Genomic DNA, 1,153,433 nt, shown 5'->3' on the forward strand with positions numbered 1-1,153,433 from the left:
GGGAGAAACTTTGACAGGAAATGTAAAGGCTCCAAGGATAAGAAATAATTGAAAGCATTTGGCTAAACCAGTGAAATTACAAATATTTAATACATGACTCACAGGAATTACATCCATGAATGATGGATACTGCAGAGGCTCATCTCCATTTGTAGAATGGGTTCAGCAGTGCAGGGCCTTCTTGCAGTCTTATAGTTTTCTGTAGTCTTCTAGCTTCTGGAAAGAATAACTCACAAACTTTTCAACAGCTTTATCTGATTCATCTATCATAAGTACCAGGAAACAACAGACTAGATATTAGATCACTGCTGGCTTTTAAAACACAGCCTCATGGAAAACAGCCCTTTTAGAAATCAAAAGCTGATTTCACTTCTGGACTGAGGAATCATCTCTGCATTAACAATCCTGGCCAGAGTGCTTTAATTCAGATGGGACACTTGACTCCGAAAGCCAGCAAAAAGCATGAAAGGGACTCAAATATGGTAATTCTGATAACTGTACTGGTTATCTAGGAGAAGCTGATGTTGAGTTCCATATTTGAAGTGTGTTGAGAAGTTTTGGTTGCAAGTTTGGAAGAGATTAGCTCACAGAAGAAATTTGGTTTAAGACAGAAATGTACTTAGTTATAGGCTATGTATGAGCCACGCAAATGAAAGGGCTTTACATTTGAGATCCATATCCTTTCAAATATGCCATGAAACTGATGTACTAGATCAAATTCCCTGATTTCTCACATTTTGTCTTACTTGGAGGGTATTCTGAGTGGCAAATGCCACAACATGCAATTTTTTTGTTTCTCTCCTTTTCCCATCCTGCCTTTGCAATGATCTGTTCCCCAGTGGAACAATTATTGAGTATCATCCTTAGAGGATGATTTCATGGCACCAGCAGAAAAAATAATAACTTTTTCTGTAACACATATTTCTAGGATTATTAAGGAGGTTCCTTATGTACTCTGCCCATGACAGTGATGCTCAAAGATGCCCCATTTCAAACTTCCCTAACATCTCTCCCTGTCCATAGTCCTGAGTGAGTCACCTCACTCCCCATGCAGGAAAACTGCCTATTTTCTTTTGCAATGGAAAGGACCCACAACCATCACCTCACCAAGTGACTAGCAAAGCAAACTGGTTGGCATGAAAAGGAGGGAAAAGAAGCCTCTTAAATGGCGCCTTGCTTTAGAGGCACCTCTCTGTCAATGACTTACTCCAAATTCTCAGATTGTGATTTACGGGCCTAAAGGACTTACATCCTTTATTTTCTGGGAAAAAAAAAATCACAAACTGGGTGATGAAAGCATGTGCATCACAACTTTCTCTTAAACTTTGACTATAGAAAATGACACTTTTCTTTCTCTCCCACATTTTTTCTTGTATACTCTGGCCTTGCCACTGGCACACCTGCCAAGAAGTCAGAAATGTAGGCACATTTTGAGTTCATCTTTTGATGACTCAAACACATATTCCCCCTAATGGCTTATTTCAAAACACACTGGGAGGTTCTTTTCTAGTCTTGATGAAGTTCCAGCTTTTACTTACACACTGGTGGCCAGAGGAAGGAGACAAGGCTGCCTCTGCAAACACAGTCTCAAAATGCCCAGTGGAAAGGAGCACTCTGCCTTCTCCTCCCCTCTCTGGGGGCTATGCCTATGATTTCCCCTAGCAGTTGCCTCATGACAGATGTATAATGGAGAAACAGGGATGTACCCATATTTCACTTCCATGGGAATGACCTACCTGTTGTGTTACAGAGTTCTGCTCTTCTTCCCCTCCCACACTCACTGAATTAAAAAATGCATGAACAAGTAGCTCGAAGTCACGTGCAGATGCTGCCTCACTGCGCTCATGTCTGTCTCTTGTTGGCCCTGTGAGTCACAGATCATTTCCACATAAACTCCAGGAGAAGGGAGGGACAAGCCTTCCCTGAGATTCCTACACACACCAACTCCTATTTGGTCTTCCCTACTGACTGACAGGTTAGACAGTGAGCAAAAACAGTGTTGGATCCCTCCAGGAAAAGGAGAGAGAAACAAAGCATCTCTTCTCCCACCCTTGGTGAAAGCTCCAACCACTGGATAATAGAGGTGGATTCAACAGGACTGACTGTACACATGTTAAAGGAAACCAGTGATTATGAGTTCATTTTGTGCAGGGCCTGAGTGTGCAGCTGACTGGGACATGGCTACACACACAGACGGAGGGAACACCTCACCTGTGAATCCTAGCAGCAATGAGACATCCTTTCAGTCCTGAGCCACGTCATCCATTTGCCCAGCCGTGCCTCCAGGCAGAACTGAGCACCTCATGAGCTTGAAGGTTGGGAATGCAACCATCATCAGCAGACACATCAAACACAATATATATTTTATTGGTTGAATTTCCAAGGAAGTTAAAAACCAGATGAAAGAGATTTGCATAGCATAATCGCTACAATTTATGGAGAATAATCATATTTTTATGCAGTCTTTTATTTTGATTTGGATGTAATTTTGACAGAAAGATGACCTAAGATTTGTAGTATACTTTGAAGGACACCATTGAAAGTATACAAATCATAAACTAATCTGAAATATCTTAGTGTATCAGAAAACTTCTCCTAAAAATACCGATTTCTGTTTTGTGATTTCAGCCTCCTGGCTATTATTAGAACTTGTAACAATCACCATTTTTACCTTGAGATTTGAGAAGGGGCTAAGTCTCACAGAGAATGCAATATGTCTGAATAATTAACTTCAAGTAAATAAGCATTTGGTTTTCAAAGATATAGAGGACTTTTTATATATAGCAGTCTGGAAATACTATATTAAGTGCATTTATTATCCATATAAGGCAAACATATATCTGCAATTATTATTTAATTATTAAAAGATTTAATTTGGCAGTAATTGGGGTATTTAGATCAAAGAGCCTACATTCATACGAAGTTGTCTCATTTTCCCTATACTTGGAAAGTTAAGAAATAAACCCTTATAGAACATAAAAATTTTTAATACAGTGTTTCAAAGTGTTTATGCCCCTTTTGTATGTGCAGTCTTAGGCATTGCAGTATGCTAAATTTCTTCTTCCACTGAATTATTTTTTCACATTATGGGAGGGTTGTTCTTTCTGCAAACTTACAGTGCATGCCATTTAAAAGTGACTTTTTGCATTTCGAGATTTTCCACAGAGTTTTATCACTGAGAAGAATTTGTCTTCATCGATGGAAAGACATATCAGTACTGGCAGGAACACTCCACTTACTAGAAGGGAAATATTATCTTTTATTTAGCTGATAGATTCCTTATACATCTTCCATCAGTCTGAAGCGTTGTGACATTTCCTACCACTGTACCACAAGGATGTTCCTTCTGGGAAATGCACAGACAATACTAATGACTATGTTCATACATCAGAGAAAATCTTTCCCCCCTGTAAAATGGCAAAATTATTCTTGATCTAATATTACCAAGCCACAGCAGAGAGAATGTGTAATTGACTGTAAATAATAGGTCAAAATGACCAAGCATGACATTTTTAAAGTTCAAATCCTCTCATCCATAGTTATCATACATTGCATTATGGATATTCACAAATTGTCATTTGTGAATTCATTGTCAAGCTACTGTGTACCAAAGTGACTTATTTTGTACTAAATGCAATAACGAGTGAAACAGAGCTTTTTGAGGTTGCTTTCAATTTCCTTTTCTAACTTCTGCCATTTTAAACAAATGACACAGTGGTGAGGTGAAGAGGACAGATCAGAACACCAGAGATCACTGAAGGTCAGCATACAACAGATCTCTTAATATTAAATCTGCCAGAGCTATGCTGGCTTTCTACCCAACAAAGCAATGCTCTGCATAACAGAAAGTGAAGCAGTTAAGAGATTTAGATACCAGGAAACTGCTTTTCAAGGTTTTAAAAAAACCTCATTACAACCTCAGATAACTGACTATTAGAGAGAAAACTCCCTGCTTTTCAAAGCAGGCATCAAGGAGCAGACCTTGGGCTCTGAAGTGGAAGGTACAACTCTCAAAACTGATTTTCAGTTTACATACATATGAAAAACCTCTCTCTTCCCATGTATTTTATGGCAGATTGTAAGAAACAGACAATGTTTCTTCTCATTTCCATTACAAAGCTCTGCTGAGAAACTGTTCCAGCTGAAGTGAGTAAAACCAGTTCTTCAAAAGAACAAAGGGAAAAAGAAACCATACATTAGAAAAAAATAAAAGGAAAAAAAAGGAAAGATAGAAAGAAGAAAGAGCATTTTTGAATTCTGATTTGTGCACTGGGTGATGAGCTTCCTTTTTCCCATTCTCTGCTGCTCTGTGGTAGACGTTCTCCTTTCAGAATGACTGTCTGACCAACTTTTTCGCAAAGCCGCCTGCCTCCCTCCGGGGATATGCTCAAACAACTCAAGGATTGCTTCAGCCAGAAGCACTTTCACACAGCTGGAGCCAAAATTGCGCCTAAATCATATTGGATGAGAGTTTTGACGGTGCTTTTAGTGGGGTCAAAATTTCACTTCCCAGATGGCAATAGAGCAGCCAGTCTAGGAGAATTTTCTCTTCCAGAAGGACTTTCTGGAAGCATGAAATCATCCCATAGCTAGCTGGACACATGTTGAGGGGCATAAAATACCTGGCCTCAATGTATTCAGTCTTGATTTACATCAGCTTTCCATGTGGGTTTTCTTTTCTGCTCTGTGTCTTCCTTTATTTATTTCTTTGTAATTTTCACAATAATTGATACTTCAGACTAAGGTTTCAGACATTTGCTCTCATAAATCAGAAAGCATGAGTCTTTTTTAGGAGGTGCAAACAGCCATTTAAGACGGGCATTATGAAATGAACAAAGGGTAAGAAAAAAGAATGCTTTGACCTGTTTGTGATAGAGAAGCATTTAAACTCAAGAGTTCCCTCAAGTCGCCATTAAAGATTGCTGAGGATAAACAAAGTTTGTATAGAAAATGACTGCAGTTTTCAATTACTTGAAACATCTCTAATTAGAAATAACGTGTCAGCATCCACAAATGTATAAGGAAACAAGAGTGTGGAACTCATAGAGTCATGAAATGGCTTGGGGTGGAAGGGTCCTTAAAGACCATTTAGTTCCAACTCCCCTTCTATAGGCAGGAACACCATTACATTAAAAATCCCAGGGAAGACATCACATAAAATAAATCAGAGGGAAAAGTAACAAATGGAAGAGAAAGACATTGAGAACAAATGGATGAAATTCCTTCACAGGCAATGTGTCTTGCAAATGAATCCTCATTATCTTTGTGCCGTGGTGGTGTTCTCACACACTACTTCCAAAGGGGGAGACAGACTTCTCAAAAATTCCCTCTTTTCCATTGCTTTCACACTGTCTACACATCACCTTCAGTTTTCTTTTGGAGAAGCTGAATGCACTGCTACTCTCATGCCACTCTTCCACTGCTTTCTTCCCACCCACATTGTTTCTAAAATATGTCTTGCATCCTATCCTAATTGGGGTTTTGACAAAGCAGAAGGAAGTAGTGTATTATTGTGTTTACTTTCCTTCACTGAGATGTGGCTTTCTGACAACAAAGTTGGGCTTGTTTTGGGAGTCATCCACCAGTAAGACTTGATCAAACCTGTTGCATCCTGAAGCAATTGTGCAAAATAGAATTATGGCTGCTGCAACCTAATCACAAGCAAAAACATGTAGGTGAGCTGTAATTATCAACAGTTTTGCCATCTGATAACATTTACAGCAAACAGAAAATTACCCGTAGCAAATGAGTGGAAGCTTTTTCTTTTTTGTGTGTGTAACTGACTACTGACTTTTCCCTGTAGTTGCTTAAAAATTTCATCTCCACCAGAGAATCTATCCTGAACATTTTTCTTCACTGGATATCGGAGGCTGAATTTCTGTATTCTCCTTCAGCACTGGAAGTACTTGAGACCCAACTGATAAAGTATCTGAAAAGGATGAGCACAAGGGCTGGTTCATCAGGTATATGCCAAAGTTTGTCTGAAAAAAAGCAAAATATTTAAGATGCAATGCATGTTAGAGTAATCAATTCTATAGAGGATCTCACAACCCAGATATGTTTAGAAGAAATATATTGCTTTAAGAATAAGGAGGTGTGCACTATGTACATGTAATTAAGAACATTCTTAACTCATTAATTACAATAGACTGGTAAACAGAAGCTAATGCCATGCTATTCAAGAAGAATAGCTTAAGTGGATAAATAACACAGTATTTCATCATGAGCTCCATAGTATCATATATGTAATTCACACTCCCTTACAATCATGTTATTTAATGTCTGCTCTGCCTCCTTGACAAATGCAGTTAATGTATTGTCACAAACAAAGGCTCTACAGCATGGGAACACTGGTATGTTCCAACAGTAAAGAAGTCTTGCATCTCCTACCATGAATTATGCGCTCTGTTAACAGAACTTTATTCTGCCTAGCCTCTGTGAGTTTCCCTTCATTTGTTTTTTTATGCATATTCTAGTATGTTTTACAGAAAATATTCAGCAAGTTTGTTTTATTGTTGTTCTCACTTGTTAAGTCATTATCTGTGAATCCATCCTGCATAAATCTTAGAAATACTTAGAATATCTCTTTGGGATACTGAGTAATATAGAAAAGAAAAATGGAATATCCACTTTGCCCACTGACCATGCAACCTTCACAGACACCAAAGACCTGAACTGAGTGCCTGCATTCTTATGTGAGGTCTTGATCTCAAGCAGTTGAGTGTTACAGTTGTGGGTCTGATCTGGAAATGTCACAGGAAGAGACTGGTGTGGTTCTGTGGTTTTGTTTTCCAGCACTGGAGAATTTAGAAACACGCAAGAAAAAGATTTGTCATCACATGACAATATTTTCCAAAGAATTAGATAATAGTTAATCAAAAAATATGTAAAGTAGGAAATAAAAAAGGAACAGTAAAGACCATGTTAAATTGACAACAGATTTTTAGACTTCAGGAAGTCTTTGCTCTTTAAACTGAGGACCTTGGAAACCCAATATTAATTTTTTGTCTCTTCTTACAGGTTTAAAAAGCATTTTGATTTGGTAGACTACAGCCAAAATGTACAAGTCATTACAAAGTAAATAAATAAGCAACCCAAATACAAAATTCTATTATCTTTTTCTATTTCCTGATTACATTTACTGCCATTGTTCAGATCAATGATCCTGAAATTGAGTGAATTACATTTAGAGCAGGTTAAAAAAAATAGTAGGTAAAAGGGATTGCAATAAAGAAAAAATAGATGAAGTAATGGGGTAACAGAGAACAGCTCTTAGTCTTTGAAGAATTTATGAGAGGTAAGTTTGAGATCTACTCCCAAGTAAGAGAGATGCTGTAAAGCAGAGATCTATCCAAACATGGCCTCAGACCATCAATTTGGGTCTTTCTGCTTCATTTGTAATCCTAAATATCAATGAGAAAAATGGCCCTAAGCATAGGTATTTTTGGCTACCTCTGCTATTCCTTCATCTCACTGGCATGTGACATATAGAGGGCAAGAGCTGGACCTCTCAGGCCTATCCTGCTGTTGGAACCCAGGACATCCCTCTGGGTGCCCTGGATGGCTCAAGCCCCTGGTAGGGGGCTCAGAGATCTTGGCAGGAAGCCAAAGACACTTGGGTTTTTTATATAACCCATGGAGCAAATTACCAACCTTGTATGAAGAGTTACAAGTCACAGAAGATTAAGTAGAATGATAATGAATTTATCACAGGATGAAAAGTGGAATTTTGGGGATTTTTAGAATAGGGGTCTAGGAGGCAAGATGGAGGGATTTGGGTGTTTTCTTGCCCTTCTTCCTTCTTCTTCCTAGCTTCCATTTTCTGTGTGATGTTGGCACTTTTGGATTGGTTTAGGGTAGAAGTAGACAGTCTAACAGAGATGAGAGGTATTGGAAAATAATGGTAAATAAAGTACACGTAGTTTTTAGTATAAAATGTTGGCACCAGCCTGAGGGTGGGCAGTATGCCTTGGACAGACCTGCAAGACAGACCTCTGTGGGTCAGGAAAAGAATGTATTAGATAAGAGAAAATAAACAACATTGGGAACCACCAAGGAATTCCTACTCCTTCTTCAACTATCGGCCTGGGAAAAAGGACTCTTGGGGTCATCCTGACCACAGGAAACCCGAGATCCTACTGCTGGCACTTTTTGGGTACAAGTGGCTGTATTGATGGACACAGGGCACAACCCTGTGGACAACGTTCTAAGCTGACGAATGGCTGCAGCACTGTAACATCCCAGCTCTCTAGCACAGGGACTCTGTTGGACCAACCATCACGCTCTAGTGGTGTCAGTAACTGTTTCATTAAAAATATTAAAGTACATAGTCTTGTTTTTCCATTTTTGCTTTTCTCTCATTTGTTGACAAGTTTCGCTATTGGCATAAGTGATGTGTTTTTCAGCTTTGTGGTTGATAAGCTGGATTCACCTCCTATACCCTAGTGCAAAAATGACAGTTGCCATGATTTTGTTATTTTAAAAAATCAGGACATTATAAAACAAATATTGTAAAATGAATACCAGTTCATGCTACACCACATTTCACACAGGAAGGAATTTTTTAACTCATCCATATAAATGAGCTTATTTGATGCATGAGAAGTTTTTATTTATATTTACTGTATTGTCATCTTGATATATCTTCAAATGAGACTAAAATAAATCTGGGTAGATTGTTCACTGTGAAGAACTTAATTTACCAAGTTTTGTTATTGAAAATAATTTAGCAGGATTTTTTTTTTAATGCACCTTAAAACATTCAGAATTATTTAAGAAAATGCATGTCTTAATGCATCTTTTTTTCAGGAGTTCTCAAATACTGTTTTAATACTGGTCCTTAGTATTTTATTTCTCTGACTGGGCATCTCAAGTCTCAGTGGTTTTTTCAGTGAGTAATGCCTAAGGAGTTTCCAAGGTGATGATACACTGATGGTGTACATATTTTAGCAGTAATGCCTGCTCAGATCTGTCGACCTCTTTTTTTCTTTTCTTTTCCTTTTTTTTTTTTTTTTTTTTTTTTGTGAATATTCTTAAAACCAAAATTTAGCCTGTAATTGCCAGAAATAGATTTAACATCTTTTAAGGAAATTTCCCTATTTTTTTCAATAATTGCAAATAATGACTCAGCAAGAACTGATAACAGCAATCACACACACACACCCCCCTGTTAAGCAGCCACAAAAGCTGCATCTGCCACTTCAGCTCTCTTTCAAGAGAAAGATAAAACGTAGAAATCCTCACATTGCTGATGAAAAATGAGGCTTTCAGATGCAGAGATTACAGCTCACAGAGTTATTACAGTGAACCTCATAATCTCTGCCTGCTACCTTTTCCTGACTTCAAGGACATTTTATTCTGCACATAATCTTCCCAGAACACACCAAGAACTGGGCAGGGAGTGCAGGACCGTGAGCACCATGGCTTTATCTGTCAGTTGAGACTTTTCCCATTACTGTAAAATGTTACAGGAACAAAAAACTTAAAGCTTCTTGATTAGGAAAAAGTAGACCACTTCACTGCTGGGAGAAATAGAAAAACATACATATTCTTGCCAACAGTGAATCATATGATAGTCATCACACTCACTTAAAGGAGGAGCTATGAAATGCTGTCATTCTTGCATGTTGTTTCAAGTTCATTTACTGCATCAACAGTAACATGCTCTGCTCAGAAATTCACTGACAAATACCCTGTGTACACTATCCCCTTCTGCAAGACAGAAACGAGAGGGGCTTCATCTGACAAAAGTCTGAGGTGAGATGTCTTTGAGTTAAAACTCCTAAAGAACCAGGTAACACAGACTGGAGCCTGGTAGAGAAATACCCTACTAGAATGTGTAACAAGCACATAAATCATACTGCATGCTCATACTTAGCTTTGGATGGATGAGTTCTGGACTTTGCGTCTCAGCTGCCATATTCCAGCAGATAAATTTACCTGTCCAGGTCTGATCATTTGTTCATACAATAACAAACTCCCTCTCATCCAAAGATCTGGGACATGAAATTATTAAAATGGAGTTTTTATGTAACAATGTTTTATTAGCTTTAGATTTAGTAGAATGCAAAGCCTTACAAAATAGGAGAGAGGAAGTACTCACTTCTGACATACTGATTTTTTATATTGGAAAATGGTAAAATTTTAAGATGGTGATAATGAAACCCCACATTGTTCTGTTGAAAATATCTGGACTGTAGAATGTTTCCTTAAGAACTGATATTCTTTTGCTCTACCTTAACTAAATACATTTTCCAGTTCAGTCACCGATGAGAAAAGAGAATCATATTATTTCAGAGGCCTATTAATTACAACAATCACTGTTCTCAAATGTTCCAGATATTTGAATGAAAATCATTGCATGGTGTAAAGCCCTGTGTTACTATGAAAATAATGATAATGATGCATCAGATATAAGAGGTAATTTGCTATCCTTGCTAACATTTCACTAAACAATCCAAAGGCATGGCATCTAATTCTGCATGAAAAGAAGCTCTCCCAAGGCACAATGAGATACATAAAGGAGTATCAACAGGCCCCAGAAAAAAACACAAGCTTTTTAGTGTATGAAGGCATGTGCAAACATAATGGATTTCCCTTGATGTACTGCTATCCATACATTTAGACCAGGGCAGACTGCTAATGCAAAAATTCCCTTTGCTACCTTGCCAGCAAGCCCCAGTTTATAGCACTGCTGCAAATCTACCCACAGGGCTTCCGCTGTCATTAGTGCTAAACGGCATCTGCAAAACACCAAAGAGAGGCAGGAATGCTGTGTTCTCCCTTTTCCACCCATGTGTGTTTTGTGTCAGGTGGTGAGGCATGTGAAACAGCATGTGGCCATTTCCTTAATGGAGTTATCTAGTCTTTCCTAATCTCCTGCAGTAACAGAGAGCACTCTGTCATACGAGGAGAGCTCATCTTTCCTTTCCAGTCAAAAATTACAGAAGGAATCCTTTATGAGTGTTTCTGCAGAGCTCAAGTTCACTTTATAGAGGTGTTCACATTTTGTGTCAAACAATGACATAAAAGGTTTAATAAAAAGCAGCTGGCAAGGCTTCAGCACCATGCTTTGCATTTATCTGGAAGGATGTAAATTGCTTGGGTGACTAGTTACAGTAGCTGCTTCTGATTTTCAGCTGCAATCCATCTATGCAAAGGCTCCATCTTTCAATTTGAAGCATCAGGTTCTCTGAGTCTCAGAGGAATGGAGAAAAACAGGATTTTGGAAATAAATATTGAACTACCTCCTACCAGCCTTACGTTATTTAGCTCATTATTGAAGTTCATTGGCAGTGCTGCTATTTGGCTACTTGTTTGATAAATTTCAATGTAATTTTTTCAGGTTGGCATTCTTGGAAAAACCAAAATAAAATGGTAAATATTGACACCTGAGTCTCTTTTCTATCTGCAGTATATTTAATGTTTTGGCAATCAACTTGCTACAGCAGTTTTCCAAAAACCTGGGAAACTATCTTAAATCTTATTTTTCTGCAGTAGTTATTTTTTTTTGTAGTTTGTATCAGATTATTGACAGATGGGAGCAAACACTGCTGAATTCCTTCACTGAATCTGCATCTGATTTAAAAAAATAAAAGAAAATTAAGTCTATTAGTTGACTCCTTAGCAGAAAAGCACATGGTAGAGATATGAGTCACCAAAGGATTAGCTCCGCGATTTAACACAGTCACATGAACTTGATGTTCTTTCTCTCTCCCCACTGTGAGCTGTGTAAGATTTGGATCAGCATCCTCTGTTAGGTCTGCTGAGCACACTAGAAATGCCATAGTCCTTTCTGGGTGCTGCTCACTGATAATCAGCTGGTGCCCATCACCACAGAGGCGACCTGCAGGAGGAATGGGCTTGGAGATGTTCTCAGACCAGACTAGCCAAAGCTACCAGCTCAAACTCTCCCTTTTCAATTGTGAGCTAAGCCAGAGGACTCGCCCTCATGCAGAGCAGGACATGCTCACAAGACCCCATCCACCAGCAGTGCTGGCAAAAGGCTGGGAGAAACCAAAAAAGGCTGAATGCCAGTGTCTTTGCAGCGTGAACATCGGCGCAGCTGAGGCAGAGAGAGCGCTGCCCCGCCGTGATCAGCAGCACCTGACTTGTCTTGCAGTGCAGCTTTTATCAGGCGCCAGATCCTTCTCGACAGGCTGGATTGCTCTCTTTGCCTTAGTCCTGTTTGAATGAGCCACTTGGTTCTAGCAGTGCATCAAGAAAATCTCTTCATTGTTGAGTTAATCAGAATGAGACAGGAGCTCATCTTTGCTGTGGGAAACATGCAGAAGATGATGTGTCTCTCTTGAGAATCTGCATCCTGAGTAAGGTTTTGTTGCCATTTTCTCACTGAGTACAGAGTGCTTTTTGCAGAGGTTTCAAGTCATAATCCACTAAAACCCATATGGGCAGAAAAAGTCCTCTGTGCACTACACCTCATGTGGCAGCAGGGAGCATCCCCGTCCCAAGTGTCCAAATGTGCTCTGAAGTGTCCCAGATGCCACAGCTGTGGCTCACCATTATTGGGAAAGGGTCCCTGTCCTCAGGCTACCCACCATGGCCAGGAGCTCATCTCACAAAGGCTCATGTGCTGTGGTGACCTGGAGCAGAGTCTGCTGTGCAAGCCTAAGTCACCTCAGGTCAGTGGGAAGCTGTGCCTCGACAGCCAGCCCTGCTCACTGCACAGGGCTGGCTCCGACACGGAGCCAGAGGAGCTATTCACCAAGGATAACAGCCAACAAAAAGAAAGCCCTTTGTCTGCTTAATGAGTCACTGAGACGAATCAATTTTTTTTTTTTTTTTTTTTGTCCAAACATAGAATGCAGTATTTGTAAGTTGTTTGTGCATGGTCTGGTTGAATGATTTGCAGCCTATTTGTTATTGTTCTGCGCCGGTGCTGTGCCCCGTCTCTGCTGTTTGGCGGGTACTGGCAAGGCTCCGAGCTCCGACTGCCTGAGACACTTCAACAACAGCAGCTTAACCAACAGGAAGCAATGAATTTTGAATAAGGATTTCAGCTAAATAAATACGTGTGAGGAGATTTGTGGAGCCTTTGGGATGCCGAACTGTCTAGCCATCATCTGAGCACTCTGAATTCCAAGAAGCAACATAATCTAAGGAAGCAGGACCTCAAATAAAACACCTGCATTTCACACTTACTTTCAGGTCACTTTCCTAAGCAATTACTTTCCACTTTGACTATAATCACATCTGCTCTATTTTTCCTGCTAATTTCTCAGAGTAAGAATAAAGTTTACTCTTACATGCCAACTATACAATTTCAAACACTTTTGGATTTTTCAGCATATTTCTTTTCTTAAAAGACATCAGTGCATCAACTTGTGCTTTTAAGACCAAAATAAACACACTGTAATAAAAGCAAGCACAGTTAAAAATAATGCATATTAATAGTCCATTTCTGAATAAAAAAATGTACTGAGCATTTTATAGAAATAAACAGTGCCATATCTGGGTTGTAAGAGCATCCTCTTTCTGCAGAAAAAAATCCAAATGGTAACAACTTAACTGAATATTCGCTCAGCAGATATTTCACTACCCATGCAATAAAGTCACTACATCTTTCATTACAGCTATTTTGAAGTACTGTACTGACCTTTCTACCTCTGGCAGCAGACAGGGACTGTAGAATTTCTTTGTTTCGTTCCCCAGACTGTTGATCAATGCAGATTATTTGACATCTGCTACATGGACCCACAACCTGAAATTTTAGTTAAAGAAAATTCATGGCTGTTTATCAAAGCAGTACAGCGTGGAACAGTACAAGCTTCCGACCATCATAATATATTAAACACATACCTTTTGCATACCTTTTCTGTGGCTTTTCAAGCTTTCATTATGTAAAAGGTCAAGTCTGTTCACCTAATGTAGTTAGTCTACTCGCAAAAGTCTCACTGAATTTTTAATTCACTTTTTAATTTTTTTAAGAAAAACTTTCTCAGAGACAGAATCTGAGAATACCAGACAAAATACTTGTATTTCCTGATGGCTTCACTTTTTCTGTCGGTTAGCAGGGCTCCTTGCCCAAAGAACTGAATACAAAATTAAGCCAATGCCTCAGAATATAACTCAAGGAGGATTTTCTCGGGACTGGGAAATACAAAATATATTTCTTATATGCATGGTACTTTTAAATACTCAGAATGTAAAATATTTAAATATACAAGTTTACCTAATCAGAAGAAAGAATTCATTCTCTATCATCTATTACACATGATGTTAACATCATATGTAGTTGTTCTTAAAGCTAATTGTTGTTTGAACTAAAGTATGTTTTTAGAGGAAAAAAAAACCATAACAAACAACCATGCAACAAATTTCTTCTTAGAGCTTTAAAATGGAGAAGGATGACATATTGCACTTTCATTTAACACTGCATCCCTAACTTTACCAAAGCTGTACATTACAGAAATTACGTCTTACAGTACACATTCCACTTTTGTAAAAAGTGCCATAAATTTCAAATAGGGCAAATAATTAAACTGTACACTTCAAATATTTTATGTGCTGATCTGAAGTGATATTTCAGGTTTTTGAGATGTATCTAGACTGCTTGTATAACTCTTCAGCATAATCATCAACACCAAACATCAGCTCTTTCAGAAAATTATTTTCTACAGCTCTATTTTTTTAATTAAAAGAACAACAAGACAGAGAAGGAAATATTTTTTCCATGCTTTACTTGGTCCAACAGCTTCTACCATTTTTGTGGCATAAAGAAGCATTAGCATAATTTCTAGTGTTATTACATCAGTATCTGAAAAAGGACCTAGCAGAGATGAGAAAAGACAAAGCAAGTTACATAAGCCTTTCTATTTTTGCCTTATATTCCTAAAGTATATCAATGCCAGAAATAGGAATGCCTTTTATTTTGTAGTTTTACAGTAACTTATCAGCAGGATCCTCAGCTGAACTCCCAGTGTAACTCCAGCCTCCAACAAGCCAGACACTATGGATTTTGTCCTTTTTGTTCCCCATTTCTTACTTATAGGAATTTTTCCTCAATTTTCTCTAACTTACATTGCAACTTACTGATCAAAGTGCACATAAGAAGAGACCAGACAAGCAATATTTTCCACCCTTGCTGAAAAAGTTTCTCGCAGCATGCTGACTAATCAATCACATCTTCTAGATTTGACCTTGGTACTCCTGTCATTCACACTTAAATTATAATCTCTAAGAAAACAGTGACTAAGCCACTTTCACATCCTAGGCAAATCATCTTCAAATTCATAGTTCATATCCCTTACGTATAATGTAGCTTTTACAGATTCTTTGTTAAGAGTTTTTCTTGAAAGAATGTATTTACAAACAAGGTCTGAATCCTCAGCATTTTCCTTACAGTATATAAGACTTTATGTTGTTAGCTGTGACATGAAGCACAACATACCAAAAAACCCTACCAGGCAAGAATTAGAAACATGTCTTGAGTGAAGACTAGGATAAGATGTATACAACAGAGGGCAATAGACCATGAGTGTTCACTTGCATTCATGTCCAGTCTTTTGGCCATCAGTTTCTTGATTTGCAGTAACATGAGGTTATATTTGGACTACTGTGCTAAACAGCAACAAGTATTCTCTGCTGATGTGCTGGCTAAATATGTGCTGTAAATTTTGCCTCAAAAAACCTGATTATTATTCAGTTCAGATAGATAAAGATTAGAAACACTATGAATTATGCAATTCAATAGAAGTGTGGAGAAATATGGCAAAACCTCTTAAATTTATTGAAGTACGTTTGTCATGGGACACATCACTTATTTTTTTTATTTCCACACTTCATAAATTTCACTTGCACAAAGTGTGCTGCCCATATTCTAGTCAAAGCCTTGTAAAAATTGTTTTGCCTCCAGGAATCAAAATGCTTTGTGATACACTGGGGCACGGACAAGAGAGAAAAGGTCACACCTGGAATTGCAGAGCACCTATTGAAATCTCAGCCCACTCCTCTTCTTCAAAGGACTCTGGTGCACTGATGACAATGTTGGCACGGAAACGTCGGATCAATTCCTCTATTTCCAATGGCTCCTTCAATCTGTCTCACAGAGTTGACAGAGCAAAAGAAAAAATAAATTATTAATTAATTTTGCACTAGATGTTTGTGCTGTAAGACTCTGGTGGCTCATGTGATTAGCAAACGCTTCTCCAAAATAACCTGGACCAAGTTTTATTACAAAGGCTATGGAAATGGCTCAAGGTACTCAACTAGAGTTTGTAACCTCTCAGCCATAACATGTAACCCTCTAGGTGGCTTCTTCAGAGGTGTAACATGGAACTGCAGGTATGGAAACATGTAGACAGGTGATTGTGAACCATGCATATGAGAAAATTCCCAATTTGTTATCATATGTAAGACTAATGGTAACAAGTAAAAAGATCTTTTCAGTTAGCAATCATTAGACTTGTTAAATATTGTAAAAATAGAAGCTTCTAGAACCAAAGGCAAATAAAATTTTATTCTGCACATGCTGCAATGTCAGAAGGGACAAAACCAGCAGTTGCTGAAGGTGAAAAAGGCCAGTAAAATAATTTTATGAGAGAATATATCCCTCATATTATTATTATTTGCCTTTGGGAGGCAGCAGATTGCACTAAACGATAGGTGTTTTAAAAAAAAATTAATCTCTGTGTGGTGATATCTCCTCCTCTTTACAAGCATTTGAGCTGCCAAAGTGTAGATTTGTGTCAGTGTGGAGAATGTATATGAGACAGAAAGAGCATCAGACTGCATACAAATATCAGAAATCTTGCTGCATCTTTGAATTGCCATTCTTCACTTTTCTTTTAAAGGAGAACTTGAACAAGACCAGAAAAAAGAAAAAAAAAGACACTGTAAAAGTTGCCAGAGCATTCCCTCAGTGCCACAGTTAGTAGAGAAGAACATTTCTTTTTGCATTAGCTGTTAAGGACATGAACCATTTTTGATACTCCATAAACCGTACTCTGACAACTTAGGGATATGACATTGTACAGCAGAGGCAGAAATGTGGGTAAGCAGTGAAGAGTGGCATTTCTGTCCCAAAAGAAAAAAAAAAAAAAGAAAATAAGGACATACAGTTTAAAATGTATTTTAGTTAGAGAAAAAACATGCAAAATCAAAATACAGGGAAAGTTTCACATCAAGCAGTCTTGGCAGAGGTGGCCTGCTAGGTGAAAAAAAAGAGCTTGGTTCTATTTTAAACAGTCTGGATGATCTGCTCTAGCAGACAAAACTGCATGAGGATAAACTGCCTGTGCAGACTTTCAGTCAGACCACAGAAGCCCAGCTCCATCAAAACCCAGTGTTCACAAGGTCTCCAGCAGCCTGAGGGTAGAAGGTGGGATGGGAAGCTGCAAGGCTACAGATTTTCCCTTAAAATCCCACAGTTAATCCCATGGCTGAGACACAACTTGTAATGAGTGCAGGAGGTGGGAGCCAAAAGGAAGTGCAGATTATTCCAGTGCTCATACAAACAAGAAGGAAAATAGCAGTTACTTGTGAACACATCCAATTATGCTGCTGTGCTTCCCAACTTTGCTGTGGGCTCTGGGAGTTTGGCTGCTGTGGAGCCTCTAGTTTTGACAGTGTTTTGCAAAATCTAAGTGCCTGCCACCCCGGCCTGCATTGGGATCATCAAAAGCCCAGTAACCTCAGAGCTGGCCTGCAGTGTCCTGAGACAGCTGCTGAAAAAAACTTCAAGTTTCTCCTAACCTACCCCTTGCTGCTGAACTCGAGAACTGCAATGCCCCTGATCTCTCTACCTTCAACTTTCTCAGGCTCACATCCAGAATACCTCACCACTCTTGCACCTCCCCAGTCCTCAGAAGTGCTTATAATTACTTGGCAACATGTATCTGAGTAAATTTCCATTATTCCTCCTCCCACAAAACATGCATTGGTTCGATGGAGTTGCAGGTACCTTCATCCTGCAAATCCCAACATGGACCTGTTTTGAAAATCAGTGTAACGTGCCAAAGTCAGCCCAGGTGCTTTGGATTTTCACAGCCGTGGTCTCTGCAATGAAGAATGCATTCCCAATATTTAATAGGCAAACTGGAAAATTAATATTTATATCCTCAGGGTTATTGTTCTAACAAGAATATTTGAGCATTAGGCCAGGCCATAGGGATTTGGATGGAATTGACCTGTAATGGAAACACCAAAAGACAAATGTCTGCAGGTACATTGTAGCCCTCCAACAGTATACTAGATTCTAATTTTTAATTGAATTGCTGTTTCTGCTTTAGATCACCTCTCAAGAGCCAAGTGCAAACTGGAAGACTAGTTTTTACTTATGGAACATACAAAGTGAAATTATAAAAACTCAACTGAGAATTGAAATTGCTTTGTAAAATTTAGCAGGTTTCATTTAAGCAAAACCAAACTCAAATGCCAAGAAGCTTAATAACACTTTCTAAAAACCCTCAAATATTTAATAAAGACCCACAAGTGCAGTTCTTAAAAGTACATTGGATAGTTCAATATTTGGAAAGTTCATACTCCATGATTTAGTAACAGTGCAGAATGAGGATGCTGTATATCTGAATTTATTTCTCCAGCACCCAGAGAAGGCACTGCATGGCAAAACACATGGAAGGGAGGACACTTCCAACTCACACCGCAGAGTGGGAAGCCAGATGCTTCTCAGTGACCATTACAGTTCTGGCCACATCTGGAGCTTCCTCTGAGGAAAAGGAGATTACAAGCCTGGTTGTGCTGGAAGATATTAGGCATAAAATCAGTGTATCATCTGATGTTGAATGTTTTACTGAAGTTCATTGTTCTCCTTTGTCCTCACTGTCCTCACTTGCTGCTTCTTACTCTCCATCTTTGCACTCAAATCCCATATCCGGAAAGTTCCACCCTGTGTCTTATGATGGAAAAAGCCGATCCTGAGTAAGGGATGTCTGCAAGAAGTGCCCTCCCAAGGAGATGTAACCCAGCCAGTCAAGCCTCAAAAGAAGACATTAATTATCACTGAGAAAGGGTAGTCAAAACACAGAGATGGACTGCTTCAAACCTTTTCTACACATATTTGCCACGATAGTCTAAAATTGCCCAACTGTCTTCTCCTGAAGAAGAAAAATCCTCAGACAATGCAAGCTCCAGTGGTCTTGGTGATGCTTCATTCAGTTAGTGGATTTAAATCCTGAAGCTATATACATATCCTCCTGCAGATATATCGATACATATATTCTCTTCTACTCAAAGAATGACTTTTCAATGCAGGGGATGTGTTTGGTGGGTGACTAAGAGAAGAGAAGATGACTTCAGGAAGAAGAAAGAGAGAACTTTTAAGAGACAGGAAAAGAGGGCTCAGATACAAATGCTGGGGGTGTGGGATGCACAGATATAATGGAGGACTTGAGGGAAGATTTTTTGTGGAATTTGAACCTTTCCTATTTATATTCAAGAAACAAAAATTTCCTGTAGTCAGTATACAAAAATTTGTTTGGTAATGGGTTTGTTATCTTTGAACTATGGACTGACTCAGTGTTTCATTTGCTGCTTCTATCTCCCACTTTTGTATAGTAAAGCCAAATTAAATTAAGAAATAAAATTATTCCAGTCCAGAAAATACTTTCAAAGTATTTCTGTTGTACATATACACTCTAAATTTTAATAAATCCCATGGGAGAGGAATAGTTCAGCCAGACTTTATATTTTTACCTGCCAGACAATTTATGTTGAGAAAACCTCTTTATCCTTGTTCTTCTGACAAATAGAAGTTGGCTGGTTCTCAATATCTTTCCACCAAATCATTTGACAAAAATTTCATTTAAATTTTCCTAAAGATGACTGGTATACAGATGATGCTTATGCATTTAATCCAAATTTTCAGAAATCATAAAATAATTAGTATTTATAGCAGTTTAGTTGCTATATATTTTTTGAATGTTGAAAAGTAACTATCTCTAAATTTCCACATAAAAGACCTATATTGGCATCATATGGCAAGATTCTGGAATCCAAGATCACTAAGAGACATTTGGAGACAGAAGCATCTTACCTTGCAGAAATGTGTTCTTTTAGCTGCAGAATGCTTGCTACATTTATCAGGAGGTATTGTGCTTCATTCACAAGAGAGAGTGAGATGTTTGTAGCAGATGACAGACCTAAAAAAAAACCCCAAAACAATGCAACATTCTAAAATTATCATAAAAATTAGTAATTTCACCTCATCTTTGCTTTGACCTCTTACTCATTCTCATGCTTTGACTCTCTCTCATTACTAGTCTATTCATTTGGTTCCAGGCACTAAGGAAATATTCCAAGGATGCCCTCAAACCTACAAATGATCATGGTGCAATGCAGTTAGAAACTGAGACAGTGGTGAGATTTTACCAAATTTATAAAATATTTTACAAGAGCAATATCTATTCATTTTTAATATTCTTTCAATTATTTTGTAATGAAATTTCATTTTTTGTAATGAAATTATGATTCTTAACAATAATTTTTCTAAATGGTTTCCAGACAAAATCATGGTCATGATGATAACTTCCCTCCCATACTGGTGCATCTGTACATTTTAACCAAATTTAACAAGTAGAAGGGCATCAACAAGTCAATTTTGGTATAAACGTAATGACTAGATCTATACTGGATAACTCTTTCAGCCTTTATCAGGGTACCTATATACTCATGAAGTCCATGAGACTGATTTTTGCATGAGGAATCACAAATAGTTTTAAGAATGACAACATACCTTTTGTATTTTTCTGATGTGACTTGCTTTTCACACCTGAACTTTGTCTTATCAAGCGACATGGACAACCAAGAAACGTAGAGAGCCAGCCAGCAATTTTTTCTCCACAGTCATACGTTTTTACCCTATTACAAGAAGAGAGGAAGTTTAAATTTGATTGCCCAAACATTAATTTGAAAAACAGAACGCAAATTGTGAAAATGTTTATTCTGTTTCCTTCAATAGGAAGTACAGAATCCATACTGTATGATGAATGTCTGATATGAAGCTCTGCATGACTCTAACTCCTCATTTCCTCAAGTTTACTCCTTTCCTCTTGAAGCTGACTTTCACAAGATCTAATTTAGTTTACTACAGAAAATTACTATATGAATAAAGGATTAATCATAACACTGAAGATGCTGACTCTGAAGTACAATAAGTGGTTGCCCATATAGGAGCATTGCAATACAGTATTGTGAAATAGTCACACTCTGGTCTGTACTTTTTACTAAAAACAGAGAGGAATGATCTGAGTTCAATTTAAGATTGCTCTGCCATGTGTAACTTTTAATGATCCCATCCAGTACAGTGATGTTAGTTCTCTAATTTAAATCATGTTAGTACAGGCATTTCACATTAAAACATGGCTCCACTAACAGAGGCCAAGTATCTCTCTAAAGATGATTTCCATTACTTGTAAAATGTCTAGTGAGTTATGCAAGCTGGCAATAGAATTGCCTTCTTTATATGGATGTAATCTTTCCTAGAAGGACTTTGAATTCATCTCTCTCAATCCAAGAAGTCCACTGAAAACTGATGCTGTCTGACATCAGATTCCTCAGCCCTGAGTAAACTCAATGTCCATTTTCCAAATTCCAGACATCTATTTTAAATCAGTTGTATGGGTTTCACACACAGATAATGGAAAGACATAAGTAGTTCCCATCTATATTAGACCTCAGGATAGGATGACTCTCACTGTGGGAATGTTCAACTCTCTACTGACCACATAAAGAGATTTGACTGATACCTAACTTCAAATGTAAGAGGAATGTGACTTCTTATGCTGACCTAGGAAGGATTCCTGTAGCAAGGAAAGTGAAGTAGTTGTGTTCCTATGCTCACCTTGATGTCCTACCCAGCCAAAGAAGTTCATCTGCATGGAAACCATCTGCTTTGTGAAAGAAGAAAACAGATACTCACAGCAAAAGGGGTTAAACCCCAGGATTGAGAGGAAATTGGCTTGGCTTTACAAACTGCTCTGTCGGGTTAAACTGAATTTCACAGGTACAAAGCCAGCAGAAGTGAAACCAAAGAGATTTTATAATCCTGCATAGATCTGGTATCTCTTCAGTGCTTGTTCTGAATTTTGAATTATGGTGCAGCTCTACATCCCTCTCCCCACTCAGACTGGATAGATGTTAACCACTGCTGCATCTAGCCAGTGATGCCCTAGAACTGGAATGGTGTGCTGGTATGAGTATGAGATGGAGGCACCGTGTCAAGAAAGAGGCCAAAAGGTGAGTGTCCATGAGATTTCACAGTCTGAACTGTGTTAGGGAGAAGGCTGTTAATGAGAACACATGAATCTTCCATGATAAATAGTGCAGGTGAAACAAATTCCTCCAGTATTTTTTTCCACCTTCACAGAGGTTCTAGGGGTGTTTAAAATCTCTCCTGAGCCAATTGTCTCCAGCAGCCTGTTGGAAATTAATACTGTATGAATCAGGAAAAAAAATTGCCCTCTTTTTATACACTTATTGTTTTGAGTCACAGTGGCTGAGTTAGAGACTCACACCATTCTCGGTATTTCATCAAATGCCACCGTGTAGTTTTTGTATTCCAAAATGCCTGTTTTCAAATTGCTTTCCCTTATTGTCAGACCATTTTCTGAGCAAGTACCATCATCTCTTCAAGGTCTTAGTCAAAGTCATTCTGTTGTAGCTCAATTCTACTTGTTTTCTGCTTGTGTTTATTTTTGTGGAGTATGACTTTACATCTGTCAGCATTACATTTCATTTGGCACATGTCAGGCAATTTATAAAGGAGAGCCTATTTCTCTCTGATTTCACTTGCTGTTTGCCTTGAGTTTCCCACTCATCTTTCTATTATGTCATTTAGCTTCAGTGCGTTACAATTGGTCCCTCCAGCAGGGTAATTTACAGAACAAGATACAAGGACAGATGAAGTCTGAATATTGATCCCACGGGATATAATACAACAGGCTCAGTTCACCTTGTTCTTAACTACACCTTTGTCTTCTACCACTGCTACACTTGCCTTGATCTCTTTGATATTGCAGCCTGTCAAAGAGGAGGTTGTGTCGCTGCTTATTTCAGTAGAGCACCAACCTTGAGCATTAAGGATCTTCTAGAATATCAATCCTATCAACATTAGCTTCTACTTTCATCATTTATGTCACTGGTGGACATTGTACCAGAAAGCCAGATCCCTCTGATGTGAGCAGCACATGCTGATGGACAGCCCCTGCTGGGATGAAGGCTAACACTGATGAATTGCTTCAGAAGGGAAATTTGGGCTCATTAAACTTCTGTGGCTGCTGCAAAATTAAACTTCCTCACATGACTGCTTGCAGATCCTACATCATGTACTTTTCTCAGTTATCTCAGTCTAAATTCAGAGTAAGCCAACAGAACTGGATGAAATAACAGCATCAGAGCACAGAATTAATACATAGAAAATACATTCACTAGGCATTTCTTTCAAACAGAAGCCTTTTAACAAAGACATTGGCTCCACTGCTCACCTGAGACATGTTGCAGAAAAGACCCCTGACCACAAATCACCTCCTGTCCTCTTGCAAAGCACTGGTTTTCTCATTATTTTCAGCCCTGGAGGCTTCTCTGCTGAAACACTAGAAACTGGCATCAGTGGTATTGGGTCTCCAAGCAGTTTGAGAGCCTCATCAATGTTCACTCATCCTGCCTTACTTCCTGTCTTGTTTATTTGCTAGTCACAGTCCACTCCTTGCAATTTGCTTTCACAACCCCTTTCTTGTTCATTCTGTTCTTTCCTTCCTCCACAGAATACTAAGAAGTTTCCCATGAAAATTTCAAATTTGATACAATAAAAATGACACAGTCAGTTACATGAAAGAGAAGCTACAATAAACAGTATGGCAACAAATTTTATGCACACTGAGAGAAAGATAACTCAGGCTGTTTTATAGCCTGTACTAGATGGGCTTACCATGGGGAGGCTAGGGATGAGTCAACAGTAAGGGAAGTGGGACAGATGGTTAAAACAAATGACTCTTGGGTGGATTCCACTACCTGAGGAAAATACACTTCTGAGGAAAAGATCCTCTTTATCATCTGAATAGGTAGTAGAAAAGAAGGAGAAGATAGTTTTCTGCATGGCTCCGTGGGGAAATTGCCACGTCTTCTGGTGGTTTGTTTATATGTTACTCAGAGACGCAAATCTAGAGGGTTACAAAGAATTAGTATACCTAGTGAAAGGGAGACATAAATCTTTAAGTGGCTCTTTTAGTTGGACTTACCAAGAGACTCATTGAAAAGAAACATAGTAGATAATGCAAATGTACTTTAGCAAGGTACTTGATACACTGCCACTCAGAAACTTAATGAGACTGCAGGAAGTTCTTAGAAAATATGATGAATAAACACTTAAGTTTATGGATTGGATATAATTTTATTCCTAATGTTATATTCACTGAAGTGACATGTCTCTTGATCAGAATTAATGTTATTTAACTTACATACCTGTAGTCAAGATGGTTCAAGGGACACCGATCAACATGGGTGGTCAAAACAAAATTAAAAAGGGTTGTAAATATGGAAAGCTGTTTAAAAGCTTCTAGCAATTTTAAATCTATGCAGTATGAAATGGGCAAAGCTGCTAACATCATCACTATTAAATGCGGGAACAGAATTCAAGCCCTGCTGAGACCCCAGCTGACATTTGGAGGTAACTGGGGACACCTTCTCCTTTTCTCATGCTTGGAGCAAGTAAATAAAAAGATCTCACTCATTCAAGAGAGGGCAAATTCAGTTTACTGTAGTTTCCTTCCACTCCTTGTTTTATGTTTTAAAATTTTTTACTGTTTTCTATCAGACATGCTGGGCATGCCAACTTACTTATTTAAATAGGACCACTCTCCTGGTCCACTTATCATTCATTGCTCTCCACCATTTTTTCAAGAACTTCTGTCTGTGTATACATCTGTTCACATCCTGAGTGCCACTACAGTGATTTTCAGCTTCAGTACCTCTCTGCTCTCACCTACCTGTGTGAACAGACTTTACTCTCACAGATCACAGCCTCTTTTCCAGTATTGTCTTCTAATGGCACAGATATTGGGTCCATGCCTAGGTGGGAAGACAGAAAGTCATATTTAAATAAAAAAAATTATGAAGAATGATAGGATAATGAAAAAAGTTCCCATTTTTGCTCCTTTTCACAGTCACAGCAGCCTCACAAACAGCAAATAAAAAAATCTTTTTTCTTTTTGCTAGAATTATATCCTCTGCCGGCAGGTGGCTCCAAATGATAAAACAAAGCACAAAGGCTGCAGATGACCTTGGTACTCAAAGCATATTTTAAAAATACACAATTTCAAAGCTTTGAGTAATTTCCTTCTCTGTTTGTCTCAGGCAACGAAACTGGCACAGAATTATGGCCTCAGTCACGATTTCTGTTGAAAGGATGGTTCTTCTGACAAGTCAGGAGATGATGTTAAACACTGTAATGTTGGAGTAGAGGGGTTGAGCGATCTGAAAGATGAGATATGGAGAAGGGGGGAAGTATAAAAGAGGCACAGTCTGTTCAAAAAAAGAAATATACTGTGAGACAAAATTACAATAATTTAATGACAAGACAAAATGTATGGAAAACTGCAAATGAGACAGTTATTCCCATCTATTCATCTCCAAGTTTAAACCACCTGAGGATTCCCTGGTAATGGTCTATCTTAACTTCTCCCACGTTTTTCTCATCTTGAACAGAATGAGCCAAAGAGACAGAAAGAGTACTGTAGGTTGCTAGAAACGAAAAGCTGTACTACTTTTCTTTCTGTTAATTGAAAACAATAATCTTAAATGAAGAACAAATTGTTTTACTGTGTGACTGCAATGAATCTAGATTTTCCATTACACTGCAACATATATTAACCAAAACCTTGACACCCCCCATTTCCCAGAATTATAACTACATATTTTGATATTATACAATATTGTAAAACAAATAAGAATCATGCTCTACCAGCTCTGTGATATGGTGAAATCAAGTTGGCTTATTTTCTTCTGAAGTGTAATAAAATGTAGTTCAGATTCATTGTAACACCACTATCAACTCTGTTTCGTGCATGTCTTACAAAATAGAAAGTGATCTACTTCTTCTTTGGTTAATTATGTTAGTATATGTCATAAGTCAAGACAGAGGGGGAAAAGTTGGGTTCACTTAAGAAAATAATACATGTAAAAATTCTTTGAACTACCCTGTAACAACCTGGAAAAAAAAAGCCAATGTTATTATCTTATCAACTAGAACTTGGGCTTTGAAACAATTAAACATTAGAATCACTCCCTCTGGAAAAGATGAGTTTGAAATATTTCACCCTGCATGCACTCTTAACTGTTACATCTTTCAAATACTTTCTAAGAAAAGCATACTCACAAAATTTCTTAAAATAGAATTTCAGGGCTTTAAAAAGGCTTTTATACACCAGCAAGTGTACCACATTTTTATTGAACAGTACACATTTTACAGTGATGTTTAGGTCAGTTAAACATTGTTAATTACAATTTTATTCTGTCTTTAAGGCAAAAAAAAAATAAAGTAGAATGTTGCCAGTTACTAAAGTGCAAAAGCTGTCGTTCTCCATGGTAATTTGCTTGATAATAAAATTCACAGATGTGCTCACAGTATTAATATAAAAAATTCTTATCGTTATAGCTCCTATTTTCAGTCAATGAGGAAAATTAGAGATCTGTTATTTCAATAGACTGAAATATAAACCATTCATGTATATTCTTTCATCAGTGTATGCACTTAATTCCCATTATTTTTATTGGCAGTAACACGACTATTTGAAGGCACAATAAACTCCATAAAGTGCAATTAGCTGCTGAGTTTTGCTAGCATCTTTCTACTCCAATATTTTAAGGTGCCTCCTCGACACTCAGAATTTCTCCCACTGTGCAGTGACAAACTAATGCCCAACTTGCCAGTGTAATGCTGATTGTGTAGCTAAAATGGAAAGAGAAAAATTAGTCTTTTCCAGAAATGTATTCTCAGCTGAATTCTGTTTGGCTACATATTTGTGTAGGTCAGGAATAAGTGCAATGTAATCTGTGCTCCCACATATTTGATGGAGGAGGACAAGGAAATTTCCCTTGATTCTCACTCCAGTAATAGGGCTTCTGGAAATGAAGGCACTTGATCCTGCCCACCTTTCAGTTACTGGGAGCCAAACTTCTGATAACTTCATTCAAGATACATGAAATTCTTTCTCTCCATGAGGGCTGATTTAGAGTTGTACACTGATTTTCTCTAAGTGGGTTCTGTGTGGCTTTGCTATACTCTGAACAGCAAACAAAATAGGGAATGCCTGTTGACAACCTAAGAAAAATAAGAAAGCCTAAGAAAATAATTCTGACAAAATTGAGAAATGCACTTTCTAAAATTAAAATCTCACTCCCTCTACTGAAGAAGTACAGCCAGTGAGAGAGTATGAATAAGCCCTTCCTCTCCCTCTGCTCTTGACTCCTTCCTCAGAGATCCAGGAAATACCTGCAGCTCCTCAGCTGCCATGCAAGCCAACAAATTTTGCAGGCATGCCAGGCAAAAATCCTAAGTCTTCAGGCAGCTTTGGGCTTGTGTCTTTGGGCAGAGCCCCACTCTGCCATCCTTGCTACCCACAGTGGATGGTGGCAGGATAACACAGCTGGGTCGGTCAGACAGCAAGGTCTGCCCGTCCACATCTGGGGCTACAGAGACACTCAACATACAGGGGTTAAAGAACAACCCTGAAAGGGTGTCTCAGCACATAGAGAATTCAGCAAAAGGTGTTAAAGTAGTTACAGTCACACTAAATCATGCTGACAAATTTTTCTTGGACAGAGAAGACAGAGACTATTAAGCCACATTGAAATAAAATAGCCATAAACAAATTTTCTGCTAATGAAAACTTCTAGAGGGAGAGGAACACATGTGCCTGGAGGGGAAGAGAGAACAGACTCGTTATGTTTCAAAAGTGGCACAGATAAAGTATTCACCATAATCTAACAGTGCAGCAGCAAAACGCTCTTAAAAACCGCTGTGTACTCAGGCTACGTGGGATTCGGCTCGCCCGGCTTCAGGCACCTACCAGAGGGCTCTCTCTTTTGGAGAGAGGAGCCTCCAGCCAGCAAAGCGCGCCCCGGGCGGAGGTGCGCGCCACAGGCGGCGCTGGCAGCGGGAAAAGCGCAGATAGCCGCGGAAGCGGCCGGGAAGCACCGCGGGTACAGCTCCCGGCAGAGGCGAGGCAGCCGGGCTGCGCTGCCACCGCTCGGCTGGAGCCGCTGGGCTTGCACAGCCACGGAAGCAAGGGCACGGCAGAAATGGAAAGAACAGAGAAACTCGGCGCAGGGACTGTGAGGGCAGGGGGAAGAGAGATGGAGGACACAAAGCTCAGCTTGGAAAGGTGCATGAGGCTGTGGCTGAGCAATGGTGGATTGGGTGGGTGGCATTCCGTGTGTGGATGGAGGAACCGAGCACGAGACCTGGGGGTGGCTGTCGCTCACCAGGCCAAGAGCTACGGATCTGAAATAACATCGGGACATCAGCCACCGACACGGGAGAGAAGGTTCTGAGCTTCAGAACAACCAGCCAGGCTCAAGCGAGTTCCACTGCTCCCCACCACATGGATCACTGCTCACATCCAGCATTCAGCTTCAGCTCCTACACTTGCAACCAGCTACAGACAGGCTGGAGGTATGGTGATAGAAGAAGCAGGGATTAATGTGGGATTTGCAAGGAAAGAGTCAAGTTATTAAATGAAATTTCTCTGCCATTAAATGATTTAACTGGAAGATATAACACTGACCTATGTTTGTGAAGGGATAAAAGAAAAAGATTAAAAATTTAACACCAACAAACAAATAATGGATTTAGACTGTAGGTAAGAAGAAAGAAAACATAATAAATATTGGAACAACTTCCTACAGATTTATCTGCTCAGCCTTACCCTGCTGGTTCATATGTGTTCCCATCATTGTGCCATCTTAGGAGCAGTAAGCTCTGGAATACACTCCCCAAGGAAAAGACTCCCATTATCTCACTGTCAAGAATTTTAAAAAATGCCACAGGTTGCAAGAACATCATGGGACTAAAAAACAGCAGGACTATTAGAAAAGAGGTCCCAGATCACCTAATGGGCTAGGATTTTGGTAGCTAGAGTCATTATACAAAGAATAAAATTACTCCACTCTTACACACTGGCTGTACCAAAGTGGGCTTGTAAATAAATGGCAATGCCATTCCCATTACAGCACACTGATCAATTACTTTTGGGTAGAAAAATGATCAATGAACTTGGACAACCACTTCTGTGTGGAAATGGTTCTCACTTTCATTGGAAGGAAGGCAAATGACAGTGAAAACTCCAAAAAAGACACACAGTAAAATGCAGAATTTAAAGCCAAATTTCACTCTGGCACTAACTGTGGCAAGAGATTGTAAATCTCAGTGTGAAATGGATGCCTTGACTGTCATTTTCATCTGGGAAAACTTCCTCCTGACTCCCTGAAGTATGACAGGTGTTACTGACAGGTGTTATTGACAGGTGAACATACTAATGGGTAGGCACTTATCTGAACAAGTGCTAGCAAGGAAAAAAAATGAAGAACAGACTCAGAATGGTCAGAAAGGAAGAGTGATGGTAAGGAAATAAATCTCTAGAAATAATCAGTTCTGAAGCACTTGATAATTTAAAAGTTGCGGGAGAAAGCTGTCTGTGCAGCACTACTACAGAAATTTGAGGTGCAAGGTGCTCCATGTAGAATTGAAATGAATTAATGATAGATTTTCAAGGAAATAGTATGGAGGAAAGAGGGGAAAGCATCAGTGTGTGTGCCAGTGAGCAAGTCTGGAATCCCTAAGAAGAGACTAGTTTGTGTTTGGGATTGGAAACACAGAAAATAGCACATGATTAGTGGAAATATCAAACTGTACACTTGAGAAACCCATTTCAGACAAAAAGAATCAACAAGTCAGACTTAAATCTATGGCAAATTCTCAGACAGTTGGAGATGACAACAACCCTAATGTTCACACAGAAAGGAGACTGTGGTTACAGATCTACTCAGATGGATTTCTAATAAAGGGTGAAAAATCTCAAGACAGGTTCCCTTGTTTTGCTCTAGCTGCTGAAAATGTGGGCATGTATATTATTAGTGGTTAAGACATCAGAACATGTTGGACCCAGGGAAATGATGAACACCATTCAGACACATGCAAACTCAGCACTAGTAATGACTTCTGTGGAATTCAAACCCATTCTAGTGATCAGTGGCAATGACACTGTTATGAAAACAAATAATTTTCACCCCTGAGTAGTAAAGAGCTTTCTGTAACACTTTACATATTTTTTCCCCCCTCAGCAGCAAATAAAAAGGATTTTGATAATTCCCAGGAAACTTAAACATCATGAAATATTTGCCTGCTAGTGCAAGTCTTTAATTGAGTTAAATAATGTCTGGTCCTTATTTTAATTCATACTATTTTCCACTGAACACTTTACCCCTCTAATCCCACAGATGGGAGGAGAAAGAGAGATACAAAATGGGAAGGTGTTTAATGTTAAGGCTTCTATTCCTTTTGCATCATTGACAATCCCTTCAGGCTATGGGACTTCATGCTATGGAGAGACATTAGTCAGTAAATTTCCTTTCTCCATCCTGGAGCATTCACTTTGTGAATGTACATAAGGAGTCACTGTCTGCTCTCTGCCTACCCAACAATAAGTTAGGAAGCTCCCCAGGGCTGCATATAACAGGCTGGGCTTCATTGCCCACAGCTGGCACAGAACTTGTCCCTAAAGTGACAAGAAAGCATGCACAGCATTCAGTAGTTTTGTGGGAGCATGCAGGTGTCCCTGCCTAGAAATCTGACACCAATAAAGAAGGGAAGGAAAGGATATTGTTTACTAACCTTCTGCCTGAATGACCATCATTTTTTGCTTCAGATCAATTGAGGGATTCACAAGACACAACCTTGGTTCCTGCTTCTGAGTCATGCAGACTCCATTCTGGTTTACAACCATCCAGTTGCGGTCATACAGCAAACCCTGGTTTCCTACTGGCCATTCTGTAACCTGGGAAAGCATCAGGAGGGGGTTTAAAAAAGAAAAGAGAGGGAAAAGAATCCATTCATCAAAGATAAAGATATCACTGCACAAAGCTGACAAAAAAAATCAAATTACTCAAAGTTGTTACATATTATAATGCAGTTTAACAGAGGTATAAGAATAAACAATCTCTGAAACACTGAAAACTGTCTTCAGTTTTATACTCATTCATTTTTAGGACCTATTCCTCCAGAAATTTTCATTTAACTTACAAAGCACAGAAATTTTATGGGAATTTTATGAATGAAGGCAAAACCAAACAAACAGAAAGCAGGAAAACTGTGAAATTCAAAATTCTGAAAAAACTTTTTTTTTATAAAATGGGATCACTTTATCAATTAATCCATTTGAGAAAATCTCTGCCACTGAAGCTTCTGGTTTTGCTGGGAGAATAACAGTTTCCTTAAATTCCCTTAGAACAAAACACATTGTCTTTGCTATCTGTTCTTCCATTATGTCTACAACAGTCTTTACATTGAATAGCCCATACAAGAATATTGTCCTTGCTTTCACATACATTTTTCTGGTGAAAAGAACATCTGTTTCTGATGCTACACAGATGGTAATCTTGAAATCCAAAAAGAGAGCAATTTCAGTAACGCCTTTGGGTGACATTAATATCTGCTTTCTTCTCCAGAATGTTAAAATATTAATAGCATTCTTGTAATATAAAGCTGGCCACTAACATATTCTTCAGCTCACGTATGCTTTCTAGTCACAGTTGAATAGGGAGAAAAGTTTACAGCTGAACTTCATTGAAGTCTTATAGAAAAGCTGAGCACATCTCACATGAAATAGCCCACAAAAGACTTCAGCAAAAACCTATTGAGTAAAAGATATGTCAAGCACAGCCGGACACTATGAAGAATAGCAATAGTCTGGAAGCACTAGCTAGATTAATTAAAAATCACATTTTTGTTTATCATGTGATCAACCCAAAACCAGACAGAACCTAAAATATCTCGTTGTTAGAAACTTTTCCTGTTTTTATAAAAGCCTGCAGCAGCAGTTTGACACTGCCTGACTATAGAAAGCTAAAGGTAGAACTGAAAATTCAAAGCATCAAAGCTGAAATAAAAATAATTTCACCACAGTGCTACCAACTATACTGAATACAGAAAACAGAAAAATAAAAAGTAGGAGAAGAAACATGTTCTATCAACCCACTTGATTTATAATATTAGTTGGCAATTTTTAATGTAACTGTGGATGAAAATTCTGTGATAAATAGAAATTTTAGGTCTGACAGTGTCATCTGAAATCACATTATCCATGTACCTCAACTGTCAGCACCTCAGCTATGTTAACCTTTGCCCTGTCTTTTTTAGGAAAGGAATCATAGCCCAAAGACTGCAATATCAGCTGAAGAACACACTTTTGTTCTTAGTGGATATTATTCTTTGGAGAGACAGCATTTTTGGTTATCCTGTATAATTAGACTCCAAAATGCATTTGAACAGCTGGTGATCATCTGAGAGCTGCAAGAATTTCCTGCTAACAAATCTCCCTTCCAAAAAAGAAGACCATTAATGGGTAATACATCCTCCTATGAACCCAACAGATCTCTACAGGATTTGATAGATATAGAGAGCATAATAAACTAAAAAAACAGAAAAAATAGAAGACCACAAAGTTTCTCAGTTCCCTATTGCAACATTCAGTTGTTTTGGTTCCACTTCAGGACAGCAATCTTTTTCAGGAAATAGCTTAAGTGTTTGCTTACCGTTCACTGAAGGCAAGAGGCTTTATGAGCAAAATAAAACTTCTCTTTAATTAGAGCTTCAGGTAGTTCTTGCATGCTGACAGGCATTAAAGTGTAAGCCCAGCTAACTAGCTAGCAGATATTTGGAAATAATCAACACCTTCCACTCAAGATACCTCTGACAAGTACAAAATAATGGAAACTTACTCCATGCTTCACTCACACCACAAATGTGATGCAGTCCACGACTACAGGTCCTCAACCCATTTTTCCCCCTTCCTCTGGGTATTTGCCATTGTGGTGAGAGTCACACACTGTGCCCTGCAGTGAGTCCCTGTCCTGTCATGGATGTTCTCTGTGCACTGTCAGGTGCCCAACTCCCTCTCCACTTTTCAGCTCACTATATTGCACATGCTGCTAGGACCCTGGTAAAGGAAGTTGCAACAACAAAATAACTGTGGTCTCCCTTGGATGGAGAGTCACAGACAGCTCTGAACAGCCAGAGCTGGCTTGCTGCCAATACTGACAGTGGAGATGAGCAAGGAAGAGCACATTCATTTCTTCTCTCAGCACTTAGGCCTGTGCAGAGCATATCCTGCCCTTATTTCAAAGGGGCTGAAGGGATTGTTAAATAAAGTAAAACAGAGCAGGTTAGCAACCATGGCAGTGAACAGTAGCGCATTGTATAGCCTGTAATGTGATTCCCTGAAGTTGTCTGGCCATCTCTGGCTACTGGGACAAATTAAAAGTGGGAGGACAGAAGGAAAGCAGGGAGAGCATGGTTTTACTGATAGATACCAGCATAAACCTTCATTCCAAGCATGGCAGGTGATGATGCACCCCAGGACCAATGTATGGTCTCCTCTACCTGTGATGAGGATCATTGCATAGTACAGCCAGTACTTGGTATTGTCCCATCAGCTTTAGTCCATCTTTTCCTATCGCAAAATGAAAATATCCACTGCAAAAACACATGGGGTTGTTTTGTCAGAATTTTCTATAAAATATTTTGGGCTGCATTTCTCCCATGGTTCACAGTAATGTCATCATGAAGGCTAACACAGTTTTTTAACACATTAAAGGAATCACTAAAAAGGCTTTAAATTATCTAAGTTTAATAATATAAGTGGTCTTACATATAATTTATCCACTGATCTCTAGGAATTTGCATTGTATTTTAAATTAAAAGCTAGTTTGTCTTCTCTGTTGAGATGCAATTTTTTATACTCTGAAATCTACTGCAAGAATAATAAAGTTATTAATTAGTTATTAGTTTAAATTCCTAACCTCTTTCAGTGGGCACATTGCATTATATAATTATGCAAAAGTCATCAACATGAGAGATGTTCCTGTTTAACAATGCATGTTTAAAACACATTTTATGCTGGAAAAAATAAAGTGGTCTGGGATAGAGGTTACTCCTCTGCTTTTCTCCATTTAATAAAATAATTGTAGGGAAGAAAACTACATTTGAGAAGTTGAGCTAGAAAATTCTGCCCTCTGCTTCCTGCACCATGTGTACAAAATCCATGGGACAACAGTGGCCAGGAACACTCCATGTAATTCTACAGAAACCACCTGACCTGCAGCAAAGTGACAATCTTCATGCCAAGTTTCGTCCTCCCAGCTGCCAAAGCACTCTGCACTCTAATTTTCTCTGGAGGTCAAGAACCTCTCATACTAAACCACTTAGAATAGAACAGAGAAATCAGAGTTTAGGAGAGCAGGAGATTATGTGACTCTAAAGAGGAGATCAAACAGCTGTGAGTTTGCACTCACATCCTCCTCAAGTTTGTCCTCCTGCCACTAATCATCTATCCTGCAGCCAGCAACTCCGTGGGCATATTTCAGTGGCAGATGGGCTGAGTTCTGCTCACAGCTATCTGGAATTTTCCACTGCACACATTATTTCAGGAAAACTCAAGTGGTCATGTATTTACAATAAACCCTAGTTACAGCACATGCTAAAGGTCTGACCTCCCATACCAGCAGGAGGCCTCCGCTTGAACCTACAAATCTACGAGCTTTTGATCTCAAATATCAAAGTATTAGAAGGTGAATGAATTTACTACCACTCAGCATTTGAACCACTTCTACCTTTTCACATCAGCTATCTGAGTTACCCTATAACTGATAAACATGGAGAAAAAAATTTTAATTGGGAAAAATACTGTTCTAAATTGCCAGCAACTACAAAGCATCTAAAGCTATTTTAGATTAAAAACAAGACACTGATTTTCAATTCTTGGATTCCAGTCAAAGACTAAAGCTACGTGATTACTTTAGAACTACTTCAGAAGTTTATGCGTTTCCTGAAGTAAGGAGATAATACAATGTTAAGTGTGAAGTCTACTAAAAAAATCCACTAAACAAATGGCAAAAGAATAGTTTTGCATATGATTCAGTCTTTTCAAGATAAAGCCTAGAGATTCTGGTATAATCAATATTTTAGAAGAAAAATCATTTTCAGGATTTTATTCCATTTAATTGTGGTAAGGTTTCTTCTTTAGCATGTCTTGCTTTACACTCCAGTGCACATGACATACATTGTTTTCCTGTTTCAAGGGGATGCAGGCTGAAGCTGCAGTAATGACATATAAAAACATATATATATATATATATATATATATATATATATATATATAGGTACATATTGGAGGTTAGTGCACTCTGCAGGGTCTGGGTCCTGGCAGCCATGGCTTTCTATTCTACTCTTACTCATTGGGAAGAGGCTAAGCCACTTGGTGATTTAGAATGGGATAATTGAGATTTAAAGTTCATTTTACAAATGGTGGTCTGTAAGATGGTATTTTTATTTCTTCTATAGGCAGGCAGTGAGACTGGCAGATCTTTCACAGGCTGGTTATAAATGTATGACAGGTCTAGAAGTGCCAGTCAGACTTTCAGGAAGAAAAAAACATGAAGAACGTCTAGTGGACAGGAAGAAGGTCACAAAAGCAAACATATTTTTTGCAGGGATTTACTTCAATATAAAAACACCATCACAATCAAAATACTCTTTTGACTTCAACTCCTGGCCTGCTTTCCCAATGCAGAGAAAGCCAGAGGATAACAACAATTTCCCAGTTGTTAGGTCAACTTTTACTGTTCTTTTGTATGCGCTTATATATCTTCTATAAACCACATGAAAACCACATAGAAATACACAAAAATTACTTTTAACTAGAGGAGAAGAGCTAAATTATCTTCATAGTCAAATTCCAGTCCCTTCCAATACCATATAGTAAATGCAGTATTTGTTTAATTTTCTGTTACTCTTTGGGAATACAGGCTCTGACAGTGCTTAGATTAAAGGGCTCTAATGTGGCTGAGGCTTTGTCATTAAAAAATCAAAACAGATTTCAGAAAATACTCTAGACATGCAAAATTAAACCTCATAATATAGTTGCGGTTTTTATATCTGTTTTTAAATTATTCAGATCAGCTACTGTTAGCTGCATAATCTAAGTTGCCTTGGATTCCTCTTGCAGTCAATGAAAAGAAACAGAAATATCCAGGAAAATTTATTTCTCCTATTGCAGATGCCTATTTTATGTTAAAAGGAATAAGCAGGTGCTTATCCATCTCTCAGTGCTTACAGAACAGTGTTGAGCTGTAGTGGTGGAAGCTGAGGTAAGATGAGTCCTGTTTTCACTCTGGGTCCATTAACACATGCCTGGCACAAGCACTGTGCATGAGGCATGGGGATTTCCACGCTCCATACAGAATTGCAGTCCTGTCTGCCGGGGAGTACCAGGTTTGTGGGAATTTATCATCTAAAGCTGTTTCCCCTCACAGAGCTTGAAGAGGAGAAATCCCGCTCAGCTTGTAGGGAAACATAAGCTTTCTTTCATGCTGAGGTATGTCTTACCTGCTCCTGGGCACAATCACTTTAAAGCCTTCCTTGTGCTGAATGTTGTGGCGCGTATCTCACAACACCAGCCTGCATGTCAAAACCAGAACTTAACCCCAAAGGTGCATGAGTACTGCCAATGTATTTCAGCAGCTTCCACACTGGGCTTCTCTAATACAGCTATTAAAACTGCAATGCTTCAACAAAGGTTAAAAAATTTTCACATGAAATGGGCAATTAATTTGATTTTCTAAACAGTTTGATCTAGTGGGAGGTTAATAAGGGGTGGAAATTGTTTGTTCAGGTCTCATTTGATGCTCAGGATTGTGTCTCTGGATTAAAGACATCATAAGCCAAACCAAATTTAAAAATACAGATGTTTGGTTGATCATTTAATAGTGTTTAATTGCCCAACCTCTCTGCACTGAGAAAGAAAAAAAACAACAAAACATGATCAAAATCTGCTGAGAAGCCCTATTTGAAATTCAGGAGATTTGTCACTGGATTTGACCCCAATTTTCTCTCAGATGTGAGACACTGACCTACACCAGTAAGTTTGCATAGGGAAAGTTATACCATTATTGACATTCATTAAATCACTTCCCAGTATGGTACTAAGCAGAGTGACATTCTAGGTCATGTGTGGGCTATACACCTATTTCATCGTGCATTATTTAAAAAAAAAGTCACAGCTAAGGTGATGATATTATTAACTTGGTAAAAAAGCAATTAAAATCTTCAAAGAGTGAACTTTCAAATAGCACAGCAACACTTAAATGTCATATTTCTGTTGCAAATGTATTTTTAATGATAACATTTCTTTGTAATGTAAATCAGCCGCCTCTCAATTATAACATGTTAATCAAGTTATTTCTCAATTGCTGCCTACCCATCAATGCCTACAAGTCCATCACATGTCATTCTGTAAAAGCATACTAATTACTTGATTATATTTTAGTCAAGTTTTGCAAATCCAACTATTTTCTTCAAGACAGCATATTACGTGCAGATTTGCCTGTTGTGGGGGAGGGGAGAGCAGAAGACTCATTTACCCTCCTCCCCTGTAACTTCAACCTAATTCAAAATCCTTCAAGGTAGCCTAACATGTGGGACTTGATCCCAGAAACTGGAAAATATGAAACATGGGTACCCACACCCTGCTTCCTAGTATCTCATACACACAAGTCTGATGAAAAACACAGGGCTGAGCTGCACAAATACTTCTAAATGGTTCAAAGCACATACCTCAAATGCAGAGCAGGATTTGATTGGGTAGAGGTAAATTTTGGCAACAGTGATGGGCTTGCCACCTTTTCTACACATTGGCACTGCAGTCTCAGAAACAGCTGCCCTCATGCTTTCTGCCTCAGGCTCTGGGGGCTGCCAGCTGCCAGTTGTCTCTGCCTCAGATGGAATATTCCCGAGTTCTCTGTCAGAGATTTGCAGTATTGGAGACAATTTATCTGCCTTGTTAAAGGAAAGGTGGTCGTCTGGAACAGACTCTGTCGTCAGCTTTGTAACAGACTGGAGAGGAATCTCAGCAACCGAGTTGGAGAGTCTGGTGGCTATGATGAAATTCAAAAAAGTCTGTGCATCTTCAAAAGAAGACATATAGCCAAAGGATATTCTCACAGAACCAGTGGGACGTCCATCAACTAGGTCTATGTTATCTCCACAGACATGGCCAGCCTAGTTTGAAATAGGAAGAAAATCAGAGAGCTGTCATGACACTTTGATTTATTTCTATCTAATTTTACCTAGTTATTAATGAGTCTCTTCATCCTAACCTGAAAAACTGTTGTAAAAAGTAGAAGGTTAACTCATCAATGCAAACAGAAAATGAAGGAAAAACCCCTCAATCATCTTATGATTTACTAAAACTAGGAAGATAATTTTGAGCTGCTTGTCCTATTCTATTCTAGGGGAAGAGATACTTCCCAAAAACATATCACTTAAAGGTTATATGTCCCACGATGGTCAGCTCAGACAATCTCCAGAGATATTCCATAGTTCATTTGGATTCAAACTGTGATGTTATGTTCAGATAAGTGAACAAACCATGAGACGGTTGATTTTTTTGGGGCAGTTTTCTTGATATTCACTGTCAGAAAAGTGCCATTTTATACCACCAGTGGCTTTATCATGGCTTGTGTTTAATAGTCCAAACAGCAGAGAACTAACTCATTTGGGATAGCAGCAAAGCAGAGACTTCAATCTAGAGCTCAGACATCCTAAATGACATAGGTATATCCAACAAATCTGTCTTGCTGATCCAGTCAACACATTGCTTTCAGGATAAAGGGAACTAGTCTTTCCTCTAACACTTCCTCCTTTGAAGAGCACAAGTTTTTACTTGAAAAAATTTTGTTGAAAAATTTTTTGAATGCCCTATAATGGTCTCCATATAGATACCCCTCTGATAGGTCTCTCATACAAGACCCTGTAGAAAACTCTCCCTTAAGAGCAAAAGTTTCTCATTCTTTAAGTGAGTCAGTGAGTGCTGCCACTCACCAACAGTGAAGCAAGCTAGAGTCCCCCTTTGTTTATCCACTTAATAGCAGCTCATCAATGGACTTAAGATTTATCATATTCCCTAAGTGCAGCAGCTGTTTTTTTTTCCTCAGAATTTAATTTATTTACACATTTTTTGTTACATTAAAAATGGACATGTGAATAGTTTATTTACATGAGGGCTTTTTTTAAAGCAAGAAATGTCACAGGACAGTGAACACAGATGCCATTTATGCAAAGAGAAATAAAAACCTATGACAAAGTATGCAACACAGTAGTAAATATTTTAATGCAGTGTGAAGTAGTTTTTATCCTTGACAACAGAGCAGAAGCAACATTTTCAAAATTAGGTTGCATCTGTTAATATACCCTTCTGTAACCCTTCTGCCAAGTATTGCTTGATTGATTGAGGGGAGAGATTCCTACTGTGCAAATAAGTAAACTAGTTCCTACATAACATTCTAGGAAAACTAACCACACTTCTCCAGGGACACTTGAAGACAGAAAGTCCTCCCTCACAGGCATTTTATCATGTACAGCTTCATCAGGGAAGGAAGAATACAGCCAGCACCCTGGGAAAAGACGAAACTGAAGTATATGTGCAAATAACATGATAAAAGATGTCTTCCTTTACACAGTAATGTTGTCAATAACTCATCCTGATCCTTCTCAAAGCACTGATGGGAATGGAATGTCCCCAAATAATGACTGTGTAACTGTGCCACCTCATTATACAACCTGTGGCAATTAAGTGTCTCTCCATAAATTTAACTTTGGCCTATCCCCATTTAAGTGACACAGACCTAAAAGAAGTCACTCACTCCTTAGCAAAATCCTCCTTGTATAAGGAGATCCAGGAGCATTGCAGCAGGTTATTTGGCATTTTTCACCTCAGAAAAAAGGTAGACTCTTTTTTGTTTTCTCAGAGGAGACCGCTTCCATGGCAAGTCAAAGCACCAAATTCCCAAGGAAGATATTAAAGAACTGTAGCAGCCTTTAAGAAGTTGTGCTATCAGTTCTGCATGTAAATGTGTTTGCAAAATTATCTATACATCCCTGTGAAATTATAAGGGAGCTATAATATCATTACAGCAATTAGATTTTTTTACCTTTTGAAGAACGTCATTAATAAAGTTTTTGATTGTTCTGAATTAATTTACTGTAATTTCAAACTCTGACAAATATGCAGACAGGAAGCCTCCTCCACTTCACTGTAATACATCCTGCTATACATCTTTTAATGACAGTTTATGGAAAATATTAGTAATCTTGAAAACAGTCTTTACATTCATATTCTAAAAATCTAACACACCAGTAATCTAAGTAGATTTAATCTAAATTTGCTTCATTCTCTGAGATTCACAGTGTATTTGCCTTTATTGTTTCCTGTCCAATTTGCGTATGTATTTTAAATTGTAATACCCAACAGCAACAGGTCTATAAGACTTGAACATGAGTATGTACAATAATTAATTAGGATACTTAAAGAAAAACATGAGAGGAATTGTCCAGGAAATTCTCTTCTGCTGGAAGTATTGATACCATGCAATTCCAAAACCAAACAAGAAGGCCCAATTTCCTATTCTCCAATGAAATAATAACAAGCAACACATACTTCTCTGCATCCATCAAATGATTTTTTTTTTAATACCTCATTTCAATGAGCTGAGTTTCAATCAATTTAGTTCTTTAACAAGGCAAAGGAATTGAAAGCTTAAAGAAAACAAGTCAAATTTAACTTCATTTGTAAAGTCACAGAGACTTCAAACCATGGGATGTGATTCACTTTATCTTTTAACTTCCAGCCACATTCAGAGACTAACCTGCAGGTTCCTTTGGATGTCCTCATTGCTTATGTCCAGATGCATCTGGCAGGCTCCCGTGTTGCAGAAGCAGCCTGTGCGAACATGTATGTTGTGGAGACTCGCCATGCTGTCCACCTTCCCAATCCAGCAGAAGACACCGGAGAAGAATGAAAAATAGACATTTTAAAGTTGTGGTCAACAAGATACAGTGTTTAAAGGTAGAAATCCATGGAGGTAAATTATGTCTCTAAACAACTAACAATTTACTGCAGTTTTTACCATTCCCGTACAGATTTTGCATTTTTAAATTTTATTACTTCAGCTAGAAGAAAGCAGTGGTAGAAGCAGAGATGTTTACCTTAGCATGGAGCAACTACTCCACAAAAAACACACACAACAAGGTCCTGAGCCTATGAATGCCAGTACAACTGCTGAATTTTAAAGCTGTGAACAGGTTTATTCACATCAGTGCTGCTAATTACAGACCTGCAGCCAGGTGTTACTTGGTGTCTTGACAGAGCCACCACCTACAACAGCCTCTGAAGAGACTGAAGACTGAGGCACCTTTTCAGGTAGCTGAAGAAGACCTTATGCTCCAAGGATCTAAAACTGCAAGTCCTCGTTAGAGAAAATGATGTCATCTATGGGATTTTGGAACACAAGTGCTGGAAGGATCAACCCCCTAAGTAAGCAGTAACACTTGCCAGGACAGGGAGTGAACTGGAATGTCTCCTTGAGTCTTGCACAGACAACCCCCCAATCTACCAAGTCCCTGGTGCATTTCTTCCTCGTGCTGTTTGGTATTTCACCATTTCTTTATCATCCACTGAATAATGAATGGGCAGAAATACAATACTTGATGACAAACTAGCATGTATAAATTATGAAAAGGAATGAAAATGATGTGCAAACAACAGAAGAACATGCCCATATGTGCCTCAGAAGGAGACACATATATGCAGGCACTGGGAGGACAGCACTGCAAGGAATATGGATTGTCAGGGTTTCAGAGCACACCTAAGAAACACTACAGGGATCCTCTTAGCACAGCTAAGAAACCATGGAACCTCACTGCAGTGACCTGGAAATGCTTTATATTGATCTCAAAAAGCAACAGCAGCAGCTGATAAGATTAGCTGAGCTACCACCAGCTATTTCTTTGATGAAAAATGATGAGCATTCCTGGTCAGGACTACAAGAAAGGACAAACAAATAAATGGATGAAATCTGACCCCCACCTCTACCACAAAACAACCCCAAACAACCTTGCACAACTTGCATAAACCCCTCTGTGCTTTTTCTTCTTTTCTACAGAAGGAGAGTTGAGAGCCCTGCCAATGACCATGCTGCAGACTCAGGGGACTCCGCTGTACCAGAGACAGAATCCTCCATGCAGGAAGCTCGGGCTCAGCTGGATGCACAGCAATAGCTCAGCCTAAAGGGGCAGGAAAGGGAGTGCCAACCAACTCATACTAAACACTTCCCTAACTGTGAGCCCATGCTTCATCTGAGGTATCAGTATAAATGTTTAACCCAGCTTTTGTAGCTGGCTAAATCTCTACTGGCTTTTATTATTTTTAACATAAATTCCCTCTGTGGAACAATGACCCACTACACATACCAAACAGTTTCTGGTATAATTCAGTCTACCTTATGTCTTGACATGCCAATCTTCTGATATCTCTGTGTCATGGTTTGACCCTAGCACAATGCTAGGGCCTCCATGAAGGGTATATTTTCAATATGGTTGCTGTGAGATGTGACCTGAGAACAGAACAAAGCAGGCTCCCATTCGGGGATGGAGGGAAAACCACAACACTTTATTCATACAAATCTAGAAAGGAACACATACAAAGCTAAGAATGAAAACCTTCTAAATACATTCCTCCTCCCCCTCCCTTTTCTCCACAGATTCACCACCCCTCAAATACTTAACTCTCAAATCCATCAGGGAAAGAGAGGAGTCTTCCCTTGCCTCATAGGCTTCTCCCAGAAGTACAATTAAAACCGCCTTTGCTTCCATGTTACCATGGCCCTACTCAGAGAACATCAGCCCTCGTGACTTCTCCCCACCCATGTCCAGTGCTCTCACCACTGGACACGGGCCAGGACTGCTTTTAGGGCTCCCCGTTTAAGGATGCTTCACCCACTTCCAGAAACAGCAGTCTCTCAACTTTGGGACACCAGTCCCCCCCAGATTTCACCCCCTGGGGCCGAGGGGCTTTATGAACAGAGATCTTCCTCCCCACGGAGACAGAGGGCCTCCCACACCCTCCTCCGCTATCTCTGTTCATGCCGCTGCTTCACTCTTGACTCCCTGGTGTTGCCTCCCCTTAAATACAGTCTCTGGGTCACAGGGAAAAAACATGGGTCTGTCCATGGCTATACAAGAAAGAGTCCAGCCCAAGGCCACTCCATCATCTCTTCCACCCAGGATTCTTCTCTCTTCTTCCAGCTTTCTTCACGCTTGCCCATTTCATCTCTCATCTCTCTCTCACTTCATTCTGATTCAGGAGGATTCAGTATTCTGAACGTTTCTATTAGTCTACAAAGGGGTTAAAATCTTCACTTCTGCCTGCCCAAGGACTCCCACATCTGCCCGGCACCTTCTCTCAACGCATCCCCCGCTTCTGGCCGGCTGAGTTGCCAGCACAATCTCTGTCCCTCTCTCCGGCGGGGGCTGCCCAGACATCTCAAGTCTCATCAACCTCTGCATGTTCTCCTCCACCCCTGCACCTTTTGGGGCCTTGGCCTCCTCCCCACAGGCTGCATGGCCTCCCCCTCCCCCACCTAGACGCAGCTGGGCAGGGGAGAGGTCAGACTCCACTCACTAATGCCCGATTCCCAAAGAGGAAGTTCTCTGGGAATCTCCTGCTTTTAACCCCTGTGTGTTCTCAGAGGTGATTGGTCTGACTTAGACTCTTCCAAAAACACACATCTGGGCCAAACCACAACACTCTGAGTTTAACTGTGTGCACCAAGCACCTTTAACGTCACTATCTCAGCAGCTAGAAAACCGAAGCCTTCTGTTAGAACTTACTCCATCCTGAAATATTTCAACCTAAATAGTATTTAGCTCTGCTAAAAGCAGTTCAAACAGTTATTGCTTTCTTTTCATGTGTGGAGTCTCTGCTGTTTTTTTCATGTGTGGGTCTTCACATAAGGGTCTCTGCACAAAAACATGCTGTATACAAAAAAATTCTACATTGCTATAGCACACAAGTTCTCAAGATCACATTTAAATGTGTTCTGTGGTACTAGTTCAGTTCAAAATTGTTTGATCCTCCAACAGAGACATAATCAAAATAACTCCATATATACAGACTTGGAAAGCAGAGAATATAATCAGGCCCAAGATCCCTATTGATGATTAATGCCTTGGAGAATATCTTGTGTTTAAAACAAGTTTCTCAAATTGAAGTTTTAGTAAAAGGCATCTGTTGAGAGAGACTGTTGTGGTGTCACTAGCTTTGTTTTGTCAGAAGACTTCAATATGGGAACAGTGACATTTTCTTGATGTCTTTTTTAATTTAGATGAGAAAAGTTGTCATTCTGCCATAGCATGGTTTGTCATGGTGCTAGTGACTTGTGGGCGGATCTGTCATTCTGTTAATCATGACAAGCAAGGCAAAAATCATGACATGCTTCACTGCTGAAATCGTACAGTGTTTGGGCTTATTTACTCAGCATACAAAAACCTTTAAAATATAGAATCTTTTTACTATTCATACTTTTTAAAAGGAACATTCCTGGGGCAGCCTTGTCTATCAAAATGTATCTAGTGTAATATAGTTTCCATGACACAACTTCAAAGAATTACGAACAGGATTTTTAATTTTTTAAAAATTTTGTCAAATAAATTATTACTGTTCTTTAATGAACTGTAATTTCACTCTAGCCATGTAATCCAATCCTTACCCACAATAATACTTTAGTTGTACTATATATCAATCTATACACTAGACAAGGACTACTGAGACATAAAAACGTGATCATTAGAGGAATATGGGAATTGTGATTCAGGAGAAAACAGGGAAATTATGAATAGCTTTAGTATTAACTGAAGTTCATTATCGCCAATGTGATAATGTGCACAGATCTTGGGAAGGTGATTCACACTTTTCACTGGAAACAATGGCACCATTGAAGAACCAGTAAAGTCAGCACTGCAAAAATATCTGTCCCTTGAATAGATGCTTGGTTTTCCCTTGGACATATGTTTTGATTTCTTCTCGTTTATTTTCACCCTAGAAATACTCTACTTGGGGAGTTAATTTAATCTCTCTCTGCAGTGCTATCACATAGCAAAACAAATAGAACATAAAACATCTGTTACAGTTATTTTGATGAAGAAAAGCTTCCTTAAATAAAACAAATCTCTAAAATTGCCACAAGGAGCAATAATGGATATTGAACTCAGGGTTATGAAATACAGAATGTCACTTGCAGCTCTGTCTGTAACAGCAGAGGGTGACTTTTGGGAGGCAGGAATGAGTTCATCAATGAAGGCACAGAAGCATGAATGGTACTAATGGTAAGTACACAGCTTAATGTACTCGGATTGTCAGTTTTGTTGATTCCCTGGATCTGATACTTGGAATTATTGTGCCTTGCTTTTTAAGAGATTAAAGACTACAATTAAACTGCAAAACAAATGCAGAAATCTTGCAGCATTTTACTGATTTCAGTCAGTGAGGACATGGTAATCAAGCCATCATGCTATCTTGGAGTTCCTTCTGTCTCTCAGAGCCCCTTGGCATTCATTACTTTTTCTGAAGCTCTTTACTGTGGGCCTGGCCCTGTAGACTGCTTCACACCCCAACACTTCCGATGTCACATTGTCTTGATTTTTGACAAGCAAAATGTGATTTTCACACTTCCAAGTCACGGTCTTCAAATTTAATAAAGATACGTGAAGGAAGTTTGCCTAAACCAATTTTTTAAAACAGTTAATTTTTTTCCATCAATGTGCTTTCCTTTAGTGTTCCCACATTGATCAAATGCTCACATTTGGGGTTTTTTCATAGTGCTCTATCTGATAAATACATTTTTTTAATATAAAAAATATTGAAGTGGAGAGCTTTCACTTTAAAGCATTACCCTACAGTAGTCCCTTCTTGGAAATCTGGTATTTCAGTTGATACTTATCAGCTGGAAAGCTCTGAGAAGAAAGGAGATTCTGGTCTGTTCTGCTTTCCATTCCCTGTCACACAGTGCACTGGTGACTTCTCTGTGTTTGCTAAATGACTGACTTCTGCTAACAATTCACTTCAGTGCTTCTGAGGCACTCAGTGAAAGCTGTAAGTTTTTCTCTGGCATCAGGTTCCATTGAAATAAGTCTGAGAATGACACTGTTGTAGGTATGTATATGCTAAATGAGAGTAAAGATTTACAAATAGCACATAATTTTACATTATTCATAATCAACTAAGTCTAAGACATTCACTAAGAATGACAAATGCTTTAGAAACCCCTGCTGAAGTCATTCCCACAGGATGCAATTCTGTAGCTCTTATTCAAGCAAGTACTTATTTGTGTAACTTATCATAAGAATTATTCACACGAATAAGGAAACTTTTTATAATACATCGTGAAGTGTTCTGAAAAAAAAAATCATATAATTTAATACTGGCAAGTACTGTCCTTCAGGAATTGGGATTAAGTCTTCTCATTCTGCTTTCTACAATGCCAATGCCCAAGTAGCAGAGCAGTTTGTCTGTCTGATGGATTTGCTCATTACAAGAATTTCATTGCACACCACTGATGGCTGGTTATAAAACAGGCTTCAAGATGCTGTTCTCCACATCCACTGGTAAATTAATTCACTGATTCATGGCATGGAATTGGAGAGAAAGTAAGCTAGCTCTTTCTGTCATCCAGCATTTGACTGTGAAATGCTGTTGCTGATGCAAATGCATACTTAATCTTGTTAAATACAATTTAATAAAAAGTAGGTCAGAAGGAAAAAAAAAATCAGCACTTGTTTCCAAACCATTTAGTGGGGGTTAGAAGGGAGAAGGAGGAAGTTTAGTTGAGTTACAGTATCATTAACTGTTTTAACTGCATAGTTTTCTGCAATAAAGGCATTTTTTTCCATCTCAAAGAAATAATTTCTATGTGGGCAGATTCTTTCAGTATTGAGTAATCTGATCCTTTCCTTTTTGCCTCTGTAGTTGTTGACAATAGTTTAAATTAACCAAAGAGAGGACATATATCTCTTCTTAGTCTTCATCCATTCATCACTTTGACCAAAATCCCTTTGGTAGAAGGCAGTGAAGTATTAGACAGAGATATTGAAATGTATTAATATTGTCAAGTTCAGTGTCCTGAATATATTTGTTCAGTATAAATGCTATCTTATCAGGAACTTTACAGCTGATGTGATAATTTTCTTGGCTAGTTTTAAAGACAGTCAAATAGCAGGTAAGATTGCATGGGAAAGAAGCAAGCTAGAAATATTAGCATAATTCAAAATATGTGGGTTGCCACTCTGCAGGAATTCTCACTTAGGAGATGCTATACACATAGTGAACTTTAGGTTCTTCATGCATAAAGGAGTAACAAAATTTTACATTTCTGAAAACCAGAAGCTAGAAGGGGTGGCTATAAAAACAAAATTAAAAAATGAAACACAGTCTTGTTAATGGATGACCTCACATTTTTTTTCAACTGTTTTTTTCTTTCCTGCTGAATATGCAAGTGAATTTGAATCCAGCTATTTGAAACGGAACAGACTGATGAGTAAGCTAAATACCTGGGTTTTCTTTCTTTGATTTGGTGCCTTAATGACCATAGATCTCTTCAACCAATGACATCTTCTCTTCTGGGTTTTTTTTTTGTTTGTGGTTTTGTTTTTTTTTTGTTTTTTTTTTTTTTTTTTTTTTGTGTTTTTTTTTTCCCCTCCAGTTTAAGCTGCATTCATTGACAATGAAAATCTGGTTCACTAAAATGATATCAGGGAAAGGATAGATTTCAGGAAGAAAGAAAAGCAAAGGAACTCAAGCCCTCAGTCGTTTCCTAACTGACTTCAACAAAGCATCCTCTTGTGAGTCATACAAAAACCTCTGTATGTCTCCATCCCATTGAGCATCCCCAGCTATTTTGTAGGCTAAAGGCTTTCGGTCAATTGCTACTAGTCAGAAATGTTGAAGCCAGAGGAAAAATACACAGAAGACCAAGCTATAACTCATATCAAGAGGGATAAAGGGGAATGTAGCAGACTTATACAAGTGGAAACAATGCCTAGGAATAAAAAAGTGCACAGCATGCTACTGAAAGTCCAATGACATAGGTTTAATTCATGTCACAGTCAAAATCTTTTCCACCTTTTCATATTTCTTTTAAGACACCTAAATCCTCTTCTGTCTGTATTTAACCCCTGAAAACAGGGATAATATAACATAGGGAGGTTGTGGGGTCAAATTCCCATATTACTTCAGTTACAGTCACAGGATCCTATACAGTGGTGTAGTGGGGAAGAGGGGTGTGGGGGCAGGAAGATGCAAACAAGAAAGCAGAGTAACAGAGAAGGTGGGGCCAGTCCCTTTTTGTCATGAAAGGCTTCAGACAGTGGACTGAAACTAGATATTGCACGCATTCAAAGGCAGCTGATCTGCTTTTACCAAGATCAAGGACAAGGGAATGCAGTGGAAGCTCTCAAAAGTGCAGTTTTTGCCTGGTACCATGTGTTTTTTTCCCACATTTCTCCCATGTGGCAAGGTCTGTAGTTTAGAGCCACAGTTTGGCCCTGTTACCAAACAGAAAATATTTAGCCTCCCTCATTCATCTTGGATTCTTTCATCTGAACAGCTATGAGCATCTTTCTTTTATCTCTTTTCGTTTCCTTAGCAACGTGCAAGGACACTTCAGAGAAACAGTGTCAGACAACACCTTCAGTCTAGTCTTTCATGAGGCTTTCTAACCTTGATCAGCTCCAATGTACAGTTTAATAGTAGGCAATTTCAGGCACACTAACTCACATGTATCTTTGTACCCCTGCAACGAGATAAAACGGAAAGAACTCAGCCTGTACTCTGTCACTACTACCTCAGCAAGAACAGAGCTTTATTACCTACTAACCAGGTTTGTATTTCTCACATTGAGCCTCTGAAGTACAGCACCTCCTTATGTTCAGTCAGTGATCAACAATTATGATTATGTTCAGACCTAGATCAATGAAGCTGCCTCCTATATTGTGAGCTCCTTTTAGCAAGGGCTGTCTTTGAGCAACCAGTGCCATGTCACAAAAGCAAAGATCCAGATAGTAATGATTTCTTGCCAGTTTGAAGAAACAAGGTGCCATTTATTGACATAAATAAGCCAGTGTGGTTTACTGCATTGCTGCTATCTCCCTGGTCCAAGACATCCACAGCACAATTGGAAACTAATTGGAACCAAAGAAATCAGTATATGTTCAACAGGAATCTTCACAACAATCTTTTTGTCCTTATAATCTTGTTTGTATTCTATTGTGCTGGTCCATCTGCCATTCCAGGCTTCCTGAAATCAATGGCTAAATCCATAGCTAAAATCAATAGTGAGTAATCAACTCAGCAATTTTTAGGTAGCTCTTGGGAAGATGGCCAAAAATCCCATTAAGCAAGTTAGAGAACATTTTTCTTTCCTGAGTCATCAAAATTAATATAATGAGTGGTTATGCTTCTAAAAGCATTAGCGTAACTAGCTCAGAGTCATATGACCATTGCTGCAAAGCCATTCTTAGCTGGAATTAAAAAATGCTGGATTTCCATTTTCTGTGGCCCAGAAGAAAAAATGCTGCACTTACAAAACTGAATGATTGTTTCACATGGAAGTAAAAAGAAACAGATGGGGGAAAAACCCTATAAAAACAAAATATGAAGAGCAACAAAAATGTCTTGCTTAATAACTTTCCATGAAGATTTATTTCAAACAGGTTAAATGTAGTTGGAGGATTCCCCCCTCATTGCCCACTTTCTCCTGCAGGGATGTGGTATGAATTTCCAGACAAGTTCTGACAAGTAGCATCAGATTCTGGTCAGTTTGATCCAATTGACCTGGTATCAAATTCCTCTGCATGGGAAATGCTGTAGCTCATTTCTTTTTTTTACTCCTGTAATTCACATGTTGCCATTGCTCTAATTCTGTATCTATACACTGTGTGAACACCGGGCTGCAGATGATCTTCTAGTGAAACTAAAAATATTGTCTAAGACACAAACAGCAATTATTTTGAGAAATCAACCCACTTCAGGTATTGCCTGGTTCCTTTTATCAGGTAATGATAAGCAGTGATATGAATATGTATTGAACCAGCTGTGTGTATATACAAATGTATCCGCCACTTGATATCTGAAGATTTGACAGTATTTAACATATTTTCTCTCCACTCCTGTGAGGTGAGAGTAAATTGGGAAGATAAGGCATTGAATCCCTCAAGGTGACACTGAAAGCCTACAGCAGAGGGAGGGCATTTCACCTGGCTGTTGCCAGGTTCTGGCTACTAACATAAGTCCAGCTGAACAATTCCTTAAGATATTACTAAAGGAAAAGGAAGCTTTTAAAAGAGAAAGTTATGAAACCAAAGCAGTGTACTTACAGTATGAAAATACTTCCAGAACTGGCTATCACCATGATATTTACCTAGAGCAGCTACTTTTTTGTGCATTTCCCATCCTGCCTCACACCACTTTGTCCTGTGTTACTTTTGTTTGTAGATCCATCCAAGTGCAAGCAGATGGAATAAGTTCTACCTGCATATACTGCTCTGTCTCTTCCCTTGTCACACCTCACCCTTACAACACTGCTTCATGCTTCTTGTCCAATTCTTCCCCCATCCTGTATGTCCTCTTTATTTTTGCTTTTCTGCCCAAACTGATGTCTCTTTCTTCCAATACATGTAATAATGGAGTCATGCTGTAGTGCGAGAAATTTAGTTTAAATACTAGGAAATATTTTGCAGTACTGAATATAGTACTGCAGGTAAAATGGAAAAATTGCTGCCATCTCTGAGAGTGCAATTATGGTGTGGTTATTTGTTTCTCACTTTAATGAAGTTCCAGAACAAATTGCCTCTGCTAAGAAAGGTTTAAGTAAAGATGACCATACAATTCTAAGATGTATTTTCTCCCTCTACATCTCAAACCACAGGGTTGAATCTAGCTCGGCTGCAAAGCTGCTTATGAAAAAATTCACTAAAACAGAATGCTCTGGATACAGAAGGATAAATGGGATTAAAAGGAAAATGAAATTTTGTTTTTTGGGGGAGTCTCATTCTGATTTTACCTTCTTCAAGCAAGGTGGTAATATCACCAAGGTTGTGGGTTTTATCCCACAACTATTTTCTTAGGGTTGGACTTGATGATCCTAGTGGGTCCCTTCCAACTCAGAATATTCTGTGATCTGGAACTAAAGATATATATATATATATATATATATATATATATATATATCCTAATATATACTACTAGCAGAAAGAGGCTACCAGAGTACAGAAGGTGTCACAGTAAGTGGGTGGATGTAAGTGATTTGAGGCCACACATTCCGATGGAAGACCCTGGTCTTCACTTCAGATTGACAGAAAGCAAGGGAGAAAAGAAAAAATCCAGTGGATCATCAAGTCAATCCTTACTTTACATTAATGTAAGGGTGGCTTAGATGGAGGAATGTGGCACATGCCATAATAAGAGCAGTCATCAAACTGTTTTATAGATTTAGACTGAAGGGATGCACTGAAGGGATGCATTTCTCAAGTTGTCTCTTGAGAAATGCTGATTTTCTTCCTTTTAATTGAAAAGTGGGTGAAGAAAGTCAACTCAAAGTCTAGACCTCCCTTCACTCTGTCTGGATTGATGAGGGTGAGCCAGGACATGCTAATGTATGCTCCTAGGCAAAACTGATTATATATAATCTATGTGAGCAGGGTTCCCAGTCTCGAGAGGCAAAACTCATTCATATGCAACACTGCAGAAGAGCCTTCCTTAGGCAAACCAAAATGTTTACATTCTCTCTCTTTGGCAGCTATTCCTGTTATAGCAGTTTGTCTATCACACACAAGTGTGAAGTGGTAGGCAAGAAGGCTGAGACTGCTAATGGACTGATGCTCATTCCCTTCCTGACAGGATCTTTAGAGGACACGGCAAGCATATACGTTCCCACTAAGGGAACTTTTGTAGGTGAGCCTATCACAGCAAGTTACTTGTGCTTTAGGTTCAGGCTCCAAGCTAAGGAGGCAGTGTGAAAAAGTAGAGTAAGGATGGATGCCGGTAATCCACAGCTGAAATGTGAAATGATGGTCATTTTTCAAAAGACAGCCATGGTGGTTTGCTCACTTTTTAAAGCCCATTACTGGCTCTATTACAGACAGGAGGAGAAAAAAAATATTGTCTCAGAAGATCAGAGTGGAAAAAGAAAAAGTTTGGTAAGGGAAGGGCTATTTTTCACTACTGGCATAACACTGAACTGAAAGTTGGGGCTGGGTAAGAGCTCTCCAGTGCATACAATTCAACAAATATTTCAGGCAAAATTCCATCTGGCCATCTGTGTCACCTCTTTACCTTCTTCTGGCTTCCAAACTGACTTTATAGAATAAAATGTGAAGGGATTATAAAATCGCTCTGAAATTATCTACTGAATATACAAAGAGAATTTCACAGATCTCAACTCTCTATCAAAACAAATAGAAGATTTCATAAATTATATTGGCATAAAAGGTCTCCCAGAGCAGAGATGGTGATATTTTTTCACATCTGCAAGTGTGAAGAGAACATACAACATTTTCACTTTGACCCAGTTTATAAAAAAATCCACATTTTTTGTGTGTATGATTGTTGTTTCAAATCTATGTTGTTCTCTTATGACTGTTCCATCTCTTTGGCATTCAAATCAGGTTGGACTTCATAGAGTCCTATGGAAGTTTTTGCTGAAAAAAATGAAAGATGGCAAGGATGCAAATTGAAGCTGAATCATTGCTGTCAGTGTTCAAGAGCCTGGAAAAGGCTTGGGGATGACAGAACACATGATATTCATATATGCTGAAAGCTGCAGATATTCATTGTTAATGAATGAGCTGATGATTCTCTGTGTGAAGAGTTTGCTGCATTAGCTCAGCACCAGATATATATCTGTAACACCATCTTTTGTTACATCACAAGCCCTCTTTAAAGTTTAGGGCTGATTGCTTCTCTTTTTCTGGTAGCCTCACAAGGACACAGAAGATTGCTGCTTTAGTGTCAACTCTTCTGCTTCTGTCCTGCAGAGATCCTTCATCTCTACGCCCCTGCACTTTTGCACCTTTCCAAATTACCAGTCTGTCATCTGTCCACACTTCATTAGCAGAAAAAGCTCTAATACTGGGGAATTATCCATTCTTGACTAGACAAGTATATATGAAGAAGCCATTTGGCAAAAAGGCCATCTTTATGTCCTGGACCTGTCAAGTACTCGTCATAATTCAACCCTTGTTCGTAACAGGGGCTTTTTGATGCTGCAGTGCAAATAAACACTTAACAAAATGACAGAGGTGCTACTGCAGAGGACAGGCATCTTGTGTGAAAAGAATACAGGTGTACTCCCAAGTGATTTCAAGAACAAATTACTACCAATAGTAGTTTATGAGACAGCTTTACTGAAGGAAATAATTTTCAAGGAAAGTATTTGGTACAGCTCAAAGGAGGAAATTTAATGCAGTTTTAGTGCTCAAAGATGAGAGGTTTATGGAAATTTCAAAATGGTAGTAGTTTAATTCCTAGATAAAGAAATGTTCCATGAAAAAGCTAAATTAAAACCAAAGCTTTTGAATGAATATTGTTGTTTTGGGTCCACAAGTCCCTCTTATTTAATTGTTTTAATTACCATTTAGAACAAAAACCTCTAAACTAGTAATTAAACTGTCAATTAAACCAATGATACATATAGTATACAACACAAGTTTATTCCAAGTATAATATTCTATGACAGTATTACCCTTCAACAGTCACAAAGAAACATTTAAACAAAAACGCAATAGCAATTCAACTAACTTCCATAGTTATTTCACTCCCACCCTATCACTTCTTAACATCCAAATATTCTATATCATCTATATTGGGACAGGAAGGTGTAAAAATTGCTGCCATCTCTGAGAATGCAATCACAGTGAGGTTATTTGTTTTTCACTTCAATGAAATGCCTTCATTTGCTCTTCAGAGCTACAACAAAGGTTTTACTCAAAGATGAACCTGAGATTGTGGCTGTTTCCTCTTGGTGCAATTGACCCTATGCATGTAATTGAAGAGTGTTTGTGTTTACTGGCACAATCTTGTTAGCTCTGGTAATTATGCTGATAACACTGACAAATGGATTTCAACCAAATGAGCAGGTAAGAATAACTTTCTTCCCCATTGCTACACAGACAAAAGACATGATTTTTTTTTTCTGTTTTCATTTTTCAGCAGTGGCATTACGTGTCATGTATTTCACTACACACTTTTCACATCCTAAATATCTTAGGCTTAGTTCAGAGTTTTGAATATCATGCCAATTATGCAAATCTTGAGGCTTAAATGTAAGCTTGGTATCCTCTGAAGACAGTGTCTACTTATGAAGTCTTTCTTGCCAATCTCAAGTGTTCCAAATAAACTGCTCCAAGCCTCCTCATAATATTTTCTCTGGAATCAGTTGGCTGTATCGTCCTTTTCAAGCTACCAAATGTTAATGTCCAGTCACACTGTGCCCTGCAATAGGCAACAGGAACATAACAATTGCCTGTCAGAGAGGCAAATAGAATTGGTTCCATGCCTGGTTATAAGTAATTAATTATAGATGGGATATCATCCATAAAGGAATAGGACATTAGGTCCTTCCTCTTTTAATATGCAAAGATAACCTGAGTCATTAACTGGTGTCCACTCGGAGCACGTAAATGCCATCCGATTTTCCCTTCATAGAAAATTCTCCAAAATGTTTTCTGGGAGCCTTCTGAAACTGTGTTCTGCTGACTCCACTGGACTGCACGTGGAGACTGCTCTGTGAATCCACATGAATGTGCAGACCACAGACACCACCAAAGAAGAGGATACTATTTTACTTCCAAACAACTAACAAAACTATTGGATTTAACTTTGATTCAAACCTATATCTATTTAGACATGCATGCAGGTATGAAGAGATTACATGGTCAGTTTGATAAAGCTTACTTTCTGTTGTATGTATTTTCTTTGTAGTTATAAACAAGAAGCAGCAAAGGTTTTTTCTCCCCCATAACTTCTATACAGTTTCTATGAAAGAATTTCATTCCATAAAGAAGCCAATTTTATATATACATATATATCACATATATTGCAGCTTTGGAAAGAATAGTGCTTGTTAATTTCTAAAATTCATTAAAAATTGCATATTATTTTAATTAAACAAAGTAGTCTAACAGGCACTTCAGATGAAACTGGGATGCATTTGAAAATTTTATAGCTCTTCATTCCATATATGCTAGAAGTCTTCAGAATCTGGTGAACAGCACAATCCAGATGATACAGATCAATAAAGAAGCTTTTTATGAGCAGCCTCTGTAGCAAACAGGCATAATGGATTCATAAGAGTATGAAAGAATTTTTAATTTGAGGGTATGGTTGAGTTTTAAAAAGTGAAACACGGATCAGCCAATTTTACTAAGAAGGTGTACAAATCAGAAATCAGAGTAAAGGTTTTGATTTTAATCAAAGAACAGAAACAACATTGAAGTGTTTGGGGAGTTTTACAAACTCAGTTGCGTCAATATCTCAAATCTTTTCTGAACATTGTCACACATATTGAAGGTTACATAAATGATTAATTAATTCCTAAAATGTGGACTGCTTTGAAATGAAATGTGGTGAACATTTGCTACTATTTGGTCGCATTGTCTAAAAAAGATGTATGTGAAGAAGAACTTATTGAGTACTCTACATTTGGCCATCCCATGTTCATCAGGTAAACGTCATATAAAATGTAAAACTCCATACTTGCAGCTATAAAACAATGCTTCATTTCTTTTCTCCCTAGTGAGAAATGGATCTCGTCTTGTATTGTAGACATATCTCCATGTTCCCCTTGTTATCCTATTCTCTCAGGAAGCCAAGGGAAAAAAATAAGAAGCAAGCAAAACAAGAGCACCGTGGTTTCTCTGCCTTCTTCTGATGAGCAAGTGAGCAACTGTCCCCTGTGTGACCCACTGCCTACACGGCGCACAGCCATACACACAATTATTGTCACTCTCTACTGAAAGGAGAAAAGCCTAATGAAGCTTCATCTTAAAGATACTTGGTATACCTGATGGATAAAGGATACAAAAAGCTGCTGAGAAAGACAGCATTTAAGAATTTCTTGAGCTTGAATCTCACCCTTTACACTGATCATCCAACTTTTCTCCATGGTCGCACAGGAATATTACAAGAGTGTAATTGTTACAACTGAAGGGAAAAGAGAACTCCTCTTTCATTGATGACTGTTATATTCTGAGATCTAATTTCACTTGTATGTCAAAGCTCCAAGGCAGTCTCTTTATCAGCTTTTCCAGACTTCTCTTCAATTCCCAATTGTGAGTACTCTAGAGAAGGGAGCCAGCGGAAAATCAAACTGCCTAGTCAATGTATCCTGTTAAAACAGCACACTTCCAAACTTCCTTTTTGTGGAGTAATAAATCTGTAAGATATTGCCTCTGGCTATTACGTATTTTGTATTGTGCTAGCACTATTTATTGGATTCTTTTTCTACTGCTTTAAAAATGGCATGTATATGCTGTGAAGAGCTGTGAAGAGACAAACCCAAAACCTCAGAAAGGACTGCTGTGAATAAAAGATTTATTTTAGGATGAAGAATTCATTGTGAACATGCTTAAGTTAAAGCACAACAGTAAACTCAAGTTAAGACAAGAGAAAAACATACCTGTGAAAAGCCGAGCACTTGTCCATTTTCATCGAGCACATTAAAATTAATGATTGGACCTTGGACATCAGGACTGCTGAAATCTGTGTCACTGTAAATACGTACGACAGGAGCCCCATTGGCATATTTTAAGTTAGACAGCACAGTGTAGGTGTAGTGAGCTAATGCAAAGGTATGCTGCTTAATTTTCTCCATTCCACCTACAAAAGAAAAGTGCACATACATGTCAGGTGCATTATTTTTATGGCAATGTAAAAAAAGGGATGATTTTTAAGAATGACGTGGTGTGAAGGCAATAGCACAAAATTGATAGTTTTGTGGTTTTTTTAAATGCATGTACAATTTTCAAGTTTCTTTCCTCATGTAGAAGTTTCAGAAGTAGTGTTGCACCAAGGATTTATCTATAGTTAATAAGGTAGAAAGATAAAGTTTAACTGAAATGGTTTCCAGGAATTACAAGAATTATACTTGCAGTCTATACATAAAACTAAGATGTTCTGCTTTTCCAGATCTAACTTTGAAGATCATGGGAACACAGCACGGAAAGCAAACTGTTATGTCTGAGATAAAAACAATAAAATTCTAAATGTAATAACAAGATAAAAATGTCATTTTACAAGAAATTTACTTGAAGAATTATTCTTTCAAGACTTCTTTCTATAGAAGAAACAGGGCATTGTGAATTCTTCATTGACTACACCCATGCAATCTGGGGGCTCAAGAGAAACTTTACAGAAGAGCTTTCACAGAACTTGGCCTGGGAAAAGCATAAAGAGTAATTTTTTTTCTCTGTTTGCTACACAGTTTGGAAAAGAGAACTGCATAGAATTCCTGACAGATGAAGATGTCATCAACATCTCTGCTTTTTGAGGATAGGTTGTGTCTTTGCTAGATGTGCCTATTGAAGGAGCTTCCATTATGCATACTGTACACTGCACTATGGTGGGTTTACATTATGTGGAAAGAATAAAAACAGGTGAAGAATCAGCAAAGACCTCTTGAAGTGGCAGAATATTTTTCTTTCTGGGTTTTAGACCCAGAGTGTTTTCTGTAATGTTGAGTCCTATTTGAGACTCATGAGCATGTTTCACATTTTATTTTACCTTTTTATATTAATCTTTATAACAATGAATCTCCCACTTCTGTGCATATTACTTTTATATCTGAGTATCTGGAAAGTTCCACACTTGAAAATTGGTAATCTTGTTGACTTTTGTGCCTTTATTCATATAAAGACCATGCAATTTATGAATGTATATAAAGGAAAAAAGTAAGATACATTCTCCTGGCATGCAGAAGAACTGCAGCAGCATCTGTTATTTTGCTTTTTTTTGAGTTTCTCTATTATGTGTTATCTCTTTTAGATAAACTGGGAGAGAATATGTTAAAAGCACAGTAACAGATTAGATATAAGGTAGAAGCACATTTTTTTTGGTGCTGAAGAATAATAAAGAGGAATAAGATATTTAATGAGATACTAACATGCATTTGCAAGGAAGTATACCAGAAGCTAATCAGTGCAATTTCTGGATGCTAGCCACATTTTGATCTGAAAGATGATTTGTATTTTTAGAGTCTCTGAGAATAAAAGATTGACTAGTCAGAAATGTCCTAGTCATTGTTGGGTAGAAGTTAAAAGTCTTGAAATAGTAAAAAAAGAAAACCAAAATCTCACACACAAAAAAAAGTTATTTTTGAGCATTTGCCAGAAAGTCACTGTCTTAAGAGAAGTGACTGCCTTGTCAGCTTTTGAAATGTGTCTAATCTCCTGATTCAGAGCTTTTCCAAACTGACAGGAATCTTTTAATAGGAGATTAAACTACTGTCCTTGTGCCTGGTTGAAAAAATCTCTTATTCAGAAATTCCAGTCACTCATTCACAGCAATCATCCCTGCTATCATTTCTATATTGTTTTCAGCTATTTTCCTTTAAAGTTTCTTAATCACATTTCCTTGTTCATTAGTGAGAAGCTGATGAGTCTTTTAATTATTTATTCTGACAAATCCAAATGCAATAGCCTGCAATTGCTTTCCTGCCCTGTGATTGGAGAATGGAAGCTGTGTTGCCAGGGTCCCATATTTTTAAGTAGCAGAATAGGTGGTAATTAGGTCTGATGTCACAGAAAACCTTGTGGAAAAACTGCCAACAATCTGAAATTTATTCTGACAGAAAAAGGGATATATTCAGAAAATAGCTGTGATTTATTTTTATTTTGTTCAACAAAATTATCTGTACTGTGTATTATATAAATCCAGTGCTTACCTCATCTCCCTTCTAGGAGTAAGAAGAGAAAATAAAAGAGAAAATAAAAGCCAGAACAAATCTCTGAGAATAAAAGTAGTAACACATCATAAGCATTTTGTAAGACTTACAATTCAGAGAAATCATAGATACTTCATATCAAGAAGATCTCAATTGCCCTGAATTTTTCTCAGTTTAGTGTTTTTATTCCCTACAGCTGCATTATTCCATTAAGGTGAATTGCATATAGTTGCTCCTAAAAGTTATTTTAAAATTAGGAACAATTTATGCATTCTGTAATTTGGATCAGAATTAATCCCATGTCTAAATTACATCAGATGAAGTCTATCTAATACCATCCACAGTATTTATGTGTGTAATGTGTAATGCAGGAACATATTTAGCACAGAGAATGCTCACAACCTGCACTCATTAGTAACTTCATGGTAAAATTTTTGAGCAGAAAAGATTGACAAAGCAAGCTTCTACTTTTGTGTACAAACCTCCTTGCCAAAGTATTCTAGCAAACCTGTGGAGATGTTGTTACACCACATATTGCTGATGTATGTTTGCACATTACAGCATTCTGATAGGTCAGCACTATCTCAGACCTGCCATCCCAGCTTATACCTCAGAGTGGATATTGTTATGGAAACGAATACTGTTCAAGTGTTGAAAATTCAGAGTGCCACTGCACTGGATAACCCACAAATAAATATATAGTTTATAATATTTATTTATAAATAATAATATATATCATTATATAATAATTATGATTATATAATAATTACATAATATTTATATAATGATTTATAGTTTAAATTTACAGCTCTTCCATAGGAATTGCATGTATGCATATTCTTCTCCACAGAAACTGTGGGACAGGTAAGTCATATGTAAGAGGAGAAGTTATGCCACACTTACAAGAGGATTGTACATTCAAACTATTCACAATTGTCATCATGGTGTAGGAAATCTACTGCTTGTCTTGCCTGCTGATAACATCTTGTATTTACATTACCTTTGTCTTGTTAGCTGCTTATTCTGTGCTACATAGAATAAGATATTTTTTGCAGTGGAATTTTATCTAATCAGATAAGTCCGAGATATACAAATGTCCAATAAATATTCAGTAAAGAATGATTCTGAGTTAGCATGGACCTGGTTTTGCATTACATAATGGCACACATGTAATGGCATATTGTCTCCTTTCCGAAAGAACCAGGATTTCAGAAGCCCAAATGTTCAAATGTTAGCTCTTCCTGAAAGAACTGTAGACAAATAGGCATATGTCAATACCTATAAAAGATTTTGAATGAAGAGATTAAGATAAAGCAGAGACTGGAAAGGAGCCTCTAGAATGAAAGATCTGGTGCTTAAGGTTTTCAGGCTGTACTCAGAAACCTCTGTGATCTGCATTCAAATACACTTTTTGTCTCTCTTATTATGAGACACTAAATACCAGAGGTAAGGAAGAAGAGAGATGTAAAAGAAATACACAGTTATTGTTCTAACTCGGTGTGAAAAAGCTATTGAGAAGAAATTGAGGTTTAAGGACGACAAATTCTCTATCACTCCAGTAAATCCAAGCTCACATATATGTTTGAGAGAAATAATGAGCTGAAATCTCAGCAAACCAATCAGCAGGGAGTGAGACCATGATGTACCCACCTTCTACTGAATCCCAAATGAGACAATGTGAGTCAATGTGCTAATGAAGCCATGGAACCTGGAAATCCTGTCAAACATTTGGAGTACTTCCTTTGCTTCCTCCAAGAAGCCTACATTAAGATTAATTTCTCAGCTTTTTTTCGTGTTCTTTTCTGCATAGAACTGGATGTCTCTGACTGAGGTCTGTCACCTATTTATTCTTCCCACTAAAAAACATCTTGAGGATGAACTTGGTAATGGTATTTTTTGGCAAATTTGAGTATTTCATCTTTAAACAACATTAAACAATGTGTTCTAACCACTGCTATTTTTTAGCACTCCTGTTTTAAACAAAATGCTGCAAACATGGAAATGAAATATTCTTAAAATGATCCAACTCCCTGCCCCCAAAGTGCAACCCTGAAATGTTATAAATAGAATACAAGAAAAGAAAGAGAAGAAAATATAATCAACTTGATCAGTCACCACTTGGTAGAGCTTCTACATTTATCAAAAAAATATTAAATATAACTATTCCTGGTGAGTTTTTCCCCTGAATTATGAGAATAGCTTCCCTAAGTAAGACCAAATCTAACCTGTTTCCCAGAGTGAGGAGTAACAGATATCTAGAGAAAAAATATATGAAAAATGTATATAATTTCTAATCAGCTACAATTAAGTAAACATAATATATATATATATTAAAAAATCCCAATATATGAAAATGTCCTTATGGGTTGGCTAACAACAACTAAACAGAACAAAAAACTAAATAGTTTTCAAAACAGGACTAAGGGTAGAAAAGCCACTCAGAGAGAGAACTAATACATTAACATTTCCTTGGTGTCAACAGAAAAGAGCTCCGCTGATGTAAGAGAACTGCAATATTGGTTACTAAAATCTCACTCATTTAATTAAAAATAATCCACTGTAAATGGCTTACCAGCCAATTCATAAAAATATCTATCACCCACAGAAAATGCATAAGGCACGGACAGATTGCAACACTCTGACTCACATGACCAGTTCAACCAACTTGATCTATAAAACATGTGTAATAAAAATCAGTTTGGGGAACACAGTGTGGCTGGACCATGACTTTCTGCAGCTAAGGTGACTGCGTTTGAGAGTAAGAAGAGTAAAATATATGTCCCCAGTTGTCATTGGTACCTCTAAAAAAATAATGCAGGCTTCTTAACTTTCTCAAGTTAAGATGTAACAAAGCAAATTACAAAAAAAGAAAATTTTGGTTATGAAACTATGGGGTTTTTTCCCTGAAAAGTACATATTATAGTTTGAAAGTATATAATCAACTGGCAAGAATCCATATCACAAGATCAGTGTCCAGATTGAAACTTTGGATGGATTCCTGCAACCTAATTATGTATTTTCTGTGTGTCCAACATAGAGAGCTGTGTTACACTCTCAACACAACTAAATCCATGCAGAATTCAATGGGTAATAGGGGGACCTTTTACTCTCTCAGCACTAATTCTTTGTATAATAGCTTAAATCCTTTTATTCTCCTCCTTCTCCCACACCATCTCAATAGTTTAAGACTGTGGGAAGCAACTGCTTAATCCTCTATTCAGAATGTTATACTGAAACCAAACATGAAACACATATTCAGTGTTTATCTCAATGAACAGAAGGCTCTTTGATGCCCCATCTCCCACTTCTTTGGAGCAGCTAATTCAAGCTCTGTTTTCACACAGTGAGGGGAGTTCGAAGTCTCTGTTCTAAATAAAATGAGCAGCGCATTCTGAAAGAAGCAGCTCCTAATTTTCAAACATCATAATGAGGAACACTTTGGCTTTTTAAAAAAATTTTTGGGAGTTGCACGAAAGCAGGGAAATTGTACATACCAGCTATCTAACTCAATATTAGTATAAATATTTTAATTACAGGTACAATTCAATTTCAGTTAACTGCTTCTTAGACTAAGAGCTATATAAGAATTCAAATAAGCTTAAAAATGTAAGATACATTTAATTTACTGTTTGAGGCCATTTTTGTCCATCCTTTCTTTCCTTCCATGTGCCCATGCCATACTCTCAGCAGAGGTAATAATTTCAGGATGACTTTTCAAACCATAAAACCAGCAACATAAAAGATGACTGGGGAGTCTCTCAAAAAGGCAGAGTGCCTTGCACACCTCATGGAAGCAGCATTCCAACTGTAGCTCCAGAGAGCTGGATGACAAGAGCCCACAGAGATTTCTGTAAGAACAGCAGAATCATCCCTAAGAGTATGTATTTATGTAATACTCACATTTTACCTCTAAAGGCTTTACCTCCCAAGGTTTTTCTCAGTCCAGCAGAACAACTTCTGCTTATGATTCTGTCAACTTAAGGACAAAATGCAAGAGAAGCTTGTACTATAAAAGCACATGAATTCTCCTGGCAGCTGTTAGAAACCTGAATGTTACATCCAGGCCTGTTTTCTGCTTTATTATGAAATGTCCCTGTCCTTTGTTTAATGGAGCCTGCTGTATACAATTCCTTGAAGTCAGCATGTGGAAGCTCAACTGCTGCTTGTTCCCTGGAATTTTTAATTCTCCACAATTAGTCTGCTAATACAATACAGAGCATAAAGCTCTTTCTTTGTCTCACAGCTTTATAATGGGAATTTAGAAAATGTAAGATGAGGCAGTAAGTATTAGGTTTTCAAGCCAATAAGACTAATTTGACCTCGATTTTGCATGAACACTTATTTATTAGGTTTTAACTTACTTATTCAAGTCAGGAGCAACTTTCTAATCACTGTAACATACTGGGAGGAGAATCTTCTGCTCAGCTAAACTGATACTATCATCAGATCTGCAGTTAAGATGAATTCTTCAAAAAAAAACAACAACCTTCCTATAAGACCCAGCCACCAGTGGTACTTGATAGTATCATGATTTTCTAACATCTTCACAGTTTTGTGGGTTGTTTGTTTTCATTTTCCCTTGAGGGGAGCTGCAGACCAATGGATACAAACAATTTGCACCAAAAATAGACTGAATATAAAGGGAAATCCAGATACGGGGCGGGGGGGGGGGGGGTGGGGGGGGGGGGGTGGGTGGGTGTTGTGAGAGGAAATTTTTCCCTCAGCATCAAGAGAACCCTTTGAATATTCCGAAAACCCTGACAGCTTCCTTCTTTTCCTTCCTAAAATGACAGATCCCAATCTAAAGCCTTGCCAGGATATAAATCAGTTCTGTTTCATAGCTCACCCTGCCTACATTAGGTGAAGAAGAATGGCTAATGCTGTGCCCAGAACTCACACCTCAGTACCCCTTGGTTTGACTCTACCTTCCTATAGGTTTATTAGCAAAACATTTAACATAACATTTTTGGAATCTCTCTGTCAGTGAAATGCTTTGCTGTTCATTGCAGCATATTGATTTGCAGTACAGCTTTTTCCTTACGTGTAATTTTGGTTGGACACCTTTCCTCTTTTTCTCTGCCAATCTCTGACAATATGTGAAGTAGTGGGATGCTCCATCTCTGCTCTTGTGAAACCTTTTTATCCTGCTCTTTCTAAGGCGCCACAGAATTCTCCCATCACAGCAATACAGAAAATACCATAAGTTCATTTAATTAAACCAAGAACAACAAAACACTGAAAGAAAAGCTTCCAGAGAACAAATCTTAAAGCATGATGCTGAATAGTGATGGAACAAGAAAAAAAAATCACTAAATTTCCCCATTTTCTATTTGTAACATTCAGGAATACAGGATGTTAGTAAAATAATTTCTATCCTTTTTTATGAAAAGAACAATATTTTTCTTAGTGAAATTTTGGATTTATTGATATTAATAATTTTTAATAGCCTTAAAGGATGCTTTGCTATTTGTTTTGCATTCTCAGACTAGGTTTCTGCTGGTACTGTAACAATACTAATACTAATGCTAATAATAGCTACCATGGAAGGAAGGGTTTCATTAATGAAAATGAGTTACAAAAAACAGCCTTGAAATTTCTCTGATTTGATGTCTTAATCATTAGGAAGCATGCAGTCAATATTAAGAAGTGCTCTGAATTCTGGAACCTCATGCTAAACTGAATCACACCAGGGCTTCTCCCAGGCTTTTTAACCAGGCTAATGTTGTTTTAACAATTATCTACACTAACACCACAAGAGAGACCTGCGGTTAACATATAATCTGCCCTGAGGTCACAGCATGAAGTCTGCTTTACATCAGTCACTGTTCTTTTGAGGACCAAAAGGTGATCCACTGACACACTTTCCCTCCTGTGGCTGTCTTTTCTGACTGGATGTGGCAGGCTCAGGCCTCTTGAAGCTCATTGTTGAGTTTGTGAGACATATGAACACACAAAACATTCCACAGACAGTGGAAGGAAAAACTGAGAGCAAAGAGTGGCTACTTTGGCATAGTGTTACACACTGTCAACACACAGGTTTCAGCAACGATGTTATAGTTCCAGCCTCACTTCTCAAGAGTTCATGCTATAGAAGTGAGATGCCAGTACTTCTTACAGTATAGCCATTGCTGGGGGATGCTCAGCAATCACTCCTGCAAAACAACACCAGGGTTTTTTTATAAGCAGAATGTCCTGCAGTGTTGGCTGACATAAATTAACTTTCGGGAGGTTTTTATTACACTGTTCATTCCTCTGAGCTTCTGAGACCCACTGCACCTAGAGGATTGTATGGTCTCTGTCAAGGGGTTGATGAGCAATAAGGAAGTGTGCTGGATTAAGACTGAACATTTCTAATTTTGCAAGCACAGAATACGTATTTTACTCAATTGTAAGTTCATTGAGCAGATCTACTAAACAGAAGACTAGGAGAGGAAACTAAGGTAGAAAATGTTGATATTATAAAATAATTCATTGCTGTTTTTGCTTCCTTACAAATACTGTAGGTAGTGTGCTTCTGAAAAAAATAACCACTCTTGGCCTTATATCAGCTTCAATAAGCTATAATGCCATAAATCAGTCAAAATCTATACTTCACATTCGGTTTAGAAGAGTTGAAGTATTGAAGACATGAGCAATTCCTACGTGCACCACTTGATGTCTCGTGCTGTAAATCAAGCTCGATGGTGACCTCAGGAACTGCCTCTGAAGACAGACATGGGCAAGGTTAAAAGAAAACACTAATGTGAGCCAGGCACTGGTGAAGGATGAGTGCTGCCAACACAGAGGGAGCCACTGACAGGGAAAGAAGCAAGGCAGCATGCACTGAGGAAGCCCTGGCCTCTTCCCATGGCAGCCCATTACATTATGAGCTCTTCAAAAGGAAAGGAAAAGGAGTAGAGGCTGCTGCAGCTCTATCAAATGAAGAACTTTGCAGTTACGGTGTAAACAAATATCTTGGAAAAAAAAAACAAAACAACAACATTTTCCTCATCATTTCAGTTTCAGGGTTTTTTTATAACAGTAAGTCTTTAGAAATGAAGGTCCAGCTCAAGGCACTGTTCACAAAATTCCATTTTTAGGTAACAAGGAAAAGGCAAAACAGCAAAGGTTCCCTTTCTATGAGGTTGGGATGAAGCTACAACAGTCAGGAGATGTGGAGGGGCCCAGATTCACCTATGTCTTCCCTTGAGGGGCTTCACAGTCTAGTTTGCACCACACATAACAATAAAAAGAAAACCTTTTACTTCCCTGGTTTCTTTGGAGCTCTCCATTTTGGGAAGGCTTTTCCTTAGATCCACCAAAGTGGTAATAGTAGCTACGGTTCCTTAGACTGTTCTATGAGATTCATATTTTAAGATGTTAAAGAAGACTATCGGGGGAACGAAGGAAAACAACAGAAACAACAGCTCTGCTTGTGGTTTTTCTGTTATTTAGTATTACCTACCATGCATTTCTTTCTTTCTTTATGCAGCATATTTTACAAAGATATCTACAATGCCTTTATTTGTAAATGGAAATATTCAGGAGAGAATCAATTTAAGGAAATAAAGCACAGATAATCCTTATTACTTTCCTTTTTATTCTTGCCCCACCAAGTGCAGTCTTGCTATTGTAAATGAAAAGTATGACCACAAAAAGAACTTCTTATTTAAAGCATCATGAAAAGAAAGCCCTCAGAAATGACTCACATTGTATATGGCCATTATGCCTAACAGGCACTGAGTGTTACTACTGTTGGCAAAGAAAGTTGGCACACACTTATCTCCATGACCTTTGGCCACAGAGAGGTTCTGCACAACACGAGATATGCAAATACTACACTCACAGCAAAGAATCTCTTTTCATACCTCAGTATTCAATACCTTGAATTAAAAAACTTGATGAAATATGTTCATCTCTTTTTTTTTTTCTTTCCTTCTTGAAAGTTGCTTAACTCAATACATGAGATAACTTGAATGGCTGCAATATCACACAAGACACCCTTGTAGATAACACTGTCTTGTTTGGAGTCTCTAGCTGACCAGTCAGGAGCCCTGGCTTGCAGTTGAAATGACACCTATTAAAGATTATTATTTAGTCTATTTCATTTATTAAGTGCAACAGATATTCTTGTCTGAATTGAATTAACCAGAATGGCTGTCTCAGGCTGCCCAAACTTCTAATATTTCTCTTGACTCAACATCTCTAATATTTTATTGACTCAACCTTTCTGGCCTCACCTCACCTCTTGGTGGTCTTACATACCTAGGTGATGGTCCTACAGGAATTACATCACCCTGCTGAGGTACTTTGCAGGACACCTAATTCAAACAGCAAACTTTGGGCCAATTAGAAGTGGAGTGATTAATCAAACTGTTTAAACATTTGACTGCAAACCCAACAGGGAAACTTGTATAACTAAGACGTGAGAATTTAAATGCATGGCAATGCATTTAAAGGCTGCACGTATCAAACATTAGTGTGGCTGGCATTTCATGCCGAACTGGTATATTCATTTACCTCTCCAAAACCCTTCTTCCTTTTTGGATATGGAAGGATAAAGGAGAAACAATATGCAAACAATCAGCCCAGCTTCCTTTTACAAGAACAATACCAGTCCCACAATTTTATGGGTTCCCATCTGCAACATCTTTTACTAGTACTCAGTGGCATTCTTCCATGAAACTCCTCAATAATTTTTAAGAGTTCAAGAACATCTTCAATGTTTATTATAAATGGTTTCAATTTACTGAGCAGTTTTCAACAGCGAAATTTTACTAAATTGGTAAGACCAAAAAGCAACTGCAAGGACATCAACCACAGTGTGTTGTTCTATTCTAGGTGACCAAAAGTGACACCAGGATCAGATGAAGCATTTATCAGATGATATTAGCTTGGACTGTGACATGGCTTCTTAACCCTTTCCCCTTTCATTACAATACCTGTTGTAACTCTCACCAGGGAGCTTCTCAAAGGAGAAGGCATCAATACAAACTATGAAGGGAGGTCACAAGATGCAGGATGAGCTGGCCTTTCATGGCAATGGCAGGCCATGAACTTGAACTCCCCAGGAGAGACAAAGCAGTAGTGACAGCTACACACTGCTGATACTTCAGGAGTTTGGAACTGGCCTGGGAGGTTTTTTACACCAGTTAGCAATTTTCCTTTTTCTTGTCTTCTCACATACTTTGACAACCATGCTCTCCAGATTATGAGAAAGCTTATGTGACATATCTCTTGCTCTCAAGTCTTTGTAACAATATTGCGTTCTGTCCATTTTTCTTAATTTCTTCCTAGTTATTCTGATACCAAAAATTCCACATAGTGTTGAGAAGTGACAGAAAAGCCTACATTTTGATCTAAAGAGAGATTCTTGAATGTCCCAGAGAGTTCTACTCTCTCACATGTCATCTGACGATAGAAGTTTCACAGGATTAAAACACCCTTTGCAGAGCTGGAGAACAAATAAATAAATTGATAAGTAAAGAAATGATGGCTCAAGCACTTCTTTCCTTCTCTATATCCAATCATGTAAGAAATAAATTGATTAACATCCTGAAGTTATCATAAGTCACGGAATTTTAGGAATAGTAGAAGCTGTGTTGAATCATTTCACCTATCTTAGACACAGAATAGAAAAGGAAAAAGGAAAGAACTATAAATTGAAGGGTCAGAAAAATTAGTTTTATGGTCCTGCAGAGACTTGACTCACCTGTAAGGTCAGACCAATCAATCAATAAAAAAATAAAAACCTTTCTTTTTGAGGACTTGGCAGTGTGAGTCCTGCCAAATATACTCATTACAGCTCTTCCCTTTTTTCTTCCTTCATCAGAATCATGCTGTCAAGTTCAGTATGACATCTAATATAAAAGCTTAGATCCTTCTTTATCAGAGCAGATAACAAGAAGTGTTGGTAACAAGACAGCGTGTTGATTATTTCTGACTAAAAGCTGAACCTTGAAGGCTCACTTTGTTCAACAGCCAGAGACAGCAACTGTAGTCTTTATTTTGTTCTGCAACTCCCAAGCTTTGACTTAAGTCATACCACACTTTCTTGTAACATATGATGAGCTCTGTTACAAAGGATTAATTTCTTTCCCACATCTCAAACAGTTATTTTTTCCCTTCATTTCCAGCTCTATATGGATAATATTCTGGGTATGTGTGATGTGTTTGTAATTTTATCTGAAAATATTATGTAAGATAGAATTTAAACACATCACTATACTGCTCAGCTGTTTTTGGCTTTTTGGCTATGCTGGTATTACATTCTTGCAGATTTTGCCTCTTCATCTACAGGCAAGGAAGAGATGAAGGAGTGTGTCAGGAGCATCAGGCACTTTAATGTCAGCTGCTTGTAAGCCAGGTTAGTCAGTAATGTATTCAGAGCCTATTAAAGCTGACAGGATTCTCCACAGCTGTAAAGCTCTCCTGCAGTAACCAGCAAGAACATTTTTCCATATCCTCTGTGATGCTGAGATGCAGATCCATCCTTCAAAGTGTTTTGAAATTCTTCCATGCTAACTGAATGCACTCCATTGGACTTCATCTCTTTAGTTTTCGTATTTCATTTGCAGCAGAGACAGTGAGCATTTGACCCAAAGACAGAGGCTGGATCAGCCTGTTTCACACAGCTGCTTGTCGAGCTGACATTTATTCAAAACTCTTCCCATCAGAAGAGAATGATCTATTACTGCCACAAAATGGAAAAATGCCAAGAGACAGATTTTGAGAATTTCTGCTTCCATGAACAGGAAGATATTATCAAGACTAATTTATGAAAAGGAGAGCAAAATATATCTTTAAAACCACTTAACACAGCCATAAAAATATATTGCTTTTAAATGCCTACAATGTTATTCAATTAATGAATTGGTATCACTACCCTCAATTTAAAAACTCCAATTTATAAGATTCTCAGACTCTATTTTACACCCTTTTTATTCCCATGCTCCCCCTTTTACCCACCTCCAGCTCTTCTAAATTATTAAAGGAAATAATGAATTTCACCAGAACCTCTTCCCACAGGATACTTGTGCTAGGAGCAGGGCCTGGGATCTGCTGCCAGGGCTTGGAGATGCCCAGGAACCATCATGACACTGCAGGACTGGCACCCTGGTCCTGGGGATACTGAAGGAGCACAGACCCCTGGGGTGCCCAGCTCCCAGGAGAGCAGCTCCCTCTCACAGGAGGCAGCATTTGGCAGGACAGCCATGGAGATCCTTTTGGAGAACACCAACTCCCAGCCTGCTGAGGGGCTGCCAAGCCTTCAGAGGAGGCGCCAGGAGAAGGATGGAGCAGGAGGGAGAGCCCAGTGGTGGGATGGAGCCACACTGAGCTCCCTGGATGCTCAGGCCAGGCATGCCAGCACTGGGGGGTACGCTGTGCCAAGGCAGCCACTTTCATCCCACGCCTCTTCCTCCTCCTCTTCCCACACATGGGCCATGGGCAGCGACATGCAGTGCCTCAGGACAGGCATGGCTGGGCCTTGTCCCCCCAAGGGAACAGGCTGCCACTGCTCCCAAATAGAAAAAGCTTGCAAGTACCTGAGCTGAGACAAAGCACAGTTTTAAATTCCAGAAAGTATTTTTATTATCTCTAAGCAGGTGACAGCCACTACAGGTATAAGAACTATCTTCCTTTTTTGACTCCAGCCTTCAGTCGTCTTTAAATTTCCTAAGCTTTGAAATGAAGATCTTCTTAATACCAGAGAAAGAGGCTTTGCATATGAAACGAATTATTAAACTCACATGAGATGCATCCATTTTGGAGATGAGGGATTGCATGAAAGAAAGACACACTATGATCTTTTCCTTCTTGTCACTTTCATATTAAAACAAACGCTGTATCATTATTGGGACCGGTTTGTCCAAGGTCACTCAATTGTTCAGCATTTACAAGCTGGCAGCTCATCACAGGCAGAAGCAGCACTTATAATCATTATTGATGCTGGCAGTCTCCACCCTCGCTAATACTCCTTGTTCTGTCAGCCAGTCCCTGGCTTGTCGCAGGCAAATGGAATTATTCTTTGAGCTGTGCCTCAGATCTGCAGTTCAAGGGAGCTGTTTGAGGCTAGACCACAATTAAGTACCAAATGGTGTCATGCCTATTTACAGAACATGCCAGGTCAACAGCTACTGTTTCATTAGGCTCAACTCCTCCCATCCACAGCTCAACATGAATGCCATATCATGTGGTGGGCATCTCTGAGGGAAAGTACCTCACCTCCTCGCACGTGTGAAATGGCTGAAGAGCTGCCTTCTCGATGCCATTGTAGCCCCCAGAGGGGGCTCTCCCTTGGATGGCATTGATCCCATCTTCCAGCTTTGCGTGAATGACTCCATTACTCAGCTCCCACTGTGAGGCAGAAATACACAAGATACAGGAATTCCTGGCTCCAGAGCCTTGCAGAAAATTCCCTCTGCTCTGCAAACTTCAACAACTCTGCCCCCATTTTATTAATCCTCTTCAAAATTTGTATTTGTAACTGCAACAGCTGAAATTTGATACCACGTAAATGACTATTGTATTTATTAACGGGTATTTCAGTTTTCAGCCCAAAACTTCAACTGACTTTAAAACACGATCTTTTTTGGAGGTGACAATTAATTCTGTTTAAAACTCCAGAGATAAATGATTTAATAATACTTTTTAAAATTACTGAATGTTCTTTTAGTTTAGGTGTTTAATTTATGTGTTATTTAACTCACTAAATATGGCAAAGTGGCAAGCACATCTGGAATGCCACACAGATGATACAGAGACAGAACAAAATATATACTGATGAACTTGTTTGTTTGCTACTAACTGCTGCTCCATAACAAAAAAATATCTTGAAGTTAACTTCCTAATGTTAGTAGAACACAGAAAAGCCATCGAGTACGAAAGTGCTATAGCTATGCTTCCCTTCAGTATCTTGACAATTCAAAATCAGCATTGATCTAAACCACTTCTTGCTAAGAACCAATACATAAAACATATCTCTGTAAGTGTTTTTTTCCGCTGAGGAAACACTAAAATCCAATAACAGAGATGAAAGCATTTGTTTTGTGAAGATCTGCTGGACTTCTTAAGTGACTTAGCAAGACACTTTTTTAAAACAAGAATTTGGGAAAGGTACATAAGCATATTTATATAGATGTACATGAGAAATTTTAAGCTTAATGGAAAAACAGGTGTGTATTGCAGATAAAGTTTCAATACGTTTGCTCTAAATTGAAGATATTCTGCTTAAAAAAATTACTGCATCAGCACTAGCCTCTTAAATTGTTTGAAAATAAAAGTTTTATTAAGACCTCAATCCTGGCAGTAATTAATTAAACATCATTAATAGCTATATGCCTGTAAGAGGCTACTCACAGAAAAACCTAATAAAGTCAAATCTGTTTGGCTACCCTGCAGTTACTGTGAAAGTCCAGATAGTTTAAGAGAAAATTTTTCCTTTTTAGAGGTTGGAGGCATTTCATGCTTTCATATGGGATTCCATATCCAGTTCATATTTCTCTTCTAATTGCTAGAGTATGGTTACAAATGTAATAGAAAAGCTTTTATTTTCTATTAAATCCTTGATAGCTTTTTCAGGAAGGGCTAATCTCTAAATATTTAAGATTAGTTTCAATGATCATTTTTTACTATGCCCATAAAGAGCTTACAGGTTCCATCTTCTTCCCTTGCTACCATTCCCATAGGTATAGCATAGATTGATTCTTCTCTGAATATCATAATGATCTCATGAACCACAGGAATAATCCACTTCCTGATTCTGTGCTCATAGAAATAAGTGAGAAATCTTGGTAGTGATTTAAATTATTCCTGAAGCAGATACATAGTCTACATACTCAAAAGCCTTTTATTACCCGGTTGCTGATGTCCTTGTCCAGCTTTTCAGAAATGCTCCCCAGCACAGTTAGGATTAGTAACTGCAAAAATTTGGTTTTAACCTGACAAGAAAAATTCTATTTCAGGTAAAAAAAGCAGGTTTCAAGGACCACCTTCTTCAAGATCAGAAGTGGTCCATTCCAGCAAGCAGGAAACATACTTAAGGCAGCAGCCTTTCATGGATGAACAAGGAGTTCCCCACTAAACTAAAACACAGGAAGTAGAAAGGTGGAAACGGGACCAGGTGACCCAGGAGGAACACAGAGCCATGGTTGGAACATACATGGATGCAACCAGGAATTTGGTAAGGAATGTAACTGGTAACAAGAAGGATTTCTACAGGCAGAAGCCCTGTTGAGAAAGGAAAAAGAAAAGGGTAAAGGTCTTAATGTCTTCTGTGACTCATTTTTTACTGCTGAGCCTTTCCTTTGGGAATCCCAGGCCCTCAGCTCAGAGGAGAAGCCTAGTCCAAGGACAACTTACCATCAGGGGAACAGGATCATGTTATGGAACCCTTAAAATAAACTGGGCATAAGCAACTTCATGGGCCCTGTTGGGATGCTCCCACAAATGCCAATGGAGCTGGTGGCTGTTGCTTGCAAAGCTAGTCCTGATAATCTTTGAAAGAACATGATGACTGGGAGAATTTCCTAAAGACTGGAACTGGAGGAAAGCAAATGTCATTCTTATTCTCAAGAAGGGCAAGAAGGAAGATTCAGGGAATTTACAGGTGGTCAGCCTCACCTCAGTCTCAGGGAAGGTGATAAAGCAAATGAGTCCAGAAATTGTTTTCATACATGAAAGACAAGAAGATGATCAGGAATAGTCATCAAGGATTTACAAAGAGTAAAAAATGCTTAACAACCTCATAGCCTTCTTCAATGAGATGACCAGTTTGCAAATGAAGGAAGAACAGTGGATGCTGTTTATCTTGATTTTAATTTTTTGACACTCTCTCCCATAAAATCCTCACAAACAGTCAGATGAAGTACAGGTTAGATAAGTGGACAATGAAGTGGAACTGAAAAACAGCTTAACTTCCAGGCTTGGAGAGTAGTGATCAATGGCACAAAGTCCACCCCAGGTGTTGATACTGAGTCCTTTGCCATCAAAAAACTTTATTAATGGCTTAGACAATGGGGCAGCATGCACACTCAACAAGTTTCCAGATGATACAACTAATGATTGCAGTGCCAACCAGAGCGATCTCAACAAGCTGGAGAATTATAATGAGAGATTAATGAAGCTCAACAAAGAGAAATGCAGAGTCCTCCATTTGGGTAGGAACAAACCGAAGCAACAGTATTGGTCAGGGCCTGACTGGCTGGAAAGCAGCTGAGCTAGAAAAAGGTCTGTGTGTCCCAGCAGACAAGCTGATCACCTCATGGCAAAGGAGGTTAATGGTATCCTGGGCTGCATTAATTGAGGTTATCCCTCCTCTCTAGTCAGTGCTGGTGAGGTCACCTCTGCAGTGCTGTGTCCAGTCCTGAACTCCTGTCTTAGGTTGGAAATGGGGATGTGTATTCTATTCCTATCTGTTAGAGGTGGGACAGCTCCCCGTCCAAGATGTAGTGGAGTGTGTCTAGTGAAGGATTACAAATATGAATAAGGGACTACACCATCTCTAATATGAGGAGAAGCTGAGAGAGATGGAACTGTTCAGTCTGGAGAATAGATATTTCAGGTGAGGATCTACTTGATATGCACAAATATCCAAAGGGAAGGTTGTAAAGAAGATGAAGCCAGGCTCTTCTTAGTGGTGCCCAGTGACAGGAAAAAAGGCAATGGGCACAAACCGAAAAAAGAGGAAATTCCACATAAACATCAGAAAAAACTTGCCAGAAAGCATTCAGCCTTGAACTGGGAGAGCTCTTTTTCTTCATTCCATTGGGCAAAACATTTGGCCCCCTCTGTGGGCCTAGAGGAGACATATGGACTCATTCAAGCAAAAAGGCCTGCCTATTTATGCTGCCAGTTTAGTTTTTCAGTGATATATTCATTCTTCTCTTATATGGACACAGTGACTAACAGTTTTAATAACCTGTGAGCAGCCAGACTTGATTATGACTTTCTTCATTGTATTATAAAATTCAGTCTCTTTGAAGGGAAAGCAGGGTTTCTACACAACTGCTCAAGAAATGAAATTCCTGTTATATATGAAATTCTAACATATTAAGAAGTAGTTCTGATTTGAATTGCAAATATGAAGTGATGAAATTCCTGTGAAGTGAAAATTTTCAAAAATCACCACAAAGTTAATGCCCATGAACAAATATCTTCTCAGTATCTTATAAGCAGGTTTTAAGGAAGTAGTAGCTGTAGTTCCTGAAGATGTAGAACTCACTGTCCTAGAGAAGTGTCTTTCCACCAAGTACCTTCTGAGTGATGTAACTGAAAAACTCACCATGTTGGTTAGTTCTGACTTCTGAAAACTTCTAAAGTAAAAAACTCCACATCTCATTATTTTTTGACAGCATTTAACAAGATGTATAAAAAATAGCATCTTTAAAAATACAAGAAAACCTATAACAAATTAAAATATTTTTATTTTCCAGGTACACAATCCACATTTTCTAGGTACAAAATCAATGACATTTCTTTGAAAAGAAAAACAAATCCAAAAGCTCAGAAATGGCACATTTCCAAAAGGGGTTTAAATTTCATAAAAATGAAATGTCAGAGAATAATTTGGTTAGTAAATATATTGCTGTCCAATACATCTGCAAGCAAAGGCTGTATCAATGTCATCAAGGAGCTTTGCAGAAAACTCAGCTCTTTCTAGAGTTACTTTTCTGAGATTTGGTAGACCCTTAGTTGGCCGCTTGGCCGCAACACACAAACAGAAAGAAAATCAGCTTCAGGATTTAACAGTTGAAGTGATGGTGTACAATTCCTTGGGAACGTGCCTTGTCACAAACCATCATGGGCACTGCTTGAGGGACGAGGAAGACTACTATCACTTTTCCTTCCTGACTATTGTCAACTTTTCTGTAGTCTATGAGTTTCATAAAATAGAAACAAAGCTCATATGTGAGCACATATGGACTTCACATGAACCTCCTGGGGGGAGGGAATCACCAGTGTAAGACACCAGTTCATAACACTTCATGTGGCCCTTGAGAATATTCCACATTTACTGGAAGAATAGCTTCAGTGCACAGAGGTTGTTTGGACACCTAAATTCATTATTGCTGACTTAAAGGGGAAGGTTTATAAAGGGATTTCTGGAGGAAAACATTTGTAGGTCCCATTAAAGCCAGGAAAAGAAAAATCTGAGACTAATAAAACTTCCTCCTTTTCAGAGGAGTCCTCCCATATGATGAACTATAGAGTAACATCTCTATTTTCTGGTTAAATTTTCTGGTAAAATATTCTCATAAAGATCTGTAGGCTACAGATAAGTGGATATAAACTATGCCAGCTTCATGGGTATATAAGTTGTATAAGTTGTAATAAATCCTGCACAGCCTCAAAATAAAGGTGCTCTAATCCCATTTGCTCTTTTTTTTTTTTTTTTTTTTTTTGTACTTTCATATCCTTTAAATTCAATACTAAGCACAGGTCACCCAGACTTGCATTCTACCTGCACCAGCTCATCAGCTCATGAAACCCATCCTGAAGTTTGTTATTTATACATTCATTTACTCAAATAAGAAGTAACGTATTCAAAGTATCATGAAACCTTGGTGTTGAGCAGGCTTAATTAAGATTTGAATACACAATTAATTTAATATTATTTGGAGGACACTGTTACAATTTACCTGCAATAGTATAGTACGGTAAATTCAAAAATTTCTGCTACTGCTAATCAAGTTACATTGATGTACTAATAATTAGTAAGACCAGAGGAAAAGAAACCCAACAGTAAGAACAGAAACAATAAATTCTCCGTAAAGGTAGTGTCAGAGGTTCCAGCAATAGGAAGGTAAATCTCAGTACTTCTCACTACTTTAAAGTAATGTCAGCCTCTGCCATCAGACAGTGGTAACAGAGCCTAGTCCTGCCCTCAGCAACCTCTGCTTGAACATGTTCTCCAAGGTCCTTACAAAATTTAAATGCTTATTCCATCACCACTAGCTGCTAGACACAGAAAACTAACAAAATCTGCTGAAAAATCAATCCACTGATCACAGACTGTGGATGCACATTTCCAGAATATCTGCCCAGTAAAAAAACCACATCCACACAGACTAATACAGAGCAGGCAATGCTTATTCCTGTTGCTTTTCCCAAACATGCACCCTTCATTCCCAGAAACACAGGCCCCACACAGTTATTAAAACCTGCCTTTTTATATGCTTTATGCCACTCCTACCTACCCTCTCACAAACATCAGTAGATCCAATGCAGGTATCTCAGACTATATCCATTCTGTTTCAAGGATGCAGAGAAAGCAAGTAAGGAGACAGAAACTCAACAACTCATCTGGGGGAAAGAAATCCTGCAGCAACTTAAGAGAACACTTCTAGGTAAGTGGTTTTGGGAAAGTTGGGATAAGGAGTTCAAAGCAGCCCTTTTGTCAGCTATATGAACTCACCATTCTTCCCTACTCCTGGTTTGTCTATTGTTTTTTTCTGTTTATGTTTTGTTTGGAATTTTTTAATTTATTTTGTTTTTTGTTTTTGGGGGTTTTTAAAGTATGTAGTGTTACACTGGCTTTTCAGTAGAAGGAAAGAATTGATGATGTTGCCAATCTTTTAATTTTCTTCCCCTTGGCCCCTCAGGCCTCAGTTCCCTTTAAAATTTGAGCCCAGGAAAGTCTTGCAAAAAATTACTCCTAACTTCCTTCTGATGTGATTATAAGTCACAGACACAAAAAGGTAGTCAAAGACTGTTAGCAGGGAGAATGGCAAGCAACCTCTAAGTGTCTCTTCCACCCCATGCCGTAAAGCAGATCTGGATGCTTTCTTTAAATCTCAAGGCATTAACACTGCTTCATAGCCATTCTGCCAGTTTCATTAATTGCACTTCTATTCCAATCATTTCATAAGCGGACTGTACTTATAATCTGGCTATTTATCCTAATGTTTGATGTTTCTGAGTCACATAAATACATTATGTTTGAATGCAGAGAAGTACTTTGCATGACAAATTTGAGATTTCTGCCGGAAATGTTTGACTGAAATTTATTTTTGCTATCCATAGGGAATAAGCCTCTGCATTATTTGATTGTTATTCACATTTTGGTAATCGCATTACGAACCTCTACAAAGAAATGAAATGGCAATGTGCCTTTTTTTTTTTCCCTCTAAGAGCAAACGTCTCCCTCCCCCTTCCAGATGCACAGACCTTGAAAAGGCATTAGAAAATTAAAAAGCCAACAGAAATAAAATAATGTATCTATGCTTGAATATTCATTAAAATACGACATTGCTTAGTCACTGCTTGCCATTTGGATGATGCAGGGTGCTTAGGCAAGCTTAATGCAACAACGGGAATTCAGTCTTGTTTTTACAGGGTGGGAGGAGACTTCAGTGGACAGATTCCTAATGGTGCTCAGCTGTACTAATTCCATTAATATTTTTAGGCCATAAATCACCTTACATCAGTTGGTGATCTGACTTTATGTTGTAAATAAGACTTCAGAGAAATAGTAATAGATCTCATTTCTGGGCACTATTCAGATCCACCCTGATATTTCTCATTCACTCCAGCAGCTGCTCTACCTACAATGCTTTATACTAAAGACCACATGTTTTGTCTAATGAATTTTTTTGCCCTTGATGTTGTTTGCCCTTTGTTACTGTTATATTACATATGCTCTTCTCTCCCATAAACTTCTAGCAGCTCCCACACTGGCAAAAAATTTAGCACACTTTATCTCATTCTGTCTATCCATTATCAAACATCACAAGCACAAGAAAGGATGACAAAAAACATCATTGGGTACTAAAACCCATGAGCCAAATTTATTTCTTGTTTCACCTCACAAATTGCAGCAATCTGTTAATTGTGTCCCCCACCGCTTTTAGATTTTTTGAGCATCAAATCACAGCAAGTTTTTTTCTCTGGAATTTGATTTAAAAAACCCAACTAAAATAGAACAAAATAATGCTGCCTCTACTCTTTTTAAAGCTTTTTAACATCAATTTTCTGATTGGAATATCTGATGTACTTCCTGTCCCTTAGTCCTTTGTTCTGTTATACTGCCCTGAAATTCCTACTGCCTGTGCTTGCACCAACTAACCAGCAGGAAACCTCATCTTCTGTACTTGGAAAAAACAGGAAGACAAGTTGTGGGGGAATGGAGACCCAGAAGAACACACAGCCTCTCACTCGAAGCACAGCTGCTCTGTTGAATCAGATGTGCCTGTGCTCAGGGTGAAGAGGAAGGAACTGCAGAACACCACAGGCACATTTTCAAGCAGTGACCTGGCACCTCAGGCTCAGCCCTACCATAGGACAGCACGTGGGAGACATTGTAAGACATCACCTCGCAGACATGTCTCACAGAGTCGTACAGAAATAAGAGGGGAGACATAGGGTTTATTTTATTTGTACACATGAGGGAGAAACATAAGAGAAATAATAATTATATCCTTTTTTCAGTTTGATAACTTTCTGTGCTGGATGCAGCCATTGGCCTGATGCTTTTATCCGCCGATTAGCTGACAAGAGATGCTCTTCCTCAGCTCTCTCCAACCGCAACTGAGGAAGCCAGCCACATACCCTTCTCACAATACCTTATTCTAAACATACAGCATGACTTCAGATCTTTCATGTTGGACAGTGAAATAATTTGGAGGCCAGACAAAGCCAGTCCTTTGAAAATCGCCACTTATATTTTAGCTTGTTGCAATGTGAAAGATAAAACAGTTCCAAACCACACACAATATAGACACACAAAATTACCTATATAGGACTGCTATTTTATAGGAGCACAAATCTCAGAACATAATGAAAAAGTTATGGTTTCTTCTCAAAATCTCATGATGTGGGGTCAAATCGTGCACCCCTTAATGGGGTTGCTCAAGTTACAGTGAGGCTGATTCAACCTTTTGCATTGTCAGTATGGGATGGATGTACAGACATATCTAGTTTGCTTAGCTGATACTTCTTGAGAAGGGTAAGAATTCCTTCCAGACTTGCTACCAATGTAATGTCCACTAGTCATGTAGTGTGTATTAATGCCAAAGACAGTTAAGTGGCTTAGTAATTTAATGAAAGCGATTAATAGAAACATGTCAACCCATTTAACTGAGTAATCATTATCTTTGCATTATGTTTCTCACAATTAAACTTGCACAATCCAAACATCTAATGCATATGGATGTATTACCCACATCAAGAAAAAGATATTCCGGATTTTGAACTTCATTGTTTTTCTTAAAAATTGGATGTACCCAGCAGTTTGACTGCCCAGATCAACACTGGCTTTTGGCTAGCTCAAGGCCCTCTCATCGATCTTTTGCACACTTGGTAAATTATTCAGACAACAGCAGCTTGCAGACCCCAAATCCTTTTAATGTTATTGTTCTTATTGAATCAAGTGGCATTGGAACAATTGGATTGTCCTCGTAGTTTCTTTTCCTATTTCCATCCTCTGCTTCTTGAACACTGGTCTAATTCTGCTGGTGACTTTCTTCTAAGAATAGCAAATGTCCTGTGGAACAGCAGGAACAGGAAGCTTTATGGGAATGCTTCAAACATGGCAAACACTATGAAACCAAAGATATGTGGGAAAACACAGAGATTTGTGTTCTGCTAAGCAGGGTTTTAAGTCCATACAGGCTTCCACTCTATGCCACTGATTATTTTAGTCTCTATTCATGTGAGCACTCATTTGTGCTGCTGCTTATTGCTGAGCACCCTCCAATTCTGTGGATGTACTTGTGTGGTGAGGCAATCAGGACTGCATTACACATTTTAGATTATAAGAAATATCTGATTTATAGGGTGGCACTAAAGTATTTTCCACATTATTCTCTAAGATAGTCCATGGAACTTCTGTTCTCCACCCATACTATGTTAATATAAAATTACCAGAGATCTCTGCTGCCTTTGGATCTTACTCATGTTTTCTAGGTTCTATTGACATAAAATTCAAGCCTCTGCTTCGCAGCCTCTTTCAGTACTCTGGTTACAGAAAACAAGACAGAAGTGGCAAACTCTGGCACCCAGAGCCCTAACAAGGACTGTGAATTCAAGCACTCAGCTGAAGGGTTTTGTGATTTTTATTTGTGGAGACAGAGGTGGATGAAACTTCAGTTGGTAGGTTGGGCTGCCACCTGCCTGAGCTCAGACTAGGTACACTGACTATTCAGCCTCTAGACATCAACTCTGGCCAAGGTTTGGAGGGGAGGTTGGTGGGGGGTGTGTCTGGAAACCGAAATCTCTTAATCATTTAATCAGCAGTGATGATGGTGAATTAGCAGATTGTGCAAACCAGAGCCTAAGTAAAATCTGAGTTTCATGTCTCTCTAGAAGACCTTATTTATCTGAAAATAAAAACAAAAAGTAGATATTATCACACAAGACAATAAAAACAATGGAGAAGAAAGAAATTACACCAAAAAAACCTTAATTATACTTGTTCCAATTGAAACTGGGTTGAAAAAATAGTTGAAGACATCTCCATTAAGAGACCTGATACTATTTCCAAAACCCTTCAAAAACAGCAACAATGAAACTTCCATTAATGTAAAGAGCTAAAAAGGGGAAAATAAATGTAAAAAAAAATTAAAAAAGGTGCCTGGAAGCACCCTGAAAAGGCACTGGCCTGTTGTTTTCAGTTGCCTATATAACAATTTTTGGTATATTTCAGAAAGTAAATTACCTACCCTTGCGCCCTGACCCTCTACTAATTAGAAGCTAAGTTTCACAACTTAACATATAGCCACAAGAAGGAAAAGAAATAATTTTTGTGATTATGTGAACTGAACTATATTGAAAAAAAAACCAACCTTTCAAGGCAGACTTCCACCTCCCTCCCAAAACAGGCTCAAACACAAGTGTGTGAGCACCCAACCTACCCCGCTGTCTACTCATTCACCTAGAATTAATTTTCTCAAATTTTTCTTTATACAGTATAGAAGGAAGATCATACCACTGTAGAGTATTGCCAACATTTATGAAAACTTATTTTTATAAATAAAACCAGCTCAATAATTCTGATCCCCTCACTCTCTAATTTCTGGCACAAAGTTCTTTTAAGGTGTGAACTAGCCATGTCTAAGGAGTGAAACTACCTCAATTGTTATGGGTCTGTACTCTGAAGATATCTGTCAAACCCTCCTGTAAATGACAGCCTTTCAAGCAACATCTCCAAAGATTTAGGGGTAGCTGGCATCAACTACCATGTCTCTACTAACATCCATAAACTATGGCTGTTTATATCATAGAATCATAGAACCATTAATGTTGAAAAAAGTCTTCAAGATTGAGTCCAACCATTAACCCATCACTGTCAAATTACCACCAAACCATGTCCCCAAGCACCACATCTAAGCCTTTGTTGAATACGTCCAGGGACAGTGATTCCATAACTTCCCTAAGCAGCCTGTTGAAATGCTTGAACATCATGACTGAAATAGTGAGTTGTGCTGCTGGACACTCAGAAGCAAATAGCCTTTTTTTCCTTAAAGGTTTTGTCAGTGTAGTTATGGTAGCAACGTCCTCCTAACATAAAGATGGTTCACACCCCCTCCTGTGACAATACTCAACCTGGTTTACTCGGGGAAACAACTAAGAAAAGGAGAAAGGAGGGAAAAACATCAGAAAATATTTTCCCAGCTATTACAGAATTGCCACAATGGCAATTAAAGCAGCTTACAAATGGAGATTCTTAGCCCAGTAAGTGTTCCTTTCATGGAAATTAGGATGTGGATGAAAATGGGGAATAGGGGGCATGATATGGATGACCAGATGTGTGGATCTCAAATCTGGAATTAGGCAGGGACACACAGAGTCCTGAAAGCATAACAGAGCTGAAATGGCATTACAAATGCATATAAACTTAGAGTAATATAAAATGAGTGTGTGTAGGAATGTAGCACACAAACGTCCAAAGCAGGTTCAGTAGGATGAGTAGGTTCAGAGAATAAGGACATTTTATTTGAATTAAGCCAATCTGAAAAAATTCACTTATCTGAGCACCTCAGATAAGACTTTTAAATACATTTTACCAGTAGTGATTGTGAGAGAATGTACCTACTCCAGCTGGAAGCATGAGATGCTACTTAGTGTCTTGAATCCACAAGGTTACCCAAAAAGGCAAAGGCTAATTTTGAAATATTAAAGACCTTTTTTGGGGGCCATGTTATCAATCATCTGTGTCTTTTCAGTTCTGCTTTTGCACCTCTGCAAGGCTACGCCTGCCCCAAGGTATGTGAGTGTCTCCTGGGGGCGTAGCAAGGCTGGACTGTAGAAGCTGCCAGATGCATTCCCAGGGGTTTCTTGAGGGTCTAAGCCCAAGGGGGACTTGCTGGTAGCTCTGTTTGTGTGAGTCTTGTTCCACCCTGACAATCTCTAAATGTTTAAACCAAAACTAGAGCAGGTGGCACACAAGAGCTGAACCCTTATCTAGAATGGCTCTTTTGAGAGCCATTAACAACTGGGCAAAGGTGACAGCTGAGGCAGATCTTTATTGAAAAAATAAACTGTGAGTGTGGAGCAAGCATTAGACATGAAACCAGTCCCTGTAGGCAAAATAGCTCTCCCAATTATACCCTGTGGTTTCCTTCTTTCCATTTTATATTGACTGAATCAAAATCAATGGAGATTGACGACAATTATTACATGATTTGCAATTAGTCCTGTTCATCTATAATGGATCATAACTCCTTTTCTCTGATATGCACATTTCTGCTAAAAGAAGCTTGCTTGTTCAACAGGAAGTAACATTAGAGAGAAAATAGGAAAATTTTATTTTGCCATTACTGATTTTGTATCTGTTGATACACTACTTAACGCTTCTTCCCAAATAATAAATTTAATACTGCAGCACATCTAAAAGCTTCAAAGTAGTCATTTCCATATTAGCAGGTCTCTCCTTCAGAGATGTAAGAAATGGCATTATAGGACCTGAGGAGGAGAATGCCAGTTAACAATTTGCCAGTAGATGTCTCTGCTAAACACACTGAAGGGAAAATACTCAGTTTGCAACTCCAGTGAAATGCAAGTGGAAGTTTGTATACTTCAGCTCAGCTGAAGAGCATGGTAGAACCAACTAGGTCACTAGTCCTTTTTGAAGACTACTTTTACATAGACACAATAAAAATGGCATTTACTTAAAGCTCAGTGACTTCCAACTTAGTTAAATATTGAATTTGTCTCCTGATATTATCTCACTGAGTAAGGGGACTCAAGAAAGGCTAAGTTTATACATTAAGATTCTTGAAAGAGATGATGAGTGTAGAGTCTTCTGGGAAAATATTTTTTTATCATTTAAAATCCTAACTTTGTGGAAAAAAGCAGTCCTTCCTACTTCCAACATAGAATTTCTTTATTAAATATTTTTGCCTCAAACTAAAAAAAAACATTACATGGAAAAAATAAATTTTAGTTTTAGGCTGAAATATTGCAATGCATGGTAGAATAATTATGTCCCTGATGGAAAACATTCAGAGGTTCTCATATTTTCTTTACATCTATATGTTATTTGGCAATGGTCTTATTTGCAAAAGCACAGCTTCTAAGCAAAGAAACTAAGATTAGTTTCTCATAATTGGCACTTGCTGTTAACATACAGCATGATTTTCTGATTAATAATGAAAAAAAAAAAACCTCAAAAGGCACAGATCAGCTGGAAAAGCATCTGCTTAAAATACACACACATAATTAGGAGAGGACGTCAAACAGACTTGATTACATATTTCATCGGTATGTGTCAAAGACTGTAAAGCATTTGACTTAACCCCAGGGTGACTTCAAGAGGATTTACTCTGTCTAGTGTTTGTGATTAGCACCATATAATCTGGATCTGCTGAACAAGTGGAGTTTTACACGATATGCAAATTTCATTTCGCTTTAATTTAGACCCTTTGGATTTAGCATAAAATCTCTGTGTTGCATGAAGGGCTGAAACAGCTGGATCCAGCTAGCTGGGAAATTAAAAATGTACTAAAAGAAATAAGGTAATCCTTGCCATGGTAGCCAGCACACACTAGAGTGGGACCCTGAGATCTCTGAGGGATGGCTGAAGAGAGCACCAGTAACACTGGCCAGACGTTTCCACAAACACCAAAACACTGATCCTTCTCTAGTCCCTGTGTGCTCTAGTTTTTAATAAAACTGAATTATTTCACCACCATGTTAAGGTTCATTTTCCAGATGCATGTTAGTAAGAAAATAATTCACCTTATCAGTAAAGGAAATTATCACCCGCTAGTAACATTTTATTTCCTTGTTAGCATATCAAGATGTGGAAAAAATAATTAGCAATACATTACCCTGTTTAAAATGATGTGGAATTAATTTATTTGCAATTTAATTTGTCATTCCCTTCCAGGTTTTAGTTGGAACTATACAGAGACAATTCTTGAATATCTCATATGCATGTTTTAAGAATACAGCTGAACAAGACTTTTTTTCCCCATTTCAAAAGGGTATTCTAAGAATAACAAGGTCCCTCGCCTAATCTATCACTTGAGGCATCAAAAATTCTTTGGAAGATCTGCACCCAAGTCTAAAAACTGTCACTTCTCCTTTGAAAAAGATGGTTTCATAGGACTTTTTCTCTTAGCAGTAATAATGACAATTTTATAATGAAAATCACAAGTCCTTCAGGTCCTAACTGTATCTGACACAGAAAATGATCTTGGGAAGAAGTTACTACAGACAGAAAGTACTTATCCAAGATATCCTTTGGCCATATGTAGGCAATGCTGCATCATTGCACTGCAATGAGTAGATCTGTTTCATTACACTTGACTGCTGCTAATATTCTTGTGGCTTTTCTTGAAGACTTGGTCTTATTGTCTCTCAGTAGGGGGTACAGCAATTTCTCCTGCTTTATTTCCTGGAAGTGATAGATTTCACCATGCTACCTTAGGCAGAACTGGGAACAGATTTTTTATCTACGGTATAAAAAGTAGCCCCCATCTATTAATCCAAACTTGCCTTCCAAACACATTGTGCGTGCTTGGCTGTACTTCCAGGTAGTTGCACAAGACTGCCTCACCTCCTTGCTCATTTTGTAATGCTGCCTCTGTAATTGTTTTAATTTCATCCATAGCCATTAATGCACGCTTACTTAAGCCTGTTCTTCCTAATTAATTAACCACAGTCCCAAGAATGGCTTCTTTTGATGCAAAAGAACCAACTGAGCTTTCTTTCCTCCTAATCTGCTATAACCAGACATTTGAAAATGAAAACCACCACAAACTTCTGAAATCAGATGTATGCACACATTCTTCATATAAGACATCTTTTTTTACCATAACAGGCACATTTGCACCATGGAGACAGAATTTTTTTTTTGCCTCTGCAGGATAGTTTGCTCAGACTGTGAGCCTTTCCCCCTCAGAGAAAGCAACATCTACCTGAATAAACCTGGATTTGAAGCATGAAATATACGTTGGAAATCAGAAATCACTCTTAGAGTAATGGACAGATAAAGGTTTCACAGATACAAAACCTCCCCTCAGGGTTCTTCAAGAACATTTCCTGCTATGCTTTACTGGTTTATTTCAGCCACAGGAAGTGTAGAACCTGCCCTGCTCAAAAGAAGCTGCGGATCTAAGGGAAGCAAAAAAATCCCAAAACACAATTTCCACCTTAACTAATCTGGTAGTTCAGCTTTCTAGTCCCAAAAGGATCATTAGCAGAAAAGTTATATAAAATTAAAGAAATGCCCTATACCACACTAAGCTAATCATTTAAGCTCCTTTAATAGACAAAGAAAAGAGCTGATATTGCTGGCTTTAACTCCTCTCATTTGAAATTTTAAAAAATTCAGAGGGATCAGGCTGGTGAAGTCACTGTCTGTTCCACTGATTTCAGTGAGACTCAAAATATTAGCTAAGACATCAGTTTTGACGGCAAGATAAGGTAAATGCCATCCAGAGGTTAAATGCAGATCTGAAAACATATTTGGTTACCTAACTCCCTGTTCCCCTTAACATTAGTATTTATGTGATTTAATAAATGTAAAGTAAATTTTGTGGCCAAGGAAAGGAACTCAAATATCCCAATTCCTTGCCTATCTCCCAGGCCATTATATTAGACTTTTCATGGCCCCATTGACTTCAGTGGAAGCATTCAGCAGTGTCCACACAGATGAAACACAAGTAAAAGTCCTCACTGTGAAACACAATCTCATATCACAAATCTAAAAGGGAACAGGTGCAGGTAATTTCTCTGTAGAGGTTCTAACTCATCAGTGGGCCATGACTTAGTTTTTAAAGCAACCAACTGATGCAAGGGAGGAAACCCGACTTTGTTATTATAATGCCACATGTATAAAGAAAGTTACACACACTTGCAAAATATTCGGACTGTACAGTTGGTATTCACATTATTGAACCCCCAAATCCATTAAAACTATGAATGAAAGCAGCACTAAGCATGAAAGCAGTAAAATACACAAGAAACCTGGTCCAAGTTTAGGTGATGTGACCAGACAAAAGTAGGATGAAACCACAAACTCTTCACAAAAGAAATCCCAGAAATACATGACAATCTTACTTAGAAGAACATTTTTTTTTTCCTGGCCCCTAAACTGGATGATTTATATAACCTTAAGTGCTTAAAAAAAACACACCTGAGAATTTGTGCAGTACCATTACATGCAGGCTGCCAAACATCCCATCACTGACTGCAATCAGACCTTGATAAAGCAGAGCAAAACACAACAAAAGTTCTAAAGAGAATATTAAAAAACTAAGTTACCATCGCAATTTAACATCCTGCACTACACTTTGCTTTGGCTGTTTTGTTGTACAATTTTCTTTATGAAAGCCAAAATAACCTTTATTCTGTAACAACCAATCAAGCATCTGGTGAATCTGAAGGAACTTTCAATTCATCATCCTTAGAAGACATAGTCTGCATTTTAAAATTTCTTCCCATACACATTATATTTTCTTCTGAAGTGAATTAGTGTTTTCTGAACAGACATTATAATCAAAGTAAACCCTATAACAATAAGGCACAAATGATGTGACTAATTTTCATTTTTAAAGCAGATGAAAATTTACTAATAAAAATACATACCATAAACCATAAGTTTAAAAATCTTATAGATGTAAGACTTCTGGGAATGGTTGAAATACAGATGCACATTATTATGCAATTCTGGCAGGAAATATACCTTGTTCTAAATGGAAGTTGAGACAGGTCAAGGATGTATTCAGATGATATCAGTCGGAAACTGATCTGTATGCTTCACAACACTGACTAACAAAACTCTGAGTTACTTTCCATTAGTGATTTTCTTCCCTATCTTCAATAATTACACCAGAATAATCCAGCTAGAGCACATCCCTAAAGAACTTCAGCACTGCTTTTATTACACATTAGGACACGATTAATAACAACAACACTTTGTTTATTTTGTTTGTTTCTACTCTAGGCTATTTCCAACCCAGAATGAGAATCATTGTTTGTGTTTGGGGAGTGCAAAGCAAGTGCTCCAGTAGAGAGAAGTGAGATTCAAAAGTGATTCACATTTGACAGTGCGTTTTGCAACTGAAAACTCTGACAGCTGAAGTGGAAGAAATATGTATAAAGAGGCTTAAAACAAATCTGCAGTCCTTCTGGATTATGAAGTCCTTCTACAGTATGCAACAGCTTTGTTGTATACACCCAAGTGCTAATAATCTCTGTTCAAAAGGAACACTGTGCTTTAACAGAAATTAAATAATCTGCAAAACTCCATGTCGTCAATGACATTCAGGAGAGAAAAGGATGGTGGGAGGAAATGGCAACTGCAAATCCCTGAATCTCTTGTTGCATCAGTTGTGCCAGGAACATTCAATGCCTACACAAATTGAAGAGCAGGGCCCCCAAAACCTTTATTTCACAGCCAGCACAGAACAGCCAAGAGACCTGATATGGCTGAGCCACCCTTCACATCAGCTTTGAAAAGTTGACACATAAAAATGCATTTTATGATGGGAAAAATCCAACCATGACTGTAGTTGGGCTATGTTCTACTATTGCATTTGAGTGGCTTGTTTAATTTCCCTTCTGTATGATTAAATTGTAATTAACAAAAATACATTACATGGAAATTTTTCTACTTACATCCATATACATGTAAGCATAATCACAAAGGTTTTAGCATGAACATGTTGCAAGTTCCTACTTATCTGGAACAAAAGCTCAATTCATCTCTGTTCATGAAAAATGGTCTAGGACCAGCCCAACTTTGCAGAAAATTTTTGGATCATGTGGTGATTAAAATCTTTTACAGAATTCCATTTTTTCTTCCACTATGGATTTCTCCAATCTCTTATATCTGTAAAGAGGCAGTGCTGGCATTTCTGCCTTTCAATGTGGCACTCCAGAATTTGACTAGAGTCTACTAAAGTACCTGCACTATACCAGCAGCACTGAAGTTTTAAAATTACAGTATTTGTCAAAACCATTTTTAATTTAATTTTTCAATTTTCTTCTCTTCAATAAAGGTTTCTTCTTGTTTGCTCTTTCAGTCAATGTTTTCCCATCCTTCTACATTTTAGCACTGTGGGAAAAATGGTTTTAAATTTTTAAAATATAAATATTCCTAAACTTTTTATTTTCATTCTTTATAAAAGAATTGTAAGTATGAAAATTTGAGCCAGTTCATATTTTGGATAACTGAAAGATCTCAACACTATTTTTTCATGCCTCTCTTCTACCATGTCATCCACTGATATCCACTTTATTCAGATTCAAGGCTGAGTGTTCCCCTCAGTCTAGTATTAAGAGATTTTTCAATTGTTTAGCTAAAATAGGTACAAATAACAGATTAAGATGGATGAAAAATACAACAGAAGAGGTGCTATCATAAAATCTCACATTCATGGCAGACAATGCTCTACATTTAACCAAAGCCCTCTTTACAAGTGAACATGTTTTTTTAAGATTGCACATATTTGAGAAGCATTCTATACTACAAGAACATATACTAAATGCTGGTTACTGATCCCTGGTCTCCATGTTGAGCAACATAAAATAAAACATCCTTACTTGTTGGACTTAGTCAGACTATTGATGTGGATGAAAACTGCTATTGATTTCCACATGAACTAGAACTGAAGCTTCTAACAGAATACTCCTCACAGAAGCCTTGCACTGGGAGAAGAAGAAACCAGAACCCTTCAGATAAATCATGACAATAAACCTCCACAGACCACTAGCTGAAATTATACTAACCTGAAAAGTACATAGCCAATGTCTCTCTGGACTCAGGCATCTTTTACATCATGATGCACTTTATGACTTTATATAGGAAATCGAAGAGTGCACTGGAGAAGGGAGGTTCAGACACTACGCATTGAGGAATACACATACCTGATCAAGAAACCCATTTCAGGAACATCCTTTGTTAACCTGGCACATTCTACATGTGGGAACATGCCATGGTGCATCTGCACAGCCTGCACAGCAAGCTTCCCTGGCCAGGTGTCATCTCCTGCCCTGTTCAGGAGAATCCCTGACCCATGGCAGCAAACACAGAGAGATGTGCTTTTGGGGCGCTGAGCCAAACAAGCAGCAGTCTATCCCAGAGGGAATGTGCCTTCTCATGGCACATGAGTATCATTCTTCACACACAGCTTCTGGCTTGAAGATCAGCTTGAAGTTTTACTTGGGACTTCAGCTTTAGCTCCACATCAAGGGCTTCAAAGGCTGACTGAAACAGTCTGAGTTACTCAGCTACTTTCTAGTGTTACTTTCCTATTGCATTTTTGTGAGTGTGAGGCAGATGAGATGTACTCAAATCTTTTATATCCAGAACAGTCTGGACCCTTTTTTTCCTTTCAAACCAGGCCACAATAATCCAATAGGGAGCATGTGAATAAGCCAGTTACACTGAAGTCTCATCTTCACAATGATGAACATACATAGTAAAACTAGAAAGGAAAATTAAACTAGAGGCGTAAGAATTATGATCAGACCTGTGCCCTGAGCATAAATCCAGAACTGCAGTCTTCAGTATTAGAGTTATATTAACTGACCTGTGAGTTTTTCCAGAACATCAAATCCATGTTTCAGAGCAATGATATCAAGAAAAGAGACTGTACCATCTTCAAACCTAAAGAATGGAATAAATGAACACAGTAAATACAACATGCAGCTATGGTACAGATTTTAAATCTATTTTAGTAGTTACTATTTTTATATTCAGTGAATCTAACTTGCAGAGTGGGAACTCTTCCCTGAGGGATTCATATCCCAGTCTTGTAGTGTCCTGTGGCAGAAAAATATGTTCTTCAAAGCAACAGAAGTTCACATAAACAGTTGCTTGCACATAGAAAGATAGAATTTTCTCCTACATAGAGTAACTATGTACTAACCTACATTAAAGCAATGGTTAACAGTTATATGTCATGAGCTAATGTCACAAACCTAAGTTACCTTCTGAGAATTTAGGGAATAGGTGAGAAAACAGGTGGAGACTTGTGTCCATTCCCCCCCCCCCCCACAATGTAATTACACAGTTGAGTTAGAAGGCTCCAGTAATCTGGTGCAAAGAGGAATCAGACAAAGAAACCACTAACAAATCTCCCTCTGTGCGCCTCTCCTGGAAATTAATTTTTAACTGACTTGCAACAAGAGCATTATACAAGGATGGGGGAAGGGGTGCATCCCCTACCATCATCTTTTAAAGAAAATGCCCAATAGAAGCAAAACCACTGGACTTTATGAACTACTGCAGCCATTCCCACAGTCCAAGAGGAGAAACTGAAGCTGCAAGGTGAGAATATACTCAGGAACTGATGTACAAAAGTATTCAAGGGACGAGAAGGGACACCAGGGAGGCATCAAAATGTTTCATTTAGGCTTTGTGGGCACCACAGTCCAAAAGCAGTTTTAAGGAGAAATCATTAATTTTGTTTCACCACAAAGAAGAATGCAGAATAATGCAACTGATGCAGTCAGAACTGTACAGAACTCAATACTTTGCAAGGCTGAACCTGGGTCACAGCAAGTCTCTCAGGAATGAGCTATGCCCCAAACTATAACAGTTACAGCTGGAAATGAACCCGCCCCAAATCTCATGGTTCTAGTTCAAAATTAAACTCCAACCATGAGGATGAGACTGCCAGAGGGAACTGGTGTTACTTGGATCTTTCTCAGAAAGATCAGATGATATCTACATTGAAGAATTAGTGGACAGGGTGGAACATAAGACAAACACTCTTGGGCAAAAATACTTTGAATACATGTTTTTCACCAGAAAATAGACGATTACATTTTTTTTCCTGGGTGCATAATTTTTCAAAATGCATGTTAAAACCTTTTGGTGCCACAAGTATGTCTTGTGAAAAGGCTCAAATTTTAAAAATGTCATATATCAAATGCTTTTAATAAAATAAACATCAATAGGATAATATAATAGCTCTCACTTCTGTCATAACTTTTCTTCCTATTTTATTTATCTATAATTATCAAATATTTTCAACACTGCAGGTGACATCAGCAGGTAAAGAACATATTAACCTTCCAAAAATCTTCGGTAAAGGGCCACACACAAAAAAAAAAAAAAAAAGCAAGAATATTGTGTATATATCATACTCTGTTCAGCTGCAACAAAAGAATATAGAGGCAGCAAATAATTATAAACCATGTGATAAGAGAAAAGTGGTGCACTGCTACAAGGATGAATGATCCAAAAGAGATCACTTATGTTCACATATTTTAACATAGCATAGGCCAAAGAATCCATCCTAGAAATGTCTGAATCTTCCCAACGAATTAATAATAATTGATCTTGAACTTTGGAGAAGAATTCTTGTTGGTTGTCAGTGATGAAATGTAAAATGGCCATTTGTGATTTGAAAGAGACCAGGAATATTATCAAAGAGACGTGTGGACCAGTATCTGAGGGAAGCATTACTCTATCAAAAAAAACATTAAAAAATGTGGGAGGATGAGGAAGAAAAGATAAGGCAGAGGCTAACAGTTGTTTTGGAATTGAGTACAGAAACCTTTAGCACTGGTTGCAGAAGAGGTCACAGTGATCCCACACGTCTGCCAAGGAGAGATTATACAGAAGATCCATGAGGGGGAACTGCCCTGCTCTGCTCAGTTACCCACAGTGGCCAGCAAAGCAAACAAAACACTGGGAACTGGAACAGAGCAGAGAGACACTGGCACTGAGCCCATCAAGGAGACTGCACAATCCCCAACAATTTTATCACTATCATAGTGATAAAACTGTAGAACAGCACTTGAAAGGGCAACAAAGGTGCCAGCCTAGAACATCAAAGACATCTGAGTTGTACCCATAGCAAAAGGGGAGGGAACAATTGTATTTTTGTTTACCAGACTGGATTATTAACTAAGCAGAAAATTGCAGTACATCCAGTGCTACACAATAGGAGATATGCATGGACCATGTCACTCTTCTAAGATCTTAAATATTTTTATGAAAATAGTTCAGAGCTTAGGAATCTTCACTCAAATTAAAAAAAAAAAAAAAAAGCAAGTAAATAGAGTTGTATGCTTTTGGTAAAACCTTATGGTCCAGAACAGCCCAATTGTGGTATGATATTTATCCTGCATTTAGTCTTTCAGTATCACAAAAAAAAAAAAGATTGCCTCCATCGCAAAAAACAGAAGCCACAGAAGAAAATAAAATAATGCTAAACATATCTGCTCAAAGATATGGCAAGGCTCCCTTTCTACAATTTAGACATGGACTATTTTGTAAAATTCCTGTCTTCTCTTTTGTTTGTTCATATGGTCCCCCCTATTCCTACATTACCAGCTTCCCTGTTCTGATTAACAGAGCACAAATATGTGTTATTCCTGTAATATGTATATTTACACTACTTCCAGTGCAATTGACTCTCACGTATCCTTTAGATTTAGTGTATACCTGGTGTTGAACTTCATGTCAGAATTTTCAGGAATAATGTATCAATTCTGATATTTAGCACATTAAGCTTTAAGTGCTGTAGCAGTAGTGCCATGGCAAAACATGATGCTGTGAAGGGCAGCTGTTCCCTTCTTGAGACACAAAGAGCTGTCCCTCAGAATATTTAACCGTATTTGAGATTGAGAGGAAACATTCTCCTTGAATTGCAAAACACTGGTTTCAATGGCTATTCTTCTGTTTGGTGCAATTGATGCTTCAAATAAGCTGTTTCCCCACTCAGTGGCAGTTGCAGTGTTAGAATAATCAGTTCAGGATGAAGTTAATTTGAATGCTGGTCTAGAAGCCACTTCCTGAAGTAATCAAGATTTTGCAGCTGATGATGTATAAAGGATACTTACAAAGGCTAATACTGTGGAATACCAACCCAAGGAACAAGAAGCTTACCTCTCTTATCTAGTTCTTATTATAATTGATCTCACTTAATCACGTCTGGGATGAGCTCAGTTGCTTAGCTGATTGTGTTTGTGAAGCGCTAATAGCATTTCACATCTATTTCACATCCAATTGCTATCTGACAAACTTACTAAGCAACTCGTGGCATAACAAAGAACAGAGCAGCATGCTTAACATCTGTCCAGGAGTTATGAAGCTGATGAACCGCTCTCCCTTTCCATGTCACACAAAAACTCTGCTTTTAGAAGCAAAAATTTTTGAGTCACAAGAGAAAAGTATTGCTTTACAGTGAGCAGTCCTGCCTTTAGGATCTTCCTAGGGATGGAGATGGGCTAGTCTTTCTTTGAATCTATATTCAACTGATTATTATGACACTTCTCTGTTACACTTCTGCATATAAATGGTATTTTCTAAAGTCACCATCCCACACTTCAGGGCAACTGAAATACAGAAGGAAACTGTGACACCTTGGACAGTTTCAATTCATTCTGCCCTTGGCCAGGGCACCTCTACACGAAATATCATGACAAGAATTCTGGCCTGAACAGATGTGATAGGAAATAAAGTGCTGAAGGGCTAAAAAAAAAAAAAAAAATCCTTCGTATTTGAAAAGAGGACCTAGAGAAAATTTCTTGGAAGGCAAAAATATTACCCTGGAGTTGTACAGCACTGACTTAAGACTTCAGAAATTCCCTCAAGACCAACCAACCAATGCTGAGGTGGTGAAATATCTTTATAATATAAGCAATTCTGCCCATACAAGGGCTGTCTTTTAGGTGATTTGGGTGGAGGCATCTGTTTTCAGCTTGGAGATGCTGACTTGTTTAGCAGTCAGATAAGTGATTGAGTTGTGTGAGGTTTTTGTTTTTTGGTTTTGTTTTTTTTGTTGTTGTTTTTTTTTTTTTGGGGGGGGGGCTTTTTTCAATTCATTTGTGCAGATAAAGTAAATCCTGTACAGACATTCTGTCTGTGCATAGAATGGCCTATGGCTTCATAGGCTACCATGTTAGAGGGAATCATCTGGTCCAACCTTTCTTTGCAAAAGCATGGTCTAGAGAAGATGGCACATTTTGTGCAGCTAAATCTTAAAAGTGTGCAATGTTGGGGAATCCAACACTTTCCCGAGGAGATTATTCCAATGGCTGATTGTTTTCATTGGGAATGTCCAGTCAGAATCTCCTCAGGAGTAACTTGTACTCCATTAGCCCCCATATTTCCCATGTGATTCCTTGAATAAAATGGAGTTTCCATCTTCTTTGCAGCCACCCTTTAAATATTGGAATATGGTAATAAGTTTTCCCTTCTAAAATATAAACCACTTGTCTTACTAGTCACCTTCAGCATGCTCAGCAAGATCCCAAAATCCACAATATTGTGATCACAAAACCATTGCTAACCGAGATATAGATAGCAGATTTTCTTGGTTTGTGTGTGGCAAATCCAGCAGAGCCTCTTTCCTGGCAGGCACAGCTAACATATGTATAAGGAAGTGGTTCTCCACACATTTCCAAAACTTGATAAATGATATGTTAGCTATTGTTTGTTCTTCCAGTAAATGTTTAGGGTGTTGAAGTCACCAACCACCAACAGAGTTCTAGGTGATTTGATGCTTACTTAGGTGACCCAAATATTGCTTTGTTGACCTTACTGCCTTGGTTTGGAGGTCAATAGCAGACGCCTCCTGTAAGATCCTCCTCGGAGATGACCCCAGTGATCTTGAACCAGAGGCATTAGATAAGCCTTCCATAATCACTGTACTTCACTTCTGTCCATTCAAGGCTCTCTTTGACTTAGAATGTGATGACTCCTCCTGCTCTTCTTCCCTGCCTGTCTTTACAAAAGAGCCTTTAACTATCTATTACAATCCTCTGCTCACGCCAGTTGTCCCACCATGTTTAAGTTATTCCTATGATATCATAACTTTCTGACTGGGCATGGAGCTCCAGTTTCTTGTCTGTTTCCCAGGCTGCACACACTGATGTGTATACACTTGGTAGTCAGTGTTCTAGTTCTCACCTTGGGAGGCAGCCTAGGAGCATTTCTATATGTGCAGTTCCTATCCAGAATGCAGGCCAGAGCACTGAAACTTTGATAAAAATCCCATCACAAGGTCAAAAATAATCCTGCTCATTTGAGAGCATTGCTGAGTCAATGCAAAGTACAACGAAGGAGCATGGGGGGAACGTCACTGTCAGCCAGCTGCCACTCTCCCTTACACTGGGGTAATGACTCCATTCAGGTCAAATGAACAGAAGTCATTTCCGAGTTTCTAAAGCAGGTAAAAGAGAAACCAAATCCACAGAGAATGTATATTTCTTGAATAAGCTGCTTTTCTTTTCTTTTTTTTTCTTTTTCTTTTTTTTAAACCCTCCTCAAGAGTGGAGCTGCCCTTTGAAGTGGGATGTTACATGAGTTCCTTTCATCTTTTCAATTCATTTATTTTCATGTAATTAAAAAATACAACAATACAGAGAGGTTCTTGGTATGAATTTAAAGGTAGTTCATTCAGATGCTATTTTTCAGCTCTGAGAGATACTCCATACCATCACCACATGAAACATCTGTCCTGGCAAATTCAATTTTTATGTTTTATATATTTTCATGTTTATTCTAAAGTGACATTTTCTGGAATTACAACAGCACCAAGTGTATACAGTATGAAGCTCATGGCTGTAGGAACAGACTGATTTCAGCTATATTCATGTTCTTAGGTTAGTAATTGCCATCTCTGATATTAGCAGGGGAACAGATTTTAATTGGTCTCACTGCTTTCCAACATCAAAACCCAACATTTGCAGAAGGACTGAAATTTGTTTTGCTTTTCTTTGATTCATAATATATCATTACTAGGCTACAAAACCTTTAGGGCTCTGCTCTGCTCTTTAGAACTTTTATCAATTCCTCCCAAGTTCTCATGTACTTTTCCAGGGTATTTTTGTGTCTTCAGAGGACAGGATTCCCTTTGCCTGGCTTTGTCTCCCACAGGTGATACTCTCATTTTTAGCAATTTACTAGTTGACAGTATTAGTCACTTTCTTAACCAGGGGAAATCCTGGTCACATTAACACCAAGAGCTGAACTTTAAGGCAGCATCTCCCAAGACTAATAATTTGTTTGCGGTATTTTTTATCCTCTACTAGTAAAATCTTTGGAACATGATATGATCCAGAGATGACTAATCTCAGGTACACACTCCATTTTGAATAAATATCTTTGTTTCACACAGTGAATGCCATTGAAGCAAGTAAATAAACTTAGGAGATAGACTGTTGTTACAGACACATATGCTACCATTAAACCATTTTTTCATAATTGTCTAACATTTGTGTAATTGCCTGCACAGGAGCATACTAGAGAAAGCCAAGAATTTAAATGGTAGGAGGGCAGTAATAAATGTTAGACCTCTGAATAATACACCTATCTCACCACTTCAGCAGCTCCTTTTTACCTCTGTTAGTGGCACATTACACAATCATGAACAGTGATTTTTCTCATACAATGAAAGGAGATCCAGTGCCCTAAAACCAGCCACTTGTGGAGGAGAAAATTGAATTAATAAATCAATCCATTTTTATTTTTCAAATGTTTCTGTGCATTTCTCCCTTACGTGCAATTTGATAAACTCCTAGCTGGTAACTTTGCTCACTATATATATCTAGAAAAATCTTCCCCATTTGCACTGAAAAGATTAGCAACCCTTAAGCCTGTTACTCAAATTGGTCTGAGCGACACACTGTGATTTTGCGGATTATCAGCTCCTCAGAGCTCTGAAACAATGAATAAATTATATCTCAGGGATAACATACTCCCCCTGTCAAGCCCTACCAAGAACCCTCCAAAGAAAAATAATGACAAAACTAGTTTCTTTTTCCTCCACTAGAAGTCATTGGTCACAAAACAACCAATGCACTGCATGTCACAGGCCAGAAGTTCCTTTCCAAGTTCACAAAATGGGCCAATATATTTTCATTGCATTGTTTTGGCAGATGGGGAGAAACAAAAATAATCTTTCTCTTTTAAATTCTATTATACAAAGGGATATTTCCTTGAGGTATATTAAATTTAAATCTTTAGGAACATGAGGCTTGCTGGTTAACTACCCTCAAAGAATAATATGTTCAACTATCAGCTTGTTAGCTAGCAATTTATACTCATTCATCTTGACTTGTAACTTATTAATGTCAACAAGAACCCCATTAAGGTGCAATTCAGTGTGAGCAGGCGTATTGCAAATGATTTCTGTATCTGTCTGAGTATTTAACATTTGATATGCATTATACTCCCATGATTATATATCAATAATCCAAATGTTCACACCTCTGCTTCCCATGGGAAAGTAATATCCACATATAACCCCAAGTAATAGTTAAAGTGAGCAATTTGCAAAGTGTATTTGCATAAACTGTTCACTGATCAGCTATGAGTAATGAATCATTAATAAAAATTCAAAGCCCTTTCTTTGATTTTCTCCTTAGGAGGTAGGAAAGGATGAAAGACATTCTGGAAGTAAATTTTTCATAGGCAAGAATCTGACCAGATGTAAAAATTTTTCTGTGTTCAGTATAAACAGATTTATTTCCTCATGAAGATTGAGATGTAATCTTTCATCCTTAAATAGGTACATTTGAGATAAAGAATAACTTTGTAATTAACTGCAAAAGATTTAAATAGAAGTATCAGTTTAAAAACTGGCTGACAAAAAGGGATCCACTTGAAAATTAATTCAGTCTTAAAAACCTACAACTAAAAATACGACTGTGTAATTGTGAGTACCAGTGAGGCAGGCCCAGAGCAGTGACCTTGGATAAGGTTAGCAGTAACTTATCCTCAGATAATGGAGAAAAATCCCTATGAGTGCTTTCCAACGGGTGGTCTCCGTTCTGTACAAAGGTCTGTGCCATGAAGAAGGGGTTGCTGCGATGCATGAACTTTCTTTCTGCTACAGATAAAAGTGAATTCAGCAAGACTTCTGAGCATTTTATTTCCTCAGTTGGGGAGTGTGTTACCAATAAGTAACAGGTATGGGTGGTGTGTGTGTGAAAAGACTTCTCTGATATCATCCAAAAAGCTTCTTTCTTTAGAAAAAAATTATTTCCAGAGGTAATTTTCACAGGCAGTGTATACCCAAGATTAGCAGAATGCACTGGGAGCTGTGAATTAGGACCATCATGTTAAACCACTCTGTGTGGAGCCACCATTTGGGAAAGATGTGTTCGTCTTTCATGGTAACCCAAAAACTAACCTAAAGAACTTAAAATATTGTTACTGTCTGTAAGACAAGGGCCCAATGTGTGCTCATGAACGTGAGGGATCTGGACAGGCCAATTGTACAAGATTTAACAGGGTGAAACACTGAGTCCCGTGTTTAGGTCACAACAAACCCAGGCAGTGCTACAGGCTGGGGGCAGAGTGGCTGGAAAGCTGACAAGTGGAAAAGAGGGGGGAGCAGGGATTGTTAAGCTTGGAGAAAAGGAGGTTTTGGGGGAACCCTACTGCTCTTTACAGCTTATCTGAAAGGAGGCTGTGGCCAGGTGGGGATCCGTCTCTCCTCCCAAGTAATAAACAATAGGACAAGAGGAAACAGCCTCAAGTGGCACAATGGGCGGTTTAGATTGGATATTAGGAAAACTCTCTTCACGGAATGGGTTGTCAAGCTTTGGCACAGGCTGCTCAGGGAAGTGGTGGAGTCACCATCCTGGTATTTAAAAGCTGTCTAGGTGTGGCATGGAGTGACACGGTTCAGTGGTGGACTTGGAGGTGCTGGACTAACTCAGAAAGTACAAGCAGGAAATAGTTTTAATAAAATGGAAAGAGTTAAGTGGATTTCAGAAGCTTTCATGAATGTGCTGAATATTTCATAGTTGTCAGCAAGAATATAATATTATCAGTGTTTTTGACTTTTACTTCTGATGTGAACATGCATGTGTGTGAAATTATTGTAGTTGGTGGCATACACCAACTACAAGTACTAACAAGTGAGCACTAATCAGCTAAATTCAGTTTAATGTATGATATATGTACAAACAACACTGTGTATCCAGAAAGGCTGGCAGCTTGACAGAACTGGCATTATTAAATTACTGCTATGAAACAGCTTAAGTTCAGAATAAGGTCTTACTAGCTAGTTTGCATTTTGAGACCTTTGTGGTAACAGTAAAATCATCAAAGAATGGGACAAGACAAATACAAGGAAGGCTTTCACTAATAAACCGTCAAAGGTATATGAGTAGCCTTATTATGCCTAGGGGATACAATCAACCAGGATTTCCACAAGAAAATACCCTTACTGCTTCTGGACCTCTTTCATGCTTGAAAAAACAAACAAAAAAATTGTATAGTAAGGTCTGCTACACCAAATCAGATACATCCTGGTAACTTCCTGGTTTACTGCAAGCTATATTTCCATTTTGGAATTAGAATATGCAGATTTTTCCTAATGCTTTTTTATTTTTCAGCATTGTTCTGAGGCTTGCTAATACTTCATGCTACCTTGTGAGGTCATGCTACCTTGTGAGGTCAACGGATAGTACCTCAGTGATAAAGACTGGGAAGGTGAAGAAGTAAGCAACTTTTCTTTCCAAGGACCGACTCTAACTGATTTTCCAAGCATGGATTGGGTATTGGGAGCTACCAAATTTCCAGAAAATTGAATTCACAGCAGTGATACTGAATTAGCAAGTACTCCTAATTTCTCACTGTTTTAAGCAGTTTGCAGCTTATACTGCAGAAAGCCAAGAACCCTTTCCTGCCTCTCCTCCAACATGAGCACAGTGATGGAGACTCCAGGAATTTCATGTCCTCATACAATCAAAGTAGTCCTGGACCTTCATTGATAAGGTCAGTAACTGGAGGAAGTTCTGGAAATCCTCCAGTCATCCTAATCCAGAAGAAGGGATCATCTGAACTAACATTTCCTTCAAGAAGTCAGGAAAATTCTGGCATGTTATCAGGCATTGCTGATGCTTGAAGAGGGGAGCCCAGGGAGATGACTCCTGTCCCTGACTTTGACAGAAAAGAACATGAGTCATGCAGCTGAGGAAACAAGAGGGTAAAGGAACAGCAGAGGGTTAGGAGTGTGTGCATCAATAGAGAAATAAAAAACTTAATATTCATAGAAGCATTTGTTATGTTAGCAATATCATCCCAGCTATCACACAAATAGAAAACAGGATAATGAGTGTGTAAAAAAAGCAGAGATGTTTATGTGCTAAGACAAAGTACACGGGCTACAAAATGGAAGGATTAGAGCCACTCTAGGACACAACCTTATTAGTATGTGGTAGAAAAACAATCACAAACAGAAATCATGCTAAAGAAAACACAGATAAATATAGGAGAGACAGTTATGAAAAAAACTGAAATGTTTTGATTTGAAATGCCTTTGGTGAGATGTTCAAAACAAGAAGGACTAGTTGTTAAGATTCTCCTATAGGCTATGTAGATATGTAGGGAAAAAAAAGTTTTTGGGTCCAACAGATGCTTTTCTATCACTCTCACAGAAACAAAATAATTTTTCTTCAAGCAAAACCAAGATAACAGAAATGGTCAGATTCAATTATTGCTTAATATCAGAGCCAAACCCAAACAAAACCTTCTACAAATAAAATTATTACCTGAAAAATGGCTTTTACAGTTATACCATACACAATAGGAGACTTTGACTTATTGAAACCCTGGTCAGAGGAATTACAAGTTTACGTGTCACAGACAGATAAATAACCTCAAAAGAGATTTCAAATGTGACTGGGGCAAAATGAGACATTAATGAAGCTACTTGGCCAGGAAAACCAAACTGAAATAATCAAATACTTAGATAAAGAGGAGACTTAAAGTTACTTGAAGTTGAGGTTAAAAATTAGATGGAATTTGCATCCCAAAAGTATAAAAGAAATAAAGAAAATGAACTTTTAGAGAAAGCCTCCAGTAATAACCTGAACTAAAAAAAAACTTATGAGAAATGTAAGTACTTCTTATTAATGACGACATGAAATCAGAAAAAGTGCTCCTCAGGGAAGAAAGCTACTGTTGGAAAGACAGAAAGAATAGGGATAAAGTGAGAATTCCCAGGAGCCAAGTTCTGACAAAACAAATCTAACTGTACAGTGAACTATTCTTTATATACAAACAATGGAAAATATTAAGGATATATAATAACATATAAATATATTAAAAAAGGAATATAAATATAAAGAGAAAAAAAGGATTATGATTGTTATTCAAGAAGCAAAGAGCTGGTGGAAAAGTCTGAAAACTACCTGAGTAGTTGGACCCAGATTTTAAGGACTGCTACAAAAACAAGTCAGGAGAAGGTGACTCATGGCTGAAAGTGTATGGAAAGTATCAAAACTGAAATTATTGCAACTGGTATGGAGACTCATTTAAAAGGTTTTAATGTAGTTGAACACAGGCAGACAGATGAACTATATCCCAGAATTGTAAAAAATTGTCATGAAAGTCTCCCTAAGACAAATAACACAAGCCAGTAAGCAAATTTTTCAAACCAAGAATGGAAACCAGAAAACACAGTATTTCTACTGAAGAAAGAGAAACAGTTATTTGGGGAACAACACATCTGTTAGCTTGAACTCAGTGTTATGTACGTTCTGAAAACAAGTTCTGAATGAAAGCACAATTAAATGGGTAAATAAAAGCATGTTCAAATGTATCATGGATTGTGCCAATGGAAAATCAGTCCCAGAGAGGCTGCCATTTTAAAAGTACATTATTTTTCTAGGTAAAGGAAATGCAGAATTAATTTATATGGATTTCAGTAAAACATTACCTCTAGTGTCATATTACAAACTATTATAGAACAAAGAATATTAGAAGAGTGTAACAGCAGGCCAAGCAGTTGTGCTGAAAGGGGTACTATTATGCTTGGAAAAGGTTTCTCATTTAATTCCTTGTACACTGGCTTTGGGACAAGTACCTCTTTTAGTAGTCTCAGTCATGATCCTGGCATACAAGGTAGAAATGTGAAGATAAAATGGGCTGCTGAAGTGAAATCCCGAGACTGTCAGTGCTGGAGATGGGGCTGTATAATGTATGCAGTAAGAAACAGATAATGTTGAAAACCCTAAAAACAGAAATGAGATTAAATGTATAATATGCTATAATGTATGATAAGTACATCGTCATGCATAAGCCCTATGATGCACTTAGGGATTACTGACATTAACTTCTGCCATGAACTGGAGGACTGTCATCCAAAATATTAGATTTGTCAGTCTATCAGATCAGCTATCAGCCATCAGGATGACAAACAGGAAAACATGCTAGGACTTACAGATAGAAAAATAAGAACACCATTAATAAAGGTTTGATAAGATTTTCCGTGGCAGGCTGTATATGATGAAAAGAGAAAAGGAAAGTGTATCTTAGAGAAGTGTTTGGTTCACTTCATATATAAATTCCAATCTAATTAGAATTGCTTGGTAGATCTAAAAATGGAAAATGTGGGTAATAACCAGGAAGGAAAAACAGCTACAGGCAAAATGCAGATAAATTACCAAACTGATCACAGTTAGTATAGACTACAAATTGAAAGTTTGTGACCATCCAAGACATGAGATTATAGAACCATTTCCCAATATAAGAGGTAGGAACAAACCAAAACCAACATATCCTTCTTCCCCTGTCCCAAAGGTACCCCCCTCATCCTGCACAAAAGCTCAGTGTAAAGAGAGCATTATATAGTGTGGGTGTCTTTGACCACAAATAGGTTGATTACATGGCCCATAAAATTTTTGCCCCTCTCCGATAATCTAAAAAAAGAAAATGCCAAAATAGTCACTCCTATTACTTTCTGAAACTTCATATGAAAATAACACAAATGCACAAAGTTTGTTACTTTGGGAACCCCTGAAAATCCTGGAGTCATCCCTCTTGATGATTTTCCTGTGACCAAGTCAGTTCCATTTGACATGTAATTAGGGTGACATCATCAGTTGTGTAAGAAACTACTGAGACAAGAGCAAAAGAAATGGACGTACTGACAGGGTTTCTTTTCTTATTAATTTGTGTGCAGATTCTACCAGCCTGAGAGTATGGTGTATTGACTAGTTCCTTATGCTTCCATAAGGAGGGTCTCTGGTGATGGTGGTGAGGAATAAATACGTAATTTTATTTAGATTGATCATCATAGAAGTAAAAGGTGATCTTGACAGCTATATGATTTTTAAGATGATGTTAACACAGTAAACGTGCAAATACCCACCTCCATTAATGTTTTTTTTTTTCGCTTAAGAGTACAGGAAATCTCTCTGCTTCAATCATACCAGACACAAAAGACTCATCAAGAAAGAAAAATTGTAAAGTGACATTGTAATATAAAACACTCGTTTCAAAAACTCAGCATGCACCAATACAGCAAGTCATCTATTCCCTTTTATGAATAGAAGCACTCTGAAAATTCAGCTCTCAATGAGTCTATAATTCTCCTGGACAAAAATATATTGAGTTTTTGTAAGTGCTACAGGCAGCATTGCAGCAAGTATAAGAGAAAATGTTTGCATGCAAGTTTCACTCACTTGCACCCACCACCAGAGAAAAATAGCTATGTTTTCTGTAAAACAAACCTTCTCATAGTTCATTTACAACCAAAGACTAAGCAGGGCTGAAATGAACCTACTTCCTCTTCCACTAGTTTGATTTTTCAGATAGAGCATATTTCAGGGACATGCAGCCAAATAACTGATGCTTGTAAAATAATAGGAAGATTTTGGTGCGAGTAGAAATATCCAATAGGAGAACCAGGTGACATTGCTCCAGACAGAGTACGTATCATTGACAAAATGTACATATGTTCTCTTCAGACTTGCTAACCACTGGAAATCGCAGAAAGCAGGTAGCTTTGTATGCATGGAATTCATAATATACAGAGGAAAGTATAATCACACTTGAAAGTATGATTAGTACTACACAAGAAATAAAGTACTTTGCTAAAACAGAATCTCAAGAAGATAGCAAAGAGAGCAAAAATTCATTCTTGATTTGCCATGAGTTCTGACTGGGCCAATAGGGTGCTGTGGTGGTGCACCACAGCACAATGGGAAGCAGCACAAAGCATTGCTGCCCTCAGCTTGGCTGCCAGACTCCCACATTGCCCAGCACAAAGGAAAAGAGTTTGCGCCAGCAGAATGGGAGCTCCCCAAAGGGAGAAAGTTCTGCAGTGGAAAATAAATGTGAATTTGGAGAGACAAGGTATGTAGAGTTGCTATTTAAAAATACAATATACAATTTTTTGGGAAATACAGGAAACTTAGTAGTATGAAGGCTGAAATACTACCCAGACGGTATGTTTGGTGGTCAGAGGGATCCCTGATTTAAAATTTAGTTCAACACTAGTCTTCTGTGTCAGACAGCATAAAACTGGAATGTCATATGTCACCTTAAAATGACACAACCAGTAGGCCTCTGAAAAGTTTTGCCTTCAAAATGATTATTCACATAATGAATTCCAAATGTATTTCAGATTTTTAATCTCTTAATATATGTAGAAAACACCATATAAAAACCCAATAGGACTGTCAGCCCATTCAGTATTTTGATATATCAGCTATGCCTTCAAATAACTTATTTCCTTCACCCTCCCTTCCCCGTGTATGTTAATGTTTGCTTTACTGGTTATAATTACTGAAAAAAATCCAGTTGAGATTAGATTTCAGTTATAATTAATGATGAATGTGTCAAAGTATTATGATGTTGTTTATCACACTGCTTGCAATGTAATTTTGTGCAATAATACTAAAGCTTGCTATGTGACAGTTATTTAGCATTTAAGTCTTCTTAAGATGCTCTGCAGAGTATCCTGAATGTTAACTATGGAAAGATTATTTTATACAAAAGCAGCTTCAGGCAAAATGTAGCAACAACTTGCTAGAGCCCAGCAAAAGCTCTTAAATCTTATGTCATCTACGAGCTGAAACATAATAATTAAATAATCTAGACATGTTGTAAAGCTAATGAGAAATCCAAAGGATAAAATTAAAAATTGACATTAATAGGGCAGCTTAACCATATGAGGGAATAAACAATCTTTGTTCTTTCCAGTACAATATCTGAAGAAATATATTTCTTTTCAATGTGTACATACACACAGAAGATTGAAACCTCAGATCCTGGGGGAAAGAAAAAATTAATAACTTTGGATGCCATAGACAGACAGCGCAGGGTATTTTAAGGTAAGTCTTAGCTGTCCTAGTTTGTTGTGTTGGGGGTTTTTTTGTTGATTTGTTTTTGTTCTTTTTTTTTTTTTCTCTTTGTAGCCACTAAATTAATTTTCTTTTCACCTCAGACAAGGTCCCAAGAATTTTCTACTCTCAGGGGTTCCCCATTGTGTATTTACTTCAATACTTGTGAATCCTGTCACTGGCATGGGGCCTTTTTCTACAATGAATGTGCAAGTTTGCCCTGAGGAGCTGTGTCCCAGCAAAGCACAGAGCTGCTGTGACCTCCGATTGAAAAGGAAAGCAATAGTTTTAAATATATTGACTGCCATGACCTTAGACAGAGGTAATTAACTGCTACATGTTTTTACAAAGAAAATATCAGTCATGGTGGGAAACAAGAATATGTTAATTATTTTTGTAGTTAGCATAGCTAAAATGAAAAAGTTTCAACATTCAGTCCAAATCTAGATGCAAGGTCTGGTTTAAGAAAACCTGTACACACACATAGAAAATCAGTTCACTTGGGGATATTGCTTTCAAGTTGCAGCATGCTGAAAGCGTATATAATGTTCGAACTTTTCAGCAGAATTTTTTTTTTTTTGTGGTTTCTTACTGTGTCATATAGTATTCTGTGCATATATGACAATATATATAAAATTTACTAACATGTTGTAATCTCTTCCTCCTAAACCTAAACACACTTGAGGGACACAATTATAGGCTATGATTAAAAAAAACCTGTAGTCCACAAATTCTTCTGAAAACAAACCTAATGCTAAAACTTCTGCCATTCTTGTAGAAAGAAATCTAAATCATCCTTGCCTTGGTATAAACCTAGAAATAAATATTACTAATATCCTGGTGACATATGTAAACAGCAAAAAATCTAAAATTTCTTTTCACTGGCAGCCTATGAAAATAACTTTTCATAGCAAGCATATTCTCTAGTTTTTATGGTATCTAGCAAACTAGTGCTCTTTAGGCTATTTTCTGGCTAATACTTTATATTTTTGGGGGAAAGAATATATCTGATAATACACTGTTAAGAACATTATGCATAATGCAATTTTGCATTTGCTAATGTTTCTAAAGCTACGTTTGTTATTGGAATTCAGCTCTGCAGATATGATGTTTAATACAACTTGACTAATGTATTTGTTCATTTAACCAACATAGCACCTATTAAAATTCTGGTGTTCAAACTCACCGGTGCCATTTCAAAGACTCCTTTGAGAAAACCAGAATAAATTAGTGAGATAAGTGGAAGATTTTTGAGAGGTACAACATTTGATATAGGCACATTCATCATCGAAAAAAACTTAGGAAATTTTAAGCTATGCAAAAAGAATCAGCATTTTTTACCACCTTCTGTTACCATAATAACAAATACCAATGATGGAACTGAAGATAACATTGACTACCCACAGAGATGGATATTGATTAGCAAGAGACATCCTCCTAAAATTCCACTCTTAAGAAGCACTTGGCCTGAAGAATCTGGCTACTAATTTAAGTTGAGCCTTTGAGCTTTTGAATTTTTGTAATGACACTCGTGCTAGCAGCAACAAGTTCTGCGGACAATTTTTTCATGGACTGTAATCAGAGTTTGTTGCTCCTTTTTCCCTTACCTCCTCCCTCTGCATGCAGGTAGTTGTCACCAAGAACAGTTTTTGTGCAGGTAGGCTGAGAAAAAGCACCACGCTGCCTTTTTTTGCTCATAGCACCCATATCCACAGAGGGAGAAGGTGCCTGGGGGATTTTCTGGAGAGACTGGCAGAGACACACATTGTTGGTTGCCACCACAAGATGTTCTCATGGAATACTGGTGCCTATATCTAAGTTCACTGTCCTTCAGAACTTGCACTTGGTCTAACAGGTGCCCTCTGCTATGCTGCCTTTACTTGCACTTTTTCCTCCAAAAGACTGAAGCTATTTTTTAATTTAAAAAAGTAACATAAAAATGAAATTTTTCGTTAAAGTTATGGGAGTTATCTTGACTTCCCTGCTTTTGGGCAGACATGGCACTTAGCTCAGTTTCCAACCAAGTCAAATCATGAAGGTCAAGAACTGATGTGAAGAAATGTGAGTTGAGTAATTTTCAGATTTCTTTCCTACATACCTGTGAGATGTAAGTCATCAATGTTTATCCTGATCAGAATAAATTGGACACTTCCCAAAAAACTGCTCACCAGCACCAGCTCAGGAACACATTCAACCATTCAGCTCCTCCAGCAACCTCACACCACTCTACATGGTGGGACAGCTCTGTGCTAACCACTGTGAGCAGGTTATAAATTAATACCTTGTATTAATCCACAGACATGTTTCCCATGAAGAGATGCTAATGAAATACAAGCAGTGTACATTAACCGAAATGTTACTGTAAGTTTATCTTCATTTACATTTTCCTCAGCCACTATTTAAAATCAAATCTTAGTGAAGCTCTGACTGACCTTTTTGCATACACACACCAAAATTAAATACCACTCTCCTGCTTTACAAAAGTGAACTGGAGCTTAAGCAGATAAGAGTTGAAGTTTCAATTTTGAGATACTAAAGTGGCAGCTGCATTTGGGTTCTGTTTTCAAATGCTGGGAGTAGCTATGTTCTGCCAACTGATCAATGCCGGATTTCAGAGTTTAACAAAGACATTAGTGTTAAACACATTAAACACATAACAGTTTGGGGAAAAGAAAATCTGTGTCCACTTTCAAAATCTATGTTTACCAGCAAGGATACATATCCTAAATTATAACAAAAATGTATGGAAATTGAAAAATAGAGATGAACATACACATAAATAAATTATAAAATATTCCTTTAGTCACAAAATGATGGAACCATAAAACTTGGAAAAAACCTCTAAGATCATCACATCCAACTGCTAACCCAGCACTGCCATGTTCACCACTAAAATGTAACCCCAAGTGTCACATCCACATGCCTTTTGAACAGTACCAGGGTTGGTGATCCACCACTTCCCCTGGGCAGCTTATCTCAACGCCTGGCCAACATTTCAGCGAAAAAATTTTTCCCAATTATTAAACTAAACCTCTCCTGGAGCAACTTGAGGCCATTTCCTCTCATACTGTTACTTGTTACCTGGGAGAAAGAGACTGAATCATAAGCTATTACTGCTTTACAGAGTCACAGTACACTGGCAGATTGCAGACTGAATAATGAAGAGCGAGCAATCAGTATTGTGTACATCTAAGACACAAAGCAGCACAGAGCGACTGTCTAAAAACAGAATGTCATCTGGAAAAGGACAAGAATTCCCTAAAGTGAATAGAGAAATGAAAATATTTAGTCTCAGAGCCTCTGAAAAGCACAAATTAACATGACTGCTTAACATACGTGAGTAATGCTTAAAGTATCAAGGGACTATTTGAAGGCAACATGAAGAAGATACCAAATAAATGCATCATAATCAACAGTAGCACCATACAGACTCTGCTGTATGTAGCCTCTTTTGTCTGCAAAACTGTACCATTTGAGAGGCGTGTGACCAGGTAACATGGTCTTGAAAATATAATTTGAGTACTTTGAATCAGAAGCAGCAGCAGCAGAGGACCACAGAGCATTTATTGACATGAAATGAAAAAATAAACAAAATAAACAATCCTCTTTTTTTCTAGTTGCTTCTCCTTTTTTTCTTTTCAGAAATGAATCCTTCCAAGCAAGATGGTGCAGGTGCAGCTCTTGTGAACAGCAGGTATGTACATACTTGCTCTTAGCAAACAAAGCAAGTTGGCACATCTTAGCTGTTCTACCTCCTCAGGTGTCTTCGTACATACTGATCAGCCTAAGGCTAATATTTATGCTAAATAAGGGCATAATGCTAAGTAAGTCTCTGCACTGTTCCCTCTCAGAGACAATGGGTCCTCACTCAGTGTTCTGGAAGACTGTGCTTCTCTGGAAAAGCATCCGCTGTATTTAGTCAATCCAGCAGCCATAAGTCTCTTTTACTGCACAAGTACAAATTAACTATGCTTGCCCAGGTAAAAATAATTTATATTTAAGGAAGTAGCATTTTTAGGAGGGAACAGTCTTTTAACTCAATGAAGGGTAAACCTAAACTGTATTATTTTCTGGTGATAAAACTCTTCTTCCAAAGAACATACATTGTAAATGACAGAAAAATCCATGTTTACTTCCAAAACAGTCAGCTAAAATCTCATTCTTCAACACTGAACACATTACAGCAAGAGGAGGTTAGAGATAAACTAAATTGAATATACTGTAATTATATATAATTGCAATTGTAATGGTAATTATTTTTCTTAATTTGTGTCTTTATCAAATGGCTAAGGAAATATTTATAATGTAATTGTTATGCACACTGGCAGAATCATAATTCACACTGTAAATACAGAGTGTTCTCTGAAGCTTTTCGTAAGAGTGAAGTATAATCAGGGGATTGCAAAACAAAACCAGAAAAAACAATGGAGCGAAAACAGAATAATGAGCCAACAGTTCCTCAGAATAATCTTACAAGGAAGATCATAAAAATGTAATTTATAAAAAAACCCTGAAAAACAGTCACACTTAGTCTAAATGTTGACATTTTCTACCCATGCAGGGTTTCTGCAAACAGGATTATTACTGATGCATCTCATATATGCCAAGGAGGTCTTATTCTTTTAGGATGCTGCTATAAGGCAATGCTGAAAGCAAGAAGACAAACTTTGAACTTTTCAGTCATAAAGAAATCCTCATTTTAAATGATAATCAAATTGCCAGGATCAAAAGGGTTTTATCACTCCATTGACTATATTTTTTCTGCAATCAGGGAAGTAATTGAAATGAAAATATTAAGACAGAATGTTGGAAATAGTACAAGGTAACACTGTCTTCTCAGCTCTGCTGAGAGACTGCAAGAAGACCCAGGAGGGACCTCCGCTTCCAAATCTAATTGGGGCTGTAGACATATACATCATTAAACAAATAAAGAAAACATTATAGACACCATGCCGCACTGATTTTTAGTTGCCTGAGGTTGCAGAGCCAAGTTCATCTTTGATGCAAGATAGTGTCTAAAAATTGACATACATGGAAATTAAAAAACCAAAAATCATAGATCTAAATACTACTGCTAACTATTTTTTCTTCCTTTTAGGATTAAGCCTTATTCAGCAGTATCTTATAAAGGAGATTATCTTTCTTTTACTGTGCAATTTAGCTTAAGTCATGCAAAGAGTGCTTAAAAGGACTTTTTCCCTGCAAACTGAAACAGATGCCAAAGATATTTTCTCCTATGGAAATCTGAAAAATGGTACTGTCATTGCTTTACTTTTTCCTGCAGATCAGTAGTGCACATAGTGATTTTATCATCATGGGTTGTCAAATCACTGTGGTATATAAAGCCATAAGGTCTCTGTTGCAATTGATAACTATATGTTCCAGTAAAAATGAAGTTATACTGTTCTTTCTTTCAAATTTAAGAACCAGATTTCATCCCCTCCAATAAGGCTGTTCTCTAGAAATTAAACATTGTTGGAATTCTGGTTTTGAATTCAGGAGAAATGGACAAGAAGCAGAGGATAAGCATCTGGATGTCTGTGTATTTTCAGTAGAGCACCAGGAAACACTGCCTGATTTAATGGTGTCTAAAGCTTGTAATGCACGTTTTATAAAAAGAGGTAAACATATTTCCCAGCTGTAGTGGCTGGTCCCATAAATAAGGTTACTTCAACTCACGAGCCTTGCCTCACATGTATTTTAGGCACTGTGACTACAACAACTCCCATTTCCTTGGAGTCTCAGGGACAAGAATTTAGCTGACTTCTAATTACAGCTGACTTCTAATTAGGTACTATCTGGACCACAGAAGCAGGCTTATAACCTGCTTCTCCGCTTGTGAAAAGGAAAGAGATGTGCTCAATGTTTGGATTTTTCCTCTTCCCTAAATGAAAACTTTGTATTAGAGAACTTTTCATGTGTTTAGCTTTAGAATAGAAAGTGAACAGACACAAGAACAATCCTGTATTAATGTTTAAATAGTCTTGTACTAATGCTTAAAAAATAGCAGTGTATGCCTGGAAAGTTAGCAGTTTGAAATGAAGTAATTAATCAGCTATTATTACAGATGTAGTTAAGATTCACATTATTGATTATCAGGGCAACATCACTCAGACTTTCTGGATCAAAAAGAGCCCTACCATTTACAGAGTTGGTATGCTGGTTTTTTCTTTAACACCAAGTTCTTCTGACGTTTTCAAATCTTTGTTCTTTAGCTATAATCAGCAGGCACCTCAGCACAGACCAGAGAAAAGGTGAGAAGGAGACTTGGCTTCTGTTTTTACCTTCTATACAGTTAAGCCTACAGATATGCTAACAGCAGAGCAGGGCAAATCATCCATCAGGATTAAAAATAGGAAGAGACTACTGTAGCTATTGCTCATTCTCTGATGGTGCACACTGATCAGTCTTGTTTGCCAGGTCACTGCCTCAGACACAGTTTGGCCAGATAGAATTCAAAGGCAAAGGATGTAAGACAAGGCTTATGCACAGAACAATGTGGAATTGAGAAATTAACCTTTCATGAGACAGAGGGTCCCACTTCTCTGTTACTCTGAGTGTTAGCTACAGTCTTGGCTCTCTGGTAGTCTTGGAAGAAGAATGAGTTCTGAATGTAAGATGCAGGAAGAAATACTTGTCGTGCAATATGCTGCATCCATCCCTATGGCTTAGATTTTCTTTAGCAAGTAGTTCCATGAAAAAGCTAGTTTGTGTGTATATATCTTTCCTTTCCATACATGTCATTTGGACCTAGAAAATGAGTTGTTAGTGCAATTTGCAGACATAAATATAGTGAATATTCTTCCTCCACCCCCTTCAGGACATCCACAGAAAAGCAAGGTTCACAGGCTTGTCAAGTACTTTCACATCTTTTGTTAGGCCATTATAGAATAAAAAACACCTCTGAATGAACCTCATATGATATTTAATGATGATTGGGCTTGCCTTTACAAATTCTTTGTGTACCTGAGGAAAAAATAATTCATAAATGCTAAATTATGGATTATTAATTGTTAGTTTAAGAAAGCAGCAGGAATAACAAAAGTTTTCTTAAATAAGATGCTCTGCTGAGATTTCTTATGATCATATAAATTTCTAACATTCCTGAAGCCACTTAAACAGCTGAAGGTAGATCTCCTTGGTTATTATTCCTGCTTCATTAACTACAAAAAGGCTTCAAGATTCACATTCCCATCTTTAGACCATAATTTAAATAAACCAGGCTAGGATAAGAACTCTTTATCTTTGACTCACAGTTCTGATTGCCAAGTATTTGTGTTCATCAGACTAGAAGGGAGATTAAATGAGAACTTATTCCATCCACCCTGCATGAAAGAAGTATGTGTAAATTTACATTTTCTTGCACAGAAAACTGAAATAGACCCTATATTTGCTATACTTCAACCTTAGTTATACTCTAAGTTTGATTTGTCAAATAATCTCAATTTCTGAAAATTTAATATAGTTTATCTTAAAAGGTGCACATTCACTAAGGTGTGCATAGTATCACTTTTAGGATTTGGTGACAATGTTGATAACGTGAAGGTATTAGAAAAATTTTTAGGGAATGCAAAATTAATATATCTATAGTCCTATGCATACTTCAAATGAATGAAGCCTGCAGGTGGGTTTATGCTGTGGACATTATTCTTCATATATTTTATTCCATAATAGAAGGATTTATAGAAAATATTTAGGATGTCTGCTACAAACTGGCACACTAACAATTTCAAAGACTATTCTCCTTTACCAAGAGAAGAATAGTATAATTTGATTAACATTTTTTATAAAAAATTTTTTGTAAAACTGAACACATTCATATGTCTTCACACATATGACTAAAGGTAAAATTTTGGCTGAAGGTAAACTTTTACAGCAGTTTCATTCCTAATGTTTACCTATGCTCTGCTTACATAAGCAGCATGAGATAAAGAATACAAACAAGAAAATTACAAAGGAACTCAAACTTCTTGAAAATGAAATCATGTTAATAAGCTAAATCAGGTTTCATTATATTTTATTGTTTAAAATATTTTGCATGCCATGTCCCTTACCAAGTTTTAGTTAGCAACACCATAGCATCTAGTCCCCACTAAAATTTAAAACTGCACTTTGCATTTCTGTGTGCAAAACTCCTTGTAATCCCACCAGTTGGTATCAGAGAACAGGAATGAGTTTTTTACATGTAGACATGTAGAATGAGCATGAATTTGTTACATGTAGAATGTACACTTACATGCAGTCAAAGTTTGGAGTTTCCATGGTTATTTGTCTACTGGTGAGTCTACTATAGTTTTGGGTTATGTATGCCCTTAGATATACATATACTCATATAAATAAAATGACAAGCTCTTCAGAAAAATCAGGTGCATGGTCCTACTTATTTTTGTTCTAATTTAAACACCATATTAAATGCCAAGAGTTAATTCCTATGAACAGTTAGTGATGTATCTTTCTGTTCATCACCAATTCTGCAGCAATCTGCCTAGGAAAATAATATAGAAATGTCTAGATAGTATATGGATCTAGGTGAGATCCATATACTTTTAAAAATCTATTTACTTGATTTGAATTAACTAAATTAGGCATAAGGAATGTAATCAAAGGTCTCCTGTTGAATTGGGTCAGCAGGCTCCACACAGCAGTTCTGTCACTCCTCCCGGACAGCTTATGCTATTCACATTTACTGTGTCATGTTTTTGAATGCCTGCAAAGGCTCTTCCTGAGCTTTTAGCACAACAGAGCATAACCTTTCTGGGGCTACATGTATTGTCCTAGCAAAGAGACATACTAAAGTATCTGATGTGTAAAACCTTATTTTGAAAGATTTTTGCCACACAGAGAGGTGATTGGAATTACACTAGAAAAATGTTACAAATGTTTATCATTAAAATTATTAGAGATAACTTGGTGTCTATATATTGGTATTTGGCAGTGAAGGATGGGTTGTGCAGGGCTCTGTTTTATGCCCTATGTTCTTCAATATCTTTATAAATGACTTGGATGAAAGACTGGAAGGGATACTAAGCAAGTTGACAGATGACACAAAATTGGAATGAGCTGTTGACTCCCATGAGGCAGGGAGGCCCTGCAGAGAAATCTCAGCAAATCAGAGGGCTGGGCAATCACCAACTGAATGAAGTTAAAAAATCCAGGAAAGTGGTAGATTCTACACTGGACATGGGACAACCCTGGATGTACAGACAGACTGGGAAGGAGATCCTGGGAAGCAGTGCCATGGAAAGGGACCTGGGGGTCCTGGTCAATGGCAAATTGACCATGAGTCAGCAGTGCCCTGGCAGCCAGGAGAGCCAAGCCTGTCCTGGGGGGCATCAGGCACAGCATCACCAGGGGGCAAGGGAGGGGATTGTCCTGCTCTGCTCTGCAGCCTCACACTGAATTCTGTGTGCAATTTTGGGCAAAAAATAATAAAAGATATTAAGCTTTTTGAGACCGTCTAAAGGATGGCAACAAAGATGGTGAAGGACCTTGAGAGGAAGCCGAATGAGAAGTAGCTGAGGTCACTTGGTCTGTTCAGCCTGGAGGAGACTGAGGAGAGACCTCATCAAGGTTACAAATTCCTCTTGAGGGGAAGAGGAGGGGCAGACACTGATCTCTCCTCTGTAGTAACCAGAGATAGAACCTGAGGGAATAGCCTGAAGTTGTGTCTTGGGAGGTTTAGGTTGGATATTAGTAAAAAGTACTTCACCCAGAGGGTGGCTGGGCACTGGACAGGTTCCCCAGGGAAGTGGTCACAGCACCAAGGCTGCCTGAGTTCAAGAAGCATTTGAACAATGCTCTCAAGAACACATGTCACAGGGCCAGGAAATGGACTTAATGATTCTTGTGGGTCACTTCCAACTCATTACATTCTGTGATTTCTTATATGTATACACACACATGCTTTACTTAATTGGATAAAAGCTCATGCATGGTTTATCATTTACCTTTCTTAAGACAAAATCAAAAAATCTAGGGCTAACAATGACTCTGGCTATTTATTTTGAAACTGCCCTTCTAAGCTAACCCATCATGATAAAACACAGAAAAATGTATATACAACCTAAATATGGTATGACATGAACAACACCCTTTTTTAATACTAATGAAAACTTAAAAGCAATTGCCTTCACTCATATACTGACAGCAGAAAATTCAAAAAATATACTTTCTTTTCTAGGAAGGGTTAACTAGGTTCCTGTTACTTGGCATCAATTTATTGATTTGTTTAAGAGGACAGGCTTCCCCAGATCTGTAATTGACAAAATCATCACACCAATTTCCCACTTAAACTGGTCATATATTAGTGTAGCTAACTTAAGATCAATAAAGACACTTTAATATAAAGCCAAAATGATTGATAAGAAGAGTTAGATTCATACTAACCACTTTTTAGAAGTGAATGTTACGGAGAAAATCTATCCAATCTATATCGCTGAAGACTGTTGGCATCAGCAACAATTAAAAAAAAAAAAGAAAGGGCCACTTCAGAGTACAACTGAAAACATAATGGTAAAATGTCTGCCATACAGTATGAAATAGAAGATACAATCCTTTCAGCATAAATATTTTCCCTTCTGTAACTCTAAAACTTTTTATCATTAAACTCACTAAAAATAAAACTGTTACAATCACTTGACACAGTTATTAATCCATAGCAGATAATACTTGATAATATAAATGCATAGATATTAAAAAAGTAGATTATTATAATGCTAGAGAATCCCTCTGAATTTTTTAATTGAACATGAACAGACACAAGTGTGACAGCCAAGTGTTTAATCAAATCTGCGTATTTCCATTTTTGGAAACCGTTGCTTATATATGAAAGTTAAGGAAGACTGTAAAACCCCTTTTTCTCAAGAGCATCAATATTTTCCTTTTTCTTCTCAATTAAATCTGTTTGAGAAGCCTGTAGATGTTTCTTTCGCGGGTTCCCAAGAGCACAACTGCCAGATGCACTCTTGCATATATTTGACTAGTAAGAAGATGAAAATAAAGAGCCTAGACCAAACGCGTGCATGTACTTTTAATCTTCAAATACTAGGTTGAGTGGTGTCATCTAAACAAGTAAATCACTGTGTTTCTACATATCTCTTTTTTACTACTAGAAAGGTAGTGAATGGTAGTGAACACTAAGATTTTTAAAAAGTAGCTTCCTGCAGCTTAGCCATAAATAAAATATAAAATAATATGGGTATCAAATAAGAAGCCACATTCTCTGAGTCACTAAATTTAAGATAGTTCTGTAGGTTTTCTGCTATAAATGGACAAACCTTTATGGCATTTCAGCTTGCTCTCTTACATTCTGATCTCATTTAGACTAGAAAAACCTGTCCTTTTCTTAAATGAGAAGACATCTCTGCTGATACTGACAAGAATAAGTCTGATTATGAATACCATTCCAAAAATATTTCAGAAGCATGATTCTGAGTGGCATGAAATCACCAAACTAGAAAAAAAAAATCAGTGAAGGTGAAGATCTCTTTCAAAAGGTCAAATCTGCAATTGCCACGTGTATGCCACATGGAGGTGTCTCAGTCTTCTTTGCTGGAACCTTTACAGTGAGTTCATGGATCTCAAGGGATCTATGCATATCATGCTGAAACCCACTGATTTTTAGTCCTTTCCTGCTGGGCAAGCAAGAAATGGGCAAATAAAAATAAGCAAGAATGATCAATTCATAACATTACAATGTATTAGTATATTAAAGTAGAGGAGATGTTTCATCATTCGTGGTCAGGCATTTCCTGACATAGCCTTAGCAGCATTTTCTATTAGAGAAGTATACTTCTTCACTGTGCAATGATTATTTCCATTAAGGACAAAATGTTAAAGGAAACTACCTTATACCATCCCATTTTGGAAAAACCAAGTTTGGATGGCATTTAGTCAGTGATTTTAATTGCCAGGAATTTTACCGTGCCTTCCTCTGCCCACTGTCCAGAAAGAAGAATAAACTAAATCCATACAAGTAGTATGGGGACAGGAACTGCTGTGAGAAGGGAGAATATAAGTATTTCTTAAAAGTTTCGCTTCCAAAAGGATTGATACAGAAATACACCAATGCAATTGGCATAAACTTATTTGACTTAAAGTATAAGCTGATGCCTCTGCTAAAGCTCAAGAAGTTTTTGAACCAGAGACTGACTGAAATAAATATGCTTCAGTCCTTTTTTGAATTGGAGAATAGATTCCCCTCCCCACAATTTTCACTGCTGTGCATTACCCATTTTAAAACCCAACACAGTACTATCTCCTAGGTCTAGAGAATTGTTTCAAGAGGAAAGGTTTCAGCAGAAAAATGACAAAACTGTTGAAACCAAAAGGGTTCAAGATGCAGGGTTTGTGCAGCCAGACAACCTTGCTCCTGGGTGTGCGTCTCTGGAGAGGCACCCCTGGTCTGTCACGGAGCTGCACCTGCAAAGGCACCAGCTCACCATCAGACCTAGCAAATGGATCGGTGTGGGGCTCACAGTCTTGGTTACTTTGCTCTACCTGGACACTGAGAGGGCCACATGGCATTCAGCTCTCATCCACACATGGGAAATTAAACTACGCCTTCACAGCAGCGAGCATGCATGTGTCTGAGTCTTGAATCCAGATGTGGACCTGTGTGACCTGTACTGCAGTGCAAAGTACACCCACCTGGCAGAAGGACTGGGTGGCACGGCAGCCATGCACAGCAGGATCCTGCAGTTTGGACTCATTTAATCACCAAAACAGAAAATCTGGGAAACCACAGATTACAATGGCTTCTTGGAAGCCCAAGTTGGCAGCATCCATGCAGAAGACATGCCAGAAGCTTTGGCATATGCTGAAGGGAAAGGTCCTCATCCAAAGCTCATGACAGCTTTCAACAGGCCAACACCACTCATTCGGGGGTCAGAGATGCATGAGGAGACAGAGACATTGAACTGCATTTCTTGTATTTCCCCATCTGCTCCTAACATCCCAAGCCCTCCCCATCCTGCCTGAAGGAGCCCCGTCATGTGCATGGGTCAGCTCCCAGGGCAGATTTGCCCCTCCCCATGCAGAGCTGCCACCCTTGCAGCAGCAACACCACATCACCAAATCTGGGGCTTGGGGCTGGCACCCTTACAGACACATTGCTTCAATTTTTCCTCCATTTTTGCCATCTCCATTCTGCTTGTTCTCATTTCTACTAGCTCACACCTTTCTCTTGCCCACACGAACTCATGTTTTATAAAGTTGCAAAATAGAAAATATAAACACCTTGTCATAGTCATTTCCTGCCCTGATGGCCATCCTCCTTAGGAAGGAACATGGAAACGCACACACACACACACACGCACATACACACATCAAAACCATCCTTCCTTCTCTGTTCTCCTCAAAAAGTTAGAGAAAGAAGCAATGAGTTTCCTGGGGTAGGAGGGAAGATGTGAGAAGGATTCCTTCCTGTTTGGGAGGTTCTGAAGATGTATAGGGGCATGCTCTGTGCAGGACCATACCTGTGGGCAGGCACATGCTGCTGCCCAGACCTGGTGCTTTCTGCCTGTCTCAGGCTGCACCATGTAAAATCAGACTGAACTCACTCCAAAGAAGGCAAAAAAGTTTCAGCAGCCAACTCAGAACAATTTCAGTGTTGCCTTGGAAAGTATTTAAGTGCACACACAGACGCCAGAGGATTCAGGGCACATAAAAACTAGGTTAAAATAATGTTAAATATCTAAATTGACCCCCTGATAGCAGTTACAGCTCTTCCATATGTCTGTCTTAGCTCATGCTTTTGTCTCTGAGACTTCAGGAGTCAAATAAAGAGCATTATACTAATTATATACTATACCGTGGAGTATTTACAGCAATTTCTGTTACTAAGAACTGCCTGAGGTAAAAAGAGAGAGAAAAAGCTTTAATTCCTACACTTTGAAGTAAATCAATCCCTTAACATTAATTAAATACAGCTTGTATATTTTAAATACTGTCTGGGTCAAAATCCAGTCTCACCCTTTTACATCCAGTATCATAACATTTTAAGTACACAGTACAAACAGCAAAGAAAAAAAAGTGATTTTTTATGCCAAACATGTTATCATTACATATAGTCATATATCAAACAGACTAATCAATCACAAATGTAAAATATACAAAGCATAACTAAAAATGTGCCATAAATTTATGAGCAGAAAACCAATTCTGTAAAGTCATAATATCTGGTGCTAAAAATTCACAAAGCCTTTTAGAAAAGTATTAGAGAAAAGGCTTGATTCTAAATCGGAGCACAAGAACTCCATAGGGTAAAACTATGTTATGTCACCTTGTTAGCCACAATGACTTCAAAGATATATCCTGCTTTAAGCAAAATTTTTACTGTATTTGATCAAAGGAAAAATCAAATTCTGATATAGACCACAATTCCCTTCTTCCTTACTATCATCTCAAAACACTTTATATTTTAAGAAAAATGCATTTCACAATGAGCACCACATTTTTCTTTTTAAAAAATGAATGTGCTGTAGCTCTCTAGCAGTTTATAAGGCTTATTTCATAAATCGGTAATTTGGTTCCATTCATACAATGGGATGGAGTTTCCCAACAATACAGATTGGTGCTTGCAGTGATTTACATGTGCCTCTCTGTGGTGGGCATGTGGCTACACTGGGCCCATGATTTCTACTGGCTTTCAATGGCACTTGCAAAACAAAAGATGAAACATGGTTAGTTGGATCAGCCTACTTACAAGTAAGGTAATCTATGGTATAGTTAAAAAATTCCTTGTATTTCTGGGTTTTATTGATTTCATTATGCTGAACATTTGTAAAAGGCATACAAGATCCACTACTTTCCCTGCCTGAGGAAAACACCTCTTAATGTATCTATTTCCATACTGTAGATTGCACCCTGGTATTTGGACACTCCAGGAGTGTGCAAATGAATTGAGGTGGGGCTGGCTGACTAACAAAAGCCACCTCTTCCAACTGGATAGGCTCTTCAAAGTTTTACTGATATTACTGCTTCTGTTTGGGTGACTACCCGCTAATCCAAGTTAACAAACATGTTTTCAAGTGACTGGTTGTGCTCTACAAGCATTTATCAGGTGCACTGCTTTCAGTGTATCCCAGATTCAGCAATTTAAGGTGAATCCCATGGTGAATCAAGATCAAAGGTGATCCCCTCAGGACAGCATCTGGATTGCTGATGTGCAATTTTCAGTTTATTCTGATATGGAAAAAGAAGCAACTTCAGTATTGAAAAAAAAAAGTCATCCAAAGGATTAGACTGTAAAATGATACATGAATGCCTTCTTAATGGTGGGACTTGGAGTCAAAAAATACTGAAGAATTTGGCTGGCTGCAGTGATGGCTGGCAGAAAAACACAGCAAATGTCAACTGCCACCTTGGATGTCCTGAGAGGTAACAAACAGACTGTATGAAGCTTGCCAGCAGATACTTAACACTTCAGCACAGAAGGGAAAGAGTAACTGGTTAGTTGAACTTTTTAACAGTTACTCTTTTATTTTTCCACAGCTCTTGTCTTGAAAAACAGTGATAAAAGTTGTGAAAATTAAGTTCTATCAGTTAAATGAAAGGACTTTGCTTTTGAGACACAGGGAACAGCTTGAGTGAGAGTGCTATGCAACTCTTCTCAATGACCTCTGACGTCTCATCTCTGCAGGACAGGGTGGCACTGGGAGCTGAGAGGAAGGAAGAGATTTGTTCACTGTCTTGATTCCTTCCCTGTTCAGGCTTGCAAGTCCCTGTCAGGAGCTGCAACAGGTCTGCCAGGTGCAGAAGCCATTCTCATGGTGCAAACACCCATTAGAAATTAGATGAAGATTCTGTTAATTCCAAAGTACCTAATCTGAAATCCATCACTGCTATTTGAAAGGGTGCTTGTTCAGGAAATTCTACCATAAGTGGCCCTGGAAATTCTCCCATAAGTGGCCCTGGTTGGAGATCTCTAAACATCACAAAAATGCAGAAGCAGCACAGCAAAATGTTTAGACAAAATGTGTTTTTGACAGGGTGATACTTCAGTCCACTTACCACATTATAGTAATTATGGGCAGATGGCCAGAGTCCTCACATGTGGAGCCAATGAGAATGTGCCAGACTACAAGGTGAGCTTGCACATAAAGACTGTGCTCTTCTCAGCACAGAACAGGCCCTAGGTGATTTCTCAGCACTATGAAGAGCTTCAGTGGAATAAGCCAGCACCTGTCAGTATATTCTTTCTTTCTAGGCTGATAGAAACAATCACGCTAAAGAGATTGCTTCAGGCAGATCAGCTTTATTTGCCAAAGGATTCTCAAGCTGCTGTATACCCACCACCCAGCCTCAGGATTTTGTCTCAGCTCCAGCTCTTGGGACTCTAGTTTTCATCCCTGGCTTTCTGCCTCTATTTTCCATTCTTTGCTTCTTTCCCCTCCCCTCAGCACACACAAACCCAGAATGCAATTGAAGACCCAAACCATGTCAATATATACTGCATAAGCATGCACAGAGTTGACCCAGAGATCTCTAGCCACAGCATCAAGAATAAAGAAACCTGCTGTGGCTAAGCGCAATGCATAATAGACTACAAAAGTGTGGGTGCTGCTTTGCGATTTTTAAATTATTCAAGCAGCAGAGGCAAGAGTCACTAGAACTTGTCAGGGACAAAGTCATGTCATCTGGATTTCCAAAGCTATTGAAAATGCATTTGGAAATGAACAACATACAATGCCTAATGCTCTAGATATTTCACACTGCTAGACTAAGATGCAGATACCCAATTTACAGATAACACAATAGCTCCTTTTCCCTTAGTCATAAATTCCAGGATGATCAGATTCTGAATAGCACTCCCAGATACAAAAAGAAAATAGGGCAGATGATGAATATTTTATCGCTGAATTCTTGCTATCCATAATCATATTATTTTATTATCTCATGTTGTGCAGAAAAAAAGCTATGGGAAATGAGGCTAGATTTGTGAATGATAATAGTAATTTGTCAAGCTGTTTGATACAAGGATGAAAATACAATAAACATGATTTTAAAAGTTGAGATGGGAAGATTGGCTACTGACATGAAATGGGAAAACATGGAAGTGATTTAAGGGTATTAAAGAAATGTAAAGGGACTGCGGTACATTAATTTATATAGCAGGAACAACAAAATAAGTACAAGGAACACTAGCAAAAGCTGTATGCATTAAGAAAAAAAGGCAACCATTTTGACAGTCCTGGGAAGGAAAGATGGATAAACTGTATCCTGTTACATGTTTCCACTTAAGTTTCACCTTGACTTCAAAAAAGCTATTTTCTTAGTACACCGCTGTTGGATTATATGTGAATGGGGAATACCTTCTGCTAGTGGCACTCAGACACGTATATTCAAATCCCCTTTTCCAATGACATTTGCTAGAGTTCAAGTTGCCTTATGAATCACCACATGAAATGACATGTTTTAGTGTATTCAAGTCGAATACTAATCACACAATGTAAAGAAGAATTTTTAAAAAAGAATAAAATTAAAACAAAACCTTTTGGAATTCAAAGACACGTCTGAAGAGATAATGCAGATGGAGCTTGGGAGAGGTGCACAAAATCAATCAGAGAAGCACACAGTCTGGAAAGGAAGTCAGGGAATCTCAAATCCAACCTCTGACATAAAGCATGTCCAACTGGAGCAGGTTGCTCAGGGTTTTCGCCAGTTGGGTTTGGATGCCTACAAGGACAGAGGTTCCTTACTGCAATAAGGCAGGGATAAAACCTGACTAGAGCTGCTGTTCATGTGACAAATAATGACCCAAGTGTTTCAGCAAAGCAATGGAAATGTGGCCCACAGATAAGGTAATCGTATTAACTCTGGCCATGGTGACCTGGCATTTCATTTGAAGTGCAGTAGGTCTGTTCCTTACTGCTCTGCCTGTATTCTATTATTGAGGAAACACAACAAAGCAAAACCCATAGCAGCTGAGAGAAAAAAAAAAAAGGTGATATAGCTTGAATCACATTGATTGAGAATGTCAATGCAACATGTTGTTTTTACTCTTCAAAAAGGTTCTCCTCATTCCTGACCTACGTTTGAAAACATCAACCTTCCCCAGCCAGAACTTTACGTCTCCATGGTTCACAAGAAATTATGGATTGCATCAGTAATGCCCTAAACATGAACTTTTAAATATTGGCTTTTCAAATAACAACCAAAGGACCAGATGATGCCAAGTATAAATATTGACCTATGAACAATGACTTAGACTGTCTGCATGACACTTTGGTGTTTAATAGGAGCCAGTATCCAGCTGTCAGTTTTGATTATCTTACTTTTAATCCCTCATACCAAGATTACACATTGTGTACCCAGCCTTAGAAGTCAATTTCCTTTGTTTCTAACTCTGTAGTAGAAGACAGTTAAAGCAGGCCCTTCTTCTGAACTCAGTAAAAAAGCCCTTGAAACAGTGGGAGCCTCAGATACATGAAAGGTTTATAATTAGTCAACTTCTGAAAACTCTTGAAAAAGATGCCAGAAATAGAGTACCCCTCCAGATTCCAACATACCTTTCCCTTCCTAATTAAAGAAGGTATAAAGGCAGAACTGAGATCTAAAACACATTTCAGATATTTTAATCTGCTATGCAATCTCAGGAGTCATGTATCAATTACCTCTAGAAAAGTTGCTTGGAAACTAGAGCCTGTCTGGGTGAAATTAAAGGGAGTTTTATCCTTGGCTCGCAGATGATGCAGGAACACCCTGGGATCCCATGATTTCTATGCCCTATTATCCTGAGTTTCAGTAAGAGTTGTACTTCAAAGCCTTTTTGTTTGAAAAATCAGACACAGAGGTCTGAATGACAATGTTTCCCTCTTCATTTTATTTCTATATTAAAAAATTAACTGGACATTCACTGTACCAAGATCCATTTCAGAAGTAATGCATGGTCTCATCTGGCAAGAGCCAGGTGAATGCAGCCAGCCTCAGCATTTACCAGTCCAGAACCCAAACCAGAACCCCCCAGCAGCATTCACCAGAAGAGGTGCAAACACATGAAGCATCATTTTGCATACAGTGAAAGGTCAGATTGTCACATCATGGGAGATGCAGGGCATTGTGCTTCTGAATACACATCCATAAACAACTGAAACGAATGAAGGGCTTTTTTTACTATTTCCTCTTTTCACCTCTAGCCTTTCCCAAGGGCTATAATTTTATATATATCTATTTATCAATATGTATTTCATATTTGTTAGAATACTGTGGGATAAAGCCCTGGAAGGAAGAGTGAGGCAAGAGAACTGGTTAAGATTCAAGGGTCATCTATTCCAAGCTTAGGAATGATGCATCCTAATAAAGAGGAAGTCAGCAAAAGTGCCAGGAGGCCTGCATGGATAACAAGGAGCCTCTGAATAAACCAAAACACAGAAAGGAATCCTGCAGGGGGTGGAAGCAAAAACAGGTAACCTGGAAGGAATACAGAAGGGTTGTCTGAGCCACTAGGCATCAGGCTACGAAAGGATCAGCCCTGAAAGAATTAAATTTAGAGAGGGACATCAAAGGAAACAAGGAAAGCTGTACATTAGTAGTAAAAGGAAGACTAGGGAAAACATGGGCTCTCTCCAGAAGGGATCAGGACACCTGGTTACGCAAGATATGGAGAAGGCTTTTATTCAATGACTTGTTTGATTCTGTCTTGACTTGCAAGTGCTCCAGCCACACTGCCCAAGTCACAAAATGAAAAGGCAAGAACTGAAGGAATGAGGAAAACTGTAGGAAAAGAACAGGTTTGAGACCATCCAAGGAACCTGAAGGTGACCAAGTCCATGGCATCCGATGAGATGCAGCTGTGGGTCCTGAAGGAACTGGTGGATGAAGTGGCTAAGCCACTTTCCATTGTATTTGAGAAGCCATGGTCGTCAGGTGAAGTTCCCAGTGACTGGAACCCCCACTTTTAAAAAGGGAGGAAAGGAATACTTGGTGAGCTACATGTTGGTTAGTCTCACCTTGGTGCCCAGCCACAACATGGAGCAATCATACTGGAAATTATGTTAAATAAGAAAGTGATTTCTGCCAGCCAACATGGTTTCACCAAAGGCAAACCATGTCCGACATATTTGGTGGCCTATTGTGCTACAGCATTGGTGGATAAAGGAGCAGCAAGTGACATCATCTACCTGGACTTTTGGAAAGCACTTGACACTGTCTTGCATGACACCCTTGCTCCTAAAGTGAGCAGGCATGGGTTTGGCAGATGGACCACTCAGTGCATGAGTGGATGGGTTGGCTGATGGTGACATGCAAAGAGCTGCTACCAATAGTTCGATGTCCAAGTGGAAATCAGTGAGAGGAGGTGTTCCTCAGGGGTTGATATAGGGACTGGCACTCTTCCCCGGCTTTGTCAGCAACGTAGGCAGTGGAATTGAGTACAGCCTCAGCAAGTTTGCCAATGTCACCAAGCTGTGTGGTGCAGGTGACACAATGGAGGGAAGGGATGCCAGAGGGCCCTTGGCAGGCTTGAGAGATGGACATGTGTGAATATCATAAATCTCAACAATGCCATATAAAAGGTCCTGCATATGGGTCTGGACAATCCCAAACACAAATACAGGCCGGGTGGAGAATGAACTGGGATCAGCCCTGGGGAGAAGGACTTGGATGTATTGATTGATGAGAAGCTCAACATGACCCAGCAATGAGTGTGCTGGCAGCCCAGAACCAGCTGTGTCCTGGGATTCATCCAAAGCAGCATGGCCAGCAGGCTGAGGAGGGGACACTGCCCCTCTGCTCTGCTCTAATGAGACCCCACCTGGAGTGCTGCATCCAGCTCTGAGGCACTCAACATAGGAAGTTAATGGATTTGTTTGAGTGAATCCAGAAGAGGGTCATGAAAATGCTCAGAGGACTGGAGTACCTCTCTTACAGACAGGCTGAGAGAACTGGATTTGTCCAGCATGGAAAAGAGAAGGTTCAGGGAAGACCTTACAGCAGTCTTTCTGTACCTGAAAAAGGGCTACAAGAGAACTGGAGAGAGACTTTTTACAAGGGTGTATACTGATAGTACAAAAGGAAATTAAAATGGAAAGGGGGAAGGTTTATATTAGATATGAGGAAGAATTTTTTTTACTGTGAGAGTAGTGAGGTAGTGGAAAAGGTTGCCCAGAGAAGTTCCTCGATGCCTCATCCCTGCAAGTATTCAAGGCCAGGCTGGAGGAGCCTCTCAGTGATCTGGTCTAGTGGAAGGTGTCTGGCCCAAAGCAGGGGGCTTGGAACTAGATGATCTTTAAGGACCCTTCCAACACAAACTGTTCTATGATCCTGTGATGAAATGCTGATCTCTAGCATTTCCTTTGTGCAGATGTGAGACAGGAAGAAAGACCCTTAACTGCGAGTTGTTGCTGATGTGAAGGAGTGGAGCAGAGACACCAAGCATCACTAAGAGCGGCACTTCAGTGTGTTCAGGAACTGGTGAAGCTTACCTGATTGCCCTGCATTTTCCTATGTGTGACCTCCTTTAGGTGTCCTTTATTGTCTGTAGGAGAGCTTCAGAGCTACTTCAGAACCTCAGCCAAGGAATAAAAGCACTGCAAGTATTTGTTATAGGTAATGTATTTTACTGAACTTGTTATTCTGATAAAGCTTGTCTTAAGGGTAAAGCATTGCACATTTCCAGTGAAATACATAGAACTAACTTTGCAATTTCACTGAGGGTAGTTACACTGTGTGATCAATCTCGCTCTGGCTGCTTTGGGTGAGGAGTTTCAAAAACAAATCAAGTTTCCACTGAGGTACCTTAAATACAAATTAAAAAATGCATGGATTGACCTTTATGTCATTGAATGAAGCTTTATATTTTTAGCAGTTTTGGCAAACTAGATCAGGAAAGGAAGGTAGATATTTCAGATGAAGTTCTTTAGCTAGGAAAAAATAATAAGACAAACTGAGTCAGATGTGAGATACCTATCCAACTCCATAAAAACAACATGCATCACAGCCCAGTGCATACGCCAAGCCTGAGTCATTTATCTAATGCAAATAGAATCAGCAAAAAATCCGTTTTGTTAAACAAAATCTTACCTTTCTGCTATGGATTTCCTGGGGAAATAAAAATCCTCTCCTGCGAGGTAGGCAGCTGCAGTTCCACCTCCGAAATAGGTTTTTCTCAAGAGGGGAGCAATCCTGTTGTTTACCAATAATGCTCCTAAACCAGTTGGGAATCCAAAGATTTTATAGAATGAGATGGGGATAAAGTCAGCTTGGTGAACTCCCAGGTCTAATGGAGAACTGCTCACGTACGAGGCTGCATCTAGCAGAACAAACCATTTCCCTGGTAGTTTGATGGGGCAGAGTCTTCCAGATTTTATGTCCTGTATCCATGAAAGGGGATATTTGGTACCAGAAAAATTGCTCTGAGCTGGGTAAGAGAATAGATGAGGTGTTGTGCAGTTTTGTTTTTCAGCTGGTAACCTGCTTTTTGCCAACAAAATTTCCTTTGGTTTTATTGGAACAGACAAGACATTCATTGAAGCAGTTATGCCTCTCATACCAACCACAGATGTGTGGCTGTCAGTTAGGTAACAAAATCGACTGCTGGGCTGCTTTGTGCCTTCAGGTATCCAAGGGAATGATTCTGCTATCAGTTTAAGTGCAGCTGTGCATCCAGATGTGAAAATGATGGTGTAATCCTCAGCAGTAGTGTGAAAGTGTTGCAATATTCTGAAAAATGAAAAGAAAAATATCCACTTATTTTCTTATTTTTGTCTTTTATTGCTGTGTGATATATTTTGGCTTTCCTCACCATAAGTTCTACTCTGACATCAGATATGAACAGAAGTAGACAAGTTTTGCCAAACAGTACAATAAACTTCAACAAAGGTAACTGAATCATTCTGCCCACAAGAGACTCTTTTCAGTGGTGAAGTGAAGGTGCCTGTGTTTTTAAGAAGCCAATTTGCCTGGCTCCAAATAGAGTGGCCAGTCTGGTCCCTCAGTGGGATCAGAATCAAGCCTGCATATAATTAAAATTACACTGTTCTTCAGAGACACCAGTTTTATTTGCAAACTATGAGGGTTTTCAGTTTACAAAATATTTAGAGCAAACAGAATATATAATCTACTTAAATAGTGGCCATCCAAATTAAGGGTCACAGTATTCAACAGGGAAACCTTAGCAAACAGCTTTGCTCTTTGCTTATGTTATTAACAATAGAAACAGAAGGCAGCAAGAAGTAACCACACATTTCCATGGGCCTTATGCACATAAGGTTGTAATCTCTGTACTCCACAAAGGTAGCCCAAACCAGAAGAAATCTAGTTTTGTATGCTTTACAGTCATATAGGATAGATTTTGGGATCATCACACTGATATAAACAAAATTGCAAAAAGGTTGTGCAATTCCAAGAAAAATCAACAATAACAACAAAGTATCCAACTTGGTCTATTTTTACCTCTGTGAGCTATAGGACAAGTTACGTATTCACATGTATGTGTACACACAGAATACATTTTGAGCAAAAGACTTGATGATAGGAGCAAATTCTTAATATGTAACATCTTTTCATAAGAGTCAGCTAACAAAAGCAATGACAAAAAGCAAGCTTAAGGCTATTATCAAGTCTGCTCCTCCTTTACTCTCGATAATGTCTCTGATCTCCTCCCCACTTAGCCTCTTTGTGCCACACAGGTTCAAAGCAAGGTGAGACACACTGGGTAAAAAGTGAAATTTTGCATAAGAATAGCACCTGGAGTTCTCCATTGGAACTGCACTTGCTTACCACAGTACTTAATTTGACCAAAAGACTATAAATGACTATAGCTGGAATGCAACAATGGTAGAACGGGATTTAATAATGGGATGCTGTCATCCAACCATGAATATCAGAGCCAGTGAGTACTTTTAAAAAACATTTTCAGCATTCTACAAAACAATAAATACTATTTTGGATTGTTTAGGCTCACAAATAGTGACAGCTCTATGTTTAATTCATAAATGAGTGATACAAAGCTCATTGGTTATTTTAACTATATTTAGTTTTAATTAATTCAAATTCAGAAATAGCAGAACAGTTTTGAAATAAAATCCCTGACACAACACTAATGTATTATCTATTCAGTTCAGTACAAAAAATTGACTTTCACATGAAAAAAATCAAGCTTTAGGGTTAATTTTTAGAAATCTCCAAATAAATTAGATGCTTTTTTTAAAAGTTATATCAGTTCCTGGAGCTAGAGAAACAACCAACTTATATTTCTAATTTACTTAGATAGAAAATATATTCTTTTGTGAGTCAAATTAGCTACCTATTGAATTTTGAGTCTTCAAATGCCTTATAAAATTGCTATTACTCCAGTACTTGCAAAAGAGAAGGAAATTTTCAGGTCAGACTTACATTTTGATTGAACCTTGAAAAGCAAAATAAATAAAGCAATAGCAATGAGATCAGGGAATTTTCTTCTCCAGAATGACTTCTGACATGCAGACCAGAAAAGCTGCAAGAACCTCAGAATAAGGTTTGTAAAATGAATACCACAAACTCTTGAACTAGAACAGCAGTGCCATGATGAAATCCAAGTACTCAGGGATAGAAAACTGCAATACGTCTCAATGACTTCTGCAGCCCACAGTCCTACATCCTCTGTTTTGACATGGATATTGGGAAGCACTGGCTATTACACACAAAATTCCTAATGCTGTCTGTCTTTGTGCAAGACATTCCCCATTACAGTGAAATGCAGTACACCTTTATTACACTCCAGAAAGATTTATAGCCATATATAAGGTCGCAGTTGGCAGCAGGACTAAAGACTTGGAGTGGAAAACTGATAACTTGATCTACTACAGCTGACAGCTGCAAAGAGCAGTAGCATTTTATAGTATTACAAATTCCCACTTTTCAAAGGACTCTTTGGAGGAAACAACTAAGAGGGTAATTGTTTCATGAAACCTGTGGACACCACTGTGCCATCACTTGTGAGATGGCAAAAAGGCTGAGCGACCAGTCCCTTGCTGCCAGGCTGGCAAGGTGAAAGAGGAAGCTACAAGCTCCATCTTTGCAGGATATTTAAGGCCCACCATGAGCAGCCACCTCTTCTCCTTGTCCTCTCAACATCCCCAGGAACACTGATTGTGACATAGATCATGCAACCTGTCTAGAGAGAAGGCACTGAAAATGCCTTTAGCTTGACCACACTTCCCTGTGTGTGTCTGTATTCTGTTAGCTGATGCTTAATAATTTTTAAAAGTTGCCAGGAGACTTCTGCATTTTTACGACAACAGCTGAGCCAAAATACCTTTCCACTTCAAAGTAAACACTGGCAAAGAAAATAAATTTTCAACCCAACCAAGCCTGATGTCTCGTTTTATATGCTTAATACACACAAAATTAGTAATGAGCTTTATACTTAAAGATTTCTATAATCAAGGCATATATTTAGATGGAATAGTCATATTATTATCTAATCCAAAAGCCAAAACTAATAGTTTAATTAGAACTATCACTCCACAGTGCCACTGGCAGCTCTGCAGAAGGTAAAGGATCCTATTTGTTCAGCTACCTTAGGGACACAGTGACACCCAAAGTTAGAAAAGAGAGATGCTCTCCAAAGCTGCTGCCTGGCTGCCCTTCCCTCATACAAGAAGCCCCACATTCCTCCTTGCCCTCAGCTCTTTGTAGCTCTCAGCAGATCAGTAGCAAACTAACTTATTCCCATATTACACCATTTCCATTACAGCCTCCCAAAATTCAGCTGACATGGCTTTTCTTCCATGTTGCTAGGCTTAAAATATTTTCAAAATATGTTTTACACCAGCGTTTCTCTATTCAAATCTACCTTTTGAAAACAACTGTAAAAAGCTGAAAAGCAACTTATATTGCTAGGTTTTCTTCCCTCCATACTTTAGCTCCAATTGATGCACGCATTTCTACCTCTAGTTGGCAATATCAAATATGGTCACAGAGTTTGTGGTTTATATGCTTTATATTTATATTCACAATTTTATTTAGATTGCATGACTTTCCATAAATATGAGTACAATGATTCTCTAGTCTATAGGTGATCCATATTAAAAAACCCACATAAAAATTTACATATCGCAATTTTAACAGGAGATTCAGACTTGAAGACAGAAGCATGGTTAACTATTCAAGTTTAGGTATCACTTCATAAAAAATTTTTCAGCTGCACATTTACATCTAATTTTTTTTTTTTTTTACATTTAGCAATTTTTTCAGTGTCATGCTACTCAGATTCACAAATCCAGTTTGGACTTGTATTGAGAGATGCTTACCTTGGGCCTTAGAAATAGCATCACATTGTTTTCTGTTTCATGGAAACTCTGAAAAGAAGTAACATGCTATTTTTTAATCAATAGGTTTTGTAAGAATGAAATTTAAAAATTACATCAGGGTCAGAAAATATTTTAATTTTGTTTAATTTTGCTTAAATGTAACTTTTCTTTTTTAATTTAAATTCTGTAACTGGCATTTTAATCCTTTCTGCACAGAGCAAGTCAATGTAGACAGTGTCTGATTCTACATTTCTGGGGAAGAGTGTTTTAATATTCCCCATTTATTAATCAAGAATCAGCTGTAGCTAGCAAAGCAATCAATGGAAAAACTGCCACCAACTTTAGTGAGAGCTCCTAAGGTCTTGCAAACTGCTGCGCCTGTTTCAGGGCAGGGCCCATCCCTGCCTTCAGGCTTAACTTCACATGCAGCAGCAGTTTGGTATGTATTTTTCTCTCTACATATACAGAAAAAGAAGGAAAAGAAAATGTGGCTGTCCTCATTCAAGCCAGCACAGAAGGGTACCACAGAAAATATTCCAGTTTACATAGGAATGTTCCAGTTTACAAATTAAAAAGACAGGCTTTCCAGGTAGGAAATATTTTGTATCTTATTTCATAAAGACACGATCTAAATCCAGTATGCCACAGCACCAAGTTATATTCTTATTGTCAATTCTAAATTCAAATAAAAGCAAGCTAAAATTTTTAAATGCTTTAAAGAATCAAATATATTCAAGCAAGAAAAAATTTACCTAGCCTGTCTCCCTTCAGCAAAACATAACTTAATGGAAAAAAGCCCTTGTAAAGGTTTAGGTTTGGGGTTTTTTGTTTGGCTTGTTTCTTTGTTTATCTGTTCTTACAAGAGTGTTTACATCAGAAATCTATACCCTTATGATCTGCAACCTGGGAAGCTAATCCAGTGGAGAACCACCAAATTGAAGGATTTCCCAGCATGAGAAAGAGCAGTGGGATAAATAATCTTTTACAGTTCTATCTCAGAGTTTCCTCAGTCAGTTCCCTTTTCTGTTTCAGTTTCCTTTCTCATACTAACAGTGTACAAATTTAGATTTTTCAGAGTACATGCTAACTGTGAAATAGTTTCACACTGCCTTGTTTATCCTCAGTAGTTACATACACATAAACTTCTTTTCTGACCGTTTTACTTGAAAGGCACTCATTCTGAACCCAGCTTCATCTCATTAATGCTTGCAGAAGAATGATTAGGATCTAACCCATTGATATGACTGTTGTTTATTTGCTCCCTGGAGACAAAAAAAAATAATAAATGGAATGCACCTCATAAGTTCCACTTAGCATGGGCAGGTGATAGAAAAATCCCCCCCCTTCTATTGGAAAGCATTACTTTCTGTAGGCATTCACACTCAGCCATCTGAACTGAAGCATTATAATCCCTTACACTTATTCCCCTGTCCAGTTCACTGAAGACACACTTCAGAAATACCTGTTTGCTTACAAAGGGTCATAGTCAGTGCTCACCAAACAAATCCCCTCTCCAGCTGTGTCAAGCTGGCAGCTCAGCAGAATGCCTGGGGTTTCCCTCACACAACAGTTTTAGAAGAGCAGGGGCTCTTTAGTGGCCACAAAACATCTTCCTGCAGGACAAGATGCTTTGATGAACAAAGCCTACGAGAAGTACAAACCCTGACTGAGAGGTGTTGACCCTCATTACTCATTTCAAAGTGCACATCAAGAAGGTGTTCAGTGTCACACCTGGCACCCTGGCAGAGCAAACTACAAATAAGGGTGGTATTACAGCTCTGCATGTAATCAAAAGAGCAAAACAGTCAGAATGACTCATAAAATCCACAAAATCCAATGCTGCAAACGCTCTGTTGGTACAGTTTGTTCTAACACACAACTGTATCTCCTCTCACAGGCAGAAATCTCTGATGCCTGTATCTTTCTACGTGGTAGAAACCCCTGGGTAACTGTTTTCTTTGAAATTAACTGTTATTTTTCTGTGTAGAGAGGGAAGATCAATAGCTACGTGATTTTAAAACCACTTTGTGGATATTTTTTCTGAGTAAGACCAGCCAGATCTGTTTACTTCGTACTTGAACAAGTGCCAAAGATTTGTAAAAACACCCATGAAAACCTAGTATTTTCATTAATTACAACACAAATGACTCTGAAAATTTAACCATAGGTTCTTTAAAGGAAAATTCAGCACCTGGTATTCCAGTAACCAGGAAATAAATGTAAAAAATAACCCGTATTTTAGGCCACCATTTAAGGAGGACTAGCCATAAACATCAAACAGGTCATGAAAAAACATTTCAAACTGTATTTGCACAAACTAATTGCCCAATTGAAAAAATACAAATTAAAATTAATCAGTTTTTAATAATTCATGTATTAGAATTCAAGCTATTTCTGCAGCAAATCTTAGGAGTCACTAGGAGGAAGCAAAGTTAAAAACAAACATAGGAAGGTTTTGTGCATGGACTAGCATATCACTTCAGCTGGTGGCCTAGGCAACTCCACCACAAGATGTTTTCAATACAGTATTTTCTTCATAAATTCACCAAACACCTAAAATCACTATATTTTCCTCTTACCTAGCACAGACCATAGGTTTTATATTTAGACATCCCCTGAACAGAAACAAACACAACAAGATTTCCCTCAATGTGGAACATTCAAGACAGCACAATACCAGCCATTTCTACCATGAATATGTGCAATATCCTATTCACAGACTAGAGGAACAAATTAAATGGTGTGCATATGGAAATTTGTATCACCATAAGAGACCTACACTGTGGACACCAGAGCAAATCCCTCTTTAGAGCCACCCAAAGACCACAGGCTCTGTATCAATAAGCTCATCTGACCTAAGCCAGAGATCTACCTTAGGCTAAGGTGTCGTACCCTGGACATTTCCAAATCCTTCCACTGCATGCCAAAGGCATCCAAATGCCTTGTGCACCATACACAGCTATGCTCACCCAGCTTAACCTCAGCATCTTTGGAGTGCAAACATCCCTCTTCCCAATCTCACTTAATAAGTTCTGATCTCTGACCTTTCCACATGTTCTGAGCTCCTGCTGGGAGACTCAGTCTTGCAGTGTTGAATTAATGCTGCTAATGTCAGCAAGCATCACTGCCATGAAGCCTGCCTACCTGCCACAGAGATTTTTGCTGGTAACTGGTCAGAAGTTATTGCACATTTTCTTTTCTGATTCTTGGAAACTGGAGCATAACACTTGGCTATTTTCAGCAGCATAACAAATATACGTTTGTAAAGGTTGTTTCAGAAAAAAAAAAATCCCACTTAGGTGTTCTGATGGTTCCACACTCTCAAGACTTTACAGTGGCTAACCTTTTAAGTAATGTCAGATAAGAAATTAAATATTCTTTATGGTGCTAAGAAAACATTATAATCTAGCCTTTTCTTTTTTTTTTTTTCCTTAAATAACATACCATTGCTTGCAGCATTTTTAAACATTATTCTTTGTTTAAATTTCATTTAGTGGAATTTGTTTCCAGATCAGATTTGGCCTTTAAACTGTGTACATCTGTGATATCTTCAGCCATGGTGGTTTGTTTTTTCTTTTGTAGTAGTTTTGCAGCATCAAAAAAACTACAGCAATTTTTTCCTGAAACAGTGTGTCACATACCCCAGACACTCTGACACTGGCCAATCTCTGTCCTTGTAGGTGCTAGAGAATGGACATGTGACAATGAGTCCGTGACTGGTTTACAAAATGGATTTGCTATCAAGTAAGCTTGACTTACTTGCACATTGCCTGATATTTTAGACTATAAGGCATGAGTAACGAAGCATAGTTACAAAAGCATAACCCAGCAGCTCTCACACTCTCCAGCAACAGTTTGGCTTACTCTGTGGTGCATGAGTCAAGCACAGGCATATGCTCACTGAGTCTGCCATTACTTACTTAGCGTTTTTGAGCTAAGTATTGCCTGGGACTAAGGTAGGTTTGAAAGGCAGGAGGAGAGCAGGTGTGTAGACAAGCCTGTGCATCTCCCATGTACCAGAGTTTCTCTACATCTGCTCCAAGCAAGTCCATCCCTGAGCCATCCTGAGTGCCAGGGATCTAAGCACAACACTTCTGACAAGGTGTGTGGGTCTCAAACACTCCCACATGGCTAGCAATCTTCTTCCACAGTCTTTTGTCAGAAGGTTGAGGAGTCAGTCACTCTGACTTGTGCTTATCAGAAAATTGATACACTTGAGTCTGTAGCCTGTAAAGAATATGGTAGCCTACCTCCCTAGTAGGATGAGCCACTTGAAAGACATCTTGATCCTAATCTTGAAACATATAAACTACAAATAAAGTATGGGCACATCAGTGATCACACATGTATTGCAAATTCTTTAATATTAATATGTTTCTCTGGAGTAATTGTAAAATATAAGGTGAAAGGAAACAAAGACAAAATGCTTTCATGTCAAAACGAGTCAACTACATAAGAGTACTACATGAAGTACTCTGATTCCAAATATCCAGAAGCTCAGAAGCTGACTGTTTCCAGTATAAATTCTTGGAACCATCTCTACAATGTATTGTCACAGTATGATTGATGGCCTGACTACAAAAAATCCTCAGATGCCCTGCCAGAGCTATCTTGCTAAAAAGGAAAAAAAGATGAAGAAAGGATAATTTTTTGCAATTCATAAAAGGCCTGTACAGTGAGTTCACATTTACTTGAAAAATATGGCCCAGAGAACTTTGGAGGTACTCAGTTGCTTTAGAGGGAAATACATGATTTTGTGAATCTGGGTCTCAGTTACTATGGTGACAGGGACTATGGCAAATGCTCACAAATATATAGGCCTTATTTCATCGAGGGTAGCTTTTCAAGTACTGTGTCTGGAAATTACTTTAGATGAAGATGTTAATCTGAAGTCACCTCAGTCTGCTTTCAAAATACAGAGGACTTACATAAACCTATTCATGTATTTTAACAGTATTTTACTTTACATGATGATGGTATCCCAGCAAATTGGACTTATCCTCAACAGCAGTCTGTACTTCACCTTGCTGTGGAGGAAAAGCCACAAGAGTGAAGCCTGGAAGACAGCTGGCCACCATTTCTTTGCCATTTGTTTTTCATGTGATGTGATGTCCTATTTCAGGAGCATAACTCTGATTCTTCTTCCTAGGAACAGCATTGAAGCATTTTACACAAAGCTGCAGAAACTTCCTCAAGGGCAGTGACAATAATATGAAGAGAACAGCCAGTCAGTCTCGGCACATGAACTCCTGAAACCTGCAAGGTTCATACTTTGGTAAAACACTGGACTGATTGTTTGTGAGTTAGAAATAACATTGTATCACAAATTCTCAGTGAAACCATCTTGGTGCCTATAATTACAGAAATACTCAAGAGTTATAGGCTTTTCTGCTTGTTTGCTGAATGCTGTTCCTACATTCTTGTGTTGGCTCAGACAGCCCCAAGATTTCCCAGAAGCTATGAATGGATGTTTTTTTCATACAGGAAATATAATTTCTGCCTGTCAAGGCTCTCTTCATTCACCTTAAATCCTGACAATTGAGCTTCCAGTGCTCCTGGCAGTTGACAGAGAAACTGTTTGACACATGATGGATGCAACAAGGCATAAATGGCTTGTTGAGGGATAGCTTTAAAACAAAGTTGGTGGCAAGCTACAACACCTGGGAAAAAGGAACAATAAAAGCATTTTAAGGAGTTCACAAGAGACATTTTTAGAATCATAAAATAAAATCAGCTGACAGGAAACTTAAAACCCATAGGATCACAAAATATCCATATAAAAACCATTGCCTTATTAATTGAAGACAAAATATGAATAAAACTCAGGAACCAGACTCTGCATATGTGAAAGAGAGCTACGAGGAGTATTTTGTGACTTGCTGCAATCCTTTCCATCTTTTCTGAGGATCATTCTGTTCAAACAAAAAAATGGACGTGATAATTATAAACTGAAACTAATGTTGATTGAAGTGTTGCATTAGCTAATCCTGATATAAATTTAAGACACTATAGATTGGAAAATTCATGCCAGAAGACACATGTGAAATAACCCTTCAGTTTTCAAAACCTCAAGAAATAAGAAGCGACTAAAAATATGTACTAACAGCCACAATTTCATATAATCGTTCTACATGCCAACCTCATCTTGTAGAGATTTAGGCAGAAATTTGGGTCAGAAAATGTAGTGGCTGCCCTGAATTTCTCTTTTTGTCACTATCTAGCCTCTAGGAGGTAGAAACTTGACTCAGGAGGCCAGGAAATCCAGATGTGAGATAGCTGATTCATATATGGAAATACACACCTATGTTGCCTGTATTCTCAGAAACATTCTGAAAGCAAATTCATCACTGAATTACAATCTAAATTGTAATTTAAAGCAAATTACAAGAACCTATTTATGCAAATTAGGAACCTATTTATTCCAGGTGTACCACACTGCATAGCAATGCCACAAAAAAAAAAAAATAAAAAAAAAAAAACCAAACCAAACCAAACCAAACCAAACCAAACCAAAAAAACCCCAAAAAAACCAAAAAAAACCCCACAAATAAAAACCAAACAAAAAACCCCAAAAAACCCCAACCAAACAAATAAAACAGGTCAGGGAAAGATTCTCAAAATGAGCAGAGGACTACTCACGTGGATAAGATATTGCCATGCATAAGATGAGCTGAGTTGAAACAAAATACTCAGCATCTTGTGGTAAAAGAGCCACAGATCACACCTTCAAAACAGTGATTAAATTGACTTTTTAAGTTCAAGTTTCTTTACAGAACAAAAGCAGAAAGAACCCAACAACTCAGGATGGAAAAATCTCAGCATGTTTGACTTCTTTTAAGTGCTATTTTAAATGGGATGATTAACAATTTAGAACATTTGCAAAATTTTCTCTTTCCTATTCCAGGTATCAGTGACCTTAAAAAAACCCCAAAGTAAAGTAACATGTTGCAGCTGACAAGAGAAATCTGCATGGTAGCCTTTCATCACTTGAGTTGACACCATGTGTTGAGCTAGAAAAGCACAAATACCCATTCTTCTTGAATACATGCAGATACACTGAAATTGCCTCATTCAAACTTGGATAATTTCACAGTCCATGTTCATTCACTGACAGAAGATTTGTTCCTCACTACATGATTTCCTAGTCTTGTTGTTGTTCAGGGACAGGGTTAATTATTCTTGTTTTCATCGGTAAATGCGTGGTCATTTTAGCAGAACTAATGGTTGTGACAACACTGATGCAATTCCTGTCAATGTATGCATGTGTAGGGCCACATGTGCTGTTACATGCTTACAGTTGCATAAAAGGAACCCCTCTACCCTTGATTACATTTCAAGGTAAAGTATGGTCTAGAATTATTGCTACTGGGATCCAAAAGTTCTGAAAGTGTATTCAAGCTAAAACAAAAGCCTGGGTATGTTTGTGTATTATCTTATATAGTGATGAAACCCTTTTGGGAAAAATGTAATTAAGTGAATAAATCTTTCATTAGACATAGATTTAACCTATAACCCTCTTGCATTAGGGAATATAGGCATTCTATAAATTCACCAAAATTGGAAAGCTTTATTAATGGCTGGAAAAATTACATTCCAAAACAAATAGAAGTTGCAACAGCCTCTGTGTTACCCAGCACCACCACATTACAATAAGTGAGTTCTTGTGAAAGTCATCTCTTCTCAAATACAAACCAGAGGGGATGTGAGCAGTAAGATCTGATCAGAGTTTTAGAGATATGCTAAAGCTGTTCTCCACAGCCCTCAGCTCAAATTCCAACAGGATCAAGTAACATTTAATATGCTTGAAGCAGGAGAACAGAATTACAAGTTGTTTACTAAGTTTATTCAGTTAAAACCTACTCTCCTTCTGGTTTATTCTTCTAAACTCTACCTGTCATAATTTCAATACCATTTTGGAAGATTTGTCATACCTTTGACGCTTTGATATTAGCTTTGGTAACATCTAATATCATGAGGAGCAGAATAAAAAGTAAATATATTTGATGAATATTTATTCAAAGTTCTAAGGACACTCATGGTGTGTATGTCTGTGCCCTTTGTACACTGCTTTCTGCAAACATTCCAGCAAATGCACAGCAAGTATAAATGATTACAGAATGTTCTAGGAAGGTAAATACTGAACTTGTAATTGTACACTAGAAATCTGATTCTGAGAGCTATGTTCTAAAGGCCAAAGGCAGAAGCTTAACACACATGCTGTATCTCATTAAAAGGTTCAAATTTTTGAATTAAAAGACCTCAAAATTAATTTCTGGCAAGCATTGTCTTTAACAAGGTTGTCAGCAAATTATGTGGTGAATAATAAACCATGCTGAAGAACATTCTTATTTTTATGGACAATTTCCAGAATAAGTGATACGAAATTCCCAACACAGAATAATTAATTATGTTCTTTGCCCACCTCATGGTCATCAACTCACCAGGAATTTGTCCAGAAATAGAATCAAAAGGCAACCTTTTTTCAGAAGCCATATTTAAAGACAATTAAATCCCAGAAGGATGTGTTAAAGTCCATTGTACTGCAGTATGTATTTTTAGCTATTACACTTCAGATTTCATTAAGTGTTTGTTCGATGTGACAGAGCACCAGGAGGTAAGTGCTCTGGTGTATCATTTCACACTTTTTAATCATCTGTCTAGACCATCTGGCTGCAACTCAAAACTGCATGTCCCTAAAACAAAGGTAGATGCATGAATTGTCAAGAGACGCCATCAAAGTAAGTTACCTATGAGTATAAGCAGAAGAAGTCAGAAACAGTAAGTGGTCTGCTATAAAAAGCATAAGGGCTCATTCCAAATGTACTTTGCTTGTGATTCAAAGACAATTAAATGTGAAGGGTACAAGATACTTTATGTGTTGCTGCTCATTCACATTATAGTTCTATTGGGCTCTTTTTCATTATGCATAATTTTTCAACAAAGAAAAGGGCAAGAATTGCATAGATATTTTCAAACTTACAGTTTGATTGTTTTGAAACTCTGACATTTCTCTATGTACCAACATTTTCTTTGCTATATAAAAATAAAGATATCATTACAGCCTCTTGCACAAAAACTTCAAGAAAGCAAATTTGATCAAATTATTAGGCAAAACCTTGCTCTGTTGAGATTGGGCAGCTACAAATCAGGCTTTTATTCAAGATGTGCAAATGTTGTTTGCTAAGCCAGTGGTCATTACAGTATGTTTGGCACCGCATGTATTGCTACATATTTGGACAGGCTGGGTCAATGGGCTGGGGACAATGGTATGAGGTTCAGCAAAGTGAAGTGCCAGGTCCTGCACTTCAGTCACAAAAACCCTGTGCAGTGCTAAGGGCTGGGGACAGAGTGGCTGGAAAACTGCCCAGGTGAAAAGAACTTGGGGGTGCTGGTCAACAGTGGCTGAACATGAGTCAGCATGTGCCCAGGTGTCCAAGAAGGCCAATGGCATCTGGCCAGTATCAAAATCAGTGTGGCCAGCAAGACAAGGGCAGTGACTGCCCCCTGTACGCAGCACTGCTGAGGCCACACCTCAAGTCTTGTGTCCAGTTCTGGGCCAAAGACATTTAGGTGCTGGAACATGTCCAGAGAAGGGCAAGGGAGCTGGTGAAGGGTCTAGAGAGTAAATCACATGAAGAGTGGCTGAGGGAGCTGGGGTTGTTTAGCCTGGAGAGAAAGAAGCTCAGGCGTGACCTTACAGCTCTCTACAACCACCAGAAAGGACATTGTAGCAGGTCAGTCTCTTCTCCCAGGTAATCAGTGACATGACAAAAGGAAATGGCCTCAGGATGTGCCAGGGGAGGTTATGGTTAGACATCAGGAAAAATTTATTCACTGAAAGATGTTTAAGCATTGGAACAGGTTGCTCAGGGAAGTGGTGGAGTCACCATCCCTGGAGTTGTTCAAGAAATGACTGGACATACAACTTAGTGCTATGGTTTAGTTGACAAGGTGGTTTTCAGTCAAAGGTTGGAGCTGATGATCTTAGAGGTCTCTTCCACCCTTAATGCTTTTGTGATTCTAGAAGTCTGTATGGCTCAGAGTAGATTTGGCCACTTTACTTCTGGTCCTCAGCTTTTGCTACTCAGTAGAGATCTGCTATCGAGCTCACCAGCAAAATGTTAGAGCTGAGCATCAGCACTCCGTGATTCATTCCCTTGTCTTACTGCCTTGTTTATACCACTGTCCCTGTAGAAATATACATTCTGTTTGGGTTCCTACAGTTAGAGGCAGGAAGCTAACAGTCCTTGCTCTGTACCCCCAAAACTTCCTATTCTAAAAGATCCTAGCTGTACTTTTGTTCACCTTGTCTTTCCCACTAGACAAAATCAATAGTTACCTTTACAACAAAACAGCAGGAACTATAAAGAGTGGGATAGACTTGGTGGACAGTCCTGTTCCAGGGTGTTGCGCTTCCCAGGTAGAGGTCCTGAAGTTAAAAATGTGTTTCTGCACACTATCATGACCTGAGCAATTTCTGTACTCTACTGAGGCCTCCCTCCCAACCATTTACTTCTGCTGAAACAACCACTGCCATTTCTAGTGTACTCGCTGCACATTTTGGTTAGAAGCGTGGCTGTATCAATGTCACACTGCTTGAAGTAATCCAGAAACAAGATTATTACAGAAGAATATGAAAGATATAAAGCTCTGTTGATATTTATTGACTCTTTATTGACTCTTGAGTTACTGCTTCATATATGTAGGGGTGCAGTGCCACGGATAACACTACCTTTATACCATATAAAGAACTTGAAAAAGCTCTCAGAATACACTTCTGAAGGCAAAACACCCACAATGGTTGGCAATAAAGCAGATTCTGCTGCAGCATTTCAGTTTTCGTCTGACAGATGTTGGGCAGGTTCTCCAATTCCCTGCATAGAGCTACTGATTGATTTGTTTCTTTTCTTGAAGCAGGAAGGTTACTGCTTCCTCTGCTGCTTTCTTCCCCTCCTCCCTCTCATTTGGCAGCTATTACAGAAAACTCCTGCAGCAACATCTATCACTTCAAATCCTGTCTATTTTTCACTGGAAGCAGCAGATGTACCCATAACACTTCACTAAAGTTAGAAAGGGAGGGTTGACATGACATATCTGTACTACAAGTGCACTGCAGGTTTATTGGGTGCTTAAGCTTTGGTAAGGAAAGTATTTAAGCATGTCTTTAACTCTCAATGTTTACCAATTGTTTTCAATTTGTCTGCAATTACACACATACCTAAGAACCTTCTTGAACAGAGACATTACACAGTACATTTTTCACATTCATCCTTCTTCCTCAACCCCCACAAATTATTCAATGCCATAAATGTCATAACAATTTTACAGGCTATTCAACAGTTCTTTACTCAATGTTGAGCCACACTGACTATTTTTGTTTAACCACAGGGTCAAGCAGCAAAACGAAAGCACTGTGCCCTCTTACTGCTTGTAGGCTGGCAGAAGAAGGGGAGATGTTGAGCAAACTCATAATGAATTTTAGCATAGCCTTTTTTGATTATTTTTTCACATGAATGTTGTGTTCTGGAGGTCTGTAAGAAAGAGATTCTAGATAAAGAAAGCTACTTTGTTTACAATATTCCATCAAGCTGCAGTGCAGATGTCTTCAAAGATCTGTGCCTACACATTTCTTTAAATGTAAGTGCCAAGGTTAATTTTTTATCACAATAGCTCCACATACGAAGTAATAATGATAATTATAATAATAGTTATTATTGTTTTATAAGTAATGACATATTGCAATTAATATTTTTCATATAATTGCACTCAGTGCAAATTTTAGCAAATCTGTAACTGTTTCCATTGCCTTCATGCTTCACTTAACATGTAATGGTGAGATTAAAAGATATGGGCTAAGCTTAAAAAAAAAAAAAATCCCCAAAACCATCTCCCAGAATTTCAGTTCCTCTTACCATGAACTTGGAGTATGTACACACATTTGGTCATTGTTGTTGTTTAATTATTTACATTCTGTTAGTACACAAGAAGCTCTGCTCACCCACAGGATGCCGCTATGAGAGATGCGGTATTCACACAGAACAAACTAAATTCCCCAAGGAAATTCAGGATGGCTCTGATTGCCTTCTGAAAGCTTGTGTGTGCTGCAGAATTGGCAAGGTTTACAGCACAGCCTTGAAAAACACTTTACAAAAAGGCAGACTGCAAAAAGCAAAATCAAACACAAATTTTGTTTTGCTTAGATACATATTTGTGTGTATGCACAGACAAAAAAAATACCCCTTTAAGCTAGGGAAAAAGACATGTAAATAAAAAGAAAATTACTCCAGAGTAGTTGTAAAGCTTTACAAGACCTTAAAAGCTATGCAAAGGAACAGAGCTTCTATGTGCTCCCCAGACAAAGCTAATTGACTGTCGATTTAAGAGAAAGAAAAAGCCTTACAGTCTTGTGAGATCTACTTTATTCATTGCATAAGACTTCTTATGGACATATGGAGACCATTTGTGACTTTATTGTCCTTATTGTTCTCATGAGGATTAAGCTTTTTGTGATTCTCAGTTACAGCTCAGCTATATTACAAAGGAAGAAAAAAATATACATCTGCCACAAGGTTGCATTCCTTTACGATCAACAGAGGTACTGTTACTTTACTCTAAATGAGAAACCAAAGAGAAATTAGCTTTTAAGTCATGATACATAGGTGCTAAAAAGGTTTATATTTTGTACAATAACTCAAGAAGCATTTTTACTTATTCTATCGAGTAACAACTGAGCGATCAGGGAATTCAAAAACTTAGGAGATTTTTTCCTCCCCTTGATCTCTCTTTTCCCTTTGTGCTTTTGCAGAATACTTGGTATCTGATGCTCAGAAACCCAGGTCACAAAAGGACAAGCAATGTTCTTGTACATATCCTGTTGATCTTTTGCAACCACTGCTTTGTGCAGCAATTGAGGTACACTGCACTTTGATCCTCTGCTATTCTTGGAAAGCTACAGGCTGAGGCCCTGACGCAAGCCAAAGTCTTTGCCATTTCTCTGTAACATTTAGACATTTACATGATTAAGTGTCATATATCAGACGTTATGAACTGACATTCTTGCTAGCAATTCCATGAAATTTTTGCCAAGGAAAGGCTGTTCAGATAAGAAAACGTTGACAAGTGTGAACATTTATTTCTCTAAGGCTTCTCATACCTTTCTCTAAGGTAATGTGTTCCAAACACATGACCAGTATTATTTAATTTCCAACATTTCTCTCAATAAAGTGCTTCAAAGAGAAATAAATACATAATTAACCACTTTGAATCCTTCAGAGCATTAGCTAAACTACACTTACACAACCTGCCATAATGTCCCAAGGCATGCCTGTTTCCATGTGTCCATGAGGACAAAATATCTAATGTAACTCATTTCCATTACCATGCTCTTCTCTGCCTTTGACACCACTCCCTTCTCCCATTCCCTGCTAGTTCAAATTCTATTGCAATAAACAGTTTCTCCCTTTGGCACTTTCTCCTACTCACTGTCCCCAAGTAGCTCTCTCCATCTCATCTGAAATAAAAAGGGAATTTTGTTCTCCACTGCCAAGGTTTTGACTCTTTACTCTGTGCCTCAAACTTCACCACTTTTGCATTTTCAAACAGCCCCATTCCTGCTGTAGCAAAAGCTTGTAGCAAGCATCCACTAGCAGAATATCTATTTATGGATATTCGATTAAAATTCTCCCTTGTTGCCTTCCACCCCACCACCCTCCAGAATAAATCTTCTTTCAACAAGTGGGGCATTTCCACTGTTAGTTATGTTGATCTCTCTTGTCTGCTGGGTCTACTATGTTCCCTTAAACATCTGTGCCCACCCGCAGTTCCTGCTCTTAAAACTTAATAAATAATAATAAATTTTTCAGGAAAGAGACTATATTCCCCAGACACTACCTAACACATCAAGCACCACAGTATGCATCAGGTATTTTATGCACTATCAGAGCAAAAAGAAAAGGAGATGCATGGTAAACATTTGTATCCTAAATGTTGAATGCAATACAAAATTCACAAAAACATTAAGAATTTGGATGCCTGATTTGGTAGCACTTCTGAAATTTAGGCTTAAGTAACACACCTATAACACCTACTAATGATGATAACAGTTTGTCACATTCAACTTTCTTTTAATTAATAACTGAGTATATTTTAAACTGATTGTACTTTAGCTGATAATTTTATTGAAATTATTCACCCAAGAAATCACACAGAGGATATGTGAAAATCTCCTCTTTTCAAATTACTACATAAAGCCGACTTCCATCAGCAGTACAATCTGAAGTGTTTTGCAGTCAGCATGATGCTAAAGGGGTACTTATTAGTACCCATAAAGAAAAGAAAACATTTTTATTTGAAAGTTACCTAGAGACCTATTTTTTAAACCATGAAACTTAGCTAAATCTCTGCTCTCAATGTCAGAAAGCAATTGAGTATACAAATGGTCACAGCCAGAAACTATGAAGATAAAATATTTTGTAAGAATTCAGCATTAATAAAACATGAGTAACTGACCAAAAAGTCACACACAGACACACAGAAAGGAAAAGGTTCACTAAAGAAGGGTTTTTTTGAGATTACTGTATAGTGGTTTCAAGTGATGTATTATTTGCTTTGGAAGCAACAAATTGTATTACTAAAATAAAACATCCACAAGGAAAATGAAGCTCACTAGTCAGAAATTATTGTTATATAAAAGCAACCAGATTAAAAGAATACTCTGTTAAAAGATACACATTATTTTTCTTGCTAAGACAAAAATACCATCAGAAGAAACATTCTGCAGTACAGAAAACCCCATCTCTTCCAAGAAGCCTCTGAAATGCTCAACTATTATTTCTAGACACCAGATGTAATTAGAGTACAACCACTTTAAGTGCAGTCTAAACTGGATTAATCAATAATGCATCAACTCCATGCTCAAAATAGCAGGTCACTGTCACTGGGGATTAGCAGGTATCACATCTGGGAAAATGTGCACACAGAGCACTTACAATTCACCAAATATACGACAGACCAAGGTACACAGCCTTTACAGATCCCAGGATCAGCTACATCTAGTGGAAGAATAACGAAGCACTTTGAGTGAGGCCAAGCAATTCTGCCAAGTGTAAGCAGTTAACCAGCTCCTGCCGTGGGGGCTTGGTTAGCTCTATAACGTTTTAGTAATTGAGTAACATTCCCTTTTAGATGAAGATATATGTACACAAAAGGGAATATGGGCCTGACAGCCAAGAAGGTAAGCAGCATCCTGAGCTGCATTGCCTAAAGCCCAGCCCACCATCCTCTTCTATGAAGCAATCATCAGGAGCATTGAAGTTTCAGCCTCCAGCACAGTAAAGACATTGATCAAGTGCAGCTAAATCAGTGGAGGAACATCAAGGCTGAGCAGGGGTTTTGGCCTCTGAACGTGAGGACTTCGGGGGGATCTAAGAGCAGCCTTCCTGTTGTAGTTTAGCCCGGAAGTGAGTTTCTGGAAAAGTCGTGGTCAAACCAATCAGTGGCCAGATTTGAAATTGACACTTGATGTGGCTACTGAGGATCTGCATATGCCTCTGAGAACACACAGGGGTTAAAAGCAGAAGATTCCCGAAGAACTTCTTCTTTTGGATCTGGCGGTGAGTGGAGTCTGAACCTCTCCCCTGCCCAGCTGTGTCTGGGTGGGGAAGGGGGAGGCCATGTGGCCTGTGGGGAGGGAGGCTGGAGCCCTGCAAGGTGCAGGGGTGGAGGAGACCTGGGATGCTGGGCAGTCCCCCCTGGGAGAGAGTGATAGAGACTGTGCTGGCAGTACGGCCGGCCAGAAGCGGGGGATGCGGCGAGAGAAGGTGCCCAGCAGCTGTGGGAGTCCTGGGCAGACAGAGGCGAAGATTTTAACCCCTTGGTAGAATAATAGAAACCTTACAAATACTGATCCTCCTGAATCAGAATGAGGAGAGAGAGATGAAGCAGGGAGCAAGTGTAAAGAAAAAGAGTATGAGTAAAAGGTATCAGAGGCGGTGAGAAGAATCCTAAGTAGAAAGAAATAATAGAATGGCCTTGAGCTAAATTCTTTCTTGTATGGCCATGGACAGACCCGTGTTTTTCCTGAGACCCGGAGACTGTATTTAAGGAGAGGCAATATTTGGAGTCAAGAATAAAGCAGTGGCATGAACAGAGATGGCTTAGGAGGGTGTGGGATGTCCTCTGTCTCCGTGGAGGGGAAGATCTCTGTTCACGAGGCCCCTCAGCCCCAAGGGGTAAATTTGCGGGGGACTGGTGTCCCGAAGTTGAGAGACTGCTGCTTTTAGAACTAAGTGGAGCATCCTTAAACAAAGAACCCTAAAAGCAGTCCTGGCCCATGTGCAGTGGTGAGAGCACTGGACATGGCGGGCAAGAAGTCACGAGGGCCGATGTTCTCTGGGCAGTGCCATGGGTGACATGGAAACACAAGAGGTTTCAATTGTGTCTCCGGGGGAAGCCTATGGTGCAAGGGGAGACTCCCCTCTCCCTGATAGATTTGAAAGTAGATTATTTGAGGAGTGATGATAGACTGAAAGTTGATTATCTAAAAGGTGGTAACATGGTAAGAAATCTATGGTGTTATTTCATTCTGTAAAAAAAATAAAGGGGGGAGGAGGAATGTATTTAGAAAGTTTTCATTCTTAGTTTATGTCTGTTTCTATTTAAATATTGTAATTAATAAAGTGTTGTGTTTTTCCCTCCATCCCCAAGTGGGAGCCTGCTTTGTTCTGTTTCCAGATCACATCTCACAGTAACCATTTTAGACCTTTCATGGGGGCCCTGGCATTGTGCCAGGGTCAAACCATGACACTTCCTTACCTGTGAGGAGGTCATTAAGAAGACAGAGACAAGCTCTTCACAGTGGTACAGTGTGAGGATGTGGGGCAACAGATATTAAACAAAATGAGAGAGGATCAGTTTGGATAGAAGAAAAAGCTTTTACCCTATGGGGACAGCAAAGCAAAGAAACTTTGCCAAGAAGTATTATACAGACTGGAGTTCTCGGAGGCTTACAGATGGATGTGGCTTTCAAGAACTGTATGGTTTTCACCATGTACCAAGCACTTTCTCCTTCCATTCCTAAGGTCCTCTACATTTAAAGCACAAGGGATGACTGATATCTTTGTCTGTTTCCTTTTGCACTTTACAGAAACAAGAAAGCCAGAAGTAGAGCAAAAACGCCTCCCAAAGTAGATACTTTCGTCTTTGCAAGTGTGAAAATGGGTTTGATATATGTCACACAACAAGAAAAATAAAAATAGTTAAGTCTTAAATAATTAAGAACTTGAAGTCTGGCTGCTAACTCTAACTGGATGTGCTGCTGATTTTTTTTTGAAGCTGACAGTGCAAACCACTTGTCTAAAAATACTTCGTTTACAAGAACATAAAACGAGCCAGAAATTAAAAACAACACCAAAAACCAAACACCCCCATGCTGTTCTTCTTTGTGTCCTGTAATTAAAAATAAAGCCTGCTAATAAAAAAAAAAAAAAAACCTGTTCTGAACAGCAGTTAAACACATACCTAGTTTTAAATGTGGGCTTGTGTCCCACTGCAGTGGAGGTCTGACATTGTTTACCAGAAGGGAAGTTTAAGATGTCTAAGAGCAGATTATTAAAACCTGTTCATGTCTGTGTGGGTCATTCTGGCATCTACCATCAAAGCAGTCTGCAAGTCCTACAGAGGAAAAGACAAGGCAGCAAAAGGGCCAGTGGCTCTAGCTTTCCAAACCAAAGCATTTAAAATCATAATTTACTTTTTGTTCACCTCTTTCCCTTCTGATTGCTTCAGATCTATCTGCCAAACACAAAATCCAAGGTAAAGGGTTTTCTATGGCCTGAGGTTCATGTGTGAGTATATATTTCTTCCTCAGTCAGTTCTTCAGAGGAAATATTGTTTTGAACAAATAAAATTATGAAGAAAATATGCTACCAATCCATATTTTGTACAATAGCTGTTTAGTGTACTTTTTCTTAGTTTCCCAGGTTTCTTTTTATCACCTTGGTGTATGAGTATTGTAAAAATTTGAATCCAAGTAAAAAATGTGTGGTAGTTTTTGCATGTGCAAGGTGAGGAGTTCTAATAGCAAATGAATTTTTAAATACCAACCATTGCAGATTTGCAAAAGCCAGAAGAACTTGTCACTTTGTGTAGTTTGCAGGGAGATTAAAATTTCACATCAGTCTCTGAAATACAATTTTATAGTTTTTAACCATCTTTTCAAGGAAAAAAAAAATGGATGTTTTTACTGCACTTTGCATCTTTGCATAGCTTTCTGTGAAACAGCTTACCAGTAGGCATGATTGACTGAATTGGCTTGCTGCTGCTTAAACAAACTGAGAATGAACTTGGCTGATTTTAACTCCTAATACCGCTCAAAAAACTCCTGTCTAATTATAGTTTTGCAAATATAGAAAACCCTCATGCAGACTTCTAAAGACATTAAGCTGAAATCTGATGGCACTGATGGTTTATTGATTAGGCAAATGTCTTACACAAAAAATATATCTGTATGTATACGAGAGTGCCCTACAAGAAATATTGCATGTTCTTTTAATAGAAATAGGAGGGAAGCAGCCAAAAAATCAGCAAGGTATATGAAGAAAAACTATACAAGAGATAGCACAAAAAAGATTTTTTTCAAAAAATGTCTAGAACAAATACCACATATTCTTAATCCCCAAGCCACCTCCAGTTTACAGACTGTTATACAATCACTAGAAAAAACCATTTTGATTAAGAAATCTACTTTCTGTTTTTGGGGATTCAATCAATTAAGTATTTACATGTGATTAAACATGTCATTTTTCAGAATCAGAAATTTTACCTAAGGTCAGGTTGATGGTAATCATGCAGGTCCATTCCTCAGATCCAGCAAGTTAAGCACAAGCTGTTGGAAAAAAACCCCACCAAAACCAGACACTGACATCATTTGAGGATGTAGCTTTGGTTTGCACAGATAAGCAAGAGGCAGAGGGATTCTGTAAGCATCCTCATTATGAGGAAGATGTATGAAACAGCCCCATTAGCACAGGGTAAGCTGTGTGTCCTGAGTTTGAAGGAGGTTTGACAGCTAGGAAGTCAAGGAAGAAGACAGTTTAGCTGTACACATTTTCACATTTGGATCATATAATTTGCTTTTCGTTAGGTAAAAAGTTTTTCAATACTTACAGAGACACTTTGACATTGCATTAAATTCGAAACCACTAAAAGTCTCCCTTGATTTCACCTTGAGATGGAGAGGAGTAAACCACTAAGTATTTCACAAAGGGCTTTGGCTGCTGGACTTGGTGGGAGATACAGTAATAGAGGATCTCACAAAAAAAGTTCAGCACAGAGAGACAACATTTCTTTCTTTGGCAGCACTGGCTGTATAGTGGATATCAAAGGTCTGTGTTTATTTTAAAAGGTGTTGTTAATGCATCAAAAGTTTTTATTAACAATAACATGGTTTGGAATGTAACATGTTAAAAAAATAAAATTATTCCACTGTTTTCTTCTGTGGCTTACCTATAATCAGCACTGCTATTTACCCATGTTTAACCAATTGGTAGTCCTATTCAGAAATGTCAGAAAGAAATATGATTACTTGAAAGGAATCACATTTGTATAACATTACATCAACAGCTAATTAATGTAGCAAATAACCACTGAATTTTTATTATAATCATTCTAAGTGTAATGGTTACAGCAACAGTAAATTTTATTACACAGATATATCTCTGTTTTGATAATGTTGTTAAAACACAATTGTCTGGCTGGCTGTTTCATGTACTAGAATATGCAAAAGCCTAATATTGTGTTCTTCCACCTGTTTGGGTTATGATATTCATTTGTTTGAGCGTTAAGATGCACCCCTGAAATTATCATGAGCATTAGCTGATAAAGAAAGAGAACAAGACATATTAATGGAAGACACAGTAATGCAGTGCCACAGCATGCTCATGCATAATGCAAACAGCTATTTATTTCCCTCAAGTAATAATAAAAAGGTTCATAAAGATGCTAAGCTCTGCTATTGTGCCTGTAGAGCCCATTTTAGCACGTGTACACGTAGCCAAGAGGCATGGAAAACCTCCAGAGCACCAAACAGGCCAAAAAACTGAGTCCTAGAAATAAATACCTTATCATGCACAGGCCACCTTCTCCAAAAGAACAAGCTCTATCTTGTCTCCTTATAGTACTGACCAGCATTGAGACCCACTGCACTCTCTGGTAAACCTCTTTATTTGTCCAGAACATCAGGAATATCTAAACTCATGTCAAAATATCTCCATATCTCCAAGGTGCTCAGAACTGTGGCCATCTATCTATTACCCTGTCCACATCCAGAGGGATTTACCATCCTCCCACTGCTCACAGTGGTATTATGCACAAAGGACTCCCAAGAAAGCAAGAACATCCAAATTACAATTTCAGCCTGCCCATACGTAGAAGCCTAGAAGATAGGAGGGCTAATGCACATGTCTCAAACACCAATGGCCAGATACTTGTGGAGCCCACCAAGGACTACTGGTAATAACAGTGTGAGAAAGAACAGGATGTGACGGGAGAGGGGAACCATATGGAAGTAGGGCTGCACTTCTCTGGTACAAACATCCTTGTCCTGGCTTCTGAAGACAAGCACAGCACATAACAGTGCAAGAGAAGCAGGTATGGACTGTCAACCAAAAGCTGATCTGGTAGGGGGGAATCAAGATCACTGAATACCCCTGAGGCCTTCCAACCCCTTTCCACAATCGTCTAGAGGAATGGACAGTGCATGATAGCTAATTTGAATAGAAAGCAAGACACTAATCTCCAGCTGAGTGTGTGCAACCAGTGCACTTGTGTGGTTATTCCTGTTGCCCAGCACTCAAAGGATGTTTGGATTTCTGTGTTCAGTTTTGTGTCTTCAGCATTCATAAACTGCATTGAGTTCAAGAGTGGCCCACTAAAATGGCCAGGAAGTTGAAGCACTTGTCCTGTAGAGAAAGACTGAAAGACGATGTTCCCTCAGCCTGGAGAAGAGGAGGGACACTTCAGGAAATCTCATTACTGCCTTCATTAATTAAAGAGAGAGGAGCTAAAGACAAAACAAAGCCAGACTCTTCTCAGACATACACAGTACAAGAGGCATCAATCACAGATGCAGCAAGGAAAATTCTGACCAAAGATAAAGATGAAAGTATTCCCCATGAGGGCAGCCAATCACTACAGCAGATTTCTCAGTGAGGCTGTGTCATCTCCATCCTTGGGAACAACTCAAAACTAGTCTGGTCACAGTCCTGAACAACCTAACCTAGTTTGAAAGGTAGCCCTGTTTGGTGACACATGCCATTCCAGAGATCCTTTCTAACCTGAATTATTGTATGAATCTGCATGTCATAAGGTAAACTAAGAAAAATCATTATGAAATGCTGTAAGGTGGAACATTGCTGCTCTTTTGTAGAACAACTAAAACTGAACTGATACTGAGGAAAAGGAAAAAAGGGTGTGTCAAAAATCTAGATTCGTACAACATTGTTTAAAACATGGCAGGATAAAAACTGCAGAGATGTTTGAGATTAAACAAGTTACAAAAACACTGTGGCCACAACAACAGAATTCCTGCCAACAAACACCCTCTGACTAGGAAAAAAAAAACTGAGAAGACTCAAGAGCCAAAGGAATTGGGGAGGCTTACAGAAAATCAGCTCTTTCTGTGGTAAAGGCTTTAAAAGTCATTGGGGTCAGTTTAAAATTGATCCATTGTCACTTTATAGGCAGCAAGTGAAAAGACTGCTGGGTGGATGTAATGTGATCACAGCTACTCAGTCCCATGAGCAGCGTGAGGCTGCACTCTGCCATGGCTAGGAGCAGCAGGCAGCCTCTTGCTGGAAACCCTACTAAGAGAAAATTGCCACTGTTGATCCTCATGCTGCTGTTCAATTTGATGGGAATTTTTACTGCATAAATGACTGTAGGACCATAGCTTACATTAAAACAGCATAAACATAAAAAACCATGCTTTAACTTCACAAGCATATGCCTCCCACTTGTTTATAACCAACAGGAAATCTGTGTCAAAGGGCAAATTTAGCTCCCAGCTTACTGTTGCAATACCTAGTTGCTCATATAAAAACGAAGAAACAAAGGAAAAAAGGAAAAAAGTCATATATAATCATGGATACATTTCAATTTCTGACTTGGAGATGACCTTTTGTCCTGATAACTTTCTGGGCTGTCAAATATTGGAAACAATGTATTTATCACATAGAAACTGATGTGTTGGCAACATCTCTTTAAAAAAACCTCTGTCCCAGCCAAATGTCAAAGTCTGTTATTTCATGTTAAATGGATTTATTCAATTCTCTTGCAAGTCAGTGCACAGTCTGACCTTAGGCAGCAACTGCAATAAGGAAGCCTGTACAAGGAAGTAATCTGCATTACACAGCTAGCCTAGTACCAAGGGTACAATAAGTCCATAACTAACCTTCATCACCATTTATCAACAAACACATTGATAAATCTCTAATGAATATTCCACTAATATTCAACTTCAGTGAGAATTCTAGGGGGTAAAGCACTTTCCTGCTGCTTTTTTTGTGTGCTGCAATGGAAAGGAGAAAACAATAAATGTTGGCACACACAACTCTCCCTTGAAGGCAGCTGAACTGCACGCACAGTACTCAGCTGCGCTGAGCCTCCCTCGATAGATCTAGTCATCTAATTATTGGGAGCATTTCCTCTCATCCTACATGGAAATATAAAAATTAGCTATCTGTTTTCTGGGGTGGTGTTGCAATATCAAAGACGGTGACAGATCTTGTCACACTTCTTTAGACATTTTTCTGACATTGGGAGTAGAAGGAAAAAGAAGAACTGAGAGGATTTTGCTGCTCATAAGATTTTTTTTGCCCCCTCTGGTGCCTCTGTTCCATCACTATCCTTGAGGGAAAACATCTGTTACCTTACCAAGAATTTGCCTTCCTTCTTAGATCTGCTTCCCTCTGAAATATCCTTAATTTTGCTGCACTGGCATTTTAGATGCCCTTTATTCTTTCTCTCCTTTCAATATGCTTAGGTTTTAATCTGCACAACTTTATTTTTCACCTTCATTCTAAAAAACTACTAAAGAAAAAGCTGTGAAATGTCTTCTTAGGGGCAGGAACTACATTTTTTTCCTAGTCAGCTGAAGGATTTCTATCAGCATCTAGAGAGATTTCATGCAAGATATGCATGTACGTATGCTACATGCAAATTGTATATTTCTTGTTGCAAAAGAGCTCACTCAACTTTTTACCTGGGCATATATTCACACATACTTTGTTCTGTTTTTATTCCAAGATTAAAATCTCCTTCACCAATAACCAGAAAAGTTGAAATAGGGGACAAAACTTTACAACTGTTTTTTATATCCAAAACAGAGGGAATATATGTGAACAAGCACCTCTGATAACCAAGAACCTGGGACAGAAGATTGAAAAAGCCAAGCCCCAACAATGATTTTGACTCTTACAATGAATTTTAGTTCCAAGCTACAGTTGTATCAAGTCCTTCAAAGTTATTAAAAGTTGTTCCTCTCAATCAAAAGCATTAATTTATTAATTATATTTTGCCACCAGCATTGATAGCTATCCTAGCCAAATCTAAAGGCTCAGTCATTTTGCTTCAAAGCTGTAAGGTTCTTATATTGTGTAATCAATTTGACTTGCAGATAATTATATAGTAGCAAGTGACATAAACTAGACAAGATGTATTGATTCCAATAGGATAAAAACTCAGCCATGTTCTCTGTGATTGTTCAATATACAAAAACTTCTCACAAGGCCACCATCATCTTGCAGCTTGAAAATTATGGTTAATGTTAAAATGAGGTCAAGGATGATATACACATCAATCCTTCACCCTTTAGAAAAATACTGTAGTCCTATAAATAGTTCCAAGGACAACCGTAACTGTTAAATGAGTAAGGATGATGCACGGACTTCAGCCGAAGTGCCAGATTCAAAAATCACTAAAGTTCATGGCACCTATAAAAGGCAGTTTTTATTAACCCCCAAATTAATAAAATATCTCAATTCCTATTTGGATTATTGTGAAAAGCAAGCAAAGTGTCTTGACAGACATTGCAAAGCTATGTGTCAAAACAAAGTCTCTGGAAATGCCACCTGCAACTCTGAGCTTTTATTGACAGCTCAGTAAAAATAATACAGAACTTTTCAACATCCTGTACTCCTATGACCAGCAACTAGACTCCAACTACATGAAGATGGAGATGTATCTGTTCCTTGCAGAAAGAGATCACTGCATTGCTGTAAATAAATAAAAAACTGTTGATACACATAAAATGCAATCTCATTACATGGGTAAGTCTTAAAGTTAGCTCTTCAAATTTCAAAGATATTTTATCTGTTCTTTGTCACTTAGACAATGAATCACATGTATATTGGTTATGACTGAACATGGAATTCAAAAATCACTGTTTCCAAATATAGCAGAACTAAAAATTCTTTCACAGAAATGGAAGTTCTGTGTCATTCGGAGCAGACATGTCCACATAGTGATTGAAAGATGTTTTTAATTACAGTTGAGCTAACAGGAATCCTTCACAGGTATCAAAAGACACTAACTACTTACAGCTCCTGATGCAATAGGAAAAAGAATGATTTTCATGGCATGTAATTTGGACATGACATAAGGTGTAAATTATAAAACTCATCTCATGCAAAGAGACCTTATTAGAAAACAGAAATATTTTAATTGGTATGGGACATCTTCATTTGCAAAGATGACAATTTCTTACCTTTTTGCTCAAAGCCACTAAAAGTAAAAATGTACTGAAATTTAAACAATTTCAAATTCAAACAATTCCCCTTTCCCAGCCCTTTCTTTCTGCCCTGAATGATTCCATTACGTTACGCAGAGAGGCACTTCCAGCAGTTTGTTAAAAATAAGAGAAAATCTTATTGATCATAGCTGGTTAAGAGGGAAGATATTTCCTAAGAATGCACTGTGACCTGTCACCTTCCAAACAAAGGGAAGAGCTATGGTATTCTCGGGATCTTAAACTATGGTTTCAGGGTGTCATTTGAAACTGAAATTTTCCCACTTATTTACTTTTCTATATAAAAAGCATGTCAGGTCAAGCCAGAAGTCTCACAGAGGTACATTATTTTAGAGTAGAAAAGTAGCCACAACCTCCAAGGCATTAAGAAAAACAACTTGTCAGTTGCTACAGAATGCTACAGGGCTTTCAGTGGTCACCAATTTGTTCTTTTCTTCTATCAACAGCCATCTGCAGATGATCTTACTAAATCCAGAAGCTTTCCCTAACTTTCAGAATATATCAATCATACCACAACAGATAGAGATTGTCTTTCCTGGTCAAGAAGATTTTTTGTTGATGGCCATATGAAAACTATTAATTTCCAGCTGAATCCCTACAAATCTATAGGACCTGATAGGATTCATCCAGGAATCCTCAAGGAACTGGTTGATGCCACCACAAAGCCTCTCTCAATGATTTTTGAGTGGTCTTGGGAATCCAGAGTCTTCCCAGCTTACTGAAAAGCTCATAAATGTTGTCCCAGTTCTCAAGAAGGACAAAAAGCAGGACCCTGGAAACTACAGGCCTGTCAGTTGTACTTCAGTACTTGTTAAAGTTATGGAGGAGATTATTCTGGAACATATTGAAAAACACCAGTCATTGGTCATAGCCAGCATGAGCTCCTGAGAGAAAGTTCTGCTTATCAAACCTGATTTCCTTTTATGACAGGATAACCCACCTAGTTGATCAAGGGAAGCCAGTTGTTGTATACTTTCTGGATTTCTGCAAAGCTTTTGATACCATCTCTCATGATAGGACATGAGAGGACAGGACAAAATACACAGCACACATCTGGATAAACACATCATGCAATGGATGAGCAACTGGTTCATGGGTTGGACTCAAAGGGTCATAGTGAATGGGGAGATGTCAAACCGGGGACCTCTCCCTAGCGGGGTTCCACAGAGATCCTGCTTAGGTCCTGCACTCTTCAACATCTTCATAAATTACTTGGGCACAGAATTAAGGGATACTGAGCAAGTCTGCAGACACTGCAAAACTTGGTTTTGCAAATCAAAGCTGTTGATTCCCTCAGAGGCAGGGAGGCCCTGCAGAGAGATCCCAACAAATTAAGAGGGCTGGGCAATCACCACTGTATGAAGTACAAGGGAACTGCTGGGTTCTGCAGCTGGGATGGAGCAACCCTGGATGCACGGGCAGACTGGGGAAGGAGGTGCTGGGAAGAAGTGCCATGGAAAAGGACCTGGGGGTCTGGATCAAAGACAAGTTGAACATGAGTCAGCAGTGCCCTGGCAGTCAGATGGGCCAAGCATGTCCTGGAGGCATCAGGCAGAGCATCACCGGGGAAGTGAGGGGTGGCCTCACACTGGGGTGGCCTCACACTGAATTCTGCATGCAGTTTTGTGTGCCACAGTATATAAAAAGATATTAAGCAGTCAGAGAGCATGCAAAGGAGGGAAATGAAGGGGATGAAGTGCCTTGAAGGGAAGCCAAATTAGGAGCAGCTGAGGTCACTTGGTCTGTTCAGCCTGGAGGAGATTGAGGAGAGACCTCATCAAGGTTACAAATTCCTCTTGAGGGGAAGTGGAGGGGCAGGCACTGATCTCTTCTCTGTGGTGACCAGAGACAGGATCCAAGGGAATGGCCTGAAGTTGTGTCTTGGGAGGTTTAGGTTGGATATTAGTAAAAAGTTCTTCACCCAGAGGGTGGCTGGGCACTGGAGACGCTCCCTAGGGAAGTGGTCACAGCACCAAGGCTGCCTGAGTTCAAGAAGTGTTTGGATAACACTTTCAGGCACACAGTGTGATTCTTGGGGATGGTCCTGTGCAGGACTGAGTTGGACTTGATGATCCTTGTGGGTCCCTTCCAACTCAGAAAATGTGGTGATTCTGTGATTCTGAATTAATTTCAGAGGACTGTTTTTCAGCACTATGGTATATTTCTATATACACTACTTATAGTAACTCAAAGAAAAATATTAGAAGAAATGAATTATTATAACGCTTCTTTTGATAAGAGGCTTAAGTAGGTGATTTGAGATTTTGACTTTTTTAGTAAACTTACAAACAAGCTTTGCACATTTCACTGTTTGATGTGACACATTTTTATATGGTGTGGATTAAGCTTCAGCTGAACATTATCTTTCTTCATATGCATTTTTCTTGATTTCCGTGGGAACCAAAATCCACTGAATTCTACTATTAGTGTAAAAAAACAGTAAAAAACAGGTGTCAGGGTCTCTAAGCTGCCTCCCCATCTCAGAAAACATGTTTTCATAAATGTGTGTGTTCCATGGGAGTATCTTCACTACTTATTGTAAAAGATTTAACATATTTTAGTCCATAGTTCCTTTGCCTCTCAGATATTGTTTCAGCCTGTAAACTCAAGTTCTTTCCTGCTATTCAATTGTCGACATTGCAAACAAACAAAAATGTAGACTATAATTTTTTTACATGCATCTTTTCTTTCTGGTACATGCACATGTCAGTTTTCCTCAATTGGCTGAACAATCTCTTTTGACTAAAATCCCTCATTTATTTATACTGGCAGCAGAAGTGCAGCATATGTCAGTTATATGCATGCATCTCAAGCCTTTTTGAGTCACTCATTTCAAATTACAGGTCTTAATTCTGCAGAAAGAAAAATCTGCTTTTCATGTCTGGGTGCAGAACTTTTAAAACACAAATAAAACCAAGAAAATCTGTGCAGTACTAAGTCAAATGCCTATCAAAAATCTCATATGTCAAGAGCTCTTTCTCCCAATCAAATTTAGAAAATGGTCTCAAGCAAACAAGATTTGTTTACCATGAGTTTGATTTGCACATAGATTTACATTAAGAAAGTTGCTATCCTTTAATACTGTACGGATTCAATCTTTCAGATAGATATCAGAAGAGATGTCAAGCTCATGGGTATAAAGTTGTTTAAGCTTCACAGGAGAAAAGAATACTCTTGAACAAAGCCTGGGCATTGCAAATGACACACTTGGAGTCCCCCAACAAGCTACATAAATGGTGGGATGGTACTGTACATATTTTCCTCTTCAATAAGGTAGTTATTAGGTTCACTTTTTATCTATCCAAGCCATCTGTGAGTTAAAGAACTTAGTTCCTAATGTCTGTAATTTGAAATCCATCATTTTTCATAATGTGAGCAATCAGACTTGAATTATTTAGAAATTATCAGTGCAAGCTGCCTCAATGCTTTGAAGGGTAAGAACATGAAAGGAGAAGAAAGCATATCCAATCAGTGGACTAAGTAAGTGAAATCAAGGCACTTGAGGTCATGGTGACAAAATGCTGATCTCATCTCATTGCGAAAACCAAAATGCCCAGGTCACAGAGACTGAGCAAATTAGCTCACAAAAAAGCCATTGTTACCTGCAATGTGGTTGTCAATCATTAACTAGTATCACTCATCATAACTCTAAGTTTTAATAGGTATTTCCCAACTAACTGTGTGCTGTTCCTCCCACCATGGAAGAGGGGAGAAGAGAAAAAAAAGTTAAAAAGAAGGCCTGTTGCAGACTGGGTTTTTTTACCTCTTAACAGCTATAAAAAATATGTAATGTAGTTCAGCAGCACAAGTAACAAGAATGATCCTCCCAGTTGACATCACTGTAAACTAGCAAACTCCATAAAGCCAAATAATTTATACATATACAGAACAGTAGGCACAAATTTCACAGTTAAGAAAAAAGAAAAACCAAGACCATCAATGCTTTGCATATCTTGTCCTACTCAAAAGTATACAGGTATAAATACAGTTATTTTAAAGGTTTAATTAAAATTAAGTAAAACCTGTACACACTTTGCTGGCTTAAAGGACAAAATGAGGGGAACAAGGTCTGAGAGGTAAACCACTGGTTAGGAACTCAGAAAATAGTGGTTCATTTTCATAAACCTCATTCATCACAGTCTTAGTCACTTCAGGCAGTTATTTCAGAAGGGCTATTATGATGGCAAAAGCATTACTGCTTGTGAAACCTCCTTCCCCCCAGATTCACGAGAACAAACAATATAAACATCAATACAAACTGAGCTTAAACATCAACTGTATGTGTCATGCTTTGCAAGGACATAGCACACTCTCAAATGACTTAGAGAGCAATTTTGAGTACTGACAAGGCCCTAGGTCTTGTTAACTGCACTTGTGTATAGACTTTACAGAGTTTTAGGAGCATTTATTTCACAGCAAACAATCAAAAACAGTATGAGCTACTTGTATAAACATAAGATATTTATTATAAGAAAACATCAATCTGTAACCTTGGTCTTGAACTGCTGAAAGATGAAAGAGACACTCCTTTTATAACACTGATACCATGATAAAGTTTAGCTGTACATATTTTTAAAATGAAATCCAATATATTATTTTCCACTCAAGTATCTTACAATGATAAGAAGTATCTCCTTATTAAGCTTCAAAATACCTCTCTAACTCAGCAAGATATTATCTTCACATTTTACACATAGAGAAAAAGGTTCCAGCAATCTGAAACAGAGACCTAGCACTACATAATTTGGTCTATCAAGAAGAATTCTAATTCCTGCAAACTCCAAATCTGTGATTAGCTCTCTAACTTCTAATGTGAGTGATTTTTTAATGTTGCTAATCAACAATCTCACAGAAGATTTGTAATACCTGGAATATAACAAAATCTAGAAATGGCAAACTTTTAAGATATATTATCAATAACAAGAATGATCAACTGAGTATCTTGTGCTACATTCAAGGGACAATGTAACATAAAAATCTCAAAAAGTTCTGAAGAAACAGATTACTTCAAAGTTTGACCTAGCAAGCTATAGAATGCAAAGCAGCTTCAATACAGAAACTACACTTAAGACTACAACATAGTGTTTTAATTATGTAGCACAATGGCTATACAGGTTTGGAGAATGTAATGTAACAGAATTAAATTTCAGTAACTCATTGAAGTGTGCACTTGCTGAATTAAAAGAGGTTATCCAGAGAAGCTGTGGATACCCCAGAGCTCTAGAAGTGTTCAAAGCCAAGCTGTATGGGGTTTGAATCACCTGCTCTACTAGAAGGTGTCCCTGCCCATGGCTGGGGCATTGGAACTGGGTGACCTTTAACTGCCCTTCCAACCCAAGCCATTCTAAGATTCTATGATTCTATACTGAGTTTCTTTTGCACTGCTGTGTTGAGTATATTATCTACAGCACCACATTTCTGGTTTGTGTCTTCACTTCACACATACCCTAAACCTGCATTTTGAATAGTCTGGCTGGTGGATCACCACCAATGCACCTGGGCAACACTCTGCCACTACCACATTTTACCACTAGAAAAACACCTCACCTCACCTATGTTAATGAGACTACAACCAACATATTCCCCTTCCTCTCCAGTACTTATTATTCACTGAAGTGCATTCCTGCTTCTCAATGTTTTTAAGTATATTAAATGTACTAACAATGCAGCTGGCACATTAGTAGCTGTCCCAAGGATAAATTTAACTCTGAGTGTGAACAGCAAAGTATACACAAGGGAAGATTGTATTTACATGCACAAACACACCTAATGCTAATTAGGTAGAATACTGGAGAGACTATAATTCCTTGCAACATTTTCTATTCTATATTTTGCCAGTGTAGCTGAAGCTCCTTCACACTCACTTGTCTAAATACTTTCCTTTAATAAGTGGGGGGTTTTAGGTAAGAAATATATTACCTCTTTAAATTTCCTTCACAGACTTCTCAAAAAAAATTTTTTTTTAAATAGACCCAAACATAAGTAGAAAAATTATTCATTATATATATCAATTTCTTTGCTTCTTATAAGAGAACCATCCTGTGCAAATGAAAGATTCAGCTGAAGCTTTCCTTATTTTATTAGCACTGACTGAGGTGTAGCCATAAGAACAATGCCAGGAACCCCAGTACAGATGAGGTTATCTTTCCTCTTTCCCATACCCACTGGCTCCATTTGTAGTGAGGAAGTTGTTTGTGAAAATAAGAAGTGAGCAGATAGACTTCTTGGTTTAATTTTTAACACTGAAGTCCATCTTGCACTGTTGAGAACTGGGGTAAAATTTTACCCTTTCATGGCTTGTACAGCAAAGGGTAACTGCAAAATTATAGCCCTTTGCCTCATCTTACACCACCACTAAAAAAGCTGTCTAGCACATTCTCTTAAGGGAAGAACATTTTAAAATATCCTGAACTCTTGCTACAACTCCATTATGTGGGAATGCTTTACAGCTATATGTTACTTCATATGAAAATAACAGTGTCTGATCGTCTAACAAGTTTCTTTTTATAATACACATTCAATAAATAGTTTTATTTCTCCAATAATTTTAATTGTTCCAAAAATCTGTAGATTCAAAATAAGCTAAGGAACAGGCCTTTTAACACATAGATATGCTGCTACCACCACTTGTTCTCCTCTAAAGTGGCACAGAAAAAAAACAATGAACAGGCTTCTGCAACTAAGAGCTCTTCTTATTTTCACTTATTCAGCAGAGGGATGCATGGTACCACCATATATTCCCACCTCACTACTTATACCATCAGCTCCGCACTGAGAATTATATTGTCTCTTACTAAACTGTTATTTCACAGCCTCTGCAAAAGAAACCCCTAAGTAGCTGTGTGAAGGGGAACAAAACTCTAGTTTTACGCCTTCCTTGTTGCACCTGTTTTTTTGAGAGGAAAAGGCTGGACTCCCAATTTTCTGAGCAAAATGTTTTTTAAGGTTGGACTCCAAATTGAGTAATGTGGCAATTGTGTAACATTTGAAGGACAGAGAGTGCACTATATTTTGTCTTCACTCACATGTACTACAGTTATTAAAATTAACCATAACATAGTTTTTTGTACTTGTAGGAAACATACTGCCCCAGAGTTGGAAGGGAAAGAAATACAGCAACAAAGAACAGCCCTGTTGTTCCCCTCTCCTCCCCCATGAATTATAGGGGGCATGAATAGTCCTAAATCTCCCAACTTCTTACAGTTTTCATTCATTGTAATGAATTGTCTTTCATCCTTAACTAGCAGTCATCGTGCATGAGATGACGTTGTCCCACAAACACAGACAAGCTTTGCATTGAATATTTTACATTTTCCTGTTTTTCTCAGAGGCAGATTGTTTTACACAAGTCACTGCTCCCTCAGGTTACTGCAATATAGTACAGTGACTATTTTTGTCATTTTTAGAAGTTCAACAGTAATAACAGCTGTCAATATCAATCTCGGTTCAATGATTTCTATCTGTCATTAAAAAAAATCCTTTCTTCTTTTTCTTTTGCTCTAAAGTTCTGCATAACTTAAAGTCTGGACCAGGCATTTAATAAAATGTCTGTTTTTTTTCTATAAATAGCATTATAGCATTAAAAATGCATACAGAAAATAATGCTTTTTGGATTCTGAGACTGGAGTCACTCCACCTAAGTTTAACATCAAAACATAAATTAGTCATCCCTAAAAAAGTAGATTTGTGCTACCTATCTTAGATACCAAACTACATGCTTTGTAGAAATACTTTCTGACAACTGAAGTTATCAAAATAAATCAGAGTCCACTTACAGCAGAACAGAATCTCTGGCTTTTTGCATGTGGAAGAGACTATAAAACTAAAGCGAAAATTTCTCATGAAGGATGTGGATCCCCCATAATTTATACACACAGACTTACAGCCATTATCAAATGATGTAAACAGTGCAATTGCTACCATCCAATCCTTTGTGCTCAAAGCTGATTGGCATTTATTTTGTGTGATCAATCGGAGATGCTTATATGTAGATAATTAAATTCAAAATCAGTGATAAAAAGAAGAAAAGTCTGGATCGATTCTCACTGGATAAAAACCCAGACACCACATAAATTTATTTATCCACTATGAAAAACAGTTTAGATATTACAGACATTTGTGGGATAAAATATTCTACCAGAACAGTGCACTGTGCTTGGCAGCAAACCAATTCCAGTGACTTAGGGAGAAGAAAATTGAAATTGATATTGCAATTGCTGCAAATGGGTACAACTCCCTCATAGTAATATGAGTCTGTGCAATTACTACAGTAAGAAAACTTCACAGGTAACTGTTCCAAATGCTAAAGAGGAAAGGTTTGGGGAGAACGGGTTTTCTTGAACACACAAGTGTTTGTGGTTTTTTTTTTCCATGTTTCACAAAGGAGAGACAAAAGAAAGCCTCATAATAGCTAAAACCCCAATTAAAAAATGAACTACAGTTGCTTATTATGCAAGACAGAGACCAGGAAGCTCATGCTAACTCCAGTATCACATAACCTAGCTGGAAGAGAAAATGTGCCTCTTCTTTCTCTACTTAGTATTTCCTTCCCATATAACTAATAATAATTGGTTTAAAGAGGTGTTTAGGGGCCAAGTCTCTTGACCAATGGTTAGTAGCATCCTCAGAGAGAAAAAAAAAAAAGTGAAGTTTCAAACTCATGGGCCAAATCAGGTAGAAAAGACTGCCTAGGAAAATATACTCAGGTTCTACATGCTAGACACACTTGCATAGGATGTACTTCATATTTTTGTACTTCATACATTCCCTTGCCTCTGACTATGCAACCTCAATTCTCTGTTGTTGGTGCAACTTCTCTGTCCTGTTGTTAGAAGCAAATCAGCACAATAAAAACTCACAGAGGATCATAAAGACAAACCCCAGTGGTAATTGCAGCCTTGTGGGGGGACAGGGAGAACTTTATGCCATGTCACAATCTCTAGTAGGATCTCTATCTCAAGCTCTTCTTGAGGATGCTGTCAAATTTCAGACCAGTATAACTGAGAGGAGAAGGTCTCAGAGACTTCTGGAACAGGAAAAAATAAATACTGAGTTTCCCAGCTGCAGTTGAAATAGACTCACATAACTACATCCAGTGAAAAAAAAAGTGAGCAGGATGCTGCTATATGCCACCTCTCAGGAGTCAACCCAGGCAGTCAAGCAAAATGCTCATTTGAGCCTAATAACAAGCTACAGTGCTCTTCTCTAGTAGTGTCAATTGAGAAGCATTCAAAAAAGAAAAGGGAGATACCACAAGTCTCCTAATATTTACAGAGACCATGTCAGGTTTTCTCTTGGGAGCAGAAGTCACAGCTGTGGGCTTTAACACCCACAATCTCATAATTTCACAGTCAATACAAGCACTATTTCTCTTGTAGACAAGAGACACAAGTTTTTTTGCAGACATAAGACACAGGGCCAGGTGCAAGACCCCAGAGTCCCATGGAGGCAAAAAAAGCTGGAATCTTAAACTCTGTTCTGGTGTTTGAGTTTGTCTTGTTATTACTTGGTTAGCAGTTTATTAAATGCAGAGTATTTTTTTTACCATCTGCTGCCATGACACAATTCTCATGTCCAAAGCATCCTTTCCAAATTTTTTCAAGGCAGGCACCAGGCAAGAACCTGAAGACAACTGCTTTTCTAGCAGCTCTTCAGAAGCAGCAAGGCTGACTTGACAATCTATTTTATATAGACAATATCAGGATATAAGTGAGCTCACAGAGGTTTTTTTAACTGGAAAATATGTTGTGAAGTGCCTGACACACTACCAGCAATATCAGTGAAGAGCAGCCGAAGAATTAAAACAGTCAGGTAAAACCAACACATTCTATGAAATGAGAAAATAATATTTTGGATACCAAACTAGCAGGAAAAAAAAATTGAAGATCATAGAAAACAGTGATGGATGGCAGTACATCTTTTCTCCTTAAAGCGTACCTCTTTTCTGGTCAATAATAGTATGCATCAGTCTTACCCCATGTCATGAAGTAAGAGGACAGAAAAGAATGTCCAAAGTCCTAAATGGTGGAGCTCAGCATTAAGATGATGTGAAATGGTTGAAAAACTTCTCAACCAGAATTTCTTATAAAACTTGGGTTTAAAAGGTGTGCTAGTGAAATGGAGAAAAATATAACCAATAAAAATAAAATCATGGCAGCCACATAGCACTGTAGAAGCCCTCTGGGTTTTCAAAATTATTTTAGGGCCTCTCATCTCAGTCTGCTCCTATTTCTGCTCTTAGAAATAGAATTGCATATGTAAAGACCAAAGAGTTTTCTTTCTCAGTAGCCTACCACCCACAGATTTGAATTTGCTGGGGTTTTTTCCCCTCTACATTACCAGCCTTCCAGGCACGTCACACACATTACACAGGTAATAAAAGAGCACAAAACCAGGGATCTGCATATAATGCTGCTTTGCCTTACAAAGCTCTTTTCTGTAGCCAAATCATCTGCCCACAGCAGCAGAAAGAAAACATCATAATCCCTTCACGTTGTTATGAAATCAGCAGACAAACCCATAAGAACATATCTAGAGCAGAGAGCCTGAGGAAAAGGAAGGAAACACTTATTCAAGAAATGTATGATAAAATTTGTTAGAACCCTACTTCTAGTCCATTAGTCATTTTGGCCCAATACAAACTGCTGCTGGGATCCAGAAGAAAGTACAGGGAATCATTGTTTAATTTTTGCATCTGACTAGCAGTTCTCCTGACTTGCATCCATTTTTCTGTCTTTAGTTTTGATTCAGAGAATTCAGTGATATGCTTTGGTGGTCATTTTTATCAGCAGCCCTAGCTTACTGTACCCACTGCAGGTAGCTTATGCGATTTATGTTTTTAATTTTTCTGCAAAGCACCTAGCACAATGGTGAGAGGCTCAATTTAAAATTACTGACATAAATAAGCAAATATAACGCCATTAGCATAACAGATTGTGCTCAACAAACTATAAACACTGTAAGTTCAGAAATTTTAATGGCAGTGGAACTACCAATGCATGGAGGAACATGTATTCATTTTCTAATAGGTCTAACAGACCTTAAGTTGTTGCATAACTCAATAATAATCTCACCATTTTCTAGGAAGGATCTAGGATTCTCATTTTCTTCTTTACATTGTATTAGTAGCTTTTCCTGGGCAACACACCTGCCTATGCTAGACCCAAAAGCTTTGAAGTTATAAACAGCCAAAATCCATCTACCACTCTGACACCATTAGCAGTGGGAATAATGAATGGGACTGGTTGAGAACAAAATCTCCTTACGCAAAGTCTTCAGAAAGCTGATCTCTACCAAGAGATACCCAGAATGCTGGATTTTCCACAGATCCTCGAGTCAGTGCAAGCCTCAAGCAATTTGAACGTCCACTCAGAGCACTGACAGAAGGCCGCATTCCAGAGCAGTACTCACCATCTTACAGCTCTACTCTCAGAGATAGGAGCCCAGCCTAGCAGGGACCTGAGACATGCCACGTGCCACAGGGTTCATAATAGCTGCTCTGAGTCTGGTTTTGACCACATCTATTCGCCTGCCTTGCTGCCTGCCCAAAATGACCTGTCTTCACCGCAGCTGGTACTGTGCACCTGTGTGTGTCCCCACTGCTTCAGCTCCACATTTGGCCTTTGGACTTCAAGGGACTGTCAGCAGCTCCAGTCAGGTGTACCTCTGGAAAAGGCATGGAAGCAGCCCATGGGAGATAGTAACAACACGTGACCAAAGCTGGTAGAGCATTATTTATGTGTCAACTCATCCCAGAGCTCCCTTAAAAGCTGTCTTCAAACACAGAATGCCCCAACAGGTAAGTCTGCTGACCTCTGTTCACCATATAATGCTTTACTGTCTTTTTCCTTTCCTTCTAAAAAGTGACACTGATCTGTATGCTACACAGAATAAATCATGAGGGCAATTCTTTCACTGTAGTTGCAAAAACAAGTTTAACAACACTTACGTTTTGCTGTGATTAAACCTTCACAGAGAGTTGCCATTCACAAATTCTAAATTACTTACAATATGCTGTGAACCTCAGTAATTATATTCTAAGCCATCAAGTTCACACACGCTCTCCTTCTGTAGCAACCTACATGTGCTTGAGAGAAATTACTTCTGAACATGCCTAATTTCAAAGTCTTCATTTTATACACTGTATGTAATCAAACTTTTTATTAAACATTGCCAAGCAATCTGTCTCATTTAAAATGAACATCTCAGAAAATGTAAAGGTCCATTAAGCTGTTAATTGTGCACTATAACTCTGAATTCTTGAAAAGTTACATTGAATATTGTTTTCCAAATGCTTAATTCCATATTTAGCTACTTCTACTGCCATAGTTACTATATTGGTCAGGTATTTGATAAGAAGTCAGTATAACCACATGAGCAAAATTCTTCCATCTAGAAAGAGGGAACGGAGAAAGAGTGTTTAATTTCCATTTCTCTTGTTTGAGTTTTATACAGGGAATTTCACTATATAGGTACAAAACACAAATCTGCTAATGTAGAAATATAAGTACACCCTACAGGCAGAGAGATTCTGCTACAGTAATGGTTTTAGTGATTTGATAGCTCAAATTCATTGCAAGTAAACGTCAATTAGACTTGAAAATGAAAGTCAAGCAAGTGACATATCAAATATATATATGCCGCTGGTTTTAAATTACTTATAATGGAGGTGAAAAAATACTTTAGGCTGTGAGAATAAAACGGAGAGGACTCCAAAACACATAAACCACATATAAACATATTCAAAAAGATTGCTACCTCATATAAATGGTTCTGAAGCAGTTTGAATGCAGGTCTTTGTGTGCAAAAGAACTCTCCAGTGAAACATTTGAATTTGACTATTCCAAATTCAAGAAAAAGCAACTCTTTTTTACATACTAGCTAATTAATTAGACCTTACTTCCTATCATGTACTCTTGCCACATAAAATTGTATTTCTGATCGTTAAATATCCTGTCCTTCTATATCCATCTTTTTTTTTTTGTTTGTAGCAATGTGAATCATATGATACTGAAAGTCAAGAAAGAGGAAAAGGATGAAGCACATACTAAGTTCTCTAAAAGACTTGTAACTCAAAGCACAGTATTTATTACATGAATGTTGACAGTTATTTTTCCTCTTTTCCCCTTCCTATTCAATTTGGTGTACACACCTTCTCACAACATTGAAAATGAAGTAATTAGCACTGCTAAGTGTGAATTTATTACATCTTGTAGAAGACTTTGTCAGGGGAATCTCTCTTCTCCAAGCCTTATGACCCGTCTATAGGAACATCTTCAGCCAACTGGCTTTCCAGCACCTTCTCACGGCCATACAGTTTAAAAATGGCAGGGCACCCAGCAAAAATTTGTGATCAATCCCTTTCCACTTGGCAAGTCCTGTGACAGCTCTGAATTGCCAGGCATGAATTCCTCATATACAGCAACACACTTCATTGCATCATCCACAGGGTGCAGCCACAAGCAACACCTCCTCAGTATTCCAGATTCCAGGTTCTCCTCAGTATTCCAGATTCCAGCACCAGATACCAAGTGCTTTATCCCTGTTGTTGATACTCAAGTGCTTACAGCTCTGATTTTCATGGGCTACAGCCAGGGGGAAATTTACCTCAGCTCTTTTTCACACAATTGAAAAAGAAATACCTGAGGAAATCAAAAGGGCCCCAAATTCACCAAAGAAAACAACATGAGTATTTTGTTGAACACAAACAGCTTTGAAATATATCAGCACTATCTTTCAAATTACAATAGTTGTTCAGGGCCTGAGTCTTCAGATTAAGAGAATTAAATTTCCAAAATTCAGTGGAGTGTGTGCTTATTTAATTAAAAGCAGATAGAATTTCATTTGCACTTCATTGTTAAGAATGCCACCTATAATATCACATTTTGACAATGCAGCTTAACTCCAATTTATAATAAAAGCATACTTCATCAACCTCATTCTGAAGTTCATTAGAAAAGCTAAATGCCAGTACTATTTGCTATGGCAATCCCATCTCATTTAGATGTTTAAATAGGCAAACACAGTCAGATAAACTCACAGTGGATTGTGAATGTTCTATGGTTTTTCAGATGAAATCTTCTGTATCTGAACCTCTACTGGGAGTTACATGATATATCCTTGGTTTTAAATTTCTACAGGTATGGCTCAAAGCATTGAAAAACTATCTTGCTTGTATATGTGCCTGTAAAGTGAACCAGCTTATTTTATTTTCCTCTCAGAAGTGAAGCAGCATTAACTCATCACTGGGCTACGTCCCACACAGCAAGGACAGCAAGTTACCCTTGTGCACTGCCTTCAGACAATGCATATGTAAGCTTAGCACAGAACTTTCCCCGCCCCCCCCAAAAGGAGAGACAAGGAGACTTAAAACAAGCAAGAACATACCATTTACTATGACAGCCACTCCAGACAGCTGATAAGTGTTCCTGGAATGCTGGAGGCCTCCCTCCTTCATCTAAGCAACTTTGTCAGCCAAGTAGGAGGGAGAAGAGGCACTGCCCCTACCTATTTTGGTTCAGGCATGTCTGGTTAGCTGAATTATACCATGGGTGTTTAGGTTTATTCCATGGCTGAGGTAACCTGCCGCTGACAGATTTACAAACTCCTTTCAGTTGACTTCCAACACACTGAGCTCATCACAAACACAGGCAGTTTGTGCTGGAGTCATGGACAATAATGCAGAAATCACCTTCTTGTAGCACACTCTTTACATAGGTGGAGCATGACCAAGAAGAGTTAGAAAGTCTGTTTTACTCTAGGCTCTGCCTAGTCACTGCCTTCATACACTGTCTCAGCCACAACATCCATCAACTAGTCTCATTCCAGCTTCAAAGCATGGTGACACCTAACTTGCTAACAAGGCAGGCTGTAATAACAGTTATTGTAAATGTCTTGTTACATGATTGCAGATAAAAATCAAATTATCAAAACTGTCCATAAATATTTTTTGCAGGAACTATTCCTCAAGTATGTTACTGAAACATTACACGGTGTACAGAACATTGATAGAGTTCACATTAAGTATTTTGGCATAAAGTTCTACAGATGTGGTGGGCTGTTTGATCCTTGGAAGGCCAGACAGGCACTTCCCAGTAAGTTTGTTCATGGGGACTTTGGGGTTTGCAGTGTATTGGTGTGGTACCAAGGGCTTTACAGCACTGCAAGATGAACAAGGCAGCTATTGTCTAACAGAACATTTTGGATTCTTGTTTTCACCTTTCACAAGAAGACAGATATGTGTGAAATAAAGTAACTTTCAGCTTTTATGAATTTACAGCAAGATTGTATGTATCTTGGGACAAGCTCTTACTGGCAGGCACATCTCTTTCTCCTGTTGCAAGTTAGCTGACCAGTCATTGAACCGGAAGTTTCACACCCAGCTTACCAGAGAGCCAGGCTCTTAAAAGAAGATGGAATTCAAGGTTTTGGCACCAGGATTTAGTTTCTTTTTCTTTTTGGAACCAACAGGTCAGTGAAATTTTTTTTGGCAGGGGAAAGTAACTAGGATTGTTCCTCACACCTCTGCTGCAGTGCTTCCCTTGTTAGCACAGAAGTCTCAGCGTTGTTTACTAGAGATCAGCTTTAATATTGTTCATATCTTTCATATTTTGGTAGTTTTTGTTCATTTTTTTCCCCTTCCTGTAAAGCAATACTGTTCTCATACATAGTTTACTCACAAGTCAAAAAATATCTGGTTTGTGACTACTGACAGATTTTGCAAAAAAGTGCTTCATGTGTCTAAAATCTCCTTTTTATCATATGTCAGGTATTTGGAAAAAAAAAAGGATTGAAATTTTAAACCCTTTTATAAAGTTAAAACCAGACAAACTAAAAGCAGTGGTGAGTGGATGGCTGAGAAAACCTGAGTGTTGAAAAGCTCATTTGAGAACCATTGCCTGTGATCACTTCACTAAGAAGTCTCCATAAAATCCAAAGTACATACATCAAACTCCTCTAAACAGTCTCACCATCTAAAAGCTTGAAATTAATTTTAAATTATTCACAACATGTTGTTGAGCTGGCACTCAATAATATCAATGATGCAATTTCCTTCTGCGTTGACACAAACCAAATACACTAATAAAATCCAGCAAATTAAACCTGGATTCACTAAGTGTTATTAACCTTAATATAAAGGAGACAGTTCTGTTAAAAGTCTCGCTTTGTTTATCTTTCATATTCCTGTATTTTACAATGACTCAAACTGCTTGTTAAAGGCAGTCTTTAATTTCAAGGACACCATCTTTGCTTACAACCTTCAAACTAGAAATAAAGTTTAAAACAGGTAAGAAACTTGAAACAATTGAATCAGCAGAGAAACAATAGAAATAATAATGAAAGTTAGAAGGAACTGACTAATACTGCCAGCATATACTACAAAGTTCTATCTGAGTTTTAGGTACTTATTTGCTATTATTTCAAATTACCAATTAAAGTTAGTGCATTTAGCTTCAAAGAAAAAAATTCTTAAAGTGATCAAGTTTAATCAAATTATTTTCTCTTCTTTAAATCATTGTGGTACCCATAAACAAAAACTCTCTGTACAAAATCTCACAATCTTTGATTTTTGCTCTATTCTTTAAAGTATCAACCAGTTTATGGACCACATTATCACTTCCAGCCTACCATGAATTTCATAACAAAGATAAACAAGAAGGCACATGTTCCAACAAATTTATAACACTCTAGAAAAATTCCCAGAAAGATGTGCTTTCTTTCTGTCTGGAAATTCATTGTGCCACCAGATTTCCTCTATTTGCTTGAAATGCTCATGCCATTTCCTTAGTTTTACAATACTTTTCGTCTTCCCACAGCACCCAGAACACTTGATGAGGTCACACCACCATTTCAAGAATCTTTTATTCCGTCTCAATTACCAAACCCTCAATTGCCAGGCTGCAGGATTTACTTCAGCAACCCCATTCTATTTTGGTCACACACTTCAGAAAGATTAAGGTAATTTAGATCAAGCCCAAAGACAGTTATTGAGATTGGCATGCAAGAATGCATTTTGGAAGTAGTATCTAGAGGAGTATATCTAGAGGAGTATATCTTGTTCAGCCTATGAAAACAGGTCTCCTCTGCTTAAATACATCAGAAGAAGTTAATAGCAGAATAGACCACAAAAGCTTATAAGCAACACAAAATTTTGCTGTAGGAACAAAGGATACTGGTTTCTCAAGACCCCATTGTAAGAGGGAGTATTCTATTCCTTACAATGAGGAAAGATCAACAGTAGATGAAAAGTACTCTATAATAGCTGTAGATGAAACACAAAATCCTGAAGGTTACATGCATTCCCATACTCTTTACCCATATCACCTAGGATATGTTTCTGACTTGGCTGTCCTGAAACCTGGCACCCTAAAACCCCTACTGGGCACACACAGTCTCATTTCATCCCTGTCCAGGTTAAGGTGGCTGGGTTATACCACACCCTCACCCCTTGAAAGTCACTGTCCATTTTTCCACACACCTCAGTTTTTTCTGCTGCTGCAGTGCTCTGCTGGCTCTGCTCCTTGCGGTGTTTAACACATCCCCTGGGCAGCCTGGAAGCCATGCAGCTGTCTTTTGCCACAGAAAAGTTTTAATCAGGGCAGCCATGACCTCAGCAACAGGCTGTTTCACATTTAATGAACACAGCTAGCTGGCACCTGCCTGCGGCCAGGTGTAGTCTCAGTGCTGGGGGGAGGAAAAAACTGCTAAGAGACATGGGATATTAACTTCAGCAAGACAGCAGGTTGGAGAGAGCAGCAAAATAAAACAAAACAAAACAAAACCAAAAAAACCCACCCAAAACCAAACAAAAAAACTGCCAACAGTTCAGGACTACAGCATCTAGCATGGCCTAGTAAACAGCCTGCTCATTAGAGAAAGGGAGCTGAAGGCTTGTGCCATCACTTGACAAAGTAAATGTCTATTTTGCTCTGTATATAAGAAGACCAGATGAGCTAGAGATAGTCTGGAAGAATGCAGAGAGGAAATTGGCATTATCACAGATGAGAAGGTAGCCACAGTTACACTTGATGTATCAGGGGCAGAAGATAATTCTAAGGTTACATCAGAAACAAGAGTAAAAAGAAATGTGATGAAATCATTCAAACACTGCAAAGGCACCTACCCCGAAGTTACTACTACTTGCACATCACATCTGCTTCTGGAGAAAAAATAGCAGAAGATCCTGAATACATTGCCATATTCAGGAGATGAAAAGTTCACCAGTAGTTAAAAATATATATATTCAAAATTTAAATAGTAAGTTATGAATTGTTATGAATAGCAGAAGATCCTGAATACATTGCCATATTCAGGAGATGAAAAGTTCACCAGTAGTTAAAAATATATATATTCAAAATTTAAATAGTAAGTTATGAATTAGTTAACCTCCATTCATAATAATAAAAACATAGGCAACACTAATATCTATTCACTTATGTGAACTTTATAATAAAACTACTTCAATGAATACCAGTGTTTAAAGTATTAAAAATCCCGATCACTAAGGATTATGCAGTGGGGGCAACAAAAACAGTACCAAAGTGCCAAGGGAACAGAACAGTAAGTAGAGTCAGAACTGGCAGTCAGAATTTGGAATGGGAGCAAAAAGACTCATAGTGCAAATGATGACTTTTTATGGACTCAAAACAGCTAGTTTAAAGTGCACCAAGGTGGGGCTCAGATAGAAAATAAAGGTTGAGTGCAAAACGCCCTGTCTTGCAGCAGCAATGATACCAGGAATTTCAGATTGATTGAGACATAGATGGCAGGCACCATGGAAGCCCTTGGGAATGTTTTAGTGTGTCCTCAACAGCTTAATTATAACAATAAATTAAATATTGTTTTGCCAGTGGAATGAATAAGATTCAAAATGGATCTCAATACTGAGTTTGTTAACTTCACAGAAATATTATTAGAGACTATTTTAAAACAGCCAGAAATAAATTATCTCTGTGTTTCTAAAAAAGTATATGAATTAGTATTTCCCAAAATTATTATTTTAAATATGACAATAAGGTATGAACAGTCCAAGTTAAAATTTGTCAGTCATGCACTTCTTGCTGTAGGATCATTGAGTCAGTTTCAGATAGAGCAAAACAAAAAGTGTCCATAGACTGCAAAAAAATTAGACATGAAAAAAAATCAGCTGAATTTTGAACAACATACATAACTGAAGATGGCTTTAAAAAATTTCTCAAATTCAGTCAGATGGAGCACCTCGCCAATGCTACGTAACTTGTGCTGAGAAACAACAGTGCACTGAAGCCAAAACAAAGTTGTCAAGCACAACAGGTGCACACAGGGGATGGCAGAAATTATATTTGTGCTAAATATCTGGTCTTCCAAAAGACTTACTTGAAATACAAATAATCATGTAAGCCACTAATGAAGTTGTCAGGCTCCCCTGGAGTTGGCAAAGGAACTGCTAGTGTTCCCAGCAGCCAGGAAGGACAATGCTACTGCTCCTTCAACATCCAAGGCAACACAAACATCATCAGAAACGTCACCCACTGGTGTCTGACAAGGCACTTCTTAGGAAAAGCAGCTGCAAACCCAGAAGAGGGAGGAACACTACATTTTTTCTATAAGTATTGTATAGCCTTGGGAGGGGAAATAAAGCTTCCGTATAAATCCTGAAAAAGACAAAGAGACTGAGAAAATGGAAGAAAGGAATTTCCATTGGAGAAATTTCACTATTTTTATCAGTGCTTTGTTCCAGTTGGACTATCTCATCCATCAGCTCATGTACCCTTTCAAAGACCTCCCCATGGGCACAGGGGCCATTGGGTCCCTGCCAAAAAAGCAGCTGAGGAGGCATCAAGGCTGTGTGCATTTAAAAAAAAGTGAACTAAACCAGTGGCCTGAATCCAAGTAAGACTGTACCACTCTCCCTACTCTGAATGTTATCTAGAGAGCAATAGCACAGAAAGATCTCATTTAAACTTAGTCTCCATAGCTGCTTTGTCACAAACATATTATAAAAGCAGAGTCCTGAGGGGTTTTTTTCTGAATCAGAAAGGAAAAAAATATAAAGGTTGTATATCCACTCTTTTTCAGACCTCTATGCAAAACATTCTAGCCACCCATACTAATAAAACTCAGAATTTCCCAGAAGCATTTCATCCTTTTTCTTCATAAACTAGCAATCTTGACCTCCAGCTTTTAATTTATTTTACTGAAGAATTTATTTCTTTCAATAAATGAAGCATTCCAGATTTGACTCTCTATGCAACAAAGATTAGTCAGAGAGCATGACAGTGCATGTACCAATTTTATTTGCTACTCTCCATATATATGAATGTATAAAGCTGACTACCAGAAAAGTAACAGAAGGCATTAGCAAATTCCTTCCTAAAGCTTCAGCTCATCAAGTTAATTATTAATAAATTTATTAAAATAGAGATGAAAGTCCAGGAGCAAAGTTTCAAAGTAAAACAAAGTGATTTTACTTGTTCTTAAACCAGTCTCCTAACTCATTCAAAAATGACCTGTTACCCTGACCAGAAGATTTTTACTACCTTGCATAGGATTGCAAAGAGTAAACCCTCCAAAAGTAATCGACTGACTCATAGAAACAACTGTTTATAAAATGGAGACCTTTGCACAAAAGGCTAGGTGTGGCTGAGGGAAAAGCAAGAAGCATCTGCACCAAAGCCCCTGCTGTGCTGTCACTCAGAACATGACAGAGCCCACCGTGGGGTCATCAGTCACTCACTGGGGGCACCCTGGGATTGTTTAATTGCATGCCTAAATAATGTCACGAACCACGAGGAACCCCCCTTGCCTAAACTCTTCCAAAAAACCTATTACATTATTCCTAATTATCTTCTAATGCCTTTCTCATTTACATGTACAGAGTCACTGCAGTGAGCACGGTGACCTTTTGCTGGACTTCACCAACTGTGGTACTTCAGTTGTCCCACTGAGCAGTGGCATCAGGAAAAGCAGAGTTGCAAATGGTGCTCTAAAACAAGCATACAGAAGGACTGAACCACTCTAGACTGGAAACAAGATTTTTAAGCTGATGGGTGCCATTAAGGAGGACAGGATGCAGCGCTCAGATGTCACTCATCCATACGGTCTCCCGTCAATGACCTTTGCAAAGAATAAATCGATACTAAGAAGATACTGTATCTACCATTTCTTACTGAGCAGGAAAGGTCAAGCCATTTTCATGTATGTTTCAGTTCCAACATTACTGTTTTCAGACACGGAACTGCTTAAACCTGGGAATTAAAAAAAATCCCTATCTTGAACAAAACACTATTTCAAAATGTGTTAACTTAAAGAAAAGACTTGGAATGGAAACTTATTTCATGATGCTGGCAGAAGGAAAGTAAAGTTCTATCTTGCTATCATGAAATGTTCTCTAAAAATACAATGCAAATGAAATTATAAACAGCATTTATGAGACTGATTCCTTAGCATAATCTGGTACCACCTGTGTGTTTTACCACAGAAACAAATATATTTTTAAAACACTGAGCCATTTACAGTTGTTTTGTGCATGCCCACTCTACCTGTTTTTGATTGTATGTACTGATTAATCTCCTCTTACAGTTCATTTAGATAGCATATTTTGAGAGAAGCCCTTATAGGAACACATGTTTTTGTTCTATATTTTAACTTCATCCCATTTAGCTCAATTCTTTTAGCTTCAGCGAAAAAATTCTGCAATATACATATTGCCACATCTAGGAGATGCTTGGTACCAGAATCATAACTGAAATTTCTGGCCTTTTAAAAAATATATATTTGAATTCCGGAAGTATGATTCAGTTTAACATTTCATAGGACTTGAAAGTTCAGGGATGAACATCAAAACTCTATTACAACACTGTGTATACATGAAAAGGTATCCTGTTGTATATCTTAAACACACCACAGATTTCAAACTTCAGTCTGGTTCTGTTTAGAAGACACTGCTGCACTATTTGATACTGCAAGTACAAGATCCAAAAGGACAGTGTGTTAAAATATTGAGAAATCTAGTATTTTTTAAATGCTTGCATATGGGAAAAGAGTTATTTAATACTCAGTGTAATGAATTCCTGAGTTACATTAACTGCAGCATCATAAGGAAATATTGTACTCCTCCTCTCTAGCTGTGTGGAAGTGGAGCAATGGCAGTACCATACATCCATAAGCAAAGTAATAAAAAAGGATCTATAATCTTTTGACGCATACATTTAATACATTTCTGTAAGGTTTATTACATTTCTTGCTTCCTCTTTTCAGCTTTACTCATGGTTAATGTTGAGCTATGCATAATGCTTAAAATCACTCAGCAGTCCACATTAAGAAAAGAGAAGCAATGTTTTCAAGAATAAAATAGTTATTTCTAATCTTACTGCACCTGAGTTGGTCAAGAGGTAAAGCATCTTATTATAATTTTGTAAATCTGAGAAAACGTCCACTGACTCAATTATTTAATTATTTATGTTATTCTATTGCAAAGCCACATTCTAAGAATGGTTTCTCTCTGTCAAGCAGATGTGAAGGTAAAACCAAATCACTCAGGTTTGTACCATTGAACAGTGTACACTGACAGATTAGCAAAGTCTATTCTGATGCTGCTGTCACCCATATCAGCAAATATAAATCTGAAATTAAGTCTAGTATTAATTTTTAATTAGCTGATTGTGCAATCACATTGGAAAATCAAATTTAAAAAATTAATTTAAAAAAATAAAATAACATTGTCTTGGAGTCAAGCACTGAAAAAAAAATCTATACTTCTGAATTGCAGCCACATGCCAAAAGCCAAACTACAAGCCAGCAACTCATTTTGAGATTTCTAAAACTACCTGCTGAATCATTTTTTCACTGAGGAAATCCAATCTATGCATTGTGATGCAGGACAGAGCTGCTTGTCTCCCTGTCTTGTCATACTGCTTATTTTGATTAGCTGCAATGGCATAGAGGCATAGATTTTTAATATACTTTTATTGCATTCTGGATAGCTGACTTATTGACAGTAGGTTTGGGGCATTTTCTTCCTGAATTTTTATGACTATGCCTTTTTGACGACTGTGGTTTTTAAATTTTTATTGGGAGTTTAAAAATGGCGGCATTTCTTTAGGGACAGATGAAAAATTCTATCAGGTGTAATACCAAAATATGTTTGTTTAGGTGCAGAGGGCATTTAAAAAAAAAAACAAAAACAAAACACATAAAAACTCCCTCAATACTAACATTGGTATGTTCTTGTAATCTCCCACTCTGCGCTTAAAAATGTCTCAAGCTTTTTTAAAGGAGGATCCAAAATAAAACATGCTGAAGATGTAAGTTCTTTTCAAGTGATCTAGGTTTTTAACTCAGTAAAAGCCTATTTCCTTACTCCCTAACAACGAAGAACACACAGTACAATAGTAATTATTCTAAAAACAGTTACACTTCCTACTGTGCCTTCATAAGCAGAACTGTGAAACAGCAACATTGCAATAGCACTCAGTAAATGGAAATCAGAATGCACACAGGTTTGATCAAAAGACTCTGCAGACTGTGGGTGTTGCTGTAATTGGCTGTAGAGTGTCTGCTTCTGAAGACAGTTATTCCTCATGGGTAGTCTCTTTCATTCCATTTGGCCATACTTTAATAGGTTGTCATCCTGCACAGCATTAAGAGAGGGTTGTGGCATAAGCAAAAAGAAATAGTTTCTCCAGAAAGCTGGTGATGCAAAGGGGGAAACAGATTGTAGCCACCAGCAGCATCCAACCAGAAATCCTTGAGTTTTTTACAATCCCATAAAAACAGTCAGAGAAAATGCAGCAGAAAGGTATAAAACAGATTTTCTTCATTACAACTATGAACACTATAATGCTATTGATCTGAATTCTGTGATGTGTTTTGGAGAAATATTTACTTTCAAGGAAAAAGATAAAATAGGAATCCATTACATTCTTACTTGCCTTAAGTGTATCATTAAAAGCAGCCCAATAAACTCAAAGAATTCATATTCTGTGATAAAAATATATTTTATAAAATAGCAAGTGTTTTCTGAAACGAATTCCTAAAGCAAATAACCAAGTGCCTAAGTGGTATATTTCATCATAATGTAAATCACAACAAATCAATTGCAAGATGTGTACCTTCAGCATGATCCATCCTGAGCTTTCAAAGGAATACTTTGTTTAGAGAATCAGTTCATTTTCTTGTCCATACCCAGATGCCCCAACACTCACTTTTACCTTTTTTTATTTCTACTCTTAAAAGTTATACTAAAACTGCTTTAAAAGGTATTTTATTACTCCGATGGAAGTAAGTACCTGCTGTAAAACAATGTACACATTCCCATAAGCTTTTTGTAAATTCTCACAAGCCATTACATCCTATTTAATATTATCTGAATTTTAACCATGTCTTTGTACTTAGTCCAAACTTATTATTTTACCATACCATCTTACTAATAATCACTTCTGAAATTCCAAGTCCCACATCTTAATTAAAACTGTGGACTTGTACTACAGCACTAAATTAACTACAGGACTTGGTGGATTTGGCCATCTGGGAGAAAAATAATTTATATGATCCAAGACTTGATTGTCCAAATATCTTGTGTTTTAAAAGTGAGGTGTTTTCTTTATGTATTACAGATGACCCTTAGAAAATGGTATCACATCAAAGCCATCAAAACAGTCCAGGCCTAACCAAAATGAAAACTATCAAGTGCATCATACAACATCTGAAAAAAAGATTATTCTACCTGTATCGAACATGCTCAATTGTGTCATATGTCAGCTTGCTGCTGATATTCTGACTGTGAGGGTTGCCTAGGAGACAAGAGATACAGAAATTAATCATTAATCACAATTTTGCTATTAAATTTCTCTTTTATCAAAGTATTACACCAAGTGAGCCTAAAAGATGATAAAGATTCAATGCGTACTTCACAGCAATTCCCTGGAGCCCCTTAGTCAAGAGAAGGGACATACAACAAAGTAAAGCAATTATAACAGACCTAGAAACTTCAACTGGATCTCTTACTAATATTTAGGCAGTTCCCCTAAAAAGAAAATGAAACTGCACATGCACAAACATACTAGAAAAACTACAGACAGAATGCACATTCATAAACATATTTGTACAGTAGCTAAGAAGCAAAAGACAGAATCTGGAGATAACAGACAATCCTGATTGGATAGAAGAATTAATCCTTGGTTTTTTAGTGCCTGAAATTCAAGTAATTCATTGAAATATAAATTTTATTGCAAAATTAGTAGCCACCTTAGCTCCGTTCAGCACAAACATATATAACAATTAAGACAGCATGATTTTATCTTCTTGAGCAAAAAAGATTACAGCAATATTCACCCAGACACAGCACACTTTCCTATCAGCAAATACTTAGAGAACATGCAAAAACAGTTTGGAAAGGGAATAAGAAAAAAATTGCTACACTAACAGTTTTTGCAGTAAGCTGCAATATTAGCTACTCTTTTCAAAATTTAAAAGTTACAGTGCTGAAAGTTGTTGAGTGAAGGTGTTGAAAGTAATAGCTTTAGAGCTCAAACCCAAAACTTAGACTTTTTATGTCTGATGTTGTATTTCTGTAATTTCCAATTCAAATAGTGTCACTTCTAATTTGAAAATATCACTTATATTACTTTCCCTCATTTACACATGCAACAGCTAAACTGCAGTTCTTTGTGCCTGTGGATTGTCACCAAGAAAATAAAAAAACTGCAAGTCAAACTCCCCCTTCACTCACATTTGTGTTTGTTAAATTAGCTCTTCCTATACTGTCCTTAGACAGATTTACTGTTCTAAGAGTATGAGATGTAACTGGAAAAGAAAAAATTGACTATGCTGGAGCTCTTATCATTTTAGATGAAAATACCAATAAAAATATACAATTTGTTCTCCTATAGCATTATAGGTACTATGCAAAATCTGCTGCAAACTGACAGTACTACTAGCTCTATTCACAAGCACCCAATTGATTCACAAATTATTTTTTTTCTGCCATAGATGGTACTTATTTAAAGGATTTAGCCCAATGTTTGAAATTGGGCACAGACATTTTACTTTACAATGTCTATGGTGACAGAACATTAATTTTTGTATCACTGGAATGCACTTGAATAGGAGATCCTGAATGTAATCAAATTGATGTATTTTGTTGTAACAGAAAAAAAAGCCCCTATCTCTATAAAGAATAACACTTACTTTGTAGTGGAACTCAAATTTATGCTCTGGATCCCAGCCTCGCCAGCATTCAGGAAAAAGAATAAGGGGAAATTATATAATGGCACATGGAAAATGAAAACTACCCAAAACTCTCAAGTGGCTTGCCCAGGTGATAAGCATATGTGTGCCAGCGCTGGAGTGAACAAGCATTTTCTTGTAAAGCAGTGGTACCCAGCTCCCAAGTGAGGAATCCCTTTGTTCCATGTACCAGGGAGCACAAGAAAGACACAAAACTAGCAAAAAGGACACATGACCCACAGACAGTAACACACCATAGAAAATTTGATTACTTCAGTGGGACTTCTCACAACATAATACTGTGCAGTTTATTTTTTCTGGTTGAGCGTGACTCACTAATGTAAATTGTCTCACACAGTATCAATATTTCTTATACAATGGATGCTGCTGACTTTGTATAAAATCACACTCAGTGTGTGATTCTTGGCTAGATAATAACATCAGAAAGAAATTAAAGATCTAGGTAGGGGATCTGGGGATGAAGTACTTACAGGTGGTGCTGTAATAGTTAAATCTCCACCCAGATATTACACAATTCTGTAGATACTTTTACTCACATTCCTCTGCAAAGGATTACTTTGGCAATACCTATCCTTTTTCTGAGTAGGCACCAAAGTCTAATAGTCAGAGCAGAGCAAAGTCTAATAGCACCTATTCTGTGCCTAAATTCACTTGGGATCTTTGAGGTATGCTTTCTTCTGAATAAAATTCTTATACTGAGTCACAGTATAAACTCTTTGTGATGACTCTGTCTGAGAAGGAAGGTGGTTCTGGATCCTGGTTCTTGCATAAGAAACTAGGTTTGCATTTTTTTGTGGAAAAAGCCACAAAGAATGAACAGTGCTTATAGCTAAAATGTATTTCTTTATCCCAAGCCAGGTGCCCTAAAAGAGTCCTGCAACAGAGCCATGTTTGCTTTAATCTTTCTTCTTTACCTACGTAGACAGGTCTTTGGCTACCACAGAATGAAGCCAGGGGTGACACAAAGAGCCTACACCTCCTTTGTAAAAGCACTGGCCTTCCAACTACTCTACAGAAGCATTAAAAGCCTGCAGAAGGTCTCTTCCAAGAAGCTCAGTTTTGAATGATTTAGATGGAAACTGGACAAGACTCATGGGAACATTGCTTTGCACTTACCATAAATGTTGTTTCTGAGGTCATCAGTAAAAGCTTTAAGTAGACTCTCTGGGAAAAGCGCTGAACCAGCATGGTCAAGGTAAGTAATCCCTAAAATACAAATACAATTACTAGTTTCAATTTTTAAAAGATTCAATGCCACTCACACAGATAACACTGTGAAGTGCATCGTTCAAATACCTCTTTTCACTCACTAGCAGAAAATTAAAAAAGGATGAAACAATAGAAGGTAAACATTTTGATTACCTGTGCATAATTTTTAATTAAAACCAAAGAGGTCCTTCCTTTCATGCTTAGATTACACAATCCTTGGAAGAGAAAATTCTTTTTTTGGGCTGTACAAAACTGAGCAAGCAGGTGTCTTCAGCCATAGTACCTTACTACTTCTAGGCACAACTTATTATGAAAACTACTATTACCAAAATGCTAATTATTATTAACAGGAACATCGATAAGTGATGTCTCCTTGCTGACAGGTGACACAACACTCTCAAGAACTGACAAGACCTAAATAATTTCTGAAGACCAAAGACAGGACTAGTAGAAGTTTTAATACATTTAATCATGTCTCTCCACTCTGCTGCACTTAACATTCAATTAATTTTTAAAATCTGCTTTTATATTATTAAGCTATTGCAAAACTTTTAAATAAATGCTTATTGGAAATGAAGGCTTTTTCATGTTTGGCCATTTTAGACTTCTTAATGTTTAGCAATTATTCTTCCATTTCTCCAGTGTGTTTCACGCTCTTTATTAGTTTTCTCATTTCACTTACCTTAAGTATTTCAACCTATTTCAAATTCTAATAATGGTGAATATGATTAAGATTAGAATTTATTAAGTATTTTAAAGGTCTTCCCTTTCCACATGGATTTAAAATTGAGTTAAGCTTTAAATGAGACATCTTGACACTCGGAAATATATATTATTATATATTATGTTAGCAGTGATCCAGTGGGTAAAGCTGTGAGGCAGGCCTAATAATAAAACCAATCCAGACACCCATCCCTTACTTTCAAAAGACAACAGTCCTCTCCTGCCTTAAGATTTCCTCACTTAAGGTGCCTAGCAGAAGCAGAATTCTTAATTATGGCTTGAAGTCAGTCAAGTGTTTTAAGGTGCTTCAAGGGGTGGAGCTTGGACAAAACCAAGGGTCAAAAAAAATGAGGGTCAACTTATTAGCTGTACAGCTTTTTAAGGTTTTTACTTATTTAAAAAAAGATCAATCCTAGGAAGTTCCTCCCAGGGAGTATGAAGCAGCACACACAAGCACTTGGGGGTCAAAATGTATATGGAGGTCTGTCCTGCTCAGCTCCCAACAGCTGCTCAGCCCTTTGCAGGAATGCAGGGCTTTGGAGGGACAGAGCACACTGCCCATGGCAGGACACAGCCAGGCCCTGCCCAGCACTGCGGCACAGCTTCTGCCAGCAAGGGGACAACAGCTTTCCCCCAGCAGGACATATGCTCACCATGGCCACCCCAGTACCTGCAGCTTGGCACCAAAAGCTCTGGCATGCCCTGAGATGGAGCTAAAGCATGGAGCAACAGCCCCGATCTCCACCAGCTCCAAGAGCAGCAGTCAGGGCAATAGGCAGCCCATGGTCACTGGCTACAGCCGGGAGAGGTGGGAAAAGCAGGACTGGGGCTGAGAACGGGAAGAGGCAGCCCTGAGCCAGACACAGGTGGAAGAACGGCTGGCCTGGAGGGAACAACCCTGGCTAACATTCTTCCAACAAAGCCTCCACAGAAGTACCATTTGGCTCCCATGGGCACCAGGAGCACAGCCAGGTGATGCTCCTCTGGGAGCAGTTTCTGCATTTAGACCTTTCCAGTCCCAAGGATGGAGACAGCACTGAAGTCATTACACAGCCCTAGAGAATGAGCAAAACACAGGCAACCAGCTGAGGCTCCTCAAACACAAACTACTCACTGACACAGGACAGGCACTGCCCATCCTGACCAACACTCCTGTGATACAATGTGGACTAAGAGACCTCTAGGTAAAGGCCACTTTAGTGGTTTTTCAAATTTGATTCCTTATGCAGCTCATGATGAAGGAAAATATTTCAGTTCTGTGAAATGGAAGTATAAAGAATAGCTAGTCATTTTTTAAACTCCTCCTCTGGGTATAATACTTTTAAAATCTGTGAGGAAATTTGGATGAGGAAGGAAATTTTATTAATTCTTAAACTTTTATTTTATATTTAATGCTGCTGTTTAATTGAAAGCAGAGAACAGCATTTAATACTCTCTCCCACTAGCCAAAAAAAGAAATGGGCTCTCTAGTCTTTTGAGGCTGCACTGAAACAAATATCTTCATTGCTATTGCACTTTTATGATGTAGTTTTTCCTTGCTGTCTTATTTCAACAAAATCATATTTTTAAAGAAAATAAAAACAAAGTGGCACATGTATAACACAACAGAAAAAAAACATATTAATAACTTTCATTGTGTTTTTTCCCCTGGTTTAATAACATTTGCTATTTTATCTTTATTGAATGCACATTAAGCAAAGAGACTTGTCAGTATATAGAGAACAATACAGTTCCTGTTGTTTCACTGTGGTATTTAGTATATGGGCTGTCAACACTATGGAATGATACTGTTTATGGGAAATAACAGGAGAAAGAAAATATAATATGATCAACCAAAAGAACATTAAAATGCAATATTCTTCAGGACATCATTTCATTGCTCAGGGAAAATGCAAAATTAACTTTTAGTTTAATTTACATACTATTATGTTTGGAGTGTGTAACAGACTTCACTGGTCTAATAATATGCCAACTATTTGATAAAATCATATTTCAGAAGTAGGGTTTTTTTAATACAAGTATCAAAAACCATGAAATGTGTTGGCATTAGTTATGGAGAGTTATTCAGCTAGAGTATTGGTTCATAAGCTGGAATATTCATATGCTAATATTCTTGCAGATTAATTTTACATGGGGAACTCTCTGGGAACCAATACAGAGGCCAGTCTGTCCTGTTGAAAATGTCCCAGCCCAGCTCTCTTATCTCCTTACATGCTACAATTCTCCTCTTAACATAACATTTACCATCTCTGTGCTCTTGGCCCCTCATAAAAAAACTTCATGAGTGCACACCTACATACAGTCTCATAAAAGCCAGTTTAACTGAACATTTCTATCTCTTAAAAGAAAAAAAATTAATTTGGAGCATTTCAATATTAGAGTTTAAGGCCAAGTGAGAACACTCAACTGCACAAAAGTCTGAGAACCTGCAAAACATACAAGGCAAAGAGAAACTACCAGATTAATCCTTGTGAGCCAAATATCTGCTTCTGACAAAAGCACAAAAATGTGACTAAAATGTGACTCCATCTGACTTAGAGAAACTGAAAGACATAATCTGATGAACTGAAAGTTGAACAAGGCAGTTATATCTTTACTAATTATTTTAGTAACTGCTAAGGTGTGTAAATGTCTACCACCCAGAGGATAGTTTAGAGGGGAAGCACAGAGAGCCACCCTGGAGGCACTTCCTACAATGGCCTGGTGCCACATGGCACTAAGTGACTAAGCTGTCTCCTACTTCACAACCCACCCATAAACCCATGTCTAGTCACCTAGCTCCTCTCTGGCTAAATGATTACTGCTTTGGTATTATTAAATATGTTCTTGTAATGCTTGAAACTGTTCTTGGTGCTACACATTTCTGGACTTTGTCTATGTATCACTTCCAAAAATAACCAATTTACCTACGCACCATCTGGACACTCCGTGTTCACCTCCTTAACCTTTTGTTATTCTGTGATTCTACTACAGTCACCAAAACAAGCCAGCCTGAGCTTCACAAGTTATTTCTCACAGTCCTGACACTTCAAAATTCCTGCACTCCAGCTGATTATAGGCTGCCAGTTATATTGCCCAAAGTCTCATAATAAAGAATGAAATGTGTAGTTACAAGGCAGCAACTCTACAGAGTCATAAATTTTGATTGGTGGATATAATTGCTATTCAGTAAGATTACATACACGATATTACTTGGAAAGCAGATACAGAAAATGCCCCGGGGAGAGAATATATATCTTAAGTATGGCAATATTAACAAAACCAGTATGAAATAAACACAAGCTGAAGGCAAAATTAAACATTATCTGTCAAAAGATAAATATCACATTTCCATATACAAAGAGACGAGCAGGAGAAAAAAAGAAGTGACAAAATGGGGAGAAGTGGGCTCTACAGAGGTTGCAGACAATGTGATATCATTTGGACAGAGAGAGGTTTTAACAGGTAGGCTCACATCAGGTACCTCAGATTCCTAGAATCATACAATAGTTTGGGTTGGAAGGGACCTCAATGATCATCTCGTTCCAACCACCCTGCCATGAGCAGAGACACCTTCCATTAGCCCAGGTTGCCTGAAGTCCCATCCAATCTGATTTTGAACACTTCAAGGGATGCAGCCTGGGATACAGCTGGCCTTCCGGGCTGTCACACACATGGCTGGGTCACAACCAGCTGCCAGGTTATTTTAGTAATCTAAGTCAGATACCTTTAGAGTCAGCTCCTTCTTTCCAGTCACTGTGTAAGACTTAGCTCCCCCAAGGGATGCTTCTAAATTAAATAGCAAAAAAGTAGCTTTAACTATGTAATGTAGTACATATAACCTTTCTAAAAGTGCCTAAAATTTCTGTCACAGGGCATGATATGCCTACACTCTGTATGGACAAACACGTAAAGATCATCATTATGCAAAACCATTAATAAAGTGCATTAATAGAAAAAGAAATCCTACTAATATGGTTTGAGATTTGCCTTTGCTGGATATTTTCCGGATTAAACATTTAATGAATATTTTTACCTGCACCTTCAGTTCCTTTTTGGCATTGATTTAGACAAAAACTATCACTTCAGAGTATGTTTTCTCAATAAAAACATGCCTCTCATCTAAACAGTCCTGTTCTGTTAGACAAGGTAATGTTTTATTTCCCTTGCTTAAGGCCGAGGAGCTCTTCAAAAGACCACAAAAAAATAGTGCTTGATGGACAAGGCCATAGATGCTCAAAGCCTGAATAGTTAGCATGCAGTTAAAGGAGCTCCTCAGCATGACTTGACTTAATTGCTGCAGGCCTGGTGAAGTAACACAGCAGTCAGCCCACAGTCATGGGGCACATTCTGCCAATCCACCAAATTCATCAATTCAAGTAATCAGAGCTTGACCTGACTGCCAAATGCTGCTCCACACTAGGCTCCGACCAACCCGGGTAATGGTACCAATATTCTGAGGGCTGCTATCCAGTCACTGAATTCCATGGGAAAATCATGTTTAATTTATGTGTTTGAGTGTTCGACTTGATGGACTCATTACAAAAAGCAAAGCATGAAATGTGCAATTACATTTATCCATAATATGTTCCCATTATTTTTTCCATGTGCTATCGGCTTGCGTTATTTGCTCTTACTGCATTATTACCTACAGCAAAGTAGGCAGAACATCAAAACCCTTTACAGAGAATACCACACACTCTCTTTGCTTGCTGAACTCCCCAGCAGGGGCTATACCAACTCCACAAAAGCTCTTCAGGTGGAAGAGGTTATTCAGTGTCATTGTGCACTGACACTGTTCTATGTACATGAGTCCCTACTTGCAGGTTTCAGTTTACAGCTTACTGGTTCTGAGGAAGAGGGGAGCACAAAAGAAAGCAATGATTTCACGTTTACTAAGAAATCACATCCAAGCCCATCTATTCTTCACAGCTACAAAAAACAAAAACAAAACAAAAAAACCCAAACAAACAAAGAACAAACAAACAAAAAAACCCAAAAAAACAACAAGCCATCAAATTCCATCATTTGCCAACTCCTGTGTTAAATGAGACTGCAGGAAAGGGATCAATCAGCACTCCCCTTCATCCTTACAGGCCTCCCTATAAGGCATAGTTTTACTCAGTGCATCACTGGGGCAGGATTAAATATCAACTGCACTCAGTGATGTTATTTCCACAGACAACTTTAATGGGTTCTGTGAGACCGGTTGAAGTCTCATTTGTGGGCATGAACCAGAGGTACCCCAGCTTCACACAAATAACCTGCTGCAGCCTGTCTCTCTGTCTTTGGATGAAATATACATCACAAGTGATTCATATTCATGCATTTCTTCAAACAAGTACAACTTCCTCAGACAAAAAACAGCATTCACACCTCCCTAGAGAAGATAGGATCACCTTTCAGACTCTTTCTTTTTTCCTTTCTCTCTGATGAAATTGATCACATGAAAGAAGAGTTGAAAGAGAGCATATTCCCCATTCTTCTATTACCAGAAAATGCTTTTGTTGGTTTTCCAGAAAATTTCACAGAAACATTCATGTTTGTGTAGGAAAGAGGCAGTTTTGTGTAGGAAAGAGAATTCCCTCTTGAGATGAAAACACAGTGGTAAAAAACAATGTTTAAGGAATCATAATAATTGTTTATAATAGCAGTCATTACCTAAACATTCTAGCAGCATACTCCCGCTCCTTTTTCCTTCCTTTTCTTCCCATAAAACTGCCACAGACTTTCTAAAATGTTTAAAACTGACTTTTCTAGTCAGTTCTACTTCTTGCTCTGTGACCTGAAATAATGGGCTTCATATCATAGAGTCACAGAATAATGAGGTTGGAAGAGACCTCTAAAATCACCGAGTCCAACCCAGCCCTAACACCTCAACTAGACTATAGCACCAAGTGCCATATCCAGTCTTTTTTTAAACACATCCAGAGATGGTGATTCTACCACCTCCTTGGGAAAAGCATTCCAGTACTTTATTATTCTTTTGGTGAAAAATTTTTTCCTAATATCCAACCTATACCTTCCCTGACATAGCTTGAGACTGTATCCTCTGGTTCTGTCAGTTGCTGCCCGATGGAAGAGACCGACCCCACCTGTCCACAACCTCCCTTCAGGAAGTTGTAGAGAGCAATAGCATCACCTCTAAGCCTCCTCTTCTCCAGGCTAAACAACCACAGTTACTTAAAATATATGAAATTAATTGTGCAGAGATATATAACGCCTATTAAATTATTTTATGTGTTTCCAAAATCACTAGAAGATAAACTAAGTTCAAAACAAAAACCAATGAGTAACCCTTTTCCCTGAAAACTCATTTCATTACACAGAAATAATTCTTTATGAGCTTCTGGCAGCTGGAGCCTTGGGTTGAACTTCCAACCATAGCAATAATTAAAAACCCACATGAGAACTGGTACACACAATGAACACTCAATGACAGAGAGCAAAAATCAATTATCCCCACTGCTGAGGCCCTGCAGAAGTACTTCTGGCCATCATTCCTTCCCAATGACAAGACCACATTAACACCTTTTTTGGCAAATGTACCTGCACTTCTCTTTGTTGCTTTTTCTAACAAAGAAGCAAGGCTGCTACTGGAAGCCAGTGGTAAAGTTATTCTCCAATAGAAGTTCTTCATACAAGGTTCCCCACAGACATTTAAAACCCTTGATACCCTTCTACCATCCAGCAAAAAGTCCAGGAAGAAATAGTGAACATCAATTTCAGGGATGTAAGAACAAGTGAAGCATAAATTTCCATTCAGCATAAATTTGATCTTTCAGGGAAAAATATGTGAAACCAAATGACCACATTACCGAGAGGAACTGCGCATAAATTTAAAGACTGTGGAATGAAGAGTGTGAGTGAGGACTTCAGTAGAAACCACACTGATAAGATGAGATGTCTAAAAAGTTTCTCCTGGCCCACAGTGGGCAGTTGTTTGCTACAACACTCATCAGCTAAGCTACCTCCATATTAAAAACAAGCAGGTTGTTCGTTAGTCTGTTTGCTCACACCAGAACAGCGTTTCAGAATTTTCTTCCTAGTAAGAAACCACATCTCAACCTCTAGACTGTTTTTCCATGACCAGTGTATTCTCATATCTCCATGTCAGCATTGTTGTGCTTTATCTGTCTTCAGCCACTCAGCTTTAACAGGTATTTCTCCCAGTAGCATCTCTCTACCTCCTCTGGCTAAAACTGCTGCGTTCCTTTATTCCTAATAAATGGTAATTCCAAAAACTCATTTCAATCCCAGCCATAACCTCTTCCAGCTGGAAGCCCTTTCTCTGGGAGCAACAGAGGATTGGCGAGGAGGAGTGGGGGAGCAGAACTCAGAATTTTGGAAACCTAAACTGTCCCTAACTTTACTGGAAAAACACCTCATTAGACCAACACATCCAGATTTCTTGGGTTACACTCCTAATTGTTATTCCTGATTTACACTCCTAAATGATTATAGTGTTGTCAGAACAAAAAACCAGCATTATTAAACCAAGGAAAGGTCTCAATGCTTTAAATGCCCATATAATGCTTGACCGAGATTTCCTGTATCTCATTTTCACCAGTGAGCAGCCGTCAACAAAAAGTGAAACCACAAACACGAGACAGTAAGAATGGTTAAAATGTTAAGCGTAGGAGCTTCAGTATCACTACTGAGTAAATACTTAACACTTAATACAAACAATTTACTTTTAATGAGGCAGAGAAAATACTGAGATTCCATTAGGGAGATAATAAGTATGCATAAAAAACTATGTATAAGATTTTCTTCTGCATAAGTATTGGGTTAATCTAAGTATTTTTCCATCATAAACCTTCTGGATCCAAGTTCCCACAGATTAACTTATACTTTATAGTAATTTGATCCCAAACTGCTCTCTCAGGTGAAACTATTCAACTATAAACAGACCAACCTAAAAGGTAAGATTATACTCAATTGCTTTACCTCTACTAAAGTTCATTGACCACATTAGCTATGCAGATATTAATAATAGAACTCATTAAATAACCTTATTTTTTAAAATAATAATTATTTTGTAAATTTTTTGAGGACTGATTGTTATTTATTGATACTTCCACAAAATTGTAATACTTCAGTACAAAAGGCATCTCCTTTTGTAAATTTTGGAAAAGAAAATTGTTTCCACTCAAAAAAAATCACATAGACATAAGTTTCTCTAAATAAAATTTAACAGGTATGCAATTAAACATTGGCATAAATGTTCTGTTACTACCTCATTTTAATCAACCTAAATTAGTTTCCACAGGTTATGTTCCATTTCTTAGGGGCATTCCCAAGCATAGATTCAAATACCCAGCAAAGATTTTCAGAAATGTTCTAGGAACAAAAAAATACATTTATCAAAAAATACTGTTATAGGAAACCAAAGGTTTTAATTTTGAAACAGTTTAGCAACTGTAAAGATTTGCTAACTAGTTCTGACAAAAATACCAGCTTGCTAATGAGTAGGTTCTGAAAAGAGCAGTATATGTGAAAAATTCTAGTTAACATACCTGCTTTAAATACAAATAACAGCATGCAGTTTCTAGATACTCAATTTATTTTAAAGTTTCCTGATATCCATATTAAAGGTTTCTAAAACAAAACTAAAATTCCCTTCTTGAGCTATTGGCACAAACATGTAATTTATAACCATCTTCCTTAAAGAATGGCCAGCATGTGACTCAACTTTTGGATGTTTGGTGATTACTTTGAATCTGACTTTGGGCAGCAACAATCCACAGTTGGTCACTGCCATAAAACTGTTTAGAAGGAGGAGTTTGTGGCCCTTCAAGAGACATCACTTTGCATGGGGTACACATACAGCACCTTCAGAGGATAGGCTCTCTGAACTCAAAGGGCTGCAACCCCAAAAAAAAAAGTATTTTCCAAAGTCCAGTGACTCAAAAGGACCCCATGCAGACTCTGATTGCATTTCTGCTGTACTAAAGTGAATAACCAAAGCAGAACTTTGCCTTCAGGTCACAGAGACCTCAACTCTGCAAAGAGAAACAAACTCCACTCGAACATGAGAACACACATCAAGGTTTCCAAAGCCTTTGAAGTAATTATGAGTAAATCTGAGTTAAACCATTAACAAATAAACTATAACCAGTACTTCCTAAACCTTTCTGATTCCAGGCCAAGTTAAAGAGCTGGGTTAGACTTCGCAGAAGCCCAAATGACCTTTGAAACAAGTGAAATTTTCTTTTCTTTAATCAAAAGCTTTGGACTGCTAATACAGCTGTATCTTCATCTGGCACCTACAGAACATATTCTGTCTCTAGGGTATGCATGCACACTCAAAAATCCAGGTATCAATTTTAAAAGTGCAACATTTGTAATAACCCATAGACAGAGCAGTAGGAGTGCTGTAATAACAGGCTAAAGTAACAGAATCTCAAAATCCCACAAACCAATTTACTAGAGTCAGTTATATCAAATGAAGAACTGCTCCAGAGGTGTGTTTAAGGCATCCAGATGATTCTTTATTTCCTCCTAGCATATATTGTACACCTTTATTTACAAATATGCACAATGTGCCTGTGTACGCAGTGCTGAGATGGGTATATGAATATATGCAAATAAGTATCCCCTTTGGAGGATAATTAGTGTTTTCCTGTTGCTTCTCGTAGCAGAACATAAGGAAAAGCAGATGTGAGCCTGAAGACTCTCTTCCCTTACAGCTCTTTTCCATTTTCTCTTCTCTAGCGCTTCTCCAACTGTACATTTTGATATTTTTGGCAAAGTCATAACCTAGAAGCCATCACATCTGCTTTCAATTAAAATCAACATCTAGAGAACATCATCAACACTCAACAAAAACAAAACCAACTTTCAGTAACAATACACTAGCTGCAGTTACCAGTGAGTATCTTTGCAGAGACTCAGGCACATTTCTAATTTGAATAAATTTGCATCCGCTATAGAGTTCCATTACTGGGGACTGAGTTAAAATCCTGCTCAGCTCAATGCAAGTCTACTCAGTCAACTACTCCTTTGCATCTTCGTTTATCAGAATGCTCTATGTTTAAATGAAAGTAGAGTATTTGGGGCACCAGTGAAGTTAGTCCAATTTAAGTTCATACCAAGAGATACAAATATCTGAGCATCACAAAAACCCAATGACAGCCTGACACTACTAATAGAAATATACAGAATTTCATTATTGGTAGCAACCTTACCTTGGATAACTTTGGCTACAAAAATGAGTTTCACCATACCTTGTTTTTTGGTTTTTTTAACGGACCCAGCAATAAAGCAATTACTACATCATCCCAGTTTTATAAGCTTCACTAGGTCAACATACAATTTGTCTCAATCACAGGGCTTCTTTCAATACTAATGACTTTCAAAATTAAAGAGAATTATAATTTCATCATAAATTATTCAAAATACTAAATAAAAATGGCCTCAATAACACAGATTAGCTTTGGAAATGAGTAAAAATATTATGCAAGGAAAAACAAATATGCCAGTTTACCTAATCTCTGATGTCTGAGCTTAAATTCACAACTCTGCCCCAACACCAGCTATTGCACTTTGCCTCATAGCATCTAAGAAAACATGATGTATTTAAAAATCAAGGTCTTCCCCCACAATATATATTTAATACTTGTATAATGCTTGAATAAATGACAAGACCAGACACAATGTTCATACAACATATCTTACTCAATTTCTGACACAAGATACTTGAAAATGCAACCTAGATAAAATTACATATGGCATACACTGCTTCCAGAAGTGATACAGGACTGAATTCCAAGTATGGGTAGCAATGTGGAGACTCCTCCATAACTAGCACAGCCACATGGAAGTGCTAGAGCTTCTGGAATTCCTTAGGCAAGCCAAAGGCTGCTCTTTTAAGTGAGGTGAGCATTATTTATGATAATGAATTGTCTAATTAATAATGAACAGTATTAACATAATTGGAAAAGTAATATAATTTGCTATTATTTCCAAGCTAATTTATGCACTGTTAATTTTCAAATACATCTTCAGACTTGCTACAAGTAGAGGTAACATCTCAGAATACTTAGCTCAGAATACTGAGCTTCTGTAATGAGTTCTTTTTATACCCTCAACATTTCTACTTTTTGTTGAATTTGCGCCTGCAGACATTTTATTACCATATTTCCCCAAAGCAAGACAACAATAGCACATTTGGTTCCCATAACTTGCATTCTAAAGCTACTTATTAAGATGAAATAAACTTGTAATTCTGTTTATTTTTAGCAAAACTTCATGAACATTTTTCACCAGGAAAAACCTAAATATATCAACACCACTTTCTAAAATAGTAAATAAAGGTTCCTAGAGGAGCACACAAAGGCCAGGGTAGGGCTCAGGGCTTTGAAAACTGTAAGGGAAAGCAACATACCTCTAAGCAAAGGAACAACAAAACAAAACTGGTTAAATAAAAATTTTAAAATTAGTATGTTCGCATGCCCTCCTTTGTGTCCTTAGTTACAGCTGCCTCAAGAAGAATGCAATTTCTAAAGAACTGTAAGATCACAACTATTGTAAATCTGGTTCAGTAAGATATCTCAATCTGCCCATCACATTTCAAATTAGACTATTAAAAATTCAAACAACTAATGGGAAAAAATTATGGGTCACAATACCCTGAAACAGTGGGAACTCAAAAAAACGCATCTAACTCAGTGCATACAACAAATGTTTCTACACGCTTCATTCCAGATCTACTTACTTCCAAAAACTCCTCTCCAAACTTGTGCCACAAATACTGGAATGCAAATGATCCCTATCATGTCATATAATCACCACCCTAACAAAACGAATGACTCCCCAACAGTAAACCAAGAATGAGCCCAGGCAACCAGCTACACAAAACGCTGGTTTCATGTGAGATTACTGCATTGAGGAAGTTTGTTTCCACATGGAAAGCAAGTATTCCTCAATATTTTGTACAGACACCAGATATCTGGTACTTTGCCTCCACAGAAAATTAGGATAAGGTGAACCTTGTGGGATCAGTCATTGTACAGCGTATACAGAGGTTTGGGGTTTTTTACTACAGAGCAAACTACTGGGCTTCTCTTTTCCCATTTCTTCTGACTGAGAGACAAGAAGAAAGGTATTAAGGGCAATTTTTTTCCCAAGCCTCCTCTGTGCTCTTTTTCCCCTACTCCCCTTCCAATTTGAAACAGTTTTCTTCCTTCTGCTGTGAAAGATGATGCTTTGTGTTCTCACCACAGTGAGAGTAAAATTCACAGATTTAGAGAGAGACACCCATGCATTTATATTTTTTGTCTACATTTGTATATATACTCATTGTAACGACTGCTCAGTGGAAAGACAATAAGAAACAACCAGTTTTGACAGGAATAGATTCTTCCCTATATATTTTTTTTTTTCCTCTAGTGTTTCTTTTTTTCTAAAATACTACTGTCTACAAGCCAGGAACCCCAGCCAGCATATATCCAGAGACTATATATGTTAGACTAGACTGCTGTTTTCTTCTGAATCATTCCACATGGAATACACAGTGCAGTGGAGCAGACTCCACATATGCAATACTGCTATATCTCACTTGAATTAAGAACCTAAACAGTAAAGTTTCTCCTCTGGATTCAGCTATTTCTGTTCTACAACTAAGCAGAAATTCTATCTACAGTAAAAAAAAAACCAAAAAAAAAAAAAAAAACCACCAGCAAAAAAAAAAAAAAAAAACAACAAAAAAAAACCCCAAAACAACAAGGACAAAAAAGAATGCCCAAACAAACAAACCAAACAAAAAAGGAGATATGTAGTGACTAGAATGACCTCAATTTCTGTAGCTAGATTATAAAACAAACCAACCAATCAAGCAAACACCACTTACACACAGAATCTCTTATAATAAAGTAAAAGACCCAAGAGACTCCCTTCTATGCTTCACCCCTCATACCCGGAAGATCTTAAAATTATATTATAAATATCAATTTTACTCATTTTAGAAATTATCATGCTTTTTCAATACATGTAACAATCCAAATAATTTTAAAATACACAATACATTCTTTAAACATAAAATTTAGGAAGCATTTGAAGAAGTGGGAACTAGGCAGAGACAGTTTGCCTGAATACCTCACTCTTTATAAATCATTCCACATGTAAGACTGAGGAGAGATAATTGTAAATTAACAGCTATTTGATTAGTTTAGTGCCTAATCACATTCCTACAACTAGAATGGATGGAAACAGAAATTATGGACACTAGAGGCTGAATGTATCCACAAGGTATCCAGCACTCAGATTTGAAGATCTGATCAGACACTTTTGGAGACATGACAGCTGTCATGAGATTATTTGGTACTGTTTCCCCCACTTCAGTGGCACTGAAGTTCATCCAGAAAGCATTGCAGCGTAATCCTTGTGACACTTTACAAGTACACCTATCCCTCTCTGTACTTGCAGAAATGAAAGAAAAACTGAATAAAGTTCTGATGGTAACAGCTCTTTAATCTCACAAGAGCTGTCACGCTCAGTGATGCAAAGCCTGGATAATCGACTGAGTGCCTTCAAACAAGCATTACACACTGTGAACTCGACATCCAAAGGAAAAGAGGTTTTCATAATTTTTTTTTTAATGGGTAACTTTAGCACCCATGATCTAAAAAGCCTGATTTGCCTTTCATTATTGTTAATCAGGATATAAATATGCCAACAAAAGATGTTGGTTTTAAATTTGACACTGGGGGCGCTGAGAAGGGAAGATTTCTTCAACCCTTGAAAAGCACCTGAATGAAACTCACAAAAATAAAGTATTGAACTAACTCATTAGAATTTATACTTTTTCATCATTCACAAAGTACTCAACCTCATACTATTACAGACTTCTAAGCACAACCAAGAGGATGAGTTGAGAGAAGTAGATGGCTTCAATCCCCTGAGAGCATTTTACTGGAGTACCCCCATCCCCCAGGCAAGATGATATTGAAAAACAAGGGATGGAGGGATGATTTGTTACAGCCTACATCTCAAGGAAGCTGCCCACAGGGCCACATGAAGGGTTTGTCTCCTGTCTTCCAGTCTCTCCCAGTGGATCAGTAGAAACTGGGATGATGTCAGTGCTCCCTAGAAGGCAGCCCTGGTTCCACAGCCCTGTGGTGCAGTGATGCTTCCTGTCCTCTGCAGATGAGCTTCACCAAGCCTGATCATGAGGCAGCTCCTAACAATCCCATCATGACTTTCTCACTCATTCACAGAAGTTTGGTTTCTTTCCAATCTGTAGTTCACGACAAAAGATCAGTTTAAATTCTACTTTCCAAACAAATACACTTAGGCCTCTACAGAAATAGAGGATGGAAAGTCTTTTTACAGAGGCTTTGAGGAATGTAACTGAAGTGACTTGAACTCTTGATCAACCCTTCTCAAGGAAAATATTTAACAGGAACAAATCCTAAATTGTTAGTATCTGAGAGGAAAAAAGGTGCTTCCCAAGGAAGACTTCCTTTACGTTGGAGTTACAGTTGCAGTGTTCCGTCCATAGGAGAACCACTTCAATGCATGGTAATCTCCTCCATGCTGTAGAGCCATCAGCTATGTTTGAGTACATCGATAGCTGCTATTCTAATTGATTAACAGCTAAATTTCCATGTAACCCAAAATCAGAACCTTTACTCTTTCTGCAGAAGAAAAACAAATCATTAATGTTCTGATCATTAGACAAGTTAACCTATTACTCTGAAAGTGACCCTGAAGGACAAAGGACAGATAAAGCTGCTGGTGCTATGGCTTTTTATTAAAATTCCAGTTTAGAGAGTTTCACCTGAGCATGAATTTTGAATAATTTCACTGAAATCCACGAGTCATTTATCAAAAAAACCCTCAGATTTATAGCTGTGGTTTCAAGAAGACCTGTATCAAAGACAATGAGGGAGGGAGGAAGGGAGACTGCTTCTCACTAGGACTCAAGCTTTGCAATTTAAGATTGCTTCTGGGGATATTTATCCACAGAAAGTGATTTTCCTTTTAAAATTGCCATAGTTTTGTCCCTTCTGTATTTTTGGTCTTGGTGAGTTTGGAGTGATACTAAGACAATTCATAGATGAAACATTGACTAAAAAGCTAACAATTTGTAAAAAGAGGGCTTCATTTCATTACCAGAAAAAAAATCTGTCAGGGACATGTACCTCAGTCATATCAGAAATGGAAAAAAAAACTAAATGGAAAGGAATTTATGGGTCCCAGACACATGGGCTGCTCTGTCCCCAGAAAAAGTGAGCTGCAGTGCCATTCAGAGGTGTCACACATTTATTTCCTTAGTCTACCTTAAAAGTATACCTTTTGAGTCACTCCTTAAAGGTTATTTTTGCATTTTAATGTTTCTCGCATGTAATTTTATGTTACCCAAATCATAGCTTACAAGGATTTTTGTTTATTTCTTATGTAGTACAAGTCTTCCAAGTCACTTCTGATGAATTTAAATGGCAGATATTTTCATGCACTTATAGTGGTATTAAATTATCTCCTTTTTAGAAGGGCAAAGAGTCCTCCCTCATTTGTAATATCAGGCTGTCTTAGCAGCATTGTACCTTCCACTAAATATCCGTGCTAAGGTAGTAAGAAGAGGAACATTATCATATGCTACACTTCATGACAACCTTCCATGATACCTCCAAGGTCATCGACTCCAAACTGTGACCAATCCCCATTTTGTAAACTAAAGCACAGCACTGTGCCACACTCCAGTCATTTCTTCAACACCTCCAGGGATGGTGACACCATCACTTCCCTGAGCAGCCAATTCCAATTCTTCGGGAATTGGCTCATTAATCAAATGCTTCATCTGTTGTGAACACAAACTATACCAACAACAGAGTGCAATTACCTGCATACAGTTTTGTCGAACATTAGTTTGCTCAGCTTCCCAGCTAAGCAATACCAGTGAGCTGGTGTGTGGGGAGGAGAAGGCAACATGTCTGTGGATGGTAAAAGCTTCTTTTTCATGCAGTCTTTTATTTTGGGATATTCAGTCTGCTAGGTAGGGAATTCTTGCTTGGTATCAACTTTCATTTATCTTTTTTTTATCCAGTCTCACGAGAAGGCAAGGTGCATTATCAAAGCAAATTGTCCATCACAGCTGAGATTGGGGAAGGTATTACAAAAAGAAATGCCACTCTGCTCATTGGGCTTACACACACCTAAATTGATTAAATATATATATAAATATATATATATAAATATATCTTATATAAGAAATATTTTCCTAGTGTGCGATGAATCAAATACGATGACAGATTTAAAGAAAGTTGCATTCTGCCAGAGCAGCCAAGTAACATTTTGTTTTTAGACAATTCTAACTATTTAACATTAAAATAAATTATAGGCAGGCATGCAAATAACAAAAATGCAACTCTGAGACACATTTAATAAGCTACACTCCTCAATAAATTGGGAAATGTACAGCACAGCAGATGAACAGGGTATTTACTCAACAGCAGTACAAAGTTTTTTTCTTCCTTTTTTATAAAGAAAGGTAACATATGCTGAAACCCGGTGCTGATATCATCAGTTCCAAATTACTGAATTATGACATCTTTAATGTGCTGTGTGGCATGAACATAAACATGAAAAATCCTGGGCTCCAATTTCTTCCTCTGGAAGAAATTACAGGAGAAACTTCCTGATGACTGCATAACTTCACCTGACCCTTTCATAAGTTTGCAAAGGGGTACACACAGTGATATTTGGTATTTAATTGTGCAGTAATGAAATTAATTCACACACCATTAATTTAATTAATGAATATTTCTTCAAATAAGCTTCCTGTCATCTTTCCAAATTTTAATTTGGAACATTATTCTGCACATTGGCAGAAGAAATAAGCTTAGTTGTATAATTATCCCTCACAGCTAACGATGTCACCAAAATATCACATCCTTGTGATCACATCTCTCTCTTTTAGGAAGACCATGACAAAACCCCTGTCCAGTTGTGTTCTTAGCTTTCTTTTAAAAGCATTTTAGATCCTGGTGCTCCAGGGACTAATCTCAATGACCACAGAAACATCTGTTTCTTACTTCTCATGTGAAAGCCACACTCCCTTGGCTGCTAAAAGGAACCATGAGTGAGTCAGGACAATGCTGAAAGCAAGAAGGAGAAATAGAAGACTGTGGAGGAATAAGCCTAGCCTTCCAATTTAATACATGTATTTCACATACTAGGGGAAAAAAAAAAGAGGAATTTTGCACTTTCCTACATGACACTCTTGCAGAGCTGCCTAACTGGGGCACATCCCCATTTCAGGCATCTCACAGACCATCACTTCTCCACAGGAGAGCAGAATGTGAAGGGACAAAGGGCACGAAGGCAGAGGATCTATCCAGGCTGATACAAATACTGGCAGGAGCCAAAAAACTTGACTCACTAGCAATTAAACTAATTAAATCTGACTTTTGAATGCTTTGTGGCCTGTATTTACACCTCCTTGTCCTACTATACCTGTTTCTCTGTAACTCTGACCTCCCTGTCTTACACCTTCAGTCTTGACACCACCCTTTTCCTAATTGCCTCCTCAAAACATATTCCCTTCTACCAAATGTGACAGAAGCCAGTCAGTGGTTCTCAGTATGCAGACATGGTAACACTAATAGCATGATTAACTTTAGAAGAGAAAATAATTTTACCAACCCCAAGCTGGGGTTGGTAAAACATACTCCTAAAACAATTTTATTTTGTTTTAGTTCGCTTGTAAAGTTCAGGGAATAAAAAAAAACCCAAAAAACAAAAAACAAACAAACAAAAAAAACCCACAATACAAGCCCACTTTACAAGTACTTCAGTGTCACACAAAGCAAAACATCTACATTGTTGGCTTCGGCCAAGAATGAGTAATAAAGAACCTGAGGCATTTGGACGCTCATCCTATTTCCTAAATATCCTCTCCGACTTAAGCATCCTACTGGCTTCCTGTTCTCCAAACACATTGTGCTGTCCACACATTTATCAATCTCATATCACTGTTTTTTACTATGCAGTGCTCTGCACTATGGCTTTCCTAAATTCAGTGACAGTCTTCACATCCAAGCAATGCCTCTACAGCATCTCTCTGATACCAGGCATGCAATGAATTAAGCTGATCAACAAAAACTGACTTCTCACCTCTCCATTTGTCTCTTTGTCCTTACACAGGGAGCACCCCTGAATTCTAACAAGCAGTGCAGAAATGGGAATTCCTACCCTAACATCCAATGGAAATTTCAAGGGCACCAGATTCCAGGTTCTGATTTGGAAGAAGAAATTCCAGTATAAATGCAGGAACATCAGAAGCAGATCACTTCTGCTGGAAGCATACATACACACAATCTTTAATTTATAATCTTATATTTAACACTGAGAAAAAAAATCCATGATCACACAGAAACATATAGAAATAGGCTGGGAAGCAATCAATATACATCTCATATATATCAACATCACAACAACCCAAGAGGACAAACAGAGGACTCTAAAAGGACGCAAAGGAAACAGAAGGAAGAAAGCTGCCAGTACAAACTGTAGGGGCACAACCAACACCAAGGAAGGTTTCAAGCATCTGCAGCCCTTTATTACTCTTCAGTCCAACCTTTTATATCCTTCATCTCACATGCCTTACACCTGTGTGCCCTCTGTGCCCTTTGGAATTGGTCAGCACACCTCGGCACTCCATTACCTTCAATGCTGCTCACCTGTCCTGCACAGCTGTACCCACTGGGGATGAGGCTCCCACAGCCCCACTCCCAATTACCACAAACTGTGTGCCTACAATAGAAAGCACCACTGATGTGGTGTTTTGTAGGAAAATGACACTGGTGCTTTTCCAGTTTTTGAGTAAGAGATAAAAAGTATCTTGTGCTCTTCTAAGTAGAACATCTGCCTGTTTCAATACTTTCAAATACTAATATACATCTTGTACAGGCATTAATTTAGAAGATAATGTATCTTTTAATTAAAAGCGCAACTTTTTAGAAAATGGGTGGCTGATACCCTGAAGCATCTGTGGAGTTCCATAAATTATCTTCCCAAATCTAATATTTTTTCACATCTACATATTGACTTAAAAAAATCTAATGTCTATTGTAGCAGGCACAAGGCCTGCAAGGCCCTGGAGATCAGAAGCCTGAGCTAGGAAATACCAAAGTCAGCATGACTAAGGTTTTAGAAGCCCCTCTCTTCCGCCTTTCGGACCCTGTTATCTCTCTGTACATCCATAGGTCACTTTCCCCTGACCCTTACTATTGGACAGTTTTCAATCCCCCTATAAGGTATAAAAACCCCTAGCTCTGCCCGGTTCGGCAGAGGAGAGCTGTCAATGGACCCTTCGCGGAGACCCCAATAAAGAACCCTGCGGAACCCACACAGCGCTGCTCTCTCTCTCTCTGCGTCTGCTGCGGCGATACCCAGGGTGACGGCCCCAGGCATGCTGAAAGAGCTGAAATCACTAATGAGCTGAGCTGCAAATCACTATAGCTTGCCTGGGCTGCCTGAACCCCCCGCTGGGCGATCCTGGACCCTCCGTGAGCTATCCTGGACAACCGGCCTCCCCGCTGGGCTTCTGCCCCTGGGGGCCATAGTCTATATATGATTATTTCTTCTTGTAAAGAATCTAGTCCCAACTGATTAACTATTTATTTCTAAAATACCACTGAATATTTGGAGTTCATGTCAGCTGTATCAAGTTTATAGGGGTTTGGGACTTTGCTTTCCTGCTCCACGTTTCTTTTTTTTTTCCACTGACTAAACTTCAAGTAACTAAAACTGTTTTCCATACTGAAATATTACAATGACAACATCATTGACTACTCTTCATTTAGAGCTATGTCCATCATTAACAGCAACTGAAAAATCAGTCCTGCACAGAGTAGACCATCTTATGAAATACAATGTAAGGAATTCCTTAACACTACTTGTTACTTCCATGTAGGCAGAGGAAAACATCTGAAACTAACACAGAGCTATTGTTACTGCATTTGGGACTAAACACTCTTTATGCTCAACACATGCTTCCTCTTTGATATCAATTCCTTAGATAAGAGCTTATGTAGATAACTGCTGCTGACTTGAAATCACCAGGAAGCATTAAAGCTTTACATGAGCATACATATGTTTTATTTTTACAAAACAACTCTCATTAGTTGTGCAGTTACACTTCCCATACTACAGCTTCTTTTCACAATACCTTCTTTTCACAATACCTTCTCCACCCACTGAAAGTATCTTCCCAGATGCCTTCTAGCATTTCAGACTGTCCAACAGCAGCTTCCTTTTCCCCTCCAAATAAAAATAAATAGGCGCTTCACAAAATCAAATCATATTCTGGTGGAGAGGCTACAGAGAACAGGAGCAGGTTACCAGAGATGCCACAGCCACTGAGGAGGAGAGTGAAAGGGCCTCAGTCCTGGTAGAAAGAGGAGCTCTCAGCTTTAAACGCCAAATGGAAATGTTTAGAAGATGTTTCCTCTGTTCAGGATGAGCTAGAGATAAGGAAACTCAAGACTTTTTCTCTAGCACAATTAGCATCTCTTCTAGTCTACACAGGATCTTCCAGTGAGACAATAAAAAGAAGCCTTCCCCCACACATTGCTTTTGCTGTCTTTGTGTGGGAGAAGCAAGCACTGGATTAACATTAACATATGCCAATATCTGCATGTGGGAGAAATAATTTGTCCTTTCCAGGAGATGCTGTCTCAACTCTGGCCAGCAATGGGTGGGTGTGCTTCAGGGAATTCACAGTAAGCACTGCACCTGACCATAAAATGGCACATGCCTTGTTTCTAGTTTATGATAGTCTTGAAACAAAAATTAATTAAAATAAACTTATCCCTCACTATCAAACTGGTTTTTACAGAATAAGATCAAATTTGCCTCCTTGGTCAAAGCCCAATACTGCTCAAAGAACTAAAAGATTTGCTGAAAACTCACTCAGTCTTCAGCAAGAAAAAAATCAGATTAAAAGGAAAAGATTCATCCACAGATAAAAATTATGAATAGTTTCAGTTAAGAAATCAGCAGAGTAACACATACACATATATCTGTTCACACAGATTGAACAGAATGGTCTTACAAAAAGCAAAACAAAACAAACAAGCAAACCAACCCCCACAAAAGCAGTCATTTTAGGATGCAAATTTTTTTTTAATTTTTTTTCCCCAAAATAAAGAAAAAGCCTCAGGCACAACACTGGTAGAATCTCTGGTTGACAAGGCAAACCTAAATTTGCAATCAAGAGGTGAGCACGACTCTTGAGGCTCACAGTCCACTTATCTTCACAAGTTTCATAAAGTGTGAGCATCAGCTACCTATCAACAAAATTACTCTGAGTTGACACATCAGAATGCATTTCTTACTTCTGAAGTTCACCCAAAAAAACCTAGATTACCCTAAAGGTGACAAAACAGACTTCTCTGTTCTCAAAGGACAGAGATGAACTTTGCTAACAGAGCTGCTGAGGACTTAACTGCAGAGATCTACTTTCACATTCTTGTACTCACAGGAAAAGTCACTACACAAATAATTACCAGCAATATGAGTAAAAAAAGACTTATTTTTGTGTAAGGTCAGATCCAAAACCCAGGTATTCCTTAAATGAACAGTACAATAAGCCCTCGTACAGGTGACCAGTTCATGGGACATCATTGTAGTCTCAAAGAAACAAAGGCCAATTCTGTTACTCAAAGCTCAGTCTGCCTTCCCTTTTTGTTTGACAGACAATTTCATTATTATTGTTAGTTGTATGTAATCACACATATCACAAATGTTCATACTACTATGGTAAGACATGATGCTGAAGTAGAGGACAGTGACATTAAATGGGACAGTCCATCTCAAGCTCACCTAAAGACTATCTTCCAACAGCCTGTAGCCCTCAAAGAATCCCTGATTCCTATTATATCCTGGGGTTTTTTTGGAGGATGAATATCCACTGCTTACTGCTCTTAGAAAGCTCCCACTGAACTACCACAGCTATATTAGACAAGAATACTGGCACACAACTTAAAATGGAAAGGTATCTTGTGATTAAATGCTGCATCCAAATCACATGTCAGCTTTTTCTTTTTTAAAACCCTGATACAAACTGAAGCTGGTATTTTCCTTGCTATGATAAACATCACAGAAGCATATTCATCCCCATTACTTAACAACAGAACCTACAAACTCCTGCTGGTTTCTTTATCCATTTCTAAAGCACAATTTAAAATCCTACACTGCAGATAAGGGTACGCTGCTCACAAGATTAAAGTCAAGGTCACATATTGCACATACGCTGCTGCCTGTGAAACAGCGATCTGTTTCACAGACTCCACATATATTTTTAGAAAGGGCTGCTCTAGTCATCAGCTAGCAGCCTTTGAATTACAGAAGCGAAGATAAACTTTGGCTTAAAAGGGAAAATTTAAGTCTTCTGTGCCAAAACAGACAGACCCCTGCTGATTTAAGGAAGTAAAGTAGTTCTTTTTATCTCTTCACAAAACCTGAAGGGGAAATCCCCAACACACTGAGTATGAACCTTACTTTCCTTTTGATGGAGCTAAGAGTGAAATTCCCCAAGACTTGATACAACCACAAGTGGACCACCTTTGAGAAATGCTGGCTTCACAGTATGCCTGGTGGCTAAGCTGGTGCTCCCTCCAGACATCTGTTGCACCTTCTGCACAACAGGCATCTGTGTAACTATTCATACTAAAGCTACAACAGAAGCACCAGCACTATGTAAGCAATGGTCTGTAGCAGAAAAGATTTCTGCCTTTCCCAGGGAACACCATTTGCACAATATGTCCATAGTGGATGCTACAAACTATTAGTAATCAGGAAAAAGTGAATACATTGATACACAATAATTACTACCACATGATGCTCATAAAAAAATGACACTTCCTAAATCAAACATTAGGCTTAATTCATGGGTATCTAGAAGGAGACTCCAAAAATTCTGTTCACACAAAAAAGTGAGCAGCAAAATCTGGATTTTTAACCAGCTTTAATGACTGAAAGATCTTTAAGGCATGCCCCAAATAAACAGGGCACAGGCTGAGAGAGTGAGGATGTTCAGCCTGGAGAAGAGAAGGCTCCAAGGAGACCTTGTAGCACCTTCCAGTACCTAAAGAAGGCTTACAGGAGAGGCGGAGAGGGCATGTGCTGTTAGGACAAAGGCATGTACTCACAGAACAAAGGGGAATGGATTCAAACTGGAAGAGAGTAAGTTTAGATTAGCTGTTTAGAAGAAATTCTTTACAATAATGGGAGTGAGGGACTGAAACAGGTTGCCTGGAGATGTTGTGGACTCCTCATCCCTGGAGATGTGCAGGGCCAGCCTGGGTGGGGCTTTGAGTGATTTGGTCTAGTAGAAGGTATCCCTGTCCATGGCAGGGGGGTTGGAACTAGATGATCATTAAGGTCCCTTCCAACCCAAACCACTCTATGATTCCTGTTAGCTCCCTAAAATAGCACATGTTCTCTTTTGCCCAGTGAAACTAGTTAAGATTGTTCTTTGCTAGAAGGGACAAAACTGCAGCAGCTTTGTGCAGTAAGGAGACTCCATGAACAGCTAGAAGGTGCAGAGATCAACACCATGAAAAGGTAGAAGTTCCTATAGTGAATCACTGTTTGTACAATCAGGACTTAACCAAAGAGCAGATCCAAAGCCACCACAGATGAAAAACTTCTACCTCATCCTGCAACCTGCATGTTCTGACAGGCCACTGAAAATGCTTGAGCAGCTAAAAGCTAGTTTTTGTAAGTCACTTGGAGAAGGTTCCTTTATTTACTATTGCTGCCACTGACCCATACATTAGCCGCCCGTTCTTTGCCTTGTTTCTGCAAGACATCAAAATTGAGAGCTTTAGAAGGCTTTTCATTACATCAACATCAGTGTGTTGAGACCTTTGGCAAGTGGGGGTACATGGCTAAATGAAAGGAGGCCAATAAATAAATAAAAGTAGTGTGCTTGTCATGCACGGTGCTCCGCTGTCAGCCAGTTCCTGGAGTCTGTCCTGAACTAGTTCAATTAGTCAACTTTGAGACAAAGAGACGTGTTAGGCAGGGGACATTAGGCTAGGAACCTGTCCCTGGCCACCTTTCATTTGGCACTGCTGGCATCGCTTGAAGGCAGCAGTTCCTGACCAAAAATGTGTCACTGTTTTTCAGACAAAAAGTCCCAGAGAGGACACCACATGCATGCACAGCAATCAGTTAAGTTTCTTCACAGACACTGAGTTTCCTCACAGAGGTGAAAAGCTTGCATGATGAAAAAGATGAATGGATGACAATTTGTGAATTAGATAACACGTTAAAATTCCAAGGGGGCAATCAAAAATAAGGAATTTGCAGCCTTACCACAGGTGATCACATAATTATGTAATTTTGATTAGCTAAGATTATTGAAGATTCTACTTTATACCCTGTATTTGTTCATCTGTTTCTAGAAATATTCTAGGTTATCTACAGCTTATTTCAGCAGGCTGCAGAACTCAGAAGACTACATTAGCAAAACCATTTTTAAATGGAAGAAAACTCCTACTGCTCTGCCTTGGCAGTAATCTCCCTCTGGGAACCACACTAATCCACCAGACATCATTCATTAACAGATACACTTTATTTAAAAACTGGGGAGCCTCTGAGAAATGAGCCTGATTCTCAGGAGTTTTTAAAACTCATCTGTTTAAAGGCCTAAACAATGCTTCGGTTACAAAATAGCCACTTTTCAGAATTTATGTCTAAATTTTGGACAAGCAACATCTGCTGTTCAGACTTTCACTGATTAACTACTATGTCTAATAACACACTGTGATACTGACTTACTAAATCACTAAAGTGCTGCTTAAGTTTTTTTTTTCACATTCCTCTAGAGGCCAAGTATGCCTCCATTCAATCTAAACACCTGTGTATGAGAAGGTCCACTCTTGTATTCAATCACCAAAATTTGGTGAAATTACAAAAATAAAAAGAGCAGTAACACAAACCTCTCAAGAGAAAGAGTGGCCTAAATAACAGCTATGGGGCATCCAAACTGATGCTAGTTACTCCACTCTCTATCTGGGGCTTTCCTAATCCTAAGATTTTTCAAGTGCCAATACCATAAGCATTGATACTTCTTTAAACAGAACAAATTACTGTCATATAATCATGTGAAAAATGTGTATTTTATGATTGGCTTTTCACAAGTATTAAAATTAATATTGTATGTGTTATGTTAGAAAGTTATGCTGTATTAATTTTCTTAAGTAGTGTATTAAATATAGTTTTAGGTTATAACATAATGCTAAAATAGAAACTATGCTATGCAAGATATTTGTTTAAGAAAGGACTCACAGCAGATAGAAGCCACAGGACAACTAAATCTTTCAGAGAAAGGGAATTTATTGCTCCCTTATCAGCAGAAAACTAACTTCTTCCCACCTCGCTCAGACAGGAAGATGGCATCAGGATTAAGAGGAAGAAGTTGACAGTGACCAGACAGAATCCTGGTTTGATGGAATTTATGCATCATGTATGAGATGTATGAATATGCAACAGGCAATTGTTTTTAAGGGTTAATCCTCTGTTAACGGGTGTCCTTTTTCGGGCTTGTGTTGCCCAGAAAAAGGTACCTGGATGTCTGTATCTCTTTGTTTTTATTGTCTCATATTGTCCTAATCTGAAGTGTTCACATTTTATTACTCTAATTATATTACTATTTTTATAACCATTTTATTACTATTAAACTTTTAAATTTTTAAAAACAAGCGATTGGCGTTTTTCACAATCATATAACTATCGTGATTATATTTGAAGTAGTATGCACAGGGACGTTTAATGCTGGAGGGATAGTAAAAGTAGGTCACAAACACCTTGATAACTATAAGCTTTCACTAGAAATGGGTTGATTTACTATTACAATGTCTCTCCTTCACCTCCCAAGGCCCCTCTTCATAACCATATCGACATCCTGTTACTGAATCCATGGCACCTTTGAGGCGTTTGTGCTGGAGGGAGGAGGACAGGGACGAGAGGGAGGAGAGGGAGGAGAGGGACAGCCGCCTCTCGCCTGCTCACCGTGCCGCAGAAATCACTGCAGCGAGCTGAGCCCAGCGCTCGCTGACAGCGTCCCCGCCCCTGCCGCCGCTTCCCCGCACCAGAGCAGCCCCGCCCGGCGCCGATTCGAGCCGGGAATGGCCCGGGCCTGCCCGCCCCCGGCCCGCCCCCGGTACCTCGCAGCCGGGGGAACTCGCGGTCTCGGAGCGCGCTGAGCCTGTCCCTGTCCCCGTCCCCGTGCCCGTGCCCGTAGCCGTACTCGCAGCCGGCGGGGCGGGCGGCGAGGAAGGCGCGGAAGGAGAGCGGCTGCCCGGCCATGGCTCCCCGGCCGTGCGGGGCCCGGCTCGGCTCGGCTCGGCTCGCAGCGCGGCTCCCGCCTCAGCGCAGCCTCCCCGGGCGCTGCGCTCTGGGCCCGCTCGGCTCGGCACGGCCCGGCCCGGCCCGGCCGCTCCGCCCGCCTCCCGCCCCGCCTGCCCCATGCGCTGGGCCGGTCCGGCCGGGGTGAGCCGGGCACAGAGCAGGCACAGGGAGGAGTTTCCCGTAAGGAAGAAGTTTCACGAGCGCTGGGAGATCGCTTTTGGGGGTGGTAGCAACAAGTGTACCCTCCTGTTGAGGCATGCGGTTTAAAATATTTCATGGAAAGCTCTCTTCCCTAAAATTTTCCAATTCAAGCTCAGATTTCCCTCAATGCCTCTTCCATTGCTGCTAATAGCAGAGGTCACTTTCTCGTATCTTGCACTTGGTGTACAATACTTGTGCATCACATCGAGCTGGCTCGCTTGGCCATAGATGCTGTGTGGCCGTTGCAAAGTACCACAGCCCAAAGCCAAAGGTGTGGAATGGCTTGGTCATCAGGACTATTCTCCCGTGTAAAAACCATCCCTCAAAAATCCTCTGCTTTGTCAGATACACTATAACCATATACATAATCCAAAAAAATCATAGCCAAAGGAATGTGTTTGTTGAAGGTTTTTTTTGTTTGCTTGCTTTGATTGTTGTTTCATTGTTGGGTTTTGTTTGCAGGTTTTGTTGTTTTGTTACGTTGTTTTCGTATTAATTTTTTCCTGACATACTACTCACAATGCAATGTGCAGAGTCTTAAATGACCTCCAGTGTTAGTCCAATACCAAAATAAAACTGCATGTGTCAAGATGGACCATCCGAAAACTGGTAAGGCAGACTCTCGTTAGATTGTTTGAAATGCTACTAGTGGGATGCCAGTGAAATGGGAAACTACACAGAACAAACTTCAGCCCAAACTGAACTGTAAAGATTTTCACTTATAAAGTGGGACTGAAATAAAACTATTTAGAAAATTATAAAATAAGCCTGACACAAAATATAGCATGCTAATGTGCTCCTTGCTTTATATACTAGGAATTTTTGTCTTAAACACACAGCCCTGGCTTCAGGGCATATATTTCTATAACACTATAGAAGTGTGTTTGCCCCTGATTCTCTGTTCATCATTGGGGCAGGTATATAGTGTATGACATCCCCAGGTGAAATTGTACACCTTTCAGCCAGCTGATGATTTTACCAAAACTGCCAAATAAGTTACACCTTAAACATTTCCTTCCAGATGAACAAAGCACCACTGACAAAAAAAGAGCAGTTGCTATCAAGCGGGGCAATGTTCTTGGCTGATCTCCTGAAGTCACTTTAAAAAAAAAAAACAAAACAAACAACAAAAACAAAACAACAACCAAACGAAAACCTTGCACTAAATAGCTTTAAAAATTATTTTAAAAGTTTTTGCATTGCAATTTAGGAGAATCTATGCCATCACTATGATTTATTTTTTATTGCAGGTATATGTATAAAATATCTGCTACAGATTTTCCTTAGTATTTCTAACTTCCTGTTATCAATTTACAGAGCAATTTATTTATATTGATGCATCATTCCCTCACCATTTTCGTATATTGTTTATGTCAAGTAGTTGTTTTCAATCCTTTATTGAAACTAGTTTTCCCCATCAAAACAGATGACAGAATGCAGCTTTCTGATCTTACAATAAATGCATCTTGAAGACCGAATTTCCATTCACATTTTTATATAAAATATGGTCCCTCACAATTGATTTGTGTCTCTTTTCTTCATCCTGATTTTTGAAGATTAGCCCTTTGGAAGTGACACATACATGGAGACAGTACTAACTGGGAATGTGCTCTGTTTGCACACTGTATGTAGCCTCGTGTTGATCACTGGTTATTTGGTTTCCAATAAAGTGCTTAGTTAATCCATCATAAAGAGTGAGCAGAGTCTTTAAACAATAAGAGGCATTCAGGTCACTCAGTGTCAGTATAGAAGTTTTTGTGTTTGAAAATTTCTAATTTCTAAACAAGTATAATTTCTAAACAAGTATAATTTCTAAACAACTAAATAGGCTTTACTGTTAACTCTATTTCTGAGGTAAAAACTGGTGATTTCATAGAATTTCAACATTAAGCCACAACTTTCAGTTCTGAACTTGGTCACACCCAGCTTGCCTAACCACAGCAGGACTATCCTAAGGCACATCTTACAGTGTTCTGCTTTGACAAAGCTTTTCTGACAAGGCTGCTATAAAATTCACAGAGTAATGCTGTAGATAGCCCACAGAGGCTTTGTCTCTGCCTTGGTCTACTGTATCAGCAGGAGGGGATATCCCTTCCTTGTTGTAGCCTTAGATATTAGTTCTTGAAAACTGTGAGAGTTTATGGGCTTGATTGGATATTAAAGGGTTGAGCAGTTTGGAATCATGTAACAGGAAGCATGCAGAATGGTAAGAACCAACATAACACAGTATATGTGAAAACTGCAAAATACATCTTGGAAGGGAGGGATATTGCTCTCAGGCAGAACTTTTGCCAGCAGAAAGCCGGATTCTCTTTGATCCCCCACTGACACTGAAAGCATTAGTGGAAATGAATGTTAAGGCCAGTAAATGATTGCACTGAGGTCAGCACAGGCACAGCCTCACCTTTGTGCTTCTATGTTATGAAGGTCATTATTAACTCATTGCAGCCCAGGTTACATTTGTTACCTGTTTAGGACTGACATAATCCTTCTCACTTATTCATTATATGCAAAATTTAGTTTACTCTTTTCTTTTGCACGTTGAGTCATGGAACAATAAAATACTGTTTTGCTCATTGTAGAGACAATGAGCAAAATGCATGCACTCAGTGCTCCAGCCTCTGATTAACTGATTGATCTGAAAAAATGTGCATGATCACAACTCTGATGCTGTTACTTACTAACTGAAAACAGTTTGATTTTTGGCTTTGTTGACTATAAGGAAAACTTTCTCTAAATCAGAACATGCTTACAATTAGTTACAGAAATTTCACTTATTGTATAGCTCTTTGAGATCACCAGTTATAAAAAAGCTACTACGGCACACAGAGCAAAAGTCAAGATTACAACTGCTAGTTTATTCCTATGGAAAAAACAAAACAAAAACAAAAATCCACAACAAAACAAACAAACAAAAAAACCCAAAAAACACCAAAACCAACAAAACCACAAAAAGCAAACTACACTCAGGAAAAAGACAAGACTTTTTCACTTACACCTGGTATTCTGTTTTGCACATAGATGGTTGTCTTTAGTAATGAAAACGGCCAAATTTCTCATCAAGATTAGAGGTGTCATTATGAACTGTTTAGACATTTGGTCTGAGTCAATCTTTCACTCAGGGAAAAAATAAATGAAAATCATACCTTACGTACAAACCCCCCAGCAACAGTACTCCATTTGTAGCAAAAGCAAGCATGAAAATACAGTTTTGTTGGTTTAAGTGGAAGAAGTCTTTTGATTTGAAGAACAGAAAATGCTTCAGTACTCAAAAGAGTAACTCCATCTCTGAAGTAGGCTCATAAAGACATTACTGTGAGACTTGGGGTTATTCCTAAATAACTTAATAGCTGAAGAATCACTGAGAAAACTGTCCCTGCTTGACGGCTTGCTGCATGTCCCCCAGCATTACCAGGGCTATGACTAAGAGCAACCATAGGTGCTTAGTACCACCTCAATAGCTGAGGAGAAACACTGCAGGAAGGGAATGTGAGAGGAGACAGGGAAGAGAACCCTTACACCCACTGCAGGATGCAGTGGGAAGGACACAGAACTGGCACAGTCATAATAACCCTGTAAGCCTCTGCATTCTCCAGTCCATTGTGGTCAACCACTTCCAGGACTGTACAGCCACATGCCTTAATCATTCCCCTATGAGGGCCAGCATTTCTAAACAAATCCAGATTGAGGAGACTTCTGAGCCAGCAGGACAGGTCATGCAAGAAGCTTGAGCAGAAACACAGGTGTCACAATGATTTGGTGGGACAGGTAGGATGGGTTGCCTCTCAATTCCCTGCCCTTTTTGCCCTCCCGTTCCACTAATGCTCACCATTTCCTCATAGCTTCAGCCTACATGTGCTTCCCACTTCCTCCAGCCTATTTGCAGCACACCTTCTCTTTTAGTTGTCTTTAAATTTGGCTAATCCTTGCCTACCAGTGGTGAATCCTGAGACAGATTCCCATTCCTGAAAAAAGCAGCAACTATTAAGAGATGGGAAAAAAAAATCTCTTGATAGCACAGGTGGCACATTCTGCCCCATTTTCCCACTCCTCTTCGGACCAAAAAGTGTTTTGAAACTTTAAGCTCTGGAACAGAGCTCATTTTTCTACTATTACTGACTACATCTCTTCAGTGCTTGTTGCAATCAGCCCCTGTTCTGAAGCAAACTCCAGTCCCAGCTTAGGTAGCAGGTGGTGAACATCTAACAGGCTTAGGCCATAAGCATCAATGCTCAATGGAAGTTATTTAATTCTTGCAAATTCTTCTTATTAAATGTATATTTATGTTCAAAGGTTTTAACAGTTATTAAAATATTAATTTTTGCAACAGCATGACAAAGCTTTGTGCTTCTAACAAGAATCCAAAAGTTCAAAGGAAGACTTGATGACATAAGCCACTGCTTTTAAAAGGCTGATTGTGTTGCAAGTATGATTGCATGAGTTTGACAAACAGTAGCTAGGCCATCTTTCATTAGTCATTCTGACTAAAGCAGACTTCAGTAGAAACACATCTGCATGCACCCCTTGTCACCCTAAGAGTCAGGCAGGGCACACTAGATAGAGATGGGAGAAAAACAGGATCGAATGAAACGCAAACTCAAACATGTTTTAACAAGAGGGACCAAACCCAGTGTTTTTGGCAAACCTCATACCCCCTATGGAGATCGGAAGTGAATATAGTTTGGGATTCAGGTTTTACCACTTGTCCTCACCCATAACACCTGTCCAGACAGGGCAATTTTATCATGAGTTGTCTGTTACAGTGCTGTCCACAGAAATCAACATGAATGATAATGCAGGGTTGGGTTCAAAATTATAGTCTTCATTTCATAACACACCACCATGACTAGATTTGCAAATGCTTGCAGCATACAAATACTTTTTGCTTTTAATGTAATGTATCCAGAAAATATAAACACTGTCTCTGACAGGGCTACAAGCATCGTGAAAATATTTTACACTGAATTATTAATATGGATTGGAGAGTCATAATCTTGCTGGTTGAGGCTTAGTGGTACTGACTTTAAATGGCAAAATGGCTTTTTTACAGTTACAAAATTCAAAACATTTCATATATACACATGCAGAAGTGCAAAGAAGATTTCTCTACTGCATAGTAGATGCAACACATCGCATACAGGTTGTTTATAACCATGAAGCTTATAATTTATACCTGTTATCACAAGCTACCAAAAGTCATTCCCAGCAGGTTAGCTTTAACACACTGGCAACTTTGTAAAAAAAATTAATTCTCTGTTTCTTTGAAATAATATTAGAGGCTTTAAAATGTACCTAAATATGCAATGTTTCTCATGCAACCTCCAATTTTTAAACTTTCCATTATCATTTGATTGTTCAGCTTTAAAGATTCAGAATTTTTTGTGCAGACTAAAAACCAATATGAAACAAATATGTGATGAGCTACTGTTACTAGTTGAGCTTCATTACTTTCAGTATATTGCTTTATTTATAGGGTATCCTCTGTGTCTATTAGGTAATATGTTTGACATGTCTCTTCAAATAAAAATTAAAGTGTATTTTATGCTGTTGAACAACTGTCAGAGTTTAACCCAGGCCAGAAACTAAACATCAAACAGCCACTTGCTCCCTCCCTGCAGCAGGATGGGGACCAGCTTCAAAAGAGGAACATCAAGAAAACTTGTGGGTTGAGATAAAGCCAGTTTAACAGGTGAAGCAAAAGCCATGCACACAAGGAGTGTGCACACAAAACAAGGAGTGCATTCACTACTTCCCATGAGCAGGCAAGTGTTCAGCCATGTCCAGGAAAGCAGGGCTCCATCATGTTTTTCCCACCTGGGAAAACAAACTCCGTCACTCTGAACATCCCCCACTTCTGTCTTCCCCCTGCCTTATTTGCAGAACATGACATCAGCACAAGTCTGTGGGGCTGGATGGGATGCACCCAAGGGATCCCAGGAGAGCTCACCAAACCACTTTCCATCATTTACAAAATCATACAATAACCTGAGTTGGAAGACATGCAGATGGATCATCAATTCTTTAAGTGAATGGCCTATAAGGGGATTGAATGCATGAACCTGGCATTATTTACTAGCAGCTTTGGCTAACTAGGAAGGTCTCAGGTTAGCAAATGCAACACTCATCTACTAGAAGTGTTGGAAAGAGGATATAGGGAATACAGGCCTGTCAGCCTGACCTCAGTGCCAGGGAAGGCCGTGGAGCAGTTCTTCCTGAATGCCATCACATGGCACACACAGGACAATCGGGGATCAGGCCCAGCCAGTGTGGGTTTGTACAAGGCAGGTTGACTGGACAAACTGGATCTCCATCTATGACAGTGTAACCTGACTAGAAGATGAGGGAAAGGCTGTGGGTGTTTTCTATCTAGACTTTACTAACGACTGCAACATAATTTCCGACAGCATTCTCATGGAGAAACTGGCTACTTGTGGCTTAGACAGGTGCACTGCTTACTTGGTAAAAAAACTGTCTGGATATTAAAAAAAAAAACTGGATGGCCAGGTCTGGAGAGGGGTAGTGACTGGAGTTATATCCACCTGGTGCCTATCACCAGTGTTGCCCCCCAGTACTTGGGCCAGCTCTGTTTAAATCTTTATCTGTTATGTCTGTGAGGGTATCATCAGTTGGCAGATGACAGCAGGCTGGGAAAGAGGATTGATCTGCTGGAGGGTGGGAAAACTCTACAGAGGAATCTGAATAGGCTGGATAATGTGCCAAGTTCAACAATATGAGGTTCAACAAGATGACATGCCAGGTCCTACACTTGGGTCATGATAACCCCATGCAGGGCTACAGGCTACAGAATGGCTGGAAAACAGCCCAGTGGAGAAGTACTTGGGGGTGCTTCTGGATAGGAGCTGAAAATGATCCAACAGTGTGACCAGGTGGCCAAGAACACCAAAGGCATCCTGACCTGTATCAGATATAGCGTGCCCAGCAGGACCAGGTGAGTGCTATCCCATATCTCAAATCCTGTGCTCAGTTTTGGGTTCCTCACTACAAGAATGACATTGAGGCACTGGAGCATGTCTGTAGAAGGCTAATGAAGCTGCTTAAGGGGTTTAAGCACAAGTTTTATGTGGAGAAGCTGAGAGGCCTAGGATTATTTAGCCTGGAAAAAAGGAGGCTCAAGAAGGATGTTACTGCTCTACACAACTGCCTTAAAGGAGGGTGTGGACAGGTGGGGATTAGTCTCTTGACCCTGGTAACAAGTTACAGGACAAGAGGAAATGGCCCCGAGTTGCACCAGGGAAGGTTTAGACTGGATATTAAGAAAAATTTCTTCAATAAAAGGTTATCTGATACTGGAACAGGCTGCCTAGGGAAGTGATTGAATCACTATCCCTGAAGGTATTACAAAGATAAAGTGTAGATGTGGCACTGAGGGACACGGGTCACAGGTGGATTTGGCAGTGCTGGGTTTACAGTTTGGTTAATGGTCTTGAAGGTCTTTTCCAAACTAAATAATACTATGATAAGGTGTAAGCGCTGCTCAGCAGTAACAAAACTATCTCTGTTATCAATACTATTTCCAGGACAAATCCAAAAGAACTACATACTAGCTACAAGGAAGAGAATCATTTTAACCCCAGCCAAAAACAGTTTTGACACTTCTGGCAGCACATTGAGGCATTGTGAATAGTGGTTTTGACGACAAATTTTTGCTATAGAGAATATTCCTCATAAAAATACTGATTTTCAAACAGAAGAGTCTTCATTTCAAAGACACCATTGCTTTTCCTTTCTGAATTGCAAATGGGTGGTGGGAAAATGAAGATTACTTTTGTTAATTTAAAATAATCTTATTTTTAATGAATTTTTACAGTCTTTTTTGTGCTTGTAGATGGTTTTTAAGCTATAGCAGACAGTTCACTAAATTAAAATACCCTTTGTACACACAGAATCCAACATTAGATCTAGTGGTTTGGTTTTTTTTCTTGAAAATGTTGGAAACACATTGTAAGAAGATATTGCCTCCAGTTTGGGACTAGGAGCTTTAAATAAGTAATTATTGTTGATCTTTTGTAATTTTGGCTTTTTTCAAAGTGATTTTTACTAGCCAGCAATTAAAAAAAAATGATAAAAAAATTCAATCCTGCATTTGATGGAGTCTCAACTACCTAAAATTCTTCTGTACTAAATTCTGAGAAGCACTGCAGTCATCATTCATAGCTTTAGAAATATTGCTCAGGAGTCTTTTTTATGTAAGAGAGTAATTATGCCATCAGAAATGATCAGGAAGTTAGATGCAATACAATGACCAGTAGCCAGGTTTTCACACACCTATAAGCAATCTATTAGCTAAAACTGCACTGGGAGAAGGAAACCATCATATTAGTATGCATCTGTGATTCTGCAGCAGGGTGAAATAAATCTCATTAGAGAAGGGAGAGGCCCCTGGGCTTGAGAAAGTAATTATGGGACCTGAGAAAGAAAGGTCTTAGGTTGCTGTTGTGGTTTAACCCAGTAGGCAGCTGAGCACCATGCAGATGTTTGCTCAGTCCGCACCGTGTGGGATGGGGGAAAGAATCAGGAAAAAAATTATGGTTGGTGGGTTGAAATACAGATATTTTCAGGGGACAGAAAAGGAAAATAATACTTATTATAAAAGAATATACAGAACAAGTAACACAGAATCCAGTTGCTTACCACTCCCTGACCAATGCACAGCCAGGCTGTGAGCAGGGGGTTGCCACCTCCAGGCCAATCTCCCCCAGTTTTTTTGCTGACCGTGATGCTGTATGGAACGGAAGGACAACTTATTTACTGCTGGCACAAATGTTTGATTCCTAGGGGCATTTTAACACAACGCAGTGCAGCATCTCAGTCTTCTGCCACTTAGAAGCAGTCATCTCCAAATATCTCCACAGGCCCTTTCCTCTAACCTGCGAGCAGATTAAGGAATGAGCCACAGAAATCGGCTCATCAGGAAGCAATATAAACTAATAGAAACAAACCACAGACAAATAAGCTTATAAGGAAGTACATTCTGTTCAGATAATCTGTTTGTCTCAAGTCTGGCTGAAAATAAACTGCTTCCTGCAGCTGGTGTTATGAACAAGTGCACCGACAAGTGATAAATCCTGAAAGTTGGTGCTTATAGGGTTGCATAACAGTGTCCAAATCCCTAATTCAAAAGAGGAACTTGAAATCCTGCTGCACAAGGATGCTATTAACACTGAGTTCATGGTGTCTTCTGTAGTATAGGTTCCCTTAGTGCTTGTAGTTTGTTGGCAGAGTAGATGTAAAAAACAAAATGTTTAGTCTCACTGGACTGTATCCAACCTGATCAATCTGATTCCTGTGCATTTTGAGCTTTCTTCCCACTCTGTATTCACTATCAAACACATTTTAACTTAGCCCATTATCTATTTCTGGATAAAAAAGGACTGTACCATTTCACTGAGTCACAAAATTGTTTGGGTTGGAAGGGACCTTTAAAGCTCATCTTGTCTTCATCTTAAACCAGTCATCTGTCAACTAGATCGAACTGCTCAGAGTTCCATCCAACCCGGCCTTGGATGGTTCCAGGGATGGGGCATCTACCACCTCTCTGAGCAATCTGTTCCAGTGTTCCACCATTCTCATTTATGACAAAACCGCTGCCTCCCAACGCCACTGGTATCAGTGAGGGGCACTAGAAGCATTTTCTTGGACTCCAAAGACTTCAGGGTTCAGTTCAAGTCTGTGGTTTGTAATATTCAAGAACGACATTGCCTAGCCAAAGAAAAGAATAATCACATTGATTCTAAGAAGCTGATAATGGAATTGAAATTAAATTACTGCACAATGAAACTTGTGCCAATTTACAGGTCAGAGTTTGAAGTCAGTTGTGCTGCAGCAACACTACAATTCTTAAATTTCAAGCCATACTCTTTAAAAGTTTTTACTTAAATTTTTAATGCTTAGCTTTATAAAAAATTAAAAGAGAGGGAGTTTTTCTGCAATTAAGAAATACTCCATGAACTTTTAGGAGGGACTACATATTTCAAAAATTTGGGAGGAGCATTCTGTAATTGGAGTTGACACTTGTCATAGTGAACATGCACAGTTGACCCTGCCACAGTATCCCTCATCTTGCACATGGAGACACATCCTTCTACAGCATCTGACCAGCAGGCAGCAGCCCTAAGTCAGCTCTCCAGCTTGCTCAAATAGGTGGGTAGAGGAGCAGAAATAACCAGAATTTATAGTGCACAACAAAGAATCAAGGCATTTGTGAAAAGGAAGTGAAAAAGAAATGATTTCTGGCTTTCGTCATATTCATAGAAAACATTAACGCCATAAGGAAATAGGAGTATTTTGCATAAAATCAAAAAGACAGGTGAAGGACAAAGCAAGAACATTTTCAAACAAAGTCACACTGACCTGCCAACTGTCATATAATGAAAAGAAGTTAATGTCAGACCTTGACAGGCAGGTCTGAGAAACTTGTTATGCAGAAAGTGCTCAGATTTGGGGCTGGTATTTTTTGGTCCTTACAAGGCCTCTTAGAAAAGGGAAGCTCTGTAAATAAGACAAAAAGGGGAAATCCATCTTATACATGTTGTGGCATGGATATAATGAATATAAATGTAAATATATCACCCACAGCAGCAAGAAGTTACTTCTGGGATTTTCCTTTGAATGGCTGAGAGTATCCCAGCTTTTTCATATCTAGCCAAAACTGGTTTGGTGAATTTCTGTGTGCTGGCAATCTTAGAAGATTTGCTGCAGTGCTCTTGCAGCCTTGTGCTGACATCTAAAGTTCACCATTTCTAAGAATCAGAAATTCTTGAATTTATAATGAGAAGTTACTTTCACTTTGAAAAAAATGTTGCCATACAGCTTCAAATTTTTCAGCTGCCACATCATCCAAAGTAGCCCTGTTGTACATCATGTGAGTTCTTCAGTCAGTAGTCTGTGGCCAGGTGGTGACTGGAAAGATAATATACTTTGCTCAATGAAATGCAACCAAGGCTTTTTGGGCTAATTTGTACTCTAAGAATTTCTTCATAGCAGCAACTGTACAGTAATTAATATTAACAAAACCATTGATATGCAACTGCCTGCACCTAGTCAGAACTAACACTAATCCTATAAATTACAACAAGTTACATTTTTTTGTTCATTAAAACTTCATGTAAATAAAGAAAGTCACTTGTCCACATCCCAGTTTTAGTGTGGTTAATAAAAAGAAATACTTAGCTTGCAGTAAAAGAGAACTCACCACGTCAATGTTTGTAAAACTGATATTGGCAAAGGAAATAATTTATTTGCAATAATGCTCAACATTTTTGTCTCAGAATACATATCCAAAAATTGAAGAAAATAATGTGCAGAGTGTCACATTTTTCTTATGAACAGTTTGAAATATTACACAATGAGACAAGTAAAACTCCATTAAATGGAGACCAAGACCTGTCTGAGATTTTGAAATTCCCAGATCAGTTTACTCTTTGGTAATTTCATTGGTAATAACAAAATACAAGCTTGGGATCCCTACAGCAAGACATTTTTACCATGTTTCAAGATTCAGAGAAATCTTCATGGTAGTTACAGATGAAGTCAGCCCCTTTTTTCATTTCACATACTTTCTCCCTTTCTACTCAGGAGAGAGAGTTGCTCTTGTCTCAGGGATAGAGAATAAAATCTGTCTTGCTGTTAGAATTCGAAAAGTGAAATTCTTGGAATTTATACTTCTTCAAACACTTTGAAAAAATTATTAAAAACTCCAAACCTGTAATTCCAGGCTGCATAAACCCTTCTGGGCCTATGGCTGACAAATATCATACCTGCAATATTTATATTTCTTGACATATAAAGAGCACCGTATAATAAAGCCATTAATAATAGTTTTTTGGCTTACATAGTGCTTCTCAATTGAAGTTTTTAATAAAAACAGTCCACAAAGCTTAACATTCACAAGGGATTTAAAGTCTCAGTACTCCACAGTATAAACCAGCTCTTCTATAAGGCAAAAAGAACAGCAGGGGTAAAATTCTAAATTATTTCAAAATATCATTGATTTAGTTTCCTTTTGTCTATATATATATATAACTTGTCTTTCTCAGGGGCCAAACAGTGTTGTGGTCAATAAGCTAGTGATTTTTGTTCCTACTCTGTTTTTCAGACAGAAAAGCCATGAGGTATGGCTGAGATACCATTGTATATTACTAAGCTGCCTTTGAGTTGATCAGATGGAATGATTTAGATACCATCACAAACACAGACCTGCAGTATAAATTTTCCCTTCTCAATCCTATACTTTGGCCAGTAGATCACACTTGTGCTCCCTGGAGCCTAATGCCTTCAGCATTTTCACAGCTGTTGTGTAAAATATGGTAACCAGGACCACTTGTAGCACAGAAAGAAATGAAGTATTGCTACATGTATACCTCAAAGAAGTGTATATTATTCTCTTTTATTATAATCTTTCACAACATAGCTAGTGGTGCTTCTTTGTATTGTGCATTGAAAAATGTTACATTTTAAAAGTAGAAAACTAATGCAAAGAAAAAAATTTGGAGTATATTTCATATGAAAATTTCTGAAATCAGAAAACCACTAATTTTTAAAATTGCTGGTGTTCATTGCTTCATTGCAAGAAAGTGAACGATTAAAGGCATTTGTCAACTTCTATTGAGAATTAAATCTCTTCAAATAACAAGAGACTTGGTTGTCACAGTATTTGTCATAACTATCACACTACATCCTAACAGAATAATGAGCAACAATCATCTTCAGCTTGCACACATGCAATAGTCATCCCTGAAAGCTTTCCAAATCCCAGTGCAGGTGGTGCCAACAGAAAGGATCAGAAAGTGATGAACGATGCGAGAGGATACAGAGGAGTTATACTGGCAGACACAGGCAGAGGATTTTGAACAGAGCTTTATCCCCATAATGTACAGCTTTGTCCTAAGTTTCTAAGCTCTGTACTGCAGCCAGGATAAAGCCACTCATTTAGGAAACATTGCAGAAAATTTGAACATTGTGAACAAACTCCTTTCATAAATCCACTGTCACTAGAACCACAACCAGGACTTCAAATCTTTTGTAAGTCTTGGCATTTGTGAGGCAACAACATTAATACATTTGTGCTATCACATATGACTTACTGAATTAACATTATGATATTTATTACAGTAGAGTGACTCCATTTCTCATTCTTCATTTAACAGCAAAGCTGTGTCTGAAAAGCATATGTGGCAAAACTGTACCCATTAACATTATATTACCTATTGCTGAGCAAGCTATTTAATTTAGGTTTTGAGGGAACAACTCTGGTATAATCTGTTTTTCTATTTTTAACGTTATTCCTTGATTTTACTTTAAAGCACAACTCCTACTACTCTTAAGTGTTCACATTCCCTGACATACAGCTCCCCTTACCTGCAATCCATTACCCTTATTTCCACGTGTGCTCACTGCACACACAGAATCTTGCAACTAATTTGAAGTTCCTTTCTTTTAAAGAGATGAAGAACAGACTGGGGACAAGGACACTATCACACCCAGTGAGATGTAGTGTATAGCAGAAGGCTTAGTCCTTGCTCGGGAAGGCCCACACGGCATGAAGCAGAAAGCAAAATTCAGGCCTGGAAGAGCAAGATCCAAATCTGAAAAGCCTCAATAACATATATTTCTTTACAGATTAAATATTTGTGAGATTGACAAAATCAGCATTCTACAGCATGCTGCTGTGTACTGGGAAAATCAGTTAATAATGCTGGAGGAGAGAAAGAAATCAGCCAAGGGACAAAGGCCCTACAGGCCATACATCCTCCATGTGAAGCTGCTGGCATAGCTGCAATGCTGCCGTGCTGGAGAACATGTCCCAGTGCATGCTCTAACCCATATCGCTTCCCAGTGGAACAGCTGGGTGACCTGGTGACAGAAAGCACCAAGCAGTTGCTTGGCCTCCTCAAGTGATGTGCATATATAACCTAGAAGAAAGCATTTATTTTTTTTGGTAGTCTGAGTTCCTCATGCACAGCTTGAAGATGTCATTAGCAGTTCCTCTGAACTCATCTGTACTGAATTGTAAAAAATGCCTCAATATTTTTGCATTTCTGTCTGACGATAATTGGGGTTAATTGATGATAATGGTAAAGGTAATTAGTTTTAACAGGCACTAAGGCCCATAACCCAAGCCTCTTATGACAGAAATAGAACAGCAGTCAAAATGTGGCATGAGAAATAACATGGTATCATCCAGTCATCTGCAAGTGTTGGGGGGGTGGAGATTACATAAGCATTTGTATGCATTTCCATATGATTGCATGCAAACTACTTTAAATAAGGTAAAGTCTTGTGCACTGTACAGTTATTACATTTTTATTATTGATATTGCCCAAAATACAGCAATTTAGGAATTGCCAACAAACACTCCAGCATCAGGTTAGGAAGCTGGACCACGTTGTCCAGGAAGAAACAGCTCCTTGAACTATTGTTTTACACTAGACGAAGGGGTCAGTGCCAAGGTAAATCTTTCACTTTTCCGTATGTTCCCCCACCCCCTCCAAATTTTATGAAGCATCCAAGCATCCCATTTGAGAATAGAAGAGAAAGCAAAGTCAAAAGCAGAAGTTACCATTCTTCAGACTAGTACAGCAGCTTGAAATCCTGCAAAATTAAAATACTCTGTCTCACTTGGTCTTTCCACACAGCCCTCCCAATGCCTCCCCCGGCAAGGGTTTGCTCATTGTTGGCCTGGCTCCTCTTGGGCTCACATCAGGGTTTTTAGGGTTTGCCACCTTAACAGTGAATTGAGGTGACCCATGACAGCTGTACCCACCAGCCACCACCCATGTTCCTGCTGATCAGCTGAGACTGGCCTACACACGGTGTGCTGGGACCCATTTCCACACATTTTTAAAAGTACTATTTTACTGCAGTATTGGGGTGGGTGGGGGAGGAAGTGGAAGAACCAAAAATCACTATTAGTCCAGTTTTTAATGCAACTACAGAAAAGCCTAGAAATGGGTGAATCTATTAGTCTGTGAAATTCATCAGGGTGTAGGGAAAATCACATATCCCATTTGGATCTTAAGAGCAGCTTTAATTGTAGAGTCAGCACAGAGCAATCATTTCATACTAAGGTTAATGAAATCCACGTTTTTAAAATCAACTTGTTCCAGAAAGCCTGACAAATATTTAAGAATGAAACACAAATATTTGAGAAGAAACAGGATTCTAAGGTATGTGTTCTAAGGTTGAAGGGAAGATGACAGTTCCCAGAACTATGGCATTGAGATTTCTTGGCTAGGCTGATGCGAGGTGACTGGGGTGTAATCACAGTGTGACAAGGAAAGTTTACAGTTCAACGGCATAAAAGCCTGATCTTAAATTTTCCTAAAGTCTTTAAAACAGATATTAAAATAATAATGCAGGCAGCAAGCACTTGTAATCCCACTGAGCTCAATTACTTTTGAATGTGCTCAGCACTTTTGAACACTAAGCTATTTATTTACTTGTCTATGTGTATGTACAGACACATTTCTGTATCTTGTTTTAGACAAGCAAAAACAGGGTTTAATCTTTCCACTGTCTTTCCCTAAAATGCTATTATATCTCCTTTTAAAGTAATAGGCCCCCTTCATTCTTTTTTCATGGGAATAATCTGTGTTTCAAACACCAACAGCAAGACAAACCAGAGACATCATTTTACAACTTCAGTGTCACCTACTTGAGCCTCGAGCATGAAAGCTGGATAGCCACTTCACATAGTTGCAGGGCAAACATGAGTGAAAGGTGATTGTAAGGCCAGTTTAGCCTTGAGACTGAGAAATTATGTGACTGTTAGCAAGGTGTCCTATCTCTCACCTATTTTCCCCAAACAGCTTTCAATCTACTGATAGCTGCACATAACTAAGTTGAATTGTTATGCAGCTATGTTATACCCCTGCCCTGCTTACAGGAGCACTGAATTCAATCCAAGGATTTTTAAATGTTTTGTGAATGCTGGCACTATAAACATCATCACAGTTGCCCTGTAAAAGGAATTGGGCATTGCTACCATACAACACATTTCAAGGTCACCAGGGAACTTTTTGGGAGGCATGGGTATACTGCCAATTGTGTAGGCTCATCTAAGATACTGTAAATTAATAGGCCATAAGACCAAAAGTAACTGGCTATAATCCTGTACCTACACTCTGCAATACATATTAGAGGATTCCCCTGAATTAATTTATGTCTAAATAAGGTTTTGGTGGAAAAAGAGGCCCCACAATCTTGATACGGCAGTTTCCAGTTTTGTGCAATCTAAAAAAATCTCAGGCAAGGTGCTCCAACTTCCAATGACCTCATGGCTAAAAATTAAAGGACAGATCAGCTTTGCCATAACAGATTATAATCAAGTATTATCATTGTTCTCCAAAATACACACATGAATGTTAATATTCTAATATATTTGATACAATTTACATATGTATGTATATATATATATATATCTAAAACAACATTTTCCAATGAAAACATCATAAATACAAAGTTCCATTAAAAACTGTGATATTTCAGATATTCAGGTAAATTCTCTACATAGTTTAGTGTCATTTATGCTGTATGCAAGACCGATAGCATTATTGCTTGTGAAAAACCAGACATGAGCAATCAGAATCCTTATAAAATGTCATCTTGATGCTGCCTCTTAACATTCCATCTAGCACAGCGTTCATGTTTCAATTCACTTTAGAGGCTACTTCGCAAGAAATATTTTCCAGAAATTTTGTGAGTAGAAGATAATATACAATAGTGAATCTATTAATATTTATGGTTCCAGGAAACTCGTGGCAGAAGAGGTTTCCAAATTAAGCCAAATGTCTCCTTGAACCAGGCATCAAGAACATCAGCAGAAATGCTAATATGAACCCTTGCCAGTGGCACAGTCATGAATCTCCAGGCTTAGATTGAAGACAACGAGCCCTTTTAGTATATTTAGAAACATAGAGTGTTGTGGCAAGTTTAAAACCAAAACCCTTTCTCCTTGCTATATGAATAACGTCTTTCCTTTTGCTATTTATTTCTGGTTTTGAATCAGAGCAAGAACATCCCTCCAGCCTCTGATTTCACTGTTTTTCTGAGCCTTCAGGAGCTGGAGGATTTACTTTTTATCACCGGCCCCAAACAGTGCCTGGCAGGATGCAGCTGCAGTGACAAGCTCTCTATCAGGAAAACCTGGAGCACCCAAGTTGTTCTTTGTATCTTCACTTTTGAGGGCCAGCTTTAATGTTAAAATAGAGTACCACTTAAAAACTAAGATGACAACGCTAACTTCCTCTGGGAATAGTTTAGATCTTCAGGTGTCTTTAAAAGGAATTCTTGATGCATTTTTACTAAAATGGCTCCCCTTAGAATGTTTTACTCCAGGAAGCCAGTATTTTTTCATCTCCTTTGACTCTGAGGATAAGACAGGCTACTAAGGTGGGCTGGGTGGGAAAAGGCAAAGAGATGGGTTCAAGTTCCCTGATTTTGATGAGATGAGCACTCACTATCCAGAGAAGATGTAAAGAAACCAAAAACATTTATTGTGCACTATTTCATCTCCAAGTTGATTAAACAATTTCCAGGGAAGTAGTTTTCTACTGAAAGATGCCAAGTCAATGAAATTTAAATGTCTTGTAATATTATTATAAAATGCTGACAAAAAGTTATCACAGCATTTTGATACACTTCCAGCAGTTTGTTTGTAAACACACAAAACCCAAACGTGCACTTACAATGTGACATTTTCACTGTGATTTGTATTGTTGAAATTTCTCATCCTAATCTAGGAAAAAATTAAATTTTGATAAATCCTGCCATTAAAAAAAAAAAAAAAAAAAAAAAGAGGCCATTCTATTCTTTGACAAACTCAATTTAGTGTATCTCCATAAATGCACCAGAGATTTGTCTGGTTTGCAAATAATCTTTCCTTGTGCCTTTCCTTATCCAATTCTTCATAATCCCAATGGGTTATTTTTCAAGAATACTCATTAGTCAAATGTTTTTTGCTAAATTTCATCCTGAGCTATCCTGCCTAGCCTAAAGGTTTCTGATTGTGCTTTATGTGACAGTTATCCTCTCCTTTGCCTTTGAAATGTTCTATGAATGGTTCTTAACAAACAATTCTGTTGATAAAGTACAAGAAAAAGAAATCAAAGCATTTCTCAGCAGTGGTACCTCTGCAGGGCAAATAGGAATAAAGCACAGTGAAAATATATTCATGTCACTCAAATTAGAAGATGGGAATCTGAAAGTGCTGTGTACAAGACATTGTGAAAAAAGCCACCAGTTGAACATAGGTTCATTTCAGGAAAGCGCTATATTCCACGAGAAATAACTATCCCACTAGAAGCAGGTTTTGAGATCTAAATTACTATCTTCTGGCTTGTGAAAGTTAGTCTTATATTAATTAATAGGTTGCAGGTAGAAGTACGGGAAAAAAAAAAAATCAGAAATATGGATAAAAAATTTCTCTGAACGGAGTTTGCATTGATACTAAATACTGAAAAGCCAGGAATTTCTGGAGTTAATAGCTGCCTTTCTGAAAAGCTTAATCAATATGAGTAAAAATTTAGGGCCATTATCTTTGAGATCTGAGTGTTACTGGCAAAAAACTATATTGAATATGGCACAAACATAATATTTGGTATAAAAATTGGAATTCTGTCCTAAAAACAATAAATTAAAGAGGAAGAAACAGTCCCGTTGATCATCCTAGAAGGGTCATCTGAGTTTTTTAGCAAGCAGCTCACCTCTTCAACCTCTTCATGTTGTTTAAAATCAGTAAAGAATGCTTTATTTCATTATCAGACTCACCACCTCAGTCCTGGGGGATCTGGACAGGTGTCTGGTAACAAGCATGCTGTAAAGCAGAACTAGAGTAATTCTAATGAATATTATTTCAGATATAATCTGTCTTTATATAGCATTAGGCTAGGAAAATAGCAAAACTGAATTATATCCACCCACACTCGGGTTAGCCTTCAGGTTTTAATATTGTGTGATTTAACACATCTGATACCATCGACACAAGGCTGTTGTGCTACAGAAAAACAATACACAGGCAATATTTTAACTGACTGATATCAAGCCCCTAAGTTGTAAATTGGCTGCACAACAAGTTCCACAGGTAAAAAAAAAAAGTCACTAGTTTGATGCTGAGGTAATGGTTAAGAAGCAGAGTATACCACAGGTACACAGTAAGGCCTGTTTTGTTCAGTATCTTCATCAGCAGATTCGATAGCAACAGCACACCTCAGCAGATCTCTAAGGAGATTCAGCCTAGAAAGTGCTGATAAACTTGGGGACTGAGCTGTGAGAGACCAAAATGTTAAAGGTGAATGGCTCAGGCAAAAGCAGTGGGTGCTTTGCTGACAATGTGCAAGGAAACAGCCCAGGTTCCAGGGCAGGCACAGCAGAAGATGACCATGACAAATAAAACTTTGCTTAGCAGCAAGCTGGTTTTGAGACAGATGAGCAAATAAGAGGCCATTTGACACTGAGGCCAATAAGCTTCTGTGAAGTGGGATAGTGCTTTTTTTGTCTTGCCAATGTCCTCCCCATCACAACTGGCTCAGATGTGAAAAGTCGCCCTCCTGTTTACACACAAGCCTGAGAGTGTTCGTGCCCTCTGATGGGGCATAATTGGCTTCACTACAGTGACCTGAGAGGCAGCAGTCATGTCTTAGAGAGTATCATAAACCATCAAAGAGTCCCAGAGTGCCCCTAGACTAATTTCCAGGGCTTTCTACTGGAGGACTGTGCATGATCCATGGTGCTGCATCACACAGTGTTAAATTCACCCCTAGGGGAGATACCTGAGTGTTCCCACATAGCCCGAGTACATATTAACACATTGAACTTCTCTTATCCTTTTTTTCCTTTCTCGTTTATCTCCTAGATTCTTCTTCTTGAAATATAATGCGAGCCAGACTAAAAAATTCCAGTCATTGCCTTAATAAGTGCCTTAAATTGTCTGGATTAATTGAAGTTCACTAAGTTAAAGCTTATAAAGTACCTCATTTTGGATGTTATTTTAAAATTTGCCAAGTACCTTATTCTATCTTAGTTTTCTAAAGTTTGCAAGTAAAAGTTTGTTATTGAAGCTCCTGAGAAATTTTGATTTTCTCCTGTGCATCACCTAGGGTGAATCAAATAACCTTCTCCTATACCCACTGAGCATATCAAGGTATAACATGAACCAACACATGCCTCAAGGAGATCAGCAAGAAGCCCAGAGAATTACACTGGGGATCAGGGGATCCCATTTGTCAGCACAGCTAGAAGAGAGCTGGATGAGGAGCAGTCCTGCTAAAATGGGTTGGGACATTTCAGTCAACACTAGGTAAAACATGAGCTAACTCTGTGCTATCAATGCAGGAAACTGGTGCTGGACTGCCTCAGGTGGGGCTTTCCTCTTTGCCATGGAGACTGCAGTTGGAATTTTGTGTCCTGGTTTCAGCATCCCTGTTAAAAAATTATGCTGGGGAACTAAAGGAGAACACAATATGTTGCTGTCAGGATGTCTGGGGACTAGAGCTGCTCCTCAGAAGCTGTGTGCCTAAATACACGGCTCAGTCTGGTGAAGAGAAGACGAAGGTTAATTTGCTAGTAGCACACAGCTGCATGAAAGAGTTAAAAGCCAATGGAACCAACCTCTTCCCAGCAATGGCAGAAATGTGTAAAATAAGGGGAAATGGCCAAGACCTTCAGCTTGAGGAGTCCAAATGGCACAACAAGAAAAATTTCTTTATGAGGAGAATAGCATAGCACAGGAATGAGTTAATTGGAGACAATGACAACTTTTGAACTATTTTCTTCCTTGGCTAGAGAAAATAATTGATAAAATATGTTGAGAACACATGCTCTGAAGTGGCTGAAGTGGATGGTGCTTTGGGCAGCAGTTGGAGCAGGCTGCCTGCAGAGACCCATAACAGCAACACTTCTATGGCTGTGCCATAGTGCTGATGGTGTGTCTGCAGCGCTTGCCAAGGGCACAGGGCTGGCTTAACCCAGTTCTCCTCCCTCTTTTCCAGCTGAAAGATCTGTCATAACAGACAACTCTTCTTTCATCTCTCGACTGATCTAATTTTTCCAACACTAACACCAACCTACTTTGGGAGCATGTGAGGCAACACTTATGGAGTGCCTCAAAGCAATCCTTGAAAAGCTCCCAGTCAGCAAAACAACTGTGCATCTATTCCTGCCACCTTCATTAATATGCTCTAGATTTAGTGAATTCTTGCTGATTTTCACAGGAGTGTTCATCGTAGATCTAGGGTAGTAAGAAGGCCTTAATATAGATGGCCTGTATTTCCACCTCCAGCAAGAGTGAATGAAGGTTTTCACATCTATAGCATTTAAATGTCATAGTAAACACTGCTCCAGAAACACTTTTATTAGAATAAAAATTTGAAAGCATCTTTAGTTCTGTTCAGCTTTAATTTTCCCATTTCCCTGGGGTATTCTTAATGGTAATGAAAATGTTTAAGAAAAAAATTTTTTTTTAAAGTTTCAGACTTCTTGAGTCTGCTTTTTGGACACTTTTCTAGGGAACAAGTTTCCTTAACAGGAAAACAAAGGGGGATTAATATACACTAAAGAGAAACTCTCTCTCCAAAATATAAAATAATTTCTGGTTTTGAAGATTTCATTTATTTCTCTTAGGGATGACATAAAAATACAGGATTGAACTTAACACAGATGTTTCAGTTGTTACATTCTGAAATATTCTTTGTGGATGGAAATTTTACACAGTGTCTCTTGTTACCGACATGAGACAAAGATATCATTCAATCTTGTCATTACTGTCATTAATCAGAAAGTTATCCTCACACAAGATAATCCTGCTTCATTCCACTTCAAAATTTCAAGCTCATGCTTGAAATCATTAAAAAGGCAACATTTATGCACAGCAATATATAATTGCTAATTTTTAGAAAATATAAGGGATTTACCATAAGCTTTTTTTTTCCTGTATTAATTTCTATTTTTCATTACATGGGTTCTTTTCCTATATATCTGATCAGATGTGGAAATACACAGTGTAAGCAATACCAATACTCCTTTTTCTTCCTATTTTCAGAACTGACCCTCCTCCTTTGAGACTTGAGAAAGTGATGGCCTTACATCCTATCAGCTATAAGTCTGCAAGGTTTTACCATACAGTGCTCCAAACCAAAATGAGGGGTAAAATGTCCAATTAGTCACTGTGCTTAAGCTTAGAAACACATCTCTGCTGTGGTTTAACCCCAGCCAGACAATATGCCCTGCACAGCTGCTTGCTCATTCTTCTACCAACAGGTCCAGGGAGAGAATAGGAAAAGGTAGAAAACATATGGATTGAGATAAAGACAGTTAATAGGGAAACAAAAAGCTGTGTACAGAAGCAAAGCAAAATAAGGAATAAATTTACTGCTTTCTATGGGCAGGCAGGTGTTCAGAAATTGTGAGGAGAGCAGGGTCCCATCACATATAACAGTGACTTGGGAAGGCAAACACCATCACTCCAAATGTTCCCTCTTTCCTCCTTCTTCTCCCCAGCTGTACATACTGAGCATGATGTTTTATAACCTGGAATATCACTTTGGTCAGTTTGGGTCACCTGTCCTGGCTGTGTCTCTGCCCAGTTTCCCACTCACCCCAACTTCCTGCAAGTGTGGCAGCATGGAAAGCAGCAAAGGCCTTGGCTGTATGGAAGTCCTGTTTAGAAATAACAGAAACATCTCCATATTATTAGCTCTGTGTCCAGCATAAATCCAAAACATGACACAACTTAAATTTACATTTAAAATTAGTTAACCTTAGTTTCATGAGAAATTTAGGTGATTTTCCACAAAAATAAAGAATTGTAATGAACTGGTACAGTTCCTCAAATATTGAAAGTTTGAACCATTACTATATTCTATTCTTTTCCTATTCTTCCTGAAAGAATTAAATTATTGGAAAATGCTATGCTTTTTCATTAGATATATCCTGAAAAGGGAAAGCAGGACCTTATATTGTGCCCATAATTTGTCCCCTTTTAAAGTTCCACTTTCTTTCATGAAAGTGGAACCTATTAAAAACGTCTAAATAATCACTTGCCCTGTTTTCAAAAGATATAACAAAGTCAAAGAATTACAGCTACAAAGCATTCCTTTGCCCTCTGTAACATCTCTCAGTCCACTACAGTAAGGGTCTGATGTTCAGTTTCTTTTCTGGGCAGAGGAATTCAGAGTGTGGCAGGGAGTTTATGCTTTACCATGCAGAAGCAGGGAGGAGCATTTGATCCAGCATTATTTCAGTTCTACAACTGCCTTCTGCTAAGCTTGGTGTGTGGATAATAAAGGTATTTTAATCTGTTTTTAATACCTTTGTTTCTTGTTTTATTTTAAGCTATTTAAGCTAAAACTATTTGAAGTAGTAAAGGCCACCTGCTATTAGTATTACGTGCTTGTAAGGCCAGTATTTCAAATGTCTGTTGTTTTCCTTTATCTATGAGCACGATACTTCGTGGAGTTTCAGTTGCTGAAGCACCACTCCATAATTATGATGATCAATCAATATTATGGATTTTAAAAAGAAGTAGCTTTTCTTCTGTTCCTTATCTTGTAATCAGAGTAATGTTCAGTTTGTATATATAGATGTGCTCTTGGCATTTGTGAGAATTTTCTTCTTCCTTTCAGTATGCATGCTGGAGTGTCACAGGATCATTCCAGTTTCACTCAAGGTAAAAAAATGCTGACCTCATAAGGAAAAAAAATTGCAAACAAAAAACCAACACCACTGACAAAAAATTCTCTAAACAAATAAACAAAACATCCAATGAACTGAGTCAACAGAAAAAGCAGTATATATATCAAAGCTCAGCTGGGAGCAGCACAAAATAGCTTTCAGCCCCCATGATACTGTGGAGGCAGATGTCTTGAGGAGTGCAGACTTCAGGAGCAAGGGGTAAAATATGTACCTGCTCTTTGCTGTATTCCTCTCACTACTCTGAGAACATATATTTTGGTCCAGAGCAGATTTCTATCTCTTCATGGACAAAACACAGTCCCATTACATCTCAGAAAGCCATGCTCCTTTCCTGTCACCCACAGGTCCCTCAGCTCACCCTGTTGCTAAGTTTTATGCTAGTGAAGGCATTCTCTAGAGATTGCTTCCCCCAGTTTCTTTAACTAGAAGTTCTCTTTGCTGCATATATCCAGCTGAATGTGAGAGCAGAGGGGCCACCACTGTAACCAGGAAGAGAAGGTGAAAGCTTCCACATTTACTCGAGTAGGAAAGAAGTAACTCAGTGGGCAATGGACTGAGCCTCTCTCCCTTCTGCCCAGCAAGGTAACAGATTCCTTTTGTCTCCACAGTAAATCCACACATTAAACTATCCATTGTAAAATGGTACTTGAGATTCTAGTATAATACCTATTATTCTGTTATTGATTCATAGGTAGGACATCATAGTTAGGAAAATCAGTAAAGGGAGATGATTCAAGAAGGAAGCAGCACAGGACAAGGATCAGGAGTTGTGCCCCAAAGACTGGATTCAGCCAAGAGTTTAGTCCAGTCTGACTGAAGGTCAAGTGAAATACGGCTTTATGAAAAGCATTGAAGAAACTTTTTGTCATCAGTTATATAAATACTCCTCTGTCCTACAGATTCTTGTTGGGTAAACATTACTAGAATGGCACTTATTTCTTTATCCTCATTATCATGTGTGTGCTCATAAATCCAGAATGGTGCCATAAAATAAGGATTTTATTAGTGATGCAAACACAATTGGGTGTGAAAATTATGAAGAAAAGTTCCTACATAGATGGATTATACTTTCTTATGGAACAGAAGGTAGCTACTTTTGAAAACCTAAAATAACTAGGCAGATTCTATGGTAGCTTGGAGTTTTGAAATAATGAGGAAAATCTGTAATACTGCCCCTAAATAAAAGGTAATACAGGACTCCTCACATAAATGGGACTTTTGTGTAGGCAGCTGAATGGATAAAATATTTAGGGGTTGGAATAAAAAGAAACCTAAATAAGAGAGTCAGATTTATTTTAGAAAGAGGGTTAAGTATAAAAATGGATATGGGCAGATGGAAGTGACTGAAAATCTAGGGAAAGGGTAATACTGTTAAAATAAATATTCTAAACTACTTTATATTTTTAGCACCTTTGCAGTATATGCATCATATGGCTTCCAATAATGTGGTTCTGTTGGTTGACTCTCAAAATTAAGTTCTTTATAAAGAGATTTCAAGATACAGCATTACCAAAAGTATGTTCTAGCTCAGAAAATGAATAAGGACTTAATTTGTGTCAAAATGATTCCTTGCAGTGTGTGCCATCAAGGAAGGACAGCACTATGACAGAATAATAATGATAGGTAAAATAACTAAAGAACTAAGTAAAAGAAAAAGAAAAAGTTTGGGTTTTTTTTTCTATTCTCTTCACTGTTTGAGGCATCTAACCTTTAAGAATAGTTAGCAAGTAGGAAAGGTAATTAATAGCAATGGTACAAGACATTATTAAAATTTGTTGATATTGTTATTTTAAGAAAGTTCTAGTAATGCTGTTATGAATGTCTCCATTTTATATTCACCTTCTCTAGGCATTGTCTGTAAGAATGCAAAAAAACCTTTCAAAAAGAGAGAGGAAGGTTCCTAACTGTTTGGGAGGTGATGAGAGAAATGTCTAAAAGATAACTACTGACAAAAGCCTAGTCCTTATTTCTCAGAGGCACCAGATTCTTGCCTCACCCCATCCCACCTGGTGTTTCTCCATTGAAGCTTTTAGCAAGTTCTCTGAATGTTGTATCTGGCCCTGCTGGGAACAGCTAATGCAGGCAGAGCCTGTGGCATGCCCTTCTGAGCATCATTTGTCTGTAATCTGTGTAAGCAGGTTTTCCTCCTTTTCCAGATTATTTATGGGCAAATAGGAAAAATATTTATTTCTTCAACAAAAGTAGTGTAAAAAGTATTTGGTGGAACCCCTGACAACTGATATCCCTGACATTCCCAATATGGCCTTACTCAAACCAGAGGTTTTGGATTCTGCTCTGGAATTCCACAGGTCTTTGTCTTTTCCTAATATGCTTCCAGTGAACAGAGCTTCTGTCAAAGTCAAATCCAAATGCAGAGATGTGCCTAAAGGTAAATTTGGCCTTAAATGCTTTCCTGTCTGGAGATGGCAAATAAAAGTGGCATGGCAGTGCAAAGGCTTCTCTGATGAAGTCAAAGCACACAGGAGACTGTGATTTTGATCTCTAATACTAGAATCCATGTATTCATACAGTTGTGTTTGTGAGGAATTACTCCTGGAATTACTCCTGTGACTAGTCTTAAAGCACATTCCAAACCAGGTATACAAACTGTGGACCCACTTCACCACTGTATTACTCTATTTTGACATCTCTGTCTACCTACACCAAGAGACTAAGGTGAGAACTAGGAGCAAATACAGTAAGTTCTGGGACGCTGACTTTGCTCCCCCCCCGTCCCCCATTTGTGGTTTCCTTAGAGAAAAAAAGACTGATGAAGCTTGAAATCATCTAGCTCTTTAAAGTCTGAAGGGATTTAGAAGAGAAGATGCTGGTTTGGTCTGCCTATATTTTAAGTTTTGGTTTTGTTTTGCTCATAATATGTGAAAATAAGTTTCTGAACAGGCAAATACAGATTTTTTTCCACTATTTCCAATGTTGTGCATATCCATTCTACTCCATTAATCTTTCCCAGTCAAAGTTGTTATCACTGTTCTGCTTATATTTTAAAATTGGGTTATAGTTTACTGTCTGGTTTTATGTAACACTACTTTTTTACATCTTTGGTAATGCAAGTCTTTCTACCTGCTCAGTAACTCCAGAGTTAAGTGAACCATACAGCAAATTGTGATCACCCAAATATGTTACTGCCTGTTTAGAAAAATAGTTACCATAACCACATAAGCAGTGTGAAAAATCACACTTCATTAGGTACACGTATAATGCACTAAAGTAGATTATATAAACATGCACTTTTAGTAAGGTTCTTAAAAATCATCAGATCAAATGCCTACAGAGAAAGCATCCAAAATCATCTTCATCACAATGAAATTGTGCTTAAACCTGGCAGCAACGTGTTAATCAAAAATCACCTGCTGCACAGAGCAAAAAACTCATGAAGTCTGTATTACCCAAATCATCACAGGATAAAATGCAGTTAATCGCCTGTTCTGTCCTTTGCTGGACATATTTCTATTGCCCTCCAGGGTGGAACTTGCCCTTGTCCTGTCAGTCAGAGCTTTACATAAGCATCGTGCTTGCACCTTACATTTCAGCGAGACAAGCTCAGAATGAACCTGCTGACCAAACATTTATGCCCAAGGTAAAGAAAAACAGACAGACTTCATATTCACAAAGTCACTGTCCAAAGGTGTTCAGATCTCTGTTGCTCTTAATTTCCTGCTGAAGGAAACAGTAATTTCATTGAAACCTAAGGAAAACAAAAGATGTATTTTGTCTTGAGATATCACTAGGATAAACATGATTAAATTATTTACCTGGCCACCAGAATTTAAGACACAAATAATCAAATAGCTTGGTTGACTTCTGATTAGCAAAGTATTATATATATTTATACATATTTGTATCACTAAGAAATGTGCATGCCTTTGGGAGAGAAATAATTCTTGAGTTTAGTTACTCTTATTTAAACTAATATAGGCAGATTTTAAGACTTTATGAGGAATTTAAAGATAAATTGCATCAGGTACTCCAGATGCTGGAAACAACTTACTTTGCCTGTCCTACAGCATTACTATTTGTTTCTCATTTCAAAGTTCACAAGGTAATGGGTTCATTATCCCTTTATCTAATTTCACAGAGAAATGACAATTCCTAGCTGCTGAGGTCATGGCCCATCAAAAATTATACTGTCTCTAATTTTATATCCGATCTCTGGTAGATCTTAATTTGCTTATCTCATTTCTCATATATCGACTAAATTGCTGAATTCTATTAAAATTTCTACCAGCTGTCCAAGATTTAAGACTGAACTACTGAATAGAGACTTATTGAATTAAGACATTATTGCCAATGTGAGCCAGTAAAACAATGATTAAAATATACAAGAAGAACGTGCTTTTTAGTTTCCTGTACACCATTTGAATTCATCCTGAACATGGCTTTGTACACTGTATATATAATATCTGATCACCCCAGTTAGTATGGCAAAATAATGTCTTTTTATTTTTTAAATATTTTTTCCTTTATACATTTACTGACCTCAGCTCCAAGAGCTGTAAGAAACAGAGGTAATATTAAAATTATTTTCATGCAAATTTTCATGGGTGGATAGTGCAGTATTTTTCATGTTGTATTTTTCTGTATAATGCTTCAAACTGACCCCTCTGAAGTGTTATTCTGCAGGGCATGCTGAAGACCATTCCTTCTGAAGAGTTATACTTAGTACAGTATTTAGCTTCCTGCTCTAATCTCCAAGTGTGCTCATGTTCCTTACACACACAGAATGGCAGATACTCTGGTGACTGGTCCATCTCAGATCCACGTTTTCCATTTTGGCCACTACTGCCATATTTCTGTTACTAGAGGAGAGAAGGAGCTTGCACAAGCAGCAAATGCAGTGTTTCATAAAACCCAGTTCATTATTTATTGCTTGGAGAAATGGGAGAATGGCGAAATGTGACATCTTCACATCTCTTTCCATCCTGCATCCTTGCTGAGTGAGACTGTGAAACCTTAGGAAAGGTCCCCCTTGAATATGTAACTTGCCAGAAGTTTTATCTTACTTTGCTATCTTAGCACATTGCCAAGAGCTACACTTACCTGCTTCTCTTCCCCCAGAGCTCTGGTTTCTGACAGCAGTTGCATTTCCAGCACCACTGGATTGCCATCAAGTAAGAGGACTATCAGCATAAGTTAAGAGGCAGTGACAGTTGCTGCATCTTCTTTACTACCTTTAAATCTCTAAATTTGCAAACAAATATGTTGCACTAGATTTGTGGTCTCGGTGCCTGTTGACCAGCACCTGGACTTCACCACTTCATCACAGCAAACCTAAGCTAAAGCACATGTCTAAAAGATCATTTCCATTCTAAAGAGCAGGTTCCAAAGGTGGCATGCACCCTAATTTTCTACTAGGACATGAAGGTAGCTTCTAAAGGAAAGATGTAATAGAGAAAACAGATTTTCAAAGTATGCCCAGAAAGACTGATTCTTCACTGGAAGAAAGATTTAACTTCTCATTACCATTTTTCTTACATGGCAGAAATACACTCAAAGTCAAAGAATTTTGTAGCATTCATCACCAAAGGGGGGGGGGGGGGGGGGGGGGAAAAAGAAGACAAAATATGCTTACCAGCACCTCTCACAGTGCTGCTACCTGTGTATGCCTGAGACTCCAGAGATGATTAATCACAGGGCTTTAAGATCAGGTTATCATAAGCGGTTTTAGATATCCTTGGTACTTCATCATCAGTGTGGTATGGTTCAGCAGAGAGAGAATTCAACATCAGAAAACAAACCCTGAGGTCACTTGCTTCTCATTGCCAAAGGCAGAACTTTGCTTGCTTTTGTTCTTGTAAGTCATTTGGTAGTTTGTTCAAAGTCTAATAGTGCATCACTTTCTGTCTGTGATTTCACTTGTGTGTGTGTCTTGTGATAGCCTCAGAAGTATCCTGTTATGATGCTTCCCACTGGACTATTTTTTAAAAGTGAAAATATCTTGCTACATGCTGACTTGGGTGACCAGGAGGAAGGGAGGGAAAAATCCTAGATCAGTAAAATATATTGCATATATATTCCAGCATACTGTATTGCTTATGCCCTTCTGTGTTGCTCCTCCAACTCATCAGGATGTTTGAAGTCCCCCATAAAGACCTGGGCTTGTGATAGGAAGTTGTTCCTACATGTCTGTGAAGGGATTAATCTGCTCTGTCTTCCTCATCAAGTGGCCTGTAGCAGACCCCACTGTGTCACCTGTCCCTGCCCTCCCTTCAGTCCTGACCCATAATCTCTCAGGCAGCTCCCTCATCCATCTCCAGGTGGAGCTCCATACACTCCAACTGGTCATTGATATGGAGAATGAAACCCCTTCCTCATCTCCCTTGACTGTCCTTCCTAAGGAGCTGCATCCATCCATTCCCACACTCCAGTCCTAAGGGCCACCCCACCACGTTCTCTGTGATGCCAGTAACATCACAGCCCTGCAGGTGTGTGTCTGTCTCTAACAACTCCTCCTTATTTCCCATGCTGGGTGTGTTTGCTCTCATGAGCACCAGCTTCCAAGGCAGCTGACAAGAGACTCATTCCATACAAATATTTAATTAAAACAGAGTGCATGTTGACCGGAATTTTTTTTTTTTTTTTTTTTTTTTTTTTTTTTTTTTTTTTTTTTTTTTTGCTTCAAACTGAACATGAGCAAATAATCTTTTATATTAGCAAATTTCTTAATGGAGAGCACCTTCCAACTGGTTTGGACATCCCATTTCTGATGTCAAACTGTTCCATTTTTGTCTGCTTGCTGTTAATGGTTCACAACTAGTCCTAAGTTACCAGAGAGTATTTATACTTCCTGATTGGATATATTTATATTTTAAATATATTTAAACAAAAGATGACAAAACAATAAATGGCAAATACCGAATTAATGAGTAATGAACACCACACTTCTGGTAAAAAATTGTTTGATGAAAAATCACCTACACTAAAGAATCATGAATCATCATCCAGAACTCATTAACTCTTAAAAGTATCTGGCAATTCATATAAACAACTAATAATACAACTAAAACAAGCTTCAGAATGAAGGAAGGCAATTTATTCAGATTGTCTTGATGAACCTACATTAATCCACTATTTGTTGTCCCATAAGGATCTTCCTCCCCATTGCTAGAAAAAGTTTAGGAATATCTTCTTTACTCTTGCTCAAGCCCCAAACAATTACAACCAAACATGATGTTATGCCTAGCACAACATAATTATTCAGAATCTTTTAGACATGAATAATCTGTTACAGGGTTCCCCAGAAACATGCAATACCTTTATTGAGGTCTTCAGCAGCTACCTCAGCTAGCTGCTAGTTAGGATATAAGTTATGTGCTGTTTATACCAAGGGCCATGGTTTGCAGGCTGATGAAAACACTTTTGATTGTGTTGGGAACTTAAAAGCACAGGCATGCAACTTCAGCACGTGTTGTCTCCTCTCTACTTCCTTTACCTTCCATTTCACATCATCTGGTTGTTCTTTTGCTGTCATTTTGATAAGAGAATTCATGTTCTTATACAGACTTTTTTTTTGCTTTCCCCAAAATATCCCTTCTTTTGATAACATAGATTTTTCTGCCCTGAAACTTTGCATTGGAAATCAGTGGTCATAAGAATACACAAAACCTTAAGAAAACCCATACTGAGTTAGATAAAAGTTGTGGGTAGCCTAGCACCAGCCTCCAGTCATATGCTAATAATTCATGCCCAAGGAAGAATTGAGGGAGGCACATAGCAACAATTACCCAGCATCCTCCCTTAACTTCAGGTGCTAACTGCTTCAAGGGCTTCCTGAAGCGGAGATGGCGCCTTAAATATTTAATAACCTTAATTACTGTTTCATCCAGCAACATGCCCAATTCCTTTTCAAACTTTGAGGATTTTACTGTCTATTGCACTCTGTGGCAAGCTCAGCCACAGGCTTTGCCATGGGCAAATCTTTGGTATTAATATGGTCCGTGCTGGTTTTATTGGGTGCCCTGTAGTCCTTGTGTACACAAAGCTTTTATTCCTGTAAATATATATATTTATTTTAATATATACATGTATATATGTAAACAAAAAAAAACCCAAAACCAACTAGTATCAGATCAAAATTTACTTTGTCAATGAGATCATTTTCATCTCTGTATCCAAAGGCAAATGAGCTGGGCAGAGATGATAGCAGGGCTCCAGCAGAGATCCTGCCTGCTGCTCTGCCATGAGGACTGTAATCATCATTTTCTAGCATCACTCAAGCCTATGGCCAATGACATTCTCCATTACATTGCCTGTTCTCTCAAGCCACAGAATTCCAAGCCTTGTTTAAAACCCCATTCATTTATCCGCTTAGGAGAGTGCCAGGCTATCTCAGGTCCTTTCAGGGTGACTCTGGGTGCCTGGCAGACTGAAAAGCTCTGCAGAAGTGCAGTGTGCTCCTTGCAGAGGAGGGAGGGCAGAGCCACCCAAGCCTACTTACGTACAGGCACAGATGCATCTGTAAAACCCTCTGGGCAGCAAATCTGAAGATCAGATCCTGCACTGCCATTACAAGTTAAGACATCAGCTATGAAGTAGTCCAGATACTGAAAAGACTTTTCTAAGACTGTGCAACTGAGGAAGAGAAAGCTATGCACAGGGCTCTCATCTGTCAGGGCCTGAATATATTCAAAATATATTCAAAATATATTCAGGTCTGCATCAGCATACCCCTCCCATGTTTGAAGATTCCCAGACACATCCTCTGACTATATAAAGTATCAGTAAGATTACTCACCTTCAGATCTGAAATTGAAAATATCCAAGGTTAAGTTTTTCAAAATCTGAAAATCTGCAAAGTAACATTTTTGAAATTAAAAATCTCACAAAAGACCTAGAGCTGTCTGCAGCACATTCAGGACAATGTCAATGGCCAAAGCCAAATACTCTACCACAGGAGAGCCCCTAACTGTGATTAGGCTACAGCAAAGGCCTTGGCATTTGCCCCAGTTCTGAGCTGGGGAGGAGATTTTAACCAGCATTTACATAGCTGCCAGCATATTGCCTGCTCTGTGAACAGAGGCTCTGTTCCTGACAATTGCTTTTCATGAGATGCTGAGAAGATTTTGCTCAAAAGACAGCAAGTGGGCTAAGACTGAATAAGAAAACAAGGTAATAACTTGCACTTGCATAAAGTCACTGAGGCTTAATACTTTCCTTATTCTTGGGAAAAAAAAAAAAACTCAACCACTTTTCTGTGTGTGTTTTAACTAGTAAGACATCAAAGGATGACACTCCTAAAGAAACACATGCCAGACTTTTATGTTGTATATCAAATAAAGCAGTTGCCACTATGTGTACATAATGTAATATTGCAGAAAAAGTGTCAAGGGATAGAGAGCCCCATTATGTCCCTGTGATGAGGACTCCCCTGTTTAATTCCTCTGAGATTCTCTTGCTGGAAATACTGCTCTGATTAGGCCTGTTTACATCTTAGCCATTTCCTGCAGACTCAAAGAGAAATACATTTTGAAAGTCTATGATTAAAGCTATTTGCTTTAACTTAGATGTTGATTCTACTTGTGATGTATGGCCTGCCATCCTTCGAAGGTACTTCCTGCAGAGATAAATTTGGAGGAAAAAAGTATTTTATCCAGTTTGCAATGGAGAGTTATAAATGCATAACAAGCAATCTTTGCAGTTTAAGCTATATGAACAGTGTGGCATTCTAATTCTATACAGTCATGTAGAATTTGTTTTTATGTAGATTACAGTTTATCTTGTTAACTATCATCATGTAAACAGCATCATTAGTATGCTGAGATATTTTCCTAATAAAATTATGTCATATTCTGTTGCTTTTTCATGAGAAACCACTATAATTTAATTTCATATGGGAGTGCAACAGTTGCTGCCATGTTACTATACTTGAAACGAATTCTGCTGCTACCTTGCCCTTGGAAACAGCCCCACTAGCCTGGCTGGAAATGGCAAAGAAAGGATTTTGCACTTGGACAAATACCACTTTGGTCAGAAGGACTGCCATCTCTGAAGGTAAAAGGCACTTTAGTGCCCAGGTAAACAAATCTGCCCTTTGGGGAAGGTAGAATGAGATAAATCAAATGTATAAATTCAGGAGCTCATCTCAGGCAATTCACATTAACAAGACCTATCCCACTACAGGAAGCCAGAAACAGTGCTCTAGGTCTGCACAGAACTAATGGTTTGCAGCAAGTTTAAGGCATTTCTCATTTGGAACACATCTCTGATGTCTCATAAATCTAGGTTTACCATGTTTGTAAAGCTGCAGACCTCCCAATTTGTACTCTAATTATGTTTTGTTATTGTTATTATCAGCTTATTCTTGCTACAAATGTTTTTGTATCACTTGAAATTGATGCTAATGCTCCCTGACATACAGCCTGACATGTATTAAGAATGCAGAAAATGAAATGACAGAACTAATTAAAAAACCATCTGTTCAGTTAATTTAGAGGTGTGCCAAACAGTTCAAATGAGACTTGGTCAGCAGTAAATCACATCCACCTATACCATTTGCTTAGCAGTTACTGTCCCTAGTCATGTTATTTCCTTAGAAACACTTCTACTAAGCAGTCCAGAGACTGCACACTGAGCAGCGGGAGCATGAAATCACAGCTATTACTCTTGAACAGAAATAGTACACATAAAAATGTAGTATAAGCCTGCTAAATGAAAAAAAAAAAAAAAAGACATACAAGAAAATGCTGTATATCATGTAGACTCACTCCATTAATTGTAATGACTGTGCCTCTAAGACACGGAACAATCACATCAGTATTACCTACAGAGATATTGCAGCTCTCTATCCAGGAAAAATTTCCCCCTTAATGTCAATGGGCTGTACTTTTCTCTCCTGTAATCCCATCAAAGTTAATAGAGTTGTACCAAGGATACATTTGGTCCCATCTGATTATGGCACACTGAACATGTTATCTCATTGCCTGGCTGCTGTGTTACTGCTTTACATACAGAAAACATAATAATTCAAAAAACATTCAACTGGCAAGTTAGATCCTTTTTCTTTTAAGAAGAAAGGAAAATAAGCATGTCTCAGTCTGATGAGCAGCAGTCTGTCATGTGGCAGAACTATATTATCACAAATTAGGTATATTTCCTCTGCACCAAAGAAATTTTGCTAGAATAAGAAAAGCACCTATATGTAAAATAAGCTACGCGGAATTTTCTTCCTGTTTATTCTGCAGTCAGCTTCCCTTCAGCGTGTACCACTTGGATTTGCATTTCAGACTCCTGTGCATAGAGGGACTCCCTTAGCCAGGCACATTGCCTCTTGAAAGCTTCAACCAGTGGGCAACTTGAAAAAGTTTAAAGCAGACATCTCCAATGGGACACAAAGCAGACAGCAGCCACCTGCTTTTAGCATGAATCTAATAAAACAGCCTATAAAAACCAACAAAACATCTGATAAAAATATATGAACTCATTATTTCTCACCAGAAAAATTTCCACCATTTCCTGTGCTCAGCATGGTTTCAGGCCAATATTCTTATTTTTCACCAACTTCTAATTTTGTTTTACACAGTGTCATTTTGGAATGCTTGGGAATTTAACCACCTATAAGCAAATGAACAGTCAAGCGCATAAACACTACAAGGTGCATAGGGCCAGAAAGGGGAGGACCACCAGAACTAGGATATCAGTGTGCCAAGTTCCATGGACAGGGAACTTGCATATCGCTTCCCTAGACATGGGCATTAGGAGGGATTTTCATGGATGCACACCTACGCTTTTCCACATTGCTACAATCAGGAGAATGAGCAGCGGGGAAGGGCAGAGCTGGCTGAGTGCCACAGTATCAGCATGGACAGACAGAATCCAGAAGGTGTGAAGGGAGGGATGGGAGAACTCTTCTACTGGGAGATCTGGGGGGTCTTTAATGACTTGGGGAATACATTGAGAGAAAAGTAAGCAAGAGAGATAAGCAAAAAAATATTGGACAAACTAAAGTAGACAGAAGCATGGGAAGCAGGACACTAGCAAGGACCCTGACTCACCTGCTGGCAGTCTACACATGTAGCAACAGTATTTCTCTCCTGGCTATTCCAACATCAGTAAGGGGATTGTATCTTTCTAGCTACATTAAGCCTTCAAAAATGTGATGCCCCATTCCATGAAGGTTTGTATTAGGGGGAAGAATGTTGATTTCAGAAGGAACAACATGCCAGAAACCATATTACATGAATTTACTGGGATACTGGTTGTTGTATGTTCAAGTGATGTCTGGGATAAAAGAGAGCTGGCAATGCACAGGGGTGTAGAAGAGTCTAGTAAGAAATTCAGTATTGAGCCCAGAATGTGGGATCTGATTAGCACTTTCATAATTTTCTATTGTCAACAAATAATAATTTATCATCCTTTTCAGTGACAGAAATTCACTGAGAGACAAAAAAAAATATTACAACTGATTTATGTCTCACTAAAACAAATCTGAACTCTAGGAAGCAACTTGGGAATGAGGGGGCACCACTGTTATTGACTAAAAAAGGATAGGTTACTAAAACTCTAGGTTTCAAAAACTATAATGATCTGTCAGTCATCTGAAAAGTAGCATCTCATCTTGCTCTCTGTATAATGAGACTTTTTGGATTGAAAGGGACAGATTTACTAGATACTCCTGCCTTTGGGACCATTATGTTAGACAGACCTATGGGAATGATCTAAAGTTACAATTTTACCTTCGGTGTTTCTGGTCCAAGCCACCGCTTCTACTATAAAGTCAAGTATCCTTAGGATTTCCACAGTAAAGGACATGAGATTGGACCCTGAATAATAATTTCTGGGCTTTCTCTGCACACTTTTGGGGCACAGCTGACCCCAGCCTATTTTTAAACACCCGGCCTGTGTTTATGGCTGGCCTGAGGGAGCCTTTGGAGCAGTCTTCACCCTAGGCACTGAAATTCAGAGGAGTTCTTTAACCACGAAGAAACAGGGAGAGCACAGAGTTTGCACTCTCAGTCCTCAGTGTAGAAGTCTTCCAAATTCATACACCATGCTGATGAGCTGGAGTAGGAAAAAGGAAACTAATTCTGCTTTGGGTGGTGGAGTAGATCGAGTCTCCTGGCATCTGACCAGGGAATTTGAGCTTTGCTTAAAATGAGAATGACCAAGTCAGTAGGAGAGACCAAGTCACCAGGGTCTTGTTCGAGCACTGTAGCCATATGATTGGGGTGTAAATAGATGTTTGTCTTGGATTCACACCCCAAAGGGAGGTTAAAAAGCAGGGCAGCACAGGAGATTTTTTGATTGTCTTGTGGGTGAACATTTCACATGGGAGCCCTTGCTGGGCTTTGTGCAAGGCTCCTGTCGGCAGCCGGGCTCCCACTCGGACATCACAGGTGCTTAGCAGCCTGGTGTGGGCATCTTGATGCAAATTTAACTGCTGAGGTGTTTGGTTTCCATGTCCAGTAGCAAATATGGAGAAATATGCGTGCTTCAGGAATTAGGCTGATTCCAGGCCTTGGAGCTCTAACTAGTGGTAACTACCAGCCTATGTGAACTACCAGCCTAACTTTAAAGCCTTGTTCAGACACAAGTAGGATGGGGAAAATAATTTTTAGAAGGTAAACTCATTAGTAGATGTACAGGGAGAGAAGATGGGACATCTCAGTCAAGATTTAAGTGAAGATCACTGAGCTTTATTATGAGTTCAGTTACATGTCTGTGTTATCACCTTACAAAAATGTTATCCATCCCTAAAAAAATAGAATAATTCAACAATATATCTGCTACTTCCCACAATGAAAATTAGCATGCCATTGCAATTTATGTTAATATTTGTTTCAATTTCCAAATATTTGCTGTTTTTTTTTTTTTTTTTTAAACATGGGATAAATTAACTCTAATCAAATCAATAGCACGGGTGCTGAATTGTTTTGTGGCTTTCAGATCACTTTCATGATAACTCTTGTAATCTAAAAATTGTCTGAAATACCACAGACAAAGTTGTGAAGCTGGGGGCTGCACTCATAACAGCTCCAGTTTCTGTACTCCTTGAGCTCACAGCACTGGGTAGGGACTTAATATCTGATGAAACTTGAACGTTTCCCTCATACAAAAACAACATCCATACTCACTGCTAGGAAATTACTCCGTTCAGTAAACCTGTACTCCAGTAAAAAAGTTACCAAGAATTTAGGTTTTTCTTCTGCAGCCATGGTCAGGTCAAGGCTATCCACACCCACTACCCCATCTGATCCTAGATGCCATTTTCAAGGCTTTCCAGGTTTGCATGCCAAGACTGTTGAATTCTACCACTGTTTGAAACCCACATGGAGAAGCCCCAAGACTGAAGAAGCTGGAACCACCACAGTTTTAGCCTAAACAATAATGGTAGATTTACAGTGGTTGTAAACCCCTAAAACATTCTGAAAAGACAGATTCAAGCCAGCTGAGTGAAGGATTCAGCTTGGGGTTCATTCAGCATTTTACTTTCTGAAAATGTTTTAAAAATATTTTAATTATCTAGGAAAAGTTATGTACTATAAATTGCTGGAAAGTACCTTGTGTTTTTGAAGCAGAGGTATCATCTGCATATTTCTAGCCTCTGTACATTGTTAACATAGCTTTATATTTCTACACCCCATGATGGACTAAAATCCAAGTTGCTCATTTTGTATATCATATGTTTATACTGTAAGGTTTAAAAAAAAATATGTTACTGTTATTAAATGTTAGCTCCAATTTAACATTTACTCCCCGTAACATATTTATAGCAGCAAATGGGGTATTTTTATTCATTTATGCATCATTTTGCCTAATGAGCTAAAACTTACTGACTCATTTTATTTTACTGAATGAGTATATTCATATGCAACAAGACTCATTTTGTTAAAAGGGTAAACCTGGTAACCAAGATTCATCGAGCCAAGAACTAAAAGCTGTGTGTGCAGCAGTATAATTTAGCATTTGGACAACGGATATATGATCAAAGCAAGTTACCTATCATGAAGATAGCAAAGAGTGGTAAGGCAGGAAAAACAGTGATCCATATTGTCACGTGTACCTTCTTATGTTTCTTTTCTGGCAGCTACATTCCTGACTGTAGCACATAGTGTATATTGAATTACAACCAGAAAATTTGAATTTCCTGAACTAAAATTTTCTTCAATTCTAAAAAAGCATAATGAAAAATGTAGAAGGACAAATAAGGAAAAAATACTGAAAGTCCAGAAAACATGTAATTCAGTGAAAGACCTCTATCAGCTTATACTATCAGAAAGTAGCATGAGACATGGCTTCATAAAAATCTTATCTCCTTTGCAGGGAAAAAACAAAGGTTTAGGTGGTAGTTCTGCTAATACCTGAAAGATGATACTCAACAAATTTGTATTTGAACCAAGATGTTTGAAAATTGGTCAACTATTGGAACAAGTTTCAAGGAGATGTGACTTCCCCCCCTCTCTTTTCATCACTGTCAGGCAGAACTGAGCTGCTCAGAGGAAATGCCTGGAGACCCTGCAGTGCCCACCACCCTCTGGAGAGCACACAGGCCACCCCCACCCTATCTGCTGCTGCCCTAAAGAACACCTCAGCTCCCTGCTCCTACGAGGCAGAGTCACCTACAACAATTTCAAAGCATGGGGTGAGCGAGCTCCAGCCTGCTGCTCAACAAAGCACCTACGTATCTTTCATCAAACACGAGTTATTCAGCTCAGTGCAGATAAAGGAAACCAGACAAAAGAGAGCTCTGATATTCAGAGGTCAGGCAGAGGGGTTTTCTGCCAGCCTCAGTGCACAGCCAATAGCTGCCATATCCTAGGTCCTTCAGAGCTGAGTGCCCTCTGGTACAGAAAAATGTGTCGCCCACCACTTCCACACAGGCTGCAAAACACTTGGGTAGCTTACCCAAAGTCATGATGCCTAAACAAAGTATTTACAAAAACATGTTCTAACTCCAGGGTGGAGAATCAATCCTAAAAGCACAATGTTGTGATTACGATACACTAAACATGCAGAGAGGATGAGCAAACAAGTCCCAAGTTCCTTGGGACCCATCTGCTGAAGCTTTTCCTCTGGGTAAGTTTCTGCCCAATTCTTTCTGCTCCATAGACGATTTAAGTGGAAACTGGCTTATTTCCAGAACCTGACTGCAAATGTTTTATTTTTTATTTAAAGATGATGGAAGATTAAAAGTTTGAGAACACTCTGCCAGACCCATAAGGGATGGAAGTTTGCTATAATTGCCGACTTGGAGAGCTAAAATATAAGAAATTGAAGGGGGCTTTTTCAATTCACTGCAACATTAAAAAGGCAGTTCATTTACTGTACTAAAGATACATTTAGCTGTCTCTTGCAGTCAGAGTTTTTCAAAAGCCCAGAATAAACCTCAGTAACCACAGACAGGTACTATTTTACATTACACCATAACCTTTGGGTTCCAGGATTTGATATGATGGGAGGGGAAGACAAAAAAATCTGAAATCTTGCTTTCATCTGGGACTACTTTATGTTTAAGTCTGTGTAGCTATGATATTTTATTAAAAAAAATCCTTTCCTGGGATTTTTCTCTTATTCTAGCTGAAGAGCCTCAGGAAAGAAATGTAAACAATAATTATCTGCTGCTGTAGAATGCAACAAGTGCATCTGTGATTGGTACATGTTAGTTGTTTCTAATTAATAACCAAAGATGCAGCTGCATCGGAGTCTGAGTCATGAGCTTTTGTTATCATTCCTATCCTGTTCTTTCTAGCCTTCTGAAGGATCCTTTTCTCCCTATTCTTTTAGTATATAATTTTAATATAATATATATCATAATATAATAAATCAGCCTTCTGAAACATAGAGTCAAAACTCTCATCTCTTCCCTTGTCCCAGGAGCCCCCATTGGTTAAACCATAAGTCTGGGCAAGACGCTTGAAACAAAAACATTGGTCCTAAACTGGGCTCCCAGGCCTATTTTTTCTAAATAGCACGTTATAATGTTTAAAGAATATGTGAACTTCAGACAAAGTTTGCTTAAAGTATTCTGGGATCCTCAGTAAACTGACTCCAGGGAAGCATACCCTATCAATTCTTTACTCCCATTTTAGTAATTTTTAACCTTTCATTCATTTCACACTATTTAAAAATATATATCCCCATTGCTCCTATTGTTAAATATTTAGCCCAGCTGAATATTTAGAACACTGATCATTTGACAGTACTGAAAGAGAAATTAACAACATCAAATGTTAGCCCCAAATTATTTATCTATTGGAATAACTGACCATATCCAAGCTTATTACAGAGGCAGATTTGTTCATCCCACAGTTTCATTGCTGCAAAAATATGTATTTAATTTTTGTCTTACTGGCTGTTTTCACAAAGAAGCAAGGAATTTTAACCAGGAATTCCCAAATATTAGACCACTGGACTTCTGCATACTCTCAGAATAGCCCATGGACCGCTATGAATCCTCACTATCTGAATTAAAATTTAGAAATTTTTTTTGCCTGTTCTGCAGGGTTCCATAAGCTGCTACCTCAGCCTGTTGGCTCTGTTAAGTCCAATGAGTAAGATAAGTGGCATTACTATTTTTGAACAACTCTCAGGGTTTTGTTCCAAAAGGGGAAGGAGAGAAGGTTTCCGAAATACAGGGTGTTTCTTCTTGGTTTGATGCTTCCTCATAACTGTCCACATGCTTCTTTCTTTGTGACTCTCTTCCCTTATTTTTTCTAGCCAGTAATAATAAAGAAATAAAAGCTATACAGAAATAATTCTCTAATAAAAAGATAGGCCATGCAAAATCCTTGAGGTACTCTTCAGATACCTCCCCCGCTCTTTTTTTCTCTTGCCAATTATGATGTACTTAAGATTAAAGTGTGATTTTTTTCTTTGAAGAAGAGATGAATGTGTTTTCCCACTTTACTAATTACAACATGATATATGAGGCAGAAAGCTTTGCAAGAGGTAGCAGAGCATGCAAGCACAGATGAATAATAATTAGGCTCACATGTTTTAGAAATTTAGATTTTATTAGAAGGCTGTTATTTGAAAGTTTTAGTGCTGTGTGTAAGTGCAGTTATTATAAGTGGCTTTTAAAAAAAATCCAATCAACCAAGTGCTGCTTATAATGTGGGGGCCTCTACTAACTCTCAGTAAATTCAAAGACTTCCACTGACTTCAAAGGGAGTTGACTGAAGCCCTAGAAAAAGAATTTGTTAAAGTGATTAGTGTCAGGGCTTTGTTTTAGAGCTAAATTGTAACTAACCAGAAAAAATGTTTTTATAATAAAGATTTAATATACATCTGGGAATAGAAATTTCTCTCTCAGTTACTGTAAGGCCCAGCACTGAGGGAGAAAGAATGGTCCTATTGCTTTGTTACAACCCATGGTATCTTCATTGTTGAAAAGTTTGTGCTGCATTCAGGAATACAACATAAAAGAACAGTATTTGTGTTACAAATGATGTGTGTACATTTCTAGGGACATGCTGGGAAAGAAGCTCTAGAAAGATGACTAACAAATTATACAAATCCATCTTTTCCAACCAGATATAAGACAACACGTATCCTTAACTTCACTCACCTAACATTAAAAGAAAAAATAACCCATAAAATGTTGCTGGCCCCAAGTGAAACCACCTTTATTCTTACACATAGTATTTGCTTGAATTACAAAGCTATTCAGCATGGCAAATGACACCAAGCAGGAGCACTGCACCCTTGGTTTGGCTGTGCCAATCTGAATTGCCCTTCTAGCTGTAAATGTCCAATTCTCTGAATGCATTATTTCATCCATCTGGAGTTAGATGTTCCTCAGTGATGAACAGAATCATCACTGTACCTATTTCAGGCACTGCATCTCTTGCTTCTCATTCTCCTTCTGTGTTGTATAGATCCAGCCAAAGCCTCAGTATTATATTAATCCCTTTACCCTGCACACAGATCAGTATTCACAGGAAAACATGCAAGTCTCCATGAAGATCAGAGGGTCCACCAACACTGAGTAAATTTTAGAACCAGGGACTCCAATATTTATTGCTTTAGGCCAAGCCTACCTTTCACAATTACAGAACCAGTTGGTTGGCAGTTTCTTAACCAACAGACATCTAGAAACATGGAAAATGCTAATGCTGAAAAAAAAGGCAACAAATACAACATTTGTGATTATGGAACCATAATAATAATCACAAATTATGATTTATGGGTGTAATCAGTGTAAGCTTAAATTGCTACTATGGACATATTCAGTTTGCAACCTATGGAAGAAATTCCTGCAAGCCTTTTATACCAACCCAACCAAAACCTAAGGAGCTCAGGCAGCAACATTGGTGTAACAGTGGCAGCACAGAGTTCAGAATGTTCTTTGCATATCACAGTGAATCCTGGGATGAGACATGCAGCATTACAGGCATCCACCGTAGTCTAAAACTAGGTATAGGCACACAGCACCTTTCACCACTGCCTTGGTACAGCAGCTGGCAATATACAAAAAAGTGCAACTTTAACAGTGCTTTATTCATTCTGTGAGCATTTCCAAGTGTTTAGGGCTTTAAGCATTAAAAAAAAGTCTGGAAGTAAATAATTAAAGCTTAAAAAAACAAACAAAAAAGTAAAACAAGAAACCAACAAAAAATAACAAGAACAAAAAACCAGCACAATTCATAGATAAGTGCTTTAGTTAATATGTTTAAATCCAAGTTGAAGCCTTCTCAAATTCTGGTGGCATTTCACTTTGGGATATGGTTAGGCTTAAAGACCCAGAAGTGAGGCCTGGTGGAGCTGAGCAGAGACCTGCAGCCACAGTGTGAGAGGACCTGTAGCTTTGTGAACACCAAGTAGTGGGCAGGATGAAACATTCGGGGTTGAATCCAAAAATAGAGGTGATGCCCACAGTTCTGTATATGGTTTTGTTGTAAAACCAGGTCAGCGTAGCAGTTCCCAAAAGCATTTCCTTCTAAGAGGAGCAATGACACTGACAATTCTGCTGACGTACAAGAGATTTCTATTCCACCACCACCCCCCACCTCTTTACAAGGAGATGTTTAACTCTGTTGGCAATCAAGGGCCACTCTGTATCTGTTTGCTGTAGGCTATCTATTGATTTTAACTGCTTAAAGTTTAACAGAGCTTTAGTAAATTTCATATTGATCTTTTCAACTTAATCATGATTGGTTTTATGGGTTCTGTTAAAACATATAGTGGCCAGGTGTCCCAGTCAATACCTATATACTGTTTTCAATTAACTCACTTCAAGGGGAAAAAAAAGTCTATGGAACATATATCCCCGGTTATTTATTTTGTTAGTCCATGTCTTGACTGCTTATGCAACCGACCAAATCAATTTTTAAAGCAATGTAACACAGATGCAAACTATCACTGAAATTCAGTATTGTAGTATTCAGTAGCATAAACTGCTTAAGGTTGCACTAAACATACAAAGCAGTACAAACACCAATAATCTGTTTTGGTTCATTCTCAGTTTCATTTTCTCATAAGATTATAGTGCATCCTTTTGTTTGCACTGCATTCTGGACCCCTCAAAAAAAGAGTTCTAAGCTTACCAAGAGGACCAAAAGGCATTAAAAGATGGTGTTACACAGTACAGCAGCTCTGCCAATAACAGGAAAGAAAAGATTTTTCTCAGTGTATAAAATGTCTGCATGGCATGAGAGAAAGGAATCTTAATTTTTAAAGACTCAATGCCAAAGTTTTGGGGTTTTTTGCCTTTTTTTTAGATACATTTCTTTGCTAGTTTTCATAGAAAATATTCTTTTTTTACAGAGATATGAAAAAACATCCTTTTCTTTCATTCAGGACCACACTAGTATTGTCAAAGATATTTTTTTGGTTTATTTCAACCAGTGAAAGTGTGGCCTGCCAGTTTCACATCAAGCTTATCACAGCTGGCACAAATCATTCCTGTCCATCACAGCTGTGGTATACTTCCGTCATCCTCAGAAATTTAGAGAGAATGCTTTAATCATTTTACTGGCTTGTGCTGGTATTCTGACAGTGCAGAACTATTAAAAAAAAAAAAAAAAGGAAAATTTCTAAAACTAGGTCAGATGTATTGTTGGCATAATAAATCAGTTTGTTTAAAACCTGTTTTTATTCTACTCTGCAGTTTTGGAAATTGCTAATGGTATATACTTCAAAATTCAGTATTTAAGAAGAAACTCCTGATATTTTTCTCATTTCCTTCTTCCAGATTATAAATGTTTTGAGTTCCATGATGCAAATTGCCATAGGCTGCTTCATAATTGGATACCACTTCTATTCAGAAGCATTACTTGGACAATTATAGTGAAGAAAATCTAACATAATCCTAACCTAGATTTTAAAATAGTTTCCAGAAGACTATTGTATTCACAGGTAAAGTGGGCAGTACATTTAATTTAGCTTATGTTTTCTGTATTTGCAATTTATTTTAAACACAGTTTATCTGTTCAAGTTTTGAGAATGACATTTTTAACCACATCAGTAAAAGAAATCCAATTTTAAAACTACAACTCATTTTGTAAGGGAGAGAGATGTCAATTTGGTTTATAAGCCTTGAGGCAAACCTTACCCCTGCTAAAACACAGAAAGAGTACTTGTTTAAGTTCCATGATAAAGTTTGTATTGCCAGCACAAGGAATGAGCCATCATGGAGCATCCGTTTCTTCAGTAAGTCAAGGAAAGAAAGAAGCAGAGAAGAGCCACAGAGCTGACAGGTAAGCCACTAAAACAGTGATTTAGCAGAGATTTCTCCCCACCTTCCCTTTTTTTAAGAGATGAGTTCCTAGGTTTTGATTGTAAATACATCAGACACACATTCCAGTAAATGCACTTTGTTTAGTTCCTGTAGTAAGAAAATGGAGGAAAAAAAGAACCTAGAGGTCTTCTTATTTCAATTAGGCATAAAATTCCTGGGTCATCTTATATTTTGTGCACATTTTATAGTATCTGTTCCACACCTGGCATTCTCAGGTGTTGTGTGATATTTTTATAGTCATTTAATTGGGAGTTAAAGCAAAAATTGTAGAAGTTTCATCCCTCCATGTTTCCTGTAGAGAGAAGTTGACCATACTGCACAGATCAGAAAGCTATGAAGTCAACCTGATAGGACAGCCATCATCACTCAAAGCTCTTGTCTATCAGGTTTTTTGACTTTCTTCTGGAAGTGAAAACTTAGTTCTCTTATTACCTTCTAAAGAGTTCAGAAAAGTGCAGGTTTTTCTGTAACTTGAACACCACCCTCAAAATGACCTAAAACTGGGAAAATTGCTTGCCAGAAATGAACAAAAGTTTTCCATGGAAGATCTAGAAAGCAATAAAATATCACTGCATAAATTCCTGTTAATGTAGCACACCCATTATTAACATTGCCCAACCTGCTAATTTCACAGTAATGGTTCTTTCAGTTTGATTTTCACAATATTATAAGTAAAATATTTTTTTCAAAATGCATGTTAATAAGTTTCAAATTAGGATTCCTAAATATACAAACAAGCAGCAGGGAAACAAAAGGGACAAATAAATTCTTCAATAGGAAGACAAAGCACAACAGAGTTGACTAATATGGGAAAAAGGACACTTTATTTTGTAGGTTTCAATTCCAAAAGAAAAATATATCAAAATTTAGAAAACCCCTATGGGAGTCAGATATGAAGGATGTGAAGTGGAAAGAGCCTTGAATATTGTGACCACAGCAGACTATTTATGTCCTTTTCAAACACAAAATTTCCAAAGCTCATGAAACTTGTGGGTTGTTGTGGTTTTTTTTTAAAAAAACCAGCCAAACCAGTAGCTCCTCATAATAAACCTATCAAGATCACAGAAGTTCCTGCAAAAAATTCAGGACAGGCTAAAAGTTTCTGAGGAAAGGGTCTGGAGAAATTTTAATTAATGATTCCTTTGACAAAAAACTAATTCTAAAACCGTTTTAGACAGAGGTAGTCACAGGGCCACAATAAATATATGAGCTAGAGGATGTGTAACTGATGACTCCGAAAAATTTTAAGCCAGGCTGAAACTCTAACTCACAAGGGAAACCATACTACAGGCACAAGAAAAAATACTGTCAGTAGCAGAAAAAGGGATTTGAAGACTCATTGATAAGCTGGTGAAAATAAACTATTCAATTACCAGGCTTTCTCTTTTCTTGGCTAGATAACTTGTGAATACAAATCAACAGATACACATTTCTTGATTTCAAAAAAGTGAAATAAGCTCTTGTCCTATTTTCCACCCCCTTTCACTTCTTCTGATCCAGCCATTAAAAAAACAAACAAACAAAAAAACCACAAACACCCATTGCTCTTTTTAACAGCACAACCAATCCCAGGAATCAAAACTCTGCTCAGAACTGACCCAAGATCAGGCATATTTTCTCCTACAGTTTAAATTTTAAAGGGTTTTAGAGACATCCAGATGGAAGATCAAGCATATAAATTAGATGACCTTTGTCCTATTTCAGAAAACAGTGACTCAGTCTATCATAGAGCAACTCTTCACATTATTTATTGGGATGCTTGTCTCCTAACAAAAACGTCAGCAAGCTTCCACAAGTACATTAGGTTCAGCAGAAAAAAAAAGTTGTAGGCTGTCCTAAGCAAGAAGGCAGCTGAATTCTGCTCTACATTTAACAACAACAGGCCACAAAAAACCTAAAAAACTCATGTCTGTCTCCTAAAAGTGAATATCTTAGCCACTCAATGCAGATTACAAACTTTTTAAAGGAGACATTACTTACAGCAAATGTAGTTGATGTGCTTATTTTTCACAGCATGTTCTGCAGCACATGTCACAGTCAAGATGACCACCATACACTAAGTATCATCATACAAATTCAGAATGCTTTGAACATCTCCTCTTTATTGCTCTTCAGGGCAATCTTCTATACCCTTCTTCTCACATGCCTTACACCTGTGTGCCCTCTGTGCCCTTTGGAATTGGTCAGCACACCTTGGCGCTCCATGTCCCATTGCCTTCATTGCTGCTCACCTGTCCTGCACAGCTGTACCCACTGGGGATGAGGCTCCCACTGCCCCAATCCCAATTGTCCCAAACTGTGTGCCTACACTTATTATCTAAGGTGGCTCCTGCTGAGCCCCTTCTGAAGGGAAGTGCCACCTCTCCCAAAGAAGGCAGGCCAGCCTTCTTGTGCACTAACCTTTCAAGCTCTCTGGCAGCTAGGCAGCCTAGCAGGTCCCACCAGCCAGGCAAATCTGGAGCATGAGCTGGAGGTGTGGGACAGGCTGTCTGTGGCTGTGCACCCACCAGGGCTGCATCCCCTCCCTGGAAAGGCTGAACCCAAGGGAGCCTTGATACAAGGTACAATCCAGCCCTGCAACCTGGCACCACCTCTGAATTCATTCCAAGGTCTCCATCACACAGTCTCACTACTCAAAAGATGCTATGAGGCTGTTGAAATATTGGGTTATGTGTCAAATATATACATAAAACATTCAACAATAAATAAAAGAAATCCTAAATCTCCAGAATACAGACACCTCTCCCCTTCATTATAAGCAATTCCTTAAAACTCACAAATGATTCTCTAATAAACCAGGTGAATATGATCTTTTTTTTAACAGTACAAAAATCTACAAGAGGAGACAGACAAGCAGAAATATCACCTGCAAATCCCTGACATGCTGAGAGAAACTCTTGGGACTGTGAGTAGCTCATATTGTGCCACCCAAATAAACTGAGTCATCCTCTCTCTAGACACTGTTATCTAATTCAGCCTGCATGATTTGACCTTGGAGTTCATAAAAGTGCATTGGAAAAGGAAAGATCTCAGCCTATAAACCCAACAGAAAATTTCTGAGAGCTTTGAAGAGAAAATGCCTTTTTCTCTCTGGAGAAAGAATAGTTGGTCTGAGTCTTGTGTTTGCATGCAATTGCTACCACACTAAGTTTTTACCTTACTTATAGATGTATATCTACAGGTCTGCAGCATGTTTTACCAGCAAAGAACTAGATGTCCTCCACTACAGCACTGAACTCTGACACAGCATTACGTACAAGATGGTTGAACACCAAAAGGGAAGGAAGAGTGCTGGAGGAGCAACAAGGCTGAGCACGTGATGCACAACCCCACAACTAAGAGTCAAACCATTCATTTGCAATCTAAAAATGCTTCCTTCAGCACAAAATATTTACCCCTACTTAAACTTGCAAAATGGTAAAGTTTTTGCGTAACCTTTAACAGCTTGTTCGTACAATCTCTGCAGCTGAAATACACAGCCACCTGATTAGGAAAATCCACATTCATTCCTCTTCACCACAAATCTCAGCATCACCTATCTTGCTCCTGCCCCTCCTATCTTCATTCAAAAGGTCAGGAGGATTCAGTGGAAGGGGGCCTATGCATCTGTCGTGGTTTGGCCCGGAAATGTGTTTTTGGAAAGGTCTAAGTCGGGCCAATCAGGGGCCAAATTCAAAATTGGCAACGCCTCTGAGAACACACGGGGGTTAAAAGCAGGAGATTCCCAGAGAACTTCCTCTTTGGGAATCCGGCGTTGGTGAGTAGAGTCTGGCCTCTCCCCTGCCCAGCTGCGTCTGGGTGGGGGAGGGGGAGGCCATGACAGGGAGGAGGCCGGGAGCCCCAAAAGGTGCAGAGGTGGAGGAGAACATGCAGGGGTGGAAGAGACTTGGGATGTCTGGGCAGCCCCCCCGGAGAGAGGGACAGAGACTGTGCTGGCAACTCAGCCGGCCAGAAGCGGGGGATGCGGCGAGAGAGGTGCCCAGCTGCTGTGGGAGTCCTTGGGCAGGCAGAAGAAAATTTTAACCCCTTTGTAGACTAATAGAAACCTTACAAATACTGAATCCTCCTGAATCAGGATGAGGTGAGAGAGAGATGAGAGATGGGCAAGCGTGAGGAAAGCTGGAAGAGAGAAGAATCCTGAGTGGAAGAGATGGAGTGGCCTTGGGCTGGACTCTTTCTTGTATAGCCATGGACAGACCCGTGTTTTTTCCCTGTGACCCAGAGACTGTATTTAGGGGGAGGCAACACCCGGGAGTCAAGAGTGAAGCAGCGGCGTGAACAGAGACGGCTGAAGGGAGTGTGGGATGCCCTCTGTCTCCACGGAGAGGAAGATCTCTGTTCATGAGGCCCCTCGGCCCCAGGGGGTGAAATTTGGGGGGGACTGGTGTCCCAAAGTTGAGAGACTGCTGCTTCTGGAAGTGGGTGGAGCATCTTTAAATGGGGAGCCCTAAAAGCAGTCCTGGCCCGTGTCCAGTGGCGAGAGCACTGGACATGGGGGGGAGAAGTCACGAGGGCCGATGTTCTTTGGGTGGGGCCATGGATGACGCGGAAGCACAGGAGGTTTCAATTGTGCTTCCGGGGGAGGCCCATGAGGCAAGGGGGGACTCCTCTCTCCCTGATGGATTTGAGGGTTGATAATTTGAGGGGTAGTGAATCTGTGGAGAAAAGGGAGGGGGAGGAGGAAGGTATTTGGAAGGTTTTCATTCTTAGTTTAGTATGTGTTCCTTTCTAGATTTGTAATAAATAAAGTGTTATGTTTTTTTTCCCCTCCATCCCCGAATGAGAGCCTGCTTTGTTCTGTTCCCGGGTCACATCTCACAGCCACCATTTTGAAAATATACCCTTCATGGGGGCCCTGGCATTGTGCCAGGGTCAAACCATGACAGCATCTTTGGGGCATTCACATTTTGTGATTCTCTACTGTCCTTACAGGATTTATTTTCCACTCTGCTGTAGCTGGCTGTTACCACACAGACCTGAAGCACCATTTGTTGTATGACTCAGGGTTTCAAGCCTATATAAAGCAAAAAGCTAGACAGAAACTTGTTTTCCATAATGGCAAGAAAGGACACTAGGACAGCATTATACAGCATTCAGGATGCATATGGCCTTTTGCTTTAACTTGACATGGGCCAGACTTCTGCTTTTTCAGAAAGACAGATAGAAATAAACCTCAGGGCTAGGAAGACTTTGTGCTAATGAGCTAAAAGGTCACAGCAGTTTAAATGAAAGCATAGCCCAGCTGGTTTACATTAGTTGAGGTTTTTTTGGGGGTTTTTGTTTTGTTTTGTTTTTTTTTTTTTATATTTTTAAACAAGCTTTCAATGTACAGAGGTAACATTGTCTGAGATATATGAAGTCCTGTCAATAATTTATGCAAAAGCTATTAAACAATTCCTCTGTTGTGTGCTTCTAAGTTGTTACATGTATTTAAATGGTGGCATCACATTTTTATCTATGTATTTTACTTCAATGAGAGCACATTTTTGTCTATTCCTCTTTTAAAAGTTTATCTGAAACTCAGAATTGTGGCAGCAACATACAGCATAGATCACACAGCTCAAGCAGAATCAGAAAACTTGAAGTCATGTACAAAGACACTATCATCTTTTCTTGTAAGTCTGTTGAAATCAGGCAATAATTAACAAGGAAAAAATATTTGGGAGGAGAATTATTACCTTCTGAAGGAGGATAGAATCCCAGCAGTAAACCAAATATCCAGATAGGCAGCTGGTGTGCTAAGGAAAGACAGAGCAGCGATTTCATCCAAATAACACAAAACTTAATGCCAGATGCACAGAGCTGGAAAGGTAAAGGATAACAGCACCAGCATGTATAATGCTCTTTCAGGCATCTGCATTTTATAAAAGCTCAGAGGATGGTCAGGTGTGATCTATCAACAAGGCTGTCTGTAGTTAAACACCATTAAGCCACTTCAGAAATTGCTGTTTGTCCTGTCCATTAACTGCTGCATGTTCTTTTAAAGTGTTTAGGAGCTTTCTATTTATCAGAATGTCACAGGTTCTTGCACAGGTTATAGGGAGAATATTCTAATTTCTTAAGCCTTACAGATCCTAATACCTAATCCTATGCTAAACAGAGCTTGTGTCTTATATTAAGACAAAAGCTTAAGATAGGTTACTTATGAGGATTATTGATGAGAACCTTTTGGTACAAGACTGGAGTTTGGGTCATCCTCCTAAACTGCAGATATAATTTAGTTCTTCTTAACTGATATTAAGTAGATGAGGGTCTCTCATCTGACCTTGAGCTTCTGCAATGATAGCTATTATGCAGTCTTTCCTGAAAGTTTATCCTAATATTGAAGTTACATTTTCCCTCTCTGCTTGAAGCTTTGGTTTCTTATCTTCCTCTCTAAATTAATCAACCATGACTGTAACATGCTTAATGTAGAAATTATATTTTGATCAACAAATTTCCTGACCAGACATGCCCAACTCTGATTTTTACCTTGTAAAATCTTATTTTATTCTTTATTGATATTTTGCTATCTCTAAATTGTTTTCAATTTGTCTGTCTTTCAAAAATGTGGCACCCATAATCAAGCAAGGAAATCTGTGGGAGTAATGAGTTCTTACTCATAAAAGTGACAGTGTAGGGTAATATCACTGTTGCTTTCATATTATGCTGACAAAGAATTCATATTTTGTTTTGATCCATTATCATCCTCACTGCTCAAACATCTTGTCACTATATCTTATGGCTGATTGAAAGCCAAAAGGTATCAAATGTGTGCTGCAGGTAGAGCTGTCAGGGCAGCTGGTAGTCAGGATTTGATTCTAGAGGGAGCACACAGTTTCTGTGAACTGAAAGAGTGGTAGAAAAAGTGAACTTAAGTGAACTGAAAGAGTGGTAGAGAAACTAAGGCAGTTCTTCAAGACCCATGAAGGTGTGGGAGGGCTGCTAGCTATGAGATTGGTAATTGGTCAGGAAGGAAGTTCGAAAGACAGCTGAAGAAGGAAGGGTAAAACCCAATGGAAAGAACAAACTTTAAATAAATCTAAGACAGATTAAAAAAAAAAAAAAAGAAGCAAATTTAATTTGGGACGTAAGATGTAAATTATACAGGCTCTTCCTTAGAACTTCTATCCAAATTTACCAATATCCCTTCTCACTCACATATTTACATATTTAAATAAGATTGTTCCTCTGGAGTTCAGAGTTGATGTACTTGTAAAATAAACCCCAAACATGGCATGGCAGACATCTGTGTTTATTTTCTCTCAATTCCTATATTGTGGGCTCTCATATTATTGGTATTAAATCCCAGTCGTGTAAACTCAATCAGCTTCTGTGGTTTCCAACCAAGGAAATTAAACTTGTGTGGAATAAATTGGGATATTTGTTATATCCACAGAGTTTCCATTATCTTCAATTTATGTTCTCAGTGACACTGAGCAAAATTTATAGCTGCAACTAAGTCAATGAGTCTTGTTGACATGCAGTGTAGCCCAGCCCAAGCAGACTATTATGGGAATAGAGCAATTTTTATTTTTGCTAGTGAAGCTAACTGATAGTGACTGCAATGCAAAGATCTGCACTCAAATCAAGGGAAGAACGAGGACTTTAGGCTCCTATTTTTCCAAATAAAAATACACTTAAAGATTTTATTTCACTTTCATTTTACTTTATCTTACAGGTTGTATTTAAGTCATTCCCAAAACATGTTACATTCCTTCTTGTTGTGTCTTCTTTCCGTATTCAGCCCTCATTCTGTTCTCCAACTTGGTGTTTCAGTAAGATGCTGCTGAAATTAAGGGGCTGTGTGCTTTTCTCTCAGTGTTTTCTCTTTGACTTTGGTGTTGTTTAAACAGAGAGGTATGTATGCCTACTGCTGGTTCAAGACATCCAGTATCTTCTTTTTGATGATGCTAAATAAAAAACAGAGTTCATTTTCTGTCATCTTTGCACTTTCTATGCTGCACAGTGGATGTCAGAGCATCTGGGCACTCTGCATCCTGCTCAGGTGTGCCAACATGAAGAGTCACACCCCAGATCCTTTGGATATCTACCACGTATGTTTAGATAATGGAGTTTCCTGATAGTGTTTCCTGCAGGTAAAGTCACAGTAACAGCCTGTCAGTGCCTGAAGATCCATCCCCAGTACAGCATGAGTTTTCTGGGTCAGCAAGAAGAGGATTAGTAAGAGCATCTCTTTTTGAAGTTCAAATTGAAGTTTATTGGAAATAATCTTTCCATAAAATTCCTGAAAGCCTTAACACATGAGGGAGAGACTGAGACCTATGCTTTTATATCTGCTTCTTGTTAAGGATCATTTGTCATGACCTATTACGGTGTCATAGATAATGCACTACGGGGAAGTATTGTCTACTATGGTGCTTTACTGTGGTTAAGGACTTCACTCCAACCAACATATCCCTGCTGAGCTTCTCTGACAGCTTTTGTATATAATGCCAATGTTTTACAGATATTTACTAGACCTGCTCAGATTAGAGACAGATTTTTAGGGACCATACTTAGCATCCCATACCACCTGATCAGTATTCACCAAACATCACAGCTTGTGCCATTATCATTGAGACAACTGGTTTTATTTGCTTTCATTTTTCTTTTTTAAGGACTCCCTTTCCCCAGGTAGCTCTGTCTGAGCTGTACTTGCCACTTTGGGCTGCACTGTTGCTCTAAGGTCAGCACAGAGGTGGGGTACTGAAGGCAGTTTTCAGAAATGACTGAGATTGTGATAGAGCTGGCAGTCACACGGTTTTGTGAGAAAGTTTCCACCTGAGAACATTCAAGCTGTAATTGCTGACAGTGCAGGTTGGATCAGTTGAAAAATTTTCAGTGGCTTTTGGAAGAGACGTGAATTTCCATGACTTTTTTAGAAATTTGGGAAGCAAGACTACAACATGTTATTGCATGATCCTATGGTTTTCATGGTTCTTGAGGAGAGAATTTAGAGTTATAAAAGAGTAAAGTTATTTCAAGAACCCCACCTAGAAAGTCTGTTAGGAAACACCTCAGCCTCTGATTTGGAAGGTTAGGAGTTGAGCATGCCTATGCTGTTCTCAGGGAAAATCTTTTCACTGCTCCAATGGGCTAAAGATTGTGCCATAAATAAAAAATTGTTTTGAAACATGGGTGATATGGGTACTGTTGATAAAGGGGTCATTGGACCACTGATGAAAACTTACTGCAGATCTTTAATTCTATAATTGTCCTTTACATTCTCCTATTGAAGTAGTATTCTCATGTAAAAATAATATAGATTATTTGACAATCACAGTAATTTACAAGAAAACACAGTGTGCGGACTGTAAGGTAGTGAGGGTAGTGAGTCATTTGCTACACATTCCCCTCTCCACATGGATATAGAAATAAATGTTCTGCACTGGAGTACTTGGCATGTACAATTATGCTGTTTGCTCAAGTACACTCTGTCTTGCAGTTGCAACTGTTAAGCCATTTTTCTCTTGATGGTTCCTTCAGTACATTTACCTTTCCCTAAAAACTGTGTGTGTTGTCAGGCTTGCAGCTGTAGACACTCTTTTCCTTCTTGAAGTATTCTGGTCAGCATTTTTAAGATATCTTTAAGAACTGGGCCCCCAATATGAGAAACAAAGAGAACTGCATACCTCACTTTCTTAAGCACAATTGAAAATCCCATTCTTCCCTCATGCAAGGTCAGAACTAAAAGGGTAAAAAACATACTTTCAGGCCATCATCTTGCAAGAATTTCTTTACACAAGGTGAATTAAATGTATACAGAAGCAATTGTAGTATGTGGATTTAAATGCAGATTTAATTGGAAAAATACCTTTATATATGCAAGGAAATGCAATTTTTAAGGAACATTTTAATACACTGGTGTGCCTGGCTTTCTCAGATATTTAGCAATGGAAAAAGCCAAACTTTTTAGCTCCGGTATAGCTTTGGATTAGTAAGCAGGTCCTGGACACAGATTGTATTTTATATACCATGAAGAGTTTCTTCTTTATTAATCCAGCATGCAAGGCTTTCATTTCTTACTGAGGCCCATTTTTTTATTTCTTGCAGATTTTAAAATCTGTTGTGTTGGCACTTCACTTCTTGGAGACCACTGGTGTCATTTTCTCCAAATTGTTAGCGTAAACAGTCTGTAACTTGAGTAAGCCAAATGTGGGTGTACTAATCTTCCTAGTGCCAGCCAAGCAAGCCTGGCAAGGCACAGTTTAATTCTGATATCAGAAGAGCAGTAAATAATAATCACTTTTTCCCCCTTTTCAGTGCTGAAAGACTCAGATACTTGTAAGTATATTTGGCTCTTGTAAGTGAAAAGATGAATAGAAGATGAAGGAAATTCTTTTAATAATTGTATACAGGAGCAAGGATGAGCAAGTTAGAAAAGGAAAAGATCAGTGTGGAATATTTTAAATAGTGGTCAAAAAGTAGACTAGCATATACAGACAGTTGGCATCAGCAGTGTTAGCTAAAAGCTAACTCCACCACATCAGATAAAGCAAAACAAGACTTAATGAGTGTTCTGCAAGGTTAATAAGTTAAAATCTGGCTACTGTTAGACATCACTCAAGATATCTGCCGCTCTCCTTGGTGAGTAGCCTGTCTCACTACATCAGCTTCAGCATATGGTTGCCTTGCGAGACATCCTCTTGTACAGTGCCCATGGGGCAGTCCAGGTCAGCTTCCTGCGGGACGCTTAAGCCTGGCTTTCAGGACGGAGGGTGTAATTCAAGCCTCAGAGCTCTCTCTGGGTTAGCAGAAGGTGTGGTGACAGATTTCCCACTCCTTGAGTTGAATGTCAAGAGTTGTTACTTCCACAGCAATGTTCCCCTTCCCCCACAGCCCACACATAGAGCTCACTGGGTTTCTGGATCAGGATGGATGGCACAGAGATACAGGAGAGCAGGAGGCAGGGTGATGCCAAGGGAAGGATCCAAACTGTCCTGGCAGCAGTGTGCTTCAAACAAGGAAAATATGGAGAGCCTCAGACAGTCAGTAATGCCGTATTTGCAAAGACATTGCTGGTGTTTCAGGAGTGCACATGGGCAACATGCTACCCCTGAAACATTTGAAACCTCCAGGGAGATTATCAGCACTCTGCAGCCAATTTCATGCCTTCTCCTAGGAGGACAAGTATCTCTCCTTGCATTTGTTACCAAGAAGCAGAGAGATCCCATCACATGCCCATTCCAGCAAAGCTCACATGTAACCTGAATCCCCATGGAATTATTAAGTCAAGCACTGTCTTTATGGATTTTATGCTCATATTCCACACTGTGTTTAAATGCTTTGCTGGGAGGGGGCCAGTGCTCCCTGCCATCTAAGCATGGGTTACCAGGAAAAGCACAGCCTAACCTAACACCAGCTTTAGCCCCATAAAAACATAATGGATCAATTCACCTACAGGCTTCAGTATGACCTCAAATAAATCAACTAAAGCTTTTGAGATCTGAGCACTCTTAATTACTGTTGCTATGAACAGTGAAATGGGTTGCTTAGTATCCTATACAATCCCCAAAGTTTCAGTATTTACATCTATGGAAGAGGTTTGCAGACACAGAGAGCCCTTGATTTCTGTAATATGTTTTCCTTGACAGGAGATAATAAAATTCTTGTGAAAACAGGGTTGAGTAATGTGTCCCAGAAGCTTTATACATAATAATTTACTACTGTGCTTTCAGGTTTTTCCGGCACACGCAGTATTTCACACCATGGAAGGGTACTGATGCACTCTATCAGAGTGCTGGTGTTGGCATATGAGGTCCACAACACGTCTTAGAGAGGCTCTGAAATAACTGTTCTGCTTTGTTTGCTTTTTTTGTGAGTGGGTGCATCCTCCTGGTCTGCAGCATCCATTCTCTTCCTAGCAAAACAAAATCCAGCTCCTTCCTTTCAGGCATGGTTATCCAGCTCAAACCTACTAATCTCTGAATGCCATAGCTGCTGCTTTTCTATGGCCAACAGAAAAGAGTGGGAAGGCTGCTGCTGAACCCTAGGAAAAGCATTTCTGGCTTTGTGCAGGTAGGTAAACACACACACTTTCAAATTTCACTTTAACTGTAGCTAAAGAGATGTTTGTGGTTAAAAGAAAGCATTGGCTTTTCCTGCTTGAAATCAATATTTAGCATTGCATTTTCTCTGACATTCCTGAAATGAATGCAAATAATAATATATACACAAGCAAGAATGATGTGTCAATCACAGCTCATCACTACTTTTTCTGGAAGTGAACAAGGACAGAACACAGGACAAGAGCCAATAAGAAAAATAATACTCCAGGAAGCTTTAATGCTTACTGTAACCACAGCCTGAAGCATCAGCATTTCAGATATCAATAATTTACAGGAATAGATAATGGCAATAGCTTGATTCAACTTCTCATATGCCCCACAGGAAACAAATCAACACAGGCAACTGGAGCTGCACTGTAGTGATTCTGAAATGCAAGATTTTGTAAATTTGGATCTGGTATTGTTTCTGAAGCTACTAAGAGATGTGAGGGATAGGCTCAAATCTGTTGATGTGAGGTAGATGTGAGTCTTGCCATTTATTTCATCAGTTTTTTCAATGAGGCCCATTGTGACATTTCTCAAGAGGCTTAAACTACCCAAACTAAATAATCAGTTTAGTCGCCACTTTCTCATTTTGCAAAACTCAGACACCTGTGACATGTCAGGCAGCAAACATTAAACCCAGACAAGGCATGTTCCACTGAAATAAATGGGCATTTCATCATTGGTTCTGAGACTAATTTCCTATGGTGGTGACATACAAACACGGGAACAAGAGGAGGATCCATAGGTGATTTAAAGAAAGTCTATACTCACTCTCCTTAAACAGAGAATAAAACCTACTTTAAAACTGACAAATTCTGTCATTGATACAGAAGTACATCAGCAGAAGGCAAATGTAATTGCATTTTTCTACAATGGCAATGTATTTTAAAATATCTTCAATTCATTCTCTTTTAAATAAAATACAGCGAAATAATAGAACAAGAACAAAATTCTCGCAAATTATGATGAAACCAGCTACTTTAAGCTTCAGGTGACAGAACCAATACCACCTTCATGCTTTATTGAAATGTATTATATAGATGGCCTCAATTTCTTTATTCCCTCTGCTTCAGGACAGTTCACTGTTTAAGACTAAGAAGTAACAGCATGGTTCATATGGGATTGATACTGGGCAAAGTCATTAGAAGAAGACAGAAGATGAATAATAAACAGTCTATTTTCTGTCGTTGTTTTCCAGGTCTGACATAGGCATCGCTTTGTACTAATTTAATAGCTATGTTCTCATCATTCTGAAATAGAATTATGTCTAACTCCCAGGTATCTTCTCTTGATTTGTGTGACACCTTGCTTAAGACCCAAGTAAATTCCAACCCTGTGCATTCAAATGCCAAGTGATTCAAATTAGCCATGAGATGGTTTTTGAAATCATGAGAATATAAATCAACTAAGATGGGGGGGTTAAAATACATTTAAGTGGGCATTTGTATGGACTTGTGTGACTGCTGGTGCTTTATGAAACACCAGCAATATCATGGACCCAGGCAATATCATGAACCACATAACACACCTTAAGTTATTAAGACATTGCCTGTTGTAAGAGAATCCTCATCTAAATAAATGCACTCTGCCTGTTTGGGGGCTTTGAGTGAGATCTTAAGATTTTTCTGTCCAAAACGAACGGGTCTTCTGGTTCATATTTAATATATATTCACATGTTTATTAAAAACAAAAAAAAAAGTATTTACCAGGAAAAAAATCAGAGAAAACCTCAAGAAGGCAGGACAGATTATTTGACATTTTAGAACTTCACTAACTTTTATTTCTGGACTGAAACCATTACTACTGTGAAACTTCCACGGGGATGTAGCCAAGGGAAGTGGAGGAGGGGATAAGGCATCCCTGGCAACCCAAGTCAGGTTGTTTCCAACCAGTGCCCCAGTGGTATGAAAGGGACTGATATCATTCTGTGTCCATAAGTTGCTGTAGACCGTAGGCTGGGGTGGACAAGGAAACAGAAGCAGAAACAGACTGACTACACATGATTCTTTCTACTTATACTTCCCAAAAGTAGCTGTTATCCCACTGGGTTCCTGGCACATGATGGTCACACTGGGAGGGAATAAGACTCCCAGACCCAGATGTCCAAGGTGTCTGGGTGCCCATCTGCTAAAGCAGATGCCCAAAAGTGTCTGGGTGCTCTTTGTTAGATTTGTCTGTCCATCAAACAGAAAGTAGCTCATGAACAGCCACATGGATCAGAAACACACCTGGCCCATTTGGTCTGATTTGAAACACAGTCTGTGCATGCTTCCATTATACACAAGGGGACAGAGTATTTGAAAATCTAGAAAAAAGCAGTGGACTACTGAGCTCAGCACAGCAAAGATGTGCATCCTTGGGACTGGGCAACACCCTCTGAACTCCATGTTTGTTCCCATCTCCACATTATCTGTCACCACAATTGAAAGCAATGAGATCGAAACACCTGTGTGGTGTTCTGAAATACTTTTAAAATGTTCCTCTAACAAAAAGTACAAGTCCTTTGAAAAATATAGTGCAAAGGAAATAAGGATCACTGCCCCACGGTGTCTCTGAGGGAAATGTCAAGAAAAACTGTGATGGGGAACAGAGGTTTCACCCAGCCATTTTTTATCAATCACAAAGGTGTCTCCTAATAAATCAAGTTAATTCAAACACATCGAATTTACATTTCACTTAATTTCCTTTCAAAGTTGTTACAAGTAATATAAAAACTTGGTCATTGTTTTAACTCCACAGGGATGTTGTCAAGGCAGTGTATCACAATATGTAAAGTTAAAAACCCCATGTTGCCAAATTTATATCATCATGCAATTTAGTTCCCAGTGCCATAAATTTCAGGTAGCAAGTTTAGCATTTTGAACAATTCATCTGGAAAAGTGACATTATATTTACTTCTACCTTATTTCTCCTCTGAGTTCACATAATAGAAGTAACTGGAAAGCTATATCAGACTTGTAATGTAATAAACACGCCACTGCATAAGGTATTTGGAAGCCTTTGACAAGGCAAACCCATAAATGTAGTCCTCAATAAATCTCAGGTCTGGTATAGCACCTGTTGACCAATGTCATTTCCTCTGCTTAAGTATTGTGCAAATGAGTTCTGGGGCAGATTTACTGGCAAAGGGAGAGAATTGAGAAAGGGGTTTTAGTCCCAGCCATTAATCTCAGTGCTGCAATGCCCTCTTTCTTTTCCAGATGACTCAGGGTAAGTCCAAAGCTATTTAACCAATTATACTGAGGCTCTACCTTCCTCTGGCATGTGATGTGCATGTAGACATATATATTGTAGGCACCTTGCTCAGTGACAGCTCTTATTTGCGAAAAATGCAAGTGGCACACATATATATTCAGCTCTTTTTGCTGGATGGTATAAACTGACTCCTGACTCTCAGTAATTTGATATTAAGAAGTTCCAGCTTCACAGAACTGACATTATGACACACATAATATTTTCATAAACTGTGAAGGCTAATAAGTGTTATTATGGAGTAAGCCCTTCTGTTCTTTCATGAAGTGCCTGATAGGATTGGACCTTCTCTAGAGGTAGGATATGATTAATATAACCTCGGCCTCAGATCTAAGAATACTTTGATTATTTGCCCAGATAATTAAAGCTGTTTACTTGTGCAATGAAAGGCCAATTTAAACAGATTGTGAACCTTAGCCTAGGGAGCATTCAGGAGTTCTGCAACTTGTTACTGGCAAAGGATGAATTTTAATACTGACATAGTTATTTCATCATAATGAACATAGTGAGATTGGTTAAAATGCTTCCTAAATTTGGGATTATAATCTAAGTGTGCTGCAGATATGCAGAAAGCTGCCAGCTATGTTTTGAGCCTGCCTTGTGGCTAGGAATAAATCATTCTGTAGAGAGATGTGGAACACTAACTATAACCTTTAAACAGCTAAGGGAATTATGTTAACAAATGTAAACATGAACGTGTGTGCAGCATAACAGAGTGACCAAGTTACGATCATTTGGGGCATCCAAACACATAGTAAACTGTATGATTTCTTTCCCTGCTTTTTTTCACAGGTTTCCTTCTTAGTACTGAGTTCATCCATATTCCCTTGGACCTCGTGGGAGAATGAATTATTAGAGGCAGGCATGATAGCCAAAAGGCATGGGGTGTAAAATCTTTGCACAGGCCTGGCAGGAAAAGAGGAGGATGTGTTACAGGGCCATGTCTGTGTCAGGAGGTCATGCCTTTACCAGGTACAATGGAAATTTCACTTGCATTATTTCTGTTCCTTTAACTCTCTCTGCAGGCATTCATATTCAGAAGTAAGAGAGAATTTTTTTTGCATGGGATTAACCAAAGAGCTGCTGGTGGTAGAGGAGGAGTGATATCAGCAGCCACTGCTCCTGAGAAGGATGCTGTGAGCTGCAAGGAGGGCTTGCATTGACAGACTGAGTGGATGCTCTTAATCCCCTTCAGTGCAATTGCCAAGGTTAGGGGAAGTGACCAGTAAGCAATATCTCCTGCCTTCACGAGGGTCACAAATTCAAGGTTTTCTCTGTGTGTGCAGAATTAGTCATTGCCTTAAAATAAGTAAATAAGTAAGTAAATAAATAAATATTTCAGTGAGACTGTGGAGAGGTCCAAGATGTCTGTCTGCACATTCAAACCACTGCTTTTTTCTCGTGCCCTGTGAGGACTTCTATATTTCACTGGCAGTGAAGGTCAACAAATATTGCATGGAAGGATTTTTTTCCAGTTTCTATTTTGTTATTAATACACACAAACATCTAACTGATTTTGTTTTAAAGACAAGAAAACAGTGGAGGGAATCCTGACTGCAGTCTGTGTGCAGTTCCAATAGGACCTCTCATTTTCCCCCTCTAATTGTAGGCATAACCTGCAAAATGGGATCTCTGCCCAGTGGCAGGGAAAGGTGTTCTGTGAAACAATATACTGCCATAGAGGAAAATTACACAGAAAAAAGGAAGATGGAAACAATAATCAATAACATAAAATTGTGGAAAAGTAGCAAAAATACATTTGGAAGGGAAAATGTGAATTCTTGTGAGGACTGTTTGATGTAGTTTACACATCCATTGATATTTTAACAGGATGTACTTCTGATTGATTACTATAATACAAAATTCCACCCAAGCACCATGTAGATTTATTATTTTTTCACATAAAAACACATTGCAGGAAATAGTTTTAAAATGTTTCTAAATTCATGACAGTGAATTTGCTCTGAAAATGTTACAAATGAACTTGCTAATGCAATATTTTGACCTTCTTACCACTCCTTTCTCCATATTCTTCATCTGGCCATAGGATAGATAAAGAACAGTTGACTAGATTTTTTCCATTCTTGACAGCAGGAAATGAAACAGCAGAGAGAGAAAAAAGCAAACAAACAAAACCAAAGCAAACTCAAAACTGGGGCTGTTAAGAGAATCAAGAAATATTTGCTAAATGAGTCAGCAAGGTCTAGATCCTTGCTCTTCACACAATCATGTGCAGAAATTATTCTGTGACAAGAAATCCTGTTAAAGAATTACATTTTTAGGTAGAAGTGTGAAAATCAAATATGGGGTTTTAAAGTCATTTGATCTCCCCTCTAAAATACTCTAATACTTTGCTAGAGAGCACTGACATGCTGGGATGCCATCCCCTTTGATTTTAAAATAAATGGGTAATGAGAAAAACAGAAAGCATCCCTAACCTCTAATTGCAAAATTCACTTTTCCTATTGTTCAGTTATTTAACACAAAATTAAAAATCAGAGTGAATTTCTTATACATGAAATGTTTTAATTAGAGTAGGCTGAGGAGGTGTCTGTCCTCAGAAGACCATATGGCTTAGAAGTAAGTAATTCCACATCACTGGTTTGCTGGCAATAATGGAGTGAGGCGGAAGAATGAATTCATTTTAAATCACATCCATAAGGGAATGAATTGTTCAGAATGTTCTTTGTGCCACACAATGACTGTAATTTTAAACTGCTAATACCTTACAATAAGACCCATAAATGGGTTATTTCTTGCTTTTCATGGGGCCAAATTCTGCTCTTTTTATATTCTTGTGTAGCTGTTATTAAGATCAGTGAAAGTCAAGCCAACTTTTACAAGTGGGGGATTTGTTTCAAATCTATTTGGACGTAGTTGGATAAAGTTGGGCTGCCCAGCTCAGCAGTTCCTCCCTGTGTACCACAGAGCACTTGCAGCACTGGGATGCGCAAAAAGGGAGTTCCTGCCTAACTACTCTCTCGTAATGAGCCTTTTGGGTCAGGGATTTGTCTTCAATTTCTTTTTTGCATGTCTGGTTAGCTCAATGGGTATCTCCCTGTGCTGGGCCCAGCTTGCCTGATGAGCAACTTGCCTGGAAAACATAAAATGTGAGGATGTGTCTTTTAAGGATAGGATGCATCTGACCAAGCTGAAAATATAATTATTGATTTAAATAGTTCAAAGTGTTACATATTCATTACCTGGAGAGGAAAACCATTGTTGTTGTTCCTTGTTACTCACAGTACAGCCAAGCTGGAGGTCTTGATCTGCAGGATCAATAGGAGATTAAAATTGCCACTGTGTCTGGAATTATGCTATCCACTAGCAGCATCTACCATGTTGGCTGATGGCTGGTTTATACATGGGAGCATGGATACAGGTACTCAAACATACTGAACTACAATGACCAAAGCTTTGAAGGACTGAAACTTAAGTGACAGCACTGCAGTTTCAGAATTTGCTCCCTAGTTTCAAGCCTGCCTGGATGGAGAGGCACGGTGTTGCAGCCCTAAGGGCAGCTGAGCAGAGGGTATGAGCTGCAACTCACCCAGGGGCAAACTACCCTGATGTGATGGCTACCCACAACCTCAGCAGGACACAGCCCACCCCAGGGCACAGCCTGAATGTGAGAACATGTCCTAAATCCTACTGGTGTCACCAACGGACGAGCCCCTCAAGGTCTAGGCTCTGTTTAATCTACAAAAGGCTCTGCCAAGCACCTGTAGCTGTTAACTGAAGCTCCACACACTCTGCTGGAGTTGACAACTCAGCAGCCCAGAGGTGCTCAGCTTCTCACTGGCAAAGGTCCCACAAAGCCCCAGCCATGACCTGAGCAGCTCCAGTCTGCAAAGCTGGAGCTGCCCTGCTGGTGCTGCCTCACTGGCTGGGCTCCATACAGAATGAGGGGGGATGTGAGGCAGCTCTACAGCTAAAAAAATTGAATGCAGGAGACCTCAGTTGTATTCAGTCCTCTTTCTGAAGGGACCTGAGTCCACCTCTAAGAACCTGTGAGCCATTATAGCATAAAGTAGACAACCACAGAGACATTAGTCATCTTCCCTGGCAGGACTGCTCCCTGGCATGTGACATAATGAAAATGTCTAGGCTGCAATGAATGCTGTTTTAACTCTAAAAGCAACACTGTTCCACTGTAAACTAAATAAAGTCTTTACTGGGGTGGGTAATGGCAGTCAGGTTTCCATGGTTTACATTGCTAAAAAACAGGACCAGGTCTGAACACCTTAGTAAGCTGAATATTTAACTTTTCTGTGCCAGGTGTAGAAGCTCAAATGAGAACAACTCTGAGGAAATCAACTACTGTCTGGTAACAGAGCCATTCCTTTTGTAGCACTGCAGGAAACTTTTTCAGGGGGAAGTACTTTGGCTAAACCCCGCTAATGAATCAGCTGTGCCTCTGTGCAGGCATGGCCTTGAGATCTCCCTTCTACAAAAGATAAATGAGAGATCAGGATTATTAACTGTATTAATGTAGAGAAGCAGACAGAGAAAGATGGCATGACCTAAAGGGGGGAGGTCCATAAGAATCTGAAAGGAATTTTACTGATGCTTTCCTCTATCATTAACATTTGTGTTCAGGTGTTTTCTCCTCTGAAAGGATTCATCAGCAGTCATATAACATGCAAATGTAATTTTTTTCTCATATGGAAGCAGAAAACATACACCTGTATATTTATTTTTCCTGTATTGTTTTCCATAAAGTACACTTGTAAAAAAGTAGAATTGACTAGAAGAGCTCTGCAATGCTGTTAGTTCAGAGATAAGCATCCTACTCAATTCCTTTCTGTAGCTAGACATGTCAAAATGATGGAAAGAGGCAGAAGAACAGTGGCAGAAATAGAAGTTTGAAGGGCTAAAGTAACAGAACAGAAAAATTGGAAGAGGCTACAAAACATTCAGTGATCTTTGCATACATATAGGCAGTTTAGAAACACTGTCCTAGTTTTAGTACATCCACTGATGCCTAATCAGCTCCTGAAATTCTGTTAAGAACAACCCAGAACAACAGCTATGTTGTAAGAAAGGAGAAAAACTTTTTTTTTTTTATTTTTATTTTTTTAGTTCTTGCAGCGACTGAAACTTTAGCTCATGTTTCACAGACCAAAGAACCTAAACTGCAGTGTGAGGCTGCTCAAAAATGAGTAATACTTTTTTTCTTGCAAATAGTAAGCTCCATCATGAATTGTAAACAAGCAGCTCTTCAGAAAGGAATCCCAAACGTAGCTCAGCCCAGTGACAGCAAGAATGGGAGCCTGGGTGGGTAAATGAGAGCCTGGCATGCTGGGACCCCATATCTGAGGCAGGGCAAGCTCAGCTCACAGGACAGTACTTGCCTCGTGCTTAGAATGATTGACCTTGATTCCAGTGCTTTTGTGGGGCACCCTCCTTTTTCTGCTCTCTGCCTCCACAGCTCCCATGTGAGAGACAAAGCACTGGGGGCTGAATCAGCTACTGTGTGCCAGTTTGTGGAAATTGCCAAAGGAGGGGGCAAGTTTTGGATCTTCTGTTTCTCTCTCACTTGTTAATTTTCTCTATAACTGTAATAAAGATTCACCTTAGTGATCGCTCCAGCCCAGTTCCAGCAATGGAGAACCCTTCAGTTGCCAGTCACCTTTGCAAAAATATTACTTCAGCAATACCTAAATATGTGGGAGAAAAAAAAAATCACTTGGTCTTAACCAGTTCTTCTTGTTCAGGGTGAGATGGTTACAAAGCCTTCTCTTCTTGGCAGGGCATACACCTGTTTTTTTCCCCAGAATCATTGAGTACATGAAGACTTCCCACAAATAAGTGAGATTCACAAAGGGACTGTGAGAGACAAGGCGAATGGCCCTCATGAACTGAGGTTGATTTATATTCTGCTTCATGTGTGATGGACATCAGAGTGAAACAAAATATGTGTTCACACCTCCCTAGCACTGCTGGGATGCTACCCTGGGTCCTTGTGTGAATTGAAACAGCCCATCTGCCTCTCAGCTGGAACTTGCACTGTGTTTTGCTTTTATTTGGCACAGGTGGTGGCCTAATGGAAGAAAATTTCAATACAACTGCATTGAGCAGATGATGGAGGAACACAGACCCTTGCTGAAACTGGAATAAAATGTCTTAAGTGTGGGTCTCAGAGGTGCTCCCTGTATCCTCTGCCAGGGCTTACTTGACAGAAAAACTGCCAACCATAGCAATCAAATGTGCAGTACTTTGTCTTGCAGAAGCTTTTGCTGCCACACTCTGCAAACACACTCTCCCCAGGCAGCAATTGCAGTAGGTATTGTACCAGTGTAGCAGCCAGCCCCAGCATTCTGTGCCCAGATACTCTTATTCAGCTTTGTTCTGCTTTGTCATCGTTTTATGCAAGAAACCACCGAGAAGTTCAAATCTTCTGAAACTAGCCAGTGGTAGAGTGGAATGAGCATAAATAAAAGTGGTGGCTCTTGTACAGCCTTGATTCTGTCCCTGACCCTGACTTATTTTGGGATTGTACACAAGTCATTTTATTACTTTGTGCATTTTCTGCCTGCAAACACTGCCTTTTCCTTGATGTTCTTTGCATGTTCTTCTTCCTAAATGAGTCTGCATCTCTGGATTCTTGCTAAAACTACATGATAAATAAACAAACAACAGTATTAAATGGTGCATCTTGGAAAGTGTCTTAGCAACTCAGGAGTGGATTGGATAAATCTAGGCACTCTTGTGTACTTTTTCCAGGGAACAGTACATCCAAAGTAAGACAGATCTTGACCTCCTCATCAGTGAGTCAGGATGCCTCCATCACCTGAGACATGATGAGCAACCTCCTTAACTCTGTGACTGCACTGCAACATTAGTCAGCCCTGGAGATGATGGGGAGATTATTTAATAGCACTGAACATCAATTTCCCAGGAGAGATAAACACTTCTAAGGTAGAGTGCAGCCACCACATGGTTCCCTCCTGGCTGATGGGAGCTGGAGAGCTGGCCCTTGCTGTTGCTGCAGTAACGCAGCTGCTCTGAGTTGTTACTAACTTTTACATGGTACCAGGAGTACAGACACAAATCCAAAAGAGATTTTTAAAAGGCAACCAGAAAGATACAGCAGACGAAAAATATAAGGGCTGGAAGCTAAGTCAGAAGCAATCAGGCCTCCAGCTTCATTGCTTTTTGTAGAAAATATGGGCTGTCATTGGAAAAGCTTATAGCTGTATCTCAGCAATTTGTGCAACTGAGAAGCCTGATAAACACAAATTAGCCTTGCTTCTTACAATTTTAGAGTCAAAATTGATAGTTTTAATGCATTACACAGGTGGAATAAGAAGAAAAATTATGGCAATGGCACTTGGTATCATTTATTTTTATCAACCTGCAGAAGCTTTTATTTGGGTGGAAATGCAGTTGCTGAAATGTTTTTTCATGTATATTCTCAAAGAGTAGATTCTTACTTTCCATTGTTAGGCATCTGGAAGGTTTTTATTTCATATTTAAGTCACATATTTTATTTGCAATGTCTCCTGCAATTTTGTATTTCTGCATCTATAAACCTAATTGAAGAATAAACGTCATAAGTGTTAGCCACTCATGGAGAATGATTAACTATTATGCAATAGATTCACATATCCATTCTTAATATTCCTGTAAATTTATTCATTTTATGGTAAATTTAAGAAGCACCTACCTCATGTTACTTTTTTTTTTTAAATATAAATGCTCTATAAACAGCCAAGGCTATAAAGCTAGTTGAAGCCTACACTGTTTGGTCTCAAAAATTCAATACGCTGCAGTAAGCAGGAAAGATTAAATTACTTGAGTTCAGTAGTTTAAAAATATTTTCCAATTCTCCTCTCTGAGAGGTTCAAGATTGTTCACATGACTTTCTCCTGCTGAATTATGATCGCAGAAAGAAAGCAATTACTCTTTCATACTCAGTCCAGAAAAGAAAACTTGCATTGAAAGAAAACTGCTGAAGCTGTACAGTTCAGCACTCCAGCAGCAAGAGGTAGACACCGCATTTGCCACACGTGAGCATCGCTGCATCAGTATCACCGTTTTACAGATGGGAAATCCTAACACAGAGAGATTAAGGTAAAAAATACCCACTAATTCTGGCTGCTCTGTTTGAAATACCTTGAACCTGCTTTATCAAAGGATCTACTGTATACAGCAACTGTATCAAAAGACAGTTTCCATGGATTTCAGCAGCATTTGAAAGTTATCACTCTTTCTGCAAATGAGACCCTGAGGTATCAAATCAGATATCCCAAAAATGAAGAAAACACAGTAAAAAAGACTACAAGTGAAATATCTGCTTTACATTATTTTCAGTGCCTTTTTTGCATTTTCCGTTTGTGATGCCTTTTTTCATTAGCTGGACTTCTTCCAAATCCTGCATGTCTCCCAAATTCTGTGAGTGTTATCCCACAGAAAAGGAAACTTCATTCCTAAAAAATTGCATACCACCAGCAAACTGAAAATTTAATATAAAATTACTTTGGTGTTTTCCCATATGACTGTTTTTTTCTTGTAAATCAGTGATGTAATAAAAGGAAATAATTTTGAGAAATGTGCTGGCATGAATGTTTTGAATTTATTTTTTCTTAACTACAAAATGTTAGCTTATAATAGCTTTGGAATAATAAAGTTATACCTGTAATTCAAAGTCACTTTTTTAGATTATGGGGTAAAAATGCTTAAAGGGATAAATGTCAAAACTTATATTCAAGTTTTTGAATACTATGAATAAGAAACATGTCACCTGACATTTTTTTCTTTTTTCACAATTTAGTCTGAAAAATGTTTGGGTTTGGTTGGTTTTTAAAATCTTTGGTTTCCTTTGTCCTTTCAGAACATACCTTCCAGTCCCAATCATGAAACTGTAGAATTTTATACAACCTGGAAAAACTAGATCTTGCAAATGCCACAAAGCACTTTAAGACACATATATGGTCTGGTTTTCAAGTTGGGCAGTGTGGGCTTTTCCTGCTTCTTTGCTCATAAATTTCCATTTTACTCTCTGAATTTATTTTCCAGTCCACTTCACCTTCTTTATCCACTTCTGTTGGTCCTTATTCCTGGGTTATTTTACCTTCACATTCTTTGCATCTTTTTCTCCTGTTACTTATCAACCTCCACTCCTATTTCTCTTTCCTAAGGAGCTCCTTGACAAACTCTCCTTTTTACCACACACTTGTTTTCTTCTTCTCTTTCTCTCAGAGGAAGTAGATTTTTTCTTTTCCTGAGCTCCATCATAACACCATGGAGAGCTTTGAAACAACCTTGTTGCTCATAGTCCAGTTGGCTAAATGAAGAAGAGAATGCTGCTGCTTACAGCTGCATTTGCTAGATGTTGTATGGCTTCACACTAGATTGTGCTCAACAGATATAGGAAGTTTGGGGAATTTTATCCATGAGCAATGACCATATTTTAAGAGTATTTTTAAACAGCTTAGTCCTTGTACACATACCAGCTTTACCTCCCTGTCCTAACAGTCTCTTCTCGCCAAACTTCTTGGCCTTACTTCAGGTAATGAGAAATAGCAAATAAAAAATTACTGGTGCTTAAAGAAAAGGACTATCAGGCACCATTTGTTTTTCAACACGTGTGGGAGAAAAAGCTTGTCAGGAATTATTCTAAAACAGCTGGAATGTATTGAAAATATATACCTAAATAAACCCAACAAAAGCAGACAGAGGCAGACACCTTATCAGCATGAAATTTTAAACATCAGTAGTTTAAAACTTAGACAAAGTTATAGGAAACTAAGAGGAGTTTTGAAGGGCAACCTTCACCAGTTTTAATAACAGGCAGTCCTATCTGTTCCACTGCTAATAAAATACACAGTGAAATAACCCATGAGTAAAGCAGTATGTTAGCAACAGTGTTAGCAGATATTAGTCTCCCTCTAGTCAAATCCGTCTGGTGCAACATTAAACGTACAAGGTAGTAGGAAAAAAGTTGACAACATGCTTTGGGATTGAATTAGAAGATTCTAGCTTCTAAAGTTACCTTGCCCTTTTTCCACTCAAATCACACAAGTGTATGATCGAGTTTCCAGTGGTAATGTGAGCCCTGTTTGAACCTGAGCTGACCTGTACAGAGCCAGCTAAAATGCTTCGGTATTGATGTTACAATTTGTAAAGAAAATCCCGATAAAACATCACCCATGGAGATGAAGAAGCTGGCTATACTGACACTGCCAGTGAACAGAACACACTATAAAATAGTTTGTGTCACGTGGCATCTGAAAAGAGTTCATGAAAGATTCTTTAAAAGGTGCCAACACTGTATGTCTCCTCAGAAATTATTAAAAAAAAAATAGAGGAAAAGGTTGTGGCTTAGGTACAGTTTGCATGAGGTTTGCTGAGAATATTCCCTTTCAGCATAATAAAAGTGACTGATAATGACAAAAATCTTGTGTCTTTTGTGGCAGCATTTGGCTTTATTTGCATCAATCATGAGAGTTCATTCAGTCTATTTCATTAGGTTGGGCTGTAGCGAATACAAAACTGCTGGCAGGAAACTTGGTGTACTCTGGAGGAACAAACTGTGTGGGCTTAGTCTCATCAAAGCCATTGTGCTGATCATGGTTATGAGACAATAGTTAACAGCTGTTCAGAAAAAAAAAAAAAAAAAAAAAAAAAAAAAAAAAAAAACCAAAACATTTTTATTCCTTTTTGGTCTTTTTATTTTTAAAGGAGAAAGGATAAAAGAAGTTCTTTTTAAAATTTGGCTGGAACAGGGATATATTGGGGTTTCTTGCATAAGATGAGGTTCTCTATGTTCACTCTTCACACTGAGCTAATTACAGATCTAGGATAGATCTTAATGCAGTATTTGACTATGGACTAATGCAGTCATCAGTGCCTGTGCCCTTGAGATCTTTGTGCTGTGTTTTGGGATGTCAGTACATTTTGACAAAGTGGTCCATCCTCTCTGATTTGCGAGCTCCACACAAATCCACACAGAAAGCAGCTGCATCCCAGCCTCCAGCTCAAGCTCCTGTTAATGTTAGTTGTACAGTGATATTGGCTGTTTATAAATTCCCACCAATGTTTATCAGCTAGTATGCTCAATGGAGGAGGAAAAACATCATGAAACAAGAAGAAAGCTGCCAAATGACAAAATGCAACAGCAAATTATTGTACTAATGCATCTAGAATTTTCTGCAGATACAAGACTGATTTAGGCAAAAATTGTTTTTTTCTGAAAAGAGACGATACTATGGAAAGGCATAGGGAGATAATGATATATCTATGCTAATATATGGGGGTCAGACAAATTGTATTTGCAGGATCCAGGACATGTGTTTCAATTGCCAGATAAAAGTTAGTGAAAGAGAACAAACCAAGGTACAGATATAGAAAGTACTCTATTCCCAGCAAGAACAACTTGTTTGCAAGATAATTGGCTTCATATGTGAAATAAAAAAAAAAAAAAAAAAATTGAAGCATTTATAGCAGACTTCAGTTTGGCAAGTTTGACATGCTGGGTTTTGGATTTGTACAATCTCTAATATAAGATCAGATTGTAGTGGGCCTTGGAGATGTGGGACAGAGATAAAAAATACTTTTGAAAATTGGCTTAAACATGACAGAATAAGAAACTGAAATTTGCCAGCCTGCAGAACATACTCAGATGAGATTACAAGTTTTGATTTCTCTTTTTTAGGCTCCTCAGTGCCATATCAGACTAGATTTAAAAGCAAAATAAAACAAAACCCAGGAATATTCGGAAGGAAAATAAAAGTGAACCTCCAAGAGGTTGGAAGAAAGAATGTCAAGAGGGCAGTGATAACCACAGAACTGAGCACTCACCAGCATTTGGCAGAGTTGTTGTCTCTGTAAAGAAATAAAGCCATTACCACACAGCCTCACTGACAGCACCAAAGGGAAAAAAGGCATGTGTCTAAGGAAATACACTAGTTTGTTATCGAAATTGCTCGAAACAGAGTCACATCCATTGTCTGGATACTGTCTAGAAGCTTTGACACTCCAGAGACCTCACAAGTGAATGTGGTATCTGAAGTCAGAGTGAAAGATTTAGAGAGAAAATGTAGGCATAAGGACAGATATAACAATGATGCATTGCAGAAATTATTCTGAGAGTGGGTGGATGTGGATGGGGCATATAGGAAAGACATATTCTTCAAAACAAAAGGGTTGGAATTGTTTCAAAAATTCTCGGGCTGAACACATGTATTACCCTGACTAACTACACTTTATTTCATAGAAGGGAAGGCAGCCAATAAGGTGGCAAACATTGATATTCAAACTAAAAAAAGGGAAAGAATAGCCATGATTTCAGCAACTAGCCTTATAAAGGAAAACAGCTTTCTCAACTTCCAGAATGTGTGGTAACAAATAAAATATTATGGAAATATATGAAAAAACATATACAAAAACAGTATCACTTTGATACAAGTAATCTAAATAAAACAAAAAACTATTGGTTGGTATCAGGCTGGCCCTTTATAAATGCTTACAGCCTGTTTATTATGAGGAGATTTTTAGAGACGGCATAAATATAAGCAACAGATGTTAGGGATCTCTTTGTAGGGAACTCAAGGCAATTTTTGATAAAGCAAGGTACAACTAATAAGCATAATTGAGTAAATAAATATTGACCACAGCTTTGAGTTTGATCTGTCCAGGCTTTCATCTCCAATGAACTGTTCCTCCAAGACAAAAGCCTTTAAAGTCAGACAAGTCAGGTTTTACTGTAGTATTAACTAAAGTCTCTAACTTGTCTGAAGAGAGAAAATCTGAAGTGACTATGCCAGATGGAGTCTAAATATCAACAATTAAATCAAAAGGTTCATAAATAACTTGTCCTCCCTACTGTGTCCTTGCAGGTGAGTCATTTCCTCAAACCTACTTTCAATGGCAACTCAGAGACTCTCTGAATTGCAGCAAAATCCACCCAGCAACTCCTGGTCTCTGGGATATTTTTCAGGAGAACTTGGCTCCCAGCTCTGTACTTGCATCCTTTTTTTCTGCCACACAGGGTGGGCTCAAATATTTCAGCCCCAGAGAGAGGCTCAATTCTCCACAACACCACATCAAACTCCTCTTCCTCCTGGGAATTTCACTCCATTCAGGCTGTTAATGGAAACATAAAGCTATTGCAAATTAATTTTTAAATTTATATTTTTATATGTCTATATCGATTTATATAGATATATGTAATATATCTACATATATACAAACACATGAATAATATTATTGTGTATAACTGGTGTATCTGACGTCATGAAACAAGGCTGATACAAGCTTGATGTAAACAAACCAAAGGAGATAGGTCTTCCCACAAAATGCATCAGAGCACTCTAACTCTTTCTAAAAGACCAATCCATTTTGGATGCCAAAAAATTTACATGGATACAAACAGAAGCTATTTGAGTATTTGGAATAAAACTCCACTGAAGGCTACTAAGCTTATGAAATCTTCAGAGCTGCAAGTAGTTGACTGCTGGGACTGTATGAGGGTAAATGCCATGTGCTTGCCCTGCTCTTTGCCCAAAGAATCAACCTATGTCCACTGCTGGGATAGTGCTCTGGTCTGAATCAGCACAGCTGTTCTTCACAAACTTTTGAGTAATGAAGAAAAGCCTACAAAGCATTGTTTTTTTTTTGTTTAGAAACATATGTATCTCAGAATGACCTTATTGACACAGTACAGATCACTGACACATCACTGCAGCAGAGTCTCATGAAGAAACCTAGCTGGGTGTATCTGTGTGTGCACACGTGTCTGCATTTATTCATGTATGCAGCTATATCTGCATATAAGTAAATATCTATGCATGTATGTATGTGCCTGTCTCTCCTTCTCTCTGTCTACCCATTTTTAGCCCATCCTTTTGTTTTCTGAAATATGTATTCCTTCCTCTGTTTATCACAAGCAGCATCAATCTCAGAGTGCAGAATGCAGTAAACACCAATTGCGGCTCTCTAGTCTGCAGGTGAGCTTACTTGTTTAGTTTTGTTTTCTTTCCAGTCATGGCCCATTTGCTGCTTTTATTACTCAGAATACCTAGCTTGGATTATTTTTCCTTCAGTTAAGGTTTGCTACACATAACAACTGACTGCAAATATATAATTTTTAGATGAGCCACCTGGATATTTTCATTGCTGTTATCATTTCCCATTTTTGTGTCATTGCATTTCTTTCTTTACAAAATGTTCACAATGTCTCTGTGGATCACCTTTCTTATTATTTGCTGACATATTGAGCACCAAACTGATTTAATTATTTCAGGGCTAGTCACTTTTTTTTTCTCTAGCACTTTAGACAATAGTCAACCCATAAGGGATGGCTTGTCAGTTTGAACATTTCTCAATGTGTGGTCTTTCTCCCAGTGAATCAGCAACTCCACATTAGATTTAGGCCCCAAAGAGAGGAGGAAACCTTGTACATAATTAAATTAGTGTTATTTTTGCAAATATTCTTTATATGTTCCATAAATATCATGATGGACCAGATGAGGAAGTTTCATTATCATGTGCAAAAAAGCATAGACTAAATATATTATATTTATTTTCTTTTTTTTTTTTTTTTAAATCACCCAATACCTTTGGATAGAGTAAATCTCAGAGTTGCATGCCAAGATCCCTGCAGAGACACCAGTCTCTATGACAATAAGAAGGATGGCCGGACTGTCAGCATGGAGTATTATTATTAGGAGCTATATGAAACAAATTAAAAGGCAAAGGAGTGGCCAACACTCAAATATCAGGAGATTAAATCAGCACTGCAAGATTCAGGATTCAGGACAAGGAGCAAACAGCAAGTCAGGCACAAATTTTCAGCCTGAAGGCACAACAAGCAACATCTAGGCAATGCCTACCTGGATCAGGTTTACCTACACGTAGTTATTAGGGAGAAGACAGCCAAGGCTTGCTGCCACCTGGCCCAAAGAGCCAGTGATCTAGATAGGAACATATATTAACTAAGATTCCTCTTGAGGTTATCAACTGCAGAAGCTTCCAAACCCCAAACAGACCAAATAGTCCAAAAGTAGTGCTGCTGTACTCACTGCTTGTTCACAGAATGACAGAACAGGGAGGACTGGAAAGGATGACTGGAGGTCATCTAGTCCAACCTCCCTGCTCAGGCATGCTCCCCTAGAGCATAGTGCTCACAGGTTTTCAAATGCAGCTCAGTTCACATGGGCCCTGTAAGGTGTCATTAAGTTGTGCAAATGGTACAAATACTGAATTTCATGGAAATCTGTCTTTTGTTGCACTGAATTTACTCATTATGATCAGCAGCTTGAAGCTTATGAGCAAGGGAAGCATTTTGTGTCTCTTAACTACCTAACTGTGACAGAAGCCAGAGTCAGCCAAGGTTTTGCAAGGGAACTGCCTAGACCTTTTCTTTATAATGAGATCCCCAAAGAAGATTGAAAGACTTTGAAACTCAGAAAGCAATTTTTATTAGAGCTTGAACCAAAACCTAAAGATTGAAAAGAAAAAGTATAAAAATACCAATTCAAGCAGATTAAAAATAAAGCAGGTTTCCTGAACATGTCCTCCTTGGTTACAGGTTTGCTTTTGGTCAACTCAGTGACTTACTTAGTTTGTCACAAACTTGACTAATCCCCTCTCATCCTAGGTCATCTTTTCCATCAGCCTCTGAAGTCTGTCTGTCTGCTCCTCCTGAGCTGCAGGATCCCAGTTCTCTGCTGTAACTCTTCTACACTCAGCTGTCTTGCAAAGTTTTTCCACCCATGTGTGCCCAGCTGCTGGATAGACAGGAACCATCTGCTTTACCCTCCAAGGGACTGCACCTGACCTAGCCTTCATAAAGGGACATACTGTAACTGTGAACAAAGGAGAAAAAAAACCCCAAAATTAGTGTCCAGTATGCAAATCTTTAACAATTTGATGATAACCTGTTCATGGTTTTTAGTAGAAAGGGAAATGCTAATACTAATAGATGCAGCACCAGCCTAAAATTATTTTTTCTGAAGTATAACACAGACAAAACAGCACTGTTACTAACCATATCCAGATACATTTGACAGCAAGGGGGAATATGTTAGTCATAGCCTTTTTAAAGATCTGATAAAGGAAGAGGGGCCATAGAGCAGAAGTGATTAGATTTTACATTTTCTGAAGCTGACACAACACAAAATAAGATCTCTCCTTTAAATGCTAAAACAGTAAATACATAAATGTCTCAGATATTACCACTGTGGTACTGGAACAGAAAGAGATACCTGAATGCAATGTCTTAGAATAGCAGAAGACACCAAAACACTGGGAGACGAAACCATTGCAAAGTTTTGAATATGGGTATAAGATGGTGAAAGTGGGGTTGATGGCTGTACACAAGGTCACCATGGTGGTTCCTCTGGCTCAGCATTAAGTATGAAGGATGAGAGCTCTACAAAAGGCATAGAAAATCATGGTGTCATAGTTTAACCCCAGCCTGCCACCAAGCACTGAGCAACCACTCATTCACTCCCCCATCAGCAGGACTGGGGACACACTAGGAAGGGGAAAAGATTAAGAACTTGCAGGTTATGATAAATACAGAAAGCAAAAGCTATGCACACAAACAAAGCAAAACAAGGAATTCACTGCTTCCCATGGGCAGGCAGGTGTCCAGCCATCCCCAGGAAAGCAGGGCTCCATTACATCATACAGTTACTTGGGAAGACAAACATCATCACTCCAAACATATCCCTGTGCTTCCTCTTTCTTCTCCCCCTGTTTATATGCTAGGTGTGATGTCACATGGTCTGGAATACTCCTTTGGTCAGTTTGAGTCACCTGTCCTGGATGTGTCTCCTCTCAACATCCCATACAGCCACAACTTCCTCATCAGCAGTACAAAACCCAAAAGGGCCTTAGCTCTGTGTAAGTCCTGCCCATCGATAACAAAAACATCTCTATTTTATCAATCCTGTGTCTAGCACCAATCCAAAGTAAAGTCCCATGCCATCCAATGTGAAGAAAATTAACCAAAACCCCAGCCAAAACCAGCACACATGGCCAAGAGAAATAAAGAAGGACAAAAGGACCTGGGTCTCATATGGAATCAGCCCCAAGCATCTTGCACATGCCTTATGCAAAGGAGTTATCAAGTTTAAGTTTAAGGCCAGGGCTGAAAGTCCATAGCTCAAACCAGTCTGTCAGATTCTGTACAGGATTTTACAGATATGATGCTAATAGGAAAGCTGTGTGCCTTCCCACTGCATGAGACTTTTGTGATCAGGGTGGCTCTGGCATGACAAAAGCAGGGAGATGAGCTATGACTTGGCAAGGTTCTGCCTCTTGCATATCCTTTAGGTTTATCTTGGGGAAGACTGAAAGGAAAATGCAACAAACCAGTGGGCTCAAATGGCAAAGATCCAAAGGAACAGCTAAAGGCCATTAATTTGCCAGTCTTCTATGAATTACACAATTAAAATTATGTTCCAACTAAAATAGTATCAACCTAATTTACTCAATTTCACTAAGAAAATTAAAAAATCAAACATTTAAAATCATGCCACAGTGTAGAAGAAATAGGCATATCTATAGGCTCGAATTTTAAATCACCAAATCAGTATAACATGTATTCAGATTAATGACAAATCCTTCTTTGAAACCTGACAATGGCAGCACCCTTTAAAAGTAGGTAAATTTGCAAGATTATGCAAGTGACAGAATCCCTACATGAGGCTGGAGTAGGCTAGATTTTAAGATCTGAAGCCAGGGCTCTCCACAGCCAGTCAAGATTTGGCAATAATATTGAATTAAACATGCCTTGTGCTTGGCTCACTGAGAAATTTCATTTCAGCAGAATTGGTAAGTTCACTGATGACTGAAACCTTATTATTTTTGCTAAAATTATCTAGTATTTGACTTCATTTGCTTCAGTTGTGGGAGCTCATTCAGTCTTCCTTTTTGATTAGTTTGGGATATAAGGGCTAGCAAGAGCTCTGTCAGCTCTGGAGGAACAAACTGTGTGGGCTGAATCTTGTCAGATTCACTGATGTTATGCTGATCATGTTTAATATCTGTTCAGGGATGAAAAAACTTTTTTCCAGGAGTGAAATTGTACTGGCTCTGCCCAGTACCTGTGAAAGAAAGCTAATCTAAGGGCAACTGAGGGAATACTATTCACTTGTTAAAAAGTCCTATTTTAAACAGATTCTAAAGTTAGCTCTGAGCAGAGACACTTTTTCCAGATTAATAAACCTCTCCTTTCTCAGAATACTGAGCAGATTTACATAGAGCCCTAAAGTTAGTTCATAAAACGTGTTCAAAGTGGCATGAGAGAATTTTATGATTGAAGAAATTTCACTGTTCCTTAACCTATACAAAAATGTATTCAATATTTCTATTATGTAAGGGAGAACAAGCCTATGGATATGGTTATTTGCTGTCTCCTTCCTGTTAAAATATGTATTTTAAATGCAGCCCTTCTTTATTCTCAAACTGCCAAAAGAGATGCCTCTTTTTAAACCTGTCCTTTAAACAAAATAAACCAAGAGGCTAGAAGAGTGTCATATAACAATTCAGTCAAAGCTCTGGATTTCCAAAAGATGTAAAATCAAAATGAGCCTGTGACTCACAAATACAGGTCCTTGAACAAGTGTATCTCTAAACCTGTGTTCTCCTTTTTAGGTGCTTACAGAGATCCTCTGCTGTTCCTCTGCCTGATCTTCTGGCTCTTAGATCTCCAGCTGCCAACCTCTCTCCTTTAATTTCTTTGCCACTGTGGCACATGTGTATCTCCCCCACTCCTCTGCCACCACAGTTTCCTTACATCTGTCAAGGATCTTTGTTGATTTTAGCCATCCCCTCAGGCCCCCTAGTTAGTCGCCCACCCAGCAGGTGCCTGGGAGTGAGGGACTCAGGGCTGCTGAGGGGCACTCAGCCACACTATCCTCCTATGAGACCTCTTGCCCAAGTCTTAATGAGAAAAGGCTTCCTGGATGGGGCAGAAGGAAAACTGAACCATGGGTAAGGCATGAGAGCACAAAAGATGTGATTTCCAACATTCCAAATGCTCCTTATGGGGCACAGGTTGCCCTTTTTGAGCTTCCCTCTATGGAATGTGGACTGTGTTCAGTAACTTTTTGGGTCAGAGATACACTGCAGCTAAAACTTCTGAGCCTGTTAGGATAACTCATTTAACAGAACTAGAATCCCAAGTGATTAGTTTTCTGAGGAAAATCTTCTACTGAAATATTCTGTGTCACATTCCTCCTATCCTTTAATCTATAGGCAGTGCCTTGAAAACTTATTTGGAGGTAATTTGAATTTAAAAGAGGAAATAAATCCACCCAAATCATCCCAACAGCAGCTGACTTCACTAATCAAGAAAGATTTTTACATAGCCAGGGATCTTTCATCAAAGACATGAGGAAACCTTCAGTGGAGTCACTCAGGACTTCGCAGGATATTATAAAGCATCTTTCATTCAAGCCCTGTCTAGAATGCATTATTAAATTAAGACTGTCAGAAAATGAGGACGACATTGGGCAAGACTTGTGTGAACATTGGAGGCTGTGGTCTTTCACATAGCCTCAAACAATCCCAGCACTCGTGCACCACTCAGACATTCCCTGTAGGGAACCCTAGGGGACGGAGCCTGCTGCCCTCAGCTGTGCTCAGTCGTCCTTACTCATTTATGACACAAACTCTGTGTACTGTGAGGTGGCAATGTGTCCTCTCACCCCTAATCTTCATACCCATTATACTGAGTTAATGAAATAAAGAGTTGCCTTAGTTGATGTTTTCTCTTTGCTTTTGACTGTGGACATTTTCTCTGTGGCAGACAGAACTGCCTTGGTTTCTAGAGTAAAATTTCAGAAATATCTTATTGAGCAGGAGGATGTTAACTTGATCTCCCACTGAAATGAAGCTTGTTTCATCACTCATTCTGCACATGTAGGTACAAGCTGAATTCTAATCCATTGCTGAATTTCAATGAGATTTGACAAAGATTCTCTGAGTTTGGTGAAAACAAAATGAGAAGATAAAGGGCTGTTAGTTCCCACTGGGAAAGAAGACAAATAAAACAACAATCTTATTTTTCTTGGGCAATCAGAGACTCAAAGAGTTAAGAGAGTGAAAGACTGGAAGAAAGATATGTTGAAAGCCAGGCTTTTTGTTTCCTCTGCCCAAGGAACAGCTTGTTCCATCGTTAACTTCTGTTCCTGAAGGCAGGAACTCCATCATTCTTGCCACATCAACTATTACAATTCCAAGGTTTATAGGGAACACAGTACTTCCTGGTTTCCAAAAATTTCTTCTTATTTATTTTTATTTTTTTTTATTTATTATTTTTTTACGTGTAGTTGGAGAAAAATCTGCAGAGGAATCAAGAGCTGAAAGAAAGAGAATCTGTTACTGCTTATGAACTGAAATTATGGGACTTGCTGAAGTTTTCCTGCCAATGCCTTATATGTCAGCAGTCACTAAGTGTGAATTATTGACAGTTTCTGCTCTACACTATTTTGTTGCCATCCATTGGCTCTGTAAATAGTGCGGCAGGTGACAAACTGCATGGTTCAATGCTCAGCTCTTACTAACCAAAGGGCTTCCAGGAAACACCGAGTTGCTCAGAGACCTTGCTGTGAGGCAAGTATGAATCATATTTGACAAAAAAACCTACCAAAACCTTGATTAATAGAATAAATGTGATTTTTTTTCCTGCTTATCATTTAGGGTAATCCTTTGTGTCCTTGAATTAGGAAGGCCAATGTCATGCCAGCTGTATTGTCATGCTTTAAAATTCAGTCTTTAGCACAGAATAATGATGAAACTTGGCTTTATAGGAGAAAATCTGATTGGATTCCAAAGATGAAAATATACCCCCCCAAAATAGAAATAATGTTAGTAATTAGCTAAAAAATAGTGAGATTCAATGACTTAATAGTACCATTCACAGTTTTAAGCTCTTTATAATTAAGAAAAAGTTTAGAAGAACAGATTATGAACTCTCCTGTTATGAATGGAGGTAGTTTGCTAGGGGTGTTCTGGCAGCAGAGTAATTCCCAAAATAGAGCACTGGATTCACTCCCAGCTAAAAGGAGCAAAATTTGCAGATGTTGCTAATGCAGACAAAAACCAGAACATATACATGTGACCAGATGCTGCAATTCTAAGAATTGCATCTGGCATAGAACATGTGGCTGTTTTAGCATCACACCAAGAAGTGTTACTCAGTCTTTATGTACTATATCTTTCAGAAGGCAAGCATTTTAAATACATGTTTAAATTAAATATGTAAGTAGTCCCAGTGGAATTATTCAGATGCACAGGGACATGTTTAAGCAACCTTCTGAATCAAAATCCTCAACAACCTGATCTGACTATGAGTCAACTGACTAACAATATTCGCCACTTTTTCCTGGAGACAAAAGCTCTTTTATTTTTTCTGTGCTTTATTTGCCTCACTCTATTTCCTTCAGATTTATTTCTTCTCTTGGCTTTTGGATTTCCTGCTTCCTATTGTTATTCTTCATCAAATATTTCATGTACAAGTGCTTTCCAAAACAAGGCAATCAATCCAGAGCAACATATTTCCAGTAATATATAATTGAGTACTTTTTCTGTCATGCAATTGCTCTAGGATTTGCAAAATTATTTTCTGCATGCATTTATGCTGATAAGCTAGAAAAGTAAATAAAATTTCATGTAAAACCCTAAAGAGAGCAATAGATGATAGCTATGTGGCCTCACATTATGCATAACCAAATTTTGGATTTTCAATTATATCCACAACATGATGAGGAGTTGTTGGAAAATTATCCACTTCACTACTTTTTTCTTCAGCGTCTTTCTTCAGCTCTGGACTGTCCCATCTGTCTTGCATTCATGAATTTTCTGTCTCAGGACTACCAGAGTTGGTGCAATGCAAAGCCTTGAGGGCATTGACTGGTCATGGAAAATAGCAGATGACAAAGATTCCTTAAATAAATTAAAAAGTACAATACACAGTTTCCTGCTTCTAACAAAGAAGGTAAGAGATCTGTTGATCAAATATTATAAAAATGCTTTTTTTAAAAATATACTCTTATTATATTTTCCTATTTATCCATGATTCTTTTTAACACTAAGACCGCTCACCCCCATCAGTGAAAAGGAAGCAACTGAAAAGTGTCATTTTTTTCCCCATCACCATAAATAACTGACTGGGAGACACATTCAAAAGGGGCATTGTTTTCTTGCCCACTACTGGCCCTGCTTTCCTTACTCCCTGACTGCCCAGATCAACCATTCCCCCTTGTGCCAGCTCTGGCACTCGTCACTCTTTTCCATGGGTCAGTTTAACCTGCTCACGCAGCAGTAGGCTCTAGCCAGAGTTGTTCACTGCTTCTGCTTTCTGCTCTCAGGGAGGTCCATGGCAGCTCACAGACAGGCCTGGCAATCACCAGAGCCAGCCTTCCCAAAAGAGGTGGGAATGTGTGGCCATGAGCAGGGTGGTTTCTGGGAGGGGGAAGCGGGAAGACCCTCACTGAACATCGTGCAATTCATGAACTTATCCACAAAAGTGTACGCTTAAGATGATGCAGTTATCTCAAAGAACTTGAACAAGAACCACTGGCAGTATCAATTTTTGATGTATGAAATTTCTGTATGTGGTCAAGGGACCGTGTAGTGCCACATATCCTAAGGAAGAGCACCAGAAATCCCACTTCCACATGTCATGTAAACAGTGCAGTGGAGAGATGGGGACTGGAAGGACAAAAACAAACCTCAAAGTGACTTGGCAATAGTTTACAGTCAAATGGGGTCTAATTCTTTAACTGTTGGCAGTGAGTTTTTTACCTAGCTCTAATGCTTTACCTCCAAGAACATTTTGAGGAATAGCTGTTATGTGTGAGGTGTTTTATGCATGAAAGTGCTAAATGTCCAGAACAGAGGCTACTCCCACCAATTGCTTTCTGGCATTCTGCAGTATATATGCAAGGGAAAGCAATTACTTTAAACAGTTATTATAGAAGCCATTTGATTGGAAAAGAAAACACTCCTGAAAATGCTCAAAGGCAAAGCTTCTTGCACAAAGGAGAAAAAAAAAAAAAAAGTTCATTTCATCATTCTGGTGCAGTAGCCCTTGCCATCTAAATAACATGCTTAAAATCTTCTAGGGGTGTGAGAGAACTCACTCACCAGACAGAACAATGCAGCGAAATCCTTCTCCTGAGAGCTAAAAAGCAGCAAATTGCAGTTAGGGATTTCCTGAGGCCTCCTGGAAGACAGCTCTTTCCAAACTGAGCAGAGGGGTCACTAGGCTGCTTGCCCTGGGGGCAGGTCACCTAATTAATCTCTATTGAGGAGAATGAAGTAATTGGCCTCTGAAATAAAAGGTGCTCATTTAGATAAAATCTAGAAGTCAAAAACTTTGAGATTTACCTATTCGTAGTTATTAACCTTCATCAGACCTAATTAAGCCCTGTGGGTAAAGCACAAGCAGTGAGAGATTTTATACCCATGTCATATTTTCTCAAGGGAGTCTAAGTACAATGTCCTCCAACCCTTTTGCTTTGTGAAGTGGTAATTCTGTCATCCCCTGGTTTCCTGCAAATAGTGGATAACAACAGAGAGTACTCTATCTCGAGTAACCTACATTTCTGCAGTTCACGTGGAACATGAAGCACCAACACTACTTTGGGAACCCTAATTATTGCTGCCATATAAGTCTGTTTACTCTGAGTGTTCCATGTAAATCCTCCATTCACACTAAATATAGGACCAAGTGTGAGAAACTCCCTGCTTTAGAGAGAGGAGACAGAGGCTCAAATACTTTGTTCAGTGTCTCAGCAAGCAGAGCACACCTCTACATCAATTTATTTGGATAACCATTGTCAATGCATTGATGGGTACTGAACTACTGAGTTGGTAGGGCCCTGTATGACCTAAACCTCAATTCTGCAGCATTTTTCATACACTTCAATTGCTTGATTGGAAAGATGTTTAAAAAGAGACTTGATTCTTTAAGATTCACAACTGAGTCACACATAGCTGAGGTGAAGCTGATGTGAGAGATTCATATTCCAAAATTCTCATTGGGGAGCTCTGTTACACGAAAAACCTGTGAGAGCTGTGGCTGGTCTGTCTTTACAAAAATAGGGAAACACTTTTAAAATATTATGCTATGTCACAAAAACTGTACAGACTGTAAAATGACAGAGTATGGGACTTTTTTTTTTTATTCTTGCAGTTCCAGCCTAGATTTCTGCAGTCCCTGGAGGTTTTACCATGTTCCAGCGACTCTCTTAGAAATCCCATGTTTGCAAGTGGCATGAATTCAGTGTTAAAACCTACAATGGTGATTTTTAAACTGTAGCACTTTTTGTTTGTAGGGAGTAAATAGATCCATGATATTGCTGGCAAGAATGCCTTGAAGCATAGAATTGGAACTGCTGCTGATGGGACTGCTGCATCAGAGAGCCATCCTTGAGCCCAGCAGGCAGAAGCATCATCAGAAATTCAAGACGGGAGGACAGGAACTACTGCCGCTGTAGAAAAAACCACTGTGCAGGACTTGCTACACTCACCAACAGGAGCACAAATTAGTGCAAACAGCAGCAGCTCTTTCAGCAGTAGCACTGACTTCTTATTGAACAAGGAAGAGAGTCATTCTGTCACATAAGGCCAGAAGGCAGAGTTGCTTTGAAACCCCTCTGAGATGGCAAGAAAAGCTCACATCTTTGCTGAAGATGTCAGTCTTTCAGAGCCTTCTTCCCCTGAGGTTCAGAGTAACCTCACCCAGCGCATGCCAAACAAAACAGGGAGCTTTGTTCACTGAGTGGGAAGTCAGAAATGTTTCCAGGAGCACTGTCATCACTGTCATCTTCACCCACAGGTTCAGAGATGACTCAGTGTGTCTGAGGATGCCACTTTAGGAAACCAAGCTGAGTGTGCTGCTCGTGCCAGAGACAAGGCTGATGTCAGGCGTACTAAACAGGCGTAGAATTAGCCCTAGCAGTCATGCATTAGTTTTAGGTGCTGGGGTTATTTAACTTCTTTAATTGAAGGGTAAGTGGGGCTGTGTATTATAGTTCTGTGGGTAAAGTCACTATGAATTAGCTTAACCAGATCTGGTTGTGAATCAGTAGTCAGAAATTGTGTAAGTATTTAAGTCAAATTATATGAATGCATCATGGGACTGTATTTGAATGATCATGCACTTTATTTTCAAAGACTGAAACATAAAATCTCTGCAGCACCTTCAGGCTTCAGTGAGGGACAAAAAAAAGCTGCAGGTTTTTCTTTGAATGCAATTCTGTTTCCATTGATAACATGGTACTATCTTAAATAGAGGAAAATTGGTTTCATTTCACCTTAATTGACCTTATTTCTTTCATATATGTAAAGATACCTGCTATTTCTAATAATCATTCATGATCACTTTAAAAAATATTTAGAAACCAATCACATTTTTAAATAAACCCCTATTTTTCCTGATTGTACCTCAAATGCTAGTACTGACCTACAGACAGGAAAAAGCAGCATGAACACCTCCACTGGAGCAGCAGAAGAAAAGAAATTTCCTAGGCAAGATTTGCTAATACCAGATTGGGTGGCATGGTACATTCCAAGTGTTTAAAAATAACAGTATGACATTACTGTATCAATGGTGGAAAATCAAAGGACCGCTGTCCTGGTTTGTAGGTCAGAAGTCTGGCATTCACTGCTATTTTAAGTGGTAGTAAATTCTGCGTGGTGACAGGATAATCAGGAAAATGTTTCTAAAGAATGTTGGTCTATTACACCAGTGACCGAAGAAAAATTTCAGTTGCAAGGCTGCCTGTGCACTGCAGGTTGAATCTGTCCTGCTTGCCATGTATTTATTCTAGCAAAAGGAAAAATGCCCATGTAAATGTTCACAAGCAAGGTGGACATGGCAAGAGGTGCACAGGTACTTGAGGAAAATCCAGGTGAGTTGAAGCAAGATAGCACTACACAAGATAGCTACTTGTGTGTAGCAATTACCACTTGACTCTGGGGCCAAAGTGAGATGATCAGGTATTGGCTGCCAGAGTAATTATTCAATATTTATTACTGCATTTTAATACCAGTGAAATTAAAAAGCTTATAAAAGTAGGAGCTTGCTCTGTCAAGCATATCTGAATGAGCAGTCCATGAAGGTTTATGTTTATTTGTCCTACATACATATCAAATCCCTTGGAATTTTCAAAGGTAGGGAAATTATAACCTATCTTCAAAGATCTTAACCTAAACTTTAGAAGTCTTCTTTCCTTGTTTGACAGTATGGACAAATTTCTCTCGTCAAGAGATTTCATGATCAGAATTTTGTGAACAAAATTAATTTCCTGTCAAAGTTTTGCTGTTAGTTAAATATAGAAATGGCAGAATAACTCTCTGAGTGGATCATTTTAAGTCTTCTAAGAGGATTAAAATATCTGATTCAGAGACACAGCCATTAGAGGGATGATTTTTCAGAGTGAAGCAAAGCTCAGCCCTGCTCTGATGTTTATCCTTAAACTTCTACACTTATTAGAGTTTACTTTGAAGGTATGTTACCAGTGCGTTGATTCTGTATTTTGGTAATACTGAATGTGATTGCTTATACTTAAAGTGACTTTTACTTTATACATAAGATATAAGAAACTATAAATATATACATAAGGAATGAGATTTTTTTTAGCTATGCTCCATTATTGGCTCAAGTTTACTGGGACTTTTGAAAGCCTTGCTTGATGCTCTGCTTTAGGATCAGACTTGGAAAATAACTGGACTTTTTCACATTCTAGACCTGAAATTATAGTGCCAAAAGGAAGTGTATTACTGCTGCTGTTCATATTGCATTGCTATGTGGAGCTCAGAGTTGCCCCTCATGCCCAGCACAGTGCAAAGCCTCAGCATGGCACATCTTTCATCTAACAGCTCATCTTGTCCAGATGAAAGATGATGTATCTAAGTAACATTTGTCATTTATGTGTTTTCTCCTGTAGGGATGGCCATCATTTTGCCCAAACACCTTGTTGATGCTACATCAATTACTAAAAAATGGGGTCAAGAACTTTATATTATTCCTAACTCGTAGCAAGCTAAATTAGCCTTTGAACTTCCAGTGTTATTTCCACTTCAGCAATGAACTGCAGCACATTGTCCTCCTGAACTGTGTGCTATGTCCTTCTGTAGAAAGATAGATAGTCAGAAAAATAGCTTCATGTGGTTAAAAGCATCATTCCAGATTTTGTGGTGAGACACAACCCAAGTACACCAGCATGACTGGGCTGTCTGTCTGCTACTTTTTTCAATTCTTATAAAAATTAAAGCAAGTGGGTAAAATCTAAATATGTGAGACAGAATTGGACGTCCTCAGTCACCTGTGACTCAGTAACAAATTAGACTCTGATCCAAAACCAAGCACTGCTCCAGCAGTCTTAAAAAGCTCTTTGCTAAACTCCCATCAAACTAAGATAGAACTTTGTAAGCTCTGGCCTGGAACACAACTTAAATTAAAATTGTGGGAAAATTTATGATTAAAAAATAAATAATCCTTTTGAATTAATTTGGTATGAATCATTATTACCTTCTTGGAAGTGACAAGTGGAAGAGTCTTCAGACTCTGCTCAGACCATAACATGCTCCCTATGGCTTTGCACAGAGATGTGACAATAGAGTTTATCAGAGAATGAGTTGAACATGGCAACTGCACTGTACAAACACAGGACACTGCTACTTAGTGTGGGCAGCTGAAACTGGGAAGTACTTCATGGTGCTCAACTACACTGGTAGTGTCTGACTCACTTGGGATCAATATTCCTTTTTCCTTATAGAAAATTATTTTCTTTCTTCTTTTACCTTAGAGAATCATGGTCTTGTCAAGGTGCAGGGTTCTTCAGCTGAAGATGACTAATCCAGCACTGGCTTGTCATGTGGTTTTCTCAAAAGCATTAAGCCTAAAAAGAAATAGAGTTGAAGTGCTGAGGTAAATTTACCAGGCTATGCTATCACTGCATTTATATTCATTCATTCACAAATGCATTCAATCAGAGCTCTTTAAGTTACTAAGTTACTTGCATGAACCACAGTAATTTAGTTTATAAACATAGCATCCAACAAAGTTTACCAGCTACACTGAAAAAAAGGTCCAATCTCATAGGGAGCCTCATGTTTTAAAATATCTTGCTGTTTGTTTTGTGGACTGTTTTAGGACCAAAAAGCTATTTTAAAGTCTGAAACAGCAGAAATAATTTTGTGAATTCCTTTCTTAGAGGATATAGATGGAATTGAGATTAAGTTTTTTTTTCTCAAGTATGTCTTTTAGCCAGCCAAGGGTCAAGCTCAATGCTGTTAAGGCTTTCAAACTCTTGAGGCATATCTTGAGGCAGATGCTTAGGATTCAGCCCTTGCAGATGAAGTTGGGTTCTGTAAAATGTCTGTGAGCACGCCTGTCACTCCCTGCTCTGTTTCTGTTCAGGACTTTTCAAGAGGAGATTCTCTAAACACTGAAGGAGGATGGAGAGAGTCCTTCCATCTCTGTCACTAACTTCCTGAATTTCTACTGCTTCCTCCAGCCAGACCTGGCCATGTGTGTTGCACGAACAGTGAAATAGATCCTTGACTGCTAAAAAACAGCCCCTGATGGCATTTTACTGATAGCCATGCTGAGAGTCTGTCCTACTCCAGTGGGTGTCTGGCGATGTGTATTGCAGAATGAATGCATGTGAATCTGCAATTTATATATAAAACATTTTGTTAACGCTTACTTTCCCTAGGTATATTAATCTTACTGTCTCCAGGTTTTATGGTTCATGGCATGCACTAAAGAGTTTGCTTATATGCATAAGAAGCATTGAAAGCAGCTGAGTTATTGAAGGTTTTTTTCTTTTTACAACACCACTGTGCTAAATGGCCAGATGCATGTGATGCTCTGTTTATTTAACACATCCCTGTTTATTCCATATAAAAGCCAAGTCATCTCTTCTAAATTTGTAGTCTAATCTCCAACATAATACAGGGCCCAACATTTCTAAAGTTAATAAAGTTACATTTTTTTTCTGATACAATATTAGGAAATTAGCTTAAAGTAAAATAACATAAAAATGTAGATCAATATTAAAGAACAAAAATTAGACAATTAAAAATAAATGGAAATAAAAATACTCATTCAATACTACTGTCCTCCACTGCACTGAAATTTATATTCTGAATCCAAGAATGGGGTTCATGTGTCCTATTTTCTTGGAAAATAAGAATCATTTTGACCAAAAAAACCCAGAAGAACTTCACAATGGCTAATTGCCATTTCCATACCACATGTGGTTACAAAGAAACTAGTAGTGATGAGGGTATTCCCCTGACATGACTACATATTCCATCCCATTCTTTTCAATAATCATTCTTTAAACAGTTGGACACTCACAGGGTTTAATTTTCCCAAATTCATTCTATCTATGTGCCGAATAGAAGTAGTGATTAATTTTTTGAAAGGCTTTGTTAAAGCCTTCACTGTTGAAAAATTAGGCAGCAGGAATGATAACACAAAACATGATTGCTGCTGTAGTCTCTATAATGCTTTCTCTTCTGAAGTACTGGATTTCACCAATTGATGTGTCTAAATACTACACAGAAATTGGCACCTGTTGAGCTGAACATCAAATTTTTTTTAAACTAAGGAATAAATATTGCTAGAATTGAAGTTTTTGCCAATAATTACCTTATTAGGATATATATTTTCCTAGGATATACATTTTTCTTCTGGTCAATCATCAGATACACAGAATTTTTTATATGCATTTTCTGCTATTGTTTTTGTAACATTGCATAAGCAGAATTTTGTGCAACAAGCAATGGAATGCACCAGGGAAGAGGGCACACCATCTCTTTCAGAGGTGATCCCATGTCCTAGGCCTTCCTTGGGAACAGTACTGGCATGGTAGTTTTTTGCCCTGTATTATAGTGCACAACTAGAAATGGAAAATGGGAATCGTGGCTGTAGCAAATCACTAAGCACCACAGACAGTGAGCAGAAGACAATTCCCCAGTTGCCCTTCCCATCCAATTTTCTGTGCCTTTGGCACTGTATGTAAATACTTATGCTGAATCTCATGACCTAAATACAGAAGGGGTATCTTTTCTTTTTAATAATCTAACTGTAGAAGGAAGCTGTGGTTTAAAACAGCACAATACGGTGCCAGGAATAAAATTTTAGGAACTGGTCTTGGCTCTTGGTGATGTAAATGACACAATTAATGTCTTGATCTTAAATCACTGAATATTGTAGCCATAAGGAAACAAAATAAAGAGAGAGAGGAACCAAAGCAACTCTGTATTATACAGAGTTTCCAAGCTATATGGATTTAGTACACAGGCATAAATACTCAGAGCAAGACAGGGCAGAGCAGGGAAAGCTACTTCAAAAAAAGCTTCAATTTCTCATTCAGCTTTCAGACTGAAGGCAACTAAACAGATCCTATCTGTTTGGCACAGTCCACCCGAAAGCAGATACATGCTAGCAAGGAAAGTGCAAGCCTAAGTTTTGCAGAAAGTTTATATTTAGCTTGCCAAGCCACAGAGCAACCCCTTACAGTATATTGTATATGCCATACATACAGTATATTGTTACTATTACCTGCATCCCCTGAGCCAGAGCTCCCATGTGCATGTCTGCTTGCCATGCCATTACACCTCTATTTTCAACATGAAGCATGAAAATATAATTCCAAAAGAAAAACAGATTGGAGGTCTATTTGGTTTCCTAACTCTGTCTCTTCCCTCCTCTCTATATTTAAGACCTTATGTAATAAAGTCATTGACATATCTTTAGGAATTTGCCTCAAGCTATGTTTGTGCCACTCACAGGATATCACTGACATCCCACCTTTGCTAACAATCTTCAAGAATAACACCACCCTGGGCACCCTGTGGTATTCTGGCACCCTTTAGTACCACACTTAGGAGCACACTTTATTCCTTCCTGTGCCCAGGGTAGTGTGCTAACCCCAATGACAGGTGTCTCTTGTCTCTCTGTTTAGCGTGCATAAAAGCAGCAACAGTGAATCAAAGGCTGAAAAAAATCATTCTAGCAAGACTGCATAGGAGTATGTGTCCAGGAGAAACACAAGTGTACAGTGTGGTCTATGTGTTCAGCAGTATCAAAATAGTGTCTCTCTCCATAAAGACAAGTTTAAAGAAAAAAAGGATAAGAGATAGGCCCTTTTTAATGTAAAATGGGGACACCCATAAAGTTTCTCTAATCACAGAAAGGTAATGTGGATACCTACGGCAACTAGATATTCTCATTCTGCTCCAGGTAATCATTTAGAAAAGTTAAAACCATCTCACATAAGTATGTGAAGATTAAAAAGGAAGGCAACAGTGCAAAGATGGAAATAGAAGTAAAATGAAATTATTTTAAAATACACCCTCTATGCAAGATGTCAAGTCCTAGTCAGATTATAAAAGGGATTAAATAACTTCAAAGGAAAATTAATACATAAAGTTGATTCTTAATATCAGAACCTGGTCTGCCTGAGCAGAAATGCTAGGATTCCTTTAGATCTCAAAAATGGTAATTTCTTTCTGCCCTCTTACAGCACAAATTGCCTTGCTGGGTGAAGTGCCCATGGACAAAGGATCATCTTGCCAGTTTTACCTGGCTAAAATCTCTGTGTTTCTGTACAAGACAGAAATATAAGGAAGGTAGATGATGACATATGATAAACTGTCATCATTTTACTGGAGATATTCAGTAATTCTCCTGTGGCTATTTCTAGTCATGCTGATGTTTAGGAAGATTTACCAACCTACTGGTATTGCCTTCCCTGTGGCGACAAAACCCAACTCCTTACACATCTCAAAATTTTTCTAAAGCAGTGAATAAAAATGCAGTAAAAACTGAATGTTCAGAATTTTTACAGCATATTTTTGTCTCACCAATTATCTCATTTTTATACTGAATCTTGGACATTTTGTGTTGCAGCAGGTTTTACACAATCCTGAACAAAGTTGCAGGCGACCTGATTCTTTGCCAGACTTCATTCGTGTCACCTATAGAACTTAACTGCCCCAAGAAAACTGTGCAGGTTTTAATTAAAATTTGTTTTGGAGCCCCAAACTAAGGATACAATGTAGGGCTAAACATTAAATAGTCCAACTAAAACCCAGATAATTTTAGTGGATTTTCTCTTTGAAAACAAAATAGGAACAGAATGTCCAGCTCTCTTAGTCTTATAGGAAATATCCTAAACTAATATAATTACAATTAAGAATAAAGTGCTATTTTCCACAGTTCATTATTTAAACCAAAATTAACTGAGAATTATTTTTCTTATATCTGATTTTCCCCAACCTCCAGTATTTTTTCAGAGGTTCCTGAATTTAGAGCAAGTGAAATAACCATTCACTGAATCACTACAGGTTTTCTAGTGTCAGTTTCTAATGTGAGTCTCCTGTTAGCTTTTGTTGGGATTTTGTATCAGCCAGGTAAATCTTTTTAAACATAAGCATTGTAGTAACAGCTGTGGTCACCACTTGGGACAGGATAATGAGGACTGCTGCCCAGATCTCTGGGTTTAAGGGAGTATTAGATACAGACCCGCAGTCCAGCATAAAGCAACACGAGGTTTCACGGATATTTTGTGTCAACAGAAGAATGGCAGGATTCAGGAATCACTGGTTCTTTTCTGGGCTCTGAGCAGAGCTGATCAACACTGGCCACAGTCTATTCTCTCTTGGTCCCTGTTTCTTTCCCCCCTCTTGCTCTTTGTTTCTTTTCTTCAGGTTGCTTGCTGACATCCTCATTCCACACAACCAGTGTTGTCGCCTCAACTTTTCTCCATACTTCCAGGATCCAACCTTCCATGTGTTGTTACATCTATACAGGTGGTGTATTTCACTATTTAACTTTGCTAGCACCTCACAGAAATATCCCTCCTAAAGCCTTGTGAGAAATCCTTGCCTTCCCAGACTAAATGTTGATGTTCTGCAGTTACAAATTAGGTGTCCTGCAGGATTTTATATCTAGTGTCTTCCCACAGGAACAAAGAAAAAGGATCTTTCAGCCCAGATGACATTCTTTGTTAGTGTAAGAAACTGCTTCCTAAACCAGAAGAAACTTCAGACCAAAAAAAAAAAAAAATCAAATATTGTCTTCTCTAGATCTCCTTTAACTTCCAGACCAAATTTAAGCAGATACAATTTATAAGTTTATACCCTTTTCTTTGTGCCAGTATTCCACATCCCATGTTAGCTGATTTACCTACAAACTTCTAGAATTTCCTCTAAATAAGATATGTTCTAAATGAAATAAATTCTGCTTCTCTAATTCCCCTTCCTCCAGGTAAAGTTTTCCACTACCCACTCATTTTAATTCTCCTGCTCTGCACCTGTTTGAGTCTGGATTCATCTTCATTAAACAGAATCACCCAGAATAGAGCAAAATATTGCAGACTGGAGATGCTACATCTTGAGTTTTCACATACATTTTTAAGGCTATGCACGTCAGACTGCTGTCTCATATATTCCAATAATAGACTTAGACTTCCTGTTGCTTTAGACTCATCAATTTTTGAGAGTTGACAAGTTCCAAATTCATCAATGAAATTTGTATAATTCATTGCAAAACCCACTTCCAACTACTGTACTGAACTCTACTTGTGCCACTCCAGTTGTCAGCAATATTCTGAAGTATCCCCTGAATTATATTCTAACTCTACTTGAATACTGTCAGTGCCTTACAACTGCTTGTTACCACATTTAGCACAGTGCCATTTTTGGTGTCAAGGTCATTAATAAAAATATTTAACGAGTTCTGTCTCAAGACTGATCTTTGAGGAGTAATCACTCTATAGCCAGATAAATGCTCCTTCAGCACATTCTTGAGCTTCCCCTCTTACTAATCTTATCATTCTTCTATAAAAATTGCATCTTCTACAGTTAAACTAAAGCTTCCTACATGACATCAGAGTGAAGAAAAGACAAAGAAAATGCAGTATCCCTTATCTGTAAAATCAATTCACTAACAAAGAAGGGTGTGAAGCCAGTATAGTGTGAGACATTTTCAGCAGAATCAAGTCATATTTTATCACATTTTCACTTAATTTATGCTTTTAGTTATTTTCCCCACAAACATTTCTGCAAAGTCATGCCATTCCCAGGAGGCCAAACACCTGTTAATAATGCTCATCCCCCCACCACAACTCTCAAATATTTTTATTGTCCTTGTTGCCATTTTGTCATATGGTTCAAACCCACAATAATTCTGTTCAAACTCTGTTCAAACTCCACAAACACATGCGTCAGTCAATTCTGTATTCTGCAACCCACGGTGTATCCAACCACTGTGGCTTAAGCACCCTATGCTCTTTGTATGCTGTTTCCAGGTCAGATAAGCTTATTTGGAGTCCTAAACTCTCACTTCTTTTACACTTCCTGACTTCAACCCTGTACTAAACACCCCATCCTTCTTACAGAGACTGATATCTATGAGCTGCAGACGTTCAAAACCAACAGCCACCAAGTCACCTGCTGTACCAAATATTCAGCACATCTGCAAAAAAGGGTACAATAGGATCTGCAGAAGGGAATGACCCCCAGCTGGCAATCATTTCCGCACAGAAGGAGAGAGAATCCTGCTCCCAAGGGCAGATCGTTTAATTATTTATCTTCTCCCCAACCCAAGATTCTCAGTCCAAGGTTCTGATGGCCCAGCTCTCCTGCTAGTCTTGCCCATTGTTATTCCCTCATGCACACTGGCTCCAGGGCTCTAAACAAGTTAGGTACACCCCACCCAGTCCAGCCCTAATTTGCTGTGCAAAGGCATGGCTTGCAGGGATGTTTCATGCAGGTGGCAGACGGGCTAGCAGCACTGCAGCTGGGAAGGATGTGGCTTTCAGCTCTGGCCCTCTAGGGTGGCTTCTCCCTCTGGCACTTAAGAGAAACCAGATGAAGCTGAGGACAATAACGTGATTTTGAAAAGTGAGTTCAAGGCAGCAGGATGCATCTTCCACATGTGATTTAAGGACACACCAATGCTACCATCTTAATTTGGGGCCAGGACACGCACCAGAGCCACAGCCTGCTGAGCACCCACACTAAATGATTTGTAATCTAGCCCGTGTCAGCTGGCTCTCCAAGAAGGGTGCAGGGCTGGGATATGCTGCATGTCTGACAGCTGAACTGTCAAGAAGTTGGCACTGGCCATGCTCAAAAAGAGATTTCCTCTGAGAGAAGCTCAAGCCTACCTTCCTGCACAGCCAACAGAGGAACATCTCACACCTCTGGACTCTTTTAAAACCACAAATAGTGTCAAAATAGTGCTGATATCTTGGTCATTGTGAAGCAGTACAGCAGGCTCTGACTACAGATGATTTGTTCAAAGTCAAGTAGGAAACCTGTTTTCCACTTGAAAAGGGAAAAAAGCACAAAAAAGGAAAAAAAGCTCAGTTTTTCCAAATTTCAGAGATAATTTCAGCCATATTTTTTCATGCTTTAAAAGAAAAATTAAAGCTTTACAGTTGAAAATGGATGAACTATTCATAGCAAATAATGTAGCCATCAAACAGAGACTTTTAGTCACTTGATGTATTATCGATGAATAGACTGATTTTTATGAATATGCTCATTAGCTGTAATTGTTTAACAAATGATTTATCTGAAAAAGTTTCATCCCCTGAGTTGTCTCTGATCTACTTGCTTTTTGATTATTCAGTAGATGTGGTACATTATTACTTTGTTCCCTCATAGAATAAGTGAAATATTAGCAGTATCTGTGAACACTTGCAGCATGAATATTCATTTATGAATGCACATGTTATATGACTTGTCATTAAAGGCATCCATTATCACCCTATGAAGAGTAGTTTGACTCTTTTAAAAAATAAATGTAATTTATTGTGGCATCTATTCATTATCAAGGTTACTCTAAAATACAACTAAGTAATTACCTTTAAATGTTAATTCATCCCTTGCTGCAAATATTTTTTCTTTTGAATACAATTTTTAAATGCTGTTCTAAACAGAGAAATGGACTTAACTATTGCACTGCCGAGCATGGGTTATTGTCAAAGATTGAGCATGTCTACACTAAAACCCATCTTATGATAACAATTTGCATTCACATATATGATGTTCTCCTGAAAGAATTTACACTGTAAGAGGCTGAGAAAAGTTAAGAGAAAAAAAAGAGAGAAGGGAAGAAATATGAGACATTCACAGGAAAAACTAAATTCCCCAGAAAACAACAAAAAATGCCATAAAGTAAACAAGCTGAAGTGCTGTGGTACAGTTAAAAAACTTGACAGAAGGTAATCATAAATGGCTCAAGAGAGGAGGACATTGAAGATGGAAATTATACTTGTAATTTGAGCATATTAAAGGAAACTTGATCTGTGTAAAGGGCTGGCATTAATTTATTTGCTTACACTGGAAAATATTACACATTGTTTTTTAATTAATTCTTTTTATCCAGAAATAGCACTCTGAGTACTACTGCTGTGCTGCTGCAATAGCTTCTCACATTAAAATCAATATCTGCTAAATATGGCATACCAAGTGAGGTACTGACAAATAATGGACCACAATATGATTTGTTAGGAGTTCTTGTGATGTTCTGCAAAAGAATATGGTTTTAAACACACCAGTGTCTGGTGTACCCACAGTGAATTGCCCTTATAAAAGCTCTGCTGAATATTTTTAAAAACAGAACTTCAAAAGCTTTAGAAAGAAGTTCAGAACCCTGCTTGGTGACATAGACTTTCAGGGAATGGTTGTAATAATTGCATAGCAATGTTTTCATACAGTTCAGTAGGAAGTTGACAACTTCTTAGGTTGTCACTACTGCTAATGAGAGTATAGATATTTCTTATTAGCTATGAGAAAATGAAGCAGATTATGTTATAAAAGGCAAAAGAAGTTAAAGCTCTTTCATCCATAAAACACAAAATATAAAAAGAACAGAAAACATGGGTGCATAAGGCATGTTGTCTCTCTGGAAGATGTTCCCTGTTCACTGCAGGAATTGCTAAGTAGAGGTAGATCAGCAGGAGAAACAGGAGACCTTCTCAGACATCTCCAAAGGAAGGAAAAACAGAAGCTGCACTCCAAGCCTACAAACAGTAAGTCAGAATGGGCCACAAAGGACACAGTGGATAAGATGCCGTAATGGAGTGAACTGTGTAAATATGTCCAGAAATTAAAACCTGGGACCTCCTGTGAAGGAAAATGAGACTGAAGAGACTGACTCCAACCCTTGTGTTGTAAGTACGGTGTATCTTCAGTCAGGAAGATGGACATACTTGACAAAGCCCCATTTTGAACTGGGGCTTGGCATCTGTGGAGAATCCTACTAGAAGTACAGCTCTTGCTCTTTCCATGTGCTTCCAAAGAAAATATTCAGTATCTACCACTGGAGAACTACACTTGGTACCTGGAAACAGAAAAACAGAAACAAAGACAGTAAAACAGTGGAGCAACTAAGGAATACAGTCTGTTTAGAGCACTTACAACTTCAGAAGTAAAAAAGGAAAGGTCCAAACAACAATTTGTGATCTTTGTGGAGGTGGGTAGAGACAGAGCAAAGAATGATAATTTGTTTTAATATGCAAAATGAAAACATAGTAGACTCAAAGTGTGGAAGAAAACACAGACGAAAACAGAAATTTGTTTTCGAACAGAGTTGCTATATTAGTGAGAAACAAAATCATTTTCCAAAAGAGACTAAACAAGAATAAAATGGACTGATAAGAACAGCTGTGTATGTATTTCCAAGAAAGTATTCAGGAACAATCAAGATCCTTATAATAACATCACTAAGGATTTCCAGTGGAAGAATTAGTCCAATAACTTGAATAGTACCTCAAATATAAACAGAGCATGTGTTAATTCTAAATTGGATAGCAGACATCAAGTCCAGTTGCACATCAAATTTACAATTAAAAACTGAAAAGAAAACCTAGTCATGTGGAACACAGGTGGTAAATCTAACATTTTACATTGGAAAGCCTACTTCTAGTGGGAATACTTGAGAACCGGTAATTAAGTGAAATAAAATCCTGACAGATTATCTAAATTGGCTCTGGTCTTCCTTTCCATCCCCTAACCTATGTAACTAAATTTGATTTTAGTACTAATATCTTCAAAATTGTGCTGCTTATGATGGTTAGGGTACCAAAGGTAAGCCAGGCTATTGAAATGCTTCACAGTAAATGATTCTTTTCTGGTTCTTCTGTCCTAATATAGATGTTACAAATTTCTAAAATATAGCTAAAGCTATGCTGCCTATGCTTATCTTTTTACGGATATATTATTCATACAACACAGATTGAAGACAAATTGCCTCAATAAATTGTGTTATTTGATGCAACAGCAGTTATAATGTTGTTCTTGTTGTGTTGGCATCATTGGAAAGATATTTCATTGTTGTAATGCCATAGAGATTTTTATTTTTCATTCAGTTTAGCACCATGCAGTTTATTGCTTTTAGCTGATCTTTTGATTTTTATTCCCATGCCACCAGATATTCCATTTAAAAATCATAATCATATTACTTCCTTTATGGTGAATGAATTCTACCTTGTAAAAAAATACCTAGTAGAATTTAATTGAATTAATTGGAGTTTTCAGCAGTTCATTCCATCCTGAATAAGAATAGATACAAATTTTTCCCTCTCTAAACTAGTGGTGAAAACAATCTTTTACCACGTGAGACTTAAGAATAGAGTATTTTCTTAGATTCCCACTTGAAATATTGTACCACTGGTTCCCAGAATCTTTGTGGCATAAACATTTTTAATGCCTCTCAGATTTAAGAAAATTTTCGTCTGAAATCTGGCTGCTTTGTTAATTGATTGATTTTGTCCAAAACGGTGATGCAGTAGAAGAACTGCATGAGTAAAATTGGGAATTTTCTATATTTTGGCTAAATATCTTTATAAATATTTATCTCTAGCCAGTGTGTTGGGTGTCTTCACTGATACTGTGTTTCTGTGTGGATATAGTTGAATGAACAAGATTCAAAAATGAATGATATTTCAAGATCTGAAAGCACTGAGGCAACTTGTGCAACTTTCTCCAAGTGTCAGCATACAACCCAAAATGCATGGTGACACCCTCTCTAAAATAATTTCTTGTCTTTCTTGTGAGTTTCCAAATATATGACAAAAGAGAGCGAGAAAAAAAGAGCCAAATATAGATGCTGATAATTATAGGAAAAGCCTTCTGGCACGTCCAGAAATAGAAAGCAAACTTCTGACTCATAGGTTTGCATCCTAGCCACTGCACCACACTGCTTCTCCTGGAGACTTATTTTTATGGAGTAAATGCATATTTCATAAATATTAAGATTGATATATACTGTAAAATTGTCACCAAAACCTCATTTTGAGTACTGTTAAAGAGTTTACTGTGCTTATACACATTTTAAAATAATCCCCCCCAAGAAAGCCCCCAGACTGCAAGATGTTACATAATTTCACTACAAATGCTTAATATTTCATAAATCAAAAATGTTAATCTATCTGAGCTGAGCTATGAAAATCTTTCAAGCATAAGTAATTGGAATTTTGCAAGGATCTTTATTGTATGAAGAAATACAAAAATGCCAAATGATTAAGGTGTTTTCATGAACAGAGACAGTATGCTATTGTGAATTAAATTAGTTTTAGCTTAACATTTTGTCAACATAGAGGAACACTGTGTGTGTCTCTAATCTTCATTATCCATTCTCACTGACTTCATTGCTTTTAGGAAGACATCTTGTATACCGTTTGAAGGATATTTTAATTAAAAAATCCCAAGTATAAAACATTCTGGTTTCTAAGAAATACATGAGCTTAGTATCTTAAATGTGTTCTCCATCTAGTGTTTACTGTCTTAAATGTGTGCCCCTTTTTCTCAGTTCACTGAGTTCCAGAAGTTCAATTTGCATTTTTTGCATACAAGTATCCCCCTGTTTCTTGGACACAAAAATTATAAAGTCCACTACCTGAAGGGAGACTACAAGGAAGATGGAGAGAGATTTTTAACAAGGGCATGTAGTAACAGGACATGGGGGAATGGCTTCAAACTGAAAGAGAGTAGCTTTAGATTAGATCTTATGAAAAAAATGCTTTACTGTGAAAGTGCTGAGGCACTGGAACAGTTTGCCCAGAGAAGCTGTGGATGTCTCATCCCTGGAGGTGTTCAAGGCCAGGCTGGATGGGGCTTGGAGCAACCTGGTCTGGGGAAAAGTGTCCCTTGCCATGGCAGGGGGTTGGAACTGGATGACCTTTATGGTTCTTTCCAACCCAGGCCATTCAATAACTCTATGATTCTATAATAAATATTTGGGAAGCACAATAAGTACAGGTCTAAAGTCAAACATTTATGCAGATGAGTAAAAATAACATACATACATGGCAACATTCTTTACATTTATGACTTTTGGGCAAACCAGCACTAAAAGCTTTAACATATTTTAATATATGGGAAAGGAGAAGGTTTGGGGTTTGTGGAATATTGTTTTCCCTATTATGTGCACAGGCATCCAAGCAGTCAGAATGGTCTACTTGGCACAGGAAATTATCTTCAAGAGAATAGTTTAGCTACAGCCACTGATGGTATGTGGGCAGCAAAAGGGACAGAAATAAAATCAGCTCCTATTTTGTTCAAAATCTAAATGATGAGGAAAAAATAAATCAAAAGACCAGAAGACATGCAGACTCTTTATATGCTGATGTCTGGGCAACAGGTGAGAGATATTCAGACTGCTTCCTTCCATATTTAATTTGTTTACTGAAGCAGGAAGGGGGCATATTGATATATATTTTTTAAACTTTATATGTTCTAATATATTTGTTCAAAGAAATGAAACAGCAAAAGCAAGACAGGAAGGGTGTTCTTGTTCATCCAGCACTCCCAAGCCATTGAATGCCTGAAACCAAAAGGTTTTCACTCATTATGTACCACCATTCCAACAGAAAAATCACAATATGGATAAAGTGTTTATGTTCTTCCTTCCACCAAATCCGAGTGCAGAGTGAGCTCCAAAAGTATTATTTAATAACATGCAGGGAGGAAAGTTAATTACTGTGTGTTCTTTCTCTCCATCTGACAGATGTTTCAGCAAAAACTACACTTCTGCCTCTGGAACTTGTGAAACTATAGGTGAATATTTCCTGACCTGTAACTGTGTTTGACCCGGAGGACATGGTATGCTATAGAAATTCCTTGATTATCAGGCTAGTGATGCCTAATTCAGTGGGAGTGACGAAGCCTGATTTAAATTTCTTATGTGGAAACAGAATATATAACTGTGTAACCATTGTGTTCTAGACTTGGTGCTTTAATAGGGCCAACTTAGAAAAGCTGAAAATAACTATGAGTCAAATCAGTTGAAAAAAAATATATAAACAGAGGCATCTGAGAGATGACTGGATTTCACATTATATTCAAAATCCAAAGTCTGAAAAAGTGGAAAATATCCACACCACTGAAAAAGCAGCTTAATAAGGGAAAAAAGCAGGAGCAAAATTATATTTAATTTATATATGTATGTCTATGTATTTTAAAAATGAAATGGGGAGCTTATCCATAAATGTTCAAAGTGTTCTGACTGTGGTTCATTATTTTAAAATGTGTATAAACATGGGGTAAACTATCAACATAGTGCTCATAATAAGCTTTTGATAAGAATACTCTTCATTCCTTGTTTAATATTTATGAAATAAGCATTTACTTAGTGAAAGTAAGCCTTTAAGTGAGCACATTTCTCTGTGACCAGAATGAAATTAATATAAATAAGTTAGAAAGTAAGAGTTATAGGAAATATATAGGAGGAAGAAACAGAAACATGATGAAAAACCTCTAGTCAGCAGAGTTAAAAACAATGCAAATTAGATTTTCAAGTAAACTAGGAACAAAAGAAACCCTGAAAATAGTGCCAGTCCATTGTTTATAGATAGTTCTGGTCTCTGGCTCAACTCAGAATTCTGCGGCAACAATGATGCAGTCTCCAAGCAGGAGGAGGTGGTACACTTACTCCACTTAATTGAGGAAAGGCAAAGTGGTCTGTCAGAAATGTGCTTTTCCAGCAGTGGGAGGATACAGCTAAGCCCAGTGGTGGTGAGGACACTGGGATGGTTCCCATACTACCAACACTCTGGTCACTTTTGCTTTAGACAAAAGCTGATTTTTGTTGTTGCATTGGGTTTGCAGAGCCAAGCTTTGGTGGAGGGGGGCACTTATAGGGGTGGCTTCTCTGAGGAGCTGCCAGAAGCTTTCTCCATGTCCAGAAGAGCCAATCCCTGGCAGTCCCAAAGCTGGACATGCTGCTGTCAAGGCAGGGCCAAACAGAACTTGTGGCAACCCCTCTACGATGACATATTTAAGAAGAAGGAGAAATAAAAATATTGCACAATAGTAATTTTTGCAAGAGAACAGTGGGGTGAGAACATATGAGAACAGCCCTGCAGACACCAAGGTCAGTGGAGAGGGAAGAGGAGGAGGTGCTCCAAGCTGGGATTCCTCTACAGCCCATAGTGAAGAACCAAGGTGAAGCGGTGCCCCTGCAGCCCCTGAAGATCCATAGGGATGAAGAGAACCACCCACACTCCGTGAAAGAGTGATCCAGGTTGTAGCAGTTTGTAGAGAGCTGTTGCCTGTGGGATGGACTTATGCTGGAGAAGTTCATGGTGAACTGTCTCCCGTGGGAGGGACCCCGTGCTGGAGCAGGAGAAAGACTCCTCTCCCTGAGCAGAGGGTGAAACAATGTGCAATGAGCTGACCATAATTCCCACTCCCTGTTCCCCTGCATCCCTAGGGGAGGAGGCATAGCTGGGAAGGAGGGAGAGAGAGGCGGGGAGAAGGTGTTTTTAAGGTTTTATTTTACTTCTCATTATCCTGCTCTGATTTTGTTAGTAATAAATTCAATTAATATCTCTAATTTGAGCCTGTTTTGCCTGTAATTATGGCATTTGGTGAGTGCTTTCTCACACTCCCTATCTCAACTCATGAAACCTTTGTTATATTTTCTCTCCCCTGTTCAGCTGTGGAGGGGAGTGAGAGAGGCTTTAGTGCCTGGAATCCAGCCAGGGTCAACCCTGTACAATTGTCTTAATCTTCCTACTGGGAGCTAAGTATTAACCTTTTGTTAATTTATTTGTTAACTCTGAAGATTCCCTGGAAGGCTGTGTGAAGAGGACCTCTGTAAGACGTTGCATTCCCAGCTCACCTATAGCATGCTGGTCAGGCAGCTGTCAAAGAGCCTTGATCACCTTCCAACAAAATGACAGAGGGGCAGAATCTTGGAAGCTCAGAGATTACTGAGCAAACTTCTCATCATCTGCTTCTTTTGCAGTGCAAACTCTCATGGGAATCTGAAAGTCTGCTAATGAGCTAAGAGAAGCAAGGGCCACAGTGTCTTCAGGTAAGGGTCAGTGAGTCACCATGAACTGCCCCAGAGTCATGATTCTTGGCTTTTCCCTTTCCAAAAGGACTTCTTCATCTGTCAGGGCTTTGACTGCATATTCTGAAAGTGAATATATTGCAAATAATCTACACAGCTCCTGATATCAGCTACACGAAGAGGAAGCCTTGGAGACTTTATATTAATGGAGATGACTTGAGCTCTAGCTTCTCTGTTGGGGAAGAGGAGGGGAAAAAACATCCCATCACAGGTCAAAAAGGAGTTTTAGGTAGTGTGAGGTGGAAGAAAAGAACATATCAGAAGTGTGCTATTGCCGATAGGAAAATACAGTGGGAGTGGTATTCCTAGTCCCACAGACAGGAGCTCCCATGCACTCATCCAAGGTCACTATGCCCCAGACAATTATTTAGTCAGGCTGGAGCTCCGGGGTCACCCATTGGATCATCAATCAGTATGGCAGCACCATTTGTGTGGAATAACAAGGTGCTTACAGAATAACTGGAGAAAGGGGAGGTCAGAGGGGTTTCTGCAGGATCTGTAGCCAGAGGAAGGCACTACCTAGAAATTCTGACAGGGACTTGGGAGTAGATCTCAAAAGCCATCACAGTCATTGTACCTACCACCATGCTCTTCAGACATATGCTGTATCCCACAAAAAGAAGGTATCAAGATCTTTCCCTTTTGATGAATGCTACACATAAGTAAATGGTAGAAGGATTTCTCCGTCCAAAGCAGTTTGGTAGACACAAAAAAAAATCACCAAATAGAACCCAGATATTTTTTATGTTCTTTCTGGTCCACAGCTCTTTAAAATTACTTTTATGGAAAATGTTTGTTCCTTCTCCTGAACAATGTTGTTGTTATGGATTTTCTTGGTCCCATCTCAAAGTTTCAGTCCCTCAGTCAGTGCACCCACACCCATCGGCAGGCAATGCTTCTTGTGATTTGGGAATGCTCAGCACCTTTTCAAGTTAAGTCCTTCCTTTTCTCAGGACTTCTTCCAATCACACAAAGTTAATTGTCACAGCACCGTGAGCCCCATGCCAGAAGTAAGTTATCAGCACAGCTCCTCACAACATACCTGACTAAAACTCACAGTACAGTCTTCCAAAAGAGGCACCATCCCAGATGTGCTGGGCATACTTAATTCTCGTAAAGCCCAGGGCATTTCAGCAATGCTGGATTGGAAAATTAGTGTAGTTCTATATTGCATTGAAGGTCACATCTGAAGGTTTTTGTGTTAAGCAATCATAGACCTCTGCTTCCAAAAACAATGTTATTTTGGAAATTTCAGTTTTACAGGTGCTTAAACAAAAAGTCTGTAAAGAATTAATTTTCTCTGAAAATTAACTACTGAGGATTTGCCTTAGAAATCAAGTCTTACAAAAGGAAGAAACTATTAAAAAAAAAAAACAAAACAAAAAAAAAAAAAAAAAACAAAAAAAACCAAGGCAATATCAGATTGTTTTCCCTACAGTAATATTTTCCCATATTTTAAAAACAAATTGATTTTTGGAGAATGCATCAAATCTCCCTTTTCCTTTCTATCTCTCTCTTGAAATATGGCTTGAACCAATTCTTCAGACACGTGCATTTTAACTATTTACTTTAAATTGTGATTTGCATACTGCTAAGTATTTAAATGTAGCTGTAATTACAGTGGTTGGGAGTGACAAATACCAGGAGACCAGCTATCAAGCTAATTTATCTCCCTATCTGTATCAGTATCAATCCATTCACTGTTCTTCTTTTACAGTATCTGAGATAATATGGTATTTACAATGTTATGTGTTTGCCAGATGCATGTTAATTAAGCAAGAGGAGATTTAAATGTGTCTTTGGCTGGTTTCTTCATTCAATTGTCTTGAGAAATACTCAAAAGTAATTTCCATTAACTGCTGTGCTATTTACTGGTGAGGACAGAAATGGTCATTAGTGACTCCCTGCTGCTGAGTGCAGTCCTCCACTCCATCATAATTCTTGGGTAAGGTTTGCTTCAATGCTAAGAGAAACTCTGTGTATCATTGTTCAAAAAACCACTGCCTTGTCGCAAATGCCAGCATAGACTGGTATTTAAAGATTAGAATGTGAGTTTTAACAGCTGAAACAAAATCCATGCATTTGCAAGGGGAACACATTTTTTAACAAACTTCAGGAAAAGACGAGAAGACCAGTGGTGAGTCCAATTAATCTGATATTCTCATAAAAACCTAAGCCTGGGCTTTCAACATAAATCAGGAAAAGTTTTTGGAAGATTTCTTTTACACCTTTTCTGTTTCCTTCTTTGTGCCAGTATGATGTGCAAAACTATCTGGAACAAGATAGGGGTGGTGTCACAGCCAGTTAAAGACAAAGAAACTACTTGCTGCTAACTCATACTCTGTGCCGTTCTCTGCTCTACCCTCCATAGGCCTCAATTTTTTTAACAAATCATTTCAGCATGTCTAAAAAGACCTTGCTTTTTAGGCCCTCCTGTGTCATATTTTCCCACACAGATGAACTATTCTTGAAGAGTTTCTCCATTCTATGAGACAAAAATAGACTTTTCTTTAACAGCAGATGACTACTCTACATATCCTTGTCCTACCCAGCTGTTCCACAGCAGGTATATTTACTGCACAACCAGTATATTTATTGTGGAATTTGGGAGAAAATGCCACTTGGGATTATTTTTATCTTCAGGTTGTAGCAGAATAGAATCTTGTTCCTCACCAACACTGTGACACAAAAAAAGCAGTAAGTTGTTGGTTTGGTTTTGTTGGTTTGGGACTTTTTTGGTTTTGGGGTTTTTTTGTTTGGTTGGTTGGTTATTTGTGGTTTTTTGTCATTGTTTGGTTTGGGGGTTTTTTTATAGTATTTTTCACTTTTCCCACAGCATTCTGGCTGTTTAAGGACGCATAAATTTTCAAACATCTTAATTAATGGGCTTAAAACCATCACTAAATCAATCCAGAGAAATTCATGGTAGGGTAAAAAAATAATACAAGCTATTTCCATGAATCACTGCACTTTTGGCAATTTCATGTGTTTAATCACTATGGAGAGCTGTCTCTTTTAGGTACACTGTCTTGCAAAGGTACCAAATGATCTTTCACTCCATTCACAATTCCCTGTTAGTCTTTTAAACAGACTCTCCCCACCAAAAGAGCATATGAAATATCCCTTTAATTAAACAGGCACCTAAGCCTATGCATAAATTGATGCTAATATGCATATCAAAGATTTTCTGCAGAACCATACAATGCCAGAAGCACTTTTCTGTTTCATAAAAATCTTAATGAAGCTTAAAACAGCAACTTCTAACATCTTTACTTAGAGATATAGAACCTTGTAGGTTTTTGGGTTTTTTTAATAAATACACTCACTGATTTCTTTAATTACATGCAATAAAGTGTACAGGTTTATATACACATCAAATGAATAAAACTATGTTATCTAGACAAATTATGTTCTCATGCATGGAGAATATCTATTAAAATGAGAATGAGGACCCGTGCTGAGTGCATGAACTCTGACTGCTTTGAGAGGAACACTATGATTTATGACTTACAAGTGAGCTGTCCTCTCCACCAAGAAACTGCTTCTATTCCCTTCCAATTTGTGGAAATTTTCATCATTTTTCAGCACTTTAGGTTAGGGAGTACTGGCCAGGTATGGGTTACAAACAACTGAAAAATAGAGGAAAATTCCATTTCACACCCACACAGTTGTGACCAGTGGGGAGCTTTGTGGTTTGCAATTATTATAGGAAATGTATAGTCTTTGCAAGTATAGGGTCTTACTTATTTCCTTTCTTTGAGGAATGATAATGCAGTAAATCATACACCTATGAAGTTTTATTAAATATTTATCATAAAGATTTTCCAGTCTTATTAGTTTCACCTCTGCCGGCAGAAGAGCTTTCACAAAACAGAATGGGATTTCTATTTTCCACTTCTCAGCCTTTGACTACAATGCATTAAGAAAATACAGTGACTTATTTTTCCAGATGTGTTTTTCTTTCTTTGAGCATAATTTTTTCACTGGTTTTGTTTAATTTTACACTTGACTGAGATGTATAAACTGAAGGAGCTGAGGTAATTTCAGGAAAATACATATGTGGATTAAAAAATGTTTGAATCATCATTTTAACAAAAAAAAACCCCCAAAACTAATTGTAGTAATAACATAATTTTCTGGAGTCTGAATGGAATTTGCTTAAGAAAACCCATGATCCACAGCAATGGCACAGCAGTGGTTTAAGAAATACTACTCCCAGCTTAGATCAAGTGATGGACTGAACATAGGTGCTTCATTTCTAACCCAACCTGAAGCTGTTTGATTCATGTCATGACTCAAGCAAGGTCATCTAGCACTGGTTGTCCACGACAGTGTCCAGATGTCTTTGCAACATCTCAAAGGATGGAGACTCCACAACTTCTTTGTTGAACACTGTTCCAGTGTACAACCATCTCCACCAAAATAAAAAAATGTATTTTCTGATGTCCAGGAGGATTTTCATGTTTCAGTTTGTGCCCCTTGCCTCACATCCTCAAGGCAAGAGGACCTTAAGGATAGTGGTACCTCACATTATATTCGAAGGTGAAAAACCAAATGAGAAAAAAAGACCATGAAAATGCCTCACATTATGCATATTTAGCAATTATGCTAAATATGAAGTAAGATCAATGAGTAATAATGGAAGTTTGAATTACTCTTATAATGCAGATAGTCAGTTTGTTATTTCAGGTCAAAATCATAGTTATGTACTGCTCTGTGCAATGGGAGACCTGCTTCCTGCCTGGATCTGTTCATCCTCCTCCAGCAACCTAAAAAGATTTCAGGCTTTTTTTTCTCAAGTTTGCTGGGCACTTCTGGCACTTTCTAAATTAAATCAGCAGTGAATTATTAACTAAATCCATTCTTGACGTTAATAACCTGATCTATGGCCCTAGCTTTGCAAGCTGTGCTCCCCACAACATTGTGTCTGAGCCCTTCTGTTTGCTGCCAATAACTGCTCCCAAGTGCTCTGTCCCAGATGTGCCACCTCTGGGCTCCTCAGCTCCATGACTGTGCCTTCCACAGACTGGCTCACATCTGAGCACAGACAGGGTGCAGTAGAAGCCTGCTGAGTTTCCACCAACCCATTTGTAACTGGAAGCCATGTGGCCTGCATCCCTCCTGCGCACAGGCCACTGCCTGAGGAATGTCTGCTCTCTCCTGACCTGAGACTATGCAAGTTCTCCAAACCAGTGTGGTACTCCCACGTTTGCTAAGGTATAAACTCCACCCTGTATCAGCAATGCAGGCTGGAAGACTTAGACTTAGCACCAGGTAGCTGATACCCACATGCACCTTCACTCCCATCTTGGGATTGTCCTGGCATTGACTCCTTCTGCAGTGGCCATAGGTTTGAAGCTTGATTTCAGCTTACATAAGAAATATTTTGTCCTGTTTTGAATTTATTAATAGATTTTGCTGTAACACTATAAAGGGTTTACAAAACCCTATTCCTGATTAAAACATTTGTTTGCAAAGCACCTGGAAAGCAGCATTAAAGGCATATACCACTAATTTTGGAAAAGAAAATGATGCTGACTAAACAACGGTTTCTCTTGACAAAGATCCTATGCCATTTCCTATACACTGAAATAGCTATAAATGTTCCTTTTTCTAGATCCCCCATCTTTAGAAAGAAATATGGCATGATGTGCAGGAGGTTAGAAGCAGCCCTGGTTGTGTCCATGGACCCAAGAAAGGCATCCAGGTAAAGCTACTGATCTAAAGGTGACAGAAGCTGTGAGAGTTTCCCTTGCAATGACCTTGCTCATCTACTGGCCTTGATTTTTATTTTCTACTGCCCAGCCCCATGCCCCCTCCTTGGGCTTTGTACTTGTCAAACAGGAACACACTTATCCCAACTTTAGCAATTAGCCACTGACTCCCAAGCCTGTGGCAAACACCAGTCTGTATCAAACCAGCTTAGGGTCAAAGGCCTTGAGCTTCTTTATTGCCAAAAAAGTCCCAAACAAAACAAACCAAAACCAACCCAAACCAAAAGCAAAGCAAAAAGACAACAAAACAAAACAAAACAAAACCCAACCAAACAAACAAAAGAAGAAAAAATGCTGCTGTACAAAACCATTAGAGTTCTTGTGTGATATCTTGCTCATAACAAACTCAGGCATAAGCTAAGGGATCATCTCTTTTTTATTAAAGAAGGCATATTAAGTTTTCCTTGTAATATTAAAATCTGTGTCTTTGAGAATTCTTTACCCATATATCCAGGAAAAAATTCACTTAGTGGCATAATCCTCCTTCCCTAAGTCTTTAATTTCGCTTCCTTACCTTCTGCTACCTATGGCTTTTCCTTCAGTTGGGAAGTAACTGTTTCTGACAGCTCATTAATTGGTCTCCTGTATTGCAGTTAGGAATAAGAAATGTCCCATTTGCTTTCAGCTCATGCTGCTCTTGTGGTATTTATTTGTGAAGTTTCTCTTTTGAGGTTTTCATGCTTTTCTAGCTAAACCCTCCATTCCTTTAATGTTTTGAATTTTCTGTCATGTCCAGATTGCAAACCATCCACAAATTAAAGGCTTGTATTACATTGCTTGTTTTGATTGGTAAATTCTATTTGCTTTAATCATAGCTTAATTCTGTGTCTCCTCTTTTCAAGATCTGTTCTCTTATTCAAGATACAGGTACAGAAAATTGTGAGCCTAGCTCTACAGTCTTATATCAGTCAGAAGCTCCTCTATGTTTTTCTCCCATTCACACAATCTCTGCCAAAATGCATCTTTTTCTGTATGCATTCATATATTTTCAGATGGAGCACAATACTCCTCAGATTTCTGTAATATAGTTTCATAGTCAGCCTCCTCTTTCTGGGATACCTAAAAATTGAAAATATTTGCTGCTTCAGAATCTGCTGTTATGAGAAATAGAGAACCTCCAGCTGTCTACCTGCCTTCTGCTGCTGGTGGGCACTTTTTAAAACCCTCTTTTATCTCTAACAGCATGTGCTGTCCATCCTGAGCCAAGGTTTTTAAGAAAGAAGTTTTTTCTACCACATCCAAATTCCAACAAATCAGCACATTATACTATGGATTTTGATATAAAACAACAACACTTTGACCAGTTAACAGCAGAAACTTCTAAGGGTCCCTACAAGCTCTGTAGTAGTAGAGCTCCTGCATTTTTACTCCTTTTTTTTTTTTCCCTGAAACTATTCTGAATTGATCTCTATGCTGCTTGGTGGTGCTTTTTAAAGTAGTAAAATAGCTTCACCTCAAATACTACTCTCTCCATTGATACCACTAATATATTTCCTATGGGAAAGCAAAGGCATGGAAACTTCACAGAAAAATGTGTCTTAAGAAAACCTTCAAATCAGTTTGTCTTTATTACTTCCTCATGGCTTCCTTCCCCCCACTTCCTGTAACAGCTTTCATGTATATATTCAGAAAATTCAAAAAGGGTTTTTCCACATAAGAAATTGTCACACTGCAATTCAAGTCTGAGGTGTTGCATGTTCTCAAAGCTTTTGATGTTTTGCCACCACTGATTTTCCCAAAGAAAGGAGAGAGCTAACATCTCTTTTTTATTACCCCACACAGAGCTATGGAAAAGAATACCCCTACTACTTGCTGAGAAAGGACTAAAGGCAAGCTAGAATGGCAATTCCATTTTCAAATTTTTGCCAAATTTGGTAGATTACATGCTGATTATGTTTTATCTTTATCTGCAGTAATTTTGAGACTGTTGAGCTTCCTGCTTCTTACCATCTCTGAATTTGGATGTCAAAATCCCACAGGGCAGATTCAGTAACCTAGCACAATTTAAGGTAAGGGGAGAGGAGCCATTCCATGCTATCCAGAAGTTTGCACAACTGCACTGCACCAACCTGAATTCACTTGCTCACTACCAAAATTAAACTTTAGACCCTTCTTTGGTCTAAAAGAAGGGATCTGCCCCTCACTAACCCTCACTGTGAGGCAATGCCTCCCTGTCAGAGGTTGCTACAGACAGTAATCTGGAGGAGGAGAAGCTCACAGGCTCTACTTCACCAAAGAGAAAATGTATTTAAACTGTTTACACTAACCCAGCTGATCTTGCCTGAAGCAAAATGGGAGCATTCACCCCTGCTGCTGGTGGCTGGGGCTCCTGGCCCATCCCCTGTCACCCTGAACTAGCGATGCCCCAGACTCAGGGCCAGGGTGAAATAACTCTGGGACAGGTTTGGAAGACTATTAGTGCAAATAAGGTTCTTGAAAGCACGCCTAAATGATCCAGGACAATCCCTGTCTCCAGGGACACTGGACTTTTGATTCATCTGCCCGAGGCATGTTTGTGCCCAGGAGTCACCAAAGAGTTGGCATTGTGCCATTTAGTGCCACTAAAAAACCTCCTGAAGAAAGTCAGATTGATGAATAAAGGTTCTTGTAAAATGGGGATCAGGATGAAAACATTCTTGAAATATTGATGGGATTTGATATGTCAAATGGGAAAGATAAACTATTTCTGTTGTTGGTTGAAGCAAAAATGCAGAAGAATCAAATTATTCACAGAAGGAGCCTGCTTCTTCCCAGTTGACATAATCAAATAATACAAATGAATACATGCACTAATTCAATTAATTTGGCAAATTCCCTGTTCAACACTCAATATATAACAATTTCAAATAATAAATATAATTTCCTCTTATTAAAATTAAAGTAACTTGAGTATGGGCCTACCGTTTCCATACTAAAGGACTATATCTTGTCTGATCCTGTTATCACATACCAAAAACAGTAACACACATTCTACATGCCAGTTTAAAAAATAAAAGGTATGGGTTTTTTTTTCCTGACAATATTTATATTAGACTTGATTTAAACTATTTAGATCAGTTCAATAAATCTGGTGCTTCATGCATTATTTTCTGAAAGGAGAAATTAATTGCGGCAACTGAGATTATAAAATCTGTCAGATCATGCATGAATTTAAATATAAAAGTGAGAGTAAATTGGATTATGGGCCAGATTTATAAGCATACGGGTAAACCACACTTAATACAGTTAAATTTACTCTGATTAATTCACAGATAGCTATCTCATTCCAAATACAGTCAGAAGTTACTGTCCACAATATAACCATACAACAATTGAGTAATATATATGTTCCATTGAAATATTTCTTATTCTGTTTTGTATTTTCACTTCAATTGCCTTGGTAAGTAACATTTTCATTCATGCTGTGGTTCAGTTATTTTGAAAGCAGGATGTGAAATCCATTGCAAAAAGAATCAGGGCTACAGCTGTTGTAAAATACTTGATAAGTTTTCTATTTTTTTCCCTATATTCTGGTCATTTATTGAATTAAGACCATGAAACATGAAAAAGGTAAAACTGAAATATTAAAAGGCTGTGGAATACTATAACACAACAAAGTAATAGGAATTTACATTTATCTTAAAATATACTTCTGAATGTGAAAGTATAAAATGATATTGCATTTGATTCTCATTTTGTGAAATTGCTCATCAGTCCAAGGCTGACAAGGACAACGAGAACTGTGCCTAAATCTATGATTAGGAAGCAAGAGGAAAGTGACTGCAACAAAATCTGAGTTGACAGAGAAATATCAGAAGAACTGATAATGGAAGGGCTGAAGATACATGAAATTGGAAGTAGTATCATTAAGGTGAAAGAAGCATTTCTACATGGGTTGAAAAAATGCTAGACTCAACTAATGATGATTTGATCTAAGTTCTCCTGGTATAAATCTACACTCACATTGCTGCAAGTTCAAATTCTGATTTGCTGGAAGTCAGTAGTCCCTTTCTAATAACGTAAATGGTGAACTAAATACATACCTAAGGAATGAGAGCAAAACGTGGTCAGCTATGGACCTGATGCTACTTTGGTAACAGGAAATTCATGGCACAGGTCAGGTTACAGACAGAAGTTGGGAAACAAAAAGTAGGAACAAAGGGGAAAACAGATGTCTTCATAGGAAATCCTACAGACACCCATGGCAAGCAGAGATGCTTTCATCAGAGCAGAATAAGATGTAACAGTAAAAATGAAGGCAACTTGAAGGAGAGAACAAAGAGATGAAATATAATGATTTAGTAAGATGTTCTTCCTTTTTGGCACAGTCGTAAGAGCAAAGCTCCAGCTGCCACCAAAATAGGTAGAATAAACACAAACACTCAAGCTTTTCCCCTTACTTCCATAGAAGTGTTATTATTCTATAACTGCATTATGCTTATGGGAACCTCAATTTTCCTCCTTACTCTTTTGTTCCATCCCTTCTTTCCTCTTTCCAGTTTTCACACAGGTTGGTTTTGTTTGCTTTTTCTCTAGTTTGTAATCACCCATCCCCTCTATCCTCCTCTTTTGCTTATTTCTAAACTGGCTTATTGCTACACAACTAGTTTGCATCTCCTCTCTTTTTCTGCAGCCCCTCCTGTCAGCATAAAAACATGCAGAGGGAGCAGAGATAATTCCCTTGTTCCTTTCACCATCACTTCACCACCATCTCTTGGCTCTGAATGCATTAAGAAGCCTTACTGGCACTAACCAGCATTATCAGGGGCCTTGACTCACACCAATACCCATGGACACATTGGCTTTTTTAAGCTCTTAATCTATCTCTTGGCTATGCTGTGGGAGATTTGCAGTCTGAATTTCCAGCTTAATCTCAGATCTCCTCTGTCACAATAGATGTGCCCAGAAATCACTGGACTTGATCTTGTCCCTGACTTGTGGATTGATTTCACACAAACTTGTCTGATGATCTGGATTTTCATTTGAACTGACAATGCTTTGTTCAACTTGTATGGTGGTAGATGAGATCCAGAGTAGGGCTATGGAGAAGATTACAGGACTGGAGAATCTCTTTGATGAGGAGGAAAGGCTGAGGAGCTCGGCCTTTTTAATCTGGAGAAGAGCTGACTGAGAAGCGGTCTTGTCAATACACACAAATATCTTAAAGACAGGTGTCAAGAGGATGGGGCCAGACTTTCTCTCAGTGATGCCCAGTGACAGGACAACGGGCATGTGGGCCAATAGCCACAAACTTAAATACAGGAAGTTCCATCTGAGTATCAAGAAAAACTAATGTGATGGTGACAGAACACTGGAACAGGCTGCCCAGAGAAGTTGTGAAGTCTAATTTTCTGGAGATACTCAAAACCTCAATGTGATCCTATGTAACAGTTCTAGGTGAACCTACAGGGGCTGGATGGACTAGGTGATCTCCAGAGGCCTCTTTGAACACCAACCATGCTGTGATTGATTCTGTGATTCTGAGTGATTAATATCCCTGGGATGCAAAAAATTTTAGAAGCTCACTGGAACTTAAAAGAATTCAGCCACTTTCTTAAGAGAATCCTGCAGACACTTTTTTACATGCACAACTGCAGAAGAGGGAAACTTCATGTCTTTCTGTCACAAGCATCAGAGACAAATGAGACCAAACAGACAAAGCTTGTGTAGCTGTGAGTGGAGCAGGACTCTTGTATATGTTGCTGTTCTATTTTACTGGCTTGATCTTCCCGATGGTGTCCTGTAGCATAGCTACATGCTATGAGCCATGTACATGCACTGTAAAGTCAAGCAATCTCATTCTTACTGTTCACAATGTATTTTCTATAAATACTTGAGATGACTTGTAATCTCTGACTCACTGTATATATGATGAGAAAGACAGATTTGACAAATGAAGAGAAAGGTTTGACTTTTTTTCTGACAAATGAAGAACATGGACTGACAGCCAAATGAGAAATCCATTCTAGTCTCCTTTTAAAATGAATGAACCTGTCAGTAATCTTCTTGGTCAGATAAGAATTACCGATAAGTCTGAACAGATAACCTACAAAAGTTTAATAAATAAGCTAATAGTATGGGGGAAGAGCCAGTGTCATTCTGATCCATTGGAAAGAGCTTGTAGAGGTCAGCCTCATGTGTGCGGTGCCAGGTGCCAAAACAAGCAGCATGCTTTGATGCTTATGGGTAAAGAGGGTATGGTGCATTATCCAGGGCATGGCGCAGCACTTCACATAGGCAGAGCAAGCAGGAGGGGCACTGGGGCAATGCAGCTCAAGCTGCCAGTTTAGCTGGTGGCCATTGCCTTTGTCAAGAAAGCTAGGGTACGGTGCCCACTTGAAGGGGAGACAAGTCATTCACATCACCAAAAAGGATGTATGTAACGACCCAGGCACAGTTCCCAGGAAAACATAGAGCTGTTCAGATTTTAGCCTGTGGGGAGTACCTGAGCCTTTCACTGGACTAGCTGTTGTGTCAAATGAGACCAGGTGGACAACTTGCTCAGCCTGGTACCAGTTACACTATGAGGTAGAAAGGTTAAGGAATATTAGAGAATCAAAAAGGGAGATAGACTGGTGTCATCAAGCTCTGGCCTCCCTGAGACAGAAGCAGACATCAGAAATAATTCAAGATCAAGGTGACCCTTTTTTCATCCCCCAACAAGGAGAAGGTAGAAGTTGTAAAGGAAGGAGTGCCTGGAGGGTGGTCTATGTTCACTCTGGCATGGATGGCAAGTGAAATCCTTTCTCACCCACCTCACTCCCCAGATGCCTGGGCACAAAATGCATGAGGCTTTGTACATGAAAGGCCAGCCAAAGGAGGAAGATGAAGGTCCAGTTACACCAGAGGGGTCATCACAATCAGAAAGGTTAATCCATCTCATTACAGCAACTTCCAAGAGTACAAAAAGGTGGATTGAAATAGCTGTAGGTGATTCCATCCTAAGGGGAATGGAGGGAATATGCTGACCAGGCCAAACCCACAGGGAGCTCTGCTGCCTCCCTGGGACTGGGGTTAAGGACATCACCAGGAAGCTTCCTAGCCTGGTGCAGTCCTCAGACTACTACCTATTACTGGTCTGCCATGTAGAGGACAATGAAGTAGCAACACATAGTCCAAGGATGATCAAAAAGGACTTCAGGGCCTTGGGACTGTTGCTAAGGGAATCCAGGACACAAGTTATTTTTTCCTCTATATTTCCAGTTGAAGGCAGTGACATTGGAAGCAATGGATGGACTGAGTCTATTTACACATGGCTCCACAGCTGTTGTCACCACCAAAATGTTGTAGGTTTTGACAATGGGATGGCCTACTCAGCACTGGGCGTGCTGGCATCAGACAGAACTCACCCTTCTCAGTGAGGGACCAGAGTCTTTGCTCCACATCTAGTGGGGCTCAGTGGCAGAGCTTTAAACTAGATGTGATGGGAGAGGGGAACTGTACCAGGCTTGTCCCTGGAAAGCTCTGGGATGGCATGCAAATGTTAGAAGGACAGGGTGCTAGCAAGGCCAGGTTGGATGAGGCTCTGAGCTATCTGCTCTAGTGAAAGTTGTCCCTGCTCATGGCAGGAGGGTTGGAACGATGACCTTTAAGGTCCCTCCCAAACCAAACCAAGCCATTCTTGATTCTTGATTCTATTACTCACTTTCTAAAATGCAATCATAATTTAATAAATCATTGAAATGGAATGCAATTTTGAGAACTTGTTGATTGTTTTCTGGAAGAAGTATGTTAAGCAGTAGGAGACAAATCCCTTTGCATCGCTTCTGCTGAGTGTGTGACATACCTGCTGAAACACAAAAAGTGAATGGGAGTAATACAACATTCACAAAAGTCCAATAGTCCTGGTCTGGGTGGCATCCTTGGAAGGATGCAGGAAATAGACTATTACTCAATAAAAAAAGCAATTAATTGGTGGTAGTATAGGGGCTGGAAGTGCTCATCACCATCATCTGGAGACACATATTTACCAATTTGTCCTAGAAAGGACAAATGGGTAATGATGGGACAGCAGTATAAAAGAATATTGAAAGTATAGGTATGACAACCCTCCACAAACCCCCATACAAGCCAAAGTATCACAAGCAATTCTTAATAGTTTAAGCAGTTTTGACAGGATGCAGACACTCAAATACAGCTGTGACTCTGGACTAGTGATCCCAACAGGCATTTTCTCTGATAGAGGGTAGAAGCTTACATTTTAATAAGAAACTTAAGTTAACAGCTCCTTCTCTGCTGAAGAAGAAGGGATTTCCCTCCATAACTCCATCATTTGTCTGCTCAAGTTCCAGCTCAACTGCTCTGCCTCAGTCTGGAACAAAAGATTTGCTCGCAAGTGCACATTATCAGCCTGGTTTATGTTAATTCAAATTATGTAAAATCGTATCCAGATCTATCACAATTCTTATAATTTTAGAGCAAAAATACGACAGTGCATGTCATATTTCTATTAATACGTAATTAGATATTTAAAATTGCTGTCACTTGAATCAAACTGCAATCAAATAGCAAACAACTCACTCAACACTACACAGTATTAGGAATGTTTATGATTTTAAGGACATGTAGGCTAAAATAATAGCATTTTAAAATAAACCTTTGATAATAATTGGCAAAGTGCATAAAAATTTTAACAAAACAATCAATAAGCTGTTTTAAGACTATTCAGGTTGGTGATCTAGTCTGAAGACTAGACTAGTTTCATTTCAGTGCTGTTTCCTTTTTTTTTTTTTTAATTCAAGAGCCTGTTTTATTTTTTATTTCCTGGTCTCATTTTTAGAATTCTAACATCGCTTGCTTGTGAAATAGCTTCTTTCACAAATGTAGTAAATCCTACTAGTAAAACCCAAGGAACTCATGCTTCTATTGTGTTGTACATGAGAAAGTAAAGTCACAAGGCTACACCCCTGACACAATAATAGGTAACAGGGAGGTGATTTCTTAAAGGACATAGTCTTAAGTAATTGGCATATCTGTGATCTCTGGGGACTTCCCAATCATTTCAAGTACTACTGCTTGCACATTCACACTACATTTCAGATTGTACATTAAACAAAGGTTTTGACATGCTCTGTGAGAAGTTCCCAAGAATGTCCATAATCTGTGAAGTGGTTATCACACCTGGGCATGACTGACAGACCTTACCATACTCAGGTGAAGCAGACAAAAGCCTAGACATCAGGGACAGTCAGAGAATCCCAAACTGACTGAAACAAGAAACACATATATATTTCCATTTATGTGCAATAATATTATTTTTAAAATCTACTTATTGGCCTGAAATTCACTTTCTAACTTACACTGATAAAACAAGCATCTGCACATACCAACAGCAAAGACAGAAAGACTGGCATCAGGCCTCTTTCAGACATATCACTAACATGCACCATTCAATTGATGCTTGGTGATTTAGAAAGAATTTTTTTTATTAGAGAAGAAGAGAAGAGAAGAGAAGAGAAGAGAAGAGAAGAGAAGAGAAGAGAAGAGAAGAGAAGAGAAGAGAAGAGAAGAGAAGAGATTTCATTTTGAAGGGACCTAAAATGACCATGTAGTCCAACTGACCAGTTGAGGGATGACCAAAAGTTAAAGCATGTTATTAAGGACATTGTCAAAATACCTCTTACACACCAACAGGCTTGGAGTATTGCCCACCCCTACTGGAAGCCTGTGTTTGACCACCCTCTCAGTAAAGAAATTATTCCTATTTTCCAGTCTAAACCTCCCTTGGCACAGTTTTGAACCATTCCCTTGTCTCCTGTCACTGGGTTCCCAGGAGAAGCGCTGAGCACCTCCCTCCCTATGTCCCTTCCTGAGGAAGCTGTGGAGACCAATGAGTTTCCCCTCAGCCAATGAGTTTCTTTTCTCCCAACTAAACCTGAAATTCTCAGTTGCTCCTCACAGGCCATGTGTTCCTTCACCAGCTTTGTTGCCCTATGAATGCATTCCAGGACCTCTGCATCCTTCTTAAAAGGTGGAGCCCAGAATCACACGCAGTAGTCAAGGTGTGCACCAAAGGTTCACCTCATGCTGGTTGCAGCATGGCTTTGAGGGAACAGTGCTGACAGCAGTGGAGATCTGCAGACATCTACAACAGGCTGAATGGAGGCAAGGTGCTTTGTGGCTGGGTCTACCCTGCCGAAGATCAAATTTCTGCTGATGGGTACTACTGACTGACAAGGGATCATGGTGGCCTGGTTCATTCCTCTCAGCAGTGTAAGGACATCAAATACAGTACCCAAACTGAAGTTTTTGTCTCTCTGCTTTGTTGCTCTGTCAGCATACAAGATTTGTGTGTTTCATAATGAACAAAACAGAAAGTCTGTCTTCCTCTGGACAGCATGAATGAAAACCAGAGGAAAGCTCCCTGGTAGTAACTGTTTGCAGCAACAGTGACACCCTGAAACAATATAAGGACCTGTGAGGAAGGATTTTGTTTGTGTCAGTTTAGATGCTCTGTCTTGTTCTCTCAATAACCTTTCTGACTACCTTTGGGTTATTTGATCAATTTAGACAATTATCTCTAATGCATATATATTGTCTTCTGGGAAAAAGAATTTCTACAGGAGCTCTCTAGATAATAAAAAATAACTGATCTTAACCTTTGTCATCATTTCCATTCACTTAAATGTATGTTTAAGCTGTAAAACTGTTTCCCAGCATGCAAAAGACTTGAGTGCCAAGTTATGCTTGCAAATCAGCCATTAAATATGCAGATCCTGTGACATGGAAACTGAAACGTACATTTTACAAAGATATGCTGGCATTTGAACATTTTGTATTTGGGTGTTCTTGAACACCACCAGTGTGTATGCTTTTCATCATTCAACTATAAAGCCGTTCATCAAAAGGGGATTTTGGTTTTGTTATGTTTTTGGGGTTGTTTTTAACTGGAATAAAAAATAATAGCTCTGTGCAAATTTGAGAAAGTCAATAGGGACACAGAGCTATAATTGACAGTAAGTACTACCCTGATATTGCTGGGCATAGAGCAGCTAAGGGAACTGGTAATGGTCAGGGCCTCACACTGCATACTGAATGGACCTGTGGTTTACAGTGAACTGACGCTTTTGTAACAGTGCAAGATGATTCATAAATATTAAAAACCAATGAGAATTCATGTTAATACATGCTAACTGAGATGCGGTTTCTTGAAAATGAACTGAAATTAAAGAAAATATTTACTAGCATAATGTATAAAACATTGCCCTCACTTTAATGTATAAAATTATTTCCCAACTTAGTTATTGCAGAAATCAAGACCCAAAGTATCACAGTTTATTTCCAATGTCTTTACTCCCTTTAGTATGGCTAGGAATAATTCTGTACGTATTTGGTTTCTTAAAAAAGGGAGACATGATCCAAATCCTGTAAACACTTGGGTTCATCCTTGATACTGCTGAATAATTTGGCTCAATAAGAAATGTCAAGAAATTGAGCCTGCAAAAAGACAGAAGAGGATCTTATTCCTCTGATTCCTGTGAGAAGCTCACTTAAGGAACTACAGGCTCTTACTTTATTTCTACTTCATATGAGAGATTTGGAAAGTTCATTATTCTTCCAGTTCCTCCTTCCTGTAAACTCAGAGCAAGTACCTTTAATCTGGAAGGAAACAAAGAGTTAAAATATAGAATAATGAATTTTTTTGTTCATTCTGGGGATGTATTTTTTCTATTTAATTTAGCAAGGGTGTTCTGGTTCTAACCAAGACTTGGGTTCAAAATATTTTACCTCCTCCTCTATTTCAGCTGATAGTGAGTGGTAAGCCAGAGTACAGAAGTAACTACTGTAACTCCTGAGAGGCCCTGTGGGAGTGCTCCAAAGCCACCTGTGAGGCCAGAGCCATGCTGAATGGCAAAGGCACTCCACACCCCTTGCTGATGGTTTGGTTCCCAACCATTTGGCCACCATGACCTGCTCATCAAGGCTGCCTGTGGACCCCCACTGGAAGCTGGTTCACACATCCTCTCTCCAGGTAGCCAGGACAGTGTTTAGGAACAACCACTTCATATCCCGGTACCTCCACAACACTCATTCCAGATACCTTTATCTACTGCCAGCTATCCACAGCCAACCCCAGTGCGAGTAAGCATCTTTCTTAGCATCAGTTTGCATCCTGGAACATACCCTTCTACTATTTACTACATCTATTTACTATATGTACTTACGGAGTACGTATGTACACTTACAGAGTTTGCATACTGGAGCATATCCTTCTACTATTTACTACACATGCTTATCTCAGTGCAACAGCGGTGCTGAAGCACAGCTTGTATATCAGTTGCAGGTTGTGGATCCAACAGCTCGGTCTGCATTTGCTCTCATCATTTATGGGACAATGCCAATTCAAAATCACAAGTCATAAACAGACATATTTACTTGCAGTTGCTAATAGCACTGTAGATAGAAATAAAGAACTTTTTAAAGCTCATTCATTTCTCTGCACTTAAATTCTCCACTTTTGTTTTTTTGTTATTTATGACTTCTTCAGTCTAAGCAATGAAAATGTAAAAAGATGTCCAAAGTCTTTTTATATTTATCTGTTTAAAAACAACTTTAACAGGATTTACTTTTAGTTGCAAAGTACTCCTGAGGGTGTCAAGTCCGGTAAAAATCTTCTTTCAGTAACATGTAAATGTTCTCTGGATTTTGTCAGCTGTTTGAGATAAATGTGACCCGCCGATGGTCCTCACCAGCAGAATGCTGCGAGTGGCTTCCATTTGGACCAGGAAGGAAAACCATCTGCTGGCGCCGCTCTCTGTGAGCCACGCTTCTGTGTCAAAGGCACGGCTGAACGCGGTTTTACTACTTTTGACAGGAATAAGTGCAGTTCTCAGCCTCCCGGCTTGTCACTGATGCTTCCCCCAACGAGCCACGTTGATGTGCCGCTGATAAGAGGCGTCCAGCTGCCCAAACGCCGGCTGCCTCTCAGCACGCCCAACTTTCGCTTCCCACCCCCGAGCTCCCCCTCCCCGCCGGCTGCCGCGGGACGCGCAGCAGCGGGCAAGCACCGCGGGCGGGCAAGCACCCGGCGGGCAGGCGCCGCGCTTCTCCCCGCGCAGCCGCTGGGCCCCGTGGCTGCGCGCACGGCGGCGGAGAGCCCCCGCCCCGCCCGCCGCCGTCCCGGCCGGCGCGGAGCCCGCCCGGGCCCGGCCGCAGCGCTGGCGGCGGGGGGCGCCCGCGGGCGGCGGCGGCGGGAGCGGAAGCGCGGGGGTGGCCGAGCGGCGGCGGCGTGAACGCGGCTGCAGAGCCCCAGCGAGCCGCGGGAGCGCCGCGCCCGCCGCAGCCGCCGGAGCCACCCGGGCGAGGAGCGAGCGCGGCCGCCCGGAGCCGGCTCGGGCCGCGGCAGCCCCGCGGGGAGGCAGCGAGCGGCCCCTCGCCGAAAGCGCGAACACACCCCCGCCCCGCCGCCTCCGCCCGCCCCCAGCGAAGAGAAACAAAACACAGCCCCGGCACCGCCACGCTCTCCCTCCTTCTCCTCTCGGCTTTTGGTGGTTGTTTTTTGGGGTTTTTTAAATTTATTTTTCTTTTAATTTTTTTTTTTTTTCCTTGGGGATTCTCCTCTCTCCTGCCAGACTGACTTACACGTTCTTGATAATTTCTCTTCCCCTCATTTTTTATACTCTTCTCCCTGCTTCCAAACCCTGTGTCTGTGTGTTTCAGTACTATCACAACCTCTGCTAAAAATAGATCTTTTTATACCCTTCCTCCTCTCTGACCCCATCCAACACCCCTTGTTAAGGTGAGTTGTGTCTTTTCATCACTTTTTTCCTTGTGTGTTGTTTTTTCTTTTTTTGGTTTTGGTTGGTTTTATTGTTATTTTGGTTTCGGGTGTTTTTGTTTTGTTTTTGTTTTTTTTCTTTTTCTTGTTTTTTTTTTTTTTCTTTTTTTTTTTTTCCCATTTAGGGCAGGTTTTAGGGAGGAGGGGATGTGGAGGAGATAATTTCATGGGGAGTCAGGCAAAGCCTTATTTTGCCTTCTGCAGCCTCAGCATCATTCCGGACTGCTCCCTTTTATCCCAAGGATGTAGCTAGCTGATGAAAGTGGGGAACTACTCTTCCTTAGCGCTGCGTGCTTGGGAGCCACAGCAACAGCAGGAAAAAAAACCAAGCTTCTCCTTTTTCCTTCGTCCTACCCCCCACTCCCTTCCTCATTCCCTCCTCCTTGCTGTGTCTTTTATTTGTTGTTTATTTATTTTTTTAATATTTTGGTGGGATGTTTGGTTGGGATTTGGTGGTGGGTGGTTTCTCTTTTTTTTAATTTGTTGTTTTGGTGTTTTGTTTTTTGGGTTTTTTTTTTTTGTTTTGTTTTTGGTTTTTTTTTTGTTGTTTTTTTTTCTTCTGTGTGTGTGCTTGGTTTCTGTTTTGAAGCAATACCCAGGGGACTTGGAATGAATTGCATGCAGTGCCAAGGGAGCTCTGTGTGTGTGCACGTGTGTCTTGAGAGTGAGTGTGTGCAAAGTGCATTTGTATTTTGTGTTCCTGGGATGATGAGTGTTAAAGCTACCAAACAATCCCTGTACACAGAACAAGGAGCACAGCAGGGACTGCTGAGGGAGGAACTGGTCAGGGATGCAGGAAAGCTACAGAGCTCTCCACAGAGTTCAGTCCCTTGTGCTCCAGAACATCCTTCCATAGATCATTACTGGCACCTTCAAGGTGATGGCTCCCATTCCTCTCCTGGCTTCTCAGCAGAAGAGTGCAGAAAAGGAAAACTTTACAGCTAATGAGAAAGGATGGCATTTCTGTTCCTCCAGCAGCCCGAGACAGTGTTTTTCCAGGGATGAGTGGGGAAGATACAGTTGTGATCCAGAGTAAATGGATCGTTTGCTGTAACATATTAGTGTTCAGTGAGAAAAAGACACATGAAACATTATCAGTTTGGTCAGCCAGCAGAAGCATTGGAGTCCAGCTTACTTCCCAATTCCAAAGTTGTTTTAGACTGTTTTTCATTCTTCAGAAAACTGTGCCTATTCATGGCAGAAATGTGTTTTTACGGTAAAACAGTCTATTATAAATCTGCTGGGGAACGATTTATTATTCAGAGGCAATCAGGTAATTTATATGTTTCATGGATTTCGCCCAAGTCTTTTAGTGTGCCTTCAATTATGTATTTTACCTATGTGTGTGAAGCGGGGTAATATAGATTTTAGTTGCATTTTAACAAGGTGTTAAGGCATAACTTGCAGGGTGCCATTTGCAAAGTGTCACTTAATATGAAGCAAAATAACAGCCTCTAGCTCTTTTCATGGATTTTTCACATCTCTCTTGTTTGTTTCAAAACAAGTGGCTATTTTGCTTAAGAACTTGTAAGGAAAACTGGCTTCACAATGGTACACAGTTTCAGATATTAGCTCAAAAGTATTAACACTTGTCTGGCTGCGAGACTTGAATTTACTTATAAAATACAAACAAAAAGTACATGAAAGAGCACTTGGTATATATGGTTTTCTAACAGGTTGCATCATATTTGTATCTAAAAGTTTACAAATTAGCTAAAATGGTTGTTGTAATCTGTGTTTGGAGGCCTTCATGGATACAGGAACATTAATGTTTCCTGTCTAGTTAATGCAATTCCAAAATATCCTGTCTTTCCACATGCTGCATAGATAACACTCAGTAAAAATGAGCAGTCATGAAAATAGTCTTGTGCTATCAAGGGACATTTCATCATTTCTTGTTAGCCTAAATTAAAATATTTTACACAAGTTTGCCTTGGAATTTTTTTTTCTGCTGTGGCTGGCTGATTGTGAAAGTGGGAAGCATGGTTTGAGTGAGATGCGACATTCCTAATGCTTGATATCTGAGAGGGGAGAGACACCTGATGTGCTGTGTACATTATTCTTGAAGGGATGCAGGGTAAGAAAAAGGGATGGAAAACAAGCACAGTGCGCTGGCAGTTTAGATAAATAAATGTGGGTGATGCATGTTAGCTTGTCATCTGCGGTTCTGCTGAACCCTGACTGCTGGCTAAACATATTTTCTTGGTAAGCACTGCAATGTGATACAATTTTTCTGGTTTGATAGAGTTTGCTGTTAAAATCACATGTAGCCCAGAACAGTTCTTGTTCAGTAGATAAAAATCATGCCACCTCGTTTTAATCCACAGAAGGCTGAAATATCCACTACTCCTACTGAAGTCACCAGGAGTTACCTGTGATCAGCACTCTTCATGATATTTTATCTCACCATGTCAGGATTTAGGATATTTCCAAAGGATGCTATTGACAGCAGATCTCATTTTGTTTAGATTTTACTTCGGGAGCATATTGTATGTTTACAGGTAGATATTGTCTTTTACCACAGCAACACTAAAATGTATCAGGAAATGGAAAACTCTAAACATTGTTTTTCTCAGGAGCCTTTAAAGAGAATTCTCCTGGTGTCCTTTAACTGTTTCTGGAAAAGCAGTGCTCACTTGAAAATCTACACACTAGGAACCTTTAGTTGGTTGCTTAGCTGTTGGTGAAAAAAAAAAAAAAAGATGGAATGTTTGTACACAAAAAGAGCAAGTCATGTGTTTGGAGTTTTTTAATGACAACTGAAAGACAGGAGTGCTTTCAGCTGGGTATGACAGTGTTGAAGCAAGGTTAATGTTGAGTTTGATCTGGGGGTTGTTCCCATTGGCATGAGTGACAGCACACCAACACTTAGCTTATTCTGTAATGTAGTAACCTAGATTAAACATCTCTTTAATTTATATTTTGAGATTTGGATATGGCATCAAACCTTGGATTTATTCACTTCTAAAGCCTTTTCAGTTTGTTTGTTTTGTGTTTGTTTTGTTTTTGAAACAAGTATTTTAAAGCTGTGAACTTCTATAAACAAAGTAATGGAGTGTTCAATAGTCACTCCAACTTTGTGGACCTTATTGCTGTGAAAGTAAAGTGGGATTTCTCTCTACTGCTAACCAGCTGAAATTATTTTCTTGTATTATTGCACCTTGTTATTCTGCCATGTGAGTCTAATATTCTTAGTCAAAGGAGTTTTTTATTCTGTGGATGTGGTGGTTCCACAAAAGAAGAACGTGTATTTTGTCTTGTCGTATATTAGAAATACCCATCAGGTTCAGTGACATTTTGTTGCAGGGCAAAGTTGCTGTTTCATTTGGGTATACTTATCAAGGAAACTGTATTGATGACGGACTTTCTTAGAGTTTTAACAAAGTAAATGAGAACTGTCACAGGGCTGCCTGGTAATTTTGGGGCTGGGGTGCAGTGGTTTTGTCTGTATCCACGCAGAATGCCATTATGATCTACATTAAAAATCAGTAGCATGTGAAAATATTAATCCATTTTTCTCTTTAGATACCTCTTTCTTTACTAGTTTTAAAATGGTGTGTTTCCATCCGAGTATATTTGTTTTTAAGGTGTTTAGATAAATGATGTTACCTTAAGCAAAGATGACTATTTATTTTGTCTGCTGGAAATACAGTCTTTATAATAAAATAGGTATTTTTCATCTGTTGTACTTGTTTGTGCATAGAAGAAAATTAGTATTTTCCTCCTGGGAAATTTGTTACTCTGAAGATCCAGATGCTGAACACATCTACTAGCAGTTCCCTTCCCAGTCTTGGTGCACATGGATGAGTGTCAGAGGTAACAAGTGCTCAGGCATGGCAGGGAAAGGAAGAGGGTGGCTCTCTGCAAAGCAGGGTGGGGGTCTAATGATCTGCTGCTGCAGTGGCCGAGTTGCTCAGGGCTAAGAGAGCAAAGTGCTCCCTCCCCCTTAACAGTATAAACTCCTCTGTCTTAGGGTTTGCATTCATCAGGCTGCTTGGTTTTCCCTTTATTAGATAGGGATGACTAAATTACAGTCTGGTAGCACTAACACAGCTCTCTGATGACTACTGTTTGTAGGAGAGCAAGTGAAAAGTATTTCTGGACAGGGTTCTCCAGCTAAAGTGGTTTTTTTTGGTATGTTTTTATTTACTCCAGTTTTCCTCGGATTTGCATCCAACTATTATTCCCTACTTGCCCGCGTAGGCTGGAGATTGTCTTGTGTACGGAAAGTGTTTGTAGGAAAGAATGTTATTGTTAACTTTAGACAACGCAGTGTAACTGCTCCATCAATTCCAACCAAATGCAAGAAGAGCTGTGGCATTGGAGCTAAAATGTTCCAAATTTGCTTGATATAAATATGGTATTTCATGTCTCGTGAGGAGAGACACCTTTTTAAACATAATTCAAAGGGATTGCATTTTTCGGAGTGAGTTTTACTCTAAGTCCCAGCGATCACTCATGTCCCAAAGAATCTGCTAGGAGCAGCCCAAATAATTGCAGGTTAATGTGGGGTGTGAGACCATTCCTCCTACTCAATCCACTGCTGCAACTCCATGCTGGTAGATGGGTACCTGTTCCAGCACAGCCATTGTATCAATGACAAAACTTAAATTTTATATAATGCACTATTGATTCCTGCTAGCAGCAAGGCTTTTAACAAGGAGTATGAATCCAAAAATTTTGATTATGGATCTTGCAACATCTGACTTTGTCATCTATGCATTAGATATATTTAGATGCTGTGAACACTTAATCCAAGGAAGCAAAATGCTTCTCTTCTGTAAATGACAGAAAAAATACTTAATTAGTTCATTCATTTGGCCTTTTGAGGTGTAGATGGCTCAGGACTATACATTTCTTGATTAAAATTTGACCCTTGGTTTACTTAAAAATAGTTGCAGAAGGATTTATTATAAATAATTTTTGACAGGCTTTTTTGTGTGCATTTTAAAAAGTAGTTCGTTTTACAGCAAGGTTTTAGGGCCAATCCTGGAAGTCTGATGGGAACTTAGTCCTTTTATTTAATAGTAGTTAATATAAAATTTCATTAATATAAGTGACATGTTGTTGTGGTTTAACCCCAGATGGCAACTAAGCCCCCCATGGCCACTTGCTCACTGCCCTACCAGCAGGATGGGACAGAGAATCCAAAGAGTAAAAGGAAAACCTCATGGGTTGAGCCAAAGACAGTTTATCAGGTAAAGCAAAAGCCACACACACAAGAAAAGCAAAATGAGGAATTCTTCCATCACTTCCTCTGATGTCATCCCCAGGAAAGCCTGGCTCTGTCTGCTCTAACAGTGACTCAGGAAGACAAACACATGGTTCTGAACATCCCTGCCCTTCCTTCTCCCCCAGCTCTATATGCTGCACATGATGCCATATGCTAAGGAATATCTCTTGGATCAGTTGAGGTCAGCTGTGTCCCCTCCCAGATTCTTGTGACCTCCCAGGCTCTTCACTGGTGGGGTGGGGTGAGAAGCTGGAATGGCCTTGATGCTGTGCAAGCACTGGTCAGCAGAAACCAAAATATCCCTTTGTTATCGACATTTTCCAAGAAAAATCCAAACCCCAGCCCCATACTGGCTCCTGTGAAGAAAATGAGTTCTATCCCAGTTAAAACCAGCACATGTATATAGTGACATAATCTGTTTCAAACATACTGGCCCTTTATGTACAACAGTATCTTTTGTAATAAGGCATCTGGAGCTCCCATAAAGATTTTTTAATCTGCAATCAAAATTTGAAAATTTTATGCAAGTGAAAGTGGTAGTGTTCTTTGAGCTCTAGTAGAATAAAGCACCGTGACTGTATGATTCTCTTACCAGTCATACCATTGCCATTCTTTCACCTGGTGAATTCATAAAACATTTACAAGCCAACCTTAGCAGTTTCAGGCAATATCTTTAGGTCATGATGGCTGCCTCAGTAACCTTGAGTACACCAGTACACCAGTTCAAAGACAGTGTGGTGAAAGACAGGGAATGTGAACTAGGAAGGAAATAGGATCTTGAGGTGGGATTAGAAAACCCTTCAGGATAAACAAAAAAGCCTGTCTTTCTGAAGGAGAGGAGAAGTACCTTGCCATGGTGTTCTTCCAAGCTTCTTTGGACTTCCTTGCCAGACAAAATCCGTTTATGAGTAGTGCAGAAACTTAGTGAAATTTTGTAGAATCACAGAACCATAGAATGACTTGGGATTGAAAAGGATGTTAAAGATCATCTGGTTCCAAACCCTGTGGTGGCCATCATCCAGGCACACCTCAGAGGAGATCAGGTTTCAAATTTGTATAACCCAGCTGAGGCTGTAAGAGGAACAGAAAGGTAGAACTTAACAAATGTAAATACTTGTATTTAAATAAGGATGTGAATGGTTCCTTCTCCTGTTGTGATATAAATGGAGAAGTGTGTTCTGTTTCACTGTGTTCCATTTTGATAAGGTTTATACATTTTGCCTTGTAGTATTGAATGGGAAACAATTTGGGCTATAAAAGTATGGAAGTTCAAAGTTAAGTCTTAGCTTTCACTTAACCATTACAGAGGTATGGTCAGTGTCTCAGGAGTTCTCATTGCAGGTCTTGGAAACATCCCCTAAAGTGGCTCTGAATGTGGGGTTTGTGCGATGCTATTCCTACCTGTAAAACGGGATAGCAGAGCTATGGCTAAATTCAGCAATTCCTATTCCTGTTAAATCATTTCTTGACTTCAGTAGGATTTCTTGCCTAAGCGAGAGACTCCAAACAGGCTGGTAGAACGCTGACAACAGGGAAGGTGTGAAGTATCTATTATTATTACTTCAGAGAATCTTATCTTGTATGAGATGGCTCATGTTTCAGGCAGTCTGCATAACTAAACCAAAATTCCTTGGCACTTTCATTTTATTTCTGCAACACGACACTGCTTGATTCCATCACAGGATGAAATAAATGGAAAGTTCTTTATAAAATCTGAGGTCTAAATAAAGCATATCATAAGTATAGCAAGGTTTTAAATATATTAATTCTACATGATAAAAAATATAGTCTTTTAGCTGTATGTTTCTGGTTGTCCATCTACGTGCAAGGAATTATTTTGTCAGTATTTGGATTTTCACCTAACATAAAAATACTTTATGAGTTCTAGAAGCAGGTGGATACTCCATTGGTTGCTTTTTGCATGTCAGAGATGAGACACTGGTGAGGCACTGGAACAGGCTATGCATAGAAGTTGTGGGTGCCCCACCCTTGGAAGTGTTTGAAGCCAGGTTGGATGGGTCTTTGAGCATCCCTGCCCATGGCACCGGGATTAGAACTAGCTGCTCTTAAAGATCCCTTCTAACCCAAACCATTCTATGTTTCTATGTCACAGACATCAATTAGTCATCTCAGCAAACCCCACCCTTGGGTTTTGTAGTGCACAGACAAATATTAAGCAGCAGTAATGGATGAGGAGAAGATAATTTATTTTCCTTCTCTTTTTTTACAGTTAGTTTTCAGTGGTAATGTGGGATAGAGACTAGAAAAGAATTGTAAATGTGACTGTTCCTAGCCATCAGCTTAGTTTTAAAGCTGCATTTTGAGTGGGGATAGGTGCCTGTGTTAGCATTTGGGATTGGCAGAATTCTCCTGCCTGGCAATACGGAAGAATCTGGGGAGAGGAGGATTTTGATTATTTCGAGTTTGAAGGTGAAATCTGCAGTGCCATATGGATAATATCAGATCCTTCACTCCTGTGAGATCTTTCCAGTATGTGTTGCAAAGACAAACTCACGCTTGATCTTCAAGGCTGAAATCTTAAAAGCAACTTCTAAATTTGCGCTCTCATGCAGATTTTGCTTGTGTGTGACACAGACAAGTGCAGCCTAGAGGTGTATGAAATGTGAGGCAGAATCAGGGATAGTAGAATGTATAGAACCAAAGAAATTTTTAAACAAAAGGGTAACAAAGTACCTGCATAAGCAAAAATTAAAAAAAAGAATTAAGTGTGAGGGAGTCTTTAAGAGGCTGGAAGAGGGAAAAGCATTGCTCTGGGATGAGTTTAATAAGATTTAACAGAATGTGAGATAAAAGGCACATAACAAATATCAGAGATTGGAGGCTGGATTGGAAGAAAGCACAACTAATGTTAGAAGGTGAAATTGCAGGCTGAAAGGGAGCTGTACACTGTCAGTTTAAAGTACAGTTTCAAGATCAGCTTAAGTTGGTCTAAATTCCAGCTGCTTCTGCAGAGGGAGTCCTGCACAATCCTCCTTCTCTCCTCTGAATAGTGTGCTGCAACTGGTAATATAAAAAACCAAAAATTTAGCCCAGTCAGGTCCTTGATCCATCTGACTAACTGCTCATATTAACACTACAGCTGCCTCAAGGCACAGGGGAGGGGAGGTACAGGAAAAGCCAGCATTAAATTGACTTAGGCTGCCGATGGATCTGTGCTCTTGGTCTGAAAGTCCTGGTGAGATTCTGAGTTATAAATTATTTAGAAGAGAGTCTGGCTAGGAAGACACAGAGTGGTAACACAATGGAAGGAAGAAGCCACCTGGGACAGTACTTAGAGTGAGCAGTTAAAATGGCTGCATGCAAAGGAAAAAAAGATGTTAAAAACATCTAAGAGGCAAAATAAAGCTTTTAAAAGTCACAAAAAGATAGTATTTATGTTGTCTTTGTATTTAATTCATGGGAACCCCAGCTGATGCAGTCTTTAATTACATGATCAAGCAGGGCATTTTTCCTACTCCTCCCAAGCAGCTCCCCTGTCCCTCATGACCCCGGCTGAGCAGAGCAGTGCCTGTGACCTGGGGCTTGTTTCCACCTCCTTGTGTTATGAATGACAGAGTCCAGTGCTCAGCAGTCCTGCTGGAAGCTTCAGGCTTCCCTCTCACATCCTTCATGTGCATCTCCATCAGAGGCCCCCAGCATATTCCATTCTGACTTTTTATTAACCCAGTGTTTATGGCTCCCAAACAAAACATTTTTCTGCCCCTTTTATCTCAGAGCTGCACCTGCAGTGTGCCATACATGTACAGAATATGTTACGCTTACTTTTAAATGGTAATGCATGATTCAAGTTTCTCCTGAAATAAGAAGAAACTATATAGAAGGATAAAAGTAAATTCAGAATGAAATGCCTTCAGAGAAAAGGAGGAAAAGATTAGAATATGTTTTGTAATGAATGAAATATAAAGCTCCCAGGTCTTACTGGTTATCTTTTTAATGATTTGTTTTAAAATATTAAATGGGGACATTAGATTCTGCAGAAATACACAGACACATGCTAAACCACATTATAGATTCCATTCTTTAGAAGAGAGGGTTGAAAAAAAGCACTTTACCCAGCCCTGTGAGAAATAAAATGCAGGCAGATGATGTCATGCTGTCTAGACTAGAATAAAAGATGTATTTTAAAAAATTTTAGCTAACTTACTTAAATAAAATATTTTGAAAGTCTAAGAAATCATAAGTGTTAGATGATTATCTTAGATTTTGCTTTGATCATGTTCTATGGGTTCTGGTGCCTTTTCATAACATTTTTTTAAAACTTTATTTTCTTCCTTTAAACATACCTATAGAGAATTCCATGCTCATAAGAAGATATGACTGATTCTTCTGGGTTATGCAGTTCAGTCCCTTGCTTCTGCAGCCAAGATGTCATACAATTCCTTTCATGTACTGATCAAACTCCTTCTTACAACTATTTAGGGAGTTTTTTACTTCCCATACTCCATTTGAAGGCTGTTCCAGTTTTCTGGTTTCTTTTCCTCTTAAATATGTTCATGGCCTGCTTTTATTGCTTTGGTTTTGGACTACTTGAGCTGTTGTACTTGACGTTCAATGTAAGATGTTTACTGACTCAGAGTGCTGGACTTAAAAAGCAAAGTTCTTGCTGGACAGAGGCCAGCTATAGTGATGACTGCTAAGTTCTTGTGGAGGATAGATGATGGTGTAGAGTTAGGCACAATAGGTTTCTGATCGTGCTCCCCATTTATGGATGACTAACCTTAAACCAGATTTCACTGCTGACCTTCAGAGTGTAAATGATATGTCAAGAGCCTTACCCACATTTCTCTTTTGGGAGGTTTGATCTTCCAGTGTGCAGTGCTCCACAGGGTTTTTGCAGACTCATTTTCATTTGGCTTAGTTCTGGTTTCTCACTATAAATAGTTCAAGTAAAATAGAAAGAATTTTTGTTTGTAGTTTGAAAAAAGTCCTGTTTCCCCTTTGGATTAAATTTCAGTCGGTGAGAGTTGTGTTCTTAACATTTACACAGATGCAATATTCTAAGCCTTAGCCTTTCAAACAGGAGGTAGCCATTATGCTCTAAGCAAAGTTTTTTTAATATTGGACTATCTAATACTCTTAATGAAGAATGCATTGGATTTCATGTAGCTTTGACACTCTGTTACTGATAAGTACTTCATTTGGGAAGCCAGAAATTACTGACTTTTGATTCTGAGCACATCTTCTGGTTTTAAAATTACTGGTAAAGGGAAGATATATTTTTATTTGTGATCCTTGAAGTATAATGTAAACAGAGCACAGGAAGTTCAAGTGGCTGGCATTTTTATGCTTCAAGAATTTATTTCAAATAACTGTCAAAAAGCTGCAGGTACCCATGTTGGCATACCCTTACCCTGAGCACTGTGTGCAGTTCTGGGCCCTGCAGTTTAAGAAAAATGTGAAGGTTCTTGAATGTGTCCAGAGGAGGGCATCAAAGCTGGAACGTATGTCCTGTGAGGAGCAGCTGAGGACTTTGGGCTTGTCTAGTTTGGAGAAGAGGAGGTTGAAGGGTGACCTTTCCACAGCTTCCTAAGGAGAGAACATGAGGAGAGAGGTGCTCAGCTCTTCTTCTGGGTACTCAGTGACAGGACACACGGGAATGGTTTAGAACTGGACCAGCAAAGGTTCAGACTAGATAGGAAGAAACATTTCTTTACTGAGAGGATGGTCATACATTGGAAAAGGCTCCTTGTAGAGGTGATTGATGCCTCAAGCCTGTCAGTGTTTAAGAGGTATTTTGACAATGATGTGCTTGAACTTTTGGTCAGCCCTGAATTGGTCAGGCAGTTGGACTAGATAATCATTTTAGGTTCCTTCCAAGTAAAATATTCTGTCCATACACAGTATTTTCAGTCTTCTGTTCTTTTTCAGAAATTGTATATGTTATTATACAAGGAGTTAGTGTTTGCCTAAAATGTAATTATTGGCTTTTTAATTTATAAAGAAAACTATTTCTTTGCATATTATTTGTCATTATTTTTCTGTTGGAAATTTAACATGAATGGATAAGATATAGTTCTATTTATCAGATATTTTTTTAAATACCACAGTAAGTTGTATTTACTGTGTCAATGCTATAATACTACTACAAGAAGCAGTATCTGAAACAGTAAAATTCCACAGTGAATGAAGCAGCTGGAACTGTAACTCATATCAGCTGCCCAACACCAAAAACTCCTTTGAGCTTTCTCCTGGGGCCGTTGACATTTGCCTTGCCTGCAGAATGACTATGCATGTTATCTGCAAGGCATTAATCCATTAGTAATGAGCCACCTTTAATCCTGGTGTAGATGTCCTCTTCCTGGAGGAGGGTGTGTGTCACGGCATTAAGATTTCTGTATACCTATGTGGGCAAATAACTTCCCTTGTTGGATTTGTCCCATTTAACCTAGCAGGACTACGGTTTTGAGTGTTTGTAGGAGTCAGCTCTGAGTCATATTTGTCCTGCAGACCTGGGCATGGAAGGGATTCAAAATCCACGCAGGGGAATGGATTTCCAGTGTGTGCGTGCAGAAAGGTTGGGGCTGGGAAGGAGCCTAGAGTCCTTAGCACTAACTCTGTTCATCAACCCAGGATGTTTATGCTTTAAAGAATGCAGCAGTGCACATAGAAGTGTTGTTTGTGTTGCTGTTACTGAAAAAAAAAAAAAAAAAACCAAACCAGAAAAAAAGCCCACACAATTTTTTAAATTAAAAATTAATTGTAGATCTGGAAAAAATATAATAATTATATGTTATGGCAGCGTCTGATCTGTTTTCCTGGGATGCTTCAGATGCTTTTTGATTTCAAATTTCTTTTTCCACATGCTGTTGCTATGGTAAGAATCAGCACATCAGGGAGAGGTGTCATAGCAAATAATGTAATAAAAAATAACCTATAAGAGGTTTGTATTTCATGGGGCAGCATAGGGTCCATGGTTTGGAGTTATTACTGAAGCCTTGTCAAAAGAATTTTCAAACTGTGATGGCATCTCATTATTCAGGGATTGTTTTTACATGACCAAAGCAAATCCAGAAATTCAACCTTTTTATCAATAAAATTATATTAACTATAAATTAATTCTTACCTTCTTTAGAAAATATTAGGTCTTCCATAAATCAAGAGGGGAAAATAAAATGAAAAAAAAAAAGAAAAAAAACCAAAAGGAAATATGATAGAGTAATAGAGATGAAGCTAAGCAAAGGAAAATCAGATATTTTCAGCTTTTCTGCGGAATATGGAGGGGGGAGGAGGAGCAAAGAGGGATGATGTATACCAAGGCTTTCTCAACTTGACTTTAGTAATCAAGTCATGATAAAATTGGATGAGTACAAGAATGTGGAAATACCAGCTGTGTTCTGTAATGGCATGCCAAGCTCCTATGTAGTAAAGATTGATCAAAGTAGTTGAGTATTGAAAAACAGGTGGCATCTTCAGATGGTTCCAGACCTAATTGCTGCAACTCCATTACCAAGAGTACTTGTGTACCACGGCCTGCTAAACAGAGAGACTGCTGAAAAGAGTTTTGAGTTGACTGAACAGAAGTTACCTATGTTTCAAAATGTGGTGAAATAAGCTTATCACAAGATGAGGCTGTACTTTTAAAATAGCAGTTGTAGTTACAGATTAAATGCATGAGAAGAGGTGGAGAGGGGATTAGAGACTCCGAGTTCTCTGAATAGTCAAAGACATGGGATGACAGACTCTATTGGAAGGTCAGGAGATCAAAGGGAATCCTTATATTCAGTGTTAGAAGAGAAAGAGTTTGCCACACAACAACTCTAACTCAATTCCTGCATCAAGACACTGGAGAAAAATCTATGAGAGGGCTTCTGGTTCCCTCCAGACTTATGGCCTTTGGATATAGAAGACTCCAACCTAACTTGCCCATTTGATAGCCAGAAATATCTGGCTAGTCAGGGAGACTGACCAAGAGAATTTAATGCAAATTAAATGTTTGTCACCACAAAACTGAGGGGTTTTTTTTATATGAATGGTTCCAGCAATCCAGATGTTGCTCTAAACTGCCACCTAAGTGATATGTAGAAAAGTAGTTCTGTAATATTAAACTATTTAAAATGTTTAGTTAGAGGTTTAGTTAATTCTTCAGACCACAATGACTTCAGTTATTTTTTTAAGCAGATACCTCCTCAGTTGCAGTCAGTGGCCTCATGCCAAGCCCAGCATCCATTTGGAATTATGCAGAGTTTGCACTTCAATAGTGTTTTAGCAATGTGGACAGGCTTGCTTTCAAGTGTCCTGGCTGCAATTTGCTCACAGCAACCTCATTCAGACCCACCCATGTGTTGCAAGGGCTGGCTTTGTGCTGTTTAGCTGTTGTTTTGATCCAACATACCAGATCTCACTTGCAGGATGGTTTGCAAACTCACAGAGCAGCAAAGTTGTGGTGAAGGTGCCTTCTTGGCAGCATAGGAACTGTTTTCTCCTGAGGAATGCTGCTGCTTGTTTGGTCCTCCTGCCTGTGAGCATAAGTGCTCTCACAGTGTGATGACAGTGGAGTTCAATAACAACTAAAGTTGAGGAAGCAGGAGGATAAGCTGTCCAAAAACTTAGACTTTTTGGAAAATCCCATTCCAGCATCTCTCACTAACTTCCATCAGTATTAAAGAGGATTTTGCACCAAAGACCTCTTTGAAAATCCTGCTAAGCTTCTGTCTTTGTCAGTCTTAGATGTGGATATTTCAAATCAGAGAGCAGAATTACTATTGCTTTTAGACAGTTTTTCTGAAACACCATTGGCAATGTGCTTCTTGCCTCCCTCCTCCCATCGCCTGTAGCTCTCGTGTACATTTGCTGATATCAGACACATCTGCCGGGAGAATGAAGCTCAAAATACAATCCACTCCCTAGAAATTCTTTCAGATGTGTTCCTGTACAGATGAGGAGATGCAGACTGTCTGCGATGGGCTCCAAGCCTTGACAGCTCCAGACCCTCGGCATGCTCCAACTAGAGGGGTCAGACAAGGGCTGGACCTTCTTAGACAACTGAGACTTGCAGTCAATAGAAGCTTGTAGACCCTCTCTGTAGTGATTTTGTTCATAATCCTGACATGATAACTACCCACACCCTTCATGGCTATCCATGACTTTTCTTAGAATTGTGCTAATTTGCATTGTTATTACAGCTTCTGGTGAGTTTTGAATAATCATATATTTCACTAAATAGTTTATTTTAAATGCTTCTTTGAGAAGGGTTTTATTTTGAGGTTTAAAACATGGATGGTCTGAATGAAAAGGAATGTACTTTTTTCTAGTCGTGTTTTGAGGATGTCTTCTGACACATGAAACTTTCATTATCCTTTAATTATTGATAGGAAGCATTTTCTTACCAGCATAGCACTTACACACAGTAAAGTCACTTTTCAGGAGAAATTACTGAAAGCAATTTTTGGATGAGTTTCAGTTTTGCAAATTGCTTAGGTTTTTTTCCTTTGTTTTTACTTAGTATCCCATAAATTAAGGCACAAATTATAAGCAAGATCGTTATGCTGTCATGAATCACTCAAGTACTAATGGCCTAATGCACTAAGCCTTAATTAGTAATATTGTATTTTTAAAAAGACAATATTGTGAATGAAACCTGAGCATGCACTGCTTTATAACTGGGCTTCCCAGAAGATTTTAAATGGATTCCTCCTCTTAGTATGTTTTTAAATAATTGATACGGCCACTTCAAGCCCTTACTAGACAAACGAATTATTGGCTGCTGGTGACAAAATTTGGTTTGGGCATAATAACTTCACAGAGACATGGCACTGCATACATCTGCTGCTCTAATTAGAAAGTTTGCCTAGGGTGCTTATATCACAAAGAGTGGGAAAAAATAGTGCTCCACAATCTGTTGTAACAGAGTGATTCCTGCAAAGTTTGATTTATACAAGATTTCTGTTTAACTCTTTCACTTCTGCTGGAACAATCTGATACTATTTTAGCAAATTTTATACAGGCAGGACAGGACTCACCTGAATGGGCTGCCTGCTTGCAAATGCCACTTTCATGTGCACTTTCATGTGCACTTTGCACTTTCATGTGATTTAGGGCCTGCAAGTGCATTGTTCCACGGTGCAAAAGACCATCTTGCTGTCTTCTGTAGAACAGACCACTGAGATCATTGCTCCTGTCTCCTGCAGGAGTCTCCTAAGAGGTCTTCAGTTGCTCCAACCACAGAGAATAGCCAGCAGCCCTAGTGCTAAGTCCCTTTATTCCAGGTGGGCTCTCAATTTATGAGTTTTAACAGAGAAAGTAAAAATCAGGACTAACAGCTTTATATTAGTTTTGGTGGCCCAGTGATAGCCATATATTTTTAGAGGGAAATTTGTTAATCTGGGACTAAAAGCAGTTGCTGTGATACAATGATCAAGTGCATTTTGTTTAACCAGGGAACATACAGCGCTGGAAACCAAGCCCCTTCTTACTGGAGTGGTTGGAATTCATCCAGTTGAACAGCATTCTGCTCAAAAAAGTAGCTGTTGTTATGGGAAGAATTAATTGGAAGTGTACAAGTAAGATTGGCATTTCTTGTTGCTGATTTTAATTTATCTATTCACCAAATATTTCCTGGACAATGATTAGTTTCAACAAATATCATGTGTGTTCCACAACAACACACAGCAGGAGTTTGGTGTCATGGAACTATAATTTATTGCAGCTTTCTGAAGAAAGTTACTAGGCTTGGTGGAGAGTGTAGAGAGCGAGATCTTGTTCTCCTTAGACCTCATTTAAGTTAATAAATAATTCCACTACAAGGAACTTTAAGGGCACTGAAAATAAAGCAAAGTGGAATTTAATTTAAAGAAAAGAAATCATGTCAAAAATGTTTATGTTTTGAAGGAAGTGAAAGGTAGTCAGGCACATGAAATTCCCTATTATCAATCAATCAGAATGTTTCAGAGAATAGATACATGTCTTAAAGCCAGGTTAAAGTGTTGTGGGAGATGAAACTCTATTTTACATGTCAAATTATCTGTTCATACTATGCTATTGTTGAACAGCAAAGAGGCAGAGCAGCTCTTCAGATATGCTAATTAAATGTTTATGAAAACAAAATCCAATATCAGAAATTGGAGAAATGTAGCAACCTGAGATGAAGGTGTACTTCGGAATACCTGTTGTTATTTTGAATTTTCCTTATCCAAATCTTTCCAAAGAAATGATGAAGCAGTATGATGCTGACATACATTTATAGACACACAGCCTGACATACCGCTGGATTTAAATTTATTTCTTCTACAATGTTACACTCTACCTAATCCAAGTATTTATGTCGGCTGTTAACTCAATGGTCAGTGTAACTACAAAGGTAATTTTTATTGTTTTCACGACCACAAATGATGATGGTATGATGGTATAATAGTATATAGAACATTTATACGTATCCACAAATTTGTGGATAAAAAGCATAAAGTCTTTATATTATTTCCAGGAAATATTAGAAATTTTCTAAATAATCAAAGGAAAGTGGTTTTGCTCCAGGATGTAGGAAGGAATTAGAAAGAAAAGAAGGAGAGGGAGCTACAAGTTATTGTCATTTATTTGTTTCCCCAACAGCAAACACATAAAAATCAAAGAAATCTGATTGGAATGATGAGAGACTTTAGATCACCTTGAGCTGAAGTTACGTTTATTTTCCCTAGCAGGTTTGCTTATAGTGTTCTATTTATGGGTATTTGAGGGGTTTTTAAAGTTTAATTTCTGCTGAACTGAAATATATGGTTCTAGGGAGGATCTCATAAGAGAGAACAATATAAAATTCCTTTCTTATCCTTCTAGATGATTTTTCCTTCTCAGTGGGTCATTGGCTTTTATGCAGTGTGCTGTGTTCATTTGTGGACTAACTTTTGACATATGCATTATTCATGTTGGGACTGGTACAAGTTTTATCAATGATTGCAGTGTCTAAAAGAACATTAGGAAGAATGAGGAACATTTTGAATGTACTGGTACTCTACAGACTTGTTCATGTTGGGCATACACCAAGACTTTTTGTATATCCTTTCACAATCACTCTTGATATACAAGCAAAATTGAATTAAGTACGGAATAGTATTTCAGCAGCAAAGATGCATTCCATTCTCATTTGTCCTGCTTGCTTCATCAGCTCAAAAGACCATATATACAGGCAATTTCTTTACTGCCCTTCTCAAGTCCCCAGGCAATGGTACAAGACCAAAAGCATAACAAGAGGCAGTTTTTATGCTCAAATCACTTCCTTGTTTCAAAAATAATCACTCTTCAGAAATAAAATCTAAAAAAAGAAACACAAGGAAAAAAAAAGAAATAAGAATCAGAAGCTGATGGTCAAAAAGTGCAAAGGTGGCTAAAACCTAAAATGTGACAGCTTAGAGATATTTCCATGGCATCTCATTTCAGTGGCTGGAAGTTGAGGGGGCTTACATCTTTCCATGAACTTGACTTCCTGACCAACCTTGTAGAAGGAGAGACCTTTTTCCTTATCTAGGGGATCATGGGAATCTGATGGCAAACAGCATCATGCAAGATCTAGTCAAGCTAGAGAAATGAATGGGAGTAAATAAATTTCAAGTCACATGTAGGAAAAACTGTCACTTCCAAGTGCAAGTTTGCAGACTTTGATTAATACTGGAAAAAGTTTTTGGTCAGATATTTTCATGTGAAGCAATTTTTTCTGCCAGCACAGGCTGAAAAAAACCAGGTGGAGGTGGGCATGGAGTGTTGATCTCTGAGGTATTTTTCTGTTTAAATGAGTTTCTGAAACAAAGTATTCAATCTTGTGCCACAGCACCACAGGAGCAGGATGTGGCAGAATGTTGTCATAGCACGGCATGATCAGCATAAGAAGGATGAGCAGCCAAAAGCCCAGATACACATATTTTTGGGCACCTGTTAGTAGACACCAAAAGTTCCTTGGATCTTATCTGTAGCTGTGACAGAGAGCTGAATGAAATACAAGGCTTGCAAACAATAAGGAAAAAAAAGCACTAAATATTTTGTGTGTAATAGAACTATATGCCAGCAGACAGCAGGGACTCACAGAATGAGAGTCTCATTAAATTGTTATATATGTATTCATACAGAGAGATATATGGAAAAAAAACACAAGAACTTAGATTTTATGTGGTGTGCTAAGCAGAAAAGAAGACAGTGCTTGTGGACAGATGGAATGTAGGAGAATAGAGATAGTGATGAAGGTAATCTCACCCCTAAGGAGTTACAGCTGTGCTAATTACCAAGAACTAGGAACAGGCCTGCCCTTAATAGGCCACAGCTGGATCCAAATAGGATGGGTGTCATAAAAGAGTAGTTGGGTGGTTGAGAAGTTTAATGGAGTTTGTTGGCCGTGCTGTGGGGAAGAAGGAGTTAGTGCTGTGAGGAGCTGCCTGTGAGAAATCACCAAGAAGGTATGGAGCTTTTGCAGTAAGATGACAACAAGTGCTGCTTAAGAAATAAGGTAATTTTATTTTTTATGCCAGATGTCCTAAAGGTTGGATGAAGAAAACTAGAAGTGCTGTTAGGTGACTCTGAAGGGATCCTACAATACTTATTTTTTTAGACACACTGTCTTAACCAGTACCAATTTTGAAGTTACTGATTTTTGATAATCCTTTGAAAGTGCCCGATGAACAGTCCTTTGTTAAATCTCTGCCACTTTTTTGTAGTGCTCTGTCACTTATTGCAGGCTACAGAACTGGACTATAGACTGGAATGTTTCTCTAAGAGAAAGGCTAAGATCTCAGTAAATTAGCTCTCAAACAGGAATAGTAGAAGGACATGCGGGGGAGCACTCAAAAACCTAGTTGCCTTGTTTTAGTTTGTTATTATTTTTATTTATGTGTGCTGCTGCATATTATACCTAGACTGAGTTGGTACCATTTGAGACATATCCTGGTCTCAACTATTTGTTGTGTAAATATTATCTTCAGTTACCTTATTTTCTTTGGTATAAGAATACAGTTGTGTATGGAAGAGTGTAAGAGACATTTTAATATATTTTCATTATAATTTCTTTCAAGGAGAGCTGCTATCCTGCTTGGGCTCCTAGAGAGTTCCTCCAATACGTGAAGCATATTTTCTGCTGGTTGGGGAGTAGGTTGCGTAGTCACAGTCACATGAATTGGGAACTTAATGAATAAGAGTGCCCCATACAGATGCTTAAAGGAATTTTTCCTCCTGAGCTTGCTCTTGTGAGATTTGTTTATTTATTTATACTAGGAGAGGAAGACTAAAGACTATTCAGGCCAGTATTTGCTAAGTGCTTAGTCACAACTGAGATGTTTTCAATCTGCTGTCTGCCTAGATATTCAGCTTCCCCAAAATTCAACAGCACAAAATGCATGCATGTCTGTAGTCATGATGTGTTTTATTTCTCTGCGATGATATTGCATGGAATGCACTTGTGTGTTCTGCACTGTGTAGAGAATCAGCTTTGAATTTCCTTATTCAAGGCCCAGTGTAGTTACAGTCCTCTGTGGTTTTGACTTTCACTGTAGAGCATCTCAGACAGCTTTACTGGTGTTTTATTATGAGTCATGGTAGTCTGCTAGTCTCATCTGTTTCTGCCTAATCTCATCTGAAAATTTAAAGTAATATTGAGTTTCCCTTTTACTGAAAGTTTAACCTGCAGGATAAAATATAAAACATTACTAAGATATTGCCATTCAATGTGATTCAGTCTAACATTTGTATCTCCTTCAAAATCCACCCCAAGAGCTAACATTCAGAAGCACTGAGGTTTCTGACTCTGTGGGGAAGCTCAGTGTTGAAATCCCTCTTATTTAGTTCACCATTTTGAACACTAACATATTCCACCACAAGGTCTCTCGCTGCACAGAAACATTTTAAATAGCTCTGTTAGAGCAAGCTCAAAGGATGATCTCTCTGACATGCATTCTTCAAAGCAAGACTACATTTCTCTGCAACAAAAAACAACGTCTTACCTCTTCCCCTTCCTACTGTGAGTTGTGCCAGAGCTGTCATTTTTTCTGTAGGGATTGTTTATAAGAAGGACCTATATTCTGCTGTTCAGCACAGTAGAAACCCTTGAGTTTTCAGTTTCAGTGTATAAATATTGATTTTTGTACCTCACTGGTTTTGTTAGTTAACTCAGAGGTTATAGCATTTTTTGATGAATGAATGTCTTTAAGGAAGTAAGATACGACACCTTCCTGAAGGCGAAGTTCTTGTTTCAGAAAGTGACCATTTAATCCCAGCAGCTAACTATGGTCTGTTTGGGGTGTTCTGTCTTGGATCTGATGGGTTTTCTTGCTTAAAAAAGCCCTTGTCAAAAATAATGACCGCAGATAACTGTTTATGTGCAAACTATGCAAAATTTACATGTAGAGTCCAGTTCAAGTCATCAAAACTCTTGATTCTTGCTAGATGTGTATAGCTATTCTTGACACATTTCCTACAGCAGTTTGCTTAATTCTTTCAGCGTATCTTTAGATTAAACAGAAGTATTATTCTTCATTAAAAGCACTTGATTTTGCAGGACTGTCTTGATTTCACATTTGTTTTCAGTACTTCAAGACATTAAGAACAGAGGATAAGTTAGAACTGGGAATGGTCCCATACTTTGATCCAGTGAAAGTGCTCTTCATAAAAAAGCCTTTATAGCTAGTTATCCATGGAAAAACTGCACTTTGAACCTCAGGCTCCTGCTGTGGGATTTGATTCCTAGAAGTCATATTCGTGGCTCAGTGACCACCCTTTGCTCCCTCTCCTGTGAACCTGACTTCAGAACTCCAGCCAGTTGGAAAGCACTTCTGTAACCAGAATGAGAACAGCCTCAGGGTTGCAAAGATTACAGATAGAGGATACTTGGCAATGTGAAAAATCATCCTCACTGGTGTATATTTCAACACTTCTCTGAAAGCTCAGTTTTGCAGGTTGTTGTGCATTGCTCAGCCACCATCAATTTCTTTTGAAACCAGTGGACCAAACCCTCAGCTTCATAAATCAGGGAAACTGCTGCTGTCCCAAAGATATGCTTGATTACTACACAAAAAAGTCACAGCAAGCCTGAAGATGGTCTGAATTTTCAGGCCTTTATTTTCAGTCTTCAGTTCTACCCGATGTTTTTTGATAATAGAAAAACTTTCTGATCCAATAGATTTGGGGGGGGGGGGGGGGGGGGGGGGGGTTTGATGCATAGACTGGGAAGTTCCTTTAATTTTTTCTTTTCAGAAAGTAGGGGGTTTTTTTGTTTCCCCATTAGCACTGTATGTCCTCCTCCACTGATTAGTAAGATATGAAAAGCCACCTCTGACTTACCAGCAATTCCTTTTTCAAGTACCTTCAGATGACATTTGATGAGTAGCACCAGTTGTGCAATATAAACAGGTGGCAACATTTCAGTTACTCTGTGCAGGTAGTCTCTGCCTCAGACTTGAGGAGTTGAAGGCCTGGTGGTGTTCCCCAGCAAATACAAGAAACAGGTCTTCATTGCATTGAGGAGATTGTGGAAAAAACTGAGGGAGAGTGAACACAGCAATTCCCATAACTCATTAACACCTGCTTTTTTCAAAAAATCCACAAGTTTGATTAACACAAACAAGAGCAAGGAGGGAATGGGACATGAAAGGGTAACAAGTACTCTTGTGTTTGCACTTGTCCTCATGCTACAATCTTACAGAGAGCCTCACAAAGTGCTCCACACCAAGTGAGATTTTTCACCCTCTGAGCCCTGATTCCAGTAACTCCCAGTCTTGCCTATATGGAGAATGACAGCTGAAGGCTTCTTGCCATGAGGCTTTTTGTGCATTAGTGAAGCAGAATTCCAGTCTTGCAAGGAGGCGCTCCCTGCTCAGAATCACTACTTTCTAAATGCTCTTCCTTTCATATTTAATTTTGAAGCTATTCAGCAGGGCAGCCACTCATAGCTTTCCCCTTCCTCTGCCAGGCTTTCATTCCTTCCTTTTTCATCATCAGCATGAGGAAAGTATTTCACACTTAGCTGCAGTGCCTGAGTGGCACAACTGCAGATTCTGTTTGGGGCAGCAATCTGACTCTAGTTGTGCAAACCTGTCTTTATAGGTGCAGTGGTGGCAATTTTATCTGCCTCTTAGTGCATAGGCAGAAGCAAATGTTCCTGTTATGCTATTTATTTGGTTAGAATCTGAGTATTACATCTTTCCCTTTCAATTGTACCTGAACATAAAAAAGGCTCAACTTTTCACAGCTCTTTTACAGTTTAATGTACTGCAGTTTCTTTGGTCACTGAAAGTGTCAACTTTACTATAAGGAAAAAACACCTTGTAAGCTGTCTCAGTGAAGATATTGCCTCTCCATAACTGTCTTCCTAATCCTTTAAGCCTTTCCCAGCCCAAATTCCTGTCAAATTCATAGGAATGCAAGAAATCTAGGACAACAACTTAAAACAATTACCAAGATCAGTCTCTGTTTGAATAATGCAATAGTTGTATAAATATTGAAGTTAGGACTCTGCATTTTTGTTTGCATTATTTCTGGCATCTAATCCTTCACAAAGCCAGGGGGTTCATAAGTGAGAACTGCTGATAGCTTACATAACCTTGTTTTGATGCTTGTTTTCATTGTGAATCCTTGTCTGGATGTATGCAGAAAAAAAAATGCAGCTGAAATTCCATTTGCTGTGTATTTTTAAAAAATTTTAATTGTCTTTTATAGGTGGCATGATAGCTAGCAAACAAGCTGCATCTGCATATATTATTTGCTATAACTTTGTATTTTTAAGGTAGGGACTGTGAAAAAATTATTTGCATAATGACTGTTGGGATATGGCAATACTACACAAATCTTGTCAATAGAACTGTCAATAGAACCAGGAGGAAGAAAAACAATTGAGAGAGCTCATTAGCACTCCAAAGTATATACTGTTAGTTCCACAAGAAAATACTTACTGAGCTGACAAACACTGGGAACGGTTTTCTTTGCTGCAGATAGAGTGCAGCTTCTCATTCCCATTTTAAAACAATATTTGCAGTTAAATGTCTAATCAATAAATATATATACATAAAGCAGATTTACTGATAACTATTTAGTTAAGCATGACTGGAGTGCACCCCAGTCTCCTTCTTTCTTGAGTCTTTGCTTGTAGTGCTCAGCATCCATTTCCTGCTATGTGTTGGTGCTCAGCATCTCTGGGAATCTGGGGGAAAGACTTTGAGAAAGAGAGCACTTTTCTCCTTTTACAAAAAGAAGCAAATGTTTAAAAACTCAACCCAAACTTAAAGCTTAAAAATGAGTAGTGTGGGATGTGGGGCGCTGACAAATGCTATTGCCTTCCATAGCCTTGCTCTTGCCCTGTGCTCCTCCCAGGTAAAGGCGGAGTTCCTAGTAGCATTTTCACAAAGGATGTGCCATGAGCAGTCAAGCTGCCATTCTGAAGCTGGTGTCCAAGCAGCAGTATTCCTGACTAGTTTTTAATCTTCTAATACAAAATACACTGCTTGCTTTGATTATCTAATGTCGACAGGAATCTATGTGAATCTGTGTTAAAAATAACCTGTGTGAGAAATTCTTATATGTGCCCTTTTAGAGTGACCTAAAAAAAGATGTGCAGGGGACCCAGTCTTTGAAAGGCACCAAACTTCCACAGTGTTCACTGTGAGTCTTCACATGAGTACCTTTGAGGATCTCTGTATTGCCCTTTTGATAATCCAACCTGATGTCTCTAAGCCTTGAAGCAACTACTGCACTGGTATATTATTTTGTGAATCAACATCTTTCACAATAAGGCTTCTTTTAGTCTCAATCAGGTGTGTATCTTAGGATGAGAAGCCTCTTCAGAGAAATGTTGACTATAAATACCATGCATTTCGCTTTAAGGTCTTGAGCAGCTCCCTTGAGCACACCTGTTAGTCACTGTAGAGAGCTGGGAATTTTCAGAGGGCCATTCAGTTACTAAATGGATCAAGCTACCCTCAGTTTAAGAGAACAATAGCCCCCTGGTAAATGAAGTGTTTTAATTTGTCCTGAAAAGACTTTAGAAATATTTCTGTAAGAACATAAATAATTGTTGCAAGCACCATAATCATAGTTTTCAGCTATGGTTTTGCAGACCCCCAGGCATCTCTCCTTAGGGATCAGTGAAAGGTAATTAACAATAGCAACTCACTGTTAAAAATTTTAATTTTGTTATCTAGGCATCCATGCATTCATCATAAAATTATTGGGGAATATAAATGGGAAAAAAACCTGAAAATCACAGAGAGCTGCTTTGTTACAGCCAAATGGTTTTGGCATGCCAGATTATGATACAATCAAAGATACTCCTTAAATATCCCAAAATCATGAGGGTTTTTGTTGATACATCTAGAGACAATAGTTATCTTACACCACTTCCTCCTGGGAGTTCCATTTTCCATGTTACTGTATTTTCACAGGATTGACTGAAGCTTCATTTCTCCTAAAACCAATCATCCTGAAATAAGTCTGTGTTTCTGAGTCAGTTCTTCCAGTCTTATATTTATGAGTGATAAAGGGTTGTTTGTATGTGCTGTGGTTGTCTGTGTGCCTGTCTGTAATGTCTGCTTGCCCAGAGGTAAAGAGATCTTGCAAGAGTCCAATTCTTTGGGCTCTTTCTGTTCACACTGATGGCAAAGAACACAAGCAGAAAGCCATGTAAAAAGACAGGGGCAGTTCACCTCCAAAGACCACAGCCAGTGAAAGCAACAGGAACATTTACACAGATGCTGGAGGAGCTTTTATGCTGAGGGTGTACTGTTGGAGAGGGGATCACTGATTCACCTTTATTTACTACCCAGCAGCACTTGGAGAGTATTTCCCTTTCTCCTACTTGTATTCATTCAGATCAGTACAAATGACCTGTCTGAGGTTCTCATGACTGACCAAGAGGAACAATTTACATTATAGAGAACTGTGTAGTGATGTAGTGTGTAGTGATGCAGGCAGTTGAATAAGAAGAGATCACACAAAGGGATTTTGTTCAGAAAATGAAAATCTAGAAAGGAAAATAAATGACCATGCTAATAGGTACTTTAACCTGAAGTGAAAATTGTGATTGTGCAACATTTGGGTGTTTAAACATTTATTTAGAAACACAGCTAGTTTTACTCAGAAGCAAGCATTCTAATGCTCAATTTACAGCTTCCTAATTTTTGGGTTTTTTTTAAACACAGACCAAAATACCCCAAGCTTTTTAACTGAATTTATTCATTCATGGTGAATTTTGCCAGGGCAGGCCCACAGGCTCTTTTTCTAGGTGCTCTGGAGGGTGGCATGCCCAGACCTATTATCTCCAGTGTTTGAGTATGGCAAATTCTAGTTTTGAAAAGGTCTGTGATTTTTTCTTTTCCTCTTTCTTCAGGAACATGAAAACATTTCTGATCTGATTTTCATTGTCTTAAGAGTTCAAACACCTAGTAACTGGAAAATGGGAAATGTTTCATATGGTAGTTTGAGTCAGGCTGTGTAAATGGCTGTGTAGTTCTACAGAAATAGAGATTTCAAATTAGTATCTTGTCTTATTAGGACATGAAAATTCTATTCAAATTATGCAAAAAGACCATACTGCCTTGTCCATAAAATGCTCTTAGGGCATGATAATCTGATAATAACCAAACACCATGGAGTAGTCTTGTTATTTTTTATGAAATCTAATTAGTTATGTGAATAAAAGTATGTGGGAAAAGATTAAAGATGAGATTTCTCATTTGGAACAGCTTCTCTTCTGGTTATTAATCTCTTCCCTTAAATGTTGATAAGCTACTCTGAGTTCCTCAGTGAAATCTCTTCTGGGAGGAAACCTGCATTATCTGTGAGCAGTATGACTTGATGGAGGTAAGGAGAATGATGCAAATCTTTGAATTTTCTTAATATATAGAGTGACTGGGAGATTTGTCATTTTTGTGGTGACTTTTTTCATCTCTCCTTGTGCCATGCAAATTTTGCCATCAGGCTAGCCTGAATTTTCAGCAAGTTGTTAATCAGTCAAGGAGGGTGTGTGTGTGTGTCAGAGATTTTAAGTGCATGTGGTCAGTTTTTCAAAGGAGCTTAAGACCTAAAACCCCTTCATGTGTCACAAGCTAAGATCAGGGCTCACTCTGGTGAGCTTTTATAAAAAGCTGGACATAAAAGTAAGGAGTCAAACTCAGGTCTCACATGGTATGAAATCATGTTCTGTAGATTGATTCTGCAGAACCAGATGCAGGAAAACCTTCAGGAGGCAGATACTTCTCTCTAGGGTAGCCCTTTAACAACCCATTACATTTTCATGAAAGTGATTTCTCTTAGCTATTAAATCAGTGGACTCTTCTTGGCCAATATCCCTTCTCAGTTCCCAGAAGCCTCTCTGGAGCATCAATGTATAATGCTAGAATAAAAAGGGAACAGCAAATTCAGAGTTCATGTGGCTCACTTCTTGTTGGTCCCTATGTTTACAGATTAGAAGATGGGATCTTTTTGAACTAATTTATTTCCCCTGAAATTTTCTGAAATCTCCATATTCATGAGATGATTCTCTAGGTCTCTATCCTACAAAAATGTTTGAATGTCTGTGCTGCTACACTGAAGTACTGACAGGTAAAAAAATTATAGTGATCTTTGCCACATGTTGTTCTTTACATATGCAAGGAGTTCCACATTCAGGTCCAAGACTGAAAGTGGGCTGCTGGTATTCAGCATTTATGGCAGCAATTGCAAGCTTTCAGGTGACATCAGGAGTATGCTGACATTTTGAATAATGAACCCACCTGTTCATCCATCATTCAAAACTCCCTGTTCTTGAGCAAATCCTACCCTGGTTTGGGATCTAGAGTCTCCTCTGAAACCTATGTGTGTTTTGTGTGTAAGTGTGAACAAAGTCAATGAGCATCTTAAGGGATGAGATTTCTTTCCTTTTTGGAATTAGTTTCATCTAAAGAGAAGGCTCACTATATAGACCAGACAACTAATACGAGTATTTCAATCAAGTGAGGCACTTCCGTCAGCAGTTCCAAGATTCACTGAATTAAGGTCATTGACAATGCTGATTAACATTAACCATTAGAGCATTAAATCTTTCCACCCGCAGAGAAGTTCTTCATGAATTATGTTTCTACATTAGAAATCTTTGGAAGTGAATTATGATAGTGGCAGTGCTTCTGCTTCTTTAGTGGAGGGAAGGTGCATCAGGGATATGTCATAAATAACCAGAGATGGTTTCATGGTTCAGACCCTGAAATTTGGCATGTGTGATTACTGGTCTGAGCTCTACCCTTGTCGCAGGTTGCTTTTTCTGTGAGCGTCATATCTTAGTTTTCTAGCAGTAAAACAGTAATCAGTGTTTTCTTGACTGAAAGGGTTATCAAGCACTTGGGAACAGGCTTCCCAGGGAAGTTCTTGAGTCACCATCCCTGGAGGTGTTTGAAAGTTATGTTAATGTGACACTGAGGGGCATTGCTTAGGGGTAGACTTGGCAGTATTAGGTTAATGATTAGATTCTGTTGTCTCAAGGAACTCTCCAACCTAAATATTTCTGTGATTCTATGATGTATTTTTAGGGGGAGTGGCTTAAATTGTGATTTAAAGTAGTTACCAAAATTTATGTAATTACTTATAGAAAGTTTAAGAAACTGTTTGGGGAAATTAATGAAGAAAGGCAGTATTTCTGTCCTAATTCTACATTAACATTGGAGAGTTTCTCTTCCAATACATTCAGCACAATCTTTTAAAATAGTAAATTGTATTCAGATAATTATTGCTCAATCATTATTCAACATTATTCAAATATATTCATGTTCTCATTTGGTGCTTTTACACTTTATTCTCATTTTAGGTCATAAGAACCATGAATGTATTCTACCTGGTAAAACAAATATGTAAGAAGAAAATAACACCTACATCACATATTTACTTAATATTACTTATAAAGGCTTCTGTTTGTTCTTTCATAGTATTTTGTAAAAAGAAAATTTATCATAAATTCAGGACTGATTAATACTTTTGCACCTTGAGGTAGTGTACATATATAAAGTTAGAAGTTTTGAAATTTTTTTTCTAGAGAAGGGTTAAAGCGTTTGTCTTGAAGTCTTTGAAGGGTAATATGGATCATAAAGGAGAAGACAGCTGAGCAGACATCTGGTTGAATATATTTTGAAGTGACCTGTAGAAGATATATATGGGTTTTGATGGTTTTTTTTGTTTGGGTAGTGTTTTTTGGTTTTTTTTTTTTTGTTTGGGGTTTTTTGTTTTTTTTTTTTTTTTTTATTGGTTTTTTTTTGGGGGGGGTTGGGTTTTTTGTTTGTTTTTGCTTTACATCAGAACATTATACTTTAACATTTTCAATTCTGTATAATTAAGATAGCTTAGGTTTGTGGGGCACCAAAGCTGCATATCTAGTCCTGAACTGTCAGTCAAGTTGATAAGTATGTGTCCTGTTGACTGCTTCTGTCAAAAAAAAGGTGATGATGGAAATCATTGCATTTTTTTTCATTAAGTAACATTAAAAGTATTTCATTGGCTTAAATAACATTTTCCCTGCTCAGAAACTTCTAATTTTTAGCATCTAGGAAGAGTCTAATTTGACTGAATGTAAATATAAGTTGGATTTTCACTTCCCAAAGTAACCCTTCTGCAATTCTGCATCAAGGGCTTTCTCCTCCACCTACTGTACCACTATTTCTTAAAAAATAGTGGCTTTCTCTTTATAGTCCAGCTAGGTATTATTCTGTCCTGAACTTATGTCCATTCTCTGTTCAAAGGAGAAGTAGCTGTTCTTCATGACTACATTTCCCAAATTTTTACTTGCAGGGTGTATTAGTACACCACTTTGACCATGAATAATTCATACCAGCATGCTTTCTTCTGGTTTACATTTGACTCAGGAGAATGATTCAGTAATAAGGAAGCTAAGATTGGGTTTTACTGACAGTTCAATAAGAGCTGTTGGATATGGATTTTAGGGTACTGAAGAGCAGTCAGTTTTATTTAACTTCTGGTCAGATGCCACACCTGAGTTTTCACAACATGTCTCCCTACTGCATTAGTGTCATGCTGCCAAATAACCTTCCAGTGACTCCAAAGAAATTCTGCAACATACAGCAGGTTAATATAATAGGATGTCAGGTCCTGCTCAGTATGATACTTGAGATGAAGTATGGATACATAAAGTGTCTTCAACTTAAAAGATTTTTTTATTAATTATTTTTGTGTATTGTTGCTTTTATTGTTTTATTGGATATAGTGACAGTATCAGTTACCTAAGGTGTGTTTGTAGGTTGAATGATCTATCTTGGAAACAGTATTTTAGATGAACCAGAGGGTGGACAGAGTGATGACAAATGAGCTGATGTGGCTCTCTCATGTGGCTAGCTGATAATCCCCCTATGTTAGTTTGCACTGGCTCCCCTAACAAATGCATCCAGGTAGGGTTACTGTTTTCATGTGGTTTTGCTTTGATTTTCTTCTTTTTTTTCACCTTCTTGTGAGAAATAATTAAAATTTTATACTGGAGCTAAGACTTGCATGAGGAAGTTGGTATCCTCATCAAGTTTGTCAAGAGTACAAAAGTTAACTATTAAACAGATGTTTGAAGTTTTGACACAAGCTTTATCAAACTTTTTTTTCCTGACTGCTGTGCTCAAGTTATTACAGATGTCCTCTGCTTTAAATGGTATAGGAAGCCTGTCCTCTTTAAATTATATAGAAAGTGTGGTATTTTCTTGAAGAAAGCCTCTGTGAGATTTATTGTTGGATAGAGTTGTTGACTGATTTAGGAGTTTCAATACCTTTTTTTTCAATACCTTAACATTCTGCTGAAATGAATGACCAAATGTTAACCATAGCCCCTCTTTAATCCTTCACCTCATATCTCTTTGCTTGCTGATGGTTTTTTTACGCTAATTTGGAGCACTTCTGCCATGCTGGGAAACTCTTAGCTCATCAGTGACACTTGTGCAGTGTAGTTAATAACACCTTTCCATCTTGTGGATTTAGTATTTTTACTGTAACCACTAGCAACTTAGTTTGCTAGGTGTACAGCATAACACAAAATCTATCCCTCTTTTGGTTTGTCCAGAAATTAATATTGTCAGGTGGATTGATTTAGGAGCATGCAGCAGTCCTTGATGTTACACATGACAGAGTGTCTTTGGAGATCTGAAGAGTACCTAGGGAGAGAGAGGAGATGAACATTGAATTCTCCTTTTTTTTTTTTAACTTTTTTTTCCCGTATAACTCTAATTATTCAGTGTATTTGAATAAAGTATGTTTCAATTTCCTGTGTGTTTTCTATTTGTACCCAACTTATAATTCCATGTTTTACAATCTATGCCATGGCTGGAACATTGCAGGAGACAAGTTTTCGTTGACTGGTTGGACTAAGTCTGGCCCATCAATCCATACATTTGGGTAATGAGGTCAAGAAGTGAGTTCTGATTTTGCAGTACTCATTTCCCAAGGAGCTGAGAGAAAGCTCCTCCTCTGTAGCACAAACATCCTTGCCTTGGCAAAGGCAGTGCATCCCAGCACATTTCACCAACAGCTCTTCTCTTCCATGGTTCTCCCCTGAGCTGAAGCCTTGCCCTTGGCTCCTCTTCTTTTGGTGTGCTTTCCCCTTGTCTCTCCTGCCTGTGGCCACAGCAGGGCACTAACTCCATACTGGCTTCTGAGATAAGCCATGCAGCTTATGACCTCCTGTTCTGCTCCATGTGCCACTTGCTGGCAAGCCTGGCTGCCCAGACATGTGTCTGGAGGATGGATGATTCACAGGTATCACACTGAGAAACAAGATCTTTTCCATTTCCCTAATGGCTTTTTGCTTTTCTTTTTGGAAACAATGCTGCTGGTATTTTCCATCAAACACTTCTAAATAAACGCTTTTCCTCGATGGACGTTCTTTTGCTCTTCTTTTGTTTTTCCACCTGTTTTTCTTATGTATGGTATCACTCCCTTCTCCCACAAACAAATCCCAGATCCAAAAGCCAGGCAAATATTTTCAGTTTACTTTTTGTCATCATCATTTATGTGGTTATCTGTAACAGAAGTTTATACTGTAGAATGTGGAAACTTGTCATTGGTTAACTAATTTTGAACAGGAGAATGTTCTGTGGGAGAACTGGTATAAAAGTTGGCATGTGCAGTGACTGTTGTTAAAATATTTTGGAATTTAGTAGTAGTAGTAATGGAACAGGAAACGGATAAATATTTTCAATTTATAGACCATGATGTTTGAATTCAGCTTCATTGCGACTAGCAGAAAATAGGTTGTATTCACAGCTCCACTGATAATTTCCCTTCTCGTTGTGACAAAGAGAAAATGAAAAAATGTCAGGAGGAAAAATAAACAGGAAATTTCACTGCAGTATTAGGCACCAAGAATAGTGAGGTACTATTTTGAAGAAAAACACTGCAAATGCTGTGGCAACTGGCATAATCTTTGAATCGGTATTCATGAAGTTCATAATTAATTAGAATGTGTTGTTACTCTTGCAGCTGAATTTTTAACTCTACAGCATTTTAGCATGCTCTTTTTTCTTTGACCTAAATCCGTCTAATTTTTTGTCTTCGTTAAAAGAACAGAACAAAAGCACTATTGTATCTTGTGCTGTGCTCAAGCAGATCAAGTAAGTTTGCATTGCTAAGCAAAGCCATATACATTTTAGTCATCCCAGAAATGTATGACCCCAACACAATTGAGTGTCCACGTGATGCAAGTGTTAACTGTTTTTGCTTAAACATGTTTGCAAAACAGACAGTCCGATAGGGGAAAAAAAAAAGAGGGACAAATCTAAAAATGTTATCAGGCATAATAACACTTAAGTCTAGAGAGGAAAAAAGTATTTCATTTGTGGATGCAAATGAAATATCATTACAATTTAGCATCTTCAGGAGAGTTCTTCATTTACATTGGTTATTGGTAGCATTTCTTAAAGATTATTTTATATATTCAAAAGCTTTTTGTTTAAACTGGGAGATGATTCAGAAGAGCATGGCTGCATTCTTGCAGATGTAATACAAGCCACACTTCCCAGTCCTGTGATTTAGCTTTCTATTCTAACCAGAAGAAAATGGAATACATTTAAAAATGCTGTGAAAAAGAACAGAACACCCTATGTGCTAACACATTCAAGACAATTGCTTGTGATATTATTAGATTCTGTTTTGTTATTTGGAAGTTAGTTCTATTTACTCTCTTAAAAAGACTTAATTTTTATCAAAAACTTTCTGGGTTTGTTGGGGATTTTTTGCCATGAAAGCAATGATCTTTGATTTATTGCTAGGGTAAGATCACCAGTTGCCTTACAATCTTTCATGTGGGCATGTCTTGCTGGTGCCTCATGGCCCCACGTGAAAGAAATTGTCCTTTCAGCCCTGTAGGCATGTGTCACCATGTGCTCACAAGGCTGGTCCTCTAAATAAGCCACAATTCTGAAGTTCATGCAGCACCAAATGAGGACATGATGCTGCTGCCTGCTACGAAGTGGCATGGACACCAATTCTTTTTAGTATGGCTGAAGAGCTGGGACTCTAGGACAAAGGCTGATGTAAAGGTTTGAGTATTTCTCACCAGGAACATAAACCAAACAGGAGGAACAAAACTAAATAAAATGAGTTTTGATGGCTTTGAAATAGAGCAGATCCTGCAAACTACAGTGCCTACTGCAATGTTTATTGAAGAACCTTCAGTCTACTGCATAGACCTCTAGTTCACATCTTTTGCAAGATGCAATACTTAGATCCATCTCTAAATAATAATAAAAAAATACCAGTATGTTTTAATGTTTTTTAAAAGGTAATTTTTTTTTCCTATTTCAAAACTTCTAAATGTACCTGCAGTTTTTCAGGAAAGGTTTTGCAACACTGGATCTACAATTCACTGTCAATGTACTTACAACAATTGCCTATAGAAAATTTCCAAGAGTAGCCTGGATAGCTATGTTCTGGGTTTTGTTCACTTACTACCAACCTGTGGACAAATAAAACATCCTTGAAAGGTGATAAGCATCAAAAGGCAGAATTGTGCATAAGAACACTTGCACATTCAGGATCTCATGACAAAGAGAAGACAATGCGGCAAGCTATAAATCCTGTTCTTGGTGTCTTTCCTTCTGCTATCTGGATCACTTTCTGTGGACTAAGATACAGAGGTAGAGAGTTCCTTTTATTTCCAGGAGAAGTGTTTTCCATGCAGATTTAAGAAAGATGTAACTCCAGACTGAACTTTTTTGCTTTCTTGGCTCTTTGCACCAAGCACTGGTGTAGCTATACTGAAGAAAATTCCATGAGGTGGATTATTTCTGAAGGTAGGCAAAGAGAGAGGAAGGTCTGTTCACCCTATTTCAGGATTATCACATCTTTATTCCACAGTGAGGAATGTGTTTATACTCATATGACTTTAAACTGTGACCCAGATAAAAAAGAGGCATGTGTCATCTTACCATACCTAAGCCGCTCAGTCTCCTTTTCATAGCTTTTGTTATTTTCTTGGGCACATTCCACCTTCCTCCATGACATTTCCTAGGTTTAGACATTTTAGAAGCTTGTTTTTTGGACAGCTGAGTTTCAGGTGTGCTGATGATCAAGTACCCTAATTTTAAATGTTGGTAGTGTTATTTGAAATGTGATTGTATATTTGTTATGAATGTATGTTATTATGCTCTATATTTTATCCTTTTTTAAACTTAGAATTGTCTAATTGTTTTGTTATCTGGCAATTCCTTTTTTTTTTAAATTTGTTTTCAGACAGTCCCTGGAGTTTTGAGTCAGCCAAACACAGTCACAGTTGATGTTATCTTGTGTTAGTGATAGTCCTTGTTATGAGTGGGAGGTTAACCTAGATGACCTCCATGGTTTTTTTCCCAACCATTATTTCTATGGTTCATCCTGTATTAGTCATTCTCTGTACCGTGTGTCACAGGTGTCCTTAACTTTATATGCTTCCTATGACTTCTTAACAAGTTTGAGATAGAGCAGTTCCGCAGCAGACTGAGATCTCAAGAGAGACGCCAAGTCCTGTGAGTGGCAGGCAATGCCACATCCAGATGGCATGTGCTATTAGTAAAATCTGAGTTCTTCTGGTGCTCTGATCTTTCCCTTGTGGAAGAATCATTGCACACTTGCAGTGATGGGGGAGACCTCAGAAACTGAGTGTTCCAATTTATTTCAGTAGCTGCCTGAAAAGCTTCACACTTTGTGTCCAGATCTATGAGGGTGGAGTTTCATCAGCTTGATTTGACCTAGCTGGAGAGCGGGGTGTAGCAGTAGACACCACACACTGAACTTAATTCATTGGGGTTTCTCCTGTACTGTGCCAGCTGCAGTGTTGACAAAGCTGTGTAGTTATTTGACCTAGACATTTGATATTTGCTTGAAAAGCTATGTGCAGAACTGTAAATGTGCTATATGTGTTGCTGTATTTGTTAGGCCAAGGTGTGGTATCTCATGGAAAACTCCAGCAGACCCTGTACCCATGCACTGTCACACAGCAAGAAATAAATAGATTGGTGGTGAGGAATGGAAAAGTAAGAATCAGTTGAGGAGTGACAGAGGTTGTATAATGAGCTGAAGATAAAAAATGAATAAAATTTAAATGTGTATCTTGACTAAGTGAGAGACAGATGGAGAAAATCTACAAATTTTGGGGGTGTGAAAGCTCTCCTGGAAAATGCAGCTCTGTTGAAATCAAAATACTTTACAAAGCAGGTCAACTGCAGTAGACTTTTGCTTGAAAAAAAATAGACTGTCAGACAGAACACATTTTAATATTTTGGAATATATTATTTTGAATTCTTAGTTTTGAAGTGATCCTTTGGATTCATTTTTTAATCTATTTTGATTTATTTAGAAATAAGTGTGAACAATAAACAAATCAAAGGAGATATGGAATTTTCCTTCCAAGATTATTTGAAGTGTTCCAGTTTTGATGTAATTTGGAGCAAAGCCAGAGTATAAAATCCTTGGAATTGCTGTCATCCATTCAGCTCCCAGGGGGCCTGAGAAGGACTGTTCTGTAGTGCACTTCAGCTGGTATCTCTTGAGAGGCAGAAGCACCAGAATTTCCAGTAGCTTTACTAGAGCTCCTTTGCTTTGCACTCTGCAGTGCAAGGGATTGAATGTGCAAGTGGTTCCAATACCCTGCTATGCCTGATGTGCAGCTGTAGTGGTGCCGCTTCTCCTGTCACACGGCTCTGAAAAGTAGAAGCCTTGCTTTCCCCCCCCCCCCCCCTTTTTTTTTATCTCTTTCAAGATCAAAACAATTTTGTAAGGGGAGATTTTCCTATTAACACTTTCTGGGACTGTATAAGAGATTTATTAAACCTTTATTTTCTCTGCCTTCCTTTTTCCATAAAATCTAGTACGAGGTGACTGAGAAGTGCTGACTGGTATGTCTTGCAAGAAATAGCTACTGGCTGTTAACTAATTGTTGTGTGCCATTGAGAGATACTTCTTGTATTTGTACATGGAAGGTTCTATGATACAATCTGGTGTTTAAGGCATCGTTTAGTGCTGAAGAAGTTATTGTTCTTGTGGGAATTCACAGAAAAAGTATCTTGGAAACGTGTTTGCTATCACTGCCTACTTAACAGTCTATTATAAATCTATTACATTACAGTAAACTGGTTTGGTTGGTGGGTTTTTTTGGTTTTTTTTTTTTTTTTTTTTGAGAGACAAATTTCCTTGTCTTTCATTATGTCTTGTCGGTAGGATATTTAAAGAAACACATAGGTAGGACCTCATTTAGTAGTCAAACAATTGAATGAGCTTCTCACTCGAGCATGAAAACTGGAAAAAAACAAGACCTGTAATTTTCATTCTGTTTCTGGTCCTGCAAAGCAACCTTTGGATTCAGCTGGTGTGAGAAATTTGCCACAATCCATTCAGCACTTTTCTGCCCACTTTGATGCAGTGCTGTCATTACTGTGAAATCCATGTTCAGGGGCTTTTTTCCTTTCAGGCATGCACATCGCTCCTGCTGTGGATAATTGGTTATGTATGGTAACATGGGAAGAAGACTTTTCTAAAGTGCTTACAAAGGCACTGCTCTGCAGAACTGCAGTAAATAGCCACTTTAGTAGTGGTTTTTAAAACTAATTTATTAGTTTGTCCTTTTTAGACATGCCAACCTTTATACTAGCAAGTACAAATTGCTTTATGGTTTAAAGACATCATCTGGCATTTTCAACTGCTACTCAAGAGCTTTGTGTGCGTTCAAGATCAGTGACCAGTTTGCTTTGGGGAATGGAGGAGCTAGGTGTTCCACCCAGCTATCTTTTCAGCAGATTCTTTACTGGAAAGGAAAGTAAATTTGTTCCTGTTAAAACTTTGGCTTTTGTGTTTCATTCTCTGTGGGACCAGCTTTGGTCTGCTCAATAGGTAATGCCACTCCCATCTGCATCACAGCTGGGGGAGGACAGTCAGAAAGTCTGTGGATCCCATGTGTGAAATGGAGACTGATGGTTTTTCAACAGAGAAATGCCTTTCTATGACAGAAAAAAACTTGCATGTTTGTGCTTTGTACCACTTTAACTGGCATTTACTATGTTTCAAGTAAAAGATTTTTGTTATAAACCATAAAGAGAATATTCTATGGTATTAGTAGAGTTAAATATTTTGGAATTATAAAGTGCTTTTAAAATTTGGATAAATTACTTTAGGGTGGAAAAGGAAAAGAAGATTTATCATTTTTATATCTATTCAGGGAAGGTACGTAAGGACTATTGTGTCTTTAACAGATAATTAGCCTAAATAATATGGATATTTGCAAAAGTTACAGGCCGCATTGCAAAGTCTCAATTAGAGCTACCACTGTAAATAGCACAAAAACTGGAACTTCAAAATAAGGCATGAAGAAGTTCAGATTTTTTGGGTTTGTCCTTTTGATTTGGTTTTATTTCATTTGTAAATGGAAAAGACCAAGCTGGATATGAAATAAAAAGCATTATACACAAAAAGCATCTAATAGCTTTACATAATATCTCTTGAGTGAATGGTTTAAGTGTGTCAAACTTCATCTCTTTGTGCATGACAAAGAGATTTTCTAATAGCAGATAGAAAGGAGTAGCCAGGAATCTATGCCAATCAAATGACAAAGCAGGTTATGAGTTCTCTTCATTTAGAACTGAGATCAGTAAAATACCTAATGGAGGGCCATCAAGGTTTATTAAATTTATCTAACATTATCAGCCATACATAGTTTAAAAACTACACATATTATCTATGAAAGATGTAAAATCTGGAGCTAGTTTGCTTTCAAAGGCTCCTGCAAAAATTAGTCCTTTATGATGATTTCATAAAGCCATTAAATGGCTAGACCAAATGTATTATTAAAATGCATAAGGATATATTTCATACAGCAGCAGGAAGCAATGTGTGTTCCTGTTGAGATGCTTTTCCTTTCATGAGAGAAAATGGGGTCTTTTAGTGTGTAAATACTGAATTTGTAAAGTATATGTAGGAAGGAGGAGCTCTAGTTTAATGGTTAGCTTGTAGTAATAGCTGAAGGACATGCAGATGAGCCCTCTGGAAACAGATGAGCAGAACAATTGTGGTTCATCAAACATAGTCATAGAGGAAGCTCTTCAAAGTGATGGAGACACATGGCTCAGCTTCCTTCTGGCCATAGGGTGTTTATCAGAATTTTGCTGTCCTGACGTGGTCATCTGGGGTGGGAAGGACAGTTTCTTGTCAATGCTGGGGAGGCCCACTGCCATCTGACTGCAGGCCTGGGAGCTGGCTGTGCTGACCTCTCAAGGTGGCAAGGCTCAGGGCTGCTGGGATGCACACCAAAGTTCTCACCCTTGGTCTTCTAGTACTGCTTGGTTCTGATCTAAAATCCCTTCACGGAGCAGACCGTGGTGACTCAGAGTAACATGGTGCTTAAATGATCCTAGCCTTTTCTCAAAATATATTTTGGTAACTCCATCAAACTTGAGCTTCAGGTAGAAAGAGGTTTTTTTCAGGGTTTTTTTGCAAATGTTCTGCAGATGTGTCACTCCTGACTGCCCATGGATGGTCTTCAGTGCTGTGCTTGTTCAGGTGTAGTCTTGTAAATAATTGCAGTCACAAACACACCTACATTTCAAAGTACAGTGTTAAGATAAAGGTAAATACTTAATTTATGTATTCTCAAAAATTTAGAAAAGCAATTAATTATGGCATTTTGACGTTCTAGGTGACATAAAAAACCCCTTTGTTCTCTCAGTGATTGAAGATTCTCCTTTTTAAACCTGCATCTTCTGTATCTTGTGGTGAACTTTCCCATGAGTCGCTTAATTGCTGCCTCACAGGAGCCTTTGTGGAGTGCGTCGAAGCTGTGCAGCAGTCCTGAAGTCCATGGATAAGCAGAGGAAGCATGCTGAGATCTTATAACAATAGATACCAAGTGCTCTGCTAAAAACCTTGGTTTGCCCCTAAGTCAAAGATTTTTGCAATATCTTGCCTCTTTTCAGTACCCCTAGACAAGCCAAAGCAATTGCACTGAGTAAGCAGAATTCCTTTCCAATGCCTTGATAGACTTTCTCTGCTACTTTTGTACTAGAGAAATCCTAAAAAGAGTGCTCAGAATTCATTGATTCTATTTTTTCCTGCAAAACATGTGGAGAGATTTTGCTACATTTCATTATGCTTATTTAGTTAATCATACAGATAGAAACCCATATTTCTGTCAGGGACATTTCCAGCTCAGTGGTCAGTCTTGGAGAGTAGGAAAGTATAAAAATAGATTTACTGGAATCTGTGTGAGTGACACAGCTATCTACTCCCAGGGAATATATCTCATAATGTCATCTTTATTGCATTTTGTGAGCATCAGACATACTTCAGGCCTCATACATTGTGAAGACAGAGCTGTGGCAGGGGGATGGGGAGAGGGTTTAAATACCTTCTGCTACTTTCAGAAATTTGTAATATAGCTTGCTGGTTTTCTAATATGTTCAAAATATAGTAATTTTTGCTTATGTTTAGTGGTGTCCATGAATCAATGCTAATTTTTTTAATGGGTTGAAAGGGCTAGAGTTTTCAGACATTTAAATAGATTTTTAGTAGGCTGAAGAGTCAGCATTCTTTACGGAAACAGTAACCAGGGTTTTTTTTCAAATTCAATTAATAATGACAATACTAATTTAATTGCAGGAGGAACTTACCATCCCTTGGATATGATGGAATTAAATTCTTATTTCACTTGCTTCTTGGTGATTATGGAGGAGAGAAAAACCTAGACATTTTGAGTTCTAGGTTTTCCAGAAGAGTTTAAAGCAGTAGTGGTTCAGATCAAGTTTGTTGACAAGACCCATATGTGTTTACAGACCCTTTAGCCATTAAACTACTAGTTCAGAACAATTTTCTTCTTAGAGGATTAATTATTCTGTAAATGGGTGCGCTACTAATATAACTTATTGAATCTAAAATAAGTGGACACATGAAATAAGTAAGGAGTTCAAACAACTCCTTCTAGCAAAAAAAAAATCTTTCAAAAGAAGTAAAACATAAACAAGTTAAAATTGTATTAACAAAAAGCCATAAAATTAAAATTAAATTAATTCATTTTGTGATGAAAAACACTCCCTGTTGTAACGAAACCACTCGCAAAAATTAACAAAAAATACGTGAGAGCCGTAATTTTGCTTTAGTTTTATGAAGAGGCAGTTCTTCACAGGATGCGGAGAATTCTTGTCCTTTTACATATGGAAGAGTCTGTTTTGGAAGCCATACAAAAGAAGAGGAAGTGGATGAGTGGGTCACCAAGTACATAACATATTTCATTGCACACAGATTTTGTTAAAATATGGTGGTTTCCACTTGACTACAGCTATTCCTCATTTTATTGTTTACCTATTTCAGCTTGCATCATCCACACAATCTACAAAACAGCTGTCTATAAGGAGACTTTTTGCATAGGCTTGATGAAGAGAACGACATGATTATATGAGAACACAATAATTCCTTTTATGTGGGCATGGCCAAGTGGTGTTATTTTTAGTTAGGGTCAGCTGGGGTTTCTTTTGTCCTATGCCCTTCTACAGATCCTGTAAAATTTGTGGGGGTTTTGGCAAGAACTAGTCAGTTCTGTATAAATGTAGATGATCCTTTCTAGATTTGCAGAACTGAAATCCCCTTGTCAGAAGTGCTGTAGGAGCCATGATAAGATGTTTTTCCTGACACAACTTCCATTTCTCATACCTTGCTGTCTTAAAAACAGCAGGAGGAAAAAAATCGCTCTCAAGCAAAACAAATTGTCATGCAGCAAGATATATCCTAACCTTCCACTTTAAAAAAAAATTGAAGCATATGGCTTTTCTTACAAACCAAGGGGCAGCATCACTCCTACATTAATTTTTATCACTCTTTCTGCACGTGTTTCTATTGTTGTGGCAGTAAATCTTTGCCCGTGTGATCTGTCATGCTAAGGGTTATCTTCTATGGCTTCTGGGATTTTGAAACTTATTGTTGTCTTCAACCATGAATCAGAGGGCAGTGGGGCCTGTGCAGTGAACAGAGCTCTTTCACAACCATCACCCACCAGCTGTGGTGAGTCACTGAGGAGGGCAGTACACACAATCCACTGTCCTCATGGGCAGGTGAATAGCAGTAACGGTGAATAGGGATTAAACAATTTTTTTTTTCCAGTCCTGTGTGGATGGTTTTTTGTTCCTGAAGATTCCTCATGGAAAGGCATTTCTCTGGCTGACATAGCCTGTCCTTCATTTCCAGGCAGCTTCACAGCTGTTTCCAAGCTGGAGAGTTCCCATGGAGTGCAGTCCCTTTGCTCAGTTGTTTCTTTGAAAGCAGTGACCCTAGATCTGCAGTGCCTAAACATGCATATGCCTGATTACAATAGACATTTCTAAGATATGGTTCCCCCAGTGCTGGCTATTACAGCAATAGTATTTATGCTGTCAATTTCCTGACTCCAACAGCTAGGTAACGTAAATAGTATTTGCCTTTTTTTACTTCAAGAGCTTTTTGGAAATCTGAAATTTTGTTCTTCCATTTTAGACTGACTCTAGGATCCTACCCTTTTAAAAAATAGGTGTAAATCTTATTGAATTTTTTGAGGGACAAAACCTCTCAGTATTTTCTCCTGTCAATTAACATTTTTTCTTGTCTAGTCTTTATGTGGGCCAGTTGTACATTTTTTTATAAGTTCTGATGGAAAAAACCCCCAACAAAATGATGTAATATTTTAAAAGTTTTTCTTTCTTTTAGCTACGTGGATGTCATTTGTCAACATTTTCTAATCAATGTGGTTAGTGCATACCAGTTATAGGACTGGAGTGGCTAGACCCATGCAAGATCCATGCAAAGCTACCCAGGATCACACTAATTTGCAAGAGGCACCCTGTGATTGCTCTGATGTTTTGAGAACCACTTACTCAAAACATAGTCATGATGTGGTGCTCATTCACCTGAATAAAATGTTTTGATGACTCTGGTTCTAGTCAGAAGCAGAGTACATGGTAAATGTACCTCCAGAGGCAAATCTGCAGGTCTCGGGTTCCCTGCGGGATTTCATCTTCAGGCTGGATAATTATGGCAGTTCAGTTCCTACTGTGAAAATCTTGATCTTGTCTAAAAGTTTTGGAACTGCTAATCAGACTGGGATGAGGCAGTAAGAGCTGCTCTTGGTTAAACACTGCTGTCCTGCCACTGAACTGACAATACACGTTTTTCTCCCCAGGAGTATGATTGCATTGTAGGCTTTTGTAGCAAACCACAAAGTGGTCCAAATTTCCTCTCAATGATTTCTACTAAGATTTTCATTTCAAACAGCCAAAAGAATATAGAACATCAACTAATAAGGCAACGTGGTATGACCTTGCCCATGGAGAGCAGCTGACTGCCGCTGTCCAGGAAGTTTTACTTTAAGAGCAAGCCTTTGAACATCAGAGATGCTGAGCTGTAGCAAAGCAGAGCCTCTCCAAAATCTGTGAGATCTTTGGTGTACTGAATACTGAAGTAGACTGCAGCAGTAGTAGTGCTGTTTTATATAAATGTTAAATATGTTGCTAAATAAAAACTACTCATAGGTTTATAAACATGGCTCTGTAGGAATGTGACAATACTTCTCTGAAAGCAGCATTTTTTATTTGATGTTTCTCTTCTGTTGACAGATATATCAACTTAAAAGTAGCCATACGGTTCCCAGTTGAATATGAATTTGATGTACATTGCTTAGTCTAAAAGTCTAAAATAAGTTACTCTAAAGCTATTTGCTCAAGTTGCCAGACTTTACAGGATATCCATAAATAACTTTGTGTGAAACATGAATCCACTGTCAAAGTTAAGCCATATGCCAATTTCAAGATCTCCAGCATAGGAGCATCAGACATATGCACCACTCCCTAATATTTTGGTGGAGCACATGGTTGATAGGAGGCTGCAGCTCATGCCTCCTGGGGACTGAGTCAATGGAGTGACTTCTGTTTACCACCACAGGCTTTTGCTCAGGCACCATCTGTTGGATTTTTTCCCATGTTGGTAGTAGATATCTGATTATTTGAAAATAGGATCATGTCTTACATAATATTATTGTGTATTTAAGGGGCCATTGAAATGGGCAGAATAGAAGTGATTGTTTGGCTAACAGTCTGAATAAAACAAAGAATGCAACATGTTGCATTAATAATGCAACATTAATAATTAATCATGAAGGCATAAACTGATTTCTCAGAGAAAAGCATTTCTTAAACAGATAAATCCTTCAGAAGAATGTAGGACTTGTAACAAAATGTACTGGAAAGCTCAAGGAATCTAAGAAAGGGGGATGAAAGGACAGAAAGCCCTCTTTCCTTCTTTCCCCCATTTATTTTGTTCAGAGGGCCACGATGAATCATAGGTCTCTTGCGACTTGCAGGAATGATCTTACTGTCCAAATGGCTTAAAGAGAGCTTCTCTAGGAAAGAAAATAATCAATAGGATGAGATATTAAAAGGGAAGTTTTCCCCTTCTTACTGCAAGCAGCACTGTCAACTCTCTATTGAATTTATGATATACAGGAAATTAAACATTGACAGCATCACCCACAAAGATAAGCATATATTGCTTAGGGTTAATGACTTGCTGAATTTTCTAAATCAAGCTATGTATACATTAGTGCCTCAGATTTTTATCAAGTGACTGTTGGCAAGTAACCATGGATAATGATAGCAAACGAAAATTCCTTTTATAAATGACAGAGTCGTGCTGTTGCATTTTAAGCTCTGGCTTTCCAAATATCTGCCTACTGTCTTGGCATAACTAATTTACATGTGTGCAGTATTTTGTTTGAATAACAGAATTGTTATGTCATCCACTTTTGCACACACTTATGGAGCCCTAAAAAAGGAATTAGAGATGCTGAAGCAGTTTGCAGTCCAGCAGATTTAGAAACATGTGCCCATGGTAGATTCCAAATTCATAATTAAGGATCTAAACTAATGGCTCTATTTAAAAAAATGCTGGGCTCTCAGGAGTCCCTTTATTTGCTTGAGATATACTGATCTTAAAATTAGGCCCCAGCTCATGATATCTGCAGCTGTAATCAGGCTTTTTCTTAACTTTCCAGCTTCCCCAGAGCTGCAGACTCCTTTGAGCTAGAGGAGTAAACAGATTGATTGAGCCCAGGAATTTTTAGTTTTCTTCTGTTTTAAATCACATAGTAGGGGCAGGACTGTATTCTTTTCCTTTCAGTGATATCAAACACCAGTTGCCTTTCCAGACTTGCCTTGCTGACCTACTGGAGGAAGGCTTCTTGATCACCAGGGCATGATGTCCTTTATGAAAGCTACGCCAAGAGACTGGTGATGATCAGTGGGAACTGGTTGATAAGGAAAGGGCTGTGTGATACATACACAAGCAGAGAGCATTGCTACTGTTGACATTTAGGTTATCTCTTTGGGAAAAAGGGGGAGAGAAGCTCCACACAAAATGTTCTGAATCATTTGGAGGAGCTTGTGTATTTCCACGGGCCCCAGAGAGAACCTCATTTGTCAATCTAAACTAGATATCTGAAATTCATGCAGCAATTCTCTAGTGTGGCAGAGTCAGAGTTACTGTAGATACTGTTTTCTGTGCACTACCTATGTGATCTATTCATTTTTTACTGAAATTGAAGGAGGCAGTTGCAAACCAAGTTTATTTTTTCTTTTAATGAGGAAATAGAGAGGCAGAGAAAAAGCAGTTTTGCCAAAACTGCAGGAAAAATTTCAGAGCAAAGAATATTTCCTTTGGGATGCATAATGATGGTGCATGCATCTCCTTTAATGTTTCTTCCTTTAAAGGCTTCTGTGTAGGCACTGGTCAGACACAACTGACCAGTGCTTTGTGAGCTGAAAAGATTAAAGCTTAGATTGGTGTTCTTGGTTGGTACTGGTTTTTTTTTTTGGTTTGTTTTCTTTAAGCTCTATCATTTGAAGCCTCAGGGGTTGGCACAATAGTAAGAGGAATAAAATCCTGGTCAAGTATATAGCATTTCTGATAATCCAGAGCACTGGCAGTGGATTACCAGAAACAAAACCAAAACAAAAAAACAACAACAAAAAAAAATCCAACCAAAAAAAACCCACCAAAACAAAACAAACAAAAAAACACCACCAAGCTAAACTATAAACACGGTGCTTGAGTAATATTTCCGTGGAAATTGCATGAAAAAGAAAAGTTTTGCACTAAGTCTATCCCCCTCTTACTGCTTTGTATCCAAAACACTTCTCATTCTCCATCATTCTCATCCTCTCAAAGTCCTATCAGTCAAAACCGCAGCCAACAAAATAACTCAGATATAGGATTAAATAGAAGAAACCTTGTCCATTCCCACTTTGAAGGGTGCTGAAGGCTTGTTACGTAAGACAAATGCCACACCTCTAACACAGGCACAAGCACCATGGTAGTAACATTTCTTCCCAGCCAAGAGTTAACTGTGTTGAAACCATTTTAGTTTATCAACCAGATGAAAAGCTAAAGAAATTCACTTTTTCAAAAGGAAGAGTATCAGTCTGACCTCCTCAAGTGTACCTATCTGTTAGTGAGCCTTTAAAGAAATCTCTCTGGTAAACACAAATTTGGCATTATTTCAAGACTGCAATTTGTCAGCATCACTGATAGGGCACTTTGGCTTTAAGTGAGGAACAGATGATGAACAAAAATATATGAATCATTTTTCACGTAGCAGATTCAAAGTAGGTGAAAAGCCAACATTTTATTACAGTTGCATTTTTTGTAGCAGTTTAGATTTAAGCAGTCTTCAAGAAGAATTGAGCATTTATGGAAACATGACCATCACAGTAAGAACAGTACTAACAAGAAAAGCAGTGGTACTAATGCAAGTTCTCCTGTTGCAGTCTTTTATTGTTTTCCCTCTGGGTGTTGAACAGGCTAAGTATACTTCTATTTAGAGGCCATTAAGGCAGCTTCTTTGTTAAGAAAACAGAAGTACCAGTTTGCGGGATAAAAAAGTATTAGTCATATTTCGTATTCAATCTAGAATCCATTTAGCAAGACTGAAATTGATGCCTAAAAGCAAGGGGGCTCAATTTCTAGTCTCGCAGAAAAATCCTGAGAATATGGAGGGGAGAAGAGGGTCTTTCGTTGAGTTGTGGAAAAGCTGCTGTCTTTACTCTTCTGTCTCTGAGGTATTAGGGCTCCTCTTGCTTCTGAGCAGTGTCTGTGGTAGGCCTCCCTTTTGCATGCTGCAATCTTCAGGCTTTCCTTCAGAACACATACATTGTTGGAGAGAGAAGTAATTTCTGTATTTTTGGAAGCTGCATGCGACAGACTAATCACTTGGAAACAGTACATGTTGAATCTTGGATGACCAAGTTATGAAACACACTAGTTTCATAACTAGTGTGTTTCATAACTTGGTCACAGTAGGCAGGAAAAATTGCTATATTGTTCTTGAATGTATAATTAAAAAAAAAAGGAAGAAAAAAAATGCTGTTTCAATAAGTATTCAAAGAAGATTTTCTAGATGTTCAGGATCAACTTTTCGGATAGGTGGGTGACCACTGAGCTTTCCCAGCCTAGGTCTATGGAAGATCAACATCTAAAAATTTGTTTGTGGAGAAATTTCAAGTTACAACCAGTCAGACTGTAAGGATGTGTTAAATACCTAGAGAAGCTGGAATGCCCGTAATGAGAATCCAAAAGTAAAACAATAACAGAATTTAGTCCAAGTTAGGTATCTAAGTACTGCTAAAAATTCTAGCAAGTACCTACATGTTTCTTTTGGCAGCAATAAATGCCTCTTAAAATAATTTCAGAAACTACAAAGGAATGTCCTAAACATCTGTGAGAGAGAGAAAGAGAAAAAGGTTTGATAGTCTAAATTTGTAGAGATTAAGAAGAAAGGGAAAGATCACAATACAGGAGGAAAATGGGATCACCTTAAGGGGTGAAGTAATATCAGTAGAATGGAATTTTACAGTGAGAATTGAAAGGTTATGCATTTAGGGCCTCATAAAAAGTTCTGATTTTTTCCTAAAGAGATATTTGTCTGTGGCAGGAAAGAGCTATTTTCTATGGAGCGACTTAACGATTGTGGCTTCTTATTCTAGTGAAACAAATGCTAAGAGCATTTTTATTTTAACAGAGTATTATTCTCTGTTATAACACTAAGTAGCTAAACTTTTGAGATGAATGACGTAAGGGAATGCACTGGCACAGAGAAAAAGTGAGCACAAACATGAAACAAATAAGAAGGTTTTTACCTATTAGAGGAATGGGTTTCTGCAAAAGATTTTCAATCTGGGCAGAAAAAAACCCAGCAAGTTCTAATGTGAAGATTATGGAGTTTATAAAAGGCTTGACCTGGTGTTACTGGACAGAACTGATGTCCTAGTAGGGGAGAAGTAAAAGGTCTTTAGAGTCTGTAATGTTTGAGGACTTTTTAATACTTTACATGCTATATTATGGGCTTTAAAGTGTGTTAATAAAGCCACTTCTTAGCAAAATTCTCCTTAAACACTACCAATCTTATTAAAAAAAAAAAAAAAGGAAAGATTTTTCCTGTTCCTGGTGGGGATTGTTGTTGTTATTATTGTTACCATTATCAGCATCATCATTATCTCAAAGGTAACATGGATAATCAAAATGTGTGAAAAATTTCAGCCAGTGCATTTTTTAAGGAAAATTCCAATGACCTAAAACTAATTTTTCATGTGTTAGTTTTATCACATCTGTAGTTATTAAAGAGGAGTGAGTACTTATGAATTTGATGAATGTCTGCATGTGTACTCATCAGTAGAATCTCTATAGATGGATAGAACTGATCTAGGACTGCTGACCTCAAGACCTATCCTTGCCTGTTGCGTGATGATTATCTACCATGTTGTCAGGAAAATTATAAACATAATTCATGCCTCCACAGAGTGTTCTTCTGGTGTGTGGCATCTATGGCTTGTGAGTATTTCAGTCAATGATCTACCCAGACATTGCTTGGCTGTCTCTACTGAATAAGCAATTTTGTGTTGGACATGCTCAGCGTACCAGTGTTAGGAGCCCACTGGTGGTGTTAGGTGCAACACAACAAAGTTGGTCTGTTCATCAGCTAAAAGATGCTGTGAGATCTAGCAGATAATTTTATCTGGTTATTGCACTGTTATGGCTTCGATCTGCTTTGATTGTTTGGCTTGTAGTTGTTTGTTGATTGCAGTTTCTAAATTATTCTGTCCCCCAATAAAATTTTGTGGGGTTTTCTGGGTTTTTCCCCGTGTTTTTTGGGTTTTTTTTTTATATATATATTTTTTTTTTTTCCCTTCATCTTCTTGGATTCGCTGCTATTTATTCTCTTTCATTCATATATTGGAAGTAAATAAACCCTTGCTCAGGAACTACCTTAACACAATGGCATTCCATGTTGTACACCCAGTTTTTGACTACTTTCTCAAAAGTAAAAAGGATTTGTTGATATAACCAAGCTTTCAAGTATCGCTGGTAGATAAAAAAATTCTTTCTGTAGTCCAAGAAGATGACTGCAGTTTTACTTAAACCTATAACTCAGAAGGGGAATGAAATATCTTTTAGTTCTGTTACTGGTCCTCAGTCAAACAAGGATTTCAGAAAGAGGACTAAAATTCTGAATTGACTTATATTAAAAGCCTACTTCTTTTAGTAGTTCCAACCCCTGCAGGTGTGAACAAATTGTGACAGATAGAAGATAATTGTTTTATTAAAAAGTAAAAGAAAATATGTTAATACAAAATGGAATTCACATATTGGATACCTAGTGAGAAATGCTGTCATGATGGTAGAGCCACAATCCAAAATCATCTACATTAATAATAAGGAAAATGTGAAGAAATAATAATAATTTGCAGTACTAAAAATCACAATATTGCTAGTTTGTAAAAAGGTGCATACAAAGAAAGCACAAGTCAGTGCTCTACGTATGCGTATGAGTACTTGCCATTGTTATTTTTCTTCATCCCTCATTGTGCAAGTCCTGAATGAAAAATAGGAGTGGGGTTACTTTGCATCAGAGTTGGTATCTATGAAGTGAATTTTGGACATTCAGGCATCAAAGTAATTGTTCTAAATCTTCTGAAAACTTGGAAGTCATCACTACAATAACCTCAGGGAATAGGATTAAAATTTTCATTAATATTATGAGGGGAGGGAAGTTCTTTGGGGGTTTGGGGCATTTTTTTTCAAAACCATTGAGTAAAGAGATCTACATGTCCGCACTCCAACTAGCCCTCCACTCGTGCCTCCATAGTAGTCTGCAGCATATTTGCTTTCTGGAATAATCTTAAAAAACCCTTGATTAATGCAGATTTAGGAAACATGCTTACTTACTGTATTATGTTTAGAACAGATCTGCAGAATTCCAGAGGGGCAGCAGCCTGTTGTTGAATTAGGTACAGCCAGCAAGATATTGCCCTAGCATATACAAACAATGGTTAAAATTACTCTTTGTGGCATATAGTGAGACAGATTCTTTCACTTTCTGAATCATTAGATTATCTTGTAAAAAGCCCACTGAGAAAAATTACATAAATTCTGTGTGCTGAAGTAAAAAAGCATCTTTCATAACAGAGTAAGGGCTGAATACTAAACACTCTCTTTGTTGTATGCAATGAAGAGTGTAAGATAAGAAGTAAGGAAATACAACAGGGTCAGGAGAAGCTACTTTTGGAGGTCTCATCCATGGCCGTCAGCTAGGAAGCCATGATAAGAAAGGTTTTCTTTTGAGTTCTGTTTCCAATGGAAAATTTCAAAGGCAAAACATCACCAGCAGAGATTGTTTTCTCTCCTTTTTTCAACCTACCACTGGCATAATGTAAAATAAAAAATATTTTCATTTTAATAGCTCTAACTGTATTTTAAAATATTTTTGGTCTATGCCAAACATCTTATTTTGTCTGTTCTAACTTTTTTCTTCCTCATTCTCACTGTGTTACCATTTTCCTGTCTGCAGCTTGTGTAAAGGCACTGCATCCTGTTTGTTCTCCCACCTTCCTGTTGACAACAGTGGTGTTTAAGTACTCTAAACTGGCATTGTATTGCCTTGTTTCATTGTTTTTCCTTTGACACCCATTTTAACTTTGACACATATTTAAACTTTAACTTTAGGCTCTTTATAAAAAGCACCACATTTTTGGCCATCTCTGTTACAGAAAAAAATTTTTGCCAAGCTGATTCCACATATATATTTTTTTAATTGCCATTTTTAAATAAAGTAATTTTTAATTCCTTTCTAATTAACATACCTATATATCTATGATATTATATTGGATATCTATTAGATTTTTTTAATGTTTTAAGCAAATAAAAATGTCTTTACAGCTCAAAATATTATATTACTTTCTTGGCTTTTTGCTACTTTGGAAGCATTATGGAGTGTCAAGGTGAATAATGTGTGAATAACAGTAATAACATCTGTGTCTGGACAGACGAAGGTCCATAGCATTCCTGTCTTATTTTTTGGTTTACTTGTGCTGTGTAGTTATAGCAGTAGTCTGGGGTGACATATAGTCCAAGAAAATAACCAGAGGTCTTTTCAGAAGTAGAAGATTCATAGTAGTAAATTGCCTTTTTTTTAGTTACTGTTTTCCATAGCAACTCTTTTGAAATAGAACAGACCTTCTGATGAAAGTGTGGAAGGCTGTGTCTTATTCCCTTTCCCTCTCCAGCAGCAAGAGAAAATTAGGACAGGGTATTTTGCACTGCTTATATTACACAGCTCTGTGCTTCTGGATTATCGTGTAGAGCGGAAATCTAACCAGGTGGCCAGCACAGTCCTTCAAAGAAGAGTGTCCATCGCCATTAACTGTGGATGACTGTGGACAGCTGAGAGACAATAGCCACCTTAAGCTTGAGTGTGTTGTGTATCATGATATTCCTTCCTTCCTTTTTTCCTTCTGCCACTTCCTTCCTTCCGCCACTTCCTTCCTTCCCGTATTCCTAGCTACATGCATTGGAAGTTCGTGCTGATCTAGTTGATGAATTACTGAACTGTGTAAGTGTTTGGTTTTTGTTTTTTGGGTTTTTTTTGTTTTTTTTTTTTTTAAACTAAATTTCCTCTTCTCTTCATATATTACTAGTTTATCTTCCCCAGCACTGATTTGAGTGTTCAGGACTTTGGAATTGCTTCAGATGACTAGTTTTGTTTTCAAAATAGCAAGCAGCCTAGCATGGTGTTGTTTCTCTCTATTTAACCCACAGCCACTGTGTCTATATTCAACAGCTACCAGAAAGCACCACTTGCAAATGATCTTCTGTCTGGAAGCGAGGCAGGTGGGGCTAGCAGCACACCCTGCACAGCTGGAAGGCCACAGCACAGCTGCTCACAAATAGCTCACTCCCTGAGCCAGTCAGCATCTTCCCATTCTTCAGCGCTCCACCTCATTGATTCGAAACTGCCAGTATCTTTCCAGAAACGCCCCACTAGGGGATTTCCTATACTTAGAGGGGAAAGTCATTGTAATAAATATCTTTGCTATGTTTTCTCACTGGTTTTTAAGCAGCCTTCTCCATTGATCTCACCACAGGGTCTGCTGTAAGCCAAGGGCATGTCTGGCTCTTTAGCAATAAGGTTTGTTCAAGTAAGAGCAATCTCTGCTGCAGTCACAAGAATGCTACCACACTGAAGGAATAAACATGCCTTCTATTTTGAGCTTGACTTTGAATTGCCATCTTGCCCATCTTGAAATAAAAGTTTCAACAACTCCATATTCTTATTGCCTAACACATTTGAGTGTAACTGGGACAAGTTAGCATTGAAATGCAAAAGCCTGGAAAAAAGAGATGGTATTTTCTTTCTCAGAGCAACTGCAGTGTTCGTGCTGAGAAATAGCTGTGTGCCCCACCCTTAATCTCAGGAGATAGTACTGCAGCTCTGTGTCATGAAGTCCTGGATGCATCAGATAATTTGTGACTTAGCTGAGTCTTTACAGCCCACTATAAATACACATGTGAACAAAATAGTGCATTCAGGAGATGGTTTCCTTTGTTCTCTTTGACCACCCTGGCCCTCTGCACATACACCAGGTACCCTGGAGGCACAGAAAACAAAAATTTGCTGTGGACATTTGTTCCCTATGCAAATGAGAGGAATTAAGTGCTTTACTAGAGATATGTGCTTTCAAAAGCAATAATCATAAAGGGATCATGTAGTTTTATATAGATGGTCGCATGAAGTACTTCTAGCAGGATGTGTAAGATCCTGAGTGAAGTGTACAACATACGGCAGCAGAGTGATGGAGAGGCAAGCAATCTGTTTGCAGCCTTATCTCAGCCTCAGCTCCTTATCAGGCAACCTTTTATAGACATGCCGATCCTGCAGAGAAAGGCATCATTAGTAGCTGTGATTGCTTCCTCTGCTGGAGTGGACCATTTAAAGAAATACTCTATAGCAAATATAAATACCAGAGCTGCATCTGAAGAAGAATGGTGACAGCCAGAGGCATCCTTTTCCATGGGCAGGCTTTGATTTTATGTTTAGATAATGGAAAAATCGGTAATGTTCTGAAACATATCATTGCATGTATGGAGCAGTACATACTAAGGTAACTATTAGACAAAACAGAAAGGGTCAAAACGGACTATTCATGGCTTGGATTTGTAATTTTATTGGGAAGTCCTGTTTCACCTATATTTTACTCTGGGCTTTTTACTTTTTTATTTTTATTTTATTTTGTTGGTTTTGTTTGTTTTCCCTTTGCAGTGGCTTTGACTGGGGTAGCAAAACTTGCTTAGTTGAGATGTGGTTTAAAAATAAGCTATATCTAAATTATATGTTGGATAAATTCTGTCATTCTGTTTACCCAGTTTTTCAGCTTGTAGTATTTACTCACAGGTGTAATTTTAGGTAACCACCCAAACACAGTGATAATTATAATAAGAAACTACTTCCTTAGGAGTTTCAGAGATATTTTTTCTCCTTTCTGTCAATTAGCAAAATGCTATTCATGTATTACCTAATAAACCAGTGTGACATCTAACAAGCCTTTAATGAAGATCTTCAAAAAGCATTTAAATTAGTCCTGGTCAGCCTGCTCTAGGTGGCCCTGTTTGAGCAGGGAGTTAAGTGAGATGACCTCTAGGGTTCCCTTTCCACCTCAACCATTCTGGTAGTGTGATTCTGAAATGGTCTAATATAATTCCCTTTATTCGTTGCTGAGCATGTTACCACCTTATATCTAAAATGCTCTGACCTGACAAAGTATTTATTGCATACTGTTGAAATGTAAAGATGGTTTGATTGGAGTTTCTTAAACATTAAAATGACTGCATTATCTTTTTTTTTAAATAGAGAACATAGATGGCTTCACTTCCTAAGCATCTGATGCTGATCTCAATCTCACCAGCATAGCTCAGGAGTAACAGACTGATTTCTAGGATTGCAGTACCTTGCCTGCAAGTAAATCATTCAAGTCCCCATCCTGGGGGAGTTTTTTCAGATTTTCTGGGCTGCCTTCAAAGCGTGGGAGACTGGTGTCCTTTTTTTACCTCATTTGGGAATTTCTTCTATATAAAACAACCAGATTATGCCTATAATCTTGGGGGGTTTTTAGAGTTTTTAACTAGTTACTCATAGGTGGAAAAAGTTAGTTTTTGTTGAGCCTGTAAGGGAGAGCTTGATTGGTGTGAAGACTTGAGTGAATCTGTACTTTAGATTTTAGTGATATGCAGAAATACTGAAGTGAAATATTTAAATATCTAGCTTGAATAATCAATGCAGTCTTGTCACAAAAGCACAGAGCTCAGGGTCATAACTCAAATTTCAGAATATGTGGTGCTTCTGCTGCTTAGTAGAAGATCTTCTGATGCCCAAAAAGCACATTTAAAGCAAAAGTGTAGCTGCACCAGATCTTGTTGTAGAAGTCAGTGTCACAGCTGCTGACACCATTCCCCAAAGGGAGAGCAGCTGACAGCCATTCAAGGAACCTCTCTCTCAAGTACGTTGATCAGAGATGAGAGACTCCTTTCCTGCAGCTCTCTGTGTCCATAGAATGGGGGTGTGATCTACTTATAAATCTAGTCCTAGTGGTGATGTTTTTAGTGTTATAAATCAAACTTTTGTGTCTTCAACAGGACGTGGAACTGTATCTAGGGGAAAAAAAAAGGCATTTTAGTGTGTGTTATGAAAATCAAGGAACAGAAATATTTATGTTCTGGTCTTGTGAGTCAGAGCTGGATTTTGGCAGGAGGTGTCAGAATATGGTGGGTATGGTAGCAGTATACTAAGTGTGACTTACAGCTGAGGAAAATTTAACACTGGGTTGGTGGTTGAGAATCAGATGGGAGTGTTGGTTTTCACTGAACCTTTTATCACAAAAGCAATGTAAGGACACGTTTCCCAGAGCGTTCCATTCTGGGCCCTCATTAGAGGGCAAAAAGAGAAAGATTCAGCAGTAAAATATATTGGACAGGAGTACAGTGAGGTGAGAATATTTATAGAAGCCATAGATTATCATCCCTGGTTCATCTCAGAGTCTAGCCGTGTCAGTGGAGGTAGCCATGCGCTTCTGAACCCAGGCTGACAGTACAGCTTCAAGTCAGAAAGACAACACTGTGCATAACGTGCTGCTCTTTCTGCACAAACCTTCCTAAAATAAGAGCTTCCCTAAATTGCCAAGGTATTTGGAGATAGCAGCTTTGTATCTGTAAGCCATCAATCAATACCAACATTCAATGGGGTGACAATTCCCTGATGTTTCTGGCATTTAACTGTCCTATCACACTTATTCTGTCATCTTTTCCAGTCTTTGCTTCAAGTTTTGTATTCTTTATGCTTACTTTATAAATAATGTTTACATTTTACTATGTCAGACATTGCCAACGTCTAAGCTGAAGGCAAATTTCTGTCCAGCCAACTTGACATACCTAGATCCAAAATTTTCACATTTCTTCTTCAATATGAGCAGATGTGATTGAAGTCTGGCTTCAAATTTATAAGCTTCAAAATATCTGATATCCAGAAATTTCATCTGGGACTTGTTTTTCCACTTTCACTTTGTGGCTCTTTGCATGAGCAATGAGGGACTTTTTCAGGCATCTGTGAGGCTTAGTGGTACAAGCTGGATCCTAGTCCTAGGGAAACAGAAGAACCATGGGGTTATGTGCCAGTATTTTGTTTCCTAAGCTGCTCCCTTGACCAGGACTGACTCCTCTTTGTACATTCTCATCTCAATCCCTTAAGGGAAATGAACTATCATATCTTTGGCAGCTGTGTTAAAATAAGACCTTACTGTCTGTCTGTTAGGTGAAGGGATTAGTTAAATGGGAGCAATAGAGAGCTCAGCCAACTCCTTGGATAAAAAGAGCTCTTCATAACTTGAGTCAGCGGTGTTCCTCTTTGCCTCAGCATCTCCTGTTTCTTCCCCTCTGTTTCAGTATAACATTTAATGCAGTGCTGCAGGGAAAGGCATGTCCCTGTTCCTTTCATTAAGTCAATACCTTTAGAAATAGTAATAGATTATCTGTGAGATTTCAGGGTGACATGAGACTGTAGTCATAAATGCTGTGCCTCCAGATTTCCTGTGGTAAAACAGTAGGATCCCAGTTGATTCAAGGTTCTAGTTGCTTGTGGGTGACACTCAAATATTTTACTGGGATGTGGAGGTGAAATATGAGGCACTTCCAGTTTTGAGTGCTGTTGTAAACAGTAGCTCTTGTGCTCACTAGCAATACACTGCAAGTGCACTTTTCCTGCCTTACATTTTGAAATCACTTTAAAAATTATTCTGAAAATTCCATGCACTGCAACTCCATTCTGGCAGGTCAGAATTTGTGAGGACACGGGAAAATAATTTCCTGACCAAGGAGGAGAAGAGAAGGAGCCCAGACTACCTCAGTCCTACCAATAAATCCATATTTGCTAAAATTGTAAACTTAGGAATAGATGGATTTAGATATATTAGGATATTAGGACTTAGATATATTGGAAACTTTTGGAGCATCAAGCCTGAACAAGCACTTAAGAGACCATGGAATTGCCATGAGGAGGGTTGTATTAATTCTTGTTTTCACTTGGCAGCAACCCTTCTAGATGTGAGGGTATCCCAAGCATTTGAGGTTGAAAGGAGGAGTGGAAGGAGAGATCAGCTGGTGGACCAGGGCCCCTGACCACTGGCATTAGAACTGAGCTGGATTTAGTATGCTAAGCACTAATAGAAGCCATTCCCTTAGTGGATGATTTTAGCAGATTTTTGGGGTACTCACTTTTCCTGGGAGTGCATTATTCACAGTTGTGTAACGTATTCAACATGCAATGGCAAATTGGACTACTTCTGCAGAAGATGGACTGAGGCATAAAATTGTTTAAGAGGAGATTACTCTTCCTTTTTATTAGTTTTTTTCTTATTACTCCTTCTTTTACCTTTTCAGTGCCATTTCCATATGGATTTAATCCTGTTCACTTCCATTAGCCACTAGTGCTGCATTAATGTGGATTGGCCACATAAGATCCTCCCTGGAGTATGGTCCTAGCTCCCATGGCATGTATAACTGAAGCAACTCGGTTTCCCATGGCTTCTCTCCTTCACTCCTAATGTATTTACCCAGCCTGCGTACTTTTCTGAATGTGTTTTATCACTGGTTTATTAATGCTATCACTGAATAGTGACTGGATTTAGAGATATGAAGTATTTAATATCGATCCTGAAAAGACCAGAAGCTGGAAACCATTGGAAAAACCTTGCTGAGAGGGGTGTGTTCTCCTTAAGAACTGTAATGCAGCAATACTTAATGACTTTAAATTATGTCAATATCAAAAAGAAAAAATGTACTAATAACTGTGTATTGAAATGAACTTCAAAATCCTTTTTTCCTCACTCAAGTAACTCATTCATACTACAAATTGTTTTGGTAACTTTGAAACGCACATTTTATTTGACAGTCCTGCTTTGTGAATGTGACAATAATACTTCAGCTTGAATACTTTTTTATATTGTATGAAAACAAAGTGTGTGTTTTTTTACTTTTATATAGGTTTACAGCATGCAATATAATATTTCCTCAGTAGTCATATTGAAATTGTCAGATGTGCATGTGTACTGTCAAAACCATTGTAGAATCTTAAATAAATAGTGACATCTGTGAGCAACCTACAGTGACAAAAAAGGATGACTCTGTGGAGAATAAAAGTAATGGCATGATAGATAGCCAAAGAAACATGTGAAATAATTTTCAAACATGCCTGATTTTCCTCCTGTTCCATGTCATACACCCCTAGCTGTCAAAATGAGCTTGTGTATTTTAGGTAATGCATATTCATCAATGTGTAAAATACAGAGAAAATAGGTTCCACACAGGAAGGCATTATTCCTGTCAAAACTTTTATACTTTTAGGGAAGCAAAAATATTTGAGAAGGCATTGAAATATGCACACTTATCTCAGGATTGCCATAGCCTGGGGTGGCTGTGTGTAGCCAGTTTCCTTGTTCTCTGTAGAGGAACCTGTACCAGGTCCCTCTGCCAAAGACGACACGATCAGGGAGTGACTGGGGGAGACAGGGACTGAAAGTGACCTGTTTCTGGCTGCTCCTTTGCAGGGTCTCAGCCTTGCAGCTGCCTGGTGGGTGGACATTGCTGCCCAGGGCTGACTACCACAACTGGATCCTGCTGGAGAGGAGGCTCTCAGCAAGAGGTCCCCTGGAGACCCTGAGAGAAAAAAAGCAGCTTGTCCCATCCTCCAGCAGTTCTCTAACTGTGGAGTTTAACAGGAGTTAATTCACATGGATAAGTCTCACATGTATATATCGGGTAATATCCATCAAGAAAACAAACAGGGAATTCTGCAAGTTGCATTCAACAGGAAGCTTTAATTCAGGACATGTTGTCCAGAATGAGAAAACTGTATTTTGTACAGTTTATGCTTCTAGTAAGAGTTTTTCTTATAGAGGAACCCAGGGGAAAGCTAAAATGAAAGCAATTCTAGCAGGTGTTTTTATAAGGGTGTTTACTACTAAACTAACCAAATCTAATGTGCATTTTAGCAGCTACTGTATTAAAGTTGCTTAATCTATGAACCACATTCTGGTTTATGTTATTACTGGACAGGATTCTTCTGTTACCAAAATATTTATTGGAATCGGTAACCTCTTACATTTCCATATTGTAAAATTCATCCCATACCTACAGTAGGAGACAATACAGGTAATTCATATCTACATTTGTTTAACCTTCCCTAAGTTGTGTGTAGTGCATCTGTTATTACATCAGGGACACAGTTCTCTGTTGTTCATTGTCCTAAAATAAATGTTGAAATATTGTCACAAGGAATGAGATAAGTAAATTCCTTTCTATTCATGCAATGAGTGATTATTTTATCTTGTAAAACTTCCAGCTCATATTCTTCCATGGAAACAAAATCTTACCAAGGGCCAGAGGGTTCTACGAGGAATTTTATTACCAAAGAAAGTTGATTTCTCCCTTTTTTTTTTTTTTTCGTGGGGGCAGGGTGGTTGTGGAGTGGAGGGGTGGGAGAGGAGGAGAAGTAGGAGGGAGGCTTGCCTGCATCTAACTGTAGTATGTTCTCATTGCAAACTAAAGACAGGGAAAAGACTGACATTGAAGAGATAAAAGTAAAATAAATTACTTTTAGTCTGAAGCCATGATCTTATAATGCAGAGGTGGGAACACTTTCTCTTTTTAAATATGCAGATTGAATAACTGGAGGCTAATAGTAATAATTATTAAAATAAAATTCCATTGTGTTCTAACCACTGCAATCGTTACACTCTTACAGATGAAATCCCAGACACTGAAGTCAATCATTAAATGCTTTGAATAGGACACAATTGTTCCTAGGGAGTAGTTTGATCTCTAGCACCACTTTCTTCTCTTTTATGGTATCTGAATCAAATTATTACTTATAATGTCTAGATAATATTATGAAAACCTATGGTAATGCCATGAAAGGTTTCAAACAGCACTATATGTACTTAGTAACCAGGAACGTGGCCTTGAGCATTTTTGCATGAATGGTAGAAGGTTGATCTTTTCAGACAGGCATTGATCAGACAAAATATGGGTCGTACTTGTAGGAGGCTATGGAAGAATTGTCTCCACCAGTCAAAACCTCATAGAGCAGACTGTTTGTTAAGGTTACACTGAGCTGGTTTTTTATCCTCTTTTATGAAAAATGACTCCTGCTGTCACAAGGTCAGGTTCTTTGCAGTGCCATCTGCAATATATTCAGCATTCCTTGTAGTCACTGAATGGGCTTTCTCTGCCCATTGCACCGAAGTAAAAAAAAAATAAAAAAGCCTTTTGAGTTTAAGTTTAAGCATGGCTTGGGAACCTCTGTTTGGAATATTTACATTTGATTCACTCAGCTCATGAATTACTGTTCTTGTTTTTATCTTTTGCCTATAAGACCTTTCAGATGCATGACAGATCTCCAACGTTGTGGAACTGAAGATAGATGACATATAGGAAAAAAAATTATAATTTTATATATACCGGAATGCAAAAGAAGATTTGACTTGGAGATGTTCTCAATCAGATCTGAAGAGCAAAGTAAATGCAGAGGATCAGCAGTATAAAGAAGTAATGAATAGCAAATTAAACATAGTTGTCATAAAGCAAGGTTTAAGCTCTTTGGGCTGAAATAGGATCATGTGGCTTAGTAAATGAAAATGCAGAATAATATCATTAATTTGTATGCAATTTTTCAAATTTCTATCACACTCCTTGCTTTACATTGCTCAGTCTGTGCTTACAAGTTTGCTCAAATTCAGGCACATTACAGACAGGCAGTAGGCAACAGTTTCATAGCATACTGCAAAACAGTGTGAAGGAGGAGGAATCGTGCCAAAGATATTGACATAAACCTCTCAAGAAAAATGATGCAGAGCAAGCAAGGAATGCAGTTTTTAATACATATGGATGCATTCACACATGGGCAGGCTCCGTGTAATCTATTTCATCTGTAGTAAGCTGGTAGGATGAAAAGCTATGATTTTACTGATTCTAGGCATCTCAGTCCTGACGCATACAACCCTTACATCCTCCTTCTGGTGAAGCAGAGGATTTAGAGAAAACTGCTTTTAGGACAAAGATATTTTTAAAGGTTGGGAGTATGTAACCCGGAAGGCTTAAATTCACAGATGAAACTGTTATAGCTGGATATGGAAGAATAACCTGCAGACAAAAACAATGTTTGCAGCCTGGCATTTCAAACGTACCACAATGCATGTCATTTTTTCAAGATGTGGGGCTATAGCCAAGTGTCAAGTTTAACTGCAGGCACAATATATTACCAGTATGGAAGTAGATGATGAATTTTTCATTCAAGCAGTTAATAGACTGGTAAGTTGGGTTTGCAGTGCATTCTCATGTATTTGTTTTAAACTTGCAGATCCTTAAATTTCTTCACTTCTTTCAGTTGGAAATGATGATGAATTTTGGTCACTTCTTTTTCACTTTTACTGTGTCTCTTACCAGAGAAGAGCAAGGCAATAAAAGAAAGCATAAATGAAGAAGCATCCACTGACATTTCATGTTTTCAGTGATTCAACTGAAATCTATGAATATTGTCTAGCCCCTTCAAAACAAGTTCCATTTGTCAAATAAGGAATTTTAAATTATTTTTTCTCAAGTCTTGTCCAGTGTTCTTCCATGGTTTGCTGTGAGGTTTGCCTCAGTGCCAAAAAAACCTCCAGAAATGCCTTCATTCCTTTCCTATAGTAGATCATTAAAGACTGAAACATTGACATGAGAATTGCTAGCTGTGTTTTTTCTCCACCTGAATTGGGTGTGATGATAGTTCATGCATTACAGAAGTAACAGTCTGCCTTTAATACATAGCTTGGCATTTTGCCATGGGAATGGCCATAGACCAAATTCACTGAATATTAGTATTGGCTTGTGGTGGTGGCAGTGGGTGTTGGTATCATTTTGAGCAATCAAAGGCAGAATATCAAATTAATTTTGCCTGGTTTACTTTAATCTCGGTTGAATCAACAATGACTCAGTAGGTTCAGCATAACAGTGATTGTTGGAAGTTACTTCAGTGTGCACTTTGCCATATGAATCTGTATTCAGAGTTCAATAATCACATTTCATATGGATACTCCACAAAACTGAGATTTTATGTTGTCCTGACCTTCAGGTCTATGCAAAAGCCTTCACCTTGAGAACTGTCATTGTGTTGTAAATTACAGTAGTTTTAAGAAATTGCTACTAAGTAGGCAATTCCAGAAGGTATTTTTTAAGATAATTTAAAAGATAATTTAAAATATCATCATTGTCCCCTTTAAATGTGATATAGATATTTTAAAGACTTCACTGGGGAACCTAATGTGTGTGAAAAAATAACAATTTTCCTACATTACCAGAAAAAAACCAAACCACAGACACTGGTTTTCCTTGGCATGACTAAAAGTCTCACGAGGGAAATATTGCATTCGTATTTGAGAGTGGTAGATGCAAGATCTTATTTGGGTCACCATTCTTTGATCACCATTCTTCTTCGGGAAGAACATCTATACATTTTGGATGTGTCAAAGGAATACTTCTTATTACTTACTGATGATCAGCTTAATCACTTCATATTTTCCCCTGTTTTCAAGTGTTCATTCATGTATCATTAGAGATGAGTTATGAACAGGATAAATTGGGCCATTTAGTTATATTTCTACTTAACATATTGCCTGTTTTAAAAGAGCCTGCTGTAATAATTATATTTCACGAAGTATTCATATATTGACAATGACAATTTAGAGTCTAATTCTCCTATAGCTGTGTTACTCTAAGGATCAGAAGTCAGATGAAATTCAAGGTATTCTGTGCATTTTTCTGGAAATCCATTTCCAGGTTGACATAAAAAATGCATTATCTCTTGCTATAAATGCTCACGCAGTACAAGGTGACCATCAGGTGATTTTTAACCATTTCAACTTTGCCCTGTTTTTGTTGTGTTGCAGTGAATAAGATACATTGGAAAAGTTCTTAGAAATGTTGAATTTTTTCACCCTATTTAAAAATAAGAATGTTGGAAACACCTGTTCTGATCCTTATTTTTAGAACACTCCCTAGAAATCTTAAAGATGTATATCATGAGTTCTCACACTTAAGCCAAGACAAAAGTGTTACCAAAAAAATCTCTTGTCCAGAGAACTGTCAGTCACTGTAGTGACAGAAGGTTTTAAAGAAACAAAGTTTTTTTGTGTCTAACAGGAACAATAAATTCTTTTATTTACCCAGATTTTCTTTTCTGTTTTCCATGCTTTCCTTTTTTTGATGAGTTACCTTATCATTGTAGTTTACTGAGGTAAGCAGTCTTTGAAATTTAAGTGTAAAAAAGTAGGAAAGTAAAGCTCCTACTTCCTCGGAAAAAAAAAAAAAAAATTCACCTCCCTTATTTGTTGCACAAGGCAAAGAAACAGGAAAAAAAGGAAAAAATGCCAGTTCTGGTTCCATGTTCTTTGTTCACTCTCTTTACAGTCATCCAGAATGACTCTGAATCCCATTTTAAAAGTTTTGCAGAAAGCTTCCCTGCCCTCCTTGCACATCCAGCCTTACCATTGTTTAGTATCTGAAAATGTGATGGATTTGGATTTATCACTTGCTTTTTTTGCAGGTAGTGGACACTGCATATTGGCTATGAACTGTTCTTTACTGCACTGGTATCAAATAGAACACCATAAAAAATCATGATTTGTTCAAAATCATTTACCACTATTAATAATTCCTTTGGGATGACATTTATACTGGATAAATGAGTAGATGCTAATGCTGTAGATATTAACACAGACTACTATTACCCTAACTATTTTAAGGCTTTAAAGTTAATAAGGGAACAGTTACCAAACAATTTTGTGTTAAAAGCAAGAGAGAGTATTTTTAATAAATGATAATTTGGGTCTTTTACTTACAGCTATGAAGCAGGTAGTGCATAGTCTATTTGACCTGTTTTTCCTAAAATGTGGAAAAGATAAAGCTGAAAAGAATAGCTTCATAGTGTTCATTGCCTGAGGAATGATTTGGATTTATGCAACATGGCATGTATCTCAGAAGATTAACTTATTTTAATTAGTATCAGAATTAACTTTTTACCTAGCCACAGTTACAGTTTCATCTCTATAAATAAAACCAGCTCTATAACATGTTCTTCTACCTGTTCCCTTATTATCCCACAACTTAGTTGGATAGCAACCAGTTTTTCTCACATACTTTGATCTTGCAGCAGTTTATTCAGATTTTGTGTACTTTGCTCATCATTTTCCTGTGTTGTTCATCTTTCAATGGCTCCTTCTTTATGTTTTGCTTTTTAAATAGCGTGACTCATCTGTACTTGTCACACCAGTTTACTGAGAATGACATTTTATCTTTAGAGAAAATAAGGCTTAGAGAAGTTGTGTGATGCAGAGGTCAAAGGCAGCAAGAGATTTCAGGTCTTAATTTGCACACACTGCCTGCCCACTCATTCTACTTAAGTACTATATGGTAACCTTACAATAACAGTGGAACTCTAGGGGTGAGAGGAAGATTCAGGAAGTAAAATCCTCTAACCCAGAACTGCATGCCTCTGTGTGTGATAAAATGGTATGCCATGGAGTCAGTAGGAAGGGGTGCACCCTACCTTAACCTTTTATAGTTTGCAAAAGATTCAGTGGAGATACAGAATCAGGGTGAAGGATGGAGTCAGATTAGTTTGGGATGGATGTAGTGTCATCATGCAGAGAATTTTTTATTAAAAATTATGAACAAATGACATTAGTTGAGGCTAGTTGTAGCACAGCCAGTGTGTAGTGGCCTTTTTCTCACAAGAGTGGTAAAACACCTCAGGTAGAAGTGACCCCAACCTCTGTGGTATCATAGTGTGTGATGATTTAAGGTACAAACGAGTGTCCTGCAGGAAATGCCATCAGATCACCAGTCGCTATCCTCATCTGGCTGATACTGGAACCAGAGGCATTTTTCCACCTAAAAAGCAATCAACTGCTGAGTCCAAATAGTCTTAATTATTTAAGTTGTAGCAGAAAAAAAGACTGTGTGTGTCAGAATATGCTTATGGATGCTTTTTATGTGTTTCAAGGAAATTTGTTCTTCACTAAATTAGCTATGTGTTGTCATTTTACTTTAGTTCAGCATCTACCAGCAACTCCAAAATAAGTCCTTGCATAAGAAGTAATCTATGGCTGGACTGTGTAGAACTTTGGAACTACATTGGATTTTATGTTTTCATGCTTGTAATACTGGACTGATTCCTTTTGTGTGCTAAATTTATTTATAACCTGAATCTCAAGCACAGCATTGCCCATTTGGGTATTTTGAGACAACCGCTCACTAAAAATTATGAGGTGGCTAGAGATGGGATTTATAGTCCCCATTCACTCTGTTGGCCAATACATTTTTTCAGAGCTGTTCAAAATTCATGTAATGTGCCATTTTATTCCATGGCAGACAGAGAAAGAGAAATACTATAATTTTAAGAGAGTATATGAGGTATCCTACATTTTTATGAAAAAGGTTTTCTGTGGTTTTTTAATACTACATTTATTTTATGTCCCATGGTGGACCTTTTAGACTCACTAAGAGTTCCAAGTGTGAGTCACATGGATCTTAGCAAATAATATACTGCAACCAGAACTTCACAAAATCATTATTCAACACTTTGCAGAATGCAGAAAAATGTCTCTGTTTCACTCAAAGTCTAATTATTGTATTGCAGAATTTTGAGATTCTAATAAGGATGTATTGATCTTTTGCAAGCCTATTGCTGGTAAGCAATTTATTACTCAATAAATCCCCCACTGATGATAAGATAGCTAAATGGAAAGTTCTCCAGACTTGAAGTAACAACATTTGCTTCCACTATTAGCCCAATGTTTGCATTTAAAAGATCAATCAAAATATTTATTAGCGCAATATCTACAAAAGAATATTCAAATTTATCCTGGATCATTGCAAAATAATGTATTTTACATCAGGCTTCAAAACAGTCCCTGGGACTTTGGTTGTGAGCTAGTTTTCCTCCTAGTTTTATTTTCAGGCCAAAAATATCCTTGTTTGGAGTTTTTTCTATATCTAGGGGTTTTTTCTACATCTATTGCTAATGAACATTGAACTTCTTTGTCAGCAATAAAAATCTGAAATTTGTCCTTTATGTATTCCTTCTAGACATGTGCTGCTTTGCACAGTAGCTCTCTGCAGCTTATCTTCTGTGCCAGCTGCCCTAGCTGTGGGGTCAACTCTCACATGGCATTTCAGCAACTGCACTGCCAAGACAGAGCTGGAGCCTGGGGCTGCTCTGTAAAGATGTGTGTGCCTCCTCTGTGGAGACAAATGCACAAGGGTGTCATGATATTGAAATCATGGCATTGTACTCATAGAGTTAGCATTCAGTTTCTGTATATTGATAAGAAGTTAGATTGCTTTGATTTCCCCCCCCCCCACCCACTAACGTTGAGCTCACCATTTCATTGAAAGAAATAGCACATGGCTATGATTAATTAAATGTTAAATCTTGAATTTCATTAGCTCTTGTTTGCATTGGCAACCTTAACCCACATAAAATTGAGAGCACAAATGAGAAAAGATCTACTTGTTGTCCAGTTCTTTCATTAGGACATGGTTACATTTGGCATTAATCTGTTTTCTGCATTGTGTCTCATCTTGCAGCAGGTAGCAGGAACAGAAAACCTGGAGTCTAAAATTGCATTCAGCTGTTAATAGGTACTTTACATCTTAGCCTGCAGCTAAGATTGTTTCTGAGTAAGTGTTGGAACTGCACTTGCCACTAAATTACTACGGATGTTTCTCATGCATTGTAAAGGAGAATATGTAAGTCTGTGCTATCTTTTGAAAGTTGTCCTGAGTCAGCATATAGTATTGCCAAACTATTTAACTATTTGTTGCTCCAGGCAAGGTCCTAGATATTTCCTGAGGAATATTTCCCTCCAGAGAGGGTGGGATCCAGAATATGGACAGACTTGAAGAGTAAAACATCTACGACATTTCTTTCACTATGCTACAGTCTGCCTGTGGATGGGCTTTGAACAACTACTGACCTCCTTGCTACTTCTGAGACATAAATTCCGACTGTAACTGAAATATGTTGACTTCTTCCCATTACTTCCCAATGACTGGGGATGGAGGCTGACACAGAAGTCATCTCATACCAGTATGTGAAAGTTTTGCAGACACAAGAAAGGTGTTGTCAAATTGTCAAACTCAAAGAGCAGGGCATGCTATTTACTTACACACTACTGATAATTTTAGATGCTTAATATAACAGGTTTCTAACATTTTGAGCTCTCCTCTACTTGTAAATATTCATTCCTTAGACAACTGAGATGGTGGGTGTCAAGAAGATGGATCCAGGCTCTGCTCAGTGGTGCTGAGTAATAGGACAAGAGGTAACAGTGAGAAACTGAGGGACAGGAAATTCCACCTGAATATGAGGAAGAACTTCTTTACTGTGCTGGTGACTGAGCACTGGAAAAGGGTGCCCCAAGAGGGTGTGGGGTCTCCCTCATCGGAGACGCTCAAGAACCATCTGGACAAAATCCTGTGCCATGTGCTCTAGGATTACCCTGCTTGAGCAAAGAGATTGATGACTCGCTATGGACCCTTCCCATCTTACCCATTCTGTGATTCCATGTTTTTTAAGACATCTCTTCATTCTAAATGAATTCTCAGGAATAAGAGATTAGAAAATAAGTGAAGCATTAAAAATTTAGACCACGACTTCATCGTGAACAAACAAAAAAGGCTTAAGTATTTGGGGCATGCTGTATTGCCAGACCAATAAGAGTGGTGGGAGTGGGTTTTACAAGGTTTCCCAAGATACCTGAGCACACGTCTTGAAAATTTAGGGAGATAATAGACCTTATATAGAATGCACCTTGTATAGGATATAATTTTGTTTCCTCATATCCTACAGGTACTTGCTTAGGATGCCATTTATTTGCTGGACAATACTGAGAGACATAAGGGTTCAAATTCTTTTCTTGGAAAGAAGAGCTTCTCCTGTCTGGATAATAACAGCCTTTTGTTTCATTAGGGCACACCAAGTATCCTGCTATCTGTCATTTCATTTTGCTGGAGTTTTCGGCGTGCTATTAAAGGTAGTGCCAGTAAGAATGGGAACAAAAATAAAAACAGGGATGAGAACAAAAGAACCCCATTGATAAAAAATGCAAGAGGAAATAAATCTTTATTCTCATTGTGTTACAAGTCACTGAGTCACTGGGCTTGAAATGAGATCCCTGGATTTGCACTTCACTCTCGTGTCTTGTTCAGTTGAAATGTAAAATCTTCCCCATGCTGATTTAATTAAAGAAATGCCATTAATGCAAATTTGTTTGAAATTAGCTTTCATGCTACATGCACAGGGAAGAAAAAGTTGGCAGATTTGAGTGGCAGAAATGTGTGTATGCATCTGTGTGCCTCTTCAGAGTCCTAAGTGATCTTTGGAATCCAACTCTTTTGTTGGATTGTGGAACTCAACATCATTGCTGAGATAGAGGTCTCCCATGGAGCCTTGTTTCAGTGAAGTCCTGGACTGCAAATCCATAAAAGCTGTTTCTTTTCAGAGAGGGTGTCTAATGCCAGCTGCAGAAGTTGTAACAGTTTGCATTAGTTTACTACTAGTTTCATTTGTCCTCTGTGCAAGGACTTCCAAAATTACCCTGGTACATTCCTAGACTGTATGGGTCATTTTCCTACCAGCCATTTCTCACTCCTAATTTAATTCCTTCATGCTCTGTGTAAGACCACCAAGACAGGGTTTTCCTGCTGCCCCACAATGTGAATTCCTACATGGATATTTATTGAGTTCATCTCCATGAGAAAGTGTGGTGACCTTACCAGCTCCAGTGTCTTCGGTCAGTAAGGTTTTCGTTTTACAAATATGTCCAGCCGTTTACCAAGATGAATTTGCCTTACATTATCAATGTGAAATAATTGAATAATACAATGAGAAAATAATGTGAGATGCAAATTATGGGCAAAAATCCTGTCAGACCTCTGTTTGAAAACCAGACCGTTTTTCATTATCAGGCTTAAATGGAGGGAAAGAGATTAGGTGTTGCCACCCAGATGAGGATACAATTGCTGCACATCTTTAAAAACTGGACTGCTTTTTCTTCCATCTTCCATTGTGTTGCTTCCTAGGGTTCCTCTCCTGGAATATATTGTGGGCATTATTTATGTTCACTGCAGGATATAAATTGCAAGCATACAGCAAACTGTGATGACCCAGATTGTTTTTCTATGCAAGAAATCTTCCCATTTGGGATTATCTAAATGTAAATATGATGCATCATCTGATCAGAATAATGAAGACTTTTAAAATTCATTTATCTATTAAGTGTTGCTAGAAAACCTACACCAGGTAGAGATTTTTCATAATTTACATTTTAAAGTACTCTCTCTCGGGAATATTATTCTGCATCAAAAGATTTGCACTTAAGACGTCATTTGAGTAAAGTAATGTTGCAGAAAATCTTTGATTTAAAATCAAATTAGAAGAGGAAGCCATATTTTTCTCTAAAAAATGTGACAATTAGCCATTTGTACATAGCCTTCCAGATATCAAAATTTTGGTCATGTTGGCAAAATACTGGGGAGAGCATGCTTGTCATATTGAACCTAGATTACAGGCTTGTAAAAATGTTGTAGTGAAGGTTAATGGTTTGATAACTGAAAATGTTAACCTTTGCACTGCTGTTTCTGGGCTGAGCATGCACCATCCATGCTTTCTGTTAGCACTGACAGCTCTGGTACACACCCCCTCATCACTAGAAGAGCATTACATTTTCATTTCTTCAGTATAGCCTCTTATCAGTGTCATAGCTGCCCTCAGCCCTTGAAAACACATTCTGTAACTAAGAAAAATAATAATTCTGAGATTAAATATGAACAAGCAAGCACTTTTCTCCTCTCAGAATAGGGAAGTAGGTTTCAGTGGGTGTACAGTGGCTGTAATGAAGGCAAAGTGAAGCCCTTTGTTTGACAACCTGAAAGAAAGTGTCCTTCACACAGTCACACCCTCAGAAGAATAAACTTGCTTTGGACACCAGGAGCATGAAATGCAAGGATCTGAATGAACTCTTCTGTAAAGTGGACCTGTGAGATATGACACAGTTCTTTCTGTCTCTAGCAGACTACGGAAAGGGGATTATGACTAACTCTAACTAGTTCTCTTGTTAGCCTTCTTGCTAGGACCTGTGAGTATCCAGTGTTCTACAGAGTCTGAATTCTCTGTTGTGCTCAGAGATGGGGGCTTGATTCCCCTGGCTTTGTTGTTATCTGATTCTCTGGTATCTAGCCCAAACACCTGTGCTAGCAAAAGGTACAATTAGAAAGAATTTACCATTATTTTGCATAGATAAATAGTGCATTGTTTACTAACTGACAGCAAAAGGCATAAATGAAACAGATCCAGTTCTTGCTGGATTTGCACTAGTCATAGAGATGGAGCAACCTGTTGCTGTCATTGCTCTTGATGTGCCCAGTATGGGTTAAAAGGGGATGTTGCACCAAACACCGATTCAAAATGAAAGCCAAGTTTTCTTCACTGGGACTTTCATACCAGCTTAGTTCTCGATCATCACACTGATAAGCAATAAAAATAAGGAAAGTAAATTAATGGATTGGAGCAAGTGAGTGGAATATAATGCTTTAAGTATTTAATTGCTTCAAAGAAAGTAGAAGATAAACTATGATGCTTTTATTTGCTTTCTTGAATCAAAAATCAAAATATTCTCTGAGCCACTAAATTAGACAAGCAGATTTATGTTTTGTTTCTTGGGTTTTGTGAGTGGCATTAATTACATAGGCATTGAACCGCTTTGGAAATTGACAGGAAAAAAAATGAATGAAAAATGTCTTTATTCCTGCTGAAATGAGCAAAAAAGAAAATAGTTCTTATATTTTAATGTAGAATCTTGCAATGCTATCTAACCAATAGGATGCAGCATCCCAAAGAGGGTAAATATTTAACAAAACAGAAAAGTTTTTGTTATTATCCTTTGACTAATTTTTTTTCTTTTCAATAATCTCAGTTGTTCCAGGAATTCTCAGTAGTGCAATATCCAGCAGTACCTTTCTGTTAAAACAGATGGCTATACTACTGTAGGTTTCTCTGCAATGTGGCTTAAAGATGCTGACTAATATTGCAATATAGTATTTGTTTCATGCTGCAAGAAAAAAAAGGCAAATATCTTTGTAATGTGATCTCGTCACGTGGGCCATTGAGACTAATCAAATCACATTATAAAACCACTTGTTTTCCCTTTTGCTTTTCTCTGTACAGCAGTTGGCTATCTATGATGCTCATAGATTGCATTGAAAATTTTGTATTGGAGAAATCAGTGTTGTTTCGTAGGAATATCTTTATTTTCCTCAGGAGGCTCATCTCTCAATCTAACAAAAAAAAAAGCACATGTATATGCACACGGCCTGGCTTGTGTTTATAGTGTTTTCTCTTGATTTCTTTCTTCACTGAATATGAGTAAATAGTATTTAGTGTCACATATATATGAAAAAAAAATAGGTCCACATACCCTGTTAAAAATTAAGGAAAAGGTTGGATGACTGAAGAAAAGAAGATGATAAGAGCTTAAGACTAATTAATGTTGTCAGTGGCTCAGTATGTTTGGCAGAGTTGGGAGAAATTTTATCAGTACGAATTTTATATGTCCTGTCAGCTTGGTTAGCTCATCTTGTACTTCTTTTTTTGCTTTCTGAGGAGTCATAATTTTATGGTGATCTGTGCCAGCAGCAAACTATACTGTGTTCAAGGAAATACATTTCCTCAAAAAGTTAGCAGAAAGCAAAGTGCAACCTATTTGTCAATACTTACTCAAGTCCTTGCCAACAGGTCATATATTCCTCAAGCCAGGGTCTTTTCCTCTTTTTGGAGGTTACCATTGCAGGCTGTGAGATACAGTTGATGCAGCTGTAGGTTTTAGTTTAAAATAACAAATCAAATAAGGTCACAAGCAGATCAAGCTCTTCTGGATCTTGATCCATCAGTGTAAAAGGTTACAGCATCCTGTGGGCTGTGCCATCCATCCTCCAGCCGTCCAGGGCCCTGGAGCAGAAATAACAGAAGAGAGCGTGTATCAGCTTCCTGACTGCAAATCACAGCCCAGCACATCTGCTTCAACTGCCTCTGCATTCATATCCCAGGCTGTCAGCTGGAGCCTCTAAGGAACAGTCACTTGCTACAGGAAGATTAACGTCCAGGGAAAATAGGAAAAGAGAGAGGGTTCAACCAGTTGGTGGTTGCATCTTAAATCTCTGTTGTTCCTCTTTTCTTGAGACTTTGGTAGAAGACCAAAGACTAAAATAAGGATGGTGCTGAAATTTAGTTGTATGATTGATGACCTGTTTCCTTTTTTTTCCTTCCCTATTTGTAGCTTTTTTTTTTTTGCTTCTGCACAAGAAAAGCTGACTAACAGGTTTTGGGTTATCACTGCTTCTGCTTGCCTAGAAAGAAAATTCAATGCTACAACAATCTTTTGTGTTTTCTTCATATATAGCTAGAGGAGAACTATCTTCTTTAAGGCTACAAAATGCACTCATCAGGGATAACTAAGTTGTAATATCTATCCAGAGCAATAATTCCCACAAGCTTGAAAAGTGCATAATAAAGCAACAGATCTTTTACAATAGAAAATTTGTGTGTCCATCATGCTTTAAGAGAGGAGAATTTATATAATAATGCTGAATGCAGTGACAATTTATTTTTACAGTGAGCATTTATTTTTTCTCACTGTCTGCTAGTCCAAGCATTGTACCCATCACAAACATAGAATTGAGCAGCAGGTTTTTTACAAAACGTCAGATGTTAATGATACAATATAGCTTTTCTTAAATATTTCCTTAAATCTTTATCTTACCTATATGGTATTACTCAATAAATGTATGAGGATTTGAAGATCCACTCTGGAACTCTTATGTTAGCCTTCAGATTCACTCCATTAACCTGTTTGAGCAAAATGATAATGCAATGATGTTTTCTCCATCAAATTCACCAAGGACAGGATTTTTTTTCATTTTGCCAATACCAGCATGCTGATCTTCATTCCTGGTTATTGACATCATGACAAGATGTGTGAAAATATTGCTTCCAAAATGCTGCTGCCAAGCTTTGTGACTGAAAAGCTTACGGGCCATATAGTGTCCCTTGAGTCAACTCAGAATCTTCAATGGAAAAATCCCTCACATGTAATTATGGAGAGGTTCCTCTAAAGAATGTGTTCAGATGGGATTTTTCAAGGATTCTAAAGGAATGAAGTGCCTTGTTGATTAATCTGTATAAAATTATATTGTCAATCAGTATATTCATCCCCACTGCTATTAGAAAAGAGAGAAAAGCTCCCCTTTAAAACATAAATGCTCTGTAACTTAAATCAGTTTGTTGGAACACATATGTCAGGCAGGCATGGCTGATCAAATTACTGAGCACTTTGGCTCTGCATGCATTTTCCCTTTTAAAACTTACTTTTAAGCAAGCAAGAACTACGGCCTCTCCTTTTTTATTGTATTTGCAGGGTGAGAGTGAAAGATGAAGGATGTAAGAGAGAACTTCACTTGGAGTTCAGTGGCCCTTGGATTTGTCATTGGATGCACTCTGCTATTTTCTTTCATAGAATATAAGTCACTAATACCTTGTGTGTGCTGGATTAGTAAGGCATCCCTGCATAGTCCTGTCAAAACAATCTCTTCTATGTGATTCTCTTGTTTCAGTCTCTGTACTCTGTTTGCTTTGATATTGCCAAGACAGAAATGATGACAATTATGGGGGAGTAGGAAAGGGTAGGTGGAAAAGTAGATAGAAGATTGCAAAAAAACCTCAACAGTAATTCTGAGATGGTTATATAGTAGGAAAATATATTTAGTCCTGAAATTATTTAAGCCACCTAGTAAAACTCAATTTGAAATGTCCCGTTCCCATTTATGTCAATAGGGAATGATGTTTGGCTGATGTTCCATCTCTTGGCTGTCCTGTTCGTCTCTTCTTCTCCCCCTCCTACTCATTTCATTACTGACTGATTGTCTGAAGGTCTTGCAAGTTAGTAGGTGTGGATGAGACTAGCACTGACAAATGCATGTCACTGGCCCTTTCGTTTTTGTTTCTGAGCGCATGTGGATTAGCTGTCACTCTTTCTGGTATTTATACCACTGGCACTGATGAAGATACTGGGCTTACTGCTTGAAAGCTTTTCCTTTTAGGGAAGATTTTCTTTTAAATGCTCTAACAACAATGCTGTTTTCTGCTAATAAAATAAGCAAACGAGAGCCTTAGTAATTACAGTAAAAACAATAATCCAAGTACAAACAATAATTTAAAGATAATTTATGTTACTGTGTCCCTCCACTTCTATGCTGCTAGGTGGGCAAATTATTTGATTCCTGTGCTACTCCACATGAGCCAGAGGGCATTTTCCATTGAGCTCTACAGTGCACATTTTTTCTCCTTTGGACACCTCTGTGAAGAATGCAGAGTGCTGGGGTCCAAGCAAAGCCGCCCAATTTATACATGCAGCCTCTTGAGTGTAACTGGTCTTGTTGCACAACTACAGCTCAATTATATGAGCTACAGAATACAGACTGTTCTGTAAATATTTAGAAGGACTACTTGACTGCAGTATGTTAATTTTGTTTTATTTCAGTGTTCAGTCGAAGCTGCTTAAGTTCTCTCCAAGTGAATATTTTTTGTTTTCTACTGGTTGCAGCCACACATTGCATTATGACAGTATGTTTATAAGTAGCTGTTTATTCAAGCCTATATTTATGTGTAGTCATTCAGAAATTATTGGTAAATCTAAGAATAAATTTTTCTGTATTTAATTATTGGCCATGTTTAATGGCAGCTAATGAGGTTTGGTTTTGAGGGAGATATTATGGCTTGGGATTTTTCCATGCATCAGCAAAGTGAAGGAGATTCAATCACCCTACTGAAAAAAAAGTGGATATATCAAATTATTTAATCACTTGTCTAAAGGGCAAAAAGCAGTCTTGTGTTTTGCTTACAACATTAGAAAATGTTTAGAAATAAGGAATACTGAAAGACTTACCTGGCTTATAGCAGTACATATACAGGCTTTTAATTCCCAGAATCACAGTGTCATTGAATTGAGGTTGAAGGGAGCATCTTGGGATTGTACTGTACCCCCTCCTGCTCAAGCAGGCTCAACTAGAGCAAGCTGACAAGGACCCTGTCTAGTTAGGTTTTGAAAATCTCCCCAGAATGAGACCCTGTGACCTCTCTAGACAACCAATTCCAGTGCTTTTAGCAATTCCCATTGCTAGGAATTGTTAAATAATGTAGTGCAACTTATGGCTTAAGAGCGAAGATAAGTTTTAAGGGCTTTTTTTCAAACTTAAGAAATAATGACTTTGAATGCAAACAAGACGATTTGATGGAAATGAGACATAAAAACCTGCAGATCTGAACATTACCTTGATCTCAAAAAATATATTATAGAGTCTAATAAAAGTACAGAGCATTGTTTTCTTTCACATTTTCTACATTTCCTGTTGTTTTGAAGCTGGGGTTTTGTCAGAACCCAGGATGTCCCCCTGACGGTCCTGGATGGTCCGAGCCCCAGCCAGGGGGCTTTGAAGCCCTGGTGGGGGGTGGTCAGAGACCCTGGCATGCAGCCAAAGACCCCTGTGGCTTTGAGTTCGACCCATGGAACAAATTACCACCTTTGTGTGAAGAATTAAAGATCACAAAAGTTTAGATAGCATAACACTAGCTGTCACAAGGTGAAAGGTGAAATTTTGTAGAATTTTGCTATGGGGGTCTAGGGACAAGATGGAGGAATCTGGGCATTGTCCTGTCCTTCTTCTTTCTTCTTCCTAGCCTCCATCTTCTTGGTGATGGTGGCACTTTGGGATTGGTTTAGAATAGAAAGTCACTGTCTAACATAGGTGATAGGTATTGGGACATAACTGTAAATATCAAATACGTAGTTTGTAGTGTAAAAGACAACACCGGCCCCATGGGTGGGGAGTGTGCCTCAGACCGACCTGCAGAACAGACCTTGGCAGGCCAGACAGAACATGTTTTAGATAAAAAATAATAAACAACCTTGAGGATGCGAGCCAAAGACTCCTGATCTATTCTTTGACAGCTGGGTTGGGGAAAAGAGACTTTTTAAGGCACCTTGGAGTCATCTCAACAAGAGGGAACCAGAGAGGGTTTTTCTCCTGGCTGATACACATAATAGCTTTAAATATTTTTTTATAATAAAATGTGAGATTTAGAATAAGACAGGAGTTTTTGTATCTGTGTGAAGGTTTCGGTTTTTCCCCCTAGTATTCACATTGGGTTTTCACATATATTTCTTTCACTATGTGAATAAAGAATTCACATGGTATGTACACTATAAGGAATTCTTTAATGGTTGATGGCAAGCAGTTTTCCATATCCTACAATTCCTATAGACACTTGGATATTTGAGAATTTTACATGAGTTTGTAATATTTTCTGGAGTTTGTAAGTTCAAAACAGCATCCACAAATATTTTTCTATTATAGATATATAATAGAAATATATATAGGCTATGTTATTCTTGCAGCAAATAAGAACATGTAATTTAATTTAAAATAGTTTGTTCAATAATTTTATATTATTCCTTGTGTCCATATATAAACATGTCAAAGTGGAAATTGATTAAAAAATACATGGAATTTTACAGGGTATCAGGTGTCGTGTGTGACATGAAAAATTGAGCTTTTAGATGATCCAAGAAGATGTAGACAGATAGAGATTAAACTCAGAGGAAATTCATTGCCAACCATTAGGCAGACATTCTGGGATTCCAGTGCAATAGTACACCTATGCACTAGTCTGTGGGTGTACAAAGCAGTATTTCTCAGTGGAAGCAAGAATAAACAGACCCTGCATGCAGCTAAACAATGCTAGTGGAAGGCTTGATCTGATATTTTGGGCAGAATGAATGTTAGAGAGAAACATTCATTCTGGATTGTGGCCCATCCTTGGTAGCAGAAATGCCAGTTGAAGGTTATGGAAAAAATTTGTCTGGGAATCTGTGACTGACTCTCAGAAACAGGAAGAGGGAAGACTTCTTGGACACAGAGCTTGCTGAAACAGAACACCTGATCAAACTAAAGATAACTGTTTGTTTTTCTTCATATCTTTCAGCTGCATTCAGAGAAACAGGACTTCTTGATCTTTTAATTTTTTCCCATTTTTTCTATGTAAGCAGCATTACACTCACACCAAAATGCTTACTTGGGAGATAAAGCACTATAAAGGCTCCAGTTTTGGGTAATGTACTATTTTTGTGTCCACTGCACAACTGTGAACACCTGTTTTGTGGTCAGATCTGAATGGCCTGTATTGAATGATATTAGAGTTTTACTGAAGAAAATGAAACCAGCTCATCCTTCTAGGAGTAAGCCTCTGAGGTGAGGAATGTTCATACAATAGCTAAACCCCAAGGGCTGCATTTGAAAAACTTTGGCTGAGAAGCATTCCCTTATAAATTATTCCACTGACTTTAGATGCTGCTCAGTGGTTGTAAGTTCGCTCGCCTTTGGGCCAAGATGAAAACTGTGAGGGCCCAATATTTATTTCTTTATGATTCTACGTGCCTTAAATATATTATTTAATCTTTCTGAATAATTAGAGTATAGATCTGTGCTAAGCATTGTGCTCCACTTTGAAAGGAATACTCAGATATTAACAGAATGCATCAAAAAAAAAAAAAAAAAGGATCCGGAGCTTTGTGGTTATTCACTAGCAGCTCACAGCCCTCCAGACTGGTCAGGGAGGCTTTTTGCATCCTTTGGACCTTGTTATGAAATGTTATGATAAGGTAAGGTGACAAAAGACCTCTCTCAAATCCTGCCAGGGTAACCATTGGTAACTATTCTATTTGGGCATTTAGTCTACTTGGGAGAGCACAAGCAGATTGCTTTTTTTATTCAGAAACAGAAGCCAAACCAGAGAGATGTTCATCCACAGATGCACTGATCCAGTGGGACTGGGTTGAGGACAGTCTGAAAAGACAGTGTGCGTTTCTATTCAGCAGAACTGGATGCCTGGAAAGGCAAATACAGAAAATGAATAGTTCAAGAACAGTGCTTATGAGCCAGGATGACTTTTGTTGTGTTCCTCTGGGATAGATGACAATGCAAATTCAGTAGCTTCTTTCCTGTCAGACCATTGTAAAAGGGAGCCAAATCAATTTTGCTTTGTTTAAGAGCAGTGCTAGGAATGCTTGATCAATATTCACTTCCTCTTTTTGTCTCTCTGTATGGCTAAGTGATTTGTACCTTTGTTCTGTTACATAGCATCTGTTACAGACTTCATTGTGCAGTGTTTATCACCTGAGAAGTTCATTATTTAGAAAAACAATTTATTTGATCCACATGGGACTGTCAACAAAAGGATGTTTTTTTCTTCAGAGTGAGATCTAAAGTTTCATTTTATGAAATAACCATGTCAAATTGCACAGAGGTGGCCAATTTACCATTAGCAAGTTAATAGAACTTTTTGCCCTGGAATGCAAATGAGAGACAAAGGACCATCCTTTCTCTTATAGTACAGTACACAAAATCTGTCTCCTATATTCTTGTCTATTCTTGGACGGTCTTTAGCCCTCAGCAATGATAGACCACTGTCTAGTCACTTTGGGTAGAAAGCAAGAACATCTAAATAATTGTTTAAAAATCTCAGAGAGTTGTGAAAGCTTATCTCTAGCTACTGAAGTGTCAAGTGGCACAAAGTGGATTCACTTGCTCCATTCAAAAGTATGGAGCAGTTTAAGCTTTACAAAGCCCCCAGGGCTTAGCGAGGAAAAGCTCTTGTGACTCAAGTGTGTGCCAGCTAACAAATTCCTTCACAATTCACACAGAGCTAGGAACTTGTGGAATTGTCTTATCTTTAAAGAATAGCACACAGTGCAAACCCCTCTCTCCCTTTCTCCCAGATTCATGTGATATGTTAGTGAGACTTTTTGCATTTGGCCTCTTTGAACTTCATGAGATTTGCAAGGCATCCCCTCTAAAGGCCCCTCTGGCTGCCACCGCTTCCCATCAGTGTATCAGCTGCTTGGTGACAGTGGCAAACTTGCTGAGGATGCACTTAGTACCGCTTTCCCTGTGGCCAGCAGTCAAGTTCTTCAACATCTGATGATGATGATGGTCCCAATGCCTATCTCTGAGGATACCACTCATCCCTGGATTGCACTTGGACATCAAGATATTAACAGCAAGTCTGAACGTGATCATACAGCCTATTCCTTATCCACTGAATGGCCTGACTGTCAAATCCCTGTATTTCCAGTTTAGAAATAGGATGTCATGTGAATAGTGATATGCTTTGCAAAGTTCCAGGCAGATGATGTCAGTAGCTCTTCCATCATCCAGCAATACTTTATTCCCATCAGGGAAGGTCACCAACTTTGTTAGATTTGACTTGCCCTTAGAAAACCATGCAGGCTGTCACAAGTCACCTTATTTTCCATGTGCCTTAGCATAGTTTTCAAGAGAATCTTTTCAAATTCTGGAGTATCAAATTCTGGAGTATCAAAATTTTCAGTTCCCTTTAGTAAATGGCCATGTTTTGTTTTTTTTTGGTTTTTTTTTTTTTTTTCCGTCATATGTCAAAGAAAAGATAACATTGAGTTCCTGCACCTTGTTGAATCCCCCTGAAAATAAAAAGATTCTCAAAGGACTTCCCTATATATTTCCATCTGTAACATATGTTTATTGTGTTTGTATTAGTATTTACTTGACTGAAAGATACTGTAGATAAATATATTGTCAGAATCTCTTCCACTTATTATACATTCTTCTAGCATCTAATGCAACATCTGTATTTTTAAATTAACAAATTAACTCCAGAGACCAGAGGAGTACCTCATAAGCATAATTTTCCCATCTTCTTTTTTTATTTTTTCTTCCCTTCTTTGGCGTCTGTAAAATTCATTAATAAACTTTGGAGCTGATCTCCTGCTAACAATTACAAACACTTAAAGCCTAAGCAAAATTCTTGATCCAGTTTGTCTTTTTTCAAAGTCAAATTTTCTGAAATTTGATTCTTTTGTTCAGAGAATCTTACCTGTATACTACTGTGCCTCTCAAATAAATGACTCTCTTGAGATGGAAGGGGCAGATAATATAACAAAAACTGCCTTTGAAATTTCACAATTCCCAGGATTTTGAGGGGTAGAGTTACTCATGCAGAACATTCATTTTATCATTGCTCTTCATGGTGTCTTTCAACCCAAAGTCTTCACTGGTATAGCTGCTGCATAAAACTAAGAAATTTATGTGGCAGTAGCAATTCTATGTCGAACTCCTCTACAGCAGACTTCTTTACCAATGTGACTTGGCTATTGATGCTGTCAATATGGTAGCTTGATACATGGCATTTCTTATAAATCGCTATTTTCTAAGATTGTATTTCTGTCTAAAGTCAGTATATCACTTCTTGAAGGGAGCAGTTTAGTTATGCACCAGAAGAAAGCACTAAAAATCTTTGAAAGGCAGGTTCTTTGCTAAACCAGAATAATGCAGTGCTTTTCCATAAATCTTTAGATGCCACTTAAAACCTGCCTTTTGAAGTAGTCCAGCTGCAGTCTGTTCTCTAGCTAGTGTGACTACAGGCATTTATCCTCACAGTTTTCAGGTCTAGGTCACAGGCAACTTTATTTTTCACAAGATCAGAAGGCTAGATATTATTCTCGTTGTTGTGAATCCAAGATATTTCCCATAGAAAAAACTATGTACTACAAAGTCCAGAGAATTATTTTCCTTCTCCCAAAGAGAATTTTCTTCATTCAAGTATGTAGTATGTCTTATGGACTTTCAGGTTGGGTTTTTTTTGCCTTACTGTGGGTGGTTTTCAAAGACAGAAGGATGAATTAGACCTCTCTGATCTTCACTGAGATGATGTATCCAATGAATAGGCTCCTGAGTTTCCTCTAGGTCTTTGAAAACCTTCCATGTGATTCTTTTCATTTTTTTGTGCATCCATTTTCCAGTTTCTGCTGCTTTTTGAGCCTCTGTAGAAACACTCATGGGAACCTGGAGGAGGTATGTGCTCCACAGTCAACTCCTAATTGCCCTACTGGGTCCATCTCATTAAATGTTATGTCTTATTATCCATCTGTATCTTGGCCTTCAAACATTAAACATGACCTTGGGCTGTGATCTATATACTAACTAGACAAGATCAGATTTCACTACAGCTTACACAAGAGATCTTCAAGGGGAATCTAAGGTATCTAAAAAAGGTTTATAATGATTGGGTAGGTGACCTCAGGGAGCTACAAGATCAAAGAACCTGATATGTGCTATCTCACCATTTTGTGAAAAAAATAGCTGCATTTTACACCATTAAACCAGTTCTGACCATTAAATACTTGATGCTATTTTCCCCAAGAATTGGTTAGCAGAGAACATAAGCTGTACCTCTGCACATCAAAGGACTCAAACCCATGTGCAATTAACCCAATTGTCATTCTGTCCCTTCAGGAGAAGTAAAGCCAGTGACTAGGTCCCATAATTGCTATGGTTTTGGTAATCATAAATTAGTAAAAATTATCTAGCAGTTTCTGATGAAAGGAAGTTCCTCCACTGGATAAACAGTAGCCCCAAAAACCTTTGTTGACAGCAGCATCAACCATTTCTCCTTGGGTTTGGCCATATGAAATGCTCACTACATGTAATTGTTCACATGGAATACCTTCATGGTGTTCTAATGAGTATAGTTTTGGCTTCAGGAGACTTACAATATGTAAAATTATGATTTAAGAAAAATTCTGACTTTTTAAATCAAATACCTACTAATTAACAGTAACTCGTTCCTCCAAGTGACATACTAAACATGATGATGCCCCTTTGCACAAATGACAAGGCTGACAGAGCTAGAAAAGTATCTCCATTGTGACTCCTATTTTAAGAATTTTCATTATTTTAAACTTATGAAATATTGCCTTATTAAAAAACCATGTTGATAATCTAGGTTAGCAAAGTAAGTGTTAAGAATAGTATTTATTGTTATATATAAATGCATACACATAAGCACAGAGACATACAAACATATACTTGTATAAATACAATACCTGCCTAAATGAAAGCAAAATTGAACAATCAGTTATAATAATGATAATCAATTATCAATTGAGGAGTAGACCTTGGGAGTTAGGGGAAAAAAAATCACAGATGTGATGTGCCATGATTAAAGAGTAATGAAGCACAATAAAATTATTTTCTTTTCCTCTTGAATCAACTAGCCAAAACACTCTGTTAAACGACAAACATGCCACTCATTAAAAATAATGCTCCAGAAAAAAAAATATTTCCCATGCCTCTCAGCAGAGGAGGTAATAACACCAGAGGAAAAAGGAATGGTGCACTAAGTCTTACAGTAGATGATTCATTAATTACTCCTGTAGTTCTGCAACACTATAGACTCAGAGTCATACAGAAGAGAGCCATATGAAGCTCCACTAGATTAGCTGGATTTCTCCATACCTTTGCCATGGTGGTTAGGTCAGACACTTGCAGAAATCTTCAACATTTTATTACACACTGTAATCCTCGTGGATGACATAGTAAAACTGGGGTTTCTTCTGTGCCTCTTAGACTTTTCTTTACTTAGTTACCTTTAAAGGTAGGAACTGATTCTGTCAGAATTCATGTATTGTAAGGAACTGCAAAATGTGTTAGTGAAGGGGCGGTGGGAAAAGTCTACTTGAAAGGTGAATGAAACATTCTCTGCAGTGGATATTTTACAGTTGGCTTCTTGAACTCAGCAAAGTAGGGGATGTTCCCAAAATAGCATTTAGAGCTTAACAGATACAACTGGTCCAATTCAGAGGTGACATAAATAGGAGCAGACAGAGGGAGTAAGCAACACTCCTGGTGTTCGTGCTAGCGTTTGCAGTGGCATCACTTGAGTAGCAAAGCGATTGGAGAACAGAGCTGAAACAGGCAGGCTGACTTGTGAGAAGAGAAATACAAAGTGCAGGACTGTTTCTGGAGGATGGGAAAGAATATATGCTCTATGTTGGCCAGAGGCTGATCCTTGAAATGTTTGTGTGTTCCAGGTCAGATGGGACTTTAAGTAACCTGGTCTAGTGGAAGGTGTCCCTTCCCATGATAGCAGTGTTGGAACAAGATAATCTTTAAGGTTCCTTCCAACCCAAACTATTCTGTGATTCTCTGATGAGTATCTCCATAGGTTCTTCCAAGTTCATCTTTGTATAAGCAATGATCTTAATCAGTGGCATTTTCCCATGGATCAAATTTGACTCATGGGCCAAAGAAGAAGCCTGGCACAAGGATATGAAAACCTGTCTGTGTGTTACCCATATGGAGGTGCTTATCGTGCCAGTCACTGCTCCTTTCTGGAAATACTGAAAGAGTCTTCCTCTTTTATTAAGGAAGAAGGCCTTTTTTTTTTTTCTTCTGTTTTCTGGAGCTAAGATCTACAGCTGTTTCCAAATTAATGTATGCATATCACTGGTCACAATCTTCACTCCTGTTAAGTTTGGAACTTAAAAATTATCTATATGCAAAAAGAAAAAACCCAGTGCATAGCATTTTTTACCATGCTTAAAAATTGCATGGAGAGTCTTTCATTTGGTGCAGTATTGCTTCTGACAGCCAAAATTAAATCTGCCTATAGTGGATGTTGCTTGTTACCGTATAGAAACATTTGTTAGGTTGAGTATGTGGTGCTTCAACAGACAATGAAAAAGATAAACAATTGATTGCAATCAGAAGCCAAAACAAAAACATTGCAATAATGTTGCATATTTGCATAGTTATCATTAATCTGGGGACAATATAAAAAAATCCCATTTAATGCTTGTACAGATGAGAATTTATTTACGAAAAGGGCCTGGGGAGACAGATACCAAACACTATCAGATTGCACAGTGACTTCTGACTGCTTTTGTATGGAATATTAAAGTCATTCAAAACCTGGAAAAGCCAAAATAGGAATCTTTATTTTAAACTTGATATTGAGTGGGCAGCTACTTTTGGGTAAAATGTCAGTTTTTTCTCAGGTTATGGTCTTGGTGGAGTTTTAATATTAAATTCTGCCTCTCTAATAAAGATTAGAGTTTCTTTCTCCAACATCACTAGTTGGCAGTTAACAGTCCAAGGCAAAGCCTTCATGACACTTACTTCTTTCCAGAAAACTTTGGAAATCGTAATTTCCATTTCACAGCAATTCCAGTATATTCGAGTATATCAATTTCCAAAACAGAGTACGACACCAAGCAACGTTTTGTCATTCTGTCCCTAAAACAAATCTGGTGGAAGAAAGAGTGCACAGAAATATTTATATAAATAAATACCTAATCTTTTTCTGTTCATGACCAACTCTGGCTTTAGTATGTACATATCCCTGTATGTTGCTGTGCAATGGAAATGCTCCGACGAACTGTCCACTTTCTACCTGTATTTATCAGGAGTAAAGGATATAATTCTGGAAATCTAAACCTGTTCCATCTCAATCCTGTATAGTTTTTTTGTCCTACTAGTATCTGTATTGAAACTCCCAATGATTTCAGTGGAAGCAGCACTGAGACCTAAATTCCCTAAAATGTTGAATTTAAATGAAACTCCAAAAACAATGCTTCACCTCCTTGTGTTCTCAGAATGTAATGATACATTGATTTTGAAGCATAGTCTGGAGAATAAATCACAGATTAAGTGTGAGGGGTTTTGGAGACAGGAATTAGAATTGTGTTGGTGGGAAAACAGTTTAGACAAATTGTTTATATTGTCTGCCAACAACTGCTTGGTTTTTGTAATTCAGCCTTACTAATGTTGCTAACTTAGAATTAGATATTGTAAAATGACATGACGTCTGTTCTGTGGGGGGAGAGGAACGCTGATGTGAGAGCACCTCTTAATGAGGAGCAGTTGATATATATATGTAGGCAGTTTTATAGTTTTGTCAAACAACATAAAAGTGTTATTCTGGATTTACTAGCAGGAAATAAAATCCAAATTGAAATTAAATTTTTAAATGGCACAAAATTCCAATGCTTTTTATGTCACCAGTAAAAAACCCACACATCCTGTTAAGTAGGAAGCTTTAAAGCTGCAGTAGTATATTGAAGGCAAAATCAGGGATATTATTTACTCAAGCAAAACTTTTTTCTCTGTTACTGCCATTGGAAAAAGAATAAGTAAATGAGAATAAGTAAATAAATAAGAAAATAATTATTCTCTATATTGTCTTTGTTATAAGTTGGTTGCAGTTGTTGATAGAAACACTGACTTCACCATGTCCTATTAAATATGACTCTGAGGGGTTCAATTCTGACACCTTTTCTTGCTACAATTCCATCTCTCTGTAACAATTCACTTGCAATTTGAGGCTGCTTCAGGACATTTATATCAAATCTTAGAAGCATAATCCTGAACATTCTCATAGGTCAAATTATGGCTATTGACTTTTGAAATAGAGGTAATAATTGTTCCTTTTTTTCTGTTTTGGAATAGAATATTTATAACCTAACTCAACTTCTCCCTCTTATTTGATCCATATCATCAATTTTAATGGGAAACAATGGAAAGGATTTAACCAGTGGCCACATAATGTTGGAAAGTGGGCCATTCCACTTTATTATATTTCACATTTTTTGTTCCATGTCTACTGGGCAGTTGTTTGCACCCAACTTTCATGGTTCACCATTGCTTGTAGCATCATATGGTCCATTTTTTTCCTTTTTTTGAAAGACAAATTTATCTCTTAGGGCTTGCTCTTTATCTCTTACACTTGCTCTTGCTTTCACTAATTTTATGACAAAGGAAGGTGATGCCAGCAGTTTTTAGAACCTTTAGAACCTTTTAACCTTTTAAGAAGCAGGTCTGCTTGTTTGATATGTTGCTTCTTTCTCTGTGGAAAAGTAAATCTACTTATATGTACCTTCAAAGGAAGAAAAACTCTTCTTTTCCTCCTCTTCATTAATATAGAAAAGAACCTCATAGAAGAGTGCGAGGTGCTTGGGACAAGATAAATGATGTTTTTATTAAAATTAACCATTTTCTATAGGTTGGGTTACATTAAATATCTTTGTCTTCCTAAAACGCAAGTGCAGTAACTCTCTACTCTAGAATTAAAATAATTTTAGATATTGCTGGCGTATTATCAATAGACATAGAAGAGAGTTTGTTTGCCAGCTTGTGAAAAGAATCTGAAAATGAAAAAGTGGGACCTGGCAGTTTCTTTTCTGACAAAAAGGAGTTCACTGACTTTGGCATGTAAATCACAAACACTGCTAAGGATCACCTTTTGTCTGGGAAGAAGTGCTCAGAATGACTTCAAAATTGAGTTACAGTGCCGTATTTAGAATAATCCATCTAAATCACATTATAGGTATTCTTCTCTTGTACAGCAAAATATATTTAAAGAGAATGAAGAGAAGCTGCATTTAACCTAATGCTGCCCTGCTGTGATATCCCACATCCTGGGACCAAAAGCTAGCCTGTATCATCCTCTCCTTTCTGTCCCTCAATACAAGAAGGAAGGAAATTAACAATTCCCTGGTGTTTCCCTCTGTTGTAGGAGGAGGAAGTAGGCTCAGCCCATGGAAGAGGGGCAGAACTGAATTTGAAGCAAAATTGTTGGCTAAGAGAGCATGGCATGATGTGATTTGAGGTGAGAGAAAGCAAGGGTTTACATTCCAGAGCATTGAGTGATCTGCTGTAAGTATTGGTAACAAAAATGGTATTTGTAACTGGAATATAGCAAAACTTTGTGCTCTGAAAAAAAGTAAGGTCAGGCAGGCAGGCAAACCTGACCAGAACAATTTGCTTGTATCTCAGACAGTGGTCTGAGTCCAGTCATGATTTCTGATAGCCATGGCCAGGTTAGCCTGTTGTCTTGCTCCAGCCTCAAGTTGCCAGAGAAAGGAAGTGCTGAAGGAAAAGCACAGCGAAACCACAAATAGCTGGGATATCTGGGGAACTGCACTGTTTTCTTTTCCAAGTCTGGACAAATGTTGCACTCCCAGCCAGTGTGCCACCACATTATTTCATATGGTCATTTCTTGCTGTGCAGCTAGACTGGACTAAATTGTGCTAGAGACTGCAAAGAACCAGCTCAGGAGTCAGGGAAGTAAGAGTGATCCCACTCAGACCCTTTACTTCATATGTTCCTCTGATTTATGGATGTAGTGAGGGGATTGATCTTATCATGTTTGAAAACACAAAATCCCATAAGAAATGTCAGGATGCTGGAGTTGCAAACAGGCCAGGATGAAGTAGAATTTTAGATGCTGTAGATTTCTGTATGCATGCAGGTAGGATCTGTCCTGAAATGAGATTAGCTCCTGCAGTTACTCTGGATAAAGGAACCAACCTAATTTATGTACTAAGGCATTTAACTTACACTGATCAGAATTTTATCAGTTTGATAATGCAATTTGGAATATAGAAATCTTTCAACATTCACAATATAGTGTTCTAGTTGAAATATGAAAGTAAAATAGCAAGAAATACTGCACAATAACCATACATATATTTTCATATGCTAGCATTTCAGGTCTGATAAACTGTTTGTGTATGATCTGAATGCACCCATTGTTTTAGAGTAATCAAGACTGATTATAATTTTCCCTTTTTAATTTCCTTAAAAACAACCCTAAACCCAAACAGAAATAAGAAATTTTTTGTCTTCTGGGGCAACATGCAAATGTTGCTGACTCATAAGTCCTTGTGTTAGGCACAGATTGCCAGCTTGAGAGAAAATGATGAGAGAATGTAACATTTTATAGTTTTTGAATTTTGTGGATGCCAGTTGCTAATATGCACACAGGGTTGATGTTAGTGAAAAAGTCAGTATTTTATCCTCTAGGCCTTCCATTTAAAAAAATTAGCTTGTGATTAATTGCTGCATTCTTCCATTACTGCAATGTAGATAGATTTTAAAAGCCATTTGACAAAAAAAATGCACCTTGGAGTATTTTAAATACAGCAGCTGTAGAGCACTCAGTAATTTTATTTTGTGTTTTTTATATTCATAGCGACTGAAAAAGCAACTTGAGTTAGGATTGCAGGATAATAACATCAGTTCTGTTCTTCTACAAAGTTTGATTTTCTGTTTCTGTTTAAGAAGCTGATAGCCATATCTGAATCTCATTGATTATCTGTTTATAATAGCTCACCATCTCGATGAAATAGATCAACAAACCTTTCCCACTTTGTCAAATGTACAAATAACAAAATGGGGCAAAGGTATTTGAAACTGAATTAGAATAATACTAATCTGGTTTATTTTTTCTGAAAAAAACCCCATTATTTAAAGAATAATTTGTGTTAAATTTAAATGGATCCTAATTTCAAATTAATGAATTGTTCATTTCATTTATCTAAAGAGTATATATATCTATTCTATATTTATGTAGCATTTAGGATATAGTATATTTATTTATTCTATCACTGACTCATAATTTTATATTTTAATAAGTGAGAAGAACATCTTAAACAGCATGCATTCAATTAGCATTATTTAATCCATTGATTCTAAGGTTTTCTGTCCTAGATTTTTTAAAAAATCTTGTAAAATCCATTGCCCCACACACCAATATTTCATGGTCATCCATATAACTTGACATTTGCTACTTCTTTGTTAAATATCACCAGATTAACATTGTTTTTCAAGTGTGTGGAGTTGGATGGCTTTTTTTTTTCTTTATATTTAAAATCCAGGTAATCTGGTGGCTATTCTTTTTCCGGTTCCTTGGCCTTTTCAAACATACCAGAAAACAGAAATGTATCCCTTCTATGATGAAACCAAGGCAAACCAACAAAAATCTCTGCTGAAGTTCACAACTGACTGTCACAAATGAAAACAAATTGATAAATTACAGTTTGCAAATGTCTACAATAGGAAATTAATTTAGTGTTTTGAAATAAAGCAAATTTCAGCACTTTTAGACAATTGCTTACAGCCATCTGCAAAAAAAAAATCTGTTTCTTTTTCATGGAATATACAGAGATTTTTATATTAACAGAATTGAATCCCTTCAAGAACCAGCACTTGATCACAAGAGAATGAAATGATACTTCACATTGGGTCTGATAAATGAGACATTTATATATGAACAGGCACATTGATTGACCTCTGATTTTTTAAGAACTTTCAAAAAGCAAACCAGAAATAAGTTTAATCTCTGCTATTTATTTTGGGAAGCAAGTGGTTGAGCCATGTGCTATAAGTGACTCAAATCTGAATGTTTGAATTTCTTATCAATATTTTGACAGAATGATTGTAATGCACAGCCTTAAAATCAGTTAAAATGTTGGGCCAGGATGTCTGTGAACATAGAAAGTCGTGTATCATCCTAAAATACTGCCATTTGATTTTGGTACTTCACTGCAGGGGAGAAAAAAAAAAAAGCAGCAGTGAAATCTGGACCTCTCAGAAACAGATTTTACTTTAAGTAACAATTTTAGTGGCAACTCTTTAATACTAGCAATATGTAAAAACCTAAAGAAATGTTGATATCAGTACTTCTGCCCTGCATTAGTTCATAGAAACACTTAGAATAGGAAATTATGGCTGAAATTAAACCAGTTGACATTCTTTCTTTGATCCCAATGGAGATATGTGTCATGGCTGTGCACCCTGTCCTGCACCCTTCTTGCTGTGTCTGAGCAACTCAGCTACCCTTAGCTACCTGTAAGTTTGTGTGACAGGGAAAATGAACCAACCAGAGCTCTGCTGTGATGGGGCAGCATTGCAGCATCAAGTTCTGATCTGTTTGCTACCAACAAAATGCATGTGAGCTCATCTTTCACTTTTAAATGAGTCAGGTTTCCCTTGGAGTCTTTCAGTTAGAAGAAAGAAACTCTTAGCAAAGGCTACTGATAAAATCTACACTTTTACTACTTTTTTGTTATTATTATTATTTTAAATAGGAAAATGTGCAACATCCCTTCTAGCAAAAAGATGTAAATTGTGGATTTTAAGAAACAAATCCTGCTGCACAGCAGGTTTAGACAGGCTGCTACAGTTGGGGCCATAAGGCATTCTGTGGCTTCCCTGTGGTAAGCCATGGTTCTCATTTGTAAAGCCAGGAGAATTCCCACTGCTGCTGTAATCATATGCATGATCCTTCTTCCATCTCAGTGCTTCGAGCATCAGTTAAAAAAAGAAAAATAGGGCAAATGGTGGTTGTCATGTAGTCAGCTATCCAAGAGCTTAGAAACTTCATATATTTTGTGGGATTTAATTTTGTCCTCAGGAAAAGAATTAAGCTTTTTAGTGGAAATCTTAAAAAAATACAACTAAAAGAAAGGAAAGAGAAAAACACAAAAAAAAAAGAAGAAAAAAAAACCAAAAAAAAAACCAAACAAACAAAACAAAACAAACAGAGAAAAAACCAAACACCAAAATATGGCCTGATTCAGACATGGCAGTGAAGACATGAGAATTTTTTTTTAATGTAAAATGAGAATAATTTTTCCCATTTACTTCTGTTTTCCAAATATGTGTAATCCTTTCAGAAAAGGCCTGTGTCCATCCCATGAGCCTTGTTGTATAATCTCCGTGTTCTGTCACTTCTGCGCTTGGTGACATTCTGTCCAGTGTTTGATTCTGCAGCTTTCCTATTAACAGCCCTTGATGGACTAGTTTTAGCATGTCTTTTTGAATCCCTTTATTCTTTTGATACTCAGAAAATATAAATCAGTGTGTTTCACAGGTCACTTATGTTTTGTGGGTAAAAGTACTTTGGTGTCTTTCAAGCCTTCCCTTTGAAAATTTCATTTTATATCCCCTCCTTCCTGTACTGTGAAAAAGGCTATCTGTTCCCTACTTATCTTCTCTGGGTCTTTCATGATCCTGTAAACCTCTGTCTCCCTTCTTTCTGTCCTCTGTCTTTTCATTGTTAAAAAGTGCTGGTCTGCTCCTTCTTGCCCACTGTGGAAGCTGCTTCAGAAATTTCATTGCGCCTGCTACCCTCCCATCTAGAAGCAGGGAAAATTCTGGATTGGAAGGAGCCTCTGGAGGTCATCTGAGCCCACCTGTAGCTGACAGCAGGGGTTTGGATTAAGTTATCCATTGGCCCAACAAGACAAGTCTTGAATTACTTCCAGTAAGGGAGATTCCACAACTTCTCCAGAAAACCTGTTCCAGTGTATGGTTGTTCTCACAGCGAAGAATGTTTTCCTGTAGTCTGATGAAATTGCCTTTTAAAGCAACTGATGCTCATTGCTTCTTTTCCTCTGCTGTGTCTTTGTGAAAAGAGTATCTCCAGCTTCTCTATCACCCCTTTCTAGATACTGAGAGAATGTGATTGGACTCCCTTGTCCCTTCCAGTTGAGTAAGCTGAATTCCTTTCAACGGGCATCAGCTCGGTGGCCCTTCACTGAACCATCTCTAGTTCTTCAATATCTCTTTCGAAGTGTCTCTTTTGAACTGGACACAATATTCCAAGTGTGGCCTAACAAATACCAAACAAAGCAGTGACTAACTCACCTGCTGGGTTTACTTTGGCTGCTGCAGTCAAAGCCCCAGGTTGGTTTCATTGCTGCAAGGAGAAACAGCTCAGCCAGTCAGTCCTTGGACTGCAAGTCAGGATTATTCCATCAAAATGCAAAATCCTATAAATATCTTTGGTGAATGTTATGCAATCCCTGTTGGCCCAGTCTTCCAACCTGTTGTGTAGAATATATACCTTGTTATGTCTTACCCTATTTTTTTTTTCACAGAATGTGGAGCAGAGCTTTGTGAATCAGTGGAGGCATGGAGCTATTTGTTTACATAGTAAACAAATTACTATTAGCATAGTAACAACAACAAATAATAACATCAATAATATTAATATCAATATGAATAATGTTATACCATTATTTTGCTATTATTTTAAAATTTATCATAATATCATATTTTTATTAGTTTATTTTCTATTATTTGTGGATAAAATCTGTTTTATGTTTTGTTTTCTGTTCCTTTACAGGTTATCAATACTGATATATTTGCTTTTTTGGCCAACACTATAACTGACTAGATGTTGTCACTAAAATGTCCATGCTGATTTTGAGATCTGTTTCATCAACAGCGATAGCTAGTTCACCTAGCAGGGTATTTGAAGAGTAAAAAGACCATTTTCTTCTCTGTACATATTAATTTGAATTTATTGACACTGAGGATCATCTATTATTTTATTGCCTAGTTTTTCACCTTCAAAAAAAGAAAACTGAGATATGATGTGTTTGAATAAGAAATGGTACTGTTAAAGAAAACCAAGTGTTCAGTGTTTCTGATAACACAAGAAACAGAAGTCATCAAAAGAAGTTGCATAATTTTTAGAACATACAGAAATACTCTGATTTCTACACTATTTTAGCTGCTAAAAGTATGTATGGTTTCAATGCTTATTTTAAAAATATGTTTTAAAGTGATATCTCAAGACTGAATAAGGATACAACAGTCCAGGTTCAGAAAGTCCCAACCATAATGGTTACAAAATTTCTTTATTTGACTGATTCTTAATTGTTTTATCACCACGAATATCTCATTACCTATTATCAAAGAGAGAGTACTGAACTATACGTTGTGACCAAGTACAGCCATTTCACATTATATTTCTGAAGAAAGCCTTCATCAGCTGCCCAGTCCATCTTAGATTGATGTGTCCTGAATAAATCTTTCCTGTATACTTCCTTCTGTTTCTAAAGGTGGCCAGAGGAAAAAAATGTTTTTCTTAACTGTAAAACATAGCCCTAGAACCCTGATGAATAGAATATCATCTCTTTTAGAGGAATCCATTGTGAGAAAGTTCATTGCAAATAGCTAAAGGAATGTGCAAAGAAATGTGTTGGAAAGATTCATGAACAGCTGCTCCCGTAAAAGTGCTTGTAAGTGTAGTAGTGATTAGGCTGGATATAAGGAGCAAGCTTTTCCAAACTTACTGAAGGTTGAGATGAATACTTGATATTGACATAATTTGGAAAATAAACCCTTGCTAGAGTACACAGACTGTATTTCTGAGAAGTATATGGTTAAAATAACTAGTAATGACTAGTAATGACTAGTAATGACATGACTTTATGTTTCATTTTAGGGATGTTACACCTAGGAGATTTGCACCTTGTGTCTCCATTTTTTGTTTCTGCACAGCACAACTCCATTTTTAAAATTCCCCTGTCTTGTCACAGACAGAGTTCTTCTTATTTGCTAGATATTTGTTACTTATCCTTTGGTATGCTTTCCTCTAAGAAGGGCTTCAATTCTAAAATGTTTGTTGCTGTAATTTCTGACAAGGTGTCATATTTTCTTCTTTCACTAGCAAATAATTGGAACTACAGTCTTGGTTGGTTATGGCAATTAATTCTGGAATGTAGAATGAAGAGTTCCTCTGGGTTTGGGTTTGCTTGCTTTTCTGCTTCTAGGGGAGAGGGTGGATGTGAGATCAAGAACTTTAAACTTCTACTGCCACTGAAGGAAGAGATCCTATCCTCCTTCCACCCAATTGCTATATTTCTGTATTTTCTCTGGTGTTACCACAAGTGTTTCTGGAAGGAACCAGTGTGGGTTACACCCACAAAGGCAACAATGTTAGCTGAGAGATCCAGGGCTACATTTGGTAGCAGCATCTGTTCATGCCAGCTTAAAGTGTTGACACTTTAGCTTAAACAGGCTTTATTTGCTAATATTTGCAACATCAATGAACAGCTTTTACACTTCCAAATGGCTGTATAAATGGGTAATCACACATATCTACATCACAGCAAATTCCTTGAAGGGACTGACTACACAAGTTTTGTTTTTTTGTTGTTTTTTTTTTCTTTCGCCTTTGATAGAGAAATTAAAAATTAAAAAAAAAAAAAAAGTGGTTTTACCAGTAGACCCTACAAGATTCCAAAAAGTAACATGTAATAGCTGAATTTGTTATTTTCCCCCATTAAATTACTTGACTGTTTCCCATTGAGCTACGTGGTAGTGTAGAAGTCAACTTCTCACTAAATAAAATGGTATCAGTAAGTCCTTGTTAACTGAAGAGATGGCCTGTAACTGCACATTTTAGTTAATTTTAGCAACTATTCAGACAAATTCTCACCTTCTCCCCTTCACAGATATGTTCTAATTCCCTAGGAAGAAGGCATAAAAAAGCCTGAAAATGATGTTTCCAATTAGTGTAGCTTTCTCGTATTTAAATTCTGTGTGGCTCTGCCAGATAATTGAATAAAATGTGATACATTCTTTTGATCTTTGTTGAGATGATGTAGGCTGTTAAATATTGTTTCGTTATACTGTTCATGTTGACATAGATTGTATTGTGCCACTTATAGCTTCTTTGGCTATATCTGGAATCAAGTGTTCAGCAGTGATTAATGGCAAGGATACACTGACCTACTGTTGAGCCTAAGAGCTCTCTAATCTTTGCTCCTGTTCCTTCCCTCAATTCCAGCATTAGCTAATGTGGCTTCTGTGAGCACAGCAGTTCTGGTGACTTATCATACAGCTTGTACTGCCAGCATTGTGTAGTGGTAGCATAGAGCTAATGATCATTAAATTCTCAGTTTTCTTAATTCTTGCTTATTATTGCATCTTTGACACCCTTTCTCACTCTTGCAATTTTTTATTTACTGTTTAATAGAGAAAAAGCTTTAAAACCTGTGACAGAGCCTTTTTTTAGTCCTTGCACACTGTAGAATCATTTAATATCCTTTGATATGTTCTGCCAATTAAGTGATATGTGTGTTAACATAAATATTTAATTGTTAAAAGAGAGATCACTTTGGCCTAAAGCTTTAATTGAATTAGATGCTTTTCAGATGATTGTCAAGATTAAACAGTCCATTATGAACATTTGCCACTGCAGGAGATTTCTGCTTATTGAAAGACAAAAGGGTAATTTCATCTAGTATTGCTGTAAACTGTACGGGTCCTTCATACTGATAAGGGAATTCTCCCTCTTTTAACCTTGATATGTACTGTAGTAATGAATTTATGAATCTTTAAATTCAGTCACATCATTAAAGTGAGGATATGATATTAGCACTGCCAAGTAAATTAAAAGGATGAAAATTTATCTACATAACAGCTAAAGAGATGAGAGTCAATACCAATTTGTCAATAATTACCATTGCTTTAAAAAGTAAAACTAACACAATAAAAGGAGGCAGCTATGGATCTTTATTGCATACTAAATGGAGTTTGATTCATTCCAATGACAGACTTCACATGGCAAACTGGAGTTTTAGGGAAACTAATTTTCCTTGGTACAGGGCTGCTGAAGCACCTAAATTATCACTCCCACAAAATATGCTTGTGTTAATATGGAATCCAGCTGTTTCATTATCAACCCAAAATATTTCAGGTTTGGGGCAAAATGTTCCTGTATTGCAGTTTTGCCTAATTATGTGAACATCTTCCGCAGATCAGAATCCTGTGTTTTTGATATGCTGTGGACTGTAGTCATGCATATATCTCACACTGAAAACACGTCACAGCAGTTTCCTTCAAAACATAGTACAGCTATGCATAATGCATGATAAGACTAGAGAGATGTGCAATGTGAATCAAAGTTTTAATGTCCTAGTTTTCCAGATATTATTATCTATTCACTGTGTTTTTAAAGGAGCTCTGATTAAGAATCATGTCAGCTGTGACAAGCCATAAAGCCAAGCATGACATTCAGTGAAAACTCAAAAAAAACCTCTCTGAACAAGTTTTAATATTAAACTCATTATTGGGGAACCTTGTTCTTGTTATGTCTGGAGTGGAGGACTGCATCAATAGAACCCCAGTTGCTGGCAACATTTTGTCATCAAAGCTGACATAGAGCAAAGACATTGAAAGCACAATACTTTTCCTCTCTGTGTCTGACACACCTCTCCTTACGCAAATGGTTGGTCTGTCTTTGCCCTTTTGTATTTGTTGACCAGGTCTTCAAAAAAGCAGATGCAAAATTTCTACCTCCTTTCTGTCTTGGGACATGCTCTAAAGTAGCTGAGTACCTGGCTTTACTTGAATTCATATCCACTCCCTTGGTCTGCCAAGCATCCAAATGTGAATAAAGCTGTTTGAATGTAAAATGTACAGCTCAGCTGTACATATCTGAGTGCAATCCTGGGATTGTTGGGGACTGCACATTCTCAGGCCAGCTGTTTTTTCACTTGCACAATATCAGACTACTGGAGTCTACCTGAAATTTTATACTAAATGCAGTTCTTACGTAGGCTTCACGCTTCTGGGCAGCCCAGCCACACCCTGAGTTTCTTATTGTCTGTGGTAAACAGCATGAAATAGTCAACAGTGTGACTGATGCTCAGGTTATGTCTATACAAGTGAGGGAAGTCATATCTAGAACAAAATGGAAGTGAAAATCAAACACCTTGCTACTTCTGCAGAACTACTGGAAAGCGTTTCCTCATTAATATGAGAAGTTCTCAATTTGCTGTAGGGCAAGTGCTTGCTTAAGCAGGCAGGAGGGTTTTCTCTTGTTCCTTGTTATGTGTCAAGATAGTGAAGGAGGTGCTTTTAGGGTCCCAGTCATGTAACAAGTCTCAAATGAATTATTTTAAGTACTTGGATAATTCTATTGTCATTATGTTTTCTTTAATAAAAACTATTTACTGAGAAGTATATTTTGCATGTATTTACTAAATCATAAGCAAAACTAATTTGATAATTCCTATGTATTTATAGTTGATGGTAGCTGGAGAAAAAATAGTAGTGTAAAACTGCTTTCTATACTTGGAATGGTTGAGAACTGATTCTGTTTTATTTAAGAATTTTAAGCATCATGAAAGCAGTAAGCTAGAGTGCTTTACTAGCCACTGGAAGGGAGGTGATAAATTTGTGTTGCAATATAATTTGAAAACCTAATACACAGAATGAGTTTTTACTGGGTTATGGATATCCATTGATCTCTTTTCTAGCTGTATTTCTTTAATCTAGTGGAAACAGTAAAAGGATAAAAGGACTGGTGGGAGTGTAGGAACATGAGGGTCAGTATGAGGAGCAGGTTGAAAAAGTGGGAAGAAATCAGGTCAGTGAGGGGAAATGCAAATATTTACTCACAAATATGTTGGTACAGATAGGAGAGCAAGTGCTGGAGGATACTGCAGTAAGAGGTGTTTGAAAAGACAGGTGTCTGCTAAGGAAGGCAGGAGCCTCCCCTGAACTGGAAACTGTAAATCCCCTCCCTCTGTATTGTTATAAAATTGAAATTAAGAGGGGCTCTCAGGCAAAGATATGGGAGCAGGAATAACAGCACTTTATTAGGGAAGAAACAACACTGACAAAATCAGAATATGACCTGACACCCTGTAGGTCAGGGTGTTGGTATGTTGGTAGGTAGGTAGCTACAATCGGGATTGTGGCTGCAGTCCACCTGGAGTGTCAGGTGTGGTTCTGCTGGAGCAGGGATCCTGTAGAAGGGTGTAGCCTTCCTCTGAATATCCAGTGGAAAAAGCAGCTGTTCCTCTGTGAGTTCAATGGAAAGGTTGTTCTGGTGTCCCAAAATCTCAGATTATATCCAGTTAGGAATGCTTGGCTCCTTCCTCTGGGCGAAGGATCTCACAATGGTATACTGTAATTTTTGTCAATCATCCAGTGACATTCAATAACCCATTAACAGCAGATGTCTCTCCAGAGGGAGGAGTGGTTTGTGGAAGAGATAAAGACAAACTGCCCAATTTACAGAAGGTAACTGCCACACCTCTAACAGATGGCAAATAGAATACACATTGCCTTGCAATCTGGGACAAAAATAAAGGAGCAGACTCATGTAGTGAGGAGGCATTAAGAAAACAGGCAATTCTTTATTCCTTGTTTCTCATTGGTAAAGGTGGGCTTTGAAATCATGTCTCTGTCCTTGTCAAGTGGTGTGACTGGACCTGAGGAAGAACTGACAAGAACAAGAGGGCCAAGGAAAACCTTTCCAGCTTCCCTTCCTCCTGCTGCCCTTGTCCATGCCTGCACTTACCAATGGGAGTAAAGCTGAAGGGCAAGGCATGTCCATTCAGTGGAGGAGGTCAACCTTACATATCAACAGCAGCATTGTAAGGCTGGTTTCATCAGAGAAACTGTACAGTGGCAACGGAGCTGGGCAAGACCAGCCTACAGTAGTCATTGAATCTAAGTACAGACAAGACCACATGTGACAGCCTGTAGAGAAGATTCCCCCAGGCCACTAAAAATGCCATTAACTTGGACATCTCCTTTACAGATGATCTCTGCTGTTAATGGAGAAACCAATCTTCAAAGACCATGCCTGCCCATAGCATGTGAAAGGCTGCATGGACCTGCAGTAGGATTGCTTTTGATGTCTTCTACCAATGAAGGGGGAGGCACAGTGCACAGTCTGAGTGTGCCACTTTTGCTGTCCCTCTGCACTCCTCTCCAGCATGCTGACACTCAACAAAGCACCCTAAGGGTTAGAGGGGAGGATTCAGTGAGCTGTCATTACTGGCTCCAAACTGAGTGAAAATGCTCCTACCCGGGGAATACTCTGAAAAGGAATGGCTCATGCCCTTCTTTGCCCTTCTTTCTTACACCATATTGTCCTGGGGCTGTACAGAACATCGCGAGCACACATACACTGCTTTTAGCTCAATGCAGAATCTAATGCTAACTGTCCTGCACGGTACAATTGTGAAATGTAGGGAAAACATAGGGTTTATTGTGTTCAAAATTCCAGTTAGAACTTCAGCCAGCTGAAGCAAGTGACTTCTTTGAAAATGAATTTGTGATCCTAAAGCAATCTTACATAACCACATAGAGAATTGGAGTAACCCAAGTAAAGCAAAAAACACAACTCTGAAGAGAGATGATATTTGGTGTTTACAACCATTATTCCTGCAAAGTAGATTGGTTCCACAAAGAAGGGGCTTTGTGAATACAGTTTTTGCAAATAACTGTAAAATCCTTCTTTGTTGGCATATTTGGAAGTCAGGTGAAAATTCAGCCTTAAGCAAATTTCTTCATAGCTGTGTAATAAAAAATGTCTGATAGCCTATAGATGCAATAAAGAAGCTCAGGCAGAACACTGACCTGCACTGACAGCATTTGTGTTTTTTCTAGTTACTTCTCTGCTTGTCCTGTGATTTAGTATTATGTGGGTGAGATATTTGTACTAGTACACAGGAAACACTTGAACATGGAAAATAGTACTTACTAAAATAGATAGCATTCCCAAGGGGGAAACAGCAAAATTACATGAGATTCATAGAAAAAGGAATAACTGAAATTGCCCAATTATTTAAACTGAGGTATTTTTCTATCAATATAATATCTTGCTGAGCTTGTGGAGCATAATTTAGAGTAGGCATTTTGCCTGCAGATCACGATATAAATATTTTATATGATCTCCCACACTATTAGAATAATAGAAGTAGTGTTATTTAATCCACTCCTGGCAAAGCAGATGCTTGCCAGAATGCATAAAGCACTCAAGGACCTGGTTTTGTTATCATTGAAACTGATTGGTAGAATGATTTATCTAAAGTTTGATTCCTCATTGTGGAAGTGGATTTGATTGTGCTTGTGAGACACAATTTAAGGTTGTGTTGAAGCCTCATTAAAAAAAAGTGCTTTTGATGGAAATATTAACAGTATGAGGATGAAAATAGCTCCTTAAATGTAAGCAGGTAAAGCAAGACCCATGTCTGGGATGGGAGGAGGGCTGAGAGAGACTGCATTTCTGCAAATTGTTTGATTTAGACTTAATAGAAATTGTGACCACAAAAAGTGAATTTGAATACACCTCTTAAAAAGAAGTTGCAAGCAAAGAAACTACAAGCCACAGCAGAGAGTATGCAAGTGCTGCTGTATCTTCATAGAGGTCTCAAAAAGTATGTTGCAAGTCAGCAGGGGTGGAGAAGTTCAAAGTGCAGTAAAGCTTTTCCTAAAAACACAACCTTTGCAGTGTAATTTAATGCCTCTCTTGACAGTCATTGTTTCTATTATTTTTTACTTGCAAGACGTGTTTCAGTTTTGGTATCTGATATGCCCTGACTGCAGTCCTTGGGCCTGAGGTGGTTATTTGGGTTTTGCAGGATTTAGGACAGGTTGTCCAAATACTTCTCTATCTTCCTTTTTTACAGAGTGGATGGGAGATGAGTATTGGTTGCTAATCACCACAATTTTGCACACTTGAGCAGGCTTTAGTAACCAGAATGCTAAAATCCTATGGAAAACATTTAAAGCTATGTCCTTTCCCCAAGGTGATTGTGCCTAAAGCTGATATGCATAGGGAATGATGAAAAGATGACCATTGTTTTGTGCATTTGTATGTGATATACTATGTTATTTAGCAGTTCTCCTGTCTGCTTATGCTTTGTGTTTCGTGCTTACTATAGCTTTTATTGATGTGTTTGATAACATGGCATAAGCTGCAAGGCAGAAATGTTTACTCTGTTGGGGTTTTTTTTTAACTTTTCAATGTAGATTAAAAAACTTCAGCAGCCCCTGGATGGATAAGCTTAAGCTGAAAATTTACATGTGAGTAACAAATATTATAGTGCAAATGAGCCAGACAGAGAAAAGGAAATTCAGAATAAGGGACTGCTCTGGCAGTATTAATCTGCCTCATGTGGATTGTGTGATGAATCATCCCATGTCGCCACAAGGACTGCTGCTGCTGCTGCTGCTGAGCTCTGCCAGCAAGTGGGACAATAAAAAGTGCATGGGAGAGGGGAGGGCACACACAAGGGAAGAGGAAAGGGACAAAAAAAGAACAGCTATTTAAAACTGGACATGTCAAGCCTGGTCAATAGTTCATGTTATATATAATTCAGCCAATTCATTGGGTAAATCATTTCATATGCTCCATGAAATGCAATTTGCTTCCATGGCCAAGCATGATAAAGGTTTCACAGAATTGCAGTTGGCAAAGAACTCTTCTAGGATGGTTAACTCAGTGCCTGTGAGATTGCTGAGGCATCTTGTCAGAGCATTAAATAATCACACAATGTCATGAGGGAATTTCTAATTAAGGGTCCAATTTCTCAAGGGTCTGAGTACCTGTTACAATGTGCTGAGAACCCTTAATTCCCACTGACAAGAGCTGCAGTTTAGGGTGTTCCCAGCAGGCATTTAATAGGATTTTGCCCTTACTTCATTTGGCTGGGATAAGTCCAGGCCAGTCAGGTGAAGCAACAGTAATGAAACAAGACAAGATAATGACACATAGGGTTACATTCCAGCAGGAATATTATTACTTGCAGATGACGAAACATACCCAGGTGTGAAGTCCCTGTGCAATACAGGAAAAGATATAAGGATCTTAGGGGTTAATTTTGTGCCTTTGAGAAAGACCTGCCTGTATTCATCTCATGCAAAAAGAGCTGTAAAAGGCAACATGAACCCTTTATCACCCCAGACAATTACCTTGTATGAACAAGTGACAGAATTCCCGTCCATGATTTGGTTTCCAAGAACTTTAATGATTTAAACCCCATGAGGATTGTCTGCCTTACAAAGGCAGCTTTTCATCCAATGCTGGGTAGGGGAAATGTGAGTGCTGAATTTCCCTGAACAGCATTCTTGGTGTGACGCAAGAGATAGAACAAAATTTGAGGTGGACAGATGAAGCCTTACCACTAAGGCTTTTCCCTCCTTCTTGTATACCCGCAGTTATATAAAGGAGAAAAATGTTAGATGCAGCAGAAGAGAATAAACATTGAATTTTGGCTTATTCTCAGAGATGAAGGTAGAAATAGTATTCTTTTCTTCGTCGTGTTTCTTTTCGTCGTCCTGAAGAAGTGTTACAAAAAGGACTAAATGAGTAGGGAGCAGGCATTATGTTAAGCACTTTTGGGAGAGTGAAAAGTTAAAATTAATCTTTGTGTTGTCAGGCTCTTAAGTGAGGAATCACGCATTAGACAACCTGATTTTATTTGATTTGTTGGGAAACCAGAGCTGCAGTGCTGTTTCTTGAACAGAATTACAGGCTTCATTTAAAGAGAGAGGCAAAGAGCTCACATCACTCTGGAGTAGATCAGCATAAGCATTTTCTATATCATGAGTAATGTTTACTGGAAGAAATCAAATTACTGTTACACAGACCATCTGTTTTCTTTGCATGCAATCATGTAAGTGTTTTAGGACAAGCCATCCTTTTTAATCAGTTGTAAATCTCTTATGGCAAGGCACTGTTTTCTGTAATAAAATCTATTTTTATGATAAATGTAAGAGTTTTAAATACTGGTTTCTCCTGCATAAATATAGTGTACACATTGTTCATAACATAAAAAGTAGGGGTGTACAGCATTAGTTATTATCTGTCAAGAACTTAATTTTAGGGCTTTTTGCATAGCAATTTTTGGATATTTGTTGGATCTGCAACTCATTGGTGTTCAACTATTATAGCAAATAACATAATGAGTAATACTGTCCATTTATAGCCCAAGAAGTTGATTCTTATCTACATTTAGTAAATGGAGTATAATAGGGTTTCTATTTTGTAGCATGACTCTATGATAAAAGTGATTACTGTGGAAGATGACTGTCTATTGTCTAAATTCTTACTCTTGGAAACACTGAAGAAAGCAAGGCATGGCTTATTAAAAAATAAGCCTGTGGAATGACATAATGACATTAAGGAGACCTGAATTTATGGTCCAAGAAGGAGTCAACAATAGAGTGTGATATTTACTTCATGTTTAAGGGTAGCTCATTCACAGACGTAATTGTCCCATTCATTTTAGTGGGTGTTGAATTGAGCCTACTATTTTTTTTTTAATCACTGTCAGCTGACAGCTTCCCTGATTCATGTATTGTCTTTGGGTGCTCTCGAATTCAGAGGGAGCTGAAGGTCTGCCTCTTTAGCAAAGTCTCTGATTTCAAAAGCAGCTGTGTGATTGCTTTGCCAGAATTTGCACTGTATTGCGTAAAATGACCCTGAAATAAAAGAAAGAAACAAGAACTGTAAGTAACAAAATTGGAAATTCCCTGAGCAGGTTGGCTGTCCTTCTCAATGAGGTTGGCAAGCCTGAATTTCATTTGTTCAGACACTTTCAAATCAATGCTATTTTGTCTGAATAATTAAGCTGCTTACTCAGGCTTGAAAAGTGTATGGTGCTAAATTCTTGCGCTTTTTTGGGTAAACATGAAGAGGCAAAGAGGGAGAAACAGATGGACCATGCACCTGGAAAAATTGTAGTGCCTACAGTCTGGTGCCATCCCATGGTAGTGGAAGTTTTCTGCTCAGGGAAATATCAGATGAAATGAAGTCCTATTGCAAAAGCTTCACTCAAAATCTCCACATCCTGTGTATTGCCACTTACTTTCAGTGAAAAGAAAAAAGCAGAACAAGGTAAATGGCTTACAAAATCATACAGGTGATAGAGAGTAAAAGATAAAACTAATTAGTAACAGTCTAATAATTTCAGTTGTTTGCAATTTTTCTTGTTCAAATTCAGTATTCTTTCTTTAAGAAAATTATTAAAGATGAGATAAATTTTTACTTTTTACTCCCTCTGGCTTTTCTTCTTATGTTCACCCTTCTTTTATTCTCAGGGAAGAAAACTGCAGGCAAATTAAATTATGTCATTGAATCACAGCAATTTGTTTGTTAGAATAGACTTCTGGAGGGCTCTGGAGGGTATCAACAATGTCATAGTCTAAGCAAGAAAAAATTAGATAACATCACTCACAGCCTTGTTCTGCTGAATTTGGAATATCTACAAGGCTGGAGATTTGCCAGCTTCTCCCAACAACCTATTTCTCAGACTTCCTTTTGTTCCCCTACAAGCTCATCTGGTTGTTTCTTATGTTGCTCACCAGTTTCAAATCCAGCTGAGGTCTGGCTTCCCCAGTTTCATCCATGCAGTCCAGAAGAAGGAAGTTCTGCATTGCTCCCAAGTAGCCCTCCCAACCTCGTCATCCTGTGCTGTCCATCTGCTGTGCCTGCATGACTTCCCACATGACAACCTGGGAGGTTCCAGTGCACTGGGAGAACTGTTTTCAGCAAGCAGCTTCCTCTTCTGGGCCCCTTTTGCTGTCTTGGGTTTCAGGAGACACATTTCAGTTGGAGCTGTCAAAAAAGTTGATGCAAATATTTGTTTTATATTTTTCATGTCATTCTTCCTACTCCCATCTTCATACTCCCAAATCTTTTTCAGCAAGAAATATAGAGTAAGGTGAAAGATATCAAATCTATTTCCACAAGGGATTTTTTTAGCATGATTTTTTCCTTTGCATGTAAGTAAATTTACTAAAGTATTTTGATTTTTTTTTTAAAATCTTCTGATTTTTGTTGGGTTTTTTTGTCCAGAATTTTGGAGCAGTTACCACATGGGTTCTTTAGTAGCTTCAGTGGAATAGACACTATATTTTCCAGCTGTATGGTCTGGTTTTACCAAAGAAAGATATTTTGATGTATTTACAATTGTCAAAGAAGACGGTGTCAAAGAAGACACTGGCTCTAAGAACAGTAAATGTTAACATTACTGCTTGCAAATTATCACATTTTTATTATCAAGAAACAATTCAGCAAAATTACTTAATTTGCTTAGTGGTAAAATCTGTGGTAAACTATGAATTACTGTTGTCATAGCTACACTGTATTTTGATACAGTACATTTGTTCATTGAAATGATAATAAAATAATTTGCTCTGTAGCAACTGTGATGCATATCTTAAATTACAATGAATTACTTATTGTAATGAATATTTAAAAACATAAATACAGAGCTCCTGACTCCTTTTTAAGTGCAGTAAGTAGAGAATACCGCTGTTTATTTTAGGAATTTCCTGTGTCTGCAGTGCTGATTACACTGAAGTGGGAATCAATGACAATGTGCCATATAGGAGACTTTATTTATAGTAGCTTTATAACTGATCTAAAGTGAGATGATAGATTTTGATACCTATGACCTTTAATAGAATACTCTCTGAAGAGAAGTTTCCAATTTTACCTCCAAAGTAACCCCTAGTGAAAGTCCTTTGTATTTTAGACTTTGTGAGGCAATTAAATAATGACCTATTCTCGGTTCCTTTCTCCCTCAGTTACTTCTGTATCTTGGCTATTCAGTCAAAAAAAAACCCAGAAAAATTATTCAGGGGAGCTCTACAAAGCTAGACATTTACCCATTTCTGCTTTTTATATTGTTCTTAAGTGCAGCATGTTTGGGGTTTGCATGTTTGCTTTTCTCTCCTTGGCCTATTGAGGTCCAGCAGTTGTAGAGAATATGATCTGTGCTTGTGTTCCAAAGTCTCCTCTTCCACCTATTTACCACATGTATTTTTGAAGGACACAGAGCAGGGAAGTGACATAGATGGTGACCATGTTTGGCTTTGAGCTGGTATCTCTCAGCTCACTTGGTGGTATAGGGAGGAAAAGAGGGAAACAGAAATGCTTGGTCACAGTTTTGAAATATATTTAGGTCTGAGCAGTTCATCCTTGAAGAGGAAAAGTCTATAGGTATTTTAAAAAAGCCATAACACCAGTGAATAATCTTCATTCTGGATATTCTGAAGTGAAAAAACAGTAGAAAAAACAGCTTAGAGAAGGTACAGGGAAGAGAATATGTGTAGAATGGTGAGATTGAATTAATATTTCAGAACAGGTCATTATAGTATCTGAACAGTGAGAGAGAAACTAAAAGTAAATGCATCTAACTAAATGCATCTATTTGAAATGTGATCTCTTAACCAGTAGAATTAAATCACTGAAAACTCTCCTCACACACATAATTTTTCTACAACTAAATAAGACAGTGTAAAAAATTCAGGCTCTTACTAAACCTGGAGTAATTCCTCCAGGCTGCTTATTTTTCAATCAACTCTTGGGGTTTTTATTCCTCAATATTGGCTACTATTGAAGGCAGGAAGTAAGAATTACCTGAATTATGGAAGTTATTGTTCCAGTGCCTTCATACGCCACATTTAGTCTCTTTATCCTCTCTGTCACAGGTAAAAATCTTACACCCTGAGCAAGAAAACTAAATTCACTTGGCTGTCCCATATCTCTAAGGAACCTGATGCATGAGTGGACTAGAGAAGAGACAGAGAGAAATTCTCCAAAGACCTACAGATCATCTGGCTGGCAGGGTGAGTAAATGTCCCGTCATCTCAGCCATGTGTTGTCAGGTACACAATGAGTGAGCCTGCTTTCAGCATTGTCTCAGGAATTATTTATCCACTAATTGTTGGGGAAAAGAGGATCAAAATGTGTCATGTTTCCAGGACTCTGACATTGGTGCCTCACATGCATTCAGAAGTACCAAGTGAAACACCTCCTACATTTTCAGTTTAAGCACTGAATGTGGATTTAATAAGCAGGCAGTTCTATATAGGGAGGAGGGAGTTAATGCGTGCTGTGCTGTTAAAGCCATTTTCAAATGTGGTAGGTGAAAGAGAAATATCTATTACTGAATCAGTCCAAACTCCTCATGATTCAAAAAGAGGTTCAAAAAAGGAAAGAAAGGAGGAAAACTAATTTTCCCAGTGCTGACTGTACTTAGATTGCTATGGATGCTATGGATGTGTGTCTGTGTTCTTTGCTTTTCATAAGCTAATTTTTCTTGTTTACAAAACAAAATAATAATTAAAAAATTACTTAGCTGAGAAGCAAACATGCAGTAGTCTTGTGTAATAATCAGAACCTGATTAAATTATCCCTTTTTCTTTCTGGCTTTGCCTGTTCCAAAAGGTGGTAGAAGCAGAGACTTCTAGCAGGTAGCGGGTTCTGGAGCATTTCCTCCAGTTCACAGCAGTGAGTCAGGGGCCCTGTCAAGCATCAACAACCAATTTAAGGGAATCAAGAGCCACATGTACAGAGGATGACTTATTTTTCAAAAGGATGACACAAATAGAAACAGATGAACACGGAAGAAAATATGACCTGAAGATTACCTCACAGTTCTCTGTCTGGTGGTTTTTGTCTCGACAAAAGAAATAATAAAAATGCTGTCCTCCTTCACTGGAGCAGATGATGCTTCCCCACTGTATGTGCTCCTGCACATTTCTGCACCCTGGACACTGTCCAGGCCCCATGTGCTCTGGTCCCCTCTGCTGGGGTGAAAAGCATGAGTACAGCAAACCCATCCTCCCTGCAACCCAGGCCCAGTTTAAATTTGTTCTTAGAAAGGAGAAAAACCAGCTGAATTACAGTTTTGTCTGTGTGAAGATCCACCCTGGCTAGGAACCGTAAGGCAATTTACCAAAGCCTACAACATGATAAAACAAAATAAAAGGCACTCCAGGGTTTTTCCTTCAACTCCAACTGCTCTCTTATAGGGGAAGCAAAACCTAGCAGTACAACAGTGCCTTTACAATTCATGTTAGGAGATGTGTTCAGTATATTAGGCTGTTTTTCTTAGCATATAAGCAATATTCTGACTTTGGTGAAAGTCTGCACTTTCTGACTCCACATTCTTTGAGGGCATCTGTTTAAATGCAAAGGTTGTCTGGACTTTGCCTTTTGTTCCAGTTAGAAGAAGGAGAATTTTGCTATTTTTGCTTTTTGTTGTGCTTTGGGTTACCTTGTTTTTAGTAAGTACTCCTCTGAGTGTGCTGGAAGATGACTTTGGTGCACAGAATTTTTACAGAAATCAGGTAATTCCCTTGGCCATTCTGAACCCAACAGCAACAACCAGCCCTGCTCTCTGTTTTTGGGCTCTGAAATCCAGAGGAAAAGGCGTTCAGATGCTGATGATATACTTTTGTGCTCTAGCAGCTGCTTTTTGCTTCCTTGTGGAAAAGGCAGGGGAGGAGATACAGCCTGGGGGCACAGGTTTGTCCACACTTCACAAATAACAGTGTCTTCTTCCATAATGTTATTACACTCTTGTTTTAATACAGTATCTTACTTTTTAAGTAACCACTTATCTGTCCCTTAATTTTCTATTTCATTTTATATAGTATCTGTGCAGTAGAAATGGGTTTGATGTGTTTTGACACAGTGATGTCACTCAATGAGGGCTAGTGTGACTGAGAGTAATAAAGATGTTCAGTAAGATGTCAGCAGAGCTGAAGATTAAAGTTATATATTATTTTTTAGTCTTTAAACCATTTCTATTTGCATTGCTTTAGTAGTTCACACATAAAATCAGCCTCAAATTCAAATCTTGTTGAAGCTTCATGAACATTACTTCAAGAAAATAAGACATTGGCAAATGATTAAATGTGTAATTAGAGGTTTCACATTTAATCTTGTCACTGTAGTCATTCATGGTTTATTATTTTGTCTAAGTAATGCACTTCTTTTCTAGTGGTTTTTCTTCCCTTCATTGTTGTTAGTGTCTGTATTATTACAGTAAGGAAATTTGTTACAAGGACAATACTTTTGTTCTCAGCTGCAAGATACAGAGGAGAGTTAAATCAAAGCGTAGAGATGCAATACACTTCCCACTGCAGTTGGTGGGAGAATTGTGACATGTTTACATTGTTGGGCCAGCAATGCTTTAGTGGTGAGAACAAAGGGCAGGATGTAGCCTCTGTGCTTCCCCGCTGTCATATTTAGGGCTGAAACAGGTGTCTTCAATAGCCAGTCCCAGGAAGGCTCAATAAAGACATGGAGCTGGGACACACAATCTCCCTCTGTAGTGCATGCCACAATTGGGTGGAAACCTGCAAACGCAGCAGAAACAGCCTTGAAATAGCCCTTAGCAAAGGCTGACCAGAGTCCAGTGCCTACAGGCTGTGGAGTCCGAGCCCTTCTCCAGAGGTAGGTCCCCATAGCAGGATTTTTTTGAAAGGACTCATCAGGACTTGTTCTCACTACAGCTGCCCACCAGAGATGTGGGACCTTGTGGCTTGTGTGAAACTGATGGCTCTTCCCTCCCTTTCCAAGTTGCCCAGCCATTGGGCTGTGTTATCCTCTCTCTCCTTTTTTCCAGCTGCATGAAATTTGCAACTTCACTCTGGCAGGGCTGTAGTATGTCTAGTAAAACAGTCCCAGATCCTCTTTTCTAAAATAGCTTGTAGTTCTGCTGGAAAGGCAGTGTCCACACTGCCTGAAGGTGGGAAGAGACTGGAAATGGGATTCTTCACACTCAAGTGAGTGTTCCAAGTTATGCTTGTGTAGTACAGGATATTACTTCTTCCAGCTGCACCATAGAAAATGAGCCAGATCTGAGATTTTGGGACTTGGGTGTTGTTTCAGGCTCACAAGGGCTCTCGAACTTGGAACATCTTGTTGCTGATGTGGAGTTGTTTGTGGGACTTCAAAGATAGAGTGAGAATTGAATTTTTTGGTGTCAGTTGTCATATGTAGATGTGTAAATTTTTATGTGCTCCTAACTTCCTCTCAATCAAGAACTCACTTAAAAAAATAAGATTTATTCTCTTACCAACACATGGTACTAAGAGTCTCGTTTTATAGTAAGTGTCACCTAAGTATGGTTCCCAGACTATTGCAGGATGAAATAGCTTAGATTTCATTTCAGGTTGGGAGTCTGAGTTCAAATTCATGTTAATTTGACCTAGTACTCTTAATATGAGCAGGAAAAATATGTTGTCAAATTCACTGTTTTAATCTAACTACGACTTATAGATGCACTTCACACCAACATTTAACACAGTTTAATTATGCTCTGTATTTTACATTCTCCTTACCATTGTGTAATATTATTGTGTTTCTTCATATTCTTTGTCTCATTGAAAACACTGGGGCCATTTATTTTAATCCTCTACAATAATTACAGTAGAAACTTCCAAGAAATCTTTACAAAATTGTAGCAGAATAAAAAGTGTAAAAATTATTTTTCTTGAGAAATGGTTATGTAAAAAAGGACTTCTGTTTTGTCTTTTGTCTTTAGTATGTGTCTTTGTCTTTTGAGCAAACTTTTCATTACCGTAATAGTTTTCAACTATTAGTGCTTCTTTTTCTTTGCTGTTTGTTTATTCAGGTTTTTGGTTTTCTTTTGTTTTGGGTTAGGTTTTGGGTTTTGGTTGGTTGGTTGGTGGGTTTGGTTTTGTATTTTGTTTTTCAGGTAGGCAACCAGTGAGAAAATGCTATTTCAGGAAGTTATAAGAAGCCATAACTCCAATACTACCTTTCTTAATATTTTTTGAGGCTGATATTCATGTCTTTTGAGCAGATGTGTGTTTGCTTTAGGAAAGGAGATGTTCACATTAAATTTGTGATTTTTTTTCCCCCTGAGTTATAATAGCTAGTTTAAGGTCTGGCAATCCACATGAGAAGTTCCTGTTGCTCTACTCAACCACCAGACCTTTAATTGGTTGTCTGGCATTTTTCCCTGCTATTGCAGTCCCTGTTTGAATCAGAGGTCACTCAAAATTTCATAACAGCTTTCTTCATATCTGACTAACTTAATTAGTGATTGGTTATTATCTCCTCAGAATAATCATTAAATACATGCAATAAATCCAGGCGTACAGAAGTATTGTGTTGTACCATCTTATGCTGATGATACAAAACTGGAGGGCATGACAGATACACCTGAGGGATGTGCTGCCATTCAGCAGGACCATCAAAGGCTGGAAACTTGGGCAGAGGGAACCTGATGAGGTTCAACAAGGGCCAGTGCAGGGTCCTGCACCTGGGGAGGAAAAATCCCAAATCCCAGCACAGGCTGGGGTGTGACCCACTGGAGAGCAGCTCTGCAGAGAAGGCCCTGGGAGTCTTGCTGGATGACAAGCTGGCCATGAGCCAGCAGAGCCCTTGTGGCCAGGAGGGCCAGTGGGATCCTGGGGTGCTTTGGGAAGAGTGTGGCCAGCAGGTCAAGGGAGGTGATCCTGCCCCTCTACTTGGCTCTAGTGAGGCACATCTGGAGTGCTGTGTCTGGTTCTGGGCTCCTCAGCACAAGACAAGGAGGTGATGGAGAGGCTCCAGCAGAGACCACAAAAATTATTTGAGGTCTGGAGCATCTCTCTTACGAGATACTGAGGGAGCTGGGGATCTTTAGTCTAGAAAAGAAAGGACTGGGAGAGGATCTCATGAGTGCATATAAATATCTTAAAGGAAGGAGTCAAGAGGATGATGCCAGCCTCTTTTCAGTGATTCCCAGTGACAGGATAAGGAGCAATGGCCATAAATAAAATCACAAGAAGATCCACCTCAACGTGAGGAAGAACTTTACATTAAGGGTGTCAGAGCATCCTCTGCCCAGGGAACAGACTGCTCATGGAGGTTGTGAAGTCTCCCTCTCTGGTGACATTCCAAACCCACCTGAATGCATTCCTGTGAAACCTGGTTTAAGTGACCCTGCCTTGGCAGGGGGATTGGACTGGATAATCTCCAAAGGTCCCTTCCAATTTTAACAGTTCTGTGATTCTGTGATTCACATCTTGCTGGTATTTAAAGTCTCTTGATGTAACTAATTTTATGGGTACAAATAAATAAGTGTGGTATCAGCTACCCCTTATGATGCTTGAGACTTCTAGTTTTGTGCTGTGAAGCAGAGGTAGAAGTTACCCCACAGCAAGGTGGATGGTCCTGGTGGCTTCAGTGGGTTTTTACCTTTGCATGAGTCACAGTTTAAAAATTTCAGGACTTGTCTTCCTTATGAGAAGCTTCCAGAAAAACACTGCTATGAGCTGCCATCCATAATATTTAGCTCTGTGCTTAGAAGTGAATAATTTATATTTTTGAGCCCTCATATACATGCATATTTTGACAACACTGTTTGGTTTTTTAATTTTTTAGACAAATTCCTGCTTTTCACAGTAGATTGAACAGCTTTTGCTTCTTCTGAGCCACAGAAATCTGGTGTGTAAATTCATTTGAGCTTGAGGATTACTACCCTTTTAGTGTTTATGATCAAAAGTGTTAGCAAGACCCTTGGGGCAAACTCCTTACTGGAATGAAATAGTATGGGCTATTTGAAGTCAACTGGTTGAGCCATTCCAATATACAGTAGAAAGGAAATTGGCCTCTGGTCCTTCTGCCACTGGAATGTACTGGAGTTTTTATATACAGTACTGGCATATAAAAGACTACAGAATTTGAAGGCAGAGTATATTTTCTGCTGTCTGCCCGACTCAGTATTAGAATCACAGAATCATTAATGTTGGAAAAGACATTTGAGGTCATTAAATCCAACCATTAACCCAGAACTGCCAAGTCGACCACTAAACCATGTCCCTCAGTGTCATATCTGCATGTCTTAAATACCTCCAGGGATGGTGACTTCCCTGGGCAACTTACAACAGTGTTTTCAGTGAAAAAGTGTTCCTAGTATACAGTGTAAACCTCGCCTGCTATACTTTATAGTTCTTGGGTGGTCTATAACAGAAGCCCACCAGGATATCTGCCCTGTTGGCCTTCCCTCTCAACATTTATAAACATTCAACCCATCATCAAGCTCTAGACAGTCGAAACACTTCCTATCATACACGACTACTACTACTCCTTCCTTGCCTATCCCTTCTTAGGATTTTATGGCCATTTTGTTTGGACTCCCTAAATGCTACAGTGTTACATATGCCCTATTTAAACCTCAGAGCTAGAACAGATATTTTCATTGACTAGGAAATACTGTGTGAAGTTTGAGGCCTGTAATGAAGACACAAAAAATTACAGCTGAGATCCCTGAAAATGCAAGTTCAAAACAAACTTTGCAGCTCAGATTGAAGTCCTGTTTAGGTGAAATGGTCCTTTTTTATTCTCATTGTACATAGTTTTCCATTTTTAGCATGGAAGTATTATGTTATATTACAACCATTCCTTCCGAAAACTGGGCAAAAACTGCTTTCTCTAGGTCACAAGGAAAAACAGCCACAAGGGAAATGGTGCTTATTTTCTAAAATGCATATATTCTGTTGTGTGTTGCTGAGTAGCAGGGGGCAAGCAGTTAGGAAGAGCTGATTCAGTGAGATGTTTATGTAGAGGAGAGTTAGCACTGTGAAGTGAATTAATGTGAAAATTTTTATTGCTTACTTGTTTCCAGGCTGGATTTCTCCATCGTAAGAGCCTCAAGGCACAAAAGCCTCAGGGCCCAAAGCAGACAGTTTTTCTGAGAGGGGATCATCACTTTTTTGATCACTGAGTTCTTTAGGAACTTTGATAGGTTTCACATAAAGTTCAGGATGAAGCAGAGCATGTGCAATTTGACTGGATAGGCAGAGACACGCAGGGAGCTGGGCTGCTGCCCTACACCTCTGAAAGGGCATCATGCATGATGAAGTATTCCCAGGGTGAAATATTCACAGCTGGCTTCTGCCATTTCAAGCACAAGACAACAATGCAAAAAACCTGAAGCTGTTCCTCTAGTTCGCTCCTGTTCTACTCTTCTGTACCCAGATGATATTATTATACATATAGAATAAATATATAGCATGTACTTGCTACAAAAGAATAAAATGCCATTCCCAAGAGTTGCTACAGACAGACTGTCTGGGAATTCATAGCAAGGACCAAATTTTTTGTAGTATTTTAACACACTAAGTCTGAGGACTTTTAGCAGAATGGGATGCACTCAGAGAACAAAATAAGTGATGTTAACGTTAACGATTGTGTGAAGTACCTTGAATCTCATGTCCAGATTTTCAATAAAAACCCTATTAAAAGTGTTTCACAAACATTAGTGAGTTAATCTGGACTTAGGGAGGAAGGCCAAGTTACTGGAACTTACCAAAAGGTGACAGACCATTGGATGTAACAGAAAGGCAACATTTCTCTTTCTAACCACCTAGTCCATACAAGAGAAAACTAAATTTATTTCCCACAAACCAGTAACAGCTATTTCTTCTTGCTTACCTCCCACTGCATCTACTTTGATGAAATAATTACCCTCACTCTTACTAAAATATTAGCATGAAATAATTAATATTTGCATTTAAAGCAGTGTATGTGTGAGCTTTGTAGTTAATACTGTGTTAAGGTGGAAAATGTGATTTCATTCACTGTTTTTGGCAGCCCACAGTTGTGCATAGAACTGAAGTTTATTAAGTTGCTCTTCCAATTGTGAGCAACAAAAATGTTCCTGCTTTGCAAGACATATAATAAACTTGGGTAGCATTATTTAGTATCTTTTGAGAATTGACAGCAAGATAACAATTTCTCTATGATATTTTTAAGTTTTAATATATATAATAATGTGGTTTTTTAATGCGTGTGAACTGAGACTCAAAAGGATGGCAGCTTTTTTTCTGGGGCTCATTCCTTTCTTCCTGTTAGACACTTTTTTGGAGTGGAAGGTGGAAAGTAGGTAGGGTAAATGGAAGTCCCCATAGAATTTTTGAGGCTGAATGAAAGAAAAACAATTCTGGTGAACTTCATAGGAGAAGGACTGGTTTTCTCACCGTGTGATTGCCTCTGGCAATTGTATTTAAGAGGCAGTAAAATTACCAACAAGCAAAAATAATCATTTGGAGCAATAAAGATTGGAGGTTAATGAAAATGAGAAGCAACTTAAAAAAAAATAAGGAAAGCCAGTGGGAAAGGCCAGAGTGACTGAAGCAATATTCAAGTGAAAAAATTAATTTGGGAGATGGGAAGAAAGAAAACTGGTATGATGGGACTGATAATACTTTTTTTCCCAGAATCTGGCTTTTGTTCACACAATTGGTATTTATTCACTCTTTTGTCTTTATACACATAAAAAAGCCTTCCACCAGCCTGTGTCTCAGTGTATCTGACTCCACTTAATACATTAAATTTTTCTCTATGCTTACCAAAACTTTTTGAGAAAAATACTCAAATTAAATAGTTTTTTGTTAAAGCATACAGCTCCTTAAAAAAGCAAATGAAATATTAAATATATATCTTCAGTGTTCCCTAGCCTCTTGGCTTTCTTTTTCCTCAAGCAACCCAGGACTAACCTGGGAGATCTTACTGACTTTAAATGCATTAAATATATTGATCTTGAGAAAGCTTTGGCGCCAGGCTGTCTGTAGCCTGTGTCATACTGTCAGAAAGGAAATGCTCCTGATTTTGTCTACAGAAAAAAACAAAATGAAAAACATTATCCTAGGTTCAGATTACTGTGAGAGCTGGCGAGACCAGGGGAATTGGCTAATAGCAGCAGTATTGCAATTAGCAGGGGAGAATTGGCTAAAAGCATCAATGATTCTTTTTAGCATCTCAGAAAACATTGAATGTGTAATTTTTGAAAAACCATTCATTCAGAAATAAACTATGTATTCACTATATACCTACTCACCAGGCTCAGCAACATTTTGGAGGGGATATTTTCCATATCCTTTCCTATTTATGACATCATATTCTTTCTTCATAATGAGATTCACTTGATATCAGTACAGTCTTCTTGAGTTCTGGACTAGTTTCAAGCTGTGAGTGGGTCATGTAAAGCCACTGCTGTTTATCTTTTCTATTTTGGTAAGTTGCTTGGGTTCAGTGATTTGCCCCCATGAGCCTCTTAGTGAGAGGTTAGTTATCCAAACACACTCCCCCTGCAATTACACCTCACACAAACTGTCCACCACCATCTTCTCACAGGAACTCTGAGTCAAGGCTTCAGCTACAACACAGCTTGAATCATTGTTGCTTTCTGTCATAGAGTTTAGCTAAAAGTAATGTGACTTTCTTTGGTCAGTGAAATCAATCTGGGTTCACCCAAAATAGTTAAAGTATATGACTGCTGTCCTAAGTCACTTCCTACTCCATTGAATTATGACTTTTTCCATCAGCAATTGCCTGAAGAAAGTTGTCCTTTCTCTAAGGGAACTCTAAACACCTTTAGATGCACTGCACAAACACATCCCCTTGCTGTTGTTATCCACCACCTTAACACCACACAAAACTCCCATTCCCACCAGCAGCCACCCACAATTCCCTGATCGCATCACACTCCTGTCTTCCCTGCCAAACCATAGCTGAGCTATTTTCTGCATTTTGCCATACAGAAGAACATCTTCTACCCCTGTTACCAGCAACCTTTGCACTTGCCTCTCCCTGTGCAGGTTTCATGCAGTCACAGGCACCTGCAGTCCCTGCCTCTTCCCACCTGAACATAGTGTAGAGCTGTGCAGGCAGTACCAAGAGGAGAGGCAGTGGCATGGCACCCCTCTCCTGAGTTAACCACATTGGATCTGAAGGTTAGGCATGCTTCTGGGTAGGTTTGAGGTTTGTGGGGTTAAAAAAAAAAAAAAAAAAAAAGTTGCTGTATGGATATTTATCCCTTTTTTCTTCTGAAACATTTTTGTATTACTACTCTTATAGTAGTCCAGTCCTCAGTGCAGAGATTGCAGCTGCTTTATATTTTTATTTTACTTAGGTAACATATACTTTTATATAGTATACAGTGTTGCCTGGACAATTTCCTTAGGGATCCATTTTTCTGAATGTCAGTGCCACCTTCACAGGTGCTGCTGCTTTGCTTTCATTAATTCTGATACTTGATTATCCTCCCAAAGAGGAGAAGAACCTTCCTGTATGGCCCAGGTGAAATGTCTCTTTTCGTTACAGCCAGTTCTTAGCTGGTGCCTAACAGGCAGCACTGGGATTTTTTTATGCTGTGCAGCTCTGCTCAAGTGAGACAAGCAAATGATTCTGGTAAGGTAAATCTGCATTGTAATTGAAAGTAGTGTGTGTTTCCTAGATTATATCTGATTGTTAGTTGTGGTAAATATATATGTATGTAAAACTATTCAGGTATAGTTTCCTAAAGGAAAAGTTTTACTGGAGTTGTCTGTGTTGTCCTTCAGCTTTGAAATGAGGTGTCATTAGTGCATTAGTAAGGGTAGTGCTGGGATGTATTTAAATTATTTTCTGTGGTGTGGCTGTATAGCATTCCTTCTGTGTTAAATGAAGGAAGAGGGATTGGAAGCTGTCTTTTTCTTTATTTTTCTATTAGGACAGAGGTGATTTAATTGCAGAAAACAATAGGCCTGCTTAGTCTCCCTGGCACAAGTGTCTTAGGGTAAGGTGAAGGTAGAGGGGGTTGAGATGGGGAAAGAAGAGGAGAGATTTGAAGTTGTTCAAGAATTACTTGAATGTTGGAGTCCTGGATGCTGTCTCCTCTTTGTTCAACTTGGCCTCTGCTCTTTAGTAGAAACTCAAATTAGGACCATAGGATTGGAAGGGACCTCCTAAGTAATCCTGCCTTTCCTCTTGCCAATACAGCTGCTGTAATATACAAATGTCCCAGAAGGTTGTTATAGTAGATCTTCAATTTAACAGGGCTCTTTGCCCTTTCACAGGCTGGCCATTCTGTAGTTGAGTTTCTGTGAAAATTGGATGCCTTCTAATTTTTTTTAATAAGGCAAGTCCAAAGACAGTTTATTCATATTTATTTTACTGCTGATACTGCCTTTTATCTTAAATGGTTTTGCTCTTAGTTGCATGTGGAACTTCCTTAAGTTTTATTTTTGTGAGAGTTGACAAACTTTGGTCTTTGAAATGTGTCTTTTCAGGTAAGTGAGGTGGAGAGGTAGGTTTTGTTGCTTGACAATTTCAGTTAGGTGTTCTGTGTACTTTCTTCGTTAGTTAAATTGTTCCTGTTTCAGGCTGTGTAAAACTATTACCACTCAGCATTTCAAAATTATTTTTCCAAGAGTTTCTACAGTATTGATGCTTCTTAATATAAAAACATTTATTGGTACATCTTGAGTTCTTCTATGGAGACAGAGCTTATTAAGCTTGTAGACTTGAGCTTGTTAGCTTGTAGACTTCTTTAGTAACAAGAGAGTCATCTTTCTTCCTGTGTCCATTTTGGAAGTGACCACCTTGGGCTGTCTGTATTGTCACTAGAGAGAAACAGTCCTATTTTAGTCATCCAGTTTCAATTAAAAGGAATCGCACCCTTAATCTCAGAACCATTGATGCCTAAGGTGGCTTGCATTGATGAGAATTTCTGTATTTTATCAGAATAATCTTAGTTCTTCTGAATGGCAGATTAGCTGCTGGTTTACAGTAGTAATTCCTGTTGATGTCTATGGCTGCATGGGAACCCACTAAAATACAATCTTACTACATCTCAGTTCTTAATGTATGATGTCAAATGACAAAGACAAAAGCTAAGACCTGCTCATACTAAATAGACTTATTTTTCATTTCTGAATCAGTAGCTTTGGAAGGCTCATTCTGCTCTTAATCTTGCAAAAGGTAAAGAACTTTGAACTTCCTCTAAGAGTTGAAGGTTCCCACTTCAATGTTGGCAAAACAGGAGTCTCTCAAAAATTCATTTGGTTTTTTTATGACCTCTATGAGATGTCAGACAGGGCAGTGGGACTTGGCTGCTGTCAAGGAATAGGGAGGCAGACAGAGGACACCAGACAGCATAAAACCTTCTTTTTAATTATTTTTGTAGAAAATGGTTTATTTTATCTCACCTACTAGATAATACTCAAGTCATATTATTGAGGACCTAGAGCAGCTCAAGAATTTTCATGCTTGATCAGTGCTGTGCCGACCTTGAAGAAAGTACAAAGGTGTTCAAAATGCTTGAAGCCTGGTTTTCAATCTTGCACTGAAGCCAAGGATGAGCTTGGACTTGTATCGATTTAATGTTCTCCATCAATCTTTTTTCTAAGGAGGCAACAATGTCTGTAAAGTCTCACTGAATGACAGTTACTCAGAATTATTTGTAACAGCCTGTTTGAAATGCTTCACAGCTGTCTGCAAGCCTTGTAAGTACTATATCAGGGAAGATGCCCAAAGCTAGTACAAAGCTATGAAAAGTACCTTCTCCAACATATGTCCTGGTAGTCAGTGGTGATCATAAGACATAATGAGTCGACTTGTACTTTAAAATTTGTCTAGCCTGCCACTCTTCCCCTGCCCAAAGTGGAATTCTTCACCCAGATGAATGACTGGTCCTTCATTCAAGAAATAGAAGTCCTTCAGGACTGGAGGGCAGTTCAGGCTAGGATACACTTTTCTCTTTGCTGGGGAAAGGGAAAGCATGTTCCTTCATTTGCAGACAATGTCTGTTCAGAGCTGTTTGGATACAGAGAGGGGACATGGATAAGAGGAGCAAATGCAGCTAAGACAGCCCAGAGCCTATGGGCCAAGGTGGGACAGACAATTCTGTTCTGTGGTAGGTGCATTCAAAATGCATGGAAATGCTGTTATTGCAATGAAATGTAAAGGGAATGAAATTCCATGGATGGTGTTGAAAGATCTTAAGATTAGGTATTTTGTTTTGCTTGCATCATCCTGTGTAAGTGGAGGTCACACTGATAGGTTTGTCTGCCAAGGTACAAATGAAGTGTTGTCTTGCCCCATTGTAGATATTGAAATATTGATTTGTTTACTTTTGAGGCAGAGTTGCACTTTCTGAAATAGTGATAACTTTCATCTAATTTACATGTACTGATATGATGGCTGAACATCATCTTGATGGCTTATGAATGAGCAAACCAATTGTAATGAGTCATCCTCACTCAGAAGCCACTCTGCTGTTTGACTCGGCATGCATGGGCTTTGCTGTGCAATTGGTTTTTTGGGGTCAGAGCTGATGGATGCCATCCAGAGTGTGTGTTCCCACTTAGAGGCAGCTGCCAGAGCTTTCTCATGTAACTGCAGAATTTCTTTACTTCTTTATCCTTGTTGTTCCCATAGTTGTAGAATTGAGGAATTATTTTTAGGGTAGTGTGGTTCATATAATACTATGTTTCTGCTCAATTTGTAGACCCTGTGTAGGGTCTTGTTAATTACCATCACTACCCATGTAGTCTAGAGATGTTGTACCAAATTCCTGTGAGTCTTTTCATTGTCATTCAAATCACATTTCACTATCACTTCATACCATACTTTTCACAGTCATTTTGTTGGCAGCTTACTTGAAGACTTTTAAGCCAGCTAAAAATGATGAGAGCTCATTTTGTCTTATTTGGCTGTATGAAAGCTTTATGGGTTGCTGAAGAGTAACTGTTCAGCAACTGCCAGAGAGGACTGGCAGTTCTCTTAATTCATTTATAACTTAGACTTGTGGGATTTCAGTGCTATTGTATCTTTTACCTTAGGAGTAATATCTGTTGTAATCATGAGTGTTGTAAGCATTGGAGTCTCCCAGGATCATAATGCTGGTGTTATCCATCTCTTTTCCAGTGTTACCTATATTGCAGTCCAAGCATCACTATCTACCCTTCAGAAGATCACCTTTGAGGTTTGTCTTTGATAAGACAGGCCTTGACCTTGAAGTCCATTTCCAGACCTAGAACACTGTGTTAGGAACATACTGACTTTGTTTTGCTGGATTTTAAACAACTCAGGGAAGGGAAGTTGCATTTATTAGTGAACTTGTTTGGTGTGTTTTAAAATTAGCTCTAGTCTGAGCTCTAGAATCTGAGCTAGAGTCATTCTACTGATTGTGAGTCCAACTTATAACTGCTGGTTTGTGTGATGCTGTCTTGAGCAGCAATGGTGAAATGCTTTCCTTGCTTTATGTAGATCAAGCCCTATCACGTTATTTTGTCATACCCTTTCTCCTGTGGTATGACAAAAGGGACTTCCTTCTCACCCCATGGACAAATATAACAATTTGCGCTTCTTGCTGTATTGGAATCGCCATAAATCCTACACATCCATATAAAAGCACCTGAAGGGGAAAAATTTCACACAGCAGATATCTGAAAAAGGGAATTGGTACTATCAAAACTGAAATGCACACTTCAGGGTGTACTTATGTAGGTTCTATAGTACTGCTTAATTTCAAACTTTTAGGATTTAAGCAATTTCAAATATTCTCTGCAGGTTATGTGTGTGTAAGTTCAGAATCATGTGGCTGTATACACATATGTAAAAATACAGACTAGGTATGTAAAGTGATACATCTGTTACTTGAAGATCTCCTAAGACATCCCAAGTCTGACCATGTGAGCTTCTTTCTTTAGTCCTTCAGCAGCTTCCCCACAAACAATGTGCTCTGCTTCTCTCTTGTGGACTAATTTTCTTACCTTTAAATAGTGGGAAAGGTGCTCATACTCCTCAGGCAATACTCAGACATGAACGTTGTGAAAACTAATGCAGCTATGAAAGAGGAAGGAAGCCAATCCACAGAGACATTCTTTTACAAAATAAAAGTAATAATTTCTTATTGAAAGAGATGAGGACAAGGAACTAAGATAGCTACATCAGGTGTAAAATATTTTGACTTATGATGTTTTAAGTGATGAGTTTAAGGAGATGCAATAGAAAACCTATTTGCAAAAAGATCTCCAGACATTTTCTGGAGGAGCAGTGTGGATGATTCTAGTTGAGTTCTAGGAAACCATTAGACATTTTGAAATACATAATTTTGTGCTCAAAGAAAAACAGTTCAAACAGTTTGGACAGGTCAAAATAAGTTCACGTCAAAAGGGCTGGTTTCTGTCCTGAGTCCCATTGATTACATATAAAAGATGTTGGTCAAAGTATTATAACATTACTGAAGTATTTCAGCTTTTATAAAACAGTGTGTTTGGCAGAATATTTATCGCAAAATTTCTATCCAGATCCTTGTGGTTATAAGATGAACTGTTACATGTCTAATATGAGATAACTGTTGCTAGCATATAGGCTGGTGAGACTACATGCTACTTAGATTATTTTGATTGATTTACAAATGTAAATAAGTGTTAATCCCTGTTTTTAATATATACAAACATAAAGACTTATTCTTTGAAGTGTTAGTTTGGCTATCAAAGGTAATTTAACTTTTAAACGGATTTAGTATTCATAAACTCTATCAGCTGAGAACAGTATGAATCCCTTGCTGAAAAGGTTCATTAAGAATTAATAAGAAAAATGCATTCTAAAAGTAAGTCTAATATCAAAGTAAAAGATAAGGTCTGGGTTATTTGTAGTACATGAAACTGCCATGTGTACTCTAAAGTTTGAAGGATCACCACATGAGAGACTACTTACTAAATTGCAGTATAACTATTGTTTTACACTTCCTTCCTATTTATTGTCAAAGGTTTTTTTATCTCAAGATGAATTGGAGTGTGGGACCTACCTATGAAAACTTCCAAACAAGAATAGTGCTTCCTCACTAAAATATATAAAATATATATCTGCTACTTGCTTTAATCAAGGCATCACAAGTTAGAAAATGTTAAATGCAGATTTTATCAGAGTAACATTGCAAGACTTTTGCCAGAATCTTGTTGTGATTTAATCCCAGATGTCAATTAAGCCCCACCCAGCCACTCACTAGCCCTCAGTGGCATGGGGGACAGAATTTATGAGACAAAAAAAGGCCTCACTTCAAACTTCTAAAGGCTGATGCAGCATAGTATATATATATGTATGTGGATTTTTGAGCCATAGAAGTCCTCAAAATGTGTATTTTTTGCTTTTAGTACAGGTAAAAGGTGTTTTCTGGGTTTTCACAATCTGCATATGTCCTTGCCTAGATCAGTCAAAGCCATATCTGCACAAACAAAAGCTGTAATATTTTTCTGTTCCTTTGGAAGACCAGTGACCAGCACTAAGGAGTATTCATTTTTTTTTTGTCAGTTCACAAGAAAAGGTGATATCTTGAGAATATGTGTACCATGCAGTGGGTAGTTAGCACCTGGCTCTTACTACATTAAATACAGCCAATACAAATGTAAAAAGACTTTTTCAACAATTCCAGGTCTTGGTGACCCTAGAGACTGTGAGAGTTTTGGTTCATAAATGTTGTTTTATGAAAAGTCCCTCTATGTTGTGTGGTCTGATCCCATACTAGTTTTTAATTTCAAACCTTTACTTTTAGAAATGCTTCTAAACAACAATCTCTGCTGAACAGAAATAGATTCACATTGCTTTGCTAGGAGGAAGAGAAACGTTGATACCTCTGCTTCATTGCAGCACCTAGAGCCACCTTTTGCTCTTAGAACTGGAAGTTCAAATCTCTTTCAGTTACTAAGGATGCCTTTGTTTCATGTTTGCACAGGATCAAATGTTGTACGATTTGTATGTCTGTGATTAGGACGCCTAAATGCTGTGGTATATTAAAAAAAATATGGTTATGAGTGGAATTTTCCAAACTGGCTGTAGCCTCATTCCTGGTGGCTTGGTGTATTGAAAGTGTTCATCCTTGTGATTCTGAAGTTCAAATATGTGATTCATATACTGCTTAGGTCATAACAGTGAGTGATTGGCTCAGTGCCAATCAACAGACCTAAAGCAAAGGAGACCTTGTTTGAGAGCAGGCTTCCAGCTCCTTTAGACCAAACAGGCAGTCTAGGGCCTTTCTCAAACTAGCCACTGCCTCTTTCCTTCCACTGAGGTAATGAGAAGCCTCAACAATTAAGATTTTTTTTTTTTAATATATAAGTTCCATTCATTCTGTCACATCTTTGCCTTTTCAATGAGCAGCTTGGGACAGGATGTTAATGTTAAAATGCATTACATTTTTCCTATAAGACCCTGAAAGAAGACATAAGGAGAAACAAGCAGATCCATTTCAACCTTAGTTAAGACAGCACTTCTTACCAAGTATGTGGACAGGTGCCATTTGGAAATAAAAGGATGGATATTGTTGATATTTTTTTTTTTTTTTTTTTTTTTTTTTTTTAACAGGTGCTATATAGGATACTTCAGGGCCTCAACAAAGTGTTCACGTTTCTATTTTTTGTTCCTATTTTGAAATACCAAGAAAAAAATTGCTCTCTTTTTCTAACTTCCCTTCTGGCATTATAATAATAAATTTCCTGGGCAACCTCTGAGATAAATGTAACAAGTGTTAGCACATAGCTATTAAATCTTCTAAGGCTGTGAAATAGCTGTTCCTGTCTGGCCATTTGCAGCCTTGTAATAGAGCATGTTTTAACTACAAAATCTATCAAAGGTATAGAAAAGTTCTCACATCCTATTTTCCCATAGTACTCCCTGTTAAGCCTCAATGTACAAGACTACATCAATGCCAGCTCTAACTCTAGATTCACATATGCACAACTGAGAGTGTAGTAGATTTTTTTTCTTCTGGTTTTGGAATAGGACTAAATTGATATGATCTTTGCTGTTCCATGCTAATTTTGATACTTGCCTAGGATGAGACCTAGAGCACAGGTGTTTTCAACCATGTTTTGTACCTGGTATTGTAAATACTTATTGGCTTTGGTTTAAGCTTAGACTTTGTTCCACATTGTGCTGTTTAAAGCCTCTTCTTTCTGTAAGATCTGTTCTGCACTTGCACACAGCACATCTTTACCACAAGCACCCAGCAACTTGTTATTTCTAGCCCATTACTCTGCATAATGCAATGCATGTGATTATGACATTTTGGAGACAGGAAACAATCTAATGCTAGTTCAAGGCTCTTCTGTTGGTGAGGTTTTTCCCTTCCATTAATTCTACTACAAAGATGATGTGATTTTCAAATACAATTTTCAATACAATGAGGATGTAGATGAGAAACTTAGTCCTGCTTTTTCTGCAAACACTGCATGCCCATTAATTACTTAAAGATCTTCCTAAAAAACATGGTCCACTAAAAATAAGTCTGTAGCAAACATGAAAATCTCTGCTAATTTTTTGTAATTGAAGTCCCTCAGACTTTGGGTTTTTTCATCCTGCACCTTCAGATTCACAGATGTTTTATTACAATACTTTAGTTCCTTAGGGCAAGCTGAACCGTTGTATTCAATGTTATCTCCCAGATTTTCTTGCTTTCCTGTTCCCTTCTCCCTTTATAATTGAGAAAAAAGATACTTGCTGCATTTCTCCAAGGGAAACTTTTATTTTAGTAATAATTCCCCTTTCAGGAAGCTTTAAAGCTACCCTTACTGTTTTGTAAAGAAGTAATGCAAGTATTACTGAAACCAAATAAAGTATTTTCCTAAATTGAATTCCTCAAGTTAGTGTTCCATTAGTAAATTGAGTAATTCCACACTACCTTTTGCCTTTTCCTAATGTGTTTTTTTAGGCTAGATTTTGTGTGGAATGGGATACTGTCGTTCCCTAAGAAAGTAATTTTATTCTTGATTTACTTTGTTGGATGAATTTCTGGAGTCCTACCATTGCACACTCTTCCCTCTTCTCCCCAGCAGTAGCTGTGTCTGCTTTAGCCAGATGTGCAGCACTGCTGCCCCTGCAGAGATCTGAGCCATCTGTCCTGTGTCAGTTGGACACACCATCATTTCTTAAATAATTAGGTGGTCTTAACAACAATTTTAAGATACCATGTTTGACGTAAGCTGCAGGGAAAATATGTTTCTGACTGTGATTTTTTTGCATTGAGTTTTGACACCCTTATAACCATAGCAGTCAATTACTTTGCCAGTGAACTTGATATTTAACAGTCCAGTGAAAGAATGAGTGTGTGCTTCTCACACGAACACAAAAGCAAGAAAAAGCCTGGCTTTTATCCACTCACTTTCCTTCCTCATTCTTCTTGAAAGGCTTAGCCCTAGAGTTACAGCCTGATTCTGCTTCAGCTGTGAGCACAAGGCCTGGGTTGGGGTTCTGTGGGATCATAAATCACAATAGCTATTTATCTTGCTCTTCTTACCTCCCTTCTAGCTGGCATGTGATGTCAGGTGTTTTACAGACCTACAACAACAGTCTCACTGATGAGCAGAGTATTTGTTTCCATCTCAAACAGGGAGAAAAATATTGGTTTCTTAGCACTGCGATGCTGCAATTTCCAGAAAAGTAATTTTGAACCATTTCAGGGAGTATAACAATGTATTAGTGCAAACTTCTTGACAAATGGTAGCTTGGGTGCTTGCAGAATAGAAGACAAAACAACACTAGATTATAAAGAACAAAATAGTGCTGATGCTGAAGTATTTTTCTGTTCTTACAAATAAATTATTTGGAAACATTTCTGGAATGGAATATATCAGTCTTGATTTTACTCCTGTGGTGTTGTGGCTCCACAGATTAAACATTGAGTATCCCTCTTGTTTATTGCAGGACTGAGCAATGAAAGAGCCTCAGTGTGGTCTGAATTGTGGTACTCATAGGAGGTAATCCCTATGACTTTCTTCTAACTTTGATGCATTTAATGTAGCTAATAAGGTGTTCTCAGTCATCTTATTTGCCCAGTATGGCCCTAAGACCTGAATAAAACCTCTAGGTGTGACTCATTATAAAGTAATACAGCAAATTAAAGCCAATGCTAGTTAGATCTCTGCTCACGTACTGTGGACAGATGGAATGTAGGAGAATAGAGATAGTGATGAAGGTAATCTCACCCTTAAAGAGTTACAGCTGCACTAATTACCAAGCATTAGGAACAGGCCTGCCCTTAATAGGCCACAGCTAGGTCCAGTTAGGATGGGTGTTATAAAGAGAAATTGGCTGGCCAAGAAGTTGGTTAGAGTTTGTTAGCTGTGCTGTGAGGAGCTGCCCGTGAGAAATCACCAAGAAGGTATGGAATTTTTGAGATAAGAAAACAACAACATAAAGCCTCACTCTTAAGATCTCTTGTTCCAATCTCCCTGCTCAAGCAGAGAGTGTAAGAGCAGGTTACCAGACCTGCTCACACCTTAAAGCAGGACAGGATGCTGTTGGAGTTTTTTGCCATGAGGGTACACTGCTGGCTTGTGGTTCACCATTCCCCCAGGGCTGTCCTCTGCAAATCCACTTTCCAGATGCTTTGTCTCCAGCAGGTACTGGTGGGCTTATGCCTCTGCAGATGCAGGACTTTATGCCCTGCCTTGTTGAGGTTAATTAGATTACTCTCTATCCACGTCCTGCTGAATGGCAGCACATTCCTGCTGAATGGCATAGACTAATACCATCTGGTGTATCAGATACTCCTTCCAGTTTTGTACTGTCCACAGACTTCCTGAGAGTACACTGAGTTTTGTTATCTGGGTTATTACAGAAGATGTTGACTCTATTGGCTCCAGGGGTACATGGCTAGTGGCATTCCTCCTGCTGGGCTTTGTGCCGCTCTCTGGGTCTGGCAGCTCCGCCAGTTTTCCGCCTACCCCACTGCCTCTTTACCTAACCCACTCCTTGTCAATGTGTCTAAGGATGTTATGGGGGACTGTGTCAAAAACCGTACTATGGTCAAGGTAAACAACATCCACTGCTCAAATAAAATCCACTGAACTGGTCACCTCACAGAAGGTGATGAGATGCTCAGCACAATTTCCTCTGTGTAAATATAGGCTTGCTACCTTCCTGCCCTTTGTCTCTTTGGAAATGGTTTCCAAGATGTTGCTGTGTCACCTTCCCAGGGACTCAGGTGAAGCTGACTAGCCTGAGCCCAACTCCACTCCCAAGTGTGTTAAATATTTCCTCTTCTATGCAGATAACACCAACTGTTTTGACATAAGAGTAGTAATAACCATCAAGTATTTAGGTGTAGAGACTCATGTTTTTCTAGCTAGATGATTCTGCTCTGAGACACAGCACTGTGGACCAGTCTGGTTTGGCAGCAAGTAGGCACTCCACCAAGGGGAATTATGCCTGTTCCTAGCATTTGCCAGCATATATGAGAAGCAGGCAGATTTCATCAGTGATAAAAGGTACCATTCATGTCTTCATTATGGCATGTTCCTCTTCCAAGAGAATAAAACAGTAACAGGTTGTTCTGACACTCTGGCCCTATGTGTTGTTACCTCTAAGCATGCAGGTTATCTCTGCTACAGAGATGAAAATGGGTCAGTGAGGTTTCTTTTTCCTCTTTGTTTCTGGCTCTCACATCTCAGTCTTGAATGTTTTTTGCAACTGTAATTGGTAAGTTGATGTATTTGAAGGAAACTTCCCTTCAGGATGAGCATTGCGCCTCATTATAATTCATTTCTAGCCCATTGCAGCTGTTCCTTGTCTCAAAAATATGGAATTTAGTAGTCTTCTGGTGAATTGTGCCTCTTGTACAATGAGGGGCATGTGGGGGTGGGGAGAAGCTTTTAAAAGCAGCTATTTCATCCGTGCTCACAGTTTTACCACAGCAGCATGCTGCAGCATAAAATTTAAGAGGTCAGTAAACAACTAGGCAGTAACTAAGCAATTTAAACAAAAGCTTCTCCTCAGTATTTGATGATTGGAGGGAGAGGAGGAGAATCAGGATTCTATTGTTTAATGTGCTACCACAGTTGCTCCATTTCTAAAGAGTTGTGTTTAATAAGTGTAGTAACTCTTGCATTAAAATAGCTAGCTTTTTTTCCCAGATCGTTGTTGAATTTCTTTTTTGAAATTGATTGTTGACTCATTGCCGCTAATGAGTTCTGTATCCTCCAACAAATGTAAAAAATTGTGTCTGCACTGGGGAATTTACAACTGATTTGGTTATGCCCCACTTTTTAACAATTAGCATCAGGAAGATCTATGATCTCCATGCAACTAATGAAGATACTGATTAATATTATTTTTCTCTTTAAGGCCTTTATGTGCTCTTTTCCTGACCTATAAATATTTTACAGTATCCAGTCTGATAAAACTTGCTTTCATTAGGGGAACACTGCTAATAAAATGATGTGGCTTATCTTATATATAAAAAAAAATCCTGCATGTTAATTATTAGACACATAATTGTCTTGTTTGTCTGTACTACATGGTCAAGACTTTATTGGATAATGCTATAATTGTCTAACAGATGGATGGTAGATTAACAAAGTACAAGGATCTGAATTCATCTATTTGTCTCTCTCTACAGTGATGAATTTCTAGTTGATCTTTAACCATATTTGAGTAAAATTTAAAAAATCAGTTTCATATTCTGATTATAATTTAATCAGTTGGGTAATTTTTCTATAATAAATGAATTCATACCAATAATAGATTTGAATTTTGGCATAACAGACCATATTTGCTTTTTGTGATTTGGATAGAAAGACTAGCAAACATCATGGACTAAAGTAAATATCACTGGCTTTGGAAACAATCATGGAAACTGTTCCCAGTGAAACTGAAAATTCAGTGATGTTTGACTCTGAGGATTCTGGTCTGACCCTTACCTGCTGTTTCACAGTCCTGCAAACACACATTGGTGTGCATGTTTAGGGATTTGTGGCAGCATCTGCTACAGCAGGGCTGAACTTGGAGACGGCACCAGGACAGAAGAGATGAGGGGCTCGGTCAGGGCAGGCACTGCAGCGGCAGCACCACACCCAGCCAGTGACAATTCACAGCCCTCACAATATCCTACAGCACACCAGTCTTCATCTTCTCCCCCAGGGAGCACCGTGGGACCCTGTGCAGAGGGGCTAGTCAGTAATTTGGGACAGGTTCAGAGGCACTGATTTCAATTACCTTTTTCAGCTCTTGATTTTAAGAGAACAATTTTGCTGCCAAGTTGCTCAGGAGAGTAGTTAAAGCTTTTGTTTTATTTCACATATTTGTATGTGAATGCACACATACATGTAGCCATGATATTTTCTGAAAAATCTTTTTGCCGGGATTTTTCTCCTGAGAAGCTGAGGAGCTTCAGGAAAGAAATGTAAACAATAACTCTCTGCTGCTGTGGAGTGCAACAAGTGCACCTGTGATTGGGGCATGTTTGTTGTTTCTAATTAATGGCCAATCACAGCTGGCTCAGACTCTCTGAGAGTCACAAGCCTTTGTTATCATTCCTCTCCTGCTCTTTCTAGCCTTCTGATGGTTCTTTTCTCTCTATTCTTTTTAGTATAGTTTTTAGTATATAATTTTAATATAATATATAGCATAATATAATAAATCAACCTTCTGAAACATGGAGTCAAGATTCTCCTCTTCTCACTTGTCCCGGCACCCTGGAACACAACCATACACTCATCTGTATTTGTGTGTGTATATACACACTTTAAGTTTCATACTTGCTGTTGTCTCTAATGATTTTTGTTATATGATTGAAAAAAGCAAAATTATGTACTTTTCAGGGCAGGAGGAGGTTATTTTCAAAATACCTTTAACGTTGGAACTTGTTGGCTCTTAACATGTGCTATTTACAGTCTTTGTACTTCTAGTTTGCACAGAATTATACAGGTGTGGGGGGTTGACATGGGTCAACAGCCACCCAGCTGCTTGCCCATTCTCCACTCCTGCAGAATGGGGAGAAAATAGAAGGGAGGCAAGAAGACTCCTGGATATGGAAAATGGCAGTTTAATAGGGAAAGTGAAAGCTGTGTTTACACCCATAGCAAGAGGAGGAGTTAATCCACTACTTGCCATTGCTGGGCACGTCTGTCCACTTCATGAGAAGCAGAGCCTCAGCATGTATAACATCTGCTCAGGAGGAAAATTCCCACAACTATGAATGCATGCATGTGCCTTTTGTCCTGCGTTCTATGTGCTTCTGTTCCTGAGTTCATTAAGGCACACACTGAATTATTTCATTCTTCTATACTTTCTACCTGAGTTCTTGACAGAAGGCATTCCTAGGAATGGGCTTGGCTTTCCCCAGGAGAGGAGGAACCCATGCTGCTTTTCCAAGCTATTTCCTTATATGCGCTATGAGACCTTTGTGTTCTCACCGTATCTAAGCACTTCTTCGGGGTAGCTGTTTGGATGTCTCCTCCAGCAGCCTGAAGTTTTATACTTAAACAGCACTGAAACCTATGATTTGTGAGTTGAAGCTGAAGAGAGGAAGTATAATATGCCTTTTTCAGGCATCTGTTTCTAAAAGAAATATAGCAGTGGTCTAGGAAGGTAGATGTCATTTGTCAAGGCTTGGGAGTTCCCAACCCAGAGCAGAAGTTAGGGGGAATTGGGGTCCCACCAAAAGTAGTTTGAATATCCCTATCTTGTCCTCACTTATAATTGCTTACAAAGCAGTTTTCCTGTATGCAAACAAGATTCTTTGAAAGAAGGCCGTACAAAAACCATTTCTTTCCAAGTGTGGTTCAGCCTCTAATGGGGATAGAAGAGGGTGGTGGTCTCTTTCAGCAGCTTGGTGCTGCTGCTGCATTGGTAACACCTATCCATTGGGAACCAGGCAAATGTAGTTTCAAGTAAAATATACCAGCTGCAGATAGATGTTTTGTCTTTGACAATTGCTTCAATCTGTTCCTCTTGCGCTAATTTTCTTTGAACAGACTAGGGAGCACTACAGAGATTGCCAGGAGGTTTAGCTTTTGGCATGGTCTGGAAGCTGGGGAATTTCCCTGAGGCCTCTGGAAGCAGCTTACTTCAAGGAGATGAGCCCTTGGAGCAGGATTCAACTTTTCCTTGTGAAGCACTCCAACTCCTCAAAGGAGTGAAGATTGCTGCACTGACAATTCTTAATTTCTGTGTGATGATAATGCACTTGCTGCTGTGTGCCTTGGATGCTAATTGCATGACTGTTGGACTCACTTGAACTAGCTAATCACAGCAAATCCAGAACTAATGGTGATTATGCTTTGGATGGGTCTGATACCTATTTAAATATTGTTTCTTCACTTAAGGAGGGTACCTCATGTTAAAATAGACCTACAGAATTGCTCTAACCAAGTCCTGAAGTAGGAGGCCTAGGAGAAGAGAGGATGTGTAAGCGTTGCAAAGGTTTTTTCAGGCATGAGACTGAAGGGAAAGGGTACAGCTCTAAAGGCTAAAGTTAAATCCTTTGAAAGACTGAAATGTTTGTTGACTGAAGGGCGGGCTGAGCATGAAGGAGTTGTGGATAGGGCAGCTGTGACCTGCCAAGGCACATGAAGTTGCTAGCAGGGAAGGTGCTTGCTTATATGGAGGAGAGGCTACTTAGTGTTTCTTTGTGTTAATTCAAATGCAAGAATGAGGGGGTTTTAAGCAAATATGGTTATGCAACTACTGGTGAACAAATCTGTACAATGCCTTTCTTCAAAAAGCCTTTTTTGGCCTGGGTGTGGAGTACCATGCTGGGTGGCTGTAATGTGATCACTGCAGCTCTGTCCCCATGGCCAGCACACTGATGGCATGCCGCATCTACTGTGTGTGGCAGGAAAACCCTGTAAGGAAACTCAATACAAAGAGAACAACAATAGCTGGTCTTTGTGGCTGCAGGGGCATGTGTTTTGCTGTTGCGAGGCTGTACAGGGATAAATAAGGTGACAACCTGTTCAAACTATGCAGCTGCATGAACTCTTTTCATGCTGCATCTGATGCCAAGCCTTTTTGGTGGAATGGCCAAGGTCAGAAGCATTGTGAGGGTTCCTGAAATGCCATGTGGCTTTCACATATCCTGAGTGGCAGGCATGGTGTTTCATGTCACATTTCCAGGGGCAGGGTGTCCCTCCACTGAGGAGAGCTTCTTCTTGTTATGCAGATGACTTTTGGCAAAACAACTCAGTGGAAGTGGATCCATGTTAAGCAAGTAGTTCAGAAAAAGGAATATCTAATTTTTATACTGATTATACAGAAGATAATCTGAAAATGAGCTTATGTACAGGCTTTCCATGATTATAAAAATACTGGCTCTAATGGGAGGTGAGGGTGTTACTTTAGTGCCATAAGTTCTTGTTTTGTGGAAGGAAGCTTCACAGGCATCAAACAAAACAATCTGGTGCTTCAAAATAACATCCACAGTAACTGTGGTAGCCAGATTTATTTATTTTTTGCATTTATTTTTAACCTGAAATTCAGGAAAAAATAGGTTGTCTGTGAAAAGAATCACTGGCGTTCTCTTCTTCTCCATCCAGCTCGGTGGCTTTTCCCTGCCCAAGCAGAGTGTACACAGCACATCATAAGCAGGTAATTATTGCCAAGAGTTTCAGATTGTTCAGTTTAGCCCAAAGGGATGAATGTTGCTGTAAAATTGGTCCCCTTCACTGTAAGGCAGTGTTATCATTAGCGTTCATTAACTTTGCTTTTTCTCAGATGCTCTGACATTTCTTTTCCACCTGCTGTTGAGAAGAGAGCTGAACATATTTTTCCTGCTCACTGCCATGCTGAGTCTGACTACTGACAATATAAGGTCTTTTGCAAGTTATTAAGATCTTTAATTTCCTTTCCCACCCTCAATTTTTCAAATTTGTACATCTGTGTTGGCCCTGGTTAGTACAATCTCTGTTCCAGAATTTCTCATGTATGACAAGAAGGAGGAGGAGAAATTAAGCAAAGCCTAGAACAGTATAATGAGTGATTTTCTTCATTGGTACAAATATTATTTTTTTAGTTTCATGACAGTCTGTGAGGGGTGGGAGGTCCTTGGGGCCCTTAGAGCCTCACCTCAAACACATTTAAACTTTTCACTGTTCAGAGTTTGCTATTAAAGCACGTCTGTTTCACTCCCACTGTGGGTGGGATTTGAGGAGGAAGGACTTAACCACCCGAGTGCTTCAGGGAACAAGCAGACTGTATGATGTTGAATATTGCTATCTGATGAAGAGATAAATCATTCAATGCAGACACAATTTCCTGTTTTTCTCCCATGTACAACACAATGCACGCTCTAGCATGGCCAAATGGTTCTGACCTGTTAATGTAAACTGCTTTTTACAGTTATGTACCTTGTACTGTCATTGCTATTTGAAGCTTCTATGTGCCTGTGATGTACAGAAGAGTTAAAGCCTTTGTATAAAGATGAAGTTTATAGCTTGCTTTCCTCTTGATATTGGTCATACTAATTATCCTTCAGTTCCCCAGGGCCGTTTGAAATAACTAAAGGGCATAAGAGGGTTCAGTTTTAATTATGCAAAAATTGTTTCTCTTTTAATGATGATCTGATGCTTGAATAATTGTAGATTAGGGATTGAATAGGAGAATATGCCTTACTTTGTTGTATTGCAGCTATAACTGGTAGTCTGAGGAGACCGAGGTTCTGTCCAAGTTAAGGAGGATAAGTAGATATGTGGAAGTTTCAGCGCTCCAACAGTCATTGAGGACAGAATAGGAAGTGAACATAGAAAAGTACTATATGTATCTCTGTAAAGCCATAAACATTAACCTTTACTCTCTTCTGAGCCTTAAGACTTGGTTTAACGACTGGCAGTTGGAAATTGGTTTGCTCAGTTTTGCCTCTATCTTGCCTTGTAGTTTAGGAGGGATGCTGCTGATACAGTTCTCCCAATGGCTCTCCAAACCACTCACCCCTTTCCCTCCCCTGTGGTGGAACAGAAAGGAGAACTGGAGGCACAAAAAGTTAAAACCACTATTGTTGAGATGAGAACAATTTGCTGGAAACAGCAGTGAGAAAAAAACAATAAACTGAAACAGCAGCAATACTAATGGCAGAGGGTGCGAGGAAGATCTGAAGAACTCGCACAGAAACACCCCCAACAACAGACAATACCTGACCACTCCCTCTGCCACACAACACCCAGGCAGAAGGAAACCAACTCCCTGGAAGATATTCCCTTCCTACTGCCCCAGAAAATGATGTGAGGTGATGCAGAATAACCTCTGTCCTAGCTATGCTCCCTCCTGGCTACTGTAAAAATTAACCCTGTCCTGGCTGCAACCGGGATAGTTGCTTCTTAAGTTCCTCTGCAGAAACCCCATTATCAAACTTATTGTTCTCAGTATGAAAATCCATTTTAATGGCTGCTTGCTAATGCTTCTGCTCTTGCAAATCTTCAGGTTTCATTTGCTTCTATGAATAAACATTAAATATGCAATTATGGCATTGTGGACTTTGTAGATCTCAGATTTCCATCTTCATCTCTGAACTTCAAGACTTCAACTTTCTGTAGTATTATAATTTTAAAGAAGTGGAATACCCTGCTGCCTGCTCTCTCAGTGCTTGGAGGAAAGAGGAAGAGAAGATATATTGCTTATCTTTGACTTAATGGATGCAAAGCCAGTTCAGGAGTCTGAATATTTGCTGAATCACTTGTGTGTTACCTCTTAAGTCAAACTGAGTGGATCTCAGTTTTGGCTCAGAAAAATTCCAGGACGCTCCTATTTGTGGAAGTGTGGAGGGAGGGTTTCTTGATTTATTTTTGTTTGTTTGTTTTCACAAACAATATCAGGATTATGACAATGTTCCCTTCTTCTGAGCTGCATAAGGCATTAGCTGAAATAATGTTTACCCCTGAAAGATTTGAATCTCTCTGTCTTTTGTCTATGGACTTCAAGGATGGGACAGCTTTCCAGTTCTGCAGCTCTGTCACACAAAGCTGAGATAGTTATCAAGTAAGCAAGTGTTTATGTTGTCTGAAAGACTGAAGGTTTTGATTGACATATCTGTTCCAGTGAATGTATAATAGCAAAACTAACAATTCTGTCTTAAGTTTTATGCCACTCAAGAAAAACTGATGTGCTAGCAGTGAGATTTCTCCTGGGATGTAATGGGTTTAATTTATCTATGACTAAGGAAATGCTCTATGCAATAGGATATTGGTTAAAATGGAGTGTTTGGTGCTTTATACTTCTGTATTTATATGGATCTTTTATATCTTTCTAAGAGCTTAAACCTGTATATTTAATATTAGATTTGTTATAAACTTGCATTTGAGATGAATGCAAAGACCTTGTGAGGTTTGTGCTTTCATGCTTGCTTTTGTTCGATGGTCAAGCCAAGAAATGTTATGCAGCCTTACAATTGACTCTCTTTGCAGGGACAGTCATGAAATCTAGGGAAAATGTGAGAGCTCTCTCACTTGCAGTCTTTCACCACCAGCCAGAGTTACAGGACATCTTAAGCTGCTGTAACACATTCCTTGTTTTTGTGTGGATCCAGATAAGGGCAGGATAGCTTATGGGACAAAAGGTGGCTTAGATCCATGTTGCATTAAGCACAAAGGCATGAACTTTACAGTAACAATAATTTTATTACATCTTAAAGATGTAATTGGACAGCTTGTCTAAGGCATGCTTTACCTAGAAGGACAGAAAATATGACTTCATGATAAACCTGCAAACATTAATCTTCAATTTGTATTTCAGAATATACTGTTATAAGGAAAATGCCCAGAGTAACTCTTTGTAAATGAGAAGTTGCCTTAATCCTCAATTCCAAAGTGTAACTGTTGAATTACTGGTGAAATGTTTTGCTGTCAAGGCTTGTTGTATAGAAGTTGTCCATTTTCTGAAGAGCCTTTAATAGCTTTCCTGATTTTTAGATCATTCTGATTCTAAATTGTGCATGCTCAGACAGAATATTGGGATGGGTAAATCCAAGTCATTTCTCAGTCAGAGTCATCCAGAACAAAAGGACCCTTTTATTTTGTTTTTTGGGGAAGATGTTGAATGGTAACTCTGAATCAGTTTGGACTACTCTATAAGCCTGAATTATCTTTGAACTGGCTTCCATGCACTGGGAAGCTGAAAATAGATTTACACAAGAGGATACAGCAAAGCTGATGTGAGTATTGGAACAAAGAACCACTTAAGGTTCATATTTGTGCTCACGGAATGGCGTTCTCAATTTCAGTTAAGTATTTTTGTTTCATGGAGATGTTACAGAGGTTTCTTCAACCACATCCCCACTGTTCTGCAATTTGGCACTCAATTGATGCAAGAGTCTCCTAATTATCTGTGGTGGAAGGACAGCGACATCGATGGCAGTGGAAAGCAAATACAGATAATACAAATCGCATGAAAATCATGCTATAGATGTGTAACTTTTATTTACACTGAGATGAGATGTCAGAGAGCTAATCCTCGCTTGAGCCACTTGGACACTGGCTGTGTGAGCCCGGTTCTGTGTGTTCTGAGTCCAGGCTGGCTATGCCTGGAGCCAGCACAGATGCCTCTGTACCCGTAGCCTGAGTAGTCCAGTACCTGAATACTCTGCCTGTGGCTTGTGGTAAACTCAGCTTGCTGAGTTTGATGCAAACATATTTTCTCAAACTGTACCAGGTCCTTTTGCAATATGTTTTTGCTCTCGGCTGAGTGTTTTTAACCCACTTGTTAGCCTATAAAACCTTTCCTCTTCGGTAGAAGATTTCCTGTCTTTGAATAGAAATTTGTGGCTTTTCAAGAATGCCATGGCATTGCTTTCTACAGGATGGTGATATCCTAATATTTCAGTTTTGGATAGATATGACTGTATATAAGTACTGTTTGGAGGAAACTGAGGAAACAAACCCATGAACAATGTTTTCAGATTGTGTAGGAAAGTTAATAAAATAAAATACATTGGAGAGATGTCAGAAAAGTAAATTAGATCAATAAGAACTGATTGCTTTTTAAAAATTTTCTGAATTTCCCATTTTAGTTGGATGTGAACATACTTGTTCATCAAATTGTAATTAATAATATGTAGATCCCCATAGATGATATTAGTAGAATAAGATAAGTCTTCTAAACTCAGGAAAACAAAAGCAGTCTTTTACTGATAAACTACGGCCAAACAAGAATTGGCTGTGATCATGAGTATGTGTCTTTCTGTAGTGTTAAATATTCCATATAGATTCCAGACTGGAGTGAACTGCAATGTGGGATGGAGAGGATGCATCCCTGCTTCCCAGCATCTGCTGCAAACTGCTGGATTACTGCCCCACATAGGCATCCTCTGACCACTACAGCCACTTTTTACTGTTTCATTTTTTTCTCAGAGTAAGCTGACTTCCACCACAGTTTTGGAGCAGATGAATGGTAGTTTGCATGATGCTCGGAGTGGTCTCTCCCTCGCTTGTAGAAGTAATGGCCTTTCCACAGTTAGATAAGCTGGGGTAAGATTTTAGCATAAGTAAGGCACAGGCTATGTCTGTGCCTTTGAACTGCAGCAAATGTCCATCTGTTGTTTGAAGGCCATTTGGAATGCTTACCCCTTGCCAAATCCTGTTGTCTTTGAAGTTCATGGGAGTCTTGCCACTGACTCCAGTTGGGATAGAATCTAGATGACCACATTGCTGTTTGCCTTTTTTTTCTCGTCATTTTTATGTGAACACTAACAGACTGATCTACATATGATCAGGGCTAGATGAGGGAAGATGGAATTTGCAAGCAAAATATCTCTCTGGCCTAGTGGTGGAGAATATTCTAGTTCACTGATTTTAAGAGGTTAAGTTTTGATGATGTTGTCTTTTCTAATTCCCTTTTAGGAATCATTTACTGGTGGTATGTCTTGACAAAAGGAGATTTAATTACATGAACTTGGACATCATACCAATTATTTAAAAATCAATTATTCATAGAGTGCTGCTTTCCTGAACAGTGAAGAAATACTTACCCTTGTTAGGAAAGGCAGATGAATGACTCCAGACACTCATTATAGTCAGTGGTTGCATGAAATATTTAATCTTTTGATAAAATACAGTTCCACACTTGTGGAATTTATTATGTTTTATTTCTGGGTCACTTACATACTTGTCATGTGTAGTATGCTCTTAAGCATCTGCTTAAGTATTGCTTGCTCTTAATATTTTCAGGAGCTGTAGATTTCAGTATTATACCATATGCTGCCATGGAGAGGATTATACTGTCAGCCTTGTGTCAGAGTAGCATGGAATTGCAGTCTGATGTATAATTAGAAGGATATATTCAGGAATGTTTCTTAGGTGACTGAATTTATATTGATTATTCAGAAGAAGTGCACATCAAATTACAGACTTTGCATCTATGTCAGAAGCATAGATACACTTCAAATGCCACAGGCTGGTAGGACACCAAAAAAAATAAGAGAGGATGAGCAGAAATGGATGCAGACCAGATCAAGTGCTCAGAACAGATTAGGGAGAGGTGTTTTGTGCAAAGTGATTTTGTGCTTAGTGGCTCCTCGTCTTTCTTAGTGCCAGACTGTTCCTGTCACACAGATTAGAGATGGCTGGAGGGAGGATTCAGAGAGCTCTGAAAGGCCTTTGCAGCAGCAAGCACCTATGAGACACAGCAGCGTCTCCTCGGTGCTGGGATAAGCAAGGAGAGGCGGGTTTCATAGAGTATATTTTGCAGACGGGAAGACACTACACTGTTCTGGTACATGCCAGATTTATCCATGGTGGGATACATCAAAGCAGCCCTAGAGCTTCAGGAAAACTGGCCCTGTTAGCTGCTGCAGCTATGGTGCCGGACAAGGAGGATGAAAGGGTCTAAATTGCCCAAAATAAAGGCTGCTTCTCTTTCTGCTGAGTGAAGAAAAAACCATGGCTGAAAAGTCTCCCTTTTGCCTTTACTTTTTTCAACCCATAAATGTAATTGATAATAAATAATGTGGGTTTTCTCCAGAATCTCCAGCTGTTGTTTTAAGGATACCTTGTGTTTATAGGCTCATATTGGAAACCTAATAGATAATGTGAAATAGATGTCTCCATGTTGTGTGAAACTCTAGCTTATTGTTTAGCGTCCTGCAGAATTTAACATGAGACCGAAATGTACTTCCAAGTGCTGTAGTCCAATGCCTTGGGGTCTGTATCTTGCCAGAGAGATGCAAATCCCTGTAACTGAAGAGCTTGTTCTTACATTTCTTCTACCAGATGCAAAATATGAGTTTCAGGTGTTTATCAATGTACAGTTTAACCAAGAAGGAAACATATGTCTTGCAGAGGAATTGTAAATGTAGAAACAATAACTATTACTAATTTACAATGGATTGTTTATATCAGATGTGTTGTCAGAATCTTGCTTGACTTTTGTATCACTGTGAAGCTGTAGAACTCACTGGAGTTTCTGATTTGCTTCTATCTGTAAAGTTGTATGTAAGAATGAGCACAGGGCCTGTTATGGTTGCCCTTTGCAGCTACTAAATATTGTATATGAAGTGCTATTTTGAGTAGTCCCTTAATTATTTAAAGCTAAACATGGTTTCTCCTTATTACATACGAGATTTGTGAATAGCAAAGGCTAAAGTATAGACAATACTTTTGCCAAATCTATTTATTTTTTGCAGTAATCTGCTAAAATCAGATGTATTTGAGAAGTCATTTAGGTAAGATTTCTCTTAGATAAAAGCTAGTTATTTTAACAGGGATTTATGAGTGACCATTTTAGACCAGCTTTGTGGCCTGTAACATTCAGTGTCCTGTCACTGCTCTTAGCTGCTCAGATTTTTTTCCAAGGTAGGTTTAATAAATTTATCTATAGAATTGAGATTTTTTTAATAGTGTAGTTAAAGTTAATTAATCAAAGTAATCTCATCAGTTCTCTTTTATCTCCATATAGTGCTGATGAATTTGAACTGTGGTTTAAGCTGATGAAGTTACATGTAAATAACCCTGTTTCTGTTTATTGGAAATGTACACTTGAAAAACTGAAAAAAACCCCTATTATAAATATACAAACTATTGAAGCACCAACTGAGGTTTTTTGCATGTGAGACACCTACATGCAAAAAATCCTGGTATTTTAATGCTGAGAAATCTGGGTTTGTTCAGTCTGGACAAGAGACAGCTTCAGGGGGACCTGAAGGGGGCTACAAAAGAGGGAGGGAGATTTTTTACAGGGGCATGTAGTGTGAGGATGAGGAGGAATGGCATCATACTGGCAGAGGGTTGGTTTAGATTAGATACACTACAGAAATTTTTTTTGCAGTGAGGATAGTGAGACACTGGAACAGGTGACGCAGAGAAGTGGTAGATGCCACAAACCAGAAATCATTCAAGGTCAGGTTGGATGAGGCTCTGAGCAACCTGATCTACATAAAGATGTCCCTATTCTTTTGCAAAATGGTTGGACTGCATGACCTTCAGACTCGCTCCAACCCAAACTATTCTATGATTCAGTTCAATCCAAAAAGTCCAGTCTTAGTCTTTTTTTAGCTGTCTTTTACTGGCAACCTCCTATATTAACCAGGTCACAGGTTGCATTATGTTGTTGCTTTTTAATTCTGGTGACAATATTTTCAGATTATTACCCCAGTTAATTTAAAACTGGATTACTTGCAACACCTGCTTTTTATGCCTTTTATTATGTACAATAAAATAGCTAAAGTTTTCATTCACTTGATCATTTTGCTTTGTACTGCATACTTTTACCAGTTTAAGAAATGTGAGGGGTTTTCCTTGACCAAAAAAAAAAAAGAAAAAAAGCAAGGCAGTAGTAGTATACCTAATGATGTTTAGAATTCTGCTCAAAGATAGTTTGAATCTGATCTAGAGTTTATGTGAATAATTCAGGCTTGGGATGCTGCAGTTAAATTCATACTTGAGACTTATGGGTGAGCATGGCTCTGATTTTAATATGTTATACCAGAGCTTGTAAAACTCATTCTTTACTGTCACAGTCAGTGATACTTGGATGTAAAATTAAACTGAGAAGCATTATTGCATCCACACATTTCTATTTCTTCAGTGGGGCTTACATTTATGTCCCTATTGCATCATAGATAATGATTATGAGTAGGTCTGATCCCACTATGCTGTGTATAGGATCTGTGACCTTGCTGCAATAGAGCAAAAAGAAACAGTGATGCTGCCCCAAACCAAACAAATTCTGTGGGTCTGTCACTCTGCTCCTGAATGGGACTTAACAACTTGTGGAACTGGGTGACCAGACTGAGATCTTGCCTTTCCCTTTGTGTCTTGGTGGCAGGCTTTCTCCTGCAAGGGGACACATTGGTCCTTTTGTTATCCCAAAAAAAGAGCACCCTATGTTTCTTTTGGATTGGCCTATGCCTGCTTAGATTAATTTTCAAAGTGATTGTCTCTATTGGTTAGAATCCTTAAATTTAATATTATAATCTCTCAACTTTTGTAGTTGTAATGTTGCTTTTGTTGGTTAGGATCAGTAGCTGAAAGACTGCAAAGTTTAAGTAAAGGATGAGATGTTTTTAACCTTTTCTTCATGCATGTGTCCTGAGCTTGAAAGAGCATGTGTGGACTCCACAAGGCTCCTGTATACATCATTTGTACCATTACAGAAAAGTAACTAGTCATGTATATTTATTCATTAGTGTAAAAAATATATAGTGGTTGTCTGTTGATCTCTTTTTTTCTCTGAAAATATTTGGGAATAGTTGTGATTTAAAGGATATATTTATTATAGTATTTTTTAAGAGGAGCTCAGAAGAAAAAAGATTACTTGAATTGTAATTTTTTTTTCTTGTAGCTGGAGGAGCTATATGCCCTTTTTTTCTAGGCACTGGTGGTGCCTGTTGCTTCTCAGGGCTGCTGGGTGATGGGGTATTTCCTCTCTAATGGCTTGACTTTGAGCTTTTTAGTAATTTTTAGAAAAAAGCTGCTGAAACATGTGAACATGAATTCTTTCAAGTCTCAACATCTTTCCTATCCTACTTTTGAAGACTTTGGCGCAGACTTATGCCTGCACATTGTTCTTGGGATTCAATGGTACTGTCTTGCATTTGGCTTGTTTCATTCGAAGTGTAGAAGTCCTTCTACGAGCAAAGAATTCTTCATTTTGCTGTGATTCATCCAAACATGCTCAGTGATAGTGAAGTGGTTTTGATAGTAAGATGTGGTGGCTGGGGACGTTGTTTGAGAACACAGGGTTGCTGCCAGATCTGTCAGTGTTTTATTGGAAGATTTTCTGTGCAGGAAGGATGCAAGTCATCTAAAGCTTTCATACACCATAGTAACAGTGGCTGGTTTTCAATACTAAAGTGAGATTTTTGGAAAAAGTTTGGGTTTATGTGTCAAAGTGTGTATATCTGACAGACTTTAAGATTTAATCCTTACTTTAGGTAGAAACTACCCCCATGGTGCTTGCAGCACCTGTGTAGTCCGGGGGAGGGGGGGAGAGGATGTTTTCCACATCTTTGTCCTCTGCCTTTTCTACTTTATTTTTTTCACTTTCTAGTCTCGCCTTTTTCTGCGATATTTCTTTCCCTTTCTTTAATCTGTATCACTTTTTCCACTGGTTGCCTGCTAACTGCTATTTGCTTTTGAGAATGGGGCATCTGTATGTGAGACAGGTGAATCTGCTATGTGTTCCAATTCAAATATGAATAGAAATAAGAAGCAAAACTGTTCTTGTTTGTATTGGCCTTATAAGTGGTCCCTTCAGGGTCAGGAACATGAAAATACTTTGGCTGCTTTTGTGTTAGGCTGCAGAATATGGCATACTGTAAAAAAAAAAATGCTTCTGATTAGGTTTGAATATTATTTCTTGCCTACAAAACTCCTTGCAGCAATCCCTTTGCTGAGGACTTACAAATCTTCTCACCTTGCCTTCTTCTCTTCCCTTCTCCTTTCCTGGGAGGACTTGGATACAGCAAAAGGTGCCCACACTGGACATGATGTTGGCAGGAACCCAGGAGGGGCTTCCTTCCTTAAAAGAAGACATGGTGTGGGTTAAGAGAGCTGTACAGTGGGGATAAAGTCTATCACAACTAGCCAGCTTTCTGTTACCTCTCAGGTTAGGAATTCATTAAACCTTGCCCCAGAAGCACCAGCTGCAGTGCTGTGCTGCTCACTTTTTGGAACACAGCATGCATCAATCTTCCTTTGCCTGGTTGCACTTGATGTTTCCTTTGTTATTTACAGATGGCTGGAAATGGATAATTCCATCCAAAGATGTGGTTTTTTGCTGTGAGTGTGGGTGGTGGGCTGCTTTTTGGGTTTTGGAGGCATCTTATTCTGCAGCCCCAGATAATTGTGTTGGCTAAGTGCCGTCTTTTGTGGAGAATTGTGCCAGGATTTAATAATAGCAGTAGGGTTGGGTGCACCTCTTGGGTGCCGGGGATAAATCAGCTTAGGCCTTGCACAAACCCATCTAAAACATCAGTGATACTAGCAGGAGTTTCATCACTGACTTGCCAAGTCCAGGAATTTGTATGTGGCACTAAAGAGAGATCTGACTTTGCCATTGTTCTCTTTGTACTTAGCGTGTGCACAATGCCTGAGTGCTCTTGATATCAACATTTCTATAAAAGCTCGTTGGTTTCCTATGTCTCATGTTGTCTGCCTAATCAGGAGGAGGATTTTTAAACAATTCTTTAGTAGGCATAAGAAAAAAGTGTGCTTAACATAACAGCAAGTGTGAAATAAGCAACCTTCTGCTGAAAGTTCACATGCCAAACACAGCTAATCCACCATATGTGTGACCTAAAAAGTACAGGCATATGGATATTCTTCCCTCCCCCTGTTTCTCAGCCTTTTCATGGCTGCTGCAATTGTAAGTAGCCCAGTAACACTATATGCTTGATCAATGTATGGGATCTGTGATGGTATTTTGCAGTTGGGATTACTGCATTGCATAGCATGCCTCAAAGTGAAATGAAAGGAATACCATAAGCTTTTCAGCTGTGACATGTCACCTCGGCAGTTGCGTGCCTTTTGAAAATACAAAGGAGTATTTCAGTAGCCCAAGGAGAATGATATGTAACAGCAAATACTCTGGTTTTGATTCTTCTTTAAGTTGTTTGTACATTCCTGATGACTTTCCTGCAAAAAGGGCATTTATCTTTCCTTGCCCTCTGACAGCATCTGCTGCAGCCTCTGGAGTTACCCGTCTCTGGCATGGAGAGAATAAGACTCATGGTAGAGGGAAAATAATAAGATTACATACTTTGAGAAAAGGATCTATTTCTTGGCAGTAGGGATATGTAGCATAGGGAATATGTAGCTGTCATACCCTTGGGATTTGTTTTCTTGCCTTCAAAGACCAGTCACAAAAGATTAAGCGGTGGTCAGGGCTGCAACCTCCAAAGCCATTTGAGGCTTGAATCTGAGCAGACATCACATAAGTGGCAGACCTTTTACTTTTCAGGTAGGCTGATACTCATCATGGGTCCAGTTTTGTGATACATAACTCATGTCACTTATTGTGTTGCTGTATGCTGTGGTGTGTCACCCATTTAGGTTAAGATAAGAAAAACAAGTGCAGTACGTCCCACTTCATAGCCCAAGTGTAAGCACGTGCTTCACAACTCTGTTGTAGACAGAACACAGTTTGGCCAAAGTGAATATAATCAGTTCATTTGTATGCAGAGCTAAAATTACTGAAGAGTAGCTTCCAGATAAGGATTCATTTAGGGAACTCTGGCGACTGCATAATTACCTATAGGTATGGCTTTAATTGCAGTCTGTAGCCAATAAAGAATATATTTGTTCTATAGAAAGAAGCAAGGAATAGAACATGTACATGAGGCAGTTTAATGTTTAAAGTACTGTTTGCAAATACAAGCTATTAAAAAAGTGAATCATGCTGGAAAATGGTCCCAAGCCATAAAATATTAATTGATCATTAAGTCTTTGTAAGAGGCACTGATATATACTTTGTATCTAAATGTGTCCCCTTTTAACTTCCATCTGCTTTGTATACACCAGTGAGGGGGGAAAAGGCACATTTTGTAGGGATCAGAAGGTAACAATGTTTGTATTTTATGTAGGATGGGCTGTCTATAGACTAATAGTTCACCAATGAGAGATTTTGTTCTAATTGAATAATTATGTTAATATTTTTGTTTTTCAAATCAAGATAGGAGAGAGAACCATATCTCTTTTGGGAAAGTGGCAGGTATGGAATATGGAATTACTAATTTTATATCAAATCTATAGCTAATATTCTAGTAAAAGTATACATACAATATAGATATATAATTTTAGAGAGGACTTGAATCTTTGTCCACCTTGGGGCTGAGTCTGGAGAAATTTTTGTCAGGCAGAGAGCTGGAGTGAAGATGATTGCAAGGTCTGGGTTGGGAACAGAATACAGGATAGCACATGTGCCTGTACAGGGCAAGAGTGTCTACTGATGGGGAGTATCTGAAGTATGTACCAGCAGATAGAGGACATGATAATTATTTGGCAACATAATGATGATTCTTCACATAATCCTAGAATGATTCAGGTTAAAAGGAACCTTAAAATCACCTAGCTCCTTCCTGCCATGGGCAGGGACAATTTTCACTCAAGCAGATTGCTCAGAACTCCATCCATCCTAGCCTCAAATTCTTCCAGAGATGGGACATCCACAGCTTCTCTGAGCAACCTGTTCCTGTGCTTCATCACCGTCACAGTGTAGGATTTCATCCTAATATCTAATCTAAAACTGTGCTTTCAGGTTGAAGCCATTACCCCTTATCCTATCGTTATATGCCCTTGTCAAAGCTTGCTCCCCAGCTTTGCTTCACTTTAGGTGCTGGAAGGCTGCTATAAGGTCTTCCTGCAGCCTCCTTTTCTTTTCCAGGTGGAACAGTCCCAGTTCTCTCAGCACCACCTGAAAGAAGAGGTCTTCCAGCCCTCTGATAATCTTCTTGGTCCTCCTCTGGATTTGCTCCAACAGGGCCAAGTCCTTATGTTGTGAGCCTCAGAGCTGGATGCAGCCCTCCAGGTGGGACTCACTGGAGCACAGCAGAGGGGCAGAATCCCTTCCCTTTACTTGCTGGCCATGCTGCTTTTGCTGCAGCCCAGGATACACTTGGCTTTCTGGACTGTGACAACCACATTGCCAGGTCATGCTGAACTTCTGGTCAACACCCAAGTCCTCCTCTCCAAGGCTGCTCTTAATCCATTCTCTTCCCAGGCTGCATTTGTGTTTGGAATTGCCCAGACACCTGGGCAATTCCACCTTACCCTTAGCCTTGTTGAACTTGATGTTCATGGAGATCCACCTCCATCCAGAGTTGCTCTGGATGGTATCCCTTCCCTCCAGTGTGTCAACTACACCACACAGCTTGGTGTCTTAAGCAAACTTGCTGAGGGTGCCTTCAGTCTCACTGTCCGTGTTTCCAACAGAGAGGTTGAACAGTGCTGGTCCCAATATCAACCCCTGAGAAACACTTCCTCTTTCTGGTTTGCAGTTGGACTTCACATGAAGAAAAAAATCTTCCAACTGAAATTTTCACTACATCCTTTGTTTAAGCATCTAGGGAGGGCAAGCCAAGTAGATACAAAAAGGAGTCAATTAACCAATGCACATGGCTGTGGGTCTGCAATATGCAAGACATGTATATGTGAGGAAAAACAGCAGAGTACATACTGAAGTCTGCTAGATTTTTCTTTTGCTTATTGTTTTGTGTCTATACTTGGTAACTGTCTTCTGGGGAAGTTTTAGTTTGATAACAAACAGTCTGCTGTGAAAACTTGCACAAAAGAGGATGACATCTGCATTACTTAAATATTTAACGTGCTAAAGCAGCACTAAAATACTACCCGACAGTATGATATATACTGTATTCCTGTACGTTTTCCAAAACTGAAGTCTGATGGCCATATGTTAAAGGAACATGGCTTTCCCTGGAAGGTAATATTTTTTACTTCTAGCAACAGATGCATGTAGTGCTCTCTGCCAGAGAAAGAAAAATGTCACAGTTAGGAAAGGGGCTGGAACTGGGTCTTATTTGCCTGCTCAGAGAATTAGATTTCTCTTTAAACTTATTCATTTGTGTTTTTCTGAATACAGACTAATAATTTCTGATGTGTTTTACCTCTAGTGAGACTTTCTGGTAGCGTTGATCCTTCCATTGAAGAGAAAACCTTGACAAACTGTTCTAATGTAAATAATTGACCAAGACAATTTGAAAATCCATATTCTGAAACTAATACCATAATGTTCTAAAATACAGTTTACCCACCCTTTCAAAATAGTCTTTTGGGCTTGGAGGAGGGAGAGGGGTTGTTCAGATTCACTCTCCCTGAATGTCTTGGTGACTGCTTGTACCATGGTGTACAAAAGAGAATGTCTGTAAGGACTGTTTTGTTTTTTTTTTTTTTTTTTTTTGCAGGGTATGCAAATGTACCATATTTAACTTGCTGTATGGTATGCACCTGTTAGTGTCAAAAATGGTACAGCAAATAGTGACACCAGAGCTTTTCCTTTTCTCCTTTGAATGAAGTGGTACTTCTCTGTAAGTCTCACTAATCTTCCACAGATAAATCAGCTCCTGTCTGTGTTTTCAACTACACTAGGGCCACCCATGCATTACAAATTAAAACTTGTAAAACACATGGATTCCTTTATTTCTTTGGCTTGTTTATACCAATAGGCAGTCCCTTTCATCACTACATTCATATTAGTCCCCATCCAGTCCTCTGCAATCACAGGGCATTCTGCACTGCTGTGAAGCCCACATTATGTATTCCATGTGGGTAATACACAAGCAGCCATAAAGCATCTAAGCATCTATTTTGTCACAATTTAATCTACAGTAAAGGTGAGACCAAACAGTTTCTACTCTTTCTCTTCCCACAACAGAGTCATTTCCCAGAGATGCTGTGAGGAATCGAGTGTGTTATTCACACTCAGTCCTCATGCTATAGCACAAGACTTGATTACAGTAAAACTGCTTGCTTTGGACCCCATACACACTTTGTGTTCATACACTGTATTATGTGGAGCCTGCTTAGAGCTCCCGTCATGTCCTGAAAGAAACGGGGAAGGGTCCTGAGGAAGTTTAACCCATGCAAAAATTGAAGGTGAGATGTTTGGGGACTTTGTTATTGTCCAGTACTTTGTGTCGGAAGGACTGGTAGGACTTTGTTTCTCTGGAATTTGAAAACAGCCTGTAACTCCCTTCCAGGGATGGTTGTTGAATGTTTCTAACTGATCCAGTAGTTGGAAGGACTGATGTTATGGGATCAGAAATCTGGTGGAAAACAGCAGGGAAAATGGAAGGCTGAACACAGAGAATTGGATCCTTTCTCCATGGACTTTCTGCTTTGTGAGAATTACTGGTGTTTTGGTATTCTTACTGAGAGCAGATTTTTAGAACACAGTGACTGAAGCTGTCATCCATTTAGTGGCACACAGAGAAAGGATGATTTATGCCTTGAAATGCTGACAATTACAGACAGAAAAAAAATCACCACAGATCAGCTTTGCAAATTTTAATGCATCGACCCATAATTTAACTATTACTTAACTAAATTCTTCACCTGGTAAAAGTGCTATATACTCAGGGATAAAAAGCTGAAATAACATTTTGAAGTTTCTTCCTAGTTTGGACCCAGTTAAATAAAGCATTATGGCTTAATTTTTGGCCTTTATGTCTCTTTTAAGCTGAATGCTTACTTGGTCGTCAGAAGTTTGGGGGTTAGGGTTTTTTCTCTTTGGTTGGTTGGTTGATTTTGAGTTTTGTCTGGGGACAGGTACCCTAAACTTGTAAAATTTTCATACTTTATTGTTGCTGAAAAAAACATTTATGCAAATAAATTAATATGAGGAACTGGTTTCCAAGCTAGCTAATTGCATTCTAGCTCTGTAACTTTGCTTCTGAGACCCCAGCTAGAAACAACACACATTTTTTCCAATCAGAGCGAGAGATCCTGATGAAGGACTAAGGAAATTACCTAGGTAGTTTGTATACTGGCATCACAGCTGCTATCTAAAATAGTGCCTCAACATGTTTAATTGATGCATCTGTTACCTCTCAGACAAGTAACATTAGTTGTAGGTCAAGTTAGTTTATCTACCTTGATGAAATTCCTATTTTCTGTTGAAGGGGAATACTTTTCTGCCTTCTACTCTGTGTTTAGGCTCTTGTTCTGAAACGTGAAGGTGCACAGGAGTCCCTGCTGCAAATTAATCTTCTGTGGTCTTCTTTCAAGTGAAACTAACTCCCATGCTTGTATCTTCTGTGCAGCTGTCAAACCATTTGGAGACTTATTGATCCTTGCCACAATAGAACAGTGACACTTGAGCAACAACAAACTGCTTTTGAATGTTTTCTGATGTATTGCAGACATTAATGCTATTCAGGTTAGCACTTGGGCCAGGTATGTTGTTTTGTTTGACTTGCTGTCGCTCTGTTCTTTGTTTGTTGTCTTCAAATATGGATATGCTTACAATCTAATTTACACAGCAACCTAGAAACCAGGCTCTTGTTTTTAAAGTAAGCTGTTGTTTACTACCATTGTTTTTACAAACACAGAAGCAAATAAGCTCCAGCACTGCAGTTTGTTCCAGTGCTGAAAAAGGAGAGGAAGAATTGTTGGAATCTGTGTTATACATGAAGCCAAGACTGCTAAACTGTATGGGTTGCTGAAATCTTCTTACATGACTGGGGATGTGGAGGCAGGGCAAGTATGGGTGTAAATGCTTGGGGTTTTTTTGACAATATAGGTAATAGAAGCCAGATTGCTGCACTGATCTTCAGACAGAAATAAATTGAAAGAAAGATTTGGAACTGAGACCGATGAGCAACTTGTGGCAATGTAGAAAAGCAGAACATTGCAGAGCTTGTTTCACACTCCCTGATCGGAGATGATTTTCTTGAACTGCTCTGAAAGATGCATGAAAGATTCAGGAAGGTTTTGTGGTCAAGGGTGGGGTATGTACAGTAATAGCAGAATGCATATGACAGCAGGAACAGTGGGACAGTTGTCATGCATGATTGTTGGTATCAATCCTTTCCAGAAAAAGAAGCTGCATAATATGTCAAACTACGGGGGGGGGGGGGGGGGGGGAAGAGAATAAAAATGCAATGCATAGAAATAGGACACATAGTGAAAACACTTCAGTTGGAGTGACATATTCTGATATGTCCAATATGCTTGTTTTATGGAAGCTGTTATGGATAACCCTGTAGCCTTTCTGGAATTTCAGTCTAAAATTTCATGGGGTTTAGGTGTGATTGTTTGCAATTTGCAAACCTTTGCAAAGGGCATTTGGTGGGCATCTTGAGGTCGCAGACAAATAGCTAGGTGTAGATAGCGCCTACTCTCTGAAACTTATGTGAAAGACTTGAAACCTTTTTTAGAAAAGAAAGCATTGATCAAATCCTATTTGAAAAGCCATTTGCAAGAAGTATATCCGGTGTTTGATGCAGCTATTTTTGCACGGCCTGTGGTAAATGTACTGAGTAATACTTTTAATAACTAATCTACTGTCCCTCCAGGCATATAAGAAAGGTGTCTTTTGTTTTATGCCCAGGACTGGGAACAGTCTCATAGATGCAATTTGGCAAAGAGGAGATAGGTGAGAGTCTCAGCATCTCCTCCAAAGGCAACTAAGAAATGCTGTCTGCTGTCTCTCTCTCCACAGCTGGTAGCCCTATAAATAGCATTGGTTTGACAACAGCTTTTTTTTCATGGGAAATGGTCATGGAGGGAAGAGGTTAGGAAGGGAAAGAGGGTGCAAGCTCTGCTGTGTGACAGCTGAGCACAGTTCAGAGGGTTTATTGAAGACTTTTCCTGAGGCCAAGGTGAGGCATGTGTAACAGGAGGGAAGAGGATCAGGCATTTTAGATGGGAACAGAAGGTGATGAGACAAAGAAGGAGTCTTTGAAGGGTTCTGAAGATGGATGTTCTGAAAAAATAAAAGTATGTTCTATCCATCCTATTTTTGTTTTTTTTTTTGTTTTACATTTGTGTGTCTTTATCAACATATGACAAAAGAGGAATGGCATGGATATATTGTTCCTGGGTTGTGACAAAGCAGATTGCTTAATCTCCTAATGAAGTTGTAATACAGACTTGTTATTTCCCTTTCAGTTATGCTGAGAAACTTGGAAAAGTGAAAATCCTAGGGAATTTCTTGTGTCGAAGGAAAATTTCAGGTTTGCATTATTCAGTCTATGGCAGTCAAGTGTGTATCCTGTACTGGTGTGTGACAGACTGTCAGAGAATGAGTACTTTGTTAAGTACCAGTTAATTTATTGTGACATTCATCTCTTTGCAGTGATTAGGTTTTTGACAGATGTTTTTCTCTTTTTCAATTAACACCTGTGCAAGGAAAAATCTCATCTAGGCAGGTTATTTATTTGAGCCACCTTAGACCCAGTTTTCACCCCTGGATGCAGGAATACATACAGTACACTGAAACTGAGCTCTGCCTCTGAGTCAAGGAAGTAAATAATCTTCTTTCTAAAGCTAAGGCAACCCTCCTCTGCTGTCTGCCTGAATCTTTTCTACCTCTTCCTTTCCCAGAGGCTCCGACCCTGTCACTATCCTGAGGAGCATTGCCTACAAAATGGTGCACTGTTCCTACAATGTTGTCTGATGGATTATTCTATTCCTGCTTTAAAACTAAAGCTTCTTTGATATTGCCTTAACTTTAAAAATAAATGTATTTTCTGCAAATATATTTCCATATTATTCTTTGATTTAAAGATAGAAATTAAAAGTTTTGAAATAGCCCTTTTGTGGAATATTCAAATCCAAAATCTCTATCAATGTCTGATTGATTATTTGAGCAAATTAAGTAATCTATTTCAGTCTTGGAGCAAAGACCCAGGAGTACTAGGGTTTATGGAAGCCCATAAACCTTTTTTCTCTTGGAAAATGAAGTTGTTCAAGCTAACAAACTTTTGTGTTGAAATATATATGTCCAGAAAAAATGGCTGAGAGATCTGAAAGATCTGAATGTGCTGGAAGACAATTTGTTAGAGAAGAAGACTGGACTGGGTGAGGGGGGAGCTTTTTCAGGAATAAAAGAAAAAAGCAGGGTGTATCATCTTTGGAAAAAAAGGCAGGCAGCTCAGGAAATGTACAAAGATGTTTTTAGATCATGTAGAAAGATAAATGCTCAGGTAGAACTTAATCTGGCCACAATTATTAAAGACAATTTTAAAAGGGTTTACAAATACATTAATAACAAAAGGAGGGCCAAGGAAAAACCCAATTTTTATTAGACATGAAGCAGAGGAATACAGTCACCAAAGGTGAGGAGAAGGCTGAGGTACTTAACACCCTCTTTGCCTCAGTCCTCAGCAGTAAGACCTGTTGTTCTCAGGACCAGTGGCCTCCTGAGCTGCTGGACAGGGACAGGAAGAGGAAAGGACCCCTGTAATCCAGGAGGGAGCAGTTAGTGACCTGCTGAGCCACTTGGATGCTCAGGATCCATGGAGCAGATGGGATCCACCCCAGGGTGATGAGGGTGCAGGTGGAAGGACTCTCCAAGCTTCTCCCTATCACTTGCCATCAGTGCTGGCTCACTGCAGAGTCCCAGATGACTGGAGGCTGGCCAATGTGCCACCCATCCATGAGAAGGGCTCAGGGAGGATCCAGGGAGCTCCAGGCCTGTCAGCCTGACCTTGGTGCCCAGCAAAGTCATGGAACAGATGCCCTTGAGTGTGATCACACAGCATGTACAGCACAACCAAGGGATGAGGTGCAGCCAGCACAGGCTCAGGAAAGGCAGGTCCTGCCTGACCAACCTGATCTCCTTTAATGACTAGATGACCCACCTGGTGGATGAGGGACAGGCTGGCATGGGTTTACCTGGACTTCAGCAAAGCCTTCAACACCATCTCCCACAGCACCCTCCTGGAAAAGCTGGCAGCTCACAGCTTGGACAGGAGGGACCTTTGCTGGGTTAGGATCTGGCTGGATGTCCGGTGGTGGGGAATAATTCTGCCTCCAGTTGGAGTCAGTCACTGGTGGTGTCCCCCCAGGGATCAGTGTTGGATGCAGTCCTGCTTAATATATTTATTGATGGTACAGGTGAGGGTATCCAGTGCACCCTCAGTAAATTAACTGGAGGTGTTTAAGACTGGATGTGCCATGCTTTAGTTGACATGGTGGTTGGACTTGATTATCTCGGAGGTCTTTTCCAACCTAATTGATTTGGTGAATGTGTGAACAAAAATAAGAGGTTTTTTGTTTAATTTAGTTTGCCAGTTAAAAGCCTTATGTCACCCATGTTGGTAATGAAGTGGAAAAAAGAAAATCTGAATATGTAGGGCTGTAACATGTGTGAGGTGAACATCACTTGGGGGATAGCTATCTGCTAAACTCCAAATTCATCTGTCCTGGTGAGGCAGCACCCACCAGAACATACTCACAAGGACAGGGCAGCTGTGGCCTGGCTGGGCCAGAGGGGAGCTTGTTTCTGCATTTGATGTCCTGTTGCTGATGGGCAGGCAGCACAGTATGGTCCTCCACCCCTTTCAGGAGTGTAGGGCTCAGACCATGGATGGTAGAGGCCCTGCTTGGTGATGTGAAGGAGCAGGGATGTGAGAGGGTCTCTGTCTCCCACAGCCTGAATAAAGAATCCACTTTATACTCCTTAAAACTCAAATACTGTTTTTGCTCTGCTAGAAAGGATCCTGCAGGCACCAAGCACAGGGAAGGTGCTTAACAAGTAATAAAGAACAGCAATAACAACTGATTAGGTCTGGGCAGGTAAGAAGAAGGGGAATACTTTGTGAATATTTAAAATCTTAAAATGTATTGCAAGCAGGTCCCTCCATGCACTGTTGTTAATTACCTAGACAACAGAAGCTGTGCAATCACCTTCAACCACAGGCTTCTATTTGATAGGCTTATTATAATGTATTGCAATTAACACACTCCTAACAATTTGTGCAAATATTCAGCTTTTTCTCCCAGAACAGCATTGTAAATCAAGCTATAAAATCCATTGGTAAATCTACTTTCCCCCGTTAAGATAAGTGGATGAAAATGTGTGTGGTAGTAGAGCTGAAAGTGGCACCCTCTGGGTAATGGGGTGGGATTGCCAGGCAGGGCTGGACAGCTGCAGCTGTGCCCCTGGTGTGGGTGGGTCCCACAATTAATTGTGAAATCTCTGGGCAAGATCTCCCAAATCCACTGGAAAAATTTGCACATTTACACTATTTAAAATACTTTGTGTCAGAAGACTCCTATTTGTCTCTCATCCATAGCTAAATCAGGCAAAATTCCTTCTCTGTTGTACCAGCTCTATTCAGAGCAACAGTCAATTGGAAGTTCTTCCAATTGACATCAGAAAAATAAGAGCAAACCTCATCCTAAAAAAAGTTCCCTCTAAATTTAGTTTGTTTATGTATGGATTTGGCTGAACTTGTTTCTTAGACGTATCTGCAACATCTGGATGTATGTCTGTGCACTTGTGAGTCTTGGCTGGCAGACAGCTGTGGTGTGAGTGCTGCTCACAGTCACAAAAATAAAGCAATGAGAGGGAACACTTGAGAACAATTCTTCAAGGATGATACTGCCCAGGAAGCAATCCTTTACAGGCAGGATAGTACTGTTTAGGATATTATTTCTCAGCTATTTATGATCATACTGATACTTTTCTATTCAAGGTTACATTTGAGCAGTGCACTAAAATGCTGAAATAAAACAAACGGAGTAGTATTATTACAGACACACCCCCAACAATAAGAATTAAATTCTGAGAGATGTTTCTCTATTCCTCATAAGTTTAGACTATTTACAAGTTTGAAAAATATTTATGGAGGTGAAATATTTGCAACAGAGGTATCAATGACCTGGATGAGATATTTAACCATTTAAAAGATGTTTATCTGTGGTATCTGAAGATACCATGCTGTGTAGAATTGAGCAGTATAAATTCCCTGTGTGATGTTTGTACCTGTAAGATTCTTCGAGGTTGACCAGAGGAAGAGAGAAAATTCTAAAAAGATAAAGCACAGGTAAATAGAGGCAGTTATCTCAATTGCCTACTCTCTCTTTTTGTAGTGCTTTTTCTAAGCACAGAGTTGAGTGTAGCCCGCTCTCACAGCACGTGGATGCTTGTCAGTCCCTTCTGGACACCCACTGCGGAAAAAGAAAATCCTCTTTCTGGAAAAATTTTAAAGCTTCAAAATTAAAAGATTTGGTTTATTTGTTTTAATACCTGTCTTCATCTCCAAGTAACCATGCTTTCAAAATGAACTCTGTCAGTGGGGTTTTTTGGTTTGCTTGTAAGTTGTTAGCCTCTCTGCTGTGTAAGTCCTCAACCAGGTTTGTTTAAACAGTTCCTGTTCTTCTACAGAGACTGATAGGAGGCAGGTGCTTTAAGTTTTAGAGGGAGCAGACTCTTCTCCATTCAGGTGTAGTTTTAATCCCATTCCCTTTTTTTTTTTAATAATACTATTCTTTTCTTTTGCATTTGTGCATTGGTGAGAAACAGGCAGGGAATAGCTTTTCAGCCCTCTGGGGAGTGGTACAACCACAGCCTGAATGTGGGATGCTCAGAGAGACTTAGTCTGAGCCAGGTCCTGCTCCCTGCTTGGAAAAATTACAGCAAGCAGGATTGTGGGGCGAGCAGCCGTGGCATGTGCAAGGCTGCTGTTGTTCAAGCTGAGTTTTTACACATCTATGGAACATTTTAATTTTCTGGGTTACGGGACTTGCAGTGCCTCGTTATTGTGTTCTCAGCCAGTGGCAGCGATGCCGTGTTGCTGTTGTGGGTGTGCTGTCACTTTGATTAGTGGATTAAGGGGCTCAGCTGCATTCCACTTCCCCTAATGTATATTCCTATCACAGATTATAGGATAGATATTCCTATCCACATTTATCTCAAGTTGCAGCATAAGTCAGGACCATTTTTAACTGCACAGACCAATGGATATGAGAGCAAGGCGAAGTGCTGGTAGAGCTACAAGACTAACCGAACAGTTATCTTAATGTTCCAAAGATGTTACTAGCTGTCTCTTGAAACCAAGGCCCTGAGTGAGAGAGAAAAGTAGGTATTGTACAGATAAATTTTCAGCTTATTTTCAGTTTTCATCCAAACTAGATCTGTTTAGCCATAATGCCTTCTATTTGTGGAAATTAGAAGCAGAAAATAAGTTAATTGTGGTAACTACAACAACTGTGTTCTATATGTAACTATGAATGCACCCTATATTCAGACTTCCCTGAAGTGAGGAAAAAATATTTCAAAATATTAAAGGTTTGCTTTTTTGGTTTTGTTTTTTAATTAAACTTTTGGGGAAAAAAAACCAACAACAAAACCGAAAACATAAGAAATAACACTTAGGGGAATAATATTCTGAGAAAAGATTGCCAGAAATAGTAACATTCAAACCAACAAACTCCAGCCAGAGAAATATCTTCTGTAAGTCACACCTGTGTGGCTCATGTATTTTTGACATTTTTCTGGACTCGTATCATGTTATTTGTTCACTGAGCTTTTTCCCTGTGTTCTTCATCATGCATGTGGTTTGAAGAATATCTAGGTGATCATTTCCTTTTCCTGTTGTGCTTAAAAGAAAAAGCAGCAAACAAGTTTTTCATAACATGAACAGGAAATATAATGTAAATTATGTATAAATTAGCAAGCCTTCTTTCTGCTTCATGAGGCATTTTGGTTGTAATATGTCTGCTCCCCAACAGAATCCCCAAAGGAGTTTACACAACTTCATTCAGTGATATTTGTTTAGAGGTTTCAAGGGAAACTTTATTTAAAGGAGATTATCAAAGGTTAGAAGGTATCACTTCCAAAGCATCTATGCAGATGTGATCACTACAGTCAGCCTTCACATCTGCACAATAAAAATCTTAAATCTTTCTCAATCCCTTGTTTTGTTTTTTTTGGGGGGGGAGGGTAGGGGTGTTGTATTTTTGGTTTTTTGAGAGCAGAGAAGACAAATATCTTTTTAGTTTTGTAGATGTATAAAACTAGGCATGATTCAAACATCCTATAGATTTGGGAAGGAGAGGGATGACTAAAACTTAGAACTTATTACTGCTTTATCCTAGGCCATTGATTAAACCTGTTTCTTTGCAAATTTTGGGAGTATTTTGCAGTAGAGTTACAGTACATTTTGCCTTTTCTCTTATATGTATTTTCTCTCTAATACAGAGAAGTCATACATAAGATGATACAACTTCTCTAAGAGTCAAGAAATACTTGGCAAAAAGAAAACCTCAGGGAGTCAAAAATTCTCAGATTTCAATTACAGGTCTTTCAAGTTCTTTCATCATCCAGTTTCTGACTTAGTTGAGAAACAGTGGTCTTAATGTACAGACTGTACGTCTGTATCCCAGAACAGTAACAACTGATATGGGTTAAAATTGATGTCCTAAGCTAGAGAGGAAAACTTTCACAACTCTTGTTTGCTAGGGTTGGAAGTACAGGATTTGATTACTGTCAATATTTAACAGATGACTGTTCAATTTATGTATATGCAAAGTCCCTGGGATCTTGATGTTGATGCATATAATTATAGAATGCTTTGCTGCTGAAGAGAAAAATAAAATTGAGCATTATGTAGGTTTTTAGGACATCTCTCTTGATACTTAACAGATATTCGGCTTTCTGAAAAATGCTGAAATAATTTTGATTGTGCATTCTGCGTTCTTGCTGAAACCAAATAAATGGACAAAGATGTTTTGCAGAGTCCTGTCTGGGAAGTGTATGAAAATGTATGTACGGCCACCATGGGTTTTTTTGTGGTGCAGAACTGTCCTTGAAAACAAGTGAAGGAAATATGCCTACACTGACTCCTTCTGTACTGTTCTTCACAAGCTTATTTGCAGCTGAAAAGATAAAGCAATATTGAGAATGCCTGAAGCAGAGATGCTTGCCTGGTCTATGGGACGCCATGGTTCTTTATAAGTAGCATTGCTTAAAACGTCTTGCACAGGCAACTCTAAGTGAAATGGTGCTTTGATACTGGACTCACTTTGGAAATTGCTTTTAAGTTAAACCTCTGAGTAGCTGTACAAAGAGGTGCTACTAGAGAGCAAGCTCTGTATCATCATGAGAACACAAGGTCTGGCATCTGGAAGCTGGGGAAACTTCAGGCTGGGAATGCAGTATAATTTCTCAGTAGTGAGGGTGGACTGCAAGTAGAATGCAGGAGTGTGTGAGTAATTTGGCACTTCTAGATTCTTGGCACTTCTTTAGGTCAGTGTCAGATAGTCTTGGAGAAGATACTTTTGGTTCAGTCATATCTTCTTATTCAAAGGAAACTCTTGTTAAGAGTATTAAGGTTGAATGGAAGAATTAGGAAATAACATTCTCCGATACTACATTAAGAAAGGGTGACTAGATCATTTCAATGATACAATGAATTTTTAGTTTCATCAAAAGGTATTGTAGGGAAGTTTTTGTTTTGCTTTATAGTTTAATGGCTGTTTTCCATACTATATTGTAGTGCATACATTAAGTTATTTCATGCTTGAGAGTTGGAGACACATCTTTTTTTGCACAATGCCACTGGTCCTGTTAATATCTTCACCTGTTGGATCCCAGGCTGCTGTCTTACAAAGGCTTTGACAAAGATTTTAGGTTTTCACTCAGCCCTAAAGATGTCATTTCTTCTACCACAAACACCACAAACCAAATGTTCTTGACATAGAACAGAAGCAAATGTAAATAAGTTTTTGTACTTCTGTCACTGCTCAAAGTAGAACACCATTCACGAAAAAGCATTTCTTTATTCTTTCTAAGGCAAAAGTATTCATTAAGATACTGAAACTTCCTATGTATTTTGAGTACTATTAGCGGTAGCAGATACTTTATTTTCAATGAGTTTATTCGAGGTCCAGCTCTTGAGCAAACAGCACAAACTGTAGTTAGTGCAGTAGGCAGAAAGGCTAAAAGTCCTTATGTCTCCATTATAGCAAATATCCTCTTACTTTTCTGTCCTTTTGGGAAAGGAGATGGGCTAAATCAGCTCTCTTGTCTAAAGGCAGAGTCTTATGTTTCAGAGAGTCATGGGTTTTCTTCCCTTATTCAATTTCTGTGAACTCCCCACTTCAGAACTCAGATGACAAGAACTGGTTCAAGGTAAGATAATTTGTGTAAACTTGTTTAATGCCTCTAAAGTCTTGTATGGTTCTTAAAGTATGGTTCTACAGTCTGAAAGGGACAAAATTATTGTGGTGCATTGTGGGCGCTCATGCAGTCTAACATATTCTTTGTGTGTAGTACCAAATATTTGACTATATTAAAAAATTAAATAAATCATCAAAAGAAAACTAAGCATGCTTTTATGCACATGAAATAATGCTATAATTGATGTCAAAACTTTTACTGAAAATATGCATTATAGCGCTAAGTAATTTCATTTCAGATTTACTATTCCCCAAAATTTGTTCTACAATCTGTTTTCAGTCAAACATGATGAGGGAACACTGGAAACATAGGAGGTGCAAAGCTTAACTTAGATTTTCAGGAATTAGCCAAGTATGCTGGGGGACCACAAAAAAAAAAAAATAAAATTCATATATAAAACAAGCATTGAGTCTGTGTTTCCTGAAGGTATGCATCTTGAATGCTACTGAAAATCCTTACTGTCATTATACAATGAGGTATCAACAGGTTTGGGGGTTTTGTTACACTTGAGCTATCATCCTGCATGGAATTAATTTTAGGTAATGATGCAAGACAAGGGTTTGATTTTCTAGTTGTGCCAGAGTGAACTGGCTCATATCTGGGCTTGGTACAATAAATTCAGCTTAAATTTTGGGGAAGAAAGATGCAGGTGCTCATAGGGAAGCTGGGAGAAACAGTTACAGATATAAACAGCTTGCAGCAGTATTGGAGAGCCCAGTGACTAAAAAATTCTCACTGTGGTGAAGAGGGATTTCTGTTAAAGCTTTTAATGAACACCCACCTTGACCTGGTTGCATACAGAGGCAGCAGAAGATCATTTAGCTGAAAGGGCACTTATCCTTGGCTTTGAACTGGGAAAAACAGGAAGCTTCAGATACTGAAGTTTTAGAAAACAGAGAAGGAAATGTAAAATTGATGTGTCTTTTTGTGGGTGAATTTAAATATCTGTGATCAATAAGAGTAACCCATGTCTTTATTATTTATTAAAAGAAAATGGGGAGGTTTTTGGTTTAATTGCCTGATAATAGGGCCATGCATTATGGAAGATGTGAACCTCTTTAAAAGTCACATTTTCATTCAAGCTAGTGGAATTTGGAGTGGGGGAAAGTCATCTCAGGAGTAGAAGTCCTCTTTGTGTTCATGGAGGTTTTATTTTGTTTTTGGGGGTCTTTTATCTCTTCAAAATAACATATATCCAATATTGTAAAACTTTATGCCTTACAGCCAATTTCAGGAACTTGTTTAGTTTTATATCTAGCAGGCTATCTGTAGGCATCACAAAGACAAGGTTCCTGTGAAAAACTGAAAATGAAGACATTTATCTTCACCTGTCAAGTTTGCTTTTTATTTTTTCAGAGAAGTGTTTCCATAAACTGCATCTATGTCTAGAAGACAGCCTAAAGTCCACTTAAGCAGCATAGAATTAATCTCAATTCCTTTGTTTTCATAAAGATATTCATTACTCTATGAACACAGCTATAAATATCAAACAAGGTGAATAAAATATCTTTGCAGTAGGAAACTCATTTGCATGTTATTGTAATAATTTCAGATACAATTAATGTACTTTAAGTGGAAGTATGCTTTTACACCATCCATACACTAATGAATTATTTATTAATCCATTTATTTTAAATGTATCATAGTAATTTTATTTTTTAACTGCCATCTTTAAAAATAAATGCAAATCCCCCCAACAATTAATAGCAGAAACAATGACTATGGTATCTCAAATTCCTCTCCCAGTCCCAAAGCATCCTTATCCTGGGACTACAACATGTGTTTCTAGAGAACATGCAGGCTGGAATTAAGACAGGCTCACTGGCCATGCAGTACTGGGATGGGCCAGAGACTGCCAGCTGTCAGAGGATTTTTTTGTGTAGTTTTCCTTTATGTAAGTTTGGGGTCAGAAGAGCTCTGGAAGCACAAGGAGGAAAATAAATCAAATAATATTTAGCAGAAGTTCCATTAAGGATTTTGCTTTCCTAGGGATATTGAATGTCACCTGTGGCCTGCTATGGTCAATTTAAAGTATTTGAGCCATGATCCCTTAAGCTTTTGTGCAACTTAAGTAAGAACTGGCTTACAGTAGTGAAAAGATGAGACTAAGCCTCTTCAGGTGGTATAGCAAGACATTTGTGTAATGAAGTTTTACCAAGCCAGCAAAATTAGAAGCTTATCTTTCCCAGAATGGGACTTCTACACTTCTTATGGGCTTTGGATGTGACAGAAAAACACATTTTTTTTTGTCTGGTCAATTTTAAATTTATGCTAGAAAGGGCATGACTGAAAAATGGGACAAAAAACTTAAAAAATCTGCAGGCTCTGATGCCCTCAATTTTTGCAAGAGGTTTACGAAGTGAGAGGTTTAAAAAGGAAGCTTACCTTAACTCACTTATTTATCATGAATTCAAATTTATTTTTGTTTGCCACTTTTCCCCTGCTCCCCTTCTTTCCACAATTGTCATGCAAGAATAATTACCAAGATACTTGACCTAAAAATGTATTCACAAAATATTTCAACTAAAATCAACTGTTCTGGTTTACACTAATATTTTGTCTATACTATGAGTTTTGGGTGTTGTGTAGTGGGTTTTGGTTTCTTTGTGTTTTGGTTTTTTGGCATTTTGTTGTTGCTGGGGGACTGGAAGTCGTTGGGAAGGGTGGGGCTCCTTTCAGTATAAAGTCAGGTTGAGATGCTTATCCTTTAAAAGCAATAGTTGCCAACATCTCAAACAGGATCAATTGAAAATATGTAAATATGAGGAGGCAGCTCTGTTGAAATGAATGAACAACTTGTTCCAACTGAAGATTTGCTCTAGTATTTTGTTTTTAAAATTCTATAAGCCTGCATGAAAATATGCTTATTTTTACAACCCAAAATAAACCTTTTTGCTGATGCTCTGCAGGCTCATAAACAGCTTAAAAGCAATTCTGAGAGCTGATGTTATTAGCAACTGGAACTCTGTTTTGATTGACTGGGAGTATTAAACCCAAGAGCTCTCCACTGAACCTTGTAGCATTACATCAGTAACTCTGAGTGAAAATGAGATCACGCCATCATCCTTCTGCAATCTGAGCTTTGTATTGTACCCACTGCACAAACAGCTTCTAGTTTGGTTAAAATTGTCATCCTGTTGCTTTCATGGGAAGTGATTTCACTAATAGGTTTAATATACAGTAATGATGCAGACTGATTTCTATTGCCTTGTGGGTTTTGGTTTTTTATTTGCTACGTGAACTGTGCAATGTGAAGTTAAGACTATATTATAGTGAACAGGGAGTGAAGAATGAGCTTCTGATTTTATTTACTTTATTTTAGAAAGATCTAACAGTCCTCTGATCCCTTCTTAGCATTCAAATTTGTTGGGGGAGAGGAGGATGATTCAGTAATCATGACACAACAGGCTGACTCAAAGTCAAGGTTCATTTCTTACTTCTGCCATCAGTGTTATTTTGAGATTCTTAATCCTTATGCTCTCAGTTCCCTTGTGTATATAATGCGGATAGCAAGACTTTCTTGGTGAGGTGATTTTAGGGCAAATTGATTTATTTCTGTAATGTTTTGTTTGCAGCATTTTGGTTCACAGATGAAACTGTAACAAGGAATTTAAAGGAGAAAAGTAAGCAACAGAATATGAAGGGTAAAAAGGTGTCAAACCATCATGCAGTTGTCCCCTGTAAAAAGAACATCCTTTACATTGTTTTTCTTTTTTACATATGCTCAACACCCACCTTTCCCATGCCCGGTGCCTTCACTGCTTGGAGTTTTTCTCATGCAATGCCTGTCAAGAAAGAGTAAAGTATTTGCCACGGCACGTTTAGCTGACACCATGCCTTCATTCCTTTGGCATGGTGATGTGCCTAAGGATCCCACAGAAGAAGCTCCTCTCAGATTTGGAGTATTTCACACCACAGCAGCTCTGAGAAAATGTTAAAGTGTAAATAGTGCATTAAAAAATCCTGGCAGGATTACTTTTTGCCTTTATTTCTACCTGTTCAGAGGAGAGAGAGATGTCATGTAAATATGGCAGTATTTTAAGATGGAATTCGTTGTTATTTCTATTGAGAAGACATGTAAAGGAGAGACAAAGCTAACATACTTAAGCTTTTTATCTGGTGGTAATTTTTACTGTCTCAGTGATCAGGAGTGTTTGTGATCCTCTAAGGAAATAATTTTTAACAAAATCAGCAAACTTGATGAGTGATTATAATGTTGAAAAGCCATTTGCTCACAAATGAGCAAGGATCAGTGAAAACTGTGTTTGCAATTTAGACAAAGTTTGACAAACAGACGTCCTATCTTTAAAATTATTGGTAATTTTTCCTGGGACTTTCAAGGAGGGTTTAGATTTTGAGACTTTGTGTTATGGCTTTGGGATAATTTTGACAGAATGCGTACTTTCTGATTTGCAAAAGGAAACTTTATTTTTCTACTCCTTGCAATTTTAAAACTGAAGAGTTGCTGAGCATAAGACATGTGCTGTCAGACCTTGGGGAGGATTAGGTAGAAATTCAAAGGCTCTGTATGAGTGAAAGGATGTGCCTAGAAAAGGTGATTTGGGAAGTAGCCTTCTCTAACACCTCAGGAATGGTGGAAGCAGAGGAACCTCAGACCCAACAGATGCTTGTATCTAAAGGCTGGTTTGATTTTTAGTCACTGGATTAAGGGATCATGAGAATTGGGGCAGACAGTAGGAAATCAGCCTGCTTTGAACCCTATTCCATTTTCACTTTCCATGGGACTTCAGCAGCAACATCTGAGAAAGACCTGTAAGAATGTGTCATTTGTTGCGTGACTCCATTGCTTCTTTCTTTTTAAACTACAAAGCAGTATTAAAAGATTTTTCCTACAAAGTGTTGATGTTTTTACATTAGTTCTCAGTATCTCCAGCCCCCAAGTTAAATGTAGGAGACACCACAATTTCAGATTACAAAAAACCCCACCTTGTTTGATGCTGGAATAATGCTCAAGGCTTTTAAGTGTTCTAGTAGTTCTTCATTCCAAGCATGTATTTTTGAATGTGGGTAAGTGTTAGTTTGGCATTGCAGAATATGGGGTATCACTCAGCCTCTTCAAAGTAATAGTATTTAAATTTGTCTGTTGCCTGACTGATCTTTTTTTTCTAAAAGTTCCTATCAAGGGAAGATACAAAACCCTGTATATTTTAGTTTATAATTCTCTTCCATACAAATGTTCTATGTTGTCCTGGGTTTCTTAATTTTAGTTCCCCTCTTCTGTAATCTTACTGCCTTTTTTTATCCCCCACCAGATTAGAGGACAGTATCTTCCTGTTCTTGTTTAAGTTCTCAAGGATAAGACTCAGACTAACAAAATGAGTGGGTTTTTATTTTATGTCAAAAGCTACCCAAAATAACTTTTCCTGGATGCCTTTGTTGGTAATGGTCTTGATACCAAGTTTGATGCTAAGGGAATAGAAACAGAAACCAGGCAAGTTATTTTGCTTTCTAAAGTAAGTTTGTCACACTGCATCAAAAAAGATTTTTCACCAAATTTAAGTCCTAGTCCTTGATTCTGACTATATCTTCCTGAACCTCAACAATTTCAATAAATTCAATATTGGATTACATCTCCTGTACAACAATAAAACATAATGTACAGATTGATTTTTTTGTCCCGAAGGAGCTGTACGTCTCTCAAACAATATATTTGTGAGTCCTCCATAATAGTCTTTTTTAGTTCAGTTTCTTCTGTTGCTGGTACACTATTTTTTTTTCTGCTTTTACACAGTGTCTCTGGCCATTTTTAATACAGTGGAAGGAACCACACTATTTCTGCATTAATGTTCATCGGGGATCATTTCTTAAGCTGAGATTCTTGGAGGGACTTTGATAGTGAGTAGCACTTGAGGCTCAGATAATTCTGCTGGTGATGAACAAATGGCTCATACTTAAGAAATGAAACAGCTGGAGAAGCTGAAATCCTTATAGCCTTAACTGCCCACAGTCCCTTTTTTCTGGATGGCAGCTTTCTGTCAGAGGGAGTTCAGAGTTCCTTACACCCAGTTCCTAGGCCCTGCAATATGTCACCCCGTGGTCAAGAGAAAACTTCTGCTGCTGTCAGTGCACAGGAGCACAACGTGATGGCTGGTGGCTGTCCTCTGAGATAGCTCTGCTCTGAGGAAGGCAGCATCTCACAGGTTTATGACCTCTTTCACTGGGCTGATTAGGAGTGCTACAAGACATTGATCAGCACTATTCAGAGCTTAATATGTTTCTGGCACAGTCCAGCTATGTTGTTCCTATAGTTCCTAAGTGGAAGCAGTTGCCACCATTTGGCAGTGCGCAGGGTTGCTGTCCCACCGTGGCTGGTCTGCACTGCTGCCTGTGGTCCCTTCCCTGCATTCTAGGGTGGAGGTTTTTGGATTGCATAGGAGCTCAAAGTAACTTTTAGCAAAACTTTAGGGGTCTTCTGTGGCCATGTTTCTCTCTTGCAAGGTTTGGAGAAAAAAATCACTTCAGACTATTCCTGAAGTGAATGGGAGTAGAAAGCAGTTCTGAGGAGATTCAGGGCTTCACCAGCTCTAGGAGGAACTGAAATTTGTGCAAAAAACCAGAGAGAACTTTTAGGTGTCTTTAACACTAAGGAGAATTCAAGAACATTATGCATTTGGTGACCCTCTTTGGGATAATCAGAGAAAATAGAAAACAAGGACATAGAAGGAGAGGTGAAGTTGTTTGGCTTCTTTTTATTTCCATGGGAGCAGCAGCATTAGGGCACCACTTTTTTTTTCTTTTTTAAAACACTTCCAAAATATTCCCCAATCACACTTTTGTTCAGTTGTTTTCTGTTTGAACAAAAAGGAAATCTATCCTGTAACATTACCATTTTTATTCTTAGGAGCGCTGATTAATTTGTTTTCATTTTTCAGATAGTAATATAGAGGTCTTTGGGTAAGAGAGGGATTTTTTTTTTTCTTACTTGCATGCAGTACAGCCGCTCATTCAATAAAGTACATATTTCCAACTGGCACTTGTATCTGCTATCCCAATGGAAATAGGAATATTATCTAAAGCTTTTATTTTGAGGTTTCTTACTCAAATGTTTTTCTGCTAAAGAGGAATCTCTAATTAATGGTCATTCACTGTCATGCAGGTTTTGAATAGCATATTGTATCCACCATCCTGGATAGGTCACCTGCTTGGTTAATGTCAATTAAGGAATCCAGTATTTTTATTTTTTTATTAATAAATACATACCGCAGCAACACGGCTCATCACAGTTATTTATGTTCCTGAGTGTACAGCTTCAGCTCTTTGTCAAGTTGATCCTTTTGTCATCAAGTGGGGGTAGGAATTTTGGATGTGGAGTCTGTCTGCATGCACTCCCTTACCCAAAAATAAGCAGCAGAAGCTCTTGTTTATGCAGGGTTCCTGGCAAATGCCTGCTATCTACTCATGCAAAATAAACGTATCATTTCCATAAACACTCTAGGTATGCAGCTCCTACCCTGTTTGAGATGCATGGCATTTTAATATGAAGAGAAGAGGCATAAATCAATCTTCACTTTTAGGAGTGTGCCTCTCTTGCTGATAGATACTTTTTGGGTGTGCTCAGTTGACGTGCAACAGGTTATATATACCACACTAAATAGGAATGTTTCGCACCAGAACATGGCACTAGACCAAAACCAGTCTATTTGAAAGGCAACCACGAGACTTGCTAGCATTAGACTGGGATGGTCTGCTCTAAGAGGAAATGAAGGAGAATGCTTGGATTGCATTTACAAACAGCAGAAGTCAACTATTTGTGTCAACATTTCAAACCTTGTTCTTTTTTAAAGGAGTAAAATAGAGGAAAATGATGGCTCTTGGAAACTGATATGAGAATCACCAGCAGAACACTAGCTATTGTAATGTGCAGAACTATAATTAGCTTCAAAGGCAATGAATTCTATGCATCTGTTGGCAGCAAGACAGGAGCTTTGCTCTTTAGAATAAAATAGCACAGAGGTGGGCTTTCTATTCACATTTCTAATGTGGTTAGAGCCCCTCCCATTTCTCTGTGTTCCATAATCCTTTCTTATCTTTATATTCTACTTTAACTGTCATTGAGCACATATTAGGAAGTATTATTTTTTATAAAACACCTACATATAGTTTGCTTTCCCCTTGCCCTTTGTATTTTCTAGCTTCACCACCACAAATTTTTTGCCACTTGCCTTTCACCAGTCAATTGTCATTTATTATGTAAGTGTAATCAGGCATGATAAAACTGGTAATTACCAGTAACCCCCTTCTTCCATTCTGAGAGGTTTCTGTCTCAAGTACTCACCACTGTCCTGTAGGTTTTCCAGAACTGTGTATGTATACACATACGTACATTTTTTGTTATAGTTTTAAAATGAAATATGGTTACCCATATTTTAAATTGATATATAGCAAGTTGTATTTGAAAAGTATCTATGAAAAATCCTATGAAAAATAGACTTGTTTTGCTTGTTGCTTTAGTCAGTCTGGGTATTTCTTCTGTCTAGTGAGATCTATATATAACTTTTTTTTTAATACTCAAAAACTTGGGATTAGTTGGAGGTTGCAGTTAAAACTTCTGAATTTCATACTTTTTCTTGTGATACAAATTTCCTCTTGAATGTGTCTTTTACATTAGAAGTACTGTGATGGGATTTTTTCTTCATGCTGTGTTTAATGTCTTTGGTAACTAAAATTTTAACACATCACTCTTGTATTCAACTTTTTGAATATCAAAATTACTTCTTCATTAATTTCCCTGTGATTCTAGTATATCTGTATTTGAGACAATAATGAAAATTCTACATAAGAATTTCATTGAAATGTATATAGAGTCATAAAATATCTCATGTTGAAAGATATCTGTAAGGATGATAAAATCCAGCTCCCTGCTCCTCACGGGGCTGCGTAAAAGTAAGCCATCTAAGATCATCATTCAGACATCTCTTGAACTCTGGCAGGACTGGGGCTGTGACCACTTTCCTGGGGAGCCTGTTCCAGTGATCAACCCTCCTTTCAGTAAAAAACCTTTCCAAACATCCCATCTGAACTTTCCCAGACACAGCTTCATTCTGTTAGAATGTGTTTAGACAACTGAAGAACTATACTGACAACTTTAAACGATTCTTCACTTTCCAATTGCCTTTGTACATTTTTCTTATGCATGGCCAAACTTTGCAGGTCTTTTTCCTGCAAATAAAAATCTCTATTTTGAACTTACCATTTAAATGGTAAGTCTTTCACCTGTTTCAATGATTTAAAATTCTGAAATATCTGATATTGTTTATGTGTTTCATACTTTTGAAAAATCAGTGCATAGAGAAGCTTTTGGCTTCAGTGATGTTTGGATTTTGGTGGGGGTTTTATGTATACATATATATATTTAGATGTATTGTGAGAGTGTTTGAGCAGGCTTGACATCTTTTCCATTTATGTACATGTGTACTCCATACAGATATAAGAATAAGCCTGTTTTTTACAGGCTAGTCAAAAGATGTCCTTTATTATTTTTCTCATTTCTGTATGTGTTGAATTGACATGTGCCTAATCTGAAATTAATTTTATTTCTCAAATTTCTTCTGTGTCCAGATTTAAAAGAAATTTTTTTCAAATTAAAAGGATATTATTTAAAAGACTTTTTTTCCGTGCAACTTTCAAATGAAAGACAAATCAGCAGAAGGCACATTCTTTAAAAGTGCAGAGAGGGGTCAAGAGATCACTGTGTCTTTGCCTGTCCTGCAGAGGTTAAGCCAGCTTCCTAACCTTTTCTGGGTGACATTTCAACAGTGACACTCAAGAAGCAGACCCCACTGTTTGAAGTAGCTTCTCAGGTTGCAAAAACTTACTGATCTAATCTAACAGCTGGCTGTCATCTAAGCTGGTAATCCTGTTTACTCTTCTATCCCAAACTGGCTATCTGGTCTTATCTTCTCTCTCGCTTTGACTCTGCTACTTGCTGTTCAGCCAGCATGCTTTGCCAGCAAAACAGACAACGATGGCTTTTATTCTTTCCTCAAAAACCAAACCAAAAATTGTTTCTTGCCAATTTATTGAGGTAAAATGTCCAGTCACTGGCTCAGTAAATGCCTGTGTCAGAGGTAAGGATGCAGGGTAGCAGCTGGCAGGTGGGTTGGTCTACCCCCCTTGGAACTGCAGCATTTCCCAGGAGCTGAACTCAGAAAATTCTGTCCTACTTGGAAAGTTCTGATCTCCCCCAAAAGAGACCTTTAATATTTGTTAAGTCCTCTTTTGCCTGCTCCTTGTCCTGTTAGCTTGATCTACCAAACCTTACCTTTCATTCTGATTTGCAACACGTCCTTGAGATGGATCCTGGTAATATTTCTGAACCAGCTACCATAATTCAGGAGAGCCCATCTTAGTCAGATTTCTTTAGATGCAGCTTGAGAGCCACCCTCTTTGCACCTTAATTATGCAGAATTCCTTGGGACTTCAGCAGGAGTTTTGACTGTGCAAGTGATGCTGAATAAGGTCTCTAGTTTACACGACTAATTACCCCATACTTTGATTTGGCTCAAAGAGTGCAATTACTGCAGGAGAAAGTAGTACTGGAAGAAACCATCTCAAGGCAAAATTTGTTTAATTAATATCTTTATAATTAAAGCTAGATTCTTTGCTCTTTCTTACTCTGATTTTTACACTATCCCAAGACAAAATTTGAATCCAAACTGGTGTGAAATAGATGAAAAGAATCTGTGCTTTATGCTGCAACATTTGGCTCTGTGTTTTTGTTCACAAATGTTATCTGTAGCTGCCAACGAGTGTTGTCATGAGACACTTTTTTTTCTGTTATATGTTGGCTTTCCCAGTAGACTTTTACTTTTTGTTTTCCCAGAAGGTTTCAGTGTCTTTTTTAGCATCACTAGCAATAAAAAGATCTCCCAGAAGGACAGATTTTACTTCCAGCTGAGTTCTACAAGTGACTTGAAAAGTCTTAACTCATGCAGAAAGTGGCTTATATTCCCAGGGAATTACTTAAATTACTCCTTTTCTTACTTCAACTCTGAGTTCAAAGGGGATTCATATGACACCCACACCACAAATTCTGTCTTTAATTCAGAGGCCAAAATGACATCAAACAGGAATGAAAAGCCCCTCTGCTGTCCTCGCCAGCTGTGCAGTGAGCTTTTAGCTCGGGGGAACTGTGATACCCAAAAACCTTCTAAGAGGCCACTTGTTCAGCAGCTCCTTCAGCTGCCTGCAGGAGCAGCCTGCAGAGCACTGCTGCTGGATGCTGGAGAAGTCCAATTATGATAAATTATGCATGATAGTGGTACCTGCTGCTCCCATATCTGATGCACTTTGAATTCAGCTCGAGTTTATTTGAGGAACTCAGTACCTCTTGCAAACTGCACTTTCATAAATTATTACTAATTAAAAATAGCTTAATGTTCAGTGGTGCTTAGAACCACAATTCCCATCGAAGTTGGTGAGTGTGCTTACAGCATTAAGCAGGTCTTGCAGCAAACTTTGTGGACCAGGTAGCAGATTCAGATTTAATTCTTCTATGTTTTTTGCCTTCGTGAGTTGGCGTGCTGGTGTAAAAAACATATTTTTTTTTCAATTATTTTGTAACCTTGTTTTTAAAAAGTATTAAGTGTACTGTCTTTTTATGTAGTTAGTAAATGCTCTTTGGCTCCTCATTTCAAGTGACAGTTGATGCAAGTAGCTGCTATAAAGGACTCCTGTTGGAGTAACTAAGTATTCATCAGATAAATGTTGTAAACTGAAGAAGATAACGAAGCTTGTGATCTTTATAGTTAGAATTTTCAAGAATAGGCTCTTCAGAAAATATTTACTTTTCCTCTTTTTCCTGCTTAAAAAATGCAAGCTGTGAATTCCAATCCATTTCCTTATCCCTTCAATTCTGGCCCTAGGTATCAATGTTAGGTCTTAATAGCCTTAAAAAATGCAGAAGTGACTTTGTCTTTTTCTTCTTTTTTCCTTTCAAAACTCAGGGCAGGAGGATATCCTTTGTGGATTATGTCTCTGTCTTTTTAGTCTTAGCAAACTGGCCTTTTGCACCATGCTTTGATATAGAATCTTACAAAAGAAAAATTATGACTTTGACATGTGGAGTATCTAGATACCTAAAAAGTTGTATTAATTTTACTGGTGAGATTCAATTTAGATAAAAAATTATGCTCCCTGAAGAATATAGCATGTGATGTGTTGCCTAGTGCAACTGACTTCTGCAAAATATGGAACAGAAACACATACAATTAGAATTTTCCCTTGCTTATTTTTCTTTTACTCTCTCCAACCTGTTGCTGTTGAACAGTGGATGAAATAGAAGTGTTGACTGTGATGTGCCAGTAGTTGATAAGTTAAGTGCTATTTTAAGGACTATTCAAATCCACATTGTTTTTCTGGTCAGTTGTTCCTGTCATTTAAATTATGATTACAGTAGATGTTAAAACAATCCCCCCAATACTGCAGCTCCCTTGATATATTTAACTTGATTTATTATGGTTAATTGTCAGGATGCTTTGAGGGATAGTTACAGATCCCCTTAGCCTTTTAAACAATGTGAAAATATATTCATTGTCGTCAATGAATTCTGCTAGAATTTCCAGTTCTATTGCAGATAGTTATTGAGGAATATTCTGAAAATTCATTTTAAATGCTCTTTTCTCTTGAGCCTGATGAAAAGCTAATGGATCTTCACCAGCAGGACCAAACCCAAGGATTAATCTTTTCAGTTTTGGTTTTGTTTGTTTTTTCCCATCTCACGTCTGTGTGTTTTGGCATAACATGGGACAGGCAGAGCAGCATGAAAGAGTCAGTCTCTGTGCATCTGCTCTGCTGGCAGTGCAAGGACAGGCGCTGGCTGCCTGGCTGGGGGATGCTGCTGCTATTTTACCTCATTCCCTAAGGCTTCTAATTTCCATTTCTCTCATAAAGAAAATTAAACACTTTCGAGATTTTTTTTTTTTTGTCCGAATATCAACGCATTTCCCTTTTCAAAAAGAAAGCATGCACCTCTCAGATTAGGGACAAGAAGCTTAGTCTGTGCCGTAGGGGTTATTTGGTAGGATTTGGGGTACCTCCCCTCAGGTTTTCTTTCTGCTCTGTTCAAAATGGTTTTGCATCCTCTATCATTCACTGAGACAGAGCTCAGGTACATGAACCTGGGCTTCCTACTTCCTAGCCTGTGATATTTGTCTTAGTTTGCTCTTCTTGTTCTTAAAAAATAATTTCACTGAAAGCATTCTCAAAATGGAAGTGTTTTCATGAAACATGTTGAGTTTGATGAGTTAGCACATATTTGACATACTGTACAGATCAATCTTGGTGCCTGAAGTTGGCAGGAGAGAGAAAATGCATAAAAATAGTTGCAAAGAGACTACAATGGAGTGAATGCTGAACAGGGATTTTGCAGAGAGCGAGGGAGGTGCTGTTTATTTTGAGCCAACTCATGCTTTGTTAATTCCGTTACTGGCAACTTGTCTGGGAATTGTCTCTCCATTTTGACTCATGAAAACTTAATCTTCCCTGACAAAAATGCAGAGTGATGAGTATGTGTTTCCAATTTTGAGAAGGCTGTTAAGGAGGATCCAGTCCTGTGCTAATGGAAGTCCTGCTGCTACTGTTGTGTAGTGGGAAAAGCATGACTTGAAGGGCTGCACAGAGAAGTGCTTCACTTAGCATTACATAGGGGATAGCATTTCAGCTAATGTGCTAGGCTCATTTCCTGCCAATTCCCACTCCTGTTCTTGGTTTGTTCTCCCATTTCCCCTCTTGGTATAGGGAGAAGGTTTCAGAGACTTTTATTGCTAGTGACGATGGTCTAAGCCCACTCCTTGGCCTTCCTTGCTGTTGGTTACCTTATGCTGGCATGCAGAAACTAGAAAATAGGCTTATTCTATTAGCTCATAAAGATTACTGGAGTCCTTGGAATCCTTGCCACGAAGGAATGGGGAAAACAGTGATATTGCAGTGTGCCCAAAATTTAATATTTTTATATATGAGTCCTGCATGCATTGCTGAACTGGAGGGGTTTATCTTCTTTAATATATTCAAACCATGTAATGAGTTGGTGTACTTTTCAGGACTTTTTCTACACTTTGTTCTGCATTTCTAGTTATTGGGCCAACTTCTATAAAATTGAGAGTTTCAAAATCAGATAATTACTCTGTGAAACAGAGCTCTGTCATAAAAAGCGTCAGTGTTGTAAATGGTGTATGGGCAGACAAAAGGGGAAACTTTTTTAACCTGGCCTTTACATGTTTTAGAAGAGCACTCTATGTGTTTATTTGAGCCAGTAATGTTGAAATGAACTTTAACTGCACACAGAAAAATCCTGTAAAAAATAACAGCAACAAAAAGACTGGATGCTAAATTGTGGGAGTACAGCTTGAGGGATGCTGCTCTCTGAGAGGTGTTTTGCAATTCAAGTTTTGAATGTCACAGTTTTGTTTTTAAGTTTGGGACTCTATGTGGAACTTCCAGGACTTTCATCTTTTCTCTTCCCAGCTGCCATGATTGTTTTCCCGTGTTTTCTTTACCTTTTTGGTGGCATTGACTTGCCCACTCACTGCTATAGAGCTAATCAAGCAATCTGCTCAGGAAACACCCTGCAGCGTACATTCCTTCAGCATGGCTTTCCCCCTTTGCACTGGCCAGTGTGCAGTGGATTGCTAGCAATCCCTTCTCTTCTGCTGCTGCTTCTGTGGTTATGCCCATCCTGGGATTCGTTCATTGCTTTTGTCACAAAGGATGCTGAAAATTCTGTGAAATGCTTAGAAACTTTTCAGAAGTACGCAAGAAATGAGAAGTCATTACCTTGAATCTGTGCTCTGCTGGCTTCTGTTGCACTTGCTGTTCTGATTTGCCTGGCCTGTTCCTATTTTACTTACAGAAGTTGCAAGTTTTTACTTTTTGTGTAGTTCGTAATTTTCCCAAGCACTTCTTAGAATAATGCTTCTGGACATCTGCACCATCAAAATGGGATCATGCATGTGTCCACTAATCCCTAGTGGATATAAGCTTTGTGAACCATTTCAGGCACTCAGGAAAAAAAAAAAAAAAAAAGAGTACTGGAGTCATATGCATTTCAAAATCCTCACCAAGAGACATATCCTGGTCCTATTTGTGTTGGTGTGAATCCAGAATCTCTTTATATCCATTAGTGGCTTTAATATAGATTAACTCTGTTTTTAAATGGAATCAGGATCAGGCCAGTTGCACATTGACTTTACATCTTAAATGGTGCTACTCGATTAATAGGAATTTCGCAAGTGCTCAGTTTTGTCAGGTGGGAACACTCTGGCCATATTTGTGTTATGAACTTCAAAACTAACAATGTACAACATTCCTTTAAGTTGCAGCAGCCTGATGCTGACTTTGGAACTATGATCCCAGCTTACCTACCTTGTGAAGTTGCATTTTTAGCCCATGCACTAAATTTTGCTCCCAACTGTGCTCAAATAGCAATGTGGAGGAGTAACTTGTAATAATATTTAGATCCATTATTGAGAGACAACAATGGGTATAATTTGGAGCAGAACCTTAGATGTACTGTCCTATGACTAAGACCAAGAAATTTATTTTAATAAATGCCATTTTAAATATGTAACAAATTATCTGTAAGCTTCATAATGTATCATGGGTTTTATTTTGCATGTATAAACAATAAAATAATTATTTTAAAATCAGTTTGTATTTGAAAAGTTAAATATTAGCAATTAAGAATAAAGGGGATTACTAAAAATTTCACTTCTCAATGAGAGGGCATATTATTTGATGAAGCTTATGTTTCTAATGGCTTTACTCCAATCTGGTATCACTGGATGAAACAAATGCAAGAACTGCTTATCTAGTTCTGCTCATGGTATATGGCCCCCTAAAGAGCACAGTATTGCTGCTGTAAAGTTAGAATAAATGGAAATGGAGACTTGGTTAGTAGTGCCTGTGTTGTCTGGTCTTGAGGGAGGGTGATCCTGGTAATCTCTTTCTCCATGGTTTGCAGGAAACAGCCTAAATATAGGTAGGGACAAAGAAAGAAAGGAGTTCCTGGGATATTTGTTTGCTTCTGTGAGCAGATTATCAGCCTGGTTAGTTACAAGTCCTCTGATGTAACTTGGAGTGAGCATAGTCCATCTTTTCAGTCAGCTATGTGTTATTCTGAAAATACACCTCAGTGGCTTTGACCCTCTGTAACCATTTCAATTAAAAACTGCTGTGATAGCTTTTGATGTAAGGCTAGTGAGGTTCTAGAGAGGGAATGAGAGTCAGTGCAGCCGGCATTCATCCCACAAAATGCAGGGCTGGATAGGGATTCTTGAGCTCCACCTACAGTCAAATCAATGCCGTGCCTAAGCGCGTGGAGGTTTGCGCGAGCACCATTCCCACAGCTGAAGTTGCTCGCATTTTTTCCCAGCATGGTCATGTCAAAGTGGTGCTCCAGGGGCTGCTATTCCCTGTTTCTTAGCATAGTCTTGAGCATTGTGCTGATAACTTTATAATGCTGGCGTGTTCAAGTCTACCTTGGCTATCTGCATCGGACTCTCCTACACATGGATGTGCCCAGCTTTGACTGGCTTGTACTGAGAGCAAATGCAGTTTGAGAAGCTGTGCTGGACAGATCACTTAATGTTTTTTTTCCCCTGCCTTTCTTGTGTGTGGGTTGAAAATAATGCTTTTGAAATTGCTTTGAAAATTTAAGCACAAAGGGTGCTACATAATGTGGTATCAGCATATTTAAATGGAATAGTTTATATGGTGAGGAGGGTGGAGGTAGAAGTCTAATGTCCAGCTGAACTGCATCCAACTAGAATGATGAGCCTCTGAATTTAGAGGAACTATCTTTTGGAAGGGGCATGGCTTTTCTTTTTAAGCTGCATGCTGTTCTTAGACATAGTCTTAAAGGTTCATAATGCAGTCAGGATTTAAATTTCTGCTACATGCTTTTGAATGCTTCCTTTCTCTTCTCCATTCCCATCACAAGCATATATACCTAGCAATAGTCAGACAAGACCAAAAAGAAAGAAAAAAAAAATTAAGTTTTTGCCCCGTCGTCTTCTTAGGCTGGTATAAAGTGCACCCAGGACATATTTTATACCCTCTGCTACTTATTACCTTACTGAGATTAGTAAGAGTTATCTTCCTGCTATGGGTCCCCCCCAGACCACTGGAAAAAGAATGGATTAGTGATTCATTTTTCTCAATGTCACTAGAAGATGTTGCTCTTCAAAGTGAGAGAGGAAGGGTGGAAGACAAGAAGGGTTATCCAAGGGGTTGTTTGCTCACTAAGTGCATCAGCTGCTATCCTATCATCTGCTTCATCTGAGCAGATGTTGGCTTACTATTCTAAGACTTCAGAGGATTGTCACCTTCTTTTTCCCACCTTCTCTTTCACCCTCCCGCAATATGGTGCTTTACACCTTGCCCTTGTCTTTTGCCTGCCCTGGTGTTTAAGGAAAAGCTGAGCAACATGACTCCAGAACAGAGAATTTGAAGATTCAGCTTGCATTGTTGGGATCTTCTGCTATAGATGCTGGAAATACCACAGTTTTGACTTTTGCTTTTTTTTCAGATTTGTTTAGTTGCTCTAAAACATATGCTTAAAATAGATTGCTATCTCAAAGACTTGTTCACTGTTAATCAGCAGCAAACAAAGTCTGCCAATGTGGACCATGTGTGTAGAGAAAAATCAAATGGATGAACGCATAATCAGAGCTATTCTTCTACTCAGAGTAAATATTAACAACAGTGTTTTATGATAAACTATAATTGAGGACATTAACTTACTGGGGAAAACAATCTTCCTTGATAAACAGGCACATGTTGCTGTTGAATCAGGTGCTGACAGAAGCAATATTATCCAGATTTCAGTAAGTCTGCCTACATGAGTGTCTGTCTATAAAAGGGTGTTTTTTGATGAAAAAAAATATTTTTGTGGAAGTGTTCCTGATTCCAATTTGATTTTCCCACTTGCTTTCTCATCTTAGAGTTAAATAGGTTTCATTTCTATTCACATTTTTCAGCTACAAGAATAGCCTATATACATATTTATCTGTACCCATGCATATTTAGCTAGATGTGCTTTGCCAATTTCAATACTATGAGAAGCTTTTATGCAAAGGTAAGCCTCATTTTTGGTCCAAATTTATATTTAGATTATTCTGTCTTTTATTCTTGTATGTCTGAAGCTCTGTAATTCTGTTTGCGTCAGTGGCACTGCATATCAGATTCACAGTTGAAATAGAGACAAAGGCTATGCACCTTAATCTGTTTTACTGTTATGTTATATTTGTAATAGAGGAAAGAACTTCAGTCCAGATTATAGCAGTATAAATAGAAATATTAATTTCATTTTTAAAAAACCAACAAACCCCCCACCCTCAAAAAACCACACAGAATTCATTAATAGCAATGGAAGAAGATTAGAAAACATTGGTTTCATTTAGGATTATACAGAAGAAAAATTGTCTGTGTGATTTTAGAGACTTTTTGTTTGTCTGCTTGTTTGTTTTCCAGTAGAACTTGCTGTATGCATGGAAATTAAATTGTTGGATACAGCAGCAACAAAAGCAGGAACTGATCACTGTGAATTCATGTACTATCAGAAAGAAAACAAGCAGAAAAACATATGCAGTAGGTTAATGCAAAGATGGAAATGGGCAAGAGCCTTGATCCATAAAAGAAATCCCAGATATCTTCAATTTTATTTTGGCTATGGTGATTCATGTCTCTTCAGAAGTTTCTCAACAGCAACAACTGTTGTATGCTGCCTTTGAAACCCACATGCTCCCACTGAAGCAGGGTTTGAATCAGCATGGAATTTGGCTTATCAGACTGTGTCTGGGAAGCCAGCAGTTTTTTTCATGCCAGATTGCATCTGGATTAAAAACTGAAGAAAAATTTAGTGACACATCGTGAAAAGAAAAATACAAGCTTTATTGGCTTCAGTGAAATCTCATAATCAGATAAATGCTTTGTACTTTGGATATAATAGTTATTTAAGCAGTAATTATATTCATTAAATATGTGCTTTAAAGTTAATGTTGCTGGAGATATTTCAAGTATTAGAGATGTTCACGTAAATCACTTTTCATATTTAGAAATCTTCTAATCCTCATAAGAATGTCATGCTTTTTGATGTGTTTATATTAAAATCAGGATGGAAGAACAGGCTATTTTGTCCAGAATCGGAAACAGAAAATAGTTTTGTCTGTGATCATGTCTTAGGAAGACACTGATGCAACACCCTAGAGCAATATGATTTTAATTGAGCAGAGGCTTTTTTGTCTCGCTCTGAAAAAAAACCTACATGTTCTTTGAGTGTACGTTAGTAGTCTGGGCAGAAAATCAGAAAATAAAAGTTCATATCTTTATTTAGGAGGTTAAGTTGGCTGAAATTGATTCTCTTTCCTAAATGGAGTCTGATCAGCAGTCCTGTTTCTCACCAAGGATAGAGAGCACTTTGGTGACTGCAAATGGAATGATAACTTAGAAGAAACTGTATGATTGCCAACACCCTCTCCTGAACATTTGTCAAAAGCATAGCTGTGAAAATTAGCTATTTCTAGCTAATCATAGCTAGATTATAAAGAATGTCAGTTTGATGGAGGTGAGGAAAGAAAGGGGCAGGAATGGGACTGTCAGAGTTAATTCTGCAAAATGACACCTGGCAAAAAAGCAATTAGGGTTATTTGGACAGCTTGCCCAGAACAGCATATTTCTCACCTTTGTCATTCATAGAAGTAGTAGCTGCCTGTACTAGATGCATTTTTGTGTAAAACTGCAAAAAATATAGGTCATATTTAAGCAAGCTGTCGTAAAGTTTTAAACTAAAAGGGTAATTTTAATACAAGTAGTAGGGTTGCTCACTACAGTACTAAGGTTCTTTTTTTTTTTTTAAGTGACATATCAGTCTATGTTTTGTGTTAAAACATAACACAAGGCAAATAAAATCAAATTTTATCACTGTCTGTGCTAAATGCACTGGAAGAATGAAGGCTGAGGTGTTTTGACTCTGAGAAAAGCATATCGGCTTTGCAAGAGTCTTGCAAATATAAGAAAAGATGGAGAAAGAAAAATATAAACTCACAGTAATCTGAAATCTCAGCAGTTTGCCCCAGTTTTATAATAGAACAAAACAGAATGAGATGACCAACTCTCACAGCATGCCACCACTGGAGTTAATACATTACTGGCTGATGACAGTGATTATGTTAAAAACGCCTATATAAAGCACCCTTAGGATTAATTATCAGGTAAAATTATGAAAATTAATTTCTGTAAATATTGCTGGAAAATGCAGATGAAAATATTTGCTTCTGCATGGGCTTTTGGAAAGGACTGGCTGATAGAGGTGGAATAACAGCTCACATGGCACAGAATGGTCTGCAAGAATGGAGGAAGATCTCCCTTGGTTTCCTCGCCACCAACCAATTCCTGAACATAGGTGGTCTAGCCATGAGCATTTAGGTTCTTTCACAAGTTAAAGGATTTATTCTGCTATTTTCCTGTGGCTCTGAAGCTCTTCTGAGGCTTTCTATAAATAACAGTAAGGTCCATCATACTCTTACTCAATTTTTCAGGAATATTGGGACACACAGACTTCTGGATTCTGGATTTATCTCCCACTAACATTACCTGTAATGAGAAACAAGGCAAACAGAGGTTATCACCTAACATTAGCACAGTTACAGGGTTTAGGATATATTTCCTTGGCTTTTTTTTCAGATGCATTTAGCAAGCCCTATCCTTTTTTCCCTTGCAATAAGAGTAGATTTTCCTTCTACTTTCCCAGTAACCAGATGGTACTGCAGTCACAGAGCATGCAGTCTCACCTGGGGTTAAATGGTTTTCTCCATTTCAGATTTTGTGCCAACCAGATTTAAATTCAACATTGTTTGTTTAGGATTCTGTACTCAGCACTTTGTATTAGATGAGAAGAAGCCCTGCATTTAAATTATTCAGTCTTTAGGACTGATGAAAATTGTCAATCACCTTCTAGCATATTTAACTTATCCTAAAGGATGCTTACAGGTGCAAAAATTCACATCCAGTTGCATTTATCTATTCTTGGTTTATTTTGTCACTGAGTGACTCTGTCCTCCTCACCTTCTGATGTATTCTTGTGTTGACCTACAGACAGTGGGCAGAAATCAGTTTTTGGGTACAAAAATAATAAATTCCTTTTTCCTCAAATTGATAAGATGAATAGAGAAACAAATAACATGGAAACATTACACATTCCATGGCATTAAATAACAATGGCTGGCATGTCCTGCCTAAAGTAGGAGAAATGCTACTACAGCAGGTTATTTTCTTGGCACTAACTGCAAAGACAGTAAATATTATAATTATTTCTGATATTTGCATTCTGTCCAGGCATAGGGAGAAGAGATGGTGTTAACTATGAAATGAAAACAGACTTGAAATGAAGGGGGGATGTGCCATGGAGTCTGGGAAGGGGTGTACAACAGACCTGAACTGAACAACTGCTTTCCCATCCCACAGTGTAAAAATGCTTCCACCCCACACCAAGATCATAATGTTTCATTTTAAAAAATTAACAAGCAAATAGTCGGCAAGATCCTTCCAGGACCAACCTTTTCAGAAGCCACTCTGGGGTGCAAGGCCCAGGCCTGCTTGGAGTGGGAGAGGTGTGAGTTTGGCTGCCTGTGACAGCATGTCCCAAGTGTCCACTCATCATGGGGGCAGGGGATGACATGGGCATGGGGATGGCAGGGACAAGGTCGCATGAGACCCCAGGTTGGCACCTCCTGGGTGCCCAGAGTGCAAGGAGAAGTATGGACAGTGTAGGCTGCCAGGTGAAATGTCTCCTCATGGTGGAGCTGGAGGCAGTGCTGCCCCTGAAAAGGGGTGGCTGTGGGGGGCTGACAGGCACTGCATTTGCTGGCTTGGGGCTTGGTGTAATTTGGGAGTTCTTCATGACACGGATATGGTTTCATTAGGAAAATCCCAGCCTGCTCTGCCATTTGAGGAAAAGTGTTGTGTTGTCCCTCCTGAAAGAAGCCCCATGGGCATCGCGAGCCAACCCCACAGTGGGAGAGGTTTGTGCTCTTGAGCTTGTTCTGGGTTTGTGGCTACTTCAAACCAAAAGAGACAGTCCCAGAGAATTGGCTGGTAGGCTGAAATTCACGTTCATTCATTTCACATTTGCCCTTCTGCACGTGAAGGTCATCAATCAAAAGAAAACATTTGTCTTTATGCCACATCCCACAGTCTTGAAACAAGATGAAAGCCAGCTGGTGATCTCCATATGGTGACAGCCTTTAGTCGAAAGATGCTTCAAAGAATAGTGATGGTTAAAATGTCACCACTGAGAAGTGGTTACTGAGCCAGCACTTTGCAACTCTTCAAAACCATCTGAGGGAAATTGCCACATCCCCTCAGAGTGGACAATGACTTCATACAGCTTCATGCAGGAGTGGTTTTACTGTGCTTGTGGTTACTCTGTCCTTTTATGGTGATATGAATTTTTGTGAGAACATCCTTATGGACTTTAAAAATACCCAAAAATAACAATGAGGAGGTAGAAATACTAACCTCTGACCAGACCTGCGTGCATATGCTCCCAGAAGGACAATATAAATAACATGGTTTATTTTTTCATATTTAGAAACTTTCCCTAATGCTACTGAGCAAGGTACTCAAATTCAAAACTATACATTTTTTTACTACATCCTGCACATCTCTGTACTCCTTTTCTTTTTTCCTTCTTGTGAATCTGGATAATTTTTTTTTTTTTAATACCATTTTCTGCTTGACTCAGCAGTTGTCTCTATGATAAATCTGAGGGACAGGAGAGAGGACAGGCTCTTTATCTGGCAAAAATTTAATGAGGTATGTGTTTCTTTCAGCTCTTAGTGGGAATAAAACTCTCTTTGTAAAAAGCCCTGAGAAACTTATCCAACTGAGGGTTGTCAGATTTACGTGGGCTTTTTTATTCATTTGCTAGCTTAAAAAAGAGAAATCAGGCCTAGCAGTCAGGTGTACCATGTAGGTGTGCAATACACCCTAGAGGACTATGAAGCTGATGAATAGTTAGCTTCCTATAATGCCAAGTATCTCATCCATTATATATATAATAATACTAATTTTTTAATGCTTTCAGAAATTCCCAAGTAAAGGTGCTCTGCAAAAGCAAATAATCCACATTAACAAGCATCAAACACTTTGCTTATTCCTCTGTTTTCCTTGCTTTATTATAAATAGTTGGGAGTAATTACTTTTATTTTATATAATTATTTATGATGTTTCCAAATGAAGAAGATTTGTAAGTACATAATTCAAATGTAAAATTGTAGCTTCCTCATCAATGTTCAGTCCTAAAGTAGATTTTGGCTGATTTTTAAGAGTACCAGGGAAAAAAAAAAGAAATATGGGATTGAATCTTTAAATTAGCATGATGTCTTGAGGAGAATAGTTGGCTAATGAAAGTCAGCAACAGCATGTCAAACAATCATTTATTGGAGCTACAGGTGGCCAGCTGTCAGATGGGTTTCCACTGAAATACTTGCCCATTTCTGAAGATCTTTTCATTCATTGTTGTTTTACTCATTTAAGGCGAGGGGATCATGCTGTCATTTTCATCACTGAAACTTGTACTTACTTGTTAAGTTTGGAGTGTGCCTAGGAATCATAAAAGGAATAAATCCTTGCAATTTGCCAAGAACCTGAAACCCTCACTTCTGGTAATCTGCCTGTCATTTGCAACCAGAGAGATGTTAATATGAAAGGCAGGGTTTCTTTAAAGGTCTTGGCAAAGGGAATAAATTCCCAAAACTTGTCCAACTGCTGTGTGCAGTCACCAAAGAAGTCTGAAGATACCTACACTGTTTAAAATCCATTTATGACATTTCTGTGTTTTTGGAGGAATGCCCAAACCAAATAAATGGGTAAGCTTCTACACAAGCCATCTTATCAACTGTTAACTCTCCTACCATCCTCATCCTACTGTGATGTGTCCTATCTAGGCCTTGGTACTTACATACACTTCCTTAATTTCATCCTCTCTCTTTCTAACACAAATATATGCACTCCCACTTTCTACCTTTTTTTGAGGTGTAGCAATGGTAAACCTGACTCTTAATATTCAAAGGGTGGTACCTATCTAGTATATTTGCAATTCAAATTACCAGATTTGAGGAATTGGATTTATCATTTCATTATATTGTCTATACCTGCTTACTCCTCTGAGGAGTCGTTACCATTGTGTTATCCACACTGGCCTCAGCATAAACATGTATTCTGGGGCAAGGTCACAAGAACCAGATCTGTGAGAAACTAGTGCACTGTTGTGAGTTAAAGCCTAAGAAGGAAGGTGAAAAATGCTGCAAGGATTCCCATGAGGCCTGAAGAAACAATGGTGTCTTGGGGAAGGTATTTGTATGTTTGCAGGCTGCTTCAGTATTGGAGCTGGTATGTCAGGATGCTGGACTGTGTAACTAAAGGGGCTGAATGCTGAATTGGGGTCCTTGCAGTGGTTTACTATGCCACTCCTGTAAGTGGTGGAGCTTTACCACCTTGTTATTCCTGATTATCTGCTAAATATAGAGATACAAGTTTTTCCCCACCCCTGTATTTATCAGCTTCATCACCACCACAAGGCAGAAAAGGGCCTTTTCATTTTTAAGAAGGTCCTAAACAAAACCTGTCACTGACACATGGTCATCTTTCAGAACTGGATCAGAGTGAACAAAAAACTCTTCCATGTCCCTGATTGTCTTGCAGCCAGTTTTGATGGAAAATAGGAACAGGGTACTTGGTCTGCATGAAAACTGAGAAACCACACATACAAGCTGTAGGCATTTCTCTGCTCAGCACATACTTGCCTTACTGCTCAGCTGCAGGCAAAAAACATCACTGAAAAGAAGCACATCAAAGATATTGCAGCTGTCTCCACACAATCCAGCTCCATGGAGGAGTATCAGCTAGGGCACCTGGGGCTGTCATCTAGCTATAGCAAAGTTGTCCCCTGGAAAGTAGCTGGGTTTTTTTGGCAGAGCTCTGCTCGCTCTACGCTTTGTTGCAGTGCTACCTGACTTCAGCTAAGTGTGTCCACAGATGACACTGGTTGCTCTTTTGGGATATAGTCAAACCACACTTACACATTTGTTTGTGTCTTTGCTTATGTGTGAGAGCAATTTGCTGCAGCAAATTACAGGTGGACTAATAATAAGGGCTGCTGGCATCTCAGGATGCAGTCAAACTTTTCTGAATTTGTCTCAGAGGTACTCTCAACATCTCTGTTCAGCAATATATTAAGGATGATAAGAGATATTTATGGAGCTTTTATTCTGTGTTGTCACACAGGAGTGAATATTTTCAGGACTGAAGAGTTAAGCTTAACTGAACATTGCCACTTGTAAAAGTGTTAATCTCCTGCAGCTTACTCGTGCTGTGATGATTCAACTCTAGTTGTTGCTGCTTAGCTGACTACAAGATGATGCTGTAATATCATGCCATTAATTACTACCACAATAACTCAGGAAGGGCATGGCTAAGATATTTAAATCTTACTGCTTTCTGTTTTCTTACCTCAGAAGAATAGTGTTTCAGAAGGCATTTAGGAACAATTTAAGCCTACTGTCCTTCAGATTAGTTTTGTTCTGTTTGCTCAAACACACCAGTTTGTACTTGCAATTTTTGAACTAGCGTAAATTACAAATGTATCTCCTATTTTCATTTACTCTTTTTAGGTAATGGAAAACCTGTGACAAAAGGTGTGACTTGCATGGGAAATGTATTTAGGGCCTTTTATGCATCCGAAGAGACTTGAAACACTTGGTTTCTACAGTAGAGATGCAGTCATGAAACTTAACAAAATAATCATCTCCTTAATTTTGTTTGCCTGGAGTATTTTTATTTCTACACTGAGCGCAAATGTATATGAGAGCAGCATAGTATAAAAGCATATAAGTGTTTCTATTTCTTTCAGAATAATACAGAGATAGTTATGATCATGATGTGCAGTGCTTGCAGCATTAAGGCCCTTTTTGCTTCTCACCCCACCCCAGCAGAGGGGAGGCTGGGGGTACACAAGGAGCTGGGAGGGGACACAGCTGAGACAGCTGACCCCAGCTGACCAAAGGGACATTCAATACACACAGCATCATGCTCCAGCCTATAGAGCTGGGGAGAGAATATGGAAGGAGGGGATGTTCAGAGTGATTGCATTTTTCTTCCCAAGTCACCACTGGGTGTGATGGTGTCCAGCTCTCCTCTGGATGGAACACCTGCCTTCCCATGGGAAATGGTGAATGAATTCCTTGTTTTGCTTTCCTTATTAAACTGTCTTTATTTCAACCCACCAGCTGTCTCACTTCTACTCTTCCAATTCTCTCCCCCATCCCACCCAGGGGAAGAGAATGAGTGACTGCAAGGGGCTTGGTTGCTGTCTGCAGTTAAGCCATAGTAGCTCCCTTCCTGCCTTTATGCAGCTGGGGCTACAGAGCAAGGCTGACAGACAAGTACAAGTGCAAAATGGATTGTGGCAGGGTGATTTCTTTGGAAATACTCTCCTTTGCTTAGACTAGGGGAAAAGAACGTTGCCCAGTCAAAGCTGGTGTTGGTGATGACTGCGACTGCTGTGCAGTGGCAAGCTCTTCCACCAGAATGCATAAATTTTCACTTTGGGTCTGTCTTTTAATTTTGTCTCAATTCTGTCACACAGAATAATCAGTGGGACAATCTGACTCTATATTGAAGTGTTCGAATGGTTACAAGGTTTGGGGCTGAAGTAATTTGGAATAATATCCTATTAATATAATATCCTATGTTTTGTTTGCCATGTCTTGAAGAATTTTTTTAAGTAGATATGGTGGGTTTTTTTCTCATTTAATATGAATCACAAGAGAAGACAAATTAGTAATAATTTAAACTTTTCTGAATAGCAATTTGAATTTACATGGGATCAGGGAAGCTTTTTTTGTGTCTATTTTATTTTTTCTGAAGTACAAAATGTTTAAATCAAGAACTTGGGAAAGTTGAGTAGATTTCAGGTAAACTGGAAAACATGGAAAAACAACAACATTTTTTCAACAAGAACAGTAAAGCTACGTAATCAAAGGACAACAAATGTTTATTAGCTTGAGGTAGAAATAGATAGATTCCCAGTGGTGATTTTTAAGTGGATTTATGTCCACAGCAGATTTACCTGTTTCACACAGTGTTCATTCTGTTTGTTTGTTTTGTTGGGGTTTTTTTGTTTGTTTATTTGTTGGGGTTTTTTTGGTGGTTTTGGTTTGGGGTTTTTTTGTTGTTGTTTTGGTGGTTTTTTGGTTTTTGTGGGTTTTTTTTGTTTTGTTTTGTTTTTTGTTTTTGTTTGTGGGGTTTTTTTTGTGTGTGTGTGTGTGTTTAATGAATAATCTATTACTCTGGAGTTCTCCTTAGCAACACAGAGCATAAGCTGTGGTTTGTTGAATGATCCTTTCAAACTCAGACCTTTCCTAGTAGCATCACACATATTATTTGATTTCCCTTCAGCTATGCATGTCTTTGAAGTTTTAATGGAAACCTGCCAGGAATTGTGACAGGGTAAAGAACTGCATCTTTTCAACCTCTCTCATCTCACTGCTTAATTTATAGATAGATCTGTATGTTTGGGCTGAGAGAGCCTGTCTTAAAGTTTATGGAACGTGATTTGACAACAAAAACCTACAACTGTATCCCAAAGCAAATGAGCACTATGAAGTTAAACAAAATGTTGAAATACCCCCAGGACACTGCCAGAAAGCAGTGAAATGGTTTGGTGTTCCAAACTCAGGTTTTATCATCGTGGTCTCGTTGCTCTGCAGCAATGGTGGTTTATGCCCTCACCAGTAACTGACATAGAATTTATTCACAAGCAAAAACTTGCAAATGTGTTTGGGGGGGGGGGGAATGGGTTGGAAAACACTAATTAAAATCAAACACTTTTAACTATAGCAAGTTTTTCTAATGTCCATCTTGTAGCTGTCTAAAATTGCTTCAAAAAGAAAAGCATTTTTGTCACCAAGGCTATTATATCAGGATTTCACCTACAATTTTCAAAGTGAATGAGATCAAAATCCACCTAATTTTCACAAATATGTCTGTGATGCCTCAAAATTATTGTGAAGGTTTTTGCTGTAAGAGATATTTTATTAGCTTTATAACTTGCCTGTGCATCTATGTAGTTCTTCTGAGAGAGAATTTATAGAGTTGTAGATCTTAGGCTTGGAAAGATTCCTGATTTTTCTCTCCTTTTTATATAGTAACCAATGCAAATATAAACTAGAGGATAGCAAGGGCAGAGGAAAAGACTGAACTAACTTTAAGTAAAATTAATGATGTTTTTATGGAACCATAAATACTATTAGTATTCATCATTGCTAATCAACTCATAAGTCAAATTAGGAAAATAGTGGATTTGAAGAATTTGATTTTGTAAACTGAGAACAGAAACATCCTTGGATTCTATCTAAAGTCCTCTTTCTGTTAAAAAGGATATCACATCTCTAAGATAATATAATTTTTTAAAAAATCTTTGCATTACATATGCTTCCTATGGTTTCTCAGCTTTTGTTCCCTTTTTGGCCAATCTCAGAAAAAACAGAGATCAAAACTATCATTTTTGACAATGGGATGTAGAGCAACTAAATTGTTATGTGGATAGGGAAAACAGATACCTCTTATTCTAACAGTTTCAATATTGATCTCGTGAATTGGTTTATAATACACTGTCATCTCTGTTCAAAAAACAAACAAAAAACTCTGTTCTGATTTCAAGAGTCAACCTTTCTTTTTGAATAACATTCATATGGCAGGTTAGCATACAGGTTAAAACACCTTCATCTTTAATCCAAGTTACAAAGTTTTATGTTAATGATGCCAGATTTTCTTCATCATTCATTCCTAGAATGAATTTCTTTTAAAGGACAGTAAGAAATTCCTGACATTACATAGGTCTTGTTTCCAAATTTTGTTTTGCTAAAGATTATCTTAATCATCATCTTCTTGAAGAAGGAGGTGTGGGACTACTAAAAATATTACATCAAGAAGCATCCTGATATATAAGCATTTGAGACACATGAAACCATGCTTGTCTTAGAACTTGTGTGTTAAAATAAATGTGATCCATTTATGTGTTTCAAAATAGAGTTGTTTTGGTTGGTACATGACGTATAGGGGATAAAAAGAAATTTTTAGAGGATTCAGAATTTCCTTAACCTAAGACATTTTAAAAAAACCCCTTAAACATACTTGTATTTAGAATTTCTAAATGTCCTATAACTGTGCTACATTTTCCTGTATCATCATTTTCCATTTGGTTTGCCTCAATACACAGAATATCTGGCCGTATTCTGTAATAAATTAATGGGTACTATGGCCTCATCAGACCATTTAATTTCATATTTTCTTTCTCTGAATGTTCACAGAGAAAATATGAGATACAAAGGACCAAACTCCCCCTCATCCTGCCTTCCTCTTGAAAATATGGGCCTTGGAGCTGAAGCATCAACGTGGGTGTAGTTTCAGTTCCAATTATTTTGATGATGTTCTCCCTCCACTAAGGCTGAGAATAAGTGCACATCCCCATTCTTGCTAATCTGTTAATGGCATGGGATTGTGGTTCCCCAGGGTGGCAATGCTTTGGTGCAGGGCAGGACGCGTGCTCCCATTGGCACCATTACCCACATCAGGCAGAAGGGAGCCAGCTGCCATCGGACAGATCACGTTCAAATATGTGTAGAAGTGAACAGATTGCTTCCAGGGCCAGCTCTGGGGTGGAAGAACTCTAGGGTGGGTCTTGCAATCCGAAGTCTGGGGACATAAATCTCCCTGGGTGCCAGACTGGTTCCGTGCACATCCATGGCAGGTGTGTCTGTGCTGCACTTGCTTTCGAGAGTCACTACTGAGGTGGCTTTCTATGGAGAAAGCCATGGGCCTGCAGAGCCCTTGCTCATCCCAGCTGCCTGGCTGGACCCAGCCTTATTCTTAAAGAGCTGCATCAGTACACAGGCATTGTCTTTCCTAGCTTCGCTGGTCCTGGATCATTTTTTGACTAGTTTTTTTGATTCAATAAAAAAAAAATATTCTGTAGGTATACGGGACATCTCAATTTCTATGCAAAACCAGGCTGCATTCCCTGGTTGTTAGCTCAGGATATGCAGTGCAGTTAGAAAAAAAAGTGAAGTGTCCTATTTCATACTAGGGAGTCCTGCTAAGAAGTCCAAGTAGAATTCATAAGACTTCAGGCAGGGAAACATTTGTATGAGGGGGCAGAACTAAAAACTGAATCTGTGCTATTAAAATGAGAAAAAGGAAAAAAAAAAGCATCAGATGAATGGTTTTAGTAGGCTGGTGAAAAATAAGTATGAGAATTTAACAACTTCTGGAAAGTAAGAGACAGTTAAGGCAAACGCCTCTTTTTTTATATTATCTTGTGCTTTTAGAGCTGGTTGACAGCCCAGAGAATTACTGGTAGGCCCAGAAGGGAAACTCTGCCTGTCTTAACTGTGACAAAATTTTTGAAAGAAGACATAGCCATAATGTCAGCATTTCCATAAAGGAGAGCAACACTCCAGAGTCCTGAAAATGCTTCAGAGCAGCTTCCCAGTGGGGCTTTGTGATGAGTTCAAAGAGGCCATGTGAATTCACAGAAGGGAACTAGGCTGTCCTTTCTCCTTTATGCCAGGTAGGGAGTTACCTGTTCTCCCACTGAGCCAACAAATTGCTTTTAGACTTGCATAAATAACATGAGGGGAGAGAGAAGCATTCAGAGGTGGATTTCAGTTCCTGCAAAAACAAGCACTTCCTCCAAAAAGCAGAAGATCCTTTTGGGCACAGGATCCAGGCATATGGCCATTGGCATTTTGGGCTCTTGAATATGCAAGATCTGATGTCATTGGTGAAGCTTGATATTAGTCTTAAAACCTCCTAAGAGCAATCATTGCCCTTTGAAGTAATCCTCCTTTCTCGTGGTACATGCTCAGAAAGCCCAGCCAAAGAACAGCCCGTTCTAGTGCTTCAGAGGTAGGAGAGAGTGTTTTTTCTGTTAGGTAACAGAAGTAAAATATTCCACTGTGAAAAATGGAGATCCTAGAATGCCAATGCTGACAAGCTTTGAGACTTCTTGCAGATGAATCCCATGTGGAAAGCAAATTGATCCTGATACCAGTGTAACACCCAGGAATTCAGGCTTTGGAATCAGCCACGTATTTCACAAGTGAGATGGAAAAGCTGTTCACTTATAAATTGTACAATATTTGAACCTATTCCTGCCTGACATGCACAGTTAAAATGTGTGTGACCAATGGATGAACTATGTATTATTATATCTGTGATATCATGAATGACTGGGTGGTGCTCCATAGCCTTAAAAATTATGCTAATAAAATTTTCACTGGGTAATGAAACTGTTCTGTCAAGGAAAGAAAGGATTGTGCAGAGAAAGCATGAAGAGAAGGGTATTTTCTGTAGGTGTAAAATTATTTTATAAAGAAGACATGAACATTTAAATTCTTGATGTGGACTTGTAGTGTTTGATCAAGGGATGTGTATTGGTTACTTGCAGTAATGTATTTATCTGTCAGCAAGGACATGAACCTCAGTACAGAACAAAATCTAATATTGATGTAAAAACTCCTAAAATTGACTTTCTTTATTAATTTCAATTTATTTCAGAAAAAGTTTTAGTTTGCTCTGTTAAAATGTACCTCATTGATTTTACTTTCTTTTTTTTTTTCTTTTTTTTTTTCTTTCTCTTTTGCCTATGCCATTATGCATTCAAATGCATTGTAGCTCATACAGGCTCTTTTCTGAATCAGATTAAAGCATACCATGTTTGATGAACCCATAAATAAAGACTGCTACTTTCACTTTTTTTTAATCAATGTGCATCAAACAAATCGGGGAAGAAAACAGAATACATTTTCCCTTCAGCTGTTCTGCATTACCTGAAAGTTAGAGATGGAAAAATGTATTTGAAATCTTTTTCTGTAAAACTGAATAAATTAAAACAATCCATTGTGCAAATTTTTGGTACAAGACATTTCAAGGAAAGGGGAAGTAAGAAACTTAAATTCATGTGCACTAACGTTTTTTTTTTTCTTAAATAGAATTTTGACGAATCTGTTGAAGCAAGATTCAGCATTGTGCAGGAAGTTAATGTATATAGAGTTTGGTAACAGTCAAGTGAAAACACCTTTTCAAAGCTTGTTTGAGATGGAAGTTGAAGTAAACAACAGCTCTTTGTCAGCAATACAGTTGCTGGGTACATAACTTTGTGAAGTCTTTCAATTGTGCATTTTATCCCCCATATTTTAGGAAAAATAATTAATTATAGAAGGCTTTTATTGCTCAGACTTCTTTTAATCTTTTGCAAATTCAGGGCTTAGAGTACATGCTAACATACATTTTCCTGGGCTGTTGCATATTGAAAAGGAAGATTTTTTTTCTGAGGTGACTGGAAAAGCCAACCTGAAAATTGCTGTATCTGGAAGCAGTGCCTGTGGAAGCAACAGGTCACGAATGTTTCTGTAGTAAGATGAGATCCATTTGAAGTGTTTGCTATGTCTACCATCTACATGGTAGCAGGATTTCTATTTCTCAGCAAAAATTTTAATATCTAAGGTATATTCTTTTCAGCTGTTTTTAACTACTGTCAGTTTATATGTCTGAGTGGTAGAAAATGGCCTTTATCAGTGGTTAGGACAAGAAGGCACATTTTTTCTCTTAAATTTGATGTACTTGTCTGCTTTTGTTTTTACCTTCTCTATTTTATTTTTTTACATTTGAAGTGTACACTTCTGTTTAAACATTCTTGCTTATAAACACTTTTTATTTCTTTTTAAGCCATGATTACTTCAGTAAATGACATCACTTCTCCAGAGAGGGGTGTAAAAAAAATTAACATTAAAAAAAAAAGGAAATAAAAGGAAAATTTATCTTCTTAAACAGTTAATCTACAGTATACAATTTCCTCTGTTACATGGATGTTCTGAAAATGCAAAACAACATCAATTCAGAAATTTCTGGAGTCCAAGGAACCCATGTCTAGCAGCCAGGAAAACAACCTTTAAAGAACATGGACAAAACCCAAATCACTCTGACAGTTCTGAATTTCCAGAAGTGCAGATATATCTACTGAAAAAGCCTTTTAAAGGTAATGTTTAGATGTGTGAAAGAAAATGGATCAAAAATTTAAGATGCAACCTGCTTTGGTTTGGGGATTTTTTTTCTCATATCTGTTTTTTCCTTAGCTGGTAACAAATTTTACCTGTTTTGTTCTGCCTCCCCTGCCAGTTTTAGATTTGCCCCTGCCCTACATTCCCATCTCCTACCAAGTGCTTTCTCACCCTTTTGCTGGACCCTAATTTTCTGCTTGAAAACAAGCCAGGTGAAAAAGAGTTCAGATGCCTGTTTATTTAAAATACTGAAGCACATGGGGGATCTTCATTTCATGCAGCAGGCACTGGTCAAGAACAGTGGGGTCTTATGGAGCTGTTCCCTGGTAATATCCTCAAGGTTCCACACCCAGAATGGTCATTTGTCCTTACTGCAGATCATATAAGACTCACCTTTCCTCCCCCTGCAACAAAATCAAAAAATGATGAGGAGAACATTTGAAACCTTGCTACTTGCTCAAAGAAACCAAAACATGCAGTTATTATTTTTGCAGAGGAAAGCTTGTAAATGTAGAAGAGTAAATCCCGGAAACTTGGAAACAAGATGGCAAATGAAAGTTTTCTGAATTTTAGAAATACCCTATTTTATTTAACAGCTTTAGTAATTTAAGGTGCATTTATGTTCTCAGGTTTTAGCAGAAAGTGTCTCTTCCATCAGCATTACCCTTCCTGTTGCTGTAATGAGCACCAGCGTTCAAGGCAAGGTGCAGATGCTCACGTAGGAAGAGGCTGAGCACTTGGGGAGGACACAGTGAGAAACTCTGCCAGTTGCTTCATTTAGGGCAGCACAACAGCTGGAAATCGGGTCAATACATTTGAATAGTTTAGGGGATCTGGAAGCTGTGGAGGTGTCTGTGCTGGGAGCAAAAGTGGTGCTGTGTTCTCTCCTGACAGCACATTGCTTTTCCCTGTGGCCTCAGTGTCAGCGCCAGGTGGTGGAGTGGCCAAGAGGACCAGTGACTGGGGGACACTGCATGGGCTGGCTCTTCTCTGCACCTTTTCCTTCTGCCCTTGGATGTTTCCTTTACTTGGCTTCTGCTTGGATTCTGTTTAACAAGTTTGCTTGACTATTAGGAATTATTTGCTAAATCTAAATGCTTGTTAATTAATATTGGTGTGTCTGTCATATATGTGGGATGTCTTGCTGTGACAACCAGTTTTACAAAACTAGAAGAGAGTGATCATGTTTTCCTCTACCTGATATTTTTCTTTTCAATGCAATACAACCCTTTGTATTAAGATCAGTTTGAGGAATCTTTATACAAAATTACATATCAAAGTGGGTTGTTTGATAAAAATGGTGAAAGATTTCCTCAAGATTGAAGATGATGATGCAATATTATTTTAATATAACTACATAACTGTAATTCCATGTTGATTTTTAATTTAGTCTACAGTTCCCAAACACCATCTAAACTGAAGAGAAGTTCAGATCCCTTGCTTTTCTGTAGTCATTGACTCTAGTTAAGGGACTGTTTAGGAGCTGATGAGCTATATTGAAGTTAATGGACCTGAAAAGGGGTTTGCAGTAATTTTATTGATAATGTGGAAAAAATTAATCCTAGTTTTAAAACAGCTTCCCCCAATTTAGTAAATTGTTGGAGTTGTTAGAATAACAATAACAATGGATTTCAGAAGACAGTGATTTGAATCACCAAGCACAGGGAGAGGCATCTTGCTGTACAGGTGCCTGCAAGTGCAGAAAATCTGAAGATGAGGGAGGAGGACAAACAGCAGTAGTTTAGAAGATCTGAATTACCCTTTTAAGAGCTCAACTACTAGCCACAGAATGACTCAAATGTCGAAAAGAACAAAGTTTCAGATTGCAAAAATTCAGCATATCGGTTTGGAGTAAAACTAAGCTGCAAGCTTTAAAAGTCAGCACAGGCCAATTCAAGCTTGGTGCATCACAGGCAGCCAAGAGCAAAGAGAGGAGAGGGTGAGTGTAGCAGGTAGTTTTGTGCTGATGGGAGCCCTCCTGACAGGGGGTTGTAGGATTGGAGCTTCTGATTTAAAGGCCAGGTAGTGTGGATGTAAGAACTTCAGGACTGAAGAGAAAAGAAGAAATTCCTGTATGGAGAGTGTGTTTGGAGAGAGAAAGGAGACAGAGGGCTTTAAGCCATATTTAAAAACAAGAATTTAATTACCTTGGAAGGTGTATGTAACAAAGCTTCTTAAAACAAAGAAATTACATCCCTATTAGGTCAAAATGGAGTTTTATGAATGACTGGGGCTTAAATTTCTGTGGCAGGAGTTAAGATTACATGCTGAATACTAGTGTATTAATTGCTGATTGGAAGTTGGGTTAGTTCTCAAATGATAGAAGAAAGAGCAAAATTTTGTTCTTTGTATTTAGAGAAAGATAAGAGGTTTGTGTAGGTGTTTAACAACATAATGGTGTGTTAATAAGATTTTTGCTAATTTTAGTGACATTATAGCAAATGCTGCAGTATCCATACAGGAGTAAAAATAATACAAAGAACATTACCTGCTAATGTTAACTGCTTTGCACTTGTTCTTATGAGTATTTTGGAGAGGTACAATATCTGGAAGCATCTGCCAACAAGAAGCACCCTAAGCAAAATTCACAAATGGGATATAGAGTTTCAAACAAATTTTTTTTCTTTTTGTTTCTTCTTTGTATAGACAGTACCTTTCTTTCCCCCTTCATCTTTGTGAGCTGACCACTTCTATTACTTTCTTATTTCTGCTGAGGCTGGTAAGCTGGTTTGATGCATTCAGCAGTCAAAAGTGCAGTTCTCTGTACATTTGTGTTGGCTGACTAAGCAAAGTGAAAGAGGCTGACTGTGAAAGTGAAAAGGTGATTTACTCTGGTGTCATAGTGTTGTGCAGTAATAAAACTCAGGGACTGTTGGACACACATTATATTGTACAATTATATAATTATAAACAATATAATTGGAGGCAGTTGAGCTTGAATGCAGCAGGCTGTTATTTAGCAATCATCTCTTTCAAGGCTCATTAAACACAGATTTATATAGAAAACCAAAGCTTTGCTCTATAAAAGCTAACTATGTGATGGCATTTATTCCCCAAAATGTAATGCATAGGTCTAAAGCTGTCAACGTCCATAATGGATTTACTCAGTGATTGTGAATTAGGTTTTTCAGCAGATATGACAATCCCGGGCCTTTTACCTTTATTTGAGGCATTGTTTCTGAGACTTTATTTGTATGTCTGGTTTGGAAGGCTAAAGAGCCTACACACATACGTCTGTCATCTTAGATTTTTAAATCTGACAAGCAGGGACAATACAGATGGTAAAGTGCTTAGAAAGGTGACAAAGATCTCTTGAAGTCATCCATATTTTGGTCTTACTTTAGACCTTTAATATTTTGCAGTTCTGAAATGATGAATGAGTTTATGGGTAAGAAAATTAAGAGGCAAAAAAAAATTTGTTGCTCCTATCCCAAGGAATTTAGTTTTATTACCTGATATAAAATAAGTTTTATTTTAAATAGTAAAGGTATAAGAATTTTATGAATAAAGAAGAAAAGCCACAGAACTAAGGACATCCTACCACGAGGAGATCTACAAAATATATGTTGGTCCAGTCAGACACAACCTTTTAATAGTTGGCAGATGTTTGTAACATAGAGCTGTATTTAAATAATTATATATATAAACTGAAAATTGAATGTTTCAATATATTTATCATGTCTTTTTAGTGTCTAGAAGTCTATCTGATTTTTAAACTGAGGTGTTAAAGAACTGTATAAAAAACTAAGACATGCACTTGAAAGGAGAGCCTGCAGACCCCCTCTCTGGGTACAGCCCTGTGAGAGCACAGCTTGGCATGACCAAGTATCTGGCCCAATGTGCTCAACACAGTTTTGCATTTGTTATCATTTCATACATGAATTTTTAAATTCTTCATTTTAATTCTGTCCCTGACATGCAGTGTGTTTCATTTCCTCCTCTCAGTGATCCATAGGGGCCTGAGACATGCAAGGCTCCTGTGAGTTTTGTCATGCCTCTGACTGCACAAGTGCTCTGCCACCATACAGGTGCTGCATCACTGTTTCCAGAATGCAGCGCCTGACCTCAGCAGCTTGTGGCTGTTAGCCTTTTAGTAAGTTATTCCATTTTGCATCACTGGCTTTCACTTTGCTGGGTCAGAAATATGCCTGCACAATAATTGGAGTTTACTTCAATTCACCTAGGACACTGGAAAATGTTAATTATTCAAGTATCAGTTATTGTAGATAGGTATTTTGAATGCATGTAAAATATTGTGCTGTTGATACTTTTAGCAACTGTATCTTAATTTTAGCCTTTAGTAACTGTGATTTAGAGCTGCGTTTCACAGCTGTTTTCCTTCCCCCACTCCTGACTTGTTTGCTCATTTATCTAAATGTGTTAACTTGCAATGTTTCTCAGGATCACATTAGAGAATTAACAAGGTCCAACTTATTGTAGAAACATTTTTTTTAAATTTAGATATAAAGCATTTCAAAATGCCAGCCATAAAGTTTATTGTTTCTTGGTATGACTAGCTTTTTTTGCTTTTCATAAAAAAAAAAGAAAAAAAAGGTGTGTACTTAGGAGAATAAGGAGCATAGAGCAGTCTACACTGGCTCCATTGGAAAATGGTCTCACATTATGACAATGATTTGATAGAAAGGTTTTTGCTTTTTCCCCCTTCTCCTTTATGCAAATCTACTCCAATGTAACTAAGTAATCTAGGTAGTTGACTTGGTTTGTGGGTTGCATTATGGCTTCAGTATTCTATATTTTTTTCAGAAGTCCATAGACAATGAACCTTAGCTGGGAACAGTCTTGGAAAAGCTTGACCTGCTCATTTTAATTCTGTATCTTCTGAGTGCACAAACAGTGCACAACTCAGGTCCCCAGACTTTCAATTTCTCAGTTACATTAAACTCTTTTTAAAAGAAAATACTGAGTTGTGTTAATTAACATTGCCTTTTTTGTTTCTATCTTAAGTCCTCTCAGATAAATTGCCAGTGGTCTCCTGGTGCTCTGGATGAAAGAAGCAATCCTTATCTAGTGCTTTACAGAATTTCATGGCTAGAAAACAGTGCAATGTGAAAATTTATCTTGGTAAATCACTATAGTATAGTGTGCAGGCTTCTATGATTTGTAAAATACTGAATTTAGACCCCAAATCAAGAGCGCATCTTTCCACATGTGTTTTGACTTCAACGTACTCTTTCCTGATGTACTACAGCTATGAAAGGAATTGCTATATCACAGGGTTTTATCACCCTATGGATGGCAGAAAAGAGAAGCAGCATCATAGGATTTCTCTTAAAATTTGTGTTAGCAACACCTTCCCAAGGTGTCTGGTTCCTTGGGAGCCACGGACACAGCAATCTCCACCACCAGGATCCCACATTGTCTTTGTCTTGCATGACTTTTGCTGTCTATGTGTCCTTCCCATGAAGGTGAGCAGATTATTCTTCAGGACATGGAGTTTTGCTGTGTTTATCCCATCATGGCTGGCTCATTGGGAAGCTCTGCACAGGGAAAGAGCAGTAGCTAAACAAGCCTATGTCTTTAGAGGCACTGTGATACCTGAGCTGGTGTTCTTTCCCATACTTGAAACAATAAATTAATATCTTGCCTCAGACATTAGGGGGTAATAACTTAGAGCTGAGGGTCTTTAAATTATTAAGGGATAATTAAACAATACATAACAACATATATATGGTAACTGTAAAACAACTCTAAGAGGAAAACAGAATTATATTCCATGCCAAATAGTTTGCTCACTGAGAAAATTACACTTTTTGAAGCTTTAACTCTTTTAAGAAATTGGATATTGGTTTGTGTGACTTGCACATTTTTCCAATTGTATTTGTATCAGCTTTCATATAGTGCATTACCTACTCTACATGGGTTAGTCCAAAGATAAAATATTCCCCATTGTAAACAGCCATATTGCAGACAAATAGCACAGAGCACAACTAACAGGCTTCACTCACAGATCTTTTCCATCATTAGTATTGCACAACTGTGTTTTGTGCACTGAAAGGTGATGGTCTTTTGAAAGAAGGAAGCAAAGAGAAAATTGAGACATGAACTCCATCTTGATGCAAAAAAGAAATCCTTTCAGTTCTGTATATAAGGAAATACGTTTGAAATAGAAAGAAGAAAAACACTGTGTATTAAACCTGGTGAATCTTCAAATTAATTTCTTTAAATCTAGATCAACATATGTATCAATGACTGAATATGTTGCTAATATATTTCCATTACACCGATTTTGATTCATAAATTTTCCTCTAAACAAAAATGCAAATAAAGAGAAATACACTATATATTTAAAATATAAAGACTAATAGTCTCAAAGAAATTATGGATCTTACAGCATAATTTTTTTTTTCCTTCAGACTTTAGCAAATATATTATAAAGATGAGATAGATATGCCAGTGTTTATCCTGCCACTCACTTTTAAAAAGCTTTCAGATCCTCATAGAAAGAGGCTGTGAAAGCCCTTCTCAGTCATGGCTCTTCCTATGGCAGAGCCTGCTCAAGTGCCTGGACCACCCACAGAACTTGGGCACCTTCAGGGAAATGTAAAGAGAGACCCTTCTGAGATCAGCAGAGGACTAAAGGAGCTGGTTTCATTTCCTAATAGTTTCAAAGATAGAGGTTTGGCTGCTTCTGAGGAACTAATGAAAATATTACTTCAAAGATATTCATGGCACAGGAAATGTAAAGCAAAGCGAAGTGTGATTCACAGGGGTGGGGGTGGAGAATGAGCTTTGAGTTGTTCGTTTGAAAGCAGTGGATACATTTAATCTGAACTGCAGAGTGTTGTCCAACTGGTTTAATCTCATCTCTTTTAATTATTTAAATGTTCCATAGAAAACTGTTCTAATAGCAAACAAGTGCTGCAAATCAGCGCAAAGGAATGTGTAACTCTTCTCCCACATGAAGGTGTAACAAGGTGTGACAAATCGGTTTGCTTGCAGGCAATAGCAGAAAGTTGATGGTCTGCGTCTCTTTCCTCTGCATACCATCCAAGTATGCCGTGACAGAATTCTTCCTGAGGAAATTTCCTGATACATTATAAAGCCAGACTGCTGGTTTGAACCTTGCAGCACCTAAGTGTTAGATTTTAATTTTTTGTTTGCACTTAGCTATGTGCAAACATGACTCACAAAAAAAAAAAAAAAAAAAAAAAAAAAACCACCACAACAAAAAAAAAAAAAAACATGGAAATAATGCCCTGTCTCAACTCTCCCAAACAACTACATTTTTAAATTTGTTTCCTCCCTCTTGTATCCTAAAATATTGATGGATATGATTCCAGCCCAAGGCAAGAAAAGGGGGCCTGGAGGATACCTTCTACCCTTCAGTCACTGCTATAACTCTCTATCAAGTTAATGGAAGTTCTGCCACTCAGTTGAGAAGAAATGGGATTAAGCCTTTGCTTACTGATCCCATTCTGATGCAGTCGGGTTTCCTGCATCTGTATCACCGACAGAAAAACAGGAAGGCCAACATTAGTAGATATTGCTTAAAAAAACAATATCAGATGTCATAGGTTAAGAGATCCTGGCTTGTGTATCTTTTCATAGCCTACTCTGAAACAAGATTTCTTGTGCTGCTTAAGTGGAGTCAGTGAAACAGTATAAATCAGCAATGGTGGATTCATGTTTTTTTCTTTACTTGAGGACTTAGATTTCTGTGCACCAAAAGATGCAGATTGTGCATTGTGGCATCTCAAGCTCATGTTATATTACTGTCAAGCTAGTAGAGAGTTGAAGCTGTTTTCTTTACAAGAATATTAGCACTATAAATATGTTCTGCATATATTTATGAGTGTTGGACACCTCTAATTTCTGCTTCCTTTCTAGCCAATGCAGGCTGATAGGAAGTCTTGTTTGTCTTGCTTTATAGCTCAAGAAATTTTAGCAAAATTGTTCAAAATCTTAGGCTTGAACATAGAATATATGAGAAGACTAAATATGAGGACTAAATACTTGACAGCAATGACTTTTAGAGAGCTGATTTTATAAAAATGCAATAGATATAATGGTACTGTTGGCAGAAAAAAGCCCCCTCGTCTCCCTGACAGTCCTTATTGTCTCTTTCTATTTCCCTTTTCCACTCCCTTCTTTTGGTTTTTCTCTGAGAGAGAAAGTATGTAGAATGGAGCAAAGATAAAAAGTGGAAGTAAAGGGAGAAAAATGTGTCTTGTTTTCCGGTCTTTGGAGATTTATTCAAAGGGCATCATAAGAATTTGTGCATACCAATTTTAATTTTGTACATCTTTCTGAGATACTTCTTAGAGCCAAATGCTGGACCCCAGTGAGCACAGTGTAAATATTAAAATGAGAGAAATCACAGATTGGGAAATTCAAGTTATCTGTTCATATCCAAATTGTAACAGAAAGTGAAAAGAAAGTTTTGGGATCCTAAATCATCTGTGGTGTTAAACTGCTTTTCGTCATTCCCCACAGAAATCCATGGTTTGTTAGCCTGTTCTAAAGAGGGCAAAACTTTATCATGAGTGAAAATGTGTTGCTTCATATTCAACAGGTCAAGTTTTCTTTGGATTGAGGTGGAACTGTAGCTCGTGGACATCTGATCTGATAGGTAAGTTGAATTTGATATATCTTATTACATTACTACCACATGACAAATATTGATCTTGATTATGCTAGTGTAAGTGCAATTTATTATCTTTCTTATTTTGCATTTTCACCAGTATTAGTGAAATGAAAATTTGCCTTTCTTTCCATTTCTCTCAAATGACACTTCAAAAACAAGGTTTCAATTATTAGAAATTGCCATTTTATTTAGAAACAATATACATCAGGAGTTATTTAACATTAAAAAAAACAAACTTCAAATAACCTTATTTCTTGAAATAAGACGTTAAGATATTCTATTGTAAAAAAGGATATTTGGGCGTATGAGAAGACAGTTCAGAAAATCTGGTGTAATTGATGTATAGCCCATGTGCTCATACATTAATAGATAATTGTTTCGGTGAAGTAATGGTCAACAGCGCTAAATTACTTAATGGCACTGTTTTCTCTTTGGCTATTTAATCATTGTGCAGTGTTTAAAAAAGGGGTCCAAGCATGTCACTAAAGTGAGACTTAAGTAGGGGTTAGAGGCTTATGTTGTGCTGTAGAGTGAATTTTATTATTCATGGTAATTGTTTAATACTTGAGGCATGCATCTACAGATCTGCTTGGTCTTATGAAATAGCATGGGGACCAAGCAGAAGTTTTGCTTACCCTGAAGTATGTGAGGCTGCTCCAGTGCTAGAGAAATAGTGAAGAAAATGTAAAAGGATTTGAGTTAAGGTTGCATAAGGCTCTAGAAACACTTTGTCACAGGGACATCCACCATGGAAGCAATTCCTGGAAGGGTTTTGGTAATCAGAAGCAGTTAGGCAAATGGTGTCCTGCTCTGTTTGTGTCAATCAAATAGATGCATTGTAGAAAAGTGTATTTAATTGTGGAGAGTTGAGCTGAAAAAGTTGGAACTGCGGCTTAAAGTTGCAATAAAAATTTCTAGGTATAAAAGAAAAAAAGGAAATTATAAATAGCTGTTAGTTTGCCATCTCTGAAAACCAGTTTAGGAGACTGCCTAATTGTCATTTTTCAAGTTGCAAGGTAACTTTTCTGAAGTAATCTAAACAAGATATATATATAAATATATTCCTGGTAGGACTTTGAGTCCTATTTACAGTATGTACTGTTGCTTACATTAAGTTTTTTATGATTAGGATTTAAAAATGAAGGTAGGAAAAAAAAATGTCCATGCATTCTCTGCTAGTCTGAACATGATGATACATTTCTGAAACTCCAATGTTCATACTTCATAGTTCTCTTTTTTATGAAGTTGTGTGGGGGAAGAGTTTCACTCCTTTCAGACTGTTTTACTTTGATCACTTCATTCATGACATCAAATATGTTTGGGGATTTTAACTTGCATTTTTGACTCATATTGATACAGACCATCAAAGGCAAATTGGTAGCACCAGACTAACACTGGGATGATGAAGTGACAGTAAATTAAATGACAGGGAAGGTAAAATACATGATAATATTTTTAGCACCAGAACAGTTTGCCACCTATACCTATAAATCACGTATAGATGGAGCAGCTTCTCAAATGTCAGTACCTTGTGATTTACAGCTCAGAAATTTGTCTTTTTCTAGATAAAATGAAGTTTAGTTTTTGTGCATGTAATACCTTGCAATTTATTATACAGGCAGGCACTTAATTGGGTCTGAGCATGAATGCCTCAAATGAGAGGTGCTCTCATACTGCAGGAGTGCTTGAGAGAAATCAGTGTTACAGACATGTGTATGTAAATGTGATTGAGAACACAGGATCAAATGGATATATTTTTGCATTGCTATGTTGCCTTTTATCATGGATTGGAAAAATCCATTCTTGCTTGTGGGAAGCAGAAAAAGGAAAAATTACACTGCAGAAATATGTGGATCTCTCCCTCCTTGCAGAAAGAGAAGGATTCAGATCAGAGAACTGTATGAGCTCACCTTTTCAATAGAGGTTTTCTTCCTGGTGTTTGTATGAGTATCTGTTATGTAGCATAAAAGATCAATGCATTTCATAGACAAGATCTTTCCCTAAAGAGGAAAAATCTAAGAGGATAATTTTTTCCCCCTCACTGTGACAGGAACAAATGTCCAATGTTGTGGAAGGTCTGATCATGAGGAAATGGAATATAGACTGTACCATAGGTTTAAACCAGAAACAGAGTGACAGAATAACAGTCTGTAAAACACGCACAATGTTGTCAAGCCATGAACATGTTGAAAGTTTTTTCATAGTAAGATAATTAATGTCTTAAAATCCACTAGGAAAACAGACAGCAGCCAGAGGATTTGATGATACACATTTGATGATACAGTTCATTTTGTGGTCAAGAGGATAGTAAGACTTTTATTCTTGCAGGAGGAACAGCACTTTTCTGAAAAAGAGAGGCAGGCACACAGGCAGCTGTTTCAGGAAATGACATGTTGAGCAAGTTGGAAATATGGAACTGAGAAGGAAATTAAGAGCTCAAAAGTGAGAGTTCAGTGGCAGAGGTTATAGAGGACCTACAGTGAGAAGATGAACAAATACAGTTAAAAACACCCTTCATTATCCCTGGTTCATTAACTTGGGTTTCTCTCTTTGCTAGTGCTTAGTTATTTGTTATGATGGTGACTCCCCATCTTGATTCATTCTGCTTTAATTATCAGTTGCATGGCTTGAATACAGAAAAAGTACAAAGGAGATGAAATTGCAGTCATAATGGCCAAGTTTAGACAGGTCCTCTAAGGATGGAAGAAGAGAATAAAATTTGCTGAAGGTATTTAGGAAAAGTTGCTTCTCTGCTACGGAATAATGCCAGTAACTGGTGTCCAGAGAAAATGAAGGAGCACCACCCACATGTAGTTCAAAAGTATAGGAGGGGTAAACTGTGCAGTGAACATGCACTATATGTATAAGAACTCAAGCAAACTCTCCTTTCAAAATTAGTCATCATATTGCTTTCCTTTTAAATTAATTATTATAATTATTTATTACAGTAATACCACTATGTATGGTTCAGCAGTCATACATTGGATATGGTTCCCCCAAAGATGAATTTGGAGTTGAAAAAAAATTGAAAAAAACTTTCAGTGGAGACAGAGCTAAAAATGAAGCTATTTCTGTTCCAACAGTGCTGTTTCTAATAGAGGGTACGGCAACGTGCAGAGGCTCAGAAAGATGTCAGTGAAAATAACAACCTGACATTACATGTGCAGTAAATACTGAAGACTGGAGACTGGTTTATTACTTTTTTTTTTTTTTTTAATGTGTGGGTTGTTTGTTTCAGTTTTAGTTCATGCTAATCTGCTTGATAGCTCATTATCTTTCTCCTTTGGTTTCATGGCAGTCTACCAGTTTATGTTAATGGCTGTTTCTTTATCCAGTCTCATAAGGTCATCATTTGAAAATGGTAACTTAGGGCAGATGTTTACATAAGTTAATATCTCTTTTCATTTGATATGAGCCCATTGAAAACTGAAGATCACTTACTTTCAAGAAATTGTACTAATAATATTATGCAGTCTTTTGAGACTAAAATGCAGAATTCAGTCTATTAGATTGGCTGTCTAATCAGAGTTCATGACAACAATATAACTGTTTTTGTTTAAAAAAAAAAATTAAGAGCAGACAAAACAAAAAAATCATGACCAGTGAGGATTTAGCCAGTTAAAGAAAAGCAAAAGGACTTCTTCATCTCAAGAAACCTCAAGAGCTAGAATTGGCACCTGTATACTCCCTGCTGCAAATATCAAGGTACATAGGTCTTAAAAAGCCGTATTGTAGTAAACACTGGACTACATGCTTTAAAAAAATGTGTGGGTGGATAGGAAGTGGAAATAGTTGCTGAATTACTCAGGTGGCTTTAAGCAACTATGTGAGCAAGTGTAGGATTTATGGCAGATGTTGGTTGGCTCTTGGATGTAAAGTGGGGAATCCTTACCCCGTGAATTATCCACACAGTGCTGGCTGAGTTGCAATGGCAGGAAAGTCACTGTTGGACCTTGACTAAGGTCAGGAACCATAGTGTCAGCTCTCAGTCCATTTATTGAGCAGAACTGAAAAACAGTAAGACCTCACCAGTAGCTGGATTGCTCTTGTGCTGTAGCATTGGAAAAGAGGAAGAGTGGAGAGCAGAAAGAAAGAGGAAAAGATACAAAGTGATTCTTGCATAATTGGGTTTGTTCATGAAACTTTTGTGTGTCTTCTCAGCAGTATCTCATCCTGTGGAATAACATACTAAGCTAGATGATCGTCAGCCAAGAGGGATTCCTTGCTAGTCTTCCTGCTTTGTGGCATCAAACATGGATTTTGGAGCAAGGCCAGGGTTAGATTTTAATAAATGAGTGGAGTTGTCTGTATTTTCTACAATGAGGGCATCTACAGTACTTTTGTCTCTCATTGTGTTGGCTAGGAGGCTTTTCTTTGATAAACTCTTACATGTGTCCCTGCACTTAGATCTACACTTGTTGCAGTATTCATACTGTACTGAATTAGTGAGAGATCCTCTGAAACTTTGGTGTCTCTTCTAACAGCAATTTTAAAGGGAATAAATAACATCAAATCTTGTACATTTTTTCATTTCCTACTAAATTCACCACAGTGCGAGAGAAATCTTCCTGAATAGTGGAGATAGCGTATTTCACCTTCTCTCAGTCCCCACTCTGCTGCCTTGGCACTGCAGTTATTCTGAAGATCCTTTGAGTTCAGCTGTTTGTTCATACCACGGCTCAGCAAACCAGAAGGCTCTCATTCTTGAGACCTTAATGAGATTTAAACATGTGCTGAAATGTCTTTTGCTGAAAAATCATATAAGCACAAGCAAAGATTGTAATGTTGCCTTAACTGGTACCATAAAACTTAACTTTGTGTTAAATATTCTGGTTTTGAAAATTGAGTACATTTTAAAAGCTCTAGCATTCATTTGCACATATATGACCCACACATACATCATGAGGAAATGTCATTTTGCAAGTTGCTACCACCACTTGATCATTAGTTATCCTTCTTGTGCTCTTTGATTAGTTTATGGTATGAAAAAAATGTCATATTTTAGGACATTTTGGTGTAATTTGAGAAATCAGAATATACAAGTAGATAGATTACTTGTTTTCTGTAACTGCATTGAAATTTGCTTTCTGCAGCTGGGGAAGAGAGCAACTGTGGGAGCATATGTGTTTGAAAATGTGTAATTTCACAGCGTGGCAGATTTGGCATGTAACAGGAGGGTCTTTCCCAGAGTGGTTGTTCTTGTGAATAAGGCTTTCCTTGACCCACTGCTTCTCTTGAATGCCAACTTGCTTTTGCAAACCTCACAGTAGGGGATGGGGGAACTGGAAGCCCAGGTCCTTCTGAGCTTGTGGCATTTATATTGTGAGACCCTTGAGATCGAGTTCATTTTGCTAAGCTGCTCACCCATAATGGATCTGTCACAGAGACTTGACAACATATTTGTATCCATTTTGGACAGCATTTGCTGCTCAGCACTCTCCCTGTGAAAGTTTGCAGCAGACCAATCAGATTTACTGTTACACAAACCCTTCCTCTCCCCCTCAGAATACATCTATCCTTTCCATAGGTTGGGATCACCTGATCATCTTTTCCATAGGCTTAATAGACAGTCATCTGTTCCAGCCATGCTTTATCTTTGCATTGGTAGGGAATTTTGAATTTGAGAGCACCTCTTAATTTGATCCCAATTTTCTCTTGTTCAGCTGGCATAAAGATGGCCCAGTGAAATAATGGAAAAAATTGTATTTTATGTCAGAAACTCTATTGTTTTTTTCCTCTGGAATTCAAAATTTGTTTGAGTTTCTGGTTTGCTTCTGATGTAAATATGTGGCAGGGCTGGTGGAAAGGAAAATAATGGTATCTCATAAACTGAAAATCTGACTTTCCTGCCAACTGTGTCGGGGAAACCAAGTTATCTTTCAGAGACTGGAGCTGCTAACAAATGGAGAAACAAATTACTGCTTTTTTGTATCCAACCACTAATGCTGAAATTATGCAAGTGTATTTAACTCAAAGTTCTGATTCAAAATTGGATGTTTTATTCTACTGAAGACTTAGTTGAATCTGAAATACAATTTCAGTCTTTGTGGCACAAGAGCATATTTTACCCTCTCCCCTTCTCTTCCCCCAACAAGGGAATTTTTTCAAGTTCAAATCACTGAATAAACCTGCAGGAAGGAAGACAACCATTTCTAAATATAGTAAGCTGAGCTATAGGCATTACCAAGGCCTGGAGATACAAGTGAAAATGAAACCACTGACTCTTCTCTACTAATTCATCCCCTGGGTCTCTACTTTCCCAATTTCTTTTTCTTCCTTCCTCTCCTTCTTCTCTGCTTTTCCCCTTCAGTGCTGCTTTTTCCTTAACAATAGTTATATAATGCCGTCTTTCCTTTGGGATGCATCTTATATAGTATAGCTTATATATGTATTAGTAGCTCTGTTCAAATCCATATCCTTTCAGTTCACTTTAGAGACTTTTTCCAAGCTTGAGTTCACACAAGCAGTGGTTTTCCCAGGGAGGGCCAGCTCTCACAGCATTGCCCTGGTTCCAGGTCAGTGCATGGTGTTTAGGTTTAATAGCATGTCCTAGTATTTTCCTTCTTCAACCTACACAGCCCTATCTCTAATAAGACAGCGTCTAAACTGCTCTTTCTGTGTTTCCTGAGGCAGATAGAAATAATAATACTGGTCAAAGGGTAATGCTTGAAGGCACATTACTTTTAAAAACAGACACAGGTTCAATGAATTCTGCCACCAAAGTGTGGCGGTTGCAAGTTAACAATCAAGAGAGAGTGAAACTCGCTTCATTCCCAACAAGGTCCATTTAGCAAAGCTGATCTTTTTCACTGGTGTAACTTACTGCAATAAATAAATTAATTAATTAATTCTGTATATGGTGTTTCTTTTGGCATGTCTTTTTTTTTTCAGCACTCTCTCCTAAAGCTGTCTATGGCTTGCTGATACTTGCTGTTGGTCGTCCATTACCTCCCCTTGAAAATGCACGTGGGAGACAGCCAGAGCACCTGACAAATCCACTGCTCTTCAGAGACCTTTCTAGCACTTCCACTGTGCATGTTAACTGTAAAAGCTGAAATGAAATACCTTGGGCTGCACTGACCTCATAATCTGTTTTTTAAAATAGCATCTCCATTCCATAAATCCTCTTAGAGATAAATTAAAAATGCCTGTAGAAGAGATATAGCCTGAATGTAATAATTAAGCAGGTGCTAAGAAGCAGCCTATTATTCATATATCTGGGTTTTGTATGATAAAAAAAATTCTAAAAAGTTATTACTGCTTGAAGAGAGACTTGATCGATCACCATCTCCAGCTGCCCAAGCACAGAATTGAGTAATTGGAGAAAAATCTTCTGAAAGGGACCAACCATCATCAGAGCAGAAGTTTCCTTCTAATCAAATCAGTTTTAGGAGTAGCTTCTTCCTTGCTAGGCAGTACTACTTACATTTTGAATGAACCCTGAAGGGGTGCAAAAACCTTCTTTGAGTAAAAGTTGTAGGTGAAAACAGCATTGCTGCTATACAAGTGTCATTTAAAATTAATTGTTAGTAATGCCTAGAGGATAAAAGGTATTTAACCAATTTAACCACAAGCCTGTGGTTAAGGAGTATCAGAGGCTGTTGTTCACAGATCATTCAAACTGAAGATTATCAGTCGAGTCCAACAAGCATGCAAAAATTCTGATACCATTTTTAAAATGGAAAGTAGAGGCACAACTGGGACGTTTGTGTAGTGTGGCAGTAAATTCAGATATTTAGCAAGCAACTTCTGTAGTAAGTTTACTATTTTCTACATAGGGAAAGTAGCCAGCTGGGATTTTAATTTTGTTTGGGTTTTTATTTTTTTCACTTTCTAAACTGCTTCTCATGAAATTATGATCACTTGCAATTTGGGAGCAGAGATACCACACAGGGAATAAAATGCCTCCGCTGCTTTTTCAAAATGAAATAGCTTTGGCTAAAAGGACTCTGCCTAGACAGCTTCCAGAGGGCTGTAGAGCATGCTGGCTCTGTGTGGGCTGTGCTGGAGAGAGAAGAGCCTGGAGCCTGGGTAAGGTGGGGTTTCCTGAAAAGTCGGTGGCTGGAGATTTCAAATGTTTAATTGTCTTCAGAAAAAAAACTTTATGTGTGGAACTGATAAATATTACTTTTAACCTGTGTGTGAAATCGTGACAGCATCACTGGAGAAGGGCCTGTCTGACGGCTGCGATTGCGCTATCACCCGTCAGCCACGTGTCCCAGCTGCCGGATTAGAAGCAATTTGGGGCAGATAAAACGTGTGCCATTGTGTTTTGTACTGTGGCTGGCACAATGAGGCCCCCACTGCTACCTGGCTCTGCTGGGCACTGTCAGTCTGGGAGCATTATAACAGCTTGGAAATTTGTAAAATGCACAGACAAGATGTTCAGATAAAAAGTCTACTGGAGCAGCGTGAAATTGAAAAAGCTTTTGAGAGATTTCTCTGCTAAACATTAGCTACTCTTCTGTGATGTTTCATCCTCTCAAAAAGTACTTTCTCACAAAAATAAAAAAGTATGTATTTCTTTCTTTCTTTCTGTAGAGAATAAATATGAATACAAAGTCACAGGCCTCATTCAAAGTGGATTTTTTTCCCTCTTCCAATTTTCACATTGTTGAAGACATCATTTTAGTTCAGTATTATGCAATGTGTTAAAATCAACAAAAAAGAAACACCCTTGAGCATTTTTTGATTTATAAAATGCATCCTTTCCGATTTATTTTGTTCAGAATCTAGTTATGGCATTCTCCATTCTATGAGTGGAGTTTCAAACACTCTAGAAGCTTTTTTTTTTGGTTTTCTTTTGTGTGAAAATAAGAGGAGGAAATTATAAGGTGGAAAATTGCCTGAATTACTCCAATGTTTCTTTTAAATCTTGAAATATTTAACATTGTCATCAGTATGTTAATGAGCTTCTTCATTTTGAAAATGTTACCTTTACTTCTAAAATAAGAACTCACTATTTTTTTATTGTTCAGATTTGCTTTTGCAAAAAATATATATATAAAATTAATGCATGAGGACAGTATAATTGTTTCCTTGTTATCTATCAGGAGTTTGCATTTTATTAGTCTCTTGAGCTTGCAACATAGTAGTTTTCTCCACTGATATCATAGTGCAAATCTGTGAGTCAGCAATTAAAATAGTTTCATTATTTTCCATGTAAAATGTCTACATGTCAGTGACTGTCTTTCCCATATGTACCTCTCCGGTTGTCTGAGCATTTGAATAAGAGCTAAAAGTCTTTAACTCCCCCATAGTATCACCCATTGACTTGGGTGGGACCACAGCAGCAGTCTTGAAAAACCTTTTTTCGGTGACTGGCAATGCAGCAGTGTAGGGATTTGAGGAAGGCTGAGGGCACCAATAAATTTGATTTGCAGGAGAAAAAAGTTTTGAGTAAAGTTTGATAAAATTGAGAGGTTGACAGCAGTTGTTTGATTTCCTTAGTTAAGTCCCTGACATCTTTGAGTGAGGATGATGCTGGAAACATAAATCAAGCCTAATTGCTTGTAGCACTCACCTGAGACTAATAAAATGGGGGAAGAAGAACATAACCCTTCCTTCCTTCCTTCCTTCCTTCCTTCCTTCCTTCCTTCCTTCCTTCCTTCCTTCCTTCCTTCCTTCCTTCCTTCCTTCCTTCCTTCCTTCCTTCCTTCCTTCCTTCCTTCCTTCCTTCCTTCCTTCCTTCCTTCCTTCCTTCCTCCCTCCCTCCCTCCCTCCCTCCCTCCCTCCCTCCCTCCCTCCCTCCCTCCCTCCCTCCTTCCCTCCCCTCCTTCCTTCCCTCCCCTCCTTCCTTGCCTCCCCATCAGTATGCCCATCTGTGTCTTTTGTTCTCTCTTAGGGAGCACCTGCAAAAACCCCATATCTGGGAATGATCAATGTAGGAGAAGCAACAGTTGCCTGCCTGTCTGAAGAAGGGTTGTCTTGTATCTTAACTGTAGTTAAATGTATGCTTGCCTTTACCCAGGAGCATTTCTCTTAGCTGGAGTTGTCTCCCACAGGTACTGCAAAGGCTGGAGATACTTCAGTGTGTGGCATGGGTTTGTTTGGGTTTTTTTTAAATATCCGTAGAGCTGTTCCAAGAAAAAGAAAGTCAATATTTAAGTATATCAATTATTTCGATACATGCAAAACATTTTAAAAGCCTTTCTTTCACAGTCAGTGTTGTTTTGTATACTCCAAAATTGTTAGCAGAACTAAATGTGAGCATTTTTGTTTGAAGTGATGGAGAGGTTAAATGCCCTCCTTTCTTTGCCTTCCAAAAGACTGCATTGCTTTTAATTAGCTGTAGTCTTTCTGCTAAGTAGAATGAAATTTCCCAGCTGTGTGGGAGATGTGGACCAGCAGAAGGTGTTGGAAGCTGGGAGCACTGAGAGTGTTTCCAACAAAAGCAGTCATGAGCCAATTTCATGTTGTGAGTAAAACAGCAGTGAAGTGCTTAGCTCTGTTTGCAGATCTGGACTGCAACCACGTCTTTCTCTGCCCAAAACGTGCTGTTTCTGGCTTTTAAATTTAACTGTAATAAAACATTATTATTGAGAATTTTCATATTTCCCAGTGCAATTACACACTGTGATCTAAGCAGCAGTGCCATTCCTGTATTTACCAGGAATACCAGCTAGTGTTTTAGCTTGATCCTTCCCTGGTGCTTTCTTGGCAGGTTAATTTGGATCTTTCTCTAGAATTATTTGTGGAAGATCAAATGGCAAAATCAGTGAGGCCCCTTCTGCAACTGATGGTCTTTTACTGTGTGCATCAATTAAGTTTTCTGCTCTGTTGTGTAGCCGTGCTGGAGCTGCACGCAGACTGAGACCACACGGTCTCCTCATGCTCACGGCTGATTTTACTGTGTGCTGTAACTCACACATAAGTGCACTGCATGTTTACCTTCTCAGTTGCTTTTTGCCATCCAGGACTTCATTTGGAATCATAAGTTGGAAAAATGTGTGGAGAGTTATATAGCTTCTAAATTTAATTTCTGAATTATGATTAGATTTTTTTTTCTCTTTTTTTTTGTTGAGCATAGTTGGTTCACCTCCTCAAAATAGACACATGCAGTTATTTAGCACTTCTGCACAGAAGGAGATGTCTCTTTAGTACTAAAATCAACAACCACATTCTCTCAGGTGTGCAATCCCATCATGGCAGAAGCAAGATAAATGCTACATTTCCGAGTATCTTGTAGGAAAAAAGCAGCATAGAGCCAATTCTTTAATATTCTTCTTAGCACATAAAGCACATGGATTGAATGCTCAGGGGTTTATTTAATATGTATGTATATTGTATATATGATCCTACAGTAAAAGGAAGGTACACTATTCTGCTGATTTAACAGCTCCATGAGCATTAGAAATGTTATTTTAATTTACCTTCTGCATATCTACTTATGCAGGATTAAATACTCTTTGACTTTAAGCAAATTGCTAGAAAATGTTTTTCTCAGTTTTTCCTGTTTTTCTTAGTTATAAAAGCACTGTAATCCTAAAAAAATGAGTGTTTTTCTTACTTTGCAGTTTGAGTGGCAGAAATCAGGTGCTGGCATGTAAAAGACAAAAGAAAATAATTCTCATATATATGTGTTATCAGAATGTTTTGTACTCTAGTTCTTTTTTTTTTTTTTTTTAGTTCTCTAGTTCAAGCCTTAATTCTTTTTTTGCTACATTCTTTAAAGTATTCAAATGAGTACTTTAAATGTGGATTGCACAGAACTGGCCAAATGATTGAACCAAATGATTAATAGCAGTGAGAGCTAACTCTTGTGGCAAAAAGGTCTAGGAAAACTTGATGTTATAGAATGATCTTTCAGAAAAATAGCAGATGAAATTTCAGATTCAAATAATTAAAAAACTCATATTTGGAACCAACCTGGAGTACACATTTTGCATTAATGGTACTGAAATTAGCTATTAGCATTTAGACAGTAGGTCTTGGAGCAATGCTGTATATCGTTCCTTGAAAATTTCTCTTCAAACTTTGTAGCGGCCAAAAGTGAGCACCAGTAAGAAAGAATAATGAACAGAAAATGTCTTATGGTGCTGCATATCCACTTGCAAAATCCACAGTATGTTCATGTACTGAACTTTGCATGATGATCTGGATTTCTTTCTCAAAAGAGAAAGATGGAAATTACAAAAGGAAAAAAGGCCAGCAATTAAGAGCAGAACATAACTTCCATTTATAAGGAGATGACGTTCACTGACAGATTTCACAGTAGGAGAAACATATCTGAACAATATCCCAGAGTTTTATATATCCTTGAAAGTGCAGAAAAGAACGCAGACTGTTTATTCTGTCTCTTGTAGTGCAAGGAATCGGGGTATCAAACATAATTTTTCAACCTGAAAGATTTCGAAAAAATTTAGAACTGTTGGTTACACAAGCAGCCTGTGAAATCATTAATGAATTCTTGGCAAAATCCACCTGAAGCACTATCAGAGCAAAGGTATAGACACAGACTTTGACTTGGGAAGTCCCTTGGCTGTTGAGGAAATATTGCTGTCATTCCCTCGCTTATTTACTCTTTCCTTAGGCATCAGTTGCTTACAGTGGCAGTCAGAGGCAGAGCAGTGAAAAATAGACATTGCATCTGACTGACGTTTTTCCTACCAATATACACTTGCACATATAAGTATTTTAAAATAAAAATGTATTTTAACGGCTTTTTTGCAGTGCTTTTGTGCTTGATTTAGTAGATGAAGGGAATTGGTTTTGTTTAAAATATAAATATCTGTTTATGTCTCTTGAAAAATTATTAAAATCAGAAGTACACTGAAAATGTATGTCCAGAGAGAAGTTATATATTATTGTCTAGGGAATATCTGTTATTAGTCTGCCAGTCTAGGTGCTGATTTTCTTTGTTATCAGCTTCACTATCCTAGTTTTACCTTTCGAGCATACAGGGACCAGCAGTTCTGATGGAAAGGGTCAAATTGCTTGGGATACAGTAGGAGCTCATTCACATTCAGGTTGCACAAGACTGTGATTGCTATCCTTTCTGAGAGAAACAATAACGTTTTACAAGACTGATTTTTAATTGCATCCCTTACTTGGGTGCAGAGCAATCTCTGGAGGATGCCTTTTCCCTCCTTAAAATGAAAGAGCAGTACAAAATTATCATGTTCAAGGCAGAAGCAGTGTATGTTTGGAACTTGCTTCCTGACTTATCTTCCTTGTTTATTTTTAACTGAAGAAATACTGTGTCTGAGACAACCTTGTAAGAAAACAGTGGGTTTTAAAGAGATCTTTCAGTATTAGAGAATACTATTTTTTTTATTATTATTCTAGTTCAACAAAGAAAATAATGATGATCATGGTTTCATAGCTTCAAAGTGAGGTAACTGAAGTTTTATTTTGATTTGTGAGCTCTTGGATAAAGAAATTGCATGTATCATATAATTATCTTTTATTCCATTAGTAGTATAACTACAGTACACTTGGTATTAATAAAAAACAGAACACATGTGACAAGACTTGAAAGCAAAAGAACTTCTAATTCACTGGAATTGTGTTTCATTATATACCTTGCATGGAGATCCATGAGCTAGTACTAAAGCATAAATGAAAACAGCATATTTATTGTCAACGAGTTTGAACTTACAATGTTTCCACTGGGGAATTTTTAAAGGCTTTTAATCTCAAAATGGTTGGAAAAATTTAGTTTGGGCACCTTCTGTCTTCAGCTGTTTTTTCCCAAGAGACAATGTTCTGTTAGGCAAGAGGTAGCAAAGGGGCTCTCTGTTTTTGTGTGCATCCATACCCATCTTGGACTCAGTGGGGTGCAGTGCCAGCAAGTCACACACATGGCATCATTGATTCTTTGTTTTGAGATATTTCACTACTAATCATGAATGTTTCCAGTGCATGACCTGACCTGAAATGGGAGCAGTAAATGCATTAAAATTTTGTGTGGTGTGGGTCCCCTACACCAGAGTGTAGGTGTGGATTGACAGCTCTTAGTGAAAGATGATGCTGCAGCTGAGAGGCAGTAGGTCATGGAGCTCTGCTGTGGGTGCTGATGTCTAGTGAATTTGCTGAAGACCCGCCCCACCTACTCTTGGTGACTGGGATTTGCTTCCTTTCATTCCTGTCAGGCACGTATGCTATTCAAAAGTTAGCTTTGTTCCTTTTACTGATCATTTTCAGGGTGCAAGATGGTGGGCTGGTTATATCTTTTATTTCATCCATTCAGATTTGGTCTACTTGGAGTTATGTTCTGCATAGTGCAGCAGAAGGAAAAATTTTTCTTCAGGTGTCCACATATGACTTGTTGTCCTGTGGGTGTTTACTTACTTGGGAAGTTGTTTTTATTTGAGCTGAAAGTTGGAGATGGCTCCAGCAGTTTTGTTCCATTGCACTGGTAAAAACCCTAAATATTTTTTGGGGTTGAGAGGAAAAGGAAAGAAACACAGAATTTATGGTAGTGATTATTCTTCTCTGAGAATTCAGCTTATGGCTGGAAGATTATTTAGTGGCTTATGCCAAGTGGAATAGCTGCAGTGGAAGACAGAAAAACAAGTAGAATATTGATCAAACCAAAGCAGCCTGGAAGGTACTGTTTCATAAAAATTTCTTGTCTGAGAAAATATGTTTGGATATTTCCCCCTGGAAGGTGTGAAGGGACAGAGAGAAAGGTTATTTGTTAATGTTTTTTTCACTCCTTTGGAAAAAAATTTTGATAGGAAGCTGAAATGTATTTTGAAGGAAATCTCCCAGCACAGTTTGATAACTGATGTGTGAGGACAGTAGTTCAAAATTGTGCCTCTCTCTGTCCAGACATTTGAGGCTTTCAATTTGGATCATATAATAGTTTGGGTTAAAAGGACATTTAAAGGTCATCTAGTCCCACCCCTGTGCAATGACCAAGTTCAACTAAATCAGAAGGTGCTCAGAGCACCTTCCAGTCTGATCTTGACAGTTTCCAGGGAAACCATCCCTCTCTGGGCTACCTGTTCCAGTGTCTCACTGCCCTCCTCATAAAAAATTTCTTCTTTATAACTAATTATATGGATCCAATTTTGGAAATTTATGTCTGAAAGCTAATTTCTGAAGCATACCGTAAGAATTGTCTTTATAAAACTTTAATACCAAAAATGTAAATGCTTGCAATATTGTGAAAAATACCTATTTGTAACTCTTACAGGAAACGAATGCCTCCTATGCGGTTTTGCCAATGCTCATGTACTTTTTAGGCTGTCATTTTTCAGGTGCAGCCATATTTGTGTTCCTGATAATGCTACAGCTTATGTGGTGATATGAATTACTCATTCTATAAATTTATGCAACATAGGAAAAACATGAATACCCTATCCTTAGTATATTATTCAGTCCAAGATGATTCCCCTTAGTTGTATTTATAAGGACTCATAAGGTTGTAAGAGTCTTTGCAGGTTACAAACTCCCTGTTTCTGTCTGTGGTGTGGTATGAAGAGATGAAAGCACAGCACTGTCTGGCTGCTGGGTTATACTACAATGCACATTACTGATATTAAACAAGAGATGAATGTGCAGCTAATATTTTCCCAGTTCTGCCCTTTCTTGCGTTAAATGCATGAGGTCAGCTCTCCCTGCTGAGGCAGGCTCTTTGAAAAGTCAGAATGGTGTTGCCCAAGTAAGGAAGAAAGAAGAACATCAGAACTCTGTTCCTGTTCTGTAGAATACTAACAGAGAATTCAGAATTTGCCATTAGAGGAAGACCTTGTGGCTGATGCTCAGAAAATCAAAGTAGGTTGAAAATTACACAAACTACAGTCTTAGTTTTTAAAAGCAGGGCTATCCAAGTGTCTGTTGAGTGTACTAGACTTAGATAGGAAGCAACAACAAAAATAAAAAAATAGGCAGTTGTTATGACTCTAATAAAGGTTACATTTGTTTTAAGGAAAGAATAAATAAGTATACGGAAATTTATTTTATTTCATAGTATTGGTTCTCCACCTCTCAGGTTTTGTATCTGAAATTTATAATCCATTAGAAACCTAAGTGCTGTAAGAGGCCATTTAAAATATTAAAAGTGTTTAATAGTTGCTAGATAGTATGATTTGCATTTGCTGCAAATATTCATTTGCAATTAAAATCAAAGGTATTTTTCAGAAACAGGAGGCATTAGCAAAAATACAAGTTTTGAAAGCTACTGCTATTTTTTTCTCTCTGTTAAAGTCTAATCTATAAGGATATACAATATGACTTAATGAAATTCCTCTGATATATGAAACTGGAGATGGAATGCTTTTTAGATCTAATTCCAGTTTTTCACTGTGGTGTGTAGCATCCAGAGAAGAATTTCTGCAAGCTTAGAAATTTTAGTAGTAATCTTTTATAATTTGAGTTCCTTCTGATTGCTCTTATTGGAATATTTGTACATTTTCAGGAAGGATTTAGTATGATGGAAGCAACCCTCCCACCAATCTTAATTAATCAGTCCTTTAGGTAACTAATTATACATGCTGAATTTTCAGCGAGGTGTATTGTTTCACTCTAGGTCTTCACGCCTATCTTACCCAGCTGATATCTGTAAACTGAAAGAGGATGTTGCTACAGTGCATGGTTCCTAATAAAATTCTAATTAAATAATCACCTCAATTATAGATTAAAAACTCAGGTTCAACAATTATCCAAAGAGCTTCATTGAAAACCCACAGTCATGTAACTACTCCTTTCTCTTTCTGCCTGAATTTATAGCTCTCTCACACAGACATAATTTAGATTTAGTTTAAATGGTGCCCTAAGTTGTTTCCATTATCTCAGCCTGGAGCAACCTGTGTCTATTCCTGGAATATGATTTCATTATTCTTGAGCTGTATTACCTGCAGTGTATGCTGTCTTTTCTACACTGAACATTTTCCAGGAAAAGCTTTTTCAGTTCCTGTTAGTGCTTAGACATTTGAGTCAGCTAAATGTGGAAGGAGGAGGACTGTGTCTGATATATTCATTCCATTTATGGTAATTGTCTTTGAAGAACATTCTTATTTAATCACAGATTATACCAAGTTTTTGGGATGTCCAATCTAATATTTATAATACAGAATTATACTATATTGTGTAGATAAGATGGCTGGCTACTGGTACTGGGTGGAAGCAGGAGCAGCTGAAAGCTTTTCATACTCCTGAGTCACTGTCACTACAAGAATATTTATTTATTGGGATGACATTTCTGGTGAAAACGTTCAGGTTTTCAGAGACTTGATCAAAAACACATGGAAATTCATTTCTCACAAAGGCATTTAATTTTTCTTGTCAAATACCCTTGTGTCTTATATTATTTTTGTGATTCAAGCTCATTTTGACTTGCGGCTGTTATCTGGAAAGTCAGATTTCTATAAAATAATGGGAATTCTTTCTCCATGCTTATCCAAAAATGTATCTGTTTGAAGGCTGCAACTATGCAGGAACTCTGGACAGAAGCCTTTGGAATAAGAGGCTAATTTGTGTGGCAGAAGAGTAAACAACCTATTAGGATCACAGATCATTCACATAATAACCACCTGAAATCAGGGAGTTCTTTACTTCTAGTAAAACCTCTGAATTGTATTTTTCCTTTGTATTGAATTGTGTTTCCTTTTGTGTCATAGTGTTTTGAGAATTTGTAGGTACAGCTGAAGTGCTAGACATGTTCTATTGACAATGTGCCTAATGGAAAAGATATGTACTGGCTTCTGGGTGCTTTCAGAAGAAAAGTTCTCCTTTTATTTCAGTGGAGGTACAATGTTAGCAGTGCCTTTAGACTGAAAAAACAACTTATTGATCCATGGTGGAAGCATAAATTCCTGTCGTTTGGGTTGGAAGGGACCTTTAAAGGTCATGTAGTCCAACCCTGCTGCTATGGACATGAACATATTTAACTAGATCAGAGCCCCAACCAACCTCCAACCTGTCCTTGAAGATTTCCAGGGATGGGGCATCCACAGCCTTTCTGGGCAACCTATTCTCACTACACTTCTAATGAAGAATTTCTTCATAATATTTAATCTAAACCTACCCTCCTTCAGGATCATTTCCCCTTTGTCCTGTCACTTCATGCCTTTGTGAAAAATCCATCCCCAGCTCACTTGTAGGCTCCCATCATGTACTGGAAGGTGCTATAGGGTCTCTCCAGAGCTGGCTCTTCTCCAGGGTGAACAACCTCTCAGCCTTTAGTCATAGAAGAGGTACTCCATCCCCTCAGCCTTCTTTGTAGCCCTGCTCTGGATTCGCACCAGCAATGTCAGATTATACAGATTAGCTCAGCTGGGTACAGCATGGTGCTAACAACACCAAGATCATGGGCTTGGTCCCCATATGGGCCATGCACATAAGAGCCTGACTCGACGATCTTTGTGGGTGCCTTACAGCTCAGAATATTCTGTGATTCTGTGTCCCTCCTATGCTGAGGACCCCAGAGCTGGAGGAAATTCTCCAGATGAGATCTCATGAGTATGGAGTGGAGGAGTCTCCAAGGGATTGCTAAACCTATGGCCCTACTTATCGGAGGTGAAGTTCTGAGGCTGAAGCAGCTTCTGAGGCTGAGACCAAGCTCAGGAGAATGCAATTAAGAAAAGGCTGAAGGGCTAATTTGATGTTCTGTCTGCAGCTGGTGCCTGGAGTCTCTGTTGGCACAGGAAGTAGGAACAGGAGTGAGAAAGGAGGGGGTTAGCGCCGTCTATCAAGGGGATAGTACAGTTAATTGGAAATTAATTTACAGGCAGTGCTAGCAGTCCATCAGTGCTGCCATCTGCATAAGTGACAGGCCAGATCATTCAAGGCAGAGAGAATTACTTATCCTGGGGCCAGGAGGCAGAGTGCAAATGTGAGACTGGTCCTCTCCTAACAGGACAATCCTACAGAAGCTAGAGAGTTTTCCAAGTGTCCCTGGAATTTCAGATCTGATCTTATCCATACCTGGTTGTTCCTGCTTTTTCTTCCACTTCAGAGAAGGCTGAGCAAAGAAGCATGTGGCATCAGGAGGAGTCAAGAGGCAGGGGCTTAGCCTGGCACTGAAGGGTTGCTGCTGCTGGACTTTTTCAAACACAAATTGCCCAGGGGCAGGGGGCTTTGCCTATGGAGCCAGAAAGATTTAAGAGCTGGTGGAGTTCACAGTCCTAACACAGAAACTGGTGTTTTATTGTGTGACCGTGTGATTTCCAAAACCCTTTAAGCTTATGCTGTGAAACCTCTTAAGCTACCCAGCATGATGTGCTGTTTGTAAAGATTTATTAGCTTTTCAAAGTTTCCAGGCTTTCCCCTCCATGACTCCTTAAGGATTTTGAAAGAGCAAAATGAATGCAACTCAAGAGTGGACAGGCAAACCTATTTGCCTTGCCACCAAAGAAACAGAAGTGAGGATTGTGCCTGAAATAACTGAATCTAGACTTCTGTCATATTTAAAACTTATGTTTGTAGATGCCCTTTATGTGCATCTTTCATGAGAATGTGGATAGTCTTATAGCTGGCATCTACTCTCAAGTTGCTTGCCATATATATGGCTCTGTGGGGTTAACCAGTTAGAAATTTCCCATTTATAGGAAGGCAGGTAGAGCCCCAGTACCTTCTCACATGTATTTATTTCACTGGTTGGTTTGAAGCACGATGCAACACCAGAGACCCAGCTTCAGTAGGCTGCTCAGGTCCTCAAGACCTGCTGATCATGAAGGCAGTGTCAAATTAATACTAAGCATGCATACATGTGCTTTGCTAAATTAGACTAATTGATTAAAAGCTGTGCGGAGTGATCAGATGTATTTAATTCCTTCTACTTCACTGTCAAATTACAGGGGGTTTTGTTGTTCACTGAAAATTATTACTCTTTTTTTTTTTTACCAAGGCTTCTGCTTATTACACACATTTTTGTATTTTATTATTACTATTATTATTTATTCAGCTTACTAGGAAGTAGAAAGGGTTATTTGGGATTTTGGCAGAGAAGAAAAGCAATTACTCTAAATGCAGGAAAATATTCTCCTTGCCTGATACATTTGAAATGTAATTTTGTCTGGCAATTAGAGCCTATGAGAGACTTATTGGCTGGGTATATCAGGTAATAGCCATGATCAAACAGAGTCCACTTTAATTAATCTGATTATTGTACATTTTGTGGTCCTCTAAAATTGCTTAGATTCCCTGACATTTATTAAGAATAAACTTCTCTTTTACCTAGGGATGATTGCATGATGCAGAATTATTAATGGTTAGTCATAAGAAACTAATCAAGTTAGAGGCAACATGAAGTGAGGGAATGAGCACTGAAGCAGCAGCTAAGTTCTTATGTTAATTTGATACATGGTCTTGGAAAAAATCACTTACTGCTCATCACAGTCTCATGATTTTCCTGCAGCTAAAGAAGAAATATTAATATTAATCTCCCTACTCTACCAGTTTGAGGAGAATTAGCTAATGCACATGTTTATAGATAAAATGTTAGTGCTGCAAAAATATAAATTTTGTTTTATCAAATGTTTGTATATGTATAGATATGTGTGTGCATCCAAATAATTAATAATGAAACTAGAGTCCTGATTATGCTATTTCTGTAGTTGCCAATCCATCAAATAGGAAGGAACATTATTTATTATGTACTTAAATGGCTTCTGTCACCAACAGGAGAACTAAGGAGAACTTCAAGGATAATCAATTGTTTTTCAGGCCTTAGGTATACATGTAATTCATAATTTTATTTGCTCTTAACTGCACACTGATTTATGTGGAGTGACAAAAAAATCATACCTATTGAAATATTGATGTTCTGATTTTATTTTTTAAGTAGATTGCTTAAGATGACACAGTCCAGAAGGAGTCTAGGAGCAGAATATTTTTTTATTCCTTGTAATTGCAAGGCTCTGTGACTGTTAAATAACTTCACCTGTAGTGTAGGCTTATTTAAATTAAAGGCTCAAGCTCTGAAAGAAACCTTTTTTATTTGTGTAAAAACTCATGTGCTTTCATTGCAGTGAAGCACTGTAATCTTTTGACCACAGGAATTCTTTTCTTCAGGATGTGAAATGCTCTTTGAACAAAACACTGAGCCTTGAAACAAGACAAGGCCTCAGTTGTGTGGTGTGTTCCCCATTAATTAATTGTACATTTGTGGTAGTAAATATTAGAAATCACAGAGTCATAGAATTATTTAAGATAGAAGGGACCTCTGAATGCCATCTTGTCCAAGCCACTGTACCCCTCAGCACCTGCACTAAACAAGGCTAACTTCAAAGCTGGAACTAATGTCAGACTTACCTTGTTTTATTCAGGCCATCAACAAAATGTCTATTATTTCTAGCTTCCTCAAAATTTATTGTGGTGGATTTCTTATCTAACATCATCTGGATGATGACCCAATCATCATCTACTAATCCCAGTAATGGTGTAATCCAGCTGAGTCAGTCCTTGATAATCTTGTCAAGATTTTCCTGAACACCAAGCTTTCTCAGTATGTTTTGGAGGTAAATTTTGGGCAAGAGACAAAATAATAAGGATATACTTGCCATGAACAGTGCTTAGACCATTTGACTAAGTTCCAGATAGCAACATCTGCAATATTGTTTTACTATAATGCAATCAAAAACAGAGTTTAGTATCCTATTTTGAAATCATGTTAATGCTCAGAAAAATAATCTTTATGTTCTATCTCTCAAAAAAAGAGTTGTACATGGGGAAAAAAAATATAAAACTAAAAAAAAAATCCCAAAAATGAATGAAGCAAGCAAAAGGCCCTCAAACCAAATATACTCCAAGACTATTTTAGGCCCTTTTTTCTTATATCTTTTAACTTTGAGCTATGTCAACTTACTGTTCATGCATTGGAAATACAGTTTATCACTTACATAAAATTTTGTAGATTACACACTTTTCCTTATTCTGGTTGACCTTGCTTCTTCTTCTGCATTATGTAATTTAAATTTGTATCGTATGCACTCAAAATATAGATTTGGTGAAACTTGCTGCATTTGGCTTCCATTTCTTACCTCACAGTTTACCACTCTACTAAATTTGAGCTTGAACCTTCTTCCACAGTCTCTCATGCATTGTGGCTTTATCTAGACTATAATTTGGTTGTTAGATGTAGAAAAAGCGTAAAGCAATCCCATTTCTGAAGACTCCGCAGGAGGGTGACTGGTCAGGACAATCAGGACATACTGAATATCAGTCACAGCAGCTGTCTGTAGATTTACTTAGGTCTTCATTCCTTGGGCTGAGCCTTCCTTAGCAAGGTGATGCACTAGAAACTTGTGGAGCACATAGTTTGGTTTATAGAGTAATTTAGGTTGGAAAAGACCTTCAACCATTAAACTAACACTGCCAAGTCCACCACTATGGACCATGTCTAAAAGTGCCACATCTGCATGCCCTTTAAACACCTCCAAGTATGGGTGCTCAAGCGCTCAAGAGCTTCCCTGGGCAGCCTGTGCCCATGCTTTACAATCTCTTTGGTGAAGAAATCTTTCTTAATATACAATCTAAACCTTCCGTCATGCTACTTAGTCCACGTCCTCTCATCCTATACCTTCCTCCTTGGGAAAAGAGCCTGACATCCACCTCTCTACACCCTCATTTCAGATAGTTATGTAGAGCCATACGGTCCCCTGTCAGCCTCCATTTCTCCAGGCTGGACCCTTCACCAGCTTCATTGCTCTTCTTTGGATACAAAGACCAGGAATCCAGCTCATGAGTTCTGAGGTCTTTTTCTGATATGAACCCAAGTACAAAGTGGAAGATTTGCTTCAGATGTGCTCTACTGTTTCACATCAAGACACTATTGTAGGTCCATCTTATACATTTAACAGATTCGATTGGAAGGTCCCTAAGTACTTGCTCATCAGGTAGTCTTAAGATTGGTCATGAGGTGAACTAAGGTGATGTATGGAAAGAGTCATCCCCTAGATTTTTGTTAGCACAAGTAACATCCGAAGTAGGCCCTTTAGGTTTGCTATTATTACAGTTCAGAACTACGGGAAACCTGAACTTCTGTGCAAAGGAAAGAGAAAAAGTAAATAATACTTTCTAGAATTTGGGACAACTTTTAGAACTGAAAGTTGTGCCAGAAACGCTCAATAAAACTGGTACAGAATATCTCTTTCAGTCTTCTGCCAGATCGAGCCCACTGCAACCACATGACATGTTTTCTAAACTCAGTTAGATCAGCTCACAAAACATTGACAGGAGCTTTGTTCCAGCAGGCTTCATGCCTCATTGTGTATCATCTGTTCTTCTGCAGCCAGCATAAACACATCTACAGTGCACAGTGTGCCTTGGTGAATTTCAGGGCAGTCGGTGCTGCAGCCTCAGTGCTGCCTGATTTGGAACATGCTCCTACTGCTGAGTAAACCAACAGTGTACAGATCCAGCTCTTAGGACCGTGGCATTATGACTGTGGGATGCCCACATAAATCTTCTTCCATTCTTTGCTCATGCTGCTTATTAAACATAGAATCCTAATTTCTCATAATAAGTTTGTTAAAGTAAATTTTAATGACACCAGGGTGAGCTTTTCTTTCCAATTTTTCCTTCTGTGGCATTTGCAAAATGGCTTTTTAATGACTTCTAAGACAGGAAACTATTATCAGTATTAGTAGTTCATACTCTCAAAAAACGAATTTTTTTTTTCCTGAACACACGATTTGCTGCTTTCCTTAGGTGTGAAAAGGCAAGAAAAATACTCTGCTTTCAAAGCATAAAATTATTTCTGCTCTAAGACAAAAAAAAAGCAGGAGGCAGACATAATTACCAATTTGAATGTTGAATAGTTTATAGAGTGAATAAAATTAACATTTAAATGCATACACTTTTTCAGAGCTGAGTTTTTTCTGAAGGTATGGTTTTAGTCTGAGCTGTTAAAATATCAAGTGTATATATTAATCAGTTTGGACAGATTGCCTTCCTTTCCAGACACATACATTACTGGTTTTACTTAGTTGCATAGATATACAAAAAAATATTTTAGAATCACCTGTTATTTATGGTGGAAATAAAAGGTTTGATATTTTCTGAGAGCTTTTGTAACACAATAATTATGGTAGAACTAATGCAATGACATCTTTCAGTGGTGATATTTTGATAAGTATCTTCCCTGAAATCAATGTGATAAGTTACTTCTTAAAAAATATATTAATATATTTGTTGACTCTTTGGACATTGACCTGTAAGACCTCAATAATCCTGTGCAATGGTATTAGGCTTTTTCAAAGAATTCTATTCTTGAATTTTCAAAGAATTCCATTCTTTGAGCTATTGAGTCCTAAACTGTATCACAGTTGCATATGGTCTAATAAAAAATGATACTACTGAAAACATTTTATGAATATTAAAAGAGTTACCTAGAATATATATATATATATTACTGACTGCTTAAAAAATGAAGGATTTCTTTTTTCACTTCATAAGCAGCAGGAAACAAAAAAAATCTGACATTAAAATATGCTTTGTCTCTCTTAAATGATACATATTGAAAGAAATGGAACATAAGCAAAAATAACTTTTTTTTCCCCCTTGTTACATAGGTCTTATTTAGTTTAGTATTTCCTTAGGAGCAATTGTGATACTTCCAATTAGACAGTGAAACAACAGCTGAAAATAGAGGCAGTGAGCAACACTATGCAGAATTAGTAAGTCCAAGGGAAAGCTCAGACTTTGGGCAAATTTGAATCCCTTCCAAAATGAAAGACTGATGCATCTGAAGCACAGTAGTGTGGATATGTAATTCATTTGCTTCTGCTTACAGAAGTGTAGCCACTTTCTGAAAGTCTGGTCACTGGGTATGGTTCTGTACCTGTAGTGTCTGAACAGTCCACGAATATACAGTCAGGATTCAGAGTCAGAAAATCAGAAATTCTCTGTAGTTCTTCATTCTGACTATATCTCTCATCTTTTTTTTTAACTTCCCTTTTCTTTTTCCTCTTTTTTTAAATATTTTCTCCTCCTTAAACCTAATTTCCTAAGGAAACAGGACTCTCATGACCATTCTCTGGATGTGTCTGAGAGCTGTCTCCTTTTTAAAACAGCTTAAGGCAAATTTAATAGAGGTTGATTTCTAAAGCTCTTGAGTAACAGTGACTGTCACAAGAAGAGGAAGCCAGACTACGTTTGTGCCCTCACTGAGCAAGAACAACTAAAAAAGATCAATCTATATTGAACACTAGGTAATGCACATCCACCTTGAGAAATCCATGTTTATTGATAGTGATTCCTCTGATTATTTTGGTTTTTTATTAACTGCATTGGACGTTTTCTTCTTGTTGCAGACAAACTGCCAGTTTTACATCAGTGTTGGGCATGTGTTATATATAGTATATATACATAGATGTATATGCATACATAGATGTATATATATGTCTCCTAACCAAATCAGGAGAACTCATCCTATTTCCCCTGTGACTTCAGACATTCTTAATTAATTTTCTAGTTTCCAAGCCAAAAGGAAGTTAATGAGATTTCTGTGAACTCACTGGGTACCCAATACTAGGTTCAACTGCTTTGTGTAGAAAATGCTTATTTTCACCACCCATATTTAAGTCTAGTTCCATGTGAAGAGCTTTGACAATATTGTAACAATGACTGAACTAATGTGTTCTTGGCAAGAAAATAATGGGGCTAATAACATAGAAATATTTACAGGAAAAATGCTGGTGGTGGGACAAGAAGGAAAAAACACCACCAACACTTAAATTTGGACAGACTGCTCTAACCTCTTCATTGAGATGCTGAAGCAAAGTACTGCCTAAACAGTTACATGGATGGCGGTATTTATTACACTTTCTTTCATTTAAACCATTGAAAAATTGTTCTCACTGAGTAAAGACTTCACTGAACAGCAGAGAACTCTTGTAAGCCTTGCAGGATTTTTTAGCCAAAATAATTGTTGTGTTTCAACCTATACTGCAGTTCTGGTAGAACTAACTCTGTACTGTGTTGGTGCTGAGGTTGAAAGGTAATTAATAATCTGTAAGAATATGTGTGAGCTCCATTAAAACAGTCAGCTGAAAATTCCTCTGTTGCAGCCTGTCAGGAACAGCACATGTTTTTTAATAGACTGTTGTTATTTATCATTTGTATTTGTAGCAATGCACTGGGCTCACTGTTTAGAAAAAGGACTCTCTGGAACTGAAGAAATGTCCCCAAGATCTTTTGCGGAGGAGCCTCCCTTGATATCTAACAGGAGGTTTGCTTGCGGTAGCACACCAAGCTGTATTCCTGCCTGTTAGATTTCCAGCTCTGGATTGCATCTCACCAAGAGTCTGTTTCTATTTTCTCCTGGCTTATTGCTAAGCGCACTTAATGCTCTCCTTGCCATGTCCAAGCTGCTCATGCAGCACTCTTGAGAACTGCAGCTGCATGTCCAGCCATGGACTGAAGGAGGTGAGACCTGTGCAAGCAGTTCAATGACCAGCTGTATGCTAACTGCTGTGGTGTAGATCAGGATGAAAAGAATAAGACGTGGTTGGGTTCTTCTCTTAAACACTCCTGGCTAGTGCAAGAGAGTGTGTGCCAGGCTGCATTTGCAGTATAAAAGAGGGGTGCTTGAAATGGGACAGGGGCTGGCAGTCAGGCCAGCTGGAAAACCCTCTGCAAGAAGCACAGACACATAGCCATAAGTTTAGAAACAATGGACAGGGGAAGAATCGCATGCACATCCTCTGGATCTCAGATTGAAGATGGATGCATCAGTTGTGTGGTACCTACTGTGACTGTCTGGTCTGCAAGCACAGCTCAGGGCTCTGAGTGGAGACAGACCTGAGTGGCTTATTTTTTGGCAGCAGTCCTGCAGCAGTCATGCTAATACTAGGTAAGGGTCTCCCTTGTTTTTTTCTAAAATAACAACTCTGGTTTTAAATTCCAGCTGATTATGAACTGACATAATTTCTTTACCTCTGAACTAGTTTATTAAAAGTGGTAAAAAAGCCCAGGGGTAGTATTTTCAGGACCAAGATTTCTAAAAAGAGTAAGAACTTGTTTGTGTGAATTGCCAAGCTAGTATGCCAAGTATAGGAAGAAAGGTGTTCTGGAAGAAGGACAAGAGTTCAAATATACTACTTTTTCTTTTTTTTTTTTCCAGTTTGTTGATCAGTGATGTGTATTGAGTCAGGAAATCATGTTTCTGTGGAAAGAAATACAAGACTTGACAGACATTCAAATTATTTGGGTGATTGGTGGGTGGAACAGTTTGAGTTACTTTTGTATAATTTTAACAAGTCTTTTTGTCTGTGCATGCACAAAGACTTTGATTTTGTCTTTATGGTAAAGTAAGCAAAGCAAAATATTAATGTTCTTATTTGTAGAAAAAAAAATAGAAGGTTGTAACACTGAAAACTTCAAAAACTTTTCTATTTTCAGCCTTGCTGCATCCCTGGTTTACAACTTTTTCATGGCAGATGTTTTCTAAGGAAAGCAAGCAGGTTCATGCATGCATGGATATTGGTTGGGTTTTACAAGCAAATGTAAAACCCCAGTGATTTGTGTCTTCCTGAAATGTTTCATGACTTTGTCACCTTCTAGCAACTTGAACTAAAGTGTAATTCAGAAGATTGCATGAAAGGTATAATCTTGGGCAGAATTTGATGTGTTTTAGACATGGAATTCACTTCTCCCACTTTGCCTCATAATTCTCCCATCTAAGTAATCACTGCAATTGGTCATTGCTTTGTGTGGGGCATAAATCACTATCTAAAAGTATCCAAAATGAAAAGGTTATAAGTGAGGTGAAATTTTACAAGAGAGAAGAAAAGCACCAAGTTTACTGAGGAAGGTCTGGTATGTGTCAAAATATGGAGCAGTTGGAATTATTTTACATGTTTTTTTTCATTGAAAAGCATATGTGAATGATATCAAAGGGCATGGGAACATCTGCTGCAGTAAACAAAGTAGTTCTAGCATGTATCTCTCTTATTTGTAATTATTTAACAATGGAAGGCTATGTTGAGGGGTTTTTTTAACAGCTTCTGAAGTTTCTGGCTGAACAAGATGACACTTAATAATGAAGTCAGTGTTCTTGCATTAATGAGTGGTAGACTTGCTTTGCAAGATTTCTGGCAGTGACTTTCATTAACACTGCTCCAGATAGAAATGAAAGGGTTTGGCTGTAAGTGTTTTATCTCTTAAGTTAGAGGCATTGCTTTTCTGTGATTGTGTCCTCACTCAGGGCAACCAGTATGTGTGGAAGGGGAGGGTGTTATTTTACACAGCTTTGGTTGAAACCCTCTTGCAGAACCAGAAATTTCAAGGTCTGCAAAAAATGATTGGTGGTTTTTAATGAAGCTCATGCCCTAGTCTGGTGAAGCAAACAGTCTACATCTCCAAACACAATACAGGTTCACAAACTATAACGTGATGTCAGTGACACTGAATTCAAACTTGCAGTTTAAAGTAACATTAGACTATAACTAGCCTTTTTCAGGTACAGAATAGTTTCCTCAATTTGTTGTGCCTAAGATAATCTCATCTTCTCTCTCAGGACCATTTTCTCCTTTTCTGCATGCAGGAACAAGCACTGTCACATTCAGCACGTGCACTTAGAACTCCAAGAGCAGGTGAACAGAGCCCTGCAAAGCTGATGCAAATACCAGTGGAAAGATCAGGCTGTTGAGGGAGTGTTGAGCAGCACAAAGGCAATGGATTTATCTTCTCCACAGATCTGCTGCCTTCATTGGCACAGGATAACAGCTCAATATTTGCTCTCCAGTTCAAGTCTCCATCTTGTCAGGTAGCGTGCATCCTCTGAGCCTTTGGGGCAGCTGTCTGACAGGCTGCACGCATCAGGCTGGCACAGCTGCTTCTTACAGGTGTTTCTTTACAAGTAAATTTTTTCCTGAGTATGCCACCTCTTAGGTTTTATAATTGTGGCACTCCCTGTTGACTGTTTTTTAAATAATTGCTCAACAGGAATTATTTTAAAAGCAGAAAAGTTTTGAGCTATGAATGGAGATACTCCTTTTTAACATAATAATAGCACCAATATATGTTTAAATAAGTTGAAACCTGATTATCTTAAATGTTGTTATACTCTGTTTTAAACTATTCCTTTCTGGGATATGGAGTAGTAACACAGCCACCTGAAAACTGTTTTTTGTTTCAAGATTCAAAGTAGAATTTACCAAAAATGTTTGGTAATCTAATTTTTTGTTTAAATTTTATAAGGTTGTCTCCTCATTCTGTCATTATCTTGTCATCCTTTCCTGTCACTTCTAGTATCTTCCCATGTAGAGAGCAGTTGAGGTGTCACACCTCAGGATAGCCAGGGAGCTGCCAGCTTGATATGAAGGCAGCTGGAGAAATCTCTTGCCTCTGAAAGGAACTGACGATGGGTGAGGATGCTTAACCAGATAAGCTGAGTATGTGGAAAGATTTCTGGGGAGCAGGAATTCCTCAGACTCCGGGGAGTGGGTCTGGGAATCTGGAATAACAGATGAGCCTGGCTTCACCAACAGGATGCAGGTTCAGATCTTTGGGCTATAAAGAGGGAAGGGCTGATGAAGCAGGACTGCAAGTTCTGCCTGCTGTATTCTCAATTTATGGAGTCGTGACTATGATACTAGGATGCTGCAGTGGGCTTTTTAATATAGAGCTCCCTTTTCCCACAAGCTACCCTAGGATGAATTTTCAAAAGACATTTTGGAAGTATGAGTTTTCAGACATAAAATGTCTTTCCATTCCTCGACCTGATCTCTCATCTAATTGCGTTGCTCTTGTTACTCACACTTCTAGAGAATTTCTTAGCCAAACCATTTCCTGGGTTAGCTGCACATAATTTCTCTTTGCTCTTGTGAGGCTTCTCACAAAGAATCTCTCATTGCAGGGATGTATTTGTTCATCTTTTTATTCTGCTGAGGGTGCTCTCTCTTTTTCCTAGCTCACTGTTACATGACACCACACTTCCGCTGAAGCCTATAATACCAACCAGGGACGCTGTTCTGAAGTGGATGCCTTGCTCTGTCTTACCCAGTGTTTCACTTCATGTGACACAGTAAATGTTCAGGTGATTATTTGGGAAATGCAAATGCAGTATATTCCCCACTGCCTTTCTTTAACAGATGAGTTTGTCTTTTCTCTAGTTTTTAGCATGCTATATGCAAAATGACCGACAGGCAGATAGTTTTCATTTCAATAGTAGTTAATTCTTACAGCCATTTTAGAGATTCCCATTCAAGATTTGAAACATCAGTAGTGGGTTCTTTTCAAGGTCACAATAGATTTATTGTACACCTTGTTTGTGGTCACAGTTTAAACATGCAACGAATGACTCTGCTGAGATGCATGATAAATTTTTGTGCCTTTGAGCATGGTGACATCACTGTCACTTGTCCTAGACACCTCCCAGTTTGACCAGAGAAACACAAACTGTTTCATCAGCAGGATTAAAAGAAATTAAATGTGTGCTTACCAAGTGCTAAAGATCCTATGGTCCCTGTTTGGTTTTTATGGTAGTACACTGGCATCACTTTCAGACTGCTAAAGCAGTGCTTCTGAGTAAGCCCTGTACCCAAATTATTGTAGGTTCCTAATTTCAATTAATCACGCCACTAAGATAGAGCTTCCTTTGCAACTCTCTCTGAAAAATTACATGAGTAAGTACAGTCGAAGAGTTGGACGATTTTGGTTTTATTTTGGAAAACATTGTCACTGTTTTGATACATATTTTTTTCCTTTCCTACCTACTTCACTTGCTCTCCTGCTATGATTTTCTCTGAAAAGCAATATTTTGTTTACCTAGTAACAGTGAGGGATAAGTTGTTCTCAGCTGTCAAATAGGAAATTACAATTTGTGTGTGACCTTGAAAGATTTAATGGTAACGTCTTTTTCGGTGTCGGATTGGAAGTTTTGGGAAGCTGGGAGCAATCTATGAGATTTTAAAAGGGAGCTGCTTCCCAATGCATGGAAAAATAAAATTGTGTGGGAGGAAAAATACATCTTTCATTACTTGATAGGAAGCAATAGGGGAAAATAGAACTTTCTTCAACTAGTATAAAGATTTATAAAAGCAAAGTAACATAAGATAGATTCTTATCTTAGAGTACCAGATATTGCTTTTTTTCCTAAGTGGACTACCTAGGAACTACTGTACAAAAATTTTTCTCTCTGCAGAACAATTTATGGGGCATAGTAAATTCTATGCTTGCAATTCGAACTGGGTGGCTGAGGTCACTACACTATCTCCCTTAGATCTGTGGGTGCAGAGATGCCCAAGTCACTCATTAATCACTTTACCATATTGAACAAGTCTGTCAGGCCTTTGGTCAGGCAGACATTGCTGGACATTAACATCCCAGATAATTCTGTTTTGCTGTCCATTCTTGATTTGTAAGTACAGAGAGAAGGTTACAGTTGGGAAGGTACAGTTGTACCTTATTATATGGTGACAAATTTGGTTTCAGAATAGTAATACATCTTTAACATTTCATTAATTTTTCTCTTTGCACCATGAAGTGCCATGGCATATATTTATTAAAGTTGTACCTGAACATGAAGAACAATAAATAGTCTGATTTTCTTGCTTTGATCATGAGTGCTGTTGTGTTGTGCTGCAGAGCAGACTTGCTAGGACTCTTGACTGTGATAAAGTGTGAATCTTGTGGAGCTGATGTTGCTTAGACATACTAGTTGGCTGCACTAACTTCTGCATATAAGCTTTTATAGTCTGCTGAGTGCTTATTCCTCTTCAATATTAACCTTAAGTATCTGATAGATTCACTTTATTGTAGTTAATAGCCTGGTTTTATACTGATATATAATTAAATAGCATAAGATATTTGGGTTGTTTTCTTATATTTTTTGAATTCCTGGTCATATAAATATCAATGCCTCTGGTTGTGTGGGTCCTTTGCATTTGATTGTGAGAGTTTTAGGACTTATTACACTCTGATACTTCAGGGCATCCATATAATTCTCTTCTTTCTCAAGACTATGAACTTTATACTCTTTTCATTATACCAAATTGATGGTTTGTGCCTGTAGACATAGACTTATATTACATAGATACAGATATCATTACTGGAGTTTTGTATTTTTTGTTCATTGAAAGGCTTTTGTCTTAAAATGCAGTAGCTGTTCAACTGATATTCTCAAAAGAATAGTCAGTCTCTCAGACAAGGTATCTGATTTTTTACAATGCCATTGACTGCACATGAATAATGCATGATTATGTCAGTCCACCTCTTGTGTTACTTGAAGGCTGAAGTACTTAGAAAATCTATTTAACGACATTTTTAGCCAAACTGCACTGAATCCTGTTGTGGATGATGTAATGGTTCTTGATAGCATTTGAAAAGTTGATGGTGTTTATTTATGTTTGTACAGCTTCCAGACAGCCAGAATGTTTAAGCCAGCGTGGTTATCTTACAGTTGGGACTTTTGGCAAACCATAACAATCAGGATTTCCAGATATAGTACCAGCAGACTCTGATTCCACTGACACATATTTGAGTAGAACAACTCTAGATTTCCTTAGAGATGCTCTCGACATATCATATGACTGAAATCTGACTCCACTAACTCTGGCACTTTAGTCAAATAAACAGCAATAATTGTAATGCAATTCAAGCTGGAATTCCCTATCTGTATGGCACAAAGTCTGAAGAAAAGTAGTGATTAGATGTAGTGTTTGCTTTAGGGATTATTTCTAGATTTTACTAGAACTCTGTGAGCAATAAATGATACACCTATATCTTCAAAGCAGAGCAATATGATGAAGGCAAAACATTTTTTTATTAGTTTTGAATTGAGGACATATAAATAGGACAGCTTTAAAATGCTAACAATTTGAAAAGAATAGTGACATTCAAAATGATAGGTATTTGGAAAGCTGATATTGACAGTAAAATGAATGCTAGAAGAGCTTTGCATCTTCTAAAGTGATGAAAACTATTACATGAGCTTTTGAAAATAATTGAGGGATAAGTGATTATTAATGATGACAGACTGAGTTTTCACTGTTGCTGAAGATTTAAAGGTATTTATCCCGAACAGGGAAATTAATTTAAAAAATGCTATACTTACTGTTGACAAAGTTCTGTTCAGAAGTTTTGCACAACTTGCATGGGCATAAAAGAATTCTTAGGATGGTAACAGCATTTTGTTTAATAAGACTGAAGAAGAAGCAGGGGATTTGACAGTCTTCAATGTCCTGAATAAAGAATCTTCATTATGTTTGTCATAACTGAGTCGTATTCCTTCTGCTGCAACTTGCATGCATCTAATCACACAAGGAGACAGGAGATTTACCCTGCTCATTTCCTTCTTCACTCAAGAGCAATTTGGTCTGAGATGATGATGATTCACAATGCACTTTAATAGAAACATTAAATAGAAAAAAGACAAATTTGTGTCCCTGTATACAGAAGCCATTAGCAACTGATTCTTCAGGAGCCCATGAAAAGATAAACAGGAACCAAATAGAAAATTCAGGAATATCTCTGAAGTGAGAGTAATCTGACACAGTACAGTAAAGTGTAGATGCACTCACTTAATATATGCCATGTGCACTGAAGGTGAAAATATTTGGAATTAATTTCTTTTCACTAAAAGGATGAGATCTGAATAATCGTGACCTTCTGGCAGAAGTTAATGTAATTCCGGGCCTGGAGGTAACCAATGAATGGACGTGCTTTTAAGGGGGCGTGCAGAGACCTGGGGAGAATGTAGAAGTCTCTGAAGAAAGGCATGCAATCAAATAGGTATTTTGAGTTCAGTAAGTAAGAAAAAACATATAAGAAATTGCCTGGTTGCTATGACCTTAAGCAAGGACTTTCAGATGAAAGCCCACTTTGATACCCTCAACCCACTTTGGGTTTAACCTAGCAGAAATGGAATATTCAGTACTGTCTTTGTGCAGATCACAAGGTTTTAAAAGTCCTAAAAGATCTGAGAGTCTGAGCCTTACAATATGATAAAATCAATGCTGAACCCTCTAGTCCTACAAAGTGTTCTTTACTACTAGCAGACAGATGCATAGTGATTGTCTAAGCAACAACACTTTCTTATGTAAGGAAAAACTCTTGCTTGTGATCAACCTGAGGATTCTTAAACTTGCATTCATTAAAGATGACCAGGACCAGGGAGTTTGAGATGCTTGGACCTCTGAATCAATGATGTTAAGTTAAACAGTCTTATTACCTTCCCTCCTCAATGCCTTTTTGTCTATTTAGCACTCTCAAAAGAAAGAAAAGGTCAACAGATCCCAGTTTTAGCATAATAACTCTGGTTGTGTTCAGTGAATGAGGGTTTTTTTTCTCCTTGTCCTGTTGAAACAGTTGAAATATTAAACTATTGTTTGCTATAAGGTCTTAAGAGTAATTGTCAGTAGAAAAAGAACAACAATACTAAGGATTAAAAATAAGGAGCTATTTATCTTGTGTCCCTCCTTAGTAGTTACTGTCATTTATTTTTCTTACAGTTGGATGTAGATGTTATTTTGCTTCTTCCACTTCTTACACATCTCTTCTGTTTGAAATATGGATCAAATTAACCTATCATTTATGTCTTTTTTTAACCTGCCTGGGACTGAGATATGCTTTAATTGTTAAATATAGGACTTGAATGGCTGTAGTAGAGATATGTGGCATAGTCTGTTTAAGCTATTTGTGATCCCCTTTAGGAAATCACTTGGTTTGCTAACATGATGCCATTTTTTGGCACAGCTTTCAGGAGCACCAAACTTTCAGCCTGTGTTCTTGGAAGAAACTATTAGCATTGAAAGGAATAAAGGAGGACTAAGCAATATGTGACTGATCAAAATTTTGGTGGAGAGGAAGCTGCTTGTGAGTCAGCAGTGTGCCCTAGCAGCAATGAAGGCAGGTAATATTAAAACATTAACAGGACTGCAGTTAGATCAAAGGAGGAGATTATTCCTGTGTTTCTTGGGCTGCTAATAAAAAGGAAATTACAAACTGGAGCACATTCAGTGAAGAATCACCAAGATGGCCAGGAAACTGGTGCATTTGGTGAGGGAATGGCGTTTGTTCACCCTGAGGAAGAGTGGAAAGCTAACACTGACCAGTCAACACCTATTGAGGAGGTTTGCAAGGAAACACAGCCAAGCTCTTCACTGAGGTATATGGTAGGAAAATGAAGGGAAAGGGAAGATTTAGACTGCTAGATATAGCAAAAAGCTATTTCTCTTTGAAAACAGCATGGGAACACCATTGCTGCAAAGTCTTCATTGCAGGAGGATTTCAAGGCCTGCCTAGAAGAAGCCCTGAGAAATTCAGTCTGACCTTATGGCTGACCCTGTTCTGAGCAGGGGATTGGTCCAAAGACCTCCTGAGGTCCCTCCCAACTGGACTGATCCTATGAGCCTGTAAAATAGAAGATTTCTGCAGACAGTCTTAAAACTTCCTGTGAGGCATCTTGTGGGAAACTGGGTCTCTTTTCCATATTCTACTCTTGCCACATTTCAGATAATCAAAAATGTAGACAGATAAACTTTAAAATGTACATCTGAACAAAAGATATATGTGCTGGATGATCTAGGCACTATATTTTCTGGCTACTTCTTAAAGGCAGTTTGGGAACAAGTAGACAGTTTGGATCAGATTCATCTTCCTTTCTTGCTGTCCAGTCCTTTTGAGACAGAAAGGGACCAAACACGGTAACATCACCACTCCACACAGGGATCTGGTTACTTGGGATGTCACTGGACTGAGGATTTTTAGATGTGACCAGGTTTGAAATTGAAATCGTGTGATTAAACAGACCAGGTGTCAATTTTGGGACCACACTTTTCTAGCTGGCTATTCATGTGTTGTAAGCCAAAATGTGAAACTATGAGTTACACAAAATTATAAGTTTGCAAAAAAGCAATTAACTGACTCCTATTTTACCTCTACAGAAAATACAATGATAATTTGGAAGCCTGTTTCAGAGAAGCTTGATACTGGTTTAAAAAGACTCCATACTCTTGCACTTTTTGGTATTTCTCTGTAGTCTTAGCATACTACTGTGTTCACACTTACATCTTCGTCCTTCTCTAACATTTGCTGTCTTGCTGACTGCATCTTCGTATTACCTTTTTTAATTCTTTACTTTTTAGCAGTGAATTCTTTTATCAGAAAAAAACTCACATAATTTGCATCCTATTAAGAAACACTGAACTCATTCTTTATGGTTGGTACAATGGTGACAATCATTTTCATTTGCACAGAAATTAATTTCAAAGCATTTGACAAATTGGTATATGGTGACAGGTGAAGAACTGTAATTTCATTACTAAATTGCGGTCATTTCAAAGGGTCAAAATAAGTATCTGTTTAATAACCTTGCTCTTGCAGAAAGCAATGTGAAAAGTTTGAAAGAGAGCAATTTTAAGTGTTTCCTTTTTAATGCTTCTTAATATAAGAAAATAATCTTCAGCTAAATAATAGCTTTCAGAATCCTTATGCAGTTATGATTAAGTCCTAGCAGGATATAATAATGCCATGCTGCATAGGCATTTGCTGGAGATATTAATGTATCTGTCTTGCACTTGGAAAAGAAGTCACCCAGCAACCCCAGATACCATGGCTTGTGTGTGTAGTCCCTTCAGTAATGTGTGGGAAGACTCAGGGCACCTAAATAGGCTAACTGAGGAGACATGAAGATGGCCTGTTTGCTCATAATCTTCACTCAGAAAGGAATGAAAAGCAGATGGTAAATCAGAGCTTTTCTTTGTCTAGTCACTGGGAAATTACGCTCAGGAGTGATGTTTTGAAGATGCACTTGTAATCAGAATGATGTTTCATTTCGTCTGCTGAAAGTTTGATTATATAGTAAGTACAGGGAAAGAAAGAACAGTTATCTTAAAACAGTGTGTTTTAAAACAGTACATCAACTCTTCTCTCTGAGCCAGCTCAAGTCTTTGGGAAAAAGTAGACGGAGCTCCTGATGCTGTCAAGGGCAAGATGTCAGCTGCAGTTGCCTAGGGGGACCTTTCCTCTCTCACAGTAACCATGTTCTCCAACTCAGCCTCCCCTGTTTGGCAGCAGCAGAACTGAAGGCTGTTCAGGGGAGAGAAGCTGCCTGTGATGCTGACATTGCTGGATCCCTCCTCCAGCCACAAATGTCTCAGCATTCTGCTGTCAGAGACTTTTACCTATACCTACTGTCTCCAGACTGGCTGTTGTAAAACCAGTGTGGACTCTGCATCGTGGAAAAATTAGAATAGATTGTCCTTCCCTTGAGGATATCTGGTTTCAAAGGCACTTCCTGTGAAGTTTTTCTCCCTATTAGATTTCCCTGGTTTTGTGTGAACTGAAATGCCTCCATGGAATTCCAAGGCATGAAGGGGAACAAGTGATTCAATTTATAAAGTAAATCTTTTTGTGGCAGGTCAGCTTTTAGACACAGAGAAGCTGACATTGTTAGTGAAATTGGTGCTACAGGAACCTAAATATCTCAGTGTGATTTTCTTTTTAAGTCTCCAATATAAATGCTCCAGAAACCTAAATATAATAGTAAAAGTCTAAGAAAGAGCTTAAGCAGAAGACATCCAATAAATTCTTATGACTTGCCTCCTAGTGAGTGTCATTTCTCAGAGCTTTACTAAAGCAGTTTGTATGTTAAAATGATAGATATGTAAGCCATTTTTCTTCCTTCCATGTTGTATTGAACCCTGAACATTTTTCTGTTTCTCACATCAATAGATATTGCTCCAGCAGAATCATAAACTGTTTTGTTTGATGGAAGTTCAATTTCCTATAAAACTAGAGAAGTCCCTAGTTCTGGAGATTAACTGCCTTTAGATATTGTTTTGGCACAATGCTAATTGTATGCTAGCCAGCTGATTTAGAAAGCAACTTTTGTCTCAGACAATAAAAGAAACTACTTCATATAATTTCAAGATAAATAACAGATTCTGTTCATAGTTCTCTGCATGTCTGCTTATTTATACTTATTTGAAATCCATATACAAATTTGATTTATGTGGTTAAAGAAATCCTCAGGATGATAGAGCTACCTCTCCATTCCCTCTCTTTCTCTACTTCCTCCAAGGAAAGACTACTGGTCTTTCTTTATCCCAGCTGATAAAAAGGCTTTAGGCTTTAATTTAGGCTCTCATGAGACTCTGAGGCATTAGCTTGGGTTTAAATGCATATAATGTCTACATTTTTAGATGCAGTGTTTTAGAGCTTTGAACTAGAGCAAATGATAAGCTATACATTAGAAGGAAGCAGTTGGGCAAATGTTTCTGGTGCTTCTTACACTTTTTGAAAGCTGAACACTCTACAGCTGCTCATGAATGCACCATGTTTCTATTTCAGGGTACACCTCCTGGCTATTAAAATAGCTGCAGAGCATGCCCAACACAGAGTTCAAAGGCTTTGAGCTTTGCTAGGTCAGGAGTCTTTCAAAAGACCGGGGGAGCTGAGCAAGGACCATGTACTTGGGCAAGGAGCATTTCTCACATCCCACATTGTTTTGAAGTAGCCTTGTTGAAAAAGTGTAGAATGTACAGTCTGGTGTTCTCTTTCATACAGAAACAGATGGTGAATTCTTATTTTTTTAAGTGTCCCCTAAATGTATGGATTCTATATCTTAAGCTCCATTATGCAGTCTCTCAGCTTAACAAAGTTTGTTTTGTCTTTAATTTTGAGGTGTGTGTTGTACATGACAGTGCATTTAGGGTGGAGGCAGAAACTGGGGAGAGACACTGTAAACTGTGTCACTCCACTGAACTTCTGTGGTGTTGTTTCCTATTGAGGAGGATGTGACATAGCATTTTAGAAATATTTTTGTTTTGCTTTTCCCAAATTTCAACTCCATAGAGTAGTCATAAACATTAAAGCCATGTTTCATTTCAGCAGGGGTGCTGCTCAGTCTCATTCTATATTTAGTCAATTCAGAAGGATAAAACACAATTCTACTTGTCTTTTATATATAACTGAGATCCACAAATGCTCCAGCACAAGATGTAGTTACTGCTCATGATGAAAATCTGACAGAGCACTCAGAGCAGGCCAAGGATGAAAACTTTTACATTTACAATTTTGCTAGTTGTTCCTTTACATGGATTCAGATTGGAGAAATCAATGGAAGAAGAACATCAAGGTTTTCCAAATGGAAGATAACATCTTTAGCTTGAGGCATCCTTGAGTCACTGGAGTCTGGGAGCAGTATGTTTGTCCTTTACTCACAATATTCTAGACAGCTACTGCTGACAGTGGTAGCAAGCTTTGACTTTTGTAAAATTACTTGCAAAATTGCTAATAATACCAAGCATAGAAGAACTGAACCTTTTTCAGGTCATACATATATGCTATTCAGATATACACAGCAGAGCATATGTCCAGTTGCAGCATTTGTAGAAAACAGTATACCAGGCTGAAGAAATTAGGGCTTCATTGAAATACATCGCTCAATTTTTAGCAAAGCAAAACAGAAGAAGCCAAAGACTTCCCCCAGGTAGTCCTTGGGATGTCCAGAGAATAAGCACAAACTGAGATGCTGACTTTTCTACTAGGTACAAGAACAGAAGTTCGGGGTACTGCTTCTAAAGCAGGATACAAAACATTCATATCTTTGAGCGAATGTTTGGTTGTCTACTTTACCAAATGTATAGGAAATTAAAAAGTGGAGCATCTTTTAAAGAGATTGCCAAGAAAGAAACAGGGCAGTGGTATATGTACTTGTAAAGAAATTGTGTCAGTTTAAAAATTGAGGTGGCTTAGGAATTCATAACTAAATGAAAAATGAATGTAATAGTGAATGTCCACACCTTACTGGAAATTACGCAATAAATTGACACTAATGCCAAATATTTGTGTAAGATTTAATACTGATACTAATATAAGTGAAAGGAGATCGGATTCCAATTATGGTAGTCAACTTACTACTGCAATTTATAACATAATAATTCATGTGGACTGAAATTCCAGGTGTGGACAGGAAGAATGTATTACTTGAGCTGTATTAATGACTTCTTGACCAGAATGACAGAACATACAACTTCTTGATGGAGGATGTTGCAAATGCAAAATGTAGACTCAACAGAACATTGGAAAATCACTTAGACAAGAAACCTGTCAGAGACTGCTTTTGTTGACATTTTGGTCATTACATTGGCTCCGCTGTGTCTCAGCGTGGATTATCAGCATTTTGCAGAGTACATCCTTTGTTGTTTATACATTTCATCACAAGTTTTTAAATTTCCCTCCTGCTTTATAAAACTGGAAGATGAACTCCATATAACACGATGTTGAACTAGTGACAATCAGACTGATGACTGATTTTAAAAGAAACTGCTAGAAGCAAGAGGTTTTCCTGTGGGAGACAGAATGAAAACTCTCCAATTTACATCTCTTAATGAACTTCTGTGTAATGAAGTAAAATGCTGTTTCATTTATAAGGTGGTAGGTATGGTTCTGTTTCTTAGTTCTCTTTGAAAAAAATATTATGTAGATTTGATGTCAGTAGAAATAGATCAAAACCTAATATTCAAATTTTCACCTTCTATATAATTGTAATGTGCTGAAAAGTATTTATATAATTTTGGATCTGCGAAACAACTGACATTTTGGAGTTTTAAGGGGCATTTTTAAGCAGAATAAAGTTCTATTTTGTACAACTAGGAAAACAAATTCATTATCTTTCAAATGAATTTTAGCTATTATTATGATTGAGAATACCTTGCTCTTGCCAAAAGAGGAAGACCAAATGGATTCATTTAAAATTGAGTAAATCAGGAAATGCAGAAACAGCTTCTGAGGAAAATTGTGCAGAAATATAAAAAGCAAATATAAAATATTATGATTTGGATCTGGGGGTAAGGGACTTGTCAAATGTCTTAGAAAAAAGATATGTTGACACTGAGTTGAGAAATTACAGCACTTTTTTTATGGGTAGCTGATAAAATTCTAATACCAGTAACTTCCTGAAAAAATCCTTACATTAAACCAGCCACAATAACAACTGTGACTGCTGTGTTATAAAGAAATGGAGACCCTTATGAATCACCATGCAGGGGATTTGAGGGGGGGTGGGGTTTTGAAGGTTTTTTTTATGAAATCAAATCACCTAGAACTTGTAGCATACAACCAAGTTCACTTAGGAAGAATATAACTTTTATTACTTCAAGTTCATCACATAAAATTTTTTCTTGGGGTTACAGCACTTCTTGTTTTCTTGTAGATTTGTCTTGATTCTCCTGAGTTATTAATGTGCTTTTTAACAAGGTCCTTTTCTTTTTCACAGATTCAAATTTCCATTTACTCATATCCATATCTTAGGAGGTCTGTAGTTCCCAGAAGGAGTTCTTTATATAATGTTTGGCTCTGTGCTCTTTCATTGGCATTTTTCTGTCTAAGCAAAGTTTAATAATGGAAATTAGGGGAATAGAACGCTGCAGTGTGGGAGGAAGAGGGAGAAAGACAGTGTTCTATTCTGAAAGGAAAAAATTTCTTTGTTGTCATTAAAAGAATGTGGAGGAAGGAATTTTTTAATTCATATGCCTCTTTCTATCCCTGTTGCTGTAAAGAAGGTGCCTGCCTACAACCCTACCACTTCTTGTACCAGTGACAGTCACTCGCTTCTTAACAGTGGCTTGGCCTATCATATGCATAGATAAACTTCTTCTATTCTTTAGCCAAAATTTCTGAAGATAAAATAAAAAAGAGAAAAAAATGAAAGAGAAGAAAAAGAAAAGAAAGGGAAGGAAAAGGAAAGGACAACAGGGAGGAAGAAGTAAGGAGCATAAAATTTTATCATGATCCTTCTATCAGGGAAGAGATGATGCCTTATAAGAAAAAATCAGTTTTTGGGTAAGATTTTTTTTGCTGTTTTGGTTTGGGTTTTGTTTTGTTTTTTTAACCAGCCTACAGCTCTGTTTCCCACATTCTCATCGGCATGTACTAACTTACATGATCTTGGTCTGTAGCCCCAGTGGTTGCAAAAAGCAATTTTTAAAGCAATTACAGAAACTCAAAACCCAGATGCAGCTACAAAGAATTCTCAATGCATTATTTAAAAGGCAGGAGAAGCTTTAATTTTTAATTAGTTATTAGACTTGAAAATACCTATTTAGAGGAAGCCTCAGGTTTTGACTTCCCAATGGTGTCAATGTTGGAATCTAGTGAAACTAGTCTAGAATCCCTCCCTCATACTAAATAGCAGCTCAAAACAAGAACCAATGAAACAATCCTCCCATGTGAAAAAAGTCACTTCACCTGTTAAGTCTGTGTATGCAAACATTGATCTAGTGAAAGGAGTTTGAATAATTGATTTGAAGCCTTATCTTTGCAAGGGAGTTCAGAAAGGTTTTACTTAGAATTCTTTTCATCATGTCGGAGTGTTTTCTACTTCAAAAATTTCAGCCATTGTCTGATTTCCAAAAAGCTCACTCTGATTAAATTTTATACAAAACTTCTTCTCAGATCTAGGAAAATGAATGGAAAAAATACCTCAGCCAACAAAAGTTATAAAAAACTGCCACTCGTATTCTTCCTTTTATACTGGTAAGGTACTAAAGTTCTTAGTACATGTTGCCCAAATGACTTGGAAACATTGGCTAATAAAAGATGCCAAAAAATCCATTGGATAGATGGGGAAAATATGTAGTTTCCCTAACTTCCCCAGCAAGGTATTGATAGAGATAAGAGAAGAAGGGCATCCAATTTCTGCAGACTTGCTGAAATGGGGACTGCTGCTCCAAGTCAAATGTTTGTTGTAGGCCCCTTTGTTTTTATCTGCACATATTCTAATTTTTTTATTTTTTTTTTAGTGATTACTGCTTAGGTAGGAGATATTCTGAAATAAATTGATTACATATCAGAAGCAATTTTAATGGAGAAAAAAAATGTTGCATAATTTTCAAATTTTCCTGAGTAAATATGTTCTCTAATAATTATTCATCCACTTTTTGCTTGAACATGCAGGAGCAGTAACACTTTCTGCTTGTCAACATTTCCACAAAGACCATTTTATCAAGCTGAAATACTGATTTGTACTATTCAGGCTGATTCTGTTTTGCATAAATCTCATGACAAAACTTCTCTCATCTGTAGTGGAAAGATTAGGATTCATAATCTAGTTCTCTGATAATGTAATGATGCAGGAGTTGTGATTACAGTTCTTTCATAATAGCAGAGAGTGAATTAATTCAGCCTTTTCTGAGATACTGAAATGACAAATATATCACTTAATTCAAAGTATGACTACAAAGAATCACTACTGGCATGGCTCATAAATACACAGCATCTCTTTGACTTTCACAGAGTTATCAATGTTTGTTATACAGCACTTCCTTTCTTGCCACATTGTGTGTTGTTATGAATGTTTTTTAGTTTAGTTTAGTTTTTTGTTAGCAGGTAATCAGTGGATATTAGTTGAACTAAGTATCTTATTTACTGGATATGGATATTTTCTTCCAGTCTTTTCAGACCTCTGACCTCTGCACATTCATGTGTTTCTACAGCAATAAAAAAATAAATCAGAAATTAGATATTCTAATACTATAATATGCTTCTACAGCAATAAAAAAATAAATCAGAAATTAGATATTCTAATACTATAATATGCTGTACTATCATCTCATCAGTTTTTAACTCTGTCACTTACTGTAAGCCCGAATTGAATTTCCAGCACCAGAATGGATGACCTCAAAAATGACCCCAGGGCTCTAAATCTGAAAATATCATATTCACAGATTGAGGTCAAGGGTTAGCAATACGAAGCACATTAACAAAATGCTAGTAGAAGCAAACCTTTCCTCCCTTCCTGTGACTTCAGCATCTTAGTCACTCCACAGTCATTTAGTCAGCCCGAGTCATTCCCATGTTAAACAACAGGGATCCAAAAAGTGTTGCTTCACAATCAATGCTGAAAACAAGTTATATTAAAAAATTGGGCTTAAAAAGCTTGCAGGGGAGATGTGGCCATCATGGCTCATTCAGTCCTGAAAATTTTAGTAGTAATAGTTACAGGAACAACAGTTACAGTAATCAAAGGGTGCCATGGAAGCAGGCATCATACACAAGGGAATGCACAAAACCTGCCATTTTCCCAGAGCCTGAGGACTGCTTGCTGGTCTGGCTGCTCAGGTGGCTGCTGTTTAGGCTGTGCTGATGACTGATCTTCCACTTAGTGCAAGGCTGCAGGAGAGCACATGTGTACACAGTGTACTGTGAGCCATGCCATTTCCACTCTCAACAATGCATGGAAACGTGGATCAACACCCACACAATTCTCAGGGAGAGCACGATGGATAGGCTTTGGGGTGTTCAGCACTCCCTACTGCCAGTGTGGTTGGACTGGAGAGCAGCTTAGAGCCTGGAAGAAGGCAAGGGTTTTGATGCACTACTCTTCCCTGGGTCTGTGCCTCAACATGTAGAGAGACATTGTCTGGGATACAGCAAAGGCTTGAGGATGTAATACAAACCCATAGTATGAAGGAATAGTATAAACTCTTTAATAGGCTATTTTCAGTCAACAGCAGAAGGAAAACATTATGTTAAGCTTAGTCTGATGATACAAAATTCTTTTGGAAGAATTATACGGTTTGTTATTTAAAAATAATAATAATAACAACAACAATATTCCTGTTGTCTGTTTTTTCATAGAGGTGAATCTCATGTACTTCATCATCTTGTCCCAGAAACATCTCTTGTTTTCTGTTGCTTTGTGTTGTTAGGGCAAACTTTTAGATTCTATTCACTGCATCTTTGCTTTTATTTCACTTTGCAGCTATTCCCTCTTTTCATGAGCCTTGAGTATAAAAAGAACTTTAATACTGTAGAGTTGCATTTAAATCAAAGAAAGAAAAAGATTTTAAAAAAAAGAAAAGAAGACACTTGGAATGCCAGCACAAATGAGCATTTATTTCACCATTCCTGCAACCATATTTCTTGAATGCTGTGCTCTGCCTTCTCTGCATACGAAAAAAAAAATTCAATTTTCTGTTTTTTCAATTTTTCTGTTTGCTTTGGGTGACAGCAAAATGGTTTAAGCACAGAGAGTAAGGTGACTTCACTTCTGACACGAAGGCATGCCTTGCTGATCACCTGTGTCGCCAGCCTGGGAGGCACCTCAAGGAATTTGGGAAGGAAATGTCCCATAAGCCTATTCTCTAAAGTAGAGATATAGCGCATTGGCTGCAAGGGTGCAGCAAGAGCAGCTTGGGGAGCTGCTGGGGAATTGTTCTGATGCACTTCTCCCTGCTTCAGCTCTTGCCTGGCTCCCCTTCAGTCCTGCCCCTAGGTCTTTTGAAAGAAGTCTCTGATAGACAATATTCTGCAGGCAGTTTTGGTTTCAGAGTAGCTGTTAATAGGTCTGCAGTGTACACAGAGCCTTTCAGAAACAGCAAAGGAATAAGCAGACAATGGTTAAGGAGTCCAGATAAACATGGTTTCATCCTCTTTTGGCTATTGTTCATCCACACATTTTATTGTAAGCCAAGGCTTCAGTATCAACCTGTAGGCTGTTGTCCCTTCCTGCCTATGTATGTAAAAATAATTTGATTAGCTGAATTAATCTGGTCTACAAAAATCAGTATGCATCTCTTGCATATGGTAGGACATCAACTGAATCCCTGTCTCTCACATAGGGTAGTGGGTACCAGTCTGTCAGAAAATGGAAATGTGTTGACTGTGTTATGTCTGTGTAAGCACAGGGAAGATGAGCAGAAGAATGGGAAGCACCTTGAGTTTTAAAAGCTGCCTTGTTCTTTCAAGTTTTGTTGCTCTGTTTAAGAATTTCATTTCAGACAGCCAGCCTGAACAGCTCTCTTTTGTTTCTGAATGATTTGCTGAATGGGAAAAAGCTATTGTGAGTTTTATATAAATAAGAAAAAAATGGATTTGTACATAAGTATTACTGAGCTTATATTATAAGAAAGTTGCTTTTTTCCCTTTTCCAGAAGATGAAGCATTTTTACAGGAGGTTTTCATCCCCGTTTCTAGATGAAGCCAATTCACAAACAAAGCACCTAATTTTTTGCATTCTCCTACTGCTGAGATGATGTACTCTTTTAGCCTTTCCATAAGTCAGACTTAATGAACAAACCTGGTAGGTTTGTTGGTATAGGCTCACCAGCCAAAATCCTTAGCTGTAATGGCTGGTTATTCCATTTGTCAAACAATTCAGTAAATACTCTGTGGGAGAAAAAGGTTCTTCTCTCCAGGGCTGCTAAGGAAGCTAAAGTGTTTCTCTCTTCATCTTTGTTTAATTTTTAATTTAGTTAATGAAATAATTGAGAATCACACCTTAAGAACATGATTGCTTTATTAATAATGGATGGACTCCATTAGAAAGGGCTAATCAACCTGTTAGGCTATTTTTTTAATAACATGTACAACATAATGGTAGCATTGTAGCTCTCATTTGAAGGGATATTTTCCCCAGCTGGTTGCATTTTCATTACTACTGATTCATCAAGTGCAAGAGTGGTGATTTTAAATCCGTTTCTCAACTTATCACTGCTATCAACTGAAATATATTGGACTGGATTTTCAACAGGCATAAGGTCAGATAAATACACTGGTTTATATTACCCAGAACCTTAAGCTGCCGTTTAGGCCAGGTCTCAGAAGGACTCGGGCTCACACAACCACCCCTGGCTGTCTCCAGGGAACTCCTCACATCCCACAGTGTGCCCACATCCTCTGCCCCACTGCCTGACCTGCAGGGGCACTGCCTTTGTGTTGTACAGCCACTGGTACAGCTCTTCTGGTTTTCTCCCTAGCCTTCGTTTCAGGTTGTGTCATTAAACTAAGCATGGCATCAGCTCAAATTTAGTTATAATCTCAGCCCAAGACTGACTTTTCAGATTTATTTTCCTGTGTGTTCTTGTGTGTCAGCCTCTAGCACACAGCAAAAATGCTGTATATAATCAACAGTTTGGGGAAGGAGCATTGTAAAATAGTAAAATTTAACAGGACTTTATGATGTGTTTATTAGCATTCCAGACATCTCCACACACTTCCCCTTAATGTAATTATTTTTTTCATAAAAAATGCCAGTTAGTTATATCCCATGTTGGAACAGCATAAACTGGAGAATGCCTTTAAGTAGAAATATGTAAAATGGAAAAACAGGATGAAAGACAGAATGGGCTGAAAGGTGTTTGGTAATGGATTTGTGTTTTGTCAGTCTCATCTTTTATTTGCAACAGTAGTTGGAAGAGACCTGGTCAAGTTATATGCTGCAAATGTGCTAGTTACCTCATGATTTCCTGTCATTTCTGCTCTAAATTGCAACCTGAAGTTCTGGCAACATAGCTCAGCAATAATAAAGCCTCATTTTATTTTATATAAATATGTATATAGCAGGTGTAATTAGATACACACACGCAGTAATATGTGCAATACATATGCACACGTATACAATCACTGTATGTGTGTTTATAAATATCTTTCCAATAAATACAGTAATTGCAAAAAACTCTGCAAATCCAGTATGTCAAGTTTTGGCAAGATTTTCAGAACAATTTTCTTAGTATTTGTATTTTTCTTTGTGGTGTTCTTTGGCCACTGGGAAGAAGCTGTTCCTAGAGGTGTCTCTGCCAATGGACCAGGTTTTTTTCAGCTCCTCTGAGTGCTCTGATAAAGAGCTGCAAGACCTCATAGAGCACTGTCCAGGAAAGGGAAAGCAAAACGCCTTCAGTCAATCAAAGTTTCAGCTGCCAAAGTGAGTCAGCAGTGATATTAATGTGCACGCCCATGTGTGATGCTGGACCTTACAAGAGCCTGGGAGAATCCCAAGTACAGGGCCCTGTCCATGTGTGCAGAGTGAACAGCAGAGCAAAAAAGGCAAGTGCCTCCTGTCAGTATGTCAGTATCTGCAAGAAGGGATTCCTTGTGAGTTTTCAGATTACACTCTGAAATCTTGCTTCCTTTACTCTTGGCCCTACCACCTCTCTGTTCTGCCCATGATGTCAGCCTGAAGGTTTCCTTACCTTTCAGATCAGAGATGAAGACTCAAAACTGGAAACCTCAGGTTTCCAATACAAGGTGTATTATTAAAAAAAAAAAAAAATTAAAAAGTCATTTAGCTATCAAGAGTTATAAATCCTGACTGAGGCTGGGTAACCTTCTAATCTATCTGCACTCTCACTTTGATGTTAATTGTTGGGAAAAACACTTGACAAGTTGCAGAAGAAATCCTGGATTCACATGAAAATGTGTTTCTCTCAAAGTTCAGTTAGAACAAAACAATGAAGGAGAGCTTCTCACACCTTTCACAAAATAATATATTTTGCTTGTATCAACATTCCACTTTTGCCCTTGCCTTCTGACTTAACCTTTTCTTAGGCTGTATAAGACAGTCTTTTGTTGAAGCAGATAGTGGAAACCTTTACATCAAAAGATAGTACCATGATAAGACATAGTGCTCTGTCTAGCCCTAATTTCTTTCTACTTACCTTTCCTTTCCTTCATGTATTTTCAGTTATTTCTTACCTCTATTGCTGTTGCTTCTCCCATTTTTATCATGACACTGGCTGAATATATGAATTGTACAGGCTAGTAAAATAACATTTTCACAATCTTTTGCATATCTCATTTTTATTCTTTAAATCTGAAAGCCTCCCCCCCCAAAAAAAAAAAAATAAAAAAAAGACCCGCAACCAAACAAAACCCAACAAGAATATAAAATTACTTATTACACAAAATAAGTAAATAAATTAGCTGTGAATCATTTATGTTGTTTGCAACCCATTCTCCCCTCTCCTTCTTTCCTTTTCTACACAGATTCTGCACTTGCACCTGTAACAGTAGCAGGAAAAAAAAAGTTTTCTCCTGTTAATTGTTTTTAAGATACTGCTGGGAGAGGTTTCCCTTGTGACACAGTGCAGAACACAATTAACACAGCTAATAATTAAGGTTATTCTAGAAAATCTGCATTTCTCACCTCTTATGAAATCCTATCAGAGAACAGTGCAAATCCTGCCTGGCCTTCCTGTAAAACACTGTAGGTGTGTGTGCAGTAGGCTTTTGTTTCTCTGGAGGTCTCTGCATATTGCTCAGCCAAGAGCAGCTGACTGTAGCATGAAATGCCCTATGGACTGCTCCACGTCTTTGTTCCTGCATTTTCTGGGCACAACATATCTCTGAGGCTTCAGTTTGAGACAGGGAGATAAGGATGGCTAATACAAGGAAGGGTTTCCAGAGCCTGGAATGTGTGCCTGTGGCTGGAGCCAGAGACACTTCTGAAACACCACCCAGATGAAGCAGCCTGACTCCTCCTGACTATCCAAGCAGGGCCCTTGACAAGCAAAACTGATTGAAGAATCCCTGTAATGATGGTAGAAGAGCTGAAATAACACCTGTATTTTTAGTGAAGGTTAAAGGGTATAACATACATGAAGATATATTTGGATATTATTATGATTTTCTGTCTTCATAGAGTTTGAAAAGTAATCCTCCAGAAAGGCTAATTTAATCTTTTGCTTCTTAGGTTCTTTTGACTGCTACCCTCTCCAAGAATATGGATTTAAAATCTGAAAAATCAGAATATGATTCTGTGTGATTCTGTGTCCATTCCTTTACTCTGACATGGTGTCTCTGGCTTCAGTGCCTCTACATGAGTCAAATGCAGCAGAGAAGGAAAATCATCCCCTTCCTGGCTGTAGCTGAGTGCTAAATGATTCTCACCTTATTTCCTCCTTTTCCTCCCATACCCACCCTGCACACCTGATGCACACAGCAGCTCCCAGGATCTGTCCCTGCAGTTCTCTCTGCACTGGTTTCCCCCCATTTGAAAAACAGCTGCTCTTTCTATTCCAGATCCTGCTTGTTATTGATGACCTGCTCCTTCTCAACTTACCTGGCCACCACAAGCTGTTATACTGCACGTGATTCTTCTCTCAATTTACAGTAAGAAGTCTATTAGCTATAATTGGAAAATTGAACCTCTTCCAACTGTGGGTAGCTTATTTAGCCCAGATAGGTTTTGCATGTAAATGGAGCATATTACATGTCAATTGAATTGAAAAGTGACTCTTAAAACTCTGTTTACCTTTTATTAAGTTTCAAAATTATTATGCCCTCTGCCTAAATTAAGTTTAGAAGCATTTCATTCTCATTTTTGTTTATCTTGCTATGTAGTTTTATTTAGCTAATTAATGTCTTTTTTGCTTATTTGGCATTCTCAGCAATACTTTCTCATTCAAAATATAATTGAAAAATGAAAAAATAAAATTTCAATTAAAGATCATTATTAACGTTCTTCACCTATTATTCTCTAAATTTATATATTTGGGGGATTTTTTTACCAATTTAAGCAAAATAACTTGCACCTGTAGTAATAAACTTATGAGGGTTTTTTTGTACTTATATAAGTCAAAAGTGATGCTGTGTAAATTCTTGGTGTTATCTTTCTGGCTTTTATGCTGGAGTAGCTACATACAGAAATTTTAGAGCTTTGCAGATTATCACTTAAGGGTGTGGAAATCCCAGATTGTTAGTGCTTTATCACATCTTCCATGGGGCTTCAAACAGTAATTAAAGCAGTTTCAGTACTGGCCCTGTGTCTATGTTGTAGTTGGTGACATCATTAGTTGATTACAGTAATAAGATTTTCTAGAAGAGTCTTGAGCTTGGTTTCAGTTGTGACACTAAGATGAACCTGAGAAATTTTTAAAATTTTCTCATCTTGGTATCCAAATTTCCTGTAACAAAGGGAAATTTTAAAAAAAATAAAAGCATTGTCTCAATACAGTCTGGGCTATAGTTAAACAGGATCAAATATGGTCATTCTGATAGTCTGATTTTAAAATCAGGAGTTAATTTTTATATGTTTCTGAACTATTATTTTTGTGACTTGCTTCTTCTCCCTTGAAAATTTCAGTATGCCTATTTGCTAAAAAAAATGGGACTGGTTCCATATAGATATCATGTGATTTCATTTAGGATTGTAGATGAGCTTGCGGTGCTGAATAGCTGATGACTTCACTAGGGAATGATGATCTCACTAGGGACATGCTCTGAAACAATATTGATTGAAATATTTAAATCATTATTGAAAAAATTTGTAGTAAATATCCATTGCAGAAGTTTTCTATATTAGTTTCTCCTTCAAAGGAAGTTGGTGCTAAAATCTATTGAAGATAATTTATATGGCTTTTTTTCTAAATTAAAACTGAATGCTTAAGTAGAATTGAAGTTGGAATACATTTGTCAAAATATAAAGCAGAAGATGTGCATCCATAGTCATATCACACTGGTATTTTATATATTTCATAGAAACTGCAGATGTTGGCTGAACATACCTGACATCAAAGAGGTTATCTAATATCTTTGACTGCAAAAAGAAACCTATGCTGCTTCTGTAAACAAAACTACTGTGGTTATCCAAGGGGTGTGCACTGCATATATATATACATATCTATATCTATAGGTATAATTCCTTACAAATTAGAGGACTGGGCAATCACCAGCTTCATGAAGTTTAACAAAGGAACATGCCAGATTCTGCAGCTGGGGTGAGGCAACCCTGAATGTATGGACAGAGTGGGGAAGCAGTTGCTGGGAAATAGTGCCATGGAAAGGGACCTGGGAGTCCTGGTTGAGGGGAAGTTGACCATGAGTCAGGAGGGCCAACCCTGTCCTGGGGGCATCAGGCACAGCATCACAGCCAGGCAAGGGAGGGGACTGTCCTGCTCTGTTCTGCTCTGCTCTGGGGCAGCCTCACCCCAAGTGGTGGGGGCAGTTTTGGGTGCCACAATATAAGAAAAACATTAAACTATTGGGGTTGTCCGAAGAAGAGCAACAAAGATGGTGAAGGGTCTGGAGAGGAAGCTGAATGAAAAGCAGCTGAGGTCACTTGGTCCGTCCAGCTTGGAGGAGATTGAGGGGAGACCTCAATGCAGTCTGCAACTTCCTCACTAAGAGAAGAGGAGGGGCAGACACTGAACCCTTCTCTCTGGTGACAGTAACAGGATCTGAGGGAATGGTCTGAAGTTGGATCAGAGGAGGTTTAGGTTAGATCTTAGAAAAAGGCTTTTCACCCAGAGGGTGGCTGGGCACTGGAACAGGCTCCCCAGGGAATGGTTACAGCACCAAGGCTGACAGAGTCCAAGAAGTGTTTGGACAATGCTCTCAGGCCCATGGTGTGACTCCTGGGGTGTACTTGCAAGGGTAGGACTTGAACTTTGATGATCCTTGTGGATCCCTTCCAGTTCAGCATATTCTCTGATTCTGTGATTTGGAGAGATTTTAGTTGCAAATATTTCCTTAAGTCTTCTTTCTGGGCACTGGCAGTAACACACATGTACTAATCAGAGTTCTGCACAGTTTAGTTTTGTCCCAACTTGGGCTAAGAGCTAAACACAGAAATGCTTCATCTGACAATGTAGAAATGGTGTAGCTGATGCAGTTGTTATACTTGACCCTGACCATCTGTTTACTTAAGGTGCTGCTGTATTATAGTGATATTTTCACTTGACATCTTCAGAAAAGTCCTTTTCATCTTCCCAATGACTTTTAACATTGTCCATACTATTTGGGAGTCATGTTTTGTAGCCCTCATCATCTCCTTAAGTGTTAATATTTTGATTTTTCTCTTGATAGCTGATCTTCAAACCTACTAAAAATTCACTTTATGTGCTTTCTTCTTTTTCTCTTAAAACTGTTTTTAAATCATACTTTTGCACTACTTTTTTATTCCCTATTTCCATTTTAAGGTTCTGTTTAATTCCCTAAAATGTCAGCTCTGTTCACCTGCTTCCTACAACATCTCTTGTTTTAATTTAAATCTTGACTTTCAAGTAGGTACAGTCTCTGAAGCTTTTCCTCTTTTTTTGTGTCCTGAATAGCTTCTCTTGTAGAGCTCTGCAGTCACTCATGTTTTCAGTTTTCTATCACTTGACCTCTGCATGACCATTATTTTCACTTGTTTCCCCATGTTTTTCAGCTTCCTAATGTTTATGTTTATAAAACTGAAGTTACTTCAAAGGAAACATCTTCCACCCTGTAACACAGAGGTTATACAAAGATTATACAGAGGCTGAACTTCTTGTTGTTCTATTATATATATCTTAGGCTTTATGTCAACAAAAGTACAGTAGAGCCAGAGCAGCATGCACATACAAGAGCAGATAAAAAGCTAGGGGGAAAAACATTCTCAGAAATTAAAGCTCTCTAGAACCTGATAGTTAGAAGAAACCCACGTATGTCTATGCCAGCTCTTGCATTTGACAAGTTTATGAACTCTGGGAATCTTTTATTTTGTGTTTGACAGAGGATACAAACTGCACTAGTAAATTGAACACTTCATAATATCTAGAAATACTTAATTTCAGGGATCACAGATTTTAAAGGATCCATGAGGAAAGCAGCTGAGTTAGTATTTTATGTAACTCTGTCTTGCATCCATTACCACTGGGTCTTGTAATTTCTTTCAAAATACAATTCTTAAGGTCACTGATCTTGAGAGAAATTGGTGAATTATGGTTCTATTATAAAAACAGCTTTCCTGGTACATCTAGTGTTTTCCACTCTGAATATTACTCGAGAGTTCTGGATAATCAGATGTCAAATGCAACAGTCATAGACTGAAACTATAACAGGCTAAGTCCTGAAGTCCAAACTGGAGTCTTTCAAAGCTCTTTCAAGTTTGTTTTGTTTGGTTTGTTCTGGGGTTTTTTGAACTTTTTTTTTCCCCCTAAATCAGTGATACTGGTAACTGATGTTCACTTTTTACAAGTTCTGGTCATAGAGTTGAGGCATACTGTAATACCTGTGAGAGAAAGAATCAAACTTCATGTAAGATAACCAAACACTTTGATGTGACTATCTATTGCTCACTGTGAATATTTAGGGATGATTCTTTTTGATGCTTATTAGTGCAACATTTCAGTATACATATGTACATAATATTTTCATTTTCTTACTCTACAGAAGAATAAGTAAGTGCTATTTATTTATTTTTGAATTATGTGAACAGTGCAGATGAAATGAGATGCTCCAGGGCTCACAAGAAACCCTTTGGTAGTGCTGGGAATGAAATCTTGCTCTTTCCAAGTTCCCCTTCTCATGGGACACTGTTAAAAACTATGTGAGCAGCGCATAGGCATGTGCCCAAAGGCAGTCAGATGTAGAAAACAAGCCTGAGGAGTTAAGAGGAGGTTGTGACCCACAGGCATGTTTTCTCTTTTAATACAAGAGAGAATTTCCTCTCTGAATTCTGCTGGACATGTGTCAGCAACAGGAATCAACTGCCTTGTTTCAGATATTGTTTCTAAGAGAATATAAATGCTTTGGCCAAACTCACTCACAAGTTTCTACTTATTCCCACATTTGAGAAGCTTAAAAAATCTTTCAATCACCTTGAAAGAATTTTTTCTTTATGCTTGATAAGACTTGTTTCCTCTTCTTTCACTTAAATTGAAATATAGCACAAGCCAAGTGGTGCATTGTGGGTGGCACAGCCATTCCTTCAGCCCTGGCTTTAGCTGTGCAGATCTCCACATGACAGTTCTCCCTCCAGAGTTTCCACAAATCTGGTCCAGAAATGCTCAGAAATGGGCAAATCCCTCCTCCTTTTCTGGAGACTGACCTCAGTTTAGCAGTGCTCATATGGAAGTTCTCATCCTCAACCACATGCTTCAGTTTCATGAGATGACCTTTATCAATGAAGCTGATGCCTTACGTGGTCTACTCAGAACCTGTTGCTTCCCTGCTGATCATGTTTGGAAAAACCAACCTTCTCAAAGAAATCAATCTCTCCAGAAAAAAACTAGCGACCAAAAGCAAAACACAATGGTTAACCAACTTTCTGGTTTTTCCAAGAGAAACCCTGGGTTTTGTCCTGCCCTATGTAGTTGACAGCCAAGTGGGGGATATTTGTCCATATTTTACAGGTGAACCAATAATATGTCTATATTAGGAAATTATTTTTCTTTAGAATAAATAGAATTATGTCATATGATCCAAATAATGCATGACAGCACATACTTCAGAAACAAAAAATATAATTAAAGTGTCTAAAGAGACACTTCTTTGTTCTGTAGAGGAAAACAGGCAGCCGCTTGGGGGCTTATGTTTCTCCTCTTGCATTCACAGAGGAAATCTGTTTATGTTTATCATATCTGTCTTCTTCCTGTGCATCCTTCAGGAAACATTTTTTTGAAGACTATGAAAAAATAAAACTAAATATGGCACAATAATATCCTCTTTTAAGCTCAACACAGTAATTTATGTCTACTATCAAGCATATATTATTTTAAATACCAGAAAAATTATACCCTAGAATGAGCTGTACTGCACACTGAGTTTTAATCTCCTCTCCCTAGCAACAAGCAAAAGAAACAATAAGGGCAATAAATAGACAAATAGGGCATAAGAAATGAATAAAAATAGTGTTTCTGTTTGGGGAAATGGATCTTTAATCACTTCTCCTCTGATGTCCCTAAAATTGAAGGTTTGAACAATTAACAGTTTCAAATAGCAGTTTCAAAATAGCCTCAGAAATGGTCTTAGTCTCCAGAACAATAGGCCTTTTCTAAAATAAACATGATAATACCCAGGGGATCTTGCTGACTTCAGGAAGTTCAAAAGACATCCATGCTCCCTCACACAGAGAAGGCAGAAGTAGCAGCCTCAGGCCATGTCTTCACTGAAAAAAGGGATGTCTTTACACTGCATTAAATTTAGATGGTGGAGATGTTGCTTTACTATGACAGCGGGGGCAATAGTAAGGTAGTTTTAGCTATTTCATAGGCTATTTGAGGTCATCCTTGAGCTGAGGTACAAAGACAACCTTTATGAGACTCAGTAATTGTTTAAAGCTAGGGGTTATCTAGTTTCAATGGCTATCCTGGGTTATTTATTTAAATGGAAAATGGAAATGGTTCCCCATATCCATGTGAAATCAAGCCTGAATTTTTTGTACACCAGCAAGCTGGCAGCAACCCTGTAGCAGGAACTAAAACTGCAGCTACTCTGACTTTCTGTGCTTTACAGAGGTTATATGAAAATAAATGTCTCTTTTGGTGGAGGCTCACAGGGTGGGTTTTATATGCCCAAGGGCCAGTCTCCAACTGAAAGTGCTGAGTGGTTTAAGATATCTGTATTTGGGTACGTAAGTGGTAATCTAGGTAGTTCTCTGTGGCATTGGTCTTTGCTTTCTACATTCTGCAAGAGAGCTGAAGTATGTTTCAGAGGCTTGTTTCAACACTGAAGCTCTGTTGGGAGTGCAAAATGCCATCCCCAGCAGCTCTGTTATGTAAAAGCAGAGAACCAGGACTGTGGCTGAAATTTTTAAATTTTAATCTCAGTTTTGCTAAATATGAGAGCAATAGTAGCCAACTGATATGTATCACTGTTGCTTGACTATAGAATGAGTCTAGGAAAACCAAATGTCTTTACCAGTTGGCTGGCATCACATATCCCAAACATGAGCTCCTCTGTAAGTGAACTGCAGAGTTATAGATGTCATTTTACCATTCTGAGTAAGCGGGACAATATTGTGCCTCCCAAAAGTTTAATCTTCCGTCTCTCAGATTAGAAGCTTTCTTTACTTTTCTTTTCTTTTTTTTTTCTTTTTTTTTTCTTTTTTTTTTTCACAAAGGCTCATAGCAGCTCACAAGAGCCAGTGGAAATTTTGCCACTGACTTACATCAGGAGCTCTTCAAAGCCCTGCTGCGGCTTGCACACCTGAAAGAGATGACTTGCAAAGTTAAATTCAAAGATATGAGGATGCAGTTCATTCTTCATGAACAACAGCTCCAGGGCTGTTTTCTGCCTAAATGGAATATTCATTGTGTGGATTTTGTCCTAGCCTATGAGTTGATGCTGCAATTAACTGCACAGGTTATCTGGACCATCATTCCAACCTGAATGTGCTGTGCCATTGGGCTTCCAGTGGGCACCAAGGAGGATGAATTTTCAAAATTGTACAGTGGGAGCTGAGTACTAGTTGCACCTTGAATAATTTTTTTGCTGGCTTCAATAATTTTTGTCTCTAATTTTTGCTTTTCCATTATTATTGTCTCAAATTTAAAAATAAATGGGTCGTAGATGCATGATGATACAGAAAAAAAAAATTCATGTTTATAAAGAAATACAGTTAACAGAAAATCACTATGGCTGCTTTCAAAACAAAAAATTCTGGTTCCAAAGATTCTGCAATTTTTAGGAGATTTCTTACCCTTAAAGTAATGTAGAACTACAAAGATTTTTCAAGCAGAAATTTTCACCAGAGTCAATTTTTGTATTATTGTTGTAATATGTTGTGGGTTTTTTAAGAAACTTAGAGCTTTCCAGCAGGAGAAAAAGTGTAAATAAAATCAAGAATTGTAATTTTTAGCTCATCTTTTTAGAGAATCTGCCCTCATTTGTTGTTCTGAACTCAGTTTGTACAATTTGGGTTTTTTCTTAGTTTTTCATTTAGTCTTGGAAGTTTGCAGACAGAGAGCGCTCTCCTAGATTGCTGTTTTGCCCGTGTGGGTAACTTGATGAGCTAGCATGTGCATTTATATTAAGAGATGTGAGCCTCAACATTTTCTGAAAAAGAGCAGTGTGGTGCAGTCAAGTGCCCTGTTGAGAGATCTTTCCTTATCTGTTATTACCCCAGATTTGCTTATTGTTATAATCATTCAATAATCGCTAATTTTTGTGCATTAAGGGAAAATATTTTCTCTCCCATTTCATTACTCATGATATTCCAATACTTGAAACTGATTTTCATACCCCCTAGCTCCATAGCTTTAATTTAACTATGCATTAATCTTTTAATCTTTACCCATAAATCACAATGTCCTGTTCTTTAAAAATTTGTTCCTCTTTTCTAAAAATTCCCTGTATTTTTTATGATACAGACTTTTCAGAAACAGAAACACAATATTTTAGATGTTGTCTCAGTGGTATACTCATTGAGGTTTGGTTGTGCTGGAGGTAAATAATACCATGTTCTTTGTTCTGCTATAAAATGTTATTTGTAACATGCAGCTGAAATGAGTATTTTGTTGCTTCTTTTCTTGTTAGCATTGGATGCTCATGATATAAAATAGATCCTGCTGACAGAATCCAGCACGGTCTTCAACTGTGAACCATTGTGATAGGGAAATTTCACTTTCCTCCACCAGCCACTGGTGAAGCAGACACACTGCACTTGTTCTTGGAGAACTTGGAGAACCCTGAGCATCATTTTGCCTCACTTCTCACTGCCCAAATGACTGCAAAAGGAGATGATATGAGACTGTATGTTAGCTGTGCATAGATAGCTGTAAAGATACAGCTCTCTGTCTTTAGGTATCTGTCCATGGAAATCTCCAATATCACCTGCATGTCAGTTGAACATCACTGATGATCCAGAGGTAAAGTTTTGTTAAGTTTTCCTTCAAAGAAATTAATTAGATACCTGTGACATGTAAATGCACAATTGGTTTTACTGGTTGAATATTGTCTCCTTAGGTAGAGATTTGAAACAGTGAATACACTGTGCACAACGTTTGCAATCAAATATTTATAGCTACCCTTACAAAGAGTAACTTTGCTGCCAGAGGTGGAAAAGGGCACCAATTTTTATTTAAATTCGGGCTTTCTTCTCTATTGTGAATAATTTTCAGGCATAACCGCATTTCTCTAAACTTGTTTGTTATTAAAGATTGTGTTGGAAGACCCTTCTGGGTATGTACTGTAGCTCTGTGGCAGCAATTTGTGTTCCAAAAAATCAAAATTTTAAACATGTTAGTGTGACTACATTGCTATGGGAATATAAAAATGCTTCTACAGGCTAGGGCAAGAGTGGCTTGAGAGCTGTTTGGCAGAAAGGGACCTGGGCATGCTGGTTGACATTCAGTTCAGTATAAGCCAGCAGTGTGCCTAGGTGGCCAAAAGGCCAATGGCATCCCAGCCTGTATCAAAAACAATGTGGCCAGCGGGACCAGGGAAGTGTCCATCCCCCTGGACATGGTACTGGTGATGCCACACGTCGAGTGCTGCATTCAGCTCTGGGCCCCTCACTTTAAAAAGGTCATACTTCCATCTGGATCTGGCACTGGGTGATATGGTTTAGTAATTTAGGGGTTACAGTGATAGTGCTGGGTGAAAGTTGGACTTGATGATCTTAAAGGTCTCTTCCTACCTTGACAAATCTATGATTCCATGGTGCTAAGTACATCAGTGACCAAGGTCTTTGATGCACACAGAGAACTTGTCATAAATGCATTCACTCTTGTTAGCCCTTCAGAAAACTCAGACTTCTATCCTTCTCAGGAGGCACACACTACTTACAGAAGCTATGCTCTCTCTTGAAAATTATGCTTCAGCAATCACATCTTCTAGTCTTCACCTCTTCTTTTTCTCATCTTTTTCAAAATTCATCTTTACCACTGGCTAGCTAGCCCCACCCAAATTGTTCACTTTATTCTCCTTTTGTCCCTCGTAAGCATCACTAATCTGTAGCACACAAATTCTTTGCATATGGTTTTGGAATTGCTTAAAAAGCTAAGAGGGAAGAGGGTAATTACAGACAGGTACTGTTGAGGAAAAATTCTTTGTCTGTGTTTCCAGAGAGCAACCCCAATACCACGCAGCAGAGTCGGAGCTTTTGAGGAACTGGAGGTCTTTCCATTCAACTAATGGATTCCTACAGTCCTGTTGAGATGGTCAGTGTGATGGTGCAATCAGGGTTGACAGATGCCCAGTGCCTCCCAAAGCAGTGATTTTGTTTCATCTAAAGAGATAAAAAGCAATACTGCCTGACACAGCAAGGTCTTTGGAGCCTTTCTTAGCAGGATACATCTTTCTACACTTTGCTCTTAAGCGCTCAGTATCCCATGGCAACCTCTTTTCTTCAGGGAGCTTTAGATTTTGACATATCATTAATACATGAGTTGAGGAAGCAACGCTGCAAAGCTGGAGATTGGTTCATGGATTTAGCTGAGGTAAATAGCAAGGAAATTTAAAGGCAGGCTGAAACCAATTTTATGGTACTTCCTGTGGGATTAATGCCTAAATTTGTTTGTCTGGTAATGAAGCAAAGTTATCACCTGCAGGTGCAGGTAGAAATTGCAGAGGAAAGGTGTTTGTAAAAAGGAGAGCTGCAAGATAAAACCAAACACTTTTTAAAACACTAATATATTTTAAAGCACTAGCTGCTAATTGAAGAAGAGGGCTAGTGAAATTGATTCAGTATGAAATTACTGTGACCTGCTTGACTACAGAATAGATATTATTGAGAGGACAGAGAGACCACTGGGGAAAAAAAAGTATGGTGAAGTATAAGCTACATATATTGACGTATACTTTGGTACAAAACAGACTGAAACACTTGAAATTACATCTGATTCAAATAATCCTTTTAGTATGTTGGGTCTTCATCTCCTGGAGGGTAATTGTTTGCTTTCTGGCTACCGGTTGCTCCAGCAGCCAGCAAAATATGAGATAAAAATTTAAAAAGAAAATATGGGGATTATAAAGAGTAACCACTACGTACACTGACTGTACTGTTCAGGAACACTCATTGACTAACCTCAAGCTTTAATTTCTCTCATGCTCAGAATCTGATGATTGACCACCAGCATCCAAAACCCCTTTCCTCTAGAACACACAGGTCTTTGCTTAGCAAGAAAAATGCAAGGGTGTTAGCACCTCCATATGCTTATTGACTGCCTATGATGGGTTATATTAATATTTGGATTATATGAGGAGGAAAGTTGCATCGATACAGGCATGGAACCAGATTCTTCTTTTATTTATGAGATGCAGATCTTTTCCCACAAGATGCTTGCTGATTCACCTGAAGACAATTTCTGAAGTAAAAAACAGATCAACAAAAGAATACGGGGACATAAAATACATTCATGAATTTTATCTGCTGTTTTCTCTTGGTGCAAATTTGGAACAATACGGCTTCAGATTTAAAATATAGTTGTTTGGGGTTGTGGGTAGACGTAACTCAGGATGAAACTCAAGAACTTCAAAAAGCAATACCTTGTGGAATAATGTTACATGGACTTGGTAGAAGTTCATTTATTCCAGAGTAGATATGAAAAGGAACCTGTATGCTTCATCTGGAGAGAATAGAGGATAGGTTGCATAAATACTTTACTCATATGTCTTATTTTACCAACTCTGACACAAAACAAGATGTCTCAATGCAGTTTGCAAGGACAAGCTTCTTCTGCTCATACTTTATTGCAAGGACATGTCTGGAGTTGCTGATCTAGTAAATCAAGCAGAAGGTCCTGCTTTGTTATTTGTGATTAATAGTTTAAATGTAAAATGATGATCATTTGGATTGACATTAGTAACTTCAGTTAGGAGATAGCATTAGCAAAAACCATTCTCTCTGAATGCACTTGAGATACAGAACATCTGAGAAACAGTAAAAATAGCATTTTAGACATTGAACTTTCTAAATTAGATCTGATATTTTGCATTAGTTCTTCAGCCTTAAATTTTATAAATACATCTAGAAGATTCCAGGAGATAAATGTCATCATATGTTGTGATCTCTCGCCCAGTGTAATTTTCCTTAGGACAAAATCATGTTTTAGACAGTAGCACAGTGAATTTGTCCACGTCCAGCCTGAAATCTCAACTTTCAGATGGCAGGGAAAGATGACAGGGTGCCACTTGCTGGAGTATTCAAGAAGCCTGTTGGAAAAAAAAGAAAACCAGGAGTATTAAAAGAGAATTTCTGTATGAAAAGTCTTACCTAAGCTAGCATTTGTCTTTATTGATCCTGAAAAAATGATGTGTCTAGTCAGAGAAATGCCTCCAGCAGACACGAGATCCCCTCTAGAAGCTGTAGAAATGTTGTGGCTCTTCAGAAAGAAGAGCCTTGGGAGTGCTGGGCACTTATGCAGATGAAGGGTTACTGCTGGTTTTTCTTCAATTCACCATATCTGTGTATCTAGTGCACCATTTAGAACACTCAACATGTTTTTTTGCACAATGTTGTCTATTTGTGTAGCCACAGTGACACAGCATGACTTGTTCATTACTCATACCCAAACTTTTAGTGATTAAATCTGCTGATTCTGGGAGGGTTTACTGCAAGACATGTAGGTGTAGTTTTTCCTTAAATCTATAGTTCTTGTGAGAAGCCAATAGAAGAAACTTGATAGTCTTCATGATGGCAGGGGAAAGTGGGGAAATATGGCCTTGCTTCATTTTGGAGGTTCCAAGCCACATTTAAAACTTACTATTTTATGATTACACAGCTTGTGGTTGGCTATTAATTATTGTCCTGTTTGGAGCTGATGATGGAAATTAGATCCTCAGCTGCAGATGGGGGCTGTAGATGCAACTTTGAAATAAGCAACAACAGCTACAGTTACCTGAGATGTGTTGTCCTCAGAACATTAGAGGTGCCCTACCTGTGGTGGCTGTCATGGTTCAGCAATTACCCTTCTTTCCATGTTCTCCAAGGAGTGACCTCTCACAAAACAGATGGAAAAAGATACAAATCCTTCCAGCTTTGGGGAGTGGCAGCTTTTGTATGCACAGATGGAATGTTCAGGCCTGACCTAATGAGGTGTGGGGAAAGAGAGATTCACAGAGACTGTGGATTGCTTGGGTGTTTGTGAAAGATGTGAGACTAAAATGAAGATTGACTTAGATCTTGATTTATAAAAATGTGCTCTGATATACTTTAATATGTCTCTAAAATACATTCCTCGGGTATTTTATTCAGCCAGACGTCCTGCTGTTGAAATATATGTAAATGACAAAAGGCCCAGAAAAATTGCAACAACTGACAAAAATCAGTGTAAGTATGCTAGTTTTGTCAACCCATCAATATGAATTGTCTGTACAGGAGAAGCTTCTTTGCTTTTTATAAGGGTGGTAACAAGCAACCTCCTACGGGCCTTGATCACATTAGCATCAAACAATCACACAGTTACTGGGGATAAAGAAGGTGCAGCTGTGGGCAAGTAGAGCATTTCATATCTTGGTTTTTTTTAAGAGTCAGGTTCCATGTCAGACACAGCACAAACAACAATAAAAAAGGGGCTCTCAGCTGTGACCAGGGTTAGGTGAACTGAATGGCTGCAGATGGCCTCATAAATAAGAAAAGAAGTGATAAAGGCATCTTCAACTATCCTTTCTGTATTAAGAGACATATACTTGAATGGATCTTGCTGTCTTCATTAATTTTAGTTTCCCAAACACAGTATATGGCTGAAACTCCCTTGTGATACGACTGGTAATTTTTAATTTTAAAATTAATTTTAAAAGTACTGAAATGCAAGCACATAGAAGGGGTGAGAATGATGATGTGTCACATACTTTACTTCATCCCTCACCACTTCCTACCATTGGAGATTCTCAAATAAATGTTGTTACATTAATACCTGTAATTGGTGCTATTTTTCATTTGACTGAAAGCTGCTTACAGATTAAGCAGAATAAAGATGCTGATGCTTGTTGCTCACACAGAAGTGGCAGCTGGAAGATGCCATACATGCCCAGGAATAGGGAAAGGCTGATGATTCAAGCAGCTGTCCTGCCATGGTCCTACTTCACTTCCCTGGTCCTCAGAACCTGATCAATTAGGAGCAGTTAAGCAAGCACTTAACTGTTAATATCTTCTGTATGCTTTCTCCACCCTCATTAATTCATATTTCCTTTCTGATACTTCTTTGAGGCAAAAGGGAGCATGTGCTGTGTGTGGTGTAGCACTTCATCAGCTGGGACTGTCCCTCCAGTGGATTCCCATTTGGGTAACTGCCTGAGGCTCACTGTCTCTCAGATATTTTTGCAGCAAAGCACAACTAGATCAAAGAAAGATAGCAAAACACAATGGTTGGTGTAAAAGTTATTTTCATTGGTTCTACACATCCTTCTGATCTCTCTGAACTGCTCAGCTTCATAGTACTCCTTGTTCCCAGGTGCTCTTCTCCTTGTGCTGCCTGGGCAGTGACAGGACGAGAGATATTTTCTGCTCTGAACACAGGATGTGTGTGGCCTTTCTCTATGGATGAATATGCTCATTATCTCTATTTATTATTATATTAGTCCCCAAGTCTGAAGCAAGCTCAGAAATTAAGAAACAAAATATTTAAAACTATTCAAAATACCAAAATATTTAAATTTGGGGTGGCTGCTGCATTTGGTCTTAAGAATTTTGTGTTTTTTTCAAGCAAGTAAGCAGTATGCTTGTGGCACAAATGAGCAATGCAAGATGTCCAGGTAGGGTTAGTATCTTCCATTAAATCACTAATGAAGTCAGAAGAATGGACAGGATTTTGGCAGCATGGTCCTTTATCTATGTAAAATATACAAATGAGTATGCAATAAGGAGTGTATTTAGCAAGATGTTTTATGCTTTAGTTTTATCTTTTTCTATATTTTAGTAGGCTAAGATTTAAGCAAAGGTAGAATACAATCCTATTTCTGCCTGACAGAACCTCATCCTCTAATAGCTTCATTTTTTCAATACCTCCTTCAACATATATGGCCCCTACGTGTTTATGATTTTACCTATAACATGACTGTGTTACCTGTGCATGTAACAACACCCCAGTGCAATTTTACAGAATTCTGATAGTTATGAAAATCTGCCTACAATTTATAGCCTGTTTGCAGGAAAGGTATAATTTTGTCTGTATCTTAAATGCACAGAACCAGAAACTTAAACAGAATTTTTAAAAGGAAGCCTGTAACTATTTTCTTAAACACATATAATTGAAAAAATAGACTTGGGCTCAAGTGTTGATTTAAATGGGATATCATCATCAGAAAGGCCCTGGCAGTTAAGCCATTTTATGCTCTAATATTCCTCAGTGGTCACATTCAGTCTATGATCCAGACAAAGGCAAAGAGGAAGAGGTATACAGAAGGGAAATAACAGTTATCTTCATGTGTCTAGTCATTCCTTTCTCTCAAAGGTGTCATTGAGCAGGATCATCTTCATTATTCTTCATATACTTTTAATATTAGAACAGTTGTCACAGAAAGACTTTTAAATTATACTCTATCTGTTACTGCATCTTTTTTTCTTATATGATGTTCACTGTCTCAAGCTGTCAGTTAGTTTGGCAGAAGACATTTTTCATGTCTGATCTTTTCAATGACTTTATCATTTACCTTCACCCTCTCACAAAGGTCTTTGGAGTAGTCACAGTTAAACATGCTTAGGATTTCTTAGAGTTCAGGAGAGAGAAGACAGGTAGCAGAATTAAAACAGCAATGAGAAATCAATATTACAGTGCTGGACTCCTGAAGATCTATGGACCAGGGAATCAGGAATTCTCTGAGGTGCTGTGCAAACACTGCACTCCCTCTACACAAGTGCTCTGCCCTGTAGGTTTTCTCAAAGAGCTGGGTAGGAAACAAAGCCAGAAGGTCATGTTCTGCTCTCCTGCAGGCATGAAGGCATTCATCTCAAGGCCAGGGCTTTGTCTGTGTTGTGTCAGCACTTCATCACATTTCATTTCTTTCCCTGTCTCTCTTACCTGTGTGTGTGGTCAGAAATGTTTGGAAAAAAAATATAGCTTCTGCTTCCTGACTCTTGTCCTTAAGCATGGCAGATGGCAGCTCAATTTCAGAGCATGCTGCAGCAGACTTTGATTAACAGTTAGCAAGCATGGGTGTTCAGGCTTTGCTTCCAGTCGTTTGGCAGTTCCCCATTATTAATTGTTGCTGTTTTCACTAAAGTCCTTTTGCTGAATTGGCCAAAGCAAATTCCACGGTGACAGACTTACAAGGGGGGAGTATAGCTTTAAATAGAAAAGAGTAAGATCCTGGTATGTATCACAGATAATTTAACATCTGTTCATGTATTTTATCTGTGTTAATTACCTTTTGTTAACCAAAGTCTTAGTTTTTGAGACAAATAATTGCATCATCATTGGAAAATAATGTCTTCAGTATACTTTACTCCTAGTCCAGTTCCAGTTTCTTTTGAAGCACCCTGTGACACCCCATATAACTGATTTTCTGGATGGTTATAAGATGATGCTGACAGCCTTGTGAGAGTCGTCCTTCAAGCTCTGCATAGTGGTAGCTGATAATTTTATGAAAATAAAAGGGACAGTGTAAGACTGGGGGAAAATCGGGGAGCTATAGTTATTCTTGAGACTGGACCTCTAGAATGAGCACAAATAATGCCAGAAATATTACCCAGGAGGTTATTTAACATCTGTCCTGCCCTAAAGACTCAACTTTTGCTCATTCTTCATAAAGCTATTTATCTCTCTGTGGAGTTTAATAGCTCCAGGGTTTATGGTTATTTTTAGAGAAAACATAACGCAAATGTCACCTGCTTTCTCTCCCTCACCAGTATTTCTCTCCAATGTACTGTGCCACTGATTGCAAAGCTTAATGCTGATGGATGCTTGTACAGTCCAATGTGATTTCTTACCCATTTTTTACTAAAGCTATTCCCATTCAGAGGAATGGGCTGACAGAAGTGTCCTCCTAGAGTTCCTCAAAGTTATATGGCAGCAGTTGTGGAGCAACCACAGAAGTGGTATTTGTAGACTGTTTTGGGGTTTCTCATGCCAGGAGCACAGCAAGCTCCAGCAGTGGCATCTGTGCTGCTAAGGATCTTGCAAACGGCTCCCAGCTTTCCCCTCTGGATTAATTTCATAGATATTGTGAGGTGCAGCATGAACCACGAAAGTTTGTGGTTTTCTTACATGCAGGACCAAACGTTTGTGGTTCCTAGATGAATGGAACATATAAATGAGTGGTTTGGTGAAGACTGTCCTCCAAGGATTTGTGGTAAAATCTGTTTGTGCCTAGTGAAGAGTGGGCAAAATGGAAGGAGAAAAACACAGGGGGTATGTTTGAAGAGGTGGTTTAAACCAGAGCCCTGGGGACTTCCAGTGGTCTATGATAAATGACACAAATGTCCCAGGGGGGTTTGCCATAAATTAATTGGAGGCAAAGCTTGAGGATTGAGCTCTGGGATGAGCCTCCCTCTGGCTGAAGCATTTGGCAGAGCTCAATGGCTCAGGTCGTACCATGGCTCTCATCTGGAATCCAGACTGCCTCTCCAAGGGCTGGGGGCTTTGCACAGCTGCAGTGTGAGAATCCCAAACATGGATCCTTATAAAAGATCATAAAACTCTGAAGGCACTGAAGCATAGCTGCTTGCACAGGTTTTTCTCGTCAATACTGTAATCTTTTTGGGACTCATGATTCTAAGGCAGTGACTTGTCCAATCAGCACAGCACTGCTCACCTGGCTCAAATGGTTTGGCCTGTATGACTGCAGCACTTCGAAGGTATTTACTGATGTTTACATTTTTGAAGCAATCTAATAAATCTTAATGTATCTAATTTAAAGTGCATATTACTTGATATTTCACTATTTTTCTCCTACTCATAAAAAAAATGTATAATGGATTCTGTTTTAATGAACATTCTCATACATCACTTCTAGGAATAGTCTTTAAAGTAATGGAGTATCAAATTCTGCTTGTAAGATGATCCATGTAAATACTTCAGTCAAAGTCCAGGAGTTAAGTCTTGTTTGGTCTTACGTAACTAAAATAAATGAACAGAGAATAATTTGCCTTTGCTCTAAAATTGCTTTTTTTTTTTCCTTCTCCTAAGCTGTGCATTCAGGTTTGCAAGATAAAACAGCCAGTAAATATATTATTGGGAAAGATATAAACTCAAACATGTCTTACTCAGTTTTGAAACTCACATTCTATTTAAATTTATAGAGCATTTTAACTTCATGTTCACAAAGTAGTAATCCTCAGGTCTCAGTTTTCTATTAGGTATAAATCAGCTAAAAATTTTTAGACTACCTTATCATGCCTATATTCATGAAACTTCATATTCATTTCAGATTAGACAGTTTGAAACCTGGAAGTATTTTCATTATGTTATTTTTCTTGATCATTGCCATTTGCACCTTTGCCTTCAAGTTTGGACAATACCTTGCTGTGGGAAATAGTAAAGGAAAAAGGATTTCCAGAAAGCCAGGAAAAGCAGGCCTTAGAAAGAGCAGAGAAATGTAGAACTAGCTGCAACTGCAAAGTCTGAAAGTAGAAAAAGTTACAATGGTACAGCAAGCAAGGACATTAAACAATAGCTTATGTTTTAGGCTTGGCTAAGATAGACCTTAAGACTGCAGGAAAATATGCTTAGCAAGATAGTAGAAGGTTTTAAGCTTAATAACGGAGTATTGTGTACTGGTAATAGAAAAAGACAAGCAAGCATCGTGTGAAGCAGGTGTATGTGTGCTTAGTGATTGGCTAAAACAATTGTCTGTAAGCTTTAGCAATATCCTGTTGGCTAGAAATTTTTTTAAGTGCTCTGTAACAAATCTTTGGCTATATGTGAGCTTTGCCATCTTCCTATTGTCTCAACCATGTAATGAGGCTGATGCTGCAAATACAGCTCAAGGAACATACCCCAGCATTCCCATCCCATTTGTGAAAGAAAGAGTTAAAATAACCACACCTTGATGTTTCTGAAGTGAGTTATTGCAGCTCAATTCTTTCAATTAAAATGATGTGGGATTGGCTTCTATCTCAAAACCTTGTGTTGTTACTGAACAGAAATTCTGCTTATTGGTTAGTTCAACTCAAAATACAGCAATTTAGATATAGCTTCAGATTGTCTCTTCTTATTTTTAAATATATGAAGAGTCACTTGAATTAACAGACCATGAGATATAATGAACCCATACCACAAGTAACATCCTATAACAGCAATGCTTCTCATGCTATCATTTTTTTTTTATATTTCTCATATAGTAATAAAACAGGCTCACTCTGAGAAAATGTCAGTAGTTTGGATGAGATGGGATATTTCTGGACCATCCCATAAAGATACAAGTAATTAAGTGTAGCTAGAGTCAGGATGACAGATGCGTTCACCGTGTAATGACTGTGATTCCTTCTTGCTGAGAGCATTGTCACTCCTGACTTCCTTGCTGAATCTAAGTCTTCAAAATGCATTATTTTCTCATATTTGAGTCTACACTTGTTGCAAAAAAATAAGATATTGAGGACTACAGGTTGTTATAGGCTGAAAACTGAATTAAGATTATAGAGTAGGGCTCTTATATTTCATCAGCATGTGTGTGTTTATATATCTTTGAAAGACACAGAAGGTCATGCATTTAGCTTGTTGCTTATTAACAAATTTCTGTGCTGGTCATTAAGTCCAGTCACTATTTCACAGGATTTCCCCCCTTTTGTCTGAGCTAAATTCTTACTATTTTCATTTTTTGTCTATGATGGAAAAGTTAGGGTTTCAATGCAATAACAAGGTCAATGAGAGTGCTTCAGAGAACAAGAACTGTGGAATTGGGTCAGTTTTACTCAAGACAGTGATTTATATGCTCTGATTGGCACGGTGTTCATGGGCCTGGGCTTGGAAAGGACAGTGAAAGCTCTTTCCTGGTGCAACACCAGCAGCCTGGTGGGCATGACTGGATGAACATGTAACATCTCATTCAGCTGACAGGCAATTCTACCTCTAGAGGAACCCAGCGAGGACTTGCAGCTCCTCTGCTGTGCTGCCCTGATAATAACTTTTCATTTCTGAGTAATCCTACTACCACACCATTAATGACAGGAAGCAATATTCCTTAAAATTTGCTTTTTTTTATGGTGGCTTTTCATTCTGCTGGGTTCAGGGAAGTATGTCTACTAAGAATCACAGTAGGAGACCATAGAAGAATGACTGAGCAATGAGAAGGTTTCTGGGCCCTTTTAATCAGTCAAAGGCTGAGGATACTGAATCAGGAAGGTTATTAATTGAGGGGGCTTAAATAGGTACTGGGTAACCATAAGCTTAAATTTCAATTTTAATTTTTCCTACCCATTTTTGTGTCACTTCACCTAAAAAAAATTAATCTGCAGAATAAATCTAGTTAAGAAAATTCTCTTTAGGAGTTAGTTTCTCTTTTGTGTAGTGTCATCAAAAAAAGACCCCCAACCAACAGGTTTTTTCCCTTGTTCTTTTCATTAAACATATATAGCTAGCAAGTGAACTGATTAGGTGATTCCTCTTTTGATTAGCTTTTGGCAATTCAATATCTAATTCAGCATTTCAATTCAGACTAGAACAAAAATCTGAACTCTTGAAAATCAATAAATAGAACACAGGGCTTCAATGTGATTCTTCAATGGTACAAGCTATGCGAAGTGCAAATTAAAAGTGTGCTTTCTACTAGCTTTGCTGAGAATTTGAAATAAAATTCAAAATTACAATCATTTTCTCTTGCAGTGATCACCTGGAGGCATCTGGGATGCTCCATGCTAGGGCAAGAACCTATCTCAAACTGTCTCTCATATTGTTTCTTTGTCATGCAATTTCTCACTCCTTTGAAATCAAAGTAGATAACTTGCCCTATCATGAACAAGGGCAAGAGCCACACAAATATTTCTGCAAACAGATTAACAGTGTATTGGTTGCCACATTTGTTTAAATTTTAAACCAACCAAAAAAAAAAAAAAGTTGCTTTATATTATTTTTGTTTTCCTGTTTCTATTTTTTTGCTTGTAATGAATGAGAATGTGCATTCTGTGTTTTTAAATCTTTGATTACAACCAAAAGTTTTTTAATTATTCATTGGACCTGTTTCCAATATCTCCTTGGCTGAGTAACGTTTGGCAGTATGGGTGAAGTGTAGCTGGATGAAACAGAATTTGGAAGAAAACAGTTCTTGGCTGATCTTTCTTAAGAAATGAGAATGATCACAGTCTTGTCATTCTCAACTCCAGATACAGACACGTGTCTTTGGCACCACTTTTTCAAATGAACAAATATTGAATTCTATGCCTATTATATTATTATTACCTAAATCAAGAAAAACTGTTTCTGAACTGGGGACTCCTTTGTGCTGGGGAGATAATAAGTTAATGAAAAGCATGTGCCAGATGTTATTTAATGCACTGCTGGGAAGTGTTGTCAGCATGTTTTGTAATGCTTTTTAATGCATTTCAGAGTCAAGTTACTTGAAACTAAATCTTTAATTGATATGAAAATAAAAATAAAAAACAAAGCAGCTTATCACTGACAATAAGTAGTGACGCATACCTATGTCAGATCTTATTGTACACAGCAAGAATTCTAACTCTAAATAAAGACTGTAAGTTTGCTCCCTTTTCACCCTGCACCTCAGTTGCCTCTTGGCCTGCAGTGCCAAACTTGGAAACTGAGCTTCCAATTCTTTCTTTCTGTCCTGCATACAAGAATAAAGTAGCAATTTAAATAAATATTTTTTCTGTATGAAAATCTGGTTGCTACAATGCACCGATGAAATCAGAAATGAATTATCTGACTGAACTCCATCTAATTTTTATGGTGGCAAGCAAGGAAGTCTTTAACGGAGCTGTGGATGAGAACAACAAAACAGTTAATTTTAAATCATGTTTTAAAATTTAGATTTCAGAATGATGGCAGAAGTCTCCATATTTACTGTGCTGCCATGATTAACCCTTTTGCCAAATTCAGCCGTGGAATGGGCATGGTTTCTGTTTGCTATGGGAAACAATGAGTATGTGACCCTGAGAATTACAGTTGTTTGCTTTGTGATATTAAAGTCTGGGTTGTGTGCACTTGCATGGCACACACTGTATATAAGACAAAAAATACTAGGTCATACTTGCCACTGAACCAAAAGGAAGTGACAACGGGTGTTAAATATGTCCCTGAGAACTGCCAAAAAAATCAAAATTCACCTGGAGGAAGGGAGTGAATTTTTAGAAGAGAGCATGGAGTCAGGGTGTTCATCCTTCTCTAGGAAAATGGAAGTGGTAGTGCTGTACTATGACATAAAGGCACTGAGTAGACAGACCTGCAGACCAGATGCTGACTGCTATGGCTGTTACCAAATCTGTGTGATAGCATGGAAATTGTGGCACTGGAATGGCACTGGCAGTTAGCCGGAATTTGCAATAACATGGCACTGCCTCTGGCAGGTGTTGTCAGAGCACCACTTTTAGTGGTGCAAGGTGCCTGTATGCAAGGGTAGGGTGCTAATACAGGGATCGTATCTCACTTTCAGCTGGAGAAAGAATGACAAGAACTACATCTCTGTGACACCCCTTGGGGTACAGAGCACTGAAGACTGCTGCTTTACACAGCAGGGACCTGTGATGGTGTGCAGAAAGGCTAAGGACAGGCAGAGGCAAACAGGTCTTTTGTCTAAAACCATGTGCAAGGTAGTAAAACTTTTATGAGTCCTTGTTCATTAATCCACAAAACTGAATTCAAGATGTTTGTTTGTGATGTGGCACTGGTGATGGAAATCAAATGCTTTTTCTAAATAATCTGGGTTTCATTCCCACTCTGCACTGAGCTAGGCACCAGGAGGCTGCTCTGTGATAGCTAGAGCCGCATGGAACAAGCTGCCAGTTGTCTCTCAGATGTCAGAGATCATCAAGTGCAAGAAACTCCTGAGAGTTTTTTTTAATTAATTATTACTAAAATGGTCAAGGAAAGAGTATGGCTGGGAAGCTCGAGGTGAGTGCATGTGAAAGTAAATGTTTGGACTGAAAGCCTCACGATGGTGAAGAGGTGAGTGCAGCAGCGTAAGTGAAATACCCAAATGGCTGTAAAACACCTGTAAAAAGGAATGCCTTTGAACCACAGGGTCAGCTGGTTCCAGTGCTTTCATGAACTTGCAGCTGCCACTGAAGCAAAACAGGGTTGATGAATGTGTAAAATATGGATGGGGATAGCAAACAAAAGGTGACACCGGTGTAAATTATTAATGCCTTCAGCATTTCTTGATTTTAGGGCTTAAGCAAGTCCTGCTGTGGTTTGTCTTGTGATGGTAACTGTTGAAATTGTTCAAGTCAGGGGGCTTTTTATTTCTTTTTTTTTTTTAATGTTAGGTAACTGTGAAATGTGAACAAGTTTTTTTAGCGAATTGACCGCTGTGTAAGGAGGTGACAAAAACCCAGTTTTCTTCTGGTTTCTTCATGAAGGCTTTGCAGTTCTGCTCAATGTAAATGTTGTGATGAAAGTAGGAGATGGTGGACTATGAGGTCCAAAAAGCATATTTTTATTCCCACTGAAATATGAGACACTTTTTCTAAGAACTTTCTTGCTTGAGAAAGACCCCTGCATATGTGGTAGAATCTAAATGAGTGCTGGTTTAGTCTCCCAGTGCTCTGTTTTGATGTCATTGTAGGTGATGCCTTGTGCTTGCTTGAGGTCTTGTGCATGGAAAATTATCTATCCAAAACTGGGTAGGGATTAACAATTTAACATGGTCTGAAAAAGAGAGTGGCTGTGAGGTATGAACATTTGGCAAAGACTGATGTAAAAACAGTTTACTATATATAAGCTCTGCCATTAGTACTAACATAACAGTTTTTAAAGCACTCAGAGAAAATAAAGACCTGCTTATGAGGCATATATCAGTGTATTTTACAGTTATCCATTATTTATTGTACACAGCAAACTTAAGACATAAGCTTGCTTACTTACTTGTTCTGGGTCAATACAGGAATGCCTCAACAGAAAATGGCTATTGTGTATTGTTTATGATAATGAAACTTCATTTTACTGCTTTTTATACAAGCAGCAGAAGAAAAAACAAACCTGTTTTGCCACTGTCTTTCAAATTCTTCTTATAAGGGCAAGTATAACTCTGTGGGGAGTGGAAGGAATTGATTCATGGGAGACTGAGGGAAACTACTGGCTTGACATCAAAGTTTTGATTTTTTATTATAATTAAATTTATTATACATGTTATCCCCCTCTGTCTTTAAGTATACATGTGCACATACACTTGCTTTTATAGAGTCAGTAAAAAAGCAAAATGAAAGCAAAATATTTCGTTTTAGCATATAAATAAACACTTCACTGAAGTCATATTCATCATAGAACTCACATGTCTGCTAGAACATGTTTTACTTATTTATATAGTTTTCATCTGATGACCTCAAATTCTTCAGTGGATTTTTCTTCACAATAGATCCTAAAGATAGTGAAGAAAAAATATTTTCACTTTACAAGTGGGAATTAACTAGACAAAGGCTATCAGAGATATTAGTCCTAGTCTTTTCCTAAACCCCAGTCACTGTTTTCCTCCTACACCAGTCTCTCATCAGGCTAGCAGAAAAGTAGAAAAAATCAGTAACTTGGATTCACTTTCTACTGTGCAACACAACTGGCATTTGGGGAAGGCTGCTTTGATTCTCTAATATTCACTTGTTTATTTCCAACATAAGATCAGTAACACCCTCCAGGCACCATAAAAACGGGTACCTGAAAGTTTGTCATGAAGAGCCCAAGTTTTATAATGAGATTCAAATAAACCTCCAACAACATTAAATTTTCTTCATTACCCATATTTAAGTCCACCAGCTTCTGTGTGCTGAGTGTTGGAGAAGGAGAGGTAGAGTTGGAGTCCTCAATTACACTGTCCTGCATTGCTGCAGCCCAAGGGGATGAAGGAAGTTTATCCCTCTCTCTCTCCCTGGTGAAGCAGTCTGAGTTCTGCAGGGCAGGGAAAGAATGGAACTTTCCTAGCAAGAACAAGAGCTCCAGGCATTTTATCCAGCTCTGAGAAACCTCCTGTAAGTGCATAAGCATTTTCGTAACAGTAGTTCCCATTTTCATAGTTTGGCCAACTTTGGGAAAATTTGCATAAGAATAAGGAGCATATTTCTGACACAAAACCTTACCCACCAATCTTCCAAATTGCAACTTACTCTTTCAGTGCATGAAATGCTGCAATTTCTCAGGGAACAATCACCTGAATCGTTCTGAAATTGCAGAACATTGGGCTCTTTAACTTGTTTCATGGAAATGTCTGAACAGTTGTGTCTGAAATTGGGTGATGTGATCATGTACGGGAAATCCAGACTGTCAGGAAATAACAACCCAGTTATTTATTTTCCCTGTTTTTCAGGGCTTTGTAAGAAGAATCATCTTGTAGCCCTAGTGACTGGCAAAGCCATGAGTTCTGCCAGTGATAATGTTATTGATACAGCTACCAATGTTGTTGGCTTTCTAACAAGGCACATTGGCTACAAATTACTAGTGCACTTCTTTCTGTGTTGTCAGGATTTGGTGTAGGGTATTTTAACTCCTAACCAAAGACCAGTCTTCATGATGCCCAACATATAATATCTGGCACACAAATTTGTTATTCACATTAGTAATAATGCTGGAAGCTGAAAGTTTTGATGTGTCTCTCAACTGTTTATTTTGTATGTATGTGCACATTTAACATATCCCTCACGATATATTTTGCTTCTTTGTACTGGGATGCACATGAGAGTTATTCTAGAAAAATGCAGGAAAGCAGAGTTTGTCAACTACTGCAAGTGGAAAATTTAAACGTGATTCAGCTTTTAATGAAGAGAGTAATTCTCTTTCATCTCTCTGCTAGACATGTAATTCTAGCTGGTCCTTCATTAGTACAGCTTTCATCAGCATGAAGATAAAGCTGTATTTAAAAAATTACTTAAGATTAGAGTTCAGTATGAATTTTGTTTGCTATCTAAATGTGTTACATTTTTCCAACTGGAGTTTGAATATGTCACAGAAAATGTGCTTCTGATTTTTTAGGGTTTTTTTTTTCTTTCTTTGTGGGTAGTATTCTGGGTGCCAGAGCCACTGTGAAACTCTTTAAATTGGCATGATGTCTGTCACAGTTATGAATTAGTGAAGGAAAGGTTCAGAGTAAATTGCATTAGCAGAGGTGCATATACTATTACATAATTCATTGCAAGCAGTGTTTTGTAAAATTAATATAAAATCTAACATAGTCTTTAAAGGTTTAAAGGGAAAAGACTAATGGCGTCAGATCCATTTTGTCCTGTTTCCTGCTTACTGAATTCCAGCTGACAGCCTAGGAAACCCACACCTCATTACCATATTTTGAAACATCTGTTAAGGAAAACAGATCTGCTTGCCAAAATTCATCTTCCTTTCAGAAGTGCCAAGTATGTGAGCAGAACCATTATTCCTTAGGCAAAAAAAGACCATATTCAGCTCTGCTGTCATCAGCCACATTAAGGCTTTATTTGGTTCAGAATGTATGTAATTAATTGAGGAAAGCTATTCATACAATGTCACTGTAATTACTGAAACATGAATATTTCTGCCTTGTATTTCATCTGAGAAATAATCCTTAGGTATCAGCCACATTTATTCTAATTCTACATTTTAACAGCTTGCTACCTGTTAATGTTGTAAATATGACATCAGAGCTACTGCTCTGTAAATGAGCTGCCATCAGGAACCAGATGCTGAAGCTGTGTTTTACATGAAGGGAGATGGTGTGCTTCAGTCCATAGTTCTGGACCAGTGGCTCAGATATCTCCTGTATACTGTAACTACCTGTCTCTCAAAATACCCCTTGCAAGAACAGTATCTCCCTTAACTGTAGTCATTAAAGATTGCAGTAAGTCTTGTAAAAGGTACTTATTTAAGACCTGTTTCACAAAACCAGTAAAATGTTAGCCTTTTATATTTGCATACCTTTTTCTTTTTTCTTTTTTTTTTTTTTCCCTAGCCTTGCTTATTCCAAGTCTCTGTGGCCTTAAAGGGATTCAGTTATTGACATGTAGGTAAGTAGAAGATGATAAGATTCTGGAGGACATCAGTTTTCTTCTTATTTCCTAGAGTAGACAGCTGTGTAAGCACACCATGCCTATGTACTGCTTTCCATTTTATCCTTTGACTTCAGTTTCCTAATTAAAACAGTTTGTTCTGAATGAAAATGAAAAGCAAAATAATTAAATGCAACTTTCTCCTTATCTCTTAATGAGGCAGTGGCAAGTGGTAACAAGACAGGGAGCCACTACTCCATAAGTGGCAGCTCTCCTGGACTCAAACCCCTGCCCTATGGAGTCCCAGGACAGAGGGCACAGTTTGGTGCTGTGAATGTGTTGCAGTGTTGTGCTGGGTAGCAGAGTGATTGGTGCTCTGAACTCATCTAAGTACAAGCTGCCACTGCACTAATTCCATTGCTGGTCACACTACCATGTGGTCAATTAGATTCAGGGAGGGATCCAGCTGAAACTAAGGGAGATGGTTGCCTCACTATTCAGCTGGATCTGTCACTGTTCAGGCTCATCACACTGTGGGTGCTGGTATGGGGAAAAGGAGGGCAGGGCATTAGCACGTGAAAGTTTACTTTGCTGGGAAAAACTTCATGATACACAAAGGTTTGTTTTCAGATGTTCTTTCCACTTTCCCCTTTGTGTGTATTTATGTATGCTGTTGTAATGCTTTTCTCTTTGCTATTTCCCTTTACTCTTTCACCTCTTTCCTCCACTTCTTGATCAGTCAGATGTACACATGTACATCTGTAGTCTGAATTTATCCCATTAGCTCTGCATGTATCTCTAGTCCCTGCTAGAATTAAGGTACCTTTCTTTATAGTGCATGTTAAATTCATGCCCAGACAGATGGATTACTAGCCCTCTCCTGACCTTTTTCCACCTGCTTAAAACTAGGCATCACCTGCTCTGGAGCCCTCAAATGGGGTCAACTCAGTGAGACAAGTCAAAGTCAAACCCTTACATTGTAATGGGAGTGTATTTGAAGGTATGAACAGAAATAAGCTTGAACTGATCTAACAACTTCCCACAGCCACTGAGAAAGGATGTCATTGTACCTCTTCCCATTGTACCTCTTCCCTGGCTGTCCTGGTAACACAGTTCTGTTCAGTACCTTGGGCCAGCTCTAGTGCCTGCTCAGCCTTTCCCGGAAATGCTTTGTTTCTCTGATCTGTTACGAAATTCACCCAGCAAAGGGAAGGTAGACAGACAGAGTCCAAGGAAAGGAGAAGACTCTTGGAACTGGCTGTGGAACAGCAGATGAAAGTAGCAGGGGAGGAGAGATAGGAAGCAAAACCTTAAAATTTTTACAGCAGTGAAGTTTGAGCATCCTCCTTTCCAGACTGACCTCACTTCTGAGGTCCCATTTGACAAATTATCAGCTGAGTGCTGAAGCAATCTAGTGCACAACAACTGTGCTACATACATTGGTGCTGACTGTTAGACCACAGCCAAGCCTAACCTATTTTGTAACTGTGCAAATATTGGTGAGATGTTTTCCTATTGCTCTTGGGAAAAGTAATGACACTCAGGGTTGTCACTTATCCAGAAAAGGCCAGCATAGCATAATCTGAAAGTCCCCTGCCCAAGCTCTTCATGTTCTCAATGAAGTAGTTATACTGCTCTTTCCTTTCCTTCCCACTTTTCCTGCTGCTAGCTGAGTAATCGCTGCTTCTCTTAACTCAGCTAGTGGTCTCTCACGTGAGGCACCTAAAGCAGGTAGTAGTCACAAGATAGTTTTCTAACTACATGAGTGCTGCTCATCAGTCACCTGTAAATTATTGTCCAAACACCCACTGCATGTGCATCGGTGTCTGTGTGTACTCTGCCTCTGCTGTTTGGATCCAAAGGACCTGATACCATCACCAGAGTTTAAGAGAAGGTATCCATACCTGCAGATCAGGTGGGCCAAGGTCAAGGTTCCTGGCCTGAATTTGAAGTATCAAGTCATCACATCCACCAACCTGTGTTTTAAAGCTCTGTGTTTCGACTTACAAGTCTTTGATCTCCATAAGAAATCCAGGGAGAGGCTGCTAATCTCAGATATGCTCTGTGTGTGCAAACCAAGATTTCTGAGTGGTTTAGCAACATATTTTTATGCCATGTCTTTATGCTTTGGTATACAGTTGTAAAAAAAATTGTCCTTCCTTTGTGATCATCTTCTGTAGGCTTTCCTGCTATGGTGTAAAAAGGTACCGGTAATGAACTGCTGCTCCTGCGGCATCCAGAGCCACAGGAGAGAGAGAAACTCCAGTGCATTGTATCAGATTGGTTTCCCTCACTTTTCTGGGTTTGGAACTTGCTTTGAAATATCATTACTATCTCTGTTTCACTAACATATGTGAACTGGATCATCTCTGGTAGCATCTTCAACATTCAAATATCAAAAGTAGCCAAGATGGGGCAACATTCATGCATCTTTCTTCTGTATTAGTGGTGGCCAGTGTCGCTTGTAACTCTGAGGTTATAGCAAAGACAGGTCACTTTATTGCTTTTGTTCAAAAGGTACAAAACACATTGTTTGGCATTCCTCAGAGAAATGTACCTCAATAAGATAAATGAAAAAAAGGGAGATAAGGAGAGAACGTGCTACAGGCAAGGGGTTTGGAATTAGATCCTTTCCAATCCAGAAAATTCTGTGATTCTGTGACTTTTCGTACTTACCACTGCTCAGATATGGGATGTAGGGAGATGGAACGAGATGGCAACTTCTAGATGAGCATTTACCTTGTAAGCAAAGGTGGTTAAAAGAAGCTGGTTTGCTTACTTATCTGATTATAAGAAAAATAAGATATGCTATTTTGGCCATGGAATGAGAAAAGCATGACTCACCAAGACCCATGTTTTTCCAGAACTTTATCCAATGGTAGTCCATTCTTCATCTCTCTGTGCCTCTGGGAGCAATTATTCTTCATTTGTCTGCCTTTTTGTGTTGAAAATTCTTCATTTAGTGACAGCTATCTGTTACTTTTGCAATTTACTCCAAAATGGACTCCTACTTCAAGAGGGACTCATTAGTAAGACTGCTTTTTAAATACAAGATAGGATTTATGAAATCAGTTTTATGGAGGATATATGTGAAGGCTGGTGGTATTTCAATAGCTTGATCTCAGCTGTATCAAAACCAGAGAATATAAATATTAAAAAATGAAGCGATCACTTCCCTATATCAATCTAATCCTGACATCTGGGAGTGTCAGAATTTGTTATTCATGCCTTTTGAGCATTTTTATGTTTTCTGGGGAAAAAATCCTGTTCATTATCTCTTCCTCTGCATCGCAGTCTCATCTTTGAGAACTTCCTCAAGAAGATGCCTTCCTGTGCATCTCTCAGGAACATATTGCATAGAGGGCATACGTACTGACAAGTTTAGCATGTACCATTCACCAGGAGTAAGATAAACACAGGCTTAGATGCAGCAGTCCAACCTATCTTGGACCTATTCCTTGCACCTATAGGTAAGGTGGCAAATTTTGCCCAAGATGATTTCCATAGCTATCATGGCTTCCATTTGATTTCTCAGAGGCTGAACTTCCTGAGAAAGTCTCTTTTATTCTTTCCTTCTTACTTGGATGCCTGAAAAACATTTGGGAGTAAAGTGTTGCTAGTCCTTTTACTTTGTCCCCCATTTCACATTCATGTTACCTCTTTCTCCCCTCTTCTTCCTTCTCTCTCTAAAGGTTGAGAGTATCTAAAGTAATTTATGCTCCTGCATTTTGAATTTTTCTGAGCTGTTTATAATGAGATTGCCAAATGCTTTTGTGACTGAAAGAAACTGCAGAGAACCCAAGGGTGTAATATAAAATATTCCAAGTGATTTGAAACCAGAAAAGAGATGGGTTCAATTTACCATCAAGACTTGACCTTTCTGTAATTTTACAAAACTGTGAAGGTCTACTGGGAGTGAAACATTTTCAAAAAAATAAATTCTGTTAGTAATCCAGTCAGCACACTAGGGTGCAAGTCCGTTCCTGAGTATACTGCAGCTCAAACAATAATAACCTGTATTTGTATGTGTCTAACCTGCAGGTTATCTGCTTGAAAAGCAGAATGTCATCCAACAGCAGAGTGAGTTGTATATGTGTGTGAGGAAAAAAAGGAAGAAAAATTTTCCTCGGAGTCCCTCCATTGTCTGTTCCCTCTCCCCCACCTTCACCTTCCTTACCTTGTATTTTGTTTGAGTTATCCCAGGGTGCAACAATGTATTTTAAGGAGTAGCGCTTTTAGAGGTGTGTGGGTTATCTGAGCACAAAGTTTTACATATGAAAACACAGTACTACTGATGATATTGTCTGAGTTTTTTTTAATCTAGTGCAATGAACTATTAAATTCACTTTAAGAAAAAAATCTATCATCCCTCTCTCGACCGGACTGAAAGCAGGAGGGGTTCAATTCTTAGCTGTGGCAAAATAGAATTGCTCTGAGCAAATTCTCATTACCTGCTTAATTAGTAATACTTTTGAAATCATATTTTAACAGCTAGAATTTGTCTGCCCTGTGCAATAAAAGTCACATAGTCGTGCAATACTATAGGACACTCCATGATAAACTACATCAGTGAACATAACCATAGCTGTGTCCCTACTTTTCTTCCTGTAAAAGTGAAAGGGACTCTCTTACTGTCTCTCACTTTATGGAGCCACAAAGGGTGGGCTTCTCTGTAGTGCAACAAAGCAGTAAGCCAGATTACTTTATTTGGGTGTAGGATTTGGCTTCAAATCAAAATATTGACTTCTGCTAACATGTTGAATGTTGGATTGGTGCAAGATCCCAGTGGCCTGTGGTAAAGAAAAATCTTGCCACTACTTTCTTGAGATTTATTCCTTGGTAAGGAGAGCAGAGAAGTATTAAGATTCCTTATCTAATCTCTGCAAAATGTTATTGCCCGAGGGATGCTTCAGAGTGTCTCACCTTGTCTAAGCTCTATGAACCCTCTAAATTTGGATGCTTAAACTTTTTTTTGTGTTGGAGACCGTTAAAATTCATCTGTATGTACTGTGAGAGCAAACAATATAAATGTGTTGTAAACCCCTTTATTCTTCTTCTGGGTAAAGTATCACAGACCTTAGGCTTCAGAGGGATGGCCTGAGCTGGATTAAGCTACAGCAGTAAGGACATTACTGCTTCCAGGTGTCCACAGCCCGAGCTGAGAGAGATCGGCAGGTTCGTGTTGGAGTGGCAGAAGGGAATTCTGTTCTCCTCAGCATCCTGCTGAGAGCTGGTTAAATGCTGCAGCTAAATCCAAAAGACTGAGTGCAGTTTAAACTAATTCACTGAACTTGTGAACTCCAGTATCCAGAGAGCCATTGCCTTTTTTTGCATGCTGTTTCTGCTGTCCTTGCTGTGAAGACAGTAATTGCTAGGAGGGTGGATGTCCAAGAATGTAATATCTTAAACCTCAGCACTTTAATCCCACAGAATAAATCTGTGGGAATACTGCAGGAGATCATATTGTCTGTTTAGAAACATTGGTCAATTTGTTTCTTTTGCTTATAAGATCATGACTAAACGTTTTTATCCTTTGGGATATGTTTGTTTTTGTTTTAATTTTCACACTGGATATATAACTTAGTGTGCAACTCTATGATTGCTTTCTCTTAAAACACATTCAGTGTGTTTGCTATGAATACAAATATACAATGCAGAAAATAAGTGCCATAGCAGAAAACAAAACCTATCTATCATAATTTATTCACTCAGCAAGGCTATAAAAAATTTTAGTACATAATATATTAAAGCTATTCCTTTTGTTCCACCATTTGTTTTAACTGAGTTATATCAGGGTAAATGTGAACCAATAAATCTGTGTAATAGATCCTCACCTGCTACAATGCAACACAATCCAAAAATTATTCAGATGTGTTTCAGTTGATGACTCTGGGCTTTGCTGTCTCTGACTGTGATTCTTTCATAACTGTTTGATCACGCTTTATTTAGTTTCATGAAGCCAAATGACAACTAGTTTTATGTTACTGGTTCCATTGTTATATATCTTTTTATGGCTACTGGCTTACGTGTTAATGCAAGACAAAATAAACCATGAAACTACAGGGACATCTATACCAAAGATTACACCAGAGGAGCTAAACCTTGAACTAAGGCATCCTTCTCCACTTGAATGCATTTACAGCTGTGATCAGACTCAGAGGGAGCTGTGTAGCACAGCTGTTATCCAAAGAACCCTTATTTCAGCACTGTGTGCACTCCTGGAATATCCCACGTATATGCCACCAAGACGGGGTTAGTGCAGATGGCAAGTGTTTAGAGAGAAGGATTGAGGGGTATTCAAGCATTAACATAACAGGCACTGTACAAGAGCTTGTGATGCCACTTTGTATTGTTTCTGTTTTGTGGAAAAATCAGAAGGGGGGTATATGCCAATGTGTTTGTAAATCCTGGCTGCAGTACATCCTATTCTTTTAGAGCCAGCCAGACACCAGCCATGTGCATGCAAGATGTTGTGATTGTTTTTCCTTCACTGCTTGCTTGGAAACAGAGATCCCTAATTTTATCTTCACCACATGCAGGAATTCAAGATTATCTTCCATTTTCCCCATGATGAAAATGGGGACATTCTGAAATGAACATTTTGCCAGTATTCATGATCCTTTCAGACATCAATCTTGTCATGTGCCTTTTGTCTGAATTCTTGCCTAGGATAACAGACACTCTATGAAGCTGGAGAGGCTTGTGGCAATGAAATAAAAGAAGTTAAGTATCAAAACCAAAGCACTACTTTTTTCAAAAGACAAAATTTTCATGTGGGAAATTCTTCCTTTCAGAAATCTTTTAGTGTTTACTGGGAAGACATGAATGGCTGATAGTCTATCAGGTACCAGCTGAAATATCTAGTTTCATTTTTGTAGGCACCCACCAGTTGGCATACTAAAGCTTATCTTATTATAGTTTTGTTATTCTGTGTATGGCACTTAGCTTAATAAGGTAGGAGGGTGCATTTTTCTTCACAGAGTATTTTATTCAGAGACAAAGCCTCTGTGTGTTGTGAGTCTCCCCACTCAACTTTTGTGAAGGTTGAATGTGAATAAACTTAATCTGAACTGCCTGATCTAATAAAGAGCACAGTGCTAACAGCATTATGTGAACTCAAAGCCAATACAAAGATCCCCCTGACTCGATAGTTCCTGATGTTACTTTACCACTTGGACCTCAGGACCTGTAAGGCTATCCTTTTGAGTACACGAAATTATAATGGGTTATCAAATCAAAGCCCAGATAGTCGGAAAAGGAGAAGTCAAACTAAAGCTGACATACCGAAACCTCCAAACTATATTGTAAGCTGTAACCTTACTGTAGATAATAAAACTATACTAGGAATAAATGAGGCCCATTACTTCTTTTTTTCTCCATTGTCAATATGAAATTCTGATGATAGTCACTTTATTGCTCTGCATGAAGCTGCATATATTATTTAACCAGTATGAAAGATTTCCATCTATTCAGCTACGTGGGCAGCTTTCATGCGATCAAGTTTTATTCTGGCAGGGGAGTACTGCCAAGCTTTACTTTGGTTAAGTACATTAAAAGAAATTCTATCAGCCATGTGAGTCTGCATTGTAAAATTCTGGTTTGTTCCCTCGATATTATTTTCACTAAGGTTACCAATGCGAGAAACCTTTTCAGTAATCTTCAGCACACATTTGCTATGTAAATCAAATTATAAGTAGCAGATAAAACCTTGCTAGGGCTTCTAAACTGTGGGTGTAAAATGGATTTGAATTCAACACTCAGTCTAACTTAGAGAATGAAGAGCTTTGCTGTCTTACAAACTTCTGACTGTACAGCTGTTAAATCTGCAGTTCCTGCCACATTCTGTTTTGGTGACCTTGTCACACGTACTTCATGTGTGTTCTTCTCTCCCGTATGAATCAGTAGCGTATGATTTGTAATCTTTCTTACAGTAAGGTAACACTTTGAGGCACTACCACAGTAGAAATTATAAGCAGGAAAGAGCATTTCAGGAAACAAAGTTTGGATTACTTTCTTATGAGTCACTAGGAGGCAGAGCTGTTCATCCTTTTTTAATCCTACTCTACACCCTGGAAAGAAGAGGCTGACAATGGGGCAGAATGGCTCATTTTGAGCTTGGGCTTGAGATTTGCCTTGACTGCAGTGGCATAGTTCTTGGTACTTTTGATCAGATAGTTTTCTGAAAATTTGAGGAGTTCAAAAGCACCCATTCCATTCTTTCTTGTCATGATAGCTGCTTTGGAGATCGTGGTGGCATGGCTCAATACTTCTCAGATCTGCTAGATCTAAAGATATAATAGATTTGATACATCACAAGTCCTTTTGCACTCTTTCCATCACTCTCTTCCAGAACTACTTTAGATGTACTGATACATCTTTTCAGTATGGTCCAGTTATCACCAAGATCCTTTGCATCCTTTGAGAGGGGCTGTGCTTACCTCCATCAGAATTTGGTTCCTCTCAGCTTCAACCATGTTGCATCTGCTTTTCCATCACTTTTGCTCAGATCACTCACACGGCTTCACGGCTGCTTCTGCTCTGCACTGTCTTCAGCCCTTTTTTTAACCACCTCTTTTTTAATTTGTCTTCCCATCTTTGGTTTCTTCTCTTGCCATCACTGTTGTCTTCCATTCCTGCAGGTGCCCATCAGCCCTAGAATGTGCCTCTGGGCTTATCTTTGCTTTATATCTTTATCTTATTTCTTTAGAGCAGCTGCTCTAACAGTGCCTGCTGCTTCTCAGTGCTGAGCCCTAATGGTTTGTCCCTGGACTTCTGGTAACACATTATTTTCAGACACTCACTCTGCAGGTCCTTGTTTTCCCACATGTGACTGAGGGTCAAACTTTACTCTTTAAATGGTTGCCAAGAAGTAAGAAGAGCAGTGATGAGTCAGAAGCTCTATAAAGCCAGCTGCATAATAAAGTTTAAGTGTTCAATGAATTAGAACAATGGGAACAGTCATAAAGCCTTCAGTGCCAAAATGGTCTTTTTGTTTATAAACACCTGCACAGTGGGATTTCCCGTTGCATGACTGTAGTGCTTTGGCTCTTTTTCATTAAAAGATAATAATTTTTCAAAATAGCACAAGCACTCAGGTTGAAGACTGAGAGAGTCCATGGGGAAATTGCGTTTAGATAAGCAATCCTAGCCAGGTAACACACGCTCATATTGTTTTTCTTTTTCCTGTTTGGCATTCTCTTTTGGACTTTATAGGGATGAAATAAGAGAAGAGGGTAAATTTTAGGGAATTATTGTTTTATTTCTGAAATAGATGCTTATGTCTTGCTCTAGACTCTGTTTAAACAGAGTCCTGGATTTTGTCAATCCGTGACACTGGACAATAAATCAAGGCATGGCAGATTCTCTAATTTTTCTACAAATGTTGGCTGCACATTAATTTCTGTACATATCCCTCTGCTTTTCTAAACAGAATGAGCAATGGCAAAAAATGCTTCAAGAATGAGCTACACTTCAGATCGTGTTGGTGGCTTAAGCACTTTGAACAGTGGTGAGGTTACACTCATGGCAGCCCATTTTTGGTTACTTCCCTGTACTTTTCTAAAATAAGAATTAAAGCTGTTTTAAAGAGCATAATAAGCATGCCTAAAGGAGGGTTTGGCATTTCCAAGGAGCTCCTAGTTTTACTGAGAGAGTAGAAAGAGGAAAAGTAGAAAGAAAACACTTCAAAATAAAAAAGCACATTTTAGAAGTTTCAAATTATATGCAAATCTATTTATTATTCATATACTCAGCATTCAGGAAGGGCTGAAGCATTCAAAGGCAACATACAGTTGTGACTCTGCCTTCCCAAACTTCAAGCATGCACTTACTAAATCTCCTTGAGAACCATGCATAGGATTTTTCTAGGGTCTGAATGAAGAATTTTGTAAGTGGCTATTACAGACCGTGAAGAAGCAAGAAGTAAAAACATAAGTATGTTGAAATTCCTTAGATCGCCCTCTGAATTTTTCCTAATTAACTTCTGCTGCAGGTTTTCTATTCAGTGTCTTATGGTTCTCTTTTACTGGTAAGTTTTTATGTGTAATACTGGCATGCAGCTAGAGACAGAAATCAATAACTATGGGAATGCTGAGGAAGGAGCTGAAGGCTGGAGCTGTTACAGAGATGGGGAAATGTCCTTTACAAGTATAAGGGAGGCAAGATGAGACAGAGGAAAGTAAGCATCTTTCATCTGATCAACAAAATACAGACAAACGAAAAAAAATCTCTTCTTTCTGAGCTGAAAACAGACACAACAGCACCAAGTGCAATTATGAACAGTTTATGTTGATGTAAATAAATTCAACTGTTTCTTAAGATAATTTAAAAGACAAAAATCACTGATGATACCTGTGAAGAAAAATGATGATATTACAGTGATTATTCTCTCTGGAAGGGACAGGAAGACAAGTGTTTGTCACTTACAGAAAAAGATCTGGATATAGATAAATTTTTACTGCCCTTGAAAGCAAAACATGCTCCTTGTGGAGGCACACTCGTTCCCGGTTATTATGCTCTTAGACCATTTTCCTGTACCTTCCTAGAGGATCAGAACTAAGCCAGAACTGGAGCTCTGTGGCAGTGGTGTGTTATGATATTCCTGTCCTCTGTCAATTGTGAATTCATTCTGATGTGTAGAGATAGTTTATTTTTGCACACATGTTTTCTTTCAAGGCAACTTAGTAAATAATAAGCACATTATATTTGGGAACACTGATATAAGGTGAATGAGAGCACTGAGTCCTTCCCATCTCCATATTCTATGAAGTATTTACAATGATCAGTTTATGTAACTTAAAGCACCTCAAATTCGCATAGAATCTCATTCCAAAGCTCTACTCAGTACAGTTTAAGCCACTTTAAATCAGTCACAAGTTGCTTTACCTCTTTCAGTGCTAATCCCATGAAGGGACATCAAATTTTTCATTGATTTTTTTTCATAATTTTCCTTGTTCTCCCATGGAGAAGGTCTTACTAATTTATTTGTGAACAGTTATGTGAATATATAATTTTAAAAATAATTCCTAGATTTAAAAGGCTGTTAAATCAAATTAAAATATGCACAGTCACAGAGAGCACTGAATCTTTTTCACACTGGCTGCAAGCTATCTGCACCTGTGAGGCATGTCTGCTTCACAGACCCAAGTACCTGCTGGAGCTTCCAGCAGGCCCTCCAGTCTTTGCCATGGTGTAAGCTGACTTGCAATCAGAGTAAGGAGGCAAAAGCATATGCAGAGATCTGTTCAAAATTTGTTTGGCCTTGACCCACACACTAGTCATGACTAATAGAAAAAAAAAAATCATCTTTACCACTGAGTGTATATTGCAAGTAAACAGTTTTGCAGAATCCATGTTTAGAATCCTTGTCTCACATCATCTTGGATTAGCATAGGGTTTTTCCTCTATGGAAAGCCACTCAGCAGAAGTCCATAACTTTCTGACCACAGTTTCATGGGAGAGGCAGCTACATATGGAAGTGGTATATTTTCATTTGCTGAAGTTTGGTGATTGCATTTAAATTTCTCTGGTACTGTTACTCCTCAGCTTTCCTGAAAAGTGAGGTGGGGGAAAGAGAATCTCACCCTGTAGTACAAGCATGGTTTGATGAGATGGGGTATGTCTACATCAACTTTTTAGTTCAAATTAGGAGGGCACTTTTCAATGCAACTCTCCCAACTACCCCTACACACTGTGCTTTGGTTTGTGGTGTAGAGCTGTCTCAGAACATGTGAGATGCTTTTATTTTGAAGGAAACAAAGTTGTAAGATTTTCTCCAGAGGTGTCTGTAGTATGTTCCAGCTGAAAACAAGAATTCAACTAGTGGAATCAGGGCCACTCTGAAATGAAAATCTGCAAATTGGGAAAATTGCAGATGTGGGATCTCCAGCAGCAAGTGTTTTGCTCCAGAGAGCTGCTTTTGCTGGTGTGCATCACAGGTTAATGTGGGTCAGCCCTTGTGATCTCAGGTGTGCAGCATGTACATGTGGGCAGAGGTTCCCCCAATTTCCACTAGTATTAGAAAATTATTTACTCCCACATATGCTGTGATAAGAGACATATAGACATATATTGACATTAAAAACTGCCAGTAGGCTAAGGAAGAGCAAGGAAGACTTTCAATATGGATTTTTTGAAGTACACTTCTAAAAAACAAATATGTGCTGTAGGGAGCTACCTGTCCTGGTTTGACATAAATGAATCATTCCAAGCACCAGAGGCATCAGAAGACACCTAATCCTAAAGTCAGTTCAGCAAAATTAAGACCTAGTTATTAAGTATAATCACCAACGTTTATAGAGCAGATTACTGCTTTTGGTTGCTGCTGATGTAGATAGCTGATATATCACCATTGACATACCAAGTGAGCACTTGATTTTTCAAGGTTCATTATGTAATTAGTTCATATTTTTTTGCTAGGTGTTTCTTACTGTAATGTCTTCATATCATCTGCAAAATCTTTAACATAAATTTCACAGATGAATTATTGGTGAAGTTCTGCCAAGCTAATTAAATGTGAGAAATGTACTCATTGCATTTGTGAATATGCATATTATTTCATACAAGTTTGCTAGCAAATGTATTAAAGGAATTTCTGTAAGTAAGTATGTAATTTCTATAAATAATTATGTTTTGGAAAATTTACAGTTGTTTTTACTATGTTCTTGTGCTTCTTTTTCTGTAAATGTGTGGATGCATTACACGTTCATATGGGGGTGAATTCCTCTACACCCTCAAGCCTCTAGATAGAAGGTAGTTCACCAGAATCAAGATTAAGTACTTGTGGACTTCATGTTCTGGTTCTTCTTTGGTCTGTGCCTGTTTCTTTCTGTGGTTTATTTGGAGAGGGGAAAGGTGTGGCAGAAGGGTAGCTGGTTATGAAGTGGACTCTGACAAATCCCCTTGGTCTTGACCTCCAAGTTGAATGTAATCATGTAGCTTGTTTACTCTGAGTTAATAGAGTCTGTGTTTAACATTTATTGTATTTGATTAATGAAGGTTTGGCTGTTCCTTTGCTGAAGGAAAGGACACGTGTTTGAGGTCCACTGCTTCCACTTATGCAAACACAAAATCAGGTTTCAAATCTTACTCAAGGGTGTACTTCATCAAGGGGACAATACACAACCTTCAGTCTGAAATCAGCTGTCAGAAGCAAAAAGTACTGTGTGGTTTTTTAATCATAGGTGAGAGTAGCTGTCTTTGAGCATCTAGCTTTCCATACCACTGAACACTGCCCAGTATTCAGAAACAGTGGAAGAAACAACAGGCCTGGAAATCCAAGGCTGGTTTGGCCTTTGTATTCTTCATATTCCTCAGCACAATATCCTACATTCCCTGCTTCAGGCTCCCTTTCAGATGCCCAGTGCCCACAGCAGATGCTGTCTAATCTGAATTATAACAATCATGTCATGTTCAGTTTGATGTACAGTACTAACTCTCAGAAACCACATGCCATTTAGAGCAAATCAAGTCCTGTACACCAAATATACAAAAGTTTTAATCCACTCCTCCCTTAATCAACTTTATTTACTCTGTTGAATTAGGGACAGTAGAGATCTCAGTAATTGTCTGTACCTCTATCTATTTGCCATAAGGACAGCAGTGGTTCTTTGACTCAGACTTTTTTGCCCAGATTCAGAGCAAAATCAGAGGGAGAATAGCATGGTTGCTTACTGTAAGATTGACTTAAAAGTAAGAAATTTGGTTTGAAGCAATAAGATGTGGATTTGTTTATGGAAGAATAACAGGATGATGAAGTATTTTCGTAAACATGAAGCACATCTCAAAAGCAAATATCTTTGTTATCAGGTATGTCCCATGTGTCAAAGCTGAGTATTGTAATGTAGAAGCATTGTGCAGTAATGAAATAAAATTTGATGTGATTTGTGTTGCTTGTAGGCAGATGTCCCCATTGGCCACACTTGAAAATCTTACACCAGTGCTCTCTCATATTTGTATCTCTCCTACTAAGTGCAGACATTGTCACTAAAGTAACATCTTCAACATATTTGTTTAATTTGCTACCTCTAATGCAAGCTGCTTAAGCTGAAGAAGTTCTGACTTGCTGTACAAGAACACAGGCAGTACCCATGATAGTGATGCTGCTGTGACTCTTCAGCTGATGTGATGGTCTGCTGATAGCAGAATGTTTTTGATGTAAATGTTTTTCAGGACTGTAAGATGTGCTGTGCTATAAAATGTTTGCATTACTGCTGCTGAAAATATTTAACTGGAAATCATAATTGCCTGGCATTTTTCAGATATTATTGCTAATGAAAAATGGCAGAAGAGTGATTTTGTGCTGGGTGGTGTGACTTAGTCTCTCTGCAGAGATGGCCTACCAGTTTGTTCAGCCAAGGCCCTGAAAAGGTGTTCATTCCTTATGTATACCTGGAGAAGGGTCAGCTTATCCAAGTCCAGTATTTCCAGGTTAACAGATTGACCTGGAAGTTCCAGAGAAATGAAGTTACTTAAACAGTTCTTATCAGTAGCAGCTTTTCTCACTGATTTTGACTGACAACAGTTCTTCCTTGGTCTTAGCAGAGTATTATGCATGCAGTTGTGTGAGGCTTATGGGGCCTGCAGCTTCCTCCACTGAGCCAAATCTATCACTAGGCTTCCTGTTGTTGGAAGGAAAAACAAGCTTACAATGCTTTATCCATTATACAAAGGCACTTTCCTCCTGAAAAGAATATGTAAAAGATTTTCCTAGGAAAAAAAAAAAATGTATGACCTACATGCTAGATGTGGGCAAGGGCTTTCACTTCACTTTAAGGTAAATGCGCTTAAATAATTCTAAATCTATTTCAGTACAGTAGGGAACATATTATAGACACACAACCTTAGTGTCTCTACAGATTGTTCTGGGTATATATAAGTGCCAGTTCAGGTTTGCACTAAACTTTTCAAATCATTTAAACAGCTGCTAAAGCATAGTAATGGATTTATTTAGGAAAAGGATCATATTTTCACTTTATGTGTGCTTACAAGAATCCTTATCATAGGGGAATCAGGTAGGGAACTTTCTGATGACATCTTTATTCTAGAAAAGCAGCTGATGGTGACTAACATGTCTAAGAAATAGCCTTGGTGTATTACTGCATCACATATCCAAAGTTATTCACCAGCAGAAGAATCAGCAAAAAAATACAAAACATTAGATGCAGTTTTATTTTCATCATGAATTTGCCAAGTCAAAATCTTTACAGGAAATCCTTATAAAGCATAAACCACCATGTGTAATAAGCCTAATACATGGCATTAGGCTGCTTTAGGCTACTTCTCTAGAGATAGTTTCACGGGATTTGTTGAATTGTAATGGCTTCTTTATTCTGCTCTGCTTTTTCTAATTTCTAATGATGAATCCCAGCAGAAACTAAGGTGCAGAGAGACAGATAGTGTATGATGTAATATGCTAATGAAGCTGGTAAACTGCTTTCTGTGCTAAATATGGTTAGACCTGGACAGAAACGATTAGCAAACATTCTGTTTTAGGGATTCCTGCCAATTTTCAATAAGCATGACAGCTGAGAACTGCCTGTTCTTGAACATGAATGCTACTGCAGTCGTTGTTTCCTGTTTCTGGCAGGAATATCATGTCTGTTCTGAATCTGCAGGCCATAATCTTATTTTACCACAATGCCAAATTCCAAAGGTTCATAACAGGACTCCCAACTGCTTTTAGTGCTTAGAACACATCCAAAGCAGGCCTCCACCAGCAGCTCTTATCGCAGCCTGTGGAATAGCAGGACATCCTGCCCTGAAAGATGGGTTTGTGTGAATCTCTAAGCACCTGCTGCATTACCACAGCAGTACCTGCAGCAGACATCATGTGCTTCTTGCTGGAACTATCTATATATATCTGTATACCTCTAGTATGTAGAGGTATAACTCAAGTGTACCTGTGAAGGTGTCCTTGTCTTTAAACAGCAAGCCCAGACACGATGCTGAAACAAAGCCACTTACATTTCTCCAGTTCTATATAGCCTGTCCTAGGAAAACAGGACCAGAATCAAGTTCATGTCCCTGTTGTGATTGACAAGACAGTTTTTTTCTCTTCCTTAAGCATTGCTCTTGTCCCTAGTGTCCCTAATACACTGTGCTTCTGCTTGCATTCCGAGGGATGCCCTACTGTAGTAGAATTCTTTAAAGATGTCTTGAGAATCTTTATGATACACCCATGCTCCATATATGTTTGGCATCTATCTCAACCTCACGAGAAAGGGAGAGGAACATTTTCAGATGCATAAAGCATTTTGAATCTGGAACTGTGATATAGCACAGGTATTTCTACAGATAACCTGAATGCAGGGAAATCCAGTGCAGGACAACCCTCACATTTACATTTTCAGTAAGTGTATTGGAATTGTCTGGTGTTCCAAAGGCTGGTATGCAAATCAGTTCCTGTGATGCAAAAATCCTAAAAGAAGCTGCTAAAGTAAATTTTTATTATGGTTAGCATTTCTCCTGAGAGGAGCTTGTCTTTGGACCTAAAAGCATCTCACATTGAAGCAGAAGTTAATATCAGCCTTGCACTTCAGCATGTACCACAGAGCCCATTGTACCAACCAATGAAATGGTCACTGCATGGCTCCAGACTCAGAGTGTGTTTGCAAAGCACCTGACAGATGTGTGGGCAGGGTGAAAAGAGGTTAGGTGTCATAAAAGTGCTTTGATAACACTAGAGAAGCTCATTCATCTGTTTCTTACTCCTAGTCATATTTCTTCAACTAAATTATGAGAATATTCTGGGGTTTGATCTGCTTTTCAGCCTGCTTTTCATAGGGGACAAAATATCCTAACAGGTGTGACCAGCGTGACCTTGGTGCTTGGGCAATTAAAATAAGTAAACTGTAAAATATTCATAGCACATGATACTGTTGTGATTTTCTGGCAGATTGATTGCTTCAGTCAGGCTGAGGGGACTGGCTGCCAAGGATTTACACCGGCCAGCAAAAAGCACTCATGATAATAGGTCCTACTGGTAAAAATGACAAAACCTGGGGGTCAAAGCACATAGAACAACAAGTGAAATAAAAATGACTCTGTTGTGACTCTATTCTGATGTAGGTGGCAGCAGCAAGTTCTGCATGCTAAAATACCTGGCAAATGTTTGGTTGTTTTTCCGAGTGCAGCTGTCCATTAGGAACAGGGACAAAGCTCTTGTTTTAAAATGAAATCTTGATAAGGAACTACTGGAAGAAAGGTTATAAGGTTATGCTAAAAGCTACTTGATAGAACTTGTTTTTACTAAAAAATTAGTTTAAATTGCATACACTCAAGCTAATGCCCCTTAAGTTAATGTGGCTTGAATGAGGAAAGCCACCCTGTAAATGAACACCATAGCAATGCAGAATAGCTGAGCTGATCAGCTCAGGTCAGTTTCCTGAGCTGATTTCCACTGTTGGGTAAGATGACTCCTGTTGAAAGCGTAACTATTCTTGAATGAGAGTTACTGGTTTGTTGGTGGGTATTTTTTTAATAATTTTAATACTGGTAGGTATTTTTTTCATTAATGGGACTTGAGTTATCAGCCACACAAATATTAACTGAAGCTAACTCTGCAGTGAAAAAAGTCATGCGTCCATGCACCCCCAGCTCTCTTCACAGGGAGAGGAATTGTCTCTGTCTGTGGCCAAAGGCAGATTTTGGTAAGGATGTTCCAACTGAAATAAGCTGTGTGTCTCCTTTTTGCTGAGGACATCTACACTTAGAAATTTAGCAAATGGGATTCCATCTTCTCACTGAAATTCACAAGAGTTTTGCTCAAGTAAAAGTGAAAAGACACAGCTTCTGCTTTGCAGATAAGCTTGTGATTATATTAGATGCAAGATGTGTTTAAATAACAGAATGGCTGTCAGAGAAATGACAAAAGACAGACAGGTGTATGACACAAAGGAGGAATCTGCAAGTGAGATATTAGCTACTGCCATAAAAATACAAAACAAGGGCACTGCTGAGGCACTGAAGGACAGAGTGTTACTTTCCATTTCTTTCTCTCAGTGGCTACTGAGGAGTAGTAGATGAAGATTTAAATTCTCTTTAAAAATCATTTATGAAATTATAAAATTTGAAAATATTTGCCTGTGAAGATGAAATACCTTTTTTGGATGCAGCTATATCTCTCAAGTACACTGTTAGGCAGTTGTTTAAAATGTGCACAATCTTCCCTCATAGCTGCACAAATCTGACAGTTAGAAACAGGTTTACAAGCAGATGAAGGGCACTGCTTTATAAATTAGATTTAAAACAAACTGTGAAAAGAACAGAAGGGAATCTCCCTTGTTGAATTTCCATGTTCAACTTGATTCAAGGCAGGCCAAGTTTCCACATCAATTCAGATCAGAGAGGATCTTGAGGTACATTTTTGTAATGACCAGATAGCCAGACTATCTCATGTGCAAGGTCAGAAGTAATTTCCTTCTCTCTGAAATACTGACAATCTCTGTCTGTGCCTGGGACAACATGGGGTCCACAGCTTGCTTTAATCCAGCTAGTGGCTTAGCCTTTAATTTCCTTTCTCTCTCTTTTCTTTTGTATTGCTTTCAGAAATTAAGTAACTTCTGTTGTATTTTATATCCTTTAAAAGACCTGGGACAGATCTAAGTGTAGAAAATCTAGGAGAAAGAAAATACAGACAAAGCTAATCTCTAAGATCTGGTGGTTTTTGCTATTGCTGGTACTTAAGTTGAGCACAAGGACTTTTGTGGGGGGTGGGGGGAATTTATTTTCATTTTGGATCAAAATATTTTTACTTGGGAAACTCTTACCTTACATTAATATAAAACTCCCTAAAGCCAACATAATGTGTTCCCCACCTCATTAAGGTCCAGTGTTGGTCATTTCAGCAATTTCATACTGATGTATTCTGCTCCACTGATCAAATTGCTTTAATAGGTACAACCATCAATTATGTGTATAAATAGCTTTATTATGCTGATCATATATCATAAATATTCAGAGCTGAGCCTTGGTCAGCTACACATGTGCCATCAGATGTAGCAGCAGTAAGCACAAGAGAAATATTTCCCCTTGCACCTTACTTTGCTGGAAGTAGTATTTGAGCCTATGAAGTGTTGCTGGATCTTTGGATGATGGCATATTTATATATAATTTCCAGTGTGTGAGGTTACCTTTCTACTCTGAATTACTTTTGACATCCTAACTCACAAGAATGAAAATAGGAAAATTACAATTTCCCTCCAGCTCTGTCTTACTATTTATAGCTATGGAGCTAGCATGCTGGCAAAAACTTTATTGTTGACCATTTTGTGATTTAATTCCTCTAGTTAGTGCTTAGTTCGATATTGGAGTGGTTCTATCAGAACCTTGATTTAGAGGATAAAATAACTATTTTGGTTGGTGAGTTCAACAAAAATGTCTGGTGTCTTTTGGCAGTGATATGGTGTATTGGGTTTGTGAAGCCAGGTTTTGGTAGTGGGGGGCTACAGAGGTGGCTTCTGTGAGAAGCTGCCAGAAGCTTCCCCACGTCCAGCCGAACCAATACCTAGTAGTCACAAAGCTGGACATGCTGCTGGTCAAGGATAGGCCAATTAAAAATGTTAGCAATGCCTCTGTGATGACAATTTTAAGAAGGGAAAAAAAGTTACTGTGCAGAAGTAATTGCAGCCAGAGAATGGTGGGGTGAGAACGTGCGGGAGGAACAGCCCTGCAGACAACAAGATCAGAGAAGAAGGAAGGGGAGAAGCTACTCCAGGCAGCAGAGCTGAGATTCCTCTGCAGCCCATGGTGCAGACCATGGTGAGCCTGCAGTGCCCCTGCAGCCCATGGAGATCCACAGGAAGGCAGAGATCCACCTGCAGCCCGTGGAGGATCCCACACTAGAGCAGGTGGATGCTGGAGAGGAGGCTGTGACCCTGTGGGAGGCTTGTGCTGAGGCACGCTCCTGGCAGGGACCTGCAGATCCATGGAGAGAGGAGTCCACACTGGAGCAGATTTCCTGGTGGGATTTGTCACTCTGTGATGGTCCCACTCTGGAGTACACTGTACCTGCAGGATTACACCTCATAAAAGTGACCAGCGTTGGAGCCATTTGTGAACTTTTGCCTATGGGATGGACTCGTATTGGAGAAGTTCATGGAGAACAGTCTCCCTTGGGAGGGACCCCACACTGGAGCAGGAGAAGGACTGCTCTCCCCGAGCAGCAGGAGAAACAATATGTGATGAACTGACCATAACCCCCATTCCCCATCTTCCTGCACCACTACAGGGGAGAAGGTGCAGAAAGGAGGGAGGAATGGTGAAAGGTGTCTCTAAGATTTTACTTCTTGCTATCCTGCTCTGATTTTGTTAATAGTAAATTAAGTTACTATCCCAAATTTAAGCCCATTTTGCCCATGACAGTATTTGGTGAATGATCTTTCCCTGTCCCTATTCAACTCAATGAACCCTTGGTTCTATTTTCTCTCCACTGTCCACTTGTAAAGTGGAGTGATAGAGTAGCTTTTTATGGGTTCCTGGCATCCAGTCAGGGTTACCCCATGACATAAAGTAACCAATTTCACAGATTTCCAGTACAGAGAAAATACTGTTCAAATCACAGCTGAACACCCAGTTTGGATCATATTGCAACCTCAACACATTTTGAAGTTTTCCATGCACAGCTGACAAACCATCATTGGTAATTGTGCACTAAAACACACAGAATGGATACACTATGTATCAATAAACTGCTACTACAGCCATTGCCCACAAGAGCATTTTTCCATTTCTCACTTTGAATATCTTGATGTTGAGGGACCATAAATATTGCTGGAACATTCCTGGAAACTTAAGAAAGATCTCATCTCTCTCGTTCTCAGTATCCTTTGGTAGCAGTTCTTGCTTCTATGGAAGGCTCAAATTTCTCCCCATTTTTTAAGGAATCAAGCTTGGTGGTTTGGAGGGCTTTTCTTATTTCTGTACTTCAGGATACATAAAACTAGATGACCTTAATCTGGCAATCATAGCAAAAGACCTCCTTCAGCTGTTGTCTGTTGTCCCCTTAAGATGACTTGTTGTCTAGGAAGGACAACAAATAATTTCAAAGATGGAAATTGAAAGCATGAAACTCTAGGATAAATAATTTCCCAGTATCATTTTCTAGTCTGGAAAAAGGAAGAGCTCCAGTGCTCCACTGTAAGCTCTGAACTTTCAAATGTATTTGCAGGTGAAACACAAAATGCACTTCTGCACTAAGTCTTTCAGATGGGTGTTTTTCTTCTTTTTGTGAGACAAATACTTCTGTATCACATTTCACCTGTCCTCTAAGAGTCGGTTGGTGGGAGAATCTAATTATAATTTCAGAGTGCTTTGACTTATTAAAATTCTGCAGGTGACTGTTTTAAGTTGGTGGCATGGCAAAGTTGCAAAAGATTCAGTTGCTTTATATCTATTCTTGCAGAGCTACAAGTTGTTTTTCTTTTTGGGGGCAGAAGCTCTCAATGTTCTTTTCAGCATTTTATGAAGTTTAACAAGCTAGTACAATAAAAATCAATTAACCTGTAAACTTTTTTTTTACAAAACTGATTACGAGAGACTAGTACAATTAACAAATCAAATATGTAGTTGGAGTTGCATTGATTGTGCTTAGTTGATTAAATTGATTGTTAATGAATTAGTATCTGTGTGAAATTAAATCAACAGCATTTAGTTGTAGATGGAACGAAGATTCAAATTATGAAGTTGTGCAGCACATCTAGAGAACTGCAAGGAATTTAACAACTTTCCAGCTCTTCAAGACAAATCTGACAATCAGATTTGCTTCATGAGTTGCTTTTTGCTTTTGGTTTTTTTTTCACTTTTTTTTTGTTCTACTTTAGAGAAAGTGGGATTCACAATGCCAAAATAAATGTTTACAGTGTAGCCAAGCTTCTCAGTTAGCACCTTTTAAGCTCATAGAAAGTAATAAGCACTTGTCAGATGTACAAGTCCATTCTAAATTATGTGTTTAAAAATGGTCACATAAATCATATCATCCAAATTTTTATTTCTCTTCATTGACTCTAAAGAAAGTGAAGGGTATTACTTTGACTGTAGACATCTTCATGGCACATCTAAAACATTAGGTGGAAATTATCTTATCAAGATGGCTCAATTTCGTTTTTCCAGAAGATTAGCTCCACACAAACACACTCTTGCTGTCTCCAATGAAGCATGCTTACTGAAAGTAACATTTGCTAAAATGTAGATACTGCAGTGTTAGCATTCCTTATGCCCACAGATGTGTACTCACACTTTGAGAAGTGTTACATCAAAATCAGTAATCAGGAGGCAGAAAATCCTAACACTATAAAATGCAGAAGAAAAGGTATTTAGAGAAGAAAGGAGAAGCTGCTCTTCTTGCAAGGAATTGAGCTCTTCAGAAGTGGTAACACAGATGAGGGAGGCTCCAAGTAAGCCTCTAGTTTGCAAAGCAAACTTGCAGTTTTCTCATTGCATAGACTCTCCTACATAAAACTACCAAGCTACTGATCATTTTTCACCTTAGAGGTCTAGAAGAAATGTACTGTGTCTGGAGCAGTTGGATACATATTTCCTTCTTAAAGTGGAGCTAAGAATTAATCATGTTAGCTGGTGAAGTGGCCCAGTTTGGAATAAGAGCTAAGAATATAACTTTTGTTATATTCTGGTTGTGGAATTTCTTCTACTTTCTTCTCTCTGTAAATTAGATATCACATACTGGGTATGGGGGTTTTTTATGATATACATACATTATAACAATCATCATAACCAAGAAGTAAGAAAGGATAGTCCTAGCAGTAGGAATTTGCAAGTAATAGAAATCCTTCCTTAGGGAGCGCAGTGGGAGTGTCACAACACAAAGTGTCACAAGTTCACTTTCTTTGCTCTCTGGTTTTGGTACAGCCAGTTACTTTTCCATCCTCTTGGTCATTTACAGTTACCTTTTTCATTTATCTTTGTATTGTAAATGGGAGACTTGATAGGTTCCTGATAACTTACCAAGCAGCAGATATACCCCTCAATGAGTGCAGCCTCTCTGGTGCTTGCACCCTGGGAGGAGATTCCATGGGAACTCATACTTCCTTAGTGAGTCAGTCCAGTGTCTCAGGTCCAGAGACCACATTTTCCTGGTCTCTTTGCTCATGGAGCTGTTAAAGATGTTTCCTCTTGTGCTGAGACCTCGTGTTGAGGTTTTACCAGGGCCACCCAGCAAGAGCACAAGGAGCAGAGGAGGAGGCCTCTCCGGTAATTTCCCCAGGAGCAGGAGTTCTGGTATGCAGCAGAAAAAGAGATGATTCCACCTTTTCTTTTATGTGACTTGATGTACTGACTGTCAGCTCTACTGGTAGAAGGCTGCTTTGCCAGTTCAGCTGGGCCTCCACAAGGGAAGGCTTACAAGCTGTATCAGTGTTTAGTCAAATCTTAAATTATGGGAATAAATGTGTGTAAATCTTCAGATACATTCAAGAGCTCCAAAGTAAATATTCATTACTCCTAAGATTAAGGAATCTAATCATGTTTTATAAGAGATACACTCTTGAACTCTAGCTGTTTCTTATCTGGTACAATAACTTTGTAAATTATTCTGAATAGGGGGTTCTCATTCATTTTGTTAAAGCACTCTCTCTGATACAACCATCCTTTGTGAAGGACGCTTACATTTTCTTGTCTGTCATTCAGCTGGTCAGCAGATAACCTTCTTATCCTAGCATTCTCTAAAATTTTCCAAATAGAACTTACCCATATCTAAACTGGATGCTCCAAGTCCTGCTCTGACATCTTTTCTTCATGCAGCTGAGAGCTAGTGGCAACACCTTCGTGCTGAAGCCTTTTTTTCTCAGGAAAAATAATCCAGAGGAAAAAAAAACCAGGATAAAATAATAAAATATCTGAATCCTTCAGATCTCGAGTACAATTTAATTCACACAGACAAGCTTCATTAAAAGAATATTAATATTGTAAGCTAAGAACATGAAAGGTTTAGGGTTAGGGCTAGGAAGGGAAACATAGGAAAAGTTTAAATAGCAAACGATTATGAGTGACAGATAATGCAGGTTTTCCATCATTCCTAGCCATTGGAGATGTATCCATTGGTAGTTTTAGGTCTAGTGATAAATCATAGGATTTATAATTTAGATGGGAATGCTTCAGTTTTAATTTGTTTTACAAGTTTCACCTTAAACATAAAACAATTGGGACCACAACTGACTTCCAAAAAAGAAACTTGATCTGCCTGCTCCACTAGGATTATAATGCTGTTCTGAGCTTGTAGAGTGTTCCTGTGTCATGTTCCCTCTCCTCTTATGAAGCAGAGATCCCATTATACCTCTGTTGAATCATGTAATGAGGAGCTAAAAAAAAACTCCTACTGTGAGTTAAAATAGAGTAAGATTTCTGAGAAGGACAGGACCTTCTTTTAAATTAAAGAAAAACATCCTGTCATGTTTCTTATTTTTAAAATTAACTTCTCTGCCAAAAAGTAGGGAAAACAAACAGTAATATATTGAAAGCTAATATATGTGCATTTACATACTCTGTTCTGTTAAATTAAAAAAAAAAAGGACTGCAACTCTCTGCCCTTTATATATATTAGTGCATACTTTTCCTTTACAATCTTTTCTACTTTTTATTCCTGCAAGGGATGAATGGAAACCTTACAGAGAAAATCTCTCAATGAAATAATTTTTACTCCCTACCAGTGTATTTTCCCTCTACCGCTATGTCATTATATTCCCTTCACTTACAGCTCTATGGTGCAGTATCTCCAAGTATTCAATTTTTAGATTATTGACGTTTTAGAAAAATTGAAATAGGTCTTTGTAGTATCCAAGATTTCCTTCAAAGAAAAGAAAAAAAAATTGGTGTGCTGTTTTTCTGCCTTACTAATAGTAAAACAAGGTATTTGAGGTTGTTTCAAGTTGGTTAGGAGGATTGCAAATTGTATCTCCAGAAAAACAGCTTTAACAGAGGATGGCAATAATGTACTCCTCTGGGTTTGTAAGCCAGCCTGCACAGCAGGCTGTCACTTGGGAAATTTCTACCTCTTGTGCCATTAACAAGCAAGGAAATAACAGATCATTACAAGAAGAAGAAATATTCAGAAAAGGTTATAGGTAAGGCTTCAAATTAACTCAGCTAACACAGGTATTACTGAAATTTGGAATCATTGACAGGTTTCCCCATCAGACTTAAATGCAGTGTATCAATATTCAGCTTCTTCACAGTGTATTTTCAGATACATTTTTTGCTAGGTAGTAGCTAATTTATTCTCTGTAATGAGGCTTCCTGTGAGCACACTATTCATGAGACCTTGGCTTTAACAAGTAATATGGTATGCTGGACTGCACGTACCCAGCTTGCCCCTCTTGGCACAAAAAATTTGTATGTGGGCTTTTTATTGACTACTATCTAGTAGTCATAGTTTTCAAAGCATTAGTTTGAGGTAGTAGTTGTAATATCTCCGCTACAAATTACTAAAAATCAACAACCTGATGTTAAATTTGCGTATTTGTGTAACTTGGTGGGGAAAGAATTTAAGACCTATGTTGTTGTTGCTCCTTATGCAACTTGGATGAGCATGTCTCTTTGCTGTGTAGCAATGTATGCAGTGTCATCCAGTCAAACATTTTTATCCCTAGGCCCCAATTCATACTGGCTTCACATTTTTCCTTCTGCAGAAGGATGTCTCTCTGTACATTACTGATGCTGTGGCTTAACAGGATTTTCTGGTTGCTATTGCTAGGTAGGGCTAAACAGAAACCTCTAAAAAAATCTTGCAATGAAATGCTTATTTCTCTTTAATTGTTTATCTGCCAGAACACATTCTTATGCTATGGTTCTGCCACATAGCACCTCTGAGCTGACTGTCTTCCCTTGCTTTGGTTCTGGTGCTCCTTGAACTGTTCAGAAGGACTCCACCATTAAACAGCAGTTTAATGTTTAACAGCTCCTTTAAACAGCAGGGAAAAAAAAAAAAAACACTGCTCTAAACTGAGTTTCAGGGTATGACTTCATCTGGTTTGTTGGTACCCAGATGCAGAGCTTCAAAGCCCAATGTCTTGCTCACACCACCCACCTTCTGCCAACTTGAGTGCCATCTACAGCAAACCAGTTCAGATCACTGAAATGGCACAAGAAAAACTTTGTAAAATCTGCTTAGACACACCTTGCAACCCCACCCTTTATACAGTATGTATCCCACTCTGAACAAAACATCAGAAAAAGGTTCCTGACTCTTGGTAAGTTGCCTTCTTCACCTTGCCATGATGCTGCGGAGCTGTGTTGTGCCCCAAATAATTGGTGAGAAAAAAATAGCACAATATGGCAAGACAGGAAAATATAAGCATTTGTCCCAAGCCTACCTGAAGACAAAAGTCTGCAAGAATCTATCTAATCTAAAAATATTCTGAATTCCCCTTACGTTTTCAAAAATATAGCTCCGAATAATATAGAGAATCTGTGTCATCATTTGTTATTGTCCCTGAACTTTCAAAAATAAGCTTGATCCTCAAGGCTTATAGTATTGCATCCCACTGATTTAAGCAGTTTAGAAATATACAAACATACACCTCCACAGCTGTAAAACATTAAACCTGTAAAGCTCTTAGTGCTACTGCCTAGGATCAATGTTTCATTTCCTAAGCCCTGTAGTAACCTGTATTTTTTTCACTAACCTGGATTGATGCAGATTGCTCTGAGAATACTGGCTGCTTTAATGTCTCTCTTGATAAGACTGTCCTCTTATTAGTATGTGGAAAAACAAAGGGATGTAGTACTAAATTTTTCTAAAAACATAAAATTAATAGACAGGAATAGCATAAAAAGAAACACAATATGTTGAAAAGAAAAAAAAGGACTCTCCTTCATAACATGGACATGTTTTAGGTGTGCAGCTGGTTTATGTCTGTCTGAATGCTTTGGACAACAAGCATTGCATGGGCTGAGTTTGTTTGAACTGCATGCAGTCATGCCCATCTTTGCGAGCTTGTCTGGGGCACAGACCTGCACCATGAACCTCTTCTGAGCCCTAGAGCATCATGTCCACTCCCTTTCCTTTGGAAAGGCTTTGGACACTCAAATGGAACATCAGCCCTAGGCAGTGCTGTGTTGCAACGTTATTGTCAAGCTACTCAGGGCACCTTTCTGCTCACTAATCCTGTGATCCCGCCTGACAGGACAAAAGAATCTTGCTCTCACCTTTAACTGTAAGACAATGCTGAAAATACTGTAAGCATTCAACAACACATGCCTGGTAAAATGAGAAATAATATATTTGTAATGTATTTTTTGATTATTTTCCCAGGGCAACAAAGTGTGAAGCCAAATCACTCAGCGAATAAAGAAAGCGCTAGGCTGTCTCTAGTAAAATCTACTTTTCATATGTCAAGGCAACAGTATGAATCTGACTCCTGACTGACAACCAGTTTTCCAAGCTTGACACACAAAAGGAATAGACAGTTCTGCAGTCAATAGTTTCAGGTTCTGATAAGCAGATAATAAAAGTCAATCAGAATAAGAAACAGGCAGATTTTTGCATACATCCAGGTTAATACTAAGGCCTGTCAGGTTAATGTAATGTTTCCTTTGGTCTACCAAAATGTTGTTTACTAGCTAATATGTTGTAAAGAATGCACTTTTTTATTTATGAAATTTAGGCCTGCAGGTAATTGGTGAAGGTGAAGGCATATACAAAGGTTTATTTTAGGATTAGAGCAATAGCTGTTCAATTTTTATGTTGTATTTTCCCAGTACTGTCAGACATGTTCAGAAGCTTATCTGTCAGACAGTTATGGACAATCATTCAACTTTGAAGCATTCATTCTTATCATCATCCTTATCAGAGTCACATTCATCCACTTGGACATTGCAAATCAATAACTGGGAATTATTTGGGGAGCATTGTGGCAAAACAGTCTCTCAGAATAAAGCCCTTAATGAAGTGGGTATTGTGTATGTTTTTTGCAGTTGGCTAAATTCACATTCTACCTACCTGTTGCTGGTAGTTATGTCCTTTTAGTAATTCAGTTTTCTGTAGGCATCCTTTTAAATTTAAGTTTAGGCAGAACTAGTTTTGAATTAAAGGACCTACATTCAGAAATTGTGGCAATTCTCTTTAGTACAATATGTTGATTACATTGTTTCTGTAAGTAGATTCTGTGTTATTTAAATCATTCAAGAAAAAACAAAACCTATATCCAATAGCTGTACTTGAACTACAATGCAGTTTTTTAGAAAAGCATCAATCATGATTTGACATTACTGGCAAAATGTAGCATGCTTTTTTTTTCCCAGAAGTTTACCATTTCTGCTTAAAATTAAATACACCAGTAAACAAACCTGCCTCTGTCTTTTCTGAATCTGAATGTATTTATACTCAGCTTTCAACCACTAGACCTCTGAAAATTAGGTCAAAGATAAACTCTTTCACTGTCAAACTTCTGCTTCTCGTATTAGATGTGTGACTATGATTAAGACCCAACCCTTCACCTTCTCTTTGATGAGCTAAGTAGATTAACCTTCTGGAGTCTTTCACTAGAAGGCACATCTTCTAATTCTGTAATCATTCCCTAGGCTCTGCTATGAACCTTGCCCAATTTCTCAGCATCCTTCTTGAAATTTGGATGCTTGAAATAGGCACAGTGTTCCAGCCACAGTTACACTGATGCCAAATACAGAAGTAATATATTGTCTTTCTGTCCCCCTCAATCAAGCCTTACGAGTAAATTGGGAGTTGGGCTGCCTCATTTTATACAGATGAAACACAGTGACACTGTCTTACCCTTGAGACTTACTATCATCCTTTTTGTTATGCTATGTCTGTGCTAGCATCCAGATTCTTCTTCACAGTACTGCTCTTCTGCAGGCTTCCTGGGAAGGGGCTTGGTGTTTTTGGCAGGCTTAAAGCTAGCTTTCACATAGAACTCTCCACTCTGAAAAACTAACAGATTTTTTTTCCTTTGATGACGTTCCATCCTAGAGAAGATGTGTGATCAGTTGTGGCAGTGGGGTGATATTTTAAATAGCCACACTGGGTGGCTATTTAAATAGGGCTACTCCCTCGAGTAGCAGGAAGTGTGAGCTAAGGGAAGAGAGCACCCCAGGCTGTTTGAAGCTTTGTTCCTGCACCCGACGTGTTCATGGATGGGAACAGTAGAAAAACACAACTGCTGCATGTTGGACCTCTGTCAGCCTCGTACTTCAAAAGAGAGGAGTGACTAAATCAACACCAGGAGTGGCACATAGAAAGAGACCAGAGTTAATATTTTATACTTTATTTTCTTTCTAAGTTCTTAAAGAGATGGCAGTGCTTGGTGATGCTCTTTTCCAATAATGCCTCATATTTTTTAGTGTTTTCTCTTCCCACAGTATTCTTACCACCCACACATCTGTCAGCATGGAGAATTATTTAAGAGGCACATTTTAATTCCTGTTGTTGCCACTTGGCCTACCTTTATATTATGGGCCAAATTCCTAAGTTGCCTTAGAAGTCTGAGGGTGAAATCAAAGTTTGAGAAAGTCAGAAGGAAGTCTGCTGTCAGTATGGCCAGGGCAAGGCTCTTGCCTCAGGCTTTCTCTGCTAGTTCTTAAAGGCATTTAAGTACCTAACTGCTTTTGACTCTTTTTTTTTCCTGTGCATTTTAAAGTTGAAGGCAATATTTTCAGTGTAATCAAGTTGTTTTGACCCTTACACTGCCTTACCATCTTTCAGGGCAGTGATATCGCTCAGACCAGTACAATAGAGCATTTTATTAATTGTTGATAAATAGGAATGTGTAGTTTCAGAGAGAGAGCTCAAGGGAAGTCAGTACTTGGCTTCATTCACCAATAAAGGATTGTTCCCATTGAAAGACAAGGATAGAGTAACTTGCATCAAGCTTACATAAATCTGGCATCATAGAAGAGCCTTTCTTCAAAGCTCAAATATATGCAGATAGGATCCAATTAAAAATACCAGCACAATTGAATAAATTATGAGTAGATGAGGAATTTTACAAATAGTTTTGTTAGAAGTTGCATTGTGATAGGATTTTCTTTAATTTACTTTACACAAGAAAGTATTCACTGAGCTTCTAACATGTAATCTAGATTTTCTATATACATTTGTACCATTGTACAAATGACCTTTCAAAGTTTTGTGGAAACTTGGTGAAAACTGTTCTCATTTGGAAGTTGAATATTATCCATGATGGAAAACATAAAAGAAATCAAATAATGATCAGAACCATAAAGCTGGAAAATGCTGTTGCAGACACAGGTAATCAGTGTATTTTGTCAAGCTTGGAATTGTGAGAATGAATGAATGTATCTATGACCAGTAACACACACAAAGGGAGCAGACACCAGATTTTCAGATATATTTTGGAAGGATAACAGGAAATGCTAAGGGAGTTTCACAGGTAAAAAATATAGGTTTGTTGTTTTTTATTTTCTTATACTCATTTCTATACATGGATCATGTTCATATTTACTGTACATCTTAGACATGTTGTGTTTTATAGGAAAGCATCTGCCTGACTTGGATTCCTCACCACTTTTCATTAGCAGTAAAGCATCAATATTTCTGTGTGGTTGATTTTACTATTTTCTTCTTTCAATAGTAATTGTTTATGACAGAAAAAAAAAGAAAAAAAATACCACAAGAAGTTATCAATGTTCATCAGCTCTGTATGGATCAAAACTAATATTTGCAAGTGGAAATGGTCAATAGTTTTACAGAAAATAAGTCCACATATATGACAATTAACTTTTGATTAAACAACGTTATAAACTGTACAATCATTGTATCTTAAAATTATTTCATAGTTCAGTTACTAAAAAAAAAAATTAATTAGTATTGCTATTAGAGTTAACACTGTCACATTTGTAAGGTACTCCAGCAAGGGGCAGTGCAGGACACAGAAAGCAGTTCTTGACAGTAAATCAACTCCTCCTTACTGAGGTTTGAAACATGTTTGCTTCAGTTATTTCCTTGTGTTTATTTATTGTAGAAGTTCAAGCAAATCAGAATAATTTTAAGTTGACCAAACACTCTTGTTATTGGTCTACATTTAATTTCTGAAATTGTATTAAAAATGCAAAAAAAAAATCTTCCTAGAAGTCAATTAATGACTGTATATCATTCCTTGGAATTGTTATCTATATTAAGTGTAAGACAATGGAACTCAAGGTCAGGGCTGCAGAATCACACCTGTGTCTTCCTTCTTAACTTTTAAAGAACAGCTATTCTTCCAGATAGATGAAATTAATAAAATACCCAGTTAAATATACCCTGCATATATATCCTGTTACAAGCAGAAGACAGGCAATGATTTGCAGCTTTATGCAAGTCAACAGAAAGCAACAATCAGACCAAAATGTCATTTAAAAGAATTTATGGAGTTAAAGAAGACCTGCAAAGAGGTTTTTATTGAACAAAGTTATTTTCTATAATGGAAAGTATCTCAGCCTTTTTTCTTGTTCTTCTGTGATTGCATCAGTGAGGCAAAAAAGGACATTAAAGAACGCAAAAGATGGTTCAGGTTATTTTGCACCTTGCTTTACATTTACCTCCAGAGCCATAATTAACCTGATGATTGATAGTGAATTGAAACACAGGTGTCAGAATCAGAACTGTATTTCTCTGTTAGATTCTGAGCTTGACAAAGCAATTTTTTAAAAGTAGCAACCTATTTGCTAATGGTACAGCAGTCTGTGAGATGTCATCAGATTGAAAAGATGGAACTGAAAAATATAAGCATGTTCAGAGGTAAATTTGACATCCTGGAAAGTTTGGATAAATTCACCTTGTCAGAACCAGTTATGTTGCTGCCCTGGGAATCTAATTGTACTTGTCTCCTGTATATTTAGCTATTCTTCTTTTACTTTATTTTACTTTATTAATTAAATTTTGCAAAGATTCTGCATTCCTCAATTCCCATTTAAGTGATCTCAAAAGGAGCTTGCATTTTCCTTTTGAGAAAACCAAGTGGTGTGAGTTTAGCGTAGTTTTAGGAGTGACAAATCCAGGTGCCTTATTTATTGAGTATGTGGAAGCTATTTTAAAGCATTTGGGTCTTTTGTATCAATTGTTAGGAAATTTGAGAAAAAAATAGTCCATTGATTTGCTTGTTCCTCATTAAACTTCACCTGTTTGAATGAAATAATTTGCAATGTTTAGGTTTTAATATGAAGTGTGAATGTCCTCAGCAGGCTGGGGTTTAGTCCTTTGTGTTGGTATGATAGGTTTGTACTCTCTTGTGGAGTCACTAATAGGTAGAGGAGCCTTTCTAGTAGCAGCAAAGCATTAACACCACTCAGTTCTTCTGACCCCAAAAAGGAAAAAATAACAAAAGTCAATTAAATTTATTCCGAGCATTGTGTCAGATCACTAACACTTCATATTTAAATAGATATTGAAGACCATCTAATATATAAATCCTTAATGGATTGAGTTAGGCAAGCTCCAGGCCTCTGCCGTGCTTGTACAAAGAAGTTGTCTCACTCCCACAGTTTTATTAAAATAAAATGCAACCTGCAGTGGAGCTGACAGCTGAGCAGTCAGGTTACAAATCTGGCTGTGATGGTAGGGCAGACCAAATGAATATTGCCATGCAGCTTGTCAAAGGCAGGGTGAAAAACAATGATGAATGGTGCAGCTTGATCTGTAGTGTGCTGGCCCACAGCACTTTCAAAAAGATGTGAGCTGAGGGAAGAGAGCACCCCAAGCTGTTTCCAGCTTTATTCCTGCACCTCATGTGTTCCTGGATGGGGCAGTGGGAGAACACAGCTGCTGTGTGTTGAACCTCTGTCAGCCTCATACTTCCAAAGAGAGGAGTGGCTAAATCAACACCTGGAATGGCACACAGAAGCAGACCAAAGTTAATATTTTATGCTTTATTTTCTTTCTAAGTTCTCAAAGGGACATGAGCACGTTTATTTTCACATCTCATATGGACCTGAGGCTTTCATTAACAAAATATTCTGGAAGTCAGATTCTGGATGTTCAAAAAGAGAGGTATTTAAATAATACATGTAACAGTGCCAAGCAGTGATTGAAAAGTGCATTGAAGCAAGACCATGAGGTTTTTCTTCCAGTATGTGAGTTAAAGGGCAAATGAGAGTCTGAGTTACACTGGTGCATGGCGGTGTAACCAGAAGGATCATTTTAACCAACAATCTTTTGCTGTGATCAGTTAATGCTGATAAAATGAGCTCTCAGCACCTATTTGGGTCAAGTGATAGGTGATCCTTTTGAGTGATTTTAGGACGTAATTCTATCTCTCCAGGGAATGCACTTCTCTGCAGCCTTGCCTAGCAAATATAATTGTCAGGGTAGTAACAGTGTCTTCTGATTTTGCTTTCTCATCTTGATACATGCCCACAGAAGGTGCTCTGGAATAATATTTTGGCCTCTCAGAGTCTGAAATGTAATAAATCATTTTGAGAAGTTAGAAACTTTAAAATTTATTATCAGGGATATACAGAACTATTTTTCAGATCAAGATGCTTCACATACAGAGCTGCAGCTCTTCCCAACAGTAGTAAATGTTGTCAGTGAAATAAGAGCAGATACAGGTTAGAATAAAGGTATCAGCACCGTGGAGTATGATTTGGGGCTCTTCTTTTTTAATTAAGGTTATTGGAAAGCTACATAATTATTACTTGCACACAGAAGAAAGAAGATCAATGAATGCTATAGAGGAGTTCAAGAAAATAATCTGTCTTTAGAAGCTATAAACGTACAGCAATTTAAAGAAAAAATGAACAGCAGTGGAGAACAGTGGTGAAGCAATTATGAGAGTCACTGCAGAAGAGCGTAAGAGATGTGCACTATCGGCCTCGGTTTCTCTAAGTTTTAGCATTTGCAGTGTCTCTGAGATAATTAAAATGCAAATGTATATTTCTGCCTGGCAAGAGAATTGCGAGCACAACTCTCTGCTGTGGGTTGTGGCTGCAGGCTGGTAATCCAGGTCGGGCACCCAGCAGCCCTACAGGGCCACCTTCAGCACTCTGTGCCCACTCCGTGCTCCTGCCAACAGGATACCATCAGACCTCTTGGCTTCAAGTGAGATGAGCCAGCTTTGTCTTGGTTTGCAGCCCAGGCACGTCGTGCTCTCTGCCACCACTGTTCTTAGGTTTTCCAGTGCACTTGGAAACTGGCAGACATAATGGAAACATCTAAAACCTTCTATTCCTCAGAATAATTATTGTAGTATCAATACCAGTCTCCAAAGTGGTTTTGTCTGCCTCCACTTGACTGCCATCTTCATAGAGGAAGGAGATGCTTTAACAATATCTTAACAGCGGAATATTTTAAAGAAAGATCAATAAGTAGAAATATTGATTGACCAGTGTCCCTTTAGCTAGTACACTGTAGCCATTATATCATATTCTTAATAAAAATAATTGTACTTGAATAGGTTAGAGCTATTACTATGTTGTTTTGCACATATACATGCATGCACATATGCATGCATGCACATATCTATTTTTCCTATCTATCCTCTAAAGTAAGTGTTCTATAATTATTTATTTGGCCCAAGATGCCATAATATAAGATGAATGGAATTTCATTCTGGTTGAGATTTCACTAATATTTCTGAATACACTTCAACAGTTCAAAGATGGTACAATAATGTTTTATTAAAACACTGCATCAGAAAAAAATGTATTTCAATTCCATATTATCCATTTAATTTCTCAGAGCTGTAAAATACTGAACCTTAGTACCTTCAACTCTTTCAACATTATCCACTCAGAAGAAAATTGCATGTTTGTGTTAGTCCTTTTAGGATGAGGTGTAAGAGTAAAAAATGGGATTTGGTGCAGTTCTTAGATAACATGTGAGTCAAACATACAGCATAGTTTATTTATAAACACAGAAAGTCATGCCTCCATCTGATTGCACAGACTGTTAAATGAAATCTTCCTCATTTGTAAGGAGACTTTTGGAAAATTTTAGTTTAAATACTGGAATGAATTGAAAGTAGGAAATAATGTGTTTAAAGCCTGTGGAGGTTGATCCTTAGTGAAATGTAGGTCAGTCAGATTACACCATACAGTCTCAGCTGCTGTGTTTTGTCATCTGCCTGTAATAAGAAGAACCAACGTAGGTAGCAGTTATACTCAATAAATGTATTTTTCTCCTATGGAAAAAAGAGTGATTGATAGGAATGTAGCCTACGCTGAATTGGAGTCTAATGTTGATGCTGAGCTCTGAAAAACAAGGACTAGTGAGTAGCGCAGGTCATTGAAGGAACAGACAAAATAACACCGGTTTCTTTTTCTCCTCCAAATATCCTGCATCACAAAACTTATTTTCTTTGACTTAGAGAAAAATACAAAAGGATCAGGAGGTAAAAAACTAGACTCACAAAACCAAAGAAACAACCCTTCCTTCCCCAACACAATTTCTGCTTCTGAATGTTCAGTCTCTCACGTGCCATGAGAGCACGGGGCTCTGATGCTGTCAGGCTCTGTAGCAATACCCACATGCAACATCTTCCTTCTCTCTGAGGTTCATTGGTAATTTTCCTCAGTAAAGTGGGTGGACACCACCACAAAAGACACAGCAGCTGATAGATGCTACTTTATATTGTGCTATCTTAGGTGTAATGTTTCCCATCAACAAAAGCATTTAACTCATAAACTAGAATGGCTGTTATTAAAATTTTTTTGAAGTTATATCAGAGATAATTAATTTGTGGTTATAGTTGCTGAAGATGGAGTTGTCTTTTTCTGTATTGCATGCTGTCATTTTTCCTTAAACCTGACAGTTACATGCGTTGAACCTTAATACATAGTTAATTTATTACTATTTAAGGATTTACATTTTTTTATTTTAATGAGTGGGAGGTTGTATGTGCACTTGCTAATAAAAGTAACTTCTTGAAAGCCACTCAGAATTTTTGGACTCTCACAAGATTCACTTGATTTTTCTCACATGGCTTTCTGCAAGTCAAATACATAATTTTCGTTATAATTATTCAAGAAGAATTCAGCAGCTGAATTTGCGTTTAAAAAGGTAAGCTGCTTGCTATGTTCCTCCAAACAGTGTAGGAAAGGCTGATGTTTATCTCTAGGAAGGAATTTAAATGGTGTTCACGTGGGTTCACATGAGCCTAGAGAAGTCTGAAGGAGGGAGATACTGGACATAGTGAAATCTGTGGTGCAGGTGGAAGGGAATGTGTTGCCACAGATGGTGCTGAATCTTTTTACACCAAACTGACGGGTCAGGAAGAGCTCAGGAGGGACTGAATTTCCATAGGAGAGAACTTGCTGTGGTGAGAGGTGTTTTCTAAGGTTCAGTTACGCAGTAAGTGTATGGCTCTACAAGCACCAGTGTGTACTCCACAGACCTTCTGTGGATTTTCACCTTCACAGGGTATCCCATACTCTGTCTTCATTAATTTATCTTCGCATCTCATGTCAACCTGAGGCTGTCATTAACAAAAATATTCTATATAAAATACAGCAAACCCTATGTCACAGGCAAGCAGACTGGTTTGACTAAAGGCTATGTTTAAAGGTATGATTTCACCTCCACTTTTGCTGTAGCCTTCCTGGGAACAGGGAACAGCACACCTGTCCATCATCTCTGCTGACAAATTATTCTCCCCTCAGCAGCTTTGCTTTCCCCGCTCCTGCCTTTGGAAAAGGAGCTGAAGGAGTTGGCCTTAGCCCACAGGTCTCTGCTGGTACTCTTGTTGGCTGCTCACGAGCTGGGAGCAAGAGGAGTGACAGGTTCCTGATGTCAGACTCAATGTAAGGCATTTTTACATCCCCCTCTGAGCAGTCAGGCTGCAGGGGCCACCACTGCTGCTGACAAGTGTTTGGGTGTTGCACAAGGGGCATGACATTTGGCAGCTGTCTCAATTTAAACAAAAAGGGGCTTCCTGCTGCAAACAGATGCGTGCAAAGATAAACACTTCATGATGGTACCAATTCATATCACAGGAAATTCCCAGGCTTGTTCTTGAAATGGGCACTTCTAAAGGAGAAAATTATGGCATCAAGTCTGTATGTTAACTCCAGGGACTGGGACAAGTTATTCCTTCATTACACATTTATCAGATTGATTATTCATCTGCTAATGTGTCTAGGAGGGCAAATGCCCATTTGCTTAGTTGGTGTCTCAAGGCATTAAAACTCTTTAACAACATAGTTACAGGGAACTTAATTGTTTTATAAGCTCTACTAGTAACAGAATTATGTTTCAATGCTTTCTTTGCTTTTGTGTATCATGGAATTCAATGGGAATACAACTGAACAGAGGTTTTCACAGTTTGTAAAGGAACTCAAATAATCAGGAAGCCCATATTAGTTGCAGATTATTTGGTAACATTTCTGAAGGACTAATCCCCTGTCCAGGATCTTTTCTTGAAAGAAAGATTTTTTTTTGTTTCTAACCTGAATCTTCCTTGTTGTGGCCTATGTTCACTGTTTACTGTCCTGCCTGTTGTGGGCATGAAGAACCAATTTTTTTAATATGCCCTCATCTGAGTCTTCCTGTACTGAGAGAAGCAGAAGGGTCCTTTCATTTCTCTTGCAATCTGTTCTTATGCTATGTGTCTCCAGACAGAATTTGCCTTTCTTACAGCAGGGTGAAAATCAATGGCAATCTTCTATGAGTCTTATACCCTTCTTCCATTGTTTTCTTGCATAGGCACTAGTTTTCCATACTGCTGTTGCATAGACACTCGGGGAGAGCGATTCATAAATTAAAAATAAATTTTAAAAAAAAGTGAGGCTCTTATCATAGAGAGGTCAAATCTCCTCAGCAGAATAGTTGGTGTTTGTCTGGTGGTGATTGGAGTCTCCACTGTAAGGGCACTTGAAGCAGCATTTTCAGCTGTGTGGGGTGTGCCCTTGAGCCCTGCTTTGCTCACTTCTTGTAATCCAGGCACCATCCAGCACTCATTTAATTCATTGCTACTTATATATCTTAACTACATAAAAATTCCTCTTAAATATCTTACCTGCACATAAAATACTGTCCCACCTGACCATTTATGCAGGAACAATTTGTATTGATTACTTGAAAATGTCTTATTTACACAAAATTCTGCAACCAGCAAGAGCAGTCTTTGGGACACAGGGTGTTAACAAAACCAGCTATACAAACTGGACTAGGCACAGCGTGACCTGGGAGGAGGGAGTCATTTCTAGAAGTGTAAATTCTTACCAGGAAGCCTCCTGTAACTATTGTGACTAATAGAATGGGAAGTCTTTAAAATATTTTCCTTTGGAATATTAATATTTAATAATTTGTGTATTTTGTGGTTAAGGTAATGCCATCTGGAAAAAAAAGTTTCTTTTTATAGTGACCCATATTACTTAATTTCTAACTTTTCAGGTGTATTACATAAATTCATTTCTTTCTGTTTGAACAGAAGTATGATGGCAGTTCATTTTCCCTTGATATTCCTTTGCAGAAGCTATAATTTCCTCCCTTGCTCCCCCCGGAATCCCTTATTCTTTTTCTGGGCAGAAGAGGAGAATAGGAGGTTTAATGGTGCAGTGGATCTTCTCTTAACATCTGAACCAAAAAGGGTCATCTGCGTGCGAGCCTTGGTGCTCCTCGATTGGAATCTTTTCTCCAAGCAAACATTCCAACCAAAGTGAGAGTTTTGCATCCAGAAGGGTTCATAGTTACAAAAAGATTTCTTTTTATATTTATCTTGGAGTCCTGACACTCCAAGAACTGAGGCAGACTTTAAAATTTCAGAGAATCAACAGAGAATGACCCGATGTGGGATTCCTTTTCAGACTCTGGGTATTCTCCTGGCGCTGGCATCAAACTGACCTTAGTCAGCAAGGCATGTACCTTGGAGTACCTGGCAGAATCTCTGCTGTGCAGAAAGAGTTCTCTGATTCACTGAAGCTTGATTATTTGTTATTTGCAAATTTAATTTTTTTTTTCTTAAGGAATGTGAGCATGGAAACTTTCATGTGATTATATGATGAAAATAAAACATGGCTTAAATAGGGATTCAATACCTTAGAAATAAGGTACAGGAGAAAAAAGGTTAAATGTTTCAAATGTTCTGTGGAAAGAAGAGTGAATTCTGATTTTCTGGTCTGTCGTAAAGGATTTGCTCTGATAGCTGGGGATTTATTGATTGAATCCGCGTCATTCAAAGAAGCAAATCAGTGCTTTGCTGTCAGATTCTGAGAGTTCCATACTGTGATTTGATCTATTTAAGCAAGAGAACTTTTTTTTTTTTTACATCTTTTCTTATTTGTTTTACTCCTGATGCACAGGAGTACGCTTCCCACCTTGTTTACAGCAGTGCTTCAACACATTCATTGCTCAAATTATAGAAAGAGATCAATTATAAGGGATGTGCTTGCTTCATATGTGCTGCGGACAAATTACAATTTTATAGGAAAGACTGTATCTTGGTTTCTGTTAGCCAGATTTGAGCACTAGTTCAAATCCCTGGAAATGTCAGTGACTAGGAATTGTGTGGGCAAGGGGTGGACCATGGCTCTGGTGGTCAAAACACATGTGGGTCCTGATTCTGCCCTCAGCTGGGCTGGTGTGGCATCAGGTTATGGCTTCAGCAGGGAATGCTCAGTAGAAAATGTTGGTATCAAACCAACTATACTGGGCAACCAAAACAATCTTTGTGAATACTACTGAAAGGCATTGTGGTTTTATTTGCCAGCAGTGGTGTTTATTTCTAAATGTACCTTGATATAGATGCATTTCTTATCATTCTGTCTTGACCTTGTAAATCTAGCAAAACTAGACAGATTAAGCTCTTTAATCAATATATATCTTGATACATTTATCAATGCCAATAATTTCTTAATATTAAGCATCCCTAAAATGTGACCTCTGTCAAAATCTTACACCTAAAACTGAGGAAAGAAAGGAACATTGTGGCTTCTTGAAATATTATGAGAGAGAAAGTATATTGGAGTGAATGGAGGAAGCCTATTACAGAAGAATAGAGCCTGTTCTTACAGCTGATGTCAAATTCACTTGGCTTTCTCATTAGTGCAACCAAGACTATGGCCTATGCTGGATATAAGTAAATTTATAGGCAGTGAAAAATATCCCTATCACAGAATTTAAAATGAGCATTTTAAATTAATAAGGATTAAAGGAAAGACCATTAGAACTGAATATGCATTTGAGAACGAAGTCTATACCTCAATGCACCTCCCAGGAAAATCAGTGCTCAAAATTGTTGAAAAAATATTCTTATTTTTACCCCCATTTGTTTTTAATGCTTAGAAGATTTAATACTATCCTCAGGGACGATGTTCCTTGGTGCTGAAAAAGCTACCCTGGTAAATACTGGGAAGGCTGAAGGCATCACTTGATCCCTTGATCAGTGTGTATAACTGGGGGGAGGCTGTGGAGGCTGTCCCAGATTGTCCTGCCAGTGTGCATAGTCCATGCTGTGGAGAGACAGAGCAACTCCAGGGCTACACACCAGCTGAATTGCTCAGGTTCTCTAAAAGTGCAGCTTGTAAAATGCTAGCAACCCCTCATGATTGTTTTCACAATTTGTTTTATAAAATATGCAAACCACCAAAGCTTAGCAATGTGGGAGCCCAGCACTGGAGGTTTTTTCCCTTGTGCTACATCACTAGCAGGGCAACAACCAGTGTAGCTCTGAGATTAATGGTTTTACGGTTATTTCTACCAATTGAAGATGTGACCCAGTATGTTCTGATACACCTTGACCATGCAGTTCAAAATCTCTTTTATTTATCTGCTCACTTCTTCTGGTTTTGAGTCCCTCATTTTAGTGCATCACTTCATAGTCTCTGCTCCACTGTAAACTTAGAATTCAGTATTGGGAGGCAGCTGGTCAGTACCCAAAAATTCATAGCAATATCCTACTGCAGGTGGCCTGGGCTCAATTTGGAAGGTTGCATCTAGGAAATTCAAACAGTCGAGAAAAAAATATGAAACCTGCTTTCTGATGAATATCCTACCAGGAGAGCAGCTGGAGGAAACACCAGGAGGTTTTCTCTGGCCCTTTGTTTTTATAGCTCTTATATTCTTGGCTCTAAATGTGCAAATGGAAACACCAGTATAGGAAAGAGACTTTTTCTGTGCATGCTAGGAGGCCACACTTGTGTGTAGGGAGACTACATGGTTTCAGTCTGGTATATGCTTCTTGTATCACAAGCTGGTTTCAGTTCAGGTTCTGAAGTTTCTTTTTGAAGTTTGGGTTTGTTTTTTTTCCAGTTCAGTTCATCCAATCATAAAAGTGCATTTCACAATTACCTTTATGCAACTGCTATTGCAGGAATCAACTTTCACTTGGTGCATGGTGAATGTACTGCACTGCTTCTTCAGCTTAGTACCCAAAATTCAAAACTGAGCATTGTGAATCTGGATGGACAGCAATATCCTCAGTTATGTGTAAAGCTCAGCATGTGCAGTTGCACAAATAAACAAAATAAGCTCACTCAACAGGGGAAGTGTGAGTCAACAAAGCAAACCAAGGCACTACGCTGAAACAGAACCAAAGTGTGCCCTGCCCGTTGCATTCCAAAGCCAGTTTTTCCAGGTTCTCTGAGTCCAGATAATAATGGAACTCACGGTGCCTTTCTGGATTCTATTTATTTTAATAGACCAGAGAGTAATTAATTAACTTTATTTTCAATTAGGCTGACAATACCTTAAAAAAAGCCATGACATCGCACATGGAACGTCTGCATCTATTTTCAGATGGCTAACCATGCTGTTTAATACCTAAAAACTGAAGCTCTTTGTTTATGTTCATCCTCCATAGATGTGGCTCTTTCCATGCAGTTAAAAGTAGATGTTTTCACCACTTTTAATTGGCATCTTTCTGTTTTTTCGGACTTTCCTAATCAGTGGTATGTCAGCTACATGGAAATTTTTAGTAAGTATTTGCAGTTTGTATTCTTTCAAGGGATGTTCTTCCATATTCTCATAAAGTCATACAAGTAAAAAAGATAGTGAATACTTTTTAAAAATCTATTCTTTTACTCAAATTAATACATTTTTACTCAATATATTTTTGTAATATTTGGTCAAGTATAGTACAGTGTTCTGCATGCAGATGCATACACAGGCACATGATCTTTATCCTTGACCTTCAGGTTTCTCTTTTTATATCACCGTTAAACACCAATTTGCTACTAATGTCTACTTTGCAATTAAAAATTTATTGCTTTAAAAGCAAAAGCAGTTTCCTGCCTAGTCCTTAATTAATCTTTATTTAAGACATTTAAATATTTATAGTGGCTTACTTCTTTTTTCTCTTTATAAACACCGTGGTACTTGAAAGAACTTTTACGTTTCTGAAGAATTTTCACTATAACCACAGTGTCTACTCATAAAAAAATGCAGCACCTGTCTCAGTCCATAGACTGTGATGTTATTGCAGATGTAAGCACAAAGATGTGAGGTTTAATGGTAGCAGATTGGTACAGAAAGGGTCAGGCTTCCCTTAGGCCTCATTCTCCCCCAGTGAAAAGTTGAACAAAGTGCAGGTAAACTATTACTCTACAGGTAAACTATTGCTATTACTGCAGGTAAACTATTACTGTGCTAGATATAAGCAAGGTCCAACTAACTTCAGTGCATGCCAGCTGCAAAGCTAGGGGAACAAAGAAATACTGGATCTATTGCTTAACCTTCTGCTGCATCAGCATTCGTCGTGCCAGAGCAGCACACTGCTCTCCCAAAGGACAGCAGCAAGAAGTAGCAGGGGGCGTTTTGCCACGCTGAGGCACAGTGTTTCCTGGCTCCTGTGCTTAATGAAAGCCAGTACATTCCATAATATTCCAGTATCTGCACACAGTGCTGGGTTATGCTTCCACCCTCGGCCCCCCAATTGACTGTACTGCAAACCACTTGGCCCAGTCCCCAAGACAATATTTTACATTATGTCAAATTTGCTGAACCCCTGCTTATCTTGCAGATTTTCCCAGGGGTGTCTGCACCTGAAATCATCAACTGAGCCCTATTCAGTATGCAACTTTTCAATTCCCCCAACTACTCAGTGCTTTTGGTAATGACGTAGCTGTAGATAGAATAATGTCTGCTTCCTTGTTTTACAGACAAACCTACCCTGGAGTTGGATGGGAAAAACTGGCCAGCAGTAATTCCACAGCACACTTTCTCTGACCTTCTTTCAGTCTGTAGAGCCATTTTTTCTCTATCACCTTTTCTTTTTCTTTCCTGTTTTCTCTTTAGAGAAGAAAGGAAAGCATAATTTATAAGAGGAATCCTATTTTCATACACTAAAACAAAACAGCTTTTCTGTTGAAAACCAGGATGGAGGTGGGGAGGGAGTAGTTTAGGCCTCTAGTCAGGGATTTGCAAACTCAGTGGGATTCTGCGTCGCATATTCTGCAGGAGGTCACACTTTGTGATCAAAGAGGACCCATAAGAACATCTTAATCTGTAAGCAATGGAAACAAACATTTGGCACAAGAAAGGGTAAGGTGGACTTCTGTGTGCAAGTGAAATTAGAGAAACATCACTGTGCTTCTGCATGGTCAAATTGCCTTAAATAATGGGATCACCACAGTGTTCTGGGAAACACAGCAGGAAAAATTGCAAAGCAGATATGAGAAAACTGAAATCTGAATTGTAGTACAAGCAAATGACCTGCTGCTATAAACTGTACCCTTACAGATTTGCTTACTGATTGCAACATGCTATTTATTATGTGTATAAGCTGTAGATTGACCAAGATTATTTGTTTCCATTTATATCTTGTTGGAAAGCAATGGGAGATCACTGTTTGAATGAGGTAGATTACTGCCAGTCATTGTGATATGTGAAATGAGGAATTTGAATAAGCATTATTCTTGCCACTTTCAGCTGAGTTATTTAGCTGAAACCATAGCTTAAAAGGTGGGATTTTTCACACTGTTTAACTGGAAATATTTAATGTAGCTGTTTAACTGTAATATTTAATGTGAAATCGATACTGATACTTGAATGGATGAAATATCATTTTAAGTATTGCAGTGCTGAGTAAGGATAACATGACAATATAATTGGTGATGTGTGGTATGCATCAGGAATTTTAGCTGACCATATTAAGTGATATCTTGCTCATCTTAATCATGTGAATTATTTCAAGGATGTCACTGAATGAGATTCTTTTATAAAGCAAGACCATTTTAATAGATAAATGAAATGGGACTGTGCCCACAGATTCTTTTAACAAGGTGTGCATTTATTCTAGTCCTGCAATAAAAATAGCTGATTAAATTGATACTATGTTAACAGTTTTTTCTTCCTAGTATACCTATATCTCCTGTACAGTGCGTTCTCTGCAAATTGTAAGTCTGTGTTACGATTGTCCTGTTTTGCTTTGCTGGAGAGTGGTACTTTAATGAGTGTCACTTTTGTGATGCTAGCAGTAACTTTCAGCAATTCACAGCGGGACTTTTATTTTCAGTTGCCTTCTGATAGCATCACCATTTCATTAGCCTTAGCTGATTCCAGAGGCAGAGCAATTTATCAGATAATGAAGGTTGAGTAAGCCTCACCTATGTGACATGTGGCAAGTTATGTCATTTCTCTGCCCTCGCCTGTTAGATGTGCCATCTGTCTAAGTCAGGCTGCAGTGACGGTGCTTACACAGCACCTAGGACAGCTGACATAAATTTTGCTGCTGGTTCTACCCCTTTCATTGCAAGACCTGAGGCGGTGGCACAGCCTCTTTGTACTTGCACAATACTGCATCTCAAATTGTAAAGGATTTTGATACCTACTGTGGAGAAGAATGATAACCCTGGAAGTCTTTAATATTCCTGCTGAGCAGTAAGGCACAATAAGCATGCCAAATTCAGATGGTGCATGAACTAGATAGTGTCTCAGAGATTCCCTGTTCTTAACGATTATTGATCAGTGCATAAAGAAGAGGCTATCTCCTTGAGAGTGTGTCAGGGAAACAACCCTTGTTCTATGCTACCTGCACAGTTTTCCGTAAGTGTCAGTCCAGGCTTGTCAAACAAGGATATTGTAGTGACCACCACACTCTTTTTTGTCCATCCTTCCCAAGGCAATGCTTACTCAGGTGTGGAATGTTCCTCACACACATCTTTGTGTTGCATGTGTCCTTATGAAACTAAGCTGAGGCGATTAGAAAAATTTAACCATTTAAATGTTGCTTCTTGACACACCATGGAAATAAGAAACCAGCTTGCTCCTGGATAAGGTAGCACAGTGCCTGCTGCCTCTAGAAGAAGAGAACATCACAAGCAGGTGGGAGATTTCTCTAGCGCAGCAGCCCCAAGAAATCTCAGTGCATTATGGACAGTTGGGACCAACTGAACCATCAGTATCGAATTAAGGAGGGGACAGCTGGGAGGACTTGAAATCTTTTGCACTCTTGTCACAGATACTGTGATATTGCCTGTCTCTCTAAATGAAATAACAATAGGGAAGCCTCAGGGCAGATTGTGTACTTCCCCTCACTTGGGGAGTATGCCTTATTTTGCTCGCCATATTAGAGGTGGCAGATCCATTGTAATGCAATGTCAAAGGCCTTTGGGACTTAAAAAATGTTGTGTGTGTGGTATTGGAAGGGCAAAGAAAAAGCATTGACCCTACCAGATGTGATCTTTTCAGGTGGTGTGTATGCACTTAGGTTGACCAAGCTTAAAGAAAATTAAATCATTCCAGATGATTGTCCAAATCTAGAGCAAATACAATTATTTTAATTGGTTGCATAGCTCCATAGCTTTTAATCAAAACTCCTTGAGGAATATGGCAACCTTTGCATTACAGATTACATGATGGTCCCAATAAACTTGTTTTCTTAAAATCTCATTCACTTCTGCTTTAATATTTGACAAAAATGTTTGTTAGATCCAAACAGCTATTTGAGAAATACTCACCTGTGTGAGGAAGCACTTTGCTGTGCTGGTTGTTTTGTACTTGCAACAAATCAAACAAACAACAAATCCAGGTGCAAACTAGCATGGTAATTTTTTTTCTGTTTGTTATTCAGTTATTTTTTACTCACCTGTATCTTGCTGAAAGTTGTTTGCATCTGTTCAGCAAGTAGAAACATTTTGCTTACTATGGGGTAGCCATTCATGAGCATTACCATTCTTCCTTCACCATAAGGCACATAAGGCAAAAGTAGAAACAATTGTTAACAATGCATAGCCAATAGAAAACAGCTGGCAAACCACCCACATGCTAAAAGCGCCTTGTCCAAACAATTCAATGCATTATTAACAAATGTGTCTGCAGAAATCTGCCCATTAATGATTTCCAAGTGGAAAATAGGGCTGGATCCTGCATTTTCAGACTATCTGTACTGGATGTAGCAGGAGAGTAGGATTGCATCCTTGTGCTCCCAGAGAACAGAATCATTCTTTGTCTATGTAAGGGTTGCTCAGAGCAGTTCAGTTTAAGTTAACTGAAGGTATGGAATTGATGAGTAACCAGAAAAACCCAGTCTGGACATTTTCACTGAAAACAAAGTTGCATAAATATGGTGCCTGTTCCAAGGATCTATTGGGTTGATCTTGGCCAGTGGCTAGGCACCCATCTGGCTGCTCTCTCAATCCCTCTCCTCAGAAGAGGAACTCAAAAATCTTATGACTCAGAATGAATTAGATCATTTACCAATTACTGTCACAGAGAAAACAAACTTAGCTTGGGGACTTGAATCCCTTGCATTAGACCAACACAACCCTACTAGCTGAAATGCCAATCAGCGTGAGCTGTGACCTTTTAGAGTGGACAGGTGTTGGAGTAAGGACATGCCTACACAGAAAAGTCTTTTCGTTTGGACAGAATAAAAATTTCATGTTAATTGAGGTAAACTTTGAAGGAACTTAGGCAGACACACTGGTTTGTATGTAAACCTTTTTTGTTTCCCATCAGTTTTGAACAAGCTACTATTTCTCTATAGAGTATGAATTTTAAGAGCAGTCACTGTTCCAATGCAGGTAGTTAGAAGTAGCTTTTTCTGCAATATCTCTTGGGTCTGGTTTCCCTTGTTTGGGCAAGGCTCTTAGGAACTGTTCCAGCTAGTGTACAAGAAAATTTTGAGGGCAGAAAATTCTGAGTTTCACTGGTACCTTTGTAGAGCTTCACATTCTAGGGTAACTAAAATAAACAAAGGGTTTTATTTTCAGAGTTCTTTACAAGACCGCCCATAGTTTAGGAAATAAAAAATACAGTGATGATTGTAATAATCCCATGTACAGACCTGTGATCATCTTTTAGTGTTTTGGAATTTTGCATAAATGAATAGCTAAAAATGTCTACATGAGGTCAGAGGGGTCTGTCTACCTAAGCCAGTGTCCCACCTAAAACAGTAGCCAAAACACCAAGTTAGCTTAGCCTAGTATGACATATTCAGCTTTCAGGATATTTAACACTCCAAGAAGCCATGCAAACATTTTCTGTCCAGAACAGACATTGAGTAACCACTGTGAAAATACTGGAAAAGCATCCTCCTCAGGTTTCTGGTGCGCTTCCCAGTGACCAGGGTCACACCAGGCTATGCCCCATCCCTCTTCCCGCCTCCTGGTTTTCAATGAAATAACATGGGTCAGTAGCAGAAGGGAATAGTGATAGCAATCAAGGTTAATGATCTGGGTAGCCAAGAGCTGTGGGGCCAGACATGCCCAATAACTTAGTTGCCACCTACACAACTAGAGATCTAGTCAGCAAAAGTCAGTCAGAACATTTCCATCATAGCCCTCTAAAAGCATTTCCTAACCATGACCTTTTATCTGATCAGAAGTAGCAGCCATCCCATGATGGAAGTCACAAACCCTTCATTTGTAGCTTAAGAGTCTCAGAGGGAAGTCGTTAATAGATCTGCATCAGATTAATAGTAGATTGACACAGAGTTCAAGCAACCTTGCTTAGTCACTAAAATAATGGTATTTTATCACCACAATAAACAGAAAGTGACAACTCCATACATCCTATGTCTATCTGTTTGTCCAGGAAAATCTCTATGCCTCCCATCATGAGACACATGAAACAGTTAAGATGAAGACCACTAATTACACAGGAATGGTACTACCATTTTCTTCTTTTTTGAGGGGAGAAAATTCAGCATCATCTCTTATTTCCAAAAAATGAAAGTTTTGTTTACCCATCCCTTTAGTCTTTAGTAGCAGTTGGATGCTTGGAGACCAGACCCGAGGATCCTCAGAAAATCCTAGCCTGAAGTCTGCCTGCCTGAGTAGGCTGCACTATTTGAACTTAAAAAGGTCCATAAGCCCCTCTGTAGATATGTTTATAGAAACCTAAAATCACATATTTGCACTAATGCTCTCTAATATCTGCATGTTGGAAGAGATGACTAAGAATTCAGAAAAAAAAGCAAAATTAATGAGAAGAATTGCAACATCTGTATTTAAACCAGACCAATAGACAACCTCCCTTGGTATCACCCTACAGCACTCTGTGAAGCTTCTTAACCTGCAGGTTTACAGCAACTTCGGGTAAAGCATAGGCTGGTACTGGTCAATGTTTCTTTTACCACTACAGTGGCTTGCTTTTTGAAGCCCACACACATTTGCAGCTTCCCACCACAGCCTGTGGCAATGAGTTCCACCCTTTAATTATGATCATTGTGGAAAGCATCCTCTCTTGGATTTCATGTTTTAAACTTGTTAACTACTCATTTTATTGTGACTGCTTCCTTTGCTATGAAATAAAATGAAAACCATTCTTTATTCACTTTCTCAGTTCTGTTCATTGTTGTCCTGGGGCTCTGTCACAGTCCTTTTCCTCATTTGTCCCTCTTCCATATGAAAATCCTAAAGCCTTTCTTTTTTCTTTCCCAGTACAGAAACCATTAAATACCTTTGATCATCCTGTCACCCTTTTCTTTATCCTCCTATTGCTATCCTGTCATTTTTGAGATGAGATGACTGGAACTGTATTCAATATTCAAAATGCTAGGTGGGCAATGGATTTCTTTGGCAGCATTATCGTGTTTCTTCTCTCCTGTTTTCTGTTCTATTCCTAGTATTTCTTAATATACTGCTTTATTTTTTTGACAGTTGATGAGGATTTAGGTGACATTTTCATAAGGCTGTCTCCAAGCTCTCTTTCCCAACTAGTAGTTAATTTCACTGTGTGTTTAGAGATTTCCCAGGGTACAGGTAGGACAGCTTAGTCATTTAGCCTTGAAAACACAACTAAATTACAAGAGAGTCTGGGCTGCAAATGGGAGATTGTTGATAGGATTTTGTACTTGTTCAGTTTTGCTGGCAACTTTTATTCTTCTAGGTTTTGTTATACCAGAGGTTTCTGTCATGTCTGTGAGGCAGTGTGAATGTTTGCCACGGATCTCACCATTTTAGTGGGTTCTTGATTATTTTAATAGAACATTAATTCTAACAGAAAATTTGTTCTGGAAAGAGTTTATTCAATGACTTTTAGAGAGTGTTTTTCTAATTTTGCCGCTGTAAGGCATGTCCTGACCAAAACCAAGGGAAACCAAACAAATGCATAATCCTCTGCAATACTGACTCAATGGAGATTTTATCCCATAGCGTTCAATATCAGGTAGAGATGCATAGCACTTCAATCCTTTTCAGAGCTGAAATTTGCTATTAGGATCATAATGATTGCTAAAATTGAGTTCTGGAGCTTAATGAAATCTGGAATTAAATAAATCACTTCAGGATTGTAAAAACCTAGCTGTGAAAGAGTTGTTTCTAAAGAGTGCCGACAGAATAAATATATTGCTGCAAGTCAGTCAGTCTCATCTCTGACTTTAAAATAATTGCTATGTTATATTTCAGTGATTGCTGTCAAAAATTCCTTAATGGGCCAAAGACACCTCGGTATCATAATACAAGTAGAGATATTTTTTTAATTAGGTTTTCATCTGTCTCCTTTCATGAAGTGGTAGTCATTTGACTTCGTCTTTGTAACCAGAAGCTTTTATTTTCAAATTTGTGGCTGCACTACAATACAGAAGGTAGAGATCTATGAAGTTTTCCTGTTAATGCAGTTTTCTCTGAACAACATTTCTGCTCCTTACTAATTCTGTTTATTCCTATGTGTATTAGGCAGAGTTTTATTAGTATGGATTTTATATCTCTATTCCAGTCTAAGTCCTGGGGATCTTAGAAAGATTGACAGTGGAAACATTATTTCATAGCTGTGGTGGGCTGATTTTGGCCAGCAGCCAGGCACCCATCCATCTAGTCTCTCACTTCCTCTTCTCGGCAGAATGCAGGGACAATACATAATAGAAAATCTTACAGATTGGAATAAAAACAAGAAGATAATTCTTGATTACCATAATAGGCAAAAAGAAACCCTGACTGCCATAATAGGCAAAAAAAAAACCCAGACAAAACTTGGGGAAAACTAATTTAAATTTTTGCCAATTAAAAATAATATAGGAAAGTGAGAAACAAAGACAACATTAAACTCACTTTCCCTCTAACATTCTTTTTTATAGTCTCAACTCCACTCCTTAATTCCCAACTCCCATAACTCCTTCCACTACAGCCTGCATAGATGGAAACTCTTGTCCCAGTCTTTCAGTTTCATTTTGGTTTGGAGAGCTAAGAGGGCTTCTTGATACAGTCAACTCCCCTGTTTGCTAAGGACAGTTGGAAATTACAAAGCTAGACTTTAATGTAGAATAATGTTTGAGTGCAAAGGGATAGTCTCAGCTACTAGATCACAAATTAGGTGGCCAAATATATTAAATACTCCAAAAGATAGCAAATGAACTTGTAGTCATTTTTTGGAAAGACATTTAGGGACATAATTTTCTGTGCTTGTTTTGGAAAGTTACTTATTCCAGTATATTTTTTTAAAACAAGAAAAGAGTCGGACTTCTTTCATTTTCACTGTTCTGTGTCAACTGGAAGAGCTTGGAAATGTAGGTATGCAAGATAATAAGTTATGTAATAGCTCGTCTCATTGTTCTGACTCCCTGTGCACTCCAGGAAGTTTGATCTGAGCAGTTCAACTTCTGGGAGCCCATAAAATCCCTACAAATCCAATGGGGAAATAAAAACATATTTTATTAATTAATAACCTCATAAAATGGAAAAGTAATCTATGTTGGACAAGTTTTGGTTTAGTATTTGATGGGTGACAAAATTACTAAATCCTTTATTCTTTTCCTTTTCAGAACATACTCAACATTTTTAGATATCTTGAGACTGCAAAAGCTGACCACCGACAGCAGGTTTTTAAATATCACTGCTCTTCTGACAAGTAAGTGGTACATCCCATTTTTTTTTCTCTCTAATATTCTTGACTTGTATTTTATTCTTGTATTTATTATATGGACTATCACATTCATTTTCTGGGCCAAGTAAACATGAGTGCAAATTGAATAGTATGGAACTGGTCTTAAATTTCCCAGCTAGAATGAAACAGATCAATATTACAGATAGAGCTGAGATAAAGCACTGACTCACCTATTTATCCCAACTTGTAGAGCCAATGGAACTGTGGTCACATCTCTGGATGTTTTGGGAAACCCTTTTCCCATTAAAATATTTTTAAGATGGAAAAATTTAATCATTTAAATATTTGTATGTTCTTGCTGGACTTAGGGAAAAGAAGCTAGAAGAATTTGGAAACTTCTGAAATAATAGTCTGAGGATAGTCTCTACATTTAGAGGAAAGTGTTAGAAGAACTGGTAAGGACTGGGAAAAGTGGAGAGGAAAAAATATGCATTGGAGTAAGGAGGAAGAGGGTCCTTACTAAGAGGAATAGAAAAGAAAGTTCCTTTCTGTTCAGCTCTTGTTGAGGGAGAGCTTCAGAACTTATTAAAATTTTAGTTTTCCTGTGCATAAAGTTTAACTTTCATAAGAGACTGCATTTTAAAACAAAAGTTATTCTAAACAATGAAGTTCATTTATCCTAACTTCTTAAGTGAAAGATCATATATAGCCAGAGACTGCTGCTCCAAAAATAGCAATGGAGATTCTCACAGCACTACTAAATTTCATCTTTCTTTCTATTTTCATAAAATTGCTGTAAATACTATGTTATTTGTTACTTCTTGGAATATATTTCACTTATTTCACTTCAAGGTATCCAGTAAATTTTATGAAATGCAGTTCTTGGTTACAGGTTGGTTCAGTTTTTACAAACATGTTTAATACTCTGTGGATGATTGGTATTGAAATTTTAGGACTTTCTTTTGCCACTACATATTTCTGGGATAAAGAGTATACATTGAATTTAGTTCATACAGCATCAAATATTCCATGACCTTGTATATCATAATTAAGTATGTTTAGCTACCAGCAGTCTCCAAAACAAAAGTCTTCTGATGAATTACTTCTTATAAATCAAGACAAAGTGATATAAAGAATCTGCACTATTTAATAACTACCCATAGGAATAAAAATCTTTGGATTTATATTTATGAAACAGCTTCCTTCTTTCCTATTACTTGTTTGATTGCTTTTCAGGCGTTTTAGGTATAAGCACACACACCAGTCTTTGAGTCTTATTTAGGGTCTTAAAGGATCCCAGGGTCATGGCTTCTATTTCTCTCTTCCCAGGAAGCAGAAGTACTGAATATATCACGTGTTACTAAGTGATCCACCTGTCTGCACCTCTGTGTGGCTCACTTTCCCATTTGGGCCAGAACACATCAGAGATGTGGATAACAATACAAGCTTCCATATCTGCTAGAGTGACCATTCAGTTGTATTTTGCTAAGAGGACAGACAGGCTAGAGCCGGCAGCTTCCATTCCTCTTGGATTTGTCTGTGAGATGCAGTTTTGCAGCTCTGTTCTGTTTACCATGAAAAGCAGACCGTAAGGAAAATGAGGCTGTTTGGCACAATGAATCCAAGCTTAATAATTGAATTACTGAATCTCTGTGGCATTAAGCATGTCAGGACTGTGCATGAACTGATTTATTGGTTCATCAACCCAGGAAATAAATAATAAATTGTGAGTCAGTCTGAGTGGAGAAAACAGAGGGTTTAATTTTGAGATTAAGCGGCGGGGGGGGGGCAAGTTCCAAGGAAAAGGCTCCATTTCTGCTTAGACAAATTAATTTATTTTCATTAACAACATTGTGTTTTGAGGCAAATGCTATAAAAGCAAAGGACAAGGATAGGCATACACACACAGGTGAAGTAGTGGTGATGGTATCTCCTTTTATTTAGTAGTACAACATTGTTATAGTCACAGGGTAAATCCCCTCTTCTACTAAAAAATATTGGAAAACAAATCCCTCACCTCTGATCACAGTACCTATCAGCTTCCTTGGTTCTATGGTATCCCCAGAAAAATATTTATTAGAGTTTACTTCAAACTATTCAGTGTTCTCATAAAACATTATCCCTACACAATGTCAATGGAGCATGTGCTAAATGAAAATAACATAGAAAATACTTGGCAAGATGAGTTGTAATTGAGGGAGAGTTTTTGCCAAAGATGTCAGCATTTTGAAATTTCAGATTTCGAAGGTTCACAATTAGATGTTTTCAGTATTTTGCAGGCAACCTGGAAGCTGACAGAATTTCCTTGTCAATGAAATTTGCAAATGATACCAACAGTCCGGACCACTTGCTCTATCAAGCACCTGGGTTGCTTGGTAACCCCAGCCCATCTATGTATAGCAACATATTGAATTTGGGGCAGAAGAGTATCTCTTCATCGAGAGAAAGAGGAATTGTGTTCTAAGGGGTCCTAATCTTTGAGGGAAATGTATCAGGAATCACAGCAAATAAGCAACTTCACTGTAAAAATTGATAACATAGAACAGGGGTTGTTGTTTTGGTTGTGAGTATGACTTTGGTGAGACTGATACCAGAAGGCTGTGTTTTGGTGCCTCTCCTTTAAGAAAGGGTGCTGTAAAAAACATAGAGGGACAGAAGAAATTATCACTCCATCTTTCTTCTGTCCATTTACTTTGTAATTAGTTTTCTGGAATAGGGTTTGTTCCCCTCAGCTGGTATTATTAAAGTATTCTGGCTTTCTGCCAAAGTGTAGCAGTAAATAATATGGTGGTTGACCCTGCTGGTTTGATAATCTAGACTGGGAAGTACAGTATTACCCCCCAAAAAAGTATGTAACCTCCTTTAACATCACCTTCTCCCTGCATACTGTATCGTTGACAGGCAGCATAATTCCTGTAGCCAAATACTGATGGCAGAAAAACTTTTGATGATCACTATAATCTGTCCTGTTCCACTGCTGTGAGAGTATCATAGGACAGATCACTTTGACTGATACTTTGTTTACATTAGGTATTTATATTAGTTAAAGGGACCTATATTAAGTTGCATTTAAAGAATTACATAAAAGTTCCTGATATATTTATTCAGACTCTTGATATTTGCTTTTTGTTTTCTTAGAAACTGATGAATGACATTTCACATGTTTATGTTTATTTATTTATTACATATATTAAGGTGATTTATTAGTCGAATTAGCCATTTTTTGTACTGGGTGAACAGATCAGTGTGTTTTTTTCTGTGCCCAGAAAGATTTTAGAATTAGCAGATTTCAGTCTCTGCCACAGAGCTTTTCCCTACAGTAGAAAGTAAGATTTTCTGCCTTTATCAGCTCTCAAGAGATAACTGTGCATGAGCTAGATATTGCATAAAGGTAACCTGAATAAAGTGAAGAAAATACCTCCTTAGAACATGCAGACAAAGCTACAGATATCAAACTTGGACTAAGCACTTCTGTCAGAGGCTGTTTTCTCCAGTCTCTTAAACTCTCCCAGCTCAGTGGTTTGATGGTCAGCAAATATTTACCAACAGACACATAATACTTGAATATTGCACGTTATTTAATGTAAATCCAGATATTAAATTTAAGAAGTTTGGAAGCACATTGTTATAAATTCATTTTTAATTTTAAATTATCTTGTTTGAAATGAAAATATAATTTAAAATAAAAATATATATTTAAATTGAAAAAATGCACCTATTAAAAATATACAAACAGCAGTTTCAGCAAATTCAATTCTTGTATTAAAAAATTATGCATGACTTCCTATGCAGGCTGCCTGCAGGACAATGGAAAATGCTCTACTTTGTATGGCTATTTGGAAACCCTTGAGGTGTTAAAGAAGTGAAATAGTGGCTTGCCTAAGGCGACAACTGTGTTAAACTTAGATGTTGATTTGTTTATTTAATAAGCATAACAAAAAGGCAAAATACTAAATGAATTATCTTAGTGAAAGTAAACAGAATGATTACTATAAAGAAAACCAATATTATTTCTTATTTAGGGAATTTTGGAACTATATTAAATGGACACTGAGATATAAAGGGAAGATATATTTTTTGCTTCAGCGTTTAAAGATAGCATCCAGGCAAATATATTTGAGTTCTGTTTGGTAGTTATACAATATGAAGAAAAAGGAAGATAAATGTGCATTTGATCTTTGTTTTTTCCTAGAAATGCACCTTGAGTCTTAGACACTACTCCAGCACCCTAATGTAAAATTCTGTCCAAATGAGTGTAATGGATTTTCTTTCAGATATTTTTTCTCAGATTTCTAGCAGAATTTGTGTAGTAGAAGCCAAATGGTGCCAAATTCTTTGCTGTAGAAAAAGGTGTAGGAAAATTCAGATGAGTGTAGAAAGACTATAAATAAAAAAATTAGCCTCTGACCCAACAATTGTCCAGAAACAAGCGCAATTATGTAGACAAATGGTGCTGATCACAATCTTCTCTCCCCACAGCGTGGCAATTGCCCGGCATAGAGCAATGCTGAATAAATAGATGTGCTTTTGACATCAGCAGGATGGAATATGCCTGCCCACAGTGAGATAGAGCAGTCATTGACTGGGCTGACAGCTCTAACAAATAAAGATCTGGGCTCAACGGGAGATGTTGAGCACCTGTGACACTTGTCTTTGCTAATTCAGATTTTTGCAGTTGAATGCAGGAGTGAATATGAAGGGTCACAGTCTCCCGGTTGGGGTGGGGGGGTGGGCAGCAGAGGGGATGTCTGAACGAGGAAATCAGTTTTAGGGAGCTTCTAATCAGTCAAGAAATGCCTGTGGCACCCGACACAAAAAAAAAAAAGAGCAAAAATTCAGATTTCAATTTGTATTCTGTGCCCTCAAGATTTTTTTCTGGAGCAAACATTACCTGCCTTTGCCCCCTGATTCTGAACCCACAGGCAGCACCTTCCCTCCCTGTAGCAGTGGAAGCTCTTCAGAGCCCTCCCTTCCTCCCCAGAAACATGTCTGTGTCTCCAGGCCTGACCCTGATGCCTCAAGGGGACCCTTTGAGGGGACCCTTGTGTAATCCCCACTTTGAGGGGGCACTCTGCAGGAGTGCTCGTGGCAACAGGAGGAGTTAAGTGGGCAGGTCCTGCTGGGGTATTGGCTGGCATAGTCTCTGCTCTCATCCTCATGGATTCTCATTCCTTGAAAATCCCTTGAACACAGGCCTATCTAACTTCTGTCGTTGTGATGGATGGTCCTAAGTCATGCCATCATCTCACACTCTTCCAGCTAACACAGAGGAGGAGGGCAAGACCTTGAGGGATTCTGGTCCTTGCAAGGGCTGAGTGAGCCTTCCAACATGTCTAGTTTCTTCTTTGCTGGCCAAAAGCAACTGTTCTCCAGAACTGGGAGCTTTGGATAAGTGCCTAAACGTAGGCAGGATCACTGTGCACTTCAGTCCTCCTTCCTGTAAGTGAAGAGTTGCCTCAGCTCCTTACAGTGACTGGCAGGCTGCTGCTCTGCCCCTGCTGCTCTGCCTCTGCTCTCCAGCAGGCAGAGGCATCTGAGCCTCCCAGGTTTGGGCTCTCCCAGCCTTGCTCCCGTGGGCACAAAGCATGGATGCCCCAGCAGTAGCCCTTCCAGTGAGCACAGGATTCTGGGCTGAAAGGGTCTGCAGGGTCAGCGTGCCTGTGCCAGCCCTTTGGCTGAGGAACAGCGCTGCAGCACTCGCAACATTAAAAATAGCGGAAATCGATGTGGCTGCAGCTGGGATCCCTGGGGCCGTGGAGTGCGTGTGTGACACCCTGCCCACAGCAGCTCCTCCTGGGGCTCTGCCAAAGGGCTACAAATTCCCGACAGACCAAAGAATCTGGGGCAGAGAGGAAGTGTTTTCTGTCTTTTTAAGCAGGAGTGCCACTTTCGAAGTATGATTCCCCCATTCTGATAGGACAGGGCAGGTTCAGTCCAGCTTGGCAAAATGCAGTCAGTCCTGTGTAGCTGAACATGCACAGTATTTTTATTTCGTAATAGCAATAACCAGTTAAAAGACAACACTTATTAGGCAGATACAGACACATTATTTGCCAGTCTTGTCAGGGCAGAAATGAGAAAAAAGCCAGAAGTACAGTTCATTAGGAAGGAACTAAGCCATATAATTATCCTAAGAAAATTGTCTTTGTAATTTTTTTCTTTCTCTCTCTTTTTTTTCCTAATGTTCGTACTATTCACCGAGATTTAGATATTGAATAGAAAAGGAAAAGAAAATATGTGAGTGTACTAGTATTAATTATTTTATGCTGTCATATGGAGTTCAACTAATTAAAAAAAATGAGAAGATTTCCATTTCAATGCTATTTGTTTTATAATAGAAACTTTCCTTTTCTTCATCCTTCTGCTTCCAGAAAGGTCTTATTCAGTGTATTCAATCTTGTCTGAAAGGTCACTGTTGTCCTACAAGAGAGACTCCCTCTTTTTCCTGTCACTCCTGGATGCTGAGAATAGGGCTCTGTTTCTCTGAGGCCGAGATCCATCATGGGAAGGTGCACTGGGAACAGCTGAGTATTGCCCTCCACTCTTGGAGGTCAAGTGTGCCACCCCTGGATGCTGCAGAAATTGTGGGAAGAGAGGTATGGGTAACCCCACCAGTTCTACTGGCTCTGACCCTGCAGCACTCAGCATCCTGAGCACCCTTCCACTGCACTGCGCCATTAATTTATATTAATTCAGCCTCTTTGATAAATAGTTCCCTAGATACATAATCTTTATATTAAATTTCTTAGTCTAGGCATTTAGCATTTCTATTTGTATACACATTTTTCTTTGTGTAACCCTGATTTTGACAAGGCATTGATGAAGTAGAACATCTGGCAACATGAAGCAGTCAAAGGGCTACTCATTCCAACTGAATTCTGACATTTCTAATCACAGTAATTACATTTCATTTTAGTTTTGTCTTATAGTATTCAGTAGGAGTTCTTATTGAGTGAAACTCAAGTCTATGTGAATAATGGGGTTTTTTTCTGTGATACTGGGAGAGGACATGCAAGAAGGCTGTTGCCATTCCAGCTTGTGCTGTGAAGAAATAAGAAATAATAATTAATCAGTATGAAATGGAGACAGGACTCTCCTTGGTGATTTCATTGGTTTGTGATCAGAGACCTTTGGCTGCACTGGACAGATTGAGCCAGAGTAGAACAAAGAGCATCAAGCCCAACACTAGAGGAGGATTTGAGCTCCAGGAGGAAAGCAGAGTCTCAGACCCTCTGGAAGACACATTTATGAAGAGATGGCCTGTACTGCAGGAAATGGCTGTGGGGCATAAAGGGACTTTTTTCTGGTTGTATTTTCATACTTCCTAAATTAAACTGTGCCTGTGTGCCTTTACAAGCATCTCTCTCTCCCTTCACTTGCTTATAAAAACTCAGACCAGCTCCAATATCTTGCTATTAATAGGAAACAGTAAGCATTTTTGAAGAAAAGAAACAAGAAAGACTTATTACCTGCAGGTAAAAGCTCAGAGGGAATAGGATATAAACAGCACAGAAGAAATCTTTAGAGAGTCTACCTGCTAGTGCTTGGCATGCTTTTACTCAGTGTCTGCAAAAGGAGATTTGGGGCAAAGCTGAAAACACTCAAGAGACAGAGCAGAGATTGCACATGTAACATCAGGGAACTCCTGTCAAAATTAGAAGAGTTTCTGAGGAAAAAGGAATGAGAATAGATAAATACTGTTTTGCAAAACAGCTACATCAGTTTAATTGTAGCCTTTCAAAACATCTAACCTCAAACAGACAAGGAGCCTCAGAGGTTTCATACTGATGATTTGAAAGTATGATAAGGTTGCAAACAATCTGTTCATTTTGGCTTAACTGTAGTCTTTTTTATCCTTAATTATTCACAATATTTTCTATGTGTTGCCACAGAAAAGAAGAGACTAGAGACTCCTAAAACGTGACTCTTGTATGACAGTGTACATATCAAAATGACCAGAAAGGGACAAGATGAGTCCCCAGCAAATTAGGAATGTGTATACACTATGCTTGTAAAATGATAGTATGCTTAATAACATTACATTTAAGCAATTGTTATTTCAGTCTTATGGAGCAAAGAGTGCAATCAAAGAGATTTAAATAGTGGACTTAATTGACACTGGTTGAAGAATATTCAGAACCCTTCAATAGTTGGTATTATCTCTCCCCTTATCCTACGTGATTGTTTTAATTCAAACTAGCTCCCTGCTTTGTGCATAGAATTACTGATGAAAATGTTTCTTTCTTCTGCAAATGATTAGCTAAATCATCCTCTTATTTACAAGCAACACTGTGTCCCTGTGCCCTAAATCTTGCTAGTTGGAAGAGTGGGAGGGGAAGCAATTTAATTAAGTTAACTTTATTGACACACTGGAGCTGTTGTTTAATAGCATGGCTCCTTGGAGTGCAGTGCAGGTAAATTGAATGAATGCCACAGAATATCACTTCCCTGCATTGAATATTTCAAACCTCTGCCAGGCAGTTTGGGATGAGCAGCCAATCAGGAAAAAGGTTTTCCCAGCCTTGCTGGTGTGGCTGGCATTTCCCGCTATGCTCCGAACGAGGTGCCGAGTGTTACCCATGCACTCTCCCGAGCATAGTGAGAGGGATAACTCTGGGACTGTGTGTTCTGCTCAGCTGCTGCATTTGGAAGGCAACTTCATGGCTTGGCTCTTCAGCCATGTATCCAAAAATGCCTTTTTATGAAGGAGGAAAACTAGCGTGTGAGTCTGAATGAAAGTGCTGTGAGTAAACGATTTAATATTAAAACCTCCATATACTCATTCTGCATGAGAAATCAGACTCTAGAAGGATAAGACATATTTTCTGGAGCTGTGCTTTTCATCAAATACTTGGGAATAAAAAGAAAAATTACAAAACTTCTCTGTTTAGCAGTTTTTTGATAAAACAAAAGCTGCAAAGGCTTCCACTGTTTATACAATTGCGCCTGGTACTATTTCAATTACTGTTTCTGTTGTTAAAATCTTTGTCCTAATGTCTTATTAGTATATAAAATGAGTGTAACTGCTCTACTGTAGCTGACTGGAACACACACCCTTTTCTGCACTGTTCTTCAACACTGCTCACTGAATGATAGAAGACAGTATCTCAGTCTGTTGTACCTGTCAATCACTCCTTTTAAAAGTCAAGCCAGATACATAGTTCTGCAAGGTAACAGCAACTTCCTACAGCTTTTAACCCTTAAAGAATTTGATTTTCCTTTATTAAGGCTGCGACCCAAAGACCCAGTTTTACAGTTTTTCCTGATGAAATAAACACTCAGCTAGTTTATGTTTCACTACGGAAAATAATAAGAGGTAGAAATTTAATTACAATTCATGCTTTTCTCATACTCATTTAATTCAATGTTCAAAAAGGTTTTTGTGTAATTTTTTTATTGTAATTATATTTTAATTTTTAATCTATAAACAGTTTTTTCTTTACATCAAATGCTGGTTTTAATTTTATATGATGGTGAGATGACAGAGCTGGGTTGTAGGGGAGGGGCACTGTTCTTTCTGGTGTGGACCAGAGCAATTTAGCGACACAGGCGAGTTTCAAGCATGTAAATCCTTCTTTAGGTCAGACTTGTGCACCTTCTAACAATCACATTTAAAGAGCTGCACTGATTTTTGCCCCTATGGCAGGTTGATGATGAGACTGACTATCCTTTAGAATGTCATTTCTCATGGCACACAGGCACTTTTGGGGGTGGATGGCCCTTGGGGCAATCATTTTCAGTTCCTCTCCTGACCTTTATGCCCTAATATGCCACAGACATCCTCAGAAGTGCTGCCAGGTTCTTTTAATATAGAAACCCAAGCTGTGGTGCAGCCTAGTGAAACTCTAGGCACTCAGAATCTGGCCCTTTGCTCTGAGCTCTGGCCCATGATGTAAGTCCAGAAGGTTAAACTGCTTTTAATTCAGTGTTAGATTAACATGGCTTTTGACTGGCACTGTATGTTTGTGTGTTTGCAGAAAATGACAATGTCTTGCATGAGTAACCCTGAGCAATTTACTGGCTGATATTCCTCAGTACTCTAATACTTTATTTTCATTAAACGTGTGCTTTGGCAGTCATTGCTTGAAGTCCATATTCCCTATTTGTGCAAAAAACTGGAGTTTCTATGCTAATGATTGTGTCTGAAATAAAAATATTCTGAAAACCTTATTGTGTGTCTAATAGAATGAGAAGAAAACTTATTTCCATGATTCCACCATACAGTTCCTTCCAAGTGCAACAGACAAATCACAGTGACTCACATGTGACTGTTTTCCTGTGTAAGAATGCATATTATATTTTTAGATTAAGTTCTTTAAAGGTGTTAAAATACAAATACATTATAAATGCCTTCATTTTAGTTTTACTTGATTACACACTATTAAATCAAGGTTTCTAATACTATTTATTTATTATGTTTAATTTTTACCTTATAATTATTTAATGTATGTGTATATTAGTACAAATATAAATAAATATCTGCTAATTTATGGTTCTGGGTGGGGAACAGAACTCATGCTGGATACTATTTTAGACTTCTATGTGTGTATTTTTCGTGGCAAAATTCAACTTAAGCATCTCCCACCCCTCTCCGCAACCTTCCACCTATCTCTGCCCCTTTCCTTCCCTTTGTGCTGGCATGGTTTTTTGTAGGACTGAACTCTGAACTGGGCTAGTAACCTTGGAAGGTTACCCATCTTCTTTCTTTTTCTGAAATTCTTTATAAGGCAGAGCATCTGGTTTGCAGTGTAGCCTCCAAATCATTGCTCCAGTGGAACTGAACAAGCATCCTGGGAAAGTGAGCTGACTCAGTTCAGGCAGGCCAGGGAAAAGTGCCCATCAAACCATCACTGGATTTTAAAACATGCAATTTGCTTGATGCTTTAGTCTGTAAAATCTACACACACTTAAGTAATAGTAATGGTGTTTTTTCTGAACTACAATTTTACTGAAAACTTTCACCAGTACAGAAACAACATTTAGGGTTACATTTAGTTTCTGAAATTTGAAGGTTTTTACAAGTTTGGAGATTTTTAATGCCAAAAACTAGGGAAAAGCTTATGTCAGCAAACTTATACCACAGATAAGGATCATTTGTTTATCTTAGAATTGGGTATAAGAAATTTATACCTTCTATACTTAAAAGAGTTTGCTAATTTACTGGCTGGTTTTGGGTTTGGTTGTTTTTTGTTTTTCCCGAGTACAGCATATATCAAGTGGATAGAAGTAACATACTGTAACTTTTTCTCCCCAGATACTAAAAGACGTATGTGGCTGGTCTTTCCCACACCTAAGGGACACTGAGGCAGAAGTTTTACAGCTGCAGAGGGATGGCACCTTCTATGCCCCAGCTGTTCTGCCTAAAGACGTTCCTGCTTTCCTCTGTCACAGCCACCCAGCAGCTGGCAGTGCTGCCCCTCTGGTTTTGCTAGTGGGGTGGCTTGTATGACTGCTCCTCAGCCTGAAACCTGCTAACTCAGCCAAGCCAGTTCAGATCCACAGTTCACACTGCTTAAAGTAATCTGGCTTGTTTTGCCTTGAGCATTTTAGAGAGCATTCATGTGAACCCCTCTGTTGGCACATCTGTGGGGCAGGGTGTGAAAAACAGCAAGAAGTAATGTTGTCACACCAGTGATAAGTTTGCTATTCTCTCAGTCTGAACCACTTTAAACACAAAAGAAGGTGATAGAAGAGGCTGCAGCTTGGCTGTGTCCAGCAGACTTGCATTCAGGCATGATGCTGAACATGCAGCAATAAGTAAACACATATGCAAATATTTTTGTTCACACTGATATTTAAACATTCATTCACGGTTTCCTCTCTTCTTAAGACTAGAGCTGGCTTATGCCTTCATTTTGAGGTTGGTTTTCCTTACTTCACATTAAATGATTGTTCATTTATTTAAGAAAGAACGGATCAATGATGATGAGTCAAACCGTTGCTACACAGGAGGCAAAACTTTGATTTAGACTACAACTTCATCTCTAAGTCAATCAGTTAGGAACATAAAAGTTGATTAGGAGGTGCTCTCAGCAGCTCATGAAGCTTAACCTGGCAGCAGACAGCTAATGCTCCATAATCCCAGCTATGGAAAGGCCTAAGGAGTTTGAAGAGTTCAGTTTGGTAATTTACTAGGAAATCCCTGATCATTCCTTCAGAAGAAAAATTAAGTATATGGAGAAGATAACATGGCCTGGACACCTCAAGAGGAGCCCAGATGCTGAACAGGATTAATTAGTTTCTTTGACCTCAGTCACAAGACTGTTGTTGCAGTATCTAAGTGGATTGTCTGCCTTATTGTGTATTGCCATGGAAGGATGGCAGTACCAGAGTCACAAGAAGATCCATCCTCTGCTGCAAGGTATAGCATCAACAAAATTGCTGTTTAAATTCTCTACAAGTAGATTACAGTAATGTAGAATTAACAGGAGAAGCAGGAGAAGAAATGTAGTGTCTCAGCTTGGAAGTAACATATGATAATTAATTAAACCCACTGGGGTTTTAATCTTGATCTTTGATCTTAAATAAGATAGGTTAAATAAAATCATTGAGAGAAACCTTATTCCCTTGCATTGTAGCATTTCAAAAACCCTCCGCAGGAGAGAGGAAAACATCACAGGAAACCTTGTTATTAAAAAATCCAGGAAGTCTGAAGGGAACCCTGTAGTACACTAGCAGTGGAGGTATTCTGATTCAAGAAACTACTTCAAAAGCACATCTGTCAAGTCAGACATGGTATTTTAAAGACTTTTATTGAAGCACAAAAGGCCGGCAATAACCAATATCATAATTTCTGCCAGAGAATAGGAATTAAATAGTCATTTCAGTATTTTATTTTATGATTATCATTAACTGTCTTCTGCACCCAGGTTATTAGATATCCCTTAGCAGTCATCTGCATCCACAGAATCACAGAATCAATTAGGTTGGAAAAGACCTCTGAGATCATTGAGTTCAATCTTTGGCTGAACACCACCATGTCAACTAGGCCAAGGCACTGAGTTCTGCATCCAGTCTTTCCTTAAGCACTTTCAGGGACACTGACTTCACCACCTCCCTAGGCAGCACATTCCAATCTTTAACCACCCTCTCTGTGAAGAAAGGTTAATTGGACACAAAGAGAGCTGCTGGGTTGTTCTTAAAACCTGTCCTATTCCTTGGCCTTGAGGAGAGGCTGAGAGAATGAGTTTGGGGAAGAAAGGCATATTCAGAGGGCCTAATTTACATGTAAATTCCTGTGTCAGATGTTACCTAAAGTTTTAAAGTCAATTAAGAATAAAGAATTAGATGCAGAAGCTAGTGTTCTTACATAGGCCCTGTGACAATGGCTGGTAGCTGGTACACAAAGAACAATATCTAAACGCAAACATCACTCAGCTACCTTCCTCTTGGACTGGTTTATTAATGGAAGACATGGGAAATGTAGGTATATCAGTGGTGCCACTTTAGCACAGCAAATTCACAGCTTTATTTGTGTTCTACATTACCAGTCACAGACTGTCATGGTGCTCTGACTGAAAACACAAAGTAACTTATTAATCTGTGTGTGCTAATAAATTTTCTGTGCTGCAGAATAGTAATATAATCTGGAATAACTCTGCTTTCATAATGTGTATAATTTCTACTTTAAGTAACTACTCGTCTTTTAGGAATAACTCTTGATATTTTTAAAGATACAGATTATAACTGATATTTGGGAGTTGTAATTACTTATTGAAAAAAAAAGAATCCACTGAAATACCTAGCCATAAGTACTTTATACATTACCACGTGCAGTGGATACAATCACCATAATTCTAGTTAAGTTAGATGTTGCCTACATACTGGTCTATTTAATGAGTTTTACATTTAAGAATAATCAAAAAGAAAAATCTAATGTTCTATCTCTAGATTTTTTGCTTTTTATTTCAGATTCCACTCTATGGCTCCATTGTGGCAGAAAAGAGATGCTTTTATGCCTGTGATATAATTGTATCTAAAGCCCCAGGCCTTGCCCAGTAGAACTAGTTCTGATGAGTAGCTTCAATAATTTAAAAGCAAATCTAGCCTTGGCAGAGGAGGGGGAAAACACTTTTTGTGATGTTTGACCCCACATAAGCATCCATCAGTCTGGAAGAGTTTTAGGGATGTACAAAACCCACTGTTTACCATGGAGCTGCAGTTGGCTGGAATAGTTCTGTAGTTTACAGGACAATCAAAAGAATGGTGGCCCTTTCCTTCTGGGGCACCTGCTGAACAGACATTATTGTAGACTGTGTTTAGATCATATTTAATTATAATATAATAGAATATGCTGAGGTGAATGGTACCAAGATCATCAAGTCCCACTCCTGGCCCTACACAGGACTCCCTAGGAATCCCACCATATATGGCTCTTGCATGACAAAGATTTTTCCCTGCATGAAGTACTGGAAAATATAAAAGCTTATGCTTTTCATCCTTGTGTATATGCTCCATCAAAAGGAACAGCATAAACAGGAGTCTGGATGGGATTAAAAGGAGAAGCAGGGAGTTACTGGCAGTGCTATGTAGAAGTAGCATAGCAGAAACTATGGGAAGAGAGAAGATGAACAGGAGGGAGGGCAACTATATGAGTAGCAAAGAGGAGAAAAGAGATCAACAGACTCGGGCAAGGGAATCATGCAATGATAGAAGGGCCAGAAAACTGCTAATGGAAAAATGAGAACAGAGAAGAAAGAGAGATGGCACATTTTGTGATTTAATGTAAGGCCTAATGTGCCAGGTACTCAGAAGAATTTTTAATCTAAATAAGGCAACTGAGTCATCTTCTTAACCTGAATTCTCTAAGCATTCCCTTATGACCAGATGAATGTATGTGTCATCTCATAATGTGATTATGACAGAAGATGCAAGCAAAGCAGGTTTGAATCCCATATCTGTAGCAGATAGGGACAGCTCTTAGGAAAGTTGGGAACAGATGGAAAGTCAGTGAACGCACCCAACTTTTAAAGCAGAATGCTTGAGAAAGCTGTTTTTTGTTTGAAATACTGCTTAAAGATCAGCACCTGCACACACACACAATCACACACACACACACAGAGCCCCTTTCACTTTCCCACTCAAAGAGGGAGAATTGATAGCTTAGTCCTTTGGGTTTAGTCACATTTCAGCTCAAGCAGCTATGCACATCTCGATCCTGTAATAATTTTTTTTAGCCATAAAGGATACTTTGCCTACTCACCTTATAAGCAGCTGGGTACAGCACAGATATTATTCAGTCAATTTTTCTGCAGAGAAAAGAATAATAAATTCCTGACAATGAGCAAAAAGTACTTAAGGCAACATCCATTTACTTGCGTTCATTTAGCGTGGCTTTATAAGACACTGTACAATATTGTGGCTTGTTGCTCCTCAGTAATGTTTCATATATTTTTTATGTTGTAGTGGTGAATTTGATTTCTCTGTCTGCTACCCTCCCCCTGCACCCATGTGTGACATTTAGCTGCATTGCTTTGGCCAAAATTACCAAAGTAATTTCTGTAATACAGTCCTTAATGGCACTCTCAGATTTAAGGTGAGATTGTTTCTAAAAATACTTTTATATAACTTGAAGAAGAAAATGTTATAGAAATTGATATTTTGACTATGTTTCCTACAGGTTTCCTTACTTTAATGTCTACATATTGCACTGTTTGCTTTTCATGCAAGAAATACTGTGAGAAGTATAGGCACACATTAGTTCAAGGCATTTTATTCATCAGCTATGTGTGGAAACACAGGATACTGAGAGAGCCATGAGCAGGCAAAGAGATTATTTAAAGTGATACTGCCAAATTCTCAAGTGCCACTTCAGTATGTTAGTGGATTAGTGTTTAATCATTACTTTAAAATGTGTTGCAGATTCCAAAGTGGTCTGCTTTACAAGGGGAGCATTTTGAAAAACTGGAAATGTGAGGGCTAGATAAGAGCACTGCCTAGATGCTGTACAGGTTGTAGCACAATTCAGAACCTGAAATGAGAGCTGGTTCCCTCCCTCCCAATAAGGTTTGTGTGCCTGTGTTGATATAACAATATGTAGTCAACTATAATGTCTGGGAAACTAAAGTAACAAATTAATGACTTTTGTGATTCGAAAGTCCATTGATCTTTCTTCCTGCCCAAGATGGGATGGAAATGTAAGCTATTATCAATGTAACATTTACTGGAAAAAAAAGCAACGCTAGGGGAAGTTAAAATTAGAGCTGTCTTCAGTTCCTTTAATATTAAAATATAGATGATGAATCACAGTCAATGTAGATAAACCACTTACCTTCATAATGCTGATGTAGGATGGGAGCAAAAGCTCTCCATTCAAATATCCTGCTGGATGCCTGTATCCTATCCGACAGGCAGTAATCAGGGCAAAGCACTACTGAAATTAATTCCTATAATACTGAGGGGTTTAATGAAAAATCCTGATGACAAATTGTCTTTGTTGTTCTGTTCACCGTTTTCTCTCTTGTATCCTAGGTTAATTACAGGGCATTTTAAGAGAAGCTTTTTGAGTATACTATACATGTAGAAGGAAAAGTAAAATGCTGTCAGTTTCTGGAACTTTCCCAGACTCTCACAAACACATATGAATTGAATTCTAATAGTATTTTAATCTGAGGGTTCATAGTTTATATTTTTACTGTCAAACACTAATTTAGCTTCTCTTAGCATAACAGGTGGGAGCAAAAAACCAGTATTCTCCCTCTTGCTTGTCTTTTGTAAATAAAATGAAAGAAGCAGTAATTGCACATCTCACAACCCCATTTAGGACTAAAAACCACAATTACAGAATGTTTAAATTAGGCACTGCTGTGAGTTGCAAAGCAGGCAAGACAAGGTTGCTGAAAAGTGAAACAGATGTTGATAGGCAGCAAGCAAATTCATGGGATGCTAAGTTGGGAGGGTTCTTTGAAATCTCTCTTGATTTTATTTTACAGCCATATTGTCAGACTTATTCATGGATCATTATGTACCAATTAGTATTTAAAATTATAAATAATCTAAATTATTTATAGGCAATCATCATTAAGCATCTCTACTCCATTACTTTTCATTTCACCTTAGTGAATGAAGACAATTAAGTGACTATGACTCCTTGTAAAAGTTCAGTTGCATGTAAATCAACTCTGATAGATAAAAAATTTTCATTCAAATTTTTTTACACTGTTTTTTTGAGAATCTTTTGTCTGAAATGAACAAATACTTTGAGCAAAAACTCAAAGTTTTCAGAATGATAGCAGCAAATGAAAATAGAGGGTTCAACAGCTCAATCTGGGAACTATTCAGCAGGTTCCCATGGGAGACTGTATGGAAGGGGAAGGGGAAGGAAAAAGAGGAAGGGGAAAGAAATCATGAGAGGATGCTATTCTCTGAGGACAACATTCCCAGACCTGGGCTCAGCCCAGCCCACAGCCCGTGAGCCACACAGGCACAACAGACAGGTAGGAAGCTCCATCTTCTCTCCAGCACAAAAGGCAGAGGAGGCCAAAGAGGGCTACTCAGGAGCAGAGCATTGTCGGTCATGCAGGCAGGGAATTAGGGAAGTCAGAACTCATCTGGATTTGAAATTGGTGAGGAATGGAAATGGCAACAAGAAGAATTTCTAGAAGTAGAATCAAAAGAAGGTCTGTGGAAGATGAGGGACTATGAAGCAAGATAGCAGACTTGAAGCACACAGAAAAGGCTGAGCAACTCAGCATCTTCTCCTTGGTCTTTCATGGCCAGTTCTGTCCCCATACATGCCAGGCAGAATCTGGGAATATCTCATTAGTGACCAAGTAAGCAATCTGGACACACACACAAGTCCATGGGACAAGACAGAATGTATCCAAGTATGTGGATAGAAGGAGCTGAGGTCATTGCTTTGTATCTTCTTCAAAAGGTCCCTAGGAATCAGGAGAGTATCCTGAAGGCTGGCAAGTGTTACATGTACATGGGCATGAAGGCAGATCTGGGGAACTATTTGCTGATAGAGCTCCCTTCAGTTTCCACAAGGATTTAGGAGGAAACCATCAGATTGTGAAAACCATGTGCAGTTACAAGGAGGACAAGAAGGTGATTTGGAACAGCATGGATTCACAAACCACAAATTGTGGCTGAATAGTCTGAGTGGTTGCTCTGAGGAGATGTCTGGCTTGATGGATGAAAGAAGAGATTGTTTATCTTGGTTTCTACAAGGTCTGTTACATGGTATCCCTACAGCCAAATTGGTGAGGCATAGACTTGAGCAGTGGACTAAAAGGTGAATGCACTATTGGCCATACCATGAGGCTTCAAGAGTTGTGATCAGCTGTAAAAAGTCCAACTGATGAGTGATTTCTAGTATCTTCTTTCAGGAACCAGCACTAGTGTGGACATTCATTCATGCCTTCACTGCATATGTATCCAGTGGGATAAAATAAAGCCCTCAGCAAGTCCACAGATGACACCTGATTATGGGAGCAATTAATGTGCAGGGCTATCATTCAGAGCATTCTCAACAAGCTGGAGTATAAATCTGGCAGAAACTTTTTCAAGTTCAGCACAGGCCAATGCAAATTCCTGATCTATGCAGCAGGACAGGCTGGGCACCAATTGGCTCCAGAGCAGCACTGCATAAAAAGTCCTGGGTGTCCCAGTAGACAAAAAAACTCCAATGTGTGTCAGCAGTGCATCCTGAAGGTCAACACCATCGTGGGCTGTACTAGCAAGAGCGTAGCCAGCAAGCTGAGAAAAGTGATTCTTTGCCCTCTCCTTGACCTAGTAAGACTACCTGGAGGACTGTTCTGTTTTGGATTCCCTTGTACAAGATGGACATTGACATAGTGTAACAAGTCCCTTGGAGCACCAGGTGGCCAGAGCACACGACATACATGGAGAAGCTGTCAGAAAAAGGGTTCTTTCTGGCTGAAGGTGAGAATAAAGAAGGAATCTGATTGTTTTCACCAATTTATTAGCAATGTACAGATGAGATGAAGTCAAACACTTCTAGGTAGTGCAATACAATAGGACTAGAGACAGCAGCCCCAAGTCACAACATATGAAATTTTGTCTAAATATCAGAAAAAATCTTGCCTTTCTTGTGTGTGTATGTGTGTGTATATATGTGTATGAAATACTGGCACAGGTATCAAGAGACTCTGTGGCGTTTCCATTCTTGGAGATTGGACAAAGCTCTCTGTGCAAGCTCCTGAGCAACCTCTGAACTCGGATGTAACTTCAAAGCTAATTGTGTTTGGGTAGGCTCAGATGAGCCCCAAAGACATCTTCCAATCTGCTACTTCCAATAGAATTTGGTTTTGCTTACTTAAATGCTGCTTAAATGGCTGCTTTAATGATTTAAACAATATTCCTGGAATACTTTCTATTTTGAAGAAAAAGAACAGTGAAAATACAGATCATTATTATTACAGAAATGTATGTAATTACTGCTAAGAAATATTGTAGGAGTGATCATGTAAACCAGGATGCCAGGATAGATTGTGGGTTTTTTAATAACAGAACAAAAAGTGTCGGTTATCCCAACCTAATTATTGTTCCTCACACAGATACCATCCCTTACCATTAATTATCTTACTTATCTATAGATCCTTGTTTATATGTTTTTACTTCAGGCGAGTCCCTTGGGGCTTAGAAGATAAGGTATATTTTCTTTGAGACCTTATAATCTCTCTTCCATTTAATTTTCCTAATAATTCATAATATTCTTTTTACATTAGGCTGGTGTTTTGATAGAATGGTACATGGTTTCACCAGTTGCAGTAGCCAGATTTCAGATTTGTAGCAGCTCACTTACAGCTCATCACTGGGTATGTATAGTTAGGACTCTTTTTTTTCTTTTTGTTCCACATTGATCATTTATCAGCATTATTCTTGGTCCATACTTTTATCACCAAACAAAAAGAATTGAGATTATTCTGCAATTTTTCAGACATCTTTGGCTTTTGCCACATTAAATAATCTAGTATGATTTAATCTCACCTCACTGTTCAGCCTTAAACAAATTGTCAAGGACTATGCTGAACAGTGCATTTCCCTACACTAGAAATCTCTCTGAATTGTGAAGAGTGACCATTTAATTTTCTACTCTATGTTTCCTACTGTCTAACCAGTAAAGGGGTTGTGCCCTGAAAAGAAAGTTTCAGCCTGGGGATCTCCAAAGTCTATTCCATAGTGTTCTTTACACCTATATAAGGAATTCTTTTCACTTTTCTGAGTTAGAGTCTGATCTTATTTGGGTTCCCCTTTCATATCCAAGTTATTATCAGCCCTACAGACATTCGGCAGACTTCCTGTTTTGGAAGTGCTTAAAAAATATTTTATTATTAGTTTTATGCCTTTGGAAACTAGCTCTTCAAAGTAATTTTTTGGCTGGACTTTCTAAATTTAACTTTCCAGAGTTTATATTCTTTTGTATTTTTTCTGGTTGGGAAACTTCCACTTTCAGAAGAGCTTCTAATAATCACCATTACTGTGCTGTGTATTGAAATGGTGTAGAAAAAATGAGAACACTTGGGAGTTTCTCTTTCCACATTTCCTGCCTTTCCCTCCAAAATGACCTGACATTAACTGAAAGAGGGTAGATTTAGCTCAGCTATAAGAAAAAATTCTCTACTGTCAGCGTGGTGAGGCACTGGAACAGGTTGCCCAGAGACGTTGTGGATGCCCCATCTATGGATGTGTTTAACAAATTGGATCAAGCTCTGAGCAACCTGGTGTAGTGAAAGGTGGTCCAGCCCATGGCAGGAGGTTTGAACCAGATCGTCTTTAAGGCCCTTCCAACCCATTCTATGATTCTATGATTTTATGTAGTTAAAGTTATTAATTTTTTTACTGCTCTTTTTTTTAATTGCTTCCTCTCTCTTTAGTGCCTCCTCAGAAAAGGCCCTAAAACATGCAGGGAATGCTCATAAAATTCAAGCCGTGGGAAAAAAAGAAAAAGAGAAAACATTTGCAAAAATAAGTAGAAAAAAGAGCAGAATGAAGAAAGAACAAGTTGGGAAAACTTACACAGATAAATAAAAAAGTGATCATAACAAAATAATCCCTTCTGAAATGCTAACAATTTCAGTGCTGGTTGCTCTGTAGTTTAGTGAGATGAGTCCTAGAAATATTCTGAAACTATGAAATTGTGTTTTCTGAAAATTATACCCACATATAGATAGAAGTGTATATATGGATATATGCATGTATGTATGCATGTTCTGCCCCAGAAGTGAGGAAGACTGAGACAGCAAGGTTTCCATCTGCATTGGTGGGATTTGACTAGCAAGCAGAACCCCCAAACTAGAGGCAAATCTCATCCTTGAGTGCCTGTGAGGCTTCATCAGCAGATTCCAAGCAGTGGGATCTGTCTCCTGCAAACAGGTGTGCACAGATGTGATTCCTGGCTATATTCTGCCCAGCACTGCACGCTTGCAGAAGAAGGCAAGGATGGTACCAGATTATGTCAGTGCCTTTGTAGGACTGAGTCCTGCAAGCTTTTCTTCATGAGCCACTCCAGGAGAGTTGTTGATTTCTCCCTTAGGCAGCTGCTCTGCACGAAAATGATGGGTCTGTTTAGAGTCAACTCTAAAGTAAGCCTTCCAGTAATGTATTGACAACTTTAACATTTCTCCAGATTTGCAGAGAGAAGATATCTTACCTTTTGGAACTGAGCAATTATCAAACTTTAGAAAAGCACCTACCACCCCTTAAAGGGGACTAACACAAAAATGAATATAATTATATGTATAAATAACATATCCATTCCTACTCTAGAGTTCTGCTGGATCCTGAGTTCTTATTTGAAAGGCCAAGTTGTAGATGCAGTTGTAAGCTTTTTTTTTTTTTTAACTAGGCTTAACAATGAGACTTTTAATTTATATCTCTGAGAATAGATCTAAGTCCTCCAAATGACTGAAATCAAGGTGAATGACAGCACTGGTTGGTTCTGTCTTGCACTTCTTGAGAACCCACAGCACAGGACAATAAGCAGCTGGGAGCCATCAGCACCTGGGCTGCGATCACCCCATAAACCACATGTTTTGTTGCATGTAGCAGCATTGACTTTGTTTCCCAGTTGAGTTAAAGATGTAAAATTTAACCTGTAAAGCCTCCTGGGGTTTAAGCTGTAGCAATGTGAAGGCCTCTGCAAGGTTAGCAACTTTTTTGCACTGAGCACTGGAGAAACCCTTATTTCAGGCAGATACGATCCCTACCCTGAAGCACTCATTATCTCTGAGGTGTTTTGCACATCACTAAAGGCCTTCATGTATCCTGAATAAAAGCTCTCTGATCATTCACTCTTTCTGATTTCCCTGTCTCCTCATCAATGAATGCTTGCAGGTGTAGTGCTCTCCTTTACCCCTATGAAGGGAGACAATTCCTTCAGGAGCCAAAGCAAGGTGGTTCACAGGCAGGAAAGAAAAGGCTCAGAGTAAGAAGAAGTGACATACAAAGACCCGACTAAGTTTGAGAATAGTTACCTATTCTCAGTCTAGATAGAGTGGCAATATATGAGAAATAAGAAGACTGCAACAGTGGAGAAAAGAAACATTGAAAAAAACCTCATCAGAGTTAGATGACACAGAAAAGTGACTGAAACAGGAAGGAGACTATACCAGGAGACACAACACAGTATACAGGAAAACATGGTGATGGAAATTAGAAAATAAAATGAAAAAAAAAAAATGTTCAGGAGACAAATTTAGGTTTTGTATTTTTTTAAAAAACATTTCAGTGGAAAATGTACACATAGAATGGTACATATAGAAACCATTTTTATGCCATAATGCTGTAATGCTATAGACTATAAATAAGCTGTGCTAATAGTAACTCTGTGAGGTAGGACTAGGCTATTATTTTATGTTATTGGAGCTAAGCACTGAAAAACAAAGTGAATCTCAAGAGGGCACAGTGGAAATCTGCAGGTGTAGAATGGGTCTGAATTTGCTGGGCATCACTGAATTATTTCTTCCTTAGAAAAGTTTCATATATTAAAAATATATAATGGAATTAAAATATTTGATTTGATATAAAAAGTCATTATGGTGTAGCAACATATGATTTTTATTTTGAACAAAATTATTGCTCTTTTTTCCTGTTGTTGCTACTCTACTGGGCAACAACAGTATTTTCAAATGCCCTGATACAGTATAATCTGTCAGAAAAGCTGCAGCAAATATACCTCCATAAGGATTTAATAACTTCAGCTTGAAACACCAATATTTACTGAAATGTGTTATCACCAATATTGATGCAACACATGGTCCAATGGTCCTGTAAAAGGAACAACTGCCAATACACATTTCAAAGCTGTTGCTGATTTTACATCTATAATTTACTCTACAGCTCTCTACAGTAGTTTCCTGATTAAACTAGTCATGCTCTACCCTGACACACTGATAACTCTTAGGTTGCACTAGCATATTGAAATATCTCACAGTAGCTTTTTACATCAAAAATTTCACTGCAATTTCACTTTCATAAGGAATTTGAAGAGCACAATATGGACAGCATGTTAAAAAATCTTCTTAATCATTAGAGATGAACTATTTGCTTTTTTGAGCATAATTTTATCCTGATGACTCTGGAGATGGAATGAAGATTGACAGAAGGTAGATTTCATATGAGGTCAAGGCCCCTGACTCTCAAGAAGCATTATAAAACCAGTGAACATAAGTTTTGCTGAATCTTCTGAGAATGCAGAAGAAGCATTGAGTTTTTAGCTTTCAGCAGCAACCTGGACTGTCTGAGAGCACAAGCAAAGCAGAAATTGTCTAAGGTGACAGGCTCCTGGAAAGACAAAGTGCACATCCCTTAACATCTGTCCACCCTAATTTTGTCCATATTAGGACAGGGAAAAACAGGTTGTCTGAAAGAGCTGCTGCCCCTAAAGTAGGAGTGGAAACTACTGGTAGAATGCCCAGTGCCAGCAGCTGTGATAGCTGACTGTTATCAGTCCCTGGAGGCAGCCAGATTAACAGCATGAATCCTCTAGATCTCTCCATTGCAATTCCCCCTTCTCTGTGGCAGGCAGAGGTGGCCCTGTCCCATCTGTTATTTTAGGAGGATTGACTGTCAGTTTTGTCTGAGCTGTTGAAAAGTCTTGTGCTGGCTCTAGAATAAAAGGCATTTCAAATGGTTATAGTGAAGAATATTTTAAATGAGGAATAATCATGGCATTACTTACATTTAGAAATTCAGGGAGTGCCCTTGGTCTTAATGTAGCATGCTACTCATTCCAAAATGCAGATGACTTTATCAATGTTGGATTCTCCATCTCTGACTATCTCAGTTTCTTCTTTTTCTACCCAAAATTCTTTGTAAATTCAGCTGTGTAATAATACAAACAATTTTCATTCATTCGTTCATTCTTTCATTCAGGAAGGATGGAAGGATGGAAGAATGGATGGATGGATGGATGGATGGATGGATGGATGGATGGATGGATGGATGGATGGATGGATGGATGGATGGTCTGCCATCACTGTCTGCTTTTGAGATTTGAATCCCAAAGGTTCAGTTTTGACTTTAAAACTTCCCTTGTGTTTGGAAGATTTTGGTAATTTCCATACCTTCTACCAAAGGAATTTCCAGACATTACCAATTTGGTAGCTAAAGTAGAAATTGTACGTGGAACTTCCCAAGTTTCTTCCACAACTGTCTGATTAATTTTTGTGCCCTGGAGCTTTGTTCCTTCAAACGGACCCTCAGACCTCAGGAGATGGAAGTGAACCATGTGTTAGATTTCCAAATTGTTCTCTTGGTCCATTCTGGGCTTGTGCTATTCTCCCATGTTGCAGCCAGTGTTTCTCATAATGGCAGAATTTTTGAACACAACTGCTTCTCCAGTTTCACAAATCAAGATAGATTTTTATTTAATTAATTAATACTTTTTACAACTGTTCATAAATGTCATAGAGAACATATTACTGTATATTATAAAACCCCCTTCTGCCATCTCTGTGAAGTCAAGGATTGTATTATAAGGCTCATGAGGATCACTTTTCTCACTCCTTATTTCATTCTCCTTATGGCTGCTTCCTCTTTGGTATACTACTGCTCTAGGAGAGAGGAGGAACTTCCTGTGAGTTTTGCTCAGGCTCAGTCTAGGGCTGCACTCTAGCCAGCTCACAGGCTTCCTTGTTCTTCCTATTTCTGACATAATTCTGGTTGTTTGTTGGTTGCTTTTTTTTTTTTTTTCCCAGATGCAACTTATTCCAAGAATAAGCAAGCTCTGATGTTTGTATGCACAGATCCTTGCCCTTCTTTGTGAAAACCCTTTGAGCACTCTGGCTAGAGGCTTACTTCAGCTTTTTAGTTGGACCATGGCTCCCGTTATTTCAGTTATCAAGGAGCTTGATTGGTTTTTATATTATTCCCCAGTAAAGGTTGGATACTTGCTTCCAGTTTTCAATGAACTATGAGAAAGCCACTCCAAAAAAAAGTACTTCTTTGGGATTTTAAAGAAGAAAATGGTAGGTGATTTTAAATTATTTTTAGATCTGAGATTAGTAGATCTGAGTTGTTTGGACTTTATGCAAAAAACAGTAATTTCTTCTTTGTACCAGACAACTAGCAACTCCTCTTACACCCACTGGTATATTTAATCACTTTTTTGCAAATCAGCACAAAGCAAACTTCCCAAGGGCAGATTTATGAAATGGCACACTCCCCATGCATATGAAAAATGACTTGCTACCTTCCCTGTAATAACCAAACAGAGAGTGAAAGGCTGTTTGAAAACCCAGGGCTCACCCAGAGCTGTGGAGTGTTGCTTTGCCAGCATGCAGAAGAATTAGCTCAAGGCTGTTAGAGATAATCCTTTCCCTGCTAGTAAAGTCATCCCAAGCCAGTGACCCTTTAAAAATAGGAAGGAATATTTGCCAGCTCTGGTCTTCTCTGACCCTGCTGGAAGAGACATTCATGTCTCAAGACACCCTATGCACCCTTCTTTGTTTTCTACAGATAATCTACTGGTTTCACTCTGGTTCCTCTTGTCTCTCCACTTCACCAGGCTGGCTGGGTGGTGAGACACTGCAAAATTATGTTAACCAAGACCTAAGGGCAGACATCCTGAGACTGAGAGCAAAAGGGTATAAATAAAGCAATGGCAAATTTGCTTCCAGAGTATGCTTAACCATTACTCCACTTCCAAGTATCCCATGAGGGATTTCTTTTGCACTGCTCTGCAGTGAGAGCAGAAGATGGTTGATTCATAGTCAGTTTTCTGACTATAGTGGTGAGCTCACTTCTGCATGGCTTCCATCCCTATATGCCTTGTATTCCTTTGGGACTCTGCTTCTGGATGCACAGGTAAATGCTGATCATGTCCTGTCTTGAGAGGGACACCTCAGACACTTAAAAGATTACTTCCATGTAAGCCTGGCAGGGAACTGTTAGCAAAATACTGCTGATTTTGCCTCCTGAGATTAGAAGTGTTGTGCACCAAGAGTGCACATTCTCATTTTGTCCTTTGGCAGTCTGCTGACAAGCTGCCCCTGCCTGTGAGATCCTTTAATTCTCATCATGCTCCACTGAGGTTATTTATACAATCATTACACCTCTATTATGAGATATCAGTTGTGTGTTTGTGTGTGTGTTCTGCAAGGTTCATGATCACTGTTACCTTAATGACATTCTACACACTTCACACTTTAATAACATGGATATCTGATGCTGTAAAATTCATATGGTATGAGTGTTAATGCAACTTGTACCCAGTGCTTCAGATAGTGTCCTTTTGGAAGATCAGCTCCCCTCTGCTTTGCTGTATGTCTAGGTAGAAAGTGCATTTTCTTCTGATCTAACTGCATGAGAATTCCAGGCAAAGAATATCACTTAGAACTATACCATAATTCCATTAAAAAAAAAAAAAATCCTGGTTTTATCTTATCTTGGATGTACAGTGCTCCTGGTTCCCTGCAGATACAGGTTCCCTTGATAAAGAAACCCAGACACTGATTTTGAAGATAGAGTTAATTTTGGACTTTATTGAGGCAATAGACCTTGGTTTTGGCTGCCTTCAGAGGACAGAATTTCAGTGAAGCAGAGCTGATGTTGTAATCTTGGATGATGATGGCATTTGTGATTGCTCAGTGAGCCTTCCAAGGGATCAGCCTACTGCTCTGGGTTTGGACACAATTATTTTCATTCTGACAAAATTCCTTGTGGTGTGGAAGGAGATCACAATTATAGCTGGGGTAGATTTAAATCTTTCCTAGCCATAAGATGTTTTATTGTTTGCATCATGTCCTGCATTTTCAAACTTTTCAAAGTCAGTGGAGTAAAAGGTCTGATTTTCTTTTCAGAATGGTGTATGAGGTCAGCTGTCCAGAAATATTTTTCTCTTTGTAGTACTTGTAGGAAAATAGGTAAATGTGTAATTTTTTTTAATTGTACTAAAACAGACATCATAATGAGATTATAATTTTAGAAAACAACTGGCTATGAATTAAAGACTTCTCTCTTCCCTTCCCTAATTCATTTTTAAAAACCCAACTTGGCTCTTTTTTCCCCTGAAATGTTACCTGTCTCTCTTTATCTGTACAAGATAGCTGTATACCAAAATTATTCAATTAAGTGAATTATGTGATTCAAATGGTGTATATCCCCTTCCTCCCTCCCACTAATAAGGAAAAGAATTCTATGTTTAGGGGATTATACCACTAGAATAATGAGTTTAATGTGAAGCTCAAAGGATTGGCATTGACAGTTTTATCAAACAAGAATAAAATTTGAATGGTAAAGTACATGCAACCTAGAGAAATGAGACAGAAGGCAGAAACCAAGGAGCAGGTTTTTTCCACTGCTAGTGTTTTTGTAGTTAGTAGCCACAAAAGCATCTTTCTGAGATGTTTTGCTTGGTGTGGTGGGCTGACCAAAGCAGGAGAGAGGTAGTAGGATCAAAAGTTTTCTCAGGCTTCCCAGCGACATATACTTTCTGATGAACAGGGCTCCTAACCACTCAACAGAGCTACATGCTTTATGCCTCACTCACCACAGCTTTCTGTTGCAATCTTTGGTTTATTCACCTCTAGTGAACTTGATTGTGCTTTCATTTTTTGGAGAATGAAATTTTTAGTGCTTATCTATTTGAAAGCAAGCTCTTGTAACTCATGGTATGGAGTCAATTGAACAGGGGCTTTTAGAACAGAGTATTGACTACTCTTTTTTCAAAGATTAGATTTCCAAATTTTGGACAGCTTTTTATGCCTTTCTTTCTCAAATTTTTTTTAAACTAGTGCATGGTGCTACCTCATTTGCAGAGTTTGATCCAGAAGAATCGAAGCACATGCTTAAGGAAAAGAATGGCATGAGGTTCATGAACCCCATAATTAGTTACCCTTCCTAGCTCTAAGCAGTAATTAAATCTGTCACTTCTGCTCTGCTGATTCATTTATTTAGCTATTTAATTGCTCAGCTCAATACGTCTTTATCTCCGGAACTGCAACATTTTATTCAGGCTAAGGAATAGCATAACCCATTATTATTTTTTTGTCCAAGGGCAGGGACACATAAAAGAAAAGAACACTAATACTAGATGATGTGGTGGTGCTGTCAGTTTTCACTTATCAAATAAAACAGTATTTAAGGGAAAACTTCAACCAGTGCTTGAGGATAGCTTTCGGTACACAGGTTTCCTTCTCCAGGAAATTATGTCAAATGAAAGGACCCAATGTATCTGATTCAGGTTTCTGTTTCCATAATGAGTTAACTTAAAGCACTTCCAGGTAATATATAATTCTCCATAATTCTCCATAAAGTGAGTGCTGTGTTGGTAGAATATTTTATGACATTTTAAAATTGCAAATATACATTAAATTGTTTATAAACCAAATAGTATCTTTGCTGTGTACATTTCAGTTTTAGGACATTGCTCAGTCAGGGAGATTTCTGTCATCTGTCTCTTAGATTTATCATCAATGGAGCATTTTGATCTGAAAAGCAAATGGCATTTGGAATACTTTCACACTTGCAAAGACAACCCTTCTGAATACCCCTTTGTGAGGCATATCCATACATGCAGTTTTTCTTATGTTACATTTTCATCAGTCCTTAAGGGAGATTGCAAGATTCCTCTACCATTTCTATCCATAGGTTGGAAAAGCTGGTGTAGGAAAGCAGCATGTAAAATTAAGAGGAGCAGATCAAGACAGATCAATACAGAGTCTTTTGGTGAAAGGAGATTTTTTTTTAATTTTTATTTTTATAACTTTTTTTTCTCCTTTTTGAACTAAGGAATGACACACACAAAAATTAAAGATAAAACACTCGCCCAGAGTTCAGAGACAAGGATATTTTCTGTCACTTCTAGCATCAGTAACTCAGTTCCACCAATTTGTTTGTCTGCCTGGCTGGCTAAATTTTTTTACCATGCACACAGCCTTGCATTTCACTCCATTAGTGATTTATTTTTGCTGTCTTGTTATTCAGTCACAACTATGCAGTTATTTAAGTCATTGCTCATGTTTTTGCCAAGTAAGCTTATTATTCTAAAAATCTTTTTCCTGCTTACCTGGAGGGGTTTTTGTTGTTGAGGATTATGTTAGGGGTTTTTTATTCCTTCAGTGAGACTTCTGTCCACTCTTTTGCAATGCAATACGTTTGTACTGCTGCTGTGGCCAACTCACTCAGTTGGCCCTGACTGAAACAGAGGCAGGAGCCTGTGTAAAGACCAGCCAGTGGAACTGGCAGGGTTAATTAGCCATATTGCCTGGAACACCTTGGAAATCCAGCTGGATCTATTTCCATTACCCTGGCCGCTGTGCTGGGCTGCACAGACCTGCACCATGCCTGTGCCAGAGTGAGGACCTCTGCTTCCCTGTCCCCCATCATCAGGGAGGGCTTTGTCAGCCCACGGGCTGGCAGCTTTGGCCCAACAATGCTCAGTCTGTGTTGTTCATGTTGGTGTTGTTGTTTTGCATCTGTGCACTCAGGGTTACTCACAGCTCTTTGTTGAAACAAAGAATATTTATCTCTCTGCTGAATCTAGGAAGTCTGGAAATCTTGTGGGCAGTTTAGTTCTTGCAAGCCTGCATATAAGATTTTTGGACTAGGGTTTTGTATGAGCTTCACTTAAATATTCTTTCTTTTAAATCAAGTGATCTTCTAAAAGTACATTCTTCGTTGCATTGGACATATGCTCAAATTCAGGGAAATGTGCCCATCCTTTGTGGATAAAGGTGTTTTGAGAATAAGTCTGTATGTGAATTGGTTCAGTTTGAGAAAGCAGTGTTCACTGCAGCATGACAAACAAGTGTGATCAGAAGAGGGCATGGGAATGAAATAGAAAAAATAACATGTATTTGTAGTAGAAGTTGATTTTTGAGTTGATGGAAACCCGACAGAGGAAATACAGGGTTAATTTCAGATGGCCTTTATCTGGGTTCTAAAAGAGCATGCGGTTGGTCAATAGGATTAACTACTTTTACACAGATTTGTACATAAACATTGAGGCACGGGACTTGGACGTGAGCTGAGCGCCCTCCCATTGCAATCATTACATTCTTGAACAACGTCTGGAGAGGGAATTAGGTGACAGTGGCTATTGGCTTCCCCTCAGATGAACCTAGCTGTTGTCATCTGGCCATCAACAGGCTGGAAATTACTATCTCGAAGGCACTGCAGAGTTTACAGGCAGCCTTATGGGACCGAAACCACTCCCTTCTCCCACTCTGCCCTCCCCATGCTAGAGCCAGTGGCATCCAGCTACTTACACAGCGTGAACTGGGCATTTGTGAAGTGATGTACAAGCCCAAGGTCCAGGCACTGCTGGAGGAGGCACTGTGCTTGATCAAGGGTGTGTTGGCTTTTTGTGAGTTTCGTTGTTTGTTTGTTTTTTGGGGGTTCTTTGTGTTAGTTGTCAACCCTAGTTCACTGTATAGTTAGAAACCTCAGGCTGTAGTTTCTCCTCACTCAAAGCACTGGAATAATGCTAGTGTAAAATGTGTCTAAATCAAATTACATTAAATCCTTCAGTCTTCATATAAATGCACCCCCCGTCTATACTGTATTAATATATTGGTTTACTTATTGGTGTGTTGGGAACTTGTTGTTAATGTTTTAATTAACAAGGTAAGCCACCTCCTGTACTATTTGTGTGAGACACCATATCTGTGGGGTTGGAGTCTACCTCTGCCCAGCGCTGGTCAGTCGACTTGGTTATATAAGGTGCACAGACTTGGGTACCTATAAATATTAGCGAGCAGCTGTCACAAAGGGATTGTGAACGAGCTGCTCTGGACCTCGAAAACATAATAGCTTGGCACCCAGAAATACACAACTTTGATAACATACTACAAGGTCACGTACTGGGGGGAGAGGGTAAGGAGGTGGCAACTGCTTTTAATCTTTGTCTCTTTTATGAAAAAAAACTAATTTTCTTGCTTGGTGTTTCTGGTATACATCGGATATTTATATTTTTTATCACATTAGGATATGACATTCCTGGCCTTGCCAGTGCTTTTGTTTGGATATTTATAGCAGCTTCTGGTCATTGTTGAGCAAAGGCGATTGCCCTGCCCTCTGGCCCTTTCTTAAGCAGATTTTGGGCAGAAGCTCCTCTCGTGTGGCACTAATTGAAGTGACTAGTGGAGGGGGGTGTTGTGAGCACACTTGTGCTGATTTGCCAGGGTCTAAGCCAAGGGAGGAAGAGAGGATAAAACGGGAGAAGGGAGGAAAGAGGAAGGAAAAAAAAAAAAAAAAAAAAAAAAAAAAAAAAAAAAAAAAAAAAAAAAGGAGGGGAAGGGAAAAAAAAAAAAAAAAAAAGCCGGGCTTTGCCTCTCTCCGGCAGAGCGGAGGGCTGCGAGGGCTGCCGGCCATCTGTCCGCGCAGGGCGGCACGGCGGAGCTGCGGCGGGCGGCGGGAGCGGAGCCGCTCCGCAGGTGGGTGCGGGCCCGCGGGGGCGCGGGGGGCGCCGGCCGGGCCGGGCCGGGCCGGGCGCTGCCGGGGCCGCGGGGCTCTCTGTGCGCGGCGGGCCGGAGCCCAGCGGGCCCGAGCGGCCGGCCCGGGACGGGCAGCGCCGGGCCGAGGCGGGGAAACTCCAGTTGTACAAGCCCGAAACCCAACAAGTTGCGGTAGAAGTGCTCCGTGCGGAGATGGGGCTGGGTTGTCCGCCGCACGAGTGAGCGGCGCTGAGGGAGATCCGTCAGGGGCTGTCAGTCGGGACGGGGGGCTGCCCTCGGGTGAGGAACCCCGCCTGAGCCGGGGCTCGGAGGCGGTAAGATCATGCGGAGCCTGCTCGGTGTGTGTCCGTGTGCCCCGGTTAATGGTTTCCTGCGAGTTTAACGTGAAGCGGGGAGAGGCCGAGGAAGACCACAGGGGTTGCGGAGGGATTAGGAAGGCAGAGGTTAGTAAGTTTCTGATGTGCATCACTGACAGAAGCGACCAGTTTGGAATATTGTCCCGTATTTTTGGATTTGTATTGGTATTGGAAGTTTTCGAGTTTCGTTCAAGTGTTGATGTTTCTGGAGGCTTTTCTTGCTGTTGTTTTTAAGTTGCTGTGTAAACAGCCTGAGTAAACAGCCGGGTTGTCGCTCAGCGAGTTGTGCAGTGGGGGAAAAGTGAACTTCGAAGTGTTTTCAAAAGAAACATCCTAATCCTAAAGAAAAGTTCGAAAATATACAGTAGTTTTAAATTAACAGTAGTAATAGAAGAATCCGGGCTTCATACCTGATTACTATGGTCATTAATATTATTATTTTTGAAGATGGAAGAAAAATTGTTCCTGTGCGCCTAAAATGACGTTTTAATGTCCTTTATGCGTCTGTTAGAATGTCCTGTTAGTGGATATGGTTATGTTTAGTGTACAGCTTGTATTTGTGTTTCTGATAACCTTCCTAGTGCCGCTGGAAAAATAAACACTCAGTAAACGCACATTACCTAAACATATTTTAGCAGCTCAGGCATAAGTTATAGGCAGCAAAATGCAGGCATAACTGGCAACTCCTTTGCATATCTATCTTCAAGAGTTAAAAAGAAATAAATAAATATTAGTTAGACCTGTGTGTACCATCCAGTCTAGCTGTAGGTCTTGTTTGTTTCTTTTGTATATGGCTCTAGAAGTAGAACAATAGTGAAAAATGGAGTTGAGCAGCTGGTAATCCATTTGTCCATACCTTCTCTCTAAAAAGATTCATGGTGCAAAGTTCATGAACTATCACTGAGAATGGTTTAAAGCTGAGTCCAGGAACTGGCCTTGCTGAAATCGATCAAGAGTTTATAAAAATGAACAGAAAAGCTGAGGTTTTCTTCCTCATAAACCTCTTAAGAAATATGTCCTCTATCCAGTATGCTACTCATATGTATCCAAGGCAAGGGGAAACCTTGATGGATCCTGTGGATATTGCTCCATACCGTCCTTATCTATAATCAGGCGAACAAAAATATTTTTACTTTCTTTAGTCTGGAATAGCTGGTTTCTTACAGAAGACCTTGCCTTCTGTCTTTCTCTCATCTGTGTCCTTGTCGCAAAAAACAAGTCCTCAAGAATATAAGCATTTGTTTTACTGATTATATTTCTTATCTCTCCTGCCTTCCAATTTGTGCTGGTTTGAATATTTCTGTAATATTGAAGTCAGTTGCTATTACTTCCTTCAAGGACCCTATTTAAACACATTTGTAGAGTGTGTTCAGTATGATAACGTGTAGTGCCATGGATATATTTAATTTTATTCTTACATGGCTCCATTTATTTCTCTTGTTACTTCAGAGAAGCAAGAAACATGATGAATGCTCCATTAGTGGTATTGGTAAGAAATACATTAACGCGAGTGCACGGTCAGTAAGAAAGTGTTTTTATTTGAAAGCCTTCTCGTACCACAGAGCGTACTAATAATCATAACCTGTGCCACATATCTTCAGTGCTAGATTGCATTTGCTTTTAGCTTCTTTATAAACACAGCTTTTATTCAGGATAGCTGCATTTTCACCAAATGCCCAGGCTCCTTGCTCCTTTTCAGCGTTTGCAGCCTCTGAGTGCTGCGGGAATTTGCTGGGCAAAGGACTGGGTGTCCGTGGGGCAGGCAGTTCAGGATGCAGCACTTCTCAGAACCCAGCCTCGGTATTGTAGGACACTGAGGTCTGATAATAAAGTCAAGTGAAATGTGGTATTAAAAATATAAGTCAAATCCGAAGACTGCTGTGTTAGTTGGATACCCAAGAGCAAGCTGGAATAGCCACTCTGACAGATAACTGGAAATGCGGTGAGCGACTTTTGCAAGCCATGAGGAAAAGTACTCAGTTTTCTGCACGTGAAGCCGCTTTCCACGGATCCATCCCAAGGCAAGCGGCTGTCCTGGTGAAAGGACAGGAGTTTGCATCCCTCATGCTCAGTATCCAGGCAGAAGGACAAGACATGGGGAAGCAGAGGGTGAAGTGGCTGTCCTGCTTAGGAGTGTTGGGAGCCTGGGTCCAAGCCTGCTGGGCAGGGACAATTCCAGAGGGACCCTGCAGCAGGACAAGGGTGTATCACTGCAGCTGAAAGTTGTGGAGCAGCTTGCAAAGCTAATGGGGGACGTGACTTCAGCCACAGGTGTGTGTGGCAGAAGTGGAAAAGAGGTATGTGTGGGAGGCAAGGGTTTTAGAGTGTCAGATGTTGTGGCAAAACACATGGTGGTCATGGTGTCACTTTTTTAAGGTAGAAGAGGGATCAGAGGTCTGGTAGAACAAGCAGTAAAGGCAGGCAGATGACACCAGCAGCCAAAGGTCTTAATGCTGCTGCAGGGAGGCTTTGCAGCTGGATGGATGACCCAGTTTGGGTGCTTTGGAAAGAGTGAGTCAGGAGCTGGGAAGAACCATTGAGGATCCTGTTTGTCATCATGGACCAAGGAGGAAGCATTGGGCAGCTGAGCTGAGGGCAGATGACGTGCAGTAATTATAACTGGGGTGTAGCACGAGGGCTGACAGCCAGGAGACCGGGCACAGTGAATAATCTTCAGCCTTTTCTGTGGCATATGTGACATTGGGAAGACAAACTTAGAGTTCAAAGCAAAGTTTAAGGGTAGCAACCAAAATGATTCTGTAGCACTAAAGCTTTTTACCCTCTTTGTTTTTCTCACCCCAAGATTTTCAGTTACTGGGATCTCCACCTTCAGATGTTTATAACAACATCATGACTGGGGATTGTAGAATGCACAGAAATTAATTTTCATAGACTTTGCCAGATCATTTTCCTTTAAGAGGGACCTAGTTGCACTTTTAATAACAGATGCACTCTGTTGTAATCATTTGCTAAGCAACAGGCTCACTGTGCTGCCTATGAAGCACAAAAGCAGGGGACGCTTTGACACGTCACGTAAAGCTTACATAAAGTTTGTGAGCAGCAGCAGAAAGAGTGAGTGATGAATGCTCTTGGTTTTGTTCCTTACGTGAAAATAGTTTATAGTTGGGTATTTTTCTCTGCTGGCTGCCATCAGCAATAGAAGTATCAACAGGAGAAAAATGGGTCGCTTGGGTTTTAGCATTAAGCAGCAAATCCAGGGCCAATAGGATTTAGCTGGGATGTTAAGGTTTATTCAGTGCATTTAGTTAATGAAGTTGGGGAGGGGAGGAAGAAGGAAAAAGTCAGTGTCTGGGCTTGGGGGAAGGGATGAAATAGCCTGCTGCCACTGAGTGAATCCTACGGTGACTCCTCCTGATTGATAGATGCTCCACAAGACAAAAACAACTCAGCAAAGGAGGTTTTAATTAAAAAACAGCAGCTCAATGCCAGCTCTTTTGGATTAAAAACAAGCAGAAAATCTTTGTAACAGACATCTACTTGGTCTTAAGGGTGTGTGTTTTTACCCCTAAAGGTGCAGTGCCCATCGGCTGGTGAGAGGGAAGAGGGAGATAATAGTATGTGCAAGCATCCTTGAAGTGGCCATAGAGCCATGGGGATATTCAGCAAGAGCAATTGTATGTTAATATTCATCAGTGAGGCACAGAAGTCAAGTTCAGGCTAACAAACTCCCTTTTGAGCATTTTGCCAGATTCCTAGCAGACAGCCCATCATCCCCTACGCACACGGGTGGCCCTTCGCTGTGCTTACCCGTATTTTGAAGCCTTTGTGTCCCCTGCCAGAGGCTGTCATCTTGTGTACACACATGCTGTTCAGCATCTTGACTTGCTTTCTGAGCCCTGAAAGCCCTCAGCACAGAGACACAAAAAACAATTAGCATAGAAAGTCATTGTTATTTAAAATATAAAGGGCTATTATCTATATGTACAAAAAAATTTGCAAACCAACGTGAATTGATCTCTTCCCCCAAGGGAGTTAGTTTGTTGGGTTTTTTAATTCTGCTTCTCTGATTCTGGCTTCCACTTGGATCAGACCTTGTTTTCCCCAAAGCTGCAATGGTCATTTAGAGTCGGATGAAGTTTTTTTCTCCTGTGCACCTCCTTGGAGGTCTGTGCTTGACCATAGTACCTCAACGCTGCTGGGAGTCGTTGAGCAGCAATTCACACTGTCAAGACTCAGCCAATGACCTCAGCAGACTTACATCCTCCTATGGGGGATGTGGACATCGGTAGCAGGATCTGACTAACAGTATAAAATAAATAAGCAGCAGATTTGCAAAATTTATAAATGTACCTGTTGTTCTTGGCATAATCCATTTCCTCAGATAGGCTATAGCTTGATACAATTCTGTGAGGAGGATGCTGCAATATTTTTTTAGTAGGATTTATTGCAGAGACACCTGAAAACTTTCACAAAATGGTCCCGAGAAAAACTTGAATGTGTGATTTTTTGTGGGTTTTTTGTTGGGTTTTTTTTTTTTGGTTTTTTTTGATCTTACAAACATTTCAAATTAAATATTTTCAAATCATAGTTTAAAAATAAAGTCGTGAAAATGCTTAGGAAAACGCTGTGCAGAATAGTTTAGGCACATATCTGTAATAAGAAAGAAAGAATTTGATCTCATTATAATTAAACAAACCAACACAAGGACTTGACTGTGATGCTTACAGTAGGGCTTTATGAATGTTCAGCCAACTTTTAGAAAATGGGGGATGGCTGTGTCAGAACAGCAGTCCTAGGCACGGCAGCAGGAGTCTGGGCAGCTGCACACAGAGAATGTGGAGGTCTAGGAAAATACTTCTGTCATCTTTTATATACAAATAGGTATATGTTTGTTGGTAAACAAATACAGATGTTATTGCTGATCTTAGGATTTTATGAAATGAAAAACAGTCTGATTGTGTCAGTGGCAACAAGGGAAGCATATTATCCCACAGGCAGAGCATGCTACAGAAAAGTATTCATTTTCTCTCAGAAAATGAATACTTTTTGGTGTATCTACATGGTAATGAAGTGTTTGGTGCAATGCCCACACCATCTAGTCCTGTATTTATGGTGGCCTATTACCTTTACCACTGTTGGCATATATTTTCTTGTCGGTGGGCAATAAAGCACCTATTCAGCATTTGAGCCTAAACAACTAGAAGGACAGAATCTGAGACTTGGAGACCATAAAATGACTTTTCTGTGATTTCATTCAGTTAACAAAACTGTGTGCATACCTTGAGGATCTCATTAGCATAGTTCTAGCTACATGCCAGCATCTACCCAGAGGAGGAAACAGAAAATCTCTGTCTGTGTTGTAATATTAAACATTCTATGTAGTAACAGCATTTTTTTACATGAAAAGGCTGTAAAACATTGGGGGCTAATGCAACCTTTGTAAATGTTGCAAATCCACTCAATAATTACTATATAGGCTCAATAATTACCTTATAGTACTAGATTAAATACTGAAGGTCCTTGATCTGCATAGATCTGGTGGAGGTTTCCTTACATATGATCAAAGTGATTAAAAAAACTATTTTCTTTCTTTTGAAGTGTATGCTATACCTGTGAGAGTAAATTAAAATAAAATGTATTGCTCCTGCAGATAGGAAGACGTGACACTTCTACCTTTGTTCCACTAGCCGAGTTTATAGTATTCATTCACAGCCATGAGAATCAGCTTTGGAGTTCCAAGTCCTTTTAATTCAGAGAAGTTTAGATAGGTGGATTTTGATTGAGTAGTAGGGAACTACTACTCAAAAGTTACACCATTAGATTTCTCCATGAAAAACAAGGGCTCTGTGCAGACACCAAGAGAGAGATGCACTGTGTTTCCCCCTTCCTTCTTTCCCCATCAGCATTCACAGTGCACAAGCAGAGATGCCTGCTAGGTATTGAAGAGGCTGTCACTGTTAATTTACTGAGAGCATCCCACAGTGACTGGGGTGGGGTGGAGGAAGCTGAATAAAAATTATAAGCGCTATTGAAACTGGCTTGTGACAAAGTCCAGTGTCCCTTCAGTGTTTCCAATGTCAGATAAGTATCTGACATGGGAATCTGATCCTGTGTTTTAAAATGCTGCTTAAATTTTGGAAGCTTCTCTTTTTTGTGTAGGAATGATACTTTGCTGACAAAAGACTGCAGCATGAGCCATGATCGTGAAACCTCCTAAAGCTGTTCTTTTTCCATTGACTAGAGCAGATCCCCAAGCAGCCCCCAGTCCTGACAGAAACGGGTCTGCACTTGGAAGTGTCTGCTTGGATGTGACCATCACGTGCTGGGTGTGGCTTTCCCACACTTCCAACAAGTGTTGCTGTCGGCCTCCTGTTTGCTTACAGGAACCTGAATTGCCAATATATCTCTAGGAGCTTCAGTACCAATTAATCTGTTGGCAAGACCTGTTATAACGTAATATGTGATGTCATGGTATTCCTCCTCTTATTGGTAGCTAATGTGTGTTTCTAAGTAATTTCCCCCATGTCTTGAAAAGCATGCTTGTAGAAGGCACTGATCAGAGCTGTGACACAGTAACTTCAGGGATACCCGTTCCTGTTCCTGGCTGTGGAGCAGAATGCATCAGCTTAAACACTGGAAGTAGAGATTGCTTCCCTCTGCAGCTATTAAGACTGTCATGACTGAGTGTAAGAGTAGCTCACCTATTTTGTTCCATGTTGCTGCAGGGTAGGATCATATCCATGGCCAGTTGCTGAGTTCCAGCTGATGAGTGGTACCCCTCAGTGGTACTTCCTAGCCAGTGGGTGAAACAAGCTCCTTGCAGTTGTGTGAATGTACTTTCTTGTGCTTGGATGACACTTTCTGATGTCTCAGAACCATCCTTCCTCTCTTCCTCGTTTCTAGTTTCAATGAAAAGATTATAAAAGGCAGAAGTATAACCACTTAAGTGACCTGTCTTGATATTTCCATATTTTCTGTTATTACCCTTTTTCTGTCAATGGTAGCCTTAGCTACAGGGATCTCTTTGTTTACTTTGGTTTTTGACTGGGCAATTGTATGGACACCACTTGTGGAGGATTGCATATATATGTGTGTATATATATACATGTTTATATCCAGTTTTGTTGGTAGTTACTTCTTGACCCCAGATTTGCTAGCAGGAGATTGCTGACACACAGTTTGGACTTTGGGCTGTGCCTTGTCATTCCTGGGTTTCCTTTTAGGGTGATCTGCTAACCAGGACCTATTCACTTTTAATCTTTTTTATCATCTGAAAAGAAATCTCCCAGCACTGTGACCTTTCCTTGCCTGTTTCACTGCTGGTTAAGAAACAACCCCAATCATGCTTTGAGTGGATGTGTGGCGTTACTGGGCTGCTGGCAATAAAATGCAAGAGAGGCCTTACAAAAAAAGTGTACAGGAATCTATTTTACTGTGCTTTTATTAAACACAGATTGTTCTGCATAGATGGATGGGCTTTTACTTGGCTCAGATGTAAAGGGCCCGCCAATATATGTCTAAACCTTTCTAAAGCAACTTGAATTTCCCTAGGAGAAATCCATTAAAGTTCCTATGAAAATGGAGTTTCCTTTTACCTTGTGACCTTTCTGATTTCCCATCCCTAGACACGAATGACCCAGTCTCCAGTGAATACTATTGTTATTATTGTTGTTATTATTATTATTATTAGTCAATAAAGATAAAAGCAGATAATGTATATACTGAGGGATAAATAAAAATGTAAGTAGCCATAACTAGGGTTGCCTATGGCTACTAATAAAATGTCACCTACATTTTAGCTCTGAATGCCTCTGAGATCATACTTAAAAATATATCAAAATGCAATTCTCTCAATGAGAATATAGCTGAGCTGCCAAGAAAAGAATTATTTCTAAATCATATATTTAAAATATACAGGACAAGCTTGAAAAATTGCAGATACACCTTAAATCAGTTTAATTTTTAGTTCCTGTGCTCCTAATGCAATTGATGTTTTTCAGATACATATATTTTATTACATGAGGGGATTATCTTATGAAGAGTTTGAGATTTTTGCACAATCCTTTCTTGGTTGTGTTGATTTCAAGGATATTAATTCTTACTCAATTGAAAAAAAAATTAACTGGGATCTTTAACTACAACTTTCTCAGGTTTATACTCCATTAAATTTTTTACATGCTTTTGTTTCTAGAATGTGGGCAAATTGGGCAAAACGTGGACCTGTGTTTGCCCTACTTTAAAAGGAAACTAATTTTCACTGTTACTAGTGCTTTCTGAAAAAAAGTTTGAGAAACATTGTTGCTTGGAATAACCACTGAAATGTTTCAGTTTAAGTTGTTTTGGATTGGTACTTTTATTTTCTTAATAGTAATTGCAGATTTTTGGGGGTTGGGAATAGCCACAGAATAAAACCACTTTGCCCCTGCAAATATGTCTAAAGCTAAGGGCAAAGGAGTTTTAAAAATCACATCAGCATAGATTCAGTCTAGTGATGAGTTTGGCTCAGCGTGTCTTCTGCTGCAAACCTTATTTCAAGAGATTATTAGTCAAAATTTGAAAACTGTGCAGACATCTCTTGCAGAAAACTGATAATCTGCCTAATGAGCCTCAGCACTCTGGGTAAAGCCAATGAACAGGGTGTGTTCTTGAATGCTTTTCATTAAGAACATTTATTAGGGCAGATGTCAAATGAATAGGCTACAGTAATAAACAAAAATGGGGTTGTAGTTCGTGTTTGAGGCAAGCTTTCATGTCTGCAGCCCTGAATAGCTGCTGCCTGTAAAAGTCTCTCTACACTTCTCATATAAAAGAAGAACTTACAGAAATGTGTTTGTTCAAATAAATACCTTTTTTAATTTATGATATGTAATCAACAAGGTATGACATCAACTTTATTAATTTTAACCTTATATTGTTCAGTTAATACTTGGTCAAATTCGATAGTTTTGTGCAAGCACTGAGCACCTAATTTACATACCTACTAATGGTTTGTATATATGCATAGTGACTTTGTGACAAAAATGGTATTAAAGGAGATTCTGAGATATAAATACCTTCCTTTTATTGTAAATCTGAAGTGTCATTGATCTGTATTCCTAGCCGGAAATGATCTTGTATTTGTAACTAGTTCTATTTTAATATGGTTTACCTGGTTAGTTTTTGCAAATTGAAACAGCTATTTTCAATGTATTCCATTCATTTGCTGCCTTACATCTTTGGAACAGACTGTGAAGGTTTTCCTGAATTTCAACATGTGTACAGAAGACCAAATGTGATATAGTCCAAGCTGTAGATAGCCTTGCCCAGTTGTAACAAAACAAGGAAGATGTTGAGGATGAGATGTCCACAAAATCCCTGACAGAATTTCTCCTTGATTAATCTGTTCAAACAGTAGGATGAGAACAGGTTGCTGTCTAATCCCTGAGGATTTCTGGGATCTTCTGTCCTCCTACATCCAGTTTTTGTGATGACACAATGATGTTCCCAGACTCTTCTACTGACTTTGGCTACAAAATGACATCTCATTGTGAAAGTGATGTGTAATTCTGCTCCAGCTTGTATCTGGATAATAACTTTTTCTCAACGTAAAACATGATTGGACAAGAGGAATCAGCTTCGGTTGTGCCAGGAGAGGTTAAGATTGGATATTAGGGAAAAAATTACTTACTGAAAGGGTTATCTGGCACTGGAACACGCTGCCCAGGGAAGGGGTTTTGTTGCCACCCTTGGAGGTATTTAAAAGACAGGTAGATGTGGCACTGAGGGACATTGTCTTAGTGTTGGTCTTGGCAGTCCTGGGTTAATGGTTGGACACAATAATCTTACAGGTCTTTTTCAGCCTTACTGATTCTGTTTTTCTGTTGTCCATGGAAATTGTGTTTTCACAATTTTTTTGTCTTCTTTCTCCATCCATTTCTCCTTACTTTCACTGCCCTCTTTGGATCTTCTGAGTTTTAAACCTGGATGGCTCTTTCTGTTGGGGTAAAATGAGAAAGGATTGAGTTTGCAAAGATACAGTGTCTCAGTGAGAACAGTGGAAAGTGAGTGTGGTATGTCCATGAGATTGGTAATAGAATGTTAAAATCTTTGCAGTATGTGTGGATAGAAAAAGCTTACCTTGGTATGTGGATTTTTTTCCAGATCCCTGAGAGGAGATAATATTTTTTATTGACGTAGGGAAATCTAGTGGTTAGTACAGGAACGCTACTGTGTCCATCACCACTTCGCCTCGATAGGAATAAACTTTTCAAAACTTGTGTATTTTCATTTGAACCACTTGATACATTCAGCAATGAAATAATTAAAAGATCGATACTAGGCAGACTTTCCCCCTCACCCTCCATTCAAACCAGCCTTCTGGATCTCATATTAATCATGATGCCAGCTTCTTGTCTTTTTGTATATCTCTGGTGCTCTCTTGAATGTGTTAGAAAAGTCACATTGGAGATCAAAGATTATTTTGGAAGCCTGATGTGTTTGCAGGAGAAGCTGATCTTTCGTGTGCATGTATCCACTTTTTTTCAGTTTTGAGGTAAATCTCTATTTACTCATTCCAATTTATATGAGAATGCATCTGTTACATTGATGTTATTTGAAAATTTGAAAGATGGAATAATTGGGAGCAAGTCTTGTCTTGCTGTTTGAGGCACATTCTGGGCACCCAATGTACCCAATCTTTATATGTTATGATGGGTCATTTGCCACGTTAATGGCATTTTTCCTGTCTGTGGTTAGTTTTAATAACCTGCCTCTGTAAGGTGGAGGAGGAAATAAAATTACTTCTTTTAGAAAACCTGTTTTCTACGTTTATACTCAGCTTTGATGTCTCCTTTGAATTCATCTCTGCTATTGGGCACCCAGAAGCCAAAACAAACCCCAGTTCATTTGGCAGATGACCACAGGACTGGGTTGTGTCCTGAGAGGCACAAGACTCACATGTTTTACTTGGAACTGCCACATCTGTGAGGTGACTCAACCTTGGTTAAAATGCAATAATTTTGCATGCTGCTGGGGGGTATTCAGTTTTGCAAATGTCTGGCCTACATTCTTCTATGCAGTTTTTTCTTCTTTAGTTCAAGGAAGTTGCTTGTCATCTTACCCTGTACCAGGACTCTCAATAATTCTCTTCTTTCATCTATATTGTTACCTGTAAGTTATTTATAGACTATGATCATATTCTGCTCAATCCTCTTTTCTGGATTATAGAACTTTAGCTTCCTTAGTCTGTCTTCATATTCGGTGTCTTATCTTCCAATTCCTATATCATTTAAGTTAGCCTTCTTTGTGTATGCCTAGTTATTGTATATCTTTTTTTGCTATGTGTGAAGGTAAGAGCTGCATGCCATATTCCATTTGTGGTCACATCATGATTTTGTACTCTGGAATTATTACCTCCTTGGATTTATATCATATTCATGCACATCAAAGACCAGCAGTTGCTTCTCCTGCAAACAGTTCAAATTTGCAAAATAATCTTTAATCTCCAATCAAATACTGACCCTTTTTTCAGATGGCATCATATGCTTCTAAACATTTAGTTCCCCTTATGTTCCAGCCTAAAGCAAGAACAGCTTTACTTATTGTGAGTAAATATTCCCTTGTTTTCTGCATCAGCATATTTCAAATGTCTGTAGATTGCTATTCTCTTGTAGACAAAGACAAATCAAATGGGAAGGTGGGAAATATTTCCCCCAAAGTAAATAAGCTTAATGTTTGTGTAAAAAAATTAAATTAATAAATAATTCATCTTTACTGGAAATATTTTTGGGTTTTGGTTAATTATCATGTGGATTTGTCTTTTTTTTTTTATTTCAGGAGAGCAACAAAATAATAGTTCTAAAATAGAAAGAAGTGAACTGCACATAAGACCAGCTGCTGGCAGAACTCCCACAAAATCAACTTCAGTTTCTGTGCTTAGGACGCCTCTAAATTTTAGATGCTTGGTTAGTTTGGTTCTTCACTCCACACCTATGCCCTCAGTGCATCAAACCTCTGAACTGTCTAATTTATCTATCTTGAATTCAAAATATTTTCAGTTTGTATGACCCAACAATGAATTACATTTATAAATCAAATTACATAGAAATGTCATGCGGTTTTATTAATTACATTTGTAGTAACTTTCATAATTAAGAAATCTTTATTTTAGCTTGCTGTAATTTACTCATAGTGTGCATTTTCCAACTCAGTAGTCTTTTTCAACTAAATTTATCCTACTTGTCTAATTCTTTCTCTACTGCTGCTCCTCCCTTGAGTAACATTTAGAACCTTGTACTTCCTTTCAGAGCTGCTTATCTGTGGAAAAGCTCACACTACTAGCATCTTGTATACTTGCTTGAGTGAATCCTAGAATTTCAGAACTAGTAGGAAATCAGTTTGTTGCTTGATTATCAAATTCATCTACCCATTCAGTGTGTAAACTCTCAAACGATTATGTGCCGATTATATCGCCCATGGTTTCTTATTCTTCCCATCCAGATTTAGCACTGTCCTAAGTGGTCTCATTTCTTATTTTCTTCCATACTAGTCTGTGCCAAAGATTAATATGTTTCATCATCTTCAGTTGAAAAAAAAAATAATCACTGCTGTAATATTTAATAAATATTTTGCTGCAAGAATGACTCTTGTAATTTAGGGGAAAGTTCAGTAAGGCAAGCTGTCTTTAAAATGTGCCTGCTTCCTCCTGTGGTGGAGGTCCTTGCCAATTCTGGCAAATCCATTTTGACTGCTAGGTTATACTGGTTATTTAAAATAATAATTTAAAAAGTTTTAAATGCTTAAAGTGCTTTAAGATTAGTGCCAGAATGAATGTCATTAAGTAGTCTAATGAATCCAGTGTGTTCCCTTTTGAAGTTAGCAGTCTCTGAGATCTGGGAGAGCAGTGTTAGTACTGAAAAGTTGAAATGTAGTCCAAAGGAAGCACAAGGAAAAGGGAACTACTGCAAAAATTGAACTGGAATTAGAAAGTAACAGGATTTAGGGAGAAAATGTAAGCCCTTTGGAGAAAGTTTTCAAACCCCAGCGCTGGATTCTTATACCTTATTGCCATTGAATCTGCAGAGACACGGCTTCAATTACCATCTGCTCGGTAAATGAGTAGCTCCTTCCTAAAGTCTGGCTTGGGATATTAGATGGGGAATTTGTCTTGCCAGACTGTGCTAGGAGCCCAGGCGTTCAGGATGGTTATTCCTGGTTTGCTTCCCTGATCTGTAGAGCAGGTCTCTTGAATGCCCATGACATTGATGTTAACAGAAGGATGGGGAGGGGCATTCCAGAGGATGAGCGTGTTCCATGAGTGCCTGAGTTTGGGATGTTGAAGAGGCTAGTTATTTACTTGGTGTACTTACTTGACGTCCTTTCAGATTAGTAGCCTGCCTAGGAGGTTTGTGCTGTAGTACGTAAATAGCAAAAGAAAAATGTGTGGTGAAAGGCAGACATGTAGAGATAACAGCTTCTCCAGATCAAAAGAAGCCATTTGGTTTCTACTTGTACAGCTGAAATTCTCTGTATTGTTTAGTTCAGAAACAAATGTTGCTGCCATGTTACCGTGGTTGGCTGCAAAAGCCTGGGAGTGCCCTTCCAGCCCTGCAGATCTGTCCGGCATCTGGAGATGAGGCCAGGGAACAGAAAGTGTGAGTGGGCTCCACACCACAAGTGTGCATCCCTGTGGTATTTATAGGCACTTACAGCACTATTAGACGGCAAGGCATGGGCAGGGAGCATGTGACCATGCTGCTTGTGGCTGAATTGCAAGATTGAGAGAAGAGGGGTGTGTTTTGGGGCTTTTTGTTTTGTGGGTTTTGGTTTGGTTTTGGCTTTTTTTTTTTTTTTTTGTGGGTTTTCATTTTTCTGCATTTTGGGTATTTTTTCCTTTTTTCTCTCCTTTTTTTTTTAACAAAACCACCTGGCTTGGTTAGTCTGCTGAGTGCAGGCAGTGGTGCTGCGTGGACTGGCTGTTGGCTTATGTCTGTACCTTCTGGGATGAGCAGAAGTGGCCGTTCCACAGCTTCACCTCACAGGCACTGGAAGTGCAACCACGTCTGCTCCTGAGTCAGCAGTTGTTTTTTGGGGAGGATTACTTTGGAAACAAACCAGATTTTCAAGATCTGAGCAGTAATTTGTAGTAGGTTCACTTGCATTGTACTCAACTGCCCTTACAAGGTTAAATAGGAAAACAGTCACAGAGTTTCCTTGGGAGCAGGGGGAAGCCTGTGCCCATTCAAGGATCCAGAGGTGAATTGGGCATAGGACATGAGTGACCACTGCGTGTAACACTCCCCTTTCTGTTCCCTCAGCTGAGGCCGTGCCTCCTCATTCACAGGCTGAGGAATGAATCCCAGGCTGAGCTGGGACCCAGCTGCATTTGGGACGCAAAGTCCCTAAACGTTGCTGGCACTGGGCTGGGAGTAAGGCAGCTGGGACCCACTGACTGTGCATTAATTCATTTTGACAGGGAATCAGAACTGGAAAAGGATGATTTTCTGAAGAGTTAGGACATCAGAAGGTGATACCACTGCACCACTGTGGGCTTAAAGTTGTTGTATCCTGACTGCTTTTTGTGCCTGGGTTATCCTTGCACCTTAATTGCTTTGTCCTTTGGCTTGCAATGAACATGACCACCATGGGGCTTGTCAGAAAGTCTGTCTTTAAATTGGAATGGCACAGGGAATGCTTACAGCGGCAGGAGCTGTTCTATCCCTTCCTTGTGCTCTATTTCCCCTCCCTTGCCCCTGCCTTTTACCCCCACACTTTTTTTTTTTTTTTGCCTTGTCTGCCAAAGAAAATGTAACACACAAATTAGTAACAATCATTTTGTGCACTTAAGGTAGCAAAAAAGTGATCAGCTCAAGAGAGTTAAGTTGTAGAGTGCTGTGGAACAGTCGCAGTTTAAGACTGGTGGAAAGTGAACTGGTTTATAATGCTGGGAGGGCTAAGTGTCCAGGGTTAACTCTCCATTTCTCCTCTCTACGCACTGATCAGGCAGTTACCAATGGGAAGGTGGCCCTTTCTGGTGTGATCTGAATTATTTTACTCCGTGTGTGGCAGTGTTCTTTGCAAAGACAAGCCTTTATATTTCAAATTGACTTCATTATTATGAACCAAGGGTAATAAATTTTAGTGCAAGTTTCAACAGCATGTGTCTTTTTTTTTTTAGTAGTTTTATTCACATGACTTTTGATCTTCTCTAGCTAAGCAGCCCAATTGCCAAGTAACAAAGATACTCAATAAGTTTTCATAGCCACATAAAGGAAAGTCATACATTTTATTTAATCCAAAAATAAGAAAGATTGTTTTCTGAAGTAGTAAATTATTCTTTGAAGCCACTCTGGATCAGATTCTTAAAGTCAAGTATTTATTTGAGCTCTTTGCAGATTTATAGTAATACAAATATGAATATTAGATGTTTTCGGATGTTATAGCTTGTTGGAGAAAAAAAGTGTACCAGTCTCTGTTCTGCATCTTTTGTTCTTAATGAAGATTCCTGGTGTTATTTCATGTACTTGAATTGGATGTCTCTGATGTCATGGTTGCTCCCAGTTGCAAATGAGAGGTGTTGACTCAGCCGCAATGTTAGTCAGTCAGACAGAGACTAAAAGAAAACAATTTTATTTTTCTTGATCAAGTGCAAGAGTAGATGCATAGAGCTTTTCTGGTTGATGTGCTCATGAATTCCTCTCCCCCCATTTTTGATCCATTTTTGATCCTCACAAAGAATCTTGAATGTGAGCCAGATTTCTCTGGGAAATTGTCCCCTTGATGATGATATTTGCCAAGAAAGGGATTTCCACAGTGTGTTAGCAAGGGAAAGAACTGTTAACACTCTGTAGATGGGGGAATGGCTAACATGAAACCACCACGGAAAAAACAAGATTAGTGTTACCTGTATCATATAATACATAAGAATTCTTTCTGGGGATTCTATCAACCTACCAAGGTTTTTTCATATTTTCTATCAAATTGCACTATCTCTACGTTAGAATTGTTCTGAGTATTTTATTAATTATTATTTCCTGTATAAAATACTGAATGGAGGGGTTTCTGTTATTTTAAAGAGCCTGCATAATCATCTAGGTTGGGCCTTCACCAGTGTATGGTGGCTGTGTTGTCCTTTCCTCTCTGTAGTCCAGTGTGTCACCAGCAGCCGTGACATGTCTATGACAAACACCAGAGTTAGAGCTGAAGCTCAGACCTTCAGTCAGAATTTGGAAAGGGATTAGAAAAGAGGAAGTACATAGCCAGGAAGGACCCTGTTCAAATGATTGTTTCTTTTAAATGCCTCCACCAAGAACACTCTATAAAGAGCAGTAGGGATGCATGTCTTCAGAAACAAAATGTGTACAAAACATGAATTGAACTAAATGTTCCAGGAACTTCAATGCTTAGTGGACAGAAAGATGTTTTTGTTTTCAAGTGCCTGAGGGGGTGTCTGTCATGTAGAAGAGTCTCCTTATAGACCACATAATCCTGGCAGGGCGTTTTTTATGAGTCGTATCTGTTGCTAAATAGGTGCATGAGATTCTCCCAAAGGAAATACAGAGGGGATATACATCTGTCAGAGCAGCAGGCCCTCCCCCGGCTCTAGTGAAACTAAAAAGAATTCTGCAGGCAATTAAAATAAATAAAAAATAAGTGTTCTATTGGTTGGTTCCATGTCTGGTAATTCTTGGGCAAATGCAGGTGATGCTCAGGACACTCAGATATGCAGGACTTCTCTGGGGTAGCAGGTATGTACCTCCATGGGCCCCAGATTGTGTATTGGCATTTCACTTAGTGCTGGAAATTAAGTCCAGACATTCTGGCTCTGAACCAAGACCAGGTGCACATCTCATGTGCTGCAGGTCAGTCTCGGGTAGACAGACATGGGTGCTGTCCTGTGTAATGGAAGGCTGATAAACTGCACAACAAAGGTTTGCAATGCAGTTTGTACCTAAACCCATCCACGGCAAAGAGACCTGAAAATGTAAGCATTTGTGGCTTCAGTTCAAAGAAATCTTTTCTGCAGAACATGAGTAGGTTGTCTCTTCCTTCCCCCTCCTTTTGAGGAAGGCTGTGATAGAAGTTTTCTAAGCAAAGCAGCTAAATTCTGATAAAAATATGTCTTTTAAAAAATGTTTTTCAGCCGATTCATATGTGAACCATATCTCAGAAACCCATGGCAGGTAAAGATGAAAAGCAAGCTTTTTGCCTTGGGCTTAATGTTGCTATTCAAAGATCGACATAACCACTGGAAAATATTTAGGGATCTGTGAATTTAAAACAGTTGAAAATCACTGACCTGAAAATAAATTTCCTTGTTTTCAGAAAACCAGCAAGACTGAGTTAGCAGAACATTTCTCTATGGTGGTATTGATGTCTTTCACTCCTACCCCCATCCTACAAATGGATCACATGATTTGTAACTGGACCATAGCCTTTCATTTCTTATGGTTCTTCTCTAATGAGATCTTTCTGTGTTGAAACATCAACATGGAGCTTTCCTAGACTGCTTGTACAATTATCCAATGTACTGCAAATTTAAATGCAAATTAAAAGTTTGATTAGTTTAAAAAAATTGTTTTCCACTTAATTTTAAATGATCAGTTTTGCCAAAGAGATCTCCCATTATAATTAAGATGTGTTACAGTTCTGGTATCAAGTTTTATTTCTATTTATGTTCAAAAAAGCCCCAAAATTGACCACTATAAAAGGAACAGATGTGTCTATACTAGATGTCATAATTATCCATGACAGTGTAGGCTGCTTTTGGAACACATGTGCTACAGGCACAGCATTCGAATATTCCAGACCTCTGACCTTAAGCAGATGTCATTATTTTAGTCATATGGACAAGCCAGAAGGAAGGTCAGAGCTCATTCATATATGTTTATAGTCTTTTATTTTATGTATACATGTGATATTTTTGCTTGAAGGTTTATAGGAAGAGGTCAGCACTAAAAAGTGGTTAGGGTGGAATTTGGCTTTTTTTCTGACAGAACACAGTGGTTTTCGTGGTGTCCATTGTTTTTCTTGATTTGGGATTCCCTGCTGCCTTTTTTTTCAGCGTGGAGCCCATAGGAGGTTGCTGTTACCTGAATTATGCACTGAAATCACTGGGATTGCCTGGAGTGGACATCAGCCCAGACTTTGTTTCCCTTAAAGTAGCTGTCATCTCACGTAACTGTCATCTTCATGGAATGTGCTCATGTCTGATCATAGCCTTTGGCAGCAGTCTTGAGCAGGAAAACATTATTTCAGTTCAGGTGACTGGGGCTTGTAGGTGTTGCAGACCACTCTGAATACAGGTAGGGAAGCTGCAGCTCATGGAGTTTAATTGTACTGCATTTTACTGGAGCACTGCTGTGATATTGGTGACCTTCCTCCTTTCATTTTACTGAAACCATATAATTTCATTTTGTGATGTTGCCTGAAGCCAGCAGGTTATCTAAATAGCCTAAATATGCCAGCCTCAAAGCAAAACTCTCCCCTTTCCTAAAGATCCTTTCACTGCTGGCAATCTATCCTTTTTTTTTCTGGGAGTGGGGGGAAAAAAGTCATGCTAACCTCAAATCATTTTGCAATTTTGAGTCTAATAAAAATAAAAGGACAGCTGAGCAACAAATTAAAGGAAAGGCCCTGAAAAGAAATTAAGATATGAGTTCCTTTATAGAAATCACCTTTTTCTTACATTATATATATAGGGTGAGAGTGGCATTTTAGCTGAGTAATTAAACTCTGGAGTACATGCTTATGATGCCAGGAGAGCAGAATGAATGAGGCTGAGAATTTCTCACAGCTAAATCACAGACCTATTAGAGCTGAAGCAGCAGCCAGGTAACACTGTGGTGCCATATTACTGGTAAGAATAGTCAGAGGGATTCCTGACAACTTACTGCCATGAATTTATTGAAACAAATGCTGCTTTCAGCTCTTTAATGAAAGCATCTGCCTTTAAACAATGGTCAGAAGATGCTTATAGGTTATGAGAGGTACTTCGTTAACTGTGTACTTTCCTATCCCTACAGAAGGTGTAAAATAGTTTTCTGTATGTATGATCTTAGTTTTGAAGATCACTCATGGAACAGCACAGTTACAGGAGTCGATGTGTTGGAGCTGATTCCACCCATTATCCTGTTAAAACTCTGGGACTGCTTGGTCCTCTCTCTCCCATCTGGTCCTCCTGGGACTGCTTGGTCCTTTGCCATGTGCTGCTCCCAGGCTCAGTGCTCAGGCAGAAACCCAGGCAGGAATGACTGAGCTGACACCAAGCTGCAGCTGCCCTCTGGCTTTCTTACAGTCTCTGCTTTTTCATGCTCTTCATAAAGGCAGGGTAGTCAAGCCTATCTTATTTGTAAAAGGTTTGTTACTTTATTTATATTTTAGGGGGAAAAAAATTCTTAAAACCTTGGAAACTGTAGAAATTGACAGCTCAATTCCTCCTTCTGCCAAAACTCTCCTATTTCTTGGATTATCCACTCTCCTGTTGTGCTTTGGGGCTGAAAGTACCAGAGAAAGTTAAAGGCAAACATTTCTACTGTATGGATCTGTCTCTGTCCTTAAAGGAGCCAAATGAACTGTGCTGGGTTAAGGTCTGTTTGATTGTATTTTTTGGCATGGTCCTGTAGAGCTGCATTCTGTAAGGCTTAAAGCTGTTGAAGTTTAAAGAAAAAGAGATGAATCATGGAGAAGAGACATGAGAGCTCACTTGAAATTACTTGGCACCTGTTTCCAACTACAGGTGGAAGCAGCGTAGTTTGGCAAAAAGATACACAGAAATAACCCCAGGCATTGTTTCTGTGTGGTGCTAGACCACATCAGAATTACGCAGGGCATGACAATATTTAGATCAAAGCATTAAAGCTGAAAGGTCATCCAAACCTTATTGCATCTAAAAAAGATCAAGTAATCCTTGTAAAAGCTTTGGCACAGCATTGTTTTGGTGGGAGGTGGAGATAACTCTTGAAAAAAACCCAAGGTTTGCATTGATTGAAAGTAAAATTGAGATTTTCAGGTTGGCAAAAGCCACTTTTAAGGGATGAAATTGCATTATGTGTTCTTTTTTTATAGAGAGAAGATTAGTAACCTGATAGGAAAATGTCATTTAGCTTCTTTGTACAATATGTGAGTAAATAAGTGTGCTCTATGAGTTAGCCTTGCAATATTCAGCATTGCTCGTACTGCTGGGTATAAGTCATTTAGGTTCCAGAACTTTGCAGGGGCCAGAGTAAAACGTGTTTGAAAGTCACTGGTATTCTAAAAGCCCATTTTCTTCCCAGTTCATGCTGTTCAAGTTCTTAATACCAAAGCAATGGAAGTTTAGGGCATGGTTTGTGTTCTCTCATAAGTGTGTTACACATCACAGTTGCATCTAAAACATAAGAGATCCATGGGTGGAGGGAAGCTTTCGACTTCCTAAGGCCCCTGCTGGTAAGAAACTGTCCCTCGGTATTAAAGATCCTCATTAAAGAGAAGAAGCTTTTAACTGGGGATTTGCCTAGAAATGGGGGTTTAAGAATTCTGCTAGCTTTTCCTGTAACTTTGCTTTTTAAGAGTATCTTAGTAGTTTAACCTAATACAGTAGCAAGTGATGTTTGATCTAGAGGAAAAATAAAGAAATTACAGGAGACAAGTCAGTAAGTTGAAATGGGATAAATCCTTTGAACAGTTTGCAGCTTTAATTTCTGTGTTAGCCTATAGAGAGACATGCCCCTGTGTCTCTACTGTAAATCTTGCAACACTGAAGCAAAAAATCTGCCTTTGGACCACATTGGAAGAGCCCTAAATTTTGCTTTAAATTTAAAGCCAGCCACAGTCTGCAGAGATGATGATACGCTTCTATGAAACAAATGCTAAAGTGGGAAGGATCAAAACAATGTGACTTCAGTTCCAATGTCTTGTTGATGTCCAGACTATGACAGATTTTGAACTGACTCCACAAGATAGGTATAAAATACTGCTGATACAAATTGATGATGTTTTACTCTCTTTTTGCAATGTTATATTGCAAAAGAATAAAGCCAAGCAAGTTCTGTTATCTGTGCTGCCAGTAGGGAGATTTTCACTGACTGAAGACAACTGCTGTAAAAGCTTTAGCTGGTGGTAAACCCATCCTAGGAACTGAAGGAAAACCATTTTTATCCTCACTTTGGCACAGATGCCATTCTTTTCATGGAGAGGAGCATGGGGAATCTCTTGGCAAGTAGATTTTGTGAATGTTGCACCTTTTAAGATTTCTCTCATTTCTATAAATCTCACAGAACAAGGGTTTTTTTTTTCTGAAAGGGGATTTATCGCTGCTATGTCCTAACTGCCTGTAAACAGTATATACTTTAAATATTTTATAGCTACATGAAGAGATTAGGGCTCAGAGCACTATGGTTTTATGCATATTATGGTCAAATGGCTGTTATGCCTGTAGTTTCGTAATATGTTTTACTTAGAACTTTGATTATCAGGACATATTTTAATAGATAACTCCATTACAGCAGGAGCAAAAAGTGAATTACATTAAAAAATATATAAATTTTTGAAAATCCTCATGAATCTTTACATGTTGGTCCCTTGTTTGCTTTTGGGTCATGGAAACCTTTAGCAATGCATGAGAATAATCTGATTTAATGGCATGAACAAAGAACTAGCTCTCTGTTTTCCAAAGTTGCAGCAGATGTAGAGAGAAATTATAAATAATTTTCCAAACCTAGTGTATAAATTCTTAGCAGTGACATCTTGATCTTGGATGAAAAACACAGCATATAGATACTAAACAGAACAGTTCACTCTAACCAGATGCAGGGTCATCCATTAGGAATACTTTATCTGATTAGTATTGTTAATGGAAGGGCTTATCCGGCCATTCCGTGAAAGCAGATCTGCTGTAGATCATGATTTCTTGTCAATACAATCATCAAGGCTATCATGGTTGTGACAGCACAGTATTAACCTAGTAGAGAGAACTGGGCAGGATAATGTACCAAGCAGTCAGGGAAACAGAGACCCTTCCATTGATTTCTCCTCCATGCATAGCATTGCCCCCTGCACTCTCCTTTTCTGTCATTCCACTTGGCAAGACAGATTACTTCAACATCTTTCTTTACACCACTTCTGATATATTCAACGGCTTTATTGTGATAATTTATAGTAGTTTTGATTTTTGTATTTATCATGGCCTTGATAAATGGAAAGGTAATACAGAAAGGGCATATTTCTGGAACTGATGGAAATACCATAGTTATATTGTGGATTATTCTAAAACATGTAAATTAGGAAGCAAACCAAAAACTCAATCTTCTACCTGAAAAAAAAATTATCTTGAAATTTGGGTATACTACATTAACTTTGAAGATGACTATCTAATATTTCAATTTTGTATAATACACTTCTGTTGTTTTTTGAAGTATTTCTGACAATAATCACAGTATTTAATGATCTGTCTTCATTATAAATAATATGTTTAGATATTGACATCTATCTTCATTATAAATTTTATGTTTATATATTAACAACTAAGCATAATTTTAATCAAATAGAATTTATGTAGACATCAGTTCAATAGGTTATATTTTGTTTGAAGTTATCTGTACTATTTTTGAGTTGGTCTTTGAAGCCACTCTTCAGTTAAAATATGGTGGATTTCTTCTTTCTTTTTAATAACCTGGGAAAAAGAAATATTCTGTTTGGAGGAAAGATACATGTTTTTAAACAAAGCATGTTTTCCTTTTCTATTTGTCTAACTCTGAGGAGAAAAAATTTATTTTTAATGTATGATACTGATAGACTTAAAAAGCTGTTACAATTGTAGATTCCTTGGAAAATAATCCTAAACCAAGTGAGGCCTACTGTGACTGGCATGCATGATAACAAACACAAGAAGTAGCTGTGCTGTAACAGAGCTCTAAAACCTCTCGGTGCCGATCATGATCCCAGTGCTGTCGTGCCTTTGCAGCTCCCATGTGAGATCCTGGCAGCAGGAAGTCAGCTCTTTGTTGCCATGGTTGTAGAGCTGCACCACTGACTTGGAATAGCTGATCAAACCAAAGCCATTCCTTCCCTGTTTTCAAGAACAAGATAAAGATTCAGAAATATTTTGAATTTTATATACCTCCTGCTAAGATAAGGTGATTTTCATTGACATTTCATTGTATTAGGGGGTTGTATTGCTTTTCCTAAAATTGTAACTAGCTTACCTACCTAATTTTAGGGGGTTTTAAATATATTTTTAAGTTTCAAATATTTCCCCTGCTATTTTTTTTTTGTTTTTTTTCAGCTTTTACTGCATACATTTTCCATTCCTTTATTCTTGTCTTCTAACTGTGTTTGAATTTCTTATATTCTTTGTCCTTTTCTTTCTTTCCATATCTTTCTTATCTTTGCTTTTTTGTTTTTTCCCTTCCATGTTTTCCTCCCCTAGATGGGATAAAGGACTTTATGTCCCGTGCACTTGGTGTGGCTGAATCTGTCCCTTACTGTTCACCTGCCTGGCTCTTTCACTGCTTAGGTAGGAGTAGGGAGTGAAATGTGAAAGTTCTGAGGAAGGGTCTGTCAGAACCACAAGGAGATAACAATTAATGAAATCCTGAATGTACTGAGAGCTGTAAAAACTAGCAAAAATACCACACCAAAAAAAAAAACCTCACCAAAAAGATGATAGTAAAGCCTTCAGTGAAAAGCCAGACTGCAAGAGGTTAAAAAAATAGAAATGGGGGGTTTGAAACAGTTTGTAAAAATGCTTGTGGGAAGTGGGATATCTGGACAGTTCCCATACTTTGTAATGAGGGAAAAGAACAAGTGAATTCAGAGTGAAAAAGGTGGAAAAGAGGGATGATCTTCAACTGCATGCACAGGGGCAAAGGAATGCAAGAATAAATTTCTAATAGGCAAAAAGACATCAGGGTTCATGACCTGAAAATCAGTGAGACATAATGTCAGGGAGGAGGGGCTGATGCTCTGTTTTGGCTGAGATGAGAACATGGAGACAGCTGGGGAAGAGAAGGCTCTGGGGAGACTTACACTTTCCAGTAACTAAAGGACTACCTGTGAGCTGGAGAGGGACTTCTCACAAGGGTCTGTAGTGGTACTACACTGAAGGAGGGTAGGTTTAGATTAAAACAGGAAACAATTATTTACAGTGGGGGTGGTGACATACTGGAGCAGGTTACCCAGAGAAGTTGTGGTTGCCTCATCCCAGGATGGATAAAGCTTTGAGAAGCTTGTTTTAGTTTTAGTTTTAGTTTTGTTCTAGCTTATGGAAGGTGTCCCTGCCCATGGAAGAGGGATTGAAACTACATGGTCTTTAAGGTGTCTTTCAACCAAACTGTGTGTTAATTCCGTGAATGAACGAAGATGATCGGACATAACAGATAGAAACCAACAAAAAGTTAACAGAAGAAAGCAAAGGGAAAAGAGCAATTGGATCTATTGTAAGGAAAGAATAAAGGAAGCAGATGCTCTGAGGCAGTTTGGGTTGTGATGAGAGCCCTAGGAGACTAGCAGATGGACCAGGGTTTTTAAAAAAAGCAACAAACAAAAAACCCCCAAAAGCTAAATTCCAACAAAATAAAACAACAACAAAACCCATTAATGCTATTCAGGGAATTTGTGGGCTTAATCTACCTTCCGGAAGAAAAACTCATAAAGAGCAAGGATATCATAGTCAAATAGATAAAATGTGAATAGTTGTAAAGTGCATGGGTAGACCCTTAGATGCAGTAAACTAAAAGGTAACTGGCACTGAAATTTTAGCTTGGCACAGCTTTTCCTGTTACCAGAGTGTGAATGCCTTGCTAGAGCCTTAAAACTGAAGAGCAGCAAATCTGAGTTTCTGTGCTGCAGAAGATATGCAGGATGAGCCTAAACTCATGCAAAATGCCTTTTGTATCTAGTACCTCTCATGTCTTGTATCCTTTGTGCCTTTTCTACATTTAGCTTCATATCTGAACACTTCAAACCAGAGTTCCCCACTGGAATCTCTGAAAATCTATCCATGAGGTGAGAATTTTACACACTTATCACAGTATCTCCTTGCATTTGGAGTTCCTCATGATCTAATCAATGGAATACGCTGAACTTCTAAGTCATTGTTTATAATCAAATCAGGAGATACCAACGCAGTCAGAACTGGTGTGCTTTTGATGACTGTGCTCTGAATTTGCGCTAATGTCTTTCAGAACAGAATCCAGCCACTTGGTCTGCATGAATCTACGAAGCTTAGGAGTTTTTCTCAGTGAATAAATTACATATTCCTTGCTAGACACACTGAGATACCAATTTCTTTGAGGTCTTTTTATTGTAAGCTTAAGGGACTAAAAGTGACACAGCAGTCATCCGTGCCGAATTATATACAGAGTACAGCACAATAGGAGTGACACCAATGCATCTTCTAATGTGTGCTTAACCATCCTGATGCCATATTTGGCTCAAAAGCAATTGTTGTCCTGTTACTGGGAATGATAACTGCACTTCCCTACCCAGCATCTTGACTGCACAAGCTACTGAATGGAATATTCTCTAAGTGGCCGTATTTTATATTAAAATTTGATTAAATCCATTCTGTAGGCCACTCCAATGTGAATCATAATTATATTATTCTGTCAGTAACTGAGGTAATATGATAAGAAGAATGTCACATTCTCTGGACTGCTTTTAGTGGAGTATATATTATAGCTCTGTGCTTCATGTATTCAGCAATCCTCACTTAAGAAAGAAATTTGATACTAAATGGCAGCTTAAAGCTGTAATACTTGGTGGGTCACACTCTTCCAGCTCATGCATTAGCGTCATTGGGAGTAATGGAAATTATGCAAGATGAAAGTCCAGTGAAGGATTTGAAAAGTGAGGGTGGTGATAAAGCTTCCTCATATTATTAAACATTTTTCATATACACTCCTCATTATTTCAAGGCAAGTGGGGGCACTTTACTATCTTGGTTGACTTCCTCTGTGACTTATTTTCAGCTGACCTCCCTCAATAGATGAGAATGGACGTAGCTTTCTGTGGCAGTTTGTCTTACTGCAGCAGAGTTGGCAATAACATTTCATTATTGGCTATTTCATAGCCTTCCCTTGGAGAGTTCAGCTCCTCACATACCGACATTCTTGTGTGGCTCTGTGTTTTCAGCCATCTAACACAGGTTTGGTTTTTATGAGTGTCCTTAATAGAACAAAAGGGGAAGATCTTGGTGAGAAACTAGAGATCTGAGGACAAGGTAAGCAGTTGGCATCTGTCAGGTTAAAGAATGTAATTTCCAAGTAGGAATTCTGTGTTGTGGCTTCATCGAGCTTTTGGTTACAGCAATCTATTTCAAAAATAATGATTTATAGTTGGTTATCTGATGCCAAATCACCTGAAAATCAAATCTACAGTTGTGAATTCCTACACATACGACATACAGTTGTAGGAAAACAGAGCTTAAAAAAGATAACTCCTTGAAAAAATATATTGAATTTAGTTAGTCAACTGCTTAGATGAGCAGTAGGGTTATTGCACATGCCAGTTTTAGAGTTTCCTTTACTATGCTGCCGTTTCTGGGAGGTCATTTTGTCTTAGTCCTCTCTGCACCGTTGTTCTCTTTTCCTTGAGCACTTACAACAATAATACGCATTGTACAAGCATTCTCAGACAAACTTTCAAGAATAAAGGGTTTGTGCTTTAGATCCAAAGAAGACTTGCTCAAGTCCATTGCAATTAGGCTGTGAAGGGCGAGGCACTGGAGGTAACAAAGGGGGTTAGCGGGGCTCTTCCTAACTGAAGAAATCAATTTTCTGTGTATTACCAGTAAATGTATCTGGCTTCTCCTAGGTTTGGGAGTTCTGTGTACGAGCATTAACAGCTATGCTCTGAGCTCTGATGGAAAATGTGGTATGTTACTGTTGGTTTGTGTTTTCATATCTGTGCCAAACAAGCTAAAGCTGTCAGAAAAAAAATAAAATAAAAATTAGTGACCTTGTCCTGCTAAGCCTTGAAATGGCATTGGAGCAGCAGCTGACTTTGTCCAAGTTCTCTTGTACAAACACCCTCAGCAACATTGCAACATGTGAATAAACAGTAAGTGTTGTTCTAATAACAACACAAAGGTTGAATATAAAAATAAATAAAATCAAGGATAAAAACTGCTGACCTGAAGCCCAGTTCTCAGTCACAGAAGTCAAGGGACCTTCAGCATGTTCCAAAGCAAGCAGCATGTCAGGCTGACCGTGATTTGTATTTTTCTTGGTCACACTTGTATTTGCTCTCAATGCAATCTTACAGTGATCGGTGTTTACAATGTGATCAGACATTATTAGCTCTACTAGATGTGGTTCTTTCACTGATATTGGAAGTGTAAATTTTTAGTTGTAGGGAGTTTTATTTTCACCTCAGCAGTAGGATCACCTTTTGCAATAATGAAATTGTCTCTTCGTTCTAGCTGGTGCTTCTTGTGGCTGTGTCTCTTCTTGTTGGGCTGGGTTCTAAATGTGGGATGTCACTGAATTCATTAATACATGGAAATGATTCATTTAAGGGAGGTTTCTTTCCCCTCTGTACATGCTTGCTAATTAGCAGATGAATTTTGATGTTCTAATTGATCTGCTGCAGAGAGACAGCTGTGTGCCCCAGCTGTCCCCGGCTCCGGTGGGCCTCCTCTGCAGTAGGGAGGCAGCAGCCCCGCTCCTGACAAATTGATTTAACTGGAGTGCCGTGCCTTGGGGGAGCCGTGCTCCACGCTGTCGCTGCAGATGACTGCAGCCTTTGCGGATGGCAGACACTGGAGCGCTCTAATTGCCCAACAATGTCCTTTCCATTGCCTTGCTGAAATTCAATTTTTCACGCCTCACCAAGTTTTCCAGTCCCCCTTCCTGCCCCTAGTGTGGAAATACTGTATTCTGCCTGACTGCCATTTTAAGTAAAAATTCAGATGCTTGACAACAGGGCTAAAATTGTACTTAATATGCTAATACTATGTAATGTAATGTGCTCAGTCACATATCAGACTATTTGCATTTAATTAATAGGAAATTGTTCTCTAATGGCATTGTATTTAGCAGGTACTCATTGCTAGGGACCTTTCACACTAATCTTAGTGCATCAGTGTTCTTCCCAGTGCTGTACAGCTTGTATAGGAATGATGGCTGTGGTGCTTTAAACATTTGCTCTTTCAATTTTAAGTATAGATTTTTTAAGGCTTAATGTCCTCTTACACCCCATTTTGTCAAATCTGGTGAATACTTTTGATGTAACAGGTGCCTCTCCACAAAAATGACAATTGTGGTCCCAGAAAGTACAGCTATCTAATACATCTTTCATGTCACTCTCCCTCATGAATGGATTTCCAAGCTGTGCACAGCATCATCTACCCTTTCTGGAGGCCATTGATTTGGCCTCAATATACCTCTGGGGGAAAAAAAAAAAACCAGCACCACAGAAAGTGCAGTAATGAATTCTAATGTGTGCCACACCACTACCTTTATGCATATCTAATAGACAACCAAGCACATCCAGCACATTTATGGGTGTGCAGCTTTATAGACTACTAATAGGTAGCAGCTGTTCTAGACATTCACAGGTTTTGTGTGGAGGAGGACACAGAGGTTTCCTCAGAAATGGCTGTGCATTGTGTTTGCAGAAATGTAATGTCATTACTTATTAGTATTACTATTATTTTTTTCTCAGTATGTAACTCTTTGTGTAAATGTGTGCAAGTGACAGGAAATCAGCAGAAAGGAAAAAAGATGGGGGTTTATACTATTGTCTGTTAAGGTAAGACCAGCATATATATATATGCAGGTATTAAGCCATAAGGCTGCTAAAGATTTTGTCAAACTGACCATATGTTCAGACATAAGTGAATGCCACTAAAAGTTTTGAGAAAAATACTTTTCTGAATTGCACAGTCCCAAAGAGCAGCAGAAAGTACATTGCGGGGAGAAGTCGGGACTTCATCTATCTTGTATGCCACAGTTCTCCATCCCTGCACACACAAACAGAACAGTATGGGTTAAGCTTAAGCAAATATTACTTAGGTAAATGTGTATTCCTTGATGGGAGACAGTTTTCTTAATTGGCAGCGCTTTTCTCAAAACTCCCTATCTTCAGGATAAATACCTCTCTCTCCTAAGGTCAGGCCCTGTACCACATGCTACTATTATTTTCATCCTTCAATAGCCTTTCTTGTTTTATTTGTTTTATTTATTTCTAGTGAGATATAATGTAAGTAATTAGGCATTTTTCCCTCAGAGAATGACAGAAGCATATCTTGCATAATGAGTAAGATGGTTTGTGGTTAGAAATAGTGCTTATTGGTCATTTTATTTCATTTTATAGCTGCAGCTGAAGATTTACTGAGTACTGCTTGGTAATGCTACATGAAATTCATGGGCTGAGGAAGCAACCTGAACTCTTAATCTTTGGCAGTATTTAAAAAAAATGATGCCCAGTGGACCATCACCAGTAGAACTGGATTATGCTGAGCTCATTTTTAAGCCTTAATGGGTAGAAGGATATTATTAGGAATGAGGTTTGCATCCCACTACTTTGTGTTGTAGCTCCAAGGGGTGTAGTAGAAGGTGTGTGTTCTCCTGACATGCCTGGGATCTCTGAATTGCTCCTTGGGGACTTCTGTGTTGATGGTTGTGCCTGCAGATGGCTGCAAGTCACAGTTGCTGCTTCACTGGAGTGGGAATGGTATGGAGGCTGTATTGGCTCACCTTTGTCCTGCCATCTTGTGCAGGACACTACTCTGTCAGCCTGCTCATACCAGCACTGCAACTACGGCTGGTAAAGCAGGAGGCCACAGTAGGGGGACAAATGAGAAGGTCCTGTATTCTCTCTGAATACCGTGAGGCAGTTTTATCCCAGAAAGGCTTGAATGTAAGGCAGAGATGCACCCTTTGGCACATTGCTCAGGATAAAAGTTCTGAAGCTGTGACCACATCTGGCTGTATGAGTACCACATGCACATACACTGACTCGAGGTTGTTGGAGTACAGGGTATTATTTGTTGCAGGAAATACTGCAGGTCTTGAGGTCTCCATGGATGGTCAGATGTTTGTCCTGTTGTTTGTTCAACTCTTTTTCACTGCCTGACATCAGAGGGCAAAACACTCTAGTAATCGTGTTTTGTTGTTAATACTGTGCCCATGTGCCCCTCCACAGCCCATATTCTAGATTCTGTCCTTCCCTCCCTCCCTTCCTCCCCTCCAGTTGGGATGAAAAGCCAGCAGCTACCTCTGGCTGATGTTGAACCTCCATTTGCTTTAGTACACACTAACAAGGCAGGCTGTTTCATAGGAACACTGGAAGTTGGAAAATGTGGGGGTTTTACCACTTTAAGGATTAATTTTCTGGGATGGGATTTTTTTTTTCCCAACAGCCAAGATGGTTTACATTGAACATTTTAGGCTGTCACATCACTACAAAGTGGTACTTAGCTACTTAGCTACCAGCAGGGTGCTGAAGATTGCCCATCCTCTTATACATCTCCATCATAATGTTTGGCTGTTGTGTATCAGAGAGGTGTTTATTCCAGCATATGTTGCAAAGTACCATTTTGTGCTGCCATTATTTAGTTTTGTTTCACAAGAAGTGAAGAAAATGGTAAAGGTACACCTGCAATAAAGCTTCCACGGTGTATTATCACAGCTAAGGCATTAAGGAACTGCCACTTCAAGAAGGTAAATGAGTACAGACATGAAAGAAAATGCAGTGCTTAGCTCTTTTATTTTGACCAGTGTAATGTAATTACTTATACTAATCTTCCATTATATTTCCTTGACTAGCGGAGACAGGGACCTAATTGTGTCTCTAGCTGTTGCTACTGCAAAGTACCTTTTAAATCATATTAACATCCATACTTGATCTTCCTACTGGTTTTGACGTGTAGATCACAATATCCTGTTAAATTACTCAGCAAGAGTGGCTGGCTTGTGGTGTATCCAAGCCACAGCATAGCAATGTATCTAGTGTGAGTGATTTGGTGGAAGTAGAAGAGGCACTGACCCCTTTTCTCTGGGAAAGCACTTGACCTTCCTTTTTCAAAGCATTATGAGTTCTGTACAGCATTCTCATCTAGCTGGTTCTTCAATACCAAGGTGCCAGAAATAGTCAGAAATTAATTATTCTGCTTCTGGCTGTTCAAGAAACTATGCTCCCTTTTCTTTGGCGTCGATCTAGTGGTAGTGATGAACACGTTCTGCACAAGCAGGCTGGATTATTGTAACTCACTGAAGCTGAAGATAAAAGCTCCATAGAAAGTTCAGCTACCGCAGAGCGCAGCAGCCGAGCTCGTTAATAGGTGCAGCACTGCGAGCACACAGCGCCGGTGCTGTGCATCATCACCTGGCATCCCATTTACTTCAGCAGCCAGCTGTGGGCTCATTCAGCACATAAGGTCACCAGAAGACTGGTATGAATGCTGTTTGTCTACACATTGCTACATTGCCTCTGTTACAGGGCTGCCCATCATGTGCAGAATTAAAACTCCCTGGAACTAGACATGACCAGTTTTGGCCAAAGGCCTTTTCCAGAATCTGAAAGGCAGCTACCAAAAAAAAAAAAGTCTCTTCTCTATTTATAGCCTTTATTTCTTTTGAAGGAATCCTTCCTCATACAGTAGGAGAAGAGATATTTAAAGATGTGTACATTTGAAAGGAAGGATAGTAAAACTTGGGAACAGAATAGAATTCACCCTGGAGAAGTCAGTGAACTTCCAGTTATGACATTGCCATGTAGCAAAAAATGTCACAAGAAGCTTGTGTTTTACTGATAAATACACCACAGTGACCATGGGTGGATCTCAGTCTTGCTGTCAGGATAGGCATCAAGAGGTCATCTAGCTCCTATACATAGCCTGATTCCTACAAGAGCTGGAGACTGCTCCCCACAGTCCAAGGGGAGCTGTTGTCCATGCAAAAATTTGAGAAGGCTTGGGAGGCCATGGCAGAGGGTCACAGCAAAGGCTGCAGGGAGGATCAGGAGGCCTACAAGAAGGTAGCCCTAGGAAATGGCAGATGGCTTTTGGATGATGTGCTGACAGAGGGCCTTCTGAAGAAATTACATTGTTTGACTCTGCTGTGTGCAAGGAAAGAGAAATTCTGACATTCATCTCTGTTATGCTGCCCTATCTTGTCAGTCTCAGAAATACAAGACTGGAGGGTAGAGAAGTTGTGAAAGTGACTCCTCTAGGCCCTTGGATAGGAGCACCAACCCCTACCAGTCTTTCTTCTTCATCTGGGATGGAAAGGCATGCTACAGGAGGAGAGGGGCTCACCTCTTCCCATTTGCCTTGAGGACCACCATGCTTCTTACACTGCTTCTGCTAGAAGGGACCTCTAAAGGTCATCTACTTCTGCTAAGATGAATTATTTATGGCTACCTTATCTCCTGCAGAATTTCTTCCTTAAAAATCTACTGTGAAGTGGATTGCATGCAGTAGTATATTTCTCTGTTTTGTGATCCTTTTTTGTTGGAAGGTCTCTTACTAATCAGAATTACAACATTATTACTTTTTTCTCCTTTTTTCCCTTTTTCTTGTTGTTTTTTTTTTAGTTTTATTTTGTTTTGTTTCGTTTTGTTTCATTTTGTTTTGTTTTGTTTTTAATTGCCAGTTAAATCAGTGGGGTTTTTGTCCAGATATGGAGAAAACCACCACTGTCCTCATTTATAAAACCTTTTTCTCTTGGAATGCTTTAATCTTTTAATAAGACAAGGAAACCCCACATTTCAGTCTCTCCTTCCTGATCAGACCTTCAGAAACACTCTTAAATATGTTGCTTTCTTATACATTTTCTTCAGTTTCTCCACACTTCCTGCAAGTGCAATGCACCAACACATCAAATGTGGCCTCCTCAGTGCTGAGCAGAGCACAATAATTGGTTCCTGTTTTCTTCTGCTAAAATGTCACAGAATGAGAATTGTCCCTCCATCACCCCAAACAAAAAGCCTTACAGTATTGGTTCTTATGCAAGTCATAATTCATTGTCACTTGCACATCCAAGGTTCTTTGTGGGTTTGGGGTTTTGGGGGTTTTCTTTTCTTTTCTAGTTTACACCCCATTGTGCATTTCTTGTATTTTGTACCAAACATGAAGGTGTCTGCATCTAAGGATGTCAGATTTCTTTGTGAACTTTTTGTTCTAATGAAAGTAGTCCTCTAAATTTTGATGTATTGTTAAGGTCAGAAAGGGATATCAATAATTTTCATGAGGTATAGTGATCTTAAAGTGATGAATAACACAGTCATTACAGCATCTGCTTGAAAATTGGTGAGAAGAAGGATTGATTCTAGTGTTTTGGGCCATGGTACATGTTAGGGTAGAAACAAATGAGGATCAGCTGTTGTTTTCCATATGAAGCCAAACTGTGGCAATGAGTCAGAAAGCCTGACAGAGTTCAAGCAAATTGTGTGGGTTTCCTGCTGAAATAAGTGGCATGCCCTGCAACATATGACATGTCTTCTTCTGACCTAGGACACCTTGCTTTTAGCAGCATTCATCTCTGCAATTTATACAGGCATTCATATTTCACTTTCTCCATTTAATCCTAATAACCAGCTTTTAGAAGAACATGACAGCATAACATATGGGTGGTAAAACTGCTCATAAACCATAATAACATGGCAAAAAAAGCTTAGATAGATAGATGCACTATGATTATTGTGACATTCTCTGATTAAGAGGTATAGCTACTTATTACAGCCATTAGCTTGGTGACTTGGAAGCAGACTGAAGCCATTATTTGAAAAACAGGTTGTAAGTCCAAATTTTAAACAACTGTGTACTTAGTAGATGTAAGAGATATAATTATGTTTGCAATTCTGTTCTTCAGTGTGCAGATGGTAATTTTGTTCATTTGTGGTTTGCACACTGATAATGTTTGCTGTAGAACTGGCCTTGGCAGGATTAAGTGTGTGTTAACAGTAAGTAGGCAGTCTGTAATACATGGTTATAATTTTGTTGATAGGGTTCTGGTGGGATGAAAACCAACCAGAAATGTTAGTCTAAATAATTTCTTACTATAAACAGGCTTCCTCTGTCTCTGTGTGTGTGCATATGTTTTTGTAACTTATTGTTATTTTTATTGTGTGAAGAATTCTTTCTTTTTTCCTTCTCATTTGGAAAATTTTATGTTAGCTTCATTTTCAGTGTAGGCAGTATCTGCAAGCTTGTGCCTTTAGGAATAAAATTCAATTTCTACTCAAAGTTATTTGAAGTTTCCCATTAGTTTTAGGGGTTCACGTATGTAATATACATTTATGAATGTGTATATGAGGGAGATATAAAAAAAGCCCATCTATTAATGGTACCCTTTTGATTTCATATTTTCTCAAGAGTTATTCAACAGATGCTTGAGAACAATTAACGGTGTATTTTCAACAGTGTATTTTCCATTTTTCCAGATTGAAAGGGGAACAGATAAATATGCAGATCAAGTCTATAAAATGCTTTTATGATGTTGAGGTTAGGTGTTAGATTGTCATGGTGCAGTACACCTATTTGTACAGTTCATTGTTCAGGTTTCCACTTTTAGAATTGTGTGGCACTCTCACTTTAATTAAATAGATGTAAAAGAGGAAAAAAAAGTAGTTACATAGCAAGCCCAAGAGGCATAATAAATAAATAACATTTTCTATTGTTTCTTGTTGTTTAGCCAGTACAAAGAGTTTTGCTATGTACTAAGGAAAAAGGACATAGTACAGCATACTGTATATAAAGGTACATTAAATATATTGCATACTATATAAATTATATACAAGTGTACTTATAAAAAAATAGACTGCATATTATAATTATCTATGCATGTTTATATGTTAAAAATTCTGTATAATAACCACAGATTTCATGGGTAAAAAATAAAAAGTGTCATAGGATGTATTGTCTTAGAATGGCCCAAATGGTATAAATTCTCAGAATAAATGAAAAAATCTCAGTCTGGGCTTTGATATTATGCTCTAGCAACTCAAACAAGATTTTGCCAAAAGCATCATAACTACCAGAGCCACATAAAGCAAATATGATTAAAAGATCTCATTTAGTATCACCAAAAGGCCTGGCTACTTAATGTTCTTTTATTATCCTCTACATCCCTAAGTTTGTGGAAGCAGCATTATGGGTAATGAGAGTGTTTCATCTCAGTTTGCCATGCTCATAGGAGAAAATAATCACCCACGGTGCCCTTTGAATCCTGTTAGGACCAACTGTAAAGGATGTCCCCTTTTACCTGTAACTCGTGGGCTGCAGCCTGGTGTGAGCAGACCTTCGTCCACATGAGGCTGCGAGTGGCACTTCAGGAAAACGCACTCTGTAACAGCACTGCACACAGATGTGTTCAGAAATGTGTGTGCCGTGTTCCTGCTGTCTTTCTGCTCTCACTCTTCTCTCTGAAGACCGTCGCCTGCCAAGGCAAGGATTTCATCTGTTCTCTAAAGAACTTAGTACAGTTATTGGCAGGGTAAATGTAAAAGGAATATTAAAGATCACTTATATTAATGTGAGCAAATGTATTCTGAACTTAATCAAAACTAATTCTTTCTGAGACTGAAATGCTTACTGTGATTTTAAAGGAATATATTACTGTTGAGAGAATGTTAGGCCCTTTGGCTTTGGATTCCAGATATGTTAATAAATCATTTATTAGGTATTATTAACACCAATTTATTATATGCTTTATAGATGTAGCCATTTCACTTAGAATAGGCTAAGATAGTTTTTAACTTTTGTTTTATAAGCCAGTATAGAGTCAACTATCTGTGAATTAAAAAACCAAAACCCTGTGAATTAACCTAAAATATTCTGAAAAACCCACAGTTTTAAGAAAAGGAGTGTTAATTTTGTATCTGATAAAAAATTACACTTTAATACAGTGTAGTTAAACATTTGAATATGATCAATAACACACAACATGCATTTATTTTCTGGACTGTAAATAAACTTGCCTTTCATTGCTCCTTGTTGATCTAATTGTTGATGTAAGGCTGTTGGTACTTCCTTAAATTGTTACAGCTTTGGGCAAATACTCCTAATAGAGTCTTTTTCCTTCCACTGAACAGAAAGATGTCTGTCCTGTATTTGTCCCCAAAGAGTTACAGCATTAAAAAATATATCCCTAAACATATATTGCAAGTAATATTTTCTTCTCCTTCCATCCTGGAGTCTTCTGAAATTCAACAAACCTACCTGCCTGTCATGCAGGCCACCCTGAAAAGTAGCAGCTTTAGAAGGCATAAGCCACAACCCTCCTTATTTATTCCTATGCATTTTTGCTCCTCTGACTTGCCTGCCTTCCCAATTCTGAATCCTAGGCAATGCTTTCTTTCTGCCCTTTTACTCTTCCCTCACTGTTGCCTCTTTTTGCAAGAGCAAAGTCTTTTTTTCAGACTAGGTATTCAAACATCTGACTCACTGGGACTTTGATTGCAGAGAAGGATGTGGCCTCAAAAAAACCCAAACAGGATGTTATAATCTGTTTTCAGACTGTCAGAAGAGATATGGTTGATTTTGAATCAGTCAGCAAAAACTGGCTTTGACCATCTCTGAAGCCTAAAAATGTTTCCTGAGAAATACTGATTATTAAAAGAAAATATAAACTTGATGAGGCAGCAGATGTTTATGCAAGAAAAAAAATCATGTAAGTCTGGAGATTTCCATAGTATGTTTTTATATAATCATTAGCAACTATCTCCTGTACAGTAGGTTGCTTTGTAAGTGAAATGTTGGAAGGCATGTCTCAGACACTTCTCATTTATTAGTCACCAGCTAATAAGTGATGCTTTTTGGCCCTGTTTTCCTGTGAATAAAATTTTAAATATCCATGGAAAATAATCTGAATTGTGTGTTAGTGACCAGATGAGATAGATAACCTTATGTAAATAGCAAATCAACAGGCCGGTAATACTGAGTGTAATACCTAGGAATGCCAGCTCTGCCACAAATGCTACCCAATAAATGGGGCTTTGCAAGCAGAGTCATAGGGAAGAGTGCTGCAAGGCACCTCAAAAGGGCATATAGTGCAGCCCCTCTGTCAGAAGGATCATCTTTTTCTTAATCATACCCTGAAGGTCGTCATGTTGCAGTTTGTTTGAAAAATGTGCTCCCTTGGTGGTCTACAGTTTGTTGCCCTGATGAAAAGTGTGGGAGTTGCAGTCCTGTGGTTTTTTTGTACAACAGTGAGAATCTACTCTGTAGCTATGGCAAAAAGGTACAGGAAGAGGGACAGTCAATTGAATGCCTCAGACCTGGCTCGAAGTTACCGGAGAAGGAAGGGGAATGAGATTTGGCTTTACTGCATCTTGTGACAGGAGAATACCTTTTCCCCCATTTCCCGAAGCTGGGCTGAGCAGTTGTCTGATGCAGACATATGCAATATTTATACGCAATAACCAACATCTCAAGCTCTGCCTGCAGTCTGATGCAGACTTCTAATCTTTGGTGTGCTCAGTTGGCATGTTGCTTTTCTCCACATTGACAGAAAGGTAGATGATATCTGCCAGAGCCCCACTGTTGCTGGAGGTGGTGAAGCCATGGAGCATGAGTAGCTAGGCTGATGTATCTGGAAGAAAAATCTTCATGTGCTCAGGAGCACGGGGTGGGTATGAGGTTGTCTGGAGTAATGATATAATATGGTCATGTACCAGCAGCTGAATGGGGAAGAAGGAAGTAAATAATTCTAAAAGTACATAAATGCCCAGCACACATTGGCAGATGGGACATGACCTGTTTTCCCTCAGTTGGTAAGGTGGGTGGAGAGCTTTTGTATGGTGGAGTGGAGGGCAGGGCACTGACCACTGTGCTGCACATGTGCTGTTCTTCAGGCTTTCTGACACTGCCTTGGGGAGGCAGCAACCCTCCTGCCTCCTAATGCACGTTATCCATAAGTGCTCGTAGCTAAACGCAAGGAGTTGTCCTCTCTGCACTGTGGTGGTGCCCACAGGTGCTCTGTGGATCAGGACTCTGTAGTGCTTTGATGCTTAGGGGAGCCCCTTTGGCAGCTGCAATTGCACGCAGAAGGTGCAAAAGACTGGGGTGCCTTCAGGGAACGCTGATATTCAGCTTGCAGTACCTTGGGGGAGCACCTGGTCTTCCCTGTGACCTTCTTGGTGCTGACTATTCCTTGTTACAAGGCTCAACTGGATTTGTGTCACGTGAAGAGAAAGCAAGTTCATTCATGATCTCAGCAAATGCACTCCTGGGTGAAGATGGACACAGCGTGCGTGACGAGCGGAGCTAGCAAGGATTGCGAGGCTGGAAAGGACTGGTACTGAGAGCCAGTCCTCCTATTGCTCTCTGAGTCAGACTCCTCAAGGCAAATGCACTGAATTGCTTCAGTCAGCTGTGCCCTGTACCACAGGCTGATTTCTGTTTGAGTGCGTGATGTGTGAGTAACTAACCACCACCTTCTGTGAGGATCTTGTGCATTCCCGTGGAAAAGGCTGGAATCTGCAGTGCCCAGCTGAAGGGACAGTAAACTGCCTTCCTTTGATGTGGGTTACATCCCCTCAGCATTGAGGGGGAGCATTGCTGTTGCCCCCCAGCTCCAAGGCTTTGTACACTACCAGGTACTCAAAGTAGCCTTGTAGTAGTTTCCGGGTTTCTGTCTCTCAGGTGAGCACTGCACACATAATGAAAAAAAATATACCGGAAAGATACAGTATGAAAATAAATGTATCATAATTTAATCAGAGTAGAACTGCTTAGTTGTTCACTTTCCCCTTTTATTGGGATTTTGAACGCTTTCTTTTTCCTGAAAATAGAATTTTGCACAAGTAATTTCTAGCTTTTCTTTTCCTACTAAGTTTTTTTTTTTTTTGCTCTTAGTTCTGCCTTCTCAGATGTTTTCTGATGTCCTTTCATCTTGATAGTTGACATAAACTTGCTTGTGAATTAGAATGTATTAAAAAAATTATATAGACATGCTGTCTTTATTGTGTAAGAGGTCTTTATCCCCTGCAGAAGGTAAGTGACCTGTGATAGTTAGTACATTTCTTTCGAAGACTCCAGGGAAGAGCAATCTATCAGCTTGTAAAATAGATAAATGAATTCACTTGACAAAGATCAAGCAAAAGTCTTTGCGAGAGAGAGCACGAAGCAAGGTTTCTTATAAGCCTGTTTTGGTAATGTGTGTCCTAAACTAGCCACTGGCTCTGATGAAGGCAGTCAGAAGCATTCAAACGGATGCTTAATTTTGGCAACTGCAAAGGTCATTTCTTGGAAGCGAGTATTGTCTGTGTCAATTATTTTTTCTTATATTTCTATTCATCGTTTGCTTTTGATCACAATTCATTCTTTTGGAGGTTATATTGCTTTGAGGGGGAGTTAATTTCATGATATGAAATGCTAGTGCTTCATCCAAAGAAGGGCTGAATTCTGGTACTAACGTCTGTAGTGTCTTTCGTAACAAAAGTAGCATCAGGTCTCCAGTTGATGTAGATCACAGGGAAGTTGAGCATTGCATTTGAATTAGGTTGCATCCTAGGTTGCATCGCAGACCTTTGTTGCATTTTATCTTTGCAATGGGCTTGTAGCTGTTCAGACCTGTTCAATGCTGATGGTTGTCTCAGAGGCATCAGCCAAGGACCTGCCAGGCCAGCAAGTACACGCTTGGTAGGTTTTGCACTCCTTGTGCTTCATTCAGTGAATCCAAGGTGAATCAGGGGAGTCCTGAGGTTTCAGTGCATTGTTACACACCGGCTGCAGCACCTCATGGGGGAGGAACAGTAAAAATAAAAAGGCCCCAGCAAGGGTTAATGTACTGGAATGACTGAAATGATCACTGTTGATAAATACTTCATGTAATTAGTATAATACTTTCTTCTGTTAATGAGCTGAAGCTGCGGTGGGGTGCAGATGCTTGGGGGCAGGGAGCACTGAGGGGGGATTTGAGACTGTTTGACAGTGCACTCAGCCTCTAATAATCTACTAGGTCATTTTTAATTCATAATAGTTTTTCGGAATATTTGATGTAGTCCTTTTTTTGTGCTTATTGAAAGTGCCCCTAATGTTTTAATTCCCACCCCAATGGAACAGAAAGTGAATAAACAAGGAAATGAATGGAGATGTATGAAATTATGATCTTAAACTTAACAAGCATGTTTGTTTTTTCAAGCTGCTGAATAAATCCTCTGTGATTTGTGCTGCAGAGGTCAATGTTCTGCTGTAGGAAATGACTGGTTACATGTCAGTATTCTCCAAGAGTTCATCTCAATTACTGGATTTGTCAAACATGACAAGCCTGAATGACTCTGTGGTGAAAATAGCACACAGTTTGACTATTAAAGTAATTGGTGCATTGACATTTAACCAAACTGCAAGAGAATTGCAGTAATAAGTCTGAAGAGCACTACCACAAGCAAAGCAGAGACCAGTATTTTTATAAAATAAAATATTTTATATTTTACCAGTTAAACTGGTGCTTTTTTTGTGTTTTGATTAAGGTATATTTCAGTATATTTTTAATTTAAATCATACAATTAAAAAATGGCAATTCCTTTTTGCTACTTTTTTTTAAGAAGTATTAAGATTTGTATAATTGGAAACTGTTAATTTGATGCACACCCTGGGTCAATTTTAATACTGTTATGAATAATTCATGTGTGTATTTTTAATGTCCTCATAAAGTATGTATGCTATAAAGTTAAAAATCTATGTACATATATACATGTATGTGGAGATCATCATGTGATGATCATCACAGTATTAGGTTATAAATGTGTCTATTACTTGATCTCCACTTGCTACTCTACCTTGCTAAAGAGCTATTTCTGGGCTTTCAAGCCTGACATGTGGATATTAAAACTCATTGCTTTAGTAAATGCAATAGAGCTTTTATAAAATCATTTGGAAGTCATTTACTCTCCATCTGCAATGAGATTTTAATTTTTTTAAAGATATTATTTCTGATGGTAAATTCTACATATATCAACTTTTTCAATATAAAGGATTTTGAGAACAATACAACTGTCAGTCACTTGGCTAATTTGGATTTATACTTGTGGATCAGACGAGATTTTACAGTCACCAAAATTGTGTTTCAGACAATGGCTTAAACGACAGCCTCTTCCAGTGTCTGGAGTAGGGACTGAAGTAATGATGATTTATGACAGTAGTCTGAGGGGGCTCATTCTCAGGTGAGTTACCTGCATTTTGGCACATTAATTTTACCTTATCTGAACTTGAAAATCTGTTCTCTCCCAATTACGGGAGCAATTCTTCATGTGGAAATTGGGACTCATCTGTTCCTGGTGAAGTAAATCAGACAAAACAATCCCAAAAGACAGGGTCGGGAGCATGGTACAACCAACAATATGTCTGAAGTACCTCAATTACATTAACTTATATTTTTTGTGGGGAACAGAGTATGATTTGCCACTTCTGCAGCCACATCATAATTATTGTTCTATCACAGAAGCAGAGAGCAGTACTTATTGATTTAATATGTTACTTGCCTTGACTTGCTTAAGTCCCATCTCCAAAGAGCTCTTGAACACAATGCTTAAGTCTGTCTCTCTTGTGTAAAAGTAAGTATGTGTTTAAATCCATCTGATTTCAGTGAGATTCATACGTATAGGTGAGTTTTTAGCTCAGCAGTAAAACCCAAAATATAAATTTAACTGCTTTACTGAACTTGGAGCTTGCATGATGCAAAGAAATACTTAGTCCCCAGATTTTGGGAAGTCTTTGTAAGGACAGACTTTCCTGTATTTCCCTATGGAAAAAACAAAGAAGAATTCAAGGAAATACAGATGATATTTGTCTATCTGTTTGCTGATCTTAGTGTGAAAATAAACTATGTGTTAGGACCAGAACAAAATCTTTGGAAAAGCAAAAGATGCAAAGAGTTGTAGTTTTGGTTTTCCCCTTGAATTACATCCTGGGGATCTGTATGGGCTCAGGGCTGGGGAGAGGAGACCTAGAGGCTGCTTCAATTCTTTAAGTACATTCTATAAAACCAGTCATCTTCTCCTCTCTCACTGATGTAAATCCATTCCATCTTCATGTTCCACTTCTTCACTTCCACGTCTTCATGTTGCTCCTGATTTTTCCCTAGTGTATTAGAGATCAGATGCACTTTCCCAAAGAACAAGCTCCTCTTCCATAGCTGAAGTGGCACTATCCTTACCTACTATAATTCCATTTACTTGGAGTGTCATGGCATATTGCAGTTGTCCAGTGTTTTGTCAGTTTCACCTGTAAATTTGCTTTGAAGATCCTAAGTCATACTGAAGTGCTCCTGACAAAAGTGCCTCAAGTGAAATGAAGTAAATAATTATAAAGGAACAGCAAGATGTGCTCTTTTCTGGAGCTCGAGAGTCTAAAAGCGGAAACCTCATATTCATGCATGAAAGAAGAAACTTCCTTGTTAAGCACTAAATTGTTTAGACAGTTTTAGCTGCAAAGGTTAATGTAGAGCCCAAATCAGTTATATGGAACATCAGGAAGGAAGAAATCATTTTTTTTCTGTACCACACAGTGGAAAAGGGAGAAACATCCATCAGTTACATCCAGAAGAAACATCCATCTAGGAAAAAAGCATCATGATTCTGAATGAACAGTAAAACAGGAAAATGGTTTGGAACAGTTATTTTTTTTTTTCCAAAGCTTCTGGAGTAGAAAGAAATCAGATAAAAACTGGGAGCAACGTTACCTTTCCTCTCTTGGGCAGGGGGATGGAGGCAGCGTGCACTCTGACATTAGGAAAGCAGCATAGTCTATGTTAGCCATCCAGCCTGTTAACCATGTTTTGAACTTCCAGATGATGGAACCTATGCAGAAATGCCAGATACCAAACACAGTAAATCAGCATCTAGCAAAAGGCTGCTGCCAGAGATTTTTGAAGCAACAGGAGGACTTTGTGGCAATTTTACCTAACATGTAGGCTTAAAGTCTGAACACAGTGAAATAATGTGTGGTTCTGGATGTGTTGTAAGAATGGAAATGCTTGGGAGATTTGCCAGGGAATAGCTGTCACTACAGTCACTTGAACAGGTGCCAGTTGTGTTAGGACTTTTGAGACAATCTGCATAAATCCCAGGTGGAGGAGCACTCATTCCAAAATACCAAGTTTTTCTCTAGATTGCTGGCCCTGCAAGATGACAATTTGTGAGGCCTCAAAATAGTAGCTCTAAAATGCAAGAGTACAATTACAAAATACACACAAAGTTCTTTCAGTCAGATTTCACTCTGATAGTTCTGCAAATTTGCCCAAGATCCAAAGCCATCCACGTTGCTGCTTTACTGAGCAGAACTGTCTGTCCAAGGAGTTTCATCTGCTTGGTGAAATTGAGTTATAAAAAGTTTAATTCAAGAGATTTGTCAGTGATTTGGCCAACAAAAGAAAGCAAATCCCAATATACTTCAGCAAATCCTATTGTAGGTGACTTACATGGAGCAGATGGGGAACTAGGCTGGGTTTTGCTCTGTGGACTGTGATTGAAGAGCTCCATTGATTCAGGCTGAAGCAGCTTAAGAAGTTACTGCCATCTACTTTGCCCTGCCTCTGTTGGAATTTCTTATCCTTGAGGTAAAAATAGCAAAAAGTATTGTGCCTGCTCCCCAGCCACTGCAGCTGCTGGCTTGAGGGCAGTGTGATTCACCTTCACGTTTTATTTGGTATTGAGGCAGCCATCAGCTGAGGCAGCGGGGAGCTTGGAGTCACTAACTCATCAGATTTAACTGTGGCAGTGGAGTGGTATGGGAATAGGATGGGAGGACCAGCAACCTCTTCAGTCCCTGCTGTTAAATCCAGTAGGAATTGCTCTGCAGAGTGCTTACAGTCCCGACTGGAGAAGTTGCAGTGAACCGTTCCTTTTCCTGCAGCATGGTTGACCAGTGCTTTGTTATCTTCTGGGATTGAAGGAGCCCTCTCTTAGCTGGTAACTGTAGTCATCTTCTTACTGAGCTCCTTTAATGAGTTTGTTTAGAAAACCTTGATGGTTAATTAGAAAGCTAATACTAAATACAAGCAAAAAATAAATAACAAATATGGAGCACACTCATTTACCTACATTGTTTTAGTGTTTTCTAAGAGATAATATCTTAGTTTCCCTCCTGTAACTGATTCAGGGCAAAAGTAAATACTCTCATAGGACAAATGACTAACCATGCAGTCAATAGCTGTAAAGGAGTTGTACAGCTTAAAGGTGCTTCTGGAGTAATTTTTAAGAAACTGTCAAACTTGTCAAATGTGGTAAGCATGAAGGCATGTTTTTGTTCTGTAATTCTTCCCCCTTTTTAGCAAATTTTGAACTAGAGATTTAATTAATGTTTTTATTAGTTTGGGAGAGCATCTTTCAGATTTCCAGAGGACCTTCTGCAGGGATTTAAGTTTTGAATTTACAGTAGAAGGTATTTTGTGATGCATCATATAATTTTTACAGAAAAGAAAATCTGTAAATCCATGAATCTCATCCCTTTATTCATGCTTATACAAAACTAAACCTTTTAAAGTAAACCATCTCTACTTGTGAGGTTAACATAGGCTTGATGTGGAAAGGCACTGTGGCATTAGTATAGTGCTTAAGCACATGCTTAACTTTGAGTCCAGAAACATTGAAGTACCTTTCTGAAATGGAGCAGTAACCTGGGGCTTTGTTCAGCACAACTTAGAAGCTTTGTCAAGGCGTAAAAGATTTGATTTACCTTTCTTCCCTGTGAGGGGACACAGCCAAGATTCCTTTTTTAAGGATTGTTACTGTAGCACTCAGGGAGAAGCAGGAATGTAGGAAAGGATGTTTCCTAACACATTCTGATACACTGCTACCATGAGACAGCATAACTTAATCATTGTATTTTTTCACTAAAATTATGTGGAAATGCTTTAGTTTTATTGTATGGAAACGCTTTAGTTTTATTGTATGGAAACTTCAAGACTTATACTGAGTTCTGCTTTTGTATTTGGTATCCCACAGCACTTGGGTCTGTGAACTTGTCACCTTCACTCATAGCCAAAGACAGTGTTCACTTATATAAAACCCTACAAAGTCAGAGCTCTTTTTCTTATTCTGACTTATTAACTTCTTAATAGCAGAACTTGCAGCTTTCTTTGTTGTTATTTTTCTGTTAAGGGAAAAAACAAAAGTTGCTTTCATTTTTACATAAATTCAGTTATTTAATCTGAGTGTGACACTCAGGCTTCAAAGAATTCTGTGCAGTTCATTTTTAATCTGTTGTTTTTAATGAATTCTAGTCACTAAGAAATACTGTTATCTAGGTCAGATTTTTTGAATATTATTTTACTGTGGTTACACATCCTGCTGTGCATTCTCTAAATGAGCTCCCCAATGAGGTCTTGTTGTTTTACTTTCTCACAGCTTTGTGGAGTAACTTTTCTCACTGTAAATGTAGGTTGTGCTTTGTTTTTCAATAAAAAATGTATTCTTAACTGAACCAACATCCACCCATCTAAGACTTCAGTCTTAAACTTTCTTGGGGGACGAGGGAACAAGACATAAAATATGTCCAAATTTTATCATTGATATTCTTGATCCTTCCTATCTGGAAGGAATGGAAAAGAGATGATCAACCCAAAATTTATTACTTAATTTCAAAGGTGTAACTTTTTTTATATAACTGCTTCTCAGCTAGTCACAGCAAAATGGCCTTGTCCAGGAGGCAGGGCAAGACATAGTTTGATGTCATGGAGAGGTTCTGAGGTTTCTGAGCATTTCTCTTTCTGGACCTTTGTTGTGACATCTCTGTCTTTACCCTAACTTACCTCTTAGTATGTTTCCCCAAGAGATTTCTCCATCCCTTTAACAGAAAAGCATTGGCTCTGTTAGCCATGCCTACAGGAGGGGACACTGAGCAGTGGTCAGTTTAGCTCACCTAGATCAGTGACAGAGTAAAATTGCACACCAGACTTCCTTCAGCTGGCTATCCTACCCTTTTCTGACATCATGTTTTCTTCAACATGTATGGATCGGGCACATACCTCCATGTTCATTGATAGAGTATCACCACTCAGCTGCATAGTTTATTTAATTGAAATCCTTCTTCACTCCTGATGGAATGATTACTTACATAAAGATATTTCTAGGTACATGTCCTAACAAAGCAGTTCATCTCTCAGGATTGTTTTCTTCATCAAAGAAATATTAAAGCTTATAATTGTGATGATTTTCCATGTGGAGTGTGAATTTCTGACAGTGATGTCAGATCAGCTTATAGGTAGCTGAAAGCAAAAGCCAGTTTTGTAATCTAAATGGGTAAGAAGAGAAAAGCAGAGGAATAATGTGGAGTTTATATCAAAAGGAGGATGCTGAAACTGAAAAGATTAGAAGAAAGCTGGATGACAGCCGGGTGAAAGCACTTCTGAAGCAGCTCACTCGGTGCACCCTGTTCTGGAGCTCAGATGTTAGGGTTCTGAACTTCCCGTCTCACTGAGGTTTATGGCAGACCTCAGCAGTCTGAAAACAGGGGCTGTAACAGGGCACTCAAGGAGCAGTTGCCCTTAAAATTTGGGCTTAGAGAAATTCTGGGTAGAGTCACTGGTGCCAAAGCTAAATAAAATTGACTGATTCCAAGGAGTTCTGAGCTCTGTGAATGCTAACTTGGATTAAAAAGCTTATTTTTAATCAATAATTAATTAATTAAATACAATACTGCAGCTTTACTAGAAGTTTGCAGCTTGCATTAACATACAGCCAAAAAAGAAAAAAGAGATGTGGACTTCAGCCAACAAGAAATCCAGCCATTTCAACTGACCTGACCTGGTGTAATTTCATTTTCAAGTAACACAAGAAGGACTTCAAAAGGCCCTTGAATAGATGGTGGATAATTGACTCCTAGCAATGAGTGCTGAATATGGAGGTGCCTGTGCTGGTTATTATTAGATGTATTGTCAGCCTTTGACAGCACTGATCACAAGGCATGTTGACACGTGTGCTGTATGATCTACTTCTTACCTAAGTTAAGCATTCAGGCAGGTGGTCAACATAACAATGATGCCTCTCCCAAGTCTCATTTAAACCCTAGTTTAAAAGTTCAAGAGGGACTTAAAGTTGGCTTACTCTCTGCAAAAAGGGAAATTACTGAGGTGAGTTTTGCTGTCTGGAGGAGCCACTGGATGTGGATTTGTGTTTCAGTAAGCACCTGCCTCTGATTAGATCTTCTAGCACTCATTACAGAAAAGGTAGTGCATTGGGACACATCTATGGAAACGGAGGCTTTTTTTAGCAGCAGTTTGAAGGTAAAGCAGTCTTTTTCAATCCTTTGCCAGGTCCATAAACATCCAATTCTGCTTTTGTAATGTAAATTAAGTGTCATTAAAGACCATCTGTGGTGCTGGATTTGTTTTTTGTTTATATATATTATATTAGTGCTGAAGACATATATCCTTAGAAAGTACTTGTACCTTTTTATTAAAGGTTACAATTCTTCTGAAGCATATTTATTTGGACATCTCTGACCAGTGACATTTTGAGATCAAGACCTTTGAGGTTCAGTGTGTAGAACAAAATGTTACCATTCTTTTGTTTCTGCCATCGCATTCATTCATTTATTGAGATGGCCGAAACTGTGCCCAGTGAATTCACAAAGATCTGTGTCTTGCCCTCTTCAAAGCTGGTGGGCAGGAATGGGAGAGGACAGGAGGGTGGCATTTAGAGAAATACATCTTTTTCTCCACAGTGTTGGTTGTTTTCCCTATGTAAGCTTGGTGATGCCTCTAATAGCAGGGCTAGTATTTATAATGGGCCTGGTTTCTCCAGGAAAACGTCGGTTCTTGTTCTTTACTTTCTGTTCCTGTATCTATGTAATCAAGCAGTGGGAACAGTCTCTCTGTCACTGTTAGTTAAGCAATAGGACTGGGTTTCTTGAGGACTATAGCTGTACGAAGTCATCCAGAGAAGTTTTAGGGCATTTCAGAAGTGTGTCAAGCCCAGCGCAGGTCAGGGTCCCTCTTCACGCTGGGCTGTCAGCACACTCCATCCCAGTTGGCAGGGAGGGCACCTCCCTCAAATGCGGCAGCCTGGGCTGACACAGCCCCTCTTCGAGGTGTGGGAGTGGGAGCTGACAGGCATCCAGGCTTTCTGCGAGTTCCCAAAACCTATTGCTCTTTGTTTTGGAGGTAGGTGGTGAAAACACCTAGCTCTAGAACAAGATGAAGAAGCATATGCCTCTCAAAAGGAGCAAACAATAAAACCTTTAGGAACTGAGATGATTCATTGCTCAGAGCTGTTCACTGGGGAAGGGACCAGAGAAGCAAGCAGGGCAAAAGACATTAGCACACAATGTTTAGGCAAAAATGCTGGGTCCTGCTGCTGAGTTGTTTAATATATCCTAAAGCAGCAGTAGGGACATAGCTTTTTGCTTAGCAGTTCATCTTTAAATGAGGAAAACAGCTGATTAAAATGTATATCTTATTTAAACATTGTGATGGCAGGCTGATGCTCACACATAGAGGTTGACTAACAGTAGCCTAAAGGTAAATGTCTTTACATGTGTAAGAACACCAGAAGCAATCTTATATTTAATGCATCTTAATTGACAGTGATGGATTTACTCTAACTTTGTATTTCACTAATGGACTCTGTAACACCTAACATCTACATTGTAACAAATCAATCTTATCCTGACTTCTTTTTTTACAATAAAGGCATGTTTGTAGGCAATTAATTTACTTATTATTTCCATTACCATTGATGTGGCTACCATTTATTCTTATTGCAGAGTTCCTGGTGCTTTTCACTAGAGGAGTCTTGGTGATTTAATCCGTGTTTTTGAAATCTAACTTTTGCAAGAAAGTGTGGATTTAAAGGAACTTTTAAAAATGTTCCTTTTCTTTTAAAATGAGACTCTATTTCTAAAATGCCTACAGCAAGTCTATTTGACTATTTTTAGTACTGTAAATTGGAGCCTAATCTGCCTTTCCCATCCCTATGCAGTAATACCAATAAGATAAATTAATTTACTCTAGACTTTTATTAGTCCCAGTGAAAACAATATCTAGTGAGATCAAGTAGTAAAGGCTTTGCATATGTAATTTGGATATGTATTTTCAGGAAAGAAATGTAGAAAACAATTCTGCTGGCTTTTTTTTGGCCAAATTTGTGTACAAATATAACTATCAGATTAACAATGCATAATGTGCTCTGTGTGTGTGAACTTCTGAAGAGCCCTCAACTCTCTATGTGTGACATTTTCAAAGAAGGCAACACCTTCAGCAGGGAACATCATATCATCATGTGTGTTCATCTATTGAAATTGTTTTTAAAGGTATTAATCACATATTTCATTGAAAAAAGGCTCATCCAAATGTTCAGTTTCAGGAGAGAATTTATTATTTTCAAGATCTGGTTCAGAAAGTGCCATATTGTTTGGATGACAACTGGATATATTTTTAGGTTGTTGTGTTATTTTGAAGAACTGTGACTCATTGTAAATTGATTTGGGGCTCTCTTCTTCCTTTGTGTTCTTTTCTCCACGCCTTGTTAACTTACTCCTCATGCACTCCAGATATTGTCTTCATGCAGTGGACTGGTTTATGCCTTTTTCTTAATATTGTACAATCTCCCACCACTTACATATGGTCAAAAATGGCATCATCAGTTTTATTCTTGTTATAACATTACCCTAGAATCTTCCAAGCACATTATCATATGTTATCAGTGTAGCAGCAATGTCCCTGGGGCTTCTCTTCCCAGGCAGTATCCTAATAATGTGTTCTCCACAGCATCTTTTCTCTCTCTTTCTCTGTCTAACAGTGGACAACTGTTCTGAAGAGTGCTTCTTCCCAGACTTACAGGTCCAGTCGCCTCCTAATTTGTTTAGCAACACAGTCAGTTCTGCTGTTCCTAGGAAGATGAATTTCACTGCTCTGTGGATACAAAAATACAAGCCACAGATGCCTCTCTCTATTGGAAAGTGAAGCCTTAATTCAATAGGAAACACAAACTTTCCTTACTTTGGCTGAACATTTAAAATGTCTTTATTAAAAAAAAATCATCTCATTGAAGCAGTTTCACACTGGTTTTATGCTAAAGCTTGCCAATTTCCCAGCTGCCTGCTATTCAGTAAAAGACAGGTAGCATCCTCTGTTGTTCTTTTTTGACCCAGATTCCTTATTCACTTATATCAGTGTTTGCAGTAAACAGGAATTTGCAATAACCAAGTGCTGAATCCTGTTGTCTTGTGACTGAACTTTTCAATCTTTGAATAACTACCCAGCAGCAGAATAAAAATGAAGCAGTGGAATAAAGCTTGATGTACTCAATAAAAATACAAGTGAGGATCATTTCAAAAAATTGTTTATAGGCAGCTATTCTGGAGAATTTGCATATGTTGCAATTTACAATCACATCTGCTTTGCGCAGTCCACTGTCACTTTTCTATCCCATTCCCATCATAGCCAATGCACACAAGACTAAGTGTGGGAAAAACCCGACATCTGAAGAAATTTTCTTCCCTGTCCCCTCCTCTCTGCATTTTTGAGACACTGTTGTCAACCTAACTGGGTTATGTGTAACTTGGTAAAGCATATCGGAGTGTCATCGCCATTCTTGAGCTGGATTTGTGCAAGTTGGCAAAAGTAAAACAAATTCTACTTTTCCAAAGTTTTAAAAAGAGTAATAAAAGGAAATCAACTCAGAAGCCTTTAACTAATTCAGAGTAAGCTCATATATCTCCCTGGGAGGCAAAGCTGCGATTAGCATGTTTGAATGCCTTACTACAAGTGATACTTTGTGGAAATGCAGCACTTTTTGTGGGAATGAAAAGTGCAGTTGCGAAGCAGGCTGTTGATTAACAGAAGAGTTAGTGTAGTGTTTGCTGTGATTTCATCCTAGCTTAACAGAGCAGAACCAAACTGAACAGCCAAAATCAGGCAAGCAAGAGCCTTGTTGTTGTTTTTTACATCCTGAGAATTTGACTTTATACATTATTCTGGTTCCCTGTTGTCCTGGGAACAGGGGGGCTGGGGGGCAGAAAATACTGGTGCTGATTTTAATTCAAGCTTCTAAATGTTATGGAATAGCAAAATAATGTCTGGTTTTGTGACATTATTTCTAGTTGTTGCAAAGCTTGGAAGTGAACAAAGCAGTTTTATGTAGTGGAGATTATATCCATGTTTTAGTCTGAGCAGAAGAAAGAAGAAGAGAGTCTCCATAGGGTAAAGGGATCATGTTAAGGCCTCTCTTGTGCTGAACTTATCTCACTGCCTAAGCAAACTCATGTGTCAATACTCACCTGACATCATCTTTGTGACACACTTGGAATTGTGCTTCAGGTTTAAGTGTGTGGACACTATTTTGACACTGACCCAATGAAGGTTGCTGTGGTCTGCATGTTTTCATGGTTTTACAGAACTGCTGTGAACAAATTAGGTGAATTCTGACATCTGATAGACAACATCACTAAATACATACACTCAGTGAAAATTAGTATTAATAATACCAGAAAAACACATCTAATTTTATTAGAAAAGTCCTCCTAGGACTGGATCCTTCTACCTATCCTTCTAGATAGGCAGTCCATTACAATTTTTTAATTTATACCCTATTTTCTTACATGTAAAAAGCAATATTACCAGAACCTGTTGTCAGATGAGGATAACTGATGGATGAAGTTTGCTTTCAGTGTTAAACTGTATGGTAATGCAGGGTGACAAAAAGTGAATTATAGATCAGTGACAGATGAAAAGTGCTCCATCCATAGAGTCATTGATATTGTGCTATAGCAAAAAGACTCTCTGTGTGCTGCTTTATGAAATTATTTGCATTGCTTGCTGTTCCTGAGCTACTGAGCCACTTTGGTGCCTCACATCATGTATGCTCATGTTCCAGTAGAGAACAAGACAATACCTTCACATCCTGGGAATCTTAAAGCAGACTCTTAGCACAGATTCTTTGGGAAGAGGATTGAGGAATTCCTGCCTCTCCAGCCTGAGATTCACATGTTTGCCCAGCAATAACTGGATGAAGGCAGTGATAGCTGTTTTTCTTTGATTCTAGCATTAATGAAGATGGTGGTTCATTGTGGTCAAAGAACAGATAATACTGTTCCCAGGTTTTGAGTGTCTTACTAAAAACCCCCTCAACAGCAAGAAATGTTTGGGGTTTTTTTTGCCTCAGCTTCTGGAGTGACTTCACATATTCATGTCTCTATTTCATTTATTCTTAAGCAAAGTACACTTTGTAAACTAATTTTCCATAGCTTAAGGCCTATTTATAAGTAAGTACTTAAACCTACATGACTGCAGATGAAGACACCCTGTGCTGTTGAAATGCCCAGGGTTGTCCCAGGTCTGGTTTGAGGCCAGAGAGCTCTTTTGACTGCTGGTGCACTCTCACAGCTGCACAGCACGGCAGCAGCACACTGTGATGTCTTCCAGGGTTTGAGTAGGTCTTCTCTGCCCCCAGCTGTATCACTCATGACACAAATCTGCCCTGAGAGCATGGTTTCTCTGAGGCAGCCTTGCCTTGTGCTATGGAGGACGTCATGCTATGTCCAAAATGCAAAGTAAAAGGCTGCTGGCGACAGCATGGGCAGGTCTGGGATGTGGCTTGCACTCTGTGAACTGGCTGTGAAGGGGCACAGCTGCATGATGTGTAAACCATCACCCACTGCCTATGGCTGGTACCACTTGGCATCTGAAACACCAAGAAACACTATACAAAAAACAGGCTTCCAGATGCATAAAGACATGTCACTTGTACTGCGTTGTATATTAATTGTGCAACACTAAACATTAGCAAGAAAAGATTGTTTCATTACTAATATTGGTGAAAAATCAAGTGACATCTTTGTGACAACTCTGAACAGGACTGTGGTTGTAAGCCCAAAAAATGCCAACTACAAAGCTTTCTTGTTTCCTGTGATCAAGTTATATTCTCACATGAATGTGCATAGCAACAACTTCAGAAAACAAAAAGTCTCTGTTCAAAATAAGTGATTATACAGTTCTTTTTAATTTAGCATAGAGTGACCCTTTATATTGAGAAGCTCAAACATATCTGTGAATTTTTTGAGTGCCTAAAATTCTCAGCATATTTAAATTGCACTTATTAGAAAGGGAAACAGTGAGCATAGCAGTTGCAAGGCTTGCAAGGAAGAAGAGGGCAGAACCAAAGGTAGTGCTGCTTTTTTTGTATTGGTCTTTTGCATGCAGCTCTGACTCTCATTTTAAAAAGTCTTGGTGTGTGATGTTATGTGATGGTAATTGTAAAGCAGAACAAAAGTGGATGTGCTACTGATTAGAATTATGAAGCTTAATGGGGTAAATGCTAGGGCGTAGCCTTCGTACTGAGGAGGCTTACAGTGCAAGCTTTTGCTCAGAAAGAAAAGCAAACCAATCCAGACTGTGTTTATGAATGAAGACCAGTTGAACACTAGGATTTAATATCTATGTTGTAAGAGCTGCCACACTTGATTGGTAACAATATACACTTAAGTTGTGTTTAGCTTTATTTCCAAATGAAGAAATCCTTGTGTGTCCCCTAGTAGTGGTTCAGGGTTGTGGTGCCTGTAGATCCTGTAGATTCTACTTGGCTGGTTGTGGGAGGTGATCATGAAGTTCTGTGAGGCCACAGGGTTTCAGTCTCTTTTCTTTCTGCATCTTGTTTTGCTTGAAAGGATATTTCTCAAGACAGAGGCTCTCTTTATATCTGTTTTCACGGTGGCATTAACCCCACTGTCAGTGCTTAAAAACAAGTATGTAGCATTGCACTGAAAACCAACATGAAAAGAACTTTTAAGTGGCAGAAACAAGCTCTTAGAAGTTAGGAAAAGCCAGATGTGTGGTTTCTTCTGTGCCCCTGATTTAGCCTTATTATTCATACATATTGTGTTACAGTCCTGAATTACATCATTGCAGCCGTTTTTCCAGAGGACCAGCATTCTCTTTGAGCATGAGATGAGCAGTGTTCAGAACATGAATCAGTTTGGTCTAATGAATGAGGATGTTGTCGAAGAAGTTAATCTAGGGGTTGAAAATGGTGTTATGAAGAGCAAGGATGGCTTCAGGAAAGGAAATTGTGTGTAAATCAGATGAACTGGAGACAGGAGACTGTGCTACTGGCACTGCCCCAGGCTGGCAGGGAGAAAGATAGCATTGGGATTAGGAACTGACTCTGAGCAGTGTGAGAAGGGAGAAGTGCAGCCAGGCTTATCTGTCCCTCTTGGCTACTGACCATAGGCAAGCCAGACTGCTCTGGTCCCCAAGGTTCCAACACAGTGTGCACAGCTGTGACAGCAGCAAGCAGGGTTGGGGGAAGCTGTGGGACAGGCTGAGCTTTGGATGTTTTGTTGTCCCAAGTCTGGAGGGTGCAAGGCAGTGGTGGGTAATGATCATTCTCTGGTTTGTTATGCAGGGAGAGGAAGTGTCTGTCCAGGTGTGAAGATGTGGAAAAATTCATGTGGTCCAGAGGTAGTGTTGGCAGAAGGCCACCAGGCTACCATGCCTGCAGAAGGCAGCACGGGAAAGTTTGGACCTGAGAGCCAGGAACAAGTGTCAATGCAGGTTTTGTTTGAGTGGGCAGGATGTGGGTCATGAGGTTGGATCAGAGGGCTGCTAAGGACAGCAGGACCACTGGGAGATGTTAGGAGCATGCAGTCCTTAGATTCTCAGATCTTTGTGGTTTGTGGTCACTAGCATATGCTCTCCAACTGGCCAGAGCAACACTCTGTTCCTGATCTAGAGATGCTTAGTGAGGAACTGCAGATTTTTTGCAGATCCTTATTTGCATTGGGAAAGGCACTGCAAATTATTAAAATATAATCCTGGTAATTATAGTGTTTGATGGAGAATAAAAATAGAAATAAAGATAAGGCCCAGTTTTGAAGCTTAAATCTTTCTGTTGGGCTTTAGTGGAAATACTTCTAATTGTCAGCAGAGTTAGGAAGAAGCAACACTTCGGAGTTTGGCATTCCCAGCTCAGGTCTTGATTTCAACCCATCTCCAAAAGCTACATTAGCAAAATTGTAGGAATAAGATGGTTGTGCAAAGACATGCTGGGATTCTGGCATAGAAACAGGACAGTAAAGTTTGCTTGTGGGTCTTTGGGAAAAGCAGGAAACCTGCTACTGGTACCTGTTCCTTGCCTCACACTTCAATATAAGTATCATCTTTATTCATTCCAGGAGCGTCTAAACTAATCAGATTACTCTTGTGTGGTTCTTCCTGCAGGACAAAAATGGGTTTAAATCCATTCCAGGTGAGCCAGGAGAATTCAGTTAATAACACTGAGGCATTTACACTGGAGTGCCAGCAGATCACTAAAATAAATTCAAGTTGCTTGGCATGCCTTTGATAGGACATCTGCTGCTGAATTTCACCTGGTAACATCTGGGCCCAAGTGATTTCTAAAATAGAGGAAAAAAGTTGTCTTGGAGAAATAGTGTTGGCATTTCTACTGCATTAAAATTCACTATAAGCATTGTGTGTACCATTTCTCTAAGTATGAGCAGGTGGTAATTTTAACAGTAAGGCTTACACTTTGTCTTCTTTCTGGGGATCTTGAAACAATTTTGAGATGTGAAAGATCATTTTCATTCAGTAATCAAAATGTGTTTGCAATAAAGCTTTCATTTTCTTAGAAAGTTATAATTAATATATAAGAAGGCACTGTAAATATGTTTTTCTTTTCTTGGCTTTTCAGCCCATATTGAGCATTTAGCTATCACAGCTTACTGGAAAACAATGTATGCTGCTCTTTTCAAAAGAAAAGAGATCACACCTATGTTTTGATGTGTGAATTGCTGAAGAAAATCTGCAGGTTAATTTAGCCTCGCGATTTGACAGATCTTTCCAATTGGGTTAACAGTGAACATTGCAGCTCTAAAAGTGATGAAGGCGGCGGGAGTAAGAAATGACCACTCCTCTTGTTTTGCCAGCACAAAGGCAGGTCATGGCACATTGCTAGGACATTCAGCTCCTCCATTCATGGTCAGTGTGATTGAGAAACAGCAAGGAATTACAAACAGATAGCAAGCTGTTGTGTGGTCACATGAATACAGCAGAAAATTTTAACCCTGTCCAACTAGAAATGGGCAAAATGACTAGGGAAAAATGTAGCATCTGATTCTTCAGTACCATCCATTCTGTATAGACAAGTGCATTTACACAGGTGTTTTCTCAGCCAGCAAAGCTATTTTAATAAGGCAGCATTCCTGCACTGTTTTTCACCCACTTCCATGTTGTGCTGGATGATTATTTGTAGGGTTGTGCTACAAACCAGACCCAGACTTTGGGTTTATTTTTTGGTTTGGTTTGGTTTGGTTTTCTAATCTTTTCTCACTTCAATACAGTTTTGTTCAGTACAGTTGGTTTGTACAGTGTATGGTTTCATCAGCATGACTGAGGGGATGAAGGACTGCAGGAAAGAAGCAGAAAAAGAAAGAAAAAAGTATGAGGACTTCTTAAAACTGCATTTGTCATCACATGACATGTTTCTGTATCTCTGCTTTCATTTTTGCAGGGTGAAGGTGTGCAGTGCCACTGTTCTGATGTGACAGCACCTTTTTAGTGTTTTCTAATGAAAGAGAAAGGGGAATTGTCAGGAAAAAAAAAAAAAAAAAAAAACATTATCTGTCACTTCCCAAATAGTATATGGAAACAAAGCAGTTTCAGCATCTTGTAATGAAATATTCCTTGTTGTCTGTCAGGTTGTGGAAGGGGGCTGCTAAGGATGTGAAAGCAATAGCATGTGTACAGGAGATAAGGATGTACAACGTGTACATGGGCTTGCCTGCTCTAGCACCAGAAGATTGGGATTCTGAGCTGTAAGTGGCTCAGGGTCACTTACAGTTTTTTAATATATATATTTTTTATATATAGAGAGAATATATATATACACACATATAGAGGGGGAATGTTTGATTAATTTGAAACTATTTTTTATTCTGTGGCCATGGAAATTTTGATTCAGTTTCATGACCACATTTAAAGACTTTATCAGTGTTTAGAAGGGATAATTACGTTATGCATAAAGCCATAGTTTGAAACCAGCAACTTCTAAACAAACTGTTAAATTAGAAACTTTTTATTTTGATCTCTCAGTGCCTCAGGTACTTATAAACCAGGTTGTATTAAACTGATTAATACTATTTTGTAATGTTAATTCAAGCTAGATTGATGGGATAAACCAAGTTGGGTGCACACACAGCCATCTTTGAATGCCAGATATTGTATGTTGTCCAGTCAGTTTGTTATTCACTGTGAACAGTTCAGGATAAACCTGGAAGTAGATAAATCAAACCCAGTATGCCAGAGAATGGCAAACACACTTAGTAAAACTTTATTTTCTTTACGGACAATTTACCAACAGGATAAAAACATGGTGTTTGTCTAACTGCTGACAAGCAGTGGTTGATCTAGATCCATTGTTCACAGTGATCCCTTGACTTCTCCAGAATTGCAAGATTTTTGTTTAATCTTCTTTGTTGCCAGTATATGACAAATTGTAGCTCTGTCACCAAAAGTGTGTGGTCATAAAGCACCTTAAAGCAGGGATGTGTACCGAAATAAGTGGATTAGCTTTTTACATACCAAGAACAAAAAGGACACAGAATCCTCAAAATTAAATTTATTTGAAAAACAAACTCAAATGAAGCCAGCACTTTTAATCTACTGAAGGTGCAAATGGCTGCTCACCTTGCAGAGTTCAAGGTAATATTACAAGGATAAGACCCTGTTCTTTATACTTTCAGTCACAGTGAAACTAAGGGCACCTGCTGTGTTTACAGCTTTGAATATCAAGTGAACACATTATAGCTTGTACACAGTAAGCACAGTAAACTGCTTCTGGTAGGTATGTGGCTCTGGCCATGTGTTGGCCTGGAAGATTGCACTGGCAGAGCTTCAGCACCCAAGAGCTGCATATTCCTGTCCCTTGATAGCCCATGCTGGCAGAAACCTGCAGTATTGATCTAGTTAACCCTTGCTAGAAAGCAGACTAATGCTCTCACTGCTAAGCCTACATACAGAACTTGCTGTAGTTTCCATTTGCTATGGGCCTGTGTAGCTATGGGGGCCTTGGTGCCCTTGGTCTGAACTCAGTAAGTCCCCAGATAGTCTGTGGGATGTTACTGTCTTCACTGGCTGCAGAATTCGCAGCACGGGGCTGTAACTTTTTGAGTCTTGAGATGGCAATGATAGGATGTGTAGGTCTAAATAGCAGGCCTGGGCTTGGCCACAGTTCCTGCAGGATCTGGGGGACAGCAGCAGTGTAGGAAATGGCATAGCTGGTTGATGACTTCAGCTGCACCTGAGAGCTTAGACTGGATTCTCTATATTCTGACTGCATGCAGCAGAGGAAACACTGGGCATGGGCTTTTGCACATCTGAACCTGGGTTTCAGAGTAATTCTGCCATTTTCTGTAGTGTGTGTGCTCAGTGCAGGGCTTTGTGCCTGTCTCTAGTCAGTGCTAGCTGTGGGGTGAAGGGACGGGGGACAATGTCCCTCTTCCACATGGAGACACAACTCCTTCCTCTCACAGTCCAGAGAAGTGCATTTATGTTCAAGCAAGGAGAGAACAGGCCAAGGAAAGGGACATTTCCCTCAAAGCTCAGACTGAAACTGCCCTGGACAAGATCTGAAGAGGAAAGGGAGAGAGCATGGCCATGGGTTCCTGCTTTGGTATTCTACCAGCTACATTATATTTGCTAGCTGCCACTTCATCCAGCAAAGACCTCTCTCTGGGAAGAGCCATTGTTATTCTAATACATGCTGCAAAACTGTTTTGTGATTAAAATTGGAAAGTGGGATTTGGAATGTCCTTCATGCAAAAAATAAGACTCTTTGTTTAAAATCATAAAGGAAACAGCAATAGAATAACTCAGTTTTCCATGAAAGAGCTTTTTTCATGGAAATCTTGCAAGCAGCCTGTCTCAGTTACTTAAGGGAGAGACCAACAAGATGCCTTTTGTAATAGACTGTGCACAAATTTGCTTTTAGCCAAACCTACATGTCTCAGTTACAAGCCTATATTTTCCTAGAATATGTGAGTCATTTTATCCTCCACTACATGGATTCTTAGTTTTTTTTGTAAGTGTGTCATCTGAAAGGAATTTCATAGCCACAAGTAAGAAACTGGTCTGATGACTCTGGTGACAAAACTAATAACCGTGGATCTCAATTTCTGAAAGAATGCAGCTGTTAGTGTATTCAGTCTGCACTTAAAAGTCTAACCAGCTAGGTTGTGTTAGTAGTCCATTGGGAAGGAGGAGGTAAGATACACTGAGTTTTGCATTTACTTCCAAAAGTTGGATGACAAAACAGTAATTTTCAGAAGTGCCAGGATGTCAGCAACAGGGGAGTGATGTGAGGGCGTGTGTGGGGGAAGGAGAGCATGGAAGCTGTAAATATTCCTCTACATCAGCTTCAGGGAATAAAAAGACTTGGATTATGTGTTTGCATGACCTGAAAAGTACTGCTTCTTAAGTATTTAGTCAGCTTTGCATTTCTCTGTTGTTTTTGCTATTATTTTTGCTATTAGTAATAAGAGTGCAGTAATGCAGTAACATTTGAGTATTGCAGTTATCTTGGTTGTCTGTACTCCTTGGAGAACTGGCTTCCACTGTTTTGCAGCTGCAACTGATATTTGACATATTTAGGTAACAGAAATAGGACTTTTAGATTAGTTTTTCCTTTAAAAATTCTTAATAAAGCACCTTACAGAAATTCAGACTATTTGGCTTTGAGTCCCTGGAACTAGCTGGCAGAGACCTATAGCAGGGAAGAAGACAGGCAGCATGGCTCAGAGTGAGGAGAGTTTGCCTAGGGCTTGGGCATCACAGATATCCCTCTATTAAACACATACCCACCTCATATAAAACACGGTGCCTTCAGCTTTAAAACTACATCTTTGAAGAAATACTCTGGGAGGCAGTGATGTGATTTTGGAAGTTTTGGGGGTTTTTGTTTAGCTAGCCATAATAACAAACTACCTGTGTAATTATTTTCTAACGTCCTAATGCTTCAACAGAATTTATGCCTGTCAGACTTCAGGAAAAAAAAAAAAAAGAAAGAAAAAAAAAGCCAAGAAACACACTAAATTATTAAAATGGTTAGGTTCAACATATCCAGACTGTCTACATAGTTTTTCTTCAATTTTGCCATTAACCAAATCTGTCACAATGAGAAATTGTGAAGTAGAGCCTTGTGGAGGCTATCAGTAAAGCCCAGTAAATCCTTCAGACTGGTTCACCACCTTTCCTATTTAGAAGACAGGGAAATCAAGGGAAACAGAAGGAAACAACACATCAGGTATGTCTGATATATCCTTTCCTATATTGCCTTGGTTTTCATCCAGTTATTTCACAGACATCTACCATCAGCCTTTCATAATCAACAGGTTGCTGTAGAAACTGTAAAGGAGTGTTTCACTGTAGAAGTCACCCACCAAGTATTGTGCTGTTCTCCTTTACATGGTTTTTAGATGCATGATATCCTCCTGAAAGGCTCAGTTTGTGCCCAGAAAAGCTGTCCCTGTGACCTCTCAGTCTGCACTCACTTGTGCCCACAGATCAGGGAAGCTGGATCATTAATTTTATATAGCCACAGAAACTGTGCTTCTGCAACAGTGCTGCCCTGCTTTTGTTTGGTGCTGCAGTTTACGGGTCAAAAGTGCATGGACTTAATATTTTATTTGTGCCTCTTCCATGCCAGAAAGGCAAGACACGTGTACCCTTGCCTGTCACTGTGGCAAAGGCTTTTCATCCTGCGAGGTGCTGAGAATTTGTGCCTCAGCTCCATAGGGGACCCAGAATAATCTGGGACACGTCTGCAGCCTATGGCCAATCCAAACTGACATCTGCATTGGGAAGAACAATACATAATCTGACATTTGTGTATAGAATGACTGTGTGAAGAAATAATGGCTGCTGCTACATTTTATGTGATCAGAATAATATCTCTGAGTGCTGGAGGAGTGCTGGGGCTGATACAAGCAGTTTTATGCATGTAGGACTCCATCAGAATGAGCAGATATATATGTATATGTGTATTGCATGGCTGATCTCTCAATTATCTTGATTTTACATTACAGTACAGTCTGGGAAGATTCTAGATAGCGTGACTGAATGCTGTTGCAAAGACAGAGCTTCCACTTTATGGAAGCAATTGAAAACTTAGATGATCTGCTTGGGGCTGTTGCAGTCTGGGAAAATCGTGATTTGTTTTATAAAGTAATGCAGACTAGTTCCTCTTGGCAATGTTTTGGTGCCATATTCCAATTTATAGAAGATACATCAGCCCTGTTACCAGTGCACATCAGTTCTACAAGCATGTGTGTGGGCATGAAGGTGCACACTGCTGTGTTTCCCTTATTGAACAGCAGCTAATTAAACAGAGAACAGTGAAGCCTCCCACACAGATAATTTTCCTTTTGTATCTTATAACTTCTCCTCTCCTGAGCTGAAGGATAGCCACAGACAGAAACTAGGTCTGCCTCTGACAAACAGGTCCAATTTTATTTCAACCACTTTTAATTGATTTCACTTCAAGGAGGTATAAGTAAGATCAGAAAGCAGTTTTAAGTAGATTTTCATAATATTTGCAAGAAAAATGGTTAATTTTGATAGAGCATGTCAGGGGGAAAGGGATGAGGAATATTTGGTGTGCTGTAGTGAGGCTCTCCTTTGGTGCTGACCTAAGTGTAATAACATGGAGCATCTCTTCTGATGCATTGTTGGCTGTACCTAGATGATTCCAGAAAGCCTTGGACAGTGTCTGTGGGCAGCTGCTGGGAGATAACTGTCTTATACATAAGATCTCTCAGATTGAATGACTGCAGACAACATTTTCTTTCATGACAGCAAGATTTGGTGTCTGTGTCCACACTGGGCAGGCTCCAGGATCCTTTATGTGCTTGAAACTAGGAGCCTAAATCACTCAATTTCATGATCAGCTAAGTAGCTAAAGACCTGCCAGTATCAAGATTCTCAGGAGGAGTCTGTGCTATTTCTGCTGACACACAAAGATTTCACTTTTGGAGAAGCTATTCCATGTTACAGTGTAACCTTTATAGTGTCTTCAAAAAATTGCTTCTGTGCCCTGCCTAAGACAGGATTGGTGGGTTAAAGGCAGGCTGTGCTTCTACATAAACTGAATTTCTCTTGTTGCTGGAGTTCAGTGGAAATGTCTTAGAGCATGAGCTGTTCTTCCTGAAGCTCCCTGAGATAGGTCTCAAGTGCTCTGGATAGGAACCTGTGGTTACAGGAGGAGAGCTCTTCCCCGGTGAGGACTGTTGATCATGTGATAAGACCCAAACCAATTTCCACTTAATTTCCACTCTTTCCAAGCTGGTTGTTCAAATTTGCTCAAAACTGAAGTTTTACCTCTTAAAAAATTGGTTTTAAGAGGGCAGACTGGCATCAGCACAGGCAACAAGCTGACACCTCTATTGTTCTCTTAAGTAACCCGAGTAAAGAGCCACTTGCCCCCATGCTGCCCTGTCCTGACTTGACCCTGACCTTATAAACTGCTTTTATTATCAGTGCTTAAGGGAGTGCGTTGGCTTCTCTCTCTTCAGTTGCTACCAGTGGTTTGAAAGCTTCATTCCGAGTTCATGTGGCTAAGCTAAGGTAAGTGTTCAAACACTTACCTTGTCCTTAAGAACATTTTTTTATGGAAGAGTTGCTGCCGAGCCACATCTGACCAGCAGCACAGCACAGCACAGGCATCCACTCATTGTCCAAGAGTGGTCACTAGCTGGTGCTTCAGAGGAAAACCAGTTTTCACCTTTGCTGTTAACAGCACATCCTTACAAATTCTTTAGGGATAATTGCTAATTAAGCATGATGGCTTTTGTTCTTTGGTAATACTGGCAAGACAGCAAAGCCTTGTCAGGCTGTCTGTGTCTTATGCTGTGTACATTTTACATTGAAGCTCCAGAAAAAGCAATGAGTAATTTCTTTGCACGGCCACTGGCCCTGTGCAACTGCTGTGTTACAGCCAAAGGTTGTGAGATGGAAAATGAGGGGAGGGCCTAAATTTGTCTAAATTAAAAGGAATAAATAAGAAATTAAATAATTGTTAATAGTCTCTTAATAGGATTTTCACAGTATGCTCTGTCACTGGAACGTATCTCTCTTCAGGGCAGCTTCCCTACCTGAATTAGCTGATTGCAAACCTTCTGTGAATAGTTGATATCCTCTATCAAATCTTCACCTCATCTTCAGACATCAGAGGTATCAGAGACCTTGGTTAGGAAGGAGGGGGGAGAACCTTGTTCTATTGAGTTTCAAGTAATTCATCAGCAAAATACACTATGATTCTTTTCCTTTTTGCTAAATGTGAATTTCTGGTTTGGTCTGTTTCCTTCCAAAAGTTTGAGTTGTTTTCTTTGGGGATTATGTCTTTTATGAAAATAACCAGGCTTCCAAATGCAGACTGTCAAGCTTGCCAAGTTACTAGCACACTGGCTGGCAGAGGAGTTTTGCTTCCTGTATTGCCTGTAAGCATATCAATAATGTGAAAGCTTTGATTTTTTTCATGTCCTCAGCTCACCTGCTGTATTTTGCTGAGGAAAGGTGAGGCAGTGCAATAAAGAAGAGGAGGAATTTTTTGTCTTTCCCTTTTGTGACCCTCTCATAGGGAAAACAGCAAAGAGCATGGGCACCACTTAAGAGCATGTCCAGCTATTATGTGTTTACATGATACCTGTTACTTCTGGGGACGATGATTTTTCTTCATTGTTTTCCTGAGAACTGCAGGGCCTCCCTTGGAGTTGTGTTTAAGTAATTCCTAGGAAATATATGTGTCCAAACCACTTAATTTCTGATGTGCTTGCTGCAGCAATATAGCCCAGTAGACCAGCAAATAACAGAAAAAATCTCCAAAAAGAAAGGAGCACAAGACAGGCAAGATTTGAAACTCTCAAAAGTAAGACAATGTTAGGAATTGTTCTGCTTGTTATCCTTATGGTCTAGCACTCTAGCACTTAGAATTTTAGTGGGCTTTGTCCCTAAAGCCTTGCTGTCTGCTTCTTTTGCCAGAGCTGCCATCCTGCAGCATTCTTAGGGAGGCAGTGGATGTGTCTTGACAAGTATATGTTCACCTTCCACAGAAAAACAGGCAAAGTGAACAAAAGAATGAAATAAAACCTGGTCAACACCTGTAATCTTTTAGAGGGCACGTCTTTAACTGCTTTAAATGGTTTGCGGGTTAACAAATCCATCTATAATACAAATGTAAACAGGAGTCAACAGTGCTGGTTTCCATTGTGTTGAATCAAAGCTCAGGCAGGCATGGGCATGTTACAGATGCCTTGAACTTGGTCATCTGATACACAGGTGACCCAGCTCACGAGTGCTGATATTTGGGAAGTTATGCTGAACTGTATGCTCGGCCCATAGCTGTGCAGTGGCACTCGGCAACAGGTGCTGGCTGTAGCCGCCTTTGGAAGGATGTCAGGTCAGGCTGGAGCCTGGATTTAGCTCATTTATTACAAGGACTTCTGTCAACTGCTGTGGATCATTTCAGACTGCATTGTGATTCTCAGTGGATGAGGTTGCAAATGTAATTCATGAAAATTTTATTAAACTGATCAAGCACAGCACGAAGCTTTAGCTAGAATGTGTTGCATCTATGAGCTACCCCTAAACATTAAAAGGAACTGACTCAGTGACTCATCTTTTCATGTATCATATCGTCCATCAGATAACAACATTTGCAGAAGCACAGGAAGAGGAGAGATTATTTTGATGTCTTCTGCAGCATGCAGCCTAGATCTGCTTTCTCTTTTTCCCTGGTCTCTTCCCTGTCTCCAACTCCGTCTCTGTGTCTCTCTCTTTTCCAATTTATCTGGATTAAACAAGTCTCTGATTATTCTTTATGCCACTGCAAATAAAGTCATTTTCAGAAACAGATGTCGAAAGAGCCCAGTGAAATAATCCTGGAGGCAGATGCAGTCTTCCATAAGCTGCCAAGTGCATGGTGCAATCAAAGTGATGAAACAAAATGGAACAGGCTGCAGAAAAAGTAATTAAATTATAGTTCCATTGTAGAAGCACATTTTAAAATTACTGAGATTCAGAGCCCATAATGCTGGTATTATAGTTGAAAGAATACTTGCCATGGGTCATGAGCATTTTTTTTAACAGTTATTAATCATGCTTGACTGGAAAGACATGTGTAACCTACAACAAGCAGTGGCTGTAGTTGTGCCAAAGGAAGCTTTTGTTCCCTGAAGAGAATTGTATCAAAGGCCAGTGTGTCCTATTATTACGTGTGCAATAGCAACGTGCAGAATCTGAAACGGGCTTTTCAGATTTCAATGCAGAGCACTGGAGGGGAAAAAAGAAAACAAGTATTGTATCTCTTTGAATACTATATGACCTCCTTTTCCTCTTACCAAGTTAACTTGCTTATACACTAAATAATAGTAAAAAAATGTCAAAAATATCCCTCCCCTCCCCAGCTTCAATAAAAATAATTCCAGTGCTCTAGCATAAATGAAAAAGAAACAAAAAATGTACAAAGTCTTGGAGACTGGAGATTTGTTCATAGGTTCATTTGCTTCTGTTTCCTTTACATTTGACTGAACAGTAGCTAAGATCCACCTCCATCTTTCTGTCAGCTTTAGTAAGCAGGTTTTTTCTTTTCTCCTGTAAATGAACTCCTTTTTCTTTTTCTATTTTCTTTTTTTGTTTGTGATCATTTGCGTTTTTGGATTGCATTGGATTGGAGTTTTTTGAGTTGCTTTAGTTATGGATTGTCCTGATGCAAATATAAAATTGGAGTTGGTTGTGAGAACATAGATGCTTCCTATTCCCCTGCTTCAAAGTACAAGTTTTAAACCTTTAATTTGTAGCCTGTGTCATCCCCAGGTCTTTTGTATCGTCAGGGCCTTCCAGATGTGGCTCATTTTTAAGAACTGAGTTTCTCAGTTGTTGTATTTGTATTATTGCTTGTATTGTAGATTTATTGTGACTTTTTTTCTACTTCTCTTTTTAGTGTCTGCAGTTAATCCAAGTGACAGTCATTAATGTGATGGTAATACCTTCTTCTAGTTATTGATGTAGACAGTACCAAAATTTTAGTAACGTTTTTAAAAAAAAATTTTAGAGAGGGTTATTTATTTAGTTATTTATTTATTTATTTATTTAGTAGTAACCCACTCCTGGGTGTATATCCACAGTATATCTCTGGCATTTCTGCAATAAGTCAGCAATTATCTTCTCTTGACCTTTACTTTTTTCTTTTGAATGAACTAATGGATCGCTTTGTGGTCCCAAGCCAAAGGTGGGAAGGTTAGGGCATCATCAAATCATTCACATTAGCAAAGGTCCTGTCTTGTTTTCCTAAAGAAAGTAGAGCACCAAATGACACAACTGGCTATGTCCATGAAAATCTGTTAAAGGTAGTGGGACTGTGTACGAGCCACAAAGCTACTGGAGCAGCTGTGGGGGAAAAAAGAGGAATATGTGTCCTGTGTATGCTTAAAGCACCTCTTGTTGGGAATTTCTCTGAATCTGTGGGCTTTCAAAGGCATTCTGTTAGTCACTCAAGGCTATCACTGGGAGAAGAAGCTCCCAGTGGCCTGCAGTGGAGCCATGACCTTGCACCTGCTTAGTCTGTGTCCCGGTGAAACTTGTATGAACTTGACACTTTGACATCCCTGTTAACTCTTAAAAATGTTGAAAGGGTTGGGGAAGCTTGTATACATTCATGGACATATGTACAGGTACATGTGTATGTGTGTGTTTGTACAGAGAGAGTTTGAAGGTTAGACAAAATGACAGACATTTCATGAAGCACTGTTTCAGCTGAGCACCTTGGTAAAAAAAATGAGTTGTTTCTTCAAAAAGAGGCTTTTTCCTTTGTAAAGGTTCCACAGAAGTAACAAATGGATGGCTAGGGCCAAATGCAGTGCTAGAGCAAGATACAGTGGTTCACTTTACATCTGGCACTTTTAAGTCACTAATAAACTATTTTATGTTTTTCTTTGGTTTTGAGTGCTTCATTAATTAGACTGGCTTTTGAGTTTTACAGATTCTCCTGGTTTAAATCAGTGACAAAAATATTGATTTAAGTGGCTTAAATCTTGGAATGTGTTTGGCTCTTTACTCTGAGTATTGACTGCCCATAAAAAAGTCATTTACTGTGGGCTGAGTTTTGGTTTTTTTGATTGGGTGGGACTTTTTTGTTAAATCTTTTTTCAAGTGAGGCTCTGGAACTTACTGGATTTTCTTGCCTACTCCATAGTCATTAATTTTATAGTGAAATCTGCGTAATGCTGTATGTTTTCCCTAACAATCAGTGGCTGAGAACTTAAATATTCAGGTAGTGGCTTTTGAAGGCAACAATTCCAACGCCCTGGCAGGACATGGCAACATTGCTTTTTGTTTTCCCCTTTTATCTCCATGAACTATGGAAGTCTGCAGCACTCAGCCCTATTTGCAGCTGTTACAGCTGTGCTGCTGTTGGACTGGTTTCTGAGACAATTCCTTCTTTGCCTCAAGCAAGCACAAGTGTGGCATCCCAGGAGGGAGCCTGTGACTCACACTCCAGAGGCTGGTACTCATCCCCTTGCGACTGAAGGATTGGAGCTCATCCTCTTCCCTTTCTGAGAGGCTGTGTGAGTTTCCCTTTCTTTAAATAAAAATTTATTTTATTCATTGGGAAGCTTGAATGGATTTTCAAATCACAGCCTTGTAAGATGACAAAAGTGATATTTTGGCTTGTTTTTGTCAGATGTTCAGTTATATCAATATGTAATATTTTTATGTTTAATGAAGTTAAATGTATCATTATTATTAGCCTCATTTCACTGACCAGCAACGATGTTTGTCGTTTTAGAGAAACAACTGACTCATGTTTATCAAATCAGATGTCTTGAAAGCATTTAATTTACAAATAGGTTGGACAAAGATATATTCTACGACAGATATAATTTCAACACCAATGGAAATATAAAACCCCAAATATATTTAAATATCTGTTTGTTCTGTAACGATAGGAACATACTTGATGCGTTAATGTTTCCTATTAAAGAAGCTTCTGTATTTTCTTGACTATTTTTCTGGTTTGGGAAATTTTTTCCTTTGATCAATAAGAAGCTGTCCTTACTCCTATATGTACTGGCAAAGAAAATTATAGATCTCTGTGTCTGTGAGACTGTTTTTATTGAAGATAAAAATCTCATTTAAAAATCATTCTGTTCTTAATATTTGTTTATTAGATTACACCCCAGCGATGTGGTGCATAATGTTTTAAAATTTGTCCACATCTGTCATGTAAAAAATTATATCTTATTTACTTGTCATTATTTAACCATATTCTGTGCATATATGCAGAGTATGTTGAAATGTATCTTCTTTTTTTTTATGTATGTACATAAATCTTTCTTAAAATATATTGGAAATAGACTGTGTGGGCAATTTCTCTATTCTCTTTTATTTATTTAAAAATGGGAAAGAGACTTAGGCTTTACTGTCTTCTTGCAAGTACATTTATTTCTAAATCAACAAGCAAAGCTGTTGTTTTATTTGTTTTAAATTGTATTAAGGTAAATTTTAAAATTTAAACACTATTCCAGAATGAAATTATTTATTGAGGAAGTGTCAGAGTCATGCATTTGACTTTAGGGGGCAGAGATTATTTAACAAACATACCACACATTCACACACATACCACACATTCACAATGTTTAGGTCATCAGAACATAGGATTTTTCCAGGAATAGGTGTGGACCAAACTTCTCTTCTTATATGGCAGGCCATTCTTGTAAGCAACTCTGCTGGACAGACCTCTAATGCTACTTGTGCCACTTGTACCTTCCCTGTGACTTACATGTACATTTCCTTATTAGATTTATTATCTCACACAATATGGAATGATTAATCCAAGTTAGTTGGAATGTTGTTTCTTAGTCAAACATAAGCAAGTAAGGCAAAATTTCCATTTGAAACAAGCAACATAAAAAATCCCAGAAGTCTGAGAAATGTGGTGCATTACTTGAGGGTTTGGAGCCGCAGGATAAAGTGGCAGTTAAAGCTGATTTTATGCTCAAAGCTATGATTAGAGCTTTAGAGTCTTTGGTAAATAACTGGCCCACCATATGCATAAATTGTCTTCCCTGATGTTGCAAACTGGCAGGTTCGTGATGAAGCTTACTGTTCATTTCATTGCTGCCATTAGGAAAGGAGAGAAAGCACCTTCTGCTCTGTCCTCCTGCTCATCCTCAAACCCTTTTGGAGAATATTTGTACAGAGTAATTTATAGTGGGCTGCCACAACTTTCCTGTAGAAGCATTTATGTTGCATTAGTGCAGCATGTCAGCTTCTATCTAGAGGAGCTTTTATCTGCCTGGCTCTTGCACAGATGCAGAAGCACTAGTTGGCTGCTGGGTTTGTACAAAGTATTGGCGTGCTCGCTCTGCTGCTTGTCTTGTAGTTCATGGGGAATTTTAAAGATGCTCTCTGCATTTCTGCCAGGGTAATTCTTTCCGGAATAATTGCAGAAAGAAGGGGAAAAAATTAGAAAGATGGAAGATACCTTTGGCAAAAGAATAACTGTGTTTTCCATAGCCTGGGAATTATTTACTTCCATCATATCCCAGATCTGTTTGGCGTTTTCTGCATATCATTATGTAGTTTTTCTAGATTTCCTGATCCTTCATTTCCAGACATTTGGTAGCATTTTTTACCTGTTTGGCATGTGATGCTTTCTAATGGGATAACTTCCAATATTTTGGCAGTGTGTAGCTGTCTATGCACAGACAGAATAATATTTTGACATTAATTTATGTTGAATAAGTAATTTGTCATTAAGTGTTGATAGTAGAAAATTTGTGGACAAGACAATAGTCTTTATTGTGCTTCTGTGATTTTTCCTCCTGTAATAAATTCACAACATCTTATAGTTTATTCAAAAGGCTTTACAAAAAAAGCATTATTAGTAGAAGAGTCAATAAATATGTTGCTGTTTACTTCCTTTAATAAATCAAAAAGGGAACAACCAGTGTAATTGCCTAAAGCTCATGCTTATTGACTAGCGTGAGGAAAAGTGGTCCATTTTAAGAGCAGCACTCATATACATCAAGTTCAGTAGCTAAGCACTCATCAGTTGAGAATATAAAAAACAAGTCTCTAATCTTTTGCTGTTCTCTTCAAAGACTATTTGACATTCAGTGATCTTCAGAAAATGAGATGTCAGTTGTATAGGGTGAGGGCATTTCTCGTTTTAGGGAGAACACAAAGGCAGCTGCAGGGAGAACGCAGCTTCTTCTATAGATATAATAGGTTCTTCCTCAGGCAAAACACCATCAAACATATCAAGGAAAAGCTAGTGTCACTTCACATACTTCATAAAATTACATTCAAAAGGCAGCATTCCTGGAGTCTTGCCAGTTTTTATACTTTCAATTGCCTGTAAAAGTTGTCCTGTTATTTTTTCATCCTGTTCTTTCCTTATCAGTTTCACATCTTTGGCAAAACTACAACTTCCAAACATCTGTAGTAACTACAGAGCTTAGCATATGACAGATAAAGAGATTTTTATAATAATTAGTAAAAGGAGCACAGGGATTGGTAAGATGTGTAACTGCTTTAGGTTAGTGGCCGTTAGCTGGTGGAAGAATGTGTTGGTCTTTAATCCCCTTTGACTTTTGCACTAATGTTTTACCACTTAAACCCCCTCCCACAAACATGTATTTTCTGTATCTGTTTGTGTACTCAATTATTGTTCTCTTAGTAGCCCATATTCAGCTTACTTTTATTAGGTGTTATTTGTATCTCCTTGAGCATGTAATTTATGGATTTCCTGAATCCTTCTTCTCTCTAGTGTTTAAATCTCATTCTTGAGCTGTTGTTTTATCTTATTTTACCTTTTTAGCAAAAACCCATTGTGCCAACTGACACATGTAAGCTTTGTTCTGGTAACACAAAGAATTAATTTTCTCATTTCTGGATTTTTGGATTCACACCAACTATCCCCCTACTTAAAATGGGCCATGATACAACAATTTAAGGGAGCCAGGATCTGCAGATCTTGTTCTCTTTATGAAAGAGTTAGAGATTAGCATTAAATCTATTTTGGGGGCATAAATTATAAGGATGTGAATAAAATGTATAATCTTATTCCTTTGTGTAGAATCCTCTCTAGTAATTTGGGAGATGGAAGAGATAAAATAGAAAGGTTGATACTGCACCTGCTTCTTTAGTTATTGTTCATTAATCAGGTTCTCCTGGTGAGGCTTCTATGTAAAACTGGAGTGCTCCAAAGCCTGATTTCTCCTTTGCAAGTAATTATTATTGGGAGAAAAATCCTTTGAAGAATTGTCATTATTATTACTGTTATGTTATTGTGGACTTCCTTTGAGCTTTTTTAGTAACCTCACAACAATATAGTTTAGTAACAGTGGATGTCTTTATCCTTCAGTTGACACAGAAACTGAAGAAATGTATGTTTAGCAAATACCCAGTTGTCTTCTTTTGCTTCAGCTGAGACTGTAAATATTGTCAGATCATTATCTCTTTCAATAATTTTTGAAAAAATGTTCCTTGAAACAAATTAACGCAACTGCAACTGAGCTGGTTTTGCTCTGGATTTCACCTGTAGTTGTGGTTGTTGCTTTTTGGCCAGTGGGGGGACAGGGTGGTTTTCATTTGCCAGTGGTTTTTTTGGGTAATTACACTGTTTAGTCCTTTGACATCCAGAGATGTTACTTTCAAGTGAAAAGCCATAGATAAGAGCTGCCTAGCTTATCAAAGAGCTTGAAAGAAAATTGATCAGCTCCTCGTTTGATAGCACGAACCTGTCTGTGGCAGACAACTTATTTCTAATTTTAAGCCTTACTGTATGGCCAAATACGTCGACTCTACTGATATTGTCATCAGTTCTTGTCCTGTGGCAATTTTATTATGTTCCTTATCCCTTCCTGTATTCCCTCCAGTTTAAATGAAAGACTAAAATCATGTCAGTAGTATAAATCTGCCTCCAAAGAACTGTGCTCTGCTGAAAGTACAGGTTATTTCTTCTCATCGTGATCCCTGGCAGTGTGTTTCTTCCAATTCCTGGGAGGTCTCCCTTCACCTAGAGTCTTCTGATCAAGAGGACTTAGCTACAGCCTTTTCATGACTTCCTGTGTTTCAGTTTTCTCTGTTCTTTTTTATTCACTCTTGCTATCTTCTTTTTTTTTCTTCTTTTTTTTTGACATCAACACAGTAATGTGAAGATGAACAAAGAGATTTATCATGACTTGTGAAGAACTGAAAACTGGACAGAAATGCTTCACTTATGAAGAAGTAGCATGTTTCTGTCCAGTTTTCAGTTCTTCGTAAGTCATGATAAATCTCTTTGTTCATCTTCACATTATTCTGCTGATGTCTTAGTCTTGCTTTTCATACCCCCATGTCTATGGCTTGATATCTGCCTAGTTACCCCTTCTTTGGGATATTTCCATATATTATGAAAATGACATGTTTACTGTGAGAGACTATGAGAGAGCATTTTCTCATGTTTCACTTAAGAAAAAGAAGTTATCTTTTTCTAAACCTACAGATACATGGAAACTATATGACTGAGATTAACCATCCTCATGTGAATTAGAAGTGGTTTCTCCTGAATGTCAGTCACTATCATTTTCCCATTCTTTTTTTTTTTTTTTCTTCCAGTGGAACAGCTGGAATTTGCTCTTTTCAATTTTATCAGTAGATTCTTCCTTTCTTTCTTCATAATTACATTTTTCAGTTTGTAGTGATGAAGCATCATAATTAGGTTCAAGAGGTTTTCAGGCCCAAACACAGAGAATGCGATGCTGGATGCTCTGGCCAGTTTCCTCATTCCCAACAGCTCAGATTTAACAACCATAAAATCAAGATTTCACATAGCAGAGCAGGCTTCCTCCTTTAATATTTCCAGGTGGTTCTTGCTTCCATATTGATTTTTCTCACACTGTTCCCCATTTCCCCATATCAGCTATCTGAAGCTAAATTTCTCTCTTTCTCCCTGCCTTTCTCCTCTTCTCTCTGCATCTCTCTGCTTTCAAGCACGCCTCAGTGACTGTGCAGCTCCACCCCACCTCACCCTGTGCAAACACTCTTCCTCTCGCTTCTCCCTTGCATCCCTCTGGATCTTTGAGATGAGTAGTTATCTTGGCAGATTCACACATAATATATTTCAAATAATATATTTGGGCTTTAAACTCAGAGATCAGTTGCCTGGTGTCTACCTTGGTACTATGTTGATTTTATTCATCTTTGGCATCCCTGCCTGCTGCTTTCTTACCCTGCGTGCCTGAAGCAGTCGCCTTAACATGCGTATCTTTTATAAAGCACTGTGCAGCCACATTCTCTGCAATGGCCTGCTTATTTTCTTGGAGGGAATTAGCAGGCTTGAGGGGTAGGAAGAAAGGGGGTTATGGGGTTGGCTTTCCATGTCTCAGGCTTCAGGCAGCCATCTCACACATCCCCTCAGCCACGAGGATTCCTAACTTCCATGTGTGTGCATGTGTGGGGGTTGTGACACTGCCCTTCAGCTGTATTGTTCATCTTGTAGCCTTTATTAATTCACTGAAATCCCCAAGAACTGTGTTGGGATTTTGTAGTAGTCTGATGAACATGAGGCTTAGCTGCTTGTTGTTTTATTCACCTAATCTACCCACAATTACCAAAAAGCCATGTTAAAAAATTATGTGCAATAAATATTGAGCATGTAGGACCTGTGGGTATATGCCAGCTTGAGATAGTTCATATTTAAAATGTATAGAAACATATACTTACAGATAAAAGGCCTTTGCATATGACTCCACATCCATTTTGTTGAAGTTTTAAAAAGATTGTGGTTTTTAAAGTGCATTTGGATGTCTTATTCTACCTGAAGAAAAAACATTTGCTTTTTACATGATAAACAGCAGTGGAAATGTCCACAGGACAATGGAAAAGCCCAAAGGAAGTAAAGATCTGCAGTTTGCTGGAAACTACCTGATGTGAGCTACTTTTCTTTGTTCTGTGGGCATGATATTTTTTGCTTGTTACCTGGAGCTGCAGAGCCCCAGATCTTGGACTTTGTGCATTCTGGTCCAGACTCCCAAGGTCAGGAAGAGGATCTTGTCCGGCTGTCCTCCTGTCACTGCCAGCTCTCTGCTGAAGGCAGGCTAAAATGCAAATACTCTCACTCTTAACATTTAGCTGTGCCACTGACTCTGCCTCCCTGTACAGTACTCTCTGCTCACCTGTGGAGTCCCCTGACTTTCCTCTGGCACCAAGAAAAACGTGAAACACTGATTTTGTTTCAGTCTGAGACTCAGCTCTCCCAGCCACCAGGGTAGCCATGGGACCTCACTGCACAGAGCTTGAGAAAGGAAAGCTGCCTGTGTTCAGCCTCCTGTTTGCTCACAGAGAGGCACACACAAGGCAGGAACACAGTAAATTGTTCAAAGTGCTGACTTTGCAAAGGAGAGGGAAATTATTTTACCAATTAAATATTCACAATGCACTTGTATATGACAGTAGTAGTTTATAAATACATGGATGTCTTGCTGTCTGGTAGGAGGCTCTGTGGAGGGAACCATTCTCTTCCTTGTGAATGTGATGATCCACATGCACACAGAGATCAGCATGTTTGCAGCATGGTCTGCAGAAAAATTTCCTTTAAAAGATAAAAAAAATTACTTTAAAGTTAAAAGTTAAAAGTTAAAAGTTAAAGTTAAAAGTTAAAAGTAAGTTAAAGTACAACAACACATTTTGTTTTAATCTTTAAAACCAAAACAACCAGGTCATTAACAGTGCTGTAGGTTTATTTTGTAAAACTGTAAAGCTGTTTATTTTGTAAAGCTGTTTTACCCAGAATACTTGCACTCTCAGGACAACTGAGGCAGATGTGATTGACCTGGCATAGTAAAAAGTCTTCTCTCTTTGTAGTGTATGTGTAGCTTTTAAATATTTTTCCTTAGCATGTGAGACTGCCTTTTTGAATTAATTCCTTTTGTATCTCACACAGCTGCCTAACTCCTTGCAGGCACACACACTCCCAGCACTCCCCCAGACATCTGTTCTGATTCTCAGTGCCAGGTGCCAGAGTTTAAACTTGTTGGGAGGAGGGACAGTGACAAAATCCTTCATAAAATCAAATAGCTGTGGTTTTTTAACAATATTTGTGGTGGAATTTATTTTCTGATCTTTGGTTTTTGAAAAGCAGCCAGAAATTGTTAGCCTTTACTACTGATTTTTTTCAGGTTTTATCTGGAAAAGGTCAGGCTTGGGTGGAGATTGGTTTGTTGTTGGGGTAAAGATTTTCCTCCTTTTTTTTTTTTTTTTTTTTTCCAAAGGGATGCTCTAGCATCCCAGTAGTAAGAGGCAATGGCAACTGTGAACCTGTTTCTAGTCTGGAATTATTTTTCCCACATGGGAATACATCTCATTAGAAACACAACTGTACCTTCATCACTGAATTTTGATCCACAGAGGTCTTACATACCTTCCTTCTACTTGAAACACAGCTGTTGTTGAAATCTTCCAAGCTTGCCCTAAAGCTGCCATCAGTTTCTAGAGGTCTCAGAGGGCCAGTGTTGCTTTCATACAGTCCAGAATGACAAGGTCTAGGCCGCTCTTTATGTACCAAAGTGCTCCTGTTTGGCATTTTGGGTTTGGTTGGGTTATCTTTGACAGACCAAAAAATGCTGGGCTGTCAGAGCCAGGACATTTCCCTCATCAAGGAGCAGGTGAGCAGCATGAGACCATTCCCTTTCTCAGCCTGGGAACAACTGCAGTCATCTCCTCTGCTCCATGCTCTGAACTTCTCAAAAAGGCCTGTCATGGTCATGCAGTTGCAGGTTTTCCCCTGACTCCTGGTCTAATCTTAAACAAGTAGAGTACAGCTGATACCCTTCTCTGCCATTCCCTGAGATCTGCCTTGGAACATTTTCCTGTCATGTTCCTACACTCATGGTGCATCAGAGACATGGCCAGGCTGCTTCTGTTTTCTGCCTTCTCACCCAGGCACCTGGCTTCTTGTCTCCCTTTCTCCAGTGAGATAGGGAATATGTAGTGTAATAATAAGCCTAGAAATGTGAAATAAATGGATTTATATCAGCAGCTATGGTCCGGGTGGTGGAGGACATGGTACTAAATACCCGGAGTCCATGCTGGGTTAGCGCAAATCAGGAAGGTGGAATGAGGAGTTTAAGCTGCTCTTTCTCACTCTTTCTTTTCATCTCTCCTTAGGCATGTCTGCCACTTATTTTTGCAGTCACTGAAGGCACAGGAACTCTCTGTGGCCCTACTATTCCTGTGGAGGCTTGAGAGAAAACTCTTCCAGTGTATTTCCCAGGGGCAAAAACATCAGGAGTGGCTTGGCCACTCACAGGCCCCGGCTGAAATGAGAAGTTTCAGCTTCAGAGAAATGACTTGGTGTGATAGTCTTCAGATAACACACAAAGGGCAAAATGTGTAACAAGGGGAAATATCAGTGAGCAAATTTAAGCCACATAGAGTGAAGAATGTTTTTCCATACTAATATTAAATGTGTGACACCCCCACTTTTGGGGACCGGATATATGGATTCAAGAAGGTGCTAAACAAATTCATGGATCTGTCCACCAATAGCTATGGGAAATGCAGGTCTGGAGGCAGTCTCCCAGGGTGCCATGAATCACTGATTGCTGGCAGCTCAGCAAGTCCATCAGCAATCACTCCACACTTTTCTTGGGTTCTTTCTTTAAGAATTGCTGTTGATGTCTCTCACACATAACATGTTCAGCCAATGTGGGCTTCACCTTGATCTAGTAAAGCACTTAGTGGCTCTTAGGGTAGAGCTTAGTCAAATGGTGAAACAGCCTCACAATACTTCCTCCAGAGTTTTTAGGAGAATGATCCCATAGGCCCTTCCAACTGTTTAGTCCCGTGCCTGAGCAATCTCAACGAGGGGAGAGCAGCCTGCCACTCCAAAACACAAAATGGGTGTCCCTAGAAGAGCTCATTAGCCAGTGCCCTATTTATATATAGTGCAAGGTAAATATTTGGGAAGCCTGAAGATGCAAAGCTAATAAATAGGGTTGTTACAGAGGATGGGTAACAGAAAAGGGATGGTTACTGAGAGGCGTAATATCTAAGGATTTCATGCTCCATAAAATAAGCCTGAAAAAGACAAAACTAAATAAGAAGTCACTAAGCCTTTTCTTCTACAGAATTTGTCTGCCCTTGGTAATATTCCTTCTTGCCCGCATTTTTGTTTGTGCTGATAAATGTCCTTGCATTAATAAACTCATAATGCAGCTTGTTTATCCCTTCAAAGCCAGCCCTTGCAGCTTTCATTAGCATTTTAGGATATTTATGGCTTTGTAAATGACTGGAAATCTGCAATTTGTCATTAGGAATTAAGAAAAATCTTCCTTCCACTTAGGGCTGAAGCTCAGCTTTGGCCTTTGAGGGACTGAGCCACCTCTGGGCCTCATAGACAAAAACAAAGTCAGACAGTGCCCAGATTTACAACAGCAAGTGGCTCTCAGTTATTCAGATGTCTTTGATAATGTGTCATCCGCTGTTGCTGGCAGGGATCAGTGTTTAGGCTCAGAATTAATTTCTCTCTAGCTGGAGAGAAAACAAAAATATCTCTTCTGCAAGAGCAAAAAGAGAAAGATGCAGTAACAAAGAGAGAAATAAAAACAGCACCAGGCACATAGAAAAAAATGCATGTGCAGATATATGTATGTAGCATATACACACTGCAGAGGTTAACAAAGGGCTCTTCAGAAGATGTTGTACTTCACTCTGCTGTGCTCTGTACTTTCAACTTTGAAATACAGGAAGTTAAGAAAATTTTAAAGGTTTCAAAAGGGAGTTTATCTTATAATTGGTGAAGGGCTAAAGAGTTGGATGGGGAGGGATAATAATCAAAGGAGCCTTTTCAGCACTAAACTGTAGTCCAGAAAATCAAAGGAAGGAATGTTAATTGGTTTGTACAACATGATATTCTCAGCTCAGAGTAGCTTCAGCCACTCAATAGTACTTTTTCTTTTTTTTCTTTCTCTCTCTCTGTAGGTTGATTGAGTGAATAGAAGAAAAAAAAAAAAAAGAAAAAAACGAAGCTACCTTCAAGTATTGAAGATACAAGGCCAGGATGAACACGAAGGACGGAAAAGTGTCTGAAGGAGGTCTCAATGTCACTCTTACCATACGCCTTCTCATGCATGGCAAGGTGAAGCATTTCCTGTTGCCTGTGTGTTGAGTGTGTGTGCAGCTACCAGCAGAGCCTGGCACTAACATTGACAGAGGGTCTGCTCCTCCTCCACCTTGAGTCAAAAGCACCATTGCCACAGCCAAAAAATCACCCCCTGCCTTTCAGGGAATCCTGCTGAAGTTCACGCTGCAGCCCAAGCTCATTGAAACAAACCCTGCCTGTAACGAACCCATTTTAAGCGGATCCGGCGGCAAAAAAAGAGGAGTTCTTCCATTGATACTGAGCCAAATTGGGCAGACCCTTGCAGGAGGCTGACCTGCATACAGCTTGCCTTTCTCAGCATTTGCTGGGTTTTGCAGGGGTTTTTTAGGATACCAGAACATTGACTCATGTGAAATAATTGCCACAGAGTTGGTGTCTATTTCTATTGAATGCACATGGGGTCCAGTTCTTCATTATTCTGGTGTAACATCTCATCAGAGTGAGCCCCCTGATATTCCAGGGGTTTGTCCAGGTCCTGGCGGGTTTGGGTTGGAAGACTGGCTCTCATTTCCTTTCTGTCCAGTGCAGCACTCAAAGCATGCAGATAAGTGGGAAATCGGTGCCTTAGACAAAGTGCCAATTCAGTATTGTCAGATTTAACAGTCTGGTCATTGCTTATTTCACATCAACAGATCATAAATTGGGCTTTTAATTAAAAAACACATTTCATAGGTTTGTTTGTATTATTTGCATCAGGCAATTTCAGGCATTTTTAGGCTTAATGAATGAATGTTATAGAAAAGAGGTGGTTTAGTTTCATCCTTAACTGGGAACAGTGAATATATAATGCATGTTATTCTGGAGATTGAATTTATATATATAAATCTAAAAAAAAATTTTACTCCTAGAGTTTAATTTTGTAACTAAAATACTTATACATTTTAAAATAGTGGGTGTTTTCAACCTATGGTATGAACACACGTATGATAAACCCATAGCACAAATAGGCCCTAAGGTATCTCCCATTCTATTTTACTTATGGAGAAGTGTGAGGGGGTACAGCCTAAGTTTGCAAATTAAAATCCTCAGAAATTAGGTTATGTCAGATCAAATTATGTTTTTTCTCAGAAATGATCTAACCATTTTGATTTTTTCCCCCTGAAATATTCAGCTTCAGGCAGGCATCTGGTGTGTAAATCTGCATCTTAAATAGGGATCTGTCAAACAAATTTAATAACACTCTCTCTTACAAAACCCACCTAAAATCTGTACACGTGTCTGTGCTCAAAATTAGGTCTTCAGGGTTGATTCTACTGGTTTCTGGTCCCAATCCATGAAAGCATTTGAACACATACTTATCCCAGTGGGTATAAGCAGCCCTACTGGTTGCAGTCACATTCCCATGTGCTTAAGTGATGGTGTTTTGGGCTTTTTTAATCATTGTCAGACAGCTCTGCTTGTTTCAGAATCCTGCCTTTAAAGCAAAAATGAAGTATCTGTCATTTTCAAGACATTTTATTTAAACTGTGGGCTAGGATTATTGGGATTTTTTAAAATCAGAAATTAAATCAGATAAAGTTCATTTTCTCTGTTAAACATAATTGATTTTGTGTGCAACCACTTTTAACAATAATGGATGTTATGTGTCCAGACTTCAATGCATATGTAGCCCCAAGGGTCTAAATTAAACCCACAAAAGCTGCAAAGTTCAAATTTTACCTGGATCTATACCATGCATCCTCAGTTAACAAGGCACGATGGGTATTCTGTTAGCTCCACTATGCTCTAATCATGTATCCTATTGTGCCTAAGTATTGGAAAGAGTACATTAAATCAGAATTTATTTTGGTGATAAAAGTCAGATGCTTTCCGTTTCTTTGATGTAATTTCTGTGATTTAGAAATAATACAGAGGAATGAAGGATGTCTGAATCAATATGAACACAATGTGAGAAAGCATTCTGAAAGCTGTATGTTCCTCTGGAAAAGAAGAAACACATTTCTAGACTCTTCCTTGAGATTTGTTGTGGTGATGACATCAGTGGAAATTGTTGATCTCTAATTAATATTTCTAGACAAAAGAATTTGTCTAGAAGTAGGTCTGTAAATAACTGGTCATAACTTGAGAGAGAAGAGAAGAAATAAAAAGGTTTCTAAAACTGGATCAAACTGGATTCAGTTATTTTTTAAAGTTAAATAATTTTAATGTTATTTTTTAATGCATTGCATGGAAAAAGGAGGACCTCTCCCTACTAACTTTAACTCAGTATTTCTAAACCATTATTATCAGTGTACCTTTGCACAGGGAAGGCCTGTGTGCTTTGTGTTGTTTGCATACATTTTGATTGGAAATCCATAATTTTGTGCTACTGTGCTTGCTTATCTTGACTGTAGGTCCTGCAGACTTAGGAAATTTTCAGCGTGTACTTTTCATGTGATTTGTATAGAGGCTTTAAGTCAAGAATAGACATCTTAATGAAGCAATTAAGGTAAATTCTATACCTGCAGAAAAATGAGGATCTGTATGAGTGGCCAGAGCTCTGCAAGATGGTAATAATAAAAAAGCCACCACAACAAACAAATTATTTGGCAAAAACAAAAGACATTATCATGAGTTGAGAGGAAAAGAAATAGGAAGAGTCCTGAGCTCTGGGAGAACCAGGGCCAGTGTCTCCCCAGTGCAGGTAGGACACCACTGATCAGCACCTTTGCTTTATCTTGCTTTGAGGAAGGGAGTGTCTGTGCATCCAGCTGAGCTCCCGCCAGGCTTTGTGCAGCCTCTGGCTGAGGAGCTGGGATAGCTCCTGGGAGCACAGCCACTCAGCCACAGCACAGCAAGGGCTGGGAGCAGCCAGCTGGCAACAAGGCAAGGCACAGCCTTGATATTCTCATGGCAGAAAACGTGGTGTTAAGGGAGGGCAGCGATTTTTTTATCAGTGATAGTAGAAAAAGAATTTTTGCAGGCCCTACAAAAAGCCAACCACTGCGAGGTATGAAAGGTTAACCTTGGGGTAACCTCAGTGTTTCCAGGGCCTGATATGAAAGGTGTCATCCTGGGCTGGGACTTTCAGAGATTTTGTGATGACGTAAGATGAAAGGCTTAATTTTCATCTTGTGCCATGTTACATCAGTGAAAAAGTTTCAATGGTGTTACAGCCCTGAAATCATGAGCAACACAAAACATTTGTCACATTTTCTTGTGATGAATTAGAGGGCAGGTGTTGGTGAGGATGCTGCAAGGGCAGTGCTTAGGCATTCCTTGCATCCACAGAGAAGCAACTGTCAGTGTTTGTAGGTAATCTAAAAAGCAAGATTAGGAAAAACTTGTTATGAGGATGTGTGAGGAGGGGAGGAGGCTGCCTGGGCATGCTGCACCATCCATCACTGAAGGTTTCTAAGGACAAGCCAGACAAAACTGAATTCATCCTGTAAAGTTGCACTTCACAGGCACTGCAGCCTCTTCTGCTCAGCACCTTTCTGACCGCGTTACCCCACTGCTCCAGAGGGGTCAGAAACAGAAGAGTCTTTTCTAAGACATACAGTTAGAAATATAGAATATGTTAAATAATGCAGATACACATTTTCATCCTTTATTAATGAGAAAGATGCACCACATTAAGAAATAAAGCTGTTTCATACATTTCAGTAGAGAAAAACAGAGAATATGAGTTGAGGCTGTTTACAGTGCCCTACTTTTGTATTTTCCATCTGATTCTTGCTGTTTCTTGAAGTAAAATAAGTAAAATCACTGTGTAGGAAAGAGACGTGAATGAATATGGATATTTTATTATCTTTGTCTACTTCAAAACTATAATTTCTGGGCAAGATTGGAGTATTGTAGGGATTGCAAGATTTCTGCTTCCAGCAAAGGCAGGAATAGCAATATTTTCCCAGACCACATCACTGGTTTTGAAGGGATGAGGAAGACGAATGAAGTGTGTGTGCATTCATGGGCAAACAGCCCCCAGCCATCAGAGCCCTCTGTATGGAGAAGCAGAGCTCATGCCCGAAAAGAACTCTTATGTTTTACTTTTTCTTCCTTTCTAAATTTTTGTCAAGATAAAAATTATTTCGGCTCTTTGCATGTCATAGGGTATAGGTGTAGACCTCCATGTTTCCTACCATTCCTTGCTCACCTTTTGCTGAATATTCTATTCCCATGACTTGTGGCTGATTTTTCCTTGCTTACTGCCTCAGGTAATGAGGTTGAAAGACTGGAAATTGTAGCCTTGCCCACAGGTATCTGCCAACATATTAGCGCTTGACATCTGCAATGGTCTTGAACTAGGTTTGGTCAGTTCATGCCCAGAAAGAAATAACTGTTGATAAAGCACCTATTTTGACTATACTGGATAATGATTACATGATTTTGGACTAGTTTGGTTTTGTACACAGCCAGTGTTAACAGGCTGATTAACACTCTGGAGACTCAGCATTAAAGTTTAATTTTAGATGTGGATGGTAAAGAGACTGTGGCAGTAGAAAGGTCTTAAATCTCAGGAAAGCAGCTTAATGGAGATTTAAAAGCCAGGTTCATGAGGTGTAACAGGAGAAAATATTCATGTGGGTCAGCATAGAAAGGGCAGCAGGTCACAAATCCACTATGAGATCCACCTCCATCTCATAGTGGTGGTGCAAGAATCTCTGCTTCCTCCCTCCAGTACAAACCTGCAGGAGAAATAATGCATTGTTTCCAAAGGCACTGTGTGAACGTGTGCATTGATGAAATCATATTGGGTGCAGTGAAGTCTGCAAGAAACCAAAGTAGAATATAGTAATGTATTGAGCCTGAGGAATATTTTGGAGAAAGAGAATGGAGTTCAGCAATAAAAACCAAAATGGATTAATGAAGTTGAATGGTTAGGAAGAACAAGGAAATAATTTACAGGTAGGATGAAGGAGTGAGGGGAAAACTAGCAGGAAAGTAGGACTCTTGCCAAATACTGAGAGCTGTAAATTGGAGAGTTGAGGCAATTAACTGGAGAAGGTAATTTAGAAGATACATGTTCAGTGACAGAGGGAAATCTGGAAAGCATAAAAGGCTAAAAAGCATCAGATGTGTCAGTGTCTAGAGAGTGGCACATTTGGGATATGCTAAGTTGGAGAGGAAAGCTATTTCAGCAAAAGTGTGTGCAATTTTGGATGTGTGGCGTTGGTGCATCATGGGGCAAGGAGAGGTAATTACCTTATTGTTCTTCTGGCAGAATCACACCTGCAGTTCTGTGCTCAGCAGCAGGTGCCACATGTGTGAGTGACGGTGAAGACTGACAGAGGGGGAATTCACAGAAAAATAATGAAAGTTTTAGGAGACTGAGGAGACTATGCCTAGCTTTCTTTAAACATTCTCATAAATACATATTATCAATACAAATGTTATGGTATTTTGAATGCCATAAGTGCTTGTGGTTGGAAATAATTATATAAAATACTATTTTGAAAATAAATCCAATAAGGGAATCCCAAGAAAAAAATCTGGTATAGAGACTTTTGTTATGTTCTGTAAGTCTCCTATGCAAATTTTAAACATGTCCAGTAAAGAGTAGCACGTGTACTATAATCTGCATTGATGGAGGAAAGGAGTGGAGCTTCTCTTTCCCTCATACCATTTGCTCAATGATGCATTTCTCATTCAGCAGCAGTGAATTAGAAAGATGTATCTGCAGTCAAATGTTTGGGTTTGGACAAAACCCTATGAGTGCCTTAGTACTTACAGCATAATTTTACATTCCCTGAGGAACTCTAGGTATCTGAGTTCAAAATAGTTTCAGCAGGATCAATGGGTGACTTTGTGGCACTGGTTACAGTGACTTACATCCAGCTTCAGTGGTAGCTTTCAGACATGTTGGTGATTACTTTGTGATGCTACATACAGAATTTTTACAAGAAAAAGAAAGAAAATTTCAACTCATAAAGTGATGGCTTATACTTAACAGCTCAAATACAGAATAAAATCACTAAGAAAAATTGCCTTATTTCTGTTAGTGGCCACTTTTTGGTGCCTGCTTAATTGCCTCCCTGAAAGACCGTAAAACAAGTACAGAAATTAATTTTCCCCATCTTAAAGGGAATGACCTTCTACTTTTCCATTTTTTAAATTTTTTTACTTATTGAAATGCAGAATGCAACAAAGTAACTTTAAGAATCACCTTGTCAGTAATACAATCCAAGCCATAAAATGCCAATCAAGCCAATGTTTGTTCTGTTCTTTCCAGTTTCCACAAACACTGTCAGGGTATTATGAGGATTGACTGTCCTGCCTATTGCTATTATAGTTCTTGTTTTGTTTGCTTGCATTACTGTGATACCTGAGAGCCCTGGTCATGGAACAAAACTCTGCATGCAGATGCACAACACAAGATGGACCTCTTCTCAGTGTTTTTGTAGGAGCAGCCAAGATACTCCCACTAGCCTCAAAAATCAGCAGAAAGGGAGAGAGAGAGAGTTCCCCCAGCCCCAAAAACAATCTCCATAGCTCTCTACTCCCAAAAACAATCTCCATAGATGAGTCTTCCCACTTTTACCAAACAAAATCTCCTCATCAGTGCGTGACTGTAATGAACTGAGATTGCAGAAGGTACACACCCTGCTCAGTGCTGCTGCTTCAGCATCACAGGTGCAGGGACAAGCACAGGGACAGAACTGAGTTTTGGGTTGGTTTTAGCAGGGAAGGCTGGGAACTTAGGTGTGAAACTGAATGTTAGCTGTCTGCTATCAAAAAGCAAAGGAAAAATGCCCATTGACATAGCACCCAAAAAAATATTAGATGCACTTGCAGAAGATACATAATATTGGAATGTCCATTAGAAAAAACATAATTTTTGGATTTCCTTATACACTACCATATTTGTTAGCAAAAGATCTGCCTCAGTAAGGAAGGCCTTGGACTGCAGTGCCTTTCTAAATTAGGGCTGTGGGCATCAGACAGTGACTACTGAAGCATCACCTAGGAACATGAGATATCCCATGGCAGTGAGGCTAATCCCACGTAATCCCAGAACACAAATCAGATTCTCATTTTACCCATTTTACTCATGGTGGCTGTTTTTTCTCTGAGGCTGACAGATTTCTCTGAGGCTGTCATGTTTCCAAAAACTGACTTCTATACCAGTCTTTGAAAAATGTTGATGCCCCACACGCTCCATGCAAACGGGATGTTCAGAATGGCTTTGTGGAACATGTTCTTGGGATCTTCCACGCAAGCATATTCATAAGCTTAGGTGACTATTGGCAGCTCTGTCCTCAGGTTAAGGTGAGGAGAGAGAAAGCTGAGTTATGTTACACCTCCTTTTGGATGGGAGAAAGACAACTGGTCTGGGTCTGGAAAACTTTATCAGCACAGCTGATGTGTGCTGTTGCCTGGACCCCTCCTTGTCCCATGACAAGTGTTTCCCCATAATGGAAGGCTGTATTCCTTTCCCTTCAAAGCTGTTTTGTTTGTAGACTCAGCCGTACTGGTTCTACCTTATCCTTGCTTTATAGGAAGCAGATTAGCATGTGCAATCAGAGCATTGCCTAAAGGAATTTCAGGCTTTAGGATGGAGCCTGTGCTTAGTTGGATGTTTTGAGGTGAAAGCATATATTCCTACATTATTTCTTAAATGTGTTTTCCTTCTAGACATGGCTTTATCTCAGGGATTCTATGAAGTTTTTGTTCCATTTGCCCCATAGCACTGCTAATAAAAGCTGCATGATAATAGAGCAAGACCTGTGCGTTTCTATGGTCCCACAATAGCTACCTGTTTTTGTTTTGATTTTCCAGGACTCAGTAATTATTTAACCAACCTCACACTTTAAAAAATTCATGGAATTTCACACTTTATGTTTACAGATCAAAGGTTAATCTTTAAACCAATGTTTGTTGTCATTTGTTAAGCTTCTTGTTTTCTTAATATGACTGATTTCTTTCTCTTGCTATTCAAAGGACTCACAACATAATTTATTGGGAAAAAGGTTTCTTCTACAGCCAGTTTTATATCTTTGTTTAGTCATTCTTACCATCAAGAGCCCTGCAAAAGCCTTGACTAACAGGAATTTTTGCTGCCCCGTTTGGTTCTGCTGATGTTGCCTCGTCTTCACCACAGATGATGCACAATCTGCAGAAATAGTTTCCAAGTGTTCATTAAGAACAAAATTCATCACATTTTTGTGAATAAGGTGTGCAAATAGTATATGGTACATTGTAACATGCAAGAAACCATCCCCTGTTTTTACCATTGCTTTTCCTTAAGTTATCTTCAGTGAATTGGCTGGTTGATTAGAAAATACTTTACTGATGCTGGGCAGTCTCCCAGGGTTTGTTGGTGAGGTTCAGCTCTTGTTTTATCTACTTGGTTAGAAATTTCCTACCAAAGAAAATCATAATGACAACTCTGTTCCCCAGAGAGAATTATCTTCAGGCCATCTGAAATCAGCACGTAGATTTCAAATTTTCCGAGGCTTTCCAAAACAACTCTTTGAGCACAGGTGTGCGTCTCTCCTGCTTGAGATGTAGTCACCAGGTGGGATTGTCCTTTGGAAAGCATTACCTGGGCTGGGTATGCAGCACCATCTAAAACTCAGGCCCCTTTGATGAACCTCAGGATAGGCACCCCAAATTGCTGGCATTCCTTCAAGAAATGTTCATACCCATCTGTTTAGTGCCTGTGTGTGTATATTGACTTTAAACACAAACAAACAAATATACCTGTGTGTGTATGACGATGGATCAGTGGGTGTAGGCAGACATATGCAGCATTTTGGAGTCATCCAGTATGGGTGCAGTGGCACAGCTGCTTCTGGAGAGTGGATGTTTTACATGTTGAGGCCAAGGAGCCTGGGTAGTACTTCTAGCTCTGGCATCAGTCTGCCAGATGGGTTGGCTTGGACCCGTCTTTCTCCCACCGAGTTTTAATTCCCCCCCTTTATAACTTCTTTTTGTGCACTTCTTTTTGATCTGCTGTTCAAGTGTGACTATGCGAAACTCAGTAATTGTTATCATGTGACTTTTTCTACTATATTTACATGTGGATGGTTAGTCAATAAATCAGTCTGAAATTGATGATCAGTAGTTACTGCTAGTTTATATTCCTGAGCACTGGAAAACAACAAATAGTTCAGGAATTGTTAGTCTATTGTAATAGGCAATTATTTGCTAATGCAGCTAGATCAAACACTTGTCTGACCTGCACTGAGGCTGAACTTGACATCAGCTGTAGGCTCCTCTCACCAAACTTTGCATATGTTACTGTCAGTTTAGGCTGCTTCTGCTGCAGATGAGAAAAGGCAAAAACCCTTGGGAGTACACTTATTTCCTCCTTCTTTAGGAACAAAATATCCTCCACTGTCTCTCCCTGGACTGCAGTGAGGGTTGCTTGCCTGACTTAAACTGAACTACAAACTTATAATGAACCAGTGTAGGTGACAGACATCTTATGCGCTTAACTATAGCACATTTGATGTCTGGCAGATCTAGAAACATTTTCTAAAGAAGATAAAGCCAAGTAACCTTGGTTAGAAATAATGCTAAAACTTGAGTGTCATAAAAATTATGTTAGGTATCTCATTTAGCAGCAAACTTATTTCATGGTGATATGAGAAACTGTATGAAACAAGTACTGCACTATATAAAGAAACATTAAAGGTTTGGTGAAGTAGCTTTGGTAGTTTGAAGAATGAGGTGAAAAGAGTCTTTTGATTTAATCTGTGGCTGAAATAGGTTTCTCATCATAATTAAAGACATGATCTGTTGTCACCAGTATTTCTTGCGGCTTTCCTAGAAAAAGCTAAGGCCCCAGTAAAGTCTGAAGTGACCTATTTAAAATCATTGGGGTTTTTTTTCTCTCCAGTAATTTGTATAAAGCAAAACAAAATTCTGAAACGTCCATGTGAAGTTAGTGCTTCTCTCTGCCCCTGTGACCTTACCTCACATGGCCAAGCAGAATCCCATCTTCTAGAGTAGAGGGAGAGGTAGCATTGGCTTGGATGTTTTGAAACTGGCTTATAGAATAAGCTCTAAAGTTACCCTTTGATGAGGGGGAGATTTGAGGTACGCCATGTGATTACGGTGACATTTGTTGGCATGTTCCAAGGAACTGGTCAGCAGTCTTACTGAAATATTTTTTTCTCAGTTGTATTCACAGTTCTTCCACTCATTACTTTGATAGCTTGTGCTCTTCATTAATAACTAACAAGGTGATGATCGTTCATGTAGAATTCCTGTCCCCACTGAAATCCAAAGCAAAACTCACAGAGAATTCAGTGAAACAATCAGCTTGAGAATCTTTTTATTCTGTGCTCTCCTTTGCTTGTTTAAATACTCCTAATTTCCGCATTGGAAATGGACCAGCTTTTTTTAACAATGCTACAAACAGTACTTCTGTTCATAAAGCAAAGTATGTTCTCCTATGTCTAAGGAAAATATTTTTGCATTTATCACTCATGACCCATCCATTCATTTCTGAAAGAACAACATCTCTCATTGAGACCCAAGATGATCAAATGGATTGGGACAGATTTTGTATTAAGTTTATACTGACAGAGCCTTGGACGTTCAAGACTAGGCCTACGTATTCTAATGAAACTGCAGGTATACAAAACCTGAAGTTATACCATGGACTGAAATATAGTTGCTTGCCCATAGCAACTGAAACAGAACGCTCTCACGCCTAGCAAAAGGTCCTTCTACCTCCTAAGAATTTGTTTTATGGAAATAATTATTTCTGAAAGCTGGAACTGAGAAGAATGGAAGAAGTTTTTAAGATAAAATTGCCAGATGTGCTAAGTGGTCAGATAGGAACTACTGGACATGGGGGATTCCCAAGCCTTGTCATCGCTGAGAGCCTTGCTCCCTGTATTTCACGTTCAGCAATCACTGTGAGATTGACAGTTACAATGATAATGTAAAAAGCAGTAAGATCTTAGAAATCTGGGGGAATGGGTGTCCCAGATTTGTGTCACTGCTAACAAAAAAGCTACATTTCACTTGAGAACCTACACAGCATGCTGGTTTGGCTGTCTCAGCCACAGAAGAGGCGTGTCCTAAACCCGCATATTAAGAGAATATTACAATAATTTAGTTACAAGACAGAAAACTGCAGTGAGCGCTTTCATGCCCATTCTCTGCATTGTATGTACAGAGGTGCAGATCTCATAGTCCCAAATGGACACAAGCAACTTCGCCAAAAAAACTCACACAACTGTGTGAAGTGTAAAGGTCTACTCTACACTGGCCAGCAGAACGTAGATTTGTAAAGCAGATAGCCCTGGAAGATTTGTAGCTCCTGTCTGGACAATATCTGTTCTCAGCTCAGTGTGTACAAGAGTGCAGAATCTTGTACATCTTAAAAGAGCAATTGTAAGAGAAAGGAAAATGGCAAACAGGAAAAGCACAGTTTGAAAATAAGCCTGAGAAGGGGCTTCAAAGATTTAGGAACTTTGTGGCTATTGAGGCATTGACTTCAGTGGGAATAAGGCTGTGCCTGAAGAATCACAGACCAGTGAGGGTTGGAAGGGACCCACAAAGCCTCCAGTCTGACCTCCTGAGGCAGATTGCATTGGAGCAGATTACACAGGGCCTTGCCCAGGCTGGGTTCTGACACCTTCAAGGATGATGATTCTCTGGGTGCCTCTTTCAATGTCCAGCCATCCCCATGGTAATTTTTTTTCCACACTTTGAGTAGGAATTTGATATTGTAGCTTGTTTTCCTTATTGTACATTGCAGTAAGACTTCCCTGTCAAGTCTTTTCTTCTTAAGAACAAATAATAGTTCTCTCAGCCTCTGCTCATGTGTCCTGTGCTCTGGTCCCCTGACCAGTTTGGTGGCCCTGCATTGAATTCACCTGAATGTATCTTTGTCTTGTACTAGGAGCCCAAAAGAGGCCACAATCCTCCAGGCATGCTCTCATAAACAGAATGACAAAGAGCCATTTGCCCTGGCCTGCTGCCTACGCTCCTGCTAATACAGTCCAGCCTTTGCTTGATCAGGGGTGCACTGCTGATGTACTCATTTATTTATGTTGAAGTTCTGATATAGGACCCTTGGGACTTTTTCTGCAAAGTCAGTTTTAAGGTAGCAAGTTTTTGTCCAACTTGTCCTGCTGCATGGGCTTTTTCCATCACAGACATGGAGCTTTTCATCTGACTTCGTTCTACTCCCTGAGCTTTCTCCCAGCCCAGTTTTCCAGCCTGTCCAGCAGGGTATTGACTGTTCCCTTCAGTCAGGTGTTGTGTGCAGACTTGCAGAGAGCATAAAGGAACAATATGCCAGAGTTCATTGAAATAGGTAACTTCATCTCACTGAAAAGTCTTCATGTCTTGTGAGCAGGATGTGAGGAATTGCAAGCACAAACAGCTTCATGTTATGAGCTTATAAACAACTGGCAAAAATAACTCAAGGTCACTGCAGGTAGTTCTTTCCTGCAGAGTGAAGTCAGCACCACTTTATCACGAGTCTATCACTGGATAGAGTGTTAGAGGACAAAAATTTCAAAAATTCTACACTTTGGACTTAGTTCCAGGATGGATCACACTGAAGTGTATGGACTGGCTGGAGGGAAGTGGTGTATCATACATCTGAGACAGCTCAACCAGCTGATGCAGTCTTTAACTGTAGAAGTGGATTTCACAATCTTAGTATAGAAGAGGAGTTTATTTTCCTTTAGCTGGTCTCTCCATCACATGATTTCCAGTCTGATGTCACAGCTGCATGATTTGTGTAACATGTCCAGCCTATTCATTTTAGTGTTAATAGTTTCATTTTTGCTACCTGTTGGTTTTATCCACCAAGACTTTCACCTTTGGGATGTTGCCAGAACTGCCACATTGTTCCCCTACTGTATGTCCACATCCACACTTCTCAGTATTTTCTTTCCTTTGGTGGAAGATTGTGGGAGTCCAGTAGCAATTCCCAAATCCCTAAAAAGTGATTAGCAATTAGTGTTCTCTAAGTGCTTAATAGGGAGATTAAGACAGGCCACCAGGTGTTTACACAATAACACTTGGTAGCGTGGAAATTCAGCTCACTGTTACAAGGCGTAAGGAGGGTAAATGCCTGCCCCTGCTGGAGAAACCAGCAGTTATTTGGATGCTTGTATTACACCTCATTTTCTCCAGTAGATTGTGCAGTTCTGTTATTTCTTAACTTTTCATTCCCTGACAGGGGTTTGTGTGTGTTTAAAGTAGCGGGATTGATCTGTAACCACGAGATCGGTTTCTGTTAAAAGTGTTTTTCTTGCACGATCAGTTGGCTGCAAAGCTACGTTTTTAGTCCATCCCTTTGTATCTAACATGGCATATTTGTATACAGCAACAATGGAAGGGAGCTATGCTTCACACTGAAGGTTTGAAATAAATGATAGTGAAATAGCTTAGGAACAGCACAAATGCTCTTCTGTAACAAATCGTATCATTCATGGTGTCTCTTTTTTTTCTGTTGCAGGAGGTTGGAAGCATTATCGGAAAGGTCAGAAAATAACTTTATATTCATGTCAAACTGTTGTATATCATTTCTCTTTTCTTAGCCCGGGCTAACGGGGTTTTTTATGCTTCTTTAACAGAAAGGTGAGACAGTGAAGAAGATGAGGGAGGAGGTAAGACAAGCTTTGATGTCTTCACTGCCTTCCTTTTCAGCTCGGAGAACTGAGTTCAGCATGTGCAGACCGATGCTGCCATCAAGTGGGCCGATCGTTTAACATCCCCGTTCTTTGCGAGCAGTGGGGTATAAACATGCTGGCCTAAATTAAACATTGTTGTTAATGTAACCTCCTTATCGCTGCAGCAGTCTGGAGCCCTTCGTTCCCCTAGCGATGTGCCTGCTGCCGCCTTATCTCAGGAACAGCTCACAGCATGGCTCTGTGCATCAGACCCACTGTATCTTTCATTAGCATATCAACATCAGTCCTGCACATGGCTTGGACTCCTGGTAGAGTTTCCAAAAATCTGAAACCAAGCGTAAGACTGATGCACGTCAAGTTTGAGGGTAGACACAAGCTTCAGCAGAGCTGGAGCCAGATGTGTGTAGGCCAGAGCATCTCTCTGCCAGGTCTTGGCAAAGCCTTAGCTTTTCCTCATTTTGCAGCTGTGAGTAGGATGTGGGCAGGGTAGACCTGTACACCTGCCATTCACATCCTTTGAAAAGGCTGAAGACAAATAGGATTAAAACAGGGCACTGCATAAATCTCAGCCTCCCCAGTGTCTGCAGGCTTCTTTCTGTGCCACAGAACAAGCTGTGCTGTCTTCAGAGGAGTGTGCTCAGGTGGAGGCTACAGACCCACACTGGTCCTGCAAGGCAGCACATCCTACCTGGAGATCCATGTAATTTTTCTGCTTTGAAGCAACTGCTAAAAGTATAAGTCAAAAGATAAATCCTACTGTTTTAAACTTTAGGAGTGCAGTGCATAGAGGATGCCTCAAGGAAAGTCAGTTTGGCTCTAGTAAAGCTGCAGTACATTACTGTGTCAGCTGCTTCGTTGTTTTCTACTCTGATAGAAGGTCTGTGGCAGGGAAATGTCAAAGTATTTTAGTAAAGAAAATTGCAGACATCCATCTTTAAATATACACAATAGGGATTTCATTGTCAGGCTGACTGAGTCCTGAGCTCCTTTTTTGATGACATGTTTTCACCCATATTTTCACACGTTTTCTAAGACTTAAAAAAAAAATAAATAAGAAGAAAAAATTTTCCAGTGTACTAGGTAAACATAATTCAACACGTTTTAATGTAATTGTTAATTATGATCATGAGCAGATATCTTTGTACATAAATTGTATGCACAGAAGGGAAGCCATCATTGGAGAGTGCTCCTGACTTCTGAGTAAAACATCTTAGAGAATACCTATGATACTTGGTCTGTCTTGCAAGATAAATATCAAAAGTTCTTCCAATCCTGAACCCCTGCTGTCATGTATATGTAGTCAGAAGACACTTCATTTTCTTGATTTTTTTTTTATAATAGAATTGTATGTATCTTTGCATCAGCACAAGACTAAGAGGCTGTATCTAAACATGATGATAACTTAGTCACTCTTTAAATTACTACCTTTTTCAGTACTTCTTTAAAAGGAAAATGCAATTTTATTTTGACTTCCCTGGCAGATGTGGCAGGGTGCATGCCATCTTTATGGTGTGAAATGTAGCTCTGTCTTTGAAGAAATGTCAGAGACAATGCTGTCATTGAGAAAATGTCAGAGACAACTTCAGGCCTAAAGAAAAATACAGAAACCTCAGTTCTGTGCCCAGGTCTCTGGCAGGAAAATTTTTCTATCGGTAGTGTTGAGCCTTGGTTTTTCCATGTTGTGTGGGGGTGCTGTGATATGAGGAAGCACAGCCTCTTGCAGTAGAGCAGCAGCATGGGGTGCTTAAGGGCTGGGACACAGCACATCAGCAGCTGTGTGGTGACCCTGCAAAGGGCCAGACTGACCCAGCTTGTCTCACATGTGCTTCAGGCCCTGATCCCCAAGAAGGTCAGTGCCTGTGGGTGAGTTGAGGTTCCAGAGCCTTGTTAGGCTGCATTAACACATATCCAGGACTGAAATCTCAGAGCACACATAGGGTGGCTCTTACCTGAACTGGATTTGATCATTACCTACATTAAAGAGCATCTTAAATATGTATTTAAAAATATATAAATTCCTTAATATATAAAACCTCCTGGTTGAGACATTTTCTCTGCACTGCCATGGTGACATAAAGAGGACTAAGTATACTTGAGAGCAGCATGGCTTCTCTAAGACACTTCTGGTTTTCTACCTCCATCCAGCAGGCTCCTTGCCCTATGGACAGAGTACTGTTGGTGTGTCCTGTCCTACCACTAGTCCTTTAAAGGGATGTCAGTGTATGTTGGCTGGCTGCCTTCACATGAGAAACATGTACAAGGAGCCTACTCCACAGTGCAAAGCAAGGCCCCAGTAGAGAGGCAGAGAAGCCAAGCCCCCCCTTTGCGCCTCCAAACCAGAGAGGTGCATCGCTCCTGGGAAATGCTGGTGCTCCCTAGAGACAACCACCGTCTCTTAAATCCTGCAGCTCCAGTCCTACTTAAGGTTAATCCTGCAAGCAGGAAGGAAAAAGACTTGATTATGCAATTATTTGCAACTTTGAGTTACAGAGGTGCTATTTGCATGCTGCAAAGAAGGCTGCAGAAGTATTTACCCAGACAGAATCCGGCTTCCTGCAGTTACATGAATTTTTGGAATGTGATCAGTTTATGCTGAAATTATATGATGTTGGGGCTGCAGTTGTAGGGGAGGGAATTAGATGCCACAAGGTATTCCTTCCCAAACTATATTCCTAATCCTACTTTGTTTGCTCCCTGGGAAGTATAACTTTGAAAAATATTTGTTCCTTTTGACAGAGTGGTGCTCGAATCAATATTTCAGAAGGCACTTGTCCAGAGAGAATTGTGACAATAACAGGCCCAACAGATGCAATTTTTAAAGCTTTTTCTATGATTGCACTAAAATTTGAAGAGGTAAGCAAATAATTTTTTCTCTCTTCAAGTTGAAATACAAACACTGTTTGAATTTTCTCATGTTTGCTTTAATGTTAAATAGGATTTGTTTAATGTTCTATTTAATAGCAATGAAAATGGTTATATTTTTATAAATGCTTTTGGCAGCAATGCTGAAGAAAAATAATGGGTCAATTTAGAAGATGTTTGATCATTTCTTTTGCTTTTTGGAGGCTTCAGGGAAAAGCAATTGCTTCTAGTAATGTGTGTTAATGGTAGGAAAAATGTCTTGGAAAAATTCTATTCCCATTGTGGGTTTGATTTGAAAAGAATAATTGCCTAACTTTTAACTCCATTTCTGTATGAATCCAGTTGGTATTGATGTAAATGTTATATATGTCAAAATGAATATATAATTCATTTAACTAGAATTTTTTTTTATTTTAGAAACAAGCTATATGATTACCAGTTACCACATTTAAGACTTGTCTTTTAAAACAAATTAAAGGCAGTCAGAGTAAGTAAGGCAGGAGTTCAGTGTAGACGAAGTGTTCTGTGCAGATATACATCTAAATTGATGAGATTTCCTTCAGTTTCGTGACCACCTACAATTAGATAGAGTCACCATTTTAATGATAAGGCAGCAGAGTACAGAACATGAACCCTGGTCACTCTGGAGAGGATTTAACTCCCTCTACTTTTGAAAATCCTAATGGAGGAGCTTGCAGACAGGCAGACTGAATCACCTGCAGCTGAAGCGAAGGGCAGGGTCTTTCCAGAATGGATTAAATTAGAGGGATGTTAATCCCTTTCTTAAGAGCTCTTATTTCTCCAACCCAGCAAGGTTAGTCTCCACATCTCCCCACAGCACAGGGAGATGGAGGAATTGATGAGAATTGTCAACATGTGCCTTTATTTACACATGGCAAATGTTCAAATTTAGAGCAACATGATTAGAGGAGAGCTCATAAGTCACCAGATGAAGTTGTCTTCTAGAATCATCTGTATGGCTTGGACTTGAAACTTCACAGCATGATCAAGAGCTAGTTAGATTTTTTCCTATTTGCTGATACTGGGTCCACAACTTCAGGTCTCTGATGATTAGACACCTTCTTTTCTCTCCTCACCTGAGTTTATTCATGAACAGTTCATGCAGCTTTGTTTCTATGCCAGCACTGGCCATTCATTTAGATAATTCTTGCCTTTCCATCCCTGAGGATTTCCTTTCTAGATATATATTTAGAAACTGATTTTATCCCCACATACCTTTGCTTTTGCCAGAGAGAGTGATCCAAGCACAGTCTTTCAGAGGATGCATTCCCCGCCCCTCTCATGAGTCTAGTAGTCCCTTTCCACCTTTTTCCAGTTAAATTTTATCTTGAATGTCTGTGTTAATTGTGGACAGGTTGCAAATTAAGTTCCACAAAGGCTTATTTAACAGCATTAACAGTCCCCTGTCCTGCTTATCACGCTGTCATATCCCTGCCACTGCTGAAAATGCCTCACCTCCTACTAGTTTAATGCTTTGTTCACACCTATGCTTTGCCTGATGAGTGTCCCCAGCTCCTGCTCAGGTGTTTCCACCTCTTCAGTCTTGGCAAACATTCCTGTAAGGCTCCAGACAAATGACCTTTTTTTTTTTTATACTGCAGGTGTTATTTATATTTCTTCAGTCCTTCATGGGTTTTCATATCTTCCTGCATGATATTCCAGACTTTTAGTATGTTGATAAAATGTCTCTGTTTTGTGGCATGGCACATTTTATAAGAATGCTTGGGGAGGTTTATGCCAATTGTTAATGAAATAATAATGATTTTGAGGTTTAAGCCTGCAGAACCAGAGGTAATTCTATCTAACCCGATTTCAAAACCTCCTATTGTCATCTCTTTCTCCTCTTCATCTCCTGCCCATCATGGACCAATCCCTGTTTCTTCTAGTTTGAGGTAGCTTGGTGCACAGTGCCATAGCCCCCAGTCCAGAGAATCCTGGAGAGAGCAGTGTCTCTGCCCTCTACAGGAAAAACGTTCCTCCGCCTGTAAAATTCTGAGAGAATCATTAGCACAGATAATCCCTGCCAGTTCCCACCAAAATGAGTACCCAGTGGAAATAATGCAGAATTTTTCATACAAACATCAAACACTGCACAGCATCAGATCCCCAGCCAACCACCCAGTGCAACGTAGTCTTTGAAAGTGCTGTAGGTAGCAATAGGCAAAGAAAGCTGAAATTCAGGCATCTGGCTGGATTTTGCACTTATTTGCACTTGCAGGTTTTAGAAGGTAGCCTGGGCTCTTCATATGAGCATTAGCAAAGGAGTATTGGCAATCTCTGCAGATCAAGTGCTGCTCTGAAATAAATCTTAAATCTGTATTTAGTTTTAACATAATTGGTTTGTGGTATATTTAAAAGAACAGCAGTAAAGAAACATGTATATATCATACATATTGTATATATAATACATTATATATATATATATAAAAAATCAGTTAGGTTTCCTATAAATCTTTCTGCCAATAAAATGAGGCAACTGTAACACTCTGGAGGAAAAATAAAGTGCTGCTTCAAAAATTACAAATTAGCTAGCTACCAAGTGCTATTTTTCTTTCTTTCTTTTTTTTTTTTTTTTTTTTTTTTTTTTTTTGGAGATTTCTTCAGCCATTTAAAAGATTCAGTCCAGCTCTGGTTAATGCAGCTATGTTGAAACAGAAGAAAAAAGATGTATGTGTGAGACTGCTGCTTTGAGGGATTGTTTTGTTATTTGTCATGCATGCCCACATGAAGACCTTGGACCCTTAATTTCCACCGTACAGCTGTATACCTAGAGATAAGCAGGTGTAGGAAGTCCTGGAATGCTTTGCTAATGTTAGTAAAAGTTTCAAAATTTGTCAGAGAGATAGAAAAATGAGAAAGGTTGGGTTTGTCTTGTGGCTGTTCTGTAGCCTTATATTACTCTGCTTTGACAACCTTCCTAATGGAAGTTGCTTTTCTAGCAGTCTTATGATGAATTTATGAGCTAAGTAGGTGTTGACATGAATACCTAAAGTGTTCACTGCAGGGAACGAAGAGAGTTGTTAGAAAATGACACTAACCCAAGCAGACCCCTGGAACTACAAGAGGGACATTTTAGCAGAGTCATTTTTGGACTGGAGGCTGAGACCCAAGATATGCAGCTGTAACTTCACTGGCGACCCTGTAACTTCACTGGGGCAGCTCTAGCTTTGCTTGTAAGTCTGCATAATCCTCTGAAAGCACGTGGTACTTAAGCACAAAAATAACCAGCAGGCACAGCTCAGTAGTAAGACCATCTCCAGATGAATAAGAAAAGGAATTTTGGAATCCTTGTTCTTCTGTAAACATCTATGAAGCACATCTTTGGCTCTAGGAAGAAGAAGAGAAGAGGAAGATGATAAAAGCAGTTACGGTGATCCCTTTCTGACAAACATAAATTCTTGCCAGTACAACTGTGATCAGTCCTTTAGTGGTCATTTCCAAGAGAGGAGCCACCTCACAGAATCCTTCTTGCTGTGGAAACTGGACAGTTTAACATTTCCTTTGAAACCAGAAAAGAAGAATTTTGGTATATTTTTTTTTTCCTTGGAGGCTTGGTAGAATTCTGAGCTGCCAGGTTAGTTTGTCTTGGGAAACCTTATGTGCTATGACCTCAGGATGCCAAGAACTTCTGCTGGCTCTTCAGCACTTCTAGGCTCCCAGTTAGCCTGTCTTGGCTGAGGTGCAGCCCACCAAGCAGGGAGAAAGCCACGCAAGGTCCAGCTGTAGTGTCTGCCAGAGCCCTGAAGAAATGGCTGCAATGTCACAAAAAGTTAGAGGTTAAATAAATAGGAATCTCCCAGTTTGAAAGATGACTCTTCTGTGATAAAGTCTTGAGCCATCCCTCCTTGGAAACCTGCAATTCTGAGGGGGATTTTTTTCTACTTATTTCTCCTTTGTCATGTTTTTAAGCTGGAATAATTCCTGTATGCACTCCAAGCTGCTGAGCCCCCATGTTTAGATTTTGCTCTTCTTAAATACTGAGGACAAAATAAAGAGAACACTGGCTTCCAGTTCCTGCAAAGTGCTTTTGAAGGCAGAAATTTCAGTGAAGGCTTTGAGGCCAGGCTACATATGGTATGGAAGTAGGAGACATGATTAAGTTTTGTGCTGTGTGGCTGAAGAGGATTATTCATCTACATGTGCCTCCATCTGACACAAACATGATACAATGAAATGTCATCTTCCAGCTGAAAAATCAGCATAACTTTATCTCAGATACATGGGTACTGCAAAATTATGTTATCTCTCTGGCTTTATTTTGGATTGCAGTCTCTCACTGACACAGCCACTGAACAGAATATGAGTTACTACTGGCTGGCAGAGGAATGATTTGGTAGCTGTCTTGTCACATGCAGCAATGCCTTATTCCATTCAAGATTTTATTTTCTTAGCTTTTGAGCTAATTAAGGTCATACCAAGCCTTTTCTTGGATGGAAGAATGCTGCCATCAAAACAGGGGACATACCATAGGAATCAGTGCTGGTGTCACCAGGCTCCCACACTGGTCCAGTGAGATGTGCAGAGTTGGTTGAAGTGCTGAGTAGTTTTGTTGTTGATTGTTTTTTTTATAATTTGGGGTCTTGATTGCACAATATAGGCACTTTTGGTTGGTTGGTTGGTTGGTTGGTTGGTTGGTTGGTTGGTTGGTGGGTTGGTTGGTTTTTTTGGTATTGTTCTTGGTTTTTTGTTAAAGTGATAGTATTTATAAGCATAGGAAATCACATCAGTTCTGTCTAATGGACTTAATAGGAAATGCATGTTTTCTCCTTCCTGTCATAATCTTTGGTAACATTCCTATGGAGAGTATAATAGCTGTGTCATGCCACCTCACGGATGAGTCTTCTCAGTTCACAGCTAGTGTTACCAAAACTCTCTGAGATTCTCCTGAGTTGTTGGACAGCTGCAGTGCAGCTTGTGGCTTTTTATTTTTCATCCTAAGTTACCTTAAAGCATCCCACTGATCAGTGGAAAGCTAAGCTTTATCTTTTCCTCTGTGATGAAGTCTTTAGAGAGATTGTTTTGTCTGCCTAGAAGATTTTGAACAAACAAAATATATTTAAAACAATTTAAACCTTGCAACAAGTTGAAGTGCTTATGGGAGTGTCTAATGTAGTCTCATTGGACAGTGGGATACATGGATGTGTTTCATTATCTGGACACAGGCAATTACTGTTCTGCTGAGCTTTTTGTACTTTGGTTACATAACCATTATGGAAAATATTTTAGAAGTTGTGAAGTGCTACAAATATTTATGGACCTGCTAAAAAAGAGAAATTAAATCTAGAGGACGGCTGAAGACTTACCAAAACCATCTGATTTTCTCTGCTTCAGATTACTCACATGCTCTTTGTCATTCCTTTTTTTAACCATTTTCCTTTGAATCCAGTCTGGAAAGAGACGTGAAATGTAGAGACATATTACACATTATAAATTTTCTAACTGAGGTGGTGGAAAAGAGACCAAAACAGATCGAAACAGGTTTTGGAAGCCTGTGAATCCAAAAGCCTCTTTGCCTTTTTCACCTGTTTTGGGTGGTTTAATGGCAGACACTACCTCCTCCACCTCCTAGTCCTGCCCTCTGGTCCCACAGCACGGATCTTGCAGTGCCAGACATCCGAAGGGTTCCTCTGGCACAAGTGGCTTCATGCTCACAGTGGATCACTGGCAGAGCTGTGGTGGGCTTTCCTTACCACCAAAGCCAGCCACAGCTGGTTGCACAGTCCCCTGCTCTCCTCAGACAGTCTGGGCATTTGCTCTGAGCCCTTCAGTGCTCCCCAGGAGTGACAAATCCCCGCTAATGCTCGCTGACGCTGTGATTACAGGACATCAACGCTTCGATGACAAACAGCTCGGTGACAAGCAAACCGCCTGTAACGCTGCGGCTCGTTGTCCCAGCAAGTCAGTGTGGGTCCCTCATAGGAAAAGGAGGTTCCAAAATCAAAGAAATCAGGGAGGTAAGTCTTGGGATGTGCTGGGGACACTGGCTAGCTCAGCATCCTACTGCAGTGTGCCCTGCCAGCATCACCCACTGCACTTTGCTGATCACACCAACATGAGTGTGGGTCGACTGAAAAACCTGGAAAAGCCTTGGTCTGAGAGAAGCAGGGTGTCCAGCACTGCTGCACTTGTAGTTTTCTTGACAATAGAGACCACATGTGAAACAGAGAAACAGCTTTGCAATGTATACAGTCTTTCGTGCACAGTTAAGCAAAGCAACAGTGACAAATGGCTCTTCAAGTTTCTTTTCCAGCACAGACCCCTGCCCAGCCATACTCAGGGGGCAGACTTGCAGACATTTCCAAATTAACTACCACCCTTACAGTCAGAGAAAAGCCCAAGCAGCCCTGGGGATTCCAAGCTAGTAGATCTACTTTCTAGTAAATTTTGATTTTCATGTTCCTTCCCTGTTTCTCCTTAATGTCACTGGGCCACAAGTGACCTGATCTGATGCATTCCAAACACAGAATTTATTTTTAGTTTAAACTTTAGCTAGAGGTACTCATTCGGTGTGCTAGGAGACACTTTTTTGTCTAAACAAAAAATGCAAGGAGTACTGTTAACAATATAGCACATGCCAAGCCAAGGATCTGTTGTTTGTAATCACTCATACAAGAAAATCAGGTACATGCTCAGTTATATAGAGAAAATATTAATAAATATTTCAGAAAAATTGATTGTTATTCTGGAGGAAGTGACAATATTCCTTCTAAATCTGAATTCGTTCCAACATGGGATAAAGTGTTGAATACTAAGATAACATGTTGATCCATTTTTTTAATTTACCTGTGTCAATACAAGAGGCTTTTGACAGGCTCTACAAAGCTGAAACTCTGGTTTTTTTAATCTGAAATGTGGATCCAAGACAGTAGGTTTTATGGAGCTTTTAAGTTGATTTCTTAGTTATGTTAAAATAGAAGCAGGCATGCGTGTGAACTGTGTGCTAGTGATTGCTTAGTTCTAGGTTTTACAGCTATCCATACTTCGGATTTTATATTAAATATTGGTAACTTCACTCAGAGCACTGTAGAAATGTGCCCAGGACATAGGTTTCTAAAGGTGAGATTGGTCTGTTGGTTAAATGAAGTGACTGAAGTGATTATCCTGGTGAGCACAGTTTCAGAAGCAATTGCCCATAGTCTGGTACAAGGAGGTAAAAGGATAGTGTTTGGCCAAATAGGTGTTTTGATAAGGCTAATGTAGCAAGAAGTCACACTGCACATCTTCCTAAGCATAAGGGTAATGGACAAAATATTACTTGTTTCTTGCCACTGATGAATGACCAAAGTCAAAGAATAAACAAGATTAGCACTGGGACTAAATGCATAAATGACTCTGGTACTTGGCAGTCTTTTGTGCTGGCTGTACAGATACCCAGGAATGTACATTAAAAAGCAAATATCAGGAAAGAGGGGGAAATCAAGGAGCATCCAGCCCAAAATGTGGCCTAATTTCATCATCACACAACACACTGAGCAGTTGCCAAAGGAGGGGTCTTTTGTGTTCAGTCATGCACCCAGAAACAGCATGTAGGGTTGCAGTACTATTTTTGAGATAAGATTATGAAAAAAAAAAGAAAGTAAAAGCATGAGGGATTGATCAAATTACGGTGAAATTCCAAAGTCTGTTATAGGGCATGGAATTGATACTTTGGCTTTAAACAGCACTAGTGTACAGAAGATGAAATCAGTACATTAATCAGTCTTGGGAAAGAAGAATAAAACTTGTTGTTTATAACTAACAGGAAAACAAATTAACTCCTTGCTGACTGACGCAAAGTCAATGGTTACTGAAAATACTTGTTTTTAAAGCTCAAATATTGCATTGCAGTAACAGTCAGGAATAGATCTTTTGTGCAATATGTTAAAGAGCTTAGTCAACATCAAATGCCTGGGTTTTTCTCTGTTGGCTGAAAAGGTCTTCTGTGTTTGTGTAATAATGTCAAGGGTTGTTTGGGCCTCCTGTATTTTCTTCTTTCTTTTCTTTTTCTTTTGTTTTTGGTTTTGTTTTTTTTTTTTTTTAACTAAGACACACTAGTGCCAAGATCAAATTTAAAAAACAGTGGAAAAAAAAAAAAAACAAAAGTGGCTCATTACTTTCTTGGGTTCATTAATGAGCTAAAAGTTGATGATATGCATATATTTAATCAACACTAATTAAGATTTAGAAGTGCTTCTGTACCATGTAGCATAAGGAAGCCTCAAATTTCAACAAGAGACACAAGTCAGCCATCAGTAGATTAAAGAGCCATTTATCAGTAGATTAAAGAGTGACTCATTTGATTAGCCAAGCTTCTTCAATTATTGGGATTTTTTTCTTATTATTTCTTTATTATTGAAGAGTACTTTTCACCATTTTCACTTTTTAGTCAGCATTTCACTTTTTTGTCAGCCTTTGAGAGGGTTAAAATGCTTCTCCTAACATTCGGGTCACAGTTTGATTCCCTAACAGCTAGTGGGGACTAAGCTCCCTGGGATGGTAGTGCTGGCAAACTGGCTTGAACAGCCAAATCCATGTCCAGGGTAGGAGTTTCCAAACATGCTTTACCACATCCAGCAAAGACAAAAAAAAAAAAAAAAAAAGTTTAGGGGTGTACCCCCTCCATTGTCTCAGTGAAAGACTGCAGAGGTGCCATTGCCTGCATGGCAGTGACAGTGTCTTTGCTCTGTCTCTGCTGAAGTCCACAGGAGCCCAGGTGCAGGTGGCAGGGGACATGCTGCCCAACTCGACGGAGCGCGCAGTGACCATATCCGGCACTCCCGACGCCATCATCCAGTGTGTGAAGCAGATCTGCGTGGTGATGCTGGAGGTAAGCGGGCACCCAGCATGTCCCTTCTCACTCAGGAGAGGCTCAAACACATTATTAATAATTGTCAATTGCCATGGGTTCCCCTGGGGAGCTGCCTGCCCTTCCGTGCCAAGGATTTACAGCGGCTCTGTTAAACTCTACGTCTCCTGGTGTTTCAGAGCCTCTTGCAGCAAGGTTTAGCAGTCAAAGGCTGTCTTGACATTGTTGAACAACAACCAAGTCCAGAACAGAGCTGCAGTCATTCTGAAAGAAAGACATTTTATTCTGATGTAGAATAGGGCAGAAAACATCCAGCTCTTGTTTAAAATAGAAATAATTCTGACCAGCCAGGACTTTTTGCTTCTTTAGGTCAGGTCATTGCATATGACCAGTAAGTTTCATTTTGATGACAATTTTTTAGCCCCTAGATTAAATGATACACAAAATAAATGTATATAAAAATCTGGGCATTTTAAACCCTTGCTGAAAATGCCCATAATTTCCAAATCATTGACCGTTTTCAAAATTGTGCCCCTGTTTCATGAAATGCCTTAACATGCTCAATGAAGCTTCATAGGTTCATCTGACAGTGGCAGTAATGAAACCACAGGTGTCACATTGCCTGTTTTGGCCATGCACTCAGGTCCTCAGCTCTTCTCTTGAAGCCCCGACAGGAGGCCTCTAGCGTGATTTTTGTCTGGTGGGGTGGAGGGCAGGGTGGGCTGGGCTGGGTTATCTGCATGTGTTGTTCTCTGAGGTGACCAATATTTGTAAAAAGAGACATCTTTTTAATACAAGCTCTGCTTTGTTTTACATTTTGACCGCTTTGTGTTTTTGTCTGCAGTCCCCACCCAAAGGTGCCACCATCCCCTACCGTCCCAAACCTGCCTCTGCACCTATCATTTTTGCAGGTGGCCAGGTAAGAGCAGACACCATTTTGGCTTCAGCTGGAAACCACACCGTCCTGGCCCAGCCTCAGCCAGCGCCTGTTAGTTTTCAACTTTTACTCTTTCTTGCCTGGTATAGTATTGATGTGCTTTGTCTACTGTGTGTGCTTACAGTTTGCAGGACAGGAGAACACTGCATTGCAAACTTCACACAAAATTGTGACAATCTGGTATTTTAACAAGATTTAACATTGACTTCTGTAATTAAGAAAGGTTTGCCCTTCTGCAGATCAAGAGGTCTCCAAATCAGGAGCTCATTGAGTGGGGCGGCCCTCCTTATTGTAGTGGTTGAGGGCTTTTTTCCTTAACTTGCAGCTTCACTAGCAGTATCAGCAATTTCATGAATTTTCAGAGGTGATGAAACAGTGTGACATTTCTGCTAATGAAAAGTGTAATTTTTCTCTCATAGTTTTCATACTTTTTGGGACCAAATAATGCATTTTGCAGTAAGGATTTACACACACATAATTTCCACTGCTTGTAGTTCCTTGGGATCAAATAGCAATGGAATTCTGAAGTGGCTACAGCTACTTGAATGCAAGTGTAGACCTTCCAAACCATGGTGTGGAACAGCCTGATTGATAACACAAGAACAGCATTCCTGTTTCATTTTTATGTGAAGAAGTTCTGATGATTTCCTCTTCACCTTAAGTGTATCATTCAGGGTTCTCATCTGCCTTTAAAAACCCACGTGCAATTTGTTCTTCTGTGTCTGTTAATAATGTCTGAAATGGGTCTACAGTGTGTGACGGAGGCATGGCAGGAGTGCTGTGCCATCATCTATTGCAGGGGGAATGCAGCTTTCACTGAAGAGCCGATGATGAACAGAGCTGATAAATACCCTAAAAACACCATGGGAGAGTCACAAGGGGACCTGTGTAGGCACCAAGCTTCAAGCAGTGGTGGAGAAGTGAGATGCTTCAAGCCCTGCCTAACTCAAAGGAAAATCAACCCCATAAACCCAGCCTAGAGGAAGGCAAACATCTCTCTACTCAGGATTAACATATGTAAAGCCCCCCTGGCAGTAAGGCACCCCCACCCAACCAGATCTTTTCCCCAAGGTGATGCCAAGGTCTCTTTTTAGGCAATTACCCAATTACCAGCAGATCTGCAGGCAGGTCCCCCCTCCCACCCCATCAGCCCATCCAAGGTCATCACCCTGTCACAGGGTGTGGGCTGGTGGCACACACTGTGTCCCACCTCGGGCAATTTGGACATGGAGTTCCTGGTGGGGCTGAGTGCCCAAGGTGCTGCTGGCATTGTTGGTGTGATGGCCTGTGCCATCACAATCTGCTGGTGTGTAAGGAAGCTCCTGCACAGGAGCACACACCTCCCAGGCATATGCCAAAATGCTTCTGACAGCCCTTGTTATGAACTGTCTCTGATTTTTTTTTTTTTTGTCTGAGACTTTTACTTTCTATTCTCTAATGATTTGTTCTGGTGTATATCCAGATTTTTATAATCTGGATGTAGTAGCTTTCATCATGTTTGAGCCTACTTCTGTTACTTGTTGCCATCAAAATAAGAAATCTGCTTCCTTAGTAACCAAAGCTGAAATGAAATGTAAAATAATGTGCCAGAAACTGATCTATGACTGAAAGTTCAGAATAATTTACTCCAATTATGTAAGTTTACACTGCAGTGCTGTCCTTTAAGAAATATGTGTGTGTATATGTATGCAGCAGCTCATTCTATCAGTGTTGTAATTGCCACTGCCTTCAAAGACCATATATGATTACTCAAAAGCATTGAAACTGTTTGCTAGAGGGTGCTGAGCAGTTCGTACAAATAATCGAAAGTATCCTATTTTCAGGTCTAATAGCTCTTGTCATCTTCAGTTTTATCAGTTGAAAAAGTGTTCTCACTTTTCTAATGCAACCTTGTTGATGTGACAAAGAATGTAAGAGGCGGACACCTTCTGTGTGCTTTGAATTTCTCTGTGTTCTGGCTAGCAGAATTTTTAAGAAAATGTTTAAGGTGTGTTTGGACACCACTATGGAAAGACGCTTTAACCAAGTTTCATAAGTGGAAATTAATACCAAAAATTAAATTTTATTAGCACTGTTAGTTCCACACAACCTTTCAGCTAAGATATCAGAAGTTATTCTAAATCACATCATGGCTATCTTGAAAGGATTTTGTTTGTTTAACACTTAGTAAAATAAGTAACATTAGCAAAATATAATCTCGAGTTTTCTTCCGAAGTTTGGGTTCTTCCACTCTAAGTATTGCTTTTAATTCTCTTGTGCTTCTTTGATACTGCATTGCATAACAAAACTAAAAGGAAACTGAACACTGCCCTGCTCTGCCCCTATTGTTACTTAGCATGTGCAATGGTTAAATTGGAAATTTCTACCCCGTTTGCTACATTGGTGTTTAAATGGGTACTCAGAGGGGGCTGTTTTGCTCTCTGTCTCTCACCAGTATCATGGTCTAAATCGAGGGAGATGTGCAGAGCAGGTCATCCCTGTTGTCACTTACATCAGTAAGTTGCCCATGACTTTGATGGAAGCAGATCCATAGCCCACGTGCTCAGTGGAACATTACAGGACAGATGTCTCAGTAGCCTCTAATCAGGCTTGAGCTTAGCAAGCCCCAGCCCCAAAAACATATGGTTCCCCTGACAAGGGCTGTTTTCCCTGACAAGCAGAGACTGTTTTCTCAAGCTAAATCAATCAAGTGACCTTTTGGCAGCCTAAGAAATTAAAACCTTTCCTTCTCAGGTTTTTTGAGGGGGGTTTTGAGTTTTGGTTTGGGGTTTTTCTGTTTGGTTAGGGCTTTTTTTTTGTTTTTTGGTTTTGGTTGTTTGGGGTTTTTTTAGCTGGGGCAGAAAATTCAAGGCCCATCGTGCCCATTCTGGTTTGATGGTTTTCATGGACTACCAAGCAACCAAGTAACCTGGTCTGAGCACTGAGTGTTGATTATTTTTGGTTTTTGTTACCTCTCCAGTTTGTTTGCTTCCTCCTTTGTACACATGGAAGTATGAGGGAGCAGAACGATGACGGAAGGGGTGGCTTCTCTTAGGTTTGCTGGTGACTTTTTTGTAATGGGTTCTTGCTGGTTTGCAGACCACTGCTTGGAAGGCAGCCGTGTAAAAGATGTTCTCTCCACTGGGTTTGAAGTACTGCTGGGACCAGAAAAGACACTTATGATCCAGCACAGAGGCTCAGACACCAAAGCATGGTTTCCAAGCCCACTGTTTGCTCACAGACCCAGCTGGAACCTCCCTGAAGCTGCTGCTGTGCTTGGCTGAGCGCAGAGCATAGCCCCCTTCCCCCTGTCCTGCCCCACTGTGGTCGTCCTCATTTGGTGAAACAGTTAAACAAGTTTCACTTGCTCAAATACATGTTTCCTTTAGACCCACTGATGACAGGGATCACTTGTTTTTGTGGAATGGAACCTGTTCTTGTGATACATAACCCATCAGTGATTCCCATCCCCTACAGAGGCACATGCGTGTTTGCCCATGAACCTCCCATTGAGCCTGGTACACACACTTCTCCCTGAAAACTGCTCACGTGCATAATGTTTTCCAGATTATGGCCTGGCTTTATAACTAATTTAAAAACTAAATTAAATGTTTCTCCTCCAGAAGGGAAATTCTGCTGCAGAAGTGTGCATCGTGCAGTTGAGACATTAAAGGTTTTAATATCCGAACTCCATTAAAAGAATTGTTTTATCATTTGCAGAGGATTCATTACTTTCTAAGAGGCCTTTTGTCAAATAAGCATTTTGCAAACTAAGCTAATCAGCTCTGTTCCTGTTTATAATTCTCCCACTACAAATATTTATGTTATAATTTGTCCTTCTGCTTTCCTGCCTGTCTAAGCACAAGCACATTAATTTTTTTTGACATGCCATTTCTTTCATACATAATAGAAAACCATAAACTCTCTGTAGTTTTTTGTAGGCCACTGCAGAGAGTTGAACAGGACCAGCAGGAGAGACAAAGGGCTGTGCTAACTGGTGTCAGGCATGCCACCATATCCCTCCTCACTCGTGTGCTTTTTTACCCCCACACCTCACGCCGGTGCTGCCAGAAATGATGCCAGAAACTACATCCCTTGCACTGCTCTTGTGGTGCAGAGTGGCTGGATTTGGAGAGAGGATATCTGGCTTGTTGTGGAGGATAAGACCATGCACTGTGCTGGGGTCTCCCTGATGCTCCTGTCTCCAAAGTGACCTGCTGGCCCTGTGCCCAGGCCCTGCAGGACAGGCTGCCATCAGCACACAGGCTCAGCTTCCCACTGGCACGGCAGCCTGGGCATGAGCTCCATGAGGTGCCCCAGCTGGCACTTGGTGTCTGTGGCTGTCAGATGAGGTGGCTCAGAGCTGGCTGGCACGTGGCCCTGCACACACATGGCAGTCAGGAGCTGGAGGACAGGGCAGGGCATCCCCTGAGCAGGCCTGTCCCCTCCTCACTGTGCCTCTTGCTGCTCTGGCATCAGCATCTCCCTGGGTGCCTTGGAGTCACTGGGGACCCCCTGTGCTCCTTGATCCCCCAGTGTCCTCAGCTCTGCTCCCGGCAGACAGAGCTGGACTAAAGAGAGCTCCTGAGGGCCAGGAGCATCAGAGCTCGGGCGGTGGCACTTGGGGTTCTCTGCTGCCAAGGGATACATGGGCAGCCTGACAGAGCCTTTCTGTAATGTGCCAAGGGTTATCAAGCAGCACAAGACAATTAAACCTCACTCAGTGTGGAAAGCAATACAGGTGGCGTTTGCTGGGGGGGACCATGAGAAGCTTTTGTGATGAGAACAGGAATGTTGTCCCACCTGACTAACCCGTGTCTTAACTGTGCTTGTTGTTTCCAGGCGTTCACGATTCAGGGGCAGTATGCCATCCCTCATCCAGACGTGAGTCCAGCACATGTAAATTATTCCCTTTTTGTTCCTCTCCCTCTTATTTGTTCTGGGCAGCATTTGCTTTCTGCAGTTAGCAGTGAAGACACGGCCTAAGGACACCTTTCCTGACCAACACGTTCTATAGCCAAGTGTTAGTCCAGCTGCATCTCTTGTTATTAATTATTGTGTAATAATTGCTAGAAAGTACAATGGCCCAAGAACAAATGACAGTTATCTTGGTCTTTTTGCATGTGATATATTTGAGTTCTTTTAATATGTAATTCTACAGTAATTAGTTAATATTAACAATAGCCATTACATGTAATAACAGTAGAGATGCCATTTATAACCAGTTTGTTTTTGGTTTGGTTTTTTTCTCTACAGTAGATTAGAATGAATTATTAAACCTTTTATTTTTCAATATAATTTTAATTAATCCAGTTTTAGAACACGTAAGATGGTTTCTCTGCTCTGAAATAATTCCATTTGATTGGTTAGTTCTAATTTCCCATCCTGCCCTGCAGTTGACCAAGCTTCACCAGTTGGCTATGCAGCATCCCCCCTTTACTCCCCTTGGGCAGACCACCCCTGGTTTCCCTGGTACGTACCCATGACCCCCTGGGGATGTCCTTCTTCTTAACAGCTTTGTTTCCCGTGGTCATTACATCATTTTAATAATAAATGTGGTCAATGACCAGCAATCCTTCTGTTTTTACATATAAATCTCTCTTCTTCCCTCCCGTACCTCTGTTACAGTTCCTTTCATCATTACTAAAACGTGCTTTGTTTGTTACTTTTGTTAATCACAACGGCTTCATTTGTGCCCTTGGCTAAAAGCCCTGAGTTTCTTCTGTTCAGTCCTTGCAGAGTTATTGTGGACCATACAGTATGTACCAGTTGGTTCTGAGGGAAGTGCTTGGGCATTTTTCTATCCATGCTTTGGTGACATGGATCTCAGAGAGAAGCAAACATGGGAAAACAGTTTGTGCTCATGGCACAGAAACACCAATTAAAGAAACCATAGCATGATAAAGTTGAATTCCTGTAGAGCCAAATGTCTTGAGAGCATCTGTAATTATCACTGCTGGGATAAGGGCCTCACTTCCTACTAGATAACGCAGATATAGCTACAAAATGCAATGGAAATTCAGTTAAGGACTTAAAAATTTGCTCCCTACTTAATAAAGCTGAGGCTGAATTCTTGATTAAAGCTGAGGCTGAATTCTTGATTGAAGAGTGAGAAGTCACTTAAGCCTGCAAATGAACATTTTTACTGTGCTTCACAACATACATGCTTGGCATCTAAAAACTTCACAGAAGTGCATCTGTACTGGTACATGCTTTGTATGGCAAATAACATTTTATCACATACATCACAAATTCTGTGCGCAACTTGTCTATTTGATACTCAGTGTGAAATAAGCTTGTGCAATTCATAATTGAAGATAAACAAATAAAATCAGTCACTTTTTTATAGAATATTTATTTTTTGTAAATTCTAGTTGGAAATTACTATTTTTGGCATATCTTTACAGATAATACAATAAACACCAAAAAAAGAGAAAATAAGAGAAAGATTCATGACATCAAAACATACTTTTGTTTCTTTGTGATGTATCTGATAAAATATATACAAGTAATACTAAATGGCCTTTCCTAGCTTTGTGTTTTCCTTATTCTTGTCATTAACATCCTGCTCCTTAATCTTTTCCTGGTTATATTTGTGAGATGTACATTTCTGTAATGTTACTGTGTGTTAGAACAGTAATTCCATTTTTCCTGAGCATTTTCCTTTTGTCCACCCAATTTACAAACAAATGTATGCAGCTTAGAGTACTTTGTCCATTGCCCTTCCAAAATTACCCTTCCCAACATTTCTTCAGCAACTAATCCCACATATAATTTCCAGATTTCTTAGGTTAATTTCTTTGTCTTTATTTTAATTTTTTTGTTATTTTTCATAAACATGTATTTTGTTCAGCTAATTGTTCATTTGACATCCACTTTAATTTTCCATATTCTGGAATTCCTAGTAGACAGGTCCAATTTCAGCCATACATGAATTTCTCAATTGATGTGTTTAGAACAAGCTTCAGAGATATATTTTTAGAGGAAACCCTTCATTTTCTAGAAGCTTTTTATGATGACCCTATGGAATCTCATGTGACATTTGTTGCTTTGGTGGGTTAAAGGTTAATTAAAATAAGATTCATTTAAAATTAGTCCAGCCCTCTGAGTTTTGCATCCTTTGCTTTCTTTTCTGTTTCACTATCAGTTCTCTATTTTTCTTTGCTCCTTTCTTTTCTCTTTTTTTCCCCTCTCCTTTCTGTATGTTTCCTTCTTTAAAATTTCATTTGTTGTGTCTTGCCCTTCTTGCAAACAGCTGGCGTAACATTTTCCCTCTGTCCCCTGAATAGGACTGGATGCCACTACTCCAACCAGTTCCCATGAACTTACTATTCCCAATGATGTAAGTGGACCAATAGTCCGTATCTCTTTCTCTTCTCTCGCTCCTCTGGCACCAGAGGGGACAACTCTGACCTTTGGCTGATCCGTAAACACCGGCCCCAGAATCAATGGTGCAGCAGTCAGTCTGTGGGGAGGGGTGTGAGGGGTTGGTGAAACACTGGATGGCAGCGGCAGGAGTGGCTGTCCCCTCTCGTGCCCCTTGGTGACAGTGCTATGGGCTTCACTGGCTTCATGAAAGCCTGGCTTCCCAAAACTCATCTCTCAAGTGGCACTGGCACGGGTGGTCTCAGCAGAGAGGCCAAAGGGGGTGGAAGAATGTGCAGCCCCGTGTGCTGTGTGTTGGGCTGGAGTCCTCCATGCCCATCTCCACTGAACCCCACACTTACCCAAGAATGGCATTTTTCCTGAGCCAAAAAGCTACTTTGGAAATGTAAAGGTGCAGTATAAGGATTTATTTTAAAAACAAAGGCTAGGAACACTCCTGCTCCAGCAGCTTTGGGTTGGTTGTGATCAACAGGCCTAGTGCCCATGAGCAACATGGTGCTGAATCTCAAAACAGTTCAAAATGCCCAACTGATATGCTGGGCATCACATAAAAATGCCTTCCCCTTTAATTTGATTTCATTGCAGACAGAGTTGGGGTCTTTTTTCCATTTTCATTACAAATGAGTCATTTGGAAAATGGAAGTATGCCCCTCCAGTAAAAAAAGCTCTGAAGCATGAGTGGGATCACAAATAGCAATTATACTATTTAAGAGATACTTACAATATTGTGCAAGCCCTATTAAACTCAGTGGCAATGATTTACAGTAAGGAGAATATACAGAACCACAAAGTGGAGGTGTGAGTGCTGTGATTCATTCAGCTTTCTGTTACATAAAAAATTCCCTGCTGATTTATCAGTTCCTGCTTTGCAACCAAATTCATATTAAGTTGTGAATTTTTTAGGAGCACCTTCTTTACCCTTATAGAACAAGTTTCTTAATTTCATTTTCAGACAAATGTTGTTCTTGCCATCAGAGTTGCAAATCCAAGGTCACTCTTCTGACTTATCTTCTTTTGGGGTTCATGGCAGAGAAAGGGAGGGAGAAAGTTTGCCCTGGGTCCTGTAGTGCCATACAAAATTTTTAAAAACTATCAGTTTCTCATCCATGAGGTGTGAAATACCCCAGCTCAGTACGTCCATGAACAGCAAACACGAATCCACACGATGATTCTCACAGAAGGTTTTTCTGGCTGTGCAGTCTGTGTCTTGCTGTTGCTGCTTAAGGAGCAAAGCCGAGGCTAAAAAGGGGTTTGGCTTAGGAAGAGCCTGCAGGAGCTCTGCAGGTGGGGAGAGGGAGCTCTGATGTATGTGTGGTGTCAGGGTGTGTGTTAGAGGAACAAAAGCTGCCCACCTGAGCTCTGTGTGCTGCTGTCTCTGTGTGCACCCAGGGCTGAAAGCAGAGGCAAGAACAGGCTCTTGTCCTGTCAGGTAGCAGGAGCTGCTTGGGAATTTTGCAGGTGCCTTCCCTTGGGTCTCCCAGTGTGACCATGCATACTGGTGTCCCATGTCCCCATCACAGCTGCGCTAGGGCTCCTCTTCAGGCAGCCCAGTGCTAAAAATGTATTCTTTTTGTCAGCAGTGGTGTGACCAGCAGGACCAGGGCAGTGAATGTCCCCCTGTGCTTGGCTCTGGTGAAGCCACACCTCGAATGCTGTGTGCAGTTTTGGGCCCTACAGTTCAGGAGAGGTGCTGGAGGTTCAGAAGAGCACATTGAGGTGCTGGAGAGAGTCCAGAGAAGGGCAGTGAAGCTGGTGAAGGGTCTGAGCACAAGTCCCACAAGGAGCTGCTGATGGAGCTGAGGCTATTTAGCCTGAAGAGAGGAGGCTCAGAAGGGACCTTATTGTTCTCTCTAACTATTTGAGTGGAGGCTGTAGGTGGGTGGAGGTTGCTCTCTTCTCCCAAGTGAGTGATAGGAAAAGAGGAAGTGGTCTTAGGATGTTGCACCAGTGGAGGTTTAGATTGGATATTAAGAGAAATGTCTTCACTGGAGGGGTGGTCAGACATTGGAATCACCATCCCTGGAAGTGTTCAGAAGGACATCTGGAAGTGTTCAAATGGACATTGTGGATGTGGCACTTGAGGACTTGGTTTAAGGGTGAAATGATGGTGCTGGGTTAATCACTGGGCTCCATGATCTTAGAGGTTTTTTTCAATCTTAATGATTCAGAGAGAAATGAGGATATGAAGGAGACAGAGAAACGAGGCAGTGAGGGAGGAGGGTGGGAAGGCACCAGCACCATCAACCAGATGCTGTGTCAGAGGGAGGTCAGGGTGGGAGAGGCAGCAGCAGCTGTGCAGCAAAGCCTGCGTGGGCCATTTGGCTTTGCTTTCCCAACAAGCATCTCCTAGTCTCAGTTTTGATGGGCAGGCTGTCAGTGTGGCACAGTGATTTATCTGGCTGGAAGCTGCAGGCCCTGGCACGGAGCTGCAGTGCAGCCCATGGTTTGTCCCCTGCCTGCTCCATCTCCAGGGATTCCCTGTGCTGCATGAGCTCCACAGCTTTCTTTTCATTTGTGCTTATCTGTGTAAAAGTTCAGCACACATGAGAACACCATGAGAATACCTGTGTGCTTTGCAGCTACCAGAGAAATCAGAATATGTGCTAAATACTTTTATATACTTTTTAAGACCAAGATAATGATAAGCATACCTCAGTAAGAACATGATAGAGCAAAATCAGATATAAAGACAATGAGAAGATGAGAGTTTAGCCTAGTCTATAGCAAATAGATATTAACACCCTTTTACAAATTGTATAGCTTCATATGAAAATAAATTTTCCTCACTCCCTCTGGCATTTAGGCAGTGACAGAAATTTATTTTTCTATTATTAATAATTTCTGTAAAAACATCATGCTGCTTTCTTCATACAATATGCTGACAATTGCAATTAACCTGTGGCTCAATAACAAAGAGGTACTGGAGACAAAAAAAAATTCCAGAAAGTTATTCTTCACATGCTAAAAGCTGAGGCTTCCTCTCCAAATAATGAATTCAGAAGATCTGCCTTTTTAGGTTTTTTTCATAATTTCTATGTAACTCCAAAAAGAGAACAAAGAGGACACTTCTCCCAGTCCATCTCAGAAGTCACCTTGGTCTTTATCTAGTGTCTCATTTTGATCATCAAAGCCTCCTGCGGGGGCATTTGGTTGCCTTTCTTTCCTTGCTGGGATCTTGTCTGTCCTTCCACTGCTGCCCAAGGTGCACAATATAAGTGTGTTTCACCTAAATCCCAGAATAAAGTGGCATAAACAGGTCCTTAAAAGAACCTTAAAAGAAAGAAGAGATGGCACCCTTAGGTGTAGATAACAGATGTCTTAAGATTCATATGTCAATACCCCAAAACATCCATTGAGAATAAATGAACAGACCAATAATAATTTCAAAACCCATCTCATAAAAATTAGGCAGATTTTGCATATATTGGGAGAAGCAGTCAGGGACAAGGAACAGGAAAGCAATTTGCCCACAGAAAGCACCAAGAACATTTTGAGGCAGCTGTAAATCTGATCACTACTCCACAGAAACAGAAGTGTCAGTCCATCCAAGATGGATATGGCAGACTTGAAGAATTGCCTTTATTTCCCTATGGTGCCTCAAATACTTCCCTGCCAATGACTGGGACCCACATGTGCAAAATGTTCTCGGAGCAGCCCATGTTTTCTCCGTTTTCTGTATGGCTTATTGCAAGGTCTGTGCAATTACTATGGTCCAGATTTTGCATTGTGGTGGCAAGGAAATTTCTTAACATTATTATTGTTTTGTTCTTAAGAGATACAGAGTATTTAAGCATCTTTTTCCAGGCCCTGCTGCAAGTTTGTAAAGAACTATAATCTGCCTCAGGAGATACTTCCCCCTATAGTATTCTCTGCCCCAGACCTTCTGGTTAAAAAAACCACAAAACAGACCAACCAAACCTGAAACCAAGAGTTTCAGCCTCTATCTTTCTGAGAAGAGATTGAAGAGTCTAATTTGTGATGAGCACCTGCTTGCTCAGCTAATGCAGAGGCTTTGCCAAAGCAAATGGACTGGCTGTTGGCAGCAGGGAACCAGGGGGAACCATAAGTACCTGTGGTCAACCCCTCTGCTCCTGACAGCAGATACCAAGCTGCAGAGGACAATTCATGGCATCAGTAATTTGGAGATGGGAGGAATTTTAGGAGACCTTTGAATCCCACCCTTTAAGAGTCCAGACTCCTGACTCAGTTCTGTTTCCATTCATGCCAGCAGAACTTTAGCAAAGATCAAAGCTAGAAAAAGGCAAAAAAGCAGAACATGTGTTTCAGGGTTGGTTTGTTTGCAGTTTTTTTGGCACAAGGAGAAATGAGGTATGTTGAGGTTGGGGAAGACAGACAGAGGTGGTGTAGAGAAAGTGGAAAGGGAACGTTTTTTACCTGGTGCTCACAGATCAAGGAGGGTACACCAGATGATATTTTGGGTGTACAAACAAACTGTGATACTTAACGCATCAGCAAGCTCTGCAAGTCACTGCCATGGCCCTTGGACAGCAAAAGGAGAAACAGGTTCAAAAAGAAATTGTCAGACAGATGGACTATGGAGCATAAAGGCAGAGATAGCAGCTGCTGCTCAGGTGGTCTGTAAGCCTTAGGAGGGAATTTGAAATACCAGCAGAAACTTTATTTTATACCTCACACTCGTTTTACTTTTTTTGTTTTTCCTTGTAAGGGTGGGCTACTGCCACAGTCAGAGATAGACAACTGGGCTTGATGCACTTCCAGCTCACATCAAGAGAGAGAGTCAAAACATATCTGCATATACATGTACACACTATGTACATATGTGTATATTGTAGGTACTTAAAATACGAGTATTCATAGAGTGGGTGAATCAAAGAGTGGTTCAGGTTGCAGGGACCACAGGGCCATCTGGTCCAACCTCCCTGCTCCAACAGGGTCATCTTAGAGCACATGGCACAGGATTGTGTCCAGATGGTTCATGAATACCTTCAGTGAGGGAGACTCCACAACCACTCTGGACAGCCTGTCCCAGAGCTTGGTCACCCACACAGTGAAAAAGTTCTTCCTCACATCCAGGTGGAACTTCTGGTGCATCAGTTTTCACCCATTGATTGCCTCTTGTCCTATTTCTTGGCACCACCTAGAAAAGCCTGGATCCACCCTCTTGGCACCCTCCCTTCAGATTCTGACATTCCTGAGGTCCCCTCTCTGTTGTCTCTTCTCAAGGCTGAACAGGCCAAGTCCCCTCAGCCTTTCCTCATAAGAGAGGTGCTCCAGTCCTTTACTCATCTTTGTTGCCCTGCGCTGGACCTGCTCCAGGAGCTCGATGTCTCTCTTGTCCTGAGGAGCCCAGAACTTGACACAGCACTCCAGATGTGGCTCACCAGGGCTGAGTAGAGGGGCAGGATGACTTCCATTGATCTGGGCAGTGTTATTTGTTCCTAATGCTCCCCAGAATGTCACTGACCTTCTTGACCCCAAGGGTACACTGCTGGTTGTCCACCAGGGCCCCCAGGTCCTTCACCACAGAGCTGCTTTCCAGCAGGTCAGCCCCCACATTTGTTGAATTTCAGACAGTTCCTCTCTGCCCATCTCTGCACCATGTTGAGGTTCCTCTGAAGGGCTGCACAGCCCTCTGGGGTGTCATCCACTCCTCCCAGCTTTGTGTCATCAGGGATCTTGCTGAGCAGGCCTCTGCCCCTTCATCTGAATCATTGATGAACAGGTTAAACAGCACTGGGTCCAGTATTGAACCTTGGGGGACACCACAAGTGACAGATCTTCAACTGGACCCTGTGCCAGTGATGATTATACTTATTAGTAAGTACAGTATTAGACTACAGTGTATAGCAGGCTTGGTATAGTCTGTGCTAGGTTTGGCTCCTCTCCCAAATGGGCCAGAGGTGTTTGGATAGAGTTTGACATGATTCCATCTCAGAGCAAGGCATCTCAGGCAGATCTCTTTATGTAAAACCAAATGCCCATAACCAAATGTCCCTTGAACTTCTTCAAGAACACAACAGGTCTTGTATACTCAGATACTGCTCAAATTTCAGTGTAAGTAACATGTAATGAGAAAGGCACCTCAGAGAGAGCCCAAGTCCCCAGCACTACTATCCTTCCTGCATGGAGTTGTGTGTTCTGCACGAGCCACAGGCTGTGTCACAGCTTTCAGAGGGTGTCCAAGCATCTTGTTGTCACAGCAATGAAGGGTGACTTTGGAGAGCTTCAGACAAAAAGCTACCTAACCTCTCTTTGAGACACCAGCATCACCAGTGTCCTTGACCAGCGTGGACTGAATCCTCACTACCTAACTCAAGCTCAGCTAGGAGACGGCACAGTCTTTGCACAGACCCACGTGGGTGACAAGCTGGGCATCACTGAGGACCCCCAGCACATGCAAGTGGCAGCTTGCTGAGTGACCCCAGCAGGTTCCTTCTCTGCCCGTGCTCTGGTGCTCCCCTCTCCTGCACCAGGTTCACTCCCTGCAGCCACGGAGGCCAGTGAGACTGAGGCATCAGAAGCAGAGGCTTAGGGATCCCTGTGCTGCCCACAGGTAGCCAGTGCAGGCACATTGGTGTGCACACAGACAGGCCAGAGGCTTCCTGGTGGAGCACACACCAGTCCACTGCACTGGCATATAGTCACACACTCAGAGAGATTCCTTGGGATGAGGACAGGGAGGTCAGCAAGGCCCTCCTGTTGTAACAGGATGGGAAATCCTGTGTGCATTTCCTGCCACCCCATTTTTCCCCCCTTGTGGTTGCTCCTCTTGTGCTCGTCAAAACTTGGTCTTTGTTTCAGCTACCTGGGTATCCACTTTGGCTTTCTGTTTGTCCCTGAGTGTGAAGCAAGGATTGCGTTTGGAGGTTTTTCTTCTGTTGATAATATATGTGGACAATGTGAATCTGTTTCTGGCCAGTTGCTCCAAGTACTACAGTACCACAAAGGGTAACACGTCAGGGCTTGAAGCAGTGGGAAGAGTGGGAGGGGAAGGGCAGTCTCTGCATCTTGGCATATCCTTCTGCAAAACTGGCAACATTATCCCAGCATCAACAGACCTGTAGAGCAAAGTTTCTGTTTTCTACTCATTCTGGCCATGGCTGAGCTTCTCAGCACCCAGAACAAAATCCCCCTCCTCACCCATACAGAAACCAAAACATCTCAGCCTCAGCTGCTGGCTCCATGCCCATTTGCTCCTGGGGCTCCCCATCCTGGAGGAGAAACACCCTGGGACACACATGCACACACACACAGCTCAGGCTCAGCTCTACTCACAAAATAAGAGTTTTGGTAAGTTTCTGTAAAGGAAGGCAGACAAATTTCAGTATCTTCCTATGCTTGCTTCTGCCTGCAGTCAGAGAGCTGTAAATCCCACTGACTTTAATGCACAGTACCTGGCCAAACATTCACCATGTGTACCCAGGGAGGTGTAGGGTTGTCAGTGCTCTGGAAAGGTGCAGAGCCACACACAGCAGCTGTGGATGGTCAGCCTGGCTCCCAGCTGCTGCTCTTGGCTTGCTGCTGCCAATGGCAAGTGGTTTGGTTTTCTCTGCATCACAGTACACTGTCATTTTCTGCCACTGAGACAGTGAAATAGTCTTGAAACACCAGAAATGTTTCAAGATGACTTACCCATGTAGCAGAAAAACTGGATCTAGAGGCGTATGACCATAGAGACAATAGACTGCACTAGAGATTACTTCCAAACAGCAGAGCAAAAATCTTTTTGTTTTGCTACTGAGCTGCTCATAACCCTCTTTTTAGCAATACTACAGATTGCAGTTAAGTGGTTTTTGCTTGTGTCTGTGGCACTAATCTCAGTCTTTGTCCCGCTCCAGTTAATAGGCTGCATTATTGGCAGACAAGGCAGTAAGATAAATGAAATCAGGCAGATGTCAGGAGCGCAGATCAAGATTGCTAATGCCACAGAAGGCTCCGCAGAACGACAAGTTACAATCACAGGATCCCCTGCAAACATCAGCTTAGCACAGTACCTCATTAATGCAAGGTAAGTTGGCTTTGTAAGTGATCATGCTTCTGCGAGATTGCTCTGTCTGCTCTCCAGCAAATGTCTGTCCTGGGTAGATCCAGAAAGTTGCTTTGCAGTGTCCATTTTGCATAGTATTACTCAATTCCTAATGGTTTATAAAGCCTGTATCATTAGAACCTGGGTTTGCTGTTGGCTTATATGAAAAGGAGCTTAATCCGGTGCAATTCCAGCTACATGTTGAATGATAAAAGCTGCAAAATCTGAATACTCATATTACCATCTACTTAAAATATTGGTGGATAAATTAAATGAAATGAAAAGCATAAATTGTTTAGAGGAAAAACACTTTTCACAGACCCATTTTACTATCCTGAATGGCAAATATAGTGAAACAGATTGCAAAATAGATTTCATTTGCCAAGTGGAAATTGCCATTCAGAGTTGATAAGCTGACATCAGGTTGCTGAAGAGGCACAGGATTTACTTCTTCAGAGACAGCACCACAAATCTGTAAGAAGCATTCCCTAATGAGACAGGGTGAGACTATCTGCTTCTCCACTTCCTGGTCCCAGACTTAATGAAAGCACTGGCTGTTTACCTAAGCCATGGTGATGGCTTACGTCTCTTAACAGTTTTTACATGATTATTTAGAAAAATATTAAAATTGATCCCACTTTTATTTGCAATTATACGGAGAAGAAAGTGCAGCGGATATAGTGCTGTCTCATAGATCTACTTGCAAATGCTGGACTGAAGCAATATATGGGGGGAGGGGGGTAGCTATGTATTTTATTGGGTTATTTTTCTTTTATTTTCTTTTTTTCCCCCCACAAAATTACTGTGATATGAATCAAGCTTTGTGTTTAACTATGTTTGCTGTTAAGGTAGTACAAAGTATGTGATTTATGTGGGAGCTGCAGTCACAGCAGGTCTATGGCTTCCTGTGGTCCATCCCAGTTTTGTAGAGCACCACTGCAGTGGTTGCAGTGGAGGAATGGGATGTTTGTTCAGCTCTGTGTTCTAGCAGACAAAAACACTGCTTTTCATAACTGAGTCTGAAAGCAGCTTCCTAGGGAAAGATACATGTAGGGGTGGCACTGTGAAAACTAGGATAAACCATTTCCAGAATCGTAAAACAACCTACAGCTCTTTTGATTTATATTCTTTGTAGCAAATATAAGTCACTTCCATAAGCCCTGTAATCAAATAAAAATGTGTTCCCTCCTTTAACCCTTAAGGATATGTTCTTCTCTTGGTGTTCAGGGATTCCCCACACATCGAGACGAGAATAGACCCCTTCATTTTTAGTTGCACAAACACCACATGGCATGCATCTGGATCTCGGAAGATAACAATTTAGGATCTTGAAGACAGCTAAAGCATGCAAAAAAAAATAATGCACTTATTAATGGAGTTGCAGTGAGCTGCTCACCAGAGACAGAAACTCTAGTGAACAAAACTGTTTGACTCACTTTAGAAAAATTGTGAACTCTCACACTTCTGTTGATTACTGTTTAATGGTTCTTGTGGTGGAATGGGATCTATATGAGGTCTTTTAACATACTTTCGCAAAGAAGAAAACTCCTCAGCAGTCATATACCATGGATCTCTATCTATACCCTGTGAAACCAGAAACAAAGTATTTTGTTCCTGTTAAATTTCTAGATAGAAGTAATTTGTTACCATCATCTACAATAAACCATCATATATTATTATGTACCATGTGTTGGAACTGTATTTAGATGAAGTGACTTCATTTGTAAATGAAGACTCTTAAAGTAACATGTACTAAATTAAGCTGTAAGATAACGTAGGCAATTAAGGTGGCTTTTTCATTTTAAAAAGTGACGCTGTTCCAGACCTCTCCTTTCACGAGACATTGCTGTCCAGACAGGTGCCACCACAGCAGCAGCGCGAGTTCAGTCCCACTGGGGGAGGACTGAGAAGCTGTGTGACAGGCGAGAGGTTTGCTCTAGTGAGGTTTAGGTGCTGGGGCAGGACAGAGGTGCAGAGCCAGGCTGCTGCTGCTGCTGCCTCTGTGTGCTGGGAACCACCTCCTACACCTGCCACAAGTGATGCTGTCTCTTTTAAAGACGGTGGCATAAAACAGCTTTGGGGAAGAGACGAGTACCTAGACTGCCCAAACTGTGGTCTGGTATGTGAAAATAATAATCACAAAAAATAACAGCCCTATAAGCATTCAGCATAAGGTAGATCTTTTTCTCCCCTACAAGATCTATTGTTCATGGGAATCGGTTTCCAGGGCCAGTGTTTCTGCATAAACCCGTGTCTTTCAGCAACATAAGATGTAAAAAAGCAAAATTATCTATCCACAGTATTCCTGAAATATATTGCGTGTATCTTTAAGCTGTCCTCCAACCAAAGTTGCTGTCTATAGAACAATTTATCAGCTTGTTTTAAGACTTTTATTGCAATCTGGTGTTGGATATGTACATAGTATATTCTAAATTATAGATATATAAATATATTGATATCATATCAAGACAGAGATTTAAATCTTATAAAGTATTGGTTTGATTCTGTATTGCTTACCCGAGCGCTGGCCTCTGTACAAATAGAGTGTGTCTTAGCTTGTTTGCAGTTGGAATGTCCTTTTTTCCTGTAAAGCCTTCTGTCTCTTTGGTCTCCACTGTAGTAACAAGATTTTCATTACCCAATTCCATCTTCTTGCTTTTATTAAGATTGAACTGCAGTTTAGTTTTTCTGTGTAATATCTGACTTTGGATTATAAATTAATTTAGCCAGCAGCACTTTCTCCTTGTTGAAGGGCAGTTTCCCGAAGGTATTTTTTACAAGAGGTTCATTCACAGACCCAACAGGACTGCCAAGCCACACCTGCTCTCTTCTCTTCACCAGTTTCAGGGCATGCAGGATGTGGCCTTCAGTGTATATATTCAGAAGGTGCAGGCCTGCAGAGGGACAGTGTAAAATTGTCACTGTGAAATTTTGTATGAAGGCTGCCTCACCCCCTTTTACATGCGATGTTGTTGCATCAACAGTTCGTTTGGGAAACTGCCACTGCCATGGCACAGCTGATAGCTAACCTGATGAACTCCCACCTTACGTGTTGCCACTTGTAATAAACAGGAAAGGGGGCAGTAGTACCTATGAGAGTAAACCAGAGACAGGGAGTTGGAATGGCTGCTACCAACACCAGCATTTTGGCCTGTGGGATCTGTTCTCCCTGCTGGTGCAGGAAAAAGCTTAGGCTCAAATACCACCACCCCCCCATATCAGTAAGGATTTTTTTGGTTTTTTAAAATGTACAGTAGACAAATTTGGAGTCACTGAAACACAGTCCTGCAGTACCTTTCTGTGGACCTCTATCCCAGAATAATACTGAGTAATACTAAAAAATCCAACTGTATAAACTGAGTTTTTCAAAACATCCTAAGGTATCACATGTAGTTCCTACACCCCCAAGTTGAGGATGTGCAATGGAGTTGGAGTCTCTGATTCAGTGGTCTTGACATAAACTCCTCTGTGTGAGTAGATGGCAAGCAGCACAAGGATGCACTTCTCTCTGCTTAGAAAAGCTGAGTTTCTCATCCATGGGGACAGATAAAGACTTCAGGGTAGGAAAATCAAAACTTCACCTCCCTCAAAGGAGTCTGAATTTCATGCACTCACCTTCCTTCCCTCACAGATGTGCTCCTTCCAGCTTCCCAGCAAAAGCTGCTGAGGTGTTTACGCTCCAAGAGCCCTCTTTTCTTTGTGGAGAAGAGGAGCTCAGTGCTCAAACATTTCCCTGTCTCCTGCACACTTCTCTCCCCAGCTCAGACCCACTTCAGGTGTCCTTTCAGACTCACCATCAGCAGCAGTACTTTGGGAAGCTCTAATCCAGTGTCCCCATTGCCTACGTATCCTGGTAGATCCTTGCATCCTTGCACAAGGCAGGCAATGTGCTGGTCACTGCCTTTCTCTGGCAATGAATGGCCATAGGGCTGTTACTCTCAAAACTGTGCTAAGGTGAGGAAAAGAGAGGCTTTTCCAAGCCCTGTGTGGGGTGACCATGTTTCCTTCCCAGCCTGCAGCTGCTCTCCAAGACTGCTTACCCAGTCCCCAAGAGGGACCAGCACAAACCCTGTGCTGGGAAGCCTTCCTGAGCCTGATGGGGTGTGGGAAGAAAGCACCAAGTCCTCTGCATGGCCAGCCAGCAGCTTGCTGACATTTCACTCTGGAAGCAAGGAGCTGCTACAGCTCCTCAGCTCACCTCAGGAGAAAGCCCAGGAGCCTGACAAGTTAGTAATTGCCAAAAAGACAACCCCAAACTGACTAGGAATGCACATGCAACTGTAGCTACCAAAGGTTTTCTAACCCACTGTCCTATTTCTATGCTAGGCTGCTATAGCTCCCAGTTGGTCACCTGCAAAAAGCGTCCTGAAATTTGTTTTTGTGTTATTTGCCAACCCAAAAGCCAGTGCACAAGCTGCAACAAGTAAATGGGCAAAGGGAGGGTTTATCTAGGCAAATATTTTGGCATACAAAGAAAACAGCGTATCCTTGGAATTGTTGTATTTTAATGTCTGAAGATGTACAGAAAAGCATAAGTATATGGGCCAAACTCATCTTGCCTGCTGATGCGTGGAGTTAGATTAAAGTGAGGGTGGTTTGATTCCTACACCCTCCCAAGAGCCCAGCACTGCCCTGGGCTTGCAGGTCAGGTCAGTCTGGAAGTTGCTGGTGCTGGTGGGGTCTGTCTGAGGATGTGTCTGTTGTATCCATGTAGTACCTTGTGTGTCAGCTGGAAAGCTTTTGTCATGTTCTCTGTAACCACGGCACAGGCTCAGAAAGGATATCACTGCTGAGCCAGCTGGGGTGTTCTTCAGTGTTCCTTTTTACTAATTGACTTATAAGTAGATTAATATAAGGAGATAAATATTTTGTTGTGATATTAAAAAAAAAGTCTGGGGAAAGTATAAAGCGAAGTGAACACACTGGCTAATCTCGTTTGTTTTATATGAAAAATGCACATTGACCTCACAGTGAATGAAATTAAAAACTAACTCACTTAAAAAACAAAAAACCAGAACAACCAAAACTTTACGCCTTAAATGGAAGCAGCAAATTGTTGCTCAGGCTCCTCTCATCCTAGCAAAATGATTAAGGGTACTATTTATGTCACAAAACTGACAAATTGAAAAAAATTACCAAAACCCCCCGCGTCCCCCTTTCAAAAATACCCTAATTTTGAAAAGCAAAATTCACCATACCAGTGCTGGGGAGTAAACTTCATAGTTATTTTAAGTTTTCTTTTAAGTTTCATTTTTTTCCATCTTTTTGCCATTACCTGCATTCCTTAGATTTCTTTTTTTCATATGTAAAATGAACTAGCAACACCTCCATACCCTCTTCCTTTTTCTTTTATTTCTGTTCTGAAAGAACTTTAGAGTCTCAGTAATGTTTTCCCCATCAAATCATGGAAAACCCTTTTGTTATTTCTCTTCTTTAACACATAACATGTTCCTCCTTTGACCCTCATTTTCCCTTTTTTTCTCTCTCTCCCCCTTCTCCCTCCCACTCGTCTGTCCCCCTCGTCCACCGATCTAATCCTGGATCCTGTCCTTTCGTGGTTGCTGTCCTACCCTCCTTCCCTCCTCCTCCTCTTCCTCCTCCCGGTCCCACCACCCTGGCTGAACCCTCCCAACCTGTTTGTTCCTCTTCCTCTCTTCGTTTGCAGCTTAGAGATGGCTAAAGTCAGCACCCAGACCGCTTCCGTCACGACCCCTGTTGACCTCAACATGAACCTCTCTCAGTCTGCCACCCCTACCTCCACCCCCACCTCCATGGCCGTGCTGGCGGCCGCCTCCGCCGCTACCGTCAGTACCCCCCCTCCCCTACCAACTCTGCCAACCACCCACTATGCCGTTCCTGTCTCCAGTCTGCTTGGCATGAAAACTGTCCCACTCCTGGCACTAAATGCCGCGGCCGCCGCGGGGGCCACGGGGAGTTTGTCCGCTTACACTGCCAAAATTCCTTCGACGAGCGGGGTTAAGAAATCTGACCGCCAGAAGTTTGCTCCATATTGAAGGGATGAGACACAATGCAAGCTTTGCCAGCTCTGCCAAGAGGCTGTGGTAGATCCTAGTTATCAAGGAAACAATACGGCATCTTTTATTTTCTGTTCAATTGCTAGTGTTAACTGTTGCCGACTCAAGTCGTCTTCCGCTCTCCATAACACCTAACACCAGGCACCACCTACCAACTAGTTCCAACAGCCAGCAGGTGCCAGCCCTGGCTCCTTCTCCCTGGACACCGTCCCTCCGACGGGGCTGTGCCCAGGGCTGGCCCTCGGCAGCCCCACGGCGAGGCAGGGCTGCAGCCCAGCAAGGGAGGTAGAGCGAAGGGAAGGGAAAAACGTAAATGAGGCAAACTGGTGACAGCCGGGTCCTGCTCCGGCAATGCTGCCCGGCATAAAAATACACTTAGATCCATTGCAGAACAATTCCTTATGGCAAACTGGCATCTCTGATGCATTTTTTCTATTGCTAGAACATGCAAATCTGGCACTTCTGATGATCACTAGTGCCCCTGCAATGCCCTGTGAAGTGCTGCCGGCACCCTCAGTCATTCTGCTGCTCCCAAAAGGCCTGGAGACCCCCATTCCCCATCCCAAAATCTGCCTATGAGCAGGAGGTGGTGGTGAGGAGGTACCAACTTCAGGTACTTCTGCATACAACAAATGAAGCTTTCTGGTCTGAGAAAAACTGCTAAATTAAAATTACTGTAAAACAGTAAGGAAAAAATACCAGGTACCTGTGCCTTTCCACATGATTCTTTTAAAGGGTACAACCATTTTTCTCCACTTTGGAAAAACATAATTTTAAGAACTCTGCTTTAGGGAGGGAGGAAGGGAGGGAGGGAGGAAGGGAAGGGAAGGGGAGAGAGAGAGAGCAGGCTCCTCCTTTTGCACTCAGATGTTTTACATACACCGACACAGTATTTATTCCTGTAAGTACTCCAGAGCAAGTACAAGCCAGATGCCGTCACTATCTCGTATTTCCTCTCATGTATGTTTTATTCAGCCAAAATGACCATTTTTCATTAGGTTTCTCTACAAAACACATCCCTGTTTAACTCCCCACTAATCGTGCAGTCAGGTTGTATGGTAATCATGAAAACATGTAGGGTTTTAGAGGTCATTCAAAGGCTGCTGCCTGGACAGATCCCATCCCTTTACCAAGCACTTCAAGATGTTCAGTTTAACTAAAACGAGACAGGTAACGGCAGCCAAAGCCAAGAGGGCTGGGGAATGGAGTGGCTGGTTGCCAGCTGTTGGAACTAGTTCTTAACTGCATTTTATGTTTGTCCATCCACCTTCTTTTTAATTTCTGTTGCATAACTCAGTAATGCAATATTGTTTTCCTCACCACTGCCAAATCCAGAATCCCATTAGCCCGCCATGTTCATCCACTCTGCACTCCTTGGACACAAAGCTTTAACGATTGAACTGTATTCAGTGCATTTTAATATAAACTAAAAACACAATGCAAATGCAATACTTTTTAAAACATGGTATTTCAAAGTGTGTTATTGTATAGGGCTAAGTACTATCAGTATTTTGTGTCATTTCTGTATTCTGTGGGCTTTTCTTCACCTTAGCATCTTTGCACTAAGTTTTGTCACTGTAACCATTTGTAGAACTGCCATTGTTACAATTTGCACTTATCTAAATGGGGTTTTTGGTTGGTTTCGTTGGGATTCTTTTGGTTTTGTGGTTTTTTTGTTCGTTTGTGGCTTCCTTTCTTATTTTTTTTTCTTCTTTGTTTTTCTGGTTGCATATAATGAAGGAAAAACTGGGAATAATGTCAAGGTACCACAGCTATTTAAAAGCTCTAGAAAACTGCTGTAAAATTGTTCTGGATTATTGTAACTGTTTCAATAATTGACATTTAAGACAAAAAAAATCCACCAACCTCTGTGTGAGAAAGCTTGCCTGCACTGAAATGCTGTTCTATGCTGGTTGTACTCAAGTGGTATTTTTTTAATAGTGAGAAGATTTTTTTTTCTTTTTTTTTGCCTTTTTTTTCCTTTTCTTTTCCTCGTTTTTGTTCCTACATTTTAGGCTGTCTTCAGAAGTTACTGGCCTGGGGGCTCTGTAATGTATCTCATCATGCCCTAGTGCATTAGCCACCAGACAGGACTTTTCCAAAGCCCCATGAGACAATGCTTTCTATGGACTAATCTACAGAGGAGTTTCTGCCATTTCTAACTTTCTTATTATTCTGAGACATCAAAAGAAAACACTTCCTTTACTCTTTAAGCAACTGTGCTTCCTAACTCTTGTGTTGCTTTCATTACTGTTCCAGTTTTAACACTGTTGTGGCTCATAACATAAAGCAGAGACAAGTTATTTTCGGGGGTTGATTTTCATTGATGTTCATGCTTTGGCTAATCTGTATAAAAGCATGGGCCGTTAGTGTTCTAAACCACTGTATTCAGCTAGAGACTCGACAGTAAGTTAAATGAGACGTTTTTATAAATAAATTTTTTTCCTGATTAAAAAAAAAAACAAAAAAAAGACGTGGTAGCTTTGTGCATACAACTGTTGTGTTGTTTAAACTTTGTTCTTTGTAACCGAGTTGCTAACTTGTCATTGAAGAAGCACTATTTTATGGATTGTCAAACTAAGATCACAGACAAATTGCTTGTTTTCAATTCATGATTAAAGCTTTCATATCATCACGCTTAAGGTCCCAGTGCTCATTGGGAAACAGTTTAACATCTGTGCAAGACTGGCAACCTTAGTAAGGATGTTAGCCCATTGTCAGGCATGATGAGCCTCTTCAGGACTAGAGGGAGCCAGACTGTGCAATTAGTAGAGTCAGCAGTATTTCTACAAAACTTGATTCAGCTTTTAACAAAACTGCTCAGTGAGAACTTCCCACACTGCATAGAAAAGACAAATTTGGCTTCATGTTACAAGCAGCCACTGATTTGTATCTCTGGTCTTTTCCCAGACTGAGCTATAGATCAGATACTGGGGAAAACAGGAACAAAAGAATGAACTTGGATGCTGAGTACTGTATTACTAAGGCCCTTTGTAATACACTCCCAGCAGCACTGCCCTGTGGCAAGGCTTCCAGTCAGCACCTTCCACCCTGCCAGGAGCCAGCCCAGCAGCTGGGAGGAGCACGGCAATGTGCAGTAGGACAGGGAATGGAGAGCTGAGCTGTCTCCTGCTGCCCTGACACTCTGCTCCAGCTGTGCATCCCCTCCCTTGGATCTGCTGAAGCACTGCAGTCACAGCCTCGAGTCTCTCTTGACACACAAGCCAAAGGAAGGGGCTGGCCCCGAGCTGCTGCTGCATTACAGCACCCCTGGCTGTGCTCTGGCCACCTCTGCTTTTGGGGCACTGTCACAGGTGCTGCTCTGGCCTCAGGAGAAAGCAGGCTTTCTGGCCGTGCAAGAGTAGCATCCTTAATGACACAAGACTGTACAACCTCCTTGTCCCTACTCAGTTAAAGGTCTCTACCTGCCTTCAGGGATTGAGCTTGGGGTCCTGCTTCCCCTTCTTGCCCCTGCATATGGCGGCATCTGACGATTATTCCCCATGATCTCCAGAGTACGGGCAGCTCTCAAGTCTGAGCCTGGAACCAGGGCACAACCAGGATGTGCATGCAGACTTGGAGACCTGTAGAAATCAACAGCTTTCTCAATACAGATGCAGCCACAGAACAAGCCCTGATGATGAAGGGTGCCAAGGGCACCCTTACAGAAGAGTTCGCTGCACCTCCACACCAAGGAGGCATTACCCAATGTTGACAATTAGCTATTGCAACCCTAAGAAAAACTATAGGCTGTAATACTAATTTGATAAAATTCTCTGTTATTATTACTTATATTTTTATTACTTAAAATGTATTTAACTTGTCATTCTTGAAAGGAGAGCTGAAGCTGCTTTCACAGCAGAGACCTCCATAAGTCTTCATTTCTTCAACAGCAATTTTCTATGGCTAGCCTGGATACTGTAAATGAAAAAAATATATATATTATTGCAGCTCAACACTAAGTAGGTCAAAGCTTTGCTCTCCCAGTAAAGCTGCCAGGCAAAGGGCAGCAGCAGCTCTGGGGTGTATAGTATCTTTCACATAAATAATTCACATGTGGCTTGCAGAACTGAAAGATTTGAACAAACTAGTGCAGGGGCACGTCTATGTGAGGAATGAGGAGAGGTAAAATAAAGACATATGGACTAAGAAGGAAGTTTTCTGAGAGGGTTTTTGCAAAAATACAGGCAGAAATGTGATAAATTCTAAGCTTATTTTCATTAGTTTAATATTATTTCATATTATAGAAAATTATAATAATATAATATTATATAAAATATTTCTGAATGCAAGAAAAAGCTTCTCATATCTTTAATATACAAAACAGCCAAACAAAAGACAAGGTGGTAAAGAAAAAAGGGGAAAAAAAGGATAAAGAATAATAGTAAACAAGACAGAAAAGTAAACCACTCATGCTCAAAGGTAGATAAGAGGCATGTACTCGCTCTGAAAAGGTCACTGCCCACACAAATGTCAGTTTCCAGATGAAAGACAGCAGAAATTCAGCAGCTTTTGCGTCATCAAATTGGAATTAGGTTTCTGGAAACATCTCAAATGAATTGAAGCAGCTCTGTTGTGTTTCTCAAGTGAAAAAACATTGACAGCATGAATGCTGGCTGAAACCAGAAGGAAAATAAACAAAGTTAGTCCTCTGCTAATACACAGAGTGCTTTCTGTTTTCAGGCATAGGCAGAGGGCATCTGTGAGCCCCAAGGTTCCCATTTGGGCCAGTCAAGCTCCTAGGAAGCAGCAGAGTGTCAGTGGTGCCATGAACAGAGGCACCTGGGAAGTGCCTCAGCCTCAGAAGGCTGCACAGGCAAGGTGCTGTTTGTCAGGTTTCACAAGACAGACTGAAAACCCAATTTCTTCCGCAGCCTTAACACCAGCTGAATGTATTTCAGCACTGTTTGTATTCTTGGGACAGGACCTTCTCCCTCTGAAGTGAGTGTCATGATTATCTAAAAGTCACAATGCTCACTGATCCAGTGGCTCAACAGTGGCACAGCTTCTGCAGGAAAGACTGTCATTGTCAGGCTGCTCGACTGGGTGACACAAAGCGTGTGTTCAAAGGACAGCATTGAAAGGGGGGATTTCAACAGAGATCCCTTCTATCCCCTGTAACCTCTGCAGTCACCCATGGTGCAAGGCATTAGTGCCTCCACTGTATTTTTGGAAGAAAGACCTGGCTTAGATGTCTACACAAAGGAACTGCTCACATTTGTTCTCCCAGCTCTTGGGCCAGGATAATTCTAATGAACTGATGAACAGAAGATCAAAAGAAGGCAAACACTGAAAAACTGCTTCACACATGAAATTTCCATCTCTTGGCCCAAGCAACACTTTCTAGGGATGTAAGTCCTTTCTAGGGATTGATAAAAGTACACACTGCCCTTCTTGGCACTGAAGTGTACTTAATTCCTTGGTTCCAGGAAGGAATGCAGTAATGTTGATTAAGTCAGTTTCTGCATCAATGCATGTGTCCTGTCCCCCTGCAGACTGGCATGTGTCTTATGACAGTAACTGAAATTAAAGAGTCAAAGTCATTTGATGGTACCTAACAAAAGGGAATTTCTGTAACATTACATACACTGTGGTTTCTAATGACACCTACATGATTCATGCAGGCTGAATGTCTGATTTTCTAGGGCTACTTTTATGAGTTATCAGAAAAAAAGTATTTTTAAGTGCTGAAAATATTTAATAATATGGCTTTTCTCATTCCTAGTACAGTGTTTTTAAGATGATAAAATGCAGAGAATCTAATTATAGTGGAATGTAATAAGCAAAATTTGTCTCTCCTCAAATTGAATTATTGGCAGGAGGCCTGGCCAAAGCTGACATTAATGTTCTTTTCAATCAGTATTTGCAATTTGAAGCAAATTTTAAAATTAAATGCTGTAGCAGAGGAAAAACAATCATGTTAGCAAATGAGAACATTGGTTTGCTGTTATTTGGGTTTGTTGGCTTTGTATGGTCACTTTTGGGCTCCTCTGTACCAAATACAGACCTTGTTCCACACCTCAGCCATGACAGCAGCAGCTGATTTCTTCAGGGCAGGAGAGAAGTTGGCACAGCAATTACCATTGCCAGAGGAGAGCTCACTACCAGCAGCTGTAGCTATGGTGAGCTGCTCCCTGGAACTCCATTTCAAACATGCAGACACACATTCTGTCCCTGGATGTCACTTGCCAGCTCCAAAATCACCGAGCTGGGGAATCTCAACTACTTTTTGATGGCATGAAATTCCACAGCTCCTAAGTTTGGACAACTTTCCATTATTATATGAATAAATAAGGATTACAAATGTCTTCCTCCCTAACTCAAATATTTCAGTTTTCTGCAAGTCTTGCAGATCCAAGAATTAAAATAGTCTTCCTAATTCCAATTAAAATTTCATTTTTAATACAGAGCTAGTTATTAGGATTACTTTCATCTTTATTGTTAAGAAACAGAATTCAAAGAAGTTAAGAAGTGAGAAAGAAATTAAGTACATATTTTTAAAAACAATCATTTCCTCTGGTTTATAATCTATCTGAATAGCTCATCAGAAGTACATAAAATTGTTTTCCAAAACTGAAGACATACTTAAGATTACAAACTAATTATCCCAATGTTTTTCTAAGATAGAGGAGATTATTTCCTTTAATAAATTAGCTTGACTACTAAATGAGGTTCGGATACTTCTTTCTTATAGCCATGCTTCTTCTCATAGCCTGCTAAAAAGCAGGATGATTACTTGCCCTCTTGACACAGCACATGCACATCAGTGGTCACAAGAGACAAAGACACTCCCATCATCCTCACAAAGCTCTCTAAAAGCTTTGTTTCAAATGCTGAAGAAAGGTACAGTTGTATGCAGTAAGCTGTAAAAAACTTGGATAGAACACTAGAGATCTGTGAGACTCCTCCAAGGAAAAGAGCACCAACTCCTAAACAAGACACAACCAAGAGGGATGGATCCTGTCACTTCCCCAGGAATGCACACCCCCTGGCTGGTCCATGTTTCTCTTTCAGCAAGTTATGCAAGGAGAACAAGTAGAATGATGAGTGATCTGGCAATTATTCCTGCCATCTTCTCCTAATAACAATGGGGTGCACTGGTTTGGATTCAAATGTTCAAGATCCCTGCACTGTAACTAAACTCACTGCCTTTAGCTTCTTACCTCAAAGATACCTCTAAAGATGAAGGCAACTGGACTAAAACAGCTGAACTGTTTTAATACTCAGTTAACTTCCTACTCATCCACAGCTGAAACCATAATTTGCAGATTTCTGTGCAAGATGAAAGTAAAATTACAGAAAAATGTACAAAAAGGAAGTGTAATTTATAGACTCAGAGATTAGCATTTTTATACTGTCAAAACATGCATGTCCATGATGTAACCTGACATTCATTACATCTGTTTCCCTGAAATTAAGCCAAATGCAGAGTGGTTCTGAAGTTTTAAGTGTTAATAAGCTTGTGTGCTTTGTTGAGTGGGGTCAGTGAAAAGCCAAGGTAAACAGAACCATCAGAAAGTTAGCTTAGCTTTTCTCAGAGGGAAACTGGGGGACTGTGTTTAGGTTTGTTTTGAAAAAGACTGTCCTGTTAATACTGCACCACCCTCTCAGCTGGAAGTTCTCTTTGCAGGAATAAATGGATCTAGAGATCTTTCACTGCACCTCAGACATGGATGTTCGAATGTTTCATGCTATACAAAGACATTTTATTTCAGTTTTGGTCCAACTAAGTTTTCTCCAACTTGTCCAAACATTCATTGCTTATTTCAATATTCTCTGAACACTTATTCTGTATTTCAATACTCTCTGAATATTGCTGTCTCAGTGACAGTCCTAATTCATGTAAGACTTCAGCGTCACATCAAACATTTCAGCAGCAGCAGCAGCCACTTACACTTCCTCTTACTAACAGCTGTAAGCCAGCATTTGTGAGCAGCAAGGTGTGGATGCAATAAACCACTAGGGAGCATTGCCTGAATTTTGACAGCTTTATAAATAGGAAGAGCTGAACCCAAGGATCACAGAAATTGGGAGTGATAAAAAAGCATCTCACTATAAGGGCTTCTGCCATATCAAATATTTCCCCCAAAACAGGCAAATCAAGCATCTAAGATTTGTTCTAATCTTTATTGCTTGGTTGATAATCATCTCTGAGGCAAAGAACTGGAATGCTTTCATAAGAGCAAAGCTTGTTTTCTCCCTTTAAAATCTCACTAGCTTTAAATCTAGAATATCATTTAAAAAGGTTAACCTGTTCTTAACAACTTCACTTTTTTATATCAGTCAAGCCACACATCCCTCTTATTTTTAAAAAGTCGTCAGCAAATTTGAAGTATTTGATGATTTACAAAATTAAAAAAAAAAAATAGACACTTACCAAAGGTAGTTCTGCTTTCCATATCCCAGTCTTGTCAAGTTTGTTGGTTCTTGGTTTTACCTAATCTGTGTTTATCAGAACAGAATCAATTTTAGATGCTTTCTGTGCCTAAGACAGTATTTTAAGAAAATTTCCAGTATTTGTAGTTATTATTTTACCTCCTCAGTCTCCAGTGCAGTACCTTCCTCTCAGGCATTCTGTCACCTTTCATTAAGTGATGCAGATATGCAACCACTGCGTTCTCATCCCTCTGGTTCAAGAAGTGTGAGGTATGCTACATGATGGCTGCACTAAGCAAAAACAGGAGACTATAAAGAAAAATATCCAGCAGTGCTATGGCACATTACTGGCTATACATTGTGCACAAACTGTAGCTCAGCATTTCTGAGCTTAGTCCTTATATACACAGAGAAACTGTAACAGACCCTAAAAAAAAAAAAAAGTACATATTTTATTGGGAGCTGGGGCAATGAACAGGAGGGCACCTACAAATTTTAAGAAAACATAAATGCATAGTATTTCCCTTTCCCTAAACCCTCAGTCTGTGAAAACTTTGTAGACTGTGCACTCCTATAGACAATAAGCCAACTCTAAAAATTACCAAACTGAGCTAATGCTTCCAAAAGCCTAGAGATTCTTTACAGATTTATTAATCCCACTAAAATACTTCTGGTAGGAAACCAGTCATTTTAATAGGAAAGGTGCATTCAGTATTGTAAAACATTTGCAATATACAGTTTTTACAAGTAATACACCACTGTAGATCTACAAAATTTTTTTTAATAAGCTTGACTCTTTACCTCACAATCCTCTTTAATAAATATTTAACAAAAGAATCTCCCTTCTAACAATGGAACCAAGACCACAGATAAAAAGGGTGTCAACCACATTGCAGAAATGCTACAACAAAGCCCCTTTCACCCGCCAGTCCTGTGACAGCAAATCCTGCAGTTCTTCTTCATCTTCACTACCAACATCCTCCTCCTCTTTCTCTTGTGCTGCTCTTAATCTCATGGCTTCCTTTAACTTCTCCTTCACCTCGTCCTGGCGGTTCCGCAGAAGCTCGACACGGCGGTAGCATTCACTGTTGGAAAGTGAAACACCTGTTAGCATTTGGGGCCTCTCCACATTAATGTGATCATCTCCAGTGCTGGATTTTGCTTCTACAACTTTGGATAAAGAAGCTTTACAGCTTCCCAGCAGTGAAAAATAAATAAGCTTTCAAGATGCTAGTGCACCTTCTCAGTATTCATCAAGTGAAAACAGACCGAGGAGAGGCTTGGTCAATTCTCTAGCAATGAGATCTAATCCAAATACTTAACAACTGCAATACAGTCACAAACCATTTTTCAAAAGCACAGAACCAATATCCACTTCCACACATGAAGGAACATCGTTCTCTGCTCCATTTATGGTTTTCATGAGAGAAAGGTGTGACATCAATTATCAATTTTGATAACTTAGTGGTGGCATCTCTGAAAATAAAAAAGCAGCACAAAGTGTTCAGATTCTTTATCTGCTTCCTCTGTGCTGTAACAGAACATTTTAAGTAAACACAATATAAAAGATTCAGGTTTCCATTCACTTAAAAAGTTCTGTCCTTGAATTGTGTTTTATAACCATTCTAGCCACTTTAAACAAGATATTTTTTTGAAAATACCAAGCAGTACCAGCCTGATTTAAATTCTCCTTTGCCCCTTTCATTCTTATTTGCTCAGAAGGGTCAACATGGAGGGGTTATTACCAATATGATTCTTACAGGCAGTCATAGCTGAAGATTTGAAGGCCAAGGAATTTATTTAATTTTCAACTTAATTTGAAATAGCCTGCATTTGAATACACTCAGAAGTCAAAAGTTACAAAAAGTCTTTAAAAATGTATTTGGAACTTTTATTTTGGGGAAAAATAATTACAGTTAAAACTTGAAGTACTCTACAAATTTCTGAATTTGGTTCTGTGTAGCTAGTGAGAAAAATAAATCCTCAAAGAGAGGCAGGTTTAGCTCAAGCTCTCTGCAGAATTACAGGAACTTTGTTAAAAGGCATTCCTGTAATAGCAAAGTTCAGTTTGAACCCAATGTTGTTGTTACCATACACTGGTTATGTGCAGCATGTAAATCTGCCCAGATGGTTGAAGTGTTACTTTAATTTCCAGTGTCTTCTTTTTGTTGCATCTCTTTCTTTTCAGCTACCATTACCTCTATCACTGTTAATATCAGTGTGTCAAGCTACACAAAAAGGGTAACAGCTGTTCCACTGAGCTGTATTTCGGGTTGAGTTTAAACCAATGCCCATCCAACCACCACACCCACCATTTCTGCACAAAAAAACCAAACAAACCACTTTGTCTAATGAAGTGCATCACTCCACAAAACCTTTAAGTAAATTTCTACTAGAATTAAAGAAGGTTTGCCACAGGACAGGACATTTTCAGTACAGGAAATGTTTCTTTAAAATGTTCACATAAATTCTACATCCATCAAAATTCCCAAGGGAAATACAAATTAAGACATTAATCCACCTGACAGGGGAAGAGGGACAGTTTGTTTCAAGAATTTGCCTTGTGTACTTTCAGTGATTCCAGTGCATTCTCTCTTTGAAGAAAGTTACAAAACTTTGTATCAAAATCCACATCATTATTAGGTATCATTCTGCAATTTGAGGGAGTCTGTCCTTCAAATACTCAGATGATTAATGAGAGGTAGTATCACAGATTAAAAGTGTTTTTTATCACTCTAGTCAAAGAGCAATCCATTGCTGCTAGAGAACAGAGAATCTGAGGAAAAATTGATCTACTTACATCTGCTCATCAATTTCTCCAATCTGGCGATCTAGTCGTCCCTCCTCATCATCTTCTGCCACTATTGCTTCTGAAATCTAAACCAGAAAAGCACTGAGAAAATTCACCTTCATCCTGAATTCCACTTCCACTCCTTTACAATGTCTGTGTCCTCCCCTGCTCCCCTCTACCTGAAGTTAGTGTCAATCTCCCCTGTGTATATTCCCATCTTTACAAGGGCAAATACAGACAAAAAAATGGTCTGGTTTAATTTGAAATGGAAATGCTTTTTCTTAAAATCAAAAGAATTTTGGCTGCTTTGGGGTTAATCTTTGGAAATTTTCAATACACTACGATTTGAAACTGAGCATAAACAAATGACACACACCCACAGTCTGAGGCTGAAACGAGAGCTCTATCCCAGTGCTTGGGACTTAAATACACACCAGTTATTGAACATACTGTTTAACTATTCCCACTAGATCCCGAAGTGTTTCTAACCTGTTATTTTTTTCAGCATATACTTTCTCAAATCTGAATGTCTGGGAGATGCTATGCAATCAATGGTCCACGCATAACTGAGAAGATTCCTCCTAAGCTGAAGAATTATCTGAATGGCTTATGCTAGCAAAATGTATCCACCACCGCTTTTGTATGAACATTCGCTCTGTTTATAGTGCTGACTGCTTTAAAATGAGCAATGATACATTTTTCTGCACCACTTTTCTCAGCAGTTGACATATGAGTAACTATTTACAATTAAAATAATTAAAAGAATAGCAAATACTCTAGGGAAAGACCAGAACACCAGGTAATCTTTAAATTGTACACAAGGGCAGATAAACACCTGCTGCAGGAAGACTTTCCATGCAATGGTAAACAGTGAAAAATTGAAGTACAGAAAAACTGGCCAATTTACGTGTCTCAAAACTCTTTTGTCACCTTCCCAGATTTTGGAATTCCTTTCCAGTGCATTTAAATTAAACAAGAAATCCAGGTTACCTACACTTTATAGATATGTTTTTAAAAAGACAGACAAATGGGTAGTGTTTTTAAAAGTTAAAGTATGAATATAGAGCTAAAGAAGAGCCCATAGTTGTGTCCTGTTTGGATACAGGACACTGATCTGAGGTATGTGTTAGCTAAATAGTATTTAAATAAAATACAGTGTAACAAATGTAACTAGATACATATGACTGGATCTTGATTAGAAGTTTTCATCTTAATTTAATTTAAGTGGAAAATACAAAGAACCCTTTGCTCATTTATAAAGTGCATTTAACCACACACTGCATTGAAACAAACAGCTGACAAATGCAGATGTCAGCCATTCTGCAGAGCTGCATGAAACTGTTGTTTTCCTTATTGTGTATAGTATTTAGAATCAATAAATATAGATTCCATTACTTACTGTGTTGACCTGTCGCATTGCCTTTTGAAATTCATCCCATTCTTTGTCCATCTGATCCTTTGGAGCATCAACTTTTCTCACCTAAGGAACATGAAAATTTATAAATTAACAATTTAAATCTAATGACTTTTTGGGGCACTGTAAAAAAAACCAGGAGAAATATGAAAAATTAGGCTGCTATGTTATCAGAGAAGTCTGGTTCATGTATTTCAGTTTAAGTAATGGATATGAGTGAGAGAGTGCAGCTGCACAATGGTTTCGGAAGAAAAATCTGACTCTGCTCCTGGATTAAACAACATCTGTGACTGCAGCATTAAAGAATAATTATTGACTGAAAGTGGCTGGTGTGGAATGTCTGGAGTAACAGAAGTGAGTCTGATGGTATGCCATTTCACTCTGTCAGGTGATAACTATTAAATTCTTCTGTAAGCTGCCTGTACAATTGCATACAGTAGCCATTTCACAAGCCAAAAAGCAGTGAATTGTTTGCCTTTGGCATAACATAAAATATCATCAGTCACTAGTCTGCTGGTGTTAGGTAGCCTGACTGTATTTCAAATCTAGTCTAATTTTGTTGGCTAACAGAAGAAACTGTACAGCTACAAACCAATTTTAATGACATGCAAAGCTTTTTATTCTGTGGTAGATGGCATTTAGTACTAAGACATGAAGTCTGAAAAAGTAGTAGTGGTAAGAATGTGTTTAACATCTACAGCCAAGGTAATCAAAGCCAGATTGTGCTTTTAATGCAAATAAATAAACAAGGTGGTCTGTCTGTGTAATTGAAACTTACACAATTCAAGACTGGGAGATGTGGCATATAATGTATTTTAGAGGACAGATTATGCCTGACTCAGGACTGAGTAGAAATTATATAGCTAGGAGAACTAAGCAGTTTGAACATAAGAAGTCATGACACCATATTTTTGCATTAGTTTTATTTTCCCTTTATTCATTCTGCTCTTTTGGTGACATATCAGTCATCACCTTAGTAAAGACAACAGTTTGGTGTGTTTTGTTCCTGACTGATTATACGAAATCAAGTAGTATGAATTAAGTTTATTGAATAAATTAGAAGCTTCCAAGCAAACTCATACTGGGAAGTAATAGTCATCATTTCATTTTTCTGTTCTGTTATTATTTCTATCATATGTGTATGTACTGTGTTATTATGCATTGTGGTTGTCTTTTGTATTTCATAATTATTTGTATTTCTTACAATAAATTTAAACACTAAAGTTATTATTTTTTCTTGAAATATTTTTCTAATCCAGAATTAATATGCTTTACAAGTACCTGATGCAAATAACAAGCATTTTTCACACCCACAATCTCCCTTTCAAATGCCCAGTTGATTCTTCAAATAATTCTTTTGTGTATGATTCCAACACAGAACCACCACAGCCACCTCAATATAAATGATGTCACAGACATTTTCCTTCCTCTGAGTTAGTTACACTCAGAAAGGGCTGATTAAGAGCAAGAGCCTCTCCAAGCAATTCAATGGAACAAGTAACCAGTTGTAAATTTATCACTGGAGGCAATACCCAGAACAAAGGTTCCTAAACCAGTGTCCTCACAGAGATAAGCAGGTTCTCCTTTCCTGCTAGGCATTCCTGCATTCCCTACTTAGGATGAAACTAAGTATTTGAAAAATTTACTACTTCAATTAGACACAAAACAAAAAACAAAACACAAAAAAAAACCACACACAGAGAAAAAAAAAAAACCAACAGCCAAAGGATGGCTTTTTCAGCTACATATCTCAATATTCAAAATATCATTATTCAAAACTATTCACATATGGCAACACCGGGGCATGAGTAGTGCCAAAAGAGTCTTGCCAGAGCAAATAAAACTAGTGGGACTAACTGAACATGAAGAAGCATTATTTGGAAGGTCTCTAAATTAGATGTCATGGCTTGGCCTCACAATGCCATTTAAATACACCAGCAGCCTTCCACTGTGTGAACAAGGAAATGTACTCAAAGAAAATAAAAAAGACTTAGGCCTACAGCACTATATTTCAATAAAGAAAGCAAGAAAGCCATCAAATCCGTGGCAAATTTTACAAAACAAAACAAAAACAGGTTTGTATTTCAAACACCAGTGTTTATTTTGGTCATTTGGCACCGTGGAAGCTGAAGGAAGTATGAATGTTTTTGAATTTCAAGATTTTTAAATGTGGGTTTTTTTTTTTTTTAGAAACAGGTGAATACCCACATTTCTTTTCTTTTCCAAGCATCATAAAACCCCAAAGTGGTAAAAGATGAGAGGGCTGAAGAGCAAGTTCACTCTTGTGGTGTAACCAGCACCACAGGTGACAGCGTGTGCAATAACGGAGCTGTTTTCATTCCAGCAGGATGCACTCTGTCAGTCACACAGTAACTCAACACTTTTCAGCAGGATCTCACAAAGGACATCATAGAACTGTTATATCCCCAATTCCAAAGCAAAACTGAATGTACAAATTAAGTGAACTGCTTTTCCTGGGATGACTCACAGAAATAAAGGTAGATTGTCCAAATCTCAGTTCAGTATTCCAACCAACAAATGACATTTCTTTAAGAGTCACAGAGGAACCAGAATCAAAAACACTTTCCAAGAGATGACTTTACCAAGCTCTTCCTGCCCACCTCCACCCCTTTTCATGTTTTCTCATTCACACAGAATGAATGTTTAAAGGTGCACCAGGGGAGGTTCAGACTGGGCAGTAGGAAGCATTTCTTTACCAAGAGGGTGGGAAAACACTGGAACAGCCCTCCTGGAGAGGTGGCCAGTGCCCTAAGCCTGTCAGTGCTTAAAAGGGATTTGGACAGAGCCCTTAAGAGTAAGTTTTATTTTCTGTTCAGCCCTGAAGTTTTCAGGCAGTGGGACTAGATGATTATTATAGGTCACTCCAACTGAAATAGTTTATTCTGGTCTTAATAGTTCAGTAATTTTCTTATATTCCAGTATAATTCATTACCTGGAAAAGCATTCTTACTACTCAGAAAATCATTACCACTGGCAGAAATAAATCCAGTAGCCTAAAACAAGTAGATCACTTACTTTTGCATCCACTTCAGGATCATCAAAGAAACCTTCTGGCAAAGCTTCAGCAGTGTTTTCTTTCCTGAAATATTTGATTACTATTAGCCCAAGTCAACACTTTACAATCTGCTTTACTGCAGAGTTAAAAATAGTCAAAAACAAAATTCATAATCCTTTGTGTAAGTATGTAGAAACACAGCAAGTTTTTTAAGCCCTTAGTTTTATCTACAGCCATCAAAATCTCCTCCTTTGGCTTGATCTTTCCTTGCTTTGAAGGAACTGCACAGAAAGGTTTAAATCTCACTGTTAAAACAAGAGCTGTAGCTTATGCTCCTTAAACTGTTCATTCCAGTGCACTGAACACCTGAACATTGTAACAGCACGGTTTCTACTTCTGAAAAACTAAAGCACTGTCTAAAGGAGCACTCAAGTGAGCTGAACCATTACCACACAACAAGCAGTTTCCTTTAAAAAGTGGAAAGCAGTGGTTGACATGAAACTCCCACAGTACCCTGTGTTAAAATTTCCAAAGAGATGTCAAGCAGACTCTGTATGACATTGCTCCATCTCTTCTCCTGCCCCTAGGGTGCAAGATACCTGTCTGAAACAATGCCAGAGGCTCACATATATACAAACTATTCTGAATGCAACCTAACAGTAAGTTCTAAGGGGTCTCTATTTCCCGGAAGATTTTTGTAAACAAACATTTGTTTGTTTACAATTGCTCAGACTATCAATATTTGATCTGACTGCTTACCTTTCGATTACCTTCTCTTGTACCTCTGCTTTCTGTATGGATCCTGAATGAGAAACTATAGGAGCAGCTGGAGTTTTGGTATCAAAAAAGTCTATAGGAAAGGACAGAAGTCTATGACAAAAAGAACAGCTGTTCAGGCACTTTCTAAAATTCCTACTAGACAGGAATTTCAGTTAGTACCTTACAGAATCAAGGGAAGAACAGCCAGCTGTTACTTCCCTTGGCAGCCTCAAACAACTAGAACACAAAATCAATAAGCAATCACCACACAGCAACAGGAGATTCTTTGCTAGCTTAGCTCTACTTCCAGTATTACACACCCTCACCATCACCTAATGGCAATAATTAGAAAAATAAAATACAAACTTTTCATCATCAGTTAAATCACAGTTTCTCCTTACAGAAGATTACTATTAATTACTAAGAATTACTAATTACTATTTCAGTCAGCATTACCTGCAGGCAGAGAATTAGCTATTGCTTCTTGAGTTGGAGGTGGAATTTCAGTTTTATGCACAACAGAAGATTTGCTTGATTGCTCTTGTTCCTCCTCTTCATCATCATCGTCATCTTCGTAATTCCCTGACAATAAACTGGGACCTGGGCCCTTGGAAGGGTGTACACTGGCACTGTCTTGCTCTGCTTCATCAAAAAAATCTGCTGGCAGCCTGGTAAAGAGCCCACAACACAACAGTTTGAAACTTCACAGCAATGAGTCCAGTCCAGCACCAGCAGCCCAGTCCCTCTGTGAGCAGTGCAGGCTGTGAGATAGTGAGCACTGAGCAACAGCCAGAACTGCACAGCTGCCAACACAGCCACTCTGTGAAGACAGCACACACTTGGGGCTCTCTTTTTAAGCTCCCCAGAAACTCCCAGGTTATTTCTAAAAACGTATTTTAGATCCATTGTTCCATTTGCATATTCACATTAATAAAAATAACCCATAACAAATTGGAATGGTGGTTAAAGTAATTTTTTTCCACCTACTAAGTAATTTGCTACTTATTTTGGGTACCTAGTGCTGTCCAGGACTGCAATTTAGAACAACCACACAAGATCAGCAATGAGAAAGCACAGATTTGCTGGAATAGCTGCAGCCTGCAAGCCAAACATTTTTCCACAATATATTCTAAACGAATTGTACCAACAAGTTCAAAAATGGACAAACCTCTCAAGTGTTAATTTTGCACACAAACTCAAATTCCTACAAGGAAACAGCACATGGTACCTATGCAAAGTAGTAATTTATCCTGTGAAAAGCAGAGGAGACCCACAAGTGTCACCTGACATCTGCCAACCCTGCAAAGATGTCTGAATACCATCAGAAATTCTTAGGGGCAGTTGAGATGCTTAACCCAACCCCCTGAAGTCAAATACAGTCCTGTATTTGTACAAGTTCAACTGCAGCATATGCACCTACATTAATTTTAGGTGACAAAAACCATCCTAATGAAGATCTGTCACTTGTTAGTAGTTTTTGTTAATAAATATAATTTAATTATATATTCAAAATTTGTCTTAATTTCAGACTGCCACCTCTTCTGTAGGATGCCAGTATTATTAGAGTACATGCTACAATCTAGTTATGTTTAAGCTGTGTAACAGCACCACATGTCAATCCTTTAAACCTGTCAGTGGCAGTAAAAGAATTCCTGTTTTCTCAGAGAGTCTTAAGAGTTGATACAGTTATCTCCACTCAGGAAGATGTTGCCATGTTCAGGAATATACAACTCCGTTAGAGAATCAGCAGAAGCAGGGATCTGCTGACTCTCTGAACCTTTGCCCTTGTCTAGGAAGCAGACACAAGGAGGAGCTGGATGAGAATGCATCCATAGTTAGTTAGAAAAAATTCCTACGTTATAACAAGATCTACTTACCCTGACGAAGACGTGTGTGGCTTTTCATCCGTACCTGTACAACAGCCAAGAGTCACTTCTTAAAATCCATGCTTTTAAAAGAAACATCCCCCTGACTTCTATGACAGCACCAAGTCTCCAACTCCATATGTATTTAACATGTCTCATATATTTACATGTCTGGTAGCACCAAGGGAAAAATTAACTGTCTTTCCTTTGGCAACAACTTTGGTGCATGGTTTGAGGAAAACCAGTGACTTGATTCCACTGAAAAGGAATGACACCACTTCTAGGCAAGTGCTCCTACTGCTTAATTTACACTCCTTCTCAATCTCTTTGGGCCAAGCCCACAGTTCCATGACCTAATTTAACCCAATAACCCAGAAGAAAACCAGGTAAACTTTCAAAAGCACTGTTTTCTCCTGGCACAGAACTCACAGAGAAAGAGCAAATAAACTTTTCCCCTTTTCAGCAGCAATGGGCTGACATTAACTGAACAATCTGGTGTATTCATACTCACTTCCACAGGAACAAAACCAAAAACATTCAAGATGTAAAAAGGACAGATTCTAGCAAGCATTTCTCTCTCATTACCTTTTATTCTCTTTAGGTCTGTACTTTCTGTCTCAACTGTTTTTCTCTTGACAGGATGAGATGACGCACCAGCAGCTGAGCCAGTGGCTGTCTGTTTTGTGCCTTTTAATTCTGCAACTCTCTGTAAAGAAATAAAAATTCAGAACACATTACTAACAGTAACTTCTGGATTGCAGCTTAAAATACAGAGCTTTTACAACAGCTCACCAAAGTGAGCAAATACCTTTCTAGAACAGTATCACTGAAATAGACACCACAGGTACCAAAACAAAGACCTGTGTTTCTGTCAGCCTCTGGAATGATGTGACATGGAGGAAGATGAACTGACACTCACACAAGGGAGGCTGTACCAGTAAGAAAGAAAAGACAGAGCAGTAACACTGACAGCAGTCAGGCACTGGAGAAAAGAGCAGGAAGGCTGGATTTATTCTAAGGTCCTGGAATATTAAGTGTTTTAAAATTAAAACATGGCATTTTAACAGCATGAAAGTCGTCTCCCTGCCTTGCCACAGTCATCTAGTCTGAATGCAGGCAATGAACTGGAACCTTTCCGTTCCTTTGGCCTTTCCCTGAATACTTGTAAAATTAAACACAGCCTTTCAGTTTTTTGCTAAGAAGTAGCAGCAGAACTTAAAAGGATTTAAAAAAAAAAAAAAAAAGGGTCGCATTCAAGTTCCAAACTCCCTGACTTGCTTTACAAGTTCTTCATATTTACTACTGATTTACAAAGAAAAAAACCCAAAAAATCGTATTTTCTTAAGCCCGCGTAATCTGTCACTTGACAGCTCACAGATCGTCCAGCAAGCCCGGGGAGAGGGGGGCGGGGGGGAGGAGGTTCCAAGCCCGAGCTGCAGACAAGTGACAGCCAGAAGCTGTCCCTAATGTGGGAACTGCTTCATCGGAGGAGCGCACCCCTGAAAGACAGACAGGGGAGCGCCTTTTTACGGGCTGCCTTTTCAACCCCCGCACGGGCTTTTTAAGAGAACAGAAGGCAGACGGAACAGCCGGGCTGGCTCCCACCCCCATCCCGGCGGGCGCTCCGCTGCTCCCGCGGCCGCACGGGATGAGGCAGAGCAGCGAACCCCGGCCCCCAGCTCCGGCCTCTCCCCGGGCCGAGCGCTGTCCCGAACAACAAAGCCCGGCCCAGACCCTCCGCACCGCCGCTCACCTCCCGGTGCTGCTTGCCCAGGACGTGGGTCTGCCACAGCAGCTCGCCCTTGACGGGCGCGTTGCACAGGGAGCAGCTGAGGTGCCCCAGGCTGTTGTACGTGTCGGCCGCGTTAAGGGAAGCACCGTGCGGGGCGCGCTCGCCCTCCCTCCACCCACCCCTCCCAGCCTCCTTGCCGGGCGCTAGGGAGCCCGGTGCCGAGGATATTTGGCGAAGGGCGAGTCGATGCGCTTCTTGCCGGCGTTCTGGCGCTGCTTCTCCCTCATGAGGCGCCGCAGCTCCTCCTGCCGCACCTGCTTCCGCCCCGCGCCCGCCCCGGCCGCCGCCATCTTCCCCCGGCGCGCACGGGCGGGGCCGGCGCGCGCCGTGACGCGGCCGGGAGCGCGCCGGGAAGGGAGCGGGGGAGGAGGAAGAGGAGGAGTGGGAATGGATCCGTCTCCTTCGTCGCCTTGCTCGGGATGTTCCTTAGTTAAGCCTAGTTAAGCACCAACAGAGCTCGATGGACACAGCAGTCCAGCTGTGGGACACAGCTCTGAATAAGGTGCCTGAAACACACCCCACCCCTCACGCCAAACCACCCAAGTAAGTAAAAAAATAATAAACATTACATCCCACACGTCCAGATCCAGAAAATGCAGGATCACAGGGTGGGTCAGGCTGGAAGGGACCTCAGTGGGTCATCCGGTCCAACCTGCCTGGCACAGGACTGTGTCCAGATGGATGTTTAATATCTTCAGTGAGGAACACTCCACAGCCTCTCTGGACAACCTGTTCCAGCGCACGGTGTGCAACACAACTGTGTAAGGTGCTTTATGTTCTTAAAAAAACAAACAAACAAACAAACCCCCCCTCCCAAAAAAAAAAAAAACAAAAAAAAAAAAACAGCTTTTTTAAAGTTCCATGTCCTTTCCAATCCTGGGAACACTGGAGGCCCCAAATCACGGTGCCCCCCGAGAGGCCCTGCCCTCTGCCCTGCACAGCATACACAGCACCAGCCAGAGCCCGGTGTGCCTTCTCCACTAAAATACAGCCCAAATACAGAATTTAGTGACTACAACATGACCGAGGCCAGCAGAGAACTTTCCATGTTTTATTTTTATCTTTTCATTTATCACAGTACAATAATGTGAGTTAACCAAATAAAGAAAAAAAAAAATCTAGTGCCAACTTCCACGGTGTCAAGTGCTCCACTCCAAACCATGAGTGTCCATTAGAAGTCAAAAAGTGTTGCTCCAGGTTCACAGCGACATTACCTTCCAGAGGACTTGGTCATGGAGGATGCCACTATAATTTTGTGCTGTTTCCAGAGAGCAACTCATCCCATGGCTCCAGACTCCACATTTCCCTGAGTCGGGTTTGGTTCTTCTCACACCAGCCCACGGGATCTGGGAGAGGAAACGGGCCAAGGGCATGTGCAATTCAATTTCCATTTTGATAAAAGACAAATCCTGCGGTACAATTTGCCAGGATGGCAAATCCAAGGTCTGTAAACACAGCCAGAGCAACACAGCAACTGGAGGAAGACGATGGGTAAGTGCAACTAAGGCAAAAGGGAGTAACTTCTGTCTTGACATGATCATGGCAGATTGTTGGGCTGAGGAAACGACTCAGTAGTGAAACAGGTATCACAGTACACCTGAACTACAGAATCAGTGAGACTACAGCTTAAGCTTGATTATTTATATTTACAAACTCTGAAGAACATTTAAAATCACATCTTCCTTCCCCTTCCTCCCACAACTGCAGTCTGCTGCACTTTTGAAAAGCACAGACGCTGGCTTTTACTGAATTTAAGGCTATTTTGACCAAAAAATGTTTATGACTCTCCTCTCCAAAACTAAGTATAAAAGGCAATTCACTCTAGAATGTCTTGGATTACTCTAAATATAACCATCTGTTTTCCAAAACAAATCAACTCATTTTTATATTTGGAAGACAAAACAATTTATACTGCAGAAGTTGGGTCTTCATACACATACTTTTGTCCTAGAGACCAAACCACATAACACTGTAGGTAAATTTGGCTCAGGACACCCACCCTCTGCTGGATACAGATGTGCTGGTGGGAGAGGTTCACCATCACTCTCTTTGCCCCAAAGTACCAGACCATCAAAAGATCTGCTATGGAACATCCTGAAGTTAATCCACCTTGCTCAGAGACAGGCTGAGGATGTACTCACACAAGCACATCCAAGGAAGCAGCAATTTCTGGGAAAGACTGTGGGGAAGACGATGTCTGCCTGTAAATGTTCTCACCCAAGAGAGAAAACTGCACAGGGGTAGTTAACCCAGCTACAGCTGGGTTTAGCAGAAATGGACACAGTCCTAGCCATGAGCACAGCTCTCAGTCCTCTCCATGGGCACAGGGGGATTCCTTGCTTTTTGTACGTGCACCTGTGAAAGCTCAGTGCATTAGAGAGCCCACATTTGGGAGGGTGAGGAGCCTTTCCATCATAGGAAAGTAGCTGATTTTGCGTTCCCTGAATTAGGCAAGTGTTGCTGGTGGTTTAAGAGTCAGCTGAATCTGCTCCAGAAGCAGCCACAGGATAGGCAGGGCTTCACAAAAATGACTACAACTTGATGCTTCCTCCTCTTAACCTTAAAGTGCTGGGGAAATGCAGCATGGCAGACTAGTTAGCCTAGGGAAAAATCTTCCACAGTCCTACCATACCAAATCCTAACATGACAGATAAGATTCCTAGGAGTTTAGACTATTAAATCCTCCACAGATGCTGATAGGAGAATTTCATAAGGAAAAAACAGAAGCTGGGAGTAACTGGTTAACAGCAAAACACATGGCAACTCAAATCCTGGTATGGTCAACCAGCATTTTTAGAATATAAGTGACCCTCTGTAAAGCACACTATCACTTCATTTGTTTAATGGCATTTTTCACTAAAAAAATGTTCCTCCAATTACGAACATCAAAGACAATACTGTAATAATAACACTTAAGGTATTATTTAAACTTTATAACTTATCAGAAGTTAAGATCTTTTTACGTGCATTTCCTATTTTTATCTTGAAAGCAACAGCTAAACTTAAAACATATGGATAATGCCTCACTACCTAAGGGCCAATTCCAAACATTCCCAGTCTGACTAATTTGGGATGAAGAGTTTATTTCTTGCACAGAAAGAGGCTCCTTCCCAGTCCCTGCTTCGCTGGCTGCTCTGTATCTGGCTGACCTCCCAATGAGGAGCATCAGTGAAAAAGCAGCTCCTGTACATTTATGTTACCTACAGGCTGACATGCTCCACAGTCTGCTCAGAACCTCTGAGCAACCACTGCAAAGTTGGCTGCACCCACTCAAAGTTTGTGTCTCCTGCAAAAGCTGACTTCTCACCTAACAGAGAAGGTTAAGCACAGTACATACGTGACTGCAAGACTCAGCCATAGCCCTCACACAGATGGCATTGCTAAAATAAACCTGTGTCTCTTCACCACATGTTATAAAAATTCACTGATTGCCTTAACATACTGGGATAATCACTGCATTTTCCCATTAAATATAGCATCATGAATTCAGTAAATTCAGAAAAAAGTATTAAAAAAACCTTTCAAAATAGCTCCTCAGTTATACCTTGCTTGAACTGAACCCTTGGTATTTGAGCAGCATGAATAATCTCATTTCATTTCTCAACATAACTCAAGACAGAACACAAATAATAAAAATACAAATAATCTATAAAAACCACAGTACATCAGAAATCTGTGTAAAAAACATACATCTGTATCAAGGAGCTCAGTAACAACTTAAAGCACCACTCAAAATTAAGTACCATACATGTTACAGTACATTCCATTTATTATGACAATTTAAGGCTAAAATAGGTACGACTCCCTTATAGTCAAGCTTTCTTATATTTATAAATGCATACAAACATTAAGTAGATACAAATGCGTAGGGGTTTTTTATTGCTCTGAACTGTCTACTAGAATGTTCAACTTTCCCAGATGTTGTCTCAGTTTGCCTTTTTCAATCTAGCTGTAGTCCTACAACTGCAACTTATGGCACTTGTACGATTATAGATCTTCTTTGATTTGAGCTGTAAATAAATTCAAAGATATATCAGACAAAAATGCCCACCACTGAAAACTTCATAACTTAGTTAACTAAACTATCTTATTGTCCATAAGATACACAATTCATCACAAAGATTAGCTCAGCCATTCTTCAGGAAGGATTTCTTTTCAAAATAATAGTTCTAACCAAGCGGCAAACAAGACAACCAGCAAGAAATGATTGACTGGTGCCAGTCTAACAGACTGGGCTTTGAGGGAAAAAAAAAAAAAGGAAGCTGGATATGTGCTCCAAAACAAAGAGCAAACTTTTCTTCTTGCTCATAGAGCAATTATGTTTCCTAATTATGTAAGGCGATGCCTCATTCTGCCAGTGCCAAATTCTTTGACTGTAGCTTGTCCATTTCTTGACCAATATTCCCTTCAATGGTATCACACTGGGCAAGAAAAACCTGAGAATAAAAAACAAACAAATGTTATTAGATACACAATTTGGCACCGGGAGGTATTTCTGAAGAACTGAAAGTGCAGTTTCTATAGTGAATTCGAGATGTCAACTCAACAACCACTTTCCAGTTGTTTCGGCAAGAGCTTATCCACACCTGTATTTACCCAGAATCCAGCAGAAACGTGACACTGGATAAGGCTAATAAGGATAATAGCATGGCTGCCCAACCAATCCTGATGCTGACATATTTTCAGTTGATCCAAAGCTCATAAACAACAATAGGAAACACAAAGGTTCAGACAAGTTAGTGCTTCATTCAGTTTAGAACATGACTTCTAAGTCCCTTTCTAAAACACATACTTCAGAGACCAAGGCTGGGAGGGACAAACCTGCTCAGTCAAATTTAAAACAAGCAAGATCATTAAACCAAGATCTTTTCTACTTCTCAAGACTACAAGGCACCATTGAACCTATATCTTCATCAGTAGCTGGTGTTCCTCAAAAAACAGAAGGCTCCATTCCAAAAAAAGCAATCCACAGCACCTTACACTTTCTTAGAACCTGCCCATGAGTTCTCACAAGTAGAGTAACACACAGAGAGCAACCAGGAGCCAGCAGCCCCTGGTCACTTTGCTCAGCCTGTACACAGCACAACATGTCAGCACTTTAAGCCAGTGAACTGTTTTAGGCCAACCCCAAGGAATGCAAGTACACTGCACTTCCTGAGAAAGATTCTCCCATTAGCTATTCACATCTCACTTTTGTTTTTGATATGTCTGCACCAGACTCTGACAGTCAAACCAGACATTTCATGTTATTTACATTAAGATGACAGTAAGAAAGCACTTTCCTTCTAGAGCAGCAAGCTGTTGTGCCATGTGAATGTTCCTCAACCATCACACTGCTTTGAATCATCTGTTTCCAACCAATCCCTTGAGCTGTCATCAACTCATGTCTGTAAGAATTTGAGTGATGAAAAAGTGAAGGTGGTAACAACTGCAGTTGCTGGCTGCTACTCTTTCATATTTATCTTCCCACCCTGGAAGATGTGTGACTACCAGCAGCAGAAGGCAGTTAACAGCTCCCCCTTGCTTTCATGGACACTTAAGAATAATAAGCATAACTTAAAAGCACTGTTTTCTTGTTCTTGCTCTGGAAAAACAAACTGTTTGTCTGGTCTGAAACCCCTTAGAATTCTTCTGGAGTCCTCAAAGGGTTCATAACGCACAACTGCATAATGCTGTGCCTACAAAAGCACATTAATAATTCTGATCTCTGCTCAACAGAATCCATTATGCTTACATAGCAGTTCTTAAAACAAAGCCCCACTTACTTATTCTGTAATTTTACCCAAGAGTGGGGATCCAGTAGCTTCCATAAAGTTGATAGCCACCACTCTATTACAAGTTTTGCTGCATTGGTTAGGCACATGGAATCAAGAGTGTGTTCAGAACAACCACATAACACAGCCACACCAGCAACCACCTTCATTTCCATTTGCATTACCTGAACTTATGTCAATAACTGAGTTCAAAGTGCTTTGTCCCTAAAGCTGTAACTAAAACCATTTCTCCTATGAAGTACTTCTTGGTGGGCCTTCCTCTAAAATAGATGGCTATTCTAAAAAACTCGTGAAACATCAATGGGAGGTATTTAATAAGGTAACAGCAAAAGACAAAATCATTCAACTCTATATATGAATGCAACGTACTTCCACATTTTTAGGAGCCCATCCTAGCACTAAAGTTAGCACAATAGAAATAAAAACAGTAATACAAGTAGCATTACCCTTCATTTATGTAAGTTTGAGTGAAGGGAGCTGAATTCCTGTATTTACTAACAAACCTTCAGTTCAAGGTTTCTAAGAAAATGATACCTAGGAATTTACAAGCATCATACCACAGCAAAGCAATTAAACCCTCCATCCCCAGCACAGCTACTCTGCTGTACAGATCTTAAAGACCTACTCTGCAAAGAAGGCTGGTGCATTGCAGTAAAAGCTAAATTTTCCAAAGAACACCTCTGGCAAGGTCAGGAGTAGGTCAGCAGGAGTTACAGTTAACTGCATCCTTGTGCCCAGACCTCAGGCATTACTCCGGTCCATCAAGATTCAAAAAAGGAGGAATGATCAATCCCGTTGTCTTTACAAGTTATCAGAATTATTTCACATCATCAGGCAGCCATAAGACAAACCATTAATGTAAATAACAAACATTATCTGAAAACAGCATGACCTATGAAAATCTGTATTCTGTGTGCTATTTTGTATGACCTCAAAGGGAGATCATACAAAATACCAATGTAAGAACAAACACTGAAAAAATATAAACAGCTCATTTTCACAAACTCTTGGTATAAAAGTGCTCAGCATTTATGGACGAAAAAAAAAAGGAAGAAAACACACCAAAAACAAACCAAGAAAACTCACCTGGACCCTCTTCACTAACCCCTTCTTTTTCAGTTTGCAGTCACTGAAATTCTCTGGCAGACTCTGCAGTGAAATAAGCAAACAAGTTGATGAAGGTTAATGTTGAAATGAACACATTAGACTTACAGCAAAAACTATAATTATCAAAGAATCCTCTGAAAATGTCATGCCTGCTCAGTAAGGATGATTACACAGGAAAGAATATATAAGAAAAAGTTATTAAAAAGCCAGGGATGCAGCATGCTGACTGCAAAGAACCAGGCTAGCAAATCTACCATGTGTCTTTAGGGAATATACAGAAACAGACTAAACACACTGCTTTTTCTTCTGTGGTGTATGTTAACTGTTCTTCAGAGCTTTTTCAGAGACTATAACATGAACAAATTTCTTGCAAATACATTAACTCTACCACTTGACATCACTGAATGTATCATCAGTAATGCAGCCATTCCCAGTCTAACCTGTACATCTGATCATCTCTGCAATGTACTCATGGAAGGCAACAGATGTGAAGTGTTACACGATGTCAGCTTTTCATTTAATTCAAACTGCATCATTTACTGTACTCCTGCCACCCATTACGTTCATGCATGTCATCCTGGCAAGTGCTACATGCTTTGTCCTTTCCGAGCTATGTGAAACTGGGGTGTTGCTGAGGAATGGTGCTCAGGTTTATGATTTTTTTCTTAACGGGCAAAACACCTGTACAGATGATTATCATTATATAAAGTTTATGTGAACGTTCTTAAAAACACTGTGTTCTCACTGGTGAAGATGCATAGAAATCTTGTGAGTTTCTCACTAGTTTACCTTTTATTTTCCACCCTAACTCCAGACCAAGAATACAGGTTTCCCTAACCTAATCTGTTTCATTTCAGCCCAAATGTGAACACAGCTGGGAGGTTTAGATACATAAACTTTTGTAAAAATCAAAATACAAACAACAAAAAAACGGTGTTCTTTTCTTTTCGTATTCAGACAAATGGATTCTGCTCTCCCTGTTTGTTGCCCATGCTGTGTGCACTGGTGTGAGGCACTTCAACTGAGCTGTGGGCCGTGTCACCTCCCTACAGGAACACTCCTTATCTCCTCAGAGGTATTTCACTGGTGTTTCCCTCTTGAGCCCTAACAGCATGGTGGCTGGAGTAGAAAGCTACAACCTAGTTTCCATTACTGAAACTTGGTAGGAAAGTAACAAAAATTTTAGTCAGCACAGAGGTTAAGGGGGGATGAAGTGGAAGATGGAAATGGGTGGAAAGTTGCCAATCCAGATATAACAATATGGAAAATTATACTGAGAAAATGCAGTTGCTGCTTCCTGGATGGAATGAGGTCAGCATGCCCGACTTCCCACAAATAAACACTAAGGGGGCCTAAAGAGAGGGTGGACTGGAGACACCACGACCAGGGTCTGTCCAAATCCTGCAAGAGGGGGAACATGGTGATACCTTGTAGCTGCTAAGCCATGTAACAGCTGTCAGCCAAGGAAGGAAAAAGATTTCCTGCTGCTGAACCAGCAACTGTGGCGAAATCACAGACGCCCACCTCCATTCCAAAGTTTACCTTGGATGCAATACTGATGTATGGCTCCAGCCTCAAAGGTCACCTCAGATGTAATACAGATGTAACACTGATGTAATTACCCATACCTATGAGTCAGTAGCACTATCAATGTCCTCAATACTGATAGATGCAATTTGACAGATTTGTTGTGAATTCATGTTAACAAAATCAGTGACTGGTATTTCATAAGAGGAAGCTTTTTTCCATTCTTAGAACAATCTGTTCTCTGCAATATTGTCTTTCTAGATTAAAAAATCTGCCATTTAATAGGAGACCATCTTGAAGACAAAGTGAGTGCTGACACTGCAATACTGGTGAAAACATTCATTAAATCAGAGCTGGTCCACAGGTACACACTGTCATGACTGTGGATTCAAATCTTCCTACCGACCTCAGAAAAACTTTGCTTTTTCTTGAAGAAGCCTTTTAGATATTTAAAAAACTGATCCAGATGACCAAGTAAAGCATTTCCCGTATTCTTCTCACTGAGATTTGTAATAAATAGTGTGTTTTGACTTCTATTCCTGGATCAATTGTTTTCACTGATGAAATTAGCAGCACATCTGTGAATGCACACACACAAATCTTCAACTATTGAACAAGACTCAACTGCATTCTTCCTGAAGAAAACTTCTAAGATCTGAGGCTTATGGCAATGTCTGACTGTGTCAGACATTTAGATGCAGTGAAAGCAGTAGCTGTTTAAACACATTTATGTTACAACACTTAAGTTACAGATGCTCTACCCAAAAGCATCCCTTCATGACTTTTCTTTCACACCTCTGGCAGTGGCAACACTGTATTTTTTCTCTCACACCCCACTACTGTATGATTATAAACTTACTTCTCCACCTTCCAAATCCCATCTTTTAAATTCACAATTGTTGAATGCATGGTGTCTAGTAAAAGTATTTAGTTCCAAACTCAGATCCTATAATTAATGAGCTTGGTTGCTACCAGTAAGAGAGTGAGACTCCTAAAATAGAAAGAAAACAATATGCAGGCTTCCTCACCCTTATCTCTCTGTAACCAACCAAATCTCATTTTGCATCAAGCTGTATAGTCTTGAGTGATCCAAATAACACAGAGCAGCTGAGACACCTTAATGAGTTGTAACAATTCTGCCAAAGAAAAAAGCTAGAATATTTATAGTGTGAGCTTGCTGGTATGTTTGACTTCTACAACACATCACCCATTCTTCACCACCAGTCACATTTTTTTCCCTCTGAATTTTTTAACATGCTGTTGACTCAATCAACAGCACCTCTACACGTTCAATAGCATTTAACAGATGTGTCAAAACTAGCTTTTTACTTGGCTGCTGAAAAGAATGCTAATTACTTGAATAAACCAATTCTACAATAAGACAAAATACTTCACTGCTTTGCATTTCTATTTGGCATTTTTTACTCCAGCGGAACTCATTTATTGCTCATACACATCCCTCAGTACCAGTCTGTACTGATGCCTCCATACAGTGCACAACCACAGTGCAGCTGAGTGCTGCTGCCTCAGTAAGTTGGTGGCCTGTTCATCTGACCTGGTGTGATACCAGCACTTTGAACTCACACATTTTATGTAAAGATTCCACCTACCTACATGTATTTCATCTGCAAGATTGCACATTAGTCCAGTTTTCATGACACATCTCACAGCCAACTTTGTATATTGAAAGAAACAAATATGTGCCATGTAACTGCAATCACCAGCAACCAAACCCTTACTTAAAAAACAAACAAACAAACAAACTTTTCAATGTCATAGGCTCTTATGGCTCTTATTCAATAAAGTAACAAACAATTACTACAGATTTTGGATGAAATTAATTGTAATTGTAATTAATTGTAATTAATTAGTCTTAGCTCTGACTGCTCCACTTTCTCAAAAAACAAAATACAGGTACTCCATTACTTCCCGAATCTAAACACCAAGTCACTGATTATAAGTCTTCCAAAACATTGTACTAGACCTGAAATCCCTGTCCAGTACTATTTAGAGTATTTTGGATAAGGAGATACAGCACAGCATGCTTTCTGTTTAAACCATGCAAAAAGTAACAGAATTAAAAGTAAACTTTTAATTGAAAAAGTTGAAATTGAGTTTGGGTTATTCAGAAAGCAGTGAAACAGTTTTAAAAGGCAGCATGCTGGGTTCCAGAAGTGCACCCAGAATACAAGTACTGAGTTTTTTTCCATATAGGATTTGGTATCAAAACTTGAAGGGGTCAACCCCATCCAATTGAGACAGTTGTTGTCACCTTACTGATATTTTCATGACAACGCATAGTAAATCTGCCACTTCAAGCAGGAAATCAGTTACATGAAGTCTTTATGTCTAACAGCATTCAGTAACTGTCAGCACAATATTCTCCTTTATACAAGGCACAAAAGGAAACAGAAATTTGAACACTTCAAAATACTTAGAATACAGCAATTAAAAAAAAAGTATTTAGAACTGTTGGCTATAACAAACAGCAAAGACTACGTTATCACCATAGGCTCACAAAACAAAAGCAGGAAATTACTTAGTAATCTTCCCACCATTCCCAGGAACACATCCATATTACATAGCACTTGATGATGGCCAGTTCAAATTATAACTCTGATTTAGTCCACTGTTGAACTTTTACAAAGAGTCCATCAAATTAAATTACATTGGTTCACCAGTTATAGATATTTGCATGGCATATTTCTGGAAAAAAAATCCAATATAAGGTCACTGTACCAAGGAGGGGACCTAAGGACACCACTACCACAGAAAAGCAGCATTTTTCCTTCAGAGCAGGCTGTTATGATCTTGATATGCAACATAATTATATCATGAGGCTTACAGAGAAACACAGTAAGGAAATGCCCTGCTTGGGGCAATTTTCTATTTATCTCTGTACAAGACTCTTATTCTAATCTACTATTCTAATCTCAGCTACTGCATGATACAGGAAGATGTATATTATACTCTGAAAATGTAATGTAAGGTTATGATCCACTAATGACTGTGAAGCACTTGGATAGCCAAAAATAGATTTCTTAGTACATTAAAACATCAAATAAGTTTCTATCGGGATTTGACCCTCTTCTGTGGTTAGTTACTTACAATGGCATCAATTTGTTCAAGGGTCTTCATGAACTGCTCTGCAGTTCCTTTTATTCTCTTGTCCAGCTGTTTTAGTGCTTCTGCTTGGAGATCCTTTGCTAAAAATCCCTGAAGAAGAAAAAACAAAATTATTCTATACCCTACACAATACTCACCTTAGAAAATCTGTCAATCCACAACAGCAGAAAACACTTTTACTATTTCTGTATTTTCAAGATTAATCTTAATCTGTATTCTTCTGGATTTTATCAATTCTTGACATGGTAAATGTAAGATCCACCAGGTTTACTAAAATGATAAACATGTAATAGGCCTTCTTGTTTGGTCTTTGAGAGAACTCTAAGTTTGTCCAGATATAAAGAATGTAAGTTATCCCATATGAAACAATATTTACCTTTCTCCAAACAGTGCCATGTCTCTATTTTGCAAACTTATAAATGGCATTTGGAATTCACTAAGAATTATTACTGACTCTTGGACATTTAGGAGGGGCAGCTATTACTGACTACTCAAAACCTCCAAACTGTTTTGTTTGGGTTTTTTTTTTTTTTTACATAGAAATATCTACAAAACTGCTTTGCAAAGATATAAAGTGATACAAAACTGGCATACCTTCTGGATACTTGTGAACTCTTTATTAACTTCCTCTAACTTATTAGCTATTTGCTCCACTGACTTCTCCAAATCTTTTAACTTCTTTAATTCAGCCTCTTCTTCTGGACTATTCTGTGTATTCAAAAGTACAACATTCACAACTAAGGAACAAATGAAGATACAATGCAGCTAAAAAGCAGCAGTGCTGATACAGACATAAAGGCTTCTGAGGGTTTAGAATACACACTACACTGTGGCTATTCTTTCCATATTTCAGTAACTCCCAAATCAGCTTCTTCCAAAGCTTAATTACAAATATACTTAAATCAGCAATGTATATAAACACATTTAATGAGATTAATTTGAAGGAAAATGGAAAAGAGCAGTTTGTTTTTTTTTCTTTTTGTCAACTTATCATTTCTAAAGTATAGGCAATATTTACATCATAAGATTTTTACCTCATCCTCAAGTTGCAAAGCCAGCCACAAATCATTTCACCAGAAATAACCTAGATGATCAAGACTCAGTAGTAACAGTTGGGAAAGTTTTTTTAAACCAGAAAAATAAGATGAGCAGATAATGTCATCAGTGCACAGAAAGTTCATGAACACTGACCATAGATTAGGCAGAGTTCTCTCAATAATGTAAAGCAGAAGCGAGCCAATAATGTAATTTCAGAAAGGTACAAACTGCAGTTATTTGCAGTGTAACATGAGACTGAACTCAACTCTGTGGATAGGTATACAAAATTAGGTTAATGCTCCATCTTGTTTCTGTGTTCAGCAGCTGACTTAGTGACAAAAATGTTGATAGTTTAAGGGGAAAAAAGGTCAAAAGCAATGCTTACCCTTTTCCCAATCAACATGACTTTGCAACCATTTTTAACACCAAGTGCTGATAATGGTTGTTCCAATTCTTTCAGAGACTTTCCTAAACGAAGAACGAGAGAGGAAAAAAACAGTTTAAGTACACTTAGTGGCATAAGAATTTCTTTTTGAAGACATTCAAAAAGAATGACACCTGATGAAAGCTCATAATCTATAAGAAATATGGCAGTTTTATAAATTACCTTTGTATATCAGTTTCTGAAAAGGAACTGGAACACCAGTGACTTGTTCAATAAGTACAGCCATGTCCTGTAGTGTAGGTTCACCATCTTCTCGTTGAGAAGCAACTTGAATACTGTGCTTTTCATTACCTAGTAGAAAAACAGATTAACAGTAATACTTATTGTAACCTAGAAAATATTACAGAGAGAATCCATCTCTAATATTTATTATCATTAACGCAGAAAGTTCTTAAATGACAGGTTCTTACATAGAATTTTCAATCAAATTATTCTACCTTACTTCCTTCCTCTTGAAGTGACTGACCTCAGCTGAAAATTTTGGTTCACATTGGAATAACCTGAAGAGTTTGAGTGGGTGCATTTTACTGGCGCAATTTAGCTCCTGCTAAATATTATTCCCTATCTCTTTTTAAGAGTACAGATGGTGTCCAGACATCCCACAAGCTAAAGCATGAAAGCCCACACCTTCCTGATGTATTCCATTTCCTACTTGTAGGAACTTCTAATGACATGAGTCTTTGGTATCTGAGACAATTTGCTCCCTTCTTCTCAAACATGAGAAACAAGCAATCATTGTCTACCCTGTTTCACCTCCACCACCAACCAGAAAGAATTCTCAAGAGTACAAAAACTATTTCTCCCCATACAGTACTGATAAGCAGACATAACCACTTGGAGAAGTCCCAGCTTATCTGTCACCTTCCACTTCCTATTCAGACTCCCTAAGATTACTTACATGCTAACAGGAGGTAGTTCTTAGGGGGAAAAAGGAGTATGCCTATTAATATCTGCTTTGCAACAGACCCTTTCTACAACCCTCTGCTCCCACACACATAAAGTCTGTCAATCTGAGAGCACCCACAGGAATCAACCACCTCTGGCTGCAAGGGAAATCAAAACAGGCATTTTTCACTCTACAGGAGGAGAGAACTTAACACATACAACAGAAGAAAAACTATTCTCATACCTCTAATTTAAAGTGCACCTATCTTTTAAAAAGGAGTGCTAGAAAAATTGATTTTAAAATGCTCAGCCTCTCATAGTCACATGACAAATGACACTGTAGCCTCAAATATTTTAAAGCTCTAACAAAATCTGTTATTCCAAGACAATTTTAAGCTTAAGATCACATTATGTCCCTCTCACCCAAGCATCTTCCATGAACAGCCCTTCTTATCAGTTTGTTTTGGGGGAAAAAAAACAAACCACAAAAGACAACCTCAATATATTTCAAAAGGTCATTTTGATATATACAACTGCTTTGTATAAGGGCTATGCCCATGAGCAACTGAGAGAAAAAAAAAAACCAAACAAACACTAACCGTGGATGAAGTCTGTGTAACAATAGAACCAGTTTAATTACAAATTATGAGCACCACTTTGGACAGACTGTAAACAAATTTTACTGTAAATTCACAGCAGAGTGAAATCACCATAAGAAACAACTCATGGGTTGCTGCAGGTGCCAGAGCTGAGATTCCCCTGCAGCCCACAGTGAAGACCATGGTGAAGCAGCCATGCCCCATGGAGGATCCCACACTAGAGCAGGTGGATGCCTGAGAGGAGGCTGTGACCCTGTGGGAAGCCTGTGCTGGAGCAGGCTCCTGGCAGGGATCTGCAGACCCATGGAAGAAGGAGTCCACATTGGAGCAGTTTGTTCCTGAAGCACTTCAGTCCTTAAGAGGAACCCATGCTGGAGCAGGGGAAGAGTGTGAGGAGCCCTCCTCCTGAGGAGGAAGGAGCAGCAGAGACAAAGTGTGATGAATTGACCAGAGCCCACATTCCTCTGCACTGTTCAGGCAGGAGGAATTAGAGAATTCAGGAGGAAAGTTAAGCCCAGGGGAAAAGTTGTTTTTTTCTCTTTTAGTTCTCATTGTTCTACTCTGATTTGAATGTTGATAAACTACAAGTCCCCAGGTTAAGTCTGTTTTGCCCATGACCTGGTGAGTGCTCTCTCCCTGCCATTCTCTCAAGCCATGAGCTTTTGTTGTATTTTCTGTCCCCCGCCCAGGTGAGGAAGGGAATGACAGAGTAGCTTTGGTGGGCACCTGATGTCCAGCCAGGGTCTGCCCACCACACTTGCAGACTGTCAAGTCACACATGTGGGTCTACTGCTGTTCTGTTTCTCAGCCCTAATTTCCATCTTTCCCACTTTCACTCAAGCACACAAAACTTTACTAAAAATGTTCTGTGCAAAGTGGTCGAGCCAGCATCTGACTGGTGCAGGTGTAAATCACACAGGTGAAGCCCAAGCTGAACTAAGGCTTCTATTTGCTGTCTGTTAATGACAAAGCCATTATCATGTAAGAAAAGAACTGGAAAGACAAAAACATTCTCAGACAAGCAGGCTGTTGCCAAACAGCAAGACATTGGAATTATAAACATATCAAATCATTAAACTGCTGACACCTTTGCAAAATGAAAACCCCTCAGATCAAATGCCACTCTCTGAAGGCACCAGGGAGCACATGAATCATGATGACTCAAACAAATTATTCCACAAAATTCCCCACCAGAGACTCTGAAATAAAACTACCAGGTGATAAAGGAGACATTTTAATGAAACAATTTGAAACACAATTTGAAAACATGAATGAGCAATCAGAAATAAAGAATAAGCTTTAGAGATGGAAACAACATTACCAACATAGGGCAAAAGAACCAAAGGCAGAACTTATTATTCAATTTTTTTTAAAAAATACAATAAACAATTACTACATTTTGCTAACAAAACTCAGCAGAACATCTTTCTGATTTAATACCTTACTATCTTCTTCATTCCTCTACTGTCTCACTTAGAGCCATTTCAAAATTTAACCATGGTGTTCCCCATCTTATTTGTAAGAGCTGTGAAGTCCAAGCTATTCTCACCCCTTTACAGCAAGGTTTTATATTTGTTATATATACATCTTCCCCTCCACCTTCTTCTCATTCCTCTGGTTTTTTTTAAGGGGCGAAAAAGCCCAACTCAGCTGGCCTTTGAGTGACCCACTCCGTCAGGCTGACAGCCACCTGTCCCACCAAAGAAACCACTCTCTGTTGCAGCCTTGCAGCTCACTAGCTGCCAACACCTAAGCCTCTTCAACAAACCAGAAGAAAGCCTATTGGGTAGCACCTGCTGTTACCATGCAGTGCTGACTTCAGCAATACATTTCGTCTAAATGAAGATTACCCAAAGAACAAAAACACAGAATGGATCAGCTTGAAGGGACCACGACTGGTCCAACTTCCCAGCCCAAGCAGGGTCATCCTAGAGCATATGGCAGAGGATTGTGTCCAGACAGCTCTTGAACACCTCCAGTGAGGGAGACCCTTTCTGGGCAAGTTGTGCCAAGGCACAGTCCCACAATAAAGAAGTTCTTCCTCGTGTTCAGGTGGAACTTCCTGTGCATCAGTTTCTGCCCACTGCCTCTTGTGCTATTGCTGAGCATCACTAAGAAGAGCCTGGCTCCATCTTCTTGGAATCCCTCCCTTCAGACATTCATTCACATCAACCTCTGTCATCTCTCCCTGAGGCTGAACAGGCCCAGCTCCCTGACCCCTTCCTTTTAAGAGAGATGCTGCAGTCTCCCCCAGATCCCCGTCGCCCCCACAGGACCTCTGCTCTGCGCTCCGCGGCCAAGGCCGCCGTGTCACCTGCTCCCACCACCACTCTGCAGCACACCTACGCCCGGGACCCAGCTAGAGGAGACCCTGGCAAGCCGCGGCCAGTACGGAGCGCAGCCTCACGGCAGCAGCCGGGACGGACGGCAGGCAGAGCGCGGCCGAGCCCCGCCGAGGCCGCCCCCGCCCGGCCCCACCGCGGGTGCAGCCGCGGCCCGCCCGCCCCGCAGCGCCCGCTCCCGGGCGGGGATGGCGGGCACGGGCCGGGGAGGGCCGGAGCTGAGCCCCCCGCCCGTGCCCCTGCCGCGGGCGCTTACTGTACGTGACGGTGACGGTCACCGGGGCTCCGGGCGCCGCCATCTCGCCCCGCCGCAGGAACCGTCGGCGGCGCTGGCGGGGCGCGCCCGGAGCGCGTCACTTCCGCAGCAGGAAAACGGGAATGCCGCTCTCCCGGGCCGCGCTCACCGCCGGGCGGCTCCCGGCGGCAGCAGCGGGGACCGGGGCGGGACGGGAGCGGCTCTTCCCCGGCCCAAAGCAGGCTCCGCCTCTGACGAACCCTCTGCACCCCGTGATAACCTGCCCCGGGCTTCGCACCGAAGTAATCGCCAAAAACGCCACACAAAGGGGTCTGCTAATCTACGTGATTTTATGAATCCATGGAATACATAAAGTTAATGATAACCCGAGCAGTTTTCAAGAAGGTTACAAGTACAATCGCATAAAAGTCTCAGGACTGCAGTAGTTTAAAAATTGCTTTCAGTTCTTTTATCAAACAGGCGTAGGAACAAGGGAGCTATTTTACAGAGAGTAAGCAGCAACGTATAGTCTTAGTTTCAAGAAAGAGAAACATAATACAAAGTCAAAATAAACCTCAGCTATCAACAGCCACCACTAGTCTTCACGTTTTACTTTGTCCATAAGACACGGAAATCAAAACCTATCAGACTGACTGCTTCCACTGAAGGGTACTGGGATGAATTTTCCATTAACAGAAATCAGTAGTAAAACAACTTTCTCCAAAGAACACCACCAGCCACTCATATTGCATTCTAAGATGTAGTGATATTCAGGTTACACTGGAAAGACAAGTTCTCCAGAATTTTAAAATAAAAAAGATTCTTAATACAATTCCAAAAGTATAGTTCCATTGTATCCATTGTGCTTTTGAAACGTTTATGTTGCAGGGATCTTTGGCAACCCAAATTCATCCACCAATACGCCATCCTGTAGGAAAGAAAGAGAAGTGACAGGGTAACAATTCTCCAACAACCAGAACATTTTACAGAAGCTTCCTTACTACTCTATAAAGTGTCTCTATCTGCAATTGCCACTGTGTGACAGCTGGAATGAAAACAAAAGCATCAGTTCTTCCTCACTATGAAGCTCTATTAAAGCCCCAAAAGCAAACATACAGAAGCTTTTCTTATGGTTTTAAGACTAGAGCTGTAATGGTACACTTGCATTCTACTGGCAGTCTGACAGTGTTTGATAGGAGTGACAAAATGTCATTCTAGTGATTTTAAACATAGTTGAGCATTCAGTACACTGTACACTATTCTCAAATTCTCTGTATTTAACCTCTACACATGTAATACATAAATAGTATACATAACATTAGGCACACTTTTTTGTTCAACGTATTAAGGATCCTAAATATCAAGCAAACAACACAAATGTGATTAACCCAAACAAAACAAAAATGTATTTTGCTGTTAAAGAGCAAAGGACTCACTTTGTTTTTTGTGTCTGTAGGAGTGACCTCTGGGATTGCTGGAGCGGATGCAGCTTCATCTAAGTAGGAATTGTCTTCATCAGCTAAAAGTTCATCACCTAATGCATCCAGTTCTGAAATGAAATTATGTTGGCTGAAACATTATGCAAGAAGTTCCTTATGCAAGAGAAAAGCTGCTCTTACAGAAACTCAGGATTCCTACTGAATGCTTACACTCAGATTCACTTCACATCAGTCATCAGTCAGAAAAACACACACACACTCTGGAGAGAACCTTCTTCCCTGCCTCGTAGCATTGGAATCTCATGTCTGTGCTCTTGTTACTTCTCTTACAGGAAGTACAACTTTAATGTTTAAAAAAGCTACCAAAGCTTTCTAAAACACATTTAAAGTATTTGACCAAGGAAATAAAAAAATCACTGTATGACAGTATGATGATTTTTATATTCAGTCATATAAAAAAATCATCTTCCCCCTTCCTAACCTGCTTCCAAATCATCTTCATCAATCTCTGGTGTTCCATAGCTACGACTCAGTGCCTCCTGGACTTCATTGGCTTCTTCCATCATATCTTCCAATTGATCTTGTATGTCCTGAAGCAAGAACAATTTTCAATTGGTCCATATTTACTCAAATTCAATTTAGTAATCCCAACATACAAAGCACTCAATTTTTTTTAATGCATACACCATTTCTTTGAAGCAGTATTAATACAAGTCAAGGCACACACATTCAGGACAGGAGTACCTCAAAAGTAGAAGAGATATGAAATTTAGACAAATCTACCATCTGGAAAATAAGCACTAACCTGAGTTGTGCCACAGCAGAATTCAGAAGATACATTAGAGTATTTACTGGCACTGTGCTTGAGTACAGGTAAGGAAACAATACTTGCCTAAAGGTTTACAATGCAGGCCATTTATAAAAGACAAAATAGGAAAGAGAACTTAAAGGAATTCAGCATTGGCTTTGGGTAAGAGCTTAAGTGCAGCATACTTGAAATTATATTTAGAGATCTTATGGGGCATTTTTTAAGCATTTTCTGAAGTCAGAGCGAGCCCTTGCTGATGTTCAGTTAGTGGCTTAGTTTTTTTGTTTGTTTTGTTGTTGTTGTTTGTTGCTGTTGACTGGGGTGGGTTTTTTTTTTTTTGGTGTTTTGGTGGTTTTTTGTGGGTTTTTTTTTCGGTTTTGTTCTTTTTCATCAGGCACTACCTTGAAGGAGGGAGCAGGAAGGGGAGGGGGGTAAAGGACTAATCTGCATGTTACTAGTATAGGGAAACAAAAAAAGGACAAAAAAAGCCATAGCAGGAAGTATCCACTAACATTTATGCTGAAGTACAAGGAAGGGAGAGGAGAGATTAAAGATTAGCTCAGCAAGGAAACAATAATCACTACAATAAGGCAAACCACTGATTGTGCAGTACCAGAAAAATCAGGAAGAAATTATGATGGTGGTCCCATAAAAAAGGCAGACAAACTCATGTGAACAAAAATAGTCATCTTGCCTTGAAGTTCACAGTCCATTCACCATTATTTCAGTACATGATTTTTTTCTTTATTTATTAAACTATAAAAACTCACCTCAATTTGATCAATCTTGACTTGCTTGTAAGCTTTCTTCATTTCTTTCACCCCCAGTTTCATTGCATCCACCTAGAAGAGTCAAACATGATGCTTGTGTCTGATGTAGCACAGATTAAATAAATTAAACAAGTGTGAGATAAACAAACTGGTACCGTTGTCTTTGTATCCTTCAGGGCCTGAATAGTGTAATTAGCTTGTTCCATATTAAAAGACTGCTGTGACAGATTATCCCTCTGTTGTTCATACCTGTTAAAAAAAGGTAAATAATGGCTTTAAAACACTATACTATTTATTACCACAAACATTCTTAATTTATAAAGAGTTGAAAAACCAGCAGCAGTAGTCTAAAGACAGGAACAGATATGTTTGGTTTCTTTTTTTTTTCACTTATTATACAGAACTGCAGAATAAACAGCTTCATAAAAATCTGGCCATTATGCATTTCTGTGCACTTGAAGCCAACAAAGCTATTCCTGAACTAAGCTTTAACTGACATCAACACCGTATCTGCCTAAACTGACAAAGTAGGTGAGGATACAGCAAAAGTTTAATCACCATAAGGCAGACATGCATGCCGGGCTCACTAATGCTGCAAAGACAATGGAAGAGTTGGCAGATTATCCAAACCACAGTGGCTCCACACTGGAGTTTTTCAGGACAGGGAGGAGGAGGAGGATTGGGTACCAAAAGGAAACCTTTAACACTACCCACAGAGAAAAGAGAAACTTTAAAATTAAGAAATCATCTTTCTCAAAGCTAAATTTCTATCAAATCAAGACTGTAAACTATGTCAAGTTAAGCAAAAGAATGAAAGCATAAAAATGAACCGTGAGTCCCTCCAACATGCAAAGCAGGAAGTCTGAAAGACAAGGAGACAAGGAGGATCCACATGCAAAACCTTCTGGACAACTAATGACTGCACCTTGTTTCCCAAAGTCAGAAAGAAATAACTGAGGGATATGACAATAGCCTGAGGAGCCCAGTAATTCCACCAAGGAAGATTAGCAGGAAGCATAGTCAAAAACCTGGGAAAAAACCCCTAAAGCCAGAATCAAGCAGCCCTCCTCACAACATCTAACTCAAGTACCACATTCCTTGCCATATGATATTTTGGATTGTAAGAGTTTACTAATACTTAACAAGTAATTGAGTGAGTCCATAAAGGTACAATTCATCTGAGGGACATGAAATACAAGATGATGGGAGCTTTGGCTCAGACAGCTTCTAAGATTTGCAGTTCATAGGCTATGAGATATTCCAGTGAAACATTTCCAAACACTTGCCATGTTCTGATATTCTTTCCTTTGGATCTGTTGCTGGACACTTTCAAGACAGTACACTAGACAAGACCAGACCACAGGATCATCTATCCTGTCCATTTGGGAGTTTCTGCATTGACACAATTACATGCACTACATCCACTCAAGTCCTCAAAGGTGACCACAGAGAACAGGTAAATTTCCAGTAAACCAGAGCAAGGTCATCAAATACAAAATTTACAGTAATCAATTAATAATAGAAAATGAGCCAAACTCTCAGAAAGTTTAGGAGCCAAACTCTTAACAAACCATATTTGTAATAATGAGCAGATTCAGGCTATCTTGTACAAATCCAAATTTATATACTGGCATATAAATCATAAATATGCTGGTGCAAAATATCTAAGGAGATACTTCTGAAAAGCTTCTTCAGCATTTTTCTTTCAAGAGTGCTCAGGAGAGTACTGGAAAGAGAAATAAAAGTGTACCACCACCCCCTAAGGAAAACAACCTTTTATTAACCACAAACTGAGAAAGGTCTCAACTTACATTCGCTTCTGCTTTAACACTCTTAATGCTTTCTGCTTTACTGTATTCTGAAAAACACAATAGTGTTACATTAGATAAAATATCTGACTTTACACTTGATTATGCTGTTTAAACCTAATGCATTGGATTTAAGTTTTCCAAAAGATTCCTCTGTTACAAGTGCCAAGAGTTTAACAATAGTTACATTCAGCATTTGGCCTGCACTAATGATTAACAAGACACAGAGTACACAAAGCTTCTCATAGAAAAGACTTTCAGTTTCTAGCTTCTGATATATGTTTTCACTAAGGAGAATAAAACATCAAACTTAGTCTATCAGAACTATCTATCTTAACACATTTTAATGGTCAGCATAAAATAACACTGCAACAGGTACTCGAACACTACTGTTTATATCATGTATGTATATCTTCAGATAAACTTAAAATATAAAATGTATCTCCTTAAAAAACAGGTTGCCCTGCTCCCTTTAGGCATAGTGTGGAGCTTTTTATTTTGGATGAGAAACAAAACAGCCTCTCTGCCAGACTTAATTCAGGTAATGAGGAAGAAGGGAAACAAGTTACTTCTCATGGAGGAATTACATTACACTCTGGAACAAATAAAAACCAATAAAACATTGTTCAAAGATGTACGTCTAATAAAAATAATCCTGCAGGATCTTATCTCTCATCCGTAGGGCAAGATGCAGTTTTAAGAACCTGATGAACTGGCTAAATCACATGACAAGAAGTGTGAGTCACATCCTCTCATGCTCAAATTCCACAGAAGATTCTTACCTTTGCAGGTCCCTCTCTCATTTTCTTCATTTGATCCTTATACTTCACTAGTTCTGCATCGAGTCTAGCAATTTTCTTGTCAATTGACTCAGCTCTGCTATCCACCTTTAATACATGAGGGGGAAAACAAAGAAAACATTCATGGAGGTTTTATTCAGGTATGGGACAAAAAAAAAAAGAACAGCCTCTGTTTTGTTGTGTTTCTAACTGAAATGTTTCTTCACTCATTGGTTTTATAACCAATTTAGATTCTGTGAGAATCCAGAACCAGAATCAAGTGAAACAACTTCTACAAAGAGCACAAGAAACAACATCTGAGGCTGCAGGAAGCTCTGCCATTGTAACATGTTCTCATCATTTTGAGATGCTCCCTTGCAAAGCCACTCAAGGCAGTTCTCCATTCCAGAACTTCTGGTCATACACAGTGCCAGGGACTAAAGTGGAATGGAAAACTTCTAGGTGTACCCTGCTGGCATTCCACAGAGCTCTCATGTGGGATATATTTTAACCCTTCACCATAAGAGGGTTAAACGTGATAATTAAATAACCAAGCATGGGCATAGGTAGCTCTGACAGCATACCCAAATTCATAAAAGGCCTTTTTAAAATGAACAGACTACCCTAGCATTTGTCTGGAAACAACAAAATAAAGCTTATTAACTTCTCATTCCAAGAAGCCTCCCTAGGGATTAGATTATAATGACATTCCAATTATAGCATAAGATAGATCAGTGCAAGTTTTCAATTCTGCCCTGCTAATGGTGTGGCTAAGCATGTACAAATATGTGGATTTTGATTTCAGTGTTTCGATGACCCTTTTAAAACCCTGCTCTATGACAGCAACATGCATTTGCCAGAGGCATCCTGAGGGGAACATCTGATGTGAATGCTAGACACAAGATGTCAAAGTGCCTGGGCAGAGCCAGCATTGAAAAATTTGTATTAAGCTTTCTATTACCCAAATATTTTACTAACAGCAAGAAAGATAAAAATTTGCAATTTTAGGACTCCTGTACATTTAAAGCATGACACCTCCTCAATATCTTTATCAGCTAACTGCATCTTTCAGATCAGCCTCCACAGGGGAAAAAATATTTTGTTTATTTATATAATGATTCTTTCAAGCAGTATTAGCAGGAAACAGAGACAAAACCTCCCACATCAACTAACTATGTAAAAATTTCACACACACATGACGCAGGACCTCAGCTTTTAAAAATGCGACTGGACAGAAGAGTGGAGAATGGATATAATTTATCCAAAAAACTAGACTGTACATTAGGACTTAAAGAGCTCCTGTGTATTACAAATAAGGCACACTGAGCCTTATTCATTGCTGAACATTTCATTGCTACAGAAGGGCCCCAATTTACACAAAAGAAAGGGAATTTGAGTTTTTACACTGTTGTCACAACTATTAGCCTTTTGTTCCTATGTTTCCTATTTACTACTCTGAAAAAAACGTAAGTTTAGAGTGTTTTTCAAAGAAGAAAATTTAAAAACACTATTAATGCTTCACTTCCTGGTGCATCCCTCCTCCTACAGGCCTTGTGACAGCTTTGAGTCATCTCACTGTGCTCCACCAGCAAACATAAAAAAACTGCCTTTAAATGCAATAAATTTTAGATAACAACTTTTCTACACAGGAAAGAACATCCAAAACATAGGCATGATTACTGCCTATGAGTTGTCTATGTTTTTAACAAACGTTGCATTAATCACTGCTCACCTAATAAATTTCCAAACTGCCCTTTAATAGCTAATTACCACTAAACTAACATGGTTAAGAGATCTTACAAAGCAATTTGACTCTTTCAAAAGGTAGAGCAAAATGTGTCTAAGACAGAAAACACCCCAGAAGCAACAGTAGTTGAGCCTCCAAACTGTTGGATTTAATATTGTAAAGAAATAATAAAAGGTTTTTTAATATCTCACACAACTCTCTTCAATAAAAATTCACATGTAATTTAAAATCATCTAATCATGTCTGTAGTTTTAGCAGGACCTGTCCCAGAAATTCCACTATTGTGAAAAGTAGTTCACAAATCAGACAGATTATTACATATACCTTGGCACAAAAAAAGTTAATTCATAAACTTCAAACTACTAAAAGAAAGCATTTCTCCCCATGATTACATGATTACTCCCCACCCTATAACTCATCACTGGTTGCTGAAGTCATCACATGGATAAAATAAATCCAAAATTCTTCTTTTCAGTTAATCTGCTGTCTTGCATGGTCAAACTTTCACACAGTGCAATTAGAAACAACTAGAAGAGGATGAAAACTGCATTCAGAGGAATTTTTTTGAAAAAAAATCCCTGGTGTTGCCAATCAAAACATCTGTTTAAATTACATTTTTATATACCCCAAAACTCCTCCAGGATTGAACAAGGTCTTAGCAGAAGACAGACTGCTGACCTATCTAAATTTTCTTTTAATGTACCTGCCCATTAGAAAATGGACATTAACTTGGAACTGGCAAAAGCAGCAGGAAAAATCTAACAGACCAATCAGTCTCAGTTGTTGGGAGGGAAACAAGGTCTTTCACTTATATTGCCAAAACAGCAAATTTAAGCACTTAGTATCTCAGATGGATTTTGGAGTTCAAGTCATCCACCAAATTTACTGTTGTTTACTGGTAACAGTGGGAAAATTAATCCTGATTTTCAATCAGATGCTCTATTCACTGTTCTAACTAAATATATTTAGAATTATGTTTGGGCTTAATACTGCTAAAAAGCAATACAGATTTTTGTCAGTAAGATAAACTACCGGGACAAAGATTATGAGCACTTCTCTCCCCCCATACCAGCCAGTGGCACACACAAGAGACTGATGTGTAGGCAGCACTGACAAATATTAGGTATTTCATTTACAGAGTCTCTCCACTGGGCAGCAAAATAAATCTTCTGAGAGGAAAACTGCGATCTTTCCATGGAAACTGTTAGTTGTCAGGTTCCAGTGACAAAGCTTAGTCACACAACATTTACGGATCTTTGTTTACTGACAGAAATATACAAGAAACTCCATTTTCTTTCTTCATTTTTTTAAAATTAGCTTACAGCAAAATTATCTGCAAAACCTTGCTACAGTTTTCTTCATAAAGTCAAAAAAAGACTATGAAATTACCGTAAATCTTAACATGTGTTCTTAACCCTCTTTGCAGGCAGGCCAACACAACAACAGTTGTGAAGTGCTTTGCCACGTGTTTCCTGAGCATTGCTTACTTGGTCTGAGCCTGCTTATCTGTCCATCTGCACACACCTTTGGCATCAACCCTACAGGAACCCTTCTCACCCCTGAGACAGAACACTCTCCTGGACTGGACAGGGAGACTGATGCTCTTGCTCCTGCCCCTGCCTTGCTACAACTTGCCACGGCAGGAGTTACCTAGCGCAACTGGAGAAGTCCTCAGATGGAAATGCTGAGAACATTCATAAGGATGTAAGGAAAGCCATGCTATCCACGCTTGCTGCGTGCACAGTGAGCGCTCATTTATGGGATTTACACGTTTATGGGATGCGCTCCCAGGCACAGGACACAAAGGCAGGTGTGTGTGTAGGGACACACAAAGGCACATCCCTGTGTACGTGTGCGGCCAACCCAACACGCTCACCAAAACACTCCGTGCGTGCCCGCACACTGCAGCGCCCGGGGACAGGCCGGGTGTGGCTGCGACCAACCTGCTCTAGTGCAGGTGTCCCTGCCCACGGCCGGGGGGTGGAGCTGGGTTACGATCCCCTCCAACCCGAGCCCTTCCGTGGTTCTCTGATATACGTACCCACACACTCGCACACACGCTGTGTGTGTCCCCCCACACACTCTCGCACACCTGTGCACCGCTGCCGTCCCCAGGGCCGCCGCTGCCGAGGAGGCGGCGGCCGGGCCGCGCAGCGCTCGGCGGGCCCCGGGCCGGGCACTCACCTTCCCGATGCAGTCGGTGAGGCTGGGCGGCGGCTCCTTCGGCTTCGCCTTGCCGAAGAAGCGGTTCATGGCGGCGGTGCTTCGCAGTCGCTCCCGGCCCCGGCAACGGCGGCGGCGGCTCCGGCAGGGCTCCCGGCCGACCCGGAACCCCACGGCCGGCCCCGCCCCGGAGGAAGGACCGCGGGAAGCAGGAAGCGCCGTCCCGGCGGATCAGCGCCGGGCGTCAGCAGCCCAGGGCCGCACGGGGCTCGGCAGCCCCGCTCACGGGCGCGCTTTTGTCCCTCAGCACAGCCGCCCCTGTAGCCGGCTGCGGGGCCTGCAGCGCCCGCTCGCAGCGGAGGATCACCCCCGTAACGCAGATGAGCTGATCGGTCAGAAAGGCCAGGAAAACATAGAGTGTACCAAACCCGCGCTAGGAACCGGGGATAGTGGGGCCAGCAGAGTTAGGGCAGGGATTGTCTTGCTGTATGCGGCACTGCTGGACACCTCGAGTGCTGTGTCCACTTGTGGGGCGGCCAATTCGAGGTGCTGGGTGGAGCAAGCCCACAGAAAGGCAAGGAGGCTGATGAAGGGTCTGGAGCACGGGTCCCATGAGCTGAGGTTGCTTTGCCTGGTAAAAAGGAGGCTCAGGAGAGACCTTTATCGCTCTCTACAACTGCCCAAAAGGAAAGCGTAGCCAGTTGGGGGCTGGGCTCTTCTCCCAGGTAAGAAGTGACAGGACAAAAGGACACAGTCTTAAGGTCCACCAGGGGAGGTTTAGGCTGCACATTAAAATGGTATCTTCACAGAAAGGGTGCTTAGACGTGGGAATGAACCACCCAGGCAGGTGGTAGTGATGCCTTAAGTTTTAGCTTTCATATTTTTCAGATGCTGTACTGCCTTAGTGTGTAACTCTGAACTTTCATATAAAGTATTACTGAGTTTTCTTCAGTTTAGTTAGACAAAAGAATCCTTTTCCAGCAAAAACCAAGGATGCTTGCAGCTTCCGGCCCCAAAAGTATAAACAACAGAGGACTCAGGGAGCAATCTGGGAGGATGGACCTTCATAACCTGAACGTGTAATTGGACAATTGACCCCAATATGTAAATGGCCCAAAACTTAAAGTGTGAAAACTCATGACCAGTTGTCCCTCTTGTGTCCATCCTGCGTCCATGTTAGGCAGAGCCACAACCAGGCTCTTGTACTGCCCAAGGTGTATCCTTTGAAGGCCTTTTAATAAATACCTACTTTATTCCTTAACTGTGTCTAGTCTCTGTTCCAGGTGAGCCTCTTCAGGTATCAGTTCAGTCACTGTTCCATGGAGGTGTTTAAGGAAAGACAGGATGTGGCACTCAGTACCATCATCTAGTTGACACACTGGTGTTCAGTCATAGGTCGGGCTCAGTGATCTCAGAAGACTTTTCCAACTACTGGATTATATTATATCATATTTATTTATTTTTTTATATTAAGAACACTTTTTTTTTTACAGAAGTTACTGAGGACCTAACATGTCTTTAGGCTTCACCCACTGATCAAACTGTTCTGATGTAAGGAACCCCAGCTTTATGGCAGCTTCTTTTAACGTTGTCCCTTCTTTGTGCGCTGTTTTGGCAATCTTGGCTGCTTTATCATATCCTGTTACAAAACAAAACCAACAAGTCACCCATTTGCAATTTTAGATGATTCATCAGAGGTGAGAGAAAAGTGGGACACAGTCTTTGGAAAATTATTTGCTAGGTATTGCTATTACTGCTTAACTCAATTTACAGGAAATGCACACCAAATGTTTACTCCTTACTTGAAGTGAAAGTAAATTTTGTTATTCTGGTCTTAATTAATTTAGATCAAGTATTTATGGGAACTTTTTCTTTTAAAAAAAATCACATTGTAGTCTTTCACTCAACCTCTAATAATGATAATTTAGGAAAACAGGTACATAAATTCTCCCAATCTCCTTTTGACTCTAATCAGTTATTTTTTTAAAACCCTGGCATGGCCACTGCAAGGAGAACACAGCTTTTACAACAGCAACTGGTGATGTTGAAGTAAGTTAACTTTTGACCTGACTTAGCCTTATAAGTATTGTGACAATACAAATGAAGTATACAAAATAATGTTACCACAAAGTATTTTGGTATGTTCTAAGAAGTTTTTGAGCCTTAAACCTACCTATATGTGGGTTCAGTGCTGTTACCAACATCAGAGATTCATTCATCAGCTTGTTGATCCTATCCGTATTGGCTTGGATTCCAACTACACAGTTGTCAGTGAAAGAAACACACACATCTCCTAGAAGTCTTGCAGAGTTTAAAACATTTTTAATCTAACAAGACAAAGAAAGAAATAGCAATTATTTAATTCAGATATTACTAGCTGCTCATTATGGCGCCTTTGTTCATAACCAGTGCCCTCCCTCCGATTTCAATCTATTAAACAGGCTGTTTTCCTTCCAGTATCTGAAGGGAGCCTACAGGGAAGGCAGAGAGGGACTGTTTGTCAAGACCTGTAGTGATAGGACAGGGGACAATGGGTACAGACTGAAAGAGGGGGAATTTAGGCTTGATATCTGGAAGAAATTCTTTGCTATGAGGGTGGTGAGAGACTGGAACTGTATCTGAGGGATGCTGCGGATGCCCCAACCTTAGCAGTGCTCACTGGGAGTTTTTCTGTCTGTAAGTTACCTGACTGTACAAACAGTTACTTAAAAAGTCCTAGATATGTAAAACGTTATGAACTTACCATCATGGGCTTAAAGACATTCAGTTCAAAGTGTCCATTGCTTCCTCCTACAGTAACAGCAACATGATTTCCCATAACTTGGGCTGCCACCATGGTCACAGCTTCACACTGGGTAGGGTTCACTTTTCCTGGTTGTGAAAGGAAGAGAAAAAGGTTACCAAAGGAGGAGGAAGGGAAAAAACCAACCAGCCAGCCAGCCAGCAGCCTTTTACTAAATCACATTCAATAGAAAATGTTTTGTAAAAGGTAACTTGTCTTACTCATCTGTACCTGCACACCACAGAAAATAAGGTTATTTCCACAAATGATGTTGAATTGAATGTATTATTCCAGTATTTTCAGTGAGGATTTGTAAAACAGCTATGGCTGCTTCAGCAGTCTCCCAAGACTCTGAGAGCTTGAGGATGAGCTCAACAGCTCAACATCTGCATGAGCTAAATAGCTGTTCACTACCACAGTTCTTAACAGTCAAGAGATTATCACCTGTCTTTACATGTGCCAAGCTGGCACTTCTGGGAGACCCCTACCAAATCTTACTCAGCTCAAGGTAAGTATTACTGCTCTGTTAGAATTACTTTGTGATAAAGTTACTACACTCTGTCAGAAAAAAAAGCAAAACAGAAAACCCCAAAACCACAACCCCCTGCCAAACGCAACAAACACACCAAGTTAGAGTGGTCTCCAAGCAAGTTTGTTTTATGGTTTTATCATTTAATTTTCAGACATCATCCCAGTAAGAACATTCATTGTTTGCTTTTTTAGAGCCAGATATGTTCATGACCTATTTCTTTTATGATACAGGAGGAACAACCTTAGAATGGCTCTGGATGTACAATATTCATATGTACATACTTTTTTAGGAGAGGGAAGGAATGATTACTAGTACAATTCATGTCTTTCTTATCCTCCATACAATGAGATCATTGCAGAAGGGAAAATGTCAGCGTATAACACTCATCATGCTAGGAAGTAGAGACCAAATCAAGTTACATTACACAATTCACAGATTAAAGATTATTTCAGAAAAGCCTTTACCTAAAAATTGTAGAGATCTTGCAACTCTAAAAGAAAGCTTTGAGAAGTACACTTGTATTAATAAAGGCATATTCTTACAGATACTACACTCCCCCATAGACTTGCCAGCACACAGCTGTGCAAGCATTTTTATGAACAGAGGTTTTGGTAAAACAGGGCAGTAGATAAAACCTGAGAGAATCATGGACTTACTGACATTTATGACAGTGTTTGGTAAATATCTGTTAAAAGACAGTGGTCAAAAAAAAAAAAAAAAGAAACAGGTCATTTTTCTCTGCATGCTGTCTCTGTACCTGGCATGATGCTGCTCCCTGGTTCATTTTCAGGCAGGATGAGCTCTCCCAGCCCAGAGCGTGGTCCAGAGCCCAGGAAGCGAATGTCATTAGCTATTTTCATCAGGCTGCACGCCACTGTGTTCATGGCTCCACTGAGCTCCACTAAAGCATCGTGAGCTGCAAGAGCTTCAAACTTATTTGGGGCAGTGACAAAAGGCAAACCTGCAGGGAGAGGGTGTAAACATTAAACCAGTGAAGCACTTCCTTGCAGACATAAACCAGACAGTCAAACACATAACTAGATAATAAAAAATTAAAAATTAACAACCCTGTAAGATCACCTCTTTTCTCTAGAGCTTTCTTCACAAACATATTTCTTAAAGTAAATTAAATACAAAAAGACATAATGGAAGTCACTAAAATAAAGAAGAGTACAAAATTTGAACACCCACCTACAACAAAGGTACAAATTTCAACCCTTCATGTTAAGCACTGCTTCTGCACCACAGTGTTTTGTGAATGTCAATGATCTTTCAAAAGCTAGTCCAACTTAAGCATTTCTTGCATTAAATCAAGTTAGACACTTTAGATTGTTAATTGCTGTGATGCTTTCAGTTATAAAAATACATGTTTTTGCAGCATAGTGCAGGCATTGGAGTAAGTAAGAAATATTCACAATGGAAGGCTACAACAAACCAGCCAGAACATGGGACAGCTGGATCAGACTTAGGAGGATGCCTGCCAACAGCAAGAGCACAGGAGCAATGGAAGGAACAGCTCTGTTTATGTTAATTAAATGCCTGAGATGTAAGCCTAGGTTCCATGATTAAAAACATTCCTTCAGGACTTTGCTCTGAAGGAGAAGTCCCAGCAGAATGGGACTGTAAAAAATTACAGACATCACTAAGGACTGACTGTGGGCTGGATTTCTCCCCCCCAGAACGACTGATCTGAGCTTTCAGCACCAGTTCCAAGGAGAGCAGCATGACTCCTATAACTTCCAGTGTTTTGCACTTCCTGACAAACACCAAATCCCACCCAATTTGCATGGACTTGTGAACTGCACAGCTGCCTTCTCAGCTACAGAGATCCATCCAAACTTCTCCTCTTGTTTTTGCCAACAACCACCCTCTATAAGAGCAAAAGGAACTTCAGGAGTCTGCCTTACTCATACAATTTGCCCATACAGGATCCAAAACATCCACTGACATGGGAGAGCTTCCTAACACCACCAAAACATGCTCTCTACTGCTCATAGCAGCTGTTGTTTACAGCAAGTTACTTCTCTTTCAGGGTACAAGACAGTCCTGACCCTCTGAAAGACAGTGAATAAGAAATCCATTAAAACAAAAATACTGTCACTAAGCAATTTCAGATTTTACAGCAAATGTAAATGACAGATGTGTACATTTGTTTGGGGGGTATTTTGAAAACTGATACTGTGACACAAAAGATCTAGTTTACAGATCAAAAACTACACTGTAAATTAAGTCTTAAAATCTATACAGACAGAATGGAAAAAAAATCAGACAGTTAACATTTACTCTTTCATATGAAAAAAACAGAGTGGCTTTTGAAGCATTTTTTCCTTATTTTCTGCCAAGTTGCTGTAAATTCAGAGAGCCTCAGAAGCAAAGATCAAGACAGAAGCATTATAGTTGGGCTAATAATAGAAGTCTGAAACTGTATCCATATCCAAAGAGCCTTGCTTGGATAAGCACCATCATTTCAGTCACTTTCAATGCACTGAGTATAATTATAGAAATAAATTGCACAAAAAATCCAAAGTAGAAGGCATAGATCACATGGCATTAACAAAAGCTTCATGTTGAGATATAAATACAGTTCAAGCTTATGAGAAGTATGGAAACTGGCCAGATTCAGTCTGAGTTTGACTGCATGTCACATACACTGCTTTACTGGTAACTCACTCCCAAATATCATTCCTCACCCGTCAGTTCAGCCACTTTAGCAGCAACTTTCTCAGCAAAGCCAACCCTTGTGTTCAATCCCGTGCCGACTGCGGTCCCGCCAGCTGCCAGCTGATACACCCTTGGCATGGTGGATTCAATCCTAGCCACGCCGTATTTAATTTGTTGCACGTAGCCACTAAATTCCTTCGAAAGAAAGAAGGACAAAGTTAAGCAACAAAGACAACAAACGAGAATAAGCATCAAGATTATTTAGATTTTTAGCATGTTTTGACTAATTCCGTTAAAAAACTGAAGGTGCTGAACTTCACTCAAATGCTAAATCTAAGCATGTTTTCATTAAGAGGGGAAGTATGCTCCCCTGCTACAGAAAATTATACTTTAAACCAATCTTAATAGACAAAGACATAAGATACATAATTACACATAATGCATCTTTCTCTCACCTTTTATTTTAGTTGTGTACTTAACAGGATCTGATTCCATAATAAATCAGCTCCAAGATTACATTAATGTGCTCGAAGAACAAATAGAGAAATGGATCTTGGGCTTTGCTCACTTAATTTTCGTTAGTAAAAACCCCACCTGTGCATTCTTGGAAAAAGTCCATAAATTCAACCTGCTGTTCTATCAATTCACTTTAATTCATTACTAAATTACTGTAATATAAGCCATTCCTGACAATATGATAACATTTGCCATCTTTCATATATATATATACACACAAGATTATATATTGACATTTTTCATTCACAATATTTAGTAGTTTTTTGTGTTGGCAAAACATTAATTACATAACTTAGAGATTACAGACAACTACCTCTCCCCTGCCATGTAAAAGAAAAACTGTGCTGTGCTATCTGGTAATGAAACATCATTTTAAAATAATTATATTTTATTACTGTTAGAAATAAAATACATATGGGGAAAAATTAATAAAATTATGATGCATGTATTACAGTACAGCATATCCAGCAAACTCCAGTACACACTGAAAATATCCAGGCTGAGATTCCGCCATTTTCCTATGTTTTATCAATTACTATCAATTTAATTTAGGCATGCTTAAGTCTGACTTAAGTTCAAATTTTCCAAAGAAAGGCGTAATTTTTTTCATTTTTTTTACCTGCCCAAGTGTAAGTGGAACAGCATCTTGCGTATGAGTGCGCCCTATTTTTATGATTTGGGAAAACTCTTTGGATTTCCCTTCAAGTGCATTCTGTAGCTTCTTCAGTCCAGGTAACAAGACCTCATTAACCTCCTGGGCAGCAGCAATATGCATTGCTGTTGGGAAGGTGTCATTTGAACTCTGTGGAAAAAAACCAAGAAATTAATTTACAAGCTTTTCTCACCATTGCTGCTGTAAGATGTACATGTGTGGCTTTATTCTCTTTATCTCATAAACTATTAGAAACTAAGAGTAAGCAACTTAGGGGTGTTCCACAAGGTCAGTTCCTTATTGATAAATCAACCTTTTATGACTACACCCACAGAAAGTTAAATTTAACAGATTGTTATTAACAACCTTGGGACAAAAAAATAATTACTATCATAGTTATGAGATATGGCTAATGTTATGAGAGATGGCTAACAAATGGACAGATGATTTTCAATGAGTTGTAGGTGACTTTAAAACACATGTTGTTTTGATAATGTTAAATGCATAGTTCACAGAATACTGAGTAAGCACAAAGGATCAGGAAGGGAAAGAACCAAGTCAGTGGCTTAATCTTTCCTTCAAGATAGGTGAAGTTTAAGAGAAAAGCATAATAAAAATGTCTACAGTGATGCAACTTTGAGAAATTTGACCTATATTTAACATCTTTAAGACTGTAGCAGTGGTTGTCACAAGGCCACTACTGTCTAATACATTATTTATGAATTTATCTATCATGAGTAAGTTCGAAGTTTTTAATCTGAAGAGCTCTTACTGTCACTGAAAAACATCTTAAAGTTTATTTGAACTAAAAAAACACAGAAAATTGTTACCAAATTTGTCCACAAAACATTTTTTTAACCTAAACAGTGGATACAAGAAAACTAAAAATTCACAATTCAAAGACACAAAACTTTTGAAATTAAAAGCAGTATAAAAGAAGTCTAACAACCTGGCTTTTGTTAACATGATCATTTGGATGCACTGGCTTTTTGCTTCCCAGTGTGCCTCCCATTATCTCAATAGCTCTGTTGCTGATGACTTCATTGACATTCATATTGGTTTGAGTTCCAGACCCAGTCTGCCACACCACCAAAGGGAAGTGATCATTTAATTTTCCTTCAGCTACCTGTAATGGAAAAAACAGAAAAAAACTGTTCCACTAGAAAAAAAATTAAAAAACACACAAACCTGAAAATTTTATTGCCATAATTAAAATTATGCTCTCTGTTATATTTTAGATTTACATATAGCAATTAGTGAATTTACACTAGAATAATTAGGATGTTTTTATGTAATACCAGATATTAAAAGAGAAAAAAACACTATGCTTTTTGAAGACTGAATTGTGAAATACAGAGATATATAGAACTTGATTTTATGTTCTACAGACATAGAAAATATTTTTGAAATATACTTTAGGTTGTATCTTCTTTCTGTGTAACTAGACTCTGATATCTCTCAATAAATAAATTTCATGCAGGGAAGTTCCAGACCTCTTCCACCTGCAGACATTATATATTGCATCAACAAAGCCAGCAGATGGCTGCTAGTCTCAAACACCTCCTTCCTGTAAGGCATTCTCGTGTGTGATCAACATTTTTTTGAGCCTGTTGAATCTTTGCCACATTCAGAGAGTTTTCTAAATATGTGTTTGTAATAGTATCAAAATCTGTGCTCAGAAGTATCACCCCACACATATTAGCCTCAGAAAAACAAAGGAGATGTTGGCACAACTCTGAGGCTAGCCAATCAGATTACCAGGATACATCAGTCCTCCTGGAATCATACTGTTCAAGAAAGGATCTTCTGTATTTCCTATCTTATACAGGGGCAACGTTCCCACCTCCGAGAGGAACTTGATTCCTCTTTTTATTTAAGTTGTGTTAGAAAATTATTTTGGAGGTGAGAGAAAAGGTATCATAGCAGGGGTGTTTTTAGAATACAATAAAGAAAGCCACAAACAACTTTCAGAATTTATGAATATAAACTAAAGACCCTTAATATACCACACCTTCTAATGCACTTTTAACTAGGGGAACCCTAGAAACCAGAAGAAGAGACTGGATATATTCTGGAGTTCTTCAAAGCTACTGGGTCTTGGAACTTAAGGTGCTACAGCTGGTAGGAAGAGGATACACCTTCTGTCACCACTGAAATATTTTAAGCTATTCAGGACAAGAAAACTCTGTTAAAAACGCTTCCAGATAAACAAATCTGTTGATTTATTCAAAGCAAAACACCTGGTATTATCACACCTCAAATAATGGTCACTCACAATTCTGCACTTGGGTGGCATTTATCAACATGCATTTGAACGTTCCATCATCTCTTTACATGCATGAAAGAAAATAGTAAAACATTATATTAAGTAAATGATCTCTGGAGAACAAGATTTACTAATAGGAAATGCTTTCCTGTAACAATATGAGAAATGCAATCCCCCACCCTCCTGTGAAAAGCTTGACAACAATACAGTGGCAGTTGCAGTGTTTTGAACAGCTCGTTCCTACCTCATTTGCCGCCTGTACAATGGCTTTAGCAATCTTTGGGTCGAGACCATAGTCTTGATTTACTTCAGCAGCTGCTCTCTTCAAGATGCCAAAAGCCCTTATGACCTGGACCTGAGACACAAGGGTAAGTTTAAACACACTATTTCTTTCCCCCAAAGGACATGCCATCAATTTATAGTGCATGTCTAGTTCTGAAACAAACTGCTTCTGATCTTAAATCCAGCAGTGGTCCATCAGGCAAACCAGAGAGCAATCAGGTCATCTGACCTATGCTCCCACCAACACTAACATTCACCCAAACAGTGCAGAGGGCAGCACACAGCTGTTTTCGCAAGCCCAGGTATGCTCTGTGTATCCAAAGTTATGTACATTAGAATTGAACTAGTTCAATTTTTATAACAGCCTTTTGAGGGAAAACTCACAAATTTCAGTAAATGGAGAGGCACTATATGACAAAGCATGTGCACATTAATGTCCTGTGCACAGCTACATGTGACAAATTAATTTTATAACAACTCATGCTATACTAGACTACTTCAGCAACAAACTAGATAAATGCTACTAAATAATCAAACTACCCCATTTGCTTTTTCATCTTTGTAAAGATGAAAGACAGATTTCTATTCATCCTGGTTATTAAAAAATAAAGCAACACCATAAAATTATTAAAAGCAATAGTCCATTCATTTAAGCACAACAAGAAATACTTCCACCAAAGTAATACGTTGCCATAAAATTTCTACCTTTTATTAAAACTCAAAGTTGTTCACACTTCCAGCAAAAGCCTCAGAAGAAGGTATTTAGGAGGTATTCACTTTCACATACAAAACATACTCTAGAGAAGAAGAGAACACAGATTTGAATTACTTACTGGCATCCTTTCTGAAACACCTCCAATCTTGAAGTTCATTGTGGATCTTACAGTTTGGGCACCATAGTATTTGTCACTTGGGACCTTCAGTTCACCAAAGGTATCATATTCTATCCTGAAAGCCTCTTGAGAAGACTATAGAAAAGGAAAAAAAAAATATTCAAACACTGGCAATCAGGATATTGTTTTTGAAAGCAGGTAGTCAAGGGAAAGAAGGTGGAAAAAAAAAAATACAAAGCCAAAACATGCAGCTAGTCACAGGTGTTTCTAAGTACATCTTCAAAGTTGAGACATTTTTCTAGTTTGAGCAGCTGTCTCACCAGAAGTCACAACTACAAACCATGTACCATTGCTGTGTTCTGCTGCAGCAAGGGGCACAACTCCCCAGGGCCCAAGGCTCAGACCTCAGGCAGCCACCGACCACCAACACGGAAAGGAAGATAACACGATGGGTCTTGGTTTACCAAAATCCAGGACTCTTTATTATGCCAGGGACCAAGACAAAAACCAAGGAGCTAGGGTCATGGGTTTTAAATGGGTGGAGTTTAGGGTCGGGGTCCATTAGTAAGACAAGCAGGGGTCTCCAAAGGGGTGGATCAAGGAAAAAAACCAATGCAACAATCTAAGGCGGGAACATTGCAGTAGAATTTAAACCAATGAGGGTACAGGAGAAGAACAGTCTGGCACCATTCCTTATTGACAAAATGGGGTGGAGTGTCTTTTCCCAGGCTTGTGGGGGCACGCCCCTCAGGGTGGAGGGGCAAAACCTTCCTTAAATCTTCTTTAAATCTTCTTTAAATCACACCCCTCACCCAATGCTGTCTGTCTGGGTAGAATCCTCACTTCCTGGGGGGGGGGGCATTCCACAATTCCCCCTTTTTTATTTCTTTTAAAAGCAGGGAATAATCTCTAAGTTAGGGCCCTAGAATAGTCTTAAATAGTCTAGAATAGTCTTAAATTACTTAATACTTATGGGATAACTTACAGAGGGATTATGACAACTCATCAAGGAGCTCCCGGAGACATAATAACAAACAGTAAAATACAATTAACAACGACAATTACAGAACTAATAATTTTAGCCAAACTTGTGACAACAAGCAACCTCAATGGGAAGATTAAATGTGAAAGGGACACACATAAGAAATTAGTTTTGACATATGTAAAGAGTAGGAGGTATAGGTAAAAGTTTAATGTAACAATTAATGCAACACTTAATTAAAGCCTTCTCCTTCATCTCTCTGCTCTCAATACCATTATTCTTAGCAAACCACTTCTTTCCCTTTTTGCTCACTCTCTCACTGTTCCCCTTTTCTTTTTCTGTCTTTCTCCTCCCTTTCTCTTCCCTTTAACAGTCTTTCAATTTTCTATATTATCACCCCTCATGATATACATCTACTATACCTATAGGTATAGCAGGTAGACTACATCTAGGTGTATTTTATGTAATATTTATGTATGATAACATTTCCATGTCATGTATCCACCTAGCATCTGTCATTATCTAACACAGGCACAGCTAAATTAATTTTAGCTGACAGTAATTCTTTAGTGTTGTAGAACAGCCCAATAACTTGTGATGATGTGATCACACTCATATGCAGCTCTACAAAAATTATGGAACTGACTGGAAGTAAGAACAGTTTACTCTTCTCACACCTTGGTCAGCAAAGTCCCAATTTTCTGTGAGAAAGGTATCCATCCTTTCCCAGGAGAGGAAATTACCTTCTTTCAGAGTCTTCAGGAAGGGGGAGAAGTCTTTTTTATTTCTTTATCATGCATAGAGTAAAACAATCTCAGCCATGTAGGCAGGGTATATACATTTACAATGCTGGGTTCCTGACGTAACCACGACCCTCAGGGGTGAGTCTCTGGGAAACAAACCTCATATCAATAAAGTCAAGTCAGTCTTGCAGTGCAGTGAAAGAAGAAAATGCAAGGAACTATCAAGAAAAGCAGAGGATACAAACAGAAAAACTGCTGTGCCACCATGATTCATTGACAGCCTGAAGTCTTTGTGCAGATTTAGTTCTTTCATCCGCAAAAATTCCATGTATTACTGGAAACAGTTAAAAGGCAATAAAGTTGACAAAAGTTAGGGAACAGCTTTCTTAAGACAAGTGACTTTTTTGTTCAGAAAAGAATATAACCTGGGGATTGAAGGAAAACTGAGGTATAACCTGTATAACTGCTCACTGTCTCTTCCAATACAAGACACAGGAGCCCCAAGATGCTTGTAGGAGTCAGGTTCACAGCAAGGGAAAGGGAGCAGCTCTTCACACAAGTCACAGACTGACAAAACTCCTTGCCAGATGACGCTGAGGATGCAAGAAGTCCACAAGACTTCAGGGGAGATGAGACAAGCCCTCAGAAGAAGGATCTAAACTGGCTTACTACACAGACAAACCACAGACTCGGGAAACTCGCTGATGTGAAAATCATAGAATCATTAAGGTGGGAAAAGTTTACCAAGATCATTAAGTCCAACCTCTGACCAAACATCACCATGTCAACTAAAAGTGCCACATCCAGTTATTTCGTAAACAATTCCAGGGATGGTGATTCCACTACTTCCTGGGCAGCCTGTTCCAATGTCTGAGCACCCTTCCAGTGAACAAGTTCCTCCTGATGTCCAGCATGAACCTTCCCTGGGGTGCAGCCTGAGGCCATTTCCTCTCATCTTGGGAGAGAAGAGGCTGACCCTCACACCTGGCTACAGCCTCCTTTCAGGAGTTGTAGAGGATGATAAGGTCCCCCCAAGACCCCTTTTCTCCAGGCTAAACACCCCCAGCTGCCTCAGCTGCTCCTCACAGGACTTGTGCTCCTCACCCTTCACCAGCTCCATTGCCCTGGACTCACTCCAGCACCTCAATGTCCTTCCAGAATTGAGAGGCCCAGAACTGGACACAGGACTTGAGGTGTGGCCTCAGCAGTGCTGAGTACATAAAGAGTTTGAGTCAGAAAATGGGGAAAGCATCATCTATGTTCACACAGTTCTTATTCTTCCTTAGGAGTCCACTTCTGAATCAGATTGTTCCTCTCTTTTTGTTCATTTTACTTGCTCCTCCTTTAGTGAACACTTTAGAGAACACTCTCTCAGTGTTCTGGGACAGAAGCACAGCTGGATATTGGCCAGAACACCCTCTCCAGCAGCCCTGACCTTCTGCCTGCCCAGGTTTGCATCACTGTAGATGGCAAGCTGCAGCAGAGAGAGGCAAGTGTCCCAACCTCCTGACTGTCATTCCCAGCCAGATGGAGACACTCTGCCATCAGGTACCATCAGTCACACACCAGAGACACCAGCCCTGCTCACCTTGAGTACTTCAGAGGAGGTGGTGCCTGTGAACTGGAGGAAACTGCAGCCCAGTCCACAACCAGGGTGAGCTCTCACATGGCTGTCCCGCTCCCCACATCCTGTGTTTTGGCTGATGCCCTCCCAGGCACCCAGCAGTCGTGCTCAAGGATAGAAAGCTTACTGCGGAAGAGGAAGTAATTCCTAAGTTCTTTAATCCTTTTTGTCCTGCTTGAGTCACTACCATTCATTTACATGCTAACACGAAACAGAATACAGTCAATGCTTCTTTAGTATCTCACTACCAAAAACATTTAACCTGGATGCTTGTGGGTCTTCATGTGAGCACATTAATATTCCATCAGTTGGGATCATTGTCTCGCTGTCTTTGAAATCCCTGCTTTTGACATTTGAACACCTTGTGAAAGCACACAATGCAAAAGCTTTCACAGCGCTGGAAAAGCAGAACCCATTCAGCTCCAAGCCCAGCCCTCAGTATCATCAGTGGTTTAATAACTGAAAGTATTCACCCTCAAACAATATAGAAAGTTAAACTATCTGTAACCTTTTAGACAAAAAAGCTAGCAGTTGCACAACTGATTCCTCAAACTAACTTACATAATTCCAATGTCAACAATGATGAAACAAAGATAAATAGGATCAGTACATCCTCGTACAAGTACCTTTCAACAATAAAATCATTATTAAAAAAAAAAAAAAAAAAAAAAACCAAAACCAACTCTCCTAGCCAATTCCAAGTTAACAGGGCAAGGTGCTTTAAGAAGAATGTCATTTGCTGATTCCTAGTGTAACAGGTGCCATCAGGCAGAAAAGCAGTGATGTTTTTCAAGCAGACCGAAGGAACTGAGCTGCAGCATTACTCTCAGCCTGCAGCAGGCACTGTCTGAGCACGACTAACAAACATGATTCCCTCGCTTCTCGGCCAGAATTCAACCTCTTGAGCAGCTTAACCAGCTGAAGGTCCCAGCTCCTGTATGTAAAGAGGTTTCTGAAGTCACCCCCTGACCCAGAGGACCAGCTGTAAAATGGTGCATCAGTGGCACACTCCAGCATCCCTGGGCTTCAGGAGAAGCCAAAAGGAGACCTGGAAACTTTGCCAGTAGCCAAAGCGAACTCCTGTGCTCACCTGATTTCTAACCTAGCTACAAGTAAGGCTCTGCTCACAATTACTGTTCCTCACATTTACAAAACTTTTTTTTCCCCTAGAAGGCCTGACAAGATGTGGCCAGCCCTCCAAAATCCATAGAACCCAAACACAGTCCAAAGCTTACAGATAGGCAAACAGAGCTGTACTTTTGCCTTGCTGCAGGGAACTGATCAGAACTGATTGCCCCATAACACTCCAGAGATACTCAAACAGCAGAACCACTGCAGTGACGCTTCCTGTGGAAAATTACACTCTTTTATGGATGCAGCAACTTTTGGATATAAGTATTTCAATTCAAAGAACCATCACTTTTAGCATGTCAAAAGCAGTCTTTTGAGGCCATCAGCATGTGCAATTTATGTTTTACTGCTCTTCTTCAGCAGATGAAGAATGTTTCTATTTTTAAGCACCGTCTCTCTTTTATAACATAATTTGAGTCACAAATTCTGAAATTTATCCTTCAGAGCCAAAACCCAAATATTTTACAATGTTCAGCTACAGAAGGACCATTTAAAAGGACAGAAGGACAGCTACGACAATTCCATTTAAAACATCTTGTGCAATTTAGCTCCAAGCAAAGGCAACACAATAAACATACCAGGACAGCATGAATATTTGGTTGTATCTACATGCACAATGTGTTTTAAAACAACTCTTGCTACTGGGAAAATCTCTACAAACATCAAAAAGTGATGGCGTGGGTTTGTTGCATGGCTATTTTTTTTTTTAATTTAAATACTGGTTAGTATATATTTTGGTGGTTCCTCTTTTAAATAAAAACATACAGAACTTTTCCTGTAAGAATTCAACAGCTGCTTGACTTCCAAATCCACTGAGGGATTTTTTAAGTAGTGCTGTTATTTAAACTCCAGGAACTCACAACACACATAGGACTGGTCACTCTGACTTACAAAGAGCAAAACGCATCTCGTTCTTGTAAGATTGCAGACCAGACTCATAAACACCAGATTTTCAGCAAATGAATGAAGGCCATGATTTCTCAGACAATGCCAAATGGCAAAACAGAAAAAGGGAATCATCCAACTGGCCAGTCTGAGTTACATATTCTGCTCTGACACCAGTTTTCTTAAGTTAAGTTTCATGCACTGCAAAGTTTTTTTCACTCACTGGAAAGCTTGTTTTATTAAATGCTACTTTTTACAACTTCATCAATATTACAGATTGGAAACTGCTGTTCTAGATAAATTTAGTAATTTAGTAAACTAAGGAATTGATAAAATCCTTAACACACCACCTTCTGCTGAAATTCTTCTCACAGCCTACATTACCTCGTTTTAAGGAGTGAACTCACAAGGATAAACCTGAGACTAAAGCTTCCATGTAATACCCAGCGTGTTAGAACTGAGATTTGAACTTCTGTATCCAAAATAGTGTTTCTGTTTCTATGCTGAACCGCATGCAACAATCAAGTCCCACTCGCGTCCGAGCCCGACAATCAACTGATCACACACGAATATCTCCTGGTGATGCCCGCTAGAAGTACCGGGCAGTTCTCAGCTGAAAGCTCCCTAGTTTTCAGGCAGCCCCAAAGCTATTCCAGTGAGGAATATTCCCATTCCCATGAGGATGCAGCTTTTTATTATTTCCACCTCAACAGCTCCAAGAAAGCGCCCAGAATTCCTGTGGAAGCAGCTGCCGCACGGCGCGGCTCTGTGAAGCCGCACCAACACCTTTCCTGGCCGCTCAGGGCCGTGCTCGGGGCGTGCATTTCACCCGGGCAGCGCCACGGGAGAGCAGCGCGCTGCGCATCCCGGCCTGGGCACATCCCGGCCTGCCCGGCAGCGGCTGCCCAGCGGGGCCGAGCCGGGCCGCAGGAGGATGCGGGAAATGGCCGCAAAAGCCCGGCAGAGGATGGCAGACTCGTCTTGCCGGTGCCGGCGCGCTCCCGATGGAGCAACACACGGGATTAAACCCCCGAGGCAGCCGGCGGCCGCGGCCGCCCCGTCACCGCCCGCTCCCCGTTCCGTGCGGGGCGGGGGCGGAGCGAGGCGGCGGCGGCCGGCGGTGGCACTTAGAGGTCACGGCTCCCCGCTCCCCTCCCTGGGCTCACCATGGCGGCGCGGGGCGGCGCCGGGATCCAGCGGCCGGGGGTGGCGGGAGGCAGCGCGGGCGGCGGGCGGGAGAGGAGGAGGCCGGCGGAGCGGCCGAGGCGGCGGCAGGCGCGGAGTGAGCGATGCATGGTGGCGGGGGCCGGCAGCACCGCGGGGGCGGGGGCGCGGCGGGACCGCCCCGGACGAGCGTCACGGAGCCCGCGGCGCTCGGCCCCGGAGCCGCCGCCGCGCCAATCGCCGGCCGCTGGAGCGGCAGCGGGTCCGCCCGGCCTGGGAAAAGCCGGGAAAACCCGCCTGCCCCGGGCGAAGGGCAGCGGGAGAAGTGCCGTAGCAGCGATTTCTCCGCGGGGGGTGGGGGGAAGAAGTATGAGCTTGTTCTGGTTTCCTGCAGTCTTTTCAAAGGTTCTAAAGCCTTATTCCCTCCTTCCTAAGGACAGTCACGGCTCCTTTTATAAAAAAAGCTAAGTCAAGGTGCAGCCCCCTGCTTGCTTCCGTCCCAAGAAGGCAGAGCGCGCCGACATGCTACATCGCTCCCTGGTGCAAAGTGCAGAAACCCTTCGAGAGCGAAAGAAGGTATGTTCCATTTTTCCACCCACCAGCAGCAACATTCCAACGTCCCAGGTTCTCCAACATTCTGGGTTTTTTTCCAAGAGCAGCCAACATTCAGCCGTTAAGAAAACAATTTCTTTTTTGTCTAACATGGAGAACGCTTCATTCTATTGCAGCCTGCATAGGTACCCTCCAGTCCTTCAAGAACTGTGTTATTCACAGAAATGCTGTCAGAAGCTGCTCTATTAATGCCTTACAAGTTACATCCTGGCACTAAAACCACACTAATTTGAGCCTTGTATGCTTAAATATTTAGGCAAGTCTTCTGCCCCTTAGCTTCTCTGGGAAGAGACAGTATATGAAATACACGGGGCATGCCACTAAAATGGCTTCAGAAGTTCCAGAGACAATACAGATTGGGTAATAGTATTATTATCTATATTATTCTATGTCAGAGAAAGTAAGTGAAAGTCTTTTTTCATTCAATAAAACAGACAATACAAAGTTATAACTACTACAACATCATCTTCTTCAAGTATTACTTACAGTCAGCAATTAAGACTGCAAAATTCAGCATCTCCATCTTGCCTAAAACTATTGCAATGAATAGCTGGGGTTGGAAGGGATCTCGGGAGGTCATCTAGACCAATCCCCCTGCACCAGCAGGTTCACCTGGAGCAGGTTGCACAGGATCACCTCTAGGCAGGCTTTTAGTATCTCCAGAGGAGATTCCACAACCTTTTTGGACAGCCTGTTCCAGTTCTCCACCACTCTCAAAGATTATCTTCCTCATAATTAGATGAAAGTTCCTGTGCTTCAGTTTGTGCCTCTTGTCCTGTCACTGAGCACACTTCTTGCTCTTAGAATATGGAAATAACTACACATCCACAAATAAGAGCTTTGTAATTATATACAGATCAGCATATTCAAACAAATACAAGACTTTAAATGACTTTATTTAGACACATTTTGTGGTTTTGCTGTCCCTTTTGACAGATGAGTGAAAGAACATAAGCTGCATTCCACTTTTAATAAATGTACAGTAAGCCACAGCAGAATACAAGCTGGAGAAAAGTTTTGTCAGCATTTTCCATTCAGTGCTAAGTGCCAACACTATTTTGGTTTGCTTGTGCTATGCTTATGTACACTGGCCCCTCTGGGAGGGGGCTTCAAGTGAGATGGAAGCTGCTAGTATGAGCGGATGGCTGGTGGGACGGTCTGGCAATCTTCCTCATTCAAAGTCTTGTCGATCACCGGTCTGTACTTCAAGGTAACCTAAAGTAAAAGGGAACAAAGAACTTCAGGACAACAGGTCAGAGAATGAGATCCAAAACCCCCAACAGTTAAGATTTTTGTAGGGTCAGAATTCAGTTCTATCTTTGCAATACCATAAAGCTGCTCTACTAAACACCCAACAACACATTTTGTCACCATTAGAAGTAAAAACCTTTTGAACTAGTCTGATACAAGGGGAAACACAATTCTAGCTCAAATAAAGAAGTCACTTCCCAAAGATCAACAGTGCAGGATTATCACAATTTCCAAGGCTGTTTATGAGAACAGCTGTAAATAGCAAAAAAGATCCTCAAGCACCAAGCTCAAAGTACCTTCCCAGTTGGGATATCCACGTATGACAGGGTGTGCTTTCTCCAGTGCTCCTCAAATGGCTTCCGCTGTTGGCCTTGGAGTGGCTTAGAGTAGTCAAACTCATCCACCCGTAACTAGGGAGAAAATGAGATTTGTACAGACCACACCTGTAACCCAGCATGTCTCTGAACAGACAACAAGCTTTCTCTTAAGTGCCGTGTCCAGTTTCAAATGCTCAGGGGCTTAACAAGGGCTCTAAGGTAACCTTCCTTGCATAGGACGATTATTCTGTTTATGCATGTTCACGTCCTGCTTATGCATCCGTGATATTACTACTATAGTCCTGGTTTAGAGGTCTCTAATCACTCAGATGTGCACATGGAACAACACTTCTCAAGATCATTCCCAGTGTTCCATGTATTGGTCCTTTTATAAGAAGAAGAGACAGAGCAGAACAAATAGGACCCCAAACAAATACTACACTAATCTTAACACTGAAGACTGTACAACCTTAAAATAATCCATCTCAGGACAGAAAACAAGGAGATTAAATCCTACATTCAGGTCACAGAAAATATTTATACCTTATAATCCTCTCTGGCATGGGCACCCCGGGACTCTTTGCGAGCCTCAGCACCGTAAATGGTTTGTAGAGCACACAGCATCAGGTTCTGCAGTTCAAGGGTCTCCACTAAGTCAGTGTTCCACACAATACCTGGCAAAATATTAAAATACTATGGAAGATGGTCTACAAACAAGAGACATATGTGTGAGTGAAGCAAAGACACATCATCAGTTGCACTGAAATAACCAAGTTCTCTTAAGATATACCACAAAGCATGGCAGTATCTGTCTGCATTGTGATCTGCTCAGCTGGAAAATGAAAACTGAGTGTTCAGCCTAAAAATAGTCTTGCTACCCCTCTGCAACTCACAACTTTCAGAAGATTCTGAAAAAGTTCATCATTCATCTTGGTATTTGTACAAGGTCACATCATGTTCTGAGGGCAGTTTCTACCTTACACATGTAAATCCAATTTCAGTCTCTGCTTCTTTGAAAGATTTTTCAACCAGAAAACAACTGCAAAGGTCAAGTATTTCACCTGATTACTGTGTTTAGTAAGTAGGGCTCAACAAAATATTTTGAAATATTCAAAATGGTAAAAATCTTCAGCCAAAAATTCAAGAAACATGTTAGGTTTACAGGAAAGAAAAAAAAAAAAACAACCAAAAACAAAGCCACCAACACTCTTGTCCGAGTACTCTGGGCAAGGTGTGTTCTTTGCTATCAGATTACCTCTGTCAAAAGTCTTTAGATGAGCCAGATCACCATAAATCTGGCTAAGTTTCTCACAGCCTTCTTGGAGTACAGAACCAGTACGAAATACAGCAGCATGGTTTTGCATTGCCTGTAACACAGTAAAACAAAATCAGTTTCACATGCTGCATATATGAAAGCATCTAACTTCCTTCGCTCCAGAAGAGCTTGATACAGAGCTGTTCTGAGCTCAAACTTGTCTGCAGCCTGAAAAACCCCACATTCCTCCATTCACCCCAAAAAACTGAAACCCCACTCTGTTATACAGCAGGTAAACTACACAAGAGAACGACCATGAAGGGAAGAAGGAATTGACAAGTGATACAAGCTTTGTTGCACACACAATCTTCTCACACACTTTTTCTTCTGCATGGCAAATCCTGAAGTGCACTTGGCCAAGGCACAGCTGCTTGCAGCTTGTCCCCACCCTGTCCCTGAGAGCTTCCCCAGGCTTACCTTCTGCATGTTAAGTCGCACTTCTGAAGTCCTTATGCTTCCATTAGCAAATCTTAACTTGTCGAGATTAGCAACTGACTCTTCACCAGCATTTGGTTTAATGGGGGGAACTGGCTCTCCTAATAAGAAAATGTCAGTAAGTTTGGTAGTCAGGCTTGGGTTTGGTTTCTGGCAGTTTCAGAGTCTATCAATTACTAAAAATCAGATTTAAGTAAAACTTAATCTGTTTTCTTCCTCTGAGGTGCACACCAAGTGTAACTTTCCTGAAGTCCCACCAATTGTATCCATCTATTTAAAGTTCTCAGTGGAATATGAATCCCATTCTTTCCTACATAAATTAATAAAGATTTTATAGGTTTGGCAAAATTTTGCTGTTCATGCCTTCGAAGCAGTACTTGATGAAAATTATTCCAAACTATGAAATAAGCCTGTGGTCCTTACCACCTACTGCTATGCTTTCCTTGTCTCCTCAGTCCCAAACCTCCCACCTTTTCTTGGATGTATAAGGGACCAGGAGCAGTCAATAAGCCTGGCAGTTAGACATGAGCTCTGCATCTTACCTCTAATATTGGAAGCCACTTGTTACTGGGCAACTAAGCAAACACAGCATCTTACCAGCACACTTTACCTCTCATGTAGCTTTGCATTCAGATTAATAAACCCCCTTCTACAATTTCTAACTCTGAAGAGCCACAGAAGGATTCAAAAAAATGTTGGCACTAAGCCAGACCAAATAGGCACCACAAGGTCTAGGCTGATTCCATGAGGAATCATCAGTGTCAGCAGCTGGTGCAGTTTGGACATTAAGCAGTAAGAAAACAGATGACTATTTGTGGACTCCAACTGCTCTGCCAATGTAACTTCCATGTCCAGTATTTTGTTGGGGGCTGGAAGGGAGGGCTTACTTCTCTGTTTTCTCAGGTCAACAACTGTTGCTGAACCAGATTATTTTAAAATATGTCATATTCAGCAGTGAGAATCCAGTGAATGAGATATTGCAATTTTTAGTACCTCTCTTACCACTTCAGTCCTTCTTATAAATAAACCAGCAAGGTGGCAGCAAATTCCACTATACAAAAGTGCCAAATGTAAGACAGATTACATTTTGTTGTAGAAAATGGTGCAGTGTGTAGAAAATACAGTCTTCACATTCAATAGTCTGTGTTAATTTGTCAAAAATCCTAACTGCTCTTGCCAATAGCATTGGCCCAATTCTAGTTTCAAAGGATCAATTACAAAGCAAATAGTAGCGTCAAAACATTTTCCTGGCACAGAACATGCCTACCTACAGCATAAACACCAATTTCTCCCTTTTCTAACAAGTAAGAGCCTATGAGTATAATTCTAAATTTGAATCAGGTAGCAACAACTCTTCACTGGGCAGAAATCACATCATAAAGGCAAACGTCTCTAGAAAAGCGAGCCTTACCAGGCTTGCAGGTATTTGCAATAGTCAGGGCACAAGCACGACCGAAGACCACCAGATCCAGAAGGGAGTTTGCTCCCAGGCGATTAGCGCCATGGACGGACGCCGAGGCCGCTTCCCCGCAGGCGTACAGCCCGGGCACCACCTTGTCCTCGCCGTTCACGTGTGTGATCACCTGCCATGGCACACAGCCAGCAATACTCAGCAACAGTGCTAACCTCCTCATTTGCAAAGGCCACATGCATGTAAGCATGGAACACAGCCACCTAAAGCTTCTTCCATCTCTAAACACAGAATTATCTTAGCTCTGACGGGCAAGTACAAATGTATGCAAATATATACATTTACATCTGTATGTAAATACAGACAGGAGTAAACCCCAAGATTTCCTTACATATTCTTATGAAGAGTGCATAGTTCTGTTTCACCACAATTCTGCAGCCAGTCAGAAATGCACAGGAATAAAGTCTGATCTGCACATGCTTCTAAGGCAAAATTTTACACTGAAATTTAACAAGTACACAAAGAGAAGAATTCAGTTGACACCATCACATTGATTTCCAACTAGTGTCAGTTGGAGGACCTGCTTTAGTGTTTAGATTACATGAGCTACAGAGGAATAATACACATTAACTCATGCTACAGAATGCAACAGAGTCCTACTTTGATCTGTGTTCAATATCCTCAGCTCAATTAACAGAGAATTGTTGTCGGACCTGACAGTAATTTCATTTTAGATGTCTGTTGGAACTCCTATCTCTAGATGAACTAGAACATGGTTACCAAGTTGTTTAAAAAAAAACAAAAAGATTGTGTACTTTAAGTACACTGACATCATTATATTATTATTATTAAAAATACTATTAATCATCCTAACATTTCTAAAAAACATTCTTAATGCTTTTCTATTTGGAAAGTAATTTCCTAATATGATGATGAAAATACAGCCCAAAAGTGACACGTATTCCTCACCTGTCCTTTGTAGTTAGTAGGAATACCTCCCATGTTATAATGCACAGTAGGCAGGACTGGGATAGGCTCTTTAGTGACATCAACTCCAGCAAATATCATGGCTGTTTCGGAAATCCCTGGGAGACGGGTTGCCAGCTGCTGTGGTGGCAAGTGGTGCAACTGCAAGTACACATGGTCTTTTTCAGGACCACAACCCCTAGCAAAAAAAAAACCAACCAAAAACAAAAATTGGAATACATAACAGGAATTTACAAACATTAGTAGCATTTCTAATCCAGTTTGTTTCATTTGTGAAAATAGACAGGTTCTTTTTCAAATGTTATCTGACAAAAAATAATATCTAGCATATTTAATAAGACTGTGGCACTTGGATGAATTGAGGCCACTTTCCAACGCCCAGATTTCTTTTCAGAGCAATTCACATTATTTAAGACTTTCAACTATTACATCTCTGAAGAAATATGTAAAACTTGGTAATCAGTCATGAGAACAGCACCAAATTATTTTGTTTGTAGTAAGAGCATATACATTAAGCTTGTCTGAGCAACTGTCTCTAGACACACTGAATTCAAACAGGAGACTCTTAACATCATCTGTTCTCTGTCAGTATCATTGGGAATTAACAAGAAAGATTTTCTGCTTTACACACAGAGATCAGCTTAACAGTCATTAAAGCTCACTCTCATGAATTACCATGTGCTTATCAAATGAACTATTGCACTTCACAGTCTAGCATGATTAAAGAGTTCATTCTGCAGCTTTGTGAAGAGCATTTAACTAACCTTCCTTCACGGATTTCTATGGTCATAGAACGAGACACTACATCCCTGGAAGCCAGATCCTTGGCAACAGGTGCGTATCTCTCCATGAATCTTTCACCTTGACTGTTGATCAGAATACCTCCCTCTCCACGACATCCTTCTGTGATAAGGCAGCCAGCCCCATAGATACCTGTTCAAGAACAAAAATGCCATCAATGGAGATTTCTCCACACAAGCAGGATAAACACTGAATAAACAAGGTCTTCGCAAAATAATCAGAGGTGCAGATTTTATTCCACCCTAATCATACCTCTAGGAACTGTCCCTCAAATGTTGTTATTCCTTTTAAACACTCTTTCCGAAAGGTAAGCAAGTTGATTAGAAACACCCACAGTATTTCAAATATTAAACTGGAAGTGATCTGCACCTATCAATACATCAGGAGAATTTTATTAAGACCTTGTAGACCTTCAGCAATTATTTTAAGATTTTTAATGAACCAGAAGTTAATTATTTCATGGTCCATTTGCTCAATTTTGTTCCCTCTTCTGTGCTGAAGCAGTACAAGATGGCTTCAAATCCTGAGGAACATAAAAGCTTACTTGGTATCCTTTTCCTTCAGAGAAGGAAAGCGTATCTATTATTTTGCAGCATTGGTCATCACAGAAAACAAAAATGCAAACTAACTCATGCACTTGATAATTATCTTAAAAGCAGAGTTATCATACAAGCAATGAAGCTTCTTTAACTAGAAAAACTTAAGTCTAAGGAGCATTGGATCTCTATAACAACAACATTGTAAAATTATGCAAACCATTTACAAAAATTGCATCATGAGTTAAAATGAAGCATTTAATTAGCTACAAATCTAGTTTGTGATCAGTTTAGATACTGATCATGTGCCAGAAAACCACAATTCTATATACAAACCTTAACTTCAACTACCCCACTTCGTTGAAGATGCTAGTTTATACATAATTCCCTAACATTTGCACCTATCCCATTGCTCTTGTATCTAACACAAAACCCCTTAAGATATTAAGGACAATGAAAATATAAGTTTAAGAGGTAGTTTCAGCTTTTAATTCATAAAACTTCTTACTTAGTATTGTAAGGATAGCACCTTGAAATATTAAACACTGCTCCTTTCAATGAGAACAGCAGAGACTTTTCTCACATTATATGTCTTACTTTCAAATTTATATGCAACAACAGCTGCTGACAAGTTTAAACACACATCACCCAAAAGCAACTTCTCAAACGCTGCAGAAAAGTGGAAACTGACTTGAGCCCATCATGCTTGAGGTGACATCATGCTGGTGACCTGTCCCTAGTGGGGTTCCACAGGGCTTTGTCTTAGGGCCTGTGCTCTTCAACATCTTCATAAATGACTTGGACACAGGACTGGAAGGGATACTGAGCAAGTCTGCAGACACTCCAAAACTGGGAGGAGCTGCTGATTCTCTCAGAGGCAGGGAGGCTCTGCAGAGACACCCCAACAAATTAAGAGGGCTGGGCAATCACCACTGTATGAAGTACAACAGGAGAACTGCTGGCTTCTGCACCTGGGATGGAGCAACCCTGGATGCACGGACAGACTGGGGAAGGAGGTGCTGGGAAGCAGTGCCATGGAAAAGGACCTGGGGGTCCTGATCAGTGGCAAACTGACCATGAGTCAGCAGTGCCCTGGCAGCCAGGAGGGCCAAGCCTGTCCTGGGGGCATCAGGCACAGCATCACCAGGGGGCAAGGAAGGGGATTGTCCTGCTCTGCTCTGTGGTGGTCTCACCTCGAGTGCTGGGAGTGTTTTTGGGTACCACAATACAAGAAAGACATTAAACTATTGGAGAGCATTCAAAGGACAGCAACAAGGATGGTGAAGGGCCTTGAGGGGAAGTTGAATGAGAAGTAGCTGAGGTCACTTGCAGGTCACTCCCTGTAGGAGACTGAAGGGAGAACTCAATGCAGTCTGCAACTTCCTGGCTAAGGGAAGAGGAAGGCAGACACTGATCTCTTCTCTGTGGTAACCAGTGACAGGATCCGAGGGAATGGCCTGAAGTTGTGTCAGGGGAGGTTTAGATGGGATGTTAGAAAAACATTCTTCACCCAGAAGGTGGCTGGTCACTGGAACAGGATTCCCAGGGGAGCGGTTACAGCACAAGCCAGAAAAAGTTCAAGAAGTATTTGGACACTGCCCTCAGGCACATGGTATGACTCTTGGGGTGTCCGGTGCAGGGCCAGAAGTTGGACTCAATAAATCAGATGGGTCCCTTTAAACTCAGTATATTGTGCAATTCTGTGATATTTTAAAACAACATAAAAATCTGTTCAACTCATTAAAAATAATGTTGTAAGCATTATTTCACATTCGGTACCTGTAGGGTGAAACTGCACAAATTCTAAGTCCTGGCAAGGGAGCCCAGCTCGTGTGACCATGGCAGTGCCATCACCAGTACTGGTATGAGCAGATGTGCAGCTGAAGTAAGTGCGGCCATACCCACTGCACAACACAAAAGTTAACAGAATTAACAGGAAGAAAAATTAAAACAACCCTACAACATACCACTAACTATACTGCTTGCACAACAGTGGAAAGGGTTAATAAGAAAAGTGCTTAAGTTTTACCATATCCTGTACTATTTCAACCAAAAGAAAACAAAACTGGTTTAGCCCAATTTGGCTCAACCATACTTGAAAAATGGCAGGTGACAGAAAGCTGAAGAAAAAGAAAACCAATTCTAAAGTTATGCTAATATCAGAACCCTTTCTGCCAGAAACAAAAAAGGTTATTTCAGAAAGTTCTCTCAATCCATACCATTCAGTTTCATTTGAACAATCACTAGCAGTTTTATAAAAAATAGCATATAATGATGGTTTCGACTGCCCACATGGCCCTGGTTTTATATTCTTAGATTTAAAAACTTAGTTGTCCACGTATTAAACATGAATTATTATGCTGCAAACATCTGGGTTAACCTCCAACATTACTGAGAACAGCCAATCAGCCCAATTTCAGGACAAACTCTCAGAAGAAATAGCAACGTACACATTCCATGTACCTCAAAGTACACAAGCACAAAAAATGCATCAGAAAGACAAATTACGTAGGCAACCTTTTATAAATTTATTTATAAGTGTATCTTTCACAGATACATTTATAAGTATTTTTCATACTGAAATAGAGTGCCATAAGAAGCAAAAGACTAATGCAAACAGCATTCTAATAAACATATACAAACTTTGTAACCAAGTAATGTTGAGTTACAATATGATAATTTTATCTTAGAACAGTTAGAATTACAGCAGCAATATCTTAATGAAATGGAGTCTCTGGAATTTTGACAAAAGCTGTTTCCTACAGGAAATTCAGAACTCTACAGACAGACATCTTGGCACTGCCACCATGTCTGTTTTAAACAGCATATTTTAAAAATTGAAGACCATCTGAATCATATATATTACACTTACACATTCTTACTTTATGTCATTGTTCTAGAATTCAAAGTTTGACCTCATACCAAATTCATACTTGGTCACAAAATTAGCATGTGCCTTCTTCCAGAGGGAATTACTGAAATCAGTTATATTCCTCTTAGTGTGGGGGGAATGAACCTATAAATTATGTTCTGTCAGTCAATGTATCTTCTTCCACAATGTATTGTGAATCTGAACACATGTACAAGCACACAAACTTCCAGCTGGTAACACTCCCAAGTTTTGGTCCTTCATCACAAATGTTACATTACCCAGTGGCAATGACTGTGTTCTTTGCTCTAAAGCGATGTATGGTTCCATCTTCAATGCAGAGGGCAATAACACCACGGCATTCTCCATTCTCCATAAGTAAGTCCAAGGCAAAATATTCAACAAAGTAGCTTGTATCATATCGTAGAGACTGGAGGAAAATTACAAAAGGACCTTTTACTTAAGTAACCTCTCTTCAAAACTGTCCATGTACATGAGCTGTATCAGGATAAAAAGCATCCCCACCAACTCTCAAGGAAGACTGTTTCCTCATAACTATTTATTAAAGAACTTACTAATCAATATATTCTAGCTTTAAAAGACAGAAGTAGCAGCAAAAGCACTTAATTCTGAACAGTCAGGAGCTAGGCAGCAGGACTTGTCATTTCAGCCTACACTTGGCAACACATCAGCCAAGCTGCAGTGCTCTATACATGTAGAAGCACGCTGCACTTAAGCTCTCCTGGAGAAATGAGAAACACCTCCAGGAGCCCAATAAATCAGCAGGAGCAGCAGGCACCAAGTCAAACATTCTTCCATGCCCTCAGGGATCAGAGCAGTGTTTGGCAGCACGGAGCATTTGCATTGCAGCAGCACACACACTTCCAACCTCGAGGAGAGCAATTAGCTGGCTAACAAGTAAATAAAAAACAGTAGCCACCAGGTACTTGGATTTCTGGTTTCAAGTAGCTCACTACCATTTTCAAACAGCCAGCACTTCCTTCAATTATGGTTTGTAGAATTAACAGGCAAACATGCTGGAACACTGGTCACTTACTTGCCAAAGAACAAGCTCAGGAATGCACAGCAGGCCTTAACTCATTTACACCTTGTTTCCCCCTCCTCCCAGTTTGAAGAGTGAAAAAAATGCTGGCTTGTACCTCTTTTCAAGAGTTCCCCAATGCTGCTGTGTCAAATTTTTGGAAAAAAGGGGTTTTGGGGAAAAGTTTATATAAATTCTCTTTGGGTCTAGTTAACAGACACAAGAGTACTAACAGTGCAGAACTAGCCTAGACCACAAAGCTGACACTGTACACTAACTGGCATCTATTGTCTTCATCCCTCCACATTGCCTCAGGAAGGAAGATAAGCCAAAACTGCTATAAGCCATTCCCCTGGAATCCTCATTTGTATGTGACCAGTTACATGTTTGTTTGGTTTGGGTTTGGTTATCTTTTCTCAAATTCTGGGGGAAAAAGGAAAAAAAAATCAGTAAATGTAAACGCAAAACCCCAAACCAAGTTAACTTCACAACTGCTTACCCTGCCATACAGAGTATGTAAGAGTGAATGTCCAGTCCTGTCTGCAACACAACAGCATCTGTGAGCCTGTCCTCCTTTTCCAAACTGAAGACTCTGTCCACCAAATGCACGCTGATAGATTTTTCCTTCTTCAGTTCTGCTGAACGGCATCCCGTAATTTTCCAGCTGTTGAACCCAAACACAAGCATCAGAAACTCTTGTGCATCACAGTACGATGAATTATTTTAAGGAGATCTCCTTTGAAGCCAGCCTGTGTTATTTATAACTACAGCTGACATCAAATCCCATGAGTCTCACCTCTATCACGGCAGCTGGGGCTTGCTCAGTCATGTAGTGTATGGCATCCTGGTCACCCAGCCAGTCTGACCCTTTCACTGTGTCATAGAAATGCCACCTCCAGTTATCATCCTCCATGTTCCCCAGAGCAGCATTGATCCCTCCCTGAAAATGAAAATCCATTCTCCTGGAATTACATGACTCAAATACAGCTTTAGTAGGTTTACCACATTTCTATTAAAAATCACATACCAGATATGCACCCTGTGTACAATAAATATAGTCAGGGCAGATTTCTGTGGCTGTGAAACTCCTCAGTTTCACAATGGCTTGGCCTGCTTTTTTCTGTAACGCAGTGAGTCACAGTTACACTACAGCTAGTGAAGCAGCACTGCATTTTGATAATGTTTAGAAATGGGGAAGAAAAAAGAGGCAGTATAATGAAATAAAAACATAAGGGGAAATAAGGGTTTTAAGAACAACTGCAAGGTCAAAGCAAAATGAAATGTACCTGTTACTTAATATAAAGTCTGGCAGTGGTAAGTACATGGTTAAGCTCTTATGATCTTAGAGGTCTTTCACAAACTTACTGATCCTGTAATTTTGTTATATACTACCCTCTAAAAAAGTTTCAACTAAATATGTGGTATTTATAAAAAGAAGCATGGCCTTGAAACAAGATATTCAAGTGCCCCATTCCTAGAAGTGCTCAAAGCCAGGCTGGATGAGGTCCTGAGCAATCTAACCTTATGTGTGGAATCCCTGCCCATGGCAAGGCTGCTGGAAGTGGGTAACCTCTAATGTCCCTTCCAACCCAAACCATTTTATGATTATTCTACATCCAAATCAGCTTTCTGACAATAGGCATTTTTTAACCATTTATTCTGCCTCATTTCTCACCTGTGCAGCAACAGTATGAGAGCGGGTGGGGAACAGCTTGGTAACACAGGCTGTGTTAAACCCAGCTTCTGACAAACCAAAGGCTGCCCGCAGACCTGCTCCTCCTGCACCCACAACAACTGCATCAAACTCGTGGTCCACTACTGGGTATTGCGTAGAAATCTGGAAAAATAAATCCCTTTGTTATGATCACAAATAGTTCAAGATAATTCAAATAAGTTTCATAAAAACACAAGCAGGATAGGTATAATGCTCTCAACAGACTTTTGCAGCAATTTGTACATCTGTTATACTTTTTTGCTTGGAAACTATCATTAAAAAAAGCCACACACTTCAGCAACTCAGTCTCCCAAAGTACTTGAACACAGCGCTCCAGTAAAAGCCTGAAAATCTCATGCCTGTCTAGCATTAAGTGCATCACTGGATCACAATACAAAAAGCACAGACATACCGAGTCAGACACCTTGGTGGAGGCATTTTTCTTTCCATAGACTGTGAAGTGCAAGTTCCGTGCAGGAGCCTGGCACGCTGCTGGCCACTACGGAAAGAAGCCAAGACAACTATTATGGCACAAATGTTTCCACAGGACAGGCTTACAGCACTCTCAGCTACCCTACATTTACAACAAATCTTCACTCACCACTGGTAGCACATATACAACAGTATTAATGTATTTTAGAGCTACCTGCACTGGCTGTAATCATGACATATAATCAAAAAAGGTCTGACTGATGAGGTAGCCTGCAGTTAACAGGGTGTCCCAGACAGGCCATTATTGACTTCAGCAACGGTGACCAGCCTCTCACACCTGTCTGAGGCTGCACCGACAGAAGAATATGTCTGCAATTAATGCTGAAGTATTCTTGCAGTTCTTTCATAATTAAGCAAAGATGAAGCTTTGTGGGAACCATGGGAAGCAATGGAAAATGACTCTCCTGTCAAGTAATCCTCAGAATTTGATTTCAGGTGGTTATAATACTGAAAATTAAAAAAGGTTGTAGGGAATGCTCCTCCAGCTGAGTGCTGATTCAAAAGTCAGAGATATTTCTCTTATTCTTTATGAAATTAGTGACCAATTTAGAACCCTTTATTAGTACATAAGCTTAGCACAAGGATGCAAGTCTTACCCTTCTGCAATGTCACTCCCTACTCCCTGACTTGCTCAAAACCAAATCAAACCAAGAAACACCACACCCAAACCTACTCAGCATGCAATCTTTGATTTGATAAGATTAAAACAGAAAGTTAGTCTCCACCTCTCCAAGGTACTGGAATCTGGTATTCCTTCTTTACACAGTTCAAAAAATAAGCCTAACTCAGCATGTACGATTGCTGAGAACAGCAACACAAAGCCACATCAGGGACCTGTCCAGTGACATCAGCACTCCCCTATTTGAAATACAACCTAAAATGCACTGTAGTGGTGTCTGCAGCTGTTACATTCATGGTCCCACCACTCTACAATATGCTAACAAGCAGCTCTTCCCTCCCCAAAGGTCCACTTCTTCCTGAATCTCTCAAGTGAACTCCAGTACACTTTCTTCAACCTAGTTTTATCATTTCTCATAGCAGTTTCCTCAAATTATCTTCTTGCATAACAGCAAATCTACTGTGTCATTACATTTGCTATCTCTGGTTTCTGCAATCGTCTTGGAATGAGATCAGTTCCTATCACCTTTTCTTAAGGAGTTCCACCAGGACTCTCTTCCAGGCAGCTACTCTCTCCACACTGCTGTGTTACCAGGCTTTGAGCTCAAACAAGAGCCCACAAAGCAGAAAAAGATGTCACACTAAGTCTGAAGGAAACACAGACTGCAGCAATCTTGAATTTTTATGCCACCAGAAAGATCATGGCCCTTTTGAAACTAAAGGTTCAATCAGGGCCAGCTCACTGTCATCTAAAATAGGGAGGCACTGTTTAAACATTTCCCTCCCTCTGCAGTTGTCTTTTCTGCACTTGCTTTGTACACAAGTATAACTACAGCCCACTTTGCAATCCCAAGCTCATCATGGGCATGCAGGATGAGAACAGTGGGAAGAAACTCCCACCTCACCATGGAGAAGAACAAGCCTTCATGCACAACTTACAGCTCCCCAACACAAACCTGCCAGACTCATCGGCAGCCCTTTCTGGGCACAATCACCAGCCAGGTTCAAGCAGCTCACATATACACTGGCCTCCCACACACGTCCAGAATCAGGGAATGTATTAGGTTGGAAAAGGTCTCTGAGACCATCGAGTCCAATCAAAGACCAAACACCACCGTGTCAATTAGACCAGGGCACCAAGTGTCACATCCATCCTTTCCTTAAACACTTTCAGGAGCGGTAACTCCACCACCTTCCTGAGCAGCCCATTCCAATGTCTAGTCACCCTTGCTGCGAAAAATTCTTCCTGATGTCCAACCTGAAGGTCCCCTGGTGCAGCTTGGCCATTTCCTCCATTCCTGTCACCTCTCCTCAGGCACTCTGGAGAGTGATGAACTCCCCACTAAACTCCCTTCTTCCAGGCTTAACACCCCTGGCTCTCTCAGCTGCTCCTCACAGCACTCCTGCTCAGAACCTTCACCAGCTCTGTCACCCTTCTCCGGACTCGTTCCAGCACCTCAAAGTCCTTCCTGAGCTGAGAAGCGCAGAACCGAACAGCGCACTCGAGGTGTGGCCGCAGCAGGCCGAGAACAGGAGCACCATCGCTCTCCTGCTCTTCCTGTGCGCATTTTGCTGATACAGAATAAGTCTGCGGCGAGCTTTCCATGCCGGTGCTCGGGCCGCACCTGCCAGGCTCCTCCAGGGCCCTTCCCCAGCACCTCCCATTCCCGCTGCCTCCCTCAAAACCCCGCTCGGGGCCTCAGGCTACGGCGCTCGCTTCCCGAGCCGGGAGGCGCGGCCCAGCCGTGCCCACAGCCGCCCACTCGCAGGAGCCTGCCCCCGGGACACGAGTGGCGCGGCCGGTGCCGCTGCAAAACAGCGCCGGAGGAAAGGAACCTGCCGGGCCTGGGAGGATCACCGGGCGAGTCAAGGTCACGGAGGCGACGGCGGAGCCGGGCCGCCGCCGGCGGGAAAGCGGGGCAGGAAGAAGGGCAAGGACAGGAACAAGGACATGGACAGGGACAAAGACAGGAGCAAGGATGGGAAAAGGGCAGGGACTCACCGCCCGGGAAGCCGCGGTCGGGCGCAGCCAGCGCTTCGCCAGCCCTCTCGCCGCCGCCGCCGCCATCACGCACCGCGGACTCGGGGGGGGGGCGGCGGGGAGCGGGCGTGAAGGGCGCACGCGCGGGGCTCGGCGGGACAGACCAACAGTGCCGAGAGGGGGAGCGCCCAGAGCGATCCCACCCCGCCCAAGAGCTGCGTGATGGAAGATTTCTAAACAGCTCCTGTTTCGAGCGTAAAGAACATTTTAAAAAAAATCAAAACCTAGAAGTGTGTTACTGCCGTTATTTTTCATTGGTGATCTTCAGCCTCTTTCTCCCTCTGACAGCGCCTCAAAGTTTGCATAACAAACAGGTCAGAATCATGTTTTGAAGTTGTGGGAAAGACCACCTCGTAGACATGAGATTCGGACAGAAGGCTGAAGGAAAGACCGCAGTGTCTCTCTAGGACAGAAAGCAGGCTCGGCAGCTCCAGCCGGCGGAATTCAGACGCGGCTGGCGGCCGCCTCCGGCCCCCGGCGCCAATGGCACAAACAGGGGCGGGCGCGGGCCTGCGGCGGCGCTCCGGCCTCGGGCCAGCGCTTTTGTTGTCCACCCCCTTTTCCCCCCGGCGGATGGGCCGCGCCGGGAGGGGGCGGGGCCGGCAGGTGAGTGGCAGCGCCAGGGGCTCGCGCGCTCCCGGGCTCGTGCGCGGGGGTCCCGACGTGGGGGGAGCGAGACCGGGAACGGGACCGGGAACAGGAACGGGTCTGGGTCTGGGTCTGGGTCTGGCAGGCCGTGTCGTGGCCGGGGCTGCCACTCAGGGCGCGGCCAAGCTCCGCAGTGCCGGGGCCGCCGTTCGAGGGGCTCGGGCGGAATTCCCGGTCGCCCGGCGGGAGCGGCCCCGGCCCCTCCGCGCGCTGCCGAGGCCGCGTCTTCCCTCTGTGCATCGCAGGTGCCTTCATGAATAACTTAAATGACCCTCCCAACTGGAACATCCTGCCCAATCGGCGCGGTCCCGGCGATGACGGCAGCCGCTGGAATTACGCCCTGCTGGTCCCCATGCTGGGCCTGGCCGCCTTCCGTGAGTAGCGCCGGGCCCCGGCCCCGGGAGCGGGGCGGTGGCAGAGCCGTGCCCGCCTGGGACTTCCCCGGGCCTCCGTGTTTGTACACAACCAGCGCTCCCGGTATCGCTCAGGCACACAACGCTTCTCACACACGGAGACGAATCCATATTTAATAAGCTCTAATATACAGAGCTCTCTCAAGAAAAATAGACACAGGATGTGCTGGAGAGCCCAGAGATGTGTTTATTGCTCAGAGATGTTGCTGATGTATTTATTTACTGGGCCTAGAAAGTTCTCCGTGCAGTATCCACATTGGAACCCTCCAGTTTGTTTCTCCATGACTTTATTTTCCTTCTCTAATCTAAGTAGTGCTAGCATAGGCTAGCACTACTTAGATTAGTGCTAAGTGCAATAAAAGAATGGGGGTATTTTATTTCAGAGAAAGCATGATCATTTAAAGTGACTCACTGTAAAATAGGGATTACAGAAATACATTTTGTGGGCATGCATAAATAGAAGTGAAGGGCAGGAAAGAAAGATTTTTGCCAGTTAGTAGCTTCATTTCAGGCATAGCTAATTAATCATACCCCTCACTGTTACATGTTACACTTGCATCTGAAGTCTCATTTATGTGTGATAGGTTGGATCTGGACCAGAGAGTGTCAGAAAGAAATAGAAAAAGAAAAACAAGAGTACTACAGAAAAGAGTCGACCTTGCAGAAAGACCTGGAAGGCAAATACCGGGATATAATCACGGAGAACCGTCGTGCTGTTGCTCACCTGGAGGTGGAGCTGGAAAAGGAGCGCAACAGGACCCTGAGTTACCGCGAAGCCCTCGTGTCCCAGAGCCGCAAACTAGTAGAAGAGAGGAAGCTCCTGGAACAGGAGCAGGAGAAGCTGGAGCGAGAAAAACAGGTCCTTTTGCACTCTGGAGCAGAAGGTTCCTTGTACCAGAGTTGCCTGGCAAAGGAAGAAGAGTGGCAACAGAAAGCCAAAGAATTACTAAAAGAATTTGAAGAGGGACTGAAGGAAAGACAGGACATCTACTGCAGTCTTGTAGTACCCAGAAGTCAGAGACTAGAAATAGAGAAAAATCTGCTAGTTAAAGCAGCAACTAATCCTGTTGCTGTGACTTTACATGTGGAGAGTGGCTTAAAAGATATTTTCAAACATGATAACTACTGTGGCAATGTGCTGAACAGAACCAGAAGCCAAAATGGAAGGCTTATGTGGCTGTATCTGAGATACTGGGAACTAGCTGTTGAACTGCAGAAATTCAAGAGGGTAGAACAGGCCATGCTGGGAAAACGCTAAGTAGGGGAGGCAGTGGGATTCCGTGTGATCCTCCATGCATGGTAGGGACAATCACAGTTGTAGTCTGAAGCTGTTAAATTCTTCTGCTGTGTTGCCGTCTCTCCTCCTCCTTGCACTTGTGTTTGCATGGGACGTGTGCAGTGCTGGTGCCTTTCCTCTCACTAACAGCAGATGCTCTGGTGAGCTGTGCATGCTCCTGAGCCCCACGAGTGTGTTTGTGTGGCAGTGTAGAGACACTCCGACTCCCCAGGTATCAGAAGCAGCAAAACAGAACTCAGTTTAGAGGGATTTGCCTCACTGATGGTCACACTCCAGCAACAGAGAATGGTCATTTATCTCCCCCAGGTGTGGTAGCACATTGTTGTCCTTATCCCTGACATTTTACGTGGTGTCTCAACAATGTCTTTCTTTTATTACTATTTTTTAAAAGTTTGTTTAAGCAAGACCGATTTTGAGGCAGATATTTGAGAGAGGTGGTGTTGGAGCCAGCTGCTTGACACATGAATCTTACGTGTCTGATGAATCTTACGTGTCTGTGTGTACAAATATATAAATATATATGTATGTGTGTGAATGTGTGTGTGTGTAAGTGTATGTGAAAGTATTCTGAGGGTGGAATAGACTGATCCTGTTTCAGATTAGTCAGTCTTGCACTGTCTTCCAGCTTAATATACAAATAGTGCTTTATGAATGAATTATCCAAAAGATGCTAATTCAAATAATACATAAAGAAACAGATTGATGTCTCATTGGCACTTGGGATCCATTACCAAATTCTAGGGAATGTATAAACTGGAAGTTATATTTTCATATATTGGAGATACCCTAAGAATACTTCTTTTTTTCTCAGCAAGGTTTTAGTTGCAACCCAACAATGTGCCACCATTATGGATGTCCCCATGCTGCTGCTTCTGCCTCTCAGGGCACTGGCTGCCTCCTGGGTTTCTTGCAGGAGCCTCCTTGCAATTGCAGCTGGCTCTGCTCCTTGGGCAGGTGCTGTTTATTATTTGCAGGTGGGAACACAGCTGCAGCCTGCACTAGTAGCCACTGCTCTCTTTCCACCTGTCTCCCTTCTCCCAGAACTGAAGTACATACTCTCTTCTGCAGCTCTGAAATTTTGTGCTTGTGGTTCACTACTTTACATACACATGACCGTGAAAGCCTACAGATATATGAGCTTTGCAAACTTTTAATAGAGGGGGCTTTTTAATTTAGCTAGTAAAATAAAATAGATTTGGTAAAAAATAATAAGTACAGTGAAATATTAAATAAAAAACATCCAGATAAAAAAAATCCAACTACAGACAAAATTTTTAAGTGCATTTCAATTTCTTAAAACTTTGAGTATACTTTGGGTCCTTTTTAGCTGTAGGAACCACCTTTCTTCAAACGTGCCATGTATTTAAAATAGTAAAGAGTAAGTAAGAACTTTTTTCTTCCCCCTTTCTAATCCAGCCTTAGACCTCAAAGGGGCAGTGTTTATAGCATCTAGTCTTCTCTGTTACTTGACTTTGATTAGTGCTGGTAGGTTGTCATTTCATTAATTAGCAGTTTATTATTTACTGAGGGCTAGACTTGACAAATGTGTTTGCACTAGGCAGTCATGTAGAACCATGGCCTGGAAGCAATCCAAGCTGAGTGAACGCCCATCTTCCTGCAGATGTGGGGTTTTTCTCGTACTGTTTTCTCCTGGTTTCACTTCAGTCTGAGCACAGAAGACAGCAAATAAATCCTTTGGAACGATGTGCACAACTTAATCCAGTTACTAAGTAGAAATACCTAACATGAAATAAAATTCCTGAACAGAATAGATGTTTCCCAGCTACTCTGTTTTCTAGTTGAGATTTTGCTCACCTTGGTAGTACCAATTATACTGTTGTGTTGACTTATTAATCCGTTTTTCATACTGATGTTTTTAATAAAGTTCTAGTAGACAAACTTGGAGGAAAAAAGAGAGCTCACAAACACCAGAAGGGCCACAGTTTGTCAGGGTGCCAACCATATTTGGGTTGGGAGATGAAAACACAGTTGAGTTGCTAATCGTGTGTGACACCCTGAGCCAAGCTGCTGCAGCTGGACATAGGCACACGGTCTAATTGCCCAGAGAACAAATCAGCTTGAATAACAGCCCGTGAATAATTCCTTCAGGATGTGGAAAGTGACCATCCAGCTGTGGCACACTTGACACGTTCCTGCAGGCAGTTAAGCTGCCCAGCTGGCTGTAAGAGCAGACAGTGAATCAGTGCCACTGTATTTGAGATTCATGCCTTGAATTTGTGCAAGTTAGCCTTAAAAGATCAGAGGTTTTATGCTTTGTCATTTTTTCATTGTTTGTTATTCATATCACTCAAAGTGTTTAAAGAAAATGTAATCAAGGGTAAAATACTATTTTTTCAGTATGAATATGTATATTCAAGCCTTACACACTTGAATGTACAGGGTTGAATGCAATGTAGTAAAGGTTTGGTATTCACTTTCTCTTTTTTAGAAGTATCATTTATTTGTACAGCTAATTGAACTATTGTTCTTGAACTTTGAAGATCATTGTCTCAAGACAGAAGGGTTATTTCAGAAGGCTTTTAAGAAGTGTATAACTGATTTGGCATCACTGGTCCTGTTAGTTTCTTCCAAAACTCATGTTTGTGGGTATGCAATGTATTTTTGAAACGTTCCCCCTTTGTAGTTTGTTATTCTGAAAATTCTAATGTAAGTTTCATCTTGCCCAGCACTTGTTCTGAGTTGGTTAATTGTCTGGAACTGCCCATATACATATGTAGAATGCAAGAATAATTTGTTTTCAAAGTATTTAATGAACTTCTTTTTATTATAAAATTGTCACTCAGCTATTAAACAATAACAGTTAATAAAAACCTTTACATATTTCTGCACTGTTTCGTAACTTGGGCAAGGTGGGTCGGGGAACTGGAATTTGCTACTATATTCAGACTTTCCAAATTGTAAATTTTTTTTAATTGGTATATAAAAAGTTTTGGTCTTGGTGCTGAGAAAACAGTATATTACCAAGTCTTTTTTTCTTAGGAAAGAACACTGTTAGGAAAAAAAACCACTGTTAAACAGGTAGGTGTGGAAGATTAACTAAAGATGTGGGGTTAAAGGTGACCATCCCTTGGAAAGACTGCAGACCTTGCTTCAGCAGAATGTTGTGCAGGATATTCTGCTTTCCTCCAGAAACCCTCAGATGTGTCATTCTGCATGTCAGCTGCTTTTCATTTCCCTCATCTTCCTGCTCTCAGGAAGAACTGCAATCCAGCTGCTCTAAGACAGCATTCAGACACTCTGGAAATCCTTGTTCCTGTAATAAAGGACCCTCAATCTGTTTGTATTTGACACAGTCCTTCGCCATCTTCTGGCTCTATAAATCTTGGGTTTGAGCACTCCTGTGTGACGATGAGAAAACTGACTGTTCCTCTGTGGAGGATACAAGGCAGAAACAATGGTCAAGGGTTACTGCAGTGAAATCAAAGGAATTTGAGCTCTTGCTGTGAAAAGAGGATGAAAGGCAAGGTTTCAGTTGCAGTTGTGGTGCAGCTGGATATGGAGGCTTTGCTGGTTTGCATGCCAAGGGCCACATTTAGTGGTCATTAATTTACTGCCTGGTCCAGGAGCTTTCCTTGGTCACTGCCTGTCTGAGACAGCTGATGGACCTGCTGAGAAGTCACTCACTGAAATTTTGCGTAGCTCAGCACTGAGGCAATGGCCACTTCACAGTGCAGCAAAACAGCTGAGTGATTGCTGCAACAAAAACTGAAAGTAAACTGAAAGTAAATGTGCTTCTGGAAACAAGGAGTCTGTGGATGGAAGAGTTTGAGGAGAGCTGGTGGATTGTAAGAACAGCGGTGGCAGCTGTTCACAGTCATGCACCCCTGGGATCACCCAGGCTGTCCAGCTGCTGGAAAAATGCCTCCTCACTCTTGTGTTCATAACAGGTTTATATTTCTGAGATACCTCGCCTCTAAACATATCTCAGAACAAAATGCTCGGCTGCTGTGGTTGGTGTTTGTGTGACTGGATGCTGCTTCCCCCTTGTGGCTGATGGCTCTTCCAGCCGCAGCCGCATCCTCTGCTCCCATGAGCTCCGCTGGAGCCCATCTCCCAATGCCACACCGTCAGAGCTCTCTGGCCCAAACACCTGCGGGGGTAATAACAAGAAAGGTGAGCAAAACCGCGGTGTTCGGTGACCAGACCAGAATGAACTTGTCTCCGCTGAGGTGGTGCTGCGGCAGATCTCTGTGCAAAGGCGGCAGGCACAGGGGGTTGGGTGTAGTTCAGCAACCTTTTAGCACCTCGTCGTATATTGCAGCACTGGAAAAGAAAACCGTGACAAATTCGATTGAAGAACACTGTTCATTGTTTAATGAAGATGGCAAGAGGCAATCTGCAACTGTCAACATCTTCTCCTGCCTGCTGGAGGAGAGACACTTGTGGTGTGACAGATCCCAAGCAATAGCACTTCACTAACTAAGAAATTTAGGGGGACGCTGACCACTACAGAATGGTTTGGGTTGGAAGCAACCTTTAAAACTTATCTAGTCCAACTCACCTGCAGTGAGCAAGGACATCTCCAAACAGACCGGATTGCTCAGAGCCCCATCCAACCTGACCTTGAATGTTTCCAGGGATGAAACACTTACCACCTCTCTGGGCAACCTATGCCAGTGTTTCAAAACCCTTGTTGTAAAAGAATTCTAACTTATGTCTAGTCTAAACCAACTCTCTTTTAGTTTAACATCATTATCCCTTGACCTGTTACAACAGGCTATGCTAAAAATTTATTCCTATTCATAATAAGCCCCCTTGAAGTACTGAAAGGCTAGAGTAAGGTCTCCCCAAATCTTTTCTTCTCCAGGCTGAACAACCCCAGTTTTCTCAGCCTGTCTTCATAGAAGAAGCATTCCAGCCCTCTGATCATGAGATCAATTTGGTGCTGTCCACAGAGGCATTTCTACCCCTATGCTCCTTACTTGTATTAAGTAAGTTATTCCAAAGGTGAGATGTGTCCAAAGATGGAAAAAATATTTTGGTTCAATGTATATAGTGAAATATTAAAGACAGTACATCTATTTTCCTGATGTCAAAAAGAAGAACAAAACAACAAAGCATGCTGCTGCTGCAGCTCATATTGCTTCAGTTAAATATTTATATATAAACTGAAGTAAATATTAAGCAAACTACCAGTATAGACAAACATAAAGATTGTGCCTCTTTCTGGGAGATGAAAAGGAGAAAGAGGCCATGTGGGCATCAGTGTCAGCTCAGCTCTGGATGCACTACTCAAGACCTGCTGTTCACAGCTTGTTCCCTTTTATTTTTCTGTGGCTAGGGACACTGCCACTCCCACAATAAACATAAACTGAAAGTTTCTTGACATGTCAGATTGCTGAAGGAAACTTCTTGACACCATAAAACTACTCCAGAATGGGATGCATGTGGAAGTCATTGTGTGTGACATCCTACTTCTGCTGTGTTCCCAGTAGTCTTGGAAAGAGTTCCAACAACAGCTCAATGCTGTCTTATTTCTCCCTTGCTGTGATACTTGTTGACACAAGTTGGAACTTCTCTCCAATCTGCAGAAGTTTACAATCTCATGGGAAGAAATTTAGGCTCCAAAGTTTATTGGGCATCTCCAAAGTCTTTAGGTATCCCTGCTTGAACTGCTGTGGACTGGTAGCAGCAGCTTTCAAGCAGTCACATAGGAAATCCAATCATGCCAGCTGAGGAGCTGTGAGAGCTGTGCCTTTTGGTTACTTATCAGGTAGAGTTTGAGAACAACGGAGCATAAAACTTAGATCCAGTTAAAGATCTACAGATCATTTATTGGCAAGGTAAACTGCATGACCACCTGCGATTGTTTATTACCCTTAAAACTAAGCAACTCTGAAATATCTTGCCTGTGTATCTCCCTTTCCAAGATAGTCATTATCATTCCCTAGGCTGGAGATTTTGGGTTTGCTCTTGAGCCTTGGGGCCCCTTTTTTGCACATCTGGTCAAGGATGTTATCCATTGGCAGCTTGTAAAAGGATTTTTTGTTTTCACCGCCTATATTAAAAGATTGGCTGTCACAGACACTATTTTATTTAACTTCTCCTTCTCCTTCTCCTTCTCCTTCTCCTTCTCCTTCTCCTTCTCCTTCTCCTTCTCCTTCTCCTTCTCCACCATCTTTACATTTCCATCTTTTCCTGATTTAGGCTTATTACACAAGCAAGAGTAATTGTATTGCTGTATATGATGCTTTGACTACTAAGTAGAAGCTGACTGGAAAGAAAATGGGATTAAGGCTGTAAGATATTGCTATAGAATTAAGAGCAAGAGATTTCACTCCAGCAGCTACTGCAGTACTGAAAGGGTCAGAAAATAATGTAGTTAATCCTAATAGCCTGGTATATTGCAAGGAATGATGAAAATACCTGGAGAGTTACAGATTTGTCCTGTCATACCAGGCATGACAGAATCACAATGAAAGGATCATATTGCATTTCATGCCTGAAACTGTTGATTGCAACCTGAAACCTAGTTGCAAACAATGTGTATTGCCAGTGGCCTCTGCTTTTCTCAGTGGCTTTACATGAAAGGAATTGTTTTTTCAAAAGAATAGTTCTGTCCTTCTTCTTTCTATTTGTCCTCCCATTCACAGGATCCAGATTAAAAAACTTCCCCTAAGGCAGTCTCCTCCTCCTGATGGAGGGCAGAAAAATCATAGAACCATAGAATATCTTGAATTGGAAGAAACACAGAATCAGTTCCAATTCCCTGCTCCTCACAGGAGCATAGCTGCACATAGCTTTATGTAGTTGTAAAAGACTTCATTTTGCTTTTAAATTATCTCAAATGTTTTATTGTGACAATAAATAGGAACAATTAATACACTATTATGAAATTCTGCAGAACAAGTTGATCTGAAAGCTGTTGCACAAGGAATCTGCTGAATCTTTTAGGGCCCAAGGCTTTAAACTTCAGGTTTTAGCACTGTATTCCAGTCTTTTGCTTAATTTATTTTTGCTGCTATGTCTGGTGATCCACGTTTATCAGGATTTTCTGATAATTCTGTCAGCTGTTCTGATTTTGTCCTTGTCAGCAGATGGATTTACACCTAAAAGAAGAGAAGCTGCTTGAGCACTTGTTTTCTGTTCAAATCCTTCTTTACAGTATGATGAAATGCTACAATTTCAAGGTGGAAACTTTACACAGGACAGTTGCCACACCAAGTCCAGTTGGTGCCATAGTTCTGGTCAGCCCTCGTCTGGCTTGGCTCAGCTCTGCCAGCACCTGCAGGGTCCCTGGCACCCTTGGCACCGTGTCCTGGAGGCAGCTGCGGCTCCTTCCATGGTGGAGGAGACGAGGCTCAAGCACTGCAGACAACACTTCAGCCAGGTCCTTCACTCTGCCCCGCCACTCTCTCAAGGAAGAGAAGAACCCATCCTTAGAATCACGGAATTGTAGAATCACTGAAGTTGGAAAAGTCCTCTATGATCATCAAATCCAATTGTTTTCCCAAACGGATATGGTCATGTTCAAGGGTCCCAGGATGAGGGAAGAGACAAGAATCTTGACTCCATGTTTCAGAAGGCTGATTTATTATATTATGATACTATATTATATTAAAATGCTATATTAAAAGAATAGAGAAAATTATACAGACAGAAAGTTAGAAGGAATACAAAGGAATGAATAACAAAATCTTGTGACTGCTCACAGCCTTGACACAGCTGGCTGTCGTTGGTCATCAAGTAAAAACAATTTCACATGCTGGGTAAACAATTCTCCAAATCACATTCCAAAGCAGCAAAAAATGGAGAAGCTGAAGCTTCTCAGTTTCTCAGGAGAAAAGATCCTGGCAAAAGGATTTTTCATAAAATATGTCTGTGAAAAACAGGTTCACCACTAAACCATGTCCCCACATGTCACGTCCACACACTTTTTGAATGCTTCCAAGGCTGGAGATTCCACCACTTCCCAGGGCAGCCAGTTCCAAAGCCTGGCCACCCTCTCCAGGAAACAATTTTCCCTACTATCTAATCCAAAACTCCTCTGGCACAACTTGAGTCTATTTCCTCTGGGTCCTGTCACTTGCTACCTGGAAGAAGAGACCACCTCCCACCTCATTACAGCTATAGCTGCCTTCCAGTCCTTCTCCACATGGGATGGCTTCCTGAAGGGCTGGAAGGAAGCTGTGCTGGCCCAGGGGTGCCTGTGCTGGCACAGGGAGGTCACAGCAGGAGCAGCTGCCTGGCAGCTGGTTTGGTAAAGTGTGTCAGGCTGCACCTGAGCTCCAGCTGGGAACATCCCTGTGGAGCTAGGCTGCCACCACGTTCTGAGGGCTGCCCATAGCCTGGAGTCCCTTGGCCCAGCTGGTACTGCACCATGATCAGACCTGGCTCCTCAAAAGGAAATGAGTGGCTCCGTCCTTCCTTGGCCTTGATTTATATCCCAAATAACTTCCTGCTACCATTTCTTTTCTTTATTGCCACACTGTCTCATACTCTTTCATAACATCATCATCATCATCATCATCCTGCAAGATGACAGACATGTTCAAGAACAGGAGTATGCCCACATTTTTCCATAAATGCCTATGTGAGTATGTTCCAGAAAAAGATAGGATTTTTATAAAGGGGATGTTTCCCTTTTAATTGGGTTTTTGTAAAATTTTGTGTTATTTATAGACAAGTTGGCTTACTTTTTTTACAGCCTTTTGTAACTTTTGAAAAAGTAGTATATTAAAAATATGGGAGTAGGAGACAAAAAACCAAATGTGTCAAAAACAAATTAAAATGTTTTAACATGAGTAATTCAATCCAATAATTAGCAGTATGCAATACATTTCTTCTGTAGTAGCCTATACCATGAAAGGTTGAATTTCATAGAGATTTATTTGCCCTAATAGACCTGTGGGACCTGCCAAACATAAGCCTAGCATCTCCTGAAGGAGGAGTTTACCTTAGAGCATGGGGAAGGGCTCTGTTGAATAAATAAGTGACTGTGACAGGGAAAGACAGCCCCAATTTTCCTATTCCAGTCCACAGGGTGGCAATATAGACAACACCTCCGAGCACCTGGGGATCATACTGGAGCTGGTGGCACTGCTACTGTAAGTCCTTCAGAAAAAGGCACAGTGCCTTCCAAGGTGATTAGCCATGCTATTACACTGATAAAGGCATTTGAGCTAGATGCCAGACCAGCGTATTTGCTTCTGCAAATATTTATGAGCTGATGGATAGCTAACAGCCACTGGCACCTTGCATTACCAGAGCAAGATAAAATTCTTCGAAAAGAGGATTTTCTCAATGTAAGGAAATCAGGACTGTATTTTTGGATTCTGCTAGAAGCTGCTTGCTCATGAAACTTAGAAGAGAGAAATTTTCAGTAGTCCAGTTGCCATGTGACCAGAACTAGATGTATTAATTGAACTAGATAAGAGATATAACATGAACACGGTGTTGCAGTTGACACAACAGAAGAAAAGGATGCCATCCATGAGGACCTGGACAAGCTTGAGAAGTGGACACATGAGAGAATAATAGGGGTCAACTAGTCCACATGAAAGGCGCTGCACCTGGATCAGGGCAATCCCAAGCACAGATACAGGCTGAGTGACTAATGGACTGGGAGCACCCCTGCAGAGAAGGACTGTAGGGATGTTGGTGGACAAAAACCTGGATGTGAGCCAAGAATGTGCATTTACAGCCCAGGAGATGAATCAATCAAATTCTGCATCAAAAAGCCAAGGGAGGTGATTCTCCCCTGTACTCTGTGCTCGTGAGTCACCACCTGGAGCACTGCATCCAGCTCTGGGGCACTCTGCACAAGGAAGATGTGGACCTGCTGGAGCAAGTCCAGAGGTGTCCACAAAGATGATTAGAGAGCTGGAGCACCTCTCCTCTGAAGACAGGCTGAGAGAGTTGGGGCTGTTCAGCTTGGAGAAGAGCAGGCTCCAGGGAGACCTTAGAGCACCTTCCAGTACCTGAAGGATGTACAAAGAAGCCAGAAGGGGACTTTGACAGGGCGTGCAGTGATAGGACAAGTGGCAATGGGTTCCAAAATGAAGAGAGTAGGTTTAGGTTAGATAATAGGAAGAAAAGCTTCACTGCAAAGGTGGCAAGGCACTGGGACAGGTTGCACAGAGAAGTGGTGGATGACCCATCCACAAGCTTCGTGGGGACTTTGAGCAGCTTGGTCTAATGGAATGTCCCCCTGCCAGTGGCTGGGAGTTTGGAACTAAATGACCTTTAAGGTCCCTTCCAAAGCATTCTGTGGTTCTGTAATGACTCTGGGAACAGAGAACTAGGTAAAAATGTATTTGTGATAGTAAGCTGTGCTTGAAAGAATAAATGGTGGTCTAAGGGGAGGTTGCTAAGGCAGATCCAGAAGGATCAGTTTAGGAACAATGGTTTATTATTCTTCTACTAATGACTAAGGACAAAAAATAGTAGCATGGTAATTAAATGTTCCTGACACATTCTCAGAAGGATTGGGAATGCTGTAACAGTATTCAGGAAGAACTGTGCAGCTCAGTGACTGGAGTAGCAGAAACAGAGTGAAATTGAACATGTGCTTTCAGCAACTCAGAGAAGGAAGTTCTGCCACGAGCTAGGAAATCCTAAGCTGGAATCAGTAAAGAAGAAGAAAGTTGCTGCTCCAGTGGTTAATCAGGAGATAGCACATCCACAGACCTGACAGGGTCATGAGAAAGGCAAGTGCTATCACTAGGCAGACTGAGACATATTTCAAGTCACTTTAGGGAAATATTAATACCTATTGCAAGACCCAGGGAAAATCCATATGGGCTACTCTATACAGTTGACCACGTGAAGGATGAAGATTTTTTACTTTGTAGCTTTTCCATCCAAAGATATTGAACAGCCTTTGGAATCAATTTTGAACAAACATGGTAATATTGCAAAGGGATGCTACGATGCATTCACCTCTTTTTCCAGGGCCTGGACTTACAAGATCTCTCCTAGTTCTTTACTTTGACCACCCTGTATCACTGCATGCAATGAGCCTGCAGCTGACAACATTTCTTATTACATATGCAGTGTTAGATTTTATATATAGTCTTCAGTGACAAGTAATTTATCTTTTGAAAACAACAAGGTTCAAAGGGAACAGTGTTGTTATGATTGTGCTGAAATAATGAGGATAGGAGTAGTATCTGTGATATTTGCTAATCAGTGGCTTTTTTTTATTTTTGACCACTATATCTAGGGTCACTGAAAAGGTGAAGGGACCTTTGATTTTCTTTTTATAAAAAAGACGTTCTTCAGACCTTGTTCTGTACTGATTAGAGGTGTTGGGGTAAGCAGATTATGCTTATGACTTTAAAGGTCAGATTTTATAATCCCTTTCATATTCCATCCTTTTGGTCAGAGCTTTTAGTAGGGTACAATCTGTTACAGAGGAACATTTATTATGAAGCATACAATTTTGTAGGCATACACAATTGGAAACTGAACGTGATGGTGAGTCACAATCAGTTTATCTTCCCGATAAAAAATGATATGACATCTCCATATTTAGTCTGAGGCCAGTGGAATCCTACTATTCCTCATTTGCTAGGGCTATATTTGTATTTAAGTGAGTTTAAACAGGGGAGTGGCAAGGGGTGTTACATATCCTTATAGGTGATTAGGGTTTATAGCCAAATTATCTCCTGAATTACATTAGCTGAAATCAATGTATTCTACTGGATGAACAGACTGTTCCATAAAACCTTGGCAGATAAAGCATTAATAAGTGTCAGAGCTGACTTGGTCAATTGAATGATTTGCTGACGCTTCTTTTTACCACAAGCCTGCACTTACAAGTCCAGTGCCAAAGGTTCAGCATATATAGCTGAAGACAGCAAATAGATGCTCTCTTTTTGAGCAGGGTTCTGACAAGCTGCCTTTCTCATTACCCCTCACTGGCAGCACTTTCAGGCACGAAATTTAAAACATGGTAAAGCTGAAGCTGCCCAATCCTGGCCTGGAGGACAGGATACCTTCCCATGCTGAACTTGAAGTCCTTGAGAAAGAAGAGGCAGACTCCAGACCAAAATGGGACAACAAGGCACAGTATATGCTGACGTGTGTAGGGTTTTGTGTGGGCTTAGGAAATGTCTGGAGGTTCCCGTATCTCTGCCAGAGCCATGGAGGAGGTATGTCCTTAACACATCTTAACTAACTTTGGGTATAAACCAGGTTAAATCTCTCTTTTGGTAAGCAGATAATGGAATATGTTTAGAACTGTTCAGGTCCTGTGAGAACAGTGATATCTCTCTAGAAGAACTGCATAACAGAGAAGGTAATTTCACAGGTCATGATCACACACTGGAGTCTCTTTCTTCCACTACTGATGGAAGAAAAAGAAGGGTCTGTTTTTATTTCAGGACACAGGACTGAACAAGTGAATCTTCCACTGTCATGTACATAGTTTAGTTTCTCAATCTAAACCCAATGTTACTTTCCATACATACATATATATAGCATATATTTAAAATATTAATAAACTACTTGGGACTGTGATTCTGCTCATGATACCAAATGATCTTTTTATAATAGGTTTTTCATTGGGCTTGGACTGATCCATGTATCACCTGTAGAGTCAGTGTTTGTATAATTTGTGCTAGGATTGACAGCATGAATGAAGTTAACATTAAAAATATTTTTTTAGCAGTTGGTGTTATTAAGAATTTAAAATCCATGCATATATTATTTACTGCATAATTTAATGGAACTCCTTAAGGTTTAGGTAAGGACTGAATGACCACATTAGAAATGTTATTTTCTGTTGCTGTTTGTTTTGAAAGGTAACTTCGAGCTGAACCATTTTGCTTAAATATTATACAACAACATACATTTTTCATTTTCTTTCTGACTTTTTTGCCTGCTATCTGGTTATTGTCATTTTTCTCTCTGGGATATGTGTAAAATGTATTTGTTCCTTTGTAATATTTGGTTTTGAAAGAAAAATATTGGCTTAAGGAACGTATTTCAAAGTAATATTCTTTTACTTGTACATGGTGAGATATTTAAAAATTGCTTTCCTTGTTAGAGTAGGGACAACTGAGGGCTCTGTGGGGAATTGCTCACACAGACTCAGGGACATGTAACAACACGTGCAACAACAGTTGCAAGAAGAGATGCTTTTGTCATTAAGATTTCTCTAATATGGGCTGATATTTAAAGTTTGCTTTGCAAACTGGAGGTTATTTGCAGCAGAGTCAGATCTTGTAGCAAAAAATTACAGCACACAGACAATCAGAAGCATTTCTATATTTGACATTTTTAATTTGAAAAAAGTGGATGTATATATCCAGAACTGATGGCACTCATTGACTTCTCAGGTCTTTAAACTTAGTTTTAGAAAGTGGACATGCCCTGTTTTCCAGGATACATTTATAGGCACTTGCTTGCTTTTTGGTCTTTATTTCCCCTGTGTTCTAGTCATGTGAAATGCAGCTGAAAAGCAAGAACCCAACAAGTGCAAAGAACTTGGTATGGATCATGGTTTTATCACTGATGTCAGTGAAGATTTATTAATTGCTTGTGTGTGTGTGTCAGTCCTCTGGCAGCAATTAGCTTTTTTTCTCATCATCCTGTAAGTTGTTCTTTCTCAGGAAACACTGTCAGGAACACTGACAGTAGTTAATCCTGGTTTCTTTTTCCCCTGGGATTCTCTCACTCAAATTTTAGGCAGAACTTGAAAGGGACCACACAGCAAAGGAATTATAAGCTAATACACAGTGTCCTTCTAGCTAGACTTGCTACCTTCTCTAATATTCTTCTGCACAGCACCAAATGCTGTGACTCATATCAATAAACTCAAGTAATGCCTTCCTGTGACTTCTTAGAAAGGATTCCCTAATTTCATCACACATAAGGATGGAGAGCTTTTGTGCAATCTCTCCTCCTGCTCCTCTGCTGTACAGTGCACCTCAGCCTCTCATGGTAGGTTTAAACCCAGCTCTTGCCACCACTGTCCTTCTCCCAATACAGTTTCTGTTCTCAAACTTCTCCCTTAAATCAGCTGCTTTTTGGATGAATGCCTTTGAATTTGAACATGTGATTATTTGTATTGTAAAAACAGATCTCAAAGTTCTCATTTCTGAAGATATTTTGGTGTTGAGACAATTTCTGCCTCATGAGCTTTTGTGGCTCCTGCATCTCTATTTCCCATTCAGCCGTGTTCACAGCATACCAAGCACCCAGTAGAGGCAGCACTGCAACATCTGGGAATTGCTGAAGGAAACTCCCTGACACCATAAAACCACTCCAGAATAGGATGCTTGTGGTGGTCACTGTGTGTGACATCCAGACTCAGTTGTGCTCCCTCTAACCAGCTTCACCTACATCCAACTGGAATTGCTATTTCTAGGCATTTTGGGTGACCTTTGCCTTAGTCTTTGCCCCTCAACATGGTGGCCAAGATGATTCACTCATCTTTGGATTTGTGTGGTCCACTCAGGGACACAGATGTGCCTCTATAACAGCAGGGTAAAACTGTAACATTATGCACCTTTTTCCAAATTATTCACTAGAAAGCAAACATGAGTTCACTGACGAAACTCCATTCTGCTCCAGTAGTTCAAGTGCCTTTATTGTGGGTGGTGTTTGTCCTCATAATTTGCATCTTCAAGATATGTCTCTACTGAATCCAGAGCGCAGAGCACCAGGAATCCCTGCTCCTGCTCTCCCACTGGAAAAAGGGATTATGTTACTCCTTGGATTGTTACTGGAGTGATTATTTTAGAGTCCTAAAGCTGGTGGATTATGGTTGCCAGTTAAGAGATTAAATTAAAAAAAACAAACCCAAAACCAAACCAACCAGCTATATTTTGTGCAGGAAATATCTGCAGTGGATGTGAAAAAGTCCCGTGTGACCACATATCAGATATTAGGTATGTGCAGAATCAAGGTTACATTGTCTCCTGAAAATTGTTTCTAATTTCTAAAGATTAGCTTTGTTATCTTAACTTCTTTCTTTTTGACTATGAGTTATATGGATGAATGTTTGGATCATTTTGGATGGGTGAGTTCTGGTAGCAATGGTGGGGAGAGTATTTCAGCCAAGGGCACTCCTGAATGAGGCTGGATGTTTGCCTGCTTCGTGAGCCAGTGGTTGTACATGTTACATCCCTTATGAAACATAAATGGACTACAGTAAAGCATAAAATTTACCCTTGTGTGGTACTTAGACTTCAAAAAGATGGATTTTTTCTCTGCAAATTATCTGCAGAGAAAGTGAAGTTAGTTAGTAACACTGAGTTTATAGGTAATGCTTATTTTCAGATGTTGAACTTAAATCTGGAATTATTTAAGAGCTGTTTCTTCCTAAGCACAGCACTATGATAGTGTTTTCACACTGAGATACCCAAATACACAAAAATAAATTGTTGGTTACATAGTTTGCTTACTTTTGTTGTCATAGATAATGAGTTCCTATTTTTTTAAAATGGAATATTTACTCCAGTGAAATTTAGTAGAGCAAAGCACATTTTATCCTTTAATGTCTTAAAAGTTGTCAAATCCATCATTGCCAAAGGCGAAATAGAGTTCAATATGCACACAATGTAAAAGGTGTGGTGTTTGCCTCAGTGATTTCAGCAGCTTAATGAGATTGAAATTTCCCTTCATTTGATAGCTGTCTCTGACATTGCTCATAGCTTTTGTTTAATCTTTATTGAGCAACATGTCATTTAATCAACTGTTAAACATTTTCATTTTATCCCTGATGACCATTATAAAAAAGAGAATGCATATTTAATGTTTAAACCATTGATTTAAAAAAAGTCTCTAACTCTTCAGCTCACATATGGAAACCTTGCCACTGCGTGAGGGAGAAGTTTTTTATCTCTCTGCATGGCACACGGAAAGAAGGGACAGCAATTCCTCACTTAGCAGTTGATGAAACAACATGTTGCTAGAGTTGAGGTCTAAGAATATGTTGGTGTAGTGAAACAACTCCATCTGAAGTCTGCCTGCCTTCCCTTTGTGATGAACTATGTGCAAGCAATAATGATTTTTTTTCAATTTGACATAAGAAGCTCTTAGATTAGAGAGGAAATAACATCTGTACAGATATTCAAACCAAATATTATTTGTTTTGAAATACAGTATTGAAACAGGACGAGAATCTACTATCTCAGTTGTAAGGTTTTCAGACTAGAATATCGATCATTGTTTGTGTACCTACATACAGTGTCTGTTTTCAGATCATTGGTCCATTTGTTGGATCATAAAATTGTGGCAGCTTAAAAAGTATTTGTTTATTTTTTTGTGTCCCATGTGAACCTGAAACTGTTTTAAAGGTGTGTGGGTGTGGCACCTGGGGACAGGGTATAGTGGTGAGCACTGTGGTTAGTGCTTGGACTCCAAGATCTTAGATCTTGTCTTTTCCAAGTATAATGACTCTATGATTCTATATGGCAGCTTTGCCAAGCCAAGTTATTATTTTTCCATTATAGCTTCTTTCAGAAAGGTTGGGGAGAAGTTGAGAGAAAGGAAAAATGCAGCAGAGATGGATTTTTGAGTTGGCTGCTAGAATTGAACCCTGGAAACCAAAGAACCCAAGAAAGAGAAAAGAAGTGTCATATATCATTGAGAGCTATAATTTTATTTCTCTTGAAAATACAACAATATTCCTACAGCTAAATATTGGTAGTTTCAAATACATAAAATGCTATTCAAAATGCTGAGTCCTTTGTGGCATGTGCCACACATCAGGGTGAATGACTAATCACTGAAAAGTGATTAGTGCACCAGAAAAGATATTTTTATTGAAGCCAGTAGCCAAAGGCAGCTGTACAGACGTGGTATTGTCTGACTTCTATATAGGATATCATTTAGCCACACACAAAATTCCTTCTTACCAAAAAGTTATCAATTTTTAAAATCAGTGTGGTTCATTTTTCTTGCATTAAAACATAGTTACTACTGTAAAAATGTAGACTGACAAACTGAAAACCTTTCAGAGGAAAGCCAGAAGAAAAACTGAGACATACTTTTTGTTAGTCTTAGTTAGAAGGACTCATTATTATTTATTTGTAGAGATGTTTGCTAAATTTCCAACTTTGCTGACTGTTTCTCTGTGTCAGTCTATCTCCTCAGGAAAAGGATTATGTGGACATCTCTAAGGAGAAGAGTATCTCATTTATTTTCTTCCTCACTTCTCCCATCTCAGCTACATCCCCTTCTCAGGAGACCATTTAGTCCTTGCAAGAGCAGCCTTGCATTAGTGTGGAGCAGCTCTGTGGTAGATCTAGGAGCCTCAGGCTGCTGCTGCCTCACTTTGGAGAAAAGTGGCTATTTTGTCATGCCAGGAAAGAGAGAACTATGATGATCCACCCTAGTTTTGAGGAAAGTGAGCTGCCCTAGTTGCAGATTTAAATTTAGCATTGTGGTCTTAGTTGAGATATTGTTACAAATGGTGTCAGTGCTAAAGCAGGCAATTCCTGACTCAGGTCTTTCTGACTGTCTTTTCATGACAGAAACCTGTGAAACATATAGGGCTTATTCCAATTTTTGAGTACCTAGAATTTCTTACAAAACAAGGTTCTTTTTTCTGTTTCCCACCATTCTAGGGACTTCTACAAATTTACTGACTGCAGGAGCTACTAGTGTGAGATATAGCAGGGCAGCCCTCTCTGCATGCTTTGTTGACTGTCACCTGAAATGGCAATGGACTCCTCATCCACCTGTGCCTGCCATCACTGCTGACAGTGCAAAGGTTTTGCCCATGTTGGCAGAAGTTCTAGGACTCACTGAAACTGTGTCAGACTCAGTCACTGCAAAGAAATTACTGTCTGTCCTTTCAGTTTCTAAAGGCTCGTCCCATTTTCTCTTTATGGACTTCCTTAGCTGTGCTGGAACATGCAGTGGTGTGCACGTAAGGGCCCCTGTTCATCTGATAAGACATGCAGTATATGCAAATTTGGCTTCAAATGGTTTGTTTTCTGCTGATTCTCCACCCTCTTTCAGTGAATAACACTTCTCATAACTGTTTTACTTTTGTTTTCTTAGTAAGCAAGATTTTTGCAGTGTATGCAATGAGAGCTTCCTCATTCTTGCATTCCATCCCCTTACATCCTGATGGCTTCCTTTCCTGATGGGAGGGAACCCATCCTAATGGGAGGCTCAGTGGGACAACCTCCACACATGGAGTCTGGCCTTTCACAAAGACAGAGTTACTTACCAGTGCCTGGAAGTGCAAGCAGCCATAAATGTGCCCTGTGCTGCAGCCCATGTCAGCCTGACACAGTTTCCCTTGTGTCACACTCTGGCCAGGAGCTCTCATGAGGGTAAGATCAGAGAAGGACACAATCATTGTGTTTATACCAGCAGTTTTAAATTCCAGAGTATTCTCTCTGCCTCAAGCAAGACACCTCATAAGAGTCTGAAACCTGACCCTGCAGAGTTTGTGTGGATGCCTCATCTGGACCTTTTGTTACCTGCTGTTTCGGATGCCATATGGGTCTCTGCTATACCACACTCTCAATTCTCTCTGATAAAGCCCTTCTTGAGCAATGGTAACAGTTAAGACCAGAAGATGGATCTGTACAGCTACCTGATCCAAACACTCCCCATTTGCACTGAGGATAAGTCCTTGTCACCCTTTGGAACTCAGTTTGCAGTGATTTTACATCACGCCTCAATACTTAAGCATGGGCTGGCAGTTAGTTCAGCTGAGGTGCTCCTAATGGAGACACATCACCTTTTTTGATCAGGTCACAGAAGTTCACTTGAGGACTTGATTAGAAATTATGTCCCTGGTCAAGATCTCATTGAAGAAGGAAATGTACAACCCTTATACTCTTTTCAAACTATTGCTCCTTATCATACCTGTCAAAGAAAAATCTTTTTTGATAGCTATCATCTCTGTTGGCAGAAGGGGGAGAAGATCAGGCTGCTTCTAAGCAGTGTTAGAAAGCATTCAAAGGTAGTCTGAACCTTTTGCTTTCTGCAGACAGCAGGCAGACTGATATTCTGATTTAGGATCCATTTTTTCTCACTAATCTAAAGTGCACAGTTCACCTCCACTCACACAGCTCTAGCAGTCTGGGCAAACATGGCTTTCCCTCCAAGACAGGGAGATTCCTCAGCAGCACAGTCCCAACACCACAGCTCTCCCTGTCCACAGCACAGTGTGTAAAATTTGCTGCAGGACCCTCAGATTTGAACCATCTTCTATGATGGACATGGCAAAGTGTTCTATCAGCCTCAGGGGATTTCCTCCAGATGCTTATAGAGTTCCCTTTAATAAGATGCTGTTGAAGAAGTCTTTAAGTATAACAAATCTATGACAGAGCAGTCAGATGAAGGGGTCCCATGACTGTCTTTGCACACACACAAAAATAAGAAAGGAAAAACTAAAAAGGTGTGTTGTGTGCTCATAGCTCATCAGCTTTCTTGATAGCTTGGAATCCCCAGGAAGTAAATTTCAGTTTCTGAAATGGTTTTCTTTCTTCAGATTTCCTCTTTCACTTGCTATCTGATTTTCATTGCACACATGAAGAGAAAGTCAGTAAATACCCAGATCTGAACCTTTAACATTCTGGTCTGCATTCTTTTCATTGCTTTCAGATTAATTACTCCTATTTAGATTAGGAAGATAAAGCCATTTTGTAATGACAGATAACCATAATTCTAACATGTAGCAATATTCAAGCATTTGACTCTGCACTTTTACAGTGCAGTGTGGTGTTCTGTGTTACCTCCCATATCCAAGGTACACCTTGTTCAGGAAAAAAATTAGTTAAGAATATTTGTCCTATACTAACCAACTTTATCATCATTAACAGGGTTTGAACCCTGTACTTCAGATGTCTTCTAATAAAACAAGAACATTTTTGGAAACAGATGCCAAGAATTTATTGTTGTTTCAGGCAGACAGCCGAAGGCTCCTGCCAAATATTTAGGGGTACTTTGCTTAGTTCATTCAACTATTTCATAGACTTTGCATGAGTCACAGCTATAAAACCATAAATTTTCACAGGAAAAAAAAAGGAAGTCATTCCAGGAGAGTAGCTACCTTTCCTCCACTTGCAATACAAAGGTGGCTTTTTCAAATTTTAACCTTGAGAGTGTATAATTTCTGTGTGTCACTTGGGTAGAATAAGGATTCCTGCCTGAAACTACACATGTAACTGAGTGCCCTGTCTGGGCAATCAGGAAAAGCATTGCTCAGAAAACAGGGAAGGGTTTCCAAAGATGCTTACAGGTTTCTTACCATGTCAATGTCTCACAAAACAAATGTTTTTGTTTTGTTTTAGTACTTCACTGATTGAAATCATTATTTCTCTTATCTATTCCAGGAGCTTTCATGATCCCTTTCCTGATTTTGCTAGTCCTGGAGGGCATCCCCCTGCTTCATCTTGAGTTTGCCATTGGTCAAAGGCTGAGGAAAGGCAGTGTGGGAGTATGGAGTTCTATCCACCCTACCCTGAAAGGGGTTGGTAAGTCAAAAAGCTGCCTGAGAAAGCACAAGTCTCTGAACTGATGATCTGAAAAACAAATCTACTGGGTTTAATTCTCATGTGCCACAAGAGATTTCAGGATCTATTCGTTTTCCTCTTCCTAACTCTCCATTGATAGGTCAAACTAATAATGATGAAGCACAATGACAATTTTGTATTCACATTCCCAAGTACCCTGGGTCCTGTTAAAACCTTTCTCTATTCTGAGATCAATTTCAGCCTCAGAGATATTCCCTGTATTATCCATACTGGCTGTTTTTACCATTAGGATAAATCTTTAGGAGCGCCAAAAATTGTTCTGTAACTGTTCTGTGGATAAATATTAGTTGAATCTTTATCTGATACACCTCAGCTCCACCTAATTTTTTTTTTTTTTTTTTGCACCTGAGAGTTGTCATTCCATAAGCCATAGAAACAGTAGTTTGCAGAAAATACTTCTTCACCACTGTACCAAACTTCTGAGTATTCAAACAGTCCATTTGAAAATGTTGTAAAAGCAGCATTATGCACACAACATAAAAATCTCCACAGCTGCCTCCTTACACAGGAAACACAGGAGGTGCCTCTGAACATCAGGAAACACGGTGAGAGTGTCCAGGGAGGCTCTGGGGTCTCCAGCCTCAGAGATACTCAAACCCTTCCTGGACATGGTCCTGGGCAAGCAACTTTGTGTGGCCAGGCTGGAGCAGGGGGTTGGACCAGGTGACCTCCAGAGATCCCTTCCAACCTCAACTACACACTTGAAAGGGAAGAAACGGGACTGCTTTGGCATCCACTGCATTTGTAAATCAGTTACGAAAGATAATTGTTCATTGCATCTGGAATTTTTCAAGATTCTTTAGAACGTAGGAGCTCTCAGGAGCTAATGATTAGCATTTACTGTCTGCCAGAGAAGTCATCAGGGGTTGATTACTTGGGAACAGGCAGAGGAAGAGAGATACCAGCATGAATTCTGTACCTGGTCACAGACTGTGCCTCCTGGCAGCTGTCCATCCTGTGCAACACAAGCTCTGCTGACTTTGCAGGGACATTGTGGAAGAAGGAGATATTTCAGTCTCATTTAACCAAAATCCCAAGTCAGTTGAGCTTTACATGCGTCCAGCATCCCAAACTTCCTGGATATCAGCTGGCAAGGCTGTGAACAGGATTGTGTGGTGTCTGTAGGGAATTAGTCCTCTCATAAAGTTGGCTCCTAAGTGGGCATCACCTTCAGTCTCAAAGAGCTTTTAGGATGTAACTCTACATAGGACTCACCTGTCCAACCTTTAGGCAAAAAATTCACAGTGACAAATCTACATCCAAAATGTGGCAGATTTGTTCCATCCAAAATGAGGAGGGAAAGGTTGAGTTTGCTACCATGTACTTTGTTATATCTTGAAGACAAAAGTGTTGCAATTTACACAGTGTTCTGATTTTTTTTTTTTTTCAGGCATAGCATCAATGTTTGTGTCTTTCCTGGTGGGCTTATATTATAATACTATTATTGCCTGGGTGATGTGGTATTTCTTCAACTCCTTCCAAGAACCCCTGCCATGGAATAACTGTCCTCTCAATGACAACAGAACAGGTATATTTTATAAAATATTCTATTTTGTTGCACAGCACACATTTATGTTTCTAACAGTTACTATAAGTGAGCCTTTCTGTGAAATAGCAGTAAGGCATGGCAGTCCTGTCAGGCACATTGCACTATTAGATACTTAAATTCACATTAAATAAAATGTGGCCAGCACTTAGTCTTTGAGGCAAATTTTGGTTTCTTTTATAAAATTTCGTGGTAGATTTTGACAGATGTGTTCATATACAGAATATCCACTAAGTGCAGATCTAGTATAAACATTAACATTTTCCAGATTTAAGCAATGCCTTTCATCCATCTCTTCAACAGCCCTCCATTAGCACACTGAAAAGGAAAAAAAAAAAAAAGCATAATCCATTTGAAACACCTGCACCTCTCAGTGGTGGGAAGCCTAGAGCTCCTTGGAGACCGCTTGGTGACAGCAGCTTTGTTCTCCACAGCCAGCCCTGCATGACACTGTGTGAAGCAGGTTTTGCTGCTGGTCTGTGCACAGCTGCTCAGAGTGCTCTGCCCCTCTCCTCCCAGAACAAGCATGGGAAGCCTCATACAAGGGCAGGCCAGGGCTGAATATTGCACAGTGCAGGGAGCTGGGGATTCAACTTGAGCTGACAAGACCTTGAACACTGCCCCACAGAACAGAAGAAAAAATATTGCTGAAGGAGGTGTAGGAGGGGAAGAGCCAATGTATTAACATACCTGTTGAATGTCCTTCAAATCTCTCCTTTTGTCATGAAACTAGCCTCCAAAAATCTGAAAATTTACCAACAACAAATCCACTGGCATTAAGTGGAAAAATTTAAAACACTGATGTTAATTATTTAGCTTCCTTTTTTTCCAGGTAAATAAAAGACATACAGAATGACAACCATTTTGTGGTTACAGATTATGTAGAAGAGTGTGCCAAGAGCTCTCCTGTAGATTACTTCTGGTACAGAGAAACACTGAACATCTCCACCTCCATTGAGGATTCTGGCAGTATCCAGTGGTGGCTACTGCTGTGTTTAACATGTGCATGGGGTGTGCTGTACGTGTGCACAATCAGAGGCATTGAAACAACAGGAAAGGTACTGTGTCTTGGGGGAACTTCTAATGAGACTATATTAATCATGCTGTTGTGATCCCTTATTTATACAGAATTAATAATGCTGTAGAAGCTGTCTGGTTTTTGAGTGAAAGCATGTCCACAATGTTGTGTAATCACTGGGACTGCTTTTTGAAGAATGAAGGTGAATGAAATGGAATCTGACGTGATTTAATTTATGTGGAGATTTTTGTGACCAACATTTTGTGAGTCTTCCTGCTTCTTCTTTGTCCTTACAGGTCCTAGTAACATATTTTTAGGTATTATCACTTTAACACTAATATTAATCTTTAATGCAAGATTAAGGGACTCTCTTTTTATTATGGCTGTTCTCCTCAAAACATACCTATACAGATTAATTTGGGTTTATGAAAATATTATCTCTACAAAAGAGTGACCAACTTTCTTTTTCCCAGCAAAGTCCTGAGAGTCCATCCTTGCATTAGTCTGGTCTCAGGGTGTACATTATTTTTGATGCTGCTTTTGAATGATCTGAGTTGAATTTCAACAATGACAATTTCTCTTAAATAGGCTACTATTGCTAAAAAAGTATTTATTATCCAAATGTACCACAAATACTATTTCATTGAACATTTATTACTGTAGTATGCTAATTGTGACTCAAAACTTGCCATTATTGTTAATGAGCAAACCTTGATTATTTCCCTATTTTCTTCAGTTTTTAAAAAAATCCAAGTGTTTTGTTTCATTTGAGTGGTTTATTTACATTTTTGTTTTGGTGCAGGCTGTGTATGTGACATCAACCCTCCCGTACTTGGTGCTTACCATTTTCCTGATCCGCGGCTTGACGCTGAAGGGATCTACCAATGGAATTGTGTATCTCTTCACCCCTAATGTAAGCCACTGCTTGGGTCATTGCTCAGTGAAACATGGTGTAGTCCTCTGTAATTAACAACTGATTGAAAATCAGTCCTCCCCAATGGTGCTTTTCTAACTATCCCTCAGGCACCTTAAAAAATCTTGATTTTGTGAGGTGAATCCTCTGCATTGGATATAGCAAGTGTACATATACACAAATATTTTCTCTCCATCCTCCATCAAAAGCTGTTCTAATGAGTTGAATGATCATCACAGAGCAGTGGGGTTGTCATTTATTTGGCTTGGTTTATTTTCCTGTATTCTACCTAAGAACCAGCTTAAATTTAAGGCATAAATCATGTATTTGGAAGTAGAACCCACCTAATTGCCATATAAACAAAAAACCCTAAGAGAATGGTTTAGTTATACAACAGCATTTAAACAAAATTAAAAGAGGGATCATTTTCCATAAGCAGATCTCTGAATGATCATTATGAATGCTAAGTAATGAACACCTTTTCTGAAAACAGGCATGGTAGCTGTCAGCTATGCAAAGCATTTTTTAAATCAGTTTTCAAAATACTTACATAAAAACTTCAGATAGGTTTTCTTTTATAAAAAATTGTTAGTTTGACAAAAATGTTGACCTATTTGTTGAATTTCTTCAAGAACAGTGAGTGTTGCATGGTTAATGTTCTTGCTTTAATTGTTGTTTTAAATGTCTCATATTCAGTTCAAATAGCGATGTTGGATGTGCTTAAAGCTGTGTCTCTGATGCCTCAGGTTAGTGAGCTGGCGAACCCCGTGACGTGGCTGGATGCAGGAGCTCAGGTGTTTTACTCCTTCTCCCTGGCTTTTGGAGGCCTCATTTCATTCTCCAGTTACAACTCTGTTCAGTAAGTAGCCAGGCAAAATCCAGATTTTACATTAATATTTCATTGTTTCAAATAAAACATCTCTATTTTGCCCTGCTGTTGTGCTATGTGGGACTGGGACAGCCTCCCCTCAGACACGTAAGGTGCCTCCCCTCTGACTGCTCCTAGCTCTGCCAAACCAAGATTTCAGGTCCCTAGGCTGATTTCCTAGAGAAAGATGTGGTGATGCAGGATAAGAAGAAGGATACTGGCTGCCCAGCAGCAGCTGATGAGCAGGAGTTTCCTCTGTGGAAACTCAGTGTAAACTCAGTCAAACTCATGCTCAGTGCATGGTGATGCCTTTGGTCTCAGAGCAGGCGGCAAAGCACATACTTCAAATAAATTCACAGAACAAGGTCCAAAATTTTAGCTTTGCAATGAAGAGATATATCTAATCTTGAATTTTAAATTCAATTTCTTTATAGTATGCTTTGGGGCCAGGAAGTGAAAAATCCCATCACCCAGAGACTGACCCAGTCTGCAAATTATGATGCAGTGCTATATTCTACACTCTCCCTCATAAAATATTGCAGCAACCACCAATGCCTCTTGGTGCCTGCCATTCCTTCAGAACTCCTGAAAGGAAAACTGTCTGGCATTAGCTAAATGTAATATTTTTGATAAACTGAATTAAGTTTTGGATATGTGGTTTGGTCATGCATTCAGAAATTTGTGTTTCAGCTTTGGCTTGGATTCAATTACACCACAGCAGCATTTCAGTCACTGAGGAAGTTCCTTGCCACCACTTTTGATTTCAGGTGTTTTTGAAAAGATCTGGAATTTTTGATGCCTGCAAGTCTCAGTGTGAGGTGTCAAGCCCTGCTTAAGATCCAAGCCAATTCCCACGGCCATGGGGTCAGAACTGGGAGCATGAACCTTTCCAGGAGACACAAAGAAAAGGAGCAGTGTCCTCTGGGTTTTCCAACACATGGGAAAGTTGCATTCAGGCCATGTTCATTCAGTGCTCAATGATTCATGACTTAAGGAGGGAACTGAACAAAGTCACCAAACTCCCAAGGAATATAAGTAAAAAAATCCCCATGCAAATTCCACAGTGTTACACTGAGATGTTGGGCCACCTGCAATCCAGCATCAGCTGGACCAGGTGTCAGTGAGTCTGCCCCTGGATGGTTTGGGAGTACAAAAACATCAGAAAATACAATAAGGTTTCGATGCTGTCAAGGATTCACTAATTCGTAATGAGAAGGGGCTTGATCATCTGACTTTCTCTAAAAGGAAGAAATGTTTTTCAAGCCTGTCATTGAGAATTGCATGTTACGTTGCAAAAACTGACACAAGACTACAGCAAGGAATTTCCATTCAATGCCCAACATCCAGCAGATGCCTATTTGCAATGCTATAAATGGGGAAAGAACACAATGTGATAGGTCTTGGTTGGACAAGCTTGTCTCTCCTCTTGAACATGTCCAGAAAATTAAATATGACATCAAGTTTTTCTCAATACCCCTCTCTTGCCCAGGAGAAATGAATTATCTACAGTTTTACAGCCTTCTCTTACAATGATTAACTAACTTAATATTGATATTTTATCTTGTCCCTTGGATGAAAGTCTGTTTCTGGCTCTGCAAATTCTTTGCATTAGCACAGGCACATTGGCAGAAGTGCCTGCAACAGAGGCATTTCTACAAAGAGTTTTTCTGTCCCATCTTTTTTTCAGCATAACATTACTTTGTTCTTCCAAAAATTGGGAATATTTGGAACTGTCTTTTGTTCAACAGTCAAACAAAACTGTTCCCAAGTGCTCTTGGCTACTGCAACTTCACCGTAACTAAGTGCTATGAAAAGTGAACTTGTGCTCACTTTTCGTGTCTGAGTATTTGAATTCAAGCCCAAACCTTTCCACCTTGCAACAAAATACACCAGCAGTGAAGCCCATGGCAACATATTTCTGCACACATCCATGACAAGCCTGAAAGGGAGGGGGCTTTTTTGCCCCTCATCCTTTACTTCCCATGAGAAAACATGAAAACAGCTCAGGCAAGTATTCCTTATGAATACGATTATTTGAAAAGGAAAAAAAAACACCCAAAGAAACTAACCCCATAGCTATTAAATTGCTTAAGGCACCAAGTTTTAATTTACTAAATCTAACAGCACTACTTGTGTACTTTTAGAGGGTTCACTGATGTACCTATGCATCCTAGACTATTTTTTTCTTAGGGTTGGTAGCCAGTTTTACTATTTATTTTAGGAATGTGATTGACATCCATTGTTTCTTCTCTTTGAATTGCAGCAACAACTGTGAGAAAGATGCTTTGATCGTTTCAGTGATCAATGGTTTCACATCCATCTATGCCGCCACTGTCATATACTCCATCATTGGATTCAGAGCCACAGCAAGATATGATGACTGCTTTGACAAGTGAGTTATTGGGGAAAAAACCCCACAGAATATGCAAGTGTTTGTTTGGCTGAGGCAGCTCTGTTAGCTGTTATAAATCCATCCTGACAATGGATTTATAATTTCTGAATAATTGCAGCTCTTGACTCAGATGGCATCAGAACCACTCATTACTTATAAAAAGATGGAATCTTGTAGAGGAAATCCCATAGAAAGTGATAATTGTTTAAGTCACCTTATTTTCTACATAAATGTTGCATAAGCAACTATATTTTACCTTATTCTCCATGCTGACATATGGCGTAAATGTAGTATTCCCTGGTTCCTGTGTTAGCTCCATGTTTAGGTTTCCTCCTGGAGAGCTCAAAAGCTTAGGTCTCATCAGAGGTGCCTCATTTTACCCGGGCAGTCAGACTCTGTGGTTTCCAGTCTGGTTCCTCCACATTCAACCATGAAACTGCATGATTCACAGCTGCAGACAGCTCAGACATTGCCATAAGCCACCCACTCTGGGGTCTGGTGTTTAGTCTGCAATGCTAACACAGGCACCTAAATTCTGCACGGGTTGCTAGAGTGTCCATCCATTTAGAGTCATCTATGCCATGAAAGACGGTGTTATATTCACCTTGGAAGAAAGAAAATTGCATGTGCACATCTGCTGGACTTTCCAACTTTAAATGATATATTGATATTGATTGATTATGTGATTGATTATGTAAATGAATCCTGATGATGCTTACAAATTAATAATTTCAAATTACTGACATTTCACTTTTTCAGAAATATTCTTACTCTGATGAATGCATTCGATTTGCCAGAAGGTAACGTAACCCAAGATAACTTTGAACAAATGCAGCAGCTGTGCAACATGACTGATCCAGCAACTTTTGCAAGCCTCAAGTTTGAAACCTGTGATCTGGAAACCTTCCTGAATGATGTAAGTTTAACAACCTAACAGATATTGATACCTTAAATATGGTAAGAATGCACAGCAACTATTTAATTGCCAAGTCTAGTGACTACCAGCGTAAATTTGAGTGATGTTAATGATCCTAAACCTTCTCCAGGGAGCTGAAGGAACTGGCCTAGCCTTTATTGTCTTCACTGAAGCCATCACCAAAATGCCCGTCTCACCTTTGTGGTCCATTCTCTTCTTCATCATGCTCTTCTGCTTGGGTTTGTCATCTATGTTTGGAAACATGGAAGGGGTGCTTGTACCTTTACAAGATCTCAAGATTTTACCCCCAAGAGTGCCTAAAGAACTTGTAACTGGTAAGTGCATTTTTAGAGAAGAGTGACCTCCCCACCCTCCCCAGGGAGGGTCTTAAGACTGCCAGATAATCTACTGAAGATTTTCTCATGTTCCCCAATGGGGCAGCTCATGTGAGGTTCCTTCTGAGCCTGCAGGCAGCTGTTCACCCTTAGGCTTGCCCTTCTGCTGCTCGTGATGACCACTGTCTCCTCCACTGGGAAGCTGGAGGACCTGGGTCCTTCACCCAGGCAGGACTTCTCTCAGAGCAACATTATCCCATCATCTATGAAGAAGAGCACCTGTTTGCTTTCCTCAGATTTCTCCCTTTTTGTTTGCCACATCTGCCACCTGTGTAATGTTAGGAGAGTTTTACAGAAACAGAATCCAGCCTCCCCAGAGTGCTATTAAAAAACAAAAGTGGTGGCCTTCAGGCTGCAAGAGTTACTTTTTAAGCCTTACAGCTACTGGGGAAATACTTTTCTTTCCCATTTTGCTTTCGCTTTCTTTGCCTAAATGTGCTGTTGTTTTTGGTTTTTTCCCACAGGTCTCATTTGTTTGGTGTGTTATTTCATAGCTTTCATTTTTGTGCTGAATTCTGGTAATTACTGGCTGAGTCTATTTGATGGTTATGCTGGCTCTATTCCCCTGCTGATAATTGCATTTTGTGAGATGTTTTCAGTCGTCTACATTTATGGAATAGACAGGTATGAAATACAGCTTAACCATTACTTGATATCAATGCATAAAGTGATTGTTGTTGTATAGCTACAATCTTGCTGCATCTCTGTGCACAGAATTTCTGTTATAGAAATCAATGAAATTATACAGCCATAATTGGGTTGCTTATATGCTTCAGGTTTTTTTAAAGAGTTCTCAGTGAAAAGAAATCATGTTTGTTAAGAATTTTTATGTGAAATTAATACATTATAATACTTTATAATACATTATAATATGTATTATATTATTAATACGTTAAAATAAATAATGCTCTTTAACAACTAGTTCAAATAAAGACATCCCTAAGATATTGAAAGAGAATATTAGGCATCAACAAGAGCCCTGGAGTGCATTAATATGAATACAAATAATTTCTTTTTAAAGTAGGCATCAGAATGTAGATATTTGCAACAGTTACATAAGAGCCACTATAGATAATTTACCCTTTAAATATGGTGACATTTATAATAACTCTTCTTCAGGATAATTGCATTAAGCATTTAGTTAGCAGAAGCAAAGTGCACGCACATTGGCACCGAGCTGAAAGTTTAAGGCAGAGTTATATCCCAGGAGTGTTTACAGGGAGTGCTAAATGGTGCTGTCCAACAAGGGATCTCCAGGCAGGCTGCAGATACTAGTTTACAGCAGCTTGCAAATCCAGGCTACTGAGATACGTTCTTAGCTGATAAATCCAGATCTTTATCAGCTGTAGCAGCGAGTAATTATCCTCTCAACTTTCTACAGATGTAATAAATCAAGTTTCAACATCTTCATGTTTGTAATAAATACAGAAGAAATGTGAAATAAAGTACAGGGAATTCAATCACCCACAAGTTTTACTTGAACTTGTGCCAGATTCAGCTGCTGCTCCTGGCAGTGGGGTGAATGCCCTTGTGACCCATTTTCCCATACTTTTATGCTACTTGAGGAAGCATGAATCAGGTTAGGTAAATTAGATGGTGTACCCTTGAGAAAGAAGGCTTCTTTTAATTTGTTAAGGACAGAAAAGGCTATGTTGATCACTTATCCTTCCCTTTAAGGTCTCAGAACTCCTTACAAAAAAAAAAAATTAAAATAATTCCCAGGACACAAGCATGGGTTGAGTCCATAAAGTGGGGGCAAGGGGTGTGTGTGTGCTTGTGTTTGATTCACATAAAAGCCTCATACCAAATTTTAATGTTCCTGGCCAGTACACACCACTGTAGCCCTCTTTGAGAAGAAAGCTTTTCAGGGCTGCCCAAAAGTGGTGTTATCTGCTCCTGATGAGTTTCTGTGACCTTTCTCTGAGAAAGGGTCATTGGTAGAAAGACTTCTCTGTTGCTTGAAGGAGAGCATGTGTGTTATCCATGACACACATGAACTACACCTGAACATAGGCTGCAGTCAGGACATGGGGCTCCTTATCCTTTTAAGACACCTAGATCTCAGAAGTTAGGGATGAAAAGATAAAATAAATGTACACAGTAAATGAGATTCTAGTGGATTCAGTGTGTTGCTCATAGTTGAAGGACCAACTGAGCAGTCCCCTCAGGGTTCTTCCCATAGGATATGCAGGAAATCCAGACAAAAGGACTAAAGCAGAAATCTCAAATTTCCAAACTATTTTTTAAGAAATGTGTGCACAAGGTGCTGCATTATATGTCAAAGCCATAAATTGGTTCAGGAATGATGCAGACATTACCACTCTCAATGCTTGTTTCTTCTTGTGGAAATATTTTTTCCCCACTGACCGCTGCAAGGTCCATGAATAATCCAAATAACGTAATGTAGGTGTTTTTAATAATGTGTAAAGTTAAAAAATGTTTCATTATTCAGCCTGAGAAAACTGATAGATATCCAAATTAGGCAAACATTATATTGTAATCTAATTGTTAAATTACTTCTATTTGCTTTTGTTCTTTTTAAATGTTGTATCACTCCCTTTAATTTATGCAGTACTGAGATACTTATCGAAAAATTGTGAAGCAATACTGCAATATGTTCTGGGGAAAACCCATCTGCACTGACTCTTTTTTGTTGAAGTTATTTCACATATGTCTCACAGACATCTTCAGGATTGTACATCTCCAAAAATAATTTTCCAGACTTGCAATGATATTTGCCTTAATTTGAACCAGTAAGGTCTAACTCCTGATCTTGTCAATTCTGGTCTCAAATTGACATTAGCAAATTCCTGGGAACCACAGTAAGGGGTAGTTTGGATTTTCCTGTTTATGAGCAGGCATTCTTTAATCCTGGCCAGCTTTTAAGTCTGAACCTCTTGCTTTTTGTTTCTAGGTTTAACAAGGATATTGAGTTCATGATTGGACACAAGCCCAACATTTTCTGGCAGGTTACCTGGAGACTCGTCAGTCCCCTCATTATGTTAGTTATCTTTATCTTTTATTTTGTGGTGAAAGTCAACCAAGAACTGCTCTACAGTGTTTGGGACCCTAACTATGTAAGTGTGTAAACCAAAATATTTATTTATAATTATTTTAAGTATTCTTCTTTAATGTAAGAGTCATTGTCAGTTATATTCATCTTCCATCTGAAAGAGTTTTCTAGCAAACTTGCCACAAAACATGGAAATGGGACTGCTTTCTTTTCTCCTCTTTTGCAACCTCACTTCCCTCTTATTGATGTTTCATCTCTTCCTCACCCTTTGATTTCAGCCTTCCCACAATAAGGCTGATTGGCCACAAGGCCCTGGTGGCCTGTCAGGCCCCCCATGCCCACTTTCTTTTGTGCCAAGGAAGTGTTCCAGTCTGCCAGTCTCCCTTCTGGCTCTTACTGATTTCATGCCATTTCCTTTACATCATTTTAAAGTAAAAATAAGCCCCAAAGAGCTGAGGCTGGAAACCCTTGAGCTGAAAGCTGCTGTGGAATTGGCAAACTGTTGTGCCATTATGGCCAGCCGGCGTTCTGATCACATTTTTGATCTGTTGAATTATTGAATGTGTGCATGGTCCCAGATATTTGCTCCTCATGACTTTCTACAACTTGGTTGTTTGCTCTTTCAGGAGGAGTTCCCCAAAACAGAGAAGACTGAATATCCCCCCTGGGTGTACGCTGTCATTGTAATCCTCGCCGGGGTGCCCAGTTTGACCATCCCTACCTTTGCCATCTACAAAGCCATCAGGAACCGCTGCCAGAAAAAAAATGATCATGCTGGCCTTATTGCTACATCTGAGACCTCCATTAATGGGAACTTAAAATATTCATCATAAAACCATTTTTTTTCAAATGTGGAAGGATGCCCTGTCAGTGAGGAAAGTAAAAAAAAATATATTTTTTAAGAATGCAGTTAGTTTTATTTTCATGAAAGGATAACCATGTGCTGTTTTCAGGTAAACATTTGTGTAACAATGCAATGCACTGTGAAGAGTTGATGGCCTGACTTCTGGAAGCAAAAAAAGTGACATTTGCAAGTGATTGGGGCACCAGGCCAAATAATTTGTCCTCTTTCAGGTTCTGAAGCCAGTTTGTTTGAAACTGGCTTCTATCCCCTGTGCTTGGGGATGAACTGTGCATGAAGTGACTCTTCCATGTGTAATCATTCTGGTTGGGTGGCCAATATGAAGGGTAACTTAATGCTGTCCTCTCTTGCACATTAAATTGTTTTTACTTTACATGCCACTGTGTTGCACAAAGCCACTAATATTATTTGTGTCATAGAGAAGTTTAAAATATTTAATAAAAACGTTTCTAAGTATAAGAATGACAGCTTGATTCGTTTAGAATTCTATATATATTTTATAAATTGCCTATAACTTCCAAGTTCCTAGCAGATAGTGCTGCTTTTGCTGATGACAGCAGAGGAAATCTTGCAATGGGGCAGCAGCTCAGGAAAGAGCAAAATCTGCCTTCTGTGGCACCCATGAGCAGGGGGGCACCACTTGCCAGAGGTACCCATGCTGACGGGAGGCCAAGGCACACCAAGGTGCAAATCTTGCTCTCCTCTGCTGTCATCAAGGTAGGTGGCTCTGGTTCATGTACACACACCTTACAACTATTTGAATGTTTTAACTTCCATGTGACCCAGTGGAGCTCAGTGAGGAGTCCCATTCCTCATGTGGCCACCACAGAGGGAAAGGGGCACTGTTAGAGCACTCAGGCAGAATGCCTGGAGCAGACAGCATCCACGTCCCCTCTGGAAGGGTGATTCTCTTCATCCAGCCGTCTCTGTATATGGACAGTAAAACACTTGTATAACCTTGGAGCAATTCCTACACCCACCTTTTGAAACAAGAATGGACCCAATTTCAATCCTCATACTGATTGTAATCGAAACACTCTCTTAAAATGAATAGGTGCACTTAGGGTACATTTACTCCAGAATGTATCTTTAGAGTAGTCTGTCTCCTCTAAATTGAGAGTAAAGTGCCAGACATTGCATGTGTACTTCATGGAATCACGGAATCAATGGTTTGGGTTGGAAAAGAACTTGAAGATCATCCAGTTCCAACCTCCCTGCCACAGGCAGGGACACCTCCCACTTGACCAGGTTTCTCCAAGTGCCATCCAACCTGGACATGAAGACTTGCAGGGACGAGGCATCCACAGCTTCTCTGGGCAACCCATTCCAGGGAATCTGAATGACTAAATTAATTTACATTCCATTTTCAATTTTTTGAATTACATTAATATAAATAACTATTTAAACTATTTGAAGATGTTACTCTTTAATAGGAAGTACATTTTTTGTCAGATTTTTCTGCTGGTAAAAAGCTCAGCCACCAGGAACGAGCAACACCCCATGTGAAGTGGCTGGCTGCGGTGCCAGGTGTGGAATTCAGGGTGTTGCTGGAAGGGCCCAAGCCCAACCCAAGGCATCTCCTGATCAGAAGAGCAGCAGGGGAAGGAGTGATGGTGGTGTGTGTTCCCTGGGATCACTGACACTGTGCAAGGGCTGCCAAACCACCCTGTGTGTCCAGCTTGTGTGTGCTCTCTGAGTGAGACAACCCTGACAAGACACTGGGAAGTTGAGTTGCTCCATCTGTGAGTCTGGATATTTGCAGAGGTGTAAGCAGATGAGCTGTGACAGCCCAGGGAGAATCAGGCAGCCATGATCTCAAACTGGCTTCTGGTTGGATGATCTGCAACCTGATGCCATTTGTGTGCATAGCTGCAGAGCAGGGCTTGTATTTTGGGGAAAACAATTCACCCTCACTTAGAAACTACCCATTTGGAGAGGGGAATCCAGGCATAAACTGTTGATTTACTGAGGCAAGCAAGCTGACTGGCTGCTCTGTTTAGTGTGGAGTGACCTGATTTGGCATGCACACCAGCAAAACCCTGGTATGACTGAAAGAAAAATACTCTCACGTACTTTCAATTGAAGGAAAGCATTCAGTTCTTGCATTCATCAGTAACTCTTTAATGAATAATAAAAATAGTCACTGGGGATTCATTGACAGGTGGGAAGTGATTAACTTCTAGCAACTATTGTGAAAATGGACTAAATTCTAATGTCTGAACATACAAGGCCTAATTTTTCTTGGCTTTTTATTCTAATTGACTTTTTTGTATTTGGAGAAGATGCCTTCATTTATTTACTTCTATTAATAAACTAAGAAAGGAAATTCCAACATTTTATTCACCGATTTTTACAGGTATTTTGCAATTTTAATTAGTCTGCTGCAAAAGTTTCTTTTTAATTATATTCATTGTCACACTTCTCTGACAGAGTCTGAGAACATAAGGAGAACAGAAAATAAAAACCTGTTTGATCCTGAGTTACCCATTAACAACATATTCCCAAGCTGTCTAACTACAGAAGGAGCTGCAAAAAAGGCAAGAGTGGCAACTCTCTATAGAATAATAATTCCTGGTTTTGTCTTTAAACTACAGCCTTGGCAATGACACAGCCCTTTGCATCAGATAAAAAGAAAGCTCCACCTCTCTTCCAAGATCCTTCTGTCACCCTGCATAAAACCTGTTGGAGAGACAGATTTTGAAGCATCTTCCCATTTTTAGGGAAAGGGGCTAAGGAGCCACGGACAATTCATTAAAATGTCACAAGATTTATCAGCAACACCTGCAACCCCCAAAGAAGATGGCAGACCCAAGTGGGACAATAAGTTCCAGTATCTCTTAAGCTGTATCGGATTTGCCGTTGGCCTGGGGAACGTGTGGCGGTTTCCATACTTGTGTCAGATACATGGAGGCGGTAAGATTGGAACGGGGCTTGGCCAAAATACTGAACTGCAATTCTCATGCAACTATACTGACTTTTGATGGGCAAGGAAATTAGATAATTTATATCAGTTATACCCCTTTTTAAAACATGCTGATTGTCATTAATGTTTTGCACCAGTTAATTAGCTCTTTCCATAGAAATATATTTAATTATAAAATGATATGTTCAGTTAAGAGGACCAGACTGATGCTGACCTGACTGATGATAGAACAAATCTATGTTGAAGTTTTTATACTGCTACTACAGTCCCAATGGAAGCAGGAAACTGAACCTGCAGCTGGCTACCTCAAGGAGAAATGAGAAGCCCTGGGGAGGCCTGAGGGAACTGGCCCCTAGACAAATGGCCACTGAACCTCCCTTTGGGATGGTGAGTGAGTCATTCCCCACCCATGCTCTTTGGAAGTACCTCATCAGGTGGAATTGCCTCTGAACAAAACTAATTTGTGCTTTTGGTTGTCTGTGAGGCTGTTTAAAAGGCTCAGCTGGTGGAGCAGCAACAGGAGCCTGACAGGTGTCATGGACAGCTGCCTAAGCCTGTGCCTGGGCATCAGTTACACAAAGAATTGCTTTGGAAGCAGACAATTTGGTAAATATAAATGGATCTGAAAAAAGTACTTGGTAACTCACTGTTCACAGAAGCTTTTGAAATCTGCCACAGTAAGTTGTCTAAAGAAGAGGGAGCAATTTTTTTCAGTCCAGTATTATTGATCTTTCAATTAATTGGAGAAACCGAAAATTCACACCTGGAGAAACTGTCAAGTGACAGAAAATTTTATCACATCCAAGTGTGTTTTACTGAGGTGTCTGTATTACTTGATGAACTACATATATTTCAATCAAGCAAAGAACAAGAATGGATGTAGCCTGCAAAGGAATGTGTTTCAGAGAGAAGCAGCCACTTAGATAGGGACTATGGTGAGTAGCTCAATGAATGATCTGTAGCAGGTTGCATTAAGCGAAAGAACCTTGTCAGATGTAAGCAGAACACTAGGAAGTAGACAGAGATATTGCTGCCTATAGTAAGACAACTTCTGAGTCCTTGACTTTTTCTGAAAATCCACTTTTTAAAGTCAACATTAAAAATTAGACAAAATTTTTAAATACAGAACAGAGAAAAGTCCCAGCATTTATTCAAAGGTTAGAAAAATTCTGGAACACAAAACAACTCAAGAATTCAATCTATTTAGGCCATGAAATTGAAAATTAAAGATTATGTTTATCATAGCCTATATATGAAAAAAATGGAAATTATTTTGGTGGCAAGGAGCATTTTAAGGCCGAATATGCAACAACTGAGAGTTACAGTTACACAAGCACAAATAAGAAAAGACAAGAAGCAGTAGGTTAGATTCCTCCCATGGCACTTGATGGTTTCTATTATTTATTTAAAAAATGTGACACCCAATGAAACTCCCACAGAAAAGCACCATCACTGGGTGGTTAGAAAGTCAGGACTGCACACTCTTTCTCTGCATTTGTCCATGGCAATTACTGGGGAAAAAAAAAGTCAATTTAGTTAATGATACTGGCATTTATGAGACATGATGAACATCTTTAGAGAGACATCCCCATAGCAGATATGGCATAAGACCTGCAAGGAAAATATTCTTATGGAGCAGGAGCTGTAGGTCAAATCCCCTACAGCATCTCAGGTGATCTTTCTATCTTGGAAAGCAAGGGGGAAAACATTCAGGATTAACAAATAACATAATAAAGCAAATATAATGTGATGTTTTTGTAATGCAGCAAATGATTAACACAAAGTGCTCAGTGGAAAGTTTGAAAATCCCAGGCAGGGCCATAGGAAGATGCAGCTCCTCCACACATTTCATTGCACAGAGCGGCTTCTGGAGCCACCAGCTGCAAGAGGCTGCACAACACTTGTGCTAAGTTTGGATTAAGATGAAATATTGTTCTAGTGGCCATAAAAAGGCTCTCACACTTTCCTATGAAGCGCCAATTATTGCTTCTCCATGGCTCCAGCTGTGGCCAGTGGTGTTTCAGATCCCAGCCTCACTTCAGAAGGAAGCAGCGCTCATCTGTTCCCGAGCTTTGATCTCTCCCTTCCACCCTCCCTTCTGGGGTCCTCTGCACCCCTATCCTCACTGCCCCAAGAGAAGCATGAGTCTGACTGCAAAGAGGTGACCTGTCTTATGGACTCAGCAGTGCTCAGAAAGCCTGCTTGCCTGTGCATCCAGCTCCAGAACTCCACTATTTCCCAAAGGAACTTCTAGGGACAAAACAGACAGGGGGTACAGCAGGTTTAAAGAGGGTAAAACCATGGAAATGCTGCAGGGGCGAGGGCTGAGTTGCTCCTTTGCTCCCTGAGCAGTAATGCTGCCAGTGAGAAACCAGCTTAAAACAGCCACCAGACTCAGGAATGGCAAACCATTCCTGCTTTGCATCACCACCAACAGTGGCACAAGACAGTGGTGAATTAAGGTCAATGTATGGATGGGCAGCCAGTGTTTGGTCATTATTGGCCCCTTCAGTAAAGGTCTCAAAGTGCTCAATAGCAGGATGGACTCTCTAACAGAGTGCTGTGAGGTTTGTGAATAATTTATCCTAGAAAGCTGGCATTGGAAAAGTTGAGTGAGTTATGAAGATCACTGGGAAGACAGAGCTCTTGCATTTATATCTGTGTGTAAAGTGGCTGCATTTTTCTTCTGTTAATTTAAAGCAGGGACGTGGTTTGGGTTTGCATTTTCGAAAGCAAACAACTCAGGTGCAAAAGCCCAACAGATTTTCAGGGATACTGGAGCATAAATCCTGCGTGTATGCATGTGAAGATGTGCACATGGGAGAGACCAGCAGCACAGTGTTTAACTGGGAGCCCTGAGAGGTGCCATGGCTTTCTGCATGCAGCCATAACCATAAGCATGGAGAAACCAGGTATGGATATGGCACAGACATGCTTGAAGGCTGGATGGCTTCTGGGGTAGTTTTACAGCTGGTTCAGGTGATATCCTCATTTCTGCATCTTTTCAAAAACAAGAGATGAAAACAAGTGCTTGTGTATTTGTCTCATGTCAGCTGTTCCCATCAGACCTCTGGCCCTGATTCATTGCACATTAGTGTTACTCAGTAACTCAGATCTAATATAATATCAGTTCTGCTGACATTTATCACCTGCTGCCGTTACTGATTATTTGGGTTTATTGCCTGAGTTAAGTTAGCTATTTACTTTTCATGACTAATGGGTATGAAGGTTGTTTGCCACAGTTGGTAGAGACAAGCGCAAACGTTCCCAGGCAACTGGGATTGAAAAGAATTCTCTCAATAGCCCAGTACAGAGTTTGTCACTTAAAACTGAGACACTAACAAGTCATGCATCTATATGTGTACACAGAGTCATCTGAGTATACTTAGAGAAACAAACTCAGTTCTAGCTAGAACTGACTGCAGTGGTTTACTTTGGATTATAGCTAGTGGATATATATATATATATATATATATATGTCATATATATACATGCTTGCTTAACCCATGATGATTAAAAATGTGTATAGTGCCTGAGCCTATAAAATTACTGAAAAATATCTGTAATATAAAATACAGTTTCTTGCTAGGAGAATAAATACACATAAACACTACTATAGGAGGTAGCAGCAACCACCATCTAAACCCCATGCTGCTACACACTACAGTCATGCTACAAATGGAGAACTGTTTACTTCTGGGACAACCATTTACAGACTTTCATAACTCGTGACCTACTTGACCTTTTGCTCAAATTTGAACTAAAACGTGCTGTGAAATGCCTGGTTCACTATGTCCTCAAAAGGAAAACAAAGCCTAGGAGAAACAGATTGTATAACTGAAAGATGTAAAAAAAACAAAAAAAAAACCCCAACAAAAAACGGCCCCCCCCAAAAAAAACCCAACAACAACAACAAAAAAGAAAACCACAAAAAAAAACCCAAAAAAAACCCCAAAAAAAACCCCAAAAAAACAAAAACAAAAAACCAAACCAAAACCAAACACCCCCAAAACAAACATAGTATGTTGGGAAGAGCAGAACTCTTCACTATCTGACAGAAAAATTGGGTTACAGCTAGTAACAAACTTCATTTTCCGGTTTATTGCCATATCCTGCTTAAGCCCTTGGTGAAAAGCTGTGACATGTGGAGTCAATCCTTTCATAATTTGTTATATTTGATTGCCCTTTATATCTCAGGTTGGTGCCTGCTTGCATACTTCAAATTTCACAGGGGAGTTCGCCAAGTTTATTTTATGAGTTATCTGTGGGTGTTACCCATCTTCATTTGAAATGGCCATTGCCCCTTTGGTTTTCTGGACATGACTTAGGCTCCCTCACTGTAGCTCAAGGAGGTATAGTCATTTATGTGGGAAATTCAACCCTGCCAAGTTTCAGTCAGTAAGGTGTGCCTGCAAGGCAGCAGCAGTGCCATTATAAGTGTGCTGCACAAATATAATGTTTAGAGTAGCTCATACTTTTCATCTGGATTGAGGCATGTGAGAAGACACAAAAGAAGTCATGGAGTGCTATTTTCTAGAGAGAGAGCTGAGTGTGATTAAGTTGCTTTTTTTCATATCTGATGTGTGATGTAATTCCTTGTTGTGTTGACTATACCATACTGTTTAGCCACTGAACTGCCATGGAGAGAATGGGTCAGGTCTGAAAATTCCCATTGGATAGCTAATATGTTTTTCTCTGCATCTGAACAATTGGTTCCCACCTATTGCATAAAATTGCATAAATTATCCCAGGCATCTTGCCATTAAGTTCTTAGTCTTTTGGAAAAGTGTACCCATCCCTGTTCCTCCGATGTACCAACAGAACTGATGAAGTGGATCTCTGAATGCTTGCTGCATTTTATAACATTGAGATGTGCTTTCTGAATTTTTCAGACCCTACGGATGCATTTCCTCCAAAACTACTATTTTGTCACTTTCCAGGTCATTCAGTCTTTATTATAATTCTTTCTTCTACTCCCAAATCTCTATCTGAAGGAAAATTATTATTCATGTTCTGGGCTTTCAAATGTTGCTGTGTCTTTGAATCATCATTTCAAGTCACTTGCTTTTCTTCTGCTAGCTGATTCACAGACACTGGTAAGATGCAAGACTGAATCATGGATCAGTCCTTCCTGATTTTTGATCTGTCCTCCCTACAGTTTTTTCTCCACCATTTAGGAAGTCTTAGTATCCCAATATCAAGCGAACCTACTGGGTCTTTTTCTCTGCTTCTCACTGAGCCATATTGATTTCTGCAGGTCTTAGTACACGTAGATTAGGAGGTCGCCCAGCTGATACTTCAAACTGCTTTACATTTCCACTAGCCCAGTCTGTGGGTCTCTCTTTCCAAGTGACAAACCCAATTTGGTTGTTTCACTCTGCTTTGCTGGTTGCTGAGAGCCAACTTTAGCCTGTGCTCCTTCCGGAGCCTCCTGGTGTCTCTGTCCTGTGGAGCAGTGGCAGCTCTCCCCAGGCTGCCGAGAGGGTCATGCACTTCCCCCCAGACTGTCACGTGCAGGTGATACAACAAAGGTTGTGCCCCTCAAGTTTCATTTTGCTGGACATGGTTGGGCAGCTGCTGTCCTGACCTGACTTGCCCGTGCACTGCAATCGAGGGGTCAGGTTTTAAAATCCCTCTGTGCATCTCGAGTGCACCTGCTCCTTTCCTTCCTACTGCTGTGGCTGAGAACCATTCCAATGGTTCTTCAGCAGTCTTGGTACACACTGGTGCTCCTCCACACTTGGGACTCTCTTGTTAATGACACCAGCTTACCAGTAGTGCAGTTTTTGATAGCCTGATTTGAAAAAGCTTTTGTAGTATTCTGTGCCTTCCCATGTGCAGGGGATTATTCCACAGCTTTGTGATATCCTTGTGCAGGATTCCTTCCAAAATAACTTTTGACTCTTGCAAGTTTTGAAGAGTTTGGTTTGGTTTTTTTTCCCTTGACCTTCTTTTAGTACCATGTGTTTCTACTTGCAGGATTGATGCCTTATGAGTCTTTGTCTTTCTGACAGAAAGATGTTGTAGACTAAAATTTTCCTGAGTCACACCCCAGGGATGGAACTAAATCATGCTTTTGCAATACTTTTTATTTTTATGGGCATTTCTCCAGGCTTTTAAAGTATTTAAAAATGCTTCACCACTGTAATTTTCCTTTTTCACTTTTCAAGAGAAAAAAAACCCTAAACTCTTTTTTTTTTTTTTTTTTTTTTTTGTAGAATGTACAAATACAAGTTAATTTGTTGCTTGTGCTTTATGATTTTTTCTGCTATAGTTTCCTTTTCCCATGCCCCATGGAAGCCAAATCTACACAGAGTTCTGCAGTGCCTGGGCTTGACATCACATGAATTTTGCTGAGGCTTTGCTGTGCTTGTGTTCGAATGCTCTGGTGTGTGGTACCTGCTATGCCTTAGGTTCTCTGCTTCTTGGATTTTCTGCTTGATTTCACATGGCATTTTTTAAAAGAGGTACTAATTTTTTGCCTTCTGGCACATCCTCTTCTATCTATTAATGAGAGCCCTCAACTATACAGTGCTAGAGGATTCCTACTCACTATTCTGTATATCTGATAGCTTACTGTTAATGTTTCTTTATAGGTGGGGGATTTTATTGTGGAAAAGAGTAAGCTTCAAGTGCTTCAGCAGACTGTCTGCTCTTTTCCTCTGTTCTTTTTTACTAAAAATATTGTGATGCAAAGGAATGAATAACTAAAAACTTACTTTACACTACAAGCCATTTACCTGAATTAGGTTTGATAGATTAGATTAATAAACTATTTCTTGCTAACCCATTCCTTTGCCATATTTTCATATCTGCAGATAGCAGATTATTTTATATCATTCTCATGGAAAATTAGTATTTTTTTTTCCAAGTGTGACATTATGTTTTGCCATGCTGTAAATATGCCTGAAGATACACACAAGCCAGCACAAAGTAAACATGCTCTTATCAGCAGAATGTCTAAACATGCTCTGCTGCCAGTGGTTCAACTAGCAAACAGAGAAGGGGAGACAGATAACAGTTTGCACTAATTATTACCCAGTTATTTCCCAGGAGATATGATATGGGAGATAGGCTGGTCTCTTATGGAGTGCTCTGCTAGCAAGGGCTCAGCACGGATTGCAGCTGCTGCCCAGAGCTGGTGGAGAGCCAGGCAGATGGATGAAGAAGTACAGCACTCCATACTGCAGTGCTCTGGTCACTTGCCTCAATAGTTTGCTCTTCTCAGGAGACAGTCCAAGGCATGAGAAGGGCTGGGCTGGCACCCTCAGATGTGCTGTGGAAAGGTGGAAAGGGATACTGCAGCAGGTTTGAAACAGACCACTGGACTGAGCATGGCAACAGGTTACTGGGTTCTTCTTGAAGGGACCTCAAACTGAGGATTTAACATACTGGGAATTAACTGTGAGGTTTCCTTTTTAAATCTGCTTCTCAGTTAAAAACATTTCAAGAATAGAGATCCTAAGGTGAGACATTTATTTCCAAGTTTGGCAGGTTAAGAACAGTTCTTTGCTGAGAAGAGCATTGTGATTTTTGTTTCTATGCTTAACTTGATAAAAGGCTAAACCATCCAACAACACACCTTCTCTGGGTGTTGTATGTATTTATTACAGCATGTAACAAGAGGTAGCAAAGTTATTGCAATACAACACTAACTCAAGAGATTAGATTTTATCTGCCCAGCCTTTCTAAATAGCCAGTGATTGCAGAACCCAGGCGCCATTCCAGGTGGAGACCAGAAATCCTTGTGCATTCCCCCACCTCACTCTCAGGGCCAAAGACAGAGCATAGAGAAAGTTTCCTGAGCTGGAAGAGCAGAGGTAAGCAGATCAAGATAAGAGGTCTGGAGGTAAATCAGAAATGGCAGAACAAGGCACAGGTTTATTGACAAAGCCATGAAGAGCACAGAATCTGCTCCCTTTTGTAGGAGGATGGGGAGGCAGCTGAGGCAGGACTTCTGTCCTTGTCTCCCTGGAGAAAAGAGACTTTGTGGTTGCTGGTCATGGCAATAAACTTCAGTCTATTCCACCATTTCAATTTAATTGGCCATTTGGGCAGGTGGTACAAACATACTGATGAAACTTTGGGTCTCAAGTCAGCAAAAGAAGGACTGACACACCAAATGTGTGTCCCTTCTGGGGGAAGGTGGGGGAAGCGAGGCACTGCACACAGTTTAGCAGGAACCAGCCAAGCTGTTGGTAGGGCTGGTCCCTTCCCACAAGCAACCAACAGGACACGCTGCTTCTGGCAAAGGGAGATGTTGTGAAAAGATGTAAAGGACACAAACTGGGAAGAAATGAAGTTTCATGGCTCACATGTCTCAGAGAACAACTTCAACCTTGCTTTCAGTTTTTCATTAGCTAGAGGCTCTGTGGTCTGAGCAGAGCTTTATGCAATAAAATAACCTGATCTCTTGGGGTTATACAGCACATAATCCTGCTTTTCCAGAGCAGGACAGAAGAGCACAGGCCTGAGAGCCTTAAGAAATGAAATGAGGCAATGCACTGAAGGGAAAACAAATGGAATAGGGGACAAGCAAACCCTTGTGCTTTATGAGAAGGGGGACAAAAGAAGATGCTTAAAAGAAAGGGAAATGGATGAAATAGTGAGGCTACTTATAATGGGCTGTAGCAATGCCTGAGGGAAGTGTCCTGCAGCACTAAGCATCTCAGTCTCTCCCCCTCCATCTTCACTACCAAAATTACCAGCAACAGATGTCACTTGTAGGTGTGCCTAGCAATGATCCCTCTCTCAACACATCCTACAAGGACTTTGTTAGGCTCATAAAGCAGATTAATTATAAACCAGTAATTTCAGTGAGATGCAGAAAAATCATGTGGCTTAATCACACTTAAATGTCTTTTCAGGGGCTTTCCTGATACCATACTTCATCGCTCTTCTTTTTGAAGGAATCCCACTGCTACACCTCGAGCTGGCCCTTGGGCAGTGCCTGAGGAAAGGCAGCATTGGAGCCTGGAACACCATCTCTCCTTACCTTGGAGGCGTTGGTACGTCCCTTCAGCCCCAGCTCAAGGAACTGCAGACAGCTCCCACCCAGCACTCACTTCCTACAGACCTGTGCCTGATGTGTTTTAGGATATAAAAAGAAATGAGTGTTAGGATTAAAAAGAAATACTTTGTAATGAGGGTGGTGAGATATTTAGGGGTGGTTTCCCTAGAGACATTCAAGGCCATGTTGGATGGGGTTCTGAGCAAGCCGGTCTAGTTGAAATGTCCCTGTCCATGGCAGGGGGGTGGCACTAGATCTTTAACATCCCTTCCAACAAAAACCATTCTGTGATTCTGTAATTGTGCATTGCTCTCAGCAGGCGTTACTCAGGCACATTTTAGGATCATTTGAAGAGCCTAAATGCAAACCTAACAACCTTTGCTGTGAGGAGCATAATGAACATGGGCTCTGCTCCTCAACAGTGCCCCATACCAACCATACCCTGGTGCTCAACAAGAGCTGCCTGCCCACAGTGCTTCTTGCTCCTCTAGCACAGGCCCTCCAGGACCCAGTCTTCTCTGTCCACGAATAGCCAGACTTGAGGAACGACAGAAAGACAGGAAATCAAGGATCCTGGTACCTCCTAATGAGTCCAAAGCACATGGGAAGGCTCCCCTCCATCAGAGGGTGGGGCTACTGAAGGGATTTTGTCAACACAGCTGGGCATGAGGGACAATCCACATGGCATTGTGCATCAGACTGATGTGCAGTCCTCTACTGCCAGCTCTTTACTTAATATATGAAAAACCACATCTGGTGCCCCATGTCCACCATTGTTAGGCTGCAAAAAGTGATCCAGAATAGCCACCAGGAGGAGGTTAAGGCAGACTCTACTGGGTATTTGACATAACACCCTTGTGCCTGCAGGGCAAGGGGAAACTCCTGCATGCTTCAGCCAGCTCTGCTGGATCATGACCTGCTTTAAGCAGGTGCCTGACATGGGCTTGGCACTGATGGCCCTGCCTGTGGGCCTGTGTGGGAGGAGAAGGGCAGGGTAAGAGGAGTCATCTAAGGGCTGGAAGGAAACAGGAAGAAATACCAAGCTGCAGGCGATGCTTCCAGCTAAACCCATCTCCTACAACCAGGCATGTTCATACTCCCTTGCAAAAACGCAAGAAAGCAGAAACTGTGGTGTTGATATTCTTCCCTCCTCATCACAGGAGTAAAACAGTGCCAAATTTAGAGCACCTGTGCATGATTTGGAACAAGAGTGGCCGCATGCAGCTACAGCACACTATAAAACTTTGGTCTCTTTAGCTCTCTGCTATTACAGTTGTCCAGTATTGTAGAAAACAATGGACTACATACTACAGCAAAGATTTGAACCCTAACCTTGTATGTAAGTAGAGAGTCTCAGCATTCCTGGAGAAGGGCTGGTGATCTGGGGGATTGTGCACCAGTGTTTGGCTATTGAGGACAAAAATGCCCATCCTTCACGGGAAAATCTCAGAATGGCACCAAAGGGATGGAGAAGAAAATCTTGAAAAATGAGGAAATGTGAGCTTCTAACAGCTAGTGCTGTGACTGACTGATAACTTTTTCCAAAACTTTTCTGAAGTGAGATCTTGTGCTTTCTGTAGGAGTTGGTTCGTGGATGGTGTCGATTCTGGTGAGCTTATACTACAACACTGTTTTAACTTGGGTGATGTGGTATTTCATAAACTCCTTCCAAGAACCTCTTCCTTGGAGTGTTTGTCCTCTAAATGAAAACAGAACAGGTAAGTACACCTCCATGAGCACTGCTAGCAAAACATCAGATTCTGGGTTAAGCAAGAAACCACACTTTATTTCGCCCTGAATTGTGCACAAGTCCTGGTTTGATTTCCTGTTAAAAAGGTACAGGAGTCATGCTAGCTTACTCAAATTCATCATCCTCACAGGAACAATAGTCAGAAAGTCCATGAGTCCTTATGCTTGACTTTAAAATGGGAAACAAAATAAAGATCAAGTTCTGTTATCCATTACAAAACCTTTACTGACTAAAGAGAGACAGTGTACATAAACAGAGTAAGGAAGAACGTTCTCAGGTTTTAAAAATATTTTTAAGCTTCCTTTTTTTCTCAGAGCAGGAGAGTACACAAGTTCCAGGGCATAGCAAGAAATACCACCTGAGTAAAAGGCTAAGAAAAAAGACAAAACATAGTGGAATTAAACTTTCTTTTGGAGGCCTTAGGACTGTTCTAGAGTAGGAAGACCAATGGGCATTGCAGGTTATGGTGTACAACACGTTCCCTGTTCCCTTTTCTTCAGGCATTCCCCCTGTCTGGGCAAAGGGGCCAAAGAGGCCAATGCCTGGGTCTTTCCCCACCACAGGGCCATGACATAGCCAGGGAAGCCTGGACTTAGATGCATCCTCAGTTGCCTGAAGTTTGTTATGGCTCTACCAGCTTGTAGCTATACAGCTAAAAAATTTCATTGTTTCACTACAATTAGTGTAGATTTTACCTTGCACTGAGTGCAACACTGTTTCTAATCAGCAAGTTATTCCCTGTATAAAATGCCGGTGATATTCTGGTGAAGGTCTCTCCTAAGCCTCAAAGTCTCAGCCTGCTGTGAGTTTGTCTTGCTGCACATTACAGAGAGTGCAAAAAGTCCATCTCTGTATTAGATTTTGCAGCCCACAATTTATTCTAACACTTACCAATTTTTTTTTCAGGGTTTAATGAAGAATGTTATGAAAGCACTGCAGTAAATTATTTTTGGTACAGGAAAACTTTGAACATAACACCAGATATTGCTGAGAGTGGCACGTTCCAGTGGTGGCTCATTTTGTGCTTAGCAGCTTGCTGGGCAATTGTCTATCTCTGCACCATCCGAGGAATTGAAACCACAGGGAAGGTATGGAAAGGGTAGAGAAGTGATTATCCTGCAGTTTGAAATCTTGCCCTCCAGACACTGAGGTTTTACCACAAGGAAAACCCCATTTACCCCATTTTACCCCATTTACCATTCAGTATGCTCCCCGTCCAACAAATTGAGAACAGCAGTACAAGTGGCTTAAAATGATGCTTCTCTCTTTTTCCATTGCAAACACTTCTGCCCTACCAGCCTTCCCTCTCACAGCTGTAAGAGCCATTTTGTTACAAATATATTCTGCAAAAGTAGCCCCTGCTTATTTGAAAGATGGCCATACTCATCTGTAGCTGTCTGATCTAATATTATTATTATTATTGTATGCTGCAATAATTTAAATAGGATTGATTGAACTTACTGCCAGTAACTCTGTCTTCTGACCTCCTTACTTTAGGCAATTTATGTAACAGCAATATTTCCATATCTGGTCCTGACTATATTCCTTATTCAAGGACTCACTCTACCAGGAGCCACTGAAGGTCTGATTTACCTCTTCACCCCTAATGTAAGTATTAGTATTAATTTTTCTTTTACTCCTCCTCAGATTTCATACCATTTTCCAATAACTCCTAGTTTAGATGTCTATCCAAGAGTTCAGCTAAGGTCTTTTTCTGAGATGAAGTGACTTAATTATTTTAATATATTTATACAAGAAAATAAGCAGCAAAGAATTTAACAGTTCAGTAGTAAGCCTACAAGAAAATACTGGAAAATTAAGTTTAAGAATGTTATGGGTGACTCAGTCTTTAATGTGTAAGTGAAACTGATGTACTTCACAAGTACATGAGAAAGATGGGATTTCCCTGCCACTGCTACAGAATTTACACAGTTTTAATCTTTTAAGAATTCACAAAGAGAATTTACACTGTAAAGTGATTTTTTGGAAGGTTGAAAGTAATTTTCCCCTGCCCCTGTTTCTTCATAGTATTTCTCCCCTCCCCCATATCTCTTCCTAAAATAACTGCTGGAGAACAACCCTGCTCCCATTTTTCTTAACTTCTCATATGCTGAACTTCTCATATGGACAGGAGTTCCAGATCCCTCCACATGCTGGCCATTTCAGAAGCACCTTTCCTACACTGTCCTTGGCAGCATTCCCAAATGCAAAGTCAAACTGTCCCACTAAGTGGTTGCTATCCACTAGAGGCTCCTCACAACTCTGCCTTCATGGCTAAAAAGCTCCATGAAGCAGTGGGTGTAGAGGAGGAAAAGCAGCACTCACTGACATTCTCGAGCATCCGCTGCCTCTGCAGCCACAGCAGTGCTTCAAATACAGGAGCACTGGATTTTTCCTTTCCTTTCCTACAACAAGAACACAGATATTAAAGAAAACATAAGCCAAGAAGCTCAGAGATATTTTATATGTCAGGCTGGAAAAGGACAAGAGCAAGCTCACATGAGACACTGTTTTATCCCTCTTTCTACAAGCCCAGTGGCACAGACACCCATTTTTTACAGAAGATCAGGATATTCACTTACATTTTTGAAGGGCCAGACAGGACTGTAAGCAATGTCTTAGTGAAGAAAGCAGCTTTGACAACACAAACAAAACACGCCTCGGCCTGTCATCAGTTGGTCTCAGCTAGGCTGTCAGGTTTCTCTGGAAGAGCTCAGGCATTTTTGGAATTTAGTTTGCAGTGATCCTGAACTGAATGCAGGAAACTAGATTTGTGTGTACTCACAAAGCCTGGAGGTATTGCAGTGCTGAGGAGGAGCAGATCATCATAAAAGAGCTGGATGGATTTGTACACTGGAACAGAAGTCAGAACTAAAATCCACCTGCAGAGAGCCTGCAGCTGATGGTCAGCTGGTTTGAGGAAGCAGATCCTGGGCACATCCTTGAAAAGTCATCTGAAGATGGTTTTAGTGATGTTCTTACCTACAAATGTGGAAAAGCTGATGTAACAGCCTGGTGAGTGATACCTGCTGTCGATGTTGCCATTGCACAGAAAGTTACTGTACGACAGATGGCTTTGTTAAACTAACCAACAAATTACAGGGTTGTGGCACTTCAAGGACTTCAAAAGCACAGTAACACAGCTTCAACACTGCCCTTCTCTCTTCATCCCCTTACTCCATAACTGCAGTACCAGTATTGCTTTTGCTGTTAGGCTATTCCCACCCTCCCTGTGAACAAACACCGGTTTTTCTTTTACACCTCCACAGGGGATGCCTCAAAGTGAGTTGTACAGGAGGGCTGTTAGGCAGAGATTTACTTGGCCCACCCAGACCCCATCAGTTTACAAAATTGTAAAGCACGTTTCTCAAATGTGTGCTATTTTCTTCTTCTTTTCCTGTCTTTTTGCAGAAGTTTTAGCAAAATAAAGTAAGAATTAAATCACCTACTGTCCATTTCAGCTTGTTTTAAAAATACATAAAATCAACTTTCTTGACATTCTTCCCTGACTGGAGGCAATATTTTCCAATTTCTTTCCAACTCTGCAGTGCAGGAGAAATTGTAGTTTCTCTGTACCAGCTGCTACATCCATTATCTCATAACTGTGACACCTCATTTTTGTTTGTGAAAGTCTATGAAAGTAATACCTAGCACAAAAAGTTCCCATCTTACCCAGTTTCAACATCATAACCACCTAACCGAATTTGTTTTTCTAAACCACAATTTTCTGAAGTTTATTCACTTTCCAAGTTTGGAAAGTGCTAATAAGTACCACAAATAATAAAAGCATGCATATGGATTTTAATTATGTGAGGCTGTGTTTTTATTTTCATGCAAAAATACATAATCAGCTTTTGTCATCTGACAACTTTCCACCTTAAATTTCAGAATAAATAATTAATACTTCTTTTCATTGACTTTCAGACATAGAGAAGTCTGATGATTCACTCACCTTCTCGAAATTCTTGGTAACTTGGAAAATGAAGCTACCAAGAAAACAAAAATGTATCCTGAAGTGACACCGGAGGGGAAAGCAGAAGCTGCACAATGATGAAGCCACACAGGGGCTGGAACAGAACAGACTTCTGGAAAGGTTTTTGGAAAATATGTAACCAGAGGCAGCAGAAACAAATAAACTAGATTCCATCATGCATCAGCAACAGTCTGCATGGTTCAGCTTCAGGGGACACCTGTGTAACCTAAAGAATACAAATACCTCCTTCTCCAGTCTCTTTCACATTTGAAAGAACTTCAGAGATTGTAAATATTTGGAGGTTCTCTGGCAATGAACAATTCCAAGAACTTGGTAGGGAAACTGTTGCCTGTGCCCAGAACTGAGCAGCTATTTAACAAGCAGAGAGAATGAAAAAAAGAAAAAAAGAAAAAAAGAAAAAAAGAAAAAAAGAAAAAAAGAAAAAAAGAAAGAAAAAAAGAAAAAAAGAAAAAAAGAAAAAAGCACAGACCCCAAATCCTCTATTCACAAAACCATCAGATGTTTTTACACCAAAATGACACATCACAGGGACCCCAGGAATTTTTAATTCTGTTTCTGTCTGTGCTTCACATATACAAGAATCCAAACACCTTATTACTCACGAGGGAGCAATTATATCTCCTTTCCTCCTTACTCCCCTGTTCATTCATTAACACTGATTGTATATCTTCATCCACATGTTTCTGGCATCAGCACATTTTTCTTCTGAAGATAGGCTTATAAAATCTTATGCCATACAAACATAAAATACTTTTAACAATTTGCTGAAGACCAGATAATGACATTGCCATGGCATGCTTTCTTGCCCATTATCTTTTCAAGTTTGGGGGTTGATTAGTATCTTTTGGAGCCAATAAATGCACTGCACCTAGTACCAGTCTAAACTATCTCCAGACTCATTTGCCAAAGTTCCCAGTGAGAAAGCCAGACTTTTAGGAGTCGCATCTGTCAGCATCAACTGACTTGGCAGCACTTAATCTAAGTGTGAAGGCCACAGAGCCATGTGTGTGCCAAGTTTCTGCACTGCAACAGCATCTGCACAAGGTCCTGCCAGTGAGCACTCTGGCCTTTGAGGGCTTGACTATGATCTTTCAAAATAAAAACCTCTAGCAGGGTTTGCCTTTGCTGAATCACTTCAGCCAGCAATGGTTCCTCGTATCTGCTTGTTAGGTTGTGCTGTACAAGAGGTGACACTGGTTCTGCTGTGGTCAAAGCACTGGCCTCCCTGTGGAGAGAGCACCTGCAGTAATGGCATTGCCTGAATCCATACAACCGAGGTGGACCCATTGTTCTTGCTCTTCAAGCTCAGGCCAGCTTCAGAGAAGCCCAAAATGCAATGAAGGGTCTCGTGGCGTACTTACTTCTCACTCCTACATATGTTCCAGTCATGGACTTGGATCACTAGCACAGGCACACAGACACACAACACACAAGCTGTCCTGCACGACTGGGATGCAGATTTGACTCAGACTGTTGCAAAACAAAGTGAAATAGTCTACAGTCCCAGCATCACTTTTGAACTATCTGGCTTTTAAAACACTTTTAGCAAAACATTCTTCTAGTCCCCATCCTTGATAATGGATCAGAGAGCAATTCACATGGTAGGGTATAACACACCACTTTGTAGTTTCTGCAGGAAAGTAACACTCATTGATCACATTTACATTTTGTGCATTACTCACGTTTTATCTCTTTCTTTTATATAGATTTCAATGTCAAGATTCTTTAGTGGAGCTATTTAGAACTGCTTAATGTTCTCTGTAATCCACCAATCACTGTTTTTTAATTTACCTTCCTGTATCATACTGCCCTTAAAACAAAATTCAAATTTCACTGTCAGTTTCTCCTTTTTTTTTTGTATTACCTATGCTGATATTCTATCTTTTATTGCTGTTTTCACAACACTCTGAATAGCAGATGCTGCTCTTAATAACTGTTCTCTTCTTGCCTGCTTGTACTTTTAGTCACTTCCATTAAATTATTTTTAAGCAAATTTGGACAGCTACAGAATCACTTTCTGTCTTAAAACAGTTTAGGTTTAGTATTTGTTTATAGAGTTTTAAGAAGACAATATTCTTTAACTGCAGGTTAAGTATGTGAATTTAAAAAAAAAAGAAAGTAATTGAGGAAAAATATATTTTCCCTACTGTGTTTCTAGTGTCTTTCACTTAGAACCACATTTTTATCATCAGACAGACGAAATGTACAATAAATAAGATTCTGTAATTGTTGCACACATTTAAATAGCCTCAATGATACTCCTGAAAACACTTGTTTTACTGACCTGTTTAGTACCTATTCTCATTTTCACAGTATTTAGATGGCAACTCAGCTCAAAATTTCAGAAGTGAAATAATAGATGAGCTATGAGACAGCAAGAGAAAATAAATTTTAATTTAAGCCATGTAATAATACATGTAATACATGCATTTCTTTCAATTATTTCAGCTGAACACTTTGAAAAATCCCCGTGTATGGCTTGATGCAGCTACACAGATTTTCTTCTCTCTCTCTTTGGCTTTTGGAGGGCTTATTGCATTTGCGAGCTACAATCCAACAAAGTGAGTAGAACTACAACCTTTATTAGCTGGCTGAATTCTTGCTGCATTTTGTGCAATTTCTTAAAACTTTCAAAATGTTTCCCTTAATTTTTCTAAAGGATCTTTAGAAAAGTATCTGTCTTCCTAAAAGGCCCACTAGATTTTCTAACAGAACAGAGAAGGGGAGGGAGGGAGAGAAGACATTTAAAAAAAATGTTTGTATTAATAACTGCATCACAGATAAGAAAACCTGCCTTTTTAATCACTTCACTTGTTTGAATGCTATCTCTAGAAATGACTGTGAAAAGGATGCTGTGACAGTAGCAATTGTGAATAGCATGACATCTCTCTATGCTTCCATCCCAGTCTTTTCTGTGTTGGGGTTTAAAGCAACCACAGCCTACTGGGACTGCTTGGACAGGTGAGAAAGCTGTGTTCCCAAAGTTATACTGTGGTTTCAGTGCCTAAATAGATAATGTGATAATGTGTTATTTGAAAGACATTAATTTGAGAAAATTATTTTTATTAGGAAGGAAAAGCACCTGTATGGAGAAGTTTAATGTAAAAATATAAAGTACTATGGGATTGAGTCAAGGGTGATCATTTGTAAGAAGCAAGAGAAATTGCAGAACAACCCACTTCAAGTAGTGCACCAAGGCTTGCACCTTACTCTCAGGCTAGCATTAGAAGTAGTAAAAATCCCCACTTTTTTCTACTTCACCAGAAATTTATTTCACTAACTTATTAAACACAAGTAGTAGAAATGGTCTGGAAATCTGATAAAACAAAAATGTTTTAGAGACTGCATCTGTATAAAGTACTCAGAGTTTCTGTCCGAGACAACATTAAATAGTCTGAATATTTTCTGTTTTATATATAAGCTGCCAATTAATATTCTCCTTTACATTGTAAATACCAGCACAGAAAGTAAACACAACTTTGGTGTAGCATCTGAATACACAGCATAGCATTTCCAGCCACATCATCTGCAAACTTTTAAACTAAAGTTTAAATATGTTGGCTTCTCTGGCAGGAACATTATCAATATCATCAATGAATTTGATCTTCCAGAAGAAAGCATCATGCGACAGAACTATACATCCTGGATTAGTTTTTTGAATTCATCATACCCAGAAAAAATTGCTGGACTCAAACTGAAAAGCTGTGACCTTCAAGAATTTCTTGATCAGGTACCATAACTGCTTTCAACAGGTAATCCTTAAACAGAGGTAGTAGGTAGGAGGATTGGTATCTTCCTTTCTCTTTTAAGTACATGTACTCTGTCCTACCTGCAATTATATATTACACATAATCATGCAACAAATCAATCTTTCAACATTTGAAATAACAATACAAGGATAGTCTGAATGTATAGCTGTCTGCTATGGCAAACAAAACTGTACATTATAACCACAAAACTGATCTTGCAGGGTGCTCCCTCCCAGAAGTCTACCATGGACACTAAATTCAGTCCTACTTTGGTTTACAGAAATAAGCATAATGGGGGAACACATCTAGATGAAAGATGACAGAGAAAGGATGCTGAATGGGAATTTCTAAATCTGTATTTAGGAAGGTATCAAAAAATCTATTACAATGTACACTGTTCACCACCAAAGTACATCACAAGCCTCTCCTTATTTTCCAACCTTCCTCTAGCATTTCCCCTACCACTAAACACAGATGTTTCTTCTCTGTTTTCTGGTCCTACCTCATTTCACTTGCTCCAGGGATCCTGTTTGGCACAGTCAGTATGTGCTAATGCATGACAGGCCTAACACACAATAATGGCAAAGTAGGCTATTTTACTCTCATGATGGAGAAGTGCAAGGACAAGATTCCAGCCCTGGTAAAAGTCAGTTTCTTCTGTCTCACTTCTTCTGATGGCATCCATTTCTGATTTACAGTTGGAAATAATTTACTTCCAAGTTAAAGCAACATTAGCATTTTTCAATTGTCCTTGGGAGACTAAATCAAAAGACTCTTGGTTGAAACTGGCTTTTGCCCTGTTAGTCTTTTCTGCCTTGGCCATTACAGGGGGTTTTGTGACCAGTGATTCATGAATTCTCTTGGTGTTAAGAGTGATAATCATATCCTTATTTTTACCTCTTTTTTTCCAGAAGCTACTATATCATAGATTTTTAAAGAGCACATTTAAGATGGTATTAGCAAAACAATTTCTATGACAATTACAACTCTCCAATCTACTTTACTCTGAACCCATCTCTCTGTGCAGGCTAAAATTCTGCTCTATGATTGTCCAGGTATCTCTAGAACGCTTGAAATTAAACTCTCCACTGCATATTTTCTCAACTGCTGGCTGCCCACTGGGTGACCAGCAACCTTGACTCCAGAAAAGGACAGCAGTGTGTTATAATTACTTTATGCATGAGAAATGACATTGTAATGTGTATTTTTATCTATCTGTTTGTGAATGCTGCAGAGTGTCTCAGGAACTGGCTTGGCTTTCATTGTTTTCACTCAAGCTATCATCCTCATGCCAGGCTCCCAAGCCTGGGCCATCCTGTTTTTCACAATGCTGTTCAGCTTGGGCCTTTCTTCAATGTTTGGAAACATTGAGGGTGTCTTCACTCCTCTTCTAGAGCTTCAAATTATACCTAAGTCAGCACCTAAAGAGCTATTATCTGGTAAGGTATTTGCTTTGTTCAAAGATGGTGACTTCCTTACAGATGCACAAACTATTAACTGCTTGATTAATATCACAGAGGGGTCAGTAATTTTTAGTATTAATTTAGCTGAATGTCACAGTTCAAGTAAGGGCAGTGGATTGTGTTTGCAGAAGATAAGCAGAGAGATGAGGTAGCAGTTATGGCAGAAGCTGTCAGGTGACTATATTGTATTGCCTTGGCCAGTTTTTTTCTTAGTTTGCATGTTAAGCTGTTCCAGTCTGAGAAAGCTTGTTAAATTGCTATTCCTGGAGTCCAGTCCACTCTGATCTGCTGCAGTCATCAGGAAGAGCCTTGCCTTCCCTTAAGCCTTTGGCACTGATACAAATCACTTTAAGGCACCCACTAACATCAGCTGGTCTGCCATAACCACGTGCACTTGAACTTACCACTGCAAGAGAGGTCATTCACCCCTATTTCACTCAGGTTTATGCTGCTACAGATTCACATTTACTGTGAACATGTCAGAGTAGAAAACTACCACTTGAAAACGAAGAATAAAGGTGTGTGATCCTGTTCTGGCACCAAAACTGGAATCTTTTCAACCAGCCATGGTTATTGAACGAAACCTGCTCCTTAAGAAGCAGACTGGATAAGAGTCTGAGAGACCCTACCATGAAATTGGTCCAGAAAAATCTACGGCAGTTGCAAGTAATGGATAAATATTTCTGCAATGTGCTGTTTTAAATTCTTATGGGAAATATTGCTGTCATGCCTTTTGTAGAGTCTTCCTGTGGCATCTAAATTGTATCCCTAATTTTACAATTTTTCACATAAAAACAAATTTATTCCCAACTTGATGAGTTACCAATATTATTTTTAATTGATTTTACAATTGTGAACTTTAAAAAATAAAACAAAAGTCTGGAGCCAACATTTTACAGAATTGAACTAAAGGCCATCTCAGAGTTAGAAGCAACTAGCCACACATTAGAAAACTGATTTGTAGCCTGTGTCTGTGTACAGGAATTACCCCAAATCTAAATGTTGGCTAAAGGGGAACTGGCTGTACAGAAGCATGCTGAAACCCAAACGATACATGCTGGAACATATGGGACATCCACATTTGTAGCTCTGAGTTCCTTGAGGAAATGGGGACAGAAATCCAGGGAGTCCTTGCACTTCTAAGGTGGCACCTGCCTGTGGTTTAAGCCTATGGCTGCATGGAAATGAGGCACTTGAAACTCACTACAGCAGAAAAAAATTAACACTGGCTCACAGCACAGCCCAGGCTGTCTGATGGAAGGAAGCATGAACTGAAGGATGCTCTGAGTCACATGAATGCTTTCCTCCTGCAACAGTAGTGCTCTTGGCCAACACACAGGGGAAAACTGAGTTTGGGAAGTAGTATTAGCTCCCATAATGAAAAAAACAGCTTGTTGTAACTCCACAGAGTGTGAGAGAATAAAAATTATTAGAACAAGAACAAAGCAATTTAGAACAAAAATAAACTTACCAGTACTCCAGTAACAAAGATATCTTTTTTTCTTCAGGTATAATATGTCTAATTAGCTTCCTCATTGCTCTGTGTTTTACACTGGGTTCGGGGAGTTACTGGATTGACATTTTTGACAGATATGCAGCTTCAGTGCCTCTTCTAGTCATCGCTTTCTTTGAAGTGATTGGAGTTGTGTACATCTATAAAATTAAAAGGTATGTTGGAAAGAGATGAAATTTTTTTCTTCTAAGACATAAATGCAGCTCAGGGTGCAGTAACTTTGACCCTGACCTGATTTGATTTGGTGCTGGTAACTGAAACATCTTCCTAGCACGCTACATTTATTCCTTTGGCAATTTTGTCTTTATATTTTAAATATCTGAACAGTTTAGAGAATAGTTGCCATATTACCATCATTTATTTAAGCTTAGAAACCTTACACTACGTGCTCAGGTAATTAAACTGACAATGTAAATTGGTCATTAATCTCTGGTATGGCTCAACAAAGACCTACTTGAATGATATTATTTACGCAAGCAAGCAGTGAGTTATTAAAGAATAGTGTGGAACAGAAAACATTTACAGCGCTGTACTCTGTGTTTCCAACTTACAGGAAGCTATAAAACAGGGAAACTGTTACCACTCTAGATCTGACATCATCATAAACATGCCCTCTTTTACAAGGTTCAGTGAAGATGTGGAATGGATGACCGGACGAAAACTCAGTCTCTTCTGGCAGATCACATGGAGGTTTATTAGCCCTCTGCTCCTGCTAATTGTCTTCATGGCCTTTGTTATTCTTCAGATGCAGAAGCCGCCAAGCTACACAGCCTGGAACCCTAAATATGTATGTGCTCAAATATTTTTTGAACTTCTAAAAAAAGGAAGAATTATCTATTTTCTTCCCTTACCAGATCCTTTAATATCATTGTTATCTACTGCTGACCCATTGAAAATAGCTTGAAGTGATGCAGTGCTCAGAATGAGAAGGCTCCAGTGTGCAAAGAGGTTACACATACTAAAATGTGTCTCCTCTTGAGGTGTCCTGCTTATCCCATGCTCCATATTTCTTATGGATGTGTGTAATGCTCAGAAGTGTTGAAGTGAAACTTGTCACAGACATTCCATACCCACAGGGGGTTCAGAGGTAGAACAAATGCCTGAGCAGAGCTTTAGAGCTGCATAACAGACATCAGGGATGAAGGCACTTCTCAGTGAGAGCTGCCAATATCACTGGGGCCCTGGTGGGTATATGAATGTGTACTTTGGACAGCAGACAGGAAAGGCAGTGATCTGAATACAGTGTTGGTTAATTCAGCAACAAAGACATGTCCATGCTGAGAACATTTCATCTGGATGTCACTGTCTCACATCAATTGCAATTTCTTTGACCATTCTCAAATACACCCTTGTGTGGGGGTTTGAAGATTGGTTCTGTTCCTGAACTATATGAGGATTACACAGCAGCAGTGTCTCCCTCAAAAGCCATCAAGTGTCTATCATCCCAAATAAAAGTCATAGCCACAGAAATTGCTCTATCACCATTCCATCAAAATCTCTGGTATGCAACTTCCCTATGTGACAAAGAACATACTCAGTAATTGTTGAAACCAGTTAAGCTTTGTGCACAACAAGAATGAACATAGTTTAACCAAGAGAGGGTGAAGATTTGATAACACTTGGGGCAATCCCCATATCCCTAGGAATGTGTCAGCTATACATCTTTGAAAGTGTAAAACATTTACAGCTGTCTCTAGACCCACAAGAAGGGTTTGCAGAGGACACAGCCACTGACTGCTACTGTAGACAGAGTAAAACTTGCTATCCTTACTAAAACAGTGTAAGAAAATAAAAATTCATGGCAAAATCAAAGTGTACCTATGAATTATTTCTTTTGCTTGCTTTTTTATCTCCACAGGAAGGCTTCCCCATGAAAGAGGAGAAAGTTTATCCAGCTTGGGTACAGGCCATTTGTGTGCTGTTGGCTGCCCTTCCTTGCGTGTGCGTGCCTCTGGTAGCGCTCTTCCACCTGGTCAAACAAAAGTACAGGAGCAAGGACCCAAGCTTTGTACCACCAGAAGTCTCCTCCTGTCAGGGGGCTAACAGCAACTTTTCTCATCCAAAAGAATAAACATCCATTGTATCTGTCTGTAAGCAAAAATAAGACAGACTTTGTTAGACATTATTAGGTGTCATTTAGTATTATCCAACCAACCTGCTATACACAGTTCATATGCTTACAGCAATCACTACACTCTGTAAACAATGATGTTGTGTTTCCTTTAATTTCAACCAATTTCACAGCTTCATGTATCTCTCCAGCCAGAATTTGAACTTGGAAAGCCTGTTAAGTATTTTTGCTGGCTTCTGTCTTTCTTCACATTTAAAACACTGGTCTGTTCCCAAGCATCAGCAACAAAAATTGGAACATAAGCACTTACAGTTTCACTCACTGCCCTGCCCCCCAGCTCCAGGAGATGCAGAATGGGAGCCCTCTAAGAATAAGGACTGCTTTTTAACACTACACTCTAATTTTTGTAAATCCCTATACACACTTAAATAGCAATCATTTTGTGATTATTTCACATTCTCAAGCATTGCAAGGAGCAAAGATAAAGCATCAGCACATAAAGAATGTTAAGTAAATTTGAGCAATTAATTCTACACAAATATCTTATCTTAGCAGATTCCAGAATTTATTGTAGGGGAAAATACTGTTAAAAAAAAGAGTCCCCATTTTCTCCCCTTTCATTTCTCATACTAAACACAACAGCTGAATAGCGTAACAAAAACACAGATGTATAGCAGCCTTTCAGAGAGCTGCAAGCTTACAGAACATGACAATTAAATGAATCTTTACTGAAAACCAGGATTTCCTGTACTTGGCTGCAGATTCTGGCCACTCTGTAGTGCTGGGAGATGAGGATTCCTCTTGTCACAATACTTAAGGAATCAGCAGCCTCTGAAAAAATATGGAGAAAATATGTGAGGATAAAGTATGACAATGGCTTTAGGCTTAGTAACTGAGTCAAGGAAGAGAAAGGATTAAGGTTATAAAGCGGTAAATACATAAATAAGAGGTTTTAACTAACTGGAACATACATTTTATACTCATGTTTCTGATCACAGATCAGACTGTTCATTAAAATCCTATAGGCAACTACATGCGTCAGGTTTAAGTAATCAGAGTTCTGTTCTTAAAGACGAAAACACATCCAAATAATACAGAGAGAAGTTGAGAAAATAATTAAACTAGATCTAAAAGACCTTCAAATCTATAAATCTGTCTTGAGTCACTGTCACGGTATCCAGACTTGACTTTTGAGCTGTCCCTTCCATTCAGCAGAAGGAAGACTTTATGGATCACCGGACATGCAGTTCAACCCAGGACAGGACTCTGGGGGAGGACAATTTTCAGCCCCAGTAACTACAAATGATGGCTGGGAAACACAAGCTGAAGTTACTGTTTAGCTCAAGTAGGCATGTAAAAAAAGTGTTGAGCAACACTTGCATGAACACTGCTTTTCTGTTGTCAGTGCATTTCTGATATTACAGCTACCAAAAATCCAGAACTGTAGCCTTATTCCAAAAAAGTATTGATATAGGTTCCCCTTCTTAATCATGAACAGTAAAATGACATCCTATAGGCACATTTTTCTCCTGAACAGCTCGACTGTTTTACTTGAGGAAGCACGTGTTTGCAAACACCTTCCACTCACTCTTTTCCCAATCTTTTATCTCCATATTCCCTCAAATCTTCTTTGCTCTAATACCCTGCTGTGAACTCATAATGTTGTGACAAGACAAGACTTTCCTAGAATTGTCTAGACTACAAGAACCACCTGGGCTCTTTGAGGGTAAATCAGTAAACGACACAAACACAGCTATGGCGACGTTCAGCCTTAGCCAGAATCCACAGTCCTAAAACAAGGAGATCAATTGCCTATTAAAGGAAAAAGCCTCAGAAGGAGCATTGGAACAGCACCATAAATAGTGACACATCCAAATTACCATAATACAGTCAACAGAAAATAGATGCAGAAAGAAAAGCACAATCCGTCTGGAATACAGGAATTTCCTACGTTGTGAAATTTGACACCTACCTCAACCTGAGATTCCCAGTCCATGTTTCCTTCCCAAAAGGAAACAGTGGAGAGAAGGACTTGTTTGATGGCTGCATCCAAGATACTGTGATTTCCGCTAGAGGGACTTCTGTCAAATTCCTTCCTTACACCTCTGTAGACACACTAAAAACAATGTTCAACCCTATTTCTCCCCCTCCCCATTTAAACTCTCCAGCAAGCTCAACTTCCTGAGTGGTTTGCAACACTTGCAGCACAGGGAGTTAGTGGCTTAGCTCTCAATCCCTCTACTTACCTTCTCTTAAATACTGAGACCTTAACCCTCACCGCAACTCTCAAAGATTTTGAAATTTTCCCAGCTGTACAATGATTGTCGAAAACCCACATTACAGATTCAGAATGCTCCTAAGGTAATTCATTTAATATTTCTAGATTCGAGTTATTCACTCTACCCAAATGTTTCCTGTCAGCAGTTGCTGTTTAACGCACTGCCTTGCTACCAATTAAGTAGAATATATTTTACCACCACAATGGATCACGCTATTTCTTTTAGAACAATTCTGTGCTGGAATAGCTTTATGGAATATTTCTACCTTCCCAACTTTATAAACATCTATTTTTAGAGCAAAAACTGTGTGCCCCTGCCATGGTTAATCTATTCCTTACACATATACTGATAGTATTTTCTTTCCAATTATCATAAGCCACAGCAGCAACTTCAAGTTTCCAGTACAGACTGCCAGCTCTTCTTCAATTCTCCAAATTCTCCACTTGCTAAAACACATACCAGTTTCACTTTATTTTCATTTGCCTTTTTGGGGGAAGGATATTTTTAATGAAATAATCTTCTCTTGTGATTTCTACACTATATTTGTATCTGTTTACAAACAGCTACTCTTTAAAAGTGATGACTCAGCCAGTAATTGTTGGGAAAGACTCAAACATCAGCTCAGAGAATTGCAAGCATTACCCTGCATTCATTTTTATAAAATAACACCTTCAGGTGAGACCACATCATAAGTTTATATTCTCACAGAGAAAGATGGGCTAATCCAAGTCATTGGTGAAGTTTACATTCCCTCCTTTCTTCATGTTGGAGCTTCTTGCTGTCTCTTCCTGACACACGATCCCATAAAATAAAGCTGTCTGCACTGCCAGGCCTCTCTTATGCAATGCTGTCCCTGATAGTGCTCCCTCATCCAGCATCACTCAGACCACTGAGAGGCATGGGGGTGTTTAAATGTTTGAGCTGCTGGCTGGAGAGCAAGAGTGTTGTTCTTCATCTCTAGTAGGAACAACTGCTCTGTGACTTTTTTAAAAGGTATTTTAAGAGTGCCACTTCGCAGACAGAAGAAGCCCAAACCTGTATGACTGACTGCACATTTTGAACTGAGTTAGGATGTTAATGGACAGACTGCAATACTGCAATTCAACCACCCTGTGTGGTGGGGATTTGCCAGGGATGAGGCAACCATTACTTCTCTGGGCAATCTCTTCCAGCAACTCAACACCATCACACTAAACAACTTCTTCCTTATATTGAATGTAAACCAAACTTCAGTTTAAAGCCATTCTCCCTTTTTCTACCACTACATGTCCTTGTAAAAAATTTGGTTTTGGAGAGCCAAAGGTATGCAAATAGCAAAGCAATATACTTGGTATATTATCTCATCAATAACTTTTGTTTTGTAGGTATAAATGCACCAGCATCATTCTGTACAACACTGTATTAGAAATATCACTAAGATTTCAAAATAAATAAAACCTACACCAAATATAATCAGCTTGGACAGTGAAATTTGGGCATATATTATTTGTGATCTGCAAAGCATAAAATTTCTAGCCTCTACATCTTGCCATGAAATGCATTTGCCCTGTGCAGGTAACTGCTTTTTGTGACGTAAACCAGCATATTAAAGCTTACTATAAAATAAAGGTCATGGAAACAAATGTGTTATTGCAATTAACCAGCCAATTTATTACAAAATAGTCTGCAACAAAAAGAAGTAAAAAACAGCCCTTCATTGAAACAAAAAAGTTAATAATTTTGTACAAAACATAGTTTAATGATTCCTTCATCAAGAAGGAAGGAACATAATCAAGTAAATTACTTCAAACAGCCTGTGAATTTACAAAAAAAACCACAAAAAACAAACAAACAGGAAGGCATTAACAAAACTGTCTGCTCTTTTTGTGTCCTTGTAGGGTGTCTGAGAAACAGACACATAACACTTCTGGTGAACTTGCTTTTGGCCCACTGTACCAAAATAAACTACAGAGAAGTCACCTAAAGACATAGCATTTATTTTCAAACCTGAGAAAATTATGAAGTAAACCTCAATCAGTTAGTCCAGTATAGCTTTGAAATCTTGACAAAGAGATGGTTCTGTCACTGCCTGCAGTAGTGCCATAGTATCCTTTGGGATCCTCCTGATTAGCTTCTTCTTACCTACCAAAACATCAGAAACAATTCATTACAACTGCAAATAACTATTAATTCTGGTTTAGGGAAAATGCTAATGAAGCAATGAAATCAATACTAGCTAAACCACCTAAAAAGCTGAAACACCTGGAATATGGGGACAAAAAAAACAATAATAAAATATGCTACTGTTCCTCCACACTTATATCAGGCTAACAAATAAAAAAGTTTCAAAATTGTATGTGAAAATATTATCAAAGAAAGCAGGAGGAATTTGCTCCTTGATTTTCTGTTTTTATGGAGCTTTTTTTTCAGATTTGAGAACCTCACTGAATTTTGAAAAGTATAAGCCCATTTATTCAACAACTTTACCCACCCAATAAGGTCTTCCATTAAATCCCGGTTACTTTGAAAGACTGAGTGTTCCATCAATAGAAATACAGACAGCAAAAAGGACTTCTTACAGATTAGAAAGAACATGTAAAATCCTAGCAACAGTTTAAGTCCATCACTATACAGAGTCAGCAAAATTGTCAATGATGCAGAAAGCCAGAAGTACTCAATAAACATTTGCCCTGTATCTGGAAAGGAGACAGATGATGTATTTATATCTCATCATGATAAGGAAAGACTCTTGCTCCTTTTCCCAGTGGTAATAACAGCAGGGATGTTAAACAATAACTGTGTTTTAAATACTTAACTCTGAAGAATGATGACAACTCATGACAAGCCCCTGATGTTGATTTTTAATAGGTTTGGGAATAGTGGGAAGAACTTCCTCCCCAAAACCTATGAGCTTGATTTCAATTCCCATGGAGAGCAATGGAAAGGCATGTGCAGGGACACAAGAGAAAACCACATTTATATCAATTCCTGTCAACAATATCATCTTACAGAGGTAATAGTGTTTAATAATTGCGTTTAATACAACCAACACAAACTCCAAAATGACAATAGAAATTGCAGCTGTTAAGTCAACACAGGGGCTTTTACCAGCCTTGTTTATCTCTGTGCTACAGATTACTGCAGCATGCAGAGATACTGGGCAAACTTCACAGGATCCCACCTGAAAGTCAGTGACTTCCCTGTCATGACTACTGACATCCACACATGCTACCTGATTTCAGAATATAAAACTTAAAATACCATGTTTAGAATTAGCTCTGACATCTCTACATAATGCTTAGCTTTCTAGTAACCATCTCTACAAGATGATTTTCTGATTACAACAACATTGCTCAGGGCTAGGTCTGGCGCAGGGCAAACAAAACTAACTTGTAACTACATAGAAAACTACCAATATCTCTGTAAATGGATTTCATTGTATGCCCAAAGGATCGGGACACTCAGTATAGTACCAAATTCAGAAGAAAATACAAATATAAACACAAATATGTACAATCAGAGTCTGAAAAACAGCCTTCACTTATGACCAGAGACCTTGGGGATACAGAGATAATGAAGCCTGTTCACACCAAGGGTATGCATGTCACTTGTCAGCACAACATGTCTTTGTACAGCTCCACCAATTATTGTATCAACCCCTGCTACACCAGTGGAACAGGGCTAGTAGAAGTATAGGTAGATGTTAAGCTGGCTATAAGCAAATGGAGAGACAGCATTTGAATTACTTGGACCCCAGTGATCTGTCAACCAATCAGAGAGAAAGTTTCCATCTTAAAAGTTTCATAGTAAAGTCACAAGTCACAGCCTGCTAATTGTTCGGGCAGCTGTTAAGCAAAGATTTCTGAAGCCTTGATCTCTCAGTAGAGTACTTGAAGTCTCAGATATTTCCAAAAGAAACTGGACTCTGTAGACAAGAAGAGTGGATTGCCTTAACATTATGGATTCTGCCTCAGAGAAGGTAAGATTTATGAAAGAAAAGTAGAAAATTACTCTTTTCAAGAGAATGCCACCAACGACTTTCTACAGACCTTTGGACTTTTCCTGCTCCACCTCCACAATACTCAGGAAGTACAATGTTAACAGCCTTCCTCAGGAATTTAGGAAGAAAGATTATTCCCTTTCTAAAGGGCAATTCTCACTGCCAGAGAAGCCAACTGACAGGTCAGCTTTCTCTTCCTGGGTAAGAAACTGTGCAGAGTTAGGCCTGGACCACATGCAAGTTTCAGGTCGGTATCACAGTTAGGCAAGCAGCTCTATGGGTGCAGCAGAAGGAACCTAGTGACAATCACTATTCAGACTAGGAAAACTTCACCTCTACTTCCCAGCCCATTTTCCCTGGCATCTGTGGTGGTGTGACTTTGTGGACGGCTGAGACCACTTTTATGGCTGATGCACACAGCCATGGAAGCTGAGATTCTGCTGCAGTAAAGCTGCCTGGGACTGTGCCTCCACCCTGGAAGTGTGCACAGAGTAAACAGCAAAGCGTGCACAGAGAAGGATGGAGGAGCTTTGGCTTGGATTGTGGTCCGCCAGTCAAAGATCCCAAGAGCAAAACCTTTAGCATTAGAGATGAAAACTCAAATGTGTCCTATATGGATCTCAGAGAAGTGAGGCAGCTCCCAGAGAAGCTACTGTCCTATTGGTTGTGCCTACTGCATTCTCTGCTTAGTCCTGGTCTCATCCAAGTGAAGCAAGCAGCCCTGCCCTGGTTTCTCAGCAGCAGTGAGCAGACTTGGGGCCTCTGGATTTGGTGTCATTGAGTAACTCAGAGAAGGAGTTCCTCTGGGAAAGGCTGTTGGAATTCTGCTCCATACAGAAAGTCCACAGGTCTCAAGAATGTGGCTGGCAAAATCCCAACCATCAGTTTGTGAAAGCGTGTCTTCTTGATACATTCACACTGCACCACCAAAAATCAGACTTTGCACTCAGGCGTTGCTGCAAGCCTTTGATATGGGAAGGAAATGCTTCCTTCCAAAAGAGCTGCTTTCTTTTGGGGGCACTGGGATCTCAGCAGCTATCAAAGGAAGCTTATATTTCAAATCAAATAGGTGCTACTGTGGAATGACTCACTCAGAGGGCAAATCACAGAGTCAGCATTGAGAATCTGACCATCACCGCAGCTAAATTCATCAACAGTGCTGGCTGCTTCAGGAAAACATCTTACTGTCTACTTTTAGTATCTTAAAACTGAAAATTCTATTATTTCTGGGGCTGGCCTGCAGGCAGACTGCACAACTGTTTAAGGAAAGAGCTCCCCAGGGACCAGGGACACAGACAGCTTCTTTCACCAAATGGAAGTGTCGGAGACACACCAACACCACTACTCTGCACTGCTTCTGTTTCCAAGTGACTCTGGTGACACTTTTTTGGGTAAAAGTTTAAATTGTGGAAGAAGCTTATTTAGTTGCCAGTTAATCTACATTTTTAAAAATAGATTGAGCATTTGTGTTTCATTTAGTTAAACTTGCTGACAATACTTACATATTTAACACTGTCTTGTAAAGCCTTCTGGACTGTACAAGCTTACTGAGTGCCAAGCATCAACTGTCCTATGAGAATAAGGCTCTAGAAAATGCAGTGCTGGAAAACATTTTAATCTGCCTATTTATACTTAGTAAATTTGAATAAAATCAGAAAGACCATTAATGTACATCTGAGAACAACATTTTAGGATTAGAAAACTTTAAAAATCCATTAGATTTTAAGTTTAATTACAATGAACCATAGACAAAATGTAAAAATAGCTGAATACTTACAGACTTTTAAGGATGTAAGCAGACATTTGTAAACAGCTTTGTGATTTAACAGTTTGACAGTGAAGGCATGATAGCAGAGCCATTCTGCTACCTGAATAGGGAATATGCCAGATACACCTTTGTTAGCTTTAGCAATCCCTAGAGATAGAAAAGGAAAATAATGTAACTGAAAATGATGAACATTAAAAAGCATGTCTGGTCTCTCTTCCCTTTCTATAAAAATCACCCCAGGATTTTTTACTAGAAACCTGTGCAGTCAGTGAAGTCTTGTGCATCAGCAGAAAACCAAGAAACTAGTGCCTGAAACACAATCTTCAGAAAACTGAGTCTAAGAAGAAAAATGCACTGTGATTCTTATTATGCATTTCACATTATTAATTCCTGATCTGTATCCCAAAATTACACAATTGGACTGCGCATTCAAGATGTTCTATTTGTCTAAAAAAACCCCAAACAAATCCAAACCCACTACTTCATTGCCATTAACATCCTATACCTGCATTTACTGTTTTCAGGATAGCATAGCAGCATGATGCAGTCTGAGAGATAATCCTTAGGAAGAAATCAGGATTTTTTCTAACTTGCTGGTTGAATGGTAATTGGAGAACACAGGCATGGAACCTGTTCACAAAAACAGCCTATTTAATAAAAAGTCATTTGCAATTTCAAGTGAAACTATGACTACATAGCTTAGGCACTATACAACATTTAAATGCACACAACAGTCTTTAGGTGTATCAACACTGTTACTGCATGATACCTCTCCCATATACAAACATTCCTGGAATGTCAGATGTAAACATTGCTTGTTTGTAAATTTAATGCTGAAAGAAAATCTTGAAGCTCTCTGCCTTGGTAACAGACTTCTCCTCTGAGGATAGCATAACTGTGCAGGGAAAACTAAACTACCCATTGTCACCAATTCCACATCACAGATTACGCCACCAGAGAACACTCACGTGAGAAAGAGTAAGAGGAAGAAAAACAAGGCAAAACCCCACAATAAATTCTGTTCAGGTATGCAGAAAAATAGACTTCCAAATTATTTCACAGCCCAACCTTTGCCTATTTGGAAGCCACCTCTATAGATGTTATTTGTATCATATGCTTCCTTACACCTGTTTGAAAATATTTGGAAACTGCTGACTTTTTTTTACCTTCAGACTCTGGCATTATAATCCTGCTTATGCTGAATATAGCCAAGTACAATGTTGATTTTTAATTAATCAAGAATGTATACACTTGTTTATGAAATTAACCCAGCAATCTCAAAAAATGGTGACATTTGCAATATATAAAGGATAGACCTAAGTACCATGCTGCATTAAAGGTCTCTGGTTGAATTAACCTGACATACAGTTATCATGGTGGACAGTCTTCTAAATAACATATGAAGGCCACTATTAGAATGTTACCATAAAATCAAACAGAAGTAACTAAGTAATCACATCTATCAGAGAAAAATCTTAAATCAAGATTTAATCAAGCCAAAAGTTTAAGAGCTGGACACATCAGTGCTGTACTAGACAGACCCAATTACACTTCTTGGACAAAGAATACAGCTTGAAAGTGGACCAAGATGAATTTAAGAACAAAACCAAAATATCCCTTCATAACAAGTGTGACCATAAGAGCAACATCTGATTTCTGTGAACAGTGAAGAACGTCTTGCACATTTTTGTGTTCAAACAATAGAAAACCCATTAATTGCTGCTGCCAATCATTCCAAGTTTTCAATGTATGTAATTTAGTATTTTCTTCCACCCTGCTTATCAGTTTTGATTTCTTTCCCTTATCTTAGTTTAAAACATTCACTTCCTCTACCGATCAAGCCAAGGTCACAAATGCCAAGATACTACCAGCTAAGGAGCAACTAAAATGTTATCAGAAATAAGAAACTACAATTAACTTGGTAGAATGAAACCTCACTTTACCTAGAGTTATACTGGTCAAAGTTCTGTATGACTTTAACAGATACAAAGTTCTAAATATAAACTACCTAATATTTAACTGATCTAAATATAAAATGGTTAATAAGGCTTCTTATCATACTCCTGAATCAAAACAGACTGGTTATCTTGAGGTCAGCTATCAAAACCAAGACACTGAAAATCCATTTGGTGAAGTATCACTTAAACACACACATCAAACATATTCCTTTATCCTAAATCTAACAGTATTACCTAAGAACAGTGTTGAAACAAGAATAACTTGACCTACTACTGACATTTCCTATTGCACACATGATACATATACCTACATATACACACATATACACACACTGCACACCTACATGGCACTTTTTTTTTGATTCATAGCTCCTCCATGTGTCAAGAAAGAATAATGAAATATTCATGCTTATTTCAGAAGACAGTGACCCACCTGTAAGCCTGGAGTAAAAATATCTTGTAGATGTTAATGAGAACTGTTCTAAGGCTGTTGATCTAGAACAGAACAGAAACAGATCTATAAGAATATTTTAGTGTCATAATAGGATTGGTTGAAGATTTAGACAAAAAACATTTTATGCTAAACTTAAAAGATTTCTTTTATGCAACTAAGTTAACAGTATCAGTTCCGGAACCCTACACTTTATTTGATGTCCACATTTCCAGACTATGTGGATTTCCTCTCAAAATAAACTTTTATGTTATAACTCAAAGCAGTTTTAATGCTCTTCATCACTAATCACTGTATTGCCAAACATCCATTTTCATATTCCCACCTGTAAATCAAGAAATAAACTATGACATTTCAGTTTGAGGACTGCACTCAGTTTGTATTTCATGTTTTTCCCAGCTGTTATACTTGAATTGAAGGAAAGACTTGATCTGATAGAAGTACAGCTGTAACTAGAAAAAAAAAGTAAAAAAAGTAGTTACTCTATGGGCTAACAGACTAACTAAATTAAATTCTGTAAAGTAAGCCTCATTTAACTTCCCGTGTTACAGAGATTTCCTGCTAATCAATGAGCCAGTAGCTAAAAGATGACCATAATTAAATTCAATGCTGAAAGAGACTAGGCCCTGTGGCATTAACAGTACTAGCTAAGGGCTGACTGCAATATCTCAGGGCTGAAAAATTCAGCCTGCTAAAAAAAGCCAAATCAATAACCTTAAAAACAAACTAAATTTATTTCTTAAACACATTATCTAGCCAGAACATTATTAATTACTCCAGTGACAATCATCTTATCTATATCTATGATCCATGCAATGCAGGAGCTTAGGCTTGAAGCCACCTTAGTTACTGGAACAACCGTGATGTTCCAGCTACTTATGTCAAGCTTATCAAAAGCAAAGCCTTGAAACAAACACTGGGGTGCGATAGGCAGTGCTGGGGTAATGGTTAGACTTGATCTTAAAGGTTTTTTCTAACATAAACAATTCTATGATTTTATGATTCTGATTAGTGTCTCCCAGACCAGTAGCATCAATATCCTTTTCAACATGAAGTGCTTCTTTTGAGAACTCAACTAGTGAATAAATCTCTTTGGCTGTTGAGTTTGGTCCTTCATTATGGGAACACATGTCATATAAATTCCTTTCCTAAAGTGACCGAGCTTTTCTGTTTAGGAAGACTACTGAGGGACTTTACCACACTGTTGGTGGAAAACCTCCTCCAAATTTTCCACTTAAATGCTTAAGGGATGTTTATACTAAAAATGGTCAATAACAAAGCTAATGAAGCAATATTATCCTTGAGTTTAAACAGTTCTTTCTTTTCGATCTTTAGCAAATACCTAATGCCACCTCTAATAGTCCATGTACAGTGTCTACAGAACTTTTCAGTAGGATACATTCTTCCTGTCTGGAGTTCTATGCCACTTCAGACTGCTTTGTGTAAATGGTCACACTTGCTAGTTTAAAAAGAAGTTGTCTTCCCCACACATTCTTTCCCATCTGAAGTGTACAGGAGGGAACACCTCTGATGTTGAAAGGATTGCTAGTCCCTCTAGTCTATACCAAATTAATCCCAATCTATTTTGCAATTAATTCAACTACACCATTCCCAACACACCCTTGTGCTTCTCCCACTATGTATGAGATATTGTAAAGCTGACACTGGAGTGCACAACTCTATTTACCTGGAGTAATCGCAGTAAACCTCAAGTGTTTTTATATCTAATAACAAACCACACCATGGGATCAAACGACAATCTGGCAGCTGTTTAAATTTGGAACATCCTGGGATATCATCAACAGGAAAATTCACCACTGTCTTATTTGGGTTTATTAAAAGGCCATACTCGGGAATACCTGTTGTTAGAGTCCTAAAACAGATATAAACAGTTAGGCTAAGCCCCCTCAGCAAAGCAGACAAAAACTGGCAGCATGCTGCAAGACAGAAGATCTTGAACAAAAGGGCAGAAATCAAAGAATGAAGGGAACCACAGCCAACTCTTCAGGTTAAGGAACACAGCTAGAAATGAAGAGAAGAGAAGAGATTAGAGGTAAATAAATACATAAAATACATAAACTTGAGGATAATGGAGAAAAAAATTTATAGATTAATGAAAATTAAGCACATCAGCCATGCAACACTTGAGACCAGCTATATGAACTACACTCACAGAAACCTCTGAAATAAAAATCACTGAAAAATGTGACAAGTTACTATTTTTGGAAGTTAACAAAACCAAGGAGAATCCATGTAACAGAAACCTCACTCATCTGATGAAAAGTTTTGAAGGGGAATAGTTTCCCTACGAGTGGTTTCACAGTCAGAATGCCTGCTGATTACCTGCTATATACTGATCAGCAGGGTCACTGACAAGAAGCAGTTCTTACTTGGCAATGTACTTATGTGCAGGCTTTTAAAGAGAGGAAGAGGTAGGTTCTTCTTCTTGGGGAGTCATAGTCTTAATGCTGTCTCCTCGAAACCAATTTACTGAGTCCCCCAGTTCTAGTACTACATTAGGAAAATCTGGTTCTACTCCATTTGTGGCAGAGAGCTCATAGGATCTGATCTGTAAACAGTTCTGGAAATCTCTCACAGAAAAGGCTACTTCTCTACAGAAAATCAACACAGCTGGTACACAAGTTGATAGAACAAAGATGCAGACAAGTTCAAAGGGCAATAAGGACAATATCTGCACTGCTACTCAAGTGACATTGTGCTGAAAAGACATTGTAAGAGATTAATAGCTTGAAGCCCTCAGTGTTAGTTTGATTTATCTGTAAACCCACAGATCCGTAGAAATTTATTTCTGTTCTGATAGGGAAATGAGGATAAATGAAGTCTTCAGAATAGACTACCACTATTTCATACAATTTATACTTCAAACTGTACTTAACTGATTGCTCCATCACCTTCAAAGCTCACAACAAAGCTACATCTTTGTGACTACGTGAAAGCATGATGCAACTGACAACACTAAGCAGATGCTAAGCTTTTCTTCAAGACCTGTCCTTTGGATCCTTTATATTGATTCTGGCATCAGCTGAACTCCCCTAGGACTGACTGTACACTTCTGTCCACAGTAACCAGGAGCTTCTGGGATTCAATTTTTAAAGAAAAGGTAGTTCTGAAGCATAATGAAGAATTACTATTTCAAAACTTCAGAGTGAACTGCACACTACCATGCTATTGGTATCTTCAGATATTCATTATGGAATGTTAATGACCAGAAAATTCTTAGCAATATTGGATCGGACCACAGCTGCATTCTTTCCTGGGGAACGGAAAACAGCAGCACGAGTTCCCAATAAAAACATTTTGAGAATGGAAATAAGACATCTTAAAAAATTTGAGGGAAAATGGTTTTCAAAGACAAGTGTCAGCTGCTTTGGTTAGGCTGCAATACTAATTTTTGCTTGAAGCTCCACCAAGGTTAGTAGGTAGGTCCCTAATTCAAACTTAAGCAGGAACTGCCCACCATATGAACGGCAACAGATTGTTAACTGGCTATCAAGAATGCAGTTTTAGGATTCTTCCCAAGCACAGGCTACTACCAAGGATTCCAAAATAGCCCTTGATTGTTAACTCATAAAACAAATACACCTATGTGCATAAAGATGAAAAAGAATTACATAAAAGATAATAATGCTTACTACTTTGCAGACTATGTCTCAGCATACCTTAGAAAAGTTCTTGCCTTCATTAAATGTGGTGTAAGCAGCAAAAAATCATCAATGAGACGTATTAGGACTCTGTAATCAAGAAGACACCAATCTTAAGATTTCTTAATACACAATCTTTTCAAAGCTTTTTCATAGACGTCAGAACAACAATGTGCCTGCCTATTTCAATTCACAAGATGATAGAGGCCAATATGAACTCCAAATTGAGACTCATAAAGAAATTCTCTGCTATTTTTTTCCTAAACATAAATGAAAAAATTAAATAAAATCAAAAAGCAATGAGTGGCTAGATGAAACATGAAGGAATTTACAACACACTAACTTCTACAATGGCATCCCTGAATACAGGGTTTTACACCTTTCTAAGGGAAAATTTGCAGTATTTTTCTCGACAAGACAAGGGAACGAGGTGCCAGACCAGGAACACAAGTAGATTCTTGATAGGTTCCAACTCTCTCTTTGTTTACCAGGTAGTAACTTGTTCATGAAACTATAGCTTGAATGGAAAGCAGAATACCATCTACCACTGCAAAGGCTAAAATTTTCCAACAGATCCCAAGCATGCCCACATTTTTCTGGTAAATCCTGCCTAGCAGATCTCAGAGAAGTAGCTCTGGAGATGATGATGTACAGTCTCATCTTAAAAGCAAGAGTACTGCCATCACTATGCCAGATCAGCTGCACCTTGGCCCACTCAAGTCAATAACCACCTTATTCTTCTGACTTCAAGGACAAATTAAATTATCAAGATCATTCAACAGACTCTTAAACAACATTCTAAAATCTGCTCTACATAACAACAGCTGGTACATTAAAGAGGGCATTCTTCTGAAGCAGTTTCAAAATTTCTGCTTTCTAAACACCCTTTGAAATCAACAGACAGCTTTTCAGACTCACATCAGAGCTTCTTCCTCAAGCCTGTAAGAAGTGCTTTTGTAGGGAAATGTTTAAAATTCTGACACCCAGCAAGCCTCCCAAGAAGAGACACCAGACAGATGTACTTATCTGGAGTACTCCCACAGTTCTTTTTTATTTTCTTGGGGAAGAATTCACAGCAGTGAAGGGATATGTCTGAACACAAGTTTCAGGTTCCAGCTCATGACTAAATGCCCTAATCCTGGATTCAGCTGGGGATCTGTTTATACAAAGGTAAAAGGAACCTCAAAATTTTTACAGCTAATAAAGAGGTAAAGTTTTTGTCAGGCTAGCTTTCTGTCAAGCTCCTAAGGAGCAAGCATGTGTAGGGCACAAATACTAAGAAGATTTACCAAAAATCACACAGGACTTCAAACAAGAACCAACATAACCCATAAACATCTCCTGTAAAGCTCTGACCTTGATAAAATGTTAAGATTTACCGACAGTGGATTGGAAAGCCCTCAGGCAGAAATCTGGAGTATCAGTATCAGGAAGTATGTAACAAACATCTCATCTTCTCTGAGGTGAAAAGACCACAGATGATGTGGGAATGAGTGAGATATAAACTTCTCAGAAGTACAAGAGCAGCTTGTAAGACTCCTTACAGCATCCCTAAATATGGTGCCCTTTCTAAGAATAAATCTGCTACCAAAGATACAGAAAAGCTTCTCTGCATTTTCTTCTCAATCTTGCAATGGGGAAATTCTCCCAAAAAAACAACCACAATTGCACTGAAGCTGCAGAGATGTTTGTGTGCACCACACTACTAATGAAGTTGGAAATCCTTGAAATTCAAAACTAAATGCCAGACAAAATTTTTAACACACGTACTACATATTATCAATTACTGTAACAGAGCACAGAATAAAGCATCCCTACCCATCCTGCTTTATTCCAGAGAGCCATTTGTTTTCCATATCTCCATAGAATAAGCTGCAAAGTAAGGTTGACAAAATGGAGCCCTGTGGTATTCCACAGCACTGTAAGTAGTACCTACCAAAGAATAAAAGAAAACAAAAAAATCAAAACATGTAACAAGATTGCAATAGCTGTTAAATATTTTCCAAGTATAACATAAGAAATATGCTATATGTTTGCCAGGTAGCCTTAATTTTTTTTTTTGTTCCTTCTTCTAAGAATCTACATAGAGATCTAGAAGTTTTAATTTTAAGAGTGAAAAAACCCCACTAATTCACATAGTCCTTTCATATTAACAAACTCCAGGAGACAACTGCCATTAAATAAAGAAATTGTATAACTGATCTCAAACCACAGTGCCTCCTTCTGCTGCAGACACATCTTTCATTGAAGTTTTTAAATTCTTTATGTTACATCTTACTGTGACAGCTTCAAAAGAAGTGCTCTTATACACAAAAAGTGCACTGGAAGAATTTTCTATGCTGGCATCAACCAAATGGGTATGGCTCACAAAACCCAAGGGAATTATTTTCACAACACTTCTTTGAAGCAGTGAGATACTATCATGTTAATTTCACCACTACTACATGAACGACTCGGTGAAGCTGAAGAGAATAAATTCAGACCACATACTACTTTTGAGCACTGATCCTACCTGTATTTTCAGTCATCTGAAAACACTCCTGACAGTAATTTTCTTTTCTTACAGCCTTTTGTTAAATGTATCAAATGGTATTAAAAGATTGCTTAGAAGTCCCCAGCTCAATAACCACCACTTTTCTCAAAACATCAAGTCAACTTTGACTGACTGTGATTTTTTACGAGAAAAAAAGTGTTTATTTACTGAACATATGGGGTTTTTTTTGACAAATAAGAACAAGCTACTTAAAAGGGCTAAGTTCATTTCAGGACACACAGTATTTTTTCAGTCGTGACTAAATTTAAAAGTATGAAGCTGGTTTTGTCAGGGTGTGCTTTCTCTGAAACCATTACAATTCCATGAAACATACTCATGTTGGTTAGTCATTATTAAAGTATGCCACAAGAGCATTCTTATGATGCTGCCAAAGGGAGTGTAAGCATCAATGCTAGAAAAAAATATAAACATGCTTCTGTGTGACTCCTTGAGAGCATTTCTCAGTCTCCCTCAATCCTGTGAGATTCTAAAGTAAGTATTCTAAAACAAAGGTGTTTTTTCCAGAGCAAGAAGCTATTCACTCTAACATAAATCACTCTGACTTTACAAATAATGATCATGTAAGTACTTTCTTTTTTAGACATGGTACACATTTGCCACCTAGAGGCAAAATACAAGTACCAAGTCAGTATCTCTAGCAACACCAGAAGAAGTCAGCATTACTACTTTCTGTAACATCTGATTTTTAATTTTGGAGTTGCCAAATAATTTAAATTCCTATTGCTACTACCTTTTATTTTGATTGCAACTTGCCAAAGAGCAAAACCATTGCACTTCAGGAAAATTACTAACAAGGCTTTTGCATGATAGCTTGGACTTCACTCTTGCTTTTGCTCACCACTGGGGATCCCATCATTTTAAAGTATATTCCTTTTGAATTACACTTGCAGTTTTAAATTAAGGTTACTCCATATGCTATGGAATTATACACATTATGAAGGTTATTCCATAATCTATGGAATAATGCATTGTAAATAGTTAACATTTAGGTAGGGAAGAGAAATTTTATTAAATGTAAAGTTTACTCCAAACTCTTCATGCTTTTTTGGAGCTTAAACTGATACACAAATTTCTCATTAATATGAAATAAAAAAAAAAACTTTAAAAGACAGCTATTCAAAATTCCCCAGAGCAAATTAAAGGTACCCTCTTAACAGGAAACAAACAAACAAAGCATACTATAAAAGAATAACTAAGTTCTTTTTTACCTGTTCCTAATCTCCAGAATGCTGTTATGTATCATTTGAAGGAAAAAATTAAACAGGCTGGAACTTGTCTCATAGAAAGTTAAGCTCTAGAAATGTGACAAAACAAAACAAGATTTGAAACAAAAAATACACTATAACTTTGAAGATACACAGAAATCTTTTAAAAAGTAGACTGTAGCAGCTCAAACCCCTATGTAAGTGAAAAGACAAACCCTAAACCCAAGACCTGAGCATACATACTAAAAAGTTGCTCACATCCAACAAGTTAATTTTTGTTGGATGTTGGGGTTTTTTGTTTTGTGTTAGGAGAAATCAAATACAACATCTAAACCCACTTTTTTAAATGCCGGCATAATATATTGGATTATTACAAGGGATAAGACCCTGCTCTTTTGGCCACTTTCTATCTATGTACATCATACTCTTGATGATTCCCGAAGTCTTGACACACTCGCCCATTCTGCTGCAAAACACTCTTCAGGTATTACATACACTTCCATGCATTGCTGTCCACCCAATATTTATGGAACATTGTTAAAAATTATAAGATCAAAAATCCATTTACAACAATTTAAATACCCTTAACAATGACTTAATTTAAATTGAAATAAAATTACTTACTACTTGGACAGATTAGACAGCAGACAAATGCACCCAGCCTTTGATAGAGCCATGCAAGATCACAATTACTTGCATTGAAAAGAGAAGGTGATGTACCAATGGTACAGATACCCAGCCTGACATGACACTTTTCTCAAAATACTTTAAGATAATGACACAAAATTGTTTTCTAACGTAAAATATTTTTAAATACAACACTGTTGCTCATGCAATATCTAGTATAGGTCTCTGAATCAGTTTGAAAAAGATACCAAAATATACTTATAAATCAGAGATCTAGCTAGTTTCCATTTTCATCCAGGTACTCATTAAATTTGCTTATTTTTGTAGGATCTTGGAATTGTACACTAGCCACACCATATATTCCACTCCTACGTGCACAGATATGCAACATCATTTCACTCATTTGTTAGAAATCACCTTTTGCCAATCTTGGCATTTTCCACTGCCAGGTTTAGAGAAGAAACATTTGAAGAGGAATTACTAGCTTGAAACAACATATCTGTCTGCTCATTGGATGCTCAGGAAATCTTGTAGGTTGTTATTATGGAACACCATGATTCAAGCAAGGAAATGCATGAAGAAACTCTCTGAACCTATCACCTACTTCTATGCCTTTGTCATCCTGCTCACACAGAAGGAAGTCTTGAGAACAACCACTTGTATCACAAGAATGAAAACAGAAGGATGCTTGCTTCTTGCAACAAAGCAACAGTTGGAGTAAAGTTAAAATATATGTAATTTTAAGCTATACTTTAACTCATTGAAATCAAGAAATCTCTTTAAACAAAAACTTAAAGGGCTGATCGTGTTTGCTTTGTACTTAACTCCCCCTAAAGAAGAGTTCATTCTCATCAACCTTGACAGGTAATCCTTAAAATCAGCTTTTTAAACTGTTAATTAGGTACAAAATAAGATCTTAAAGCAAACAACAAAAAAAAAGCTCTGCAGTTTGCAAGCCAAGATGCCACACCCTTAGCTACTTGGCTTGTAATACATTTTACTCATTCTTACTTCCGTATGTTTTGGAGATAAGAAGTGTTGATGTCCACTTGTACCAGACAGTTAATTTCTCACTTGAGGACTGTTGCAAGAAACATTGAAATTAGGAAAGGAAAAAGAAAACACTGGTTAAAATAAAAGTTTGATAAAATAATGAGAAAATCTGGGAAAAGTCTAGAAGGACTTTTAGTCAGATTTCTTGCCTGGTGCACTCCTCCCACTGAACACTCAGAGCCTGTTACAAACATCCAGAAGAGATGACAAAAGTCTTTCTACTGAAGAAAGGTACTGGTTAACTAGATGAGAAGTAATGGCACCACATAATATGTACATACAAGTAAAAATCTCAATCCTCCTCTAATTCTTCTGCAGCTTTCTTTTTCAGTTGAAAAGAAGGCTCACAACACTTACCTGTTCAACTACTATTGCATTTCGCAATGAGGCACTCTCCTGAAGCTGGGACACAAACTGCTTCATGTCTGGCATAAAGTCCTTGAAAGTAGAAACCTGTGTAATTGTTCAAATTGTAAAGAAACAAATGACAAAAGCAATAAAAAAATTCAATAAATGACTTTTCTGTTCAGTGGAGGTCAAAGAATCAGCCTTATTGCATTATTTTAATACAACAATTCTTTTACCATTAAAATGAAATGTCTCACCTACAATTCCCTATTTCCACAACAGATTTATTTTTATCTTTACTAAGAGTGAGCAAAAACTTTAAAAGGTATGGACTAAAACCAAGTTTTTCTACCCCTGGAAAGTATCTAACAGCATTAAAAAAAATGTTTACTAAGTACTTAACCACTTCAAAGGGTGGCTAAAGAAAGCTATAAAGGAAAAACTTTTCTGGGACCAAAATACGCTTACAACAGCAAAGAGAAGAAATCAGGAAGTCATACATGTCTCTTATAGAGCCTCTTGGCCCTTCCACTTGGGGTAATCATAATCACAGCGTAGCGCCGTATGCAGTACACGGTTCTCTTCTCGGGCTTCAGGACCCGCGAAATCACTTCCACAAGTTTATTGTGAGGAATGCTGTCATAAGCCCTGGACACATCAGCCTGAAACAGAAGGAAGATCTTCCACTACATATTCAGCAATATTGCTGTAAACATTCTAATAGTATAGAAGAAGTATTGCTGTAGTATGTAAGCAAGGCTGAAGGATAGATCACATGAGAGTAAAATTATTGCACCATTCAGGCCAAATTTCTGACAAGCCAAAAACTCACTGCTTCTCTGAAACAGCTTTGCCCACTCATCAAGTGTTCCCTTAGAAAGGAATATCCAAATCATCAGTTTTAACACAATTCTTATTATTAACAGAAGATTATACCACATGCAACCTTAAGTCTAACACTAAACTTCCAATCATTTAAGTTAATAACTAGTATTCTCATGTTTAAATATTTTACGAAACTTGCCTCATCATATGGCCATGGAGATGACACCTTAGACTCTTGGAAAGCTGCAAACCTACATATTTTACCTGTCCCTTCCTTTCCTTTTATATTGGAAACCTACCTATGCTTTTACTTATCCTAGTAAAACCAGAAAACTTTCTGTAAAAGCAACAATCCTAGGATTATTATAAGACAAATTCTATGTCAATGACTCAACCCTTTGGCTAGAAAGATAAGACAAAATTACGAAAGTTATTTCATGACAAGCAACATATGAGAGATGAGAACACAGCTCCCCTACAACACATACAAATCTGTATATTTTACATAGTTCTGTATACATTGCCCCAGTTCAAAGCTATGAATTGAAATCAAACACAAAATGTTGCCTGATAGACAGAACTGACAAAAGTGTGAAGATGAAGAACAAACTCCTTTAAATAATGGGCTACCACAAGCAGTGTTTTTTTCCAAGTGGGAGAAGAAACTTCTTGGAAAGACACCAACCAGAAGTCATGTGTTCATTTTCAACAGAAACTAATGATACTGAGATAGAAGAGACAAATTTTATTCAAAAGCACATACAACACTTTTCTCTGGTTTTCATATGGCTCAAAAGGCTATCCAAACTTCTTTTTCCCACTTTTATAACCAGCTAAATGTGACTGCAAAAAATTCAGTGCATGCATAGAAGCAGGAGTTCCTGCACAACTGAAAGATGGACAGAAAAACACTCAAGTAGAGGAAACTCTACTGCAGGGACACCCACGCACAAAAACCAATCAACCACCCCCACTGAAAAACTAACCAGAGTCTAGAAGGAGTGCACAGAATTTTATTTAGAGAAAAAAAAAATTATGCAATCAGATTACAGCTAATACAGCTATAAAAGTATCTGCACAAGCATGTTTTGAAAAGCTACTTTGAATATGTAATTAAAAGTACATACCTTTACACAGTAGAAATGAGGAATTTCACCACCAGATTCAAGAATCTTTGTAACAAACTGCTTCCATATCTTGTAGATATCATCTTTCCCAAACACTGAAGAGCCTAAAACACTGGTGTTTATAGTCCGTTCATAATTTAACACACTAAACAGATTTTTTAGTTGAGTGTTGTAATGATTCATCTAAAGAGACCAAAGAGAATTACCTTAAATTATGCTGAAACACATTAAATTCTTTGCAATACAAATACTATAAATTTAAATGAAGTTTGAAATTAAATTTATGTATTTATTATATCATTTGGTTCAACTGAAGCTTTCAGAAAGCCTGAATATCACTGCAGTAACTACTTCAAAGTCTCAGAGATTTTTCTTTTGGTACACTTAAATCCTATGGAAAAGGTTTTGTTCCTATACTTGACTCTTGGAAATCAAGGTGTAATAGTTACAGTGATAAACAGATGAATGCCAGCAAACAAATTCACTATTGATCTGAAAAAATCTTCTTAAATATTATTCATTCTCTCTACTGGAGGTAATGACAGCAACAAGAACAGCAAAGAGAAGGTGTGCTCTGAGATTTTATGCAAACTCCAGCTGCACTATCAGCTGGGCCTCTCCAGGGTACTTTATTCAAGTAATTGGGCAAAGACTTAACTCAGCTGTGGGGATAGTCAAGTACATCAGAGCAGCACTGAAGTCATGCAGGTAGATTAGCTCTGTAAACACCATAACGTGGAATATTATGTGAAATAGCACTCCACAGTTCAGAACAGCTTTTAGCTGATGATCTTTTCACCTGGTCTGGGACCACATGGTATGAACAATTAGAGCTAAGAAGCTGTTGACACCTCACCGATTTGGGGAACATTCAATATTGGGAATGAGACTCAGCCTTAAGGAAAAGCAATTAATTCAGGCAGGCAAAATAGTGAAACTATTCCTTCTGGCTAACTGCCCTGTTAAATAGATTATTTTGTGCCCTGAGTGTTTTGTCTGTTCCCACACTGCACTTACTCTCAGCTTCCTTCCTATCTCTCTGCTGTGCTTGTTCCAGCTTCCTGGCCCTTCCTTAGATCCTCTTCTGCAATGCACCCAGCTCACCATTGTTCACTGGCTCCACAGGCAACTTCACAGATCAACACGCACCATCAGTATTAAGGCAAATCCTAACAGGCCAGACTCACCCATATAAAAAAAACAAACGGGATTACCTTACATGCCATGTTATTCTATTGGGCTCATTTCCTTAAGGCAGGTTTGCAAACAGAAGTTTGCAATGCTGGAAATGGAGGCTTGTGGTAATTAAGCATTGGAAAGGGAGAAGCTAAGCTGCAACAGACCCATTCAGCCATTTTGATCAGAATGTTACAGTCCATCATGTTAAAACTAGTTTTATGTAACACAAATCCTTACTCCGTTTATGAGTTACCTACACCAAATGCATATAAAACAATGAAATAAATAAAAACCTTCTTTTCTCTGCTTTCCTTGCTGAGTGCTTGTGGTCCAACAACACCGCTCACTTTTACTATGGGTCTCAACCCATTTGGTTTTGGAATAAACCGGAGCTTTGATGCCACAGGAACAAATTTTTTTTGATGGATAGCGTCGATCTCCTCTGAAGACAGAGGCCGTAGCTGTACTTTGACAAAATGGTTTCTAAAACACAAATATACAATCAGTGTAAACAACAGGAAAGGCAGAAAACTAAAACATTCAATGTCTTTATGATAACTAAAGCCAAATATTTTTCTAAGATTATACAAATACTAACCACTACAGAAAGTGACATGCAATTCTGAATTTCAGAACAATATCACGGTATCTTAATGACAATGTAATACAAAGAGACCATATATTACTGCTTGATGAAAATAAAAACCCTTACTAACACAAATTTAAATTTAAGCACAGATTTGTGGAATACATAGGAACATTATGAAATATGTTTTATGCAAGAAACAGGAAGTTGGACATTGCTCATGGTTTCAGAAGTTTGAAAGGCATTAACAAAGTTGAAAAGAACCTTCCGAAAACTACTCTAAGACAGCTCCTGGGAAGAACATACAAACTGTAATGGCCATTCTACTCCTAAGAGTTATGGGATCTACCACTTAATAGGTGCTGGGATACACTGACAACATAAGGGCTTTAGGTATGCAGGACTCTGATGAGCAGGTGTCAGTTGAAGCAAACAGCAGAAAATAACGAAGAACCAAAGGTGCCTAAGTCACAGGTAAGCTTCCCAAGCTTACCTTAATGGGAAATGTGTTTTTCTCTCAGATCCAGCCCCCCAGGATTTACAGTTCCATGAAAAAATCAAAATCAATACTTTTCCATACACTGAATCAGGAAAACGGTGGTGGAGCAAAAGCCCTTGTTTTTACTTAAGATGCAGAGTTAAAGTACCCCACCTGCAACATACAAGACCTGGATAAATCTCCTGCACTGCTTGTATTGTTCAGATGGACAAAATGTGCCCTACAGACTAATGGCTATATTACCCTGGGAAGGAAGGGAGGCAATTCAAGTCCTCACAAAAGACTGGACATCAATCTAAATTTGCATGAAGACTTTTTACATCCCACACAATCCAACAGGCTGGTTTAGCAAAAGGAGACCACACTACTACAAAAGGCAGTGGGTAAATGGTGGAAACTTGGTAAAGACGCTCTAGCAGACACCTGAGAAGCCAAGAATGCAGGTAAGAGAGGCTCACAAATACTTCTTTTGTATGCCTATACAAGTCAACTACAAGCTCATGATCTGTCTGCTTGGGACTCCTGGTGTCTGAGGGACACAGTGCATGACACCTAGAAGGTATAGTGGCATGCAAGGCCAGTGACTTGAGCTACTGAAAAGAGTTTTGAGGATTAATATTAAATTTTTTTTCAAACTAAATTCCTGGTACAGATGCTGCCCAAAGAAAAGCAGAAATGATGATTGCTTTTCCACAGTGAGGGATCAATACTCTTTACAAAACTATAGTCTTTGCTGAACACAACATCTACTATACTATTAGATAGATAACCAGGATAAAACAAGTCACTCCAGTTCAACAGAAAAAACTTAATGATCAAATTTTCCTCCCTTTACAGCTCACATTCAAGACCAGAAGGAAAAAAAACCCCAATGAACCTCTATCACTATGCTAAAAAATATGGCTTCCTTTGAAAGTGAAGACAAAGACCAGTTATTGGCAGATCCTGGCTACTCCCTCTGGCCAGCAGGAGATGCCATTTTGCCCGCAGCAACATTCATTGCTTATTTCATGGCATTTATTTCATGGCAGTGCTGATAATTTTGAATGTGCGCTAATCTAGCAGCCACTGAAGCACGCTGCTCTCACTGGCGCTCACAACGCTGTTAAGCACTGAAACTTGAAGGAACTTGACTAAATGGCCCTGCTGTCTTTTGATATCTCACCTCAATCTGACGGGGAAGATTCTGAATTTCTGCAGTGTTTTTAATCCTCAGCAGCCACTGTGTGTGGCAAAGTCAGAGGTGGCATGAGCTTTAGGAAAACAGGTGCTCTCAACACTGTGTTCACTATTTTTAACTCACAACTTGACATTCTGCAGGATATTTAACTTGAAGCAACCGTATCACAAAATACTGAATTTTTCTTAGCAAATTCTGCTTTTAATTTGGGGACTGAAGTTTGGTATAGCTTCAAAAATTAATACAAAGTTGTCTGTTCACAATGACAGCACACACTGATCTCCACCAATACAGCAAGGCTAATATACAGATCCAGGGCCCCTCTCAGAACCCTGCTCCATATCCTCCAGTGGGATTCTGTCCAGGATGATCTACTCAAAAGGACAGTCCTTCAAGATGAGCATTTACTCCCTAGTGGCAATGCAGTCAATACAAAGGTAAGCTCACAAGTATGGTCCAGGTCCACTCAGTCCAGCATGTTCCATGCATTGTCTTCCTCCAAGGGAGGATGCAGAACTCAACAGGAATCAGTGGCTACCAATGCCTTCCTATGAACCAGCTCAGAGCAATTGCCTTGGGCAGCTTCAGCTGAGGAGAACCAGAACAACCACAGAAGATCCATTAGGGCAACACCAGACATTCCTCCAGAGAAGATGGAAGCAGCTCAGAAGCCTTTGGCACTACTTCACCAGCAGTGCCTGGCTGGTTAAGAGCGGACAGTGTCTGAACAGGCTCAAAACAGCCAAGGCTGTCCTAAACACCTTGTATCCCAGTATCTCTAAAGACCTAAATTCCAATTTCTTTCCTCCTATGTGAAGTTGGCAGCTGGCCATCTCTATGAATGCAAGAAGCTGGGCTCGTGGCAGACCTCATGTAACACATCACACATGAAAGAGCAGTGCTGAAAGCCCTGTCAGTGAAGCTTAACTGCAGCTGTTGGAATGAGACTCAAAGTCCTTATAAACTATGACTCCTGTAGCCAGAAGCAAACATCCTGTTCTTGGAACACGCCTTTGGCAAACATGCAGCAGCATTTCCTTAGGATGTTTCTCCAGCTGCCAACAAGTTTAGAGACCTTCCAAGCAAAAGGTGAGAAGGGGCTTCCTGCATGGTAAGGAAATATGTAGGGAGGAAATCAGAAGAAACAAGACCCTAGATTGAGATCTTTTTAGTTCAAAGCACCTTACACATTGAGTTTTTCTGGGAAACTGGGAACACAAACAACAGAGCTAAATTCCAAGTTGTTTGCTTTTAACCACAAACCCCACAAAAAAATCTATTATTTACTACTTCTATTATTTTTTATTTTATCTCTACTATGTGAAAGTCAGTGCTTGATCATATTTTGTGCCAAAAAATAGCCTTTAAGTACACTGAAACTGCATAAAACAGTTTTAATTGCAACACTACAGCTGTTTGAAGACAAACAATGCGTGGGACTGAAAATTACATTCTCCTACTATTCAAAGTGTGTTTGCTGTGCTAAAACTGCAAACAAGATCGAGACCCCATTAAGTGCAAACACAAATGCAAAGAAAGGACTGGAGATATCAATGCTGAAATCAGGGAGTGACGGGGCAGGAAGGGAAAAATCACACACATAACATTGAGGACGAAAAGATCAGAGCAAAAGCAAAAGGCTCACCATTACAAAACAGCCATTAAAACACAAGACATGAAGTATGATAATTTTTCACAGTTCCAAAGCTCTCTCAGATACCAGCAATTATAATGAAAACCTGAAAGATGTGAACTAAGGAGATAGGTGCGCAACACTGTTCATTAAAACTGCCTTTCCTATTTTCTCAATTGTTTAAAGTTTTGTCTTAAATAATCTTTTAACTTAAATACATGTATGCATTTTTAAGACCAAAAAAAAACCAACATGGAATGTCAGCCATACTAAAAAAGGAGCTGTGGCTTCTAAAACAACCCTTAACCTTTGGAAAAAAAACCCTAAACCCACTAGGCTACTGTGTGATTTTTATGAATAGAGTAGTACAGCATTTCAGCAGAGCCTTGTCTTTTTCTAAATTAAAGTAGTTGAAGGAAATTGAGTATTTTTTAAATGAATTTTCATTTTAAAAGGTTACTTTGGTATTCTATCACCACGTTTTACTCATTCTTAAAAGGTATAAAAACTAGACTTATAACAAAATCCTCTTCATACTGGATTTTATTATTGCAAAGATTTCTAATAAAGAAGTATCAATTTGAATTAGTTTTCTCACACAAAATATTTCTGAAATTACTAACTGCACATACTACAATCACAGGCTAAATTTTCCTCTGGAAAATGAAGCAAATAAAATGAAGATAAATGGACAATAAATTAAACCAGAAATATACCTTTATAAAACAAAGCACATGATTTCTACATATCCATTAAATGTTAATTAGTTTTCTAGTGTTACCTAATTCCAATGTTCTGTAACTTGCCCCAGATAAACTTTCGGTAGTAGAAGAGCATGTTTTTCTGGAACATGGTCTCGGTGATATAGAAAAATGATCTGAGCAATTCAACAACATAGGTACCCATCAGCCAGTACAGGAATTTGGCCAAAATTTCTTCACGGAAACAATGTTCATCGGCAGGAACAAAGTGATCACCTTCAATAAATAATTCAAAGGTAGTTATAGTAACTATCAACTCTTAGCATGAGTAAAGAAACAGAACACACAAACAACTTGGGTAACGTTCTTGCCCTAGCTTGAGGTCATGAGAAAGAAAAAAGGTAAGTACAAACCATTACACAGGAGACACTCCAAATTTTCAGGGCATTAAATAATGCAACTGACCCAAGCTTAAAGCATAAACACAGGAACTAATCTGCAGTGACAAACTGACATATGGAGGACACAAATACATGCCACAGTAGCCTAAAGACTTATTTTCTTACCCCAGCATCAATTGTGCAAGATCTTTAATGCACAAAGGCAAGATTATTGTGGAAGGAGAGGTAAAATAAAAAGAAACAAGTCTACTACAATACAAAACTTAAAAAAAAAAAAGGAAGAAAGTAAACTGGGATGATTTGAGGATAAGAATGACATTCAGATTTCCCAATGAAAATTACATGAAAACTAACTAATTATAGGGTTAGGCTTTATTTCAGACATCCTAAAACTTATTGTTGCAGTCAAAAGAAAAACAAAGAAAAAATATAAATCACCCAAAGCCTATCAGTACTTCCAACTTATAGATGGGACTATTATGAACCCACAGCATTCCTAACTACTGCCGAATTTAAGGTCACATAGATTTGTAATTACATCTAAATACAGATAAACAGGGAATAAGCCCTGGGCTATAATACTGATGTTTTGGCCAACTTCCAATAATAACGTTTCCAATTACATTTAAAGAGTAGAATTTAGCCCAAATGCAACAGGATTCTTAAAGAAACTACGCAGAAATATTAGTTTAGCTGCTTAGCACACATCATAGTTATGGCACGAATGTGTTAAAAAAAGCTTGATTTTGATGCAACAGACCTGACAGTAAAATTTATAAAATGGAAATAAATTTTCAGTTCTATACTCTGTTTCATTTTTGCATGCTCCAGGGCAGAAACATTTTCTTGTATTTACAGCACTTAAAAAAAGACTAGTACAACTTCAAGAGAAGGCAGTTAACATCAGGGGAAAATTTCACTGCTGGAAAAATCTCTAACTGAAGAGTTGCCATATGTAGTTGTAATATGCAAGTTGAATCAGGATGCCGACAGGTAGCTGCCCTGGAAATAGATTCTTTCTTTTCCAAGTTATTGACAACAGATGTAAACAATGACTACAATTCAGGAAATTGTCAAGAAATCACTACTACTTTTGAAGGAAAAATAACCCACCTACAGTGCAGCAAAACAATTCAAAGCATGTTTAAACATCAAGCACACAAGAGTACTTCCATGAAAATTAAAATAAGCCTATGTATTGCTTTGTCTGGAATATGGCCAGAGAAGAGGACATATTTTTCAAAGATCAGATGTTCTAAATTACTATGAATCACACACATATTGTACAATAAAACCTTTTAAAATATTTAACTCCTCAACATCTTGGAAAGTGTGGTTTTGAACCACAGTATCTGAATAAAGAAATACTGTTTCCTAGAATTAAGAGTTTCTTATTAAAGTGTAACCTCCCTTACTTTTGACATCAGTTCTCAAACATCAGACTTTTGATCTTCCTCCTACACTTGAAAGAACCTGTAACAGCTCCAAAATTATTGCATCTTTTAACAAAAGAATACCATTTTCAGTTCACATTACTGTAGGATCCAAGCACAATACCAGGTAAGAATAAACACTCTAAGCATACCAGTTGAGGGAGTACAATCCATATTGCAATAGATGAAGAACAGAAGCACAGAAAAATTGAAATATGCACTAGATCCTACAGCAATCATCCCAGAACTATGGCTTCAGCCCAGATTTAAATCCTGGGATGGAATCTGAAGAACAAACTCAAGGAAAGGAAGATTCACCTGTCATTTCAAAAGAGGATTAAAGAGAAATGGATTCATACACAGTCTGAAGCAATCAGCAGTTGCCCTCATGACAGCTTTTTAGCCAGGGACTGCTTAGCCTGGGGACTTCTGCACCACTAATTAGCCAGGCTGAAGCTCAGTGAGGCTCTCTTGATCCTGGAGAAGGGCTCTAGAAAAGGTGATAGATGATGACAGCCCTTTTCACATGGACATGTAATGACAGAACAAGGGGGAAACCTTTTAAACTGAAAGAATTAGATTTAGATTACGTGTTAGGAAGAAATCCTTTACTGTGAGGGTGGCAAGGTACTGGAACAGATTGCCCAGAGAGATTGTGCATGTCCCAGCCCTGGAAGATTCAAGGACAGGCTGAATAGGGTTCTGAACAACCAGGTCTAGTGGAAGGTGTTCCTGTGCATGGCAGGGAGGTTGGAACTAGATCTTTAAAGCCACTTCAAATTCCAACCATTATGTGATTCTATAGTAGGCAATCCCTGCACTGAATGGGTCTCATACTCCTATCTTTCTCACAGGGTTGATGTGAGGGAGTAAAAAACCCTGGGTTTTTTTAGCAGAGGAACCTGTGCCACTGCAAGTGTCTTGATTTGCTTTTAGTTCTTTCTGAACTCCTACAGTAACAAACAGGCAGACAGTGTTCATTCCTTATATGCTTAGGTCACACTTCAATGGATTTTCTGAGTTAGTGCAATCTGAATAGTAGGAGAGGATGGGAAAGAGTTTTGGTTTTTGTTTAGCCCAGGTTCTGAATTCATGTTTATGAAAACATCATTCTATTAAATATAAACAGCACGAATACAAACAACTTTTGGAAGGAAGACAAGCTTAAGTGTCCTTCCACCATCAGTTGCTCTCTCAGCTATGGTTATTACCAATGAACTCAGCATTTCTGAGTCTGGATTCAATATCCTCCCCTTCCCACCTTAATAACAATAAACACCAATCATCTGACAGCCCCACCACTTAGTTCTTTAATATAACAAGTACCTTTGCCTAGACGAAGCCACATGCAGTCATTCACTCTCATCCTCCACATCAACTCCCGCAACGAAACCTTAGCAAACCTCCCCCTGGAAATGAACCCTTTGACATTTTTCAGAAACCGGCACTTGTTGTGGTTTGAGCCCCAAAGCTCATCAGGAATGACCTTCTCCAGGCAATCCCTTACAAACATGTACACCTGCCAGTGGCTGCTGTGCTGCTTGAGGAGCTCCGTGAGGGCTGAATCACGCGCCCCTCGCGGGTTTTGCTCCTCACTCGGCGGCAACTCCTCACACACAGATCCTGCGAGGGCAGCACCTAAGTCGTCTGGCACATCAGTGTGACCAGGTTCACATCTGCTGCTTGTCACACACTCAGCATTCTCTTTCCCGAACCGTTCTGCTTGCTTCTGAACATCTGCTTCTCTAGGCAAGGCTGCCTGACAAGACAACTTGGTTTTTTTCATACTGATTTCAGATATCCAAACGGGGCAATTTTTTCTCAAGAGAGCTAAGTAAGCACAGTTCCCATGGTTCTCTAGCAGTTTCTGGAATATATGCCTCATTTCCCGGAAGCGTTTGGGTAACCTCTTCTTTCTCCGCTTGCGTTTTGGCAGATTTGGGTTGTGCCTTTGCTGCACCTGATTTTGGTTAAAGAATATAGCTTCTATAAGCCATCTTCCACCTGCCTGAGAGTCCTGCAAGCGATTCAACACAAATGATTTAGGAAAACATTCTTGGAAACTCCTGCAAGAATACAGAAGAGACTTCCTCCCAATGCATGCTTCAGAACTCAGAAGTCTATTTGGTAACTTCTTGGATAAATGAGGTTGGGGATTTTCCTGCTCTCTGCATTCCGAAGTACCCTCCACAGGTTTGGTTTGTCCTGAAGCCAACTGAGATTCATATGTATGAATCTCTACTCTTTTCCTGTGTGATTCTGCTTGCATTTCAGTGTTGGACTCCAAAGGTTTGTTACTCTGAAATCTCTGCAGAAGAGAGCCTGCCACAAACTTCCTCCTGCCACGAGATGTGTGAACTAAAGAAGGACCAGACACAGCACTCTTACTTCTTTCAGAAATATGAGGGGTTTTAATGACACTTTCAGAATGTGGTGCTACATACCCAGTTTCAGATCTCTTGGAACTACTTTGGTTTACATCAGGAAGAAGACTACAAGCCTTTTCCTCTCTCACTTTCTCCCCTATTTTTGCCCTCTTGGCTGGAATTTCAGATTGTTCTCCATGAATCTTCCTTTTTAGAGATGGAGCTGTGGCTGAAACACATGAACTGGAGCTACTCCGTTTTTCCTGATCTTCAGTAACCATTCTGATCTGTTTGCTTGCTTTAGAAACAGCTTTTGTAGAACACTGGTCAGTGGGCACTAAGCTTTGTCTCTTGTTCTTTCTTTCATTTCTTATTCTGGAGACATTAACTTCACATCTTTTTCTGTATGACTTTAAAAGATAATTTCTATGAAACATAAGCCTTTTCCGCAAATATTTAAGCAAGCTAGTACGTTTATACTTTGAGAACCTTTGCCTAACAAATACCAGGGATGAGTCTATACTATGTGAAATAAGTTCATAAACTGGTTGCCCACAAACTTGGTAACAATTACTAGGGGGAACCAGCATAAAGACTGCACAGTGTTCCAACAAATACATCATCACATCATCCCCTATCCGGCTCAACAGTGTCTCCCAGAAGCCGCTGATACAAAGAGTTTCTGTGGCAGTATTGGGGAGGTAGCTGTGTATCTTTGAAAGTGGCATGACTGGGAATTGAGAGCTGTTTTCATCCGGTAAGGAGTATCCATATGCGAGGATATTCTTCTTCTTTTTTTCACACAACCTCTGAACGACTCTTGCGGTGACCTCACTCTGACTAGATAACTGAAGAAACAAAGAAAAAAGAAAATTAGCTTTTTTCACTTATTCCTCCATAAACCACATAAACCCTTTAAATAAAAACACATTAAAAGATACCCAGCCCTAGACACCAGCTTTCAAAGCAACATTAATTATTCACAAGCATCATACCCAAAAATTAAGCTTTTCCAAGCGTAATGCAAGACGTTCATATGTAGCAAAGTAAGCCAACAACTTGAAGGATATCTTTATAACATCTGCCCTTTTGACCCTGGCTTTTATGCCCAGGAAACGCCCTACACCGTTCCCGTTGAGTCCCCCAGCAGCTCAGACTCCAGTGCCTCCAGTGAATCCGTGCTCGCAGATCCACGTTTGCAGGCACGCATACGTGCTCGCGCAGGCTCCAACCTCCAGGGAACTAACGCTAATTTTCTTGAGGCCTCCATTTCCTTTCATGTAGAAGAAAACTCAACGAAACGACCCGGCAAACAAGTCCAAAACCCATTTAACGAGTTGTCCTGGGTTTGCAAGCTCTGCTTCCTACCACAGCACAGTTTGGCTCATATGGCGCTAGAAAAAAGCGGTCTTCCCTCTCTGAAAAGCTTTTCCTCTGCTTAAACACGGACCGTTCTACCCGCCTCTTCTTTCATCTCTCAAGTCTGGGGCACTCTCCATCGCCAGTCGCTGCCCCGCCACACTCGGCTTGTTCATCCCTACCCGCACGGGCAGCCGGGCACTCCGGGAGCCCCCGGCACGCAGCCCCGCAGCGCTATCCGCCCGCCCTACGCCGGCACCTGGGCCTTGCTCTCCCACCCCCAACAAGAGGCAGGGGCTCATTCCCAGCGCTCCCCGCTGGCTCTGCGGCCGGGATGGAGCGGGGCACGCTGCGGGCGCCGGCCAGGCCCGCCCGCCAGCAGCCACCAGGGGCCAAGGGCCGCCGCGCCGCCCCCGCGCCCGCACGGAGCGCGGGAAGCGCCGTCCCCGGGAAGCCCCGGCAGGACTCTCGGAGTCCCCGGGCCCCTTCCTACCTGCTGGAAGGTGAAGGGCCGCGGGATAGCGCGGGCGCCGCGCGGGACGCACACGAGGCACTGCCCCACGAAGTTGCGGTAGCCGGGGGCGTCGTCGGCCCGCAGCACCTCGGCGTCCCCGGCGCCGCAGCCGTCCCCCAGCCGCCGGACGAAGGTCTCCAGCGGGACGGCCTCGGCGTAGCAGCGGCGCAGCGCGGCCAGCACGGCCGTGAAGGGCTCCCTGCCCGCCATGTTGCGGCCGAAGGGGGCACGGGTCCACCCGGCGCAGCCGCGGCGCCCCTCCGACCCCGCCGCCCGCCCGCCGGGCATCGCGGAGCACATGCTTAGCGGTTCATTAGTGAATAAATAAAAGCGGGTGAGGCGGGGAAAAGAGGAAGCAGCCAAAGCATCCTTCTGAAGCTGCGGCGAGGCTGCCGCGGGGCCGTGCCCCCCGCGTGGCCGCGGACCGGCGGCGGGCGGGGCCGGGCCGGGCCGGGCGGGGCCGGAGGCCGCTGTCCAGCTCCGCAGGTGGGGTCACAGCGGGAAGATTCGGAGGAGCGCTTTTTTCCCCTCAGGATCAGCACTCCATTGAGGATCTACCTGAAATAAGAGCAACTGTAGGAGAGATTGTGGTGGAGATGAACGCACTAAACCCTACAAATAGCGAAGTGGTTCACCGTGTACTTTTTCATCAAAGTCATGAATGAAGAAGCCAAATCGCTTGCGGTAGTGTGTAAACCTCATACTCCAAATTTTCTTTGGTATCTGAAGATTTCATGGTAGAAAAAACTTGATGCCAGTCTGTGAACGAGATTGCAGTAGAGTCCTGGGGAAGTACAGGTCTAAAGGCCCCATGCCCCATTCACCTGTCTTCCAGGTGAATGAGTAGAAATCCTAGAATTATAGCATGGTTTGCATTCAAAGGTATCTCGTTCCAACCCCCTTGCCATGAGCAAGGACAATATATGTGAAATATCTGTGCAATAACAGAATTAGGGGATGCTGGGAGAAATACAGATTGCTCGGCCAACATTGCCCCCATAAGGAGTCCTGCCCTTGAGTTCTGTCAAGTGCTGGAAAGACATGAACATTATTTGGTCGTCTGGTTGATATATGCTACTTGAATTTCCAAAAACCTTTGCAAGAAAATATGGCGTGACACATCACATAAATTCAACAAACCCAGGCTTTTGCATAAATGTTTGGGCAAGACAGAGTTAGCATTCTACCACGGAAGGTGAGGTGACTGACTGTCTTCTACCCAGGCTTCATAGTTAGATTGCTGTGAGTATCCTGCAGAAATATAACAGAGTTCTCTCCTTCCCAAAGATTAGAGAATACCTCATCTTTGAGAGGAATCATTCAACAGATCCCATTGTACAGAAGGTTATTTTTTCAGGTGTGTCACTAGGTGAAGGGAGATGTTAGTGTCCCCATGGTCATGGACAGTCTCGTCCCTGGTAGAGGTGGTGCCATGCAATGAGTAATTCCCACCAGTGGCCGGGACAGACATGTGGAAGTTGTGGGTCTGCTGAGACAGAGCAATGTGTATCTTCTCTTCCTCTAGTGAAGCCTTTACAGACTAGGGAGTGAGGTCAGCATCCCACTGCTCATGGAGGACTGGCCTCCTTTCCTACTAAAATAATGATTTCTTCCTAGGAACAAAGCAGCTCATCTTCTAACATCAGCATGGCTGAGGAGTCAACTCCCTGACACCTTGTGACTTACAAGCTGAGGCTTGCCAGACTCTTTTAGCCCTTAACAGAGACAGGCACCAGCTGGCATTCCAAAGGGAGGCAGAGCAATAACACCAGGCTTCATGGGACCTCAGCGAGGCTGCGACTGAAATACTGCACTGCCCCTGCATACTGAGGGGCAGGGGATTTGTAGACAGTCTGAATCCATCAGCATCTGCACCTAGGGCAGTGATAAAGCTGATGCCCTTGGTCTGACCTCTCAGAAGGATCTATTTGATATGTATTTGCCCCCATATGTCTGTTGTTCCAAAGGTGACAGCACCCTTAAGGTAGAACATTGCCTGTGACAAACATAAGGTTCACCATTTCCTGTGAGAAGCATGTTCAGGAAGAAAGTAAGAGGAAAAGGAAGAAAAAGGGATTAATTAATCTCCACCAGCTGCTGGCAGGTCCCAGCCTGTGCCTCTTCCTGATGCCTGCTTGGTGGCAATAACCACAGCAGTGGTGGAGGGGGAGAGGGCTGCTGCAGCCAGCTAAGGGGGGCTCTTTCCTCTTTCTTTTCACAGGCACCACGTGTTTTCCTGTGTTTCTACCATTGGGCTGGGGGGAGAATTCAGAAGGCACAGGGGGAATGAAGGAAAATGGAAGAAGGGTAAGGTTGATTTTTTTGGCTTTTGGGGTTTTTTTTGGAGGGGTGGCAGGATGAATAAGGAAAATAGAGACATGGAATAGCTGAGGCTGAAAGAGCTCTATAGAGGTATCTAGTCCACTCTGCTGCTCAAAGCAGGGTCACTTAGAGCAGATTGCCAAGTGCCATGTCAAACCAGACTTTAATACCCTCAAGGATGGAGACTCTACAACCTCACTGGGCAACCTGCTGCAGTGCTTTATCACACTTTTAAAAAATCATGTTTAAATGGGATTTCTTCTATTTTAATTTGTGCCCACTCCCTCTTATCCTTGTTATAAAAGAGAAGCTTGACTAGGCCAATATTCAAGCAACAATCAATTTATTAATGAATATGGTGAAGTATGAGCAATACAGTGTTGGATACAGTGGGGGAAGTTTTCCCTCCAACTGCACGCCAATAGTTGAGGCTTACAGGTATTTATAGGGGTACTCATAAGCTTTCTCAGCAGTTTCCCAATTTTTATGTCACAATTCTATACACTATTCACCACTGACTAGGGGATCACTATTGTGATTTAGTTTTTGTCAGGATGTATCCCAGAAAGGAGTATCCCCAGATGGTGGGGGTCCGGCTTCCAAAAGAAGAAATAAGTCTCCCAGCTGGTAAGGTCCAGATTCCAGATGTGGGACCACTTTTTCATTGCAGGGACTGTAAATCTCATAACAGTGATGTCCAGCTTCCCTTGGTCGAAACTATCAATCCTTGAGTTGATGTTCATCTTCCTTTCTCAAGCTGCTTTTCACCGCTTTGTTAAGGCATCGAGATAAGCATGTTTCCTTTTTATATATTCTAAAGCTATAGTTTCAAAGATCCTTACTACAAGCAGTGTTCTAAAATTATACTTCAAAAGGTTATTATTGCAAAACTCTTAAAGACTTAGCTACAAGCAGAAAGTTCCTGTCAAACAGCAACATCCTTAAAGCTTTAATTCAAATGCTCCTAAATCAACTTAAGACTTTAAAAGGTTAATTGTGAACAAAGGATAGGTTCAAAGGCCTTCTTCCATACTTTACTTCCTCAGTTATTTATTAGAATTCATCTTTATAACTCTCCCATGGTCAGTTTCCACACATATCACAATCACAAATACACACATTGCCTGTATGTACCTGACACGAAAACACAGCTTTGTATTTCACATCCTGATATTGGATACCATTGAGAAGAATTTGGACCCATCTTGTATTTATTCACTTTGATATGATCCCTACTGAGCCTTTCCTCCTTGGACTAAATAATTCCTTTGATATGATCCCTGCTGAGCCTTTCCTCCAGCTGCCTCACAATCTCCTTGTATGTCAGATTGTCCCGCTCCCTAATTACTTTGGTGACCCTTAGTGGAAAGTTCTCTGTGCTCACTACAATATCACTCTTTTACTGGGAACCCTGATCTGGACAAATAATGGGGTCACAGTTCTCAGCAAAATTTATGCTTCAAGGCATACTTAACCTTATCCACATCCTGCTTTACAACCAGTTTCTGTGAAAGGGGGCTACCCTGGGAATGGATGATGGTAGTGGAATGATAAAAATAAAACACTGTTTTTATGGGCATCCAACAAAGTTAAAGGAAATGAGATGTTATGTTTGGGTCCAGCTTCAGTAATGGCCATTTGAAAAGGCAAGCCTTCTGCAAATGTGCCTCTGTTTTCAAAGCTCTATTTGAGAAGGCTAAAGGAAACTCAGAAGAAATGTCACAAGATGAAGAAGTAAGGTGTCTTAAAAACCTGAAGCTGTGTTCAAATAGAAAAGTGAAAAACAAATCAAACAATATCAGATTAGTTTGATTAATAACTTCTTAAAGTTGAAAGAAACGTGAAACATCAGAAGAGGAACAGCTTGCCAGGAAGTCTATAATGCAAAAATAGAGAAGGAACACTTAGGAGAACTGTGGCAATACTGAGGAATTTGAGGGAGGCTCCTGTGTCAAATCTCCACACACAGCATGAACAGTCTCAAGGTCAAAGTACTGTGAATTATGCTGTTCCAGAAAGAGGGGGAAAAAAATACAAAAAATTGGTGAGTCTCTATAATTAGATGGTAATTACCAGTGAGTTTAAAGGGACTTGGGGATTACCCATGTCAAGATAGAAAGTTTCTGTATCACAAGCTATGAAAATACATAACCTGACATCAAGAATCCTGAAGGATATCATGGGGACTACCTAGCAGTAAATCTGAAGACTCAGCTGTGAAAGTTGACTAACTCTGTAGTAAGGAATGGATTTAGTGGACACATGGATAACTATGGCACATTGGAGGAGTCAACATTACATTTGCTGATGATGACATTATATGATACAAGGGGACATTCCTCTGGTCAGTTCAGGTCAGTTATCCCAGCTGTATCCACTCCCAGTTTCTTGCCCACCCGTCTGACCATGCTGGAGGCAGGGGGGGAAAGTAGAAATCCTGATGCTGTTCCAAGTGCTGCTTAGCAATATCAAGATGTTGGTGTGTTGTCTGTTAGTCACAGACCCAAAGAAGAACACAAACAGACTGCTTTGAAGAAAGGTAACTCTGTCCTTGCCAGATCAGGGCAATTTGTCAGTCAGACCCCTTTTTGGCCCATCACATCCGTCAGTCTGAGTCACCATTGACTAGGGGATCTTCAGCCAATGTGGCTGACCTTGGTGCCAGTCTCACCTGAGCCTCCTGCTTGAGACAGATCATACAGTGATGTGCCTTTAATCAAGGACATCCTTTCAGCCTAGCCAGCTGCTCAGTGTAATCCCTTTTTAGAGCACCCATCACATGTCATGGCTGTTATCTGCAGTGGAATGCAGCCTGTTGTTATAGTGACCTGCTCTCTTCTGTTGGCTTGTATCTGCAGTCTTTGTTTTCTTTACAGTGGTCTTGGTAAATGGAGATGTGATTTGGTTCTCTGGCTCTCCCTGTGCAGAGGGCATGTGGTGTGGGGAGACAAGCCCTTTCTAGCACTATTATCACAGCTACCCGACTGACATGGGTCTGACTCTTCCCATGTCTGTCCACCACAATCCTCTGGATTGGGACTCTCTCTTGGAGCTGCAGTGATCCCTTCACCTCTTACATGCTTTTTCCAGGCCACTGTGTGTCTCTCACACTATGTGATGGTCCCTGAATGGCACCACTCTTTTAATGCCAGCCTAGACTTACTGTTTGATTTAGCTTCTCCCTACTTGCCTATTACTCCTTAAAAGATGTTCAGCCCTTCCTTTCCTCCCACATTTGCCTCCTTGAAGTCAGGTCTTAATTGCATCAGACATACTTTGTACCCATCAAACACTGAACTTTTCTATTCTGTTTAATGAATGTTCAGTGCTGCTTTTCATACATCAGTCCCAGTATTTCCTCCCCAAGATCTTTGACCCTTATCTCAGACTCTTGGCTGGCAGCCAGCCACACCCAAGTTCATCACACTTTGCACTTCCTTAGACACGTTCTTCCTCAGGTTTCATGCTGCCTTTCAGTATTAGTGAGTTTGAGGGGGATTTAATTTTCCGTGTGCTGGTTTTGGCTGGGATAGAGTTAAATATCTTCATACTAGTTATTACAGGGCTGTTTTGAACTTGTGCTAGAAAAAGTCTTGATAACACAGAGATGTTTTTGTTACTGCAATGTTTACAGAGTGTCAGAGCCTTTCCTGCTCCCTTCAACACTCCAGTAGTGAGGAGGCTGGAGGTGCACAGGAATCTAGGAGATGACACAGCTGGGAAAGCTGACCCAAACTAACCCAAGGGGTATTCCATATGATGTGGTGTCACATTCATCATAAAAAGCTAGAGGAGATTTGGGGGCGGGGGGAGAAGGTGCTGGGCATTAGTTGCTTAAATTTGTGTAACTTTTCTTTTTTGGGGTTTATTTTATTTTTAAATTTATTTTAAAGTTTATTTATTCACTGACCTGCAATCTGTTCTAACCCCCTCTTCTCTAATATCTCATGAGTGGGAAAACTGGTGTTTTTCATTCCCAGTTGCTTCCTGGTCACATTCAGCTTGTGATTAACAGGACCACAACACACAGATGAACCACACCAATGAAACGCCTACCTGGCTTTAGGCTGCTTGACACAGACTAACCTTGGGCTAGAGACTGCTACAGGCAAATAATGCCTGGTAAAAATGTTCAGAATCAACTTTTCAAAGTCCAAAATAAGAGAAAGATAGCCCATAAGTCTTTGCAGGTGTGCAAGAAGTAGAAGGAAGACAAATCATCATAAAAGCAACCATCAGGGCTCTCTCTTAATATGGATTGTGGAGCTGGACATGAAAAAAGAGAACATTAGGGGACAGAAACTGAGAGGCAACTATACCCAAATACATATATAGACTAAAAACAGCTTGCAAGACATTTTATGGGTACCATATGGCAAGAGTACCACTAAACAGAAAGCTAGAGACACCAGGGGAGAAGCTATCCTACTCTTTTCACCAAACATAGGCAGGCATGAGCCACAATGCCCCAGTATTAAAAGTGCCTTTTGAATCTATTTTGTTCCTTCTGATGGAGGGGGGGTTCTAAAAAGAATAATTAAAAAAAAATCAAACCAGGATTTTTAGAGACCCATTAAAAGGAGCAGTAAGAAATAGAATAGCTTAAAGAAAAACTGAAGCAAACAGATTAGCTTCAGATATCCTTCAAAAGCAGACATCACAGTTCTCCATTTATACTAAGAAAAAATTCTTAAATAGAATAATAGAATATATGGAGTTAGAAGAGACCCATCTGGATGATCAAATCCAACTCCTGGCCCTACCCAGCACTATTCCTGACTGACACCATGTGCCTGAGAGCATTGTCCAAACACTTCTTGAACTTTGTTAGGCTGGTGCTGTGACCACTTCCCTGGGGAGCCTGTTCCTATGCCCAGCCACCCTTTGGGTGAAATACTTTTTCCTAATAAAATCCCAATCTAAACCTCCTGACTCAGGTTCATGCTGTTTACTCAAGTCTTGTCAGTGGTCATGAGACTGATCAGAACCTTCCCCTTTGCTTCCCCTTTCACAAGGATGTTTTGGACTTCAATAAAGACTCCCCTCAGTCTCCTTTACTCCAGACTGAACAGACCAAGTGACCTCAAGCTGCTCCTCATAAATCTTCCCCTCTAGTCCCTTCACGATCCTCGTTCCTCTCCTTTGATGCTCTCTAATAGCTCAATGTCTTTTTTCTGTATTTCTGTGACCACTGGAAAAATGCATCAATCTTCACACAGGGCCAAACTTCTCTTACTGGGAGAGGGGAAACAGTCAGAAACTGTCACTGGGCATCTGGGAAGGCTGGGATTTTTCTGGCTCCATTTCTCAATACCTATAGTTAGATTTATTCCCTCAGAGGCCTTTACAAGGGACCATCAGGAAAGCATAATTAGTGTTATAAGAGGGGGAAGAGGGTGTGCAGGTAGTGGACAGTCCCTTGTCACCTTTTAGATTGTATTACAAGGAAAAGCTGTAAGCTGTAACATAAAGGGTATTACAAATAAATTGCCACATTTTACTCCTTCAAGATGAGATTTATCTTCTGATGGAAAAAAAAAACCTGGAAAGCATGGTGTTTGCAGACAAACTACAGAATTTTGTCTTAATGCTTCTGTTGCTGAGCTGTAGGTGCTGTAGCTGGGTTACTGGTGTCATGTTAAAAGGGAACATGTACTGGTGCTGAGGCTGCAGCTTAGCAGTCCCTGCTCCAGAGGGACAGAAGCACAGCAGAGCAGACTTCTTCAGCTCTGCTGGTAAGAAAAACCTGCTTGTGCTGCTGCTGTTTTGTAACTCCATTTGTCCTGTGGCTCCTGGGGAAAAAGTCCAAAGGGTGGAAGGTCGCCTCCTGGAGAACAGCAGCAGGAAATGATGAGCAGGAAGTAGCAGGGTATGGAAGTGAAGTGCTGTGCAGGAATGGAATACAGTCTCTGTCACAGATTGGAGGCATTGCACCACGGGCCACCCAGAGTCCAGCCTTTTGTCACTGATGTCCTTACAGAATCAGGACTGCATTGCTAAATCCTGGATAAGAGCAGCTTCCACAAGCATATGATGGTTTTCTCAATTAATTCTAAAACAGCCCCAACCCCAAATCACAGTAATCTTATAATTTCCAAAGCCATTACAAGCCTAATGAAGATGAGATTGTGAGATGGTCACCTAATTGCTTACAACAGTAAATCCCATTAGAAGTGAGGAAGTTTTTAAGTTAGTCTTGGACACTAAAACAGATTCTAAAATAATAATTATCCAGCATGAGCTGGTTCACATGCAGAACCACATTTTTAGCTGATGTCATTACCACAACTAGAAATTTAATATATAATTAGTTAATATATAATTCTGTATCTTCAAAGTTACTACTTACAGCTTTTTTACCACCCTTCTTTCCAGTAACAAAAGGCAACTCTTTATCCTGTATGCCAAGTCTTTTATTTGGAAATGGAATGCATAAAACAATGACTTGAACAGGAAAGTCTTGCTCATCTTAAAACTTAAAATGTTCTAATTTTATATGCTTTATGACTATTGTATGGAATATCATGAGGTCAGTGTCAAGAAATGCAAGACAGAAGACCAAGACACTCACAGTATGTAAAGGTGCAAGAGAAATTTTTCAACAGCTGTGTACAAAAAGGAGCAATGAAACATCAGAAATATCCAAATACAGTATTCTGGACTTTGAGAAGCTACTCTAGAGGAACCAATGACTTGGTTGTTTTGAAATGGCACAAAAAGGGAACATGATATATGCATTCTTTATATCAGGAAAACTTTTCACACACATTTAACTTAATGTGAAATATTAGTTTGCTTAACAGTAAAGAGCTCATTCCAAACAAATTCAAAACAGGTACAAGATACAGCAAATGCAGCCCCAGCTTTGCATAGACTTACTTAGGTGTGTTTAATGCTAAAGTCAGTAATCTGTAGTTACAATTAACAGCATAAAGAGACTTCAACATTAACGGGAGATAAATATTCAAGACTCCTTTCCATTGCCAGCAGTGTGTAAGGAGGACTTCAGTACGGCTGTAGTCTGTAGCAGAACACAACAGGCAGGCAAACTTCTTTATCTTTTTAGGACCCAAATTTATACGTTCAGATTTTGCAGTACCAGAACTGGATAAAATCCACTTCACTAAGGAGTTACAGACCACAGGAGCTGACCTGTATGAATATTTTCAATTCATGACAAATTGAGGTTAAACAGTCTTGCACAAACAGCATGCAATTTAATAAACTTAAGAATCATTATGGTTTATTTGTAAACTTACTGACCAAAGCAAAACTAGAACTGGAAACTAGAATTCTGCCTTTTGGATTTTAAAAATTGTGTTTTATTTGCTGCTGAAAGGAATGCACTCTGTATTTCCCTTACTGTTACTGAGAAACTTGCTTTTAAAAATCTTTGAAGATTTTGAATTTAAAATTTTTACACAATTTTTATAAGTGGTTTCTAGATATAGCTGTGGAGTTTTGATTTTGGTATAATAATTCAACCTAATAATTTTTTACAAATTTGAAAGAAACAGACCAAAATACCTCATTAAAGAATTTCATTCCCATGGAATACAGATTTTAACTTGAAAGGTATGAATTGTTCTTTACCAGGCTATTTTTTTTTCCTCTGTATCGTGTAGTTTGTTGAACCTGTACTTATGCAAAATAATTCTATTTGAATGATCTGTGTTTCATCTAAAAAATAGGATGGGACAGGGAGGGAAGAGGAAAAGACTGAGGAATTATTCCCTTTGAAACACGACAGAATTGGCCTAGTAGGTCACCATGGAACCACATGATGAAGAATTTAAGAAGTGTTAAGAGACTTTCCCAGCATGTAACAATGATTTGCATTACATGAATACCTGCTATGCAAGAAATCAGGTTTGTCAACAATGCAGAAGAATTTCTATAAACTCACATACATATTGAAAGAAATCATGTTACAGTTTTTTCATACCTTCATTCACTTTAAGAAACTGAAACCCTCTGCCATATTGTAGACCAAGAACGTGGCAGAATTTGAAGTTTACCAATGCCATCTATCTTATCCTATATTTCCAACAATATATATTTTTTAGCTAGGAATTCACAATTTCTACAATTTCCATTATCTCCATTATCAAATGTCAATGATTTGTAAGTAGAATATAATCCAATATTATACCATTTATTTTTGACAGCCCACAGTTTGGCAATAATCCTTGATTCTGCTGTAACACAGTGTCTTGTTTTTTCAGTTTTCATAGCCTTGTGGCACAGGCACCACAGTTTCAGTTCATGAGTTGTCTTAAAAACACAGATTTGGATCTTAATTACAATGGTCAGGATGCTTAGATTTTCACTGAAGAGAAGCTGAAATGCAGGAAGTTTATATAATGTCATCTGGCAGACTGTAGACCTTATGAGGACGAAGAGGGTCTTGAAAGAGGAGGGTATCAAAACTAGATTTTGGCAATATAGAAGGTGTATTGTCCATGTAGTTCTGTCATAAGCTTTAAAAATACTCTTATTAAATAAGTTTTTCCTTCCTTAAGACCAGGTAATACACAAAGCGAGGAAGAGTCCAGGGGTCAGAATCTTCTTCAGTTCTTAGTTATTCTCTATGAGCTTTTTTCTTTAATTTTTCTTCGTAAGATTCTCCATACTCATTTACTCTGCTCTTATCCACAGGATAAAGCCTGATAGAAAAAAACCAAATCTTTAGTTGCATTACAGCCTCCTATCAGAAGGAATTAAGTAGTTCTGTGATGCTTAATTTTAGAAGTTAATTTCTTTGTCATCATATTCTCTATTCCCATTTGTGGCAAAACCCAGCATCTTTAAAGATTTGTACAGACATATCAGCTTTTTCACAATATGACTCAACCAGTTGTCTCATAACAGAACCTCTTAAGAGATGTATTAGCTCCCTTAAAGCTTGGCTGGAGTCTTTTCTCAAGCAATCCAGGACATCTCTCAAACTTGAAACCAGTGCCCAGCCCCTATCAGAAACTGCTGACCACTTAATTTCTACAAGAATAACAATAAACAAAAATGCTTATTCTGGGGAACAAAAATACACTTTCTGTAACTTCACTATGAACAGTATTTCACAAGTAGTGCATATAGCTTTCTTCCCTATCTGATTTTAGTTACTCAAAGAAGCTGAAACTCGACAGGTACTCAACTTACAAGAGAACCTGATAACTTGTTTTTGCAAACCAGGTAAAGAGAAAGGCAGAGCAGGGCAGTCCCCCATCACACAACACCCTTCACTACTGCCCTGAGAGCACCTTGGAGAACATACCTCAGACACTGAGAATATGGAGATGTGGCCCTCAGCAAGGGTTAGAAGCCCAGAACTGCTAAGGTGAATATAAGCTTAGGAATTTCTCTCCTTTCCCCAGCTTCAGGTATTTATGCCTCACATTTGATTTGTGGTTTTTTTTTGTTTGTTTGTTTGTTTTTGTGGTTTTTATTTTTGCAGTTTTTGCTTGGTTTTTATTTTGTTTTTTTTGGGGAATGGAAGGATTTGCTACTTCCAAATCTGGTGAAAAGAAGGATGTTGTGGGGAGCAAAAAGGGGTAACTGACAAACATCCTGAGCACTGTGAGAAGAGGAATTTTTTGACTACTCTGTATCATATCCAGGATTACTTCCCAGTTATGGGAAAATGGTTTTGCTCCTCTTATTTGTATTGAGATCTCCTTTACAGGATACCCTGCTCACCATTCCCTTCACTAGGCAAATACATAACTAACATTATCCAGACCATACTACACTATACATTATTATAGTATAAAACTTCTGCTGCAAGTCTATCCCAATCTATAGCTCTTCACAGCAACAAGACTGCAACCATCTATAGCATTGTAAAAACTGTAACAAATATTAAAGGAAGTCATACCATCTTTGGTAGAGATAGACCAGGAACACAACATCATCTCTAAAGCATGCCAGCCTATGAGATGTTGGCATAGTGATGATAAAAGCAAATATATCATCAATAAAGGTGTTGAATGCCTACAAATAAAAAAACAAAAAAGCATACTTCAGTTGGCTGTGAAGAAAGGAAGTCATCAGTCATACGAAGTTAGAAGTTTCTGTATTTTTCTGTGGGAACACAGACTTCCTCCATATTTGTAACAACACTTAAAGGTTATGCTGCAATACTAATTAATGCAAACTTTAAAATGCCTTCTTTTAATGAAGACATACTGTCTACTACAGACCAGAATTTACAAGTAAAAAGGAAGTAGGACTGTTTCAGGTAAGTGAGAGTATTGTCATGGGAGGGGAAAAACACAGACTCAATTTCAGAGAAAACTTCAAAAGGAACTGGAAAAACCCCCAGACTTTTGTTCATTCATTACTCAAATGACAAGATGTATAAAATGTCACTTCACTTTCGTTTTCTGTAGAAATTAGTGTAAAAATTTGTTAATTTATTGCTTTTAAGAAGATTAACTTAATAACCTTGGAAAGACTTTAAAATATTTTCAGTGCTTTCCTGGAAGTAACCATGTCTTGAATAAGGGATGGATAACTTTGCACACCATTTCCAATCAATGTACAACTAGGTGTACTACAGGCTTAATTTCTGCAGCAATAATGAAAAGTAATTTAACCAAAGGGCAACTCCTCTGGATCTGGCTCTTGGCTACAGGGAGGCTGCAGAGATCAACTCTTACAGTGCACCAGCTCTAGTACTCATGCCACAATAAACTGTTTCAACTCACTAAAAACATCAGGAAACCCAGCAAAGAATATTCGCTGCTAGGTTAACAAACTGAGGCAGTAACATGGCTCCTTTCAGTTTAGCAAGCTGTATGCTCATCCATACCATAAGAAGGGTGCAAGCGATGTAAGCACAAAACTCATGCTACAAAATGAACCAACATTTATATGATGGAAGAAAATGCCAGCAGAAAATGGGGGTGCTGCACAGGAGAGAGTTCTCTCTCCTGTTAGAGAATAGTTACAACAGGAGAGCTCTTTCTGTCAGGTCAAATCATATCCATCAATCTGAAGTGAATGGCTGGCACTTCTCAAGCCTGTGCAAAGGTTTGTCATGGAACAAAAATAAAAACCTTGGCAAGTTGGAAAAGACAGCCTTTCCAAGTCAATACCCAGGTGAGTGATCCTACAACAACAATGAGAAGAAAAAGATAAATGCTCCATCCTTCAGGCACACAGGCAGTCTTCATAAGGCACTGCAAGTGAATGTACCAAGGCAGCCCATTCAACAGTGTTTAGACTGGATAATTTTTGTTTGAGATCACCTCACTTGAAGGTACTCTTTATAAACAATGAAACATAAAACCCAAAGAAACTGGAAAGACAGAGTTCAAATTAAGGAAAAAATACAACAAAGCTCTCTAAAACAATGGTCACAGGTAAGCCCTCAAGACTCTTCTTTCCACTTCAAGTGAAGAAGAGAGCAAGCAACTTTAAATACCCATTAAAAAAGTAAAATACTCCCTCCAAAGCTGTCTAAATTGAACATAATTGAAAACAAAACCAGACTTCTTTCTCCACACACACAAGACTTTTTTGTGGGTAGCCTATGGCATCTAAACAGGAACTATAAAAATGCTTTGTAAGAAAAGGCTGTTCAGCAAGGTTGTACTGATTTAAAGGTTATTTGCTTGAATAACCTCCCTCTGTTGTTTATTTAACTGCTGATATATCTGCTCAGTTATTTTCTTTGGTGAAGTAAAATTGTGAAATTATTTCACAAATATGTCTTTTGCTTCCTCCTCTTAAGAAACATGCTGATTTGCCTAGTATATGCCTGAAATACTGTGTTTATTGTTATTTTTGTCTCTATTTCCACATCAAACACTGCTTAGTTGCTGTTCTGCTACCAGCTACCTTTCAATCTGTTTTCCTAGATGCATCCTGTTTCCTTAAAAGCAGAAAGTTGGACAACTGCTATAGGCTCATAGAAATGCCTTTGTAGACTCTTTAGATGTATATGTTTTATTTCTTTTGTCCCATATCTTCTGTTCAGAATTGGACACCATTTCTTGAGCAGTTTTTAACACTGTTCCTTTTAAAGTACAGATGTTCTGGACAATTGTAATATATCAGCACAAAGGAAAACTGAAAGCATTTATGAGAGGAAGCACAAGTAAAAAGGGTACATGGTGATGGCATCAGGGCCTTGATGATACCAGCACATCTAGCCAGGGTTTCTCAGGACATAAAGATCAGGAAAACAAAGCACAGTACAAAACCCCTAATGACGAGGATTGGTGGGAAATGATAGCCAGAACACTACCAGCTCTTTAGGGGTACAAGAACAAAACTAGCATAGAATTACTAATTGAGGGAGAACACAGGAGAGGTAGGACTCAACAGTGGGTGTCCCTTGCTATCCAGATCAGAACATACGATAGCCAACTGGGATACTTGGGTCTATCATCTTGGTGTTTGGTTACTATACAAACCACTTGGACACTCAAGTGGGTGCTTGTGGATATGCAGCTATCAAAGGGTTAGTGAGCCGATTCTGGTTTTAAATGAACTCACCTTCCCCTCCAAGGTCTGCTGTTGAGCTTGGCTGCAGCACTGCGCTGCCCCACCAGGGCAGCCTAGGCAGTGGGGACACCACAGTGCAGCCCCTCTCCCCCCATGGGACAGCCCCCCTCACATTCTCCCAGAAGCTCACAACTACCACCCTGGCACAGAACAGTGTGTACATTACTTCAGCCTCTGGTAGCTCCTGGAACCTGCCAAAATAAGGTCTTTTAGCATTCCTAACTGTTTCTTGGGAACTATCCCTTGTCAGTGATGCACTGACACCTTCTTAAAAGAACACCTTTTACTGAGACCGATAAATTTATCTGCAGGACCAACATCTGCACTCATGCAAGACAGCTGACAGTACAAAAAGCAGTATTATCATAAAAACTAGGATGCAAGTATTCTCATCATATGGAAGTCATTATGAAAAATGAAAATCAGTGTGGTTTTTTATTTTAAGGACAGTTGCAAACAAGTTTAGTTCTAAAAATAAAAAAGTACTGCCATCCTTAAGCTATTTATTAGGCTGTTTCTTACAGAAAATAATTTTCAAAATGACTGCGTGCAACTTCAAATTAGAGCTTTACTTACTTTGTATGTGAAAGCCTTCCATGGTAAGTGTGCAACAGATTTCATCTAGAAATAAAAAATATCAAATTGTAAAAAAGTCTGCAAGAAGAGACTAGAAATATAGATCTTCACCACTTTTCAATCTTACCTTGTAGTTTACAAATAGTTGGGGCAGCATAAACAGGAATCCAAAAGCATACACTCCTGAAGACGAAATATGGAGAACAAACAAATGCACAGATGTTAATCATATTACTGTACTTCCATAATTAGTAATTTTACTAATTTTTTTCTGAAGAATGAAGATGCATCTAATTCTTATGGGTTGATTCACTTTGGGTTGATTCTTCTCCCTTTTTCAATCACTGTGATAATTTAGTAATAAGTTACTGATCTATATTACACTGATCCAAATGACAGCAGTTAATATTCTACTTTTGAGTCTTGGCCTTCATCTGAAAAAATGTGTATAGAAAAGAGAACAGAAGGCACTCACCATTGACAAAACTGTTAATCAACCAGGAGTACCAGCTACAAACAAAGAGAGACCAGTTATATTTAATTGTAACACATCCTATACACCACTGTACACCACATGACAACTCCAAGAAATAGCTGTGCTATAAATTACTCCATGCAAGAACTAAATACCTCACATCTTCCTTCCCTGGAGGGGCTAGAAAGAAGGTACTTTAAGCAAACGATACTTATCAGTCCATACAAGAAGTTTTGACAGATTTATCACCTGTTTTTATACTTTTACACACCTTTTTAAGATTTCTGTGTTGATAATCAGAAAACTGATATGAGATATGGGCACTGTGTGTGTAATACTGTTCACTGAACCCTGCCTGTATTAAGGCCTGCAAAGATAACACTGTATCCTAAATATTAAAGAGCCACTTAATACTACACAGTAAGGACTTATCAAATTTCAAACAAGTACCATTCAGTGCAAACCACAACAAAAGGTACTTAAAAAAAGGGAAATACAAGGAATCTAGATTTTTCCCTCCTTACATCTAATAACCTTCCCAGATGTTCAATGGAGCACAAACCTAACCAAATAATGGTAGGGCTACAGACAATGATAGAATCCCATGCTTCTGCTTGCAATCCTGAGAACAGCTAATTACTGTCACACTCTGGTTACATAATTTAAAATTAAACTTGCACTGCTGTGCTACTGACACATTAATAGCAACATTACAGTTGTAGCAGCATTTCTGTAATCCACAAGCATTTAAAGAATGAATTAGAAAACGCCTCCAAGATTAAAGGATAATCCACTGCTAAGATTATTTGTTCTGGCACATTTCCTTACTGATTTAACAATGGCAGGAATTCTATTATATGAATTGCTTTCGCTTCCTTAAGCTGCAGCTCATAAAATATCTGAAATATATTATTTGGAAATACTAAATAAATTCAAGAATTTTATCAGAATTTTAAAATGCTGCATATTTTTCAGCTGCTTACTAAGACAAAACCTTTTCAAAAAAATGCTTTTCTAATAGCCCAGAAATTGCCCCAGTTTCTAGTATGAGTGTTACAACCTCATGTATGCAGCAACAGCTTAAAATAACATTAGGGAAAAACTACTACTGCTTGTTTTCTCCCATCCCATCTGGGCCTAAGGACTGTTAAAAATGCCTACATGGCCGCACCATGTTTGTGTCTGCAGGATTTTCCTACAACAAAGTCTCATGGCTGCACACTTGCTTGCATCTCTCCAACACAAAACGAAACAGCTACTTTGAGTGAAAGGTGACAAAGGTCTCATTTGTTCATGAAATATTGAGTATCCAGCTCTTGCTGAAGTATTACTATGCTGCAGGAAGTTCATGGCTGTAAAGGAATAAAGAGCCCTTTCTAAAAAATGCTTTTGCTTGCTTGCCATCATAACTATCATATCTAGGAACAAAGAAGCTTCTTGTTCAAACCAAGTAATTTTGTGAAGGTTTTTGCTTCTTTTTGCTATTGGACAGGTTCAACCACTGAATTCGTTTCATCTCTCCTATCACCAACTGGCCCTCTGAACATCAATGACAGCTTTCCTCCTCCTCTTCTGACTGACATGTATGCAAGCTACTGAATTCTATGCTACAGTAATTATCAGGTAACCTGTGAGATACAACAGCCTGTTGCCTAGAGGATGTTAAAAAAACATCTATATTCTTCAGCTTTAGATAGACAGGACAAGGAAGTTTCCAGTTCCTGCCTATGCATCAAGCTAACCACCAACTTCCATAACCATGGAGAAAAAATGGGGAATGTTTTAATTCCACATGAGATCATTTATAGAGTTACAGTACCTTTTGTATTTAACATTCAGCAAGGAGTAACCTGCACCTCCAATACACAGTGGATAGAGCAAATACGACAAGTATTTCATAGCCTAATGGAGAAGAAAAATTGTTAGTTCACATTGTATATGAACAGATTTTTCATGCCATTAAATAGCCATGAAAAGAAGACAGTCACATATTTTTTTCCTGATAATCTTTTCCTATTCCCACATGTATGCTATAATTTCTACAATGCTTCCACTTCTAGTGGTGGTGGTGAAAATTCCAAAGGCCAATTCAGACAAGCAATCACCTCAGAGCGTTGGCACCAAGAGACAGCACAAAGATCAGTCTCTAAAAGTAGCTTCCTACTTAACACCGATGTTGTCATCTATGCTCAACTCCTTTCAGAAATCAGGAACCATGTGAACTTTCCCTCACTAAAAATAACAGCTTTCAGTAAAAAAAAAAAATCAGCTTTTTTTCAGTAAAAATAATCAGCTTTCAAATTTTTGAGTGGTAATGCCTCTCAGACCAATGCTTCAACCAGATTCAACAACCAAAATAACTATTTCACTGTTTCTTTTCATAAATTATCAGAATGAATCTTCACTGTCTGATCATCTATACAATGATCCACTTGACAACTGTGAGGATGTGGAAAATACACTTGTAGAAAAAAAGAGCAAAACAAGTCAATCAACAGGTGACGTACACAGACTTTGTAGATCGGAATTCACAGGATTCTCTCTTACCTGGGCATCATATTCCTCGGTTTTCTTTTCAGAGTCATTGTATGCACCAAACTGCAACACACAGGAAAACCACAATCACATCAGAACACAGGGGAAAGCATTTGCTCTCCAACTCTCTACATTAAACAGGTAACAAAGCTTTTTAAAGCTTCTATATAGGAGAGTCATATATTTGTCCTTAGTATATTTAGCCTACTAAATATAGGGTAGGCAAAAAGATTAACCTTTAACCTCATATTTTTTACCAAACTTCCAGGTTTGAAACAGCAGAATTCACAAAGCAAAAGCAAAGTCAAGTAGCTAGAAATTTGTCAGATACAGGAAGCATTTATGAAAAGCCATAACCATGAAGAGGTCATGGATTATCATTGTTATGATTATCTCCGCATGTCCAGAAATTCTGCCTGCCTCAACACGGTTCCTTGACATAGGAACAAGCAGAGCCACCAGTCACTCCAGACACAGACTTTAAGCAGCACAAAACCTCAGCACTTCTTGTGAAGAAACACTGGATATTAGACAACTGATTCTTCCACCAGCAAGATAAATTTTCAGTGTAGACTACACTTTGCTGCTGCATGTTCTGCAATCTCAGCACTTCATTTTACCCAGAGAATCATCTAAGAGTGTACTGTCCCCAGAACATGCCACATCTTCTGTTAGTTTCACAATGGAGAAGTTATACCTACAGGTTCATGAAAAAGCCAGTTTCTTATTTCAAAACATTATGTCACTTAAGGGTGTCTTTCCAACACAGTGGCAGCAACAGAGCCTCGCCTATAAAGATTTAGCAGAACTGACAGAGAAGTGCTGAAGTTTCTTGCAACATAAATACATACAAATAGCTGCTTCTAAAGAACTCAAAGAAAGAAACAGGTTTGCAAATGCTCATCCTGCTATTGGATTAAGCCATTCATAGAGAAATGTACACAGGAAACTTTTGTAATTCAAAAAAAAATCTTAATTTCCTAGAAGTCAAGTTGCACAGTAACCTGGAAATAGATGGATGACTCAAGAGTGTAATCATTAACAGGGCAATGTCTACTATACCTGAAATTTGGGCCTCAAACCTTGCCACTTGATTGTCATTTTCAAGGCCTTCTTCACCTTCCAGAGCTGTGATCAGCAAAAACAAAAAATGCACATAAAAGATTATTATACAAAGGAACATCTTATGAAGGACTCAGATAATTAGAATCAAGATTCCAGAATACCTGTTTTAACCAACCATTGCATAAAGCAGCCACAGCCTGATTGCAGCACACACTGCCTGTGTCTACACAAACCAAATGCCATGTCATCAAACAAGTACAATGTTGTGAGCCTGCACTATTAAGTCTCTTTATCAGATTATGCAATTTAAGTAATGTAGTCATTCCAGGATATCTGAATGGCAGTGCCTAAGTGGGGTTAGCACCAAGATGAACCCCAGGTAAGGCATTTGGAAAATTCCTGTAGTCACCTACCAAGCAAGTTTTTATGTGCCTTCAATGAAGGTGGTTCAGAACTCCTAACAGTGATTAAGTTGGCACTTAAAAGGTCATTACATTTCAGAAGTGGACTACAAGCAAAAATCAGTGAATCTTCTGAATTATGTGGTTACTTACTGTACAGCTGAAACAGCCTGACCATAATGTAAACCTAAAGTTTCAGTTCACCTGAAAATTTACTAATGTACCTACACTGCTATACAGATGTGACAACTTAGGCAATGCAGGTCCCCAGGAGAGCTGAACTCCCTGAAGCTTTTTGTGGACAAAGATTAATTTACTTGACTTTAGATACACCAATATTCTCTCCTCACCCTACCATATATTCCAGACAAAAAAAAGGCAAAAAAAAAAAAGGGGGAATAGTGTAAAGACAATCTTTTACTGTTATCTTTGGTACAAATGAGAAAATAATTTCTTACAGAATCAGTGTCACTATCAGCACTGCATGAGAAACAGGAGTTAAGCCCAAGTTGGGAAAAAGTTCTTCCTAGCAGACAAATTCCTATGTACTGTCCGTATGACTGCTGTCACTTTGAGACAGCTGTGCTACCTGCAAGCCACTGACGAGATGCAGACTTGTGGAATCATGCACACAGGCAGCAGTCTCCTCCTTTTCCTCCTTCCCCAATCACCTCAGTCCTGGCACTGTCTGTGGGCACACAGCCTGCTCTTTGACATGCTTCCAATGCAGGTTTGTTGACATGGTTATACTTGCTTGGCCAGGAGTGAGGCCTACTGGGTGATGTGGTAAGTGGAGCTGCAGCATCGCTCTGTGTTTGGTTTCTGCAATATCAGCTGGACCATCCCAAAAAAACTGATACTTCCAGTTTAGTTATTTGATCAAGGGACACCATCTCCTCTGTCACTGAAAGCCAAGGACATGCAAGCTACAGTAGAATTTTCCAGTAACTAGTTTAGCATTAGTTTTCTACTGTAAACTATGGATGTTGCTACAAATACTGGTATCTGGTGCTACAGCTTTAAGAACTCACCTCAATCACTGCACCAACGCCTGCAGGGATCAGCACCAATAAACTTGTTTGTTCATCCAAAAGGAAAAGAAATATTACCACAGTACTAAAGCACCTCCAAAGCACTAGACAGAAAACATGAAAATGGAAGGCTTATTAATATTTAAATGAACAGCTGAGATGACAGAACAGTAATGGTCTATTTGGTGCAATTCTGTCTTACACAATTTAAATATGAATTTCTTCTGTGTACATCTTGATATATCTAGTAGTCCTAGAAACAGCCAGTGATCTCTGGGCAAATAGGGAACAAGAACATTTCATGCAATCCTTATCACAGGAGATGAAAGAAAATTGGAACATTTAATGAAGACTTCTGTACTGAAGCAATTCAGCAATATATGAGTACAATTGGGAACTACATTCATGATTTGTGTCTCCAGGAAGCCGAAAGACTGTGAGATAATATAATATCCGGATTTAAATTCATTTATTGTTTGTAAATGTTAAGTCTTTTGAATTTGACTTTCCCAAGTTTTGAAACTGGCAATTGACTCTTATTTCTGAAATTCCATGGACTGTTTTGACTTTTTACAAACTTTTTGGCATTCACATGCCAACAGCAGTAAAACTGCTGTAAAAAAACAAATGCACACATAAAAATGATACATGGATTCTCCATGTGATAAAAATATGTTGTTCATCATAACATGGAATGCCTTTTATTTCCCCCGGTATTGATATTCCTTACATGTTTTAATCCATCTGTAAATATGACAGAATTAGGGATAGTCTCAGAGGTCAAGCAACTCCAGGTTTACAATTTTGCTTCATAATCAAAACTGGAAAAAAAAGCTATTGGAAAAACTTTCATCTGTTTCTAGGAAGGCTTGGCAGGATGTCAGATCACCATGTTTCTCACATCTTTCCTACACACAGATCAAGTCAATCCTCCCATGCTCTCCCCCTCCCCCCACCCCAGGAGCCTCTACTGCTCCTGTTTACATCGAAGCCCACATCAAGCAAGAGCATTACAATACAGCACTTTCCACCCACAAATATTTTGGAACCTGTAGTTATCTACAAGGAACACAAGGGACTTGCACAACAGCATTACTCATGAAAGCACATTCTCTCCACCCACAGAACTTTTTTCTGGTCTTCATTCTTTTTTCAGAGCACTTCTCTGTTCCTTCAGCAAGGAAAAACATGGTAACTGACCCAACATTAATCTAATTCCCAATTCCATGACAGTCAAACCTCACTAGTGACAGAAGTGCTTAAACTCAAGTGAAACCTGAGCACAGCACTAACAAAGTTAGAAATCATCTGTGTATAGCATTAGCCATCTCTTTGTACACAAACCATTTTGCTATCTCTGTAAACCTACAATGTCACCTTAAGCAAGACTGAAAACGCACACCATAAAATAGACAGCACACAGACAACACTTTGCGTTCTAGTCCATACCTGCTTTTGTAGACATCCCAATCATGCTCCTCTTTTTCTTCCAAAAACTGATGTCATTTTTAAATGCAAGGAAATCAAAGAGAAGCTGCAAATAGGAAGAAACATACTCATTTGCTTGAAGCATACACTAATTAGAGACTGAAAATGTTAACAATGCATTCAACATGGTATTAAAAAGCCCCTGTTTTAGAAACTTCAGAAATGAAAATTAAGACTCACAAATAAAAGCTAAAAAGAAAAGTTTTTGTAGAAGCCCAGGCTCTAAAAGCAATGCAAAATGACAGGATGAATTTCAAATATTACCATTACAGTGCTGCAGAGATTAGTGTTCTGTAAAGCAAGTCAGAGACCCAATAGAGGGTAACTCATCATAGAAGGTAAAGAATGAGGACCCTGAGGAACCACACACCTCGAGAGATCAGGGAAAAGCATAGTAAATTAAACTAAAAATGCTCTGTATTGGATTGATAGTCAATTTACATTTGGATAATATGAAAATTTTAGAAAAAAAAGTCCTACAATACAGGAAGTCAGGTTTCCTCTGTATTTTGTCACTAAGCTATCTAAACTTCCAGGACATTTTAGAATTCAATTTATTTGTAGGAAGCTTTTTTATTTTCCTCAGTATTTTCATTCAGTATAGTTTTGGTATTTCCTTTAAGCCTTCATTATCTAAAAAAAATTGAATTTCAGATTCACAGATTCCAGAAATTCTTGGGTCAGTAGATTTTCATGAAATTTTCAGTTGCTTTTTCTGGGGTTTGTTTGTCTATAGGATGGATATTTTTTTAATTATTTGGGAAAATGATACACAAAAGAAAAAAGTATCAGAAAAGCTTCTCCCAGTCTACAGACACTTTGCAACCTGATAAACAGAGTGGAAAAATGAAATTAATATACCATGGAATTCTAAGGCTTTCCAAACAAGTTAACTGTGTGCAATGAAAGTATAAAGAAACATAACATTCCAGGCAAGTTCTTATCTCTCCCAGAGTATGGGAACTGTGTTGAGTATAACTGTAGATTACAGAAACGTTCCCAGTGTATAAAAAATGTTGTTTATTAAAATCAAGATTCAGATTGAGCCAGTGCCAAAAAAGGGACACACAACAACAAAAAATAACCATGAGTGCTCCACACTTTACAGGAACGTTTCTGGAAACAATTTCAGAAAATATCAGCTGATCCAGGGATTAGAAGTCAGAGACTCAAACCCTAGTACAGGTGCCCCACCTATATCCCTGCAGTGCTAAACCTTGTGAGAATTCAACAAAATTTAAACTAATGTTTACAGGCATTTTAATTCTAGGGGCTTTGGTTCAACTACAATGTAAAAAAAGTGATAATGAAGGTAATTTTTTATATTTCAGTCAAGACTTCAGTCAAGACTTATTTTCTGTATAATTATCTCAAATTTCTGCCCTATTTAAGGTCTTCATATTAACTCTGTATTGGAAATATAGCTGACTTTTGTACCAGATAATTCTTCCACTGCTCTACTGAAATTACTGTTTTCAAGAATAATTCTTAACAAATGGAACACCTGAAAGTCAGACACACATCTCCATTTTTTTTCCCCATATTATGTACTTCCTAAAAACTAAAACCACTTACATGGAACGCTGCTACGAAGAATGTCAAAGCCAGAAAGTACAAGTTAGTATCAACAAAAATTCCTTTTACTTCATCTGCATCCTTTTCTGAAAACCCTATGAAAAAGAACAAGTCACTGTGCAAGAAGTACCTGATAGTTCATTGCTTTTATGCTCAAGTCCAGTATGAAAGGAATCTTATGTCACCTACACAACTCTTGTTAAGGAATCATAAATCCAAAACATGATGGAAGTTGTATCGGTGAAATCCTTATCTACCTATATTTTGGTAAGTTATTTGGCTTGCCCAAACCCAAAACTCATCAGTTACAAGTCTTTAACTTATGTAATTACAATGTGTTTTGTAACAAGCTTTTAACACCTTGTGTAATTACAAGCTAAGCTGACCACCTGACAGACAAATGGGAAGACACATTAAATCATTTTGGCCTGAGCTGGAAGTAAAAAAAAAGGTTTTACAAATTGGCCTCTGAACTTTAATTTGATACACAGGAGTGAGCTTCACATCAAAAGCTGAAAAATAAGAAAAAGACTACACAGTAAAGGACAACAAAAGTCACTGAGAAACATGGCCATAGATGCAATGCTATAATTGAAGTCCACAGTTCTCAGAAAATACACAATGCTGCGTTTATGGCAATAGTGCTTGAGTGCAGCACCAAGTTACTCGCTATCACAGCAAGTACTTGGCCATTCTCAAGTGATTTTGGAGTTTTGCTACTGATCTGACTGCTCCAGGAATTATTCCAAAAGGAAAATTTCAAACCTTATGTTCCACTATCTACATACATAGGGGGAACGAACAGCATCTTACACAGGCCTTTTTTCCAGGCAGAGGAGGTACTCTTGGGATGAGGGGTCTTGATATCTGTGTCTATCACACAACAACCAAGGCATGGAATATGAAAATTTCAATTCTGGGGAGGCTCACAAAAAATTATGGAGAGGTGATGGTGGACACATGTCCTATACAAACTCTGAACAAGCAATTACTTGATTCTTTCAAGACAGTTATGTTTAGCAGACATATTTCTAGCTTTTACACACATTAGCCTGAGCTAAGGAGAAGCAGCTGGATTTTACTCAGTATGGCCTGCCTGTATTTCACTGCAGATATATGGCTACAGTGAGCAGCTGTGTATACATTATACAAAAGTATGAAGTATATGTAAAAACTATAAGTATAAAGTATATACATCAAAGCCTATGTACCACTGATCGAACTTTTCTGTTCCTTGGATGACAGGGGAAACCCATGGTGAAAATGCCCTTCTTGATTATGTCCTCTAATGCTTTTACAGAGTACTATCCCAAATAAAATTAATTTTAAAAATGGTTAATTCACCTCTGTATTTTTGTTCCCTGCCACATGTCAACATATGCTTTTATTTTTAACTTAAGGTGAAACAACACGAGATTTGTAGCATTAAATCTCTTCACCAGCTATCCAGAAAAAAAAATGCATCTATGTGCATAAAAGAAACAAATTAAGGGGTTAGTTGTGGTTTCTTAGCCTAAAGTCACTAAAGGTAAGCATACCAAATTGCTGGAGGGAGTACACAGCATCCTGCATGTGGATCCAAAATCGGAGTTTTCCAAGAGATATTTTGTCATACGACACTGTAAGAGGTAGCTCTGTTGTTGAACGATTTATAACCTGCATTTCAAAAAGACATGTTTCATCTTTAATAGCAGAAAAATGGCAGCAATTATTTCCAATCATATTTTTTTATATAAAGTGCTTGTATCACACTATAATTTAATCACACAATTTTATGAACTCATTTTATTTTTTAAAGGGAATAAGATCTTAGACTTCTATACCATGCTTGAAGTCTTTGTGTTTTTTCCAGAAAATGTTAAATTTGCAGTTTGTTCTGTTTGAGTTCCTATAGCAACCTCACTGTTCCTGTATACAAATGCCTCTGAGATGGCAGCATAAAGTGGGAAACATGTGCTTAAGATAACTCTTTTGACAGTTCTTCTCTGAATGTATATGCTAAGATTATCTAAACTAGAATATTATACAAAAACCCCAAAAACCCCAACCAACAAACAAATTGTATGCCAAAGACCACAGTCAGAAATTTACTTCATTGAGACTGATTTTGAGAGAAATTGAAAGGGTGGAGAAGCAAGATGATGCCATTAGCTCAGACTAATGAAAATACCACAGCTAAAGCTAAGTAAGATAACTTTGGGATTTGGGGTGTCACAAAAACTTTTTTCCTGCGCCCCACAAAATAAGTCTCTGCTAATCCTACCGTATCATCTATGTGTTACTTAAGCTGGAAAAAAAAAAAGTCTTAAAATGCTTCAGCTCCTTCTGCATGACAGCTGCCTATGTCCACCTCTCAAACAGGTTTAAAAAAAAACACAAAACCCCTGTTATCCTCTCAGATGTTAGAATACTCAGCAGCTACCTCAGAACAAGTTCAGGCAGTCTGTTTTACATTTCCAAGGATAGCCCAGGACAACAGATTGGCAAGCACTCTTTGCAAGAGTTCAAGATCTGCTGCTCCAGGCTCCTAATTACTCCCAATCATAATTCCCATCTCAGGCCTGCTACTCTACACTGCATCTGTTTCTACAGTAATTAGTTAGCTGACACCTAACTAAGGTGAATGGGCTTCTTCTGGTTCTTGTGACACAGAACATGGTTTTAGGCTCCCCACCTATCACTCACATGTGAACTGAGGGCTATGCTCATTCTCCCATTAAGCCTTTCCTCCAGTGAGTACAAACAAATCTCAATTTCACCACCCTCCCAAGACCCTGTAAGCTTTTCAGACAGGGGCAGAACATGCAGGCACATGAGGGAGGGGAAGGGAAGCTGAGAAAGTTTTATTAATACAGCAGAGAGGAAAGCCTGAAAATCTAGAACAGTGTCAGGGATCTCTGAATTGAATGGAACAAAAAATCAAGTGTGATTACAGTTGACTGTAGAGAACACTGGCAAGATTCCACAGTGTTTGGTATACCAAAAACCATATAAACATCTGCCACATTGCTTTTCCTTTTCAAAGGATTCCCGTAATTCAATTAGCCTAATTTCAATTTCCCAGTCTATCAAAGACAGCGTTAATATTTACGACAGAAAGGGAAAAGAAATTTTATCTGTGGAGGATGGACAAGAAACAAGAATTTTGCAAATGCCTGGGTAAGCAGCTCGTGGCAAATGCACTCTCCACAGACAAAGAATTACTATGGAGGAATTAGGGGTAGTGTAGGGAGGAAATTGGATTGCAACAGAAGACGGAGATGGGAATTCTCCAACACCAAAAGCAAACTAAAATAAAGCAGAAGAATGAATTCTTTCTTAACAAACAACTTAAAGTGCATAAGTGGTGCTCCACAACCTCAATGTGAGTGTGATGGTCGCTAAGCCTTTAAAAGCTAGGAATGACCACATCCCTGCAATACAACCTACTCTTGCAGTAAGGCATCAGAGCATCATTACTTCTAGCACTCTACTTAATCAATACTACAAAATAGTGTGCAAACACTGCAAATAAGTTCAGTGGTATGAATTTTAAATTATCTCTTTATTAAATCCTGTGCAATCCCAAAACCACAGCATTTAAGCACGTCTAAGAATATGAGGAACACAATCTCTAGACTGCAGTATTCACCACAGAAGACCTACATCTTGATGAAAATGAGAGTCAGTTGACAATCTCCACAGTCCAGCACAGGAAAAACACATCTTCAGCTCCATGATTTTAGGTCAGGCATAGAAAACAGATACTGTCTGTGCCCCTATTTACAGTCAAATATTAACCTGGCTCCACAAAGGCTGTACCACCTTTTCTCCTTATTCTTTCCTGCTTTTCACTTACCACTTAGTCTCTTACAGAATGTTTACTACAGGACCACACTTTCTGCAGGGCTTGAGAGCAGTCTGGCTAGTCACTACTGAGACATCACAGCAAGTGCTGACGGGAAAGTTTGCAGGTTTTAGTGGAATAGTCTTTGCAGCACTTCCCAGGATCTTTAATGACTTTCTAGGGCAGTGAGTTACAATAATATTAACTGTGGTATGCATGACAACTGCAGGAATGTCATTAGCAACATGAGAATGCTGAATTTATTTGTAAACAGGGTACATGACTTGACCAGTTAAAAGTCCACATGAATGTACTGAACGGGACTGGATGAGCTGTGATAAAACTTTTAAACAAAGGACAATGACCACTAATGCAGACATTACAAATACATATCTAAAAAAAATACTGGACAAAACAATCTGCTGTCAAGAGTTGTAACAAATGCTCAGGAGTTTATTTTGCTGTACAAATCTGGGGTGGAAGGGACACAAATTTGTAAAGATTCTCCCAAACACTAAGTAACAAAACCCTTTCTCTGAGCTAAAGTAATGAACTGGAAAGACAATTTTCAAGTTCTATGGGAAGTTTACATCTACAAAGGCTTCCAACTAGAAGATGCATAATACAGATGTGCTCATTTAACAGTTTTGAGACATTCCCTGAGACTGTTGTTCCCAGTAAGTCAAATCAATTACCAATTCCAGTCAGTGCAACTGAAAAGAGCTGCAAGGCTTAACTACGAGCTGCTGAGATCAACATGATTTAGACACCTGGGACTGTCATGTATCAAAGGAACAGGACTACCTATAGCAAAGGAACTGCTTGATTTCCTACAAGAGAAGTTGGACAAAAACTGAACACAGAAAATTCTTTTTTTTTTTTTTTTCTTTTTTTACTGCTGGAATGACTGAATATTAAAGCAGGTTGCCCATAGAGGTTGTGGCCTCTCCATCCTTGGCTATAACCAAAACTCAACCGGAAAAGGTCTTTAAAAACTCACTCCACATTATCCTACTCTAAGAAGGGGCATTGGATTAGCAATCTCCAGGAATCTCATCCACCTTCATCCTTCTGTAATTCCATTACTGAAGTTTCAAAGTCCTGATTTATTTGAGTGCATAAGATCACTGGATGTCATCTAACACCAAACTTTCAGGTGCTCAATTTAGTCTAACATGATAGCAGCACCAAGAAATGTAACCCCATTTGAATTTTGAGGAGACGAGAGAATAGCTACTGACTTATCTCAAATGTAGCTCCACTATGAGCTGTGGATATTGTCAATATGCCTAGAAGGTATGAGAATCTACTCTGGGATGCTAACACAACTTCTTCATATTAGGGAGTCAAACTACTGAGGAGACTGGTCCTGCCACTGCCAGTGCTACAGTGATGCCCTCCATAATCACCCAAAAGGCAGAAGCAATGGAATCCAAACTTTGGTGAAATAGAAGACAGTGACTGACAGATACTGCTGCCAGAGAGAAGTCTCAAAACCCAGATGCAGCTTCTGCAATTACCACAGTAGGTCACATTAAGTGAAATGGTCATTGAGTCCTTTTGTGCATTTTTACTTCTTCATTACAGCAAACAACCTATGAGAAAATCTTAATTAAAACAACATTGAAGAGTAATGTTAAAACTGTTAAACGTAATTGAAGGTATTCTATTACTCACCATCAAATCTTTCACTCTGTTGCTTAGCTGATCAATAAATAATATTGGTAGGTAATGCACTGTCTTCCCCAGCTGAACCCTAGGATTTTTAAACATGGATTTTATAATTGTAATGATCTAAAAAGAAAACTACTTTTATTCAAATTAGCATTCATTCATCACTTTCAAATCTACCCATGTAGAAATTTCCCACCATCTTTTCTTTTAACACACAGCAAGAAATTAGCCACTAGTCTAGAATAAATCTTTCACTGAAAGATACCAGTATTGAAAAATATTGTTTGTTTTCACTCTTCTGTAGAAAGACAGAATAAGCAAATAAAAATACAAATGAAATTGGTTAGGATGATAGTGAAGCTTTTGCATGACCAAGAGAAATTTAGAAGTCTATGGAAGAGAAATATGCTGAAGTTTACTGCCATATATTTGTAACTTTTGTTCAAATATTCCCCTCCTACTGAGACCATGACACCCCTCTACCATCTCCCCCACTCATCAGTGCCTGGCAGGACATCAGTCTCATGCTCTCGCCCACATGGGACCATGAAAGTGATGGCTGATGCACAAATGAGAAGGTCAGATATTACTGCAGGGATGTACAAGGAGCAGAAATCTTCTCTGCCATCTACAGAAGCTCTGATTTGGATTGCTATACCACCTCATCAACCTGCATGAATCAAATAAACACTTGTTAGCCTTCAAGCCCTCTATCAAATTGGTTCCTGTAAAGTTATTTAGTGAATTATGACCTACTTGCAGTTGGCTTTGTTAGCATCTTGGGAAAGTATTTAGCCCAATACCCTAACAGAGACAAATTCTTCAAGTCTTCACTAGAAAGGCAGTTATCTACACTGTGATGCTCTTGGTAAAAATCTATAGAGTAGCATCATGGAGATTTCTAAAGCCTGAAAGTTGAACTTTAGCTGTTGACAAAAGAGAAAAGTCTCTATGCATGCTAAGAGAAAGTGTATTAAACACACAATGTGCAACAGTAACACAGAAAAGTACTAAACTGAGGCTCAGAAATAGTGCTTGGTTATTTAAATGAAGTGATTTGATTTCTATGATTAAAGCTTCTATGAAGTGATTTGGTAACCATGATTAAAGCTATTGTTAGTGAAATTGCAGCAGGTTATTTCATATCAAAACTCTTTTCCTGTATAATGCCATAACTAAACAGCATTGATGCAAATCAACCAGAAAAAAACTTCCTCACCTATCAACCCCAGTCCAACAACCCCTTCTTGCTATGGTTCTACCTATTCTGGCTGGCAAGCTGTCCCAGAACCCTGGGTAGCTGGTTCACCAACTACTTCTGGATTTAAGAGGGTACTTGTAGAGAAAGGCATCAACATACAGCAGCAGAAGCCTATACAGCATCACTTATATGCTTGATACTGGAAACCACTGAAGCAAACTGAGCAGAAGCTACTGCCTGCACCTAGAGGCCTAAAAACCCAACCCTTCTGTTAGAATTTTCTCAAGGAAAATGACATAACATAGGAACACACACTGTCAAAGTAAAATAAAGTGAAATATAAAGGGAGAAAAAAGATATCCTAGGAGATCTGTTATACCACTTCAGCACTTCCAGTTTGTAAAAGTAACTTGCAGATGAAGGAAAACTGGAAAGGGTCAAGGGATGGCAATTGCTCTGAAGGCCAGAAAGACAACTGGAGAACAAATAGGTTTGAAGTCTGCTACAGCATTTTACCTGTGTCTTTGTAGTCCTGCTCTGCCTTACTATGGTAACTCCACACCAAAAAAGTATTGTAAACTCTGAGCACTCTGATACCAGGAACCAGGTATCTCCAATAAGGCTTTCTAGTACATGGTATCTTAGCAGCAATTCCTCACTGCCAAAATGCAAGCATTAAGAGCCTCTGCTCTTGTCTCTAGATGCCCATTTAAACATAAAATACTACAGAAGGTCAAGGAAGATTTTTGCAGAAATGTGACATAAGTTTATAAATAACATATCTGACAAAATTAAGTCATCAACTTACATTTTCATGTAACGGTGAACATCAGCAGGGAGCGATGATCCATCAAACACAAAATCTTCCACCATGACATTTAAGGTTAGTCTTGACCTCCAGTGAGAGACCGGTTCATCCAGGGCATTGGGCTGTTTTTCTGCTTCAATTTGCTTTAAAAAAGAATAAAAATACATACTGCTAACCAACACAAAATTTTGAACAAGGTAATAATCTAACTCACAGAATCCAGGGAGCCATTAACTATATCCTAAACCAGAAGCCCTTAATTTTGACCAGGTCAAGTATTTTGGTCAAATACAACAGAATGGATTTTAAAGGCTCACCACAATCTGACACTGAAAAACTTCAGCATTCGTTCACAGCCTTGTTTATCAAGAAGTGATATTCATCTAATTAACCTTCATACCTTAGGATTGTGGACACTAGTAAGAAGTAATCACTTTGAAATCAGGACTATACAGTAATCAGATGTTACTTCAAAACAGTCAACAGGATGATCAACCAAACATCATTTATTTGTCTTCATATCTTATTCTGCTATTTTACAACAGCAAAGCATACTATTTCCAATGAATTCAATTCACTATAGAAAGCAGCACCATGCTATTACAGAGCAATACAGTATTTCTACCAAAAGCAATGACTCCTTGAAGCAATTACTGTTAACTAGGATAGTGTTTAAATAACTAGCCAGCATTTTAAAGAGCTCTGCCTCTACTCTGCTGAGTGGTCTGCTATTAGCAAGATAATTAAGAAGAGGATTTTGATTTTTTTCCCCCAGTTTTATCATCCTCAGTTTGAAGATGCAAGCACAGCAGATACTAACACCAGAAATGTCTATAAAATAAATTACTTATTTTGCAGATGTTCTTCCACAGATGGAACACACACCTACCTGTGTGGCTGATTCACCAGTGAGTAAATTAATCTCTTCTGGTTTGGGAACCATGTACGTGGTCAGAGGACTTACTATATGCACCTGTTTACCATCATGCCAAGGCAAAATGCCAGCATGGTGAAGAAATACAAATGCATATAATGTGCCATTATTTCGGGTTTTCTTTGGTACAGAGACATTCACTGTCCTAAAATACAAAACAAATATATTATGAGATGACATAGCACATGCTGAAATATTTAGCTATTACTAGAGACAATTACTTCTGGCTAACATGTTCCATGGCTGGATGGGGTAATTTTTTATACATATCACAATATATTTCCAAAGATTTACTATTATATTAAGATAGTTTAACCTTTGTCCACTCCCTACTTTATTACCCTAGATAACATAGGCCTGCATCATCAATTCTTTTGTTGCTTTCCTCTACTGATAGGTCACAGGGCCAAAATTATGACAGCACTTGTAAAAAAACAGCCTTCATGTGCAGAAGATGCATCACAGATTGTATATGCAATATGAAGTTTAAAAAGAAAATCACAAAGTTTTGCCATGCACTTTACATTAATATCTTCTCAGCATGCCAAGCACAGAACCCTAAACTGGAGCCCCAAACCATGAAGTCACTCTCCTTGTACTAGCCAAGAAATCATCCTACTTGCACCCTTGCATAATGCCTCCTCTATTCCTGTAGTCTTGCTCAGCTTATTCTGCTCTGAATACTTTCAATGGCTTAGCAGACACTGTCAGTAAAGCAATTCTTATAAGGTCTGTCAGAGATGAAGTTCAATATGGCCTAAACTCTAACCAACATGTTCTTTAGTCATAGAAAATGAAGAGAGTGAAATAATCTTGGAGACTATGATAACAGAGTCAAGAATGGGGCAATTATTTTAAACAAACAAACAAAACAAAAGTGAGACAGCTAATCTGAAGAACAAAACAAGTAGTTCCAGTCATTTTTATTGGTCAGAGGCATATTCAGAGCGCAGTGTTCTACCAAAAAATTTCTCTAAGGGCACAGTCTTGGCACCAATATCCCTTCAGAAGATCCCCAAACCCTAGACTATCAGACAATAAGGTTTGCTTGTGTGATTGTTAACAAAGAAATAGCTATGGAAAAGCATGTTGCTAAAATACATGAAAGGAGAACGTGGTTTGACATCTAAGTCCTGTTCCAGGTCTGAAGCCACAGCAATTAAGAACAAAACAAAACATGTAGCCAGTGTCCTACCTATGTGATTAGAGGCAAGTCTCAAGCACTTCCAGGCACATTCGTCTTTAGATTTTCTCAATGGAAAGTAAATTTTACTATTGTGAGCAAGACACAAAACGTTTGCCTATATGGCTGAGAACAGCACGCTGGTCGAAGCTAACCAATAGTGAAATCTACCTCGGCTTCATGCATACTTCCATCCATGTAACTCCCAGCTAGCATATGCACTTCAGAATTCTGCAAAGAACTCTGATACCTTGGACACTACTGGTCCAGATCCTTACCTTTCAAATTTGGACTCAATATCAAAATCCTCCACATTCAAAACGAGATCTATGTTACTCTCAGCACCAATGCTTGACCGTGTGGTAGTGTACACGCTTAACTGAAATCAAAACACAGCACAGAGAAATTAAGAGAATGCAAATAAATTCATGCATCTCTACATTTAGAGTACAGGTCTGTCCTCCAGCTTCACTAACTCTCCCAGCTGCAGGAAGGTTTTACACAGAGGGAAAGAAAACAGCGTACTCAAAAAAAGTCTTTCAGCTCCTTTTGGGAGCAGCCACTAAATACATTTTAATGGAATGACCTGTTTTGGAAGGTGAAGGAAGTGGAGCCATTTCAGAGAACCAGAGATCCTGTCAGTAAAGGAAAGGGCCTCTGGAGATCACCTTGTCCAACACCCCTGCCAAGGCAGGGTGGCCTACAGCAGGTAACACAGGAACACATTTGGATGGGTTTGGAATGTCTCCAGACAGGGAGATTCCACCACCTCCTGGGGCATCCTGTTCCAGTGCTCTGCAACCCTCAACATAATGAAGCTGTTTCTCACACTGAAGTGGGAGTTCCTGTGTTGTAGTTTATGGCCATTACTCCTCATCCTGTCGCCAGGCACCACTTAGAAGCCTGGCACCATCCCCCTGGCACCCATCCTCTGAGATATTTATATGAATTAATAAAGACTTCTCGGTCTTCTCTAGGCTAAACAGGCCCAGCATTTCCTCCGCACCGCCGCTCTAACCAGTAGGTGTGTGACAGCAATCGACACAAACCACGAAGCGCTGCCAGTGCCCCAGCCACGGGAGCTTTCCGCAGGGCCCGGCGCCGCCGAGAGGGCGGGAGCAGGGACACGGGGACAGGCGGGGTCGGAGGGCAGGGGCAGAGGGCAGGGGCGGTGCCGAGAGGCCGGGCCGCGCCCGCCCCGCTCACCTGGAGCTTGGGCCTCCGAGCCAGGTAGGGCCAGACGCACCCTCCGGCCGCGCCGTCCGCCGCCGCCGGGCAGGGCCGCGTGTAGACGATGCCGTACATGACCCAGCAGGTGTGCGCCACGTACACGGCGAACACGCCCACCACCAGGCTGGTGAAGGAGCTGCGGCTCAGCATGGCGGCAGCGCCGATGGCGATGGCGGCGGCCGCCCCCGCCCCCCGCCGCAGCCCCGCTCGGGATCCGCCGCCGCCGCTCGCGCATCCCCCACGCGCCGCCCGCCCCGCCCCGCCCCGCCCCGCCGGCCCGGCCGTCACTTCCGGCGGCAGCGGGAGGCACCGCCCGGTCCTGCCCCCCCGCCCGGTCCTGCCCCCCCGCCCGGTCCTGCCCCGCCCGGCGCCGGCAGCGCCCGCGCCGCTAGGGGGCGCTGTGTGCGGGGCTGCCCCCGCTGCGGGACTGGGGCTGAGGGAGGGACGGCGCTGCTGGAGCCAGCCCCGGTGAGGGCAGTGCAGCTGGAGGAGGGTGGAGCACGGCTCCCATGTGGGGCGGCTGAGAGAGCGGGGGTGTTCAGCCCTTCCAGGTCTTGGAAGGGCTTTATCCCTCTCTACAATGCCCTGAAAGGAGGCTGTAGCCAGGTGGGGGTCGGCCTCTTCTCCTACGCAACAGGATGAGAGGACAAAGTCTTAAGCTGCACGTGGGAATTTAGGTTGTACTTCAGGAGGAATTTGCTCACAGAAAGGGTGATTAGGTGTTGGAATGGGCTGCCCAGTGAGATGGAGTTGGATCCCTGTGAGGTGTTATGGAAAGACAGGACCTGGTGCTTTGTGCCGTGGTCTGGCTGATGCCACAGGTTGGACTCCATGATCTCAGAGGCCTGAATGGATTCTGAGTGACTCTGTGATAACCATCATCATCATCATCATCACCATTATTACCGTCAGTCTCTCTGCTCTCCGAGGCCTGAGCTACCAAACACTCTCTCTCAAGGGAGCTGGGAAGGCTCTTCCCGGCCCTGTGCTTGGATTGAAAAAGAAGCATTTCTTGTGGCCCTTCCTTGTCTGCTGGTGTGTGGGTCAGCCAGAAGAAAGTGATGATGTGAGTACTTACCTCAGGCGCACCTCAGCCGAGAGGCTTGGGCAGAAGGCACTCGGGGTCAGAGGAGGCAAAGCACGAGTTACAGCTGGCTGCCCCAGCAGCTCAGCACAGCGGCACAACCAGGAGTTCCCTTGGGACACAGATGAGAGAGAACAGACACCTGGGCAGGTGAAGGGCATTCAGGCCTGTCCTGGTTTCAGCTGGGATAGAGTTAATTTTCTTCCTAGCAGCTGGTACAGAGCTGTGTTTTGGGTTTAGCACGAGAATAATGTTGGTAGCACACTGATGACTTGGTTGTTGCTTAGCAGTGCTTACCTCAAGTCAAGGACTTTTCAGCATTCCATGGTCTGCCAGTGGGGAGGTGCTTGGGAGGGAGCAGAGCCTGGAGAGCTGACCCAAACTGTCCAGAGGGATATTCCATAGCACAGAATGCTGGGTTACTGAGAGGGGCTGATCACTGCTCAGGAACAGGGTCTGACATCAGTCAGCATGTGGTGAGCAACTGCACTGTGCATCAATTGTGTTTCTTGGGGTTTATTTCTCTCTCTCTTTTACTTGCATCGGTTTTCTTTACAATAATAATAATAATGATAATTTAAAAAAAAAAACTTTACTTATCCCAATCGACAGGTTCTGCCTTTTTCTGATTCTCCTCCCCATCCCACTGGGAGAGAAGAAAGGGCTGCATGATACTTATTTACTGGCTAGGGTTAATCTACAGCACTTCTTTTTGGCATCTGATACGGGGTCCAGCCATCATGATAAATCTGACTAGAATGCATTAGAACAAATACAAGTATTCATTATATTAGTTTCATAGTTGCTGGTCACAATGTTGATTTATTTGCTCTCAGAGTCGGTGTGCTTTTTCTTAAAAGTTGCATTATGTGTTACCTTACTTACAGGATTTCCCATTCCAAATAATCCCTGTTGTGCTGTTTATCACCCGTGGGGACAGAGCCAAGGTTATAATTTTGTTGTACTTTGCAGCTCCGACTTATGGTATGATGGAATGGCTGGCCATGGAACTAACCTGGTGCTTGTATTCAGCACTGCTGCCAGCTCTGGACCTTGAGAGCCATCTGCAGACAACTATTAATAATTATGCCTTTTACCTTTTCTCCTTGGAGAACCAATCCATGGAGGAGACACCTTTTGAAAATTTTGAATTGATTGTTCATGAATAGATTGTTCCTATTGCTATAGGAACACATATAGGAACACATACACACCCTGCATGTGTTCCAGGTCTGGCCTAAAGTCAAACAGCTTTTTAAGAATCCTACCCACAGACCTGCCCTGGGATTGGATACTTCCTAAATGGCAGGGTGTGGAGGTGTTTTGGATTTGCATGGCCAAGCTTTGGTAGCAGGAGAGGGGCTGCAGAAGTGGCTTCTGTGAGAAGCTGCCAGAAGCTTCCTCCATGTCCAGAAGAGCCAATCCCTGGTAGTTGCAAAGCTGGACATGCTGCTGGCCAAGGCAGGGCCAAGTAGAAATGGTAGCACCTCTATAATAATATATTTCAGAAAAACAACAAAAAAAGAAGAGGTTTTGTGCAGTTGTAATTGCAGCCAGAGAAGAGTGGAGTGAGAACATGTGAGAGGAACAACTCTGCAAACACCAAGGTCTGTGGAGAAGGAAGGGGAGAAGCTGCTCCAGGCACCAGAGCTGAGATTCCTCTGCAGCCCATGGTGCAGCCCATGGTGAGCCAGCTGTGCCCCTGCAGCCCATGGAGATCCACAGGAAGGCAGAGATCCACCTGCAGCCCATGGAGAAGTCTGACACTGGAGCAGATGGATGTCTGAGAGGAGGCTGTGACTCCAGGGGAGGCCCATGGAGAGAGGAGCCCATGCTGGAGCAGCCTGTCCTGGAAGGACTGCACCCTGTGGAAGAGTGACCCCCGCTGCAGCAGTTTTGGGAGGATTGTTGCTCGTGAGAGGGACGGATGCTGGAGAAGTTAATGGAGAACTGTTTCCCATGGGAGAACAAAGGAAGGGCTCCTCTCTCTGAGCAGCAGGAGAAATGTCAGGTGATGAACTGACCATCCCACTCCCTGTTTCCCTGCACCACTGGGGAGGAGGTAGAGCTGGGAGGGAGGGAGTGGTGGGGGGGAAGATGTTTTAAAGTTTTTATTTTACCTCTTATTATACTGCTCTTTTGTTCGTGATCAATTTAATTAATATCTATAATTCTGGCCTGTTTTGTATGTGACAGAATTCCATGAGTGATCTCTCCTGTTCTCATCTCAACTCATGAACCTTTTGTTACTGTCCAGTTGTGGAGGGGAGTGAGAGAAAGGCTTTGGTGGGAACCTGGAATCCATCCAGGCCAACCCACTACAGTGGGACAGCACGGGCAGGTGTCCAGGACAGTGGGAATCTCCAATGTATTGGAACTTCACCCTTGAACAAGTGCAGATAGTGGAAAAACTAGTGAAACATCTGGGAAAAGTATGCTTGTGCCCTGGCTATTCCAGAGACAAATGATTGCAACATGCTGGGATCTTTCCCAGGCCTACTGGGTCCTCTTCAACCTTATCGATGACCCTCAAGGGGAGAAGAAGGTCTCTGGATCTGATGACAAGGGAACAGGCACTGCAGCTACTCTGACCCCAGCGACAGGCACAGCACCTGGCCCTGAGAACCAACCCATGCTGGTATCAGCTGCTCCTGTACAGGAGAAGACACGGATGCAAAAGTCACCTAGTTCAGTAAAAAACAAAGTGAGGTCACCACAAGAACACGAGGAAGGGGCAGAACAAGGTGGGGTCTTCCAACATTGGGATACACACTTAGCAAAGGCCACGTGGTTAATCAAGACCAGAGGATCTGCCACTTTGGCTGGCCCTACCCAATCAACATTTCTATGTACTTTCATGTGGAAGGTGATAAAGTTCCTGTAATGCATGTAAAAACCATGCTGGGGAAAGCAATCTGGGTTTCTGCTGCCTTGGGCAAAGGCAAACCCATCTGTGGGATGAATTCCATGCTCTGCCAATGAGGAGGTGCACAATAAGCTGGAAGGGAGCATGTCCAGGGCAGCTGACCAGAACTGTCCAAAGGGATATTCTTTACCACAGAGCATCCTGCCCAGTATATGAACTGGGGGGAATTGCTGGCAGGGGCTGATCACTGCTCAGCGAGGGGCTGGGCGTTGGTCAGAGGCTGCTCAGTCATTACGTTGTGCATAACTTGTTTCTCTTGGGTTTTATGCCTCTCTTTGTTGTCAGCTTTTTCATTATTCTTTTATGTCAACTATTAAACTGTTCTTATCTCAATCCCCAGGTTTTTGCTTTTTTTCCCCCAGTTCTCCTTCCCACCAGGGGTGGGGGGAGAGTGAGCAAGTGGATACGTGGTACTTAGTTGCCAGCTGAGGTTAACCACAACAATTCCATCACCTGAAATTAGAGAATAACATTAAGTAAAACACTAACAAGTGTTCCATTGAAATCTTCATATCATCCTGAATGTCTGTGATTTCTCTGGTGAGCTTCCCCAGGGGTTCACTTTTATTCTTGATACTGTTCATATTAATGGTTCAGCTTACAGCCACTGGACCTCAGAGGATGCCTTTTTTCCACCCTCCACGATCCATTTTTCAGGTATGTAAGTGTCTGGAGTGTTGGACCCCTTCTTGCCTGCTTTCTGAATAAAAAAAATGTAGCCAGAGCTAATTCAGTCTAATTTAGATGGACTTATTCTCCCAGGATTCTGGAGTCCCTTTTCTGAATACTTTTTGATCTTTCCATGTTCTTAAGCACACAAAATAGAACTGGAGACAATGTTGCTGTGACAGAGGGATATTGGTTTTTTTAAAATTTTTTTTTTCTCCCCTCCTTCCCCCTTTGAACCCCTGCATTTCATCCTCCCAGTTGTCAGGTAAACAAACACTTTTCCTACACACACTGACACAGAGAACACCCATCCACAAAGCATGCCTAAACATATATGGACTTGGTTTTACTCACAGTTATGGTTTACATCCTTTCCCTTATTGTAAAACCTGTGGTTAAAAAAAAAAAAAAAGAAAAAAAAATCCAGAGGAAACGAAGTATTTTTTGTTTCATTTTTTTAATTTGGCTTCACGCTGAAAATTTAATTTACAAGCCATTCATGAGGAAAATGTCCAGTTGGGCAGAATGAGCCATGATTGTGTAACTGCACTCAACACTTGTAGTGTATCATTTAGGTCCCTTTCAGTAAATCGTCATATGCCTTCTATAGCACAGTTTGAGCACTGATATCATATGCTCACTTCATCACACCCTATAGTCCATTTTAACCTATCAGACAATAACAAGAGAAGAATGCTCGAATTGAGGTATTTCCTTTAAAAATTTACTGATCACTGGCATTCAGAGGTAATGTTAAATCATATAGTTTTAAACATTGAAAAAATGTACAAAAACCAAGTTCATTTTTAAAAAATATTATCCTTAGTCTTCCATGCATGTTAATAAAAAATATAAAAATCAAATTTATAACACTGAAGCTATACCTTTTGTTCTGCAAAAGTATTTCCACAATTGGAGCCACAAAGTATGGTCATCTTTAGTACAATACTTGTTTTTGCTCTTCATTTTATGAAGTATAGTCAGTTCAGTGCAAAGGTAATAGTCTATGTACACATATCATTGGAGCCACATGAGGGAAATTTACAGCAGAAAATATGCATTTAGATCATTATTATCCAGTAGCACTATATATTGTTACAGATTTACACTGCACATCCAAGGGCTCTTACAGTAAAAACCTTTTTTCTTTAAACACACCAGCTCTGTTTGAGCAGCCTTAAAGTCAGCAGCAGAAGTTGTACCACTGATGGAACAACCACGTGATACCTCACACGTGAGTCTCTACAAACAGCTTCCTGCTCTGTCAACACAGGTTTCCAGCTAAAAGCATCCTTTTCATGGCAGTGCCTAACTTGGATTCAGTAGAAGTACAAGAAAATTCCAAAATGTGATGATTTCAGTGTTAACTTTTTCGGTTTTGCATTTAAAGTTTCAAGTGTGTTCAAAACCATAGCAATATTTTTTTTTCTCCCAAAGTATAAAAATGATATCCTCAATGCAAGTTGAACAACAGAGATCAAAATTATTTTTTTTCTGAGTTATTTCTCAGCTTGCTGATTACTCAATTTTATTTTTCCAAAAAAGATCAACTAGTATCTGTCATCAAATTAGAAATGTCTCACACACCTGGACAGATGCTGGGAATTACAAAAAGGTTTAGAAAGTGGTCCCATTGAACAGATGTCAAATACTTTCAGCACAACGCTGCAACATTTAAGTAGTATAGTACATAATACAAGGTTAGCTGATGCTTACTCTTGGTCCTCTTCCAGGAAACAAATTCTATCACTCCTAAAGAAATTTACTTCTGACTTCTATTTCTAACATTGCTGATTTACATGGACTCTTAATACCCCTAGAGCAATATGAAAAAGCAATATAAACAAATCACCAAACACAAACAACTATAAAGACAAGCAGCTGCAATGGGTTTGCTTTTTCTCTAAGTATATACAGTTGCTAAGGAGACATGTTTAACTTAAAGGAATTCTAATTCACATATTTAAAAATACAATTTCATTTTTAGATGTTGACTTTAAAATTGCTTTTGTTGTCTGCAAAATACAGCACTGGCTAACCTAAATGCCCTTTTTGAAATATAAGAAATATTTTGCTTGATTATAAAAGAAAAGATAGGACAAAAAATATATACTTAGGCCATAAAAGATCTTTCAAAGTTTATTTCTTTAGCATTTAAAATACAAAATTGTCTTCATGCTGGATAGTGAACAAAAGACATGTATTTGGGTTTTCCCCATATACATTCATAGACTTAGAAACAACCTATTGTCAGATGAATTTCATTTCCAGTACCATGGTAGGATGAAAAGTGTCTGAGCGTCAGCTTTCTTCGGTATCCACGAGGAGACTATTTGCAATCACATTTATAGATCCTGCATTTGGAACATGGAAGTGAACAGGCTCACACAGAAAGTGATATATATATAGTGAGTCAGGAGTCAATCCAATTTAAGGTTTCATTGTAAACTTCTAATACTTCTAAATTTAATTTTGTGTTGCTCACAGGAACAAGGACAATCTCATAAGCTCTTTCAGACCTGCTGTCACCTGGAAACACCTGCAATGGCTGAAGTATATGAAAAGAAAAAGCAGTTTTGTACCTAATGGCAGGCACAAGCTAAAATAGTTTAGTTTTGGGTAGCATTACCAGAATGGTTCTCAAATAAGTGAAACCTGCTGCTGCCAGCTCAGGGACAAAAGTCCATGAATGTCACTTCAGCTAAAGAGGCAGCAGGGTCTCCCTCTGGCTGCAACAAACCTACAAAGAACAGACAGCACAAGCAAGAACTAGGGATACAGTAAACTGAATTCACCAGCCCAAGAGGCAGAAAAGATCCTTCTGTAGGAAAAGGCCAGCTGCAGAGTAAAGGCTTTGCTGCCATGCTGGGCCTGGATTGGAATTTCTACTTGCTGGTTTGGAATCAGAAGTTCAGCCTGATTTTAATTCAGCTGACTTTGGCTCAGAACTGGCACTCTTAAATAAAACATCCAATTGACAGTATAAAAATAGAGTATTACAGAAGTCATGACTTTTTTCTCTTGCTTCTGACATTTTTGGTCAAAGTGAAAAAACTGAAATGTAATGCTCTACCAACAGATTATCATACAGCACCTTTTTTGAGATCCCCAAGCTATCTCAAGTGAGCTCTGATGTTCATATGGCTCTGTTCAACTTAGCTCAGAATAAAGCATGATAACTGTGCTAATAAAAAAATACTCCAAAGAGCTAAGTTATGTAACAGGAATAACTTACTGAGGTGCAATCAGTGCTAAGGTGATTCTACTGTTTCTTTTCCCAGACACTGATCATTTTAAAACTGCAAATACATCTATACCCAAAGTTGATCTGCACAGGAGTATTCTGCTCTGCCACCCTGCTAAGGAAAGTGGAATAAACAGCAACTGGACCACACAGCTAGTAAAATCATTTTGCATAATGGACTTGCAAGACAATCTAGGCAGTGTCAACTACTGTGCAGAAATGTGTCAGCATATCTCACAGAAACATAAACCATCTATTTTATAAGTCTCTTATATCTTCTGCTCTCTTGGTATCACCCACTTCAGTTTAATCACATTACACATGATAAAGCACATCACATCTCTGGGGAAAAAGAACCTGCTTTCTACAAAACAAAGCACTCTTCAAGAAGTCAAAGTAGGTAGTATCTTGAAAGAAATCTGAAATGTTTCCCAGAGAAAGAAACTGTCTCAACTTAAGCACTATGAGACACAGGAAATACTCACAGACCCAAGTCCAAATACATCTAAAGGATGCCCTGTTTGCTGCTGTGTTCTCTCAGTAGTTTTAACTCAGTATTATCATTTGCACATGGTTTGACCACAAGGTGTTGGTAACCAGCACTGTATATCCCATTCACCACCATAACTACTCCACAGAACTATCACCTCTATATCTCTGAGGTGGTGCTGGAGGGCTTTTACCTGTAAAAAGATCCTACAGGGTTCCTGTCATGGCTTGTATACTTTTCTCTGTAATTCAAAGAAAAAAGGCAGGGTGAGAAGATGAAATCTCCACTGTCAGTTACCAAGACATTACTGTGATGTTGCAGTACCTTCAAGAAATCACCCTCTGAGTGGTCTTTTCCTTAAATTCTTAAATTCTACCTAGTCAGGATAGCAAAATTACCTGAATGACCATGTCAGCCTTCCTCCTCGTATGTGAAACAGATCTTGCAGTTTTGCTGGACTGACCAATTAATAATTTAATTAATTAGTAACTGATTATCAATGGCACTGATGACAAATCTTATTTCCATTCTTCTTCCATTTTTTTTCTGTAGTGATTTATTTAGAATAATTTGTTAATTAAAGTCTTCCTAATCAGCTGAAGTTCAGATATCTGAAAAGTAGCAAACTATTTGAAGTGCCTGATTCACAGGGAACTTCTGTGCCTCAAAACTGCTTTAGGAGCCAAATTTGAATTTTGCTTATGTAGAACTCTTGGCCAATGTATTTGTCATTTCCTATTTCTAGAACACTCATGAAAGCTCTGCTAGAGAAAAAAACAGAGGGTTCACATTAGGTAAAATGCAGCATTTCAGAAAGTATTATGACCCACACTCTGACCTAAAGAAAAATTGAACTTAGTTGGTGAGAACTTTAAGCCAGATTTTTGTTTTCTCTCCAGCCTAATTTAGGCCTGTGGCATATACAAAGCTGTGCTTACAGGTTTTTTCTGAGACCACAGGATCTACAGCACATGCTACTAGAGGTCTGCAGCTAGTATTTTTTAAGTCAGGGCAGGTGGGTTCATTTTGTTAGTTTTTTAAAATTTTTTTTATTTGTTCTTTAATGAGGATGCTATTTTTGAAGGAGCAGAGAGCAAAAGGTGACTAAAACAGTTAATATGGGAAGCTATAGTTACCACATGGCAATATAAAAGTAGCAAGAATAATTTACTGGCAGTACTAAAGATAAACTTATCAGGGAACTCATAAAGATATACAACCACACCTGCTTTATAAATTTATCAGATGTTGAAGGGCAACAATGACTTGTACAGGAAAATGTTTACTGTATTTTGTGAATACAAAAAATACTCCAACCACCCCAATGTCTAAACTAGCTAACAAAGTTATTCAGCTTGCATGAAGATATTAATAAAGAGCTCTGTGTGACACTTAGCTATCTACTTCTGGCAGCTGTGTCACTAAAGAGGTTGCATCACTTCCCCACTGCACACGTGTCCTTTTTAACCCCCGTGACCTAAGGATTTATACCTTGAAAATGGGATTAGCAAACACACACACGTCTGGTTGCTATTTATCACACCTAGATCATTCTAGCTACAATAAATGCATCTAAAACATACAGTGTAATTAATTAATATAAAATTAACTGTACAGCCTAGCTTCTCCGTCAGGCTTATAAATTTCCTATGAAGTGTTTTATCTGTTACAGCAACAGACTCCCCCAAAAATCTGCAATAACACTTGCCACACCGTGGTAGATAAAGTGGTTTAAACATGTTTTGCGCCTACAAAGCATTTGTTTGGTTTTAGCGGGGATTCATTATGTTTGAAAAAATATAAATTCAACAACAAAAATCCAAACACCCCCCCAAAAACCTCAGATATTTTGGATTTTGTGGTTTTCTGGGTAACTTTAAATATTTGTTCAGGCTATAAGAAGAGATACTCAGTGCCTTGACTGGATATAATATGTAGAAATTCAGGTTGATGCAAGAACTGTACTGGCAAGGGATGGCAGTGTTACATAAGAGTACAAAAATGCTCATCAGAAATGTTAAATGCCTTCACAACCCTGCATTTTTTGTGTAAGGATCATTTAAGTTAAACAGTTGCTAAGTCTGCTTGTGTCCCCTTGTAAATTTAGGGGGTGTTGATAGTACCTGTTAAAATATACCAATCTGCCTATAAAACCAGTAATATTTTAACGGAAAGCATTTGCATGTCAACATTTGGTGAAGGGGAAAGGAAGTTTTCACTTCTTCTCTGACTTTGCATCAGGTCACTGAAACTTGACTGTTGCAATCGAGCTGCCCTACAGTCAGATGCCTCTAAAAAAGCTTCTCATCAGGAACTACTGGAACACTTCTGCAGCTGGGGATGAGTTGTAAGGAGAGTGTGGCTGCAGTCATGTGAAGTGCTACAGGCCTCTGCCCTCAAGAGCCTGAGTTCATCACCATGTGGTAATGTGGCTTCTCTCTCACTACAAGGCAGGCTAATATTATATACTAAAAATGATACAATTAATGGAATTATAAGGATTAATCTCAACTTTTGTGACACAATGTGTGATCTAAAAGTGTTTCCATGCAGGCTGATCCTTCACCCTATCATTCCTCCTATTATGTCTTTATATCATACAGTAATTTCTCAGAAGAGAGAGAATCACATTTCCTTCCAAAATCTGTTGTTTTGTCTTATGCCTTTTATGCCTTTTAAAAAAAAAATTATTTAACCCACCAATTTTTAAATGAGTTTTAATCCACCAAGAGTACTTGCTCGTGCCTTGTGTTGGTCACCAGCCTTCTCCAGCAGCAGCTCTGGGCTGAGCTCACTGGTGCACAGGACTTTCAGTGCCTCCCTGTGGAGCCTGTTTAAGGGCCCATCTACTACAGGCTGCAGCACCCTCCAGTGCACTCTGTACAGCTTAGGTGCACACAAGTGCAGTTATTACACTCACCACAATTATAAAACACCTCAGAAATAAAAATTTTAAAAAAAGTCAATGAACCTATGGGCTTTTATGAAACATACCCTCAAGTTACTCACACCATACATGCAAATTACACACTTGTATTTAGCCAACTTCAATCAGCTTTCTTTGCTTTTTCACAGATGTGGTCAATGTATCTCTTTCTTTGGAGTGTCTCTCAGTCAGAGTTGTCCATGGGTTTCTAAGCTTACCTCTTTCTTCTTTCCAGACACACGTTGAGGAACTCTCTCTCATTCCCTGCATTCTGAAATTCTCACATTCCCAAGCTCACATACGAAGCAAAAGATAACTATCTTAGCCAGCTTGAGCCACGTGCCATAGTCTTGTAGAGATACAATATGTCCAGACTACACCTACCTTCCCTTACATGCCGTATAATTACAGAAAACAGACCTCAGGGACATCTCCCTGGGGCACGATCAGCAAAATCAAGTGTCTCTATTGGAGCCTCTCAGTTTTCAAAAAGTCCAGTTTTCAAAAACTTCCTTCCTCCAGTGAAGGAAGGCAGGCTCTTCACTCCACCTGAAATAACCCTCCTCCTTAGCTTAATAAGGCATATTGTAAGAGACTTTTCCTAATGCTTAACTGGCCTTTTCAATTAATAGCTAGCATCTACTATCCTTGTGGAGAAAAGTGTTCCTATTTCCTCTATAGCAACTTTTCCCATATTTAAAGACTGTTCACATCTTCCTTCAGTGTCCTTTTCTTTGGATTAAAGGATACTTCTGATCTCTTTCTGAGTACTTTCTGTCCTCCAGACTTTATTAATTTTTACCCAATCTCTCTCAGATGCCCCAATATGAACAGGTACCTCAGGTACCTTATCACATCTTGGCAATGAAGAAATCCACCCTGCTTCTCACAGGCCACATTCTGATGCACCTCTCCATCAAGAGCACCTTTTCTGCAGCAAAGAGTTAACAGTGCTCAATTTGACATATTCTGTGCCATCCCTGCCTCCAGATATAGCACAGTAATACTCACTCCCTCCTCTGTGCAGCTGACTATTCCTACTTAAGTGTAGTTTCTCATATGTCTTATTTTTTCAATCAATTTCTCCTATTTGTCATGATTAGCTTTAATTCAAATCTTGTCAGCCAGTCTGCTGCCGCTCCATGAGCTTGGCTTTTGTTACCTAGATAAATCAAAAATTTAATTATTACCTCCACATACCCCCCATAAAGCACATTTTCTTACATTTTTTCCTCCTACCCTCTTTATTAAAGCCAGTTCCAGTTTGGAGACCTGCCACATAGAGTTCGGGATTTCTAAGGACACATTCCAATACCCTAATGAGCTTTAAAATACCTCCTGCTATTTAAAAAATAGTTATAAAAGCATTTGGTACAAACAGACATCCTTTGCTACAATTCTTCCTTTTCAAATCTAGTTTTAAATTCCTTTGTGTAAGACTCAAATCTCAATGGCTTTCCATGCACAAAACCCTACAAAACTAGTCAGAAATTACTTAAAATATTTTTTTGTTCGGAAGCAGAGTTACCATCACAGTTATTTTGTGACAGAGTCCTCCCTCCTACTCCTTGAGGCTTCTGTCACATTTCCTAATCAATGAAGCTCTGTGATTTTATAATACTCTAGATTTTTCTCTCCAGTAGCAGTTAAGGCATCTGGCTTTACAAAAGGAAACATGTATTACTAATACAAGTGTGGTGTTTTTTTTAAACAGTTCTAAACTATTCTAAGCTTCATGTATGTTCTATGAAGTATATGGAATGTTGCTATAGAGATTTAACTAGCACTTCTTCAGGATGTTCTGCAACTTGCTGCTGGCTTGATCTCTGAAGTGACTGCAATCTTTTCCAACTTCTGCTGATACACCAAAGTTTCCATGATGTATTCCATGCTATGTTATTCTTACAGGCTTGCTACAAAAGAAACCTGTGACTCCTGATAAATCTCAACCAAATAGAGGTCTGTATACATCACCCATAAAATGCTGTGTGGTCATGATCTGAACTGGTTATGAGAGAAAAGCACAAACAGGTCAATTATGTATCTTCAGACAGTATGTGGTATGTCAGTTTGGAAAGAATTCATGTTTAATTGCATCCGGAAGATTACAGTAGAAAAGTGTTGGGGTGAGGAATAAGAAGCCTTTCCTTTTCATTCTACCATGGAAAGAGAAACAATTTTGTCATTCAGCAATAAAAATAAAAAAGTAATCCTTAGCAAGTTTTTGTATTACTGTTTCCAAACTGTTCACTGAAACCAAAACAAAGGGCCAAAGTATGCTTGCCTTGCTCAAGAGAATAATTCCCACCAAAATCAACAAGACTGACTATTCAGATATGGACAGCAAAGTTTGGCCCCAAATAAACATCCCCATAACTAGGGAAAACACTAATCACCAAAGTGCACTTTACACCATAGTAGCTACAGTTTCTTTATACATGCACAGTTTGTGCGACACTTGGTACATGGAACTAGCCAATGGAATATAAATAAGTCGTGCCGCTTCCTTTTAAATATGAACATTAATAATGAAGCACATTCACATTTTTCCTTTCAAAGACCTTTTGAAAAAAAAAATAAAACACCTTTCCCAAAGCAACCTGGAACGTGTTGTTAAACATAGCACATATGATTCAAAGGATGGTATTCAGGTAGAACTTTCACACACAAAACTGGTATTTGCTGTATAATTGGAGCGACTTATGAAAATCCCAAGAAAATACAACCCTCTCACCAGGAGAGGAAGGTAACAGTTGTAGTGTTAATTCAGTTTCTTCTGCAAGGGCTTCCTTCTATCTCCACCGCTGTCAGGGCTGAAGTCAGTACAGATACCATTAGGAGCAGAAAGAGATGAAGTCTTCAAGCCGCTCTCAGCTCCCATCTGATCAGCATAGAGATATTCTTCTGCAAAGTGTGGGTGCAACACAGCAAATGTGTAGAAGTCATCTAAAAAAAATAGTTGTTGCATAGAATCAGCTCTTTGAAACAGAAGGATGCTAAATTTGAATACTTACACATATATAATCACATGATTTCTTTGGAGGAAAATAGCAGCAGTTAACATAATGCTATCCCCAGTGCTTGTTTTAGCTTTCAGCCTAACTTTACCACATCTGCAGAGCTGAGATGCTGCAAAGAGTTATCTAAGCCCTCTGAAAACACTTCAGGACAGAGCTTAGCTGTATGAAGGGGTAAACAGACTCAGATTTGCATTAAAATGCACGATGAACACCACAGGCCCTGACATAGCATTTCACTATTCATTGGGCAAGTACAGAAGCTCTCCAGCTGAAGATCACTGAACATCAAGAGCAGTAATTTCTTAAATTCTTGAAACTCTTTTGCAAACATGCCCTTTAATGCTTTGCACTCATAGTTTGCTTCAACCTAACAGCAGCTGTCATTGCTGCCTTCTGCTTTCAAGATTTCAGCATTTTAAAAGTCCCAATATTTTAGAGAATAATATTGAGGAGATAGCCTATAATGCAGGAAAGAATTCCTGATTTTAATGTTGGATAATAACACAATAATAAGAAAAGCCAGATTAGTACTTGGGGGAGTGGGGAATCCTTAACATCAAGAAGTAACATTCTGTGCTGAAAATCACACTGAAATTTTGTCTCAATTTGCCCATATAACTTTATTCAGACATGATCTGAACACAAGATACTGTACAGGAACCAAGCAACAAGAATTTATTCGTATAATGTAAACTGACACTAGAAAAATCTGGATGTAAATGTTTTCACTAATTCAGTCACCTACAGTGTATCACACACCTCCCACTCAAATTCACTGTACTATCCCAGAAGAGCTCATGATCAGATGATGTGAATTCTCTGGAGTGCAGAGCAGATGACACCCGAAGAAGCCTTTCAAAAGAGGGAAGCCAAGTTCCTCCCTACAACTGGACTGGTATGGAAGAAGGGAAACACTGCAGCCTTCCCTCTCTGCCACGCTTTGAGATGACAATGATTTTTCAGTACTGCAAAGGGCAAGGGAGCAAGGGAATGCCATATGGCTCACAGGGGCACTGAAGTTGTAGGGCAACCCTGCCTCTCAACTGTTGCAAAGGGATAGGCGAGGAGAAGGCAATAAATATAACTTTGTCCTTCCACTCACAAAGAAGTGTGTATCCTTTATCCATGGTCTATATGGATCCAGAGCATTCTGGACCTATAACTTCAACAAAAGTTGATGAAGTTTAGGTAATGAAAACCAACATTACCATCTATGTTGAAAAACTCTATGTACAACAGGTGGATGGATCATATAAATGATAAAGTCTTCATGAGGAAACGGCAATCCAAACTGAACAAGAGCAACATCCTGGATAGATCTCAGTAAGCTGACATTTTGGGTCCTGCTGAAATAAGTACTCAAAGTATTTAGGAATACTTATTGAAGTTGTACTCAGCAGAGTGCAATGAAAATTACTTGGAATACCATTTGCCTTATTCATCAGAAACATGAAACAAAGTTATGTGGAAAGAATCAACTATTCCAGCATCTGATCACAGGTCTCATCTTGGAGTTCAAACTGAAAGCAACTGTGAAGCATTAGACTGGAGGAAAAGATCACCTCAGTCATTAACTTGGGGGAAAAGTGTGATTTTGCTTCCCACCTCCACTAAAAACAAAGAGACAAAGAAAGAACCCAAAGTGGAGTTAAGAGCCATATCTATATCTTTGCATTAAGTATGCAAATGTACTACAAGAACTTGCCTCTGTCTATATTAGACTAAAAGGAAAAGCTTTGCAATCAAAGTGCATCTGAACAACTAAGCCAACTGCACACTGTGTAAAAGAACTGATACATAAATCTTTGGCAACCAGAGTGCTTTCAACCATGCAACAAAAATTCAGATTTCCAACAACTCAGATTTACATCCTCGATTTTGCTCTTGATTATTCTGTTTACTTGCAACCTGAGCTTTTCCTTTGAGATGAGATCTGTGGCTTCAAGGACTCCGCTGTGCGTGCAGCAATTTGGGTTTGATACTTTAGGTATTTTATCTTTTGTTCTTACAAGTAAGGCTCAACGTAATGTTCCTGCTTTAAATTTCAACACCTTAGAAAGGAGATTGTAGACCTCTGCTGTGTGTATCCAAAGTAACATTAATTCCACCAGATACAATGTTTTGATTTCTCAGAACTTACCTTGACAGTATCCTCAGAACTGTGTGGTCTGCAAGTTTTTTCACCTCCCCTTTTTAGTAAGTGCAATAAATTGAGCATATGTGAAATTCCACATATTCTCAAGAAAGGCAAGAAGTTGAATATTTATTTATGTCAGGAACTCTCAAGACAGAAATGCAATACCAAAAGTTTATTTACAACTTCTAATTCTCTAATCTAGTAACTTGGATATTTACTCCCACTATTAAACTTTCAGATATGTTAAAATGACAGGTTTCTATTATAAAATGAGCACTTCTCTCTGAAAAACTGCTAAGGGAAGTTTCAAAGAAATTATGTAAACACCATCCTCCTACTTACTTTGTGTTCCATCACAAAAAACTATTCTTGACTACAGGATATAAAATAGTGAAAATGAGGGCCAAGCACTCCAGTGGCCACTGCTGTTGCGTGGTGGTTCAGATTTTCTTGTGATGATGACCACTTAGGGAAAAAGTGCAAATTAAATGCACCAATTACATCTTAATATTAAAATATGTATTCTTTGGTAACTTACAAGACCTGGTCTGAGTTCACTTGTACATGACTACAAATTTAGCTATTCTCAAACAATGAAATGTGCCAAAATTAAAATTCTGCCATGCTTACCAGCTTAAGATTTGTGCTGGTATTTTTGAAGCTGGTGATTGTGAGGTGGGGGGAAGAGCTGAGTCACTGCATATTATGAGTTGGAAGACAAGGAGCAACAGTGATGAGCAGGAAAAAGACAATGGGCAGGATGGATGTGGAAATGCTGGGGATGTGACAGAGGCACAGAAAGGAAAGGGATAGTACAGCAGGAATCAAGGAGAAAGACAATAGTCAGGCAAAAAGGAAAGGACGGTGGCAATGATACTGATTTCAGTAACTCTAAAACGTTTGTGTATTTGAAGCTTTACATACATATTGTATGCGTGAAACAGAGGAATTACTAATGCAGAAACATTGATTTACTAACACTAATGTATTATTTAGTAATATTTTTACCAATGAAATACATACTGATTACCCTGAGGGAAAACAATTGGAACAGGTTATGTCATTAGCACATCTACTTAATATGTTGGCTATCAACACCTCAGTTCATACTCTACAACTAAATTTAGAACCTTACTGCATAAAACCTAAATAATCTGAAGTAACACTCAGAGTACTCTGACTCTCAGCACAATCTATTCACCCAGGTCTCAATTTTTCAAATGCAACTTTCTCGCCTTCATTCCACCTACACTGCAGACTATAGAATATGCAGCCTGGTTAACCCCCTCATTTCCTGCTCTCAGACACAAGACAAAACAACAAGACAGAGCTAAGGCAGGTTCTTTAAAAATACCTGTTCACATACATGGAAGTCATAGAAAACGTTGAAGGAGCTAATCCTCATATTATGTGACTTGATGAGGAAGAGAAAACTGAAAACATGCAAACATGGCATTTGATACCAAAGGTGAAACTCGTTTTTTTAAAAGTACATTTACTTTGTATGCAGTGCTCCTATCCATATTGAAGCTACCAAGCCAACTAAAAAAGGTAGGGTTTAATAAAAATGTAACTGCTTTGTCAACATGAGCGCTGGCAACTTTGACATTTTGTGACAGTTCAGATGCAGTTAGAATACTTACCATATGTAATCTTTCCTTTTTCCTCTTCGTCTACAGCTCTAAAAAGATGGGTAACATCAATTTGTGACACACCCATGGCAGTCTTCAAAATATGAGCTAAATCCTCTTCTGTTACAGTTCCACCTTCTGACTGGTACAGCTATGAATCAAGACAGCAAGATAAATCATTGCAAAGCTGAATGCCAACTCCTATAAACAGCACTACACTGAAGTAAAGCAAAACAAAGTTGGTATTAGAAATTCTAGTCACTCTCAGACTGATGTGATATATTAAGGATTTCAGATTGGTCTGGGTAAAAAATATCATCATCAGTTCACCTGTGTATGCTTAGAAAGTAAAGTTTGCTATAGTCAGAAAAAAGTCCTAACCACTGGAATCACTGTGATATTCAGCAACAAGATTGTCACACATTAACATGTTTTGCAAACATATAACTGAGAATAATATTCAGTCCATCGAACTCCAACACAGTCTGTAATATCAGGAGATACATTCAGCCTAAATGAGATACCATTTCCACTTGGTCAGGTGTAAAACTCAAGATTCCTTTGACCAAAATCCAAAAGCAAGCTTGCATTACATGTCCGTATCTAAATGGTATTAATCAGGAGAATCCTACCCCTACACCAGTGATGGGTATACAATTTTCTACAAGCATTTATTCTAGAGAACAATCATTTGCATACTCTTACATCCTAAAGAGTTACCTCAGAAAGAGTTAGCTTTACTACTGACAGATTGATAACTACAAATAATCGCTTATAGTCTCATTCCATTTTTGCATATGTATGGCGTTTTACCCTGAGAAATGGACCTGAATACTTCAAATACCAAATTCTTCAAGTACCAAATACAGCTTCATTAAGTTTCCGTAAAATTAATCAATTTGCCTATACAATGTGAAGTGAGAGAAAAGAGGTTTTGAAATATTTCTCTCTCCTTTTCAAGCATGACAACACCGAAAATATCTAACCATGTAAAAAGTGCCATTTAGGAAACTTTCTTTTAATTTCTCTACATCATTGAGAAGGTGGGAACTGATGAGATTGAACAAAACAGGCACAAGTATGTATTCTTCACACAAGCAGAAGCAATTGCCACGAGATGGCACACCTTAGTGGGATAAAGATATTGAAGTTCCATGGAAGAAAACATATGCTCAGATCAGGAGTCTTGCCTTTTGCCCCCCAGCACCTAGCCTGCACACTGTTTTACAGGAATAGGGCAAAGACCAAGACATTTCTTTAATAAAAGCTGCTACATTTTCACAGAACAAGTAGTCAGGTAATATTGAGTGGTCAGTATAAACACAATATTGACAAGATTTACAACAGCGTTTAGTTTCTTTTTCAGTTTGGAAGGGAAGGTGTAGCTCTTACACCAGAGTGCTGCTCTTAATCCAAACCCCCTGCCAAGGCAGGGTCACCTAGAGCAGGGTGCACTGTAGTGCATTCAGGTGTGTTTGGAATGTCTCCAGAAAGGGAGGACTCCACAACCTCCCTGGGAAGTCTGTTTCAGTGCTCTGCCACCCTCAATATAAATAAGTTTTTTCATCTTGAGGCAGAACTTATTGTGATTTAGTTTATGGCCACTGCTCCTCTGTCATTGGGCACCACTGGAAAGAGTTTAGCACCACTGTCCTGACACACACCTTTGAAGTATGTACATGCATTAATGAGATCCCCTCTCAGTCTTCTCTTGTCCACACTAACCATCCCCAGCTCCTTCAGTCTCTCCTCATAAGAGATGCTCCAGACCCCAAATCATCTTTGTGGTCTCTGCTGGAGCCTCTCCATCACCTCCTTGTCTTGTGCTGAGGAGCCCAGAACCGGACACAGCACTCCAGATGTGCCTCACTAGAGCCAAGTAGAGGGGCAGGATCACCTCCCTTGACCTGCTGGCCACACTCTTCCCAGAGCACCCCAGGATCCCACTGTTCCTCCTGGCCACAAGGGCTCTGCTGGCTCATGGCCAGCTTGTCATCCAGCAAGACTCCCAGGGCCTTCTCTGCAGAGCTGCTCTCCAGTGGGTCACACCCCAGCCTGTGCTGGAATTTGGGGTTTTTCCTCCCCAGGTGCAGGACCCTGCACTGGCCCTTGCTGAACTCATCGGGTTTCTCTTCACCCAATTCTCCAGCCTATGGAGGTGTCATTGAATGGCAGCACAGCCTTCGCATGTATCTCCCACTCCCCCCAGTTTTGTAACAACTGCATATAATGATACTGTTTTTCAAGTTCTTTAGTCATACACTAAACACTTTAACTTTGAAAACTTGTAGCTATGTGAAATGTTGCACTTTTCCTGAAAGAAGTGTAACATGGCAGAGGACAGCACCTGTTCAAAGTCATACACTCATGAAGTAGCGAGGTCCTTCAATGGCTCCAGGTAAGCTGTGTGAATATCTTATTGTAGGTGAAGTCAGGACAGGAGGTAGGAAAGAATTTAAAAATGTTCTCTTTCCTTATTTTTTAATCCCAGAATAAGCAAAATTTCCTCAGCTTGAGACTTTTCTTAACCCTTCCAATCATCACTAGCAGGATAAAATGAGCCATACCTGCTTCTCCTCGCTAAGTACTTCCCCTTCTTAATACATGCATAAAGCTTCTTTGCAGTTTTACAGCTAACTTTATATTTTGTAATTAATACATAATTTTGAGTCACTTTGTTATGTGACACGGAGTGAAGCAGATAATGAAGAACAGAAATTTTCTTAAGAAACAGTTTAATTAACTTCAAGGGCTTCCAGAAAGAAAATAACTGTCCAATCTGAGCTTTTCTTCCTCTCAAATGATGAAATTATCTTGCACATTATCAAGCATGACAGCTAAGTTTAAAAAAATATTTCTCCAAAGCCCCCTTTACATTTACTTCAAATTTGTTCATTTTAGTATGAAGACACAGAGCTGACCAAACAGCACCTGACTATTTTGCTATGCCATTTAACAGATGAAATGGACTGAGTCAGGACAGAGACCTTTCTTTCTGTTTTTTCCTCAGAAGCAGCAATAACTGAGAGCAGCTACTAATGGCAGATTTCCCACAATATTTGTAGGAAATAAATATTTTTGCTCCTTCCTCCTTTGCTAAATTTACTGGATGCTGGCTGAAGGGTAAGAATGATACATGTGAACACAAAGCATTCACAGGAGCCTCATTTCTTCAGCAGCACGTATTCAAAGTCATCATGATGAAGAACCCTACATCAGAATACAACTACACAGAAAATAAGGCTGCATTGTAGCACCATGCAGTTGAATGCTCTGAGCTTCACGCGTTCACTAGTGAAGACAGCATCAAGACTTAGCACTACTCAGTTTCAGTAACACTGAAGACCATGTGAATTCAAGGCAAAGGGAAAAGATGATGCAGGATGCAGCAGAGCTTGCATGTTGAAACAGTAATATTAAAGAAATTAACTGAACAGTAATAAATCAGGGTGTCAAAAAACTCCTTGGTTAAGCATTGCTGCTGTCACTTTCCCAAAAAGCTTGCATTAACAGTCTATGGTGATGCTACAACAAACCACTGACGCTAGAGCAAGATCAGGAGCACTTCTGGGAAGCATCAAGTCTGGACAAAGACTGCAGGACCACCACACATACATGGTAAGACTAAGAGGGAAGAAAATTTTAACAAAAAGAAAAAAGGAGATAAAAAATCTCTATTAGCATGTAGGAAAGAAAAAAAAATTATTAACTTGAAAAATTAAATTTGATTGAAATATTCCAAGAGTAGTAAGTACAACTTACTGTTTCTTTAGAGGAATCTGTACAAAGGACTTGAGGTTTGAAACTTAATTTATTTAAAAGGATTCTACCAGAGTTCTACAGAGGACAATTTCAAGAAGCAAGCTTTCATAATTTTATACAACTTACACTCGCAATGCATTCCCTGTTAACACGAGCTCTTAATCTAACTTTCCATTAATATTGTTTGAAAATGTAATCAAGTATTAAAAGGAAATGTAGAACCATCTATTGAGTCTAATTCCAGTATTAGTAATTTCTAAAAATAAGTAAACTACATAGACCAAGAAAATGCAGCTTACCTGAAATGCCAGCTGAATTGTTTCCAGAGTTTTGGATGGCTTACAGACAACTGACAGAGCAATGACAAATTCCCGAATGTCAATCACACCATCTTCATTCTGCGAAGGAAAATCTCCCATCAAAACACTGCAGTTTATCTGAGAATTTTCATAAATAACTAACAGTTGCTAAAAATGCAGAATATTCAGAAAGATTGTTATATGTGCCATGACAAAAAAACAGACCTACTGAAATGAAATCACATGAGGACAAGAACCTGGGTGAAAGCTCTGCAGATTCTTTTCACAGTCTCAGTCAAAAGTCACAGTTTAAATATTCTTGGAAGACAGTGCTGCTACTGTCACCCTTCACTCGCATATTTAAGATTTTTCCATTAAACCTCTGAATCACTGGGCTGAAATTAAAACCAGCGAACCAGAGGACAACGCACCCTAATTTAAGCCCTGAATACATGACATCTGTTCCAAGAGAGAACACTGTGGACATATCCACCTCCTGGTCCAGACAGCAGCTCATCCACACAAAGATAATCGTCGTTTCCCCATTCTGACAGATTGCCAGAGGAATGAAAAACTGCCTCATTTGCCAAGATCCTTCAGGTTTCAGGCTCGTAGAAGAACAAGTCATTTATTTACAAGGTAAACGAAATACCAGCTAACAAACACTGCATTCATCTGCAATGAGCCGCAGCAGAGGTCTAGCCTGACCCTACCTTTCTTCCTCTTCATATTCTGCATCTAGAAAAGAGACCGTTTTTGTCCAGCTGATATTCCTTTTAAGTTCCAGCTGAAGGAATGCTTTATTTAGCTGATGATAGGTGCCCTTACCTTATTGAAAGGGAAGTGCAGCAAGCAAGTTTTATGGTGAAGCGCTCAGAAATCAGACTTCAGTGAATGCAGTTGAAACAGAAGTAGGTTAAAGTGCAGTTTACAAAAAGAAGTAAAATTTTTAAACTTTATGTTGTTTCTTACCTCATCAAAAAGTGCAAACATACTTTCTAATGTATGAGAAACAGGAAATTCCAAGTAGGCTGAAAATTCTTTGAGATCAATCTTTTTTTTCTTAATTTTCATGGCACTGGCAGCATATTTATCAAGATCGTCTTCAAGTGTTTCTGGCTTCAGCCTATAAAGCATATTATTTTTGCACATTTTAAAAATCAACCCAGTTTTAACAATAGATATTTCAAAACATCAAATGAAAAAACGGATGATTATGGTGTAAAGCACTACAAAGTCTGGATTCTGATTATTACACAACTTTATTATCAAATAATGTATTTCTGTAATTTTAAAGCTCCCAATAGTTCTCAAGCTGTATCAGGAATTACTGCAAGGGTTTAAGAACCCTGGACAAACTCATGTCCTTTAGTCTACCTTGATTACAAGCCATATGTATAAGCAGTTCAACAGGAAGAAACAGTCTAGAACTAGCTAATAAATTCCAAGCATGGAGAACTAGGTGGAATTTAGGTCACCTGAAAATGGCTGTATTGTAGGACAGTACTATAAACCAATTACGTTTCCAAATTTACTACTGTCACTGAACAGGAAGGACATGATGCATCTTACCTAAAAAAAAAAAATCAGGGATTATGTAATAGTGATTATACTGTTAATCCTGTTTATCAGTCCTCATTTTTCACATTCAGTCTTGAGCTGGACACCATTATGAGGTAACCCAAACAAAATTCTTGTAGTTCATACAGCTACAGAATTTCCTTAGTCCCTCCCCATTGCAAAACCAGATTTTGACTGATGAATGAACAACTTTATACTTATCTATATAACTTCTGTGTGGTTGTTGGCTGGTTTTTTTGCCTAAGTCAAGCTTCCCGTTTTGGCTTTGTGAAAAAAAAAAGCCAACAACAAAAATAACCCCAAAAACAACCAAATAAAAAAGCCCTACTGAATAATCTTACTATGAATAAAATAAATGGTGCTGCAGGTACGATGTAAAAAAAACCAGCTTTCCCCCCTAATACAACATCAAGCAGATCTGGATCAGGTCTCCTCTGAACTGATTTAGGGTAACTTGGGCATTTTTCCACTCTGAAGACAAAATATGCCAGTAAAGTCTCCTGCAATGTCCTTCTGCAGTTGTCTGTTCTGCTGCTTGCTGCTGCAGACAAGGAAAAGCAGTTATTCACACAACTCAGAAGCTTACACCAGAACTGTTCCCAGACTGCAGCTGGGACTCTTCAGCAGCTTCCTCTCAGTAACAAGAATGAATAAAATGCTTAATATCAGCATTCTGAGGAGCTTCTGAAAAAAGATAAGAGCATTTCTGCTAGGAAGATGATCTGATACATCAGCTCCAGAATGTGATCGCTTGCTGTAGTGACTCTTCCTAAACATCACAACTTAAGTAAAAATACAACTCCCATGTTTTTTGTCATGACCTATACTGACTTACCAATATGTACTAACTAAACCATGCCAAGACCTGTATTTCTGAATTATAAGACTTGAACATGGAAGAACTCTTCCAGAAACCCACGGCTTCTACAGAACATTCAAAAATCCTCCATCCTAGCATTAAAGCACCGATCTTAAGATTTAGTCCTAGACAGTGAAAAAAGAGTGAGACACCCTTCTGCAAACATTAATTTTCCACAATCAAGTAGAAAAGGAGAAGGAACAATAACAAAAAAAAACAACATAGAGGATTTGAGATGCACACAGAACTCATCTTCTCACATGCAGGATTACATGCAAGAAGTGTCCATTGATAATACATCCCAGAGTAGTGGCTGCACTGGATTTTGACTGTAGCATGAGGACAGCTGGCATCTAAATCCTCCCTTGAGATAAGCCCCCACTGACGCAGAATATGTGGTGGAACATTTGTTTCTAAATCAGAGAGATTTTGTTTGCAATGAATTGTCTCAAAATTCACTTTCTAGAATTGAGGGAGCACTCATTTGGTGAGCAGCTCTCAAGACTTGCAAGATCTCCTCTTCATGAGTAATTAAGCCTGAAAAGCTATAGAAGCTTGAAGGCAAAATCTTGTATGGAAAGTAATACAGCTCACCAAGAATATTACAGGCATCTTGTGGTTTATGTTTTGCAAATATAGAAAGAGGTGTAAGGCAATCTCAAAAGCAGTATGTGGATCAGTAAGGCAAACTGCTTCAACTTGAATATAACAGCATTGTACTTCTGGTCATCCAAGGTGGGCTCACTTCCCTCTAGCCCTTCAAAACCAGGATGTCATTAATGTGTTGATGACCATAAGCTGCTAAACTGAAGTCTTCAGATGCCAAGTGCAAATCCTATAATAGGTTCTGAACCAATGTGTAAAGGTCTGAATGTCCCAATTCCTTTACAATTGTTACTTTTATCACAATGGAGGCCATAAATTACAGAAAGCCCAGAACAAATTTCTTCCCTCATGAAATGATGTTTGTTGGCTTAATAGTTTCCATGCAGGATCTAGGCTTTATGACATACAAAATTATTTGCTGTTGTGGTGTTTTGCTTCGTGTTTTAGGCCAGTGCACACTAAAGAGAACAAGAAGTATTCTTGAGTCCATGAAGATGGAAAGGACATTTTTCAAGATTAACAGCTCTGAACATGAAATTTTTCACAGCAGACTTCACAAGGAAAACCAGATCCCTCAAGGTAGAATATTTCACAGCATAATTGTCACTATTTTTAGCAGGTAAGCTAGTTTTCGCTATTTTTTGACTATTTGAAAACAAGCTTATTTCTTGCATGCTGGGAACCTGCCAAAAACCTTCAGAGAGCTGGAAGAACAGCTGGATCTTGTAGCTAGCTACTGGAAACTGCAAGCACAGAGAAACATGCCCTAAGCCAGAAAAGCACAATACTTGCAGCTTTTATGGTTGCTGATGTACTTCTGTGCAATTTCTTGCCATCATAGAGCAAGTGTACTGAAAAACTGCAAAATTGACCTTCTTGAATACTCTTGGCACACCCTGCCTTGATCCACAAAAGCAGGGGCTACCATGGTTGGTATTTGCTGTCATGCCTGATCCATGATCACCTCCTGTAGTGGAGAGCATTGCTTTTATCACAAATGCAGAAGGTAAACATCCTCCAGAGGTTTTTTATCCTGTTATAGATGACCTCTGAGCACTCTGAAGTCACTGCACAGGTAATTAGATGTGAGGGTTCTTACTCTGGGGACACAAAGTTCTACCTACAGCCTGGACCATTTCAGACCACATGGAGAGCAGAAGTCTGCATTGTAGTCTGGATGATAGAGGCTGTTGAGCAAGAACAGCCAGGCACCAGGCCTGAGGTCCTTGCAAATCTTGGTAGCTTACAGCTGCATTGACTAAAAGGATCCTCATGGTCAACTTAATGAGGTAATATTGGGAATTAGAACAAACAGAAGCTTGAAACAATAGGAGCAAATTCAAACCAGAACTCAAGGATCTCCTAGCAGGCAACGACCCTAAAGCAGCTCATAAGAAGTATATCATAAAAAGATACACTAGACTCAATTAACTGTATTAACACTTCCTGAAGGAGAAGATATTCAAAGAGGTCTTTAGAAAGGCACAAAATCCAAACAAGATTCAATGTCCAGAACATGGCAATAGATGCAGTTCAAGTAAAAACAGAGATCCACTTTAAACATTAATTACAGAATAAATCATCAAATGAAGTAGAGGATTTACAACATATGAAATAAAAAAGAAAAGCTATAACAGACTGCACAAAGTTTAGGAATTAGCTTGTTGGTCAGACAAATTATCAGACTGAGGAGAAACATGACTCTTTGAGGAGTAAGGAATGCACAATTTGAGAAGATAAGTCTATGATCAATTGATCCTATTGATAAAGCAGTCATTTTATCACAGAGTTTGATACAAGCCAGCTGTACAGCTCTGTTAACAGAGCCCAAGCTCTTCCTTACATGAAGCATGAGAACTCACTGCTGTGCCTGCATGGATTCTGGACTGGATCCCATCCAGCTCAGCACAGGCTAAGCAAATTTTACAAACAACAATAATGAATCCTGTAGACACATAACGTGCACAGAAGTAACTCTTCAGTACAGCAAATGGAGGTGTAAGTTGTTTTCAAAAAATCTAAACCGAAAAGAACTCTGAATTTGCCTTACTATAGGAATCTTAAGACTGGACATTATCTTGAAAGTATGTCATTGCTCAAAAAAATATATTAAGACTGGATGAAAAATCCATTGGATAAAATTTACTCTTCCAGTTATTTGGGGATGCTAGTGGATGATCTTAATGCCTCCCTGGCCTCAAAACCTTTGAATAAAGAGCAAAATGACTACATTATTATCAAACGTGCATTAGAGATAAAGTCATATTACAATCTTCATCCAATTGTGCCAGAAAAATACCAGCATAATATCCTTCTTATTGGCATATGCCCAAATTCAGAGAGGATTATATTTCACCAAGGATTAATTGCTCGTACCAGAGAGAGAACTTCTGGGCTGCAGTGAACCTCATTCACAAATGCATGTAACTGTTTCAGAGGCCAAAACAAAACCCTAGAAAAGCATAATTTGAAAGAACAGCTTTACATTGAGCAGACAGAAGCCAGACAACTTAACAAGAGGATTAAACTGAATCCCAGGATTATCAACTGCATAATAAGAGACGTGGGTGGTTGGTTTGTTTTGTTTCACTTGTTTTTCTTCCTTAGTACTGTAAATTCAGAGCATTTCAAACAAAGTGAGAATCTTTATTTTCCCTTATAAGTCTCTCCTATGCTAATGGATGTTTTTCAGATGGAAGCCCTGACAATAGATTAGTATATGCTTGTCATCTGAATTCATGATGTGTGCTGTCCTACATTCCTTATTCGCCAACAGAGCTTTTTCTTCTTTATTTTCATTTATGTACACAAGCTGAAGATGAAGGAAAAATTAGTGAAAGGAAATAAAATACACAATGGAAACATGAAACTACGCTCTGTACTTTCAGGTGATGAGACAAGAAAATGAAAAAGGTGTTTGCATATTGAGAGTTAACAGAATGAGGCTGTACATTTAGTTCATGGTTGCTCAATAAGATCCCTGGAGAAGCAGGAGAAAAATTGGAAAACAGCAGCAAGTTCTACTATTTGGTTTATGTAAATTCTTCAGGTTTGCTGAGGCTTTTTGAAAGGCAGAGCTAGCAGGAAATGGCACTATGGGAAGAAAGAAGAGAGGACCCACGCTGCATGTACTGAGCTACAGCTGCATTAGAAAGTCCATCTGGCAGAGACCTGTTCAAAAGATCAACCACCACCTTGTCCTTCTCAGCAAAGGGTGACCCCTCTGTCCTCACTATTTCAAAGTTAATCCAGTCACAAGATTGCTGTTGGCAGCATTTGTTTTCCCTCCACAGATGTCACAGGAAAAGGCAATTGACTCTCAACTGTATCAAATATTAGAAATCCCACAGTATTCTTGATCCTCCTCAGAAACGGTCTTCTAGCTCAGGAATGAATGCTTCAGATTCACTCTGCTCACTTGTCAGACGGAAAATAAGAACTTTATAACCTACTCTACTCATTAGGATTCAGGGTGCTGCTTGCAAGTGAAGTACAGTACTGTTTTAATTTTACACTTGTGTTTCCCTGATTGTATGATGACAACATTCCATTTATACTCATAAATGCAATATTGTTACATGAGGGGAAAACTATAGATACACAATAAAGATGTACTTTACATATAAATATTGTATATGCTCACCCAAGGCTTCTCACAAGCTTTGCAAATTCTAAAAGACATGTATCTGAAGGTAGACGCAGCTGTCCCTCAGCCAAAGCCAGCTGACAGTCTTCAAATGTGTAGTCTGTCACTGGAACTCCCAACGCCCTTGAAAAAACCAAAGAAACACTGTAAACAAGGCACTAAGAAAACTGAGCAGAATAATCACTTTTTTCACAGCAAGAAATCCTGTAACAATTATGTTCTCTATTCTGAAAAAGTATAAGGAAGAGCCAATAAAATAAGTTTACATGGAGAGAATGAAATATAGTACTCGATCAGTTGCAGAGCATCTGCTTTGACTGAGTCCATGAAAATATGCAAGAACACAAGGCAAGAACTAGGCAGTGCACAGACTTTCATAGACAAATTTCATGTAAGTGAATAATTAGGGTTTCAAAATTTTTAATCTGGAACACAAATATATATTTATTAACAACTGTGACCAATATTTTTAGTATTGATTTATTAATGTGTTAGCACAATCACTCTTCAACTAAGATTAATATTATACAAAAGGCAACATTTCTCTATAAAGAACAGCTAGAACACAACACATAAAAACAAGCTCTAAGCAAACAAGTTATTTTAAAATGTATGACATAAAGGTAGGAAAAAAAAAATTACTCCCAAGTCTTTATACACCAAACAATTCCGTACTGGTTTTGGATTAATTTCTAACTTAATGCTCTGTAGTAATTGTAGCACCAAATGATAATTGATGGAAATCCTGATATTGTAGCTGCCCTGCATTTGCTGTGGCAAAGTTCAGACAAAGACAGTGTGGTATGAAAGAGGCCTTCAAGAATTCAGCGTACAAACATAAGATGCAATTTAGAAAGCCAACATAGCTCCATATAAGCTATTCATCTGCCACATTTTTTATTATATTTGATTTTACTTATCATAGTAAGAAGCATTATTTCCTTTATGCAGCATTTTCTAGTTTGATGAAATATTCACAGAATTTTTTTGTTTTGTTACCTTCATTCTTTTCATCTACATTTGTCTACCTTACTGCTAACCATCTTTTTAATAAGTGAGGTTAATATATGCAAAACCCTGAGGCCTGCCACACTAATTTTGGCTTTGATGAAAACTCTGCATTCAATTCTATGCTTTACTCTAAGTAGTTTGATCTCTAATGACAGTTACCTCTTTTGCAAACAATTTCTGTCAAACAGTCTCGTCCTCAGAATCTCACTCCAAGGCCTTTGAATAGCAAGGTAAATAACATAAGCCAGTTCTCTTCTGTCCACCAATTATCAAACTTCAGAAATTCTGATATATAGGTCATGCACTAAACCTTAAAAGGTACTGATCAGCACTTCTCATTAAGGCTGAGAAAGTCAAACATTTAGGAAGAACACCTCACTAATAAATATTCAAGCTCCAAAGTACCAAATATGGTAAAAAAAATACTATTTATAACCTATTTATGCACAAAACAAGGAATTAGAAGGTAGTGATCTTGGCTGAATAGCTTCCCCCTTCCTAAGAAGAAGCAACAAAGAGAAAGGAACAAAAGGACAAAGCCAACTAAACCAAATGATTTAGGTACATAGAAAAGTTATCTTACAAGCAGAGTGGTGAAGATTAGGTTGCCTCACACTGGTGATCTAAGCAATTAAATCCAGTTCCTCTAAAATTTTCTTTGCTTGATCTGCTCTTGTTTCATCAATTAATTCCTCCTATGAAGTGTCCCAGCAGTATTTGTAAATCAGTAAATCACCTTAATGGAATAGACAAGACTCTTGTGATACCTTACCTCACTTCACAGACTTATGGTAAAATACAGATGAAGAACTCCCCCATGCTGTGGGGATTGAAATCCATTTCCAAGTTCAACCTGACTTAGAGATCAGGTATTGGGAGCATGTCAATAATTCTGTTTTATAGTATTCCATATAGTGCTGTATTATACAAGATGAAATCACTGGTATTTTACAAGACAAAATTAATTTTCCTCAAAAGAAGAGAAAGAAGTGGATGAAAGAAGCAGAGTCTATCCAGCCAGCTGAAATGACTTCCTATTTCCATCTTTTGTATTGTCAGTGCACTTGATCATCTTTAGAGAAATCCATGTCAACTGTCTCCAGCAAGGAGATGCTACAGACAGTACTACCCAGAGCAGTTCCATAAAAGAATGAAACAAAGATCTAGCCCAGCCAAGCATGTTACACCAAAATGCATCAGTCCTCCAGGCCACACTAAGTATAGCATGTAACAGAAACACAGGAACATACAGGCGATCAGCTGAAGCACAGGGGAACTACATGCAAAAGGGGAAGCACGTTAAAAATAAGTTAGGAAACTGAAAGAGTAAAGTGTTCCTCTGTTGACATATTAGGAAATCAGGAGAAGTGGTAAGACACATTCTGAAAGGACAAAAAAAATTTAGTGTCATTGAAAATTATTAAAGGTGGCAATTAAAATAAAGAGACTTTAAGGAAACAGAAGAAACTCAAGTATTCTTTCAAGGGAAACAGAGAAGATGGACAAGCTAAAACATAACTATAAGGTGGCAAGCCAAAGCAAGAAACAATAGCTTGTTAAAACCAAGAACAAGATGCTTTTCCAACACATCAAAAGAAAGATGACTAAGAAAGATCAGGGCACTCAGCCTGGGGGGAGGGTTGAAGCCTGACTGACTGCCAGCCCAGCACCAATGCCAGATATAAATAACTGCTAAATAATGGTCCCCAAATATGTTGAAGGTGCATAGCCAAAGAGAAATTTTCAAAAAGCCCAAAACAAACAACAAAAAAAATCAAAACAAAACTTAAGACAGAAAATAAATTCCAAACAAAAGGCAGGATCATTTCAGACTCAGCCAAACCGCAAGGGGAAACACAAGCTGCATCTTTTTATAGCTTTGTGCAGCCCTTATAAAAGAAGTGGTAGTTGGGCCAGAATTATATTGCTACTATCAGTGAAGGAAAATCCCCATTACAATTAATACCTACATGTATGTTCAATGTCAACACATACACAAAATGGGATTCAGAAAGACAAAAGCAGCTTCTCTTGTCCACCTGTTGTGATTTTCAAGCTGCTGGACTTAAAAAACGCCAAACAAATGAACTTAAACAGGGTACATATACATCCAGACTGTCACAATGGCAAAGATCAGAAGTGAGGAAGGAAATAAATACTTCTGCTCAAAGCAAAGTTGAATCATAGAAACAGCCAAGGCCAGATAGAGTTCAAGGGGCTCTTGAGTTCAGAAGACAAATCACAAGCTGTATAGAGTTAGCAGCTTTAAAGGACCTTGATTTCAACTCAGAATGTTGAAGAAACTGAAGCTGGGCAGCACATAAATTTCATTATTTATGCTAAAACTTGTGAAATTTTTAATTTCTTAGAATAAAGCCTGGCTTGTTAAGAGTTCACTGTAAGGCCTCAGTACAAGTGCAACTCACAGGATTTTCTACAGAACCAGTTATCAAACCATTCTAACTTATCCTCCAGGGCAATCTTCTACTTCAATTGGGGGAAAAAAAAAGATAATTTCAATTTGAGATGCAAATCACAAGTACAATCCTATATTTTTAATAAACTGAAAATAAAACAACTTTTCCCATATCTTCATTGGAAAGCATTTCCCCCCCTCTTTTTTTCAAACTACCTCTGCTTTTACACGCAGCTAATGTGCGTCTACCCTTTTTAAAACTCCAGCAGATTGATATGGCCTGATATGAATGTCTCACTTGACATACCTTGAGACTTTTTCCTTCCCTGCCCTCCCCAAGATGCTGGCTGTTTACCTATCATGACATCAAGCTACATGAAGTTTCGAAGTCAGCAAGTCACTTGAAAATAATAAACTCAAATGAAACAAAACCACAAAAGCTTTCCTGCAAACCCAATCTGATAAACACAACAGTTATACTTGTTATATCCTGATGTCTTACATCAAACAGCTCCCTATGGCTAACATTTGTACAGTCATAATATAAGATGAATTATTAACTTCCTCATTTTCTGCATACCAATCCACTATGCATGCAAAATGCCAAACAGAAAACAGAATGTGACTGCTGGAATGTTATGTAAAGTGAGAGAAAATAGTACAGGCAATATTGTGACATTTGGAATCTACATTTCAACAAAAATAGTCTCAAAATGTTTTACATTGTTCATAAGCAGAACTGTGAACTAATCAAGAGAACATTCCATAGGCTGCTCACAGAAAAACTCCTTTAAATCAACTATAATCTTTATTGGATACTGAAAACATTAGGATTCTATCCAATTTGGTATTTTTCTTCATTACCAGATGTTCAGCAAAAAGACATACAAAACACAGTGGACAAATAACTCCAATTATTAGTAGTCATCTAATCTAGTCATCAGTAGCACACGAACTTCCTGAACCAGAGATCTTTTGTACCATTATATTTTAGAATCACTCATTAACCATATGTTTTTTACAGTGTATCTCAGCTCTGATGAAGTAATTGTATGTATCTGGTAATGAATGCCACAATTTTGGACATTTTAAAGACTTACTTCATTTACTTTTAGCTGATCTACTGTTGAGTGCTTTCCATCTCTCCTGCTATGAAAAGTAAGACTTCCTTTAGTATTATTTTTCAGAACACTGGTGATTTTCCTTCCAAACAACTCCCCACTCTCTTTTTCCCCATCCTTTCCCAAGCTGAAGTGCTGCCAACTAAATAGTTTTGGAAGGCCAGAGTAGACAGTCCCTTTTCTCTCCTCAGACTACTACTTTGTGACATTCTCTAAGCAAAAGAAGGTCCAGTCATGAGTCTGAAGTTCACATAAGGAATCTATTATCTCACAATGGTTTAATTTTTAGACAGAAAAAGAAGCTGCCAACAACTGTATTTCTGCCTGGTGTTGTTTGAAATTGGGTCCTGTAATTGTTGATCTTGTGGACTTGCACATCACAAATCTTCAAGGAGTAAAAAACAGAGGAGGTTCTCCTCGTGTTGTTAGCATTCAAAAACCAGTTAAAACTAGAGTGTTACAAAGTATTACTTAACATCTAAAAATTTATTTCTTCCTTGAGAAAATAAATGTAGCAAGAAGCTGCACAGTTAACCCTGCTCTATGACTATGTTCTCCACCTGCCACACTCACAGTATTCACAGAAATGAACAGAGTGCACAAGGTATTTCTCATCTCCATTTTTTTTTATGGTGTGAAACCCAAACAATGCAGAGAATCTTTTAGGAGGGAAAAGACCTATGAGTTCAAGTCCAACCTTTGACTGATCACTGCCTTGTCAACTAAACCATGGTGTCATATCCAGTTGTTTTCTGAACAACTCCTTGGGCAGCCCATTGTGATATTTAACACTTTCCATGAAAAAATTCTTCCTGATGTTCAGCCTGAACCTGTCCTGGAGCAGCTTGAGGCCATTTCCTCTCATCCTATCACTGTGTTGGACAAGAGGCCAACGACAGCTTGGAACAATCTCTTTTCAGGCAGTTACAGACAGCAATAAGATCCCCTGAGCCTTTTTTTCTCCAGGCTACACAGCCCCAGCTCCCTCAGACAATTCTCACACGATTTACTCTCTAGACCCTCCACTATCGATGCTTCAAATGGATGCTTGTTAACTCCAACACTACAGTAATTCCACTTATACTGATGCTTATGCCTTTGATGGTACAAAAATTCCAAAAAACCAGTTTGGATTTCAAAGTTGAATGCTGAGCATCAAAACAGTACCTGTGCAGAATCACACAAGGAATTTCAGACAGCACAGGCACAGAACACAGCAGTTTTTCCAAAGTTAGATTCAACAGGCCACTGAATACAACAAATAGCCATGAGTCAGACCAGTAAGCTACTGTAAATTCACATCCTCAAGCCCACACTTCAGCAATGAGCATTACTCTATCACATATATTGGCAAAGATCAGGTTCTGATGCTGTCAAAGCCTGCAAGAAAAGAAACAAACCCTGATTTTGACTGTGTAGAAGATGACTAAAGGGAAGATGGACACAGAAGACTACCTGTAATGTTTTTTGCCTTCACCAGCATGCTGGATAAAAGTTCTCATTTTTCAAAAGCAAAATGTAATGCTCGTATGTCAAGCAGGTAAGTCAGTGCTTTAAGTGTATGACATGCTCCAACATGGGGAAAGTGATCTTGGCAAGCACTTGACAGAAAACATCAGGAAGGCAGATGTTTCAAGTTCCGTGTTTAACATGCTGCACTTGAATCAATTCACATCTACTGCAAATATAAAAATGTGTCTTTAAATGTTTCTATGAGGAAGAAAAACAAAATTAATGGAAAAATGCAGATACAACTATACACTTTGCTATTTCTACAGGAAGGCTGCCTTTCTGGGCTCACCAAAAATGAAACTTCAGAACTCCAGGACAGTGTCACACATGTTATTACAGTGCTGAGTTTAACACTCAAAAGATCTAGGAAAATAAAAAGCTCAAATCAGGAGTACTGAAAGAACTTCAGTTCTGAGATTCTTGCAGTTTTGAAAAACAAAGGGGAAAAGGTGTCTGGTTTCCAACAAGTTTCAGTCTCAACATCTGCCACATGCAAAAAAAAATTAACAGATTTGTGATATTTTGTCTTTCATTTTCTTCCCAAATTGCACTACCTAACCATATTCTTCCCTACTTTGAAGACAGTCTTTAAGAGAAACTAAAACTGAAGGAAAACAATTTGTGTTTGCATGTTAATATGTGACCTGTGGGTCTGTGTATCGTCATCTAGTTAGCTTATATTTGTAATTACAGCTGAGGTTACTTCACACTTGCACAAAGAGCCTGCAGTGCAGATTTTCATAATCAGCTGCCTGCATTACCACTGGCTTATCTATGTATAAAATTAATTTTTGCAACTAAAAGCTAAGCTATTGGCATACTTCTTTCAAACATATCTAAGTCCTACAGAAGAGCAGGGTAACAAACTTGTTTTTCCCTCCAAAGAGGGAGTAAAAGTTATCTACTTTTTCTTTCAAACAGAATTTCTATACCCTAAATAGTACATTGAGTACAACTAAGAGATGTCTTTCAGAATACAGCTGCTCATGAAAATTAGGCATTTAAGAACAGTTGCAAATGGGTACCACCCCACAATGAAAACAGCCAACTAATACATTACTTTAGGGGAAAATACTCCAAACAAACCACAAAACACTCTTAAAGCTATTCTTTAAACAGCTATCAGTAAATTAGGAATTGTGACGCAGCAAAACAACATAGAAAGGTAAAAATGCATACAAAATTGCAATTGTTGCAGCTAAGAAGCATAAGACTTTTTAAGGCATAAGAGAAAATACAAAAAATAATATAACTAACTACTAGCTAAGGATAGGAAAATTATCACCAGGAAAAAAACCCCTTCTGTCATGTGCAATACTTTACACTGGGAAACAATTAAGACAACATATCTTATGAATAAAAGTATTTCCCAGTGCTCTAAGAGTGACAAGAGATATTTCCTCTACCACTGAGAAATTTCTAGAAAGAAATACTTGTGATTGCATGGTCAAGTGATTTGTTCCTAATAATTCTGGAAAAGCTGGATTGAAGTCTCAAGTGACTGGCAATTTTACAACACTAACATAGTTCTAGTAAACTACTACTTATTAATTAGAAGACTTAAAAAACCCAAAGAAACGACACGGACCAGAATGTTTGACACTCAAGTAGGAAATATAAAGAAGAAACTGTGGAACTCAAGAAATTAACAGACAAAAATGATCCATGTTGACTACTATCAACATAAGACATAGGTTATGCACATGAAGACCAAAATGATGGTTTTGCTTAAGTAATACAAAAGTAAGGCAATATAATATTTATCTATATGGCATGACTTACTAGTAGGGTGGTTTCAGAATTACGTTAGAGCAATAAAGAACACATGAAGTGAGTTATAGCTTAGAACAGCACCACACTTTATTTATCGATTTTAAAGAGATCCAGCCAGGACTGTTGCCATATTTAAAAGCACGCAACATTTTCAGTGATTTGAAAGTGACTCTAAACTCAGCTCCTGATAGCACTTGATGGATGACATGGGAATTGACTAAACTGAGTAGGAGTCAGAACAAGGCCAGAAAGACCAAACAAGACAGACTCACTCAAAAATAGGTTGTATGGTAAAATTAAATGTGAAGCATATTGCTAAGGTATAAGTAGGGATCATATTTTAAACAGCAGATTAATCTATTCTGCACATACTTTTTGTGCAAGTTAAGAAAATGACCCAAAAGATGTCAAGCATGTTCAGCAGCAGTGGCTATCCTGCATGAGTCATTCCAGTTCTGATAACACAGGCACACTCTGGATTTCACTTTTTGGGCAAGTAAATTCACCCAATGTGCAAGAAACTGATGCCCTAAAGAAACAAACCTCAGTGAATGACAGCACCTCCTTACCAAAATAGTTAGTGTTCATTACATACATGTATAAATTGAGTATCTAGAGACTGCAATCACTCACATCTGTGGCCACCCACAGGAAATCTCATCCAATATAGGTAAACGAAAAATTCTTCAGAAAGTCAACAAGCAGAAGCTGCGTAAGATACAGATATCTTGTCAAATGCTTTGTTCAATGCTAAATGGAAGCTGTTCACAAATTAAGATTATTGTGAAGGCAAACTATTTCAAGAGCAGAAGCTCTATGTATTGCTGCACTCAGCAACTTCTATCAGCTCCCTCTGAAATCAAGAGCAAGACACAAGGTTTCCACAACACTGGCTCTAGACTCACAAATACATTATTACCTGGGAGTGCCACATTTGATGCTGTAAAATATCCAGTAGAATAAGACTCTTCTGCCAGAGAAATATGATGGGGAGGAGGGGTAAAAAGACACCTAAAAAGATCCCAAAAGGACCTCTTGACAATAAGATGCTACATTGCCACTAACTCAATCCTTGAGAAAATCTAGATGAAGCAGTAATACTGTCCTTTATCCAGCAATGCAGACTGCAATGCTAGCACCAAGCAGAACCTGAGGTACTTGAGTTGCAAGTTCCAGAACAGCCTTGACAGCATTTGAGTTGGAATCTCCTGTACCAAAAGCTGCATGAATAAGTCTAGAGAAGCGACACAAGAAGGAGGCATCTGGAAGTGGTCAGAAGTAAATAATTTTAAACTATGTTGATGTTAATTGGTCTACAGTTATCCATGGTATCCAGGCATCTACATTCTGTTTTACTCCCACCTGCATTTTGACTTCAAAACTTCGATATCCACACACTTTTGTTTTCCCATTCACATTAACACAGCATCTACAGCCCCTGCTTCATCCCAAAGCCGTTTTTGACATCTCCCTTTCTGACAGTCTTCCTGTTAGATCAGCACTCCTCTTCTGTGACCACAAATGCTTAATTCCTCAGGGGTAAGAGGGAGAAACATAACCATGTTTTCTCTCCTAAGCACACTTAGAAGGGAAGGCTTGTGACATGCCAGTTGTTGTAAACTTTTGTAGGCTTTCAAAGTTTTTCCTTACAGCACACAATGCCTGTTATGTGATTGGAGAAGAGTTCAGAATGAAGATTTACTAAGTGGCCTTCTACACAAAGTCTGAGGACAACACTTGACAAGTGAGGGCCTTTAATTAACATCAAAAGTCTTTGAGGCCAGTGTCTCAAAGATTTTTGACTCCAAGACAGGATGATTCAAACAGGTCCTTTTGTTCTTTTCTCATGTGAGCAATGCCCTTTTGTACAATGGATCTATTGTTATATTATTGTCTCAACATCCTTAAGGAAACTCAGAGACCTGGGTTCAAGCAGACAAGAATTCTCAGTTACTACCTACAAACTGGCCTTTGGCTTAAATTGGAAACGGAAGAGAAGTTACACAAAGGAAATTATGATTTCACAAGTGCTTTCAAAATCAGGATTAGGAAGATACATAAACCTCTCAAGAGTTATTAGTGATCACAGGCCTGAGGGTTCACTGTAAATATGGAAAAGACTTATCTACTGACTAATGGAAGATTTACTGAAAGAACAAAAAATAAATGAAAAAGACATTTATGAAATGCAGCAAAAGAAAGTATTAAATGCTGCCTTTATTATACCCTATAGACAAGTGTTTTAACTGTCTTCACATTAACATTAACTTCAATTAATTTGTATTGTATCAGTCCTCTGTTTCCAATGGAAGTAAAGCCACTTCACTGTGCTTTACTGTTTGAAATACTACAGGCTAACAATGAATACATGAAACTATTCTTAACCTCATTAAAACAGTCATAGCTTAAAATGCAACCCCAACAGCACAAAATTCAGTTACATAACTTTCCTAAAATTCCACCATACCCATCCCCCAAGAGACTAAATACCCAATGGAGTAAGCAGAACTGGCTTGTTAAATGAAGACATGTTAAAACTCCCCAAAAGAACCAACTGAAAAAAAATATTCCAAACCCATCAACTCCAACAGTTCTTGCTGAATTTGTGGCTCCCTGGCCTCCTCAGAGGGGAAAGTAACTGCTATGTAAAAGGTCTTGCAGACACTCCTGCAGACTACAAGGTTCTTTGCAGGCAGACAACCACATTGACTTGATTTTGTGATATTTTCTTCAGTCTAAATTTAAAATCACACATCTATTTTTGTATGGAATTATGACATACTTACTCTGCCATTACGCGCCTGACGTTATTGGCATATAACACTGGATTTTTTCTTTCTTCTTCTGAAGGAATATACACGGGTAGAAACTGCATACAGAGAACTGAATTATACCAAAAATATTTAACATTTTAAACAATCTCTTACAGCACTATGGTGAAAATTGTACAGTTTGTTGTTACTCAGAAAATTGTATTAAGACTACAGAAAATATTAAAAATTAAACTTTTAAATACTTAAGTATATGTCACACATCTAGAAATTAATACAACACTGACTCTGCTAATTTCTTACGACATGGAACCCAAGCAGAATTTTACCTTCATTTCCTATGTGGGACTCAAATTTTTAAATAATTTAGAAGCATTAGCACTTCCTTGCATCAACCTCACTTACCTCCTGTATTGCTCAGATCTTTCCAGATAACAAAAACAAAGGACATGCTAAAGGAATATTGCTTTATAACTTAAAAATTAAGAACCCAAATTTTAAGGATATCAGATATTTACTGTCCCCCTGCACATTTTGAAATCATGTACAACTGCCTAATATACACACAAGAAGTGTTTTTATTTTCTGCTGTTGCATGTTTTGAAATTTTTTTTCCTTCTAATGGGACATGAGCCATCAACACTCCACTGAAAGAAAAAATCTAAATGAATGCAGATGACCAGAGACCCACAGAACAATTGATGCTGGAAAGGGGAAAATGAAACCAGAACTGCTGGAGACCCACAACAGAAAGGGCAGCTTTTGGAACTGCACAGCCTACATTAAAATATCTTTCAGTATTTAAAGCTGTTTTTAAGTGTCCATTGAAAAATTACATAATCCCCAAGATCGTGGCCAGTCTCACCAACAAAAACCTTCAAAACATTTAATTCTGCCAAGTGACTAACTTCTCAAATGGGAGGAACAAGAGCAGATCATTCTGATCATCACTCCTACTCTGTACCAGACAGACAACTCTCTCAGTAGTGCAGCACAGTGAGATAATTCATGTACTAAGTGAGAAAAATGCTCACAATCCTGTGTAAAGCTTTTGTACTAGAAAAAAAAGCTGCAAGAAACTTAGTTGTAGTACATATAATTACATATGGGTAGTGAGGATGGGAATTATGACCCAGAAATTTCACACTGGTCTTAGAAACTAAAAACTGGGAAAAGTTGTTGGTCTTTATTTTGAAGTTTATAATTTCAGCAAACACTTCTCAATAACCATGAAGATAGCTGTGTTTTTAAAATTATATAACAAACCAAACACTGATATTGGACATTCATCTGTTTCCTGTAAAGGATAAATATTGAATTTATTTTGAGTTTTGCTGGAGTTTTCCCTACATGCACCACTGCAGCTGAAAACACTTGACTCCTGTCTAAGTTTACATTACAAGCAGGTACACCAGCCTCATATAATATACAAAACCACGAAGACTCTGAAGTTCAGAGATGGAAAGACTGTTCCTTCAACTTCCAAACCTCATTCCATTTATTTGAGTTGCAAATGGCTATCAAGTAATTTGTCAAACACAGGAGAAGTTTGAATATGAGGTGATTTCAGAGGTGTTCTGCATGTCTGTGCCTAACTCAACATAAACAGCACAATCATTTAAATATCACTAACAAAACCAAGAGAAGAACTCTCGGCTGCTGCAGACTGTCGTGGATGTACAAACACTGAAGCTGACAGGTCAGTAAAACAAACAGACATGAGCCAAAACAAACTACATGTGCAGATGATCATATATCCTTCTTCATGTTGCCAGCATGTCAGTTCTAAGTACAGGATGGGTGGGTGGGTGAATATTTACAGAAACCTATTATAAAACCTACATAGATGCTTGCTTCTCAATACACACTGGATGACACATACAACATGCCAGAACATATATTATATGCAGAGAAGCCCAGACTAGCAAAGTTTGGATCCTGATTGCTGGCTGTTAAATCTTACTGGCTATCATTCAATTAAAAAAAAAACCCCTCTGAGGTTGTGTTGTTTTGTCATATGTCTTCCTGAATTATTGGATCAGCAGCACTAACTGCAGTATCCAGGCTGGTAGGTATTTGCCAGCATCTCTGTGTTGATTGAACAGAACAGGAGCATCAACCAACAAGCTTCAGAGACCAGAGGAAAAATATGACTCAGAACACAAACCAACTATTATTTCCTATACGTCCTCACTGCACTTCCTTAGAAAAACAGATTCAACTGCTACAGCTCCAGAACAGCCTTGACAGCATTTGAATTGGAATCTCCTGTACCAAAAGCTGCACGAATAAGCTGGGAAAGTCTAGAGAACTGACACAAGAAGGCAGCATCTGGAAGTAGTCAGAAGTAAATTATTTTTAACTATGTTGATGTTAATTGGTCTACAGTTATGCAGGTAGTATCCATTGCATTCAGGCACCAACATTCTGTTTGATTCTCATCTGCATTTTAACTTCAAAATTTTGATATCCAACCATATTTGTTTTCTCATTCACATGAACACAGCCTCTTACTGGCCTGAGGCATTACTCTGCCTCATACTTGAGAGCAACCTTGCAAAGAGGTCTGCTCCTCTATCCTCTGCCAACCCCTGCTTTAGTATGGAGTATTTCAGAAGGTCACTAGTTAGGTTTGCTTTTTCTTCCCCCAAGAACTACCAAAGATCATAGCTTGTTATGTAAGAGTTACAGAAACTCAACATCTGCTAGCAGCTGCTGCCTCAAAAATCATGAAAGCTCAGCAGTGTTCACTCCTGTGTGAAAGAACCCATTTTACTTGCCTAGGGCAGAAAACCATGTTCCTGAGAAAGGGTAAAGATCCTGCCAAACAGCTGGTTTGTTTTAGCCCTGAGTGAGGCAGTCACTCCCTGGCCCTTCTACAAAACACAGGCCACTATTCTGGAAATCACATTTGTTTTTTATCCAACTGAACTGATAACACAAGCCACAAATTTCTACAACACATACAACTATTGAGTGGCTGGTATTTTGCATATTTATTAATTCTGAGAATGACTGATTGCAAAAATAAGCAAACACTGAGCAATGACAAGTACAGTGATCAGCATGCAATATATGTTACTATTGTAACACAGTGTATGGAAACATGCAATAGTTCTTCCTACTGATTTACCCTGCCATCAGCTCCATCTCTCAGACCTAAATAGCTGCCTCATTATTCTAAAGTAAAAGAATTGCAGAACATCTGTCAAATATCCTATATGACACACTTCCAATACTGTAATTGTCCACAAAAATGTAATTACTCTGTGTAAAATGCATTAGGACAAGTTGAAAGGCAAGGCTATAATTGTTTCCATGTTTTCGCTACAGTAGTCTTCAGCTTTAAAATTACAGTATTTTCCTCAAAATAAAATTTAAGAATATGAATAAATTTTCTTTGTGCTTTCCAACTTGACATTCTGAACACATTCTGAACAGCGCAGCCTAATAAAAAAATTAGCCAGATATTAAATAACTTATGTGGCCTATAAGAAACCACCTATAATTTTTCTCTACAAGACAGTTCTTGGTTTGTACATCAGCATTCACACACTTGAATGTCTAACATACAAAGTCGGTACACTAATCAAAAGAGAAATCAGGCCATCATTAGAATACAAGAAATTTGTTCACAAAAGACTTTTTAAGTGAGCCAGAAATTTATGTATTCAATTCAAATCACTAAAAAAATAAAGTCTTATGCCAACTGGAAAACTGTATTTTGCTATTCCATTTTTAGACTGTATTTTCAGATACAGAAGCCATTTGTCTAAAATATAAGTGGTGTCTTAAACTGTTTTTACAGACATACATCCAAGATATGAATACAAACTTTCACTGCAGAATTATGTACAATATTATGTATTCTACAACTGCTCAGAATACAGTGGAGTTTTTTTTACTGACCTCAATTTCCACAGAATTGTGAAATTGACATAAAGTAAGCCACAGAATTTCAAACCTAAAAGGGGAAAAAGATAGGGAAGGATGGAGGAAAAAAAAATATACAGTGAAACTGTAACACATGATGCTCCGAAGTCTTCATGTAGCATCCTACTTGCAGTATCATCATATTCAGATAAAAATTAACAGAAATGGCCTTTGACAGTACTTCTACATATTAAATTCTGTAAGGTGGAACAAAAGTAGTTTACACTGAATTGGCATCTTAAAAATAGTCAAAAACAGGAAGACAAACAGTGAAAGGTAATATATGCATGACATGTTAAAGGAAGAATAAGTCTATTTCAGAAAAATGCTGTATTCAGCATGAAGTTGGCAACATTAATTATGTAACCACTGAGATTTTATCATTACCTTAGTTTGGAATCAAAGTTCATTATACTTCCAAAGTCTGTTAATGAAACGCAGTATGTGCGTTTTAATAGCCTAAGATACAAGATAACTGGAATCAACTTGACCTTTGAAAGCATTAAGATTCAAATTCAGAAAAGGATTTAGTAAACCTAAATTAAGGAGCAGTGTCAAGCAGCCACATTTTCATACAGTATCTAGGCAGTTACAGTAGTCAATTATTGTGAGGGGATGGCTGGCCAAAATCCTCTTACACAGAAAAAGGGCAGTTCCTAGAAGCAAAACCCTACTCATTTTGTTATACACATGTAGGGCTGCAAAACATTTCACCCCCACTTCCTTCTTATTGAGCTTCCAAGACATCAAAGCAAAGAATCAGGAACAACAATGGAGCCCTGTAATTTGAAGTTTATGCTCCTGACAGGAATACGAAAGTCTGCTTTCTAGGTCCTTGTTCAAGAGCATTAAAAACCCCCAATAAGTTACAAGTAAACTTTTCTCTCTGCCATCTCTGTAATCCTCAAACATTGAACCCTGAATTTAAAAAAAAATTTAAAACTGATAGAATCTGTATCTAACTGAATTATAGTCATTCTTTATTTTCAAGGTAGACTCAGTTATCTGCTCTGAATACTGCCAAAGCAGTAAAAACATTACTTTCAATGAGTGTTTAAGTTTGCAAGTGACAAGTTTTCAATCCATCTAACAGGCTACAGCACCTTTAAACAAACAGAATACTCCTAGATACAGAAACATTTCCAGATTCCTGTTTTAGTGTTAGCCAAAACAAAGATGTGTTTGCTGAGAAAAGGAACTCTGTTATGGGTCTTAATAGCATTTTCTGCTAAGACATCACAAATACATTTTAGGTTACCCAGGAGAATTAATCCTAATTAAGCCAAGCTGTAATTTAAACTGACCCAGTCAATTTGTGTAACATCATATGCTGCTGCAGATTCTGATTCAGCTTTAATTTAATTTAACTTTATTAGCAGAGGTCAACACTTCAGAATAAGGGTTTTCTAGACATTATAGTGATCTGAGGCAAGACACCTACAGGTTTCTTCCATCTTCCTCTGTGTTCTTGAGTACTCAGGATATTAAGGTGGAAGTAAGCTGCTCACCTTTCTCCTCTGTGGCTGAGATTTTTACATGAATTGCAGTGCATATGCAAGGGAAGAGGTAGGAGCTCACAAGAACAGAAATCCCTTTATGCAGCAAATGCTGCAGTGTCTGTACACAAGATACACAACCATGGACTCATCTACTTCCAAAGTGACAAATCATTTGTAAGCTGAACCTTTGCAAGTGATCAATGATTTTCTCAAGTCTCAAAATCATGTCCTTAATTAGATCTGGTTCCTAAGTGCAAAACTTAATTGACAAGACTCTAAATTACTTGAATCTTGGCTAATCCCCATGGTTTCCTCATTATTACTGAAATATAGGATGCCACATGGGACATTCAAAACAATACAAAGCATTATCCGCAGAAGCCAACTCTCCTTTACTTAGGGTTCAAAACTTGTTGTTTTACTCTTGATCTAAACATTTTGGAATTTCAATTCAAATCCCAAAAAGAAAATAATGCCTAACTTTTTTTTTTAAACAAGGAAGAACTGCTTTGTTTAATATTTTATATTACATGTATTTGCTAAAGAACTTCTAGAATAAAATTTTGTTTAAATAAAAAGTTGAAATGATATTCAGACAAGATAATGGAAACAGTATCTCCAAAGTCTTTGAGTGGGTCAACTGTTTTCATGAGAGTAGACCAATTTCAAACAACAGCCCTAGATTTCATACAGTAATATACCAAATCAACTTGGAGGCCACACAATACATAGAGCAGAAGCAAGTCATTTTACTTTAGGCACTTGGCTAAAAAAATTAATTTGAAATAAAAACCTAAAATTCATTCTGCAAACCAACAAAATCATAGCAGCTGAACTACATTGTTTATACCTGGATTCCTCTTAATAACTATTAGTATAATTAGAGAATAACAAATAAAAAATAAATATTAATCCCAAAAAATAATCAAATAAGGAGCAACTGGTTGACTATATATGCATATAAGTCATATAAATAAAAACTAATTGAGGCAAGCAATGATAAAAGCAATAAAACATTAACCACTTACGCTCCTGGCCCTTGCCATGTCCATGTGATTGTGTCCTAAGAAAAGAAGTGTGACATTTGCAATTAATTATTGTGCTTTCAACTTTTTATACTGCATACAGCACATCTGAAAATATATTACTGAGAAGCTTTCATGGAAAATTCTATGCTCTCTTTGCAAAAGTTCTTAACCCTGTTAGGAATCAGCCTATCTTTTAATCAGCTATATGGCCAAAATGAACACTGTGTGAAACAATAAGAGAGGACAAATCACAGTAAAAGAAGCGAACAAGATGCAAATAGCAAAAAGGGAACAGAGACCTGTAAAGCAATATATAACAGGTACGAAAATGACACTAAAAATCATTCCATTTTTAACTAATATTAAGAAACAGCACAGGAAAAAAGCCTGCACTACTAGGAGATGTGATTTAAGTGTACAAAAAAGAATCTGAAAACCTAAAAATTAGTTCTGTTCTAACTGGGAAAAAAGAGTTCAGTCATTAATGTAAAGACAAGAGGACTAATTAAATTCAGGTTTCTGAAAGACCTGATCAGAAAGATAGTTTTTTTCAAACTACTGAACATGTTCCAGTTCACTTCTATGCTACCATCCAAACCCATTCTAGAGATTTCAGGTGATCACATGCACCATGACCATGAAAAAACAAGTTAAACTCAAGTTTTATTTACCATTTAGAGCAAAAGGCCACCTAAAGTAAAAATAAAAGAAAGCAAACCCATCCACAAAAGGTGAAAAACATGATTAAAGATCCACTAAAAATTTAAAACTTGACGTTTAACAATTATTTTCAATCAAATGAAATATGATAAAGGATAAGTCTATCTGCAGCAATCAATTTATCTGCATTAAAAAACCCCACCTCCATGTAGTGACATTTTAGAACTATAATGTGGATAGTTTTACTGTTACACAGTTTCTAGCTACTTTGATGTCTCTGATAATACTGCAAGTAAACATTTTATGGGTTTTGTGTTTTTCCCACAAAGAACTTTCATTACAAACCATGAGAAACCAGTGTAGATAGCTGATAACTTATCAAGAGACTAGATCTGCCTTATAGATCACCAAGCACTACACATCTCCAACTCAGCTCTCTAAATTGCAACAGCGTAGAGGGAGATAAAGAAAAATGTGATCTCCATGAAAGTGTCTGGATCACTGAACAGTGCATAGGTATTTGCAGATTCCAGCCTCATGCTGACTAGCTGGCAAGTCAAACTCAAGTAAGCCATGTTATCTATCAACATTCCTGCAAGAAATTCCCAATTGAATGCTTTATTTTTGTCAAAATATCAGGATGCATCAGGGATAATGGTCAGAAATGCTATCTAGGGGAAAACAGGATTCTGATCTGCAAGACGCAGATCCATGTTACAGGAGACTCTTATCAGCATAACCAATATCTTTATGATAAAAACAACAAGCAGACAAAGTGAAGTAGGATTTTCCCTACATAACTAACTTACCTTTTATATTTATCACAGCTACCAGCTTACACTTCTGGACAACATTCTCTTTGACAGCATTCTTTGCATTTATTGTATCCAAGTAATGAATACTTTAAATTGTGTGGAAGTACATAAAATGATACAATAGCTTGGTTGGAAGGGACCTTTTAAGGCCATCTATTCCAACTCCCCTGCAATGAGCAGGGACATCTTCAACTACATCCTGCTGTCCAGAGCTCCATCCAACGTGACCTTGAATGTTATCCCCTCTGTTATTTCCCCTTAGCAGAGGAGGAAATAAAGAGAAGGGCCATATTCCATAGAGTTTGTGTTTGACACAAGAAGATACTGAGAATCATATGCCAACCTTCAAACAGGAGATTGGCTGTGTTTTTATAGGTTCAGTTAACCCTGATATACCAAAACTGTACAAGACCTGCTGCCAAATCTCTTATCAAATAGCACAGTTACTTGTGGAAGACATTTGGACATAAAACACATTTTAAATGGCTCTGTGATATTTAAAGAGGTACATAGTTTATATATTTTCATAGATAACAGCACTCTGAGAGAAAATTCAAATGAAGAAACATGGGAAAGAAGGAAAAAAATTGTAAAAAGGATTGCAGTAGAGAACCTATGGGTGCAGACATTAGAGCCTGTATTCTAATTAAAATATAGGTAATAGCTCTCAGGCATCCAATACCTAAAATATTACCAATCTAGACAACCAGTAGCAAAATTTGGAATATCAGGTCTAAACAACATTTTGAGCCTTAAAATTTCTTTCTGTTCATGCATCAAGAAGAGAAACATATTAAAATATTGCTACTAAAAAGCACTGATACAGGACCAGAGATGTCATCTAATACAAACAGCCACAAGCCCCAAGATGACTGTTTTTCGGGAAGCAACTCTAAAAAAAAAAAATAAAACACAGAGCTCTTCACAGCAATCAGAACTAGATTTATTTGCTAGAAAAAAACCCTGAATTTACTTCTTCCCTTTTACCATGTTTCAGCCCACTGCAGAACAGTAGTGCTTTCCCTAGCTCTTCAACATACTACAATGAAATAAACATGCCAGAGTGCAGACACCTATTACATTCACCCCAGGCTCTGATCTCAAAAAGCCTCTCAAAACAGGCAGGTGCACTCAAATCCAAGACTGTTCTCATCTATACTGTAGAACTCAAAGCTCTGAACATAGATCAGAGCAGGCACTTCAAGCAAAACACAGTGGGGTGACTGCACCTAATGTATATCTGCAGTTCACTGGCTAAGCAAAGATCTTAAGAAGTTCCTTTCTAAACCTAAAATTATAATATGCATCAGTCAAACAAGGCAACAAATAGAAAGCCAGAGACATTTAAAATTTGCTAAAAATGTTATCCTAATGTATGAAAACCAATTCTCATTCCCTACTCTGTTCTGACATGTGTTTTGGTTTAATCCCAGCTGGTAACTAAGTACCACACAGCTGCTTGCTCCCTCACTCCTCCTCCCCTAGGGTGGCAGGAGAATTGGGAAGAAAAGGTAAGCCTTGCCTTCTAGATTGAGATAAGAATAGCTCAAAAATTCAAACAAAATAATCTAACTCCATGTTCCTAACTAAAATAAACTCCTCCTTTGTGTACCACATCATATTCCTTCTGCATCTCTTCCTGCTAACTCTGATGCAACTCTTCTGCAATCCCCCAGCTAATGTAAAAATAAAGCAGTAATAGCAATTATCACTCCTCTCATTAATGCTTAGACCTTTGGAAGGTCTCAAGGAATTAGATCATAGGAGGTTAAATGACTCAGTAAGGCACTGAAAACGAAGTGTTTCACAGCAAGTAAAAGCAGTAGGAAAAACTTAAGTCCCATACACAAACTCATGCCAGCTCACAATGGATATCTTTATAACTAGTTAGAATTTCTTTTATGACATTTTTGCAGTAACATAAAAATTATGAACATTTTCATTTACATTTATATTGTTTTCAACATTAGAAGCTCACAAATTTCTGTTGGTAAAGTGTTAGGAACATTTACTATTGGTTCACAAACACTGAGTATTATGTACTACAGGCAATAATGACATTTCAGTATGCACCTGGATTTTGAAGATATTTACAAAATAACATTTGATAGCTTTATATTGCTATGGGCTTAACATTAACAAAAAGTTAAAAGGCATATTAATATGGCATAAGCCACAAGCATGTTTGCTATTTCAAATGGCAGTGCCATCAAAACTTCAAACTATTTTTAGAAATTAATATTTCTTCCTGAAAATATAACAATTATGTAATGAAAAATCCCAGGCAGCCTGCTACAATGCACTTGATACTATGTAAGCATACCAGGCTGCTACACTTGTCACAGCATCTGCCAAGATAATTTTGGGGTTTGTTACTGCAAACCATTACACCATTGCCATTACACCATGACTCAGCCAAGAGCAAATGGTGGCTGTGTATATAAACTTTGCATGGATCCTTTTCTTTTTTAATCAAGCATATGTTTTATATTCAACTGTAAATGACAGAAAGAACAGTGGATGGAACTATGTGTAAGCTACTCAGGTACCAAGAACAAAACCCTTCCTTAGAACAAGGGTTCTCAAGTCAGAGATGTTCTGATGTGACCTGCATCAGTAATAGCAGTCCTTATTTTACTTCTGACACTCTTCATACTCTCCTTAAGTACCTTCCACTTCACAAGGGGACAAAAATTTCAGATCTTGTAAATAAACACTATAATCTGCATTTTACCTGAATATAATTTACATTGGAGGACTAGTGCAAACTGGCTAATTCCTTAGCCAAGGGCATGGTGAATGTAAAACAGACAAGATGATGCTTTATAAAGGTGCAGAGGACCTCAACACATTGTCTTATACCATTCAGCCAGTCACAGTAATTCATGTCTAACACCCCCAAAGGCAGGAGATGCAGAAACATCTTCCAGCAATAAATGACATTAAGGAAACTCTCCAGCAAACACTGCAAGAACAGGGAGCACTTAGGAAAACAGATCCTGGACAGAAATTGCCATTTGTCGAGTATCTCTTGTAACAACCTGAACAACTTTCAAAGAAGAAACATTTAAACTGTCTAATATTGCTTGAGGCTTAATGAATAAATGCTCAACAAACAATAACTTAGGAATGATTTTTGAATTTTTAAGTCTAAAAGTTTATACAAGGGCCAATGCACTTAAAGGAAAATACCCTGAATTTCCAAGGACACTGCAAGCTGAACTTACCAGTTTGTTTGGATAACGTAAAACCACTGGCTGTACAGGAACCCCAGGAATAAATGCTCCTAGAAGGCACATACAATACAGAAATAATTAATAGTGAATTTTGGTAGAGAAGAGATTTACTGCAGCAAGAAAAAATTATACAACTAACAGACTGATAGGAAGTAGCTGATGGTGAAACAACAGGATCTGAAAGTAGCCTCAAAAGTAATCAAAAAAAAGCAAGCACTGGAGAATGACAATGTATATACTCCTTTTCAGCAGACAGCTAATTAAAAATGTTTGTTTACATTATCTCTCAAATTATCCTCTACCACTTATACATATTGTCATTTACACAAGTCAAAGCTTAGAACCAAATTCAGCTCAATAAATGAATATAAGAAATGAACTTGCACAAGATGGTTAAATTAATTTATTCCCTGTGGTCAACAATATTTTTGGTAAAGACCTTGGGCTTTCTTATGTAAAAGAAGCCTTCCATTTTTATCTGAAAAACAATAATTTATAGGCAATTTGTCATCTCTGAAATAACAGAATTAATGTCACTTCTATTCTGTAGCTATGGGAAAACTAATAGTTACAAACTGAACTAAAGCTATATTGAACTAGAGCTATTATTCAAAAGCATTGCTTCACTTCATGGGAAAATTACAGTTCTGATAAACAAGCAGTACAAGTTCTATGTCATTTGCTAAACATTTTCTTGGTTTCTAATACAAAGATTGGGTAAGCATAATAAGTATCTTGTTCAAGACTTCTTTTAACATCTCTTTCTCTCATGAAGAAATTCAGAATTTCACCCAAATTATGTTATTCTTGACAGTTCACTAAGGTCTCCCTAATATTCCAATCAAAATTAAGAACTGAATAATTGAAGTACACTGTATTCCTAGCATAACATTTGCTTTACAAAATAACTGTTAGGACTTAAAAGGAATTTATGGACTATCAACATCTTTAAATGAAGATGGTCTGTATAGAATCCTTAAGAGATTTGGAGGCCAGTGGTACCTTCTGCTCAGTCTCAAAGAACAGTCTGAGCAACTTTCGAAATAATTCAAAGCTGACAAAAGCTGAGTGGTAGATGACAACACTACCATTTAAACACAAAGCCAAGAAAATGCGTAGTTAGAGCAAGGAGCATAGGCCATGTTAGTAGAACAGGGAAAGGCATCCAGATAGAAATAACTTGAATAGAGACTTAAAGTAACATGATATAAGTGAGGAATTTTGAAGCAAAGGATTTCTGGAAGACTGGATGGATACAGATGCATGTTTCAGTAGGAAAAGTAAGACAGTCAAGAGGCAGACAGCAGCATGTACTAGACCAGAGCAGAGGAAGATAGAGTGAGAATGTAAGGATGAAATACATGGTGCCTGGAATGTCTATGGCATAGTGGCGAGCAGGAAATCGGGGCCTCACATGAAGGATTCAGGCTAGCTTTCAAAGCATGGTCAGGATTCAGGTGGAGAGAGAAGGAGAGCAAAGAGCTACAGAACAGATGTTTCCCTAATCACCATCTCTTCATCTAAAAAGGTAAGAGCTGAGAGAAAAGTCTGAGATTCTGAGATTCCTTCAGGCAAATGAATCAGTGCAAGGAACCACAGTGCTGACTCACTGCATGATATTCCAAGAGTGATATTTAAATTGCAAGCCAAACAAAACACAAGACACACAGTAAGAGCAGAAACTAGGCAGAAAACTAGGAAGTCCAGAAACACATTCACAGCTGCCTTGCTCACTGAAGCTCCTTTATTGACCATCTCCCTACCTACATGATAAAGGCAGGTTTGCATTAAAGATTAGTGCTTTGCTGCAGTACTGGCATTTGTCCCTACTGGAAATGCAGTTTACAGCTGCAGCAACATTCAGCATTACAACCTCTACTAATCTGATAAACCAAAAGGGTGATATTACTGAAAAGAGCTTAGAACATGGAGGTTATGTAAAAATTGTAAAAAATGGCAGCCTCTGTTACAGTGTTACATGGGAAACATTTTTGTGCCATCTTCACCAGAATGCAACTCCACAGAAGAGTTAGAGAAGGATCAGCCAAATACAACACAAATCAAATGCTGGGCAGCCTGAAACAGATACACTACAAAGCTTAAGGTAGCAGTGAGTATGTAAATGCTGCATGACAGACCCAATATAGGAAATGTAGGGGGCAAGGGAAATAAAAAGGCAAAAAGACACAAACATAAACAAAAACCCAGTAAGAAACATTACTCCTCCAGTTCATATGTATCTCAGAAGCCAAGAAAAAACCTGAATTATTGAAACTGTTTTGTTCAATAGTAGAATTACAATCTTCCTGTAGCATCAAAATTTATATTCCTATTTCACCCTATTACAAGGTTTTTAACTCAACTTCTGCAACAGCAAGCAAATTAAAATGCAACTGGTATTTCAGAAAATGAAGATACAAGGACATTCTGTAGAGAACAGAGAAATGAGCATAATACCTACCAGGTTTGAATGTAATTAGACAGGATCGGTTTGTGCAAGTGCCCTCTGGGAATATCATTATCTTGAAGTAAAAAAAAAGTTTACTTTTAAGAACTATTTCAATGTGAATTTATTTATAAACACATATTTTTAAAGCTGCTATTAACTGATTACAGCAAAAATGTTCTCCGGGAAAGACAGTTCAGTTAGAGTAAAAAAAAAAAAAGTTGCTGAAGATGTCAAGTAAACTTCTACCTTAATAGGAAAAATATTTTTCTTTATCTGTGATTTTGTCTCTTTCTTTTCCTCCAATAATAATTGTATTTATTGGAACACTAACAATGACAAGAAACACTTGTTAAGTATGAGTATTTTCACTAAAGATTTTGGTGCTAGATAAAGTATCATAGTCTGTTGTGTACCAGAACAAAATTCCTGCTTACAGGCTAAGAAAATAGTTATTTTCTCTTTGCTATTACTTGCCATGTGCACAGATGCCCAAATGACAGACACTGAAAATACCTGAAGAGAATTCTAAAAAAAAGGAGCAAAAACACTTAAGTTGAACCAATTCAGCAGAACAGGGTAAACTGTACAAGAACAAACCAAGCCCCCCAAATCCATATTATAAGGGAAAAAAGCAATGGACTGGAACTAACATTACTTGTTTTATTGCCCACTCTGTCCTAGCCTTCTTTGAAATCTAATGATGAAACTCATGATGCAAAAGCTGTAAATTACCTGTTGCATTGTTTATAGCTGTCTAAACATTTTTGCAGTCCAGTATGCAGAGGTACACCCACTGTCAGCAGCAATAATCCCATAAAAAATATACAGTACCCTAAATCTCAAAAAAATCACAGGAATGCTTCAAATTTGTAAAATAATCACACGCTTCTAGGAATCTGAGATCTTATAGATCATCCTTTCCTTTCCATTGCTCTCTTTCAAGGCACATTATAAATAGCCTCATTTAAGGTGCAGAAAAAAGCCCTGAGCCACTTGTTCTGTCCATATTTTCATCATGTGTTTTAACAGAGGTGGTTGCTGGAACATCCAAATTTTTTGGGCTGCCTTGCCCAGTATCACATCTCCAACAATGGCAATGCCATAATCTTGCAAAGGACAAGAACATACAGTGCTTTTCCAGGTATTCTGCTGAGCACTTCATTTTTTTCCTCTTAGGGGACTTCCTCACCTACTATGGTCTGTCCATTTAGTACCACTTAAGAGCTGTCTAGCCATGTACTTACCCAGTTTCCCCCAAAACACAATGCAATGACAGACAGATGAGAATCTTACATTTTATCTTCTAGAAAGAGGGGATGGGGGAAATTTCACACACACTCACACCACCCCAAACCACCTAAAGCCACCAACAATGAAAAAAAGCAAACTGCATATCCAAAGCCTGAAAATGCCAAATACCATCTCTTACAGAGTAGCAAAATACAGTACCTGTGGCCATTTACCATCAGACTGGGCACGCCTCTTTATCTCTTCAACAGTTTTCCTGCGAGAATCCTGGTCTGACCGAGATACAAATACTGGTCGGATATATTTGATTAGAGCTGAAGAGGAGGGAAAACAAAAACAAGGACCAGCCTTTATTTTCCCGTTGTTTGAAAAAGATCCCCCACCCCCTCCATACATCCCCACTCCCCCACCACCACCAATAAGTCCTCCGGACAAAAATTTTTGTTAAAAGAATGTAACTACTTTATTATATTACACTGCAAAATCCAATACTCAGCTGAACTATTGCAGCTTTATTGAAATATTTTCTCAAGTTTCTGCGAGGAAAACAGTTTTCAAAATTATGGCATTTTGTAGTTTTTCAGTTTTTAATAGATCAATACATACAACATTACAGATAATGTAAAACATGATGGTACATATTATGCAGTTTTCTGCAACAATGCAGCTGTGGCTGTCTACAGGCCATTTCCTTCCTCCACAAAAAACACACAGTCTATAGCCACTCCTAAACCAGCAAAGCAGCAGGAATCTCCCTGCTACCTAAGTGCTTGTAAAAGACATCCTGTCAGTCAAACTGTCTCCGTCTTTAGAGCTTTTGTCTTCCAAGACAGCTCAGCTCCACTAAAGGTACAGCACCCAAGATATTATACACAGTGATGTTATTTTTTGTGAAGAATCAGTGTCAACAGAAAAGGCATGCTCATTTTCTCACTTGTCACTTGTTTGCCTGTTCCTCATACCAGCTGAATTAGATCTCAGACATCCTCTTTCTGGCTCAGTGGGAAACCTCTTGTATGTAGCCAGACACAAAATGAACATGAGCAAAAAATCAGAAATCAATCCACAAGATACTCTCCATGCAAGTCTGTCACAAGGATACCAAAAAATACTTTCAAAACAATAAGAAGACCATACAGCTCTTTTTCAGTGTCCAAAAGCACTACAAGAGAAGCAGCCTCAAATATAGTGCTCCGTGCCTTTATTTAAGCAGGTTGTCTTCCAAAACCTTTTAGTAATTTTTGTATCATGTAATCTTATTTGAAGGTTCAAGAGTCACTAAAACATCAGCTATTCTACGTTCCTCAAATACAGTTTTCATCTTTCCAGCCCCTGTGAGAAGAGTTCACTGACACTGTATAATCTGCTTTTGTCAAGGATAGACTTGCTACATTAACGGATCAGCCAGTGCTTAAAGCGTGAAGAAAAAAACAGTGTAAGGAATTATAGCCCTGTACTCAGCAAAAGCTGCCGGTTATGGTGTTATCCCACTGGAAGTTTAGCCATCAACTCACCAAAATCCTTCAGTGCTGAAGGTTCTGAGAAACTCGTCTGTCAAACCTTGCAGCAAGTTCCCAAACATTCAGCCAGCCTCTGAAATATTGCTTTTATCCCATAAGCTGCCAAGGCTCAGGAGGCAGTGTACCAGAAAAGTTACCGTGCTCTTGTACTTTTTCCTACATGCCCACTCTTAGACAAGATCTATAGAATATTGCATGTCAGGGGAGCAAAGATCATCTTTGGCCAGCTGGGGTTAATGTCAAGGCGAGGTAAAAACAAACAAAAAAGCCCCAAAACAAACCACAAAAAGACTAACACAAAAAGAATAAGGGGAAAAAAACCCCATAAACATAGAACAAGCAATAAAAACAACAAGGGAAACCACATTTGGTATCATAATTGTTTTCTTATTAGTAATATTACTCCTGAGTTTGCCCCACTGTTGCAATTTACTACTCCACAACAAAAACATTATAAAGGAAAGCAAAAGATCCAACATCCCCAGCCTTCACTTGGAAGTTTCTTTTACATTAGGCCCAAATGACAGAATTTAGGTTACTTCAGGCCAATGAATGAATAAGATAATTCCAGAACTCCTAGGCTCTTCTGAGGACATGCTGCAAGCAGGGTCTTATTTATCACGCATGAAATTAAGCAAGCAGACAGATTTTCCTTTGGGCAGTGTGACAGAAAACATCAGACTACACTGATGTCATCAGTATCTGAGAACTGTACAGTCAAGATGGGCACACTTGGGAGCTTTACTGGTACAACCTTCCCAAAAGCAAGCTACTGTAATGTTACTAAGCTCCAGAGGAACACCAGGTGAGTTATCTTACAAATGACCAGCACCACAAACAGCAACACACCTCCGTGCAAAGAAAAATTACTCTGGTATGCTGAAACACAGAGGCAACTGAAAGCTTCCTATGGATTTCTCCCGCCTGTTGAATTAGCATATTAGGGTAGTTACATTAAGCCTTACTTCCTTAGACATTGGACTAAAAAGGCTGACAGAATTCTTGTTTTAATATTAAACAGCAACTGAAGGTCCTGTGAGACACCAGCTACCAGGCCCTCAGTGGTTAAGTCCAACACTAAGTGAACTTGAAACTCTCAGTCATCAGTAAAAAGCTGAAAATACACACCAAGGGAAAGCTAAATTTTGCTTTTCTTAACTACTTCTGAAAACAGAGCACAAGTCTACACAGACCTTTACTTTCACCACATATTTTCATGTTCAGTAAACACACAAATCTGAAAATTCAAAGGCTGTATACCAAGTCGATCTGTTCAAGTCAGGAGCAGGGCCAAAGGTCTGTAAAGAGAAGCTGAAAAACATACCAAATAGGAGCCAAGATGAGACTGTGGTAAGAAGTTAAGTTTAAACACAGGGAGAAAGTACCTAAGGTAGTGTATGATGCAAGGAATAGGCAGGACTAGGGTGAAGTCAGGCCAGAAGTGAAAGCATAAAATGCTTCAGACAGCTGGCATACCGAGCAACTAAAGGAAACAAGCAGAACTCTGCAACATGTTCAATAAACAGAATAAAATCATATGCTCTTCTGCTCAGCAATTTAATTGTCCAAGACTGGCTGTAACTAGATAGTGAAGACCACAGCTCAAGAGTTCAGGGAGTCTGAAAAATGTGCTTGCCCAGCTCCTCTCACTCCATTAAACCCACCCTTGAATTATCAAATCTAGCAGGCAATGACAGAGAATCTGTCAATTCACAAAATTGATCTTGTGAGTGTCATTATTCCAGCTTTTTCTCTAGCAGTGTCAGTCCCTTTTCATCTAGTCCCTCTCATTCCCAATTTCAGATCATACAAGGAGCCCTGTGGACAGCTGACATGCCGTATTCTACCTTCTTAGGCAGGCATTTCATATGCAATTTAAAAAGTGCTGCCAGTAAATCATTAAAACTTCTGCCTCTCAGGGCAGCCAGAATGCCACAGATATTCTAACCAACATAAAGTTGCTTGAAACAGCCTTTTTAAAGACAGCCTGCAAAAACTCAGTCTTGCTTTAATTAATAGCAGGGTGGCAGCTCCAAGTGATTTCAGAACCGTAACTCCCATGCAATCAATTTCAGCACCAGCACAATGAATATGCAAAACCCATCTTTTTTCCTGATAAGCTGAATACATACACTTGGTGTCTTCAAACTTCTTAGGACAACAGGGAAAAAAAAATACTTCCCCTCCCTCTTTGCAGGCAAGTATGTGTGAGGAAACCTTGTTTCAATTCAAGACACAAAGTGCTGCATAACACAACAGCAGAAAGTACTGTAGCAAACCATTTACACTGGCAACATCACCACTGGTTCCACAAGGCACCAGAGAACAAAAAAACCTATGGAAAAGACTTGGGGCACTATATACCATTCATCTAAAATGTATCCATACACGCATTTTTGAGTGGGCAGTTACATTTGCACCACTGTAGAATCAGCAACAAAGTGATGGCTGCAAAAGCAGAGAATGCTGAAGTTGAGGCATTCACTTGGCCTCTCTACCAAACAACACAAAACCCCATCATTACATTCCCCTGACACTCTGAGGGAATCCTACAGAGGCAGCACAATTGGCTCTGCTTGCCTTTAACATGGAGGTAAGCTGTACAAGTAGGCTGCAGTGGGATATTCATTTACAGTATTTACTCCACAGTATGGAAAAAATACAGTTATAGCAGTTGCCATGCTGTGTATTCTGTATTTAGGGGTACAAAACCCATGAACGAAAAAGGTTGAAAAGCGCTACCTTGGGCTTAGTTTTCAAGAGTTACCTTATTCAAATGTACATGCTTGCAAAATTCTGAACTCTCAACTCTTCTAATGAAATAACATCCAATATGAAAACCGCTCTTAGAAAAGAAGAAATCTACAAGAGGCTCAAAAGCACTCTGAAAGTTATAGGGGAAGAAAACCATTATGGTTTTCTTACACTTACTTCCTGTGTATATGGACACAGAGACCTCAAAAATGCAAAAACTCCAGAAACATACACACAACAAATACACAAAGTTGTATCAATGCACAAAACTTAATTCAACCAAAATTAGGATCTTTTGCACTTGGAAGTACCTTATTCTTATAAAAGAAGTGTTATTATAGTCATGATACTCTATAAGAGATTTGTAAAGCTGGTGGTAGTATCTTATTTTATATATAGATTTATATATAATATATATATTTCTTTGACTCAAGTCTGAATCAACAACCAAAGATAAATGTATGTCAAGAAAACTTCTCCAAGTTTGACTAAATGCTTAGCAGATGGACCACCTGACTGCAGGCATGCCAAGCATTCACGGCATTAATGAATGGGAGGCAACATTAATGGGAAAGTTCTCTCCTTGCTTCTAAAGAGAAAGGCAGGAAACAGTGCAGCCTATAGGACAAGGAAAGGTCAGTAGTGGGAAGTAAATAATCAGTGCCCTCCTTAGCTTTAACAGAAGCAAATTGTGGTATTTGGCTTGGTCTTTAAAAATGTTAAGGACTCCTTGAAGGACAAAGACTTCTTTTTTATCTCAGACACACCTGCAACACCTGTATGAGGACATGGTTTTATGTTTTAGCTTCTACTGCCAAACTAAAAAGTATTTAAGGCAGGCAGCAGTATTGGTTTGAAGCTTTCCTATATACTGCAGTTTGTAACTTCAATAAATGATATTAACTAGAGATAGTGGTTTGAAAGCATTCCAGCAGCAGTTTAAATGAGAAGTAATTTTTACAGAATTTTCCAGGACTCCAAGCCAAATGATAAACACATACCCATAACACACAGGTGACAATGCAAGTATTTTAAATCTGAGAGAAGTTCTGCAAGACTGAAATCTTGCAGGACCATCTGGGTGCCCACAGTCTGAAGGAAACACCGACTTTTGAAACAGAGGGTTTTAAAGATGAAATGGATAAGCTTGGCAACAACTTCAAGATGCTGCTCAGAAATGGGGAGCTCAAGTGTGTACTCAAGGCAGGCTACAATGCCAACACAGCACAGGATGTTGGCATTCATCCTGGTGACCTCAGTGTTCAAGGCCCTGATTTACAGTATATAAATGAGAAGAAATCTGTAATGCCTTCATCTTAGATCAGATTTTTCCATAAGGAGTTTAAGGACTGTTTTAGTGAATCTCATAAGTGTTTAAATGTGGGATTCTCACAGAAGAACTATGGGTTTACCACAGTTCTCTTCCTTGTATTGTATGGAAGGGGTGGGGAGGCACTTGGGATGCAGGACTGGAGGATTAGGTTGCACAACAAAGCTGGTGGGTAATTTGGCACCTTTTAAGTTTTGACATGAAAACATACCCAGCTAGCCAAGCATAAATACTTTCCCATGAATTACTTTTATTCTCATCTTTTAGTCATGATGCTTGAGAAAAGCCTATAATGCACTTTGAAAAAATGAGCTTGAACAAAAATTCACGAGTTTACTAGGTGTGGAAAAAACCATCTACAACAGAACTGATAGTTTTATAGCACTGTATGATTCTCCCTTTCTCTGTAGCTCTGCTGTGTTCTGCCAAAAACAAATTATCTCCTTCCCCTTTATAAACTTAAGGTAACATATCATCCTGTACATTTCACAGGTATCAACTCCCTCTCTTTTTCAGAGTGGTGTTAGAGATATTGAGAAGTTGCCTGAAGTTTAAATTAACTTTTCACTTACATTTAGTCTCTAAAAGTTCAGACCACTGAAAATGCTCAAATCATTAAAGTGGTCCAAAGTCCCCATCAATTCATATTTACTGATAAATTTCCTGCCCTTCTTACTGAAGCATTTCTGCAGCAGGACCAAATCATTGCAGCAATGAAAAACTACTTTTATCCAGGTTGCTTCAACAGCCAAAAATAAGACAGTGAAGTGTAACTATCCAAAATTTATGCACAAACCTTGTCCTGACTTGAAGTGAGATTCAGACAAAACAGGGAAGTTTAAGGATCTGTACTGATAAATTGATCTGACTTCTCCAGACCATGTAATGTATAACAGATTCCTACATGCATTTTCCCACAGTATGACTTAAATGGTCCAGCAAAGTTCACATCTCTAGGCTACCAAAACTCTGGAAAATCATCGTACAGAAACATACATCTTCCTTCAGCATCATGACATGTTCCATCTGTTTGGCATTCTCTCCTTTCCAGATACTGATTTTTTTTTAATGATCATTGAAATACTGTTTATATATGGGCAAGCAGTTCCTCCCCAGAGTTTGTTAACCTTGTGTGTGTGCCAAATGGATAATTTTCTTCACTACTGACCACTGACTGAAGAGTTCATAACTCTTATCCCAGAAGCAAAGAGCATTTTTAAATCTGGTTTTCTTTGTTTTCCTAAAAAGGATGAATATATCTGTAAGAGTCGCAAGACATAAGTCTGCTTCTGAAACTGGACTTTGGAAATCAGTAGAGCTGCCTTCAAGTTAGACAGCAATAAAAACCCTCATACACAAATACACTTGTGGAATACTTCCAATCCCATAAAGACCAGGCTTTTAATCATCTGGACTTTCAAGTGGATCAGAAGCTTAATATTCCATGACTGACTAACTAAGGGTACAATAATATAGGCAGCTGTTCCAGAAACCTATTAAAATGCTTGCAGAACCAATCTCAGTAACCATTTAGCAATCAGATCATTTTGTGCCTGCTAATGCACCTGATCCCTCTGGTATACAATGTACAATGTCTTAATAAACACTGTCCTTACATCAAAAAGCCAATTTATTTATATCGTACTTAAATATACAGGATGAGGATATACTCTTCACCCAGAGTCCTCATCCCTGGAAATGATCTTTAAATTTCCTCTGCCACTTCATTTTTTACCTATTTAAGTCTGCTCAGATACTTAAATGAATGTACTTTATTCAAAGCTTCCCAGAAGATTCAGAATAACCATTCACAAGACTCAAGAGATAAGAAGTTTAGGAATATCAGTGACTGGCTCCAAAATCTTACTGAAGGTGGTATACCAAGCTTGCAGGACTTACAAAACTGAAGAACACATGATTCTGACTGCTCTGGGATAAATTCTTGATGAATATAGTGTTGACAATTCACCAGGCAATCCAACAAAAACATGAGCACATTATCACATAAGCACAAGAGAACTATCAGTGGTCTGATAACATGAAATGTATTTTTTAATGTGTGTGCATGTAGAGAGGTGGGATTAAAATAGTAGATCAAAGGAGATGGTCAGCACTATCTGCTTCACAGAAAACTTCTCTCAAACAGTAAGAGATTTAAAAAAAACAGTTTTACTGGGAAGTTCTCACTAATTTTTAAGCCAAACAAATCAATACAGTGATTACTACCTCTCAGTTAAGGTCCACTTACTTAAAGAAAGCAAACTGCTATAATTAATGTTGCTCATATAAAAGTCCACCCCTAAAAACAAAAATGGTTTTTGAACTCTCAATCCCAGTTATGACCTTTGGTATGCCTCACTCCTGTGGCATTTTTTTGAACATTTCACAAGTAACTACATAACTTTTGTGGCTGCACAGCATAAAGCAAATGCAGCTATACAAGATGAAACATTCATTTATTTGACTGCACTGTACATTCCAGTAATATTCCATCAAATCACTACATGTTCTCTTTTTCTGTAACTGGTTTTACTCATATATGAACTAAATGAAGTGAATAATTTTTAAAATGTATTGTAGGAAGTCTAGACTTTAAATGGAATCCTGTAAAAGTCACCTCAAAATGAAATTAAATATTTAGAAAATAATTTGATCTTCTTAATACATGTTATTTGTGTTACATTCAGGGGAACTACAATCTCCATATCCCTACAGATTCTCCTGACTCCAACTGAATCTACCATGTGGGGCTACTTAGTAGCTATTATAGCACTGTCAAATGCCATTCTGCCTTTTCATCATATTGCAGTAGCACAACAGGGACTGGAGTTACCCCATTTAATTTGGGTCCTCCAGACAGACCACCTTCAAACCAAAGAGAGTTCCACACAGATTACATTCATTTTGCTGAGCCAGCAATTATTAAACAGTCAACTGAGTCACCTGAGAAAGAAGATAAATCAGCCCCTGCTTCCACGTCTGGACTGCTCCTAAAGCCCAAGTTGGCCTGGATACACCTGTGCTGTATAAGACTGCCAACATACTGTCTCACAACAGTATCTTCTTTCAGTACTGAACAAGGGAGTTCAATTTCTTTTTGTTTTCACACTATGCTTGTTTGCATACACTTGTCCTCAAAAACACATGCCTGTCTGCACCCTTCTTCTTTTGGTTCAAAGCATTTTTACATAGATTTTTCACTGCCACAAATTTCTAAACACCATTAGTAAGATATTCAATGAAATTAAGATGCAACTATAGATCTGGCCTGAATTTTACCTCATAAAAGGCAGACCCTTATACGACAAGATTCCTGAAATGAAACTTCCATAGCTAACCACTCACCATTTGTGGCTGTGTCTCAGCTTCTGTTTTTGAATGTGACCTTAAAAACACATTGTCTAATTAAATTTCAGAAGGATGTCAGTACCAACAGCCTAATTCCACTTAGTTGCAAAGGATCTCAAAGCTTTTGTTAGACTTTTACATTTAAGAGTCCTACCCATGGCCAAAGTAAAATCTTTTGTCCCTTTTATATTACCCATAAAAATCTACACAATGAGACACAGGGATATTCTTTGAACTTTGCTGGTCACTAGACACAAGATGGTGGGGGTTGCTTCAACACAGACTTTGTTAAGAAGTCTACAAGCCCAAAAGCTTGTTTTCCCTGTCACAACTGCACCAAAAAATCACAGGTGTCCCTCAAATATTTGTGAGAACATACATGAATAATTCCAAATATAGTATTCAAGCACTACTGACTCAGGCATCTGCTTCTGTCATGACTAAACCCAAATGCACACCAATCTGCTCCTGTGCTCATCTCTCACACTCTTTTTGAAATTAACTTATTGATGTGTGAAGGATTAGCAGCACTCCCTCAAGGCAGGGTAGTGTTCAGAGCAGACCACATTCTTAAAACACCTTTCTGGGAGGGCACCCCAACTCGCACCAAGTCTTTGTAGACTCAGTCTTTGCTTCCATAGCCCCATCCTAATTTGCTTTTCCATCTGCCAGGTCTTAAAATGTTACAAGTTCACTGCAAATTAAACCATGAGTCCTGTAGGATTGCTTTAACTTCATATGGGGATTTGATTTCAGAGAAAGTGGAAAAAGAACATTCCCCTCTGCCTCCTGCCTCAAGTTTTTTATTGACATTCAGAGTTGACCAGTTAGAAAAGAAATTTTGCTATAATATATGGTGAGAATTTTTTCTTCTCTTTCAATCCTTCTCATACACACCCAGTGAACTTCCTAAGCCACCATTTTAAAATTGTTCTTGAAAAATGAAGTATCTACCAACTTACTTCCCCAGACAGGAATATCTTTGCTTTCTGCCTTCATCACAATGGAGGCGAAGGTCATGGTTACTGGAATGGCATCAAAGTAGGAAGAATGGGGAGCCACCGTTAATATTGCTGCTTCTGCTGGCAATGCCCGTCTGCCTTTTACATTTATCCAGTGGAATCCACCAGCAAGCCACATCATTCTCATTATTGCTTTCAGCAAAATATCCACTATCCTGTAAAAAGTTGGGAAAACAGTTATTGTGTTGCTGCAGGAACACCTTAAAATAATAAAATTAAAAATTACATGCATGACGGAAGTTCAGACAGGATATGGTGCTTAAAACAGAGCTGGAACACTGCACACACTCTGTTCTTCTCTTTCTCAGCTGATTTAAAACCATTTTTTAGGCAAGATGCTGTTCAACTTCATTTTATACCTGAACCCTAATTCATTCTAGTCTCCAAAATCGTCATTTAGTACATTGTTAATTTTTATTCAGACTATGACTGTTAAGTTTCTTCTACACAATGCCCAGTAAGGTTTTCTAGTAACACCTAAAAAGCTCTAATAAATTCAGTCCTGAAGTATGCTATTAGGATATTGCCAGAATGCACTTACCCTGATTCTTGGTTTCAAGTTTACCCAAGCAAAAAGGGACAAATATAGGGCAGAAACTCTCAAATATAAGAAGGCCTACAGGATACATATGAGACCTCTGGAAATATTTTACTTTCTTCCCTTTCCCCATCTTCTCCTAAAGTGATTTTGATTTTTGTTTCTTTTTTTTATTTTTTTGGTGGGGTGGAGAAAGTTGTGGTGGGTTTTTTTTTGTGGAGTTTTGTTTGTTTTTTTAAACTGTCTGACAATCATGAAAAGCGAAACTTTGAATCAACAGAGCACAAAAATCGAACACCACAAATTTTAACACTTACAGGGACTGGAGGCTGGAGAGCAGGGTAACACTGAAAATTGGAATAAATGAGGAAGGGAGAATCTAAAAAGATTCAAAATAACTGTTTGCAAGACTGAAGGCAGACAATTATTCCATTAGTTATTGTATTGATATCGCTCCAAATGAAATGTAAAGTGACATGCCTCTGTGGTTCTCAACCTCCTTCCCTCCTGTGATTCCAAACACAATCACCTTCCTTCATTCTAGTGCCAGCTCCTAATTTTAAAGTTGTCTATAGAAGAGGTGATACACACCTCCCTTCCTGCTCCTCAAATGGCAGTTTTCATGGATGGGAGGACACTGTCTTACATTCTACCTTAATTAGCATTGCAATATCAAAGCAACTACAGACTTTCAATAAGCACCAAAGTACAGGGCAAGCCCTCGGGGAATCAACGTGAGTTTTGTCAGTTCATCAGAGGGTAGAGGACAATGGGGTGAAACAGTTTAAAACAATTTAGAATATGAGATCTGGGCACATTCCATAGAGTCAATTTTCATAACCAGAAGTTGACATTACAGGAATAAATGCAATGGAAGATGCCACAACAAAGCTTCACACTACCTCCTCAATAAAGATAAGAAGCCAGAGATTACCAGTGTAATTCTTGGATCACCTGGCAAATCAAAGAGTTCAGGCATTTCTAGTTCGCAATCTGAGGAAAGTGTTTAATAATTTTTATATTTTTCTTTTGAAGAGAAAAGTAGGTCTCTGAGACAGGTAAAAGGTATTTCCCATCTCCTCTACTTCAAACTGCTGAACTTTATAATGATTCTCTCAGTATTTCACCACATCAGTGACTCACTTTCGCCACCAGGAGAGGGGCTTTTCAAGCTCTTGCTCGTCAGATCCCATTGAAGCAATGAACGCAAAAGGCCAGGCCAGCAACATCATAAAAGCAGCAAAAAAGAGTCGGATAGGAAACAGAGTCAAGGTCATGAAGGCAATCTGCAAAATAAAAATAATAATTAAAAAAACCCATTATTCCAACACAAGTTCATACTGAAAAGGTCAGTGATTCCTAGAAACTAATAGCATTTCTTAATTTAAAAGCATTAATGGTAGAAACAGCAGAATACCATCTAATTCCAGATATGCCAGATAAGGTTAAAAAAAGCACATTTTTCAATATCACCATGGCTGGGCAAGGATGAGTAACAATGCATAAGGTGCTGTCTCATGTTGTGCTTAATCTGATGCATCTCCAGGCTGCTGTGGAAAGATTAATTCATATTCTTCTCTTCCCCAATGCAGATCTAGTCATCATGCAGCTCACTTTCCACTTCCTCTCACTTCCTAAAACAGCTCAACAACCAACTCACTCTGTAGGTGCACAAATCTGTAAATCTAGGGTAGGTGCAGGGAACACACAGCAGGAGAAAAGCCCAAGATACCACTTTCAAGCCCTAAGCTACCAGCCCACTGCAGTTGGATTTTACAGTGTTGTTTCAGACTGGCACCATCATCTCATAACAACCACAATCTCACTCTCCAGAACAGGATTCCAGTCCCTATGGAGACTCTGCTTTAGTTTGCAGAAGTGACAAAAAAAAAGGATTTTTTTTTTCCTTAGGTAGGCTAGTTTCCCAGATGAACCAGTAAAACTTCACACACTAAAATTGTCAGATGAGCACCAAAGTTACACCAACTCACACAACTCTGCATCCACAGACAAGACCACCATGTCTAGCAGCAAATAGAGGAGCATTCTGGAGATGAGAGCTGCTGCCTTCTAAATTTCTAAAATGAGAAGGACCAGCCACTAAAAAATAAGTGAAGCAAAATACAGGTGAGGACACAGACCTTTGAGATTCACACCTCCTTCCTCACTCCCTCCCTCCCACTCCTCCAAGTCTTCTCCTACTCAAGAGCAAAGGCGAATGGCAGGTGACTGGTAGTGAGGTATTCCATCCCTTGACTCTCTGTACCAATCCTTTGTACCAATGATCCTTTTAGTGCCAAGTAAAAGAATGAAAGCAGAAGTTGCGTGCATAATGCCATAAAAGATGGCATAAATATGCAGAAAAGGCCTCTTGGTCTTCCAGAGATAGCGGGCATAGTAATGGCCAGCAGGAAGCAAATGCACCAAATGCACAGGGTCTGGCTGTGACACCAGCCCCTTTTTAGCAGGCAGTAGCTCAGTACTTGTTGACACAAGAAATTTGGCAGGAGAGAAAATGATGTCTACCTCCTGAAGAAGGTTAGGAATCAAGAGAGGTGCTAGCGTTTGAAAAGTAGTTCAGTCTACATCTACGTTCAGACATCCTCCCAGGTAAGAAAGCTTCCATCCTGTAAAACCTATGTACAGTAACAGTACACAGTCAGTGTCAGACAAAAAAGGAGAAGATCCTGTCCCCACTGGCCACTGTCAGAGACCAGAATGCAGGAGACTTACACTCTGGCTCTGACTTTATGCACGCATTATTTTGGTGATCACATTCCTACATATTTGGGATGTTCAGAGATATGTCTTCGACTAAAACTATAAATTCTGTTTGGTAATAAGTAATATGTGAATAACTGTGTTCTGAGATACATTTTCAATCCCCTAAAGGTCCATTCAGAGTTGTACTTTGAGGGGCTCAGCTCATGACTGAAGAAATTTGAAGAGGGGGGTTGACTACCTCTTACTTAACATTTGCAGGTCTACGGCATCCAACTCAATTTTTCAGAAGCTGCAGTGGATACTGTGAAAGACCTATGGACAGCTTGTAATGGAAGGCTGCCCTGGGAAACTGATCTCCATTCTTCCATCAGAAGGGCTTAAATCTGATGTAAGGCAAGTCACAAACTACACAGGTATCATATGTTGTCCTTGTTTAGAGAGACTGCATTCAGATTTAAGTGTGACCTCACAATGAAGGTTTAAATATGAACTCAAGTTTCAAGTTCTCCAAAGTATCTGGTCCTATGTATCTAAGTGCTGAGCAAGAGAATCACAGAGTACCCTTGTTTCTACTTCTTTAGGTCTGTTTCCTATCTTGAAAAGCAGTAGCATAGCTCTCATGCACAGGGAAGCTAAAAAAAATGCAACTTGGAAATTACCAATACCATAAGAAACATCACTAAAACCAGTTTATTCCCAACAAAATTTCCATGACTTGTTACAAAGTAGCAGTCACAACACTGAGAAAGGAAATACTATTTGACACAGTAGACATTTTTATTTTTCTTTTACACATATCAGATAGAAATCACATCTTACACTTATACTTCCTCACTATTATCATCCCCATAGCTCAACTCACCAAAGATGGCAGTGCAGGAGCTAGGAATTAATCCCTCAACGATTCTCTCACTACCCACTTCCCCACTCTGCAAGTTCCCCAGCAAGCACATCCATGGAGATAAATACAGCAGGATAAATTTTCCTGTGCAGCTAAGCCAATCTAACAGATCACTGCTGTGAAAGAGTGGTCCTGTTCACTCTCTCCTCAATCCTCCCCCTGAGTCAGCTCTAGCACTTATGTGAGCTACCAATGAGCCAATATAGCTCATTAGTGAGAAAAAACACAGCCATTCCAGCAAAAGAAAATAATCAGAACACAAAAACACAATGATATACTGGTTTAATGAGCCGAATCAGCTCACCAAGGCACCAAATGAACACCAGCACTGGTAAAATAAAAGGGCCAGAAAGACAGGAAGAAAGGAAAATGGCATTGTATTGTGTTTTGAAGTAGCAGAGAAAAAAGCTACAGATGCTCACTGACAGCTCCAGTAATGCATTTGCCAGCTCTGCAGTGGTAACAAGAATCAAGAGCTTGGACTTACATGACAGGTGCCCAGAAGATGTTAGCATGAACAAAATCCATGGTTAATAAAATAATGTCTTTCTCACAGAAAGAATCTTTGTATTATAGTACTGAAATAAAACAGGTAGCTTCAAGAATGAGCCCTACTGTCACCCTCAGATGAGGGTAAAATATCCATACTTTCCACTGATGAGACTGTTCTGAAACAGTCTTACTGCTTTTACACTCTTGTAATCTCCCAGTTTTTATAAAGTCAATGAAAGATGACTTGAACAGTTCCTTGACGGTCAAAAGGATTTCTCTGCACCGTTGTTCTTTCTCGTGGTTGTTTTACCCTCTCACTTTCTACCTTTCTTTCACTCCCACAGACTTGGGCTGGAACATGCTAAAAAGCATGTACTTCTGAGCTGCATGAGTGAATAAAAAAGCTAATCTAACCTCTTGCAGAGTGCCGGACGAGGTTGTAGCAAAGATAATGGGGCTATCTGGCAGACCATCAGCAACAGACACCAGACAAAGCAGTCTTGTCTCCCAGTCCCCTGGGCTCCCTACTTCTTGTAGCTACATTCCTAACCTTCCTCGATAGCCTATGCAATCCCAGAAAGCCCAGTTAGATGCACAGGACAGACAGAAAAGGCCGTGACACAACACATGCCTACAGCTGAGCAGGAAGTGAGTTCAGCTGCAATAGTTCACACCGAGCGCTCCGTAGCTCTCCAAGGCTGCTCAGATGAGAATGCACACTTCTGTAATTCACCTGGGGAGCATTTCTTCTCAAGTGCAGCAGTTCCACAGCTCTGCCTCAACAGCTTCTGTCTCAAGCACAACTTTTAATCAGTGAAGAGGCTGGAAAAGCATGACTAAGGCAAAGAAAAAACCTACCACAGTTCAGTGTGCCAGCTTATGGGCTTTTTCCTGCATAAAACTGCAACAGTAAGACTGAAGGGAGGTTGGGTTAAAGAACTCGATGCTGCCATACATCAGTGAAAGACTGCTCGCTTAAAAATCAAGTCTGAGACACAGTCTGGTGAGGAGGCTGCTCCTTTGGCCTGCGCACTGTGACAAACTACAGCGGTTTGAACACATCTCATCTTCACTGGAAATAACAAATCCTTGAAATCCATTGGCAGAGCTCCCATCTCATACCTACACACAGGCAGCCCACGCAGAAAGCAGGTGTGCTGTACAAGCAGTCACCTCCCTGACAAAGCACCTCAAGGTCTGTCAGGACTAACATCAGATCACCAATGCTAGTAGCTCCTATGAGACTCAATACTACAAAAACTGTCAAACAGAGTTGCTCTCCTCTCCCAGCAGTATTTTAATTTTTTTTTATAAATAACCAAGCAGAAAGCAACATTAGTTGTTACAACTGGAGACACTCCTAGGCCCTATGAACATGTGCTATCTTTGCTTCTCTCTGCTCCCTGAAAGACTTCTATCTCATTAACTGCATTAATCATGACTTCAGGAACAAAGTATGGTTAGGAAAGGAAATCTTTACAACTATGCAATTTATTGAGGAAGCTCTAGATAAAAACTAAATGAAGTAGATGACACAAACCTTTTCTCCCTTTTCCAGCTCAAGCAACAATTTATGAGCAACCACTGAACACATACTGGGCAACTAAATAAAACTGAAAACCTTTTCTACTTGAATGTACTATAAATTCCTGGGCTGCCTGATATGTAATATGAGGCACATTCTGATGTTTTTTAAGTCAGGCCATACATATCTTGTGTTAAGCATCTGGGCAGCAACAGGGCAGTGCAACAACGAACTTCACTTAAATGCAAAACAAAGCTGGAACTAAAGCGCCTTGGCCCAAGAGGCTCAATATTAGTGATTCATAATTTCCAATATTAACAGGTACTGGAGGCTGTCAGGCACCCAAAAAAGCTTTATGAAGTATGACAGTGATAGAAGCGGCAGAAATGGCCAGCCCCTCATTAGGTGAGCCTCTGACGGTATTTCTTCCTCCAGCTACTGACCCAGATCTTACCGAAAGCCTAAGACAAGGGCCATGCCCTCTGAATACCCAACCACTTACAGCCCACTGTACGAGGCGAGGCAGAGGCACGGAGGAGGGGGGAAAAAACCCCCATAAAATCAAACAATGAAATAACAAGCCACGCAACTGCAAATCTGCATTTTAATACCGCCTCCTGTAGTCACCGCTACCTGCACAGTACAACGCCTAAATGACGCCGCTGGGACCATTTACCCAGGGGCAAAACTTCATCCGCACCGGGATGTCTCGGCCCAGGTTAACACCTACCTTAACCTGACGCTGAAAAAGAGCGGCTCCCCATTAAAAAAAAAAAAAAAAAAAAAACAAAAACCAAAAAAACACCACCAAAAAACCAGAAAACAACCCAAAACCATAACACAAAAAAAAAACCACAACTTAAAAAAAAGCCAAACCTCCCCCCCCCCAAAAAAAATCAATCCGAAAACCAGAAAAAACTCCCAAATCTCACAATGCCAAGAAAACCCACAAGAAGACCCCCAAAACAAACGATCACCAACAGCCTTCTTTCCCTTTGAAGCAGGCACGGAGCACAAGTTGAGGCGCACGCCCCGCACTACAGCATCACGGCCGCCCCCAGCCTCCCGCCCGGCCCGGGCACGGCCGCCCCCGGCAGCCGCCTCGCACACGCCCCGCACCGCTGCCCGGCTCCGCCGGCTCACAAAGCACCGGCGCCGCGGAGCCCCCGCCCGCCGCAGGACGCGGCCCGGCAGCCGGTGCGCCGCGGGGGACGCGCGGAAGGCGGCGGCGGCGGCGAGGAAGGGCGGCCCGGCGGCCGCACGCCCCTACCTTGGCTTTCTGCAGGGGGCTGAAGCGCAGCTGGTGCACGAAGGGGCTCCGCGGCGGCGGCCCGCGCTCCCGGCTGCCGCCCGCGCAGCATCCCCGGCCGCGGCTGCTCAACTTCATGGCGGGGCAGGACACCGGGAGGGCGCGGCGCGGGAGAGGGCGCGGGCCGTGCGCGGCGGCGGCCGCCGGTCCCGGCTAGCGGTGGCGGCGGCGGCGGGCGGCAGCGCGGAGTGCGGGCGGCAGCGGCGGCCGGAGCGCTCCCCGCTGAACGCCGGCCCCCGCCCTCCTGGCCGCCCGCGCATGCGCCCTGCGCGCCGGCTACAGCGGCTCGGCTGCGCGCCGGTTTCCGCGTCGGGTGGGAATGGGAAGCGCCTGGGAATGGGAAGCAGCGGTGGCGGCGGCGGCGGGGTGGGCGCGCATCCTCCCGCCCTCCTTCCCTCCGCCCACCTAGCCCGCCTCGGAGCGTCCCCCTCGGGCATGCCGGGAGCGCGGCCCCGCCCGGCGGCGTGAGGGGAGCCGGCCGCCCGCTCCTGGGGGGCCGCGCCGACGCCACATCCCCCGCGGCAGGAGAGGGAATGTGGCGGGGGTGGCCGCGGGAGCCGCCGCCACCGCCGCCGTGCAGGTGCTGGCACCTCGGTCGAACCCCCGGACGGGGATTCCGCTGGGCGTACGGCAGCGGAGGGAATTTAGAGCAAAAGGGGAACGAGGAGGGGCTGGAGATGGGTCTGAGGGGCCGCAGCTGGATGAGCAGCGCCGCCGTACCTGGGAGAAGCCAGGTGTTGTGAGGGCAGCACGTGGCTGGAATTGGTGAGGTCCGTAGGGAGAGCTCTGTTCCAAGCAAACCTAGACAGTTTTTAATGAAGTCTGGCTGATTTGCACCGTGGGATCTTGGCCGAGTTGGCTGAGGAAGTAGCTAAGTTTGGGGTTTAATAAATCTTAAAATGAAAAGTTCTTAAGAAGTAAAGAAAATCGTTTGTGTTCTGTCCGTTTTCAAAAGACCAAGCTGGATGTCCTGTACTGTTCTTTACTGTTTTAATATAAACCACAGGAAAAACAGTAGAAAAAGAGGTTTGATAAAGAGATAAGATATCCTTAGTGTCAGTCACCTCGCCTTATAAAAAGTTTTGATAGCCTTATTCAGTAACACAGGTAAATTGATACAAGTAACTGCAGGAACCTCATGGCTTCTGTTTTTAATCTAAGTAGGCGTAGGACTGCAAAATGGTCTCTGAATCTTTTGGTTAACACCATATGTACTTCTAATGACTAATGGTGTTGAACGGTCAGTGTGTTAAATAGAGAAATAGTTTTGAACTTCTGAAAGATCAGAAGAGCTTTCAGAGGCTAGTCTTCATGGTTTTGGGGTGTGCAAGTTTCTGCAGGCTCAGCATTTTCAAGATTTTTACCAGAGATCCAAGATCAACTCACTGTTAATGAAAGCTGTGGATGTGCTAAATGGTAACTTAGTAAAGTACTGTGAGAGCAACTGCAATGTCATCTGGACTGCTTAATAAAATTAACACTTTCAAATGGCCAAATGTGCAGGCCATATTTACTGCCAAATTTTCCAGCAAATACAAACCATGCCTCTGGAATGAGAACTTATGTCTTAGAAAAAGTTGTCTAAAAATCATGTCAAGCAAACTGTTTTGGTTAGGTACAATGTGTCCAGTCTGGCTGTTGGATATGTACTACCAGCATTCCAGTGTGTATTAATGGGAACTGATAGAACAAGGTGTGTGGCTCTTGACATTAAAGATCAAGTGGTGCAGGAAAGACCTGGCAGAACATTATAGTACTGGAGAAAGCCTCTCATAATGATACGTTGTGAACCCATTATCAATTTGTCAAAAAGATCTGCAAGATTTGCTGTGCTAAAGCTTTTTAAAATGGTAGAAGAGAACAAAACAAAAAGAATCAGTGGTCAGGAGCTGAGATAATGTAATGCAAATGTAGTGGTTTTAATAAAAACCAAGCTCCTTAGCTCAGTTTGGTAGTAAGACTTACTGGCCTGTGGTCAGAGTGTGTGATCCAATGATCCCTTTTAACCTTAAACTCTCTGAAGTATTTTAGCTGCATTCCAAACAGTTTGGCCGCCCTCACCTTTTTCCCCTCTCCAGTGAATTCAAGCCAGTTGCAGGTTCAGCCATACGGGGCTGATTTCAGTAATGAACGTCAGATTTTTTGCACAATGAAGGAGAGACTCTCTCTAACAGGGCCCACATGCCGCGTAGCCAGGGAGTTCATTGCAGCTTCCCTCGGGGATCTTCCAGGCTCTTCAGCCAGTGAAAGCTGTCCTGCAGGTCAGCAGGGAGGAGGTGGTGGCCACTGGCTTCTGGTATTTGTAGTGTCTTCCTCAGTTATAAAACCTAATGAAGTGTTAGGCACCCGCCTGGTCCTTTGGCTCTTAAACCTTTGGTATTAGAGCACTTCTTCTGTATCACTGAGTGAATGAGCAGTATTCTAACTTTTTATTACTGCTTTCGTGGGTTTAGTCAATTATTTTCTAATTAGCACATTAACACCTGACAGGGTTTCCAGGAGATTTTGTAGTTTTATAGAACTCATTTGTTCAGTAGGAATAATATAGCCTCTAAAACAAGCTAGGAGGTGGTTGTCAAATTACAATTAATGGAATATGTACATACATGAACTACTAGGATGTTAAGGAGTGCTTTCCTGGTTTCTGGTTCTCATTTGTTTTCTTTGAAATTCTGCTGTGATCAGTATAACTGAAGACAGATAACTTAAAAAATGTACAACCTAGTAGTCTTAAACTTGCAGGAATGTGTTTCCCTATTTCTGTAGTCCCTTTAATCTGAAATTGTAAAAGGATGAATGTAAGCTCTGTTTCTTGTGTAATAAAATTTGAGCAGTGAAGGAACTGAGCATGAGCCCCGGAACAGGGGCAATCCCATGGCAGGACTTGAATGGGAAAGGCAGGCTAGGAATCTGGAAGCAAACCAGTTTGGCATGTGATAAAGAGAGAGGTGAAGGGATCAGCCAACATGGCAGGGCAGAGTCAGCCACACACGACAGTTCTGCTTACTTTGTAGTGAACTGGAAAATTTATTTGAATCCTTCCAGAGACACATGATAAAAAAAATTTGCTCCTGGAATTTTATTATATGACCCTAGGAATATGGGCTTAAGACTCTGCAAGCATGCACAAAAAAGGGGCAGTATTTTATATTTATAATACACAGAACCATAGAATTATCTTATAAAACATGGGTCATTTTTGTGAATTAATTTGGAGCTTGAATAATGTATGTGTGTAGTATTGGAGTTTGATTGCTGCTTTTTTGTGCAAATCACTAAAGAGGCATAACTGTGATGTTGCTTTCAAGGCTGGCATGTGCTACATAACTCAGCTAATACAGGCTTATAAGGACATAAGGAGAGGTGATGAATTTATTGCAGGATTTATGGAATCTACCTTGCAGCACAAGAGGTGTGATACATTATGTCGGATGTAAGTGTATTGTGATGGAGCTGGAAAAGGAAATGTTGAAGCTATCGTGAGAACAAATTGCGGTAAGCTCTCAAATAATCTCCTTAGGGAAACTGTGGAACCTGAAACCATTAAAATGAAACTGCACAACCATCTAAGAGCCATTCCAGCCTGAAAAAGCTCTAATTGGTCCTTTCTGTCATTCATTTATACGATTTATAGGGAGCTGTATAAATAAGAGGACTTGTGCATAAAAAGCATACAAATATTATGAAATCTGCTTCTGTGAACCTTGAAGTAGGAAAAGGAATATTTAATATTTAACAACTAAACTGAAGTGGCTTTCTCAAAAATAAATCAAAGAAGTGTTCATAAAAAGCAAATATATTGACCGCAGCCCTGAACTTTATTTCAAAATTTAAAAAAAAAATATGATTGCCTAGGCAAAGTCCTTGCTTTGATTTTTATGATGGTCCTTGACCTTGATGGCCATTTGGTAGAATCAGCTGATACTTATTCAAGCATGATTCTGGTACACTTCCACCCTTAAAACAATTTTTCTACAGTTGATTTCACATGTTCTGTAGGGGTGTTTCTCTTTCTTATTTTTTTCCTTACAGATTTAATCATAAATCTATGTTCTGTTTAAACTAGGAAAGGTTTTAAAAATATTTCTTAAAAAAGTGTTTTGTGAAGGGAAAAATTAATGTTGAATTACTAGAAGTAGTGCAAATTTTTGCAATGAAAATGCACAAACATTTTTCTTCTGATTTGTGAAGAAACACAGAAACTGTCTGACTTTCTTGAATCAGAAAAGGAATGGCTGGAGTTAGTGGCAGGTCTATAGGAAGAAGAGCAGTTTTTTGCTTTGATAGTTAAAAAAGAGAAAGAGACCTCCCTCATTCAAATATTATTAGGAAACATAGCTTAACATAATTCAGAATTTTCAAGAAATAATTGTAGTCTTAATACCTATGTTTTACCTCAGGACTCACAGTATTATAGTTCACACATGACCTTGGCTTCAGCATCACAAAGGAACTCTTTAGATCTCTCCAATGGTGGCCTCTCAGTAGTGGGGCAGGAGCAGGCTGATGTTTTAGGTGTCACAGACTCTGCCAGGTGCTGAGCTCTCCACACTTGGTGTACAAACCCTGCCCCTGCACACTACTGGAAATACCCAGCCTTATGAGAGTGAGGGAATTCAAGGTGCAGTGTGTGCTGATTCCATCCCTTCCCCACTGAGGAAAAGAAATTTTGGTCAACAGGAGCCTTGTTCACCTCATCCAAAGGGTAATTTAAGACAGTGGAACAAATTGCTGTGCAATTTGACATTTGCCTCATACTTGATCAATTGATTATCCCAGTTTGTCCTGTGTATTTGATTTATCTCTTATTTTTCTTAAACTGAAACACAGAAAAAGGAGTCCATACTGGTTCTAATAATTGGTCAGAGACATTTAAAAATATTTGATTCTTAGGGATGGTTTAGGTCTAGACTGAAATTCTCAGTTCCTAATTGGAAAACCACATCCTTGTAAATAGCTACAGACACAAGGTGTAGGAAGTTGAAAACAGAGCCCAGATAAAGGGAACTAGGTACAAAATAAAGTAGCAAATCTTTTCAGTGCTTCACTATGATTGTAGCCCTCTATATATGTGTTTATTTCTTTCTTGTGTTCATATACCTTCTCCCTCTTCTCTCTCTGAATTCTTGGCTAAAAACATTTTATATTTCTACTTCTGTCAGGAAAGTGCAATACTCAGGAAATGAAAAAGTATGCCCCTGATTTTAGATAATGGAAGGCAGAGAATGAAATCCTTGACTTCTTATCTATGCCTTCTCAGGTACATCTGTCATTTGCTAGTAGACTATACATGGTCACCAAATTCTACAGATGTACTTGTTCTCAAAAGAAGGAGTGTTTCTCTGCCCTCATGTAAATCCCATGCCCAGGTATATACCAGCTAAAGCTCCATGACTGTCATGACAATTTCTGCAAGTTAGGACACAGAGAAAATGCTTCCCATCTTCCAGGTCACATTATATGAAGTAGGTAAGAGCATCTAAAGTTTTCTGAATGCTCCACTTGTGTCTTTGTGCAAATAGCAATATCTTATGAAAATACCTTTTGAATTTCAACACATTTGAACTGTACTTTGCACTTGTTCTCTTCCACCCACTTCCTATGATTTCTTATTTCTAAGTTATTGCACTTACTTACAGAAGTTTTGTATTAAGCAACCTTTATTTAAGGAGTACTACATTAACATTATTCAGAAGAGGAGGAAAATGGTATCCAAAGATTTATTTTTGGATGCTTTGCTCATTATTCACATCACAAATAGTAGTAGAGATTGCTGATAAGATGAAGCAAATTAATATAAATGATATCACCAGAAGCAGCCTTCACAAAATGAATACCACAATCCAATTGCATTCAGTGCTGTTTTCCAATCACATGAATTCTTAATTTTTCTGAAATAGTGTGATATTTAATATGTTTTAAATATTTATTTGCTATAAGCTAATAACACTGGCTAAATATGAAAAGCATAATATACAAACATTTTATGCTTTTGGAAGTGCAGATAGGACGAGCTGCCAAAAGATCCCTGGGCAAAAATGTCCAGATTCAATCTGTTGCCTTGGATTTTAGGGAGGCAAAATCACAGCCTGAAGCCACAAGAAGCCCATATGGGAGTCACAGTGGTGCCAGCAGCCTTATGCCCAGCTCGTGTCCCTGCCCCTGCCAGCTCCCTGGCAGCTGCAGCCCTCAGATGGAACAGGGCAAGGCAGAAACAGGCATCCATATCTTCCATACCTGTATACTCCCCTCACTCTGCTGGGGAAAGGAGTGTGTGTGTGTGGATGTTGCTGGGGAGAGCAGGGCTGCACTAACTGCTCTCCAAATACTGATGGATGCACAGATCTTCCGTGGGGTCAGTAAAAATCCAGGGATGTGTGAAAATACAAAATATGGCTGTGCCACACTGAGTGTTTTGGCTTCCAGAAGTAAGAACCACAAAGAGCTGTATCTGTATGTGTGCAAGTCAGGATAGCCCAGAGGCAGGACAGGACAGCAGACAGTGTAGCCAGGAGAACCAAGTGAGATGATGAAGAACTGCCAAATACAGATACATTGCCTCAGGATGCGTCATGGCCTGCGTCATCCAGTGGAATAACCTAGCTAAATCTAAGCATATTAAGTTCTCCAGTGAGTTTATTAATGTGGGCTAGCACCATCTGTTTGTGGATGCGGGGCATTTTACACTCATTACCATGATACAGCAGTTAAATTTAGATAGGCTCTTCTATGAGCTCAGAATTAGTTAGCTGTTCTTCATGCTATGAACAGTTTCTTGGTGCTGGAGAACAGAGTGGCTAATTAATGTGACTGATTGTACCTAACTTTTCTACAGCTTTTTGTAAATTCAAGATCATCTTGCCAATAAAAAGATGATTCTTTGAACAGAACATTTTGTGTTAGTAATATTTCAAAAGAAATATTTTACAACAGTGAGCCATGATGACAAACAGTTAATTTGATGTGAAAGTTTAAACCCTGTCAAGCACTAATAGTCAATAGTCAAGTTTCAATAGTCACTGAAATGATTCGGTTGTAAATTGCACAGTCCTGTTCTATATTAATCTTATATAGATTAGGTTTTAATGCTTTTCATTGGCTTTTGCCAAAAGCTAATTGATTTTTAATGTCTGTTGTGTAAAGTGGAAGAAGATGGCACTAACTATCCAGTTTTCAGTTTTCAGGAGCTCCCTGCTAATGACTTTTGATTCACTCATAGTGTGCTATTGCTGGGTCAGATAGTTTTCCCAGGACTTTGGTAAGGATGGATAGATCTTAGAAAACCTACTCAGTGGAAGAGTAGTCATAGTGATGGTCCACAGAGCAGCCCCTGTTAAACAAAATGTCTTACACGAGCTTTAAGCTCTTCTGTGTGACTTCACACACCTCCACCCACAACCACCAGTAATCACAGGTCAGCCGCAGAAGATTTGCAAGGAGAGCAGGGAAGATTATTGCCCCTGTGCCTTGCAACAATACAGAGCTGCTCACATGCTGTCTGTCCCCATGGGAGTCATGAATGGCAATAGTGTTTAAGTGAGATTTCAGCCAGAAAACAAAAGAATATTCTATGGTCTGAAAAAAACCCTGGCTGGTGAGAAAATTGGAGTCTGATGTATCCTGTAGGATTGATAATTACAGGCACTTAAGGAGATTGCCATTGGTAGGTGACTCTAACCCTGCAGAAAACAATCTCATAACAAGATGTAGTGACTGGAAGAAAGCTAAAAGCATCCAGATTCAAATTAATTTGGAGAAGAGCAGATCTGGGAAAAGGCTAGTGAAAAAAAATGAGTAAACATTCAAAGGTTTCCTTTCAGATGTTTACATTTCTCACATTAGCTGTTGTAGCAAATATTTTCAGTCTTAATGGAATTAGAAATTCATGCAAAAGTCACTGTCTGTGATTTGGGGGCACAAGCTACAGAGATCACTTTAGGTGGTCATGTGGTGTTCTGTCTGAATGGCCATTGCTCCAGAAGTGGTGGACTTCACCTCTGACTAGTGAATTAAACTAATGAGCTGCACAGAAAATTTACCAGCAGCCAGGGACTTAGGCAATGGTTGCAGTCAGCATCAGAGGCAAAAAGCAAAGTGTAATGGGTAGGGAAGCTGAAATATATTTCAAGGCTCATCTGCCTTAAAAATCTCAAGTTCACTATCTGTAGCATGTGTGAGACTGGTTTTATCACACAAAGTGTTTGTGAAAGTCAGGGAATGGCAATGACTTAAAAGGAGGTTTCTCAGAAAGATTTTTTTTCTTCAGATACACTGCTGCTATAGTGTAAAGCATTTTTTCTCCTCCTTTTAGCTACTCCAGGATTTTTCAGAAAGCTTGAGAAGAGTTTATGCCCCTACTTGTGTCTCTTTTGAACCATTAACTCACTGCCTTCTGTTGTCTGACATGATAAAGAGAATCTTTTATACTGCTCTTCAAAAGTGAACCATGCCAGAGTCCACAGTCCATGGGCATCCTCTTAGCTTGGCTCTCTCCCCTGTGATGAATGTCAAATTTTTAGTTATTGGCTTATTCTATGACTTGCAAGAAATATCAGTATCCTCCTGCTCAGTATCCTCCTGCTCAGCTCAGCAGAAGCTTGAAGCCTTTCAACTGCATCATATTTATAAAAAGATACTCAACAGTAATGTAATAGTAATAGTAATAGTAATAATAATTTGTATACATCCATGCACACAGATGCATACACCATACTTTCAGTCCTTGGTCTCACATAATTTACCATATAGGAACTGTTTGCATGCAGGTAATTTGTTGCCACAAACCACATACAAAAACTATAGTTTCATATCTCCTTTCAAAAGATGGAGGTCAATTAACCCACAATGTCTTGTGCTCTTCTCTGAAACCCCCAAACCTCTGTTGCCCTGGCATGTTACTCTTCTTCACTCAAGACTGCTGCTTAAGGCTCTTTCCTCATAGAAAAGAATCCAAAGAAGGTCAGCTTGACTGTATTTTTCAGTAAATACAATTTTGACAAATTGTGCAGTAGGCATTTATTTTATTGGTATTTTTTTTTTAGCCAGTCTTTCTGTTTGTCCATATTTAATCTTAAGTTATGGAGTGTGCAGCTTTTGATAACTAAATCAAAACTGGTTTTCATTTGTTATCATTTAAGTTGGGACAGCATTATTCTGTAGCAATGAATGAAGGAGCTGAATTCTACATCTGCATGTGGAAACTCGTGAAAGGAGGAGATTCCAGAAAGGGTAGCACAGTGCATATCTGTCCTTATTTGATGGGTTTCTAGTAACTGCCAATTCCAGTTATCTGGCAGCAGTCATCAAGGAGGCTGCAAACCCACCTACATGGACCTGGTACTTGTGGGGGGAGGCTGCCTTGAGAGGCCCTTGAGAGCACCTTCAGATTGAGGAAAACATGGTAGCCCTACGTCATATTTTCATCACAGGCTCTTCAAACCAGGGTCAATCAATCCAACAAGTGTATGTCTGGTAGAAAACATCAGAGAGCTTGATGACTTTGTAAGTAATGGAATGAGTCCAAGGACTTCTGCTCTGGAATAGAGACCAAAGTTGTCTCAAAACCCCTTTGAAAAGAGGTGAACATAAGACACCCCTGTTTGCCACAATGCAAGGTGTTTTACTGCCATCTCTGCAAGCAGAAATACACCACTGTAACAGTGGTTTCAATACCTCTTCTGTTCTGTTGCACAGGAGAATGCAGCCTAACTGTTTCTGTGAGGGACATGTGCTGGAAAGGACATCAGGAACCCTCTGATCTCTGCTATCACTTCTCCTTGCTCTGCCAGGTGCTCTACAAGGTAGCACTGGGGCATGGGGCAGGGAAAAGACAGGCAAAGGAGGAGATACTCAGTAGTGAGGGCCATGCCATAAATCTGAGAGAGGATGTGTAACTAATTTTATTTCGGGTAGTGTTCTGAGCACTCAATGTCCATGATGATTCCCTTTAAGGAATCATTACCAGGTGCAGAAGTGTGTAGTCTGTAGCATGGAGTCAAGGCTCTACATGGTGAGGCAAAGTGGGCTTCCCCCATCAGTCACAGAGTTTCACAGAAAGGACATCTGCAGTTCAAACTTCCAGCAGCTCTGTCTCTCTGTTTCTTCTCTATGTCTTGCTCACCCAGGATAGGTTAAATGGATCTGTCAGACTCAGCCTCACATTTCTCATTTGCCTGTCAGTACAGATTTCCCTGTTGGTCAGCCTAGGGCCATGGTCAGCCATCCCTCTCTTCTAGCAAAGTAATTATTAAAGGGGTTTGAAGCCTAGAGAGGAAAACAAACTGTCTTTCTCTATTAAGAGTGATAAAACAGTCTTACTGTGACTAGACTTCTCTGTAACTCTATCAAACAACAGAGGAATATTCTTTCCATGAGTGTTCTCAGTATATTGGATACATGAATCTCACCAGCAGCTCACATGACCATGTGGTCTTTCCAAATGCATTGCAGCACTGTGGACTGCTCCTTCATGATGGCAGTGTGGGCTACTGTCACAACAGCTGGTTTATCAGCAGTGTTCCAGTGACAGCAATTGTAAATGGTGATCTTCCAGATGTCACAGGAAAATCTTACATCCCGAAGAGAAATCTCACTTTAGCGTACTGTGGCAGTACATTTCTGACACAAAAATTGTGATGGTGCTGCCAGCTACTGGGCTGTTCCACCCACCAGAGGAAGCTGTTTTGCGCCAAAGACAGGCGGTTCTTGCAAGAAGAAAAAGACCCAAGCAAACAAATAAAAACCAAAAACAACCACAACTTACAACTCTCTTTGGGAAGACTTATAGTCCGCTCAGTTTTAGCCTCTTCCATCTCATAATGCACATGAACCCAACTCTGCTGCACACCAGTGCTAACTTGGGCTGAACTATGTCTGTATTTCTGGTTCTGTACTAATTCTTAACTTTATTTTCCTATCTTGGGAAGTGATTGTACTTAAACGCTTTTAAAGTGGACAGATTTGAACTTTTTGAATCTCTCACTGGGAAATACTTTTTTCCTATCTTTGATCATTTCAGCAACTCATCTCTGAAATGTCTCCAGTATTTCAACATCCTTCTACATATGTTGTTATGCTGAGGAGGCTGATGAAAAAGCTGCTCTGCTACCAGATGGAAGAGCATACAGGAGGAGGTATCAGTAAGTGTTGCCCAAGTCAGAAGAATTAATGCCTCTCATGGTGGGCGAGGAGAGGTGATGTGGATCTGTACTGCAATATCTGCCAAGGGAATATCAAAAGTGAGTGTCTGTCAAGAGCATTATTTAGGATTTTGTTTTCTTTTTTTGCCTGTCAAAAATGAAGAAGATGGTAACCCTTATGGAAATTGTGGAGGAGATAAAAAGAATAGCAGTAAGAATGAAGATGATCAGATAAAGAACTTGCATAATATATGCATATAGATATTTTTTCCTAAAGCATCTTTCTGAGAGATCTTTCTGCTGTGCAGAAAATGTTTTAGAGGCATCTTTACAGGCTTTTTTTGAATTTTTTTTGGGTGAAGACTGGGGCAGTCTCTGTGATGAGAAGACTGGAATGTGAGATTGAAATGGAAAATATACTTGTGAGTACTTACAGGCATGAGGAAAGAACAAAATTACTGCAGCCTAGGGCTTTAGGAATGTGGATTGAGATCTGCAAGATGCCACTTTGCATTTGTTGGTTCACCAGCTCATGAAACAACTTGTTCCTCCCCTCGCAATGCAGCAGGAGTTAACCTCTTTATGGCTTTCCCAAGGCTAGGAGCACCATCTAGCGGAAAGCTGTGCTGGTCCAGCAAATAAGACAGATTTTGTCTTTACATTTGAAGTATATACACTTGCTTTTGTCTCTACCTACAAGCACAGGAGAGAAATTTAAGTCTAACATCACAAATCAAATTAATTATAAAAGTGTTTCTATTCTATTCTTATTCCTGTTGAGCCAGTGTTACTATAAATTTTCATGGTCATCATAAAAATATCACTTTAGACAGTCCTTTCTTTTTAAGTGCTGTGGATTCTCCATTGCTTTACTTAGTATTTGGTGTTTTCATGTTTGTATTACAGTACTCAGTGTCCTCACAGTTCCCTCAGAGTCAGCTTATGTGGTGGTAAACATCTGAACTGTGACAGAGTGGTGCAGAAGAGTCTGGTACAAAGGTAGTCTGTATTCCATGAAAAATCAGCACAACAGAAGACCATAATAGGAATTGAAAATTATCTATAGAAATCAACAGTTATCTTTTAAATTCCTGTGCTTTATCTGTAGTAAATTTTGACATTAAACTCTCAAAGCTACCTCCTAAAATATGTACTTTCTAACACTTTATGAGAATAATTTTGCACTGAGGGATAAAATACAAATAAGTAGATAAACTGCTTCAGGCTAGAAAAGAGCTGTATGAATGTATGGTAAAGAATATGATAAAGATCCCCAGATTTTTTTACTGTTTTCCCATAATATGGTTAATGGAGCATTTTCCATGAAGGTGCCAAGTGACCTATTAAAAGTAACAAAAATGAAGCGCCTTTATTTGCAGTTTCTAAACAGAGTTTAGAATTATGTTTGCAAGATAATATGGAGATCAGAAACAGGTTAAAAAAATAGGATTAAGCATACTTTTGGAGGATAAGCCTAATGTGGCTGTCAAACTCAGCCGTTTAGCTGCAGCCCTGGAAATATCCCAGCTGCTGCTAACTGGAAGCTGGTAGGACATATAAGCCTTAAGAGCAGAGGAGTGGCTGGACTGGTACAGATCATGGGCTAACTAATCCATTATCCTGTCTCCAACAGTGTCCAAAAGCCTGTGGCTTGGGAACAATAAAAACAAATCTATAAAATACTTCCTTTTTAAAACTTTCCCAGCTGAGGGTATTTATTGAATCTGCTGTGGTTTCTTCTGCAACACTCAGGACCTTTTAAGTGCTCCTCCTCTGTTAGAGGCCCATCACACTTCTTGAAGCTGCAGCCTCTGAGTCGAGGAGTTTCTCGTCTCTCCATTGGCCATGTGGTGAGCCACTTCCTTTTGTTTGTTTTGAGCGTGGCTGCTACCAAATTATTTTTTTGGCTTTTGCTTCTGTACTGGACAAGACAGGGAACAATCAGTCTCTTTTCCATGCAGGATATTGCAAAACCACTCACTGTGAGCCCTTGCTGTCCCCACATGTTTGTGGAGAACTACTCCCAAGCTCTAACTCCCCTTGGTGCACACGGGCATGATTGAATTCCAGCTGATTCAGGGGGTGTTTTCTTATCTGCAACATAAGGCAGACTGCTCAGGGCTACTGTGGTCCTTTTCTCTCCTCCTCTTCCCTGATCCTGATCTCTTTTTTTTTAAAAAAAAAAAAAAAAGGCTGCAGGCTCCTGCCTCCTTGTATCAACATCACTGCAAGAGCTGTGCCTGTGATAGTATTGGGATGCTTTGAGTTGCATGACTTGCATTTTCAGGGATCCCTGGGCTGGATTTTCTCAGAATGGGCTGAGATGAAACCAAATGGGCTTTAAACAAAAAAGGTTGCCCAGGGCCATGTCTCAGGTCAGAAACTCTTTAGAACCTGAGAGAGCTCTGAGGTGCTTTCCTTCTCCCACAGAGCCTGCTGAGTGTGGGGTCCTGGGGGTGCACAGGCTGCCAGAAGGGCAGTGTGTGCCAATGGCTCAGAGCATGTTCCTGGGGCCAAGTGAAATAAATCTGCCTTTGCAGTGGGCTCAGACATCCCACACTTCAGCAAGCAGGATGATACAACATTTCTCTATTTTGCCACCTCTTTATAAGGTGGCAAACTATCAAACAAGTTAGGTTTTCACTAACCAAGAAAAGCTTCTTGACCAAGAAGTTTGCTTGAGATAGGCTGGAAGCCTCCTCACCAATATTTGTTAAAATAATTTTCTTCTTCTTTTTTTTTTCTTTTCCTTTGCTTTTCTGTTGCTCTTCCGGACTCTTTCTTTCCATAAACTTGCCTTATCTACAATTTATTTCCTTCCAGCCTTATGGGTTTGCTTTGCTGTTTTATATGCAGCATAAAAGAGTGTGTTAAGGATGGGAAAGCCTATCTTTTGGTGGATGTGGTGTATCCACGTCATTGATGTTGCAGCTGAGTTGGCTGTCTTGGGAATGGAGTAGTGCTATTTGAAACAGCAGCTGCTTTTGTCTGAGCCTCCAACCTTGTAAGTATGAATTGTGCCTGTGGCAGAAAAATTAATGGCTAACATAAAAGGAGGAATAGAAAGCAGGTGGCCTCTTGAAAAAACAGCCAGTGCTGCAGGACCACATTTGTACTATAGAGCACATCATCAGCCATGCATTTTCTTTACCTGAAGTATTTTTTGTAGCCCTTTTCTGTAACCTTACTACCTACTTGACCTACAGTCCTCCCAGAGGCCCATCCATCAGTCCGGGGAACTTGATATTAAAGTATAATTAAGATGAATGTGTTCAGACCCCAATAAAAGGACCCTGAAACCTGCAATGTTGCACTTGTCCATTCATTTATATTTACTGTTCAGATGCTTTTATTTGTAAAAGCAATTGAGTCATGAACAGCCCTATTCTTGAAAGAATATGGTTCCATCATGCAAGGCTACATATAATTGAAGTCTGCATATTCCTTTCTAATTACAGTGAGTGATATCTCTTTGTTAATTAATCTCTGTGTTTCACTAAACTTGATCAAATACACTAAAAATCCCTTTTGCAGAGAGGAGTTGGAGGCACAGAGATCAGGGGGAGCTATGAATCTGCTTCCTAACATCTCCATTTTTTTAATGGATCTGCAGTCTGATCCACTACCCCAGAGGATCCTTCCCTAACAGTGGCACAAAATGTGAACCTTGTATTTTAAAGAACCTTAAAAAACCCTGCCTTTAAAGATAGGCAAGGGGGGCTACCTAGGGGTTCTTGTGTGAGTAAAAGCTGATAGACTGGGCAATCCATCTGAATGGGTGATTAATTCGCCTAAGTCTACATTTTGTGATACACACTGATACTACAGAACAAATAATTTGTAACATTTTGTAAGTACTAAAATTAATGTTGTATGAATTTGTCATTTCAACTGAAAAGTTATAGATTTTGTGTATTATAATTTCATCTTGTTAATGTAAAAGAAGGAATTTTGCTCTGGCTGGCCTCTTGGGAAGCAAAAAATAGTGTATCTAATTATCTGAACACTCAGGAACATAAAAGAATAGCAAGTGGTGAAATTACAAATCTGTTGGAACAACTCCATGTTTTCTGATTAAACTCTATTTCTGGTGGCTCTCAGCAATCATGTTCCTCCTATGTTCATAGTAATTGCATGTGTCAAAGCTGAGGCCTTGTGTAAACTGTACCAAATGAGTTACAATTTTAATTTAGAAGGAGATAACTGTATTTGCCCCTGCAGGCAGATTGCATCGGGTCAGAAGTTTAAAAACGAATAAGAAAGAGAGTAGGGAGGAGGCTGGAGGGTCTCCAGGTTAATAATAAGTAGAAAATCTAATAAGGCTTTCATTACAACAGTTGAATTTTAGGGGAGGGAAGGGAAGAAAAAATGCAATTTGCAAGCATGAAGTCAAACTCTGTTACTTGCATGTTATCCATGTGTGTGAGTGCACATTTCTAACTGCATGTGGGTATGTTTGGCATGGTTAAGAACTATTTCTGTATTTTACAGGTAAAGGCTACTGTGGACTTTATACTAAACTGATGAATAAAATTTTGAAAAAAAGTCTTCAAAAACTCGTGAGCTCTCAAAACCAAGGGTATTTTTACTATTTAAAAATATGTTCTCAATCTCTATAATTGCATTATCTTTCAGATTGCTTTTGGCCTAAAAATACAGCACATAGTTTTCTTAATGCTGTGTGGCATTTTTAAAAGGTTAGTGTCCTCATGAAAAGCAAAATGTGTTTTTTTAAACTAAAATCTTTTTTTTTTTATTTTAAATTTTAATCAAGGTTATTAGAAATATATTTGAATATGCCTATGAAGCTACACTAATTCTGTGTATATTTGAAAGCAATTACTTTAGCAATTGTTAGATACTGGTAATAATTTTGCTTAATACTGAGATATGAAGCTTGTTTTTGCCTAACCTTCCATACAGAAGACCAGGCAGACCCAAACGTTCTTTGAAGAGAATGAGGTCTTACTACTGCTTATAATTAAGGCTTAATTTAATTTGTCTACAGCCTTGCAAAACTTTCCCTTTAAGGAGCCTGCTTCAAGCTGATTCTGTGTTTGTGCATGTTTGATTTTCACCTGAAAGAGTCCGGTCATTTCCCAGAGTGATATTACAAGAAGAATCCTGTTTTGTACCTGTTAACATTTTCCTTATAATTACTTCATTAGGAAGCTGCATTTCCTTTGTTATTCAGTGCAGGATAGAACTGTAGAAGGGTTTGGATTAGAAGGGACTTTAAAGGTCATTCAGTTCCAGCCTCCCTGCCATGGGCAGGGACACCTTCCACTACAAGAGATTGCTCAAAGTTCCATCCAGCCTGACACCGAACACTTCCAGGGATGGAGCATCCACAGCTCCACTGAGGCATCCACCAGTGCCTCACAACCCTCAGAGCAAAGATTTTTTTCCTAATATCTAATCTTTAACCTTTCAGTATGAAGCCATTCCTTCCTGTTCTATCAGTACATGCCCTTGTAAAAACCCTGTCTCCAGCTTTCTTGCAGGCCACCTTTAGGTACTGAAAGGTTCTATATGGTCTCCCCAAAGCCTTCCCTTCTCCAGGCTGAATAGCCCAGCTCTCTCAGCCTGACTCCATGACAGTGGTTTTCCAGCCCTCTGGTCATCTTCATGACCCCCTCTCTGGACTCACTCCAAGAGGTCCATATCTTTGCTCTGCTAAGGGCCCCAGAGCTGGACTCAGGTGGGATCCCAGGAGAGTGGAATAGGAGGGAAAATCACCTCCCTTCACCTGCTGGCCATGCTACTTTTGATGCAGCCCAAGATATGGTTAATTTGAATAGTTATTTTGAAGACCATAAGAGATGGATAATCAGCTACTTCCTCTATTACCATTTTTCAAACTACCCTCCCCTTTAAAATATTCTGCCTGTTTAATAATGGGGGTGACAAGTTTTAGCTTTCAACATTGTTGTTGAAAGCTGCACCTTACACTGCTGGTTTCAAAAACCTCTGAATACTTGTATTAGTATTTTTCCCTCATAGAGATGATTATACTGTGTAATCACCTCTCAGTCTTCTGGTTGTTGTGTGAAAGTGATTGAGGTCTTAAAGTCTTTCTCTCTCTGTTCTTAGAGGCATTTTTTGCAATTTGTGAATATTTTTGAACCTTTTGGAAGCATCTGCACATGCCCTACAAATTACAGTGCAATACTTGCATTGCATTTCTTGTTTAGAAGGAAGCATGGTCCTTGTGATTCTTTACTATCCGTTTTAACAATATCTTATAAAATGTTTTCTGCTCTCAATTCAGTTTGAGGTCTCTTGCTCAAAGGTAGCCCTGATCTTTGTTGGCACCAGCACAAACAAGTCACCTTTTTTGCAAGGTCCTGTGCTTCCTTGCGTGCTGCAGATGGATCTCATGGCTGTATTGGACCCCCTGTTCTGTGACAGTGTTTGTGCATGCAGAGTTCTGAGCAGGACCATTCAGTCCAGACATGTAATGTTTTATTGAGAACTTTAGTAGTGAACTCATGTGTTTGAGGTTTGGTGGGTTTATTTTTGTGGGGTTATTTCGTTTTTTTCTTCTCCACCCCTCCCCCCACTCTATTTACTTGTATTAATTCTTCATTTTTTTTGTCAGAGTAGCCCAAATCATCTTCTGCATGTAGAAGCACAGTATGCAAGAAACAGGATCTGCAAGCAGTACAGGACACAGTAACATCATTCTTCTCTCCACAAATGAACTTCATGCATCTTTTTTGGATAAGGCTGGGAACTCAAGGGGATTGCACACAGTTACTAGGACATTTCTTTAAAAAAAACCCCAACAAACAAAAAAACCCCAAACAAACAAACAAACAAAACTTCAGTTCTTCATTATAATGAGATCAGGTCTTTCACATGCTGAATGTGAACCTTGAAAAACGTGTCAGATCAGTAATTATTCCTAAAGGCTAAAAAAAAAACCATCCAGAAACTAGAACATATAATTTGGATTACAGTCTTCATTGGAGTTTTCTGTGACTTGTATGTGTCAGCCATAATTACAAATCTGAAAATGGATAACTGAGCACATCTCCCACCAGCACATTTGCATAAGTATATCGTGACATATTTACTTATCATGACTATTTATTTTTTGGTTTTGTGCGCCACTTTTGAGCAGGATGACCTAACAATCCATCAAGAATACCAAGTCTATAACTTAATAGTTTGAAATTGATTGTGGTACTGATTTAATATTTGAAGAAGGAGGATAAGACAGTAAACAATGTGGGCAGACTCCAGCTCATTTTCAGAGAGAAGCTTTAATGTAGTTTTGTGCCAAAATGAGCCACAGATGTAAATGTGCTCATGCATTTTAGATAAAGGAAAGTATTATTCAAACTGAGGGGAGTAAAATCAATTATAGGTTATATGTTCCTTAGCAAACAGTTCTATCATTTCCAATTCAGTCTCCTATAAAATAATTCCTAGGATAACTTCTCACTGGCTGAAGGCAGATGGAAATACTTTAGTCTTTTGACAAACAAAACTAGTTCACAGTACAGTCTCCTGCCGTGTTTTGTAAAGTGGTGGGTTTTGCTAAAGGAAAACCTTTAGCAAAGGTTCCACAGAAAAATGTAGCAAAGGTTTAGCAAAGGTTCCACAGAAAAATTTTTACCCTCCTTTTTTGCTCAGAAGAAAGAAATGCCTTTAACATGAGAGTCAACATGCATTTATATAATCAGTTTAGTGTGAAGTATTCAAAACCAGAATAACGTGACAAATTATAGCTTTGCTGATTCTCTTGGAGTTTCAAAATTACATAATTAAATGTTTATCCTATTCCATGTGGTCTGTTAGCAAACACATTTCCACTAGATGTTTGACCTTGTGTTTTCTCAGAAATAACGAGTTTTATAGTATTGGGAGACATTTTTTAACAAAGGTAAATAAGTGGCTGCAAAAGGCCCCTTTTCTGTAGATTTTGGCTTTCATTTATACTTGGGAAAACAATACATGGAACAGTCACCTGCACAAAACCTTGTATGCAGTCAGTTACTGCTTGTTTTAATATGAGTAATTCTGAAAAACGAGCATTTGGTTAATATACCAAATTAATATACCAATGAGAAGTGAATTCTGATAAAAGACATTGGCCTTTAGTGGCCATAATGACTTCACAAAAGTGACTGAAGTAATTGCAGATTTACATCAGCCTTAAAAGAAAGTGGAATCTTTCTCAAAGTAATGCAGTGTGTTCCTTCATCCTGCTTAACCCTGTTTCACTGCAGTAGCTACTAGAGCTTGCATGCTGTTAATTGCTGTTAGTGAAGCATAGTTGATTCCAATTGCTCCTCAGAGCCCCATTCCCTGATACCAAATGATTTTGTGCAAAGTGGAGATCTTTGATGATTATCAACAACAAACAAAAAATTATACTGTATCTACTTTCATTGTTGGCTTAAAATATTTGTTGTTTCTTTTAGCTTTGGAATTTTATTTGTTTACAGGTTTCTTTTTCTGGAAAACCATTGTAGAATTTCATCATTTGCATGAGTAAAAATAACTTTTTTTTCCCCAAAAATCATACAAAATTACATTAAAACAGCCCCTATTCAAAATACTGTTTTTTTTTTTTTTTTTTTTTTTTTTTTTTTTTTTTTTTTTTTTTTATGTGTAGGGCTTTTTGGTTTAGCTTGTTTGTTTTGTTTGGTTTTTTTTAACTTTTAGAAATATATAGTTAACTTTGTATAGTATAATTACACATCTTTCTAATGTTTTAAATCACTGTGATATAGCCACAATATGCTATAATATTACCAACTCAGGACTTAAAAGGCTCATTATTCTTTCAAGGTGCACTTAAGTGTTGCTGTTTTGACATCATTTCATTACTGCTAGCTCTGCCCTAAAATCTTACAAAAATCACACAATATGCTGAGTTGGGGGGGACCCATCAGGTTCATGGAGTCCAACTCCTGGCCCTGTGCAGGACATCCCAAGAGTCACACCATGTGCCTGAGAACAGTGCCCAAACCTCTTCTTGAACTCTGTCAGACTGGCACTGTGACCACTCCCCTGGGGAGCTGTTCCAGTGCCCAAACACCTTCTGGGTGAAGAACCTTTTCCTGATATCCAAACTACACTTCCCCTGACTCAGTTTCATGCTGTTCCTTTGAGTCCTGTCACTGGTCACAAGAGTGAACAGATCAAAACCTGCCCCTCCACTTCCCCTTGTGAGGATGCTGGAACAGTCTCTGTCCTCTTCATACATCCTCCTTTGAGATTTGAGTCCACCAGCAAGGAAAAGTGTTGCTAATTGTAGACCTCTTAGAAATATTGGGCCTTGAGGCTGAGATGGGAGTGATAATAAAGAAGAAAAAAGGCATCAGTGTTTCACATCCTCAGCAGCAGCTTTTTTCCTTCAGCCCATCCCTTTGATGCACAGCCGGGGTCACTCTCAAGGCTGCCACCTTTCCCCTTGCTGCCTACACCATTCCTCCAGGTGACCATGGAATGGTGGCAGCTGGAGGAAGAAGCCAAGAAGTCTGTCCTGGCCTTCTGCTTGGGAGAGCTCCAAGCAGCCACATACGTGATCATGGATAAAAGATACATACAAACCCAGAGCGGGAAAACACATTCCCAGTTTAAACACCGCCCTTTTCTCCTTGTGCCACCCTCTGACCCAGCAATGGTCCCCACTGTGTAAATGACCCCTCCTTTTCACTACTGACTGATCTTTGAGCTCCCTGCCCAGTTATAATCACCTGTATTTTCCTTCAGAACTGACATGGGAGTATTGAGGAACATTTTCCTGACAGCTGATCCCTGGGAGAGTTTATTAGGAAAACGCTTATTATCAACAAGTCCTCATTAGTAATTATGTTTGGACAACCGTCATTTAATGACTTTACAATCAGTCTAATGTGAATAATGATTTCTGTAGTGATTTTTTACTTAAAATTATGTGCATTACTAAACAGAAATCTTCTGGGGAAAAGCTGGTTTTTATGGTTATACTTAGCACTAAAACTCATAAACTAATAAAAATATAATGAAATTCAATGCAGATTTAAGTTGGACAAAATCAGTGTGTCGCAATGGCAATCTAAGGCTAATTTCTCTGTCCTTTTTGTCACAAAAAGTCATCAGTCCCAGAAATCGGATTTGTTCACCCTAGAGGGAGTCACCAAGATATAAAATTTGTGAGTGTGGGATTCTATCTTTTTGTAAGGAAGTACCCACTCAAAATCGCACTGCTCTATGCACAACACAAATATGATTTCATCATGTGTGTCGAAGTGAAGGCTAATCCACCGTCATGACAGATTTTCACAATCATGTCAAATCCTGTTCCAAAGTGGATTCAGGCCACTCACTTGGATTTCCCCTCAAGATCAAAATGAACTGACAACCTGGAGTCAATCACAATGTTTGTAGCAATGATAAGGATGGCAAAAAAAAAGGCCTCCTCTATTTTATTTTATTTTATTTTATTTTATTTTATTTTATTTTATTTTATTTTATTTTATTTTATTTTATTTTATTTTGAGACTTTTCACATACAGATTTCAAAGTGCCTGAAGTTGAAGAAACTGCATTGTTGTGTTTTCATAATGTATATATCTGCATTGTTATCAAGCAATGGAAAATAAAGACAAGGTTTTATGTACACAAGAGCCTCTGTGCCCAAAAAACTAATTTTTTTCAAATATGAGTTGGTGTAGTAAAGAATGGTGATTACAAATTTTGCCATTCTAATGTCCTTTGACCATAAGAGCAATATAATGTCTGTTTGAGATAAAGCATGATGTCTATAAAGAAAAGTTCTCGTCTAAAAGAAAGTTTATCCAGCCTTTGTCTTTCAGTAACTGGGGTCATTGACAAATGCACTCTTTTTCAAAATACATTAGCACCAAATTTCTCATTTTTTAAGACTCTTTAATATGTTTCTTTCTGAGAATCACTGAGCCCTACAATGGAGCCTGCTTGCTCCTTGCTCTTAATTTTCTTAATATTGAATAAATTAAGTAAAAATCCTCAGGATGTAATGCAACAGATGACAGGGCAATCAGCACAGATTGAAGCATATAATAAAAAACTGTATTTGGAATAAACAGTCTCCTGATATAGCACACAAAGACACTTTCTCTAGAAGCTTTCACCAAAAAACCAAAATCTTTGCGCATGCCATTTATGGCACATACCTCTGTGCAGAGACTATTTCATCTGCATCAATGTAATAAAATTTTTTCACTAATTGTTAAATGCTCAGGGTATTTCTTTCAGTGCAATGATGGAATTTCCTTCACTGACACAAATATTTCTGGGTGTTCAGCTGGAGAGGGAGTTGCCTCAACTTCTGGAAAGGGAGCTGGCTCAGCTTGCAGGAACCTTATAAGAGTCTTTTTCTGGTGTAGGCATTGCTCCCTTCTTAGTGGTGTTAGTGTAGACAGCCCTTGCACATCCCTTTTGTGTGCCTGGGAATACTGCTGCTATTCCAGAATTAGTCCCATGAAATTATGGGTTCTGTGCCCTACCCAGCTATAGCTATAATTTTCTAACAGTTTTCATTACATGCTTTATTCTCCCTGGGAGGGTTTTGGCACTTTTTTAGGCTTCTGGTACTGACACCTGACATTGTCTTTTGGGCTCATGGTCCCTCAGACAGCTGGAGGAGGCTGACAAAACATTTAATTTGCTCACAAATCTGTCAGCCATCTCTGTGGCCTTCTTCACTGATGTAGGTTAGACAGCTAGTCTGCAAGATGATATCAAGGGGAGAGTTCTCAACCTTTTTAGATTCTTATGACAGCAAAAAGTAAGAAAAATACTCTTGTTTAAGTCTCAGCCACATTTAAGTTTAGTAATATTTTATTATTATCTCTGTCATAATGTTGACTCAGAAAAGTACCCTGATAAGCTGATTGTAACAGTCACAGCAAAGAAACTCTTCAGCCAGATAGCCAACTTCAATAGTACAATATTTCCCTCAGGGAACGTGTCTTTTTTACAAGAGACATGAGGAGACAGGAGTAGTCTGCTCTCAAATCAATCAAAATTCCAAGTTCAGGTGCAAACTCTTGACTTCTAAATCTTGAGCTGATGTAGACTGCCTGGTAGGTAGCAATACAATAAAGATAAACATAGAAGGTAGGCTTTTTTAGTAAAGTTTGATGTTTATGAATTCCTGGTTGTAATTGTTAATTTGAATGTTTGAGTATAGCAGCACAATTAATATGTATAGGTGTAGCCAAGCACTGATGTTTCAATATAAAATCATCAAGGATTATATTTAGCAGTATCTCTGCTTCTATTGCCCTTTGTTTGCCTCAGGAAATGGAATCTTCTGAACAATTTTAATGAACAAACAAACAAAAAAAAGCCAATTTAGTTCAAATGACATTTGTTTTGGGTTCAGTATTTCTGAGGTTAAGTTTTTTAGCCACGCAGTGGTGTTTATTGCAACAAAGAATTGATTGGGTCATGTAGGGCATAGAGTACAAATAGCAGTGTCATTCACCAATAGGTACCACAATTTCCTCCAACATGTACTGAACTCCTACTGGTCCTTCCAGCACCAGTGGAAGAGAAACAGGAGAGAGTATCAGAAAAGCACACTTCGTTTTCATTTCTATATCTTAAATAAGCCTTGAGGCTAAGGCTCAAATGAGTGACAGGCTGGCTTATGTTGTTTTAGTCTACAAAAGTGTTTTATCAAATCGGCAGTGCTGTGTGTCAGTTATATGTGACCTCTGCATGGGAAATGTTTACATGACATTATTAACTGTTTTGCTCCAGGGTTTCCTTATGAATCTGCTATATTCCCTGCATTAAGAGCATGGCAACCCAAGCTTCCCGGATCTCCAAAACAATTGCTTGAAAATATACTCTTACATATACTCAGAGTCTAATCAAGCACTTTCGTTCAGATTTTTGGGGAAAAAACTTATTATTAAATTTTAATTTGGGATTAACTCTGTTGCTTGATCGAGTTTCAGGCACTGAATACATTATTAGTTGCCAATTCATTCTCCCCTACTTAACAGTAATAAACAAAGACAGATGATTATCCAGTGCAGTGATAGAAACACATCCTTTTCCCAGATAAATTCTGTATGGTGTCTACTTTTTCTAGGAAAAATTTTTTTTTTTGAGTCACTTTCTAAGACCCCTTCAGATCCACACATTCCCCCTCTTTTACAGCACCACATATGCCACCTTTTGAAGTTACATTTTTCTCTACTTTTTTACTTTCTGTCTTGTGAGACTTGATTTGTCTGGGTAAGGTTATTTTTCCAGACCCAGAAATAACAGTTCAAGAGTGATCTGTATTCTACACTTCCCTACCCCAGAAAGGACTTGTATTTGAAAGATACACCTGATCTTTCATATCCATAAATATACATGTGATCCTTCATACCCTGAAAGAGAAAACAAAGTGTTTCAGGTAGAGTCTTACTGCCTGAGGTGTCTTATATTTTCTTAGGAAACACTCTGCAGCCTTGTGGCTGGGTGATAGCACCAGATCTCTTCATCTAGACTGTGGTGGTTTTACCTGTGTCACTTGTTTTAGTCATTAGAATTCTTTTCATAGTCCTGACCCACAGCTCAGTGAAGCTGTATTCCTGCTGTGTGTTGCTCCCCAAGCAGCTACGTGCTCCTTATGCTGGCACATTTTGCTGCTTGGTTTGCTCCATGGCACTGGCTCTTTGGTGCCTCATGCAGAATATGTGCTAGAGCAGTATCACCCCCATCTCTACCCAGCCATTCAGGCCCATCTGCAGCCAAACATGGAGAGAGGCAATGCCTCTTTGTCAACACTTTGTCCACTCTTGCAGAAGACCAATTTTCCCCCTCCATCCCCACTCATGCCCCCCCCAGGAATGAAGGAGGTTTTGATGCATCTTCCTGTACCACGAAAAGCTTGAATCATTGCAAGGACACTTCCACACTGCTACATCTTCCCTTGGGTTTTTGCTGATCAGAAGGCTTATTAAAAATCCCTCCCTTCCCAGACAGACCTCAGTGGTCAGCCAGGTGGCCACCACACATAAACACACACACCTACTCACTCAGTCTCCCAACACAGAACAAATGTTCAAGCACTGCCTAAATTCTTGCAGTTGTGAGACCACAAACTCATGCAGATGGAGCACAGACGCATGATGAGAACTTCTACACTGCTGATGAGCTTCGGTGCTTTCTTTTTGCCTTACCAAATTGAACTCAGACTTGGCAGAGATATGAAGTGGTGCAAAAATAATTTTTCCTAGCTTGCATTCCCCAGGGAAATGCAGGTTGTCAGGGTAAATCAATAAATTCACATGCCAAAATGATTAGAAGTATAGTTCTGACTTGCTGTGCACAGGTTGGAAAATGCCCAATTTACAGTTTATTCCAAAGTATTGCTGCCCAATTTACAGTTACTGTAAAGTTACTGTTACTTTTCAGCTCTCTTGCACTTCTGACCTGTACAGTACACGACATGGAAGTCATTCAGGAGAAGTTGCACCTGCTCACATGGAGCAAATCTGGTTCATTTGTCTCTGGGATGACTCATCACTATTGCCTTACTCTTTGGTACAGAGTCTCTGTCACAACCCTTCTGATTTGTACATTAAAAAAAAACTAGGTTGTTACTTGTTAGAGAAGAACTTGTCATTGCAGACATGCACACATACTAAATAACAGTGGAATTTCCTCCCAATGAATTCTTGGTTGTTGGAAGACCAAAATGTCAGCTTAACCACTGGTTTACAGGCTGCAGACACATTGTGGATTTAAAGCCCCTGTGTCAGTGGCCACGTTAAGTCAGATGGCAAGCAGTCAGCAGGCTGATATGAGCTAAAAGACCTGACCTTTTAACAGCAATAATGATGAGTGGAAAGGTTTATCTAAGTCTGGCACTGAGCAAGAAATTGGAAGCTGAACAGGAGATACCTGCAGATAAGTCCTCTGATATATGGAAGAATTTAGTGTGCTGAACATGTTCTTTGGTGGTCTACTGAGAAGTTAGAAAAGCATCCTGATACTATGCTTGGTGCAAAGCCAAGCAACATTTTGATCTGATTGGAAAAAAAATGTGTATGACACTGAGCAGTCCCATGGAGATGTGCTTCTCCAGGAGTTTGGCACAGCCTGTGCAGGCTGGCCAGGTCTGCCAGCGAGGTTTCTTGTCCTGCTGCTGGCACCTTGGACTTTCACTAAGGCAGATTCATTTTGCTGAAGCAAGACCCTGGTGAACTCATAGGACTGCTGGAGGAGGAGGTTCAAGGTTGGAAATGTTGCTTTCAGTCGTCCTTGAATCCAGTCTTGGGAATATTTATGTTCCAGGGAAGACAGGTCTTATTTATAAAAATGTCAGCTAACAGTAAGATGTTACTGAGAGATGAGGACCACATTGTTTCTCAGAGCATTTGTTATTTGGCTTGTGCAGCTGCTGTATGGGGCAGTTTGGGGCAGCCTGTGCTTCCCATGGTGGTTCTGTTAAACAAGGAGAGGAGATGGCTTCTGCCCCGAGGGCAGAGAGCCAGAGCAGGTGGACAGAGGGGTAAGGTGAGGCAGGAAGCAGGGTGGAGAGAGGGATCTTCCCTACAATGCTTCAGGGAACAAGAGACCTGTTTAAATATTTGTGAATTTACGTCATTCACTTAGTAAGATTTCTCTACCTGACAAGTTACTCTGCACTTATATGCTGAGTTCTAACAAATCCTGCTTTAAAAGCTGGAAGCAGATGGTATCTTCTGGTTTGCTCCCTTCAAGTTGTACCTCAAGGCTTTGGTTGATTCAGTCCCACCATCCATCAGTACTGAGCATGGCAAAAAACCGCAGACTGTGCTGGGTGAAACTGCAAAGCAACACTGCCCTTCTGGGTGGGACAGGTGAGTGAAAACAGCTTGCGACCTCCAGAGAAAAGGATTTGCCCATGGAAAATGGAAAAGCTAAGTACTTGCCCATTTCTTACACTGAAAATATAAAGTCCCAGTCTGGCAGCACTGTCTGCAGGATGTTTTCTAACTTTCAGAGGTTCAGGTGTCTTCTCAGGAAGTATGTGTCATTGTGGCTAATGATGCAGCTTCTATGGCAAATATTAGTGCTTCAGTTTCTTTAATTACCTACAGCCAGTGGATAGGAAGGGCTGCTGTGATTCTGTCAGCCAGTAGTGAAGAAAAATATTTTAATTGAGATCTTCCAGCTTTGGCAGGCAAGCAAACTCAAGAACAAGCCTGGAGATTGGTGCAAGTATAACTGCCAACAGTTTGCATCCTGCTGGATTCACACAAGAGGATGATCTCCAAACAAGGAGATACTTGGTTTGCCAAAGAAATTAACTGAGTGTCACAGAGAGTGTGTCCATTTCTCTGCTCTAGCCATCAACACCTAAAATTCCACACAGCGACATTCAGTAATGCAAGGAGTCATTGTGTCTGGATATTGAGAGTTAAATACCTTCAGCAGAACACCTTGAGCAGTTTTATTTCTGAGGCATGTCTATATAGCAGAAAAAAACTGTGTCAAAGAGATAATCCATTTTTTTCTCGGCTGGTTGTCACAAATCTGAGGGAAGAGCTAACCTGCCTGTTGGTCATAGCAGCTGCAGGTAGCCCTGAATAGATGCAAAGAGTAATTTTAAATTAGTGGTTTTGAAAATATTAATGGCTGAAATTTATTGGTTTTTAAACATCTGTTTCCTACTTTTCCTCTGATGAATTTTTAGAGACTGAGGAAATTATCTTGAAACTCTATTTTTTTCACCTCTGTGTCAGGGTGACAGCTGAAAAAAGTCCTTGCAGGTAGCTGCCTAAAGAAGAAAAAGGTTGTTTTGCAGCCTGTTTGCAGCTGGATTTATTCAACCACAAGGACCTTCTCAGCACTATTGGTAACTGAACAGCATGTTGAATAATGGTCTCTTTAAAAATCTTAGATCCATGCAAATGTATGTTTCCCAGGGAACAATAACTCCTTAAGTTCTACTTGGAACTTCTCAAACTGTGATTATATAAATGGAGAGTAGATAATAACATTTATTAATGTGATTATTAAAGAATACATTTATTTTGACAGAATTACTACTCTTAAAAGACTTTAAACATCTGCTTTAGTAAATTACAAGCCTCTCACAACCCTCATTCTGATGTCAGTACCATTCCTCACCTGCAAGTACTGCCATCTGCACCTGAATAAAATAAATCTGAATGGTAGCTGAGAAATGAATGAGAGGAAGATTCTTTAAAATCCGTTCCTCATTCAAACCATTCAGCCTTTTGTCAATACCTACCAGAAAAATCGCCAAAGCAAGACTCATTCCCAAACACTGTTGCAGAAACAGAACTATAAAATATTGTGTTTGCTGCAATTGGGGGAATTGCCCAAGTCTGTGCTGCTTCTGCTTTATATCTTCTTTCTCTAGTTTGGAAATCCCCTCCTTGGCAATTACAGAATCATCATGGTTGGAAGCGATCTTCAAGATCAGCTAGTCCAGCTGCCAACATAGCAGCACCATAAATTATATCACCAAATGCCACATCCAGATGCCTTTTGGATACTTCCCAAGACAATGATTCCACCACTTTCCTGGGCAACCTACTCCAGTGCCTAACCACTCTGTCCATGGAAGGCTTTTTTTAATATCTAATCTGAACCTCCTCTGGTGCAAGTTAATGCCATTTTCTCTCATCCTTCCTCTTGAGACATGGCAGAAGAGCCTGTTCCCCACCTCACTACAACCTCCTTTCAGGTAGTTGGAGAGGCAATGAGATCCCCCTGATCCTCTTTTTCTCCAGTATAATTGTGGCTCCCACAGCTCAGTTCCCTCATAAGACATGTTTTCCAGACCCTTCACCTTCTCAATTGCCTTTCTCTGAACACAGTTCAGCCCCTCAGGGTCCTTTTTGAAGTGAGGGCCCAAATTGGACATTTTACTCAAGGTGTGGTCTCATCAGTGCCAAGTACAGGGGCAAAATCTCTCCCCTAGGTTCTGCTGACCCCACTATTCTTGATACAGACCAGGAGGCCATTGGCCTTCTTGGCTATTCATCTGGCTCATATCCAGCTGGCTGTTAACCAGCACCTCCAAGTCCCTTTCTGCTGAGCAGTTCTCAAGCTGCTCTTCCTGCAGCCTGTAGTGCTGCCAGGGGTTGTTGTGACTGAAGTGCAGGACCTGACATTTTGCCTGATTGAACCTCATGCCCATCCATAGTTTATTAAGATCTGTCTGTGGAGATTTTCTACCTTCAAGCAGACCAACACTCCCACCCAACTTTGTTTCATCTGTGAACTTACTCAACTGCCCTGTCCAAATAATCCATAAAGATGTTAAACAGATATTTGCCTTAGGTGAAGACTCCCTCATGCAAACTTGCCATCCACACAGGCTTTATGTGTATTGAAGTCCCTTGCATCCTCTGTCCACCTTCGAATGCATTGATTGGTTTCTGCTGAAAAGCTTCAGTATGGCCCTGGAGTAAATTCTGCAGCTTTTCCTTTGGTCCTGCAGTGCTCTTAAAACAACTTTCTTATTTTTTTATGTGCATCACAGAGACATATAGAATGCTATTGTGTCTCACATGCAACCTGTCTTATTTCCAAACTTGCAACACTCAACACATGAATTAAAGCATTCATAGAAAGGCCCAGCAGGAATGGAAATGTCAGTCACAATGTATGTGGTGACAATAATGTTCTTTCAGCAGTCATTTTGCTTTCTAGAACAGAAGCCTTTGACCCTTCTTATTTTTCGGTCAGTACCCCTACATCTGGTTTAGTCACAGATCCAAAGGAATATATAGTCTTCTTTAAAGACTTTCGTGACTTGGCTTACTGTGCTGGGTCAATCCCCAGGCCTGGGTCACAACACCTATTGTAAGAGGATACCTGTGGCCCATGTGATAACTGTGGCCCAGGTGATGTGCCAAGTACAGTGGGAGCAAAGAGAGCAGGGCATAGGCATCTACCCATAGGACTTTGATAGTTCTCATACGTGTTTACATTTTTATTGCTTTGTATGAAGAAAACACCCAGTTGTTACTGGAACCAGTGAGAGAGGTTTCCTTTTCTATGAACATGAGTTGTTGTAGTTGAAGCGGATTTTGTAATCTGCAGGTGTTAAAATCCACCATATTTTTTCTGAATCATAGTTGACAAAGCCACAAATTAGTGACACAAGCTATTTTTCCTGAAAGAACATACCTAACCAGTATAGAGACTCATGGTACAACAGCAGAAGAAATATCTGTTAATATATATAGCAATAATATACAAATAATGATATAATAATACATGTCTGGGTTTCCTATCCTAATTCCCAAGAGATACTGTACTATCAAAAATGAAGACAGGTTGTCATCTCCAGTAACATGCTGAACTCTACATCTGTTTTAAATAGAAAATTTAGGGAAGATAACTGCACCTGAGTTGGCTGCAAGTACTCCTTTTTTGATTTTCTCTTTAATTTTACTACCTATTCCATCTCTGTTAAGAGCATGAGATACTCATAAACAGAAGGACCAGACAAAATGTGCAGATGGTAATTCACACTTTTAATGTTTGAAGTGTGCTGTATAGGTGGAAAACCTGCATTTAACACCTTGCCATTTTTGGGATTCTGTTAACACTCTTTCCCTGTGCCCAGCTGGGCTTGGAAGACTTCCCCTCTGAGACCTGCTTTGCTGGACTCTCTCTCAGCACTCAGTCCACTCTGCCCTGCCAGCCCGTGCTCTCCTGGTTTCACAACCTTTTTGTTGTACAGTCCCAAATCTCAGAGTATGTGTATTGAGCCCTTATGAATGGATGCTGGCTGTTTGCATTGTCAGACACAAACAGAGACCTATAAAAACTGTTCAGACCACACCAGCCTCAAAGGTGTTGGTTTGAGTGGCTGCAGAATGCTTCATGGGATTGTGTGTGGTGTGGTTATACAGGGACTAGAATAGTTTTCCCTGGCCTGATGAGCCTGGTGGTGCTAAAGGTGCCTGAGCATTGCAAAGTATTCCCTAGAGCTCTAGCTTGTTAAACAGGGCATCTTTTATCTATTTGTACAGGCAAGTTAGCAGAGGAAAGATTATAATGGAAGTGAAAAGTGCTGGATTAAAAACCAGTTACAGGAAATGCAGAATGCAGTTGTGATTTATCATTCAAAATCTCAAGCCATAAATCAGCTCAGTGACCCTTAAATGAATGCAGTAGCAAAGAGGCGTGACTTATAAATCAGGTTTGGACTTCATACATCAACTAGGCAGGACGTAAATCCATTGTTTGACAAGGTATGTCAACAATTCAAGACATAAATAGTGTGATAAGTATTTTCTGACAAAGGTCATCTTGGTTGTAGCCAGTGCTCAGTAAGAACAAGGGGAGGAAAGAGCAGATGGTATTCCTGCATTTGCTGTACACAAGATGCTGAGGGAAGAGCTGGTTTTGCCACCAGGAGGAGAAGGCAGCACAGCCACATCTGTGGGGAATGCCAGCCTTGCACAGCAGAGATCAACACACAGATCTCTTTGCTGGCTCTGATCCTGCTTGGCTGGGAGATGTAAGCTGTGATGTGCAGTGCTGAGCTGAGCTAATTCGCTTCTGTGGTTGAATGTGGCCGGGGATTTCAGGTTTGTATTTTTGCAGAGAGCTCTGCTGCTCCACATAGGTGTGCTGGCTCCCTCCCAGCCAGATGGGTATCTCTGACAATGCTCTGTGCTGTGCTGTCTACACATGCCCTCTGCCAGCTACATATCCATTACAAGTTCTTGTGGAAATGCCAGGACAACTTAACACTCTGGGTAAATAAATCATGACCAAATGACAGAGCCCAGCATGACTGAGCTGGGAAGCAGGGCTGGATCTGGGAGACTGGGCAGGATGTGGTGCCTCTGGAGCGAGGGCCAATCTCTTGCTGCAACTGAGCACTGTGACTTCTGTTATCTTAGATTTATTAGGCTTAAGGCTGTTTACTGCAGTTACCAAAGAAACAATTATCCACTACCATACTTAGCTGCTCTGGAGTGACTTGCTGCATTATGAATTCACTTAAAACGTGCCTCATCCAAATGCTTTTTGAGCACTTCCAGTCATGGTGATTTAACCACTTCCCTGGGCAGCCTGCTTCACTGCTTGACAAGTGTTTCAGTGAAGAATTTTTCCTAATATGCAATCTAAATCTCCTCTGATGTAATTTGAGTTCATTTTGTCTTGTCCTGTTGCTTACCTTGGAGAAGAGACCGATGTAGCCAAATTATAAGATTTTCCCTGATCTCAAACAAAGTAAGGAAACTGTCAGGGACGTGAGGGCACAGCCAGCCCTGACTGCCCCTGCTCAGCCCCCTGCAGCTCTCCAGCCTGCTCAGGGCCCAGGACAGGCTCCAGCTCCCCATAGCCCCGCCCTGGCCCGGGGCAATGAATTGCAGAAAAAAAAGCATTGGTACCAACACCTGTGAAACCCCCTACTAAAGCAATAAAATGAGTTACAAACAGTGTAGATTTGTCAGAAAGAATTTGTGGCAATTTGCTAAATTTCTTCAGCACGATGAGAAATCTCTTGCACAGATGAGCAGCAGTTGGTAGCATTGGTTGCTGTCTCATGTCATACACTGACAGCTGAGATAGGGAAGTGCATCCTGGACAAACTGCAGTTTGGAAATTCTTCAGAAAAGTATGTTCAAAGATTTTTTGCAACTGATAGCACTGTCAAAACAGACAGGGTCCACTTCGTGTCTCCAACTGTTCAGTATTTTTACAAGTGACCTAGAGTATGGGATAAAGAATATGTCTGTGGGCATGCAAGAAGGCATGAAGAGAGAGGGCTAAGAAGGCAGGCACAGTTTGAAATCATAAGGACAGTGAAAAATGCAAGAAAGAAACTGGGAATGATCATAGGTCTGGAAAAAGTCCTCAGTGAAGGAAATTTGAACAAAGATGGGTAGCCTGAAGTAATGAATGCAGCATTAAACTCAGCCAGCAGATGTTAAATAAGATAAAAGTGGCTACAGGGAAGAAAGGTAGCAGACACATGGAGCACTGCAGAGGAATCAGGATTTCAATTGTCCATCAGTACATTCAGGTGAGACACCAGAAGAAGCTTCTGTGCTCTAAGCATGGTGAAACTGTGGAAGAGATTCTCCCAGTGTGCCATAAACCTCCCTCTTGGGAGGTATTTGAATTCAGACTATGCAAAATTCTGTGAAGGTGACACAGGCATCCCTAATTTTGGTTTGGGAGTGGGGAACATACTAGAAGGCAATTTGAGAAACTTGCCAGTGCTGAGTTTATGATCTTGCCAAGCAATCGGGATTACTGTGCAAGTGGCTGGTCCTCAGTATCACCTATTACACTGCCAAGCTGTCATCACAGTTTTGTCATTGTTGATTTTATTTTTTAAGCATATGACTACGTTAATTAGTATCAGACTTAGCAGTGGTTCTCTTTCACTTTACTGGAAAAACCGTATATGTTTTACTATTTCCCCATTAATGACTGCTGAGGTCTAATGAGAATCAGTCATTGTACAAAGTAGTCCTTGCTGCTGTGCATTTCAGCTCCATGAGACAGACATGTGAAGCAGGTGCTAGTGTGGTTGAAGTCTGGATCAATGCTAGCATAGGTAGCATAAAAGGAGTGTGCTTGTTCCATGATGAAGTAAAAACTTTTGTTGTGGAACAACTGAAAATCTGGACTACTGTCTCATGAAAAAGGAGCAGTTGTATCCATATTATACATATAAAGTACATTAGCCTAGAGCAATTATAACTTCTGTATGTATATTTTTAGACGTCTCAAAATATTAGGGAATGCAATGGATTTAGCCTCAAAATGCTCTTCTGAAGTGTGTGATCAAATACTCCTGTTCCTAGCTGTTTAAACATGAAAGCTTAAGGCAATGTGAGGCCAGCACAGACTTTGAAATCACAGGTTCCTGATAGAGCTCATATTATCTGTGTCCTGCTCCTTTCCTCATATTTATTATATGGTTAGAAGAGTAAAATAAAACCAAGTAAAAGGGAACATACACACACACACACACAGAGTGACACTAGTCTGACTCCACGGGACAATGAATTGTCTCACAAAAAAAAAAAAAAAAAGAAAAAAAGAAAAAAAAAATCACACTAGAAAACCCCCAAACTGGAACTTTGTTCTGTTAAAATAAATATTCTTTTATATGCTAATGCTTGTGCAGTTTCTTTATGGATGATCAGTATTAAAAAGCCAATTGCAATCTAAGATGTGTCTAGGAGACTCTTGTACATTGGTGATATGTTCAGAAGATGGTCACAGAGCTCTAAATCCCCAGGTACAACAAGGTGCAGATTGGTCACAGGGTAGGTATTTGTAATACCTACCCTGAATCTTGTAGTTTGGGAGGTTTTCTTTTTGTATTCAGGACATTTCATTTTGAACTTAATCCACTTTCTGAGCATGACATATCTTAGTTACAGGTCAGGACTTGGCTTTTCTAATGCTATCATGTTAGTCAAGTGACTATTGTTGTTTAATATCACCCAACACTTTGAGTTGTCAATGTCCCAAATATGATAACCTGCTTCCTTTTTCCTGCAACATGTCACCCATTAGCATTCCAGCTGCATTACACACTGCCTTCAGGGATACAAAGTTAGGGCACCAGGCTCCCCTAACATTAAACAAAGGGACCGTCTGGTGTCCTTGAACACTCAGGGTTCAGCAAGAGGCGTTAACAGAGATGAACACTCATTTGAATAAAAGCTTTCAGCTGGTTAAATTTATAAAAAATACAGTCTCTTTAATTATCTTACTTGTCTCCTTAATTAATTTGTAATTTTAAAAATGACATACTTAATAGAAATTGTGATTACTGAAATATTATTTACTTACTGCTTACTTCTTACCTCTGTATTTATTGCAAGTCTTCAGCCAGCTCCTTGTTGCTCAATGCACTGGACTTGTATCTTTGGTTCTGAGGCTCACCTCATATTACCAAAGCAATCAGGGTCATACAAAGTAATCCACTGGAAATAGAATAATTAGTTATTCAGTGTGGATTTATATTTGTAAAATTGTTGCTTTGAAACAAGGATAAAATATAAGAGAAAACAGAATGGAAACTATTTTCTGAAATAAAAATTCCATCCATTTGCTGAAGTGGGACTCATAGTTTTCCTTTCCTTACCTTTTCCAGTCCAATTTTAAAAATCCCAAGAGATATTAAGTAACAAATTAGACATGAGCTTCCAATACGTTGTGCCTAGAAAGAAAGGTCAATGTGGTTTTGGGTTGCATCCACCAGGCACCCTATCATCCTGTATTGGAGCAGGAAGCTAATAATCTTTCTTTATGTGGTTTTAGGATGCAAAACATGCTCTTGCAATGCTGTGTTCAGTTATGGGCATCTTATTACCAGAAGGATATTGACAGATCATAAAAGCACAAGGGCTCAGGTCATTTTCATTTGTCACACAGTGTGACATTCCACCCTTCTCCTTCTCCCAAGAGGAAAAAAAAGCATAACAAAATTTGACTCCAGAAATATTCTGTTTTATTTATTAGTAAGTTATGGTAATAAATGCATTGTTCTGATATTATATTATGCAAGTTTAAGTGACCTGCCAGTCTTGTGAGAACAATTCTGAATCCTTGCCATGTATAAAAAATGCAGAATTCTATGCTTGAAGGTCCAAATGAGAAGTTTAAGATGATATTGCTATATATTTCTTGCACCAGAATGGTAAAACAATTTAGGTGTCCACACAGAGATTCAAAAGCAGTTGGCATCTAGAAACCTTTCCAGGATTCCAGGAAGTCTTGGCATGCCCTTTAAAATGTGAAGAGTTTTTTTCCATTCTTATCACAGGAATTACTATTATTTTAAAAATTTAGAAACCTGTAAGCTCTCTTAAGCTAATCACACTTGTCTCCTTTCTAGAGTATTATTAAAGTTTCTGAATTAGTAATGTATTATAATCTTTTGTGATTATATGGATATTTTAATTTTGTTTCATAACTCAATGCCCAAAGAAAGCATTTCTCATTTTTTAAATTATGGAGCAGTTAATTCAGTAGGAGTTTTCTCATTAATTTTCTTTGAAAAGCTTGTGCAATTCTTTGGAGTTTCTTCAGCATCTCACTGAAGGAGGAACAGATTTCCAAAAGCAGCACAATTTATTGGGCTTTATTCTGAATTTGAAAATATTATTTTTGAATCTCTGCTTCATGGGGCTTCAGATATGCTTTCAATTATGTCATAAGAAGAATGAACACATTAAATATTTATTCATGTCTCAAGGGAGACTGTCACCTGGAAAAGGACTCATTCCTGGCCAGAGTGGAGAGTCCTTTGGCACTATGAGCTCAGTCACACCACAGGCAGCTGGAGCCTGGGGGCAGCAGCCACCAGTGCTGCCAGGCTCAGGCAGCCCCTTACCCTTGTGAATAAATCTAGGGCTTTATAAATAAACATGGCTCAGGTTGCTTGTGATCTTTATGTGAAGATTGACTCGTATAACACCCCCTGTTGCATATAACATGCAATACCTGAGGTAAAGCATGATCTGTAAGTAGATTATGATGTCCATCCTTACACAGTGATATGCACAGAGCTGTATGCACATGCACGGTGTATAAGATGGATAGGAGTATGTTTTGTGTACAAGAGGAAAAGCTACTGAGGGAATGAAAACCTGTGACTCCAGTTGTGTGGCTCAGGCCTGGTAAACATCACAGTTTTGTTAGGTGGTCAAATATCTGGATTTCTGAGTGACTGCGGTTACGGTGCCTGGCGCTGGAGCTGCCTGAGGAGGTCACTGCAGCAACGCCTGCTCTTCGATGAAAATATGAGGTTATAAAAGTAGAGTCCTGAAATACAGATGCACAAGGTCTAGAAACATTACGGAAAGGCAGAAAGTGTACTTTGGGTCCTCTATTCTGGAATGAAATTCTTCTTTATGTCTCAAAAGCAGCCATTTCATTTATAAAATCTGTAGTTTGGTAACTATAATAATTGTCAGGACTTTGGAAAACTGCTCAAAGCCTAACCTGGCATTTGCATGTTACTTTTCAGTCACATTTACTACCCCAGGGAGACATTTTTACATTATATGATTCTCTTTACTGTGAGGGTGATAAGCCACTGGAGCAGGTTGTCCAGAGGATTTGTGGATGCCCCAACCCTAAAAGCATTCAAGGCCAGGTGTGTGGGACTTGGAGCAAACTGGTCTAGTGAAAGGTGTCCAAGCTCATGGCAGGAGGGTTGGAACCAGATGATCTTTGAGGTTCCTCCCACCTCAAGCCATTCTACGATCCCATCCTGAGCTCACTCTTCCTTGGAAACAGTGCAACACCATATTTGCACTAATTTCTACTTAAAACCTGGTAGATTTCAGTTTCTGCAATCTGGACATTTTATTAAAGTCTGAACGGACTTGTAAAGAAAAAAAAAGAAGAAACAGAAACATCTGCTGGCTTTTCATTTTTGTTCTATATAGACACTTGCTCTGGTTTCAAGGACAACATGTTTGGTTTCAAGGGTAGCCAAAAAGATATTAAAAATCTTTAAACTTCTTGACTACAGTAATCAGCCTGGAAGATAAGGAAGTAAAAAAGAAGAGAAAAAAAATAGGAAGTTGTCTCCCCCATAGGTTGTTGCTCTGAGGAGAAAAAACCAAAGGTGTGATTATTAATTGGTTTGAGTAGATGACTCCCAAGCACAAAGGTGCCTGAAATACTGAACACATAACCCAGACTGGTGTCCCAATCAGTGACATTGTCATATCATAAGCCCACCCTACAAAATACACCACAGAGAACACTTACTGCAAATAAAGTATAACTGGTATAATACAGAAAAAATGCTGTGAGTATGAGAGTAAATAAATCCAAATTTTAAGTAGCAGCTGTTAAACCAATAGAGTAAATGTTTATAGCAATTTTCTTTTAAGACACTCTGGTTGAATCTGTCTTTATCTCAACCCTTCAGGCCCCACATTGGATGCCAAAAAGAACTGTTATGGTTTTAAACCCAGCTGGAGATGAAACACCACACAGCCACTGGCTAACCCACCCTTTCTTCCCTCAAACCCCTGTGGCATGGACAGGAACATTGAAGTAAAACTTGTGTGTTGAGATAAGAGCACTTTAATAATTGAAAAGAAAGTAAATTGGGTCAGTTCAGGTCATAAATTGGGTCACTTCTGGTCATCTGTCCCAGCTATGCTCCCCACAGTTAGGGTTGCTTGGGTTTTTTTGGGGTTTTTTTTTTTTGGTTTTCTTTTTTTTTTTTTTTTTTTTTTTTTGTATTTTTTTAAAAATTTACCTCCTCACTGGCATGAGACAAGGAAAAAACTCCTTGACTTAGGACAAACATGACTTAGCAAAAAACCAACACATTAGTGTGTTATCAACACCGTTCTCATTCCAAACCCCCAAAATAGCACTGTAACAGCTACTGAGAAGCCATTAAATCTACCCTAGCTGAAAACAGGAAACTTCAAAATGCCATAACATTGGGAAATTCCCATTGGCACTGGTACATGTATGTCCCATGGTACCTCGGGCATGGCAGTGTCTGGCACCATGGTTCCAGTCACTTGGTGCCAGGCAAGGACGCTGTTGGATCTTTGTTGAACCATGTGCTGCTCAGCCATGCACAAATCTCAGTGCCCTTCTCTTCTTCAGGCTTTTCTACTCCCATTCCTCAGCACTGTGAAAGATGAGACTCTGTCCTGCAGTGAGAGAGTCTTGGGAGCAGAAATTCTACAGCTCTCTGTTGATTGCAAAGGCAAGGCTGGGAAACGAGGATGTGCATCGCTTCTGAAATGTCACCTGCTCGGCAAACTTCGGCATCCCTGTCCTTGTGTCGCCCTTGGAAGCACGGGGAAGGATGCACTGCTGCTGGCCAACAAATGGTGGAGCTCTTGCTTTGGGAAATGGGGACGATCATTTCACTGCTCCCAACCGATGCTGAAAGAGGAGCTGGCAAGACACGTATGTGTGTTAAACTGCAGGACTGCTGAAGGACCAGTTTTATCTGTTAGACGGATGCCAGTGGAGAATTGAAATATATTGTAGCTAAAAAGACTAATTTTTTTTTCTTTTTTATCTTTAAGAGCACCTACCTTGGAGATGGTGGCTAAAGGATGCTCCTGATTTAACAATCTTCATTTTCTGAAGAAGGCATAAATTAAGAATTAAATGTAGCTCATCTGACTTTTTTGATTTAAGAATTCTGTTTATGTACAGCAATTAACGTTTAAATTTTTTAAAGACAAAAAAGTCTGTTTAATATTTTAGTATTAATTCCTAGAAAGTAAAGAAAAAATAAGCTGTAGATTTTCTAATGCACTTTTTGTAATATTTTCAACACAACTATTCAGATCACTCACTAGAACTTTACAAAACTACGTCAGAAAAAAAAGTTAAAATAATCACTTTCATAGGAATATCCCATCATTTAAACCAGACTTTTTAGGTTTCCTAGAATTACTTTTTGTATAAATCTTTATTTAGACACTTTTCATAGATATGTTCCTAAGAAAGATAATGTTTTTTGGGGTTTTTTTCATGTCAAATGACACACTGGACTAAAAGAGTTAACAAATAATTTGTCCCACACAGACAAGTTTTTCGGAACATAGGCAATAAAGTTTTATGTGACTGATAGATATTTTTTTTTTATCTTTACATGTAATATTACTAATATATATACTTGTGGGAAATACGTATGTGCTCAGCTTTACATATATATCCAGTTACATCTTCCTGGTGTAGGAAAATATCCCAGATAAGCTTTTTCCCTCTGTCATTGCAATACATACATAAAAGCACCAGCCTGTGTTACACTATCAGTGTCACAGCCCAAATACTGTCTTGTTCCACCCCAGCTACTGACTGTCTTATAGATTTGGGGCCAAAATATCCTTTTTATGCCTGTAAGTGATGCTTGGGATAGAAAGCCACCATGTCATAGTTAGGAAGACACTAACAGATTAACTAGAATATCCTGGCCTTTGTGTTGCATAATGTGCTTGATAAATTGACTGCAAATTGTTCTGCAGAGCAGAAACCCAAAACCAAATAGAAACTGCACACACCCTCAAATCCAGCATTCCAACTTGCAAGAAAACTCCAAACAACATAAAGTATTTCAGCACAATTTGGTTTGGAGCAGCTACATGGAATCTGGACAGCCAGGAAAGCATTCCCCCTCCATTTCTTCCTCTGCCATTCTGTTTTTCTTCAGGACAGAGTGACTGCTCGTTGTCAAATAATGCCTTCCTCCATTATTTCTCATCAAGAGCAATGGAAGGGGTGTTAGCATTGTGTCTTCTCAGACCCTAAAGGATCTACCAATACAGCTTGCTGAAAAGCCATTCTATTTGAAGGAGCATTTAATTTGTGCTTTAGTCTTACTGCAGGCTGTGAACACAGGTGTGGGGATTTTTTAAGGGCTCATTTTTAAAGGGGCTTCAGGGTTCACAGCACTGCAGCCTTTGCCAGTCAGATAACAGTTTGCACCCAGTGTATACCCCTGGAAGTGACTACCTGAGTGATTTAGCCTGACTGCTGATCTGAAGGTGACTGGAATATACTTGTTTGGGCCTGTAATTGACTTGCCACAAAGCAGTTTTTATCAATCAATGCACTTTAATTGTTACTTCTGTGACTGTTTCCTGAAGCAAAGTGGAAAAAATGTTCTATAAATGTCATGACAGGATTTTAAAAAAGTGATCTGACATTGCCAGCAAACTGGGTGGGCATGTGTAGATCTTGAAAATTACTGCTGAATCCTTTCTAAAGAAACTGGGTGGATTCAGAATGATGCTGCCACTCTTAAACTGAACTTGTGACAAAGATTTTAAATCATATCTCATACAAAAACATCTTGGAAAGCATTTATAGTTCCCTTTTGCTAACCCCCCTTATATTTGCAAACCTAATGCTACAGCAGAATTCTCAAGCAGCAGTTCCAGGCTGGTCTTAGAAGCAGCAGATACTGTGCTGGAGAAAGACTTACTCTCAAGGGCTCTCCAGATTTCAGATACTCCAAAATGTCTAATTTTTCAAAATCTTCTACTGGAGCAGACTGCACTATGGTCTTAACTTATTTTGATAAGATAGTGTACTGTAGTGATAAAATGCCTCAATTAAATGTCTCATCTTTTATAAAAAATGACTGAAATGTAATTCAATATTATAACTGGAAGGTGCTTAGTTGGAAGTGGATTTGGGATGTTCATTAGAGTCAGTGGCTTGGAAGAAGGCATTTAGATCCATTCCATCAGTTTCCATCTCTGCTAATGTCAGAGAAAACCAGTCTAAATAGCTGTCTAGAAAGATTTTCCCTCTGTGTTGCTGTGCTTTAATTTAGGTGATTATGAAGTTTTCAATGCAGCTAAGTGCAATTTATATTAAACTGAAGTATATCTTATTATTTCTGAGACTGTGTTGAGCTTTTGATTTCAGGTTGATGAATTATTTTAACAGTGTTCTGCATATCAACTCACTTCCTACAATGGATGCAAATGATTGAGAGATGGGACACAGCTGGTTAACTTGCCTACTGCAAGTCAACTGATACTGCAGTGTTACAAAGGAGAACAAGTAGATGTGAAAGCTGTTCAACTTTTGCCAGCCCAATATCTCTGCAAATACCTTCATGGATTTCTCACGTAGTCATTCTCAGCCAGATCCATCTGCTGACAGCTGGTGGCCAGCACCAAAACATTTCTAGGCTATTAGGATCCACAGAATCTTGAGACCAACACCTACCTTGAATTGTACAGTTCTCCTTAAGAGCAGGCACAATTTCCATTTAAATTTCTGTTAAGCTTTGATTTCTATGGTTATTTTAGATTTCAGGGTAATTTTCCCTTCCTGCAATGTTGGTTTTGCAGGCTCCATCCCTGTCTGTTCTGTCACAATAGATGCCTGCTGCTACAAAGCTAACCAGTTTGAAGCTGGCTTTGGTTTCTTTCTACCACAGGGCACTCCCTGGCTGTCACATTCATGCTGACTGCAATCTATATGTACTGATAGCTATAGACAAGCTGGCACCATGCTATTCTTATGAGTACCAGCTATACCCACTGCTAGTTAAACCAGACAAAATTTCTCTTCCATTTGCCTACAGAAAGATTCATTTGTGCTCTCCTTTCACATCTCCCCTGAGATCCTGCTGTTGGATCTCTTTATCTTCCCTTAAAATTTCTCTTTATTTGCTTTTACAGACACTTAACTATTTTTCCCCCTGTAACACTTAGGAGGAGAAAGGTAAAGCTTATGCAAAAGCTCATTCAAGGATGTTGATTTTGAAATCATCTACTTCTTGAGGGGATACCCTAGGCAAATTCCAGGAAAGTTAACCTGTCAAACCTCATTAGCTCTGCTTTTTCAACCCCTGATACATCTTCCTCTAGTCTCTTCAACATTTATTAACATAATTCTCTTCATAATTTTTCCCTAAATAAATTATGCAGGGCTTGATCTTACACTGAAGCAAAGTGGGTAGCATGCTCCAGCTGAAAATGCAGCCCCATACACTGCCAAAGAAGAGATTAATTGGCAAAGATTTCTACACGCAGTATCAACATTGCAAAAATTTCTGCATGCAATATCAACAATGATGAGACATAAGCTAACTTCATACATGTATCTAGTCTGCTTGCTCTTTATGCTGGAAGAAATGTTACTGTAAATTAAGACCCTCAAAACCAGAGAATATCAAAATGTTCATCATGGGCTGTATAAACTTTGACACTGCATTGCTAAAGATATTGTTATTGTACAGACTATTTTTCAGAAACAGAACTGTGTAAATAGTATTTCCTGTTTTCACACTCTCAGTTACTCTGCGTCTTTGCAACCAACAACCCCAAGCACTACTTTTTACTTGTTTCTCATAAGGTCTCTTGCAAGTAAATATTCACAGATAGTGAAAATAAAAGACAAGGAATTTGTCAAGATGGAATTCCCAAGATGAACAAAAAATTTCTGACTGATGCTCATGGGCTCTCCTTGTAAAGTGAACCTCAGAACTCCTTTACTCTTCACTGAGGTCTATTGAACAATGAGTGAATTTTACAGAATTTATTTTTATTTAACTGATCTGTTGTAAAGGCTAAAACATAAGTTTTCTACATATTGAACTTCTGGTTAATTATTTTTTACATGCATTAGCACTAGTTAAATTAATCCACATTAAGTGACAGTGATGTTAACGCTGTCCTGATTTAGTGGCAGTTATTATCATTCAGTATGTCTAGGTGGTGTTCCTAGGAGAAATCCTAGGATAACATATGCTTGCAACAGCAATGGGCAGTTAAATACATTGTACTACAATTATATTTTATATATGTGTGGAGAACTTTTCATCAAAACACTGCATTATGATTGAATACTGAATCATGTTCCTGCCAACAAGTGATGCATCAAATCAGTATGATTACAGTCAGGATTGAATCAGGAAATGAACTGTCAGAATCAATTGATGGTTATCCTGCTTTTGGAAATTTGTAGTTGCATCAGTCAGAAATGGACTTGAAAGTGTGGGCCAATAAATGTGAATGAGTTTCAGAAGATAAAAAAAAATATCACAGATCTGAAACTAAACACAATCTCAGAAATGTTGTATGATTTACTTTAATACAAGCTGGTTTTAAATGCATTTTTAGATTAATAAATCCATCATGTAAATCACCAGCATAGAAATGGGAAAAGAAACACAGCAGAAAATTAATATATCTTCCTTATCAAATCATCACAAATGAAGATGGGTTCCATGCTTCTTCCCAACGCGAAGTCTAATGATCCCAAATCCTGCCAAGGTCTAAATACTCAGGTACTTGCCAGAAGTCTATGTAATAGATAATTCTAATTTTAATAAGTATTAGAATATTGCCAGGAAATGTTAGAATGGCATTATAGATTTTTTACACAAGGAGGGAAATTAAATTGAAACACCAACCATACGGGGACCTCCTCTCTACTCCTTTGTTACAGCAGAACAGAAATTAAAGGATGAGAAAGAACTTCCAGTGTGTCTTTGCAGCAGCAATCTCTGTCTCCAGTCTGTTTCAGTCAATGTGGTAGGTTTCATGCTTTCTGAAGTGCAGAAAATTTCAAGCAGGCCCATCCAGACCCTAGAAAAGGCTGTCTCTGGGACATGCTTAGCTGGCATCCTGCTTCCTTCACCAACCTCTCAGCCCCTGCTGTGCTGGCTCCTGTGTCAGTCCTACCCCTCTTCTCTCTGCCATGTCCCACTGCATGAGAGCTTCTCCCCCTGAAAAATGCTCTAGTGTGGGGGCAAGTGAGACTCTGCTTTTATAAACAAACAAAATTTTAAAACTGAGAGCAAGAAAGTAAATCAGATACTGTCCTTCAAGCTGGGTAACTCCTTTCTTTGGGAATATGACTGGTAGGGGAGATACTGCTGAATCCCCTTCCATCCAGAAGCTCAGGGGAGCCCTCACTTGCCCTGCTCCCTCTTCCATGAATTTAGTTCTCCCATTCATCCTATCAGCTCTGTATTGTTAACTGGTTCCTGTTGAGGTGACTTGCCTTCAGCAGAGGGGTTTGGTTGAGTCCCCATGGTTGGAGGTTTTCAAGATGAAGATGGTCAGGGTGCTAGACAAACCTCCTCTATGCTCCCTTTCCTCTGAAAGGTTGGACTAGATGAGCTTTGAAGGCCCCTTCCAACCAGGGCTCTTCCATAATTCTTTGACTTTTTCAGGACTTAACTGAGCCAGGAGACGTATGACTCTGAAAAGGAATGATGTGGTATTCATGTATAAAAGTGAGTACTGGATTCTAATTTGTGCTATAACAACTGAATCAGCTGCCTAATCTATATCTACCTTGCATAAATGGCATGTATAAACTCTGGAGCAAGGAATGGAAGCTCTCTCCTCTTCCCCAGATGTGACCCCACAACTAATGGGCTACATCATTGGCTCCATCATTCTTTTTCCCTTCTCTCCATTTTATCTCAAGCAGGTGTTTTCCCCCTGTCACAGGGACCTGTGGGTGCAATGCTCATCTCAGAGTCATGAGATGTGCAGCTGAAAGGTTTCAGGGAGCAGAAGGATCTTATTTATCACTAATCATTGAGCTGTCCTGCTGCTGTGTGGCTTGGCAGAAACCCTTATTGCTTCTTCACCTCGGCTCTGAAGGTTGTTCAAGAGAAAGCCAGATGAAAGGGAGCCTCAGAAAAAGAGCTTGATGGATAGCTCGATGTCTTAAGTAGGGAAGACCTATGGTGAAGGAAAGATATGTTCTCAGAGTCTGGCCTCAGCAGGGATAACACTTGGCAATCCAAGGTCTGCTGAGCAGCCACAAGCCTGATGAGGAGAGAGCTCCAGGGACTAGGAGAGTGATGGAGCCTCCCGTGGTCCTGCAAACATGGAAACGGCCTTGTATCACTGGCCACCTGGATGGTATTTGGATATAATGGTCCTATGTTGATCCGAGCACATTCAAAAACCAGTGATTTGTGAATCACCAAAGCACCAAAGTGCAAGCATGATCCCAGGGGGAAAAATAATCACTACTTTTTGCACCAAACGAGGATTGAAATGATCTCCTGGTCTAACTATAATTCCTGTGCATGCCAGCAGTGTGCCAGACCTTCATCCCATATATCTGTAGAGCACAGTCATCCATTCCCATTGATGCTGGGATATTGTGTCTCCCAGAAGGTTAAGTTGAATGGCAGGAAGAAATTTCATACCCTGGCAGTTAGTATATATGGCTGGAAGCAGGAAGTCCTGGAATTTGTTAGCTTTTCCTTCGATAGTGTATATGTTTTATGTTAGACATCTGTTGGATAAAAAAGAAATTATTGTAGAGTGTGTTGGAAGAGAGAGATCTATACCAAGCAGCATGACATTGCTGAAAATATATGAGTGAAAGAGGAAGGTAGTAGAGGTAAAAATTGTTCAACACCTAACTTGAACTTTTCAGCACCGGCATCATGAATCTGTCACTTTTGGCTGTGTTAAGCAGTGTTACGCAGTTTACCTCCCACAAACTTTAGAATATCAGAAAAAAATCAGCAAAACTAATGTGTGGATATCAATGATTGTCTATTGGGACCAATATAAGAACTGTCAGGAAAGGGGTTCTTTGAGAGTATTGCCTCTCCCACTGCATATAGAATCAGGTTACTTATAGAAAAAAACCAAAGCAAAAATTAAATATTGGTGGAAATATTTACTGTTAGAGTTTCCTAGATTTGACTCATGACTGAGATGTTTGTGTAGGGGGAAACATCTGTAAATAGACATTTCAAATAACAAAATGAGCACTGCAACAGGATTCACTGATCATCACAGGAGATTATCTCTAGATAATCTACTCTATGCTCCCTTTCCTGTGAAAGGTTGGACTAGTCTTAAGTGTATTAAGTGTAAGGTCTTAAGTGTATTAGGAGTGTAGGGCCTTTTTTCACATTTTCTTGTATCCTCATAGTATAAAGCATTTACATGAGCCAAGCTAGTTAGACTAATCTATTTTTTCTTTTCCCAAAAGCAGCATCTTAATATTTTGTTCCCAAAACTTAGATTTAGATGGCCTGCTCAATAATCCGATAGTCAAACTTACTCTTAGAAGCTCGCTTGCTACTATGATGAAAAAATATGTGTTGGGGTAAGTTCTTCAGTTCTCCACTTCTATTATTGCTTCACATAAAACTGGTGAAATGGGACCAATTTCTTACAAAGATTATTAGTGACGTTATAGGAGGAAAAATTAGGAACAAAACAGAAAGAAGATGAGAATTTGAAAATCACACCAAGGACATCAATTTTGCAGTCACTCTACTGACTGCAAGCAGTCTTGCTGACTCCAGCTGAACTCCTAAGAGTGTTCCAAGGTAACCATGCGCCCAAGGCGTTGCTGGACGTTAGTGTTGATCAATAAATCATCATTCAACAAAACTACCATAACATGACAAGCCTGAAGCAAAAAGCACAACGTAAAAAGGAGAAACTTTAGAAGAGAAGTGTTTATTTCTTTCAGTGTTAAATTGTTCAGGAGTAACTGAAAGCTGCAGGTGTTCTATTTACATTAAGAAGTAGAAGCGTCCACCTCAACAGAGGATGCAAATAGAGTTGTCTCAGTTGTTCAAAATTAACAATGTTGGACTTTCAACCAAAACCCCTCAACTACATGATTACTTGGTATTATAAAAGGTGTGTGTGTATATATATATACACATATATATATATGAAAGAGTTGGGATTTAATTGATATGGCATTTGACCATTGTGTGGCAAGCCAACCACTCTCCTCTAATCCACAATATGAAGACAAGAGTAAACACTATTTTCATTAACGAGTCACTGGGGACTTATTGCTTTAAAGCATGACCAAATTACCACATTAGCCAAATATCCTTAAACATATCCATAAATATTAATGTCTGCACTTAGCTTTAAGAAGACAAAAGAAAACTGAAATTAACTGAGCTCAGAGTGAAAAACAGGTAGGGGATTAAAATCACGTTACCTGCTTGGGCTGAAGAGAAGATTCTGTATCACCAGAAATGTGAGAAATCAGCAAGCCATGGGACTCCCAAACTGCTTGGTATTGCTCAGGGTGCCACCAAGATTTATAAGTGAGACATCCTCTGCTCATTACATGTGCTAGCCTGATTCATATAAACTAACTTAGACTTGGACTTATCCCTGTGAAGAGAGGCTTGAACCTGGCTTACACTGATGATGGGAGATAATTTAACCATAAGTATGCTGCAATCAATGGAGAGAGGGAAAGGAAATGGAGCAGAGAAGAAGGGGATACTGCAATATTAGCACTGCCACTTGTTGGGAAAGAAAGGACTACACCACCCTCAATGCTTGGAAGAAAGTCTCAGTGCCTAATTCCAGGAGAAAGGTCTTGAACACCAACTGGAGATAAACATCAAAAATCCTGTGAGGAATAGGACTTAACCTGCAGCCTTCCTAACAGCATTGCCTCCCTCAGCAGCTCTAGCTTCTTGTGTGGCATACTGGTTTCTGCAAATCCCATTCCCAGACTCTTTAGTTTGACTGTGTTTTCTGCAAAGAACCTGCTTCTGCCTAAGTCACAGCTGAGAGCTTCACTAGGCAAAACTGCCTGGAAGCTAAATGCTGCAGCACTCAGCATCCAAGGGCCCTTGTGAATCAAGCCACAATGTGTTGTTTTCAAATAGAAAATCAGAAGATACACTCCTTTGTACACTTTGAATATTGATCTGATTTCTTAAATTGAAAATGCATAATCTGTTCCTTTCAGAAGAAATATCTGTTCATGAAATACTACTTTTTCTGAATAAATGAACTGACACCTTCTCTTCAACACCAAGAGGAGGGAGGTGTTGTGGGAGGAAGGGGATTGTTTTTTTAATTTATGTGACTCATTGTGACTTCATACTCATTTATGAAGTAGACACTAAATTTCAAATGAAAATATCTAGTAAAAAAAAAAAAAAAAAGAACCAGGTACTTACTAACAATCCTAACCCTAAAAACCTCTCCTCTCCTCTCCTCTCCTCTCCTCTCCTCTCCTCTCCTCTCCTCTCCTCTCCTCTCCTCTCCTCTCCTCTCCTCTCCTCTCCTCTCCTCTCCTCTCCTCTCCTCTCCTCTCCTCTCCTCTCCTCTCCTCTCCTCTCCTCTCCTCTCCTCTCCTCTCCTCTCCTCTCCTCTCCTCTCCTCTCCTCTCCTCTCCTCTCCTCTCCTCTCCTCTCCTCTCCTCTCCTCTCCTCTCTTCTGGAAAGAAAATTTTTCGACTCAAATTTTTTAACAGCAATTGTTTAACCAAGCCCAGTTCCAAGTGATTAACAGCCCTTATAACATTGCAACAAAGCCTGTATGTTTAGAAAAAGATCATATATTTACCCACTGAGAATAAACACTGAAATATTTATGGCAAGACATAAAATCATAAGTAGCTATTGCTTGTAAATCAAAATTTAACCCTCTAGCAAAAGTAATTGCTTTCTCACTATATTTCAATTGATAAAAATAATTAATAGAAGTATTAAATATTATGACAACACAGTATGAACTATATGTGGATTAGTTTTTAGCCAATTCTCAAAATAAAAAATTGGAAAGTTCCAAATGTGCTTTATGTATTATAAAATATGTTTTCTTCTTAATATAAAAAGAAACAGAATGCTTTTTTCTTCATTAACATTTCAATTCAATAAGGCCAAACATGCCATGAAACCCTATGATCTACTGAATTTTTTATGGAAATAAGTTTATTCTTCCTGTTTTTGTTGCAAATAGTATTTTTGAATGAGAATTTCCCAGCCATTTTTAGCTATAAGACAGAAGTTCACTTTTTTCTTTCACTGAGGTTAAATTTAGAAACTTCTGTCTTACTTCATAACAAATTAACATTAGACACAGGCCTAGAGAAGCGATCCTCACTGCCTAACACCAAACTTAATATGTCCTGAGTTTCTATTAAAAAGGCAGGCAATTATGTTTACCACAGGAAAAAAATGTTTTGTATTCAAGTCATCCCCAGCCTTGGGTGCAAAGGTAAATGAGTACTATTAGCTCAACTTTATGGATTTGAAATGTAAAGCTCTTGACAAAATAAAGACCAGATTCTTTGGTTACACTGAATAAACCTTGTTACATGAATAGATACATTCTTTTTAGTGGGATTTAATGGTGAATCATTACTCATTTTGAATAAAGGGGTAATGAGTACAGCAACCATCTGTCACAATTTCACTTTCCACAGCAGGGATTAGGCATAAAATTGTGTTAGCAATTTTGATATTTCACCTAATGTAATGGTCAACTCTGGACATACCACACAATTTTCCAGAAAGTGGCCCAGTAGTCAAAAAGTTGTTATGCCTTTTCTTACAGAAATTTAAAATATCACACATAAAAAGAGAAGGTATTTGTAACTACTTTGTTATTTGATGTAAGACACACAATATCCTGTCCCTTTTCTCTTCCTATCAAATCTGTTTTCATGCAGAATGAGCTGGAAGACTGATCACTATTACCCTCAGTATCTGTGAAATGGGATCAAATCCATTGAATTTACAGATATTCTGAAAACACACAGGATTTTAGAAATGTTGTTGTACTTTGATTATAATTCTTGTCCATTTGTACATAGTTACAGTCTCTTTTCTTCACTTTTGAGCTAGAAATCATTGCAGACTAAACCAAAAAATATTGATAGAGAGCAGATATTACACCTCTGGTAATGATCCTTATCTTCATATTGTGGAGAAGCTGCAGGGACTAGAATAATGAGCTGGACTAAAGCTAAAGTTTTGCCAGTTTCATAATATCAAATGTTGTGAGCTTGAAATTGAAAAAAAAAGAAATGAAAAATTGATATAATTGTTTCCAAACCTATTACTTTACTGTCTTTTCCTTTCCCCCTTCTCTTCATGAGGTAGTCCTGGCTGCTTTTGAGACTTACTTGGGCCTAACAGATCTGTTCTAACAGGCTCTGTTCTCCACCTCCACAGCTCATCCCAAGGCAGGGTAGTCTGTTGGGGCTGTATCTGGAAATTGCCCAGCTCAGGACTGAATGAACCTTGGGGTGCTGCTCCTCCCCTTCCTTTCATGGAGTGAGAGTGCTTCTAGGCACCAAACAAAAGAAAGGCAGAACTGCCTGCTTCCTAAGCAGTCTGGATAGTTGCTTCTGTCCAGAAAACAGGCACCTGGAAAATGAAGGGTTTTTTCCCTCAAACAAGCCTAGTACTCGTTAAAAGGACAGCATTTCTTCCTTGGTAGATGCTGACTTCAGAAAGAAGCAAAGTCTCCAGAAAAATCCCAAACTTGTTAAAGCAGAAGTGGATAACATATCTTAGGTGCAGATGTAGATGAGCACAAGTTTCTGAAATTCTCAGTTTTAGAGAATTAGGATTTAGATTGTTCCTTTTTAGAAATAGGACATCTATGGGATCTGGATTCAGATTCAAAGCTGAGTGTTGGAATGCCAAAAATAAGCTAAAGAGAGTCTAGAGCTTGGGCTTTGATATTGTGGACCAGAAGGGTTCTCCTGGACAACAGCCATGTGAAAGATGGTCTGTCCCATGTTATCAAATGAGAAACCTCCCATGCTAGTGAGTAGTGTAATGAGCTTACAGTCAGGGGGGCTTTTGCAAATGCAATGGCCAGTATCAGAAAGAAAAAGAAAAATATGTAAAATTGCCACCTGATCCTACCAGAGATCAAAGAATTCCAGCAAACAGCGGATACTGTTGTGCTTTTGCACTTGTTAACTGATTGCACAAGAGGAAAGACAAAGGAGAAAAGCTTAGTCTGGGCATCTGCTTCTCTGTGAACTGTGACAAAGACATGAAGAGGCATTTACTTGTTATCATCAGCCCAGGGAGAGCCGTTCTGAGAATGGAAATGCTAATCATCAATCTCCCTGTGCATGCAATGTCTCTGTTTAATAGCTGATAGAGCGTCTCCAAAGGGCCTTTTTTTTGCTCTTTGTTTAAAATGACATATAATGGACCTGGACTTATCAGTGTCTCTAAATGCATTTTCTGTGCTTTATCCTTACTAAGGGATTTAGTCCGTTCTAATGAATATGTGCAGAATTGATTTTGAGCTTGGTATAATTTAATCCATCAATTTAACATTAAATTAATATGCAAAGGGGGTCTCTTTGTGGATGAAAAACAGAAGGGGAACATTCTTATT

General features: G+C 39.1%; 13 protein-coding genes and 5 long non-coding RNA genes across 60 annotated transcripts; 7 read left to right on the forward strand and 11 right to left on the reverse strand.

The window, feature by feature from the left end:
• Nucleotides 1-2,346: 2,346 nt before the first annotated feature.
• On the reverse strand, nt 2,347-263,488 carry MOCOS (molybdenum cofactor sulfurase). 11 transcript variants are annotated; one of them, XM_064430164.1, is made up of 16 exons: nt 222,643-222,662; nt 184,912-185,001; nt 183,736-183,773; nt 182,273-182,339; nt 128,557-129,195; nt 91,026-91,102; nt 56,806-57,005; nt 40,948-41,064; nt 37,859-38,302; nt 30,863-31,025; nt 24,960-25,041; nt 20,711-20,835; nt 20,012-20,117; nt 15,930-16,056; nt 13,616-13,720; nt 2,347-5,981 (listed from the first exon to the last, which is right to left on the reverse strand). In XM_064430164.1, the coding sequence occupies exons 5-16, from the start codon at nt 129,021-129,023 to the stop codon at nt 5,835-5,837; spliced, it is 2,160 nt and encodes a 719-aa protein (XP_064286234.1). In that variant the 5' UTR covers nt 129,024-129,195; nt 182,273-182,339; nt 183,736-183,773; nt 184,912-185,001; nt 222,643-222,662; the 3' UTR covers nt 2,347-5,834. The 11 variants fall into 11 exon arrangements, with proteins under 11 accessions (XP_064286234.1, XP_064286212.1, XP_064286208.1 ...); XM_064430142.1 differs by lacking the exons at nt 183,736-183,773; nt 222,643-222,662 and adding exons at nt 132,768-132,815; nt 221,670-221,828; XM_064430138.1 differs by lacking the exon at nt 222,643-222,662 and adding an exon at nt 221,670-221,828.
• LOC135306375 (uncharacterized) lies at nt 221,682-225,915 on the forward strand. The gene is made up of 2 exons (XR_010367190.1): nt 221,682-222,432; nt 225,733-225,915. It is a non-coding gene; the product is annotated as an uncharacterized LOC135306375 (long non-coding RNA).
• A 71,772-nt stretch (nt 263,489-335,260) lies between the features above and the next one.
• On the forward strand, nt 335,261-833,863 carry LOC135306386 (poly(rC)-binding protein 3-like). 22 transcript variants are annotated; one of them, XM_064430248.1, is made up of 18 exons: nt 335,261-335,800; nt 440,248-440,385; nt 534,842-534,898; nt 584,549-584,638; nt 611,165-611,219; nt 662,240-662,325; nt 772,333-772,489; nt 785,868-785,891; nt 785,986-786,018; nt 788,779-788,895; nt 794,748-794,879; nt 797,603-797,731; nt 798,555-798,698; nt 803,469-803,525; nt 804,023-804,098; nt 805,916-805,968; nt 813,833-814,002; nt 819,686-822,064. In XM_064430248.1, the coding sequence occupies exons 7-18, from the start codon at nt 772,412-772,414 to the stop codon at nt 820,032-820,034; spliced, it is 1,362 nt and encodes a 453-aa protein (XP_064286318.1). In that variant the 5' UTR covers nt 335,261-335,800; nt 440,248-440,385; nt 534,842-534,898; nt 584,549-584,638; nt 611,165-611,219; nt 662,240-662,325; nt 772,333-772,411; the 3' UTR covers nt 820,035-822,064. The 22 variants fall into 22 exon arrangements, with proteins under 22 accessions (XP_064286318.1, XP_064286316.1, XP_064286328.1 ...); XM_064430246.1 differs by lacking the exons at nt 584,549-584,638; nt 611,165-611,219 and adding an exon at nt 420,940-421,079; XM_064430258.1 differs by lacking the exons at nt 584,549-584,638; nt 611,165-611,219 and adding an exon at nt 420,940-421,032.
• ZNF830 (zinc finger protein 830) lies at nt 828,862-840,394 on the reverse strand. The gene is made up of 10 exons (XM_064430403.1): nt 840,237-840,394; nt 840,030-840,129; nt 838,862-838,982; nt 838,289-838,322; nt 836,868-837,079; nt 836,412-836,502; nt 835,673-835,736; nt 832,622-832,702; nt 831,232-831,308; nt 828,862-829,516 (listed from the first exon to the last, which is right to left on the reverse strand). The coding sequence occupies exons 1-10, from the start codon at nt 840,356-840,358 to the stop codon at nt 829,333-829,335; spliced, it is 1,086 nt and encodes a 361-aa protein (XP_064286473.1). The 5' UTR covers nt 840,359-840,394; the 3' UTR covers nt 828,862-829,332.
• Nucleotides 840,395-840,402: 8 nt separating this feature from the next.
• Nucleotides 840,403-848,158, forward strand: LOC135306460 (uncharacterized). Its single transcript, XR_010367281.1, has 2 exons — nt 840,403-840,611; nt 847,907-848,158. It is a non-coding gene; the product is annotated as an uncharacterized LOC135306460 (long non-coding RNA).
• BAG1 (BAG cochaperone 1) lies at nt 841,472-857,360 on the reverse strand. Of its 2 annotated transcripts, XM_064430434.1 has the most exons (7): nt 857,168-857,360; nt 853,248-853,376; nt 853,026-853,108; nt 852,197-852,310; nt 851,585-851,692; nt 846,929-846,991; nt 841,472-844,504 (listed from the first exon to the last, which is right to left on the reverse strand). In XM_064430434.1, the coding sequence occupies exons 1-7, from the start codon at nt 857,208-857,210 to the stop codon at nt 844,415-844,417; spliced, it is 630 nt and encodes a 209-aa protein (XP_064286504.1). In that variant the 5' UTR covers nt 857,211-857,360; the 3' UTR covers nt 841,472-844,414. The 2 variants fall into 2 exon arrangements, with proteins under 2 accessions (XP_064286504.1, XP_064286515.1); XM_064430445.1 differs by lacking the exon at nt 852,197-852,310.
• A 117-nt stretch (nt 857,361-857,477) lies between these two features.
• CHMP5 (charged multivesicular body protein 5) lies at nt 857,478-866,845 on the reverse strand. Its single transcript, XM_064430419.1, has 8 exons — nt 866,682-866,845; nt 862,754-862,858; nt 861,975-862,021; nt 860,319-860,412; nt 860,164-860,235; nt 859,067-859,175; nt 858,583-858,695; nt 857,478-858,074 (listed from the first exon to the last, which is right to left on the reverse strand). The coding sequence occupies exons 1-8, from the start codon at nt 866,748-866,750 to the stop codon at nt 858,024-858,026; spliced, it is 660 nt and encodes a 219-aa protein (XP_064286489.1). The 5' UTR covers nt 866,751-866,845; the 3' UTR covers nt 857,478-858,023.
• A 1,247-nt stretch (nt 866,846-868,092) lies between these two features.
• On the reverse strand, nt 868,093-883,883 carry FH (fumarate hydratase). Its single transcript, XM_064430217.1, has 10 exons — nt 883,716-883,883; nt 877,185-877,319; nt 876,314-876,424; nt 874,753-874,929; nt 873,771-873,953; nt 872,665-872,830; nt 870,732-870,935; nt 869,404-869,531; nt 868,834-868,987; nt 868,093-868,299 (listed from the first exon to the last, which is right to left on the reverse strand). The coding sequence occupies exons 1-10, from the start codon at nt 883,842-883,844 to the stop codon at nt 868,157-868,159; spliced, it is 1,530 nt and encodes a 509-aa protein (XP_064286287.1). The 5' UTR covers nt 883,845-883,883; the 3' UTR covers nt 868,093-868,156.
• Nucleotides 883,884-885,200: 1,317 nt separating this feature from the next.
• SDHA (succinate dehydrogenase complex flavoprotein subunit A) lies at nt 885,201-900,266 on the reverse strand. Its single transcript, XM_064430204.1, has 15 exons — nt 900,116-900,266; nt 897,416-897,502; nt 896,965-897,126; nt 896,086-896,229; nt 895,789-895,953; nt 894,529-894,677; nt 893,158-893,282; nt 890,806-890,974; nt 890,024-890,219; nt 889,055-889,226; nt 887,626-887,744; nt 887,149-887,260; nt 886,437-886,567; nt 885,873-885,986; nt 885,201-885,540 (listed from the first exon to the last, which is right to left on the reverse strand). The coding sequence occupies exons 1-15, from the start codon at nt 900,179-900,181 to the stop codon at nt 885,454-885,456; spliced, it is 1,998 nt and encodes a 665-aa protein (XP_064286274.1). The 5' UTR covers nt 900,182-900,266; the 3' UTR covers nt 885,201-885,453.
• Nucleotides 900,267-900,418: 152 nt separating this feature from the next.
• CCDC127 (coiled-coil domain containing 127) lies at nt 900,419-905,357 on the forward strand. Of its 2 annotated transcripts, XM_064430405.1 has the most exons (3): nt 900,419-900,760; nt 901,048-901,176; nt 901,800-905,357. In XM_064430405.1, the coding sequence occupies exons 2-3, from the start codon at nt 901,056-901,058 to the stop codon at nt 902,471-902,473; spliced, it is 795 nt and encodes a 264-aa protein (XP_064286475.1). In that variant the 5' UTR covers nt 900,419-900,760; nt 901,048-901,055; the 3' UTR covers nt 902,474-905,357. The 2 variants fall into 2 exon arrangements, with proteins under 2 accessions (XP_064286475.1, XP_064286481.1); XM_064430411.1 differs by lacking the exon at nt 900,419-900,760 and having other exon boundaries at nt 900,826-901,176.
• An 8,943-nt stretch (nt 905,358-914,300) lies between these two features.
• Nucleotides 914,301-935,368, forward strand: SLC6A19 (solute carrier family 6 member 19). The gene is made up of 12 exons (XM_064430519.1): nt 914,301-914,628; nt 922,783-922,923; nt 924,374-924,511; nt 925,406-925,587; nt 926,350-926,460; nt 927,207-927,319; nt 929,592-929,720; nt 930,480-930,636; nt 930,767-930,971; nt 931,496-931,655; nt 933,946-934,108; nt 934,671-935,368. The coding sequence occupies exons 1-12, from the start codon at nt 914,427-914,429 to the stop codon at nt 934,875-934,877; spliced, it is 1,908 nt and encodes a 635-aa protein (XP_064286589.1). The 5' UTR covers nt 914,301-914,426; the 3' UTR covers nt 934,878-935,368.
• Nucleotides 935,369-937,362: 1,994 nt separating this feature from the next.
• On the forward strand, nt 937,363-961,379 carry LOC135306475 (sodium-dependent neutral amino acid transporter B(0)AT3-like). 2 transcript variants are annotated; one of them, XM_064430531.1, is made up of 12 exons: nt 937,363-937,819; nt 946,697-946,837; nt 948,420-948,557; nt 949,496-949,677; nt 950,087-950,197; nt 955,032-955,144; nt 955,416-955,544; nt 956,157-956,313; nt 957,567-957,771; nt 959,304-959,463; nt 959,933-960,095; nt 961,167-961,379. In XM_064430531.1, the coding sequence occupies exons 1-12, from the start codon at nt 937,663-937,665 to the stop codon at nt 961,377-961,379; spliced, it is 1,869 nt and encodes a 622-aa protein (XP_064286601.1). In that variant the 5' UTR covers nt 937,363-937,662. The 2 variants fall into 2 exon arrangements, with proteins under 2 accessions (XP_064286601.1, XP_064286609.1); XM_064430539.1 differs by lacking the exons at nt 959,933-960,095; nt 961,167-961,379 and adding an exon at nt 959,862-959,932 and having other exon boundaries at nt 937,366-937,819.
• Nucleotides 954,969-963,492, reverse strand: LOC135306482 (uncharacterized). Its single transcript, XR_010367294.1, has 5 exons — nt 963,352-963,492; nt 962,081-962,210; nt 961,127-961,396; nt 959,267-959,448; nt 954,969-956,412 (listed from the first exon to the last, which is right to left on the reverse strand). It is a non-coding gene; the product is annotated as an uncharacterized LOC135306482 (long non-coding RNA).
• Nucleotides 963,493-965,282: 1,790 nt separating this feature from the next.
• TERT (telomerase reverse transcriptase) lies at nt 965,283-995,438 on the reverse strand. Of its 5 annotated transcripts, none has more exons than XM_064430498.1 (16): nt 995,046-995,291; nt 992,154-994,041; nt 989,074-989,269; nt 984,688-984,877; nt 983,216-983,398; nt 981,764-981,925; nt 981,273-981,368; nt 979,239-979,324; nt 977,295-977,408; nt 975,495-975,566; nt 973,502-973,687; nt 972,140-972,266; nt 971,797-971,858; nt 969,911-970,035; nt 969,415-969,552; nt 965,283-965,779 (listed from the first exon to the last, which is right to left on the reverse strand). In XM_064430498.1, exons 1-16 carry the CDS (start codon nt 995,274-995,276, stop codon nt 965,676-965,678), a joined length of 3,960 nt encoding a protein of 1,319 aa, XP_064286568.1. In that variant the 5' UTR covers nt 995,277-995,291; the 3' UTR covers nt 965,283-965,675. The 5 variants fall into 5 exon arrangements, 4 of the variants coding, with proteins under 4 accessions (XP_064286568.1, XP_064286557.1, XP_064286540.1 ...); XM_064430487.1 differs by lacking the exon at nt 995,046-995,291 and adding an exon at nt 994,644-994,762; XM_064430470.1 differs by lacking the exon at nt 975,495-975,566 and having other exon boundaries at nt 995,046-995,437.
• A 100-nt stretch (nt 995,439-995,538) lies between these two features.
• LOC135306494 (uncharacterized) lies at nt 995,539-1,020,588 on the forward strand. 5 transcript variants are annotated; one of them, XR_010367302.1, is made up of 6 exons: nt 995,539-995,750; nt 997,288-997,373; nt 1,001,023-1,001,135; nt 1,006,581-1,006,725; nt 1,012,442-1,013,625; nt 1,013,753-1,020,588. It is a non-coding gene; the product is annotated as an uncharacterized LOC135306494 (long non-coding RNA). The 5 variants fall into 5 exon arrangements; XR_010367306.1 differs by lacking the exon at nt 1,001,023-1,001,135; XR_010367301.1 differs by having other exon boundaries at nt 995,562-995,750; nt 1,001,023-1,006,725.
• Nucleotides 1,003,780-1,030,151, reverse strand: CLPTM1L (CLPTM1 like). Its single transcript, XM_064430565.1, has 17 exons — nt 1,029,877-1,030,151; nt 1,028,949-1,029,049; nt 1,027,443-1,027,632; nt 1,026,554-1,026,696; nt 1,024,548-1,024,626; nt 1,020,583-1,020,700; nt 1,019,045-1,019,139; nt 1,017,431-1,017,515; nt 1,015,982-1,016,085; nt 1,014,547-1,014,612; nt 1,013,497-1,013,547; nt 1,012,769-1,012,851; nt 1,010,950-1,010,984; nt 1,010,602-1,010,657; nt 1,010,475-1,010,519; nt 1,007,263-1,007,378; nt 1,003,780-1,006,054 (listed from the first exon to the last, which is right to left on the reverse strand). The coding sequence occupies exons 1-17, from the start codon at nt 1,030,048-1,030,050 to the stop codon at nt 1,005,970-1,005,972; spliced, it is 1,626 nt and encodes a 541-aa protein (XP_064286635.1). The 5' UTR covers nt 1,030,051-1,030,151; the 3' UTR covers nt 1,003,780-1,005,969.
• Nucleotides 1,030,152-1,040,994: 10,843 nt separating this feature from the next.
• On the reverse strand, nt 1,040,995-1,102,093 carry LPCAT1 (lysophosphatidylcholine acyltransferase 1). The gene is made up of 14 exons (XM_064430576.1): nt 1,101,677-1,102,093; nt 1,095,908-1,096,050; nt 1,094,167-1,094,381; nt 1,084,454-1,084,566; nt 1,083,017-1,083,077; nt 1,080,547-1,080,605; nt 1,075,845-1,075,879; nt 1,073,294-1,073,348; nt 1,069,400-1,069,482; nt 1,058,778-1,058,903; nt 1,053,061-1,053,214; nt 1,052,089-1,052,187; nt 1,048,040-1,048,178; nt 1,040,995-1,044,185 (listed from the first exon to the last, which is right to left on the reverse strand). The coding sequence occupies exons 1-14, from the start codon at nt 1,101,791-1,101,793 to the stop codon at nt 1,044,001-1,044,003; spliced, it is 1,584 nt and encodes a 527-aa protein (XP_064286646.1). The 5' UTR covers nt 1,101,794-1,102,093; the 3' UTR covers nt 1,040,995-1,044,000.
• A 38,514-nt stretch (nt 1,102,094-1,140,607) lies between these two features.
• Nucleotides 1,140,608-1,141,704, reverse strand: LOC135288964 (uncharacterized). The gene is made up of 3 exons (XR_010351770.1): nt 1,141,575-1,141,704; nt 1,140,876-1,140,924; nt 1,140,608-1,140,732 (listed from the first exon to the last, which is right to left on the reverse strand). It is a non-coding gene; the product is annotated as an uncharacterized LOC135288964 (long non-coding RNA).
• Between the last annotated feature and the right edge of the window lie 11,729 nt (nt 1,141,705-1,153,433).

The sequence above is a fragment of the Passer domesticus genome, chromosome 1, assembly GCF_036417665.1.
Source record: "Passer domesticus isolate bPasDom1 chromosome 1, bPasDom1.hap1, whole genome shotgun sequence".
Classification (NCBI taxonomy): domain Eukaryota; kingdom Metazoa; phylum Chordata; class Aves; order Passeriformes; family Passeridae; genus Passer; species Passer domesticus.

What these genes read in the sequence shown, in the direction of transcription:
- SLC6A19 (XM_064430519.1), top strand. Translation starts at nt 914,427, where the DNA reads ATGGTAAAGCTGAAGCTGCCCAATCCTGGCCTGGAGGACAGGATACCT. An exon ending in CCCTACCCTGAAAGGGGTTG is followed by an intron (nt 922,924 to 924,373) that starts GTAAGTCAAAAA and finishes TTTTTTTTTCAG; the next exon opens with GCATAGCATCAATGTTTGTG. An exon ending in GCATTGAAACAACAGGAAAG is followed by an intron (nt 925,588 to 926,349) that starts GTACTGTGTCTT and finishes GTTTTGGTGCAG; the next exon opens with GCTGTGTATGTGACATCAAC.
- LOC135306475 (XM_064430531.1), top strand. Translation starts at nt 937,663, where the DNA reads ATGTCACAAGATTTATCAGCAACACCTGCAACCCCCAAAGAAGATGGC. An exon ending in TCCTTACCTTGGAGGCGTTG is followed by an intron (nt 946,838 to 948,419) that starts GTACGTCCCTTC and finishes TGCTTTCTGTAG; the next exon opens with GAGTTGGTTCGTGGATGGTG. An exon ending in GAATTGAAACCACAGGGAAG is followed by an intron (nt 949,678 to 950,086) that starts GTATGGAAAGGG and finishes TCCTTACTTTAG; the next exon opens with GCAATTTATGTAACAGCAAT.
- SDHA (XM_064430204.1), bottom strand. Translation starts at nt 900,181, where the DNA reads ATGGCGGCGGCGGCGGCGAGAGGGCTGGCGAAGCGCTGGCTGCGCCCG. An exon ending in CCCCAGCTGCCGTGATAGAG is followed by an intron (nt 895,954 to 896,085) that starts GTGAGACTCATG and finishes TGGGTTCAACAG; the next exon opens with CTGGAAAATTACGGGATGCC. An exon ending in TGCGACTTAACATGCAGAAG is followed by an intron (nt 887,261 to 887,625) that starts GTAAGCCTGGGG and finishes ACTGTGTTACAG; the next exon opens with GCAATGCAAAACCATGCTGC.
- LOC135306386 (XM_064430246.1), top strand. Translation starts at nt 772,412, where the DNA reads ATGAACACGAAGGACGGAAAAGTGTCTGAAGGAGGTCTCAATGTCACT. An exon ending in TCTGCGTGGTGATGCTGGAG is followed by an intron (nt 797,732 to 798,554) that starts GTAAGCGGGCAC and finishes TTTTGTCTGCAG; the next exon opens with TCCCCACCCAAAGGTGCCAC. An exon ending in CAGACGTGAGTCCAGCACAT is followed by an intron (nt 803,526 to 804,022) that starts GTAAATTATTCC and finishes CCTGCCCTGCAG; the next exon opens with TTGACCAAGCTTCACCAGTT.
- BAG1 (XM_064430434.1), bottom strand. Translation starts at nt 857,210, where the DNA reads ATGGCGGCGCCCGGAGCCCCGGTGACCGTCACCGTCACGTACA. An exon ending in GACCGTCACCGTCACGTACA is followed by an intron (nt 853,377 to 857,167) that starts GTAAGCGCCCGC and finishes TTTTTCTACTAG; the next exon opens with GTAATGAAAAGCACAGTATT. An exon ending in TCATGTTGATTGGGAAAAGG is followed by an intron (nt 852,311 to 853,025) that starts GTAAGCATTGCT and finishes TTGAATACACAG; the next exon opens with AATAGTCCAGAAGAAGAGGC.
- CHMP5 (XM_064430419.1), bottom strand. Translation starts at nt 866,750, where the DNA reads ATGAACCGCTTCTTCGGCAAGGCGAAGCCGAAGGAGCCGCCGCCCAGC. An exon ending in TCACCGACTGCATCGGGAAG is followed by an intron (nt 862,859 to 866,681) that starts GTGAGTGCCCGG and finishes CATGTATTAAAG; the next exon opens with GTGGATAGCAGAGCTGAGTC. An exon ending in TGAAGATGATTTGGAAGCAG is followed by an intron (nt 858,696 to 859,066) that starts GTTAGGAAGGGG and finishes ATTTCATTTCAG; the next exon opens with AACTGGATGCATTAGGTGAT.
- MOCOS (XM_064430097.1), bottom strand. Translation starts at nt 212,028, where the DNA reads ATGGCCGGGCAGCCGCTCTCCTTCCGCGCCTTCCTCGCCGCCCGCCCC. An exon ending in AAAGAACACATTTCTGCAAG is followed by an intron (nt 16,057 to 20,011) that starts GTAAGATGCTTC and finishes TCTGTGAGACAG; the next exon opens with ATTGAAGGAGCCATTGGAAA. An exon ending in CTGCTGCCAGAGGTAGAAAG is followed by an intron (nt 5,982 to 13,615) that starts GTCAGTACAGTA and finishes GCTTTTTTTCAG; the next exon opens with ACAAACTTTGGCATATACCT.
- LPCAT1 (XM_064430576.1), bottom strand. Translation starts at nt 1,101,793, where the DNA reads ATGAAGTTGAGCAGCCGCGGCCGGGGATGCTGCGCGGGCGGCAGCCGG. An exon ending in CCCCTCTCCTGGTGGCGAAA is followed by an intron (nt 1,094,382 to 1,095,907) that starts GTGAGTCACTGA and finishes AACTTTTTACAG; the next exon opens with GATAGTGGATATTTTGCTGA. An exon ending in CTGATGGTAAATGGCCACAG is followed by an intron (nt 1,083,078 to 1,084,453) that starts GTACTGTATTTT and finishes TTTTACTTCAAG; the next exon opens with ATAATGATATTCCCAGAGGG.
- TERT (XM_064430470.1), bottom strand. Translation starts at nt 995,366, where the DNA reads ATGTGCTCCGCGATGCCCGGCGGGCGGGCGGCGGGGTCGGAGGGGCGC. An exon ending in TTACAGAACATTGGAATTAG is followed by an intron (nt 984,878 to 989,073) that starts GTAACACTAGAA and finishes TTTGTGTTTTAG; the next exon opens with AAACCATTTTGTCAAAGTAC. An exon ending in GTTTATTTCTTGATTTACAG is followed by an intron (nt 971,859 to 972,139) that starts GTGGGAATATGA and finishes GTTCTGTTCTAG; the next exon opens with ATCAACAGCCTTAGAACAGT.
- CLPTM1L (XM_064430565.1), bottom strand. Translation starts at nt 1,030,050, where the DNA reads ATGCTGAGCCGCAGCTCCTTCACCAGCCTGGTGGTGGGCGTGTTCGCC. An exon ending in TCTTCGTAGCAGCGTTCCAT is followed by an intron (nt 1,017,516 to 1,019,044) that starts GTAAGTGGTTTT and finishes TCCTATTTGCAG; the next exon opens with CTTCTCTTTGATTTCCTTGC. An exon ending in TGGGATGTCTACAAAAGCAG is followed by an intron (nt 1,016,086 to 1,017,430) that starts GTATGGACTAGA and finishes TTTTCTGTCTAG; the next exon opens with TGCTTTGGAGGTGCTTTAGT.
- CCDC127 (XM_064430405.1), top strand. Translation starts at nt 901,056, where the DNA reads ATGAATAACTTAAATGACCCTCCCAACTGGAACATCCTGCCCAATCGG. An exon ending in GCTGGGCCTGGCCGCCTTCC is followed by an intron (nt 901,177 to 901,799) that starts GTGAGTAGCGCC and finishes TATGTGTGATAG; the next exon opens with GTTGGATCTGGACCAGAGAG.
- FH (XM_064430217.1), bottom strand. Translation starts at nt 883,844, where the DNA reads ATGCATCGCTCACTCCGCGCCTGCCGCCGCCTCGGCCGCTCCGCCGGC. An exon ending in ATCATGTTAACAAAAGCCAG is followed by an intron (nt 873,954 to 874,752) that starts GTTGTTAGACTT and finishes TTTTTTCCACAG; the next exon opens with AGTTCAAATGACACCTTCCC. An exon ending in AGGGAGCAGCATCATGCCAG is followed by an intron (nt 869,532 to 870,731) that starts GTACAGAGACAG and finishes TTTCACAACCAG; the next exon opens with GAAAAGTGAACCCTACCCAG.
- ZNF830 (XM_064430403.1), bottom strand. Translation starts at nt 840,358, where the DNA reads ATGGCGGCGGCCGGGGCGGGCGCGGGGCGGAAGCAGGTGCGGCAGGAG. An exon ending in ATCGACTCGCCCTTCGCCAA is followed by an intron (nt 840,130 to 840,236) that starts ATATCCTCGGCA and finishes CGCGGCCGACAC; the next exon opens with GTACAACAGCCTGGGGCACC. An exon ending in AGACCTAAAGAGAATAAAAG is followed by an intron (nt 838,323 to 838,861) that starts GTAATGAGAGAG and finishes GCTGTTGTACAG; the next exon opens with GTACGGATGAAAAGCCACAC.